The following is an 858942-nucleotide window of genomic DNA, read 5'->3' on the forward strand; positions in this document are numbered from 1 at the left end:
TCTGTAATAAGTTTCACCCTCAGACTCACTATAGAATTCTAGTTTGCTTCTTTCTAATGCACTTAGCATGCATTATTTTGCATCATAGCTTATAGATACAGTGCTGGAAGGGAACTCAGAGACCATTTATGTCTTTGTTGTATTGCTTTCCAGACTTTGAGCTCCAGAAGAGCTCAATTCCTGTTGCTTAATTCCCTTTTAAAAGAACAACTAGGTGGTGAAACGGAGAGAGTGACAGACCTGGAGTCAGGAAGACTCATCTTCCTGAGTTAAAATCTGACCTCAGACACTTACTAGCTGTTTGATGACCCTGAGCAAGTCACTTACCCCTCTTTGCCTCCATTTCCACATCTGTTAAGTGAGATGGAGAAGGAAATGGCAAACTACTCCAGTATCTTTGCCAATAAAACCTTAAATGGGGTCCCAAAGAGTCAAACATGACTGAAAAATAACTAAACAACCACACCCTTTTGACTATGGCGAGTAAATTTTCAGGGACTTGGTGTCCTCATTTGTAAAATGAAGAGGTCAGATAAGATGATTTCTAAGGTCCTTTCAGCTCCATGTAAATCTGTGATGCTATGACCTAGATTTTGTACCTTTTTGACATTTAACACATATTAGGTGCATAATAAATATCTGTTGAAATAAAATTAAGTCAGAATTAAATTCTTAATTTGTTCTAGAAACAAATGTATATATATATATATATACATATGCATACATATTATCATGTTATAGACATTACTATTTCAGTATACCAGTCTTTGGATCAGAAATGGTTCTAAGTCTAGGCTTTAGGAATCATTACTATGGGAAGTTTACAATAGATAAGTGAAAGGCAAAATATACGGTCCATATGTTTCAGGTAAATATCTAACAGTAACTGAAGGGGTTGACTAATATTAAAAAAGAAAGTACTGACTTAAAGAGACAATTTGAAATACATTTCTTTAAGATTGACCAATGATGCAAACTCACTCAAAATGTCAACAAAAATAAACTTAAGAGGAGACTCATTTGTGTTGCTAAACAACAGTAGACCCATGTGGCAAAGGGGGTGAATATGCACAAAATACACACAAAAAACAACAAATGTAAGATGATTTGGGGGAAGGCACTAAGAGTTAGGGAGGAACAGAGATAAGCTTCATATAGAAAGTGGAGTTTGCATTCCGCCTTCAACGAAGGAAAGGATTCTAAGAGATGGAGGTAGGGAGTGAGCGAATCAACCTCTCTAAAGGCATAGAAATGAGGCAAGGAGAGAGGAACAGTAAGGTCAGTTGACTAGACCACAGGGTTCATGAATGAGAGTAATATGTAGTAAAACTGGAGAGGTAGAATGAGGACTGGTAATGAAAGTCTTTAAATGCCAAACAGAGTGAGCTGTATTTGAGCCTGATAGTAATATGGAGCCAGTAGGGTTTAATTGAGGGAATGATAAGTACTTTAGAAAAATCACCTTGGTAGTGTTTGAATTGAAGAAAAGAGAGATTTTAGGCAGGTAGACAAATTAGCAAGATGTAATAGAATAGGAGAGAGATGATACAGTTCTGAATTATGACAGTGGGAGGAGGCATATTTGGGGAATACAGAAATAGAAATGACGATGTAGTAGCAGGATTAGTGAGAGTGAGGCATCAAGGATGACACTCCAGGTGGAAACTTGGATTGACTTAAGAGATGGTGGCACCCTTGACAGAAGCACAACTGTTTAAAAGAGGAATGGGTTTGGGGGTAAAAGGTAATGAGTTCTATTTTAGGCAATTTACACGAGATGCCAGTGGGGCATTCCAAATTGCAATGAGTGACAGGGACTAAGGAGGCAGAACAGAGTTGGTTATATTGATCCTAGAGATGTCAATATTCATATCATTTTTTTTAACATAAAAGTCATTACTAGTACTATGATACAGTCTGAACACACCCACTCTGTATCTTCTTATTGTCCACAGGATCACTTGAAATGTAAATTTCTCTAAGACCATAAAATTTCATTATTTTTAGCATCACCAGGAAAATACAAATGTTATAAAGTGTTTTGTGTCTGTGGTAGTGGTAACTGTTTAGTTTCCTAAATACAGTCCAGTCTGATCTTCTTTTCTTTGCATTCAATTCTGGATCCAGATCATATTTTTACATGTGTGTATTTCTGTTTCCTTTGTGTATATACGTATACATATTTATATTTATATATACATGTATACACATACACACATATAAGTGCATATATGTGTGTATATGTAAATAGGTGTGGATACCACTATAGCTATGTTTCAATAGACTTAGAAGCCCTGTCTGCTGGTGTGGCCCATGGAAACTATGCTCTGCTCCCAACCTGATGCAATATATACCTCTGCTAGCAACCTTCCAGGTTGTCTTGAATTGGAGATTTGTTTCGCTCTGTCATATTGTGGGTTCTGTAGCTCTAGAATTTGTTTAGTGTCATTTTTTACGGGTATTTGGAGGGGTTTGGGGGAGAGCTCAAGCAAGCCCTTGCTTTTACTCTGCCGTCTTGGCTCTGCCCCTGGTTTAGTGCTCATGAGCAGGGCCCACCAACTGCTACTACTCTTTTCTTCTTCCTCAGACCCTTCCTGGGTGATCTGTCACCTTATATCTTCTGTGGCCATATCATTCTATATCATATATATCATTCTTTAAAGGACAGGAAATTTCTTCAGCCTGCTCTTCAGAAGAAGCCTCAAATTAGTTTTCAAGCTTCTCATTATGCAACTTATTTTGCTTCTCTTTCTTCTCTTTGCAATATGCTTCTACCCTAACATCCTGACAAAGGTCATTTTCCCTCCTCCAACTCAGATGCCTACCTCCTTCTTCCTCCCACCTCCCACCTCAAGCCTTTCCTATGTCCTTTAGGTTTCCCTCCTTCCCACCTGGGAGTGTGGAGAAGCATTCCAAGAAGGACGATATTCTACCCTTGGAACAGATATAATGGCCAGTCAGCTGTGGTAGAAATGAAGATATCACAAACTCGTGCAAGTCACTGAATAATTTCCCCTACTCTCCATAATGGTTGAGATTTTCAGTCTCGTTTCTTGGAATAGGAAGTGAATTTTATATTTCAAGCTAAGCAGCCAGTTAAAACATGTGTGGCTAATTTCCACTGCTTAATCACCCAATAATCCCATTTGCTTTCCTCAGTGTCAACAACTACACCTGACATTAATCTCAACAATTTGCCACATTCACCAAAATATCAATTTACTCACCAATTCTTCTACTTAGCTTTTTTAACTTACTTTTCTTGCCAACTATCTTTTCTTTTTCCTTCTCCTTCCCATGTTAGATCTTACTCTCTAATCCACAGGTGCAGAACTTGCAAATCCTTAATGTTTCATATCTTTTTGAAATTATTTTTGATTCTGCTCTTATCGTCAGCCAAAAGTAGAATCTGGACCAGAATCTGGGCCTGGAGATGATTCTCCTTTATATTTCCTTCAGCTTCTCCTAAATATCACCAAATTTCCCTTCCCCAAATTTAACCCCAGATCTACTTTTCTATTTTAAATCCCTGCAAATCACATATACAATTGTCTTCTTATTCATCTCAAGTTTTGTTTCTTCTTCCACTCTTCCCACAAGCTTCTCTCATAGATTCTAGACATATTCACTATTGCCATTCTTAAAGAGATTTTGTGGTTTTTAAAGGTTTCTTTGTTTGTTTTTTAAGATATAGTGCTTAACAAAGCTATAAACAATTGGAACATTTCTGAAACTTCTCCTGTGTGCTATGCACTGTGCCAGGTGCTGGGAATGCAAAAACAGTAATGAAAAATGTCCCTGCCTTCAAGGACAAGAATTTATAGGTCTCAGGACAGTTTCATTCTACTTTCTAAGCATATCATCTTGGATAATTTTGTTATACTGCCACTAGGTACCTATAGAGAACCACACATGTAAGTACTTTGAGCCGGGATTGTTCATTTATTTCTATTATATTTTTAAAAATTTTAATTTTAATTTAATTTTAAAATTTTCTTCTTCATTATAGACTATACAGGCATTCACAAAAACAAACATTTCAGTTTACAAAGAAGAGCGAAAAAAAGAGCATTGTATCTTAAGATGAATTACATGGGGATGATTTTCTGAATTAAAATGACTCCTTGCCCTAATTTTTAAGCTATAACAGTTACATGAATAGGAGCTGTTTATTAAAAAAAAAAAAAAAAGGAAAGCAACCTGGGATAGAATTTTTAAAAATATATGAAAGGGGGACTTGGGAAATCTGAGTTCCGGTCCTACTGCTTCTATCTATCACTAATCTCTGTAGACCTCAATATCCTCATCAAGCTCTAGGAGTTTATGTCTTCATCTTGAGTAAATCTCAGTTAAACACCCAAAACAAATGTAACAACTTCAGATTAATTTATTAACAAACCCAGAGGGGTAAATTGCCAACTTTCTTATTTTTCAGTCCTTTTGCTTCTTTTTACACTTATCTGGCTTAATTCAGGCTCAGCACCTTCCCCAGGCCTTGGGAGGAGAGACTGGGTTCATCTTGTGTCAAAACCCCCTTTTAACATATTTCACAGGCATAACTCATTTCCCTTTTCATCAGCTAAGCAATGAGGATACAAAAAGAGGACGACAGTCCCTTGGCTTCAAGGAGATTCGCATCTAATGACAGAAACCAACTCATATAAGGAAAAGTAAATGGGGGGGGGGGGAAGGAGGAACAAGACATCTGATTGGGGTTGAGAAAATGTGGAGTCAGGAGTGGAGCCCAGAGAGAAATGAAGATATGGCTGGCCTGGACATTTTCCAAAAAACTGGAAGATCTGGGAAGAACAACTGATTGAAGGAAGGGCTATAGGAGTGCATTTCCAGTGGGGTGAGAAGTCCAGGAGAGCTTCTAGAGTAAGGAAAGTCTCAGGGAGCAAAGTGAATTTCTAGGGTGAGAAAGTTACTTGTAATTTTCAGTTTTCAGTCTGTACCCCAAGATGCAATCTAGTTCTCTTTTACTCAAAAAAGAAAAATTCTTTCCTTTTGTAGTTTTGTATAGGGAACCCAGGTTTTTTGAGAACTTGGACTTTTCTTCAGTGTAAAAGGTTTATTCTCCCTACTGTCAAAAACATGCTTCTTAGCCATGGCAGTTACTAGGTTGAGCAAGAAACTGATTAAATTCATTTTGGTAAGTCACTTGTCTTCATGATCCAAGAAAGTTCAAACTTGAGTTGGTTGTTTTGAATTTGATCTTTGACATGTTTCATGTCTTCTTGCTCTTGAGACCCTAGACCCTTCCCCTTTGACCAATCCATCTTCTCCCGCACTTTTTTGGCCATATTTTGAATCATCACTTGTCGCTGAAGAGAAATTTGAAGAGTAATTTGCCAGTTTTCACCGTAAGCTCCTGCACTGCCAAATAACTCCATTGCTGATCCTTTGGAACAGGGAGTTAGTGCACTTTCTGCCTTCATGGCTGCTTGTTTTTATACATATTTTTTTCCCATGTTGTCACTCCCATCAGTGTGGGCTTCTAGAGAGAAGGACTGTATTTTACCTTTCTTTGTATCTCCAACACTTAACCCAGTACTTGGCATATAAATAGGAACTTAATAAACTGCCTCTCTGTCACCCACAAATCAAGAAGTCTGCCTAGTTGAAATATACAGGCACCTGGAGGGAGAGACAGGAGGTAGCACTGGGTGAGTCTAACCACCACCGTGACTGTCATCTTCCCTCATACTCCAATGGAAACACTGAACCCAAGATCCTTGGGATTGCCAATTCTTCTAGCCGAATACCCTCAGCTATCACCCTAGGAAGCAATCCCTGTTCCTGTATACCTATTGCAAGTGAAGACCTACAAGTGAAAGCACTGGCCACCAAAGTCTAGCACCATCAGGTGGTTCAACACCGGGAAGTGCTATCGTTTCTTCAGTGAAAATGACATTAAAGAAGAGACATTCCATCTGCTTTGCTGCTGTGCCCTAAAGACCATGGGACCTCTCCCTCTAATTTGCAGTTGAAACCTTCTTGTCTCCCCAATTAGAATGTCAATTCCTTGATTATCTTACTTTTCTATTTATATCCCTAGCCCAACATGTTGCACATATGAATAATTAATAAATACTTCATTCATTTATTTATTTGTTAAAAACCTACTACATGCAAGGCACTGTGCTAAGGATTGGGAATAAAGATAATTAAGGAAACAGTCCGGGTGTGGAAGGAGCTTACGTTCTGCCATGCAACAGGTATGCATGTCATGAGAAATCAATCTGGAAAGATAAGTTGAAGTCAGGCTGTGTAATAGTAATAATGGGCAGAGCAGTATATATTTTATCCCAGAGGCAATAGGGAGCAACTGCAGTTTCTTGAGCATGGTAATGACATAGATTTGTAATTTAGAAATAACAATTTGGATCCGTGTGGAGGTTAAAGAGGGGAGAAAATGGGAGTAGAAGGACCAGTCAGGGGGTTATGGCAATAGTTCTAGTGAAAAGTAACAAAGACCCAAGTGAGGGTGTCATCAAGGTAAACTGACAGGGTTTGGTCACTAATTTGAAATGAACTTGGAGGAAGAGTTGAGGATAACTATAATGTCATGAAGATGGATAACTGGAAGGATGATGGGTCCAACAACAGAAATAATATATGATGATGAATGGATTTTGGAAGAAAAATCTTGTTGAAAGATATAAATAATAAGTGCTACATCATACCTACTATCACTATTCTTATAATTTAATCAAGCATATTTTCAGCACCTACCGTGTACCAGGTTCTGTTCTCTGAGGATATAGAAATAAAGGCAAGACAAAGCTTGGAAGCTCCCTGTTCTAGGTTGCTAATTAAAACCCTGTAGTTGGATATTCTTATATGGAACACTGGAGGCATATCGTTATTTAATGCAGACCAGGAAGCCTACAATAGTAAGGCTGGAAGTCAGCCTCAATCACAAGTAGCACAGGTCTGCAAATAGAAAATAGTTAAATGTTAAAGGGACGGAAAGAGGACTAAATCATTCAATTAATGTCTGAGACTGATTGTTGAGATTCTAGGGAAACTAAAGAGATTGTAGGAGGCTATTTTGGGATTTATATCCAAGAGTTCTCTTTAGGCTAATAGAACTGACTTAAAAACCTTACTTTATGAAGCACCTCTCATGAACCCTGATTATCTGTTATACCCTGTAGCTTATGAGTTACTTTTTATACAAAATTTCTTTACGTCCACTTTTTGTTCAATAAGGAAAGAAGATGATATGGCATTAATGGAGCTACATATTGATGGCACACTTTAGGATTGTCGATACAGCAAAGTTAATATTCATTCAGTCATGCAAGAAAATATTTAATTGGTGTTCCAAGATTCCTCATAAATTGTGGTGTTCAAAGATTTGCAAACATACAGCACTGCCAGGAGAATATTTGTGTTAAATAGATTGGTGTTTCCATGGAGAAGTGGCTTGGGATTGTTAAAAGCATTGTATAATTTCCTAAATGCTATCCAATTCACTGTCTTCTTTCTATTCAGTTCTTAGGTCAACTCTGTCCACTGACAGATATGTGACCCAGATAGATATATGGACTAATTCAAAGGACTGCTCATCCTATCACATAAAGTAGCTTTGGCGATAGATATATTTCATCCTTGTGCTTTTGCCCTGTGTGCATTGTTTATATTTCCCTCGTTAGATCCTCATAACAAGCCTGTAAGGTATGATTATTATCCCTATTTTATAGATGAAAAAATTGAAGCAGGGATATATTAAATGACTTGTTTAGGGTTCCCTAGATAATTTCTGAGAAAGTCTTCTAACTCAGGTCTTTTGGACTCTCACTCAAGCATTCTATTCATTATACTACCTATCTGCCTTAAGAAAGAGCCTGACTCCCCTTTTTAGGGACCAGACTTTCCCAAGACTGAAGCTGGTCTGCATGTATGGTCTGAATCTTGAGACAGGATAAGCTTCCCTCATTCCAATAGTGGCTCTTGCTACATTTGTAGGCTGATTCTTTCTCTTCATTTAGATGGTATAATTTAGACCATTAGCTCCTTAAATTCAGATGATCATATTGCCTCCAACTACAGCAGCACCCAAGATAGTAGATGAACAATAGATGTGAAAGACTGATCAACTGAGTATGTTTCTATTATTTTATGAAAAAAAAAAACTATTTTGACTATTAGAAGAACCACAGTATGATTTCATTTTGGCTCTTTTTCTAAATGTATGTTACTTCAATGTGTAGCAAGAAAAGTGTCATTGAGACACACATGAAATTATGTAATAAAAGATTTTGAAAAATCCATTCATTTAGTTATATTGACCATATAGTTATATTGACCATAATACATTCAGAGTCATCAATAATTGTAACTGCACTTGGGGCAACTTCAGTGAATGGAAGGATTGGGCATGGAGGAACAAAGAAGCAGTACAAAACCTATTCCAAGCAGATGGGTGTGGTAGCCTACCTTCAGCATGGATCCATGGCTTCCATGGCAGCTAAATTGTACAGTGAATAGTATAATGGCCTTAGAATCGGAAAATCCTGAGTTCAAATCCAGTGTGTCTGGGCAAATTATTTAACTTCTGTCTGCCTCAGTTTCTTCAACTGTAAAATAATGATGATAATAATAGCATCAAATTCCCACGGTAGTTATGAGGATCGGATTTGTAAAGTGCTTACTTAGCATAGTGCCAGATACATGATAGGCATTTAATAAATGCTTGTTCTCTCTGCTTCTCTCATAAAGAGTATGTCATGCAAAAATTTATTTTCTTATTTATTTATTTATTTGTTTGTTTGTTTTCAGTTTTCTACAATCACTTCCATAAGTCTTAGATTTTTTCCTCCTCTCCTCCTAAGACAGCATGCAATCTTTTATGGGTTCTACACATACATTCTTATTGAACACATTTTCACATTAGTCATGTTGCATAGAAGAATGAAAATGAATGGGAGAAACCATGAGAAAAAGCAAAACAAAACAAAACATAACACAAGAGAAAATATTCTGCTTCATTCTGCATGTCAGTTCCATAGTTCTTTCTCTGGATGTGGGAGGCATTTTGCCTCAAGAGTCCATTGAGAATGTTTTAGGCCCTTGCATTGCTGTGAAGAGCTAAGTCTACCGAAAAAATTCCTCGCATACTGTGGTTGTTACTGTGTAATTATCATTTACTTTCTTGACATGATTTCTAAACGGATAGATAAGAGGAATGCTATGGATGCATATACATATATATCTATGTATTTCTCTCTATATATGTACATGTATGAATATATCATGTAGACTTTACCAAAGCTTTTGATTATGTATCTCATGCTATTCTTGTAAAGAAAATGGAGATACAGGCATTAAATAATAATATGCTAAGATAGATTAAAAACATTTTAGATGGCCAGACTCAAACAATAGTTGTTAAAGGTTCAGTGTTAATGTGGTAGGAGGTCTCCAGTGGTGTACCCTAGTGATTTGTGCTTGATCTCATGCTATTTAATACTTTTATCAATGACTTGAATAAAGGCATAGATGTCATGCTCATCGAAATTTTAGATCTCACTAAACTGGTAGGTATAACTAAGACAATGGAAGATAATTTCAAAAACTTTGAAACCCACTTTGATCCTGGTGATTTTTTAAATAATCAGTTGACATCCACTTTGGTTCAGATTAGAGAATGTGAAATTTACCACTAAAGAAGCCATTCTTCCCTTTCCCATCAATGCTGGGAATTGATTGGTATTATTTCATAGTTCAACCACTTTTTGAGTTTTAATGGTAAAGGTTTCCTTCTTCGTCCTTCTCCTTCTTTCTCTTTTTTTCATATTAGCACATTGTTCCATTAAAATAAAGTAAGAGTGAAGTTGGTCATACTCAACCTAATATCCCAAAATAAGAAAATGAGGTTTCTCTTGACTATTAACAACCAAGCTTACAAATAATCCTTTTACATTTAATTAGAAATGAATGTCAGCCACTAAATGTAACTTAAATGAAACAGTTTGTTATCATGTGACAACAAGAGATAGGTAGACATGATTTTTAGACTGAAAAATAAAAAAAAACAAATTTTAATCTCATGATTTTGAAGATTTACCTCAAGAAAATTATTTTGGGCATATAAGAAGAAACTTGATTTTGTTATCATCTCTACTTCAGCAAAGTTTCTAAAATTGTACTCTACATACTTCTATTTATCCATTCTTTCTCTGAAGGTAGATAGCATCTTCCTTCATAGCCTTTTATACTCGATTTGAGTTAATTTATAATACTCAGAAAAACTTAGCCATTCAGAGTTATTGTTTGAACAATATTGCTATTACCATATACTATGTCCTCTTGGTTCTGCTTTTCATTTTTTCATGCAAGTCTTTCCATGATTTTCTAAAATCAACCAGCTCTTACAGCACAATAATATTCCATCATAAGTGGGAAATGTTTCTTACAGCCTTGTGCTTCTTGTTTCTTAGTAAATGACAGACCTAGCTCTAATAACTATATCACATACCTCTGCTAATTCACATCAGCAAATTCTCCTGGCCCAGGGCTTTCATCAGTTTCTCTCTGAGGGACTTCTCTTTTAGCATAATTCTCAAGTGCCAACTGGGCTTTGCACAGTACTGTACTTTTGAACTAGAAAAAAAAAGAAAAATGGCACTGCTCCTTCCTGGTTCTTCTTCTTTAAGTTTGACCTCTTCTCAGTCTCCTTTGCTTATTGTTCACTAAATGGGATGATCCCCAATAATCTGTTCTGGGTTCTCTTTTTTTCCTTTGTACTAGTGAGAACTTGGTGCTCTTTTTATGCAGATGAGTCCTAGATTAATATATGTCCAGACCTGATCTCTCCCCTAAGACCCAGTAGTTTATCACCAACTGCATTTTGGATATCTCAAACTCAGTGTCCTGGAAGGCATCTCAAAAATCAATGTGTCCGAAACTTAACATCTTTTCCCCAAATCTTTTGTTCTTCTGAACTTTCCTATTACATCAATGACACTACCATCTTCCCAATTACCCCAGGCTTACAACATTTCTGCTTCACAATATCTCATATATATATATATATATATATATATATATATATATATATATATATATATATATATATATATATATATATATATATATATATATATATATATATATATATATATATATATATACACACACATATAGCTTTCTCTTCATTCACAGTCTCCACTCTAGCACAGATATTTGGATTATTTCAATAACTTTCTAATGATCCTCCCTGATTCATGTCTTCTTATTTCAATTAATGTCTCCCCTCAGCTGCAAAAGTGATTTTCTTAAAGCCTAGATCTGTCCATATTATTTTCCTGCTCAAAAATTTCCAGTGGCTCCCTATCACTACCAGGGTCAAATAGAGTCTTCTCTATGTCATTTACACTTTTCATAACCTAGCCCTTCCTACTCTCCCTGTCTTCTTTCACTTTACTCCTCTCTAAAATGATGCTACACTAGCTTACTTTTTTGACTCACAAATGGCACTCCATCCTCTCATTTACTTGCCTTTGGACTGGATGACCCCCAGAACTGAAATGCTCTCCTGGTTCACCTCTGACTCCTGGCTTCCTTCAAGACTTTGCTCAAATCTCAACTTCTGGAGGATGTTTTTCCCTCTGAAATTACCTTTCATCTACTCAGTATGCTTCTTGTATATCCCAAATTATTTGCATGTTTTTTCACCATTAGAATGTTAGCTCCTTGAGAGCAGGAACTAAATTTGCCTTTTTTTGTCTCCTCAATGCTTAGCAGAATGTTTGGCACAGAGTAGGTGCTCAAAAATCCTTGGCATCTGACTGACAGTGTTTTATTGATCTCTGACCATTTTTATGCCATGTCTCCTCATCTGTGATTGGTCCCTCTAGTCAAAGAGATCTTATTTACTCCTAATTAACAAGTATTCTCCATAATTAGATGAAAGATAGCCCTCTGCCACCCACCTTTCTCCCCTATACACACTTTCTACCTTTAGATATTGGAATGATAACCAACTTAATATTGTAATTTCTGGAAAGGACAAATAAAATAAGTTCCTTATGGCTTCTCAATTATCTCAGTGACTTGCTGGACCAAATTGTCCCTCCTTGGCCACTATTCCTTTATTGGTGTTTTCTTTCCTTTTTAAAATGTAAGTTCCTTGAGAGTAGAAACTATCTTTGTTATTTGTTTCTCCATCATTTAGTACAGCGCCTGGAACAATGTAATAAATGCTTATTAATAAATTCATTCATTCATTCAAAGTTTCAAGAACACTTACTGGATCGAGAACGGAGACAAGTCTTGATCGTTTTTTCATTTACTCCTGGGATCTTTCCCAGCATATTAAATTATTCTGAATCATCTTGCATCATCTGCCCTAGAACGAACTCTGTGAAATCTGAGAAATGCCAATTTGATAAGGAAGATAATGGACCTAATGGGGACTCATAAGAGAATGGCAGACCACAGAAAATCCATGAGAAGTGGAGAGAGTATTTCAGTGGGAATTCTAGCCTTTAAGAAATATTTGTAGGTATTCCTCAGTTTCCTAGAGTATTACCTCACTTTATCCTCAAGTTCCTTAAACTAATAGCAACACTTAGTGACTTAGGATAGTGTTATAGCACCCTAAGATTCATAGTAATCACTAGAGGCAGCAAATATATTTAGCAGCCTGAAGAACCCATCTGTTTCATCCCTTCTTCAATCAGCAGAAATAGTTTATTATGGAGACTGATAACCTCCAATATGGCCAGCAGCACTGTCCTTTCCCATGCCACATTGAACCCCTTCACTTTCAGTCAATTAATCAATTAAGCATTTATTAAGCACTCACTATGTGCCAGGTACTATGAGAATGAAACAGATCCCCATTCTAATGGGAGAAATAGCATGCGTACATACCTCTCATGATCCAGTTGTTTCAGTTGTACCCCCTTGGTGACATCCCTTGGGGATTTCTTGGCAGAGATAGTAGAATGGCTTGCCATTTCCTTCTCCAGCTCATTTTACAGATGAGGAAACTGAAGCAAACAGGATTAATGACTTGCTCAGGGACATACAACTAGCAAGTATCTGAGGCTAGATTTGAAGTCATGAAGGTGAGTCTACTTTTTCTTTGAGTTTTGGGGATTTGGGGGGCAGGGTTTGGTCTGTGTTCTCTTTCATAACATGATTAATATGGAAATGTGTTTTGCATGATTGCACATGTATAACCTATATCCAATTGCTTGCCTTCTCAATGGAGGGGAGAGGAAAGAGGGAGGAGAGAATTAACTCAAAATTTTAAAAAATGTTAAAATAGTTTTTACATATAGTTGGAAAAAATAAACTATTTTAAAAAAAAATAAAAGAGACCAAGAGTAGTAAGAAGAGGAAATGAAGCATAGGCATGGGGACTATTGCTTAACCATTTTTCAGGCATGTCCAACTCTTCATGACTGCATTTGGGGTTTTCTTGGCAGAGATACTGAAGTGCTTTGTCATTTCCATCTCCAGCTCATTTTACAGATGAGGAAACTGAGCCAAACAACATTAAGTGACTTTTCCTAGGGTTACATAGATGCTAAGTGTCTGAGGCCAGATTTGAACTCAACAAGATAAGTCTTCCAGACTCCAATCCTAGCACTCTATCCACTGAGCCACCTAGCTGTCCAGGCATGTGGCTACCTGCATGAATACACAGAAGAGGGAGCATCATCTTGAGAATCTGAAAGTTTATCATATAGAGAAGAGATTAACTTGATTTTGCTTGATTCCAAAGAATAGAGTTAGAAACAATGGGCAAAAGTTGCCACTGTAAATGTAGTAAAGCATATGAGTAAAGCAATGAAGCTTCCTTGGAAGGTAGTGGGTTTCCTTTCACTGAAGATCTGCAAGTAAAAGCTGCATGATGACTTGTTGGGAATTATTAGAGAGATTCTTGTTTAGATATTATTTGGATTAGATGCCTTCTAGAGTTCCTCTAACTCTGGGATTATGAAATTCTGTGGGGCAAAAAAATAAGCTTGTTTTTAGATGTAGTGAGTTTGATGTATTGGTGAGATAGCTAGATGAACATATCTTCAAAACATCAGGAAGGTCTAGAGTTCTGTCTTAAGGGGGGTGAGGGAGTAAACCATATATTTAAGTGCCTACTCTGTGCTAAACTATTTATATAACACTTTGCAAAGCATTTGTCAAATACCTCATATGATCCTTATAACCACTGGAGGTAGGTACTATTATTAAACCCACTTTACAATTGAAGAAACTGAGGCAGACAGAGGTTAAATGACTTACCCAGTGTCACATAACTAATAGGTATCTGAGGTCAAATTTGAACTCAGGACTTCCTGACTCTAATGCTAATGCTCTATCCATTGCACTACCTAGAAGCTTCTGGAGCCCAGAAGGGAAGTGAGATTTGAAGAAATAAATCTTGAATTCAAATATAGATGCAGTAGTCGAAACATTGAGATTGAATAAGATTAATAAGTGACAGATGGTGGAGAGAAGAAAAAAAGAGGGTGATGTTTAGAAATGTGAGAATCAGGTTGGTTTGGCTAATTTCTACCAAACTACTTTCCAGTTTGGTAGCTCTTGTCAAAAGATTGACATTATTCCACTAACTTGGGCTCTTGTGTTTATCAAATATCAGCTTCTCTTTTCAATTGAATGTCCACCCCATTTACTCTGTCCCACTGATCTTTTTGGTTTTGTTTTTTAACCAGCACCAAATAGTTTTGGTGATTAATACTTTCAATCACACTTTTAAAAACTATTTTCCTGAGATTCTATACCTTGTATTTCTCAAATGTGTTGTTGAGTGGTTTATTTAGTCCTATAAAGCATCCTCTGGGTAATTTGTTTTATATAGGATGGTATCTTCCAAATAATTTAGGTAGAATTTTGATTTTATTGTATTAGCATAGCCCAGCCATGAGCAACAAATAATTTTCCAATCATTTGATTCCATTTCACTAAAATGTTTTATAATTATATTTACATATTATTTTGTTTATGTTGGTAGGATGACTCCCACATATTTTAGGCACTTTGTAGTTTTTTTAAATGAGATTTTTCTATTTTCCTTTCTTGGTTTTTCATATAGAAATACTGATGATTTGCACATATCTATTTTGCATCCTACCTTGCTGAGGACTTTTTTTGCCTCAGCTTCTTCAATGATTTTCTTCAATTTGCTAAGTATAACACCATAGAGGTAGAGATAAGGACTGTGTCTGTGATTTCATTGCTTTAAGGAACTCTCAGATGAGGAAAATCTATCTACCAATGCAGGTAAGCTCCCTCATTCCAACTTATTGTCTTAGAGAACTGCCTAGAACATGAAAAGTTTATGAATCATTTAGCGTTAAACAGTTATAAGTGTCAGAGAGGACACTTGAATGATGTATTCCTGGCATCCAAGGTAACTGTCCATTATTGTGTTCTGTCATCTGTTAAGAGGGAATTGTTTCTCTTTTTTCTTTTATCTTATTACAATAGATAGCATTTCTAGAATTAAGACAAGGAAGGGGAGCATCCTCACTTTATCTCTGTTTATACTTGCAAGAATTCTAGTTTTTCATCATTCTAATCCATGTTTCCTTTTGGTTTTCATATATACTCTTAATATTTAAGAAGGACCTTTTCGTATTTATGGGTTTTTAAAAGATTTTTAATATATCTTGTATCTTGTTAAAGATCTTTTCCCCATATATATTGAAGTATTGCTTAGAACTTGAGATAATTGTAGGGATCATGTAATCCAACTGCTTAATTATGAAAGATGAGGAAGCTGAGATTTAGAATGAGATTAAGTTACTTGGCTACTTTTATTTCTCATCTCTACTCATGACTTCCCTCGCTTCCTTCAAATCCCAGCTAACCTCTCATTTCCTATAGGAAAATGCTACCCATTCCTCCTTCCTGCTAGTGCCTACTCTCTGTTAATTATTTCTAACACACACATACACATAGATGTATATATGTATATACATGCACACACAAATATGTAATGTATATATTGCTTATACACCATTGTTTTCATGCTGTCTTCCCCGTTAGAATGGGATTTCATTAAGAGCTGGGACTGTCTTTTGCCTTTGTTTCCCCAGTTGTTGGCACAGCACCTGGCACATAATAGGTGCTTAATAAATGCATATTGAGTTCAATAAAGTATTGGAGTCATGCAGGAAGTAAGTAGCAGGGATATAATTTGAATCTCAGGTGTCATATTTCAGCTGCATTGCTCTTTCTATGATGCCATATATGTTCTACTATAGATTTCCTAATGAAAATAATTGATACCTAATCATAAAAATATTCCTTTCTCTACAAAACATGTAAGGGTGTAAGGGTAAGAAGATTGGAAATGTAGAGGGAAGGCCAGGTTATGAAGGGCTTTGAATTTATATTTGGATTTGGATTTGTTCTTGTAGATTATAGGGAGCAACTGGAATTTATAAGAGAGAGACAGAGACAGAGAAAGAGACAGAGAAACAGAGAGAGACAGAGGAAGGGAGAGAACACTAAGATGGTCAGATTTGGAATTTAGGAAGATCACCTTGACAACTGGGTAGCAGATGGACTAGAGTGAAGAGAGAGAATTTTGGGAGGCAGATCACCCAGGAGGCTTTTGAAATAAGCTAGCTACGAGGTGATGTGGACTGACACTGTAGCAACAGTGCCAGAGGAGAGAAAGGGGTATATGCAAGAGAAGTTACACTGATAACACTGACACATCTTGGCCATACATTGTATATGGTAGAGGGGTGGTTGTGAGAGAGAGTGAGGAGTTGAAGAGGATACCGAGGTGGTAAGCCTGGGTGACTGGGAGGATGGCAGTAACCTCAACAATAAAGGGAGAGGGTTTGGGAGAAAAGATAATTAGATCAATTCTGGACATGTTATGTTTAAGATGTCTACAGTATATCCAGTTTGAGAGGTCCAGTAGGGAATTGGAGACATGAAAATGGAAGTCAGCAGAGAGGTTAGGGCCCAAGACAGTGCCCTCTGGGGCACCCATGATTACTGGGAATGACCTGGATAAAAATATTTAGCAAGAGACTGAGAAGTTTAGTTTCCTCATTTGTAAATAATAGAGGATAATAGCAACTATTTTATAAAGTTGTTGTAAGGATCAAATGAGATATAAAGCACTTTGTAAAACTTAAGGCAATATATAAGTGCTAGTTGTCTCTCTGTGTCTCTGTCTCTGTTTCTCTTGCTCACTTCCTCTCTATAGATACTTGCATATATATATATATATATATATATACATATAAATATATATCATATGCATATATATGTATTCTCAAATATATAGATATATTTTCAAATAGGGGCAGCTAAGTGGCACAGTGGATCAAATGCTGGTCTTGGAGTTAGAAAGACTCATCTTCCAGAATTCAAATTTGGCTTCAGATACTTACTAGCTGGGTGACCCTAGGCAAGTCATTTAATGCTGCTTGGCTCACTTTCCTCTTCTGTAAAATGAGGCAGAGAAGGAAATGACAAACTACTCCAGTATCTTTGCCAAGAAAACCCCAAACAGGGTCATGAAGTATCAGAAACAACTAAAAACTAATGAGCAAATTCTCAATATATAAATGAGATCTGCATGTATATGCGCAAACACACACACAGACACACACATACACACACACATATATGCTTCTGTGCATATATATATATAAAGAGATATAGATACATACACATTTGTATGGATATGCATAGGTATAATTGTATATGTGCATATATATATGCTTATATTTAAAGCTGAATACCAATAAAGGCTTAGTTAGATTGATAGATAGATAACCAATAGATAGTAGATAGATAAATCTCCAATAACAAAAAAGTAGACAGATACATAGATAGATAGATAGATAGATAGATAGATAGATAGATAGATAGATAGACAGACAGACAGATAGATAGACAGACAGACAGACAGACAGACAGACAGATAGATAGACAGACAGACAGACAGACAGACAGACAGACAGACAGACAGACAGACAGATAGATAGATAGATCGATCTCCAATAACAAAAAGGAGCATTTTGGCTATATCCCTATGCTTTTGTGGTGAAGCATCAATTGGATCACAGAATTAAGGTATTTGGATTGAGGAAAAACCTTCGAAGTTATCTTTAGATATTCCATCATGTGGAACTTTGGTAGCAGGAGAAAATTGAGACCCAGAGTAGATATATTATTTCCCCAGAGTCATACACAGATAGCAAATAGTCTAGTTGAGGTTTTTAAAAAATGAAAATTCCACTGGATTGGTCATCGTCAGTCTGACTCCTTGAAGTATTTTGTGTTGTTCTTCAGAACAGAGATTTATCTTTTTTGCATTTCTGCAGCTAATCCAGAGCCCTCTGTTTTGACTCAGTTAAAGTTGAAGTTTAAAATGGTTCATCTTAAGACTTTAGACAGTGGACAATAAGCATTCATTTTATAAATAAGCCTATTTTAGATGAGAACTTTATTGAAAGAGAAGTTTGTGTGGTCATATGCAGAAATTTTGTACTCATGGGGACCCAGAAATAGTTTCAGGGAACATTAAAATTCATGTTCATGGTGGCAGGTATTACCATCTGGGCGCTGAGTGTCCCCAACATGAGGAATGCCCCCAGATTCCCTTGGGTTATGACCCTGGGTTAGAGTTATCTTTTCTACTTCAACCATGTCCTATTTGGAAGAGGATAATAGTGCCCGACAGATCTTTTGTTTAGTGCTTCTTATATATAGTAAAATACTGTAATTTAACAGCTTGCTAGGGGAACAAGAATTTGTTCCAGTTCCTGATTTAAATGTTTATGCTAATTGCTATTTATTGGCTCAGATGCAAATGATAGGTTGGCCAAAGTGAAATTTTATGACGAGCAAACTCCCCCCTTTTGTGCAAATTGAAAAAGTGAAACAAGAGGAGGATGAAATGAGCCGAAGATGGTCTTAATGGCTGCTTTTTAATGGGGAAGATAAAATTAAGACTGATTTACGTGGCCAACTCCCCTGTTTTCTCTTATCAGCTCATTTGGCAGGAAAAATGGAAAAGTAATTGTTCCTCTTTCAATGTGGGCCTCAAACCATTATTTATTGGCTGAAATTAATCGCTGTTTATCCTTCATTCACGTGGAAACCGCTCTATCAGCATTATGAACCCCAGCAACCCAACTAGTCCCTTGCAATTTAGTCGACAGCAAGCTCGGATCCTGATGAGGCGTGCCTTAATTTTCTGGGCTGTGGGAGTTAATGAAGACTCCTTTCTTAGGTGGACATATTTGTATTTCTACAACATTAATAACAAAGACCCACACTTTCTCTTCAGCAGCAAATAAACTTTTTTTCACCTAAAATGGGGGAAAATGTGCCTGGCAAATAAATGGAGAAAGAAAAGGTGAAGCTGGAAGTTCACTGTTCTGAAGATATTTGAAACATGAGGGACTTAGGAACCATAGTGGGTAGAAAGGGAAGCTCTTTTCAAAGTAAGATATCTTGAAAGCTATAAATTGGAGGAGACTTTTCTTGATTGTTTCAGTCTTCAGCGTTGATTGATTCATCTAATTGACAGCCTATGGTTTATGTGAGACACCAGCTCCTAGATCACCTCCCATTGTGCTTCAGAAGACCATCTGGGATTGACAGGTCACAGTCTGGGACTCAATCCAGAGTTGCCTACTCAGTCAGCAGCTTCATTGAATATTTGCATACCCTGTGTTTCTCCCTTTTGAGGTAGTGAATAAATAAAATGATGGTTTTATTCTATATTCAACTGGCAGTACAGTTAAACTGTTAGAGGATTGTATTGACTTTAGTGAAAAGGGCATATTTACCTAGTGTGGTTAATACAGATGTAGACATTATTAAAGTTGATCCCTTCCATGTATTTCTAAACAAGACATGGTTCTAATCATAATTTTTGCCAAGACTTAATTCTGTTTTCATTTCAATTTTTTTTAGGAGGTGGGAGAGGCCTGGGATTTCCTTGGTATAGAGAACTTTCAGGGAAGAAACTCTCTTTATCAAATGAGATCTGGAACTTATAGTCTAAGAGAGTTGTTTGGTACTGAGGGGTTAAGTGACTTGCCCAGGGTCACACAACTAATATATATGAGAGGTTGGACTTGATGCAAAGATACCCTTAAAAATGTTTACCAATTTGCCCTCCAGAAGAAAAAAGTACAAAAGACATAGTTTTGAGTTTAATCTGAAGGATTAACATTTTCTCCATCACTTTCTTAAGTTAAGACAATCAATAAAACAATAAATAAAACTCTGCTTTATAGTTTTTGATGATTTCTGAGGTATAAATACCCACTGATAATTTAATAATCAGCTCAGCTCTCACAAGCTGGCACAAAATAGCTTCAACACACCGAATATATTTATTACCTCCAAGATGCCACTCAGAACTTCCTTCTTTCAAAAGACTTACATTCTTAACTTCAAACACATAGTGTAATAAAATAAGATGCCACATAGTATTGGGGAAAGAATGTTAGATTTGAAGCAAAGAAGTTTTGAGTTCAGGTCATATGTCTGAAAGGAATTGTGTTATCATGTGCAAACCACCTCACACTTCTATGGCTCAGGAAACTTTCTAACATATGCCTAAGTAAAAGAAAGCTTCCATTCTTCTTTGTGATAGGGAAAGCTCCCACATCATTGAAGTCACAGGTCATAATGTGCTAACTGCAGTAAAGCCATTACATCATAAAGAGCTTATTGGTACAGGCTCTTCCTGTATTGGCAACTCCACTTCCTGACTTTGCTAAGGTCCATCCTCTTGCTTAGAAAAACTGCAAGAAGAAGATAAAGTTTAAATGCTAAAAGGGAAAAAAAAGCTCACTCCTGCCCCTGTAATTCCCAACTTTCCCTTTCCTTGGGTCATACTTCACTATTGATTTTAGAGTCTATGGATTTTATAGGTTATCACTTTCTTTAAACCGTGTCCATTGATTGTCCATTAGAGTTTTACTGACCTGAAAAACAACAACCTTAAATCCTCTTTAAATCATTTGAAGCTAGCTGTTTTGATAAACAAAACCCCATGCCCAAGCCAAGTTCTCTCTCATTTAATGAAACAGAGAATCCTTGACTCATGAGAAGAGAGAAGCAAAATAAGAAAATGCCATTGAGGAAAGATTTCCCATAGGAGATTCAGTAATCACACTTACATCATACTTTACAGTCACAAAGTGCTCTCCCATGCTTTATTTTATTTGAAACTGATGATAGCTTTTAGTTAAACAAGGAATTAAGGTAGTATCCCTATTTTACAGATGTGGTCCAAAAAGTGAAAAAATTGACTAAAAAAATCACACAGCTCGTGAGTGGTAGAGTTGGGACTCACGCTCATTCCTTCAGACTTCAAATCCAGCATACTTTTCACTATATCACACCAAGATGTTGAATCTTTACTTTTATAGAGATCTTCTAGAATATGATGGATAGGACGCTCTTGAGAGTCAGTTAGATGACCCTTGGGAGTCCCTGTCAAAACTTTTTATCCTGGGATTTCATTTATTTCTTTTTATTGCTGTATTTCTTTTTCAAAAGGCTAAATATATGTAAGTCCGTCCCCTCTCTCCCTCTACTTCAGAATCCCTTGAAATAGTATTCAGATATTGACTCTGTTATGCTGTGCCTGTCTTGCCATTATAGTACCTTTTTCATCCATAGTTTTTCAGCTTTGGCAGAAGAAACTCTGCAGGTGACATTTATATTAACATTGCTTTGGCTTTTGATGCCTTCTTCCAGTTACATCATTAAATTCCCCAAGACAGGAATTAACTAAGAATCAAACTTTTTCAGTTATAAAAAGCTTCTGTAATATTATTTTTTATGATTAAAATGTTATTATGATATAAGATTGTTCTTAGCCATTTGAGCTTATTCTCATTAGTTTTTGTAATTATTAGAGTCCACTTAAGTAATTTATAGTTGGATCCTTAATGCAGCCTAGCCAATAATTTAATGCTCTTTGGCCTTCCTGATGTTAATGCTTTCGACTTAAATTTCATAAATGATAGGGAACACACTCTGATATCACCACTTATAGAAGACACCAACACTGTGAAAGGCAGCATAGCATGGCAGTTATGGAGAAAAGTCCACCTCAAGCTCAGAGAATCTTAGGTTCACTTCTTGCCTGGGTTAGCTATTAGCTATGTCACTTAGCCTCTTAGTGCCTTAGGCAAGTCATTTAACCTCTGAGCACTCTGGCAAACTTCTAAGCCTATATGTTCAAGAATATTTGCCTATCTACATTAGTGGAAGGCATTCCATTACTTAGAGTTCCCTGCAACAAAGAAAATATAGGTCTAAACCATTTTTGAAAAGTTATTTGGAATTATAGGTTGGATTTATAGCAAGTAATAATCAAACAGCCTTTCTGTAGAGGCTCCATAAAACTTAAGTTATCCTTCGAATTTTCAAAATAAGATTACTACAGTTCAAAATTCATTTCTTGACATTGTAATTGCTAGTTTTTCCTCATTTTGTGAATTATATTCATTTTCATGTATGTCTATCACTCTATTGCTGCTGTTCAGTCATTCAGTCATATCTGACTCTTCATGACCCATTTGAGGTTTTCTTGGCAATGATACTGAACTGATTTTCCATTTCCTTCTTTAGCTTACTTTACAGATGAGGAAACTGAGGCAAACAGTGTTAAGTGACTTGCCCAGGATCATACAGCTAGCAAGTATCTGAAACCATATTTGAATTCAGGTCTTCCTGAGTTCCTCTGGTATGAGAGGAAAACCTTTTTGGGGCTACTGATTCACCTTTAGTGTTCACCTTCATCCAACTCTCACTCTAGCATGCACAGCAGTCACACTCCAGAGAAACACCTAGGGTAATCCAGATTGAGGACAGCCAACAGGCTTCAGACTCATTGGTGAGTTAAGGAGATGTCTACCCCAAGCACATGAAAGTTCCCTGGTGGAACGGGTGAATGACAATAATTTGTTCCAACAGCCATAAAGGTGACTGAAGGAGGTGCTGTGGAGCACTTAGAGCTTGGACAAGCATCAAAGACACCAAGGTTATCCCCTGCATGCTGGACCATTATCAGTCATCTTGACTTTATCTTGCCACTGGGCTTTGATGAATCAGGGAGAGAGAGTGAAGCAGACAACTTTGTGCAACTGTGCCTCACTTTAAAGAGAATTCACTACATGTCAAGACATCCAGGTAGTCTTTGGTCCTCTTCAAAACTGAAGGACGAACAACAACATATTCAAATCTGTAATGCAAATTGAGTCTCATGTAATTATCAGACAATCTTTCAGTAGTTTCAGCTGAAAATTACTAATGTTGAAGGACTAGGGATGGTAACCAGCCTGAGACATGCTGAAGTTTATGCTACACTAGCAAAGCATAGCAAAGCACAAATCATACTTTCCTAGTAATTTGTTCAGTAGAGTGCTTAGTAGTGCTTTTTCCATTCCTTTTCACCATTATCCTATACTTATCCAAGCAATGGAATTACCTACAAGGTCTGGAGATCATGGGATATCACATTCAGAACTCCCATGATCTGATTGCTCTCCTTTTGTCCAGGCCTTTGTAACAGCCAGGAGAGCTGAACTGCATGCAATATTACATTTTGCCAATGGACATCATCAACTAACATACAATTAATTCCATCCTTAAAGCATATGTAAATAATGCCTTTTCTATACTCCTAGTATTTCTATGTGTTGAAAAGAGAGCAATCCAACTGTTAGATCCATGGACTAAGATATGAATTCTACTGGTTTACTCCACAATCAGGAATGGAGATTATTGGAACCACCTATAAACCAGCACCAAAGTTATTTAGTGTTTCCAGTAATTTTTTCTTCCCTGGAAATTCAAGATCTTGACACTAGGATCCCTGAAGGTCTTTAGTGCAATAAAATCCTTAGCTTAGTCAACCAGTCAATATCAATCAATATTTATTTATTTATTAAGCACCTACTAAATTCCAGGCATTGTGCTAAATGCTGGAGATACAAAAAGAAGCAAAAAAAAACCTCTATGCCCTCAAGGAGTTTATAATCTAATAGAGTTACTTAGTTAGAAAAGATTCAGAAGACCTCAACTGAAGTCTTGGCTATGAAACTGTCCAATAGGTGGTCTACCTGCCTCAAGTCTCTCCTCACTTCAGGCCATCCTCTACTCAGCTGTCAAATTAATCTTCCTGGAGCACAGATCCCCTAGAGCATACCTCCTATTCAATAAACTCCAGGAGCTCCCATCATTTCTAAGATCAAATTTAAACCCTTCTGCTTGGCATTCAAAGCCTCCTCCTTCCTTAGAAGTCTTTTTGATCCTTACCACCCCCACATGTTCTGTTTTCCAATGACATTGTCTTCCTTGCTGTTCCTCATACAAGACAACCCATCTCCCAAATCCAAATCTTTTCTACAGTTTTCCCCAATGCCTTGTCTCTGCCTCAAAGCTTTCCTGGTTTCCTTCAGATTTCAGCTAAAGTCTCACCTACTCTGCGAAACCTTTCCCAATGCTCCTTAATTTTAGTGCCTTCCCTTTGAGACTAGCCCCAAAATATCCTGCATATATTTTGTTTGGACATGATTTCATCTATTAGGCTGCGAGATTCTTGAGATAAGGGGCTGTTTGGGGAATTGTTTTCTTTCTTTGACTTCCCAGTGCTAAGCACAGTGCCTGACACATAACAGGTACTTAAAAAAACTAGCTGACTGACTAATGTACATATGTATTGACTCACTATATAGTTAAGCCCCACAGAGACATCAATAAATCTATGTTATGAACACTGAAAAGACTTTTAGGGGGGATCAATTACAGTCTCTCGGGGTGGCTTTTATTCCATGTGTGCTCATTTTTCTTATTTTCTTGTGTGTATGTGCTCTTGTTTATCTTTTTGGATACTTATACTTGTCAATGGAAGGTAAAATAAAATTGATATTAAATGGAAAACAATGAATAAGCAGCTATGGCATTCTCTTCTTCCAATGGCAGTTACTTCCTAGAAATAACGTCCTTAGGAGAGTAGGGGACTGTTCATCATTTCACCATGTTTGATAGGATTAACATGACTTCCAAATCATTCAATTTACTACCAGAGATTTACTGATTTTTGCAATATGGAGAATCTTGCTTTTGATAGGCTAACCTTTTGATTACCCTTCTTTCCAAAAATCCTTACTATTTCTATTCTTTGTAAGTCTTCATTCTATGGAATATGACAATCTCAACAATCCCAACAAGCCAAGAGAAACATTACTTCTCCATTTGGTCTGAAATTTGACTGCTACCACTCATATGGGATTGTTTTGGTCATAGCCTCTCTCAGTTCTCTCTGAGTGCCCTTGTAAGGTCTAATAATAGAAGATCAAAAACAGAAAATGTAGTAGAGAATTAATATGTTTCTAAAATTAGATTTCTAGTCCATATAAAACCTCAAAGAAATAGGGACAAGTGAAGGTGGTGAAGAAGATAAGCATCCATTTGACTGAAGGCCAAGAAGAAATGATGTGTTAAATTACAGATTTTTAAACAACTCCCTGTCAATGATCAAATGTCTATTTTCAGTTTACAAAACTAGCTATGACCTGAAGAAATGTCAAAAGATGAATTCCATCATACAGTGAAGGTAGTTGAAAAGGCAATCTTCATTAGTCAGAACTCTTGCTGATGAGTTCTATGTATCTTTCTCTACCTCTCTTTTAATCCTAGGAACTGTTTCTTTGACTTGTTTTAAACCATCCACCATACCTACCTGGAAAGATGATAACAACTGTCTTGAGCCTATTGTGTCCCAAGTAAAACTTGCAAAGGCATTGCAAATGCTTGGGAAAATGTATCCATTTTCTTCAAGTATATTTATAATTAGACTTTTGTATACCTGAGTGATTGATAATAATAAATCCTAATAATTTTTTAAGATAGTGAGATTATACAATGAATAGAGATTTGAGTTCAAATCTGGCTTCATACATTTTTAAACTCTGTGACCCTTTGCAAGTAACTTAACCTCTGCTTACCTCAGTTTCCTCACCTGTAAAATGGGAGTAATAATAGCATGTATCCTCCCAGGGCTGTTGTGAGAATAAAATGAGATGGATGCTTTGCTAACAGTAAAGTGAAACATAAATGCTATCACTTAAAAGAACGAGTATTTTGTATTTTCTTTTACAGACAAAAATTATCCAGTCATTTTTGTCCTCTATCTCTCTATCTATTTTTTAGAAAACCATAGTCTTTTCTATTGAGAAGTTTCTTAGGAACTGGCTACTGTTCAATAAATAATGTGATGAAATATTTAACACAAGTTCAGTCAAGTCTATCCAAGAGCCATATATGCCCTGTCCACTGGACTCCATTCAGTTGTCCTGTTCTTGGTAACATACTTAATGATTGAGACTATGAGGAATTGGTGGCAAGACCTTCAGGAAACATTGTACGGTGTCTGGCCCAAATGTTACTGCAGTGAGATGTAGAATGTTTCTGGGAACTGTTGTGTGAAGAAAGATGGTAGAATTAGGATTAAATGTTCCTAAATTTAATCTTTAATTGAATTATAAGATTATATATTTAGAGCTGGAAAGCTAAATAAATGAATGTAAATGGCTTAGAAGAGACAGTGTGGTGCTATGGATAAAGAGTTTGTCTCAGAGCTAGGGAAAGCTGGGTTCAGTTCCTAATTCCAATATATATTGGCTGTGTGACTGGGCAAATCACATAATCTCATCCTGTTCTAGGCATTTAAGACTCTAAATTGTACAGAAGATGTGCCTTGCATTAGTAGGGAGTATATTCCCTTGGAAGTGTCCTATACCAATGAAGTGACAAGCCCATTTCATCCCGGGCAAATTATTTAGGCAGATATTGTTGCTTTCAGAACCCAGTTAATGTCTAGATTTGGAATTATATAACCTAGGTTTGCATCTTGGCTTATCAATTTATCTGTGTGATCTTAAGACAATCACCTTGTCACTCTCCATATCATTTTTCTCATCTGTTGAGTTAGATGAAGTTTAAATTCCTTTCTAGTTCTAAATCTATTACCATGTGATTCAATTAAATATTTTTGGACTGATGATTTTCTTCAGTATCATATGTAGCAATAATAGACATATCAAGAGAAAACACAAATTTGAATGAGAAAAATTCAATTAAAAAGAACTTTTAGAAAAAGAAATTGAATAAGTATGAAGAGTTTATGACCAAATAAGAGATAGAGAGCATTACGGGATATAAAATGGATAATTTTGATTACATAAAATTAGAAAGATTTTGTACAAACAAAACCAATGCTGCCAAGATTAGAAGAAAAGCAGAAAACTGGGGAGGGGGGATTATTACAATTTTCTCTGATAAAAGTCATATTTTCCAAATATATAGAGAACTGAGTCAAATACATAAGAATAGGAATCATTCCCCAATTAATAAATAATCACAGGATATGAACAGGTAGATTTCAGATAAAGCAATCAAAACTATTGTAATCATATAAAAATGCTCTAAATGACTATTGATTCAAGAAATGCAAATTAAAATAACTTTGAGGTAGCACCTCACACCTATCAGAATGGCTAATATGAGAAAAGGAAAATGACAAATGTTAGCAGGGATGTGGAAAAAAATAGGGACACTAATGCACTGTTGGTGGAGTTGTGAATTGATCCAATCATTCTCAAGAGCAATTTGGAACTATGCTGAAAGGGCTATTAAAGTGTACCTACCCTTTGACACAGCAATACCACTAGTAGATCTGTATCCCAAAGAGATAAAGAAAACAGGGAAAAGGACCTCTATGTACAAAAATATTTACAGCAGCTTTTCGTGGTGGCAAAGAATTGGAAATCAAGGGGATTCCCATCAGTTGGGGAATGGTTGAATAAGTTGTATATAATTGTGATGCAATTCCATTGTGCTATAAGAAATAAGTAAGGTGCTTCAGAAGAACCTAAAATGACTTAAATGAACTGATGCAAAGTGAAATGAGCAGAATCAGAATAATGTATGCAGAAAAAATAATCTTGTATGATGATTGACTGTGAATGACTTAGCTATTCTCAACCACAGAAAGATCCAAGACAATTGCAAAACACCTATGAAAAATGCTATCTGCCTCCAGTGAATGACCTTAAAGAGTCTGAATGTATACTGAAGCATACTTTTTCTTTCTTTATTATTTTTGTTTTCTTTGGTTTGTGTTTTCTTTGGCAACACAGATAATATGAAAATATTTTGCATGACTAGACATATATGATGGGAGAGAATTTAAAACTAAAATTTTTAAAAATATGTTAAAATTTTTGTTTACATATAATTGAGAAAAAATTTAAAAAAAAAATATTTTGTGGGTTTGGTGTTTCAGACACTACACAAGTTTAGGATCCTATGTTAAGTCTCTTCTTAAGAGGCTCCCATAGTTGGAGTTTAGAGGATGTTCTCCTTTCCTTCCTTCTTGTTTAGTTTATCCTTAGGCTGAAAAATAGATCTGGGTCCTGGATTTCCTATCTTTTTGGTATGTCAGAGGCCTATCTACCAAAACCAAAGAACTGAAATGTCTTTACATATTCTGCAGATGGAGAACCTCTGGTTAAGTAGAAGGTGTACAAGGAAAAATAAATAAAATTTCCTTGAATCTGGGAAAAAGCCTAGAAGAGTTTTTCATTCACATTTCTCCGGCAAATATTACTTATAATAATGACAATGACAACAACAGCAATAATGACAAAAATTAATGCCTGTGGAATAGTGGTTTTAAAGTATAATTTTGGATTCATAAAATAGATCAAAACAGATTAGAAAGTACATTAGCAAAAATCTGTACAATATCCATAAAGTACAGGGCCCATCACATTGAAGAAGCTATAGGAAGATTAACACTTCTCCAGAAAAGGAGAAAGAATATTGATAAACATCTTTAGAGAACATGGTAAATGAGTCAACAGCCTATAGAAACACTTTTGGAATAAGTAGACACAGCTTCACTAAGAAAAATTAAAGGAAAATTCCTGTGCATTCTATTGTGTAATATAATTAAAAGTGGCTTATCTCTGGATGCAGCTTTTGAAATGGATAAGATCCAATAATGGAATCAAAAAACCCCCATGGGGTAATAGCCATATGAACTGAGCCAACAAAATGTCAACAAAGAAATGTAAAACAAATTTTCTTCCCAGCTCTGTCCCCAATCTTCTGGACTTCAAAATCATGTCTCTTTTGATTTCTTATCTTAGAATTTCTGTTAAGGACTATAGCCTCTTCACTCTGAATCATCCTACTACTCTTAGGGTCTGCCCACTATGAAACACCCCTCACAAAGTGCTCCCCTTTTTCCTATTGGTGAGTTCTTCCTAGAGACTCTATTTTGTGAGGAGTAGGAAGGTTGCCTCTGTTCTCCACCCCTCCTAGACTTTAAAATTATGTGTATTCTATCATCTTTTCCCATCTTCCACTTTTCAATTATCTATTGTGCGTTGTCTTCCCCCATTATAATATAAACTGTTTAAGGGCACAAACTGTCTTTCTTTTTGCCTAGCACATATTAAGTACTTAATAAGTCCTTCCTTCCTTCTTTTCTTCCTTCTTTCTTTCCTTCCTTCCTTCCTTCCTTCCTTCCTTCCTTCCTTCCTTCCTTCCTTCCTTCCTTCCTTCCTTCCTTCCATTCTTCCTTCCACAAATTTGCTCGCTGAAACAGAAAAAATTCAGGACCAGACTGTCAACACCAAAAATTACAGAAAGGTTATCCTTAAGGAGACCAGGCTTAGTAATTAACATAAATTATGCGAAGACACAGTAAGAATTGTGTAATACATCACTACAATCTGCAAAAATTTATCTCCTACAAAGTACCTAGCAAGACATGATCTGGAGGCTAGGATTGCATAATAGCTTGCAATAGTTCATTGACTAACAGATAAAAAGTTTTTGTGCTATAAATACAAATGTCAAAGTATCCTGGAGGTACAACCAATTAACTGCAAAGGCATTGAACCATTATTGCAGAAAAAAAATTATTGTTCCCAATTGCCCAGATATATCTATGTGATCCTAGGTATGTCACATAACTTTTGCCTACTTTGGTTTCCTCAACTATAAAATGGGGAAAATAATAGCACCTACATGCTAGGATTGTTCTGAGTATGAAATGAGATAATATTTGTAAAGTCCTCTGGAAATCTTTAAGTACTATAGAACTGGTAGCTATTGTGGTTGTTCTCATTGATATAGATACCAAAAAATCCCAAGGGTATAAAAACAATTTTTATTTACTCAGTAATTATTAAGCAAGCTGCCCAAATATGCTGATATATTTATGTTTCCCTTATTGGTTATCATAATTTTTTAATTACAATTAATGTCTCCACTAATAGATTATTCATTTGCTGCAAACATAAAATAGACCCAAGTTCAGTGAGTATTTGACATCCACATGGGAAACTTCCTACTTTAAGTCTTTCCAACATTAGAACAATGTCCAAAACAATTAATGGAATTGTTTTTCATGGAGACTGTTTAGATTACTATGGTTTTGCCTAGCCTTTCATCCATTATCATCTTTCCTAACTTGAAGAGGGAGTCAAATTAAAATAGCATATTAATTACTTGATGTACATGGACAGCATTAAGTTATATTTCCCTCTTTCAAAAAAAACACATATTGAACAACTTCTTCACCTTGAGGAAACTTTTTCTATGGATTTTAAACTTTGCCTTGTACTTAAAAACTATAAAATGACTAACGTATTCAGAGGAAAGATATAGACTGAATGAAAACTTGGAATTTGACTCTTGGAGTTCAGTGGAATAAATGGACAAAGACAATATTTAGAAATATCTCATAATCTTCTAAGCAAGAAGCATGGAACATGGTATATCTAATAGGAATCTGTGGCTAAATAGGATGAGAAACTTATTGTTATCCTAAGATGATAATTCAATGGAAAGAATACATTTTAAAATAATTAATGCTAGATTAGAATGCATTTTCAAAACTGTAAAATGAACTAAAAGAGTTCTGGATAATATACTAAGACAAATTTACACAATATTAACAACACAGAAAACCCATTGCCTTAAGTCAAGTAGAGAAAAATTAATACTTCACAAAAAATGAGAAAGAACAATGACCAAAATTGTGAGAACGTGATAAATCAGTCAAAAATCTAAAGAAATAGTTTTGGAACAAAAAAAATCACTTTCATAGGCAATAATAATTCTGATGACAAGTATATACTACGGGATTTGCTGCATGTTGCTAAAAGTGGTTTATCTCCAAGTCAAACCTATGAAATGATTAAGATCTAACAATGAAATAAAAATGCACTCTTGCGCTCCTCCCCACCACCATGAGTAATATTCATGTGAACTCTAATAATGTGTTGGCAAAAAAGCACTAAATAAAAGGCTGAGTCACATGTATTTGTTTTTAATGGAAACAAATAGATGTCATGCAAATTTGTTTGTGGATAGAAAGGGATTCTGTGGTGGAAATTCAGGACCAGGTTATTGCCACCAGAAATTGCAGAAGAATTATCTTTAAGGAATCTGGACTACTCAATAGAGATTATTTAAGAAAAAATAGAAACTGTATAACACATCATTGCAGGCTGCAAAAATTTAGTACCTTCTCAATGCCTCACAAGACCCCAAATTTGGATAGAAGTAGACATCAAAAGCCCCATCTTCCATAAACTAACAATAATATTCTAGAGGATTCAACAAAGAAGCCGCTAGATCTAGGCTGCTGTTACAGATTGAACCATTGCCCACAAAACCTAGACAACACATTTTCCACAAAAAATTTAGAATATTTTAAATAGATGTCACTATACCTAATATTCATAAACTCAAACTATGGAAATGTGGCAGAAGAGATTGGAATCCTGTGAGAATAGAATAAGTTCATATCATATGTGATATACTTCTGCTATGAGACATAATCTACATTTACTTTCAGTGAGCTACAGAATATATTTCTTACACTTGATACTGTGATTTAATTCCAAAAGGCAGCTATTTTGTCTGCTTGGTCAATAGTCCATAGATCTTTAAATATAAACAAATAATAGTAAGATAGAAGCTTGCACCAGGACCATTTCTATCTCAACATTATCCTATAAAAGATGAAAACAGTATTCAATAACTTCAATTCACATGATGCTTTAAGGTTTGCAAAGTGCTTTCCATACATTATTTCACTTAATTCAGCAGCCCGAGATCATAAACTGAGTACGATCTGAGTATGTAGTGTCTTGCATACATTATCTCATTTGATTCAACAGCCCTGATCATACAATCTTATCAGAGCTGCCAAGGTTATCCTTTGAAACAACTACTGAATATCCACTGTCAGAGGAAAGGATGGAAGACTTTAGTATTCTCTCAAATTTGTCACTTTCACAAGCTGAAGGACTTTCTGATAAAAGAAATTGGAATACTACATCTGAAAAGAGACACTTGCTTAGAAATTATTTCAGAGACAACCCACTAAATTTTAAATTTTGTTTGAAATTACTTATTCAAGGGTGTGAGGGTAAAACGCGTTATATTTATTTAGGCAAATAAGAATAAAGAAAATAAAATCTAAACTTGTCTCCAGGGACATATAAACAGTTGGATTATGGACAGATTTAAGTGTATGTCCAGGTTACTTGGTGTGTTTCACCTTGAATGCTTGACACCCAATTGCCCTTGACTTACCTTTCCTCCTGCTTCCTCATTTTTCTTTGCCTAGCCAGTTTGAACAAAACTTTTCTCATTTATTTCATTGTTTAAAGATTGCACATAACCTATACATTTCATTTTTAAAACCCTAGAATTTGGTCATTTCTTTTCTGTAATATGAAGAATTATAGAAAATCAATCTAATTACAGGTGATATAGGGATGATTGAGAAGCATGGAGGTCAGTACATTTGAATCAGTTATAGGCTAATAGTAATTAGTCTACAAGAAGATCTATGACTAGATGCTCTTGTTAGTTTCACGTTCAACCTTCTGGAAGGCAATGCTTAATTTTGTGTCTTTGCTAAAACTTACCCTATTTGTAAAACTCATCATTTTAAAAGAGTCAATTTGCCCTCTCAAAAAGTCACCAATGGCCTCTGAATCACTAAATTACATATCATGTTATTAGTCTCTTTTCTCTTTAGTATCTCTGTAGCTTTGAAACACTCTTGACTGTGATGATCATATTATCTTGGTTTTCATCACACCTCTTAGAAGATGCCTCTTTCTTTTTTCTATTTTCTATTCTACAAAGTTTTGTCTTCAGTTCTCTTCTCATTCCTTTCTACATTTTCCCCCTTGGTGATTTAATCTACCTCCATTTCTTCAAGTATTACCTCTAAGCATGTCACTCCAAAAATATGTTTCTCTATCTGACTCCTCTCTATCTCAATCCCTCCCCCATCCTGTCCCACGATATTCAATTTTTTGCTGAGGTTTACCATCTCTTGAATATATCACCTCTCATTTGATACTGCTACCAACCTGGTATAAAACCTCACCTCATGTCTTGAGGGTTGCAATAACCTGTTCATTGGCCTGCTTGCCTCAAGTCTCTACCACTCCAATCGATCCTCAATTTAGCACCCCCCCCAAAACTGATTTTTTCTAAAGTAAACGTCAGACAATGTCATGCCCCTACTGACTCCCTATCATCTCCAAGATCAAATATACATCCTCTCTTTGGCGTTCAAAGCCCAGCAAAACCTAGTCCCTAGACTTTTCCAGTCTTCTACCTTTCCACCCTTTCCACATTCTTCAATTCAATAACATTTAATCTGTTTTATGTTCTTTGACAAGATATGCCATCTCTCAGCTCAGAGCATATTCACTGGCTGTCTTCCATGCCTGGAGTGTTCTCCCTCCTCATGCCTACCTCTTGGCTTCTTTCAAGTCCCAGTTAAAGTCCCACCATCTATAGGGAAACTTTCCCAATCCCTCTTAATTCCAGTATTTTTCTTTTGCTGACTAGCACCTATTTAATCTATTTATAGCTTGTTGGAACATAGTTTTGTTATCTCTCTCATTAAACAGTGAGCTCTTCAAGGGCAGGAATTGTCTTTTGGCTTTCTTTTAATCCATAGTGTTTAATACAATGCCTAGCACATATTAGAAATTAAGTATTTTTTGACTGATCCCTCCCCCAAACTTTATTCCTATGTTTTCAATCGCCAAAGTCTACACTTAACAAATGGAACTCATCCTATTCCTACCCCCCAAATATTTTTTTTTCTATTTCTGTTAAATGTAATAGTGATCATATCATTAAAGGTAACACCATTCTCCCAGTGCCAAAATTGGAAACCAAGGAGTCATCATTGGTTCTTTCCTCTCCTTCTTTGAACATCCAGCCAGTTACCAAGTCCAATGGACTCCACCTCTTTATAGCCTTCAAATAATACTGTCCTAGTTTGGGATCTCATTACTTCTTCATTGAGATTACAATGTCCTAACTGGTCTATATGCCACCAGACTCATCCTTAAATTCATCATATACAATATCACACTATAAATTTTCCTAAAGTATGTTTCTGCTTCAAAATTTTTAATGATTCAGTAATACCTATTGAATAAAATCCAAACTCATTAGCCTGGCATTTCAAGTATCACAATTTGGCCCAAACTACTTTTAAAGGCTAATTTTTCTTTCTGCATCTGTGAGAACCCAATCAGCCACCTCCCCCCCAAAAAAACAAACAAACCCTGGCAGCGGTAGGGAGTTCACAGCTGAAGCTCATTCAGAAAATTAAGCGGGGATGTGATGGAGTTATGCCCAAATAACAGGGCTCCAAAGGATGCTGGCATGGTCCCTGTATTGAGTAAGTCAGATTGGAAATATTATACTTAATAGAACTCAAACTAGTTTAAACACTTAATTTCTTGGATTCTTGCCTGACTATAGACTATGTTTTTCTCTTTAGTTCTTTGGGATCTCAATTCTGCCTGCGACATTACTGAAACTTCTAGACCTACCTCTGCTCACTACTTGTTTATTACCTTGTAATAAGTGATGATTTTGCTTTAAACAGCCCCAGCAGTTGCTTCTGACCTCTTATGATTGTACTCTTTAATTAATGGTACAGACCATCATACACAGTCCAAACTCTTCCCCTAGTATTCCAATCTTTATAGGACTCAGATGGCAGTCCTGGCAATACACACTCCTATCCCCAATTCTGAGAAAGTATATATTTTCCTTCTCCCGATCACATAGCCATTTTCTAGCCAAACTATTACCAGCTAGTCCATAAGCATCATCCTTGTTTTCCTTCGTCTATATTTTTGTTCATGTCATTCATTCTCTGTGCCTTAACTTCTCTCTTCCTACTTCCAGTTGTCAAGATCCTACCCATTGTTGTGGCCCAGCTTCAACACAACTTCTCCAATGAATTCTTCTTGCATACCCCAGTTAAAAGTGATCTATTCCTCCTTTGAACTAACACTGAACTTTGCACCATTCTTATGAAATATCACAAAATCCACTACATTTCTTGTTATTTTGTATACATAAACATCTTCTCTATCCTCTACTTGACTGTAGGATGTTTGAAGGAAGGTATTCTGCCTAATTAATTTTTTTAGCTCCCACAATGCTAAGCATAGTGCTTTGCTTTGTTAGTATACAAAATAAGTATTTGTAGAATGAGCAAAAGAGCAACTTGTTCACTGACCTGAAATAAAAATTATAGATATTGGAGGCTACACATTGAGTTGAGCATGTTTCCATAACTCCTTGATGTGGTCCTATTGAAAACAGTAGATACTAGGCCCAAGAAATGTCATTGTGAGCAAGGTTACTTGAACCTTTGCTTGTTAGGGATCCGAGACACCAAACATGGAATAATATGGCTCAGTATTTTTCCACAGTTTGTGCCATGTGAGGGAAACAGAGACCAGACTCAAGGGAGTTGTCAATCATCCTTGCAAAGTGTGGATTGACTTAGGTATCTCCTGGCTTTTTCAAAATTGTCCTGTGTGTGATTGTGTTTGTGTGTGTGTGTGTGTGTGTGTGTGTGTGTGTTTGGAAAATGCCTGTGTAGATTTAAAAATCCATCATCCAGTGGGCACTAATGGTAGCAGGACCTGTGAAGGTAAAAGCACCTTAGATGGGGTAATGTAAGGTTATAAGTAGCTATATGCAAAAATATAATGGAATTTAAAACCTAAATCCAATAAACTTTATCCAGAAGAGCTATACAGAGAAAAGAGGCACTGGTGGAATAGGGATTAATTTCTTCCAAGGACAAGAAGTCAAGTTCAATGTCTATATAGAAATCTGATAAGTGTTTTAATCCTGAGAGGTGGTCATTAATACACCTTATTTGGTTGTTAAACGTCATTCCACTTAGAAGGCCTTTTCTCTCTTGATACTAAGACAGCATGGAAGAGAAAAATCAAAAGCATTTAGAAATACTTTGGGACTAGTTGGGTGGAGGTGTGAAACTTTCCCTAATAACTTGCCCCATCTCCCTAACAAACATTTTGAGAATAAGAAATGTGCCTAGGTCAGGTCTGTATATGGAAAACAGAGAAACAGAAGCAATTGTCTGGCTCATTAAAGTCCTCTAAAATACGTTGCCTGAAAGATCCAGATACCTGAAGTCAAATTACTTTGGGTTGTGGAGTTGCAATGATTGAGAAGAACCATCTCAAATTCCCAATTTGTACCATCTATTCAATTCTGCAGGCAATTTTTAAGGACATGTGCAAGGCATCATTAAAAGTTGTGTGTCAAATTTCTTTTTATTTACTGCACCTCATCATATTTAGGAGCTGGGCATCCATACATCTGTTGTACATTACCTAACCAATGTGGCCTTGCTTCTAGGCCACCAGCTTGAATGATTCCTAGTTGAATTGCCATTTAAAATTAAATATGGTCATAGGTATTTTTGATTGAAGTGTTCATCTATTTAGGGGAGCTGTAGGGTGTAGAGGAATAACTATCAGTTAGGAAACCTACTTTGTAGATTTTTCACTTAGAGCTTTTCTACTAAGGAGCTATATGATCTTGACAGTTAGGTGATGCAGTAGATAGAAGGACCTGGAGACAGAAAGACCTTGGTTCAAGTCTTATCTCCAGCATTTACTAGCTGCTGAACTCTGGGCGAGTTATTTAACCTTTGTCTCAGTTTCCTCATCTATAAAATGGGAATAATATTAGCACTTATCTCCCAAGGTAGTTGTGAAGATAAAATGATATATTTTTAAAGTGCATCTCAATCCTCAAAGTGTTCTAGAAATGCTAGGTATTATCTAGGGCAACTTATTTAACCTCTCTGGGCTTCAGTTTTCTCATCTCTAAAACAAAGGTCTCAGAGTAAGAGATATACCTTCTAACGTACTATGATAGTTGTTTCATAGCCCCCAGCTGATCTGCGATTGCGTTGGGTTTTAGATTCCCTCCAATGATGCAACCCAAAATAGAATAATTAGATAAGTCTTTATTGACGTTGATTATGTCGGTGAACCACAGAATAGAGGAAGATACAAACTCACAGAAGCTAGAACTAGAAGGAAAACAACAAAGGAGTTCCTACAAGAATGTTCCACTTTCTTATACCCCATGAGACATTTCTTGTAACTTTCTAGGGATGATACATAGCTATATGAGGCAGGAAAATGACGACAGCTGGCTATGCCATTTGGCAAGGAGAAAAAAGAGGTGGGTGGGTCTTGCTGAAAAAGGCAGGGAATCTCATAACAAGAAAGAGGAATTAGCAAAGTTTCAAGTAGGAGTAGATTCTTCAGACATTCTGTAACCTACTAAACCATTTTCAATGTATTCCACAGAAATCCAGCTGTGAAACATACTCAAAAGGCAGACAAGATTTGAGAGTAATATTTTGTAAGATTCAAGGTGATATAGTGCATTGTTGTTTTTTCAATATATATGATATTTCCTTCCCATATCTAAAAGGTTTTCAAGTTGAATGAAACATCAAGGTAGCATTTCCTAATTTAAGAATTTTTGTAAAACTTCAAACTCTCTCTTTATCTCAAATAAACAGTTGAAAGTTATCTTTGTTATTTTCCAGTTCCCAGTCTTTCAAAGGAAACTCACATCTCATGGAAAATAAATACTTTTTGTACTTATTTTCCCCTTGTTTCAAAACCAACGCCTTCAACACTCTTTGGATCTCTGCATGACATTCACCTTGCCCTCCTAATTTTATGTTAATTGAAATTATTGTTTTTCAATATTCAGAGGATCCCTGGTAACAACAAGTATGAAAACAACCTGGAAGAATGCAGATTGAAACCCTTTGGCGGCCCCTTAGTTAACAGGTTTATTAATTGCTTTGACTGAAAAAAGCTGTCATCTCTTATTGGCAAGTCTTCATGTAATGAACTTCTCCAAGCTTAGAGGGCTGTCACATAGAACAGCGTTGGGCCCATACTTAAATCTTCCAGCCTGCTAGGTCCTTCTACAGCTTATACTCTCTTGGCACAATGATAGAGAACCCAAGGTTACCTACATGCCTTAACCAAATGTGCAAGTAAGTCTTTAAATATTTGTTCTCATCTCTCAAATAATCAGGATCCTTTTGATCTATAAATGTAAGGTTCCTAAACAAGTACATTTGACCCTTTAAGAAAATTTTAAGGGTAAAAATTAGAATCCTAGTAGACCACAAATTCTCTGCTCCTAGGTCAGTGATGTCAAATTCAAGTAGAGGGAGCCATTAAACCAAAAATAAAAGTCCCTTCAGGCTGCATATTGACTTAGAAAACAATATATTTAGATTATCTATTCTATATTGTATTTTTATTTATTTTGTTAGATATTTCCCAATTCCACTTTAATCTGGTTCCCTCACCCGGGGGAGTGTTGTCGGCTGCATGCAGCTACATGTGGTCTGCTAACTACCATTTGACACCTCTGGAAATCATCAGAGTTTCTTGGAGCTGTAAATTCAAAAGTTCAAAAGGAATGAATTTGACACACTAAACCTGATAATCAGTGGGCAGAAGTGAAAACTCTGGAATAGAAATTCTTGGGATGGTAAGGAATTATGTTACTGCATCCGGAACTCTGCCATTATCTGACCTTTTCTGGGATGGGAGAGTTCTTCCAAAATTTGGGAAAGGTCTTTGTAGATAAACCATTCCCAGCATGATTTCTTTCTGACCCACTTCAGTCAGGCTCTTCCCATTTCATGAGTTGGTACTGCATCTAGTAAGAGCAACTGATGAAAAAAAAAGCAGCAAACTAAAACAAAACAGTAAAATCTCCCTAAGTGGATATTCAGCTTAGGGGAATTAGTTGGATCCATTTGGCTTTTGCAATTTGACCATGGCATTTTCATTTCAGCTAATGACTTAATTCTCTAAAACACAGGTTAGCTCACCCTTCAAGTTTGAAGATACCTGAACTCTGGTGAGAGTCAGACTTTTTTCTCCTCATCTACTTCTATCTGATGCAAAAGGTGCTCTAGTTAATCTTCTTTAAGGTCCTATTCACTTAATGGAAATGCTTAGCTGCATAATTGCTTCAAGCCTACTGCTATTGCAAATGGAAAATATAATAATCTAATAGTATTGTCTCTATAAGCGAATGAGAATTTCAGGAGTGGATGTTGGTGCCACCCATGTGATCTGGAGAGGTTAATGCAGTTAAAGTTATTTCACAGTCCATTAAGGAGCTTACGGTGACCCTGTGACCTTTGAGCCAACAACACGGAATCCATTATCATCACAATGGAGGAGCCCTGGGTTCGGCTGACTTGTCAATGGGCCCGGGAAATCCCAAGTTAGTACTTAGTTTAAAAAAATGCACTTTTCTTTCTGCTTCTTGGGTATGGCTATTAATATGCCCTCCTATAATTTGTAACATTAACATTGCTGAAGGTACAGAAAAGGACATTGAAATGAAGATGTCAAAACTGCTGACTTAGTTCAGTGCATGATAATATTGGCTATGTATTGAAGGGACAGATATCTTAACAGGAAAGATCGAAATGAAGGTAGTTAAGGAACTGGGGGAAATTGATGAGAAATTATCACAGGTTATGAAACTCATTTAGGCAAATAATAGTTTTATTCTATGTTTAATATTACGTGCTATTTTACCGCTGAATATATGATTTAGCTAGGTAAAAAAGCAGGGAGTTTACAGGAGAAAATGATGTTCTAGCTTTGAAAATGGAAGTAATTATGGTAGTTTCATTAAAACACTCACCTTTTATCCAACTCCCCGAGAAATCTGACATAAGATTTACGGAGAAGCACAGCTCAAACTGACAAATAATACCCCTAGATTATAATGAACCATTTATCTTTCTGTTAGATTGGATTTGATGAAAGGTAGCACTGTCAATCCCAAATTAAAAACCAGATTTCAGACAGTCTCAGCTTAAAAAACCAGAAAATGATAACACAACATTTGTGGCAGAAAAGTCAGAATCTATTAGCATTTTGCTTTCCAAGGTTTGCTTTATCACATCTTTGTTGGTGTTTTTCATCCTTCCTTCTCAGTCTTGAAGACACATAGTTCTCCTTTGGAGAAATAGCAGGCATAGAAAATTAAATGAATTTTGCAGAATGCTCTATCGCTACAAAAGAAAGTATAGATCAAACAGACCTTATGTTAAGAAGCCATAAAAATGAAACCATTTGTGGATATGAAATTTGAAAATGTAAACATAGGCACTCATAGTGCAATTTATATCCCTAGAAATCAAAAGGGAAATATTTTAAAATAATTTAAGAAAAGGCATTTAAAGGTAATTAAAGACTCCTGCAGTACATTTCATAGATAGTTATTGCTGACATTAGTTAACACATCTTACCTCATTTAAACACAATAAGGTTAGAAGCACTTATTACGGCTCCAAATGTCTGTAATACAATCACAGTAAAATGGGAAGCATACATATCTAGTTAATTTTCAAGAAGACACTGTAATGATTTCTTTTTATGGTTTGCTATCTGAGCAAATAATTGAAAAAATGTATTACCTACTTCTGATGATTCCAAAGAAAATAGCATGGTCAAGCAGTACTTCCTAAACAGATTTCTAGCAGGGAACTTGTTGTGCTTGGAGAAAATTATTCATGGAATATATCTATTCTTTGAAACCTCATTGAAGCAAGCATCTTACAATCTGGGGAGTTGTGAGAAAAGTAGATAATAGCAGTTTATAAGAAAGTTGAAATAATCATACTGTAGCAATAGAGGCACTTCAGACATGTCTTTAAGGATGCTAGAGTTAACTGAGCATTGTACCTTTCATAATCTGGAACCTACCAGTTTGTGTGTGTGTGTGTGTGTGTGTGTGTGTGTCCTTCATTGCCAAAGAAAGCCATGCCATCAACAACAACATTTATATAGAACTTTATTTGCAAAGTGTTTTACAAACAGTGACTCATTTTCTCCTTACAACAAGCTTGGGAGAGAGGCATTTTTATTACCCTCATTTTAGATATGAGGAAACTGACGTAGACAAATGAAATTATTTGCCCAGGGTCACACAATTAGAATTAATTATCTGAGCTTGAAATAAAACCTGGGTCTTTCTAAATGGTAGTTTTTGATTGTTGAACTTCCATTTTGTTAATATGAATTTTTAGCTATATGTTTAGAACTTTATTTGTAGAATTTGAATTCAGGCTTATAAATAATTTAATAATTCAGTAAGTGATGATAAGTAACTGTGGTTAGTTAGATCCATGAGTCTTATTGATTAGAAATGTTTTACATTTATTGAAGATATATTTCACATCTTAGAGCTAAATAAAAGGGATGCTTTTAACTCTTGGCTGTCAGATATTTTTTAATGTCAGAATCCATCTTTGATCTGGTTGCTTATTTTATCAGATTCTACCTTAATAAGTTAAGCAGAGAGAAAGGAAAGTATCCTGCATGACAGGACATCAGGTAATCAAAAAAGCAACCAATGGAGCTGGATGTCTCACACTAACTATATTTTTAAATGAGTAAATGACATGAAATATTGGTATGGTTGGTAAGAAAGAATTAGTTGCCCACATGAGTCAATAACTTATTATTCGAAATAATTTTCAAAAGATACAAAACACTTGAAGTTCCCCTCAAAAATCTTAAATACTAAAGTTTATGCTTCTCACTTCTTATAACTGACAGATCAAGAGTACTTGTGAGGAAATTTAGTCGGACATTGCAATTGCTTCCAATGCTTTTTTCAAAGCTTTCTACTTTGGAGATTTTGTGTTTTGTTTTCATGCAGAACCCTCCTTTTTTAGATTTTCATGACTAAAAAGCAGAATTAAATTGGGGACCCTGCCATGACATAAAAGGGGGCTCTTTGACACGTGAACCATCTCATCAGCATGGGGGATGGGACTAGACTCTAACTAATTGGCTATGTAAAAATCCTTGGAATTGCCCGAAGAGAAAGTTATCCCAGGAAGCATGGTGCAAAAATGCTGCTCAGAACAGTTTCAGACTTCAGTCGCCAAAAATAAACTGGTTCTTGGCTGAAGGACCTAAGTGCTATTGTGAAATTGATATTCCTCCTTGGCTTAGTCCCAGACAATATGTTCCCTTTCTGGGGGCTGATCAATGTGATTGATGGGATGTGTGAAATCCAGGAGGGAGCTCCCCTTTAATCAAACCCACTGTCCTCAACAAAAAGGCAGCTGTGGACTAACAAGTTCTTTAAGCCTTCTCCCTCCAGGTCTCTTTAAAAATCTGACAGCCCCAAAGAAAAAAAAAAGGCAGTTGATTGACAACCGCAAAAACAAACAAACAAGCCTACCCACCCTGGAAAAGGAAAGACAAAAGGCTGGGTGAGACATATGATGGCAGTAAATGAACAGCTGATTCACTTTCCAAAAGAAACATTGACTTCTTTTAATGTCATTACCAATTCACAAAAGACATCTTCATTAGCTATTTACTTCTTGGAAGTATTAGTAGTTTCTCTCCTAGAAGTAATCTACAGTAATTTACAGTCTTTTCTCTCTACCCTTGCCCCCTACTCCTTTTCATGTTTACATAATATACTGCATGAGATATGGTACTTTGTGGCAATCCTAACATATGCAGATAAAGTCACAGTGAGAAAAATTACCTGAAAATTTCTTGGAAATGAAATTAGCATTGTTGACATAATGCAATTATCTGTAGAGAGAATTCTAAATGCCACCTTGTTCATTTTACATGTCACTGGTTTATCATCTGATTTTTTCCCCCTGTGCTGCTAGTAAATGAAGGCATAGATGTCAAGTCAGAGGGGTTTTTTTGCCTTTCCTGTGGCACATTTCTTTCATCAGATAGCAATTAAATTGTTAATTCTCATTTCTTCTGCAAAGTGAAATGAATCAAATTGATTTCAGCTTAAAAGATTGACACTGGAGGATGATCTATTATTTTTTAAAGACTTCCTTTAGTCATTGAAGAGGTTTCCAAAGTACAATCTAAAGTGATTCACCTTACTACAATTTACTGCATTATTGTAGTACTTGCACATGATATTCGGGTGCCAGATTGTCAGCTAATTATGTCATAAGCAATCAACTAACAAAGCACAGCCCATTTTTGCCTGGCAAATGAACCTTGTTTTAAAATTATTCAGGGAAGAGGAGAAAAAAAAGGAAAAGAAACCACAATCCTTCAAGAAAGACAGAGTAAGAGTTTTAGCTGTGAATTCCATTTTAGAATTTTTTTTTAACTAATACGTTTTGATTGCTAATGACATAGACTTTTCTATTTATAACATATATAGGTACATAGGTATATACATAAATATAAATTTATAGATATATACATAAATATATACAAATTTAAACATAAATTTATAGATATAGAATATAGATAATGTAGATAAATATATTCACATAAATATATACATATAAACATGCTTATGTTTACATATTACATGTTATAGATGTGTTACATATGTATTTATATATTCATGTATGTATGAGTTTCATTTACAGACTTGCCATGTCCTATAGTGACACATCATGAAATGGAGTCTAGTGGAAGATGAGATTATTTGGAGAATTTGCAATGCCAAACTGGATAACTCCTTCCTCAATCAACTTTTCTTTCCTGCACCCTTCAGAGAACTGCTACAGCAAGGTTCAGTAGAAAGAGTACTGAAATGCTTAATTTAGTATCACCAGACCTGAGTGGACCTTCATTTCCTCCCCTTTAAAAAAGGGAGTGGATCTAGAAATTTAGATCACCTAGAAGTTCCCTTCTAGCTTGAGTAATAGTTACAGCATAACCTTGGTTCACATCTACGAGGCAGATTTATAAAGTAAGGACTGGATTCATAATAATTCTGAACTTAGAAGGGTAGTTATGAAATAACTTGTGTTCATGTCCCCATTAGGAGAATACAACTCTTGCATAGTGGGCTGGAGGTTGAACTACCATCCTTGTTTTAGGAAAGGTCCCTCTGTCCTCTATAGCTTTCATGTATCCTCATATCACAGATGAAGCGAACCCAGACAACACAAGGACAGAAGTTTATGAGTTTATCCAGTCAATATATTCTTTAACAGCACATGCTTAAGAAAAAATCAAAACAAAAGAAAGACTGGGGTCCATTCCTCTCAGTTTTTCTCTGCACTCCTCATAATATGGAAAGTGCACATGATGAAACACATAGGCATACCTCCAAGCTTGTTTCTTTAGATAGTGGTAATCTCTTCAAGTAATAAATAAGAGAACACTAGAGGTGGCAGATACCCAATGTTATCCTCGCTGCACTGCTGCCATGAGATGAGTGTCACCTCATTTTCCTTGAGAATTCCAAACTTCCTTCCGTGCTGTGTGTGACAATTTCTGCTAACTGACCCCCTCCCCAAAAGGCTGATCTTGGGTTGGTTTCCTTGCTTCAAAAATTGAGAAGAAATAAAAACCCCAAAGTGTTTTGTGGCCAGCAAATCCCTTCTCGGAGAATGCTACACTATCATTTATATAGTTGAAGTTTGTGAAGTGCTATATATTTTAATTCAATTGATCTATGATCCTATGAAATTTGTTTTTCACAATTGAACTATAAAGCAAAAGAAATATTACAATGAATTTCTGTCTAACTGCTTACTGGAGGAGAACTATGACAGAATTCTCTAAATTAGTAAAATATACACAATTCATATGTATTAGAAAAAAATGACAGCAGTAAAAGTTTACTAGAGGCCCATAATAGATGCAGTGTCATTGACTTTATGTACTTTTATGTAGGCTAATACTCAAAATAAAGTGTTTTTCCATGAATTAGCCCAGTATTTTACATATGGGTGGTAGGTGAAGAAGCAACAGAAATTTAGCCCTATACCTACATTTTTCTGGGGATTATTAAGATTTGAAGATGAAATTTGGGAGATGATTATACCTAGATATGAACCATATTAATGATCCATTTATGTTAAATTATCATTGTTATGTAAAGGAGGAAAGGCACTGATGGTCCCGTTGAAGAAAGAACAAGATCACATATCACTTCATGCTAAATTCTGTTAGACTAACAACAAATACAAATCAGTTTCAAAGAATAGAACGATTTCCAGTGACCTTTTCTTATTTGATTGCATTTCAGAAATGTAAAGCTAGTTGTGACATTAGAAAAAGCTGAGGAGTATAGATTCTCAAATGCAGGATTTCTTAAGTGGGGATGTGTAGTTTTAATGTATTAATTTTTGATATATTTTAAATATACACACCTTATTTTAAGAACTGTAATTCACTTAGTTGGTTTTCTTTAAAACTTTATGTATTTTATTTTCTTTGCTTAATATTATTCTGCAAAGAGGTTCACAGGATTTAGGACACATCCAAAGGGGTTACTGATGGGGAAAAAATGTTTAAAAATTCTAATATAATAGGATGCTGATAGCCCAAATATCTTACTACAATAGGAATCCAAAACTGAAAGCATAATATATTACATCAAAAATAAAATTTCTTAAAACTCAGCCATATATAACACTTTGAACATAATAGACCGTCAATACTTTGTTGACTAGAATGAATGAAGGGAAAGAATCAAAAATGCATTTCTCAGTTAATCAATATGCATTTGTTAAAAGCCTACTATGAGCAAGGCTCCATCCTTGATACTGCAGATACTATTAAAAAGAACAAAACAATTCCTACTCTGATGGAACTTACATTTCCCTAAATATAAATAATTACAATGTAATTGAATACAAGGGACTTGGGGAAAGAGGGGAATCAGGAAAGGTTTCATGTGGAAGTGATGCTTGAGCTGCATATTGAACTGACGGGGAGGCTGAAATGCAAGAGAATGGAGATGGACAATGGAGTGCTATGTGTGAACAAAAGGGAAGATGACAGGAGCCAAGATGATGGAGTAAAAGCTGGAACTTTGCTGAGCTCTCCCCCAAAGCCCTCCAAATACCTGTAAAAAATGACTCTAAACAAATTCTAGAGCTATAAAACCCACAAAATGATTGAGTGAAACAAATCCCCAGCCCACGACAAGCTGGAAAGTCAAAAAGAAGGGTCTTTCACACGAGGCAAGGAGCATAGCACAGTCTGGTGTGGGTTACACCTACACACACCAGCTGGAGCAGGCCTCAGGGGACTGAATCATTGACAGCTGTGACAGTTTCCAGATTTCTTAACCCACAACCACCAAAAACTATGTGGGACCTGGGTGAAAGAGGAGCATATGGTCTGACCAGGTCCTGCCCCAACCCCCAGGTAGTGGGAGTGCTGGTGGCAGCAGCCCATGGTGACAGCAACAGAGGCAGCAGTGGTGGTGGCTGTGGCAGCAGAACCAGCAGCAGAAGAGGCTTCTGGAACTCTGGGCCCACAGACTACGGGGGATTGAGCAGCTGATACTAAATCCCTGAAGCCTGGGATACTCAACTCTCCCCCACTGGAAACAGAGTTCTACATTGACAAAGAGTTAGAAAGGCATGTGTTTAGCTGGGAAGATGAGTAAACACAGTAAAAGAATTCAGACTATAGAATCCTACTTTGGTGACAAGGAAGATCAGGGCATAAAACCAGAGGAGGACAGCAGAGTCAAAGCTCCTACATCCAAAGCCTCTAAGAGGAATATGAATTGGTTGCAGGCCATGAAGGAGCTCAAAAGGGATTTTGAAAATTAAGAAAGAGAAGTAGAGAAAAAATTGGGAAGAGAAATGAGAGTGATGCAAGAAAATCATGAAAACTGAGTCAACAGACTGCTAAAGGAGACTCAAAAAATGCTGAAGAAAATAACATCTTAAAAAATAGAATAACCCAAATGGCAAAAGAAGTCCAAAAAGCCAATGAGGAGGAGAATACCTCAAAAATCAGAATTGTCCAAATGGAAAGGGAGGTCCAAAAACTCACTGAAGAAAGTAATTCCTGCAAAATTAGAATGGAGCAAATGAAAGCTAATGACTTCATGAGAAATAAAGAAATTATAAAATAGAAAAAAAAGAATGAAAAATAGAAGACAATGTGAACTCTCTCATTGCAAAAACCACTGACCTGGAAAATAGATCCAGCAGAGATAATTTCAAAATTTTGAGATTATCTGAAAGCCATGATCAAAAAAAGAGCCTACACATCATCTTTCAAGAAACTATCAAGGAAAACTACCCTCATATTCTAGAAGCAGAGGGTAAAATAGAAATTAAAAGAATCCATTGATCCCCTCTGAAAAGAGATCCTAAAAAGAAAGCTCCTAGGAATATTGTATCCAAATTCCAGAGTTCCCAGGTCAAGGAGAAAATATTGTAAGCAGCCAGAAAGAAACAATTTGAGTATTGTGGAAATACAATCAGGATAACACAAGATCTAGTAGTGTCTACATTAAGGGACTGAAGAGTTTGGAATATGATATTCCAGAGGTCAGAGGAGCTAGAATTGAAACCAAGAATCACCTACCCAGCAAAACTGAGTATAATATTCAGGGGAAAAATGGAATTTCAATGAAATAGAGGACTTTCAAGTATTCTTGATGGAAAGACAAGAGCTAAAGAGAAAATTTGACTTTCAAATACAAGAATCAAGAGAAGTTTGAAAAGGTAAATAGGAAAGAGAAATCATAAGGGACTTACTAAAGTTGAACTGTTTACATTCTTACATGGAAAGAGGATATTTGTAACTGAGGAGATCTTTTTCAGTATTGGTAGTTGGAGGAAATAGATGACAGATGATAAATAGATAGATGGATGGATGGATGGATGAATAGATAGACAGACAGACAGATAGATAGATAGATAGATAGATAGATAGATAGATAGATAGATAGACAGACAGACAGACAGACAGATAGATGGCACAGGATAAATTGAATGTGAAAGGATGATATCTATATAATAAAATTAAGGAGTAAGAGAAGGATATATTAGGAGAAGGAGGAAGGAAGAGATAGAATGGGGTAAATTGTCTCACATAAAAGAGGCAAGAAAAAGGTTTCACAATGGAGGGGAAGAAAGGGGTGATGAGAGGGAATGAGTGAACCTTATTCTCATCAGATTTGGCTTTAAGAGGAAATAACATACACACTCAATTGGGTATCTCACCCTATAGGAAAGTAGAAGAGAAGGCAAAAGGAAGGACAATAATAGAAGGGAGGACAGATTGGGTGCAAATGCTTTAGAAAAGGGACAGAGTCAAAGGAGAAAATAGAATAATTAGGGGGTGGGATAGCACAACATGACTATTATGGAGGTATTTTGCATAACTACACATATATATAGCCATATTGAAATGCTTACCTTCTCAATGGGGGTGGATGGGGAGGGAAGAAGGGAGAGAATTTGGAACTCAAAGTTTTAAAAACAAATGTTGAAAAATTGTTTTTACATGCAACTGGGAAATAAGACATACAGGCAATGGAATATAGAAATCCATTTTGCTCTTCAAGAAAGTAAAGGGGAAAGGGATGAGGGGGAGATGATAAAAGGGATGGCAGACTGGGGGAAGGGGTAATTAGAATGCATGCCATCTTGGGGTGTGGGGGAGGGGAAAGATGGTGAGAAAATTTGGAACTCAAAATCCTATGGAAATGAATGTCAAAAACTAAAGATAAATAATTTTTTTAAAAAAAGGAAAACAAAACAGAAAAGGCCCATTTGGCTCCATCCCAAGAGGGTGAGAAAAGGAGTAACATATAGTGTGGCTAAAAGGATGAATTGCATCCAAGTTACGAAAAGCTTTAAAAGTTGAACAGAATTTTTTTTGTTGTTCTAGAAGAAATAGGAAGCTACTAGAGTTTATCAAGTAGTGGAATGATATGCTTGAATCTTCTCTTAAGGAAAATAATTTTGGCTGCTATGTCAAAAATAAACTGGAGTAGAGAGAGACCAGGTAGGAAGACCAGTTAGGAGTTCATTGTATTAGTCAAGGTGAGAGGTAAGGAGGGCTTGAGGTAAGAGGACTCTGAAAAGGACCTGGGGAGAGGGATGTGGTAGAGGTAGAAATCAAGGTTTTGAGCTTTGATTGGATATATGAGGTGAATAAGAGGGAAGACCTGATGATAACACAAACATGCAAACCTGGGAGACTAGAGAAATGCCTTGGACAAAAATAAAGAATGACCGTATTAGAAATAGGGCCATTACTTGACCTATCCGTGGGCTTTAATCCATTATATTCACAAAGGAATACAGTTTTTCAAGGTGATGAACAATTCCCTTTAAGTTAAAAAACAATACCAGTTTGCTTAAGGTATTAATGAGTGCTTCACTGAAAAAAAAGTGAGATTGAAAAACAGTAGGGAGCAAATTTGGTTTGTAATGAGAGCAAGAGAAGAATTAACTATGTTACAAAAATAATCAGAGCATTTTTTAATGCAGACTTTATACTCAGCTCCATTGACTACATCAAGCATCTTTGAACAAAGTGTTTCCATTAAGGATGAATAAATCTGGAAAGATGAATGACAACTTGAAGAGTGACTGGTTATACACAAGTCATAATCAATTAATCAATCAATAAACCAATCAATAAACAGTCAAATAAACAAATAAAAAATATACTCATAGATAGGAGTTGCGCATAACAAGAAATTATGAAATATGACAAGTAGAATGCAAATCAGCAGTGTTTAAAAAACAAGTTGGATATTGAAATGCATAAATCAGATTAAATATGTAGAAATAATATATTAACCCTATCACACTTGAAATTGATCAGACTTTTACCTGAGTCTAGGGTCTCTAATTTAAGTGGGACCTGATTTTATTGCAAGGATGCCATTTCACAAAAATCCCAGGCTTTAAATGCCCTCCACCAATGTGCATCTTCAGTTTTCATATTATTAAAGAATTCTTGAGAATGGTGTGGGGAACAGAGAGGTTAGGTAAGTTGCTGTGGTCACACAGCTAGTATGTGTGCTAAGGAAGCCAGGAGGTGAATTCATAGATTAGGACCAAACCAAACCTCAACTGGTATTTGGTAAACATAATTATGTTCTAAGCAAAGCCAAAATGCTCTACATGTGTGTGATAAAAGCCTACAAATAAATTAAGATTATTTGGTGGAAATAAACAGAGAGATGTTTATGATCAGTGGTCAGGAATATTAAAGGTTATTTAAAGAATAGTGTTTAAATTTTCCACTGAAGACAGAACAGGAGGAAATGGATTTAAATGGCATCATGGAGAAAGGGGGTTAAAAATGAGAAAGCCCTCCTTGACAGTGAAGGATTGTTACAATGCTAAAATGAATGAGTGGGGAAATATCTGGAAATATTCTTCCCTGGAGATCTTTGAAAATAGAATAGTTGCCTCTTAGTTCCCAGTGGTTTTGGTGCTGTCCTGTCCTGAGGCAAAGGGATAGACTAGATGACCTTAGAAAGTTTCTTCCAGACTTTTGAAACTGTTATTATAATGAAACTTGTGCAAATTGTGCCAGAAAGAGATGATTTTATTTTGGGTGGAGAAGTGAACTAAGAATTTTTCTTATTTATCAATTGTACCTTTCCATTATATTTATCTTGGGCCTCACGGACAAACATGTAAATAGCCAACAGAAACCTCCATAATACTTTAAGTCCAGTCACTTGGAACTTTAACCTATGTGTGTTTGTGTGTATGTGTGTGTATACTACTACTACCACTCCTACTACTACTACCACTCCTACTACTACTACCACTCTATACAAACACAAACAGGTACATATATATTTATATCCTATCTATGAAACTGTGTTTCTCATCCTTGCCTTTACCATTCCTAAATTTTTGAGGTTTGATATTTGGAAAGGAGTTAAAGGCATTAATTATGTGAGAAAAATGTGTTGGTACTTTGAGTCACCTTAGATTCATGGTATCTTAACCTTTCTTTGTGTCATGGCCCCCTTTGGCGATTTGCTGAAGGCTAAGGAACCCTTTCTGAAATGATGCTTTTTTAAAGCATGTTAAACACTTTTTAAAGTTTTAAGTTCCAAATTCTATTTCATTCTCCCTCCTTCTACTTTTCTCTTCCTGAGATGGTAAGCAATCAGATATAGGTCATACGTATACAATCATGTGAAACATGAAATTATGTTTTTAAAAGAATAATATAAAAGACACAAAAAGGAAACCAATTATGCTGAAATAGTTATCACAATATGAAATTTTTTAAAAAGTTCTTTAACCCCAGGTTCAGAACCCCTCCTTTAGTCAAAACAAATATAGTAGATACAAAACACTATTTAAAATAAAAGGTACTTGCTATTATTTAGAGTTAAAATTGTAATCTGATGACCAAAATTAGAGTTTTGAATCCATGAGTGTAGTTCTTTTCTGTTAAGAAGAAAAGTGACACAACATGGCATTAAAAATGTAATTTGGAGTCTGGACATGGGTTCAAAAAATTAATCTGCCATTTCCTGCCTTAAAGTTTGAGTGTCTGGACCTTGCTTTCTTCATCTATAAAATAACGACATTGGACTAGATGATTCCAAAGTTCCCTACCAATACTAAATCTATAACAGTAGGACAGGAAGCAAGTATTTTATGAAATTTTATGAATGGAAATATTTGTTTGTTTTGACTCTTCTTTTTGAAAAAGCAGCATTAATCATTGTGGGAAAAAATCCCTTTGTGTGCTCAAAGTTTATATAAATTGTGCAACAGAGGTCAGAGTAGATTAGCTTCCAAACATAACAAACCTAGTTTTTGTTGGTGCCTTCTTTTATTTTGCTAATATTTGTTTTGCATATATAACTTTAATAAGAGACTATTTTAGCTTCATTGCATCCCAGAAAGTTTGGTATGTTCTTTTGTGATTATCGATGTCTTTCACATAATTAATATTTCTATGACTTGTGCTTTCTTTCACTCATTATTTAAGATTTCTTTTTTAAATTTCTGCTAAGTTTGTTTTTTGAATTTGTTTGTTTTGTTTTTGAATTTTGTTTGTGCTTCCTGAGCTGATTACTATTTTGATTACATTATGGTCTATAAAATATGTATTTCTGTCTTTTTGCATTTATTTGCCATTTGACCTGATATATGGTCATTTTTAATAAAAGTTCCATTAGGCTCCAAGAAATATGCATATTCTTTTGCAGTCCTTTTTAGAAGATGCTGTAAGTCTATTAGCTCTAACTTCTTCAGCAATTTGTTCAATTTTATATATTTTTTCTTTTTTGTCCAACTTTGAGAGAGGAACATTCAAATCTCCTATTGTTTTTTGTGTTAATATCTATGTCTTCTTGTATTTCAGCTAATTATTCCTTTATGGATTTAGAAGCTATGGCATTTGGAATATATAACTTAATATTTATATTGATTTGTTTTCTGTTTCCTTATAGTGTAACGTAATTTCTGTGCTTATTTCTATATTGTGAATTTTTATTTTTACTTTGTCTGATTGTAACTTCGGCTTTTTTATTCACTTGATATGCAGCAAATTTTCTTCCATCCTGTAATTTTATTCCATGAAATGTCTTTTTTGTTGTTTTTTTCCAATGTCTTTCTTATAACCAGCAGATCATGGGTTTTTATTTTCTTCTCAATCTGTCATTCCCTTTGGTTTTACTGGACTGTTTAAATCATTCATTTATTTAAAGTTATGAGAGGTTAGTATTTTCACACATTTGCATATTTATTTGTTGTGTTTTTTTTAAATTAGGATTGTTTCTCCTCCTTCTCTAAAACAACACTTTGTCCCTATAATTAATTTTGCTTAAGCTATCTTGAGGCTCCCCTAGTCCTACAGGCTCTTTCTTCTTATCTCTCCCTTGCGCCCATGTTTTTGTTTTGTCCTCCTTGTCTCTAGTTTGAAGTTTTACTTCACTTATTGATTCCATAGTGATCTGCTTTCCCCTTCTTTTTTTTTTTCCTTCTCACTTAAATGGTTAGTTCAAGATCTTTTCTCTCCAACTTCTTGGTCTTTTTTCATTTTCTGCGTCTTTTTCTTAAGTATTTCTTCACTTTATTGTCATTACTTTTCTTCCCTTGCTGTCTATTCTAAACTTTATTCTTTGACTCATTGTCCTTATACATGTTTTGTTAGTCTGTGGGTTCATTGTGGAATGAAAGGACCACACTGGAGTTCTATATTCTAAATCTAAGGTTTTATTTTGGTCTCTTAATATTAAAGGACAAAAATCAGACTTTGCTTCCAGCATCTGACTCATTAGACTTGGCTTTTTCCAGAAGTCTCCACCTCTTACCTTTTAAAACTAAAACACACACACACACACACACACACACATACACACACATACACATACATACACCCCCCCCACATACATACACATATACACACACACACACACCTCACATACATACACATATACACACACACATACCCCACATACATACACATATACATACACACACATACCACATACACACACACACATACACACAAACCCTTTTGGGCTTGCTTATCTTTTGAATGTTAAACCAACTTTTAAAAACTCTTCCTTTTAGACTTTGTCAGGTTCTCTCAGTAGAATGTGAATAAATTTAATAACCACACAACTTCACTAAGAATGCTTTGACCTCATTTGCACACTCATTGATAGAACCAGGTAGTCAGTGTACCTAAATAACTGTCTACTCTCAATTTGTATTGGTTGTGAGTGTCTTATCTAGAGAGGCAGCCTAGTTCAGTAGTTAAAGAGATGATCTAGGAATCAGAAAGATGTGGGTTCACATTCTGCTTTTGCTCCACAGGGACTGTCTAACTCTTGAGATGTCATTTAACCTCTCAGTGCCCTAGGCCAGGGATTCTTAACCTCAGGTCTGGGAACTTACTTTATTTCTTAATATTTTAAAAACTAATTCAATATAATTAGTTTCCTTTGTAATGTGTTGTTCAGTTGTTTTTCAGTTTTGTCTGACTCTTCATGACCCCAGTAGATTTTCTTGCAAAGATACTATCTCTAGGTCATTGTACAGATGAGAAAACTGAGTAAAACAGGGTTAAGTGACTTGCCCATGGTCATATAGCTAGTAAGTGTCTGAGGGTAGATTTGAACTCAGGAAGATGAGTCTTCCTGACTCCAGACTCAACATTCTAGCCACTGATGACTATTTATATCTATCAAGAATTATCTATCTATCTATCTATCTATCTATCTATCTATCTATCTATCTATCTATCTATTTATCTATCCATCCATCCATCCATCCATCCATCTATCCATCCATTTGTCTCTCTATCACTGATTTCTATCCATATTACTGCCTCACAGGGTTGTTGTAAAGATCAAATGAGATATTAATTGCAAAAAGAGCTTAGCACAATGTATGGCACATAGTAGATGTTATATAAATGTTTATTACCTTCCCCTTATTTTATGCATTTAAAATCATTATTTTGAGATGGGTCCCACACACCACCAGATTGGCAAAAGGATCTGCAACACACACACAAAGGTAAGAATCCTTGCTCTAGACAATTCTCTAAAGCTACAAGCTACAAAGAAAGTATTGGTCAAGAAAGTATTTCAATAGGAATTTCCCATGTTGATAAAATCTCAGGTGTGTGCATGCTGTGGGACTGGGGGAGATGTGTGTCAAGGGAGATGTAAGTGAAGTATGCTGGAAAATGTGACTGAAAGTAGAGACAAGGCACATTCGCATCATTAAGTCCATTCCCCTCCTTTTCAGTGGACTTCACTGAAAGCATTTTATAGAGGGGAGGGAAGGAAGCATTAAGCATTTCTTAAGACTTCAAGGAAGGACATTTTTTATTCTAGAAAAGCAGAAAATAGATGCATGAAAGTGAAAAGTTGATATATTGGGGAAAATGTATTACTTTTAACTGAATAAAGATCCTATTGAAATAACTTTTGCCTTTATAATATTCATTTTCTAATTGACTTTGGAGTCAGGCCGACTTGGCAGTCCTGCCTCTGAGCCATACTGAGTTGTGGGAGTCTTGCAATTTTTTAAGACTAGTTATAGAGAAGCTAATGATCTGCAAAGAATGAAAGGAATTTCATAGGTCTGGACCTATGAAGACATATGAGTGTATACAATACAGACAAACATATACATGCATTCACATATACATATATCATGTGTGTGTTTACATATATGTAAAACATATGTCCACTTGTGCTTTCATGCATATCATAAATGTATATATTGAAAGAGGTCTAAATTTGGGAGATAAGGAGTCCTTGGAAGTATATACCACATTCATTGAGATTACATCTATTTTGAAAGGGCACCTAAGCCTCAAGTGCCATCTATAGCACTATTTTTTAATGGATTCTTTCTAACTCCTTAAAGGCCAATGTCAACCTTATTCTATAAGGGTTAGATTTAGATTTTCCTGGATTGCTTCACTTTTTTTTTTTTTTAAGGAAAAGGAATGAGTCATGCAGATCCTTTTTAAAAAAATAATTTTTCAATTTTATATTGTCTAAGACACAAGGAAAAGATTTAAGAAATAAAACATATTCTGTCTGTGTGTGTGTGGCCAAGGGGTGGTAGGGAATGTATTTAATATTATGAGAGATCTCATAAGAGTCATATAATAAAATGTTTTACAAGGTAAATAAACATTTCAAATGTGCATCAGTTCACTAAGCCTCATATGAAGACTAAGTTGGCAGAATATGTTTTCAGCGATTATATGTTAATAGTAATGTTCACCGCACTGTTAATGCAGATTCATTAAAAATGCTTTCTGGGTGAATATCCCATTAAATCCGGTTTCAATAGAGTCACGCTGAAAGATTCTGCACTCTGATATGAGGTAGCACACTTGGGTGTGCGCTACAGATAATGTCTAAGGCACAAAAGCTGAACAGTACGTAGATTGCCAAATTCCTATTTGTCCTTCACATGAAGCCCATATTGACTGCTTCAAAAACTCTTTGTATGAGCCATTATTTTCAAATTGTTTCCCAACTTATACCGCAATTGAAAATTGGACAGCTTTTCAATTGTTCTTGTATTCCAATTGATTACCAATACGGTTTTTCAGAATTAAGAATATCGCTCCATCCTCTTCCCGGGCATCATGTTGACTCCGTGCAGTATTCATTTGAATATTGCAGTACAGTTGGGGTCTGACTCCAGTGTTAAGATAACACATGAGGAAATCAATTAGATTTATTATCTCTTCTCTTGACTCTACAGTATGTTTCAATGTGAAAAGACAACCCCTACACATAACGTTGCCTTAGCTTCAAGGACTTGTCCGATTAGCATCCAGACGTGGTTTGTGCTGCCACAGACAACAGGCTCAAGGTTTCAGATTTCTACTCCAGGAAAAGGCAATTGTTCTGTGCTGGTGACATGTGTTTTCTAAATCAGGGTATCCGAACACCATTGGGATGGATGGAAAGCCAAAAACTGTTTATTCAACACTTCTTAAATGCAAGGCGCCTCACTAGGTGCTGTGAGGGACCCAAAGGGGAATATTTTGTATCTCATCAGAAATCACTCTGAAAGTGGAATAAATAGTAGACATTTGGGCTGGCAGGTTTGGGGGTTTCGGGAGTCACTTAACATTTCTAAAGCTCTTCTTAAAAAAATTCAAAGTACTTTAAGAATCTTTCAATAACCCTCTCAGCAGTGTGTATGTACAAATAGTAGCCACAGTTTATTGTTGGGGCCATTGAAAAATGGAGATTAAGTGCCTCTCTCAAGGTCACACAGCTATACAAATGCAAAGCTGTGCCTGCCACTTTTAAGTTTCCTGCTCTTAGTTCTGTGTTTAATCAACTGAACTACCTTGAAATCGTTTGTGTGTGTGTGTGTGTGTGTGTGTGTGCATGTGTGTGCATGTGTGTGTGTGTGTGTGTGTGTGTGTGTGTGTGTGTGTGTGTGTTTGTTTCAGGGTCTCATTCTCTAGGAAAGAACTGGCCGTGCTTTGTTAATTGGTTGTTTATGATGTAATTAACTGATATAAAACTGCTGGGGTTCAGGCTGAAATAATATAACTGGGTTTCCACTATAGACTTAATGTTGCTTATGTAAAAATGATTTTAATTCCTCTGTTATTATTTTATTAGAGAACAGAGTGACCTTTTTTGAAATAGCTCCATTTAAAGAGTGAGGTATTTTTAAATAGTGGGGAATGTTGTTGATTTATGAAAATATTTGCCCAGCAGTTCCCTACCCTTCATTTCTTCATGACCTTTAACTATTTAATTCTTCACGATCACAGTTGTTTTTTTTTTAAATATTAATGTTTTATGGAAAAATAGACTGTCAGAGCTGGAAGGCACTTCAGAGATAATTTGGACCGAGCTATTTATTTTATAGCTGAGGAAACTGAGACCATACATATTACCCCTGATGTTTTTCATAGTATTTAAATATGATATCACCGATCCTGTTATACGTGTGTGTGGTATGATTAAAAACTCAGGTTGTGATTACTAATAACTCTGCAAGGAGAAAATCATACATAGGTGGCTGATTGGTGCAGTGGATAGATGGTTAGACCTGGAGTCAGGAAGATCTGAGTTCAAATTTAGTACCTCCAACAGATACTAGCTGTGTGACAACCAGCAAGTCGTTTGACCACTGTTCTCCTCAGTTTTTCCATTTGTAAAATAAGAATAAAAGTAGCACCCATCTTCCTGAGCTGTGAGGATCAAGTGAAATAATAATTGTAAAAAGGCGTTGCAAACTGCAAAGTATGTAAATCTATATATACCATAAATATACACTGTATATATACTATATAAATGTTTCCTGTTATTAAGAATGTCCAATGGTTTTTGTCTATAGCACTGTTTATGATTTCTCTTCTCGTGTTCCCGTTTTCTCCCTCTGTAAACTCCACAAACCGTTTACTCAAATAACACTCAACATTTATTTAGTCATAATAACAGATTCAGAGGTGGACGGGTTGCAAAAGATCATCTAGTCCAATACCCTTATTGTACAGACAAAGAAACTGAGCTTTAGAGAAGTTAAAGTGGTTTTCCCAAGGTCACACAGGTAATAAGTAGCAGAACTGGGACTTGACCCAGGCCATCTGGCTGCAAATTGAACAATCTTTCCAATGTGCCACACTGTGATTTTCAAGAAGCTTTACTCTGTTATCTTATTTAACTCTGACAATAACTTTCTAGGTAGACAGAGAAAGCTTCATTTTATATATTAAGAATCTCAGGCTCAGAAGTTAAGTAATCTGCAAAAGAAAACAGACTTAGTAAGTGGAAGAATTGATACCAAAACTCAGCTTTCCAATTGTGAAGTCTTTACCCTTTCTACCATACATTGCTAACTCATTGTCATATCCCTACCAGAAGAGGTAAATGATTAGGCAAATGATGGTCCTGAGGAAAAGACAATCCCACCTGGAGAGGCAGAGAGAGAGAGAGAGAGATGGAACAGGATCCAAAGTGGATTCAAACAAACATGAACCATAAGGCCGCGATAGGATATTGCCAGAGGTTCTTCAGGTTCCTGAAATACAGGGATTGAGATGAGCAAGAAAACTGGTCATCACAGTAGAAATTCAAGTCAGAAATCAGTCTAAGAATTGCACTCAAATAAGCACGTCCATTGCCTCTGCACAGGAAATGCCAATGGACTTTCCTATTATTTCATTTTATCTCTGGAACTTCTCAGACCAAAATACTCTTCTTTGGCCACTGCTCTTCCATGTTTCCCTAAATTAGAATGTAATCTCCTTGATGCCAGGAGAAGTCTCATATTTATATTTGTATCCTCAGTATTTAGCATGGTTTTAGGCAGAGTGACTAAAAATCATTTTTCATAAATCATTTTTCATTCATTTATTCATTCATATGTTCATTTGTTCACACATTCAATTATTCATTCACTCTCCTGTTTCCCACTCAATACAAATGTGTTTGCTTAGGGCCAATCTGGTTCTCTCTTTCTAATCTCTAACGTCCTCCTATCTTCATGTTCCTTCCCTCTTGCCTACAAACATGCCCGACTTCCCTATCTTTTAAAAATCCTCTCTTGATCCCTCTACTACCTCCTCTTGTGTCGTTCTCCTCCCTTCTTAGCTAAGCTCCCTATGGTGAAGGCACCCTAGGTGCCTTCACTTGCTTTCATCACTTTTTTGTTAACCCTCTGCAGTCTGGCTTCTGAACTCATCATTCAACTGATACCAACGATCTTTTCGTTGTCCAAGCTAATGTCCTTTAGTTGATACTAATCTTTCTTGGGGAACCCGTACAAGATAACTAGATTAATGAAGTGCTATAATATTGCTCTATCATGCCTCCACAAAAGACTCATGAGAGACAGTGCGATGTAGAAGAAAAAGCATAGGAACTGGAGTCAAGGGACATAGGTTCACAGCCCAGCTCTGCTACTTATCTCTGTCATGCTGATCAAGTCATTTCAACTCTATGTACCTTTGTTCCTTATCTACAGGATGAAGATTTGGGGCTTTGAGCTCTAAAGTCTATTATCTACTATCTATCTATTATCTGTTATCTACATTTTTCCTAAATCCTCATTTTTTCTCTTAGTTGTCTAGGTGATCTGCAGTAAATTTCAATAACAATATTACCTTAGGTCTCTCTTCCTTGATCTTTAGCCCAGTGATTAACAGTATACTTCTCCCTCTCTGGTTGCTAGATGTACTCACATGATTTTATCTTTATAATATAAAATGTCATGTCATTATCCTTTTTGAATGAATTAATTTAAAAGACATTTATTAAGGTGACAAGCCCTGTGCCAAGTACTGTGGATTCAAATCCAAAAAGAAAGGTCATTCCTGCCCTACTAGAGCTTATATTCTAATAACAGAAGAAAACACACAAAAAAGAGTAGTGACTATGGAGGGGTGTTTTGGACAAGAAAGTCACAGAGAGGGTGAGTGTAGCCATAGCACAATTGACCAGCACATCCTTCCCAGGAATAGCCCCATTGATTCCAATAATGCTTTCTGATGTTTCTGATGAAAGGGGAATAAGGATAAAACATATATAAGAACCATCATGGCATCAAGATGGCTGGAGAGAAATACCTTGATCAGTCTGTGCCCATTTATCCTGTTACCTTTCAATAAGGTGTAATTCTTCCTGAGAGAGTAATTGGGTTGTTTGTGGTTGTTAGTAGCTCCAGTCCTATCTGATTCTTTGTGACCCATTTGGGATTTTCTTGGAAAAGATACTAAAATAGTTGGCCATTTCCTTCTCCAGCTCATCTTACAGATGAGGAAACTGAGGAAGAGTTAAGTAACTTGCCCAGTGTCACACAGCTAATAAGTGTCTGAGACCAGATTTAACCCATGTTTTCCTGACTCCAGGTTCAGTGCTCTAGCCACTGTACCACCTAGCTGCCCATAGTAATAGGCTTTATCCTGTTAAATCTCAATGAGCCATATGAAGTAAAATTTGTATGCTTGCTTTAGGATCCCTAGTTAACCTGACTTATTCATAATTGTGCACTTAGAGGTAGACATCTGAGACTCAGGAAAGTTAAATGATTTTCTTAAGGTCATATAGCTATAAACTAAAAGGCGGAAGCAGGACTCAAACACTGGTCTTTCCAAACTCCAAGTTCAGTCTTTTTTTAATTACATTTTTCTGCCTTTCATATTTAGAAAATATAGACATCAGTCTTCCAAATGATGTACAAACCTTTGGCCTCTTGAAAAGACAGTATCTTTCTGAATAGAATTTTAGAGTTGGAATGTATCATAGCCATCATCTACCTCTACCACCATATTTGAACATGTCCAGTCAAAGAGAACTCATTACCTATCCAGGAAGCTCTTTCTATTTTGGTTCATCTCCAATTGTCAAGAATCTTTCTATAAAGCTAAAATATTTCTTTCTGTAACTTTCACTTATTGATTCTCATTTTGAACTCTCAAAGTAAAGCTGAATAAATCACATCCCTTTTCTTTTTTATTTATTTTCCAATTTTATTTATTTAGTTGTTTTCAGTTTTTAATAATCACTTCCATAAGCTTTAAATTTTCTCCACTTCTCTCTCCCCTCCTTCCCCGAGATGTCATGCAGTCTTATATGGGCTCTACACATACATTCTTATTAAACACATTTTCACATTAGTCATGTTGCATAGAAGAATCACAACCCTTCTCCATGTGAAGTTATCCTAGCCATATGATGAAGGTGGTTCATTAATAAGCAAAGCAAATGTATTTCTGTAAATCTGACCCTTTTGCCATGATACCTCCAGGATGTAAATCAGTTTGATTCAGTCAGGTGTCTGGAGTGTGTCTGTGTCATACTAGGAGCTATGGAAGAGAGAAAGATGATGACAGCCAGGACCTGTCCATTCTTATGGGGCATACATTCAAGTCACGGAGATGTGTGATGCTCACCATCATGATACAGAATGTGAGGGGTAGAAAGAATGTTCCTTAAGACTTTCAGAGAAATCAAAGGACCATTATTTTTTCCCATGCAAGGAAAGTCTCTAAATAATGACCATAATTCTAGGACAATGAGAGTCATCCATTATCTGTACGTACATCATGCCAGAACTAAACAATTAAGAGAATACTTATGAATGTTTAAACTATTTCTCATTTTTTTTCTCTGAACTGACCTATCAAAGGTCTTAGCTATTCTCAAGAAATAACGAGTAGATAGACTGAACAAATGCATTAAGGGAAAAAAATGGGAATTATTTTGGCCTAAAACAGACAAATAAGCAAGCAAGTAGAAAAAGGTGTCAATCCAAATTCAAGTAAAGTATTATCAAATCTGTTTCCATGAAGGATTTTGTAAAAAATGCATTTGTTTTTAACTTTCTACAATCACTTCCATAAGTCTTAGATTTTCTCCCCCTCTCTTCCCCCTCTCTTCCCCCTCCCTTCCCAAGGTGGTATGCAATCTTATATGGTTTCTATACATACTTTTTTATTAAGCACATTTTTACATTAGTCATTTTGCATAGAGGAATTAAAATGAATGAGGGACACCATAAAAAAGAACATAACACAAGAGAAAATATTCTCCTTCATTCTGCATTCCATCTCCATAGTTCTTTCTCTGGATTTGGATGGCATTTTGCCTCAAGAGCCCTTTGGGAATGTTTTAGGTCCTTGCGTTGCTGTGAAGGGCTAAGTCCACCTGCAAAATTCTTCACACACTGTGTTTGTTACTGTGTACAATGTTTTCCTGGTTCTGCTCATTTCATTCAGCATCAGTTCATATAAGTCCTCATGAAGGTTTTTTTTTCATTTGTGTATTTATACCATTAAAAAGAAACTTTAAAAATTCTATATCTGACGAACAAAATGTGACATAGATGATATTGGTTAGCAGAGTATTATTATTGATCTTTTAAAAACTTGGATTGATGGCGAAGGAGTCTATTTGTAAACTTTAAAGAAACAGGTAGCTTGATAAATTAATCTTTGATATTTAAATCTTCAAAAATGGTTAGTACAAAAAAGTACAAAAAATTCAAAAATGCTGTATTTTCATATTGTCTCAAATTTTTCAAAGTCCTTAATTATAAGGGTTTTTATATTCATTTGCTATAGAATAAGGACTAGGAGCTGATCTGTGAGTGCAGTGGTACAGAGAATTGCCATGTGACAAAATTCCCATCATCAGTGCAATTCAGCATATTTTCTACAACTTATATTCTTAGAGTTGCCTAGAACACTTAGAGGATAATAGTAATGATAACAATTACTAGTATTTTTTAAGGTCTGTAAAGGATTTTTACAAATATTATCTCATTTTATCTTCACAACAACCCTGAGTTTTAGGGGCTATTATTGTCCCCATTTTATAATTAAGGAAACTGAGGCTGAGAGAATCTAAGTAACTTGCCCAGGGTCACATAGCTAATGTGTGAGGTGGAGTTTGAACTTAAAGCTTCCTGATGCTAGGTTCACGTCTTTAGTTTCTGAAGTGCCTTCTGTGCCTTATGACCTGCCCAGAGTCACCCAGTCAGTGGGTATAAGAGGCAGGGCTGAAACCCAGATCTTCCTGGATCCCACGTCAGCTTTCTCTCTATGGTTATTGCCCTTCATCTTCGAAGAAGACCAAAATGACATCACCATGATAAAGTGAAATTTCAGAGTGTCTGACTGTGGCTGATCAGACCAATAGCACTTTGGAATACTCTACCACAGGTTGGGCACAGATAGTCCATGTGAATATTTGGGACGGATATCCCAAATCTGCGCATCCTGCATTTACTTTGTGCTGTCTCAATTCTGCTTTGCTCATAGAGCACACCACCCTTTCTGATGTGGGCACGCTATGTTGAGCAGTCCTGTGCCAGCGTCTCTCCCATGTTGCACAGTCAAATCCAAAGTTCTTGAGAGAGACCTTGAGAGTGTCCTTGTATCGCTCCTTCTGGCCACCATGTGATCACCTGCCCCAGGGGAGTTCTACATAAAATAGTCTTTTTGGCAAGCGTACATTTTGCAATTGAACAAAGTGGCCACATACACCATCCCGCTCTTCAGTCGCTGTAATTATGATTAACTCATGACTATCAAATACTAATAAGTCTGGTTCCCATAACCAAAATAAAGTAAAGAATTAAGGATAATTAATTACATAGATAACTAAGATGGAACATAGCTTGTTTTGGAGGGATCAGAGTAAGGGAGAAAGACAGAATTACTCAGATGATAGTGGATTGGACTTGAGTCACCAAGATTTAAATTCAACCTTGGACTCTTACTAGCTATGTCATGCTGGGCAAATCACTTCACCACTATCTTCCTCAGTTTCCCTCTCTGTAAAATGAGGTTAATAGTACCACTTACCACCCAGAGACCCTATGAGGATAAAGAGACAGTATTTGTAGAACACTTAGTAAATCTTGAAGTGCTTTGTAAATGCCATTATTTTCATTATTATGCATGATTGTAGGCTGTTGGTCTTGTGAGGAGATACACCTTTAAAGTATATGATTAATTGAAATAAAGAGCCATAAGTAAAGGTGATTTCACTACAATCTGGACTTAAGTAATTATACCAATCTAAACTCTTCCAGTTTTGTTTTCGTTGAAGATCAAGCAAAGGAAAAGGAACAGGAACCTTGCCTCATAGGAATCCAATAAAGATTTTTTTTTTCAAACCCACACTAATGTTTATAAATGAGTAAAGATGCTGCATGGGCAGCTACGTGGTGCACTGGATAGTATTCTGGACCTAGAGTCAGGAAGACCAGAGTTCAAAGCCAGCCTTAGATGCTTGCTAGCTGTGTGACCCTGGATAAGTCACTTAACCCTGTTTGGCTCAGTTTCCTTATCTGAGCTGGAGAAGGAAATTGTGGACCACTCCAATTTCTTTGCCAAGAAAATCCCAGATGGGTTTACAAAGAGTCTTACATGACTGAGAAATGGCTGAACACCAACAAAAAAAGAAACAGCATGGGGCAGTGGGAAAGACTGGGTTTGGAGTCAGAGGACCAGAGTTCAAATCATAGTGTGGTCACTGACAACCTGTGTGACTTCAAGTCCCTCCAGCCTCAGATTCCTTAGATGTAAAATGAGGGCACTTGACTAGACGATCTCTAAGGTTCCTTTCAACTCCATATCTATAAAACTGAAAACTGCAAGTATCCTACACAGCCAGGAAGGCTTTACTTTCCTTTTTTCAGCAATAAAGAAAACATCTTTGTCCCTGGAAAAAAAATAGGGCACTTAAGGGGGTCTGCCTGGTAAATGGATTCCAAATGGTAACAGCTGGTTACATGAGTAAATCTTAGATAACAGAGTTGTTGTATTTGGGGTTTTTTAGTTTCTCTGTGATCTGTACTGCAATCTGTTTTGTCTGTTGCTGCTGACAGTATCACAAGGAAACTAGCCTGGTGAGATTGATTGGTACCTCTAACTTCTCCATTGCCTTACAGAATAGATGCTTTCTTCCCTCTCCCCACTTTTTCCTTTTTCTTTCTTTCTTTCTTTTTTTTTCTTTGCCTAATGATGTTACATTTGTCCTGCAGATGATGTAGAGCACGCTGCCCAGGATGAACAGCCCTGCTCTGCTCACTCCTTTCTTGGCAAGCACTCACACTTCACACCAGCCCTCCTTGGCACTATTAATATTATATATAGATATCCTTGTCACAGATTTACATTCAGTGATCCGAAATCGAGACAGGAAGGGGGAAGTGTGCTTGTGAGGAGGGAGTGGAGGAAAGCTGGCTGATTTATTGAGAAGAATGTTGGAGAATAAAATGAAGGTGATCAAATTTATATTAATGCCCTGACCTATATTCTTAAAATTGCTTTTCGTTCATTTTTGCCCTGAACAGTTTGCTGCCTGCAGGGGGAAAAAATTAAACACCATGGTGGCCTGGTATTTATTTATCCTCCTTATTTACTGGAAAATCATTTGAGCCATCATCATTTTGTATGCTTATAAGCAATGGGATATAGAGATGGATTACAGAGATAGACTGATAAGAGGTATATCTATCTATCCTCGTGAAGACATGTGCTAGATGGGAACATGCTAGAGCTGGGATGAAACTGTCTGAGACACAGCCTTACTAAATTCTGTTTGCTCCTTGTTTTACACATTCTGTTTTATCTATATCCCAGTATGACCTTTGCGTTGGCAAAAAGAGCCTTGTAATCTCAAAACGAATCTCTGATGGAAGGTGACCTGCCCCACATGTGGAGAGATATACTTACAAACCTTGAAAGAATGTCATCGATATTCTGAACCACACGTCCTCCACCCCTGCCCCACAATGTTCAAACAATTCACAACGTAAAAGGTCTGTATTATTTATTATTGGATATATTTTTTATGTTTTTAAGTGAAGAAACACAGATCACAGGGACCTTAGAGGCTATATGGTCCACTCCCCTCACTTTACAAATGAGGAATGGGGATTAAGTGAGGTTAAGTGTGTGACTCCAGGTCACATGGAATCTTTCTGATTCCAAGTTCAGTGTTTTGTCTAATACATCGTATTCCTTCTCAACATCCTCATGCCAGTTGAGACTGTCAGGAAGATTTGAATGTAGGTACAGAGTTTTGCAAACTTTAAGCACTACTTAAACATGAGCCATTTTTAAAAAGCAGGTAAGTGACTCAAGAGATAGAATGCCGACCTAAAGACTCATCTTCCTGAGTTCAAATATAAGCTCAGATGCTTTCTAACTGTGTGACCATAAGCAAATCATTTTAACCTGTTTGCCTCAGTTTTTTCATCTATAAAATGAGCTAGAGAAGGAAATGGCAAGCCACTTGAGTATCTTTGCCATGAAAACTGCAAAAATGGGGTCATGAAAAGTTGGATATGACTGTAATAACTGACATAAAAATAACAATATTTTTAAGAGACTTTTATGCGTTTAAGTGGTGAGTGTATTTGGGCACCATCTCTCATTTGCCAAAGCAATAAGTACTGACTTTACAATTCATTTCACCATCTTCAATCCAGAATCATTCAACATGGTGATAATTTTGGCAAACTTTTGGCTAGATTGGTAATACCTAGTATGGCAAGATTCCCAAACTGGGCACCATCACTGCCAGCTATAGACTGTATTTCATAATCTCATTGAGTTGTTACTTATTATTCAAAACTATTTCTTAAAACCAACTACTGAGTTCAGAGAAAAACTGAAGCTTTTTAAAATTCATTGGTCTAGAGAAGTTCCCAGTTCTAACTTCCAGAGGTGTTTGTAACATTAACTCCCCCAATGAATCTTTGTAAAGCGGAGATGTCTAACTCAGGCCTATATGCCTCAAGCAGCCAGTAAAACTCCAGAGTGCAGTCTGAACCAGATTAAAGTACAATTGAGGAATGTTTAACAAAGCAAACAGAAATACAATACCACATACAACAAATGAAATTTTTAAAAAATACAATACAACATCATGTTAATATGTGGTTTTCCAAGCCAATATGTGGCCCACAGGGATCCCTTTTCATTTGAGTTTGATACCCCTACTCTAAAGAGTCAAAACTCAAGTGAGAAGAATTAATGATAAATCTATCAAAGTAACAATGACAGAAGAGAATGCAGAGTTTGGCTCAATACTTAGAATCCTATAATCATTTTGATGCTTCAATTTTTCCCTTTTGAGTCATTTTTTAGTTGTGTCCAATTCTTCGTGTCCTCATTTGGGGTTTTCTTGGCAAAGAAACTGGAGTGGTTTGTCATTTCCTTCTCCAGTTCATTTTATAGATGAGGAAACTAAGGTAAACAGGGTTAATTGACTTGATCAGAGTCACATAACTAGTAAGTGTCTAAGGTCAGATTCGAACTCACAAAATAAATATTCCTGACTCCAGGCCTGGTGCTTTATCTACTGTGCCACCTATCTGCCCCAGGAATCAAGGTAGTCCCCAATCCTCCTTATATTGTGTAACTCTTGCCCGTATTCTCCCCATGCCGCTTTCACGAAAATTTGCTTTAAAGTACTACAGGACTTTTCCTATACCTTTCAACATTCCTGAGGTATTCAACATTCCAGAAGTTCTTCCATATTTCTACATGATTAGCCTGTCTCCTTTTCTGATCATACATTCCCTTAATGATAAATATCCTTACGCTCCTTCTTGACATTAAAAATAACCACTTAACTCTTATACGTATATACTTATTCCCTAGCTGTCAGGTTAAGCTCTATGAACCAAAAGGTGTTGTTCCAAGGCAGACTGTTTCATTACTGCTACTTTCTCAATAGCTGAAGATTGGATAGCCATGAAATGTTAGTGGTGCCAGATCTAGTGGCTTTTCATTAGGAGTTGCTACTGTGGGTTTAAAGGCAGGAGGCTAATTATTCCAGTTTTCTGGTCAATGAGACAGTTAGAGGTTTCAGTGGTTAGAATGCCCAGCCTGAAATTAGGAAGAGTCATCTTCATGAGTTCAAATTCAATCTCAGACTCTTCTAACCATGGAAAAGTCATTTAACTCTGTTTGTCTCAGTTTCCTCATGTGTAAAATGAGTTGGAGAGGTAAATGGAAAACCATTTCAGTGTCATTGTGAAAAAAACCTCAAACGGGTCATGAAGAGTTAGATATAACTGAAATGACTGAACAACAACAACATAGAAATATGTGTATCTGCTTTATGATATAATTTGAGATCTATTTGCAATATGTTCCCTTCAATTCTGTCTTGAAAATTAGGCAGTTTGTTCCTCTGTATGAATTTTATTATTTTGTCTAGTTCTATAAAGTAACCCTCTGGTAATTTGTTGTAGCATTTAATACATAAATTAATTTAGACTAAAATTTTAAAATTATATGAGCATTTTTAGTCATAAAAGCAGGCCACTAATTATCAAATTTCCTTCAGTTATGCTATAAAATATTTTATAGTTGACTATATAAACTATGCTTGTTAGTAAATAAATTATCTATGATATTGTAGTTATTTTGAGTGGAATGCCATTCTATTAATTGTATTCTTTTTTGATCTTGCTACTTTGCTTAAGGTATTAATTATCCTGATTTGTTTTTTTTGCTAATTCTTTGAAGTTTTCTAACTGAAACATCACAATGTTTATAAATAGGAATAATTTTGTGGTTTATTATTTTAATTTCTTTCTCTTGTTTTACTGTCATAGGTAGTATCTATAATAAAATAGCTAGCATGTATATAATTCTTAAAGTTTTAGAAAGTGTTTTACATGTTATTTTATTTGATCCTTCTAAAAGCACATTGAGGTAGGTGCTATTATTACCCCATTTTGCATATGAGGAAGCTGAGGCTGAGAGGAACTAAGTAATTTGCCTAAGGTCACACAATTAGTAAAGGTCTGAGGCTGAATTTGGACTGCTATTTCCCTTAGTCAAAAATCTACACTGCCACCTAACTTCCTATGTCAAATAATAACATAGAGAAGGGATACCTTTGTTTTACTTTGTTTAACTTATATAGGAAAAGCTCCCAGTTTTTCTTCAGTGTAAATAATACTGGCTCTTTGTTTTAAATACATGCTTTTCATCATATTAAAGAAGAGGCATTCAGTGCCTATATTTTTTTGAATTTTCTCCATAAATGAGTAAGAGACAACATGACACAATAGTAAGTTGTTCAAGATCACACAGCTAGTACCACAAGATGTATGTAAATTGGTGATGAAGTAAAAAAGAAGGCACTAAAATTACATTCTTTCTAGACCTATTAAAAGAAGAAATGTATTAAGGATAAAGAAGCAGAATAATGACCAATTTCAACTTAACCTAACCAAAAGTTTCACCAAAATCTATAGTTTAAAAAAAAAGTAACCACAAATTCATAAAATCCCATTGAGATGTCCTTTTCCTTTGCATGTTTTTGTACCTTTGCCTCCTGTTGATCTTTAATTTTATCCTGTATTATGCGCACATGCACACCCACGCACGCACACACACACAGACACACACACACACAGACACACACACACACACCAGGGTTGGATTCCAAAGCCCATATACTTTCAATACATTCTTACAACTCATAAACTTGGAGTGAGCCTGCAAAATCTGGAGATGATTTAAGACTATTGGCAAAATATTCCTTCATTCATACAAAAAATTTAACCATAAGAGCCATATAGCAAAGATACTGAAAAGGAAAAGGTTTACAGTAGAGAAGGAAACTACCACCAAATGGATCTCCAGAAAGAAAAGAGTACTTGAGGTGGGAAATTAATAGCCTGTAAATATAATAAAATAAAAAGAATAAATAGCTAGAATTTATATAGTACTTTAAGGTTTGCAAATTGCTGTACAAAGTTATTTAATTTTATCATCACAAAATCCCTGGCAGGTAGATGTTATTATTATCTCCATTTTATGGATAAGAAAACTGAAGCAGACAAAGAATAAGAGACTTGCCTAAAGTTTGTAAGTATCTGAGACAGGATTTAAATTCAGGTCATTTTGATTTCTACTCCAAAATAACACATACTACCAAGAGGAGCTTAATCATCATTTAGAAAAGGATAGACTTTTAGCAGAAGAAAGGAATTTGAGCCATTCCTTCAAAAGAAATAAGAAGTGATCAAAGCATTTGAAATTCAAGCTCATCATTCAAAAAAAAAACATAAGCAAAGTAAACAAATGTAGTGATCGAGAAAAAATAGGCAATTGATACTTTCATGCTTCTAGAAAAGCTGTCACTTAAAAAAATCACATTCTTTGAGGGTCATTGAGACAAAGAGAAATATCAAAGGGAGTAAAAATCACATCAATAGTAGGGTAAGAATTAAATTAATATATCTTTGGACTCTAACTTACATTTGCTCATTAGGGAATAAATATGTTGTACATTGGAAATTAAAGAGGAAAGTCTTTTCAGGTGGGGAGAGAGGAGAGATATAATGGTAATACAGATTATGCTATGTGGTTTAGTCTTAAGAGAAGATAGGAACTGGGGCAAGGGCATGACATACTGTGCTTGGGGGACTTCAATAGAGGAGAAAAGGAGCACTGACAGTAACTAGGGAGAAGAGGAATTAGATTCCTCTCATTCAGGTAGAATGCTTGGATGGATGGTATCATGACATCTTCCCTCAGAGTTGAGAGACACAATGGAACTTCACAGTTGGATCTATTCAGGGTTAGTGCTTCCTTTTGAAGGAATGGCTCAAATTTCTTCTTTTTGCTAAAAGTTCATTCTTTTTCCTAATGATGATTAAGCTCATCTTAGTATTATATGGTATTTTGAAGTAGAAATCAATCTTCTTTGCTTTTTTTGAGATATTCCATATTGTCCTTTGATTTCTCATAAACAAAGTGTAATATCTTTATACGAAAGTCATTCTTGTAACTGCCTGTAATAGCTATTGTCTGATGTCAAGGTCCTGAAATTTAATTATGATGTTTCTTAGGGGGTTAAAATAGGGGCTTCCCCATGTCTGTGTCCTGTGGAGTCTTTCAACCTGTGTTTGCTCTCTATTACCAATTTCTCAAGGGGCAGTATGTTGGCAGATAATTTTTTTCAATAACGTTCAAAAATAATATATTCCAGATTTTCATCCCATCATATTTTTCTTGAAGACCTGAAAATCTGAGATTATTGCTTTGCATCTTGTTTTCAAATTCAGTTTCTTTGACTAGTAGAGCTCTAATGTAAACTTGGAATCTTGTTGTCTCTTATATTTTTAAAATTTTCTCCCACTTCTTCATTTCAGGTACAAATTTGCTTTACTCTTTTCCAAAGAATCTTTTTTTTCCAGAGGGCTTTTTCATCAATTTATATAAATTTCATACTCTTTTGTTTCTTATTTGAGAGGTTTAATGATTTCTATGCTAACTTCATTTTCAATGTTTTCCTTATTATTCTGAGTCATTCCAGAGGTGGTTTTTTTTTTTAGTTCTTTAGTTATTATTTTGATGAGTTTCTCTGTAGTTCCTTCTCTTTTGTCAGTGGTCTTATGATTTTTTTTTAGACCACTGTATTAATCTTACTGTGTACTTTTTGATTGTTCATTTTCTCTTATTATCTCTCTGTTAGTTTTACTATAAGATTTTTCTTATGAATATTTCTTTGCTGTTTCTTCTTTTTATCTGTTTGTTGTTTTATTATTTTTTGATGCATCTCTTGCTATTTTTAGATGATAAAGTGAGCTTGACTTTAATCTCACTCAGCTTTCATGAGGGAAGATCCCCTCCTTTTTCCTTTTAGTTGTTACAGTACTCCCTCTTTAGGTCAGTTGGTACCCTTCTAGTTTTTAGAAGGTACTGCGGGTTGGGATGGTAGTGCTCTTGGCCTATACCTAATTTTTCAGTCTACATTCTTACTGACAGAACCCACTACCAAGTATCTCTGTAAATTCAAATACTTAATGATTCACCTTTGAATTACTACCTATATTTTCAAACCCACTGGAAAGGGTACAGGTCTTTCTCTAGATTCAATTCAGTAAGCACACTTTAAGTATGTATTATATGCAAGATATAATTTGTTGGTGTTGGAAGCTGCAAAGATGAATAAGACATTATCCTAGCACATACAAGACAAATTTCTATAATGCAAATATGAATGCTAAAAGTACATTGGAAATTTGTAAGGAGCAGAGACATTTGAGGTTTGTCATGTTGTCATAAGAGTTGACCATTGAAGAGATTTCAATAACCAGCATGGAAGAAATGGAGATGAAGATAAAGTTGAGTCATTTAACCTAATGTCAGCAAATACAAGGAAGTAGGAAAAAATGGGATGAGTTCATGGTACCATTATTCATCTACCTTTCCTAGAATACTATATATATATAAAGAAGAGTAGAGATAAATTCCTGGTAAGTTGCAGCTGGAATGCAGTGACACAAAAAGCAGGTTTTACCTTATTTATAAGAAATGAAAAGTCATTGAAAGTCATGAAATGATGAGTTTATAGGTATTTAGTGAGATGATCAATGTATAGGATGAAATGGATCCAAGAAACACTCTAAGTAGAGAATCCAGTTAGGAGGCTGTTATAATAACTTAAATGAGAGGTAATGAGGGCTTGAATTAAGGTGTTGTAAGAGTGAAAAAAACCCACAGAGGAATCTTTTAATGACTCCCTGTTAGGTACACAGTAAAATTCAAACTCTTGAGCCTTTCATTTCAAGGATGTTTACAAATTTGGATTCAAGGTTTTATATGTGCATACATATATATGTATACACATACACATGTGTATGTGCTTATCTATGTATTGTGTATATATGGATATCTATGCATGTGTGTACATGTGTGTATTATATATACATGTGTGTGTGTGTGCACTATGTATGTATGTATGGATGGATGTGTTCCCTTACGTGATATGTTGCTGAGAGTAGAGACAGTGTCTTAGATAAATCTTGTACCTTCCCCATTGAACAGCCCAGTACTTTATAGATGTTGGTTGAGTTGAATTTTTGAGGTAACAACTTATCACACATTTGTGCATATATAAGTAAGACAGGGAGAATGTAAGTGATAGCACCAAAAAAAAATGTTTTTGCATTTCCAGTCTAGGTTTACCTAAATTTAAAAAGCCACTGAAAAGAATTTGCAAATGAGGAAATAGAAGACTGTAATTAACCAATAGCTACTAGCCTTTTTCAAACACTAACCCCTGGATTATTAACAAGTTCTCCCCATTTACCTAATTTTGGTTTGTTTTAAATTAATTAGTCAATTAACTAATTTTAATAAGCCTTTATTCTCCCTTCTATTGCCCCAACTCTTTGATCAATAAAAAAATAAAAATGAAACACACAAGACAAATATGCACGATCCAGCAAATGAATTCCCACGTTGGCCATATGTAACAATGTACATCTCATACTGCATTTTAAGTCTATCATCTTTCTGTCAAGAGTTGTGTAGCATCTTCAGTTCTCTGGAATCAGAGTTTATTATTGCATTGATTAGTGTTCAAATGTCTTTCAAAGTTGTTTTTACTTATATCATTATATATTATATATAGCATGTATATCATATTGTTACATGTGTGCATATATGTAACATATATAACATATATGCTCTCTTACGTTCTCCTGGCCTGCTCAGTTTACTCTGTATCAGTTCATAGAGATCTTTACAGTAGTTTTTGAAACTTTTCATTTTCATAATTTCTTATGGCACAACAATTTTCCATTGCACTCATATACTGTAATGTGTTTAGCCATTCCTTAGAAGGAACTCCCTTAGTTTTCAAATTGGGGCTACTATGAAAAGATCAGCTATATTTTTTTACGTAAGCCATTTTTCTCCTTCTCTAATCTCTTTGGGGTATATGTCTAGTAGTTGTATAGCTGGGTCAAATGATGTAGTTCAAAACTATTTTCTAAAATTTATTTATCAATTTATGGCTCCAGAAAGAGGTGTGATTAGTATACTTGTTTTCCTGTAGTTCCTACAACATATATAATTTTTCTCTTTTTGCCATCTTTGCTAATCTGATAGGAACAAGGTGAAACCTCAGAGTTGCTTTAATTTACATTTCTCCAGTTATCAATGATTTGGAACATTTTAAATGGTTATTGATATCTTAGATTTCTTCCTTTGAAAACTGCCTCTTTATATCCTTTGATCATTTTTTCTACTGGGAAATGACTCAGTCCTTCAAATTTGAACAAATTCTTTATATATCTTGCACCTGAGACCATTATCAGAGGAACTTGCTGCAAAGATTTTTCTTTCCCTTCTCATTTTAAATGCATTAGATTGATCCAAAAACATTTAAATTTTATAGAATCAAAATAAAAAGAAAAGAGACAGTTCTCCTTTTTACTGCTTCACATTTTGTTGCCCAATATTTCACCACTGTGCTCACTTGACACTACCTAATAATGTGATGCGGCAGTGAGAACAGTGGATAGAACTCCAGGTCTGAAGTCAGGAAGTCTCACTTTTGTGAGTTCGAATCCAGTCTCAGGACAAGTCACTTAACTTTGTTTACCTCAGTTTCCCAATCTGTAAAATAAGTTAGAGAATGAAATGGCAAACCATTCCAGTATCTCTGCCAAGAAAATCCTAAATGGGGTTACAAAGAATCAGACACAACTGAAAATGATTAAACCACAAGAGCAAATAGTGTGATATCAAGGAAAACAAAGACTACAACAAATCACCAAAAAAGGAGATTGTAGGATCTCTACCCAATAGCAATGCATTGTACTATGATATATAGTTGTGACATCAGTTAGATCATCCTGAATCTAGTTTTCTTTTGAATATATCCAAGATTGTCCATGAACACGTGAAAATGTAACTCCAACTCTCAGAGCAGTTGTAGATCAAATGACAAAGATTCTTTTCTTTGATCATGCTAGTATAGTAACACTACAATATTTTAATTATAGATTTCAAGGAGATTATCTTCAGGAATCACCATTGCTTACTTGATAGTAACTTGTCAATAATCCCTTCATTACTAAGAGGCAAGTGACAGTTAAGTTGTAAGATCTAAAGGTCATTTCAGGAAACAGTCATACTCCCTTTAATAAGAAAAAAAAACATTCACTTTAAAAGTCAATAAAAGCTAAAATCATCTGCACTTTGAAATAACAGTTGATTGCTATTAATACAATTAGACAAACATTAACATTATATAAAAATTGTGTTGAGAATCCCTATAAATGCATTTTCTTAAAAAGTGCATGCTTATTGTGTTATGAATCCAGCAATTCCAGATTAGGGAATTATACTGAATTAATTTCAGTACCCAGAATTCTTTCTGGTCAATCCCAGAGTAGTCTTTTCTTGCCCACTTCATAATTACCACTAACTGTAAATCTATAAGTTTATTAACTAAATTCAAGACTGCTCATGCCTTGAAACATAGATGAATACAGGAAACATTCGAACCTCTGACTGAGAAAATTGCAAAACTTGTAGTTTATTTGTTACTGTAAATAATTCTTCCTTTGAGCAATAAAATATTGTTTATCACTAGAGAAAATAAATCTGTTTTAATAAAACTTCTGAAGTTCAATTTAAATTTACCATCCGTAATTAGGTCTCCATATATAATAATATAACAATAAAGTGATATTCATTCCAAAAACTTCACTTTTCCAGCATTATACGCTAATGTATCAGAAAGGCTATCAGAAAGTTGTAGGACATTTTCTGTTTCTGATTCTATTCGACCTCCCTTCAAGCCACACAATGACACTCCCATGCTATAAACATGGAGCCTTGCTTCATGTCTGGCCTCACCTCTACACAGAGCATCATACTTCTAGCCTCTTCGCTGCCCACCCTTCTTCAAGGGAAGCTTTCATTCCTGCCAGGAGAGGAAGTAGGAGATTGAGGTCAGAGGCCACTCTGGTCTTCTCACAGAGATGACTACAAGTATATCTGTCTGATCCCTTAAATATTTTAGGGATATTTTTTGGTGCAAACTAAATTCTGATCACTTTGTCATTATTAGGAAAGTGGGCATCCAGGCTCTATTTTTAAGGCCTGAATCCTTTCCTATCAAACACTAATTCCACAATGAAGGCCTATATGGAAGAATATATGTATATATGTGTGCATGTATACATACATATACATTCATATATACACATGTATATATGTATGTGTATATGTATGTGCATATACACGTATGTGTGTGTATACACACACACATATACATATATACATAGACGTGTGTGTGTGTGTGTGTGTGTGTGTGTGTGTGTGTGTAAGATAAGGCACAGTAAAGGAGCTCTCCCATAGGGAGAAAACTCAGCCCAAGAGAGAGAAAAAAGAGTTCTAGATCTTACTTAAGGGCAAACTCCCTCAAGTCTCTATTGTAGCAAAACAGGGGTAGGGTTGTGATAGAAATCCCTAGCTCCTCTTATGTCTGTCTTCCCAGAGTCTTCTTCAACAACCTAAAGTCCATCTTCTCTCTCAAAGCTGGAAGCCAGGAGAACCTGTAGCAATTGACCCTTGAAGAGTCCCAAAGAGGACTTGAAGCTGAGGAATCCTGAAGAGGAGTGGAGAAAGTTAGAGTTCTCCCAGTCTCTCCAATTCCCCTCACACAGGGCAGGGCAGTCATCTCCACCAATAAGGAGAGAGTCCTATAGTAAAGGGCTTTGGGACAGGGATTACATTTTCATATTACCTTCTAATTATATCTCATATCTTGAATCTATCTAGTTATTCCCCTGTTGTCTCCTCCATTAGAATGTAAATTTCGTGAGGGAAAGGGATGTTCTTCGCCTTTCTTTTTATCCTTAGTTCTCAGCACAGTGCCTGGCACCTAATAAATGGCATCCTTATTGACTGACTGACTGACTGACTATAGAGATCATATTTTGCTAGGTGATGGGATGTAAAGAGAAAAGCACTCAAGGAATTTTAGTTCTGCTTGGGGATATAGAATATAAACAGATGAGGAAACACAGTCTTGGTTATAGTTTATGATTTCCAAAAAGCTTTAAATACTGTAGCTTATTTGATCTTCAAAACATCTTTGTGAAGTATGACCTCATTCGTCCCACTTTACAGATGAAAAAACTGTGGTTGAATGACTTGCCTGTGGTCACATGGCAGTAATAATCAATGAAATGTAGGAACCTGGGTCCCTCCTGACGAGAAGTACAGCCTTCTTTTCCCGTTACCACTCCTGTAACCACCTTTTGTTCCTTCTAGGAGGGACTCATTTCCAAAGCCATAAACAGTCCTGGATTCTTTCAAGGAGAAATGATTCACAATGACACAACACACCTATTAAAAGAATGTGACATTTTCCTTGGTGCTTGGCAAGACATATATTTCAAAGTTTGCTTGAGTGTCGCTATGATCCTTTAAGAAGTCTGGAGGAAGATTAACGTGTATTTGCTAAATATTTCTTATAAAATTAATTTTTCAATCGTGTTCTTTATATCGCTACAGTCTACATAACATGATTTAAAATTCTGGTCTCACGTGGCTAGTTCCAAAGTAGAGTTTTGATTAATCAGAGAATTGGTTTTAATCATTTGTTGCAAGGAATAATAAATGAGTGCAGCTGAGGACTCTGCAGCTGCCTCATGAGCTCTATTGGCCTTGCCCGGCTTCTCAGAATTTGACATACTGTACGCGCCGTGTTACTGTGTTCACCTAGTATTTAATTACAGGGAAGCTCAAGAATGAAAAGTAAAACAATGGTTTGGAAATGAGGAGTAGAAAAAATACAAATTCAATTAACTTGCTAATGTAAAAAAGAACAAAATGCAAAACTGGTGGCAAAATTCCAGAAGATGATTGTGTAGCGTTTTAGGATAACCAGGTCTTGAAATCCGAATGTAGACCCTGAGGATCTCTGAAGCACCTGGGATGCGCCACATTCATAAAACTAGCAGGCACAACATTGATCTACGTCTGATTTACCTACAGGCATCTGCTATGCAAAACAGAGAGACTGTTCTTCTATATAAAGCCCATAATTCAGTTTAACCAGCATTCACTAAGTGCCTACTGTATGTAAGTACTTTGCTAAGTGTCAAGGGAGAAACAAAACTTAGTTAAGACATACTTCTTTTCCTTATAAAATTTAGCACTTAAAACACAGCAGGACAACTTCTCAAATACCTATGATGCTTATTAGCGTTAAATAACAATAAATATTTAAGTACAAAAATTGATTAAGGTAAGCTTGCTATTACCTGCCTTCCCTACCTGCCTTGCTTTCATTTGGTACATATTCTGCAAATATTTATATATGTCCATGTGGTCTCCCTGATGGAATGGAATTTCCTTGAGAGTAGGTATTTTTTCATTTGTTGTATATGGATCCCCAGCACCCAGCACAGTGCCTGCTACATGTTGATGAATACTCTGCAAGAAGCAATTTACATGCAAGTCAAGATATCACCCTTGTGATGTCATCGGTACTCCGAGAATGAAGGACAAACAACATCAATTTTTCTCATGACATATCCAGTGAGGAAAATGGTATGTTATTATAACTATCTTAAAACGGGGGAAAAAGACTCAGAGAGCTCCAAGGATCATAGATTTGGAGCTGAAGGGACCTCACAGGTCATCCAATCTAAGCCTCTCATTTCGCAGATAAATAACTGAGGTCCAGTGATTTACCCAGTGTCACAAGAGGACCTTGACGGGTCTACAATTTGCTCCAAATATATTTATACATCCTTAGAATTTGTTTTGCTTATGACAGATCCCTCCTTAATCTACATCTAATTCCCTCCCCACCCAACCTTATTCTGTTTCCTCCTTCTGTCCTCTTGAGTGAGTGTAGGGAATCTAAATCACAATATCATACTAGGGGAATCAGTATGATATAGAGAAGGGGGAAGAGAACATGCATTTATTTAGTGCCTACTATATACCTGGCACTGTGCTAAGTAATTTACAAATATAATTTCATATGATTCTCACAACAATGCTGGAAGGAGGTACTATTATGATCCCCATTACAGTTGAAAAAACTAAGGCAGAGGTTAAGTGACTTGTCCAGGATGACTCAGATATTAAGTGTCCACACTGGATTTGAATTCAGGTCTTCCTCACTCCAGCCTTAGCCAGCCCTCAATCCACTACCCCACCTTGCTGCATCTTGAATAGAGGACTGACTTTGGAATCACAAAGCCATGGGCTCATGTCCTGCCTCTCACGTATACTGGCTATGTGATGATGGTCACGTCACTTAACCTCCAGGTGTCCTCAAGATACTCTTCAAAACAATGTCTCTAAGGTTACAAACAAGTTTCAAAGTAAAAGTTGCATAAACTGATAATCAGTTTTGTATATGGAATTCTTCACATAGGAATCTCCTAAAGCAATGAAATCACAGATAAAGAACTAAAAAATAAGTGCATGACATTGTGGTAACATGTTGAGGATACAGGAACAAAATTGGGGGAAAAATCAGTAGCTACCCTTAAGGTACTTATATTCTCTTTGGAAGGAGGAGGGGTATAGGAAGGAAATATTCATAAATATGAAGGCTTGACCAATGGAAATCCAGTCTTGGGATCACATTCAGGGACCTGAACAAATGTTTAGTAACTATTTCCGTGTATGTATAATAGAGAGAGCTGTTATCTAATTCAAAGCATGTGAGAATATTTTGACTGTTTCCTACCTGTTTATTGTGTGATGAAGAGGAGTCTTTTCATTCTCTACTGAGCTGAAATTGAGAGTACAAACAAGAAACCCCAACAGTTAATTGGATTGGGGTTGGGGAACCTGCAACCTTGAGGCCACATGCGGCCTTCTAGGTCCTCAGGGGCAGCCCTTTGACTGAATCCAAACTTCAGTTGTTTTGCTGCAGGTTCCCTACCCCTGAATTGGGCTATCTCATGCCTTGCTCTTCAGTTGCGGAGAAATATCAACTATGGGTGTCTGGATGAGAGAGGAGTCTTGTGTCCTTGATCCCCTGTTAGCTGTCACGATGATGCTAAGTAAATACCTCTTAGGAACACCTGTCCATCTGAGATTGGGCCTTCTTCTGTTCATGTCTTATTTTCTTTGCTCTGTGAGAGCTTGAAAGGTACAGGGACTGGAGTCCATACCAGCTTGTTAGCCACTGGGCCTAGTGAGGAGGACAGCTCTGAGAAGTAACCTTCAGGATCCAACACCAACCAGGAACTGACTTGGCAAGAAAGAAGCTCCTTCTTCCACTGGCTATACAGAGAGTGAACTTGATGGGTCAAATGCTTTGCAGTAATAACCTTAAATTGGAGCCCATGTTTCCCAGGTTCTGAAGTACTTAAATAAAGGGGAGATTGCCTTACTCCACACCCTCATCCCAGTCTGGTGACATGTATTTCAACTTCTTGCTATGTTTTCTCAGTAAATAACACTTTGCAATAGGCTAATTGATGTTAATTGGTTGAATTGATAATGGTACACTAATCGCTGGGTCAATGAATGACATGGAAGAGATATATAGCAGGAGATGTAGCTAGCCATCCCTCTGGGGACTTGACTCATGAGTGTGAGTTGGTATAAGTAACCCCTAGAGCTGATAAGTATTCCACACAGAAAAGTAAATACAAGGTAATTAAAAGAGAATAAACACTAACAACTGAGAGGAATTAGCAAACTTATTTCTTGATGGGAAGTAGAACCTGAGAGGAATCTTAAAGGATAGCTAAGTATTCTAAGCAACATAGGTAAGAAGAAAGTACTTTCTTGATAACAGTGCCCCATTATCAATTCAACCAATTACCATCAATTAGATTTTTACAAGGGAATATATACTGAGAAAACTGAGCAAGAACAGAAGTTCAAACTTGTGCAAAGATACAGAAGTAGGAGATAACGATTTTTAGGACTTTCGTAGAAGGGAGACTTGAGTGCCAAAGTAAAGCTTCGTTATTGGTATGTTGCCTCATGCTTCGACCTCATAGTAAAAATGATATGTTAACTCACGCACACCAATACAACCATCTTTTGAATTTTCTTTATAACAGAGGGAAAAGCCAAGAGGTAAATTTCACCATGGCTCCCTCCATCACCCCAAAGATGAAAGAGGACCATAGTACATAATTCTGAAAAAACTCAGAATTTCTTGGAAAGAATGTTTACTTATTTTAAACAAATAAAAAGTCTGTTCCTCCCAAATAAATTTAAATTGTCAATTCTTAGTGACTTGCCACAGAAAATGAATGCCTACTGGTATTATATATCACACACCTTTTTATAAAGAATTTTGTTTCCTCTGATGGGTCAAATCTATCGGAATAAAAGGACAGGAAATCAATGACTAAAGTAAGAAATGCAATAAAAAGTCACCTTTGTCTTCAGTGTAGTGTTCCTTCACTTTAATCATTGCTATCAACTGACTTCTTACAATCTGTGTCCACTGCACCATACTCCCTAGAACTTGGTTGTACCCAAGTGTAGTCCAAAATTCTCCAGGAAGAAACTGCCTGGATTATAGTCAAGACATCTCTTACAAAGGTACAATAAACATCCTATGCTCCAGGTTCTCACCATCCTTACTTGGAACCATCCTCTAGAAAAATCTCTTTGCCTGCTGTTCTACACAGTTCATAATTTCACTGGTCACCATGAAGCCCCTAGTATCTAGCTTTCCAATGATAAGTCACTCAGCCCTTAATAAGAATAAGTGACACTTGTGTCAAATATCCTAACTATTTTATACACATTATCTTCCTCATAACAATATACACATATACACATTATCATCCTCATAGCAATCCTGGCAGGGGAGATGCTATTGTTATCCCTATTTTAGAAATAAAGAAATTGAGGTTTATCAAGGCTACATGACTTGCCCTGGTCATGTAACTAATTATTACCTGAGTAGAGATTTGAACCCTGGGTTTCCTAAGTTGACTCCAGCATACGTCACCCCATTGACTCCAGGTAGATGGACTAGTTGTAAGGCACCATAGACAATCTACAGGCATACCTCAGAGAGATTGCAGGTTTAGTTCCAAACCAGTGCAACAAAGTGATTATCTCAATAAAATGAGTTACACAATTTTTTTGGTTTCCCATTACATATAAAAGCTATATTTACACTTACTATTGTCTATTGAGTGTGCAGTAGTATTATGTGTAACAAATCCAAAGTAAATACCTTAATTAAAAATATTTTGTTGCTAAAGAAAAGTGCTGATCATTATCTGAGCCTTCAGTAAGTCACAATCTTTATGCTGGTAGAGGGCCTTGCCTTGATGTTGATGGCTACTGACTGATCAGGGTGGTGGCTGCTGAAGGCTGGCGTGGCTGTAGCAATTTCTTAAAGTAAGACAACAATGAAGTTTGCCACATGGATTAATTCTTCTTTCATTTGAACACTTGGAAGCCATTGTAGGATTATTAATTGGCCGAATTTCAATACAGTTGTGTCTTAGGAAACGGGGAGGCCCTAGAAAAAGGAGAAGAGGAATGGCCAGTCAGTGGGGTAGTGAGAACACATATAAAATTTATCAATTACATTTGCCATCTTAATATAGATCCAGTTTGTGGGGTCCCCAAACAGTTGCAATAGTAACATCAAAGATCCCTGATCATAAATCACCATAACAGATATGATAATATTGAAAAAGTTTGAAATAATGTGAAGATAATTAACGTAACAGAGAGACATTACAGGTGTACATGCTGTTAGAAAAATGGTGCTGATAGACTTGGTTGACAGCGGTTTGCTATAAACCTTCAATGTGTAAAACACGCATTATGTGTGAAGCACACTAAAGTGGAATGCAATAAAACGAGGACTGTCTATATCTCAGAGGATACCTCAAAGCTTTTCTCAGGTTGGTGAAAACTACCAAAGCTTGTATTCTGCCTTCATAACTTTTGAGAATCCAGGGATACTTCCATACCATGAGGCATCAGGGTAAGACTTTTCTGTAGAAAATTTTAATTTAAGGCCTTTAAAACAATGAAAAGCTTTTTAGATAAGTCTTAAGAATTCTTTAGTCTATGCCTTTCTTCTCCTCCTGAATTTCCCAGTATGGTCCCAGCATATGCAGCATGTACACATTTGCTTCTATCCTAAATAGACATTGGGTTTCATTTAAGACCTGAGTTCCCAGGGTGTATTTTAAGCTCTGTAGATCCTGAGAATCCCCAGTGGCCCAGCTTCACTTTCAAACATTTTAGGCTGGACTTTTTTAATCCTTTAATCCTCAGGATAGGTGATAGGATTAGTTGTAATTACTGAGTAAGGTTACTTTAAAGAAGATATCTGTAAGAAGCCCCAAGCAAGGCCCATTCCTCAATAATCAGGCCAAGCCCAGGATCCAAAAAGGATTGGAATGACCACCAGCCAGCTTGGTTTATCATGGGTGGTTTTTCTTTAATTTCTCCACTGTGTAGGTAGGGTTTCAATTTCAGCATGTAGTATGGCTTTCGGGTGGAATTTGAAGGGAAGAGAGGAGGCATGAAGAACTAAAGAGAAGAATAGGAGATTCTAGCATGATTGTTGGGTAGGCAACTCAGGAAGAGATGATGGTGGACAGACCTATTATCCAGGTCATTGGTTTCTCATACTTAAAATAAGAATTTCATTCACAGTCTACAGTATTTTCATCCAAATTTGATAGTAGCTTAAAGTACCAAAATATGTAATATGAGAAGGTATACTTCAGAGTTTTAGTAAAATCTGTTCTGTTTTATCATATTAGCAAATTAATTACATAGAGTATTAGATCTTAGGTTCAGGAAGGCTAGAGGTCACATCAGACCTCAGACACTAACTAGTTGTGTGACCCTGAGCAACTCACTTAACCTGTTTGTTTTGGTTTCCTCAAATGTAAAAGGAAGATAAACGTAGCATCTACTCCAGGGTTGTTGTGAGGATCAAATAAAATGTTTTCAAAGTGCTTAGAATAGCGCTTGGCACATAGTAGGCAGTTGATAAAGGCTTATTCCCTTCTCTCCATCAAAGTTCCAATTTTTTCACAACTTTCATGAAAGATCTTTTTTCTGTTAGCACAAAGGGCTCTCTGTCTTTTGCCATCTGTCCTCCTGAACTAAAAATCGAATTAAAAATGGAGGGAAATGCATTAAGAAATACCTTTGGGAGTATGTGTGGGGCTGAGGGGATGCCTCAGTGTAGAAGATCTTATTTAGAGAATGATATTTCTTTGAAATCATAATAAATAGTAGCCCTCTTTTAGAAATATAGATAGTTAAAGGAATGAGAGGAAATACATTTTTATGAACTATTTAGAGATGGAAATGAAGCCACTGAGATTTCCTTAAGAAATCTTATCCTCCTTGAGGTTTGGATTGTACTTTTTTTTTGAAAGGAGGATTAATGTGATCAAATTCAGTCTTTATGAGGTGAGTATATTTATTTTATTCAAAAACATTTTTCAAGTGTACTTCTTAAAGAAACTATCCCTTTTGGAAAGCAGGGGAAGCAGTTTAGCTTAGCCGGGAGTAAGAGGAACCTATAATTGTATATATATTAGATTCAGAGAGTCCTGAGAGGACGAATGGCTAGCTCATCAGTGATGTTCACTGGGATTGATTTGTTCTAGAAGCCAGTGCATTTTGACAAACTTTTGGTTAAGGAACATGTCAGGAGGAAGTTCTATATGATGAGCAGCAGGAGGCTTTCTGAAGCCTCTTGATTTTTCCTCCCTTTGGTTTTCAGAGCCTTGAATTGTTGAACTTATTTCTGATGTTTAGAATCTCAACACCACCTCAAAGAAGAATGAATCTTTCCCAAAGACCATTTCTATAAGAATTCATGAATTCATCTCCCATCTTCCCCAAATTCTAGTAGCAATAAAACAGGTAGTTAAATTAAGGCAAAAAATCCTTTTGAATAGGAGTTAACCACCAATATATGTTAAAAAATATATATGACTGGCATCCAAAAAGCTTACTAATCTCTCACTGTGCTACAACTTCGCCAAGGTAACTCAGTCCTCTGCCCCTCCTCTTCTCCTCGCTGTCCTGTTTTCTCTCTTCCTTTCCCTCCACCCTAACTTTCCTCCCTGTCCCTCACTTTGGAATGTTCAGTAAAGCCCATTAAGGAATGCTTAATCCAAGAGGGTCTAGATGATCAAGAAAAATTAAGCTCCTAATAACAGCAAAATCGAAAGAAATTTGGACAAAATGACTCTCTGCATCACAGATTTTGTTTACTAGTGGGTAATTAATTCTCCACATATGTTGGAAACATCTGTCGCAGTGACCTGCCATCGTATCTGCGAAATGACTGCTGTGCTGTTCCCCCGCAGGTCATTAGCAACACTCTGAAAGGAAGCTTCTTTCTCCTGCCCCCAGCCTGGGCAACTTTCTTTTAGCCATGTTGTTTCTCCATGTTAGCTCTTCGGCATGCTTAGCCTCTACCAATTTCCCTTCCTGTCCCCGGCATCTTCCACCACCTTGCATTCTGAAGGCTATAGATTGTGAGCCAACAGGAGATGATGGGACAGAATGGGAAATAAAAATGGGCTGGTAGATGAGAAGACCACAGATTTTTTTGCATATGTTTACAGGCTTGCTTAAGCCTCTTTCAACCCCAACAAGCATGGTTGTATTGGAATGCTTGCTGACCCCTTGTACCCATACGTTTATGACCAAGGAAGTACTTTATAGGAACAAAAACAACCAAAATTGAAAGAAGAATAGCAGTAAAAATGAATGAATTATAAAATAAATGTCAAAGTGTTGCTCTTTCCACCAGCCATTCCATGGTTGGAGATTTAGTAACCAGAAAGTAGAAGAAGGAAGCCTCAAAAGATCAATGTATTCCAACCCACACTTAAATAAGCATATCTCCTACAACATATCTGGCAGGTAGCCATCCATCCTTTCCTCAAAGACCTCCAAGGAAGAACTCTCCCTTCCAAGGCAGCCCACTCTACTTCTGGCTACCTCTAAAACTTGGTAATTTCTCCTTAAATTGAATCTAACTTTAATTCATCACTATAATTCTTCCTTCTAAAATTAAGCTCCCCCTCCCCGCTAAATTCTACTCCCTTTCCTCATGACAGCCTTTTAAATGTTTAAAGTCAGCTCTCATACACTGGTTTCTTCTCTTTTTCAGGCTAGATATTGCAGGTCCTTCAACTAGTCCTCATATGTCAATGGTCTTGGGGTTGTCATCTTCCTGGACTAACTCCTCTTATCTTACATCTTTTATCTTATCTATGTCTTTGCTAAAATGTGACACCCAGAATTAGGGATTATAACCCTAGATGCCTTATGGCTATGACAGAATACAATGAGACCAAACCTAGAAGCTATGGTATCTCTCCCTAGATGGAATTTAAGAGCACATTAGTTTTGTTGATTGTCTTATCATACTCTTTACTTATATTAAACTTTATGTTTCTTGAAATTCTAGTCATTTTTTCATGAGAACTCTTGTCCAGCTATAATTCTCCTATTTTGTAAAGTTGATTTCTTTTTAACCCAGGTGCAAGACTTTATATTTATCCCTATTCAATTTCATCTTGATGGATTTGGGTATATAGTTCTAAGGTTGTTGTATACTCTTTATGGTGCCCTATTGTAAGAATGACCACTGTAAGTGTCACTAGGGATGAAGAACTCAATGTGGAAGGTGGGGTAGAATTTCTTTTTTAAATTTACATCACAATTCAGTGGAAATTATGGAATGTTAGTTCATGAATTGAAAGAAATGGCTTCAGAATATAGATTAGTCATCCCTTGAGTTTTTAGCTTTGGGCTATTCTGGTAGCCTGCCTCATTACCTTGTCAAAATGGCTTCCTTTTCCCAACATGATTTGGGGCTCTCTCTGTAGAAAGTTTCCAGAAGACTAGATGAAAAAGGGTAACGTAAATACTCTGTTTAAAAAACATGCCTCTCTGTATCATTCACCATCTGTCCCTAGTTCTGTCCTTTTGAGCAGGCAATATACATCTAATCTGTCTTCTACATTATTACTTTAAATACTTCAAGACTATTAGTTACCATATCCCACTAAGTGAGGAGTTTTTAATCTAGGGTCTATGAACCCAGATCTGTAGTTTCATGTGCAATCATCTCTTTTTTTTTTTTTATTTTACTACATTATGGAAATGCTTGCTTTATTTCATACATTAAAAATGAAATCTAAAAAATAAAAATATTGATAACTTTCAATATAATTGTTTTCCTTTGTAATCCTCTATATTTTATTTTGTGCATTGAACATCCTTATTCTGAGAAGTAGTTCATAGACTTCACTAGACTGCCAAAGGCATCCAGAACATAAGAAGATTAAAAGTCTCTGCTCTAGCTTCTCTTTAAACTAAACACCTCCAATCCAGAAACTGGTCCTTGAACAGTATTCTGTTCATTCTAGCCAGTCTTCTCTGGATGTGTTCTAGATATAAAGATCCTATCTAAAACCTGATCCCCAGGTTAGAGTAAACTGAAATTATCACCTCTCTTATTCTGGACACTATTCTCCTATTAACACTGTCAAGTATCAAAATAGCATTTTTGCCAATTGCATCACTGTTGTTGGCTATATTTGGTTTAGAGGCCCTTAAACTCTGAAGTTTTAGGTTCACAAACTGTTGTTTAGCTACACTTTCCCCATTCCGTCCTTGACAATTTCTAAAAATCCCATCTTTAGGACTTTGCATTTCTAGTACTATCCTAGCCTTTACTTTTCTGACAGCGCATGGTGTTTTCAATATGACACAGTTCAATTTGTAGAATTATGAATTCTGCTTTGGCAAAGGAGCTCATGCTTTAAACTTTGGGGATTCTGAAAACAACTTGATATTTCTTTCATCGGGATAACTGATGATCTCTACCATGGAATAAAAGTCTTTCATTTATTTGCCAAGATTCTTTTTGATCCTGCTGTTATGCTTTTGCTCCCTAGCGAGTGAGTCCATGGCAAAAATGACCATGGAGGAAACTGGATGACTTGTAGAAGTCATGTTGAATTGAGATAAATGAAACTAGAGAGAGCAGAAGAAATAATTTAGCAGTGAATTTCAGCTTTGTCAGGTGACAAAGTTATGACTTCTGAGATGTTATATCATATCATTATTAAATATTGCTATCACTATTAAAATGATATCACTATTAAAAATGGAGGAGCACTTTTTGAGGAAGAGATTGAAGCCAATCACAAATCACAAAAGCACATTTTTCAAGTACTTTGGTGGTACATGGATTTCTGTTTCTCCCTTCCCAATTTTTAATACTTTCTTTAAAAATGATTTGATATTGCTTTATTTTATGTTCCACTTTCTATTACCCCAGTAAAATGTAAGCTATATGAGGGCAGGGATCACTTTTTTTCTCCAATGCTTAGCACAATGTCATAAACATTGTAGATTGTTGTGTCAGTAAACACTCCAACGTACACAGGGGAACCTACTACCACAGGTTCTTAGATCTGCATTCATAAAAGGAAAGCAACTTTCAAAGGGTTGACAATACTTTAATCAAGCACAGGTATCAAAGCAAATCAAAATCAAAATTTCAGAGAAAATATAGAGAAATCAAAAGTCAATAGACATGCTTCCAAAATGTCTCACCATTACATACATACATACACAGTTACCAAAGAAACATCAACTTCTGGGTTTTAGCAGGTGGGGAAGGGGGCTCCTTAGCTACTTCCCTGAGAATCTCTAGTCAAAGAAAGTAAGTCAGTCAGTAAGCCCCAAAGTAAAACCTCACCCTCAGAGTATTTATACACTTTTTAGACCCAGAGGCACTTGGGACCCTCCTACAAAACAACTCCCCTAATCAAGCTTCTCACAATGGGCAGGCCCATCAATGGGTAGGAAAGATCCTCCTTAATCACATTATTCAATCAGAGGCAGCCATCATACCAAATGTACTGATCCTCCCTGAACATACCCTTACACCCCTCAGGATGAAATGGATGACTTTGGAGTCTTTGGTGTTTAACCAAGCTGTAAGCACTCCACATGGCCTGCTTCATCTGCCTTCATGGCCATTGGAACAAATTGTTCTCATCCGCCCATTCCACCAGAGGAAATCTTCACATGTTTAGGGTAGATACCCCCCATAACTCACCAATGGATCTGAGGCCAGTTGGTCACCCTCAACCTGGTTTGACTCGTCTGCCAAAATGGTTTAACAGAGTGTGGTCGCTGCACATGCTGCAGCTTCTTGGAATCACGGGTGAGAGGTGGGTGGAACAGGTTGCCACCAAAATGGAAAGAGCCCTGAAAAGCACCTGGTACTGATTCAATTCCAGCTGAGATTGACAAGACAGGGGGACCATTGGTCATACAAAAGCTGACTGAAATTTTCCAGGTTATATGACAAGAAAAGGTTATCCCTTAGGAGTTCAAGGATGCCTCCATTTTCCATCTCTATAAAGGTAAAGGGAATAGATTGAACTACGACAATCACAGGGGGATCTCTGTTAGTCATTGCTGGCAAAATTCTTGCTAGAATCTTCCTTAATAGACTGATCTTTCACCTGGAAGATGGTCATATACCTGAGAGCCAGTGTGGCTTCAGAAAGGGCCAAGGAACAGTCAATATGGTATTTGTTGCCCGACAACTCCAGAAGAAATGCCAGGAGCAGAACAGAGGTCTGTACATAATGTTTGTAGATCTGATCAAGGGCTTTGACACTGTTAATCATGAAGGCTTATGGAAAATTATGTCAAAATTTGGTTGCCTGGAGACATTCATCAATATTGTACATCAATTTCATGATGGCATGTTTGCTAAGGTTCTGGATAGTGGACAAAGCTCTCATGCCTTCCCAGTCACCAATGGAGTGAAACAGGGCTCTGTGTTTTCTCCTGTGTTTTTTAGCATGATGTTTTCAGCCATGTTGTCAAATGCTTTCAACAAGGATGAACATGGCATCAAGGTCAACCACCGTATTGATGGTAAGTTCTTCATTTTGAAAAGGCTACAAGCAAAGACCAAAGTGGAGGGAGTGTTGGTGCATGATTTTCTGTTTGCAGATGATTGTGCACTCAATGCAGCCTCTGAAGCTGAGAAGCAATAAAGAATGGATCAATTTGCTGCTGCCTGTGCTAATTTTGGCCTAATAATTAAAAACCAAGAAAACACAGGTCCTCCATCAGCCACCACCACACCATTCATATGTGAAACCATTGGTTACAACAAAAAGAGAAGTTTTGAATGCTGTGGATAAGTTCACTTACCTTGGTAGTGTACTTTCCAGGGATGTACACATTGACAATGAGGTTAATGCATGCATTTCCAGAGCTAGCTCAGTGTTTGGAAGGCTCTGAAGAAAAGTTGGGGAGAGAAGAGGTATTAGACTGACTACAAACTGAAGGTCTACAGAGCCCTTGTGCTGACCTCATTGTTATATGCTTGTGAAACATGGACAGTCTACCAGCACCATGCCAGGAAACTGAATTGCTTTCATTTGAACTGTCTTAGATACTGAAGATTACCTGGCAGGATAAGGTATCAGACACTGAAGTCCTTGCCCGAGCTGAACTGCCAAGCATTCAGACTATGCTTCAGAGAGTGCAACTCCAATGGGCTGACCACGTTGTTCGAATGCAAAATACACACTTGCCAAAAAGACTATTTTATGGAGAACTCTCTTAGGCAATCACATTGTGGTCAGAAGAAGCAATACAAGGACGCTCTCAAGGTCTATCTCAAAAACTTTGGATTTGATTTTGCAACATGGGAGACACTGGCACAGGACCACTCAGCATGGCATGCCCACATCAGAAAGGGTGCTGTGCTCTTTGAGCAAAGCAGAATAGAGACAGCACAAAGTAAAAGCAGGATGCACAAATTTGGGGTATTCATCCCAAATATTCACACAGACTATCTGTGCCCAAACTGTGGTAGAGCATTCTGAACTCATATTGATCTGATCAGCCACAGCTGGACACACTGAAATTTCATTTTATCATGATGTCATTTTGGTCCTCTTTGAAGAAGACGAAGGACAACAACCAACCAACCAATCAGAGGCACTTTTAATAAAAAAAAAAACAGCAAAAGATTCTATTTTGCTTGCCATTACAATTGTTAATAAGTATTTGTTGTATTGTACTGGCCTTTTAATTGGCAACTAGGTGCCACAATAGCTAAAGTGCCAGGCCTGAAGTGAGGAAGATTTATCTTCCTGGGTTCAAATTCATCCTCAGACATTTATTAGCTATGTGACCCTGGGCAAGTCCCATAAACCTGTTTGCTTCAGTTTGTATCTGTAAGATGAGCTGGAGAAGGAAATGGCAAACCATTTCAGTGTCTTTGCCAAGAAAATCCCAAATGGGGTCATGAAAAGTCAGACACAACTGAACAATAACCATAACACTGGTCTTTTTCAGTCATACATATACATAGACTACAATCACTTTCATCTTGAATATATGATCATAAGCTCATCAATTTAGAACTAAAAGGAATGGTAGAGGTCATTTAATCCAATCTTCACATTTTAGAGAAATTGAGTTTGAGATTAATTGACTTGCCCACTGTCATTGAGTGACAAAACTGAAATTTGAACCCAGGTCTTCTGACCTAAAATCAGTGATACTTTCCGATCCTACTTTGCTTCTCATCTTTGCAAATGGACAACTAGCAAACTTCTTCATGTATAACAATGATATGCAAATGAACTAGTTGTGATTGAATAGAAAACTTCTGTTCTCAAATGAAATGTTTGTTTATTCAACTTTTACATTCATTAAGGGTTGTTAATATGTCAAAATGGCACCTGTTAAGTGTACATGGTAATAAATTGATAAATTATTTATTCACTAGATCTGTTCTCACTCAACAAAAATACCAGGACAGATCCACCTAACACCAAAATCAGCAACAGGAGAGGTGGAGCCAAGATGGCAGAGTAAAGAAAGGTACTAATTTGAGCTCTCCCCCAAACCTCTCTAAAACCCCTCCAAATTTAAAAAATTACTCCAAACAAATTCTTGAGCAGCACAACCCACAAAAGTATGGAGTGAAACAAATTTCCAGGCCAAGACAATTTAGAAAGTCAACAAGAAAGGTCTGTTGCACCAGGGTGAGAAAGGAGCACAGTCCAGTACAAGCTGTACCAGCACAACCTGGCCACAGCAAACCAGGAGCAGGTCTGGGGAGTGACTGGATCAGCAGCAACAGTGGCAGAAGCTGCTTAAAGAGTTCTCAGCCTATAGAGGTAAGGGGTCAAATAACTGGTCCGAAAGAAATTACAGGGATCTTTTTGCTAACACTGAATCAAAACTCTGTTACTTTGCCCATACATCCCTATTGCAGTCCTGGGTGGCAGTCCTAGGGTGAGAAGGAGCACTCGCATAGTATAGCTTGTGGCCATAGTAGGGAGGAGAGGGCATCGTCACAGTTTCAGGGAATAAAAGAGAGCTCATAGCTGCTCACAGTCTACAGCAGAGGCCAGGACAAGTAGTAAACACCTCTCCTTAAATCATACCACCTTGGAAGAACTGAGAACTTAAAGGTCTCTAGAATATCTCTGAAAATAGTTGCACAAAACCCTTGAAGCTTGGTACAATGTGTTCTCCACTCTGGAAGCAGAGCCATACTTTAACAAAGAGTTAAAAGTCAACTAATAGGCTAGGAATATGAGAAAATAATGGGAAAAATAAAACACTGACTATTGAAAGTTAACTATGGTGACAAGAAAGATCAAAACATTACTCAAAAGAAGATGATAAAGTCATAGGTCCTACATCCAAAGTCTCCAAGAAAAATATGAATTGGCCTCAGGCCACGAAAGAGCTCAAAAAGGCTTTTGAAAACCAAATAAGAGAGATAGGGGAAAAATTGGGAAGAGAAATGAGTGATGCAAGAAAATCATGAAAAATGAGTCAACAGTTTGGTAAAGGAGACATACAAAATAAATGATGAAGGAAATAACACCTTAAGAAAAAAACTAGGCCAAATGGTAAAAGAGGTCAAAAAAAGTCTATGAGGAGAAAAAAATACCTTAAAAAGCAAAATTGGCCAAATGGAAAAGGAGGTCCAAAAGCTCACTGAAAAAAAAATTCCTTAAAAAATTACAATGTAGCAAATGAAAAGTAATGACTGTGAGAAATCAAGAAATCAAAATAATGAAATAATAGAAGACAATGTGACCCGGAAAATAGATTAAGGAGAGATAATTGAAAAATTGTTAGACTACCTGAAAATCAAAATAAAAAAAGAGCCTAGACATTATCTTTCAAATAATTATCAAGGAAAACTGCCCTAATAGTCTAGAACCAGAGGGTAAAATAGAAATTGAAAGAATCCATCAATTACCTCCCAAAATGAAAACTTCCAAGACTATTATAGCCAAATTCCAGAGTTCCCAAGTCAAGGATAAAATATTGCCAGTAGCCAGAAAGAAACCACTTAACTTCTATAGAACCACAGTCAGGATAACACAAGATTTAGCAGCTTTCATATTAAAAGACAGGAGTGCTTGGAATATGATATTCCAGAGGGCAAAGGAGCTAGGATTGAAAACAAGAATCACATACCCTGAAAAAGTGAGTATAATCTTTCAGAGGGAAACATGGATATTCAATGAGACAGAGGACTTCCAAGCATTCTTGGTGAAAAGATCAGAGCTGAATAGAAAATTTGACTTTCAAATACAAGATTCAAGAGAAGCATAAAAAGGTAACTAGAACTTAATAAATTTAAACTTTTTACATTCCTGCATAGGAAGATGATATTTATAACTCTTAAGACCTTTCTCATTATTAGGGTAGTTAGGAGTATATATAGACAGAGGGCACAGGTGTGAGTTGAATATGAAGGGATGATATCTAAAAAATAAAATTAAGGGGTAGGAGAGAAATGTTGAAGGAGAAAGGTAAAGGGAGCAGTAGAATGGGTTAAATTATCTCACTTAAAAAAGAAAAAGCTTTTCAGTGGAAGGGAAGGGGGGAGAGACAAGGAGGAGTGAGTGAACCTTACTCTCATTAGAGTTGGCTCAAAGAGGGAATAACATACACACTCAATTGGATATATAAATATGTCGTACTCTACAGGAAAATAGGAGGGGAAGGGGATAAGAGAAGGGGATAAGGTGGTTGTGATAAAAGGAAGGGCAGATTGGGAGAGAGGTTAGTCAGAAGCAAAACATTTGTGAGGAGGGTTGGGGTGAAAGGAAAGCAAGAATAGAATGAGTAGGAAGAGAGGAGGGAGGGAAATACAGTTAGCAATAGCATCTGTGAAAAAAAATTGAAGCAAGTTTCTTAGATAAAGGTCTCATTTTTCAAACTTATAGGGAACTGAGTCAGATTTATAAAAATAAGAGCCATTCCTCAACTGATAAATGATCAAAAGATATGTTCAGTTCTCAGATGAAGCTATCAAAGCCATCTATAGCCATATGAAAAAATATTCTAACTCACTATTGATTGGAGAAATGCAAGTTAAAACAATTCTGATATCTATTAGATTGACTAATAGGACAGAAAAGGTAAATAACAAATGCTGGGGGGGATATGGGAAAGATGTGACTTTAGTGCACCCTTGGTAGAGTTGTGAAATGATTCAAATATTCTCTAGAGCAATTCAGAACTATGCCAAAGGGCTACAAAATCATGCTTACCTTTTGACATATCAATACTACTACTAAGTCTGCATCCCAAAAGAGATTAAAGAAAAAAGGAAAAGGACCTATATGTACAAAAATATTTACTGCAGCTCTTTTCTTGGGATAAGAAATTGGAAGTTGAGAGGATGCCCATTAATTGGGGTAACTAAAGAAGTTGTGCTATGTGATTATGATGGAATACTATTGTACTATATGAAATGATGAGTAGAATGCTCTCAGAAAAACCTTGAAAGACTTGCATGGGTTGATGCAAAATGACATGTACTGTGTACAAAGTAACAGCAATATTGTAAGATGATCAGCTGTGAATGACTCAGCTTTCTCAGCAATACAACAATTCAAGACAGCTCTGAAGGACATATAAGGAAAAGCACTATCCATCCCCAGAGAGAAAAGTCTGAATACAAATTGAAGAATAATTTTTTAACTTCTTTTCTTGAGAGATTTTTGTCCATTTTCTTTCACAACATGATTATAATGGATATGTTTTTCATGACTACATATACACAACCTAGATGGAATTGCTTGCCTTCTCAATGAGGGAAGCGAGGAAAGGAGAGAAATTAGAATCCAAAATTTTAAAAATGAAGGTTTAACTTGTTTTTACGTACAACTGGGGAAAAATAAAACACCAAATAAGGAAAAAAATCAACAACTTGGCATTTACCTATTTCCATATTTATCTGAACAACTGGGACTTTGACTCATCACACTAAGTATCTAGCTTCTTAGTTGGCCACTTAGAGTCTATGCAATCCAGTCTATAATTTGGGCAGGTCATCATTCTTGCTACATGATTCACCCAGTGTTTTTTTCTGCAGGATAAACTGTCTCCAGTATGTCTATCTCACCTGACCTATGGAGTTTTCATACTAAGACATTTATGGAGGGTTAAATAAGAAAATAGGCTGAAAACAGAAATCTTTGAGTAGCCATCATCTGCTACAGAAGCTATATAGTATAGTGGGGTGTGGGGAATCCTTGCATTGTCTCAAGATTAGATTTAGATATTAGTTCTGCCACTTACTACTTTTAGTGACTTAGGAAAATAACAAATTCTTTAGCCCTAGGTTTCTTATTTGTACAACCGAGTATATTGAATTAGATAAACTCTAAGAGGCCCTAAGTCTTAGGACTGTATTGATCATTTATAGTTATGTGTTATGACACACATGCTCTAACACAAAGGAGTTATTGGATTGGTTTTCTTGCAGAAACCTTCCTTAATACATTCAAAATAATGTTGCACAGCAAGTAACCTTTATTGCCATTCATGGGCAATTCCCTGGGTGAGGTTGCTGCACAGTTTCTTTCTAGATGCCCTGCTATCAATGGAATATCACATGGGTTTCCTCTTCGGTAATAGCTCAATTCTTCTCTGAGGATAACTCCTGTTTATTTCTTGTCATGTGGACATTTATATCACTTCCCTTGTCTTCTAGCATTCTTTATTGTGGTACCAACTGCAAGAGGGGCTTAAAGGATATCTTATTTATAGAGCCAGAAACGAAGGCATGAAGACAGAGTTCTGTTATTCTTTTGCCCAGATTCTTCCTCTTATTTTCTCTGGATGATGAATGTCCCTCCCTGTTGTATGGACTAAATTCATGAAGCTTTACATTCTCTCTGAATATAAAAAGTACATTCTCTGAACTGATATTTCCCATCTTTCCTACCTTCTCCCAAACAGAGCTTCAGCCAAATTGAATACAAGATCATGCATTTTAAATCATCTTTGTGTTCAAGAGTATTCATAGAGCATTTATTGTGTCATGAAGCACTTCTTTCCTTTCCCTCATTGACTTGCCAGTAGAACTAAATAATTGAGCCAAGGCAAAACATTTCAATTTCCCATTCTGTTTTCAGTTTAAGTTTCTTCCAGTTTAATTAAATAATGTTGTATCCTCAAGTACAAAATACTTAGGAAGAAGTCATATGGTACAATACCTTGTGGGGGCTGGGGGAAGAATGGACTTTGGAAGACCCGAGTTCAAATTCTTAATTTACTACTTATTAGTTCTATAATCTTATTAAAGTTGCTTAATCTCTTAGTCCCAATTTCCTCATTTGTAAAATGAGATGTTTGAACTGGATGACCTCTAGTGCCCCCTCTAGTTCTAAACTTATTTCCTATGGAGATTCTAGGTCTCATTGACTAGTAAATATAGTATTTATTAAAGAACTGTAAACCCTTCATACTTCGTTCCCATATCACCACTGTCCACACTGAAGCATTCATTATTTTAGAAACTATTCCTTATTTAATTTTTTAAGCTAGCTGCTCTTCTGAAACACATATGTTATCCTTCTTGTTATTAACACTTAACTGTTTTTATGTCCTCTTGAAGGGTATTGTTTTAAATTGGTCCTTTGAAAGTAGGGGAGAAGGGGAGAAGTAAGGTGAGGGGGAATGATAGAAGGGAGGGCAAATGGGAGGAGGGGATAATTAGAAGTAAACACTTTGGGGAAGGACAAGGTCAAAACAGAAAATAGGCTAAATGTGGGGCAGGATAGGATGGAGGAAAATATAGTTAATCTTTTACAACATGACTTTTATGGAAGTTGTTTGCCTAACTACACATGTATAACCTATATTGAATTGCTTGCCTTCTCAGAGGGGATGCATGGGGAGGGAGGAAAGGAGAGAAGTTGGAACTCAAAGTTTTAAAAATGAATGTTAAAAATTGTTTTAACATTCAACTGGGAAATAAGAAATACAGGTAATGGGGTATAGAAAGCTATCTTTCCCTACAAGAAAATAGAAGAGATTGGGATAAGGGAAGAGAAGGGTGTGATAGGAGGGCAGATAGGGGGAAGAGGTAATCAGAATGCATGGTGTCTTGAGATGGGGGAAGGGGAGAGATGGGGAGAAAATTTGGAACTCAAAGTCTTCTGAAAATGAATGCTGAAAACTAAAAATAAATAAATTTAAAAGAAAAAAATAAATTGGTCCTTTGACTTCTGATTTTATTCACTTTTCATCCCTGCAATATATTTTTAGGACTTTGTAGAGAGTACCTATCCTCAAAGCTTTTCTAGCAGAGCACAAACATTGACAGATTCCATCAAGCTTGAAAGAACTTTAGTTTGGAATCTGTTATGTATCTTGTGGACCAAATTCATGAGACCCTACCTATCAGACTCGGACTCAAAATGCCTCTTTTTTAGTTCAGTACTGTCAGACTCAAATAGAAATGAATCCCTATGGGCTGCATATTGACTTAGAAAACCATGAATTCACATGATCTATGTTGTATTTTATTTTTATTTTATTAAACATTTTCCAGCTATATTTTCATTTGCTTTGGCTACAGTAGGAAGTTTTGTGGGTATGCTTGCTGCAGGCTACCACATTGATACCTCTGTTCTAGACTCACTGTTCTGATAGTTAGTGGCTGTGTAACATTAGGCAAATCCTTTAACTGCTCTAAGGTTTCCTTATTTGTAATATGAGGGGTAAGACTATTTCCACTACCCACCTCACCAGCACAGGATTGTTATGATGATCAAATAAGTAAATGTCCGTGTAAAGGGCATATCTATTTGGACATAGTCACCAAATCTCAGGGTAAGGTTTTTCTACTTTCCATACTAGGACATTTTCAGCATAGCTTCAGTGCAAGCATGGCCTGAGTAGATTAGTTAGGCAGAAGTGACATAAAAGGAATGTTGAAGAAGAAAGAAAAGGAAAGCTAACGTCACTGTCACAATAGAAGACACCACTACAGTCTTTGAATTTATCCCTTCAACCCAAGGCACTCTTGAAGCCTTGGCTTATGAGCATTGAATATATTATTTCTGTCTCTCTTCTAGATTGTGGCAGCCCTCTCAGAGCTCACTCATTCCTCTTAGCAAGGAGCCTCCTGCCAAGGTTGTTCTTATGTACCAGGAAGGTTTGACTTGAGGACACCCAGGAGAGCACTGAAATATCTAGAACCATAGAGAAAGAGCCAAAAAGGACATGCCTTGAGGTTGTGTTTATACCTAGTGGCTTTTCTCAAGACAATCACTGGAACTTCCTACATAGAAACCAACATTCTTGCTGCCAGTCTGCCATAAGTTGTTAAGTAATTTAATCTGCCATCTGTGCCAGAAATACTGTTCTATGAAGGTAGCAAAATTCCTGATTTGAATTTCTGTCTCTTCAAAGTAAAAAGAAAGTTAGTGGAGAGATGGTATTCTACTCTCTTGGGGAGATAGGCGGAGGAGAACTTGGACATTAGAAGATAATGGAGTCTAATGTAATTTAAATCTACTAGTGATGGATATTTGAAATTATCATGATTTTCCTAAGTTAATTACTTGGTTTTCTTTTTGTTGCCATATGAGATCTAAGTTATTTGTTAGCAAAGCTGAATCTAATGGGAAGAAGATTTCTAATGGATGAGGGGTAATACAAGGCAACAAGTCTCTTGAATATCCTTGGGAATGACTTTGTCTTCATGGATACCATCTTTATTTCCTATTTTGTTGTTGTGGTTTTTATCACGGCCAAAGCTGACAAAAATGTGGTGGTACCTTTCCCTTTCCCCTTACTATTATCTCTAAAGTTCCTCTGAACCTAGAGACAAGAAGGTGGTTGGGGTTTTTTTTTGGGGGGGGGTTGGGGAGTAAGTTGTTTTTTGTTCATTTTGTTTTGCCCAAAACCCTTAATCATGACAAAATAGGTTATGAAACTGACTGTAGAAAGTTTACCTTCACTTGAATTCTTAAAAAAATCTGAGAAGACAGGTTTTTTTAGCCTTTAGTATGCTACTTTGTACATTGGATACAGCTCACAAATGGTTATAGAACTCAATTTGTGGAATTAGTTCAACTCTCTTTGCTACTGAGAAGTGACTTTATGTCAGGCTTTCCTAACAAAGACATTTGTAGTGGTTTGATAATTTCTCATTAAGAATTAAATTAGTGTCATATTAAAAAGTAATGGAACCAGTATGAGTGCACAAGCCTTTTCTGATAAAGGTTTGCTATCCAGGATAGATAGAGAACTAGGACAAATATATAAAACTAGGAATCATCTCCCAATGGATCAGTGGCCAAAGAATCTGAACAAATAGTTTTCAAGAAAAAAACCAAAAATTATGTCGGTTAATAAATAGTCAATCAGTAAACATTTATTAAATGCTGACCATGTGCCAGACACTGTGATAAGCTTTAGGGATACAAAAATAGGCAAAAAGATAATCTCTGTCTTCAAAGAGCTCAAAATCTAATGTGGGAGACAACAAGCAAACAAATATGTACAAACAAGATATATACAGACTTAATAGGAAATAATTAAGAAAGAGGTTCAAGGATCCACTAGGGTCAAGACAGACTGGGAAAGGCTTCCTAGAGAAGATAAGACTTTATTTTGGACTTAAAGAAATTCAAGGAAACTAGTATGCAAAAATGAGGAGAGAGAACATTCCAGAAATGGGGGACAGTCAGAGAAAACGCCTGGAGATGAAAGATGGAATGCCTGGTTCATGAAACATCCAGGAAATCAGCATCACTACACAGAAGAATACATGGTAGGGGTTAAGGTATAAGAAGACCAGAAAGATAGAAGGCAGTTAGGTCATGAAAGGTTCTGAATTCCAAACAAAGGATTTATATTTGATCCTGGTGATGATAGAAGCCACCAGAATGCATTGCGTAGGGTAATGACAAAGTCAGACATGGGCTTTAGGAAGATCACTTGGCTAAATGGAGGATGGACTGGTGTGGGAAGAGACATGAGGCAGGCAGATTCATCAGCAGACTATTGTAAAAATCAAGGCAAGAGGTGATAAGGGCCTTCACTAGAATCATGGCAGTGCCAGAGGAAAGAAGGGGGAATATTTGAGAGATGTTCCAAAAATGAAATAGATAGGCCTTGGCAACAGTTTGGATGTGGGTGAAGGGACTGTGAAAGTTAGCGGAGCTAAGGATGATATCTAAATTGCTAGCCTGAGTGACTGGGAAGATGGTGTTAACCTTGACAATAATAGGAAAGGTAGGAGGTGGAGAGGTTGAAGGAAAAGATTATGCATTCAGCTAAGTATATATTGAGTTTAAGATATCTACTAGACATGCATTTTGAAATGTGTGAAAGGCATTGGAAATGTGAGATTAAAGATTGGCAAAGAGGCTAAAACAGGAGTTGAGAATCATTAGCATAGAGAGGGGAATGAAATCTATGAAAGCCAATGATATCACCAAGTGAGATAGTATACAGAGAGAAGACAAGAGGACCCAGGAAAGAACCCTGTGGGATATGTGATCTGGATGAAGATCCACCAAAGGAGACTGAGTGGTCAGATAGGTATTAGGAGAACCATGAAAGAATAACTTTCTGAAAATCTAGAGTAGAAGGTATCAAGGAGAAGAGGGTGATCTGTTGGGACTGGAAGCTCAATTCTGTGTGGACAGTCTCGGGCAGGTAAAAGTGGGACTTCTAAATCTTAGAGTCTTACGAGGCCCTCCATGAACAGCGGGGGTTCGAGAAGGTCAGACCGAGCTAGCTCGGCTAGCTCGGGTATTTCCTCCTCTCCCCCGGAGATACCTGATGGGTGGAGTCTCCCTGCCCTCGAGGTCGTCCCGGATTGGAGCACACCTAGTTACCTAACAGCACGGTATTGAGATGCAAACTGTGTGGCTGAAGATTAAGTAGGATTGAGGAAGCCTAAAAGCTCTCTTAGCACGTGTGGAGCCAAAGAGAAAAGTAGGGCTCCGCTTCTTTTCTTTCCTCTCTCCCCTCCCCCTCTCTCCCCGCTTGTACTTCTACTTCCATTCCCTTAAGCTTAGCCTTCTTAGGAAATCTCCCCCTCTTCGTCCTAAGAAAGAAGAGCCCCTGCACTTGTAACCGAAACCCTGTAATAAAGCTCAACCCCTGTTTGACTCTGGAACGTCCTTTCTCTCATACGTGCATCCGGCGTGGCCAGCCGAAGACCTGGACAGGTAAGAAAGACTCGGGTAGCCCAATACAGGCCTCTAGGCTTGGCAGTTGGCGTCCCAACAGGGATTGGGAGCGTAGATAATCCTGGGTGCTTTTGGGGTACACCCGGAAGGGGCTGTGAAAGAAGCGAGTCCCGAATCCTAGATTCGGAAGGAGAGAAAGGGGAGAGAAGCTTCCCAAACCCCTGGGAAAAGGGCAGGGATGAGGAATCAATTGCCAGTAATAAAGCCAGAGGAACAGGAGGTCTGGGCTGAGAAACTTCACAGGGAATGCAGGGAGGCGGGGGTCACAATAGAGTTAAACGACCTCCGAGAATTTTGTAAGGAAGGGCCGGAGAGGCCAGGGCGGGATTGGAATAAGAGTGGAAGCAGAGAGAGGGGAGGGGAGGACCTTGGCGAGCAGAACCCTGGCGAGCAGAAAGTTAAGGAGTGTAGAGAAAAAATAGGTTCGGAGCTCCATCTAGAGGATGGGAAAGGCGAGGCAGGGGAGAATACGCCGTGCCTTCCCTCCGCGCCTCCTTATAACCTGCTCCATTGGTCAGACAGTTCAGGGCCACAGTCCAGTTTGGAAAAAGGAATAAGAAAGGCTATAGAGAATGGAGAAGATGTAGGGACATTTCCTGTGTTAGAAATAGCGGACCCCAGTGTCCCCGGTGGGGTTCGGAGGAGCCACATACCTATAGAGTGGAAGAGAGTGGCGACTCTTAAAGAGGCTTGTACCAAGCATGGCCCTAATTCACCCTTTGTTATAGCCATGCTTGAAACTCTCAGCGGTCAGTTCGTTCTGACTCCTAATGACTGGAAGAGCTTAGCTAGAGCCTGCCTTACCCCTGGGCAGAAAGAAATAAGTACAGGGAGGGGCCAGGATCAGCTTCCCATAGCTATTGCCCTTCCTTTAAAGCACTCACTTCAAATCCAGTTACTAAAGGAAATAGGACAGAATAGACCTGAGTGTACAATCTGGCTTAATGGAATTCCCATGACTGGCCTCCTTGATACTGGAGCGGATAGGACCTGCCTTAGCGGTCGCTCAGTACCCCGGCACTGGAAGCTTAAAGAAAGCCAGAGACCAGTGTGGGGAATAGGAGGGTGCCAAAATACCTTAGAGACAATGCACCCAGTAAAGTGGGAGGCAGAGGATCGCCAAAGGACCGTATGGCCGTTGGTGATTCCAGGACTTAGTTTTAACATCTGGGGCAGGGACATTATGAGCCGCCTCGGGATGAAGCTATCAAATTTTTAGTAAGGGCCATTGCTGTTGTACTGGAGTCCCCACCCTTGAATTGGAAGTCAGACACCCCGATTTGGGTGGAGCAATGGTCTCTGACTTCAGAAAAACTCCAGGCATTACAAATACTGGTTAAGGAGCAATTAGCACCCTGGAATGCTCCTGTGTTTGTTAAAAAGAAAAAATCTGGGAAAGTCAGGTTCCTTACAGATGTTAATGAAGCATTTGTAAGCACCTGGCAGCAGCTATACCTAAGTAAAGAGCCACTATGCATTCTTATCATCTTTACCTTAAAGGCGATCCTCGCTAAACAAAGAAGGGGAAAAGGTCGCCTAATACAATCAGAGTTAAGATTAAGAGGCCTAATACAATCAGAGCTAAGATCAAGAGGCCTAATACAATCAGAGCTTGATACAGCTGTCTCAAGGAGCGCACATACTACTCCAGCTATGAGACATTTTAAGATACTAATATGGGGTCGAGGGTATGTTTGTGTCTCCACAGGAAAAGGGAATGCGTGGATTCCCATTAGAAGGATCCGTAGGTGGGAACCGAGGTCGGAGACGGCGGAGACGCAGGAGGCCGAGAGCCCGGAGACCCCGGAGAAGGATCATACACCACCTGAGCCTGCTGCTGACAGCTTTAACCTTGCTGCCCAGAGAGGAAGCAGCCCTCATCACAACCGCAGACACTGCTGCTGACAGCTTCCCATCTAGGCATCCTTTTTTCGCCAGCTGAATGAGGACTTTGATATCACAAACCCAGGACACTTGGGTGGGGAGGAGGTGACCAATTTTCCACCTGTATAGATCCATTTGCAAGATTAAGGGAGTGGTGACGTGTAAGGCGCCTACACCAACTGCTTCTCTTAAAATATGCTTTGGGATTTTAGTTGATTGCACTTCCCCTGTTGTAACTCAGCCATTTAGTTTCATCTTTGTTTTATTTGATGCCTCCGTTTGTCAGTTGTGCTAGCTGCAGATTTCTGTGTGAATGAAGTCTTGTTGTAAGGTACTCATATGCTAAAGGCCTTCCTAATCCACTCAGCCTCCAGCCACTGTTTGCTCTAGAGCCAGGTGCGCTCCGCGCATAACAAAGAAGGGGATATGTTGGGACTGGAAGCTCAATTCCGTGTGGACAGTCTCGGGCAGGTAAAAGTGGGACTTCTAAATCTTAGAGTCTTACGAGGCCCTCCATGAACAGCGGGGGTTCGAGAAGGTCAGACCGAGAAGGTCAGAGCTAGCTCGGCTAGCTCGGGTATTTCCTCCTCTCCCCCGGAGATACCTGATGGGTGGAGTCTCCCTGCCCTCGAGGTCGTCCCGGATTGGAGCACACCTAGTTACCTAACAGCACGGTATTGAGATGCAAACTGTGTGGCTGAAGATTAAGTAGGATTGAGGAAGCCTAAAAGCTCTCTTAGCACGTGTGGAGCCAAAGAGAAAAGTAGGGCTCCGCTTCTTTTCTTTCCTCTCTCCCCTCCCCCTCTCTCCCCGCTTGTACTTCTACTTCCATTCCCTTAAGCTTAGCCTTCTTAGGAAATCTCCCCCTCTTCGTCCTAAGAAAGAAGAGCCCCTGCACTTGTAACCGAAACCCTGTAATAAAGCTCAACCCCTGTTTGACTCTGGAACGTCCTTTCTCTCATACGTGCATCCGGCGTGGCCAGCCGAAGACCTGGACAGGTAAGAAAGACTCGGGTAGCCCAATACAGGCCTCTAGGCTTGGCAGTGATCAATGGTTTAAAGCCTGCAAGGAAGTCAAGGAGAATGAGGATTGAGAGAAGGCCATTGAATGTGTCAATTAAGAGATCATTGGTATCTTTGGAGAGAGTAGTTTTGATGGAATGATAAGGTTGGAAGCTAGACTGTAAGTGGTTAAGAAGAATATGAGAGGAGAAAAAATGGAGGCTCCTATTGTAGATGGCCTTTTCAAGGAGTTTAGCCACAAAGGCAGACGAAATATCAAATAGAATCATCAAAGTGAGAGGTTTGTTGTGTGTGTGTGTGTGTTGTTTTTTTTTCTTTTTTTGAGGATGGACATGTTTGTAGGCTAGTAGGGAAGGAACCAGTAGATAAGAGATTGAAAATAGTGAAAGAATGAGGATGACAGAGGATGCAATCTGGTGGAAGAGATGGAATGAAATGAGATTGCTTGAGCAGGGAGCCTTGATATGGGATATGGCTATATCATGTGAAACAAGGTGAAGGAGAGCATAGTCACAGAAGGCATATGAGTGATTTGAGATGAACCATATGAAAGATTATTCCAAATCACAAATAAGAGAAATGCAAATTGAATAACACTGAGCTTTCACCTCACTTCCAGCAAATTGTTAAAAATGATGAAAAATAGGAATAATTCATGTTGGAAGGACTGTGAAAATACAGACAAACATATACAATTACTGAAAAATGGTAAATCATGTGGCAAAGCAATTTGGAATTACACTGTGAGACTGAAAATACTCATACTCTTTGAGTGAGGGATCTCACATATACTCCAAGGAAGTCAAAGATAGGAGAGGGAAAGTCTTGTATACAGAAAGGTGTGTGTGTGTGTGTGTGTGTGTGTGTGTGTGTGTGTGTGTGTGTGTGTGTGTGTGTGTGTGCGTGTGCGTGTGCGTGCGTGTGCGCGTGCGTGTGTCTGTGTGTAATACATATATGTGTATTATATATATACATATATATACTTTCTTATATTAGCAAAGAACTAGAAACATTTTAAATGATCAGTTAATGCAAAAATGACTAAATAATGGTAAATGAATATAACAGAATATTAATGCACAGGAAAAAATGATAAATATAAAGAATACAGAGACGTATGGGAAGGCTTGTATGAAATGATGAAAAGTAAAAAAGAACCAAGAAAAAAATATGACTACAAAAATGTATATGAAAAGAACAAAAATCAAAACTGCAGACTACATTTATCTGTTCATAATGACCAAAAATTGGCTTAAAAAAATATGAGAATACATATGTCTCTTTTGCAGAACAGAGGGATTATGGGTATAGAATGAAGAGCATTGCATATACTATAGGACTCGGTTCACATGTTCTTTAGTCTTTCTGAATTACTTTTCCTTCTTAAATTTTTTTGTGTGCTGTTGAGTGGGGTTTGGGGAGATTAATATAGGGAAAGAAAGGTCATATGAAACAAAAGAGAGTAAAAGATACTCTTTTTAAGAAGAAAAAGCATAAGCTTTAAAAACTTAACTGGAGAAAAGCAAGCTTATGCTTCGTTTTGTGGAAATAACCATTGAACATTTCTCTTAACAAAGGAGTTACCTAACCATCATACTCTAATGGCTTATTCTGTCAATGTTTACTTTTAAATGACTAATATTCTCACAGCATCTCCTTACAAATTAAAAAACAAAAGTATTTCTGTCAAGAAAGACATATGCATTCCTTTTTGACATGATTATGGATAAAAGTGTCTCCCTCATACTTTGTAGGAGCTCAACTAGTGGTTCCAGTGAAGGGCAAAAGAAACATCATCCTCCCTGTGCCTAGTGTCTCCACATCTCCTTAGAACTATCAAACTATGGAACATTTGCAGAGACTGTAAGAGTCTTTTGGTCAAACCCTAGGTTCTGAAACAACCATCTGGATGCTATTATAGCCATGTGATTTGATGTGTCTTCTTACCCCCCATAAGGCAAGGGCTGTATTCCTCCTCTTCTATATTCTCTATAAGAACCTCTGACAGACAATCCCTCAGTCTTGGCAGTTCTCTTATGGAAGTTCAGCAATAAAAAAATGGGATTCACCATTCCTGTTTCTTGTCCTAGTCTCATGGCATCTTTGAAGAGCCCATCCTTCTTGAAGTATGCAGAAATTAAGTGAGATTGCTGAAAAAAAAAAAAAAAGGCTCCTAGGCTAAAACTTGAAATTGTTGGGGCAAGGGTATCATTGATTGCAGGGATGTGGGAGAGGGGGAGTCGCCAGTATGGAGACAACAAACAGCCTTCAAGACAACTCTCCTGTCAGAGAGACTGATGATAATACCCAGGAGGCCTGTATATAATTAGTTGTCATCATTTACTAGGCAGGTTTTCTTTGCCACAGACAAAATATACATAATTACAGTTCAGTTAGAGAGGATTCATTTTACTGTATTTATGCATCTGTCAGAACTCTTAGAGCCCACAGAAAGCATGAACCATTAGTTTGAGCTACACAGAGGCAGTGGCTAGACTGAAATAGTCTAAGTGATATCCTCTTGGCCCTAAGAAGTGGCTCATCGAGCTCCCAGGAGTCTGAAAAATCTCTCTACTACACAGAAGATCTTGGCAAAAAAAGAGTTCTTATTTCTTGGAATCAAATTTATTCTAAGAAATCCCTAGAGTCTATGTGGTATATATTGGGCCAAAAGTCAGAAGACCTGGTTTGTAATTCCAACTTTGCTCCCAATGGGTTGTATGGCCATGGTCAAGTCCCATTAAGTCTTTGTATAATATGTGGAAATTGAACTAGATGACCTCCCAGGTTCTTTCTTTCTCTAATGCTCTATGATTATGATTCTAGGAATCCTATGGCCCTTCTTCCTTTGTGGAAAGAGTCTAAGAAATTTCTCTGGATCATCTAGATTGTTCTGGAGGCAGTATGGAAAGGCAGTTAATAAGCACTGTGAAGTCCTTACTATGTGTCAAGCACTGTGTAGTAAGAATGGAAGATACAAAGAAAGGCAAAAACATGGTCCCTGCCCTCAAGGAGCTCTCCTTCTAATAGAGGAGATAACAGGCACATAGCCATGTACACCTAAGATACATACAGTGTAAATTGAAAATAATCTCTCAAGAAGGCAGTAATGGGAGGGAGGAGGGGAATGGAAAGGGATCAAGGGGGATAAGGCCTGGATTTAGAGTCAGAGGAGCCATGTTTGAATCTCAAGTGCAATTTACTATTTGCATGACTTTGATATCACTTAATTTCACTAGTTTATCTGACAAATTGAGGGAAGTTTCAATCCTCCCACAATTTCAAGCCTTTGGTTAGGGTAGTATTTCCAGACCATAGATAGAGTAACTAGTCTAAGGAACATGATGTACAAAATAAACTATTCTTATACAATCATTGGAAGTAGCATGGAACACTGCAAAAAGCATTGGATCCCCTGGAGTCAGAAAATTTAGGATTAAATGCCACCTCTGAAGCTTAATAATCTTATGACCTAGGGCAAGTCATTTTAGCCATCCTGGACCTCAGTTTTCTCATATGTAAAATATGGGGGTTGGATTAGAAAGCCTCTGAGGTCCCTTCCAGGTCTGGATTTATGTATTTCTTCTCCCAAATATGTACTCAATAAAACCATAGGGTCTTTTGTTCTCTTTATTTTGGACAAAATTTGAGAGGGAAAGAATTTAGTTTCATGAGCAGCAAATTCTCCCAATGACACCCCAAATTCTATACATACAAGTGCATTCAAAGCTCCCAAAAACCTGGGAGGATGTATTCTCAAGGTAAATAATTTTAAATTAGTCATAATTTTGTATTAAATGTTGTATAAATGTCCTTTGTTTCATACTTAGACTGTCAATGACTATCAGTGAGAGTTGCAGACTAGAGTTTGTCATTAAAAGCAAAGAAAAATCAATACAATTTTTAATTAAAGGCATAATCAAACCTTCCAGACAAGGGATTCTCCTTGACAGTTCATTTCGCCTTTAAACTCTTTCATAAGTCAAACTTAGAAGTTAGTAGACAGTAGAAAACAAAGAAGAAAGGAAATTGTTATGTGTATATTTGGGGCGAGAGGAGGGCAGAGACAGGTGAGGAAAAGTTATGGATGGAAACCTTGTGAAGTACTTTCTCTTCACCCATTTCCAAAATGGATTTCACAGTAACAGGATAAGATATACAGATACTGTTTCTGCATGATATTACAAGGGAACCTTTCATTTACAGACTAAGAAACAAGTGATGAACAGTTAAAAGCAACATTTTTGTCAATCATTTTATTATTACTTAGAAACAAGAAACACAGAAACAGTTTTCATATTTTCCAACATGCTACTTCTGATAATCTCAGACTCCCTCACATTGTATTTTCTCTTTCCTGATTAGTTTAGTTTTCCCTTTTAAAATCAGGTTAAAACTTTAAGAAAGGCAATTGTAATTTCTGATTTTTACCACTGATTTCAGACTTAGGGCCAATTCTGATGAATACTGTTATATCAAACATTTGGATTTGTCAGGCTCGAAAATGATAGAAAACACATCTGGATCCTTTTCAAATTAAGAAGCATTCTCTAAATGCCTCCTAGTTATCATTCATTCATTCATTTATACATTCATTTATTCATTCAATCAACAAGCAATTATTCAGAGCATTGTGTATATGGATCACTGTGCTAGAGGCTGGGGAAATACAAAACATAAATAAGGCTTGGTTCCTGCCCTCACAGAACTCCCCTCCTTCTAGGGGACAAGATGTAAACAGATAGTGCTGTTATTTCCCAGTGTTTCAGCGTTTCCCACTTTCTCTTTAGCAAACTGGGGGGTGGAGAGGGATGGAGGGAGGGAAATGTTTGAGAATCAGGTGTATTTCTGATAATTTCAGTAGGTTCTCATCAAGCCCAATAGAATTGGCCAGCAAATAGTAGTGCCAATATATTAACAAAATATGATGTCAATATAGTATTATATTACACTATTTTATTATTTTATTATTTAGTATTATATTACACTATTTTATTATTATAATGGAACATGTTATAGATTTTTATGGGCAGCTAGGTGGTACAGTGAACTGAGTCCAAAACACCAAAGTTCAAATTTTGTCTCAGACACTTACTGTGTGACCCTAAGCAAGTCATTTAACCTCTACCTGCCTCAGTTTTCTCACATGCAAAAAAAAAAAAAAAAAAAAAAAAAAGATCATTTTAGCACTAACCTCCCAGGGTGGTGTCTGGATAAAAATGAGATAATATTTCTTAATATTTCTTAAGTGCTTTGCAAACCTTAAAGTTCTTTAAAATTGCTAGCAATGATGATGAATAAGCCCTTTTTGAATACATGGTGAACACATATGCCATTTGTAATAAAGCAGAGGCAGAGTGATTGGACAATGCTAGAGAAACTCAGCCCCCGTAGAATGAGTGTAACTAGTTTTTTCAATAGCTCCCATTATCCTCTATGAGGTCAAGGTAGCTAATCCTTTGATGAATTTCCCATCTACTCATCATTCCCATGATAAAGCATTATTTCTTGCTTAAATCTTAGTGCTTCTAATATAGCCAGCTTGAGCAGGAAGAAAGGTATATAAAAACAAGATGAAGAATATGTGTCCCTCATATAGAATGAATAAATTCCATATACAAAACAGAACCAAAATGCACTAAAGTCCAGGGGTGGGAAACCTGCAGCCTCAAGGCCCACAAGTGGCCCTTTAGCTCTTGATTGAATTTAAAAGGCCACAAATTAAGAGCCTAAAGGGCTCCATAGGGCCTTGAGATTACAGGCTCCCCACCCCTGAAAACCTTATGAAATCCACAGTGCTCATTTTTTATTTCTTTCATAAATATTATCAAGTTTTGAGATTTCTTCCTGCTATGAGACATGAAAAAATGTTTTGTGATGGTAACGCCCTCCCTCTCCTTTTAATTTTTAAGCTGGTGGGTTACTTACATTCTTGAAACACTTCACCTCATAGTTTGGGTAGATATTTGTAAATTTCAGACTATAGACTATCCCAGCACAAAAGTCTGAAGCCTATTCAAACTGATGCATTGGTCCTATCTAGTATGCTCCAGGAAGTCTGTGGAAGTCATAGGAAAAACCTTGGTTCAATGTTTGAGATAGCTTTAGTGTTCAATACTCAGTGACTACCGTTGATTTAAAGGATAAATTCTATTAGTTTGGCACTCAATGCTATCCACAATCTGGTCTCAACCTATCCTTTTAGATTTATCTTTGACTACTTCTGCTAATCTATTCTGGTGGTTTCTGTCATATCAGAGTGGGGAATACAGGATCAAACATTTAGAACTGGAAAGAACTTTAGAGGCCATCAAGTCAAATTACCTCCTCTTAAAAAATTAAATATTATTTTTAATCGACAAGCATTTATATTCATTCTCTCCCATTTATCCCTCACTAGTGAGAAAGGAAAAGAAAAATGAAACTTTTGGAAAAAATACGCATAATTAAACAAAATATTCTCATATTAGTGCTGTCCAAAATAAATGTCTCTTTCAGTATAGTGAGTCCATCACCTCTCAGGAAGTATAGCAACTCTTTTTGTGAAAATGAAGGAGTTGCCTATCATTTGGGGAACGACTAGGTTGTATGAATGTAATGGAATATTATTGTACAGTAAGAAATAAAGAGATGGTTTCAGAAAAACCTGGGAAGACTTATATGAACTGATCCATAGTGTAGTAAGCAGAACTAGGAGAATAATTTTTATTGTTCTTATTGTTACTGTTATGGTACAATTTTTATCACTATTGTTATATAATAAATATTTTACAGATGAGGACACTGAAACTAAGAGACTTGCCTATAATCACAGTGTCAGAGGTGAGACCTGAACTAAAATCTTTCTAACTCCAAGTACAATACTCTATCCACTAATTCCTCCTACCACAGTTCTACAACAAGATCAGCAGAAAAAAGTCAATTAACAGCTGAGCATTTATGTGGCAGAGATCAAAGACATGCAGAGGGAATATTCTAGCAGAAGTTCTCCAAGGAGGAAGAGTTCCCAGTAAGTATGAGGAACTAGAGCTATTGTTGGAGATAATTTGACTTATTTGAGCCTTATGTAATTGGTCTTTCCAATAAGTTGTTTCACCTTATCTTCTATTTTTTTCAAATTTTTGGTTTTGTTTACTAACTTCTTGGTTTAACTCATAGTCATTTGTTTCCCTGAACTCAATTCTCTCTTTCAACAATTATTTTGTTCAGTGAGCTTTTGAACCTTCTCCTCCATTTGGCTAATTCTGCTTTTTAAAGCCTCCTTCTCCTCATTGGCTTTTTGGACCTCTTTTTCCAATTGAGTTAGCCTGTTTTTAAAGCTGTTATTTTCCTCAGCATTTTTTTTTTTTTTGGTTTTCTTTTAGTAAGCTGCTAACTTGTTTTTTAAGGTCTTCTATTGCCTGAGCCCATTTTAAGTTCCCTTTGGAGGCAGAGGCCTTGACTTCCTCTGACAGTATGCTTTGTTCTTCTCATCCGAAAGAATGGGGGGAGACACCTGTTCCCCAAGAAAGCAACCTTCTATGGTCTTATTTTTTTTTCCCTTTTCTGGGCATTTTCCCAGCCAATTACTTGACTTCTGAGTTTCCTCTCCAGGACCACCTCACCTCCAGTTCCACCCAGCCAGCGCTTGGGGGCTGTGATTCAAATGCTGCTCCCAAGCCTCTGGAGCTTTCAGTGGGAGTGGGGCTGCTATTCAGTGTGAGATTAAGTTCAGCTGCTCAATTGGGGGCAAGGCCACCACACAGGGCTTAGTTCCCTCAGGGGGTTTACACAGAGACTTTCAATAATGGATGTGGGCCACTGCCTGCTTTAGGAGCCCTTGTCCACTGCTGCCTCCGCTGCTGCCTCCCCTGCTGCCTCCTGAGGGGTCCTGAGTTATGGGGACACCCTGCTCCCCTCTTGGCAACCTGAAAAGACCCTCTCACTGACCTTTGACGCCTGTGGGTTGAGGGATCTGCACTGCCACTGGAGATTCTGCCCCTGAAGCCTGCTCAGATCTGCTGCTCTTGGTGCCACATGGTCAAGGCAGGGCTGGGCTCTGCTCCATGTCTGGTGCGGGACAGACCTTTCCCATCAGTTTTTCAGGTCTCTCTAGAACAGAAATCTCCTCTACTCCATTGTTCTGTGGCTTCTGCTGCTCTAGAATTTGTTGAGAGTTTTTCTTTACAGGTATTTTATGGACTGTGGAGTAAGAGTTAAGCGTCTGTGTATCTTTCTACTCTGCCATCTTGGCTCCCCTTCTCTAATTGGTCTTGATGGCTTCTTGGTGCATCTTGTATACTAAGTGTGCTGAACATGCTTCCCCTTTCTGCTTATGTGCTATCCTTGATGTGGACCTGAGAGCTTTCTTTTCTACTCAAGCTGATTTATTCATTGTTCCATCCTAGGCTTAGTGAACTTCCTGTCTCCCATCTTTGCTCCTCGCATTCTTCTTCTTGGAATAATGTCCTCCTCTTTACCCATTCTAAGTTTATACACTTTTATTATCACTCGGAATCTTTGAAGTCCTCCTGCTTCCATTAGCTATGTTCTAAGCTTAGAGCCCTCATCCTCCTCTCCAATTGCATCATCATCATCATCATTCATATCCTTTTAGGTATACAAAGTACATTACATATATAATAACAAGAGCAATAGCTAGTATTTATATTATATATATATATATATATATATATATATATATATATATATATATATATATATATATATATATATATATGCCAGGCATCATGATAAGTTTTTTTAAAATATTATATTTTTTAAATATTTTTTTAAATATTATATTATTTGACCTTTACTATAACCCTGTGAGGGAAGAGCTATTTTATACTCATTTTGCAGATTAGAAAACTGAGAATGAGAGAAATTAAGTAACTAGCCCAAGGTCATATAACTAGCAAATGTCTGAGGTTGGATTAAAACTCAGGTGTTCCCAATTACAAATTCATCACTCTATCCAGTGTGCCCCTGAGACTTTCTTATGTTCCTATGAGTCACTGGGTGTTTAAATATATACTTTCTTTGTGACATCTCTTGGTTTATTGGTAATACTAATATTAATTATTTTGTTTAATAAAGCATCAATTTAATATTTTTGTTTTAAGCTATTTGGATACATGAACTGATTTTTATTTTTTCCCTCTTCTATCATACATTAGTGAGCATGTAGTGGATGGTCAGATGATATTCCATGATAGATTTTACATCTTATTTTTCTTTCTTCTTGGAAATGATTCCTGGAGTATATTCAGAATTTCATTCTGAAAGAAATATTGCATCTCTCTTCAGGTTATTTCCCCTGTAGAATTTACTCACCAGAATGCTAGCCTTTCTTCCTCTGGACATTACAAGGTCTACTCAGAGCAGCTAGGTGGTGCACTGGATAGAGCACCAGTGCAGGAGTCAGGAGGACCTGAGTTCAAATCTCACCTCAGACACTTGATACTAACTAGCTATGTGACCTTGGGCAAGTTACTTAACCCCCACTGCCTCATCCTGGGTCATCTCTGGTCATCCTGATGACTATCTGGTCACTGGATGCAGATGGCTCTGGAGGAGAAGTGAGTCTGCTGACTTGCCCAGCCCTCCTTCACTCAAAACAAAGTCAAGTGCAAGTCATGTCACTATTTCTCTGATGGCATGGTCTTCTTTGGCAACAAAGGACAAACAAACACAAGATCTACTCTCTCAAAATCTGGGGCACATGTTAGACAAACCCTGGCTTTCTTCTCTATCACAAACTCTAGGAGTGAATGGTCATTTTCTCCTGAAGGTTTCTATGATTTTCACACCAGCAACCAGTTTCCATCAAACAAGGCAAGACAAGGCAAGGCTCCTAAATTATTTGACTCTAGCACAGTAGATATGGCATTGAACATGGAGTCCAGAAGACTTGAATTCAAATCCTGTTTGACACAGTAACTAGTTACATGATCCTGGGCAAGTCACTTAACACCTCATGGTCACAGTTTCTTCATCTATAAAATAAGAAGGTAAATATCTGCACTCTCTTCCTCCCAGGGCATAAGAACAAGAACCTTACATATATAAGATGGCCTGCTATACAGATTCTTAGATTTGCTTTTCTAAAGGGAAAGTCAGTTATCTACTTTAATGAAGCACATATGTCATTCACTTAGTTCAGGGAGAAAAGTCAGCACACTGAATTTAAAAGAAAATACAAACAGAGAAACAAAGATCAACCAACATACAGGGCTTCCAAATATCTTACTATAAGCAATACATACACCACAGAACAATAGACAGTTCCAACTGTCTGACCATACATACATAGTTACCAGAAACAGAAGCCTCAACATCTGAGTATTCAAAGCCAGGGGACTCCTCAGCAGCTGCCCACAGCGTTGTCTAGTCAAACACTTCCAGTGAGTAAGCCCCAAAGTAATACTCACCTCAGAGTATTTATACACTTTTCAGAGCCTGAGGGCATCAGAACCCTTGAGAACCAATGCCTCATTAGAAATTAAGAAAAGGTATGGGCCTCCCCTAATCAAGCTTCCCTTAATGGAGAGGCCCATCAATGATTAGGGAAGATGTTTTACTCTCATTAGCATGACATTGGGCCTTTCACATTCATTACATGGGCAACTCATATCTGAATAGGCACACATTTCTTAATACAACATAATTCCAACAAACACATCATGAACTTCACATTTGCAGAATACATAACATAACATAACATAACATAACATAACATAACATAACATAACATAACATCATTCCTTGGGGGTCAGTTTTGGGGAATGAACAACCAGCTCCACCTTCCTCAACCCAAAACAAAATGTCCAAATAAAGTCCTCTTGGGTGGGTTGTCCTCCCCACACTGCCACTGCAGGCATTCTCAGGTGCAGGTTCCAGCAAGCCAAGTCCCAATCTTAATGCTCCAGCCCACACTTACAAGTCCTAAGGGGCGACTGGGCAACAAAGCCATCAGGGAGGGGTCCTTGGGAGTATGTGGCACTTCCCCCCACACACCATAGGCAACTTCACTCCTGGGTCCCAAATTGTCCCAGGAGAACGCTGCAAAAAAGCACACTCGTTGCCTTGTTGTCCAGTCCCCATCTTGCTGCAGGGTTGAACTCCAAGCTCCTGGGTTTCTCCACGTCCAGCAGGAGCCAGCCACTTCCAGCTCCAGCTCCAGACCTGGGTCTTCATACAAGGAGCTAGGTGCTCCCCCGTTCCATGGCTCACCTCTCCAAGGCTGGCACACTGACAGTTTTCTGCTTTTGCTCTCACCTCACTAAGGTCAGCACACAGGCAATTCTCAGCTTCTGTTGGATCAGTACACAGGCAGTTTTCCATTCCTGCTCCAGGGCTCTATTTTAAGCTCTCATCTTTCAGGACCTTCACCCCTTCAGCACAGTCTTGAACTGGGCTAATCCACCAGAACCCTGGCCATTCCCACATCCCAGGGCTTCACAGAACTATAGCCACCACAACTGGAAAACAACAGACAATTATCCCAGTCCCACAGAACCCCATACTTTCCTTTTAATTTATGCAGATCCTGCTGACTATGCCATAATATAACAGCAAGGACCCTGGCATGCACAGAAAGGCTTGCTGTACAGGTTCTTAGATCTACTTTTCTAAAAGGAAAGCAACTTTTGAGGGGTCAACAATCTGCTTTAATGAAGCACATAAATCATTCACTTAGTTCAGGGGAGAAAACAAAAACTGAGAAACAAAGATCAACCAAAAGACAGGGCTTCCAACTGTCTGACTATAAGCAAGATATACATCACAAATCAACAGACAGATCCAATAGTCTGACCATACATACAGAGTTACCAGAAATAGAAGTACCAACATCTGGGTTTTCAAAGCTATGGGAAACTTTAGCAGCTGCTCAGAGTCTTGTCTGGTCAAACACTTCCAATGATTAAGCCACAAATACTCACCTCAGAATATTTATACACTTTTTAGAGTCAGAGGGCATCAGAACCCTTGAGAACTAGTGCCTCATTAGAAATTAAGAAAAGGTGTGGGCCTCCCCTAATCAAGCTTCCCTTAATGGGCAGGCCCATCAATGGGTAGGGGAAGATCTTTAACTCTCATTAGCATTACATAGGGTTATTGTAAGAAAGAGACTTTATAAAAACCACTTATCAACATAAGTATTTATCATTTTTTTAGATTCACTTGCAAAACGCTCTTTATTTTTTTTTATTAAATTTATGTATTTTTAGTTTTCAACATTCATTTCCACAAGATTGGAGTTCCAAATTTTCTCCCCATCTCTCCTCTCCCCTCACTCCAAGACACCATGCATTCTGATTACCCCTTCCCCTAACTGCCCTCCCTTCTATCACACCCCTCCCTTTCCTTATCCCCATCTCCTCTATTTTCTTGTAGGGCAAGATAGCTTTCTATACCCCATTACCTGAATTTCTTATTTCCCAGTTGCATGCGAAAACAGTTCTCAACATTCACTCCTAAAACTTTGAGTTCCAATTTCTTTCCTTCCTCTCTCCCCACCCATCCCCACTGAGAAGGCAAGCAATTCAATATAGGGTATACATGTGTAGTTTTGCAAAAGACTTCCATAATAGTCATGTTGTGAAAGACTATTTCCCCCCATCCTATCTTGCCTCCCCTTTATTCTATTCTCTCTTTTGACCTTGTCCCTCTCCTAATTCTAATTTTACTTCTAATTACTCCCTCCTCCCATTTGCCCTCCCTTCTGTCACATCCCCCACCCCACTTATCCCCTTCTCCCCTGCTTTCCTGTAGTATAAGATAGATTTTCATACCAAATTGAGTGTGCAAGTTATTTCCTCCTTAAGCCAAATGTGATGAGAGCAAACTCCCTTTTTCTCTCTCACGTTCCCCTTTCCCCCTCCACTGAAAAACTTTTTTCTTGCCATATATATATATGTGTGTGTGTATGTATGTATGTATGTATGTACGTATGTATGTGTGCATGTATGTATGTGTCTATGTGCAGGTCTCTATGTGTGTGTGTCCCCGTGTGTGTGTGTGTGTGTGTGTGTGTGTGTGTGTGTGTGTGTGTAATCCCTCCAATGATCAAAATAATGAAAAAAGTCTGAAGAGTTACAAATATTATCTTTCTATGTAGGAATGTAAACAGTTCACCTTTAGTATGTCCCTTATGATTTCTCTTTCCTGTTTACCTTTTCATGCTTCTCTTGACTTGTGTTTGAAAGTCAAATTTTCTTTTCAGCTCTGATCTTTTCATCAAGAATGCTTAAAAGTCCCCAATTTCATTGAATGACCATTTTTTTCTCTGAAGTATTATACTCAGTTTTGCTGGGTAGGTGATTCTTGGTTTTAGTCCTAGTTCCTTTGACTTCTGGAATATCATATTCCACACGCTTCTGTCTCTTAATGTAGAAGCTGCTAGATCTTGTGTTATGCTGATTGATTGTATTTCCACAATACTCAATTTGTTACTTTCTAGCTGCTTGCAATATTTTCTCCTTGACCTGGTAATTCTGGAATTTGGCTAAAATGTTCCTAGGAGTTTCTCTTTTTGGATCTCTTTCAGGAGGTGGTCTGTGGATTCTTTCTATATTTTGCCCTCTGGTTCTAGAATATCAGGGTAGTTTTCCTTGATAATTTCATGAAAGATGATGTCCAGGCTCTTTTTTTGGTCATGGCTTTCAGGTAGTCGCATAATTTTTAAACTGTTTCTCCTGGATCTATTTTCCAGGTCAGTTGTTTTTTCCAATGAGATATTTCACATTATCTTCCATTTTTTTCATTCTTTTGGTTTTGTTTTGTGATTTCTTGGTTTCTCATAAAGTCATTAGCCTCCATCTGTTCCATTCTAATTTTGAAAGAACTTTTTTCTTCAGTGAGCTTTTGAACCTCCTTTTCCATTTGGCTAATTCTGCTTTGTAAAGTATTCTTCTCCTCATTGGTTTTTTGGACCTCTTTTGCCAATTGAGTTAGGCTCTTTTTAAAGGTGTTATTTTCTTCAGCATTTGGGGGGGGGTCTCCTTTAGTAAGTTGTTGACTCACTTTTCATGATTGTCTTGCATCACTCTCATTTCACTTCCTAGTTTTTCCTCCACCTCTCTTACTTGATTTTCAAAATCCTTTTTGAGCTCTTCCATAGCCTGAGACCACTGCATACTTATTTTGGAGGTCTCTCATGGTAAGCATTGTTCTTCTTAATCTGAAAGAATGGAAGAAAATTCCTGTTCACCAAGTAGGTAACCTTCTATAGTCTTATTTTTTCCCTCTTTTGGGGGCATTTTTCCAGTCACTTGACCTTTGAGTCCTTTGTCAAGAGGGGGTTATGCTCTGGGGACCTGTAAGTTCTCAGTTCCTCCAAGGTGGCACAATCAAGGTAGAGAAGTTTACTCCTCTCCTGGCCTGCACACTGGTCTGGGGGCAACTAAAAACTTTTCTGCCCAGAGTCTGTGAGTAGCAGAATTCCCTCTCCACAACAGCCTCCAGCTCCACCACACCAGCCAGAGCTCCTCCTCACCCCAAGACTGTGCTCAGGGCTGAGATTCAGATCAGCTGCTCAATTCCCCCAGGGGCTTTAGCCCAAGGGCTCCAAAAATGAACACTACAGACTGTTGTCCTGGGACTGGGGCTAGACTGCATTCCCTTCTCACCCAGATGAAAGAGTTTTCTCACTGACCTTTGAAGCTGTCTTTGGCATTTGTGTGGTGAGAAATCTGGGAGAGGCGGCTGCTGCCCATGATTCCATGCCCTGAAGCCTGCTCTGGTCCTGCCCATGTTGCACAGCATGGCCAAGGCAGGGCTCAGCTCTGCTCCAAACCTGGTGAAATAGGCCTTTCCTGTTGACCTTCCAGGCTGTCTTGGGATGGAAATCTCTTTCATTCTGTTGTTTTGTGGCTTCTGCTGCTCTAGAATTTGTTTAGAGTCATTTTTACAGGTACTTTATGGGAGGTACTCCATCATCTTGTCTCTGCCCTCACTCTTTGTTTTTTTATATATTATTTATTTTCAGTTTTCAACATTCACTTCCACAAGATTTCAAATTCCAAATTTTCTCCCCAACTCTCTCCTCCCCCTACTCCAGGACAGTGTGCACCCCAGCCACTCCTTTCCACAATCTGCCTTCCCTTTTAACACTCCACTGCTCCCATCCCCCTCCCCTCTATTTTCCTGTAGGGCAAGATAGATTTCTATACCCCATTGCCTGTACAATTTATTTCCCAGTTGTATGCAAAAACAATTTTTAACCTTCATTTTTATTAAATTTTTTATTTGTTTTCAGTGTTCTACAATCACTTCCATATATCTTAGATTTTTTTTCTTTCCCTCCCCCTTCTTCCTCCTTCCCTCTCCACTCCCTCCCTGAGAAAACATACAATCTTATATAGATTCTACACATACATTCCTATTAAATACATTTTCACCTTAGTCATGTTTCATAGAAGAATTAAAATGAATGGGTGAAGCCATAAAACAAAAGAAAACATAATACAAAATAAAATGGTCTGCTTCATTCTGTGATCAAATTCCTTCTCTAGATGTGGAAAGTGTTTTGCCTCAAGAGTCCATTGGGAATTTTTTAAGTCCTTGCATTGCAATGAAGTACTAAGTCTGCCAGAAAAATTCCTTGCAGTTGTTGCTGTGTACAAAGTTCTTCTGGTTCTTCTCCTTTCACTCAGCATCAGTTCATATAAGTCTTTCCAGGCTTCTCTGAAGTCTTCCTGTTCATCATTTATTATAGCACAATAGTATTCCATTACATTCATGTACCACAACTTGTTCAGCCATTGCCCAATTGATGGACATCCCCTTGATTTCCAGTTTTTGGCCACCACAAGGAGAGCTGCTGTACATATTTTTGTACATGTGAGACAGTTTCCCATTTTTATGATCTCTTTGGGATAAAGTCCTAGAAGCAATATTGCTGGGTCAAAGGACATGCACATTTTTGCAGCATTTTGGGCATGGTTCCAAATTGCTCTCCAGAATGGATGAATCAGCTCACAGCTCAACCAACAATGATTTAGTATGCCAACTCTCCCACATCTTCTCTAACATTTATCATTTTCCTGTGTTGTCAGGTTAGCCAATCTGATTAACATTCATTTTTAAAGCTTTGAGTTCCACATCCTCTCCCTTCCTCCCTCTCTACCCACCTTCACTGAGTAAGCAAGAAATTTAATATAGGTCATACATGTGTAGCCATGAAAAACACTTCCACAGTAGTCATGTTGTTAAAGACTAACAACATTTCCCTCTATTTGGTCCTGCTCTCCATTTATTCCATTCTCTCCTGTGACATGTCCCCCCACAATACTGTTTGCTTTTGATTACCCTTTCCCCCAATCTGCAACCCCTTTTAGTATCATCCTTCTCCTATTCCCTTCCCCCTTGCCTTCCTGTAGGGTAAGATAGATTTCCATACCCAATTGAATGTGTGTTATTCTCTCCTTAAGCCAAATCCAATAAGAGTAAGGTTCATTTATTCTCTCTCAGCTCCCACCTGTACCCCTCCATTATAAACATTCTTTTTTGCCTCTCTTGTGTGAGATACTTTACTATATTCTACCTCTCCCTTTCTCTTTCTCCCATTACATTCCTCTCAAAAATTATTTTTTTAGATATCCTTACTTTATACTCAGCTCACCATATGCACTGTGTCTATACATATATTTACATACACAAATATACCTACACATGTATAATATACACATACGCACATATTCCCTCCAACCACCCTAATACTAAGAAAGGTCTCATGAGATACAAATATCATCTTTCCATGTAGGAATGTAAATAGTTCAACTTTCATGAGTCCCTCATGGCTTCTCTTTTCTGTTTACCTTTTCATGTTTCTCTTGATTCTCGTATTTGAAAGTCAAACTTTCTATTCAGCTTTGGTCTTTCCAACAAGAATGCTTAGAAGTCCTCTATTTCACTGAAATTCCATTTTTTCCCCAGAAGTACTATACTCAGTTTTGCTGGGTAGGTAATTCTTAGTTTTAATCCTAGCTCCTTTGACCTCTGGAATGTCATATTCCAAGCCCTCTGATCCCTTAGTGTAGAAACTGGTAAATCCTGTATTATCCTGATTGTATTTCCACAATGCTTGAATTGTTTCTTTCTGGCTGATTGTAATATTTTCTCCTTGACCTGGAACCTTGGAATTTGACCACAATATTCCTAGGGGTTTCCCTTTTGAGATCTCTTTCAGGTGATTAGTTGATTATTTCAATATCTATTTTACCCTCTGGTTCTAGAATATCAGGGCAGTTTTCCTTGATGATTTCTTGAAAGATGATGTCTGGGGTCTTTTCTTCATCTTGGTTTTCAGATTGATGAATAATTTTTAAATTATCTCTCCTTGATCTATTTTCTAGGTCAATTGTTTTTCCAATGAGATATTTCACATTGTCTTCTATTTTTTCATTCTTTTGGATTTTTTTTTATTATTTCTTGATTTCTCATAAATTCAGTAGCTTCCATTTGCTCCATTCTAATTTTTAAGGAATTATCTTCTTCAGGGAGCTTTTGGACTTTCTTTTCCATTTGGCCAATTCTGCTTTTTAAAGAATTCTTCTCCTCATTGGGCTTTTGATGTTATTTTCTTCAGTATTTGGGGTGAGGCAGGTTCCTTTAGCAAGCTGTTGACTCATTTTTCTAGATTTTCCTACATTGCTCTCATTTCTCTTCCAAATTTTTCTTCTACTTCTCTTACTTGATTTTCAAAATCTTTTTTGAGTTCTTCCATGGCCTGAGATCATTTCACATTTGTCTAGGATGCTTTGGATGTAGGAGTCTTGACCTTGCTGTCTTCCTCTGGTATGCTTTGATCTTCCTAGTCTAAAGAAAATACCTTTTCACCAAGAAAGTAACCTTCTACAATCTTATTTTCCTCCCTTTTGGCCATTTTTTCAGCCAATTACTTGAGCTCTGAGCTCTTTGTTAAGTGGAAGGTGTACTACCCCAAGTTTCAGGGGCTTTGTGCAGCTGCTTTCAGAGGTATCTCCAGGGATCTGTAAATTCCCAGTTTGTCCGAAGTGGTATGATCAAAAGAGAGGGATTTACTCCTCTGCTGGCCTGCACTCTTATCTACGAGCAAGCACAAGCACCCTCTTCTGCCCTTTATCTGCAAGGAAGATTCCCTCTCCACAACCACCACTAGCCCCAACACAGCAGCACTCCTGCTTGCCCCAGGACTGCTACCCACGACTGTGACTCAGACCAGCTGACTGATTCCCCAACCATCTGTAGGCTGAGAGCTCCAGAAGCAAAAGTCTGGAAACAGTGGCACAGTGTTTCAACTCCTTGAGGCCTCCTCTAGTGTTGTCTGTGCTGGCACAGCCCACACTGGAATGCGATCTGCTCCAAGTCTGGTGCAATAGACTCCTCCTGTTGGTCTTCCAGATTATCCTGGACTGGAAATCTGTTTCACTCTGTCATTTTGTGGCTTCTACTGCTTTGGAGATTGTTCAGAATCATTTTTTACAGATACTTTGAGGGTTTTGGGTGGAGAGCTCAGGCAGGACCCAGCCTCAACTATGCCATCTTGACTCTGCCTAAACCTTTATTATTAAGACATAAATACATATTGTCTTGATATTTTAAGCTCCATCAGGGCAGATAAAAAATAAAACAAAACACTTTGTATCTCTCCCCATACCCAGCATTGTTCTGGGCCTAGAGGAGGTGCTCTATAAATGTTTATTGAGGCAAATTGAGTTAAACCTAACTTAGGACCTAACCACTTTGTTTTATAACCTGCTCCTCTCATCCTCTTGTCTCTTTTTTACAACATGGGAAGAAGGGATTCAAATAATAGTATTTTTGTGCACGTGTGTGTGTGTTTGCATGTGTGTGTGTGCATGTGTGTGTGACAGTTGCATATGCATACATAGCTGCACAAATAGGTTAGGACCAGCTACTCCAAGTCCATTTTCAGGCAGATGTGGCTCAGTTTGTTTTACCCTTCCTGAGACTTAAAATCAAACTCAGAAGAAAACAGTGCTTTGGCATTATGACGAAGACTCTGGGTGGGGGGAGCTTATATGTAATCGAAGGTCTTTAAATATATTACACATTTCATCTTACATAAGGAGAAGGTTTCCTTAAATTTTGAAAGCTAAGGTGACATACTAAACTATCTGAGTTCAAGGGCCTTCTTGTATGTTTCCAAACTATAAGGAAAAGCTTTGCTTTTCTGACCTCCTTGGTCTTCTGAATGCAACCTCCCACTGTGAACATAAAACAAGATGTTGGATTGGGCCTGGAAGTTGCAAACTGAGCATGGTTATGTGTAGTAATTTACGCCACGGTAAACCATTCTAATTACCCTCCCACCCCTATCCCACTGTACTCTCAATCTCTTACTCTTGCTTCAGATAATGACTAGCAGCACTTCTGGGGAGTTTTTGCCTTTTGATCTCCTCTCTGATCTAATGCAATTGTCCACTGGCAGAAGCGCTGTGAGGTGCAGAATAAAGTGATGAAACTAATCTGATTTCCACCCCACCCCCATTCTCAGGATCTACATGCCCTTATTACATTAGGCATCTAATGAGATTCTGTGCTTGCACTCCAGCAGTAGGACAGAGAATGCGTATATGGGAGGGGGGGTTCAGGGTGGGGAGAGCATCTTCTCACTGGAGATTTCCCCCATTTACATCCCATCTTTAATGGATACAGACCTGACTGCCCTTGACTTGTAAGGTGCTCATCTCCTTTCCCAGATTGTATTGGGAAGAGAAATGGGAACACATGCTCTGCTGGAGTAGAGGTGGAAACACAGAGTGAGGCAGAACTGTGCTTTCCTCTCGTTTCTAGCTAAATGTGAGGCCATGGTACAGTGAGTTCTCCATGGAAGCCTAGAAAAAAATCACCTTTAGCTTATTTTCTACCCAACATAATCTGCTGCTTACAGAGAAGCAACAAAGAGAAAATATCCTTCTATGCTTCTTGCTACACCCTTCCCCAGTTCAGTTCTTAGGGTGCTACATATTACATAACAATACTAAAATCTCAAAAGATTTCTTTCAAGGGACTCCATTTCCCTGCATTGTCAAACATTCCTTATAGTTGCTCAGTCTGTCAAACAAAGGTTCTGTCAAAGGTTGAACTGAATAAGAGCCAATCCTTCGAACTGTGCAGAACAAATGGAGATGCCTTCCAAGACATCTGCCCCCTTCTGACTGAAACTTTATTCTCCTTTTGCCAAAGTGGTGAAAGAATTAGGCTTCATCGCAAAAATCCTTCACCCTGTTCCTCAAATTCTCTTTTTAGTGTGGGTTCCCACTGTGCTACTTCCTCTTGGATGTCCATAAGAAGAATTCTAGTATTGTTGTCTGTTTTCTAGCTGTCCAGAGATTTTCATTCAACTCCCCCAAATCACACTGACAAATTAGAGCAAAGCACTAAGTATTCTGCCTCTTTCAAGTTGAAAACAGTTAACTAGACTGCTAGACCATAGTGTAGGAAACTTTAAAACTACCAATAATACACACATATTTATAGAAATTAACTAAAATAGATATCACCATATATCAAGGGAATAACTGACTTATCCAAAGAAATAAGGCTGACCATCAGATAGATACACAGCCAATCCATTATTGGGCCCATATTTTGATCCATATTCTAAATTATCTACATGGTACAAGGAGTAGAGTCCTGTACCTGGAGTCAAAATGATCTGAATTTAAATCTGGTCTCAGATATTTACTAGCTGTATGACTGTGGACAAGTCACTTAGGCTTTGTTTGCCTCAGTTTCCTCAAATGTAAAATGGAAATAATAATAGCTCCTACCTCCCAGACATCAAATTTAATAACATTAGTAAAATCCCTGGCACATAAGCATTTAATAAATATTTTTTCTTTCCTTTCTTTGCATGGTGAGACCTCTCAAAGCCTATGTTCTACTGATGTAGGCTTTAAGAGAAAGAGATTTTAATAATAATAAATAATAATAATTTTAATAAGCATTTATTAAGCACCTACTACATGCTAGCCACCATGCTAAACACTTGATAAACATTATTTGATCTTTACAACAACCCAATGAAGTATATGTTTGTACAGCTGAGGAAACTATGGCAGGCAGAGGTTAGATGACTTTACTCAGAATCAGATGACTTGTGTCTGAGGCTGAATTTGAATTCAGGTCTTCCTGACTCCAGGTCTGGAATTCTATTCACTGCATTTCCCAATTGACCATTAATCTAGAGTCAGCACAACATCCTGGAAAGGTACTGGATGAGAATTTTGGTGAAAGACAAATACAGATAGCTAGATAGCTAGATAGCTAGATAGCTAGATAGATAGATAGATAGATAGATAGATAGATAGATAGATAGATAGATATAGACAGACAGACAGATAGATAGAAATAGATATATACACAGATACATATGCAAATATGCATATGCTTATGTGTGTATAGGAAAAAAAACGCCTTCTCCCCTTCCTCCACACCCCCTCCTCCCACCTAAAGGATTCTCCCTTCAGGTACCTCTCAGGATTGCTAGAGAGTCAAGCAAACACGTTCTTGTGGATAAGTAATATATCTGGATACATTCTCATTACAAATGTAAGTAGTATAACAAAAAAAAATAAGCAAACAAAATTCTTAGTTAACTTCCCAAGAAGTAACTTGTTGCCCAGGACCCCATGCTTAGGTTTACATAGTCCAAGTCTAATTTCAGAGGTTATTTACAAAAATCATTTTCTCCTTGGGGAATAAGAAAGAGGAAGAGGTACAATAAGAGAAAGAAGAAAAAAGAGAAAGAGAAGGAGAAATATGAAGGAAAAGGAGAAAGAGGAGAAGGAAGAGGAGCAGGAGAAAGAGGAGAAGGTGGAGGAAGATCTACAAAGTACTTTACATGTTGTCTCATTTGTCCCTCACAACAATCCTGGAAGATACATGCTGTTATTATCCCTATTGTACAGATGACTAAACTGAAATGAAGCAAACTTAAGTGATTTACCCACAGCCATATAGCTAGAATATGTCTGAAGCAGGTCTCCCAGACTGCAAATCCAACATTCTATCTACTGTACCACCTAGGTACCTTTCCAAACACAACTCATGTCTAAAGCTCCACAAAAATGGATAACGCTATCCCCTTTCCACCTCAACCCCCAACTCCTGTAAACACTTGAGGTAATAACATAAATACTGAGGGCAGAACAGCCCTCATTTTCACCCAAGGAAAATGCAGAAAACACATAGGGGATTTTTGAAAACTCATCACCAATTAATATACTTTTCCCTCACAAGTAATTTTCATTTTTCCACAGCATCCAAAAGTCTACCATATCTAAATTGTAGCATTGAGGGTCATGGGCACAATCACTTTTTCTCAACAAGAGGCTTAGGAAATCCTCTCATCTGTGAAAAGATTGATTTCCAAAAATGCAAAGCTGTTACACACACAAACACAAAATCCCCCTTCTCTGTGTGACCTTGGTCAAGTCATTTAACGTTTAGTTCTCCAGCCAGTTCTCTATGCTACCAAAGAGATATCAATCATTAAATGTCTTACATATCACATAACTGGTAAAAAAAAATCACACACACACATATACACACATGCACACACACACACATGCACACACACACACACACAGACACACACACACACAGACACACACACACCCTTCCCTGCCTTAAAAGCTCAAATAGCCACAGTTGAAAGGTGTTTTTCTAGGTCCAGTACCCTGACTTGGCACAATGCTTAGTATATAGTACATGCTTAATAAATACGTATCCCAATCTTGATTACATTAAATTAAAAAAGTTTTGCACAAAGGTGATGCAACCAAGACTAAAAGGGACACAGAAAGCTGGGACACATTTTTTACAACCAGTGTCTCTGATAAAGGTCTCATTTCTAAAATATACAGAGAAGTGAATCAAATTTATAAGAATACAAGTCATTTCCCAATTGATAAAAGGTCAGAAGATATGAACAGGAAGTTTTCATATGAAGAAATCAAAGCTATCTATGGTCATATGAAAAAAATGCTCTAAAAATCACTACTGATTAGAGAAATGCAAATTAAAACTACTCTGACGTACCATTTCATACCTATCAGACTGGTTAACATGGCAAAACAGGAAAATGATAGATGGAGATGTTGGAAAATTGGAACACTATGCATTGTTGGTGCTGTGAAGTGATCCAACCATTCTGGAGAGCAGTTTAGAACGATGCTCAAAGGGCAATCAAACTGTGTATACCCTTTGATCCAGCAATACCACTACTAGGTCTGTATCCTAAAGAGATAATAAAAATGGGAAAATGACCCACATGTACAAAAATATTTAAAGGATGAGCAGGCAGATTTCAGAAAAACCTGGGCTCACATCACCTGAGTGAAGTGAGCAGAACTGGAAGAACATTGTACATAGTAAAGCAACATTATGAACGACCAACTCTGATAGACTTAGCTCTTCTCAGCAATGCAATGATTTAACTCCAAAAGACTCAGGATAGAAAATGCTATCCACATCCCGAGAAAGAACTGTGGAATCTAAATACAGGTGGAAACATACTATTTTCTCTTTTTTTGTTTTTTTCTTTCTTGTGGTTTTTTCCTTTCATTCTGATTCTTCCTTCACAACATGACTAATGTGGAAATATGTTTAATGCGATTGTACATGTACGCCTACATCAAATTGCATGCCATCTTGGAGAAGGAAGAAGGGAGGGAGGGGGGAAATGTATAACTCACAATCTTATACAAATAGATGTCAAAAACTAAAAATTAATTAATTATTAAATAAAATGTGTATCCAAAGTCATACAAGTAGTAACATGTGGCAGATCCAAGATTCAAACTCAGGCCTATTGGCTTCAAAATCAGTGCTGTTTCAGTGGTACCAAAAGGCCCCATGCATACACCATATATCATTGAGAGTTGCATAGGCTTACACAGCTGTATAAATAGGTTAGGACCAGCTACTCCAAGTCCATCTTCAGGCAGATGTGGCTCAGTTTGTTTTACCTTTCCTATGATGCTTAAAATCAAACTCAGAGAAAAACGGTGATTGGCATTGTGGCTAAGGCTCGGGGGGGGGAGGGAGTTTATATATAATCTAAGGTCTTTAAGAGAAATCTATCAGCTTTGGTTTGGTCCTCAGTGGACAGATGTCTGTATCATAGAAGTACCATACATAATTCACCACAAGAGAGCCCCAGAACTTAGCAAGAAGGCTAAATTACCTGTCACTTCCAGAAAAGGTGTTCCCTTTAGGTCAAGGTTGAAAGCACTGGTAAACCAGAGTGAGGGCAAGCTTCTTGGTCTATATCTGCATGCCAGCCCTTCTCATGGCTGTGGTGAAATTTAGCGGGGCTGAATACTTGCCCCTTAAAGATGAGGGTCTTTTGCACAGCTAATTAACACATGACTGTTCTTGACTCTGATGGAGAAGAGGGAGATGGGGTTCATGTTTTTAAGACCCCAGATTTCTTTGTTTCTTTGAGCTAAATCAATTGATGTGTGTAGAGGAGTAGCATTCTGTACACAGTGGGAATTCTGTCAGAAGTGTGAGGCATTATGGCTTACACAGAATACAAAAGAAAAAAAAACTCTCATTATTGCACAGGGTGGGAAACTCGGGCTAGTTCTGGGCTGTGATTCTGACTTAGGAATACAGTTCAGGAAAAGCAAGTGCCATCTGGCTGTCGTTAAGCGGCTGATCGTGCCACTTTCCCTGTGATTGACTAGTGATTGATTGACAGGTGATAGAGAGGGAAGGGATAGAGCATGTGTCACAGAGGCACAGAGTGCTTTGGATTTTACTCCTGTAGTGTTTTTGGAGTGTGTGCAAGGCATAATGCAGAGATTTCCCTTTTAATTCACCTCCTGCATTTCAGGCACTTTGCTTTTTCAGGAATGTGTTAAAGAACCAGATGCACACTGCATTTTTTTTTAAAGAAAAAACTCTATTTCTAAAGTTTTGATTCTGACTTCACTAAAGGAAATTTCCCAACATTTTTAATTCTATTCATTTTGATACCAGTTCTCCTAAAACTATGAAGTGGGATTCTTTTTTCCTTTCAATTCAGCAAAACTTATTAAGTGGCTCTTATGTGTAAGGCACCATAGAGGCTAGGGGAAGCTACAAAGCTTAGATAAGATGTGGTCCCTGTGCACATAAATGTCCAACCCAAGAGGGGTACAGGGAATGAGAGGTCATCAGATCGTAAATTTAGGCTAGAAGCAGCCTTTGAAGTCATCTAGTCCTGCTCCATAGGTGAAAAAAACTGAAACTAAACCAGTAAGCATTTATTTTTAAAAAATATTTTCCAGTTACATGTAAAGACAATTTTTGACATTCATTTTTAAAATTTTGAGTTCCGAATTTTCTACTTCTCATCCTCCCTTCTTGAGAAGGCAAGCAATTTACTACAGATTACATATGTGCAGTGATACACAACATTTTCATATTAGCCATGTTGCAAAAGAAAACAGACCAAAAAAATTAGAGAAAGTAAAAAGACAATATTCTTTGATCTGCACCCAAACTCCATCAGTTCTTTCTCAGGAGAAGGAAAACAGTTTTCATTATAAGTCCTTTGGAATTGTCTTGGATCATTGTATTGCTGAGAATAGCAAATCATCTATTTTGTGTCTTGGATCTTGAGAATAAGGTAAAAACAAAACAATCCCTTTCCTCGAGGATCTTATAATTTATTTGCTATATAAATGGACTTGCACAAGGTCACCGAGGTCATAAGTGCGAGAGCCAGGACTAGAGCCCAGTTCCCTCTTACTCTGAAGCCATTGTCCATTCCATTGTGTTGGGCTACATAACAAAGTGCTAGGAAAGATCCAGGAATTAGAAACACAAAGACAAAGCCAGTTACAGTGCTTACCTTCAAGACCTCACAAGATAATGATGGGAGTGGATTGGACATATGCACAAGTATCTACAATCCAAAATGGATTGTGGAATGTACCAAGGGAAGGTCTAGAAATCCTATGATCCAATGACATTAGAGCATTTGCGCTGGGGGTAGGAAGGTTAGGACAGGGAAGGATACGTGAAGGAGGTGGTATCTGAGCTAGGTCTTGATTTTCAGTTTTGATTAAAAGATTGGCGTTGATTTTTTTCTTTCCCTTCTGATGAAGAAGCAAAATTTGAACACTTGGGATTTCCTATTGATTAGGATGTAGAAGAATTCTATTGTACTGCAACAACCACAGCATGTCTAAGAGTACAGTGGAAACAGAAATAACTCTACAGAGTACTTGACTTCAAATCTTGTCTCTGATTCTTTCTACTTGGGTGACCTTAAACAAGTAGCTCACTCTTGCTGTGTCTTAGCTTTCTCATTAAAACAAGGGATGAGGGGGAGGTTGAACTATATAGTTTCTTGAGGTTCCCTCAGGCTTTAACTCTGATCCCAGGTGAAAATGTTTAGCAAGTTGTTTGAGATGGAAGAGAGAAGGATTGGATAGGTAGATTTTGGAGTCATCCACATGAAGTCGATCACAAAACCCATAGGAGTTGTTGAGATTATTGAAAGTATAGAGAGAGGAGAGCCCAGAAATGAGACTTAGGATACACCTGTGCATAGATAGGGGGCTGCATATTGATAAAGATCTCACAAAGAAAATTGAGAAACAATAGTTTCATTAGTGGATGAAGAACCAAGACAAAGTAGTATTACAAACCCTGTGGAAGAGAGAGTGTACTGATGGAAAGGGGACTTGAGCATCAAATCCAGTTGTCAAGAAAAGGACAGAAAATAGGACATTGAATTTAGCAATAATGAAGTCATTTGAGACCTCGGAGAGGTGAGTTAAGTTGAGTTAAGTAATAAAAGTAGTACCTCAAGGGTTTTCAAAATGAATGGGGATGAGAAAGTAGAGACACAAAGTGGAGATAGATTTTCTATCTCCTTTAGGAGTTTGGTTGTAGCAGGGATGAGATATATAGAATAGTCTGAAGCAAGCAAAGGGTCAAGTGAAAGTTTATTTAAAAGAATATATGAAATTTGGTAGCCAAAAGCAGTCACAGTTGTAGCCAATGGATATAGAAAAATTAGAGAGAGTGAATGCTCGAATGGACAGACTTCAAGAAGGTAAAAGAGAAGACAGATTGCAGGCACAAGTAGAGAAGATGCCATTGGCAAAGAGAAGGGCAGCATCTTCCTCTGAGGTAGGAACAAAGAAGATGAGAATATAGAATGGTGTGGTGAAATATTGTATAAGAGACTACAGAAAAGGTAGAAAATGGGTGGAGCTGATCATTTGAGAAGGGAAGATTTGGCCCAGATATTGTGGAAATAGCATTAGAGGGTCAATCAGGGTAGAGTAAAATGATTGGCATGGGACAATGAAGACCTTGTTAAAATTACATCACATAAACTTGATAGTCTCTATCAGCTGATGTGTTCTGTGATTGTTTGAATCATTTCTAGTATTCACAATATGCTGTCAAAATTAACCCTGGAGCAGGACTGGGGTGTCATCCTATTTATGCCATAAAATGTGTCATTTAACCTCTCTGTGCCTCAGTTTCCTAATACTTTCAGTGGATTTACACCAACCTAATCCAACAAACATTTATCAAACACCTACCATGTGCAAGGCTTTGTGCTAGATGTCAGAGACTATAAAGACAAAAAACATGGCTGTCCCCAAGGAATTTAATTCCAATGGAAGAACACTGTTATGGAGAGCTTGCACTAGGTGACCTCTAATGTCCCTTACAATTCTAAACCCATGATCCTTAAAGCCTATGACTTTAGCTTATGACTAAAGATTTTCATCATGCCATGGTATAAACCTCGTGTCAATTGCTCCAAACCAGCCCTACTTATATGTTAATAACAGAACATGTGATAGGTCAGATGAAGAAAATAAAGGTAACAGGAATAATTTTTTTTAATACTTCACTAAAAATAGGAGAAAGGTGACATAGTGACTCAATACCATTTTTGAGACTTTAATTCATTACTTGGGGCTAAGAATTTTCTACCTGGGACAAAGATGAGGACTGCTTCTTTAAGAAAAGAGGGTCTCCAAACAGTTTATGAAGTGATAGATCATATATAAATAGGTTGTTTGCTCTCCGTACAGATGCCATTATTACTAAGTACTTTCAGGCTCTTTGAGAGCTAAATAATTTCGTAATGCATCATTGAACATTTAGTTGCTTCGATAGCAGATGGTTTCAGGGGTCCATCTGCTCACAGCAATGTTTTCAACAAGCCCCCTTCACCTTCACCAAGAGGTTCAGAAACATTAGAATATTCATTCTTCACTACAGGTGCTGTTCTTGTGCTCCCTCTATATGAGGGAAAGGGGTCACTGTCTTTTTACAGAGAGAAGAACCTGCTGCCTTGGCTACTTTCAGAAGGAAGCCAACCATCAGTGGTATGGGGACACTAATGGACACTAGTGGTTAGGACATATTCAGACTTACCTGGATAATCAGTCTTTTTCCTCTTTTTTTTTTTTAAAAGGGGGCAGACTCTCTGTTAAAAATGAGAAACCAGTCAATGACCCTCTGCTGAGCTCCTGCTATGTGCCAGACCAGGACCAGGTGCTGTCAGGTTTACCAAAGGATGTACATTTCCTGCTCTTGAGGTCACATGCTGAAAAAGGATGGAGATGTAGGGGGTGGGGTGGGGGAAGGAGCAGAACATATGAAGCAGGCATAAGAACACAAACTAAAAAGACATATGGAGAAGAGCAAACTGAGTGACTAAGTGCCTGAGTGCCGAGGGGGATGGAAGGAAAAGTGCTGAGGGACGCAGCTAGATATGTTTCAAGAGTCCCTAATGCCCCATTACTTATGTGGTCATTCAATATGCAGGCAAACTGCTGGAGAAACATGATAGTCCTGTAGCATGAGGTGAGTATACAGCCATCATTCTCCGCACATGCAGAGTTTTCTTTTTTTTCAAACTGGGGGAAAAAATAACCAAAGAGAAACATAGTAAACAAGAAACTCAGAACATTAAATGGAGGGATTTTTTTTAAAACCCACAAATGAATAAGTTAATTTCTTTGGGTGAGTCAATTATGTCCTCTCCCAATACTCTAGAGTTCATAGATTTTATTCAGTTAACTATATAAATATATTTCCAATATTGACTAATTAGCAACATGTCACTTCATTACTGGTGTGTCAGCTGGGAAAACAATGAAGCAACTGCTATCTCCGAGAGTACACGTCTGAGGGAGGTGAATTTTGCTCCTGTCTCTGCTAACCACTGGGGATAACTCAGAGAAGCAGAAAATATTCTATATTTTCTGTGAACATAGGCTCTTGAGTTTTGAACCTTGGGGCAAACCAATTAATACTAAGTTCTGGTGCCTTGGAGAAAATCAATGCTCTTAACTTCTTTGGCTATGGCTTCATGGATAGAGTGTCGGATAGCACCAAGTCAAGAAGACCTGGGTTGGAGTTCCATTCACTAGTTAATAGTTGCAACTTCTCTGTCCTCAGTTTCCTCATCAGTAAAATGAGTATGGTGAATAACTATATTATCCACATCAACAAGATTGTTGTAAGGCTCAAATGAGATAATGTATATATAAAGTGCTTTACAAAATTTAAAACACCATGTAAATGTCAGGTATTACATTTAAGTGGCAAGGTTTCTGGTGATGTTTTTCCTCTGGTTATGATTTTACAAAACAACTAGTTTGATGTTTTGAAAGTCTGAATTCAATCAAATAATTCTTTTTTTAGGGGAAGGGGGTCTTAGATTAGTGATTTCCAGCTCTTTTGTGACAGTAAAAGATATGTCTATTTATTTCAAGGGATGCTGTGGAATTCTTAGCAAACTACAAAACAAAATTTACAGAATCGTAAAATCTGAAAATTGGAAGGGACCTCAATGGCCATCTCATTCAACTCACTCCCCACTATAACATATTTGACTAATGGTCATTAAAATTAAACTATAAAATCTCCAAGGAAGGAAATATGTCCCCCTCCCCCACTCTTGGGGTAACCTATTCCATTGTTGGACAGCTCTAATCATTATTAAGATTCCTTTGACATCAGCTCCCAAATTTGTCAGTTCGCAAATTATAGGTTTGTATAATTAGAGCTAGAAGGGGCCTCAGAGAGTGACTAGATTCTAGTCCAATCCTTTCATTTTACAAATAAAGAAACTGAGGCTGAGAAGGGCTAAGTGACTGGTCCCAAATTACATAGGCTGACTCCAAATCTCTATTTAGGCTGAACCATAATGCCACCACCTATTGTTCATAATTCTGTCCTGTCAGGCAGAATAAAGCAATTCTCATCTTTCCTCCATACAACAGTCCTTCATATGTTTGAAAGTAATTATCATCACCACTATCCCACCACCACCACCAAGTATTTTTTTTTTCTGGTTAAACATCTCCAGTTCCTTCAAACAATATGATTTTATGACACAAATTCAAGAACTTTATCTTTTTTACCCTTGTTTGGTCCAGTTTTTCAATGTCACTTTCATTTTCTTTAATTTTAAAAATATGCATAGGGATTGTGAGTGGGTCAATTATTTCACTGGTATACAGAACTCTTGGATAAAAGACTCCCTCTAGCAATGTAAGTCAGCACCCTGTCTGTGACTTAGAGTCTTAATGAATTGTCTGGGCATCCAAATCTGGCACATGGCCCAAAACTCCCATTTGTGGCCAGATTCAGGTTAAAATGTACCTGAGAAATGTTTAACAAAAGAAACAAAAATACACTATCAATAACATTAATTTGTGTTTTTCTAAGTCAATTTGTAACCCACAGGGATCTATTTCTATTGGAGTTTGATACTACCAGCCTTGGGCAATGAGGTTGAATGACTTGCCCAGGGTGACATAGTATTTGTCAGAGGTGAGACTTGAATCAAGGTCTTTTGGGTTTCAAGGTCAGCTTCCTATAAGCATGCTATATCATGCTTACCAAGGGTCATCTCCAGTCATCCTGATCTATATCTTGCCACTGGACCCATATGGCTACAGAAGAGAAACTGAGGCTGGTGACTTTGCACAGCTTTCTCTCCCTTAAATCCAATTCACTTGCAAGTCATGGCATCATCACCTCCCTGATGTCATGGGCCTCTTCAAGAATGAAGATAAACCACAGTGATGACTCCATCATGCGTGCCTCTCTGAAAAGATATAGAAAGATAGAGATGGAGATATGGAGATGGAGATGGATATAAATAGATGGATGAGTAGGTAGGTAGCTATAGATACATATAGGTAGATGGATAGATAGATAGACATGAGGTCTTATATCTATAATCAGATCGATGGATGGGTAAACAGATATCATAATTGATATCTATTTACTCATCCATTCATACATCCATCCATCTATCTCACCACAGGAGTATAGATCTAGAACTGGTCCATCTAGTCCAAACCCCTTCCTTTCCAGATTTAGAAACTAGTGCCTGGATGTTAACTGATTTGCTCAGGTCCACTTGGGCAATAAGTGATGAAGCCAGTTTTGGTACACGGGTCTAAGTTGAAGACTCTTCCCATTGTACCATGATACCTCCAATATTTTTTTAGGAAGAGGAGCAAGATGTCAAGTATGACAAGACAAATAGTGAGATAGTGTCACAACTTCAACAAAACTAAAATCATGGTGCCAAATAACTGTTTTCTCACTTTAAAATCAGTTTCTTGCCATTGTTGTACAGACAGAGCTTAATTAGAGCTGCTGCTGAGGGCATCTGGGCATTCTACCAACTTCTCTCATTCTACATAAACTACCTGTATTTTTTTTATTTCACAAGTAATTTTTTATTCACAAGTAATAAATTATTGTTTTGTATTTATCTCTGATAAAAATAATGTAAAAGCATTCTGTGCAAGACTTTATCCATATTGTACTCAAGATTTAATGTTTTAATTAAAAGCAATTATTTGCCTTTAAGTACTCCTAATAAATGCTGTCCACTTGATTGGGGCCAACCCAGTATTTGCCTGTCTGGTAAGAGAAAAGCAGAAAAAACGCCATTTCTTTTCTGATTAGTGTAATCAAAGAGACAGTATATTTAATTAGTTGTTGATTTCAACTACAACCTGGAATGTGAGGCTAGCAGGCTACTGACTTGCTATTTTTATGTGTAGCGTAAGTATGAAAGGGCAGTTAGGTGCTGCAGTAGATAGAGCGCCAGGCCTGGAGTCAGGAAGACTCATCTCCCTGAGCTCAAATCTGGCCTCACACACTTACTCTCTGTATGACACTGGGCAAATGATTCCATCCTGTTTGCCTCAGTTTCTTCATGTATAAAATGATCTGGAGAAATAAATGGCAAAGTACACCTGTATCACTGTGAAGAAAAGCCCATGTAAGGTCATGAAAAGTTGTACACAACTGAAAAATAACTCAACAATTAAACAAGTATGAAAAATGCACATACGACAAAAGGACTTAGGATTGTATTTGGCATAGTAGAAAAACTCAAAATCATCATTTGATTTCAAAATTATGTAGGGTTTAACCTCAGTTAAGTAGAAACCAACAAGCCAGGACCTTCAAAAAATGAAATTAAATGGGAAGGGGCAATTAAGACATCAAAGATCTTATCAAAACAAAGCAAAAAATAAAACAAATTCAGGAGGATCTCTAGGAGTCAGGATAAATGTAATTTGAATCTTCTAGATTATCTACATCCACAATAAAGTATAATATGGTTGGAAGAGAAAAGGGTTTAGCATCAAAAAAACTAGAAAATTTAATTAACTAGAATCTAACAATTCAATGAACATTTATTAAGTATCTGTTCTGGTAGGCACTGGGGAGATACAATTCACCTGATTTGTTAAGCTCCTATTATGTATCAAATGAGATAACATTTGTAAAGCAGAGTGTCTGACACATAGTATGTGATATATAAATGCGTATCCCCTTTTTCTTATTCCCCCCCCACCAAGCATTGTTACACGTTGAACATCAAAAGACTGAAGTAAATCAGTTCCTGCTTATAAGCAGCTCACATTCTATCAGCGAAAGAACTTGCACATTTGGAAGCAGATACAAAATATATCCAGATTAAATAGCAAGGTGTTTTCTGAGTGAAATCTAATAGCTAAAAAGATCAGAGCCCATCCTTGATTCCCCTCCTAGCTCGCATCTTTCAAAACCAGTTCGGGATACCATCATCTCCCTCTCCACTGCTTCATGATTCCCTTTATGAATTTTCTTCCCATATTCGAATATAAATACGTGAAGGGAAGGATCTATCTTCCTTTTTGCTTCTGTTTGTATCTCCAGTGCTTAGCAAAGGGTCTAGCCCAAAGAAAGCATCTAATAAATGCTTGCTTCCTTTATCCTTCCTTTTTGGTTCCTCTGTCCCTCTCTCCTTCCCTTCCTTTCTTCCTTCCTTCTTTCTTTCCTTCCTTCCTTCCTTCCTTCCTTCCTTCCTTCCTTCCTTCCTTTCTTCCTTCCTTCCTTCCTTCCTTCCTCCCTTTGTCCCTTCCTTCTGCTCTGTCACTCTCTGCTCAAAAACTTTCAGTATCTCTGTTGCTGCTAGGATTAAATACAGATTGCTCACCCTGGCAACAAATGTTCTCTGTATCTCACTACACCCTGCTTTTCACAGTCTTATTTCACAATACTCCTCTTTGTTCACCCTATGTTCTGGCCAATGTGGACTATGAGTTGTTTCCCAAACTTCTCATTCCTTCTTTGCCTCCTGCAGCAGCACAAGTCATCCTCCATGCCTGGAATTCCTCCAAACTCATCTCCACCTTTGAGAATCATATCATCCTGGAAAGTTTAGTGCAGATGAAAATGTCCTTTTTAAAACTTCCTTGTCATGAGTCCCCCTTTCCTCATCAAATTATTTTCATGTATCTGTGTATAAATTGCTCCCTCTTAGTAGAATATAAGCTCTTTGGTGGGCCCTTCCTTCGGTATCCTCAAGACTAGAGTAGTGCCTTGCAAATAGTAGGTGCTTACAAAATGTTTCTTAGATTTCTTTAGATTGATTTGAATATGTAACACACTAGCAACTGGCCAGGAGTTTCAGATAACATATGGGAAATACAACCTCATCACATCCAAATGCAGGAATTCCCTAAAAATTGTGACAAAAAGAAACTATTTCAGAGCCAGACTATTAATAATCAATTTTATTTCATACCCAGAGACTGTTAGACTTGAATTTAGGATGAACTTCGATCAACATTTCAGATCTGACATTTACAGAGCCATGTAACTGGGTAAGTCACAACTTCTCTCAGGCTGTGAAATGGGCATTAATAGTAGTACTTACCTCACAAGTTTGTTGTGAAGATCAAGTGAGATAAAGTAGCTTAAGAACTCTGTAAACCTTAGAACACTGAAGAATTGCTAGTTTACACCTTCTAAACGGCTCCAACAGGACAGAAACATGTTTACTAAAACAAGCTAACTTGCTTTTTAGCTAAAGCCAAGGCTTAATTTAAGTCAGTCAGGACACATTTCTTAATCCTTTACAATGTGCCAGAAATTGTGCTAAAAGATAGGGACATAAAGTAAGGTGAAAACAATGCCTCTGCCCTCAAGGGGTTCACAATCTAATGGGGAAGATGGTGGGTAAAGTCTGAGCATCTTAACGGCTACACTCAACACTAATGCAAGGCTTTCTCAAACCAGAGTTTCATGCCTCAAAAGCAAGTCTTAAAGTATTTATTATATTTGCTATACCCTAGGAAGCGCACACAATTAGGTAGGCTCATTATGCCATCTTTATTTGGTTTCTGACTAGTGCAGGAAGAAGGACAGAATTCTCTAACTGCACTTTCCTGACCAACACATATCCATTTCCTCTTGGAAAGAGCTTCAAATCCTCTTATCTCTAGGATTATGTTACTTGAGATACAGCATAACCTCCAGCACCAAAAAGGAGATTAGTTACTGACTTCCAAACCATAATACCACACTTGGGAGATCTGATGACCTGATTCAAAATATCTTTACTTCAGAAGATGGGAAAGGAAATGTTAAGACTGAATAGAACAGGAAATGTTTCCTTACTATTGTCCATATTCGATCCAGTCCTGATCACCAGTTCCCTCTAGAATTCTCAGTTCTTGTTTGTCCCTGGGGCCTGATGCAGATTATTCCACAGGATGGGATTATCCACATAAAGTAAAAGGCAGAGTGATGAAAGATCAAAACAAGTTTACCTGAAATAAGTAACGGAGCCCTCCATGCTTCTCACTTATCAGATCATTTTAATGAAATGAAGCTTTTCTTCATTTTGCTTCATAGACATAACTTTTGGCACAGGATTCAATTAACGACAGTTTTGTCCATCATGGTAGTAATAATGATAACACCAGCAACAGCTAACATTTATATAGTCCTTTACAAATTCTCATTTATTGTTATACCTTACAACAACCCTGGGAGGTAGGTGCTATTATTAATATGCCCATTTTCCAGATGAAATACTGAGGCAAACAATGTTTAGGTAATTTACCCAAGATTCACGCAGTTAGTAAGAGGCAGAATTTGAACTCAGGTCTTTCTGCCTCCAGGTACACTGTTCCACTTGTCTGTTGCTTCCTGGTAAAGGAAAGAGAAAAGCAATGGAATGATGGTACTGGATTTTTATGCTTACAAATACCTGTGTAATACAGGCTACAATCAATGCTTTGACCTTAATTACCTATGCAGTTGCAACTTTGTAGACCTAGCCTTGGCAATGACATTATAAAATTGTTTTCAGAAAATGTTTTTTAGATATTATTATATGGGGAACTTATTATCAGAAGCCCTAATTATGTTTATGCTTCATTGACAATTTTACATGAGAATGAAGCAACTGCAAATTTGAAGGCCATTAATGAAAAGACTATTTCTGCCCCTTAAATGAAAAAGAATCATTGTCAATGAAGGGTTGACCTATGATCACAAAATGACTAAATTATAGGGATTAAATCAGAGGTAATTTAAGCATTTGGTTAAAAGATGAAATTGAACCACCTACCAATGTTTGTTTGGTTCTGTACTTAACTACTTGCTTTGAGCTTAAAATCATCATTTCTATATTTCAGTTAAGATTGTATTTTTCTTACTACTCAGAATGAGAGGCGCATTCCCAACCTCATTATAGTAGTGATGAAGCATATATCTAAAAAGATGGAGACAAGTAACTTCTTTAACCAACATTTGCAGATAGTAGGCATGGGAAGTGCCATATTTTTAGATACTAGATTTTCTTGGATTTGAGGTTGGATTTATTTTTTCCTAATTAGGTTCTGATCCATTACAGAAAATACTTTCTGAGGCCTGCTAATAGAAATTGTCTCCAGGAATCATAAGATCTACATCATGAAATAATCTCTCTCATGCCTGTTTCACTTCATTTCTATGTCACAGGAGTCCAACAAATCTCTTTCCTTCATAATATTTCCAGTCTCCCAATATAAGGAGTCAGGATTACTTACACTCCTGATGCCTCCAGTGCCACTCGTGTCAGACTTTTGCTTGAGTGGGTGATACTCAGAGAAGCTGATATCTGATCTCAAGGGCCTTTGGGCCCTTTCTGCAAAGAAAAGGCAAGCAAACATGCCAAATTCTATCTACATATAAATAAAAGTGGGATGTCAGTGCTTTGGAATAGACCTGACATCCAGTTTCTCCATGTGGGGTTTGGCATTCAACATGGAAAACCACCAGTGGCAAGAACAGTTACTGCCTTGGATCTTAGGTCTCCTTTATAAGATAGCACTGAGAAATGGGAAATTACGTTTTTAATTCCTTCCTGCAAAGGCATATAGATAGAGGTCTAAGTTAAAGTGAATCAAATATGCCAGATCAATAACTATTGGAATAGAGAGTCAAATTTAAGAGTCTACCAATTACCAATCAGTCCTATGGAAAAATAACAAATACCTATCAACTTTTCTATGACAAAGACAATTCTTAGCCAAGTAAAAAAAATTAGGAACTGTGTGCCCCAAATTTGAAAGCAAACTAGCATTAGTCTCTGGATACAAAAACTGGTGGGATTTTAGAAGCATTAAAAAGTTTACCATAATTTTCATTAAGTGATGCAGTTTTTATTAAAGAGAAAAAGGCTTCACCATGATAGTGTGAGGGGCAAACAGTGTGGCACTTTAAGAGCATGAGTTTTTAACTGTGAAGTCAATGCCCTCTTTGCTGCTACAATTTTAATTATCACAGGAGTGCAAACCAAATTTTGTTTTCTAGGAGTAGAAGGACACTGCTTTCTGACCTCTTCACAAAAGAAACGGATCAGTTGTTTCAGTGAAGTAAACCCATTCATCTCCTTCCCTAAAAGCAGACCCTCGCAGCACAGAAACATTGGAATCTAAGTAGGACCTAAGTCACCAAAAGAATTGTTCATTTCTTTATCCCTGTCCACCAAGTGTATTTGCCAGTTGTCAAAGAGAAAATGTACTAAAACCTGTCCAGATATCAAACTATGGTTTCTATAAGATAAATAAAATTTACAGGGTTTTTGAGAGGAATATTCATTTTCACAGTGCTAATTTTTTTTGCTATAGAAAAATCCTGATTTCTGAATTTAATTAAGACAAAAATACTTCATGTCAACATAAACTTGGAGTTTAAATCGGCTAGTATTTTTATATGGCATGCAATGTATTAAAAGGAAAAACTATAACCTTGTATCAAAAAATCTGTATAACTGCCCATTTCTCTGTAGTTCAAGGCAAAACCAAATGGCCAATTTTAACTTGTAACCTGACTACTTTTAAATCTTTTGGGCTATTTTGCATCTGATGGTCTATAAAGAGTGACTAATATTACTCAAAAATTCCTCTTTAAGCAAAAGGAACCTAATTTCATTTCTGCAAATAGTTCTAAGGAATTTTTGTTTTTAATTTTTTTTCTTGTATTCTATGTGTATGAATGTGTACAAAGTGCCCAAGTGGAATTCTTGAGGGGAAAATTACAATTCTTATTATTTTAAAAAATGAAATCAGCCATCAGGGGTATTTACCAGTTTTGGTTTTCTGCTTTGTTAAATAGAAAGAGACTATGTATTCTCAAGTACTAATGATGTTTTAAACTGATTTGGGCTTGGTTCTTTTTTATCTTTTCTTGGGAATCGATGTTCTGTTGGAATCTTTGCAATAGCCAAGCTCTGGTTCATTGCCTCCACATCTTGCTGCAAGTTCTTGGAGCAGGGCTCTGTTTTGATTTTTTTTTTTTATTAATGGGAAATGGTGTTCACCTTTAGGTGCCATCACTCTCGTTCTTAAGCAGTCCAACACACCAGCCTTTGCAACCCCATAACCTCAATTTTTAAATGGTGTGCTGGCTTCCAGTCTGAGTTGGGAGGCTACACGATTTTCTCTGCCTTCTGAGTTAAGAAAATTACTTGGCGCAGGTCATGGTAAAGTCAGAATTATGACATAATTGGAAGCAGCATGTTCAATTTGGGGGTAACCAGACAGTGTTATGGGGGAAGAGGCGGGAGGGGTGTTTTTCTTTCCCTTGAACCATTTACACAAGTCGTCTGTTGTTCGTTTTGGATAGAAACGAGACTTCGCAGCACCCATTTCGACTCCAATTTAATGAAGTTGTTAAAGTAGCAAGACTGACAGGTTAATTATCCTTTATAAAAGGGGGACAAATTGAACTGTGTCTTTCCATCATTTTTTGATATATCAAGAAGCTCCAGAGGTGCTCAGATGCCACTCTGGTGAATAGCACAGCTAATCCACTCTGCAATTCTGTCTTGACCCTGCTCTCCCCACCGGGGCCGCACTCGATTGCAGTTGGTTTTTGTTTCACATTCAACAGATCCCACTTTATTATAAATTCAGAAGGATTTTTTTCCCCTTCTCCCTCCATATGTTGGCTGACAGCTCCCCTGAAATAACTGATGGCTAAATTTAAACTCTGATGAAAATTAACCCAAGTGTTAAATGCAAACAGGAACTGCTTGGAAGAGAAAAGAGTTATCATAGTAGATGCCAAACAGTGGAAAATGTGTGTAAATTAATGGAGCCTCACTGGTGACAAGCTGTCAGGCAGTTTGACGGCTCTTGCTCTCGTTTTAGTCCCACTGAAGTTGGCCAGAGGGCAGCATGGACAAGTCCTGCTTTTCAAAAAGACCGCGGGATGCTTGACAGTAACGCTAACTAGATCATCGAAAGTTCATGGTCAAATAAGAGAATTTTTTTTATTTTTTTATTTTTTTTTGCGAAGCTTTGCACTAAACAGAGTTCACAGACAGATGAGCTCTGAATGAGATATTAAATTGCAGGTGCAGCAAAAAAATGGTCACAAAAGGAAAGGGGGGCCAGGGAGGAAAGGCAGAAACATCGTAGGAGTGGGTTATCGCTTTCAGATTTAAGTTAATATTCAAGAAGCAGTCTTGTTAGTCCCAAATGAGCAGTTGACTTTAAAAGATTTTCCTAGTTAGAGAGCAACGTTTCACTTAATGGAGGCATCTGGCACAAAAAAAAAAATCATATTCTTCAGTTTTTGCAGACTAAAATACATAATTTTCCTGGAAGCTCAATAAAAGGAAAAGGAAATTGAATTAAAGTGAGTTCTTGTCCTGCAAATAATCCTCTTTGTAATACACGGCAAGCCAAAGATAAATTGAACACATAGTTTTACAGAAAATTAGAAATGAAAAGTCTATGGAATTTTAGGGGTAGGTCAATGACCAGAAGGCAAAAATTTCCTTTCTTTTTGCTTTTTTGCAAAATGAAAGGCAAAAACTAACCATGTGCAATTGTTATTATTAATCATGTTACATATTGGCATTGTAATGTTAGTATGCTAAAATATACTTATGAATTTACAATTCATTATTTGATATTTATTGTTAGTTTATGAATCATATGCTTATTATTATTACTTTAATAACAATTGTGAATAAAATGTTGTTGTTCAGTCATGCCTGACTCTTTGTGACCCTATTTGGGTTTTCTTTTTGGCAGAGATATTGCTGGAGTGATTAGTCATTTCCTTCTCAAGCCTAATTTTATAGATGAGGAGCTGAGGGAAGCAGGGTTAAAGGACTTGCCTAGGATCACACAGCTAGTAAGTTTCTGAGGCCAGATTAGAACTCAGAAAGATGAGTGCCACCAACCCCAGGCCTGGTCTTCTATCCAGTGTACCACCTGCCCGTACTTATGAATAAAATGGCATATAATGAATTTTGTCTTGCTTTTCATTATTAACAAAATCAATAACACATATGACAATTTAAAATTTGTGAAGAGCTATTTATTATCTTAGCAATCCTTTGGGGGTAGGTATGAACAATATTATTATCCTTATTTTACAGATGTGGAAACTAAGAATCAGAAAGTTTAAGCAACTTACCTGTAGTCACACAGTTAGTAACTGTCAGGTGGAAAATTTGAGCTTCCCTGACTCCCAGTGCTGCCCATCACTCATTGTGCTGTATAGTCTTACTATTAAAATATAACAAAAATTTTTGTTGCTTTTATGCAATTAATTAAACTATCACAATTCTAATATTAAAACATAATCATTTGATATTGCGAATAGAACACTGAACTAAAAATCAGACCCATATTCTAGTCTAAGTTCTGTCCATGTAACCTTGAAATTAACTGTAGTTTCCTCATCTATGAAATAAATTAGCTATAATAATACTCTGTCTACTTTATGGGTCTATTGTGATGATCAAATGAGATAACATGGAAAATCATTTCTATAAAAATATTTTCTATACTATTTATTGAATAAAAACGCATTTCTTTTTCAGAGGTACTTCAGTTTGAAGACAGAAACAATCTAGTTGAAACCCTCCATGTTTCAGCGGAGAAAACTGAGGTCTAAAAAGTTTAAATGATTTGTTAGTGGTCACTAAGGTAGGAAAAAGCAAAACTGGAATTCCCACCAAGATCTTCTGCCTCTAAATCTAGCACTCTGAGGATCACACCTTGGTGCTGAGATATTGCCCTGCACTAATTTCATATTTCCTTCCTCCCTCTTTACTTACTCCCCCCCTTTTTCTTCCTTCCTCCATAATTTCCTCCCTTCTTTCTGTCTTTCTTTCCTTCTTCTCTTCTTTTCTTCCTTCTTCTATTCCTTTCTCTTTTATTTTCTTTCTCTTTCCTTTTCTTTGTCCCTTTCTATTTCTTCTCCTTCCTTCTCTTTCTTTATCTTCTTTCACCTGTCCTACACATTTTCCTTCACTCCCTCCATGTCCTATTGGTCTTCCTACTTTTCTTTCTAATCTGTTATCTTTAGGGGCTCCTACTCTAATAGGTATGAAAGGAGGAGGAGGAGGGGGAAAAGAAAGGGGGAGCTTATAAGCATTCATATAGTACATACTGTGTTTCAGGCACTATGCTAAGTGCTTTACAAATATTTTTGCATTTGATCCTTCATGGTAGATGTTAGAATTATCTCCATTTTATAGTAGAGGAAACTGAGGCAAGCAGAAATTAAATGATTTGACCAGAATCACATAGCTATTAAGGAGGAGAAAAGAGAAAAGGAAGGAGGGAGGGACAGAGAGAAGGGAGGAAGGAAGGAAGGAAGGAAGGAAGGAAGGAAGGAAGGAAGGAAGGAAGGAAGGAAGGAAGGAAGGAAGAAAGGAAGGAAGGAAGGAAGGAAGGAAGGGAGGAAGGAAGGAAGGAAGGAGGGAAGGAAGGAAGGAAGGAAAGAGGAAGAGAAAGAAGAGGATGAGAAAAATAGGAAGGAGGAGGAGAAGGAGAAGAAGAAGAAGAAGAAGGCTTATTATTTCAAGGTAGAAAATACACTATACTATTATGTGGTTTTAATGATTTAAAATCTTCTGAGTGCAGTCATTATCAGTCTTTTAGGTGCTATAATGTCCCATAGATATTTTTTGATTGGAAGGTATGTCTCAGTATGATGTGGAAATGTTGTTTGTCTCAAACATTCCCAATGATTACTGTGCTTTATTCCTCCATGGAAGCTGATTGTGTTCTCATATAATTGGTCATACAAAATACTTCCAAATGAACACTTTTGATTTTCTCAACATCCCCTGCTTCCTTAAAGCCTTGGACTTACTGAAAATTCGAGATGAGGACTTTAGTACCTCTGGTCTTGTCACTTGTTACAGAAGACATCTAAGCTTCAGCAAGATACCTGCTCCTGACCTTTGGAGAGGGAGCAGTCACATAAGGACTCACAGTCACCTCTCTTTCTCCCAGCTCATTTTCAAGGACCTACAGGGAGGGGATAGAAAACTGTCCTTAAAGTCTGTCCATGGGCCCACTATGCATCGCCTGCCTGTAGGCTCAAAAATACAGTAGCTAAGGTTCATTATCACAGTGGGGTACAATGTAAAGAGCACTGACCTTGGAGTCAGAATATCTGAGCAAAATTTTAACTTTGACATTAGTTGTATGACCTACTTCAAGTTACTCAACTTCCTTATGCTTTAATCTCTTCATCTGTAAAATGAAGATAGAAATAGCTACGCTACCTATCCTGCAAGGTTGTGGTAAAAATAGTGCCCTGTAATAATGAAAGCCACACATTCAAAGCTTAAAATGTCATACAACTGTGAATTGTTGTTACCACAATTTTCCTAGATTGTACAAACCTGCGATCTCTTAGGTCACAATTAGTCAAAGGGCCACACTTGAATACTTAAAGGGTCACCTGCGGCCTTGAGGCTGCAGCTTCCTCATTCTTGCTAGGCTCTCCACCTTCTACATCACTGTATTGTCTTAGAGTGTCAGACTTCTTTAATCTCCTCCAATAGCCTCTTCATTCTCTCCACCAACACAAATGTTCTCACCTTCTGGATTTGGAATTAGAATACCTTTATACAAATAAATCCTGGCTCTGTGATAGCTTCAGAATCAGTATGTAACCTCTCAAGGCTTCATTCTGATTCTCCTAAATTGAGGAATTTGGTCTATATGAATTCCAACTCTAGCTATCTGTGATTCTGTAGTGTTCCAATGTCTCTTCTCTTGCCATTATTTTACTCCTAGAACACCCTTTCTTTCTTGTCTTGTCAAACTGTTGTATTACCATGATGAGGTCTCTAAAAAACCACCACTGATGAGAATATGTCCCCAATTAATTGGAAGAGGTGAGGAATTCTTGCACATTCCATACCAAAATGTCTTGGGGGCAGGAAGGAGAAGATCCACTATACTTAAAACTCATATATTTATTTCAGATATTGAAATGGGTTTCAATATCTGGGCAGCCTACTAGGACTAAGAGGTGCAAATTTTAATCTTGAGTTAGCCACTAATTGGTTAGTTTTGTAACATTGACCAAATCATTTCCCTTCCTGGCCTTAGTTTCCCTATCTGTAACTTGACTAGATGATTTCTAAGGTCTTTTTCCACTTCCAAAATTATATGCTTCTAATACCTATATTAAAATTTATTGTCTAAAAAAAAGACAGGCTTGTATAGAGTTTTTTAAAGTCCTATAGAATAAAATAGAATATAGAATACGTTTATTTATTATCTTTGTTCAGACTGGAAATTTCTAGATTCAGGGACATCAGTTTACACATTCTCTTTATCCAGTGAAGTTTTGTTTTTTGTTGTTTTTGTTGTTTGGTTGTAACAGTGTGTGGCTAGTTAGGATGTGATCAAACTGGCAGCCTAAGGCAGTGATATCCATAACTAGAAGCTGAATACTAGAAAGTCAAGCAATGTTATCTTATGTCTCTTTTATATTTTCTATCCAAGAAATGGCATGAATCTGATTAACTTATGAAGGTCAATATCCAAGGATAGTTCAATGAAGGAAAAGGACTTCTGTCAGGCATCATTTACTCTGCACATACAAGGCTCCCATTATCAATGGTACCACCTTTAGATGTGTGGGCCATTTTCCCACATCACAGATTATAGACCACACAGCTGAAACACATAATCATATGGCTCTTTGATATCTCTTTCTAGCATTTTATGCTTTAGTTTTGTCTATCCAATGAGACTGCAAGATCTCTGAAGGCAGAAAGTATGTACTGTGTTTCTTTCATATCCCTTAATGGAGCCCAGCACTATTCTGTGTACAAGGGAAGTGTTCAATAAAATACCTATTGATGTATTGATAATTTGAAAGGCGGATCTGCAAGAAGAAGGAAAGGTGCATGTGTATGTGTGAAAATTAATTCCTATGTAAAATGGAAATGGTTTTTTGATTATCTACTATTTTGCATTCTCTCCATTAGGGAAAATTATAGAGGCCTGATTTTATACTGAAAGAATTGTTTGATTACCTCTGACTGGGTGGTTATTTGTGGTTTATTTCTAATACTAAGGTTGTGCTTTGTCCTCCATTCTCAAAGAAGACTTTAACATCAGGGAGATGATACTAGGACATACAATAGAATTGGATTTGAGTAATGGAGGGCTGTACAAAGTCACTAACTTCACTTTGTCTTTCAGAGTCATCCGGGTTCAGTGGCCATATATCTATCAGGATGACTGGAAAAGGCCTAGTTCTAATCCTAAAACAGATTTTAATAAATCTCCATATGGTCCTAAAATATTATCCTCCTCAGTGACAATGTATACTCAATAGTTTTTGTTATTGTAATCATTAATCTAAGAACAAGAATTTTTAAAACACCCACTGTGTCAGGTATTATGCTAAGTATTGGGTGTTAGAGAGATGGATATGGTTAGGGATAGTGAGGTTTTACTGGTATAGATAACTCACTTCCAGTGCAGGAGGACATCTCCACAACTTAAAGTCTTAGAGAGTTAGCTAGGACATTAACATAGATTAAATGGCTGGCTCAGGTTCACACAGTGGGTATGTGCCAGAAGCAGAACTTGAAACCAGGTTGAAAGCCAGCTCTCTACCCACTGTATCACACTATCTCTCAGAGGATGCAATTTTTTTTTTTAAAGTTCCTGCCCACTGTTCACAAGAACAAAGTCTAAACGGGTACACGATCTAAGTATGAAGGCTGATACCATAAGCAAATTAGGGGAGCAAGAGATAGTTTGTCAGATTTATGGAGAATGGAGAAATTTATGACCAAACGAGAGAAACAGAACATTATGAAATGCTAAATAGACCATTTTGATGACATCATATTGAAAAGTTTTTGCACAAACAAAGCCAATGCAACCAAGATTAGGAGGGAAGCAGAAAATTGGAAAAGAATTTTTGCAACTAGTATCTGTGATAAAGGCCTCATGTCTAAAATATATAGAGAACTGAGTCAAATTTACAAGAACACGTCATTCCCCAATTGATAAATGGTCAAAGGATATAAACAGGTTATTTTCAGGGGAAGAAATTAAAGCTATCTATAGTCATATGAAAAAATGCTCTAAATCATTATTGATTAGAGAGATGCAAATCAAAACAACTCTGAGGTACCACATCACACCTATCAGATTGGCCAACATGACAAAACAGGAGGATGATAAATGTTGGAGAAGATGTGGGAGAGTTGGAACACTAATTCATTGCTGGTGCATCTGTGAGATGATTCAACCATACTAGAGAGCATTTCAGAGCTATACACAAAGGGCTACAAAAATTTGCATACCTTTTGTCCCAGCAATATCACTTCTGTAGGGCTATATTCCAAAAGAGATCACAAAAATGGGAAAAGGTCCCACATGTACAAAAATATTTGTAGCATCTCTTTTTGTGATGGCCAAGAACTGGAAATCAAGGGAATGCTCATCAATTAGGGAATGACTGAACAAGCTGTGGTACATGAATGGAATGGAATACTATTGTGCTATAAGAAATAACATATAGGCAGACCAGGAAAACCTGGAAATACTTATATGAACTGATGCTGAGGGAAATGAGCAGAACCAGGAGAACATTATACACAGCAACAACCACAGTGTGCGAGGACTGTTTCTGATAGGCTTAGTCTTTCACAGCAATGCAAAGACCTCAAACATTCCCAAAGAACTCTTGATGCAAAATGCCATCCACATCCACAGAAAGAACTATGAAATCAGAAAGCAGAATGAAGCAGATTATTTTTTAATTTGTTATGCTTTGGTTTGGTGTGATTTTTCTCATGGTTTCTCCCATTTGTTTTAGTTCTTCTAGGCAACATGACTAATGTGAAAATGTGTTTAATAAGAATGTATGTGTAGAACCCATATAAGATTTCATGTCATCTTGGGGAGGGAGGGGGGAGGGAAGGGGAGAAAATTTAAAACTTATGGAAGTGATTGTTGAAAACTGAAAACAAATAAATTAATTTTTTTTTAAAGTTCCTGTCCTCAAAGAGTTTATATTCTTTTGGGAGCACAGAACATTTAAACAAGAATTATAGATTTTCTCCCTTCTTTCCCAAGTTATGGCATAGATTCTAGAACTTTATAGAAAGAATTTTTGAATTATCACCCCTATTAAAATTGATCAAATCAGGAGTGGATTTTTAAAAAAGCAGAAAATATGTACTATCATTTGATAAAGTAACCTTTTATAAAAGGTTATACTGCAAAGGCATCTCTTACACCAAGATAACAAATTTGTTAATATTTTTAAAATCACTAAGACTAGACCTTGTAGTTGCAGATATTCTGCAATCAGTTTTACAAGACTTAACCACTTGGAATGGAATACTGTAAAGAAACTTCTTTTTTAAATACCATGAGTCAAAGAAAGGATATGCTATCTCTAATTTATCAGGTGCTGAATTCAAATCCTAGCTGTTACTATCTGTGTGACTAAACTAGCAAGTCACTTTTATCTCCCTGGGTCTGTTTCCACATCTGTAAAATGAGGGCTTTAGAGTGGAAGATTTTTGAAGTTCCCTCCAGTTCTGAATCTTTAACTGTGTGATCTGAACAAGACATCCGTAAAAATGGCAAGGTTGTTCTTCCACCCAGTGTTTTCTTACATAAATCTAAACAGGATGGGTGAAAATGGAAATCAATAGGTTCATTTTCTTAAAGAGCTTCTTATGGTATAGAGTCCTGCTTTTGGATTAAAAGAGTCAAATATTCTGTTCTTTATTGTGTCCTTTCATAAAAAGATTGGAGGGAGTGAAGGGCAAAGGGGTCATGGGGATACTCTGATTCCTGGGAGATTTTGGGAAGCAATTGATGAAAACAGACTAGGGCTGGGCCAAGTGCAGGGGAAGCACTCCAGAGTGGGTCATGAATGATGGAAAACTGTAGACATCTGACAGCCGTATGGATGGCCTCTGCCATGCTAGTCAGGAAGGGGTTCGTCCTCGGTGGACCCATCTCCACATCAGAGTTTGCACTAATTGGTGCTCTCATTGGCTGTCTCAGCGGGGATGCAAGAGATTGGCATGGCTTCTGCAGTGCTTGGGCATTGGAGGGGAGTTCCCTCTGGCTCAGTCTCCAGTGGTGTTGGAGGGGCTGCCTGGAACAGCAGACTCCTATGCTGACAGTCAAGCACAGCACTTGTTCTAACCGTCCAGCATAAGAAATGATAAACAAGGTGGTGACTTTTTTTTAGGCTGGCATATTTCATAAATGGACTTTGTTTTCTTTCTTAAATCTTAGCATAGGAAACTGATGAAAAGAAATATCTTGTAAAAGGAAAAAAGATTAAAAGAAAGGAGAGGCAAAGGAATGGAAGGAAAGAAGAGAAAATAAGGGGAAAGAACAAACATATTAAATGTCTACTATGTGTTGGACATGCTAAACTCTTTACAAATATTATCTCGTTTGATCCTCATACCAACCCTGTGAGGAAGGTGTTGTTATTATCCCCAATTTAAAATTGAGAAAACTAAGGCAAACAAAAGTTAAGTGACTTACTTAAGGTCATACAGCTAGTAAGTATCTGTGGTCAAATTTGAACTCAGGGTCTCCTGACAATAGATCCAGTATCCACTACACCACTTAGCATCTGCAAAGAGGAAAGGAAACTAGATTGTTGTTATCTTTGCAAAACTGCTGTAAGGAACTTGTAAACAATTTAAACAAACATCTATTTAACACCTCACTTGAGGTCAATATTCAGTAAATTGCTGAACAAGTTTAACTTATTAGCCATAACTATCATAGGATCCTGTGGTTTCCAATGGAAGTATGGGAGATCTTTTATTAGAGGAGAGCCTTCAAGGATGCATTTTGTTCTAGAGAGCCAAATGTTATCTTTTTTAATATATTTTTTGTTTGTTATCTTTTTATTTCCTCATTTACTTAACAAAAAGAGAGAGCTTCTTGAACCAGAGTCATAAATATGGCAGAACAATGGGGCTATTGTCCTAGGCCACTGAATTTTCAGATGTGAAAAACAAGTACACAGACTCCTTCAGCAATGTAGAAGTCACTATATTAACCAACCCATCTCCCAACTCTTTCTGTTCAACTGAATTTATCTTAATTACTTCTTGGACCATTTTCACATTATACAACTGCAAAGCTAATGTGAAGCCATGTTTCATGTTGCTCAATTCAGGTACCCAAATTCCTAGTAATGGCTGTCAGAGTCACTTAGGTTGTAACGTAGACAATGAAGCAGGCTAACACTTGCCAGGGAATAAATATGTACAGTATTGGTTTTAGATGGCAGAATCAGAGCCTTGTGTTTCCCTCTGGATATATGTTAAAAAAAAAAAAAAAAACAACCTTTTGCTTCATCTATATGATACCTTTGTGAACTTGTGCAAGTACCTGCCCCTATCTAGATCACAGTTTTCTTGTCTGTAAAATGAAAGGGCCAATCATAATTGTCTCTAATCCTTGCTACCAGTTGCCTGAGACTGGTGGATCTCTGTGAGTTTCAGTAAGGCTAGAGCTGATTGGGTGTCATTAATTCCAGCACTAATATGGAGAGCCCCCACCCTTAAAGGGCATAGTGGGGAGCATCAGTGCCTTAAGGGAAGGGGTTTAAATAGGCTTAGGTCAGAAACAGAGCAAGCCAAAGCCGATCAGCAGTGGGATCAGACCCATGAGTGCCCACTGAACCTAGGCAAAATGGGAAGGAGGAGAGGAAGAGAAGAAGTAGTGAGAGGAGGAGGAGGAGAAAAGAAGAAGAAGAGGAGGAAGTGGAGGAGGGAGAAAGAAGAAGAAGGAGAAAAAGAAGAAGAAGAAGAGGAAGGAGAAGAAGTAGGGGGAGGAGAAGAAGAAGGAAGAAGGAGAAGAAAAGGAAGAAGGAGAAGAAAAGAAAGAAGGAAGAAGAAGCAGGAGAAAAAGAAAGGGGAAGAAATGGCTGGCTTAAGTGTCTCCAAGATTCTTTCCAGCTCTACATTATATCATTCTATAATAGGATTTGTACCGATCAAAACCTCCTGCTATGTTTGTCACTGAAACAAGTGTTTGAGAGGCAATGTGGGGCCGTGGAAGGAGTACTGAACTTGCAGTTGCATTTTTTTTCACAAATCTCAGTTCTGTCAGTTGCTACCTGTGTGACCTTGGGTAAGTCATCTAGACTCTATGAGCCTTAAAATTGCTCTTGAAGGAGTTCAACTATATACCTCTAAAAGCCTTTCCAACTCTAGGTCTATATATCTACATTTACCCTATCTCTCTCTGACTCTAGGTAGACAAACTCAGTACAGAGGAAAATGGTTAGGGCCCAACCATTTGGCACAATTCCATGGCCATTTTCTTCCTTTACTATAAAAAAAGCAAGGAATGGATCTGTTCCTTTCCTTCAAGGTGAGTTAGGGAGGAGTCCTATAAACTAAGAAATGACCTTTGTGCCTTGAAGTGTCCTCTATGCCTGGAATGCGTAACTCTTAGAATCCTTAGTTTCCTACAAGTCCCCCCCTCCTCACCTTACTCCAAGTGCTGCCTATTATATACAGGGAGTCTTATCTGATGCTCTTTATTGTTACTATTCTATGCCTCTTCAAATTATCTTATTGTCTTAGATTTAGACTGGGGCTGAACCTGAAGTCATTTAGGCTAAATGTCTCATATAGTGAGGATGGTAAGAAAAACAGCTAATGTTTATATAATAGCTACTATATGCCAGGCACTGTGCTGACACTTTACAAATGTTATCTCACAATACTCCTGGGATGTAAGAGCTATTATTATCACCATTCTACAAATGAGGAAACTGAGGTCATGTGTTACTCAGGGGAACACAGCTAATGATGGTTTAAGGCTAGATTTGAGCCCAGATCTTCCTCACTTCAGGCCCAATGCTCTATCTATCCTCTGTGCCACCTAGTTGAGGTACCACAGGCTCCACCTATCACCCAGAGGGGAGGTTTGCTGATGTGCTCAAGGTATAGAATTAAGAAATATTTAGAAATGTATTTAACTATTGTATTCCCACGTTGAATTAAATAAACTCATTGGGGACAGGGATATTTGGTCTCATTTTTGTGTCCCCCACCACCAATTTAAATAAATAGATGCTTAATTAATGCTTTTTGAATGAGTTAATGGACTACAGATATGTGTATATATAGCTGAGCCTCACCCAGGAACCTAGAAAAGAGTGCTTTATGATGCTGCCCAAGTGATGGAAACTATATGTGTTGCTTCTGGGAGCCAAGATGGCAGAGGAAGCAGTAAATCGCTATTACTTTCTTATGTTGACCTACAAACATTGACAAAATAGGGTCTTCAAACAAATCCTGGAACAGCAAAACCTGCTAAAAGATGGGGTGAAACAATCTTTTAGCCCAAGAAACTTGGAAGATGGACAAGAAAGGTTTGTCTCACTTGAGTAAAAGGGAAACAAGTCCAGGAAAGTAAGCATTCAAGCATGCCAGTAGTAAGTCCCACCTCAGCAAACCTGAGTCCCAGTGTGGCAGAGTAGGTAAATGCCGACACCAGGATCCCCCCCTCCACACCTCCATGAGCTTCAGCATAGCCAGGGGAAAAGGCAAACTGCAGATCCAATAACCACCATGTGATTCAGTATAGCTCCAGGCAAATAGACAACCTCCAGTGGCCAGAACAACACATGCTTCAGTGCAGCCCTGGGGAAATGCAGAAACCCTCCACCAGCCCAAGCACACACCAGACACCAGCACTAGGACCCCAGCTCAGCACCAGGTAAGCTGCCAGATCCCTATAGCCTCCAGAAGTATCAGTTACCACCCCCAACCCCTCAGTGCAGCACCAGATACCAAGGTGTCCTGTGGGCCTCAGGGTAACATCAGGACAACATGAGGTAAACAGCCAGGGCCTGATGCCCCTAGCACAAGAAGCCTGAGAGAGAGTGTCCCTCCACCCTGGGAGCAGAGCTCTAATTTAAAAAGAAAGGAAAAGAGTCAAAAAAAGATGAGAAAAAAACCACAAAAAGAGTCAGACTACAGAAAGTTATTATGGTGACAGGGAAGATCAAGACGCAAACTCAGAAGAGGACAACAATGTCAAAGCACTGCTACACAAAACCCCAAAGAAAAATGGAAGTGGTTTCAAGCCCACAATGTAATCATGCCTGCTCTGGTCCGTCCCTCTCAGTGACACGTGGCCAAGGCTGGGCTGCACTCTGCTCTATGCATAGACCTTTTCTGTAGGCCTTCCAGGTTACCTTGGGCTGGAAATCTCTTTCACTCTGTCATTCTGTGGCTTCTGCTGCTCTAGAATTTGTTGAGAGTCATTTTTTGCAGGTGTTTTATGGGCTGTGGGGGAAGAGCTAGGATATGAGCGTCTTTCTACTCCACCATCTTGACTCCGCCCCCCTCCAGAAAATAAATCTAGAAGAGACAATGTCAGAATCATTGGACTCCCTAAAAGCCATAATCAAAAGGATTATGGATAGCATCTTTCAAAGAAACGTGAAGGAAAACTGCCCTGATATCCTGGAACCAGAGGGCAAAATGGGCATTGAAAGAATTCAATTATTACCTCAGGAAAGAGATCCCCAAATTAAAACTCCAAGGAACATGATAGCCAAATTACAGAACTCTCAAAGAAAAAATACCTCAAGTGGCCAGAAAGAAACAATTCAAATATCAAGGAGTCGCAATCAGCATTACAAAGACTTGGCAGCTGCAACATTAAAGGATTAGAGGTCATGAAATATAATATTCTAGAAGGCAAAGGAGTTAGCACTACAACCAAGAATCACCTACCTGACAAAATTAAGCGTAACTCTTCAAGGGGGAAAAGGGTCATCCAATGAAATAGAAGGATTTCAAGTTTTCATAAGAAGGCTAGAATTGAACAAAAAAAATTGATCTCTAATATCAAGAATCAAGAGAAGCCTTAAAAGGTACAAAAGGAAAAGAAAATATACGGGACTCAATGGAGCTAAACTGTTTCTATCTCTATATGCGAAGATGATACTTGTAATTATTAAAAAAATATATACTACTAATAGTATAGCTAGAAAGAATATACATAGACAGAGGGTATAGATATATGGTGAATTTGTGAGAATGACATAAAAAAATTTTTAAAAAGATTAGAAAGAGGACTGACTACACCAGGTGCAGAAGGAAGGGAGAGGTAGAATAGGGTAAATTATTTCACATAAAGAGGCACGAAAAACCTATTACAGTGGAGGGAAAGATGGACATTGGGCAATAAGCATTTCTTGAACCTTACTTTCATCAGTATTGGCTCAAAGAGAGAATTATATATATATATATAATCAGTTGAATATAGAAATCTATCTTATCCAACAAGAAAGTAGGAGGGGAGGAGATTAAATAAAGACCGAGGAGGAAGAGGTGGTGAGGAGGAGGGAACTGACAGAAGAGAGGGCAGACCAGTGGAGGTGGTAGACAGAAGCAAAACACTGCTGAGAAAGAAAAGGGTGAAAGGAGAGAGAGGACAAACAGGAGAAAAACAGAGCAGAGGAAAATATAAAGTTAGTAATGATAACTATGAATGTGGATGGGGTGAACTCTTCCATAAAATGGAAGTGGATAGCAGAGTGTATCAAAAGTCAGAATCCTAAAGTATGTTGTTCACAAGAAACAGGTCTGAAGTAGACCAAGATACACAGTAAAAACAAGTGGCTAGAGCAAAATCCATTATGCTTCTCCTGAACTAAAAAAAAAAAAAAAAAAAAAAGCAGTTAGCAATCCTAATCTCAAACAAAGCAAGAGCAAAAAAATAAACCTAATTAAAAGAGATAAGGAAGGAAACCACATCTTGCTGAAAAGTTCCATAGATAATGAAGTAATATGAATACTAAACATATGCATCACATAGCATCCAAATTCTTAAAGAAGTTAAGTGAGTTACAGATTCATGATCAAACAAGAGACAGCATTAGAAAATATAAATTAGATAATTTTGATTATATTAAATTGAAAAGCTTTTGCACAAACAAAACCAATGCAACTAAGATTAGAAGGAAAGGAGAAAGCTAGAATACAGGCTCTACAGCAAATGCCTCTGATAAAGACTTCATTCCTCAATTACACAGAGAACAGAGTCAAATTTGTAAGAATACAAGTCATTTCCCAATTGATAAATGGTCAAAGTATATGAACAGGCAATTTGAAGAAATCAAAATCATCTATAGGCATATGAAGAAATGTTCTAAATCACTTTTGATAAGAGAAATGCAAATTAAAACACCTCACACCTATCAGATTGGTTAATATGCCAAAAAAGGAAAATGATAAATGTTGGAGAGCATGTGGGAAAATTAGGACAGTAATGCACTGTTAGTGGAGTTGTGAACTGTTCCAAACATTCTGTAGAGCAATTTGGAACTCTACCCAAAGGACAATCAAACTATGCATACTCTTTGATCCAGGAATACCATTACTAGGTCTGTATCCCAAAGAGATCATAAAAATTGGAAAAATTGCATGTGCAAAAATGCTTATAGCATCTCTTTTCACGGTGGCAAAATACTGGAAATTGAGGGGATGCCCATCATTTAAGGAATGACTGAACAAACTCTGGTGTATGAATGTAATGGAATACTATTGTGCAATAAGAAATGAGGAACAGGCAGATTTCACAAAAACCTGGAAAGACTTGAACTAACTGATGCAAAGTGAAACTAGCAGAAGCAGAAAACCACTGTCCACAGTATCAGCAACATTGTATGATGACAAACTATGAGTGGTTCAGTTCTCAGCAACATAGTGATCCAAGACAAATACAAAGGACTCACAAAGGAAAAGCTGTCCACATCAGGATAAAGAACTGATGGACTCTGAATGTAGATCAAAGCATACTTTTTCCACTTAATTTATTCTTTTTCATATTTTTCTTCCTTTTGATTTGTTTCTTCTTTCACAACTGTGACTAATATGGAAATGTATTTTATATGATAACCCAGATCAAATTGCTTGCCATTTTAGAAAGAGAGGAGGGGAGAGGGAAAGTGAGAAAAATTTGAAACTCACAATCTTGTAAAAATGAATGCTAAAAATTGTCTTGACATGTAATTGGGGAAAATAAAATACTATTTTAAAAAACTACATGTTTTCCTCCTGATTTTTCATCTTCAGCTTCTGGTACACACTGACAAGAGAGCTGTAATCCTTGCCTCCTCTATTAAGTTTTTCCCTACTTTCCCTGGCTTTACCACAGCTGCTCCCAGAACTATTAGTATGGGAGAAGGCAAAGACTCAAAGTATAATGACCTACCCAACAGATACTGTCACCCTGAATCTGTATCCGGGTGCACAGAGAGTGCTCTACTCAGACTCAAAAGCTTTTGTTTGACTCTGCTACAGGGGGCATTTATTTTTGTGACCTTGAAAAACTGTGACATTTTTAGGCTGTAAGAAAATAAGAAATTTGTGTTTTAGAGCAGTAGGAAATGTGACATTCTGCTATCAGTCCTTGCTTCAACCTATTACTCCCAAGAACCTCAAATACAGCAAGGAAAAAAGCAAGAAAAAATGTTACTAGGATAGCTCCAATTTCTGTGCCAGACTTAAAGTATTTATTACATGAGGGCTACATCCACATCAAGACAAGCATCAGGATGAGGGCTGAAAAAAATAATTCTACACAATACTGATATAAACTCACGTTTAAAGGGGTATAAGCTTGTGAAAAAAATGAGATAATATCTTTTCCATAGACCATAACTTGCTTAAAATTCCTTCATTATGAGAAAGAATTGGGTCCCTGAATAGGACAGGACATAGGATTTGAGAGCTGAAGTGTTCAGTGTTCTAGTTTGGTGGGGAAATAGAATTTGCTAAAGAGAATAGAAAAGGTATGAATAAGAGATGGATGAGACCTTATCAAAGATCATTTAATCCAACCTCTTCATTTTATCAGTGAAGAAATGGAGGCCCACTATATCCCCAAGAGATCATAAAAATGGGAAAGGGTCCCACATGTACAAAAATATTTATAGCAGCACTCTATGTAGTTGCCAAAAACTGGAAGTCAAGGGGATGTCCATCAATTGGGGAATGGCTGAATAAATTATGGTATATGAATGTAATGGAGTACTATTGTGCCATAAGAAATGATGAACAAGAAGACTTCAGAGAGGCCTGGAAGGACTTATATGACCTGATGCTGAGTGAAAGGAGCAGAACCAGGAGAACTTTGTGCACAGCAACGACCACAGTGTGCGAGAGTTTTTTCTGGTAGACTTGGATTTTTGTAATAACGCAAAAACTTCTTATAAAAAAAAAAAATCCCAAAGGTGGTTCTCAAGGCAAAATGCCTTCCACACTCAGAGAAAGAAATATGGAAGTCACTCACAAAATGTAGCAGATCATGTTTGTGTATGTGTGTGTGTTTGTGTATCATGTTCTGATTCGTTATACGATTTCTTTCATTTATTTTAGTCTGACTACATAACATGACTATAGTGAAAATGTACTCAATAGGAAAGTATATGTAGAATCTATACAGAATTGTATGCAGTCGCGGGGAGGGAGGGGGGTAACGGGGGGGGGGGGTAGGTGGGGGGGGATTAAATCTCAATTGTATGGCAGTGATTGTTAAACATTAAAAAATAAAAATAAAATTTAAAAAAAAAAAAGAAAAGAAATGGAGGCCCAGAAGGCTTGACTGACTTCTCTAAACTCACATAGCCAGGACTATTACTATAATAGTCTCCTAACTGAAATCCCTCCATCCAATCACTTTTCTTTCCAGACAGTCCTCCTTACAGCTGACAAATTAATATTCCAAAATTACAGATCACACCTTGTCAGTCTCCTGCCCAAGAAACTTCAGTGGCTCCCTATTTCCTTCAGAAATGAATAACAAAACACTCAACCTTGTTTTCAAAGTCTTCCATAATTTGACTCCCACCTATCTTCCCCATCTAGTACTGGACCTGGAGTCAGGAAGACCTGAGTTCAAATCAGAATCTCAGACATTTACTATCTGTATGAACCTGGGCAAGTCACTTCATGTCTTTGTGCCCTCACCTTCCTTCTCTGTAAAATGGGGATACTAGAAGTACCTACCTCCCAGGGTTGCTGTGTGAATATAATGAAATAATGTTTGTAAAGTGCTTTCCAAACCGCAAATTAATAGATAAATTCTAGCGATCATCATCAATAATTACACCATCATTGTTCCTCCATAAACATTTCTTACAACCAGACTGACCCATTTGTGACCCAATTTCCCCTTCTATTTCTTGCTTTGGCTATAATAGTCATATCAAATTGTTCCAAGTGTTGCTTCTAAAAAGAGAACATCTGTCACTGCCTCACAAATCAACTCACTATACCTGTGATTTACCAGACCAAAACCATTTCTCTGACAATCATTTCCTTATACAGACAGTTCTTGCTTTACTTAAATTTGTATTATGCAAATTCAGCTTTAAAAATTCTGAAAGAATTTGGCATTCCCCCAAAAAAACATCTGTTAATTTACAGGCACAGTACTGAGCTGTCTCTCTGTCTCTTTCTGTCCCTCCATTGCTCAAACAAAACCAAACAAACCAAAAGCTACCCTCCAAGTGAAGGCAGAACAGAGACAGGGAGAGACAGAGGATAGCCAGTTCTGCTTGGTTCTTCTGGAGCTAAGAGAGGAGACATTTACCCAGCTCTGCCACCCACCTTCATAGCTGCGCTTCACCCCCTCCCCCCACCACCCCACCACCTCAATCTGTCTCCAGTCAGTCTGTTCTGGGGTACCATGAGTCTGTTCTAGGCCCCGCATGTTGCCAGTCCTCTCCTGTCTGTGCTGTATCCGGCCCTACTGTTTACTCAGCCCATATTTATCTTCCTGTTCTCTTTTTTTCTGCTCATGGTGTCCACATGTCATTGAACTGTGTGCCTACCCCTCTGCCATGGTTATATGGTTCCCTTTCTTCTTCCCTCCCTCCTTTCCCCATGTTCTGGGGCAAACAGGGGCAAATTCATAGGTCTGCATAAATGTCCATTATGTAAAGTGGGAACTATCTGGACTTGTTGTTACCCTCTATTGGAATGTAAGATCTTCAAAAACAGACTAACATTTGCATTTGGGTTCCCAGTGCTTTTCACAGTGCCTATCACAGATGAAGTACTTAAGAAATGATTTTCATTCATTTAACCATTTATTCCCCAGACATTCCTTTTCCCTCCTCAAGCCTTTGCACATGCCATGCCTGCTGCTTGGAATGTATTCTCCCCTCCCTCCTCTAGTCTTAGACGGCCTAGCTTTCTCCAAAGCCTAGCTCAAGTACTACAAATTAAATGAAACCTTTTCCAATCTGCTTGGTTGTTATAGCTTCTCTCTCTTCTCCCCCCGCTCCATATTATTAAGATTTCATGTATTTGGTCATATGCCACCTCTTTCAGGATATCAGACTTTGAAACAAGGGACTACTTTTTGTTATGTTTTGATTTATCTCACAAGAAAAATTCCTTGTGTGTAGAAAATACCTAGAAGTCCTTCCTTTAATTTCAGCTCCACTCTCTTCTCCTTCCAGAGGCCTCTCTGGTAGCAGTTGTCTGATGAATTAATTTGCACTTACTTTTTAAGAAATATTTTATATTTATTATCTATTAAGGTCTTACCAATCCTTCACCACAAGATTCTCACTAGCCTTAGTTTCTTCTTCTTCTTCTTCTTCTTCTTCTTCTTCTTCTCCTCATTCTTCTTCTTCTCATCATTCTTCTCCTCCTCCTCCTCATTCTTCTTCTTCTTCTTCCTCTTTTTCTTCTCCTCACTCTTCTTCTTCTATACTTTCTTTTACTTCAACTATTTCAACCCAGGTTAGAGTCACAATAGATTGTTCTTACAATACCAACAAGTCAATTCTTGATGAAACTGGGAATTCAATTGTAGAGAACAAATTTTCTAAGCTAACAGAAGAGAAGCTATTGATTTGACCAAAAAATATATGTGAGGTGGAGGGAGTGTGTGTGTGGAGAGAGTTCAAGATGACAAATTAGAAGCAGCAACCGAGATAAACTCTCAACATTCCCTTCCAAACAACTTGAAAATAACACCTCAAATCAAATTTTGGAGCAGCAGAGCTAACAAAATGTTAGGGTGAAACATTTTTCTGACCAAAGAAAACTTAGGAGGCTGACAAGAGAGATCTGTGACCTGGGAAGGGAGCCTCTCTAAAGCATACATATGGGGCAAAAATAGCAACAGCAGCAGCCGCTCTGGGTTCTTGGACAACTTGTCAGAAAGAGACTACAGGGGATCTGTTATTGGCCCTGTGTGCAGCTGGTGCTGATTTGACAACACTATCACTCATGCAATTCTAGGGCACAGTTCCAGGGCAGAGAGGAGTGTTTGTGGTTTGTTACAAGAGAGCAGGGGTTCTGGTCTCAGTTTCAAGGCAGAGAGAAGTGCTAGTACTTGCAGTTGCAGGAAAGCAGGGTCCCTGGTGACAGTTTGAAGATGTAGAGGAGCACTAGTGCTAGCTACGTTAAAGTCTACAGTACAGCAAGGGCCCTTCCTAGATAAAGACCAGAGTGCAGATCAGGAGAGCAGTAGATATACCTCTTCCCATATCACACCACCTTGGAAACACCTAGAACTTGCAGACCTCCAGAACTAGCTCTGAAAAGAAGAACACAATAAAGCCTGAAGTTTGACAGAATGCCTCCCCATCCCCAAGTGAGCAGAGACCAATTTTAACAAAAAAGTTAAAAGTCAAGAAATAGGCTGGAAAAATGAGAAAACAATAACAAAAAGAACCTGACCATGATTAACTACTATAGTGATAGGGAAAACCAAGATATAAATTCAGAGGAAGATAGTAATGACAACAGCTGCAAACAACCCCTCAAATAAAAATTCCAATTGAACACAAGCCCAACAAGAATTCCTGTTAGAGTTCAAGAAAAAAATAAGAGTAGCAGAGGAAAATTTGGGAAAAGAAATGAGAGTGATGCAAGAAAATTGTGAAAAAAAGAATTAAGAGCTTGATAAAAGAGGCACAAAAATACAAGAGAAATCACCTTAAAAAACAGAATTGGTCTAATGGTAAAAGAGGCACAAAAATTCACTGAAGAAAAGAACTCCTTAAAAAAGCAGAATAGGTCAGACAAGTGCTGGAGAGGACAAGGGAAAATTGGTATGCTAATTTTGGTATACCAACTGTTGTTGGTGGAGCAGTGAACTGGTCCCACCATCCTAAAGAACAAATTGGGCTGTACCCAAACAGTGATAAAAATGTTTCTACCCTTTGCTTCAGTAACACCACTTATAGGTCTGTATCCCAAAGAGATCAAAGAAAAAGGAAAAATACCTTGATATACAAAAACATTTTATAGACAATTCCCAAACCTCTAACCACAGGACAGGAGTCAGAAAGAGCTGGGTGAGAGAGTAGCACAGTCAGGGGAAAAAGTCAGCACCCTGAACTTCAGAGAAAATACAAACAGAAATTACAAGTAGAAATTACAAACAGAAAGACCAAGAGACAGGGCTTCCTATGGTCTGACCATAGACAATACATATTCATTACCAGAAAGAAAAGCACCAACCTCTGGGTTTTCAAAGCCAGGGGGCTTCTTGAAACAGTTGCCCAGAGTCTCATCTGGCCCATGAACAATCTTCCAAAAAATAAACCCCAAAGCAAAACCTCACTTCAGAGTATATATGCTCTTTTCAGAACTGGAGGGCATGACCTTCATGAACCTGTACCTCGTTACAAATTAACAAAAGATATCTAAGGCATATTAATGGGAAAGGAAGATCTTTAAGTCTTCCCTCCCCCCCCCCCATCACCACCATTAACCTTATGTTAACCTTACAGGTAAGTCATCAGCACAGAGGGGGTTCCACCAGCTGCTGAGGCTTCCCATGCTATAGCACAGCCCTAGGGGAGGAGGAGACCTCCAGCAGTCAGACCACCCATTCCCCACACCACATGCAGGGTAACCCCAGGGAAACTCAGACTTCACCTGGCCTCAAACTTGGCACATACCAGCTATCTCAGCACCAGGTAAGCTGCAGCATTATATAGGTTCTAGTTGAAAAAACTAGAGGTCACAACACACAAAGCCAGTAATAATATGGGACAGAGTCCCCTGTGCCCAAGAAGCAGAGATCCACTTTAAAAGCCAGGAAAAAAGCAATCACTATGAACAAGAAGCAAAATTAGGAATGCAAAGACCACAGAATCTTATTATGGGAACAGGTTAGATTAAAATATGAATTCAGAAGATGACAAGATTTACACTATACCCATATCTGAAACCTCAAAAGGGAATATGAATTGGTCTCAAACCACTAAAAAACATTCTTTGAAGAGTTCAAGAAGGATTTAAAAGTCAAATTAGAGAGGCAGAACAACAATTGACCAATGATTTTAAAATTACAATTGGCAAAATGAAAAAAAAGAATTCACAGAAGAGGACAGGTACTTAAAAAGTAAAATTGGCCAGATGGATAAGAAGGTACAAAACCTAACTGGAGAAAATAACTCCTTAAAAGGAAAATTGGACAAATGGAAAAGGAGGTGTAAAAGCTAACAGAAGAAAACAATTCATTAAAAATTAGAATTGGGCAAATAGAAGTTAATGATTCTATGAGGCATCAAGAATCAGTCAAACAAAATCTAAAGAATGAAAAAAAGAAGAAAACTTAAAATATCTCATTGGAAAAACAACTGACCTTGAAAATAGATACAGCAGAGAAAATCTAAGAATTGTTGGTTTACCAGAAAACCATGAAGAAAAAAAAGAGTCTGGACAGTATCTTCCAAGAAATAATCATGGAAAATTGCCCTGAGGTCCTAGATCCATGGGGGAAAATAGTCATTGAAAGAATCTACCAATCACTCCTGAAGGAGATTCCAAATTGAAAACTCCAAGGAATGTTGCTGCCAAATTCCAGAATTATCAGGTCAAGGAGTAAATATTGCAAGCAGCTAGAAAGTAACAATTCAAATATCAAGGAACTACAGTCAGGAACACAGAACCTTGCAGCTTCTACATTTAAAGATCAGAAGGAATGAAATATGATATTCTATAAGGCAAAGGAGCTTGGACTACAACCAAGGATCAATTACCCAGCAAAATTGAGCATAATCTTTCAGGCAAGGAGATGGACATTCAATGAAATAAGGGATTTCCAGACCTTCTTAATGAAAAGACCAGAGATCAATAGAAATTTTGATCTTCAAATACAAGACTCAAGAGAGGCATAAAAGGGTAAACAGGGGAAAAGAGGGGGAAAAAAACCTTGTGATTTAATATGAACAGCTGTTTACATCTCTGTATGGGAGGATAATACTTGTTAATCTTGAGAAATTGTGTATTTATTATGACATTTAAATGAAATATACATAATAGAGGGTGTGGATATAAATTAACTGATGTGATGACAAAAAAACTTAATTAAAGAGTGTGAAGGGAGAAGAGGAAAGGAGGAGGCAGAAAAAGAGTAAATTACATCACATGAAGAGGCACAAAAACACATTATAGTAGAGAGAAATAAAGGAGGGAAATGACCATTGTTTGAGCTTTGCTGTCATTGGATTTGGTTCAAGGAGGGAATACCATACTCAGTAAAGTACAGAAATCTGATTGACCTTACATGCAGTAGGAGGGAAAGGGGCAACGAAAAAGGAGGGGTGGTTAGAAGGCAGGGAAGATTGAGGGAAGAGATGTTCACAAGTAAAACTTTTGAGAAGGGAAAGGAAGAAGGGAGAAATAAAAGAACAAAGGGAGGAGGAGATAGGATGGAGAGAAAGACACAGATAGTAATTGTAACTGTGACTGTGAATGGGATGAACTGTCCCATAAAATAGAGGCAGATAGCAAAATGGATTAAAAAACATAATCCAACAATATGTTGTTTAAAAGAAACACATCTGAAACAGGGGGATTCACACAGGGTAAAGGTAAAAGGCTGGAGTAGAATATATTATGCTTCAGCTGAAGTCAAAAAAAAGCAAGAGTAGCAATCCTAATCTCAGACAAAGAAAAAGAAAAATAGATCTAATCAAAAAAGATAAGGAAGAAAACTATATCCTGCTAAAAGGCACCATAGACAATGAAGTAATATCATTATTAAAAATATATGCAATAAGTGATATAGCATCCAAATTCTTAGAAAAGAAGTTAAGGTAGTTACAGGAAGGAATAGACAACAAAACTATACTAGTAGGGGACCTCAACCTCCCCCTCTCTGAACTTGATAAATCTAACCTCAAAATAAACAAGAAAGAAGTTAAGGAGGTGAATAGAATTCTGGAAAATGTACATATGATAGACTTCTGGAGAAAACTGAATGAGAATAGAAAAGAATATACCTTTTTCTCAGTACATGGCACATATACAAAAAATGACAATGTACTAGAGCATAAAAACCTCATAATCCAATGCAGAAAGGCATATAATCAATGCTATATGAGTACATAGCAAGCATTATATGTAATGGGGATCAGTTAGATGCATTTTCAATAAGATTGGGGGTGAAACAAGGATGTCCATTATAACCACTGTTGCTCAATATAGTACTAGAAATGTTAGCTTTAACAATAAAAGAAGAAAAAGAAATAGAAGGAAATAGAACAGGCAAAGAATAAACTAAGTTATTACTCTTTGCAGCAATGCAAGAACCTAAATCATTTTTAAAGGACTCATGAAGCAAAATGCCAACCACATCCAGAGAAAGAACTATGGCATAAGAACGCAGAATGAAGTAGACTATTTTCTCCTTTGTTATATTTTGTTTTTCTCATGGTTCATTTTAATTCTTCTATGCAATATGACTAATGGGAAAATGTGTTTAATAAGAATGCATTTGCAGAATCCATATAAGATTGCATGCCATCTTAGGGAGGGAGGGTGAGAAAATTTGAAACTTATGGAAGTGATTGTTGAAAACTGAAAACAAATCAATTAATAAATTTAGAAAGAAATGTATAGTAGCTCTTTTAATAGTGGAAAAAAATTGAAAATTGAGGGGATACTCATCAATTGGGAAATGGCTGAACAAGTTGTGGCATATGATTGTGATGGAGTACTGTTGTGTTGTAAGAAATGGTGAGCAAGATGGTTTTGAAGATTTATATGAACTGATGTAAAGTGAAGTGAAAAGAACTGAGATATCATTGTGTACAGTAGCAAAAATATAATGATGATTAACTGTGACAGACTTGGCTACTCTGATCATACAATGGCCCAAGACAACTCTGAAAGACTCATGATGAAAAAAATGCTATCCATCACCAGAGAGAGAACTGAACTCCAAGTATAAAGTATAATCTTCTGATTTTATTTTTTTCTTTCTTTTTTTGCAATATGGTTAATATGGAAATGTGTTTTGCATGATTTTATATCATTTATATCATATTATTTAACTTCTTACTGGGTTAGCGAGGGGTAGGAAGGAGGGAGACAGAGAATTTGGAGCTCCAAATTTAAAAAAAGAAAGAATGCCAAAAATAATGTTTAAAGAAAGAAAAATATTTTAATAAAACTGACAAAGTATATAAAATGTGTGGAAAGAGACAGAGAGAGAGAGAGAGAGAAAGAGAGAGAGAGACAGAGACGGAGACAGAGACAGAGAGACAGAGAAAGACAGAAAGGAGAGAAGGAGAAAGAAACAATTTATTAAGTACACGCTATGTGTACCAGGCCCTATTTTAAGTCCTCAGGATATATGGGGTGGAAATGGGGGTAGGGAGATAATTTCCAGGAGGAAAAGGTAGAAGTGATAACTGCATGACAGGAGATGACCAAGGTGAACTGTAGAGGCCTAGAACTGAGCAAGATATTTTGCCAAATCTTGCCAAAATTGACCTATCAAAAACCAGAGAAGCTTTGTTGTTGTTCAGTCATGTCTGACTCTTTGTGACCCCATTTGGGGTTTTCCTACAGTTTTGCCATTTCTTCTCTAGTTCATTTTAAAGTTGAGAAAACTGAGACAAACAGGGTTAAGTGACTTGCCCAGGGTCATACAGCTAGTAAGTATCTACACCCAAATTTGAATTCAGGAAGATGAATCTTCCTGATTTCAGGCTCAGCACTCTATGCACTATGGCGCCACCTAGCTGCCATCCTCCAGAGAGGCTCTGAGATCCCATTTATACAATTAAGGGAGGTAGGAAGGCTTATTTTGCTTCCTAGCTAATAAGCCCTCTAGTTGTCAGTGTGGCCAAAGACTACTATTTGGGGTATACAGTCTGTGGAAAGAAATTGTTAACTCTTTGAAAATGAAATCTGTTTAGTTTTTATTTTAGTTTATATATAGTGGGTGTTCAATAATATACCTGTTAAATAGCTATCAAATGAACAATGAATAAATGAATGAAAGAATGAAAATAGATCAGTTGTTATTTGAACCTAGGTAACAGACAGTTGGAGTCAGATGAATAAAGGTCTTAAATGTCTTCCTGAGGAACTTATTATAAATCATTCCACAAGGAGCGAGTCATGGGTCTAGACCTGTGGATCAGTCAGTAGCATCATAGGTATACCCCAAGGCTTGCCCAGCAACTCACAGATGTGCTTCTAAGTTCTTTATTATGGGATACAGCAGCAGGAGACTAGGTACTCTTTGGGGACCTCAAGTAACCGGGGTGCTCTTTGTTGGCATTATGGTCCCCTACACACTCCAATTTGATTAGGGTAAAAAAAATTATTATCCTCTTAAATGAATTGCTAAAACTCCCTTAAACAGCAGCTGCATGTAGAAAGCATAGCACTAGCCAAACTTCAGCAACCACCCAGGGAAGCAACAGGAGAAGGTTGAAAGAATAAATAGCGTACCTGCCATGTAACTCCCTGAACATGGCCTTCCTAGGAGGCGTCACAATGACTACAACCCTGGGAAAGTGAATTAAACAGGAGTGGGAGCTGGCTAATGTGCTGTTAGATCACTGTGACAATGCAATGTGACATTTACTTTAAAACTCATGTTGAAGTGGTTAACAAATTCTATTATAGCATTTACAGAACTGCATCACAGCTGGTCTTTGCTGAAAATGAATCGTAAAGCTATCCAAAAACACTATGGAAATGGTGGCAGGAACGCGTTTGCCTTGGCCTGTTGGTATTGAAAATCATAGAGCTGAGTGTAAGGACCTCATTCCTCTTTCCCCTTCCCACCCAGACAGATCATATGAGTTTGGTGAAATCACTTACCTCAGCATCAGTTACCCCACACACGTAATTCTCATGTATAGCTCCCTAGAGCTCATGGGGATCATAGGATCCCAGATTTAGAGCTGAAAGGATCTCTGTAGTTCCTTAGTCCCAGTCCATTTAATTTTATTGTTTTTAAATTAACAAACATTAAATTTCTCTCTCTCCTGCCTTCCTCCAAAAAATTTTGGAAAAAGAAGAGAAAAAAGGCCCTTATAATAAATATACATAATCAAATTATGCAAATTGCCACATGGGATGTGTCTGAAAAAGATACATCTCATTTTGCCTCTTGAAGCTATCACCTCTCTGTCAGAAGGTGGGTAGAGCCTTTCACCAGTGATCTGGAGCAGGCCAATGCATAGTTCAAGGTTGTCTTTCAAAGATGCTTGTCTTTCCAGTGGGTTGTTGTATAATCTGTTTTTGCTTCTGTTCACTTCATTCTGCATCAGTTCATACCAGTCTTCTAGGTTTCACTGAGACTACCCTTTGTATCATTTCTTACAGTACAATAATATTCCATTCCATTCATATACGGTCATTTGTTGAAGTGACTCAAGCTGAGAAAGGTGAGAAGAGGAGCCAGATCTTACTGATGGAGATGATGCCTTCCATCTCCTGCTGTATGTGTTCTTTGAGGGAAGGCAGGAAGGGATTGGGCCAGTTTCCATCTACCCCAATTTGACTTCCCTCTGCAGTGTGACATCTGCCCCCTGTTGTACCTGCCTGATGTCCAGCTTTCGGTTAGAAGAAGAGCCAGACCTTCCTCTGAATTCAATGCCTTTTGTCTGCTGCTTCCCACTTCCCCAGAGGGGAGGCTGCTACGGGCTGATGGCTTGACTTCCATCCATGTCAATGCAAGGGATCCTTTCCCATCTGCAGTCAGTCTCATCTTCTCACCCCCAACCCTTCCCCACTGCCACTGTGGACAGCATCCAGTGAGAAAAAGAGCAAGTTCCCTTTTTTCCTTGGGCCTTCCCTCTCCTGCTGTCCCAGAGGAAAGTTGGTGAAGAGTTTGATTTCCATCTCCTGTTGTGCAAATTTGACTTCTACTGAGCCATCTCTGGCCTGGAAGAGTGAAACGGGACCTTCTAACTGACCAGCTGACTATATGCCTTCCATACCCATTGTGCTTGTCCCTTGTTTGAGCTTTAGTCTCCTCTGTGAAAAGAAGTGGCACCTTCTATTCAGTGAAGAACATTCTCACATCTGGTAATACTCTACACAAGTCAGTGATTCTGAACCCCTGTAGGTCATCATCCAAACCTCATTCCCCATCCTCAACCCCCTAATTCCTTATTCTCATCGTCTTCAAACTTCCCACCCCAAAATTCCAACCAAACTATGTTCACTCCTTCCACTGTGCCCTTTGGAATGCCTGTTCCATAGGTAACAAACTTCCCTTCATCCTGAACCCTTTCTTCTCCCATTCTTTCTACCATCTAGCAATCACTGAAATCTGACTTCCTTGATGATGACACAATTTCCCTGGCCACCTTCTGCAGTTTTAGATATACCTTTACCCATTCTCCTAGGCTCATTGGTTGAGATGGGAGAGTTGGAATACTCTGCTCTACTTTGCCACTTCCAGTTTCTCCTCCTACTTCCATCACACAGTAATCTCTTCTCCTTTGAGGTTCATGCCTTTCATATCTACTACTCAGTCAAAATCCTGGCAGATATTGCTTATAAGCCTCTAGGTCATGTCACTCTCTTCTTCAATGGGTATGGTACCTAGCTCACATTTTTCTCTTCTCTCTAACTCTTGCTCATAATAAAAGACTTCAACACATTTATTGACACTCTTTCTAACATTCTTCAACCCTGTTTCTCAATGTATTCACTTCCCATGACCTCCTCCACCCCTCTTAGGCCAAATACAAACATGTTCATATCTTTGATCCTGTCATCACCCACAAATGTACTACCTCAGTGTTCATGAATTCCAAAATTCCCCTATCTTCCCATAATCTATTGACTTCCCACCTCTTGCTATACCTTCTTTTTCCAAATCTAATTTTCATATACAACACAATCTTCATTCCTTTGTTTCCTCAATTCTCTCCATCTTTTTCCCATCTTGATTCCTTGGTGAACCATTTCAACACTATACTGTTCTCTGCTCTTGACTCCCTGGTCCCATTATAGTTCTGACTATTGTGACCTCCCCACCCTCAGTTTTGGATGACTCCCATCATCCACCACCTTTACTCCTATACATGTTTTGCTATATATGTTGTCTACAAACATATCCATGGCTCCCTCTCCTCACTTGATCCTTCCATCTCTGCTATCATTCTACATCTCTTCTGCCCTTTGTGGTCAAACTCCTTGAAAAGGCCATGAAAAAGAGGTGCCTTCACTTTCTTTCCTCTTACTCAATTCTTTTTTTAAATTTATTTGTTTTTAGTTTTCAACATTCACCTCTAGAAGATTTTGACTTCTAAATTTTCTTCCCCCCAACTCTGCTCACCCCTCCCCAAGAAGGCATGCAATCTGATATAGGCTATACATGTATAATCATATTAAATATATTTCCACATTAGTCATGTTGTAAAGAAGAATTAAAACCAAAGGGAAAAACCACAAGAAAGAAGAAACAAATAAAACCATGAAAATAGTATGATTCTATCTGCATTTAGACTCCATAGTTCTTTCTCACTAAATTCTTAAGCCCTTACAACCTGACTTCTGACCTCATTCCATTGAAACTGCTTTCTCTGAAGTTATCAATATCTTAATTGGCAAATTCAGTGGCTTTTTCTCAATTTTCCTTCTCTTCAGTCTCTGTAGCCTTAGACAGTGTTGATCACCCTCTTCTTAATGCTCTCCTCTTTCTATGTTTTGGGAGAGGAAGATAATGAGGTCAATTTTAGATATGATGAGTTTAAGATGTCTATGAGACATCCAGTTCAAGATGACCTATCAGTTGAGATGTGAGACAAAGTAACACAGCTATTATGTCCTGGAGGTAGGACTTGAACCCAAGTCTCCCTTGCCTCTAAGACAACTCTTTAACCAGTATACCAAACCTACCTCTAAATTTGTATATAAGGCAAGATTAATCTCATGTGGTATGAAGGGTGGTATGGAAGGAGAAGTGAATAGAGAAAGGAAGACCTATAAGTCCAAGTGGGTGTGAGAACCTGCGCCCCAGTGGCACTATGGGAATTCAGAGGAACATACACATGCAAGTATATTTAATTTAGTTAATGTGTACCCTTATTTACTTTTCAAGGTAAACATTTATTGAATATTCAATAATAAAGCATATTATTTTATTTACTAAACCAACTAAGATAATGAAAACAACTTAAAAAAACAACAAACTTTGGCTAAAAATATAGAAAATGTATTTCTCATTACCTAAAATACAGAATAATATTTTCAAACATTTCTTCTTGGCTAGATAAATAATGAAACATTTTTTTCAACTGGACCCAGTTCCACTAGCCCTGCACATGGACATGAAGGGCAGATTGTGGTGTTTTAAAATAAAAAAAATTTGAAATTATTTGCTGTGCCATTTAGAGTTCTGGGTCTACATATAGATTGAACCACATATGCAAAATTAAAAAAAAAAATTAAGTAGGCAGAGGAATCAAAACCCACATGTTGGGGACACAGTTTAGGTGATTTTTTTTTTCTGACATGACTGAAGCTGGCTGGACACCCTGGGCAGGAGTTAATTTGAGCTTCTTGGGAATGAGAAGGAATAGGATTTATAGTCTTCTTGTCCCAGATCAAAAACTGCCAAATGGAAAGACCACATGAAAAAGTGAGGATGTTGGAACAGTACGGAAAAGGATCTTAGAGAAGCCCAAATCACTAGACTGACCTCCTTCCTCCCACACCAGAGCTCTTGGGATACAATAGAGAGAGGGAGAGCTAGTGGGAATTAGAGGAGAAGAGGCTGAGTAGCAATGGCTGCTGCCCATCCATCCCCTCCACCCCCAGTCTGGGGAAGCTTTCCCTCCACTCTTCGTGGGGTCCAGGTCCCTCACAGTTCGCCCTTGGGAGGAGGCTGCTGGCACATCAGGGTCACCCTATAAGCAAGTCTATGGAGAGGAAGGGATGAATGTAATAGGTGTCACAGCAGTAGAATTGGCAATATTTGCTCACTCCCACACATCTACTGAGAAATAAACTAGCAAGGGGTGTGGGTCAGGAGTGAAGGTGGAGAAGAGATTCTGAAATGCTTCAGTCCCACAAAGAGCACAGGAGAGGCTGAATCATGTCAATAGTGAGAAGTCTGGATGAACTCTAAGGTGTCTTGTGGGTCTGACCCTGATCCTGTGAATTGGTATGGGGTCATATGGCCTCGGTTTCAGTCCTATCTCTATTAGTGATGTACTCTAGAATATTAGCCTTATCTTCTTTTGTTTAACTCCTCATCTACCCCACAAGTAGTGTGATCCTAAAAGGAGCCCATAGGGTATAGGATTAGAATGTACTTGTCCACAACCCTAGAAATAGCTGGTACTTGTATCCTATGTCACAGGTGAGAAAACTGAGGCAGTAGAGAAGTCAAATTCTCCTGTCCTAACACAGATTTGTCACTCTATGGGTTTTTGATGTTCCTAATTAACAAGTCATTTCCACAAGGCAAAAACAAATAAAAATATTAGATCACTATAGTCATTGAGACATCCAATAACAGTAGGTATTTTCATTTGAGCTTCCAGTAACTCTGTGAGAAAGCACTTAGCTATTATTCCCCAGCTACCCCAGCTGCAGCCACTTACCTTGTATGTATATTTTGTCTCCCCACCCCATACAATATAAGCTGTTTAATTTGCATCCTCAGCCTCTAACACACAGGAGATCCTTAATAAATACTTATTGATTATTCCCATTTTACAGTGAAAGAAACTAAGGCTTACAAAAGTGGCTTGTCACACACACAAATCAGAATGTGGATTCAGGTCATCCTAACTCCTGATCTTCCTGCAAGACAAAGGTGAATCCCTTCAGTTCCCCCAGGGACATGACATTGTTCCTTCTGTCCTCTCTTGTGAATCATTTTCATCAGGATCCAATTTGCATTCCAATATTGGATGACGGGTCTCTTTTTTCTTAGTTGTATGAAGGAAGAAACTGATCTATAACCACTGTTCTTCCTGACTTCTTTTTCCCTTTCTTTAGAGGAAATAATAGTGCTTTTTGATGAATAAAAAGACGGTTTAAACTTTTTTCCTTGCCAATGGAACAAGAAGGAAGAGGAATTTTGATTTAGTTTAACATGGACTAGAATGGAGAGATGATCCAGACTTTCTCTAGTTCTAATTGATATTGGCAGATAGTGTCAATTAAACTGAATTTAGGGGCTCCATTTGATCTTAAGTAACTCACTGACTGCACTTATGAAGTGTGAGAGTTTCTGCACTGTCCTGTGCGCAGGCTCTGCCTGCCCCACCAACTGACACTCCACCTTCCTCCAGTCGCTACAGCAAGTCGGGCTTCTCGATCTTTTTAGCTTTCTTGCCATCTGTTCCTGCTGTTTCAGCAGCCTCCCTGCTCTCTTCCCCGCCAGGGCCTGTCTAAGCGAAAGGCTATGAGGGCCTCTGATGAGCTAGGCCTCAGGCCCCTCCATCATTCTGAGCCACAAGGAAAGCACCAGCTGTCTGGCTTCATTTGCATTTTCTCTCCCAAATAATGAAATTAGCCATGAGTTTCCTGAGGTGATGCAAGGCGCAAATTTCAGCTAGATGTGTCAGTGTGTGATAGGGAGAGAAGGGGAAGGTCAGGGAAGCATTTTGAGAACCATTCAAAGCTTTCAGATGAACAAAACAAACACAAATTTTTAAGTTGTAGAAGTCATTTTCAAAGTGTATTTGTTTGGGAGAAAGTTGAAGCAGCCTTTTAGAGTGAAAAGAATTTCTTCCTGTCTCTACTGTTTACTACCTATGTGACCTTGGGCAAACCATCTATCTTCTCTGAGACTTGGTTTCCTTATCTGTAAAATGAGGGAGTTGGACTAAATGGCCTCCAAGGTCCTACCCAGCTCTAAATATATGATGTTAACTTCTTTTTTCTGTGAGAGCCACAGGTAGCTGTTTTAGGATATGTTAACAAATCAAAGAGCATGGTAAGGTTGGGTCAGTTCTAAGTTACTGTCTATTGCATTGGTTCTATCAATTCACTAAATGTTAGTCTGTGTGCTGAAATGTAAAGGGAAGGGGAGGGGAGGGGAGGGGAGGGGAGGGAAGGGGAGGGGAGGGAAATTTATTAAGTGCTTACTATGTGCCAGGCATTATGCTGAATGCTTTACAAAGATAGTATAGTGTAGAATTAGAATTAGAAAGGGCTATCACTGAGGCTAAGAAGCTAATTTCTTACCTTTCTAAAGCACTGAGTTGGCCAACTTCTATTCATCAAGAAGCAAATAAGCCTAAGCCTTGTCTTATTTGTGAAAAGTAATATGATCTGATTCCTTGGGTAGAGCATGTATTGATCTAACTTATTCAAAAAGAATTCAACTAGGTATCACCACCAAATCAAACGTCCATATCCTTGGTCATGAGATGAGGATTGCTTAAGTGTGTACCTTCTTTCCTGTTTATTAAATTGACATTTTAGGGAAATGAAAGAAATTACTCTGAGGGCCTCTTTTTATATAATATTAGGTAAACAGAAAAAAATAATTTATAGAAAGCTTGGAGAGAGAGACCCAATTAAACCAGATCATCAAGCAACCAAACAACGAGGCATTGAAGTATCTACTATGTGCCAAGCACCGTTCTAAGTACAGAAAATAGAAACAAATATAAAAGTGAGATAAGATCTTGCTTCCATGGACTCATTCTACTAGAAGGAATATGCATCAATAAAAACATATTCCTAGAGAAGTAAGCATACAACATGCATATGCATAGTACATGATATACATACATGTATGTGGGTATATGTCATATACATAACACACATACATATTTATTTTATACACAGTAGTTTGGGGGTGAGGCACCAGCAACTGGGAAAATTGGGAAAGGCCTCTTGAAAGAGTTAATACTTGAGCTGATGAACTGTGAAGGGAGATTGGGGTTCCAAATGGTAGAGAAGACAGGGGGAGAGAAATTCTAGGCCTATGCAAAGATACAAAGGTAGAAGACTGAATATTTTATATAGATATTAGGAAATAGACTAATCTGACTAGAGTGTGGAGTTAGTAAAAGAGAGAGCATTGTATTATCAGTCCATAAAGATGGGCTGGAACTGGATTGTAAGGGCTTTCAAAGGCCCCCAAAGAGGACTTTATATTGTGAAAGGAATAGGGAGCCACTGAAACTCCTTGAGAAGAGTGACATGGCCAGAACTGCCCCTTAGGAATATCCACGTGGTAACTGTATGAAGGATGGACTGAAGAGGTGAGAAGCTGGGTGCAGAGAGATCATTTAGGAGGGCTACTGCAATAATTCAAAGCAGAGGTGATGAGGGTCTTGATTAGAGCGGTTACAATATGAGTAGAGAAAAAAAAGTATTAGAGACATGCTGTGTGGGTAGAATCAACAAAACCTTATACTTTATACAAAATGCTTCCTTAAAGGTTCTTCTCTAGTGAGGTGACCCCCATGTATATCTTAAAATCATATACTATTCCTTGAAAGATGTAACAACAGAAATCATTCTAATTATGAATGTCAAGCAAAGCACAAAAGAGAGAAGTGTTTGCTTCTGTTGTGGAGGACTTCTAGAACACAGTACAAACGAGAAATGGATTCCCAATAGGTGGTAAGGTCCTTCAGACATTCTTGTTTGTAGCTGACATTATGCTGATTGCACCAGTTCCTGGAGCATTGCAAAACTTCAGATGATATTTAGAGCCATTCAGAAGAATTTACCTTAACTATCTACATGGGAAAAACCAAATGGATGAAAAATGCCTGCTGTTCAGAGAATGATATGCAGCTGGACAGAGCCTAAAAGGACACATATCTTCAAGGAAAAATGTTATTACAACTAATAGGCCCTGAACTGAATGTGAAGAGAAGGCTAAATTATATTTGGGAAATTTGTGTGGTACCTTCAAAGACCTCAAGTTTCTCCCTGAAATGAAGCATCATCTTTTAAATATCAATTTTATGCTGGTGACACTATATGGGTTATGAGTCATACAGTCTCTGATAAATTAAAATTGTGAGTCATTCAAAGAGTAATGGAAAACTGAATCTTAGATGTGAATAGGTGACAACATATTAACAGCAAAAAATCATATAGGAGAAGCAGTGTAGGGAATATCATCAGAGAGATATATGTTCAGAAAAGGACGCAGGCTGATTAAGTAGCAACAGTGAAGCAGAGTCAATGGAGACACCTCATGTGGCTTTGTGACTTTCCCCATAAAGCCAATCAATCCAGAGAAAGGCTTCCAGTATGTCAGGTGCACCCCTCTTAGAGGATTTCCAGAGGAGTACTATCAAGGCTCATAGAAGAGGAGAAAAAAATGAATGAATTGTAGTCTATACATTGAATCTCTGGACACAGAGATGAGATCATAGGTCTATCAGTGTAATGAAGTAATTTAGAATTAACTCTTATTCAACTTGTAGATGTAGGTTAATTATTTAGAGGAGTTAATTGATTAGTCCAAGATACATCTGGAATAATTTCAGAGCCTCTTTTGCACCCCAATCAATAGAGCTGATACAAAGAGGAAGACACAATTGTTGGATTTAAAGTGGGATGGGACCTTAGAGATTATCAGCTTCAAATGAACACTTCATAGAAATAGGAACTATCCCCAGGATGTATTGAAGTATAAGAAAACCAAATACACAAACAACACTAAAGAGCCCAGCTTTCTCTCCCCTTGCCTACTCCCTTTACTTCTTAGTGGTGACATGGTCAGATCTACCCAGGACTGTCCAATCTCATTGTAGGAACAATGGTGAGCTTCTCTGCTTCCACATCATAGGATCTTAGGATTAAAGCACTAAAGAAACTTTGAGGTCATCCAGTCCAACCTCATCATTTCATGGAAAAGAAAGCTGAGTTCCAAAGCAACGAAGTAATTTGCCAAAAATCAGTGATAGAGCTAGGATTAAAATTTAGGTTCCCTTACTCCAAAAGACTTCTTTCATTGTATTCCTCTGGTCAGTACCATTTGTCAAGAATCAGAATGAAAAACCACCAAACCATCTCTCCAAAGTCATCAATGGAAATAGCAGTAAAGATTTGAATCAGAGATTATAGTTCAATGAATTATGGCTTTCCTGGCCATCTACACGAAATAGGGTCATGAATATACCTAAAAGGGAAGACTATAAGGGCTGCTCTAGGGCTTAGTTTAGTAGCTTTTCCCCTTCCTCTCATTGGAAGATGACAGAAAAAGTTTTAAGGCTGAGAAGCTGACAGATCCCAAATTCCAGAACTTTGAAAATTTACTAGAATAAAATATAATAAAATAAATATTTATATGGATAACTTTATTATTAATAATATTAATTGTTAACAATAAATATTTAATATTTATTAAGCAACTGCTATAGAGCAGACTCTGTTCTAAGAATTGAGGGTACAAATAAGAAAAAGAAAGTTTTTGACCTCAAGGAGCTTAAGCTTTAATAGGAATAGCCTCTATATGGACAGAGACTAGGTATAGTTAAGCTACTGAAAATGAAACAGAAAGTGACATAGAATTCTTAGAACAGCTGTATAAATGATATTTTGGTCCAAGCCACAGTGACGAGAAAATATAATTTTTAAAATACTAGCAAGCTTGAGAGCACTTGCTAACTAGGAGTAGACCTGTTCCTTGTTACAGGGAGTTAGTTGAATCCCTGGAGGAAGAAGTCTCCTTATGGTAAAAGAAGGAGGGTTCTTTGTTAATTTTCCATTGGAATTTTGTTTTGTTTTGCCCCTAATCACATGACTGGTTTTGGTAAGGGTTCTTTCCAAAACAGCAATAGAAATCCTCAAGAATAAAACTGAGAATGTATGGAGAAGAAGGAACACCCCACATAAGGATCCTAGCTGAAGTTAGAATCTAGAAGCAAAGCTCCACAACGTTATATCCAGTGGAACTACACTTGACGGTACGCAGAAGCAGCCATGGGACCAGCCTAGTGATGCTGAGCAGGGTCACATGGTGCCAGCAGGGAGCCATACCTAGCAGAGATCCAACAGGGAGTGGACATTTGCAGAAACTACACATCTGATGGGGCTAGATGTCTGGCAGACTCAATATCATGTGATCAGAAGTGAGCAGGCCAGACAGGGCCAGCATGATGACACCATCAGAAGTCATAGGCAGCCCTACAACAACTGAAGGTATATATGCTTGCTCTCTACATGTGTCCACTCTTCCTATGTGTGTGTGTGTATGTGTGTGTGTGTGTGTGTGTGTATGTGTGTGTGTAGAGAGAGAAACAGAGAGAAAGAGAAAGAGAGAGAGAGAAAGAGAGAGAGAAAGAGAGAGAGGCATATAGAGACTATTCTCTAGCTTAATGCTAAGAAGTACATTGTTTTTTATTTTAATTAATTCCTTAATTTTCTATTAGTAAACTATACCTAGTCTCTATCCATATAAAAGCCACGCCGTATTACATTATAAATTCCTTGAGGACAAGAATTGTCTCTTTTTCTTATTTGTACCCCCAGCATTTAGCACAGTGCCTGGCACGTAGCAGATTCTCAATAAATGTTTATAGTATTATATTGTATTCTACCAAATTGTCAAGGGCTCTAGAGTTTGGGGTCCCCAGTTTCTCAGCCCTTAATCTCTTTTTTCTGTCATCTTCCAATAAGGATGGAAAAAGGTACTGAACTAAGCCCAGGGGCAAAGTCTCGATAGATAGATAGATAGATAGATAGATAGATAGATAGATAGATAGATAGATAGATAGATAGATAGATAGATAGACAGACAGACAGACAGACAGACAGACAGACAGACAGACAGATAGATAGATAGATAGATAGATAGATAGATAGATAGATAGATAGATAGATAGATAGATATAATGATAGATAGATAGATGATAGATAGATATAGGTAGATAGATATAATGATAGATAGTTAGATAGATAGATAGATAGATAGATAGATAGATAGATAGATAGATAGATAGATAGATAGATAGATAGATAGAGATAGATGATGGATGGATGGATGGATGGATAGATAGATAGATAGATAGATAGATAGATAGATAGACAGACAGACAGACAGACAGATAGATAGATAGATAGATAGATAGATGGCTAGATATAGATAGATTTATTTATATTATATATATAATATCACTTTTAAGGATAAGAGTAAGGACAGTTGGGTGATCAATAAATACTTGTTCAATTCAATTGAATTAAATTGAGCTTAATTGAAATAACTTTATGTAAGAGGAGAATACAGCTAGGGATGGAGCAGGTCCTAATTCCTGGGAAGAAACTGGGCTGCCATATATGTATCAATATATGATATAAGTTGTATACATAACATGAGATATATTCATGTATATACCCATAATACATATAAAGTAGCATCATCAGTTTATGGCTGGCATGGATTTTGGGGGTCACTAAGTCCAACACTCTCGTTGTACAGATGTGGTCATTGAGGTCACTGGCAATGGAGTGACTTGCACAGCTAGTAAGTAACAGTTAAGATTCAAAATTAGGTCTTCCTGATTCTAGCTCCACAACTCTATCCCCTAGATATACACTTACATAATTTGAGGTATATAACAATTATGTTAAAATATTACGTAAATATAATGAATGATGCTATCTATATGTATCCTTTACTAATGGAAAAGAGCGATGGTATGCTTTATTTAAAAAAAAAAAACCTGTCAATTCCAAAGTAATTACTCCTTGGCTTGCAGAAGTGTTACAGGATTCAGGTAAGGATTGGTGGCAGATTTGTCCTCATAATTACATTTCTTTTAGGCTTATAAGCAAATGAATCTTGATTCTGGAAGCAAATAAGTAGAAGAAGATAGCCAAGGAAGATATTTGCTATAAGGGAAAATCTGGCCTACCACAAAAGGAAAATTCCACATATGGTTAATTGAGAAGTGACTCTGGGAAAGTAGACCATTGTAAATGAGTCCTAATGGCACTTACCCATTGCTTTGTGGGACATGCTACAGTTTCCTTCTGGACATATGGAATACCTGGGAGCAGGTGTATAATTTGGTACAAGGCATATTGTCTCAGGCATTATTTGTTTTGCCCAGGCCTTGGGCCCTAAGGGGTTGATGAGGTTCCACATTGTTAATGATTTAAAGCCTATACATCGTCCTTAGTCATGGAGACCTGGAAAGTGGATAGGATAAATGTACTACAGCCTGCACTGGGGCAATACTACATAAAGCATTGTCATGAAGGAAAGGGAGCTCTTCACATTTGATGAACTGTTTATTCCTTCATGGGCTGTTGTGGTTATTGACTCCTATGTTTCTGGTTCAGCAGGCACCTGGAGAGCTGCACCTGTATATCTTCGGTGTTCACTTATATGCAGTGCGACCATTTAAAAAAAAAATATGGGCCTCAACGAGTCAGTCTCTTCAAATCCTCAACTTGCATTTGGGGCTAGTCTGCTGCTAGCCTAAGACACACGTCTGCTCATGCTCTATTTTTAGATGTTTCCTGAAAGCATGTTTTAGTTTCATTAGTGTAATACCTTGACTTACTGATGATCCTGATGATATGTGAGATTGTAATACATGTTTATCTACTCTGTGGTTTTACATCCAGAATAATAACCATTTACCAGATATGAGCTGATTGGTACATAAGCCAAAGGTAACAGCTACGGGTATCATAATTCTTATTGTCACAATTATCATTTAACAGTATTACCGTTGTGACTACCTTCACAGATAAAAAGACTGGCAGGCAGGTGGACAGAGAGATAAATAAATTAGGGCAGACAGATAGTGGATATAGAAAAAGCATTTATTAAGTACTTACTATGAGATAGGCATTGTACTAAACACTGAGGATGATAGTATAAACATAGCTTAAACTTCCTGCCTCAGGGTGCTTACTTTCTAATGAGTGAAAATGACATACAAAAGGGAAATGGAAGGGGCAGGGATATGTGGGTGGTGATATGGTAGGATGTGGTAATGGCATGGAAACAGAGGAGGCCTGGAACAGGGCAAAATAAGACTCTCATGGGTCATAGGACCTGTATTTAAAACTAGAAGGGACCTGGGAGATCACTGATTTTATACATGGAGAAGCTGAGACCCAGAGAGGTATTTTTTCTAACCCTTATAAATGTTACTGTACAAGATCAGTTAAAGAAGCATTATCCATACTGCCCCATACCCAATATCTTTCCTAGTTAATTATATTCAGCAGACATTTAAGAACCTCTATTATGTGCAAGATATTTTATCAGGTGATTAAAACATAAAGACAAATTACCACCCTCCCTGGAGTTTCCATTTCATTTCACAGATAAAGCAAAAGATAAACAAATCTCAAGGAGGTAGAGAACATGAATAATGGGAGAATCCGAGAAGCTTTGGGTGGGTGTGGGGGGGGGGCTAACACCTGAACTGAGCATTGAGAAAGGAGGAGGGTGGTTGGGGGGGTAGGATATGGGGTGGGGGGTGGAATGTGTACTTGCTCAAATGTGTGGAGGTGGAAGAGAGAAGAGTAAGACCCAAGAATATGTAATGGTACAGCTTGGGCCCAATGTAGAGCCTATGAATTGAAGTAATATAAAATAAGGCTGGAAAAGTTGATTGAAGCTCGATCATAGATGGCCTAGAATTCTAGGCTGAGTAATTGGATATGAAATGGATATCATAGTCATAGAACTGATAAGCAGTCACTGAAGACTTTTAAAAGGAAATTGACATGTTGAGATGGATTCCTTAGGAAAATTATTTTTGCAGTTTTGTAGAGGATCAGCTCTGGGGGTAGGGTGGGATGTGGAGAGAGCCTGGAAGCAAGGACACTAATTAGGGGGCTCCTCCAGTAGTCATGGTGAGAAGTGATAACGGCAGTGACATGGTAGCCTCGTGATTGGAGAGAAGAAAATGAATGAGAGATTTTATGGATTATAATCAATCAGGTTGTCAAATTGTTTGGATGTAGGAAGTGAGGGGAAGGGAAACATCACGAATAACACTAAAGGTAGATCCTAGCTTATAATGGTGTGAGCAGGAGGATGGTGCTATGCTTGACAAAATGAGGTTAGTGTAGAAGAGGGGCTAGTTTAAGGAGAAGGCAGATGAGTTTTACTTCGGCTGTATTGATGTTGAAATATTTGGTGAGATACAAGATGAGGGCCTGTTAGGTTCTATACATTCTCCAAAATAGAAACCCAAGAATATTTGTTACTGACGTATTTGCCCATATTTTTTCCCTGAAAATCTCTCTCTTTGTTATTGGGTTTTTTGTTTGTTTGTTTCTGATTCATCTGATTAAATCATAGAGAAAACTTCACCTAGATATTCTATTGTTTGGCACTGTGTAGGCAGGAGTAGCTAGATGATACAATGGATAGAGTATCACGCATGGAGTCAGAAGACTTATCTTCCTAACTCAGATCTGGCCTCACACACTTACTAGAAATGTGACCCTGGGCAAATCTCTTAAACTTGTTTGTCTCAGTTTCCTCATTTGTAAAATGAGCTGGAGAGGGAAATGGTAAAGCACTCTGACATCTCTGACAAGAAAATGTCAAATGGGATTACAAAGAGTCAGACACAACTGAAAAATGATTGAATAACAATAACAGGCAAAAATGTGCTAGAGCTAGATGGTATAGACTGGTGAAAGCTGATTGTTAAATTTTCATTTATACATGGTGATACATTGGAAATTGGCGGATGACCCAAATCAGGATTTGATTTCTTGTGTCATTGATTGTCCACATTTAAAAAACTAATGGAGATAATGTTAATAGTGAATAATAAACTTAAAAGTGACCCTCCCCAAGAACCTGTAGTTAAACATTTACCAGCATACTCCAGTTTATAGTTCCAGATTCCAAAATGGCAGGGTTGCTAATCTCTCTTTTAGCAAGCAGGTTCTACCCTAGCCTTGGCAGCAGCACTAAAGGAACATATGAGGGTAGGATTGATGCTGGGCAGCACAAGGGAAAAAGAAGCACTTGGATCAATAATTAATAATAACAGCTAACATTTATATAACACTATGTACCAAGTGCTGCACTAAAGGCTTTACAATTATTATGTAATTTGATTTTCACAACAACCTTGGGAGGTAGGTGCTCTTATTATTCTTATTTTACAGATGAGGAAACCGAGGCAAACAGAGGTTAAATGACTTGCCCAGGGCCACACAGCTAGTGGCTGAGGCTACAAAAAATAGGCTTTCTTAAATGTCTGCTGAATTGAATTAAATAGGAAAACTATTGTATATTAATTTATTTTCCAGTGAAAGTTGGAAGGGCAGCATGGTCATGCTTGTTTAATTGAACTTGTACATTGAGTGACACAGGGATCAAAAACAAAAACAAAACAAAACCTGTCTGGGTCTCAGTTTCTTCATGTATAAAATCAATTACCTCCCTCCGGCCCCAAGTCCCTTCTAGTTTTAAATCCGTGTCCTACAACTCATAAAGGTCTTATCTTACCCTGATCCAGGCCTCCTCTGTTTCCATGCATTTACACATCACGTCATACCACTACCTACATATCCCCACCCTTTCCATTTCCCTTTTATGTGTCATTTTCACCCATTAAAAAGTAAGTGCCCCAAGAGCAAGAACTAGTCTTCCTGACTCCTGGCCTAGCACTCTGTCCACTGTGCCACCTAGCTGCCCCAAACATCCATAATGCCACGTTATGTGACAAATTGTCATACTGTATAGCAGATGGCAAAGACTGAGAAGCCTGAATCTTTCAGTTTAGAGGTATCCCATCTATACATATATGTGTGCATGTATGAACACATACACATACATATATATACACATACATACATACATATCCATGAATATATATGGCTAAATAAATACCTTTATTTATTTATGGCATCGGTTAGGTTATATTCATACATACATGTATATGTATATATGTATGTATATAAGTGTGTGTGTGTGTGTGTGTGTGTGTAAAGTGTACAGTATATGTATCTCCTTGAGAAGTTCATTCCCCAAAGAAGTAATAAAACAATTGCTAGAGTATGCAGTAAAAGCATTTCTGCAAATCACTCCTATTAAAGTGTGTGGCATCCCAGCGCACTGGGATCAGCAACAGCTAATGGAGCCACTCTTAATGATATCTGAATAATCAATGAAGAGATCCACCTGGTAGGGATATACCATGGATGGGGAACCTGTGGCCCTCTAGGTCCTCAAGTGTGGCCCTTTGAATTCGAACTTCACCGAACAAATCTTCCTAACAAAAGTATTTGTTCTGCAAAATTTGGACTCAGTCAAAAGGCCACAAGCAAGGACCTAGAAGGCCACCGGTGGCCTCTAAGCTACAGGTTCTCCATGCCTGGGATACAACAAAAGGATGTCAAATAAAGATACATTTTAGATACATCAAAATACTGACAGCAAAAGTTTTTATAGTAGCAAAGAACTGGAAACAAAGTAGGTGCTCATATATTAGGGAATGATTATCCAAATTGTCATATACAAATATACTGGCATATTACTATAACATATAAAACAATGAATATGGCTTCCTTCAAAGGAAGACTTGTAGGAATTGTTTCTGGGTGAAATAAACAGAACCAGAACAGCAGTATACACAATGAGACAGTTAGGTGGCATGGTGGAAGCTGATCTGAGCCTAGAGTCAAAAAGGCTGACTTCAAATTCAGCGTAACCCTGACCAAGTCACTTAGCCACTGCCTGCCTCAGTTTCTTCCTCTGTAACATGGGGATAATAATGTCACCTACCTCCACGGGTTTTTATGAAGATTAAATGAGATTAATATTTATAAAGCACTTTGGAGATCTTAAAACTATTACTATTATTATAGTATAATCTAAGTGGAAGGACAAGAAAAACAAAACCACCTGAGCGCTGTATAATTATAATAATCAACCCCATCCCTGAAGAAGAGAGGAGAAAACAGATCTCCTTTCCTTCTCTGCATAAGAGACTACGCTATGGGATATTGTGTGTGCTGTCAGATTTGGTTAAAGTGCTGATTAGACTCATTGAACTACCTTTTCCCTTCACTTTCTTTGTTTTATTTTTTGGATAATTTGTCATAATTTTAGTTTTTTTCAGTCAGTCAATAAGCATTTATTAAGCTCCTATTATGTGCCAGGCAGTGTGCTAAGCACTGCACACACGCACACACACACACACACGCACACACACACACGCACACACACACACAGAAAGGGCAAAAGATAGTCCCTGCCCTCAGGGAGCTCACAGGCTAATGGGGGATACAAGTAAACAAATAAGCACAATCTATATAAATAAATAAATAGGATATAGCAGAAGGAAGGCACTCGAATTAAGAGGTGATTGGGAAAGAAGAAGGTGGAGTTTAGTTGAGACTTGCAGGAAGTCAGGCCATGAGATGAGGAGACAAAGGGGATAGTCAGAGCTGAGATGTGGAACAGCAAGGAGATCATTGTCACTGGACTGAAGAATTCGTGGTAGAGAGTAAGGTGTAATTAGACTGCGAAGGTGGGGGTGGGATCTAGGCTTTGAATGCCAAAAAGAGAATTTTGTATTTGATTCTAGAATAGAGCCACTGAGAGTCTATTGATCGGGGTGAGGGTTGGGGGTATCATGGGACATCGTCAGACCTGCACTTTAGGGAAATCCCTTTGGCCACTAGAGGATGGATTGGAGTGGGAAGAGACAGAATTTTAGTTTTGTTTTTGGTTGTTAGATTTGTTATCCAACAAGACATAAAGTGTTATAGAATGGAAAGATTTGAGAAATTAAAGTGATGTAAAAACAAAAGCTATCTATAAAATTTTAAATTTAAAAAAAAAAAGAAAGAACAGATAATAGGAGATGTCCAATATGACTAGAGAAGGGCAAATGTCCCGGTTTCCAACAAAAAGAGGAGACACTCATCTGCTTGCTGTTTCTCAAACAAGATACTCTGCCTACTGACTCCTTGCATTTTCACTGACTCTTTTATGCGTGGAATGATCTCTCTGCATCTTTATTCCCCTGGCTTCCTTTGATTCTCTGCTGATATATCTCCTTCTTCAGGAGGCCTTTCCCAATCCTAGCACCTTAATTCTAGTATCTTCTGCATGTTGAGTATTTCCAGTTTATCCTGTCTATAATTGGTTTGCATATTGTTGTTTGCATACTGTCTCCCCATTTAGCTTATGAGTTCCTTCAGAGGACAGACTGTCTTTTATCTTTTTCTATAACTCCAGTGCTTAGCGTAGTGCTAGGCACATAGTAGATGCACAATGTTTATTGACTGGTACTGAAAACATGGAATACAAACTTCAGTAGAGTGAGATTTACTTTTATTACTGGCAAAATTCTATCCTACACAATCAGAGAGATTTTTTATGAGCATCTTAAAAGAGTAGTGATGACTAAACACTTATATAAATTCATCAAGAACAAGTTCCAGAAAAGGTAATTTTCCTCTACTGACAAGGTAACTAAATCAGAGAAGATGCTATAGATACAACCTACTTTGACTTCAAGAAAGCGTTTGGTAAATTCTATTATGATATTCCTGTGGGTGAGATAGAGAGAGACGCTAGAAGACAGTATGACAAAGTAGATTTGGAGTTGTTCGAATGACCAAATCCAAAAGTAGCCAAGTCAAGTTGATGTTGACTTGGAAATAGGTTTCTAATGGAGTGTCTTAAGCATCTATCCTTGGTCCTGTTCTCTTTGACTTTTTCATCAATGATAAATAAGGGCATGGATACTTAATAAATCTGAAAGTTTCAGAAAACAGGGAGGGATGGCTAACTGAATTGAATTAGAGTCAGTATTAAAGATATCTCAACAATCAATGACATCACTTTTTAAATAAACTTTGGTGATGTCTTTTGGATTTTTTACATCACCAGTATTTCTCCCAGTATTCCTTTCCCCCTCCCACCAACCAGGAATCTAGCTTATATTAATAAATATTTTGAAAAGAAAGAGGAGAAAAATAGCAAAGCTGATCAATACATCAAAAAAAATTCTGAAAGCATAGGCAGTGTTTTGTACTACAGACCTCCTGCCTCCACAAAGGAGTGAGGGGGAGGGGTCTTCTCACATTTCTTCTTTAAGGCCATGCTTTTCTTTTGTAATTTTGCAATATTCAATATTAATTTTAATGGTTCTTTCCATTTCCATTTTGCTATGATTGTGCATATTGTTTTCTTAGCTACACTTGTTTCATTCTGCATTGGGCCATATAAATCTTTTATTTTTCTCTGTGTTCACTGCATTCATTATTTCCTACAGTATAATGATATTCTATTATATTCATGTACCACAATTTGTTTTGCCATTTCCCCAGTCAATGGACATCTAATTCATTTCTAATTCCTTCCTACTACAAAAAGTGCTGCTAAAAAAATGGAGGATTTTAGTGAATTGCCAACTCAAAATGAGTCAACAATGAGATCCAGCAGGCAAAAAAACTAATGCAATCTTAGATTACATTAAGAAATAGAAAACATACATATATGAATTACAGTATATTGTTGTTCTCTGCCCTGGTCAAGCTGTATAATTTTCTCAGTGAGTCAACATTCAGTCAGCAAACATTTATTAAGTGTCCTCTATATACTAGCTTCATTTCCACATCACATTTTAGGAAGGGCACTAATCATCTGAGGATCATCCAGGTAATGCAAAGATGGAGTAGATGAGATTTTGTCTAAAGACACTGAAATATAGAGAGAATTTATGACATTTGAATGACTTAAGTAGATAGATCTAATTTAGCATTATACCTCGTTAACAAAAATTAGTTAAAATAAGAAGTTACTAGACAGCCTGCTTCTTTCTCTGTAACATCCCAGGTGAATGCTTCCCCAACCAACCCTAGTAGACTTAATTCTCCCCCAGGGGTCTCTCTCCTCATAGAGCATCCAGGTGGCACAGTGGATAGAGTACCAGGTCTAGAGTTAGAAAGACCGGAGCTCAAAGCTAGTCTCAGACACTTAACTGTATGACCCTGGGCAAATCACTTAACCCTGTTTACCTCAGTTTCCTCATTTGTAAAATAAACTGGAGAAGAAAATGACAAACCACTCTAGTATCTTTGCCAAGAAAACCTCAAATGAGATCACAGAGTCTAAAATGACCAAATAAAAGTAATAACTCCCCTCAGAGAGATCAAGACTTTGCCCCTCCAACAAATGGCAATGTCCTTGGGCTCTCTTTAGTTATGAATCTTATCTTGTGTTCTAAGGCCTCTCCCCTCTACTATCTTCCCGTCCTCCCTAAAATTAATTTCCTTTTGAAAGTCTGCTTGACAATATGGTTTTTGCTCTGCACTTCGGATATAACGTGAAGTTCATGTTCCAGTGGTTAGTATTGCTAGTCAAGGCTCTGGTAAAGGAAATCAGGATGACATCACATGTGGACTGGTTAAAAGAATTGGGGAGAAAGAAAAAGAAATTAACATTATAATTTTGTTGTATATTTGAAAGGAATAGCCACACATTTGCAGCTTCACGTGCAATCATCTTTTTATTGTACAATATTATAGAAAGTTTGTTTTATTCCATAAATTAAAAATAAAATAAAAACTTAAAAAAGATCTGAGGATTTTTGGCATACAGATGGGAGATTTAAAGGGAGAGGGGAAGCTTCAACAGCTATCTTCACTTATTTGAAGGGATTACATATGAAAAAGTGATCAGACTTGTTCTGTCTGATCCCAGAAGGCAGAACTGGCAGCAATGGGTGGCAGTTACAAAGAAGCCAATTTGGGATTGGTTTATAAGGAAAAACTCCAGAACAATTAGAGTTATCCTAAAATGTGAAGGGATTTTTTGAGCAAGGCTTCTTATAACCTTGTTTGTGCCATGGGATTCCTTTGATAGCTTTGTGAAGCCTATGGACTCCTCAGAACAGTATTTTGGAATAAATAAAATAAAAAAAAGCAAGATTACAAAGAAAATCAGTTATATTGAAGTGAGATGAATTTTTTCCTCAGATCACAGACACCCTAAAACCTCTCTTTAGGAGTTAAGAACTCCTGCTTTGCAGTCAGTGGTTTGTTTCACTAAAGGACTTCAAGAAAAGGCTAACTAACCACTTGCCAGAATTACAGAAAGTATTCATGTTCTGGTATGGATCACACTAGAAAACTTCTGAGGTCCTTCCAATTGTGAGATTCTATGTATCCATTTCTTTACCAGATTCCAAATTTGCCTAAAATAACTACTTGGGAAAATTTTGTCCTTGATAATCTATGTAGTTATAATATTCCTTACAGTTTATAAAATACTTCTATAGACACATTTGGAAGAGCTAGTTAAAGGGAAAATGAATAATAAACATGTCTACAATAGTAAAGCATTGTTGGTTCAAATCTGAATACTCCAAGCAAATGGATTTTTAAATTGCCATTGTAGGTTTCATATGTTTCTTTCCAGCAGAAGTTTTTGTTTGTTGGGTATGAGTTGGGCACTTCATCAGTATGGGGACACTCCCAGTGTGGAAATTTCCTTTCCCAAATGTATATTGGGCATGACACCTCCTCTGAAATTTATTGTTTTTCAGAGCTGTCTGAGACACTGAGAGGTTACATGATCCTACCAGGGACCCATAGCTAGTATATGTCAGAAGTGGAACTCTAACCCATCTCTCTCTCCCAAGTCTGGCTCTCTGTTCACTCTTACCCTCTGCCATTGTTATGATAAACACTGAATGTACTATATCATGGGTAAGTATGTATATCAGGCTTATATACATCTCTGGATATTTCTCCCTTTTGCCTTTCCATTTCATAGTCACCACTGGAATGTGAGATTTCTTCCTGACTCCTCTTCATGTCAGTCAAAAGTCTAGGTCAGACACTTATCAATTGACCCAGTGTTAAAGGTAGACACTCATTTCAGCATCTGTCAATAGCATCTTTTGATCCATTTATACAAGTCTGCATCCCTGCCGTGATTTATAAGAGAGCGTGTGCGGACTTTTAAAGGCAGGGAAACATTGCTGCAACTCTGAAAATCACCTGGCATATCTATTTGATGAGGAGAATCATTTCAAAGAGAGAACCTGAAAGGTCTTTTGCAGTTCTTGGGGTAGCAATGGTAGGGAATAGGAGAATATCTAACCACACCCCTTTCTTAAAGTATCTGAACATTACATTAAGCCAAGTCATGAAAGTTAAATTTTCATACCTAATGCCTTGCTTTATCAATACTTTAATCTTGTTCCTGACTGTTAAGTTAGAAAGACCTCTACCTGGCATGTTGTGCAAATTTCCAAGATATTTAGTTACTAAGCAGAGTTCTCAAAGTCTGTAGGCCAATGTTGTCCCTTCTACTCCCAGGAAAAAGACCTGCACTCCAAGTCATCCAACAAACCTGCCAAGAGAAATGCTTCCTTTCCCTCCAGGAATGTCCAGCCTGCTCCATCCTCTTATTTGGGAAAGTACCAAAGGGCCAGAGGGGTCTCCCACCTGAGCTCAGCTGTGTCTTCACCTCAAGACCCCCATGATCCCTTCCAGGGATAATGCCCATTTTTCTTTCCCAGGTGTTTGTCACAAAGCTGCCAATCCCACCTTCCTTGCAAGACAGGAAAAGAAATGTGAACATGTAAGAAATTCAGAGGGGCCTATGAAATTTCCCTGACATGCTCCTGCTGTGACACCACGGCAGTTGAAGAAGGCCTGTCATTGGGCTGTCAACCTTTAACCTCCCCCAGACGTATTTTGAAATGATGTGAAGAGAATTGCCATGCAGTACCGCTGGCTCCTTCCAGCTTGGCGTGTCTGTCCTTGATGTCAGTCAAAAGTAGTTAACTGGCACCCACAGAGCCTAAAAAAAACTCTCTGAAAAATATCAGTAATGACTTTACTTAGTAAGACTAGCTCTTGTCAAGTAATGACTTTTTGACATAAGGTATTGTTTACCTAGGCAACGTTCTCTTACTTGCATTTTAATGAGCCTAATTAATAATAAGTTAGGAGTCCACAGCTATTGCTTCACAGCTGGACCATATGCACTAATTACACTGAGTGTGCAAACTTCAAATAATCCGTTTGGTCAGAAGAAACATTTTAATTTTGGAAAAAACCTTGGTGTGTGGATATTTCTGTCTGATCTCCCTAAAGATGTCAATGGTGCAGTGGAGCAGATTTACAAAGGATTAAGGCAAATACTGCCTCTTAAAATTTCTGCATACTTTTTCTTCATTTCCCCCACCAGTTGAAGGTTTCATTTTCTAAATGTTTTAGGAGTTACAGGAGAAAATAGAGCCATAGACTTGCTTATAGTATAAAAGGAATACTGTACTTGGTAAAGCAACATCCCTCTCAGGCTGCAGGATAATCACCAGTAGTTGTGAAAGGTCCTTTATTAGCAGCTCTTTTTCATTTATAAAGAATAACCTTCAAGGGGCCATTTTTTTAAACTTGTAAAGGCTACTTTTATTTATGGTCTGGAGCATGCTCTATTTCCCTTTTCCAGATTTCCAGCTATTTTTTTTTTTGCTATTGCCCCTCAAAATATTGAATTACCCCTAAAGAAATCAAATAATTATCTACCATCAAAATCAGATTACTTCTCCCAAAGAAGAAAAAATGGCAGACCACTAAGTTGAGTCATCAAGGGTGTGATAGTAAGCTTAGGAGCACAGCTGTAGTGCTGGAAGGGATCTTTATAGTCATCTCATCCAATTCCCTCATTTTACAGATGAAGAAATTGAGGACCACAGAGGTTAAATCATCTAGGTAGTAGGTAAGTGTCAGAACCAACAACAGCAGTCATAATGTTGATGATAATAATATAATATATTATATGTTATAATAATATATAATAATAAAAATAACTTTTAGAGAGCATTTTAAGGATGGTGAAGTATTTTACATAAATTTATTAATTCCCACATATACCCTATAAGGTAGGTATTATTATTGTCTCCACTGTACAGGGAAGGAAAGTGAGGCTGAGAAAAGTGCCTTTTTCTGGGTCACACAAATAGTAAGCATCTGAGGTTAGATTAAAACCCAGGTCCTCTCACTCCAAAGGAAGCAGATTCTGGCTGCCTCTTTTACCTCTCTTCCCTGGAAAAGTATAAGTTATCCCATAGACTCAGTGTGATTATTTTGGGGAAAATTCACCCTAGTTTATAACCAATCAAAGTACTAGAGGAGCTTGAATTTTATTCATGGGAGCCCAAGGGTGAAAGTCATGTGAATAAATCACATACAAAATCTAGAATGTAGAAATCAGGCATTTCAGCTCCAGGACTGGCTAGAGGAACTGCTTGTACCCTAGAGAGTTGGACTTGGAACTGAGGGTAGAAGTTAAAAAGAAGTGAATTTAGGCTGCAGTATAAGGAAATATTTCCTGACCAATAAAGGTAGCCAAGGTGGCTACCTGGATGAGTAATATATTCCCTCTCACTAGAGCTCTTTAAGCAAATAAAGGGAAAAATAAGAATAAGAATAAAAGGAATTATTTTTCAGGCAATGAACTTGGATTGAAGGGTTCTCAACCTGGGGACCATGAACCTATTTTATTTTACATTTTAATAAATTGTTTTTCAATATCATTGCTTTTCTTTGTAATTTTTAAGTATCTAAAAACATCATTCTGAAAAGGGTTCACCAAAATACCAGAGGTCTAGAACACCCCAAAAAATGGTTAAGAAATCCTAGACTAAATGTTTCTAGAATCTTTTCTGACTCAGAAATTTTGGAATAGTCTATGAAGGTATGATTCCATTTTAGTCCAACATAAACTTCATAATTTATACGTTTATAGAATTTTAGAGATAGAAGGAACTTCTGAGGTCATTGAGTCTCCTTACTCCTTATTTTATTGATAAGAAAACCAAAACTCAGAGTAGTGAAAAGACTGTCTATCGTCATAGAAATAGTTTGGCTTTCGGGAAATGGAAAGAAATCCTTCAGTGCTTTTCTCAGGCAGTCATTGGACCCCAACTGAGGTCAAAAAGCATTGTGGACAGGAAAGTATTCAACCTGTGACCACCACTGAATAAAGGACATGAGGGAATCCAAGAAATCAGTACTACTTTGTTCCCTTAGTATAACTTTTGGACTTTGTCAGAGTTCCTTCCACCCATGTATTAACAAGACACAGTTCAAAGCAGAGTCGTTCTGGGCTAATTGGTCGATTCAGCAAGAAATGAGGGAAAAGGTGATACCGAGGCTGGGAGGAACCAGGCTGGCAGGGGAAGCAGATGCTCCCAGGAAAGGCCCTCAGCGTGGAAGTGCACCCTGCAAAGCACCATATGTGTGATGGATGTGACGGTGAGAGCACAGAAAACCTGAAAGAAGGTGACAGACCTGCAGTCATTTGTTAGGGAAAAAGAAAGAAAAACACATTCCCAGCATAAGACAAAGTGTATGATAATGCCCACAAATACTCCCTCAACCACTTACGGAATGTGTAAACTGTGGGGAGGAGGATGATATTCACAAACCACCAGTCCAGGGCCTAACTCAGTGTCTGGCATATAGTAAACATTTAATAAATGCATATTGACTGACTGAATGATGTGTTGATCCTGTTCTGCATCCCCTCACCTATAAAGAAGGAACCCCGTTAATCTGATGACAGCAAAATTGTGTTAAAAACTGACATAACTGAAGCAACATAGATTATCAAATCACAATTACACAGTGAGATTTCAAGGTATACATAAACTTGAATGGGAAAAATTACATTTATATTTCAATATAACTGGTTTCCTTTGTAATCCTATATATTTTAAGCATTTAAAACATTAACCTGAGAAGAGATCTACAAGTTTTATCAGACTGCTGAAAGACTCCATGGAACCAAGAAAGGTTAAGAATCTCTAATCTACTCCAACCCATATCCTAGAAAAGATTTCCTCTACAAAGTCCCAGTCAATAAATAAGCCTTAATTCTTAACTACTTAACAGTGGGGATACAATAAAAGGCAAAAGATAGTCTCTTCATTCAAGGAGCTCATAGTTTAGTGGAAGAGATAACATGCAAATTATATACAGATAAGATATATACAGAATAAATTGGAGATAATCAACAGAGGAAAGGCAACAGAATTAAAGTGGATCAGCAGAAGTTTACTATAGAAAGTGGGATTATACCTGGGGCTTAAAGCAGGGGAAGCTAGGAGGCAGAGATGCGGAGGGACAGTATTCCAGGAAAAAGGGACAGTCAATGAAAATGTCCAAAGTTGGGATATAAGAGTCTAGTGTGAAAAACAGGAAGGAAGTCAGTGTCACTGGATAGCAGAGAGTGGGAGTGAGTTTAAAGTATAAGAAGATTGCAGGGGGGGAGGAAACCAAGTCATTAAGGGCTGTAAACACTAAACAGAGGATTTTATATTTGATCCTGAACGTGACAGGGAGCCACTGAAATTTATTATGTGAATGGAGGAGGCTGAGGAGAAGTAGCATGGTCAGATCTGTGCTTTAGGAAGACAATTGATAACTGATAATGGAGTGGGGAGAGACTTGTGGCAAAGAAACCAACCAACACACTATTGCAATACAATCCCAACATTAGATGATAAGGGTCTGCACCAGGGTGGTGGCAGTGTAAGAGGAGAAAAGGGGGTACATGTTAGAAACGAAGGTAAAATCAACAATCCTTCTTTATAGGCTAGAGGATCAACACACAACATTTAGTCAGTCAATAACAATTGGCAATAGAATGGATATGGGGGTAAAAGAGAGTAAGGAGTTGCCACCTCACTTCAGTTTGCCATTCTCCAACAAGAGGGAAATCCACCATATGCTAAGGCAGCTCATTGGATAACTCTAGTTGTTATCAAGGTTTCTTTTTTACATTAGGCCAAAATCTACTTCTGCAACTTGTGACCATTCTGGTTATTACCTCTAAGGCCAAGCAAAAAAAGTCTGATCCCTCTTCTGCATGATAACCTTTCAAATGCTTGAATTATCCTGCCCACCCAAACAGCTGCTGCAAGATTTGAGATCTAGAACTTGGAGGGGTTTCAAATGAAAGTTATCCACAAGGCTGTGAAAGTCAATTCAATTTAATTCAACTAAGATTTCTAGTTACCTGTTGTGAGAGGCAGCGTGGCATGGGGGAACAAGGAAGAATTAAATCCAGACACACACCAAACTATTGTGATGCCAGTGAAGTCCCTTGATCTATTAGCCTCAATTTCTTTCTTTGTGAAATGGGAATAGATAGCACCTATCTCATAGATGTTTGTGACGATCAATAGAAATAATAACAAATCATTACACAAATGTGAGCTATTGTCCTTGTACTCAATATGTGGCCCAACACACTTCCAAGGAGAAGGCAGGAAGAGGCTGTCTGTAGAACGAAGGGTTCACTTTCATTCATATGGAGTTACTATAGTTCCCCTGAAATAGTAATTTTCTTTCCAAGTAGCTACCACATTTAAATAGTGAGTCCATTCCCTAACTGAATTGCCAAGAAACACAGTTTGGACCCTATGAATGGAAAGACATTCACTAGATTTTCATTGAAGTAACTTGAAATAGCTCAGTCTATTCTTGGTAAGGTACTTCATGTATAATGGTATATGTTTGAGAAAGTAACACAACTTTTTTAATATTAAGGGAAAACTGCTCCCTTCCTCTTTTCTTTCCACTCCCATTCTGCAAATTGGAACCTCTCTCTGTCTGTCTCTCTCTGTCTCTGTCTCTGTCTCTGTGTCTCTGTCTCTGTCTCTCTGTCTCTCTCTGTCTCTGTCTCTGTCTCTCTGTCTCTCTCTGTCTCTGTCTCTCTCTCTCTCTCTCTCTTAATGGTGGAAATGAAGGCTTCTCTAGTTTACACTAGAGAAAAGCTTTCCTGAGACAATTAAATGGACTTGAGGTTTCTGCTCAGTGGTGTTCACTTAGATGTCTGAATGCTATTGATTACTTGTCTAATTTGTATTATTTCTCTTGGTCTCCCCAGACAAACTGAGCTGTTTTGCCATCTGATCTGCCCTCAATTATGCATTTTATGTTCTAATCCTTTTAGCCTCTGTCAATACACAGAGGTCTCCTTGCTTAGTTCATCCTGCCCCAGCTTCCTTTCATAGAAGTCAGTGGGTTTGCTGAAGAAAGGCTGGAAAGTTATTGGCGTCCCAATGCCCCAGCATCCTACTTACCCTCATGCTGGGCCTTGACTCCTTAATGCTGAAATGATCTGTGTTCCCAGTGGATGATCCAATTCAAGCAGATTTCATTTTTAAATAGTGGCAGACAGAGGGAGAGAGGAAAAGGGAGTAGGGTAAGCCTCATTCTACAAAGAGAAAGCTTCTTAAGATCTATTTCTTATGTATGCACAATATTGTATTATATACATTGTTATATATACATATATACATTACTATATTACAGATCTTATGCATACATATATGCTTATATGCATGTATATATATATATATATATCTGTATCACATATATGTATATAAATAGAGATATATACTATATATAATTTTATACATGTATGTATACACACACACATAGTATTTGGATTATCTTCTTTCTTTTCTACCTTCTTCTTGCTACTTGCTTTAGGGTCTCCTTTCCAAGAAAAGGAAGTGAAGCATTCATCAGTTACTTGTGACCAGTTCTAAGGAGCCTTATAAGCTAAAAATTTATTTGAGGTGGGGGTAGGGAGAACAACTGGAGCCCAGGAGAGAAGAGATATAGCATTTGCCATCAGCCAGGAGGCATTTATTGAGCACTTGCAATATTCAGAGGTCTCTGCTGAATATTTTGAGAAAATGCAAAAGGAAGTGAAAGCATATCTTTTTCCCCAAACTTTGTTGAATTTACAATCTGTTCAGGGAGACAGCCCATTCACAAATGGAATAGCTTAAGAAAAAAAATGTAAAACTTGCATCAAATTCAAAATAATATTATATAGACTAAGTGATTACATACATAAAGATTACTTGTGACCAGCGAGTAAGTGAAAATTAGTTGGGAGTCAGCATGATACACTGGAAGGAGCAGTGGCTCTATACTCAAGAGTTCCTAGGTTCAAATTCTGCCTCTGAGTTTACTACCTATGTGACCTTGAAAAAATGACAGCCTTCCTGGGTCATAGTTCCCTCATCTATAAAATGAAGGACATGAACTGAATGGTTCCTGAGGTGCCCTCCAGACTTAGAATTACAAACCTGAAAAGCAAACAGAAGAGCAGTGTCTAAGCAAGAGTTCTTAGCCAGGAGTCCAGGAACTTACTGGCTTGATTATTTGTATGTTACTATAACTACATTTCAATATAATTGCTTTCCTTTGTAAGCCTATGTATTTCTATTTTGTGCATTTACAAATATTATTTTGAGGAGGAGTCAGTCTCCAGATTGACTCTGAAAGGGGTCTATAACACAAACAAGGTTAAGAATCCCTCACACAAAAGGACACTCAGATAATAGCTTCTCATAAACAAGAAGGAGCAGAGAAGTGGTAAGTCAGGAGGAGGTCTAAAGAGAACAGTGGAAGAGTATGAAAGATATGAAATGACCCTTGAGTAAATCATCCCCCAGCAAGATAAAGGGGCATGGCAAACTGGCATTTTGTCACAGCAGATCTCCAAGAAAAGTGATCACAAAACCTACCAAGGAGAGAGAAAAGAGAACAGAAGACTTGGGATCTTATTTCCAGTAAATATGGAAGACAAAGGGAAATTTGCAGATTTGATTCCTCCAGATCACTTTATATCTATTTTCTACATATTATCTAGGTACTTGTTGCCTTAGATTGTAAGTTTCTTGAGAGTAAGGACTGGTTTTGCATCTGTCTACATATCCCAAATGCCTAGTGTAGTACCTGGCACATAGTAGATGTGCAAGCTATGCTTGTTGATCGATCAATTGATCGACTGCAAGCAACTATTATGTAAGTTCATGATTATATATCAACAACAATTATAAGAACTAACCTTTAGAAGAAAAAATAAGAGAATTTGAGGAACATCTCTCCACTGCCCAGGTGCTCTGTTTTCCTCCCATCAAAATCCATATCTTAGTGTCAGTCAGTTTCAGTTTCACAATTCTCTACCCCTGAACACCCAGTCCCTTTATTCTGTCACCACTCATACCTTTCCAAATTCCTATTTTGTATGATTTCTGCTCTTCTATTTTGCCCCCTTCAAGTCTGTTACTAAATAACAATGGAGGAAGTCATGAAACCATGCTGAACAGGTCCACTACAAAATTATCTGATCTCAATGTGGTCCTTTTCTCAGCTGCTAATCTTTTGACTCTTTCTCTTCACTCAACATCTTCTCCAAAGCTTGTGTTCTCTAAGCTTGTAAACAATACCTTTGAGCCTCTATCTCAACAGAATGCCTTGCTTTATCAAATCACTTCTTCAGGATTTCCTAGTTTTATAGGAAGAGGTGATCTTTTTCTTTGCAAACATCAATTTTTCTACTTGTACCCATGACTCCATCTGCCCCCATATTCTTTGGGAACCTGCCCTTTCTATAATCCCTTTCTCTTCCTGATTTTTAATCTTTTCTTCTACACTGGTTCATTCCTTACCTGCTTAAAATATGCTCAGATCTCTACTAGCCTTAAAAAAACCCCTTCAGTTGATCCTACTATTTCCTTAAATTATTCTCCAATGTCTCTCCTCCCTTTCACAGACAAACTATTAGCTGTCCACACTGGTTGCCTCCAATTTCTTACCTCCCACTCCTCAGCCTCTTGCAATCTGACTCCTTTCTCATTACTCAACTGAAACTGTTCTCTCCAAGGTTACGAATGATATGTTAATTGACAAATTTGATAGCTTTTTCTCAGGCATCATCATTTTTTTAACTTCTCTGCAGCATTTGACACTGTTAACCACTCCCTCCATATAGATACTCACTCTGTCCTAAGGTTGGTTTTTTTTTTTTAATGATGCTTCTATTTCCATTTGCCTTCTATCCATCTGACCACTCCTCAGTTTCTTTTGCTTGCTCACCACCCATGTCCCACTCCCCAAGTATGTATATATCAGTGTGAGCTGTCCTCTTTTTCTATATTCTGTCAGTGATCTTATTTGTCCTATGGGCTCAACCATCGCCTTTCTACAGATGGCTCCAGGTTCTATGTATTCATCTCTATTTTCTCTCCTTAGCTCTAATCTCACATCATCAACTGCATATTGAACATTTCTAACTAGTTGTCCTTATGTAGCTCAAACTTAACATATTTCAAACAGAAATCACTGATTTGCTCAACAAACCTGTTCTCTTCCTATAGTCATATCCAACGTATTCATGGCCCCATTTGGGGTTTTCTTGACGGAGATACTGGAGTGTTCTGCCATTTCTTTCTCTAGCTCATTTTACAGATGAGGAAACTGAGGCAAACATTTAAGTAACTTGCCCAGAGTCATACAGTTAGTAAGGGTCTAAGGCCAGATTTGAACTCATGAAGATTAGTCATCCTGACTTCAGGCCCAGTGTTCTATCCACTGTACCACTCCTCAAATCAACTTTGGGGTAATCCCTTCTACTCTTTCTCCTTCACCCCTCTCTGACAATCAGTTGTCAAGAATTGTGAATTGTACCTCTACGTCTCACATCCATCTTCTTGTCTCCACTGATATGGCCATCACTCTAGTTAAGAAGCTAATTGCTTCTCACCTGGGCTATTACAATAACCTCCTAATTGATAGAGTTAGCCACTCTATCCTCCACACAACTGCTAGATTGATATTTCTAAAGCATGTCAGTTTTTATTCAAGAAACTCCAGTAATTCCCTTTTTTATCTAGTAAAAAATACTCTTGTATATTTAAAGTCTTTGCAACATGGTTTCAGCCTACCTTTGGGTGTTCCTTAATTCTCCTTCACACAGTCCATACTCCAGACAGACTGGGTTGTTTGTTGTTTTATATTCATAACATCCCATCTCCCACCTGTGTACTTTTCACAGATGGACCCTCACCGTATTCTTTGAATATATTCCATCTTCACTTCTATCTCACAAAATTCCTGACTTCCTTCCTACCTTTCCAGTCTTCTCACACCTTACTCTCCATCTCATACTTTATAATCCAGTGACAAAGACTTCCTTACTATTCCTAAGGCAAGACATTACATTTCTCAACTCTGCATTTTCATTGGTTGTCCTCTATGCCTGAAATTTTCTTCTTCCTCATCTCAGCCTCTTATTTTCCCTTGCTTCCATGCCCAGTTAAAATCCTACCTTTTACAGGGCCTTTCCTCATGCCTCCTTATGCTAGTGGCTTCCCTCTGAGATTATCTCCAGTTTGCTCTGTATAGATTTTAGGTTTTTTTTGGAGGAGGGACAATCAAGGGTAAGTGACTTGCCCAAGGTCACACAGCTAGTAAATGTCCAGTGTCTGAGGCCAAATTGGAACTCAGTCCTCCTGACTCCAGGGCTGGTGTTCCATTCACTGAATCACATAGCTGCCCCAAGATCTTATTTTACATAGCTGTTTGCATTTTCTTTTGTTCCCTCAGGTTATGAGCTCCTTGAAGTCAGGAACTAGAACACAGCACAAAGTCTACCCTGTGGTAGTCACTTAATAAATGCCTCAAGTTCTATGGGTAGGGTGGGGCAATTCAGCCCAGGAGGTATGGGAATCTCTGATGAGTTAAATACTGAAGAGAAAAGCTTTACTAATGACCAAGAAAATGAGGAATTGCTTGAGGAATCAAAAGACTTCCCAAAATGCAGGCCCTGGGAAGAACACAGTCAGGGTACAAAAAGGAGTTGACAATTTAGAATTGTAAGTCTTACCTAATAAAATGAAATTTAATGAGGATAAACATTAAATCTTATATTTTATTTCCAAAAAAAATCAACTCAATAAGCATAAAGTGGGGAAAATGTGGATAAACAACAGTTCATATGGGGGGGAAAATGAGTGTTTTAATCAAGGGTATTATAAGGCTCAAATGAGATTATGTAAAGCACTTTGCAAATCTTAAGGAACTATATAAAAGTCAGCTATTAATAGTAGAAGTAGCAACAGTAGCAGTAGTATTTGAAGTAGCAGCAGCAGCAGCAGTCATAGAAGTAGTAGTGGCGGCGGTGATAGTAGTTGAGGAGTGGTGGTGGTGGTGGTGGTGGTGGTGGTGGTGGTGGTGGTAGGTGCAGTCGAATAATAGTAGTAGTAGTAGTAGTAGTAGTAGTAGTAGTAGTAGTAGTAGTAGTAGTAGTAGTAGTAGTAGTGGTGGTAGTAGTGGTAGTAGTGGTAGTAGTGGTAGTAGAAGAAGTAGTAGTAGTAGTGGTGGTGGTGGTGGTGGTGGTGGTAGGAGCAGTCGAATAGTAGCAGTAGTAGTAGTAGTAGTGGTAGTAGTGGTAGTAGTGGTAGTAGAAGAAGTAGTAGTAGTAGTGGTGGTGGTGGTGGTGGTGGTGGTAGGAGCAGTCGAATAGTAGCAGTAGTAGTAGTAGTAGTGGTAGTAGTGGTAGTAGTGGTAGTAGAAGAAGTAGTAGTAGTAGTGGTGGTGGTGGTGGTGGTGGTGGTAGGAGCAGTCGAATAGTAGCAGTAGTAGTAGTAGTAGTGGTAGTAGTAGTAGTAGTAGTGGTAGTAGTGGTAGTAGTGGTAGTAGTGGTAGTAGAAGAAGTAGTAGTAGTAGTGGTGGTGGTGGTGGTGGTGGTGGTAGGAGCAGTCGAATAGTAGCAGTAGTAGTAGTAGTAGTGGTAGTAGTGGTAGTAGTGGTAGTAGAAGAAGTAGTAGTAGTAGTGGTGGTGGTGGTGGTGGTGGTGGTAGGAGCAGTCGAATAGTAGCAGTAGTAGTAGTAGTAGTGGTAGTAGTAGTAGTAGTAGTGGTAGTAGTGGTAGTAGTGGTAGTAGTGGTAGTAGAAGAAGTAGTAGTAGTAGTGGTGGTGGTGGTGGTGGTGGTGGTGGTGGTAGGAGCAGTCGAATAGTAGCAGTAGTAGTAGTAGTAGTGGTAGTAGTGGTAGTAGTGGTATTAGTAGTAGTAGTAGTAGTAGTAGTAGTGGTAGTAGTGGTAGTAGCAGTAGTAGAAGAAGCAGTAGTAGCAGTAGCTGTTGTTGTAGCAGCAGCAGCAGCTGCCTACAGTTACCAGACCTCAAATCTGGGGATGACTTCATTCCTTGAACCTTCTATTTCAGTCCTGTTGAAGTTAGGCAGTGTTTTTAGAGCATTACAGGGGTATGCTAGAAAATGTTTAACAATTGATCCTAAAAAAAAAAAAAATTGTGCATACATACCTATTAGTTTAATCTGATTCATTAACACTTTCTTGAATCTAGACAATGAATGAAACAATAGATCAAGACTAGATTTCTGAGGTGTAAATTCTCACATTGAAAATGTACTAATCTGTTATGGAAAGCCATTAGTTAGAGCTGCGTCCAGTACACCAGTAGTTGGAATAACTCAAGAGAGTCAACAGTACAACATATCAGCCAAAAAAAAAAAAAGCTAATGTGATTCTAAACAATATTAAGAGAAGTTTAATGTTTAGAATGATGGAGGCAATAGTCCTGCTGTATTCTGTACCAGTCAGACCACATCTGGAGAATTGTTTTTTGTTCTAGGAGTACATTTTAAGGAGGACATCGATAAGCTAAAGAGAATAGTGTCAGGATAGTGACTATGCCATGTGATGATCCACTGAAGTAACTGGAATGTTTAATTGGTTTTTAAAAAGAGAAGATTTAACAGAGAGATGAATGCCTTTTGTATAAAAGAGAGATAAGACTTATTGTGCTTGGTCCCACAGGGTTGAGCTCGGAATGGTGACTACAAATTGTAGAGACAAATTTCAGTTAAAAAGAAGGGGGAAAAGAATCCTAACTAGCACTATCCCAAAGGGCAAAGGTCCTCCCTCACTAAAGATCCCCCCTCCTCCTGGATGACTTCTTGTCAGGAATGTTATAGAAGGGATTTCTATCCAAATACAGGTTGAGATAGTTGGACTTTGAGGTCACTTTCAATTTTGGTATTCTCTGAGATTGCTATATCCAGAGCAGAATCATGGGAAATGAAGCTCCTCTCCATACAAAACTTCTTGAATTATAGAATTATTATGTGTTGTTTTTGGATTTTTTTTCTTGTTATTTTGTTCTGCTTTGGTTTGCAAGGGGTGAAGGGGGGGGGGAGATGGAGAAGAGGGAGCTATCTTTTCATAAAACCAATTTTAAGTTCCTTTATTCAGATCTTAGCCCCTTCTGAGAGTGGTAGAATACGGGGCTTCAATTGTCCTGTGCATTTATTGGTTTCCCCACCTGGATCTTCTTTGAGAAACCTACTGAGTTCTGCCAGAAGAAGCTCATGACATGTTATAAGTTTAATTATGTTCAATTCATTAACACAATTAGAGCCATGAACAGATTTATTGACACAGCCAGAATCGTTTAGTAACAGCCAGTAAGTCATAGATTAAGGAAACTCCTTATTGTGGGCATCTCTATTCTGGGAAAAAAGGTTGAAAATTCATCCTTAATTCTCTGGATCAGGTTTTGGGAGACCAGACTAGAGGTGACTGCTAATAATTCATTGCAGTGATGGTTCATTTTTTAAAAAAGATATTCTTGTCTCTCAGAGCATAAATGAAATTTTTGTGATTGCAAATTTAATTTTAGAACAATCAGTGAGCCCAACTTGAGGAGAAGGTGATGAATGGCACACTTATCATGGCTTCACCTAGCCAGGAAATCCCAGGCTCTGCAGATGAAGATTGACTATTCCTTTTAGGGAAAGGCCCAAATAGGTAAAGTAATACAAAGTAATATAGGTGAGGTAAAGTTTATACTAAGTTTCAGAAAAGCAACTTTAGGGGTTAGGGGCAGAGCCAAGATAGCAGAGTACAGGCAGCAACCCAGCTGAATTCTCCCAACATTCCCCACCAAACAACTTTAAAATAACTCCTCAAATCAAATTTTATAATGTCAAAGCCAATAAAAGGACAGAGTTGAATATGTTTCAGCCCAAGACAACTTGGGTCAGCTCAAGAGGTTTGTGGGGGCTGACCTAGAGCATGGTAGCAGCACCAGAAGTGAGCCTACAGACAGCAAGGGGGTCAGAAAGAGATTACAAATGACCCTTTGCTGGCTCTGGATACAATTGAGGCTGATTGGCAGCTCTATTGCCCGTATACAGTTCTGAATCACAGTTCCAGAGTAGAGAAGAGTACATGTGGTGAGTCATAAGGGAACAGAGGCCATGGTCACAATTCCATGGCAGAGAGGAGCACTAACATTTGTGACTCCAGGAGAACAGGGCCTTTCCTGGGCAAAATAAAAACATAGAACAGATGAGTAAAGCAATGACCACACCTTTCTCCACATGACATCATCTAAAAAGCACCAAAAATTTGCAGACATCCTGAAGTAGCTCTGAAAATAGCAGCATGGTAAAGCCTGAGGCCTGAAATGCCTTCCTGCTCCCAGGTGAGCAGAGTCCAACTCTAACATAAAGTTCAAAGTCAAGAAATAGACTGGAAAAATGATCAAACAACCATAAAAAGCTACTGAGTGACAGGGAAGACTAAGATTCAAACTCGGAGGAAGATAAAAATGTGAAAATGGCTACAAGCAAAGCCTCAAAGAAAAATGTTAATTAAATACAAGTACAACAAGAATTCCTAGAAAAATTTATAGAAAGCAGCAAGAATGGTAGAAGAAAAATTGGGGGGAAAAAGAATAATGCAAGAAAATTATTAAAAGAGAATTTACAGCTTGGTAAAAGAGGCACAAAAATTCACTAAAGAAAATGAACCCTTAAAAACAGAATAGTCAAAATGGAAAAAGACATACAAAAATTCATTGGAGAAAATGCTACTTTAAAAGTTGAATTAGTCAAATGGGGAAAAGGTACAAAATTCACTAAAGAAAATTCCTTAAAAATTAGAATTGAGAAAGTGGAAGCTAATGACTCCATGAGACATCAAGAAATAATAAAAGTCAAAGTCAAAAGAATGAAAAGATAGAATAAAAATGTGAACTATTTCATTGGACAAACAACTGACCTGGAAAATAGATTGAAAAAAGATAATGTAAGAATCATGGGACCTGAAAGTCATGATCAAAAAAAGAGCCTAGACACTAACTTTCAAGAAATTTTCAAGGAAAACTCCCCCAGTATCTTACAATCAGAGTGTAAAATAGGAAATGAAAGAATCCACCACACATTTCCTAAAAAAGATCCCAAAAGGAAAACTCCCAGGAATATTATAGCCAAATTCCAGAACTTCCAGAGCAAAGGGGAAATACTTCAAATAGAAAGAAACAATTCAAATATCATGAAGTCACAGTCAGGTTCATACAATATTTGTCAGCTTCTTCATAAAGGAGCAGAGAGCTTGGAATATGATATTCTGGAAGGCAAAGTAGCTGGGATTACAACCAAGAATAATCTACCCTGGAAAAATGAGTATAATCTATCTGTGGAGGGGGGAAGGCAGAAAGGAAAGAAGGAAAGAAAGAGAGATGAATACTTAATGAAATAGAGGAATTTCAAGCACTCCTGATGAAAAAACCAAAACTGAATAGAAAATTTGACATTCAAACACAAGACTCAAGGGAAGCATAAAAAGCTAAACACGAAAGAGAAATCATAAGGGACTTGGTAAAGTTAACTGTTTACTTTTTCACATGGAAAACTGATGCATGTAACTCCTACGGACTTTATCATTATTGGGGCACTTAACAGGAGTCTACATAGACAAGAGGGCATGGTTTTGAGTAGATTGTGTTGGAATGATCTAAAAAAATGAAGGGGTGTGAAAGAAGAATGCACTGACGGAAGGTAGAAGAGAGAGGCAGAATAGGCAAAATTTTCTCACATAAAAGGGGTACACAAGAAAGAACTTTTATTGTGAGGGGGAAATGGAGGAGCAACAGGCAACATTTAAAATTCACTCTCATTGAAATAGATTCAGAGAGGGAAGAATATATAAACACACTCTGATGGAGTCTGAATGCAGATTGAAGCACATTTTTTTTAAACTGTCTTTATTATTCCTGGGTTGTTTTTTTTATCTGTTCTGCTTTTGCAAAATGGCTAACTTGGAAATGTATTGTTTGACTGCACATCAAATTCTACTAATTCTCCCAAATCTAAATCAAATTTCTTGTCTTCTCAAGGAAAGGGGAGAGAAGAGTGGGATGGAGAGAATTTGGAACTCAAAAGTTTTAAGAAATGAATGTCATTTTTTTGCTTTCATATAATTGAGAAAAAGTTCAAATAAGCAACATTAAAAATATTTATACTAGCTCTTTTTGTAGGGGCAAAGAATTGGAAATTAAGAAAATGATCATCAGTTGGAGAATGGTTCAACAAGTTGTGGCATATGATTATGATGAAGTGCATTGTGCTATAAGAAATGACAGTGGGGGTGGTTTCATAAAAGTATGGCAAGATCTATTTGAACTGATGCAAAGTGAATTGGGAAGAATGGGGGCTGTCATTGTATATAGCAACAGTAATTCTGTGCTGATTATCTATCACAAAAGACTTGGCTACTCCAATCATTACAATGATCCAAAATGATTCCAAAGGACTCATGATGAAAAAATGCTATCCAGCTCCAGAGAGAAAGCTAATGAACTCTAAGTGCAAATTAGAGTAAAATTTCCTTACTTTTCTTTTGCTTTTTTTTTTTTTGCAATATGGCTAATATGGAATATATTTTGCATGGTTTCACATATATGATTGATATCATTTTGCTCAGCTTCTCAGTAGGTGTGTGAGACGGAAAGAGAGAGAATTTGGAACTCAAACTTTAGAAAGAAAAGAATATTTAAACTAATGAATTTTTTCAAAGAGAAAAGCAACTTCACAGGTATAGAACAATGAAAGCTTGGTTAATTATGAACTTGTATGAAAAGGATATAGTAGTTTAAGAGGACTGGGCATAAACTCAGTATGATCCAGTAGTGTGATATGGCGGTCAAAAAACAATCTTGAGCCTCATTAGGAAAAGGAAAGCTTCTAGGAATAAAAAAATGATAGTCTCTTTATATTCTGCCCTTGTCAGACCATATCTGGGATACTGTTTTCAGTTCTGGGTACCAACATTTAACTCAGACATTGATCAATTGGGGGAGAGGGAACTGCTAAGTGGCACAGTGGATAGAATAGATAGATTCATCTTCCTGAGTTCAAATCCAGCCTCAGATACTTCCTAGCTGTGTGACCTGGAGCAAGTCACTTAACCCTTTTTGCCTCAATTCCTCATCTATAAAATGAGCTGGAGAAGGAAATGCCACTCTTTTCCAAGAAAACTCCTGGTAGGATCAAGAAGATCTGAACTGAAATCACTGAAATGATTGAACAACAACTGATCAACTGGAGAGTTTCCAGAGGAAGGGAACCAGAATGATACAGGGTCTTGAGACCATGGCATATAAAGATCAGATGAAGGGCATGGCAAGATTTGGCCAGAGAAGAGAAGGTTCAAGGAGGACATGGTAGCTGTCATTAAATATCTGATAAGTGAGGGGGAATAAGATTTATTCTATTTAACTCAATAAGATAAACTAAGGAGTAATGAGCATATGGCTTGATATCAGGAAAAACTGTCTATCATTAGAGCTGTACAGCCACAGGTAATGAATCCCCTATCCTGAGAGGTCTTCAAGCAAAGACTCCATGATCATTTATCTGGGATATAATGGGGATTCCTTTCAGATGTGGGTCAGAACTAGAAGACCATTGACATTTATGCCAGTTCTCAAATCCTAGGATTCCGAGATTCTAGGAGGTAGTTCTATGGGGGTGTCAAAGAGCCAAGATCATTAAAATAATTTTCCTGTCTTTATCGTGTTTAAAATTTTAGTGTAATTCTACACACAAATAATAAAGAGGTTTTTCATCATCAAATAAAGGAAAAAAATTTTAAAAGAAAAGATTAAGTTCTTTAAGCATTTGTTATGGATCTTTTCTAGATGGTCTTGGGGCAGGTGGAGATAACCAACCAACCCCCCACACCTTTTTTCCTCTACAACAAGCACTCATGATGTTTTTGTTTGCATGTTTGTTTCTTGGGTGTTTTGTTTTGTTTGTTTTTGAGACTGTGTCTCCTATCTCACCCAAGCTAGAAAGGCAGCTTTTACTTATAGGCCAATCATAATATTGATCTGCATGGACATTTTAACCTCCACCATTTTTCCCATCTGGGCTGGGCTTTGTCAGTCAGTCCACAAGCACTTAGTCTTACTCTATGCCATCCTGGAAACACAAATTAATCAGAAAGACAACCCCTGTCCATTCTGATGGGGGAAGACAGAACATCAAAAGAAGATGAAAAGTGGGGGTGAAAGTATGTAAAAGCAAGGACCCTGACATACAGACAAGGGCCTGCTATCATAGGTTCTTAGATCTGCTTTTCTAAAATGAAAAGCAACTTTTGAGGGGTCAACACTTTAATCAAGCACTTTAATCACTCACTTAGGTCAAGGGGAAAAGTCAGCACCCTGAACTTCTGAGAAAATACAGAGAAATCAAGATCAACAGACAGTGCTTCCAGTTGTCTGACATAAGTAATACATACACCACAGATCAACAGACAGATGCAACTGTCTGACCATTACATACATACCTAGTTACCAGAGAGAGAAGCAACAACATCTGGGTTTTCAAAGTTGGGGGACTGCTTAGCAGCTTCCCAAAGTCTCATCTGGCACACAAACCTTCTTCCAAAAACTAAGCCCCAAAGTAAAACCTCACCTCAGAGTATTTATACATTTTTCAGAACCAGAGGGCATCACAACCCTTAAGAACCAGTGCCTCATTAACAAAAGACCTTCCTACAAATCTTTGAGGAAGATCTTCTTTAATAACATTATTCAATCAGAGGTGCTTGATTATACTAAAACAAAAAATGCATTATCAATACAGAGTATAGTAGAGAAAGTCTGGTGTGTAACCTGAGGAGGAATAAAGACATTGATGGCCTGGGTTCCTTGCTTTAATGGGAGGAGTCAGACAGTTGAGGGAGAGGCTTTAGAGGTGGGATGTTCTTCCTGTGTGTGAATTCTAGCACTAGAATGAGCTTCAGAATGAAGAGATTTCTAGAGGATGGTAGGGTGTGATAGTCTGATGACCATCTTCTCCTGGGGCTTGCCACACTGCTACAATCTTTGGCTGTACTACAGCTCAGAATTCCTGAAACTCAGGTAATACACCAACCTTAGTCTCCCCAAGAGCAGGGTCTACAGGCATGAACCCACTACACTCAGCTTATATATTATTCACTAATAAAAATGAACTAAAGCACTGAGTTTTATCATAATATCTAGCTTGCATTCTTTTTTATGAGCATCTAATATCCTAGCTAGGTAATGCAATGGATAGAACACTGAACCTGGAGTTAGGAAAACATGAGTTCATATCAGGCCTCAGACACTTACTAGCTGTGTGACCCTAGGAGAGTCACTTAACATCAATCTACCTCAATTTCTTAATCTGCAAAATGGGGATGATAGTACCCACCTCCCAGGGTTGTTGTGAGGATCAAATGAGATAATATTTGTAAAACGCTTTGCAAACTTGAAACAGCTATATAAATACTGGCTATGATGATAATGAGGATGATGTCTCCTTCAGCAATTACTTTTCCTGGGAAAAGATTGTCTCTCAAGATAACCAAGACAAATGTTCATCATTAGCACTCTCTCCTAAACAACAAGTAAATGCTTTGCCATATCAAAAGTTTCACTTTTCACAAGCTATTTTCATAGTTACTGTATAGATTTAGACTGCAAGTTGGCAGTCAGAGTCCTATAATTCTGTGTCCTTAAGTGTGTCCTGAGACATACTCAAGAGAAAAGGGAATTATTCAAGAAGGCATCAGAAAGGACACAGTTGTCACTAAAGTTCTTAAGTCTCATCCATTTGGGGTGGGGATATTGTGCCTTCAAGATTCTAGCAACTTATGGTACCATCCGTTGCATGAGACCCTCACTTAGGAATGAGACACACCACCCTAGGAACATAGACCCCTACAAAGAGAGATACTCAGACTCATTCCCTGGAGCTGGAGCTCTTCCACAAGGAAGTCTCCCTTCTGTCAATATAGTCATCCATGCAACATGAGGGCTAATATAGGGACAGTTGTCCTGAAGCTTATATTCCTTCTTTGGTAAATTGGCTACCAGCTACCTTAGAAGAAGAAAATGTCTGGTGTACTTTTCAAGGTAAGTAGCAACACTTACTGCCTTTCTGACCCAGTTATAATGACCTGACTTCCTGAAAGCAGAAAACTGATCAAGAAAAGCTTTCAACCCATAAACCTGAAAACCCCTATATATTAGGATTTTAAAGAGTATTTACAAATGCCTGTGTCTCTCTAAGAGTGAGAGTGAGGGATAAGTCGTTGGAGGAAAAAAAAGCAATCTTATTCCTCTGCAAAATCAGGGCTACCGGTTCAAACTAATATTCATTGTGATTCAGCAAGGAGCTGTTCATCAGAGGACCATATGATCTTATTGAAAAGTTAAGAATGTGAGCACAGGAAAGACTGACCTGGAAATAAAACAAGTTTTTCAATTTCACGAAGTCAATTCAGGAGGAGTATGTGATTTAGAAGTCAATCAATCAATTGATTATCATTTAATTGTTAAGCACCTACCACATGCAAGTCACTGAGCTAATACTTAGGCTGGGGATTACAAAACAAAACAAATTTCTAGTCAGGAGAACCTTATATACTCAAGAAGGAAACTACTCTGTGTGTCTCTCTCTCCCTCTCTCTCTCTGTCTCTCTGTATCTCTCAATACATGTGTGTGTATATATATGTGTATAATGTGTATATATACACATACACACACATGTATATGTATATATTCACACACGTATACATGTGTGTGTACATATAATGTGTGCATACATATAGCCACACCTAAATATAAATATATGTGTATATATTTAGATTGATTACATATGCATACATATATACCGCATGTACATATGTATATGTACACATATACCTATATGTGTATATGTATATTTATGTGTATATATGCATACACACATATATACACACATATTCACATATACCTTATATATATATGTTTATCAAATATACATATATACCTTGTATATGTATGTAACTAAACATAGCAAACACAAATAAATATAAAGTGTTTAAATACAATGGAGTTTTGCAGGGAAGGAACTAGCTGTTGTGGGGGAGAAGTCAGATTGAAAACACAAGAGAGGAAATAAATACAGGAACATAGATGTTCCCTTTCCCTTCAGTGATGATGCCATATCTGTGATTTTGGAACTCTACAACATTGTCTGGGTGAGGTTGGAGGATAGAGAGACAGTTGCCACTACTTCGGATGCTGCAGCGCCCTGTTCAAGGTGGATTTTAGACTGGTATTATTAGTTGATGATGAAGGTGAGCTGATGCAGAGCATTCCTGTTGTTCAGGAGTAGATAGGTACCATCATATTAAAGGAAATTCAGGGGAGATCAATAAAAATGATTAAAGAACTGGGAGGATTGATTTTTGAGAAAAGATTAAGAGAAATAAATGTGTAGTTTGACACATGGCCAAGGAGGAATATGATAACTCCGGTGATCAAATGAGGTGTAACTGTGGAATAAATGAGATGGAAGAAACTGAAAAGAAGTCTTTCTCAAATGCACACTGAAGAAAATTTCTGAACTAAGTCTCTTAGATGGTAGAGGAATTCAGGGAAGTAGTGGAGACCTATTTCTTATAGTGGAGTCACTTCTTATATGGACAGAATGTATTTGAAAAGAAAGGTACCAGTCGGTAAAACAAAAATGCTTTCATTCCAATATTTAAAAAAATAATAACTTCACAGCCAGACAATAAACATTTATTAAGCACCTACTATGTGCCAGACATAGTTCTAAACACTGGGGATGCAACAGACATGTGAGGAGTCAAAGGTATAAATTCATCCAACAATCTGTTTTCAGATTCAGACCAGGGACTATAAAATGATGAGGAGGAAAAGGAAGAGGAGGAGGATGAAGACGAAGAAAATGGTGATGATGAAGATGAGGATGATGAACAACAACAAAAATGTTTGAAGTTCTGAGTTCAAATCATGATTTTACCACTTAGTTACTTTGTCTTTCTGGATGGATGGATTAGATGACTTCTAGGGTCCTTCCCAGATCTACAGATATGACCCATAAACCCTATGAACAACAAAAACAGACAGAAAAACAACCAGGATCCCCAAATCTGACTGCAGACAGGTTATGTTCATGTAGGGACTGAGCCAAGGAATATAATCCTATAGTTTTTGTCAGTTGATCAATAAGCATACACAAACTCCAATTTTCCTAGACCCTTTAAAATGCCAACAATTTTACAGGCACTAAGATGGGTACTGAGGATACAAGTCCTTGCCTTAAAGGAGTTTACACTCAACTGTTGTCCCATATAAAGCTGCTAAGCCCTTAAGCAGCATTCTAGGTCTGCCCAGCTGGTCAGTGAACAGAAAAGATGAGACAGTCAGTTTAATATGTTGGTGAGAACTTAACATATGTACCAGATAGCACCTTGTTGTATCTCTTTTACTGTTTTTGCATATGTTCTTTTATGTCTTTTTACACCAGTCATCTACCAGCCTAGATTTTAAAACCTTATGTTCAACCGAATCTGTCTACTTATACTTGACCCTAGTTCCAATTTCCAAAATCAAGCAAACAAAAGGCATATCCCTAGCCCATAGAACATCCTTTCAAATATTTGAAAATAACTACTATTCTGTTCCCAACCAACTCATTCTCAGCATGTCTTTGCAACAAGAAACATTTATACGCAAAGCACTATGCTAGACCCTAGAGATATACAAAAATTTAAAAATGACTTGATCCCTGTCCTCAGAGAGTTTACAATCTTCTAGCAAGAACAGATACACAAGTACCATATTTCACCGCATAATATTGCCAATGCATAATCATTGCACCCTGTTTTTTCAGCTCCAAAATTGGTTTATAAGCTTCCATTGTGTAATCATTACGTGGCATAGTTCTGTTTGTCACACTGCTTGAAACGTAAATAGAGCAGCAATGTATTCACCGGTGGCATATGGATACGCATTTTTGTCTTGGGCATTGTGAGCCATGAGCCTAGAATTCTCAGTGCAAGCATTCAATTTTAATGTATATTCATGGATATTCCATGCATTCCGATCTAGCACCCAAGACATTTTAGTAAACAATGATTTTTAAATAATACTAACACATTTTTTTAAAGCTTCATATAATGGCTGCATCCACTTTTTCCCAAAAATTTTGTCATGAAATCTGTGACGATTATATGGTGAAATACAGTAAGTATAATACAAGATGAATTGTGCTAGGGACAAGTGTAAGAAATAGACAAAGTTTTCCTGAAGCACTAAGGAGAAAGGACACAGTTTTACCTGTGAGGATCAGGGTATGCTTTATGGAGAAAATGGCACCTGACCTGAGGAAGAAATGTAGCTTTAGAATCAATAAGATTACAGAGACAGATGACAATAAGATGACAAAGTAGGCACCCACCTAAGACACAAAGTAGGAAGAAACCAAATGGACACCATTCAACATTACTTTTTATAAATGTATTTATTTTTAATTCCAGTATAGCTCATCAGGTCCCCAGAGCACAGCTAGTCTATCCAATCAGAGCTTCCCCTTTAGACCTGAGTGTCTAACTTCTTTAATGCTGTAGCTCACCAGCCTTTACCAGTGTACTCCTTCCCATGATTATCAGTTGATTCAATCAGTCTTAATTAGAAAGGATATTTACTAAGATGGTGCTAGGAGAACAGTTAATATAAAGTATCCCCTCCATGATACAGACACTACTGCTATCTACTGATATCATGAGCATGCTTTCTAGACACTGGAGGCAAACTCCAATTTTCCTGGACCCTTTAAAGTTTAGAAAAATTCTCTGATCAAGGAGGCAGAGGAGCAAAGGAGGAGGGGTTGGAGTGGTGGGTGAATTCCATCAATTCCTTCTCAGGCAGTTAGATGAAATACTCTCTTCTCTACATAGTCAGTCGTTAGACTCCCCATTCCAAATAACCTAAGGGCTTTGCACGGGCATCAGAGGGCATGATCAAGTCTCTTAACCAATCTGAATAGGCTTCCTAGAGTAAGCTAGAGAGGTAATTATACCTTGCTCACACCCAGTAAGCAATCTAAATATCTTCTCACCAGATAAATATATCTGGGCTTATTTTAAATAGGATGAAGTGATTTGATTGAATTTACTCAGTCAACCCCTACCCTTATGCCAGAGAAAATTATTTTTTCCTAAAATCATAGGATTTTATGTGTTGAAGCCTCTGGTTGGTAGTAACACATAGAGGCATGATTTTCAGTAACAATATTTTACATTCATAGAGCACATTGCATCTCAAAAGCACTTTATCTACATAACTTCCTTTGATCCTCACAGCCCTATAAAGTTAGTCAGATTAAGTGTTATAGCACTCATTTTTCATATGGGGAAACTGACACTCAAAGATGTCAAGTGATTCATACAAGATCTCATAACTAGTAAGTGGTGGAGATGGGAGCCTTGAACCAAGGTCTCCTAATTTCAGGTAGAGTACTCCATTATCTCATCAACACTGCTGAGCGCTTATCCAGCCCTTCTCCCAGTGCTGGTAGAAGAGTAATCAATTGCAGCAGCCAATTTGCTATTTCACCCCCCATTAAAAATAATCCATTTCTATTAGTGCAACATGTGGATTAAAGCAGTTGTACTTTGGGATGCTCGATAAGTATTCAGGCCCATCATTCTGACAGCAGATTGGATGATGAGGGAGCCCGCCAGTGAATTACCGCATCGCCCTCTGTTCCGGTGGCGTTTCCAGAAACGGTTTCTCAGCCAAAGATGAGTCATCTTTTTCTAGCACTCAGAGTTGTTTTCAGAAGAACCCCACATCTCAAGGCCATCATTCTTAGACTTCCTGGCTGAGGCAGCAGAGGAAATGACATCATCCCGCCCAGGTCATTCAGACTGGTGGGTGGCAGATCTGGCACGAATTTCATATCACCTGTCCAGTCACCTCCATAAGTCACAACATTTCTTTGTCTTATGTTACCCACATCCCCCTGTCCTTTCCAAGTTCCTTCCTAACAGTAAATGAGAAAAAATGGCCTGAGCTATGCCCAGCAGTTATAAACCTCCCTCAACATATTTATTGCAATAATGAATGTATGTGTATATAATATATGTGTGTGTGTGTGTGTGTGTGTGTGTGTGTGTGTGTGTGTGTGTAATTCTAGAGCAGAATTTTGGGCTCTATCTTTAATTATGACACATGTATGCATGCTGCATCCTATTTTTCACACTGTCCTCATCGTATTTGAGACCCTTTAATAACCAACAAAATAATAAAATGTGCAGAGTTATAAAGCAACTGAACACCATGGAAAAGAACAGTGGTCTATGTATTTTTGATGACTTTGCTTTTCATTCACAGAATGATGAGACTTAGATTGACATTCTCCTTGATTGAAAGGATGCAGTGAGTTAACATGCCACCTTCCTACTTTTCAAATACTGACATAAAAGGATTTCAGTCTATAATAAATTATTTGTTGACCTCCACTGAGCGTAGATTTCTGAGCAGGGCTTGGTATGTTTTCCTTGCGCAGAAATGATTTGGCATGTTTCTTAGGTGGAACTGGGCCATGATATGGTTGGAGAGCCAACATAGCATAGCTGGTTTAATTGATGGGGAACTACCCCAGTTGTATGATCTGGCATGTGGGTACACATGGGCAGCTATCTCAGAGAGAGGATATAAGATCTGCCCTTCCTGGCCTGAAAGAGAGCCTCAGGACTCATTTTTAACCAGGGTTACAGAACAGGCCTCAGGGGAGCTATAGGTCTTAGGGGAACTGCATTCATTGCTTGCTTTAATAAAAGAATTCACTTCTTTGAATACTGTGACCCCAAAAGTTCCATTGGCACCAGATAAGAAAGGAAGCTTCCTAGGGACATTTGGCACCTTTTGGTAGGATCTGGTGTAATAGCCTTGTGATTCAGGAAAGACAAAGGGTAAGGTTGCCATGGTGGCCCATATGCACTGCTACCAGTCTCAGAATAGGCAGCAACAATCAGTATAGGCATGACATGAGCATGAATGTAGGCACCAACAAAGCTCCTTTGTGAGGGTGCCAAGGATGACTGGGGTTGGAAAGGGACCCTGACTAATACATCTGATTGGTAAAAATGGACACTAAGAGGCTGAAAGTTGATATGATTTGTGACTCTGACTACCTTGGTCATTTGGAGTGATTGTGGTAGATCAGGATGCCATGGTAAATAGCAAATATAATTTGGCTGGAGCTTTCTGCCGTAGATGATCTGGGGTGTAATGTGGTTGGACATTTGGTGGGAAGGAGTGTCTCCTTGGAGTATATAGAGGCTGCCCCACTATCCGTTGGAAGTTCTACAGATCTGACAAAATGCCTTACAAGTTACTTTTACCCAGGGTTCCTGACTGGGTCTTAAAAGGTATAGTGGAAACATGCTCAATGTATATTTTTGTAGAGGCAGGTAGGTGGTGCAATACATAGAGTACTGTACTTGGAGTTAGAAAGACACATTTCATATAATGTTTCTCCAAGTGTTCCATGTGTGCCAGAGTAGAAGATATCCTAGAAGCAGGCTTCGGTCTAGGTGACATACACCTGGAAAGCATACTTGAAAGTTTGTCTAGTCTAAACTCTAGGCATGATTACACCTTGCAGTACGTAGAGAACATATATGGTAGGGGTTGGAAAGGGTCTGAATTACCAAGAAAGGAATTCTCATTGGGAGAATGAAGACTTATGAGGTCATGTATCCCCACAGTATGCATGTATTTTTGTCCAAGAGAGTCAAACTGATGATAGAAAACCAAGAAATGATGGACTAGTCAACCTCTCCAACAGGATTTCAGAGGAAGAGACAAGCCAAGGCAACATGGAAACAAATGTGACTTCAAATCATTGTTACCTGAGCCCCTCAAGCAAGGAGAAGCCTAGAGACTGGGAATGACTTGAGGAGATGATCAGCAGTGGATACCAGATACTGGCAAGAGCAGTTTTCAAGCAGTATCACCAAAGCTATGTTAATGGAGGCTCTAACTCCTTTCCTGCTGCATAGGAATCTTGCCTACGACTGTTCCTATCAAACTCATGAATCTTTTGAAGGACTTCATTTCCCACCGTACAATGAGGGAAAAGGATAAAAAGCTATATGTACTCATTTAGAAATGTGGCTGAAATTGTTTTCTGCTGTTTTCCTATCCATTTCTATTCTTATTAAATAATTTATTGTTTCTTGTGTTCTTATGTACCCCAGTGCACAAGCAGGCTACAGGCTATAAGCATTTATTAAGCACTTAGCATGTTTCAGACAAGGGCAGCTAGGTGATGCAGTGGTAGAACATCCAGGTTTTGAGTCAGAAAGACCTGAGTTCAAATACAGCCTCAGACACTTACTAGCTATATGGTCCTATCTTGCTTGTCTCATATGTAAAATGATTTCATGAAAGATGATGTCTAGGCTCTTTTTTTGATCATGGCTTTCAGGTAGTCGCATAATTTTTAAATTGTCTCTCCTGGATCTATTTTCCAGGTCAGTTGTTTTTCCAATGAGATATTTCACATTTTCTTCCATTTTTTCATTCTTTTGGTTTTGTTTTGTGATTTCTTGGTTTCTCATAAAGTCATTAGCCTCCATCTGTTCCATTCTAATTTTGAAAGAACTATTTTCTTCAGTGAGCTTTTGAATCTCCTTTTCCATTTGGCTAATTCTGCTTTTGAAAGCATTCTTCTCCTCATTGGCTTTTTGAACCTCTTTTGCCAATTGAGTTAGCCTATTTTTCAAGGTGTTATTTTCTTCAGCATTTTTTTGGGTCTCCTTTAGCAGGGTGCTGACCTGCTGTTCATACTTTGACTTCATGTCTCTCATTTCTCTTCCCAGCTTTTCCTCCACCTCTCTAACTTGATTTTCAAAATTCTTTTTGAGTTCTTCCATGGCCTGAGCCCATTGGGTGGGCTGGGACACAGAAGCCTTGACTTCTGTGTCTTTACCTGATGGTAAGCATTGTTCTTCCTCATCAGAAAGGAAGGGAGGAAATGCCTGTTCACCAAGAAAGTAGCCTTCAATAGTTTTATTTCTTTTTCCTTTTCTGGGCATTTTCCCAGCCAGTGACTTGACCTCTGAATATTCTCTTCACACCCACCTCTCCTCCTGATTCTCCCAGCCAGCGCTTGGGGTCTGAGATTCAAATGCTGCTCCCCAGCCTCGGGGCTTCAGCAGGGGCAGGGCTGCTATTCAGTGTGAGATTAAGTTCAGGTGTCCAGGTGGGGGCAGGGCCACCTCTCAGGCTCAGTTCCCTCAGGGGGGTTATGCACAGACCTTCCACAATGGATCCTGGCTCCTGCCTGCTTGGGAAGCCCTGGTCTGCTGCTGCCTCAGCTTCTGCTTCCCGAGGGGGCCTGAGTTATGGGGGCACCCCACTCCCCTCTCGACCCACCAAAGAGACCCTCTCACCGACCCCTGTCACCTGTGGGTGGAGGGACCTGTGCGGCCGCTGGAGATCCCATCCCTGAAGCCTGCTCGGATCTGCTCATCTCAGTGCTGCGGCCGCGGCAGGGCTGGGCTGGGCTCTGTGGCCGCAGCGTGATGGACCTTTTGTGAGAGGTTTGCAGGTCCCTCTGGAATAGAAATCTCCTTCACTCCACTGTTCTGTGGCCTCACTGCTCCAGAATTCACCGTGAGTTACTTTATACAGATGTTCTATGGGTTGTGGGTTCAGAGCTATGTGTATGTGCGTCTTTCTATTCCGCCATCTTGGCTCCACCCCCCTAGGCTCCTCATATGTAAAATGAGCTGGAGAAGGAAATTAAAAACCACTACAATATTTTTTGACCAAAATAACCCCAAACGGGGTCACAGAGAGTTGGACATGACTGAACAACAATGAATGTGCCAAGCACTGTGCTAATGGAATACTATAATGCACTAAAAAGTGATGAGCATGCAGATTTCAGAAAAATCTGTAAAGACTTCCATGAACTGATGCTGAGTGAAGTGAGCAGAACCAGGAGGACATTATACATAGTAATAGCAACATTGTGCTTTAATCAACTTTGACAAACTTGACCCTTTTCAGCAATACAATGAACCAAGACAATTCCAAAAGACTCATGATGGAAAATGCTATCCCTAGCCAGAGAAAGAACTATGAAGTCTGAACGCAGATCAAAGCATATGATTTTCACTTTGTCTCTTATTTTTTCTTTCTTGTGGTTTTCCCTTTTATTCTGATTTTTCTCTCATAACATAACTAATATGAAAATGTTTCTTGCACATGTATAATATATATCAAATTGCTTGCTGTCTTGGGGAGGGGGGAAGGAAGGGAGAATTTGAAACTCCAAATCTTATTAAAAATAATGTTGAAAACTATCTTTACATATAATTGGAAAAAAATAAAATACTATTTACAAAAGAAAGATTCAAGGTATCTGAATGAAAAACATTTATTAACTATGGAGTGTGTGAGGTGGTGGTTTAAGGAAATGGAATGGAAAAGCAGTTATTAGTGATTACCATATGGCAAGCCCTATGCTAAGGGCTGAGGATAATTTTAGCTGCATTAAAAAAACTGAGATAACAACTAAAGGGAGGATTCAGTTTCATGACAGACAGAAAGGAAGATGGTACTTAGAGCTTGGCAGGCAAAGTAGTACAGCAAACAGAGAGGCTCTGAGGTCCTTAGTGAGTAATGGTGGGGAGGATGGTCCTCAACCACTCACTGTTGGGAAGAAAGTAATGGCTCTAAGAATTAGAGTGAAGTGAGGATCTGGAGTTCTCTCCAGCAGAGGTAGGGATGGGGTTCAGGAGGAAGGGGGAAGTGAGTATTCAGTATACTACATTCCATCACTCAGTAGGTCTGTTAGGAGATTTTTCTGGATAAACTCTGTCTTTGGTAATGCCTACAGGGAACTGAGAGACTTGGGGGGAGGTGACACACCTGCTTAATAGGTGGATTTCACCATATTCCAAAGTTTCCAGGTTTTTTGATCAAAGAATATATATTGTCAAGTCATGCAGAACTGTGGGGAAAGATTGCTGTGATAGATGGGTATGACCTGTCATTGGTGGTTTCCCACCACCTTCATGGCCCCTGTGTACCCAGACAATGGAAGGCTGGTTTTGTGAATGATGGTGATCAGAAATTGAGGAACAACCCCCTTGCCAAGAACTGTTGAGTGTACTACATGAGTAAAAGTAAGCTTTCATTTCTCCCCTTTGGCTATTAAAAGGTAGCATACTCAGAGCTAATATCCCCAATAAACTATTGGATTATTTCTTCCAGTTTTCATTTTAGGAGAGGGGAGGCATTAAGGGGGAACACTTTACTTTATTCTTATCAATGTCACCTTGAATGAACTCTTTTGTTTTCCTTCAATGATCTGTTCTCCAATTTCTTACTGTCCTTGTTTGCTACTTATTAATTAATCCCTCTTGATATAAATAAGAATTCAATAGCTGCCAATCCTGACTTGGTTAGCTAATGATGGCATTAGAAAGTATTGCAGAGGGGGAGATGTTATTTCTTTTCTTTTTAAGGAAATATTAGTCCTCTTAGCCAGAGTGGAAGCAGGAAATGGAGATTGAAGTTTTTGCCCCTTTTTAAAGGGGCTGGAAGCTACTCCTAATCAAAATATATTGGTAGTGGGAGTGGGGGGGTAAGAAGGCCTTCTGATTTCCAATGAGATGAGGAAAAGTATGAATTTATCATTACCGCTAGACCTATAAATGTAGAGAATGAAAGTCATAAAGATAAAAATTTAAACAAGGTGAGGATGGGAGAATTTGGCATCGAAGGCACTGAGGAATTTCTGCTATTTTTTAGCCCAAGGTACTGATACTGTAGCTGCTAAAGGGCCCTAAGGCACCTTAAGACTTCTGTAACTGGTAAGTATTTAAGAGTTCTCTTAGCACCTGAGTGAGTTTATGGCTTAGCTTCATAGTAAATCCTACCTTTCTCTAGCTATGTATTGAGTTGATGCTAACATGCTACTCTCACATCAAGCCTCAGTTTACTTCTGTACAAGTCCCCCCATTTGCTCCCAGTTCTGCCCTCTGGTGTGAAGCAAAATAAGTCTAATCACTCTTCCACATAAAGATTATTGAGAATTGAAAGAGGATTATAATTTCTCTCTAAGTCTTCCCTTCTTCATACTAATGTACAGGTGAGTATCCATTCACCCTAATTAAGCATGGACAGCCCAGATTTCTTGATTGAATTAGTCAATCAATCAAAGTTGTAAACTAGGTATAAAGAAGACTTAGACACCTCTATTAAATCAATCGATCAATCAAAGGCATAAATTAAATTAGAACAAGTCCTTAATCATGGAGTGAAGTGCTTTTTTGAGTCACTGGATAAAATAAGATGACCACACGCATGAAAAGTAAAGTGTGAGGGGAGCAGTTAGGTGGTGCACTGGATGGAGTACTGGCCCTGGAGTCAGAAGGCCCTGACTTCAAATTTGGCCTCAGAAACTTGACAATTACTAGCTCTGTGACCCTGAGCAAATTATTGAACTTTGACTGCCTTACCAAAAAAAAAAAAGAAAGAAAGAAAGAAAAAAAGTAATGGAATTTGTGTATATAGTCATGGGATTTATATATACATATACACATATATATACACATGCGTATATATGTGTATATGCATACATATGTGTATATATGTATGTGTGTGTGTGTACATACACACACACATACATATATACAAAAGAAAGAAGTCAGGGAGAAAGTCAAGTTTCACTATGAGGAGGCAGACCCTTCTTATACCTCTAAGTAGAGGGTAGCAAATAGAGGTATGGGAGGACAACTTTGTGAACTTCAAAGTCAGGAGTTTTGAACTTCTTATCTGAGTCAAATCAGTAATGGCTACTGGCTCAAACCATAGACAAAAGAAAGGCAGCTTTAGGTCTTAAGGTCACTGGTCCTCAAAGCCCAGAAGAGTTATACCTAGGGGACTCCATAAAGGCAGGAAGAGACTTAAAATAATCAAGAGACAGGAATTTACCCTTTGGCCATATTAGATCTCTAAGTTTAAACCCACCTTCATGAGGGGCCTTGCATGTGTGAAGGGAGTATGTTTCTAGTTTGGGGAAGATGTTTCAGTAACAACTGTTGCTTCTGTTACTGATTAGTAAATATCATTTTCTTAAAGATAATAAACTCTTGGTAGTTATTTGATAATTAATGGCAAACATATCATATAGGAGCTTGAGAGCAAGAGTATTAGAAAATCCCCAACCTTTAAAGTAACTTTTAGAACCCTGAAGTGAGAAGTAGTAAGCCACCCTCACCCAGACAAAATACCAGCACAAAAGGGGTTGGGAGAAGGAGTCCAGAGGGAATCTTAAAAAACATTTCCTTCAAATGATCTTCATATCTGATAAACTTGAGGTCTTTAACCACTGGAGTTACGCAACACTGAACATTCTTTAATTTGTTTTAAGGTCCATTCTAAAATATTTCATCCAGAATTAAACGTGTTATCTTAATAAACAAAGAATTCAAGGAATACTACCTGAAAGAGTTGGGACTGAACTTTGATCTTGAAAAAGACAAAATTTTTAGGTGCCCTGAAAACTATCTTCAAATATTTGAAGAATTTGTGCCTAACTAACTTAGTCCCACAGGGCAGAATTAGGACCAATACATTCACAGAAGTAGCTTTTCATTCAAAAAAAGGATAACTTCCTATCAGTTAAAGTTGTCTGAAGTAGAATGAGCTGCCTAGAAGAAGTGAGTTCTCCATCAGTGGAGGTCTTTCAGGAGAGGCTGAGAGACCATAAAGGGATTCATGCTCAGGTATGGGTTGGTCTAGATATCCTTCCAACTCTGAGATTATAAGATTATAGGATCATATATCTAGAGAAAGAAGGGTCCTAAGAGGCCATTTAATCCAACCCCATCATTTTTCAGATGCAGAACTGAGACCCAAGGAGGTTAGTGACTTGCCCAAGGTCACACAAGTAAGAATTGGTAGAGCAGGCATCATTCTTTGATCCTATGGCAAAGGAGGTTGAAAGCATTGTGGTGAGAGAAACTAATGTCACTTAAAACTTTGAATATGGAGTTAAAAGGATGAATAGACAAAAAGAAAAAAAGAGGATATTCTAGTCAAATCAAGAGGGATTAAAAAGGAATAATATTTTAAAAAGTAAAATCAAAAGTTGTAACCTACATATTCATAAATTTTAATAGTGAATGAAAAAAAAATTGTGTGTTAGAAGGAGTACTCGGTATTTTTTTAAGCCAGGGAAGATTTGTGCACATTTGAAGGTAGAAAGGAAGAGATCATCAAAGAAAGAGAGATTGTGATGTTCATAAGTCCGGTGTTATGCTGGCCTTCTAAAGAGCAGCATGTCACTACTGACTCCTACTTAACTTATGATTCACAGCAAGATCCACCTCCGCTTCAGGGACTATTTTTGTGGTGTTAGTGTTCTGTCAGTCACTTCCCATTCTTGTATCAGAGCATTTCATTTTCTCAAGCTCTAAATCATGCCACCTTAAACCTGTCTTTACTGAACCCCACCTTTTTTGATAGCTCATTTATCAAGTTTGCTTTTTATTGTAGTCCTATTTCCTGGGGGTATCAACATGCCCACAAACTTAGTGCCATCTACAAACATGACAAATATGTTCTCAATTCCATCACCTTGATACATATTAAAAAATAATGTCTCCAGGACTGCCAATTAAGGGATTTCTCTCTCTAGTTTAGCTATAGGCTAGTGGCTACAGTGGGGCAGCTAGATGGCACAGTGGATAAAGCAACAGGTCTGGAGTTAATAAGAGTTAAATTCAAATCTGGTCTCAGACACTTACTAGCTGTGTTACCCTGGGCAAGTCATTCAACCTTGTTTGCCTCAGTTTTCTCATCTGTAAAATGAGCCAAAGAAAGAAATGGCAAACTACTCCAGCATGTTTGCCAAGAAAACTCTAAATTGGGTCATGAAGAATCAGACGTGACGGAAATGTCTCAGCAACAAAACTAGCTGTGGAGGGGAACTTTAAGCTTGTCATACTTATGATTCAGGCATATATCCAATGTGCAAATTCATGGTCTGCTGAGAAGTCTCCGAAGGGTAGAAACTGGATTCATTTTGGACATTTCCTTGCATGACAAATATAAATTATAGGCCTCATCAAGGTCTGAGAAAAAAGAAAAAGAAAAAAATAAGAATAAGACTAACACACATTTGCAAAGCTATTAGCTTATATTATCTCATCTGACTTGTAGCAGTAGATTCATAGCCCAGGTCTCAGGTTCAAGACTCAGCTTTGCCATTTGATAAGTACATAGAACCATAGGACTAGAGCTGGAAGGGACTTAAGAAACCAGTACCCTCAATTTACAGATGAGGAGACTGAGGTCCAAGAGGTTAAATGCCTCACCCAAGGTCACACACGTACTAAAAATAAGAGGAGAGATTTGTATCCATATCCTCTGATTCCAGAGTCATGGGTTATTCCACTGTACCATGCGAAAATTACCTCATGATTTCACTTACAGATAAAGAAAACTGAGATTCAGAGAAAGTTAAATGACTTGCTTAGTCACAGTTCCTTACCAGTTAAAATTGGAATTTGAATGCAAATTTAACACCCTTTCCTTTATACCATACAACTTCAGACAATAGCCAAAAATATTATCTCCAGTTTAAGTTACCTAAAGAGAGGCATATTATTAGAAATGACAGGAATGATATTCCAGGTGTGTTTGTTTTGCCTGGGTCAGACAACACTGAGAAAAATGTGTTCAGTTCCAAGTACCTTGTTTTAGGAAGGACATCCTCATATTCTGAGGGTGATTGCTAGGATGGTCAGACAACTGGAGATCAGGCCTTGGAAGGGTCAGTTAATAGAAGGACCTCTCTGCACCTCCATTCCTCACCTCTAAAATGGGAATAACTATGTTTGCACTACTAACCTCATGAGATTATTTGCAATGAGCATGCTTTTTGGAAGGCATTGACCTATAAAGCACACCATAAATTTAAGTTATGTCTAGCTAAAAGATATATTTCTTTATAATGTACTTGCAGATTCACCCTACCAAAAGATATTGTGCATATACAAAGTACTGATGACCAAGAGCCTCTCTTAAATTGTCAAAGGGCTGCATGGGCCTGCTTGAAGTGCTGTGGCCATATTATAAATATCACACTATCATAATAGCTGGGCCTTCCCAGATCTCATGTACCTGACTTGGTGCACAGACTGAATAATGGGAGACTGACTCAGTCTACATTCTATCGAGTAACATCTAGTTGGCAGATAGTACAGCTGATCAAGTACTAGCCAGCAGGCCCTTATATCTTTAGGGGGGGACATCCAAGTCATCATGTACTGCATGTCACTGCAGGACTGCTCCATGCCGAGAGGAAAGGCCACAGCAATGCTCCAGCTGTCAGACTGTGCCCCTCAGCTCTTGGGTGGTTAGTTCCAGCTCTGGTTTTTGTGGTTTTGTTTTTTTTTTTTTTGCTTGAAGCACAAAGACTACATCTATTAGCAGTGGAGTGGCTTGAACTGACTCAGATGCACAGAAGCTGATTGATGGAGCATGATGCATCCCTTAATTAAGCAGAAGCTACTAATAAAAAATGAACTTGCTGCATGATTTGTGGGGTCCTTGCACAGCAGCCATATGTGCCTCACACAGATAGAAGGAAGGCATGCCCCATGGCCTATGCTAGTTGTATATGGAGATCAGAATTTTGTTGGGAAAGGAGGAGTCTTAGGTGGGCCTATTATGAAGTCCTGACAAGAAGAGGGTAAAGCAACAAACGTCGGAAACAGATTCTTACACCTTTTGTTGCTTTGGTGTGCTCCTATTTATTTCCTCTTGTGCCTGGAGATGAAGATCTGAGCTACACTAGAATCTTCTTAAGTCCATGAATCATCTGTCCATGCCTTTAAAGGATCTCTGTGGGTGTGTCATCTTCAGCATTCAATTGTCTCTCATCTTTCTCAAACAGATTGACATGCATTCCTAAGGAAATCCTAAAATGTAGTAGGACCACATTAACCTTCTCTCTTTCAAGGTTCTTCTTAAAACCCCTTCTCCTTTGGATGAGAAACATCAAGGTCGAGTGGAAAAAGTGCTAGATTTAGAATAACATGACCTGGATTCCAATCTTGGTTTTGCCATGTAATATCTGTGTGACCCTAGACAAATGCCTTAACTTCTCTGTTCCTGAATTTTCTCTGTAAAATGACAGTTAGAACAGATACTCTCTAAGATCCCTCACATCTTTATACCACTGGTTCTGTGATCTTCACAGAAGTACCCAGGGTCCATGCGTCCTAGCTTCCAAGGCAGTACATCTCACAGCACTTCTCCATATTACGTATATTCACGTCTACTAAATCGTCCTTTATTATGATTCCATATAACTCTTTTTCATGCTGAATAGACTTATTTTCTATCCTCTTCCATGTTAATACTTTTAGAAGACTAGCCCCTATTGGATGGCACCACGGGCAACTTGAAAAATAATAGGTATGTTTTATTCTGTGCACAAACTATTTGCCTATGGTAAATGAAGGGACAGGAAGGAAATGAAGAAAGATAGGAAGCCTCATCTAACTCTTCCATACACAGGTAGTCAACTGTAGCTTCAGTCTGCCATCTGTAAACATAACAATACTTCTGTTTCTGGTTGAGAATTATAGATCTATGCTGTTATTAATCTGCCTCAGAGGTTACTGGGAATTCTAGTGGTTCTAGTCATATTATATCACAGAGTTAGTGCTGGAAAGGACTTTAGAGGTCATCTACGTTTCTTGAGATAATCCTGTGAGGTTAGGATTTTCTAGTGCTATTACTCATAAGTCCCAGAATGCTCACTCATATTAATTAGCCAGATGATATAAATTCATTTTTATAGTGGGATATTTACTACTGTGGTATATAATAAGAACAGTGGTACAAAAACAGTCTCCCAAAAATCTGGGTCACAATTTCTCACAAGTAATGGAGTCCAGGTGAAAATTGGCTCAGTCTTAGAGAGTTTTTTTGGCAAAGGAATAACACAGCTTCTGCCTGGATGGAAGTCCTTTTCTCCCTATGGAGCCCTCATGAAATTCTCTGCACTCTGAGGGTTGCTGCTTTTCCTCATGTTTAGTTTGTATTCGGACCACTACTATTTCTGGTACATTGCTGTCAGAGGCAGCTAGGTAGTCCAGTAAATAGAGTACTGAGCCCAGGGTCAGGAAAATATGAGTTCAAATCCAGCCTCAGAAACTTAGTATCTGGGTGACCCTGGACAAATCGCTTAACCTGTTTGCTTTGGTTTCCTCCACCATAAAATGAGGATAGTAAAGTACCTGCCTTGTAGGATTGTTGCAAGGATCAAAGGAAATATTTGTAAATAGTTTAGCATAATACAGTAAGTGCTTGATAAATGTGTCTTCCCATCCACCCTACAAGCTATGATGGCAAATCTAAATCTTCCAACCTTTCAAATTTCACGAAGTCACCCTCTATTGAATGGTAGGGGAACAGTGAGGATGCAGAATTCAATCAATCCTCCCCTACTTTTTGCCCTCTGGGTAGGTGCAAGTCTCCCTCCTCAAAGTATTCCTGAAGCTTGACAATTAAAAGTAATTGCTGGACTATTTCTGTTGGAACCACCTTCTCTGATAAACATAGGCTCCAAATTGTGTCTAACTCTTTCCATCAGTCTTAGTACATTTACTGCATGGCATCAAATGGCTCCAAAACAAATTAAGGACTCTTGTGCACCTAGTTTATGCCTTTGATTGATTGATTGATTCAAAAGAGGTATATAATATACATTCACACTTGGTTTACACCTTTGATTGAGTGATTCTGTAACTCAGTCAAAGAGATATGTTCATCTGGTAAAGTTATCAGGGTATAGAACATCTAGTCAGTTACATTAATTCAGGAAGAGGGGTATGGGATACCCCACTTACATTTTGGCTATGATTTATAAAAATAGGACAAAAATACTTGCACTACCCATTTCTCTGGATTATTATGAAGAAAATACTGTATAAAGTCTTAACAGTAGAAGCTCTTATTATCCTCCAAGTCTTTTCTTCAAGAATGATACTTCTGCATAGACCTTTACTGACTTTCCACAAAGGAAGTATTAGTAAATCAAAGCCTATCAATTTTTCCCAACCCTCAAGATGAGACCATCTGGTCCTCTGGCTCATTGGGTGTCTAGATGATGGCCTGAGTCTAACTTAAAGTGGATGCTGTTTAGAGCAGCAACTCTGTCTTGTATATTGATGAGCCCATAATTGGTGACTAACAAACAATAAATATTCATAAAAGCTGACACAGTGATAGATCTGACATAGTTTTCCAAAGAGCAGCAGGACAAGTATGGGTTAGGAAATGGACACGCCGTCTGGAACTGTGCTCTGCAGTCTCCTCAGGGAAAGTGTCTCTTTGGGCCATTTCTTTTATGACAGCCACTGCAAAGTCGCATTGCCTGCCACAAACTTGCAGCTTTCAGGTCATTCCAATTTTTGTTAAATGTGACTTTTTCCAAAACAGTGTTTTGCCATGTGCAGGGGACCTACTGTGTGCAAAGCACTAGAATGCTTGCCTTGTCAATAATATTAGATTGAGGGTAATACATACATACACATGCGTACACACACATACATATATGTATCTATACATATATACATACACAGAGACATGCATACATACATGAACATGTGCACATATATAGATATATCTATCAGTCAATATATCATTTAATTTATAAATTAACATCTAATTATATCCTGTCTCACATTGTTTTGTGATTACACACAGGAGGGAATGAATAAGACCTATCTCCCCCCCCCAAAAAAAGATATACATGTTCCCTCAATTCAAATTCAAGTTAATTCAATAAATATTTATCTAAGTACCCATATGTTCAAGATGCTTCACTCAGGGGCAAAGATTATAACATTTCTAATTTTTTTAACATCCACACCAGCACAATGGGGACATATACATACATATGTACACACATACTATATTATATATTACATATTACACACTACATTATATATTAATATACATATTATATTATGATATAGTATACACATACAGAAGATACAGGGTAGTATATATAATGTAGTATACAGAAGATACATATGTACGCACATACAATTATATCATATAGTGAAATGTTATAACGTATCATATGTTGTCATATTATATTACGTAAATTATATTATATTATGTTATGTTATGTTACCTTATATTATGCTATATTATATTGTATTGTATTGTTATATTATATTATATTTACATATGTATTAAAATATATAATCATATGTTATACATATCCAATATATAAACACATTAAATACATGTAACATATATAAAACTATTTAAGATATATACCATGATAAATAGTAGTATTAGTAGATATACATAATGTAGCATATACTAGATACATTTGTATGTATACAATAAAATCAAAATAATAAAATATTATAAAATGCCATAACACATCCACTATATGTTATATATTAAAATTTATAACATGAAATAGGCAATATAATGTAGCATGTGATATATGTACCTATCTATATATGTTTGTGTATGTGTATATACACATTTTGCTAGTTAGTCTGAGAGCCAGAATGCTGGAAGAGCAGATCTAAGCCTAGGTAGAAGAAAAGACTTGCTCGTATCTGTCCAAGAATAAAGTGGTGTACCATTGGAGGAGGCCAATTGACCATTCATCTAGTACATCGTAGAAAAGATTCATTTTCACTATAGACTGGATATGGCAGCCACTGAAATTGCTTCCTATTTGGAGATTCTGTAAGTGGAGAAAGGAATAGATGTCATACCTAGCAGATTTGAACTAAAGGGAATTTTTATCTTAAAGGTGGATACAACCAGAAGAACTCACTGGAATAGAGAAAATCAGAGTCTTGGAGAGAAGTTCAGTTAGTTGGAACCACAGCATTTTGTCAGATTGACTGAAAGGAGCTATTGAATAGCTTGCTTCTCTCTGTACCCTGTGAGCTTTGTGAGCTCATATATTTAGGATGAAGCTTTCTGGTTTTAGTTTAATTGTCCCTGAACACCTCTGTGATCTTGCTCAGGCTGTGCCTGTGACCAGAATATCCTCTCCTTCCCGAAGGAAGCTGAAATGTAAACCAGAATTCTTGAGTTCTAATCATGCCTTGGGCAGTTTATTAACTGTGTGACCCAGGGCAAATCACTTAACTACACCAAACTCAGTTTCCTCATCTGCAAAAGAACTAGGGGTGTGGTGAGGGTGGGGGACTGTGGGGGAGTGATGATAATAGCAGAAGGTTATTATAATAATATCCCAGGGTCATTGTGATTATCAAATGAAATAACATATGCAAAGCACTGTGTAAATAGATGTTGAAATATCATCATCATCAATCAATAAGAATTCATTAAGCCCCCACTCTATTCCAGGTACTATGCTACTAGGTGCTGGGGATACTGGTACCAAGAATGAAACAATCCCTCATTGAATCCATCATTATTCAACTGTGCAGCAGCATTTTCTAGATATAAATGATTGAATTGGCTTTCTGGTATGACTCAGTTTCACTGGCTATGATCAACCTGAGGTCTGGTCTTATCCCAAAAGTTCTAGAGGTGGCAAGCTGAAAGTGAAGCTTGGAGCACATCTGGAAAAATCTCATACTTAACCTTTGCCTGATTAAGGTACCTCTTTCCCTTTTATCCCCATCTCAGGGTAAGTAGTAATATTTGGGTAGATTGCCAGCTTCTTAAAATGAGTCAACTAGCTTCTTTTAAGAAAATGCTTTCCTTTAGCTCTTTCATCAGTCTTCAAAAATCCTAAATTTGTGTTATGACTAATCCCTGAGAAGCATTTTCATTGGGGTTAATATACTGTTTGCTTGGATCAAAAGAACTGTCCCCCTGATGAGATCGTCTGTTGTTTTCTCACTCATTTTGGTAACAAATGAGCCCTTTAACTCCCTGGGATTAGCCTAGGCTCACACAAATTGTGAGCCTAGGCATCAGACCCCCAGTTCTTCCCATAGATTGAAAGGATACCCAGTTCTGGCCAACTCCAGGAGTAATCATTTCCATCTCTATCTTCTGCTGACATCTGTAAAGGGACCTCTCCACAGGACAAGAGTGGAATGAGAAATTAACAGGAAGATATTCACAGGTGCATCTCTAAATTGCCATTGCCCAATGCTGATTGTAACCTTGCCATCACAGCTAGAGACTGATTGCCTGGTTCTTCCCATGCAACGCTTCTTTCTCAGAAGGCATGGTGATTTAAATGGGCGTACAACGTTACTAGTGAAGGGGCTCTTAGAGATCCTCTGCTGAAACCCTCTCATTTTACAGATGCAGAAAATGAGGTGCAGAGATGGGAAATGACTTTCTCAAGCTCACACAGGTAGTAAGTAGCCACGGTAGAATTCACTGGAGTTCTCTTTGAACAATACACTATTTCAACTGAGACAACATCAGCTCAAAACACAATACCAGATTCAAGTATTTCATACAAATTGGGTACTTTCCTCCAAAATGAGTCAATCTCTAAGCAATTTCAGATTAGACTATAGACGTGAAGCACCAGAGATCTCATAAAAATCTAAATCTCACAAAAAGCCCCTGTCACCTAAGGCATCGTTTTAGTCTTAGAGTTTAGGGTATGCATATGGAATAAGTATTGTGGAATCCAATCTTACCAATTCTGAATAGTCAAAATTGCCCTTTAAAAATCCTTAAATTGTCCTAGAGTCAAGTCAACAAATATTTCTTAAGCATTTACAATGTGCCATACACTGTGTGAAGAGCTGTGGCACAAAGAAAAAGCAAAAACATTCTAAAGGAGAGAGATAACATACAAACTACTATGTACATTCAAGTAAGTCGATAAACATTTATTAAGCCAGGTACTGCACTAAGATCCAGGTCTACGAAGAAAAGGAAAAGATCTCATCTCATAGGGAAGGCATCATGTAAACAACCGTGTGCCAACAAACTAAGAGACTGGATAACTGTTCCTGCATTCTGGTCCAGCTCTCATTCCCTCTGTAGCCACACAGAAAAGTCTTGTCACCCAAGTCTTTTGTATTATCTGATGGTTCAACATCTAAAAGCAATATGGTTTTATCAATGGAAAAGTCACTGAGGAAGATGCATTGCCATCAGCCTTGCTATTGGACTTTAAGGACCAATGAGTCTTCCCATCAGATTTGCAAATGTTGTCCCCACTTTCTATCTACAGTATGCCCCACTCCCATTCTTAGCATGATGTTTTGCACATGGTAAAGATTTAATTATTGATCTTTGATTCATTCATTCATTATACCAAATTGCCTCTCAAACAATAGAATAAGAGTTATAGAGTGTACATTCAAAGAGCAGAATAGAATTTGATGGGGAGATCAGAAGGATGGATCTAATATGGATGGGTTAGGGGTATCAGGGAGTAGTGGTGACAGAGAAGCTCTGACTTAGGTAGCTGAGAAAAGCCACAGGATAGACAATCTATAGCAATATTCAGGACTGGGCAGTCCCTGGATCTGAAAGATAGTCAAGTCAGGACCAGTGAAGTCCAGGGGCCAGCCTGACTCCCGGCTGGTGTCAGTTCTAATATGCTTAAAGAACTGATTATTTAAATTTCAGTGTGACCATTTACATCTCAGAAATCTGCAGTATCTACAAATCAGGACTTGATTTACTGTTTTGTTGACTAAATTTAAAAGTATATGCATAATCTACCCCCCACCCCCATATCCAGATGGTTCAGCAGTTCCCAGAACTCCCCTGTATTGCTCTATAAACATTGCTTGAACTCAGTAGAAATGCAATAAAATGTTTAGAAAATGAAGCCATCACCTAATTGCAGCCCTGGTAACTATAGGATATTGATAATGAGGAGAAGGAAGAAGAGGATGAGGATGATGATGACAACACCAGGAATTTACATAACTTTAAGTTTGGCAAAGTCCCTTGCATTTATTATCTCATTTGAACCTCCCAACACCCCTGGTCCTATGTGAGATAGTAACTAACCATCAGGCCAGGCTAGCTTTTCCCCAAGACTCCAACCAGTACTGAGGCGATTAACTCTTCCTATGGGAAACAACAAAATAAAGTGTTCTGTATCAAAGAGCTGGTGGGTCAGATCTGGTTATTATTCAAACAATTGAATGCTAATTTTATTTTTCACTTCAAACTTATAAAAGAAAAGAAAATGGTTTTCTCCACAAACAGAAGCAAAATAAGGATGGAGTAGTTCTGCCTTCTTTACTATCCACTATTCTTATCTTAGCTGCCTCTAAGCAATGTTTCTCTCTGTGAGGTGAGGAGGGAATTTATTCCTACCATGGGATACACCCTCTGCAAAGTCACAGAGGTCAGAGACGCAAGCTGAGTTTAAGGAGGAACAGCATGAAGGCCAGTTAGACATAAATGCATCAAGTGTGAGGGGGAGTTATATGAAGTATATCTGGAAAGAGAGGCTGGAGCCAGATTATGGAAAACTTTAAATATCAGTGTGATAAGGTAGCATGGTATTAAGAATGGGCACTGGATTTGCCATCAGGAAGACTTGGCTTCAATACCACTTTCAACACTTAGTAGCTGTGTCACCCTGGGCAAGTCACTTAACCTCTGGGCTTGTTCGCTCATCTGTAAAAATGAGAAGGTTGGACTCAGTGGTCTTTAAGTGTTCTCCCAATTCTAAATCTGATCTATAAATTTTAACATTATTCTAAAAGTAATAAGGAAGCAGTAATTTGTTCTATGGCATTCTCAGGATTTAAAGAGTTTATATACACATAAATGCAAAATATTTCCACTACACCCCCTAATATGTATGTATACACACACACACACACACACACACACACATATTTCTAGACAGCAACTCAATTAACAAATGAATAATACACTATGACTAGTTTTATTATCCAAAGATAAAACACTTCCAACAGTTGCTATGGTCCCTTAGTAGCAATACCTCCCACAGCTTATCAGTCAGGCTCCTCAGTTTCTAAGTTATAGATTGTGTCTCTCCAGATGCCAAGGTCACCTATCAGGATCCTTCAGTCCCATGGCATGGATCAAGCCTCCTTTCTCACCAAGAGGAAGGAGTGGTTCAGGCCACACAACCAGTCAATAGGCATTTACTAAGTGCCTGCTATATGCTAGGCACTTAGCAGGCTAGTAGTAAGGAATAATTCAGACTATTTGTGGTTGATAATGAAACATATACTATAGAAAGTAGTGAAATATACAGGATAGAGGAAGTTGTTAGTAATTCAGTTACTCTGGGCTCCACATGTTTGTGATTCTGGGATGTATAGTATGCTTGAGCCAGTACAGAGAGGTTTATACAACCCAGGACAATAGTCAGAGGTGATTTTAGGTGGATTGTAGTTTTATGCAATTGGGGAGAGGGATTATGTGACACAAAGGATAATGGTTAAGTAATATCTTATACTATATTGGAACAATGTCTGAACAAGTTCCTTTTATATTGTAACAGTAGAGGAGAGGAAGATGCTGGGGCAGAGCTGCCCTTATCTGTTACCCTTTCATATACCACCAAGGTCCTCATTACCACTTGACCTTGGACTACATATTATAGGGTCTGGTCTGTGTGATCATGGATGTGAATGAGAATTTTACTCTTTTGAATTGATCAAGTGAGTCAACTAATTTGTGCCACACACCCAATTATACTGAAATTGAATTAGCAAAGATTGTCCTATTTAATTACATTTAGGGAATAAGAGACAAGGGTTTGGAACACAGGGAGGGAGCCAAACAGATGCGGGCACACTCAGAAACCACAAAAATTAAAATGAATGGGCAAGTCTCTGAAGAGGAAGGTGGGCTTAGGGGAAGAGGGAATTTACAATTATTTTTGCAAATATTAAAATCATATGAAGTTCAATATATCAAAGTTTGAGAAACAAGAAAAAAGATATAACCATGTGCCTTGGGTTGTCAGATCACAAAGTTAACAGTTATTCGCTGACCTTTTTACTGGGACCTTGGAAAAGAAGTAGTCTTCTATCCAATAGTAGAGAACAGTTCAAAATTGGAACGGATGTAGTGCAGGAAAGAGGATAGATAAGGACTGAACATTGTGACAAAATAATATTCATGTGGGATGTTTTGTATATGAGGGTTGGTGTGGCAAAAGTGGTCAGTTGAAGAGATATTGAAAGTGAAGTTTCAATGAAGGATTTATAAGAGAGTGCCCAACGTCAGAATTTATAGACCCCCATCTGTGCATTGAGCCTTGATCTGAGAGTGCATGCAAGGACCGAGGCTCAAACACTACCTGACCACACAAACATGGTATCTATGATGGTGGAAAAGCAGTAATGAAATACTACTAATGAGATTTTCTACCATTTATATGAATCAGTGATTCTTGGAACTCTTTCCAGATTTTTTCAGAAGAAAATAAATATTTGGGGAGACAGAGGGTGTGAGTGGCTATAACATTTTCATTTCCAAGCTTGATTCCAAAGAAGAACTATGAAAATAAACCTCCCTCCCTTCTTTCCAAAAGTAGGGTAGGGAGGAGGAATGGAGTATGGAAGGGGAACACTCAAGAAATATAGGAGCTGGTGGATTTGCTAGTTAGTTTTGTGGAACTGCCCCCCTTTTTAGTCTACAAAAAGACATTCTTGTTTTAAGAATTATTCTATCAGAGTGGGATAGCAAAGAGTTACACAGGGCAATAAAGGTCATATAATAACTTAAGAGCTAAAAATAACCAAAATTGATTTTGTGACTAAATGAAAGCAAGATAATGAGGTAGGGGGAGTGGTGTACTCTAAACTGTCACACAAAAGAAAATTAAATTAAATAACCTTATGTAGAGATGAAGGGAGCCTTGGATATGTTCTGGTCCATCTCTCTTCCTTCAAAAATAAATAATTTGGAGTCCAGAGTGATCACTTAAGGTCACACAGGTAGCATTAGGGGACTCTGCCACATCACCTGGCACACAGTGGGCACTTAATAAATGCTCACTGACTTCAAGTCACACATTTTCAAGCTCTGTGTCCTTTGGAATTTCCCTGAATGTGCTGTCATTCCCCACAAAACCATACTAATCAAATATGGAGCATCTTGTGACCTTGGGCAAATCCCTTAACCTCCCTTAGACTCGATCCCCTCATTTATACGAGATGGCTTTCGAAATGCCTTCTTGCTCTAAGGGCTCTGATCCTATGAACTTCACTTCAAGCAGTCCAGGGCAGAGTAGACCCAAAACCCATACACAGAAAAGCAAGCTTTTCCAGTCCTAGAATGAGGATCCTGTGAGGTGACTAGCATTGTTTTCTCCCTACTCTGGTACTGATGAATCACTGAAAGGTGACATATCAGAGGGTGTTTGGGGTTTTTTGGCATTGCTTAATTGCTTCCTTTTTCAATGAAATAAAGCTTCAGTATAAACTAAAACTTTTCCTTCCATCATCAGCCTGCTATTAAAAATGCCACTCTCAGTGATGGATCAGATTTATTGATATATTACTCTAGAGCTTCATTGCGAAGGTTCCTTTCAAACCCCTGCCTTTCATGAAATCCAGCTCTGAAGCCAAAATGACTTCACTGTACAAGCCTCTTTGCAAAGCATTATATCAGAGAGCCTATAACCGCTTTGGCAAAGCTATCCCATTTATTTTCTCCATCTAATCAGCATCATCTCACCAGACAAATTCTGAAAGGGCTTTTCATTTTCCTTCTTCATTTATTGCATCTTCAAGGATGATCATTATTGTGTCCTAGGATTCCTTTTGACAATTCCAAGGAGAAACAGAAAAGATCTGAGCCTAGCATCCGAGCCAAAGCCTAGGAATATGATGGAGAAACTTGAATTTGTGAAGGACTTTGGAAGTCTCGTGACATCATTCTTGGACCAAAAAAGGGATTATATGAATGATGAGGTCACATCATGAAAGAACATCGTGTCCAAAATACATGTACATATATATACATATATATATATAGACTCCATTCGGTCTGAGGTGCGGTATCTGGGGAAATGCAGACTAAATATCCTTGTGTTGGTCTGACTGAGACAGTAAAGAACTCCCTGACCATGTCATCTATCTGTCTATTGTCCAGGAGCAATCATAGTTGTGGTTCAGGTTTGGACCCAAAGAAAAAGTCTACATTCACTACACAGGTAGCACAGTGGATAGAGCACTGAGCCTAGATTTAGGAATACCTGAGTTCTGAGGCTGAGACACTTACTAGTGTGTGATGCTGGGAGAGCTACTTAACATCTTTTTGTCACAGTTTCCTTACCTATAGACCAGGGATGATAATAGCTAGCCGAGTTGTTGTGAGGGTCCAATGAGATAAAATGCATAAAGCACTTGGCATTGTGCCTGGCACATGGTAAATACCATGTAGATGCTTGTTTTCTTTTCTTTTCATCCACCCCTTTCATAAAAATCTTTGATTGACCAGTCTGCCCCACAGAAACATGTGCACATTGCCCTCAGTCATTTCCAGACCAATTTTGAAAGCACTGTGGAAACTTTTAGTACAGTATCTGCCAGCAGCTGTGATCACATCTTCTGTAAAGAGATAGAATGCTCAGCTAGATGACTGGCTGACAATGTTATAATTCTTCTAGGCAATGTTAGAGGGGCTGCTAGGTGGTGCAGCAGATAGAGTGATGGATCTGGAGTCAGGAAGACTTGAATTCAAATCTAGCCTCAGACAATTGTGTGACCCAGGGCAAGTTACTTAACCTGTTTGTCTCAGTTTCCTCATCTGTAAATGAACTGAAAAGAAAGGGCAAATCACTCCAGTATCTTTGCCAAGAAAACCTGTATGGATCATAAAGAGTCAGACATGATGGAATAAGAACCACAAACACAATGAATGTTACAGTTCCCCTGGAGTTGGCTGCCCTTGTGGATTATTCTTTGGTTTTTAAAATCTGGTGCAAGAAAGAAACTGTCGTCCAAAGCCAGGTAACTTATTGAATATGCAGATTTTATTCAGTTTTAGCTAAAATGCCAGCCTGTCTATGAAACTTTCCCTTATCATCTCAGCTGTTAAGGTTTCCTCCTAAGACTGCATTGTATTTTTAATATTTTTTTCATGTTTATATGTTTATATTTTCTATTCCCCCCCCCCCCCTTCCCCATTCCATTGGATATAAGCTTCTTGAGGGCAAGGACTTTTTATTTTTTTTTTTTTACTTTTATATCCCTTGAGCCTAACAAAGTGCCAGGCACAGAGAAGATGCTTTTTAATTGATTATTGGTAGCAGCATAAGTCAGCAAAGTTGTAGATCTGAACCAATCATCCTTTCCCATTATAGTCCTATTCCTAATCAAAGCATCGTAAAGCATTTGAGTAAAGAGACATGTCTTACAAAATTCACCAGCCAGGTCTCTCAGACAAAATTCTATGTACTCTTACAGTCATGTTACCCACAAGTCAATCAGAACATAAAACACAGATGAAATAAGATAGATATTATATCAAACTACTTCTACCAAATTTGTATCTTAGTGATTGTTTCTGCTATAAATAGGGTTTAAGGATAGCTCAAAGTCAGAAAGGCTCATGTTCCTGAGTTTAAATCTGGTCTCAGACATGTACTAGCTGGGTGACCCTGGACAAATCACTTAACCTTGTTTGCCTCAGTTTCCTCATCTGTGAAATGAACTGGAGAAGGAAATGGCAAACCACTCCAGGATCTTTGCCAAGAAAATGCCAAATGGGGTCACAGAGAGTCAGACACAATCCGAAATGACTGAACAAGAACAACAGCAGAAAAGGCTTCATTAAAATAATATCCTGAAAGTGATATCCTGTTATTGCTGGGGAGAATCACTTTGAGGTACAAGTTTGGCTCATGTCTAGGGTGCTACTGTTGGTTACTAGCTAACATTTATCTAGCACTTTTAAGTTTGCAAAGTGCTTTATAAACATTATCTCATTTGATCCTCACAATGACCTGGGGAGATAAGTGTTATTATTATCCCTATTTTATAGATGAGAAAACTGAGGCAAACAGGGGTTTAATAATTTGCCCAGAGTCACATAGATACTATGTGTCTGAGGCAGGATTTGGACTCAGGTCTTCCTATTCCAGTGCAAGGCTCTATGCACTGTGCTACCTACCTGCTAGTTCTTTGAGTGTTCCCATCTACATTAATTAGAATGTGAATTCCTTGGGATCAGTGACCATATTTTTGTGTTTCTTTGTATCCCCAGCATTTTACACAATTCCTGACACAAAGTAAGTGCTTAAGAAATGCTTGATGATTGATTACCTGACAACCATCAGATTCCTCTTTTTTCCTTACACACACACATACAAAAAAGACCCCCAAAATAAAAGATTTGTAATCACTCATTGACAAAGACTTAAATGTAAGGAGGTAACTTCTAACTCTTATTACACCCTCCTGAGAGATTATTACCTAAAATATTAAAACATAAAACATTTTGTGGGACTGGTGAAGCATTTCACCTTCCTCCTTGTTCTGTACTGTCAGAGAAGTTCCTTCAAGGTAGATATGTTCTGGTAAACCAAGCCAGAGGTTTCCCTCCTCCTCCTCTCAGTGGCTATCTTCTCTAAAAAGCAATGTAGTCATTGGAGGGTACTCCTCCCACAATGTAGCTAGAACCGAGAAACTCCCAAACAGCTGAAGTGACCATTCCTAAAAAGTTCATCTCTCAGATCACAGTTCAGGCATGTATGCTCAGGGAAAGCAACACACAATGCAGAAGAGGCAGCCAGAGGCCAGGCTCCCAACTCAAGGTCATGGAAGTAGAACATGTATCTGAAAACAATGAAACTGCCAGAGAAGGCCACTAGACCCATCCCTCTCAGGAAGTGCTGGAAAGAGAGAGTTATGTGCCATGACACAAGTAGCAGAGTGAAGAAGGGAGAGAGTACAAGGAGGCTGACGCATTTTCTTTAAACTGGCACAGCCCCTCAATTGGACACCCACCATGGATTTGGTGCATCATTCCAAAGCACCAAGTTCTTCAATACTGAGCCAAACACACATGACCCACCAGAAGTGGACCAAGGTCTAAGATCAGGGGGAGCTCTCTTACTTGTTCTCACTCTACACACATACACACACACACACACACATACACACACATACACACACACTTCCACAAGTATATATGTATATATGCATGTTTAGGTATCCATTTATTTTATTTATGTACATATGTCTGTGTATATATACACACATTAAATTACTTGCCATCCCAGAGAGAGGGAAGGAAAGAAAGGGGAAGAATTTTAACTCAATTTTTTTTTAAAAATGGTTGTTAAAAATTGTTTTTACCTGTAATTGGAAAAATAGATAGTATTCAAAATTCCCTTTGAATTAAAAAAAAGCCCAGAAAAGTTCTATTTAAATGACAAGGAAGTTGGAGAAACATTTGTACCATGGTAGAATAAACATTATCTATTTGCAAAGATGAAAAGCTAGGCAATAGGAGGGCAATTTATAAAATCTTAATGGATTTTGCTATAGTAGCAGTGGAATTGTTCATTCTTGAAGCATGGGGAGGGGAAATTCAGGGGAAATAAAGACAAATGCATAGCTAAGAGTAAACATATGGAACTCACTGGACCCAAGGATGGTAGAAGCTGAAAAGACATAGTTTCAAAGAAAATTTGGATTAATTCATGGTTGATAGCTCTGTTCACGGGTTTAGTGGGAGATAGAGATCTCAAGGGACTCTAACTTTTTGCAGCCCCTGAGGTCAAAGGGTGCTTTTGGATTTGGTCCAGTTCTTACTAGAGCCATGAAGATGTACCACAGTCTTTGCTCATTTATTCTCCCACACTTCCAGATGTTCTGCAGTGCTAGGGACCTTTTGGGCAAGAATCATTCAGCTAGTTCTTTTTTAAAGTATGTTCACGTTTCAGACTTTGTTACCACAATAATTTAAATATGTTGCTTACTGCCAAAATTAACTCACTGCTTCACTTCTTCCACACTGTTTCATTTAATTAAGTTTTTCAATTAATCATCTCTGAGTATTACACCATGTCCAGAAGTCCATATTAATAAAACTTCTGCTTACTTTTAAGGACTCAGTGGCAAGTTTGATTTCAGGGCATCGATCCATCTGGCCCTTCCTACCTCAGAAGAATTAAGTTGGGGAGAAAGCGAGTACCATCTGTTTCTGAACATTTCTTTCATGATATCATGGCGGGAAGAAAGTTGACTCTAAGATCTCATTGTTAAGGTAAATTAAAGAAAAATGACTAGCTGGTCTACCACCTCATTCATGAGAAAACTTGTCATGAAGGAGAAATGCCAATTTAGGGACTGAATACCTAGAAAGAAGCTCATATATTTAGTCACAGATAGAGGCACAGAGAGAGCAATCAAGGTTGAAGTCAGTATTTCCTCTAGTTTAAATGGAATTAAGGAATAAAGGTGATTTTCAACTATGTTCTTTTTAATGCAATATCTCCATTAAAAAAAGTCTCTGGAAGGTACAGGGGACCCACAAGTAGCAGATAACGGGTCTTGACAATGGATTTTTAAAGGACTTGGAAGTACTCAATTAGTCACTTTGGGGAATTAACTTTTCACTGTTAGGGCATGTGATTTTCCACTTTGGGGAGGTATAGCACCAATGCAATACCCATAGCGGCTGCTATGAATATTCATGTGTATTTCCAGGGTAAATTCACAAACTATAATAATCTCTCTTCCTCAAAGGTAAAACCAAAATATTTATTTGGGACATCATTAGAATTGCAGGAGGTAAAATTCTTTCTGTCAGGACTTCCCACAAAAACAAGTTCCCCTAGACAAATTCCTCCCTTCGACCACTCACAGCTCGCTCTCTCTCTCTCTCTCTCTCTCTCTCTCTCTCTCTCTCTCTCTCTCTCTCTCTCTCTCTCTCTCCTCATCTCTCCAGGTTTCATGTGACCACAGGCTCCATGTGTTAGGCCTATTAATGGGTGGAGAAAACCTTCCTATTCTATTAACATTACAGGAGGGAACAAATAAATTGGGGAGGAGGGATACCTATGACCCTATTTGCCTGAGGATTTATCTCTTGAAAACATGATTTTGCCTATCTATCACAAGTCATAGGGTCATGAGTTTTAGCCTGGAAATCCAGTGGTTCCCTTTTCCCTCTAGGACCAAATGCGAAATCCTCTATTTGGCTTTTCAAGTCCATTACAACCTGGTATCTTTCTATATTTCCAGCCTTATATTTTACTCTCCTCTACATATCTTATGATTCAGTGATATAAGCCTCTTTGCTCTTCATAGCAGAAAATGTTCCATCTTCCAACTCCAAGTGCATTTTCATTCATTGTTTTTCATGCTTGGAATAATTTCCCTTCTCATCTTCACTTTCTAGCTTCCGGGTGCTCAGATCTGCTTTTCTGAAAGGAAAGCAACTTTTGAAGGATCAACAATCTTCTTTAAATACATATACCAAGAAAAAAAATACAAGCAGAGAAATAATGATCAACAGACAGGGCTCCTAACTGTCTGACCATAAGCAATACATACATCACAGATCAACAGACAGAACTGTCTGACCATTACATAGATACATAGGTACCAGAGAGAAGCACCAACGTCTGAGTTTTCAAAGGGGGAGGGGTGGGGGAAGGGGAGGAGAAGGGGTATGGGGAGCTCATTAATGGTTACTCAGAGTCTCATTTGGCACATGAACCTTCTTCCAGGACCCTCAAAGCAAAACCTGACCTCAGAGTCTATATACACTTTTTAGAGCTGGAAGGCATGACCCAATGCCTCATTAGCAATTAACAAAAGGTGCGAGGTTTCCTATAAAACAAGCCTCCCCTAATCAAGCTTGCCTTAATGGGCTCACCTGAGATCTATTAATGGGTGGGAAAGATCTAACTCTCATCAACAATATACAAGATTTAGCTCAAATCCCACTTTCTTTTTTATTTTTTTTTATTTTTTTTTATTTTTATTTTTTTAATGTTTAACAATCACTGCCATACAATTGCGATTTTATCCCTCCCCACCCACCCCCCACTACCTCCCTCCCTCCCCACGACTGCATACAATTCTGTATAGATTCTACACATACTTTCCTATTGAGTATATTTTCACTATAGTCATGCTATGTAGTCAGACTAAGATAAATGAAAGAATCCGTATAACAAATCAGAACATGATACACAAACAGATACACATACACAAACATGATCTGCTACATTATGTGAGTGACTTCCATATTTCTCTCTCTGAGTGTGGAAGGCATTTTGCCTTGAGGTCCACCATTGGGATTTTTTTTTTTTTTCAGAAGTTCTTGTGTTATTACAAAAATCTAAGTCTACCAGAAAAAACTCTCACACACTGTGGTTGTTGCTGTGCATAAAGTTCTCCTGGTTCTGCTCCTTTCACTCAGCATCAGGTCATATAAGTCCTTCCAGGCCTCTCTGAAGTCTTCTTGTTCATCATTTCTTATGGCACAATAGTACTCCATTACATTCATATACCATAATTTATTCAGCCATTCCCCAATTGATGGACATCCCCCTGACTTCCAGTTTTTGGCAACTACATAGAGTGCTGCTATAAATATTTTTGTACATGTGGGACCCTTTCCCATTTTTATGATCTCTTGGGGATATAGTCCTAGTAGCGATGTTGCTGGGTCAAAGGGTATGCACATTTTTGTAGCCCTTTGGGCATAGTTCCAAATTGCTCTCCAGAATGGTTGGATGCGCTCGCAGCTCCACCAACAATGAATTAGTGTTCCAACTCTCCCACATCCTCTCCAGCATTTATCATTTTCTTGTTCTGTCATGTTTGCCAATCTTATAGGTGTGATGTGGTACCTCAGAGTCGTTTTGATTTGCATCTCTCTAACCAATAGTGATTTAGAGCATTTTTTCATATGATTATAGATAGCTTTAATTTCTTCCTCTGAAAATTGCCTGTTCATATCCTTTGACCATTTATCAATTGGGGAATGACTTGTATGATTATACATTTGGGTCAGTTCTCTATATATTCTAGAAATGAGGCCTTTATCCCCGAGCTTAGCTGTAAAAATTTTTTCCCAATTTACTACATCCCTCCGGATTTTGGTTGCATTGGGTTTGGTTGTGCAAAAACTTCTCAGTTTAATGTAATCAAAGTTATCCATTTTGCATTTCATAATGCATTCTATCTCTCCTTTAGTAAAGAATTCTTCCCTTCTCCATAGATCTGATAAATACACTATTCCTTGCTTCTCCAGTTTATTCATGGTATCAATCTTTATACCTAAATCATGTACCCATTTGGACTTTATTCTTGTGTACGGTGTCAGGTATGGGTCTATGCCTAATTTCCGCCACACTGTTATCCAGTTTTCCCAGCAATTTTTATCAAACAATGAGTTCTTATCCCAGAAGCTGGGGTCCTTGGGTTTATCAAACAGAAGGTTGCTATATTCCTTGCCTACTGCATCTTGAGTGCCAAGTCTATTCCACTTGTCTACCTCTCTCTTTCTTAGCCAATACCAAGTGGTTTTGATAATTGCTGCTTTATAGTACAGTTTAAGGTCTGGTAGCGCTAGGCCACCTTCCCAGGCATTTCTTTTCATTAGTCCCTTTGATATTCTGGACCTTTTGTTTTTCCAAATGAATTTTGATATTATTTTATCCAGCTCTAGAAAGTAATTGTCTGATAGTTTAATTGGTATGGCACTAAATAAGTATGTTAATTTGGGTAGAATTGTCATTTTTATTATATTAGCACGGCCTACCCATGAGCAACTAATGTTTTTCCACTTACTTAAATCTGACTTTATTTGTGCAAAAAGTGTCTTGTAATTGTGTTCATATAGTCCCTGGGTTTGTTTTGGCAGGTAGACTCCTAAGTATTTTATACTGTCTACCCTAACTTTAAATGGGATTTCTCTTTCTATCTCTTGCTGTTGAACTTTGTTGCTAATATATAGGAATGCAGAAGATTTGTGTGGGTTTATTTTGTACCCTGCAACTTTGCCAAAGTTGTTTATTAATTCAAGTAATTTTTTACTTGAATCTCTGGGATTCTCTAGGTAAATCATCATATCATCTGCAAAGAGTGATAACTTAGTTTCTTCTTTGGCTATTCTAATTCCTTGAATATCTTTATCTTGTCTAATTGCTACAGCTAACATTTCTAGTACCATATTGAATAATAGTGGTGGTAATGGACAACCTTGTTTCACCCCTGATCTTATTGGGAATGCATCTAGCTTGTCCCCATTGCATATAATGCTTGCTGAAGGTTTTAGATAGATACTGCTTATTATTTTATGGAAAGTTCCCTTTATTCCTACATTCTCCAATGTTTTTAGTAGGAATGGATGTTGTATTTTGTCAAAAGCTTTTTCTGCATCTATTGAGATAATCATGTGGTTTTTGTTAGCTTTGTTGTTGATGTGATCGATAATGCTAATAGTTTTCCTAATATTGAACCAGCCCTGTAGTCCTGGTATGAATCCTACCTGATCATAATGTATTAATCTCGTGATAAGATGCTGTATTCGTTTTGCTAAAATCTTATTTAAAATTTTTGCATCTATATTCATTAGGGAAATTGGTCTATAATTTTCTTTCTCTGTTTTGTCTCTTCCTGGTTTGGGTATCAAAACCATATTTGTATCATAGAAAGAATTTGGGAGGACTCCTTCTTCCCCAATTTTCAAAAATAGTGTATGTAGTATTGGAATTAACTGTTCTTTAAATGTTTGATAGAATTCACTTGTGAATCCATCTGGCCCTGGAGATTTTTTCCTAGGGAGTTCATTGATGGCTTGTTCAATTTCTTTTTCTGAGATGGGGTTGTTTAAGTATTCAACTTCCTCTTCTGTTAATCTGGGCAATTTGTATTTTTTAAAATATTCATCCATCTCATTTAGATTGTCGAATTTGTGGGCATAAAGTTGGGCAAAGTAGTTTCTAATTATTGTTTTAATTTCCTCCTCATTGGAGGTGAGTTCACCCCTTTCATTTTTAATGTTAGTAATTTGGTTTTCTTCTTTCTTTTTTTTGATCAGATTAACCAAAGGTTTATCAATTTTATTAGTTTTTTCATAAAACCAACTATTGGTTTTATTTATTAATTCAATAGTTTTCTTTATTTCAATTTTATTAATCTCTCCTTTGGTTTTCAGTATTTCTAATTTGGTATTTACTTGGGGATTTTCAATTTGTTCTTTTTCTAGCTTTTTCAACTGCAAGCCTAAGTCATTGATCTCCTCTTTCTCTATTTTATTTATGTAAGCATTCAGAGATATAAAACTTCCCCTAATAACTGCTTTTGCAGTGTCCCATAAGTTTTGGTATGTTGTCTCACTATTGTCATTCTCTTGAATGAAGTTGTTGATTGTTTCTATGATTTCTTCTTTAACCCAATCCTTCTTTAGAATTAGATTATTTAGTTTCCAATTGATTTTTGGTTTCTCTTTCCATGGCCTTTTATTACATGTAATTTTTAATGCATTATGATCTGAAAAGGATGCATTGATTATCTCTACCTTTCTGCACTGGATTGTGAGATTTTTATGTCCTAGTACATGGTCAATTTTTGTAAATGTTCCATGTACCGCTGAGAAAAAGGTATATTCCTTTCTATTCCCATTTAATTTTCTCCAAAGATCTATCATATCTACCTTATCCAGAGTTTTATTTACCTCCTTAACCTCTTTCTTGTTTATTTTGAGGTTGGATTTATCTAGTTCAGAGAGGGGGAGGTTGAGGTCCCCCACTAGTATAGTTTTGCTATCAATTTCTTCCTTCAACTCCCCCAACCTCTCCTCTAAGAATCTGGATGCTATACCACTTGGAGCATACATGTTTAGTAATGATATTGCTTCATTGTCTATGGTGCCTTTTAGTAGGATATAGTTTCCATCCTTATCCCTTTTGATTAGATCTATTTCTGCTTTTGCTTTGTCTGAGATTAGGATTGCTACTCCTGCCTTTCTTACATGAGCTGAGGCACAATATATTCTGCTCCATCCTTCAAATCCCACTTTCTTTAAGAAGCCTTTCTCAGGTCCCCTTAATACTAGTACCTTCCCTCTGAGATGACCTCAAATTGGCCCTGCACATATTGGAGGGAGAGGTTTTTTGCATGATCTTTCTCCCACTAGAAGATGAGCTCCCGGTTGGCAGGGACTGCCTTCCTTTGTATCCCCAGCACCCAGGACATAGTAGGAGCTTTACAAATGTGTATTAACTGACTTTCAAAACAGCAACAAGAAAGAACAAAAAAGGGAGAAAGGGGCAGGGATTGGGAAATCTGCTCTTTTCTTCAATTTTATATGTGTTCTAAGCTACAGATTACATAGATATCATAGATACCTTCTCTTTTCCAATGGGAATGATGTATTAAAGTGTTCTTTGCTCTTTCTTCCTATCTGCCCTTGTAAGGACACTTCTTCCTTCCCATTACACATAGACTAGAGAGTTGTGCAAAATGTCATTATTCTGTCTACACTGGGTTTAGACATCCTTAAACTCTTGCAATCTACTGGAAATGGTACTCTCAGAAATTGAAAATTTTCTTCTTTTCACCAAATCTGATGGTCTTTTTTCTGTCCCCTTAGCTCCTTAGCCTCTCTACAGCATGAGGCACTGGCATCTTCTCCTGCCTTCTCAAAAGTTTTTACTTCCTTAGTTTTCAAGATGTTTCCTTACCTTGGTCCTCCTGCCTTTCCCAATATATTTTGTGGATATTTTTTGTTGTTGATTCTTCTCCAATATCACACCTTCTAACTGCAAACAAATGTCAAGAATTATTATCACAACCTTTTCTGAGATCTCTGTTAGTTGAGATGAGCTTTATCTTGCCTGGGACCAGATCTACATATCATCCCATCCCAAATTCCCCTCCTTCTATGAGAACCTGAGACTCAACTCCTGGGATTCTAATCTATGATAGGTGAGATTTTGCTCTATGTTGCCTAGAAACTCACCTCCACAATACTTCCAAGACATTTTTAAACCTTGCCACACTAACTTTCCACTGATCTAGTTCCTTGATGTGTTGTTTTCCCTTCATCAAAATGTAAACTCTTTGAGGGCAGGGACTTACTTGCTTACATTTGTTTCCCAGGGCCTAGCACAATGCCTAGACACAAAGAAGGCATCTAAATACTTTTCCATCTGTCTATTACTTTCTCTATCATTTTATCTATATTGTAATCTTTTATCTCTCATTTCTCTGTCCATCTGTTTCCTCTCAACATTCTATCTTCCACCAAATGAAGCCTTTATTTTGTAAATCTCTATTTCCATCTCTGAATTCTCCTCTGACTTCCTCTTTTAGGTCTCCACCTGTCTCCAGAACATTCATTCTTATATCATGGTTACTTTTAATTCAGTCCCAAACAAGTAGTTTCCTCAAATATAAAAGGATTGAATTAAATGTCTACCTCCTAGCTCTAATATTTTACAAATAAACCAGTTTTCATATCCTGATGGAAAAGAGGAAGGGGAAATAGAATAGGAGTCAGACTAAGGTTTTGAACTCTAGAATGACCACATATTGCTACATCACTACATCAGAATTGTATAGAGGTTAGGGATGCTACAGGACCCTCTCCATAACATCTATGATCACTCAAAACATGGGAAGTAAAGTACAGAAGGACCTGGACTTGATAATGATGTCTACACTACCTACTTCACAAGGTTTTAGTGGAGAGTGATACTCAATAGGAATTGACCTAGCCATTCATAGAGGAAGCCCTAAAGTGAATGAAAAATTCATCTTTCCTCTACTGTACCTGAAGTTGGACAGGTAGCCCATTGATTTAATCCGTTAGTACATATATCTTTGACAGACCGAGTGGGTAGATTAAGTCCCAAGTTGATTATAATGGCAAGATATAAGTAGATTGCATTTGATCATTGCTGCAAAAGCATTCAATGAAATGATTCTTCTAGTGATACTTACTACACAGAGCGTCAGTATGGGGTTGAGATAAAGGGCTAACCTTGGAGCCAAGAAAATCTGGATTCATGTCCTATATATGACACAAGACACTTCACCTCATACAATTAGAAAGATGGAGAATAAACAAACAACTAAAATATATACATACAAGGGGAGGGAGAGAAAAAGATCCACATCTCTAGATTCCAAATACCTAGAGATTACATCATCTATTTCTCTCCTCGCTCCTATAGTGCCTAGCACGATCCTCATCATAGTGGACACCTGTAACGACTGAGGTGGCTAGGTGGTACAATGGTTAGAATGATGGTCCTGGAATCAAGAAGACCTAAGTTCAAATCTGACTTCAGACACTCAATAGCTGTGTGATCCTGAGCAAGACACTTAACTTCTTCTTGCCTTAGTTTTATCAACTGTAAAATGGTGATAATAACAGCACCTATCTGTCAAGGTTATTGTGAGTAGCAAGTGAGTTAGTATTTGGAGAAAAAAGGACTTAGCACCTGGCAATAACAATATATAAATATCTATTTCCTTCCCCTGAAGAGAATCTCAGTGTATCTGGGTAATAGAGAGCATATGCCTCAGTACATAAAGAAAGGTATATGGGTTAAATGGAAAGGAATAAAATTCTCCTGACCAGTATCAGAAATCAGTGACTCTGATATTCCAAGAGGAATGGTCAGTAGACCCAGAGTTTGTTTTTCTTGAACAGGGCACCGATTTTTTTGTGTTCAATATCCAAGAAAAACTGGTACTCAGAAGTTCCATAAAGAATAAGGTTAGTAAACTATTCTTTCCTCACAAGTCACAACCTGATTTCCTGGTGCTGACAGATGGATGGAAAATATGTGATATGAGTGGCATTTTTATAGCTTGGCAGTGGTTAGGTGCAGCTTTCACAGACCCAAAATATACCACTACCCCTGTTTCTTCCCATCAGCAGGAGATGTTCAAGCTTCCAAGGAACAGGAATAAATATTCTTTTTATTCTAAAGATTTTACTTTTGGCATTTGTTGAAGAGACAGAGCACATCAGGGAAATCTGCCATATACTAAGGTACAAATTGCTGTCATCTAACACCTTTTTGGATTCTAGGTGTTTGGTAACAGCTGTGAGATAACATAGCCATGAATAGAAATGTATAAGAATGTATAAGAGCTAAATTCCATGTTACTCATTTTGTGAAGTAGGTCAGACATTAAGTTCTGTCTTACTGCTCACCGCCACTGTTCAGACTGTCAGGGTTACCATCATGGCTGGTCAATGCTCTACCAGCGAGGCATTAGCAATCTAAGGGCAGTTCCTGTTCCCTCCATCTGCCCAGCAACAGCTTTTTAAAAATGGAAACATTGCATCATAAAGGACACGATTGACAATCTCCTTAATTCCCTAATTTCATTTAGAGTAGAGGAAAGGATGACATCAACATTGGGCCAGAACCCAAAGCAGAGCATGCTCAAATTATTAAAAAGGTTAAGAACATTTCCTTTCTCTTTCTCTGCTATACTTCATCATGTAGAAATCTGTATATTCTTAGCTATAGCAGTAACCACAGAGGGCAGTATGGAATAACCCATGAAAGTGAAGTTCCATAACCAATTTCAGAAGAGACTGAACTAACAATCAGAAAACTTGGTTTTAAGTCCCAGGTTAGGGATAATTTTGAACAAGTCATTTTTCCTCTTTGGACCTCAATTTTCTTGTTAAATGAGAGGGAGCTGAGTAAATAACCTCTAAGTTTCCTTTCTTCCCTAGCATTCTATGATTCTGTGTTAGATCTCAAAAGAATGCATCTTGAGTAGCAGAATTCCTGTTTCCCTAAATGCTTTCCTAAATACTTGCTGGGTAACTACTATGGGTAATAGACCGTGCTAGGTATAATGGGGATGCAACCATACATAAGTTATGGCCCTTGACCTCAAGAAAATACACTCTAGTAAGGGTGATAAGACATGAGTAGATAACTAAAATGCAAACCGAATATTAAGCATATAAGAGAAATAAAAAGGAAATATTGTGCCAAATCTAGGAACAGCTAAGTGGCTCAGTGAATACAGTGCCAGACCCCAAGTTAAGAAGACTGATTTTTGTGAGTTCAGATCTGGACTCAGACACTTACATGTGATCCTCGAGAAGTCACTTAATCCCACTTGCCTCTGTTTCCTAATCTGCAAAATAAGCTAGAAAAGGAAATGGCAAACCATGCTAGTATCTTTGCCAAGAAAACTTCAAATGAGGTCACAGATAGCCAGACATAACAGAACAACAATAAGTAAAAGCAAGGTGGAGGAGAAAAAGAGAGATTTCCAGCAGGAAGAATAAGTGGAAGTTAAGTTCCTAGAGGACATTCTGTCTTTGTATCCTCATTTCCTAGCACTTTGCTTTGAACAAAGCAGGTGCTTCAAAACTGATGAATTGGAGTTTGAGTATTATATAGTGGAACATATATGTATTAATGTAATGTATAGGATCACAGATCTTAATCTTGAAGGAACATTATGGGCAATCTAGTCCAATACCTTAATTTTATAAATGAGGACACTGAATTCCAGGAAGATTAATTGACTTTTCCAAAGTCATATAGAAATTAAAAATCAGAGATGAGTTTGTAGCCAGGTCCTCTGACTACAAAATCAGACCTCTTTTATACTATCATATAACACCTATATCATATAACACATATCATATTCAGAAGGATGAAAGGATTTCAACAAGTAGAGGTATGGACATGGACATTCTAGGTGTGGGGCATGATGTCAGCAAAGTCATGGAGGTGGGAAAATATTCAAGATATGTTGATTAGTCTAGTTTGCATAGACTGGAGTAAATTGGATCCAACTTGTAAATCTTGACTGATGAGCTTAAAGAGTTTTGGCTTTATTTAGTAGATAATGATTCTACTGAAGATTCTTTGAAGTGGGAGATAAGAAATTGCAACTCTGCCCTTTTATTTCAGAAGTAGGAGATTACATAATGTGTGAATATTATATATACTACTACATCTGGTCAATGTGTTGTTTGAATTTGTTAAACTCTTTTAAAAAATATCTCTGTTAAAAGGAAAGCCTCCATGATTAGGTGAGGGGTAAGGAATAAAATCAGAAATTAATGTAATATAAAATGAAAGGCATCAATTAAAACAACTAACAGGGACATAATGTAAAATCATTCATTTAGATTATAAAATCAATTACACAGGATGTTGGTGACATGGATTGAGACAAATTTGTAGGAAAAAAACCAGTGGTTTTTAGATGAACTCAAGCTCAATACAAGCAAAAGTGTGATATGGTTGCTTAAAAAAACCAAAAAAACAAAAAGCCTTAAGTAAGCATAGGCTCTACTGTCAAAGAAATCTAGCCAGATCATTGTGGATAATAATTGTACTATACTGTTCAGTGATCAGACAAACCTTCACTTTTGTGCTTGGATCTGAGTGCCACATTTTAAGTGGGATGATGAGAAATGGAAGCAAATCTAGAGATGGGGCAGTGGATGGTGAGAGGCCTGGAAATCATGGCAAATGGAAACATTTTATCTGGAGAAGAAAAAAATTAAGAGGAACCATGTTGATGATTTTGAAATGTTTGAAAAGCAGCGATGTGTTAGAGAATTCCGAACCAATATCACTAGATAGAAGTGGGGTCAATTTCTACTTCAGTAAGGAAGAGCTTCTTAAAACTTACAGCTATCATAAAGAAACAGGCCATTTCATAAAGCAATGAACTTCACAAAACTGGAAAGACTTTTTTTTAAATGTTTGATGACCATCAGTAATCTATATTTTAAAAGGCATTCATGTAAGTGGAGGGGAGAGATCAATTGGATCTGATGGCCTCTAAGAACCCTTCTCACCATGATTCTGTTCAATGAAATTTCAAACTGGGGGATTGCCCACTGAGAACATGAGACTAATGCAAAAGCAAAGTTTGAACAGTTCAAAAAGTTAGCTTAATGTATGGAGACTGAATGAAATGAACATCCATGTGTAAGATGAAATTGAGATATTTTGTAAAGCACTTAGCACAGTGTCTGGAAAATAATAGGTGACTAATAAATGCTTATTCACTTCCCCTTCCCTTATGACAATGATACCACCCACCCACCCCCTGCAAACTATCATAAGTGTCTAATAGAGAAAACAGCTATTGTGGAAAGGGACAATGAAATTGACTTGGGCATTTGCCAACAGTGCAGGATTCAGGATGTACCAGGGCTGGCTGCAGCAGAAAAAGTGGAACTTATCAGAAACATCCGCATCAAATGCTGGAAGCCAAACTTCCTAGGGATGTTTGGTGTTTGTTTGATCAGCTACTATCTAGTCAGCCATCAACGTCTTTGCCATGGAGCAATGAAGGTAAGAAAATCACACAAGATGGGAGATGAAAGCTTTGTAGCAAGAAGGGGGGTTGGGGGGGAGGAAGCTCCTTGATTATACTGTGGGCTTTCTGCAGTCTTTAATTCTCTCTCCAGCCCATCTTTAAGCTGGCATGTGGGACGTACTGTAGATGGATGGTGATGCTCATCAGGAGAAGCACACACATATATCTTGTGGGTTGATTTTTTTATTTGCCAGCTCAAGAGGAGCAGGGAGATTTATTTGGAAGGATGGTAATGAAGGTGGGAAGCACTAGTTACACTGCACTTTCTGTTCTTGGTAGGTTATCCTCATATTTTCCCCTTCTCAAAGCAGAGTTCTCCCCTTTATTTCCTGTTATTTTCTTGAAATAGGAAACATTTTTGGAGGAGCATAATGTAGGCTAAAGGGCTATCTGGGAATGTGTCACTTTAAAAAAACAATACTTTCTGCAAGCTCTCAAATGCTTAGCATCTTTTGAAACACACAGGTAGTTTCCCTTCTTGCATACCTGAGGTAGAGGAATTAGATTTATTCCCTAGATGCAAAAGGCCACCTGGGAATTAGACACTCCTGTTACTGAGCACGCAAATAGTAATCTGGAGATTTTAGCCAATCATAAAAAGATTTTAAAATATCTGAATCTGTAAGAGGATAGAGTGTGAGTCAAGTGCCCTGATGCACTCTGGGGAAGATGGGACACTCTGGGGAGACATTCCTTGAGGGGCCGAGAAAGATCCAAAAGGATGTTCCCTCAGAATGTATAGTTTCCCCCCTCCCCCGAGTATGTGATCTGTGCTGCCTGTATGTTTACTCTATATGCATAGATCTTTGGGGTCATATAGATCAAATATCTGAAAGTTTGGTGATTTTTTTTCTCTAGATATTTTCTCTAGATATTTTGGTATTCTATTGACATACCCAAAGTATGTCCTATCTTCTCCTATTTTAGGACCAGGATACACTTATGTGTATATGCATACATACATGTATACTTATATAAGTATAGTTCTACATAGATGTATACTTATATGTATGCATGCATATTTATGTATATTCATATATGCATATATGTACTTTAATGTTTGAAAAGTGCCTCATATACATTATCTTATTTGATCATCTCAGCAACCCTGTGAGGTCATAATTATTATTTTTATTATTATCCCCATTTTACAGATGAGAAAACTGAGGTAGAGAGATTGATTTGACCTTTCTTCCTAGGACTCTTTCAGCTTCAAATTCCCTAATTATGAGTTAATTCTTCTCTTTTTACTTGCCACTCTACAAATGCTCTAGAACCAGCTCAGTCTATTCTCCTCCTAACTCAGACCCTACTCCAAAGTTAGGCTTATTCTTGCCTTTGCCCACCTTAGGGTCTTCCTAATTCCTGACATAGCACATGTAATTACCAAACTAGGCAAGAAATGACACTATTGTCATTTTCCAAAGACAGATAACCTGTAGTCCAACTATATAAACTGCTTGCTATACTGCCAGAACCCCCAAGAGAAAAATCTAGAGACCATAGAGTTGTGTTTGAAAAACTAGTTCCATTACAACATGCTTTTAAAATGCTAAACATCACACATTCTTGATTTGGACATATAGTGGGGACAGTGAGACTCTTTCCAGAAAGCATCTGAAGTCCTTTAATCCTTTTCTTACAGGTAGATGGAACACTTTTCAGGGTTTCAGGGTTCCTGGTCCAGCAAATTGCCACCCTTGGGAAGTCGGAGAATTATAAACTAGAAGTTTATAAGGGATCAGTTAGAAGGGACCAGAGGCCATCTCGTCTAACCTATACTAAAAAAAGAAACTTCTCTACAAAATTCCCAGTAAGTATCATCTGGTTTTACTTAAAGCAATAGAGTAAATTGGAACCTGCTAATTTCCAAGGAAATCCACTCCATTTTTTTTTGGATAGCTCTAATTATCATAGAATTTTTTTCTTTACATTAAGCCTAAACATATCTCCATAATTTCTACTGTATTCTATAAATTCTGCTCTGTGGTGGGGGGAGGAAGCAGGGCACATATAATTTCTTTTTCACATGAAATCCTTTCAGATTCATGAAGAGTGCTATAATCCACCCCCCCCACACACACACATATATACACACAACCACTGAAAATCTTCTGTCATTCAGACTACAACAAATAAGCAGTCAAGCAAAACAATTCCTATAGTATTCATGTCCAGAAATATATATTTTATTTCAAATGTTAGCCCATTACTTCTTTGTTAGAAGATGAATAACATTCTCCATCATTTGTCTGCTGGAATCATAGCTGATCATGACTCTTGATATTAATCAGAGTTCTTAAGTCTTTCCAAATAGTTCATTTTTACAATGAAGACATTATAGAATAAATTGTTCTCCTTATTCTGCTCACTTCACTCTGCCTATGTTCATACAGGGCTCCACTGATTTCTCTGAAACTCTCTCTTTCTTGATTTCTTATATTACGATAGTATTCTTTTACCTCTATGTACCAGTCATACCCCAGTTAACAGGTATGTCCTTAACTTTCGTATCTTTTTCTCTGCAAAAAGATCTGCTTTAGGTATTTTTGAAGATGCAGGAATTTTTTCTCTTTCATTGATTTCTTTTGGTTATGGACTTAGTTGCAGTATCGCTAAGTCAAAGGAAATGCACATTTTAGTAACTTTTAAGGCATGGTTCCAAATTGTTTTCCAGATGGGGGACTAATTCATATCTCCACAAAGTATATCAATATGAATGTTTTCTCATAGCCTCTCCAACAATTCTCACTTTCTTTTGTCATCTTTGCCAAATGATGGACTGGTTTCCCAGGTCACTTATTTCTTATACAAGTTAGCTTAACAGTTTCTTATATTTTTCATCTTTTTGATTTTGTTTTAAATATTTATTGCTATCTCAAGAAGACATTAACTTTTATTCAGTCCATTCTAATTTGGGGGGAGTCTGTGACTTGAGCAAAGTTTTATATCTCTTGCACTGAATTTTTAATTCTCTTGTAAGTCTATTTCCCATAGCTGTCATTTCTCCTCCAGTTCTTTCCTCCAATGCTCACATTTCATTTGCAATATGATTTTTAAAATTTTGAAAACTCTTATTCTATTTATTTAATCAATTCTAATTGATCTTTTGGCTAAGCTGCATTTTTCTTTGAGGTTTTGCTTTGTAGGTGTTTTGTTGTTACTTTCTCTTCTGGATTTTTTTCTTAGGTATCCTTGAAATCATAATAAATCTTATCTTTCTATGTGTTTGCTAACTCATTCTTAATTATCAAATCAGCCCTTCTGCATGCTGGCAGGACTGTCTTGGCTTTGTATCATCCTGGACTCTCTCACCTGGTGTCCTGATGCTGGGGTCAGAGCAGCAGTACTAGAAGCCTGTTTTGCTCTTAGGGTCTGACTCCAAGATACCCTCTGCTGTGTTAGTGACAGCCCTGACACTGTATTTGCCCCTGTTCCTGGGAGCTGAATCTCAGACCCTGCTCTTGAGTTAGTGATAACATTTTGTCTCTGTTCCGCTCATTGGCCTGCCTCTCAGACTTCTTTACCTGGATTTGAGCAATTGCACCACAACTTCTTAATCCAGGAAATGAGTCCTCATGCTCCCTCTTGGGTCAAAATATAAGTATTGTATCCCTGCTCTGCTCTCAGCGTTTTGACTCCATGAAAGTGGCCCACCTATGCTCCACAATTCCTGCCCTCTTCACTTGCTTAGGAGTTGAATTTGTGGTATTTTGCCGGAAAGACAAGCCACTATATTTTCTCCTTACATTTATGATTATCACTTAGCTTGGTGCTCACCTAAGATCTTTGTTCCTGAAGTTGTCTAAGGAGCTGGAATGACCTGTTTTCTTCTCCCCAACCATTTTTTGCCAGTCTCTTGTGAACTTAGTTTTAAAGGAAAGAGAGGTACTTTCTGTGGTAGAGATAAGGAGAGAGTACATTCTAGGGATGGGCAACAGCCAGTGAAAGGGCATCAAGAAATACATGAGGAAGAGAGAGAAAGCTGGTTTGTCTGGATTGTAGAGTATAATAATGAGTATAATATCCAACAAGGCTTGAAAGGTGGTCAGATTCAGATTGTTTATGGATATAAAAGCTAAGTAAGGGGGTACATATTTGATCAATAGAAAGCTGCTAGAGTTGGCTAAGTAGAGGAGTCATATGATCAGATCTATGTTTAAGAGAAGTTACTTTGGCAACAATATGGAGATGGGAAAGAAGTGAGGCAAGTGTTGATAATTGAGGTGAGAGGTGATGATGGAAGGAAAGAAAATACCTATGTGAGTGGAGAGAAGAGATATCTTGTGGGTAGAAACAGCAAGCTTTGACGATTCAATTTGTGGGGGGAGGTTGAGGGACAAGTAAAGGATAATGTAGGGGTCACAAATTTAGGGAACCAGAAAGACAGAAGTGACTTCCATAGAAATAGGGGATTTTAGAAGATAAGTCTGGAGGTAAGACGAAGAGTTCAGTGTTGGATATTCTGAGTTTAAGATGTCACTAGCATATGCAGTTTGAAATGTCCATAGGCAATTTGTGATATGGGACCACATCTCAGGAAAGACCTGAGACTGGATATAGTGATCTGGGAGTCATCTATATAGAGACAATACATAAAAGTCTGGAAGCTGATGAAGTTCCTAAGAAGGAATAGTTGAGGGAGAAGATTGGGCCCAGACGAGAACCTTGGTGAATACTCTCATTTAGGTGGATGATGAGGCAGCAAAGAAGGCTGAGAAAGTGCTATTTTGCACATATTCCGCACTTAAATGCTTTATGAATAAAAGAATGATTGCTGAATTAACAAATGAGTGAATGTCTGAATGAGCAGTCTTCCTGGTCCAGCTTTTCCCCGCTATATGTATTCTATCAGACCATTACTCAGGAAGATTGATAAGCCACAAGGACAATTACAAAATAGGTCTCTATTTCTCCTACTCGTATTTCATGCTTTTTCCATATAATTGTTTTCCTACAAGAAGTACAAAAATCTAATTTCTTTTGGTAACTTCGGAATAAAATCCAAATGACCCAAAAATACATTAAATAGCACAGGCTCATTACAAGCTGGGAAATAGGTTAAGTGCAGAGCAATCCAAGCTTAGTAAATAACCATTATTAGATTTCTTAATAGGGACTAGAGACTGGTAAGATTTTATAATCCTCTTCTCCCTCCCCCTCCCTATATCCCCATGATGAGCTAGCAAATTAAGTTTATACCAAAACGCAAACTGTATATCTTCCCTCTTCTCATCCCCGTCTTGCTTTCCCTTTCTCTATAATTTAGTCCAATAGGTATATGTGGTTGACTCATTTCTTAATTTCCTGATTTCTTAACATGGTATTTTAACAGATCACCTTTTTGGCAGGCATTACTTACAACAGAGTGCTAATGAATTGCTTGTCTACATCCTGTGATTTTGAATATGAATCAGAGTCCTATCAATAGAACTCAATGCGCTCAAAAGTTATGGATTCGAATAGCATCACCCCAGAGGTGATTTTCTCATTTATGAGCCAAAGTGCTAAATAGTGGTTGAAGGCTGATGCTGTTTCTCAGAAGAGGTAAATAGAGCTCAGATACAGAAGCAAATCTAGAAATAAATACAGTTAGATCCTGAAGGGACAAGGCTTTTTATTATTTAGATATTGCAGTTAGGAAAATAGGATCATAAATTTATGAGCTAAAAGGGACCTAAGGGGTCATTGAGTCTAACCTCTTCATTTTTCAAATGAGGAAACTGAGGCCTAGGGAGTTTCAGTGATATTCCTGAGATTTTACATGTAATAAGTGACTGAGATAGGATTTGAAATCAAGTTTAGAACTTTGTCCATTTCATAATACTGTCCCAACTTAATGCAAAGTGTTGGCCACGTAGGGTAGAGTAAAAAATCTTAGTTGAACAAACAACTGGAGGGGTAAGCAGAATTATGCATTGAAATTGACTTAAAAAAGGGAGGTAAGTCAGGACTTTCTAAAGATGAAAAAGTCCTTCAATTTAAATGAGATATTACTGATTCATAACAAAGTGGGAAAAGGGTTAGGTGTTGCCCTAGATCCAGTAGATTTATTAAGTATTCAGCAACAAATACTATATTTGCTAAATACCTTCTATGTACAAGGGACTGTGCTAAGGAAAAAAATGGACTTAGGATTTCATTAGTATAGGGAACTTTCTCATGAAATACAATTTAGAGAGTTGCTTGGGACACTGAGAAGTCAAGTGATTTGTCCAATATAAAATAGTCAGTATGTGTCAGAACTGGGCCTAGAACCCACCTTCCTGACTCTAAGGCCAATTTTTTAACTACTAGACTAATACTTCTTTACTAGGTGGGGGAGAGAATCAGGAAAGTTTTACATTGAGCCTGAAAGGAAGCCAAAGATTCTAAGAGGAAGAGGTAATGAGACAGTGTTTGTAGGAAAATATAGAACTAAAGCCAAGGCTTTCACATATTAGGTGAGATTGCAAAGTATCTACTACAATTTTTAAAGAAACACAACAAGATATATATATTCAAATAAATGTTTTCTCTTTAGAGCTTTAGGAAGCAAAACACTTGTCTGACTGTCACATAGTTGCCTTGGATCAGGAAATTGAGTTTGAATCCTGCCTCAGACGTTTGCTAGCTGTGTGGTGATGAGCAGTGATTTACACTCTTAGAGTCTCAATTTCATCACCAATAAAACAGCTATGAAGTTAATGATGTATTACCTACCTCACAGGTAGGTAGGTGATTGTGAGGAAAATGCTTTGCAAACATAGAAAATGGGAATTCTTATCATTCCAATGCTACTGCTCAATACATTCTTAGAACTCCTCTTTCAGGATTACTTTTAGAAACCTGAACCACTTTCTTTCAGTAACCCCAGCGATGTTTTATTTATGGAAAGAAACAAAATCATGTGGTGTTATCCATCTTGAGATGGACAAAAATGGTTTTAGTATAAAACAACATACAATGTAAATGGAGGATTGATTTTCATGTATGTCTTGATAAAATGCTTCTAAGGACAATTTCAGAAAGAAAACTCCAGAACATTTGAACCAATACCGGATAGAGTATATCCAGCCAAACTCCTCTATTCTCTCTTGTGACTTCTTAACAACATGTGAAGTCTCTTAAATAAGGTATTTTTATAACTAATACATGGATAAGTCCTTATTGCTCCATTGATGAGTCCTTGGTTCTGTCACTGATACAAGTTCATCATCTATTTATACAGCTAAGGTATACTCTTAGAAACTGATTTACCTACAAAGTCTCAAGAGTACTAGAGAGGGGAAGGTGGGAGGGACTGGATGAAGACAGAGACTCAGTTCCCTGGAGAAGGGCCTACTCAATCATGATGTCTCTATAGGGAAACACATACCTCATGATGGCAGTGATGGAGTAGAATGGAGTTTCTGAACCAGTCCAAGGACTTAGTTTAAACCAAGAGTTGTAAGAGGTAGAACTGAGGAGCAGTGAGTCAGAGTCATGATGAAGAGAAATTTGGGACTTCATTAGTATGGTAAGTCATGTGTACTTCACAGTCCCAAAGGAGAGAGGATAGAGTCTCTTGATTGTCATTGACCCTGAGTTCTTTTCCCACCTGACAACTTAACAAGGTCAGGGCTTAAACCCAGGATAATATTATGTCTGTAGCAATTGTCCATGGCAAAGGGTGGTTGCTTGATTTTTCTAGCAGTAATGAATGTTTTCTCAATGTTAAGTAAAAGACATGTAGGATAATAAATATTAGAAAATATTACATAAGTTAAGTAGCATTATAAGTTATATGATCTTTGGATCATATAAGTCCCTATCAGAGGCTTTTGTGTGTTGATCTACTAAAAGAGATCATGGCTCTATGTCATTTTTCATCCTGTTCTAGAATGAAATTTTATCATGTGATCATAGTATTTACCTCCTAAATCAGTGAATTTATCAGTACTGGGTTTTTTTTTTCATTCTTGGCTGCTTAGTTCAGTTGGTTAGAAAACTATGCTAAAAGCACATTGAGCATAGTCCTATAGGTACTTGAGAAATGTTTGATGAATGACTGTTTGTTGAATGACATAAAATAATGTCAGGCATTCAATCCTCATGTAGGTCATACAATTCCAGCTGTCTCTTTGTCACAAAATTTTACATTCAATTTCAATCAAAAAGTCTTACTGATTTGTTCATTGGTTAGGAGGGGAAAGAGGTTAGTGATTCAAACTAAGATTGATTTCTTAAAAATTAAATTTTAAAAATTGATGCTTTTTGTTAAACATTATAATCATGTCCTGATATAAATGTTGAACTAGCCTCATTTTTTTATGTGAATACATACCATATAACCTACATATTTGAGTTTCAACATTTTTTTTTATCTTTTTTTTTTTTATTTAACTTTTAACATTTATTTTCACACAATTTTGGGTTACAAATTTTCTCCCCTTTTATCCCCTCCCCCCCCAGACCCAAGCTTTCTAATTGCCCCTGTGACCTATCTGCTCTCTCCTCTATCCTCCCTCCCTGCCCTTGTCTCCGTCTTCTCTTTTGTCCTGTAGGGCCAGATAGCTTTCTTGACCCCTTAACCTGTATGTCTTGTTACCCAGTGGTAAGAACATTACATTTGGTCCTAACACTTTGAGTTCCAACTTCTTTAGCTCCCTCCCTCTCCACCCCTTCCCCTTGGAAGACAGGCAATTCAATATAGGCCATATCTGTTTAGTTTTGCAAATGATTTCCATACTAGTTGTGTTGTATAGGACTAACTATATTTCCCTCCATCCTATCCTGTCCCCCATTACTTCTATTTTCTTATGGTCCTTTCCCTCCTCATGAGTGTCGACCTCGTATTGCATTCTCCTCCCCATGCCCTCCCCTCTATCCTCCCCCCAACCCTGCTTGTGCCCCTGTCTCCCACTCTCCTGTATTATGAGATAGGTTTTCCTATCAAAATGAGTGTGCATTATATTCTTTCCTTTAGTGGACTGTGATGAGAGTAGACCTCATGTTTTTCTCTTGCCTCCCCTCTTTATCCCTTAATTATTCATCTGTGACTGAAACATCACTAAGCATCCTAAGATTAGTCCTAGAATGAAGATTTCAACTGTACCTTGGGAAAGGGTATGGGGATTAGGTAGACAGTTCAGATTGCTAGGGATTTAGTCTTGGAATCATTACTTCAAAGATGCTACTGATTTTCACAAATTCTCCCCTTCCTCCATGTGATATCTACAGACTTCCTAAAAGCTTCAAGTTGTTTCTTCTAACCGCTTACCACCCTCCCTCCCTCCCCCATTCTTCTTCAACTACTCTCATGACAATGGAAGTATGAGAAAATCAGGGCAGAAATCAAAGGGGGAACTTAAAAAGAAAGGAGATAAGCATTAAAGTCAGAATCAAGGAGATGAGGAAATTAAAAAGAGGAAGAAAGGAAGGATAGATGGATGGAAGGAAGGAAGCAATGAGAGGAGAGGGAATAATAAAAAAAGGAAAGAAGGAAGGGATATTGGAAGAAAGGAAGGAGGGAGAGAGGAAAGGAAGAAAGAAGAGAGAGAGGAAGGAAGGAAAGCAGGGAAGAAAGAAGAAAGTCAAGAAAGAAAAAGGTGTCACCTACAGACATGCTTAGCTATGCAAGCAAAATAAGAAAAGACAGAATGAAATGAATTTAAGAGATAAAAAATGGACAGATTCAAATGTCACTAAGAGAAACTACAGATAACAGAGTTCTTTACAGAATAGTTTCAGAAACAAGAAAAGGTAAAGAAAGAGGGGCAAGGACATGGGCTAATGCCAGGGCATCAATCAATGGGTGAAGAAATACGTGATTTAACAGCAGACATTACAGCTTAAGAAGTGAGTAGCATGATCAAATTGCAAAAGAGGGCAAGTACTCTCATTGGCTGCCTGGAGTCTGTAGTGATATGGGGAAAAGATGACATGCTGAGCACAATGAGTATGAATGATGATTTTTTTAAGGGAGAGAGGAATGATTTTAGAACCTGGAAGCCACTGAGCTCAATAGCCATAGATTATATACATTTTACCAGACTCTCAATTCGTCCAAACTTTGTCCTCTATGATTCCACCTTCTTCAGCGGTTCCTTTGTCTAGGTTACTATGTTCCATTTCTAAATTCCTTTCTTTTTTAAAAGCAGCATGTTCTCTATCCTCATTCCATTTCATCATAGGCATTTGGAAATAGAACCTTCTCTCTGCCAGCCCCCACTCCCCTCTCCTCTATCTTCCTTCATTCATTATTGTTATATTTTGCCAAGCCGCGTACCCATTCCTCTAAGTATCCAGGTTTTCAATCTCGAGACAACAAGGCTGACTCTCTCCCTCACCCCACATATGCCCAAGCAACTGCCAAGTCTTGTTGTTTCTATCTCTGCATCTTTTACCTCTGTCTCCTTATCTCAAGCATACAGCCACCATCCTACTTCAGTTCCTCATCACCTTTCACCTGGACTATTACAATAGCCTTTTAATTGGACTGCCCAGTTCAAGGGTCTGACCCCTCTGTCCATCTGCCAAGATGATTTTCTTTTTTTTTTTAATTTTTTTTTATTTTATACAAATAGTAAAACTTAAATACACAAGAAAAGAAAAAGAAACATTGCAAACTTAAATGTTAAACTTAAATATAAAATAAGAAAAGAAAAAAAGCATGTGCACAGTAGAGCATAGGAGAGGATTCAAAATATATAGCAAGAACTTATCATTTCAACAAAGCCTATGTATTAAATAATGCGCTTTAAGTTGAAAGCTATCCATCTTTCCTTTGCTTCCTTGTAGGTTTTCTTTTGTTCTCTGCTTTTTACTTTTTACTTTGTTCTTTTTTCCCATTTCCTTCCCCCTACCCACCACCCCAAGGCTACAATTGAACATGGATATATTTATATACAGGTATGGATGTATATCTACACATATACATACATACATATGTATGTATATATACATACATACGTGTATAAATATATACTTTCCCTAAGAAATTCTACGCCTAATCTTGTTTTTATGTTTGCGTGAATCTTTTTTTCTATTTCTTCAAACTCCTCCACTTTATTTCTACCTGCTACTTTGCCCTCCTATTACTCAACCTACTCCAACTGCAGTAAACCCTTCCTTATTCTTCCATTCTCCTAAATCTAAACATTATTCTATACCCTCCTTATTCTATAACCTATTCCCTCATCCTCCCCTCTAAAGATCCCTTCTTTATTCTCTCCCTCATCCCCTTAGAGTTTTATTTCTTTTTATAATTTAGAAGACTTTTATACTCTTCCAGATATATATATATATATATATATATATATATATATATACTATCTCTCTTAAACCAATTCCCAATGAAAGTAAGTTTCCAGAACTAACAGCCCCCTCCCTCATCTAATTCCTCTGTATTGGTTCTTCCTCTTGTACCTCATTTATATAGAATAATTACTCTTTTAGCTGTTCTTGAATGGTTTTACTTTATAAAGTCACATCATACTCAGATCTACCCCAATCTTTCTTATAAGCTACCTAATTACTAGTAACAATCTTAGACACAGTTTTACATTTTCCATACATAAATGGTAAACATTCTATCCTTCAATCCCTTGCAATTGGTCATTGGTATTTATTTATTGGTATTTATTTCTCTTGTGTCTTGTATGTCAAATCTTCTATTGAGTTCAGAGTTTTGTTTTGGGTTGGTTTTTTTTTTTTTAACAGAGTCCTGAAAGTCTGACAGTTGATCAAATGTCCATGTTCTTCCATTTGAAATTATGCTTAGCTTTGCTGGGTATTATATTTTCAGCCAGAGGGCCAGTTCTTTTGATCTTCCATATATAGTGTTCCAGGACCTGAAATCTTTTAGTGTCACCAGTGTTAGGTCTTGTGTGATTCTAATTGTGGCACCATCATATGTAAATTGTCTTTTTTTTCTTGTTGCTTGTAATAGTTTGTGCTTGACTTGGGAGTTTTGGAATTTAACTCTAATATTCCTATGAGTTTTTCTTTTAGGATCTCTTTTAGGTGGTGATTGGTGGATTTTTTTCCATTTCTACTTTACCCTCTGTTCTAATGCTTCAGGACAATTTTCTTTAATTATTGTTTGCATTATCATATCAAGCTTATTTTTAAAAATTTCTTCATCTCTTATAACTTCACTGACTTTCCTTGCCCAGTTTTGATTTTCAAGGAGTCATTTTCTTCCTTAAGATTTTGGATCTGCTTTTCTAATTGGTTGACTTTGTTCTCATAATCTTGTTTTTCTTGTATATTCTTATTTTTGTTTTTAAATTTTCCTCAATTTCACATTTGATTTTTAAAGTCTTTTTTAAAGTTCTTCAATGAATTCTTTTTGAGCAAGTGACCATTCAACATTATCCTTTAGAGTAGAAGAAGATTTCTTTGTTTCAGTATCTTCTTCTGAAGACAAACCCCTGTCAGCTCTATGCCCATAGGAGTTTTCTATGGTTGGATTCTTTCTCCTTTGCTGTGTGTGTGTGTGTGTGTGTGTTTTTTTGTAATAATTTTGTTTTTACAATCAAAAGTCCTGGTATATGGGGGATGGTGCCTATGGTCTCTGATCCTCTTCAGTTCTCCCCTCTGACCTTGAACTCAGATCAGATCTCCAGTCTCCTGTAAGTGCCCACAGCCAACAGAGTCCCCACCCCACTACTTCTGCACTTACCTAGTTTGTGCCTGTTTCTTTCATCTCCCCCACTGCTTCCGAAGCACAGCCAAGTCTGGTATTTCTTGTCCACAGAGGTTCCCCAGATTTTCCCAGGTGGGTCAGACACCCACCTCCCCTCACTGTCCCAGAGGTAAAAGTTCCTGTGGGATGGTGGGAGGGCTGAGGCAGCCTCCTTACCCAGCTAACCCCCAGGGCTTCCCGCTTGCTGTTTAAGCAGCTTGCCACTGATTGTCAAAGTGCACCCTAGCTTGGAGGTGTTTACTCTTCACAAGAGAAAATCTCATCCTGGGGTTTTTCTTCAAGCTTTCTCTGATTATCCCAAGAGGACCCCTATTCTGCTCCTACTCCTATATGTTTTCATGGCTCTATGTTTGCCCAGAGTTGCTATTTTATCTCTTTTGTGGAGGGAAATCTTGAGAGCTTGAAATTTTCTTACCTACTCCACTATCTTCCCAGAATCCTCTCCCCAAGATAATTTTCTTAAGCCACAGTTCTAACCAAGTCTCTCCCCTCCTTGATAAACTCCAGTGGATGGATCCCTATTATTTCTGGGATCAAATGCAATTTCTCCCACTTGGCATTTAAGACTTTTTACAATCTGATCACAATCTACTTTTCCAGTCAAATTATGTATTTTTCTCTTTCACACACTCTGTGTCCCAGTTGAACTGAACTGCTCATTATCCTCTACACAGAATACACCATTCTTTTATGTTTTCACTGGTTGCTCTCCATGACTAGAAGAACCCCCTCCTCTGCTTTACCTCAAAAAATTACAGAATTGCAGAATTTTAGAGTTGGATGGAACCTTATACGCCAATCCATGTAGAAAAGGAATCCTCATTATAACATATCTGAAAAGAAGTCATCTAGCATCATTTTGAAGGCATCCAAACACGGAGAACCCAGTACCTCTTGAGATCATTCTTGGGGCCTTACTTGAGGGGAAATTTTTCCTTTGCAACTAGGTGGTACAATGGATAGAATGCTGGATGTAGAGTCAGGAAGACCTTGGTTCAAATCCAGTTCATGCACTTACTATCTATGTGAACCTATGCCTCAGTTTCCTCAACTGTACAATGAAGATAATAACAACACCTACCTCAAGGGGTTGTAGTGAAGATAAAATGAAATAATATTTGTAAAATTCTTAGCACAGTGAGGCACTTTACAAATGGTTGTTTGATTAGTTGGTTCATTTTTACTTTCCTAGTAAAGAAATACAGCATGGAGATCAGATCTCAGGTTGTCCAACTCCAAACCCTATGTGTTTTCTGATGATAATTGATGGCTGCTTACCACTGGAAAATAGAACTGGAATCGATGGGTAGATATTTGCAGAGAGGCATATTAGGCCTGAGATAAGGAAAAACTAACAGTTAACAACTCTTAAGGAGTGTAAGTCAGCACTTTAGGAAGCAATGAGTCGCATCTGTTAGTCTTCCAACACAAGCTCACCAATCACTTGTCTAGTCTGAGCTAGAAGACTGGGTTGTTTGGGATAATTGGCCTCAGAGTTCCTTGAACTCTGAAATTCTTTGATTCTATAAATACTTGCTTTATTCTCATTTCCCATTTTTTCCCTCTGTCGCTTTTGAGGTACACAACTTTTCACTGAAAAATCCTCCACTTTTACATCTTCAATGGTTTTTCTTCTTTTTCTACCATTTTTCTAGGCCTTCTGCTTTGCTTTGTTAGCTCTTCTCATGTACTATTTATACATTATAAAAATTAGTTTTCTTCCTTCTATTATTGTCATTGGTATCATTTGTTTATGCAATAACTAGACTTGATGGAAATTCTTTGGTGAATAAAAAAGCCTTGGTGATTTAGTAGACTGTATCTCAAAATGAATTGAGTGTGATATATAAACTAAAAAAATGTTTCAGAAGGTAATGGGTATCCTCTCATTGGAGGTCTTCAAACCAAAGTTTAGAAAACCACTGGTCAGGTGTGTTGTAAAGGTGAGATTTTTTAAGAAAGCCAGGAAAAAGGGCATAATAATTTTAAAAAATGGTTGTAGCTTAAGAAAAAAAACCAATAGTTTAGTTTTTGTAGAAGTTTTTAATTAAGAAAAGAAATCAAAATGTATGTAAACCCTTATGGCCCTAAGGAATTACACATTCCTAACCTTTTCTTTATGAACTCTTCTCCCTTGGCCAATAATAGTACACAGTTTAGATTACTCCAAACAGTTTTGTACTTCTTGGTCTGCTTCGCCCATGTTGTTATCTTGCTACAGTTGGAACATGAAGTACTTGTAGTCTACTACTCCTCAGTCTTCAAGGCAATTGTACTGATGTCCTTCCCTTTATAGATGAGAAACTGAAGCCCAGATAAGTAAATTGTTCAAGATCTTCTAGAGGATGATGGGTCAAGGCTAGAACTCAGAACTCCTGTCTTCTAGTCTAACGACTTTTCCACTGCATCATTTAAATGTAACAACCCCATCCCATTGACTCCAGTATTCTATCTTCTCCCCTAATCAGAATTTCTAAGCCAATCAGGAATGTAGTACATAGTCTCAGAGATCTTTCATCCAATTAAGAATCACATCTCAAGAATTTATAGTATCCAAGGCTATCTTTCAGAAAGCCACCCAACCAACCTGTGGTCTTATCTACCTCTCTAGACTTATTTCACTTTTAACTTTAATATGACTTTCAATTTTACAGTTTGATTTATAATATTTCTTTAAAACAAAAGAGCAAGGTAGAAAAAAAGATGACGTGAAATAGTGAAAGGGCATCTTCAAATTTTGTTCTAGTTCTTCTAGTTCAGTTAGGAACAGTTGGATGGAACATGAGATGACTGATGCCAAAGTCCAAAGTTGCATCCTTTTTTTCATCTAATCACTTTGTTCTGTCTACTAACTAGTGACTGATCCACCTTTATCTGGTATAAGGATCCACCTTAAAAGTATGCAGTTGGTCACACACAGGGACTGAGTGATAAGATAGATGGTAAAGCATAAAATCATCTTCATTCTGAAAAATAAAAATTCAAGCATTCACATCCCACTCCTATTTATATCTTCTTTATATATGAAGGGCAGTTGTTAGCTGGTGAAAAAAGTAAGGGATGGTGCAGTAATTTTTCTATCCATTTTACTTTTGAAGACAGCTATATCTTTAGTAACAGTCTCTATTCCTAAATTAAAAATTTAGAATATAATGAATTCTTATTGTTAATTAAAATGACAAACATGATTCTAAATTTTTCCCCAAATTATAATTCTAATCTTATAACATATTACTTGTAGCATAGGAAACATTTCCAAATATTCCTCATCCTTTTCCTATCTATTTTTAAAATCTCAAATAAAGGTCCTCAGAATACCATTCTGTTTATTTGGAGGCATGATTCAGAACCTTGTTCTCCAAACAACAACAGCTAATGCAATTTCACTATTTCTTCCATCCCCCAATTGATTTGCCAATTAGGTATGAATTCTTTAAAAACAATTGTTTGAAGAGGTTGCCTGGCATAGTGCTAAGTGCCAGTCTTGAAGCTGAGATAACCCGGATTGAAGTCTTGTCTCTGATGCATATTGGCTGTGTGGCCTGGGGCAAGTCACTGAACCTCAGTCCTCTAGGCACCTCTCTAAGACTGGTAGTAGAGTATGTAGCTGAACTGGTAGATGGAGCATTCTGTATAAATGAAATCACAGGTAGAGCCTTTTCCTAAGTTCAGATTTTTGGTTTGGGGTTTTATTTGTGCCAAAATTGCTATAGGATATTAGAAGATGTATATTGCTTGTTATTTATTATTTTATTATTTACTACTGTTATTTATATTAGTAGATGCATATTATTCACTATTTGTCTCACAGAGAGTTAAGGGATTTAGCTCAGATTCTGTTCATTTTTAAGTCTCTCCAAAAATTGAATTGCTTTTTAGTACAAAACTAACATGGACTAAAATTCAATATAAAAAGAATTTGAGGAGATATTATGTTGGGAGGTGGTGGTCTAGATATGTGATTCCTAAGGGTAAGGAAAATCAAATGAGGGAAAATTCCCCCCTGACAACTGTTTTGCAATGTATTATGTGAGAGAGTTATTTGCCTGGGGGTACCTCACCTAGGATCCTGGATCCAATATATGTCAGTGCTTGAGTCATTTCCATTCTGTCTGACTCATGGTGACCTCATTTGGGGTTTCCTTGGCAGATACTGGAGTAGTTTGCCATTTCCAACTCTGCTTATTTTATAGATGAGGAAACTGAGACAAACAAGGCTAAATGAGTTATCCAGGGTCACAAAGCTCGTAAGTGTCTGAGGACAGATTTGAACTCTGATCTTCCTAACTTTAAACCCGGAACTCTATCCACTGAGCCACCTAGTAGGCCTACCTGACTTCAGATCCTGCTCTCTATCCCCTATACCACATTGACCGTCTGGTGGAAGTTATAGAAAGTATGGTAATCATTAAGGAAACGAAAATGTTGGTGGGCTTGCTTCTGAACCTATGGTCTTTCATTTCATTTCAATGAATTTTTCTAAACCTTAATGGTATTTTAGATAATCTTCTCTTTTTAAAGGAAGAAACTTAATGATTAAAAATTCTTTTGTGATTTAGTGGATCCAGATACAAACCAAGTATGAAACCAAGATAGTACGAAAGGAAAGTGGTCAGTTTAAGAAGGAAATTAGAGTGATAAAAAAAGAGAATGGGCTGATGTGAATAAAATAGTGAATTTAAAATATTCTTTTAAGTATTAATTCATACTGAACACTATCAGTGAGTAGCATGGTTGGCACAGGGTTTGTTTATTCTAGGCTCAGAGATACTAAAAGAAAAAAGAGAACGAGTAACCTGATTAAGGTACTGGTATTTCTCATCAGAATGATGGCAGAACATAGTCTAGCAGTTAGAAGGAAAACAGGGTGAATTGTGGTGAAGTAATGGACTACCTTGAAGCAGGAGCTGTCAAATAGACAGCTCTGAAAAGGATGGTTCCATCTTCATGTAACAGTTTGGTGCAGATGCCTCTTCCCTACTAGCCTCCTCTGCACTGAATGAAAGTACACTGTGTTATTTGGTGAAGTTCAATCTTAACAAGAGGGTCTTCACTGAGGGTGTCTCTTCACTTACCAAAATTAAAATCCCATGTATCCATTTTCTGCGGCAATATGTAAAGACAAAGGTTTGGTTACTTTTTGCTTTATAGGGCACTTTAAAATCCAAATGAACTGACATGATTTTCACCTCCTATTATCCATTGGTGTCTGTTAATAATAGTAATATTTATCACTTATATCACTCTTCAAGGTTAGTGAAGTACTCTATAAATACTATTTTAGCCTCACAATGAGCAACATCCCCATTTTATAGACAAGAGCACTGAGTCAGATAGGAGTTAAGTTATTTGCAACAGGTCACACATTAATTAAGTTTCTGATACTAGTTTTGAACTCAGGTTTCCCTGATTCCAGGTCCATTGTAGTATTCCCTATACCACCTAGTTGAAGGCTTGATCATTTGTTATTTCTCACTATATAATTAATATCATTAGGAATTATAATATCCTAGGAAAAATGAGCTGCTTTTAAATGACCAGAATTAAAATAGTCTAAAGAAATTTCTTCATAAAGAAAAATGAAGTATAAGAGGCCTCAAATTACAAACTTTTGTTGTATTTATTGTTGGAACTTGCACTTTCAAAGTTACCTTGAACTCCAGCTAGAAAGCAGTTAGATCCATATAGTGAATAAATGCTAGACCTGGAGTCACAAGATCTGAGTTCAAATGTTGCTTCAGATATGTACTATTCAGTACTATACATAGTAAAGATATGTACTCTGTGTACTAGTTGTGCAACTCTTGACAAATGACTTAATCTCTTAACCTCAGTTTCCTCATCTATACAATGAGGGTAATCATTACACCCGATTCACAGGATTGTTGTGAAACTAAAGAAGATCATATACGTAAAGTACTATGCAAACCTTAAAGCACTATGGAAATGGTCCTGGGCTGGACCTGATTCAGGGCAATCCCCTACTAGATTAGGCTTGCTATTAGAACAAAAGGAGATACTCAGATTGCTCCCCAGTTAATAACGAAAGGACAACTTCCCATTTCAATCCAGCAGCCAATCATCTGAGAACTCTTCTAGCCCCTCATGTCTGTTTTATACTCAGGTGACAAGGAAGTAATGCCCATAGTCTGAGCCCTTAGTGCTCAGAATCAACCAGATCTTAAGGAAAAATGATTTTAACTTGTATAGGGAAGGGGAGCAGGGAGAGTTTAGGATATTGCTCCTACTACATGTTAGCTATTATTAATAGTATTATTATTGCTGTTGCCATTCAAAATTGTACACTGTCTCTCCTTTCACTCACTCAGCCCTTCCAACACTGAACTTCCTTCAGAATAAGGCATTCTGGTGTGGGGAAATTAGTTACCTAACATCACATTCCAACAAGACAGCACACTTCTTCTGCCCCCTCAAGGAGTTTAAACTTGAACTTTAGAACTACAAAGATAAATGTTTTAATTGGTTTGGGTACTCCCTCCATCAACACAAATTGCGATCTCATCATGCCAGAGTCAAGACTTTGTGAGTTGCTGTGGCCAAAATAACTGATGATCTAGTAGCCAACTTTCCCTTGCTGAGTCTCTCTGACCATAACTAAGCTGGGGTCTTTAGATAACAGACAATACATTCCCCAGATGGGACTCAAAATCTTTCCATCTAGACAAGATTGGCCAGAACTTGTGCCTTGTTGCTAAGATCTTTGATAACAGAGGGTCATCTATCCTGAATGAAGACTTTGAGTGGAATCATGCATGGGCTGCAACATTCTGCTTTTGTCCATCATTTGACACTTCAGCTAATTGTTACAATATGCCAAATGCAGACCAGCAACGTGGCGGAGGCATCCATAGAAAATGAGATGGAGACAGAGCACTAGCCATGAGGAATCAGTTTAGGAATTTACTGGTCTTATCTGTTCCATCTCTAATGAGGCAATTGACCATGAAGCATTTATTAGATACCTATTTTATCTAGGGCACTAGGGATTCGAGGACAAAGGAAACGCTCTCCACTTTCAAGGAGTTTTACGTTCTACTTGGGAAGGTAACACGTATTCCTAGAAAATAAACTTAAAAGAGGAGGCACTAGGGGCTATGGGAATTCAGAAAGACATCATGTTGGAGATGGTATTTGAGCTGAGCTGTGAAGCGAACTCAAGGCACAGATGAGAAAAGAGAGAATTCCAAGCATGATGGGTAGCCTCTGCAAAGTCACAGAGGTGGGAGATGGAATGTCAGCTGTGAAGGAGGACATTCCCTTGCTTAGCACAATATCCCAGCACATAGTTTGGGCTTAACAAATATTTAGTGGATAGGATTGAAGACAGAGCAAGAAGTCCAATTTACCTGTATATATACATATACATTCATATATAGACATATATTATATATATACATATAGTTGAGTATTGCATAATAAAGATGGAAGGGTACAATGGGTTCATCTTGTAAAGAGCTTTAAATATTAGGCAAACTTGTCCATATTCCATATAGCTGCCAAAAAATTTTCCTAAAGCACAGGTCTGACTATGTCAGTATCCCACTTACAGTGGTTCCCTATTGTTTCTAAGATCAAATATAAGCTCTTCTGTTTTTAAAGACCTTGACCACCTATCCCCACCTGCTTTTCTCACAATAAATTATTGAACTCCTTGAGGTCAGGAATGGTTTCATTTTTGTCATTTCTAGAACCTAATACAGAGGCTGGCATATAATGGGTGTTAAATAAATGTTTGTTTAATTAAGTAGCTGAATGATTGATTGATTGATTTTAGAGGCAAGAAGGATCCATCAGTATTTACTGAGCAGGGGAATGGCATGCTCAGACCTTTGCTTTAGGTATTATCAATTTGGCAGCTATGTTGGGGATAAATTGGAAAAGGGAAGAACTTGGGCCAAGAAGATAAATTAGGAGTCTGTTGCAATAGTACAAAAGAGAGGCTATTAAGGCTGACCTTGGTTAGTGCTTTGGAGGTAGAATTGACAAGATTGAGTAACTGATTAGATATATGTCATAAAGGACAGATAGGAGAATCAAGGATGATTGTGATGGCAAACCAGGGTGAATGGAAGAATGGTTGTAGCCTCGGAATAAAGAGGGAAATACAGAAGATGGGAAGATTGGGAAGAAAATATAATGAGAATATAAGCTCCTTGAGACTAGAAACTATTTTTATTCCCAGTTTTTTTCACTCATTTATTCATTCATGATTGTGAGAATAATCTACTAGAGAAAAGGGAAGGGTTTGGGATCCAGAGTGCAAGTAGAGAAGTTGACCTTGGTAGGAAAAGCACCATTTCATCAGACATTGCAATACAAGAAGAAGCAATAGAGGTTAAAACCAAGGGGGTTTGAAATGTAGAGTGGAGCAGAAGAGGGAGCACCTAGAAAATTGCCTCTATGTTTTTTCAGTTAAGTATGAGATAAGGCCCTCTGTTGAGTGGGTGTATGGAAGGTATTGTGGGAGGTTCATGAGAGAAGAGGTGGTTTAGAACAGCTGCTGTGGGGAGTGTGAGAATCAACTTGGGAGGACTGAAAGTATCACCTTGCTGTAGTCAGAGCCCAATTAGGATTAATTAACATAAACATGTAACAGACCCAATCTGCACAGTTGTATGGCTTCCTTTCCAGGATATACTCCTCACTCCCCTCTCAGATTTCTCTACAAGGCTGTGATAATCTCTCTACTCTAGAAGCTTACTCCAGGACTGGTCTTCTCTGTAAATACCCCCTGCCCCTTTGGCCCTTCCTCTGATTGGCTGGTCCTTCCAGAATCTCCATTTTAAAGAGGATACCCAGGCCACTCATCCACATTTTCCTTTCTCTCCAGGTCACATTCCTGGCTCTCCTCTGGTACAGTACATTTGTACAGGGGTGTATTGGTGTTTAATAACTCCTTCCCTCCTTCCCCCCAAAAGTTCTCACAGAACACTTTTAAATTCAATCAATATCATTAATACTTTAGACAATGAGCAAAATAAATCAAACCCTTATTTGTAGTATTCTCTAATTTCTGAGCTGTAAATGCTCACACTAAAAATTTAATGATTGGCTCTTGTCAGCCAGTTTGAACTGTTTCTAGCACACCCCTGCTTATGTGTAAAAAAGAGATTAGAGGATATTCTTTACAGACAGCTGCAGCTGGTAGGAGGAAGGGTGATGCACTCATCCAACTCTGCATCCAGAGAGTGGTGCCATAGTACACTATCACTGTACCTTTATGCTGGTTGTTCCTATGTCTGGAATTCACTCCCTCCTTCACCTCTGCCACATAGATTCCCTCTCTTCCTTCAAGGTCAAGCATCGCCTTCCAATTGAAAGTATTTCCAGATTCTTCTGGAAAATTCTGGATTCTTCTGCTAGTGTCCTGCAGTAAATCAGGGTTTGCCAGTTTTCATGGCAGCATGGATGAGTTTTCCCTGAAATGCAATGAGACTATCACTATTTGATTGGACCCTGTCTCCCTTGATATAGCTTCCTGCAGATCCCACCTATGTGGAGTCAGAGCCCCTGGATTTGGTTGATTTCCAAGGACCGCACAAACCGCCATATTTTGCCCTGCTGATAGAGGTGATGGAAACTGTGTCTAGAGAATGCTACAAGGGTCACAAGGGCTGCTGAGTCCTAGTTGGATAACCTTGCTCTGTTAGGGCAAAGTAAACCTTGTATGCACTTCTCAATAACTCGAGTGCCTCATTTTATCCCAAGATCAAATCTTAACAGGATGGCAGAGTTAAGGTCACTCCATCCCTTTCCATCTAGACTACCTAATATTTAAATTTGTATTTAGAATATTTGTATTTTATTTTGTATATATTAATATGACATAATATACTTGTCTCCCCCCCTACCTCCTATTAGATTAAGTTACTTGAGAGTAGGAATCATTTTATTCTTGGTATTTTTATCTTCAACATCCAGAAAAGTGCCAGGGACATAGTGAGTGCTTAATAAAGCTCATTGATTCGTTCATAAATCAAAGAATATTTCCCTTTTCTTTCTGTATAAGGGAACAGTCCCATATCTGATGTGTCAGAAATACTCCCTTGTTTTTAGAGGTTCCAAGATGGTGATTAGTGAGAATGCCATGAGATTTGGGTTCTAGCCCTATTTCCTTCATTTACCACTTACGTGGTCCCTCTCAGACTCATTTCCTTTAATTGTGTCTTACAGAATGCCTATAATTGTTATACTGATATTTATAAAATATGAGAACTATAAAGCATTATTATTAAAAGTGCTGCTAGGTATTCATCATATCCATATCAAGGAAAATAAAAGCCATAAGTTTTGAAGTAAACCTGGAAAAACCCAAAACTCAAGAACAAATGCAATCCATCTCCATGGTGATTTTATTTATTAATGTTTTAATTGATTTTCCATCATTATCATTTTTCAATACCCCCTCTACAACAGAAATTTCTTTTGTAACAATGAAATACAGTTAAGCAAAATAAAGTGATACAATGACCATTTTTGTTGGAACATATGCCACGTGGTCCACCTGTATTCTTTTTAACAAAGTTCCATCCATTTGGAGCTTAGGTTTAGAATGCTGGTCTAAGACTAATTTCTGCCAAATTATTTTACACTCTTCCCAACAGTTCTAGGTGAAAAGGACTTTCTTCTCCTAATGGTTTGTTTTCTTGGATTTACAGAAAACTTGTTTGCTATATTCAGTTGTTTCTAGAATTGATTTAACTCTCTTCCACTAATAGTTTTGATGATCACTGTTTTGTAATATGTTTTGAAATCTGGCAATGGTAGGTCTTTCCTTCATTCCTTGAGATTCTTGAACTTTTACTCCTCCAGTGGAATTTTGCTATGTGCTGTCTAATTCTATAAGGTAGGCCTTGTTCATCTGACTGGCATAGAACTATATATGATGACAAATTTGGCAATATCATATTTTTTATCATATAGACCCTAGCAACTATCAACAATGTATCTCTCTCCCATTTGTCTTCCTTTGTTCCTATAAAGATCATTTTGCAATTGTATTTCTATAAATTATGAATGTGTATTGTAGATTCTCAGATGTTTTATGGATTTTTTAAGTTATTTTGAATATGATTTCTCTGTGTGTGTACACACACATACACATATGTACACGTACAAATACACACACACATAGAATCTCATTTGATCCTTACAGCAATCCACCAGTTAAGTGGTATTATCATCTATTTTACAGATGAAGAAAGAGAAACTAAAACTGACTGTGATTTGCCCTTGTTCACGCTGCTAGTAAATGTCACATGTGGTATTTGAATTCATGTCCAAGTATGGTAATCTTTCCACAACAATACACTGCCTTATGAGCAAGTCAATCCTATAATCGGTTTCCTCATCTATAAAATGGATGTTAGTCATATTTGTAGCATATACCTCAGGGATTTATTGTGAAAATAAAAGGGGAAAAAATGCATGTTAAACATTTTTCAAAACTTACTATACTAAGTAAGTTCCAGTGTTTGTGTTTAACCAATGGTACCTATGAGAGAATTAATTCCAAGTTGCAAACAACCATACTAAAAATTTTTGAAAAAAAAAATTCTTTGTAAAGAGAAGACTCTTTGAAGTTGGAATTAGAGGTCAATTGCATTAAAAAAAAAACACTCCCTTTTCAGACACCACTTTAACCTTGTCCCCCAAAATTTATATTCTTTGTCAACTGTATCACAATAATTTGACATAAGTCAACAATTCTAAATACCATAGGCATACATGTTTGCATGTATGTAAATAGCTAAGTGACACAATGGATAGATTGCTGGGCCTGAGTCAGGAAGACCTGAATTCAAATCTGACCTCAGACACTTACTAGCTGTGTGATCCTGGGAAAATTACTTCTGTTTTGTCTGCCTCAGTTTCCTTATCTGTAAAATGGGGATAATAATAACACATTGCAGGGTTTTGGGGAGGATCAAATGAGATAAGAATTGTGAAGCATTTAATGCAGTACCTGGCACATAGTAATGCTATTTAAATATTAGTGTATGTGTTATAAATGTGTCATATACACATATGTGCAACTATAAAATTATGAAACTGAATTTTTAACCATCACCACAAAACTGATGACTTTAGATGTGCAGGTTGCACTTGAAAGCAGTCACTCTGGAAAACTGTAAATTTATCTCCATGAGGCCGCCACTGCTCAAAGCCCTTTTGGAATTCCCTTTTGTGGAACTGCCTCCAGTTATATAAAACAATCCACTCTGGTTACTTGTTGCACCTTTTAAATTGGTATAACCCACCTTGGCCACCCATATTATTCATGACAATTGGCTCCGAATTACTATTGGCTGTTTCCCCAAATCAAATTGACTCTGAGATTGTGATGATTTGTCACCAATTAGGGTATTCAAAAGCACATGCTACATACTCTGAAGCCAATCCCCAAAGAGGCATTCCAAAAATGCTTTGAGCAGTGGCAGCATTGTTGGAATACGTGTTTAGGCTGCCAAGGTAACATTTGTTAATCTGAATAGGGACGCCATTCATTTGGAGGCATAAGTTCTGGTGCATTTGTTGAAAAATCACTTGCCTTGCTTTACAGTCATATCTTATACACCTATTACTTTTTAGATATTCCAGATCAAGACAGATGGAATACATTGTAAAAATATTAGCCATTATCATGAGGATAACTTAATTATTGCCATAAGCTACTGAATATATCCATGTAATAGAGTACTTCACAAAAGGCGTTAAATAACCAAAAAGATGAAATCATCTTTGCCATACTAAGCACACTTAGCATTTAGTCTTTACATTGATATAATATGGCAATGACTATTTGCTAGTGATTTCCCTTCTAGACCAACAGTAAAATATGTTCATGCAAGCAACTTAAAAGTGAATATGTGTATATGTAATTGAGAAAAAAATGTTACACATTTTTTTTAAATAAACAACCACACTGCACTGGCACAAGGAAATAACTCTCCTCAATGTTTTCAACATTAGCTTTCCTCTGCAACAAATCTTAAAGAATTTGGGTTAAAATTCAACATTACATGAACAAAGGAAATATTTGCAGGATCTCTCAAATACTATCAGTTAAAAAGATTAAATGCAGCTGAGTTTCCCATGAGGACATATTATGAGTCTTTATGCTATCAGTAGCAGGATGTATCCAGAAGAGATGGTAATAACTAACTTCCCGAGGTATAGTGGGGGTTTGGATCTCCATGAGGCCAACATATGCAGGGGTTCTGAAGGAGTCAACATGAGGTTCCCAAGTAAATTACTTTCTCCTACCTGCCTCCACATCTTTAGGTGTCATTCTCTCCACACACAATGTTCTCCACACCCTTTCTCTATCATATCTAAAATCTGGAACAAAACCATGTTAGGAAACTTTCCCTAAGCCAATGTCACTCTTTTGATCATTTGTCTATCCTGCAGCTATTGTTAACTACACAATTTTCTATCTACTAATATTTTGTAATGAGTATTTTAAAAGTAGCTGCATGTGGGTCTCTTTGGTCTGTCTACCCAGACTGTATAGTTGCTGATGTCAAGAAATAGAGCTTTGATTTCTTTGGAATTCTTCCTAAGTCCTTAGTGTAGTGTTCAATACCCCCAAAAATCAGTTTGACTGATTTTACTGTTTGAACTACCATCATTATTTTCCATATGTATTTTATAAACCATATTACTAACATCTTCCCTCTATTAGGATGGTACCTTCACCTTTGTTCTAATTTTATGCCTCCTTTAAAGTATTGTGAAGTCCATATAATTATAGGTGAGTATATTTGTATCAGTAGATAGTCTAGAAAAAAAATGCATGCCTCCACTAGGTTAGATATTAAGTGGTCTAGGAAGTTTCTTTACATAAGAATATGATGATGAGATGACTTTCAAAATGCATGGAGACAGATCAATTAACTTTATTTGTGACTTTGTGACTTTATTACATTTTGAAGAGTTCTTCACATAGAAATACACACCCTTACACTATCTCTCCAGCTCTTGAGTATACTTTTCCATACTTGTCAAAGAGAACAAACGGTGGGAACACTGTCTGGAAGTTCTAGGAGGAAAAAAAAGAGAAAAAAAGGTTTAAAGTAGTTAAGACATATTTATGCTGTCTAAATTTGTTTCAATTACGATGAAAAAGAATAAAGATACAAATTAATTTTGATTTCAAAATTGTAATTCTGCTTGCTAATGGATAGCAATAATATTTAGAGATCAGAAAGTTGTTACCTGAAAGCAAAGAAATAATTCATCCATTAATTCAATAAAAATTAAGAATAACTACACTGTATAGTAGTTATTGTGATGATATAATGGTGTACAAAACAGTGTTTCTCCCCTCAAGGGACCTGCAATCTATTGGAGGAGGCAAGACCGAGAACTAGGATATAGAATAGGGCCATTAGTGTCACATCTATATTTGCAGGAATTCTTTTCCAGTTCCATTCAAGATGAAGAGATGTTTCTTTACCTCTCTATAAATGTTCTGTGTGTGACTTTTTTCTTTTCCAATAAGCTAATTAATAATAAGATCCTCCCTTCAAGGAGTTTATATTTTAATGGGGAAACAGACATGAACACATGTAGGTATATATAAAATTTATGTAAACAAGATACAAGGTAACCTCACAAGAGAAAGCACTAAATGCTGAATGATGGAAGAGGAGGTACATTCAGGGTGGAGGGAGGGGCAGGAGAACCCACATAGTACCATCTATCAAAGGCTATTCTTTTTTGGCCATCTGAAAGGATCTTTGTGGCTGTCTTCTAACTGTCCTTCATTGTCTACATACCTCTCTGGGTCTAAGCAGTCCTGAGTACATTCAAAAGTTTATATCAAGCTTTCTAGCTGCTATATCTTCAATGTTATTCAGTGTCTCTAGACTACAATAGTGTATTGCCGACTGACCCTGAGCCATTTCTAATTCTTTCCCAATTTTATTTATGTAGCTTACTCTTTTACCCCACTGGTATTATGATTAAGAATATGTCATAAATATTTTCCTTTGGTAATATTTTCTTTGAATATTTTCTCAACTATTACATTGATAAATTGTGTGGCAGAGTGGAGAGTCAGCCCTGAAGCCAGGAAACCTGGGTTCAAGTGCTGCCTTTGACACATACTGACTGTGGGACTCCCTATGCAAGTCACTTACCCTCAGTGCCCTAAGTAGCTCTCTAAGACTGTAAATTGCAGAGAAAGTGCAAACTTGTGTTGGTAGGGTTTCCTCACCTGGGAATTACCCATAGCAATAAAATTACAGATCCATTCCCTAGACCTCTTAGCTATGAATACGTCTTAGATATAGCTGAATTGTTCACTGCTGAAATACTTTGGGAATCACTTCAGCATCAACTATGGAAATCCAAAAGGTACAACACATAAAGGTAATCAAAGTACTTCACTGTGTTGCAGCACTGAACTCTCTAATATTTGGAACCCAGTCTATGATTTGTTCTGTATAGGCAACTTCCTGTGTGAAAATTCTTTCCCTTAATGTTGATCATAAATTCTAATCTAACTTAGACTTGGGAGGTTCAATCCCACAATTTAGTATTGTATCAAGGATTGCTGGGATTTGTACCCAGGATCTTCTGTTAATGTAAATCCTCTGTCCACTAAACTATGCTGCCTCTTACCTCCTAATACACATAATAACAATATTCAACTTAATTTAAAAATGAATCTTCATTTTAAAATACCCATTCCCATGGACCTGCTATTTTCTTTTAAAGATACAAAGGTACTTTAAGGAGGCCAAGGTGCTCTTTGCTCCCATCAAAATATCCCCAAAATGTGATGGTAGAGAAGGCAGGTGGTGTCGCTAATATCCATAGGTACATTATTTCTATTGTTTAGTTTTACGTTTATGCTGTAGCGTACAGATAATTGGGTATAAGCTGTCCAGAAAGCCCTTACTGTCCTTGATGTTGTTTTTGTTTTTTCAGTTCAAATCCCTATTTTCCCACCCAGGGAAAATAGCCCTCTCCCACAGTGAATCAATGCAATTGGCATTTGATGTGAGAAGAGTAGTATATGCCACAAGGGATGCTCTGGCTTCATGAGAGCTTGCACTGATCACTATGTGTTTAAAATTTGATTCTCATAGAAATGCAGGTCATTGTGACATGCTGATGTGTGTTCACTAGTGGCAATGAAATAATCTGCCCTGTGTTTGCATTGTCTTGCTCCTAAAAAAATTTTCTCTCTCTCTTTTATTTTTTGGCCAAAAAAAGAAAAACACAAAAAACCCACCAACTTTTCTGAAAAATAACTTCATCAGGAGAGAAAAAAATGGGAAATGGTAAATCTAAATGCTGCTGAAGCCCTCATTTGCCAGAGCAGACAGCTTTTACTATTAGGATGCCCAGCCAAACACAAATAATCCACTGCCAAAATGAGCTCCTTGGGACAATTTAGGAGTCTTTTGAAGTGAATGGCTTTTTGAGCTGGAATGAAGCCCAGGTTCATTTTCAAACCCAAGTCCAAATGACAAAGAGTAAATTTTCTGTGCCCCTCACCCCCTTAGTGTAAGATTACTTTGAGCTAAGCACTGCACTGTTTATTTAGTTATTCAAAGCTATTTTACCAGTTACTCACAACTGGGCATTTAAACAACTGGCTAGGATGTCAAAAGGGAAGAGGGTTGGTCTTTGACCACATCTTGAGAAAACTTCCAAGAGACAGAATGAGATAAGATAAAAAATGGATTTTCTAGGTCAATTGTATATGTGAATGTTTGCTTTTAGGTTTTAAAAACAAAGGTTTTAGGTTTAAAAAATCAAAAGTTTTCCTTTAAGTCTAAAAAAATTTCTGACCTCCAGTCTGAGGTACATATGTGTATGTGTATGTATTGTACTTCTGATTAAAATGTTTAAGTGTCCTCAAAGAAATATGCTTTTGCCTTGACATTAGAATATTTTCTGTCCATATGTAACCCATGAATGTAATTTGCTTCTGTTAAAAACTAGATGTTTGCTTCACTAACATTATTAGAGGATCAGTATAACATAGCATGTATTCTAAATTGTAGCTGATCCAAAATCATTCTCATTTGGCTTTAAAATGCATTTTTGTACTGATATTTAAGTGTATACAATGTTCTATCTGGGAACTTATAGTGTATAAAACACAATAACAAAACTACATTGTAAAGAGCCAAGACACACACACACACACACACACACACACACACACACACACACACATTCTTAGTCTTAGTGCTTTGCTTTTTGGTCTTTTTTCTGGATTTAATTTTTCTTTCCTATTACTTTTTTGTATTTTTTCTTCCTTCTCTTTTCCTTTAGACTTTCTTTTCTCATGAAACTTTTGAAATCAGCAACAAAAGAATGTGATCATTTTCTTCACATCTATTCAATTTTAGAGAACATCAGCTCTGCATCTCTCTCCTCCATCTGCTTGGTTTCAACTCTTCCGCAGAATAAGATGCCTCTCTCAGGATAAGCTGATCACTTCTAATCTCATCACCATGCGAATCTTATGTATTTTATTTTATGCATTTAAGAACATTATTGTGACCTAACCAGACTGCTGAAGGGGGCGATAATAGAAAAAAGGTTATAACCTCAACTTAGATAATGGTATAAGACTGATCAAATGTAGGGCATTAAAGAAGTTAATCTGTAGGCAAAGACCAGGCTGAGGAACAGGTAAACTAGTAATGGGCTCTAAAGCAGAGCATGAGAATCTTAAACTTGATTTGTAAAGGGAGAGGCCACAGAAAATAGGGATAACATCAGTCAAAGTGATGTTCAGAGAAGATAATGATCAGTCAAAAATTTTAATTAAATACAACATCTGCAGTATATTATATACTTACAGTGTCATCAAGAATCTCTGACATGATAAAAACAAAATTTGCTGGAGATTTTACAACAAATAAGTATTTACTAAGCACCAAGGTTATGTTATGTGCTGGGAATGTGAAGAAAAAATGAAGCAGTCCCTGCCTTCAAGGACCTTACATTTCACCGGGGGATAATGACAAATTTGCCCATGAGTAAATGCAGAGAAAATACAAATTAATATAAAGTTACTTCAAGTAACTAATAACTTATTAGGAAGATCTAATGTAGGAATAGGCATCTTATATTGCACTTTGACTTCAGCAAGGGATTTTGGGAAGTGGCAGGAAGGTGCAAGAGTCTTGAAATTGTTACAAGAATGACTTAGGCAAAGGCAGAGGGCAGAGATGGAAGATGTTGGACACAAGAATACTTAGGGTCAATGGCAGTAAAGCCCAGGATCTGAGGCTTGTGAAAAATGCATAGGGAAATAAAGTGGAATTTTTTGTTATATTCTGGATAAGAAGAAGAAAAAGATCCATTTTCTGGGGGCAAACAATGACATGAAGCATAGGTATTCAATTCTAATGGAGCTTCATCATCTCCATCACCTGAGTAGAGAACAGGGAAGAAATGGTTCATTATCATTCACATGAAAGACTTAGAAGATGAGAAGTTCTATAACTGAAAATACCACTATCCTCCTAGCTATCTCAGTCAAGGCTTCATAGTTGATCATTCTACACTCTTTCCTATCACTCAAACTGCCCCTCCATATCCACTAAGCTGCTAAGCCTTTGCAATTCTATCTCCACAAAATGTCTTGCTTCTTTCTGTTTCTCTCCATCCATAGCACCACCACAGTTTTTTAGGATCAACTCTCCTCAGGATTATGCCATTGGAATAATCCAACTGGTTTCCCTGCCTCAAACCTTTTTTCTACTCCAGGCAGTTCTTTAAGATTTCTTGAGGCAGAAGTATGACTGTATCATTCCACTGACTTTCCCTCAAACCTTCAGCAGCTCCCTTTTGTGACCAGGATGAGAATGGAAATCCTTCAACTCAGAATTTATGGTCTTCTAACTTTTTTTAAAAATTTAAGTCTTCAATCTACCTTTCTGCTTAATTTCTTCCTTTCTACATTCACTCTACATTCTATCCAAACTAGAATATTAGAATATGTTCCAATAACTCAGCATTCTATATCTAAAAGTTGCCCCCCCCTCCAATGCCTGATATATACTTGCTCTTTATCTAGGACTCCCAGAATTACTTTTTTTTGAAAGTTTAGCTAGGGTGACTCCATGAACACTTTCATGTGTTCCTCAATTATCTGTGATCTCTCCCATCTAAAATTTGTTGTTCTTGTTCAGTTGCTTCTGTTGTGTCTGATCTTTGTGACTCCATGTGGGGTTTTCTTGGCAAAGATAATGGAGCAGTTTGCCACTTCCTTCTCCAGCTCATTTTAGAGATCAGAAAACTGAAGCAAACAGGATTAAGTAACTTGCTCAAGGTCACCCAGATAATAAGTGTCTGAGGCTGGATTTCAACTCAGGCCTTCCTGAATCCAAGCCTGGCACTCAATCCATTGTGTGTGTCACGTAGCTGCCTCTCCATCTCAAATTACCTGATATTTAATTTATCTGCGCACACAGTTTACCTTCCCAGGGGAGTGAATTTCTAACTTCTAACGGTAACTTCTTCAAGTTAGAGCCCATTTTGTTTCTGATCTTGTAACTCCAAGGCTCATGACAGTATCTTGTACAATGTTTTTGTTTTTTAGATTAGATCTGTGATTTCATTTGGTATAGGAGAGTCCTCATGAACTCTACAACTTATTGTTTTAGGGAGTTTCTTGGGGGCACTGAAAATTTAAGTGACTTGCCTAAGGTCACATAGCAAGTATATGGGAAAGGTAGAATTCAAACCCAGGTCTTCCTGACTCTGAAGCCAGCTCTCTATGACTATGCCATGCAGTCTCTTAACCTCTTGTACATATTAGGACTTAATAAATGCTTATTTGATTGAACTAAATAGAAGTCCATTGAAAGCAATGGTTGTATCCAAATTAAACTTTGTATTTCACTTAGCATCTAGCATAGTGTTCTGCATATAGTAGGTCTTTAATGTTTGTTGACTCATAGATCATCTGGGTTTGTTATGGAACCATCCATTATAGGACATGTCAAATTAGATGACCTCCATCACTCAACTTCTACAGTTCTCTGTAGAAGAGGAGGCTGACAATAGTTACAAGGTAAGAGAATTTTTGAAAAATATCTTAAAAGGAAAAATCAGCACATTTGATATTGAGCTCAAAGGAAAATGCATGAAGCTTTTTTTATTTTTGATTTGAAGAATTTTGTTTGGGAAGTTAGTGATGTGACAATTTATTGGTTAAAGTACAGAGGAGATTCTGGCTCAGATACAGTTGGAGCCTCTGAGGTTCTTGTCAACTCAGACTCTGAAACTCTCACATGATGGTGCTGTCCACAACAATGGTAAACTAAGCATAAAGAAGCATGAGAGGAAATATAAAAAACTGCTGCTTTATTTCAGATGAACAAATATTTATTGAATATTTATTATATTCAAGACACTGAAATGAGACAGCTCAGGAGATGGTAGAATTTCTCACTGGAGGTCTTCAAGCAAAATCTCAATAATAACTTGGGCAAATTATAGAAAGAATGCCCCTTAAGATACATGGTGGGCCAGACAGCCTTGGTGGTCCCTTCCAACACTTAAAATCTGTGTTATCTATTTGAAAATGTATTGTAGACAGAATGGTACATGATCTATTGGCTCATTAGTTTGAACACAAGTCCTGGTTATAATTTTTATCTACTTCACTTCATTCTTTTAAGATCACAAATACTCCTATTTCTATCTAATCTTCCTTCAAATGTTGACTACTGGTCAAGAAGGGTTTTTTTTTTTTAAATCCATTCCAATTCCCATGCAATACATGAAATAAGCTCTTTAGATGATGAGTTGATAATATCTTATATATAACATATTTTTGCATATGGGTTCCTATGTCAAGTTAGAGCCACAGGGAAAGACTGGGGTCACTTGTATTTAGTTTGACTGTATTACAGAGAATATTATAAAGAATAATGTGCATCTCTGCATATAGGTACATGAGCTAGGTTAAGTAGCTGTGTTTTGTCAGTGAGAACACTAATAATCCTTATAAATACTTTGGCTATTAGGCCTGAGAATACAGCTTCAATAATGTTTGAATAAAACTTTTTTCTTTTGAATTGGTTTCCTATTAGGACACTTGGGTTTTTAGTTGGTTGGACCACCTATGTTTTAGCTATAATTTACTAGAAATTCTTTATTATTGGTTAATTGCTGCATTAACTTATGGATTTAATATACCATGACCTCCAAAATAGATTAACTATCTTTTCTATAATACTTAAAAGTTCACCAAGCTCAGTCTTCACCTCAACCCTATGAGGTGAAAATGACAGGTAAAAGGGACACTCAAAATAGATAACTGACTTGCCCAGGGTCACACAACTAAGTGTCAGAACCAGGATTCAAACAAAGGGTTCTCCTAACTCCAAGTTTAGTGTTCTTTCCACTATAACACACTAACTTTGGATATGGAGACATATATAGTTCCATCCCTCATCCTTGCTCATGCTTGGCATTATAAAGTAGTTCCAACACATATTAGTTTCCTGCCATTAAAATATCCACTTAATGCATACATTTCAAGAACCAAGCTGGTAGAACCAAAGGCCATTAAAGATAATATATTTTAGTTTTAATTATGATCTTTGTTTAGTCTCTACAAAGGCAGTCAATGGGATAATATAATATTGAATTTTTCCAAACATTTATGAAACTAACTTTCATTTCAGATGGGGCTTTATGATGAATATTTACACATCTAAGATGGTGATACTTCACAAATATAAAGCATTATAAATAATTTTTTTCAAGAAATTCCCATAATGTTCTAACTACCCTAGACCTCTAAGGTCATTCAAAAGAGGTTAAATGTTAATCCAACTAATTTCTTCCTTTGTAATTTTACCGGTACTGGCTGAAAACTTTTCCAGTTAGTACAAGAGCTCCTGACATACCCCAAATGACCACAACAACCACTTCTGTCAATACAGCACAAATGTCATTTTAAGTGCTCAAAACCCACTAAGCTCCCCTAAAAAGACTGATTTCTTAGCTCCAATGTTTCTTTGGGGTAAACTTTTCTAACTGAAATCACTTAGTGCACCTGGCACTTCTCGTCCAGAATGTAAGTCAGCATCCAGTAATAAAAAAAGTATTGACTTTTCTTTGTCTGTAAGCAGCATGAAAGGGATTTCATAGCCTTGTTGTATATGAAAAGGGATCCATTAATTTTATTTATTTCAACAAAGGCTGATGCTTCTATAGCACCTTTCATACAAAGTGCATCGACACCAATCCTGTCCCTGTAAAGCTAGTTTACAATATTTCAGCTGGTGAATAGGGCTTGTCCCATAATTTTAATTCTCTCTCATACATTTAGCTCCCCTAAGCTGCCTTCTCCAGAGTGACATTTATAGGAAGAATTGGTAATGCAAATGATGTCTGGTTTCAAGGAGTAATTAACCAGACAAAAAAGTTACATAGAAGTACTTGAGATTTCTTTCCTCTTTGCAACTGGTGGTTACAAAATGCTTTGCATAGGCACCAACAGTTACAAAGATATTCATAGGGGGTAGAGTCAAAATGATGGTTTATGGGCAGCAGCCTAGTTGAACTCTCTCAACATACCCCTCTAAACAACTTTAAAAGAATGCCTCAAATCAAAATTTGGAGCAGCAGAGCGAAAAAAGAAAAAAAGGCAAGGTGATACATTTTTTCTGGCTTAAAAAACCTTAAGAGGTTGGCAGATCTGTGACACTGGGGTAGCGGCCAGTCCAAAGCATACATACATGACAGTAGAAGAAACCATGGGCTTTATAAGTGGCCCCACTAGCAGCAGCAGCAGGTTTGGGAACTCTCAACACAGTGACAATAAGGATGTTGGTGGTTGATCAGAAGGAGATCACATCACAAGGGACCCATTGCTGGCAGTGGATATTGCTGGTATGGACTGGCAACTTTATTGTCCACATGCAGTTCTGGGTTGCAATTCCAGGGAAGAGAGGCATGTTTGTGGTCAGTTACAAGGGAACAGGATCTCTGGTCACAGTTCCAAGGCAGTATAGAATGCTAGCATTTGTGGTTGCAGAAGAGCAGAGGTCTTTCTTGGGTAAAGACCAGAGTATGGACCAGGAGAGCAATGATTGAACCTCTCCCTAGATTACAATACTGTGGAAGCACCAAGAACTTGCAGACCCTCAGACCTAGTTCAGAAAATAAAAGCAGCACAAAAAAGTCTGAAGCTTAAGATAGAGCCTCCCCATTCCCAAGTGAACAGAGCCCAACTTTAATATTGTAAGGGAATTGCCAACCCTCAGCTCTCTTGGACAGCATATACCAATCACGGCTCAGGTAATCTGAGGGGAGATTGGTAGGGCATGAACAAGATGGCGCTGGGAGGAAGGGTTCTGCCCCTGTTTACCACCAGTTACTTCTTCAAACGTGGCTGGAAAGCAGTAGCAAAACTTGCTTAAACTAGTTTAATCTTGCTTGTGCTGCTTACATAACTAAGGCGTACATGATACTATATAAGTGCCTGAGCTAGTTTGAATAAAAGGAGTTGTCTTACATCTTTGCCTCCCGTCTCATCGTTACTCACAATGAGTTCCTTCAGGGTCGACAGGCCCTGCTGGTCAGATAAACCTGTCAGCTCGGGGTGAACGGCCCCCACTAAATCTTGTTCATAATATAAAGTTCTAAGTAAAGAAATAGGCTGGGGAAAAAAATGAACAAATAACCAAAAAAACTTGAGCATAAAAAACAACTAAAGTTGCAGGGAATATAGAGACACAAACACAGAAGAAAATAACATAGAAACAGCTACAATCAAAGCCTCAAATAAAAATGCACATTGGACTCAAGTTCAAGAAGACTTCCAGGAAGAGTTCAAGAAAGAGTTGAGAGTGTTAGAGGAAAAATTGGGAAAAGAAATGAGAGTGATACAAGAGAATTATGAAAAAAAGAATTAGCAGCTTAGTAAAAGAGGCACAAAAACACCAAAGAAAATAATACTTAAAAAAAATAAAATTGGCTTAATGGAAAAAGAGGCACAAAAGTTCACTGAAGAAAATAATTCCTTAAAAAACAGAATAGGCCAAATTGGGAAAAAAAGAGTTACAAAAGCTCACCAAAGAAAAGAATTTTTAAAAATTGGGCAAGTGAAAGATAGTAACTTCACAAGACATCAACAAACAATAAACTAAAATCAAACGAGTGAGAAAAAACAAGAGAAAATGTGAAACATCTCATGGAAAAATAACTACCTAGAAACTAGATCAAGGAGAGATAAATTAGATTACAGACTATCTAAAAGCCACGACAAAAAAAGAGACTAGACATCATATTTCAAAAAATTATACGGACATATTGCCCCCAATATCTTAGATTCAGAAGGTAAAATAGAAAGTAAAAAAATTTACCTATCACATCCTGAAAGAGATCCTAACATGAAAACTCCCAGGAACAGTATAGCCCCATTCCACAGCTCTTGAGTGAAGGAGAAAATATTGCAAGCAGCCAGAAAGAAACAATTGAAATATTGTGGAACCACAGTCAGGATCATCCAGGATTTAGTGGCTTCCTCATTAGAAGAGGAGATGGCTTGGAACATGATATTGCAGAGGGCAAAGGAGCTAGGATTACAATCAAATATAACATGCTCAACAATAGTGAGCATAATCCTTCAGAAGAAAAAATGGACATAAAAATTACTCTTAAGTATTCCTGATTAAAAAAAAACAGCTAAATAGAAAATTTGACATCCAAATACATGACTTAAGAGAAGCATAGAAAATAAATATGAAAGAGTAATCATAAGGGACTCAATAAAGTTAAATTGTTTACTTTTCCATATGCAAAGTTGTTACATATATTTCGTAAGAACTTGGTTGTCATTAAGATAGTTAGACAGATTGTACACAGGGGTGTAGAACTTGCGGCCTCAAGGCCACATGTGGCCCTCTAGGTCCTCAAGTGTGATTCTTTGGCAGAATCCAAACTTCATCTCAAGATCTGTTCTGTGGGGGAGCTTAGTTTTTGCAAGAAGGTTTGAGTGCCAGATGAGGACTCTGGGGAGCCGCTAAGGAGTCCCCCAGCTTTGAGAACCCAGTTGTCATCCTTCCCTCTCTGGTAACTGTGGTCAGGCAGCTGGGGTCCAACTGAATGCTGAATTCAGGCAGAGGAAGCTATGTCTGTTGATCTTTTGATTTCTCTGTATTCTCTTTGAAATTCAAGGTGCTAACTCCCTGAATAACTGCTTGACTAACTGAAATTCAGGGTACTGACTCCTTGAATAATTCCCTGATTAACTGATATATGTGCTTGGTTAAAGGAATGATACATGTGCTTGATTAAAGTGATTGTTAACCCCTCAAAAAAAAGATTTGTTCTGTGAAGTTTGGATTCCATCAAAGAGTCACACTTGAGGATCTAGAGGACGACATGTGACCTCAAGGCCTCAGATTCCCCATGCCAGGTCTATATAGACAGAAAGCATGAATGTAAGTCAATTATCCTTGGATGACTCCAAAAAATAAATGAAGGGATGAGAAAGAGTGCTACACTGGGAGAAGGGGGAAGGGAGAAATAGAGGGGGATAATTTCTTCACATAAAAGTCATGCAAAGAAGAGATTTTATAGTGGAAGGGGAAATGGGGGGTGGGGTGGCAGGTAATGCTTAAACCTCACTTTCACTGTAATTAGTTCAAAGAGGGAAATATGTATGTATATATATATGCATATGTATGTATATGTGTATATATGGATATGTACACATACATATGTGTGTATGTATATATACAGATACGTGTATATATGTGTATGTATGCAAACATATACAGACATACATAAATACACTGGGCTGGATGTAGAAATTTATCCTACCCAAAAGGGAAATAGGAAGGGAAAGGGATAAGAAAAAGGGGTGATTGATGATGAGGGAGGGTAGACTAAGAGAGGCAGCGGTCAGAAGCAAAATAAACATGTCAGAAGGACAATATAAAAAGAGAAAGAAAAGAATAAACTGTAGGAAAATGGGAATCAGGGAAATACACTGTTAGTAATTATAACTGTGCATATGAATGGGATGAGCTCATGCAAAAAATGGAAGCAAATAGCAGAACGTATTAAAAACTAGAATCTAACATTGCATTGACTATACATGTATTGTTAATGAAGTGGGAAGATCTTTCCCATCCATTAATAACTGGGAAGCCTGAGACATAAGAATCTGAGTCACATGGAGCAGGAAGGGTGGAGCAGGGCTGAGAGAAATGGAACAGAGAAGACAGAGCTGGGAAAGAGAGGAAGCAAGGCAGGATTTTGTGAGGGAGAGAAGGGCATTTTGCTTGAGGGAGCTGGTTTGTGGGAAGGCCTAATGATGTGTATAGATTTCTTGGTAACTATGATGGATCTGTTTTTTTTGGTGTTTGAATAAATGTCTTGGTTCTGTCTTCAGTGAAGAGAGTCTGTTATACTGTGATTCAAACCTGGAAATATGCTGGCATATTTATAGCTGCCGCTATGGGTATCACCTTGGATATATATTATACTTGAAACAGAAAGACATACACAAAGTATGTTTCAGCTAAAGTGAAAAAAGGCAGAGATAGCAATTATGATCTCAGGTAAAGCAAAAGAAAAATACCCAATTAAAGAGATAACCTGGGAAACTAGGTTCTCCTAAAAGGTAACATCGAAAATGAAGTAATATAAAAAAAAAATAACACATTTCTCTGATAAAGACATCATTTCTCAAATATATAGAGAACTATAAAAAAATAGGAACCATTCCCCAATTGATAAATGGTCAAAGGATATGACCAGTCAATCTTCAGAAGAAGAAATCAAAGCTATCTGTCACCACATGAAAAAAATACTCTCTCACTATTGATGGGCAGTAAGGTGACACAGTCGATAGAGTCAGGAGGACTTGAATTCAAATCTGGTCTCAGAAACTTGACGCTAACTTTGTAACTCTAGGCAAGTCACTTACCCCAAACTGCTTAGCAAAAAAAAAATCACTGTTGATTAGAAAAATTCAAATTAAAATAATTCTAAGGTACCATCGCATACCTATCAGAAATGATAAATGCTAGAAGGGATGAGGAAAATTGCTACACTAATGCATTATTGATGGAATTGTAAACTAGTCTAATCACTTTGGAGAACAATTTGGAACTATGCCCAAAAGGCTATACAGCTGTGCATACCTTTTAACCAACAATTCCATTATTGGATCTTTCCCCTAAAGAGATTAAAGATTAAGGGAAAGGACCTATATGCGCAAAACTGTTTATAACAGCTCCTTCTGTGGTGACAAAGAGTTGGTAATTGAGGAGATGCTTATCAACTGGGGAATGACTGAACAAGTTAAGTACTACTGTGTTATAAGAAATTAGAAGAGGGATGGTTTCAGAAAAATATGATAAGATCTATATGAACTGACGAAAAGTGAAGACCAGAAGACCATTGTGCATAGTAACCCCAATGCTATAATGATGATCAACTATGAAAGACGTGGTTACTCTGATCAATACAATGATCCACAACCCTCCCTCAATCAAAAAAAAAAAGTCAAGTGCAAGTCATGTCATTATTTCTCTGATGGCATGGTCTTCTTCAGCAATGAAGGATGAACACACACACACACAATGATCCAAGACAGTTCCAAAGGAGTTATGATGAAAAAATGTTATTTTCCTCTAGAGAGAAAAGTGATAAAATCTGAGTGCAAATTGAAGTATAATTTTCTCAACAATTTTTCTTGCTCTTTTGGCAACATGTCTAATATGGAAACATGTTTTACATGTATAATTGATCTCATATTGCTTACCTTCTGATTGGTTGGGGAGGGAATGGGGAAGGATATCATTTGGAACTCAAATTTTAAAAAAAAGGAAATGTTAAAAATAAATAATAATTTTTTAAAAATTTAAATTACTCAATGTTCAAAAAAAGATATTTATAAAGTGCTATTAGCATAGTTCTTGGCACATAGTAGTTGATATATAAGTGCTCATTCCCCAGAGAGATTAATAATAAGGTTTTCCTTTACCATTTTGGACTCCAAAGTAAAATATTAGTGAGAAGAAACATGGCATAGCAGGATGTGTGCTCATTTGGAATCAAGTTCTGGCATCCGAATCTCAGGTCTCCATCATAGTCAAACAGCCATAATAATACATTGATTTTATTGACCATATCACTTCTAAAACACACAGATTTAGAAATGGGCCCCAAATTCAGAAGTAGAAAGGACCTCAGAGGTCTTCTATTCCAATCAGGGGTGTGCAGAAGCCATCTCAAGTCATGAGAGCTGATTGTTTAATTTTCAGTGTGAGCGTTTACACTTCAGAAATCAGCAAATGTCACAAATTAGGGCCTGATTTATTTTAACTGTCTAGATTTTTAAAAAATGATGGAGAACATGTTATATTGCCAATTAAACCTAAAAGTGATTTATAAGAACTTTTAAAAAAAATTTGGAGAGCCAAGTGATAAACACTTACCTGCATGCATATGTATTCAACACCCTCATTTCATAAAGAAGAACTCTGTGACCCCTTGGAAGTTCATGTCTTGCCCAAGGTCACAGAGATAGGAAAGTAGCAAACTTGGGATCTGAACTGAGGTTGCAATTTTTTTGAAAGGCAATGCATGATGAAAATAATACTAATTACAAACTAAGTCAAGCTTTATAGAAGCCAGATTTACAGGACATGTTCCTCTGTTAGAAGCAGTGTCTATACAACTCAGCTCACTGTATGGTTATGATGATCAAAATAAGGTGCTTCCAAACTGCAAAGCACTAAGTAATTGGAAGTTACTGTTATTAAAGAAGATACATATGCAACAAGTACTGCTATTTGTCTTCCTTTTTCTTGAAACTATGCATTTTTAATTTACGATGACAGGATCTAATGTCAGTTACTGACTGACTTGAGAGGAGGCCTGGGTGCCTGATATGTGTTCCTCATTTCCTAATTACCTCCTGTATATCCAAACAACATTGACAACAATAAACTCTCTAATTTAAAAAGACGACTGATTAAAATGAAGGGCAATTTTCTGCTTACTTTAATGACTTTAAAAGTGCAAATCTTACCCTTTGAATCAACTTGTCATTAGATCTTAAAATAAAAAGTGATATTGCCTTGCCATCATAAAAGCAAGTTTATATCCTTCTATATGACACTTTCATCAAACAACTTCTTCTACTTGATAGTTTACTCATTTATTGTGGGAATGCATATGATAATGTGCTGTATAAAAATCGAGGAATTATTCTCACAGTGGGAAGTCTACTAACATGACTATTTTAATCTTATCTCTCAAACAGAGGCAGAAAACATATTAATTGCAGTTTAATTTATGCAACAAATATTTCATTTTAATTATGCTTAATTTATTTGTCAAGCTATAAAAATGTGAATGACACTGACACAGTTCTTTCTGAGTTTTAAATGAAAGAATTGAAATCAAGTAGAGCTTCCACAAGAAATTGCAAAAGACTCTAATTACCGTGTATAGGATTTGAAAAATTGCTAATCTGATAGCCACCAAACAACATCTGGGAACATATGGACTTGAAATCTTATTGCTAAACATTTATAATTCTTAATAACATACAAAGGCATCATTAATAAATAGCTGAATTCTAACATGAAGGGAGTTTTTCTCCCCTAATTGCACTATCAACAATTCTATGTTGAATTTTCTCTATGGAAATGTTAAGTGCTCTCAGAAGGCTTCAGAAAAACCAGCTGCAAATGTAGTTAATTGCTATTGTTATTACACATATACACATGTACACATGCACATACATGCATATATTTCTAAAAGAAATGGGACAAAAATGTCAAATCATAAAATCTGCCCAGTAATATATTTCCATACTTCCAAAGATTTTATATGTATAGATACTCTACAAATCGGATTGCCACCATCCACATCTTAGTAGGTCCTTATCACTTGTTTTGAGTAAAAATATTCAGAGCCTGATTGCCAACCTTCTGACAATAAGTCTCTCAACTAGCTCATCATGAGCTTGAAGGACCTGTGGGAGTTGGGTTCTACTGATATGACTTCTGGAACCCAGGGTCAACCTCCCCAATACAATGAGGACTCAACATGGAAATATAGTGAAGCAACAACATGATCAGCAGTTACAGCGTTAATTTAAAAGAAAATGGATGCTCATAACAACTCTTATTTTCATTTTCTAAAAGCATATTCATATTTCTAAAAGCAATGAAATTATAGAAGGAAAAGAAGATACCTAAAATAATTGAAGGGAAAGTGAGGCTAAAATAATCACATTATCTCCTTCCCTAATATGGACAGCCAGTAGTGCTAGGAGTATATATTTCAGTCAGTGGGAAAAATCATTAAATGGTATTTTCCAGGTTATTGGGGTTCTGGACTTTTCATATTTCAAAAACTTAGCTTCAAAATGTACCTGTCTGACTTGAAAGTGTTTGAAGCGTATTCCTTCTAGCCTAGAGTAGCTTGGCCAGTGGTATTTGGCTTGGTTTATGCTAGAAGAAATTGCTACACAAGTTTAGTCTTTTCCCTTCTGCTCATTCTTCCCTTAGTGGAATAGCCAACAGACCAAATAAGAAGACTTAGGGACCCATTGAGAAGGATTCACTAGTCTCCAGCAGCCTAAAGACTCTGCACCCTCCATAATCTACTATCAATTAACTGCTAAAATAAAGCAACTTGTTTAATAACTTTTAACCTCACCAAATCTTTGGCTCCCCTCAGACTTACAGTGATTCTCCTTAGTAATCATTCTCATTTCTCAACTAGAATACTCTTGTTAGACAGTTCCTTATTTCATTTCACTGTCCTTTCATCCTGTCTCCCCATTTAACCACCCCTTCCTAAATCACAGCTACTTTCTGAGTTTTGCAAGTGTTGCTTATTGGCCATGCTTGACAACAAGGAGTAACGAGAACACAAAACTGAAGCAATGATGAGTTAAGTTCCATCGCACAGCTCATTGTGCAGGATGGAGCGTTTAACACAGTCTTCTGATGTCTCATTGTAGTGGACACCGGACAATGGAAATTCCTCCAGCTGTGCACACTAGCAACCCCTTAAACTTTTGTAGATATTCTCTAATGATGTCAATCCCAGTTTGTTAAAGGCTATTTTGGTCTAGCTGTTCTTATCTCTCTAGAGAGGTTTCTTGCACAAACATGGTGATGGATTGTATGTCTGTTTTTTAAGATTTTAAGACACATCCTAGCCAAAGTCAGAGGCCCATTGCTAGGTTGGCTGGTTATAGGATGAGGGTTTTGCCAGCTCCAGCAACATCTGAAGGCTATTTTTCAATGGGCTGTGATCTGCATTGGTGGAGGGAATTCCTAATTAACTAAACTGCAGGTCTTTAAAGTGTTAGAAGTATGATACTGTGGTATTGAAAAACTACTGTACAGTAATCTAAAGTAAGTGGTTATTCCAGTGAGGGAAAAAGTATTGAAAATGAAGCACAAACAACAGCACTGACAAAAATGTAAATGAGATAAAAATAATGCAATGGTTTACTCTGTGTATGGGTGTGATAAAACCTGAAAGGAGAGATCAAACAAAATAGTGACATATCCTGAAACTGACAGTTTGAACGGCTAATCAAAGTACTAATGACATGTCTAAAGTTTGGGGGATATGGTAGGGTGCATTTGTATGTGTGTGTTCAGTCATGTATGATTCTTTGCGACCCCATTAGGAGTTTTCTTGGCAAAGATACTAGTTTGTCCTTTCCTTCTCCAGCTCATTTTACAGAAGAGGAAATTGAGGCAAAAGGTGAAGAGAATTGCCCAGGGTCACACCGTTCAAGTGTCTGAAGCCAGATTTGAACTTACAAAGACAAATCTACCTGACTTTATGCCCAGCACTCTTTCCACTGCAACATTTAGCTGCCCTTTTGCATTTGGTACATAATGTAAATTTATGCCATTTTGAGTTTTGCAATATATTGAACCATAGTCAAGATGGCTGATGAAAAGTCATGTGTTTTATAATGTCAAATCTCTTCTCAAGGTACCAATATACACACACATGCATGCACACACACACACACACAAACATGCACAAAATGTTCTATCAATGGATTTCTACCAATGTATTTTACTTAATGCCTGTATTTCGATCAAAATTATAGAAGCCAATCCATTTTCAGGCATAATATTCTTCCCCCACCCAAACTAAATTAAATTAAGAAAGCAATGTGAATTTTCCCATAAGCTATTTCATACTTGGATGCCCATGAACTTTACTGAGTTTTAACTAAAAAACAAATGTGTGGGGGAAATTCTGGGAATGGCATTCCAAGTCTCCAGGGATGTTTACTTGCTGTTACCACTCGAAGCTCAGCTTTCTACAAAACACTCAAATGGAGGTGACTTGCATTTACTTAAGGTACGTAAATTAATGATGTTTGTCAAGTGTGACAAAATATTGATACATGATAAACCTTAGGTAAGAATTTAAAGTCTCAAATGAAACTACACTTAATACAAGTATTAGATAATTACTTTATACATTGTAGAAATAAAGTACAAAAGTTTGAAAGGGTATAATAAAAAGTGAAATAAGCTATCAATGCTTATTGCATTTTTAAATTAGAAGTACACTGGGCACATACTTCCAATGAAGGGAAAAGAACTCTCATGAACAAAATTGTATTCAAGTGCATAGGATATTGACTTTTTACCACCTATCTTATGCTAAGTCCTTTCACTGCTTAAAGCACTTACTCAGAGCCATTCATATGCATCAGAAACAAAATAAGAAACCAATTATAATCACAGTAGCCAACACATAACAGTGGATGACTTCCTGAGACTGTTAAAAATACTCTTTAGAATGGTTAGTTAGGTCAAAATTATGTAAATTGGTTCATATCCAGCAGAACCTATAGTAGAATAAAACCTTTCCTGTGACAAACGAAACTGAGGGTAAGTTTTAAATTACAGTAAATGTTCAGGGAAATTCTGTTTGGGATGCATGCATTTGTTTAATTTCCAAGTATATTTTGTTGTGGTGGTTTTATTCGCTCCTAAGATTTAATTTAAGGAAAGAGTTCTCCGAAGTTTGGAAATTCTCTCCAGCCATGCAGTCCAGCAACCTCTTTGTAATTTAAACTTTTATAGAGTTTCCCCAGGCACTCCTATGTTAAATGAACTTTCTTATAATTATACAGGTAGAATGTCAGAGGGAAGATTTGAACCCAGATCTTTCTGACTCCAAGGTCAGTTTTTTTTTCTTTTAAACTATACGGAAAAATTCATATGACAGTTACTAAGTAAAGACTTTTGGTTACCAGCTAGAGAAGAGATAAGAATGATTTAGAATTTGTGTGTCAACTGTATGCAAATGCTAAGCACTTAGAACAGCTGATTTCCTTACGTACGTCAAACATGCTTCACAGGATATTGTTTACACTATTAAGATGCTTAACAGACCTTTATATCATTGATAACTTTGCAATGATCTAACTTTTATTGTTCAGTCTTTTCAGTCCTGCCTGACTCTTCGTGATCCCATTTGGGGTTTTTGTGGCAAAGATACTGGAGCCGTTTGCCATTTCCCCCTCCATCATCTAACTTAATAGAGGTCAAATTAACGATTTTAAAAATTCTGCTTCTAGAATTAAGTCCTAAGGAGTTCAGCTGGCCTTAATGCCAATAGGTTAAAATATTATACTGGGATATTAGTATCTTAACTCACATTCATCCCTTAATATCTTGAAGGTTAAAATGAATTATTTTAGTAGGGCAAGCTTTTGAAATGAGCCTAATAGGGTAAAAGTACTACTAAAAAATGGAAGGCATTATTGGTAATTCTTGGTTTAATGTTAGCAGATTAGAGACAGGTTGATCACACCTCTGTTTGAATTAGTGGAGCATCATTTATACTGATTGGAGATACATTTTCATCTTAGTTTAAGAGAGGAGAAGAAGAAAGTCATCAAAAAAAATTAAATATCCAAATTCTAAACCAAAGCTCTGATTTTATTATAGATTGTTTGCATGGAAAACAAAAATAATCTTTCCCAAGGAAGACATTATCCTTTTATATGAGCATTTCTTTATTTTACAAGTATACTTTCAACAATCTAGTAAATTATATTTTATGTAGTGGGTGACATAAAATCATATGTTGTAATAGTAGAGACTTGGATTCTGGAATTATTGTTAACAATTACAGAAATTCATTCATTTTGGGGGAGCACAGAAATTATTGGGAAAAAACTCAAACTCTTTCTGATTGGAAGGGGCACTAAAGGGAAACGTTACACTACATTTTTATTATAAAAGGATGAATCTTGTCACTACCTTTACTCAAAATTCTTCATTGGCTCCCCGTTGCCAATAGGATAAACTTCAAATCCTTAACTTGGTACTTAGAACGCTCTTCCTCATTGCTCCCAAGTCTAACCCACATCTTCTTCTTGGCCCCTGGACCCCATATTCACTCTTGCTCCTGCCAGATGCTAGCTGTTCCCCATGCACAGCATTTTGTTGATGTCAGCACATCCATCAGTCCTGTTGGGTCGCCATGTCTGCATTATTATCCTTCCTTTCCCCCATGGTAGAATCCTTCATTTCCTTGAAAGCCTCCAGATAATCCCTCCTAACCAAGTCTTTGGCTTATCTCAGTTACTGATGCCTTGCATTTTGTATTTACTTCTCCAGGGCTGTGTTAGATGCCTCCAGCTCCATGAGAGCAGGCACTGTTGCATGTTAGTCTTTGAATTACCTGGGCCTAACAGAGTACCTTGCACAAAAGAAGTGCTTAATATATTTTTTCTAAATGAATTTAAATTTCTGGACCACTGCTAGGTGCATCAAGGAGAATGAGGAAAGACTTTTCTTTGCAGAAGATGGAACCTACCTGAGACATGAAGGAAGCAAGGGAGGCCAGGAGGTGGATATGAGGAGGGAGATCTTTCCATGCATGAGAGGCAGCCATGAGAAGCAAGAGATGGATTGTCTTGTGCAAGGGAAGACCCAGGAGGCAAATGTCACTGGAATACAGAGTGTGGTGGGGAGAGGCAGGGGCATGGTAGAAAAAGGCTAGAACAGGAAAATGCTATGTAATGAGGGTTCAAAAAAACCAAACAAGTTCTATATTTGATCCTGAGATAATAGGAAATCATTGGAGAGGCCAAAAGATTCTGGAACCAGTAGTGGGAAAATCTGTTTAGTCCTAGGGGGAAGTGATGTATCCAGAGTTCATTACTATAGACTGTGAAATTATGATATCACCTAAGCATTTAAATACCAAAAATAAATGAACAGTAGAGTATTTGTTCCAGATTTCAACATGTGAGCATATACACAGATACACACATACATATATAATATATGTATGTTTTATTATTTGAGAAAATGGTCATTTCCTTGTAAAATGTTAATTATCAGTATTATAAAGACAGAATTAGGCAGAGTTCACCTACTATGGGGTATATGAAATAGACAACACTGAAGTGAATGACATAGATTACAAAATAAAAACTAAATGCCGATATAATAAAGAGCTCAAAACTTGAAGAATTCTGGATGTTCTAGGTATAGCTGCTTCATCCACTGGGGCACAACACAACCTTTTGCAGGTTTCATGATTTGCTATGGCTTGACAACATTGTGTACATATGCTGAACCTTTAGAAGACACAATTCACACTTACAATCTGACTTTAGGCTCACTAACCTAGGAGAGAGCCCTGTATATAAAGGGTATTCCATGCATGTTATAGACTAAAGGTCTATATGGGAAAACAGACATGTAAAATGGTTCAGTTCCATTTGCTTATGCACTGATTAGATGAGAAGAATATGAGTTTCAAAGTAAAATTTGCCTTAATTTTTAAAGTCTGACTTTCATTTCTATTAACATTTTTCAAAGGTACATAGCGAGACCTTTGGAGATAAGGCCTGACAGAGGCACGGAACTGTGCAAAATCCATAAGTCATGCCAAAAGTGTGTTGAATGTTATAAGAAGAACTATAGCCCACGAGAAAATAAGGGAAGAGCAAGAAGGCATTCATTACATATGGTGGAATTTGTCCCCCAAACCCAGTTCATATGACTGTAGCAGATATACAGTTCACAATAATGGTGATTCACATACATGCACGTGAATATGCTTTATTGCTACCTTTAGCTGGATTAAAAGCAATCTATCAAGTTTTATTCTGGTGGTCTTTTTATTAGCTTTTTACCACTTGATCAGCTGATAGGGGCAATAATGAAATGTTTTTTTATAAACTAGAGTTTGCAAGTCCTGTTCTAAGGTTGTAATATTTCAAAAAACAGTCTAAGCTTTGGGGAAAAAACCAATTACAGAAACAGCATTAAAAATGCCAAGCACCGGGCAGAAGCAATTCTGGATCAGTTTAAAAAAGTGATTGATGAAACTCTAATCCAAGCTGAAGGAACAGTTTCACGACAAGCTGTGACCATTCCACACACTTCATTAGCTGCCATAATTAGCCTGGTGTTTCAATTTGTTAGAACTGGTGGGGACAATTTTCCTCAGAATGCAAACATCAAAAACCAGGGTCCCTCAGACTTCAGAAGGGGCTGATGAGAGGCTTTTCTAGGCTCTGCTAACTAAAAGACTAATTACAGCTGATGGGAGGCTGCGCTGTGACTGTCTCTCTGTCTCTGTGCATTACTTTTAGCATCAGAAGAAAGATATGGTTGACACCACACTACTCAATCAAGCAGCTCTGCATCAGAGTACAAAGTCTGTTTAATGCACAGTTTGGCAGTTGAGTTTGGGTTTTTTAGTGATCTCTTTGTTCTCTTGTTTTCTGGGCTGTAGACCCTCACACCTATTTTGTCAAATCGGCGAAGTTCCCATATGATGAGAGGGGAGCTGGGCCGAGGAACTTAAGGAAGCATTTCTTTTGCCACCATGGACTGGTTAGAAAATGATCTTCTATTTGTCTGTTACTATACAACTTTCTTTTGAATAGCTTTGCAGTGTCTCAACTAGTTTGTCTATCCTGTAATAAGCAGTGGTTTCAGCAGTATTTACAAGTGCTGCTCATTACCAAGCTAAAAGAACCAAAATGATTGCCTATCCTGTAGCATGCACATGTGTGCAAGTATGTAAGCATGTGTATAAATAGATATAAAGTACAGGTGTGTACGTGTATGTATAATGTACATACATATATGTGTACATATATAAGTCAGGACTTGGACACATTTATTCTTGAAAATCTAAACAAAATGAAAAAGAAGAACTGATGTCTCTACCTAATTTCTTTGGAAATTGATTTAATTGAGGATATGGATACATATGTACTAATTTACATCAGCGGCTGGTAAATTCTGTAGCAATAATAATGATACTTTAATGTTTATAAAGTCATCTACTATTATGATCTCAGTTTATCCTCACAATGTTCCTGGGAAGGTAGGTGTTATTATTCATGACATTTTTACAGAAAAAGAATCTGAGACAAAGAGAGATGAAGTGAGACACTCAAAATCATATAGCTAAGACTGAACTGGAACTCAGTTCTTCCTGACTTTATATTCCCTGGGCCACCTAGTTATTAGGCATGACGGCTCATAAAAGGAATTAGCAATCAGCTACTGTCCAATCCAGACCCATCAGACAAAATAAGGTTGTTCTTGATTGGCATATTATTAGTCACTTAGTAATGTGTATTAAAATCATTCTTTGTATTCTAAAACACTTTTTCCTTTATATCATTTCTTGAGTCCTTCTAAATCTGCATTGTTCAAGAGCTTCCCAAGACTTTGGCCATCACTACTGCCTAGCCATGATTCCATTCTGATAACATAACTCCTGCGTTTCATAAGCAATCATCTTCAAAATAGTCTTTGATGTGGGCAGAATAACCTGATTAGAACCAGAGAGGTTTCTGAATGATTTAACGGTTAAAGTTTGTGATCTTGAACTTGAGTCAGTCCTACAAAAACTACCAAGGATTGTATGGAGTTTTAGTTTGTTAATTGTCTAATCTAGAGGAACAGCATTCTTTTAAATCAAAACACCTCATGCTTTATACACGAAGAAAAATGTAGGCTTTGGAATTCACTTGAAAATCTCTTCTGATATCCATTGATTATAGAAAATAAAATCTAAATAAAATAATAGCAAATAATAGGATTTAATATTGGAAAGTTTCTTAAAAGATAATATATTCCAATTTCATTTTACAGATATGAAATCTAAGGCCTAGAGAGTTGAAGTAACTTGATCAGGGTCAAACTAAGAATTAAAAAGCAGAGCTAGGACTCATAGCTCAGTCATTTGATTCTAAAAGCAATGCTCCTGTCATTATACCCTAGCTGTTTCATTCAAAAGCATTCAGAAATTTATGCTGCTTTTTCATTTTCATTGTATAGGAAAAGTACAATATATATGAAGTATATATACATGTGTGTATATGTACATATATAGAGCATATATAGAGCATACAGACACATATACAACACATGTGTGCATATGCATGTGTATATATACATGCACGTGAATACAGAATGCTTTCTGTGTACATATATGCACATGTGCACACATGTATACATGGATGTATACATATACATATACACACATGTGCATACATATATACACATGCATACACACATACTTACATATTGAGTACTGATGAAGCTGCTTCCAGAGATTTGTATGATGTTGCACAGTGGAGGGGCCTTCCTCTCCACCTCAGAGTAAGTGCTGGTGTTCTCTTACTGTTGCCTGTTTGCTTTCTGTGTGGTAAAGAGAAAAGCCTTTTGATTGATGGCTGAGCCAATACTGAGTGTACCTATGAAAGGTCCTAACTGGCTGGTTGATCTCTCTTCTCTTGGTAACTGAGGCAAAGAGTGCTTGAAGTCTCCAGATGGGGAGAGAGAAGTTAACACCAGTGACATACTCTCTTTTTTGTTGTTGTTGAGTTGTGTCCCATGGACCATGGCATGCCAATACTGTCCACAGGATTTTCTTGGCAAAGATACTGGAGTAGTTTGCCATTTTCTTTTCCAGTAGATTAAGTGACTTGCCCAGGGTCATACAGTCTGTAAATATCTGAGGTTGGATTTGAATTCAGATCTTCCAGACTCCCAGGCCCAGTAATCTATCTACTGAGCCACCCAGTTGCCTAGTCTCTTTACCGACGCCCATGTAAGTCCATAAGTATACAATGTGATTGTTTTTCTGTCCCTCTTATGTTTAATTTTTCCTGATTTTAGGTCAGTGAGTTTTGGAGAAGAGTGAACTAGGCCATGACCTTGTGACTTTCAAAAGGTCAGAAGAGTGGTTAGACATCCAGTAACTGATATCCATACCAGGGTTTTTCAGTGGTTAAATTTGATGAGAAACACAGTTCTAATGGCAACCTGTGGCATCCAGCCCAGCAATGAATTGATCCAGAGCTAAGATGCTGTTTCCTACAAGCAAAGGAACAATTCTATCTCTACTGCAAGTAATCCTGTAAGAAAGTCCTACAAGTCAGGTCCTGAAAACAAGGATGGAAGTGAATGTGGTATGGCAGACTCTTTGCAGCAACCCCCTTAAGTCTGATATCACTCTAGTGCCTGAGATGGTAGAACCAGATGTGCTCCTGGTTTGGGGGAAATGTTCATACTACTCTTGCTACATATTTTTCAGTAAATATCTCTTGGTAAAAAGCTAATTGAATGGCTAATATTGGTGTGCTAATCATCCCAACTGATATTAAGGAGATTTTAACTGACCCAGACAAGTAATATTGGGGCAATAATAGCTGTCAATTGACATTGGAGAGAATGTGCATTGGAAATTCAAGTCAATAGCATTAGAGAAATACTCATGACCCTTTTGGGGCTACCTGTGGAGCCAGCCATGCTCTTGGCAGTCCACTAACATAAGAATGTAAGTCCAGAATTTGGTTATATTTGGATGGGGAAATAGAACTACATTTGTAAGTAAAGGAGGAATCAGTGGCAACAGAGATTTAGCATGCAAGAGAAGATGGTTCTTTGATCACTATCATCATGATATAAGTGGCAAATGGCAGCTGACCTATTAAGTAACTCTAAGTTCCTACCCTCTAAGGGCTAACAATCTAAAACTGATATTAATGACTTTAAAAAAAATAGAGGACAAAAAGAACAAAAATACTGAATAAATACAGGCACTATTAAAGGTTTCCCTGTGTGTGTGTGCATGTGTGTGTTTGTTTCCTGCTCCTTTCAGTTAATTTCCTCTGTAAAATTGTAAGTCATGGACCCTACCTATACTCTCACTGAACTCTCTGAATTCTGTTCTCTGGAAATTTAGGATGCATAAGATTAGAACTGGGTATAAAACAATGATGATGATGATAACATTTATGTAGAACTCTACAATTTGCAAAGTTCTTTACCAATTTGATTCTCACAACAACCCTGGGAGGTAGCTGCTGTTATTTTCTCCATTTTATAGTTAAATACTGAGGCAGATAGTGGTTAAGTGACTTGCTCAGGGTCATACAGCTAGTAAATGTCTGAGGTCAGACTTGAACTTGAGTGCTCCAGCCTCTAGGCTTAATGTTCTAACCACTGAACCACCTAACTGCCCCTATTATTTTTTTCTCCTTATTATTTTCAATTAATCAATAAACATTTATTAAGCACCTAATATGTGCCAGGTACCATGCTAAGGTGCTAAGGATGTAAGAGAGACAAAAGACAAACCCTGCTCTCAAGTAACTTAAAGTCTAATAGGGGAAACAACATGCACGAAAACTAAGAGGGGCTAGGGAAGGAGGAGTTTTAGTTGGGGCTTAAAGAAAGTCAGAGAGGGCAGCAGTCTGATCAGATGACCTAGAATGTTCCAGACATGGGGGTCATCCAAAGAGCCGAGAGGTGAAGTGTCTTGTTTTCAGAAAAGTCAGGAGATCAGTGTCGCTGGATTAGAGTATATATTGGGAGTAAGGTATAAGAAGAATGGAAAGTTAGAAGGGGGCTAGGTGAGGAAGGGTTTTGAATATCAAAGAGAGCATCTTATATTTGTCCCTTGAGGCAACAGGAAGGCCCTGGAGTTTATGGAATATGGGCCTGGACATGATCGCACCTGAGTTTTAGGGAAAATCACTTTAGTGGCTGAACAGAGGATGGATTGGAGTGGGGAAAAACCTAAGGCAAGCAGATCCATCAACAGACTACTGCAACAATCAAGGTACGAGGAGATGAGGGCCTGCACCAGAGTGGTGGCAGTACCGGGGGGGAAAAAAGGGAGCATATTTGAGAGATGTTGCAAAGGTGAAATCAGAGACCTTGACAGCTTGGATATGGAGAATGTGAGTCAGTGAAGAATAGTGATGCCTAGTTTGCAAGCCGGAAGGACTGGGGTGGGGGATGGTATTGAGATGGGGGATAAGGGCTGGGGGAAAGATAATTACTTTTGCATTGGACATAATGTTCACTGGATGTCCAGTCTGCAATGTCTGAAAGGTAGCTGGAGATGTGAGGCTGGAGGTCAGCAGAGAGACTGGGGCAGCAAAGGTAGATTAGAGAATTATCAACATCGAGACAGAAATAAATCCACGGGAATGGATGAGATCACAAGGGAAGTAATATAGAGGGAAAAGAGAAGAGGGTTCAGGACATAGCTGTAAAGGACACCTACAGTTAGAGGGTGTGATCTGAAGGAGGATCCTGCAAAGGAGACAGAGGAGAGATCATATAGGAAGGAGGAGAACCAGGAGAGAGTGATGACCCAAAAAATTAGAGAGAAGAGAGTACTGAAAAGGAAAGAAAATCCACAGGGTTAGAGACTGCAGAGAGGTCAAGGAGAATGAGAACTGAGAAAAGACCACTAGATTTGGCAACGAAGAAATCATTAGTAACTTGGAAAAGAGTAGTTTCAGTGGAATGATAGAGGTGACAGATTGTGAGGGCTTAAGAAGAGAATGAAAGGAGAAAACGTGGAGGCACTAATTATGGTTGGCCTTTTCAAGAAGTTTAGCTACACAGGGCAGATGAGATATAGGATAGCAGATAGCAGGAACTGAAGGATATGTTTGTAGGCAATAGGAAATAAGTCAATGGAGAGGCAGAGATTGAAAATAAATGACAGAGTGAGAATGACGGGGGGGCAATCTTTTTGAGAAGAAGAGATAAATTGGGATCACTTGAATAAGTAAAGGGGCTATTCTTGGTAAGGAGTAAGGCCACTTCATCATGTGAAACAAGGATGAAAAGTAAAAAGTAGCAGAAGGCACCTGAGCGATGGACAGTGAGGAAGAGGAGAGAAGAGGAATTTCACAGTGAATGGGCTCAATTTTTTTTTCTGCAGAATGTGAAACAAAATTCTTTTCTTTTTTATTAGGAAGCTTATGTTGTAGATGTTCACTCTCCAACCCTCCACTTTTCAAGGTTCTTACCATTTCTACTTCAGGAATCAGGTTCTCCTTTTAGGTTGGATCTGATCCAGAATAACAGTTCTTACTCATTTTGAAGGATTATCATTATCATTAAGGAAAGCCAAGTATTAGGGTGCTCTGCTTTTGGTAGAGAACTATAAGATCTTTCAAGATAAGTGAAGTCCTCCTATAACACTTTTCTATCATGCTTATTGGAAGGTTGTGGCAGTAATTCTGTTTCCAGAATTTTTCACTTATTTCCTCTTTCTGACAAGGTGGTCTGTAGTATGGTTCCAAACACTTTTGTTTCTCCTGGCACTTATCTTTATCCAAACATTCACCACCATGTTCCATATGATATTCCTGGATTTCCTAATACGAATATATCTTCTGTAGCTTTCTAGAGCCATATAACAGTCATATTCCCCATCCTACCAAGTCTCAGAGGTATCTATGACATCAACTATGACTCTTTTAACTGGGATCTCCAGGTTATTTTGATTATTAATAATCTAATAAGTATTTATTATGTGCCTACTAATGCCAGGGAGTATCTTAGTGACTAGGGACATAAAGACAAATTTAAGCCCTAACCCTCAAGAAGCATGCACTCTATCATGTGAAAATAACTCTATAGAAAATTAAAGCCAAATACACACAAAGTAATTTCCAGAGGAGTGGTGCTTACAAGAAGAGGAATAAGAATAGGCTTTATATATGGAGTGGCTTTATATATTGAGTAGACTGAACACCTGGAAGGAAAATAGCATTGTAGGAGGTGTAAAGGGAGTATGTTTCAGGCATAGGGAACAATCTATATCCAAAGATGGAGAGATAAGGGATGGAATGTCACGCATGGATAACAGTAAACTGGCTGGAATATGGAGTATACTAAGTTTAATAATATGTAGTCAATCTGGAAAGATAAGCTTTGACTTCAGTCAAATTATGAAAGGCCAAAACAGATGATTTTCTATTTTATACTGGAAACAAGAAGAAACATTGTAGCTCTTAAGCAGGGGGTGACATTACAAGAATAGTTGAAATTAGGAAAATTAACCTGGCAACTGTATGAAGGATGAATCAGAGGAGAGAGAAGAGACTGTAGATCATTTAGGAGATTCTAACAATAGTCTAATAACTGATTATGCAGGACTGAGTTAGGGTAGTGGCTATGTGAATGGAGAGAAGGCTAGATGTGAGATATGTTCCAGAAGTATAACTGACAAGCTTTAGCAATTGACTGGAAGTAAGGGGTGAGAAAGAAAGAAGAATTGAAGATGATTCTTAAATTGTGAATCTGGGTTCACAGATGGAGGTGACCTAAACAAAAGCAAGGAAGTTGAAAAGAAGAAAGAATTTTGGGAAAAATTAATGAGGTTTGTCTATAACATAACAAGTTTGAGATATCTATGAAGCCCTCTTTTCAAAATGTCCAATATGTAGTTTGTGATGCAGAACTGGATCTCAGGAAAGAGACTGGGCAGTATACTGTGGCTATTCTTCTCAAAATATCATAGATCTCAATTTAAGGTCATGTTAATATGTACCTGCCCTCAATGTCATTATTTTTTTTTAAACTGTGAATTGAATTATTACATTTTGTTTTTTAAACATAAAAAGTTCAGGTATGAAGACTGGCAAAATAGAGAATGATAATTATTAGGAAAGCTAAGTACATTTCTAATTTCTAATTCTAAATCTATCCATGTTATACTAAGGGAAACAATGGATAAAGTAACAATACAAGACTTTTTTTCTCAATATCACTTAAATTTAAGTCTCATTATTAAATGAGGATGGTAGAGAAAACCAGATATTTATCATGAAACAGTCAAATAGTGCATTGCTAGTTACACAGCAAAGTACATACCATTTAAAGTTCTCTTTAGAATGCATTTTTTCAAAACTTTCTAGATCATTGTAATGGTAATTTAAATGGGAAGATCTTTCCCATCCATTAATAGACCCATGTGACCTTCCTGGGTCACATGCAACCTGTGGTGGGAGGAGTTTGCTGAATAGGTGGAGCAGGAAAGGGTGGAACACTAAGCAAATCAGAGCAGTCAGAGCAGGGAAAGAGAGCAGGCAGCAACTAGCATTAGTGGAAGAGCTTGTTTGTGATTTGTTTAAGGGAGCTGGCTTGTAGGAAGCCTAACAGAGGGAAGGCTTGGATATGGTAGTGCCCCTTGCATTGTTATTGCATGTACCTTTCTTTGTTGCTATGATGGATTTGGTTTTTTGGTGTTGGGATTTGGCTTTCTGATGTTTGAATAAATGTTTTGGTTCTGTCTTCCATGTGGACAGTCTGTTATATTTTGCAATTCAGAACTGTCCTGGCATATTCATAGCCACTGTAGGTGCTGTGATTATCACATTGGTGGTACAATCATCACCAAGGGATCATATTTTCCCAGGAAGAAACTGCAGAACTAAAAAGTCAGGGTTTTGTGAAATAGTCAACTAGTTACTAACAAACCCTTAAAAATAACTGTGAGAATGGATTTGATTAGAAACACTTGTTCCTGTGTAAATATTATTACAGAATGGCTTCATGCCATTTTGTTGCTTTATAGTACTTTTTCAAGGTTCTAAAGCTTAGTAGCAAAATTTGCCTCAATACTGTTGTATTTCTTTCTACACTCCTGATGATCTACACAATTTTTCATACTTAAAGATACTCTGCGAACATCAATCTGTTTTTCCTATGTTCAGTCATCTTTATGATCAGAATTGGGAAGAGGGATAGGCAAGATGGGCAACACCCCCAGGGTGCAATGTACTGGAGAGCACAGGAGACACTTTTAAATAATATTTTTTATAAGTTCATATGTGCTTTATGGCAGAAAATACCACTCTGCATGGCCCATAGATTTTTCTTTTGTCATAAATCAAATGATGGGATTTCAGGATCATCAATCAACACATTTATTATATGGGTCACTGTGCTCAGCTCAAGAGATAAAAAGAAAAAGTGAAAACCATCCCTGCCTTCAAGGAGCTTTCATTCTAATAAAGGATATAACTCATACATAAATTGGTATATCCAAGATTTACAAAGAGTATATACTAAGCAGCCCTAGAGGGGATAGCACTAGCAACTATGGGGACTAAGAAAGGCCTCCTAATCTTGAAAGAAACAAGGGCCACTAAGAAATGGAGGAGATAAGGGAGAACACTTAAGCCAATAACTCTCTTTGTACAAAGACAGGAGATACAGCATCATTTGTGAGGTACAGCAAATAGTACAGTTAGACTATAGAGCTCATGGAGAGTAGTCATACTTCAAGAGGTCAAGTTGTGAAGAGCTACAAATACAAAAACAGGGGAGTTTTATTTGTTCCTTAGGGATTATAAGGGGCCAGTGGAATTTATTTAATAGGGGGGTGATATGACGACAGTTGTATTCTAGGAAAATCACTTTGGCAAATGTATGGAAGATAAGATTGTAATAGTCTCCAGCATTTATGGAGTGCCTCAAGGTTTTTGCAAAAGACTTCACATTTAGTATCCCAATTGATTATTACAACAAGCATTGGAGTGAGGTGCTATTATTATCCCTATTTTAAGATGAGGAAATTAAGGCAGCTTTAAAAGACTTGCCTATGGTCACATAGTTAGTAGGTATCTGCAGCTGGATTTAAACTCAGATCTTCCTGACTACAGACCTAGCACTCAATTTACCATGCCAATAATAGGTAGATGTGAGACTGAAGGTCAGAAGAGAGGTTTGGGCTGCAAGAAAGACAGTTAATATTTCTTACTGTGTTATGGAGTTACTATTTACTTCGTGACCTATTTTAATTTTCAGAGAGTATATTACTTGGGTAAGATTTTGTATCTCTTGTATTAAGTCTTTATTCTCCTTCCAGTTCTTTCCTCTACAGCTCTTACTTATCTTTTTTTTTTTTAATTTCGTTGAATCTCTTCCAGGAATAATCATGAGGCTCTGCTCATAGTACCTGTGAAGTTATTCACTGAACATTTCTGAAGTTCATTCCAAGTTCTTTGCTATTAAAAGAAAAAGTTTGGTGGGGCCAAGATGGTGGAGTAGAAGCAGGGACCCACTACAGCTCTCTCCCCAAACCCTTCAAAAATCCTGTAAAAATGACTCTTACAAATTCTAGAACAGCAGAAGCCACAAAATGACAGACTGAAGCAAATTTCCAGCCCAATACAACTTGGAAGGTTGACAGGAAGGATCCATCACACCAGGATGGGAATGGAACACAGTTCAATGTGGGCAGCACTGGCACTGACAGAGCTAGAGTAGTTTTAAGGGGACTGAACTGCTGGCAGCTGCTGTGGTTCCCAGATTTCTCAATCCACAAATGCCAAAGACAGCTTCAAAGATCAGTGGGAAGGGACTCTCACTTGGCTGATAGGGGAGCGTAGTCAAGCCCCAAGGTGGTGGCAGCCACTGCTAATGCAGAGGCTGCTTCTGGAGCCCTCCACTTAACAAGCTCAAAAGTCAAGTAACTGGTTGGGAAAATTAGCAAATGGGAAAAAGAAACAGACTATAGATTCTTATTTTCTCAGTGAAGAGGTTTTCCTTACATTATTGCTGATGAGGAAGATCAAAACATACAACCAGAAGAAAAGAATAAAGTCAAAGTTCTTGCATCCAAAGCCTCCAAGAAAAACATGAATTGGTTTCAGACCATGGAAGAGCTCAAGAAGGACTTTGAAAATCAAGTAAGAGATGCAGAGGAAAAATTGGGAATAGAAATGAGAGCCATGTAAGAAAATCATGAAAAATGTTTCGACCACTTGCTAAAAGAAACCCCCCAAAAATGCAGAACAAAATAACACCTTTAAAATTAGACTAACCCAAATGGCAAAAGAGTCCAAAAAGCCAATGAGAAGAAGAATGCCTTACAAAGCATAATGGAACAAATGGAAAAATAGGTGCAAAAGCTTACTGAAGAAAATAATTCCTTGGATATCAGAATGGAGCAAATGGAAAGTAATGACTTTATGAGAAATCAAGAAATTATAAAACAAAAACAAAAGAATGAAAAAATCAAACACAATGTGAAGTGCCCCACTGGAAAAACAACTGACCTGGAAAATGGATCTAGGAGAGATCATTTAAAAATTATTGGCCTACCTGAAAACCATGATCAAAAAAAGAGCTTAGACATTATCTTTCAAGAAAGTATAAAGGAAAACTGCCCAGATATTCTAGAACCAGAATATTCTATTCTAAAATAGAAATAGAAGGAATCTATTGATCACTTCCTGGAAGTGATCCACAAAGGAAAACTCCTAAGAATACTACAGTCAAATTCCAGAGGTCCCAGGTCAAGAAGAAAATATTAAAAGCATCCAGAAAGAAACAATTCAAGTATTGTGGAAATACAGTCAGGATAATACAAGATTCAGTAGTTTCTACACTAAGGGATCAGGGGACTTGGAATATGATATTCCAGAGGTAAGAGAAGATAGGATTAAAACCAAGAATCTATCCAGAAAAACTGAGTATAATACTTCAGGGGGAAAAATGTCACTTCAATGAAATAGAGGACTTCCAAGCATTTTTGTTGAAAAGATGAGAGCTGAATAGAAAATCTGCCTTTCAAATACAAGAATCAAGGGAATTACGAAAAGGTAAACAGGAAAGAGAAAATATAGGGGACTTGCTAAAGTTGAACTGTTTACATTCCTACATGAAAAGATATGTGTGTGTGTGCATGTATAAATGTATTTATAGAGAAAGAGAGAGACAGAGTGCACAGAGTGAGCTGAATATGAAGGGATGATATCTAAAAAAGAAAATTAAGTGTTGAGAGGAATGAACTAGGAGAAAGGGAGAGGTAGAATATAATAAATTATCTTATATAAAAGAGGCAAGAAAGAGCTTTTACAATGGAGAGGTAGAAGGGGAAGATGAGAGGGAATAAGTGAGCCTTCCTTTCATTGGATTTGGCTTCAGGAGGGAATAACATACACACTCGATTGGGTATGGAAGTTTATCTTACCCTACAGGAAAGCAGGGGGAAGGGGATAAGAGGGGGGATAATAGGACGGCAGATTGGGGGAAGGGGTAATTGGAAGCAAATACTTTGGTAGGTATATCAAATTGCTTGCCTTCTCAATGAGGGGGGATGGGGAGGAGGAAAGGGAGAGAATGTGGAACTCAAAGCTTTAAAGAAGAATGTTAAAAATTGTATTTACACGCATCTAGGAAATAAGATATATAGGCAATGGGGTATGGATATCTCTCTTGCCCTATAAGAAAATAGAATGGAAGGGGATAAGGGGGGCTGATAGAAGGGAGGGCAGATTGGAGGAAAGGATAATCAGCATACATCCTACCCTGGGGTGGGGGAAGGGTAGAAATAGGGAAAAAATTTGAAATTCAAAATTTTGTGGAAGTGAATGTTGAAAACTGAAAATAATTTTTTAAAAAAGTATTGCTATATTTTGTACATATGCAACATTTCTTTTGATCTTTTTTATTTCCTTGGGGTATGGGCTTAGCAATGGAATCTTTGAGTCAAAGGAGTGTGGACAGTTTAGTCACCTTTTGAGGGTAATCCCAAATTGCTTTCCAGAGTGGTTGAACTGGTTTACAACTACACCAGTAAGCATCCTTGTGATCATCTTTCCCTAACACCGCTAACAATGACTATTCCTATATTCTACCACCTTTCCTAATTTGCTTGGTGTTAGGTGCTCTTTTGAGCTGTGCTTCTCTTAAAAGGGATTTAGATCAATTCTTCATATAACTTTTACAGCTACTTGATTATGCCTTTAAATCCAAATCACTTTGGCTCTCACTGATTGGACAATATTAAGCTCTAGCCCAATCCTCACTTACTCATTGTTTGGGTTTTGGTGGCACAGAGTGAGTATAAATAGTAATTGTTTCTCTTCTGGTCAGAAACTCTGAGGATCTTCTCCCTGAATTTTTTTTTTTTGTTAAGGCAAACTTTTGTCTCATTTCTGACCTAGCCTTAAATTACTGAATGTGTGTTGCCTCAGACAAACAGACCTAGGAAAGACCTTGGTTTGGAAAGGTTAAAGTTTCCCACTACATCCTAGACTTATGTCTTGCCATTGGATGACTCTGGAGGAGATAGTGAGGTTGATGACTTTGCACACATCCAATTCACTTGCAAGTGAAGATATCACCCTCCTAATGTCATTGGTCCTCTTCAAGAACAAAGGATTAACAACAACAGTTGTTAAATTTATTCATTTGAGAACTATTTGGTCATATTCTTGGACAACTCAACTATTAGGATTTTCAGTTCTACATATTTTCTGTTTGTTGACTAAATATCTTAGTGATCAGAATTTTATTAAAGATATTTGTTGCAAAACTTTGTTTCCCTCCTTATCTTAAATATATTAATTTTGTGCTGCAAAAGCTTTCCAATTTCCTGTAATCCAAAGTATCTGTTTTATGGTTTGTCATCACCTTTATTCCTTTTTACTGAAGAATTAAACCTTTATCCATTTCTGAGAGAGGCACTAGATCAGTTTCCCTTACCATTTTGAGTTCATTGTGGAACATACACTACAATGATGTTGGTTTTAGCCCAATTTCTTTCAGGAAGAAGACTGCCTTTCCGTTGATTTTTTTCAAACAAGTCTTGTCAAATAGAGAGTTTTTGTCTATATCATTTATATTTTCAGGCTGACTGTATAGTGGGTTGTTTGCATTCAATTATTTCTGATTCTTTCTTATCTAGTCACATCCCACTGTTCAGTCATTTCAGGTATTGTGACCCCATTTGGAGTTTTCATGGCACATATGCTTGAGTGGTTTGCCATTTCCTTCTTCAATACATTCTACAGATGAGGGAACTGAGGCAGAGTTAAGTAATGTGCCCAGATCAAATAACTAGTAAGTGTCTGAGCCTGGCTTTGATCTCTGGTCTTCCTGACTCCAGACATGGAGATTTATCTACAGTATGTCCTGCCTAGTTAATCACTGCATTGATCTATTTTTCTATTTTAAAGCTGTGACTAATAGTTTTGATGATTTCATCTTTACAATAAAGTTTAAGGCTGGAATTGCTATCCCCCTTTAACGCCTAATATGTTTTCATTTTTTTCCCTTAGTGTTCTAGATGTTATTCATCCAAATGAATTTTGTTATTATTTTGTCTAGCTCGGTAAAGTGTCCCCTTAGTGATATGACTGGTATATCACTAACTACATAAATTCAATTTAACTAATATTATTCATTTTCTTATGGAAAATGAAAATAAAAAAAACTTATAGGACTTATCAATGTCCCTCCAGTTATGTAAGTTTTTCTTTATTTCTTTGAGGGACATTTTGTAATTGTATTTACACAAGTATTTAGTATGCTTGACAGGTTTACTCCCATATATTTTATGCATTTTTTAGTTAGTTTTAATTGGACTAACTTGCCTATAGGTCCCTTCTCAATTTTCTTGTTGCTATTAGTACACCTGTATTTTATTCTCACAAAGATTTTTTTACAAATAAAAAATATTCAGAAGGCTTAACATTTATTGGTATCCACTCAGTTGCCTTTATAAAATTCATACCATTCATGATTTTTCTCAATTTTTGAGAAGTCATAAAGACTTGGGTTCAAATTTTACTTCTAATATTTATTGGTCTCTGAACCTCACTTTCTCTCTTTGTTAACATTTCTATTCTTATATCATATTACTGCCCTACATATGCTCTCTTTTGCAGCCAAAATGGTCTGATAGCTCTGTTTTCTATAGCATTTCATCTTTCATCTCTGACCTTTTGCATATGTGGTTCCCCAGGTCTGGAATACTATTTCCTCATCTTTGCTTTATAGAATTAGCTGTCTTTAAAGCACAGTTTAGGTGAAAAATCCTACAGGATGTCTTTTTTGGTTCCCTCAAGTTGACTGGGCTCTTTTCCTCTTGAAATTATATTTCTTTGTATATATTTTGAATTTACTTAACTATGTATTGGAGTAACTCTCTTAGAAATCTAAAACTCTTAAGGGCAGGGTTTATTTGTTTTTTGTTTTCTTTGGCTCCCCAGTACAATGCCTGGCACATAGTAAGTACATATATTTGTTTGACTGAATTAAATTTAAAGTAGTTCTGGGTTTGGTGCTGCAACTACCTTGAAACAAAAGGGCAAGAGAAGAGGAGAGAAGAGAAGGAAGAAAAAAGAAGGAAATAGAAAGGAAGGAAGGAAGGAAGGAAGGAAGGAAGAAAGGAAGGAAGGAAGGAAGGAAGGAAGGAAGGAAGGAAGGAAGGAAGGAAGGAAGGAAGGAAGGAAGGAAGGAAAGAAGGAAGGAAGGAAGGAAGGAAGGAAGGAAGGAAGGAAGGAAGGAAGGAAGGAAGGAAGGAAGGAAGGGAGGAAGGAAGGAAGGAAGGAAGGAAGGAAGGAAGAAAGGAAGGAAGGAAGGAAGGAAGGAAGGAAGGAAGGAAGGAAGGAAGAAAAATCTGTATAAGTGAGGGGGTGCCAAAACAGTTGTAGACTACCTTTCTCTTATTCTAAGAAAAACAATCTTAAATTAGAAGACTAATTGCATAGAGCTATATGGATGCTAGATTTGGTGGTCTTTGCAACACAAAGAATGTAACTACTTTTGCTCTAAAGTCAAAGGGCAGAAGGGAAGACTGGTGGGTGGGGGTTTTTCATAGACTGAGAAAGTTTAAATACAACTTTCCATAATTTCAAGAATCACAGTCTAGCACAAAAACTTACAGGAGAATTTTATAGTGAGGCGATAAAACCTTAGGATGTCAAACAAAAGTCTTTGTCCTCCACAATGGTGTACAGCTGCATATCTAGGGCAATCATCTCACCTAGGGTAATGTAAATCTTACAGGCCTCAGAAGAATACATTTCCCTTGGTCTCTTTAGGGCTGTAGAGTTATTAATAATCAGATGTAGTGATCTTGCCGTTTCAGCCTTAATTGCCATTTGGAAACAGAGGTTTTTAAGCTTGCTATACTTCTTGATGAAAATGTGTATACTCATGTTTGGCCACTATCACACACATTCCACATTCTAGAGTCAAATGTATACAGGGATGTCCAGCTAATACGTTTTGATTAATATTAGATAGATTTCCCTTTAATCTTGAACATAACACACCACACCTACTTTCTTCCTCAGGTTCTAATCCAAGAGCACTAGGCTTGAAGTCAGGAGACCTGACAAAGTTTAAGTGCATTATTTATTAGCTACATGCTTAGTAAAATTACGTAACTTATTTGAATCTCAGGTTCCTTGTCTATAAAATGGGAAAAAATATTTGCAATCCCTATCTCACAGGGTTATTAGTGGAATTAAAAATGAGTAAATATATTAAAAGTACATTTTAAACCAAAAAATGTTATATAAATGTACATTGTAACATAGTATAGAATTGATAGGAAACATATATATGTGTGTGTGTGTATTTATGTATATGTGTGTCTATATAGATATACAGCTGCATCTTTATTTTCTGCACACATATGAATGTATGTTTTTCCTGGATCCTCCTACTGACTTCTGGCAAAATCAGAGAGGTGATCTGTAACAATAGGAAAGTGAAGTCCCTGGTGTGTGGCAGAGGAGAGAAAAAACATAAACTGAATATTTGATTATTGAAGGCCATCCTCATAAGAAAAATATTTTCCCTCAATTACATCTAATTATTTAATTGTTTACAGTCACTAATGAAATGAATCCACTCAAAACAAACAACAGTATGGTCCCTTTTTCAGTAAGTGCATAATCATCAATCCATATATGTAGAAAGCTTCCTAAAATTATATGAAGCTGGTCTGTTTAAATAGAAAGGCATATTTTATCCCAATCAATGCATAAAAGTAAAATTATCCATAACTAAGGCATGTTTCTCTGCTGTACAGTTCAGCTATAATGATTCCCACACACTGCACTTGCACATCAATTATGATAATCATAATCACGGTCGTTAAGCTGAATGTTCATTATTATCAGGATGCTGGTGACAGCAGATTCAATCATCGGGTGCCATGGGCAGGCAGTCACAGTCCCACCCAAGTTTCTGCAGACAGCGTTGTGCCACATTAAATCTATGATGTGTTCCACATCCCACTCCATCCCAAAAGCTGTAGACGGTAAAGGTCAACTTTATGTTCTGTGCAATATGCTTAGGTTCTCTAAATTAATTCTTTGGAGTGCTGGGTATTTTTATGCTTTGTAGATAATAAAATCCTGTTTGGGGCCAAAATGCCTGTGAAAATAATGAAACAGTGCTGCAGTTGTGTTGTAATTCACCTATAATAAGGCATAGGAGGAATCCATCAACAAGGACTATCTTAAAATGTCACTTCCTGAATTTTGCAAACAAGGAAAAAACGAAATATACTGTTAAAGGTGGTTGTCTAAAATGCATATGCAAATTCATTCCAATTCAGTTAAGGTCTGTAGACTATCATTTCTGCCTCAATAAGTATGAACATATGTGAGTGTTTTGATAACCAAAAGATTATAGTCAGTGCACTGGATCCCTAGCTTGTCCAACTGTTGAGACCTCTCAGAACACATTAGCAAGTGGTAGTACCTTTACCATATTTCATGCTTATTTTGAGATACCAAATAATAATAATGATAGTTAACATTTATATAACACTTATTTGGTACAAGGCACTATGCTAATGTTTTATAATTACCTCATCTGATCTTCACAACAACTCTGGGAGGTAGGAGCTAGCATTCTTCTCTTTTTAAAATTAATGAAACTGAGGCAGACAGTTAGTAAATGTCTAAGGTGGACTTTGAACTAAGATATTTATCAATAAAAACTTTTTTATAGCCTTTGAAAATTGGACCTTTCATTAAGGCACAGACCTATAATTTAAGCCATTGAACTTGAAAACATTTTATAAATAGAGAAATTCGTCTGAGTAATACTCATGACAGTTACATTATTTTCCAGGGTTTTTGATTTGTATTTTAGGGAGGAAATTAAGTATTATACAGCCAATTTTCTCAATATGTTGAATGTAATTTCTGTTTAAAATATTCATTTTTCTCATTGATAATTCATTGTGTTTTTTAAAAGTAAATAGAAATATTATCTAATACTTTCCATATTAATTTCTTTTATGAGTATGTATTCATTGGGGAAAGAAATCTGAGACCAGCAAAGGTGGTAGAATAGAAGGAAGCCATATACCCTAGCTTTCCCTAATTTTTATTCCAACAAAGATCTAGAAAGAGTACTATTCTGAGTCATGAAATAAAAAAATAATAAATAAAATGAGTCATTTTTTTCTACCTGAGTATCACTATAAAGCAACAGAGGTTTATAAATACTGCGGGCTATGTCTACTCAAGATGATGCCATGATAAGCCTTACAGAACTAGGACCTGCTGCTGTGTGCTATGGCAAGAAGCAGTCAGAGATCTAGCCAGGTGAAGCCTGAGACTCTCAGTGATCGGGAAGAGGAGATAGCTGGCAACTTTATCCCTATAACTCAAAAGCTGGATCACACATACATTATGGTCACTGAGCAGTTAACTGTCAGCTAGCAGCCTACCTAAGCTTGCATACCAGCTCAAGGAATTGTCCTGGGTTTGATGCTATGTATTGGGAAAGGATAAGGAACAGAAGCTGGCATCAGTCATGTGTGATGGCAATCAAATTAAGATCTTTTTCTGTTCTTGTTTTACTAAAAGTGCCTTTGATTGAATAATGTGATTAAAGAAGATCTTCCTCACCCATTGATGGGCCAGCCCTTGGAGGGAAGCTTGATTAGGGAAGGTGTTTTGTAGGAGTGTCCCAAGTACCTTTTGTTTTATCTATGGAGGCACTGGATCAGTGAGTTATGCACTTGGCTTCTGAAAAGTGAATCCCTCTGAGGGTAAGGTTTTACTTTGGGGCTTACTGACTGGAAGTGTTTGTTTGGCCAGAGGAGGACTCTGGAAAGCTGCTAAGGAAGCCCCCCCCCCCCCCAGCTTGGAAAACCCAGGTGCTGGTGCTTCCTTCTCTGATAATTATGGTCAGACAGTTGGCCCTGTTTGTTGATGGTCAAGCACAGGAAGCCATGTCTGTTGACTTTTGATTTCTCTGAATTTTCTTTGAAGTTCAGGGTGTTGACTCTCCTGAACTCGGTGAATGATATATGTGCTTGATTAAAAAAATGATACATGTGCTTGATTAAAGTTATTGTTAACCCCTCAAGACTTGCCTTTCCTTTTATGAATGTAGATCTAAGAACCTGTGATAGCAGGCCCCCCTGTGTATGTTGGGGTGCTTACTATTACACCATGTGACCCTGGGGAAAGGTCTTGATTTCAAGCCCTATCCTAGTATGAAGCTTGTAGCTAAGTAACCAGGGCAAGGAGCTCATACCAAGAGAGAACCTGTAATTCTATTGCTGTGAAACTGCAGATCCTTCAAGCCAGCTGATAGGAGATAGGACCAGTAGGAGTCTACCAGAGATTTAACAATTGTATGTAACAGATGCAAACTAGGAAAGGATCCTGCAAAACTCAGACCAGACAGCAGCAATCAGACTTTGTCTTAAATGAGGCTGTATTGGGTACAGTGAAAGTTTGTGGGTCTCTGGCCCAAACTACTCTTGAAAGTCTTAAAAAATATATATAGCACTCAACATCTGGAGAAAGAAGTATCAGGATGACTAAGAACATAAATCAGGACCAAACAAGCCTCACACATTCCTATCAGAAATGCAGAGAGCCTGGCCCCCATACAAAATCCCAGTTTGACATGTGAAATTGGAAGAATAAATAAATGAAAAAATACTCCTATTCTAAAGAATGCCCAAGACACTCAGAAGAACAGAGTGATTCTGAAACATTTATAAGAAAAGTCTCAAAGAAAAAACAGCTTGGATAAAAGATCAACTTGACCTCCTAGAAGAAATAAAGCAAGAAGTTTTTTTTTTTTAAAAAGAATTCACAATTTTTTAAAATGAAATGAGAGAACTAAGAAATGGGAAAAAATAAATGCATTCAGGGAAAGACTTGAAAAGAGAATAAAGAGCTTAGTATAAGAGATATAAACCTTATTCAAGTAAGAGACTTTTTAAAAAGCCACAGAAAACTTAATAATTCCATAAGAAAATTTTTAAAAAATATTAAGAAGTAAAAAAAACACTGAATATTAGGTACCTCATAAAAAAAAAAACTTCTGAAAAATAAATGAAGAAGCAATAATTTAGGAATCATGGACTACTGGGAAGATATAATGAGGGAGAGACAAAGACAGAGACAGAAAGACCCTGGATATCATGTTTCAAGACATTTAGAAACACAGGAGAAAGGGAGAACAGAAAGGATTCACCAAAAGCTCCTGGAAGAAGTCCCAAAATAAAAATTCTCAGGAACATTAAAGTCAAAACCCAGACTTCCAAGTCAAAGAGAAAATCTTGAAAGCACAAGATTTAGCAGTTACTACCTTAAAGAAATGAGGAGTTGGAACATGATGATATTCCAAAAGAAATCATTTATAGGTTTACCATCAAGAATAACTTACCCAGAAAAACTAATTATAATCTTCCCAAGGCAAAAATGAAATGAAATAAAAGATTTTCACACTTTCCTGATTAAAACAGCAGAACTGAACAGAAACTTTAAAATACATATTTGGGGATCAGAAGAAACACAAACTGATCAATATGAGTAAGCAACTGAAAAGGATCAAAGACATAGTAATATTTATATTCTAATTAGGTGAGATGATACAAATGGCCCTTTAGAAATCTGTTATCCGCAGTCAAGAATGAGTTAAATGAGATGGTCTGGGAATGGCTTCTGTTATGTTCTGATTATTTTAAAATAAAGGAAAGGGAGAGGAAAAGAATACACTAGAGAAGAAAGAGCTAAGAGAGTAGGGAAAATCATCTTGCAATTAGCATATGCAAAGAGAAAACTATGAAAATATGGAAGAAGGGGTGGAAGGCATAAGCAATAGTTTCATCTGAACTTCTCAAATGAGGGTAGAATATACATAAAGAGTTTGATATAGAAATAAATTTAATTTTACAAGGAAATTAGAAGAAAGAGGGAAGAGGATGGAATAAGAAGTATGATATATTCAGAGAGGGATTAGTCATAAGCAAATCAAATTGAACATGAAGGGTAGATTGCAAAGAGAAAAAGAGTTTAAGGGAAATAAAGAACAGAGGTTGTGGTTGGCTTCTGGATGAGGGGAAGAAATGGGTGGACAGGGGAGTGTAAGATGAGTGCATGGAACATAAAGCACTGGTGTGGAGCACAGTCTTTCTAGATCATCACCAGGAAGCAACAAAAGGGGAAAAAAACTGTAAGATGGAGGGAAATAAAACCATTAGCAATCACAACTGTGAATATAAATGGGATAAAATCATGCCATAATAGAAAAGAACAGAACTTACTGAAAAACAAAAACCAACAATAGGAAGCTTACAGAAAGTTTACTTGAACCATAAGAGTCACACAAACAATAAAAGTCTACAACAGAATTTATTGAGCTTCTGCTAAACTCATAAAGACAGATATATCAATCATGATCTCAGATAAGGTAACCACAAAAATCAATGATTTTAAAAAAACAGAAACTACTTTATATTAAGAGGCATTTTTAAGAGACCATTAATATCAATATTTAACATCTATGTTCCTAATAGCATAGCATCTAAATAATAAAGTGAAAACTTGGTGAGTTACCAGGAGGAATAAACGGTAGAAATTTAATAGTGGAGAGTTTCTATATACCCCTTCCAGACCTAGAAAAAATCTAACAACAACCACAAAAAAGATGAATGAGCTTAGTGTATGTTGAGTTAAAATAGAAAGGCCTATACATATTTCTCAGATATACATGATAACTTTGCAAAAATTGACAGTGTATTAGGGCACAGGAACCTCAGAAATAAATGAACAAAAGGAGAAATATTAAACATTTTACTTACTGACCACAATGCATTAAATATTATATTCAACAAAGGCTGCTGAACAAAGTATCACAAATTAGTTGGAAAGAAAATAACAAACACCTGAAATGACCTTGGGCAAGTCACTTCACTTAACTGATCCTCATTCCCTTCACATGTAAAGTAGGAATAATACTTATAGAATTTACCTTACAGAACTCACTTCATCTGAGGAACAAATGAGATAATATATGTGAAATGCTTTGCAAGTCACAAAGTACTATTTAAGTATCAGTTATTTTTATTATAAATAAGGCTGGTCTATTTTTCGGTCTGTTTTCTCAATTTATTTCTCAATTTAATTTCTCAGTTTAAATGTTCCTTTCTAACAAACGAATATTTTCTTAAAATGATTAGTAAGACAAGGCTCTATATAGGCCAAGCTATTCATTTATGTACACAAGAAAAGGATGGTTATTACAATGTGCAACTTCAAACAGGAAGCTACATGACTAATAAATTGTATATATGTGTGTATATACACACATGAATATATATATATGTATATGTACATGTGTGTGTGTGTGTGTGTGTGTATCCTGAGAACTGGTGAAGTTGCATCATTAGAAGGAAAGATATTAACACTGATTGTATATTGGTGACAATAGGATTTTGTGAAAGGGAATTTCCAATAATATTTAGATTTATCAATCAGTTTCAATCCTCAATCGGATCTTTCCAGCCATCTTACTATTTCCTAAAGGATACACAGATATCATTTAGAACAGTAGAGGACTAACTTGCTAAGTGGAAGCTTAGCAGCCTCAGATAATTAGTTGGCTTTCAGAAGCAGCTGGCTTACTCTAAGGTGTAACTTACATGATGCCAAAGTCTACCCAAAGCATAGGAGTCCCTGAGGAAAGGCTGCTGAGGGTAAGGTCAGGTCTTCTGTTTGTGTAGGGAGTCTGTCATTTCCTGCCTCTACCTTACAATCAGCTTCCTCAGGCGGAAAGACTTTGGACTCCCCAAAATCTAGTGGGTGCACTAGTGCCCTGAGCCTTCCTTCTCCTGCTGGCACCGTGTGTTTCCTGAGGAAAGACGGTTAGAGACCTGGCCAGGCATCTTCCACCTGTCCCAAAGCAACACCTTTCATCTTTACCAGCACAAGGTGTTTTTCAGCTCCTGCTCTAGCCCATTGTTTCTCCCTCAAAATATCCTAACTACTCAGTTCTTCAACCTACTTTCCTCCTATAGAGTACTCCTTCACCCCACCTCAGCCACACACAAAGATGGTCATATCTTTAACCTTGTCATCACTCAAAAATGCACTTCCTCCATGTTCTAAAATTCTGAAATCCCTTTCTCCAATCATAATATGTTGGTTTTTCATCTCTCCCTTTGCTTTCCCTTATTTAACCCTACTCATCATCATCACTATGACTTCTAATCCTTGACCCCACAACTCTCTTCCAGGCCACTTCCACCTCCCCCATCTTGACTCCTTAGTGAAACCATTGTCCTTCTCTTTTGAATCCCTAACCCTCTTATATCACCAGTTACAACCAGCCAAGCCTTAGCCCTTGATCACTCCCATCATTCATCTCCTTTGTGACTACCATACTGATGAACAAAGGTAGAGAAAATCACACAGCTGTTATGACTAGCTCAACTACAAATTTACCTGACAAGACCTCAACTAGGCCTTCACTGCTGGTAGGCAAGCCTATGATACCCTCCCTTTTCAACTCACCATCCCATTCTCCACAATGGTTCTTCCAAACCTCTTATCTCTCCTCAAACTTCCCATGCTTCCCCTGTCTCTACCCTCTCAGCTAAGAACCTTGCTTCATATTTTACAGAAAAAAATTGAGGCCATTGGTCCTTCTTGACCTTTTTTTGACCCCCTCTTCCTCATCTATCAATCAAGAGCCTACTGTCACTTTCTCCTCCTTACCAAGGCTAAACCCTCTGCTTATTCAAGAGATCCCATTCTATCCCATCTCTTCCAAATGATTATCCCCTCCGTCATCCCTACTCTGTCATTTTATTTTAAATCCCTCTTTTTCTACTGGCTCATTTCCTATGGTTTACAAACATGCCCATTTTCTTCCCTAACCTGAAAAAAAAATCCATTACTCGATCATTTCATTCCTGCTCACTATCCTCCTATTTCTGTTCTGCCCTCTGTGGCTCACCTTCTTGGAAAGGTCATCTATGGTAAGTGCCTCTTTCCTCTCACTCTCTTCTTATTCCCTTATCATTTGGCTTTCAACCTTATCATTCCACCAAAACAGCTCTCTCCAAAGTGACTAATAATTTAGTTACCCACTCTAGCGGTCTTTTCTCAATCTTCATTCTCCCTGAATTCTCTGCATTCTTTGACACTGTTGATCATTCTCTCCTGGACACCTTCTTAAGACTCTAGATTTTTGCCACCTCCCAGTTTTCCACCAATCTATCTGATTGTTCCTTCTCTGTCTTTTTGCTCGATCCTTCTCCAAATCACGCCTTCTAACCATAGCTATCTCTCTAGGTTTTGTTTTGGGTCCTCTTCTCTTCTCCCTCTATTCTATTTTATTTGGTGATCTCATTAGCTTCCAGGGATTTAATTCCCAATTCTATGCTCATGATTCTTAAATCTACCCATCCTGCCCTAATCTCTCTACTAACCTCCAATCTCTCACTTCCAACTGTCTTTTAGACATCTTGAACTGGATGTCCAGTAGACACCTTAAACTCAATATGCCCAAATAGAATTCATTTTGTTTCTTAAGCTGTTTCCCACCTCCACCCCTACCCCTACCCCTACCCAGTTACTCAAGCTCACAGTCTAGGAATTATCCTGGATTCCTCACCTTCTCTCATAGCCTATATCCAAACAGTTGTCAAAGTCTGCAAATTTCACTTCAAATACACTCCCTTTTTTCCTCTGACACCACCACCCCTCTAGGACCTGCCCTGATTACCTCACACCTAGACCATTGTATACAGCCATCTCACCACTCTAATCCATTCTCTATTCAGCTACTAAACTGATTTTTCTAAAATGAGGATCACATACACACACACACACACACACACACACATATACACACACAACTTCAGTGGCTTCCTATTACCTATAGGAACAAATGAAAAAATTGGAAAATGCTCTGTCTGGCATTTAAAGCCTTTCATAATCTACCCCCCTCCTACATTTCCAGTCTTCTTATACCTTACTCCCTAATATATATTCTTCTATCCAGTGACACTGGCTATTCCACAAACAAGACACTCCATCTTTTGACTCCAGAAATTCTTCCTAGCTGTCCCGCATGCCTAGAATGCTCTCCCTTCTCCCCTCTCACTAATAACCTCTCTGATTTCCTTTAAGTACCAACTAAAATCTTACCTTTTGCTCAACAACTCAAGTCCAATGTTTTCCCTCTCTTATTTCTTACTTATCTTGCATATAGCTTGTTTTGCATGTTTTCTAACCCATTATATTGTAAGCCCCTTGGGGGCAGAGATAGCTTTTTTCCTCTTTTTGTACTTAACAACTTAACCTGTTCCTGGCACATAGGTGCTCAACAAATATTTATAGAATTTAATGAATGCATAATTTAAAATACATACCCATGTCAATAACATGTAAGCATGGGTGCATTTCTTTCAACAAAATGACATTTCTACTACTCTTTTCATTCCTTGTTTTAAATTTATAAAATAATTATTCAGTTAATTGCAACTTTTTATAAACTTAGCTAACAGGCCAAAACACGGAATGAAGAATGTTAACCTCCCCCCATATCCTTTAAGTTTTCTCTGAGTCTACAGAAATTCAGAATGTTTTCCATTTAAAAGGCCAAGATATAGAATAGTCAAGAAGCAATTACTCAATTGTTTTCCTCCTTTTTGTTTTATGATTCATGACAAATATTCTAAAAATTGTGAAGCCTTTAATTCTTTGAGATAATATTCTATAGTACTGAACTTCATGCATTAGATACATACTGTGAAAAATTTCACAATGTTGGTAATAGAAATTTTTAGGAAACTACACAAATGCCTTTGGAAAGCAACTTCCTCTATGTATTTTGTAACTTGTTTTTCTGCCTCTGATCTATTCAACATATGACAGATATGAAGTACATACATATACACATGCACATGTACTAATGTATATATGAATGTACAGAAAAGAGGTATATGTATATGTATGTATGTATGAATAATGAAGTTAGGCCAGTTAGTATGAATATGATGCAAATAATAGTGTGATATAGTGCAAAGAACAAAGGATTTAGAGTCAGAAGACTGGAGTTTGGATCTTCTGCTTATTATTTGTATGACCTTGGGCAAGTCATTTAACTTCTTTGGGCCTCAGCTTTCTCATCTGTGGAATGGATTAGATGATATTTGTAGTCTAGTCCAGTTTTAGTGTTTATGTGTCCATGATCTAAAATGCTGAAAGTACCAGCATGACCCCCATATGTGGGAACACTGTTCTTTTTCTTTTCTTTGTTCATAGAGCTCATCTTTTACTCTCACACAATGCCAATGCCACTGATCACAAGAGACTATGTGTCAAGTTGAGATCAATACCACAAAACTAGGAAAAACAATTTCATTCACAGGACCTAGGACTGTGGATGAGTGACCCCATCATTGTGTATAATGAAAGCAGGAAGTGTGACTACATCATTTGTCAGTTATTTTCCATTCTGTACTTTCTTTTAAAATGCCCTTCTGTATTCTCACATTGACTTACTTTGCTACTTATCCATTTTTCAGGTTCTTCATCTTGGAATGGTCTGTGTGCATAAGAAATGCCATTATCCTTGGTTGAAGAGTGAACCATTGGGATGTACTTTTCATTCTTGTAATTAGAAAATGGCAAGAACCTGAAAGATAAAATATTTAATTTTGTTATCAAACACATTAGGAATCATTGAGGGGGCAGTATGGTATAATGGAAAGTTTATTGGACTTTGAATCAGGAAGTGCCTCTGTCACTATCTGCCTAAAGTAGGAATGTCACATAAACTTTACATGCCTCAAACAACCAATCAGAACTCTGTCTGATCTGGGGCAAGTATTTTCACCCCTCTGGGTTTGAACTGCTCATCCATATAAGGACAAGGTTAGGCTAAATTGTTTCTACCATCCTTTCTAGCAATAAATTCATGATTCAAAGTCATAGATTGGTTGTGATCTTCATGGGTAAACGAAGTAGGCACACTGGCAGTTCCAGCACTAATGAGATCCTACATACTTCACTAAGGAATCATAAGGGATTGATTGAGAAATTGTGCTAACTATTGAATATTCTTAATGAAAGTAAAACTTTTCTTCTACTCCAAAGGAAAAGAGATACACATGATGCGGACAATTTAGCTAACAAAGATGCTCTGCTTCAATTATTTAAATCATTCACCCAAGATGATAATGAACAGGAAGAAGAGATCACACATATTGTTCAATATAGACCACTGGTTTTGTATATATATTGACTGTACCAAGAACATCCAATATAGTAGTAAAGACAAAGAGTAGAGCTTAATCCTTGCTAATGATGACAATAAATTTTTTGACTGACTAAATAATCACTTCATTTTTCTTTCAGTTTCATTTATCCTGAGAATATCAGTATTGATATGGTTTAGTTCTTCCAAGAGTATGTCAATTTGTTGGTTATTGATAAAGATTTCATATTTTGAATAGCTATAGTTAAGTTAATGCTTGTAAAACTGTATAATTCTCAAGATACTTTCCTCTTTTTCTGTTACTCCATCAATGTTATTGTAGGAGGAGAAGGGATTGCACAAGATTGAGGACAATTTTCAATTTTTTTCTTTTTCTCATGGATTGACATGGCCAAAGGATTCATCATTTAATGGCTACCTCTTGGTGATTGTGTTGCACATGGCTAGGTTTGTTTTTGGATAGCACATTCAGTCCATTGCTGAGACTAATTTCAAAGCTGTTTTAGCATGGTATAAGATGGCACAGCTTACACTCTTTAGTGTAGCCTTGAGAAACAAGTACCAATGTTCATAAGCCAATGAGGTACTGAAATAGTATTCCATTGAATATCATCTGTGAATACTAAAGTATTCTTAGGTCAAGAAGGAACTTATAGAACTATACCTATTATGTTTATTTAGCTCTTATATTAGGCAATATTATTTAATATTTAGAAATATTTATATTTCATGAATATATTGCATAAATTCTTAAATCACATTGTCTTTTTTTTCTAGATTTGCCCATGCTCTAGACATTTTATTATTGTGAAAATGAGATAAAATTCATTGGAAAGCTCTTTGTAGTTCATTTCCTATTAGAAAAAACTTTTCATGCAAGCTTTAAAGTGGTTTCTTTAAGTGTCTATATTTATGAGAGATTTTTTTTAACATTTAGAACTTTTTTTTTAACAAAAGGTTAGGATTTTCTTCCCAATTTAAAGCCTACTATAACATCGATTAAGCAACATGAAGATTTCAGTCAAGATAAAATCAAGTAGCAAGCTATATTTGTTTATATAATATGAAATGGATTTAGAACACAAGAAATTTAGGAAGAAATAATGGTTCCTTCCAATCTATTCTGCCAGTCTACTTTATTCTCTGAAACTATTTTAAAAGCAACCTATATTTGTAAATGATATTTTAGAAAATGTCTATGTGCTTAACACTACTTAAAATAACACAGATTCACACATACAGAAAACAGATATTCAAATTAAGCAAGCTATGGAAGGTATGTTCTCTTGGGTCAGCTGAATCATATATGACAGATTATAGTACTTGAAATGCTAATTTGCACATGGGATAGACATCACACACATACACACACATATACATATGCATACACAAAATTAATGGGGCCCCAATGTCCCAGAGTATACAGAGGAGGTGTTGTGAACCAGCTGCTCCATGTTCAGTTTTTATCACTTCTGAATTGAATTTTAATAGTGCATTTTTATTTTATTTGGACACAAAAGAAATTTTTATCACTTGACTAGATGGCTAGCAGTTTGGGGATTTTCCCACCTGTGAATGAAATTTGGTTTGATTTTGCCCAACATTTTATACTAACTCATACTTCTGAAGTATATATTAATCATTTTCAATATTTAAAGATGTGTTTTCAAATAAACTTTAAAGCTAGAAAAGCAATCTCTTTGAAGAATTGTAAAATTTTAACACAACTATAATATATACAATGATTAAATACATTTTTACCCCTTCAACAAATATCCTCATAGTTCTTCCACTACCCTAGTCACCTTCCTCTGGATATGATCCTTCTCATCAATGGCCTTGCTACATGTGGCACCAGACTGGACATGATATTCCATATACTGTCTTACCAGGACAAAGCACAACAGAAGTCTCTTCTTCGTTGTTAGAGACATTGCATGCTTCCATTAATGTGACCTATGATTGAATTAGCTTTTTGGTTGCCACACTATTTTACTTACTCACAATGATTTTGCGATATACTAAAACACTCAGGTTTTTTTTTTTCTCACATAGGCTACTCTCTACCAAGTTTTCCCATCCTGTACTTTTGCATTTTATTCTTTGAATCCAAGGCAAATCTTTCAATTTATCACTTCATAGTTTTTAAATTAGATCTAGCCTAATACTCCATGTTGAAAAATTATGTTGAGGTCTTTCTAATTCAGTCATCCAACAAAGGACCACAGATGTAGCTCTGGAAAGGAGCTCAGTGGCCATCCTGGTTAATTTCTCTCATTTATCAGATATTAGTTACAAATCTCACCTCCATCTTATTTGTAACTAAGTGCTGCAAGTTCATCAGATTGTGAGCCTCTTGAAGGCAGGGACTATTTTGAGCTATATTTATATCTCTAGCTATTAGCATAGTGCCTGGCACAAAAGAGCAACTTAATACTTGTTGACTTATTCACTTAACTTGAATTTAGAGTAGCCTAATTAACAATAGTACAAAATTTCATAAGAACCTAGAAATATCCTTCATAATAACACTTTAGTAAAAATGTCATAATTTTAGGGTATCTACCAGCATTAAAATACATATTTAGTTGTTAATTTTCTTAAGTATTTTCATAAACTTTCTTTGACTCATCCAATCAGTAGCATCTATTGAGCATCAAGTTGTAGAGAACTTTATTAGATAAAGGAAAAAATTAGAATTATATAAAATATAATCCCTCCTTTCTAAGAGTTTGGAGTCTAATCCAGAGACACCATAGGAACAAATATGGGGAAAAAAAATTTAAAAGGAAAAAAAGACTCTTTGTGTGTGTATTCATATTGGATCTATCCCTAGTATGTACTAGTATTATGGTAATCTTCTGTAAGTCTATCCAATGAAGATTTTTAAAAAATATATGTCTACTAATGGAGATAACAAAAAATCATGGGTAAAGATGAGTATATTTTCATGTAGATGAGAAGCATATTAGGGCATATGGGCAGCTAGGTTGTACAGTGGATAGAGCACTGGACTTAGAGGCAGGAAGACCTGAGTTCCAATCTTGCCTTAGACACTTAATAGCTGTGTGACCCTAGGCAAGTCCCTTAACCTCTGTTTGCCTCAGTTTCCTTATCCATAAAATGGAAATTAATGATAGCCCCTACCTCTCAGGATAGTTATACAGATCAAATGAGGTAATATTCATAAAACACTTAGCATAATGCCTGGCATATAGCAAGTATTATATAAAGATTGATATTATTATCATAATTTTATTTATTATAAATGTTGATATTAAAAAGATTGGTTAAAATACATCAAATAAATGTCTCTGCTTTTGCCTTTTCTACTCTACCCAAACTCCCAAATATTGCCCCTGTTCTCCTCCCTATCAGCAGATGTCCTAGCCTCCTATTTTACTGAGAAAACCAGGGTCATCCCTCATGAGAACCTCTTTGTTTCTCCTACTTCATATTTCAAATTGCCTTTACCTCTTCATCTAGCCTCTTCTCTTTTACTTCTGTATCTGAGAAAGAAGGCAGGGGGTGGGTAGAAGGAGTATCAAAGGAATATTTTAGAATCTAAGTTCAGGCATATCTAAAACAAACAAAAAAAATGAAACTAAAACAAAAACCACACAAATTGAATGGAGTTAATGACACGTGATGCTAACAACTTGTTACAAGAGTACCCTGCAGCACGACCTCAGTTGAGTTCCTCCCCTTTCCTTCGTTAGCTATCCTTTTAAATCTCATTTTATTTTCTATTCTTAACAGAGGATTTATAGTCTTTCCAGACAGCAATCCATCCTCATATTCCTTAAAACAAAAGATTTTTAAGTTTACTTTGGGAGCTTTTTATATTGTTAGCATCATGAATATCTCTTCCTCCTTGGTTTCTCTGAAACTGCTCTTTCATGGTTTCCCCCCTACTTATCTGGCACACTATGTCAGTTTTCTTGGTAGGATCATCCCCCCTCACAAAAATGGAAGTCCCCCAGGTGTCTATCCTGGCATCTTTTCTCATTATCTTCTCTCACGGGATCCTTATCTGCTCTTGTTGAATTAAGTAATACCTCTGTGCAAATGACCATGCCTTCCTCATCTCTTCTGAGAAGCTTTATCTTCCTCCAATCTCAGCTCAGGTATCAACACCTTGGGGAAACCTTCCCTATTATTCTAGTTTTAGTGATTCTTTCAAATCCTCACTTTTCATTCTACTGTATTTATTTGTGTGCACATTGTATTTTTCTAGTGCTTAACCTGAAGGAAAAGAGGGTTTTGGTTTTGTCCTCATATGCCTGTTTAGGGCTTTTCACATAGTAGGTGCTTAATAAATAATTGCCCAATTAAATGAAGCTGAATTAATCATTATAATTCCAATTTATCTCTCATATTGCCCTTCTCAATTACATATTACTAGTCCTAAAATACTGTTTTCATCCTGTGAAAAATCTACATTGGCTCTTTACTGCATATTGGATTAAGGTGAAAGTCATAACTCCATTGAAGGCTCTTAATAATATCACTACACTTTATCCAACATTATTTCATATGTCTTCCACCATAATCTTTTTAGAGCATTCTTTCTTCCCTTTATTACTGCCCACTCTAATACCACTTATCTCTATCAACACACACACACACACACACACACACACACACACACAGCTCAATATGAGTGAGAAGATAGAGAAGGCTCAGAAGTTGTCATTCAGTTCTCATGTACCTATTGAAAAATTCATCATTGCCCAACCCTAAGGTGTTTTCTTCCCAAGACCTTGATAGAATGAAAAATACTATAATGCACAAGACTTATGATCCTAAAATGGATGACAACATAAACTCAGACAACAAGGAAAACCACTCAAGAACACTAGATCTTCAGAATCTCCAAAACCACTATGTTCCACCATTCCCTCTTTTCAAATCAAGTAGCACCACTATGGAACAGAGCCATCCCAAAACACAAACTGAGACATTATGGCTCTATCTTTTTTTATTCAATTCAATTCAACAAACGTTTATTAAATACTTAGTGCTTAGAAACTGTAGTTTTAGGAGTTAGAGATATAAAGATGAAAAATGACAGCCCATGTTCTCAGGAGTTTCTTATTTATTATGGGTAAATTGGATATGAACACATACTCATAAAAGCATGATACACATTAGTGCATAATGGGTGCAAAGAACAATTCCAGATAAAGTGTTCTTAAGAAAATTTGAAGAGGGAGTGAATATTTTCGGATGAGATCGATCAGAAAAGGCATCAAGGAAGAAGCAGTTCCTGAGTTAAGCCTTCTGCCAGGACCTTGGGATGCTGCAGGGTTTACACTTGCACTAAAATGTCTTCCTCATCCCATAGCCATTTCAGGGTTAGCTACATAGAATGAATGATGAAAATTCCATGGCACACATTTGAGGGCATTAGGAAGTAGTCAGCATATTTGTGTACATGGTTTTGAAGTGGCTACTGGATGGCCTGGGTTCTTTGAAAGCAATATAATATAAGACTGCGGGATCCTGTAAACATCCTTTTACATGCATTAATGTGGCAATAAAAAGAAAAATGAGTACTGTGGAAAATCAATGATTAGTTTTACTTTATATGCCACATAGAATAGGAACCATGCCAAACTTGTACCCTCTTGGAAAAAAAATAAAGCAAACTCCAATAAGATCACAAACTTTATTAATAAAGAACATAGCTTATAAATGATTCCCTCTCACTGCAATCATCAATAACATCCTTTGCTATATTTATGGGATAAATTTACTTCTTTTTCATATAGGCAGAGAAATCCTCTGAGGTGGAAACTACTGCTGGTATTCATGTAAGATGATATTGCCACAGTAGTAAGGAAATTCAGAGGAAGTATAAGTTCCCTCAGTGAAGTGAGGAATAACCAGCACATGACAGATGGTATATTTCTAAATACTGTAAAGAGAATTTGAGAATCATTTGTTGAGGAGGATGAAGAAAAAAATGAGAAGGTAAAAAAGTATTTACTTTAGGATAATGAAAGGAGAAGGACCTTAGGGATTTTATGTGAAATAAAAATCTGTACAATTTAATTTCATGCAAATATGGCACCTGGAGATAGAAATTTGGGAACTATTCAGGCAGTCAGTTATTCTATGAGTCTGTCTGACTGACCATGTATCTAAACCTTAAAAGAATAAATATAACCATTAAGTCCAAACTGGTCAAACAAAGGTTCATTTAATCTAATAAGCAATTAGTAAATCACAAGATATGTCATAAATTTAGACAAAATATTTTTTTTAAATTGCAGTACTTAATCATTTCTAAAACCTAAAAAGGACTATTTTTATATTTTGGCTAATGCATTCTAACCAGTGCAAACATGATCTCACAGTCAGATAGACTTCTTATCAATGAATCAGTTTTCTTCATCCCATGACATTTTATAGAGATACTAAACTGTGAATATATAAATTATGTATACCAAGTCATTTTTGAAAAATCTGCATGTGAAATTTTTTAACCTTGTATGACAAAGAAGAGACCTGTTATTAGTTTTATAATATTGTAATTAATAAATTGCTGATGCATTTATTTATAGCATTTATAAAAATCTTAATACTTCTAGCTTCAATTCACACTAATGGACTATGAAATATTGTCAAATATTTTTCATTTGTAATATACAATAGTCTCATTTTGAAATGAAATGGCTACTGAAATCGTTTCAATATAGTTTGCACTCAGTTCAATATGATATTGAAAAAAATGTCCATTTCAGAAATACCTTTTTTTTCAAACTCAGGGATATAACAAGTAGAAATATTTAAAAATACTGTGTGATAATATGAAAAGAACAAAGGCTTTGGAATTGGAGGACCTAGATTCAAACCCTTCTACTAATACTTTCTGTGTGGCCTTGGGAAAGTCACTTTACTTCCCTGGGACTCAGTTTCTTCATCTATAAAATAAAAAGGAAAGGTTGGACTCAATGGCATCCATGGCTCCTTTCAGTTCTAAATCTATAATCATAGGATCCTATAGACATCATAAAGATATCTACAAAGAAAAAAATTATAGAGTTGTCTCTAAAGCCATTTGAAATGACTGCCAACTTTCTAAGGTATCTTTCATACGCTGAGCATTAAATGAAAATAATGAATTGATACTCCATCTTCATTTCAATACTGAAGAGCTCTTCATATGGGATCTGGGATGATTTGAAACTACAGATAATATAAAAGTCCACAAAACTATAGAAAAAAGATTTTTGTACACTGTGACTAGGAAAATGGATTAATTATTTAAAGTAGGATGTTTCTAGATAATGACTGCATTTGTAGGATTATATATGAATGCCAATTTAAACTCTAACCCCGTGCATGCATTTCAGAATTATGGTCGGTGGCATCATTCATTCCTCTCCAGGCTATACTTGTGACTCATCTTACCAAGATGTTCTCTACCATGCCACAGAAAGCTCTTCATCCTGGAAGCTCACTTTGCACATGGATGACTTCTCACATGGGACATATCTTCTACCTCTGTGGGCACTCCCTCTGATTAGCAAGTTTCTCCCAGAATCTCCAGTTTAGGAGGAAGTCCTTCTGAACAAGACCCTCATGACAGGCGCCTTCACCATCAACCCTTGAGGGAAGGGACTGTAATTTTTTCTGCTTGTATTTGTATTCCCAGAGCTTAGCATAGTGCCTAGCACACAATAAACACTTAAATGCTGGCTGACTGGTACAATTTAGAGGTAGACAACCTGGGTTCAAATCCTGACCCTTTCACTTGTTGAGTGACCTGGAAAAGTTCATTCAATCCTTTTCCTGGGCTTTAGTTTCTCTATAAAATAAGAAGGTTGAACTACATAACTTTTTTGTGGTTTTACTTTGTTTTGTCCTGATGCTTTGACCATTAAAATCAATGAAATTTTTATATCATTCTCTAATCAAGATTTGAGTTAATTGTCTGTGTCTGACTCCCATTTCAGCGGGGAAAGAAAGGTTTATCAAACTGAATTTCCAGGTAGCTCTCTCCTCATCCTACACTGTAGCTACAGGAGACTAAAGAGAATGGAATTTGACTGTGGCCTCAGAAAGGGTTTTGACCTTGAGGAAGGACTGAATTCCAGAAGTCATCAAGCATACAGTCTACGTTATATGTGATTAGTACTCCTGTTTCTATTGTACATTTTACTAATCTGATTAAACCATGTGTTTAAATTATAACTTCAGGTGAAGCAACATGAAGGGAAGAGCCTTTGGTCAAGTAAGTGGGTTCTGAGACAGAGAACAAAACAGTTATGTTCCTATGTAAGGATTCAGGTCAAAACATTGATTTAGTGATGGTGAGGCAAATGCTGGTTGGTTGACTATCATATGACTCAGGGTCAAGACTATTTGCCTTGATTATACTAATTACCCTAGTGATGTAGCTTCATGATTAAGGATACCAAGGGGAACCTCTTTCTTCCTCTTGTTTATGTTTTCCAAAGCTGAAGAGTTCCCAAGCCAACAGAAGTAGTTCTGCTACACACAGTAGTGCTATCATGCCTATTTGATAATGCCATGGTGCCTACTATTTCATGATGACTTGCAGCATTTCATTCTCCTTCACATATAAACTGGGCACAGAGATTCAGTTTTATTTTGCTTGGGCTTGAAGTAGTTTATGCTAGATATGGTAAATTCTGCAATTATGCAGAATAAAACATTATGTTTTAAAAACATAAGTTTGTTCTACTATGACTGATATGTTTAGGGAATGTTTTAAGTAAATTTGAATTTAAATTTTTTTTTTCTGAGTGATTTCTTCCAGGAAAAACAACAAAAATGCAGAAAATCACACCACTTCATAAGTTCATAAACTATACACCTTCTGGAGGCCCACTTCCACAAATAATCTTCAAGTCCTTTTCGGGTAAAGTGCCATATTTATTGTGTATCTTCCAGGACAATAGAAGCCGTGAGCAAAGAAGAGCTGCTTTGCAACAACCCCCATATTCCCCCATCCCCTTCTTTGATGGCCACCTTACAGTTCTGAGTTTTGGCTTGCACAGTTCCTTCCTGCTGGCCAAACAACAGCATGGCCACTATTTATTGTAGAATTTCTGTTTTTCTTTACTATTTAATTCAATCCAATCCAATAAAAATTTATTAAATGCTTACTCTACCAATCACAGTATTAAGTGTTGAGGACACAATCAAAAGAAAGACCATCCCTGCCCTCAAGGAGCCTGTAATCAAAAGTGGGGGACAACACATAAAAAGAGGCAGGGAAGGGGGAAGATGAGATAGGATACCAGGAGCCATCTTGATCTGTGGAGGTGAAACCAGGCAGGACAGCAGATACAAAGTGAAATTAGCTGAGCCCAGTTTCTTCCCACTGTAAAGGAAGACATTGGGAGGAGTTTGGTACTTCTCCACTCTAGCTTTCTGATCAGAGGGGACATGAGGCTGAGGGAGGTGGTATCATTTAGGGCTTCAGTTTAATATGTATAAAACTGTACTATGACTTTTTATTATGTTCTTATCTTTTTTAATGTTTCACTGATAAAGTTTTTGAGTGTGGTGCCCCCAATCCCATGTTCTCCATAAGCTCTATGGTTTTTATTGTGCCATTTTGCAAAGAAGTACTTTTTGGGAACACATATGTCACATGATAGTAGAACTGACTTTACATTTAAAGGTCCTAACCAAGTAGCAATCATATAAGTCTTAAAGGAAAAATAGTATTAATGTCATAGTATATTGTTGTTAAGTTCCAGAAAAAGACAAATCATTTTTTTCTCAATAAGACTACTGTTAAACTCCTTTAAATAAGAACTAATACCATGCACAATGTAGAGAAAGGAGAGAAGGGAAATAATGTATCAACAGAAGTATAGGCATTAAGAAAACATTAACAGAAAAGTTTTAAAATATTTCACCTACAATCTCCTTATTTCTAAAAATCTTTTAAACTTTTTCATGCAAAGAAAACTCTATAAATATTTAGGGCCAAAATGAAGGGTAGACATAATATACTTACCCAAATAATTCAGAGATGTTTAGGAATCAATACATTTTGGTCAAGATTTCAAAAATCATGTTCTTAATCGTTGCTTATGCACTGGCAATGGATATTTGGTCACATGATCATAAACTACCATGATGCTGTATGAAATTTTGACAACTAGGGTACTTCTCTCAGGATAATTAATTGAATGGTCATGTCTAAGTCCAGCTTTCTTGCATTTCACCAAATAAAGGAAAAGAACAACTACATAATCAGGTATTTTGCACAATGAAAACCTCACAGAAAACAAGAGTAGAGAAGCTAAAGAAATTAGCAGGCAAAAAAAGACAGGCTATAATGCTATAAATAAAAAATATGTGAAAAATAAATGAAAAATCTCCAAAAGTAATACAAATACTACTACAGTAACATTAACTAGTTTGTAAGAAATGAGCCTTTAACAATTTACAAAAATTTTCAGAGTGCTTTAGAAATTCAATAAACAATTAAAGAAAGATATAGAGATAGACATTAAAGTTCTTAAATAACATTTAAAGGAGATAAATGAGGGAATAGATTATTTAGTAGAGTAAAAATTCAAAGATGTAGAAACTATGGAAAGACAGAATGGCAAAACCAAAACCCAACAAAATGTGGAGATAGAAAAGATATCACAATAGTATTAAAGATAATAAAACTAGAATTCTTCAAGTTTCTTTTTTTTGTTTTAGTCATTTATTTATTCATTTATTTTAAGTTTTAACATTCATTTCTACAAAATTTTGAGTTCCAAATTTTCTCCCCATCTCTCTCCCTTCCCCCACCCCAAAACGCCAAGCATTCTGATTGCCCCTTCCACCAATGTGCCCTCCCTACTAACATCCCTCCCTTCACTTATCCCCATCTTCTCTCTTGTCCTGTAGGGCAAGATAAATTTCTATACCCCATTACCTGTATTTCTTATTATCTAGTTGTATGCAAAAACAATTCTCAACATTTCTTCCTACAACTTTGAGTTCTAACTTCTCTTCCTTCCTCCCTCCCCACCCATCCCCACTGAGAAGGCAAGCAATTCAATATAGGCTATATATGTGTAGTTTTGCAAATGACTTCCATAACAGTCATGCTGTATAAGACTAACTATATTTCCCTATCCTGTCCTCCATTTCTTCTATTCTCTCTTTTGACTTTGTCCCTCCCCAAGAGTGTTTACTTCTAATTGCTCCCTTCTACCATTTGCCCTCCCTTTCATCATCCCCCCCACACCCTGCTTATCCCTTTCTCCCCTACTTTCCTGTAGTGTAAGATGGATTTTCATACCAAATTGAGTGTGCATATTATTCCTTCCTTGAGCCAAATGTGATGAGAGTAAGCTTCACTTTTTCCCTCTCCTCCACCCTTTTCCCCCTCCATTGGAACAACTTTTTCTTCCCTCTTCTATGAGAGATAATTTGCCCCATTCCATTTCTCCCTTTCTCCTCCCAATAGATTTCTGTCTCACCCCTTAATTTTATTTTTTTAGATAAGATTCCTTCCTATTCAACTCACCCTGTGCTCTCTGTCTCTGTCTATCTGTTTGTCTCTCTCTCTATGTGTGTGTGTATGTGTGTGTGTGTGTGTGTGTGTGTGTGTGTGTGTGTATAATCCCTTCAACTACCCAGATACTGAGAAAAGTTTCAAGAGTTACAAATATCTTTCCATGTAGGGATGTAAATAATTCAGCTTTAGTAAGACCCTTATGATTTCTCTTTCCTGTTTACCTTTTCATGCTTCTCTTGATTCTTGTGTTTGAAAGTCAAATTTTCTTTTCAGCTCTGGTCTTTTCATCAAGAATGCTTGAAAGTCCTCTATTTCATTGAATAATCATTTTTTCCCCTTAAGTATTATACTCAGTTTTGCTGGGTAGGTGATTCTTGGTTTTAATCCTAGTTCCTTTGCCTTCTGTAATATCATATTCCAAGCCCTTCCATCCCTTAATGTAGAAGCTGCTAGATCTTGTATTATCCTGATTGTGTTTCCACAATACTCAAATTGTTTCTTTCTAGCTGCTTACAATATTTTCTCCTTGACCTGGGAACTCTGGAATTTAGCTCCAATACTCCTAGGAGTTTCTCTTTTCAGATCTCTTTCAGGAGGTGATTGGTGGATTCTTTCAATATTTATTTTGCCTTCTGCTTCTAGAATCTCAGGGCAGTTTTTCTTGATAATTTCCTGCAAGATGATGTCTAGTCTCTTTTTTCTATCATGACTTTCAGGTAGTCCCATAATTCTTAAATTGTCTCTCCTGCATCTGTTTTCCAGGTCAGTTGCTTTTCCAGCGAGATATTTCACATTATCTTCTATTTTTTCATTCTTTTAGTTTTGTTTTGTAATTTCTTGGTTTCTCATAAAGTCATTAGCTTCCATCTGTTCCATTCTAATTTTGAAAGAACTATTTTCTTCAGTGAGCTTTTGGACTTCCTTTTCCATTTGGCTAATTCTGATCCTTAAAGCATTCTTCTCCTCATTGGCTTTTTGGACCTCTTTTGTCAATTGAGTTAGCCTATTTTTAAAGGTGTTATTTTCTTCAGCATTGTTTTGGGTCTCCTTTATTAGGGTGTTGACTCACTTTTCATGATTTTCTTGCATCTCTCTCATTTCTCTTCCCAATTTTTTCTCCACCACTCTTTCTTGATTTCCAAAGTCCTTTTTGAGCTCTTCCATGGCCTGGGACCATTGCATATTTATTTTGGATGTTTTGGATGCAGAAGCCCTGACTTTTATATCTTCCCCTGATGGTAAGCATTGTTCTTCCTCATCTGAAAGGATGGGAGAGAATCCCTGTTCACCAAGAAAATAACCTTCTATAGTCTTATTTTTTTCCCCTTTTTTGGACATTTTCCCTACCAGTTACTTGACTTTTGGGTCCTTTATCAAGAGTAGGGTATACTCTGGGGTCCTGTAAATTCTCAGTTCCTCCAATGTGGCACAATCCAGAGAGAGAAGTTTACACTATGGCTCAAGGCTGAGATTAAGATCAGCTGCTCAATTCCCACAGTGGCTTTATGCTGAGGCTTTAGCCACAGCTACCTCAGCAACTACTGTTGCTGCTGCTGCCTCTGCCAGTGCAGCTGCTGCCTGTTTCCAGGGTTAGGGGAAGACCCTTCTCCCTTGTCACTGAGGTGAAAAAACCCTCTCACTGACCTTTGAAGCTGCCTCTGGCGTTTGTGGGTTGGTGGGGCTGGGAACCTCAGCTGCTGCTGGGGATTCCACCCCAGAGGCCTGCAGTCCTGCTCCTCCTAGCACCATTTCTGGGCCAAGGCGGGGCTGCAGTCTGCTCCTGCTCCTCGACCAGTGTGACAGACCTTTCCTGTTGGCCTTCCAGGTAACCCTGGGCTGAAAATCTCCTCTACTCCATCATTCTGTGGCTTCTGCTGCTCTAGAATTTGTTGAGAGTCTTTTTTTACAGGTATTTTATGGGCTGTGGGGGAAGAGCTAGAGTATGAGCATCTTTCCCAAGTTTCTTCAGAACAAAACAAATGATCTTGAGGACAGAGCTAGATAAGATTGTTTGTCAGGTTCAGGTAATTAATGGAATTCAGATGTAGCCATACTTAAATCAACTGCAAAATTTATTAAATAGTATACAGGCCACTAATGGAATACTCACTAATAGCCAAAGGGTGTGTCAGACATATTTTTCACTTCACTGCCTTTCCCAGATCTTTATTTTGCCTGGAGTTGAAAAGAAAACTTGTGCATGTAAGGAACTGAATGGTGGGAAACTATTTGGTGGCCCAGAGGGCTAAATGATTCAGCCTGGCTCAAAGCTCTTTGAGAACATGGTCACAATGAAGTAAATGAAAAGAGATTTCCCTGTGACTAGAGACCCTAATTTAACGTAATAAAAAATTTCAAATTTTACCATGGGCAAGCCATATATAGAAAACATTTAAGTTTTAACAATTTATTCTCTCCTGGTGATTATTCCCTTTGTACCTAACATTCATGGTTGTGGATACTATACTAATAAATCCTTTTCCTTCACTCCTCCATGGGTCAATAAAAAAGGTCTCAGTCTGAAGAAGCTCACATCAAAGACCATCACAGAATTATTTGTCTCTAAAAACAATAAAATAAAGTCTAAATATCTCTTTTCAGCAAAGATGTTAAGAAAATTGCCCAGAAGTATTAAGAAAATAAAGCAAAGTATAAATTGATAGCTATAATGAGAAGGGGACCCCAAATTTAAATCACTTAGTAATGCAGTCTCCAAGTTCTATAGTTTAATTATCAAATAGACTTATAAAAAAACTGAGGGAAGCCTCTCAATTATCAAAAACAACAGTCTGAATAAGACATAAGACTACTCATCAGTGATAAGAAGTAAAATCAATTGCTATAATATGACATATCAAAAAATCAAGAAAATTGGCTTTTACCCTCCAAATGACATATTCAACAAAGCTGAATTTATTCTTTTCTGGGAGTCAATAAATATTTATTTAGCACTTATTATGTAGTAGCCACTATGCTAAATCCTGGAAGTACAAAGGACAAAAACAATCGTTGCTCTCAAGGAGCTCACATTCTAATGAGGAAGATAAGACATCAGTAACTAAATACATATGAAACAAATGCAGGATAGATTGAGCAGAATGTATATAGATATATACATATATAGAGATATCCAGCAGAATCAATGAACTATCATTCTTTCGGAGAAAAGAAGAGAGTCAAGGCCTTTGATAAGCAAATTAAACAAATATCTTAAGAAGAATGAAAAAAATCAATGAGCATGAATAGACTGTCACAAATAGGTATTTATTTATTTATACATGGCAGAGAAGACAAGAGTCCTTTTGAAGCTCTTTTAGTCTGAAGGGCATTGAGAGAGCAAAGATAGGCTTCTTTCTCTGTCTCTCTCTCTGTCTCTCTCTGTCTCTCTCTCTCTCATTCTCTCCCCTAGAGTGACAGACTTGGCATTCTTAGTGGAGAGAGAGCAGTCACAGGAGATGTGTCACAAAAGATGGCAAGATGACTATCTAGGATAGATCCTGTTTTCCTGGTAGATGACTGAAAATGAAGAGGATATTATGCAAAGACATAAGATGATGGTACGGGTGGAGTGGATAACTGAACCACATTTTTAGCTGATTTGGGCAAGGGAAAGAAGGAAGGAAGGGAGTTAAAGGATCTGGATCTGGGTCTAGATTAGGGTGACTGGAAAAGGAAGGAGAGGTATAGTTGTATATGATAATGACAGTTGCAATTGAATTTCTTCAAGAAAAACAAACTGCTAATACAAAATGCTGGTTTTCTGAGGTTAAAAATTAATAGGATTTCATGGAGGAAAAAACAGTTAACAACTATAACCTTAATTATGAATTATCTAAATACACCTATAAGATGAAATAGAATTTTATAACATATTAGAAATCAGAGACTAACAAATTGTTTTGTACAAGAAATACATTTGAATGTAAATATGCACAAAGAGCAAAAGGGGGGGACTGAAAAAAATTATTTTTTAGCTGAATTTTAAAAATTGGCATTATAGTTGTGACTTTTGATAAGTCATAACTAAAAATGGATGCTGTCAAGTAAAACAGTAGGAAAACTATACTATGCTTAAAGACACTAAACACAATGAAACAACTTCAATGTGTATATAACAAATTATATAGCATTGAAGTCCTAAAGGAAAAACTAAAAAAACTAGATAAAAAGAAAATAACTATAGGTGACTTTAACATGACTCTTTCAGACTTTAACAAATCTAACAGAAAGATGAAGATGAAGGAAATTATAGCTTGGAACTGAAGGTTAGAAAACTAGATTCAATAGTCTTTTGTGATAATCCAATTTTCTTTCCATATTGACAGTACCTTTTCAAAAACCGATCATGTTCAAATGCATAAAAATTCATAAATAAGTGAAGAAAGGCAGAAATATTAAATATATTCTTATAGATAATAAAAATTAAAAATTGCAATCAATGAAACAAATAGTAAAAGATGAAGATGCAAGTGAAAGATAAACAATTATTGCCTAACTAATTAGTGGATCAAAGATTAATTCACAGAAATAACAAACAACTGTATTGAAGAGAATAATAACAGTGAGACAACATTTCAAAATTTATGGTGTTAGCTAAATGCGTTCTTTAGAGGACAAGTTATATCTTTAAATACTTTTACTGGCAAATGAGAACAAGACAAGACTAACAAATGAGCATGCAATTAAAAATAGGAAACCAACATATTAATAATCCTAAAACAAGCATAAAATAAAATTCAAAAATCAAAGTTGAGAGGAAAACAAAATTGGATATGAAAAACTTATAAAAAGTATTATGCAAAATAGTAGATAAATCATTAACTAGTTAATTAAGAAAGATAAAAATTGAGATCAAAAGTAAAGGTATATTCATGACATGTGGAGTAGAATTTTTTTTAAAAAATCAGAAATCACTACACTTAACTACATGCCAATAAAACTGAAAGTTTAAAGTGAATAAAGTATGCAAATGAATCCTAAAGAAAGGCTTAATAATCTTATTTCAAAAGGAGAATTTGAGGATGTTATGAAAAAAATTCCCAAAGAATAAAATTAATGGGTTATAAGGGCTTATTAGTAGATTAACTTTGATTAATTCTTGGTCCGGGGTATGTGTCTTCTGCGTCAAAATAAGCTGTCTTAATAATAATTTTAAAAAGAAATTTGGCAAAAGTAATTCTTGGATTTTCAGGATTTTAGACAAATTCTTATTTAATGTTCTTTGTAGGGAAGATTAAATGTGAAAATGCTGACACAACCTTAACTCTACCTGGGTGAACAGCTCTGCTATAATTTTGCCTAAACAGGGTCTATGCACTAGTGATTCTATCTCTTGTCTTCTTGTTCCAGCTCAGATAAAACAGAATTTATCTGCCAGTCTAAAGAGGACCATGAACAATTAGCTCCACACAAACTATACTATACCATCTGGCACATGTTTTACAGAGCAACACTGATTTCTAATTTCCAAATTGCCTTTTAACTTCTATATTAATTTCCGACTAATAACTGATCAAAGTATAAAGACCTGAGAAAACATACATGCAAGTGATTAAAATCACAGAAATAAGAAATATTTCCATAAGGATATCTAAGCTTATTTTCAAATGTCAAAAGAGAGTGATAAGGTTCAATTCTTGTAATTACTAAATTCAGGGGAATTTTTTCTACAACTTTTTCTATATCCCAAGAAAAACAATTTCCAGACCTTTCTCCCTACAGTAGCTTAAGAAGCATAACTTTTTAATGTACTAAAATAAGTCTTAGGGTATCAAAGAATTATGTGCATGTGGCAGGGGCTTTATCATATCTGAAGGTTCTCCAGGAAAATAAATATGGAACTTTGATTGGAGGAAGAAGGAAGCTGGAGGATGACAGCTCCATTCTTCCCACACCACCCCTTCCATCAACTACAGCAATGGTGAACATTGCTCAGATTGGGAATTAAGTAGGGATCCCCTGATTTTCCAGAAGGGCTAAAAAAATACTCCACAATTCCCCAAAGTCATAAAAAAATTTCTGATACTAGCTTCTTCATCCCCTATTAGCTGCATAGTACCTAAGAGGGGTGTGGTGCCAGGGGACACAAAGGACTGAGAGCAGGGTTTAATCTCCCTAAGATCTTCTCTCCTTTGTCCCTCTCCCAAATGCCAAACTGTATTCTGAGGCTGTGCAATCAGATTTGCCTTGGAAATCTCAATTGAATGGGATACTGACTGAAGCTTCTAATTTAAGAAATTATCTATATATCCAAATGGGCAAATTCAAGTAACAGTTGGTGTATAGCCATGTTATGAATTACATTTCACAATTAGGATTTTAGATGTCACCTAAGATCATAGGTATTTTGACTCTTAGGAATTTGTCTGCAATGTCAAGGCTACACTAAAAATGGAGGAGAGTCATAGTTATGCCACTAAAAATGTTCAAATGCATAGTTATGTTCATCGCATAGTTATAATGTAAACTTTTTAATGTTCTGATGTCAGCAAACAGAAGTCCATGTTCACATTTTAAAACTAAGGCTGCTTAAAAAAAATGTAGCGGACAAAAGGAGAGCTAGTTCTTACTGCAAAGCAAGTGATAAAGGACTCTTTTGCAGACAAATTCTAGAAGTTCTTAATTATACACAGGCTTATTATCTGCATCCCCAGTGTTATAAAGTACCAGAACTTCATTAGAAAAATTAAGCTGGAAAAATGAAGGCACCACTTTGTAAATTTCCACTGGAAATTAGCTGGAAGAGGCAGAGGAATACTGGATCAAAAGAGGGTAATCATGCTTAACTGTGCCCTAGAGCACCCGCATGTATAATACGATTTGCTCAGTAACTACCTCTCCTATTACTGCTTGTTTGGAGTATTCTGTGTTAATGGGGTTAGCTAATTTAGTATTTTAACTTAAAAAGGCTCCGCTGATTAATAAATGTTGCACACTGTGCTAGTAATTAAAATAAATGGAAGAGTTACAAATAGAAGTTGAATTGTTAAGAAAACATTATCTGAAAATATATGATAATCCCTGTTTATCATAATACAGTAACAGTCCAGAAAATATGCAAATTGGTAAAGATGCAAAGTGTTTAAAAAACTAGACCATTCAAAAAACTTTTGAGATGTGTAAGATTCACAGGACTTGTCAGGCTCAAATATTCTCTCTCTCTCTCCCTTTCTCCCTTTCTCCCTTTCTCTCTTTCTCTCTCTCTCTCTCTCTCTCTCTCTCTCTCTCTCTCTCTCTCTCTCTCTCTCTCTCTCTCTTTCTCTCTTTCTCTCCCTCTCCCTTGTATATATACATGTTTATATTCATACATATAATACATTTTTAAAAATAATATTTCTGATTTTCATTTAACTGCAGAATAACACAACTTCTAAATCTTTTCCACAGAGCTTATAGTATGGAAATGCAATGAATCAAATACAGTATTTAAATATTGACCAACCTATTTGAATAAGACAGGATTAAACAGGCACAAAATCACTCACCCAAATACATTTTACTACGTGTCCACTATATGCTACAATGATAATCTAGAGATATTGGGAGTAGAAAGCAAACTTTGTTTCTGCTGAAGGTGAAAAATTTATAGTTTTCCACTGTCCTGGATCCTGAAATGCTTTCACTAAAGTAACATCCAGCTGGCACACAGAAACAGCAAGCTTTTGCTTCTGTTTTGCTACTGATGATTTAAAAGAATTTCTACTGCATCATTAAAACATTATAATAGCATACTTTATATATATTTACATGTATCTACATGTATATGGTCAAAAGTGCTTTCTTGTCTCACAACATTATCATGAAGTAGGTCGTGAAAAGTATTATTATATTCATTTTACACAAGAGAAAACAGAGAAGTTAAATGACAAATTCAAGGTCACACATCTAGAAATAAGTTAAACTATCTTCTAAGTCCAAAGTTCTTACCATAATGCCTCTCAGATCATGGAACAATGCATTTTCAAAAGGATTAATAAAAATAACATTTATTTGTGTTCAGAGTGTTTTAGAAATTATTAAGAGATACTTGCATTTAAATGTAGTAAAGAGAAAATATGGTTTGACAATGAATTTCATAGAATGACATGTATTTTCTAAAAATTTCTGCAACTTGACTTAGAACCACGAACTGACAAGTAACTGAAAATTCCAGTGTTCCTCAGGGGTTTAGGACAAACAATTCTGATAATCTGATTTTCACATCCATCCAGACATAGGGACTAGAACTGATGTGATTTCATTGGTACAGGAAACTAACGGGTGTGGAAAATCCCTCTACCAATACAGGTCAGCACCTTGAACTTAATGTTTTCTTTACTATATCTCTTGAATCCACCTTTTCCTTTCTATTTCACAAATATTTTCCTAGTTCAGGCCCTTATTCTTTCTTATAGAATCCCCCTGGGATATGCATTTGGCTCTGTATTAACAGTGAGTCAATAAATATTTATTAAGAATCTACTGTGTCTTGAGAACTGTGCTAAGCACTGGGAATTCAAAAACATAGGATGGTCCCTACTCTCAAGTAGCTCTCAATTAAATAGGAGAGATATCATTCCAACAGCTACATATGAACTGGAAATATATTCAGAAAAATTTAGAAATAATCAACAGTGGGAAAACAACAGTATTCTTAAGAAGGATTAAGAAATACTTCATGTAAAACTTGAAATTTTTCTACATTAGGCTTGAAGAAAGATAGGAGGTGAAGATAAGGAGGAAGAGAATTCTGGCATGAAAGACAGCCAGAGAAGGTGTTCAGTGATGGAATGACAGCACAGGGAACAGAAAAGAAGCCAGTGTCATTGGATCTCAAGGTTTGGGGTGGAAGAAAAACTAGGTGTAAGAAGACTGGAAAGTTAGGGAAGGACAAATTATGAAGGACACCAAATAGAGCTTTTCATATTTCATTATTTGATTCTAGAGGTGATAAGGAGATATTGGAGATAAGATGTGTGTGTGTGTGTGTGTGTGTGTGTGTGTGTGTGTGTGTATGTGAGAAAGACATGGTCAGACCTGCATTTTAAGAAGACTGCCTCTAGAAGATAGAACATTTGAGGCAGGGAGAGAGCAACCAGTAAGCTAGATAAATAAGCATGAGGTTATATGTAGTAATGTCAGAAGTAAAAACAGTAAATAATATGGATAAAGAAGGACATAATTATTTTTAAGAAGAAAATTATCAAAAACAACGCATAAAATCACTTTGAGAAATGATCCTTAAACTCAGGATTTATACACAAACTCTAATTTCCCTTGTTTCAAGTAAGAAAATACGCTGCAATTATTAATATTGAGATTATTGATGAATTTTAAGGAAAATTAATGATTTAGAAAAGATACTACCAACCTGCCCTTTCATGAGGTGAGAGATCCATGGTTATTACACATCACACATGTTTTCAGACATTATCAGTTGTGCTGACTTTTTTTTTCCCCCTCTCTAAAAAATATTATTTGTCATATAGGATGACTTTCTGGGAAGTTGTAGAGGAAGGATACATAAGATACTATGGTGATGTAAGAAACAGTAAATATCAATAAAATACACAAAAAAAGAAATTAATGATTTGGATGGCATTATGATCAAGTATTCAGATGACATAAAACTGTAAAGGTAGTGAACATACTAATAACAGAATCAGTGTCCATAAATTTCTTGAAAGGCTGAAACAATATGGGGATTCTAAGATGAAATTCAATAGAGATAAATACAACTTCTTAGACTTTTTTAAAAAAAATATTTACTAGTACAAAATGGAGAAGGTGTGATGGCAATTTGTTTAAAAAAAATCTTGGGATTTGAGTAGACTGTAAATTTATTTATCGAATAAATAGTCAATCAAAGGTCAATATGGCAGCCAAAAAAAAAAAAACCACACAATTGAATTGTGGTGAGAGAATTAAATCAAGAAAACTGAAAGCAAAGTCTTGTTGTTCTCTGGCCCAGCCAGACTACCCTTTAGTCATTATGTTAAATTCTGAGTGTCAAATATTAGGGAAGACATTGATCATTCATAGAAGACTGTCCATGATGAACTATTATCTCAAGACCAGGCCATAATAGGATATAATGGGGATGTTCAGCTTTGAGAGAAGAACACTTGGAGAGAGCAGGATAGCTTTCTTCAAGTGTCTGAAAGTCTGTCGAGGAGAAGAGGAATTATACTTAGCCTGCTTGTCCCAAGAGGGCAGAACCAAAAGCAGTCAGTAGAAAGTGAAGGGAGGGAGATGTTAGGGAGATGGAAGGTGAAATGTTAGAACAACTAAAGCTGTCCAAAGTGAAATGGGTTTCGATGGAGGTAATAGTTTTCTCACTATATGTTTATAAGGAAAGTTGGATGACCACCTTTTGGGGAGGGTGTAGATAGGATTCTTGTTCAAGCGTATGTTGGGTTGGATGGACTTGGAAAACCTTTCCAATTCTGAGATGTTGTGAATCATTCCTAATCCCTTCCTTCCAGCATTAGAATGAGGAGATCTCTCTATCTCCAGACTTTCTCCTCTCCAGTCCAATTTGTACACTGAATAAAAATGAAAGTAACAAAAAGAAATAAGCATATTATAAAGAAATAAGTTACTTGGGCCAGATTGGCACTGGCCTTGAATGTAAAGCCAAGGAGTTTAAAATTTATCCTGTAAGTCAAAGGCATTTAAAGATTTGAATAGGACAATGATATAATTAGAGGAATATTCATAATCTAGTCCCAACCAGTTTATTCAGGATTATTTCTTTTTCTTATTTTCTCTTTATTCAAGCTTTTCTCTTCCTATTTTAAACCTCTGCTCAAATCAACTAAGTCTAATTATTCTGCCTGAACATATTTTGTCATTCAAATCTTAAAGGTCCAAATCAACTCCCATCTTTGAAAATTCTTCACAAAATACTGGAGTCCACAGTTGTTTTCCCCTCCTTTGAACAAATAACATTTATTCTCAATCATACCCCTTTGACAATTTCTTATTTACTATTCTATAAAATACATAGCCTTTTGAACTCCTGTTAGTCTGATCAGCCATTCAGACACTTTGACCTCAACATAGTGTTGTCATTTTGGTCCTCTTTGAGAAGGAACAACAATCCTTAAACTGTTTTTTAATATTTCGTATATTTACAACATGATTCCCTGAAAAGACTGAAATCTCTTCAAAGGCAGCCTGTGGCCATGTCATCATAGATAGCATCTCTTGTGTACTTGCTAAATATTTGTTGCTACATTAATTAATATGACCCTGGGCAAGTCCCTTGACCTCTTTGGTGCTCAATTTCTAAGAAGGATCTCCTGCAATAGGTAAGATTGAAAATGAGTCACAAAGGAAGGCAGGAGATGAAGGTGAAGAAGGACAATGTTCCAGGCATAGAGGACAGACAGTGAGAAGGCACAGAACTGAGAGATAAAGGACTGTGTGACAGGAAGAGTGAAAAAGCCAGTACTGCAGGGTGGTGGAGTTCCTAGAAGCGAGTGAAGAATAAGAAAATTTGAAAGATGGAAAAAAGCCATCTTGTGAGAGATTTTAAAAGCCTAATTAGTATATGATAAGCTCTTGAACTAGGAAAGTGGCAATGTGAATAGAAAATACTTCATGTCTTATTTTATTTTGTCCAAGGGGATAGAAGTATGCGTTACTATGCTTCAAAATCTAAGTAGCAGTGATAGTTCTGGAATAGTTTGGAAATAAAACAGCAGTGATTGGCTGGAAACCCTATGAGTAATACTCATCTTTTGAAAGCCTCAGGCCATGAGTTTATTCACTATACTTTGGAAAGTGAAAGCATTTATAAGTATTCCCCAGAAAGTAAAACACAGCTCATCCTGTTTTGGGGATAGCAATGAGAGTTCGCCTTATACTTATCCATGAACATACTCAAAGAAATTTGGATAAATTCACATTATATTTGTTTTTATAGAAACAATGATATTGCTTTTGTAAAACATAATAGCCATTTCTAGCAATATCATTTACCTTGATACTTTATAAGCCTTTCAGATATCACAAAATGGGAAATATATTAATAACCTCTCACCTCAGATATTCATCCCTCAATTAGACATTTTGCTTCATTCACTCAATCTTAACAGAATTAATATGGTATAATTGTTTTCTTTTAGTAAATCAAACCTAGCTGTATAAAACCTTCATCTAGCAGGAATGTGAAAAAAAATTCTCCCTCTTCACTTATTAAGTGAACCCAGTTATTTCCAAAATCATTTGCTGAACACTTGGTACACTTCAAATAATTGCTATAAAATGAAAAGCTTTATTGAAAATTACTTTAGCTATTTACCAAATATAATTAAAATGTTATTTTATGAAAAATTTTATTGATCAAGGGCCTCTTCAAAAAAGATACTTAATAAAATGTGATTTTCTACATACCAAATACTAACAGAATGAACCATATTCTAAATGTTGTTGACTGATACGGTACTCTCAAATGCAACTGTACCATATAGGAAAACTATTACAGGTGACAGAAAGTGGAGGAAACAGTTTTTTTTCCTTTTTCTGAAGGCAGCAAAACACATTTTGTAATCTATTGTCATCGAGAGATGACAATGACAAAAGTAATAATAAACTCACCACAAATTTTATAATTTCTATGAACTGCAACTATCTCCAGCATCTTTAAGGGAAGCCGTTTAGAGCTCTAAGCACATGAACTGAAACTACCTCACGAAGCTAACAACAATAATTTGAAAATATTACATGCCACTAGTCCCTCCTTTGCCTTCCTCAATTATGAAGCAACCAACTTCTCCTATTGCTTCTAACTCATAAAAACCATCACGTAATATTGAGTCGACCAAGATGAAAGTTATCTGCTATAAGGAATGATGTTACTGGGATTTTTAAAAAAAGTATAACTGCCTTCACTCAATGATTAGAGGAATCAGTTTAAAAACACAGACTAGAGATTTCTTTTTTGCCATTTAAAAGGCAATGCTCTTTGCACTTTCTGGGCTGGGAGTGAGTGATTTAGCTTTGATATCCTCACTCATCTCATCAATGGCATTTGCATCTTGAAGAATATCTTCTGCTACAAATATCAGATACGACAGTAGGTTTTCTTCTCCACAATAAGAGGTTTCTAGACTCATTAGAAAGCACAAGCCATCAAAAAACACAAGGCACTAAACTGTGTTACAAAATACTGAAAACTCACATGTTGTCATTGACACGGTGTTTCCATTCCTCCCTTTTGAGTTCCTCCTGGGCCTCTTTTACCGAATTGATTGATGTGGCCACCCGCAAGGTTGGCTGCAAAGGCTTGTAGCGCTGCTGCAATACTTCAGCGATATCTCGGAAGGGCCCCTGACAGGTACAGGATAAGGTCAGTGTTTTATTGGGGTGGGTTTTTTTTGACATATTATTGATGACCAAGGATGGAGAGTGTCTAGGAAGTACAACAAGTTTTTCTTAGCTAGATAATTAAAAAAATCAATGGCTTTTTATACAAATAAGGAAAAACATGAAGGCTGATGCACTATCTTACAGCAATGAGAAATGTTCTACTGGCATCAATATGGAAGTGGACATTTCCAAGAAAAACAGTACTCTGAAATAAGACGGAATTGTTGATTTCACTTAATTTCATAGTTACAAAAGGTCTTTTAATTGCTGAATGGTTCAATTTGTGCTTTTACATGGCTATATTTTCTAATTTAAAGATATGCTATTTGTTCTAATTACACAAATATTCATTTTATTTTTAATTAGCAAAGCCATCAAAAAATTTGGGGCATCACCTTCAAAAATTCATCCCATAAATGACAATAAGGCAAAGATGCAGATTTTCCATTAGCTGAAAGCTTTAGATGGAAACTCAAATCTTACCTTTAACTGATAATATGCAAAAATCTATCAGGATCATAATTTCTCAATAATTTTACAAATTCTTAATGGAAAAATCTATAGCTATATTGTTTAATAACTTAGATGCTGATATTAACCTTTTCATTACACACACACACACACACACACACACACACACACACACACACACAGAAAAAGCCTGTGTGGCATTTAAAGATGATTTATACCATAGCCTATTTTAAGTAGTAGTAGTAGTAATAATAATAATTATAATAATATAATAAAAGTAGTAATCAATACAAACTCACTTGCAGCGTAATTAGTACTACATTAAGCTCAATACAAATCGGTGGCAACTCAAGGTTTTTCAGTGTCACTAATTACATTCTGTTTTCTCTCCTCTTTCTTCTTCCTCCCCTCCCCTCTAGCATTATTGTTGTTTTGTGAGAGAGGTGGTAAAACATTCTGAAAATATGAATGGACAAAGAATTCTAATCATGTTCCTTATTCTTCAAGATCTCCTCTTTAAATAGGTTATCACTAACAAGTCACAGCTGGAGTTACTGCAAGCACTGAGTGAAGACTGTGGGGCTAATAAAAAGAAATGATTCACGCCTCATTTATGTTCACTTATGTTTTACATTAATAGAAACCAATAATAGGAACCAGTTACCATAAAAGTCATGGACCGTAAATAACACAAATGGCAAATAAGTATCATCTAGTACTTTTCACAGCTGGACAGGAGGATTGCTATATTTGAAAGTAGTTAATGGATTTGTATTGGAACTTTACTTTTTAAAGATACAGGGACATGATTCCATGTCTCCTTTCAGAAGCATTCAGGAATCAAATGTTCATATTTTTGTGCTTTTACAAGCTCCTACTTGTCTTAGTTCTAGAAAATATGTGGGGAGAATGAATATATTTTGGGGTCACCATTGAACAAGGTTTGAAAATAGAGGGAAATAAGTTTTCCCAAGAAATAAGTATGACAAAATATTCACAAGTCACTTGTTAAGAATATTGATGTTATTTAATTCAACAGCTGCCATATTGTTTGAAATGAGATGTAAAATATATTTTTCTTTAAAATAATTATTTAAATCATCTCAATTTAAGAAACTGACAATATAGTGGAAGAAAAAAATGACTATCAAGAGATATAGAATGTGCTATCAAAGGATCATGGATGTCTTTCTGAAGTAAATTAAAATATCGACATAGATTTTTTAAATGTCTCATTCATCAAACATTTCTGCAGTCTATTTTTCTTCCACAGAAACAATCCACTCCCTTAGCATCAACCAACGTCAAAAAGGAGTTTTTATAGCCCTTTTTTTTAAAAGGTGTGGGATGGTATTCGACTAAATCTGGAGCACCCAAATAGACCTGACTTCATTTTTAGCATTCTTATTCTAATAGGGAACTAAAGTCAAGTTCTGGCTCACTTGTTATCTACAGTCTTTGCTACAAATAATTGTTCTACCTCTTCTATTAAATTATGGCTATTCTAATATCTTAAAGGTTTAGGTGGAAGCAGTATGCATGCTCTTATTAATGTTCTTTAATGAAAAGATGACTAATTTTACTATTATCTGTACTTTTGTTAGACCGTAACTCTATTTAACACAGCAATAAAAATGATAAATCAGATCTATCAGATGCATTAAAACTTTTTCTTTTATATATATTATCTTACATATATAGTTCTTAACTATAAAATGTGAAATACCAATGTTCTTATGAGAAAACTTATGGATAGTTAATTTTTCTACTTTTAAAGAGCTATAAATCTCATCATCATTTAAACGCTATCTATAAGAACTAGAAACATTCTGGTTATTTGAAAAGGTGTTTTAGTAACAAGAATAATTATTATAGTGTATGATATAAAGAAAAGCCAAGGTATATTATGTAGGCATTGTTATTATAAAGAAGTGAATTATGGACGGAAAAAGTATACGCATTAGCTACTACTACCTTCTAGCTAACAGCCCAGACTCTGAATTCTTACGAGTTTTCACTTCTAATTTCCCTCAAGAACATCTTTGGAATATACATTACAGTACAAATGCCATCTGTCTGACAAATCCACATGTGAGAAAGATAACTCATCCAAATGCAGAAATTTTATTCAAGTTGATTTTTCAAAAAAGCAATAAAATGACTAATAATAACAATTTGTTAAGTTAAAAAGACATGAATTCATACAACATGTATTAAATGCTCTTTATGTGCCTGGCACTGGGCTGGATTCTGGAGATACAAAGTTGTTGCCTTCAAGGACCTTACATTATAGTCCCAATGTCTTAAATGCAATAAGGTATTGTTGTTTTTCAAATGAACTCTACTACTTCATCTTTGCTTGTTCATTTCTTAGAAGTAGCATGAGCTAGGGGATATGGGGCTAGTGTCTGAGTCAGAAAGACCTGGATCCAAGTCCCATGCATGACATGCTCTGGTTGACCAAGGGCAAGTCACTTAATTTCTCAGTTCCTCTGACATACCAATATGCATTGATAGAAGGCTTTTTCCACACCAGGAGTTCCCCCATGCTTATGAATTCATAGGTCTGGACAAAAAAAATTTCTGTGAAGTATATAACATAATATTTTATAATCATGTTTTGCATTTAGCATCTATTCAATACATATTTGTCAGCTGGATCAGTGAAAGGACAAATACCAAATTTTTATATCTAAATAAGTAGGGTCCTTCAATAATAGATGCATTTATTCTAACCATTCTATTATATTACCAAATATATAAATTTTGCACCTCCTATTTTGGGACTAAGTTCAGAGTAATATAAGAAAATGAGTTTCATTGGTACTTATTTTTCACTTTAAAAATATTATATTAACAATCACCCATCAACTTATTAATTAGATATTAGCCATCAGCTTGATCATCTACTTTACTCACTGAGGGTCTAAATGGCTTTTATTTTTTAAAAAATCAGTGTCTTCAAGTGTCAAGGGTCAAGATTTGTCACTATGAAAACACTCAAAATAAATATGCCAGAAGTTCCAATGAAAATTTCAAAAAGGAATTCTAAACATATCTTTATCAAAGGCATGTATGTGTGTGTGTGTGTGTGTGTGTGTGTGTGTGTGTATGTTTTTTTGAAAGGGATGCAGTATAATGGTCTTTTTGGATTTCTACCTCCTGCATCTCTCTTCTCTTGCCATGTGTGCTCATTAACTCATGCCATGGATCAAATCTAATCCCATGAATGGGATATTGAAAAAAAAACTGTCATGCAGCAGGAGGATTGATTCATCCATAAATCACACTTGTGGGTGGTTCTGTTGCCAGTTTGCTAACCCTATTTCCCAGGGACTAGTGTTCTTCTCTTGAACCCTCTTCACATTCTCCATTAATGTTCTAGTATCCTAGATAGATTCTATATCCTAGATACCTGGTCTTAACATTGGTGCTCTCTATGTTCTGGGCTTCAGGCCCTGACATCTATTGTCAGATTGGACCTTAAGCTATCATCAATCCCGCTCTTCTGCACTGATATTCAATCTTAGACTTTGCTTTGTGTTCATTTTATTCTATTTTTGTTTCATTTATCCTTTCCCCTTACTGGATCTTCAAGTCTTGAATATGTTTACCAGAATCATCCTTCCTACTTATTTCTCTCTAAAGTAACAGTCTTGTTCATTCATCCTAAATCAGTCTAACACTAGAGGTTTACTTCAATTTTTGATCCTGCCTTTCCTTTCCCCGACCTACCCTGGTCAATTCTTGGTTATGATATCGAGGTGTACATATTCTGGTATATTGTTTAAAATCAAATGTCACATTATTTTTTGAGTAACAGCAGAAAACCTCTTTTTAAAAACTTAAGTCAACTCTTAATACAATGAAGCTAATAAATATATCAGTAAGATCTTCTAAATGTGTTTTTGTATGGTATTGTGTCATAACACAAGGTCCAAATTGTACCATGCTTGAACAGGACATCCGATAAATAAGATGGATATGCTGTACTTAGTCTATATCCTAGACATTGCTAAATACTGCTGATATTGCATGAAGATTTACCTATGGTAAGAACTGTTTAATGTCTCAACCATTTAGTAAGTTCTTTATACTACTATAAAATGCAAAAAACAACTGAGTAAGTATGTGAATTTCACCCAATCACAATACTGAAGACATTTTGTACGTGGTTACACAATTCCTCTGAATGGTGTGTAACATTAGCTGCCATACCACTGAGTACAGCATGGCATGTAGGCTGTTAAATACTCATTTTAAAATATTGTGCTTTATACTTAGATTACAGTTGAATTAACCCAGTTATTTATTTTCCTGAAAATATGAATTCAGTTGTGATGATCTGATAATGAAATACAAAAACATGAAGTCAACTTTCAATCATCTATACCAATGGAAAGGAATAGTGGTATGGATAATTCCAAATAGAAAAGAAAAAAAAAGCAATTCATACATGCCTTTAGAATTAATTTTCACATTGACACTAAGATATAGGCATTTCTAATATAGTGACAATTTACATAGGAAAATAATGAAGTTCTATGGTAAAGATCTGGATAAGAAAAAATTTGAAATCTTTCCTGATTCTCTCTTTTGGTTCCTTTTTCAAATATTCTCTCTTCTCCATTCTGACCTTTGAGAATATCAGATTGAGCCAGAGGCATAACTCTCTCTGTTCTCATAATTTACTTCATTGGGAATAAGTAATTAAGTACTTTGGATTTTTAAAATATTTGTACTTTTAGCTAAGTCAGTGTTGGAAGAAGTTCTAGTGACAAAACTCACACTATTAACTGCAAATCTCCCTTTCTTGCAAACTTTCCAGACAAAAGCAGAATTGAAAAAATTAACAAGGAATCAAAAGTTCAGTAATAAAAAGCTGGGAACCATACTACAAACAACAAATGAAATAATCTGATGACCTTTTATATTTTGGTTGTGGATTAAGCTTTGTCTCGGGTCAATCCTGACATTTAAATTATCCCCTTTTTCCTTTACTCAGATCCAAACTAACGAATATGTACATGAAGAATTGCTTATAAGATGAAAAGTGAAATGAAGTGCAATTTGACAGAAAAAATAAAGTTTCTGAAAATAAATCACCATTGGAAAAAAATATAATTTTAACAAATCTCTAGAACCAGGCTGATGGTACACTTATGCAATTTTTGATAAAACAATATTCCACTATAACAAAATAACTTGGAAAGTCCCTTGCAAAAGTTAATTATAAAATGATCTAACATATTTGGTTTAAAATTAGATTACTTAAAATTAGTTAATTTTTCTAGTATGTTGCAAAGACAATGAATACTGCTGATAATGCAAATTAACAGAATTGTTACAAAAGAGCTATAAAGTACCTGGCATTGCTTCCTGTTAATGGGTGGTAAAATGTCTGATCGTGGAAAAGAACGCTTACTCGTGCAAGCAAGCCAGGAGGACAGGTCTTCATAATCTGCCTGCTGAATTTGAGGGGCTGGAGATGTCATGTGAAATGCCCTCACTTTCCGTAACTCAAACTCCATTGGATCTGGATCTCTAAATGGTGAGTTGTATACACCTGGAATCTAAGATAGAGAATATTATTTAATATTGTCAAATGTATTTGATCACAGACTAACTACACTTTCAGACCTATGTAAAAACACAGACCTATGTTTTAAAGTTGTCTATTTTATCCTATAGTGTTTATGTGCCACTTGTGGCCTTTATGATATAAATTGTTATAGCCTAGAATCAGTGACATGCTGATAAATTTTCAACATCTGAATTTCTAAAGGAAAAAAATGTACACAAGACATACTTTTAAACTTAACTCCCATATTGACATTTTCTCCATCACTTTTCCAAAATCTAGACAATCAACAAAACATTAAATCAAGGCCTTATTTATAGTATTCAACACTTTCTGAGGTGTAGATGCTAACACAGAACGTTGAACAATAGGCTTTCCCAAACCAATAGTCCACATCTCTAGCACAAGCCTGTTTGGAACCTTCTTCCTTTAAATACCCGCCTCCCTGACTTAATGTAAACTTCATGAGAGCAGAGGTTGCTCCATATTTTGTGTTTCTATTTCTATTACTGATCATGATGCTTTGCACATAGTAGCTACTTAATAAATGCATATGGATTAAGTGTTGATATTTGCAAAACAATGGACTAGAAAGACTCTACACTGAGACTCCCAATTACATATTGAAGATATTAATCTATAATAAGCAAATCATCAGAATACAATTCAGTCTATATAGTCTATTATTACATATAACCTATAGGGATGAGCATAGTGCTGAGCACACAACAGTCAATGAATGCTTGCTAATTAAGTGTTCATTGCATATATTATGCCTGCTATTTAAAAAAAAATTGTAAATAGTAACTAACTCTAACCCTCTGGAGTCTGGCTTCCAAACTCATCAATAAACTGAAATTGCTTTATCCAAAGTTACCAATGATTTCTTAATTGCCAAATCTATAGCCTTTTCTCAGTCCTCATCCTTTTTTGATCTTTTGACATCATTGATCATCTTCCCCTGGATATTTTCTTTTTTTCAGAATTTCATATTACTTTCTCCTGGTGTCCTCCAAGCAGGAGTGTGCTGTTAAATGTTTAACACCCCACTCTCAAAAAAAACCCCACACCAGGACATGTTTTTATGTTTAATCTACACTATTGACACTTTCTTGAGTCAAAAGAATCAACAAAATAATAAATCAAGTCATGATTTTTTAGTGTTTGCTGATTTGTGATGTATAAATGTTCATACTGAACATTTAACAATAGGCTCTGGAAGCCAGTGTGAACTAGCTCCATTACACCTAATCCCCAAAGCTCTGGGCTAGGTCTTCTTCTCTTATCTCTACGTTTTCTCCTATTTGCTGTTCTCATCAATCATCTTCTCAATGAAAATGATTCTCAGATCTAACCAGTGCTAATATGGGTTATATCACCAACTGTCTATTAGGCATCTCAAACTGGATTTCCATAGATGCCTCAAACTTAACAAATGTCCACAATATAAGACATCGTCTTGCTTGCCCAAAACATTCTCCTCTTCCCAACTTTCTTATTATTATTGAGAGCTCTACCATCTCAGTAACATTATCACCTTTTTTGGCACTAGTCCCATATAGTCAACCTATTGCAAAGCACTGCCATTTCTATCTTCACTGTTTTATTTTCCTCTTTTTTTGAAAGACCAAGTCTCCCTATGTCAAAATACAGTAACTACTCACTGTCAAGTTCTGGGACTTACTGGCCTAGGAACTCTGAACTGCTCCATTTTGGACCTTTTCCTCCTTAGACAGCCTAGTAGTCTCCAATCCTGAGGGCTCACTATACTGATGACAAATTTAGCGTAAACATCCAATCAGCTTAGTCTACTGTAGCTCAGCATTCCCAGTCAAGCAATCTACCAGCCTCAGCCTCTACAGCACGAGGGATTACATGAATACGATAGAACATGTCTTGGAAGGCCCTCTTCACTCACACAGTGACCCCTCTGGAGAGAGCAATTTAAGCTTATAGATGAGGTTGAAATTCAGAGTGCAGAGAGTTAGAGTTAAGTACAATTTTCAATTTAAAAAAACAGGCATAGTAATATGCAATGAGCTATCAAGCAGCAACATTCATTGATTCTGTTATGCTCAGCGCTATGCTCATTACCTCATGTCCGATCTGTTGTTACAGCTGCTGGTGTGTCTATTTATCTCAAGGTTCTCCCCATTCTAGTCTATCCTTCAGTCAGTTGCCAAAGTCATTCTCCTAATGCCCAGGTCTGGAAAATCTAATTGTCCTGGGTATAGGGAAGTTGAAACTCCCGGATGTAATTGGTACCTGGAGGAACGGAAGAATAAAAATTGGTTCAAGGACCACAAACAAAAGATAGAGAGCCAAATGGAGTCTTAACAATGAAATCTTAAATAATGAGTGGGTAAAAGAACAAAGCATAGAAAAAAATTCAATAACTGTAAAAGAAAATGATGATGAAATAACAGTCCAAAATTTTTTGGATGCAGCTAAAGCATTCCTCAAGGGTAAAATCATATCCTTGCAATTATACATTAACATATATATGTATATATATATTTATGCTCTAAATCACTATTAGTTAGAGATATGCAAATCAAAACAACTCTGAGGTATCTATCACACCTATCAGACTGGGTAAAATGACAAAACAGGAAAATGATAAATGTTGGAGAAGATGCGAGAAAGTTGGAACGCTAATTCATTGTTGGTGGAGCTGTGCGTTGATGAAACCATTCTGGAAAGCAACTCAGAACTATGCCCAAAGGGCTATAAAAATGTGCATACTCTTTGACCCAGTAATGTGCTTCTATGACTATATCCCAAAGAGATTACAAAAATGAGAAAAGGACCCATGTGTACAACAATATTTATAGCAGTCCTTTTTGTGGTGGTCAAGAACTGGGAATTGAAGGGATGTCCATCAATCGGGGAATGGCTGAATAAGTTGTGGCATATGAATGTAATGGAATACTATTGTGCTGTAACAATTGATGAACAGGCGAACTTCAGAAAATTCTGGAAAGATTTATTTAACTAATGCTGAGTGAAGTGAGCAGAACCAGGGGAACATTGTTCACAGAAACAGCCACAGTGTGCAGTGACTGATTTTGATAGACTTAGCCCTTTTCAGCAATGAAAGGACGTAAAACAATTCCAAAGGACTCATGACGGAAAATGCCATCCACATCCAAAGAAAGAATTATGGAACTGGGATACAGAGCAAAGTAGACTTTTCTTTTTTGCTTTGTTTTGTTTCTTTCTTATGATTTCTCTACTTCATTGTAATTCTTCTATGCAACATGACTAATGTGAAAATGTGTTTAATAGGAATGTATGTATAGAGCTATATCAGATTGCATGCCATCTTGGGGAAGGAGAGAGTAGAGAGGGGGAGGAAATTTAAAACTTATAGAAGTGAATGCTGAAATCTAACAATAAATAAATCAGAAAAAAAAGATGATGACCCAAGACAATTCGAAGGAATTCATGAAAAAAAGTTATTCACTTCCAGAGAGAAAACTGATGCACTCTGAGTGCAGAAAGAAGCATTTTTCTAACTTTCTTTTTCTTGCTCCTCCTCCCACAACATGACTAATGTGGAAATGTGTTTTGCACGACTTCATATGTATAATGGGAATCATATTTCTTGTCTTCTCAATAGGTGAAGGAGATATTGCAGGGGAGGGGGATTTGGAACTGAAAGTATCTTTTTAAATGATGCATATGATGAATACAGAGAAACATGAAAAGATCTCTATGAACTGATGCAGAGTGAAGTAAGTAGAGCCAAGAAAACAATATTACACAGTAAATGCAATATTGAAGATGGAAAAAACAAGGACATACCAAAAAACTCAAAGTAAATGCAACAAAATTATAAAGATCAAGTGGGACTTGGATGAGGGGATATGGCAAAGACATCCCCAATCTATCTTTTCTTGGAGGTAGGGGGTCCACAGATGTTATATGGTGCACATGTTTTGTTGGACTTTTTTAGTGTATTGACCAAGTTTTTTTTCTCTCTCTAAAAAGATTCTATTTGTCATATGGGATGGCTCTCAGGGACTTTTAGGGAGAGAAATCGTCAGATACTACAGTAATATAAGAACAGAGAACATCATTTAAAATTTGTTAAAATAAATAAACAAATTCTTCATGACATGTCCCCTTCCTACATTTCCAGGCTGCTTATGCTTTACCATCCTGAACTACCATCTAGTGACACTGGCCTTTTTGCTCTCCCTGGCACATATCACTACATTTCCAGACTCCATACCTTTGAAATGTCTCTCCCTGATGCCTGAAGTGCTCTCCTTCTCACCCCTGCCTGTTGGTTTTCCTGGTTTCCTTCAAGATTCAGTTCAACCCATCTCCTGCTGTAGTCTTCTCCTAATCATGACCATCGCTATCATTAGCCACTCAGTGCTTTTACTCTGAGCTTTCCTTCTGTATACTCTGTATATATCTTGCATGTACAACCTCCACATCCTCCCCTCACCTCTTTTTATCTCCATTAGAATATGAACTCTTTGAGGGCAGACAGTATTTTTGTTTCTTTGTTTGTTTTTATCCCAATGTTTAGCAGAGTAACTGGAACACTAAATGTGCTTAAGAAATGCTTGCTGAATGTATATAAAATAAAACATATTTAATGGTAATTTTACTGATGCGCACTTGCATAAAATGGCATCAGTGTAAGTGCTTATGTTCAATTTCTGAAGATGGATCTTTACTTTTAAGATAACTAGATTATTAAATTCAACAGTCATATAGTTAAGAGGCTTGAAGAGGACCAAAATGACATCACTATGCTAGATTCAAGTTTCAACGTGTCTGACTCTGGCTACTCAGACCAACACAAGCTCAGAATGCTCTACCACAGGTTGGGCACAAGTACTGAACATTTGGGGTGGATAGTCTCAATTTGCACATCCTGAATTTCCTTTGAGCTGTTTCAATTCTGCTTTGCTTATAGAGCACAGAACCTTCTCTGATGTGGGCATGAAATGCTGAATGGTCCTGTGCCAGAGTCTCCCAAGTCACCCAATCAATTTCAGAGTTCTTAAGAGAGATCTTGAGAGTGTTCTTGTATCGCTTCTTCTGACCACCATGTGAACTCTTGCCCTTTGTGAGTTCTCCATAAAACCGTCTTTTTGGCAAGCATACTTTTTGTATTCAAACAACATGGCCAGTCCACTGGAGTTGTGGTGGTGACTGATGGAGCAGCTATGTTTTCTTGGTATTAATCGTTAGGCCAAAATTAGCAGAAATAGCAGAGAATTGATCCATACTTTTGGGGGGTGTAGGCTGTGTTCAGGGAAGACTAGTACCTCTGGTGAGACAGCTGCTAAGCCCTTTTCAGGGATGCTTTCCACATTTGGTATCCACCTGTTCCACCTGTGGTTCCAAGAAGCTGTAGCATGGGTAGCAGCCACATCTTGGTAAACCATTTCAGCTAATAGGCACATGAACAAGAAAAGTCCCCAGCTATACTCTTTAGTACCTGAGTGACCTCAGCAAAGTCACTTATAGTTTCCACACCTTTAAAATGGATGGGCTAGACTAAATGACTTCTAAGATAGCACTGGGGAACCTGTGGCCTCAAGGCCACATGTGGCCTGCTAGGTCCTTGGGTGTGGCCGTTTGACTGAGTTCACGTTTTACAGAACAAATCCTTTTATTAAGGGGATTCTAAGATTCTAGATTCTAAGGTCTCTTCCATTTCTAACATTTTGTGATGCTGTGAAGTATATACTTAAAACAAGAATGTTAGAAAAATGACATCCTGGCTTGCCATTTATTCTCTGTCTTACAATCTAGATTAACATTAAAAGTTTTCTGTTCATCCTGTTTCAAAAAATACTTGTGGAATTTCTGTTTGATGCCACCAGTGTGCCAACAAACACTTAGTTGTTTTTGTCATGTTAAGCTCGGGAGACCAAAAGTGCTAAAGATTTCCTAATTAGAATGTACACTTTTTTTTTTTAAAGTTCTGTTAAAACCTTTAAATTGGAGGCTTCAAAATTGTCATGGGGTTAAACCTTTCATGGGTACTTAGCGAAACAAAAACCTTCAGAAATTTCCATTTGCTCAAGAATTTGAACTGAATTCGAAATTAAGTTTCTAAGTCTAAAAAGGAACATAAATATTTTCTGTAAAATATTTAAGATTTGTTTTAAAATACTGATAGTTCTTGAAACACTTCATTAAATAGCCTTTTAAAAAAATCTCAACACAGTTTGAACTGGTTTAAAACCACTTTTTGACTTCTTAGGTTATTTTACCAAAAAGACAATCCAATCACCTTCAATCTCCACTGGTTTTGCTGCATATCGATAAATTAAATGTCCTAAATAAGTAAAGAAATTTACATCTTTAAAAGTCATCATTTTAATTTAATAAGTTGAGTTTTCTTCGAGTTTTTAAATTTAATTTTGTAAAAACACATTGTCTAGAAGATGATTAAAGAATAGGATAGACATCAATTTTGAAATATTTTGAAACCACAAGAATTTCATTCAAAATATTTTTAATTTTTAAAATATTAAGAATTAAGTCCTTAAGAATAATCTAACTCAAAACTAATAGTAAAACTAAAGGACAAATTCATCTCAATCAGTGATAGCCCTTCTAGATATAGCTTGTAAAATGGGGACAATCTTTCTACTGTCATTCACAAGGTTGTTGTGAGTATAAAGCATTTTAAACTTACGTTTAAACTTTGGTGATCTATAAATGTGAACAATTAATTGAATGCTAGTAATCATAGATTATCCTATTGGTCTAAATACAATTAAACCTGATGATGATTTATCTTTAAAAAAGATATCTACTTTACTGAATATGTTTTGATAATGAGTAGTAATTAGTGCTTTATTAGTCACCTTTAGTAATCTGCTCATTAGTAATTCTTTTTTTTTTTTTTTTAATTTTCTTGATGCTTTAATGCTGGTACAAGCATTACTTTCTTTCTTTTTTTTTTATATTTTTTTATTTTTTAATGTTTAACAATCACTGCCATACAATTGAGATTTTATCCCCCCCCACCTATCCCCCACTACCCCCCTCCCTCCCCACGACTGCATACAATTCTGTATAGATTCTACATATACTTTCCTACTGAGTATATTTTCACTATAGTCATGCTATGTAGTCAGACTAAAATAAATGAAAGAAATCGTATAACAAATCAGAACATGATACACAAACACATACACATACACAAACATGATCTGCTACATTTTGTGAGTGACTTCCATATTTCTTTCTCTGAGTGTGGAAGGCATTTTGCCTTGAAAACCACCTTTGGGATTTTTTTTTTTTATAAGAAGTTTTTGCATTATTACAAAATTCCAAGTCTACCAGAAAAAACTCTCACATACTGTGGTCGTTGCTGTGCACAAAGTTCTCCTGGTTCTGCTCCTTTCACTCAGCATCAGGTCATATAAGTCCTTCCAGGCCTCTCTGAAGTCTTCTTGTTCATCATTTCTTATGGCACAATAATACTCCATTACATTCATATACCATAATTTATTCAGCCATTCCCCAATTGGTGGACATCCCCTTGACTTCCAGTTTTTGGCAACTACATAGAGTGCTGCTATAAATATTTTTGTACATGTGGGACCCTTTCCCATTTTTATGATCTCTTGGGGATATAGTCCTAGTAGCGATATTGCTGGGTCAAAGGGTATGCACATTTTTGTAGCCCTTTGGGCATAGTTCCAAATTGCTCTCCAGAATGGTTGGATGCGCTCGCAGCTCCACCAACAATGAATTAGTGTTCCAACTCTCCCACATCCTCTCCAGCATTTATCATTTTCTTGTTCTGTCATGTTTGCCAATCTTATAGGTGTGATGTGGTACCTCAGAGTTGTTTTGATTTGCATCTCTCTAATCAATAGTGATTTAGAGCATTTTTTCATATGATTATAGATAGCTTTAATTTCTTCCTCTGAAAATTGCCTGTTCATATCCTTTGACCATTTATCAATTGGGGAATGACTTGTATGATTATACATTTGGGTCAGTTCTCTATATATTCTAGAAATGAGGCCTTTATCCCCGAGCTTAGCTGTAAAAATTCTTTCCCAATTTACTACATCCCTCTGGATTTTGGTTGCATTGGGTTTGGTTGTGCAAAAACTTCTCAGTTTAATGTAATCAAAGTTATCCATTTTGCATTTCATAATGCTTTCTATCTCTCCTTTAGTAAAGAATTCTTCCCTTCTCCATAGATCTGATAAATACACTATTCCTTGCTTCTCCAGTTTATTCATGGTATCAATCTTTATACCTAAATCATGTACCCATTTGGACTTTATTCTTGTGTACGGTGTCAGGTATGGGTCTATGCCTAATTTCTGCCACACTGTTATCCAGTTTTCCCAGCAATTTTTGTCAAACAATGAGTTCTTATCCCAGAAGCTGGGGTCCTTGGGTTGATCAAACAGAAGGTTGCTATATTCCTTGCCTACTGCATCTTGAGTGCCAAGTCTATTCCACTTGTCTACCTCTCTGTTTCTTAGCCAATACCAAGTGGTTTTGATAATTGCTGCTTTATAGTACAGTTTGAGGTCTGGTAGTGCTAGGCCACCTTCTCAAGCATTTCTTTTCATTAGTCCCTTTGATATTCTGGACCTTTTGTTTTTCCAAATGAATTTTGATATTATTTTATCCAGCTCTAGAAAGTAATTGTCTGATAGTTTAATTGGTATGGCACTAAATAAGTATATTAATTTAGGTAGAATTGTCATTTTTATTATATTAGCACGGCCTACCCATGAGCAACTAATGTTTTTCCACTTACTTAAATCTGACTTTATCTGTGCAAAAAGTGTCTTGTAATTGTGTTCATATAATCTCTGGGTTTGTTTTGGCAGGTAGACTCCTAAGTATTTTATACTGTCTACCCTAGCTTTAAATGGGATTTCTCTTTCTATCTCTTGCTGTTGGACTTTGTTGCTAATATATAGGAATGCAGAAGATTTGTGTGGGTTTATTTTGTAACCTGCAACTTTGCCAAAGTTGTTTATTAATTCAAGTAATTTTTTACTTGAATCTCTGGGATTCTCTAGGTAAATCATCATATCATCTGCAAAGAGTGATAACTTAGTTTCTTCTTTGGCTATTCTTATTCCTTGAATATCTTTATCTTGTCTTAATTGCTACAGCTAACATTTCTAGTACCATATTGAATAATAGTGGTGATAATGGACAAACTTGTTTCACCCCTGATCTTATTGGGAATGCATCTAACTTATCCCCATTGCATATAATGCTTGCTGAAGGTTTTAGATAGATACTGCTTATTATTTTATGGAAAGTTCCCTTTATTCCTACGTTCTCCAGTGTTTTTAGTAGGAATGGGTGTTGTATTTTGTCAAAAGCTTTTTCTGCATCTATTGAGATAATCATGTGGTTTTTGTTAGCTTTGTTGTTGATGTGATCGATAATGCTAATAGTTTTCCTAATATTGAACCAGCCCTGTAATCCTGGTATGAATCCTACCTGATCATAATGTATTAATCTCGTGATAAGATGCTGTATTCGTTTTGCTAAAATCTTATTTAAAATTTTTGTATCTATATTCATTAGGGAAATTGGTCTATAATTTTCTTTCTCTGTTTTGTCTCTTCCTGGTTTGGGTATCAAAACCATATTTGTATCATAGAAAGAATTTGGGAGGACTCCTTCTTCCCCAATTTTCAAAAATAGTGTATGTAGTATTGGAATTAACTGTTCTTTAAATGTTTGATAGAATTCACTTGTGAATCCATCTGGCCCTGGAGATTTTTTCCTAGGGAGTTCATTGATGGCTTGTTCAATTTCTTTTTCTGAGATGGGGTTGTTTAAGTATTCAACTTCCTCTTCTGTTAATCTGGGCAATTTGTATTTTTTAAAATATTCATCCATCTCATTTAGATTATCGAATTTGTGGGCATAAAGTTGGGCAAAGTAGTTTCTAATTATTGTTTTAATTTCCTCCTCATTGGAGGTAAGTTCAACCCTTTCATTTTTAGTATTAGTAATTTGATTTTCTTCTTTCTTTTTTTTAATCAGATTGACCAAAGGTGTATCAATTTTATTAGTTTTTTCATAAAACCAACTATTGGTTTTATTTATTAATTCAATAGTTTTCTTAATTTCAATTTTATTAATCTCTCCTTTGGTTTTCAGTATTTCTAATTTGGTATTTACTTGGGGATTTTCAATTTGTTCTTTTTCTAGCTTTTTCAACTGCAAGCCAAAGTCATTGATCTCCTCTTTCTCTATTTTATTTATGTAAGCATTCAAAGATATAAAACTTCCCCTAATAACTGCTTTTGCAGTATCCCATAAGTTTTGGTATGTTGTCTCACTATTGTCATTCTCTTGAATGAAATTGTTGATTGTTTCTATGATTTCTTCTTTAACCCAACCCTTCTTTAGAATTAGATTATTTAGTTTCCAATTGATTTTTGGTTTCTCTTTCCATGGCCTTTTATTACATGTAATTTTTAATGCATTATGATCCGAAAAGGATGCATTGATTATCTCTACCTTTCTGCACTGGATTGTGAGATTTTTATGTCCTAGTACATGGTCAATTTTTGTAAATGTTCCATGTACTGCTGAGAAAAAGGTATATTCCTTTCTATTCCCATTTAATTTTCTCCAAAGATCTATCATATCTACCTTATTCAGAGTTTTATTTACCTCCTTAACCTCTTTCTTGTTTATTTTGAGGTTGGATTCATCGAGTTCAGAGAGGGGGAGGTTGAGGTCCCCCACTAGTATAGTTTTGCTATCAATTTCTTCCTTCAACTCCCCCAACCTCTCCTCTAAGAATCTGGATGCTATACCACTTGGAGCATACATGTTTAGTAATGATATTGCTTCATTGTCTATGGTGCCTTTTAGCAGGATATAGTTTCCATCCTTATCCCTTTTGATTAGATCTATTTCTGCTTTCGCTTTGTCTGAGATTAGGATTGCTACTCCTGCCTTTCTTACATGAGCTGAAGCACAATATATTCTGCTCCATCCTTTGACCTTTATCCTATGTGTATCCCCCCGTTTCAGATGTGTTTCTTGTAAGCAGCATATTGTTGGATTATGGCTTTTAATCCATTCTGCTATCCGTCTCCGTTTTATGGGAGAGTTCATTCCATTCACATTCACAGTTATGATTACAATCTGTGTATTTCCCTCCAACCTCTTTCCCACCATTTGTGCTTTTAGCTCTCCCGTCTCCCTTCCCCTCCTCAATAGTATTCACTTTTCTCCCCCTCCTCCTGCAGCCTTCCCCTCCTTCTTTTAACCCCCCTCCCTTTTACTCCCCTTTACTCTTATTGCTTCTTTCCTCCCTTTTAGCCACCCTCCCCTTTCTTCCCCCTTCCCCTCCTACTACCTATAGAGCTAGTTAGGATTATCTACTTAAGATTATTGTTCCCTCCTTTGAACAAATCTGATGAGAGTACCTCTCAAACAATGCTCATCTCCCTCCCCTCCTTCCCTCTACTATAGTTTTGTACTTCCTCCTGTGATATAATTTGCCATTTTCTGTTTCCCCCTTTTCACACCTCCTATTACAATCCCTTCTCATACTTAAATCATATTTTTGACATGACATCATTTACTTTATGCCAGTTCCCTCTACATATATCCCTTTTATCAGAATAGCTGCACAGTTCTCAAGATTAACAGGTATCATCTTCCCTTATAGGGAGGTAAACAGTTTGCCCTAATTGAGCAGCAAGTTTTTGTTTTTGTTTTTTCCCCTTTGTTTACCTTTTTATGATTCTCTGGAGACCTGGCATTTGAAGATCAAATTGTCTATTGAGTTCTGGTGTTTTGGTCAGGAAGCTCTGGAAATCCCTTATTTCATTGAATGACTTTCTCCTTGCCTGAAATGTTATGCTGAACTTTGCTGGGTAGTTGATCCTTGGTTGAAGTCCCAACTCCTTTGCCTTATGGAATATTGGGTTACAATTCTTTCAATCTTTTAATGTAGAAGCTGCAAGGTCCTGTGTGATCCTGACTGTGTGTCCTTGATATTTGAATTGTTTCTTTCTGGCTGCTTGTAGTATTTTCTCCTTCACTTGATAGCTCTGGAATTTGGCAACTATATTTCTTGCAGTTTTGAGTTTGGGATCCCTTTTGGGAGGGGAACGGTGGATTCTTTCAATGACTATTTTGTCCTCTGAGTCTAGTACTTCTGGGCAGTTTTCCTTGATGATTTCCTGGAAGATATTGTCCAGACTCTTTTCTTCATCATGGGTTTCTGGCAGGCCAATAATTCTTAAATTTTTTCTCCTGGATCTATTTTCCAGGTCAGTTGTTTTTCCAATTAAATATTTTACATTTTCTTCTATTTTTTCATTCTTTAGATTTTGTTTGACTGATTCTTGTTGTGTCATTGAGTCATTAGTTTCTACTTGCCCAATTCTAATCTTCATTGTATTGTTTTCTTCAGTTAGCTGTTGCATCTCCTTTTCCATCTGACCATTTTTTCCCTTTAAGGAGCTATTTTCTCCATTTAATTTTTGTACTTCTTTTTCCATTCGACCAACGTTCCCAGTTAGGTTTTGGGTTTCCTTTTCCATCTGATCAATTTTCCCAATTAGGTTTTGGGTTTCCTTTTCCGTTTGATTAACTCTTCGTTTTAGGGAATTATTCTCTCCAGTTAATTTTTGAACTTCCTTTTCCATTTGTTCAATTTTCCTTTTCAGAGTGATGTTCTAATCAGTGAATTCTTTTTTTATAATTTTAAAATCATTGGCCAGTTTTTCTTTTATATCCTTCTTCAGATGTTCCAGGTAATCTAGTTGTGCTTGCGAGAAATTCATAGTCCCATCTGAGGTTTCAGATGGAAGTACAGTCTCAGCTCTGACCTCTTTGGTGTTTGTGTTTTGGCCCTTATCCCCATAGAAAGATTCTATGGTTTTTTTCACTTTTCGTCTGCTTTTTCCGATTCATGATGTTGGCTGAGTGTTGTAGCTTCTGGTTCTTTCAGTCAGAAGGTACAGATCTTTAAGTTGAGCTGATGTGTGTCTAGGCCAAAAGCAGGCTTTTTTTTTTTTTTGTTTCCCAGATCAACCCTGGGGTTAGCTTGTTAGGTGTGTGGGAGGGGTGGTCTAGTCTCAGGAGATCTCCTCAGCTGACCTGAGGCAAAGGCAAGGTCAGGGGATGGTGATCCCAGCTTCCCTATTGTCTTCCCTTTTCCCCTGGAGGGCTGGGGCACGCCTAGAAGCTAATGCGTGTTCCCGCCCCTCCTGGGGCTTGTCTCCCGGCTCTGAGGCTTGCCTGGGTCTCAGTGCGAATTTTCTCTGCCCTGGGTCGTCTGTCCTTCCAGATCGCCTCCGCCACAGTAGGAAGAATCCCCCTTTGCTATTTTTCTAGCCTCTGGTGTTATGAGACTATTTGGCCCCTTTTGCTGTTCTTGCTGATCCAGGATTTATCTGGGGAAGAATTTTATGGTTCTTTCACGGTCATCAGCGGGGAGGAGAGAGCATTTACTGATCACTCCGCCATCCTAGCTCCCGGAAGTTCCAGTAGGTGACTTACCGAAGTTTAGTCTTCAGGCTGAAGGTTTCAAGGGCTGCTGCGCTGATATCTGGTGCTCAGCGGCTCTCACTGGCTCGGTTTGGCTTGTCTCCTGCTCCACTGGTTTCGCCCGCCACTCTCGGGCTTCTCAGGTCCCTTCCGCCCTGCTGCGCTGACCACGCTGCACTGTGCGCTGGGGGCTTACCCCCGCGGAACAGATCCTTCCCGTGGACCTTCCAGTCCAACCTGGGCTCCGAATCTGTCGAGGTCTGTCACCCACTGGATTCTACACCTCCAAAGTCTGGTCAGATTCTCCTTTCAGAGATATCCAGAGGAGTTTGTCCAGGAGCTTAGGTGAGTCATTGCTTTCACTCCGCCATCTTGGCTCCGCCCCCCTCATTAGTAATTCTGATGAACCATCTTAGCCTTGGAGAAGTGACGAGGAAATGTGTTTTTCTTCATTCACTGGAGAAACAGAGAACTATGGGTGCAGAATGTTGCTCATATTGTCACATACAGTGGATGTGCTAATTTTTCTTGCTAATCTTTTTTTTCTCATTACCACGGAAAGCTTCTCAGAGAGAAGAAAGAGGTGAGGAGGGTGGGCATCCAGAAATATCCAGGATGTAAAAACAAAATTCATCAATAAAATTTATTATGAAAAAATTAGACAAATTAAAAGATGTTATTATCTACAATATTATAATTAGACACTTTAATCCATTTTCATATTTACATGTAATCGCAAACAATTGCTATGCAGTAAATGCAAATAGACCTTATGGAAACTTCATGTGACCTCTAGTTCTAACCTCTGTTAGAGGCTCTTTTGCATGTGAAACCAAGAACAAGAATATGTGATTTTTATTGAATTTTAAATGTATCAAATTTTTCCAGGGCTTTTGCAATAATTCATTTCACTTAAGTCAAAGAAAACAAGCCAGTTATCAAACCCTTTAGATAGAGTTCCCATTGTTTTCTTTTTGTAATCATAGACACTGCATTCATTTGACCATAAAGTCTATAGATATTTTAGAAGTAGAAAATAATTTCAAAATTTCAAAATAATGCCTCAGTTGCCACATTTCACAATGTGCTCTACATTTTATAAATAGTGGTCTCTTGTTTTTAAATGTTACTGTGGATCACACAAGTCAGAGTTAACCCTTTGAGATTATGACAGATTTTTCAGTTTTCACATTTTTCACAACTTAGAAGGGCTACTGCCATGCTTGCTTTCTGGGGACTTCATTTTTAGCAATAATTTTCGAGAGTGACCAACACTATGGGGAAATCTGTGCTAACTGTTAAAAAAAACTTACAACTGAGTTATTTGCAGTACTGTCATGCTAACTTCCAACTCAATAAGACCAAAGAAATCTCAGGAGAGGGCCCTGCTAATAGCTTCTGACTGACCTTCTTGCAACAGGCCTTATTGCTGACTGGTGGCTCAGTGATGAATATGGCAAATGAGGTGTGAAAGTACTGATTTTTTAAAAGGCTATAATTCTGACTCATTTCAAGGAGGGGAAAACAGGAAATTCATTTGTATGTATACACACAAGTGTAACTATATGGGCATGTATATATGTGCATATATATATTTTTCTTTACTGTCCCCTATCAAAACTTCTATCAAGGGCACTCATGCGTGTCCTGGAATATTAATTATACTAAGCTGAGCAACTGCCAAATATATCATTTGTTGCCCAATCAAACCTAGCATTATGTTAATATTTTGCAGCACTGTATACTTTTAATAAGCAATGCTTTGTTTTCCTTTATAGTTAAGTGCAGTACACAAAAGAACAATAAAATGTGATTGATATGTAAAGAAATTTGGTAACTTGATATCATTCAAGATGTTTTATGTTGCTCTTCTGGTTACTGTAGGCCCTTTTTCCACTTATATATTTTGTGTTGCCCATGGAGACTGCCATAGTATCACTTTTTTTTCTTCTCTTTATTGAAGTTCACTTAACAAAAACTAGAACATTTATGCAGTTTAAAAGTATAAACTATGCTCCTATGATTTCCACACGTGGTCAATGGTATCTCTTCATTTCACAACATCATCTTGATTCCAGGAATGCAAAGCTGTACACAGACATATGTGGGAATTATAGTTTGGAATACAAAGACTGTTGAATAAGGCAGGAGGCTGATTAAGAGAAAGCTTGAAACGAAAATTTGATTTCTTTCATCACTTTAGTTTGCCAGGAAATGGGTGACTTTCTTCTATTTGTCCTTTCTTCTAGAAGAGGACCACAACATCACAAAGGGAATGCCATGACTTGCAAGTGAATTGGATTTAAGTGAGGAAGGGCTGTGCAAAGGCACCAGCCTCACTTTCTCCTCTGGAGCCATGTGGGTCCACTGACAAGATGAAGATATCTTTGGGGATAGATCAATTCTTTCTGATTGATGTAGCCAAGATGAGAATTTTGCTTCAGATGCAGGCCCAGTGCTATGTAAATAAACCTTTGGGGTATTCAGAGAGGAGCAATACCTGGGACAAGGATTTGCCAAACCCTCTTCATCTACCTCTGGGGTCCACATCACCCAACTCTTATCTATGGCTCCAAGAAGCTGTAGCATATGCAGTGGTAGATACTATCTCAGTAGATGGGCTAAAAGCCAGGTTTAAGGTAACCAGAAGGCCTCAAAGCCATGAGTTAGGTGCATGTATATCTCAAGTATGTGAAGACTTCCCCAGGCAGAGTGAATGGATGAGAAAAATTTGTTCCAATGGTCATGAAAGTGGTGGGGTGCTTAGAGTTTGGTCAGGCATAAAAATGATGCCAAGATCATACACTGTGTTCCAGGCCATTGCCAATTGTCTTGACTTTTGCCACTGGATTTTGATGACTCCAGAAGAAAGAGTGAGGCTGACAACTTTGCACAACTCTGCCTCAATTAAGTCCGATGCACACATAGATCAATACATTACCCTGTCATGTGTCATTGGTCTTCTAAAAAAAATGTAGGATGAATAACAACAAATAAACCTCCAGGAAAATGGGTAAGGACACATCTACAAAGTCAGTGGAGGCTTTATTTGGGTCCAGATGGGAGATGGCTTTCCTCTATTAAGGGTTCTGTGATCAAATTCTGAGTGGTGCTGAGATTCCTAAAATCCTCTCTAGATCAAACTGACTTGAACATTGGCTTGGAATCCAACGCGAGAAGTGAGCCCAGACTGACTCTTTAATAGTTTGATCCACTTTATCTTTTCCTCCTCACCCACCTCTGACTCTTCATGTTACCCATTCCGTTCAATGCTCAGCTTAAGCCCTACTCCCTACATAAGATCTTTCTTGGCCCCTGCTCTTCCCTATGCCTTACGCCATTTCTTTGCATACATTTTATATTTAATTATCTATGTACATGTTTTATCCTTGTAGTAAAATATAAGCTTTGTGAGGGGAGGGACTATAATTTATTTATTTTTTTATTTCTGTGTCATCTGGTATGTATCACAACACCTTGGATATAGTAAGTGGATAATAAAAGTGGACTTTATCGATTTTTTTCCTTTTGTTGGTTGCTTTTTAACTCCTTTATGGTAACCTCTATAATTCCTCTGTAAGAACCAAGAATTTAAACCTTAAGAAGCCCTAAAGAAAGGATACATGCTTATTTCAGAGCTAGAATGGTAGGAAAGAAATTATAAACTTGTATCTCTTTCTGCAGCAGATCTTGCTGCCAGTTACAGTGGAAAATGGGTAGGTGAACAGGTGGGCATCTGTGGGCTTGTAGAATGAAAGAAAGTGAAGTATAGATGATTCTGAGACAAAAAAATGCCTAAAAATAAAGTTCCCTGTTATATGACAATCCATCATCTAAAGTCATCTCCATGGCTGAGGAATAGATTGACATGTACCTCAAGGTCGGTAATCTCCAATGTTGTGGGCCCTTGAAATGTTTCATGAGAAGTCCTTCAGAAGCACTTTTCAGAGCCCCTGGCCTCTACATTTCAGGGTATCTTAAAGCTCCCTGAAAATATCATTTGCTGTATTTATATCCTCAGTATCTAACACATAGAAAATGTTTAATATGTACTTGTGGATTGATTAAATTTGTCCATGATTTGTCCCAAAATATTTATTTCATTACTTTGCTTACTTATATGGAAAAATGAAAAAAGGGGGAAAAACATTTGAAATCTGCATAATTGGAAAACAATTGTTTTGCACATATAAAAATCTATTGCAAATCCCTAATACTATCAAGATGTTCCTGTTCCTTCCAGAGAAACAATGCATGAGGGTTAATATGACTATTCTCCAGAATTCATGTGGAAGCAAAACTGGTACAGCTGAGAAATGACTGTGTTTCCTTTTAGTTTTCAGCAAGAGTAATTGAATGTTGAATATCTTACTAAATGCTGGACTGTGACAGTGTGTTAACACTCTGACTATCTCCTAACAGCAGGGCAATTATTTGCTGAGCGGGAATTTTATAAATCCCTGGGCACTACTACGTCCTGATAATTATGATGAAGTGCACTGGTCAGTGTTGATTCAGCAGTCCCCTCCTTAGAAAATATTTCATTCACAGCTCTCCATTATGCCTTTTACTTTTCTAGTTATTAAAGATCTTTTGTTTCTATTCCCAGATTTCTTAGCTTTTTCTTTATTCTTAAATGAGTTTCCCTTGAACTTAGAATTCAAATATTTTAAAAGAAGGTTTCCTTTTAGAAACTTTTAGGTTTAACTTACATAGCTTCAGAGAGACTTTCCTTAATTAATCCCACAGAGTTCTAACAATTCTGTTGCTTCATGTCCCATTGGCACTTCTGTTCATGGTTGACTCTTCTGTTCTTTGCCCTGCTTATTATCTCCTTTCAGAATCTGGAATTATGTCTTTGTGTGACTGTCACTTGTTTTATTTATACTTCCTCAGTATGCATTGTATAGGAAGGCTTCCAGTCTCTAATTTCATTCCTTTGCCCTCTACCCCTACTTCCCTAAAGAACTTTTCTCCAATTCCTAGCCCCCCTCAGAGATTTGTCTTTAGCTTAATTCCTCCAAAACCCTACTTCTTGGGGCTAAATACTAATAAACACAAAAGCTAAGATGTGACCCTGCATTTCTTTTTTAGCACTGGTCATGTTAATAGTGGTAATTCCAGGAACCTTGCCAGACTGGTAGCAGAAATATTTTCAGACATGGAGGGTTTTTCAGATGTGTTATGTCATGCTATGTATTTTGCTACCTTATCTGCCTCAGAAAAGGGCCAACCTATGTCTGGCCCCCTTTATCCTTATGCACTTTCTTTTCTTCTCTGCTTCCCAGTCCTCCTTCACCTTCTCTTCCTTTCTTCCCCTCTCTTTCCTACTTTCTTCTCCCTCCTCTACCTCATTCTTTCCTTTTCTTCTTCCTTTTCCTTTTAACCTTATCTTCTCTCTCTCTTTGTTTTCCTCATGAATTTGGAGTTCAGGAAAGCATGAGTTCAAATTTTGGCTAAGACAGTTATAGATTTGTGACCCTGGACAAGTTTCTTAACCCCTATCAACCTTAGTTTTTCCATTTGTAAAAAGATAGTAATAATGTCCAAAGTCATGTAAATTTTGAATGCTGAAACCTTGTAAGATAGTGGGTTTCATGGGCTAGATTTCTTTCTTAAGGACCATACCTCAAACCCAAATCACTCTGCTCTCACTGAATGGCTAACTTTTTGGCCATTGTTTGGGTCTGGATTGCTCAGAGGGAATGTAAATAGCAATTGTTTCAGTTTTGGCCAGAAACCCTGAGTGTCTTTCCCTCCCAAATTGATTTTTTTTCAGTAGGTAAAAGAGGTCATTCTTTGCCTTGCTTCTTGCCGAGCCTTAATCACTGAATGGGTGTTGCCTCAGTCAAACTGAGACCTATTGCCCTTAGGCTTCAAGGAATCCTACATCATTCTTATTAGCGTTCTTTTACATCCCAGGCATCTTAATGGCTTTGAATAGGAGGCAGCCAACACCATGAGACTCATTCATTCCTAATCTGTGATGAGTGCTGATGCCTTGGCCCTGCCTACAGGTGGTAATAGGCATTACACAGAAGCAGCAAAAGAAATTTTTGGTCTGGGGACAAAATAAAGGCTAGCAAAATTAGACAATGAATAGGTTCAAAGAAAGGGAATGAACCCAAGTAAAGGGCTGTTAGAATTTGCCATTGCCCTTTCTTTCCTATCTTTTAGTTTAGAAGCCGACTGTGTCTGGCTGGCAGTAAATGCCAACAAATTTTATCATTTCTTTTGTCGTAAGCATATTCATTAACTACTTCTAGCTGGTTCCACTCACACTGAAGCTCAATTCCTCCATCTCTTTCTCTAAGCAGCATCTTGGACTAGTCCTCCTAAGAGGACCTAAAGGGCCTGTCTCTCTCATGCTGCTTCCTCCATGGGTCAGCAGAGAATTGCTTTCTCTTCCTTTTTTCTTTCCCTTTCTTTTTCCTTCTCTCTCTTTCCCTTTTCTTCTTTCTCTTTCCCATCTGAGAGATTCTTTTAATGTAGCTCATCTGCAAATCTTGTACGACTGATATACCTTGAGTCCAATAAATAATCACAACTTCTCACACTCCAAGTACCACCACATTACACTTAAAACTTGTCCCATAGTTGTACAAGAATGAATTCCACACTAAGAATATTCAAGGTTGTCTGTGTGTGTGTATATGTATGTATACATGTATATATGTATGTATGTATGTAACTTATTAAAGGTATCCCTGTATCAATATGTCAAGGTTGGACTGTGTGTGTATGTATACATGTATATATGTATGTATGTATGTAACTTATTAAAGGTATCCCTGTACTAAAATTTCCTTTACTTTTCATGAAAATTGTCTGAATATCAATTCATTAAGCCTTCCCTCACCCCTTAGCTGGGAAAGCTTTAAACTATAACATATAACTCGTCTATGTTTAACTTCTAGCAGGTCCTATACCAGAAAACCAATCTATTGTTTAATTTCAAGCTTCTCTATCACTTCTTAGAAAAATTATGGAACCCCTACATATGGCCAGCCAACCTTTTCTTTCTAGTCATACACCAATAAATAATCTATTAACAAGCATTTATTAAGCATTTGTCTATTAAGTAGAGGTGAGGAAGAAGTGCATTCCAGGCATAGGGAATAGCCAGTTGAAAGACAAGAATGCCAAGATAAATATACCACAGAGTTTAAGAAAGGCAGTAATATGTAAAATTGTTGGAAAAGTAGGTATGGAGCAGAGGGTGAAAGACTTTAAAAACCAAACAGGGGAGTTGATATTAAATCCTAAAAGCAATAGGAAATTATTAGACTTTATCTAGTAGGACAATGACATACTCTAGGAAAACCACTTGAGCAGCACATTGGAGGAAGGATTAGAATGGGGAGAGGATATTTGAAGGAAGGAACTATTACAATAGAATAGATGAGGGCTTGAACTAGGGTCTTGGCTTGTGAGTAGTGAGAAGGTAATAAATGAGAGTTGTTGAGGAAGTAGTCAGAAGCGAGAAGATGTGGTAAGCAACTGGATATATGATAAGGGAGAGTGAGGAGCCAAGAGGACTGTGGAGGCTGTGAACCCAAGTGACTTATGGCATGGTAATAATCTTGAGAGAGATAGGGAAGTTCAGAAGATAGAATTGTGAGACTTTCTACCTTTGTTATTCAATCAGGAGAACTATTAAAATTTCCCAGGTGGATAAGGACATAGTGTAAAGCCAAAGAGTTTCAGCAAAGAGAATTCTGCAATATTCTTTAATAACCAATTCCATTTTTAAAAAATAGTGGCTATTACTTACATGGTGCTTTAAGAATTATAAAGTACTTTGCAAACCACTTATTTTCATCCTCACAATAAGTAGGGTAACCCTTATTAATATCTGTCTTCTACTAAGAGGGAAACTGAGGCTCAGGGAGGTTAAGTAACTTGTCCAAAGTTGTACAATGCAAAAAACTAATGGAAACAACTAACAACATCAGTGAAGTCGTAGGATATTAAAAATTTTGATGTTGTTGTTCAGTTGTTTCAGTCATGTCTGACTCCTCATGACCCCATTTTAGAGATGTCTTAATGAAGATACCAGATATCAGCTCATTTTACAAATGAGAAAACTAAGGTAAATGGAGTGAAGTGACCTGCCCAAGGTCACACAGCTACTAAGTGTCTGAGCCATATTTGAACTCAGGAAACTGAATCTTCTTGACTCCAAACCCAGTGCTCTATCTACCATGCTACCGAGCCACCCAGAATAAATGTTTACTGGACTTCTTTTGTATTCTCATCCTCCCATATTTCTTACACATACATTTATGCATTCATATAACATGTTGAAAAATACATGCTGAAAAGGGGTTCTTTGTTAGAAGAAAAATGGAAAACTGTAATGTGACTTTATTCTAATTTGTATAGGAGACATGTATAGTTGTTGGATATGTATCTAACTTATGACTAAAGCAATCAATGAATGATGAGTACTTTATTTCCATATAAGCATAATTAACACTATGCTAATAATATATATTCAGGGGAAAATAATAAATGCAAAGTATTCACAAACTTTACTGTTACATAACGTTAGCATCTATTTCTGTTATTAAGTAGCTTAGCAAAAGGAAAATCTTAATTAGTGTTGTTTTACTTTTAAATGGTGCTGTTTGCCATATTTATTTTCATTTGTAGAATGATATATTTAATATTAAAATACCCATATTGCCACTTCATAGATCAAAATTATAGTACTTTGTTTCTATATGTGTAAGTCTACATATATCACAAGGCAGTAGAACTATTTTAAAGTATATGTGGTTTTGGCAGTGTTTCTTCCTATTAGACAATAGGTTCACTTAAATATACATCCAATTTCAGATTCTATTGGAGATAAGTCAAGCAATAGGAATTAAGGCCCTACCCATTAATGATGCCCAGGAGAATAAGGTTATACCAGGACAAGACCTAGGCAAAACATAGTTTTTCTTTGGCACCTTCTTCCTTTGCCCTCTTTAAAGATTTCTTCACCTCTTATGGGACTTCTTCCTTCTCAGGTTAATTGGGACCCACTCCCTCTGTCAGCTTTTTAAAATTGGTCTATCTTCCTGAGGGCAGGTAATATATTTTGGACCTATGTTTCTTGTTCCATTATCAAAACCTAAAGTAGTTTGGAAAGAATCTGACAAACATGAAGTTTAATAGCAGATAATGCTTAATGTCTTATATCTTATTGTTTTCTTTAGTTCTCCTGAACCTAAAGGAATATAAATCTAAGGATGTAATCTTAGGCATTAGTGACAAATAATTGGGGAAGATACTCTGGAGTTGGGTACCTCCTCACTACCCATATCACCTTATGGAGGCAGATTCTTATTCTGTTTTTCTATAATAATATACTCATGGTAATAGTTATGGTAGTACTATTACTAGTTCAAATAATAGCCTATATTCATATATATGAATATATATGTACGAATATACATATATTCATCATGAAATAATTATTATTAATTTTTAACATATGCCATAAAATTTGCATTCAAAAAACTAGAAATTCAAGGGGAGAGTTAAAAGTAGAGAAAAACTAATGGATTTAAAATTTTAAACACAGAATAATCACATCTTAGATTTTGAAGTCACCATTTTCTTTCCTTCTTTTATCATCCTTCCTTTTTCCTTCTTTCCTTTCCTTTCCTTTCCTTTCCTTTCCTTTCCTTTCCTTTCCTTTCCTTTCCTTTCCTTTCCTTTCCTTTCCTTTCCTTTCCTTTCCTTTCCTTTCCTTTCCTTTCCTTTCCTTTCCTTTCCTTTCCCTTCCCTTCCTTTTCTTTCGCCTTCTCCAACTCTACCTCCCATTTCTCTTCTCTCATTTTCTCTTTCACTATCAGATATGATATTATATGGATAACATAAGTCATTGTGGAGTAGAATACTACTAAATGTCAAAGTAGGTAGATGATACAGTGGGTGGAGAGGCACACCAACTGACATGACTATTAGTTATATAGAAAAACTGCCATTTCATATTCAAACTACTTGTAACAATATTCATTCCTCCAAAATGAAACCAGTACAAACCACGCTTATTTACATTCTCATTTTTCTATCTCACTGTAAATCCTTTTTGATTGCACCACCTCTGTGAATCTAGAAAATACAGTCGGATATTGAGTACACTTTCTGTTTTTTCTAAAAAATTTACCTACATTATATATGGCATAAAACCTTGAAGGCACTAAAAAAATTTGTTGTGCAACACTAGCCCCTAATTTACAGACCTCAGAAATATTCATACTAGTACTACAGATCTTAATGACTGAGAAAGATTGACTGTTCAAAGAGACAATCTGCTTGAAAATAACCCATTTGAATGGTTGAATTGGTGCACCATATGGATACAGCATCAATCTTTAACATAGCTATGGGATACAGCATGCCTCAGTAGCTCTGCCATTGTCTAGATTAAGAATTCTGTTTGGGATAGTATTGGGAATGTAACCATTGTGGCCATGTCCTTGAGATAAATAGTGCAGGGTTAGTCCCAGGATTGGGAGCTTTCAAATGAGCCATCAATAGCATAGATTAAAGCATTTTAAAATTTTTTCTAGGCCCTGAGGTGGGGCCTAAATATAAGGGATATAGGAGCTAAATACGGAGGATTAAATATGTGGGAAGTAGGAATTTAAAAATATAATATTTCTAGATTTATGGAAGACTGAACCACAGCTGGGCCTGACACATTTCATATTTGACAGTTAGTTTCCACATCTATTTGCACGTGTCAGTTTTAAAATAAGCTAGTAATAGCATTCTATTTCATAGAATTACTGCATTCAATTCAAAATGTTAGTAAAGTGTTTCAAAAATGTACAAGTAGTCTAATAGACAGACTAAGAAAAGTTCTCAATCTAGAAAACTGCTCATGGCTCACAACATTTATATTGGCACCAGTCATACTTAATAGAATAGCAATGAATATTATATCCAACTTCCTCCTCAACACAGTAACAAAGATATAAGATAAAGAAAGAAGTCACTCATCAAGGACTTAGTAATAAGCACAGCTTAGGATCATTATGTCATCACAGATAGTTTTATATCACTATGGGCAGATAATAGGATCATGAAACAGATCAGACCAAGGAGAGCCACAACTCTGTCCACATCAAGACCACTCGTACCAGAAACAGCACTGAAATTGCAGCTAGAATATGTTCAACTCATCAGCCTACAATTAGTAGAGTTGCTCCTATATCCTGATTCTTCAATCTGTACTTATTAGTCACTTATTATCCCTGTCCCAGTAATAATGAATCCCCTTGTTGCTGAATCATAAACTCTTTTCCAACTTTTACTGCCTATTCTTAAATCCCTGTCCACCTCAGAACTACCTCTCTAATCTAGAATTCCAGGTCTTTTCACCTTTTTCTACAGTGCCCTTTAGAATGCTTATTCTATAACTAACAAATCTCCCTTCATTTTAGAGTTTCTTACTTTAATGTCCCTTCCAGTGATAGAGACCTACTACTCTCATACCCCTACATCCTTGGCCATCTGCATTATTAGCTACACTTTCTCTCATAATCCCTAACACATAGTCCTGGAGGGGGAATCCAGTATTTATTACCACTTCAAGAAATCCTCCTGCCACCATCACTCAGCACCTTCTTCTTTGTGATTCACTTTATCCAAATTTATCACCTAATTCAGCTCCGAATGACCATTATCTATGAACCCCCCAGGAGAAGCTACCTGTTCCAATGAATTTAATGGCTGAATAACCATTTTTTTCTGTATACTCCAATGCGTACTATATCATGGGACCTCAACATACATGCTGATTTTCTTTCAAATGTCCTAACTTCTTAGTCCCTCAACCTGCTCACTTCCCATGATCTAGCCTCACTGCCTGTTACGTACAATTTTATCCTTGATCTTGTTTCACCCACAAGTGTTTTACTTCCATGATCAAAAACTATGATGTTCCTTTTAATATAATAATCTCCTTTTATTTGATCTCTCCTTATCACTGATCAACCTAAACCTATTCTTCACTTCTCTTTATCTATCACCCAGTTCTTTCACAGACCAACACCCTTGCTGCACCAATCTTGACCCTTTAAGTTAAGCAGTTCAGCATCACCTTATCTTTTACTCTCAAATTCATTGTTCATTTAGCCTGTGGTAGATCACAACTGTCAAATTCCAAGCAACCCTGGATCACTCCCTCTATCTACCTTCTTCACTTCTGCTTCACATGTTAATGAATGAAACTGGAAGTCATATAATTGTTTTGACCAAATCCACTAAAATTTACGTTTATAATCTCAGCTGAACTTTCATTGAACAAAGCAATATTTTATTCACCCCCTTATTGGTTCTTTATGTCATTTCTTAGAGCAGTTCTTCTTAATCTTGTCTTCTCTTTTTAAAACTCCCACATAACCCTTTGCTGTCCCTTCTCAGCTGATAAATTAATAATAATATGAATAATAATGATATCCAACATTAATGCAGTACCTGTTATATGCCAGGCTGTATGTTAAATACTTCACAAATGTTATCTCATTTGATCCTCACAACAATACTGGGAGGTAGGTGCTATTACTATTTCCATTTTACAAATGAGGAAACTGAGGTTGTTACTTGCTCAGAGTCACAGAGCTAGAAAACATCGGAGGTTGAATTGCTCTCAGATCTTTGTGATTCCAGGCCACTGCATGGACTCTGCCCCATACTTTACCAAGAAAATCAAATCCATTTGTCATGAGTTCCCCCTTCTCCCTCATATCATATTCTTGTGACATTATCCTCTACCAGTTCCTCCTTCACTTATGTCAGATGAAGAAGTCATTTTTACCAAGATTAATTCCTCTGTATGTTCCCTTGTTCCTATTCCCTCCTATTTTCTCCAGCAGCTTGCCTCCATCATCATTTCCCCAATCTCTCTAATCTTCAGTCTCTCCTTGTGTTCTGGTTCCTTCCTTGTGGCCTGTTAACATGCCAAAGTTGTCCTTAGTTCCTAAAAAACAACAAACCCTAACCAAATTCTGCCATTCTTCCTGCCTTGGTCAACAAAATTCTTTGAAAAGGCTATTTAAACTCATTTCTCTTCATTTCTTCTCCCCTCTTTCTTTACCAAAATGTCTCCATTTGACTCCCAGTCTTAGAAGGCAAGTGAAATTGGTCTCTCCAATGTTATCATCGCTCTTTGAATCGCCACATTTAATGGATTTTCCTCATTTTTTTCAACCTTTTTGACATGGATAACTACCCTCTCTTTTCTGACAACTCTTCGCTCTGCGTTTTCATGACACTACACTCTATAGGTTCTTCTTTTCACGTAAGGGTAATTTTTCAGTGTCTGTGGCAGTCATGTACTGCCTGACTGGTTTTACCCAGCTGATGTCCTGTTGCTGAGTGGTATATAAGACATGAAGAGAAAAGAAAAAATCTGAAACAGTCACTATGAAGAATATGAGATGAGTCAATTAAAGAAGAGTTAGAAGGTAGTTGTGAAGCAATGAGGGCCCAGGTAAATGACATAACGTAAATCTGGAGTAAACTCATTCAACATAGTTCCTTTAGAGTCACTCAGCATCACACAAGTAGAAGCAGAGAAGACAAATTTTGGAGGATAATTCAATTAGGCAGTCAATAAACATTTATTAAGCACCTACTATGTGCCAGGCATTGTGTTAATTGCTGGGTATACAAAAAGAAGCAAAACACAGTACCAGTCCTAAAGGAAATCACAATGTATTTCAAGGTTGAAGTTTACACAGTGATGAGAGAGCAAGAGTTTCAAGAATATCAGACAACATAGAGTGAAACTTGTTAACTATAATGTCCAGATTGGGAAGGAAAGAAAGTAAAGATATAACAGAGAAAGTATTCTGGAAAAAGCATGATAGATGGATTATTGGAGGGCGTGGTGAGGACCAAGGATAAGTTTAGAAGGGGTAGAGGCACTAAGAGAGATAGAAGGATGAAAGATAACAGAGAAATTTCAGAGTTCTGGATCAAGGAGGTAAAATATTCATGAATAAAGAGGAATTAAGTTGCACTTTGCATAAGTTGAGAAGGCTGATAAACTGGTAAGGTAGAGAAGAGACATTATGTATAATGAAGTACCAAGGTCAGGTGTTAGGTATGAGAAGAAAACCAAATCTGCTCACAGAAAGTCACTCAATTCATTAAAAAAAAAGTCAAATTCCAGAGCAAGAAACCTTCTGGGTAGTGTGCCTGAGTCCTGGACAAGGTATAAAATTATAGCTCCCAAAGAAAGCATTAAAATAATACTTCCACATGGTCTGCCTAGGATTAGTCTTGGCATGGACTTCTATTTGCTGTTCACAGTTGCTCCCTGAAATTGAAATCACTGGTAGCTGACCCCCAATTAGACGCATCCCTCTCTTTGTACTTTTGTATTCAATACCTTATTCTGACAACTGTGATGCTAACACAGTGAGTGACCTCACCTTGGAATCGACTCACTTATTTGAACCCAGATGATTTATACAGTCACTAGGATCATAGAGATCATGGAGAAATGTCTTACCTGTGTCATATAGATTTTACTTCTAGTCACATTTCTGTCTATAACTTAATTTCTTCCTAATCCAAAAACTTCTGGGTTTCTCTTGTTTTATAAGAAACAGAACTTTGAGAAAAAAAAAGGCTTAGAATAACAATAACACAACCAATCATCAAGAAACCAACTTTTCATCTGCATTAGAAAATGATGTGGCAACTTGCATGTGAGCTAAAATAACTTTTATTCTATATTTGGTAGATATGGAACAGAAGCGGACCGACGAATTTTAGAGTAGTCGGCTCTAAAATATGAAAAGTAATTGTGGTAGAGTGGATAGAGAACTTGATTTGGAATCAAAAAGACATGTTCAAGTATTGCCTTTGATACATACTGGCTATGTGACCCTAGGCAAGTCAATTAACTTCTTAGTGCCCAAGCAATTCTCAAAAAATTGTAAGCTTCAGAACCAATGCCAGTCTGCATTTATTAGTAGAGGGTTTCCTCACAAGGGGTTCCCTAAGCTGGAAAAAAAATATTAATTTCATTCAGGACAAAAGCAAAATGTATAAAATATGCAATAATTTGAATAATCTTAAACAGGAATAAGAGGTAAATGAGTGCCAAAATACCATGAAATTAATGAATGGGAAGAGTTTTTAATATATATTTTGTCCTAGCTATCTCTTTTATTTAACAGTTTTCTTCTTAAGTAGGTAAAATATATGAATACTTTAGAAAGATCAAAAGCATGATATTGTGCAACAGTATTTGTTATGTATCTAGGCATTTCAGCTTTAGAGATGGGGATGGAGGTGGGAAAACAATGAGAGCTATTTAAATGTCTTCATTTCACATCCTCAAATCATCCTAGATGTAATGTTAATATTTAGGATTAAAGAAATAAGAATGAGAATATCAGGGCTGCCTGAAAAATAAATGTATAAGATTGCTTTGAAAGTTATAGATAAGAGATATAGCCATAGATATGGATATAGATGTTTTAACTATGGTTTAAGGACATAAAGTACCAAAATGAAGGTTGCCCATTACAGAAGATAATACATAGAATAGGTAGCTAAGTATCTTTTTGTTTATTTTAGCATACTCTGACAATTTGATTTTAGTCATTTATTGGGAAACATTTTTTGATGCATGGTAGCTAAAAGGTAGTAAAGAAAAGGTATAATTTTGGGGGACACAGTAGAATTTTTTTAAAGTCATTGTTCTGTCTCCTGCAAGAATTCTGAAAGTGAATAATAATTCTATCTGCACTATGTATTAGACAGGATAATAAAAACTATAATGTTAAAGAGAGGAAATAAAATAGAAAAGGTAACAGCTAATTCATTATCCATGCTAGTTCAGTCCTTGGCCTTTTTCCTGAGACTGCCTCTAGAAACAAACTATATGGTGATTTTGTGATGCAGACTTCAGTTGGGAGTAAACACAAATGACCAAACTTGAAGGCTTATCACTTAAACTGGGGATCCACAGATCAAAAAGTAATCTCTTATTCACTGAGTCCTTGCCCATGAAAAAGCAAACATTTCTGAGGCAAGTAATGTCATTTAAATGCCAAGTAATGTCATTTTAGACATCAGGAAAGATAATAGCTGGCTATGCTAGCTAACAGGTATGTTGCAGGGATAAATGTAGCAAAAATTCTTGGAGTTTTTCATATGGATGGAATGATATATATCCAAGTCATGACTTGGCTTGATTTCTGCTCTTGAAATTTGTTTGAGTATTTGTAGGTCAGTTCTCTTATGCATAAATAATCTAATTCCATGATTTTTATAAGTATTGATTAGTTAAAGGACAATGCAGCAACACTGCTTTCACATCACTAAAAAACTTAAAATTTTCAGCTGGGGCTAAATGTTGAATTTTTATAAACTTGTGATATAGTTTCTTTTCAGCTCAAGATAGGAAAGAACCAACAAATGTAAATAAATATTCAAGTCTCAGATAACACAGCTATAAGGGCAATGACAGATCGGTTCTCAAGATATCTGAAAGAGAGGGGATTTCAGAGATTTGCATAAAAATCATCAATCTTATTTTTTCTGAAAAAAAGATCAAGAAAACTACCATTTCACCTATCTATTTTTCCCCATCTATAAAATCTTCATGAGAATTATCCATATATACATTTAGAGTTTCCTTGAGGAAAGTTTGAGTAGGGAACTGGCAGACATTCTGAACAACAGTCTACAGTGGACCATACTTTTATAGTACACAACTGACTAAAAGGTATAGAAAATACAAGATTCTGCTGTGTTCATTGTTTTTGTTTTTTTACTATAGAAAGGAACAAGTATTTACATACCACCTACTGTGTTACAGGGCCTGTGCTATGTGCTTTATTATCTCATTTATCTTCACAACAACCCTGTAAGACAGATGCTATTATCGTTCCCATTTTACAACTGGGTATGCTGACACAGACACATTGAATGAATTGCCCAGAGTCATACAGGTAGCAAATGTCTGAGGCTAGATTTTAAATAAGGTATTCCTGACTATAGACCCAGTGCTCTCTCCATTGCACCATTGAGATGCCTCTATAAAAGCAAGTAAAGTAAAAAATAAGTAAAGCAAAGCAAAATGTTGCCTTAAAACCTCTTCTCCGATAGGGGTCTTTGATAGATAGATAGGTAGATAGACAGAGATATGTCAGAATCATATGAATCTTTGAAAAATGAAAAAAGAAATAACCATGTTCTATGACATTTTGATTGTTAGTAATGAGCCAGGAATAAAAGAAGAACATGGACCTTCACCAGATATATCATGAGTGATATGTTCCTTAGAGTACAAAAACAAGAGTGGTACTATAAACAGTGATTTTCCCCAAATGTTCCTGTTTGTAGATGAACAGTTCTACTTACCGCAAACTAAATCTACACAGAAAAAAAAGTTGATAAGAACGTTAGTGTCCAAATCCTGATATGTGATTGGAGGGATAAACTATAAAAATAGTCCTTCAGTATACATATTATAAATAAACATCATGCATGGAACAAATTAGGCCCAAAATTAATCCAACAATTGCTCAATGCTATTTAATGTATAATGCTTTTAAACAAAGGACTGCCTTTTAAACAATCATGTCTTCCAGGGATGCTATGTGACTGCAGGTCATGGAATACTATAACCAGTCTTTTAAGAGTTAAAGTTTCAGGTCACCTAAAAGGTCAGAAGAGGTGGTAGGTTGACAACATATTAATATAGAATTGTACAGAAGAATTGGAAGATTTTAAAAGATGTCACCAGAGAGATGAAAGAACAACTGGAAAATTAGTTGAGCGCTTCATGTAGTCAGCCAGTCAACAAACATTTATTAAGTGCCTATTATACTCCAGGGCTGGGGGCTCAAAAGAAAACCAAAGAGAGGCTGTGCTCTCAAGGATCTCCCAGTCTAGTGAAGGAGTCAATGTGGAGGTGGGGTACACCAACATGGAGGCATGATGAAGTCCAGAGGAGAGCAGCTGGGTGAGAAATGAAAAGATGACTGTACTCGTGACCCTCCTTAAATGGAGGATCTGGAAGGATCTGTCTGTTGTCCACCCTCCACCCTCTACAACCAGAGGGAGGAAGACAAAGGATAAATTATAGTCAGACTATCTGTTCCACAAGTATTTGTGGAAGGTTCAGCAATCTACTACAAGGCCCTGAGCACATTGTTTATATCCCTTGTGGAACATTTATGGAAGAACATGAATAAAAGTTGCATAGGATGAGAAGGTATGGTTTGTTATCTGATTGTTGGAGGGAGCAGCAACATTGGTGAGATCACAGATCCATTAGTATGTAATATGCAAGTATCAAAGGATTAGGCACTGGTCTAATCTGACATTTAGCCAGATTTGGGAAGCAGAAAAATTCACATTTCATAATGCATTGCAATTTTTCTTAAAGCACCTTCATGATATCTACTCTCTTTCCAAGTACTAAAGATTAGCATACCTTAGGTATCAAGAATCTTAACTTCTTAGGGCTCACTACAGTGTGCCCCATTCAGGAGAATTCTCTCTAGGAAATACCCCCAATACTTTGAACCTATTAATCCAACTTCTCTGTCAACTTTTTTGCCTCTGATGAAAGAATTAAGAGTAATGGATAGAAAGTTCACTCCAGCAAATTTCAGAACAGTAAAAGAAAAAGAAACTTCCTAATGACTGGAACCTTGGATGACTTTTCCATCACTCAATGTCACTAAGAACTAGTTAGATGACCACTTGTGAAGTATATTATAAAGATGATTCCTATTCAGATTAGGTTAAATTAAATGGCCCCTATGGTCTCTCCTGTTCCTCCCTAACTGTCAAATTGATAAACATGTATAGGATGGAGCTAAACTACCCTGTCAAGTACTTAGTTTAGACTGAATAGTTAGTAAAGAAATGATGGGAATTTTTTGAGCAGTAGGATGACATGCTGAAAGAAGCATTTTGGGATAATTCATCTGTTGATGTTATGCCCACTTAATTGGAGAGGGGAAGAGATTGAACATAAGGCATGAGTAGAACAGTTTATTTTATTTAAAAATAACAGAAAACTCTTGCAGTAAGTTTTACTTGAGTAGATTAGCTCTTAAGATTAGTATTAGAAGTAAGAAGGAAGAGATATTCTATGAAAGACATTTTAAACAAATGATTAGCAGAATTTGTTCACTGGGTACAAAGAATAAGGAAGATGACCATGAAAGATGACTCCAAGGTTTTGAGCCTAAGAAGAATGGGAAATGGTTAATTAATACCATTAAGAATGGAAAAGTTCGGAATATGAGTAGGATTGAAACTGTGGAAGTCATGAGACATGATTTGTTGCCCACAGGAAAGAGTGTGGATGGAGAAGTACAAAGGTGAGGGATGCCTTAACTTTGGTGGTAAGAGGAGGAAGAACTAGAGAGGGAAACACAAAAGGAGTAATTAAAGAAAGCAGAAGGAAGTCGAATGCAGTGCAGATTAATGTAGTGGAAACCTGGGCAGGGGGTAGGGTCGGGGAAGTGTTATAATTATTAAAGCGTAAGGTTGCAAGCAATACCACTTAGAATCAATCTCAAGAGATGTTTTACTTAACTGTTTTTAGGAATCATAAGAAATTCAATTGAAATGTGCATTGTAAGGTTTGTAAAGTGTATTATACATTATCTCATCTGAAACTCACAACTCTGGAAGGTAGGTAGTATTACTGCCATCATTTTACAGTTTAAAAACTAAAGCAGAGAAATTAAGTATTTAACCAGAGTTACATTGCTAGTAAGAATGGGAAATAGGATTTGAACTCAGGTTTCCTTGATTCCAACTCCAACATTCTATCTACTTTGGATGACCACATCGCCAGTCATGCCATCTGCTTATATCTGGGAAGAGAAAGTCAAGTTTAAGGTTCTTAATAAGTCAATGAATTTGCTAAATTACATTAAATAATTAGTTTATCCTCTAGTAAGATCTGGTTTTATGACCACTGTTAAGCATAAAAGACCAAACAATCTATTGTAATTATACTATCACCATAACAAAGTCTAAATTTTATATTTCAGAATTATCTTTCTTCACAAGAAGAAAAAATATATAATTTAATTTAGAAAAGTAGTATCTTCGTTTTTAAGAAACCTGAAATATCTAAAACACTTTTTAATTGAAATAACAAAAGTTTCATTCAAATTAAAAAGTTTAAAAGGCTCCATTTCCGGGAAATTAAAGACATAAAAAAAAAATTACTCTACTAGAACTCAGTTTCTCTGTCTGTAAAATGCGTGAGATCTCTAAGAGTCCTTTCCAGCTTGAACATTCTATAATCCTTTGGGAAATCTTCACTGGTGATTTAAAGAACAAACATCTCAAAACATGATAGTAGCATGAAAAATAAAGTCCAAAAATTCGAGGTAATATATTCATGTTAAATATTCACACATTTACAAATTATATTTTAATTTATAAATGCACATATACCATTTACATTTAAAATTCATGTGTCAAATTAATACACATACACAGAGGTGTTCTGCAATATAACCTGCTGTTTTTATTTATTTATACTATATGCTATCATGTCGAAATAAAGGAAAATCCAAAATAAGTTACCCTTTCAAATAATAAAATTGTTATTCTGGTTTGTTCTCTGCAAGATCCTATACTTTTGAAAACACTGCAGGACATGGCTAAATTTTGGTACATACGATTATTCATGTTAGTTCAGATCTTTAGTTTTCCCAAACTAAAGATGTTTCTCTAAAATTCTGTCACCATTTTAGAGGTAGTGGCTTTGTTTTGTTTTTTAAATGAAGCTAACAATAAACTTCTTTGCATTTTTCTACCAGTAGATGGAGCAGACAACATAATTTATTACTCAAGAACAAGAGCATGGAAATCAAAGTACAGCTTTTTAAAAATAAATAAAGGGAAATCTAAAAATGATATTTTCTTCCAAATAATATCCCTGGGCATGCAGCATTCTTTAAAATGTCTTCAATCATTATTTATCTTGACTTTTTAATTTCCTTACAGGTCAATGAACAAATAATTTTTTCAAAAAAACCGGTAACAATATTATCACCAATGGTCATATATGTGTGAGAAATTTAGTTTGACAAATCAGTGAAATGACATCAATAACTTTGTTAAATGATTGATTTTAGAATATATATTTAAAGTTTAAAACTCTGGAATGGAATAGAGTTTGAATGTTACCTAGTTTCAATTCAAGTAAAAATTATTTCTTTTCAGAAAATATCTACAGGGATAAAAATTCTTCATGTGCTCATTTAATAATGAAATTAAATTCAGACATGTTTTTACAGGTATGGAGTTGCATAACAAGCAGTATTTTCTAAGAAATATAATTGACTAATTCTATTAAGTCTGTAGCAACAAATTAACCTTATTATTACTAGTAAATGATGATTGATTATTTAGGCAAATATGTTAGTATGTTCAGTTGTCTCATTGAAATAAACATATACAAAAAGTATTTCAATATTACTTTAACTTTTTAAATTAATAAAGCCTTAAGGGGTCAATTAATTTAGTCATTAAAATATTGGTTATTTATTTGTGGTAACTTCTATTAATGTCAAAGTGTTTACATGCATAAGAAAAAGATAATTGATACCAATAACAAGTGTAGAATTTTGGAAATTTTATATTGAAAGAGGGCTAAATTTGGAGTTAAAGGACTTGGGTTTGAATCACAGAGTTTCTACTTATTACCTGTGTGAACTTGGGGAAGTCACTTGTGCCATTAGGTCTATTTCTTCCTCTGTACATATGAGGGTTGGTCTAATTTTGAGGTCTCTTCCAGCTCTAAGTATATCACCTGTGATCTTTTGTATATTTCATTAATACTAACAACAGTGTGAAAATAGACTCTGTAAATATAGTGCCAGTGTTACTGTTCTGGCTTTCAAAAATATGACTATAAAATTACAATAATAGATAAGACATTACCTATTATAAATTATAGTAACTTTGTTGTTTAAGAAATGCATAGCTAGGGGGTGGAACCAAGAGCGCAGAATAGAAGGACTGACCTGCTGTAGCTCTCCCCTCATAGCCCATAAAATACCTGTAAAAAATGACTTTAAGCAAATTCTACAGCAGCAGAAGCCACAAAACAACAGAATGAAAAAGATTTCCAAACCAAGGCAGCCTGGAAGGTCGAGAGGAAAGGTCTATAGCACAGAGCTCAGAGAGCAGAGTGCAACCCAGTCTTGGTCACAGGTGGCAGGGACAGGACTGGAGCAGACTTCAGGGTGGGGAATCAGGGACAGTAGCTGCAGTTCCCAGATTTCTCAACCCACAAACATCAAAAGCAGCTTCAAATGTCAGTGAGAAAGCTCTTTCACCTGGGTGAGAAGAGAGCAGGGTCCAGGCCCTACCCTGAGTACAGGGAGGTGGCAGTCTCTGCTGCAGCAGTAGCAGGGTCCATTTTTGGAGCCCTCTGCCTAAAGACTATGGAAGAATTGAGAAGCCCTTCTAGATCTCAGTCCTGAGTGGCGGCCCTGGGGTGAGGAAGAGCACTGGTGTGGTGGAGCTGGTGGTGGTTTTGGAGAGGATCCTGGGCAGAAAAGGTTGTGGTTGCTCCCAGACCAGAGTGCAGGTCAGAAGAGGAGTAAACTTCTCTCCCTTGATTGTGCCATGTTGGAGGAACTGAGAACTTACAAGTCCCTAGAGTATATCCTCCACTTGACAAAGGACTCAAAAGTCAAGTAACTGTCTGGGAAAATGACCAAAACAGGGAAAAAATAAGACTATAAAAGGTTACTTTCTTGGTGAAAAGGTATTTTCTTCCATCCTTTCAGATGAGGAAGAACAAAGCATACCATCAGAGGAAGACCTAAATGTCAAGGTTTCTGCATCCAATACCTCCAAAAAAAATATGCAATGGTCTCAGATCATGGAAGAGCTCAAAAAAAATCAAGTAAGAGAGGTGGAGGAAAAATTGGGAAGAGAAATTAGAGTAAAGCAAGAAAATTATGAAAACTTAGTCAACAGCTTGCTAAAGGAGACCGAAAAAATGCTGAAGAAATTAACACTTTTAAAAATAGATTAACCCAAATGGCAAAAGAGGTTCAAAAAGCCAGTGAGGAGAAAAATGCTTTAAAAAGCATAATTAGCCAAATGAAAAAAGAGGTTCAAAAACTCACTGAAGAAAATAGTTCTTTAAAAATTAGAATGGAACAACTAGTTGGAAGCTAATGACTTCATGAGAAACCAAGAAATTACAAAACAAAATGAAAAGAATGAAAAAATAGAAGATGGTGTGAAATACCTCACTGGAAAAACAACTGACCTGGAAAATAAATCCAGGAGAGACAATTTAAAAATTATAGGACTACATGAAAGCCAAGATCAAAAAAAGAGCCTAGACATCATCTTTCATGAAATTATCAAGGAAAACTACCCTGATATTCTAGAACCAGAGGGTAAAATAAATATTGAAAGAACCCACTAATAGCTTCCTGAAAGAGATCCCAAAAGAAAAACTTCTAGGAATATTGTAGCCAAATTCCAGAGTTCCCAGGTCAAGGAGAAAATATTGCAAGTTACTAGAAAGAAACAGTTCGAGTATTGTGGAAATACAATCAGGATAACATAAGGCCTAGCAGCTTCTACATTAAGGGACTGAAGGACTTGGAATATGATATTCCAGAAGTCAACTGAACTGGGATTAAAACCAAGAATCACCTACCCAGCAAAACTGAATATAAGACTTCAGGGGAAAAAATGGTCATTCAATGAAATAGAGGACTTTCAAGCATTCTTTTTTTTTTTTAAGCATTCTTGATGAAAAAATTAGAGCTGAATAGAAATTTGACTTTCAAACACAAGAATCAAGAGAAGCATGAAAAGGTAAACAGGAAAAAGAAATCATAAGGGACTTACTGAAGTTGAACTGTTTACATTCCTACATCGAAAGATAGTATTTGTAACTCCTGAAATTTTTATCAGTAAATTGGAGGGATTATACATATATCTGTATCTATCTATATCTATCTATACACACACACACACATACATGTAGACAGAGGGCACAGGGTGAGTTGAATAGGAAGGGATAATATCTAAAAAATAAAATTAAAGGGTAAGAGAGGAATACATTTGGAAGAGAAAGGGAGAAATGGAATGGGGCAAATTATCTCTCATAATAAAGGCAAGAAAAAGGCTTTTTAATGTGGGAGAAAAGGGGGGAGGTGAGGGAAAAAGTGAAGATTACTCTCATCACATTTGGCTTAAGGAGGGAATAACATGAACATTCAATAAAATCTATCTTACGCTACAGGAAAGTATGGCAGAAGGGGATATGTAGGGTGTAGGGGGTGATGATGGAAGGGCAAATGAGAGGAGGGAGTAATTAAAAGTAAACACTTTTGGGGAGGGACAAGGTCAAAAGACAGAATAGAATAAATGGGAGGCAGGATAGGATGGAGGGAAATATAGTCTTTCACAACATGACTATTATGGAATTCTTTTGCATAACTACACATGTATAGCCTATATTGAATTGCTTGTCTTCTCAGTGGGGACAGTGGGGAGGGAGGAAGGGAGAGAAGATGGAACTCAAAGTTTTCAGAACGAATGTTGAGAATTGTTTTTGCATGAAACTGAGAAATAAGAAATGCAGGTAATGGGATATAGAAATCTATCTTGCCTTATAAGAAAAGAGAAAGAAGAGGATAAGAGAAGGGAGGAATGTGATAGAAGGGAGGGCAGATTGGAGGAAGGGGTAATCAGAATGCAAGGTGTTTTGGGGAGGAGGGGAAAGATGGGAAGAAAATGTGGAACTCAAAATCTTGTGGAAATGAATGTTGAAAACTAAATATAAATAAATAAATTTTTAAAAAGATTCAAATCAAGCAATAAAAAAAAAAAGAGATTTTCATAGCTAAATAAACTAAAACAAAGAGATCCAGTATTCTTATTTTAAAATTTGGCCTTCACTCATTATTTCAATTACTTCTGAATTTATTCACTGGGGAATAAACTCTTCTTATGCTGGTCCAGTAAATGATTAACTTTCTTATTTTAAAAAAAGCGATTTAAAATTTGAAAATCCAGGATGGGGCATAGTGGAATATTATTTGGATGAATGTAAAGGAGTAAAATCCTGCCATCAGGTTAAAAAAAATTAAAAATACAAGATGTGGGAGATATGACTAGATTGTAGTTTATCTGAAAAAACGATCTTGTTTTAGTGGACTGGAAGCCCAATGTGAATCAACAGCAAAATATGTAAACAAAATTACTAATGCATTCTTGTCCAACATTAAAAGAAAAATAGTATGTGAAACTGAAGAGGTGGCAAGTCCTATTACACTTTGTTCTGATTATGAAATATCACAAATAGTGTGCTCAGTTCTGAACATTATATTACTTGTCCTCATTCATAGGGAATTATCAGCTCTTACTTCTACTGTTGCAATAGGTTAATTTCCAAACCTGCAATAAGTTAATTTCTAAACCTCTTCTCTATTTCATTCTCCATATTAATGCTAAAATTATTTTCCTACAACAAATCTGGCCATATCACACTCTTACCTAAAAAAAATAAAATAAAATTGTCACTCCCTGTTGCCTCTAGGTAAAAGTAAAAAAATTGACTCAAACATTTAAAATCTTCCACAATCTGGCTCCCACCGAGTCTTCCTGTCTTGTTTCATATTACTTCCAGTTCCACACTCTCCAGTCAAGTGAAATCATCTGGTTAGCTTTTCCCTTTCTACAACATTGCATCTCCCACTGCCATGCATATCTTTGTACCTGTATCCAGCTCATGTCTGGAATGCATTCTCTCCTCACTTTTTAGAATCCCTAGCTCCCTTTATAAGCATAATTCAAGGGTCCACCTCCTCTATAAAAATCTTTCACGATGCCCTTAGCTCTTCATTCTATCTCTCTCCTGAAATGAGTTTATATTACCTAACCATGGACATGTTGTATTCCCCCAGAGGAATGTATGCTACCTGAGAAGAGGGGCTCTTCAGTACTTGTCCTTGCCTCCCCAGCATCCAGCCCATCCTGCGTACACAGACGGCATTTAATGTTTGTTAAAGTGAATCTAATAATCTTGTGTCAAGCATTTCTTATATGTTTATGGTATGCCAGACACTATACAAAGAGAGGCAAAAACGGTAGCCTCTCACCTCAAGAAGCCTATATTTAATGAAAGAGATAGCATACAAGTAACTACGTAGACACAAAATATATAGGGGATGAACTGGAAGTAATCTTCAAGGGAAGACACTGCCACTGGGGTGGAGGGGAAATGGAAGAAAATCAGGAAAGGCCTCTTGTTGGACACAGGAAATGAGCTGACAAATATAGAATGCCTCAAGAATGTGCATGTTATACTTGAGCAGAGGTCATGCTGACCTTTACTACATTGTTCCATTTTTAGAGTACTTGTATCAAGTTTGATGGACATGCAGAACAGGATGACCTGGATGAGAAAGGAACTTAAGGTCATTTCAGAAAATGGCTAGTTGGAGGAACTGAGGAAATTTGATCTAAAAAAAGAAAATATTGAGGAGGAAGATGATAGTTTTATTTAATGATTTGAAGGGTTATCATGTAGAAGAGACATTAGTTTGATTCTGCTAGGCCCTAAAGAGGCAGATTTGGGCTTTATGGGAGAAAAAAATGTTCTCTGCAAGCAATACCAAATAGAAATGCTGTCTCGGGACATAGTAGCTCCACCTTATCAGTTAACAAAGTCTGGATGATGACAAAAGATAACAATATTAGAGGGGTTGTACAAAGAGGCACATTAAAGTATTATTGGTGGAACCATGACTCAGTACAACTGTTAGGGAAATAATCTGGAATTATGGTCATAAAGCAGTGAAAACATTCATAACTTTTGACCCAGAGATTCTGCTGCTACTTATATATATATATATATATATATATACACACACCCAAGGAGTTCACTGACCAAAGGGCTCTGTACAATAAAATATTTATAGCAACAGTGTGATAGTAAAGAACTGGAAGCAAAATAGATAGCCATCAATCAGAGAAGGGATAAACAAACTGCATTACATGAATGGGATGGAATATTACTGTGCTGTAGGAAATGATGATATGATAAATACAGAGAAGCATGGAAAGACTTAAAGAAACTGATGCAAAGTGAAGCAGAATAAGAACACAATGGCCACAATGACTACAACGATGTAAATGAATAGAAAAACAACCTTAAAACAATCTAAAATAAGTGTGACAAAATCATACAGAACAAGCTCTGTCCATTCTGAAGAAGAGACATGAGCCCTGGAGAGATGGGGGGAGAGGAGGTCCCATGGGGGAGGAACACTACATAAAATGTCAGTTTTCCCTTCAATGCATTGATTAATTTAGCTTAATTCTTTATTCTATTTTTCTAAAATTTGCTATAAGCATAGTGAGGGGAGGATGCAGGTGGAAATCTAGGTGATATAAAAGCAAAAGACATCAAAAGATAACTATTTTTCAAAAAAAAAAAAAAGAGGGCTAGATGAAACTTCCAGGGTACATTGTAAAGGGGTTCTTGTTCATATATAGATTGGACTTTGATTGTCTCTCAGGTCCCTTCCAACCCTGATACTATTTGATTCTATTCTGAAATCTTAAAGATACCCGAGAAGCTCTAACATTCTACTGATCAATAATAAATGAAGTCTGACCTTCTTTTTAAATGCTCAATTCATTAAAATACATTAGACCTTGAAAATTCTTAGTTATTAAAAATCATATTCTTTAAGCTTTTCATGTAAAATACTGAGAGAAAATATGGTGTGATGGATAGAGTGCTGGCCTAGAATTTCAGAATACCTGGGTTCACATCCTGCTTTGAACACACACTAGCTGTGTGGCAGCTGTGTAAACGTTGGCAACACTTTCCACCCCTTAGTTCTCCAAACAACTCTGTTAAGGCTATCTGTTACAGATAGTTGAAGGTCTACAGTATACCAGTGTGTGGGGGGCAGGGGGAGTTTTCATACCAGGAGTTCCCAATACCAGTAAAATCACAGATCTTGGTCCACCCATACCACTTCTAAAATAGCATTCTTTTTACCAACAAAACTAAAACTGGAGCACATCAACATTTTCCGAAATGCAAAGGTAATTCCTAAATAGGCAAAATCTGAGAGTCAAATTCCTCTGTGAAAACAGAGGCAGAACTTGGCAGAAACAAACAGATCTGGGAAAAGCTTTACTTGAAAACCTTCCTTCAAACCTATTTGGAAACACAATGAAAGGGTAGAAACTCAAGCTCAGCATTAGCTCAATTAAAAAGAAAGAATAGGAAAGTGTCTTCTACTTAAGTACTTGTTAGTTCCAGACAAGTGCAATAACACAACAATAAACCAGTCAAAATGAGTTCTGAAAGTGAGGTGATGCCCTTTTGTGTTGTGTTATCACAGTGGCAGATCAAACTGCTGACTTGACCGCTTTCTGTGAGCGCAGGGCTCCTGCCTCTCCAGCGCTGCTGTCACAGAATAGTCATGGTGCCTGCTCTTGCCTAGAGAAAAGCCTGAAATTGAACTCGAAGCAGTGTCTTTGTGATAGCTTTCCAACAAGTCATGTCCCATTCAGCCTGCTAGTTTATCTCTGTCAGACTCGGGCTCCAGTGGCTTGTGAGAGCTGCCAGGGACAGGTGTACCGACCTGCTTTGTGCTGAGAAGGTAATGGGTCTTTCGGGCTTGGTTCTGCTTTCTCTTCTCTTCCTTCTCTAGGTCAGCCTTCTTTTTTTCTCTACCCTTCATCTCTGCAAACTCCTCCAGGGCTTCCCTGCATCAAAATGATTCTCTGTTATTTATAATCAGTCAAGGACCCTTTATGTGTAAAAATAAGAACACATCTGTACTGTGCTTAAGTTTTTGAAGTGCCTACAACTGACAATTTACTCAATAAAGTTAGGAAATAGACATTTGGAATATAAAGAATATAATGAAAACAGATCTTTCCAGAGATGACTAGATACCAGTGATTTTAAGTGTTCTAAAACAGTTAAGCTACTAAAAATATGAAGCTTTGATTTTATACCTAGGCACCTCAAATCATTATTTCCATATGCAATGTCAATTTCAAAATTGTGCATCTGTCTTTTGTACGCATAATTTATTACAACTTAATCTTGATTAGCATTTATAATAATATCAATAAGAAACAGACATTGTACATTAGCCAGAATACAAGAGATTGACATTTGGTTCAGTGATGTGTACAGAAAGAATAAATGTTACACTAGATGAAGCATTTCAAGACTTTTTCATATGTTCAATAAAATTAAAACAAAGAAAATACTTTACACGTGTCTCTCTAACAAGGATATGGTGGTGTATTTATAGATCAAGCGTAGATCAATAAACATGAAGAGAGTGGTATTTTGACTTAATTCTAAGTGTTTTGAGTTATCTAGAATTGCAAGATCCAGGAAGACAAGGCCAGTGTTATTTCTCCAGCAAACACTGAAATGTTCTCTGCACTTCGTTGGTCCTCCATAAATATTTGTTGAAGTTTAAGTAGCATACCTAAATCAAACTCGCTAAATAAAAAAATGGTTTGGAAAATTACTACTTTTCCCAGGTCATCATATCTTTTCAGAATTTGTTTTATAATATACTTTTAAAGAGATCCACAGAAACATACACACAATAGTAAATGAGCATATTTTAAGTAAATCATCCATGCCTTTGCCTCAAAGGTAGTAGAGGAAAAAAGAATGAAAGGTGGGGGAAAAAAATCATGTAAGAAAAAACCATATACATCTATTTTAATCTGTAAATTTTTTTTTACAGTTTACTGTTAAAGGGTACTAATACCATATTTCATACAAGGTTACTTATGAAACATACTGACGTTTAAAAATCACCATGCTATGCTTTTGCAGCAGTGTAATTTTTTTTCAACATAAGATTAAATTGCAAAATAAATGAATTACTTGGAGTGGCATGGCCCCCATTTTGCCACCCTTCTCTTGAAAATTGCTTATTAATATGAAAAAAGGAGTTGGAAAATAGCTGTTTTTCTTTATGCATAGTGTTGTGGGAGCCTCCAAGCCTGGAGAACTGGACTAGCTGCACATTTAGATTGTGTTGGCAAGCTGGTACAATGACCTTTCTGACCTGCATCTCAAGGCTATTATTAATCGCTAAGTAACCTGGTAAAGTCAAACAAATTTGTTTCCATTGAAAGGATCTCTATCTGTGTCTGAGAATTTGTGCTGTACCAAACAAACCTCATTAACTGTGTCCATTTTTGACAAAGAACTAGGAGTTGGAAGGATTGGTGACCTTTGTTTGTCCTTACAGTACGATATCAGGGCAGTTACATGTGAGAAAATGAGTGTTTTTAAAGAAAAAAACATCTTTTGATGCCTATAAATAATAGGTGAATATGTTATATATTTTAATTTTTGTAAAATATTTTAAATTATTCTTTTGCTTCTCATCATTATACTTGTCTTTTAATTTTATGATCTCTGAAAATAAAAAAATAAATTTACATTATAAATTTAGTTTCCAGAAGTACGGTTTTTAATGCTATCTAGCAATGGCAGAGAATTTTTTGTTACTACAAAGATAAATATCATTATAAATTCCAAAAGAAATATGTGGATTAAAATATATTTTTGCTTATGCAAGTTATTGTAATTGCACTTCATAATATCATAGGATGATAAATGTGGAGTTAGAAGGACCTTTACAGCAAGCTGGTCTAATTCCCTCATTTTACAGTTAAGGTAAGTGAGGCCCAGAAATGTTTAGTTATTTGTCCAAATCATAAATGTGATGAGATTTTAAATTCTTGAAAGTTTCTGTGCAAATATCAATTTTTATAAGTCTGTATATAATTGTGGATGAAGCTAGAACTTAAATTCTTAACCATTAAGTATATAGAAGCCAAGAAAGCCAGAGAATTCATGTTCAGGAGGTAGGAAAGTTACGGAATAGCAGACTATATCTAGGGGATAGTAATGCGTAAAATGAATATGGGTAATGTGTCAACTCACAGGGCACACAGTACAAAAAATGGAATCAGTACTTTAGGATCATAAAATTTGCAAAATACAATATTCAGGTATCAGTGTTCAGGTATCCAGAAATGATTTGTATAGAAAATAGAGGCAGGAAAGGCAGGAACTTTGACTACAGTAATTACAGCCAGTAAGTGCTGGTTGAGGTCTTATTATATTCAGGGTCCTGTTCTATGCCCTTTGAGGGATACAAAGAAGAATGAGGTAGGATCACATTGCTCATGGGGCTAATGGGACTTAGAGACAGCTAGGTGGTACAATGTATAGAGCTCTGGAGTCAAGAAGGCCTGAATTCAAATCTGACCTCAGATGCTGACATAGGTGACCTAGGCAAGTCTTTTAACCTCTGTCTGCCTCAATGTAAAATGGGGATAACAATAAGCACTTACCTTCTTTTGTGAGAATAAAATGAAAGTATATTAGTAAAGCACATCACAAACCTTAAAGACTATAAAATTGCTTATACTTTCAGTAGGGGAGGCTGTGACTCTGACACAAGGTAGAACGCACACTTCTTGAGGGCAGGGACTATTTTCCGGTCTATCTCTGTTTGAGAGGTGGTGGAACCTATCACAGTGCCTTGCCCATAGTAGGTATTTGATATATTTATGTTGGATGAAATGCTTGTTGCAGAAAGTAATCATTCATTCACTGTGGCATGAACAACATAGTGTGATAGGAATTCTGAGGGAGGAGAGAAAGCATTCGGTAAGGAAGCGACATGTGACCGGGGTACACTCACTTACGTCATGGAATAGTCATAATGATTATTTAAGTGTTTTATGACACAGCTATTGAATTATACCATAAAAGAAAATTTCTTTTTGTGGGGTACTCATGCCAGTCAGGAATTAATGCTAAAAAGAATAGGCCATTCATTAGGGCAACATTTTACCTAACACAAGGGAAGCTGGTCAATTGAGGGTGAGGGGGATGAGAGGAGAGGCAAAGTAAGGAAATGGCATGTGAGGTGAAAGATATCACTGCCACTGGAGAGACAAGGATTTAGTCAGATCTCAAAAGGGGAAAATGGACATACGGTCCAGGCCTTGGGTGCGGTGATTTCCAGGCCCTGAAGAGGAAGGTCTGTGATCCAGGCAAGATATATTCTCATGTCCTCACACCCAAGTTAGGTCAAGTTTTCAGTCACTCTTCTAGTTATTAAATTTGAGATAACTGGGATGTCCTCTGCAACAAGGTCTCCAGTGGTGTAGAAAGATAGAGGACTAAGTGTTTCAGAGGGAGGGGAAAGCATCATTTAAGGAGTTTCTGACTGGTTTCCCCCTTGTGACATCACAGGCAGGGGGTGCCAATTGGCAAGGATGAATGGGGCATGGAAGCTTCCATCAAAGAAGATTCCAAATTTTGCTGGGAAGGAATTCCAAAGACAGGGAAAGTCAGCAGTTTTAGGTGGGAAAAGGGACCATTTCCAGAGAATAGAAAAAGGGAGGGGAGGAGGGAGAAGGAAGAGAGAATTTTTCTAGTTTTAACTAAATTTTATGTCAGGAGATCTTGTTGTGAAACTACTATGAAACTGTATGACCTTAGACAAGTCCAAGTTTCTCTGGACCAGTTTCTTCATATGTAAAATAATAGTGTGGGTGAGATGATCCAGAGCTCTTAACCTTGTTTGTGTTATGGACCTCTTTGACAGTCTGGTAAAATCTAGAGATTCTTTCTCAAACTAATACTTTAGCTCTTGTTTTTGGAAGGGGGAAGGCAAGGCAATTGGGGTTAAGTGACTTGCCCAAGGTCACACAGCTATTAAGTGTCAAGTGTCTGAGTCCAAATTTTAACTCTTGACTCCAAGGCCAGTGCTCTATTCACTGTGCCAGCAGCTGCCCCCAGACTAATACTTTAAATGCATAAAATATAATGTATAGGGTTAATTGAGATCTATTAAAGTGGGATATACTTATCAGTATTTTCTAAAGTTCATGGAGCCTAGATTAAGAACGTCTGAGTGACCAGATAACTTTTAAGATTCTTTTCAGGTCTAAAACTGAATGATTTCATAATTCTACAGTATAAGTGTACCAGTTGAAACTGACTGGTGAATCAGACCAGTCAAATGGTTATGTAAAATGGAAACACATTTTTCCTAGAAGTTTGGGGACAGTTTTTTTTTTAATTTAATTTAATTATTATTATTTTTTAATGTTTTACAATCACTGCCATAAAATTAAGATTTTATCTCCCTCACACCTACCCCCTAGTACCCCCCTCCCTCCCCACGACAGCATACAATTCTGTATAGGTTCTACATATATTTTCCTATTGAGTACGTTTTCACTATAGTCATGTTATGTAGTCGAACTAAAATAAATGGAAGAAATCATACAACAAATCAAAACATAATACACAAAAACACACACATACACACAAACATGATCTGCTACATTCTGCAAATGACTTCCATATTTCTTTCTCTGAGTGTGGAAGGCATTTTGCCTTAGAAAACCACCATTGGGATTTTTTTTAATAAGTTCTTGTGTTACTACAAAATTCCAAGTCTACCAGAAAAAACTCTCGCACACTATGGTCATTGCTGTGCACAAAGATCTCCTGGTTCTGCTCCTTTCACTCAGCATCAGATCATATAAGTCCTTCCAGGCCTCTCTGAAGTCTTCTTGTTCATCATTTCTTGTGGCACAATAGTACTCCATTACATTCATATACCATAATTTATTCAGCCATTCCCCAGTTGATGGGCATCCCCTTGACTTCCAGTTTTTGGCAACTACATGGAGTGCTGCTATAAATATTTTTGTACATGTGGGACCCTTTCCCATTTTTATGATCTCTTGGGGATACAGTCCTAGTAGCGATATTGCTGGGTCAAAGGGAAAAAGTTTTCAAAGGATGGTTTTAGCTCTGTAGTTTTGAGTTATAGTCAAATATACTTTTGCTGAAAAAATTCAATTTCACATTTTCTTATGTGCACCTTTGCTTTCTCATGACATAAAGATTTTCTTTTCTTGGTGCTTTATACATATCATCTATCAGATACATATCATCTATCAGAAAAGTGAGAAAAGATTATTTTCCTCCATTGCTATTTTTTTGGGTATCTTCAGTTCAAAATCAACTTTATTCCTCAAACAAATACTGCTAATAAAAAAGGGAAAAAATTATCCAATTTCATAATTATACTTTGGGGTCATCTTTATTCTACTGGCTATAAATATTGATGACATCATTCTATTATTTGTCCAATATCATGTAAATATCAAATACTTCATTCACTATAAAACTAAATTAATAAAATCTCCCCTCAAACAATTCCACTGATAACCTTTGTTAGCTTTTTTTCTAAATCCTCCAAAAATATAGCTTCCCGAAAACGTTAAGGTTTTAATTTTTAACACCACTTTCTTTCAGAAAAAATTTCTGAAAGTGAACTCTAATACAGATGATAACGAGCTATACATGTGATAAAATACTCTGACCATTTAGACCTAATTATTCATCGGATCTGTTGTTTAGTCATTTTAGTTGTGTTCAACTCTTTGTGACCCCATTTGGGTTTTCTTGGTAAAGATACTGGAGTAGTTTGCCATTTCCTTCTCCAGTTAATTTTACAGATGAGAAAACTGAGGAAAATAGGGTTAAATAACTTGTCCAGGCTCACATAGCTAATGTCTGAGGCTAGATTTGAAGTCAGGTCTTCCTGACTCCAAAACTTGTGCTCTATCCACTGTGCCACATAGCTGTCCCATTGATTTTATCTATTAATAGCCAATGTTTTATAAGACAAGATTTATTATGGAAGTAATAAAATAAAAAAAATTCTGGTGTTATTATCTGTGGGAAAAGATACAACAATGCACTATGTGGAACTCTGAATTAGTCCAAATATTCTGGGAGGTAATTTGGAACTGTAATCTGAGCATACCCTTTGACCTAACAATAGTACCACTAGATGGTCACATTGTGTTCCTGCCCCAAAATGAACAACATTTATGTTCAAGAACTCTTAAATCCTCTTATCTGACTATATAATCTACTGACTTTCTGTCCACCCCTCAACTCCTCAGTTCTTTCCTAGGCCATCATCCCTGTACTAGCTACTCACTCCTCTTTTCCTTATCTTGACCTCTTGATGAATGAGTTCAACTCTATATGGAGTCCCTAGCCCACTTATCATATCTCTGATTGTGCTTTGCCAAGTCTCAGGTTGGGATCACTTCCACCACTTGCCCTCCATATATGCTGATAAACCAAAGTGGAGAAAATCCCATAAGCTTCCAGACTGAGTCCACTACAAATTTAGGCTGCACAACCTCACCTGGGCCCTCACTGCTGCTGGGCAATCCTACTATTCCTCCCTTATCAACTCACTACCCTGCTCTTCACAGCAGCTTTCCAAACTTTTGCTTACTCCCTCAAACCTCCCACGCTCTCAGATGAGAACCTTGTTTCACATTTCAGGCCGTTAGTCAAGAGCTTTTTCTTCTCCCTTCTTCATCTCATATCATGAAGAATGCCTTCTGCCATATCTCTTCCTCAGTCCTGTCTCACATGATAAGGTGGCCTTATTCTTCACCAAGGCTAAACACTCTACCTACACAAGTGATTTAATTCCATCCTCTTTCCTCCAACAAGATTGCTCCATTATCCTCACTCTACCATTTCTATTCAATCTTTACCTGTTTATTGGCTCCCTATTGCCTGAAATATGCCTATGTCTCCCCCATCTTCAAATAACCCTAACCCAATCCATCTGTACAATCAGCTATATTTATTCTGCCCTTTGTACCTAAACTCCTTGAGAAGAGCTTCTATAATGGAGGCCTCCATTTGCTATCCTTTCATTCTCTTCTTATGTCCTTACAATATGGTTTCTAACACCTTCATTTAACCAAAACTGCTCTCTCCAAAATTACCAGTCATCTCCTAATTGCCAGATCCAATGGTCTTTCCTTAATCATCACTCTTCTTGACCTCTCTGTAGCCTTTGACCTCTTGGTCATCTTTTTCTTTCTGATATTCTCTTTCCTTTAGGTTTTTGGGACACAACTTTTTCCTGGTTCTCTTCTTACCTATTTGATTAGTCCTTCTCAGTTTTCTTTGCTAGATCCTCAGCGAGGCCATGCCCACTAATCACAGATGTACTGCAGGGTTCTGTCATGGACGCTCTTCTCTTCTCTCTCTAACCTACTTCACTTAAAAGACCTCATGAGCTACCATGTATTTGCTTATCATTTGCATGTTGATGATTCTCAGATCTAACAATATATTGCAGCCCTAACTTCCATGCTGACTTTGCCTCACATCTCCAACTGCCTTCTACTCATTTTAAAATGTGTAGTAGACATCTGAGACTCAGAATATCCTAAATAGTCCTTGTTATCTTCTCCTTAAACTCTACAGACTTCCAAACTTTCCTCTTACCATGGAGAGCACCACCATCCTCTCACTCCCCAGGTTCCCAACTTAGGGGTCATCCCTGATTCTTCATTTTCTTCCACTCTCCCTCTGTCATATACAATCTTTTGCCAAGATACATCAATTTCACTTTTACAACATCTCTCAAATATATTCCATTCTCTCTTCTAATATTGTAAACATTCTGGTGCAAGCCCTCATCTCCTCATATTTGGACTACTGCAACAGTCTGTTGTGATTATCTTCCCACTCCAGTCTATCCACCATTCAGCCACTTCAACAGCCATTCAGATATTTTCCTAAAGCACTAGTCCAACTATGTCATTCTCATACTCAACAAACTACAGTGGCTCCCTATTATCTCCAAGATCAAATACAAAAATCTTCTGTTTGGTGTTCAAAGCCCTTTATAACTTAAGACCCCTTCTGCCTTTCCAGTCTCCTTACACTTTACACCACATACTACCCCCTGCTTTCTATATCATCACTTCTTAAAAAATAGAAAAGGTAGTCAGTGGGAAAGATTGGTAATATAGAATGCAAAATGGTAAAAAACCACTACGACAAAAATTACTAGGAAAACTGGAAAACAGTCTGGATATAAACAAATATTTCACTTTGTATAAAATAAAATAAACTCCAAATAACAGAATACATGACTTAGACACAAATCAAAAAATAACCTTTCAGATCTAAAATGGGGAAAGTTTAAGAATAAATAACAGAAAATATAAAGTGGACAATTTTGTTATGTAAAATTATGGTATGTAGAGCGGAGCCAAGATGGCAGAGTAGAAAGACACACATACACTAGCTCCGAACCCACAGCCCATAAAATATCTGTAAAAAAGAACTACCAACAAATTCTGGAGAAGCAGAAGCCACAGAACAACGGAGGAGATGAGATTTCTGTTCCAGAGAGCCTGAAAACCTCTTGCAAAAGGTCCTTTGCACTGCGGATGTGGAGCCCAGCCCAGCCCTGCCTTGGCCACGTGGCGCCAAGAGGAGCGGATCTGAGCAGGCTTCAGGGACAGAATCTCCAGCAGCCGTGCGGGTCCCTCCACCCACAGGTGACAAGGGTCGGTGAGAGGGTCTCTTTGGCAGGTCGAGAGGGGAGTGGGGTGCCTCCATAACTCAGGCCCCCTCAGGAGGCAGCAGTGGAGGCGGGAGCAGACAGGGGCTCCCCAAGCAGGCAGGAACCCAGATCCATTGTTGAAGGTCTCTGCATAAACCCTCTGAGGGAAATGAGCCTGTGAGGTGGCCCTGCCCCCACCTGGGCACCTGAACTTAATCTCACACTGAATAGCAGCCCTGCCCCTGCCAAAAGCCCTGAGGCTGGGAAGCAGCATTTGAATCTCAGACCCCAAGCACTGGCTGGGAGGATCCGGAGGCAAAGTGGGTGTGAAGAGAATATTCAGAAGTCAAGTCACTGGCTGGGAAAACGCCCAGAAATGGGAAAAGAAATAAGACTATAGAAGGTTACTTTCTTGGTGAACTGGTATTTCCTCCCTTCCTTTCTGATGAGCAAGAACAATGCTTACCCTCAGGGAAAGACACAGAAGTCAAGGCTTCTGTATCCCAGCCCACCCAATGGGCTCAGGCCATGGAAGAGCTCAAAAAGGATTTTGAAAATCAAGTTAGAGAGGTGGAGGAAAAACTGGGAAGAGCAATGAGAGACATGCAAGCAAAGCATGAAAAACAAGTAAACACCCTGCTAAAGGAGACCCAAAAAAATGCTGAAGAAAATAACACCCTGAAAAATAGGCTAACTCAATTGGCAAAAGAGGTTCAAAAAGCCAATGAGGAGAAGAATGCTTTCAAAAGCAGAATTAGCCAAATGGAAAAGGAGATTCAAAAGCTCACTGAAGAAAATAGTTCTTTCAAAATTAGAATGGAACACATGGAGGCTAATGACTTTATGAGAAACCAAGAAATCACAAAACAAAACCAAAAGAATGAAAAAATGGAAGATAATGTGAAATATCTCATTGGAAAAACAACTGACCTGGAAAATAGATCCAGGAGAGACAATTTAAAAATTATGGGGCTACCTGAAAGCCATGATCAAAAAAAGAGCCTAGATATCATCTTTCATGAAATTATCAAGGAAAACTGCCCTGAGATTCTAGAACCAGAGGGCAAAATAAGTCTTCAAGGAATCCACAGAACACCGCCTGAAAAAGATCCAAAAAGAGAAACCCCTAGGAACATTGTGGCCAAATTCCAGAATTCCCAGGTGAAAGAGAAAATACTGCAAGCAGCTAGAAAGAAACAATTCAAGTATTGTGGAAATACAATCAGGATAACACAAGATCTAGCACCCTCTACATTAAGGGATTGAAGGGAATGGAATAGGATATTCCAGAAGTCAAAGGAACTAGGACTAAAACCAAGAATCACCTACCCAGCAAAACTGAGTATAATACTTCAGGGGAAAAATTGGTCTTTCAATGAAATAGAGGACTTTCAAGCATTTTTGATGAAAAGACCAGAGCTGAAAAGAAAATTTGACTTTCAAACACAAGAATGAAGAGAAGCATGAAAAGGTAAACAGCAAAGAGAAGTCATAAGGGACTTACTAAAGTTGAACTGTTTACATTCCTACATGGAAAGACAATATTTGTAACTCTTGAAACTTTTCAGTATCTGGGCACTGGGTGAGATTACACACACACACATAGAGACAGAGTGCACAGAGTGAATTGAAGAGGATGGGATCATATCTTAAAAAAATGAAATCAAGCAGTGAGAGAGAAATATATTGGGAGGAGAAAGGGAGAAATGGAATGGGGCAAATTATCTCTTATAAAAGAGGCAAGCAAAAGACTTACTAGTGGAGGGAAAAAGAGGGGACGGGAGAGAAAAACATGAAGTTTACTCTCATCACATTCCACTAAAGGAACAAAATGTACACTCATTTTGGTATGAAAACCTATCTTACAATACAGGAAAGTGGGGGATAAGGGGACAAGCAGGGTGGGGGGTGATGGAAGGGAGGGCATGGGGAGGAGGGAACAATTTGAGGTCAACACTCATGGGGAGGGACAGGATCAAAAGAGAGAATAGAAGTAATGGGGGGGCAGGATAGGATGGAGGGAAATATAGTTAGTCTTATACAACACGACCATTATGGAAGTCATTTGCAAAAGTACACAGATTTGGCCTATATTGAATTGCTTGCCTTCCAAAGGGAAGGGGTGGGGAGGGAGGGAGGAAAAGAAGTTGGAACTCAAAGTTTTAGAAACAACTGTTGAGTATTGTTCTTGCCACTAGGAAATAAGAAATACAGGTAAAGGGGTATAGAAAGTTATTTGGCCCTACAGGACAAAAGAGAAGATGGAGACAAGGGCAGAGAGGGATGATAGAAGAGAGAGCAGATTGGTGATAAGGGCAATTAGAATGCTCGGTGTTTTGGGGTGGGGGGAGGGGACAAAAGGGGAGAAAATGTGGAACCCAAAATTTTGTGAAAATGAATGTTAAAAGTTAAATAAATACATAAATAAATAAATTTTTAAAAAAATTATGGTATGTAAAAAGCTTTTGCACTAACAAATATAATGCAGCTAAAAGTAGAGGGAAAAATAAGTGATGGGGAAAATCTTTGCAAGAAATTTATTTCTCCATTAAAAGTTTCATATCTAAGAATTGGACATGATTCCTGTTTTTAAGATTCAAGTTTTCAAAGGAAAAATTCTAAGCTATCAATAACTGTACAAAAATTTTTTCCATATCACTAATAATTAGGAAAATGAAAATTTTAAAACTCTGAAGTTCTACCTCACAACCATCAGATTAGCAAAGATGACAAAAGAAGAAAATGATAAATGTTGGAGGAGCTAGGGAAAAACAAGTACACTGATTCATTGCTGGTGGAAATGTGAATCGGTCTAGCCTTTCTGGAAAGCAACTGGGAAGTATGACAAAATACAATAAAATTGCTCATGCTACTTGATTCAACTACACTACTAGACAAACCTCCTCCCCCCCAAGATATCAAAGAAAGACGAAAAGAATTCATACATACAAAAATATTTATAACAGTTCTTTTCATCCAGACAAAACCTGAAAACTAAGAATGCTGCCCCTCTATTGGGGAATTGGCTACACAAACTGTATCCTATTAATATAATGGAATTGCCATAAGAATTTCTGAGGAAACCAGAAAAACCTCTGTGATATAAGACAGAGTTTAAGTGACCAGAATTGGAACAATTATCACAATGACAATAATATTACAGAGAGGGAGAAAAAAACTTAGAAATTTAGAACTCTAATTACTGCAAAGGTAAATTATGAGTCCAAATAGGTAAAGATGAATCATGCCACATACCTCCTGCCAGAGAGGTCATGGACTTAAAATCTGGAATGAGATTTGTATATTTAGACATGATCAACCTGGGAATGTGTTTTTTTTTTGGACTACAAGTATTTTGTTGTTATCATCATTGTCATCATAATCATCATTATCACACTGGAGTCAATGTGTGAAAGAGATTAAATGCCTGCAAGTTTTTTTCAAAGGAATTTCCCTAGAGTTACTCTGGATTTCATGAACAGTCAAAGAATAAAAGATGTGTGGCCCTATTCTCTGGGCTCAGCCTCTCTACCTCAAGATAAAGCAGGCCTATATAAATTCAGAGTGGAATCCCTTTGTGGAAAGAGACCCCTGGACCATGAGTTGCAAGTTAAGTGTGTGAGAAAACTTCCCTTGGAATACATACAAAAGAAACATAGATTACTTTTTTTTAAATATTGATAATTTAACTAGGATTAAGGGGACATTTTAGGGGCTCATGAGCTGTGACAAGTTTAAGTGATCATGTGTTTCCTCCCTTTTTGAGAGGGCCATCTGTCCTTGTAACTCAGAATTCTGAGTTTGTTCTTAAAACAACAACAACAAAAACCCAACTTGTATGCTTATCCTAGTGTGGCGTCTGGGTATTCATTTGGGTTATTTTGTGTTTTGCATAGATTCATTTTTGAAATTTATAGATTGCCCAACGGACCTCTACAGGGATCCTTTGGAAGCATTTTTATCTAAGAAATTTTGTTTACCTGAGAGTGAGAGGATATCTTCCAGGTTATTCCAGGCTCTGAGTTCTTGTTGGAAATACCTCATATCGCTTGAGAGTCAATTTGAGACTAGATTTTTCTTCTAGGGTGTTTTTTATTTTCTTTTCTTTGTTCAATGGAAAAACTATTTTTAGTTCTTATGGAACTCGGTAAAATTTTGTATTCTTGTCAGATTTGTATAACTATGTATTGGGATCTGAGTATAAACTCAAAACTGGCTATTTATGCTAGGTTTAGGTCCTCACAAAAAAATGATAATTTGGGAACCAAGGACAGTCTGCATGGACTTTGTTGGAATATTTTAATGGAAGGTATTGGGGAAGACAATCCAGAAAGGACAATGCTTGGGCCTCTATAGGTCTGTGGAGAGCTATACAGGATGGGAAAATTAACCAATATGTTCAATAGCATGCCAGTTTGCTTTGCTGACACAGCAAATATTTAACTGGGATGATGTGGAGAGAAGGTAGCAGGAGTGAATAGAACTCTGATCAACCTGATGAATCCTCCCAATCAATTAAATGATATTAAAGGGGATGTACTTTTGTCAGAAGGGGCCACATGTCATGGTATCAGACATGCATTCTGACCCCTTATTGAAAAACGTGTGCCCTACCTCCTGGATGATAACTCTTGAGATTAGTTCCTAGTGATTTGATTTCATCCCTGAAGAATGCTTAGACTATGGCCCAGGAGGACAGATTCCTTTTAGAAGTTCTCATTCAATCCCTTCACTAACAAGTATTGACAAGCTATGACCCCTATGCTAACTATGATCAGCAGACCAAACTGGGCCCACCACATGCTTTTGTACAGCCCACTAGCTAAGAATGGGATAAAAAAAAAAAAAAACAAAAAAACTACCATTCTTAGCTCATGGGCCATTCAAAAACAGGAGCTGGGCCAAATTTGGCTCACAGGCTATAATTGGAAGGCTGCAACTTGCCTGGTCTATAAAAATGAATGGTGGAAATAGCTATGTCCCTCAGTACACTCTGCTTCTGCTCTCACCCTTGTCCTTGGATTTCCAAATTGGAATAAAGCAAGGAGGGAGAAGGGGGAATCATTACTTTCATCCAGGACCAACAGCAATGAGAACAGGAGCACAAGGCAGTGGAAGACCTGTGCTTATGCAGGCACGCGTGTAACTAGAATCACTAGGCCTCTTTGGTCTGGTTGCCTCCTCTTTAGGTGTCTTTTCTCTTTTTCTTCTTTTTGGGGAACGGGCAGTGAGTGGTAAGTTAGGGATATAAGTGTTTCAAGCCTCGGGGATTACTTTGTGCATAATGAGTTTCAGACTGGGGTACCAGCTACATAGAGGGAGACCTCCTTAAAGTGTGCTTCTTAGAGAAGAGAAGCGCCACCAGAAAGACTGTCCTCCAAGACGGCAGCCTTGTCCAAGCTGAGATCTGAATTGCTGGTACTTGCGTAGACAGCACAGGTCTGGAACAGGGATACCTTTTCAGCCAATGCTCAAAATATCCTTACCTCCAGTGACAATGTAATAAATGTACTGGGTTAATGTGAGTGCATCTTGTTTCCTACGTTGTTTTCATGTGTTTCAGTTTTTGAGTTCTTTGGGTGGTACCTGATTAAAATGCTGCTCGGAAATCTAGAAGACCTGAGTTTAAATCCTTCCTCAGACACTTATTAGCTGACTCTGAGCAAGTCATTTAAGCTTTATCCAATCCAGATTTCTTACTTGGAAAATGGGGATAATAATAGCACCTCCCTCCCTGGGTCATTGTGAAGATAAATCCAAATATTATTTGTTCATAGCTTTGCAAAACTTAAAGTACTCTCTAAATGCTATACGAGTTTTATGGTGGAAGAAATAAAACTGCCCCATACCTGATACTCATAATACTCCCTGAATAACTTCATGGAAGGAGACCACATTACATGTACATATCTGTATTTTGTTTTAGAAATTTTCCGGAAAAAAATCAGGTAGGTATATTAATGAGTCAAAAAGAACTTGAAAACTTTGGAATCAGGTTCCCAGAATTGATCACCCAGTCTGAATAAGCATATTCATTTCTAAGGGGGTAGAGGCTGTGCCATTGGGTGCCTCTTTAACTCATTCTCATCTAAAATCTGAAGGATTTTTACAAAGTTTTACAAATGAGATTTTCATAAACATGAAAAGATTAAAGCTAAACAATGAATTACTAGAATAGCCAAGAACCTGAAATGGAGCTGCTCATTCCTTAGATGAGTGATCTAACCATGAGAATCTATTCCTTGGGACCTCAAAAAAGTTCTTTTTAACTAAGAGAAGAATTGAATCACACTGTCAGATGGTCACTGGATTAACTTTTTACTCCCAGGAAAATCTGACTGCTATTGATGAGAATATTACTAAGAATATGTAATTATATGGTTCCTGGAGGGTACTTATAATTGAATTATAGGGTGCCTTGTGAGCATTCTAGGCAGTGAGAGGATACTTTACAGATCTGTCACAGTCCAGAATGTGAACAAGACACCTCATAATTCACATATAAGTACACTTAAAGAAACAATATGATTACATTAAAACATTCTTCTTTTAAAAGAAAATGAGACAGGTTTCTAGAAAGAGGTTTAAACATTTTATGAAATTTCATATTTTACTTAACTCCATCCTACCTAGGCTGTTAACACTTTAGAAATAAAGAGAAAATTTGAGAAGAGAAAGTAAAAGAAAATACTTGGCGGATAGCAAGCAGGAAACTGACCAAATCAGGGTTGTACAAGTATCTAGTCCATCATGGGCACTTGGTGAGATTCACAGACTATAACATAATTCATACTTTTTTTGCTAGTTAAAAAACAGCAACAAACAATAACAGAATCTTGACCAAACTCAAGCACATATATGTGCAACAAAACATACATGAATTTTATTTTTTACTTCAAATTTTAAGGTATCTGTTTTCTCAGGTGTGGAAGAAAGTTCCCTATTGTGTCATCCTGATATATTCTCTCATGCCACAAGTTTTTCACCCAGATAAGAGCCTGCAGCTTCAGGTCTGCTACTCAGAAGTCCATGATGGCAAAACTACGCAAGTTCTTACAGTTCTCCAACAATGTGCCAAACTTGGTCCATTTCACAGCCTGACTCCAGTATCATTCCAAACTAATTTCCTATTGCTCTCTTTCACATACTTTATGTTCTAGGTAAACTGGCCTACTCACAATTGTATAAACCCGACATTCCATCTCCCACTGATGTGCCTTTGAATGGGCTGTTCTCCATATCTGGGATGCACTCCTTTCCTCACTATTCCTTTTAGAATACTAAGCATCCTTCCAGGTTAAGTTCAGATACCACTTTACTAGCATTTTTTGAATCACCTATTAATCAGTGCTACCTCCTTATTTTATGTGGTATTTACTAATCTGCATACTTTCTGTATCTCCCAGCAGAATATAAGATTCTTGAAGACAGCAAGTGGGTTTTTTTCTTTTGTCTTTGCATCCCCAGCACTTAGGTGGTTTTAAAAGAACTGGATCTACTACTTTTAAGGCACTGAATTCTATTTCAGGATAGCTAGAATTATCAGGAAGTTTTCCCTTACATTAAGTCCAAATCTGCTTATTGGAAACTTGTAACCATTGCTTCCAGTTTGTCCACAACATATTAAGTTCCTATGACTACAGTATTCTCTTGAAATATGCTCTACTTACTGCATGAAAAAAAGTAATAAAAATAGACTGGCAAGTACTATTCTTTTTATGTTTAATTATATTTTCATTTATTTCATTAAATATTTCCCAATTACATTAAAAAATTTTTAATATTTATTTTTTAAAAATTTGAGTTTCAAATTCTCTGCCTCCCTCCTACTGAGAAGGCCAGATTCATGTAAAGTCATACAAAACATATTTCCATATTAGCCATGCTGCAAAAAAAATACAAAAAAGCAAGAAAAACAAAGAAAATGAAAAAATATGCTTCAGTCAATATTCAGAATTCATCAATTCTCTCTCTCTGAAGGTGAATAGCATTTTTCATCATGAGTCCCTCAGGAATATCTTGGATCATCGTCTTGATTAGGGTAACTATGTATTACAATGCTGATCATCCATATGATATTGCTATTACTGTATACAATGTTCTCCTAGTAGTTCTCAATTCACTTAGCACCAGTTCATATAAGTCTTTCAAGGTTTTTCGAAAATCATCCTGAGTGTCATTTTTTTATAGCACCATGGTATTCCATCCCAAGCATGTACTATAGTACTTCCAAGTTGCTTTATCCAGGCAGAGGGGTGGTCCCTGTTCCTCTGGTCTGTGATCTTGTCTTACCCAGGAAGGGTCCCTGCACCTTTGGTACAGGAAGTGATACTACTCTGTAGGGCCCCTGTTCCATCATGACCTAAAGTGCTCCTTGAACTGTGATTTAGAAGTGAGTATAGGCAATGAAACTGACAAATAGCATCCAGTCCTGCACACAGTGTGAGCATATAGGTCTCTTTCTGACCAATTGCCTGATTCTCTTACCATATTTGACTTGAAAGCTACCAAAGGTGCTGCTGTTGTCACTACCACCAAGACCCACCGCTAATATTGCATCCATATGGGCTCCAGGACAGCTGAACTATCACTATGACTACAGTATGACAGGGTCAGAGATCTTTTCTTATCTCTTATCTCTGAGTAGAACAATGTTTTACTTTACCTTTCATGGGCTCTGCCATTCCAGAATTTGATTTGAGGCATTATTTTAAAGTTGTTTGGAGGGAATCATTGGGAGAACTTGGATGAGTGCTTCCTCTACTGAACCATCTTGGCTCTACCCTCAGAAGTCACAAGTGCTATTCTTGTGGAAGTCACACTATATATTTGTGACTGCAACTTCCTTTTCTAAACCCTCAAAATCTACCCCTTTAATGATAGGTTCTAGAAATAAACACTTATTAAAAGCTATGCAAATCATTGGGCAAACGAGAAAAAGCAAAAACAGCAACAGCCTTCAAGAACCTTACATTCCAATCAAAGTCTAACTTAGTGACCTATAGACTTTAGACTCTGCTCTTTTCTGATTTTACAAATCTAGGGTATGTCTGCTTTTCTCAAATTTCTCCATCCTTTTGCACCTCTTTCCTGCTACACATATATCAAAGATCACTGACCTTGGCTCAGCAATCACTTCTTTTTCAGGGTCCTGGAATAGAGTTTGTCTGAGACTGGTGATTTGAACTCTGAGCCTGGTGACAGGAAACTAAGTGCTGCTGCTTTTCCAGCTTATTCTCTTTACTGTGAGTATCAACTCCAGATTAGCTATTTTTGCTGAGTTCTTTCCAGTCTGAAAATCATTCAAGTTCAAAGAAGTAAAATAAGTTCAAAAGAAGTAAAAATAAGAGTTCAGTAATTAACTGTTCTATTTTCTCTCTGTATATCTTTATCTCTGTGTCTCTTTGGGTATGTCTCTCTATTCTCTGTGTCTCTTTCTCTTGCAGTTGTACTACTTCTTTAGTCCTTCACTTTCCCCCACTATATATTCTTTTTCTTTTTCATACTTTTTGTTTTTCTCTTTCTTTTTACTTTTTCTCATTTCAGCTCAGAATAAGCTTGAATGCACCCAGCACTTTTCTTATAGGACCATATCATGTTTGTGCCCTCATCCTCCAATCTCAACTTTTCTTTCTGTCTTCTCTATGTGCCTTTTAAAAATGTAGTTTGGTCCATAAGCTCCCTTTACATCCAGAAAACTCTCTTCACAAACTCAGAAAATTCAGATTTAAATGCTTTTTTAAAAAATTGCAATAATTGAAAAACACAAGGTCCCACGGCAGAGAGACTGCAGATATGACTTTGTCCAACAACCTGAATTAACAACGAATGAAGCACAAAGCAGAAATTGCTCATGAGTCGCATATGAATGATATCCTTCTGCAGAATGTAAACAGGAAATAGATTCTCTAGTTATGGCAAGGGCTTCCAAATACTCCTATTCACAGTTGACATTATATTAATTATTTTAAGCTCAGGATGTTATACTTTTGTAGTGTAGTATAATTCTTCTTAAACACAAAGTAGAAGAAAATTTAATATTACCATGATCATGCAACTGGATGGATATAGTCAACTAAGCCTGCATTTGTCTATCTGTATTTCTACCTTTTTTTTTCTGTTAGACATTGCAAGATAATGGCCTGGACCTAAAGGTGAGTAGGAAAAAATTAGGCTGTATATCACCTGGGAAAGGACTACACAATGTTTTCTCAGAAAGAAGTTGTCTGCTGTGGCTGCGAAAGGCCATCATTCCTTGAACATTATTACTTTGTTCCACTATTAAGTTGAGAATAATAGAACTCCACTATACCAGAGAAGGAAAACTTGCAGATGACTTAAAAGATAATGGAAAAATGAATGGTGAGTTACAAAGACTGCAATAAATTACCAAAAATTACTTGGACATAACAAATGGTATATAATCAAGGGAGATGGGGAAGGAATTGTTAGAGATGTAAAAGGAAAAGCAAGAGATTATGAGTGAATGGAACACTAAGCCATTCCATCAGTCCTACAGATGAACATTCTTAAAAATATGTTACCTCCCCCAGTTGGAATGTAGATCCTTAAAAGCAGGGAGTTACTCATTTTTCTCTTCATATTACCAGTGCTTAGCAAAGTATTTGGTGAATAATAAGTACTTAAACTTATTAAGCCCAGAGTTTCTTCTCTAGGCTACCAATATGATTTTTCTCAGTTCATGGCTCACAGTAAGGACATAATAAATGTTTGCTAACTGACTTGTTCTCTTTCAAGAAGTATCCATTTTTGGTTTCTGTGCTAATACTCTCTCCTAGTTTTTTTCCTGCCTTTCCCCCCAATTCCTCTGTATCTCTCACTGACTCCTCAGCCTGAAACAGGATCATATAATAGAAAGGAAGATGAGGTTTGGAGTCAGGAAAACTGGGTTGAAATTATGCCTCTCTGAATTAGTACCGTAACTATGTGATTTTAGGAAAGTCATGTAATGCCTAAGCTGCAAATGGGAAAAACTTAACTAGATAATTTCTAAGGACCTTTCCATTACTAAATTCTCTGATCCTCTCACTCTTCTTTGTTTTCCTCTCCCTCAGAAATCTCATCATCAACCATGATTTTAATGATCACCTTTATAGGAATGATTCTCAAAATTCTATCCCTTGCCCCTTCTATTCAGATCTCTAGGCCTATATCTGGAATGATCTTTTGTTTTTTCACTTGAATATCCTATCAGCACATGAAATCTCACAATCAACAAACATCTAATACTCACTTACTATGTGTCAGGCACCATGGTAAGTATTGGGAATACAAACAGAAAGAAAAACAGTTCTTGCTCTCAAGGATCTTGCATTCTATGGGGCAGATGGGATGTTAGGAGAGAACATGTACCTCTGGTGTGAAGGCTTACTGTGCCCTTTTCAGGGCTTCTCATCCAACTATGGTGTCCAACCAGTGACCCAACTCTCATCCATGGCTCCAAGAAGCTATAGCATGTGCAACAGCCACATGTAAAACCATCTTGGCAAATGGGCTAAACAAGATTTAGGACAATCAACAGACCTCAAACCCATCAGTGAGCTACAGAGATGTCTACATCACACATGTGAAGATTTCCCCCAGCAGAATGGGTGGATGAGAACAATTTGTTTCAATGGCCATGAAGGCAACTGAAGTTGACACTATAGAGCATGGTCAAACACAAAAGATGCCAAGGCCATCCACTGCATCCCAGGCCATCAACAATCCTGACTTTTGTCTTGCCACTGGATTTCAATGACTAGAAGAGAGAGTAAGGCTGATGACTTTGTGCATCTCTACCTCACTTAAATCCAATTCATGCTGAAGTCAAAACATCACCCCATGAAGTTATTGGTCCTCTTCCAAAATGAAGAATAACACCAACAAACCCCACAGAAGGAGTATGGTAGAGAAAGTCTGAAGTATAGCCTAGAGAGGAATAAGAACATGGCTGGCCTGGTAACTGTCTTTAGGCTCTAGAAGGAGTCAATGAATCAGAGAATGCGGACACAGGGCAGATGTTACTTCCAAGAGTGAATTTCAGGAATGGAGTGAGGTTTCAGAATGAAAAGCTGGGACATGGTGGAAGTGGGGCAGAATGCAACCAGTATACATGGTTTTACCTAACGAGTTTACCAGATTCCCTGCTTATTACTGTGTTCTTCAGTCTCTACTTTTTGATGCTTTTCTAGTATGCATTTCTTCAGAAACTTAGCTCCAATAGGAACCTTTGCTCCAGTGAGAGGGTTTTTGAATTGTTCAGCATAACATCCTTTTATAGCAGCAAGGTGTATTATAATCATTCAAATTTACCTGTGCCATATATTTCTAATTGGCCTTCTTATCACCTATCACTTGCACCAGCTTCTTACCTAGTCTTCTTGCTTTCAATCTCCTCCCTCAAATACATTCTTCTCATTCTGCCAACCTCATCTTACAAAAACACTACTTTAAGCTTCTGCTCAAAAACTATATTGTCTACCTAGTAAAATATATAAGCTCCTTATCTGGGAAATCAAAGACCTCCACAGACTGACTCATATCTTCTTTTCAAGCTTTGTTTCATACTATGATTCATCATTTCTCATTATCTTCTTCCATTTTTTTCCACTTGATACTTTTGCTCCTGTCATCCTTCACATGCAGAATGACTGCCTATCCCTTCCTTCATGCTGTAGCTCAGGTGTCATCTCCCAGAAAATCTTTATTGTTACCATCAGGTGAAAGTGTCTTTTCCCATAAAATTCCTTACGACAAGTTATATTTTTCTCATCTTTGTACTTTTTTCATTCTTTCCTGTAATATCTATATGCATACTACAATATAATACATGTAATGTATCTATATATTACAATATAATGTATGTGTGATATCTCTATACACCTGATCTCCCACCTCTATTCTATTGAAAGTTTCTTAAGAGCAAAGACATTACCTTATGTTATCATTGTGCCTCTGGTGCCTACTAGGACTGTGCTTCAACATTCCAGTATTGGAACAATTTGGACCACAGCACTTTTTAGATTAGTCACTTCATGTCATCATCAATGTGTTCTTGGAATTGCAAAGAGATTTTTAGATTCAAAACAGTAGATCAATAATTATACTCACTGAATAGCATAGGTAGCTATAGATGATGGCAAAAAGGTCTTTGAATTATATTAATTGATTATGTACCATTGATTGACACTTGTATGAGCAAATTGTAGATTATCCAAAATAAGGAGATATAAAAGAAAAGTGGTTAAAATAAAGAATGTCATCAAGGAAATTTATGAGTCAAAAATGATGAGCCACCTTCATGGTAAGAATAAGAACATGTGAGATAGAAAGCCAAAGGTTATCATATATACTATTACAGATTGTGCTGAAACCAGCTTGACTGTGAGCATTTACACATTACAAATGACCAAAAGATACAAATAAGGACTTGATTTAGTGCTTTGTTGATTATCTCACTTAAGCGATGGGGAAAATGCTAATAATGAAGATTAAACCTAAAAGTTATATATGTGTGTGTATAAAATCCATTTTTTTCAGAAAGCTGGCTGTTAAACATTTATCAGAATACTATTGCCAATGGATTACATGGGCACTCTGTGACCGTGTGAGTGGAAAATTGGGGACAAATAAGGTGGAGATATTATGGAGACAAAATTATGGAGAATTTGATATGGGGTATGAGGAAGAGAGAAGTGCCTAGTATGATTAAGGCATTTAATGGATGTTACAAACCTGGATGACTAAATTATTAGGACCTATTACAGAATTAAAGAGGTTGTTGGAAGAGAACAGGTTTAGAGAAGATGATGGGTTTTATTGGGCTTAGTAGTCTAACAGAATACCCAAGTGACAATGTCTAGTAGGTATTTGGTGATGAGAGATTAGAGCTCTGACTGGAGAATAGATGTAGATGTAGAAAATCTCTAAGAAAAGATGAGATCATCAAGGGAAATATTATAAAAGGAGAAAAGAAGACAAAGTGCTAAGCCTCTGGGGGACACTCATGTGTAGAGGGCTGAAGGTGAATGATGACTCAGCAAAGGAATCTGAGGAACAATCAGATAGGAAGAAGAAGATAAAGGAGAAAAGAGTATCATGAAATCCATGAGAGGTGACAATATCCAAGAGGAAAGTTTGATGAATCATATCAAAAATTGAAAAGAGGTTAAGGAGGATGCAGACTGAAAAAATGTCATGGAATTTAGCAATTAAGTGATATAAGTAAATCTGAGAGAACAAAATGGTGAAATCAAAAGTTACTGTGCAAGAAAGTGAGTAGAATGGGAGATGTGGAGGTGATGAGTGTAAGTTACCTTTTCCAGGAGTTTAGCAGTGAAGGGGAAGAAACATGTAGGATCATAGCATGCAGGAATGGCAAGATTAAATAAATATTTCTTTTTTTTAAGGATAAGGGAGAATTAACTATGTTTGTAAGCAACAGGGAAAAAAAACTAGCAGATAGGGGAAAACTGAAGAGAAAAAGAGGGAATGATATGGTCATAGTTGTACCTTAGGAAAATTATTTCAGAAGCTATATAGATGGACTGGAAAAGTCAGAAACTAGAAGTAGGAAGATAAATTGGATGATGACTTAGCATGGCTCTTGCCCAGGAGAAGAAATCTCTTAACTGGAGACAAAGGAGGAGAGAATGAATGAAGAAATAGAGGTATTTTGAAGTTTTCTGTAAAGGATATGAAGAAACACATGATGGCCTTAATTTTTCTTAATAAAACAGGAAGTGAGAAAAGTCATTTGATATAAGATATGGGATGGGGTAAATTTGGGGCCTTGAGAGCAAAGAAGTTTTGGAACAGCTCCTATGATGAGTGTGTGAAGTACTTCTCAGGGTCATAAAAGGCATGTATAACTGATGCTCAGTTGAGGTATGTGTTTGTATACCCAGTCAGCATCAGATCCCTACAAAACTCATTACGTAGGTTATATAGGGTTGTATAACTTCTTCCCACAATATTCACCAATTCAAAACTAACACACTGAAGGCAAATGGTGGGGATGACCTGTGCTGAGAATTAGTTGGGAGTGAAGAGCAGAAAGAAAAGGGGAGTAGATTCAAACTACTCTATATAACTACAATATCAAGGCTGAAAAGAAAATAGGAAGGCCAGAGAAAAGGCAATAGACTGGGAGAAGAAGGAAGGTTGAAGGGACTAGAGATTGTGATAAGAATAAAGAATAGTTTAGGAAGAGTAAAACAGAAGAAATCAAAGGCAGGAAATTGTTATTAGGAGAGGAATTTCAGAATTCAGTATCTTAGAGCTAGCAGAGTCTGGAGTCATGGTAAGGTCACTTTGACCACCTTTGGGTTAGCTGAATCACAATGAAGATGTAGTTCATGGGAGTGGGAAAGACTAAAGTGGGAGGTCAAAATGTTCAAAGGAGCATCAGTTTAATCACAGAAGTACCAAAATATATGAGGAAGAGTTGAGCTGGAAAAGAAGAAAAGGAGATGGATCAGACACATAATTTCTTATGAAAACTGGAAAGTGAGAAGGGAAAGACAAAGATGACCTGAACAGAGTGATATAGATGGTTTACGAGAACTTCACAAATGCTGAGTTACGGCAGCAGAGAGATGATTTGGAAGTAGCAGTGGGAATTACGGAGTTTTGTGGGGAGGGCGTGGAAGAGAAAAGGAGGAACAAGAGTAGAAAGGCCTGACAAGGAGTGAGATAATATCCAATGAAATTTGGATTTCTGTGAACATAAGAACATATAAAGTATGTGAGAAAAAGACACTTTAAAGGAAGAAAAGCTTGTTACAATGGAGCATATAGTCAAGAACGTACAGTAGAAGGAAGGGGAAAAGAGGGAGGAGAGGGACTGGGAAAAGAAATTTTTGCCTTTGAAAATGAAAACTAACTATAGGAATGATGATAGTTCTTAACTTGCTTTTGTATATCATAATACCTTTTGGTACTCTGGTGAAATCTATGGATTTACAGATCTCTTCACAGAAGAATGGTTTTAAAAAAACAAAATAAAATATGTAGGATTACAAAGAAAACCAATTATATGGAAATATAGATATCAAACAAATAATCATATATGTATATATGCATGTATGTAGTAAATATAATAAACATTTTTGAGAGAGAGAGAGAGAGAGAGAGAGAGAGAGATCATAAGGGGATAGAAAATGGAAGTTTACCAGGTATAGGACAAGGAGGTATAACTTGATTGGCTACTCAGTTTATAAGATCAATAGTAATGGCTGTCCTGAACATCATGTAAAAAAGACCGCCACTAATTCCACTCAGTATATGGCTAGAGTGGCTACTTCATTCGTTCTTGTATAATTAGATCCCTGGGGTTTCTTGACTCTATCAATCTTCTCAAACATTCATCTGCCCGCTCTCTATCACAGTCCCCGCCTTACTTGTCTGGACTTAAACCATTAAAATCTCTTTTTTGTTTATTTTTATTAGATCTTCTCTTGCCCAGCCTAGATAAGAGTGATCATGGAATTCCCTATTCCATCTAATCCTCACCTATACGGATGAATAAATTTTTTTGTGCTCAGTTAAAAGAAATAGTAAGTTTCTTCCTGCTGCTCCCCTCTCCATAGGGTACTTTTTGAAAAAATTTCCTTTATTTTTCTTTTTGAACATCTATCCCAAAGTTTTTTTTGCCTGTATTAACACCATGACCCTTTTGATGGTAGAACTTCAAAGGGAAAATATTCTCTTATTTCATTTAGCCCTACTAGGAAATTTTCTTATTTATGTTTTGTTTGGGTTTTTTATCATATTTGTTTGGGACCCTTATAGTTCTTAAATCATCTCTCCTTGCCCGTTTCTCCTTTATCTTTTGATAGGTGATATTTCACATGTTCTTCCAATTGGAATTTCATTTCCTCCATTCCTTTTTTCTCAGGGTGCTCAATATCTTACTGAAGTTTCTTATTTTCTATTTTAAGTTGTTGGTTCCATTCCTTACATTTTTCTTTTATGAGACGCTCCACCATTCTTGATGAAATGATAGTCATTCCATTCTCTTTCATGTGTTTCTAACTGTAGGAATTCCATAATTAGTCCTTCTGGATGCTTACTCAATTGCATTTCATCATTTTATGAGCAGTTTCTTTTTTGTCAATTTCCTTAGTCTGATGATTTTTTCCTGCTGTCCCTTCTCTGCCACAACCACAAATAGAAAGCTAATTCCTGAACTTTCCCTCATTAGGGATGGAAGTGGTGGAAGACTCAGGGTGGTTTGAGAAGCTTGTGCCATGGCACCCTAATGTGTCAGAAGTGTTGTTGGATGAATGGTGGGTGACAGGCTGTTTCAAAGAAAGTTTACTAATAATTTTAATAAAAATCATGCTTGTTAAGTATATGATGTATGGTAAATATACTATGTATAAAATAAACACAACTTGCCTATCACACATACATAATAACCTCAAAATTCAATAGACCTTGAACATGAAAAGACCTCAACAAATCTAAATTCTCTTATTGAAGGGAAACTGCTCATGTATGAATCTCCTGACTCTACCTTAATTTTGCCAAGTTAAATAAGTCAGTCAATTTATATTTAAAATACAAACTACTATTATGTGGCAAGATCTATACTAAGTGCTGGGGATATTAAGAAAGGCAAAAAAAAAAATGATCCCTGGCCTCAAGAAGCTCACAGTCCAATTGGACAGACAGCACATAAAAAATAAGTACAAACAAAATATATACAAGATAAATTAAAAGATTAATCTGAGAAGGAAGGAACTAAGATTAAGGAGGACTGGGAAGAAGGTGAGAGAAAATTCTAGACATGGAAGATAGCCAGTATAAATACACGAACCTGGAAGATGTAATGTCTTGTATGACAAACAGGAAGGAGGTTAGGATCAGTATTACAGGACTGCAGAGAAGACTGGAGGAGTGTAAAGTGTAAGAAGACAAATCAAACAAGATCACAGGATCACATAATATTGGGAGAGGCATGTTATGAAAGTCCTTGAACAACAAACATATAATTTTATATTTGACCCTGGAGATGATAGAGAGCCACTGGAGTGTATTGGATCAGGGAGGATGATATGGTTAGGTCTATGTTTTAGGAAGATCAATCTGACAGCTGAGTGAAGAATGGACTGGAGAGGGAAGAGATGAGACAGGGTGACTGACCAAAAGGTTACTGCAAATAGTCCAGGTATGAGGTAATGAAGGCATATACCAGAGTGGTGTCAGAGGAGAGAAGAGTGCATAAATTGGGAAAGGAGTAAGATGGCAGCTCTCAGCAACTCAGCTGAACTCTCCCAAGATTCCCCTCCAAATAACTTTAAAATAATGCCTCACATCAAATTTTGGAGCAGCAGAGACAAAAAGGGGTCAGAGTGAAATATTTTTTCTAGCCTAAGACAACTTCAGAGGTAAGTAGGAAAGGCCTGTGACACCAAGGTGGGCTGCAGTGGTGTAGCATCAATGCGATATTCACAGCACCAAAGGCAGCTATGAATATGCTGGTGTAGTTCTGAATTGCAAATTATAACAAATTCTCAATAGAGAAGGCAGAAGCAAAACATTTATTCAGATACCAGAATGCCAAACTCCAACACCAGAAAACCATAATCCATCATAGCAACAAAGAAATCCATCATAGTAACCAAGAAGTCTATATACATTATTAAACCTTCCCACAAACAAACACCCTCAAGCAAAATGCTAGTCTCTCACTCACAGCCAGCTACCTGCTTCCTCTCTCTCTCCCAGATCTGACTAGTCTGACCAACTTCCTCTCAGCTCTGCTCCAGCTCTATCTCTTCCTGTTCCACCCTTCCTTCCCCACCTCCCTTCCAGTTCCACCTATTCAGCAAGCTCCTGCCACCACATGTGACTTAGACGTCCATGTGATTTAACCAAGATACATGGGTGTATTAATGGATGGGAAATATCTTCAAATTACACAACAAATACATTAACAACACATATGGGGCACATGCCAAGGTGGTGACAATGTCATAGGAGGGAAGAGTATATAAATTTGGAAAGGAGTAAGATGGCAGAATTCAGCAACCCAGATTAACTCTCTCAATATATCCCTCCAAACAACATTAAAATAAGGCCTCACATCAAGTTTTGGAGCAGCAGAAACAAAAAAAGGTCAGTGAAACATTTTTCTTTCCTAAAACAACTTCAAAGGTAAGCATGATTCATCTGTGGCACCAAAGTGGACTGCAGCGGCAGTACCAGAGATGGGCCTTGGAGGTGCCTGCAACAGCCTAGCAAGAGGTGCAGCTCCAGGAGATCTCAGCCCAGAGATAACAAGGGAAGTTTGATAACTGCTCAGAAGGAGATTACAGTAGACCTTTTGCTGGGTGCAGGTGATGCTTACTGGCAACTCTGTTGTCCATAAACAGTTTTGGGTTGTAGTTCCAGGTTGTCAAAGAGGGTATGTGGTAAGTCACAAGGGAGCAGGGGCTCTGGTTGCAATTCCAAGGCCAAAAAGCACTAGTGGCTACAGGACAGCAAGGGACTAGTCATAGTTACAGGGCCAAGAGGAGCACTAGGACTTAAGGCAGAAGGAGAGCAGGAACTATTCCTGGGTAAAGAACAGAGAGTACACCTGAAGAGTATGACCACACCTCTTCCCACATCATACCCTCTTGGAAGCACTTAAAACTTGGATGCCATCAGAAGTAGCTCTGAAAAGAGCAGAATGATAAAGTCTGAAGCTCAAAAGAGTGCCTTCCCAGTCCCAGGTGACTGGAGCCCAACTTAAGCACAAAGTTTAAAGTCAAGAAATAGTCTGGGAAAATGAGCAGACAGCAAAAATAAAAAAATAAATTTAAAAGTTTGACCACAAAGAGCTACTAAGGTGGCAGGAAAGACCAAGATACAAACTCAAAGGAAGACAATAATGTGAAAACATCTACATCCAATGCTAATTGGACCACAGCCCAACAAAATTTCCTGGAAGAGTTGAAGATAGAGATAAGAATGGTAGTAGAAATTTTGAGAAAAAGAAATGAGAGTGATGTAAAAACAATATGAAAAGCAAATGAACAGTTTGGTTTTAAAAAAAAGGTACAAAAATACTGAAGAAAACAACAACTTAAAAAACAAAATTGGCCTAAAGGTAAATGAGGCACAAAAATTCAAAGAACTCCTTAAAAAGCAGAATTAGACAAACAGGAATTACAAAAGCTCATTTAAGAAAACAATTCTTTAAAAAATGTAACTGAGCAAGTGGGAGCTAAAGATTCCACAAGTCAACAACAACAACAACAAAAATACAAACCAAAACTCCAAGACAGAATAATGAAACAAAGTCAAAAGAATGAAAAATAGAAGAAAATATGAAATATCTCATTAAAAAAACAACTGAATGCAAAATAGATTAAAGAGGAATAATTTAAGAATTATGAGACTACCTAAAAGCCATGATTTTAAAAAGAGTGTAAACATCATATTTCAAGAAATCATAAAGGAAAATTGCCCTAATATCTTAGATGCTGAGGGTAAAATAGAAATTGAAAGAATACATTGACCATCTCCTAAAAGAGATCTCAAAATGAAAACTCCCAAGAACATTACAGCCAAATTCCAGAGCTTCCATGTCAAAGAGAAAATACTTTAAGCAGCCAAAAGGAAGTAATTCAAATATTGTGGAGCCACAGTCAGGATCATCCAAGATTTAGCAGTTATCACATTAAGAGAGTGGAACATAATATATTAGAAGGCAAAGGATCTAGGATTATAATCAAGAATAATCTACTCAACAAAACTGAGTATAATTTTTCAGGGGGAAAAATGGATACTTAGAGAACTTTCAAGCATTCCTGATGAAAAGACCAGAGCTGAATAGAAAAACTGACAATTAATCACAAGGCTAAAAAGAAGCATAAAAATGCAAACATGAAAGAGTAATCATAGGTGACTCAATGCAGTTAAACTGTTTATATTCCTGTATTGGGAGATGATATATCTAACTCCTAAGAACTTTATCATGATTAAGGTAGTTAGAAGGAATCTACATAGACAGAGTGCATGAATGTGAGTCAATTATGTCAGGATAATCTCCCATCCCCCCTCAAAAAATGAAGGGGTGAGAAAGAGAAATACACTGGGAGGAGGGGGAAGGGGGAGGTATAATGGAAACATTTTCTCACATAAAAGAGGTGTACCAAATGTTTTTATAGTAGAAGGGAAAATGAAGGAATGGTGGGCAATGCTTGAACCTCACTCTCATTGGAATTGGTTAAAAGAGGGAAGACTATACATACACACACCGAAATTATATATATATATATATATATATTCACTCAACTGAGTATATAAATCTATCTTGTCCAAAAGGGAAATAAGAGGGAAACGAAATAAGAGATGTGGGGAGGAGAAGATTAAAGGAGGTAGTGGTCAGAAACAAAACAGCCTTTAGAGGAGGGACAGTATAAAAAGAAAATGAAAAGGATAAACAAGAAAAGAGGACAGGGGTAAATACACAGTAATCATAACTGTGAATGTGAATGGGATAAGCTCACCCATAAAATGGAAGTGTTTAACAGGATGGATTAGAAAGCAGAATCCAACAATATATTGTTAACAACAGACACAATTGAAACAGAAACACAGAGAGGTAAAACAAAGGGCTGAAACAGAATCTACTATGCATTAGCTGAGGTTAAAAAAAAAGGTGGGGTAGCAATCATGACCTCAGACGAAGCAAAAGCAAAAACAGATGTGATTAAAAGAGATAATATGGGAAACTACATTTTGCTAAAATGTACCACAGACAATGAAGCAATATCAAAAAATTTTACATCTACTTTCTCTGATAAAGACCTTGTTTCTCAAATATATAGGGAACTGAGTCAAATTTACAAAAATAAAAAAAAAATCCCTAATTAATAAAGTGATCAAAGGACATGAACAGGTCATTTTCAGAAGAAGAAATCAAAGCTCTCTATACTTATATGAAAAAAAATGCTCTGAATTGCTGTTGATTACAGAAATGCACTAAAATAGCTCTGAAGTACCACATCACAACTATGACAAATGGCAAATGCCAGAGGGGAATGAAGGAAAACTAGATACACTAATTATTAAAGGCACTAATAAACTCTTAGTGAGGCTGTGAACTGGTCCAAACATTTTCGAGAACAAGCTGGAACTATGCCCAAAGGACTATAAAACCAAAGAACTATAAAATGGTGTATATCCTTTTACATAGCAATACCACCTGTATACAAAAGAGATCAAAGAAAAAGGAAAATGATCTGCATGTAAAAGAATATTTAAATAACTCTTTGTGGTGGTAAAGAACTAGAAATTGAGAGGATGCTCATTAACTGGGTAATGCCTGAAAAAAAATGTGGCATATGATTATGAAGGAATACTAGTGTGCTTTAAGAAATGCTGAGGGGAGTTTTAGAAATAAATATGCAAACCTTTCTGAATTAAGTGAATTGAGAAGAAACTGGAGATCATTGTGTATAGTAAGAGCAAGGTTATAATAATCAACTTGGCTACGCTGATCAATACAATGATCCAAGATAATGCAAAGGATTTATGATGAAAAAATGCTATCCACCTGTAGAGTGAGAACTGATGGACTCTGAGTGCAAACTGAAATACAATTTTCTTACATTATTTTAAAATAAAATACAATTTTTCTTGTTACATTTTAGGTTCAGAATTGCTCCTGTTCCCAACCTTTCCCTTCTCCAACATGCATTAGAGAAGGCTACTATTTGGTGAAGATTTATAAAATATATATAAAACCATACTATACGTACTTCTACTTATCAGATCTTTCTCTTAGGTAGATAGCATCTTCTTCATAAGTCCTTTATAGGTGACTTGAGTATGTATAATACTCAGAATAATTTGGTTGTTCACAATTATTCATTGAACAATCTTAATTTTACTGTACAAAATGTTCTCTTGGTTCTGCTCCCTTCATTTTTCATTATCTCATGAATCTTTCCATGTTTTTCTAAAATAAATCAGTTTATCATTTCTTGTGGTACAGTAGTATTCCATCACAATCATATAGCACACCTTGTTTAACCATTCTCCAATTGATGAACATCCCCTCAAATTCCATTTTTTTCTACCACCAAGATGCTATATATATTTAGAACATACAGGTTCTTTTCCTTTTTCCATTTCCTTTCTCACTTTGGGAAATAGACCTAATAGTGGTATTACTGGGGTCAAAGGGTAAATACAGTTTTATAACTCTTTAGGCAAAATTCCAGATTTCTCTCCAAAATGGTTGGATTACTTCATACTTCCACCAATCATATATTAATGTCTCAATTTTTCCACATATCCTCCAACATTTGTTCTTTTTCTGTTTTTTTGATTGCATACCAAATTCACTAGTTTGCTCTTTTTCTGTTTTGTTGATATAAGTACGTAGAGATAAAATTTTTCTTCTGATTACTGCTGTTGCACCAATTCACAAATTTTGACATGTTTCATTATAATCATTCTCTAACATTATTTGTTTCTATGACTTGTTTTTTAACCCACTTATTTTTAAGATTAGGTTATTTAGTATCCAATTAATTTTTTGCTTCCATGGTCCCTTACTAAATATAATTTTATTGCATTATGATCTGAAAAGGATACATTTGATATTTCTGCTTTTCTGGATTTAACTTTAAAGTTTTTATGCTCTAATGTATAGTTACTTTTTTTAAGGTACCATGCACCACAAAGAAAAAAGTGTATTCCTTTCTATTCCTATTCAGTTCTCTCCAGAGATCTGTCATATCTAGATTATCTAAGATTATGTTCATCTCCTTGGCTTCTTTCTTATTTGTTCTGTTAGATTTATGTACTTCTGAGAGAGGAAGATTGAAGTACCATGCTAGTAAAGTTTTGTTATCTATTTCTATGTGTAATTCATTTAGCTTTTCCTTTTAAAACTTGGATGCTATAGCATTTGGTACCATTATATATTTTTTGCAACAGGGCTAATGTGGAAATACTTTTTTGCATTATTTCACATGTATAATTAATATTCTCAGTGTGTTGGAAAAGGTTTGGAGGGAGAGAATCTGGAAATCAAAATTTAAAAAGAAAAGTGTTAAAATATGTAACAAATATATCTTGGAATATTAAGATATAAATGACTGAGCTTGGCAACAAATTGGATGTGGGAGGTGAAAGAGGGAGAGAGAATAAGAAATCAAGGATGATATGTGTGCGTCTGGGTGACTGGGAGGATGGTGGTACCTCTGACAGTGATGAGGAATTTGGGAAGAAGGGAGAATTGGGGGTAAAGATAATGAGTTCAGTTTTGGAATCATGGGTTTAAGATGTCTATGGGACGTCCAGCTTGAGATATTTAAATGGTAGTGGGGAAATGTGAGACTGGAGGTCAGAAGCTATTGGCAGGGAAGTTAGAGTAGAGTTGAGAATTATTAGCAAGAGATTTGAAAACATGGGAGTTGATGAGATCACAAAGTAAAATAATATAGAGGAAGAAGAGATGAAAACCCAGGATAAAGCCTTAGGGTAATCCCACTGTTATTAGGAGGGACCTCAATGAAGACCCAAAAATGAAGATGGAGTAATCAGACAGGTAGCAGGAGAATCAGGAGAGCAGTTTCATGAAAACCTAGCGAGAAGAAAGTGATAAAGAGAAAAGAGTGGTAGATACTAACAACGGCCACAGAAAGTTTAAGATGGATGAGGATTGAGAAAAGTCATTAGATTTGGAAATTAAGAGATTGATGGACCAATGAATCTGGAAAGCAGATTGAAACAATTATTTTTATTGTTTTATTTTGTTTGTGTTTTCTCTTGCAATATGGCTATTATGGAAATATGGTTAATATGAACTCACATGTACAAACAAAATCAAAGTGCTTGCCTTCTCAAGAAGGGAGAGGAAAAGGAAGGAAAGAATCTGGAACTCAAATTCTTTTTAAAAGATTGTTGAAAAAATTTCACATATAACTGGGAAACTTTTAATAAAATAAATAAAAATAATTAAGAAACAAAACAAAAAAATCATAAGTAACTTTGGAAATAACAATTTCAGTTGAATGATGATGACAGAAGTCAGACTTCAAAGAGTTCAGGAGTGAGAGGAAAGGAGGTGGAGGCATCTATTATAAATGGCTATCTCATGGAATTTTGCCACAAAAGAGAAAAAAGAAGCAGGGCGATAGCCAGTGGGGTAGATTCTATTGTGAATGTACAATGTGCTACAATTACTAAAGGCAAAAAAAGAGAGCTATACGCAAAGCAGATCTGAGAACAAGTGATTTAGTTGAATTGCTATGAGGGGAGATTTCCCCTTAAGTTAGCCCTGAACTTCTTTTAACGTTGTAGCACAAGCAGATAGCTCCATGCTGTCCCAAGGAGCCAAAAGCTTAGGGCCATAAGTTGAAAGTGTAAGAATCCCAGAAACGCGCACAATTAGAGCAGGAAGCTGAAGTACAGACCTTTGCTGCTTTTATTTTCCCTTTTGAGCTGTTCCAGGGACAACAGTGTTGGTAGTAGTATGTTTACCCTTTCTTCAGCAGTCTGGCCACCCCCATATAGTGGACCCTTGGTGATGGTAAAGGGATCAAGTTTCTGGTGTTTTTTAGATAACAGTTGATGGCAGCAGGCAGTGACAAGAGAACAGTGTCACTTTAGCAAATGATAGCTGGGAGGGTTCTGTGTTGAAGCAGACCTCTAAAGCCCAGGTCTTGAGAGGAATGGAAGTGAGTTCTAGAGCCCAACACCTATTCTCCTGAGATCACTGATTATGTAGGGAGAAATAGGTGTTTCAGTAAGTCAGTTACTTAATATGTCAGCAAGACCTCCTCTTTTCTCAAAATTGGAAATTCCCACCTGTCTGGCCTTCTGGAAGCAGTGAAGAGCTGAAGAACACTTTCCTGTCTCCTTTCTGTTTAAGTGTTTTTGCTGTCTGATTAAGCTATTGACTACAACTCATTCACAGGTGTGGCAAATCCCATCAAGCAACACTAAAAACATAGCCTAAACGTAAGAAACTCCAAGCATGTAGAGACTAACCTTACAGCATTCTAGGCTAGTCCCCAGAATCATTCATCAGCTTATTCAGAGCCCATGTCGATAAGGATATAATGTTTTCAGCAGGTATATGGATCTATTTTTATTGATTTTGCATTCATCGATTCCCTACCCCCAAATTCTAATAACGCCAACTACCTGGACTATTTTTAATACAATATTTGAGCTAATAAATACTTGTTGGTATCTTAAACAATTCCTTAAGGAAAATTGTTAATTATCTATTTGTAGAAGAATTTTAAAAGAGGATAAACACAGTTCATTGAGCACTGGAGTCAGAATCAGGAAGACCTAGGTTTCAACTCCATATGACAGACACTGCCTAGCTGTGTGACTCTCTGGAAGTCACTTAGCTTCTCCTCAACCTCAGTTTTCTCATCTGTAAAGTGGAAATAATAATAGTACCTGTCTTATAAGAGTATGGGGAGGAGTAAATGAGTTAACTTATATAAAGCAGTTTACAAACACTACAATGCTATTTATGGTCAAAGGATATGAATAGTTCTCAGAAGAAGAATTGTAAATGACTAACAATCACATTAACGAATGCTCCAAATCACTAATAAGAGAAATGCAAATGAAAACAAACATAAAGTTTCACGTCACACTTTGCAAACTGGCAAAGATGGCAAAAGATGTTGAAAAGTTTATGGGAAGACAGGAATACTGGTGTATTATGGATGGAGCTATAACCAGCATAACCATTTTGAAAATCAGTTTGGAATAATGAAAATAATGCGACTAAAATCCTTCATCTTTGATCCAAAGATCCCATTATTGAATATATACCCCATGAAGACCATTGATAAGAAAATCCCCATATGAAAGTATTTATAGAAATTTTTTTGTGATAGCAAAAGAACTGAAAACAAAGTAAATGTCCATTGATTGAAGAATGACTAAACAAGTCATGCTATTTTAATGTAATGGAATATTATTGTGTTATCAGAACAGTAAATGTGATGAATACAGAGAAGTATGAAAACATTTATATGAACTAATGTAGATAAAAGCAAGCGGGGACAAGAAAACAATATACAAGATGACAATGTAAATATTGTAAACCCATAAACACAAAATCAAAAATGAATGCTACAAAATCATAAAGAACAAACATAGTTTGAAAATATAAATATGAATTGACACACTGGCTTCAACCCTTTAGAGGAGTGGAAAGTCCACCAGTATTAGATACTGCATATATTTTCAGACTTTTTTGATGTATTGTTCGATTATACTTTTCCCCCTCTTTCTGTTTTTGTGTTTGTCTTTAAGAATACTATTTGTTATATGGTATAGCTCTGGGAGGGGATAGAAGAAGGAAATTAGGGAAAACGATGATGATGTAAGAAACAAGATATCAAAAACTTATTTTTTAACATGTAATATAAATGCTAGCTCTTAATATCAATCACGTATTTCAGATGACTTACATATACTACTTATGTAACCTTGGGCAAGTCACTAAATGTCTTTGGAGTTTGGTTTCCTCATCTCTTTAAAAGGAAGGGATTGGACTATAAATCTCTAAATTCCCTTCAAGCTTTAAATCCTATGATTCTATTATCATAATAAAACAATCATTCTTATTATGCTATTTCATACTCTATAAGAATGTAAGCTTCTATCCCTGGAAGTGATAGAGTTGTTCATCTGCTGTGTGTATGTGTATTTGTGTTTGTGTGTATATGTATGTGTGTGTATGTGTGTGTATGTATGTGTGTGTATGTGCATGTGTGTGTGTGCGCGCATGTGTGTAGCCTTGTAGGGTTTGGCCACCAATAGTTGAAACCACACTGGAATTCAAAAATGTTAGTAAATTCGTGCTCTATAGATTTTATATTTGAAGAATTATATAAAAAAATAAGAAGTAAGTAGTGGGAAAAATAATAGCATGACCTTCTTTTGAGCACAGAAAGGAATATTCCAACCACCGCAAACTATTTTGCATCATTTTTTAAATGATCAGACGCTATCCTCCATTCAAAGTATACTCAAATATAATTATACTCAAAATGAATTTTCCTTCTAGATCTAGTCAAACAACTTATGTAAAAATATTTTCTTTACAAGATTTTTTTACTTAAGATAAATACATTTCTCTGCAAAATGACTTTAATTTTTACTATTTCAGACTATTCTTTAACAAGAAAGAATAATTATATAAATACTAAATAGTGATCAATTAAAAGAGACACTGAGTACAATAGCAATAATATCTTGTATTTACATAGTACATTCCTTCGACAGGGCTCAAAGTGCTTCACAGACATTAATTCATCCTCACAACATCCTAGGGAGGTTGGTAAGGGGCAGGTATTATTAACAAGGTCCCTGTTCTTCTTTGTGAAATGAAATGACTTTACAGATGGTGACTTTGAGACACAGCATGTGGGCTGTCCTGCTTGAAGGTAGATCAAGACACAGTGTTTTCCATTTCATTTGCATACTTTTGCAGTGATTCAGCTGTCCTCTACATTACTGTATTTGTGTTTTTGGTTACTTTCACAGTTGGCTAAGATTAAGCCAAAATTCATGCTTTTGCAACTTAAAATTGTGACAAATTTCTTTGCAATTGTTCAAAAAATCACAAAATATACCATATAAATATTTTACCCTTATTTTAAAGTGATATAAACTCTGCTTTCGCTTGAAATCTAATCCATATGGTCCAGTGACACTCTTCAACTGAACTTGATATTAGTGTAAGAACATGCCAAAAGTATTTGAAATCTAAAGCATGATGTCAGTTCATTTTATAGCGCATGCTTTTTGCAAGCTTAGGAAGAATCCAAAGTAGTTCTGGAAACCAATGAATTAAACCATTTTACAAACCAATCTAAAAATCATTACCACATAAATGCCAACTAGAGACCCAATCCTATTTCTAGATAGGCTAACCTACTGAGCAATGAAATGGTGCTACCAGGTGTTTTAGATGAAAGAAGGAAAAGGAGTTAGTTTCCTTCTCTGTTCGTGTCAATGTCATATCTTAGGAAAGGAAGAAAAGAGCACAGAAGAAAGTAACGTCAGAAGGAAAACAGGAAAAAACCGTTGAGTATTGCAGAAGGCTTTTTAATTTACTCAGAAATATAAGGAAATTAATTTCCTTCATAAAATTACTAGAATTACTGAATCCAGTATAACATCGTCAGTATGAAAACTTCGACTTTGTCACCAAACAGTTCTTGATTCTCAAGCAATAAAAACAATAAGAAGTCTAGTTTTTGCCTATGTTATAGAATGTAAATGGAATTTACATTCTCTTCCTAATATTGTGACTAAAATTGGTCCCAATAGTATACTTCACAGTGATTAGGTTTTTCTTTTCAAGGATTAAAATGATTTTGAAATGTAAATCAATATGGTTTGATCCTTTAACATTTTACATGCATCCAATAGTATATACTTGAAAGGTTAATCCTCTTCTTTAAGAAATAATTTTATAACTTATTTACATTAATAACAAGCTGCATTTGGAGTTATGAACTAGGAGATTAACACAAATAAAAGATGCTGCAATGAGATACAGTGAAAATAAAAATAAAATTAATATAAAGGAAAACAAATGATAGTGAAATGTTAACTTCTTTTTTGACTGATATTCCATCTTCAGATTTTGCATTTCTTCAATGAAGTAATTATATTATAAAGAGAATTTTCTTTTATTAATTACTCTTTGAAAAGCCTTTTTCTACTTTTACTTTACTTTTTAACTCTGTTTCAGTGTTATAATAGAAGATGACTTTAAAATAATCAAATTTATATAGATATGCAGTTGTTTTGGGGAACAGCAGCACTGTTATGGTTAATAAATTTGATATGGTTGAACATGATATAGATATTTATACATATGCTTATATTCATCGTCAGACAGTATTTTAGCAGGACTATATGCCATAAAATTATAACAAAAATAAAAGTCAGCATCTTTTAAAGGTGGAGAAAACATGCTGTTTTAAAAATAAGATAGACTAACCAATTTTTGTTTGACATAAAACCTGCAAATAAAATTCACAAAAGTTACTTCAGCCTCTTAAGAAAAATCATGCTTATGGAAAAATATTAGAATGTATATTGACATTTTATCCCTCAAAAACTGAAGTTTAGCGCAGGGTTTTTAAAAAATCCTACAATTGTATTTAATATGGATAAAGTCAGGCACAATCAGAGAAAATCAAATTGTGATCACTAAATCAGTAGCAATCATAAACCTATATTTTGAAAATTAAGTTTATTAATATGTAATCTTTAGGTAATCATATTTATTCTCCTAATTTACACAATATTTATGATATTCTGCATGTCCTTGAAATAGGGAACAGGGACACTATAGTATGAAAAAGTGGCCTAGCTGCTGGAGTTCATAAATTTTGTTCAGCTTTGGATGAGTTCAAAGAATTGCCATGTAAGAAAAGCCTTACAGAGGGAATTTATCTGATTATGGCAGTAATAATTACCCAGCTGTTTATTGCAGATAGAGAAATAATTCATGTAGGCAATAGGCCGTGGTGGCAATGACACTCTGCATTTAGTAAATATGCAAACTGTTCACTTCTAATTAACCAAGCTAGAGGATGCCCTTATTAAATGTATAAACTAAAAGTGCCTTCCTGACAAGTGATGAATTGTTACATTGCACAAACTCTTGCCACAGAATTATTGGAGTGAACTTGGGGCTTAACTTCATTAAGAGATCTTGTGGGATAGTTAAATGAGGATGGACAGCATAACAAGGCCTACCTGACAGCCAATGATATGTGAGACCTGAGTGAAACTGCACGTTTTATTTTCTTCCTATTTTACCATTAAGATGGACTACAGATAACTTCTGAAACTGCAAATCTAATATGAGTTTGATCAAAGAAAATCAACTAAATACCATAAAAGCTAATTTCCTAAGAATGCATGTTGAAAATACATAGTTGAAAATTTACCTTCCAAATTATTATAAATGACCACCAAATTATGATCATGGATATGTAAGTTTATTTTTAAAATTAATTTTTATTTCATTAACTATTTTCCAATTACATATAAAAGAATCAATGCTTGTTTTTTTTTAAGTTCCAAATTCTTTCCCTCTGTTCTGCCCCTCCCTCACACTGAGAAAGCAAACAGTTTGATGATTATACATAAGAAGTCATGCAAAACATATTTCCATATTAGCCACATTGTGAAAGAAACCACAAACAAAATACAACAACAAATAAAAAGAAAGTGAAAAAACTATACTTCAGAGTTTATCAGTTATCTCTCTGAAGGCTGAGTTTGCTCTTTATCAAGGGTCTTTTGGAATTGTCTTGGTTCATAGTCTTGATTAGAGTAGCTAAGACTTTCACAGTTGATCATCCATAAATATTGATGTAATTGTATAGAATGTTCTCCTTATTCTGCTCATTTTACTTTATAACAGTTCATATTCATCTTTTCAGGTTTTTCTGAAACTATCCTGCTCATCATTTCTTATAGCATAGTAGTATTCCATCACAATCATATACTACAATTTGTTCAGCCATTCCCCAATGGTAGGCATCACCTCAATTTCCAATTCTTTGCCCCTACAAAAACTGCTCTAAATATTTTTGGACAAATAGGTCCTTTTTCCTTTTCTTTGACCTCTTTGGGATACAGACCTAGTAGATGTACTTCTAGGCCAAAGGGTTTGCAGTTTTATAGACCTTTGGGATTTTTTCCAAATTGTCCTCCAGAATGTTAGTCTACTTCAGAATTCCACCAGCAGTGAATTAGTTCTTCCAATTTTTCCAAAGCCCCTTCAGCATTTTTCATTTATATCATATTAGCCAATCTGATCGGTACGAGGTACTTTTTCAAAGTTGTTATAATTTGCATTCCTCTAATCAGTAGTGATCAAAAGCATTTTTTCATGTGATGATATAGTTTTGATTTCTTCTTCTGAACACTGCCTATTTATAAACTTTCACCACTTATAAACTCAAGAATAGATGTTATTTTTATAAATTTAGCTCAGTTCCTATATATTTGAGAAGTGAGGCATTTATCAGAGACACTTGCTATAAAAAACTTCCACACAACCCACTTTCCTACTTTCCTTCTAATTTTTGAAACATTAGTTTTGTTTGTGCAGAAGATGTTTCATTTCATGTAATCAGAATGATTTATTTTGCTTCCCATAATCCTCTCTATCTCTTATTTGGTCATAAACATTTCCCTTATCCACAGATCTGAGAGGTATATTTTTTCATACTTCCCTAGTTTGGTTATAATATTAAGCTTTATGTCTAAATCATTTATTCATTTTAAACTTATTATGTTATAGTGTGAGATGTTGATCTTAATCTAGTTTCTTCTAAACTGCTTTCCAGTTTTTCCAGCAATTTTTGTCAAATTGTAAGTTCTTACACCCAAAGTTTGGATCTTTGGGTTTCTTAAACACTAGATTACTATGATAATTTACTACTGTGTATTATATACCTAATCTATGCCCCTGATCCACCACTTTATTTCTTAGCCAGTACCAGATCGTTTCAATGATTAATACCTTGTAATATCATTTGAAATCCAGAACTGCTAGGCCACCTTCCTTAACTTTTCTCTCATTGAGTCCCTTGATATTCTTGATCTTTTATTCTCCAGATGATTTCTCTTATTTTTTTAGTTCTCTAAAATAATTCTTTGGTAGTTTGATTTGGATAGCACTGAATAAGTATATTAACTTAGATAGAATTGTCATTTCTCTATTTGGACCAGCCTACTTATGAGCAATTTATACTTCTCTAATTGTTCAGATTTGTCATTATTTGGGCAGGAAGTATTTTATGATCATGTTCATATAGTTCCTGCATTTGTCTTGGTAGATAGACTCCCAAGAATTTTATATTGTCTCCAGTTATTTTAAATTCAATTTCTATCTCTTGCTTCTGGGTTTTTTGGTGTTATACAGAAATGCTGATGATTTATGTGAGTTTATTTTATATCCTGCAACTTTGCTGAAGATATTAATTGTTTCAACTACCTTTTAAGACTGATTCTCTAACTGATGGAAGAGCTCAAAAAGGATTTGAAAGATCATATAATATAGGTAGAAGAAAATGGGGAAAAGAAATGAGAGTGAGGTAAGAGAATTATGAAAAGACTCACTAACTTGGAAAACTGCTTAAAAATATAATTAGTCAGATAGAAAAGGAGATACAAAAATCCACCAAAGCTCCTTATTGGCTGAATGGAAAAGAAAGCAAAAAAGCTAATTAAGGAAAACAACACTGTAAAAGTTAGAATTAGGTAAGTGCAAACTAATGACTTTATGAGATAGCAATAATCAGTCAAACAAATTCAAAAGAATGACAAAAGGGAAGAAAATGTAAAATACTTCATGGGAAAAACAACTGACATGGAAAATAGCTCCAGGAGAGACAATGTCAATCATTGGATTAGCTGAAAGCCATAATCAAAAGGAGGACCTGGACAACCACTTTCAAGAAATCATCAAGGAAAACTGTGCTGATGTCCCGGAACTAGAGGGCAGAACGAATGCACTGATCACCTTAGGAGAGAAATCCCCAAACGAAAACTCCAAGGAACATTACAGCCAAATTACAGAACTCCCAGGTCAAGGAAAAAATAATGTAAGTAGCCAGAAGGAAACAATTCAAAGAGTAGGGAGCCACAATCAGTATTACACAAGATTTGGCAGCTACAACTTCAGAAGATCAGAGGTCATGGAACGTGATGTTCCAGAAGGAAAAGGAGCTAGAACTACAATCATGAATCACCTACCAGCCAAAATTAAGCATAATACCACAAGGCAAAAAAGGGTCATTCAGGTGGGCAGAGCTAAGATGACAGAGTGAAAACAGGGGTTCATCTGAGCTCATCCACAAATTCCTTTAGATCCCTGTCAAAACTGAATCTGAACAAATTTTAGAGTGGCAGAATATACTAGGAGACAGAGTATGGCAGATTTCCAGCCCAGGACAGCCCAGAAGGTTGAAAGGAAGGATCTGTTACACCAGGATGGGGGAGCTCAGAGCACATGGGCTATATCAGTACAGACTCTAGCTTCAGCAGAGAGGGAATGACCCTGGGCACTCTGAGTCACCAGCGGCAATTCCTAAACCTCTCAGCACAGGGAGATAGTCAGGCAGAGGTGAGTAAGAGGGAAGGGTGAGGCCACAGAAGTAACACAAACTGCTCCTGGGGCTATCAGCCCACAGACAAGATGTTTGAAAGTCACCTATTTGAACCCTGAAGAGTCAAGATGGCAGAGCAAACTGTACATGATCTTGATCTTGAAATACCCAGAGTATTTTGTCCCAGGAAAAATCTGGGAACAGTGTGGCCAGCAGAAGGGGTAAACAATCTTTTAGCTCAGGAGGCTAGTGAGATTGAAGGGAAAGGTCCCTCTTGCTGTGGTTAAAGAGGACCAGTACAGGATCAGAAGCATCCCAGAAAGCCCCACCTCAGTGGACCATCAGGAGATCCTGAGCCCCAGAGGGTGAAGCTGGTTAAGCGCCAACACCAGAATCCCAGGCATGCCTTAACACAGCCAGGGGAATTGAGCAGACACCAGTGCAGAGTAGGGTCCACCAATGGCTGAGCCTGCCCTTGCTCTAGCACAGCCCTAGGGGAGGAGGAGCCCTCAATTATTCAGACCACCCATCTCCCATATCTCATGGCACAAGTTTCAGTATAACCCCTGGGAAACTTAGTCTTCACCTGGCCTTGACCATGGTACATAGCAGCCAGCTCAGAACTAGGTAAGCTGCAGCTGAAAGAACCAGAGGCCGTACCATACAAAGCCAGTAACCAGGCTCCTAACTCCCAGTATAAGAAATGTGAGACAGAGTCCTCTGTGCCCCAGAAGCAGAGATACACTTTAAAAGCCAGGAAAAAAGACAATCACCATGAATAAGAAGCAAATAAGAAAAGAAAAGCCCATAAAATCTTATTATGGGGATAGGGAAGAACAAAATATGAATTCAGAAGACAACAGGATTGACACTATAACGACATCTGAAACCTCAAAAGGGAATATGAACTGGTCTTAAGCCCAAAGAGCATTCTTGGAAGTGATCAAGAAGTATTTTAAAAGCCAAATTAGAGAAGTATAAGAAAAACTGAACAATGATTTTAAAAATACAATTGACAGAATGAAAAAATAATTTGCTGAAGAGAACAGCTCCTTATAAAGTAAAATTGGCCAAATGAATATGGAGATACAAAACCTAGCTGGAGAAAATAACTTCTTAAAAGGAAACAACTGGACAGTACAAAAGCTAACTGAGAGAAACAATATGTTGAAAATTAGAACTGGGCAAGTAGAAGTTAATGACTACGAAGAATCACTCAAACACAATCTAAAGAATGAAAAAAAAAGAAAAAATGTAAAATGTCTCATTGGAAAGAAAACTGACCTGAAAATAGATCCAGGGAAGAAAATCTAAGAATTGTTAGTCTAACAGAAATCCATGAAAAAAAGATCCTGGACAGTATTTTCCAAGAAATCATCAAGGAAAATTGTCCTAAGGTCCTAGATCCAGAAGACAAAATAGTCATTGAAAAAATCCACCAATCGCCTCCTGAAAGAGATCCAAACTTGAAAATTCAAGCAATATTGTTGGCAAATTCAAAAATTATCAGGTCAAGGAGAAAATGCTACAAGCAGCTAGAAAGAAACCATTCAAATATTGAGGAGCTATCGTCAGGATCACATAGACCCTTGCAGCTTCTACATGGAAAGATCAGAAAGATTGGAATATGATATTCTGTAAGGCAAAGGAGCTTGGACTACAACCAAGGATGAATTACCCAGCAAAACTGAGCATAATCTTTCAGGCAGGGAGATGGACATTCAATGAAATAAGGGATTTCTAGACTTTCCTGATGAAGAGGTCAGAGCTGAAGAGAAAATCTGATCTTCAAATACAAGACTGAAAAGAGGCATAAAAAGGTAAACAGGGAGGAAAAGGAAAAACCTCATCATTTAATATGGGCAAACTGTTAAAATTCCTATATGGGAGGATAATACTTGTTAATCTTGAGAACTGTATTATGTAAATTATGACATTTAAAAGGGACATACATATATAGAAAGAGTGGGTATAAATTTACTGATGTGATGATAAAAAAACCTAAGGGCTATAAAAGGAGAAGAGGAAAAGAGGAGGCAGAAAAGGGTAAATTACATCACATGAAGAGGCACAAAAAACATATTATAGTAGAGAGAAAGAACAGAGGGAGAAGATCATTGTTTGAGCTTTACTTTCATTGGATTTGGTTCAAGGGGGGAATAAAATACTCAGTTAAGTACAGAAAATCTAACTGGCCTTACAGGCAGTGGGAAGGAAGAGGGGATAGAAAATGGAGGGATGGTTGAAAGGGAGGGAAGAAGTAGTAAGTGAAAAGGGAAAGAAATGGAAGGTGGCAGAAGAGAGGGAAGGTTGAAGGAGGTGGTGGTCAAAAGTAAAACTTTTGAGGAGGGGGAGAAGGGAGAAATAAAAGCACATATATGTGGGGGGGGGGAGGAATAGGATGGACAGAAAGACACAGATAATTATCATAATTGTTAATGTAAATGGGATATATTCTTCCACCAAACAGAGGCTGATAGCAGAATGGATTACAAATCATAATGCTACAATATGTTATTTACAAGTAACACATCTGAAACAGGGGGATACACACAGGGTAAAGGTAAAAGGCTAGAGTAGAATATATTATGCTTCAGCTGAAGTAAAAAAAAAAAAAAAAGCAGGGGTTGTAATCCTAATCTCAGACAAAGCAAAAGCAAAACTAGATCTAATCAAAAGAGATGAGGAAGGAAACTATACCCTGCTAAAAGATACCATAGACAATGAAGCAATATCATTATGAAACATATGCAACAAGTGATTTAGCATCCAAATTCTTAGAAGAGAATTTAAAGTAGTTACAGGGAGAAATAGACAACAAAACTATACTATTGGGGGATCTCACCTTACCCCTCTCTGAACTTGATAAATCTAACCTCAAAATAAACAAGAAAGAAGTTAAGGAGGTGAACAGAATTCTGGAAAAATTAGATATGATAGACCTGTGGAGAAAACTGAATGGGGATAGAAAACAATATATCTTTTTCTCAGTACATGGCACATACACAAAAACTGACGATGTACTGGGGCATAAAAACCTCACAATCCAATGCAGGAAGGCAGAAATAGTTAATGCATCCTTTTCAGATCATGATGCAATAAAAATTATATGAAATAAAGGGCCACTGAAAGATATACCAAAAATTAATGGGAAACTAAATAATCTAATCCTAAAGAAAGAGTGGGTCAAAGAACAAATCATAGAAACAATCAGTAACTTCATTCAAGAGAATGACAATAATGAGACAACAGATGAAAACTTATGGGATGAGTGAAAGCAGTTCTTAGGGGAAGTTTTATATCTCTGAAGATTTATATGAATAAAACAGAGGAAGAAGAGATCAATGAATTGGGCGTGCAACTGAAAAAGCTAGAAAAAGAACAAATTGAAAATCCCCAATTAAATACCAAATTAGAAATACTGAAAGAAACTTATCACTCTTTGCAGACAAAATGATGATACACTTATTGAGAGAATCCCAGAGAATCAAGTAAAAAAACTACTTGAAAAAATAAACTTTAGTAAAGTTGTAGGATACAGAATACACCCACATAAACCATCTGCATTTCTATATATTGCTAACAAAGCCCAACAGCAAGAGAAAGAAAGAGAAATCCCATTTAAAGTTATTGTAGACACTATGAAATATTTGGGAGTGTACCTGCCAAAACAAAACCATGAACCATATGAACACAATTACAAAACACCTTTTGCACAAATATAGTCAGTTCTAAATAACTGGGAAAACATCATTTGCTCATAGGGAGCTCATTGGTGTCTAGTTCCATTTCTTTTTCTAGGTTTAGGGTTTTCTATTTCCTTTTCCATTAAACTCAGCATTTTATGTTTTTGTAAATATTCATCCATTTCACTTAAATCATTAGTTTTATTGGCATATAATCAGGTAAAATAACTGCTAAGGCTTCAATTTCATCTTCATTGGTAGTAATTTGCTTTTTTCTTCTTTTTTAAATCAAATTATCTAACAGTTTATTTATTGCATTGTGGTCCTCCTTCCCTCCAAAATTAGATCCTAGTTTTATTTATTAGTTCAATTTTTAACTTTCAATATTTTGAATCTCATTTAATTTTCAGAAATTCCATTTTGGCACTTAATTGATTTTATTTTTATTTTTTCTTGCTTTTTTTTTAGTTGAATGCCCAATTTCTTGATCTGCTCTTTTCCTCTTTTATCGGTGTTCACATTTAGAGATATAAATTTCCATTAAGTACTATTTTGGCTATATCTCACAGATTTTGGAATGTTGTCCCATTGTTTCATTCTCTTTAAGGAAAAATTGATTATTTCAATGATTTGTTATTTGACCACCTCATTCTTCAAGATTAGATTATTTAGTTTCCAATTAACTTTTACTCTATGCCTCTTTATTAAATGTAATTTTTGTTGTATTATAATTGAGAAAAGGATGTATTTAATATTTCTGGGTTTTTGCATTTTATTATAAGGTTTTCCTGCCCTAAAACTGCCAAGTTTTGTGAAAGTGCCATGTACAGCTGAGAAAAAAAGGCATACTCTTATTTATATCCATTCAGTTTTTTACCAGAGGTCTGCCATATCTATTTTTTTCAAAAAGATTCTATTCCTCTCCTTGACTTCATTCTTATTTATTTCATGCTTAGATTTATCTAGCTCTGAGAGGGTAAAGTTGAGATCTCCCACTAGTATAGTTTTACTGTGTATTTCTTCTTGTAGTTCATTTAATTTTTCCTTTAGGAATTTGGATACTATACTTGGTGCATGTATTTTTAACACTGGTATTACTTTCAGATATGACTGATCTAGCAGTAGATGTTACGTCTCTCTGAAAGCAGCCTAAGATGACATTAACTTTTTTGGGTGGTGTTACAGTGCTGACTAGTACTGCATTTACAACTCACTAAAATCTTCACTTTTCCCCCAAACAACCTCATCTCATGCATCTTGTACTTGTGAAGGTGAGTTTTATATTGTACTAGGTGCAGCTACATTATAATTCAAGCAGATTTGTCTCATCTAGTCCACCAATCAATCAATAAGCATGTGGCAGGAAGTGCTCTAGGGGCTGGGGAGGAAAAGGGAGAAAATCATCTTTGTCCTCAAAGAGCTTCTATTCTATCAAAAGAGGCAATATATAAATACATAAGCATATTCAAAATAAATATAAGGTAATTGGCTAGGGGAGTTCCATCCTAGACACAGAGAACAGCCCAAAGACATAGAGATGAGAGATGAAGCCTTCATATGGAAGGAACAATAAGAACACTAGTTGGATTGGACCACAGAGAAGGAGAAAGGCAGTAACCTGTAATGAAGCTGGAAAGTTAAGTTGGAGTCAAGTTGTTGGAGGGATTTAAATGTCAAACAAAGGAACTGGAATTTGATCCTAAAGGCAATTGAGTGTCACTAGAATTTATATATCAGAGAAATGACATAGTCAGACTTGAGTTCCAGGCATAGTTCTTTAAAATATGTGTGTGTATGTGTGTGTATGTGTGTGTGTGTGTGTGTGTGTGTGTGTGTGTGTGCGTGTGTGTCAAATTTTGTCAGCAAATGTCAATAATTGCCTCACTGGCCAATGTATAGTCTTCAGATTCCATTTGCAAGAAGTTTTTGGACATTATGACACCATTTGGCCTTGTTGCATTCTAAGGTACCCCTTTAATTCTGTAATGTCTTTCAAGTCACTCAGCAATGATATCTGCTGGGGTTTTTTTCTTCATACTTGAGGATATAGTTCATAAGGGCCGAGCGAGCTGAATTCATTAAGGGCAGATATCTAGGGTCTCTCTTACTAGATTCTTAATTATCTTGGATTTCAATTCTCTATCCATCATTTTGGAAGCATTCATAGTCCAAGAATCATTCTCCCTGGCAGAGAATATATTAGGAAAAAAAAGAGTTGAGCAGTTCCATTTTTTCTTCAGTTGTGGATACTACCATTTAATCTATTCAGATCAGTGGTTGTCCCCCTCTCTTCAACCCTTTTCATAGAATAACCATTTTTTTTTTGCTTTCCTTAGCTTTCCTCAGCTCATTCAGAGCTTTAGATTTCCTGACCATATTCCTCCAGGATAATGTTATACTTTTAAATAATCTTCCACTTTTTTCTGCCTTTGATGTGTTTTCTGTAGCAGTCTTAAAAATCTAGTTCCTTTTTGAATTTCCTAAGATGTGTGTGTGTTGATCCCTGGAAAAGCTTCCTCTTTTCCTTCTCATTGGAATTGGTTCTCTTTCTGTCTTCATAATTTTTTGTAACTGAGAGATCTGTATCCTTCCTGAACTATGTCTATTGAATTTTAGGCCACGAGAGCCCATCTTTGCTTTCACTGAATGCTTGGAAATCTGCCCTCCCTAAAATCTTGGGTGTATATTAGACTATAATCATCTTTTTCAATTATCAAAAATTCTAAGAAGGGAGTATTACTTCCATTCAAGTTTCTCATCATTTCCATTCCCAAAATCAGGTACTCCTTTTTAGTGATGAAATCCAGAACATGATTTCCCCTTGTTGGTTCTTCTACAATGGATACAATTATAACTAAGGCAAGCCAAGAAATTATTAGTCACTCTGTTTTTGGCTCAAAAATCAATCAGAAAATGTCTAGATAAATGAAATCCCCTATCATTACTATATCATGCCTCCATGACAGGCTTGCTCTCTCTTTTCCAAACTCCTCTTCTACTTGGGCTGTCTTCCTGGGTAGAATTTTAGTTCACGGCAGTCTACCTATCTTTTCTCTGAATCCTTTTAAATCTTTGCCTCTCAAATCTAGGGTGTACATGGCTGTGGCTTTCCTTCGCTCTATCACAAATCACAAGATGTAATTGCTATTATTTCACTGAAAACCCCTAGGTAGTTTGACAGGTTTTCAGAAAACTAGTGAATCATCTAAAGATCCATACTTGTATTTTCATTAATTTCTCCTACCCAAGGGGGATCCCAGATAAAAACACAACTTAAAGGCAATTCCTAGACATAATGGGATATTCTTCTTTATGAGTTACAAATGTAATTTTATATACCCTTTAGTGAAAAACAAAAAGGAGTCTGAAAATCGTTTTTAAAAATAATTACCCCCACAGAACTTAAAGCATTTTCAAAGATGATCCCTTATCTATATTGGGTACTCAGGCACTCTGATTTAAATGACAGCACTTACATTAAAGGTGCTGTGCAATGTGAAAGCCCAACACATTTTTTGGACAACTCACTGAATGAGTTAGCTGTCTCATGTTACAAGATGAGATTATTGGGCTTAAGCCAATTTCATAGTTATAATAATTCTATGACTCCCAAAGCCTCTGCTAATTTATGTGACATGAACCACCCCCTATACACTCAGATGCACTTCACACTTGCCACCACATATCCATAGTTATAAAATCTACAAGTTGAAAGGAATTTGGAGATCATTTGTTCCAACCCAAACCTGACCAAGTATCTCTTCTATAATGACTGCAAGAAGTGCCATTAGGTCCATATTTTATGACTTTCAATGAGAGGAATTTATCTCTTGAAGCCAACAGTTAATAGTCAACAGTCAGACAATAAGCATTTATTAAGAGCCTACTATGTGCCAGACACTGCGATAAGCAGCCATCATAGTATCTGGGTACATTCACTTCTCCTCATGCATTTTTTTCCCATGTGGAGATTACTGGGTCTTAGAATTGTAAATTAAATATTTCATTGATCGAGATTTGGTCCTAACAGCTTCCCCCAACGAAAATATTTCATGAGAATTAGTTATAGCTTATAGCCTTTTTGGACAGCCAAACAAGTGAGAGTTGTAAACTCCTGCCTGGCCCTAGAAGCTACTCTCTATACACCCAAAATCATCTTTTCTGGGTCTTCTCACCTATATCAGTGTTCTTCATCTCATTTAAGTCTAAACATGGAAAGAGTTCTAAATGTCAGTACTTGGATGTCCTCTGTTATTTATACTACAACCTAACATTTTACTTTCAATCTGTATGTACTAAAAAAATTAATCTATGCTCCATTATTTCCTTCACATTCTCCTTCAATCTCTTAATAACCATTCTATGTTCCATCCAAAAATCTAGTCTCCACTTCAGTCACTGAGTAACTATATTACATTTAATCAGAAACATATATAGGGGCCAAATCTCACAGCAATGTCAAAACATAATCATCTCTAGTATATCTCCATGATGGATCAAGGGTAGAATTAATGAATGAAAAGAATTATAGTTTAGTATTGGTATAAAAATCCAGAATACAAGAGTTTAAAAGGTGAGTAGGAGCTGAGAAAGTAGAGGCAATAAATAGATTATTTCAGAAGTTTAGCCCTGAAAGAGAAGACAAATATGAGTGTTTAAAAGTAGCAGGGCCAAATTATGGTTTTTAAGAATAATTATGCCTAAGTAAGACAGTAGGGAAAGCCCCAGTAAATGGGGAGAATAAAGAGAAAGAGAATGATCCAATTAGACACAATCCTGAAAAATTCAATAAGGGATATTTTTGAGGAATAGGTAGAAGGATTGATCTTAGAAAGGAGAAAAGTCATAACTTCTTCCAAGATAAGAGTAAAGTAGAACATTATGGATGAGGGTGTAGAGGGATTTTGTGGTCTGAGTAGGAGAGAAGCAGGAAATAACAACAGATGGCCTCTATTTTCTCTGTACAGTAGCTGTAAGGACTGTGGATGGTAACGAGTATCACTTGTAAGATATTAAGGAGATGGGGTGAGGTACAGGAGAAGGTTAAAAGAGTAAGTTTCTAACAGCCATTAAATAGAGTGAGATAAAGGGTCAATTAAGGAATAAAAGAAGGCTTTCCTATCTATCAGTGAGAACCCAGCTGAGATTAAATAACTTGAATTTGTAGTAGTCCCAGTTGGCATGATGATATGACTTCCTCTAGCTCAAGAGTAGGGTTTGGAGGAGAAAGGTGATTAAGATGACCCAGGTTTGATGATTGTTATACAAGAATGATAATAACCCAGAATACCTTTGGAAGTACCCTACTGGGAGGCAGGATTGGACCCTAAAAACCTGCATGGTATAGTGGAAGGAGTTCCAAATTAGAAATCAGGATGTCTTGCTCATAAAGTACATCATGCTAATTTTGGCCTAGCACTCCATCTTATTGAGATCTTTTAGAATCTTCATTCTGTCCTGTATCATATTAGTTATCATTCCTAGATTTATTAGTATGTTCCATTCTCAGTTCACCTTCTAATTACATGGAGAAAAAGAAATGACCTATGGTTTGCCACAACATGTAGATAGCTTTAGTCAAGGAATCACAATTTAATCATGCAGTTGGCAATTGACATTCTGTGTAAATTCTTATGATAAAATAACATCAGCAAGCTCATTCATGAGAATTGATGTCCATTTGCTTACCAAGGATTGAAAACTGCCTCACATAAAATAAAATGCTAATGCCACTCTATCATAGGGAGTTATAGCCCATGTTAATTGCTTTTGATACATCTTCTCATGTTTCGGTTTTGCCCACCAACATAATTTTTACATATTTGCCATAAGAATTCTGAACATGTTTAATACTATTATTCAAATTAAAGGAATGAAGCTATTTCTTTAAAATACAGTATAAAGAAGTTAATTCACTCTTTTGTTACCTGAAGACCGTGGGAAAAAATATACATAGTAATGGAATATATTAAAATTAACAACGGATTTTAGATTTTTAGCCTTAAGATTTCTTTTTAACCTGTATTGTTAGTAGAGGCTGTGGTGTTTGAAAACTATTGCTAGAATATCTTGAATTTTTTTAAAAAATAAGGTTTAAGGTCACTGAATAGAACTTATTCATGATTTCATTCAACAAATAATTGATTGAGCATTAAATGCTGTAAGCAATCCTTGTGCACAGCCATAAGGGTGATACAAAGAAGAATAAGCCATACCTTCTGCCTTCATGAAACTTACAGTATATTTTAATATTGGGAGGAAAGGAAATGTAGAAGAACTTCTCACAAAGCAATTTTACCCTAAAAAAAATAACTGAAGACCAATTCATTAGCCTTTTCTTTATGGTGCTACTGGCCCCAATTCCCCTTCTCCCATCCACAGCTTGCAGCCATCATAGCACTGAGCTACTACTGTTTTAAGTAAAAACTTTTGGAGTTAATAACTTGAGGCATCCTGGATATATCCTAGTCCTGAGACAAGTTGAGGTTCTATATCTCCTGTCATTCCTGTTCCCAATTCTACCTTTCCTATATCCTATGGTTATACAAAACCAGGAAGCTCTGTATCCTTGGGGACTGCTGAAGTTCTAGGCATTGAGTATTGTAGTTAACCTCTTGGCACTGTCCTAAATTGGACTCCCTTCCTCCTAAGTAGGAAGAGGCTAATGAATCAGAATAACCCAATGAGATGAAAGGAGAAGGAAAATAGATAATTATGGAGAAGAGTTGAGCCCAGGTACAAGACTTTTGAAGATGAAAAGTACAACCCTGCTTATAAATGACTAATATGATACAAAAAAAAAGTGAACAGAAGGGTCTTAGGAAAAAAGAAGGCAAGAACCATTTGCAAAGGTTTCTTCTCTCAGGAGTCTCCTTGGGGACTCCCTCTAGCTCCTTTGCTCATCAGTCCCCATAAGACATTCTAGAGACTGAGAGATGTCAGTGTCAGAGAAGAGGGCGGGGTCTGGAAGAGCTGAGGAATAGGTCAGTCCACCATGGATTCTTAATCCTCCTGACATAGTGTCCTAGATTCATTCCTTGAGGGACAACAACACACCAGGTTCAGCTGGTGATGGGAGACATTATAGAATAGGTAACAAGGGCTGGGGGAGAAGGGCAGGCATTAAGCATTAGACTCTCAGGAGGAAAAAAGTGGATAAAAAGTGGATAAAAGCACATTTACAGTACGGACACCATGGAAAAATCAGCAGAGAGATCGGTATGGAAAGACAAAAAGATGTCTGAGGAGAAAGCATAAACATTTTATGGAAAAAGTCATGAAAATCCTCTGAAAAATATCAAGTTATTCCACCAAATTATTCAAGTCCCTCTAGAATAATAATGAAGAACCTCCTGAATGGTTCTGAAGAGCTACTAAGAATAAAATAAAACTATCAAAGAAATAAGGACAAAAATTATAAATCTACAAGGACAATTACTAGGTCTAACAAGAAACTAGAAAATCTAGAACAAAAACTCCCACTATCCATAGTCATAGTAATATCTATAAAGCTACATATAGATAGATATTTGTTTCCTTGCAATAATTGTATTAAAATTGTTGTATCAATATTCACTAATGAATTTAGTCTATAGTTATTTTTCCCTACTTTGTACCTCTCTGGTATGCATATCAAGACCAATAAACAAACTTTATTTAGAAAAATAAAGTTCTTGAATCTCAAGGAAAGTAGTGAGAAAAGAGACTGATAAAGGGGGCATAGATAACACTAGGTTCTCTTTAAAAAAAAGGAATGTTAGAATTACAACACAAAAATTCATAGAAGGAAAAAATGGGGAAAATATAAGATTAAAAAAGCATATGAAAGCTCTATGAAATAAAACTGTTGAACTTAAAGACAGGATACTCAGAAGTAATAACCTAAGATTAGAGATTATCCTAAAATACTCATAAAAAAATTGCAAACAAGAATTCAAAGAAAAATTGCCCAGAAAATACTGGAAGAATACAATTGAGTATAAAGTAAGATAATAAGAAGATCAATATTAAGAAACCCAATATTTGCCAGGAAACTTCATAGATAAGCCTCAGAACTACAACCTCAAGGAACAAACTTTGTGGGTGGAGTGTGGGGGTGGGGGTAGGGAAGGCTTCATACTTCAAGGTGAACCAATCAGAATAATTCAGGAATGGTCTGAGTGTACAAGAAACCAAAGGGGAGAAAATAAATATGAAAGTTTTCAGAGCAAAAAAAGATCATTTAACATGTAATAATCTCCCAAAAAGCAAAGCTTAAATATCAAAGAAAGTAACTAAGCATTCAGATAAATGGAAGAATTCAAATATTTTCTTAAAGAAAATCTATAAATCAGTCAGATATTCAATGTGCAAACTGACCAAAAAAATAAAAGTTAAATACTTTCAGATAGCCACGAAAGACTAAGCAATGAAATCTTTATATTCATGTAGCCAGAGACAGACAAGGCCAGGAATGTAGGGTGGGACAGTCTTTTTGTTTGTTTTCCCGTTGTCTTAAAAAAAGGGAACATCTAGAATGTAAGGAGTAGAACAATGGGTTCAAAAACCTAAGAAGCAAATGGTACAATGGGAAAAGTTACCAACATGCAAAATGAACAAAGTGAATTCACAATGAGAAGAAATTTTAAAAGAATTAGCACAGACACCTCTACATAATTATTTATCAACAAAATTAAGCATTCCTAAGCAGTTGATGATTATAAACAAAAATATAAAACACCCAAACTACCAAAACATTAAGTAGCATACTTAAATAACTCAATCTCAGCAAAACCAAAAAAGTCATAAATGAATTGTGGATAGACTTACAAATGATCTGTCAAACGTTTAATATCAATGCTAAAAAAAAGTTCTCAAAAACAGAAATGGATGACACTACCAAACTCCTTCTTTGAGACATGTATAGATAGCCTTGATACCAAACCTGGGATGGATAAAGCAGTGAAAGATAACTGTAGACTCATTTCACTAATGATTATTGATACAAACACTTTAAGTAAAACCTTTGCAAGATAAGCAACAAGCATTTACGAAGCATTTGCTATTCTCCAGACATTGTGTTAAACACTGCGGACACAAATACAAGCCAAAAAAGAAAGTCTTGTCCTTGAAGAACTTCCCTTCTCATGGTGGAAGACAACACAGAAAAGAAAGCTGAGAAAGTGGGGAGGGTGGAGAACAGAGAGAGCGAGAGAAAAGGCACCCAAATGAAGGGAATGGTTTTGATGTACAGGAAGTCAGAGGGGCATAGGCGCTGTAACCTATTGAGAGTATTCAAGTATTTGAAAAGATATCATGTGGAAGAAGGAATGAATGGATTTGTTCTTTTTGGCTAGAGAGGGTAGAATCAGAAGTCACAGATGGAAGTTGCAAAGAGTATGATTTTGACTTAATTTTAAGAAAAATTTCCCAGCAATTAGAACTGCCCCAAAGTAGAATCAACCACCTGGGAATGTCATGGGTGTCCCTTCATCAGAGATCTTCAGGCAAGACCTGGATGAATTCAGGCCTAGAAATCTCTATATTATGCCATCCTCTCAAAGCATGGAAGGAGGAGATCAAATGTCTAATTTGAGAAGTAATTTAGCTACAATGTAGAGTGTTTGGAGAAAGAAGTAAAATGAAATAAGTCTAGATGGTAGCTAATCTAGAAAAAGTCTTGGAGGACCTCAAATGCCAGACTAAGTAGTTTGTAGTTATCCTAGAACCAACAGGGGGTCCCAGAAAACTTCTAATAATGGGGATACATGATCAGATGGATTATCCAATAAGAATACTTTTAAATACAGTAATTAATTCTGTCAACACCATTATAAAATTTAAAACTTCTAAATACATAAAAGTTGAGGTAAAGTGCAATGTCCAGAATATTTAATTATCTAAACTCTATTAGAAAATAAATATGTTCAAAATATCAACCTCCTTTTATAAGTAACAACTTCAAAGCACAGTTACTATTAGAAGTTATTAATAATCCACACCTACATTTCTTTAAACACTAAAGGAATGTTATATTCAGTTTGAACTTTCTTCAAAAGTAAAGAATGTTAGTTTTTTCTGTACTCCAAGGTAATAATATTTTATTAATGTGACCTATCTGTAACTCTATACCTAATTTTTAATTTCATATCATCATTTTCTTGTTCATAACCTGGGGCAGTTTTTGCATATCAGGCTAGAGGTTATGGGTGTACATGTCTACCAAGTGCATACTCAGCCTTTAAATTAATCAAACCAATTTATCTTTGTAAGAGGCCCAGTCTTGGTAAGAAAATATCTTCTCAGAAATATGTTGCATAATTTACTATACTATTAACTATGGAGTAGATGAACTATGGCTATTAACTATACAAAGTTTAAATCCAAGGTCGATGGAGGCTTGCAAAATTTGAATAACCTTATGTAATGTACTTAAATAGGGCAGCTTAGTGGTGCAGTGAAGAGAGCATGGGCCTGAAGTCAGAAAGACCTTGGTTCAATCTGATCTCGGTCACTTACTAGCTGTGTAACCCTGGGTAAGTCATTTAATCCTATTTGCCTCAGTTTCCTCAGATGTAAAACGAGCTGGAGAAGGAAATGGCAAACCACTCCAGTATTTTTTCCAAGAGAAGTTCAAATGGGGCCATGAAGAGTTGGACATGACTGAAACTACTAAACAGCAATAATATACTTTTAAAGAGCTATAGTTTTACTAGGACTACTACTTTTTTGACCAATGTAGGCTGTAAGCCCTTCACAGTGGTTTCAAGAGTCATAGTGGACAAAAACATTTACCACATGATCACCAACCTTTTCCTCGTAAGTCTCCCCAAACTTAGCTACGCTTGTCCTTTGATAAGAAACAAAATCAACCAAAATCAGAATTTAAAACCTTTCTACTTAAGCTCACTTAAAACTTGTGTTCTGTAGGCATGTCCTTTGCCATGCCACAAAATGGCATTCTATATGGAAATGAGTGGAGGAAATTTTAATTTAGCCTGTTTTCCCCTGAAAATTACTTATATTTGTCCAAAGGAAAGAGACTAGGTTAAGTGACCTCTGGAAAGCACTTCCAGGTAGTTCATTTTATACTGTCTTAATATTCGCTTACAGTTTTAAAAATAATTTCTGCTTAAAAACAAATAAAAGAGACCAGCATAAACAACAGATCTGGCCTGATGTGAAAGGTTGAGCAATAACCAGTCAGTGACATGAAGCCTTTGTCTTTGTCTCTTAGGCCCTGAGAATACAGAGAGAAATGAAATAGTACCTGTCCTTACGGAGCTGGTGTAACATCAGAGAAGACAATATCTACATGTAAGAACAGGCCCCTTTCAGACTCTAGCACATTTATAGGCTACAAGAGTCTAGTAAGGGGAACAATAACCTACAAAAGCAGGGTCTATTCAGAATGCACTGACACCTAGTAGAGGACGGGATCTTTCCCATGAGCGAATCATTTTTCATGTAGTCTGAGTAAGCTCATTTGTAACTTATAAGGGATGGGCTACTTCGAGCAGTTCATTTATATATGAACATACTAGAAAAGACAATGAACTTGCTCCCACGTGATTTTTTTCCCAGCCATTCATTTGCATGGACTACAGGCCACAGACCAACAAGAGAAACTTACAGTTTAAAAAAATGGGGAACTCAACTTCAGAGCTAGTTGATTAATATTGGGCAAATGGCCATTGCCTGGTTATAGCCTACCCTGCAAAGATGAAGACTTGGGAAATGTGTGGCATGTTCACCATAAGTTAGGGTGAGGTCTCTGACTGAGAACCAAGAAGAATTATTAAAAAGATAAAGTGAAAATTCTGCTCCCCTCCTCCCTGGAAAATGCCAAGCCTCTTAACCAAGACTCTAATGGATAAGGTTCTAAGAGTATAGTAGTACTCCGGCCAATGTTTGCGGCTGGATGATTTGTCCAGGAGAGAAGTCATACTCTCAGAAGGGCAAGTCCTGTTGAGCTAACCAACCAGAAGAAACATCCATTAATATACTTAATAAACAGAGGAAAGATATTGAGGACAAGTGTGTAATCCTTATATGTGTGCTATACTGCAGTCATCTGCGCTTACTCTCCTTATGGGCAAGGTATGTTTTTGTGGGAGCATATGCCTTGAGTTATATTGGAAGGGAGTTTGTAATTACTGCTCTTGCTATGCCATTGGAATAAAAACCTTACTTAAAAGCTAAGCGAATCTATTGGCTAACTGTTCATGGGAAATATAGGTAGGCTCCTGGGATATAGTTTTACAAGTGATCACCCTCAGGGAACACTTGAACTTTCCAGTGTGAATATAAGTTTGAGGGATAGCCGGAAAGAGTGTTTATATAAGCCAGATATAAAATAGACACAAGGTGGCTTTGTGGGGAGGGCATTGGGAGCTGGGGGAATCAGGAAAGACCTCATGTAGAAAGTGATGCTTGACCTGAGTCCCAAAGGAGGATGGAAATTCTGAGACAGAAAGATGATGAGAGTATATTCCACTCATGTGGAACCCAAAGTTACAGTTGGAGTACCGTGAATGAAGAAAATATGAAATACTGACAGGCGCAACGTATCATATGAGTGGACAAATGGGTTAGGGATAGTCTAAGAAGGTTTTGAAAGGCCAAACAGGAAAGTTTTATTTGTTCCTCAGTTTTCTGAGCAAGGGATTGATATGGTCAGACTAGACAGACCTTCAGGAAAAATGACACTAGAAGCTACGTGGAGGTTGCATAGGATTGAAAAAAAGATTTGAAGCCAACAAGGATGCTCTTGTAATAGTCCAAGTACGAGATGATGAGGACCTGAACTAGGGTGGTGACTATATGGAGGGAGGGAAGGAGACAGGGGCAAGAGGCACGATTTGAAAACTTACCGGATACGTGTGATGAGACTGAAGAATTGGTGATCACATCATCTTTGCTCTCCAGGTTTGTGGAAAGATGACAGTGTTCTCAATAGAAACAGAGCAGTAAGTCAGCATTTATTAAGTACTTACTATATGTCAAACAGTGGGTGTATAAAGAAAGGTAAAAGTGCAGTCTCTTCCCCTGAGGAAGATCACACGTCAAGAGCTAGGTACACACAGGATCTATACAGAATAAGTAATCTGAAAGGGAAGGCAGCAACAAGGGCTGGGGGCACTGGGGTTTGAGCTGAAGATTAAAGGAAGCCAGGGGGGCAGGGCATCCAGGCATGGGGGGCAAGGAAAAGGGGAGTGTGTGGGAGATGAAGTGTTATGCTCAGCGAACTGAAAGCTTGCTTGTGTAGCTGAATCTCAGAGTACATGGAGTGAGGTATAAACAAAGACTGGAGAGGTAGGAAGTGTTTAAGTTACAGAGTTTTAAATGCAAATAGAGGACTTTGTACTTGATTCCAGAGGTAATGGGGAGCCACAGGAGCTCACTGGACAGAGGGGTGACATCTATGCTTTGGAAAAATCACCTTGGCAGAAAAGTGGAGTATGAGTTGGAGGGCGGAAAAAATTGGGGCAAAGGACACTAGTTAGAAAACTATTGCAGTAGTCCAGCCAAGAGGTTGCTGAGAGCCTAAAAAATGGTGGTGACTGTGTGAATGGGGAGAAGATGATATGTATGAGAGATGTTATAAAGGAAGAAATAATGATATCTGGAAGTGTATTGGGTGTATATTGGAAGTACAGTGTGTGAGAGTGAGAAGATGAAGATGTCACTGAGATCACAGGCCTGAATGACAAGGAGGATGGTGGTGCCCTCAGTAGTAATAAGAGAAGTTAGGAAGTGGGAAAAGTTTGAGAAAAAAGGTACTGAGTTCTGTTTTGGACATATTGATTTTGAGATATTTTAGTGACATCTAGTTTAAAATAGGCAGTTGGTGGGCCTAAAACTCAGGAGACAGATGAGGACTGAATATAGGTCTGGAATTCTTCTGCACAGTGATATTAATTTAACCCATGGGAGTTTATATGGTCACCAAGTGAGAGAATATGGGGAAGGGAAGAATAGAAGAAAGCCTAGGCCAGAAACTTGGGTTATAGCCTAACCTCAGTTAGGGATGCCGTTAAAATATAAACAGGGCATAAATAACCTTCTTAAATAAATATGAGGGGGAAAAACTGAAAAAACAACACCTTAAAATGGTGCCTTGATGCCAGTGTTCCATGTTGAGCAAGATATAACTGATGAAAATGGTAAAAACAGACATGAAAAGCTATCTATATGTTCATGTTATTCAAACACACGAAGGGGGAAATATGGTTTCGTAGCTAAGTAAATAATTCAAATCACCTAATTTGTGTAATTAAAGTGAATTTTCAGTAAATACAAACTAAAAGTACTAGCATATCAAGTTGATAGCAACTAAGATGCTCTCTTCTGGCAGGTACATGATACACAAAATGCAATGAAGCCTCCTCACTGTAAAACTGTCCTAGGTGTAGGTGCTATTTGTTCTATAGGTAAGTGTAATATAACAAGATCCCTTTCATAGTTCAGTAACTAAACTGCAAAGTCAGAGACATAGAATCTCAGACTTTGAAGAAATCTCAAAGACCATCATGAGCTGAAGAGTCAGTCATTCAATTTTTGCTTGAAGACAGTGAGGAGAAATTCACTACCTCCACAGCCAGACAATTCCACCTTTAACAGTTCTAATTGTTAGGAAAATGTTTTCTTGTCAAATTCACATTTGCTGCTCAACAGCTTTTATCCACTGCTCCTAATTCTGTATTCTGGAGCCACAGAGAACATATCTAATTCCTTTTCTCAAATATGTAAAGGCAGTTATGATATCCTCCCCTAAATCTATTCTGTTGCCAGCAAATGTCTGGTTTTTTTACATGATACCTGTAAGGAACGATCTCAGGCTTTTGACCTTCCTAGAGATGCATATAAGAGGCCTCCAATGAAAATGTCCTTATGAAAATGGGATACTCAGAACTTAACACAATTTTCTAGTTGTGCTACAACCAGAACAGAATACAGTGGAACTCTCAGTTCTGTGTAGGCTATTGAAATCTCCAAATCCTAATAATATTAAAGCTAGTGATCTAACTTGAGATTCACTTAAAAAAATTACAATAAAGCTGACTGTGTTTAATATTTATTAGCTATCTGTGGGGGGCAAAATTAGTTCTCCTAGGGATTTTGTAAAATAGAAATGAGGACTGAGTTGATACTTAAACTATGTATTTTGAATTTTCCTTATACTGAATTGCAAGTCATTTATAACCAAGTCTGAATTCATATCTCTAATGAGATATTTATAAAGTGCTTCATACAGAGCTTGGCACATAGAGGGCATTTGGCATTAATAAATGTTGTTCCCTTCCCTTTCTCCTTCATAGCCATGTAAATAAACACCAACTACATGTTGAATGAGTTGGTTGTCTTAAAAATTCAGTGGACCAAAAAAGAAGAGACTTAGAGATTTTATTTTTAGCCTCACAACTAAAATGAGGTCTTTCCATACCTTAGTTACTAAATTCCACATACGGGGTACAAGATGGACCTGTCATTGACTGAATTCCACTCTATAGCCAACAGTGTTATAATAAGATTCATATGCATATATTTACATACATATATGTGTATGTATATATCTACACACAATACATATACACACATGTCAGATATGTGTGTATATGTACATGCATGTATTGTGTTTATGTACATGTAAGATTGTGTGTGCATAAGATATATATTTCCACATGGGTTGTCTAAATAGGATTCACAGGTGACATGAAAAGATATCTCTGAAATCCAATCCGCCCCTCTCCAAATAAGAACTGAAGACAGCAGAAGGGCACTTACTTTACTTTAAAAAAATACATCTCATACCTATCAACAAAATCCTTTTTAAAACGATACATTTTATAAGCTAGCATCAGGTTATATGTTAATGATATGCTGCAGGCTGATGACATAATCAGACAAAACTTAAAACACTTTTAAATTTTCATTGAACAATTATTCGAGAGCAAAATAGGGCCCATCTCTAAGAGGTGTTATCACAATAAAATTATATTTGTCTCATCACAATAAAATTGTATTTGTCTCCTCAAAATATTATTAGTTTAGGGGTACATGTCTGGCTCTGAACAAAAACCAGTTACCTGGTTGGTAGCCCGTAGCTTACATTCACCCTCTTAATTCCTTCCTACTAAATGTTAGTTACAGAAATGGCTATAACAATTAACAAATAAGGAGTAAACTCATTTGTCCATGGAAACAGAAATCAGAGAAGGTGTACAATTAGATTATATCAGAAAGTAAATAATAATTATGAGTAAAGGTGATCTTTAGACGTGACCAAGAAAAAAACCTCAGCTAAAGAGATGTCTAAGAGGCAGGTCCCAAAATTTCATTCCACGAGAAACTATCCAAAGACAATAGGGAGACAAATAGGAAATCAGGATATGTTAAGAAGCTAGCTTCCCTAATATATCTGTAGCTTCCAAAGTCTTTTCCTACCCAAGAGTATCTCAAACCACCCTGTTTCATTCCCCTAATGCTCCAACCCAACTTCATCCCTCCTGTAGGTCAATATAGCACTGTGTCAGCACACTCTCCACTAACAGGAGTCAGCTTTCCCTCCATAAATACAGTAGCACACAAAGTACTCTTGACTTTTATAAAATTCCAGTTGTATAATCTATGTGTTTTTATGCATGTAGTGTGAATGTATGCATACATGTATGCCTGCATGTTCATATGTGTGTAATACAGCATGATCAAGAAGCTAGGAGATCAGGATTGGAGTTAGGCAGACCTAGATTTAATTTCTGCCTCTAACACTGGTAGCTGTATGACTATGGAGAGCTCATTTAACTTCTCAATGTCCCACACAAACTCTATTATTATAAGTTAAAGAGGAGGTGCCAGTATGCATGAATGGAGATAGTTCTCCATATCAGGAAAATCACAGATCCAGGCAAAATATGTGTACCTTATATTGGCAGGGGAGCTGCTGGGAAGGATAATTTTTCCCAGCTAAGAGGAAACTGTGAAACACCATGACAGGCAGGAGCCACACAACATGGGGAAGACTGGGATGGCAGATCTAGGTGAGAAGAGGAAGGAGCTGATCCCAAGTAAGGGTGCTGCTACCCTAAGAAGAATCATGAGCAAGGGAGATTTTTTTTTCTCACTGATGCACTTAAGGCATGATCTGTACAGACAAAATGTGTTATTTGTCTGAATGCTATCCCCTTGTTGGGACAGCTAGCAGTGCAGTAGCCAGTGTTGGGTCTTGGGTCAGGAGGACCTAAGTTCAAATCTGAACTCAGACTCTTACTAGATGTGTGACCTTGGGCAAGTCACTTAACCCTGGTTGCCTTGAGTTATTCATCTCTAAAATGGGTTGGAGAAGTGAATGACAAACCACTCCAGCATCTTTACCAAGAAAACCCAAAATGGGGTTATGAAGAGTTGTATGTGACTGAATAACAATGCTTTCTTTACCATGCTACTGGGACTTGGTGAATTTATTCATTCTTCATATCCACTCCTTCCTTGGCCATGATGCCAAATGGTTGATAAATGTCTCTTTTCTTCTCCCCTCCCTCCTCCTTCTCAACACTTAGGTTGTTCCCTTTAAAAAAGGTTATTTTTGCTATCACTCACTTCTGCTGATGGTTTTTAAGCCCAATTCTCTTTTTAAAAACCAGTTTATTCCTTTTATCTGTAGGTATCTTATTACTTGAGATCAGAGTGTGCAGAAGGGTTTAATTTTCCTAGATGATTCACACTAGGATTTTGCAGTTCTGTCACAGGGCATTAAAAGTCTTCTTTGAGGGCTATAGAGTCAGAGTTTAGTTTCATGAATGATCATATAACTCTCCCAAAATGAAATTTAAAACTTGAATTCAGGGCCCATTTAGATTTCCCATGGAACAATGACCCAATTGAAGCTATGGTGCCACTGATAGCTGGTCCAAGAAAGCAAGCTTCCCTCCTCTTCTTTTTACCTGCAGGAGGTAGACTGTTAGGAGTAACTAGGCCCCTTATGCTTCAAAAAACATCTAGTGTTACATGTGTATAGGGGAAGGAGATAAGTATTTGTATAGCACTCCCTATTTTCCTAAGTGTGTATGTAAATATATAGGCAGCCTGAGTTAAAGCCTTCTGTCTAGCCGTCACAGGCTATGGGACCCTGGGTAAGTCACATAAATGTTCACTGCCCTAGGCAACTCTCTAAGACTAAAAATTGTAGAATAGTTGCTTGTCTAAATTGGTAGAGGAATTTTCCTCATTCACAGGTCCAAATTCACATACACACACACACACACACACACACACACAAGCACATACATACACAAACACACCATTGTAAAATGAAGCACACAGCTCTTCCCCCCATACACACATATTCAATGCAACAGCACAAAAACTGGAATGATTTTTAATTATTAATTTAAAAAATACATCTCATACCTATCAACCACATTATTTTTAAAACAATACATTCTAATGGCATATTAATGATACTAATATTATCTTTAGGGTGATAACAATTAGAACTTACTAAAAACATCCCTAAATTCTCACTGAGCAATTATTCAAGAGCAAAATAGATCACACTGTGTTCTTGCAATTTCTACGTAGGGAATAAACAGGAAACCAGGCAAAACAAAGCGAAATTTTTGTTGTGTTAAGTACTTTCAGTTGTATCTAACACTTCCTGGACCCATTTGGGGTCTTCTTGGTAAATATATTAAGGTAGTTTGCCAGTTCCTTCTCCAGATCATTTTACAGATGAGGAACTGAGGCAAACAGGGTTAAATGACTTGCCCAGGGTCACACAGCTAGGAAGTGTCTGAGGATGCATTTGAACTCAGGTCTTCTTGACTCCAGACCCTCTTCTCTATCGACTGCATCACCGAGCTACCCCTAAACTGAAATTACCATTATCATTCATTTTCAGATAAGGTTTGACTACTTTGTTATGTTTTTCATCACCTGATTGCTTGATTGGTGTCAGAAATAGCTCTCAGATATTCCTTCAAGTAATAATAATTAAAGCAGTACTTCCGGATCTTATATCCTCGCCACCACTTCTGAATCTGTTTATATAAAAATATAAATTTTATTACATTCAATACTGTAGGGAAAATAATGGTGCTCAAATATTTATTATGTTGAATCAAAATAAAAATAAGCATGGATTGGAATTTATATCCAGTATAATCATGACTTCTCCTTTATAAAGTAGTACATTAGTTTGACCAAGGTTTTAATTTATTAAAAATATCAATTAGATAAAAAAGCAATTATTGAAGATTATCATGCATTCAAATGTTTTTTCTAATAACAGTTTCATAGTTTCTAAATTCCTAAATTAATCATTGAAAGTAAGGGGGAGGAGGAAAACTAATATTTCTGTACCACTATGTGCCGGGCACTTGGCCAAACACTTAATAATTACTATGTCATTTGATCTTCACAATAATGCTGGGAGGTGGGTACTATTATTATTGCTCCCATTATGCAAATGAAAAAACTGAGACAAACAGGGCTTAAGCAATATGCCCAATCACACAGTGACCAAGTGTCTGAGCCCAGATTTTAACTCAGGTTTTCCTGACTCCAGCTGGCCAGGTTCTCTATTCACTGCACCATCTAGCTGCCCCAGTAGTAACAAAGTGAATGCAGCAAAGATTAGAAGGGAAAATTAGTTAACAGAAGAGGGGGAGGAGGGAGGACAGAAATCTTTGTAGCAAGTTTTTGAAAAGGTCCTATTTCCAGGATATTGGGAATTGGTTAAGATTTGTAAGACTGAGTCATTCCTCAATTGATAAATGGCTGAAGGATATGAATAGTTTTCAAAGAAAGAAATCCAAACTATCAATAGCCATATGAAATAGTTGTCCAAATAACTAATAATTAGAGAAACATAAATTAAAGCAATTAAACAACTCTACTTTATATTCATCATATCGGCAAAACTGACAAAGGCAAAGGACAACTGGGAGGGGTTTTGGGAAAACAGTCATATTAATGCCCTATTGGTTGAGCTGTGAATTGCTATGGCCATCATGGAAAACAACTGTGCTCGGAGACACTAAACTGTGCGTACCTTTTGACCCAACAATACTACTACTAGGCCTATACCCCAAAGGCATCAAAGAAACAGCCAAGCTTGTCATCAGAGCAAACTCCGAGTTTCTCCATACTTGTTGACTTCCCATCCCTATGATTAGGTAGTTTCTAGCTCTGGTTACCTAATTCCTCTCATTCTGAGTGAGATCTGTAAAGGCTTCCAAAAATATTCTACTTCTCTTGGAATTTCATTCCTTTTCAGTTTAGCTTGACCCCTTATTAGCTTGATCCTGTCTTCTCGCTTCATTTTGAGAACATGCATGGCTCCAAAGAAATATGAGAAGACACCTCCTTCCCACTCCTTTATAAAAGTGGCAGATCCATCAGTGTGAAGTACTGTATATAATGTAACTTTTCACTGTATTGGTTGACTTTGCTGATTTTTTTCTCTTTGTTTTCTTTTTAAAAAAATTCTTTGTTATAAGAAATGTTTGTCTAGGAGGAGAAATTGGAGAGAAACAAGAGAAAATCTAGGCAATGCAAAAACAAAATATATCAGTAAAACCTATTACAAAATAAGAATAAATTTTAGTATAGAATTCTTTAAAGATATTTCTGCAATACCCAGGTGCCATCCCTGAGTAGACCAGCATGGGACACATACGGGAGGAACACCCTATTGAAATTTATCCACATTAAAGTGCCATCAGGCAATCATCAAGTGAAAAAAAAAAGACATAACAAGGTCTTTGTTTTGTGGTAGGGAACAGGTGAAGGGACTGGAGGGGGAGGGGCACATGAACTTAAAGTCAAAATAGATGATACGAGGAGTAAAAGTATAGAAAAAGGGATCAAAAGATACAGAAAAAAAGCTGGAAACTTCAAAACTTGCCATAAGGTTTTCCTGTTTATCTTTAACTCTGCAAAACCCCAAAAGGAGTATATGGAAGTGTTTGGATTTTTGCAAATTTATATGGTGATAGTTCTGTTTCACAATATTAATAATACATTTTAAGGAATAAATACTTGACAATAAGGCAGCATCTTTTCTTGAGGAGTCATTCAGGGAGACAATCAACACTATTACATGTTCTTTTTCCAAAGACTTGATTTATCTAACAAGATCTAATCTGATGCTGTATTATAATAAGGTGCTCCCCCTTATGACTGAACTTCTACTGCACTAACTATACTGCTTCCTTTAACAATGTGTATATGTTCTTGTACCACTGATATTCAAGTACTGTGTGCAAGACAGTGTAAATTTTTACAACGGTATTTCTTTTTGATTCCAAGGAGAATGAGTTAGTACTTCCAAAAAAATGACTGGTGTGCATGCCCTTCAAAGTAATTAGCAACTTTCAAAAGTGATTGGTACAAAACAATTATTATCATTGATCAGCACTGAATAGATAATTTTAAACAAAGTCATTGTGTGCTCAGCAGATTACAGCTTGTTAACGGGCAAGTTCTAAATGACCTCTTAAGCTAGTCAAATCAATGATGCATATTCCTCATTAAGTAACATCAAAATGTAAGTGGTCTTATAAATAATGTTTATTTTAAGCACTAAAACAAATGGCAAAACCTTGATACACCAAAAGCCATCTGCTTATAGAAAGATTCCCTCCTTCACTGACTTTAGTTTTGTGGATAAAAATTCATACTCCCTAACTCAAGTGAAAGCAAAAAAGCATCCTTCCAATGCTAAAATTATTAAAGTAGAAAATTATTCTTTAGCAATAAAAACTAATATTTACAATAACAGGTACAAGGTCAAAACCAACAATAAGGGATCAAATGGTAGGTCTCTCTCTTTCTCTCTCCCTCCCTCCCTCCTTCTCTCTCTCTCTCTCTCTCTTTCTCTCTCTCTTTCCTCCCTTTCTCTCTCCCTCCCTTCCCCCCCTCTCCTATTGATTGCTGAACTCCATCTCAAATTGATTTTCTGTGACTTCTTTTCCCCTTCAAGAAAAATTTTGAAGGTAGTGGTGGGGTAGTGGTGGCAGCAGAGGAGAACATGAAGGAAGAAGAAAGAAAACTTCTGATTTCTAAATCTTCATGAGTAAAACCCTTGTTGTTGTTTAGTCATTCAATCATGTTCAGCTTTTTGTGACCCCATGGACCAGAGCATGCCAGGCCTTCTATCTTCCCATTAACTCTTGAAGTCTGTCCAAGTTCATGTTTCTTGCTTCCATGACACTATCTAATCTTCTCATCTTCTGCTACCCACTCTTCCTTTCATTTTTCCCCAACATCAGGATCTGTTTCAATGAGTCCCATCTTCTCATTATGGGGCCAAAGTAAGCTGCAGCTTCGGTATGTGACCTTCCACTGAGTAGCCAGAATTAATTTCTTCAAGTATTGACTAATTTGATCTCCTTTCTGTCCAAGGGACTCTCAAAAGTCTTCTCCAGCACCACAATTCAAAAGCATAGATTCAATCAACTTTCCTTACAATTCAACTCTCACAGCCATACATTGTTACCAGAAAAAGCATAGCTTAGACTACAGGGGCCTTTGTCATCAAGGTGATATCTCTGCTTTTTAGTATGTTGTCTAGATTTGCTATTGTTTTCCTTCCAAGGAGAAAGAATCTCTTAATTTCATGGTCATGTCCACTGTCTGCAGTGATCTTTGAGTCCAAGAATATAAAATCTGCCACTGCTTCTATTTTTTCTATTTGCCTGGAAGTAGTAGGGTTCATTGCCAAGATTTTAGTTTTTTCTTTCTTTTTTATGTTAAGCTGACTAGGTCAAATAGCTTTATGTTTGTTTCTTCTTAATTTAGATCAGAAAATGGTGTAGAGAGAGGTGGGGAACCTGTAGCCTTGAGGCCACATGTAGTAGTGGTGTAGTACTAAGGTTCAGAGGGCATGGGTTTGAATCCCAGACTAGCCACTTTCTAACTGTGGCATTTTGAGTAAGGAAATTCATCTCTCTGGGCCTCAGTTCCCTCATCTTAAAATTGAGGCCATTAAACTAGATGACTTCCAAGACTCCTTCCTGTTCTGCATCTATCATCCAATGATTTTATGTATTAAGACATCATCAGAAATATCAAAGGCTTGTGAGGAACTTTCACAAGAAAATATTTCCAGAGAAAACCAAGACAAAAGAAATAACAGGAAGAAACATTGGGAGATGGAGAGCAATCTGATCCAAGCACCTTGAAGTTGTAGAGTTCTAGTTCTTTTTTAAAAAACAATTATTTATTAAGTATTTTATTTTTCCCCAGTTACTTGTAAAAACAATTTTTAAACATTTGTTTTTAAAACTTTGAGTCCCAAATTCTCTCCCTTCCTCCCTTCCCACCCTGCTCCCTTCACTGAGAAGGCAAGCAATTTGATATAGTTTGTACATGTGTAGACATGCAAAACATATCCATAATAGTAAGGTTGTGAAAAAAACTCAAGAAAAATATTTAAAAATTTAGAAAAAAAGGTGCTTCAATTTGTATTCAGTAGGAAGGGATGATATCTAAACAATAAAATTAAGGGGTGAGAGAGGAATATATTGGGAGGAGCAGGGGAGAAATGGAATGGAGCAAATTATCTCTTATAAAAGAGGCAAAAAAAGTTTTTTTCAATGGAGGGGAAAAGAAAAGAGGTGAGAGGGAAAAAGTGAAGCTTACTCTCATCACATCTGGTTTAAGGAGGGAATAACATGCACACTCAATGGTATGAAAATCTATCTTACACTACAGGAAAGTATGGGAGAAGGAGATAAGTGGGCTGTGGAGGGGGATGATAGAAGGGAGGGTAAATGGGAGGAGGGTGTAATTAGAAGTAAACTCTTTTGGGGAGGGACAAGGACAAAAGAGAGAATAAATGGAAGACAGGATAAGATGGAGGGAAATATAGTTTTTCGCAGCATGGCTATTATGGAAGTCTTTGCAAAACTACACATATATAGCCTATATCGAATTTCTTGTCTTCTCAGTGGGGATGGGTGGGGAGGGAGGAAGGGAGAGAAGTTGGAATTCAAAGTTTTATAAATGAATGTTGAGAATTGTTTTTGCATGCAACTGGGAAATAAGAAATACAGGTAATGGGGTATAGAAATCTATCTTGCCCTACAAGAAAAGAGAGATGATGGGGATAAGAGAAGGGGTGTGTGTGTGATAGAAGGCAGGGCAGTTTGGGGGAAGGGGTAATCAGAACACTTGGTGTCTTAGGGTGGGGGGAGGGAAAGATGGGGAGAAAATTTGGAACTCCAAATCTTGTGGAAATGAATGTTGAAAAATAAAAATAAATAAATTTTAAAAAAGAAATTGGAAAAAAAATCGGTATTCAGGCACCATCAGTTCTTTCTCTAGAGACAGATAGCTTTTTTCATCATAAGTTCTTCAGAGTTGACTTGGATCTTTGTACTGCTGAGAATAGCTAAGTGCACTGAAAATGCATTTTTGCTTATCGTTAATATAATTTTGCTTCTTAATGGAAAGATCTTTCTCTTCCTGCTTAAATCACATGGAAGCCTGAGTCAGGAGTCTAAGTCACATGGAACAGAAAGGGGTAGAGCAGGAAGAAGCAGAGCTAGAGCAAAGCTGAAAGGAAGTTAAAAAGTAGTCAGAAGTAGGAAGGATGCAGGTTAGCACGCAGCTGTCTAGCATGAGTGACAGAGCTTGTTTGTGATTTTGTTTAAGGGAGCTGGTTTGTGGGAAGTCTAGCAGGGGGAAGGCTTGAGGCTAGTGTTACCCTCTGCATTGTTACTGTGTATAGATGTCTTTGTTACTATGATGGATTTGGCTTTCTGGAGTCTGAATAAATGTTTTGGGTCTGTCTTCCATGTGAAGAGTCTGTTGTATTTAGCAATCCACACTGTGCCAGCATGTTCAAATTTGTCATAGGCGCTGTGAATACCGCATTGGCATTACACTAAGTTGCTCCCAGCTGATCATCTCACAATAGTGCTGTTACTCTGTATGCAGGACGTTTCACTTTGCATCAGCCCAAGTAAGTTTTTCCAGGTTTTTCTGAGACCGTCCTGCTCATCATTCCATCATTTCATATAACACAATAATGTTTCATCATAATCACATACCACTTGTTTAGCCATTCCTCAACTGATGGGCATCCCCTCAATTTCTAATTCTTTACTTCCAGAAAAGAGCTTGTGTGTGTGTCCTTTTTCTATGGGTAGTTTTCCTTTTTGTTTTTTATCTCTTTTGAAATATAAACCTAGTAGTGGTATTGCTAGGTCAAAGGGTATGCCTGGTTTTATAGACCTTTGGGCATAGTTCCAAATTGCTCTGCAGAATGGTTGAATCAGTTCATAACTCCACCAATAGTACATTAATGTCTCATTTTTTCCACATCCCCTCCAACGTTTGTCCTAATAGCCAATCTAAGAGGTATGAGGTAGTACCTCAGAATTGTTTTAATTTGTATTTATCCAATCAACAGTGAGTTAGAATATGAAGTTTTAGTTCTTGAGAAGAGAGTGTTTTCCGGGTCCAAGCTTTCTGATACAGTCTAGACCTCATCAATAACAGCAAAGAAACCAGGGTTTCTATGATCTTCTCATGTCTATGCCAAGAAACCCAGAATACCTTGTGCTACCCTGCCCTAATATCCTGTCTGCCATGACCAATACTAAGTGTATTGGATTAGGTAGTTTTGAGAAATAGGTGGTAAAAGTATTGACTGCTTAATTTTAATTCCTTGCTACTTAGATTCTATTTTTTTTTTTGCATTACATATCATTTTCTTATTTGGTAGACATGGGAAGATTTAAAGGAAAATAGATGTCCAGGATCATACAGTTCTTTGGTTCTATCCTATTCAGTATCTTTGTCAGACTTGGATGAAAATTCAGATGACATATTTATTAAATTTATGGAAGTCACAAATCTGGGAATGGTAGATAATACACTGAATGTGACTTTAACAGGATACAAAAAGATCTCAACTAACTAGAACAATAAACAGACTAAATCTAACAAGATAGAAAGTCACAGGGATAAATGTAAATTGTTTTGCACTTACCTTAAAAAAGCCAATTGTACAAACTGAGCTATAAAGGGTAAATCAGATTTTTTGTAAAGAGATCTGGCCAGATAGTTCATGAGAAAATTATTTTCTAGTGTCAAGTCAGTGAACCAACAGTTTCATTTGCCAGTGTGAAGTATTAGAAAAAGGAAGCTAATTTCTAGACCAACAAAACTTCTGATCTTTGTATTTAGCTGTGTGGATATACTACAGAAGAGGACAACTCTTCAGTGCTTTCAAGTCGTCTTTATGAGTTGCTGTAGTCAAACTTCAACACTATGCAGCCAAATTTGTAATGACACTAGCTGAACTTAGGCTATTATTTGGTCAAAATCCATGAAGTTGCTCTGTAGAAACCATACTCAGTCTTTTCAGCTTGGGAGAACCCAGCGAAGTTTGCAGTCTACTGAAGTAGTCTTCAAGAAAATTAGATCACCTCTGTACCATACTGAATCATAAGAATAGATTGTTAGTGGTTGGTCCAGGAAAAAGTAGGTCCACTATAAATTGGTCCTGGTTTAATAACTTCTAGATTATTGCATTCAGTTCTGTGCTCCACATTTTATGAGGTATATTGAATAATTGTAGCATGGCCAGTGGAGGCTGCCCAGGATAATGAGAGGACTTGAAACTCTGCCATATACAGAATAGTTGAAGGAATTAGGAATATTTAGCCTAGAGAATAGAAGACATGGAGAAAGTTAACTATTTTCAAATATGTGATGAGTTATTATGTGAGAGAGGGATAATTTTGATTCTGTATGACCTAAGTTACAGGTCAGTAGGTTGGGTCCAATATAAGAAGGAACAAAATGCAATTAGAGCTATCTAAAAAGGGTTGCCTCATGGAATAATGTGGTCTTTGCCACTAGGAAAAAATCAAGTTGAATGATACTTGTCAGGAATGTTTTGCCTTTAAAACTTATATATTTGGTAGGATTTGGAGCCTGTATGACTTTCCATTTCTTCTCTTAAAAGAAGCTTTATTTCTTATATCTAGGGTATTTCTCTTACTACATCTTAGAAACACAACATTTAAAACACATACATTTATATGATTTATATCTTGCCATAATTGTTAACAATGCTCTGATTATTTAGTATAACTTTAACTTTTTAACTATATGATATTTCCTCTCCTTACCATCAGCATATCAATCAAGTTTATATTATTCTAGTTTGCTCATTTTATTAAAAGCAAATTCAGAGCACAATTGACTTTTCATTTGTTTAACAAGTGAAGAAATATTTACCCTGACAGCCATTTCATTGTAGAAATTCATCTTCATAGTCAAATATGCTGTCTGTGAATCAAGAAAAAAAGAGATGGCATACATTTCAGTTACACAAAGACAGTGCTCTTATTTTTACATATAAAAGATAAGAATCTTTATACATAATACATAATAAGAGTTCTAGGCTTAGAGAGAATAAAATCAAACTTTGTATTGAAGAGATAGGCTTCCTAATACATAATGCAGGCTTAACCAGAAAAATCTATGGTAGTCAAACTAGGAGCTAATGGAGATATATGATCATAAAATGCTCTCCGCTGAGTTTGATAATCAATGGTGCTCTACTGAGAATAGAATAACAAAGCAGAAATATTCACAAGTGCTGGTGACATGTAGTATTGTATGATTTATTCACTGGGGTTCTTTTAGCCAAAACTCACAGAAACATAAAAGGAATTCATATTTCAAGACGTCTGGTTTAATGAAAAATTCAAAGAAATGCTGTCTTCAGTCGAAATCGTTCAAGGATACGGATGCAGTGATGGAGCAAAATTGTGCCTTCCAACCATCTGTACAAAATGTTATGTACTTAGCTGCCTCCTGAGTAATCCTTGGGAATTTTGTTTCATTTAATATTCATTTTAACATCATAAAATCAAAAATACACTGATATCATGTTATGGTGAATCCCCTGATATAGAACACTTCCTAAACTCCTCCCTTCTTTCTAGTAAAATCAGATCTTCCTACTGGCGTAAAAACAAATCATTGGTATTGTGAATATTCATTTGGTAACATAAGTTTTTCTAATGGCCATATATCCTTAAACTAAGTCTCAACATCTGTTCCACCTTCTAATTACAGATATTAAATTAACATAATTCACAAATGTATCATAAAAAGTAAGACATAAGTAGTTAAACTCTTGTGTATGTCCTTTGGAATGCTATAACAACTTCACACATTTTCTTCATTCAGTTTCTGCTCACTCAACAAATTAAATGTCTAGTATGTTTCTTAGGTGGAAACAATCAGAGGGGGAAGGCTTTAACTCTTATACTGGGGTTCTCCCCCACAGCAAGCAAGAATTCACTGTAAAAGGGTTTCACTATAATTAGTGTTATTTGAATTGCCTGGTCTGATCGAAAGCAAATTGTCTGTGGAGAGCAGCAGGACTGGATTATTTATCAACAGTCTGGGCAATTAAGAAACAGTTGGCTGCAATATGTTATTTACAAATGAACACAATGATGCTACTTCATTTTAAATTCTCTTTCTTCATTACATCAAGGAAAGCATAATTCTTGTAGCTTAATTAAGGTGAATTTAAAATACTCCTTTAATATTGCATTACTTCAATTAATATTATAGCAAGCATGGAAAAAAAACAACCCATGAAATATTTTTAAAAGAGGAAGCTTGTTGGAAATCTGTGGTTATTTGTATTTTTTAAAGTTGTGTAATGCAAAACAAAACAAAATAACTTAATAGCACTTTGTTTCGTCCTTACCAGAGCTTACCATGCTAACTTAAATTCCAATGTGCATGCACATATGTGCATTTGTGCATGTGTGTGTGTGTTCATTCACAGAGGGTAATATGCAACATTTTGGTGTTTTAAATGTAAAAGTCCAAACACTGAAAGCTCTTAAATTCAGAAAAGTATAAAATGCTCTCATATTCTATACTACTATGACTAAAAGGAGATATGACCTTGGAACTTTGAAATTCTGATTTTTCCTGTGCTTATAGATTGAAAAGGAAATTTTATTTCAATATATCCTTCTAATATCACCTGGTACCATCACAGGATAAAACAAATATCTTCATATAGTTCTTTACCACAAATGCTTTGAGATGAAGGCTGCTTTGGAGAAAAATAATTATTAACTTTATCGGATAAAAGGTGAGTTGCTCTAAGTAGGGAATCATTCAATTACCATTCCAGAGACAACTCTGACTAAAAGGAAAGAGAAACGAATAGACAAAATGCTTCCCCCTCTGAAGCTTAACAAAATTGTATCAAAGTTTAAGCAACCTAATTCTAGGGAACAAAAAGCAGGAAAGACAAGTAACAACTACATTTCCTTATCGTCTATCAGCTTAGCAATCTATTCAAAAAAGAAACTGGCTAGTCTAGCACTGGTTGGTCTAGCACAATCTGTTCCTGTTATATTGGGAGCTCCTTGAGAGTAGGAACTCCTTTTTTTTTTTTTTTTTTTTTTTCTTTGTATCCCTACTGCTTATCACGGTGCCTGGTACATGATAAGTGCATAATAAATGCCTATTAACTGACTGACTAATGAAGCCATGATAGATATCAGGAACACTACTTCTACTTCCTGACTCTGTAGTAAAAATTGTGGTAGGAATGAGAGAAATAAGAAGAACTTGAGCTGAATAAAGAGAAGGAAATCATGTGGACGGTTTGGAGAGGTATACACTAGTGAAGGAGGTCAGAAGTTGAATCTGGGGAGGAGAAAATTTGGTGAAACTTCGGAGAAAATGAGGAAAAATTAATAGAGAAAAAGCTCTAGGTACAAATATTGATCCATATTCTAGTTTCAGGTTGAAAGTTGAATTGGATACTGGACATTTAAGGAGAATAAAAAAGATTAAGGAGGCATAATGCAGATCAAGACAAAATGAGCAATTCTGATTATATAAAAATTTAAAAGTTTATGCCCCAAATTAAAAACAGAGCTTCAGCTGCAAGAAGCTCTTAGACTTAGCTAAATAAAATAACATTTTTGCTAATTCAAAATGTTATTTCTATTCTTTCTGTCATATATAATGGTAGTGACAAAAGGTATCCTTTATCACCAGTCTATTAGGAAAGATTATAGCATTTTAGATAGATAATTCTGTTCATATTAAAAACAGATTCTTTTATTTTTAGGATTTCTATCACTTTTTAAAAAATGGCCATTTTACTAATTTTTTATTTGATATCTTTATATTAAGTCTTACTGATGGTGTATATATATTTCTGCCATATCCCACCCTAGTATGGAAATAAATCCTGTATCTGTCTCGTGGGGTTTCATAAAATGCCTTTTTTTCTCTCATTTTTCACAAACTGTTTAGGTAGCAGAGCAAGTAGGAGGGGTAGTGAACAGTATTAGGCTTGGAGACAGGAAGATCTGGTTACATTTCGGTTTCAGACACTTACTAGTTCAGTTGTAAAATGTGATCTCCATCTGTAAAACCTAATTCATAGATACTGAAACACTTAAAGTGCAGTATTGATGGCAGAGGGTATCCAGCCCAGGAGGAGTAACTAAACAAAGCAGGTGATGGCGAATGAAGAGAGACACCTGGAATTTTGAGCATTCTATGATGGAACACTATGAGAATTTTTTTGCTATGCCCTCCAGGTCTCCACTCAGAGGGGAAGAAGCAACTGAGAGTACTGATGATGGAAGTTAATCTAGAAAAGTGAGATTTTGGATCTCAGATTCTTCAGTTATGCTCCTGTGGTATTAAGGAGCTAGAACAATCACTGAAGCCATCATTCCTGGAAGTTAAAATGGACCAGCTATCTCCATTGGCATTTTCTCTTGCACCTTCACCAGAAAGCTGCAAGGGGAGCTGTCTCTATCTGTTCCTAGCCACCACCATTAATGTTATATTGAACTAAAGCAATTTGGCTTCTTTGCCCAACAGAGAGCAGGTCCAGAAAATCCAGCTGTGGAATTGAGTTTAGTTACAGATAAGTAGGTCTAGGGAGCCCAGCAAAGTGACATGCCCAACAAAGATATTCCATCCAAGGACAGCAGAACAGAAAACCTAGAGGGGTCCTAAAGTGCCAAAAGTGTGACTTAGTGTAGACTTGTGTTCCCTGTGTCCGTGCTTCTCTACTAGAGTATTCTTCGTGTGTGTCCATTTTTCTCACTGTTGTTACACATATTTGTGGAATAACATGCCTACATTTATGGGGGACATGTTTTGTTCCTAGTTCATGCTATGTCGTTCTGGTAAATGCCTTCATTTCAAGTTAAATATGTCAAACATCACATTATGGAAGGTGAAAATACAGAGGATGAGTGGGGAGGAGGGCAAGCTATAAATTAGGACTGTAGATTCACAGGATATTTCAAACCTAAGAAAGTCACCCAATGGTGTACTCAACAAACATGACCCAGCAAGAACCACCACAACTAGCATTTATATGGTATTTTAAAGTTTGCAAAGCACTGTACATATATTATTCCATTTGATCCTCATAACAACCCTGTGATGTAGCTGCTATTATCAGCCCCATTTTACAATTTTACAAATTGGGAAACTAAATGTTTCTTTACATTTTAGTGCTTTTCTTATAAGCAGCAACTTATTGGATTTTGCTTTCTAATTTATTCTGTACCTTCTTCCATTTTATTCACAGGTTCATTTAATATTCAAGGTGTAACTACAAATTTAGTCTCCATATAATTCTGCTATATTTTTTTCTATGACCTGTTATTACACTGATATTCTTATTCAATCCCCATTAACTCTTACTGAGGGAATTCTGAGTGGAAAAAAAAATGCCCTCTACTAATGCAGATCAGGATCTTCTGCAAGTAATATTTTTATAGAATTTCCTCCGGTACTAAGAGTTTCAGTAACTTAATTAGTTAAGTATTCAATGTGTGTCAGTGAGAAGACTTGAACCTGTGTTGCCCAGACTCCAAGGCTATCACTCTATCCAATATGCCATAATGCTTTCCTTTTCTTTTCAATACTTAATACATATGAATCAAATGACACAGCTTCTAAATACTTGATGGAAAAACTAAATAAGTTATGAAGAGAAATAAAACTATAATAGTAGGGAATCTCAATCCATTAATATCAGACCTAGATAAATCTAACAAAAGAAAGAAATTGAGGAACTGAATAGAAATTTAGAAAAGTTGGATGACATATACCTGATGAATATTAACGAACAGAAATAGAAAAGATAACATATACGTATATATATATCTATATATAGACATATATAAATATTTATGTGAGTGTGTGTATATGCTATGCATGACATATTTTCAAAAACTGATTACAACAAGCCATAAAAACAAGCCATTTTTACAAAAATGTAAAAATACTATACACGTCCTTTACTAACCACAATTTTATAAAAATTATATTAAATAAAAGGTTACTAAAAAGTATTGAAAGTCTACAGGAGACTAAAAAATTGTTAAAAATTGCTGTGTTCAAGAACAAATCATAGAATTGATAAAGAATATCATTAAGAGTAATGATAACAATGAGATCACATACTGAAATTTTTGGAATACCACCAAAGTAGCTGCTAGGGGAAAATTTCATTACTATAAACACTTTATTAACAAAAAAAGTAAATAAATAGTACAATTAACCAGCAATGCAATTAAAAATGCTAAAAAAAAAAATACAACAAAATAAAAAAAATCCAATTAAAACCAAATTTGAAATCAAGATAAAGAAGAAATCAATAAAATTGAAAACAAAAAACTCAATATGTTAATAAATAAAAATAGTTGTTTTACTGGGGGAAAATTATAAAATACCTAATTTAGTTATTGAATGTAATTTTTATTGCATTATGGCCAGAAAAGAATACATTCATGTTTCTGCTTTACTTCATTTGTTTGAGAAGGTTTTATATCCTAATACATGGTCAATTTTTATGAAAGGTGTCATATACAGTTGAGAAAAAGGTATATTGATTTCTATTCACACTCAATTTTTTCCAGAGATCATTCTAATTTTTCTATGATTTTATTCATCTCCTTAACTTCTTTCATATTTATTTTATGGTTGGATTTATCTAGCTCTAAGAGAGGAAAGTTGAGTTCTCCCATTAATGTAGTTTTACTGTCTATTTCCTCCTGTAATTAATTTAACTTTTCTTTCAAAAAGTTGGATGCTATGCCATTTTTACTTATAGGTTGAATATTGTTATTTACTTCATTGTCTATGGTTCTTTTTATCTCTTTTAATTTGCTTTTAAAAGCATTTAACTTTATATGCATCTTAATATTTGAAGTGTGTTTCTTATAAACAACCTATTATTTAATTCTGGTTTCCAACCCATTCTAATATTTGCTATTTGCTCACATTTTATGGGTGAGTTCATCTCATTCACATTCACCATTTTTATCCTGCTCCTCCTCAAAACTCTGTTTGGTTCTGACTATTGCTTCCTTTAATCTGCCATCTCTTTTACAACACCCTGCCCCTTCTCTCATTTCTTTCCCCTATTACTTAACTGTTGGTTAAGATAGATGGGGGGGGGGGGGTAAGAAAGAGAGAGAGAGTGAGAGAGAGAGAGAGAGAGAGAGAGAGAGAGAGAGAGAGAGAGAGAGAATTCTTCCCTTTTTTAACCAATTTTGATGTGAGTGGAAGTGCTGCCTCCCTCTCCATTTTCCCCTCCACTGTAAAATCTCTTCTGCATGCCTCTTATGTAAGACAATTTTCCCCATTCTTTCTCACCCTTTCCCCTTGACACAGCACATCTCTCTTTCTCACCCTTCCATTTTTTTTAGATCATCCCAACATAATCAACTCACTACCACACCCTCTTTCTATGGAGAATCCTTCTAACTGCCCTGATAATGATAAAGCTCTTAGAAGAGTCATGTATTATCTTCCCATATTAAAAGTTAAAGTTTACCCTTACTGAATTCCTTATTTCTCTTTCATAATTATTTTTTATGCCTCTCTTGAGTCCAATACTTGAAAGTTAAATTTTCTATTCATTTCTGGTCTTTTCATCAGGAATGCCTGAAAATTCTCTATTTAATTAAATATTTGTTTTGTCCATTGAAGAATTATATTCACTTTTTCCTGTTAAATTATTCTAAATTGTAATCTTAGCTTCTTTGCTTTCTGGAGTACCATATTCCAAGCTAGGGGTAGGAAACCTGTGGCCTTGAGGCCCCATGTAAACCTCTAGGTTCTCAAGTGTCGCCCTTTGACTGAATCCAAACTTCACAGAACAAATCCCCTTTAATGGAGGACAAACACAGATTTGTTTTGTGAAGTTTGGATTCAATCAAAGAGCCACACTAGAGGGCCTAGAGGAACACATATAGCCTCAAGGCCACAGGTTTCCCACCCCTGTTCCAAGCTCTCTGCTTCTTTGCAATGGTACCTGTTAAATCTTAGGTAATCCTGACTATAGCTACATGATATTTGAATGGTTTCTTTCTGGCTCTTTTTCTCTGAATTGGGAACTTTGGAATTTGGCTCTAATATAATTTTCATTTTGGGATCTCTTTGAAAAGGTGTTTGGAGAATTCTTTCCATTTCTATTTTACCGTCTTGTTTTAGGATATTGGGGCAATTTTCTTTTATATTTTCTTAAAATATGATGTCTAAGCTGTTTCTTTGATCATGGCTTTCAGGTAATACATCAATTCTCAAATTATCTCTCCTTGACTCATTTTCCAAATCAGTTGCTTTTCAAATGAGATAGTTCACATTTTTTTCAATCTTTTGATTTTTTTTCTTTATTGTTTCTTGATGTTTCATGGAGTCCTTTATTACCTTCTACTTGCTCAATTCCAGTTTTTCTCAGTGAACTTTCATACCTTTTTTTCCATTTGGTCAATTCTGTTTTTAAGGAGTTATTTTTATCAGTGATGTTTTATACCTCTTTTTCCCATTGGCTGACTTGTTTTTTAAGATGTCATTTTCTTCTTTTTTGTGCCTCTTTTACCAAGCTACTGTCTATTCTTTTTTTTTTGTATTGTTCTCATTTCTTTTTCCAATTTTTCTTCTACCACTTACATTTAATTTTGAAATCATTTTTAGCTTAGTCCAGGAATTTCTGTTGGGCTTAAGTTCATTTCACATTTTTATTTCCCTTTGAAGTTTTGCCTGTAGCTAGAGTTGTTTTGATATTATCTTCTGAGTTTGTATCTGGATCTTCCTTGTCAACAAAATATATTTTTATGATCAAGCTATTTTTTTGTTGTTTGCTTATTTTTCCAGTCTATTTCTTCACTTTGAACTTAAGTTCAGTTCTGTTCCCAAGGTGGAAGTGGGTTGGGGAGGGGAGGAGAACTGTCTCAAGTTTCAGGCTTCTTTATACTGCTATTTTCACAGAGGAAGTTTGGGGAGTTTTGAATTTTTTAGTGCTTTCAAAGTAGTGTAATTTGGTAAGAGGTATTGTCACTGTTCTTCTGGTCTGCATTCTGGTCCTTATCCAGGAAAGGCCACTTATCTCTTGCAGCTTCAAGCATTATTGCTCTTCAGTATCCCTGGTCCCTTGTGATTGAAGGCTTTTCATTGCCTCTTCTCCCTTGTGACTAAAAGACCTTTCTGCCCTGGAACTAAGACCTGCAAGTGCGTGTGTGTAGTGGACCTGTCAAATAGCACCCTGCACTCAGAGCTTCCTTGCACAGGGCTTCCCTATAATCTCTTTCTCACCAGTTGCCTAATCCTCTTACTCTTTCTGGTTTGAGAACTCCTGAAGCTGGTGCAGCTGTGATGACCACCTCTGAGGCCCATAGTTGGAGTTGCTGATGTGCGTCCTCTACCCCAGCATCATATATGTCTCTTCCTAATGTCCTCAGTTGTCTTGGACTGAAAAAATGTCTCATCGCCAACCTTCTGTTGCTCCACAATTTGATTTGAGGTATTATTTTAATGTTGTTTGAAGAAAAATGTTTTAAGAGCTTAGTCTGTAGTGCTTTCTCAACTCTGCCATTTTGGATCTACTTTTCTACCTCTAACTCACCTAGTACCCTTCCTGTGCCCAGTACAATTCCTATTTTTGTTCCATGTTTACTATATCATATTTTTCTTGTCCATTTCAGATATGAGTGTGGTTTATGAATTCCCATCTTGTTCACATTCCTCACTTCTTTGCTTAATGACTTTCATCTTGTCTCCAGATTTCAAGGAATAAAAAAAAATCGATTCTTCCCTGTCTCCTTTATTTCTTTAGGGTATTTAAAAAAAACAAAACTATTGTTAAACCCATAAATGATTTCATTTTGTTTCCTCAATGACCCCTTACACCTGGAATGACCTGATTGAATGAAAAGTATTTATGAAATGCTTGCTATATTCAAGTCCTGTGCTAAATGCTAAGGTTACACATACAAAAGTGAGCTAATTTCTGTCATATTCTAAAGAAAGAGACAAGAAATATAGGGGCTGGTGACTAGGGATGGGAGGTTTGGTCTGGAAAGTTGTAAAGATAGTAAAGTCATTCATTGAATTCACTGACAATTTCCAGAGACAATGTGATCATATTGATTCGATTATTATACTCAAAACGAGACAGAAATTGGGAGTTGGAGGAAAAAACAGGAGGGTTAAGTTCTTGTTTGCAGGGTAGGAACTCGTTTGGGAGAAGATGAGGATCATGGTCACAAAGAATACAGTCAAGTAGCTTAGCCACCACTAGGTATGGTTTTGGTAGTCTATTTTGGAGGGTAGAGAATACTGGCAGCTCACTGAAAATGAAAATTTACAAGAGACATCTCATTGTGTATGCTCTGAATCATAATGGAGCCTTTTCAAGCTATCTGGATCTGTTTAGCTTACTTAAAGTCCTTTTATCTTTGGTGTTTGTATTGTAAAAACTGTTAAACTCTAACTTATCCAAAAAGAATACTTGAAAATCACTGATTCCATTGAAACTTCATTTTTTCCTATAGTACTATGTCCAGGATACAGGATAAGATATTCTAGGACGAAAACCCTTTCATTTTCAGCATATTGTTTTCCAGGATTTTCTTTCATTTCCCACAACTCATGAGTAGACCTGTGGTACTCTGTTGGTCCATGATAAACAAACTATCCTTTTTTTTTTTTTTTGGATACATGAATTTTTTTTAAAATTGACCTAGAAGCACTAAACATCCCATAGAATTAATATATTGCCACTATGTCTTAAAGTGCCAGTGTTTCTTAGCATTTTTCAGGAATGATTTACTGAAATAAAACATTTAGACTTTTTGTTTTATCAGGCTTTTTTGAGATGCCTATAATTTCCTAGTGGGGCAGGTAGGTGGTGCAGTGGATAGAGCAATAGGTCTGGAGTTAGTTAGACCTTAGTTCAAATCCAGACTTGGACACTTAATAGCTGAATAACTCTGGGCAAATCACTTAACCCTCTTTGCCTCAGTTTCCTCCCAATACAATAATTTTTCATTACTCTTATTTTGAATGTGTCCCAGAGGGATGGACAAAGATTGCAGCTATTCTGTAATCTTTGATTCAGAATGGCCCAAAGTCAATTTACAAAGTGATACTGGCTTTCTTCCCCTTGATGCACTGAAATTTAAATTCACTGCTCAGGAGTTACCACTCAGATTCTTAATAATAAACAGTGCAATGTATTTCCTTCTTAAACACTGTGATAGTATCAATTAATATCCAGCAGCATTTTTCTTAGGGTGAAAACAATTCCAATTTATATTTACTCTATCTTAACTTATTGTTGGCAAGTGCAGTTGATACAAGAGTTGTGTTGATTTTCCTGTCAATAAATTCACATTTTGTTTTAAAGTATTATATTTTTACATTTCTCTCCCTTTAAAAATTACTAATTTTATATTTATCATGAACATAACAAACAATAAAAATTAAACAAACATTTCCTCATACAAAGTAGAACAGAAAGAGGATTACATGTAAAAATGTAAATCTCTGCTAAGCATCACCTGCTTTTAAAAAAAATTACACAAATAATTAAATATGGCATTTTTGAAGCTGTCCTGTAGCAGGTAGGATTTCAGCTGGTATTTGAAAGAAGAGGCACAGTAGGCACAGAGTAGGAGGGAGAGAATTCTGGGTATGAGAACTATGGGTATGAGTCAGTGAAAATGTTGGGAGTCAAAAGATGGAGTGTCATATGCAAGGAAAAACAAGGAGAGGATTGTCACTAGATATCAGACAATGAGGACAGGGAAAGTGCTGTAAGGTATAAGAATATTGAAAAAGTGTGCATGTGGCAGGGGGTAGGCTATGAAAGGCTTTGAATACCATGCAGAGAATGTAATATTTTCATCTTGGAAGTGATAGGGAATTACTGGATTTTATTGAATAAAGTGATGAGATAGTCAGATTTGTACTTTAGGGAGATCACTTTGATAGTTGAGTGGAGCATGAACTGCAGTAGAGAGAGACGTGGCAGGGAAACCAACCAGTAGGTTATTGTAATAACCTAGGCATGAGGTGATGAGCACTTGGACCAGGGTGGCAATGTCAAGGGAAGGGAGTCACATGCAAGAGATGTTATGAATACAAAATCGACAGATCTTAGAAACAGTAGTTATGAGTGGTTAGAGAGTAAGGAATTGAGGATAACACCTGCATTAGAAACTTGGATGACTGGAAAGATAATAGTACCCTTGACAGTAATAGAGAAGTTTAAAGGGGGAGGCTTTGGGGAAAAAGATAAGTTCATTTTTTTGGACATGTAGAATTTAAGATGCTTATGAAACATCCAGGTTTAGATGTACATCAGGCATTTGGAGATTGGAGACTGGAGGTTAGCAGAGATGTTAGATCTGAATAAGTTTATCTGAGAATAATTAATATAGAGATTACAGTTGAACTGATGAGAGATGAGATCACCAAGTGAAATAGTAAGAGAAGGAAGAGAGAGGGCCCAGGATAGAACTGTGAGTGACACCAATGGTTACAAGTATGATCTAGCAAAGGAGACTGAGAAGGTGCAGTCACATAGCTAGGAAGAGAACCAGGAAAGAGTAATGTCACAAAAATATAGAAAGAAGAGAGTATCAAGGCAAAGAGAGTGATTGACACTGTCAGATGTAGTGAAAAGGTCAAGAACGATAAGCATTGAGAAAAGGCCATTAGTTATGACAATTCAGAGATGGGTGGTAACTTTGGAGAGAACAATTTCAGTTTAATGAAATCAGATTATAGAGAGTTAAGGAGGAGGTGAGAGGAAGTGGCGGAGGTACCCATTGTAAATGACCTCAAGGAGTTTAGTCACAAAAGGAAAGAGAAATGTGGATAAATAGCTAGTGGGGGTTGAATGGATCAAGTGATTTTTTTTTTGAGAATTAGGGAGATATAGACATGTTTGTAGGCAATAGAGAAGCAGCTGGTAGAGAGGAAGAGAGTGAAGATAAATGAGAGAAAGGAAATGATAAAGGAGGCAACTTACTGGAGAAGATGGGATGGAATGGGATCATTTGTACATGTAGAAAGGTTTGCCTTGGTAAAGAGAAGAGTCATCTCATTGTGTGAAATAAAGGTAAAAGATGAGACAGTGACAAAAGACATCTGAGTAATATGAGATGAGGACAGTAGAAGGGGAAATTCAGTGAACAGTCTCAAATTTTTCAGTAAAACATGAGCTTAGATTCTTTTCTAAGGGTTGGAGGTAGAGAGTTAAGGAGACATAGAAGGCTTGAGAAGGGATGAAAAGGTTTGAAAGAGACACCTTCATGAGTGGGATAGTGTGGTAACAAGTGAGGTGTAACAGCATTGCCTTGAAGAAGGGAGCCAACTTGAGTATCTGAAGATAATTTACAGTGGATCCAGTCAGCACAATTTCATGATTTTCTCCATCTTTGTTTATTATCACATGAATAAGAATAAATGAAACAGATGGTGGGAGTTATCTAAAGCTAGAACTTGGCAAAGCTAAATTGATGTTTAGGGTAAGGACCCAGGGAACTTTCAAGATGAAGACAGTGTTACATTGAACTAGCTTACCACGGGGTCAAGATTGGTTAGGGAGAAGAATGTAGCTGGTATACAGGTGATGGCCTGTGAAAGAACTGAGAGCTCAAGGGACTGAAGATCATGGTGTAGATGAAGAACAGGGTTTGAGTTAGCAAGGCAGAGGGAGAGGTAGAATGACAATAGACTGTGATCAGTAAATGGAATTTCTTAATCTGTGAATATAGAATTGGTTCATTTGTGTGTGATGGCAAAGATCAAAGGTATGACCATTTTTTAGTGCAGCTGAAGTGGAGTGGAGTAGCAGATAATATGAATGAGTAAACTGAGGAACTTTGAGGTGAGGGTGTTTGAAGAAGTATCAATATGGAGGCTGAAGTCCCCTAATATGAGGGCAGGATTTGGAAATGAGGGAAAGATTTTGATGGAAACATTGAATGCATTAAGCAGAAAAAGAAGCATCTTGCTGATCAGTAGACAACTGATATCAGAATTTTGATTGGGTGGTAGATATGGACTGAGTGAACCTCAAAGGAGGAGAGGTTACCCTGTTATAATTGTAGAAGAAGAAACTAATCTCCCATCTTGTCTTATTGACAGATTGAAGAATAAATGAAAGTGTAGCTAGTGCTGAAAAGGGAGATCAAGGTGTTTGTGTCATCAGGAGAGAGCCAGAACTCAGTGAAATTCAGAAGATGAAAGGAGTAGGAAAGGAAAGATTTAAGATAAAAGCAGTCTTCTTGTCTTTGTTCGCATTTTAGAGAGCACAATGGAAGGAATGTTAAATGGTAGAATGAGACATTGGAAGGGGTTGGTTTGAGGGGAATAAACACAATTGGGCAGCAGGCATGGGGGATAGAATTTGAATGATGCCATGAAGAATAGAGGGATGTTCAGAATCATTGTAGTGGTAAGTCTATGACCTAGTGAGAGTTTATCATTGAGGAATTAGTTTACTAAGTTTTCATCATGGCTCTGGCTTCAAGATGGAATTATTTCAGAACCATAGGCTGTTCATGAGAGGGGACAAATGCTTGGAGCTTGAGGAATGTTTTTACTCCCCTATCCCTAAAGCAGGGCACCAGACTGTAAATTTGACGGAATGGTATTTTTTCCCTTCCCTGAAAGGGAGGAATCTGTTGCATAATAGAATGATTTTTCTCCTCTTCCTAAGGGAGTTCAGTAGATAAGAGGAAGGGAATTTTATTATACTTACTCTTTTAAAAGGCTAGATATCAATTAGGTATTAATTGACAACAATTAGTATTGTGTCATTTGAAGTCCCTTCTAACTTAGAGATTCAATCATTTTTTAAGCTGTCTTTCAAATATAGTTGGATTAGGATCAGTTAGGAGATACCAAATGAATATGTAACATAAGGTCCAGGTTCCAAAATAAGGGTCAGCAACACCACAGGATTATAGCAATAGAGGAACTGACCTTAGCATTTATTGTTGTCAAAGCTCCTCACTTTAAGGATTAGAAAATCAGGGCCTAGCGAGACTCACTTAGGGGCTACGCTGGCAGTTAGCAGGAGAGACAGGATCTGAATCTGGGTTCTTCTACTCCAGATCCAGTACACTTTGCTCTGCTCCTTGAGGTACTGACAAGAGCTCAACAGCTCTTTAGCTTCCCTTACTGACTTCAGAAGATTCTGAGCTTTAGCACTTTTGCCACTATGCCATGTTTTGGATTTATCCTTTTTTATGGGTGCTATTTCCATTTTCTCTACATGCCTTTTACAAATCTTAGGTTGGTTGGTAAGTTCTTTGTGCATCCATATTTTTTTCTTTAGGTAATTCCACCTTTTCCTTCTCATGGAAGTAGTGCATCTTGATATCTTCAGAATTGCATTCTTGGGGTGACTTTTGCTATAAAATTTTAGACCATAAGATCCAACATATATTTTATCTCATTGCTCTGAAGTCTGTTCTTGCAAAATCTAGGGTGCATGCCAGACCATTCCCAAAGTTCCTCTCTTTTTCTATCACAAACTCTAAGATGAAATAATCAGCTCTTTCAAGATTCCTGCCATTTCAATCTCAGAAAAGTTCTTCCTTGTTGGTAGACTCATATCCAGCATAGAATTTCCTCTTTTTGTTCCTCCACCTTTAGCAGGATATAATTATCTTTAAACCAAGTCAAAAAATTATTAGCTACATTTTGTGGGGGGGAATCTGTTCTCTAGAGCAATAAGTTAATATGCATATTTATTAAATGTCTACTAAATGCCAGGCCCCACATGAAGTGCTCAGTTTCTTCATAAATAAATAGTCTTAATAGATAGTTTCTTCATCACTACTATACCTTGCCTTTGGTCCAGGCTTGTGATCTACTTCCCAAGTTCTTCATCTATTTCCTTCCCTGCACTCTTGTACAGTCTACAGTATACTCTATTGACAATAGAGATAGGGCCTGGACCTGTGATATCCTTTTTACAAGGAACTGCCAGCTATGGAAACTGTCTCTCCCAATGCAGGGTGTCACCTTTTCTAAAATTTATAGTCTTAGAGAGCCGCCTAGAATGAAAGGTTAAGTGACTTGCTCAGTGTCACAAAGCCGATATGTAATGGAGGCAGAACTTGAACCCAGGTCTTTATGACTGCCTCTCTTTCCACCATAAGACACTGCCTCTCAATATCACTTCTGCTTCTGATTCTCAGTTGAAAGATCTTATGAACTGATTTTTAAGATGCTAGGCAAATATATTTAGGCAACTAGAGTACCTAAGGAAGATAGCTGACTTTGATGATAGAATTTTGTGAGAAAACTCTAAGAAATCATCTTTGTTGTTGTTTAGTCATTTCAGTAGTGCTTGACTCTTTTTGGCAAAGATACTGGAGTGGTTTACCATTTCCTCCTCCAGCTCATTTAACAGATGAGGAAACTGAGGCAAAGAGGGTTAAATGATTTGCCCAGGGTTATACAGCTAGTAAGTGTCTGGGCCTGGATTTGAACTCAGGTCTAACTAACTCCAGGCCTATTGCTCTATCCACTGCACCACCTAGCTGCCCCACTAGGAAATTTCTCCAAGATTTATCATTTTCCTCTTTTGTAATGTTAGTCACTCTGATTGTTGTGATATTATGGTACCTCAGAGTTGTTTAGAGTCACATTTCTCTAATGAATAGTGATTTAGTGCATTTTTTCACATGACTATAGATAGCTTTAATTTCTTCCTTTGAAAACTGCTTGGGGGCGGAGCCAAGATGGCGGAGTAGAAACACACAAATACACTAGCTCCGAACCCACAGCCCATAAAATATCTGTAGTAAAGAGCTGCCAATAAATTCGGGAGCAGGAGAAGCCACATAACAGCGGAGCGGATAAGATTTCTGTTCCAGAGAGCCTGAAAACCTCTCGCAAAAGGTTCTTCCTGCAGTGGACTGGGAGTCCTGCCGTGCCCACCTGGGGCTGAGAGGATCAGATCCGAGCAGCTTCAGGGACAGAATCTCCAGCAGCCGTGTGGGTCCCTCCACCCACAGGTGACAAGGGTCAGTGAGAGGGTGTCTTCGGTGGGTCGAGAGGGTAGTGGGGAGCCCCCATGACTCAGGCCCCCTTGGGAGGCACCAGCGGAGGTGGGAGCAGACCGGGGCTCCCCAAGCAGGCAGGAGCTCAGATCCATTGTTGAAGGTCTCTGCATAAACCCCCTGAGGGAACTGAGCCCATGAGGCGGCCCTGCCCCCACCTGAGCACCTGAACTTGATCTCACACTGAATAGCAGCCCTGCCCCCGCCCAAAGCCCTGAGGCTGGGAAGCAGCATTTGAGTCTCAGACCCCAAGCGCTGGCTGGGAGGATCCGGAGGCAAGGTGGGTGTGAGGAAAATATTCAGAGGTCAAGTCACTGGCTGGGAAAATGCCCAGAAAAGGGAAAAAAACCAAGACTATAGAGGGTTACTTTCTTGGTGAGCAGGTTTCTCCTCCCCTCCTTTCTGATGAGGAAGAGCGGTGCTCACCATCAGGGGAAGACACGCAAGTCAGTGCTTCTACATCCCAGTCCACTCAATGGGATCAGACCTGGGAAAACCTCATAAAGAGCTCAAAAAACTTTCAAAATTATGTTAGAGAGGTGGAGGAAAAACTGGGAAGAGCAATAAAAGACTTGCAAGCAAAGTATGAACAACAGATCAGCACCCTGCTAAAGGAGACCCAAAAAAATGCTGAAGAAAATAACACCCTGAAAAATAGGCTAACTCAATTGGCAAAGGAGGTTCAAGAAGCCAATGAGGAGAAGAATGCTTTCAAAAGCAGAATTAGCCAAATGGAAAAGGAGATTCAAAAGCTCACTGAAGAAAATAGTTCTTTCAAAATTAGAATGGAACACATGGAGGCTAATGACTTTATGAGAAACCAAGAAATCACAAAACAAAACCAAAAGAATGAAAAAATGGAAGATAATGTGAAATATCTCATTGGAAAAACAACTGACCTGGAAAATAGATCCAGGAGAGACAATTTAAAAATTATGGGCCTACCTGAAAGCCATGATCAAAAAAAGAGCCTAGACATCATATTTCATGAAATTATCAAGGAAAACTGCCCTGAGATTCTAGAGCCAGAGGGCAAAATAAATATTGAAAGAATCCACCGATCACCACCTGAAAAAGATCCAAAAAGAGAAACTCCTAGGAATATTGTGGCCAAATTCCAGAATTCCCAGGTCAAGGAGAAAATATTGCAAGCAGCTAGAAAGAAACAATTCAAGTACTGTAGAAATACAATCAGGATAACACAAGATCTAGCAGCTTCTACATTAAGGGATCGAAGGGCATGGAATAGGATATTCCAGAAGTCAAAGGAACTAGGACTAAAACCAAGAATCACCTACCCAGCAAAACTGAGTATAATACTTCAGGGGAAAAATTGGTCTTTCAATGAAATAGAGGACTTTCAAGCATTCTTGATGAAAAGACCAGAGCTAAAAAGAAAATTTGACTTTCAAACACAAGAATGAAGAGAAGCATGAAAAGGTAAACAGCAAAGAGAAGTCATAAGGGACTTATAAAAGTTGAACTGTTTACATCCCTACATGGAAAGACAATATTAGTAACTCTTGAAACTTTTCAGTATCTGGGTACTTGGTGGGATTACACACACACACACATGCACACGCACACACTCATAGAGACAGAGTGTGCAGAGTGAATTGAATAGGATGGGATCATATCTTTAAAAAAAATGAAATCAAGAAGTGAGAGAGAAATATATGGGAGGAGAAAGGGAGAAACGGGATGGGGCAAATTATCTCTCATAAAAGAGGCAAGCAAAAGATTTTTTTAGTTTGGGGAAAAAGAGGGGAGGTGAGAGAAAAACATGAAGTTTACTCTCATCACATTCCACTAAAGGAAGGGATAAAATGCACACTCATTTTGGTATGAAAACCTATCTTACAATACAGGAAGGTGGGGGACAAGGGGATAAACAGGGTGGGGGAGACGACGGAAGGGAGGGCATGGGGAGGAGGTCGATACACACGGGGAGGGTCAGGATCAAAAGAGAGAATAGAAGTAATTGGAGGCAGGATAGGATGGAGGGAAATATAGTTAGTCTTATACAACACGACTATTATGGAAGTCATTTGCAAAACTACACAGATTTGGCCTATATTGAATTGCTTGCCTTCCAAAGGGAGGGGGTGGAGAGGGAGGGAGGAAAAGAAGTTGGAACTCAAAGTTTTAGGAATAACTGTCAAGTACTGTTCTGGCCGCTAGGAAATAAGAAATACAGGTAAAGGGGTATAGAAAGTTATTTGGCCCAACAGGACAGAGGAGAGGATGGAGACAAGGGCAGAGAGGAATGATGGAGGAGAGAGTGGAGTGGTGATGGGGGCAATTGGAATGCTCGGTGTTCTGGGGTGGGGAGAGGGGACAAGGGGGGAGAAAATATGGAGCCCAAAAATTCTGTGAAAATGAATGTTAAAAGTGAAATAAATAAATAAATTTAAAAAAAAAAAAAGAAAACTGCTTGTTCATATCCTTTGACCATTTATCAATTGGGGAATGACTTGTATTCTTATAAATTCAACTCATTTCTCTATATATTTTAGAAATGAGGCTTTTATCAGAGACACTGGCTGTAAAATTTTTTTTCCAGCTTTCTGCTTCCCTTCTGATCTTGGTTGTATTGACTTTGTTTGCATAAAAAAAAAAAAACTTTTCAATTTAATGTAATCAAAATCATCCATTTTGCATTTCATAATGTTCTCTATCTCTTGTTTGGTCATAAATTCTTCCTTTCTCCATGATCTGACATGATCTCCTAGTTTGCTTAAAGTGTTTTCTTATTGAAGACTTGTTACGCTTATCCCTGGAGAGCAGAAGATCTAGGATCAATGGATGGAAACCCTGGGATATATATTTAACTCAACATAAGATATATGTCTCACTTAATTAGAACCATACAAACTTGAAATGGACAATTTCCAGAAATAGTGAGTTCACATTCACTGAAGGTCATCTAAACATTCTGAGTGACCACTTGTTAAATAAGTTATTGAACTCCTGGAATGATTTGGACTGGACAACTTTTTTGACTTTTAAGGTACTTTACTATATTAAGATTCTGTGATTTTATTAATTGGCTCATCTACATTTCCTATGTTTGCCATTGAATTGCATTAAACTTAATATTTCTTAAACTCTATAGGTACAGATTTTTTTTTTAATGTAGGTTTTTCTTCCATCTCAAACAGACTATTTTTAAGGCTTCCATTCCAAGTATAAATCTGATGCTTATGGAGACTAAAAAAGAAGAAAACAGACAGGTTCATGTAAAAGTCAGATTCTTCAAAGTTTTTTCAACCACAGATCATTGAAAAGGAGAAATAGCTTCATCACTTACTATGAATTAATAGGTTAATGGACTCTTATTAGTTCAGTAGCTACAGCTAATGGATAAAAACAAAAAGCAAAGATTCAATTTTTAACAAAAAAGATTTGACAATAGTTTGGGGCATAGAGTGAAGAATTGAAGATGACTCTGAAGTTGTAAAACTGAAGATACTGGTGCCCTTAACAGTAATAGGAAAACTGGCAAGAGGGAAGGCTTTTTGTGAAGGATAATGAGTTCTGTTTTGGATATGTTGAGTTTGAGATACCAACCAAACATCCAGTTCAAGATGTCTAAAGGATTTGACAAAGTCTCATACCATGTACTTGTGGATGATATAGAGATGTGAGCTGATGATGTCACTGATTCATTAAAATCACCATCAGAACTCAAATCTGTAGATAATAGCATTTGAATGCTTTAAAAGAAGGTTAAAGTATATAGATGACCTCCAAGTATTATTTATTGAGAACTCATATATTCTTAGTATTGTTCTAGTTGTTCCATACTTTATATTCTAAAACTGATACAATATACATGGATACACATAAGTTATTACATATTGCTTCACTGAAAAATGAACATCACCTTCAAGGGAAGTATGAGATCATCTAACGAAAATTAAAGAAAATGTGGAGACAGTTATTGTTTAAGGATTCTTTGATAGTTTTAGAGACAATTTCTGATATTTGACAAAAATCCATTGAGGGAAATTTAATACTATTGAAAGAAAATGACACCAGAGTTAAAAGAGCTTATATTGGACATTGTGTCATAATGTCATATCCTGAAGCATAAATTTGATTACACAAATTTGTTTTAAAACTTGTATGATCACATATTTCAGTAATGTCTCAAGTTAACTAATATTTTTAATGAGTAATAATTGCTCACTATTTGGCTAAAAATCCAACAGCAATGATTTTTATGGGTTTATCATTAAATATATATTTTGTTACATGGTGCTCCCTTTTAACATCATGAAGTATGAAGTATGGGAAAATTAAGATTTCACCAGTAGTTTTGATTATCCTCTGTGTCAGTTAAGTTTCTAGGCTATTCTTTTTCCAATTTTTCTAGCTTCTGGTTTTTTTTTACTCATTTCCAGATCTTTTTTCATATTTATCTTTCTTGTTAGTTTCATTATTATTTTAATCCAGCCTTTGATAAAATGTGGTCATCCAAATTGTACAAATGCCTGAGAAATGTGGGAGAGTTGGAATACTAACACATCGTTGGTGGAGTTGTAAGCTGATCCAACCATTCTGGAGAGTAAAGGGCTATAAAATTGCGCATACCCTTTGACCCAACAATATCACTTTTAAATCTGTATCCCAAAGAGATCATAAAAATGGGAAAAGATCCCACATGTACAAAAATATTTACAATAATTCTTTTTGTGATAGCAAAGGATTGGAAACTGAGGAGATGTCCATCAATTGGGGAATGGTTGAACAAGTTGTGATATATGAATGTAATGGAATAGTATTGTAATTATGAGCAGGCCAATTTCAAAAAAATTGGGAAGACTTATATGAATGAAAGTTGAGTGAAATGAGTAGAACTAGGAGAACATTATACACAGTAACAGCCACATTGTGCAATGACTGACCTGCATAGACTTAGCTCTTCTTAGCAATGCAAAGATCTAAGACAACTGCAAAAGACTTACAATGGAAAATGCTATCCCCACTCAGAGAAAGAACTCTGAAGTCTGAATGCAGATGGAAACATACCATTTGCTCTCCTTTTCTTTTGTTGCTTTGTTTTGCTTTTTCTTTTTCATGGTTCCTCCTATTAGTTTTAATTCTTCCTTACATCATGACTAATGTGAAAATATGTTTAATATGAATATATAAGTAGAGTCTATATTAGATTGTATACTATCTTGGGAAGAATGAAGACAGAGAGGTAGAGAAAATTTAAAACTCAAAATGTTAAGGAAAGGAATGTTGAAAACTAAAAATGAATAAATTATATTTTTAAAAAGAAAAAGAAAGTACTTTAACATATTTGAAGACAGTGATCAAATATCCCCAAAGCCTTTAATTCTCCAACTATAGTATCTTCAGGTTCTTCAATCAATCAATATATGGCAAGTTTTCTAGTTTTCTTACCTGTTTCCTCTAACTACCCTAATACTGACAAAGGTCTCATGAGTTACAAATAACATCTTTGCATGTAGGAATGTAAACAGTTCAACTTTAATGAGTTCCTTAAGGCTTCTCTTTCCTGTTTACCTTTTCATGTTTCTCTTGATTCTTGTATTTGAAAGTCAAATTTTCTATTCAGCTCTAGTCTTTTCAACAAGAATGCTTGGAAGTCCTCTATTTTATTGAAATTCCATTTATTCCCCTGAAGGATTATACTCAGTTTTGTTGGAATTCCATTTTTTTCCCCTGAAGGATTATACTCAGTTTTGTTGAGTAGGTGATTCTTGGTTTTAATCCTATCTCCCTAGACCTCTGGAATATCATATTCCAAGCCTTTCAATCTCTCAGTGTAGAAGCTGATAAATCCTGTGTTAGCTTGATTGTATTTCCACAATACTTGAATTGTTTCTTTCTGGCTGCTTATAATATTTTCTCCTTGACCTGGAAATTTGACCACAATATTCCTAGGAGTTTTCCTTTGGGTATCCCTTTCAGGAGGTGACCGGTGAATTTTTTCTATTTCTATTTTATCCTTTGGATCTAGAATATCAGGGCAGTTTTCCTTGATAATTTCTTAGAAGATGATGTCTATGCTCTTGTTTTGATCATGGTTTTCAAGTAGACCAAAAATTTTTAATTTATCTCTCCTAGATCTACTTTCCAGGTCAGTAGTTTTTCCAATGAGATATTTCACATTGTCTTTTCTTTTTTCATTCTTTTGGTTTTGTTTTGCAATTTCTTGGTTTCTCATAAAGTCATTAGCTTCTATCTGCTCCATTCTATTTTTTTCAAGAACTATTTTCTTCAGTGAGTTTTTGAACCTCCTTTTCCATGTGGTTAATTCTGCTTTTTAAAGCATTCTTCTCCCCATTGACTTTTTGGACCTCTTTTGCCATTTGGATTAGTCTATTTTTTAAAGGTGTTATTTTCTTCAGCATTTTTGGGGGCCTCCTTTAACAAGTTGTTGACTTGCTTTTCATGACTTTCTTACATCTCTCTCATTTCTCTTCCCAATTTTTCCTCCACCTCTCTTAACTGATTTTCAAAATCCTTTTTGAGATCTTCCATGGCCTGAGAACATTGCATATTTTTTGGAGGTTTTGGATGTAGAAGCGTTGACTTTTATGTCTTCCACTGATGGTATGCTTTGTTCTTCCTCATCTGAGAGGATGGAAGAAAATACCTGTTCACCAAGAAAGTAACCTTCTATAGTCTTTTTTTCCCCTTTTTGGGGCATTTTCCCAGTCAGTTACTTGACTTTCGAGTCCTTTGTCAAGTGGAGGGTATACTCTAGGGACCTGTAAGTTCTCAATTCCTCAAAGGTGGTACAATCAAGGGAGAGGAATTTACTCCTCTCCTGGCCTGTTCTCTGTTCTGTGAGCAACCACAAGCATTCTTATCTGCCCAGGTAGGATTCCCTCTCCACAGTCACCATCAGCTCCACCATGCCAGTGTTCTTCCTCAATCCAGGACTGCCACTCAGAACTGAGACCCAGATCAGCTGCTCAATTTCCCCAGGGTCTTTAGGCCAAGGCTCCAAAAGCAGACACTGCTGCAACAGTGGCTGCTGCCAGCCTAGGGCCATGGCTGGGATAGGACCATGCTCTCCCTCTCACCCAGGTGAAACAGCTTTCTTACTGACCAAAGCTGTCTTTGGCATTTGAGGGTTGAGAAACCTGGGAACTGTGGCTGCTACCCGTGATTTCTGCACCCTGAACCCTGCTCCAGTCCTGCCCGTGCTGTGCAGCATGGCAAAGGCTGGGCTGTGCTCTACTCTGAGCCGGTGTAATAGACCTTTCTTGTTAGCCTTCCAGGCTGTCTTGGGCTGGAAATCTCTTTCACTTTCATTTTGTAGCTTCTGCTGCTCTAGAATTTGTTTAGAATGGGGTTATGAGGGGAGAGCATCTACAGGTCTGTCCTTCTACTCCACCATCTTGGCTCCATCCCCATGTAGTTATACTTTGATGACAATTTCATGTATCTTTCTACTTCCACCGAGTTTCATTCAAAGGCTTTGCACCATGCATTTCCCCTTAATGTTCCTGGATTTCCTCATATGACTGACTATATCTTCATAATAAGCAATGCTACTTAGCAACCCTCATCCTCAACCTTTTACATATCTCCTACTCATTTTGATTCAGGTATACTGTTTCAAAGCCATAATACAATTATAATCCTCTCAGTATCTTAATGTGATACATCTCAGTTCAAATTTGCCTCTTTGGATTAGGATCTCTAATTCATCTTGATTACCACACTTTATACATTTGTATACATATATTTGAGACTACGGGTCTTATTACTGACTTCTTTCTTGAATGTTTTTTAATCTTTGAACTTCTGTGCATCTGTATTACTATTCTTACATTAGATTTACTCTCTATAGTATCTAGTTTGGTAGAAACACATAGGAAGTTTTCTCTCTCCTCTTTCCTTCCCAATTTAAGCCTCTTTCATTTAGTATTACACAACTTCAAAAAATACATTTTTTATCAAACCTTTTTTCAGAGTATGCCGTCCCTGCCCAGGAACTTGACATTATTACAGTTTAAGTCATGGTCTAGAAATTCAAATCTAATTCTCAGGCATCATTTTCTTAATGAGCTGTTAATTTCTCTAATCTATTTTTCTTCTGAAGTCTTTCCTTTGATTGGCAGTAGCAAATAGCACCTGGATCCCAAAGGTCTTATGCTTCTTACCCATGACTATTTAAGCATCTATTGTTGAACAATTTACTGTTACTAGCTAGCTAGTTCCTCCTCAAAGAAGGCAACTTTGTGTTACAACTTAAGATTTTGCAAAGGATTACTGAGCAGGCTGGCCTTAACGAGATAAAAGAAATAAAGAAAAATAGAGATCAAGCAGTTTCACCTTCTCTTCACTGTCAATCACTTTCTTCCTTTCCTGTATAAGCAAGAGATCTAGCTCTTACCTAATCTCCCTTTTTCTCCCAACATAATACTGAAATGCCTTATTGCCCTAAGCTTTTACCACTTGCCTTAACTCACACTAGAATTTTCCTTCCTGACAATATTAGAGGATCTTACACTCTTTTATATTCATTCTCAGTTACTTTGTGTTTTGACACGTATTTTCAAAATCTGACATTCACAAATTCCAACTTCTGGAACACTAGCACATACACTCTCATTGTAACAAAAATGTCTTCTTAGGTCTCTTATTTCACTAAATCCAATTTCTCCTTTAAAATTTCAGGATGTAGAATCCTGCCTATTCTATCTCTGAACTCTAACATTTGCTCTATATCTATCATTTCCACTTAATGAATACTCCCTCTGATAGGAGTGGTAATGGAGCTCAGTTTTGAACTGAGTTAAAGATTGTAAAAGGTGGGGCTTAGGAGGAAGTTTATTCCAAGTATGGGAAGATAGCCTGTGCTAAACTACATACATAAGTCAGAGGTATGTGTGAATAATAAACAGAAGACCACTCTGGCTGGATTCTAAAGTACATTACAAGGAATTGGGTTTAATAAGCCAGGAAAGATGTCAGTTGAAAGCAAATTGTGAAGGGCTTAAAAAACTAAGCAAATTAATTTGTATTTGATGCAAGAGACTAAAGAATCTTAGCACTTGTTGAACAGGAGTGTGACAGACTTGTGTTTTAGGGATATCACTCTGGCAGTTGTAGAGTGGGGGGAAATGGATTGAAGAAAGGAAAGACTTGGGGAAAGGAGACCATCCATTTACTACTACAGAGGGAAGATGTTAGGCAAAGGGAGGGAAATTAACAGATGCTAGAGATGTAGAGGTAGAATCAATAAGATTGATGGACGGAGGAAGGATGAAGAATCAGAATGACTCTAAGCATGCTAACATGGATGGACAAAAGAATGGTGTTACCCTCAACAGAAATAGGAAAGTTCAGAAGAGGGGAAGCTTTGGTAGGAAAGATGAGTCTTTGAATTTGAGATGCCTATGGGAGACATCATGTGGACGGAGGGAGGATGAAGAATCAGAATGACTCTAAGCATGCTAACATGGATGGACAAAAGAATGGTGTTACCCTCAACAGAAATAGGAAAGATCAGACGAGGGGAAGCTTTGGTAGGAAAGATGAGTCTTTCAATTTGAGATGCCTATGGGAGACATCCTTTCTGAACTATTCAGTGGATAGTTGGTAGCAATACCTGAATTTAGAAGGAAAAGGACAGAGCCTTGGCGTATACTCACAATTAGTGTGCAGGACATCGATGATGATCAAACAAAGAAGATGTAGAAAGATAAACTAGATAGGTAAGAGGATCAAGAGAGAATAGGTAGTAGTTAGATGGCACAGTGGAAAAAGTCTTGGGCCTGGACTCAGGAAGACCTTAGTTCAAATCTAGCCTCAGATACTTATTAGCTATTAAAAGGGACATCATTTAACCTCTCTTTGCCTCAGTTTTCTCAATAGTAAAAATGGAAATCACAATAGAACCTATCCCACAGAGTTGTTGTGAGAATCAAATGAGATATTTGGAAAGTTCTTAGCACAGTACCTGGTACATAATAGGTACTCATTCCTCCCAACCCCCCCCCCCCCGGCCAAAAAAAAAAAAAACTAGAAAGGAGAAAGTAGGCAAGAGGAGAGGGCACTTTAGTTAACAGTTAACATCAGAAACTTCAAGAAAGGATTGAGAAAAGACCATCACATTTACCTTTGGAGGGAGCAATTTTACTTGAGCAATGAGGTCAGAAGGTAGATTGTAAAGGGTTGAGAAGTGAGAGGGGAGGTAATAGAGACAAAATGTAAACCTTTCACCCTCCACCAGGGGTTTGATTAAGAAAGGGAGAGATACAGGATGATAGCTTCAGTGGATATGATATAATCAAGTAAGAGAGGTATTTTTTTTCAAAGATAAGGAAGAACTAGGAAAGTTTATAGGCAGGAAGGAAGAAGAGATAATGAAATATTAGCTTACTCAGTCTCCTAAGACATATAAAGGAATCAGAATTGTTAAGGTTTCAACTGAGCAAATTTTAGTTAACTTCTGTGCCAAGGACAAGTTAAGGAGGAGGTACCACTAGCTAAAATAAGACCTCTTGGGAGTGCCAAAACATACTGGAGATCTGCTGAATCTGTTTTTCTGTTTAAAATGTGTCTCACCCCAGTATCACTAACTCCACAATTCTCTTTTTGGTCTTGACTCAATAACCCAGCCAGTATGATGTAATAGAAAAAGTACTAGATTATGCAACAAGGAATTTGTACATTTCCCATTGTATAGGTGTAGGAAAGAGAAACTATGACTTGCACATAGTTTTTCTGGCGGTAGAACTAGATGTAGAAATGAAGAATGCCAACTCCAAAATTCAATGAATCCAATAACTTTATTCCAGTGACTTTGATTTTGTTTTGTGTTTAGATTTCAACCTAGTAATCTGACTTTGATTTCTGCATTCTCACTTTTGTTTCCACTTAAGCCCACTAAAGCTGCTCAGAAAGAAGGGCTTGAGTCCTTTTGCTGTCAGAGACTTTGTTGTTGTCAATTACCTAGTAGTCAGCACTGCTAAAAAATCAGTGCTACAATCTACAAGTCACAGGATAAATGTGATGAGGGCAAAATCAAAGGAAAAAAAGTTACAACTTATTAAATAAGATTGGCATAATAAATTAATTCAAGGACCTAGTCCTTTATCAATACTGAAGCCTCTAATTGTGGCAAAATTGAAAGTCACTCTGAGCAGTCAATTAAATGAATGACCTGCTTCTAGAAGTGATTCCCTGAAAATGGGGATATTTCTGGGACAAATTATAGTAGGGCAAATGAAAATTATTAAGTGAATAGAAACCATAAAAAAAATGGTATGAGGGATTTAAAAAGGAAAAGATCATTTTTGGTTGGGGGGAAGACAACCAGGAAAGGCTTCACATATTCATAGAATTCATTGTTCAAAGGGACTTCTGAGGTTATCTAACCAGACCCATACTGTAATAGGAAATCCACCATACTATCACAGACAATGTACCTCTAGCTTCTGCTGGAAGATGTCTCATTCATCACCTTCTAAGGCAGCTCACTGCACTTTCAGACAATTCTAAAACAAGTTTAATTCTTTTTCCATATGCCAGTGCTTTCAGATTTTTGAAATGACAATAGATGTACTGTCATTCCCCTTCCCCCTAACCCCAACCAAGAATCAATATTTTCCTGAAGCTAAATACCACTAGTTCCTTCAACTAAATCATATGTCAAGGTCTCTAGTCATGTTACCATCCAAATCATCCTTCTTTAGATGGCCACAAACTTATCAATGTCATTATAAAAATAGAGTACCCAGACATGAACACAACACTCAAGATGTGTAGCACAGAGACATTCCTCTAGCCCTTTCTTAAGTAGGGAAATTGACCTACACTTTTGTGTCCACATTCAGATTAGTTGGTACTGGCAGAACCACAAACATAATGCACTCTTCGTAGGTCAGTGGAAAACTCTCATTTGGCCTACATACTTACTAGAATTGAGATTCTTGGTGTTTTCTGGCTCTTTCTACCATCTCTTGTGGTCAATTCTCCTGGCTAATTGTTAGTCTGTTCCCAGCATCACAGGGTTTGGTTGCTAGGAATTCCTTAGAAAGGAACTCTATTATGGGCATTTCTTCCTTTTTCTAGGGCTTTCTTTGACTTTTCTTTTGGATCAGACAGATACATGCTTTCAAACTAAACTTCATTTGATGTGCAAATAAGTAGATCCCTCACCAAAACCTAATGTGAATGGTAAGTGCCTTCAATTACTATCTGCAAGAAATTTTTATATAGAAATAAAACTTATAGTCACTTTTTATATCTTCCTTTCTCTTCTCTTCTCTCACCACTTGCCAAGCTTCAGATACTTTCTATCCCTGTCTTATCTCTTCACTGTCTCATAGAGAAGGTGGCACCTGAGCTGAGCCTTGAAGGAAGATATGGAGTTTAATAGTCAGAGATGAGGGGTAAGTCTATTCTAGGCAAAGGGCATAGTATCCATGAGCAGTGGCTGAAGAAGGTAGGATAAGATTGAGGAACAAGTAGTCCACTTTGATTAGAAAGTAAAATGTGTTTAGAGAGAAGTGAGAAATATGACTGGGCTAAAAATACATTAGGAAATCATTAGCATAAGACTAATGACTGAGGCTATAGCAGATAAATTCTAATGGACATTATATTGATTCCAGTTGTGTGTGTATTCCAGTTGTGTGTATATTCTTGTGTTTATTCCAGTTGTGTGTATATTTACACCTTCTTATCCTTTTCAACACGTATGGATGTTTTCTCATGTATCCTCCATAGAGGATCAACCCAACTCACTAGTTATTACTCTTGATTTCTTAACATTTTGTTCAGGCTACCTCTCAATCCTACTACATGATTGGCCTACCTTCTTTTTGTAATAATGTCTTTTATGCTACTTCTCACTATCAAGGCATCCTTTAGAGTATGGTACCCCAGTATATTTTCTTTTCCATTGTCCTTTCTTTATGTTATTCATAATTTTAATTTCACAGTTTGTGAGGCTCTATAATTCAAACTCATATACCATCACTGGAGGAATGTTGACATTGAAAGGATAGACTATTGTATCACTGAGCAGTTTGGGATCCTTGAAAACACTATGTGCAACACTATGTTCCATGTGCAATCCAGCCTGATACTTATTCAATTTTAAGTTCTGCTAGGTGATCATCTAGAGCATTTGACTAAGATATGCTTAATATGAGACTCATTTTATAGACTCCCCATCTAAGCCTATATGACAAACTGGGCAATAAATATTTTTCAATTACATTAATTTTTTAGTATGGACAATTTCTTTTGCATGGCTATAAATTTCACTAATGGAATGCTTTGTAGCATGATGGTACCACACTAAGTTAGTATGTCATTTAAAAATAACAACATTTGGAGAGCCTCCCTATCAGAAGGGAATTCTTTTGTTTAGATTTCATTTACTACATTTTTCATGACACCAGGAAACATCATCAGTGAAAATATATCTTTGAGAGCACCACAGATATATCTTTAACCCTATGTTGTTCAATACTTTTGTCAATAACTTGGATACAGGCATAAGTGGCACACTTATCCAATTTCCAAATGACATTAGGCTGAAGAGAGCTAACACATTGACCAACAGAATCAAGATCCTAAAGTGACTTGTCAGGGTAGAAAAATAGACTGACTCTTATAAGATTAAGTTTAATTGGGTAACCGTAAAGTTTTATATATTTGAATTTGTAGATGTCAACTTTACAAATATAGGACTGAAGTATAACTACATAGTAGTTTTTATGAATAGATTGGGGATTTTAGTGAACTTCAGCCTCTATATCAGTCAATACTTTGACATAGTAGCAAAAAAAACCCTCAAAAAACAAAAGCCCTACACTTAAGCTATATGCATAAAAGCTAAGAGTCTAAAACTAAGGATATAGTAGTCAACTTGAACTCTACCTCAGAAAATGTCAAAAGCATTGTGTTCAATTCTGGATGAAACATCCTTGAAATATCCATGAAAATCAAGGGTGGGTATAGAGAAGGACAAGAAAGGTGGGCGGAGTGTACATCATGCCATTTGAGAGTCCAATAAAGGAACTGGTAAATATAGCTTGGGGAAGAGAAGACTTGAAGAGTCTTGATAAATACAGTCAAGTACTTGAAGGGCTGGCATTTGAAAGGGGCTTTAGACTTACAGCACTGGATAGAAGTAGGAGAAAGGTAGATTTCAACTGAATATGAGTTCTTCTACAAAGTAGTGCTATTCCAAAGAGGAATGTGCTGCTTCATAAGCTGCTTATGGAGATCATCAAGGAAAAGGCTTAGGAATTTTATAGAAGGGATTCATGTTTTAGATAAGGTTTAGGTAGATGATCTTTATGGTCCCTTCCATATCTGAGATTCTGTGTTTCTGATAGTTCTACTTTTTCACTATTTAGAAATGTATTAAGAAAAGACTTAAAGAGGATTTAAAAATAACACAAGACCTCCAAAAAAATTACAATAGGTAAACCTCATTCCCCTCAAGTTTCAGTTTCTCTCATTTAAAATCCTTTATCATTTATGTAGTACTCATCACCCTACAATAAATTATAGAAAGTTATATTAATCATTATATTCATTTAATGGAAGAAAAACACAAACTAATACTTAAGCAAAATAATTAGGAGAATCTTTCAAATTTGTGGCAAGGGTGGGATTAAATTAGTGTCATCTTTGACTCCTTATTTTCTCTTACCCCATCTATCCAATCAGTTGCCATGTGTTATCCACCTTACCCTTAACAACATCTCTTGTGTCAGTCTCCATCTCTACTTAGAGGGTCAACTTCCTAGTTCAGGTTCTCATCACCTCTAGCATGGTCTATTGAAACAATATCATTATTAGTGACACTGCCTGCCTCAAATCTTCCCTTGCTCCAATTCATCCTCCTCACAGCTGATGATTTTCCTAAAGCAAAGTCCAAGCCCATCACTGCTCTACCCAACAAACTCAAGTGACTCCTTATTACCTATGGAATCACCTAAAAACTCCTCTGTTTAACACTGAAAGTCCACCACAATTTCTTGTCAGCTTACCTTTCTAACCTTAGAGAGATGGTCCTAATGTCAGTACCTTGTTCATTCAAGTTCAGTGCTGAGATGAAATGAAGAACTTGAAAGTCATTGAACAATTAACCAAAGGAAGTTTATTTTGCCCTAACATAGCAAGAATATGGAGCAAGGATAAAATGGCATTTAGGTCCTCTGGAGTTGTTTCATCCCTCATCTCCATATAAAAATATATCTAGTCAAAAGGACAGGATATGGTGACTCCTGTGGTCTTCAGACATACAACAAGTGTGCTCCCTCTTCCCTTAAGAAAAGCTCAGACTCCATGTGAGTGGGACTTTTTTAATTTCCTTAGATGACCAGAAAGCTGTATCAAAGGAGGCCAGAGGCAACTAAGACCCAGGGATATCCTTGTTGCAACTCTTCTTATTAGACCACCTTGGTAAATATCCCTTTCTAAAAAAATTAATGGTCTACCTAACTAATGTTTATCAATAGACAGTCATAATGGAAATTAGATCAATGGGGGCTTATAAACTATACTACAGCATTGGAAAAGATACCCCTAACTCCTCAGTGCCCTGTTGGGAGGCATCTAGTGCCCTGATGAGAGATGTAACCAGTTTTGCCATGAGGATGTAGCTTCTACTGTGAATGGGACCACCAGAGTTTGTATGAGTTATACTTTAAAACAAGTACCATTTCCTACATGATGCTTTTTCTGCTTTTCCCAACTGCTAATACCACTCCTCCACCAAAATTATGCTGTATTTATTCTAGATATATTATTCATAGATATGTATATGTTGTCTCTCCTCACAAAATGTAGGCACTTTTTGTCTTTAGATGAATGAATTAAAAATAATTTAAACATCCACTATATACCAAGTTCTGCACTAAATGCTGACATGCAAATTCAAATTGAAGACCATCTTTCAAGGACCTCAAGGAGTTTGCAGTATAATAGGAAGAAGAAAGGAGGGGACATTTTGGTTTGAAAAGTTTCAGGAATGATGAGTAGAGACATAGGGAACCAGAGTAATATCTCCTATCTAGGAACATTCAAAGAATGTATCTGATTACAGTAGCAGAAATGGAAAGGTAGGGAAGTGGTGGGCAGAGAGACAGGGCAACAAGAAAGTTGATGAGGTCCCAGGTAATGAGTTGAAGCAAGGATGGAATTAGTCCTAGACATAGTGGGTAATTATAGTGAGAATTCATCAGGAATCATGCCCTAAGGCAAGAAGTCCCAAGAGCAAAAGAATAACTTTAAAGGCCTTTTTAAAGGCCTCTACAATGACTAACACAATGACTGGCACTTAATAAATAAATATATGTTGACTGACTGATTGAAATATAGAATTCTACGCATTAACTTGAGAAGACATTTTACTTCTTGCTTAAAACCAAGTATAGTTTGGATGGTATGAATCGGAAAAGAAATGAGAGCTAAGGAGAAGATACTTGTAAAGAGAATTAATAACTTAGCATAAGAGATACAAAACTTTAACCAAGTATAGACTTCTTGAAATTAGAATAAACCAAACAAAGATTAATGACTCCATGAGAAACAAAGCAAAATACTGAAAAAGTAGAAGAAAATATAAGATATCTCATATAAAAAATAACTGACCTGGAAAACACATCAAGGAGAAAGAATATAAGAATGACTAGACTAACTGAAAGCCATGACTAAAAAAGAAATCAGGAAAGAATATTTCCTAGATCTCTAGGAACCAGAGGTCAAGGTGAAAATGGAAATAATCCAACAAATAACTAAAAGAAATTTCAAGAAAAAACTTCAAGGAACATCATAGGCAAAATTCAGAGCTTTCAGGTCAAAGAAAAATACTTCAAGGAATCAGAAAAAAAAGTGTTCAAGTACAGAGGAATCATAGTCAGGACTGCAGAGGATGATGAGGTTCAGGAGTTTGAAAGAATTCAAAAGGCAGGTTTTCTCCTAATCAAGAGGACGGTATTGATACAAAGAAGAGGGCTAGACCTGCAGGAAGGACTAGCAATTTACAGAGGGACAGGGGCTTGTTTTTATACCCAATTTTGGGTACTTAGCCCAGAATTCCTAGTAAGTTGTTAACTGCAGAGATGAAGGTGTTAGGAAAGGGAAGCAGGTGTACTGGATACAATTTAAGGATGTGATCACAAAACAAGGAACTTAGCTTCCAATATTTGTTCCAGCATAGGATGCTAATTATGTACACAGAGTATGGGCTATGGAAGCAAGGGTTTTATTATCTGACAGATTTACATAAAGCCTTCATAGATGCTGGGAAAAGTTAACCTCAAAGTTTCCCATTGTTACTGGGCCTCATCATTACCCCTCTAGCTACTAATAAGAGAAATCTTTCTGGACTGTGTAAAGGTGGTCTCTTTACTTCCTGCTGAAAAGGGGCATAGAGCTGTCTCTAACGAGGAGGTGAATCAGATGGATGGGGAGATTGAAGTGAGAACTTATTGACAGTGGAGTCCAAGGCAGAGAGCTTTATACCACTAGGTGACACGGTGGCCAATGTTTTGTAGCCCAGAAGCTGGAGATGGAATTTTTATATATAGGATGACACAAGGTGCACTAAGAAATTAAACAATCATGGCCCCCAAATCAGAAGCAGTAGGATTAGAAGGGGAGTAAAATGAGGCTAAAGCAGGGTCCAGGGAATGAGGACAATGTGGAACAGGTATCCTTCTTGCATGACCATCGGCAGGTAAACACCCAATAGTCTAGGAGGCACAAATCTGACAAGCAAGTTCAATATGAAGGACCCATGGATAAGGAAACATGATGTCAGAATAGAGGAAAAAAAGAAAGACTTTTGACAAACAGGATTATCTGATTTTGTTATTTCCTCAAAAAGGATCCCATAAGATTTAGCAACTACAACCGTGGAAAGCATGAAATAAGACATTTCAAAAGGCAAAAGAGGCTTATATCTAAGAATTACTCATCCAGAAAACTGAATATAATATTACAGAGGAAAAATAGACCTTTAATGAAATAGAGGACTTCCAAGCATTCCTAATGAAAAGACTTCAATTGAATAGAAACTTTGAAATACAAATATGAAAAGGCAATTTCAAGTGAACAATGAGGAAAAGTCTTTATAAAGTGCTCACATTGTAATGTGGGGAACAATATAAGCATCCCCCAAGAACTGGAAGGGCAGCTAGGTAGCACAGTGGACCGAGGGCTGGGCCTGGAGTCAAGAAGACATCTTCCTGAGTTCAAATCAAGCCTCAGATACTTACTAGCTTGTGACACTGAGCAAGCCACTTAACCCAATTTGCATCAGTTCCTCATCTGTAAAATGAGCTAGAGAAGGAAATGGCAAACCACTCTAGTATCTTTGATAAGAAAACCCAAAATGAGATCATGAAGTCAGACAAAACTAAAAAATGAATGAAATAACAACAACAAGCTCATCAGAGGTTATAGAGGAAGTCAGATTACATGGAGGGCCTGTAAATGATTTTGTTATGTTTTTATGATATTAAAAGAAAGGAATGGGAAAAGTATATACTAATGATGAAAAGGGAAGGCACAAGGGGAACTGTTTTATTTCTTATAATCAGGAAGTGCAAGTTGAAGTCTATACAAATGATGAGGGAGAAGAGGTAGCCATCAGTTGAACCTCATTTTCATCTGAACTAGTCAAAGGAAGTCAGAAAAGGTTTGGTGGAAAAATACATTCAGTTCAACAAAGGAAAGAAGGATAAAGGAAGAGAGAAAAGGGAGAATAAGAAGAGTGGTTCTAGGAAGGGATTAGACATAAGTAAAACCAACCTGAATTCAGAGTATGGATCATGAAGAGAATTTCAAAAGCAAAGGATAGGAAGGTAAGAACCTGAGATTGAGAACTGAGTGAAGAAGTAGAAACTGTTTGCATCAAGAATAGAACACTGGTATTAAACACACTCCTGTTCTTCTATTCTTCTCTGTAAAGAGGGAATTGAGAGCAAAGAGAGAATATAACCACACAGAAACCTCAAAGGGGAATATGAATTGGTCTCAAGCCCAAAAAGCCTTCTTGGAAGAAGACAAGAAGGATTTTAAAAGCTCAATAAAAGATATAGAAGAAAAATTGTGAAAAGAAATGAAAAGTATGCAAGAGTCAATACCTTGGAAAAGGAAAGCCAAAAATTGACTACGGAAAACAAGTCCTTAAAAAGTAGAATTGGTCAAATGGAAAAGGAGGCACAAAAACTCACTGAAGAGAAGAAGTCCTTAAAAAGTAGAATGGGTCAAATGGAAAAAGAGGTACAAAATCTAATAGAAGAAAACAATTAGTTAAAAATTAGATTTGGGAAAATGGAAGCTAATGACTCTATGAGATATCAAGAATAAGTCAAACAGAAACAAAACAATAAAAAAAGTAGAAGAAAACATAAAATACCGCATTGGTAAAATAAATGGCCTGGAAAAAAGATCCAGGAGACACAATTTAAAAATTATTGGTCTACCTGAAAACCACGATGAAAAAAGAGCCTAGACAGCATCTTTCAGGAAATCATCAAGGAAAATTGCCCTGAAGTCCTAGAACCAGAAGGAAAAATAATCATTTAAAAAATCAACAGATCACCTCCTGAAAGAGATCTCAAATTGAAAACACCAAGGAATATTGTATCCAAATTCCAAAATTACCAGGTCAAAGAGAAAACACTGTAAGCAACCAGAAAGAAATAATTTGAATATCATGTAACTATAGTCACAATTATGCAGGACCTTGCAGTTTCTACATTCAAAGATTGGAGGATGTGGAATACAATATTCAAAAAGGCAAAGGAATACAAGCAATGATCAACTGCCCAGCAAAATTGAGCATAATCCTTCAGGGGAGGAGATGGATATTCAACAAAATAGGGGACTTCCAAACCTTTCTGATGAAGAGACCAGAGCTCAACAGGAAATCCAATCTTCAAATACAAGATTCATGAGAGGCATGAAAGGTAAACAGGATAGAAAATAAAACCAACAACATGTTATTAATAAGGGCAAACTGTTTACATCCCTATAAGGGAAGGTGACAAATATAATTCTTAAGAACTGTATTGTTATTATGCCATTTAAAAGGGATATACATAAAGAGAAGGCAGGAGTATAAACTGATTTTGATTTTGATGTGATGATAAAAAATCTAATTAAGTGGTGAAAAGAGATTGTACTGGAAGAAGAGGAAAGGAGGAGGCAGACAAGGGTAAATAATATCACATGAAAACGAAAAAAACCCTATTGTAGTAGAGGGAAAGAAGGGAGGGAGATGAACATTATTTGAACCTTACTCTCATCAGATTTGGCTCAAAGAGAGAATAACATAATCAGCTAGGTACAGAAATCTAACTTACCCTATAGGAAGTAGGAGGGGAAAGGGGAAAGAAGGGAGAGGACTGATAGAAGGGAGGACAGACTGAGGGAGGCAGTGGTCAAAAGCAAACCTCTAGTGAGGAGGGAAAGGGAGAAAAGGGAGAGAAAAAAATAAATGGGGTGCAGTAGGATGGAGAGAAATCATAACTATGAATGCTGAGTGGGATGAAGTTTCCCATAAAACAGAGGTAGATAGCAGAGTGGATTAAGAATCATAATTCTACAATATGTTGTTTACAAGAAACACATCTGAAGCAGAGGGATACACACAGAGTAAAGGTAAAAAACTGGAGCAGAATACATCATGCTTTGACTGAAGTAAAACAAAAAGGGAGGGGGTAGCAATCCTGACCTCAGACAAAGCAAAAGCAAAAATAGTCTAAGCTAATTTAAAGAGATAAGGAAGGAAACTTCATCCTGATAAAAGGTACTGTAGAAAAAACTGCTCATACCTTTTGACCCAGCAATACAATTCCTAGGTCAGTACAAAAAGATCATAAAAATGGGAAAAGGGCCTGCATGTACAAAAATATTTATAGCAGCTTTCTGTAGTGGCAAATAATTTGACTGAACAAGTTTTCATATATGAATGTGATGGAATATTATTCTGCTATAAGAAATGATGAGCAGGCTGACTTCAGAACGACCTGGAAAAAGTTATATGAACTGAAACAGAGTGAAATGAGTAGAATCGGGAGAACACTGTATATGATAAGAGCCATATTGTGCAATTACTGGGCTTTGATAGACACCTATTCTCAGCAATGCAAGGATCTAAGAAAACTCCAAAAGCCTTATCATGGAAAATACTATTCATAGCCAGAGAAAGATCTTTGGAGTCTGAATGAAGATGGAAACATATTATTTGCTCTCCTTTTCTTTTGTTATTCTGTTTTGTTTCTTCTTTCTTGTGGTTCCTCACATTATTTCTAATTCTTCTTTACATCATGACTAATTTGAAAATGTTTAATATGAACGCATAAGTAAAATCTATATCAGATTGCACATCATGTTGGGGAGGAGGGAGGAGAGGGAGAAAGTTTAAAACTCAAAATCGAAATGGAAGTCAATGTGAAAACTAAAAATTAATTATAGAAAACAAAACCAAAAATAAAAAATTCATACCATTTCAAAAATATGTAAAATATATATTTTATAATTTATTTACTTATTTTTAGTTTTCATCCTTCATTTTCACAAGATTTTAAGTTCCAAAATTTCTCCCCATCTCTGCCTTCCCCCACCCCAAGGCATCATGCATTCTGATTAACCCTTCCCCCAATCTGCACTCCCTTCTGTTACACCCCTCCCTTTCTTTATCCCCATCTTCTCTATTTTCCTGTAGGGCAAGATAGATTTCTATATCCCAATATCTGCATTTCTTATTTTCCAGTCGCACACAAAAACAATTGTCAACATTCCTTCCTGAAACTTTTGAGTTTCAACTTCTTTCCCTTCCTCCCTCCTCATCCATCCCCACTGTGAAGGTGAGCAATTCAATATAGGCTATACATGTATAGTTATGCAAAAGACTTCCATAATAGTAATATTGTGAAAGACTAACTATATTTCCCTCCATCCTATCCTGTCCCTCATTTATTCTACTCATTTTTTACCTTGTCTCTCCCCAAAAATGTTTACTTCTAATTACTCCCTCCTCCCATTTGCCATTCCTTCTATCATCTCCCCACCCACAGCCCACTTATCTCCCTCTCCTCTACTTTCCTGTAGTGTAAGATAGATTTTCGTACCATTGAGTATGTTTATTATTCCCTCCTTAAGTCAAATGTGATGAGAGTAAACTTCATTTTTTCCCTCTCACCTCCCTCCTTTTCCCCTCCATTGAAAAAGCTTTTTCTTGCTTCTTTTATGAGATATAATTTGCTACATTCCTTTCTTCTCCCAATATATTCCTTTCTCACCCCTTAATTTCATTTTTTTAGATATCATCCCTTCCTATTCAACACACCCTATGACCATTGTCTATAAATACACACACACATATATATATATGTATGTATGTATGTATGTATGTATGTATGTATGTATATAATCCCTCCAACCACCCAAATACTGAGAAAAGTTTCAAGAGTTACAAATATTATCCTTCCATGTAGGAATGTAAACAGTTCAACTTTAAGTCCCTTATGATTTCTCTTTTCTGTTTACCTTTTCATGCTTCTCTTGATTCTTGTGTTTGAAAGTCAAATTTTCAATTCACCTCTGGTCTTTTCCATCCAGAATGCTTGAAAGTCCTCTATTTCAATGAATGAACATTTTCCCCCTGAAGTATTATACTCAGTTTTACTGAGTAGGTGATTCTTGGTTTTAATCCTAGTTCCTTTGACTTCTGGAATATCATATTCCAAGTCTTTCGATCCCTTAATGTAGAAGCTACTAGATCTTGTGTTATCCTGATTGTATTTCCACAATAACTGAATTGTTTCTTTTTGGCTGCTTGTAATATTTTCTCCTTGACCTGGGAGTTCTGAAATCTGACTACAATATTCCTAGGAGTTTTTCTTTTCAGATCTCTTTCAGGAGGTGATTGGTGGCTTCTTTCAATATTTATTTTACCCTCTGGTTCTAGAATATCAGGGAAATTTTCCTTGATAATTTCTTAGAAGATGATGTCTACGTTCTTTTTTTTTTGATCATGGTTTTCAGGTAGACCAATAATTTTTAAATTATCTCTCCTGGATCTATTTTCCAGGTCAGTAGTTTTTCCAGTGAGATATTTCACATTGTCTTCTCTTTCTTCATTCCTTTGGTTTTGTTTTGTAATTTCTTGGTTTCTCATAAAGTCATTAGCTTCCATTTCCTCCATTCTAATTTTTCCAGAACTATTTTCTTCAGTGAGCTTTTGAACCTCCTTTTCCATTTGGCTAATTCTGCTTTTTTAAAGCATTCTTCTCTTCATTGGCTTTTTGGACCTCTTTTGCCATTTCAGTTAGTCTCTTTTTAAAGGTGTTATATTCTTCAACATTTTTGGGGGTCTCTTTCAGCAAGCTGTTGACTCGCTTTTTATGATTTTCTTGCATCGCTCTCATTTCTCTTCCCAATTTTTCTTCCACCTCTCTTACTTGATTTTCAAAAACCTTTTTGAGGTCTTCCATGGCCTGAGACCATTGTATATTTTTTGGAGGTTTTGGATGCAGAAATCTTGACTTTTATGTCTTCCTCTGATGGTATGCTTTGTTTTTTCTCATCGAAGGGATGGAAGAAAATAGCTGTTCACCAAGAAAGCAATCTTCTATAGTCTTATTTTTCCCCCCTTTTTGGGCATTTTCCCAGCCAGTTACTTGACTTTTGAGTTCTTTGTCAAGTAGAGAGTATAATCCAAGGGACCTGTAAGTTCTCAGTTCCTCCAAGGTGGCACAATCAAGGAAAAAAACTTTACTCCTCTTCTGGCCTGCTCTGTAGTCTGGGAGCAACCACAACCTTTTCTGCCCAGGATCTGTGAGTAGAATTCCCTCTCCAGAGCCTCTACCAGCTCCACAAACCAGCACTATTCCTCAACCCAGGCCACCACTCAGAATTGAAACCCAAATCAGCTGCTTGATTCCCCCAGGGTCTTTAAGCTAGGGTTCAAAAAATGAATTCTTGACATTGCCCTGGGCTCGGGGCTAGGGTCCACCCTGCTCCCTTCTCACCATGGTGAAAGAGTTTTCTTACTGACCTTTGAAGCTGTCTTTGGCATTTGTGGGTTGAGAAATCTGGGAACCACAGCTGCTGCCCATGATTCTGCACCCTGAAGTCTGCTCCAGTCCTGTCTGTGCTGCATAGGAAAGGCTGGGCTGCACTCTGCTCTGAGTCTGGTGTGACTGACCCTTTCTGTTGGCCTTCCATTCTGTCTTGGGCTGGAAATCTCTTTAATGCTATTGTTTTGTGGCTTCTGCTTCTCAAGAATTTGTTTACAGTCATTTTTACAGATATTTTATGGGCTTCTACAGGTCTGCCCTTCTACTCTGCCATGTTGGCTCTGCCCCCTAAAATATATTTTTTAAATAATGTTTTTGTACTTTACAATTCTTCACAGAAAAAAGAAATGAAGAAAAGGATAGTTTCAAAGAAATGGGAAAAGACATATAGTCTGATTCAGAGTAAGTGGAACCTAAACAACTGTACTATAACATCAATATTGTATAAACAAACATTTTGACAGACTTAAGAACTCTGATCAATACAATTATCAACTGTGATACCAGAGAATTGATGATGAGTGCTCCCTTCCCTCCTGAGGAAAGAAATTATAGACTCATATGCAGAAGGGAAGATCAAGTGTTAAAGGAATGAGCATTTATAAAGCACCTACTATATGTCACGCACTGTGCTAAGAACTTTTTACAGGTATTATCTCATTTGATCCTCATAACTCTTGAGAAATAGTTGCTATTATTATCCCTATTTTACAGTTGTGGAAACTGAGGCAAACATTAAGTGACTTGCTCAGAGAAACACAGTTAGTGAGTGTCTAAGCCTGGATCTGATCCCAGGTCTTCATGATGCTAGGCATAGTGCTCCATCCACTGTGCCATCTAGCTTCCAGAATGAGACATATTTTTGGACATGTCCAACAAAGGAATTTGTTTTGCTTGATTATTCTTTCTTACAAAGGTTTTGTTTTTCTCTTTCCTAGAAGGGAGAGCATGGAAGAGAGAAAAAAAATATATGCCTGACAATTTTCAAAAATTAATTTTAAGGACAGCTAGAACTTATTTATAACACAATATAAATTAAAGAAATCTATATTCCAGAATCTAGAATTACTGTATGACAACTTTAATTTTATATTAGCTATGAAGTATTAGTATCTCCCTCCAAGCAATACTTCACATGGTTTGTTAGCATGTTCTAAAATCCCTTTGTTATATGTGAACACATTTTATTTAGTTATCTGCTTATTTTTTATTTTCCTTCTCTGTGCATTTTTATTTCTGTGAAAAGACAATAATTTGACTTAGATGCAATTAACCAAGAACAAATGAATAACAAATTAAAAACTATTGTAATAGAAAATATTAACAAATTGGAAAATTAGTGAAGCAAGCAACTGATTAAAAAACCTTCGAAGTATGTGTTCAGAAAAATATATATTTTTCTTAATTTCTTAATCCTCTTAGCTGGGATTTAAGCTAGTTGCCTATCATACAATGCTGCTATCTTAAAGTGCCTTTGGGGAATTAGATGGCTCTGATCTGCTATGTGCCTCAAGGCAAATCTCAAGTATTTCAGGGTTCATTAGGTAAGAAATTTCAACCAATAACACAGAGAATGGTATATGATAGAAAAATTGACTCATTTTATTATTTTTAGAATTAAATTAAAGTAAGGAATATCAACCCCAAAACTGTCCATATTCTCTCTTTAAGTATATTTATATAACTATTCAATGTCATACGTAGATTTTCAAGAAGGATGCTATTCTCACAAATTTTGTCAATTATTGGTACCTAAGACAACAGTCAATGATTCACAATCTACTGTATAATTTAAAAGATTATTTAATTTACGCAGTTACCTTCACCATTTCTCGATATTTTTTTCTTCCCATATAACCTCTCCACCACTTCTGTATAATCGTCATCATTTTGTTTAAATACCTGAAATATTAATCATGAGATTATTTCATTTTTTAAGTTTTCAATGTTTTTGGAAAAAACCTCATTACTAAAATTTTAATTTTCACAGTGTTTGCATAATATTGATATTAAGAAATAAATAGAGTCATCTCTGGAGTAGAAACCAATTTTTTTTTTGAAGGCAGGAGGATTTCTTTGTCCTTTCTCTACATTCATATCTCTACAAAGTGAGATCATGGTAATAATAATGACAGTATTTGGTAACACAGGCTCTAAATTCCACTCTACTCTTCAGTTCTCTCTACATCCCCTTTCTCTATGCAACATGAAAGAGAGAACTGGGACAACCCATCTGTGTTCACTTAAGAACTACTCTTTCTTTGGCAAAAAAACAGTGTATTACATCCTGTGGGGTCAGACCAGATTTCCAGGTAGAGTAGTGGAATTATAAACTGTCGATTTTAAATTGCAAGTACTATAGTCAATTAGTTACACTATATTATGTAACTTAAAAGATCATGTAAATTATATGACATTAACTTCATCATTTGCTAAATAGAATTAAGATTTCTGAAGGCTTGTTTATAAGTAGAAAATGTCAGTATTCATATTTAAGTCTGCTGACATTTCATCTATAGCACATAACTACAATGAATACTATAATGTTTCCATCTTTATCCAGATAGCCAGACTATCAGTTTGTACCACTGAGCTGTCAACTTCTGGAAGTTATTGGATACTCATATATGACTTTACCTATTAGTTGTACAGTTTACCTACTGTCCATCATTCTTGCTATATGACCCACCCAGCAGTAATAAAGTGCCTCTGATAAATCTGGCATTTGTGGATTTCCAGAGTTCCTCACTATTTCAAATCAATACATTTAGTTCTTTTAATGGAAAAACATCTCAACATTAATATGTGTTACTTTTCTAAAAAGAATATTTTCTAGTTACTCTTGAAGATAATTTTAAACATTTAAAAAAACTGCATAAGTTTCCAAAGATATATACTTTATATGATATAACTGAAGTTTCATTGGCAAAAGTCAATATACCTGATATAAGCTCGTACTCGACATCCTCGAAACCAGCTCTGTATTTTAACTGCTGCGTTATATTCCTTTTTTCTATATCCATCTACACTCCTGAAACATTATTTTAAAAAGTACTCTATTAGCAAATGACATTTTAGTTTTGACAGAAAGCAATCTGTTAAACTTAACCTTTACTTTCTTTCATTAAAATAAGTACAAATCATATATCATTTTAAGTAAACAAAGCATTTCAAATATTACATATTTCAAAATGAACCATCTTCTAAGGTCGTCTGCTTTTAACAGCTTTACATTTTCATTTTTATAATAATCTTTTTTGCAACTAATTAATTTGTAATATTTTTCATCAGGGAATAGAAAGGAATATATATTTTATTATTCTTTTAGTATACCAATATAGATATAATTAGGAAAAATTCTTTAACTCCAGATAACTTGATTTTACTGTTTAATTCCTGCAAACAAAATATTAAAGTTATGAATTTCTGCATTTTCCACTCCAGTGACTGAGTCAACTATTCCTAAGTAAAATAAATCTTTTACATGTCAGTCTAAATATAATCCTAAAAAAGGCCATTGAAGTTAAATGAGGACGTAGGTAATGTTCTGATACTTACAAAGGATATACTTAATAATCACATGGTGATTAAAGTTGGAGAGTTTAATTGAGGCAAGTCTCTTCTTAATTGTATTCACCTCCAATATACTTACCTAAGCAAACATTGTAGCATTGTTCTGGAGAAAACAAAGTAAACTAATAGATAATTCCTGTGCTCCCCCAAGTAATCCCTCTCTCCAAATACACATCAGGAAATTGATTACTCCCATTCAGATAGCTATTCTCCAAGTTTGAGAAGGTAAGAAAAGTCAGAAGTCAGAAAGTTGTAGGCCATTTCCACCTACTTCCTCGCCCCACCCCCCCCACATCCCAGGGCTTTTTTCAATAAAATTCTTTTTAATTCTTGTAGTATTTTATCTAGTACCTAACCCCAACTACATAAAAAGACCTGGTTTGACTGGGTAGAAACAATGAAACTGTTTCCAAGTTTAACTTTTAATCATTATGGAATGAAGCGGATCTATTTTCCCAAAAACAACAGCAAAGTAATCTAGCAGCCTGGATTTTTGATGACTTGTCCTCAATAAACAAATTCCATTCATAAATTAATGTCCCTATCCCCTATTAAGTTGGTGATAGGATAATTCATAAACTGATTCAAAGCTTATTTATTCACGGGATCTTGGAGGTCTTGGGGAAAGAATCCTTTAATCCACTTTTGAGGCATTCGAGATATAAAGAGAATAAACATTTTAAACTAGTTTGAGTTAGATTTCTTAGCTTTCATCTTTCATTCACGGCAAGTGGGTTCATAGTGGGGACTGTAGAGAATCTGGTCACATATTTAGCTTCTAAAACTTTCTCTAGTGTCCATGTTTCTAGTGTCTATGTTACTCCTATGTTTCGTATCTACTGGTTATTTTAGCTTAAGTGGTACCTGGAATTTGAAAAGGGAGAGACTGAAATAATGGGAAGAAAGATTCCTTAAGAAATATAGTTATATAGCTTTAAGAGTACTGTAACACACTCCTATATCAAGACAGCTTCTTTTAGTATGAACTATTTTCTCAGGCTTCCCTTTTGTCCTTTGAAGGAAATTATTTTTTTGAATAAGTCCTAAAAAAGATTCAAAGAAGGAATTCTTCTTTGGAGTTTAGTGATTGAATTTTAAAAAGTAATTCCTAAATCAGGAGATTTAAAGAGAAAGCAAAAAACTTTAAACTGGATTCAGGAACCTAGAGGCAAATGGTCTGGTGGTGGTTAAAAAACTTTGATCACTACATGTTACAAAAATACAAATATATTTTCAAGGTAAGATAACCAACATTAAGCCTGCTGGTTTTCCTCTGTAATATAATGTTTTAAGTTATACTGAAAGCAAGAGAAAGATCAAATAATGAACAGAACTGTAACTCACTGGGATGAGCTAATGATGAAGGATAGAGTGATGGCAAAAACATTAATTCTTATTCTTCTGTTTCTTTACTAAAGAGAATTATCCATGGACTGGGAAGTATAGAACAAAAGTGTTCAAACCAAGAAAAATAAGGAATGTAAAGAAAATACCTAACTGTTCTCAATGAATTCAAGTATCAGGCACAGAGAAACGTCATCCCGGGGTACTGAAAGAAAATGGTAGGTGTGAATGACAAAAATTTTTGGAGAATGTGAGTTGAGCCACAAGACTAGAAAAGGGCAAATGTTCTAATAGTCATAGTATTTCAATATTCCATACTCTGATATTCAAATAGATGGTTAGGTTTTTCAGTCTGTATGATGATGAATATGAGTTTAATTCCTGATAAAATTCTGGAAATTATTACAAAGAGTACAGGTTCATGAGCTTGTAGAAAATTAGGCAGTGATCACTTAGGATATAAGGAAAAATTTCTTATTGAACCATTATGCTTTCATAGGTAGGTCCCCAATCACCTGAGGTCTTCAAACTGGGCACTGAATGATTTTCTGGGGGATGATATAAATGAGATTACTGTTCAGGTATGGATTGGACTAGATTAATCCATCAATCAACAAACATATTATATATTTACTATAGGACTGGTACTATGTTAATTATTGGGGATGCAAGAAGAGGCAAAAACCAGTCCCTGCTCACAAGGAGTTCACAGTCTAGTGGAGGAGACAACAAATATACACAAATAGGCTGTGTATATGATAAATAAGAGAAAATTAACAAATTAGCTCTGAGATCCCTCTCAAAGATGATATTATATGATTCTGTTTTTCTTTGTTAATGAAGTATACCTGCCTATTCCTCCAACAAATGACAGCTGATCACTTCTCTGAATAGGCATTATTCAGTGTTATAGGACATAAAAATAAGAAACTACTATACCAAAAAAGTAGGTGAGGAGTGGGGAAATGTCATATGTATTCAAGGCATGAAAGGTAGTTCAGTTTGTCCCAAATGCATGGAGGGTATTTAGTGCGAGATAAGGCTGGGGTTAGATTGAAGGGGCCTTTGAATCTCAGCATAAGGCAAGGCAATCTTTTTATATGTTCCTAATTGACTTACTATCCCATTTAACACAATGGCTTTTCCTTTTCCTTCCTTCCTCAAATTTTCTATAGCTTCTCCTTCCCCTACCTTCTCAGCTGAGAACTTTACCTCATATTTCCCTGGGGGAAAAAAATCCATTTCCTAAGTTCCCTCTTTCCCCCTCCTCCTCATCTCACATTACTCAGATGCCTTCTTCCACTACTGCTCCTCCTTCACTCCTGTCTCACATGATGGCCATTCTCTTTGCCAGAACAAAACTCTCTCCATTGCACTTCCTCTAGATGGACTCCTCTGTCATCCCCACTCACTTTCACTTATCTGCCATCTCTCCTTGTTACTTCCCTATTGCTTACAAACATGTCCATGTCTTCTTCATCCTCAAAAAAAAAAATTCATTTAATTCATCATTTCCCACTAGCTATTATCCCATATCTCTCCTCCCTTTTGTGATTAAAATCCATTTCTTTTCTCCCACTCCTTAACTCTACCAAGTGGCTTGTGATATCATTTTTTTGGCTGAAACGCTTCTCTTCACTCTAATGGCCTTTCCTCAATCCTCATCCTTCTTGATTTCTCATCAGCCTTTTATACTGATTATCACTTTCTTCTCTGTGACACTCTCCTCTCTAGATTTCCATGATGTTACTCTATCCTGGTTCTCTTCCTATCTCTCTAATTCTTTCCTGGATCTTCATCCAGACCATTCCCCTTGAGTGTAGGTATTCTCTAGGGCTCTTTCCTAGACTCTCTTCTCTTCTATACTATTTAAGTTGGAAGTCTCATCAGCTTCCAAAGATTCAATTATCATATCTAGGTTGATGATTCTCAGATCTACCTTTCTAGCCCTTCCCTCTCTCCCAACCTTCACACCCACATCCCTAATTGCTTATTAGACTGCCTATTCATATCAAGGAGGAGAGAGAATGATCAGCGGAATCAAAAACTGATGAATAATGAAGAAGGATGTCACACAGACATTTTAAATTCAACATGTCTATTTCAAAAGACTCACAATGGAAAATGCTATTCACATCCAGAGAAAGAACTATGGTGTCCAAATGTAGATAGAAACATACCATTTTCTCATTTTTTGTTTGTTTTTTCTTTCTTGTGACTTTTTTCCTTTTGTTGTCATTCTTCTTTCATAACATGAGTAACGAGGAAAGATTTTTAGTAATTGTACATGTATAGCATATATCATATTACTTGCTGTCTTGGGGAGGGAGGGTGAGAGAAAAAAATTGGAACTCAAAATATCACAAAAGCAAATGTTGAAAACTATCTTTACATGTAATTGGGAAAAAATAAAATACTATTAAACAGGGAAATTTTTTTTTAAAGTTGAACAGATAAATAAATAAATTCAAGACATCTGAAAATGAACTCATTGTTTTCTCCCAAACTGCTCCTTCTTCAGAACTTTTCTATTATTGTGGAAAGCACCACCATCTTCCCAAACACCCAGACTTGCAATCTACATGTCATCCTCAACTCTTCATTCTCTCTCATCAACCATTATCTACTCTGTTGCGAAGTCCTATCAATTTTACCTTTGTAATAGCTCTCATATATTCTCTTCTGACATTGCCTCTGGTGCAGGCTTTCATCACCTCATACCTGGACTACAGCAAAAGCCTTTTGGTTGGTCTCTAAGCCTCAAGTCTCTTACCACTCTAGTTGATTCTCCAATCACCTGTTAAATCAATCTTCCTAAGGTGCAATCCTGAGTGTGTCATGGTTCCCTCCCCATTCAATAAAATCCGATGATTCCCTGTCATCTCCAAGATCAAACATAAAATAATTCATTTGACACTCATCTCTTCAAAACCTTGCCCCTCCTACCTTTCCATTCTTCTAACATGTTACTCCCACATACACTGTGATATAGTGAAACTGGTTTCCTTACTATTACTAGTAGAAGGTACTCCATATTGAATTTAGGCATTTTCACTGGCATTCTCACAAAACTGGATGGTTCCCCCTCCTACTCTCTGTCTTCTAGCTTTCCTAGCTTCCTTCAAGTACCAACTAAAAATTCTCCTTTCTACAAAAAGTTTTTCCCAATCTCTCTTAGTGCTGGTGCTTTCCTTTGGTTAATTATTTTGAATTTAACCCATATATATATATAATTTGGGAGAGGGAGGGGTTTTGTTTGTTTGTTTGTTTTTTTCTGGACAGCAAGGTGGTGCAATAGATAGAGTGATGGATCTGGAGTCAGGAAGGTTCATCTTCTTGAGTTCAAATGTGGCCTCAGATACTCAATAGCTGTGTGACCCTGGGCAATTCACTTAACCCTGTTTGATTCAGGGCACATAGGCACTTAATAAATACTTGCTGACTTGACTAGGTTAATTAGAGAATTGGAAAACAAAGTGCTACCTAGAATCTGAGGAGCATGAGCATTAACTAGGGGGCTAAGGAAAGGCTTCCTGGAGGAGGTGGCATTTGACCTTAGGATCAATAAGATTTCAATAAGTAAAATAAGGATAGGGGTGGGGAGGGAGAGTCAGAGGGTATTTTAGTCACAGGAAATATGCAGGGGAAAGACAGGAGGCCTGAAAACACAATTTATATTTGAGTGGCAAAGTACAGTCAATTGTTTTTTAATTTTATTTTTCATTTTAAACACAGTTTATAATAGATAAAATGCCAGGCTTAGAGGCCTGAGGGCTACCCGAGTCTTCTTACCTCACCTCCCGAGGTCTTCGGTTGGCCAAACCGGATGCTCGTATGAGAGAAAGGACGTTCCAGAGTCGAACAAGGGTTGAGCTTTATTTCAGGGTCTAGTTACAAGTGCAGGGGAATTCTTCCTTAGGAGGGAGCGAAGAATCTCCCAAGGAGGCAAAGATCTTACAATAAGAGATTGGAAGTAGAAGTATAAGCGGGGAGAGAGGGGGAGGGGAGAGAGGAAAAGCGGAAAAGCGGAGCCTTGTTGTCCTGTCCGCTCCGCGCCCCTCCGCCCACGAGAACTTTCAGGCTTTCCTGATCCTACTTAAACTCTCCAGCAGCATAGTTTGCATCTGAATACCGTGCTGTTAGATAACAATAGTGTGCCCAGATCCGGGACAATCTCGAGGGCGGGGAGAGCTCTCTCCCATCACGTTTCTCACGGGAAGAGGCGGAAATACACGGGATAGCTCGGTTCACCTCGATTCCCAGTCGTTTCCTGGGGGGGTCTCGTGAGAACTCTAAGATTTAGAAGTTCCCACCTTTACCCGCCCGAGACTGTCCACCTGGAATTGAGCTTCCATCCCCAACAATAAAACACTTCAAACTTTTGGTCAGATGATACTTCTTTTTAAAGCATTTACAATAAGGATCACAAAAGAATTTTTTTTTTTTAATATTAACCAACCGAGACACAAATAATATTTATGTTGCTAACTTCACAGGCTCTTGACCTGATTGTCTCCACAGTATTACCAAGAATTAAAGGACCCTAACTTATTGATGTTGGTCTAAAGTCCTAAGCCTAATAGCTTAATTTTAGACTTAACCTCAGATGTTCCCCTACCAATAATCTATAATTTAATAGATCTGGTATTAAGCTTACAAACCTTTTGACTATAGGAAATTGCCACCAAGAGTAGGGACATTGCAGGGAAACAATATCTCCCCAGCTTCATGTCAGTTCCAGGCAGGAGTGGATTGTCAACTTGCATTCAGTCAGGCTTAAAATCTGCGAGGTGTTAGTGAGGAAATTGAGTCAGGAGAATCCTACTTCAGCCCAGGCTGAACAGCTACTCTCCCACCCTTCCCATGAGATCACCTTTTGCAGTTCATACTAGCATATCACAGGCTTACTGGCATCATGGATTGGAGGCTCAGACTGCCTTTCTTGCTATCCATATCTGGAGTTAGACTCAGAAGAACAGTCACTTAATAGTCCCATAGCATCTAAAAATAGCAAGTTCCAATAACCAGGTTTCAAATATGATTATAATTTCACTTTGGCTAAGAAACATCTTTTGAGGCAAGTCTTAAGTGGCTTACATGCCTTTCTATACATGTTCTAGTTCCTGATTAAATAGCAATCATAAAATCAAATTTACCATTAAAACCTCAACTTTTCTATCAATGCCAAATTTTACCCGAGGTTACCTTCCTCTAGGAAATTTAGACTAAAATTCTTTTCTCCAAACTAAATAATGTCATTGATTTATTCTCAGTAATTAATTCAGTCAATTGTTTTAATACTAATTGCTTTTATCTCACTTTGGAACATGTCCAATTTTTCTCCCCATAACTCCCTCCCTCTGCTTCCTAATATCTTGCATTCTGATTACTCCTTCCCTTAATGTACCCTCCCTTCTATTCACACCCCACCCTTCTCTTATACTCATCTTCTCTCTTTTCTTGTAGGGCAAGATAAATTTCTATACCCCATTCCCTGTAGTTCTTATTTCCTGATTATATGCAATAAACATTCTCAACATTCGTTGCTAATACTTTGAATTCCAACTTCTTTCCCTCCCCCCCCAACCCCACTGAGAAGGCAAGCAATTCAATACAGACTAAATATGTGTTGTTTTGCAAAAGACTTTCATAATAATTATGTTGTGTAATACTAACTATATTGCCCTCTGTCCTACTCTATCCCCCCCTTATGCTTTACCCCTCAATTGACCTTCTCCCTTCTCGAAAGTGTTTATTTCTAGTAACTCCCTTCTCCCATTTGCCCTCCCTTCTATCATTCCCCTCACCCCACTTGTTGCCTCCTCCCCTACTTTCCTGTAGTGTAAGATAGATTTTTATACCAAATTTAATGAGCATGTTATTCCCTTCTTCAGCCATATGTGGAGAGAGTAAGCTTCACTTTTCCCCTCTCCCCTTCTCCCTTTTCTCCTCCATTGAACAAGATTTTTCTTATCTCTTTTATGAGGTATAGCCTGTCCCATTCCATTTCTCCCTTTCTCCTCTCAGTATTTTCCTCCCTCACCTTAATTTTTATTTTATTTTGTTTATTTTTTTGTGCCTTCTGATTCAATACACCCTGTAGTCTCTGTCTATATATGTGTATATGTGTGTGTATGTACAATCTCTCCATCTACCCAAATACTGAGAAAAGATTCAAGAGTTATAAATATTTTCTTTCCATGTAGGAATGTAAACAGTTCAGCTTTAGAAAGTCTTTTTATGATTTTTCCTTCCTGTTTACCTTTTCATTCTTCTCTTGATTCTTGTATTGGAAAGTCAAATTTTCTATACAGATCTGGTCTTTTCCGCAATATGAATGATTGAAAGTCCTCTATATCACTGAATGACCATTTATTCCCTTTAAGTATTATACTCAGATTTTCTGGGTAGGTGATTCTTGGTTTCAATCCCTGTTCCTTTAACCTCTGGAATATCCCATTCCAAGTCCTTTGATCCCTTAATGTTGAAGCTGCCAGATCCTGTGTTATCCTGATTGTATTTCCACAGTACTCAAATTGTTTCTTTCTAGCTGCTTGTAGTATTTTTTCCTTGATCTGGGAACACTGAAATTTGGCCACAATATTCCTAGGAGTTTCTCTTTTTAGGTCTCTTTCAGGAGGTGATTGGTGGATTCTTTCAATATTTATTTTGCCCTCTGGTTCTAGAATATCAGGACAATTTTCCTTGATAATTTCATGGAAGATAATGTCTAGGATCTTTTTTTTGATCATGGCTTACAGGTAGTCCCATAATTTTTAAATTGTTTCTCCTGGATCTATTTTCCAGGTCAGTTGTTTTTCCAATGAGATGTTTCACATTATCTTCTATTTTTTCAAACTTTTGGTTTTGTTTTCTAACTGCTTGGTTTATCTCATAGTCATTCATTTCCCTGAATTCAATTTTCTCTTTCAATGAATTATTTTGTTCAGTGAGCTTTTGAACCTTCTCCTCCATTTGGTTAATTCTGCTTTTTAAAGCCACATTCTCCTCACTGGCTTTTTGAATCTCTTTTTCCAATTGAGTTAGCCTCTTTTTAAAGCTGTTATTTTCCTCAACATTTTTTTGGTTCTCCTTTAGTAAGCTGCTAACTCATTTTTCAAGTTCTTCTATTGCCTGAGTGCCGTTTAAGTTCCCTTTGGAGGCCCTGGAGGCAGGGACCTTGACTTCCTCTGACAGTATGGCTTGTTCTTCCTCATCTGAAAGGATTGGGGGAGACACCTGTTCCCCAAGAATGTAACCTTCTATGGTGTTATTTTTTTCCCTTTTTGGGGCATTTTCCCAGCCAGTTACTTGACTTCTGAGTTTTCTCTCCACAACCACCTTACCTCCAGTTCCTACAAGCCAGCACTGGGGGCTGAGATTCAGATGAGCTGCTCCAATCCCTCAGGGGCTTTACGATGAGACTTTCAACAATGGATATGAGCTACTGCCTGCCATGGGAGCCCCCATCTGCTGCTGCCTCCACTGCTGCCACTTGAGGAGGCCTGAGACACCCTGCTCCCTTCTCAGCCAGCCAAAAGAACCCTCTCACTGACCTTTAGCACCTGTGGGTTGAGGGATCTGCGCTGCTACTGGAGATTCTGTCCCTGAAGCCTGCTTGGTTCTGCTCCTCCTGGTGCCTCACAGCCAAGGCTGTGCTGGGCTCTGCTCTGCGTCCGGTGTGACAGACCTTTCCCATCAGTCTTTCAGGTCACTCTAGGCTAGAAATCTCCTCCACTCCATTGTTCTTTGGCTTCTGTTGCTCTAGAATTTGTTGAGAGTTCTTCTTTACAGGTATTTTATGGGCTGTGGGGTAAGAGCTAGTGTATGTGCATCTTTCTACTCTGCCATCTTGGCTACGGCCCAGTACAGTCAATTTTTACTGAAAAACAGAGCTTGTATAAGGATAACATAAGTCTAATAAACAAAGGGTGGTATGAAACTGTGGAGGAACTTCACTGCCAGCAAAGTAGCTTGAATTTTACTCAGTAGGCAATAGGTGTCCACCAAAGATGTGTGAGCCTTTGTAAGTGTCCTAAAGGAGTAATACAACCAGACTTACTCATAAAGAAAAAAAAAGATTATTCTGGCAGAAGTAAAAAAGGATAGATTGGGATGAGTTGGTGATCTCAGTGAAATGATCTCTAAGGAGGCTACTCCAATAATCTAAATAGATGGGAGTAGGAACCTGTCTTAGGGAAATAACTATTGGAAAACATAGCTGGAGATTGATGTAAAAATGCTATGGAGAGAGATTAGACAACTAGATTAATGAATGGATGTGAGAAGTAAGGAAGAAGGAAGTGTCAAAGCTAACCCCAGGTTACAACCATTGGAAAATAGGTGTATGTGGTACTATAGATAAAACATAGTGAAGTAAAAAGGAAATATGTTTAAGGGAAAAGATAATGAACTAGGTTTTGGATATATTACATTTCAGGTAGGCTATCCATGTGTAAGTATCCTAAAGGAGGAGACCAAGATGTACAGCTCCTAAGAGAGGCCCAGCCTGTATATACTGTTTGGAGAATCTGCTGCATATATGTGGTACTTAAATTATGTGAATGAATAAAATAAATAAGGGAGAGTAAAGAGACTGTAAAAGAGGACATAGAAAAGCCTCTTGAAAAATTACCACATTAAAAGTTTAGGAAGATGATCCAGCAAAGGAGAGAGAAAAGGAACAATTACAAAGGTAGAAGGAGACCCAGAAAAATATGTTGATTTTGAAGCTAGAGGAATACAAAATATCTGATTGCAGGTGATGATCAATAGTGTTAAAAGTGACAGACTTCATGGATGAGGACCGAAGGAAGGTCACTGGATTTGGCAAGTTGGAAGTCACTGGTAACCACAGGTTTCTGTAGTTTTTATGCAGTAGAGGCAGAAGTCTTATTGCAAAGGATTAAGGACAGTATAGAAAGGAATAATGCAGAATCATCAGTTGTAAACTTTTTCAAGTTTAGTAGTCAAGGAAAAGAGAAATGGATTAAGAGTTGGATGGCAGAGGAAAAAATACTATTTTTAGGACTAAGGAAACTACCATGTTTATAGGCAGATGGAAAAAAGATTTTGGTACTGAACAAGGTGCCATGAGGATATCCAAGAAAGAAATCAAAATTGAATTCTTTAGAACTCAGGAAAGATATTAGAGCTAGACATTAAGATCTGGGAATAGTCTGAATGAAGGTTACAGTTAAAACTGTGGTATCAGATCAAATCAGAAGGAAAGAGTATAAAAAGAAAAGAGTTAAGGAGTAAGTATTCTACATTTCAGAATGATGGACAGCATTAAAGAGAATCATAACAGATAAAGGCTAAAGAGGTATGAGAACCAGGAGAGAAAAGTACCTCCAAAATTAAGAAAAGTCTTCCAAAAACAGTCATATGGTCAAAAGTATCAAATGATTGCAAAAAATAAAGAGGAGTGAGATTTAACAATATTAAATTTGGCAACTAAGGACTAATTTTGGAGTGAGTGGTTTCAGTAGAGCAGTGGTGGCAGAAAACAACTGCATTTTATTTAGAGATGGCTGATTGGGGAGGAATAGTGTGATTTAACTATCCTTTAGAGCAGGTGCCCTTAACTTTTTCTCTCATGGATCCTTTTGGCAATCTGGTAAAACCTAATACTATGGTATTTTGTTGCCTACATTCAAAATGGAAGGTAATAATCAATTTCAGTTGGAGGTTAGTGAAAATAAAGATGTTATTTTTTTCCCATTCCAGTTCATGTATCCCCACCAAGATGGTCATGAACTCCCAGCTAAGAATTCTTGCCTTGGAGGATCATGAGATTATTGATTTAGAGCCGGGAGCAATCTCAGAAGCTATTGAGTCTAACCCCTACATTTTTTAGATGAGGAAACTGGAATCCAGGGGTTGGGATGGGAGAAAAGTTATTTTCCCAAGTTGGCACAGATAGTAAGCATCAAAGGTGTGATTTAAACCCAGATCATCTATCTTCAAACCAGTGGTATTTGGCAGCTAAAGGAAAAAGAGGGAAAGAGAATAAATGAGAGACAGAGACAGAGAAAGGCAATAGGAATCAGAAGTGTTGAAGGAAAGTATTTATTATCATGGATAGGGATATGTCTGTAGTAGCTGTCAGTCACAGGTAGGGAAAAAATCAATAACATGGCTCAGAGGTGGAAAAAATAAATTCACTTATCAGTATTCTGTATATCTATAAGAGAGATATAGTTCCACTAATTCAAAGAAGGAACATAATCATTTCATTCTCTAAAGTGGGTATAACTTTATGAGGCATTCAGAAATAGGCCTAATGGGTTAGGCATATTATAACAGGCTTTTACTATATATATTAAAGTTCTGAGAATATCATCTTAATCACATTGCACTTGAAAATGTACAATAATAACCTTTTCTCATGGGTTCTACAAGTAACAACCTTTTAACATGGGTTCTACCATGCTTTTCAACACTACTATGCTACTTATCCATTTTCATTGTGAATAAAGTTTTACTTTTTCTAAAATTTAACTGCATTATTTGGGTGCTGTTCTAATTTTGTATTTTTCACATTTTCACTGAATTCAAAATGAGTTGTTATAACACTTGTTTTGATTGGATCTGTGGGACAACTGTGGTATAGTGAATAGAAAGATGACCTTGAAGCTAGGAAGCCCTGGTTTCAAGCACTATTTCCGACATATATTGTCTATGTAACCCATGGAAAATCACCTTACCTCTTTCAGTGCTCTAGGCAGCTCCCTAAAATTAAGAATGGCAGAGAAGGTTATTGTTGATCTGCATGTCAGAGGGAGTTTCTTCATCTAGGAGTTACCCCTATCAGTGAAATCACAGGTCCAGTCCAGTCTTCATCCCTACTGAATGGCTCTAGGGAGCAGAATTACAACCAACGAGTGTAAGTTACCTAGAAGCAGGCTTCTGTTCAATTTCAGGAAAAAATAGCCCCCAAATATGGAACTGTCCAAAAACGGGCCTGGACTGACTTCGGAGGTAGGAAATTTTCTCATCTCAGATGGTATTCAGACAGAAGCCAGATAAGCACTTGTGTGCTGCAGGCAGAGATTGGACTAGATGACCTCGAAGGTAATTTCCAACTCTAAGATTCTATGACTGTAAGTAGGCACATATTTTCCTCCCCAGGTGACAAATTATTATGTATAGTATGGGAGAAATAGAAATTGCCAGAGTAAGCGAAATACATAGATAACCTTAAAACCTCATTTGAGCCAGTGCAGTAGTTTTAACCTCTTCCCAAACTTCCACTACTGTCACAAATAAGTAACCACACTGCCAATTTTGAGCTTTATATCCATTTATCATGCCTTGATGAAATGCAAAAGTTCAATGAAATGCCAAAGGACAGACCATAATATTTTTATACAGTTTTTAAAAAAATGTTGGATGTTTTATCTTTTTTTTTTTTTTTAAGTTTGAACCTGAGATTTCACTATGAAGAACCTTCCTCTACCAATGCAGATCAGCAACTCCTCTTCAACCTTCAGCTTTAAAGAATTGCCTGGGGACGCTTGTCCAGGGTCACAGTCAGTACCTGTAGGGGGCAGAGCTTGATACCAGGTTTTCCTGACTCTGAGTGCCTCTTTTTATGCACTATTCCATGTTGCTTCCCTTTACTTTGGGTACTAATAGATAAACTGAGATGATTGAATAAGTGAGCTATTTCATTTATTGAAGTTATTTTCCTCAGAATTCTTTGATAAAATAGGGGTGAAGTAAATAAAAAGAAATAAAATACAAGTGCATCCATTATATTAATCGGTTTCTTTAAGTAAAAGTAGGCCTTAAAATAATTTGGTAGGTAAATTACTGCTAAGTTATAACTTGTCTGCTGACACATGAATTTTATGCACATTTTTCATTTTTGTATTGCTTGAAAAATGTAGTTTCCAGATACTCAGGTTACCACTGGGATGCTGAATACTCATACTAATATGTCATGAACTTCTACACTTTTTATGTTTTAAGTGAAAAATGTGGGTAACACTTTATTTTAATGGTATATTAATTAGTGGTAAATTACAATGGAAATCCTATTGCAGTGCATAAAATATGACATCTACATGAATACCAAATAAATTCATTATGATCAGTATTATCACAATGAATACTAAATGAATTAATAATGATGAAAGATCAAAAGAATTACCAGTCGTGTAATAAAACATGAAGAAAAAGCTGGAAGCTTCTAGTCACTTAATCACCAACTAGAAATAAGCACTATAACCCACATAACACTGTATTTGTGAATGTGAATCTTTAACAGTCATAAATTCACTGAACATAAATATAATAAAAACATAGTTAAACATGCCCAGTAATACACTCATACACTACGTTCATGTACTGATTCAGAACTGGAAAAGAACTTTTGAACTCTCTGGTTTAACCTCCTCATTTTAGAGATGAAGAAACTGAAGCCTAGTCAGTGGAAATGACTTATCCAAGGTCAGACAAGTAAACAGAGATCAGAGTTAGGAACTGAACCCAGATCTTCTGTCAAAAATAGGGTTATTCTGTTGTTCACAACACCCTCAAACTGTATGATCATGGATGAAAAAGAAACATTTGGTGCTTAAAATTCATGAATGCTTACTCAATATTTATAAGCACACTTGAGGAACTGTATTTATAAGCCAATTTTGCCAAAAAAAAATTATTTTTGGCTTTTGCTTTGTTTTGTTGGGTTTTTTTTTTTGCTCTCTACCTTAGACTGGTCTAGGGACAGAGTATCAGACCAAGAAGCAGAAGTTGTGGGATTATCGTGGGTCACTGAGAATGTGATTGTCACTTCTTTGTGAACCCCAGTTTACTGAACTGTAAAATGGAGATAATAACAATTATACTACCTACCTGACAGTGTTGTTTTGAGGAAAGTGTAATGGAAACTGTAAAATAATATAGAAATGTAAGTTATTGTTATTATTAGGGCTTAAATTTTAAATGCCTGAAAGATTCTGAAATTATTACTTCCTTGAAGTTCGGAATTATGACTAACCTATATTCTAAACATTTAAGAAATGCCATAATAGAACTTTTCACCTCAAAATGACAGAATCTCAGAGTTGGAAGAGGTCTAAGAGGCCAATTGTTGATAGTGGCTCAAGAGTGACATGTCCCTTTTGGTGTGCATGTGGCTGAGCGAGGGAGCGGGGGCAAGGAGATGTGCCCAAGATGCATCCAGTGACTTGAACTCATTAATGGCTTTCTTTCCACTCAGTTCAAACAGCAGATCAAGCCCTTCTTTGATCCGATTCTTCTCCCAATGTAGTTTATAAAACTTATTTTTTTTTTTTTGGCATCCTTAGCTTTTTTCACCAGGATTAGGTCACTGTGAGTCTGAGCACATTAGGTACTATTTAAATGACCACAGACTATTATGCATTTGTATTCTTTTACCTCCTCTTTCTTTTGCCTTCTATACACTTTTAACATCTTAAAGTTATCTGGAGTTCCCTGTACAACTATGTCCTCTCTTCAGACAACTCCCCCTTTTTTTCTCCTTGCTCAATTGCTTCTCCTTTGTGTCTTCACCATTGATATTTTTTAAGTGTTCAATCCCTCACAGACTGATTACCCCTGGAATATTTCAGGTGGTTGAATTTTAGCTATTCTTTCTGGTTTTTGAAATTTGTTCCCTCAAATTCTTGGGTTTGGGTCAGATGAAGCAGGACTTGTTCTCTTCCCTTCCTCTATCACAATTTCTGAGCTGGAATGGTCATTCCCCTCAAGGATCCTAACATCCTCATTCTACTCACTAGCTACATCTTGGTGAAATCTGAGTTAGAATCAAATTTCTCTTTTCTCCACCTTTTAAAGGATGAAGTTTTTATTAAGGTAAGTTAGAAAATGATCAGCAGCTTTCCTTTGAAGATAGAGGGAGAGGAGGAGGAAGAGGAAGGCAATGAGGAGAAGTAAAAAGGAAAAGAAAAGGAAGAAATAGAGGAGGAGAAGGAGGAAGAGGACCAAATAAGCAGATTAATGAATAAATGAAGTCTCCAATCACTACCATATCATGCCTCCTGGCCAGGCTTGTAATCTATCTTCTCTGCTCCTTCTTTATGTGTAAGTGGACTGTCACAAAATATGACGATACCACTTATGTTTCTACCTCCATGGAGCTTCATTCAACATTTTCCATCATGCTTAACCTCTGTAATTCCTGGATTTCTTCACATTAATATCTTCCATATATATTGTTATTCTACAATCCTCCTTTTCTTGCTTATCCTATTCTTTTTGAACAAAGTACATCCTCTTTCAAAGTCATATTCAATGTCTCAAGTCATCACATCAAATATGAGTGATATTTATGAGGCCATATATACTTCCTTGTATTAGGATCTCTAGTGTGCCCTGCTGTCTCTCAATACCTTGCCTTATTTCTGTGCTGCAATCTGATGTCATGAGTTTTTTTAAAAAAATTTTTGCTGATTACCCTCTTGGAATTTGTCCCCAGTAAATTCTGTATATCTCTGCTATTCTTCCTATTCTTCCTGTGTCCTCTTCAGTATCCAGCTTAACGGATACAAACTGGTAGTTTCCTCTGAAGCCTCCGAAATCCCATTCTTTTGCACTATAAATCCCTTCTGATTAGTTTTGCAAGACTCTAAAGAGAAAGAATTTTTTTTTTATCAACTCCTGTTAGGTGTTCCGTCTCTGGCCAGGATTTTGTATGACTCCTGTGGTTTAAGGTATGTCCAGAAATATAAAACATCTTTTCAGACACTATCATCTTAACCAGTTGTTTACTTTTCAAATCTACCTTTCTCTTCTGATGCTTATTCCTTCATCAGCCAATAGTTATAAGAATAGCACCTGTACTCTATAATGTCTTAAAGTTCTTGGTCAAGAATTCATAATCTTTAGCAATGCTTTCTAGATACGTGCTGTGAATATAACTTACAGTCTCATGAATCATGAATCACTAGACATGGCTAACAGTCATCTACTTTAAGTCTTTTTTTTTTTTTTTGAAGACAGAACCAAAACATTTATACAGATACCAGAAAGCCAAATCCCATTTTAAGTCTTAATGAGATCCTATGCCACATCCTGGATACATGCCCCCAAAAGACAACAGCACTCTCTCTTGTAATCGAGTCAACAAAAAGCAGCCTAAGTACCCCTTGACCCCAATCGCCACTGCTTGCTTTTTTTTTTCTTTTGGTTTTTATTGGATGATCTCTTACCTGATAGCTAGTGTGGTTTCACAGCATCATTTTCCTGGAAGACAAATAGCTACTTTCTCTATAGAACAACCAAACCTCTTTTAAGAGGTAAGTAGTCTTTATGATTCCCTTTTCTCTGTTACATTCTTCCACATTCCAACCTCCTGATACTGAGCTTTCTTCTCCTTTCTCTTTAAAGAATGTTATTTTTCTTTCTCAATTTGAAGTTTTGATATTGAAGTACTTCTTCCATTAATAATAACAGCAACAAAAAGAATATTTCATTTTTCCTGATAATCTGAAGAGAGGAGATGAGTCTCTTTAGCTCCTTTACCTTCTCTTCCAGTACTGAGATTAACCTGCATTTGAGTACTGATGAAAATCATTCAACCATTGAAGGAATATAAGCATCATACATTCTATTCAGATAGCTCCAAAATTATCTCTGCTTTACATACTTTTTGCTAAGTGAAAATCTCACTTCTTTGTCATTCTTGCTAGTAGTTCCAGAGGAAGACTGCTGTATCATGTTGGAGGTCATTATCTCCAACTTTAGATCTGTCAGACTTCTCACATTGTTAGCACTTCAACAGTCACACCCAACATTCTTTTCCTTGTCTTATGAACCATTTACTTTGTCCATAAATTGTCTTTAAAAAAAACCTCGGTTCAATACAGTAAGCACTTGCCAGATGTCTTCTATGTGTAAGACACAAGGACAATATATGTTGTACTGTGGGATATAACATGTAAGCACATAAGTAAATACAAAATTTGGCTAATGATAAGATACAGTGTGTGAAGGACAGGTAAGAACTAAGGATGATTTTGACACTGAATAGTAAAGTCCTCCACAGAATTAGGGAAATTTCAAGGAGGGGAATCACTTGCTAGTTTCAGCCTTAGAGGTAGTATAAATGACTCAGCTGGTAGGAGTAATTAAGGGTTGAATTTTAGAGGGGCAGAAAAGGTCTATGACAGACATTCTTAAAGGGACAGTTCTTAAGGACTCTAGCATCATGGGTGGAAAAACCTGCATCCTTATTTTTATTATTCTATGTTTGCATTTCCTTTAGTTATGAATTTTAAAATAACAATATTATTTTGAGAAGGGGTCCACTGATTTCACAGGTAGTTAAAGGAGTCAATGAGAAAAAAAACAAGCTATTTATAGGATAAATCAGAAATGATCAACAGAAGAAAAGGAACAGAATTAAAGAGGATGGAGAAAGCTTTCTACAGCAGGTGAGCTCTTACTTGAGATCTGAAGGAAGCCGGGCAGCAGAGATGGGAAAAGAGGTATTCTAGGTATGGGCAATAGCCAGTGAAAATGTCCAGTGTCAAGAGATGGAGTGTCTTGGGCAAAGGATACAAAGATGGCCAACGTCACTTGATAGAAGAGTCCATGGCAAACTCCAAGGTGTAAGAAAAGTGGAACACTAAGAGCAGGGCAACTTAAGTTATAAAGGGATTTGAATGCCAAAAGTAGATTTTGTAAGCAGATAAGTAAATAGGAAAGTTGGCAAATGATAAGATATAGTGTAATAAGGAGAGGCAAACACTAAGGATGATTCTGAGACTGAATGCTAGTGTCCTCAATATAACTGGGGAAATTTAAAGTAGGGAATCACTTGACAGTCTCAGCCTTAGAGTTGGTGTAAATGATTCCATTGGTAGGAGTAACTGAGGGTTGATCTTAGAGGTGGTAATGAGCCACTGCAGTTTGCTGAACATGGGAGTAACATAGTTAGATCTGCACTTTAGGAAAATCACTTTGGTGGATGAATGGAGGATAGATGGGGGTGGGGGAGTGACTTGAAGAAGAAGGCAGATCCACCACCAGGCTATTTCAGTAGTCTAGACAAGCGATAATGAAGTCTTGCACCAGGGTAATGGCAGACTCAAGAGGAAAGAAGGAGGCATACATGCAAGAGATGTTATTAAGGTAAAAATTGACAGGCCTTATAATTTACAGAATACAAAGAATAAGATTGGGAATGGAATTGGTCAGAGGGAGAGTAATTTGAGATTTCAGGGTTTTTTATATGAAATGTTTTCTACCTTGCTAGTAAAAAAAGGATTCGAGGGATTGTGCTCAAAGAATAAAATAAGACAGCCCTTGGTCCTCAAGGAGCTTATATTCTGATGGGTTTTGGGGGAGGTAATATAATATATAAACAGAGAATGGAATACAAGATAACTATAAATTAAATTCCAATTAATTGGGAACTGAGAGATAAACTTATAGGACATGACACTTGTGCTGAGCATTGAAAGAAGCTACAGATTTCAAGAAGCAGATTGAGGAGGGAAGAATATTCCAGGCTCAGGGGTAATGGTGGGCCTTATGCTATACAAACTGGGAGTGGGAGATGGGATACTGTGTACAGAAAACAACTTGGTTAGTAAGTTCATTTGGCTAGAATGTAGAGTACGTGATGAGAAATAATGTGCAAATATATACATAAAGAGAAGATGGAGTTAGATTGCCATAAGTTTTTTTTTTTAATGTTACACAGAGGATTTACATTTTATCCTGGAGACAACAGGAAACCACTGGAGCTTTTTGGGTTGATGTGTGACATGATCTGGCTAGTGTTTTAGTAATATTAATTTGAGAGCTGCATGAATGATATTTTGAAGAGAGGAGAGGCTAGATGAAAAGAGATGCAAAAGTCTCAGCTAAAGGAGATGAAGGTCTGACCTAGTGTGGTGGTTGTATGAGTCTATAAGCAAAGATCCCAGTTATCAGTGAGAAGTAATACACTTCTTCATCCAAGCTATGATGTTTGAGTACAAAGTATCAATCATCCACAATCCACTGGCTTCCTAAAAGTTACTTATCCACCACATCTATCCATATTCTTGCCTACTTTACCAACTTCTCCAAACCACATGTCTTTTATGTTGTATTACCAACCTAAAGGCAGCGTGGTGTAATAGATAGAGAACTGGCAGGGAAGCCAGGAAGACCTGTGTTCAAGTCCTACCTCCATTATACAGTACTGTCAATATGACCATGAGCAAGTCCATCTGTGTTCTAGGCACTTATCTAACACTATAAAATCACAGAAGAGGCACTGACTTGCATTGGTAGAGGGAGTTTCATCAGTCTGGAGTTCCTTATAACAAGTCGAGTAAATAACAAGTACGTAATAAGTACCTCCTCTGTGCCAGGCATCAGACTTAGTGCTGAGGAAACAAAGAAAAGAAAGACAATTCCAAAGAAGTTCAGTCTCTATCCCCCACCAACTAACTTCGCCTTAAATTGTCCTCCACTTTTTAGGCTTCTCTATCTTGAATCCATTTCAAGCCAACAAGCATTTATTAAGTGTCTCCTATGGGCCAGGCATCATGGTAAGCTTGAGGGATACAGGAAATGCAGAACAAAACAAAACAAAAAACAATCCCTGCTCTCAAGGAGCTCGTAGTCTAATGGAGAGAACCTGAAAACAACCACATACAAACAAGACACATTTGGGATAGACTGAAGATCTAACAGAAGAAAAGCACAGGTAGAGAAGGGGATCAGGAAAAACATTACAGACAGTGAGATTTGAAGCAAGGGAAACTAGAATGTAAACATGAGGAGGGAAAGAATTACAGATTTAGAAGACTATAAGTGAAAATCGTCTGAGTCATAAAACACTCTTCATAAAAATAAAAATCTATATAATTGGAGAAATATGAATTGTTCATGGGCAGGTTGAACCTACGCAATAAAAATGACAATACTACCTAAATTAACTTACCTGTTCAGTGCCATACTAATCAAACTACCAAAGAATTACTTTGCTGAGCTAGAAAAAATAATAACAAAATTCATTTGGAAGAAAAAATATATCAAAAATATCAAGAAAATAAATGACATTAAAGCATAAAGGAGAAGGATTCAGCGGTACTAAATCTCAGACTATACTGCAAATCAGTAATCATAAAAACAACATGATCTGAATGCAAAATGGAGCGCTTGATCAGTGGAGCAGAGTAGGTAAACAATATAAAGAAGCAAACGAATACAGTAACACAGGCAAGAGCTCATGGGAAGGTACGTGGCACAGTGGATAGAGTACTGGGCTTGAAACCAGGAAGACTCATCTCACTGAGTTCAAATCTGGCCTTAGATATTTACTAGCTGTGTGACTCTGGGCAAGTCATTTAACCCTGTTTGCCTCAGTTCCTCATCGATGAAAAGAGCTAGAGGGGTCATGAAGAGTTGGACCAACTGAAAATAACAACAACAACAAAAGGCAAGAGCTCACTCTCATGAAAACTGCTGAGAAAACTAGAAAACAGTCTGTCAGAAACTAAACATGGATTAACGTCTCATATCGTATAACAAGATAAGATTAAACGGACACATCATTTAGACATAAAGGCTGACTTCATAAGCAAAATATTGGAGCATAAAAGAAACTACCTGTGAAATCTACTGACAAGAGAAGAGTTCATTCATAACTAAACAAAAGACAGGTTCAGAAGAGGTAAAATAGATAATTTTGATTACATAAAATTAAAAAGTTTTTGTACAAATAAAAGAAATGTGACTAAAATTAGAAAAAAAACGTAGGAAACTGGGGGAAATTTTACAGCAAGTTCCCCAACAAAGGTTTCATTTCTCAAATATATAGAGAACTGAGTAAAATTTATAAAAATAATAGAACCATTTCCCAATTGATAAGTGGTCAAAGGATATGTAAAGGTAGTTTTCAGAGGAGGAAATCAAAGCTATCAATAGTCTTGTGAAAATATGCTCTAAATCACTAATAATTAAATAAATGTAAATTAAAACAGTTCTAAGATACCAACTTACACCCATCAGATTGGTTAAAATGACAGAAAAGGAAAATGGGAAATGCTGGAGAGGATTTGTGAAAATAGGGACCCTAAAGCACTGCTGGTGAAGTTGTGAAGCAGTCTAACTATTCTGGGAGGCAATTTGGAACTATACCCAAAAAGCTATAAAACTATGCATACCCTTTGACCCAGGAACTCTATTACTGGGTCTATACCCCAAAGAGATCAAAGACAAAGGAAAGGGATCCATATGTAGAAAAAATATTTTATAGCATCTCTTTTTGTGGTGGCAAAGAATTGAAAACTGAGAGGATATCCATCATTTGGGGAATGACTGAATAAGTTATGGTATATGAATATAATGGAACACTGTTGTGTTATAAGGAATAATGAAGGGGACAGTTTCAGAAAAAACATGGGAAAAATTACATGAATTGATACAGTGTGAAATGAGCAGAACCAGAAGAAAAAATGTAACTAATATTGTAATGATAATCAACTATGAAAGACTTATCAATACAGTATGAAAGACTGATCAATACAATAATCTACAACAATTCCAAAGGACTTACTATGTAAAATGCTATTCACCTCCATCAAAGAACTAATGGACTCAGTACAGAATGAAGCATATTTTCTTTCACTTTCTTAATTTTTCTAGATTTTACCCCCTTTTACAACACGGTTAATGTGGAAGTATATTTTGTATGACTTCATATGTATAGTGGGTATTATATTTCTTGTCTTCTGAATGGGTAAAAGAAGGAGTAGAAGGAGAGAAAGAATTTGGAACCAAAATAAACATTTTTTTAAACAATAGGATCCAAGAGATGGAACGCCATGTACCTTATCCTTCATTTCTTTTTCTTTTGGCTGGTAGGTGGCACATGGATAAAACGCTGAGCCAGGAATCAGGAAGACCTGAGTTTAATCTGATCTCAGACCCTTGGCCAGAAACTCAATCTATGCTTGCCTCAGCTTCTTCATCTGTAAAATGAGGATAATAACAACACCTGCCTCCCAGGGTTGATCAAACAAAATAATAACGTTAAAGGGCTTAGCATAGTGCCCGGCATAGTAGCCAGTTATTTTCCTTCTTTCCTTCACATCTTTCTATTTTTTAATCCATTTAGATCTTTGTGCCCTAGTTCTTCTCTACCTTCAACTTATCTTCTTTTCCTTTTTCCATTTCTCCTAAATTTCCCCTCCTCAAATTCAATCTCCAGTGTTCCTCAAATTTTCAAAATTCATCACTTTTATAATTCCTTATTCCCCTTTAGCTTTCTTTTACAGAGGCCAGATTTCCTCTCAATCACTTTCCATTCTAAAGCCAAAGATTCATTGTATATATTTCAAGTGCAAATAATAATAAAAAATTATATATGCACATTTAAAATGTATAGAATCACAGAATCTAAGCTTGGAAGAATCTTAGAGGTCTTCTGACTGAAGCTATACCTGAGTTCCCTCTAGTACAGAATTAATAAGTGGTTTAATGAGGAGGACCTACTGCTATATATGCTCATATAACCAATACCACTTTTGGATAGTTCTAAACTTTTTCCTTACATTGAACCTAAGGCAAAATATCTGCATCCTTCACATGTGGCTCTTATTTCTTCCTTCTGGGGTCAATCAGAATAAGTCTAATCCCTTTTCCACATGAATAGCCCTTTAAATGCATTTGCTAACCCTTCTCTCAATTCTCATAACAAAGCCTTCCACAGCATAGTCTCCAGGCCCTACTCTGTTTTAGTTGCCTTCTACTAGATGCACTCCCACTTGCCAATTTCCTTCTAAAAACATAGTGCCCATAATCTAGGGGAGGAAACTCTATGAATAAGGAGTCCCATATTTCCATTATACAGGCAATCCCAAGAACTCCAGGGAAAACAGTGCCCACAGGCCCTGTTTTCTGCTCAGCTTCTGCTGTCATTGATTAGATAACATGGACACTGCCTCTGTAGATGCTGTAATCACTGACTCCTCAGCAGTCATAGTTACTGAGATACAGAAAAGAAAGTTCTTGATAACAAAGTCCTTGGCACTGGCAGATGGTTTATTATCAGATACAGAAATGTCCCTCTGATCCAGTGGATACTTCTAAAAATTAAATACCATTTTCTGATTTCCAGCTGTACCATAAGGTCTTTTGGGGCTTTCTAGCTAACTTGCAGTTTAAACCTCCTATTGGTATTGTCTTCTATTAGAAGGATCTTTCTTACTTTTCTATTTGCATCCCCAATATACTTAGGAAGTGTTTAATAAATACTTTTTCACTAAACACAGGACTTCTGAGTCGGTCTGAAGGACACTTCTTTAAATGCATTAGCTTTGGAGATTGCCATGTCATACTCATATTGTTGACTGTACTGACCTTTATAGTCGGCTAAAATTCCCAGCTCTTTTTCGCACAACTATTGTCTAGCTATGCCTTTCCCATCTTGTGACAATGATTGTTTTTTTAACCCAAATATAGGACCTCTTATATATTTCTATTAAATTTCATCTTACTGGATTTAGCTTATCTTCTAGCTTGCTGAGATCTTTGTTTTTTTTGTATTATAAATGCTATCCAATGTGTTCAATAACTCTTCTGACTGTGTTTCTTCAAAGCTGATAAGCATGTCATCTATTACTTTATCCAGCTCTGATTAAAATGCTGAAACTACACAAAGGCAAGCATAACTTCCATTGATACTCTGCTGCTCCCTGCATAGCTGACCTTTCATTCATGATGACCTTTTGAGTCCAGACATGCAACTGGTTCTACATTCACTGAAATGCATTCTTGCCTAGACACAGTTTTTATCTTTTCCATAAGCATAGCACAAGAGACTCTGCCAAATGATTTGTTAAAGTAAAATATGCCTGCAACTTTCCCCAATCCACAAACCTAATATCAAATTGCATGTTTCAGACTTGTGAAAAATAAAGACTTTATCAGTACTATGTAGCAGAACTGAAAGAGATATAAAAGTCACAGAACGGCATGACTTACAGCTGAAAGGGATCTTTGAGATCATCAGGTACAATTTCCTAATTGCAGAGATGCTGAAAATAAAGCCCAAAGAACTGAAGTGACTTGTTCAAAGTCACAGAAAGAGTAAGTAGCGAAGCTAAGATTCAAAGTCAAGTTTTCTCACTTCAAATCCTCTAGTACATTTAAAGATAAGAGTACTGAGACCCAGAGCAGTTGAATGACTTATAAGTACATCGTAGAAGAGTTTTGACTTGACTTAGGAGAATCTAGGGAGCTACTAAAGACTTCTGAGCAAAGGAACAAAATGATAAAAGCAATCTTAATGAAAAATTCACCCAACAATATGTAGAATAGATTTGAGAGGAAAAACCTAGCATTGGGCTTGAAGAGACAAGAACGTTGAAGTAACCCATAATAATAAGAATCATGAATAAAACCCACAAGCATTTATGCCTAGTGCTGTCAGTGCTGTCACAAATTGAAAGTAAGGTAGTTCCTGACTTCAGTCAACTAACATTCTAATGAGAGTGATCGAAAAATTTCAAGCATAACTCAACACAAGATATTTACAAATATACATATACATATATATGTGCATATATATGTATATGCATATACATATATATATATATGTATATGCATATACATATATTTCAAAACATCTCTATTTGTGACACTATTTTTATCCTGATTGAAAGCATGATCATTTTCCAAAATGATTTCAATCAGACTAAATATGGTATCAGAGAGATAAGTTTTGAAAATAGCAAAAGGATCTATTTACTACTCCCAACCATCTGTACCTATGATCAGAAAGAAAAGAAACAGTAGACAACTCTCTAATAACGCAAAAAACAAACAAAAAAACGCCAAAAACCAAAAACCAAAAAAAACTGCTTCCACTATTAAAGCAAGAATAAAAAATGAAATAAGGTCTATGTTCCATATTCTAGAGAGTTAAATAGAAGCAGTTGATATTCTGATTCTTAATTATGCAAAATGAGTGTACAACTGAGGTTTATATCATCTTTATAAGTAGCACTTTAAGAATTTGCATGTGTAACCACAAGTTTCTTGTTGGTATCATAATTATAATTGTTTTACACAATGTATTGCATAATTACCAAAGTATACTTTGCAAAAAATATTCTTGAATGTGCTTTACCAAATAGTAGGAAAAAAATCTATGATCACACCAGTGTGCATGCTGCCTGAAAGACTCTTGATGATGAGATGATGATGATGATAACTAACATTTATATTTACTTTTAACGTTTGCAAACACCTTAAAGATATTATCTCATCTGATCCCCACAGAAATCTTGTGATGTAGGTGGTATTATTTTCCCACTTTAGAGTTGAGAAAACTGAGCTTGTTAGGTTAAATGGCTTTCCTGGGGTCACAGAGTTAGTAAATGTCTGAGAAAAGTTTTGAATTGAGGTCTTCCTGACCCTAAGTCTAGCACTTTATCCCAAACTGCCATAGGCAAACAAACTGAAGACCGAGGGGTCATCCACCTGTGATGAGCCAGAATGAAACAGGAGAGGCATCAATATGTATCATACTGGTAGAAAACAGATGAGCAAAAGAAACTCATACAATAATTTTAGAGATTTTAGGAAAGGGAATTCTAAGAAAATGCAGACATTAGTTATGAAAAAAAGCTAATAGAATTGTAGGATTTAGTGCTCAAAAGGGCCTTAGAGCCTAATTGGTACAGGCCTTATTGAGGAAATGAAGACCCAGAGAGGTTACAATATGTGCAGTTATATGGCTAGTAAGTCAGAGAGTCAATATTTGAATGGATTTTCTTCTAATTCTAAATCAGATAGGAAATCATGGACCTGACTGAAGTTTTTAAATAATAGTAATTTGCAGATCTAGATTACAAAGGGAATAATACAAAAAGAATATTTCAGATCTCAATCCATATTATGAAGTTTCTATTATCGAAGAGGTAATCCCCAAAACCATTTGGTATTGATTAAAAATTTTAAAAGTAGATTAACAGTAGCAACTAAACAAAGAAGAATTAGAAATATTTAAACTCAAGGGCCTAGTCTTGGATAAACCCAAGAATATACATTACTCAAGCTAGGAAAAACCTCTTTATTTGACAGAAAGTGTTACAAATGCTGGAGAGAGGTCTGGCAGAAATTAGATTTAGACCAACATTTTGTACCATATTTCACAACAAATTCTTAATATTAAAGACCATATAACAAAACTTAGAGGGAAAGCACATATCTTTCACAGATAGTGGCAGGTGAATTCTTAACCAAACAAGGGATACAGGCAATTTAAAACCATAAAAAAGATTATTTACTTTATGTTTATTTATTTGAAAAGCTTTCACATGAATAACACTAATGAGGATAACCTAATAAGGATAAAACTCCAAGGGGAAAATATTTTTGCTTCAAATTTGTCAAATGAGGGTTTGAGATCTAAAATATAGAGACAACTAGTATACATAGCACATTATATTAATAGCTAGCATTTACGTAGTACTTACTATGTGGCAGACACTTGTCAAGCACTTACAAATATTATCTCATTTGGTCATCACAGCAATCCAGGGTGATGCTATTATCTCCATCTTACAGATGAGGAAACTGAGGCAAACAGAGCTGAAGAGATTTGCCCAAGGTCCTAGAGCCAGTAAATATCTAAGGCCAGATTTTAATTCAGATCTTCCTGACTCCAGCCCAGCACTCTATCCACTGTGCCATCGAGCTTCTATTATCAATATTATTGTTATAATAAATGCTACAAATGATATATAACATAGATGACAGTATGCAAAATCATAAACCATTACCAAATAGGTTAATGTTCAAAGGTTAGGAAGAATTGCAGCCTAACAATAACTAAATAAAAGAATGCTCCAAATCATTAATAATAACCAAAATTAGAATCAAAACAAGTCCACTGTTTCTCCTCAAGATTAGTAAATTGGCAAAGATGACAAAAGAGGAAGTCAGTATTGGAGAGGTTGTGGAGAGACAGGCACACTAATGCGTTTTGTTGTTGTTGGAAATGCGGATAGGACCAGCCATTTGGGAAAATAATTTTGGAATTATGCTTAGAAAAGGACTATACCCTTTGACCTAGAGATTCTATTGTGAAGCATATAACCCAAGAAAGTCCATGACAAAAAAAAAAAGTCCTATGTACATTAAAATAAACATAACAGAACTTTTTATGGCAACAATGGATTCTCAGCATCTATTGGGGGAGAGGATATTATCCAGTGAAAGTTAGAGGAAGAAGAAACTAGTAGTGCTTGGTAACTCCTTGCTGAGGGATACTATGATGACTGTTTTTTAGATTTGCAAATATAAAGACATATGCTGTCTTTCCAAGGATTTATATAGGATATGACACAGAACCTTGCAAGATATATCAAACTAGGGGACTACAAGTCATTTTTGGTGATAAATAAGGGCACAGAGTACGTATTCAGAAGGAATCTGGAAAGCACTGCTAAAAATTAAAAATTATTGTATTAAAAAATTAAAGACATTAGCATGTAACAAGGACGATTCCTATTAATGCCTATAATGAAGGCAAGGGCTTTGGAAAAGAAAGACAAGTTTGGAAATTAAACAGCTGGCTAAGAGGATGGTGTTTGGGACAGGTATTTGGGTTTGTGATTCATGTTTAGAACATAAAAATGACAGTCTCCAGATCAGGGATGAAGCGTACCTAACACAGATTGGTATGAATGTATTTGACTGAAGTCTTGTAAATCTAATCAAAAAGCTTGCTTAAAATGAAAAGGTAAAGGAAGGCAGGAAACAACCAGTTTTTAATCTACCAAAATAGAGAAAGCTACAATGTAGCAAGGAGAAAAGCAGGGGAGATATTCAGAAATATAGAATACAACAATTTAAGAAAAGTATCCAATAGTAAAATCCTTGGTCTCAAGTGTTTATACACAGATATACAGAGTTATCAATAACAAGCAAAACAAACCTAAGATTCTAATGCAAAGACAAATTTGGCATCATAAGTATCACTGGAATAAAAAATGTGTCATCTAAAGAGAATGATGGGCCTGTATGCTGCATCATAGACTAATGATGAATCACATTGGAGACACAGTATAACAAACCATTATAGAGATATGTATGCCTGGAAAAAACAGGGTTGGTCATGTAGGAAAATAGGAATAACCAATAGACAGGCTGAATGCTCCATTGGTAAACATGTAATGTCATAGGATCCAAAGGAAGACACCAGCACTTTTGGTAGATCCCTTGAGAATATAAATCAAGAGTTACACAAGATAAAAAAATGGTGAATGAGTTGCAATCTGTACATTGAAAATATGGATCTGAAAGGGTATTACTTATTCAGAAAGAATGAGAAAAGTTAAAAGCTATAGGGAAAATACCACTGTATATTAAGATATATTAATAAGATAAAATTCAGGAAACAATAGGAAGAAATGGGAAGCATGAGGGAAAGCATATGAATGAAGATCATAGGCTTTTCAAGAGCCTCGTCTGGGATTACAGGATTTAGACCTGGAAGAGGCTTTAAGAGCATATCTAGTTCAACCCTCTCATTTTACAGATGAGGAAACTGATGCCAATAAGGTTCAGTGACTTGAAGAAAGTCATATGGGCACTAAGTAGTAGATCAAGGTTTGAATTTAAGTCCTTTGATTCCAAATTCAATGACCTTCCCACTGGATTTGAGTCCTGACTCCAAATTTTAATAGCTCTGCAATCATAGTCAAATAATTTAACTTTTCTTAGTCTCAGCTTTCTCATTTTAAAAATAGGGATAATATTGTACTATTTACCTCACAGCACGGTCAAATACTTTATAAATACAAGGTTCCATCCATATATTGAAGTTCTTCTAATATACAACATTGGGCAGAGCTGATTGTCATAAGTGGTAAATTATTAAACTTACTGAAATTTACAATACTTTTATTTCTGACTCTTAGCTCCCATCATTATTTTTGTGCTTTTAAAACTCATTTAAACTAGGTACAGTAGTGTAAGTTAAACATCTATATGATATAATCTGAGGAGTTCATTAAGATCCTACTTAACTCCAAATATTTCCCCCTGGCTTAAAAGAGGTTCATGCTTTTTAAATAAGTATCTGGCCTAATCTGGCCTGACTTAATTGAAATCAATTCTTTTGGTTAGACAACAAAGGTGGAGTATTTGCCATCTCCCCCCAACAATTAAAATGCATATTGATTGTGAGGAGCTGGTGAATCTTGGGGGAGGATCTCTCTATAGACCTCTCTGAGGAACTTGTCTACTGGTAAGATTGGCTTTGCTGGTCTCACTTTGAAAGGCACAGAGGGACTGTCTCGAATTCCCATTATCCTCTGCCCCTGGGAACGGATCAAGAAATAGACCACAAAGTTCTAGTCCGGATGCGTCCACTGGTAATAAGCTAGTCCTGAAGGACTGAGGGAACTGTGAGATCCAGGAAGGGCAAAGTTCAGGCTACACGGTGCCAGAAGTGGGCAGCTGGAGCTTGCAGGAAGGGTTCAGGAAAAATGGGGGCGCTGATGAGGCAGAAGACAAATCACTATTTTGCTTGGGAAGAACCTCATTGAAAGGGTGCACATGAGGTTCAGGGTCTTCCAGACCCCAGCCCCTCCCCTTGAACCTGGTACCTAAAGTTATCAAGGCTCCTCGAGCTCCAGAAGGCATGAAGAGATGGGGTGAGGGGGAGGGGGAGAGAAAAGGGAGGGGAATTCGATCCTACTTTTTGCTCTGGGTTTAGGGCACTGGTGACAGGAAGCTCCAGTATCTGGCTGGACACCTGCTGGCTACGTTTCTCGTCGGTGCCTTACCTGTTCCTATAGTAGTACTGGCTTTCAATGAACGGGAGCCGATTTTGCAGAGTGACTAGCGTGGCCATGGCCTTCCCCGCCCCCTTGGCGCCCAACTGATGTTACTTTCTGTCCCCATGACAACCGGGTCATACCATAGCCTTCCTTGAAGAAGGGTGAGCTCCCTCTCCCGTCTTCTTCTTTGTCTCGGTCTTCATACCCCAAAGACACGGCCTGAGGGCTCGAAGCATGGCCCTGACTTAACCCCTGTCCGGCTGTCAGGCTCTATAAAGGTATAGGAAGACTTTTAGGGGCGTTTGACCCCTGCAAGAGTCTGGGGGGGGGGGGGGAAGGACGCTACTTAGTCTCGTCCGACTTCCGTTTTCCGCTAGCCTGCCGCTTCCGGAGTCCCTTCTCAAAATGCTACGCCGCGGCCGACGAGCCCCTTCAGGCACCGGAGCCGGAGCCCAAGCCGGCGCTGGAGCCTCCCCTCGGGCCTGAGCCTCAGGGCCCGGCTCCAGGGTTGTCGTTAATGTTCGGGGCGGCCTGGAGCCAACCGATCGGAGCTCGAGCCACGGCGAACCGCTGGTGAGGCTGGCGGGCCCGGGGACAGGGGAGAGGCAGAGAGTACTGAGGGACGGACGGTGCCCGGAGGCCGCGGAGGGAAGGAAGGGAAGGGAGCGTCCAGGTGGGAGTGACGGGGCTCTGGAGGTGATGCCCGGTGAGGAGGAGGATGCACTGTCCGAAGACACCCCTCCGGAGGTGGAAGGAGGTTTGAGGAAGAGGAGACCGTACTTGGAGGAGGGCGCGGGGACGAGCAGGACGCCCCTGACTCCCCAAGGGATACTTGTTGATGGCTTGAGTTACACGTTGGAGGGCTGTGAGGACGAGTCTTGGAGCGGTTCGTTTCTCTGCATTGACAAGAGTGGGGACTTGTGCTTTTGGATCCCCCACTTCTGTCCCCGGTCAAATAACGCTTAAGTGCTAAATCCTCCTAGAGTCATGGAAGTGTAGAGCTGGAAGGAAGCCTAGAGGTGACTCCGTTTTCAGAGACAGTCAGCAAGCATTTATTAAGCCTTTACTGTATGCTGGGCGCTGTGCTAAGCTTTGTAGGGGAGGGGAGTACCAAAACAAAAACGCGCTCCCTGTGCTAATAGAGGGGAGAGACAACTGCTAGACAACTCGGTTCACACAGCCAATTAATCACCATTTGTTAAGCGCCTGTTATGTGCCAAGCACTGTGCTAAGCGCTGGACATACCAAAAGAGGCCTTCGAGCTTGTAGTCTCATGGGGGAGACAATATGTAAATACTTCTGTTCACACGATCAATAAATATTTATTAAATGCCATACATAAAGAGGCAAAAGACCATCCTTGCCAATGAGCTAGTGGGGGAGACAACATATAAATAATTCCATTCATACAGTCAGTCAGTAAACGTTTATTAAATATTTGCTCCGTGCCAGTCACGATGCTAAGTGCTGGGGATACAAAAGACAGTCCCTGCCCTCTAGAAACTTAAAATCACCTACTGTACACTAGCCACTGTTCCACTCAGCTGCCTAAAATTAAGAATCAGAACAGTCCCTGCTCTCAATGAATTCACAGTCTAATTAGGAGAGATAACACACAAAGTGAGGTCCAAAGAAGTTATGCATTGCCCAACTCCTTAGTGCCACAGCTACTAGAATTGTTCTTAGCTAGAGCACGTCTCTTTTCTCCTGGCCCATTGCTGCCACGCTATGTAATTTCAGGATTTGAGTTCTAGGATCTTAAAGTGAGCTTGGTCTTAGAAAAAGTATACAGTATAAATGAAAGGTAAAGACATTCATTAATCTGGTCTTTCCTTCCAGATAAAATCTGCCACTTAGGCTAAGCAATTCATTTCTTTGGTCTTCAGTTTTTCTATCTGTAAAATGAAAATTTGAGGCTAGGTGACCAGATCTTAGCAACCACTCTAAATAATATTGTCCAGGGATAGATAGAAACCCTATTTTATAGATAAGAAAACACACTCCCAAAGGTTAAAGAGACTTGCACAAAGATTCACAGTGAGTTCAAATCATAGCTAGGAGTAGAATCCAGATCTAACTCTTCCCTTTCTGGACTCTAGGTGTCAGAACTCCAGCACTCAGTTTCTTTGTATTAAGAAATAAAACATCCAGTTCTTAACTGCTAAGATAATATAATGTAGATTTAAAGCTGGAAGGGACATCCCATTTCATTGTATGTATAAGTAACTTGAAGCCCAGAAAAGTTAAATGACTTACTTGCTGAAAGTCATACAGTATCAGAGTCAAGATTTGAACCTAGGACCTCTGACTTGAAAGTCAACTAACCAGTGTGTGGTGGTTAGTAAACAAATGTGACCTTTGCATTCACAGAATTTGAGAGCTAGAACTAAACTTTCAGGTCATCTAGTTTAACTCTTTCATCAAAGTTAATAGAATTGAAAAACATTTATTAAGTACTTTACTATGTGCCTTGCATTGTTGTACATATAAAATAATAATAGGAGCTAGTATTTATATATTACTTTAAGACTTTTTAAGTGCTTTACAAAATTAATCTTACAACAACCCTGAGAGGTAAGTGCTATTTTTATTCCCATTTTACAGATGAGGGAATGGAGCCTGAGGGAAGTTTCCTAGGACCCAGCTAGTAAGTATCTGAGGCTGGATTATCCAGGTTTTAATAAGTGTTTAGAATCAGGTATTCCTAACTTAAATCCCACTAGCCACTGTACCCACCTAGCTGTTTAAAATAACCAAAATAGTCCCTGCTCTTAAAGAATTCACATTCTAATTATGAGCCACAAAGTGAGGCTCAAAGAAATTGTACCTTGGCCTACTCCTTAGTGGCACAGCTGCTAGACCTATATGCATAACTAGAACGTGTCTTTTCTCCCAGCCTACACATTTTTTTCAAATTTATTTTTTTGTTTTCAATTTTCAACAACCTCTTCCATAAGTTTTAAATTTTCTCCTCCTCTCTCTCTTCTCCCTCCCCAAGATTGCATGCAGTCTTATATGGGTTCTACACATACATTTGTATTAAAATACATTTTCATATTAGTCATGCTGCATAGAAGAATTAAAATGAATAGGAGAAAGCATGAGTGAAACTAAACAAAACCAAACATAACAAAAAGAGAAAATAGTCCGCTTCATTCTGTGTTCCAACTCCATAGTTCTTTCTCTGGATGTAGATGGCATTTTGCATCATGAGTCCTTTGGAAATGTTTTGGGTCCTTTTCTTCCTGTGGAGGACTAAGTCTATCAAAAACAGTCCTCGAACACTGTGACCAGCCTACACATTTTTTTGCTGCCTCAGTATATAATTTTAGAATTTGAGTTCCAACATCTTAAAGTGAGTTCAGTGTTAGAAAAACATCCTTTGTGTTTGGAGAGGTAGCATGTTGTCATAGAGTAAAAAACTAGCCAGGAAACCAGGGTTCTGGGTCCCCATTCTGTTACTTGACTGTTGGAACTTTGGGCACATTACTTAACATAGTTTCCCCACCTGTAAAATAAGAGTTACCCTACATGATTTCTAAAGTTTGTTTTAGCTCAGAAATTCTTTGACTATATGTTTAGTTTATAATTAGCCAGCTGCTCTTAGATAATAAAAAGATTATTGACTTACCTGAATTGATTTCTGATCTTTCTAGTCAAAGGAGGACTAACTCAGGAGATGGTAGCTACTTATGCGAATTTCATGCCCAGCCGCTAATCTAGTTTAAATTGACTGACTCTAAAATCTGTTTTTATGTCAGTTTCAAAGTCTTGAGATTAAAAATTCATAAAAAAGAAAACACAACCTGCGAGGTTCCCTTTGTCAGTGTAGAATAGAAGATGCATTTGGTGTATGTACCTGTACAGTCTTGCAACCAATTTGGCGTCATAGAGACCTTTTGTTTATTTCTTCCTTTCTCCTTTAGTGATGTGGAGCCTGGATTATCTATTAGTTTCTGTTGTTTTTAAGCACATACTATAATAATAATTTTACAGTATGTTTCTGTAGCTCTCTTTGCTTAAATCATAATTACTAGCAAATGCTAATTACTCAGGCATTGTTGATAAATCCCTACTGTCTCCTGTCCAAATCCCTTTGAAAAGAAAAGAAGACAGCTCATATCCCATTTTAGGGATAGATAAACTGATTTATAGAGAAGCTCTGATAGACTCTTAAGTAATGGAGTTCTCTAGTTCTTTCATCCAGTATGATTCTGTGACTTATCTTGTAGGATGGGTGTGTGTGTGGTCTAGATTTTGATCTAAAACTATATTGTCCATTAAAAAATATTAGGCATTATAAGTGATTCTTCTTAAGAGAATGACCCCATCAAGTGTCCACTATTATAAAAACCTCCCTCCTAATTTTAACCTATTTTTAAAATTAAGAACAGCCGGTAAAAAGTAAAAGCAATATTTAGAATTCAGGTTAATTTCTTAGTACTGTTTCCCTTAAGAAAGTTTTAAGACCCCAGTTTCTCGTTTGAGGGTTTGCAAAGATCTAATTTCCTTTTAATTTGGTGGGGAATATCAAACCTGTAATTTTATTGACATAGGGAACTCTTGATGAGGAAACTAGTAGTGTAGATAATCAGCACCTGCTCTTGGTGTTCTGTAGTCTTTATGAGTTGTGTGAGGCATTGAAAGGTTAAGTGACTTACCCAAGGTTATACTTACCTGATTAAATTTTTAAGTGTGTCTGTGCTCTCATATCCAAGTATGGAATATGTTTTTAACTTTTTAATTTTGATTTTCATGTCCAGTCATTTTTAAAATAAAGTTGTTGGGTTGGATGGGTTTTGGGGGGGAGTCTTTTTTTGTTTGTTTTAGAAATTCACCCTATTTTGAAGAGTTTTTGTGACTTTTGGGAGGTCTTAGGCTATATCTTACTGATATTGTTATCAGATTATTGCAAGTTGAGCTTGATTATTTACATTTCAAATTATAGCAAAACTCCGACAGGGTGCAATTAACTTATTAAACCAGAGTCTGATAAGAACTTTTCCTCCTCCAAACTAACTCTCCCCACTGACTTTTGTATGTTTTTGTCATGGGCATCTTTTTCCCAATTTTTCATTCTCAGTGTGGCCTTTGATTTCTTCCTTATCCCTTCATCTCCCTACCCAGTGATGACTTTTTAGTAGTGGTACTCTTAAGTCATCATATTTATACATATACACATATATATTAATGATGGTGATGACAGCAGCTGCTGTTTATATAGTGCTTTAAAAATTTCAAAGAGTTTTACATATTTTATTTTATCTTATCCTTGCAACTTAACATCCCTTTGAAGTAGATATTGCAGGTATTGTCATTCTCTTTATTAACTATAAGTAAATTAAGATTCAGAGAAAAGAAGTAACTTCCCCATACAGTCATATAAGCTACTAAAAGTTAGAAGCAGAATTTGAACTTTAGCTCTTTGCTAACTACAAGTCAGGCTCACTTTCCAGGATGAGCCAGGTAGTGGTGGATAAAGTACTGAACTTGGAGTGAAAAAAGTCTCGGCTTGATCCTCCTACTTACTTTGTTAGCTTTGTGACTGTGAGCAAGTCATTGAAATTCTCTAATCCGGGAGCAACTCTATTAAGACGTTAAGTCATAGATCAATTACTTTTTGTGACCTGTAGCAGTAGAAATGGTTCCTAAGTTCGCACATAAAGGAAATCTCATTCCTTGTCCTATTGACAAGATATCAAAATTCCCTTCACTTGCCAAGAAGCTACTTCTGAACCTCCTTAATTATAATTGTGATGCTTTAGATTACTGGGATAGCTTTTTTTTTAAAGATCACTTCACTCAAGTCATCATTTTCCTAAAATGTTAATTTCGTGTCCCATCACTACTAAAAATTAAAACAAACTCTTTGACTTACCACTCTCCTAGAGGGCAAAGTTTAGAACCCCAAATTATGCTTTTAAGTCTTTCCAAAGGTTAGGAAACAAGCTATGTTTTCCATCTTATCTTTATTTCTCAGCATGAATCCTTAGGGCCACACAGATGCTGACATCCTGTTCACTGTACCCTAAATATACTTGGCGCTTTCATTCTTGATTCCACACTTTGTCATTTTTGTTACCCTTGCCTGAAATGACTTCCTATGCCCTCTGCCCAATCAATTTGTTTTTCTAATTTTCCTTTTGCGTGTGTCTTGTCTTGCCAGTAGAATTCTATCTCCTATAAAGGAATTATTTGTATCAAGAATACTTTATATGTTTGAGAATTCTTAATGGGACTATTCACATAATAGGCACTCAATAAATTTTGTTGACTGACTGTACTAGGTTGGGATACGGTATTCTTTCAATAACATTTTACTTTATTAGCAAAATTGGAATTAGAAAACATTTATTTATTTAGTACTCTAGACATTTTAGAGTTAATTCATACAATTTGCAGGCTGGCATAGGTTAAAGAAAGAAATCTCGATGTACCTACTACCAGAATTCTAGTAAACTTTGAATAACTTAATTTCTTTTAGTTGAATTTAATTTGCAGGAGTTGGGAAGATCTGAGTACAGATTATTCGTTCCATATTAGCAGTATGACCCTGGACAAGTTACAACTTTTGCCTCAGTTTTCTCAACTGTAAAATGTGAATAAGAATCCACCTTCCTTGTGAGGTTCAAATAAGATAATATTTGTGAAGTATTTAGCACAATGCCTGGCACGCAGAGTAGATGTTTAATAATGCTCCTTTCCCCTTCCTTTTTTCCTAACTTTTTCTCTGTATTCTAGACATTCTCATTGTACCCTAAACTTTCCTTCCTTCCTTCCTCTAGTTGTATCCCTATCCTATATTGTTCTTTATTTTCCTAGATAAAAATTGTCACTCCTACTTCAAGTTAGGTATACTCCATACTTGGCCAGGACCCCAGCATTGCTGCCTTTTAAACTAGGATACAAAAATCCAAATCCTGATATCAGATACTATTTTTTAAAAATTACATTTTATTGATTGTTTTTGTTTCCCCAATTTTCCATGCTCTCCAGCTTTTCACTATTTCCCTACTTGTAGTCTTAAAGCTTCCCAGAGGCTGATGTCTTATTTACTGTACCCTAACCATACCTTATTATTCTTAATTCTAGGCATGTGCCCATTTTGATCTCCTTGTCTGGGAAGGCAGAGTAAAGCCTAGGTCTAACCATGCTATCTGTCTACCAACCAAACTCAAGTGGCTCCCTGGAATCAATGATAAACTCTTCTGTTTGGCATTTAAACTCTTCACAGTTAGACTCTTTCCTGTCTTTCCATTCATCTTATACACATTGCTCCCCAGTAGAAAATTGGAGGTTCAGCCATACTTAATTACTTACTATTCTGCATTCACAGTATTTCATGTCTCTGTGCCTTTGCATTCTCTTGTACCCCATGGCTTGAAAAGTCTCCTTCCTCACCTTCATTTCTTAGAACACCTGGCTTTCTTTAAGACTTTTGAGTTCTTTCCAATAGGAGGTCTTTGGTCTCCACTAGCTGTTAATGCCTTTTTTTCTAGCAATCTACCTTCATTCTTTTCTGTATTAACATGTTGTTTGGTGGTGGTGGTCTTGGTTGTTGTTGATGTTCATTTGTTTCAGTCCTGTCCAACTCTTCGTGACCCCATTTGAGGTTTTCTTGGCAAAGATACTGGAGTGGTTTGTCATTTCCTTTTAGTTTTACAGGTAAGGAATTGAGGCAAACAAGGTTAAGTGACTTGCCCAGGGTCACACAGCTAGTAAGTTTCTGAGACCAGATTTGAACTTAGAAACATGAGTCTTCTTGTCTTCAGGCCAGGCGCACCATTCACTGTGCTACCCAGCTATCCTGTATTTGTGTGTGTGTGTGTGTGTGTGTGTGTGTGTGTGTGTGTATACACACCCATATATATGTATGTATATGTAATATAACTTTATGTGTGTCTTTATTTACTCCCCTCCCTCCATCTTAGAATATAAACTCCTTAAGAGAGAGATTTGGAAAAAAAAAAGCCTTTGTATTCTCTAATGCACAGTATCTGACATATAGTAAATGCTAAATAAATGCTTATTGACTGATTGATTTCTGGATACATCACTTCCTCAACCCAGTTAGCCTGGGCCAAGATTAGACAACATCTTCTTAATTGTTCACTTCCCAAATCTGACTTTCTTTCATGAGGTTCATCTTTGATAAGCATCATTGACTTAAAGAAAGAACTGCTGTTTCCCTGTGGTCTTCATTTTTTTTAACCCAGCACTTTGTACTGCTTGACAAGTTTTGGAGGAGATTGTCCAACAAGTCCAGGATGCCTTCGAAATACAGCTGACCTTTCTATTATTAATTTCATAGCCTTCACATAGGTTATGTGTCTATTGAAGAAATGAACTATTTATTTATCTTTTCCTACCTCTTTCCTTACCTTCGGCTTAGTGGGCTTAATATTAATGCTTGAATTGAATTTATATGACTATTAGTAAGGCACTTTGATTTTTCTGATCATGTTTTTTGTGTTATTTTATACCCAGTGGTTTTTTCCCCCACTTAAATAATTACCAAATGAAATCAGATTTATTCAGTTATTAATTTATGAAATAGGAAGAGATAAATTACACTGTATTTTACTTTGGGCTGAGCAATTCATTTGAATTGGAGGTTTATTGAACATAATTGGTATTTTGCTCTTTCCGCTATGCAGCTGCCTCTTTTGGCTGTAACTTTCAGTTTTGTTCTATCAGGTGTCAGGGGGCATCCATTTAAAATGAGTTTGATCTTGATAGCATTTGTCATGCTGTTGGCACTTTTCCCATATGGGCACTTAGATAACAGTAATCACCAAAGGCCATCAAAAATACCTTGTCTGTATTACAAGCTTTCTGAGACCAGAATTAATGGGTATCTAAAAAGTGTTTGATAACTGACCAGAATTTATAAAGCTTTCAGACCCAATGCTAAATAATTTACAAGCTTAAAGTGATTTAAGTATAGTCTAAGGAAAAAACAAAGTTTTCATGTCAGTTTAAATTGGATCTTTTTTTAAAAAAATTCTCATGGGCCTCATAGTTCATGTAGTCAAAATTGTTTCACTTTACAGATGAGGAAACTGAAGTTCAGAAAGGTCAAATGATTTGCCTGTGGTTACATAAGTCATAAGTAGTAAAAGCAAAGAAGGAAAGATAATGCTAAAGTTTAGGGTACAGTGAGAATGTTTAGAATACATAGAAAAAGGAAGGAAAAAAGGAAGAAAAGAAGGGGAAAGGAGCTTTGCAAATTTCAGTCATAAATAATTTTGACTTCTCCAAATTTGTGACGTTTCCAAAAGGAATTGCATGACAAATTAAAATAGGATAATGAGCCTTGGGATCTAATTATGCCCCTGCTATCTTGAAGAGGGGGTAGCTTAGTGAACTTTTCTTTAGTACTTACTGAGAAAGAGATACAAGTAAGATTTAATATTTGATAAACTTAGCACAATAAGTAATAAGTTGTGTTTTTCTTTTCTTCTCAAGGCATAGTTTCTCTTTTCCTCCGTATCTGTATGTTAATTGGAGATGGGAAGAGAGTTACTATATGATGACAATTTGTCATGGCACCACTTGCCATTTTAGGGTGAAAATCATGTTTTAAAATATCAGCTGAACTCTAAATTTTAAATGAACATACAAGGTTGTGGGCATACTCAAATTTGTAGGTAATCCTTATGCTCTAGAGTAGGCAAATTATGACTTGACTGTTTAGTGCAACTTGGAAGCTAAGAGTAGTTTCATTTATTAAATTTTTTACTGTCTTTAAAAGTACCAAAAACATTCTTACCTTGTGAGACTATACAAAAGTAGGGTACAATTTGCCCTGCCTCCTTTGCTCACCCCTAGAATCATTAAAATGATCTCCATCTATATTGTAGCCCCATTCAAAAGGTAATTAGTCCTTTTTGGATTGACTGTATAATAAATATACCCTATGCTTAATTTTGTTCCATAAAGAACAATGTTATAAAATTACAATATATCATTATGTTTAGTTTTGAATTGATTCAAAGGACCAACTTCCCACTGAGATATGTTCATTAGAGGTTTTTTTCCTCAATAATAATTCCTAGTGTTCTGATCAGATATCATTAGGTTGATTATTGCACTTCTAAAATAATTAGGTGAATTTTTTTTGTTCATATTTAGGATTTTCTCAGATTAAACACTAGTATTTCTCTTATATGATCCCTTATATATTTGAATGAAAAAAATTATTAGCAAGGAGCTTACCCCAGGACATTGGAGCCTGGATTGTCTGTATAAATTTCTATATGGCATATATATATATATAGCCTGGGTCATGATTTTTTTTGGGGGAAGATAGGGAAGGTCCAGATCTGTAATTTTTACAACTCCTAGGTTGTAAACTCGGTAAACTGATGCACATTGGCAGTTTGTAGTTTATAGTTTTAAGGAGCCATCTGAGGGCACTGAAAGAGCTGAGTGATTTGCCCACGGTTACATAGCACATATATGTCAGAGGTAGTAATTGAACTCAGGTCATTCTGATTCCAACGCTGGCCCTCTATTTGCCAATCTTCTCTCTCTTATTGTGGAACAGCAAGATTGTATAACTAATGCCATTGGAGGTCACTCTCTTCCAACCTGTTCTATACCCTGTATGTCTAAAGACAGAAGTGAAACAGCCAAACAAGATGGAGACCGATAAGTAAATACAAATTATAGACAAACTAATTTCTGAGGGATGGACGAGTCGGGGAAAGGGACAAGCATCTGGAGAGGGATCCGGTAGCTTCTGTGGGGGAGCATGGATTGATTGAAAGAAGGCTGACTCTGGAGGCAGAAGATCCAGGTACAAATGTGACCTCTGCTACTTACTATTCATGTGATCTTGGGCAAGTCATTTAACTTTACTGGACCTTCATTTTCTCGTTTGTAAAATGACAAGAACCAAAAATTGGAAATCTTTAGCTGGCCACTTAACCGTGTTTTTAAGTTTTTCAAAACAATAAAACTTTAAAAATGTAAAAATTCTTCTTACCTGGGAGCAGTCCGTAGATAGGTAACAACTACGAGTTTGTTGACCCCTTGACTGGAGATCTGAAGGTAAAGCCCCTTCCATTTTTCAATCTAAAAGCAATCCTTTGCTTTTAAGCCATTTTATATAAACAGTTCATAGATATAGGTACAGAGGATGATGCTTGAGTTGAGACTTAAACTAGAAATTCTAAAAAAGGCTGAGGTGTGGAGAGAATACATTCTACTCTTAAGGGACAGAGGCACAGGAAGAGATGAAAACTCCCTGTTTTACAGGCAGCTAGATGGATAGAGTCAGTGGTTTAGAGTCAGGAAGATCTGAGTTTAAATCTTGCTCAAATATTTACTAACTTCTAACCTTGCACAAGTCACTTAATCTCTGTCTAGGGGCAGCTAGGTGGTGCAGTGGATAGAGCACCAGTGCAGGAGTCAGGAGGACCTGAGTTCAAATGTCACCTCAGACACTTGACACTCACTAGCTGTGTGACCTTGGGCAAGTCACTTAACCCCAATTGCCTCCTCCTGGGTCATCTCCAGTCATCCTGATGAATATCTGGTCGCTGGATTCAGATGGCTCTGGAGGAGAAGCGAGGCTGGTGACCTGCATAGCCCTCCCTCACTCAAAACAAAGTCAAGTGCAAGTCATGTTGTTATTTCTCTGATGGTGTGGTCTTCTTTGGCAATGAAGGACGAACACACACATTAACCTCTGTCTGCTTCAGTTTCCTCACCTTTACAATGGATGTAACAATAGCACCTACCTCATGGGGTTGTTGTGAGATTCAGATGAAATAATATTTGTAAAGCACTTGGCACAGTGCCATCGTAGGTGCTATGTAGTGATAATGATGTTGAAGAAATAGCAAACAGGCCATCTAATTTGACCAGAATATGAGTTATGGAATCTTTCTTATTCAATTCTTTTGCTTATGATTGTATTAGAACAGAAATTAGTTCCCTTAGGAATTCTTTTTCTTCTAATTATTAACTAAAATTCTATAGTCAAATCTTCTAAAAGTATAAACTCTTGTTCTATTTTGTGAAAATTATTTTTAGCAACTTAGTGTGTCCAAAAATATCTTTAAAAAGGCTGAAATCTTAAAAATTTAGTACAAACCTCAATATACCTGCCATAGTTATTTTTGTCATAGTACTAAATGTTAGACTAGCAGGACAGATGTAAAAAATAGCATGAGTTAATGAGACATTTAAAAATTATATACAAAGCAATTCGAAATCAGGCAGAATTAACAGTGCCACTGGTGCTGGTGAGTGTGCCAGTGCACATTGGTCTTTAGTTGGTTTTTTTTTTAAAGCTAAATCATCTTGTTGACCATAATAACCTGTTTACATACCACTGTAACCTCAGTTTCTCTAGCAGTAGGCTACCTGTGCCACTGTTTTCATTTCCAGTGTTAATTGTGGAAGAGTTTTAACATATACTATAGTTTAGGAAGGAATTATACTAACTAAACAATTTGAATTAAATATTTGAAGCTTCAATTTGTCTAGATTACTTTTCATTGCATATCTGGTAGCTTAAAAACTGTCTTAGTGGGTTTAATTTAACCAATTATAATAACAGTTTTATATCTTCCTTCAAATTTCTTTTCCCCTTTACTCCTTGGCCAGGCCTGTTAGAAACTGTAAAACAGATAAAAGCCATTCTTTGAATGATACAAAATACCTTCTCCTTGGAGAAGTTTCCTTTATTTTTGCCAGACCTTGATTGAGGGATAAACTAAAGAAAAAGTGAAGAAGAGATTCATAGATTATTGAGCTAAGAGGGACCACATACATCATCTAGTCCAAGGATTCCTAACTGGTTTTTTTGTGTTACGGGCCTCTTCTCAGAATGCTGTTTTAAAAGCATAAAACAAAATGTATAGGATTATAAAAGAAGCCAGTTGCACTGAAATAAGAGTTATTAATTTTTTTAAACAATTTCACAGACCTTAGGTTAAGAACTCCTAACCTAACCTAATCAAATTCTCTCATTTTACAGATAAAAAATCCAGTGCTCAGGTTGTGACTTGCCCAGGGTCACACAGGTGTTAAGTGATAGAATCTGGATTTGAACTAAATCCGGCACTCTGCCTGCTCTTTGCTCTGGGTAAATAACACAGAGAAATGTTAACATGTTTATAGGAATGGTCCATAGATAGGAAAAATGTCTTTATCTCTATAAAAACAAATTTTGTAAAATATCTAGTCAGTCAACAAGTATTTATTAAATGATTACTATTAAGTATCAGGAAGGTGCTAACCGTTTGAGATACAAAAGAAGGGAAAAACTATCCCAGATCTGAGGGAACTAACTTTCCAGTGGGCTATGCAGTTTATTAAAAATCTTTCCATACAAGATATACACAGTTTAAATGGAATCTTAGAGGGAAGGCATTAGCAGTAGGGTTTGGTGGGGCTCAGACCTACAGAAGGTGGGATTTTAGATGAGTCTTTTCTCATAAGTATTTTTTACACTGAATTTGTATATGAAAAGGGTATTTTAGTACAGAAGAATGCAAAATGAAAATTCTATATGAAACTAAATTTCTAGTTCATCTCACTTGCTTTTTTCAGAGTATATAATTTCTAAATGCTACTTTCAAAACTGTCCTGATTGTGCTTCCTTTTGAACTTTCTTCTGTTCTCTTCTATGCATTAAAAGGGTGCCATTGATCCTCATTTTCTCTCTCCCCCTCCTCCTCCCTCTTTTCCCCTCCCTCTCTCCTTCTCATTCTCCCTTTCTCTCCCATCTCCTCCTTCCCCCATCACTATTGCTAAATTGCTTTGTATTTTGAATTTTCTACTTATCTTTAACCCCTTTTTTTATCAGAAATACTTGACCACCCTCTATCCTATTAGTTTTTCTTTTTTATAAGCCTATCTCTTTTGTCTTGGAATATTTCTTGTCATTTAGAGTAAAAGCACCCCAGTTTTATATTATCTTGATTGAAGGACCTTAGTTCTTAACTGCTTTTTTTACGAATACTTGCAGTGCTTTTTCTGTGACATGAGAATTTGGAATTTTGGCTTAAACATTCTCAGAACTTTTCCAGAATTGCTTTTAACTTCACTTCCAGAAGCAACAGTTGATTCTTTCTATTTTTACTTTGCCCTTTGTTTCTAATGGATTTGGAACTTTTTTATTTATGATTTCTTGAAATATGTCTAGCTCAAAAAAAGTTTTCAGGACTCAGGTCAATGAGTCTTAAATTATTTCTCATTTACCTCTTTTCCAGTTTGGATATTTTTGATATATAGCCTAAATTTTCTTCTAATTTTCCAATCCTTTCATTTTATTGTAGAGGAGTTGATATTTGCCACAGGAAGGGCCACCTCTTCTTCCAATGTGGAGCAAAGAGGAAAGAGTTGGAATTGAACTTAAGGTGATTTGAACTATAGAGGTGAACAAGAAGCAAGAATATTTTTGGCTTTCTTTTTTTTTTTTTCAATAAACTGTGTGGTGAAAAGGTGAGGGAGGGGCTTGAGAAGGTTAGGCATCTGAGCTGAGGGCTCAGTTGTAATCATGTAACACTAATCAGATGAGATAATAAACTCAAAATGCTTTGCAAACTCTAAAGTATATCATATAAAAGTTATCTATTGTCATTAAATATGCAATAGACCTAATCAGCAAAGTTGTTTGATTCTTCCATCAACAGAGTCAACAACATTGGTGTAGGAGTAGAACAGACTGATTGATGATAGAAGTAGTCCAGGGCTGGGCTTTTCAAGGGATGAGTTGCTAGGACATAGGGGTAAGAGATTTAAGGTAATAGAGTACAGCGTACAGTGTAAAGATGGATTGCTTATCTAGAATCATTATTTTGAAATGAGAAATGTAAGGCCAGATTGGGGTGATGGATTGGAAAAGCAGGAAGGGGTAGAATGACTGGAATTTGTAGTATGAATGGAGACTAAGTTTAAGATAAGACATAATGAGAGATGGAAGGATATGAGGTTATGGTCAGATAGAGTAATATTGGAGTCCTTTAACAAAACACTTTCTTCATGTACTGAGTATGATTAATAACATTAATCTATCTATACTTTCCTAATATAAACATTACTTAGTAACAGTTTTCTCCATATAGTATCCAACACTCAATATAATGTAAATTTTCAAAATTAGTCTTGGGTATTTTCTTTCAGAGACAGCTACTTATAACTATTTAAAGTTCCTATGAAATAAATAATAACTCTTGTCATTATTTTCTGAAATACCAGAAATGGAAACACTGAAGGAACATAGATTTGAACTTAGAATGTTCCTATTTTTAAGGCTTCCTTTTTTGTTAACTGTATCACAAAGTCATATTTGAGAAAATGTCTTTAGGATAAAATGTTGTTTCAGTATAATGACCTCCTTCTGATGCTTCCACCAAACTGCCAAAGCAAATGAAATAAATGAGTTGTTGATCTTGTGATGTTTTCTTATAATGACTTTATTTCTGTCAGGCCAATAGATGCCAGTTTAACCTGAGAGATGTTGAAGCAGCTTGACATTTACTGACTATAGTATTACTTTACCGTTAGGAGGGATCCTCGTAAGTGTGGGCACTCAAAAGAGTCCAGTTAGTTGGGAACCAAGATTATGCATAATTTGGACAGTAAATGAAAATATTCAATTGTATTTTGGATTTTTAACTTACTGGTGAACCTAAAAAATAAGAAATTTACAGTGCATTCTATAGATGAACAAAATTTGATTGGCATAGTAATGGATTGAAATTTATGCTAGTATTTGTTCACCTGAACTGTTGTATAATGTATCTCTCTTTTCCTTTTGGCTGCAGGGTACAACATTACATTTATCTTTTACAGTTTGATTTCAGGTCCTATAAAAGATTTCTACTTTCATTTTTTTTCTTATTAGCTTTACTCTGTTTACTCATGACTTTGCAATGTGGCCAAAAACATAGCTATCTATTATTCACTTAGTCCTGACCCTTTAGTGACTTAACTTTACTGTCTCAGTAGGTAATATTTTAAAAAGAAAGTCTCAACATACCCTTCTTCAATATGGAAGATTTCAGATTATAAAGCACAATGAAAAATGTTAAGCAAATTTAGACCAATGAAAGTATGTATTCAACTTGACTATAATTTCTTTTTCTCTGAGTATGTGATTCATGTGATTATTTGCGTGAAGAAAAAGTTGATCAATCCAGCAAATGATTGTCTAGCTACTATCAGCCTCCATGATAGCAATAAACAATTGGCCATAGTTTTTGGGGGTGGGAGGAAGGAGTATATCATGAAATGGGTAGAGAAGTCTGTGCTTTCCTCCTGACCTAGAAAGAAGTAGAGGTGAACACGGAGGCTATCTCTAGTGTGGTATGAAATTGGCTTCAGGTGACACGCAGGAGAAAAGGCTAGGCAGAATAAACACAATTTCCACAATTGTGGCTTAGTTGAGGAAAAATGCTAAACATTGGAACTTTTACATTTGTGTTACTTTTAATCTATTTTAAATGGTTCTTTTATTGTTTAATAGTAGAACTACTAAATCAGAAGAGAAAGGGACTTAAAATTGAGTCATAGTAAATATGTAAATGTGTAAAAATCTGTATTTCATACCCTGACAAAGAAAATGAAATACCTTTATAAACATTTCTTTATTGATTGCCACATAAAATTGAATTATTTACGCTGATTATTAACTTTTTTTCTTCCCTAAAATTTGCAGGCCTTTTAGTCGAACCATGGAGGAACTGGTTCATGATCTTGTCTCAGCCCTAGAAGAAAGTTCGGAACAAGCCAGGGGAGGATTTGCAGACCCAGGAGATCACTCTCGAAGTATGACCTGTCCACTGAAACGGCAGGCAAGGAAGAGGAGAGGGAGAAAACGGCGGTCCTATAATGCTCATCCCCCTTGGGAGACAGGCCACTGTTTAAGTGAAGGTTCAGACTCCAGTTTAGAGGAACCAAGCAAGGACTATAGAGAGAACCATAATAATAAGAAGAAAGATCACAGTGACTCTGACGACCACATGTTAGTAGCAAAGCGCAGACCATCATCCAACCTAAATAACGTTCGAGGTAAACGACCCTTATGGCATGAGTCAGACCTTACTGTAGATAATTTAGGTAACAGAACTCTCCGTAGAAGAAGAAAAGTGAAACGCATGGCAATAGATCCACCATCTGAAATCTCTAACCCACTGACCCTGACCCAACAGCATGAAAATAGAGATCAAGAAATGGACAATGACTGTAGATCTTACCCACACCAGGAGTTCAATAAAAACAAACTAAAAAAAAGAAAATTAAAAATCACTAGACAAGGACTGAAAATCCAAGATGATGGAGTGGTTTGGGAAAGTGAAGAATTGATCCAAGTCAATAAGGATAAAATGGAATATGAAGAACAAAAAGGCTCAGATGAGATCATGAGTGAAAGGTGATTTTATTTTTCAAATTCTCTTTCATTGAATGTATGTGCATTTTACTGAAATAGTTTCAAAACATATCTTCAAATATGCAAAGATGTATATCACTGTTTAATTAGTAAGTACATGTTTCACAATATGATAAGCAGTTTCATTTGTTACAGTCATTTTATTAATTTTATCTGTAGGGTTTAGAGATTCTTTAGACTTGAAAGTCTAGATTCTATGTAAAAAGCAGAATTCTTAGAGTCAGTTATCTAATTATTTATTTGCTTACTTTTTGATATTTTAATGATCACAATTCATCAGAGCATTCTGACTTTCTAAAATCACAAATTAGGTAGACCATCTCTGCTCATGTCATGGAATGGACACAAAAAGTCTACAAGTTTCCAAGAGTACACTCTAAATTGCAAAATCAAATTTATAGCACAGAATTTGTCATTAGAAAGAATGGGGGAAAGAGTGATCATTTGGCAGTTGGTTTCAACTATCCATTCTAGACAACAGATTATAATTGCCACAATTATAATTGTTTTTAAACTCCATTTTTATAACACAGAAGAGGTAAGTCATTCTTCCACTGCACAAAAGTACTGGTTCCTTTAAGACCTGGAGAGGTTTGCCAGTGTGTATATTGTACAATATATGTATATATTAAAGTTGAATGTACAGCTGTCATCTTTCAAATTAAAAACAAAAATTGGGCTGGAGCAGTTATAGTTGGATTTGCATCATTGTTTCTGAAGAAATGTCTTTTATGACTTGGAAGCATGCAGATCAAGGACTGAACATAATCTACTGATTTGCAGAAGGAAAATATGCACATTCTTTTCAACTTCTCTGCTTTCCTATTTGATAATATAAGAAGGATATGCAGAGATATTCAGAGAAGCTTATTATGGTCTTTTTAGGGTTTATTCTAATTGAAAATGTAAATTATTTATTTGTTTTCAGTCTAGATTTCATTAATGTAAGGACTCCAGTATGGAAACTCCCTCCTAGGATGCAGGTGGGCAGCTTATCTGCTACTTCTGAAGTTAGACACCTTGGGATTCATAAAAGATACATGAGTTTGCTACTTTCAACTAGTAAGCATCAGAGGCAGGACTCACACCCAGATCTTTCAGCTCTGAGCCAACAACTTGGTAAATGCTACCATAATGTCTCTTGTGTATTAACACTATCTTTGAAAAGGCTTGACACTGACTTGATGATAATTATTTGAATGAAAAGCATCGTTTTATCTCGAGTATTTTGTTATGTTACCTAGTTCTTTTTTTTTTAATGTATTTTTAAATATTTTCAGTTTTCAACATTCACTTTCACATAATTTGGAATTTCAAATTTTCTCCCCATTTCCCCCCTCCCCGTGCCCCAGGACAGCATGTATTTTGATTACCCTTTCTTTCAATCTGCCCTCCCTTCTATCATCCACCCCCATTCCCTTTCCCTTCTGTGTTCCTGTAGGGCAAGATAGATTTGTGTATCCCATTGCCTATATACCTTATTTCCGAGTTGCATGTAAAAACAGTTTTTAACATTAATTTTTATAGCTTTGAGTGCCACATTCTCTCCCTTTCCCTCTCACTCTCCCCACCCAACCTCATTAAGAAGGCAAGCAGTCTGATATATTATACTTGTGTAGTCATGCAAAACACTTCCATAAGAGTCATGTTGTGAAAGACTAACTATATTTCCCTCTATCCTGTTCCACCCTCTATTTATTCTATTCTTTAGTTTCCTCCGCCAAAAATGTTTGCTTCTGATTACCCTGTCCCTGAATCTGCTATCCCTCCTGTTATCCCCCCTCTCTTATCCCCTTCCCCCCTGCTTTCCTGTAGGTAAGATAAACTTCTATATCCCATTGAGTGCGTATGTTATTCCCTCTTGAAGCCAAATCTGATCAAAGAAAGATTCGCTTATTCCATCTCACCTTCCCTGTCTTCCCTTCCACTGTAAAGCTCTTTCTTGCCTCTTTTAATAAAATGCTTTACTACATTCTACCTCTCCCTTTCTCTTTCTCCAAATACATTCCTCTCAACACTTAATTTTCTTTTTTAGATATCATCTCTTCATTTTCAGTTCACCCTGTGCGCTCTCTCTCTCTGTGTATGTGTGTATGTGAGTGTGTGTGTGTGTATATATATGTATATATATAATATATAGTTATATATATGCACATACACACATACATACATACACACATCTATATGTATGTGTATATATGTATATTCCCTCCAACTATCCTAATACTGAGAAAGGTCTCATGAGTTACAAATATTTTTCCACATAGGAATGTAAACAGTTCACCTTTAATAAGTCCTTTATGGTTTCTCTTTCCTGTTAACTTTTTCATGCTTTTCTTGATTCTAGTATTTGAAAGTAAACTTTTCTATTCAGCTCTGATCTTTTCAACAAGAATGCTTGGAAGTCCTCTATTTTATTGAAGTTCCATTTTTTTCCCTGAAGTATTATTTATACTCAGTTTTGCTGGGTAGGTGAGTCTTGGTTTTAACCCTATCTCCTTTGACCTCTGAAATATCATATTCCAAGCCCTCTGATCCTTTAGTGTAGAAACTTCTAAATTTTATGTTATCCTGATTGTGTTTCCACAATACTTGAATTGTTTCTTTCTGTCTACTTGTAATATTTTCTCCTTGACCTGGGAACTCTGGAATTTGACAACAATATTCCTAGGAGTTTTCCTTTTGGGATCTCTTTCAAGAGGTGATCAGTGAATTCTTTCCATTTCTGTTTTACCCTCTTGTTCTAGAATATCAGGGTAGTTTTCTTTGATAATTTCTTGAAAGATGATGTCTAGACTTTTTTTTTGATCATGGCACTCAGGTAGTCCAACTTAAAAAAATTTTTTTTAAATTATCTCTGCTGGATCCATTTTCCAGGTCAGTTGTTTTTCCAATGAGATATTTCACATTGTCTTCTGTATTTTCATTCTTTTGGTTTTGTTTTACAATTTCTTGCTTTCTCATAAAGTCATTAACTTACATTTGCTCCATTCTAATTTTGAAGGAATTATTTTCTTCCTTGAGCTTTTGCACCTCTTTTTCCATTTGTCCCATTCTGCTTTGTAAAGCGTTCTTCTCATTGGCTTTTGGGACCTCTTTTGCCATTTCAGTTAGTCTAATTTTAAAGGCATTATTTTCTTCAGCATTTTGGGGGTTTTTCTTTAGCAAGCTGTTTATTTTTTTTCATGATTTTCTTGCATCATTCTCATTTCTCTTCCCAGTTTTTCCTCTACTTCTCTTACTTGATTTTCAAAATCTTTTTTGAACTCTTTCATGGCTTGAGGCAAATTCATATTTTTCCTGGAGGCAGGAGCTTTAGCTTTGTTGTCTACTTCTGGTTGTATGCTATATGCTGTTTTGATTTTCCTGGTCCCCAATGACATAAGAAAATACCTCTTCACTGAGAAAGTAAGAATCTATACTCTGTGTCTTTTTCCCCATTTGTTCATTTTCCCAGTCATCTACTTGGCTTTTGAGGTCTTTGTTAAGTCAAGAGCTCCAGAGGCATCTGCCCAGCCAATTACTTGATTTTTGAGCTTTTTGTTAAATGAAGAACTCCAGAAGCAGTGTCCACTTCAGCAGTGGCTGCCACTCTCCTGGGACTGGGGCCAGGGCCAGACCACGCTCCCCTTTTGCCAGTTGAGAGACCATTCCCACTGACCTTCAAAGCTGTCTGGTGTTTGTGAGTTGAGAAGTCTGAAAACTACAGCGACTACCAGCAATTCAGTCCACTAAGACCGTCTCCAGCTCTGTCAGTGTTGCGCAGCCCATGGCAAACTGTTCTCCACTCCCATCTGGGTGTGATAAACCCTTCTAGTTGACTTTCCAGATTGGCTTGGACTGGAAATTTACTTCTTTATCATTTTCTGGTTTCTGCTGCTCTAGAACTTGTTTGGAGCCATTTTTTATACGTTTTTTTGAGGTGTTTAGGAGAGAGCAGTCTTACAGTCCTCTGCTTCTCCTCTGCCATCTTGATTCTGCCCCTCTACCTGGTGTCTTCTTAAGGAACAATAGCAATCTTGTACCAATTCATTTCAGTTTTTATTCAGCAAGCATTCAGGTCAGTTGTGTGTAGAGCACTATCATGAAGTCAGTATTATCTTTTCAGAAGAGTAATTGTGATATTACTAATTCATTAACTAGCTATAATAGTAATTAATAGTAAATTATGGTGTTATGAATTTTACAAAGCAGAGCAACTTTGTGAAGGGGACATTATAAGTATCTTCATGTAGCAGATGAGGAAACTAGATCTTAAAGACAGGAAGAACTTCATTGCGGTTACATAGCTTGTAAGTGTCTAGGTCAGTAAGAGCCCTCTACTAAACCAATTGTCTTTTTTTTTCATTTTTCATAGTACTTGATCTCTAAAGCTATTGATAATGTTAACTTCTCCTTCTTGGGTACTCTATCTTTTCTTGGTTTCAGTGACATTTCTATCTCCCAGTTTTCTCCCTACTTATCTGACCACTCTTTCTCAGTCTTCTTTTCTAGATCTTCATTCATTTCTTGTCTCTTGTGTTGGGCCTTCTCCTTTTTCTCTCTACTTCTTTGGTGATCTCCTCTTCTCCAGTGGGTTCAGTTTGCATTTCTCTACAGATGACTCCCAGATTTACATATCCAACTCCAATCTCCCTTCCAAGCTTGTGTACCATATTGCCAGTTGCTAGATGTTTCAACCTCATTTATTCCCCAAATGAGTGTAATTTATCTTGCCACAACCAAACCCACTGTTTCTTCAAACTTTCCAATTTCTATTGAGAATACCATTGTTTTAAAATCACTTAGATTTACTTATAAGAATACTGAATGTTTAACACCCCTCAAAAGTTAACCCATTGTTCATGCTGTGGTTGAGAAGAGCACGTCATTTCAGACTAGTCTCCCATGATATACCTAGCTTGAGCCCAGCAACAGAAGGGAAGGGCTCTGTGGAAAGAGGAATCCGACAGGCAAAGCCTAGCACACCAACAACCCTCTAGTCTCTTGAAGGAAGGATCTTGTCTGGTTCACTGTACTCAGGATGGGGCAGGCCCTGCATATGCCATTCATTTGCAGAGTTTGATCCAAACACAGGGCTCCCAACTTAGGTACTGAGATGGATGACACGATCAAACCAAGGAAAATTCTGAATATCATCAGGAAATAACATGATTTGAGAAATGTCTTGAATATGACCATATAACAAGTCAGGGTAAAGCTGAGGGGGGAGAAGGGGCCTAGGAGTGCCTGGAAGAACTGAAATAAGAGACACATAATGGAAAAACTAGAGAGGACAGAATGGCAAGGAAAATTGACACCTGAGAACAGATGGAGGAAAACCTTACCTAAAAACTGTATGTTCTGAAAATTTGAATGAGTCAGATTGAAAATGACTCAAGGCGGAAATAAAACCAAGAGAAAAAAATAAATATATTAAAAATATACTATCAGAAACAATTGATCTTGAAAATAGGCCAAGGAAGAGAGAATCATCGAATCTAAGAATAATTGGACTATGTGAAAATTGTGATTTAAAAAAATATATGACTACCATATTTCAAGAAATGGTAAATGAATAATCAGAAATCAGACCCGAAGGGCAAAATGAAAATATGAGAAATCTGCTAGTGACCTTTGGAAAGAAGTCTCAGAATGAAAAGCCCAAGAAATACTGTAGCCAAAGCATCCAGGTCAAATAGAGAGTACAACAGGGAGCCAAAACAGGTACCAAAGAGCTGTAATAATGGTCACACAAAACTTAGCAGATGCCAAAGTAAAGGAGCACAGTGCTTGGAATGGGATGTCCTAAGAAGTGGTTTTATATGTTGCCTTTCTAATATGTTTTTCTTTTTTTTTCTCATTGAGTTATTTTCTGTCTGACTCATACTAATTTTCAGGAAATTCAGTTTTTAGGTAAGGTTTTTCTCCCTGTGTTCCCAGATGTGAAAGATGAAGGCTTACAACCAGTGATAACATATCTACCAAAACTAAATATAATCCTATGAAGATGGGGAAAGGAGAGAATGAATTTTTAATAGTAAAAGATTTCCAAGCATTCATGATGAAAAGGCCAGAACTTAGCAGATATTTTGAAATGGAACCAATCGACATTTATACCTAGAAAGATACACACATTAGTTTAATTGAAATAAGATACAAGTGCATGAATTGTTCATGTATTAATAGGGGAATAAGAAACATATGTCATTAGAATTCTAAGATCATTAAAGGTCATAGAGAAAGGTAAAAATGACAGTCTATGGATGGTTTTGTTCTATTGCAACATGACTGTAAGTTGTAAAAATTTAGCATCTACAGGATACCTAGAAAGATACTATCAGGTAGTTAAAGTATACACCAGAAGCTTGCCATCTTATATAAACTAAAAAGAAAAGAAATGCCTATGCCATAAATACAAGCCCCAAAATATCCTTGAGAATTCAGCAAATCAACTCTGATGGACCCAGGGCATTCTTATAGAAAGAACTGTTGTGTATAGTTGCCCTGACTTAACATTTAACCATAAAAATTTAGGAATAGATACGGCCTTATCAAGCATTCATATCAAACAGGATATAATGACATGGCAGAAGAAATTAAAACTATATAGAACAAGATAAAGTGTATGTCATCTCTGTTTTTGTTTGCTAGTCGAATTATTCTGAAAATACTTTCACCATATCTGATACAAGCTCATATTCTATCTCAATACCCTTCAGTTACAAAAAAGTCATTTTATTCATCTGTACAATAGTCCCTATAAGATTAAATATGAAAGAATAATAATAGGGTAGTAATTTGACTTGGCATTTTTTCTATCTGAACCCCATCAAAAAATGAAGCAATAGTAGTGATTTTCATCATCATCGTAACCTTAAGGAATCCTTTGAATCTTAAGACTCTAGTTAATTGCAACTTGAACCATCTTCCCCTGCCCCACCTCTCCAAACTTTAACTTCACTTTCACTTATCTCCTGGTCCTGTCTCTACTGCCTTCAAAAATCTTAAACCCTAGTTATTTATTTTTAAAGTATCTTTTATTCTCAATTTAATAAACCAAATAAGATTACCCTTTTTGTATTACAAAGTAGAATGAGAATCACACACAAAACCACAAATCTAGTATGTACAACTTTTTTTTACTAAGTGTCTGATACTTTCAGTAGGTTACTTTTGCACTGACCTAATTGCATTTCTTGCCCAACTTCCTGCTGTTCACTTTTCTACATTAAAAAAAGGCTTTGATGATTCTTTCTTCTTTTTCTGACATTTTTGACAATACCATTTCTTTCACCTTTTCTCTCCATTCTCCTTCCTGGACAATAAAGTAAAAGAAAACCCTTGTAACAAATGTCCATAGTGAGGTAAACCAAATCCACACATTAACCATGTCCAAAATTTGTACGTCTCTTTCTATACCTTGAGTCTCTATCCTTTAAAAACATTCACTAGTCCCCACCATCCCCTCAGGCTGTCAACCTATGGCTCTCTTTCCTTTTTCAGTTAAACCTTTTCCTCTTCCAAACTTTCATATTTCAAAGGCACTGCCATTTGTTCAGTCGCCAAGTTTTGTTATCAGCATTATTCCTAGCTCCTACTTTTCCTCACTTCATACAATCATCTCTTTAATCTTGTCATTTCTATCTCCACAGCATCTTGCATCCAACTTCTTTCTATTCGTATGGCTACCACTTTAGGTCATGTCTTAATCATGTCTTGCCTAGGTTATTATGACAGCCTTCTAATTAGTCTCTCTGCCTCTTAGACTTTTACACCATGCCTCAGCTGCCATCTTCCCCTGGGAATTCCCTTATATAGTCTGGAGCCTCCTAATTCTGGAATCTCCTTGTGACCTCAATCTGGAACATCCCTTTGCCATGCTGCCTCCCTCTTTCTATTGGTGAATTCCCCCCAGGGACTCCATCTTAGGGAAGGTCTAAGGTTAGCCTGCTTTCATTACCCTCCTAGCTCTGCTTCTGATTTTCTGGACTTTGATACCAGGCCTCTGCATGACTGCCTTCCCCTCCTTACCCCACTTTCTAGCCCCCTTTTTGTGTTTTGGCTTCCCCCATTAGAAGATAAGTTCCTTGAAGGCAGAGACTCTTTCTTTTTGCTTGTATTTGTATCCCCAGTGCTTAGTATAATGCCTGATTCATAGAAAGTACTTAAAAATGTTTCTTGCCTTAACTACGTTAGGTCTGTCCCCACCATATACTGCTGCCAAAGTGATTTTCCTTAAATGTTCCTTAACTCCAGTGGCTCCCTTTTTCTATTTCAATTTCCCTGCTCAGTTTTCCTGACCCAACTTATTTTTTTCAGCCTCATTGACAAGTACTTCCTTTCAGCATTCTGCTACCCAGCCCAACTGACCTTCTCTCTGTTTTCATGGACCACCTTGTGTCTCTTGTCTGTGCCTTTTTCCTAGCTTCTTTCCTCAACTGTAAGTGTTTCCTTCCTCAGCTACATCTCATGGAATGCCTCTATTCTTTGGAGATATAGCTCAATTACCACCTTCTACCTGAAGCCTTCATTTCCCCCAATTGCAAATACCCTCCTTTTCAGACTACCTCTTACTCACATAGTTTCTCTTTATTTATATCTTTATATCTTTATTCTATATGTACTTATCTATGTAGTTGTCTCTCAAACCCCTTATGACTAGGGATTATTTTGTTCTTTGTGTTTGTATTCTGCAGCATAGTAAGCACTTAATAACTGCTTGTTGATTGACATAAGTCAATGCCTGTTGTAAAAGATGAAAGCATTGGGAACTTCACTGAAAGATGCCAAAATGCTGAAGACCTAGGTGTACACAACCTGGTAGCTAGAGTTATAAGTCTTACTTATAAAACTTACTATGTTTCATAAGCTAATATTTTATTAATTCCTTTTTGATAATTACAGACCTCAATATATTCTTGAGAATTTAACCAATAAACTTTACTCAAAACAGAATTTTGTCACAAATATAACTCTTATAAATAATCACCTAAACATAACATTAATCAACAGAAAAACAATATTTTAAAATGGATTTGCCAAAATCTCCAGCTATGCAGAATAAAAGGTTTTCAAAATAAAGAAACTTAGTAGAAGAAGTTCAAAGTATATGGTAACTATATGAAGTACAGTAAATCATCCCACATTTCATGTCTGCTACTGGAATTGTACTGAAGACACCTTCTTTGAGCTTTCATTACTATACGGTTACCTTATCTGCTGGTGCAATAATCCATGTAACATTAATGCAAAAAAGAAAAAGATAGTGACTTGTCCCTGAAGCATTTCTTTTTGAACTCCATTGAAAACAATATGAGGAGAGTGATGTCATAGTTCCCATTTATATGAGACTTTAAGGTTGGCAAACACTTTACATAGTCACCTGAGTCTGAGTTACCTTGGAGTCATTGTTACTGTTCCCTCTCCCTCATCTCTCCCACCCCCCATACAGTTGGTTGCCATCTTTTCTGTTCTAGGATTGCACCTCTAAGGCCATTTTATACTTCCAGGCTTAACTACCTTAGTTCAGACCTGCATCGTATCTCACCCAGATCATTGCAGTAGCTTGCTTCCATCTGACCCAACTTCAATCTGTTTTCTTCAAAACTACCAAAATCATCTTGTCTTGATGCAGTTATGACCACATTACTCTCCTGCTCAAACGTTTTAGCAACTTTCTGTTGCCTCTAACAGAAGTGTACATTTTTCTGTTTGGTATTTACGGCCTTTCGCAACCTGGCTCCAACCTCTCTTTAGACTTATTTCAGATTACTCCCCTTCATGGATTGTGTCATATTGACCTATGATTCCTTATCCATGTGACATATCTCTGATTTTGTACTTGTCTGATCTTCTCATCGCCCATTCCTGGAATGTATTTCTTCCTCACCTCAGACTCTTAGAATAACTTGAACTTGGTTCAGGTAGCAGCTTAAGTGTCATCTTCATCTTGTAGCCTTTCCTAGTTGTTGGTGTTCTCCCACTCTTCAGATCATCTTACATTTACTTATCTGTGTATATTTTGTACCTCGCCCCCCAACATAATGTAAAGTTCGTTGAAGGCAGGGTTTATTTTTGACTCTGTGGCCCACAACTCCTAGCACTTTGCCTTGCACATAGTAGTCACATAATTGATGTGAATAAAGTGAATGATTTAAACTTAGAACTACTTTTTCCACTTGACTTATATGAAGTCACAACAATCAGTCATACCCAAGAATCATGGCTGAATTTTAAAGTAATAATCTGTATTGGTTAATGAAAAAAAGTATTGTAAAAAAAAAGTAATGAGAAAAGTACAAATACTGTCGCCTTTTGATTACTCATTGATTTACTTCTCAACCTGTGGATTTAAAAGCCTCATATTTTTCTTTTTCTTACCTTTTTGTTTCTTAGATTTCCAGGGTGAATTGAGATGAAGGAAAAAATTTATGAAACTAGCCATTGAAGGGGTTTATTAAATGCCTCTTAGGTTCAAATAACTTTTACTGTAAGCAACTTTGACTTTAAAAAAGAAGAAAAAAATTGAAATACTTGGCTTAAACAAAAATAAAAATATCATTCTTTTTTCCCTTTCTAGTACCAAGCAAAGCACCCTGCTCAAAATAGATATTCAATGAATGTTTGAATATGATAGTAAAAACTTCTCAGGCTTCATAACTAGTTCCTGTCACCTCTATTCCCACTGAGTGAAGTGTTTGTAATTTATCACCTTCCCTAGAAACTAGGTAGGTTATGTTAAAGCTAAAGTAAACTACCTCCCTTAAACTAATCTCATTGTATGTCATTAGACATGAGTAAGAGGGGGGAAAAATCTTATATAGTGGAAATATTTCTGTTAAGTACCTTGAAATACTTTAGGTTCTAAAACAAAAGTTCCCCTCTATTTCTTTTTAAATTTTTTTGAGAAAAAAATTATGACTTTGTCAGTCCATAATAAACATATATCCATATACAAAGAATAGAGAAAAGCTTTTAAAAAGAGTTTATTCCCCCCTGTTCTTCTGAGCAACAAGGGGGAAAAAAGCAGTGCCATCAAAATTAAGCTGTCTTCTGTCTATTATAAATGCTACTCTGTGATTGTTTCTTGTTTAAAGTGTTGGGGAGAAAGAGGGAAGAGAAAGTCATGGGAAAATCTTATGAGTCCTCATTCTCTTGAGTATAACCCCAAGCTAACATGGAAGAAAGACCAAGGTCCAGGAGGATATATTCTTTTTTTTTTAACTTTTGTTCCCCAAATTTATTAATTTGTTTTCATTTTTCAACAATCACTTTCATAAGCTTCAGATTTTCTCTCCCTCCTTCACTCCTCTTTCCCCATGATGGCATGCAGTCTTATATGGGCTCTACAAATACATTCCTATTTAACACATTTTCATATTAGTCATGTTACATAGAAGAATTAAAACAAATGGAAGAAACCATGAGAAAAAACAAAACATAAAAGAGAAAATAGTTTGCACCATTCTGTGTTCTGACTCCATAGTTCTTTCTCTGGATGTGGATGACATTTTGCATCATGAATCCTTAGGAAATATTTTAGTTCCTTGCATTGCTGTGAAGGGCTTAGTCTATCAGAAACAGTCCTCATACACTGTGGCTATTACTATGTATAATGTTCTCCTGGTTCTGCTCACTTCACTCAACATCAGTTCATATAAGTCTTTCCAAGTTTTTCTGAAGTTCCTCCTGTTCATCATTTCTTACAGCACCATAGTATTGCATTACATTCATATACCAAAACTTGTCCAGCCATTCCCCAGTTGATGGGCATACCCTCAATTTCCAGTTCCTGGCCACCACAAAAACAGCTGCTATGCATATTTTTGTTCATGTAGGTCCTTTTCCCATTTTTATGATCTCTTTGGGATATAGCCCTAGAAGTGGTATTGCTGGGTCAAAGGATACGCCCATTTTAATAGCCCTTTGGGCATAGTTTGAAACTGCTATCCAGAATGGTTGGATCTGCTCACAGCATTCTAACTCTCCCACATCTCCAGCATTTATCATTTTCCTGTTTTGTCATGTTATCCACTTTGATAGGTGTGATGTACTTCAGAGTTGTTTTGATTTGCATGTCTCTAATCACTAGTGATTTAGAGCATTTTTTTCATATGACTATAGATAGCTTTAATTTCTTCAGGGTGATATATTCAAGAATATAACCTGTAATTTCCAAATTCATTTTTATATGTGTCAACAACTGATGGGGTAACAGAGCTGGGACGTAGTTAGTGTTAAACTACTTCTAAATAATAAACAGTGACTAAGCAACAACATATCAAATTCAGCAGACAGTAGACACCTCATATTCAGCGTTCTTAAGGAGCAAGTATTTGAAACTTATAGGCACTTAAACCCTACCTTGTTTGGCCTAGAGGCTGATGGGCTACCTGAGTCTTCTTACCTTTCGTCCAGATCTTCGGTGGCCAACCGGATAAACGTATTGAGAGAAGAGACTTTCCAGAGTCAAACAAGGGTTAGGCTTTATTCAGGGTCTTAGTTATGTATCCATATGCAGGGTGAAATTCTTCCCCAGGGGAAAGGAACCCTCCTCTTCCCAAGGGGCAAGGATCATACAGCAAGAGGATGGGAGCGCAAGAGGGGAGGGACCCCCGGAAGGGACCCCGCATCCAGAAGAGGGCCTTCAGGCTTTCCTGTCCCTACTTAAGCTCTCCCAGCTGCATAGTTTGCACGTGAATATCGTGAGTGCTCTCAGCCCCTAGCTAATGGACAATGGGTGTGCTCTGACCACTGACCAATCTCAAGGGTGGGATGCTCTCCCCAGCAAGTTTCCCACTGAGAAGAGGTGGAAATACACGAGATATCTCGTGTTTCTTGCCTCAATCCCCAGCTGTTCCCTGGGGGGCCTCGTAAGAACTCCAAGGTTTAGAAGTCCTCACTTTTACCTGCTCGAGACTGTCCACATGAAAACTGAGCTTACACCCCCAACACTACCTAATATACCTGAAGTCCTAGAAACTTAGTTTCAGTTTGGGGGAACAAAATCTTGTCTATTTTATAAGGAATTGATTCAGTTCTTATAATAATGGTCAAAGCATCATTTTGGTAAGCATTTCTAAGCACCTTTGGAGCCAAAGTGGTATAGTACATAGAGAGCTAGCCTTGGATTGAGGAAATTTTGGATTCAGATCTTGACTGTGATATATATTGGTTCTTATGACTCTGGGCAACTCCCTTGGCTACTCAGTACCCTGGACAGATCTCAAGAGTATGAGATTCAGAACAGTTATTTAACTGCATTGTTAGAATGAGTTCCCTATCACTATGATCTTCATAGATCTGAATTGATTTAAGCATAATGCTGTAAGTACTGCAAGTTACAAAATAAGTAGAGATCTCAAAGGAAAGTCTTAGAGTACATATCCTGGAAAGACCCCAGGATAGTAAGGGCTCTTAATTTTCATGTAGAAGAACCAAGCAACTGTAACAGAAAATGAGAGACATGTGGCAAATGGAAAAATTTTAGGGGAGATTTATAAAATGAAAATTGGTTATGTATTTGGATGTTCATAAATTCAGGGCTAGAATGGAGGTTATATAACTCAACACCCTCATTTTATAGACAAGGGGATAAACCTAAAGAGTTTCAGACTTTTGTGCAAAGTCACACATGTAAATAGCAGAGCTAGAATTTGAACCCATATCCTCTGACTCCAGATCCAGTACTCTTTCCATTGTAACATGCTGTCTCTTTCATTAATGCATTGGGTTGTTTGGTGTGGTTTGGTTTTGATACAAGAGATATTTACTAACCAACTTTACTCCATAGTACATTCTCTAGAAAGTTAAGTAAACTGCCAGATACTGATGGGGACCAATGTCCAATTGCTTTCTACTTTCATATGATATCAAATGTTAACAGAAACAGAGAATGTTTATTTATTGTTTTGTCAACATTAACTATTGCATTTGAACTGAGTTATGTTGCTTCTCTGTATTGGCTTTATTAGCATTGTTGTAGTTGTTGTGTATGTTGTTCTCTCGTTCTGCTTCATTCTGTCACTTTTATCAAGTCTTCTTGTGCTTCTCTGATAGCCTCATTTTTTCACTTTTTACAATGCAGTGATATTTCTTTACATTTATATATCATTCTGTTCATCCATGTCTCAATTTTTGAATTTGTTTTGTTTCAGACTTTTAGTTCTATCAAACTTGTTTTGTAATTTTATGAGATTGGATCATCTTGGTTGGTTAATTACCAGATATTTGATGCAGTTTGTTATCTTAAATAGAATTTCTCTTCCTCTCTCCCTTGCATTTTGTTACTAATACATAGAAAAAAAAACTATTGGTTTTTGTGGATTAATCTTCTCTATTGTTACTTTGGTAAAGCTATTGTCTTTTTTTTTTTTTTGAAGAGTGATTCTTCAGAAAGCATACCCATCTAAAAACTAGGAGGGAATAGATTGTGTGCACACATGTGCTAAAAGAGTAAGGGAGTGGTAATTATGTACTTGGTCTTAGAGTTACAGAAGGAAGTGAATCTTGATTTAAGCCATCAAGAAAATAAGAATTTAGAAATTTAGAAAGAGGAGGAAGGGTGTTTCAGGTGGAGCAGCAAAAGCAAATATACAGAGGTTAAAATGCATGTGGGTATGTGCAGTGAAGGGAAGAAAATCCACTTAAGTATGCATAGTGTCCATGCATAAGAGGAAAGGGCCATCAGTGCTCAACTGTTGAATCCAAATTTATTGGCTCAAGAAATAGAAAAGTATTTGAGGTTCTTTTAAGTAGAGTAGTGGGGTACATAGATTAGAGGAGAAAGAAACTGGAGTTAGATCAGAATAGCATGGTAACTATCCAAATTTGAAGTGATAGAAGTCCAGATTAGGATGGTTATAGAAGGGAAAAAACCAATCAAAGAGTGAAAAATCATTTGGCTTTATTGACTGCTAGATATGGGTATCTAAATGATGGAAAGGGAGAAGGAAAAAATAACACTATGCTGATGCCATTGGCATAATTAATTGGCAAATTGAGGAACAGAGTCAGTTTGAAAGAAAAAATTTGTTCAAAAGGGAGGGAGGTCATTGATTTTACAGCTTAGATCTTAGATTTAATGGAGTTCTGCTTAGACACATGGTCAAATAAAGTCAATTCTTGTCAATTCTTGAATTGCAGATGATTGCATAAAAAAAATCAACTTGCATATGTACAGTCATGAAAAACACAAAGCAATGATTGAGAAGAGCTGTTATTTTTATCATTCTGAGTGCTTGGTCCAGTGCAGCTCCAAAACCCTCCATGCCTTAGTTGATGGTTTCATGATATGTCTGTAACCAAAACAATTAATCACCTGGTGACCAATATTTTGATTATGAGCCTCTCCAGACTTTACTAGTCTGGTCCTCTATAATGGACATTATAATTCCTATAGGAGCCTTAGTAAAGGTCTTTTCATCTCAGTAGGATCATCTAGACCTTGTACTCCACCGACATATCCTTTGAGACTTCAGGGTTACCTCTGTGCCACATTGAAGAATAGGAGAATTTTGTGGAAACATGATGATATAGTATGAATAAAGAGTAATATTTATTTTATATTGAATTTTTTGTGTAATATTGAAACTTCAGTGATTAGAAATCACTGGGGGAATGGTGTATTATAGTTACTTAATTTGGGCAAGACAGTGGTGAAGAAGACATCTCAGCATTTTTGGGGGAAGAATAGTCCTATATAGTAATGAACGATATATTTCTAAATTTCATGAATAATTTAAAAGACTAAGTAAAAACAAATTGTAGAAGCCACATTTTTTGGCGGCATTTTTTATTCAACAATTAGCTGAGTAGTTGGGTATAATTTGCATCTCACTTTAAGTTGTTTCTAAAAGTTCCAATTTTTAAAGAAATATTAGTAGATTCTTCTAAGCTTGGGTACAAAGCATGGTATTTTCAAAACTAAGCCTTTACATAAAAAAATCACTTGTTTTGCTATTGGAATTGTTGTTATTATTTTCAAAACTCATGATTGTGTAATTTAAAAATTTCAAACTACAGTAATGAGAAAAATCAAAACATTTTGAAAGCATATTTCTTGAAGAGAAAGTCTTTTCCCATTCAGAGATAAACCCACTCTTAACAGATAGAGATAGCAACAACCTCTTCCTGAGCTGTGTTTTAACTAACCTAACCACACAAGTTTCTCATCTTCTAAAAAGGACCACAACTTCCATTAGCAGTAATGGAAGTCATTTATGTGCATAAAGAAATAAGAGTACCTATTGACTTTAATTTATACGTTAAATTTTACTGTATGTATTCTACTGCATATCAGTTCCTACTGTAACTCCAGAACTTGTACAGAAGTAATTTGAACCTATATTTTTTTCCCATTATCATCATACTGGTCATATACTTTTTTTTTTCAGGGTGACCTTAGGTTTGATTTAATGGATTTTCATTGTGTAAACTTTTTTTCTCTAAGTAATGGAAATGCAGTGAATTCTTAAGTAATGTATTTTCCACAATATTTGCAAATGTTGTTATGAAAAGTAATTCCATCTCCAGGCCCTTGTGTTTCATGTGCTGAAGAAAGGCTTAGACTGCTTTTGATTGAGATTTTTCCCATTTTATTGAGCAGTGGTGTTCCGGGATCAAGCTGAATTGCACAGCATAAGAAAAAGAGCAGTGAGCATTTGATGGAAGCAGATAATAAAATGCATCAATTGTGTCAGCACCTCGTTGCAGTCACATCTGGCTTACTGTCAGGGTCCCATTAGATTCCTGTGGTTTTATGTGCCAAAAATAATATGCTCTGTAGTTAATGGAACCAGGATATTTGCAGTTTGATTAAAAAAAAATCATCTTATTTTCTTTCAGATCTTTGTCAGGCTTAAGTTCCATCTGAGCACCACCTTGTCTCTTTAAAATTTTACGACTGAGAGATCAATTGTTCTTTTGATCCATTTCTCTCTTTTTCCCCCCTTATTACAGTGACTCCAGCAGCCTCAGCAGCACTGATGCTGGTTTGTTTACCAATGATGAGGGAAGACAAGGTACTGAAATGTCATTAATTTTTTCCTCCTCCTTTTGGAAAAAAGTTGTGTTCATTACAAGTTATTTTATGAGTTGATGACTTATATAATCCATTTTACAGTAAACGTATGGCTTAATAGACTTGAGGTTTCGTTTCATGGCTAGTCTTTTAGGTGCTCTGAAGGTATCTTCATGTCCTAAAGCAATTAAATCCCTTGATTATCTCCTAAAGCTAGTGTAAAGCTTATAATATTAGGAAGGATTATCTTTTTTTTTTGAGACTAGTATTCTGAAAGCTTTATGTACTTCAGTCTTTTCAGTTTTGCTCCTCTTTTAACAAGTTCACAAGAGAGTGGTTCTCATTCTCTGACTGATTGCAATTGTCTTTAAAACTGTTAAGCATTAATATAGTTGGATTTGCAACTCATTTGTCATTTTTATTCGGCTGTGACATTTATTCCTCCTATTCATTTTGAAAGTAATTAAATGATTTTCTTGAATTCAAAATTCTAAACCACAAAACAGAAATAGTGATGTCTTTCTCATAATTCATTTATCTATCTTGTTTAAGAAATTCCTGAAAATATATTTTCCTGAAATTTTTTTTCATTTTCTCATAATAATATTTCAAAATTACTCATCTTACAGAAAATATGGAATAATCTAAATCATTCATTAGGATGTATTTAAGAATCTCACAAAAATTTTATCTTGTTGAAGTTATATATATATTCATTATATTTTAGACATATATATAAAATGAAATCCATCATTACTAGAAAAGAAACAGGTTTTGTTAAAATTTAACAAGTAAACAATTTAATTACAACTTTAAAAACAAGCTGGAAGGGTTACCATATCACATTAACTTTTTTCCAGCCCATCTATCCCTATGGTGATACAATTGTAGTAAAATGAATGAAATGATCATTAGTTTTATTTCTGGTATAAGTTATTTGTTTTACATGAATAAACTTATGGCTAATTTGAAAGGTAATTTTAGCCCACTTGTAAAACTCATGAGAGCTTTGTTTTGAACTTAAACTTTTCGACAAAAAAGGTAGTATATTCCAGTAGCTAGGAGGGAACTCTGCAAAGTTTATTTCCACCTTTAGGTAAAGATTAACTGAATTATTCCCAAAAGATAACTTTCTCCAGATCAGATTCCTATAAATTTGTATTTGTGTTAATTTTAAAAAATCAGCCTTCCAAATCTTTTAAAGACTTTTAAATCTTTGAGAAACACAGTATAGTTTAAGAAATTGCTATCTTTCCATTTTCTTTTTCTGTCACTAAGTATGTATTGTATTTTCAGTCATGTCCAACTCTTTGTTGACCCCATTTGAGGATTTCTTGGCAAAGATGCTGGAGTGGTCTGCCACTTCCTTGTCCTTCTCTGTCACTAGCAAAAGCAATAAGTGTATACTCACTAAAATAATAGTCCCAAAGTGAAAAAAATGCTTTAAAACTATAGTCAATGATACATAAAACTTTGTTTACACTCTTAGTGAGATCTCCAGTTCTTTTAGATGACTTGACTGTCTTTTTTTCTTAATTACATATAAAATAATTTTTAAGATTCATTTTTTCTGATTTAGAGCTCTAAATTTTTTCCCTCCCTCCCTGCTGCTTGAGAAGGCAAACAAATTATTATAGATTATACATTTGTAGCCATGCCTAATGTATCTCCATGTTAGCCATGTCGCAAAGTTGCAAAAGAAAAAAATAGACAAAAAACACATCACCAAGAAAAGTAAATTTAAAAAGTATGCTTTTATCTCCATTCAGACACCATCATCTCCATTATTTCTCTGGAGGTGGATAGCATTTTTTTTTATCATAAATCCTTTGGAATTGTTTTGGATCATTGTATTACTGGGAATAGCTAAGTAATTCCTAGTTGATCATCATACAATATTGATGTTACTGTGTACGGTGTTCTCGTGATTCCACTCACTTCACTTTGTATCAGTTCATATAAGTCTTCCCAGTTTTTTCCGAAAGCATCTTCATCATCATTTCTTATAGCACAGTACTATTTCTTCACAAATCATACACCACGTCTTTAGCTGTTCCTTCAATTCAGGCATCCCTTTAATTTCCAGTTCTTTGCCCCCACAAAAACAGCTACTATAAATATTTTTGTACGTATAGCTCAACTTGACTGTTCTTGACCAGGAAGGTAATTTCACTCATTCAAATTCGGTCTGACACCAGTGGTTTAGTTGAATATCTTGTTTTCTAAAACAGACTTATGGAACTTAACTACATTGTTGCTAATAAATTACAAATTATTTTGAGTTTACTTGTAGTTTTTTTTAATGAAAAAGTATTTTAATAGCCCATTTGAATCATGTCAGTGATTCTTATTATCTGATAAGAGAAGAATCTATACTGCTCTTCTGATTTAACTGGTATAGGAAATGCCCTCTACCAATTCACACCAATACTTTTTGCAATGTATGGTCTCAAGAGAGTTGCCTTAGAGTACTGAGATGTTATGGGTTTGCCCAGGATCACATATCCTTTCACTCAGGCCTTCTGGTTTCAAGGCCAACTTTCTATCCACTATGCCATGCTAACTTTGTGTTATTTATTGCCTATTAAATTTCTCCATTTTAATTAGAATGAAAGTTATTAAGTTAAAAAGCTGTGTTTATCACCTAAAATTGAGTCTTCCTCAGACCTTTTTTAAAGAAAAAAATTAAACCATTTGCAGTTGAGATTTAGGGTGATTTTCTGTGTATCTTTGGTAAGATAAGACTTTGAAATGAATAAAAAAGTTGAGATTTTCATGAAAGCCAGCATGCATAGAGAAGGGTTTCTGAAAATCTTAGAAGTATCTTACAAAGTCCCAAATTTTATTTTAAAATACTATATGCTTTATTTTTTTTAGTAGTCATCTGTTTTGCTATGCAAAGTTACATGCTTAGACATTTTAGAAATCTCATTACTTTTCCTTTCTTTTCTTTAAAAAAAGGGAAAAATCATTACTTTCACTAAAGAACTATTTCTGCCTTAATTTTAAATTAATTGTTCCCCTTGAATTAGACTTTTAAATAATCTCATACGTCATACTTACTAGTTTGTGTTTGTGGCAGTATAGCATAGTGTTTCTCAGTATACCCATGCTACTGTCACTTTTCATTTAAAATCAACTTTTTCAAAACTATTTCTTAATGAACTTAATCAGATTAATTTCATTTAGTCACATCTGTTCATGATTGTTTCCCCTTTTACATTCCATACAAATCATGAAATTAAGCTAATTATATACCATTATCAGCTGCAAAGAACGAGTTTCACAGTTTTATACCTTTTAATTCCCTGCAGGAGATTAAGGCTTGTTTTTTCTTAATATGGAAAGGGTAGTAACTTAAATGGATTTCCCTGCAGTTATTGCCAAAGGATTAACCAGTTTATTATTGTTTTTCACATTTCTAAATTGGTTCTAAAACATTACATTTTATGTGTTCTTATTGATGGCAATGCTTGTCATGCCATTAAAAACCATTCCTGGAATGGGGCTGCTGTGTTAAAAAAAAAAATAATTTTGCGTTTTTTTTTTTAAATAGGTGTGCATTCTCTTGATGTTAAACCTCAATCTTTGGGGGTGGGGGGCTTTGTGGTTTATTATATTTGTACAGGTGATGATGAGCAGAGTGACTGGTTCTATGAAAAGGAGTCAGGCGGGGCATGTGGCATCGCAGGAGTCATCCCCTGGTGGCAATCAGAAGAGTCTACAGAACTAGGAAAAGAATTACCAGATCCTGTTTTTCAAAGTATCTTAAGTGGCTCTTTTCCTCTTATGTCACCTTCAGGCAGAAGAGGTCAGTAGCACTCAGATCCTAAGAGGTAGGCACAGTGCTTTGTAGTCTATACTAAGAGGTAAAATGTACACTTGGAAATATTTAGCCCAACTGGTTCTAACCATCCCATTTTCCAATGTCGTATATTGTTGCTACTGATTATTGGTTAAAACAAAAATCAACTTTCACTTTGCCTTTCACTTTTCACTTTCAACTTTCCTTTGCCTTGCTGTATCCCTATGATGATAGTTAGAATAAAGGTCTTGTAGACAGATGTCAGGAACATAGGTACCATGAGTAGACATTTCTGTCATAAGCCAAAGAGTAATCAAAAACTGGCTATATTAGAAATTCTTTTTCAATTTCTTCTAATGCCTAGTAGATAAATTTTTCCCTCATACATGTTTTACTTTCATTTATTTTTATTTTACACATGTGTATTTCATTGTTTTATGTATATCTGTGTGTGTCTTTATATATATTTTTCTTGTCTCCAGCTTCTGTGTATTTACTAAATTGAGTTCTTTTGATTCTAGGTTTTCAGGCTAGACTCAGTCATCTACATGGAATGCCCTCAAAGAACATCAAAAAATCTGGAGGAAATTCTACTGCAGTGGTAGGCAAATTTTATTATTATTATTATTAATGGGCCATATTTGGAAATGTTCTTCTCTTTCTGTGGAATAAAAAGCCACATCCTCATCTCTTATATCCTGATGTTATAGCTAAAAACAATCCGTTTTCTTGTAGGCTGCAAACTGGACCAGTGAGATTCCCATATAAACAAAATCTTCTAATGCTAATTAATTAGTTACCGTTTTGAACATCTGGGGAATGACATTCGAGGGAACCTGGCTCCTGTCCTCTTCCCTGGAGATATACTATTGAAGTCAGAGCCTGTCTGGTGGAAATATGAGAATGTTTTTGCTCAAGGACTGGTATTCTTTCCATTTAGTAAGAAATGAACCAGATTGAGGAGCTTTTTTCATAATGTAGATTGGGTGTGAGAGGAGGCAGAAACTAACATAAATGAATTTATACATTTTTTTATTCCACATTTCTTTTAAAATTGAAACTTTGTATTTCTTTCTTTGCCAAAATCCTTTCTAGAGTTAGGAAATTTGGAACTCTTATCCCTGATCAAAAATTTCTTAATGTTTTATATTATGACTAGTGAAGAATAAATCTGTATGTATTTGAATTGTTCTAGGTGAAATGTGACTTAAGTAGTGCATTGGCAGTTATGGTTCCATAGTAGGTGAAGAATTTTAACCAGCATCATTCAAAACATCTGAGCTCTTGAGGTATTTTCAATAATCGTACAGGAGTAATAGATAGGAATACTCTCTTTGTAATGAAGTTCACATTTTGTACAAAATATACATCCTATTTGAATAATTGGCTTTTTACCTCTGTGTTCACTGAGAAAATTTTGTAAATTATAGTATTGCTACATTGTATCATTGAAGTAGTCCTTGTATTCTTTCAGCCAGGGAACTGTCATGAGGCATCAGTAAAGACCATAAAGTATAGTTTAGAAACCTGGGGGATATTTAGCATTACCTGGAGCTATCAGTTTTATTTTTTATCTTAAAATTTTATTTGAAATCTGCTATTTTTTTAAAAAAATATTGCTTTTCCTCAAAAAGATTTTTTGGGGTTTAGATAAAAATGAGAGCTACTCATCAAATACCCATACATCTGTAGGAAATATTGACTGGAAATATATAAAACCATTATGTAAACTAATTTTCATCAAGTTAAAATCATGGTGTGTTGGCTGGTACACCCTCTATATTTTGTCCAATATATAGCAGTTTGCATAATTATAGTTGTGATTACATCAAAGTGATTAACATTTATGATAATCATTGCTTTAATATATTTTTATATTATTTTATAGCTGAATTGTCATAATCCAGATATTAAGATCAATTTGAATTATTAATTCAAAAGAAATTTAGGTTGAAATTGCCTTTACCTTACTTTTATCACAAGGAGAAAGTTTAGCACAAACAATAATATTTCAGAATGTTTAACAATCAGTCTCCTTTCATATTTCTTGTGGAGGCTGAGTACAGTTGAATCATAATTGTAAAGCTGCTTCTGCAAATGAATATTTTTGCTTTTAGTTATTTAGGTTGAACACTGATACTTTAAAGTTTTTACAGGTATTTAAAGGTAAAGCAATGTGGTTTTGATAATTGCAACCGATTTTTGCGTAGATCCATTATGTATTATAGACTGGAAATTCAGATGGTTACTTCTGAATTATATGTACATATATAAATATATATATGTATAAAAGAAATTTTGGTGTAATGACTGCCTTTCAGATCTAAATAAGACACTTTAAAACCTTGACCTATGAACTTTGCCTTACTGATCATGAATTGAGATGAATGCTATGTAGTTCTTGGTGCAGTTCTACCTATTTTTATTTTTGGTTCACTGCTTGCTTGAGCATAGCTGGGATTTGTAGCCCATTTTCTAGGCTTATTGCAATCTCACTCTGGTATTTTATAGGAGCTATTACAACTGATAGGTTAGCTTCATGGTATTGATGATACATGGCTTAACTATACTAAAAGCTGCCTTCTCCCTCTAAACTGTAAAAAGGTGATTAAGTTTCAGTTGATGGAGATATACTATATGTATGTGTTTATAACTGGACTAGTGCATTAGGTCATAAACTGTTTTCCTGGCCTACCTTTTTGCATTCAAAATTTAGCTGAAGACAGGGTCTCCCTTTTTTGCTTTTTACCCCTTCTCTTATTTGTAAGTCTTCCTTTTGGGGGTAAGTGATATAATTTTTTTTTTCATAAAATGCCAAGTTTGGACAGGAAATTTCTGAGTTCAGATTTGTGAAGGTATATTAATATTAATTGCTCCATAATATTTTGCTCACAGAGTCTTTATTATTTAAAACTTGAGCATTTGGAAAGTGAAGGCATGAAGTATGATAATCTACATAAAATATGATAAACGCCCACACCAGAGATAAGTTTGCTTTTAGAAAGACATTTCTGAATAAATCTAAAGATATGTAGCACTGACTCATTGAACAGAATGGCACCTGATTTCTGTTTAATCGGTGATTGAACAGGCTAGGTGAGGATTTTATAAGAGGGGTTATCATAGTTCCTGTGAAAGAGGGGAAATTCTTGATTATCATATTAATAGAAAGCAAGGGTTCTTAATCTGTGTTCCAATTTCAGGGGAACCTATGAACTTCTGTGGGGAAAAAATACATCTTCATTATCACCAGTCTTTGGTTTCCTTTGTAATCCTATATATCTTACTTTATGCATTTAAAATCGTTATTCTGAGGCATCTGTAGGCTTCACCAAGCTGCCAAAGGGGTCTATGACACAAAAAGGGTAAGAACTCCTAATGTAAATTAAAAAATATTTGAGCATTGGTCAACAAAGGGATAAAGAGAATTTTGTAGCTGTAGTAAATAAAGTCACTTATAATAGCTAGCATTTATATAGTTCTTTAAGGTTTGCCAAGTACCATTATGTGCTAGGCTCTGGTCATTTGTGTTTACTTGGGCAAGCTTCACCCATATTTCAGTTGGATCTCTTCTTTGTTATGAACTATGCAGACTTATTTTGATAAATATCAGATTGAAACTTTGTGTACTGGTTGTCACAATACAACCTGTATTTTATACCAGACTCTTTTTAGAAACTTTTATTTCTGTTTTTGTCAGTTATGAAGTTAAATTGATTTACAGTAATATCCATGTTGTCATAACGATTGTCCTCTAGTTAGATCTGTTTTAAAATATAATGAAAAAAAAAACCACCTAAATAAGATGGAGTATGATTAAGTAGGGAGCCCTGAGCGTTACAGTATTGTTGTTATTGCATTAAAGGCTGAATTAACAGGGACCAAAGGAAACAGAATCCTCAAATAATGTTCTCCCCGCTTTCATTCTCACACCCAATATTTAGAGGGGAGAGGAAGGGAATGGAATAAACACTTATTTAGCACCTATTTTTTGCAAGGCACTATGCTGAGGGACTTATGTATGTGTTACCCTCATAAATATATCCTCAAATATTATCCTGTTTGTAAGTATAACCCTTTATAAATATTGATCCTCACAACAATCCTGTGAGGAAGATACTATTTTTATCCCCATTTTACAGTTGAAGAAACAGAGGCAAACCAAAGTTAAGTGACTTGCCTGGAGTCACACAGCCAGTAAATGTCAGGGATTGGATTTTCCTGAACTCAGATTTTCCTGATTCCAGGCCCAGTAGCCTATCCACTGCACCACCTTGCTGCCTTTTAGAGGAGTGGTATAAGTGAAAAATAAACAGTAGAGATTTAAGGAAGGAAAAAAAAACCAAAACTATTCAGGAGATGCCCTGAAATAGTTTGTAATAGACTTCCATACTGTCTACGTTATGTTCCTGTATTGTTTAAAATAGACATTTAGTAAGACTTAATCATCAGAGATTCACTTATATGTGGCATTTTAAACTTGCAATAAAGCAAAATAATAATTTTCAGCAAGAGTTAAGGGAAAGGAAGATAAATTTTCAGTTAACTTTTTTCCCAAACATTGAGCTAACCAGAATAGCCTATTTTGAAACACTCTCCTTAAGACTACTATGTTTGTTACATTCTGTTGGTGATAGTACATATATGTAGCTGTATTGGTATCTGGGACTGGACTCACTGAAGATAGAAATGGGAGTTGGAGTAACAGTGAGTAGGTGAGTGTAACAAAAACTAAAGAAATTTTTGCCATTGGAACATGTAGTTTGTCACCTATACTTGTTCCATATCTTTTTAAATTTCACAAACAATTGAACTGCTCCATGTCACTAACTAGTAAATAAAGAGTATATGTTGAATATTTCTGTTAGGATTTGGATCTTATTATGGTATGGATTTCATAAAGAGTTGGGGGTTTGTTTTTTATTATTATTCTAACCAAGTGCCTGACAGAATCTCATTTTCAACCTTTCCTTTATACAATTGCTTCCAATATTGTTAAAAAGTGATATTTAGGCTGAATCATAGCTGTTTATAGAATGACCATTTAAAGTGGATTCTGTTTTTACTAAATGAACCATATAAGCCTTCCTTTTAATTTATTTTATGGACCTATAATCTAATCAGTGTGAATATTTTCTCTACTTTTTGTACTGAGCTTATATACAACTTCTCATCCAGTCTGCTTCTTGCCTTATGTCCTTCCATAAACTCTCTACAGAAAATCAACCTTCCAATTCTTTAAATTTTATTTTTGGATACTAGTACATCTCAGGCTATCATTCTGTTGTCCTATGAACTTGATAAATGACTAGACCACTCTTTTTTTGGTCACATATGTTATTAATGGTATTTTTATGACATTATTGGTAATTTACTATGGCCTATTTACATGTACCATTTGTCTTTCTAGAGTTCCTTTGTTAGGATAATTTAAAATAAAAGAACATTTCTATGTGATGTCAAAAAATTCTATTTATATCATTAAAATAAAATTGAATATATACATTTCAACCAGAGTTATGCTCTTAATTGCAGATTTATTGTGTACTATCTGATGGAGCTGTCTACTAAGTGACATTTGCTTTAAGTATCTGAGGTGGGATTCCAGCTGAGGTCACGTTGATCTCATTTATGCTGTCAGAGAAGTTTTACATTTCAATATTAAATTAATTTGTCTATGTAGATGCTTATTTATACCCCTAAAATATTTTTGAAGTGTGTGTGTGTGTGTGTGTGTGTGTGTGTGTGTGTGTGTGTGTGTAAGAGAGAGAGATTTTGGACATTTAGAACTTTATTCATATGGTAAGGATGATCTCAAAGCACAAATATCAGTGGCTTTCTGTTTCTCTACTAAAGAGCTTACACTACCTTCAGTTAAATCATAGCCCTTATATTTCGATGCAAAGTTAGTTTCAGATCTAAAGGGCTTTTCTAATGTCTTTGTCTAATATCAGGGTAGAATGTTATGCTCTGTTCAAGACTGTAGTGAATTGAATTGTAGAAAAAAAAGGTACATGTTATTTTTGAAGGTGATAGTGATTTTGCTTGATAAAATATTTGACCACACTAACAAAAGTGACATCATACTTTGCATATGTTGCCTGTTTCCCACAGTTTAATATATTTTTCTTTACAAAATCCCATTGAAGTGAGCTCTGAAATTAATTAGGCTTACTTTTTTTTTACCTTATACTCTAACATCATCTTTTTTTAATAAAGCAAGTCAAGGTATTTATTGACACCACTCAGCTCCTCTCGTCTTAAAAATTTTTGATAATTCCATAGATTTCAATCACTTTATGTTAGAGATAATTATGGTTAATACATCAGATGCATTATAAAGGACTTTCTGAATAAACAAGGGGATGTTGTTTCAATTAGAACACAACAACCATTCTGTACCTACTACTTTATTTCATGGGATGAATAAAAGTTGACATAGGACATCCTTGCACTCTTCTTTTGTCAGATGGCCAAATGTACAACTGACCAGATGTTTCATCTTACATATAACTCAAGATAAAGCCATTTAATGATCCCCGCAAATAGAACCTGAACCATTCTAGAATTTTGCTTTTTGTATGTAAATAATATACTGCATCACATCCACTCCTATCCATACCTCCTTCTAAAGCTGAGTATATTTGGGCTTCATAGGAGTCCAAACATACTTAATAATGCTCCAGTACATCATGGCTGCCAGCAAGAGAGAGTGGTGCTTTGGAGACTGGGCTAGCAGGGAAACTCACAGTTCCAAGTAAAAGAAAATTCTGAGACACTAGTGATATCTAAAGATTAAGGAAAACAGTATAGGACATTCTGTAATTAAGAATTAAGAATCTATAAAATTGTTTAAATTCAAAATAAAAAAATTAATTAAAATACCGTCCTTTCTATGCTTATTTTGAAAATATGTAGAATTAGACATTTCTTGAAGAAATACTGACATCTCTGTAATAATCTTCTTTTATATGCTTACTTAATATTAGAATTGACTCTAATTTTCACATGTTATACCTTGAAGTTGAGATAGTTCACCTAATTTAGTGATTATATAGTAAATTTCAATGAATAATGTTTAAAACTTACAGACTTCATTGTTTTTCCTTAGAGGGTAAGCCAAAATTAATACAGTCTCAGAGTCCTTCTGCTCTACTCTCAGGCCACATATACTACAAATGATATTTCTTATCATTTGACAGACATTCCCAACTGCAAAATACAGCTTTCATTATGGGTTATTTTTCTTAATAGCTTTTTTCTTCTATCACCTTCATTTCCAAATATATTCTCTCCTTTCGACTTCCCAGAGAACCTTTCCTTGTGACAAAGAATGTTAAAAAAAGAAGAAAAAACTAAGTCATCAGAACTAACAGACAAGTGTATATTATACTCCATACCCATAATTCACCTCTGCAAAAAATTAAAAGAGGTGCTTTTCTGCTCTCTTTGGTGCCAAGCTTGATCATTATAATCATGCAATCATTCATTTTCTTCTTGTTGGTGACAGTATTTCCATTTATATTATAATCACATATTTATGTATATGCACATACATATTATATAAATGTATGTACATATGTGTATTTCTGTGGTTATATATTCACATATATCATATTCCACATATATATGTGTGTATGTGTATTTTCCTGATTCTACTTACTTCATTCTGTATCAGTTCATATATCTTCTCATGCTTCTGTGTATTCTTCATATTTATTATTTCCTACGGTGCGGTAATATTCCCTTACAGTCATGTGCCACAGTTTGTTCAAGAATTCTTTAGATTTGAAGTTATTTTAAGATACACAGTATGAGATTTTTAGATATACATACATGCTTTGTATTTAAATACTTAATTCTTAACTGAATAGTAAAATATAGTTCTTTTTTAAAGGACCCCACATGTAAACAGAAATTTGACCTGCTATTTCTTCCTGTTTAATATATCTTGCATCTTTACCTTTCATGGTAAATATTTAGGCTAAATGCCAGGAGTGTTATCTATGCTGCTGTGTCCAGAACCAGAATAAACTATAATTAGGAAATATTTAACTAAATAAATGCAATACTACGTAGATACAAAAATTTGTGGTTAATTTGTGGTCTTCTAAGTCAATGTGCAGTCTTACAAGGATGTGTTTATATTTGAGTTTATTGGTCTTGAACACTATACAAATGACTCTAAAATCTTTGTATCAAATCACTTTATAGTCTGTCACCTTCTAAGGCTGTATTCCAGAACTTGGCCAACCAGGTATCACTTCTGAGTTCCTTGGATTACTCAGAGGATCATCCAAGAGAATATGTTAGTTTACTTGAAATCCATCTGAATTACTGGGCAAAATACTCAAAATTCAAAGTGTTTGGATAAATCAGGAGTATTATATTGAAATATAAAGGATAATGTTATAATTAATGTTTTTTATTTTAAATTCCAACAATTTTGCAGATTCTTAATTATTAATTGCAGAATATTCTGTTGTTTTCCTTAATCCTTATTATCACTAGTGTTCTGGAATTGTGATGTATTCAGAATTATTTTTATCCTTGGAGAGGTCATTTAGGCAATTTGCCCATTTCCATAGTTTAATAAGATAATATTATATTGAAATAATTCTTTTTGTTATAATTTTATAAGGACTTTAAAGTACAATAATTTCTGCTTTTCATCTTCTTTTTCGTTTTCTAAAAGTATTCCTAGATAATCTTTCTGTTTCTGACCTGGAGTCATGAATGTACTTAGGACCAGTTTCAGAAAGCCAAGGTTGTAACACATATTCTGAGTTTCTATGAAATGTTTCTCATATCAATTTTCATCTTTTAATCTTAAATTCTAATGTTCTACATATGAAGCCCTTTATAAATATGTTCCACAACTCTACTGTTTTCATTCATTGATATTAAGAATACAGGTTGAAAGCCATTTGACTCTAAAGAGGGAGACAACATGCCGTCTTTTCTACCTTGCCCTTTAAAAGGGTGGCGACATTGCCAGAGTATCCATTATTTTTGTCATCCAATTCAAAGAAACAGAAATGCTGCAAACATTTTACTTTCTAAGAAGCTTCAACTCTGGGTTTCTGCCTTTTATGTTGCTGATAGAATTATTCTGAAGGTCTATAAAACTCAGTTTTCTAATTTGCCTTCAGATATGTCAGATATCTAATATCAGAAAAGTTCAAAATCAATGATGGGTAGAACACTTCCAAGTAGTATTTAACAAGCACTTACCTTACTATAGTTGCCTGAAAATCCTCCAACTGAAGGTCAATTTGAAGAACTGTGAATGTACATGGAAGTCATGTAGATTGAAGAGGTTTTTTCTGCCATTGCCAGAAACATTGCCCAAGATGTTTATAGGTGTTAGTTACCTATAATCAGGTATGTTGAAAGGAAGCACTGATGTTTCTAAATTGAAAACTAGAACTTTAAACCAGCAAAGATCAACTTGATAACTTTTAAAAACAATTTCTTTTGGTTCAGAATTGGCCAGAGCTTAAATGATTCTCATAAAATAGAAGTAGGCATTAATCATTTCCACATGTACCAGAGAAATTGGTTTGAGATTTGGAGTATTTAGAAACAAAAGCCACAATTTTCCTCTTTAGTTTTTTTATTCAAGTCATATATTTGCTGACCCAGAAATTATTCCACAAAGAGCATCTTCCGTATTACTAGTTTTCCTAACATGCAGACAGCTTACCTCCCAGGTCTAAATTAAACATGGTCTTAGCATTGGTATCAAGTATTTGTTCTTTTTGAAGCCTTTCAGTTTACTGAAGTTATACAGATTCTTGACTCTTCTTACCTTAGAAATTAAGGTATCATAATATAAAACATCACTTTATTTTTCAGGATCCTTTTGTGCCTTCAGTTTTTTTAGCTCTAACTTTTCTAATGTCACAGAAATGCTTAATCTGTTGATTGAATTAAAACACATATGGCCTTCACTTAGCGCATGTTTTCTACTCTTGTTTTAAATATCTTTAATTTTGTTACTTTTCCTTAGAAAAACCTTAGAAAAGATTTATGGAAGTTTTTTTCATTATTCCCACCTTAATATTTTCTTTTAATAATGTATCATTTGTTCTCTGTCTCCCCTGCATTCTCAGTCATCAAAGTCCATCACTTCTTTTGTCAAGTGTCTTCCAGTAACCCCTTCTTTTCTAGTCCCACTGCAACTACCCAAGCTTTTATTCACATCTTATACCTGAGTTGTCATAGAGGACTCCTAAATAGTCTTCTAACATCCATGTTTTCCCCCTCTTCATTGTATCCTACATCCCATTGACATATAAAGTTTTCTAAAATTTCACTTGCACATAAAAAATTACTTGGTAAGGGAGCTTGGGTGATTTTTTCCTCATCTGTAGTATAAAATCTAAACATTAGTTTCTTTAAGTTAATTCAGGAAGCTTTTAAGTAACCTACTATGTGTCAGGCACTGGCGATAGACAAAAGGCACTGCCCTCCAGGAGATTCCATTCTGGGGCTAGAGTGAAACACTGCCCTGTAATTTGGCCTCTGTTTATGTCTCTACCTTAATTTCCTACTCTTTCCTCCTATGTAGCATCCACTTCAGCTTCCCTCTTAAAATAACTTAGACATGCAGTGCACAGCCTCCTCTTTGTCCACACTGAAATATTGCCTTTGTCTTCCTTGATGATCTCTCTGCTTCTCCTAAGATTTACTCTTAGTTTACTTAAAGCCCAGCTGAAACCCCACTGGAATAAAACTTCCCTATCCGCCCTGTTCTATGAATTCCATCTTTGGTATATTCTGTATTCATTTGACTCTTAGTCCATGTTTCCTATGGTATTATTAATTTTTAGTACATAGTATGAACTGAGTAAATACTGATAACAATATCTAGTGTTAGCCTTTTTGGAAGTTCTACTTCCCTTATCACATTACTAATGTAGCTTGCAACAACTTTACATTTTCTTTAAATATAAACCTAAAGGCATTTATTAATTTTTAATGTCCTTTGGTAAATACAGAGAATTTTCCTATAACTGTTATGAAGAGCCTCAAATTCAGACAGCTTCAATGTATATTTCATGGAATCATAACATTTTAGAGCTTGAAATAAGCTTGATGATCATCCCTGTCATTTGACAGAGGAGGAATCTGAGGTTGAAAGAGAGAAAATGACTTGTCTAAGGTCATCATTCCTTAGTTCAGGGTCCTAAACCATTTTTGGGTCATGGATTTCCTTGGCAATCTGATGAAGCCTGTGGACCTTTCCTCAGAATAATGTTTTAAGATAAAATACATAAAATGAAATACATAGGATTACCAGTAAAAACCAAGGTTAGTAAAAATAAAGATGTAATTTTTTTTTCCTATCCATGTTCATGGTTTCCCTGAACTCTGCCTACAGATTCTGTGGACTCTGGGTTTAAGAACCCATTTTCCTTGAGTATTATAGATTAGTCATGACTATTCTGTAGCAAAGTACATCATTGTGCCTGGAATCTAATGGAGATTGTTGGGTAGAGAAGTGTGATAGAAATGGTACTGGTATAAGCAGAGCCGTTGAAAATAATAATACCTTTGGAGCTTTTCACCTATTTTAGATATCTACTTCTGCCAAAGTAATTTGAGATATAATTATGTCTTGATGTATTCATCTTAGAGAAAAAAAATAAAAAGATTCTAGAGAATTTTTATAACTGACTTTATCTTTTAATATGCCTTGAAATGTATACAAGATGTCCCAAAAGGCTTAATAAAGTAGCTTTAGTAGCTTTGTATTTGTTTATGTATATTTGTATACATATATGTACAGAGACTAACATGTATATGTATACGTACACACATACCTATCATCTCAAGGATGATTATACTGTACATAATACATCAGAAGTGTATATCATTTTTTAAGAACACAGCTGGGGCTCGATCCATGTTGTCTTAAGTGCAGAATTGTAGAAATCATGTGATCCAATTCTATCATTTTAAAGTTGAGAAAACTGACCCCTCATAAGCTTAGGTGAAAAGGTACCACAGCTAGTTAGTGACAAAGTGAGTTAGAACTCATCTCTCCAGATCCTAGTTCAATGATTGTTGCTCTGTAACTATAAATTATTGTTGTTGTTCAAATTGTTTTCAGTCATCTCCAACTTTTTGTTATCCCATTTGGGGTTTTCTTGGCAGAGATATTGGAGTGGTTTGCCATTTCCTTCTCCAGGTCATTTTACAGATAAGGACACTGAGGCAAAGAGTGATTTGTCCAGGATCACATGTCTAGTAAGAGTCTGAGGCCAGATTTGACCTCAAAAGGATGAATCTTTCTGACTCCATGCCTGGCATTCTACTGCACCATCTGGCTCCCCTATATAAATCCTAGTTTGTAATTTCAAGTCAAATTGTGGATATTTGTGCTACATGCTTTGCCTTAGAACTGCTATATGAAGGGGTCATCTGTAGCATAACAGATGTAGTATAACATTTCTTTCGAATAGAAACTGTAGAGGCTACTATGTAGTTTGCCTGAGTTAGCATATGTGTCCCTACTGTAAAAGTTGTCTCCAAAACCTTTGGGTTACCTACCAGTAACAGCAGGATGGTATCTGAGTTTATCTTCTCCTTTGTGTGTTAGTCTAACAGCTTTCTATGTTCATAGTCAGTTATCAGATAGCTTTACATGTAGCATAAACATGAAATCTGAAGCAAAGTTAATACCAGTGTTAGCATTACTTTGTATATACAACTGGTATACTTCTGAAATATGGGTTGATTTTGGTAAATCAGGACATAATTGAAAAATATTGGGGAGATAATTAAAGGAGTATATGAATAAATCCCCCCTGTTAAAAAACTGAACTATTAATTCTTCCATATATTTTTGATAACTTTCTTTTCACGTATCTGATTTTATCAGGGTTTGGTATATTTGTATATAACGTTGTAAGGTAATAATTGAAACAGAATTTGGCTATACATTTAAAGCTTTTGTGTATTTATTGGTAGGTTTTGTTATATTTCTGTTATAGGTAAATTAGTTTACTAACTATTTTCTATACCTCAGATTTCTTCTCCTGCCTCTTCGTGTATATATAGTTGCTTCACTTTTTGTCTGCAGTGCAGTCTTTTCTTGCCTTGTTTATATCTTTAACTTCCTCAAAAACATAGCTCAAAACCTATTTTGTTTTTGTCTTTGTATTTCTTTTGCCTTATATAGTACTTTGCCTACCAAAATAAAGATTCGTCTAATTCAGGGGTGAGGAACCTGCATCTACAAGGCCACATGTGAACCTCTTAGGTCCTCAAGTGCAGCCCTTTGACTGAATCCAAACTTTACAGAACAAATCCCCACAATAAAAAAATTTGTTCTGTAAAACTTGGACTCATTCAAAAGGCTCCACCCAAGAACCTAGAAGGCCACAGGTTCCGCATCCTTGAATTAGACAAATCTTTGTGGATACAAGCATCATTTAATAGCAGAGGCAACTCTGTCTTCTTCATTGAGCAAAAAACCATGGGTGAAAAATACAGTGGAAACGTCCAATTTTATAAGTTAATTCCATTGAAGCAGATACCATTATATTGATGCATTCTGAATGACACATTTTGATAATCTCATGGCCAAAACACCATGACTGTGTTTTGCTGATTTGGTTAAAACAAATTTTCTACTTTGAAGAGCTAACAGCATAACAGAGCCTTTCTCCTTTCCCTAGCCTTTGTCAGTCATTCTCATAACAAAAAAGGAAAAAAAATACTGTACTGTGTACTGTTCAGAGAACAATTCCAACTTGTTAATTCATGATGAAAATTAAAATTCTTCAGTTCAGTTAAATAGACATTTACTAGGTGCCCATAGAAAACTGGACTACATGTGTGATGGGGCAGATAAAAACCTTAAATAGAACTTTGGCCTACCTTTATAGAGCATATAGACACTGTAATAGGTCAATATGATTCATATGCAAATAACATTGCAAAATATTGCATGAAAAGTTCACATGTATTTTGTACATAAGATGTGCAAGAAAATACTGGGTTAGGTTTGATAATAGGTCATTACAAATTTAGGGTGAAGAGAGGAGGGAGTGGCAGAAGGCAAGAGTGGAACTGCATTTGAACTTCTCATCACACTTGTTTAGTAGATACTTTTCAACTACATCCAGTCTTTTACCCATTAACATACAAGCAGATGCCTATGCAAAGAAAGTTTTCTTGAGGAATGATAGTTATTTATATCTCTTGACAATTTGAATTTCAATCTAGGTTACTGACACATATTGGAAAAAATGTACTGTGCAGAGAACAGGTATCTGGATTTGAGATAACAGTATTTATAGAAATTATTGTTATGATAATCTCAGTATGATACTTTAGATAATCAAGGGGAAAGATATAGGTATATGATAGAGAGATAGATATACATATGTGTCTATATGGACATGTGTATACGTATGTGTATATATGTCTATATAGACGTGTGTGTGTGTAAAATTTATTTTGGAAGAAAGAGACCCAGAACCATGATTTAATTTTTATAGTTTTCCAGTGCAGAAGCTTTCTACCAATACAAGCAGCACCTGCTCTGCAACTTATACTTTTGTGTGTTGCCTGAGACCCTGAGGGGTAAGTGACTTGCCCTGGGATAAGTATCCTTTTTGTGTCAGTGGGAGACTTAAATCTGGTTCTCTGTGCTTTCGCTAATCTTCATACATATTTATTTTTTATTCCTCTTTTTTAATTTGAGTATAACATAAACTTATCTTAGGAACTTTTGACAGTGATGTCAGTTTGGTCAGTGAGTTTAGAGAGACATGAGTTACATAGCCTCAAAAAAGTCAAATCCTTTTTTCATCTACCTCTCAGATTCTGGTTGTATTTGCTGTATGTATTTAAAGTTGGCATAAGCACTTATAAGGTCTATGAGTTGGTCGAATAAAAATTTGTAGATATTCATCTCATTTGTTTCTAAGTAACATTGACCCTTTTTCTCCAAAAAAGAATATGATAGTTGATATTTATGATCATATAATTATCATATTATATTATCAATTATCATATAATAATATGATATTTAATAAAAGAAAAGGTAGATAGTTGAACTCAGTGTTTGTTGTAACTTCCCAGATAGTTCATTATTCCGCAACTATAAAAGGATGGAGAAGGTGTGGTTTAGAGACCATTTTGCTTGAGTCTTTTTTCTTATTATTAAAAAACACCCACACATTTATAGAAGTTTCAAAAATGGATTGCAAAACTGAAGACCTGATTTTACTATGTTGTTGTAATAACACTTCTTGAGTGCAAATCATCATTGGCATTATGCTGTAATCTTCTCACAACTACATGTCCTACCTTTGCTTCTTGAATCATCTGCAATTTTTATCATTCATTGATTGTGGAATTCCATGATTCAAATCATATTCAAACTACGTTGGAAGAGTTTTGGTTTTAAAACTAAGAATTTTTATGTCAGAGCAGTTCGGAAATATTGGGGAATGTACAGTATAATTTCCCAGATATAATCTCATTCATTCTTTTCTTCCTGTTCAGTTTGGGGCCCTAATCATTATTCAGCTAAAGTGCCTATCCAGAATGTATTTAATAATGGGTGGCAAGCTCTTGAGTTAATCCACCTAATTATCTACAATAGGTATATTTTGTCCATTTTTTTTCCTGTGTGGAAGTGGTAGTGGGCCTCATTGAGTATAACATTCTGGAACTTGCTGGAATCAGTACAATGTTATTTGTAACCTGGAATATCTGAGGACCCATCATCAAAAATGATCCCTTTTACATGTAGATTTCTTAGAATATATTCTCTATGAAAATGGTGAAAATTATTCTTGGACATGTATATCCATCTATTTTATGTCGTACATAATATTGATAATCAGAGGATCTTGAGCAAAGCTACATCTGCATTTTTATTTGTAAAAGAGAGTATGTGGAAAATACCTTGTTGGAGAACCTTTAAGGCTACATTTTGCTCTATTGAATATCTTGCAGGTTTTAGTCATTTGTGTGACTGTAAAGATGTGATCCATTGTAGAAAATAATGAGCAAAAATTTTCATGTTACTTTCTCATATTTTCGTTAAGCATACCTTCAGTATCCATATAAATCATTTTTGAAGGCTTTTTGGAAGTGAGAAAGTAGACATATAGCAACATAATTAATGATATCTTCTTGATCACCTCTTTTTTGGTTTCCTAACTGTAAACATTCAATTAACTGATCTTTAACCCCTGACAAGCCAATGCACATACTAATGAAAGAATCAAATCAGTATTAGTGGTGACTATAAGTGAAGCCAGAAGGTGAGAATAGGGTAGTATGGGAAGAAGGAAAGTTTAAAAAAAAACCCAACATGATTTAGAGTGAAGATATAATAGAGTTTAAGATTTAAATTATTTATAGCCCTTGGTACGTACATTGTCTATGATTTAAAAAAAGAATTAGACGATCTACAAACAACATCATCACGCACAAACATCAAACATTTCATAAAAATGAAATTGAAAGAATCTTAATAGAAATAAATCAACTAGTTGCGAATTTGGGAATCATTTTTGGATCAGCAATCTGTTTACAGTCAGGTTGTTGGCTCATTAGAGAAAAGTCCAAATCACCAAACTAGGAGAATGATAAAGCTCAGAAGAAGATACTTGATATAATTATAACAACCCCTAACTCAATCTAGTTAGATAAAAATGGTACATGAATAAAAGAAAAGAAAGACATTAACACAGACTGTAAGCATTTCAGAAAGGAAAATTAATAAGGGAGCAGAAAGAAGATAATTTAAGACACTAGAGAAAGGAAACTAATGAGAGTGAAGTTGTGTGGCACCAACTTCTTGCTTAAAGTTGTGGACGTTACCATAATGCTAATAGTGATAAGGCCGTGGATTCTGGTGAGCTCATTTTGATGTTTGGTGACTGCATTCCCACTTACATGTAGCCAGGTACATCTCAAATATATGTAGTGGAAACTATATCCTTGCACACTAAAATAAAAAACCTCACATGTATAATATAAAAATTTACATTACAAAGAAATCACATTGTAATGAATGACACTGTAGTGAAAGATTCTGTTTTAAAAATTATTTTAGTAAAGCCCACTTTTTTCCATAGTATGCTTATGTTACTGTTCAAACAGTGAATACTCAGAAATCAAAAACCATGAATGCATACATCAGCACATTCTATCACAACTCTTAGGAAACTAAGTCAAACTATGTGATGGGTCAGCTATATTTTTCTGTTTAAAAAAAAAAAAAGACTTATGACTGTCCTGCAAGGAAAGTTCATTTCACTGACTGTTGTAGTACTCTAGAGGAATAGTAATAGCAGTAACAATAGTAGCCAATACTTATATAGCAAGTTCATGTCTTGTAAAGTGCTTGACATACATTATCTTATTTGAACCTCACAACAGTCCTGTGAAGTAATTCTTAAAGACAGCATTATCCCCGTTTTGCAGATGAGAACAGAGGCTCAGAAAAGTTAAAAATCTTACCCATGGTCAAATATTTGAACCTGACTCCAAATCTGTCTACTGTGCCACACTACCTCTCCAATCTCTATACCTGCTGGTGTTGTTTTTTTAATCCCCTTCATCTCTTTTTCTTTCTATTACTCCCTTTCTTTTTTTCTTCTTATAATTGCACTTCTTTGTGGTACCCATGGGCTTTATATTCTTGACAAAAAGGTTCTGACTTCTGACCTTATTTGCTCTGAATGTTTTAGGATCATAAGATTTAGAATTGGAAGGAATTCTTGGAGATAAAGTGATATAAATATCATTATACAAATGAAACTGAGAACCAGAGAAGTGAAATTTATTCCCTAAGTTCGCATAGGTAATTGAGAACCAAAACTTGATTCTAGTCCTCTGGCTTCTTTGATTTTCCCATTATATGATTTCTATATATACTGTAGTCATAGAGACAGACAGGCCAAAGATCGCTGCTCTCACGACTGGAATATATTTAAGCACGAGATTCATTACAACAAATTCCTCTTTAAAACAGACTAGAAGAGTTCATTCTAATGAAATTTCCTGGTCCTTATTGTCACTATTATTTTATTCCTTTTAAAATACTAAAAAGCAGAACAAGAATTAATTGGGAACAGAATGAGGTAGGTGTGATCCCAATCATCCTACCATTGGATTTGTAGTGAGCCTGTAAAAGATGATCTTACACACTCGTACTTTCCTTCAACTGCAAAAAAGCAGTCATTTTATCTGCCTGTGAAGTAGTCCATGGAATATTAAATATAAAAGAGTAATAGCAGGATAGTAACTTGCCTCAGCACCATTTCTTTCTGAATGTCATTAAGTGAAATGAGAAGAGTGAGATAAATGTAATCATTCTAGCTTTAATGTTTACAAGGTACTTCATATACTTGACTTCATTTGAGTCTCTTTACAATTCTGTGAGGTTCCTACTACAAGTATTGTTATCTTCATTTTACTGATGAGAAAAACGAAGTTTAGACAAATCTGATTGACCAACCAGGGGGCACAAAGTGTCAGAGGTGGTATTTGAACACATCTTCCTAATTCCAAAGACAGGACTCAATCCACTGTGCCTCAGTACTTCTCAGGAAACAACACATATCTTCATAAAAAGATGGTTAATATTGAAGATTAATAAATGAGCATCAACTTAATGGTACCAGCAATATATATTACCAAAAAATCAAAACATAAAGGTGTAAGTCTGGGTTGGGGTAAACAGCAAGTTTCATAGAAAAATTGGGCCTCGAAGTATAGATTGAATTCATATGAGTAGAGAAAGTTTGCTTCTAGGCGTGAGAAAGGAGTGCATTCCAGAAATGTGAGATTGCCATTGAAAAGGCCCAGAGAAGGAAAACGGACGGTTGTGATTGAAGAACAGAGAGTTCAGTCTAGGCGGATCACAACATATGAGAGGGAGTACTGTCCAAAGATACTGGAAAGATTGGTTAGCTCAGGATCTGTCAGGTTTAAAAAGCTCAGTATAGGAGTTTATATTTGATCCTAGAAGCATTAGGAAGCCATTGGAGAATTGTAGGTGGTTAATAAATCTTGAATTGAAAATGAATAGTAGGCTGTGAATTATAGTGGAAAGAATCTTGGTGTGTGAGTCAGGAAATGTTTGTTCTAGTGCCAGGTCTCCTATTAACTTTGTGATTTGGGGTACTTTGCAGCCTCAGTTTTCTGGACTGTAATATGGGAGGATTGAACCAGATGATTTCTAATATCCTTTTTATCTCTGATCTTCTGTTAGTCTATAAGTGCTTGAATTATGTATTTAAGTTACATAAGAATTAAAAAAAATTAGTCTTAGGATTGGTCAGAAATGTCACAGGGGAAAGATGCAAATTAGAACAGATATGGAAATTTTCCAAAAATGTCCATAGATACTTTAAATTATCCTGTTGCAGGGATTATTGATGATACTCTTCTTTTACTTTGGATAATCAAACCTCTTTCTTCTCACTTCTTAACCCTTTTAAATCTGAATTTCAGCCTCCTTTCATAATGGAAACCTCTTAAAAGCCAAATTCAGTGATATTTTCTCAGTCTTCATCTTTCTTGACCTCTAAAGTTTTTGACACTATTGACCACCCTGTCTTCCTAGATTCACAAAAACCTAGAAAGAATGGGGAGCAATTGACAGTGACAGAGGCTGCAGAAGCATTGAGAAGGATGAGGATTTATTTGTACATGTATTTGTAAATTAAGAGATCATTAGTTTCTTTGAGAAAGCAGTTTTTGTGGAATGATAAGAAAATTAACTATAGAGAATTAAGAGAGTGAAAGGAAAGGGAGACACATTCTCAAGGAGTTTAAGTATAAAAATGGGAAAGATATGGACAATAGCTAGTGGAGATGGATATTTCAAGTGGGATTTTTTTGTGGTTGAAGGAGACAGAAACAGGTTTATAGGATGTAGTGAAGAAGCCAGTAGACAGGCAGAGATTGAAGACTGGAGAGGGAATGAGAGGGTGCAATCTGCTGGAGAAGATGGGATGAAGTAGGTTCACTTGTGCATGTAGTACATTTTTCTTGGCAAGAAGGACCATCTCATTAAGAGGGAAGCAGAAAACTGGGAAAGAATTTTTGCAACTAGTGTCTGTGATAAAGGTCACATTTCTAAGAGAACTGAGTCAAATGTACAAGAATACAAATCATTCCCCAACTGATAAATGGTCAAAGGATATGAACAGGCAGTTTTCAGAGGAAGAAATTAAAACTATTTATAGTCATATGACAAAATGCTCTAAATCACTATTGATTAGAGAGATGCAAATCAAAACAACTCTGAGGTACCACATCATACCTATCAGATTGGCAAACATGACAGAACAGGAAGATGATAAATGTTGGAGAAGATGTGGGAGAGTTGGAACTCTCATTCATTGTTGGTGGAGCTGTAAGCTGATCCAACCATTCTGGAGAGCAGTTTGGAACTATGCCCAAAGGGCTACAAAAATGTGCATACCCTTTGACTCAGCAATATTGCTTCTGGGACTGTATCCCCAAGAGATCATAAAAATGAGAAAGGGTCCCACTTGTACAAAAATATTTATAGCAGCTGTCTTTGTGGTGACCAAAAGCTGGAAATCAAGGGGATGCCCATCAATTGGGGAATGGCTGAATAAATTGTGGTATATGAATGAAATGGAATAGTATTGTGCTGTAAGAAATGATGAACAGGAAGACTTCAGAGAGACCTGGAAAGACTTATATGATCTGATGCTGAGAGAAAGGAGCAGAACCAGGAGAACTTTGTACACAGCAACAACCGTAGTGTGCAAGGAATTTTTCTGGCAGACTTAGTCCTTCATTGCAATGCAAGGACTTAAAAAATTTCCAGTGGACTCGAGGCAAAATGCCTTCCACATCCTGAGAAAGAACTATGGAATTTGATCCCAGAATGAAGCAGACCATTTTCTTTTGCGTTGTGTTTTGTTTTGTTTTATGATTTCTTCCATTCATTTTAATTCTTCTATGCAACATGACTAAGGTGAAAATGTATTCAATAGGAATGTATGTGTAGAACCTGTATAAAATTGTATGCCATCTCAGGGAGGGAGTGGGGAAGGAAGGGAAAAATCCAAGATAGGTAGAAGTGATTGTAGAACACTGAAAACAAATAAAATAATTTAATTTTTTTAAAAAAAAAGACCATCTCATTATATGAGGATGAAGGAGATAGTCAAGCAAGGCATCTTAGTAATGTGAGATGAGGAGGAGGAAAGAAGGAGTTCTCAGCCAATGATTTCATAGTAGGTATTTAATAAATGCTTGATGCCTTGCCTTGTCTCTTCTACCTCCGCCACATCTCTAGAATTCATCCCTTTCTCTCCAGTGTCACCACACTTATTCTAGTTTCCTAGTTCAGTTCCTTGTCACATCTTGCTTGCACTATTACAGTAGCCTCCCAATCAGTTGGTCTTCCACATAGCTGCCAAATTGATAAGTACAGATCTGACTCAAAGTGCTCCTGTGACTTCACTTCCTATCATCTTCAGCAGGACAAGATACAAAGCCTTTTACACTAGCTCCTGTGTACCTTTTCAGGTGTATTACACATTATTCTTTTTTTGCAAACTTTCTGTTTCAGCCAGACTGTTCTACCTGTTATTCCTAGAGTAAGATATTTTATCTCCCATTCCTGTGCCTTTACCCAGATTGTATCCCATGCTTGGAACAGGAGACATTCACTTCTGCCTCGAAAATACCAGAGCTTCCTTCAGAGCTCAGTTCACTTGTCAGCATCAGTGTCATGCTCTTCCTATTCCTCCTTTTTGCCAATGTCCCCCCAACCATTACTCTGTACTTGATTTTTGGGTATTTTTGTATTTATAAAAGCAAGGACTGTTTTGTTTTTATCTCTGAATCCACAATATATAGTACATAACCTAGCATATTGTATGCACTTACTAAATGTTTATTGAATAAATAAACAAAGCAAATTCAACCATACAATTTTCTAATTATTTTAGTGTATGTTTCAGGAGAGAGTGTGATGTAATAGATAACTAATCAGCTCTGTGACTCACTTAACTGTGTGCCCTTAGGAGGTCATTTGACCTTTTAAAAAATGTTTCCTTTGTAAGATTAAGGTAATACATGTGCTTACCTCCCAGAATTAGTAAGAGAACCAAGTGAGATACTGTGTGTGAAAATGCTTTGTTAGTTGTAAACTGAAAAATTCCAATGAAGGGTACTGTAACATGAGAAAGGCAGAACATTTAACTAATGACAAATAATAACATTCAAATTTGTATAGCCTTTCCTTTTTACAAAGCACTTTTATCAAAATCATTTGTTAGTCGAACCATTCCCCATTTTACAGATGGAGAAACTGAGAGCTACACAACTAAAGTGACTTGCTAATGTCCTACAGCATATAAGTGTCTCTACTGGTATTCAAACCCAGGTCTTCTGACTCAGATCTAATGTTGACCCTCACAGGCAAGATGTGTATTTCTCTTGCCTTTTTATTTTTATAATTCACACAAACTTTTTATGCTGCTTGCAGTTATAGGTCACCAAAATGTCTAAACAATTCCGTCAAAAATTTAGTCTAATCATTGAATAAAAAATCCATGTTTTTGTTGTTCAGACAACCAATGAATAATTCCAGCCCATTGTTTGACTTTATTTAATTTTTTCCCCAGCGTGTAGATATGACCTTTCTTCCTTCCTTTCTATACCATCCCTCTATCACCCATTCAATTCAATTCAACAGTCATTTATTAAGCATATACTTATGAGCCAGACACTGTGCTGGATAGACGCTGAGGAATACAAAGACAAACTGAAGCCATCTCTGCCCTTGGAGTTTCCCTTCTCAGATTCAGTTCAATCCAACACTCATTTATTAAACTTATCTACTATGTGGCAGGCACTGTGCAAGGTGGACATGGATTATACAAAGACAAAAATGAACCATCTCTGTCACTGGGACTTTCTTACTTGGAGATTGTGAGAAAATAGGCAAATATAAAGTAATTTCTCATTTGGGAGCTGGTGGGGCTAAGGGTAAGAAGAGTTCACAAGAAAGGCTTTCTATATGAAGTGAAACTTGAATGGAGCCTTGGTTGGAAAAGGCACTAACATGAGAGTTGTTGATGAAATGTTATGCAAAAGGAATGGCAAGTAGACTAGTCTGACTTTACTTTTGTTTGGGGGTGGAAGCGGAAGGGGAGACATAATCTGAAAGCATTTTGTAAAGATAGGTTGGGGCTAGATTGTGAAAGACCAGATAAATTGCTGTGTATTAAGCTTTTTCTCCCTCAAACTTTATTTGAATGGTAGGATCCTTGTTGGATATTCTTATCTATATTAGTTATCCCCCTTTTCTGCCTTAGAATATTAAATAAAATAATTGTTATTAATACTATCTCAGTGTGTTGTTGTCAGTTATAAATCTATATTCTCAATTATATTCCATATTCTCAGCTATAGACCAAATGATACTTGTTGTTTCACTGAAAATGCCATTAAAAAATAAGAGATTTGCTTGCCTCTGGCTTTAGCCTCTAACAACTACCCATTTCAAGGTCTGACTGAGTTTTAATTCTATAAGAAGACTTAGGGAGAGTCTTATATTGTCTGATCCTTAATTTAGCCTTGTAAATGGTTTCTAAGACCTCCTGTCAGGCATAATTTAATGCAGGCTACAAAGTTGGCATTATCCTTTCCAGATTTATCAGTATCACCCCCTTTCCATCTTAACCAGTCACATTCCTTAAAACTAGTTCCTAGAATACTAGCGTATTACAGCACTAGAACCTTTAAAAACATGTACTAAGCCAGTTTTTTAATTCACAAGCTGAATCCTTGGTGACCATCTTCTCTCGTTGAAACTTTGTAATTGATAAATTTGTTACTCAAATAACCTCTCTCTCTGGACTTTGGCATTCCGTAAGGTGGAGACTGTCTTTTAAAAAATAATACCTCCAACCATCTAGTATCAATGCTAGATAATTACTTACTGAATCATTGACCCTTAGGATTTCATCACAAAGTGATTTTTTTTGTGAAATGCAGTATATCATTACTTTTATTAGTACACATGTATTGTCTGATTTTTATAAACGTCTTTATTTTTCCCAAATCAATGAGGGCTTGAGCTCATTTTTCTACTTACCTAATCATCTTTTTAAGTGGACTAAGACATGAATATGTTAAGATCAGACAGACATTTTTGATCTTGTGTGGTTTATGGTGTTACTACGTCTTGAGTGAAATACAGATTTTACTCATTTCTGGGCCATTTGTTTTACATATAGATTAAACATAGATAATTACTCATCTGACAGGTTACTTTATGACTTTGATGTGTCTCAAACCACTGTACACGGCTGTCATGTTACTGTTATGACTACTTGTATTCACTTCTGATTTTGTTTAATCTTAATAGGAGGTTTTCCAAGTTATATTTAAAGTTAGAAAAACAAACAATTTTATGTTTTAAATGATCAATTTAAATGATCGCTGTGCTCTGTTTTTTATATTGATTTAAAGAATGAAATATCTACTTTTCTCTAGTAAAATCAGTCCTTCTAAAGAATCAAATCCTTGTATCAAGTACAAAACTGAATTATATTACTGCTTTAAAACCAAGCAAGGAAATAGTAGCTACTGAAGATGAATACCAACTCTAATGATTGCTTTGCTTCCCACTTGAATTAAGTATAGAAACAATGACTAACATTAATTTTTATATTTGTTGAGGGCATAAATGTGTCAGAAATAATGCATCTACTTAAGCATTTTAGTTGGAATTATTTTCTTTTGACATAACTACAGTTTAAATTATTTTTGAAAGGTAAGTACCTAGATTAAGATTGCTTATCTAGAGATATAAACTGAGAGGAAATGTCATAATTATATATTTCTCCCTTTTTTTTATCATGGATTTTTATTTGTTTAACATTAAGATGTTCCTAATTCTTATTTTGTGTGAACTTTGCTTGTTGTTTTAGGTTCATGCCATCCTCCTGAAAAAGCAAATGCATTGCATCTATGCAGTGCTTTTTATTTAATTTTATAGTTTTATGGTATCATATATTAAAGATTGCCAAAAATATAGAAAAATTTTAGAGAGCATTTTTGGGTTTGATGGATTACTACTCTTGAAAGGGAAACAAAACACTAAATATTTCTAATCCCGCATTATTTACCGCATGGGTGGTTAAATGCTACTTTAAGCCTCATAAAATTAAAAGGGAGAAATCTGCCAACTGTAGCAGGAATTGGATTTAGGAAGAGTGGTACAGAGCCAAAATATTGCTACAGAATTAAATGTCAAAAATCTTCTTTAATAGTAGATATATAGTTCACAGTGCTTGGTTATGATTAATACATTTAATCTAAATCACTGAAAGTTGCTCTCTCCTTTTCCATAAAATACAATAGGACACAAATCAGTTTTACTGTAGGTGGATAACAATTGGAAAATAATGCATCTTCCCGCCCAATAAATTGTCAGTTATACCTTTTAACTAAAATCAATTCATCTTTCCAAAATTTATTGCGATTTCTAATAATAAATCTTCTCAAATGTTTATTCATTTGCTTTTTGATACATTTGTGCCACTTTTGCTATGGTCTAATGTTTTCTCTTTTGATTCATTGTAAATTAGAAAATCTATTTTGAGTCAATTTTCTAGTTAAGAAGTTAAAATCTATAACCCAGCCACTTTTTCAGTCTCCTTTATACATTTTAATACCCTTGAACTTGAACTTAAATGCATTCCAGTAAATTCTGATCAGAAGGTGATTAAAAGACTTTTCAATATAACTTCTTGAGTAGGGGCCAGATTCATAAAACAAGCTCTTGCGATGTTGTTAGGTGCTTGTTGCCATAGATCCATTTCTGATTCCAAAGAGGAAAATTATTACAGTGTTTAAATACATTGGTCTAAAGAGCATCACTTCCCATATGTAGCTAATACAAAGAAAAGGAAATGCCTTATTGAATTAGGTTCTGACTTTGTTCATAAGCCTCCTTTCATTGTCATTTTGTGGCAGTGACTTAATAATTGTATTAAAGAAAACATGAAGTGTCAGAGTCATTATGTCTATGGAGTTTTCCCTATTACTATTCTCAAATTCCCTGTTTTGAGTTGTTTAATGTTTTCTAAATATTTGAAATCATGTTGGTTTAACGGATTTTAATGTTATAAGCACTGACATTAAAAAAGATAAGGACTAAATGTGAAATTTCCATAATGTGGTAACAGTTTAAATGAAAGGTTTGTCGGAATTTTTTTAGTTCTTTTGTTAACCTCCATACCCTTATGTGTTTTTTAAATTCTCTGGAATAAAATATTTTAGTGTTTGAAATTTTAATATCATTAGTTATAGCTTTTTATCATTTGAGGTAGGACCTCCTTTCATACCCATATTAAATTGGAAAATTCTTACCTCTTTTTCCTTTATTTCCCAGTTGGTATCATTCCAAACTTGAAGAATGAAAATTAGAACCAGGTTTATAATATCATAGCATTTTAGAGCTTGAACTGACCTTCAGAGACCAGTAGTCACATAATCACAGAATTTCAAAATTGGAAGGCATTTCAGTAGCCATAATGCCTTAAAAGAGTCATTTCTACAACATATTTGACATTAACGTTAAACCCATCAACTCTGAATGTATGCCATTCCCATATCTCAGTTTTAAATAACTCTAATAATTAGGAAATATTTTCTTACACCAAGACTAAAGTGAATTCTTTGCAACTACCAAACAGTTCCCAGTTCTGCCCTTTCACTCCAAAGTAAACAAAACTGATCCTTCTACTAGACAATTCTTCATGTACTTGAGCATAGTTGTCATATACTCTCTGAGGACCTTCAGATGTCTTGGAAAGCAAGTGACTGGGATGGTCACATGAACCCTTAGTGAGCCCCTGTATTTCTTTCTAATAACACCTTTCATAAAGCCCTGGTGGGTAGGGGAAGGATGATCACATTTGAGAGAATTTAGGTCACTTTGTCCATGGTTAAACAACCGGTAATTGCTGAACCCAAATCCCTCTCCCCATTCCAGAGGTAGTACTTTTCACACTAAACTATGTTTCTTGCCATGTATACCCTCCCTTCTACTCCTAGATTCTGCAAGAGGACATTGAAGGTCCTAGAACTCCCTTCTGATTCTCCCTCCATGGAAAGGAGACTCAACTTCCCTTCTCTGTTCTCTGAGTTTGGGTAAATCCTATGGGAAAGAAACTGACACCCCCTCTCCTTATGTAAATAGAAGCAAAGAAACTGGGGTGGAGGGCCCCTCCCTTTCTAGGAAACTAGCTTCAGTCAGGGAAACTGAGTGGGTAGGCTGAGTCTCCCATAGCTTTGGTCTCAAATCCTATACCCCAAGTGCCTTGCTGTCCTCAGCACACACGCACACACACACACACATATGTATGTATGTGTGTGTGTGTGTATATATATATATATGTATGTATGTATGTATGTGTGTGTATATATATATATATATATATATATATATATATATATATATATATATACACACACATATACTGCTGTCAACTCTGGGGGCAGGGGCAGGGATGCTATTGGGGGAGAGAACCCTATCTGTCCACACACATATACACCCCCAGCCTCAGGGTGGAGAGAGGGGAGGCTAGAAGGGGACCTCACCCAGAAACTCATCCCATTAAGGAGAAACAAAGGGCTGTGGTGTTAGTGGTGCCTCTCCTCCCTGGGCTTCTCTCTTGCCAGTAGGTGGGTGGGGCCAGGCCTCTGGGGCTCTATGCTCTAATGGCCCACAAAAGTATGGAAGGGGAACCAGCCAAGCCTGGAAGAGAGGTGCCATCACAGAAGTGGAAATGGGAAGAGCTCCCAGAGAATCCCACCTTATCACCCAAGGAAAGACCCATATCCCTTTCCCTGAGATAACCCAGTCTTCCCCTTTGTTCACCTTCTCCAGACTGTCAGAGAAAGGCAAAGGATGAGAAAACCCATGAAATCATACAATGTTAGATCTGGCAGGGACTTTAAAGGTCCCACCGTCCAACCCTCTCATTTCACAAATGAAGTAACAAGGCCAAAGGGTGAGGTGACCTATCTAAGGTCATCCAAGTAGCAAGTCTCTGAGCTAGAAATAAAATTCAGATTTTTTTTTTCTGATTCCAACTGTATGTCATATACTTTCTTTAATCCACTTTTTTCCTTGTATCTTTGTAGAAGTTCTTCCTTTTTCTAGGGCTTGGTATAGCTAGCATTTTGTTATCAACCAGAAGAGCATCTTGAGGATCTTGCCATTCATAGAGAATCTTTCTTCAACTTGAACTTTGGTCCGCATCTTCTCCATCTCAGTGGTGAATACCTTTGGGGAGCATACACTTCTTTACTTTATATTTTGTCTATTTTTTCTTGCAGTATGACTAAAAACAACCAAAACCCTATTTTGGTTGCCTAAATTCTTCATTACGCAGCTAAGAAAAGAGACATCCAGAAGAGTTTTAAGGGACTTACTCAGTTTCATATGAAGTGCAAGTGTCTGAGCCTTCCTTCATCTCTCCCATGTTTAGAGGTCTTGTACTAAAGCTGAAGCAAATTTTGAAATAGGGATTGGACCTTAGAGATCATCTGTCATAGGCCCATTTGTTTAGAAAGAAGAGGATCCACAAGCCTACAGACATTAAAAGGGATTTACCCAAGAGCTCACAGCTTAGTGGCAGAGCCAAGATTAAAATCATTTTAGGCTGGGAAAGAAATTATACCATATCTCAGGTGGGGATAAAAAGAACATAATCATAATTTAAACCAGATCTGTTAATTACTTGCTCATAGTAGGTACTATGAAGTGCTAAACTGAATTATTGGCATATTTGCATAATTGGTAGTACCTGGGTTGTTGAAATGATTTATTCAGAATTTTTTAAGTTCCATTTGTATGGATGATTTGAAATGTGTTAATTGTGTTAATTGCCTGGTAAAGCAAACAGATGTTTTCTTGGGAAAAGATCAAATAATTTTTACAAATTTTACCTGTGCATTGAAAAATAGTGTCAATAGGTTCACTATAATCTTACAAAATGTTTTATGTAGATAAAATTTAATGTCCTTTTGGTTTGCTGAATTCTACTTGCTTACTACAAATGACAATTTTAGTGAATATTAACAACTGCAGTTACAGAAAATTGTCTTCCAAATTAATAAAAGGAAATACAGTCAACAAATCAATTAACAAAAATTTATTAAGCATCTGGCAGGCATAAGACGTGATGTTAGGTACTTAAGATAAAAAAACTAAAATAAAAAATCCCTGACCTAAAGCAGCTGACAGTCTGTCAGAACAGACAACATGGACATGAATATAAATTGGGAAAGATATAAGCAGCTGGAGGATCAGGGAAGTCTTCATGAAGGAGGTAATGTTTAAGTACACTTTGATTGAAAGGAATTATTTGGGTAAAGGTGAGAAAGGAAAGTCATTCCAGGCATGAAATGACAGCTTATGGAAAATATACATGATGTTGTTTGAAGAATCAGGAATTTAGGATTTCAATTCAGTTGCTCTGAATATAATAATGGAAACATTGATAATCAAAGCTGTATTGATAATTTCGTGATTGATTCTGTTTTTTTATGTGTTTGCAGTTCATATTTCATTCAATTAAAAAGGAAAACAAACTGCTTGTGATTGGCAGAAGAGTATGGTAACTGTGAGTAGGGAGTGCTGTAAATATTGTTGGTTTTCCTTAACTTTTTCTTTTATTATGAAGAAGAGTTCAACAACCATAGGATGGATATTGGTATAATTATTTTATATGGTAAAGCTAAGACTAGAATTCAAAACATTTGACTAAGAGTCTAATATTCTTATGATGCTCTAAGGCCTCTCCTCATTTTTCTTGTTGAAATAATTCATCCTAGGGGAGGAGATCATTTACCTTTTTAGCTGCTGCCAACATTGGGTTTAAGAGACTTGAATGTGGCATTTATGTTCCTAGGGTAAAAAAAAAAGATTTCTATTTTTCCATAGAATATGTTAAATAAGATATTAATGACCTTGATGAAAATGTATTATCATGACTTTTTATTTCCACGGTACCTCCTGTTGCTATATACATGGTAGATACTTGTCAACAGTAACATCATAACCATGAATTCAGTGGAGCTTTGGTCTAAGGAACCAATAGAAGCATGGTATGCCTCTTCACCAGGAGTCCTATCCTGACACTACACTTACTAGTTGTTTTTGCCTTAGATGAAAATATTCCTAGTTGTAGATTAGTTGATCAGTGTTTATTTAACTGAATTGAATAGTTTTGTTCCCATTTCCGCAACATTGCTTTGATTAAACCCAAAGGAGGCCTCTGGTTCGATAAGAAATGTTCTCTTTTCCTTTACAGTCTTGTATGTGATATTTTCTAATCATATTTCACATGGTACTTTATGTTAGAGCTCTCTCTGTATAAATATTTTTTCCTCTTAGATATAAGCTTCTTAAGGACAGCAACCATGTCTAATTCATTTTACATAATTATTTTTATATCATATGGTGCCATATTCATTGTAAATGCTAAATAAATTTGTGAATGCTCAGTAGGTAGAAGTCAGTCAGTGAGTTACTAAAGAGTAAGTGCCTGCTATGTACTGATCATTGTACTGAGCTTTAAGGTTACATAAAGAGACAAAAGACAGTCCCTGCCCTCAAAGAGCTTATAATCTAATAGGGGAGAAAACAAGTAAGCAAATATGTACAAACAACTATAAATAGAAAATAAGAGGGAATTTGGGAAAGCTTCCTGTAGAAAACGAGATTTTAGTTGGGATTTAAAAGAAGCCAGGGAAGCCAGTAGGTGAAAATAAGGAAGGAGAGAATTCTAGGTATGGTGGACAAAAATGCCAGAAGTTCAGAGATGAGTCTTATCTGAGGAACAACAATGAGGCCGGTGTCACTGCATTGATGGTATTGGGGCGGGGCAGGGGGGGCGGGAATAAAGTGTAAGAAGAGTAGAAAGGTAAGAGGAAAAGGCTAGGTTATGAGAGGCTTTGGACACCAAACACAAAATTTTCTGTTTGATCCTGAAGGCAATATGAAGCCACGGGAGTTTATTGGGTAGGGGAGTGACCTGGTTGAATTAGCACTTTAGGAAAGTCACTTTGGTGGCTGAATGGAAAATGAATATTTATTTTGAGATATATGAAAAGCAGTTGGAGATGTGAGTTTTAGGGTCAACAGAGGGTTTGGGGTAGGATGAAGATTTGAGAGTCTAAGCAGTAGAGATGATAATTAAATCCATGGGATCTGATGAGATCAACAAGTAAAATAGAGGAAGAGGAGAAGAAGGCCCAGGATAGAACCCTGTGAGACACTTACAGTTGGAGGGCATGATCTGGATGAGGATCCAGCAAAGGAAATTGAAGAGGGGTCATATAAGTAGAAGGAGAATCTGGAGAGAGTGGTATCCCAAAAACCTAGTGAGAAGTGAGGGCAAAGAGGGAGAGCAAGAGTGGCAAAGGCTACAAAGAGGTCAAAAAGAAGGACTGAGAAAAAGCCATTGGATTTGGCAGGTAAGAGATCTCTGTTAACTTTAGAGAAAACCCATTTTGTGGAATGATGAGGTCAGGAGATAGATTGTAAAATATTAAAGAGGGAGGAAAAGGAGAAAAAAGTGGAGGCACCTATTGTGGACGAATGAATGAAATAGAAAGACTTAACATGGGAAATAAGTAACATGTCACAAATGACTTATTGAAATAGTTAAGGATAGGAAAAATAATCTGAACTCATAGATGTAATAGTCTTTGTGTGCAACCTTAAGTTCTCTCCTTGACTCTTATTCAGATGTTGTTATTGTTTGTTCTTTGTTCTGGAAGAAAACTGTGGCATCAGGAAGTGATGCCATGACTTACAAGTGAATTGCAAAGTCACCAGCCTCACTCTCTCCTGTGGAGAGAGCCATCAGGGTCCAGTGGCAATATATAGATCAGGATGACTGGAGATGACCCCAGATGCAGGGACCTTTTAAAGTTAAGGTCTTTCCCAGTTTGATTGAGGTAACAACACCCATTGAGTGATTAAAGTTGATTCAGTAAGAAATGAGGCAAAGAATGGCCTCCTTTACCTAGTCAAAAAAACCATCAATCTTGGGAGGGGAAGACTTTCAGGGTTTCTGGTCAAAACAGAAACAGTTGCTATTTAACTCACTCTGGGCCATCAGGTCCCAAGCTATGACCAAGTGAGGCTTGGGCTGGGACTTAGTGTTGGCTAGTCAATGACAGCCAGAGTGATTTGGGTTTAAGGCATGGTCCATAAAAAAGAAATCTAGTCCATAAACCCAAGATGTCTTGGGAGGTTTCAGCAATCAAAATTTATATTTCTTTGGGCAGGGCACCAGCAGGTAAGGGTATACTTGCCTATGTGTACAGAAGGAGAGGAGGAGGGAGGGAGGGAGGGAAGAAAGGAGGAAGAAAAGGAAGGAAGGGAGGGAGGGAGGAAGGGGAAGGAGTTGTGTTGCCCATCTGGAACTGACCAGTGAATTGCAAGTGAATTGGATTTAAGTGAGGAAGGGTTGTGCAAAATCTCACTCCTCTGGCATCAAGACATCACCCCCGTGATGGACAAACAATAATGATTGACATTTGGTAATTTTTTGTTTATTTGTTCTATAACAAAAAAAACATGCCAAATAGTCAGATTCTCTTTTTTATGTGGTAAATGTATGCTGAAGGTAGTGTCCATTGTTTTAAGAGCCATTTTCAAAGCTCTCATTAAGAGTCCACTGGAGTTTATTCTTATATCTCAGGAAGTAAAGTAAACAACTTAGTAGAGCCTTCAAGGTCTTTGTTTGTTTGTTTTTCTTAAAGCATAGGTACACATGGTGCTTCTGTCATTTTTATTTTCCCTTGCTGGGGGTTCTACTGGTGACATTTTTGACTGTCATTGTCTTTATAGCCCAGAGGTCCCATGTGACCTTGATAAAATAGGATTATTCCATAAAGTGACAAAACTGATGGGCTATTTTGTAAAATTAATCAAGCCAGACACACATCCCAACTATATATAGTACAAGTAGATATAAACTTGGCTAGAACCAGATTAATTGAATAGGAGCAAATGAATGCATTAGAAAACTTTTAACACACTTTTTTAATGATACAATTAACCACAGCAGGAAAGAGCTAGAAGGACCTTTTGACCATATTTAATCTCCAGGATATCTAAGATGGGAAAGATGTGTATTGGTACCCTTCTCTGTGAAGAAGGACCATTGAAACGATTAAGGATCTGTCTCTGGGTAAGTGACTTGGCACAGATAGACCAGAAGTCTCTCATAAAGCTTTGTCCACATGTTTTTCCATCTTCTTTTAAGAATGTGTTGTCAAATCCGAATGATTCTAGTCTGGATATTTAGTTCCATTTTCCTTGTTAGTATGTATAAGGGTTTTTAAACTGCGACTTTTCTAGATTCATTGAATTGAAGCATCTTTCTCATTAACTTCATGATTAACTTGTTAACCTGAATGGTCTTATACTTAAAGTTTAACTTTCCCTGTTTTTCCTAAATTCCATTGTAGTCACGTATATAAATTTGGTATCCTTACCTTAGGCCTTAACCAGTAAAAAATGGCCTTGTCCCTTCTCTTTTACATGGTATTTTGGTATCTTTACTCACCTAATATGTGTATTTGCTGAGTATACATACATACATATGTGTGTATATATAACCATTTTATGTGTCTAATCATATTTTTTAAAGGTCTTAACTCATATACCCCAACTTTGTTATCTGTGCTTATTTTCCTTTAATCTTTTCTCCTAGCCACTTTCTCTGTACAGGCAAGTATAGTGTTTACTGACAACACAGAAAACTTGTTGTCTGTTGCTTTTTAAGCTGTCAGATTTCCCACTGTCCAGACATGGAAAGCCTTTCCTTCTTGACTTCATTAAGTCACTTTTGTAGCTTTCCCTTCTATTTTCCAAAATACATACCTTTATTTTAAAACTATTCAGAGCAGAGTGTTGTGGTTCACCCTTTTTAATTCCAGCTGGTAAGGAGACTGAGGTTGGCAGATCTCTTGAGCTCAGGAGTTCTGAGCTACAGTGGGCAGTGTCCATCAGCTGTCAACAGTAAGTTCAGCAGCAATGTGGTGAGCCTCCAAGAGTGGGAAGCCATGTAATACCCATGAGTAACCTCTGCATTTCTGGATGAGATGAGGAGAGCCAGTCCTGAAAAATAAATATGTATATTTAGAACTCACCTTGTCCTTTAAAAGTCTTCCCAAACTGATCTCCTTCTAGCCGTGTCATGTCAGTCTCTTCAACAATACTCCTTATATGTAAACATATAGTTCTATATAGCCTTTTTTTTAACTTCTTGTGTCCATATATTTTCCTGCTGGATGCATTCTTATTTATTTGTCATGTATATTTGTGAAGAAACAATACCATATTAGTTGGAAAACACTATATAAGAAAACCTGTACTCAAGTCTTGGCTTAGCCAAGTACAGTTAATAAAGATATTTATTAACTGTCTGACCTTTGGCAGACCACTTCTCTGAGAATCACCTTCCTTATTGGTAAAATAGGGCTAATAACACTTGTATTACTTACCTAGAGTGGTTATTGCAAGGAAAGTGCTTTGTAAACTTTAATAGGATTTATAAATGGAAGCTACTATGGCATCCTGCAATGTTCTGCACAGTGCCCAATTAGTGTTGACAAAAATTTATGTTTGTGCTATCTGTCTTGTAATGTAAACTTATAAAGAAGATTATATTTCTTTAAATTGTTTGTACGTTGCTTTATATCAAGTTCATCATTCACAAAGGTGCTTTTGGTGATGATTTTTTAATTTAAAATTTTTAAGAAAACTTAAAAACTAATCTGAGTACTTAGAAGTGATTTAAAAAAAAACTATTTCCTGGAGTATTTATACTCCAGTTATTTGAGTTGTTTTAATGTTAATAATTAAAATGATTCTCTTACCAAAAACACTTACTAAAAAAAAAAAATCCTGTTACATATTTGTCCTTTACATTGAAGGTTGTTATTACCAATGATAATTATCACTGTATTATGTAGGACATGTTGAGGAAATACCAATGCTTGGAAAATATTGTAATATTCTACTTTTTCCTCTTCCTAGCTTGCCCCTTCCTCCTCACCCCACCCACCACATACATGATTCTATTATAATTAAAAGCACCCTGGGTAATGGAGCTTAGAGCAAACTAATTCCTGTCACATTTGAGTGAATTCTGCCCAACCAGCAGCCTTCTTTAGCCGTCTTTTTTTTGTGTTTCTAACCTGGATGTATCTGTGGATTGTTGCTTTTAGATTACCCTGGTCACCTCTGGGTTAAGGATCTCAGCTTGATTAGCCTTTTGATTACCCTTTTCATATCTTTTTGTCAACTACTAGACTATGACTGATTTATATGTCCTGGGTAGCCCAAGTGACACTGCCCTGTGGAGGAGGAGCATTGACAGTAGCTAGAATTTGTAGATCTCAGTGTTATTCGAACCCCTTAAGTGTTTCTTGTCTTGCTTACAAATAACCCTTATGTATAAGCCATTCTCTGTATCTCTCTGGTTTGTTACGGTTATTTTGGAACAAGTGTAACTGCAGACATAATAGGTAAGTTTTTTACTAGGCATTTATAATTGGTAGTCCTGCCCTACTTTGAATGCTAAACATGATTTTAGGAGATGTTTAAAATACAAATCAAATATCCAGGTGTGTGTGACAGGGAGAGGAATAAATCCCAATATTACCAGACCGTTGCAGAATACTATCTTACTGTTGACTCAACTTCATTTGTAGCTTCCTGCTTTATTTTGTTTGCAAGATTCTCAATAGACACAATTGACCATATTGATTATTATCATTGAAGTGTCTGTTCTCTAGGTATCAGAATTCAGTGATGGTTTTCAGTTTTATTTTGCCACTGAAAAATCTTGGTGATTTCCTAATAAAGTTGTAATATGATTTTTTTCCTTCAGATTAGTAACATATTATGCTGTTATCAGGAAATCTTTGAAGAAGACTCCAGAGTTACCACCAACTATGTCCTTCAGGAAAAACAAAAAGCAAGATAGTTGATAGCAGCAGCGTCTATTACGTTTTTCACAGCTCTCCATTGCTCATAAAATCTAGGCTCTACTTTGACGACAGTTCACCGTCTTCCCTTTTCTCTTACATGAATTTAATTTTACTTCGTATGGTCAAACCTCTAAGAATGGCTTATCTTTTTAAACAGTATATTTGTGAGTTAAATGGTACAGCCTGATGTCAATATACTTGTCAAAATATTAACAAAATTATGCAAAAATCCAGTGTTGAATGCCCCTTATTTAGACTCTTGTGTATATATTCTAGTTTTCTTCTGCATTTTATTTCATACCATAAGAATTAGTTAATTTTATATGACAATAGTAGATTGTAATGGTCATTGTTTCTCCTGCAGAAGGAGTATGAGTCCAATTGACCTTCTAAGAAACATATCCAAATAGGATCCAAGTACAGTAATTAGGAACAGTAAAACACCGTAAGGTACAACTGGTGATGCTCATTTTACCTTTTCAGTGATTGCATTTTACCTAATGAAAAGTGTTTAGCATGTTTAAGAAAATCTAATAAATGCTTCTTAGATAATGTTTAATCCTTAGTGAGTGGGATTGATTCTCTACATTAGCCTTATTCTGACATGGTATACTTGAGTGGTTTTCTTTCTTGTTGGAGGGGGAAAAAAATCTATTGTAGTTGAAAGATTTAAGCTTTCATCTTTTGCAGCTTCTACACCTTCTTTCAGACTCAGCTAATCTTGTTAATCACAGTTTGAATATGTTTTTATACACCATTGTTGGGTGTGAATAGGGTACTGAATATGTAGGAAACAGAGCCAGCTATTCAGACTGCCACAGATCTCTCTGCTTCTGGGCCTGCTGGCTGAACATTTATAAAACCCCTCTAGTCATACTGTGTAGTTCTCTCCACACCTGTCATTTTATTCTACTCTTTGATATGATATGACTTAATCCATTTTCTACCACTGGGCAGTATGTTGGTTGCAGAGAATTCATAGTTGAAGACATGATTGCAGTTTGGGGTTTTTTGCTGCAATTTTTTAAGACGCTTTGATATTTCTAACAACTAGCAAGAGGGTGTGTGTGTCTGTCTGTCTGTGTGTCTGTGTGTGTGTGTGTGTGTGTGTGTTTTAATGAAATTGTCCTACCTGTTTGCTGAATTTTTGTCTCTGGAACCATATATGATAAAATAATTTTCTGAGATATAAACCTGCATTTTTAAGGAAGCTAGGGTATGTCTGTGGTACTGGAAGCATGGTACTTGAATAAATCGTGGTTAATCTGTCACAATCAGAGTTATTATTATCATTGTTAATATGTAGAAAGAATAGATTTGATGAATTATTGCATTTGAACTCTATTTTAAGGAACGCTTAACTATTTTTTCTGATTATTTTTTAAAATAACAATAGGGAATAGAAAAGGAAGATGAGGAGTAGGAATTCCAAAGGAAAGATGAAAGTGATGACTTCAAAATATCCATTCAATTAAAACTGCCACATTAATTTCTCATATTATAAAATAACTTTACATAACTATTTACATAACTATCTTTGCTAGTTGCTAGTTCCCACCTCCCAAATTACAGGTACTTGCAACCATATGTTTTAATGGGGAGGAACAAATAATAATGATAACATTTAACACTTACGTATCACTTACTGTGTGCCAGGCACTGTGCTTTACAATTATCACCTCACTTGATCCATACAACAATCTTGGGAGCTAAGTGCTACTCTTATCACTATTTTAGAAGTGAGGAAACTGAGGCAAACAGAATTTAAGTGACTTGTCCAGGGTCACACAACTAGTAAGTTTCTGAGGCCATATTTGAACTCAGGTCTTTCCTATTCCAGGCTCAGTGCTCTATTCCCTGTGCCGTCTGTCTGCCCCAGATAATACAGAAGAGATCATTTGTCAATAAGTAAACTTGAGAAATTAGAGAAACAAGTGTGATATTTATCTGCAGCCAACATAGCTGAAGCAGGCAAGGCATCCTGAAAGTGACAGGCAGTGACGTGTACCTGGTCAGTCAAAGCACTGCCATCATGTTTATCAGCTCCCCTTAAACCTAGGTGGAGATAGCTCCAGATCCTGAACCCAAATGCCTTAGAAATCACAATTCTCCCCAGACCATTGACTTTGCTTCTATCTCAGCCCACTCAGCTGTCATAGAGAAGAGTATCCAACTCCACTACCACCTGCCAACCATCTGCCACCATATAAGAAGGAAAACCTAAGAGCCCTGGGAGTGATAGTGCTCCCCAATCATCATTGCTGCTTCTGCCCTGTCCCCGCAGCCATCATGAAGGGAACCAACCTCTGTGTAACTGCCTCTGTAGGTGCTGCATCCCCTGCCATTTAAACAACCACAGCCACTAAAGACCCTGAAAAGAATACATGCCACCAGTCTTTAATACTGTCAAATAGTTCTATATCACAGATGAATAGAAATTATTTTAGCAGTGGAAATGACATTAGATAAGATACATTCCTATCTGCTTTCCCTCAGCATCCTGTGGACTATTGGGCCTTTCTATCCTGCTTGTGATTACAATCTCCTATATTATGACTCTTCCCACCTCCTTCTCCCACTCAACACACATGAATGCACACACACACACACACACAAGCACACACACACACACACACACTTTAAAATGGGAGTTCTTTGAGAGCAGAGACTGCCTTGTTTTTTCTTTGCGCCCTCAGCACTTAGCACAATTCTTTGCACAAAGTACTTAAATACATTCATTCATTCATTTCATTCACAAAATAACTTGGTAGAGCTATAGGACTTAAGAAGAAGAAAAATAAGTAGAATACAGAAGATGATTTTGTTTTTGAGCCTTAATACTGACTGCAGTGAGAAACTCAAAGCAGGAAGTGAAAAGCAGGTCATTACTTTAGATGTTTAATAACTAGAAAATTCAGTTGCATTCTTCCTTTGTCTATAAGGAAATATGCAAAGTTACATAAGATATTTAGCAGATATAGAAATAGCAGCCTCGAGTATTTATGCTTAACTCATATCCTTCTTGCTTTTTACGTTTCAGATATTTTCTGCAGAAACTGCTTATACTTATACATATGAAATATAGTTTTAGTTGAGGTAAGGACTAGTAAAAGCTGTGTGCTGTTGCTACGAGAACTATGGTATAGTTAAGAAGTTTGTGCTTCTTTCTAGTGCATTTATCTCACATTATTTTGTATTACAGTTGTTTGTCTTATAGCCAATACTTGATATTAATCTCCTTGCCAAGTGTCTTTTTTATTTACATTTGTGGGCATGTTTAGGTGTTTAACTGAATAAGAAGACAAATTTTTTAAAATCAAAATAAAACTATTCCAAACAGTTTCAATGAATGTGTAATTTTGAAAATTAAACCTAAGCAGATACAACATATTTGCTTAATTAGAGTGATAAAAAACAGTTACTGGCTGATGAATAACCAGATAACTTTTTTTTAACTCTGGAAAAAATGTTGTCATCTTATTTTACAGTGATACATTTTAAAGTTAGAGTAGTGGTTACTATATTTTTTATACCTGATGAATCTGTGTTGTAATAAAATTGTTTAAGCAAACCTACATAAGGATGAACAAAAAGCATGAGATTTGAAATACTAGAAGAGAAGGTGAAGCACTATTAAGTTATCCATAAAGGATGATGATTACGGCATACAACTGCTTTGGGAATAATTGTAGGGAAGCAGAGAGAACATTCTTTTAACGTCTCTCATTCTTACTGTAAAGAATTCTGTCTATGTAACAGTTTAGTGATTGTTGGGTACAAAAAGTAGTTAGAACTTTTAATTTGCAACAGGTAGGTGGTGCACTGGTAGCAGGCTTTGAAGGGTTCTCTACTCAAAATGCAATCTATCCAACAAGAGTAAATGTCTTTGAGAATATTTTGAAAAGACTACTTTGTATGTATTTAGAAAGTTTAAAAGAAAGTTCAAAATGATTGTTTTTTCCAGCATTTCCTTTTGAATATTAACATCTGTTTTCTCTGATCAGTCTTTGCTGTCTCCAAACAAACTCTTGATAATATGTATGTGCTAAGTGCAGAGATTTACTCTTGCAATTTAAATATTTTTAAATTAAAATATGTCCCATTCTGAATGTATTGATTTACACATCTATATATGTCAATATTAAGTTGACAGAATTTTCCAATAAGTTAAAAATATCTGGTAAGGCAGGTTAAATTTACTAGAGTTGAATTTCTTCTTATCTGTTTTTGTTTATCTGTCTCTTTTTCTTGATAACAATATTATTTTTGAGGATTATATCAGCAGTTTAACAAAAAGATCAACCTACTTGGAGCTAAAAGTGAAATTCATCTGAATAAATTATAATTTGGTGGACTTGAAACTTTTTTATTTCTAGTTTTGGCTGGTTTTTTCCTCAATACTTTGTGACATAGCTTTTCTTTAGTCTATACAATATTTGCATTTATGTGATTTCTTTTATGAAATAATATCCCTCTGTGTTTGCATCAGTTAGAGGCATTATTTAAAAATATACTCAAAGAAGTCAGGTGATAGCTACTGTGAACTTACATAAAAGCAATATTAGACTGTTTCAGCACATTAAAATATGTAGATTTCCATTAGGGGGCTTCCCTTTTCACTAGGGCCATGGTCTGCCATAGTTAGAAAATGTACAACCCAAAAGATCATTTTAACACTGAGATTTTACAAGATATAACTATATGCATGTTGGCATCTCTTGACTAGCCAAGAGTATCGTTTCTCATGTCCTTAGGGTGACAGAAGCACTCAGTCTCTCTGTTCACTCACCCTAAAAAGGCAGAAGGCGATGCATTTGATTAACCAAGTGATGCTGCTTGCACATCCATTGATTTACAGAGTAGATGATAATTTTGCGTAGGTTTTTCAAGCTGACAGAAATCAGCTCTTGTCTATTATATTATATCATTACTCTGAAGTTGACTGTGGTAAGTTGAGTCCTTATAGACATTCATAATGTTGGAATAAATGTACCACATAGGAAAAGTTTGGGTGATAGTGTTTTGTTTTGTCTAATACTGAGATATAGTTTGACAAGTAAAATAGTATAATATGCTCATGTACAAGGAAAACAGAAATTTGATAGCATTTTTTCATACTTAATAAGTTGGAATAGAAAGACTATTTAGTGGACTTTGTCAAACTGGGTCTCACTTCTACCTGCTTCATTGAATTATATCATAAATTTGAAACTGCGACTTATCTGTACTTTGGCTATGCTAATCCAAAGGGCAGCTGGTAATTCCTGTCTGTTCAGTAAAAATTTCACATTCATAGCCAGTATTTTTACAGATGGTTTATAAAATTTAACTTTGGGCACTCTAGTGTCTTGGTAACTAATTGTTGTATAACAGAAAAGTTTTAAGTGAATTCTCTATAAAAATAATTACAATTTGAAATTCAGTTAATTTAAATTGAAATGTTATGATCTAATTGGAGTAACTTGTCTTTTTTTTTTTTTTTTTTAGTTTTGCCATTTTTTTAAAGACAGGACATATACTTTGAAATATGAATGCAGATTTCACTATTAAAATACTTATATTGTTCTAAAATATAGATTGCCCCTAAATAAAATCTCTTTCAAAGAGAAAAAATATACCAGCATGCATGAAAAAATAATTAAACAGTCAACATAAATATATGTGTACTGGGAATTTTTTTTAACATTTTGATTTCATCAAAAAATGTGTTTGATTAATTTTTGTCATCACTGTGTTTTCATTACATTCACTGTTATTCTCTCAATAAGAATGTGAATGTTATACTTAGGTTTTATACAGGCCAGTTTTGGGAGGACAGTTCAACCCATATTTGTAACAATATTGTATTTTTTTTTTAACTAAATTCTTTAAGAAATGGGTGGTTTGAGGGATTCCTTTTCCCTACACCCTAGTCTTTTTATTCTTGGACAACTAAAGGTTGATATCATTATTGTGCTATTAAATGAATAAGTGTAATCTGTTACATTCAATATCTTAGAAGTAGTCTATGTACTTATCTATTAGAGAATATTAAAATTTGTTGGTCTAAGATTTATAGCAGTTCATTCCACATAGCATATTTCAAGGGTTTTTCCCCCTAAACTTTTTGCAGCAAAAATCTGAACAGCAATGTTGGCTATATACTCAGTCATCTGCTTAATCCTTATCCCCTTCGCATTGTCAATACCCATCTAATTCCACTTTAACAACAGTAATTGGCTGATGGAGTAGAAGATATAGATTTGTTTTCCTGATGACTCCTTGACTTTTTTTCCTCTGGTAATACTAATAGAATTCCAAATCCGTACTGGTGTGATCATGTCATGAGTAGGTCAACAGTCATGTCAAGGTCCTATTGGAAACCTCATAGCCAACATCTTAATTTAGACTTAGCTACCTTTTTCTCTTGTATGTGCAATTGTAAGCAATTCTTTCAAGTCCCAGCTCTCATTTCATTATAACAGATTTCATTTAATTCAGGGGGAGATAGTTCTGCATGTGAATAATTTGGACCCTACAATTTATTAAATGCAGTTGTATCAAAAAGACACTTTTCCTTTTTAAAAGTTATTTGAGGAATTTAAAGAAAAGGGAAAACATATTCCTTTTCTTTCAACTGTGTTTTGTTTGGAGTTACAAAATTTATAATGATGAAACATAAAAATTTAAGGATAAGATTAAGTCTCAGGAGACAGTAGTGCCAAGACGTGTGCTTAAATACTATCTACTTTTATATGCAGGCTGCATGTGGCCAGTGTTCTGCTTATATTTCATTACAAATACTTGGAGAAAAACATGCAATAAGAATAACTAAGAAATAAAAAATATTTAACCTAAGTGATGATTTTAAAGATACAGTTCTAAAGAATCCTTAATATTGAAGTCTTAAAACCTCATTATTTTTTCTTTTCCCTGCAAATAATTGTGATTACTAAAAATAATTCTGTTATGCTAGTATTTCTGAATATAAAAGGGCAATTTCAGAAATTGGAGAAAACACAATAAATATGCATTTTGGTGAATAATTGATTATTATAACCTGGAATTATTACATTTGAAGAACTAAGAAGTTTGGAAGGATATTAGCTAAAATGAAGAGAAATAAATATCTAATTATTGTCATTTTTAGCCTTAAAGACTTTGGAAGCAAATTCTGAAGGGGATTGATTACTACAAAAATCTTATTCTGATCACTGCTTTAAGCTTTTATGTTTTGTTATATGTATTGCTTCAAAAGTTGGTTATTACTTGGTGTAGAATCATTTGCACTGCAGAAATATTTTTCTCATATTAGCCAAAGCATGTGTAGGGGCTATGTACATCTAATATTAGGTATTTATTATCATACTAATAGGTTTCTGGCATAGCCATTTATATATTTGGAAGGCCAAGACATTCAAATTGGAGAACACATAAAATTTCAGTAACAGTTCTTCATATTGAGTATATTGGCTGTTAACATCAGTTTTTATAAAATTTAAATCATATGACATTTTGACCAATAAATCCAGTAGATACACAAAATTAGCTATGTTATTCTTAATCAGTTAATCACTACTATTCATTTTTTCTCTTTATTCATTAATACTGTTTGCTTATTTTGCAAAATAGCTTAGTGATAAAACCTAGCTAAATTAGCCCCACTTTGTCTGAAAACTAATTGAGCATATTTCATTTCTCTAATGAGATCAGTATTTATGACACATTTACTATTTTTATTTAGTAGAGGTAGTTATGTAATATAGTACTTTCCAGAGGATTAAATGAGAAAAAAAAGAATTAAGGAAAGGCACCTTGATGTAGAGGGAAAAAGCACTGGGTCTGGCACTATTTAACATTATAACCTTGATCAAGTAATTTAGTCTTTTTGTGTCTCTGTTCCCAAATTTATAAAAATGGATGATCTTTGAGAAGCCTATCTCTAAAATCATATGATTTTGAAGTAAAAACTTCACAAATAAAATCTGTATAATAACTCCAAGCTTGAAAGCAAGTTTCTTTTGTCTTATATGAATATTCAAAGAAGTGGCATCATCAACATACCTCTTTACATAGCATTTATACAGAACTAATTGAGGAAGGCAGAGCACTCTGCAAATATTATTTCATTTCATCCTCATAACAGCCAAGGGGAAGGTAGGGATGGGTGCTATTATTATCCTCATGTTACAGATGAGGAAACTAAGGCAGAGATTTAAGTGAATTGTCCAGGATTACACTGCTGGTGAATGTCTGAGGTGCAATTTGAATTTAGCTCTTCCTGTCTCCAGGTCCAATGCTATATCGACTCTAACATCTAGCTGCTTACTCCATTTAAGTCACTTTCATGTTTATCTTTGTGTGTCACTCCCAAGGGACAGGAATTGACTTTAACTCCACTCAGTCCTCCTGGTGGTATCCATAAGGACATGACCATTCCATACTATATGTACTGTAGGGATCTCCACCAGATTAAGGCAAATCCTAAAGATTTAGAAGATCTCCAAGGAAATAGATTACCTCCAGACTCCTCCAAAGCATCCTGGTCTCAAATTTTATTTCTTCTCTCCAGTGTTTCTCTCCTATCTCAGCCACCTCTTTTCAGCATTGAGCGAACCATTAACATAAAGAATCAGGTAGAAAAGACACAAATATACTGTTACCCATCTGTATTATCCTTCTTATTCACAGGTCATTGCTAAGAGTGATCATTATTGGTGTTAACCATAATTTCTATCTTGGAGTCAACAAGAATACCCTGATTTTTCTTTTTCTCTATATCTTTCTTTGGGGAGGGGACTGAGGGTATTAATTTCATCATACATAATTTCTGAAAAGGGGATTAGTCCTCTTGTGTACTATACAAATTAAGCGCTTTTATTTAGGCAAATCAGTAAATGAATTTTGAGCATAACTTGTTCTTTATGTACTTGAATCAGACAGTTAACATTATTTAAACATATTTCTGTGGTATAATTAACAGCCAGAATAGGTTGGTCCCAAAAAGAACATCTACCAGTTTTGACACTGGGAATTAATTACAAGTGAAAAGACAGATTTGTGCTCCGGCTAGAATTAGCTAGCAGTTCAAAACATAGCAGTCACCTTGGAATCTTATAACAAAAAGTGACACCCTTTCTTTTAGTATGGACTAGATGTAGCTTGTGAAGTTTATTTAGCCAAATCAGCTGCTTGTCAGCTCTATCTATTCAGTTTAATTAAATTTAGAAAATAGTTTTTGGTTCCCTTTGACCATCACAAAGTTCATGGTTATTGAATAATAATAATTCACCTCATCCTTAAAAAACACATTTTGTATGTGTTTGTGTCTAAATAGGTCAGATAGTTATCAAGGCTCATTCATTCTAAGTGGGAAAGGGTGACATTCAACCTAACATTTCTACCTACTTTTAAATGAAGTTTCAAAAGAATATCCCTTTTAATTAAAGAGCTGAAAACTGTATTAGTCCTTTGCATGATATGTCTCAGACAAAATGCTGGCACTGTATTTTCCTGATGTTCTAAGTGACCACTATTTTTTTCAAAATTCTTTTAATGCAAGTTTACTCATTCCAAGACAACAAAGACCCCCTCCAAATATCTTACATTGGTTAATACAGAGAAACACTGTGATAGTGGGTTAATTTTGAGTGCACAAAGAGCTATTGGAGGGTACAGAGAGGGCATCTGGTGGATAAGCTTTCAATATGATGAGAACGATAACAGATCTGCCACTTGTGCAAAAGACAAGGAATCTTTTACAGTATTTGACTTTTAAAAGTGTGTCATTTTATTTGTTTTTTTAAAAGCATATTTTAGATAAATAGAATAAGAGTTTTAACATGAGAACATTCTTTCCTTGTGGCATCTTCACCTAAAAACACAACTAAGATATTTTTGAGTTTCAAGATGTTTAGGCTAGTCCTGTGCTTATTTTTAAAACTAAAGCATAAATATGTATTAAAAAATGGAAGATTTGTTTGTGTTGTTGATTTTTGAGTATTTGGCAGTATAATTAGTGATATCATCATTTACTATTTAATAGGTTTTTTTTATTTTTAATGAAAATTGTTCATAGTATCTATTTTGACTGTGTTCCCATGGTCTATGCTTAGATACCTGAAAGTCACATCCTGACCCCAAATCAGTTCAGTCCATTCCAGGCATGGGGAACAGCCTACATAAAGTCACAGAAATGGGAGATGGGATGTCATGTGTTAGAAATAACAGGAAGAGCAATATGACTGTGCCACAGAGTGCATGAAGGAGAGAAATGTATAATTATGCTGGAAAAGCAGATTGGGGGCAGATCTGTAGGGTTTTTAAATCTAAACAGTAGAATTTACATTTTATCCTAGAGGTAATAGGGAGAAACTGAAATTTCTTACTCTCTATGGGACTAGAGAAGGTTATAGGGCAGTAGTAGTAGTCATCATCATATATAGCACTTCCAAGGTATGCAAAATGCTTTAAAAATCTTATTTGATTCTTACAATAAACCTGGGAGGCAGGTGCTATCATTATGCCCATTCCTTCACTTTGGCAGACAGAAGTTAAGTGTCACATAGGTACAAGTCTGTGGCAAGATTTGATAGGTCTCCCTGACTGAAGACTTGCCAACTGATTAAAAATATGGGGTGAGAGAGAATTGGGAGAATAGAATGACCCCAAAGTTTCAGTGCTGGGGCATTGAAAGAGTGGTAATGCCTCCCATAGAGATAAGGAAATTTATGGGAGGGGTAGGTTTGGGAAGAAAGGTAATGAGTATGTTTGTAGATGTTGGGTTTGAGATGACATGCATTTCAGTATGTCTAGTAGGCAATTAGCAATATAGGACTGAGTTCAAGAAACAATCCAGGTTTGAATATATAGATCTGGGTGTCATCTGTCATGTCAGAGTAGATCCCACATTCCCTTATTTTCTATCATAAATTCTAAAATAACAGTAGTTCACCTGTATTTCATTGTATCATTTGACAACAGAAGTGTCAAACATGCCATCCTTCAACATTCCCAAGTGTGGCCTGAAACAAATTAAAAATAAAAGATAAAAGATAAAAATAAAAAATAAAAGATAAAAATTTGAGAGTGTGAAGGGATCGTGGCTCTAGAATTGGAAGATTGCATTTGAAGGTCATCTGATCCAAGCCCCTAACTTTACAGTTGAGGAAACTGAAACCCAGAGAATTTAAGCAACTTGCCTGAGGTCACATAGGTAGTTAGTAGCAGAGCCAGGAATCAAACTCTTCACTCCAAATTCAACACATTCAACTATACCATTCTATTTTCATATAGCAATTGTAGTTGAAATGCTAGATGGGATCCATTAATCATAAAAGTGAAAAGAGGTGATGAGAAGGAAATTAATAACTGAACTTTAAAGGACATAATTAAGAGTTAATAGACAAGCCCAAAAGAGTTAATAAAGGAGCAGTCAAGGAACTAGGAGGAAACCTGTGCACTTAAGAGTGTTACTTTTATAAATTAAAGTTTTATTAATATATTTTGGGGTTTTTTAACCTAATTTCCCCCTATATGCCTTTTCCTCCACCCTCTCAGAGAACCGTCACATATAACTTTTTTTAGTAAAGAAAAATAAATTAGCAAAACCAGTCAATATATTGACAAAATATCTGTAGGATCCCTCACCTATGCTTAGAACAGGGGAGATGTGTCTTCATGTCTCTTTGGGGCCAAGCATGTTCTTTATAATTATGTGACATTAATTTTTTATTGTTTGATAGTGCTTCTTTACGTTTATATTGTTGTGATCATTGTCTATATTTTCTTGGTTCTACTTACTTCACTTTGTATTGGTACATGTAAGTCTTTTTAATAATTCTCTGTATTCATCATATTCATCATTTTTTAGAGCACAGTAATATTCCATTACATCTATATACTAGCATTTCTTTCCCCAATTGAAAAGGATTTCTTTTGTTTCCTACTCTTTACTACTACAAAAATTTGGTGCAGTGTTATGTTAAAACAAAAGAATAAAGAGCAGAAGTCGTTGGCTTTGACAAGTGAAGTCAGTTATTCTTAAGAGTTTATTTTTAGTAAGCTGGTGAGGATAGAAGCTAGATTTTAGGATCATTAAATTAAATTAGGATGTGGTGTGGAAATAGAGGCAATAGCAATAGTTTTCTCATTCAAGAAATAAAGTAGGAAAGCAAGATTGTAGCTGGAGAAAACGAGGTTCAAGTAAATATTTTGTTCTTTTTCTTGTTTATTTATTTTTGTTCTATTTCCTTGGTGGAAAAAGTACATCAGTGTTTCTGAGAAGACAGGAAAGAGCTAGTAGAGAGAAAAAAAGAAAAGATCCTAGAGAGGGAGACATAAATATGTGGATTTCTCGAAATTAAAAAGGGAAGGAATGTGAAGTACAACTTGTTGGATTGGTTTGGGGAAATATGCTACAGGAAAACACCAAGAACCTGTGAGTAGAGACTGAGGTATGTTAAAGATGAACAAGCTGGTAACTCAAGCTAGGTGTCCTAGAAAGCAGAAAACAAGATTATTTGCTGAGAGACAAAAAAAGACATCATGGTGTAGTGAGCAGAGAGGAGGGGGTTGTGAGACTGACTCTGAGTGGGATAGGTTGGGGGAGGGCTTGTTTTATGGTGGGGACTTTTTGGGGTATAAGTTGGGATTGAGTATGGTAGAGAACATGGAACCAAATGACCTCATATGAATACCTTTAAAATTCAACACTTTTGTCCCAATGTCATTTACTTCTTAGGAGTTTCAGAAAGAAGAGACTCAGTTATGAATATAATCCTTGTCTCCATAAATATCAGCAAATATTATTAATAATTTTAAATTCAGCACTATACTGCTAAGTAGGAATTTGTTTTTCCTGTTACTCAGATAACTGATAAATTAGAAGACAGTTCAGATTTGCCAGCTGTTCATTTGAAAGTAGTAGAATAAGCATCTCACCAGAGAATTTTGATTCCTTAGCTTACATAAAATAGGGCAAAGCTAATTCTGCTTGTGATTTTCTTCTTAAAAGATTTATCCTGCATTTAACATGCAGCCACCAAAATAGTCCAGAATATCACTGGCTCCCATCATACAGACAACAGAGTGTTTATTGTAATGTATATTCTATAGGCCCCACGCTTAATGCTTTCTTTTATGATAGTTAAATAAAGAACATTGTTAAAGTGGAAAACCTTTCCTAACTTCAATTCAGTCCCTGTGTTTTCATTCCTGTGATATGGTGAGAGATCTAGTGATTGAGTTAGGGTCAGAAAGAACATAAGAATTTAGCTCTGTTTTTAATCATGGAGATGTTATAGCTAGTCATTTTAATCAGCTCTTCATGCACATATTTCATTTCAGTCTTTAAGGAAATGCATCTAAATTCTTTTTTCAAAAACGAATACCAATGTTCAAATGAATTTTGAGCTACTGTAGTTACATCGTGCCTGTAGTATTATTTTGATCCTAGTTATTTTCAACATAAATTTAGTGAGTCTGCAAGTCTCACTTGTCCCCAGGCCAAATCAAACAAACTAACTGAAGCAGAAAGTACTGATTTCATGTCAAGTCTAGGGATATTTCATAATTGATGATGTTTTATTATTTTTTAATTAATTTAGAAGCCACAGCAAGGAAAAATTAAATGTGTAAATTCTATTCCTAACTCTACCACTAACATACTCAGTTGTTATTGTTTTTAGTGGTAATAAGAGCATTTATGTATCACCTTAAAGTTTGTTTTACAGATATCTCATTTTATCCTTCCAACAACTCTGGAAAGATGGTTCCATTACAATCCCCATTTTTGAGATTAGGAAACAGAGGCAGGCAAAATGTAAGTGTCTTGACCAGGTTCACATATAGTAAGTGTCTGAAGACAGATTTAAAATCAGATCTTCCTACTTCTGGGTTTAGCATTCTATCCACTGTGCTACCTAGTTGCTATAAATTAGTTTATTTCCCTGAAGTTAGAATAATTAAAAATGAAGACTAACCAAAATTGTGGTTCCATTCTCTTGTGCTCCTGGTAAGGGTCTTCCTGTTTCATTACGTACAATTTTGTTTCCTTTTGAAACTGAAGTGAAACATCAGTGAGAGATATGAATTCATTTGAAATTGTTAACATTCTCAGCCCAACTATGAGCTTTTATATATGAGTTATATATTACAAGAATAATTCATTTCTTAGATAAGTGAATACCAAGTGATTCAGTATCTTAAAAGATGAAAAGAGATTTAAATTGTACTATGAATATATTTGTTGTTAGCGTAACCCAGTAATTCCTAGTTCTGGCTCTGTAGCACCTCAGAGTGTCTCAAGTTATTTTTGATTTGTGAAGTTCTTAAAAATCCTATAAATAAATTGGGTTTTGAGGGGTTTTTTTTATATAAATAATATGTAATGCTTTATACACGTAAAGATTTATACATCATCCTACCGAACGTTTACCCCGGCTGCCCTCCATGCTGGAAATGCTCTCCCTCCTCATCTTCATCTCCTTACTTGCCTAACTTTTTTAAAGTCCCAGCCAAAATCCTTCCCTTCATACAGGAAGTCTTTCCAGATGTGTTTTCATTTTATTGCCTTCCCTCTATTCCAGTTTATCCTGTTTATAGTGTGTTTGTATGTAATTGTTTCCTGTTGTTTCCAGCCTCATTAGACTATGAGCTTCTTGAGAGCAAGGAGCTTCTTTTACCTTTCTTTGTATCCCCAGCATTTAACACAGTACCTGGCAAATAGTTAGCATATAAGTGTTTATTGACTCCCTGACCTTGTGTTATGAGGTATTCACTTGCCAGTTGGGTGGGGTGAGTGGGAGGAGATGATATGCAAAAAGGGTAAGGGTGCTCTGGACATCAAATTCTGAGGAAAGGTCAAAGATAATGACTGAATAGAAGCCATTGAATTTTGAAAATTAGGAAGTAATTGATGACTTTGAAGAGAAAAGTTTGAATAGAGGGATAGGGACAGATGACATTTCATTTTTGTTTTTCTGCATTAGCTATGTTCTGGCCCACCACCACTACCAAAAAAAAAAAAAAGATGAGAAAATGAGAGAAAGAAAAATAAATTTGCACTTTCTGCTCTGTGTTCATCAATTCTCTTACCTAGAGGTGAAGAGCCTGTTTTATTATGAGTCATTTGAGATGCAATGGGTCATTGTGTTGATCAGTTAGCAAGTCTTTCAGAGTTGGTTATCTTTATAATTTTGTTGTTTCTGTATAAATTGTTCTGGTTCTGTTTACATCACTTTACATGAATTCATACAAGTCTTCCTAGGGTTTTCCGAAACTATTCTTTTAATCATTTCTTACAACCCAATGGTATTCCTTCGCATCTATGTGCCATTCCCCAGTTTATGGGCATCCCTTCAGTTTCCAGTTCTTTGTTACCACAAAAAGAGATACTATAAATATTTTTGTATATATAGGTCCTTTTCCTCTTTTATCTCTTTGGGGCACAAACCTAGTGGCAATATTGGGGCATAGTTCCAAATTACTTTCTGAAATTGTTGTACTAATTCATAGCTCCACAAACAATAGATTAGTGTACTTGTTCTCCCACATCTCCTCCAGCATTTGTCGTTTTCCATTTTTGTCATTTTAGCCAAAGTACTAAGTAGTTCCCCTACTAAGTAGTTCCCCCACTAAGTAGTTCCCTTAAGTAACTGGACTCAGTTATCAATTATTGTTAGCCAGCTGGGAAGTTCTGCAAGTTCAGAGCAATGAACTGCTTGATTCCCCTTTGGTCTTGGTCTTGGTTTCTTGCCCTAGTTATTTCATTTGGGGCTTAGGTGCAGTGCTAAAGATTGGAACGGAGTCTCTGCTTGTGTATTCAAACCCACAGAGCTAAGATTTTAGAACTTATTTCTTGCTTGGGTCTCTCTCTCTCTCTCTCTCTCTCTCTCTCTCTCTCTCTCTCTCTCTCTCTCTCTCTCTCTCTCTCTCTCCTATCTCTCTTTCTCCTATCTCTCTCTCTCCCCCACCCACTCCTCTCCATCCTGGAGTTGTGACTTGGAACTGGGTAATGTGCAACATTGCTGCCTCCTGGCACTCATTCCTGCCCCATTGCTGATTCAGGAATCTCCTGGGATATCTTTCTATTCCAGTGCTTTCTACTCTAGTATTCAGCCTAACTCCTCCCTCCCCTTACAGTCTCTGAGCACTCAAAAGTTTCCAATTGCTGCTGCTTTGCACTACACTCCTGTCCCCTTGCAGTAGTCCTCTCTGCCCGTCTTCCTAAGATGTTGTGACCTGGAAAAATGACTCACTGACTTTTTCTTGGTTTTCCTGATCAGAATTTGGTCCAGCACATTTTCTAGGTTGCGGAGGAGGTGTGATGGCTACAGAAGCTAGGTAAAAACACTAACTCTCTTCCACCATCCACCATCTTGACTCAATCTCCCAGAAGTCAGATTTGAAGGAGTTGAAGAGTAAGTGGGAAGTGGGAAAATGAAGTTAGCAAGCATGTACTACATTTTTTTTCTGGAAGCAGAGGAGCAAAAGGGAATTTCAACTTGAGAGTCAAGAAAATGTCTGACAATAATAATTGACCCATTGGATTATAATTTAATTGACATTTATATGATCCTTTTAAGTTTTGCAGTGCTTTTCCCCCACAGTAATCTTATGAGGTAGTAATACTTCAGGTATTGTTATCTCCATTTTACAGAGGAGGATGCTGAAGGGCAGAGAATGGAAGTGACTTGCCCAATGTCACAAAACTAGTAAGTATTGGAGTCAGAATTCAAAGTCACACACTTTCTGTACTTTATACCACATGCAGCTTTCATGGATCCAGGACAGAAAAAAGATCTCAATAGCCTAATTGTTGGGCCAGACTAGCCAAATGAAATATAATGGGAATAAATGTAAAGTACTACACGAATTTTTTTTAATAATGAGCTATATAAGCAGAGTGATAACTAGGCATCTATTTAAAGGGTTCTGAAGGATTTGTAGGACTTCTGCTTCATTGTGAGTCAACAGTGTGACTTCTTGAAGTCAAAAGAAAGTGTTATCTTTGACTTTAGGAGAAGCACAGAATTCATTATGAAAGAGGAGATAGTTTACTGTGTTCTGATTTGGTCAGAGAACGTTTAGAGCAGGAGTTCTTTACTTTTTTTGTGTCATGGACCCTTCTGACAATCTTTTAAAGCCTATGGACCCCTTCTCAATGTCAGCAATGGTAAATTTCAGTTAGAAAATAGTAAAAATAAAATTCTAATTTATTTTTCTCTCTCCAGTTTCATGAGCTCCATGACATCTACTTGAGAGGTATGATGTTAGGTTTTCTAAGTAGGAAGGGTCTCATCTGCTGAGATTGCAGAGAAGAAAGCAAAAGTAGCAGAAGTCATGGAGAGGTTTTGGGATATGGAAGAAGGGCATTGGCTTACATTGGAAGGCCTCAGTCTTCTCAAATAAAGTTGTAGGTACAATTTTGTGGTGAGAGAGGTGAGCTTGGGTGGAGATGGTAACTTGAGGAAAGAGGACATTATAAGTTGTATATGATACCTGCATTAATAATATTATTAATTCTCTTGCAACAATGAAAGATTAGTTGGTATTGTATAGCATAGGTATTATTTGTGACATTTTTTCCCCAATTTTTTTCCTTCTGAGAATCCCTAGACACCTTCACTATAGTTCTTTCTGTTTCATACCTGTTAACCTCCACAATATCTGGCTTTACAGTTTTATCTGGTCATCATTTTTCTCTTACCTTTAAACTTAAAAGTCAGTGAGTTAGCTGCCACATACCTTCTGCTTTGTCAGCGGATGAGGTCTTCTGCCTCTTCTCCAGACATGTGGCCCCTGAATGCAATCAGATGGACCTGGCTTTAAATCCTGACTCTGCTAACTTCCTTTCTTGACAAGTTATTTCACCTTGATGGGCCTTAATTTCCTTTTTCTGAGTGAATTTCACTAGATATCTGTGATTCTTTCCTTCTATGAATCCTGTAAGGATTTAAGCGATTGTCCATCTGTTCAGTCAAGTCAGTGCATCACTTGTCACATCTTCCTTTCTCTTTCATAGTCACTGTTTTCAAATGGAAGTTAAAGGTACCAACCACTGTTGGCTGCAAGTTCTTTAGCTTATTACCTAGAACTTTACAGTCGCTAGAGCTATCATTATATTACATGAAATTTCATCAGAGGATTCAAATCTGGAGAAGTACCTTAGAGATCACCTGTCTAATATCCTCATTTAATAGTGGAGGTAGTAACTTGTGTCAAAGAAGATCACACCTCTGAATGAGAGTCTATATGTGAACCCACTTCTCACTCCAAGTCCCACAAGCATTTATTATGTACTTACTGTGTTCTAGGCACTAGGCTAGGGGCTAGGGATACAAAGAAAAAAATTAAGTAATACCTGCCCACTGAGTTTGCTGCATTCCAGTATGAATCTACATAGTTTTATATGTGTGTTCATCCTTCATTGCTGAAGAAGACCATGCCATCAGAGAAATAATGACATGACTTGCACTTGACTTTGTTTTGAGTGAGGGAGGGCTGCATAGGTCACCAGCCTCACTTCTCCTCCAGAGCCGTCTGAATCCAGTGACCACATATTCATCAGGATGAGGCAGTTGGGGTTAAGTGACTTGCCCAAGGTCACACAACTAGTGAGTGTTAAGTGTCCGAGGTGAGATTTGAACTCAGGTCCTCCTGACTCCTGAACACTGGTGCTCTATCCACTGCACCACCTAACTGCTCCTATATAGTCTTATATAGTGGTCAGCTGAACTGAACATTTTGACATTCTCTTTGTAACAGCTTGGAAACTTGCTTCGGGAGGATCCCACATTACTAATCAGCAAGTTCATTTCTATACTCTTATGTCATCTACATAGGTAGAATCACTACTTTCACCTATCTTCATTTTAGGCATGGTAAAAAAAAAAATTCTTGCTACTTGGTAGCATTTGTATATCTTTCTTAGTATTTTGTTGACTGCATCAGAGCTTCTTCCACTTCCATGGACAGACTTCATACAGTTAGAAAGTGCTGGCTATTAACATCTCTAGGACTTAATTTCTTATAACATAAAATAAGTTCTGGGCTAGATGACCTTCTATGATTTTTTCTTCATTGGTGTACTGGTATAATTTTTTCTTTCTTCCCTGTCTTCCACTTTAATTTTTGAGTGACACATCCTTGCAGTCTTTTTCTTCCTTTCTTCTTATTTTTTTTTATTTCTACTTAATTACAAAGCATCATTTCATTGAGTAAAAGGCAGTGTATTAGTGCCAAAGGATGATATAGATAAACTCTGCCACTTATTACCTATGAGACCTTTAGTAATTGCCCTCTCTGGGCAGTAATTTTCTCATGTGTAAAATGAAGAAAAATCTAAGACAAATAAGGGTGTAGTAAGAAAACATCCATCTTCTTTTAAAATTAAATTGCATTTTTTCAGTATATAAGAATTTATTTTCTCTCCTTCCTACCTTCTCTCCCTTCCAACCTCCCCCCAAAAAAAAGACAAGAAAAAAACCCATAATCAAGCAAAACAAGTTCCCATATTGAGCATGTTCAAAATTGTTTGTCTCAATCTGCATTCATCATCTATTACCTCCAGGAAGATGTGTGACATTCTTCATCATTAATCCTACCAGCTGACTTCATGACTTCAAGTCACTTTGCCCAGATGAACTGTATCCTCACATCCTTTTTAAATTGGCAGTTGTAATTGCTGAGCTTTTCTGTTGTTTTTAATAGGAATGGGTGGTGTATTTTGTCAAAAGCTTTTTCAGCATCTGTTGAGGTAATCATATGATTTCTGTTGGTTTTGTTATTGATATGGTCAATTATGTTAATATTGTACCAACCTTGTATTGCTGGTATAAATCCAACCTGGTCATAGGATATAATCCTTGTGATATATCTTTGCATCAGTAGTTATTAGGGAAATTGGTCTGTAATTTTCTGTTTTTGTTCTAGCTCTTCCTGGTTTAGGTATCCACACTATACTTGTATCATAAAAGGAGTTTGGTAGGACTCCTTCTTTGCCTATTTTTTCAGATAATTTATATATAGTATTGGAATTTATTTTTCTCTAAATGTTTGGTAGAATTCACTTCTGAACCCAACAGACCCTGGAGATATTTTTTTAAGGAGTTCATTAATGAGTTGTTCAAATTCTTTTTCTAAAATGTTTTTTTTAGGCACTCTATTTTCTGATCTGTTCATCTGGGTAATTTATATTTTTGTAAATATTCATCCATTTCACTCAGGTTGTCAGATTTATTGGTATATAATTGGGCAAAATATTTCCTAATGATTGCTTTCATTTCTTCTTCCTTGATGGTGATTTCACTCATTTCATTTTTGAAACCTGATATTTAGTTTTCTTCATTCTTGTTTGTTTGTTTTTAGAAAACCAGCTCCAAGATTTATTAGCTCACTTGTCTTCTTTTTTTACTTTTAATATTATTAAATTCACCTTTGGTTTTCAGAATCTCCAATTTGGTGCTCAATTGGGGATTTTTAATTTGTTCTTTTTCTAATTTTTTGTTTGTTTGTTTTAGTGGTATGCCCAATTCATTGATCTGTTCTTTTCTATTTTGTTGATATAAGAATTTAGAGAAATAAATTTTCCCTTAAATACTGTTTTGGTTGCATCCCATAAATTTTGGTATGCTTTCTCATTGTTGTCATTATCTTTAATGAAATTATTGGTTGCTCCTATGATTTATTCCTTGACATATTTTTAGGATTAGATTATTTAGTGTCCCTTTAATTTTTAGTCTGCCTTTCCATTGTCCTTTTTTGAATGTAATTTTTATTGCATTATGGTCCAAAAAATACATATTTAATATTTCTGCCTTTCTACATTTGATTTTGAAGTTTTTATGCCCTAATACATGTTAGTTTTTGTGTTGGTACCATGTGCTGCTGAGGAAAAAAAGGTATATTCCTTTTTGTTCCTATTCAGTTTTCTCCAAAGGTCTGTCATAATAATTCTTTTCCAATGTTCTTTTCACCTCCTTATTTCTTGTTGATTTTTTGGTTGAGGTCCCCCACTAATATAGTTTTGCTGTCTGTTTCTTCTTGTAACTTATTTAACTTCTGCTTTAAATATGTGAATGCTATACTACTTGGTGCGTCTATGTTTCGTATTGATATTGCTTCATTCTCTATTGTACCTTTTAGCAAGATGTAGTCTTCTTTCTTATCTCTTTTAATTAGGTCTCTTTTTGTATTTACTTTGCCTGACATCAGAATTGCTACCCTTGTGTGTTTTTTTTTACTTCAGCTGAAGCTTAATAATAATTCTCTAATTAATAACTCTCGAGCTCCTTACTTTACTCTGTGTATGTTTCTCTACTACATATTATAAGGTTCAGGTTTTTGATCCACTCTGCTTTCTGCTTCCATTTCATGGGAGAGTTTATCCCATTCACATTCACAGTTATGATCACTGTGTATTTCCCTCCATCCTATTTTTCCTCCTGTTTGTCCTCTCCCTCCTTTCACCTTTTCCCTCCTCACTAGTGTTTTGCTTCTGTCTATTACCTCTCCCTATCTTCCCTCTTCTATCAGTCCTCCTTCCCCCTTTCCTTGATCTCTTCCCTTCCTACTTCCATGTGGGGTAAAATAGTTTTCTATATTTAATTGATTGTGTACATTATTCTCTCTTTGAGCCAATACCGATGAGAGCAAAGTTCAAGCAATGCCCATCAGACACCTCCCCTCACCATTTTCCCCTTCATCGTAAAAGGTCTTTCATACTGGTTTATGTGAAATAATATACCCCTTCTACCTCTCCCAGTGTATACCTCTTTCTCATTCCTTAAATATGTTTTGTGTCATTCCCTCAAATTCTCCTTATACCCATACCCTCTGTCTAGGTATATTCCTTCCAGCTCTATTGTCAGTGATATAATTTTTTTGTTTCCTTCATAATGCTATGTATTTCCTTTGTAATGCTATATATTATTTTATGAATTTACATTATTTTTTTCTTTTTAGTATATAATTTATTTTTCAGTTCTTAACATTCACTTCCACAAGAATTTGAATTCAAAATTTTGTCCCCATCTCTCCCCATCCACCACCCCAGGACAGCATGCACCCCATCCACCCCTTCCTCCAATCTTTCCTCCCTTCTATTGTCCACTCTTCTTCCATGCCCCTTCCCCTCTGTTTTCTTGTTGGGCAAAATAGATCTCTATACCCCATTGCCTGTATAACTTAATTTCTAGTTGCATGTTAAAACGATTTTTAACATTCATTCTTAAAGCTTTGAGTTCCATATTCTCTCCCTCCCTCCCCCCCTACCCTCATTGAGAAAACAAGCAATTCAATATCGGTCATACATGTGTAACAGTGCAAAAGCACTTCCATAATATTTATGTTGTAAAAGACTAACCACATTTCCCTCTATCCTATCCTGTCCTTCATTTATTCCATTCTCTCCTTTGACCTGAACTCCCACAATATATTATCTTTGTTTCTGATTATCCCTTTCCCCAATTTGCTCTCCCTTCTATTATCTTCCCTCTCCTATCCCCTTCCCCCTTGCCTTCCTACAGGGTAAAATAGATTTCCATATCCAATTGAGTATGTGTTATTCCTTCCTTAAGCCACATCCCATGAGAGTAAGGCTCAATTGTTTCCTTTCATCTCTCCCCTCTTTCTCTCCATTGTAGAAGCTCTTTCTTCCCTCTTGTATGTGAGATGATTTGCTACATTCTACCTCTCCCTTTCTCTTACTCCTAGTACATTTCATTCCACAGTAAATTTAATTTTTTTTTAGGTATTCTCCCTTCATATTCAGCACACCATGTGCCCTCTGTCTGTGTATATACATATACATATATACACACATACTTATGTGTGTTTGTCCTTCATTGCCAAAGAAGATCATGCTGTCAGAGACATGATGACATGACTTGCACTTGACTTTGTTTTGAGTGAGAGAGGGCTGTGCAGGTCACCAGCCTCACTTCTCCACAGCCATCTGAATCCAGTGACCAGATATTCATCAGGATGACTGGAGCTGACCCAGGAGGAGGCACCTGGGGTTAAGTGACTTGCCCAAGGTCACACAACTAGTGAGTGTCAAGTATCTGAGGTGAGATTTGAACCCAGATCCTCCTGACTCCTGTACTGGTGCTCTATCTACTGCACCACCTAGCTAGCCCAACACATACATACATACATACATACATACATACATATATATATATATACACGCACATATACACATGTACATATAAATACCTACACATGTATACACCTACATATATATATATATTTCTTCTAACTACCCTAATACTGAAAAAGGTCTCATCAGTTACAAATAACATCTTTCCATGTAGGAATGTAAACAGTTGAACTTTAATGAGTTCCTTAAGGCTTCTCTTTCCTGTATACCTTTTCATGTTTCTCTTGATTCCTGTATTTGAAAGTCAAATCTTCTATTCAGCCCTGGTCTTTTCAATAAGAATGCTTGGAAGTCCTCTATTTCATTGAAATTCCATTTTTTACCCTGAAGTAGTATACTCAGTTTTGCTGGGTAGGTGATTCTTGGTTTTAATCCTATCTCCTTTGACCTGGAATATCATATTCCAAACCCTTGATCCCTTAGTGTAGAAGCTGATAAATCTTGTGTTATCCTGATTGTATTTCCATAATACTTGAATTATTTCTTTCTGGCTGCTTGTAATATTTTCTTCTTGATCTGGGAACTATGGAATTTGGCTACCGTATTCGTAGGCATTTTCCTTTTGTGGTCTCTGTCAGGAGGTGATCAGTGGATTCTTTCGAAGACCATTCTGCCCTCTGGTTCCAGGATATCTGGGTAGTTTTCCTTGATAATTTCTTGAAAGATGTCCAGGTCCTCCTGCCTGGCTTTCAGGCAGTCTAATAATTCTGATATTGTCTCTCCTGCATCTGTTTTCTAGGACAGTCATTTTTCTCATGAGATATTTTACATTTTCTTCTATTTTTTTTTATTCTTTTGAATTTCTTTGATTGATTATTGTTATCTCATAGAGTCATTAGCTTGTACTTGCCCAATTCTCACTTTTACAGTTTTGTTTTCCTTAATTACCTTTTCTACTTTCTTTTCCATTCAGCCATTTGTACTCTTTAAGGAGTTGTTTTCTTTAGTGCATTTTTGTATCTCCTTTTCTATTTGACCAGTTCTACTTTTTAAATAGTTGTTTTCTTTTTTCTAAGCCATTGCCTGTTTTTCATAATTCTCTTGCATCACTCGTTTCTTTCTCCAGTTTTTCTTCCACCTTGCTTTCATGATTGTTAAGCTTCCTTTTGAGCTCTTCCATGAGATCACTTCCCATTTTTCTTTGGGGTTTTACCCATTGCTGTTTTCATATTGATGTCTTCCTCTGAGTTTGTGTCCTGATCTTCCCTATCACCATAATAACTTTCTGTGGTCAGATTCTTTTTGTTGTTGTTGTTGTTGGGTCATCTTCTTTTAAATTTCTTTTAAATTAAAGCTCTTCTGTCAGGGTGGAGGGAGCCCTGTCTCAGGCTTCTTGTGCTAGGAGCTGCAGGCTTTGGCTGGGCTGTGCTGATGTTGCTTTGTGGCCCGGGGAACCCTCCTGTCTGGTACTGCACTGAGGGGATGGGATGATGGATGGATAGTACTAATTGAGACCATAGGGGTCTGGCAGCTTACCTGGTTCTCTGCTGGGGTCCTAGTGCTAGTGTCTGGTGTATGCTGAGATTGGTGGGGAGTTTTTCTGTTTCCCCAGGATACACTGAAGCACATGTTGGTGTGACCACTGGAGGTTCCTCGTTTGCCCAGGGCTATGCTGAAGCTCGTGGTGATTCTCAGAGCTGGAGTCTGCTCATTCTCCTGGCCATGCTGAGGCACATGATGGGGAGGGACAGGGTGTTCCTGGTGTTGGTATTTACGTGCTCGACCATACTGGGACTCAGAATCTACTGCTGGTTTGCTGAGGTAGTCCTTGCTGCTTACTTGCTGGGGCTACTTCCTATCTTGGACTGAAATCCCTTTATGCCTGAGTGAGATAGTCCTTGTCTCCTAATCTTCCAAGGTTTTGCTCATTCATCTTTTCTAGGGTTTGTTTTGGGTGTTGTTTTATGGTTGTTTGGAGGTGAATATGGGAGAGCTACTGGGATTTACTGCTTACTTCACCAAAGGCTCCCAGAAGTCTTTTCTCTAAAAGGCATTTTTACAGGACTTCAGGTGGTCCAGTGTGGAGCAGAGATTATATAATAAAACAGTGAGAAATAAGACTAAAAGATGGGTTTTTGCCAGAATTTTTAAGGCCTTGAATGCCACAAATAAGTAACTGTAACTTTTATCTTCTGTGCATTAGTATTTATTTGTTCTAGCTCTCCAGATTTCCATAACTTGAGTTAGTAAATCAGCATAGTATATTGGAAGGAGACCTTGATTTGGTATCAGAGAATTTGGCTTTGAATTCTTGCTCTGCCATTTACTACTTATATAAACGACCTTAATCATGACATGCCATCCAGGTCTTGGTTTCAATATCTGTAAAATGACAGGGTGATACTAGATGACTTATAAGGTTCTTTTACATTCTAAAATTGTCAGGAAATCTCAAATGACTTTTCTTGGTTAATATGAGTAAACAGCATAATATGACAGGCAAGAAATTTAATGTAATCTTAAGGTACATTAGGGCAGCTGCTTGACATAGTGGATAGAGCACTGGGCTTGGAATCAGGAAGATTCATCTTCATGAGTTCAAATCCAGCCTCAGTCACTTGCAAGCTATGTGACCCTGAGCAGGTCACTTAACGATTCTTCTCAGTTTTCTCATCTGTAAAATGAACTGGAGAAGGAAATAACAAACCATTACAGTATCCTTTTCAAGGAAACCTCAAAAGAAGTCAGAAAGAGTTTACATAACTGATACAACTGAACCAGAACACATAGGCTCCATTAAGGTGACATCTAGAATGAAGTAGGTAATGTTCTGTGCTCCAAGGCCCTGGTCAGACCATATCTATAATACTATGTTCACTTCTGGGCATCACATTTTAGGAAAAACTTTGATAACTTGGAGGATATCCAGAGGTGGAGCATAGAGATCTTAGACATTGTCAGCCTTATATAACTAAGTGGAGAGATGTTTTTGCTACCCTTTCTATGCTGCCAAGTTTCAACCAAAGAAACTCTGGTAAAATTAATCCTGTGAAGAAAACTAAAAAACCAGATGTGTTAAGCTACTCTTAAAAAATATGAAAAAAAAAATGATCAGTATGTGGGATTTAATGTTCATTTATAGTGACTAATTAGTGGTTAAAAAGATGTAGATACTAGTTTTCATAGTATGTAACTTTTTGAGAGTACAGAATAACCTAGTTTTCACAGACACAGCTGCTGCTTACTGCTGTGATAATTGAAATAAAACCACTGGAAGGTAGCTTTTGTTTTTTCTTTAGGAACTTTCTAAAATTGCATCTAGAGTTTTATATTTCTAAGTACGGTAGTCCCTTTTCCATATACATATTAAATTTTCCATATACATTTCTCAAATAAGGTTAGATTTCTTTTTGTATATGTATTATGGTAAGCAAAAAAAAGTTTAAGTATATTTAGCTTTACATAGCAGTTGGGAAAAGGCAAAATAAACATTTCTGGAACCCAAGATTCTTAGTTATCAGTAGCAAATAATAAGTCAGTAAGTAAAATAACAATTATATGGATGCATCATTTAATACTGCTGTGTTGGCTCTAATCTAAATTCTAATATGATAGGCCTATAAAATATATCACTGTGTTCTAGAAAGCCCCCTGGAACCTGGTACCTTGTAGAATATCTCTCTTCCTCCCTTTTTATACAGCCAAACCCAATATTATATTCCTGTGCTTTGGTTGACTCTAAATTCAAGCTGAGGACCTGTGTAAATGTAGATCCTGAACAGGAAAGCAAATAGATCTCAAAATTAACTTACTTGTCAGTATTCCCTTTGATTATATGTGCCTGAAATAGGCCTTTTGCTGGTACCTTTTTAACTACTATGTGTACTTGCTGAATATAACAGCAGTCACCTTAGGGCTTGGCTGTTATGACACCTAAAACAAATCAGAGTTCTCATCTTGATTTGTTGGTAAATTATAAGAGCTTACTCTTAGCTTCTAAAATAAAGAATTTCTTATCCTTGATCATTCAGTGCAGAAGAACCTGCTATATTGTTTGACTGAAAACCAATGAAAAGTTTTACTTAAAATGGAAAAATAAAGTACTATATCAGATTTCAAGTGTGCTTTCACAGAGTTGCTGGAAGCAAAGCACTGAGTCGATGATGTAATATGTGGAGTCAAACTGAGTATTTGCTGTACTGGAGAAAACTAATGGAAACATTCACTTGGGGTAAGACAAATGGTATTAAATGAGAAAACACACCATGAATTGCAAATGGAGCTGAGTTAATTTGTTGCTACAGTAGTGTTGCCCTACTGTTAAATGAAGGCTGTGTAATTATCTTGCTGGCAGAGATAATGTCAAAACCTCATTTCTCCTTACATGCCTCGTTTTTACATGAGGGCTAATTGAGCTGCAAGGTGACAACTGATTATATATGGCTATCATCGGGTCCTCTTGCTCAATTTGCAAATAATGTTATCCTTTTTAAGTGATGATTTTTATCACATGTCAAATGAGGTCTTAAAGTAACTTTTTGAGCTATTTGAACAATTTATATTTTTATATCTCTAAATCATTCTGCACTATACAGATAAAATGTATCAATTATACACATATTTTAAGGGCCTTTCTATTTCTACCCTTGACATGTGTTTACAGCAGCACATAGGAGAGACCGATACTTGTATTTTCTTTATAGCAGTTAAGGCTTTAATTACTTCTGATCAAATGAATTTCAGTGTTTTTATGTCTTTAAGCATGAGAAGGAAGTGTATGTGAATTTTCGGTCATTAAAAACTTATAGGAGAATTTCAGAACTTTTAAAGTATGAGAAAAAATGTATGTTTAATAAATTTCCAACAGGGAAAACTCAAATTTTTTCCGCAAAGATGCTTAGGTCTTTGGTTATCAGATATTCCCTATGGTTCTCTCAGAATATAAATTTTATTTCATAATAGGTTGATAATTTGTTACCCATTTTCATTATCCATCCTTTGTAGTTTTTCCTAGAAAGATGAAATTTTCTGTCGCAACAATTAGTATTTATTGAACAGCCAAAGGACACTTAATGTACTGAATATTTTGATTCCAAAGTATATATTAAAAACAGTCCCTGGCTAATTCACTAGATAAGGCAAATGGACACATAAATAACAAAATAAAAAATGTGATTCAAATTTACCAGAGTATAATAAAGAAATATTATGGTTGACATTGGTGGAGAGAATATTCTGTTCTAATCTGTGATTTCTCGCTGAGTGAACAATGAGAGATTTAAAGAGAAGTCCAGGGCAACATGAGCATCAGGAGGGTTTATTCCTCATACCTGGGACAGCTTACATTTGAGAATAATAGTCCATCTTGACTAATGTGAGGTTGGTGACCAAAGTACAGTACACTTGAAAGTTATTATCATCTGCCTGGTCTTCCTTCACATGCATATTTTAATGATGATAAGGAATTACCACATCAGGTTAGGAGGAGCAGTGAACATTTGTTTGAAGTCTAAGTGAGAAGTGGTTGAAATCCAGAAATCTGGGATTTCAAGGCTCTTTATAATCTGACCCCTCCCTCCCTAACTAATCTTTTCTGTTGTTCCCTAGTTTCAATCAGGCATGCCTCGTTGTTCCTGGTACTTGGTTTGACTCTTCTTTATTTGATTCTCCTTATTTGGAATTACTTGCCCCTTGCTACCTCCTATCAAAATTCTGCTTGCCCTTTGGGGGCCAGCTGAAGTTCCAACTCCTCTACAAAGCTTTATACCATTTCAACCCAGATATCTCCTTTGTTAGAATTTATGTTTTGTGAAAAAGCATTACACATTTAGCATTTACAGTGATGTATTAATTACTTGAGACAGGCAATAACTTTGATATTTCACCACAGTTGTGATGTATGTGTGCTTCTATTAACCACAGGCAGCTTCAGAATGTCTGAGCTTCACCAGACCTCCCCCCTCAAAAAAAAAAAAAAGTTAATTTTCCAAGAAGTGTTGCAAAGTTGTTGGTATGGGACAACTAAGTGTTTCAAGGAGCATTCAAGCCCATAATAAAATAGAATCAGTTGTACCAAAGGGCAAAAGGAATATGTTTGAAAATTTAAAATGCCACCAAGAACAAACAGAGTATTAAAATGAAACAACCTCATTGATCCTCAAAAAATCATCAAAATTTTTAGAGGAACCCCCTAAGCTGTTAAGGGTTGTTATTGATTCTCCTGCATAGTACAACATAGCTTTCTTGAAGTTGTTTGAACAGTGAGAGTACCAGTTAAAACTCCAGTTAATGATGAATGAAAAAAATATGTATTTAATGCATTGTAAGGTGCCAAACACTTGGTAGGTGCTAAGGGTCCAAATAGAAAAGTGAAGTCCCTGGCTCCAACAGTCTCATTTTCTAAAAGGTGAAGTGGTACCTATGGAGGAATTGTTGCCTGAACGGGATATCTTGGTTTGGAAAATTATAGGCTTGGATAGTAGAACCAGAAGGGCATAAGCTTCTAAGGAAGAATGACAGGATTGAGCTGATTATGATTCCAGAATTGGAAGCTGGGTAAGTGTACGAGTATGCACGAAGCAGCATGGTGACTATGAGGAAATGTTTGGAAACTGAAATGAAATACACCTGAAACTGGCCCTAGATATGCTTAGTGACCTTTGTTGTTGTTTTTCAGTCAAGATGAGTCTTCATGAACCCATTTGGGGTTTTCCTTACTGGATATTCTCTAAGCTCATTTTACAGCTGAGGAGCTAAGGTAAAAAGGGTTAGGGAACTTGCCCAGGGTCACAAAGCTAGTGTCTGAGGTCATATTTGAACTCAGCTCCTCCTTACTCCAAGGCCAGCACTCTATCCACTGTGCTACCTAGCTGCCCCTACTCAATGACTTAATCACAAGCCAGCAACACAGTGGGGCTACAAGGCATATTTTGCTTATGAAAGGGTTAAGTCCTCTAGTCTTTGGTTTCTGGTCCAGGTGGCATGATGTCTGGTTTTTCTTCCAATACAACTGGGTGTCTTGTTACTATTAGGAAATGATGAACTCTAATAAGTCTGTTAATATATTGAGAAGCAGAAGTGTTTTTTAATTACTGAAATTTACAAATTGACTGTGATCTTGCACTATGCCACATGTTACAAATGATTAAGAAATTCATTCGAATAATGGAAATAAACATACCACAGTGCCCTGGGAAATTACCTGATTTAAACCATATCAGAAATTTATGGGCTTTACTCAAAACTAGACTTAGAAAAAGGAGCTAGTCGTCAAAGGTATATGGTCCTTTATAAAAATTCTGAAGGATCCAAAATAAAATTATATTTGGAGAGGAATGGGTTCATTAGTTCTGGGTAAATATATATAAGGATGTCTCACAAACTCAAGTCAGAGACTACGAGAGCAGGACTCCATCTTAGTGTTGTACATGTTAAACTTGTAGAGTTAGCTCAACCAATTGTAACTCAAAGTTTTCAAAGCAGAGACTTGGTAACTGAAGCATCAGATAACACTTTGTACCAATTAAAATGTTGGAAAATCCAAAGTAGTATTGAGAAGCGAAAAAAACATTAGGAACATGAAAGCACATATGGGTAGATGAAATTTATCTGGTATACTAGGGAATTTCAGGAACTATAATCTTTGAAGTATTGCATTCTTTGTGGACTGAAATCCCAAATATTCATTCCATCAGTGGAATCAACAATAATGGACTTGAAGCTAGAAACTTCCAAAGACTTGATGGAACATTATCTACCCTGTAAAGAGCACTTAGGTCAGAGCTGTGAAACAAAGGGCCAACCAACTCTACCCCTAAAATTTCATGCCAGTTAATTTTGACTCTGCTGACTTACTTAAAAACCATACCTTTCAAAAGTATTTGCTAGCAAATTGTAGCTTGATTGTGTCTCCTGCCTCCAATAAGGCCTCCATTATTTCTGCCCCACTTTCCTCCAATATATTCTCTCTCTCTCTCTCTTTCTGTCTCTCTTCTCTCTCTCTCGCTTCCTTCCTCCCTCCTTTCCTCTCTACCTCAAAATTTCCTAATTCAAGAACTGGTGGAACCTAAACCAGGCTCAGAAGCTAGAGAGAGAATCTTATTTAAGGTTTCCTAGCCATAGAATCCAAGGTTGCAGCTACCTCAACATTTATTTTTTACCTAGAACCTAGCAAATATGATTTTCCCAATGAATCAGTTCTAAGACTTAACCAGCTAAGGTTTCACCACTATAAAATAACTTAGAACTGTACAGTTCCTTCTTGTGTTGTTTACTTATGTCAGGTGGGTTTGACCAAATGGAATATTTTTATATTCAACCATATGTAACTTGCATTACCCACCAATTCCTTATATTTTAATAAAATAAATTTTATATAGTAAACAGGTGAATAATTGTATGATGTGTTGATGACCCAGAATGGAAGACCTTCATATCTTGGGTTTTCTTCACATGTGTTAGTAAGTTGTGCCGTCAACCTTTGGGGTAGTTTTTTCTGGTAGTTGAAAAATGAACTAGATAACTGCAAGATCCTTTCTAACCCTATGGTATATAGTCTTCCCTTGAATGGTACTGAAACAGTCTTATTCCTGAGCCCTTGTGATAAGAGTTGAATGCATTTACAAATTACTGCTACAGTTTTAGTCCAAAGAAATAGTATTGTAACATACTTCTGATCCAGGGCTGCATTTAAAAAGCACCCTTCATCACTGCCTGCCATCAGTGCCCTGTGGGTATGCCATTTGTCAGCGACGTGTATAAAAGACATTTGCTTTAACCAGAAGCATTTGGGCATTTGGTGTCTCCTACAACCTGACATTAATGCCAGTTGTAGCTGCCAGGTTGTGGGTGCCCCTTGGGATCCTGGAGTGACTCTGGCACTCCCTAGGATTACCTCTGCGCCCATGTTGTATAGAGTAAATTAGTACTAGATCCTTCTCATGCAAAGTAAATAGACCCTAAAGCTTTGGGTAGGAACTAATTGATTCACTTAGAATCCAGATTGGCTTCAAAGTATGTGGATGAGCCAGAGAATTCTTGTCCAGTTCTAATCTGTTTGGAGCAAGCTCAAGAAGTTGCCAGTTTTGGTCCCTGTTTCACAAAGACCAGTATCCACAAAACCAGATTGTGTACAGACGTCTTTTTTTGGTCTTGTAGTAGACAATTTTGGGGCAACTCAGGAGCAGAATGGGATACTTAGCTTCACCCCAGTATTCACCCATATCCTCCAAAGTTACCTTCCTATCTGCTCTTTGTTGTTATTGGCTTACTTTGATTGTCTGTTGCATAGAGGATAATTTAAAACCTTGGTGGGTGTTGAAATGTTTTACACCTGTTAATCTCTATTTTACTTAGGCTCTGTGTTAGCCACAATAGCCAGAGGGATATCCTAGAAGAAAATGGAAAAGATTTTAAGGGTCTGAGAATATTGAAAATAGAATAAACATAGAAACTTGCAGATCAGATCTTGAAAGTGAATGTAATAACTTATCAAAATTTGAAAATTGTAAATGGAAAAATTCTTGTGCCTTGAAAAAAAATCAAATCCATATTGAACCAACTGTGGTGGAAGTGCCAGAAATACAGTTAAAAAAACCAAAATGATAAATGTCATTGTAAATCCTCTGACTGCGTGAAGTGCCACATATTTTTCAGTTTTTACCGCCCAAATTTAATTTTATCTCACAGCAACTGCTATACATACATTTTCAGATAAACCTTTTTCTGCAGGTCTAATGACATCAGAGCCCCTCCTGTCAGCAAAGCAGTCATGTTTATTATTATTTTATTAAGTTTTGTAACAGATGCACAGTTATCCCCCGTCATGTCTTATGTTATAATTTAAAATGTCTGTTTTGTTGCTGCATGACAATGGGGAAAAAATCAAATGTCAAACTAAAACGACTGAAAAGAGTAGCGTGTAAAAAGTGGGTGTGTGACATGCATCTTTACAACAATTCTTTTTCTCTTTACAAAATACACTGAATAGGATAACTTGTGATGTAAATACAGTTTCCCTTGCTCTTTCTATTTATTTGTTCATTTATTCATTCATTCACTTTTTTGTTTTCAATATTCACTTTCATTAGATTTTGAGTTTTAAATTTTCTCCCCCTCCCCAAGAAGGTATGCAGTCTGATACACGCTCTACTTGTACATTCGTGTTAAACATATGTTTCACATTAGTCATGATGTAAAGAAGAAGAAAGAGGAACTGTGAGGAACAAAGCAACACAAGAAAAGGAGAGCAGGAGTATGCTCCATTTGCATTCGTGCTCCCCAGTTCTTTCTCTGGAGGTGGATAGCGTTTGCCATCAAGAAGAGGTAACTCACTCACCAATAGAGGAATAAAATGAACATGTGTTTTTCTGAAAGGTTGCTGACTTCTAAATTAGAGATAAGCTTGCTATTCCGGAATGTTTTATCACTAGTTATAGAAGACTGAGAATGAGATTACGCACAGTCCTGGAAAGCTGCAACATTTCTGTACCCCTTATCTCTTGTATCTTTTTGTGTTTTATTTGGTGTTTAGGGAGCGTGAAGTGGGTGTTTCCAGAAGCAATGGTTGCTATCTTTGAGATGGGGTAGTTGAGGTAGAGATGAGGGCAGTTGAAAGATAATTGCTACTTATTGGCCCAGCTAAGTATAGCTCTGTTTTCCTCTGCACATGATGTTAATAGCTATTTGCTTTTATCCAGTGGAAGGGAAACAAGAAAGATCTTATCGCTTTCAGGAACCTCAGTTCACCAATTTGACCAGGAGATGTGGGGGCGAGAAGACTGACCAGGACTGTAAAATTTTGATATTTTCATACATTTATTCTGAGTACTTTTCCCTGATATTTTGTGCGTATTGTGCTGATTGATTGCTTTTCGTTCTAACAACAGCTCTATCTTTCTCACCTGTGCCACACTTCAAAGGTGAGAGAGTGAAGCCATTGTTGGGAAATCTGCCTGAAACACTTAATTAGCTGTGTCAACCTGAGCAAGTCACTTAAACTATTTGTGCCTCAATTTCCCCATCTTTAAAATGGAATATTATTAACACCTACCTCACAGGGTTGTTGTGAGTATCAAATCAGTTTCCATGTAAAGTACTTGGCAAATCTTAAAGCACTGTATATAGGCTAGCTATTAATTCTCCACCACCGTATAATGGTAAACCTAGGCTGCTGAATACTATGAAGTAAGAGCAAGGTCTCAATATATTTATCCTGTGCCCAAGCAAGATTTTCTCCTAAAGAACTGTTTTTGCAATGGCACCACCATTTTCAAAACCTGCATTGTAACTGATTCTTCTCTATTACATGGTTTGCTTATCCAGTTCCTAGCACAGTGCCTGGCACTCAGGTACTTAAAAATACTGTTGATTGTGGATGTTGACATTCTGAAGTACTTTTGATTCTAAGTTCATGCTATCTCTTAACTGTCCTTTATCCACATTTATGCCATTATTTTGCATTACAGATTTGTTAGTCTGCCTACGCTGTTGTAACAGTCTTCTAATAAGTTTTTCCATTACCGCTTTTCTCTCAACTCGAATATGTCTTTCACTCAACCAGACTGATATTCTTATGCATAGAGTAGTCATTTCTCCTCTGCTGAAAAATCTTCAGTAGTTCACTATTGCCTTCAGACTAAAATTCATACTACCTGACTTGACTTTCAAGGCCCTCCACAATCTGGTCCTAATTTACCTTCCCCATGTCTCATATTATCTCTTTCTGCATATGCTATGCCTTGGTTAACCTAGGCTATTTTCTGTCCCCTGAACATCCTGTATCTATTTCCATGTCCATGCCTTTGTTCAACATAGTTCCTGGTGTCTTGAATAGTCTCTTGTTCTCTTCTTTGTCTGTTAAAACCATGAAGCCTTCCCATTTGTAAGATTTTCCTCAGATTTCACTTACTGCTTTGTTTTTACTCTCTACAATAACAAAGAAATATTTATTAAGTCCATATTGTATATAGAACACCATGCTAAATAATGTGGAAGATACAAAATTTGGATAGGAAATCATTTCCACAGTAAAGGAGACTATAATCTAGTAGATAAAACATAAATGCTGATACCATGCATTGTTTGATATTACAGTGTATACATATATACACATACATGTATATGTATATTTGTTTCTGTGCAATAGAGAAGTAAGAAAGTGTTGTGTAAGGCCTCAGGGAAGAAGGGTGTTACCTGTGGGTAGAGTAAAATAGTAATTCTTGAAAGAGTTAGTATTTAAGTAGAGATTTTAAGAATACATAGGATTTAGCAGATGTACCAATGTGGGAAAAGACAGATGAGAAAGTGTAGGATATATCTGTATTAAACTCTCTGAGGGTAAGACTATATTTTATCCAAATTTGTAATATCCAGGTTTAAACACAATGCAGTGCAACTCAGATTATTAAGAAATGTTTGTTAATCCAATTAAATTGAGGAAGGAAGGAAAGAAAAGAAGAAAGGAAAGAAGGAAGTGCTTCCTATGTTTAAAACACTGTGCTCAGCACTGGAGATATAAATAGAAAAATAAGATAGTCCTGCTCTCGGGCAGTTCATATTCTAATGGAGAAGATAAATAAATGGAGGTTTTCAGCTGCTAGTCCCCGTGATACTTGGGATGCAATGGTAAAGCAGATAGCAATGTATCTTTAATGTCATTTCTACTGATAAAATCATATATCAGTTTCTAATGTTTAACCTTTTAATGGGTACCAAAGACTTTGCTGGCAAGAACTTTATTTTCTCAGTCATCGTAGCTGTGTTACCTGCGATTCTTGGGGCCAGGTGAGAAACAGGACTAGTGTTGCAGACGCCGTTATTTCCAGGACATTTAGGTTTACCTACTTTTGAATATTAGGTAATTATGTTTACCACCAGGCAATGGATATTTTTTTTTGACTTACAGCAAATCATGATGCAGTATGCTAAGCTTTAGAGGTTGTAATCATAGTCATTGGACAGCCTATACTGTTGAAATCATGATTGCTCATGTGCTGAGATCAGAAAATATAACTGATACAGCTAATTTCTGTGATATTTTTGTGATTTATGGTATTTTTTTGGAAATAGCATCTTTAGTGCTGCTGATATAACAAACTACAACATCTCTGTTTTAAAACATTTCTCTTAGTTTGCTTGAACTTTAACTGTCTTGTTAAAAGCCAATATGCAAGCCAATGTACACTTATTTACTTAAAAAAGAAATTACAGGATGGAATGAAAAGTCTCTGTTGTATAATATATAATTATATTTAACTTTCAAACTGCTTGATACTCTCTCAATTATCATAAGATATTAAATTTGAATGTCTTAAAATGACAAAAATCATAGAATTTTATGGGCCTCATTAACTATTGTTGACCATCAGCCTTGCTTAAACTTGAACAGAATCTTTTTTTCTCTGTCATGGAAGTCCTATGATTTTAAACTTGGTTGAATCATTTTAAACCATACAATTTTAATAAACACTTCTTTGAATCAGAAGGATATTTGTGATTTCTTGGATTTTGTTTGTTTGGTTTCTTAGCATTATAAACAGCTTTAAAGGTCTTCCAGTCTCTAAGGACTATCTGAAGCAGGAGTATTTTCTATAACATTCCAAAAAACTTTTTTCTAGCCTCTCTTTGAACACCTATAGCAGTGTTGGGAAGTTCACTACTTACTAAGACATCTCATTTCATTTTGGACAACTGTAATTATTGGGAAGTTCTCCCATATTCTGAATCAAAATTTGACCACCTGTGACTGTCATGCTACTTTTACTAAGGTTTCAGAAAATATGTATTTTACCCCACTCATATTAAGCTTATAGTCCACCAAACCCCCAATATTTTTATATGAAAGTCTGACATGTTCCATCTTTCCCTTGCCCTTGCTATTATCTTTAAGATCATATTTATCTTTAGTAAATTCCATCTTCTAGGTTTTAGTCTTCTTAGTTCTACCTTGTTGACATCTTTTTTTGATCCTAATTTTCTTGGCTGTTGTATTAGCTATACCTTCTAACTCTGTAGAGTTCCTAGTGTTTCAGAGTAAATGCTATTTCCTTTTCCAGGTCTTTGTTGATTATGCCTCTATTATGCCTGTGATACCTCACATCACTCCCAAATGCCTTGCATATATTTGTAAATATTTGGGAGAAAGGGTGTGAAGGGAGGGGGGAGTGAGATGGTATGCAATACAATAAACTTGTACAGAAGGTGGAGTTTGAGCTGGAACCTAAAAGAAGTCAGGGAAAACTAATAGGAAAAGCGTTCTAGGAATGGAAAACAGCCAGTGCAGAAGGACAGAAACTGGAGATGGAGGGTTGTGCCTAAAGAGAAGGAAGGAGCCAGTGTAACTGCATCATGAAGTTAGCCAAGGGGAGTAAAGTGTAAAAAGTCTGGGAAAGTAGGTAAGAGCCAAGTTAAGTGCTTTAAATGCCAACTATAGGACTTTATATTTGATCTGTACTATAGAATATAAGCTTCTGGAGGTGAGGAACTGTTTCATTTTGGTGTTTTTAACCCCAACATTCAGCACTTTGCTTGACTTATAATAAATTTTTAATAAAATATTGTTGCATGATTCACTCATTTGAACAAGTTAAAATTTTGTCTTCATCTGAGTGATTGAGGGGGAAGCGGAATAGTGAATAGAATTTGAAGCAGTCATTCTTTGCCTGTTAAAAGGAATAATAGTTTGAAATAAAAAGCCTGCCAAAAGATGTTTTGTATAGCTCCTTCCTTAGGCTAGCCTGTGGAGAAAGGGAAAAGAAAAATGAACATCTCTTCTTTCACCTTGTAAGTTACAACTTGTAATGGCTGACCAGGGAGATGTCTTTAAGTCAACCATCTCACTGGAAAATAACTTGGATTTTTTTCTTTGTTATCCTACTGTGCCCTTTAAGAGTACAATGGAAAAAGACTTGCCATTGCAGTCCCTTTTCTTCCAGATTTTTAGACCTATTCTTATCTATCTGGAGGAGAAAAAAGTGTCTAACTCCATCCACATCTTTTCTAACTTCTCACTGATTTGATAGGAAACCTCTGAGGCATATCAGTGAAACACTTTTCCAGAAGAGAACTTAGAGCAGAATTTTCTACTTAGAATTGTAATCTTTGGTTTAATTTTGTTTCAACAATTTCATTAGCTAGTGTGGAATGTAGAAAAACAAAATAGAATGGCAATCTTTATAAACAGTTGTGTTTTATACTCCATTAACATCCAAAGTTAGTTCTGCATTATTTGTCAGGTTGATTTTTAAACAGGGCATGAAACAACAAAATAGCTATTTCAGTAAAAAATCAAAGTGCCTTTAATGTCATGAAAACCAGATAACAAACAGTGCTAACTTGGATCGAGGGGCTTGAAGAGGATTTGTTACCATAAACTTTTAAACACTGTATATAATGCATTGACTAATAAATGAATCAGATGTTTATATGTATTGGAATTATTCTGCCTAACAGTGTAGGCACAATCTCACAAAAACATTCCAACTATGTGCTTTGTCACAAATTATGGAATGTACAATTTTTAAAAATCCATTGCTGACTTAAGATTTAATGTTCAGCCAATGGATGCTTCCTTTTTACAATTGACTTTTTCTCATAATCATGCTGTAGTGATGTTCAAATCTACACTGCATGGATTCACTTTCTCTTAAGTAGAAATTAAATGATTTCTTGTTGATATTGGAGTCTTAACTACATTGAAAGTTCTGTCAAAATACTAGTTCGATTTTTTTGAAGATTAGGTTGTAGCGGATTATATTAAGAAAATGAGCCTTGCTAATGGGTTTCTGCATTACTGAATCAGCACATAGTAACCATAGCACTTTACAATAGCAACATCACTGTCCAGATGGTAGGAGCTGTCATAGTTTCATTACTTCGGTGCTAACAATTCCATGTTTTGTTACATTGTTACATAGTGCATGTTATACTATCACTAAATTTAAGTCATTTATTGAATAGTAACATATTAGGTAATTTCTAAAGAAATGGTACCAAATGCAGGTAGGGACAGGTATTTTGTACTCACTGGTGGCTGTCATGACGTGTAGAGCTTAGTGAAGACTGGACTGCCCTAGGCACTGACCTCATCATTTCCAGAAGCAGGTGGAGGTGGCAGTTATCGCTATGGCCACTATCTTGAACTTTCTGTAGTAGGTGATGAATTGCAAATGGCTAGACCCAGTGCACAACAATAAACTCAAATAAATCTTCAACGTGTAATAATGACAAGACTGAAAGACTGGCAGCTATAACAAGGCTGCTGTTGTCACCCAGTTTGCTGTAGCCTTGATATCCATCATTATCAGCTGGAGCTAGCTCCAGAGCTGGACAAGAAGGTCCGAAGAAGGATGAGTTGTTTGTGCTGAAGCGTCCAGTTGGTCCCATCTGGCAGAGAGTAAATGGGATTTTTTTGCCTGTTCACTAGGCCAGAGCTGTCCATCATTTTAGGCAGATATCTGATCACTTCATGCTGAGGAACAATATGGCTTTACACTGTTTGGTATACTTTTGGTACTTCAAGCTGATATTTTTTTGTTCTCTTGAAAGCTTTTGGTTACTTTGTTGTTATGTAGGGAAATTGTCATGTTTTTTTCTTCAAAACTTATGTTTCTGGTGTTAGTATTAGCCATTATTAACATGCCCTCTCCAAAATAATGTAAATAAACCTTAATGCAGCATGAATCAAACTTGAAATCTTTATTCTGAAATGCAGTAGGATCTTCAGTATTTTTGTGTCTTTATGTTACACATACTGTTCCTCAGTATACCATAAATACCTTTAATACTTTGAAAAAGGAATACAGATAATAGAAAGTTACTATAATCTTATCTATAAAATGTCGAAATGTATTTTTATGATAAATGTCATATTTAACATCCCATAAAAGCACTTTCATTGTTCTGTATATTTTTTTAATTAAAATAGCTTATGATTGCTGAAGATTGCAAATTTGACCTAAAAAGATTATTAGGAAAGCTCTTGATAATGAAAAGTATGTATAAACTGCCACTATACCTGCCAGACTTTAAAATTGAATACTACTTAAGTTTAACACAGAGGCTTTTCTTGAATATTCTTTGGTCCTTTGATGTTTCATCAAGATGATAGGATAAATCAACGTAGCATGTTAATAAGTGACTTTCAAATTGCTTTTCTCTCTTAGCCTTATAGTTCCTTAAAATAGGAGAGTTCATTGAATAACAGTTTACTAAGCCTAAATAATTTACTTTGAATTTTTCCTTCCCTTAACTCATTCTGTATTATTTTTCATAATAAAGAAACAAGAAATTTAATCATAGAGTTATTTCACTAAAGTTGTGAAATAAAGATCATAAGCATACTGCTTAACATCTTCTGTATATTAATAGTTTGCTTGTTAGGGGACAAAAAGTGGGAAATTATTTAATAGGCTAAAATTCCTTTTAGTTTTGTTGGCTTTTTAAAGTGAAAATAAATTCATCAACATACTGTTGGAACACTTTTATTGTTAAAATTATCTTTAAAATATTTAGATAAATGACTAATTAATGCATTCACAGTAACTAATTTCTGAAATGATAAAAATTCCTCATGGTTTTGAGATTTACTTGTAACCAACTGAAAGGTCATTTTTTTTCAGTCTAGGTCATATGACATGACTTCATTCATTTTGTCTTTGTTTCATTATAAAGCCTAAATATTTAAAGCAACAGATTGTTACAGATTTCTTTGCACATCAGTCTCTTATTGGGATAACAATTTCCAAATTAAACTAAAGCATATTATATTTTGTCTCTATAGATTTAGCTTCAAACAGCAGTGGCCACCTGAAAATATATGTCAAGAACACTGTTTTCTCATATTGGAATTTAGGCAATTTGTTTTTAGACAGTGAGCTGTTTTCAACCTATTTTTGGAGTCCCTCTGTGGCCTGACCATTCGTTCCAACATAATTTATGGTGGCACTGTAACATATGGACTTTTCATCACTGTCCAGCTGAAATCCTCTGTTGGACATGGACATTCTTCCCTTCCCCCTCCAGTGACTCCCTCTGCTACTCATTCCTTAGCAGCCTCTAGGGTAGGTAAACTAATGTTGAGTTTGTATAAGACCTGGTATGTTCAACATGATATGAATTGTTAAAATATATAAGATATATAATTGTCCTTCCTACTTGGAGGATGTTTATAATATAATCATATATAGAAAGTCATTTTTCGATATCTTTTGTGAATGCGAACACAACTTTGGTTGGCAGCTTTAATAACTTAGTCAACTCAATATAATTTGCTTATATTGCTTTTGAAATTGCTTTAAGATAAAGAAATATTGTATAAACCTAAAAGGTCAATCTAGTTTTTAGAAAAAAGATCCAGGAATATATTATCAATAGCATCCTCTATTGCTCCTTAGTGATAACTACAAATTAAGTACTATAAAATGGCATCTATGATCTTTTATTGGTACTATCAAAATTAATTTACCATTTTTTTTAAGGCTATTTTGATTATTGTTGGAAATACTCTGCCTATTTAGTCTACCTGTCAACAGGTTTCTGGTCCTAAAACAGCTCCAGGGAAGGAAGAGATGACTAGAAGCCACAGAAAGAGCTCATTAGATCTTTATCGACTTTCTTCTATGCTCCCTCCCCATCTACACTCGGGAGCAGGAATCATTTCTAAATGACACTCTTTTGTCAAAATAGATAATTAATTTATAAATAAAAGGTTAAGAAATGTAGAGGACATAGAAAGTGATGTGACTTGGACAGCAGCCAAATGGGATCTTTTGAGAATTTTATTTTCCTAATAAATATTTGCAACTATTTGTGTAGGCAAATGTAAGATGGAGAGGCAGCTTAGCATATGGAATAGAAATATGGACTCAAAGTCAAGAAGTCCTGGGTTCAAGTTGTGCCTCTGCTACCTATTGAACGTATATACTGAGTAAATCCTTTCCCCTTTCAGTGCCCCAGGTCTGTGACTATATTTGCAGAGAAGGTGCTGACCTGCAAGAAGGAAGTCCCTACACAGGTGAAATCATAGGTCTCATAAATAAACAAATGATAAGCTAATTTTGAAGTTAGCTTGAAAGCTCCAGTTATTGAGGCCTTGTCTGCTACCTCAAGGCCTGGCCTGTCTTAGCTTCTGAAATCCTTACAGAAAGCCCTAAAATAACAAAAAATAAGGAATGAAATAGAACCAATGTCTTTTTCTAGTCAGGCCCCTTTCTTCACACCAGCGCTTCTGCAGCTGTTGTTTGTTAACTGAGAGGTGACTAGTAACAAAATATGGTGATTCTGGAATAATGTTAATTTAGTAAGAAACAACATGAGGCTTTCATTCACATTTTCCAACTATTCCCATAATAGTTCTTTATTTCTATAGTACTTTAAAATTTAAAAGTGCTTTCTTTCCAACTGCTAACTTAGAACTGGGATCAAGAGTCATTTCCTAAATGGAATGTTTTCCAAGCCTCACACTATTATGAGGTTACAGTTCCAATCATGTCATTCATCTCTATAGAAATCTACAGCAGTGTTTAGTTGCCTCAGATTAAATACAAACAATCCAGCATATGCTTTAAGGTCCTCTACCAGTTTTATTCTTCCCACCTTTTCATTTAAACACATTTATTTCAAATTACTATCTTGGTTTAACTCATCAGAAAGCTTTTTATATTCTGTGAACTATTTGCTGAATCCCATCTCTGAACTCTCACTTATATCTTTTCCCATAGCCATGTACATTCCCCTAATTGTTTTTTCTTTAAGCTGTATCTTCCTACTCATCAACTGTCAGCTCCAGGAAGTCTTCTACAATTTATCCCCATTCTTTTTCTTATTATCCCAATTCATTATTTTCAAAACATATGTGTATATATATATTAATCTTGGCTTGTGATTTGTCAGTATAAGAAAGAAAGCTCCCTCTATCAGTGAAGATTCAATAACCTGCTCCACAACTCAGTATGAGAGTTACCTGGGGGCAACTCAGAGAGACTGCATGACTCACCCAAGGTTGGTCACACAGTACATGTCACAGTTGCCCTTTGAATGCAGATCTTCCTCACTCCAAGACAAGCTCTCTATCCACTATGCCATACTCCTCCTTCTCCTTTCCGTGTGTGTGTGTGTGTGTGTGTGTGTGTGTGTGTGTGTGTGTGTGTGTGTGTGTGTGTGTGTATGTATGTGTGTGTTTGAACAAGCTGCATTTGGACCCAGCGTGCTCAGTGAAATAGTGGAAATGGCACTATAGAAAACAAACATCAGAAGGTCCCCAGTGCCAAAGGAGATCTACAGGCAACATTTGAGGACACTGAAGAACTAATTCTCAAAATATAAAAAGTATCAAAATATCTGAAAGAGGAAGACATTGATTAGAAAAAAAACAAAAAAAAAAATCCAGTCCAGTATTATGACCAAAAGAGTTGACTTAAAAGCAAAGCCTACTTTCTCAGTAGCAGTGAAAAGTGTATAGAAATAATTCTGTTAGAAGAGAAGGGCAAGCTTTCACAAATACTGAAGAACAGACCTCATGTGTATGGACACCACTGAAAAAAGCCTCTGCATATTGTTAATTGACTGCAAAAAAACCACATCAACATTCAATTCAGTAGAGTTGAAGGTAATCTCTTAAAGATGTTCTTTCAGCAGGATGTCCACCGTGAACATGTTAAGATCGTACAGGATTTTTTTATAAATATGAATATTCCAAAAGCCTTAGTGTAGCTTGAAGCTATTAAAGCTTAAGCAACTCACACAAGATTGGTCCCATATTATACGTCAGAGTTGACACTTGACCCTAAGTCTTCCTCCTCTCTTCAAGACCAGGTTTCCATATGCTTTGCTGTAATTCTCCTGCCTCTCTCCCTCTTTATGCTATTAAGGCCTAAAACTGCACCACAGCTTTTGGGAAACCCTGTATGATAGTGGACATTACTTGGTGCAGTGATGCTCTGATTATCAGTATTAAATAAGATATCAAAATATGGAGAAATGTGTTCACCAAAGACAATTGCCATCCTCCTGGAGAATCTCAGATGCAGAATTCAAATAGAATAAAGGAATCAGCATAGAAATGGTGATTAAAGTTCTCAAAGGCCATGTTTGTAAACTACTTATGTCTAGAACTATAGCAATTTACACATTCATAACTTCAAAACAGTTTTATCTATTTTAGTTAATGTATATTTGATTTAATTTTCTAATATTGCCAAGTTAATGTTTCACAAAATCAGATTTTACAAAATCAAATCACAGTCTGCTCTATATAGTCTTAAGTGCAAATATATTTTCATCACATGAAATAAAATGTGCCTAATGTGTAATTGTGACTCTATAATTATACATTCTAGTAATAGAATTATCGTAAATACATGTAACGAAGCAAGTAGGACATGCAATAATTAAGATGTTCAATTATGTGATTAATGTGTGTAATTATATAACAAACAGCCTCAAACTTTCTGGAAAATTTTTGCTGACATGGACAGATGATAATTTTTGACACATGCATCACTTTGAAAAGATTTGTCATAATAGAGATTCACTTTAATTTAGACCTAGTTCTTTTGTTGCTGTTTTAAAACTCATCCTTCCATAATTCAAAGATGTTAACAAAAAATAAGCCTGTATCACTAGAAGGAACATTAATAAAATATAAAGCCTTTTGACTTTTAGAGGCCATTGGTACAAATACTGATTAGATCAGATCAAGGGCAATAAATATTGTAAGTTAATAAACTAAAGTCTTTGCCAGTTCAACAAATAGTGTTCAAGATTTGTATCCTATTATGTGGGCAACTGGGTGGCCCAAGTGGATAGGATGCCAGGCCCAGAGTCCAGAAGAACTGAGTTCAAATGTGGCCATAAACAGTTATTAGCTCTGTGACCCTGGGCAAGTCACTTAACCCTGTTGGCTTCAGTTTCCTCATCTGTAAAATGAGCTGGAGAAGGAAAAGGCAAACTACTCCAGCATCTCTGCCAAGAAACCCCCAAAAGGGGTCACTATGAGATAGACATGACTGAAATGACTAAACAACTTCAGAAATATTATTTAATTTTATCCTTGCAGCAATCTTGAAAGGTACTATTATTTTCCCCATTTTATAGATATTACAGAAATTGAAGTAGACAAAGATTTGGTGACTAGTAGCACAGCTCCTAAGTGTCTCAGTCTAGATTTGGAACTCAGGTCTTTCTGACTAGGCCCAGTATTCTGTGCACTGCTCCACCTAACCAAATTTGGAGTTGGAGAACAGATTTGAATCTGGGCTCTGCTAATTAATACCTATGTGAACTTAGAGTGGCCCTTTGCCCTCTCAGCTAAGAAATTCCCCTCACACTTTATTGAGAAAAATGGAACTTCATGTGAGAGCTTTCTATTCTCCCCACCTCTACATTCTTTCCCATATTACTCTAGTTTCCAATGAAGAGGTGACCCTTCTCTGTAAAATTATTCCCCATACAATACCTATTTTACCCCACTGTCATCCCGTTTCTATAGTCTTCTTTCTCTACCTCTCTATCTACATTGGTTTCTTTCTTCCTGCCATCAATCACATATTTGTGCATTTTAATTATTGCATGGTTTGCAGTGCCACAGTCCATTTTTCCATAGCACATAAGGTAGTTTGTGTTCTTTTACTTCTTTTTTTTAAAGTTAACTAACTTTTGTTTTGGCTTTTAAAAAAATATCTCTCCATTTTGCTTTGACACACCAATCCATGCCCCTGTCCACACCTTCATACCCTGTACCTTCATACTGCCTTCCTTTTTTTAAGAAAAAAAATTATGATATAGCAATTGCATTTCATAGCCCATAGCATTGGTATACCACAATTTGTTCAGTAATTCATTAGTTTGTGAGCAAAGAATTTGTTCGAAGATTTCTATTATTAATGATCTTAGTGTAAAAAGTTCTGCTGTAAATATTTTGGCAAATATAGGATTATTTTGTGAAATTGATCTTTTTCACTTATCAATTCAATATTGGGATCATTGAATCAAAGTGTATGAACATATTAGTAACTTTTCACGCATAATCACAAATTGTTTTCTAGAATAGTTGAACTAATTTATAGGCCCACAGATATAATATGTTATTATGCCTGATTTCCCTGTTAGCATTTCCCTTATGTTGGCTGTTCTAACATATGACTTTTGATAATTTGTGTTCCTTTTTCTGAAAATATATTGATTCCCTAGATACTGGGTGTCAGACATTTATCAGAAAGATTTCATTTAAATATTTTCTTCTACCCATTACTTTTCTTCTCATACTACTTTCATTAGTTTTTGTCATACAGAAGTGTGCAACTTTTACGTAATCATTTCTTATTTGGTCTTATTAAGTTTCCTCAAGTAGTATATGAACTTGATAAACAACAACAAAGGAACTTTTTTATATGAACTTCTTTATAGAAGAGGAAAAGAGAATTATATATGACACCATGAATATTATGCATAGTTTGTAGGAGATTTTGTTAGTATATATTAAATTTATTACTGTAGTTCTAATACTACCCTGTTTGCTTCCCCTTCTGAGCTTCCTTTTATGTATATATTTTTTGTTTCACTGTCACTATCTTTCTACTCCACTCTCCCCACATTCTTCCCCCTCCCTCATAAAAATCCTTTCATAAAAAATTATTATAGTCAAGCAAAAACTATTTCACACATTGGTCATTTAGGAAAATATATATGTCTTACATCACTTCTAGTCTGGTACTTAGCTGCAGAGAGTTAGGAAGCATGATGGATCATTATTCCTCTGGAGTTATTTGGCAATTAGTCTTTTATTATTACCTTTATCCCTTATCTGATTATAAATTTTTATCCTAATCATAGTTCTAAAAGATAGGACCTTCTGCTTTTTTATTTTTATAGAACATTTTATATTCAGATTACTTATTCAGAATTTATTACGGTACATGGTATAAGATACTGGTATAAACCTATTTTCTGCTCAACTGCTCACCAGTTTTTCCTCAGTTCTTATCAAATAAAGAAATCCTTCCCCAGTAGTTTATGTTCCTAGGTTTACTGAACATTGGGCTTCAATCTTCAACAAAACATATTTTTATATCTTTCTGTCTGGTCAGTCCTCATTTATTTTCTTTTGTTAAACTAGTATCAAATCATTTTCTTTATCACTACTTCATGCTTTAATTTGAAATCTGTTAATGTTAGGATCTCCATTACTCTTATTTTTTTCATTATTTCTCTAGAAATTATTGTTCTTTTGGTCCTCCAGATGGATTTTATTATTTGTATAGTAATTTCTTCGTGGGCTGATTGATATGGTGCTAAATTTGTAGTGTAAGGTCACATCATTTTTATTATATTGGTATAATCATGAAGTTTGAATTAACTATTTGTCTTCTTTTACTTTTGTAAAGACGCTTTCGTGTAACTCATCTCTTTGTCTTACTGTATTGGTTATACTTTTTTCCTTCAAGATCCTTTCTCATTCCCAACATACTGATTTTGGAGAGGGAGTCAGAATGTTTCTTGTTTCCCTCAATATATATCAGTCATATACAATATTATTTGCTTTGGATTAGTATCCTCAATCACTTCAGAAGTTGAATTTTATTTTAATTTAAAATTCAAGTGGAGCATTTGAAATTTTTTTCTGTGAAATAGATTTCAATTAAATTGACCAGTTCTCTGACATGTGGATTAAAGAGTAATTTGGCTGCCTATAAACAGTGTTTCCTGTGTTGATAGAGGCATCATGGTCTATTTGATAGAGTGCAAGATTTGGAATCTGAAAGAGGTAGGTTCAAATCCCACCTAAGTCAGTCATTAAGCCTTTATTAAGTTATGTACCAGGCATTATATTAAGCACTAGGGATACAAATTAAGTGAAAAAGACTAGCATGTACCACTCTTTAGGATGGTGTTAGTAGATTTTAAAGAGAAGCATACTTAGTAATTATTTTGCTTGTTTTACCATCACAGAAAATTGTTTTCTTGAAAGGTTGTAAATCATTAAAAATGTAGTATGATAGAAAAAAACATTGTATTTGAAGATGGAAAATCTACAGTTAAATTCTCATTCTTCTGCGTTCTCATTGTGAGTCTATGGATAAGTTATTTATCTGTCCTAGGGCTCAATGTCTTCATCTATAAAATGAAGAGATTGACCCAGATGGCCTCTGAGTTTCCTTCCTACTCTAAATGTTGTGATTCTAAATTGAAGTACCAAAAATGGATGTTATAGAAATTCACCAGTATTTATGAAGCCCCTATCATATGTAAAATGTTATTCTAGGTATGAGATAAAATTTAGATAAGATACAGCCCCCACTTTCATGAAGTTTATAATCCATAAGAGGATAAAATACAAACTCATACTTAATAATAGTACATAACAATGCATTTAAGTTGTTGTTTGTGTTTTAGCATGTCTGACTCTAAATGACCCCATTCGGGGTTTTCTTAGTAAAGATGCTGGAGTGGTTTGCTGTTTCCTTCTCCAGCTCATTTTACAGATGAGGAAGCTGAGGGAAACTAGGTTAAGTGACTTGTCCAGGGTCATATAGCTAGTAAGTGTCTGAGGTCAAAACTGAACTCAGGTCTTCCTGACTCTAGACCTGGTGCTTTATCTACTATACCATCTAAATATTATGCTATATGAGTTTTAAAAAGAAAAATTGTTAACCTACAGGGGAATTGTGGAAGAAATTTGTGAAAGTGATAGAATTTGAATTGGGTTTTCAAAGATGAGTAAAAAGTAGGTTGGTGAAGAAGGGAAAGGAGGGCATTCTAGGCATGGGGAACAGTAAAGTAAATGAACAGAGGCAATTAAGTTTTTTTATGCATTAGGTGACAGGGTAGTCTTGTTTGTGCAATGAATAGAGGAGAATAATATGAGAGAACGCTGGAAAAAGAGATAGTACCGGATTGTGAAGGGCCTAGAATATCAAGTATAGGCATAATTTTTTTAAACAGAAAATTTTAAAAGTTTTGAGTTCAAGTTTCCAGTTCTTGATACATTACATATCAAGGCAGTGAAAGCACTTGCCAATCTAATATCTGGACTACTGTTATAATCTTAGAGATGTACAGAAGGAAACCTGTATTTCATACTTATCCTAGGCCTCACTTGTTTTTTTAAAAGGATAGCAGTAGGGGAGAGGGAAAGGAGATGAATTGGCAGGAAGTGACAGGTATTTTTTTTTAACCTTTTTTCACTTTATTATACAAAAAAAAGGGGGGAGGGAGAAACAAAACTTCCAAAGTTGGCTGAAGCCAAACATCTCTAGCCATCCCACCCTCAGCACCCCCCCACCCCGCCCCTTCCCAGTGATAGAAATCCAAGTTGTGGCCATAGTTGTTGAAACCTACAAAACACTCTTTAAGTATTAGAAAAAAAAATAAGTGGGCCTCCATAACCCTCCCTTAGGCTGTCCCCTCAGAAAGAAAAACAAAACCAAAAACCCACCCTACCAACTTGTCCCAGTGCCAAAATACACTTAGTGTGACCTCTTACAGTACCAACACCCACCCACCCACCCATCTTCGATCTTGTCTGCACTGTAAGAATTTTTCATTTCAGGGGAAAAAAAGTCCCAGGTTTGGGTTTTTTTGTTTGTTTTTTATACTAAAACATAGTCCACTTGAAATACAACAGTGGTAGGGTCGGTCAACTAAAGACAGGAAGTGGGATTGATTTCCCACTGGTTGTTAGGGGATGGAGAGAGACAAGCAAACAGGTTGCAAAAAGATGAACCCCTCCACCATCTCCAGGTGCAGGACAAAGGGATAGGGGAGACCCCCTTCCCCCTGCTTCAACCCCAAGCATCCGTGTTTTCCTGAGGTCAGGGCATAGATTGTCTGGCTACCTTTGGGAGAGTCTACCAATCACTCCATTGGGTCTGTCTTCTCTTCGCACCTAGCCATCAATTTCCAGTTTCCCTTTGTCCCTTAGTTTTCCCATCATGGAAGATAAACTGAAATGGAAAGCCTAAATAAGTCACTGACATGATTGTTGTTTTTAAATCCAAATTTAGTCAAACATCTAAAAAATGACATTCACAGAAATAAATCCAAAGTGGCTTGGGGGTGTCAGGTAGGCTAAGGAATTGGGAATGGGGTGAGAGAAGATCAGCTGCATCCAGCAGCCTTTAGCAAAATGAAACATTGCAATAAAAACTAGGCTGCCTCCGGGAACATAAGGGCCCAGCCTGAAGAACAAGTGAAGGCTGAAATATACGTATGAAAAATTGTCAGCTCACCCCTAGACCTCAGAACCTGAGGTGGACTGCCTATTGCCAGCCTCTACTCCTCAGCCTAGTTAACCAGAACCACTTCTACCTCTCCTCCCCAGAAACAAAACTCCTAAACTCCTTAGGGCCTAAGATACCCCACAACCTCATGCCATCCAGGCCAGAGAATCATTCCCCCCCCCAAAAGAAACCAAACCCCTACACACACACACACACACACACACACACACACACACACACAGACACACACAGACACAGACACAGACACACACAGACACAGACACACAGACACACACACACACACACACACACACCCCTGAGGAAACAAGGACAGCTTTGTGAGATTGGGGACCTGCCTTTTTCCCTTGGAGGCAGGGTACGATAGACAACACAAGGGAGCCTCCAGTCTGCTTCCCATTTCCCTCCTTTCTACCTAAAGGCCCAAGGGCTCAAACCTCATTTCTTTCTGTCTCTCTCACACACACACATGTACACACACACACACACATACACACATGCTATATACAGGCCACACAGTCACACTTCCACACTCAAAACAATTAAAAAAAAATGACAGCCCCCCCCCAGTCCCCCCTAACCCCCAAACAACAGAACAGACAGAGACAGTAGCGGAGATTGGTAGGAAACATCTCGTTGACAGCTCAGAGCTTAAAAAAAATTATATACACATATATAAAAAAGACTGCTGCCCTGAGGGGCTGGAGAGCATTTTCCTGCAAGGGGACTACCAGGACAGGAGGACTCAGGACCACCCTCATCTTCTTAAAAAGGACCCCCTGCAAATGTCCCCATACCCCCAGTTCCAACAAAGTTGTCAAGGCAACCAGTCACACAGGGGGAGGTGGGGGGGGTGAGCAGGGGGTACAGCTCCACAACTCCCTCCCCTGAATGGGGAAAGTGGGGAGTGAGAAGAGCCACATTCCACCCTTCAAAGTCTCCCTACCCCTGAAAACCCATTCCAACCCCTATGTAGCCCTTCGTCCCCCCAGCCCCATTCCAATGTCCATGCTAGGAGCTGTAAGTGCAGTGACATCCATGGTCCAGGGTGGGCAGCAAGGGGGTGGGGACTGTGAGGAGATCCTGGGAGAGGGGAAGAGGAAGAAGGAAAGGTAGACACTGGCTTAGTCTGATGGTCATTCCCCTGGAGGCTCCCCAAGGGCGAATATCTCTCTAAGGTTGCAGAGTCCTAGCCTGGGCTCCCCTCCACCCTCACCCCCCCATGCATTTTGCTTTTAAAAAAATGAGGGTGGGCGGGAGCAGAACTAGAGGGGTGAAAAAAAAATAGGTGCCACAGAGGGGACTTTCCCTTCAACCCCTCCCTAGCCCACAGAGCCCTCCCCAGTCCCCCAAAGGCCTTCCTTGGCCCCTGGGGGTACAGAGGCAGGCCTGGCCTCCCCCCAGGGCTCAGTTGGAGGCTGAGTCAGATGAGTCTCCTGAGAAGGACGAGCTGGAGCTGCTCCCCTCCCACTCAGTGTCTTCATCTTCATCCTCATCCTCGTCATCATCCTCTTCATCATCATCATTTTCATCCCCATCCTCACTCTCATCCTCACTGCTAGACTCAGAAGAATCGCCCCCCTTGTCTGAGGAGTCCCAATTTTCATCATCATCATCTTCATCTTCTTCCTCTTCCTCCTCATCATCATCATCTTCCTCTGACTCCGACTTGGACTGCATGGTAGGCTTAGATTTAGGGTTTGGGCCTCGAAGCTTGGTCATGCTCTTGCGTTTATTAGAGATGTATTCTTTGTAAACAGCACGGTCCTGGGAGGATAGACCCTTGACCCAAAGGTCCAAGTGCACCTTGTATTGCTTCTGTTACTCTTCTGCTAATTTCTTGTAATGCTCCTTCTGGCCCTGGGAAATCCGCTGCCACCGACTGCGAATCTCCACCATCCGTTCTTTCAGGGGTAGGTGATTCAGCTCTCCCTTGGACAGCAGCTCCTGGGAGAACTTCTGGTAACCGTTCATGGGAGGCTTTTTGGGCTCTCCCTGGAACTTCATCTTCTTGGAGGAATTAGCAGTTGCTGGGGGAGCCCTCATCTCAGCTCTCTCTCGTATCTCTTCTGGTCCTCAGCTGCCTTCTTGATCCACATAAGTTTCTCCTTTTCCATATTGTTCCGGGTTGCTTCCATAGCTTTCAGGGCTTTTACCTGGTCATTCTTGAAACAGGCCAGGTAGTCCCCAATGATGCTGTGCTGCCAAATCTCCTCTGCGGTCTTGGGTGACTCAGGCAGCTTCCCTCGCTCCTCCCTCTCTGTGCCAGGCTTCCTCTCGGACTGTGCTTTCAGTGCCGCCTCTCTTGCTTTGTACTTGGCCTTCTTCTCAGAGAGGTCATTCCACATGCGGTCCAGGAGCTGGGTCAGCTCGCTCTCTGACAGCTCTGGCCACTCCTCCTGCAGCTGGCATCACTTTTCTTCCGAGAAGATGAACATGGTGGAGACAGGCCACTTGGGTTTCTCGGAGCCACCCTTGCTGCCATCTGGAGAAGGTTTCTTCGAGGCAGGGCTAGTGGCTCGCTTTCTGTTGATGCCTAACATCTTCTCCTCTCCCAAGACATGCTGCTGTTCTTCCTCCGGCAGACTCTCCAGAAAGCGCAGGAGTTCAATTTCATAATCTTTCTTTTTCTGATCACACTTCTTGTGGTAGGCATCTTTCTTCTTCTGGGAAAGGAGCTTCCATTGCTGGCTACAAAGCACCATTCTTTCTGTGCTCAGTACATCCTTCATGTTGGCCATCAGCTCCACACAGTAGAGAGAGTAGCTATTTGGAGGTGGCTTGGTGGGTCACCCATCAAATTTGTCCTTGAGCTGATGCTGTGCCTTTGTAAGAGTGGACTTGGTCATGCCTTCCTCACTGATGTTGAGTTCGGGGTGCTTCTGGATGTAGTCCCTCATGATCTCCTCATATTCCTTCTGCTGCTCCAGGGCCTTATGAATCCATTTCAGCCTCTTTTTGTCCGAGAGCTGGGACCACTGCTCACCTCCTTCGTAGTGGCATCAGGGCGAACTTTCAGATACACCTTCTTTTCATGGGTGTACCATAGCTGCTGGGGGGTTTGGGGTTTCTCAGGCACATCCGACTTCTTGGCATTCTGGATTAGGTGAGGGTGATCCTCCCTGAATCAAGCCAGGTTTCATTCAAATTCCTGTTTCTGTCTCTGGAAGTCTTGAATGTACTTCATCTTCTTCTTCTCAGGAAGCTCCTTATACTTCTTAGACAACATCTTCGTCAGATCCAGGTTGCTCATCTCTGGGTGAAGTTTTGCATACTTAGCCCGCTTCTCCATAAAAAATCAGAAATAAGGTGTCAGGCTTCTTGGGGAAGTCCAGATGTTTCTTGAGTTTTTTGCCTTTGTAAGGATTCTTGACATGTTCCTGAGCATCCAGAATAAGTTCTGTCAACGTTCGGAACTTCCTTACCTCATTAGAGACCTCAACCCATTTGAATTTGCACATATCCCAAGAGAAGTCCTTAAAGGCAACTTTCTCCCAATCCATGTGTGATTCTGTGGTTTTGAACCTGGAGCTGTCATTAGAAGGCAGATTGTTCTTCATGCATTCCAATAAAGTCAACATATCTTCCTGGGACCAGCGGTATTGGCCTTTTGGTACGGCCATCTCGGTGGGGCAGTCAGCTTCTCCATTCATTGTCCAGGTGTCCAGCTTCTACTTCTGTCCTGTTGAGCCAGCCTGGGAGTGAAGGACATTTCACCCCGACTCGTGTATCTAGGTGTGGGGGCGCGGGCCAGGGGGGATCCGGGGAGCGGTGGCTGAACGAGGGAGCAGGACATAGGGCCGATCCGCTGCAGCTGAGGCCAGGGGAGAGAGTGAGGTATTTTTTTTTTTTTAAAGAAAAAAAGAACACCAGTAGCTATTTGGTTTAAAAGATGCCAGGAGAAAAAGTTCAGAAGGGGACTCAAAGCTGAACATAACAAAAGTAATCATATATAATCCTTATTTGTTTTTACTTCCTTTTTGAATGTTTATACTTATTGATGGTTGTTAGGTCCTTAATTTTTTTTTTTTAAATTTTGGAGGAAGAAATGGTGGAATGGAGTGAAGTGGAGATAGGCAAATAATGTTCTTATTGATATAGTGTTTGGGGGTAGTGCCAGTAGAACAAGCATTCCAGAAAATATGGGTGGTGAGCTTGATATTAATTTCAAATAAAATTTTAGATGGGTTATTTGGAATATTTCTGAGCACTTAACAAAAGAAGATAGTAGGCGTTACAAGCCAGGGTGATTTTGCTAAGAAATCTTACCTAAGTAGCAATTCCCTTTTTTGAGAGGTACCAAACTAGGCAGATCAGGGGAATGTCCCAGACATAGTATACTTGGGGTTCAGCAGGGCATTTGACAGTCTTAAATGACAGCCATTTGGATGGAACAATGTGGGTTGGACAATTCCATTTCAATTAAATGTACATTAAATGCTTACTGTGTGCAGTGCAGTGTGCACAATGATTCTATAGTTAGATAGTTTCATTATTGGTCTTCATGCCTCCCTTTCCTCGCTGTTCCAATCCATCCTTCACATTATTGCCAAAGTAATCTTCTTAAGGCATAGGGCTGAGCATGTCACTCCTATGTTCAAAAATTTTCAGTAGCTCCCTATTGCCTCTAAAATAAAAGACATAACCCTCACCTTGGCCTTTAAGGCCTTTGATAATCTGACTCTGTCACTATCATTTTAGTGATGTTTCATCTTATTCCCCTTTATACAAACTTGACAACACCTCTCTCACTTAAATTCATTCCCTCAGCCCTAGAATATACTGCCTCTTCCTCTCTTCCTTTCAGAATCTATATCTGCTTTCAAGATTCAGTTCAGATGCCACTTTCTTAATATAGCCTTTCTGGGAAGCAGCATGGTATAATTGAAAGAGAATTGACCGAGGTTCATACGCTACCTCTAGTTTTTATTACCTGTATGACCTTGGGCAAGTCATTTAATCTTTTGGCCTTTGAGGTTCCTTCCATCTCTAGATATATTTTCCTGTGAAACAACCCCTGGCTGAAAGCGTTCCTTTTTCTTCAGTTTCCCTCCAGCACTTCATCAGGATCACCTTTGCTCTCATCTCCCCATACCTTATGTTGTACTTTTCAGCAAATATGTCTTATCTTCAAAAAAAAGAAAAATGTAGCCCTTCAAGGACCTGAGCTGTAATTTTTTATCTTTTAAAAAAATTTTCCTACTTTGTTTTTGCACAGTGTGCAAAGGTATAATTTAGCTTAATTTTTTGAACTTTTATTTTAGTTGGTATAGCATTGTTCTCTATTTCAGTCCTTTTACTGTACAGATTAGGAAACTTTAGCGCAGACAAATTCAGTGACTTGTTCAAGGCATAAAACTAGCCAGCACCAGGACTACCACCTAAATCTCCTGATTTTCTAGTCTTATCTACTACATAATTCCAATTTAATAATTTTTTTAAATTACATAAGTGTGTAGGTCATGGATAGGTGGCATGGTGGATAAAGACCTGGCCTTGGAATTAAAGAGACCTGAGTTCAAGACTCAAACATATAGTAGCTATGTGACTGTATGTGCCTCAGGAAACTAATTAAATTATAGATAATTGTTCATCTCTTTCAATGGAGAATTTTCATACTGCGAATTCTCTACACCAAATAAAAATCACAAGTTTAGACAAAAAATATTTAGGGCCCCATGATAAGTGCTGTGAAACCGTTGTGGATACAGTGCTCAAGTCAATAACTAAATTCATCATATGTCTGTTAAATACCTATGATGTGTGAGAACATATGGCAGGCTTTGAGGGCACAAAGACAAAAACCTGATCAGGCCTGTCCTTAAGATGCTTATAGTCTAGCAAAGTATAATAGCATTGAACACAGTTAAGTAAGAAAGATAATTTTCGGTCGAGAAAGGAGTAATGAGGGGAAGAAGAGATCAGAGAAGGCTTCATAGGGGAATTGGTTTCAAGTGCAGAAGCTTGAGAGGCAGAGATGAGAAGGGAGCACATTTTAGATGAGTGATGGCTTTTGCAAATGTATGGAGATAAAAGATGGATTCTCCTATTTGTGTCAGATAACAGTTTGTCTAGCTCAGTTTGTCTAGAATGGAATGTGTGTAAAGGGAAGAGCAGTGTGAAATATCTGGACAGATGAGTTGGAGTCAGATTGTTAGAGAATCTTGATAACTAGGCCCCAAAGTTTATATTTTCTCCTAGAAGGAATGAAGTGCTACTTATATTTTTTTATCACAGGTTGCTGTAGTCACACCAGAGCCTTAGGAAAAATGATTTTTGCTGCTGGGTGGTGAATGTGTTGGAGAAATGAGAGAATAGAAGCAAGAGGAACAATTAGGAAACTCTTAGAGTGATCCATGTGAGAGGTGATCAGAACCTGGCCTAGAAACATGGTGATGTGAATGTAGAGAACCATTAAATGTGACAGAAGTTATGGAGGACTTGGTAAGCAACTGGACATAGAAGATGAGAGAAAGAGAAGAATGATTGTATGAACAGGTATTCCTGCTTGCTATGGATGCCATGCTAAATCCTGAGGATACAAGAGACAGTCCCTGCTCATAAGGAGCTTACATTCTAACGCAAGAGACAACACACAGAAGACAATGCAAGTCAGACAAAAAGGTGCTGGCCCCTTAAAGTATAGGGGTAAAACAGATGATAATAATGTCTTCTTTAATGTTTAAATTGTTATGTTTCTAACGAACCATTTGCTAGTGCTGAGAACATTCGTATTGAGGAATTTCTTTTTCTAGGTAGTCAGTAGCTTTGGTTGTTGAGGAAACAGTGGTTTTAACATCTGGAGAAACAGTTTCTTGCTCTCATTTTCACAGGGGTTGATTCTCAAGATGACAGCTGGAAGCACAGGGCTAGGAGCAAGACTGATGGTGGGAGATAAGAGAGAGGGGGTAACTTATTCCTAGGACTCTTAGGCTTACCTGTGTATCTGTGGTAATTTATCAGCAGTTGATGTCAGTGGTAAAGAAGATGGACCCATTCTCCACAGGGATTGCACTCTTCAAATATGGCTGCAGGGGCCAAGCTGGAAGCTAGGCAGGTGACCTTGGGTCATTGGTGTTTCCATGGTTCTTAAGTCCATTGTCTTGGTTTTAAATCTGCTTTAGCTTTTAACAAAAAATAATGCCATATGTAAATGTCATGAGTGAAGAAAAAGTCATGAAATCAAATTAACCTCTAGGTAAATGGAAACTTAACTCATGCTCAGAATTCAGGGTGTACTTTTAGGATCTAAAAGGAGGTTGAGGTGGTAGTAGTAGTTTGACTTACCTGATGCATACCATGAGAAATGAATGACTTAGAGGGTACAAATTTGGATGAGAGGAAAAAAAATAATGCCCACAATAGGGAGGTTTGGAAGAAGGGTTGAATTTAGGGGGAAATATTAGGTCCATTTCAGGAATATTGATTTTGAAATATTGATAAGATGAAACACTGATGAAGAGATGTCCAGAAGGAGTGGTCATGTGTAATTCTAGGCCAGAAGTTAGATTAAAGCTTGAATACACACATATGCACATAAACATACTATATATATACACATATGTATATATCCCTATATAGTTATAAATTTGAGAGTCACCTAGGTAAAGATGATCATCGCATCCATGGATGCTGATGAGATTGCCAGGGAAAATAGGCCCCAGTACAAAATCTCATGGGACACAACTCACAGGTAGAGAACTAATAACAATGATAATAAGAGGAACATTTTGTAGCATGTACTATGTTCCAGGCATCTTGCTAAGAACTTTATTATTATCTCATTTGATCCTCACAATGACCCTGCAAGGTAGATGCTCTTATCCTCATTTTGCAGATGAGAAAACTGAGGCAAATAAGGGTTAAATGACATGCCCACTGTCACACAGCTTGTAGGTTTCTGAGACTGCATTTGAATTCAGGTCTTCTTGACTTCAGGCTCAGTGATCTGTTTATTATGGCACCACTTAACTGCCCAGCAAAGGAGATTGAGCAAGAGCATGTTCCCTGCCCTCAAAGAAGTGATGATAGAGCAGGAGCTTAGAAATGAATGAACTCTAAAAGAAATTTGAGGTATAAAACTAAAACTGTTGGTCCCTATCCCCTCAGAGTATCATATATCCAATAGGAAGAATATAACATGTTCACATATAAGTAAATACAGGATATAGTGAAAATCAATAAATACAAAGTGATTTAGAGGGAGAGGATAGTAACATTTGTGGGCTGGTCGCAGGCAGGGGTGGGGGATTGAACATCAGGAGAAAACTTTTAGGCTGAACTGAAAAACATTGGCACTTAATATGAGATTTGAAGAGAAGTAAGGTTTCCAAAAGTCAAGTGAGGGGGATGTTTATTTCAGAGACAGTGGAACAAACAACCTGTGTAGAGATGTGTGTTGGAATGTTGTGTTCAGGGACTGTTATCTCTTAGCACATGATTCTCAGACATATGTGTGTGTGTGTGTGTGTGTGTGTGTGTGTGTGTATCCCTCATCTCTACCCTGAGTATCAGTCACACCATCCACTTATTCAAACTGAATGTCCTATGCATGTTTCGGACTCTACATGCCTGAAATGGAAGTCATTATCCTTTCCTCAAAACCCATCTTCTGAACTTCCCTAGTACTGTTGAGGGTACCACCATTTTTCCACATTACCCAGATTTTCAGCCTTGACATCATCCTCAGCTTTTTATTGTCCATCACCTGAGGTATCTGATCGTTTTCTAGATATCCACTTCCACTGCAGTCACCCTCGTTCAGGTTCTCACCACCTCTCATTTGGACTCCTGGCTCCTAATTAGTCTTACTACCTCAAGTCTTTCCCCACTTTAGATCACTGTCAATGCAGCTGCTAAAGAGATTTTCCCAAAGCACAGATTTGAGCATCTCACCCTACTCAATAAATTTCAGTAGTTTCTTACACCCAATAGAAAATATAAACTCTGTTCATCATTTAACAACTTGATCCCTTCCTGCTTGTTGAGTCTTTACATATTCTTACACATTTATTACGCCTTTTCCTGTATTTTGTGGCTAGTGACCTCCTTACTTCTTCTCACACATGATCTTCCATTTTCATGTTTTTTTTGTACTCCATCACTAGAATACTTATTTACTTCTAAGTCTTGAATCCCTAGTTCCCTTCAACTCTCAGCTCAGGCACCACTTTCTGCAGGAGTCTTTTTCTGGTCTTGCCATCTGTTGGTGCTTTCTCATCTGGGGTTATCATATGTCAACTTTCTGTCTCTCTGGAATGTGTGTGTGTCAGTTCATGCTATTTCCCCTCTTAGAATATAAGCTTCTTGAGGTTTTGCTTTTGTCTTTGTGCTTGTAGCAAATAGTATAGTACCTAGCACATGGTGGTCATTTAATAAATGTGTGTTAACTGACTGATTAATAACCTGCTTTTAGCAAATCTACTTAATACAGATGGATTTTTCTGTTATTATTGTCCAAAATTATACATAATATTCAACTAATGCATCACTATTTTAAGCCTCCTCTGTGGCATTTCTCTTCCTACAGTTCTGTATTATCAGAAGCAAAGATCTAGGCAGAAATGAGTTTAGTCTATATTTCAAGACCAGATGTCATAAAAAGATATAATTTTCTCAAATAGATTCATAAAAGGTAATAAAAAAAACTAATCCCTCTTTACATCAAGGCAGTTATAAAAATGTTTTCTCACAAAATTTTTGTTTTATTTTTACTTTTGGTAAAAGCTATACTTTCTCCAAGAAACAATTTGGGGGATAAAGAACATTTTCACATGTTCTGTCTTCCCTTTGTGTTTCTAGAATCAATCTTTATAGATGAGAAACAGATGAGATTGTGGGTGGCTAAAAACAGAAAAGTCTAAATAAATATTGTTCCAAAGCAATTTATTTTTCTTTCTCAGCTTTTCATCTTAATGAAGTTAGTGGTATATATGTATGTGAGCATGTATACACATATATGTGTGTGTATGTATGTATGTATATATTTGGATATGGCTGACTGTCATCTAGTCTGCAAAGCAAAGGAAAATATACTAAATAGAAAAAAGATATCAGTAGTCCAAGTATTTAAAATTCCTACCTGGCTAATGTTTCATGACTTTAAGGTTCTGATATCTCTATCATAAATATATCAAGCCATAAACATTTGATGATACTTGGAGTAATTATTGAAAATCAATCTGGCATGGTGATGCAGGCCTATCATTTCTGCTACTGAGGGGAGGTTGATCATTTGAGTGCAGGAGTTCAGAGCTGCAGTAGGGCTAAACCAATCAGGTGTCCATTCCAATTCTGGCACCAATATAGTGAGCCTTCAAGAACGTGGGCCATGAAATATCCAAGGTCTGAAAAAGAGAGTCAGTCAAAACTTCCATGCAGATTAGTATGGAGATGGGGCCCTGTGCTTCCAGCCTGAGTGAGATCGAGAGACACAGTCTGAAAGAAAAGTTAATCAGCAATTGCTTAAATGCTTGCTGTATACCAGTCACTGGAAAAGTTTGGTTTTTTGGTTTTGTTTTTTTAAATCATAGACTTCAGGAAGATAGATGGATGTTTAAATTGAAAGAATGTTGTTGACTTGTTAAGTCATTTCTGCCATGTTGACGCTCCATAATCTTATTTGGCAAAGATTCTGGAGGAGCTTGCCCTTTCCTTCTCCAGCTCATTTAATAGATGAGGAAACTGAAACAGAGTTAAGTGACTTGCCCAAGGCCATTCGAGCTAGTAAGTTGTGAGGTCAGATTTGAACTCAAGAAGATGAGTCTCCTTTCTGGCCTGGCACTCTATTCACTGCACCACCCACCTGCCCGATTTAAGGAATAAGTACTCTGTGTGGGGCTGCTGAGAGAATATCCTCTATAGGCTAGAGCTAAAATGTTACCTGAAGATTCAGAGGAACCTAGAGAAGAAGGTCCATGACCTCATAATTTTGGTAGGAAGGTACTTAACCAATATGCCCACCTTGTTGATCAGCCAAGGATTCCAGCCTGCAGCAATACAGATCTGGTGCTACTGCTTGAAAAGAAAACTTACTTAAACTGGTATTTGTCATTCAGCATAATATAGAAGGTACCTGCCTTCCTGAAGCATTGCTTTTTTTAACATAAGTCTTTGCATACAACTTGTAAGATTGCCTCTTGGCCAGTTATATTTTGTTAATGCTTTATCAAGCAAAAAATATAAGAACAATATTTAAATCAGGAGATTTTAAAATTAATCCTTTTTTTTTTTGCCAGGTTTTAGGCAAGGAGTAAATTTTTGTTATCCAAGGTATTAACTCAAAAAAAAGACAATTTAAATTTTAAATGACAGTTTCAATATAGAATAGGCATGTGTAGCTATATGAAAATGTATATTTAAATACAAGTAAAATATATAAACAATATAAATAATCAAAAAATCCTGTCTTTCAGTGTTATCTATTGTCATTATTCCCCATGCATTGAAGCTCTCGCTGTAGCTATTACTATAAAACGTTCCCTAAGTACATAAAGGCTCTGATCGTTAAGATTTTTATTACCAGCCACACATACAGAGCTGCAAATTGCCTTGTTTCAGATTTATTATGTATTACTCCAGAAATTCTATAAAGATCAAAAGAACTGATTACAATGTTGACCTTTGCATTAACTCATCTGAATTTAAATTCAAGTGTTTGATTTGGGAAAATAAGTCCATTTATCATAGGTCTTGTACTGAGGGGATTGTGCAGCTCTGATTGGGAGTGCTGAGACCAAATTTATTTATTGAGCGTGGGCTTGAAAATTGTTTGTAGGACAGGAGGAACAAAAGTTTGACCTGCCATTGTATCGTACCAGGGGAACAATGTGGCAGTTGCCCTTTTCAAATTTCAGGTAGTCAATCTGTTTCAATCTTGTTGATAGAGCCACCAGATATTTATAGTTGAGAAAATATATACTGTTTTTAAAATGTAAACCATTCTTTGATTTAAAATCAATGATCCTTCTTTGACTGTAAAAATAACCAGCTCTTCAATACAAAGGTTATGTTTTAAACACAGGTTGGAAGTACACTGGAATTCTTTTATGTATTTTAAGACAGTCTTGTTGAAGATTACATTGTCAATATAATATTTATATTTACTTTTATATACCTGTATGGATGTTTTCTTCTTGCCTGTTTAGGAAAGGAAAATGAAAATAAGTTTAAAAATTTTGAGATGGTAACAATTAGTATTTTCATCTGTAGAAGTCCATTTTTAAATGGAAAACTGCCCATAAAATGAAATGGGAAGGGGGACTACTTATCAAATAAGCAAAAATACCATACAGACAAACTTTGCTTTACCTCTTATGATGGAAAAACATAGAAAAACCCACTCTGGAAGTGATTTGGGCACCAGTAACAAAATCAGTCAATTCCTAAAATAGAATTTTAGAGTTGGAGAGGACCTTAGAGATTATCAATCAAAACCATTTATTTTATAGATGAACTGAACCCAAAAATGTCTAAGTGATTTGACCAAGGTCATAGTGGTACTTCTTTTAATTTAACATCTTTTAATTTTGTACAGAAGCCACTAACCTCTGGACTTAAGTTGTTAGAGCATTGATAAGTACTACCATCTAAGACTTCTTATTCCCCAAACATGCCCCATACTTTCATTTTTATCATCCCTTCTACCTCAGATCACTTATGTGCATATATCCATATGCTGAAATCCTGTTAATCCTTTAAAACTCTATCCAAAAATACTGTGTGTTCTGTGAATCCTTCCTTAATTTGTCTCCTTTGCCACTAGATGGAAATTTTCTTTCCTGTTTCTGTACTTCCACAGCATTTTGCCTCTTTTTGCAATAAAAACACTCTGCCTTGTTAGTATTCTTTGTAGGTGTATCCTCTGGCCCTTACTGGACTGTAAGCTCACTGAGAACAAAGATTTGTCTTTTTCTCTCCCACGGTGTCTAAAAGTGTTTTGTAGATAGTAGATACTCAATCAACATCTGTTGGCTATATGAGTATTCCATGGGCACAGAAGGCATCCCTAAAGCCAACTGACCTTCTTGCTGTATATCATAAAGGCATACCATGGGAAACAAATCCATCACTGCTGCCAGTAAAAGAACTATGACTCACATCCAGTTGATGATGTCATTTTTATAAAGGAAAGACATCTCAGGAATCTAGGGCTCGGTGCAGATTTGGATTAGTAGGGATTATGGATGACTTCATTGAGTAAACATGACCTTCTGATAATGCATTAATTCTCCCAAGTCTGTTTCCAACTACACACCAAGTAACCATGATTCTGTAATTACCATGGCCCACACTGTGACAGAATTTGGAACTGGAAGGGACATCAGAGAGTGTGAGTGTGTGTGCATGTGTGTGCATGTGTGTCTGTGCGTGCGTATGTGTGCGTGCACATGTGTCCGCAGAACAAAAGGGAGAGGTACAAGGAAAAGATTTCTACCAACTTTCTGGCCTTCAAGAATAGAATTATTGTGATCCCTGCTGCGACAGAATTCTGGGATTTAGGAAAGGCATCTTATTTAGGGAAGTATGACCAGAATGGTAATGAGTTCATTCTTGAGCTTTGTTGCATTTGAGCTAATCTCATAATATCCAAACACAGAGAATAGTTCCAGGTGAGTGAGTAACCAAGGTTAGAGAAACTTGGAAGTCATCTGTATAGAAATGGAAGGCACTGGCTCTTCCAAAGGACTTCTGTAAAGAAAGAAAAACAGATAAATGAGGAGAACCTCGAAGATGCCTGTAGTTGGGAGGCAAGAGATAATGTTTGACATATGTGTATAGATCCATGTCTTCCTGACAGGCAGATATTTAATCCTGCTGTTGTATCATGGTAATAAAACATTTACCTGCCTGCTTTTATGTATAGTGTAATTATGCTGTCTTTTCCCCAACAGACAAAAAATATCTTCTTCATGTTGATAGCTATGTAGGATTTGAAGATGCTAATTTATACTAAGATAAGAGTGGTTGATTGGAAACATGCAAAAGCACCAGAGTATGAGCAGAACCATAGATGAAATGAAATAAATGAAAAGAATCCAGGAGACATGTGTGTAAAGAATGGAGAGAAGTGTGGAAATAGAGTCATCAGCTCAATAAGTATTTTTTAAGTACTTCCTCTGTGCCAAGCACTTTGCTAAGTGCTGGAACACAGAAAATACAAAATAATCCCAGCCCTCAAAAGACCTCACATTCTAATGGAGCCAATATGTGAACCACCATGTATAATACAAGATATATGTAGGATAAATTGGAGTTGATCTCTAAAAGAAGTCACTAGTTATGGGAAAACTGGGGGAAAAAAATCTTACAGGAGGTAGAATTTAACCTACATCTTAAAAGAAACCAATGAATTTCAGGTAGAAAACGTGAAGCAGGAGTTATATGTATTATTTAATGTCGAGTTAAACTGAGTAAGTAAACTATATTCCACTTATTTAACTTTGTCTGTATATAGCATACACTCAAATTAGTATCCCATATCTGTCCTCCCTGTAATAGTCAAATTCCTTTTAAAAAAAAATCTGTACTCATTGTGCCCCCTTCACCTCTTTGTCCTATTTCCTTATGTCTTCCAACCTCTGACTTCCTCTGACACTACTCTTTCCAAGCTTACTGACAGTCTTTTTAATTGCTAAATCTTCTGGTCATTTCTCAGGCCTCTTGACTTCTCTGTAGCATTAGATGTTGTTGGCTATCCTCCTGGTTTTTGATGATAGCTGTCTCCAGGTTTCCTCCTACTTGTCTGACTGATCCTTCTCAGTCCCCTTTGCTGGATCATTATTGTATCTCTCCCTAATGGTGAGTATCTCCCCCTAATGGTGAGTATCTCCCAAGGCTTTATTCTGGATTCTCTTGCTTCTTCACTTCTTCCCTATTGGTGATCTTATCAGTTTCTATAGGTCCAGTTATCTCAATGCAGTTAGCTCATAGGTCTATATATCTAGCCCTTGTCTTTACTTTATTCTAGTATCACCAGATATTTATTGATATTTACAGCCAGTTGAAGGCATATCAAATGCATTGTGTCTAAAATTGAACTTATTTGCTTTTTGTTCAAATATCCCAGTATCTCCCATCTCCATGTCCTTTGCATAGGTTCTCTTCTATCCCTGGAAAGAACTGCTTCCGCACTTCCTGGAATATCCAACTCCCTTGAAGATTCAGCTTAAGTGAAACCTCCAATTCTTTCCTGGTCCTTCTTATTTTTAGTCTCTTCCTTCTCCTCCCCCCCAAAAAAAATCATTTTGTTTAGTTTTCACCTATTTTGTATTGATCTATCTCTGTACATGTTGTTTCTGCCTAGAGGAATGTCTGCTCTTATAGGGAAAGAAATATTTCATTTTTTTTTTTGTCTTTTTATTCCCAGTGCCTATAAGTGTCTTAGACATAATAGAAGCTTAATAAAGGCTTGTTACAGGAATGAATGAATGAATGAATGAATGAATGAATGAATGAATGATTATGCCATGAAATCTCACACTGCAGTGAAAGTTTTTACTTGTTAATAAATAGACCAATCATATACTGATAATCTGTTATATATGAGGCTCAGGGAGATATAAAAGGGGCTTAGGCTACAATTCTTACATTTCAGTCAAAGTAAAAGAATCTTCCTTTATTCTTGTTTTCTTGTGGTGGTGGCAGAAGAAACCAGCAGGTGGCAAGACATCTTGGTATATCCTAGACTCTTTTGTCACAATCTGTAAATAATAGAAAGGAAAAGCATTTTAAAACAGAATTTTCTTTAGGTATATTTACTTTGTTGTATGGATTATAACAAACTGAATCCAACAGGTGTCTTATACTAGCCAGCATGTGAAGTTTTTATTGCTCAAACTACTACTACATACACCACAAGGATCCTCATAAGGATTCCAAACTTCAACACTAGCAGTTGAAACAAAGTTACTAAACTGACAGATAAGGAAAATGCTATAAATATAATTTACCTAGAATTTAGAAAAGCTTTTGACAAAGTATATTTTTTTTTATGTTAAAGATGGAGAGATATGAACTAAATGATGTTAGGTAGATTCAAAATTGGTTGCATGGCTAGATTGATTCAAAAATTAATGATTCAACATGGCAGGAAATTTCCCACAGATACCCTACCTAAGGGTGCTATGTTTGACCCTGTGATATCTCACTTTTATCATTGACTTAGATAAAAGCATACATGACATGCTCATCAAATTTACAGATGATAAAAGGAAGGCTATGAAGGATAACTAAGACAATGAGTGGTCAGGATCCAAAAAAATCTGACAGGCTGGAGCACCAAGCTGGATCAAATAACATGAAATTTAATGGATATAAATTTTATATACTTTTGTAGAAAAATTTTAACTTCTCAAGTACAGAAAAAGATGTGATGGTTTTAATGATTTTGTTGTTGTTTAGTCATTTTTCAGTCAGGTTCAATTCTTCATGACCCCATTTGTGGTGTTCTTGGTCAAGATACTGGAGTGGTTACTCATTTTACAGTTGGGGAATCTGAGGCAAATAGTTAAATGACTTGCCCAGGGTCACTCAGCTAGTAAGTGTCTGAGGCCAGATCTGAATTCAGGAAGATAGTCTTCCTGACTCCAGGCCCAGCCCTCTATCCATTGTTCCACCTAGCTTACCTTAATATAAATTGACAGTCTTACAAGGTAACTAAGAGAAGCTAATGTTATCTCTGGCTATATTAAGAGACACAGCTTCCATTAGTAAGTAGGTGATAGTCCCATAGTATTCTCCTGTCATCAGACATCATCTTATGGATCATATTCAATTCAGAGTATTTAAAAAGGATATTGAATTAATTTGTGAGACCTTGAGTTCTTGACATGTGGAGGAATTGGGAAATGTTTAGCCTGAAGAAAAGAAGACCAAAGGGGAACATGATAGCTCCCTTCATGAATTTGGAAAGGGTATGCTATAAAAGAGAATTAGATTTTACCTGTTTGGTCCCACAAAGCAGTATCAGGCTTAATGGATAGAAGTTACAGCTAGCCAAATTAGAGCTCAATATCAGAAAGAACTACTTCTTCACCTGCACATGTTATTTTGGTATTCAGCTGCCAGGACAAAATTATTTTTACAATGACAACATTGGCTTCTGCTCAAGTCCTTCTTTACTGCCTTATTGTGTCATGGAGATGACTGTCTCTGGCCGATCCTGCCAAGCTGAAAAGACTGAGGATAATCCAGTGTTGAACTGTGTCTTCCATCTAAGCACCAACCTAGTTAAATTTTAAAAACCTCATCCCCAGAAGATTGGCTCTAAGGTGATTTGATTTGGGGGCAGTAGGATATAAAACTGATTAACTCAGTGCATAGAGGGATTTGTCAGTGGACGTAGTACTTTCACCAGTTGAAAGCGCAGAGTTTTTGAAATACCAAAGTAAAAAGATGACTACTGAGAGTGATAAATATAGGGGAATATGGGTGTGGCTGATTAAATCAGTGCTTGATCAACAATCCTTTTTGCGCTGTACAGGCATGAAGATTGGTATTCCATTTTGCAGCTGTAGATTCTCTTTGCAACTCTGCCTATTAAATGTTTAAGTCTGCTAGAAGCTTTTGATGAAAAAGAATTCCTCCATTCCTGATTGCTGCAAGCTAGGCTGGGCTCTTCCACAGTTGCGTTTTACAATTGTACTACGTTAAAGCTGTGTTTCAGTGAATCCTTAAATATTTCTTCTAATCTATTTTCAGTCATCCTACTCTAGTTTATTATACAGAAGTGGTTTGATATACGCTAGGAGTAGGATTCTGCACTCTGGTATGATGGTTCTTCATTGCATTGATTAGCTCCTGGTTCTATTAACTTCTCTTGGTGGTGGGGGTAGGGAGCAATTGAGTCATATTTGTTGTTCCTGAAAGCAATAACTTGTCATTTATCCAAGACATGTCATAAATAGACTGAATTCACTTTTCAGCAATTGTTGTGACTCTGGGTAAATACATCCAGTGTTTCGTCAAGAATGGCACCCAAATAAAAATGGAATAAATAGTAAGGCTCAGGAAGAAAACTGTTGTTTAGCTGATAATACCTGAGATTCTTTTAATTAGCTTAATTCATTTTATTTTCAAATCCTACAGAATGTACTATATTGACCTCATTGATAGTAAATGCAAGGATTCTGAATTTGTGCAAAGTAATAATTTCCCATGCAATATAAAACAATTACTGTTAAGTTCACGGTTGCTCTTGTAGTTTTTGTAGTAACACAGCTTATTTTAATGATGGAACTGCCCTTTACCATCCATATACTAAGCACCTACTGTGGACATTGGCTTGGCATTAAGTGGAAGCAGCAAGACAGAGATAATTAATACATGCTCCCTTTATGAAAGGAGGGGGCTCTGGCACATGTATAATTATAAAAATAATTACCGAGTATAATCAAACACAATAGCATAAGAGAGAAGCAAGTATATGCAAAGTCTAAGGAACGAAAAGTTGTTTCAAACTGAAAAAATATCTGTTACCCTTACAGATTCCAGACAAAATTATTAGAATAAACTTCATATGGTGTTATGCTTGAAAATCATGAGAAATTCACCTAATACAAAATCCAGCAGTCTTTGGATTTATATATTTTAGTCATATGTAGAGGAGAGAGAGAGAAGAGAGGGAGGGGAGGAGAGAGAGAGGAGAGAGGGAGGGGAGGAGAAAGAGGGAGAACAAGAAGATAGAGATTATACTTTGTTGTTGTTTAGTTATTTTCAGTTGTGTCTGACTCTTCATGACCCCTTTGAGCATTTTCTGGCAAAGATACTGGTGAAGTTTGCCATTTCCTTCTGCAGTTCGTTTACAGATGAGGGCACCGAGTCAAACAAGGTTAAGTGACTTGCCCAGAGTTAAACATCATTAAGTATCTGAGACCAGATTTGAATTCAAGGTCTTCCTGACTCCAGACCTGGCACTCTATCCACTGTGCTACCTAGCCCTAGAGATTATACTATCATGTCAAGGAGAGGGCATGTACATAAATATGATACAAGGCAGAGATAAGTTACAAGGTTAAAGGATAGGTTTGATCAGTCATCCACACCATTCATAGCTAATGGTTATCCAACGTACACTTCAAGACCTTTAGTAAAGTCTTGGAAGAGTTCTTAATTATTATTTATTTGTGGAGTCAAAATTTGTACCTCTGTAACTGACCTCTATTGTTCCTAGTTCTGCCCCTGGGGCCAGGTAGAACAAGTCTTATTTTCTTCTGTGGGACCCTCATCCAAATCTTTTCTTCTCCAGGATAATCATCACTTAATCCTTTAGCTAATCCACTTGTGGCCAGATTTCTAGTCCCTTGACTATCCCCGTAGTCTTCATCTAGTTATACTCCTGCTTGTCAGTCAATAAACATTTATTAAGCACCTACTATGTGCCTTCCTGGAACCATGCTAAGTGCAATGTCCTTCCTAAAATGGAGCCTAGAACTGAACATAACTCAAGATGTGCTTTCCACAGAGAAAAGTATAGCAGGAATATCACCTCCTTCATTCTGAATACTAACAATTCCCTTAGTTTAGCCTGAGAGTTCTTTAGATGTTTTGGCTGCCATATCATAATGCTGACTCATATTGATCCTGAGTTTCACTAAAATGACAATCTCTACTTATAAAATTGGCTTCTGAACTAAAATACAAGACTTGAGAGAGAAAGCAAGAACCTTCTAATTTAGCTAGCCACATTTTATAAATGAGGAGACTTGTGTCCAAGAGGTGAATGAAGCAAGCTACCCAAGGTCACAGAGTAACAAACCCAAAATTCTACCATAGGTCCCCTGTCTTCAAATACAAGGATTTTTTCCACTGTCATACTTCCTTTTTATGTTTAAAAATTAAATCCATCATTCTAATCTTTTAAAATCTTTTTGGATCCTGACTCTATCTAAAATATTAGGTATTCTCCCCCCCCATTTATTATACTATCCACATGTTTTATCAATACACCCTCTACATTATCCAGGCAACAAATACCAATGTAAGTAGCGCAGAGCCAAAGACAGATCCATGGACCATACCTCTAGAGACCTCTTTCAATATTGATTGACATCAGTCCTTTAATGACTAATCTTTGATTCTGGTTTTGAATCCATTCAAATTTACTGTCATATAGCTCCCATTATGTCTACAAGGATAATATGAACACCTTTGCTAAGCATTTTGCCAAAACCTAGTTATACTTTTGCTTTGTCTTGATGTAAATAGTATATTAATTCTGTAAAAAAAAGAAAATGAAGACCGTCTAACATGACCTATTTTTAATGAAAACAAGCTGGCTCTTGGTAATCACCACTAACCTTCATTTTAGGTTTTTGACAAGAACCATAATTGAGCTCACTATTCTACTATGTGTAAAAGGAAAAGAAGTATTACTAGATTTTTGTATTTTTAATTGTCTAATCTTTTAACATGTATGATACTCCATATAATTTTTTGAAAATTACATAAGTACTTCTGACTTTCTGTAGCTAGTTATCAGGAACCAACTGTATGCCAGGCACTATACTAAACACTAGGAATGGAAAGTTTTAAAAAAAATCCTTGCTCTTAAGGAGCTTTTTGGAAAAACAATATCATTAATTGAAGAAAATTCAATACAAAATTATAGGAAATGTATATATTTATATGCTTAGCTATGTGACATATATAGTTCATTTTCATCATCTGTAAAATGGGTATACAGATGGCATCTAGGTCCAGGCTTATTGTGAGATTAAAATGAAATAATAATTGTAAAGCAGTTTGTAAAACTTAAAGCATTACATAAATTCTGTTTCATTTTTTTAAATTCTTTTTTGGAGGAGGGAAGGCTAGGCAAATGGGGTTGAGTTGCCCAAGGTCACACAGCTAGTAAGTGTCCAATGTCTGAGGCCAGATTTGAACTCAGGTCCTCCTGATTCCAGGACTGGTGCTCTAATCCATGGTGCCACCTAGCTGCCCCATAAATTCTGTTTATTAACTAAGTTTTTATATATTTCTCAAAAGGGGAGATGTAAGAGGTGGTATAATTAATAGTTGGTGTAGCACAAAAAACAAACCTGTGATTGAGTCAATACTAATAGCAAGTGTAGAGTTCCCTCAGGTAAACCATCAGTTGCTAATGTACGCATTCTAACCTTTATGCACAGTCAACATTTGTCCTTTAAATTATATTTGATTGTCTTTACCTTTGAAACAAAAAAGAATTTTTAATGTTGGCCATCATTTTTTTTTCACTTCATATTAATGAATCCTCTAGGAAGCATCAATGTCAATTTGATATAGGAAAAAAGAGGAATGATTGGAATAGTTAATAAAATCCTTGAAGCAGAATACTGACCAATAATATACATTCCTAAACTGGAAATTTTTTTAGAAAGTTATACCTGAAGGTAATATATGAGAAAAGAAAATAAATACTTTAGCCCCTTAAAGTTTAATTTACATGCATAGAGGTTTTCTATGAAATTTATAATAAATCTGTAAAAGCTTCAGAAGTCCCAAAACTAAGATGTCCTGGTGGACATTGTAGAATTTTGTTACTTTATTTTGAGCAAAAAACATCTATCACTACATAACCGCAAACATGCTTATTGAATGTGATCATCATCCCTTCACTGTTTCAGAAGGGTCAAAAGTAGTTTATTTCACATGGTTAATTAACATCTTTTGATAGGTTACAATATTCCTTTAGAGTAAGATTATTGAATTTGAGAGGTTTAGTTCTTTGGAGAAAAATCTTTATAAAACTCCAAACCAAAAACAATACACCCTGTGAACTCCATTTTCTGAAATTTCTGATTTTTCCATCCTAACTTTTAAAGACAACTATAAAGTCACAATGCAACCAGAAATTCTCACTTATTTTCTGATCTTAACTAACAGATTTGAACATGGTTTTTAAAAGATTTTGTTTGTACAAGATCAAAAAGGCATTTTAAAGCAAATTCTTTGGCACAGGGCTTCCTTTATGTGCTATGTATTTTGGACTAATAATAAGGACTTACCCTGGGTCAGTATGTCATATCCCAGTGGTACCTAGTGAGATGGAGGGTTATCTTATATGTCAGCTAGATAGCCCTGTGAACAATTTTGAGCAGGCAAGATAATGGGACTGAATTCTGAAATGAGGATAGAAATATACTTGAATACTGTTACATATGAGAATAACACTTTTTATGAATGCAATCATCTTTTGATGTAATTAGGGATATTTGATTACAATTCTTTTTAAAAAGGTACAATTTAAATGGTCAGAAGGTGGGAAGGAGGAATATGAACTCAAACATGCAATTTTATCTTTAGAAGAATCTAAATTGAGAATTGCTAATAGTTTACTAACATGAAGAGAATTTTTAGAACAGTTCTAATAAGAGATTTCTAAAGGATTTTTTAAATTAAATGTATTTTGAATTAAATGTTTATAATTAAAATATTGAAACTTCTAAATATTTTTATTACTATTTTATTATTACACCAAATTATATTAAGCATCATAGAAGAAATTAACCAATTTACAATAGCAAGAAAATGGTTAACGTTGATCAGAATTGTTTGAATGGACCCGATTTTTTAAAAAAACATCTTTGTAAGAGGTAAATTTTGAGTAAATTATTATAAATTAGCATGTATACAAATTCTTAATGAGAAACAAACACTTAAAAGAAGCAGTAGGTTGCTCTAACATCATACACACAGTCTTTTTCATTGAGAATGCATTTAAGATTTGGTTTTAAGTCCTTATGCATGATGGTTTTCATGTTAAAATATAAAGAACATACTCTTGTTTTCCTGGAGCTTTCAATAATTTTATAGGTAGGGTATGTTTCCAAAAGCTTAGTGACTTATGAAACCTTTGGTCAGCCAGTAGAGGCCACTCACAGCTTGCTACTAAATCCAACCACTGAATTGCAACTCTCTGCTGTCTCCTGCAAAAGAAAAGAATCGAGTATTGTTGGAAGCATAATTTGATTTTCAGTTTCCTGTTGTCTTGTGGAACATTCATTGTCATGGATATGCATAAGAAAAGTTGCTATATTTCTTTTTAATAATAAATTGATTAATCTTTTGTATTAAAGCATTTAAATCCCTTATTAGTAATTTATGCAGGAAATGTGAATTTATGCTAGTAATAATTAGAAATGGGCTTATTCTAATAAACTAATAATTCTAAACTAAATAATTAATGCTGACTTTTTTTTAAATGAAAAAACTGATAAATCTATAGATTTTAGTGTAATGATTTGGTTTATATTTCAGCAGCAAGTGCTAATAACACATGTACATATAATACATACATGTGCATGTCTACATAATACGTATGCATAGTTCACAAACCTACATACAAGTATAGTATAATTTACATTCTAAAGTTTGTATTAGAGGAGAGCAAAACCAGTAGTGCTAGAAAATATAACGTATGTCTTTATTCACAGCTTAATGTGAAGCTGGCAACTACACGAATAGTGTTTTCTCTGTAACACGTATACCAATTCCTGCCTAGAAAGGCTAATCCCCAATTGAAAGGAAAGCCTAGTGCCTCTCTGTGCTTCATTTCCTGTGTTTTCTTGGTTCTTTATAATACCTTTCTGGTTTTTACCTCAAATCTCACTTTTAGATTGATATTTGATTTGAAGAAGCTTCCTTGGTACCTTAATTTTCTCAGTTTCTTTAGAGTTCTCAGCATGATTTGCTTCCTTTTTCCCCACCCCTGCCACAGCCCTTAGAACCTTTGAATGAGTAAATTTCCTGCTTCTTCTCAGTACCAGGTAGGAATACTAGTAAATTCATTTCTCAAGCTTTGAAGCTCAGCTTTAATATCCTTTTGGACCATTCAACCTTTCCCTCCCACCTCTCCTCTAACTCTGTACTCTGGGAAAACTCTAGAACCCCACAGCAGTTATGAGGAGTGGGAGAGGAGATAGATTGTGCTGGGTATATGATTCTACTATCGAACTTTCTCAGGGGTGTGTACTAATTCTAGCCCTAGAGGTTTCCTAGATGTCTGAAGTCTTGGACCCTAAAGTTTCTTACCTTTGAATTTATTTTTCTGTATGAATGGATGATTGTTAGAGTGGAAAGAGCAAGAACATAAGTAAGAAGACCTAGAATCTCATTCCTACTTTGCCACGTAACTGACTTTATACTCTTGAGTTAGATATTTGAACTCCATGAGCCTTGGTTTTTTCATCTATAAAATGGAAGAAACAATACCAGTCCTTCCTACTTTGCAGGGTTATTGTGAGACCAAAATATGTATGAACATATTTTGCAGATTAGAAAGTATTTTACAAATATACGTTACTAACATTATATCTATTCATGAAATATCATTCAGTGTATTGCACTTATCCAGAATAGCAGATAGAGAAAGAAAAAAAGAGAGGTAGAGAGATAGATAGGTAATGTCCCTTATAGCTTTCCCTGCCTTGTAGTTAGCTTTATAAACAGCTTAAATGATTTTTCACTACCACTTGTAGTAAGAGAGTCTGTCACTTACAGTTAGAGAAGTAGTAGCATGGTAATAAGGAAAAGACACTAGACATGGAGTCAGAGACCTAGGTTGGAGTTCCGGCTGTACCACTTACTAGCCCTGTGACAGGAAGCAGGTGACTTAACCTCTTGTCCCATCATCCATTTTCTTATCTAAAGGATAAGGACTTTAATATTTGTATTATGAGCAAAATGACTTGCAGACTTGGAAGCACTATACAAATGCAAACTCTAATTATGAGTGTTCCTCCAGATACTTTTACCATGTCTGCCTAATTCATAAATAAAAGAGATAAATGAAAGATTGTTTTCCTTTCCTCCTTTGCAATTTTGTAAGTGTTTATTGAGCAAGTACCTTGCCCAACTGTCATTTTAGCTAGTACAGGAAGACACAGACATAGTTCTATCTTTCTACACGTGCTACAGAAAGAAGAGTAGTCAAACTCACACTGTGATCTATAGGAAATAGTGATAGGAAAGAGTATCAAACATGAGATACGGCATAGACCAGTACTTCACACCATATACCAGGATAAGCCTAAAATAGGTACATGACTTAGACATAAAAGGTGATATTATTATGGAAGTGTGGGAAAATTTACCTGTCAGCTCTATAGATAGTAGAAGAGTTTGTGATCAAAGAAGAGCCAGAGAGCGTTATAAAATATAAAATGTACAATTTTAATTACATGAAATTAGAAACTTTTTGCACAAAAAAAAAGAACTATTGCAGCCAAAATCAGAAGGAAAGTAGGAAACTGGGGGGAAATTTTACAGCCATTCTCTCTAATAAAGGCCTCATTTCTCAAATATCTGGGGAACTGAGCCAAATAAGTCATTTCCCTCTTGATCAAAGGATATGAAGAGGCAGTTTTCAAAAGAAGAAATAAAAGTTATCAATGGTCATATGAAAAAAATACTCTAAATCAATGTTGATTAGAGAAATGCAAATTAAACAACTTTGAAGTACCACCTTCAACATCAGATTAGCTAATATTACAGAAAAGGAAAATGGCAAATGTTGGAGGGGATGTGGAAAAACAAGTACACTAATACCCTGTTGGTAGTACTGTGAACTGGAGCTGTGAACTGGTCCAAGGATTCTAGAAAATAATTTGGAATTATTCCCAAAGAACTATAAAACTGCCTACCATTTAAGTCAGCAGTCCCACTACTAGGTCTGTGTGCCAAAAAGATTGAAGAAAAAGGAAAAGGACCTATACGTGCAAAAATATTTCTAACAGTTCTTTTTGTTTGGCAAAGAATTGAAAATTAAGGGAATGCCCATCAATATGGGAATGGCAGAACAAGTTGTAATATATGATAGTGATAGAATACTGTTGAGATGGTTTTAGAATAACCTGGGAAGGCTTATATGAATTGATGCAAAGTGAAGTGAGTAGAACCAGAAGAATATTGTACACAGTAACAGCAATATTGTAACGATTATCAGCTGTGAAAGACTTAGCTACTCTGATCAAGATGGTGAACCAAGACAATTCCAAAGGATTTATGATGGAAAATGCTGTTGATATCCAGAGAGAGAGAGAACTAATGAACTGCAACTGCAGATTGAAGCATCCTTTCTTTTAACGTTTTTCTTTCTTTTTTTTTTTTACAGCATGACTAATATGAAAATGTTTTGCATGACTTCACATGAATAATTGATGTAAAATTGTTTGCCTTCTCAGTGGATAGGGGTGAGGTTTGAAGGGAGGGAAAGAATTTGGAGCTCAAAATTTTTAAAAAATGAATGTCAGAGATGAGATGCTGGTGGTGGTAGACAATGATACACCAGAGAGCATAGTAAATTGAACTAAAGACTTTAATGTGAATGATAAAAATAACCCAGGAGAATCATGGAAGGTTGTTGATATGTGATTCATGATTATAATAAATTTGTGGAATGCTACTCATTTAGAGGAATAGATCAACTAGGAGAGGCATAGTAATAGTATACTTCAAAATTATATTGACTGATGAGATCATTCATAAGCCTAAGTGTAGCTGGAAAGAAGAGGACATTTGTATAAGAATCAAAGAAGAGATAAAGAGGTAGCAGTGTACTAAAAAGTATACAGGATTCTAAACCACTTGAAGGAGTTGAATGAATTCCTAATAGTTTTCAAAGCTCACAGGCTGTCATTATAATGGGGAATTTCACCTATCTGACCTAGAGATCTCACTTAAAAAATCAGAGAAGTGAAAAAGTCATTTTATGTGGTATTAATAATTTCATCTTTAAGAAAGTAAAAGGAGATGAGCACTACTGTTCTCTATGTCATTCCTGGAAAGAAGAACTAGTTGATAAAATAGAGACGACAGAACCTTGTGAGTTAGTGACTCTGCAATCCTAAAGTTTATAATATCAAAAGAAGGTAAAACTTAGCATAGTCTGACTTGCTACTTGGGCTTTCCAATAGGTAAAATTTTAGAATCCCATCACCTAATACAATAAAAGGAAAAGTGGCTCATGAGGTAAGGAATACTTTCAAGAAAAATTCCTATTACATGATCATGGTTAGGTCCATTGAAGAAGAAAGAGGTGTATATTCACAGTGGGAGAGTGGCTGAACAGACTCAAATGTTAAAAGAAGACGTGCAAAAGATGGAGACCAGGATATAGAACAGTTTAAAATGTAAAAGTTTGGCAAGGTCCTTCAAAAGTAGTTTCAGGAAGCAAAGCTCCATCATGGACTGAGGTTTTTAACAAATACTGAAGATGATGAAAAAGAGCTGACAAAACTACATTTGAGGAAAGAGTAAGATCAAAGAGATTCCTACCTGAGACATGCGGAGTGTGATAATTATGAAGGACAGTAGCTGGAATTCTCTGACCCACATCTTTGCTTTCTTTGCCAAGGAAATATCCAGACTAGAAAAGACAGAGAACAGAATAAGAAAGGTGAAGAAATGGTAAGAAATAATGTCCTTGCCTCAAAATGAGTTAAAGTCACCTACTTCAGATGAGGTATATACTATAATATTAAAAAGAAAACAGCTTTCATGTGTGATTCCTGAGTCACTGGTCTCTCCTAAGCCACTACGGTGAATCAGAAGAGTGCTGGTGGACTGGGAACTGACACAGGTTCTGAATACCTAGGCCTCTGAACTTGATGTTTTTCCTTATGAAATTATGGAACGAATTGCCATGGATGTCCATCAGTGAGAGTTTATTAAGCACGTACAGTGTGCCGGACACTGCAACGAGCCAAAAGATGGATAGGAGTAATGAGGAAGGAAGGTTAGCATTGTAAAGCAACAGGGGCTCATTAAGGATGAGTCATGGTAAAATGACCTTTTTCTCTTTTTTGATTGGTTGATCAGACCTAGTGTATTTAGAATCAGAGAAATGCCATAGACTTGATACACATGGTATATGTGAACATAGTATGCAAGGTGTGATTCAGATCTGGTTGGCTAACAGAACTCAAGAGTACTGAGTAATGGATTTATGACAGCTTAGAAGGAGGTCTCAAAAGGAGTGACTAAGGACTGTTCTATCCAACATTTTTTTTTCAGATGAAGGCTTGCCAGACTGATAGATGACATGCTAGTGAAAGGCTTAACTAAATATAATAGCTAACCTTGCATGTATTTTAGATGTATTTCATATATACCTATATGTATATGTGCATATATAGCTCACCTGAGATAATTTAAGTTCTTTGTTTTGTTTATGTTTATGTATTCTCAGCACTTGGCAGAATACCTTAATTGATTACCAAATTCAGATGCAAAAACATTTCTATAACCTGAAATAATATACTGACTCTAAGCAGTTACAACTTAGTAGAAATCATTGTAACATCATGCAAATGTGCAGTTATCTGGTTTTGATTTTGGTTTCTGTACTCCAAGAACAGGATGGAGAAAGTATGCTAGAGAGTGGTTCATGTGAAAAAGACCTAGGGCTTTTCATGAACAGGAAGCAAAATGTTTAATGTATTGCCAAAATATGTAATGTAATTATAGGTTTCATTATTAGCCTAATGGCCAAGAGGTTCCACCATATTCTTCAGATGTCAGACCAAACCTAGAATATTGAGACCAGCTCTAGCAGTGGCTATAGTCTAGAAGGGACGCTGACAAAAAAAAAAAACAGACTTAAAACCATACCCACAAGGACCATTTGAAAGAATTTAAGACTTCAGGTATTCAAAGAATTAGACATTCTCTTGTTCCTGTAAGACACAACTATAACCATTGTATGGAAGTTAGAATGAAGATTTCAGATCAACATTGTATAAAATTCTTAACTGTTGGGAGTAGCTAAAAACAGAATAGACTATTTTGAGAGAGTAGTAAGTTCCTCATCACTGAAATTCTTCAAGGTGTATGGCCATATATTGTGGATTTTTGAGATTTGAGTCTGAAGTGAACTTCAGCCTTTCATGTCCTTTGCAAAGTCTGAGATTCAAAAGAATGAATGAATGAAGCATTTCTTAAGCATATGCAACATACCGTGTTAGCTACAATCATAGATTGTAAACTTTCATTATAGGAATTGAGTATTCTGTTTTTTTCTTATTCATTTTGTCAAAGCATTAGTAAACATTTTTGATTAAGGATTTGTACTTTTCAAAATGCCATTGTGAAACATTAAATTTCATTCCTCATGAGGTACTGTTTGGTTCAATCAACAAGCATTTATTCAGTGACTGCTTAATGGAGATACAAATTTAAATAAAATAATAGCTACTTCTAAGGAGTTCACATTCAAAGAAGGGATGTGTGTGTGTATCTGTATATATAACATGTATACATGTGTGTTATATATATTATAAATGTCAAGAGAATAAAAACAAGCAATTATGAAGCAGCTAAGTACAAGGTAGGACCATGGTATTAATTTAATTGTAATGTAAACAAAAGAAAAACTGATCTTTTTTTCCGGTTTACAAAGTTTTAAATTTCTTAATTTTATATTTCTTTGAATTATACAGGCAAAGAGATATGGTTTTTTAAATATATTTTTTTAAAAGGAGATTATCCATCTCTTTGGTGTGATTTTTAATACAGGCAAAATTTTAAATTGTCTTTTAAAGTAAGTTTCAGTGTTTTGAATCATATGAATCTTTGAACCTGTTTTGTTGACTTTTCCCTAATACTTGTCCGTTATATAGATTTGGCACATGTTTCTTCAACATTCTATGGGGAACTTGTTTAGGGCCTCCTCTGATTTAAAAGTATATTTTAATTTAAAGAAATACTATCAGATTAAGAATCACAAGTAGCATAAACTTCTAGATTTTGACAAACTGGCAAGGAATCATTGATGGAGTAGCACCATGGAAACCTAAAGCCTAGAGGGAGGGGAAATGTTACTGAATAAACATCAGAGAACTGCAAGAATGTCCTATTCAAGAAAACACTTCTTTGGAATAGCAGCCTGTCACCTTCTAAGTCTATCATGGTAGGCACTGGAACAAGAGAGCATCTGAAGGGTGAATACAGTCATAATAGAAAATCAGTTAGGGAGATCAGGTAGGACTGTTGTTAGGGGAAAGGAGAGAGATGGTACCTTTTTACATAACTAAAGAATCTAAGTTTTAAATTCAAATTGAAAAACACCCAACATTTATAAATCTTATTATTCCTTTACATTAAAATCATCGTCTCATAAAATTTTGTCAGATATGGGTAATTATCCATTTTCCTGGATGCCAAAGCATGGGGTGGAGATGGAGAAGATTAAAGGAATAGAAAGTCAGAGATAAGTTTCTAAGATCATACTTCAGAGAATTTGGTTAATAAAGAACTTAAGTCAGATGGAAAGGAAGCTATTTCTGCGAGTCTTGTGAGGTGAGTTATAAAATTGGTGATAATAAATGGCTGATAAGAATGAGACATTGCTTTTAATAGAGCTAATAAACTGTAAGGACTAGATTTTTTTCCTTTCTTTGAGGATATTTAGCTAATTTTTTTTTATAGATTGCTAATTATGGACCTGAGAAATTATTACAATGGCATTTTTGCTATTGCATTTAAATGTGTTTCTCTTTCCATTATAAACACCTTTTTATTGTGATTGGTAACTTAATTGTTTTTTTAAATATTCTGCTTCATGAAACTTTGATTATGTGGTCTTAATATATAAAGTTTATGCTAAAAGAATTAGTCACACTTCAGAAACTAAGTCCCATAATACAAAAATTATTCTTATTCTAGATCTAGCCTGAATTATCACCAACCATATTTTCTTAAGTTGAGGTTGTAAGACAAATAATTTTTTAATATTGATTGTTGCATGAGTATTCAAAGTTTTTTTTTTTTTTAAATCATGTTGTCCTACTCAAAAATGTACTTTCTATGGCTAGGAAAGTATATGATGTAATGTGTAAGATTAGTTGTACAATAAATGATAGCTAATTATGTAAATAGTTGTCTCCAAAGCAGCAACAAATAGCAAGGATTTGATTGTAAAATAACTCTAATCCTCACAGGATTGAGTATTTCTTTGCCTCTATATTCAAAGGAATATAAAATCGTTAACTTTTAATCTTTTCCCAGAAATGATTACTATCTGTTTCATGTCACTTCACTGTACTGTTTACCAGGATTAATCATTTTATCTCACATTAAAATAGATCTTTGGTAGATTATGGTTACATAGATTATTCAGTTCAGTTTTTTGTTTTGTTTTGGTTTTTTATGGATTAGGTTTCCAGGGGAAGTTTTTTGAAAATTTTATGCTATTCCATGACTTGGCCTACTCCTTCCTCCTTCTATCCTTTTTATTCTGCCCTTTTCCCCTACTACAGTAGTAGTAGAGGAAGGACTGTCTTGTGTCTAGGCCTCAGAGGATATTTTTTATACCCAACAGAGTTTTAGTCTACTGAAGACTTTGTAAACTCTTTCAAAGAATAATGCTTTAAATTATTTTTAAAGCAGAGGATACTTCTGTGTCATAAATCCCTTCTACTTAATTTAGGATCATAAGATTTAGCTATAAAAAGAGCCTTAGAAATCATCTACTTCAGTCTCCTCATTTTCCAAGTGAGGAAACTGAGCATTTAAATTCAGTTGTAATGATTCCAAATCCATTGTTCTTTTCCACTGTATCATAGTGCCTCACTATTGACTTTGAATTTTCATTTGTTAGGTTTTGGTATTTTTTTGTATTAGTAATTCCAGTTACTGTATTCTTACTCATTGAATTTCATTTTATTTTTTAGAGGATGCTGAAGGTTTTACCTGCTACTAAAATCCTTTTGGTTACCATATTGAAAGTTTATAGAACACTAAAGCCTAATTATGCTTTTTAGCAGAATTCAGTATATCATAGTAACCTTAGAACTGGATCCCCAGTATATATTAGGGAATTTCTTAAAAGGCTTCATCATAATAGACTTCCTTTCAAGTCATATATTCCTTATCCTGTGGCTAGCAAACTCCCCAATCATATCCTGATCACAGGTTATGAACTCTTGTGGTCTTTATCTCCACTCTCCCTCAGTAACCCACATAAACAAGGTCATAATTTAAGCATTCTTTTCATTCACCTAGATGGTGCAATAGATAGTGTGTCAGGCCTGGAATCAGGGAGACTTTTCTTCCTGACCTCAAATCTAACCTCATACACCAATTAAGTCTGTGACCATGGGCAAGTCACTTAGCCCTTTTTGCCTCAGTTTCCTTATCTGTAAAATGAGCCTGAGAAGGTAATGGCAAACCATTCCAGTATCTTTGCCAAGAAAACCCCAAAGGGGGTCAAAAAGAGTCAGACAAGAAAGAAAAACAACTCAACATTCAGGCAAAATTGTACAATCTCCATGGTCTTGAACACTGTAATTTTCCTGTCTCATCATAATCTGCTTTTTCAGTTTCTGCCAAGCTGCTGAACTAGGGAAGTCACAGAATTATATCCAGTGAATCCAGTTCAGATTCATTTTATCTGAACCCAGTGGGCTCTTGTTGCTTCATAGAAATTCTTTTGTTCTTCCCTGACTAAATCTCACACTCTCAGTAATAGCTGTTTATTGCTTTCTCCTCCCTAACCTCTCATGTTTGATTATGTCCAAGTCTCAGCATTCTACTTCCACAACAGCTTTCGCATCTTCTCCTTTTTCTCCACTTACATGGCAAATATTCTGGTTCAGGATGTTTTACAACTTTTGCCTAGACTATAATAATCTCCTAGTTGGTCTCCATACACCATCATTCTCTCCTCTCTTCAATCCATCCTTTGCAGCCAATCCCATTCCTGATGGGAGATCATCGTATTGATGCTAGACTTGGTGCAAACATCTTCCAAAAGTCTAGCAGTCTCCCAGCCAGAGCCTCTCCATTATCAGGCTATATGGGAGTACCTTACCATACGCAGCTCTGTTTGACTTAAGCTCTTCAAACTTGACCCCTTCCTACGCTTCCAATTTTCTTCCACTTAACTACCCTCCACATATTCTACATTGAGAGATAATGAATTTCTTGCTGTTCTATGCATATGAAACTTCGTCTGCCTCCACACTCCATAAATTTTGCCTGACTGAACCCCAAGACTCAACAAAATCCCACCAGCAAGAACATGTCTTGTCCCTATTCCCTGTCCCAATACTGCTTATGCCTTCTCAGGAATTAGCTCTCATTTACTATATACATACGTGTGTGTGTGTATATGTGAGTGTGTATGTGTGTGTGTGTGTGTGTGTGTGTGTGTGTGTGTGTGTGTTTCTTCCATTAGCAGAAATTCCTTGAGGGAACAGAATGTTTTTGCCTTTGTTTGTATCCTGGAATTGAGCACAATGCCTGACACATAGTAGGGCTTAATAAATGCTTGTGGATTGATTGTTTTAAAAATTGAATTTAAAATAGCAATAGAATATTCAGTTCACTATGAGAAAAACACTATAAGAGTATCAAGTAGATAGAAATACTTAAAAATTTTCATTTGATGCTGTAAATCTTTTGTGGCTTTTTCCAACAATTGAAATGGACTTAGAGAGATATATATGAGAAATCTGAGAAATTCACTATCTGATTGCTTGTGACTGGATTGAAAGCTTACATTTATATTATTGTATAAATTAGTTACAAATTCAGTGGTATTATGTTTAGATATATTGTTTCACTTGGCAATTTATCACATGGGTTCATGTGAGATTTCTTCATTTATTAAATTTTGGATTATATTTTTCAAGCCAGATCAAGACTTAAACATTTTTCCATAAGTATTGCTGCAGGTAAACAAGCAATTTGAGTCCAGAAAATAGCTTCTGCTTCTGTCAACATGCTGTTTATTTTTTCCATGAGATAAAAAGTTCAGTTTTCTGATATTTGTACCAAGATAAAGTCAGTAAACAAGATTAATATAGTGTGGAAAAGGTTGTCAGCAGCCCTGGCAAAGGAAATAAGTTGCCTGTACACAGAACATACTGTAAACTGAATAAAAGTGTCAGGTCCACCATGAGATAATGTGATCATGAACCTGTAACAAAGCATGACATAGGCCCGGTCGGCTTTTCTCACAGCCACAGTGTAGAAAATGGATTACTGTATGCCAGGGATACCCCCTGGAATAGCATGAAAACCTCATTTTGAGATGAACACTGGAGGTGGTCCTGGAGTTGAGCTGCATGTTTACCTATGGTTCCCAAGTAACCATTCGGTTATTAGCATCAGCGGCAGTGAATATTAAAAATGTTGTAATGTTTGGAATTTTGAAGCCTCTTTACCGTCTGCCTTTTTACCCACATGAAAGACAATGTCATTTCAATTCTTTAAGCTGCCTGCTGTATCGCCATGCCTTTTTAAATCCTTTATCTTAAGTGGGACTTCTGTGATTACAGGAAGTTGTCCTGAGTGCAGCAGACAGTACCATAAATTCACAGTGTTTTGGTGGTGTCCATACTTGCAAACATACACTCTGATATAATGATGGTGAGCTTATTCACTGCATTGTGCAATATTAATATTTCTAGATTTGGAATGTATGGATCTCACAAATCTTTCTAATTAATAAGATGTAAAGGGTTTTGTAAGGAATGCAAGAAGTGAATTAGGTAATCAAGAGGGTATTCTGATTCTAAATTGATCCAATGGCTTCTTGTAATGGTTTTATTTGAGTCTATGAATAGAAAAATAAAGCTTTCTTTTTGTTAGTGAAATGCATTTTGGGTTTTTTTTATGTGTGATGATAATATACATTATTTCTTAGCTTTTTTTAATATGTAAAAAAGAACACATTTGATGATTTAAGCTAGTGTATGCATTTAAATGTGTGCATTATAACAGGTGTTACTTATATTTATAAATGAACTATGCATATAGTTCTATAAAATACAAGGGTATCAACAAAAACCTAATTAAGTAAAACCATTTTTTTTCCAAATAAAGTTAAATGTATGATCAGTGAAACAATATTCTCAAATAAAAAGATCAGTGGTTTGGTTCTCAACATTATAGAACATTGTTTTAAAATGTACTTTTAAAAAATAGTCTCAAACTACTATCCTATAAGCCACAAAATCAGTAAATGCCCCCTTCATAGAAATGGCCAGGCTTTCATTCAGTAGTTCTTCATTAGACTCTGAGAACCTTTTTTAGAACATTTTCTTCTGTGGTATTTTATCCATTTTAGATGCCATGTAGTCTTCCATTATTTACTGTCTTTTTAATTCTTTTATAACTCTTTTATTGTCTCTTGTTTGTTTTATCTCTTCAGGTTGCCACATCTGGTCCAGTAAGTAACAAGAGAATGGTTCACTTTTCCCCCGATTCCCATCACCATGAGTGAGTATGCTTTGTCTATACTGTATACCATTATTAGTGACCTGCACGTATATAGCCTTTATAGAGTCTTCTGATTCTTCTCACACATACGATTCAACTTTTGTGTACCTTTTAAAAGGTGTTTATTATATAATGAGGGCAGATGGTGTAATGAGACATAACTGAGGATGCAGCTTGTTCCTCACAACCCCAAATAAGCAAAGAAAGTACCCTAAAATGCAGCAAACTAGTGACAATAGAAAGAATATAATAGAGAGGTCAACCCAGGGTAATTCTTAAACAAAAAATACCTGAAGACCAGCTCTCCAGCCTCTGCAGGCAATTAAATCCTGGGCATACTTCTTCCTCCTCCTTCCCTTCCATCCCATCACCACCCCTCAATCTATACACACATAGAGAATCTGTGGCTTGCCCCTGAGAGCAACGCACTGCATCCTGAATAGCAAGTTCAGTTTAGACATGGACTTAGGAGTATAGTCCTGTGGGAAACCCAGGTCACATGGCAGGTTAAGATCAATGAAACAAGGCTCAAGAGGAAGGAAAGGGAGTAACTATGGAAAAGTATAGAGCCTCTGGTGCACGGAAGTGCTTCCAAGGGGGACAAGAAAGATGTAGCACTGATTACAGCTGTTTAATACTGTACAAGAGCAAACAAGCAGTCAGCATAAGGACAAAGAAAAAGGTGAGAAAGGGACCAAATTGCAACAGTTTCTAAGTATTTCACCCTAAGTGGCTCAAGGTATTCTCCCCCAAGTCCTTCCTATCCCCCCAAAGTCAGCCATGGGGCTGAAAGAGAGGCCTTCATCACAGAACAAATGGAAGCAAAAGTATTGGTGGTAATAAGCACATTTATAGCAAGAAAACAATGAAAAAAATCACCAGAGCATCTGTTAAAGATCACCAGAAGTTGCCTGAGATGTAAGAACCATAAAATCAAATGAAAGAGCCTTCTCAATAAACAGTCATTTCACTTCCAAGGTGTCTATCACAACCCTCTACAGATGTTAAAAGTATTACAATAAATTCTGCAGTAGCCCCTAGAATAATGTAATAAATCAAAGACCCCAAAGAATGATGGAAAAGATGATTCAGAGAATTAAGTGAAAATATTTCTTCCACTTAATAGTATTTCATTTTTGCCATTTACATATAATGATAGTTTTTAACATTTACTTTTATAAGATTTTGAGTTCCATTTTTCCTCCCTCCATCCTCCCCCACCCCCCACCAATATGGCAAGCAATCTGATATAGGCCATATATGTGCAATCATATTAAATATATTTCCTTATTAGTCATGTTGGGAAAGAAGAACTAAAGGGAGAAAAAAGAGAAAATAGTATGCTTCTGTCTGCATTCAGACTCCAGAAAATATTTTTTTAATTATGGAAATTGGAGCTCTTAAATAAAAGAAATCAGTAAGACTAACGAAGAATTCAAGTCAACAAGCATTTATTAAGTCCTTAATATGTGCTGAGAACAGTAAGTACTGGTCATACAAAGAAAGCAAAAACAGTTCCTACCCTCCAAGAACTCCCAATTTATTTGGGGATACAACCTACAAACAACTAAAAGTAAAGATATATTCAGTAGAAAATGGAAGTCAGGGAAGGTACTAACATTAAGAGGTCCAAGAAAAGTTTCTTTCGAAAGGTGAGAATTTCTCTAAGACTTGAGGGAAGCCCAGGACAGCAAGAGGTAGAAAGCAGTAGTGAGTACATTCTGTCAGAGGACTCTGGGAAGATGGCAAAGTAGGTCAGATAATTCCAGGCTCTTAAGATTTTCCCCCACAAAAGAGTTAAAGTAGCACCTTAGGGGAAACAAAGTGTGGGTGAAGATAAATAAGAATAGGGGCACAACTGGGGTCTTCTGGGACAATTTGAGAAGATCAAAAGAAAAATCCCAGGACCAGGTTTGGTCCCTCTGAAGAGTAAACTCCTCCAGACTTGGGCCCATTTTAATAAGTGGCAAACCCTGGGTTTAGTTGCTTTTAGAGGCTGCCCTTCACCTCAGCCACTAGAACTTTGACCCCCAGGATAGTGAGGGGAGTTGGGTCCCTGGAAGATTGAGAGAACCTCTACTGATAAGCAATTCCAGACCCAGCTGTGCTGTGAAGAGAGGAAGCTGGTGGGAAGGATCCAGCACACACCCAGTGAGTACAGAGGCACTGGGGCAGAAAGCCTCTGGTCGTGGGCACTTAACAGGAGGTTGGAGATTTGGCATTGGTTCCAGGCAGGAGGAGAGAACTGAAGATCTGGAGCAAGAGGCACCATTTTCCATGCCAGGGCTAGAGGTGATCTCACAGGCAAATGAGAAAAAAATCCAACCATAGAAAACTATTATGGGAGTAGAGATGATTGAAGTTCATCCTCAGAGGAGGATATTGAAGTAAAGAAAACCCCAGAGAATAATGTCAAGTGGTCACTTGCCCAAAAAGAATTCTTAGAAGATCTTTAAAAAGATCTTAAATACCAAATGACAGAGATGGAGGGAAAACTAAAGGAAAAAATAAGAATAATCCAAGAAAAACAAGAAGGTTATGAAAGGAAAGTCAACCAGTTAGAAAAGGAAATCTAGAATCTTAAGGAAGAAAATGACACCTTGAAAATTAGACTTGGACAAAGTGAAACTAGTAAAATTATAAGAGATCAAGAAATGATTAATCAACATATGAATAATGAAAAAACAGAAGAGAAAGTAGAGCATCTTATAAGAAAAACAACAGATTTGGAGAATAGATCAAGAAGAGAAAATATAAAAATAATCAGACTAACCGAAAGTTATGATCAAAAAAAGAATCTTGATATTACAAAAATTAAAGAAAATTGTCCTGAAGCATTAGAACAAGGAGGGGAAGGTAGATATAGAAAAAATCCACCAATCACCACTTAAAAGAGATCCTATGAGGAAAACCATAGGAATATCACGGTCAAATTCTAAAACCCCCAACTCAAGGATAAAATGTTAAAAGCATCAAGATTAAAACAATATGGTTTTTAAATATGGTAGTGCCACAATTAGAATCACACAAGACCTAGGAGCTGAAACTTTAAAGGACCGCAGATCTTGGAACATAACATATCAAAGATCAAAGGAAATGGAGCCCTGGTCAAAAATATCATACCCTGCAAGATTAAGTATTATCTTGAATGAAAAAAAATGGATATTTGATCAACTATCAGATTTTTCAAGACTTTCTTAAAAAAAAAAAAACTGAACTTAATAGAAGATTTGACATGCAAGAACCAAGAGAAATATAAAGTACATACCAAAGACTGATTATAAGGAATTCATAAGGACAAACTATTTACTTTATATACACACACACACACACACACACATAGAATATAAAATGTGTGTTTAAGATCCTTATTAGTAACTGGGTAGCTCATAAATAAGATTGGGGAAATCCTGAGTAGGATATGAATTTAAAAAGTAAAAACATTTAGTAGCAGCTAAAAAGAGTAATTATTTTATACAAATGAAGTGCAAGAGGAAAAATCCATACAGAGGAATTAGGGGAGGAGTGCTGGTAGTTCTGGTAACCTATTTTCATCAGAAATGGGTTTAAGAGGGAACAATACATATATATTTAGAAGAGTATAAAAGTCTTCTAAATTCAGAAAAAAAATAAAATGGTAGGGGCATAGGGAGGGGGGAGAGGGCAAGGGAGAGGTCTTTAGAGGGGAGTGGGAGGGAATAGGTAAATGCGGGTATAGAAGGGTGTTTAGATTTATAGGAATGGGAGGATAGGGGAGGGATCCTTAGAGGGGGGTAGCCAAATAATAGGAGGACAAGGTAGTGGGTGGAAGTTAAGTAGAGGAGGCAGGAGGGATAGGAAAGAAGAGATATGCTCTAACATAAAAAACAAAGATCAGGAGTAGAATATGTTTGGAAAGTATATGTCTATATATGTATGTATAAATGTATATGTATATGTATATATCTATAGCCATAGAGAAACATATCTAAACTTTATAGTAGCCTTCTGGGGAAGTAGGTCAGGGGGAGTAGAGAGAAAGTAGAAAAGTTCACAGCAGATAAAAGAACTCACAAGGAAGCAAAGATGGACAATTTTCAACACAGGTATTATTTATCATACAGGCTTTCTTGAAATGAAAATTTATTCTTAAACAATGTGAATCCTCTCATATTCTGCTATGCATGTGACACTTTTTTTTTTCTTTTTAACTTTGTATGTAAGTTCCAATATTTAAGTTTATAGTATGTTTTTGGTTCTTTTTTCTATTCAGTATTTGTGTTCTAGTGTTTGAATTTTAAAATAAAATTTTAAAAAATGCATGGTGTCAGCAGATGGAGTGTCTTGAATAAGAAACAACAAGAAAGTAAATGTCACTGAATAGTGGAGTATATAGAAGGAAGTAAAATGTAAGAATATTGCAAAAGTAGAAAAGGTACCAGGTTCTGAAGGGTTTTAAAAGTCAAACGTGATTTTATATTTGCTCTTGGAGGCAATAGGGGAACACTGGAGTTTATTGAATTAGGGGAAGAAGGGTAGACTTTCACTTCTGGAAGATCACTTGGACTGCTTAGTGGAACTTGGATTCTGTTCTATACATTCTGAATGTGAGATATTGAATTCAAGTTGTACAATAGACATCTGGATGTTTAAGATTGGAGATCAAGAGAAAAGTTAGGACCCAATAAATAGATCTGAGTATCATAGAGATAACTGAATTCATGGGAGTTTATAAGATCACCAAGCAAGCTATCATAGAGACAAAAAGAAGAGGGCTCACACCTTGGGGCACCTCCATAATTAGTAGGTATTACCTGAATGAAGATCCAGTAAAGGGAACTAAGAAGGAGCAGATAGACAGACGTGAGCAGTTTCACTAAAAGCTAGAAAGGAGCGAGGATCGAGAAGAAAAGCATCGTCAGCAGTGTCAGAGGCTGGAGAGAGGTCAAGAGGGATGACAATTGAAAAACGCCATTAGGTCAGGCAGTGAAGAGATCATTTCTTAATTTTGGAGAGAGAAGTCTTAGTTGAATGATGAGGTCAAAAACTAGACTACAGAAAATTTACACAGTGAAAGGAATTACGTGGAGATACCAATGGTTGATGGCCTTCTCAAGAAATTTAGACATGAAATGAAGAAGAGATATAGAATAGGTTTCAGAAATGGGCAGATCTAGTGAGGTAGTTTTGTTCTTGTTATTGTTTGTTCTTTGGGGTTTTGTTTTTTTGTTTTTAGGATGAGGGAAATATGGACATGTTTGTAGACAGCAGAGAAAAGCAGCTAGTAGGCAGAAAAAGATGGAAAACTAATGAGAATGTGGATGATATAGGGAGCAATATACCAGAAAAGATAGGCTAGAATGGTATCAGTCATGCATGTAGAGCCTTAGCAAGGAGAGGCTAACCTCTTCATGTGAGATATAAAGGTAGAAGGGGAAGACATCTGAGTGATATAAAATAAGGATAATAGAAGAGAGAGTTCTTCGTGAAAGACAGAGCTACAGGAGGCTTGAAGAGGGAAAAAATGGTTCAGAAAAGCTTCTTTGGTAAGTGAGAAAGTGAATCCATTAGAGAGATATAAAAACATTGCCTTGCTACAGTGAGAGCCTAGTTGAACCTAAGACAGGTTTGTAGTAGACCCAGGCAGCAGTTTCATGATTTTTTTTTCCCCAGTTTTATTCAGGGGCTCTTTCATAGGAGTGAATACAGTAAATGATGAGAGTGATCCAAGGGTGGAGTTTGGCAAGGAAAACAGATGATAGGATAAGGGGTAAGGGACTTAAGTATAGAAGATAATATGTTTGAACTGGCTCACCAAGGGGTTAGATGCAGTGGCCAGTACAGAATTGATGCCCTGGAAAAGAACAGAAGGGTTGAAAGATTAGAGGTTATGATGAGAACAGAGAATAAAGTAAAGGATTACAAAGCAGAAGCAAAGATGGAATGGCAAAATACTATGCTCAAATAAAGAAATTTTGGAGTTCTTGAACATGGAAGTGAAATAGCTGACAGTGATAACAAGGACAAGTGTATGACCATTTCTCTGAGTAGCTGAGGTAGGGTGGAAATTCAGGAAGAATTGGGAAGTTAAAGGGAATTGAGGGAATAGCAGTATGTATGTTGAAGTTCCCTAGTTTCAAGGTAGCAGTGGGTGAGGAAAGAAATATTTTGAACAAGGTATTGAATGCATTGGGGAAAAAAAGAAAGTGGTCTGGAGGTAGGTGGATAACAGCAAATATAGTCCTGACCAAGTGATGGATATGGACTAAATGAACCTGGAAAGAAGATATTCAGTGATGGTAATAGAGGGAGAGTCTACCTCTAAAATTAACAATGAGGAACAAGAGTATTCTGACCCCCACAGTGAGCAGTAAGTCAGGGATATGAGTGAAAGTGCAAGAAGTACTATAACAGGTATCATCAGGAGGGAGCCAAGTCTCAGTCAGAGAATGTAAGAATTTAGAACCAAAAACAAAGATCCTCACTGAAACAATAGAATCTCTGAAAGAAAAAAAAGGACAACACACTGCAAAGTGCAGGAGAAGGAAAATTAATGAAAAAATCAAAAGACAAGATTTGAAGAACAAGAAAAACAAATTAAAAAATAGAATGTGAAGAAATAATCTAAGGATTATGAATCATTTAGAAATAGGAACAAGAAAAACAAATCCTTAATAATAAATTTTAAAAACTCATGCAGGATATCAAAACTCATAAGGTATAGCTTAAGCAGTTCTGACAAAAAAAATTCTCTAAACATATTCATCAAACAAAGAAAGAGCAAATAAATAAATTAGCATGCAGTTTTTAAAATTTGAATGAGTCAATCAAAAAACCCCAGCTAAATAACAAAGTAGAAATTCTGAAATGAGCCAGTAAGCATTTATTAAGTGCCCATTATGTATAATGGATACAAAGAAACACTTGGATACAAATACTGGCAAGGCCCTGGAATACAAAGAAAAGCAAAAGACAATCCTGTCCTCAAAATCTTACAGTTTAATAGAAGAGACAATAGGAAAGAAATGTGCACAAACAAATTACGGCCAAGATAAACAAAATATTCAACAGAGGAGACCCTAAAAGGAAGAATGATTGCAAAAGGCTTCCTATGAAAGGCTGGAATTTGAAGCAATCCAGGATAGCTGATGTGAATATGAGGAGGGAGAGCATTCCAGCCATGTAGGATGACCAAATGCCCAGAGCCAAGAGGTAGACTGTCTTGTTCAGGGAAATGCAAGGAGGCCACTATTACTTGATTGAAAAGTATGTGAAAAGGTGTAGGAATTAAGAAGAATGGAAAGGTTGGAGTGAAGGAAGCAGAGGAATAGGTTACTAAGGGCTTTTAATACCAAGAAGAACTAAGGTCTATTGATTGAATAGGGAAGTGACATGGTCAGACTTTTAGAAAAATCACTGAATGGAGGCCTGTAACAGCAAGCAAAGTAGAATTTGTTTGCGGTTGTTTTCCAGGCTCAAGCTAAATTGTGAACGTCTGAGGGCTCAGTCTCCTTTGAGCCCTTGATGGTCTGCAGCTGTGCTGAGTCATGTGAGTTTTCATGACTGCTGAGTCAGTCAGGATCTGAGTTGGCATTTTACTTTGGGGTTTGCTTATGAGAAGGATCTTGTGATTACCTGGTGAAGACTCTGAGTGGCCACATGTTCAGACTCCTCTAACTGCTCAGATGTAAAAGCTCTCTCGATCCAGGGATGTATGTAAAGTGTATAGCAATACTGCCTTGATTCAGACAGTAGAGTCCTGTCAGTTTTTATTTCTCTGTATTTTCTCTCTTTGTTGAATAGATAGAAAGCTTTGGTAGCTGTGAAAATGTAAAAGATAAAAAGGAGTGTCTGGAAACATTTGGTTGAAGTAATTAAAGTGGTTGTTGACCCCTCAAAAGTTGCCTTTCCTTTTAGAAATGCAGATCTTAGAACCTGTGATAAGCAGCTTCCCCACACACGCACCCCTCTCACCCCCCACCCCGCATGTCAGGGTGCTTACTGATACATTATCCTTTTAATTTATACAGATCCTGTTTGTGACACCATAATGTATCAGTGAGCACCCTGACTGTTGCTGTTTCCCACCCAGCCTGATGTCTTTGTTTTCTTGACCTCATTAAAGGGGCCATGCCCTGGCTACTTCTTAAACAGGCCTATTCAATGAATGGACATTGCCTCACTCTAAGTGAGAACCTGCAAAGACCTTGGCCTAAAGACCCCAAGGTCTCCCAGTGCATCCTGGGCCATCTCCACTCATCCTGAGGAATATCAAGTCACTGAATTCAGATGACTCTGGAGAAGTGAGGCAGGTGACCTGCACAGGCCTCCTTCACTCAAAACAAAGTCAAGTGCAAGTCATGTCATCATTTCTCGGATGGCATGGTCTTCTTCGGCAACAAAGGACAAACATGACATGCAGGTTCTTAGATCTTCATTTATAAAAGGAAAGGCAACTTTTGAGAGGTCAACAATCACTTTAATTACATTCAATGTACAGAGAAAATATAGACCAATAGACAGGGCTCTACTGCCTGAGTCAAAGCAATATTGCTAGCCACTTTACATTCTTCCCTGGATCAAGAGAGCCTTTACATCTCAGCAGTTGGGGGTCTGAACACATGGCTGCTCAGTCTCAATCAGGTAACCACAAGATCCTTCTAATAATAAGCAAACCCCCTAAGTAAAATACCAACTTCCCAGTATATAATAACGAAGATTCGGCTCCTGACTGACTCTAACTTGGTCAATAGGCATGAAACCCTCATAACTGAGCACAGCTGCAGACCATCAGAGCTCAAAGGATACCGGAACCCTCAGATGCTCACAGTTTATCCTGAACCTGGGAAACAACTCCATAAAGAAAACAAACAAACAAATCCCACTGTTTGCTGTTACAAGACCTGAATGGAGTAGAGAGATACTTGGAGTAGATGGAAGAGCCAGCAAATTTGTTGCTAAGATCCAGGCAGAAGGAGTTAAGGACCTGTCCCAGGCTATTAGCAATATCATGAGAGAGAAGGGGAATATGCACTCAAGATATGTTTCAAAGGTACAATTGACAGGCCCTGGCAGCAGATTGATTAGAAGAGATTAATACAATTGAAAACAAAAAAGACCATTAAATTAAAAAGAACTTAGAACAAATGAAGAGAAAATAAAGGAAATTATTAGAATCAGTCATTTTGTCTATTTTTCCTTTTTTTTTACTTGAAAGGCTATTTTTTAAATAGTTTTGTTTATTTATTTTTAGATTTCTACATTCATTTCCTCAAAATTTTGAGTTCCAATTTTTCTCCTCATCTTTCCCCTCCCCCACCCCATAACACCTTGCATTCTGATTACCCCTTCCCTCAATGTACCCTCCCTTCTGTCATACTCCACCCTTCCCTTATCCCCATCTTCTGTCTTTTCTTGTAGGGTAAGGTAAATTTCTATACCCCATTACCTGTATTTCTTATTTGCCAATTGTATGCAATAACAATTCTCAACATTCATTTTTAATACTTTGAATTCCAACTTCTCTCTCTCCCTCCGTCCCCTCCCATCCCCACTGAGAAGGCAAGCAATTCAATACAGGCTACATGTATGTCATTTTGCAAAAGACTTCCATAATAGTCATGTTGTGTAAGACTAACTATATTGCCCTCCATCCTACCCTGTCCCCCCTTTTCTTCTACTCTCATTTGACCTTGTCCCTTCCCAAAAGTGTTTATTTCTAGTTACTCCCTTCTCTTATTTACCCCCACTTCTATCATCCCCCGCACAGCCCACTTATCCCTTTCTCCCCTACTTTCCTGTAGTGTAAGATAGATTTTCATACCAAATTGAGTGAGCATGTTATTCCCTCCTTAAGCCATGTGTGATGAGAGTAAGCTTCACTTTTCCCCTCTCACCTCCTCCCTTTTCTCCTCCATTGAAAAAGATTTTTCTTATCTATTTTTATTTCTTATCTACTTTTCTTAAGGAGGAAGAGTGACCAAAGGGAATGGATTAGTGAAAAATAATTGTTACCTGAAAAATAGAAATAGTAAACTTTTTTAAAAGTACTGCTCAACTTCCCAAATTCAGTCTAACTTACTTTCTTCCTTCTATACAAATATGCGCCCAACTCAGTTTGCAGGACAGTCCCAGGTATATGCATTCATGTACTTGTTAATTCAGTTTATTTTGGCCATTTATCAGCATGCCATGGTCTGGACAATAGGCATTTTTCATCCATTTTGTTTGTTTTTTAGTTAGGTATGAATATTGCTCATAAAACTAGAAAACATTTTTGTAAATAGTCTAATGATTGATCCCATTGCATTATGATTCAAAGGATTATTAGAATGATTTTGGCGTACTCGAATTCTGTCATAATCCATCAACCAGGTGGCTTTTATTTAGCCTTTCGATGTGTCAGACCCTGTGATAACTATAAGGGATATAAAGAAAAACCTGCAGTAACACCTGCCCTCGAGTAGCTTGCACTCTAATGGGGAGATACTGTGTACATAGATAGGTATAAGCAAGATACATGCAGAGTAGCCACATGGTAACTTTAGAAAGGAACATGCTAGCATTATCAATTATGTGTTAACATATGCCAGTCATGTTAAGTAGGATGATTGGGCATAAAAATGCTTTGAATAGAGATTATTGAAGACCCAATTTCATATAAACATGCTATCTCCATGATGTTGTAAATTGTAAAGTAGCACATCATAAGATTAAGCTGCAAACCTATAGTAATGGATCAGGGGTGGTTTGCATACTATACCAATGGGGACTTTTCAGTTTTCTAATATAATTAGAATAAAATGCCAGTTCCACTTCATGACAGTTTTAGAGAATCCCCCCTTCCCTCATTATTTCTTTAACATTGGACCATAAATGAGTTACTCAATAAGCCTTTAAATTGCCTATCATGTGCCAACATCATGCTGAGCTCTGAGGATACAAAGACAAAATGAAATAGTCCCTGTTTGTAAGGCACTTATATTTTATCAGAGTAACAAAAGATATCCCTGAGACCCTATTTCCATTTCTTCTTCTCCTCTTCCCCCCTAGCAGGACAACTTAATCTGTAGTCAAAATCCTTGCTCTGATTTTGCAGTATCATCACTACCCTTTAATATTAAATAACCCTAAAGCAAAACAATCTCTTTATATTTTTTATTTTTAGGAACACTTCACTATATAGTAGATAACAATTACCAGACTTCTTGATCTGAATGTGTTACCTACAGATTTGAGATTGTCATGTTCAAAATTTAACTCACTATATCATTTTTAGATCCGTTTCTCCTTACTTTTTCTATTTCACTGGACGGTACTACCGTTCTCCCAGTAATAAAATTACAGATCAGAGAGTTAGAAGGGACTTTGGCTTACATCTAATCCAAATCCCTCCCATAGATGAGCAGGATTCCCTTCTGTGTCATCCCAATGAGTGGTCATCCAGTCTGCCTAAAAATCTACAAAGTTGGAAAATCACAGCTCATTATATTTTTGAACAATTCTAATTTTTTGAAAAATTTTCCTTATGTCGAAGCCAAATCAGTTTCTCCAACTTCTACCCATTGCACCTAGATCTGCCCCCTGGGGCCAAGCAGAAGAAATCTAATCCTTCCGCTGCATTTGAGTAGAATTATCATGTATCTCCTCTTCTTTTTGCTAGTTTCACTGTTGCCTTTAACTAATCCTTGCATGTTGTCACCTGGCCGCAAAGCCCTCCCCTTTAAACTCTACTTCCATTCAAGTCCTGTTTATTCTATCTCTAAAACAGTTTACCGTACATTTTTTTCTTTACATTTCTATGACCAACATCCAGTCCAACCCAATGGGGATACAATTAATAAAAAGAAAGATGGTCTCTGCCCCTTAAGGAGCTTGCATTCTAAGAGGTAGGAGGCAACATACAATAGAAGGCAGGAAAACAGACCGGATAGGGAGAACAACGGGGTATCTTATTTCATGGAATTAAAATCAAGCAAAGCAGCAGATGCAAAATGGAGTGGAACTAGGAAGCATCCTAGTTAAGGACCCCTAACTGGTCTCCCTGGTGACCTTGTCTCTCCTCTGCAACCAATCCTTCACACCTTAGTCAAAATAATTTTCCTAATGCATAAATAATGACATCATACTCCTGCTTAAAAGTGAACAATGGCTCCCAAAACTTTTTTTTATAGTTTTTTAGTATTTTCAAAGCACTATCCCCACAATGGCCCTATGAGATGTGGGTAGTACAATAAGTATTATTATCTTCCTATTTTTAAATATGAGGAAACTAAACACAAAAGTGAAATAACTTATCTATGATCACTCACTGGTCTTCTCACTCAAGGTGAATTATTCTTCAGGTCCAAGTCCAGGGGCCACCTCTACCATGCCTTCTCTGATCCGCCTAGTTATCATTTACCTTTCAGGCCACTCTCTCTGTCCTTTGCTTGGGACTTAATTATCTTCTTAAAATTCCTTAGGTTTTCCCCCAAACTTTTCTTATTGTTGTTCAGTTTTTTAGTAGCATCTGATGGTTCATGATCCTCTATGGAGTTTTCTTAGCAGAGAGACTGCAGTGGTTTGCCATTTACTTCTCTAGATCATTTTATAGATGAGGAAACTGAGGCAAACAGGGTTAAGTGACTTGCCCAGGGTGGTGTTTGGGGGTCAGATTTGAACTCAGGTCTTTCTGACCCCAGGTCTGGCATTCTATCCACTACAGTACCTAGACAACCTGTACTTTGCTACTTTCCATGTATGATACAATCCAGTGATGCCGGCATTCTTGCTGTTCTTCAGATGTAATACCTTTTCCACTCTGCCTTTTCATTGACTATCATTCCTGCCTGAAATGATCTTTTCATCCTTGTCTCCTGGATTCCCTGGAATAAAGAATCAGTTCAGTTCCTACCTTCTCCCTTTGCCCCACCACTGCTAGTGCCTTCCCTCTGAGACTACCTCCAATTTATCCTTGAAATATCTTTTATGTATATGGTTTGAACATTGTATTAGAAAGTGTACTCCTCGAAGGCAGGAATTATTTTTTGTTTGTTTTTCTTTATATTCCACCACTTAGTACAGTGTTGGGCACATAAGTGCTTCTTAAATGCTTGTTGACTTGATTTGTGTAACCAATTATTGAGAGCATTTCTTACGCAAGATTTTTTTGTAAAGAAACTCTGAGGATAATAGGAATCCCTTATTTTAAATGCATTTCATAAAATTTTAGACTAAGAAATTATCAAAATAAGGCATTAATTCATTTTATAAAACTTAAGTCTTGAATTTAAGGAATTTTTTAGAAGACTGTCACATGTTAACAGTACCACTATGTTTACAGATAAACACAGTTAGACAAAAGGTGCTAAATTCAAAAGCAACTTGATTGCTATTAGTTCTTAATTTTGATTTGTATGGGGAAAATGCACAAGTGCCAAAGTCAAGAAAACATTTCAGTACCTACCCAGCCTAACATGGATTTAATCCCTTACTAAACAAAAGTTTTCAGCTCAGTCTCTTAGCGGTACCAAAGTACAATCTTAGTTTAGAATTTTCCATGGAGCTCCTAATTCAAATCAATGGGGAAAGAGTTAATAATAATAATAAAAAAGCATTGCAGCTAAATAGCTTTCCTACCATGATACTAGGTTACTTCGCAACTCATCTAAAGGAATACTTTTCTAGAATCTGTTGCTAAAGTTTTAAAGCCAAAGTAACAAATTCTGAGCAACCCTACAGAATATTGCTGTAATGAGATTTAGAATGTACTCTTGAGTTTAAAGTGTTGACATTTTCATAAAAAATACCTTACTTGTAGTCATTGTTTTGCATACAGACTAGTAACTCACACTTTGCATAATTTGTTACACAGTACTTAAAGCCCAAATTTTAATATGTTGCAGCTTTTTAAAAGGAAAATGTTTAGTACGTAACAATGAATAGTTATTAAGTAAATGTAAAGCAGTACGTAAAAAGAGTTGCCTAAACATTTTACCTTAATTCTTCTAAGGAAGTTAATTTAGTATCTGATTTCCTACAAGTGAAAAGAAAAAATTTCTTGTTATTATGGTATTTCACTGAGAATGCTAACACTTTAAATATTTTAACAAGATTGAATTCAGATTTCTGGTAACATTTAGAAATCTCAAAGGAGGGTCACTTTCAAACTTTCTTTTTTTTAATTTTTTATTGTGTACTGAGGCAGTTATTTATTAATAAAATTATTTTATTTTAATAGATAATAATGTATAATACATACAATAAATAATAATAAATAAGTGATAAATAGTTCATCTGTTCTTTTACCCTTTTTTGGTTTTGTCTTGTTTCTGTCAATGTCATCTCAATATTTATTCCTTGAATGCAGAATCAAGAAAAAATTATTCAATATTTAAAACTTTAGTATTTGAACAGATCCATGATTTCATCAGTATGAGTATTTTCTGTAGTGATGCAAAGTGAAACCCCGGTACATTGTTTCATCTTATGTCTTCTTTGCCTGCAGTTTTCCATAAATCCTCTATAGACAAGTGGCAAAATAGAGTGGAGTTCTATCATTCTTCACATCCTAACGAAAATGACTCGTTTTGTTTCTGTTTGTTGCAAAACTTTGTTTGTTTTATGTTTTGTTTCTCTTTGTTTTGTGCCTGTTTGTTTTCCTCCTGTGTTCATTCAAAGACGTATAAGACGTAGTGACACACACACACACACACACACACACACACAACATATGTGATTACGTAAATGCTTGTTGAACTGAATTCAGTTGAATGTATTTGTCCTCTAGTCAAGACAAGAAAAATACATGAGCAATTAAACAGTTATAATAATACCGAAGTATTTAAGTAGTAATTCAGTTAAATTCCATTAAATGTATTAAGTCCCTGTTGTGTGCTGAGTGCTAGGGATACAGAAAGATGCCAGTCTCTCCTTTCAGGAGGCATATTAACTAATGTTGAGGTAAAAGATGATAGGCAGATAAACAATCATAATAGAAAGGAAAAAAGTGATAAATGCAATAGAGAAGTCCAGTCAGAATTTTATTTAAAAATTTTGATACTCACCAATAGATCTGAGAAGAGGAAAAAATACGAAAGACTTCCTGGAGAAGGGGAGAACTGAACTGGGGCTTGAAGAAAGAGACTTCAGCAGGTGGAAATATAAATAGAGAATCCGTTCAAGGCATGAAGGATAGCATGTGCATATAAACACTGAAACCGTTAAAGGTCAGACAAGAATGATTAAGGCAGTCCATTCACAATAATTTTTAGACACCCGATATGTGTCAGGCACTATGCTATATCCTGAGGATTCAAAGAAAAACAAAAACAATTTCAGTCTCCAAGGATCTTACATTTAAAAACATTCTGGTTTGATTATATCATGGAATAAGTGAAGGGAATAACTGTTTATGAGTTAAAGTGGATTAGCACCATAGTAGTACAGGGCAATAAGAGACATCATAAAAGAGTGCAAATTAATTATTAAGTGATATGGGTGAAACCATAATTTCTGTAGAACTATAGACCACTAAATTAATGAATATCAATTCAACAATTTTAAATAAAACCCTATCAAAAAGACTTCTGTCATCCAGCCAAGAAATCATTCATTATGGTCAAATTAGATTTAAACTGGGGGTATAAAAGTGATTCAACATTAGGAAAACAATCATCATAAATAATCAGAAAAAAATATTCCAGACTACATGATTTATCTCAAGGGATGCTGAAAACAAAACAAACAAACGAGTGTTTGACATTTTATAACTCTCTTTTATGCTTAAAAAAAAAACCTATAAAATATAGCCATAAAAGAACCTTTTTTAACATCATGAAAAGGATCTTAAACCAAAAGCAAGCATCATATTCAATGGTGATAAACTAGAAGTTTACCAGTAAATACAAGAGTAAAAATAGTGCCCATTCTCTCCTCTAGTATTAGATACAGTTTAAGAAATGCAAACAGTAAAGCAAGAAAAATTAAAGGCATAAAAATAGGCAAAGGGAAGACATTTATAAATCATTTGCTGATGACACAATGGTTTTCTTAGAAAAAGGGAGAGAGGATTCTGGGAAGATGGAAGAATAGGTCAGAAAATTCCAAACTTTCAGAATTTTCCCCTACAAAAGAGACAAAGTAGTGCCTCAGGGCAAACATACAGTGGGTAAAAATAAGAGTAGGGGCAGAACTTGGTTCCTTTTGGGATAACTGGAGAGCTTCTGAAGAAAAATCCCAGGAAGAGGTTTAGTCCCTATGAGAAGTAAACACCTCCAGGCCGCGTCCTAGATCCTCTTAAGCAACAAGTGGCAAACTCTAGAGTTAGCTGGGTGGGAAGGCTGCTTGGCGACAGCCACAGGAACTTTTACCCTGAGAACAGTGAGAGGAGTTGGACATCTGAGCCAGGGAAGACTGAAGGATCCTCTGCTGACAAGGAACTCCAGATACAGCTTTCTGGAAAGACACGACCAGGGATCCAGTACTATTTTACTCTCTAGTTTTAGGATATCAGGGCTTCCGGGGCTGGTGACTTGCCTTTTGCTCCAGGGGCTGAGGCCAAGAATTTGCCTGTTGCACTGGGGCAGGAGCATGTAACTGGTCACCGTGTGCCACTTACCTGCTAGGCCAGACCATAGGGCCTTGGTTGCTGATCTGTGCTGGGAGTAGAAGCCTCCTTCTGGCTTGCATAAAAAAGGAAGCATAAAAATTTACCGAAAGATACAACTCCTTAAACATAAAATTGACCAAGTGGAAAAGGAAGTACAAAAGCTAAGTGAAGAAATAATTCCTTAAAAATTCAAATTGGGTAGGTGGAAGTTAACAACTCCATGAGACATCAAGAACCAATCAAATAAAATCAAAAGAATGAAAAAAATACAAGGAAATCTAAAATACTTCATTGGGAAAAAATAACTGACTTAGAAAATTGATATAGGAGAGATAATTTAAGAATTATTTGACTACCAAAAAGCCATGATTTTTTTTAAAAAAGAGCCTGGACAATATCCTCAAGAAATTATCAAGGAAAACTGCCCTGATATCCTAGAACCTAGAGGCTAAAATAGTAACTGAAAGAATCTACTAATCAGCTCCTGAAAGAGATCCCAAAATGAAAATTCCCAGGAATATTATAGCCAAATACCAGAACTTGCAGGACTAAGAGAAAATACTGCAAATAGCTAGAGATAATTCAAATATTGAGTTGTCACAATCAGGAATGCACAGGATTTAGTGACTTCTACATTAAAGGGTCATAGGGCTTGAAATATTCTGGAGAACAAAAGAGCTTGGATTACAACCAAAAATCACCTGTCCAGCAAAACTGAGCAAAATCTTTCAGGGGGTCAAGTGGACATTCAGTGAAATAGGGGACTTCCCAACATTCCTATGAGCAGAGCTGAACAACAAATATAATCTTCAAATACAAAGTTCAAGATAAGCATAACAAGGTAAACAGGAAAGAAAAAAAAAACACTTTCAATAAGTTTAAATTGTTTGCATCCCTACACAGGAAGATGATACTTGTAACTTAAGAATTGTATCTCTCTTAGGACAGTTAGAAAGAGTATATATATGAACAGAAGGTGCAAGACTTTGAAGGGATGGCATAAAAAAATAAAAGGGAGAAAAAGAGGATTGCACTGGGAGAAGAGGGAAGGAAGAGGCAGAATGGGGTAAATTGCATCACACAAAGAGATGCCAGAGACCTATTACAGTGGAGAAGGAAAAGGGAAGTGGGCTTACTTTTGTTGGATCTAGCTTAAAGAGGGAATAACATACACAGTCAGTTGGGTATAGGGAAAATAGAAAGTGAGAGGAACAAGAAAATAGGGAACTGATAGAAGGGAGGGCAGATTGAGGGAGGTGGTGGTTAGAAACAAAACATTGGTGAGGAGGGACAGGGTGACAGGAAAGAGAGAAAAAAATATAAACAGGAAAATTAGGATGGAGGAAAGTATGCAGCAATCAACTGTAAATGTGAGTGGGGTGAACTCTCCCATAAAATGAAAGTGCATAGTAGAGTGGATTAAAAAACAGATTCCTACATTATTTTGTTTGAAAGAAACACATTTGAATCAAAGAGACACACATAATCCAGATGAAATTGAATGGAGGTAGAAAAGAACAGACCTTTTTCTCAGCAGTACATATTCAGGCATAAATACCTCACAGTCAAATGCTGAAAGGCAGAAATATTAAATGCATACTTTTCAGACCATGATGCAATAAAGATTACACTTAATAAAAGGTCCATGAAAAGCTAGATTAATAATTAATTGGAAAGTAAATAATCTAATCCTAAAGAATGACTTAGTCAAAGAACAAATCATAGAAACAATCAATAATTTTATTAAAGAGAATGACTAGTGAGAAAGTATAGCAGAATTTAGGGGCTTTAGTGAAAGTAGTACTTAGTGGGAAAATTATGTCTATATAAAAAAAAATTTTTATATCTATAATAAAATAGAAAAAGAGTGCATCAATGAATTGGACATGCAATTTAAAAACTAGAAAAAGAACAAATTAAAAATCCCCAATTAAATACTAAATCGGAAATCCTGAAAATCAAAGGAGAGATTAACAATATTAAAAGTAAGGAAATCATTGAACTAATAGATAAAATTAAGAACTGGTTTTATTTAAGAAAAACAATAAAATAGATAAACCATTGGTTAATTTCATTTTTTGACAAAGAAGCAATCTGAATTACCAGTAACAAGAACAAAAAAACTTACTTTATCACCAATGTAGAGAAAATTAAAGCAATAATTAAGAGCTATTTTGCTCAATTGTATAACAAGAAATCTAAATAAAATGGATGAATACTTACAAAAAATATAAATTACCCAGACTAACTGAAGAAGAAATAGAGTTTTTAAATAACTCCATTTTAGAAAACAAAATTGAATAAGCAATCAGTGAATTCCCTAAGAAAAAATCTTCAGGGCTAAATGGATTTACAAGTGAAATCTACCAAACATTTAAAGAACAGTTAATTCTATTACTATATAAACTATTTGGAAAAATAGAGGAAGAAGGTGCCCTGCCACATTCCTTTGGGACACAACTATGGTACTCATACCTTAACCAAGAAGAGGCAAAACAGAGAAGGAAAAGTACAGATCAATTTCCCTAATGAATATTGATACCAAAATTTTAAATAAAATACTACCAAGGCCATTACAGCAGCATATAATCTATGACTAGAAGTCATATAATCTATGACTCGAAGAGATTTATACCAAGAATGCCGGGCTAATTCAACATTGGGAAAGCTAATGATCATATCAGTGACAGAACTGAAAGAAATCATATGATTATTTCAAAAGGTTCAGGTAAAGCTTTTAGCAAATATAGCACCCATTCCTATTTTTAAAAAATCAGAGAGCATAGCAATAAATGAAACTTTCCTTAAAATGATAACTGGTATCTGTCTAAAACCATCAGCAGCCTTATCTATAATGGGAATGAGCTAGATTTCTTCCCAGTAACATCAGGGGTGAAAAAAGAATGCCTGTTATCCCACCTTTTATTCAGTATTGTCCTAGACATGTTAGTTTTATCAATAAAAGAAGAAAAAAAAATTTAAGGAATTAGAATTGGCAATGAGGAACAAAATTATCACTCTTTGCTAATAATATGATGGTATGCTTAGATAATCTTAAAGGATTAACTAAAAACCAATTGAAATGATTAACAATTTTAGCAAAGTTGCAGAATATAAAATAAACCCATATAAATTGTCTGCATTTTTTTATATAACCAAGAAAGCCCAGTAACGAGAGAAAAATCGCATTTAAAATAACTGCTTACAATGTAAAATACTTGGGAGTCTACCTGCCAAGACAACCCAGGAGAGATATGACTGCAGTTATATAACACTTTTCACATGAATAAAGTGTGAATACATGTCACTTCCCAATTTATAAATGGCCAAAGTTTTCAGTTTTTCAGATGAAGGAATCAAAGTTGTCTATAATCATATGAAATAAATGTTCTAAATCACTCTTGATTAAAGAAATGCAAATTAAAATAAGTGAGGTACCACCTCAGTCCTATCAGATTGCCTAATATGATATAAAAGGAAAATGATAAATATTGGTAGGGTTGTGGTGAAATTTAGACCCTGCACTGTTGGTGGAGTTGTGTACTGTGTTCTGGAGAACAATTTGGAACTATGCCCAAACGCAGCAATACTTCTACTAGGTCTGTATCCCAGAGACATCATAAAGGAGAAAAACCTACATGTACTAATATATACATGCACATATATGTATGTATATATGTATATACATACATACATACATATATATTTGGCAGCTCTTTTTGTAGCGGCCAAGAATTGGAAATCAGAGGGATCCCCATAAACTGGGGAATGGCTAAACAAGTTGTGGTACATGAATATTATGAAATACTGTTGTGCTATGAGAAATGACAAGCAGGAGGGTTTCAGAAAAACCTGGAAAGATTTACATGAATTGATACAAAGCGAAGTAAGCAGAACTAAGAGAACATGGTGCACAATAACAACAATATCATGTGATAATCAACTATGAGTGACTTAGCTCTTATCAGCAATGTAGTCATCCTACATAATTCCAAAAGACTCATGATAGAAAATGTTATCCACATCCAGAGAAAGAACCGATGGGTTCTCAATGCAGATTGAAGCATACTACTTTCACTTGCTTTATCATTTTAATAGTTTTTCTTTTGTTCCATTTCTTGTCACAGAATATGAAAATATGTTTTGCCTGATTACACATATATAACTTATATCAGATTGCTTACTGTCTTAGCAAAGGGGAGAAAGAGACAGAGAGAAAATTTGAAATTCAAAATTTTACAAAAAGTCAAATGTTAAAAAAACAATAAAATGAGGGGAAAGAAACAACCCTCTAGCTTAAAAGAATTCTTGGGAAAATATATAGCATTCTACAAAATTTGGTCATAGGCCCATATCTTATATCATATGCACAATAAATTCAAAATGAACATATTTTCTTTATATTAAAGATCATATCATAAAAATTAGGATGAATATTGTATAAAATTATATAAAATTTACAATAGATGTGTTCTTAATGAAACAAAAGAGATATAGTTATAAGATAATAGATAATTTGGATTACATGAAATTAAAAAGTTCCCATAGCAATGACATTTGTGCTTCTAGAATACAAAGTGATTGAATGGGAAAAATATTTGAATCATATTTCTCAGATAAGGATTTTTTTATTTAACATGTATGAACAACACATATATCTACACACATACACGCATTTATATCAACATACGTGATTTATATATATTTGTATGTATGTGTGTGTGTATGTGTACACAGAGAATGAGAGATGTAAATAGAAGACCAAAAGCTATCCCCCAGTAAATAAGTGGTCAAAGGATATGAACAAATGATTCCCAAAGAATTGCAATCTAGTTACAACCATATAAAAGAATGCTCCAAATCTTTACTAGTAATAAGAAAATAGCAAAGTAACCCAGAAGTTTCCTCTCTCAGCAAATTGGTAAAGATGACAGATGGGATTATTAATGTTGCAAGAGTTGTGGAGAGACAAACACGATAATGTATTGTCACTGGAGCTGTGCATTAGTACAACCATTTTGGAAAGCAGTTTGGAATTCTACAAATAAAATGACTAAAATGTTCAAACCCTTTGACTCAGAGATTCCACTACTAAGCATATACCCCCAGGAAGATCTTTGATACAAAGAAAGACCCCATATACACCAAAATATTTACAGTAGGTTTTTTTTTGTTGTTGTTTGTTTGTTTGTTTGTTTGTTTTTGTGGTAGCAAAGAAACAAAGTAGATAACCATCCATTGTGGAGTGGCTAAGTAAATGATGATACGGTACTGTAGCAGAATATTACTTTAGTGTAAGAAATAATAAGATAAATACAAAGAAGCATGAAAAGATTTATGTGAACTAATACAAAATGTAATAAGCAAAACCAATAGATCAAAATGTACATTTCTGTGACAGTTTAAATGGAAAGGAGAATGCACAGATTTCAAAGAACAAGAATGGTCATTTAAAAAAAAATGATATGAGAGAATACTTCCCCTCCCTCCTTTGTAGCAGTGAGAGGGTCCACAGGTATGTAAGACTGCATGTACTTTCAGGCCGTTTTTATGTGTATTTTTTCTGAGTTGTTTTTTTCCCCTCCTTTCCTCTTTTTTCTTTAAAAACAATCTTACATGATATTACTCTCTAAGAGGGGGAAAGAGAAAGAATACTAGAAAATGTAGATGATGTGAAAACAAAAAGTATCAATAAATAATTTGTTTTGAAAATAAAAGAAAAGTAATCAGAGATTTATGTTAGGAAACTATGTTAGGATTGTTGCAAGAATTATGTTAGGAAAGCTAAAGCCCACAATGAACTGCTTGCAAGTATCATAAAAGGCAGGGCAGGGGAGGCAAGTAGGGTGCAGGTATGCTGAGTTTATTGTTTGTGGATTGTTTGGGAGGAGTGCAATCTGTTTCATCAGTTAAAAATTAATAATAACTGACACATATAAAACTTTAGGGTGTGTTCCCTTTATTTTCTTTTCTTTGATTCTCATAACTCCCCATGAGGGGAGAGATATTGTGTGTGTGTTCGTCCTTCGTTGCCGAAGAAGACCATGCCATCAGAGAAACGATGACATGACTTGCACTTGACTTTGTTTTGAGTGAGGGAGGGCTGTGCGGATCACCAGGCTCACTGCTCCTGCAGAGCCATCTGAATCCAGTGACTAGATATTCATCAGGATGACTGGAGATGACCCAGGATGAGGCAGTTGGAGCTAAGTGACTTGTCCAAGGTCACATAGCTAGTGAGTGTCAAGTGTCTGAGGTGAGATTTGAACTCAGGTCCTCCTGACTCCTGCACTGGTGCTCTGTCCACTGTACCACCTAGCTGCCCCAGGGGTAGATGTTATAGTGTAGTTGAAAGAGTGCTGCATTTAGAATCACTTTGACTCTCAGCTCAAATTATGCCAAACTTCATTTCTTTCTTCAGAAATGGTACCAGCAAGGCATTTAGCAGTGTTGTGCAGTATCTTCATAGTACTCTTTGTATTTGAAATTATAACTATTCAAAGAGTGTGTTAATAGGCCTAATTCAGCTGAGAGTGGCACAAAAGCATCTAAAACAATCCCTTGCACTTAGTAGGTTCACAGCATGTATTTCTTTAGTTTTTAATTGAATTTTTATTAAATGAAGATGCACCTTCTTTCCATTGCACTTCCTCCTAACCCCTAATTGAGAAAGCAAGAAAAACAAAATCCCCTATTACCAACATGGTGGTAAATGTTTGTTGAATTGACCAAACTCTGTCCTTGGTTGTGTTCTTTGCAATGTTTTAATCAATGACTGGATGTGCTTTTCAAATTTTCAAATGACATGAAGCTTGAGGAGAGAGATGCATTGCATAACGGAATTGGAACCTAAAAATAACTCAACAAATGGAAAAGTGGCCTGAATCCAGCAAGATTAAATTTAATAGGATAAAGCTAAAATCCCACACTAAGGTTACATTTTTTTTGATCAAACTAAACAGGTACAGTATAGAACAGTTATGACTTGGCAACAGCTCATGAAAGACTTCTGGGGATTATTATTAACTATGACTTATTTTAGGTAATTGTATAATGGTTCGATTAAATATATCAACATTTGTTAAATACCCATTCTATACAAGGCACTGTTCCAAGTACTGATGATTCAAGGATAAGAACAAGAAAAGAGAAAAGAACAAAGAAAAGAAAGAAAGAAAAAATCCTTGCCTTCAAAAGACTTAGAGTCTACTTTTCAGGTTAAAAAAACAGAAGGAAGAAAGGAAGGAAAGAAGAAAAGAAAGAAAAGACCCAAGTGTATACTCTTTAAATTCAAGATCAGGACATAGTGAGATTGAGATTGTATGGTTATTCCCTCAAACTCCTCCCTCCAAAAAAAAAATTTTAAAAACCTTTTACCAGATAATAACATTGATTTAAGCAGTTAATAAAAGAACAAGACCCTTTTATGGTATGACTTACAATATAGATCTATCTTTGTTTAGAATATCCATGACTAAGGTCTAGAGGCCAAAGCTGTAGGGAGAACTCTTGGTTCCCACCTCACCTGGCATATTAAGGTTAACAGAGCATAGTTCTGGTGTTCATAACAAAAGAATTACCCACTATATCCTGGTTTGACCAGACCACATCTCGTGTATGGTAGGCAGAATCAGTGTTTTAGGAAAGATGTTGACAAAAGTAGAAAATGTCCAGATTAGGCTAAGCAGAATAGTGAGATAATGCAAAACTTATATTCAGTTCTGTTCAACATTTAGTGCCTACCATGTACAAAACACTGTGCTAAGAGTAGGGAAAATAGAAAGCTAAGTAAGGTATTCTCCCTCCCTTCATAGAATTTATAATCTAATAGCAAGGGTACACTAAATAAATGACTAGATAAATGACACTAAATAAAAAGGAACATGAGCATTAGAGATACAATATATAATTTAAGGTCTCAGAGGAAAATCATGGAATCAAAAATTCTCCAAGATGATGTAATCTAGTCCCTCAGGTTTTGTAAGTCCAAATGTAATACTCTTCATCATCTTGAAGTTCTTTAAAATACTTTGCCCCAGTGCTTCAGCTTCTGTGGTGGCCAACAAGAACCACCTCTATTCTTATCCATGCAATATTTCGTTTTCTGGGCTTGCCGTCATCCATTCCTTATACATTCCTTTTGTGCACCTTTGATAATGCCTGTGTGACCTTGGACAAATGACTTAACTGCTCTGGGCCTCAGTATCCTCATCTAAAGAAGTGTGAATTAGATGGCCATTGAGATACCTTCAAGCTCTAGATCTGCCAGTGAATCAGTAAACATTTAAGTGCCTACTATGTGGCTGGCACTGTGTTAAGCACTGGGTATACAAAAATAGGCAAAATGTAGTCCCAGCCCTCAAGTTGTTTACAATCTACTGGAGTCAACATGCAAATAAATATATACAAAGCAAGCCATACACAAAATAAATGAGAAATAATTAAGAGGGAAGGAAGGCTCCCTACAGAAGGTAGGATTTTAGTTGGGATTTAAAGAAACCAGAGAAATCAGTAAGCAGAGTTGAGGAGGGAGACCATTCCCGGCATGGGGAATAACCAAAAAGAATGTCTGGAGCCTACAGATGGAATGTCTTTTTCATGGAACAGCCAGGAAAAGTCAATGTCACTAGATTGAAGAGTATTAAGGTTAAAGTTATAGGGAGTAAGAAGACTGGAAAGCTGGGGGAGGAGGGCTAGCTTAGGAAGGGCTTTGAATGCCAAACAGCATTTTGTACATGCTCCTGAAGGTAATAGAAAGCCACTGAAGTTTACTGAGTAAGGGGTGACATGATCAGACCTGTATTTTAGAAAATCACTTTAGTGGCTTAATGGAGGATGGATTGGAGTGGAGAGCAATTTGAGAAGGCTTACCCACCAACAGGCAATGTGTTTTATTCAACATCTATTTTAAAATCTTACTCCAAAGATTTGGGGGAAAAAAATTTCAACAGTAAAAAAAAAAAAATTGTATTTTAAGCAATATTATAGCTTTTGAAAGATATGCTATGTGAGGATTGAGTTAAGAATCTTAACTGGTTTCTTTGTCCTTTTGCCTAAATGTTAAATTACTTGAATTCAGAGGAAATACTATCCATTTCTACCACCTATGGTATTACATTGTGTTTAGAAAACAAAAGGGAGTTAGAGCCAATTTTCTTATAGAGGTCTAAGTTAATTTTCTACTTGTGATTAGCAAAAAAAAAAAAGTCCTTTTCAACCTTATATAAATCCCAAATATTTACTCTCGTAGAAGGCACACTAAAGTAGAAATCAGTAAAATCATGATGCCAGTGACTCATGCCCTTTTTCCTATCATGTTGAGCAAGGATATCAAATTCAAAAGACCTAGGGATCACAAATCCATACATAAGCATCCCTACAAGTCACATATTGACTTAGTTTTAAAACATAATGCTATCTGTGTTTTATTGTATTTTTATTTATTTTGTTAAATATTTCCCAGTTACATTTTAATCTAGTTCGGGCATCATCTCCACTGTAGAAGAGCTAGGTAATAGGCTGATACTAAGTCATGCTATTGCTGACCAATTTAGACCATTCACTTTTAGAGCTTACCTTTGCATACCCAGATCATACTCTCCAATGTGCTCCCAGTCTGACTCAGAGATTTAACTGCCTCTCAAATGCTCGTACTAAAGGTTTCTAGCTGGGTAAGTAGTTCTTTAGGAAAACTGAATTTTCCATAACTAATGCCAGTCCTTTTAAAACCAGAAGATTTTAGCTCAGGGCCAAAGATCACACATGGAAATTTTCCTTTCTGACCTGTCCAGGTGTTGACTTCAGGTCCCTGATTCAGTCCTAATCTACCCATGTGAGACAAAACAACCCGCTTAGATCAGTTAACCTAGTAACAATATCATCATGACCATACCCTATGACTAGTCCTTCTTACTACTTCAAGGCAGCTTTTAACCCCATGACTATGGCACTTGTGCCTCCCATAATGGATTCAAAGGCCCTAGAGGCTCAATCAGGGTTATTTGAAGACCACTGCTTCTCTTTAAGGAGCTATTTTCAGATTGCTTGGTCCTGTGAACATCTCCCCAGGAAGCACTGGGTTTGAAGTCAAGTTACCTGGGTTCAGACCCCATCTCTCTAATACCTGTGTGATCTTGAAAGTCACTTAACCTCTCTGGGACTGTTTCTTCACCTCTAAAATGGGAGCTTCTGTTTAGTCCCAACTAAAATCCCACCTCCTACAGGAACCTCTAACCACAAATCCAATGGCCATCTTCACAGACCATAGTCCTAACCCACAGAACCAAGAGGAGTTCAAGGAAGGCGTCTATCTGAACATATACCTGAAAAACAATCCAGCCCTTGCCTAATGACCTCCATTTAAGGCAGACCACTTTCCAAGGAAGTAATTTCTAGTTTTGTATTAAGCTTTATTATCGATATATCTAAATATCCCCCTCTGCAATTTATGACCGTTACTCCTAATTCTGTCTTCTGGGGCCAATCAAAACTAGCCTTAATTCCTCTTCCGCATGACAGCTTTTCACATACTTGGAGACAGCTAACATGTTCTCCTTATGATTTCAGAGGCGATATAGTTCCAGTGTACTCAATCTTGGTCAGAATCCAGAAAAATTAAATTATTCTTATTAATAATGTATAAAAATCAACAGTAAAACCATTCTTTTGGAGATATGAACACCCATGCTACTCATATCTCATTTTGGAAACTCTTCTTGACTAGTTTGAACATAGGAGTAGATGCGAATACAGCCTTCCCAATGAACTAATGATAGGTTCTCCAGTTGTGGCATGTTGCCTGCAGTGTCCTTGGACACAATAGTAGGTTGTGGGGTTTTTTAACATAGCAGTCAAAAGGTCATAATGTGTAGTAATGATGCTGTAATTAAGTTGTGAACAGCAATATTTGTGTGTTTCGTTTCCAGAACTGATTCATAAAATATTGAAATTGATACAGACTCAATCATTTGTGTTAATGTAATTAAGTGGAAATGTAATCCTCTCAGTTTGCTTTTGCACTTTCAGTATTGCTTGGTTATAGACATTTCTAAAAGAAGTATTCTTACAGGATTACATAAACTATCCATTAAAATAAAACATCGCTGAAGGCTGCATTTTTCCTGGTAGACAATGAAATACCCAAAAGCACAGAGAGGTGGGCCTGTAACAATTGACAGCATGTTTCTTTAATCAAGTTCATGGCCTAACCCCTTCTTTTCTTTCTCCTGCAGTCATTGGTTTAGCCCTGGGGCCAGGACAGAACATGGCCAGGTAAGACTCACTCTGATAAAGAAAGAGTTCACACCATCTATTTCAAGATTTAATCCTCTCTTTGCTCAGCTTTGTGAGAATAAAAAACATAAATCTTCCCTCTGTTGGTTTTAAATAGAAGAGTTTGTGACATCAGCAGCAGTCGCAAAAGAAAATTCTCTTTTATCTAATTCATTTAATGGAATGATTCCCGATAAAGATCAGACTTCTGACTTACTGTAGGTTACCTGTTACTGATTTGACCTCAGTGGGTCCCAAGTTTTATGAAGAATTCATTTTTTTTCAACAAGCAAAGTATCAGAAATGGCTTCTAAAGAATAATGCTTGAGTTTTCGTAGCAACAAGATAAACTAGACAGCAAATAATTTGAACTTGAATGGGATATAGAAAGATTTTGCTTAATTAAAGATATAATGCATTCATAGATGATTTCTTTGGTAAGATCACTTACTCATATGCATGCCTATGTGAGAACTAGATGATAAAACTGGACCTTGTTATTTAGTTGTAATTGACTGCATATAAAAGTAAGTTACCTTCTTTGTCCCTTGGATATGCAGGTTCTTAATTAGAAGAAGGATCATGGAACTTAGGGACAAAGTTAGTAATACGTTTTAAAGTAAACATATTTTTGACTTTTCCCTGTGTTCCACCAAAGCACTGTACTTAGTAGATGCCAGGTGCCAGGAAAAGATCTAACTTACCTTTATTCACCTTTTGAACTGTTTTCTTTATCATCAAAAGATATTAACTTTTTTCAACTGTCTGCTTATTATGGAAAAAATCCCTTTTTAAAGGGGCAAGTGAGAATGCTGAAAAGTATTCTTTAATAGTTGTTCAAAGTTTTTAAAATTACAGGACATAGATCTTGTAACTTCCATCCTTGATGCCTCATCAACACTTCAAACTCATATAATCCATAGGGAGTTTATTATCGTTCTCCCCAAACCTGACTTCACTGTTTCTGACTGTGGCACTACCATGTTCCTCTGTTCCAAGTATATAACCAGAGCTTTCTTTTGTGAGGGGGATGTTGCTGGGGGAGGAGGGAGGGAAGATAGAAACATCACCATGCAGTTTATCATAAATGTGATTTTATTTTAAGGTAAGTCTTGACCAAAGAATTAGCCTTTGTTTTTCTAAAGTTTACTATGATTCTTACTCTAAAATTTTCATATGGTACATACATCTGACATTAAATGTTAATAGGGGAAAATAGCCTTATTTAAAAGATATGTTGACTAGGCTGAAAGGTAAGAGCTATAACTTAATACTTATTTTTTTCCTCTATTCAGGTCACAAAATTCAAACCTTCCACCTTTCCAGTTTGGTGATGTCCCAGCATGTACAGTGTTTATGATGTTACATTCATCACAGGGTTCTTCTGCCAATGGAGGTTAGGTCAGTTTATATTTTCTCCAAAAATGCATGGTTTTCAAAAACTGATTTTATACCCTTTGGAAATCATTTAAAATAATACTAAAAAGCACCTTGTAAATCCATGTGTTTTGGGATAAAATATACCTTGATATCTCCAGGCAGTCTTCCTTCTGCAAAAAAATAAAATTATATCTGTAACTGGGAAAAGTAGTAAACTCATAAATCAGGGTTTTGTTTACATTCTTATTTTAAAAGATAATCATTTACTGAAGTTAGACGTTATCTGTTGATGACCCTTTGGTCTTCCATTTTAATGTTTCAGTAACTAACTCCTGCTCTAGAATCCTTATTTGCCTTGATTTTTGGCCATTCATGACCTACTTATAATTTTCATCCTTGGATAAATCCTAGTTTTAAGTTTCTCATCCTTTGCTTCTAGCCTCCCAAAAATCAGCAGAAAAAGAAAACAACAAATTTCCCTCTTGACATATTTATAACCTCAGTTTAGAGTTGGATACTGCTTGACGTTCCTGCTCCATCCTTCTTGACCCATTCTTCTTATCCACTATTCCAGACCTTTTCCTCCCTTGTCAGACCCGCCACCACATACCTGCCTTCCCCCATACACATATTTACAGCCCATGGCTTAGCCCCTTTTTTCTCTGAGGAGTTGGAAACCATCCAACATGAATCCTCTCAGCTCCCCACTTCCATTCTTCAAAATGTTACCGCATAGTCTCTGTTCTTTCTGATAAAAAGGTTATCCCTACTCTTTGCTGAGGTTAATTCCTTTATCTGTACCACTGGTCTCCTGTTCTCTTGACCAGAGGTGTCAAACTTGAAACCCATTAAAACGTAATTGGAAAATATTTAGTGAAGTAAATGAAAATACTATGTTGCTTTTCTTGGCAAAGATACTGGAGTTGTTTTCCATTTTCTTTTCCAGGTTATTTTACAAATTAAGAAGCTGAGGCAAACAGGGTTAAGTGACTTGCCCAGGGTCACACAGCTAGTCAGTGTCTGATGATGATTTAAACTCAGGAAGATGAGTCTTCTTGTCTCTAGACCTGGCACTCTATCCACTGCTAACTAGCTGCTCTGTTAATTTCTAAGTCAATAGGTGGCCCACAGGGATCTGTTTGTATTTGAGTTTGATACCATTTCTCTTGACGACTCCAAGATTCTCCAGTAGTTCTCATATCTCATTTCTTCACAATATCTCCTTATAATCTGGCTCCTTCTACCACTGGCTCATCTTCCCAGTTCTGAAAACCCCTTCTCTCCCATCTCTGCTGCCATCATACCACTTTTCACTGCTAAGTTTCTTCAAAATGCAGTCTATACTCAGTGTCAACACTCTTCTATTTCTCCTACTCCTATTCATAGTATTGTATTATGTTGATAAATATCACCAATGACCTAATTACCAAGTCAATGGCCTTTTTTTCACTACTCATCCTCCTTGACCTCTTTATAAAACATCTTATTGTTGACCATTCCCTCCTCCTTAACCTCATTGGCATCATGCTGTCTGAGTTCATAGACATTTAACTGTTTCTCCTCTCTGATTCACAGACTTTTCATCTTCCTTGAAAGGAATAATAACAGTACAGAGAGTGCTGGGCTTAGATGCATACCACCAACACCTTTATTTAAATTCTTTATGTGATACTTATTAGCTCTGTGACCTTGGGCAAATCACTTATGCTTCTGAGTCTCAGTTTTCTTATCTGTAAAATGGAGAAAATACCTCTAGTGCCTACCTTGCAAGTTTAAGGCTTTATAAACTTTAAAGCACTAATGTCTGTTATTATTATTTCTGACTCCTTAAAGGTAGTAGTTCCCCAGAGTTCTGTCCTTGGTCATCTTCATAGCCACAAAATTTTAAAGGTAGGAGAGATTTCAGTAGCCATTCAGTCTATGAATGGCTAATCTACTTCCATACTGGAAGCGAATTTTCATTATAATATACCTGACAAGTAGTCATCCAGGACTACTTAAAGACCTCCAAACAGGGAATCCATCACTTTCTGAGACAGCCATTCCACTCTTTGGAAAGCTCTTAATTTTTAAGAAGTTTTCTCTGACATCAAACCTAAATTTGCCTCTCTGCAAATTCTGTCTTTTACTCCAGGTTCTTTTCTATGGGGACAAACAAAGCAAGCCTGATCCCTCTTCTACATGATAGCCCTTCAGGTACTTAAACAGAGCTGTCATGTCCCTCTTGAGCCTTCTCTTCTGCTTAACATCCCTAGTTCCTTCAACTTATATATGGACTCAAACTATAACATGGACTCAAAGCCATTCTCTGTCTTAATTGCCCTTCTTTGGAAACTCTCCAGCTCATCAGTGTTCCTTTTAAACTGTGATGTCCAGAACTAAACACAGTATTCCAGATATGATCTGACTAGGGTAGAGCACAAAAGAATTTTTTTTCCCAGAAGTTAAACCTCTGTTAATGTAACCCAAGACCTCTTGAGCTGTTTTGGTTGTGACCTTACACTACTGACTCATCAAGTGTAGACCGCTAAAATCCAAAGATCATTTGAAGACAAATTTCTGTCTAACTGCATAGCTTGTACTTTTGAAGTTGATTTTTTTACCCAAATATAGGACTTTACATTTATCCCTATCACATATCATTTTATTAGATTCAGCTCAATCTTCTAGCCTGTCAGGATATTTTTAGATCTTGACTGTCATCCATCTTATTAGTATCCCTCCAGCCTTGTGTCACTTACAAATTTGATGAGCACATCATCTTTGCCTTTATCCAAAATAATTGATAAAGATGTTAAATAGCGTAGGACCAAGCACAGATCCCAGGGCCCCTCCACTTCTACAAGTTTGACATTGAATGATTAATGACTATTCTGAGTTCAGCCATTCAACCTGTTATGAATCTATCTACCTGCATTACTGTTCTCATCTTTCCATTTTCTCCACAAGAAAAATGTAAGATACCTTTTCAAATTCATCATTAAAATTTAAGTAAATTATATCAATAGCATTCCCCTCATCTACCAATTTATTAACCTTGTAAAAATAAATAAATAAAGTTACTGTGGCAGTACGCTAACCTCAGTGAAGCCATACTGATTCTTAGTAGTTACTGCTTTCCTTTCTAGATCTTAACCAATGCTCTTTTTCATTCTATAGTTTCCCTTGAATCAAGGTCAAACTCACTAATTTATAGTTTTCAGATTTTTTTTCTCTTTTTTATGGTTATTGGGACAACATTTAACCTTCTCCAGTCTTGGAGTACCTCTCCAATTTTCCAGTCTTTCATATGAGGTTGATTGCCCCATATGGGGTCTTCCATTGCAGCTCAGCAGTCTTGTCTGCCAATTCTTTTAGAACCTATGGATATGCACACACACCCCACCCCACAAACTCACACCGATGTGTGTGTATCTTGTATATAGTTCGTCTGGTCCAGGGAATTCCTATTCATCAGCCCAGTACAGTGGTTCAGGCCTAGAATTGGAATGCACTAACACTCCAAACCATAAAACATTAACAGTGTTTACTAAACCATAAAAAAAGGATTAATAAAATATAGCAGTGATACAGGTGGCTGAATCTTCCTCTGGACTCTGAATCTGTCATAATAGTAACATGAGGAAGAGAGCTATGCAGACTTTGAAGGCGGTGGGAATTCTATCAAGCCTAAGGAGCAGTGACTTCTCCTATGCTGAACATTATATAACTCAGGCAACCATGCCAGTTGTTCAGCCCCTAACTTCTCAGACCAATCAGTTCTGAAGATGGCCTCCTTGCCACCTTAAAGAGAAACCAGCCCAGACTATGTAAAACAGACCCTGTTCCTACCAAAAGCAATTAGGCCTCTTTTTATATCTTTTTACTTTTTGTTCTGTCATTTCCAGTTCAGAAGTCATTCTTGTGAAAGAAAAGAAAATCTAAATAAGAGCAATGAAACCCTGCCTTCTGTCTATTATAAGACTATGCCTGACTCATATGTGGCTTCAGTGACCTGCCTTTGTTTTAACCATCTGCACAATTTTAAAAATTAATTTGAATAGGACTTGTATAAAGAGATGGATTTTTCCTCATCAGTAAAATTGTTTCCTTGTCTTCATAACTTAATTCTTGTGCATCAACAATCCTTCCTGGGCTGAAATCCTCTGAAACATTTTATAATATCCTATTTGGTCTTCCTCAGAACCCTTTGAAATCTTCCCTCCCAACATCTAATGTGTTTCTTTGTCCTCAGAAGAGCGATATAGGAGATCCATGAAAGTTATCAGATTGAGGAATCTATTAAGAGTAAGACAAAGACTTTGTCCAGATTTCCTTTCCTTCTGTATTACAGATGCTAGGAGGGAGTAAGTTTATTTCCCTTAGGATTCACTTCATTTCAAACCTAAAATTTCACCATGATGTTCTCCCTTCTTTTGAAGGGTAAAGTAATCATTAAGGCAAAGCAAAAAAGTCTTAACTATTCTCCTTTGTCAGAGACTGTTTAATATGTCTGAATAATTATAGCCACTCCCTACCCCCACTCATACTCTAGGAACACGTGCCAAATTGTGATATATTTTTCAAACTACTCATCTATTCCTTCTTTACGTCCAAGTGATCTGTAGTATGCACTGATGACAAAATTGCTTCTGTTTCTCTCTCACCTGCTTCACTCTTTATTAAGCTGCCTGGATTTCTTTACATGAATTGCCGTTCATTTGTTTCAGTGGTGTCTGTCTCTTTGTGACCCCATTTGGGGTTTTCTTGGCAAAGGTACTAGAGTGGCTTGCCATTTCCTTCTCCAGCTCATTTTACAGATCAGGAAACTAAGGCAAATGGGGTTAAGTGATACAACTAGTAAGTTTCTGAGGCTGGATTTGAACTCAAAAAGATGAGTCTTCCTGACTCCAGGCCTGGCACTCTATCTACTTTACCACCTAGCTGCCCTATATAAATATATCTTCTTAATATAAAATGCCACACACACACACACACACACACATACACACACACACTTTTATCTTTCCTATTTCTTTTGAATATGGTATATTTTAATATGGTATAGAAGCTGTGGAGTTATATCCTATTACATTTTAGTGATACCAATTTGTGTGTATTTTCATTCATGTGTACACATTTGAGGCCAGAGGTTTTATTACTATCTCTTCTCTTGGATTTTGGTCTCCAGTGCATTTGTAGCATCCTAATTCCTTCACTATAGTACTCTCTTTAATGTCTAACTTGGTGGGTATATGTAGGCAGACTCCTCCTTCCCACCCCCATTCTTTTTAATTCTATGTCCTTTTTTGTAGATTTTCAAGCCACTCAAATATATTTTGCTTGACTTTGTTAGCTATGCTATAACCCTGGTGAGGAATCTGTCAACTTTATATTTTAGGCTATGGTGCAGAAATTTAAATACCATTCTCAGATACCACCTCCTTAGCCATCTGTTCATTTCCCAAATGATTGCTTCTCTTCCTCATTCCTTGATTTCATTGGGCAGCAGCAAGAAAAACAAACCTGTGCCCCTGTGGTGTTCATTTTATTACTTTATAATCTTTGGCAATATTTTAGGTTCCTTTTGGCATTATCTTTCTGCCCATATGAATCACTATAAGTGGGAAATAGTCATCTCTTTTAATATGCTTGTGAGGTTCTGTTATGTCTTATATACATGTCATGGGAAGACAACAGATCTTTCTACTGTTGTTAGTTGGTCAAGAAATAGACAAGGAACCACTAAGCACCACTGTACTTCTTCTTTTGACCTTAATTGGATAATTTCTCACCTGGTAATGTCAGTGAGTCTACTCTCTGTTCTTTGGGAGAGAAACCATTTCTTCTTTCTATCCAGCTCCCTCTTCAGTAGGTTCAAAAATGTTTTGGTTTTTTTTTTTTTGCTCTAGGTGCATAATTGTCCTTTTCCTTCCTTTTCACTTGTATCTAACACTTCTCTTCAAATTCCCAACAATTAAATCTCCTCTCTTCCATCCTATGTCCCTTTTCTCTTATTTGAATCTTTTATTCTGGTTACTTCAAGAAGACTTCATTGTTCCTAACCACCTAGAGTATAGAGAGGTATTTTTTGAGTTCTTTCACCTTCTCCTCCAGGAGGGAGATAAGCCTACACTTTGAAGACAAAAACATCACACTGCTGTGTCAAAAGTTGCAAGTATTGCACACCAAATTCATCGGTACGAAATTTCTTCTGTTCTCCAATCCAGATGACATTTTAGTCATCCCCCATTGAAAGTGTCCTATCTCATCTCTAAGCACCTAGTTAAAATGTTTATAGCCAGTTTCCATCACTTAATAATTTGACTAACACTCAAGCTTGATAGTGCAATGAATAGTGTTGAACTTGGTTTCAGAAAGACCTGAGTTCAAATCTCACATACACTTAATAGCTGTGTGACCAAGAGCAAGTTATTTAAACTCCCTTATTTAGTTTCTCATCTGCAAAACAGGGATGATAATACCTCCTTATCTCCCAGGGTTGCTGTAAGGAGCAAATGATCTGGCATATGAAAAGTGAATTTCAAAACTTAAAATACTATATAAATACTGGTTGTTATTAGCTATAATTTCCTTAGTTCAGCAACAACACAGCCACATCCTATCTTCTTTTCTCCTTGTACTGTATGTGTCAGTAACTTGCACCACCACCCACTCAATCTCTCTACACCCCCATTATCTATCTCTCCACAATACTGTAAAGTATGTAAGGGTAAGGACGGTGCCTTATATTAACTTTGTATATCTTCAGTACCTGGCATAGTGCTTCGCACACAGTTGGTACCTGATCTTTCTTGAATGGAGTAGTTTATTATTGAGTTAACAAGTCAGCCATAAAAGTATTGACTAAGTCTCAGTCTTTGCTGTGAATGCAGGATCATACAAATACAAAACATTTCTATTTATTTATTATCAACACCAATAACCTTAATCGTAATTTCTTATTTCAAACAAATGCAGAGAGATCTGCACCCCAAATTCTGACTCATTAATATTTTTTCCCATTGTCATGTTTAAGGTGTGGACATAACAACAATGAAAACAGTATATATTAAGTGTCAAAATTCTCCCAACACCATGCTTAATATATAGATGATATCAAAGAAATATAAGAGGATTTATATATCTAAGCAGCTAGATGGTATAGTAGATAGAGTGCTGGACTTAGAATGAGGTAGATCTTAGTTCAAATCCTCCCTTAGATATCTACTAGCTATGTGTGACCCTGGGCAGGATTCAGTTTCTCAGCCTCAGTTCCCTCATCTGTAAATTGAGGATAATGATAAGCACTTACTTCACAGACTTATTGTGAGGATCAAATAATATAACACATGTAAAGCAATTTGCAAGCCTTAAATAAGTGCCATAGAAATACTAACTCTTAGTATCATCATTATTACTAGTCTCTCATGTATATCACACCTAAGCCCAATTGAGCTTACCATTCTCTAAGTGTGCCAGAATGATCTCTTTGTTCATACTTGACATCTGGAATGCCTCCCCTCCTCATATACACCTTTTGAAAAGCTGTCTTCAAACGCAGTTCAAACAGTGCCTTCTCCATGACGTAGCTAGAAGTGATGTTGAATAAAGGTATGCATTGTTTGCTTAATATATTTGTAAGTTACACGTACATAAAGCACTTTGCAAAACTTAAAACTCTAAATACTATCATTACTATGAAGAGATAACTAACGTGTTGGATAAAAGAGTCAGAATCTAAAAATATCTCAGCAAATTAAGTCTGTTAAGTCAAATGTAATACAATGGGATAAATGTAAAACCTGTGCTAACATTGAAGAAGTCAATATCATAACATCCTAAGTATAAGTCTGGAAAAGTTTGGTTCTGAAACAGTTCATCTGAAAAAGATTTGGGATTTTAAAGAGCCTGGAAGTTCAATAAGTGGCATGATACTCCCCCCCCAAAAAAATTTTTTTGCTCTTAAACTAAATATAATTGGCTTTATTAAAAAAGAGAAGGAGTAATGCCCCAGAGTAAAAGGGCAGTAATCCTGCCTTACTTCACCCTAATCAGACCACATGTAGAGCACCATATTCAGTTCTGGGTGCCATATTTTAGGAAGAACATTGATCAGGTAGTCAAACTCTAAACATTTATTGTGTGCTTACTGTGTGCCAGGTAATCCTAAGAAAACAAAGAGAAAAATGAAACATCTCTACCTGTGTGAAATTTATTTATATACTAAAAAATGGGAGTGGGGTAGAAGCCATTAGGAGGCAGTAGAAGTAGAGGTAAGGAAAAAACACGTTCCAGACATGGGGACAGCCAAAGAAAAGACATAAAGAAAAAAAGATAAAGCATTATGTGTAAGGACCAACAAAAGTGCAAGTCTGGCTGCACCACAGTGTGTGTGAAAGGGAATAATATATAAGAATTCAGAAAAGATTGGTCATAGCAAAACTATGAAGGCCTTTAAATGCCAAACAAAATAGTTTGTATGTTATCTTAAAGACAGAAAAGAACCATTGGATCTTGTTGAGTTACATAGCTGAGTTACATAGTCAGACCTGTTCTTTGCAAAAATCTATTTCATATCCAAATGGAATATGGATTAGAAAAAGAAAAGGCTTATTGTAGGTAGATAGAATAGAAGCCTGTTGTAACAGTCTAAGTGATAAAGGCCTTAAATAACTAGTAGCTGTGTGAGTAAAGGAAAAGTAACAGATGTAAGAGATGTTATGGATTTAGAAACAACAAGACTATTTATTGGATACACGAGAGATGGAGGGCAGGTGGGAAAATGAGAAGTTGATGACACCAACATTTCAGACCTAGGTAACTGGAAGAACAATTGTGAATTGGAAGGCAATAGGGAAATTCAGAATAGAAGAAGGTTTGGAGGTAAAGATAAAGACATATTTTGAACATGTTGAGTTTGAGATATCTATGGGACATCCAATTTGAAATTTTTAATATTATGTTAGACAGTTGGAGGTGCATCATGACTCCAATAGGAGACCAGGTCTAGATATGTGGATCTGGGAGTTTTCCACAAAAAAATGATTAAACCCATGGAAGCTGATGAGGTCGTCAAACAAGAAACGTATAAAGAGAAGAGAACTCAAGACAGAGCACTGGGGTACATCTTTTGTTAGGTAGCAAAATATACATGATGAAGCAGCAAAATAGACTAATAAGAAGGAGTCAGAAGGGGAGAACCAAGAAAACACTATCTCAGAATTCAATGAAGAAAGAGAATCTCTAAGAAGAGGAAGACCAACAGTGTGTAGTGCTTCAGAGGTTAAGGATAAGAACTGAGAAAGTGTTATAAGATTTAAAAAGTAAGAAAGCATTAGTAGTGCTGGAGAGAGTAATTTCAGTTGGGTGATAAGATAGGAAGCCAGACTGAAGAGAAAGTGAAGGAAAGAAGAGGAAGTTTAGACAAAGAATGAAAACAGCATTTTCTAGGAATTTGGCAGTGAAAAGAAGAGATATAGAATGACAGCTTGAGAGAATTGCATGGCCCAAAGATTTGGGGGGCACAGGACAGAATTGGATAGGTTTGTAAGCAACAAAAAGAACTGGTAGATATGGAGAGATTAAAAATTGAAGAAAGATCATTGTGGAGGCAATCTGCTGGAAATGATAGGAAGAGATAGATCAAGGATACATGAACAGGTTTGACCCAATATTGATAAATTGGAGAGTGAGTGACCAGATTAGAAAGGGCCTCTGGATTATGCATGCCATACAGGGTTTGCTTATGATCTGCTATGTCATATTTTCATCACCAAACTCTGTAGGTAATGCTGTGATATTTTGAGAGAATTTGATCTATCAATTCTGTGAAACACAAGTTTTCTCTTTTTTTTTTTTTTAATTAAATTCACCATTTATTTTATTGAACTGACCAAATCAGTTCTAGAAGTAAGGAAGGGAGGAAGGAAAGGAAATTAAAGAAGGGAAGGCACTGAAGGAAGGAAGGATGGATCCGGTTTTTGTTATATACAGAGCACTAGGGATACATGTCAAGGAGCTCACCTTCTAATGGGTGGAACAACACACAGGGGAGATTTTGGCTACAAGTTAGTTGGAAAGGCTTAGCAGTCCTTAGGTTTCAAAAGGGCATTGATCTAAAAGTCAGGACTGCTAGGCTCTTCTATACTGCTCTGCCACTACTAGTTGTGTGGCAATGGCCAGATCATTTAACTGTGCTGAGCCTCAGTTTCCTCAACTATAAAATGGGAACAATACTATCTGTTCTGTTTATGTTACAGAGATGTGAGGATATGTGGGAAAACAGTTGGAAAACTTAAAAGTACTATACAAATGTAATGTAAGCCACTCTATTTAATCATGTTATCTGCATCTTCCTCATATATTTAAATTCTTTTAGGTTTTGTGTTAATTATCAGAATAGTTTTCCATGAAATTCATTGCTAGTTTGTCTTTTAAAAAAGCAAAATAAAGCATTTTCAGGCTACTTTTAAGGGAAAAATATTGTTATTTGACACTAACCCAACAAACTAGCCGTTTAAAGTGCGATACATTTCATGACAACTTGAGAAATGTTTTTGTAGTCATTGCTGAGTTAGATCACTCTAAAATTACCTCACTCACCTAACGCTGCCAATATAAGAGCAGAGGAAAGAAGAGCGCCACCTAGGAAAAAAGGATGACTTAAATCATGAGAAAATTTCAGAAGTCGTTGAAACCACAGTTACTTTCCAAATCAGTGATTGGGGCTTGATTCTTTTTTAATTGTATTGTTATGGCCTCATGCCCTTTTATAGTTAGTTACTGAGAAATGTAAGGACATGATGTGCATCCATGCCTGGTTTCTTTAATTCTCTTTATCCCTTTGCGAAATTTAGACTTTTTTTTTAACCTTTCGAATACTATTGAAATTCTATTCTATATGAAGATTCATCATATGCAGTCTGTATTTTTGCATAGGTGTGATTTTAAAGATTCCAAATAAAATTCTGATAAATTCAGTCCAATAAGAAAATCATTAGAAAATTATTGAATGGGTGTTTTACACAGATGTATTACATTAAAAATGTCAGTGTCAATCATTTAGTCATACTCCAGAGTCAGCAAAATCAGGAGACAGAAGGAGAAATGTGACAGAAGTCCTCGAGCCTCATCAGTTTGTGAAGAGATGTCAACTTCTTTAAATGCAACCGCATAGAACTGGTATTGATGGATATTCAGCTTTTCATAATTACACATTTTGCCGTCAGTTAGAGAATCCCATTCTAGTTTCAAAATATTTCGCTTTGGTTTTTTTCTCTCTTAATACCTATGCAGAACTGCAAGCTGGTCTATGTATTCTGATTCATCAGAATGTTACTCTCCTTACTGCTGTGAAGGGTGGAGAGAGTAGGAGTGGAGTTTTTGTTGACAAACCAGTAATTGCCTGTATTGCCTATGATTTTCTACCCCCCCCCCCAACTCAAGCAGACACTATATACAGAAGTGACAAAGGAATTAACAGTTTTCTATTGGAAACACTTTCAGATTAATGGGTTGCAATAGAATGGGTACTCTAATTTTTCTCTATAAGTGGTAACAGGTATTGATTTTGGCCTCATGTTAGTTGTCTCAGGTTGACTTAGATTCAACTTTCTGTTTACCTCATTTTATTTGGTATCAGTATGCTATTTCTGACGCAAGTTAATGAAAAATGGAATATTCTTGGAAATTTGAGCAAGGTGCAAGGTGATAATTTCTTATCTAAACAAACATCTGTTGATGGTAATAGATTCACAGCTTAACAATTCTTCACTGAAGTTTGGTCGCAGCTCAGAGTGTGTTACCTTAGCAGAACCCAGAGTATAAATATTCCTTTCTATCAAATTGTTTCTGCTTATTTTCACAGTTTTTATTTAAATTTAGTTCTAATTACCTGAAGGAATCATCATTTATATCTTGATATTTCTCTTCTATGGTCTCTCTGAGATTTGAGGCAATTAGTTACATTGTGATTGTGATGACTTCAACTTAGCTGTCAACCCATGTGGTGCCTCAACTTGCAGGGTTTTCTCATTAACAAGACAATAAAAAGTTCCATTTAGCTTTTGCTTTAACCAGTTTGGAAGCAATAACAGTAACATCTTACATTTTTTGTATTGTACTTTCATATATCAAACACTCTCACATCTCACTTGATCTTCCTATAAGGTAGGCAGGGCAAGAATCATTCTTCTTTTCCAAGTAAAAAAGCTAAAGCATAGGCTTGTAAGATAACTAGCCCAAGGTTGCATGGCTAACAAGTGTCTGAGTAACAACTAGAAACTAAATCTCCTAAATCCCAATTCTTTATTCATTCCACAGAAGACCTACATACGCGTGCATGTACACATGCATAAAAAATAGCTTCACCTACAGATTTACAGTCATAGAGTTTTATAATTGGAAGAGACTTTGATCCAACCTTCTCATGTTATGGATCAGGTTGTGACTTATCAAAGGTCACACAGCTAGTTAAAGGCAGAGCTCAAGTGAGACTACAGGTCTTAAATCTCAGTGCAATATACTTTCCTATTATACTGTACTATTATTCCTAAAATATTATAGCACATGCATTTTTAAATGATCACTTTTGTATTAAATTTTACCTGAGTTTATGTCTAAAGAACTACACTTAGATAATAACCTATTATTGTTACTAGTCATATTTCTTCATGAATGGGACTACTAACAGTTTTGATTGAATCCAAAGTAAATAGAGGCAAAGTTGTTTGGAGAGAGGCAGAATGGTAAGATATTTTGAGGTACCATTAATCAGTTTTTCCACTTGCTGCCATCAAGTCTGTGATTAATCTGTATGAAAATGGTTTTCTTCAAAACATTATACTGTTGGGTACTAATGGGGTAGCATTAGATGCTTTTATTATCAAAGTAGTTGGTGACAAGGCCTCATAAAACTCAGAAATAAGTATGGTGTTAGAGGGTGTTGGCAAGAAAGGTTATAGTACTTTTTCAGAGGCACTCAAGAGAAGCAGAGTTAAAACTGAGGTTCAGACCTCCAACCCCATCCTGTCCGTTAAAAAGATCAGTCAAGTCATCAAGAATGCACTGAATTGTCATATCTTAGGAAGATTTTTACAAGAATTACAGTAGTATTTCTGGCAAAGGTAGCCTTTCCTTTCAGCCAACGTAAATAAAATTTATCTTGCCCATGTAGATGGCAATAATATTTTTACTTGCAAAGTAATATTATCAAAATGTTCTTGTTTCTATAACTGTGTCTTAACACTTTGTATAGCTTCAGCTCCTGAGAGATAACCGATCTGAACGAGGACACAAGAAAAACTGTTCTGTGAAAACTGCAAGCAGGTGAGAAAGTTTGGAATCATGTTTTCATTTTTTCATCAAGTTATATGCCATTGTTTCCCAAAAAAGTAGAGTAGAGGTATTATAATTTGAGGTTTGCGTTGTCATTTTAAAAAAAAATACTTAGATTATGCTATTGTCTATGAGAATGCATATAGAAGATTACTACTAAGAAAGAAGAAAGTATTTTTATTGCTTTAATATAGGAATAAACAAAGAACAGATTTTATTAAGAAAATTTCTATCTCATAGATCAGCAAAAGTAGTTTATATCATCTCAGTATAATTATTTCTTTGAAATGATTTGTGAGTTCAATGAAGCAGAACTAATCTTACTCCCAAACTTACGTGGCATTGAAATCTGTGTATTATTTGTGAGAGGATTAATATGAGTATTCATTTTGTAAATGATTTTCACTATTAGCGAGAATGAACAAATAGTAATGAAGACATAATCCCCTTAAAAAATACAGTGACTTCTGATTCTTAACATTAAATACTGTTAAGGATGGGTACATTTCTTTTCTTCAGGATATAAAATTTGATATCACCGTTCAGTTTATAGAACAATATGCCTCTTCTCACACTTTTCATTCAGTATTTTTCAAAACCAATTTTTTATTTAAGTAAAGATAGTCACCTTTGGGAAAATATCCAGAACTTGACAAAGAAGTCGTTCAGTTAAGAACTATTTCCCTGACATTTGTACTGATTTGACTCCTGTTATGGAACCTGCTTGCACCCCAAATTTTGGGGGGCCAATACTCTTGTAGTCTTCTGTTCACAGGCTACTAGAGTAGCTGGAAGCTGAACCCTACAGAATAAAGAAATGATATTATATTGGAAAGAATTATTTAATGACATATGTACTGGAAGAAAAAATTTTAGGCTATTAACATGTAAAACCAGTCCAAAGAATCTATTAAATGTATTTGTAAGGTATTTGTAGCTCCATGCAAGTATGGAAATCTGTCTAAAATGACTCTTAGATAATGAAAATAAGATATTTAATAATGACCCTGAAATCCAATGCAGAATTATTTCAGTTCATTAATAAATATGGTAAAGAAGACATGTTAAAAGACACAGAAGAAATATAGCAAACAGTATGAAGATCTCTACACTGGATTGATCAAACATAAATAATTCAATACCATCCATAGAATATTTCTGTCATTCTGAGAATTTTGGCTACTCTGCAATATTTCTCATTAATAAGTCTATTATGTGATGGTGATATGTTTGATGATGTACTCACTATCAGAATTAGAGACCAGTGAGGTGCGAAATGATTTTAAGCTTCTATTTGTACAGTGCTTTAAGATTTATAATATGATAAAGGAGGTAACGTAAATATTAGACTGTTTTACAGATGAAAAAACTGAGGGTCTGAGAAGTTTAGTGACTTGCCCAGGTTTACCCAGCTTGCAAGCCTAAGATGTGGTGTTTGAATTCAGTCTCTTCTCTCCTTGACAGCCCTTTCCATAAGATTACACTATCTTTTAGCATAAGAAGATTGTATCATGGATTGAACTGCATCCATCTATTATTTGTATCCCTTCATTTAGATGAAAAAACGGACTGGTTTGTAAATTAATTTTAAAATCTCTTGTTTGACCTGTAGGAAACTTTTAGCTCAACAGTGTATAAACATCATCAGAAGTCTCTATGAGATAATCATCTTAGAGGTAGCTATTTGCTAATTGCATGCTCAGAACAGGCAGGGAAACTTTGAGAAATATTATGGGCCACATTATAACTAGTGAACATCTCTAGAGTATAAGACAAAGATATCATTCTAGATACCAGCTTCCATCAAGTAATTTTTTTGTTGTTCAGTCATTTTTTAGTTGTGTCCAACTCTTCATGGCACCATTTGGGGTTATTTTGGCAAAGATACATGAGAGGTTTGCCATTTCCTTCTCTAGCTCATTTTACAAATAAGGATACTGAGGCAGACAGAGTTAAATGATGTGCCACTAACATAGCTAATTAACTCATGAAGAGGAGTCTTTCTGACTTCAGACCTGGCACTCTAGCCACTGTGCCACCTAGCTGCCCTGTATATATTACACAAAAATTATTGGCAACTGAGTTTAAAAAGAAAATATTAAATTGCTCTACTCCAGCATATTTCTCTAGGTGAATGAAAGATGGAAAAGGGCACCAATGTGGCATCAGGTTTAAGGTCATCAAGAAAAAAAAACTGGTTTCTCTATGCTTGCAATAGTAGTTGATAAGATCTGGCTTCTTGACCAGATCCATCATTACCTATGGGGTGATAACTCAGTATTAAATAGCAATATAGGATTATCATTACAGAAGTCTCAGAACATAAGGACTAAAGGAATTCTTGTCTTTTTGTAAACCTGCTTGTTGAGAAAGAGAGAGAAGGCAGCAATAGACTCAGATATCTGTGTTAGGCTCATCTGAATTAGGACAACTTTTAAGTGGGTAAGTAAATAAGTATTGTTACTGGTTTTTAGTGAATTCTTAAACCTATGTTATGTACCAAGAAGTGCTTTTTCTGAAAATGTCTCTGATGCCTCTAAACTGACTGATATGAGGCTACAGCAAAGAGCTCTTTGTGTTGTTTGGTATAAATTCTGTGGGTCAACCTATCCTTTTTCTGCCTTCTCAGTACATGTCCAGTCAACTGTATTTTCTTTCTGCCAGCTCCTTAAAATTACAACCCATTTGGACAAGGCAGCCATGATAAGAGTTCTTAGGGTCATTTCTCTCTGAAGTTTACAGGGTACCCACCATATATGTAAACATATTTGTATAAACTACTGTTGTGTCAGCTTATATAGTGAGTCTTGGCTTAGCCTGGCAGCCATACAGCAGCTGTTATCAGCCTGATCTTAATACTCACCTCCTAGGTCCAGTTATATATTCACCATATTCACTGTCCAAATATGTGTTGCTTTTGACATTGTTTATAGACAACTTCCTCCATGATAGAGAGTTCTGTATTAGGTCCCCATCTGTAACTCAGATAGGGTTGGAAAAAATAAAACTCCATTTAGGTGGTTTGTCTAGTGGAGAGAGCAAGTCCATACCCTCTCCAAAAGGTCACTGAACTGCAGGTACTTGTATGGGACAAAAAAGCTTTTTAATATGCCAGAATAGGATGAAAGTACCTATTAACTGTAACAGCTGCTAATACTGATACATCTTTTAAGAAAAAGTAAATAACTGAGGTTTAGGGAATCACAGCATCCCACAGTACACCAGAGTCATGGAGTCCTGGGAAACAAAAGAAACTTACAAGCAACTGAGAGTGTACCAGACAGATATGGCCCCACTCTTTGCCATCAAAGGAGTCAGGCAAATTATTAGGCAAGAGATAGAACTGGATGCAACACCAGGCTGCTCCACAAATAGCAACTATGACAGCAAAGCAAATGACATTCTGGTTATACATCAGACTTTTCAGGTGCACCTACAAGAGCGAGCATCTCAGTTTCATCGTCTCCAAATATAGATGTGAGGGATACTAATATGAGACAGTGTATATATGTATACACAGAGACAGTAAGGCACCATTCCTTTTGTTTTCTTTGGATGTTTTAAGATTTGGTTTTTAAAATTTAAATAATAAATGTAAATAACTATTATAAACAGTTTTTTATGTTCTGTCATTTTAGTCAGGTCCAACTCTTTGTGACCTCATTTGGGGTTTTCTTGACTTTGAATAGTTTGCCATTTCCTTCTCCAGCTCATTTTGCAGATAAGAAGCTGAGGCGAACAGTCTTAAGCGGCTTGTTCAGGGTCAGATAGCCAGCCAGTAAGTGTCTGAATGCAGATTTGAATTCAGGAAGATGAGTCTTCCTTTGCACTGAGCCACCTAGCTCCCTCATTATAAATAGTAAAACAGCAAAAACAGACAAAACAAAAATTAGAAATCACCACAAAATCACAAACCCCAATATTACTGTGTAATCCTAGCTATTAAAAATTTTAACTATTAATGAACTGCTAAGAATAACAACTTCTGTGAATCCTAACAGGAATATTTGTTCACTATGACCACTTTCAGTCTCTTGCCTTTTTACAAATGAAGAAATATAAAGTTTGGTGAATGACTTTTTTTGGTAATATTTTTATAAGATATGTATGATTCTCTGGTTCTGCTTTCTTCACAATGCATTTTTTTATTTGAATCCATATTTGTTTTCAATGGAAAATAATATTACATTGATTAACTTATGCCGTGCTGCAATCCAACCATCTTCCTGCCTGCCGTACTTCCTCTCTATTGCTTTCCATTCTATTTTTGGAAAGGTCGTATGAATCATTTAACCTCTGACTCCACTCATCATAACTTGCTATTACTTCCCAAACCAAAATGTACCTCCTCAGCCCTTCTTTACATGAAGTCTTCTCCTCATAGAAGGTAAGCTCCTTAAGGGAAGTAATTAACTTGTTTCTTGTATTTGTGTCTTTGATGCTTAGCATTTAGCCTGTTAGCACATAGTAACTTCTTAATAAATGATTTTTCACTCATTACCATCTGCTTAACCATTCCTTATTTAATTCCTATTTTATTTAGGAATTAACTAAAATTACTAAATTCCTATTTTATAGGTTCTTTGCAGTTTTTCAGTATCACAAATAAAACAATTAAAATATTTTTGCACAGTTAAGCCTTTTTATACTTAACTAATTTTTTAATAATGGGATCATTAGGTCAAAGGACAGAAAAAGTTTTCCAACTCTTACTGTAGATTGCCAGGAACCCTCTAAAAAGATTATTCAAATTTACAATTCTACTATCAGGGTAATAAAATGAGATGAAAAAATTGGAAAAGAAAAACATCATTTACCATTCAGAGATACAGATAGGGAATGAATTCTTAATTAAATAAGAAATAAAGGCGAAAGATAAAATAAATTACTTTGATCACACAAAATTGAAATTTTTCATGAAAAAAATCAACATACATGGGATAAGAAGGGTAAGAGTATAAGGAAAAATATTTTATATCATGTACTTCTGATAAGTGTTTTATACTCAAGATACATAGATAAACAACTAAAAGAAGTAACGTAACCAAAAACCATTCTCCAGTGGATAAGTGGTCAAAGAATATGAATAGTTCTCTAAAGAAAAATTGCAAAATATTAACAACCATATGAAAGAATTGTCCAAATTACTAATGATAAGAGAAACACAAAGTAAAATGACTGAGATTTCACCTGTTACCCAGAAAATTGGCAAAGATACTTTTTAAAAATGACAGTGGTCAGTGTTGAAGGAGTTGTAAAAGACAGACACACTAGTGCAGTGTTGGTGGAACCGTAAATTGTTATCAGCATCCAAAAAATTACAAGTAAAATTACTAAAATATCCTAACCCTTGGACCCAGGGATTCCACTGCTAAGCATATGCCCCAAGGTGGTCATTGACAAAATGAAAGTCTCAGTATACACCAGAATATTTATAGCAGCAATTTTTGTGGTAGCAAAGAACTAGAAATAAAGTAGATTCCCTTCACTTGGGAGATACCTGAACAAATTATGCTATATGAATATAATATAAGATTATTTTTATCTAAGAAATCATAAGTATGAGGAATATAGAGAAAAACTGATGAACAACTCCTCACTACTTTGTCTTCTGTCCTTTTCTTTTTCTTTTTCATTCTTCTCCCCACCCCTTCACCTATTTCTTCTTCTCTCTCTCCTTTCTTGGTAGTATTGTTTATTCTTTTGGCTTCAACTATAACCTCTGCATAAGTGATTTCCAAATCTTTATCTCTTTTCTGAGAAAGAAATTTACAATTTACAGTTCTGCCTGTTATGTCCTGCCAGCACCTGAAAAGTCAAAATGTTCCAAACTATATTGATTATCTTTCCATCAAAAACTTCTTCACTTTTGAATTCACTATTTGTCAGTGGTATCCTAGCCAAGCACAGAACCATTTTGTAATTGTCTTTGTAAATGTCCTTTGGGGTGTTAATAAGTTAAAATATTACCATATATTATTATGGTCTCTATAAAGACTATACTTTGTAGAATTATTGCTGATCTCCATTGTTAGAGGGTGTTTCCTTACCCAGGGTTCCTTTCACCAAAGAAATCACAAATATATATGTATGTATATTTATGTAGGTGTGTGTTTGTATATGTATATGTGTACACATATTTAAAATATACAAATACTTGATGATCTTGTCATTGGTTGAAATGGTGTTTATCTTTTCATTCTTCATGGTCTTCATTGGTAATATATAAAAATACAGGTTATTTATGTGATATTACACATTCTGCCATGTTTTCCATTTTGATTATTTCCCTGGGGTTTTTTTTTTTATCAGCACGCTTGGATTTTCTAGCTATACATCTTGTCATATGCAAAGAGAAGCTTTAACCTCTTCATTACTAATGATAATTCTTTATCATACCATAACTAGCCTTTCCAAAAATATGTCAAACAGAATGCACTGAAAGTGGATAATCTTCTTTTGTATGATTTTAGTGTGAATGTTTCTCATGTTTATTCCTTACATATAATGTTGACTCTTGTTTCAAAAAGAACTTGTTTTATCGTATGAAGGAGAAAAAAAATATTCCTATCTCTTTGCTTTTTAATATTGTATCATGAATGGTTGTACTTTTATTCAAGACTTAGACAAACAAACATGATTGAATTTGAGAGTCTAGTCTGTCTAAATGCAATACTACATGTGTTTTTAATCTCTCTTTGAAGGCTTGTGTCACTTACATTAAAATTCCAGCAGTGACTTTTAGTGGATTTTTACATACTCACTTAACTCTCCAGGATTTCACTATATTTCATAGTGAATAGATTTTTTTTTTTTTCCGAGGCTTTTCTCCTTGAATTCTTTCAAGTCTTGTTCAGTCATTTCCTACTCCTTCATGACCTCTTTGGGGGTTTTCTTGGCAAAGATACTGGATGATTTGCCATTTCCTTCAGCTCATTTTATGGATTACAGACTGAGGCAGACACAGGCTAAATGACTTGCCCAGGGTCACACAGATAATAGGTGTCTGAGGCCAGATTTGAATTCAGGAAGATGAACCTTCCAGACTTCAGTGTCAGGCATTCTCTCCTGTGCCACCTAACTGCCCTTTGGAGTCTTATTTATGTATAAAGGTTTTTTTTGTTTATTTTTTACCTTTGAACAGAATGGTTAGATTTAAAGAATCAAGGCTATATTTTTAAAATGTGTATGTATTCTAGGATTGAAGACAGTATTTTTTGACACACATGTAAGTTTTACATATGTGTCTGTAAGTATATATGTGTCTATTGGCACTTCCTTCTGTGAGGATAGGTAGTGCTTACTGGCAAGCTACACCCTTTCTGGAACATGTCTCCTTTCAAACACAAGGCAGAGGAAAATAGTTGCCCTTCCAGCTTGCTCTCCTGCCTCTTAGATCTCACCTACCAGTTCAGTTATGAGTGTCTTCCTGGAAATTTTTCTCTTTCAAATAATCTTTATCTCCCTTTATCTCTAAACATAAGCCAGTTTGCACTAGCAAAATCCAAATTGAATTTACAAAGCTTCATTATTTTAGACTCTTCATTATCCAAGGTCCCTCCCTCCTTCCCCAATTCCCCAGCTTAAGTAAAGCTAGCAAAGATTTGATAATATCTGGTTTTAATGAATTGGCGTTTCTATATACCCATTATTTTGGTCAAAATTGAGTCCTGCATGTTCCTCTCCTTTTGTCAGTCCTTCAGTAGCATTTTGTAGTGGAAAGATTGCTAGGCTTATCCTCAAATAAGATCTTGGTTTGAAATTCAGTTTTGAACCTAGCTGAGGCATCCTGGGCAAGTTGCTTAACCTCTTAGACATAGAATTTCGTCATCTATAAAATGGATTTTGACTAGTACTGCCTAGCTTCCAGGGTTTCTCTGAGTAAGCTACTTTGGAAACCTTAGAGTATTATATAAATGTAAACCATTAACATATATGGTACACTCACTGTATACAGTACCCTGTGTCAAAAAGGTTTTGCCACACATTTTATTTATTCAACAAACATTTATTGAGCACCTACTATGTGCACGGTACCATAACAGGCAGTTGAAATACAAAGTTAGATATATGTTAGATATAATTCCTGTCTACAAGTAGTTTATTATGTACTAAAATAAAATTAGATGTACACAATTACATATAAGTAGATAATTAAATGCCATGAGAGATAATGAACCAAGTACTTTCAGAGTCCAGGGGACTGTGAGGAATCACTTCTGAAAGAAATATTCAAAAATAGCTACATGGAGTAAGGTCTTGAAGGATTACCAAATGTATTCTTTGTTTTTTCTGTAATATTCATTTTCCAAATGACATCCTTTATATTTTACTACAATTTTATTTGAATTAACAGTTTGCAAAGTACAATTGTATTCACCAGTACCTAACCTTTTATAGTTGTGGTTTTGTTTTCTTTTGATAATTTGTACTATTTTCTTATGTTCAGATTTTTGTAGTTGCACAGGAAATAGAAAGATACCCCCCTGACCTTCTAGCAAATAATTGCAGTCAAGTAAAAGCATTTTTATTCCAGATATTGACAAGTTATTTTTTAGACAACCAAGCATCTATTAGGAATCTTTTTGTACTAAATGTAAATAATGTTTTGTATAGGACTTTGACATTGCTCTTTAAACCTGTGATTACCCAGCCAGATATCATTAGATGGCATGATATATCCTGAATATTGTTTGTTCTCATTTCTGGTTTGATCTGTTAATAGTTTGGGTAGATAGAATAAACAAGTTATTTTTCAGTTATTTCTTTATTGCTGCCTTAGATTGCCACCTAGTATTTAAAAGAGTCTCCTCAAATGAAAAAATGCCAAAATATTTGACAGGAAATTCAGAACAAACCCTATTATTGCTTTAGATTAAAAATATTTCACTTCAGCTTTCTTGTAACAGGGTAGAAAGAAATTCCTATTTACATTAGTAGAGAGCTCATTCGTTTTCATCCAATGATACAGATCACTGTATTTTGTTACACAGATGTGACAAATAGAATTACAGCTGCTCTTTATTTGATCTTCTAAAGAGACAAAGATGTGCAAGGATTGTGCCTGCTCCCTTTTTCCCACAGTGTCATCTGTTATTTGGGAAAGACTCCTAATTTGTAGCAGATACAAAACTATTTGTTGTGTTGCAGGTTTGCCAAAAATAAGTGAAACCATTAATTACTACATTTTTGAGCAGCTGTTAATAAATTCAGATAGGAAAACTGTACATTAAACTACTAGCTAATTACATGTACTGTGTTTAATGTGGCTTTTCACAGACACTAGAGTATCAACAAAAGGAAATGATCCCTTGTTTAAATGATTGAAGAGTCAAAATCATATAACTTCCTACCTGTCGTTTCAGTATTCTGTTACAAATTATCTTCTCTTATGGTCAAAACATAATCATATTCGAAATCCAAAATTTAGATGGACATTCTCTTTTTATTTTTCTAACAATAATAGCTTTTCTACATCTGATTTTTAAAATACTAAATTATTACTGTTTTATCACATTCACTAAGGTTTTTGTTGTTTCCTAGTTCTAAAAGACTTTCATTAGACATTAACAAAAGTACTTTTCTCATTCTGCCACTGCATATGTACACTTTATGAAAACTGTTAGCAAATATTCACGTATTTTCTTTATTTGATTTTTATTGGACTTTGTCCTAGTTAAAAACATTTTAAGATTTTCTAGATAAATTTCTAAGCTATTTGTGGTAGAAAAGGTCAAAATATTTAGAAGTAGCATTTAGAAAACCATTTAAAGTGATTTAACTAATCTGTTTCACTTTACAAGACCAAATTATTGCATCAAAAAGTAGCACAATTCACAAATTACTAATTTCTTCCCTCCTGTCCTTTTGGCATCATGAAATTCTAACTTTGCCTGCCAAGATTTTAAACTAATGATTACAGAATGTTACTTTAATTTGTGATTATACTAAATAAAATTAGTATGAGCCAATTAGATTTTTGAAAGGTTGGTATTGAATTATATCAGACGATCCCAAAGAACAAATTTGTCATTAAGAAAATAAGTTATCAAAATCTGGTATTTTTTAAATGAGAAAAGGGAACAACTAGTCCCTAGATGAAATACCTGTATGCCCTGTACCTAAAACTGGTAGATGGACCACTTGATAATTTAGAATTACTAAATGAATACACAGCCTTTCTCCACTAGAGTTCCAGTTAAATTTAGCTGTGGTCAATAATGATTAAAAGTAGTTTTCATCCGAAAGCTGCTCAGTGACCAACAGCCAAAATGTTTGTGGCCCTAGGTCCATTTTCTTAAGGACAGATGTCTGTCGGCACATTTCAAATTGATTCAGGGATTAAATGGGCATGGATGTTGAACTTAACCTTTCAGTCCCATAGATGACTTCCCTGGGAAATGATTAAAGTAAATCTGCAGGATGATAGAAGAGTAGCTTACGGGGCTGCTATTACATGGGTTATAATTTGATCATTAATAGGTTTAGGTGCATGTTGATAATACAGACTTATATAATTTAAAATAAATTTTACATATTTTCATATGTACAAAATTACTGTAATGAGAAAATTAATTTTGTGGTATATCAGTGTTAATATTTGATGTCAACAGAGCATTGAATACTAGCTGCTGCATGAAAGATTTTGCCATAATACTCATAGACAGAAATAAACTTCTTTAATTTATTACATCAAAAATGGGCTAGAAGTAGCACATAAGTCTTTATCAAAGTGTCACTTTTTTCCAAAGTGCAACGCAGGATTCTCTTTATTCTGTATTTTTTTTTCATTTCTTTAGAAATTGCTAGCTATCTCCAGTAGGTACTACCCTTTAGATAAGTATAGTACAGAAGCCCAAATCACATTAACGTGTCAACTCTGTTTTTAGTTGTTGCATATATCTTCATAATAAAGAAGGTAGCCAGCTAAGTCATCTTACAATCTAAAAATTTAAGATACTAAAAACTGTTTTGAATTCCTATGTAAATAGGAATGTAGGATAAGATATAGATCTTCAACATGAGCTACTATGGATTGTTGCTAATTTTCTTCTTTTCCTCCTATTGCACAATTGGTAGCAAATACTGACAGTTGACAGAATAGCTGTTCCATGTCCTGAAAAAGATAAATACATATTTCACAATCAAAGTTTTACTTCATTTTCCTTGGAGAAACAAATATTTTCTCCCTCATTCCTTAGTGACTTGTTTGCGTACCAAGATATTGGCAAGGATTTGCCTTTGTTTATTTCATATACTTTTGATCAATTCCAACTCATGCCCAATTATATTACACTAAATTAACATAATTCAACAGATGTTGATATTTAAATGTTTTCTGGCATTCAAATCTTGGACAGCTGTCTTAGAGCTTGGGGAAAAGGCAAACATTTAGAGTTAAATGCTGAACATATGCTTAAATTACTAATTAGAAACAAGAAAAAAAACAATGCGTTATCCTTTCGGAGGACAATAAACCTCAGATACATATTTTTCTAAACTCTTTTCCACCAAGTTATAGTGAAGGAATGTTTTGAGACTGGTGGGGGAGGAGTTGTACTTATTAATGGAAAACTAAATTTAACCTCAAATAGGATTACCTAGAGATGTTCATCGTGGATTTGTTTACTTTAGGTGAACCATTTTTGTATCCCCTTAGCACCTAGCACAGTGCCCTCCTCAATAAATGTCCTTACAATTAAATTGAACATTACCTGCTGTTTGGCTTAAACAACATCAAGACAAAGGGAAGTTTCATCTGGGACCACTCCTAATGCCCTCCATCACCACTTTGGAAGTTTTAGGATTAAACTGAAGACCCACATCAAGTCTTCCCAAGCCTCCTCTGTTGCTGCCACTGCTTCGTTCCATCTAAAAATCAAAAACAGCAAAATATCCTTTAATGTGGAAAAAAATGCCATCCATACTTCTTTGTCAGAAACATTCCTACCAGTTAAGCTTAGGAGAATATATAGTAGGTTTGGCCAAAGATCTAAAACATACAAGCAAATATTTTTTTTATAAAAGTGTTAGAATGGATAAGCATGTAAATAATAAGTATGTAAAATGTACCCTCTATGAATAATCTGTTACAACAACATACATGAGACTAATTTATCACTGGCGGTTTTAGAAAATAACAACTAGACATACTTGGCCAATTCACATAGCACAAGGAGACAGTATAACACAGTACAAAGAACACTGATCTAAAAGTCAAGGGATCTAGACTCTAATTTTGACGTAGGCACTAACTAGATGACTTTTGTTGAGCTCAGTTTATTTCTAAATGGATGAGGCTGTACTTAGTTGTCTTCTAAAGCAGAGTCAGACACACAACCCATGGGATGCATTGTCCCAACACTCCCTGAGTACTGCAAAACCAGATTAAAATGTAATTGGGAAACATTTAACAAAATAAAAATGCAGAACATAAATAATATTACTATGTAGTTGTCTAGGTTAATATGGGGCCAGAAAAGATCCTTATTACAGCTTAATGGGCCCACTTATATTTTAGTTTGACACTACTGCTCTAATTTCCTATAATTCAGGGAGTTGTCAAAGTCTGGGCTGCAGACCACCAGCATTCACTGAAGTTACTTAAGTTGGTCTACAGATAGGCTACAGTGTTGATATTAATCACAGTTCTACCATTTACTAATACCAATTCATATTAGTAATACTATTTGTTAATCATTTATTCAGTACATTATTATATAGTGCATGGTACTGGGCACTTTGGGGGGAACAGAAATATGGGTACTATACAGATCTTATCTTTTAGGAATTTTCAGTCTAATAGAAAAAATGAGTCTCTTTTGTACCTCATTGTTTCTACCAATCAAGCCCATCTGTATTTGTAGCTAGCATAGGAATATGATGTATGCATGGGAATATTGTGTTTGAGGTGGGAGAATTTTTGATCCAGCAAAGTAAGTGCTTCTGAAAAATTAACTGTGAACATGGTAGTATGTTCTAATTTCTATAACTGTGACAATTTTATGATTATAAAGATTTGATAAAAGTAATCAGCAAAAATCTGTTTCCTTCTCATATTATCTTCAAGGATATGGTCAATTCCTGTGTAACCCTTCAATTCCTACATAAAATGAAAGTCAATATGGTACCATTAAAAAAACATTGGGATCAGAGTCAGAGGAGCTGAGTTTGAATCCTCCTTCTGTCACCTACTACCTATGTAATTGTGAGCAAGTCACTTAACTTCTCTGGGTGTTTGTTTCCTCATCTGTAAAATGAAAGGACTGGACTAGGTCTGGGGTCTCCCTTAGCTCTGTATCTATATGCCTATGATTCTAATTCATTCTGAAAATGTGGGCATATTGTTTAGCAATTGCTAATGACTTCTGGTTTCCATGATAAAAGAATACTTGTCATCTTCACTATTTTGTAATCTTCCACTGTCTGAGACTTAAACTGTTTTTAAGTGCTTTTGGAATATATCACCTCCCAAGTGAACTTCTTCTATGCATACTTAGTCAGATCCAACAATTCTTCTTGGGTTCGTGTTAGTTAGTACCATTGCCACTCAAAGTAGATCGGACAAGTGAGTCGAGTTCAAATGTAGTAGTTCCAATATTATCAGTAATGAAATTCCAGCATCTCTATTCCATTTCATATCTCTGGTTTTAGTGGATTGGGAATTCAAAATGAAACAAAAGTGTAATATACCAACCAAAGAAAAAAAGTACATTATTAGATTACATTAAAGGAGTCATTGTGATCAGGAATGAGGAGATAATAGCTCTACTTTATTCTGAGCTACTTATACTACATCCAGAACTGTGTTCAGTTCTGGACACCCAGTTTTAGGAAAGACATGCATTAACACATAGAGACATGAAGAAAGACCAGGATGGGGAAGGCCCTTGAGAGCTTGCCATATAAATATTAGCTAAATGAACTGAGTGTTTCACCTAGAGGAGAGAATGTTGGAGCTCTTTTCAAGTATCTGAAGCATTGTCATGAAGGGAAAAGGGTTTAGACTTGTTCTGCTTGCTCTAAAAGAAAGAAGTAGCAGCAGTATGTGGAAGTGAAAAAGGAGCAGACTTTGGTTTGACATTAGGAAAAACTGGATAACAATTACATTGCTATCCAAAAATGAAATGGCTTGACTTAGGACGTATTGCTTTGCCCCTTACTGCAGGTCTTCAAGCAGAGGCTATTAGACTTCTTGGTTAGAAGGCTCCTGAATTCCCTTCAGCCTCTGTTAATGCCATCTCTCCAGTTTCATTTACAAATGTTTGTATTGGTCTAACTTACCTAGATTTTATGCCAAAGTTTCTAAGGGCACATTTTTACCTAAGTTTTTTTTTTTTTATGTTTTATGTGTCAGTATTGCTCTCAATATGTCATATTTTTCTAGAATATTCTTTTTTTTTTTTCAAATGAGCTTGCTTTCCAAACTATGTAACCATTGGTTGCTAGGTTTCTGTGTTTTGAGAGGAGTTAAGGATTTGTTTGCCCAAAGAGTTTCTAGAATTTTTGGTCTTGTTGTGATGATTGTTTTTCACCATTTAAACTTCTGTAAGAAAAAACTATAGATTCATTATCTTTACATATTTTCATTTTCAACACATTGTATCAGGCATACAGTGTCATCTTTTCATTCTTATTTTTTTCTGATCTTGTAGAGATTTTTACCTTTGCTCTGACCAATCAATAATGTGACCACACACCAACAATAATTTTGAAATAATCCCCATATCGTTAACAGATCACTTCCTGGCTCTTAAGACATAGTTAATTTCCCCTTTTATGATAGCAGGTTATTGTACACCACATTCAGTGCCTTCCAGCTCGCTTCTTGAACTAAACTCAACAAGTATTTTTAATCATCTGCCATATATCAAACACACTGCTAAGCACTGTGGACACAAGGACAAAAATAAAATTCTCTGCCCTCAAGAAATTTGTTTTATACTGAAGGGAACACCATATAAGAATATGTAAATTCAACTTATTTACAAAGTAAATATAAAGTAATATTTTTCCTAGGGGTGGGAGAACAGCAATAACTTTCTTAAAGTATTCATGATGTGTGGATATAAGATTACTCTGTAATCTAAAAGTCCTTGAACTTTTTAATTTCTTAATGCCAAATATTTTCTGACATATTTTTTAATCATCCCTCCATGTCAGCCTTCACATTTAAATCAATGTTAAGGAAAATGTTGACTTACTTTGAAGTATCTTCTCAGCTTCTTCCTAGAATTTTTCTGTTTCTTCATCCTTTATATGGATGTTGGTGCTACAACAGACAAATTGTGATTATCTTTTTGATGGTCTGTTTGCTTAAGCTTAAAGTGAAACTGCAAGTTTATGATCAAGTATCCCATGAAAGTCTTTGGGGCACATGATAAAAAGAGCTCTATAAATTCTTTTATAAATTCCTTTTAGAAAAATCTTCTAATTAGCTGCAAACTTTCATTCGTGGAACCATCACTTCTAACTGTATGACTGAGCACTGTGCACCAACTTCTGTCATTCCACCATTATCTCTGTAGATTCAGAAGGGGGCTACCAAATATTAAGACCTGTTGGGTAATTTTTATATTGCTTTCCTAGGTTGAAATGACCAAAATAGTGATCATTTAATGGCCAACCTCCTCATGGTCATTTTCCTCACAAATAGCTATGCCTGTCTTCACATAACAAACGTAAGACCCATATGCAAAATCTCTAGACCTTGGTAGAACCTCCAAGACCTTATACTTTGCTTGTGAAGTCTTTGAGATTCCAGGTTTATCTCCACCCTGTATTAATATATCAGAGTACAATGATTTTGGAAATCCATAAACTTTAGTGAGTTTGTTTTTGTATTGTAGTAGCAAGTGGTCTGTGAAATAACAGTGTTTGAGAATCAGTAGTATAATAGAATTCACTCTGATGGTATTCTGTTGCCATATTCTATTATGTTGTTGTTCATGACAGACTCGTATGGAATTCATTTAGTCCTTATTATCTAGAAATAAGTCTAGCATTTTATTCCTTCTGTACTGGAACAACATGTAAAAGTAAATATTAATGCTTAGAAACTCTATAGATCTGTTTCACTTAATAGTTTCGATACAGTTGTAGTTCTGTATTCACATTATAATATACAATTTCTTTTTATCCTGAAGCAAGAAGGATAATTACAAATATTAGTCAGGAATTTGGTGGACATGATGGCTAAACTAGTCTAAGATATTTCTCCATTATTTTCATAATGACTTAGTACAGTTTTATTTTGGTGACTCTTATTTGTAGGTTATATATAAATTAAATCATATGTTTTCTCAAACTTAGTCTTATTTTCAAGCCATATTTAGTGTCTTGGTTTTGAAATAGCAGCTTTTTGTATATTTAGAGTTTTATTTATATACAAAAGACAACTCCTTTCTAAAAATACATCTGATGTAATCACTCCTATCATTTGGTATTTCAAAAAAATGATAAATATAAAAACAAATATGAGAATTTGCATTTTTATCTAAACATGCTTTACATAAGTTAAAAATGAAAACACTGCTCATTGTCTTTTGCAGCATAGGGTTCTATTCTGTCTTTTTTAGGACTATTTTCTAGATAATACAACCTACTATATTCAACCTAGAAGTGAAGAGCAATAAATTCTATAAATAAAACATCCTAACAAAATTATCAAAAAACTTTTCATCCAAAGATTTCAGTAGGGGAGGAAAGGATATGCAGGGAATCTCAAATATATGTGTAATGCTTATCAACTTTATTTGATGTTCAATTAAGTTATATAATGAGAATTCTTAACAGCAAGTATTTGTGTAGATTTGCACAATATGTCATCTGATTATCACAACAACTCTGAGAGGTAAGTGTATTCTTATCCCCATTTTACAGATAAAGAAGCTGAAGCACACAGAGGTTAAGTGACTTTATTAAGTCACAAAACTAGTGTAACCTAAAGTCAGATTTGAATTGAGGTCTTCCCAGCTCCAAATCTAACATTCTATCCAGTGTGCAGCTTGAGCATTTGTTTCTAATCTTAAAAACCTCCTGGTATCTTATTTAACTAATACGTAGACTTAAGTTTTTGACTTTCAGAAATATTCGTGAGGCATATCATTTAAAGATTTTTTGGACCATTTTTTGACCAAGCATCATTATATTATAAAATTTGCTGAAAGCATTATTTTGTATATTTTCTCCCAATAAAGTTTCAAACTGTCATAAGAGAAACATTTTGGACTTAAGTGAATACATGTATTGTGAACCCACTTGATGTAAACATGTACTTACTTCTGTGAAGACAAAGAAGTAGATAAGTTCTGCAATTCTTTTCATGCTTAAGTAATTATTTAAAAATAATGTATATAAAATTATCACTGACAACAAATTATCTGCCAAAGCAGTGGTTGATAACAAAAAAACTAGAGCTTCTACTTGATGTCTCTAGTTATAATTGACGGACCACAATAAATTTTCCACAAGTAAACATTAATTTATGGCACTGTGTCTGGCACATGATAGATGCTCTAAATAAAGTCACACTATGCACTTAGTAAATGTTTACCAATTTAATCATACCTGCTAGACAGGTTACATAGTACGAATGCTAAATGGACCAGCCTGACTTAGATTAGATGCCATGGGAATACAAAGAGCAAGCCTAAAAATTTGGTGAATTGAGAGAGTGATATGATAGACTAGACAATTTGTAGCCCAGAAATTACCCCTATTGAGGCATTCAGAATCTGCCTCCTTTGAGATCACACCCTCTAACTGTAGATGTCCTCAGGACTCTCTCCTGGGACCTCTTCTCTTCCTCCTCTATACTACTTCACTTGATGATTTCATTAGTTCCCATGGATTTAATGATAATTCTCAGATATGCCTTTTCTCCCCAGTCTCTGCTGACTTCCAGTCTTACATTTCTAACTTCTTTTCAGACATCTCAAAATGGATGTCCAGTAAAAATCATAAATTCAGTATGTCCAAACAGAACTCATTATCTCCCCCAACACCCAAAACCCCCCCTACCACTCCTGTCTTCCATATTACTGCAGAGCAACACCATCTTCCCAGAAACTAGGAGTCATCCTAGATTCCTCACTCTCTCTTAATCCCTTTATCCAATCTGTGCCAAGGCCTATTGATTTCATCTCTACAGCCTCTCTAGAATATTCCCCCCTTCTCCTCTCTGACACTAAATCAGTATACCTCCCTCCCAGACTATTACAACAGCCTGGCTAGTGGTTCTACATGCCTCAAGTCTCTCCCTACTCCTAACCATTTTCCATTCACCCACTAATATGGTTTTCCTAAATTACAGGTCTGATCATGGCACCCTGCTACTCACTAAACTCCAGTGATTTCTTATTGCCTTCAGGAGCCAAATACAAAATGCTCTTTTTGATGCTCAAAGCCTTTCATAGCCTAACCCCCACCTGCTTTTCCAGTCTTCTTATACCTTACTCCCCAACACATACTCACCAACCCAGTGACACTGGCCGGGCTGTTCCACCAACAGATCTCTTCATTGCTCAGCTCCAGGCATTTTCTCTCACTGTTCCCTATGTCTGGAATACTCTCCATCCTCAACCATGCCTTCTGACTTTCCTGGTTTCCTTTAAGTTCCAACTAATACCCCATCTTCTACAGGATGCCTTTTCTAACTCCTCTTGATTCTAGTGCCTTCCCTCTCAAGTATTTCCTATATATCCTGTATATAACTGGCTTTGTGTATATTTGTTTATATGTTATATCTCCCTTAGATTATTTTTATTTTATTTATGAAATAAAACAAACATTTCCAAACATAGTAGAATAATGAAAAGATTGTACATGAAACTGCAAATATAAAATGTACAACTTGTTGTTCCTTTTAAATCTATAATTTATCATGTAAATTCCTTTTTTTCTTCCCTCCCTCATCCCACCCTAGAGACAGCTACCATCAGACACAAATATGTGTGTATATGTATCTGTGTATGTAAAATAATTCTATTCATATTTCTAAATTCATCAGTTCTTTCTCTAGTTGCAGAGAGTATATGGCCTCATATGTATTTTGTAACTATTTTGGGTATTTATAATAATCAAAATGACAGTTACTCAAAGTTGTTTTTAGATTAGTAATCCCATTCAATTGTAAGCTCCTTGAGGACAAGAACTGACTTTTACCCTTTTTTGTGTGTCCCCAGGATTTAGCAGAGTTCCTGCCATGTATTTAGTAAATGTTTATTGATTGATCAATTGACTAAGGCTTAAGTTACCAATATTCACAAACCATTGTAGAGGAATCCTAGGCTCTTTCCTGGTGCACCACTGAATAATCATTCTCTAAAAAGGAAAGGGACAGGAGCCCTTCATACACCTTGATCTGGAATTTGTCCAAAAGAAATGAAGCCTAATTTTCCATTTGTTATTTCCAAACATAATCCCTAATAGAAAGACACCATATTCTGAATACTAATAAGAGGAATTACAGATATTTGGGATATATCTAATCCTAACGATGGATAGAGGGCAACTACCATTGCTCATAAAACATTCTTCAATACTTCTGTCAGAATACTAGGCTGGATTGACTTTAAATCGATATGGAAATTCCTTGTGCTCTTAGAATTCAGTGTGCCTTTGTAAGACTTTTTTTTTTTCAGATTAGATTTGTTTATGTGTACAGTCAAGTCTTCTCATGGTTATTGGGATAACCAAATGGAATTACCCCTTTTCAAATGTCTTTTCTAGTGGTAAGGATGGTTTTGGTGACTGCTAGCTACTCTTGCTGTCAGACTCATTAATTCTCTGACTGCTTCTCTGTAGAACACAATGCCTGATACATCTTTATTTCCCTAACTTCCATCTAATCTTACAGACACTTAAAGGAAGATATTTGATCTAGGAAGTAGATAGCAAGGCAGATTCCCAGTTTCAAAAATGGAAAGCACTAGGTCATTGAAGGTATTGGGGAGCCATCTTCTTTCCAAACAAAACTGAGCAAGTTGACTTATCTCAAATATTTTCTTATGAGACTACATCATAAATGGATAGAAACAGCTTTCCTATGTTTTTAGCTTCAAAAATAGAAGACTTAAGTAGATACTCCCTATATGATCCAAATACCACTTCTCTTATGGCCTGCACGTTGATGACCAGTGATTTTGTTAAGGTGATGGCAAGGAGAAGCTACTTGACTGCTTTCTCATCCCCATTTCCAAATTAGTGCTGATGGGTGAGATGGGGAGTGGAGAGTGTAGGGCATAGTCTCCCTATGATGGTGAAGGGCATATGTGGTGTACTATGGGAAGGGAAGGGAAATCAAATACAAATTTCACAATTTTTGTTATTCTTGAAAGGAAAGGGGGAGGGGAGTCCTGGGGAGGAGGTGAGATAACCTCAGAGTTGATAAAGATCTCAGTGTAAAAGCAACTTGGAAATTTTTTTTTCATTATTTTAAGAAGTTTCATTAGCACTATATTTCATTCTACTTCAGGTAAACTTTAGTCAGCGTAACTATCATTTAAACCCATGTACCAAATATGTTATCTATTATATGTTATCAAATTACAGAGTTGTACATCAATATTCAGGAATCAAATCAACTAACATTTATTGTACAACTGCTTTGTGATAAACAAACAAACCATACAGGGAAGGATATGGCAGCATGGTACAGTGGAAGGAAAAAAACATTGACTTATGTTCCAATATAATCTGATGCTTATTATTGGGTGACCTTGGTCAAGTCACTTAACCTCTGAGGGCCTCAGTATCCTGTAAAATAAGGGTTGGGTGAGATGACTTCTGAGTTCTCATCCATCTTGAGGTCTATGATCCTCTATCCTTGTGCCCTCAAGGAGCTTTCAATATAGTTGGAGAGTTAAGACAAACATTTAAAAATTAAATAATTACTCAGAACAGAAAAAATTAATGTGAGGACATACTTGATATTGACCTTAATTTTGACAATGATAATTGGTATAGGATAGAAAAAGCAAACTGACTTAAGACCCAGGGAAGAAATGGTAGGAGAGATGGGGTTTAAGCGGGGCCTTCAAAAATACCTACAGTGTGTACAGGTGGAAAGCAATATAGAGAACATTCCAGATGGGTGCTTAATTCTCAAAATGCTAGCACATTTCAAGCAAGCAGACACTAATAGTAAGTGTATAATGGGCACTTGTTGATATGATACTAGTGCATATTAGTACATTGATTACTAAATATATAAGGTATTCAGGTCTCAGGACAAATTAGATTATATTAAACAAACTTGAATAATATCAGCACCATTATAAGGTTATATAATTGAAGTACCCCAAATAGCTTTTTAGAAACCCCATAGAATAATTTGCTATTTTTATAAAAAGGTGAAAATTTTTCCGGATGTCAGAGTAATCTCACTCTCAAAATTCTAATTATTTCCTGAAATCGATGGAACGATCACCACCACCACCCTATGATGGTACCACCACCTACATGATCATTCAGGAATCATTGTGTAACATCATAAAGAGGCACAAAGTATAAACTGGCTAATGGCTTGACACATTACAAGTGCAAAGAGGAAAAGCCTTGAAATGAACTGTTCAGGGAGACAAGGTGTATGTTTATGAACATTTCAAGGCATGATGTAATTAGAGTACACCAGTCACTTTGGGCCTCAGATAAGGCATGGAACACACCATATGTGAGGAGGCATACACCTCTCAAAGCAGAAACCACACTGAGGTATAACAGGAAAAAATGTTTGGTAATGGTCTCATAGGAGAATATTGATGAGAATGCCATTTTTGGCAATTTGATTAGCTAAAATTTTTAGTAAGAGCTGTTGTCCTTTCATTGACAGTTAGAAATAAAAGTGGGTACTTAATTCTCAAATGCTGGCACATTGCAAGCAAACAAATTAAATCACCAAAAAGAAATTTGACCTTCTTATTGAATACCAAAAGAAAAAAAGATGCTCAAAAACAATCATAATTATCCCCAATTCAGCACAATCTTTCCTAAGAGTGTAGTGGTAGTATTTATCAAGTACCTGTATCATTTGACATTATTCTTAGCACATCACACAATTATAACCCCTACTCTCCAGGAGTTTGTTATCTAGGACAGACCATAATGACATAAAAAACATGACAGGGTCCTATGAACATATCAGTGAGAAAAAATGAATGAATACATGAGAAGTGAGGTTTAGTATTTACATGATCTGTGTAGAACACCTTCTGTCCTTATTCCCCAATTCCCACTGCAGTGGTGGGAAGGGTCCCATAAGAGCTAAGACTACTTCTTCCCTCAGGATTCTGTCATTGGATAACCATGAGGTGCAGGGATTTCTAATGTTCACAAGCTCCCATCTGGTGTGCCCTGGCCAATAGTAATAAACAGCAACAATTAGCTTTTACAAGAAAGTATTTAGTGCTAAGGAATAAGCAAAGTCAGAAACTCCAAAAAACATTCCCCCAAATGGAGAAGATTCTATTCCTTCCTCCTGCCCTTAGTCCCTGTGAAGAATGAGCTCATACGTAAAGCACAAATGCACACATGTGGAGAACAAATGAAACTAAGGGGTACCCAATTGCTCCTGAGTCTGAGTCCCTTTTCTATCTTCATGATGTCCCCACCATACAAATTGCTCCCATACTCAGCTAGGCTGCCTCTTTCCAATATGCCTAGTCTTAGCTTGATAAGCCATTCCAGTGCTGATCTGAATCGTTCAACTGCTGTACTGGCTACATAGCAGACTCAGTTATGGCTCTTCTCAACTCTAGTGGTCTCTACTACCAACCTTAGTCACTGAAGAGAGCTCTGGTGGCTCTTTCAAAGCTCACAAAGGCGTAATGTGATAAATGCCATCTCTAGAAATTCATTCATCTAAAATCCTGAAAGAACAAACACAAGAGAGGCAAAAGCAATGGAAGTATCATGCGTTCCCAGACATATGGTGGCTAGGTGGAGGAATACAGCTTGTGATGGACACTCTTCCACTCAGCAGCTCGCAGCAATCCTTTGTGCAGATCCTCAGGTTTGACTCAGCCTCCCCTGCATAGTCAGTCCTTCCAGCTCCTGTGCCAACCAGAAAACTCTTCAGCACCATACCATACCTGCCTCTTAGTTACTCAACACTAATAAGTGCTTAATAACACAAATTGACTGACTAAATCTGTGCCTTTGCATTCCCACGCACTCTCCCAACTCACCCTTGCCTTTTTGCTTCTTTCAAGATTCAGATCAAATCCCATCTTCTACAAGGGGCCTTAACTGGTCTTCCCACTCACCCATCCCCCCACAATTACTAGGGATATGGAAGGGAATAAGCATTTATATGCTAACTGTAGTCCAGGTACTGTGCTAAGTACTTTTTTTAAGCAACTATGTAATTCTCACAATTCTGCAAGGTAAATGCTGTTATTGTCCCTATTTTAGAGTTAAGGAAACTGAGGCAAACAGTGGTTAAGGGACTTGCCCAGGATCACATAGCTAGTAAGAATCTAGGGTGGCATTTGAACTCAGGTCTTCCTAATTCCAAGCCCAGCTTTCTATCTACTGAGCCATTGAATATATGTCTAGTGATGAAAAGCAAGATAAAATGCATTGTTCATGTCTCCCAGTAGCTTCTTAGATCAATCTTAGATCAAAGTATTTTAAATTATATACTTTATTACCTACTATATATCACCCAGGCTACAAAGGAAATAAAAAACAGAATTCCTGCCTACAGAGAACTTAAATCTGGGTGAGAATGCAGCACCTGTGTACATAAAACAATTTCTGAACAAGATGTTACGTGATCAGCGCTGCATTTGGATACAATGAAGTACCAAAGTAGGATGCATTTGGAGAACAAGATAGAATCAAATCAATGCCAGTTACTCTTCACCATATTTATTCATATCTAGATGAGTAAAATTTGACCACTTAAAAGTTCTACAACTCTTTTTTCCTTGAAAAATAAACTGTGACTTCAGAAAGTTTGAAAGGCATACAGGCATCGTTGTATCGGATAAATTGCTTCCATACATTATTAATGCTTTATGCCACACATTGCAACTCAGTAAAGCTTTCAGAATTTCTATTGAAAATTAATGTTCACATGCTTTTAAAAAGATATTTCTTCAGCCCTTTTCAAGACCACATGATATAATAACGATAAATGAAAGGAGAAAGTTTTACAACTTCAAGAAGTTTGAAAAGCAGTGATGTTTAAGGGGATGTGTATATGTCATTATTGTTTGCTGTACATGTCAATAATTTTACCACTTAATCAGAATTTTGTGTCTTTTTTTTCCACAAGAAAGTTCACTGACTTTAAGAAGTTTGAAAAGCTTTAATGGGATGCATGTACACATTTGGGGCTTTTCAAACTTCTTGAAGTCACAGAACATGCTTGGGGGTAAAATGCAGTACTTGAATAATCATAAAGTTTTGTTGATATTCATATATGGCAGATCATAATAATTGGCCCTCACTATATCCTATCATATTTATTTAAATCATTAAATTAATACTTAAAATCCTTCCAATTTGAACTTTTTACATCATTATTGTGTGTATATGTGAAGATGTGTTAGAGCATCCAAAGATCAGAGGGAAGTAAATTTAAGTGAAAACTAGTAGAAAATCGGAGGAAATATTTTTTCCTTCATAAACAAAAATTATACTGTTTTCCTGTCATAAGTAGGATATATGTACTATGCTGAACCATAGCCATGAATTTGTGAAATGCCTTTCTACTCTTTTCCATTGGGAACAATACATGCATTTTATGGTATTTGCAAAAATTTCTTTTTTTTAATCTGGAACCAACCCAAACATTTAAGAGCCATATTAAGTTTTCATATTACAAGAAAAGAAATATAAGTGTGGAGGATATCTACCTAGGTATCTACAAAAAGTTTTCAAAGAACCCTTTGGAAAGGCTCAAGGAACCCCCGTTGTGCCCATGTCCCTCTCCTCAGTCAGAACTAGACTATGAGTGATGACTGCTGAGAAACCAGAAGAAACCAGTACCCCCATTACCAGTTCTCAGTGCTGCCAGTACTAATAGTCACTTCCCAGGGCTATGATCATTTTCTTAAGTGATGGTGAAAGCCAAACGTAAATGGGAAAGAGCGGAATAATCTGCCCTTCAAATGGTAACTGTTAAAATTATACCAAAAATTCTAAGTGTCACTATGAAACTACTGGAACCTTGGTGACTAGAAGGTGGGGACCCAGATTCCCTGTCTTGGCACTTCACAATATGCGATGACTGGCCAAAGTTTAGGAGTGTAGCATGTAACCACAGAACAAATTTCTATGTGAAGCTTGTGTTGACCAGAGAACCTGTACCTCATAACATTTTTCAGTACCGAACTCTTTGAAACTGGGGGAAAGTAGTATAAATAATGACTAATGCCAATAATGTGTTCACCTTTGAGATAAATTTAACTCTACCTTACCTTACGCACAGACACACACACACACACACCACATGCACACATACCCATGTCATTACTCAACTAGAACTTTTAGCAGTGCTTAGTCTTAATGTATTGTACATGAGCACTTACTCAGCCTGCTGGTCATATGTTTATATTTTCATTTCAAATAAGTCCAGTTAGCCAGTGTCTTTTGAACACCCACCCTAGGCAGACCCTCAACTGGGGATCATCATTAATAGCGGGCACAATTCCAGCCCCCTGTAAGGTTATAGTTTGGAAGCTACTGGATTTGGTTCAGCCTGTTGTAGTGTTTGCATAGTCATATCCCTCCAGCCCTTAGCATACCATCGCAGCCAAGTACAAGATGAGAGATGCCTAAGACAGAGCTGACCCTAATTAACATTTACAATCTCAGAGAAAACAATTTATTTAGATTTATTTTGTGATTCAACCAGTTCTTACTTTTGTATTTACTAATGTAACGAAATAGCTATACTTTTAAGTTGTTCCATTTAATGTGTCCAGACAAAGTGCCACAGAGATGTGGAGGGGTTGAGGTGGTTCAGACTCAGTTTTGACCTACTAGAGCAGGTTCACGCTAGCCTGGCTTTTGCAGCCCTTTTACTTTTTTCTGCCACAACTTTGCTGTGGTGATGACACTTGCAGGCCTGCTTCATTGCTGTGCAGCTGATGCCCTGTCCAGGCTTATATGTTTCTAACTGACAGTGAGTGTTTTTGCCAAACGCCAGGGACCATAGTCACATCTGTTTGTCTCTCCTCTGGAGCTTGTCTGAGGCTGCCTGGGAACACATTTTATCCAGAGGGCAGCTTTAACTAGGCCTAATACTCTGAAAAGCCTCTATTTGTAAATGCATACAATGAGGCGACAAGTTCCTGTTGTCTTTCCTTTAAAATTATTCCATCTGACACTGCCTGCCCCAGTCCCTGTCAACCCCACGTCAAAAGCCAAGTTTTCAGGCAAGGTGGTCTTAACGAGTTTTTATTTTTTTCCCCTCCTGATAAAATGCCTAGCTTCCCACCACATCACTATTTACAATGATCGCTTGCAGCAAGCCATGAATAAGAGGAGATGAATCTGTGTGCTTCTTAAGAATAAAAAATTAAAAAACCTGCATTCTTTTCTAGTTCTTTGTCTTGTGATTATATTAAGAACCAGGTTTTGGAATTTCACTGTGATTCAAGGGTCAAAGTTCCACCCCCATTATTGCATTAGCAAAATTTACAGATGTGATACTGACACATGCAGATTTAGCTTTAAAATTACAGCTAAGTGAAGGTACCTGGCTCATGTAACCAGGTTAGTTCTTTGTCCTTTCTTCTTAAAAATACATGCTTATTCTCCCCTAATAATGCATACAACAGCATGTATGAAATAATAAATGCTTTGCTTTTCCTTTCCCAAGCAGTCACAATTCATAAAAGGAGATTTTGTGACTTTAAAAGTTTGAAAAGCAGTGATGTTTAAGGGGATGTGTGTATGTCATTATTATTTGCCATATACGTCAATAACTTTTTACACTTAATCAGAGCTTTCATTGTTTGCAATGTTGTGGATGCACTGATGTTGTTTTATTGTTAGTTTCACACAGTGCCTGATGGAAATCTTCTCTAATTTTTAATGTCGGGTCTGTTCATTTACAGTACAAAGTATAATTTTCCTTCTCAATACCATAGGAAAAAGATACCCACTATCACCTTGACTGGTGATCTAAGTGTGCTGCTTTTCAAAGACAAATGATTCATTTATGTTGAAAGAACAAGGCTGCCTTTCAGACATTCATTGATTTTAAATTAAAAAGTAACTGCTATGTTCTACATGAAGGGTGACAACAATAACAAAGTAGTTCTTACTTAGTGTTATTTGTTACAACTCTATTACAGGTGCCTCAAGGAAAAAGGGGGGTGGGGACTGAGTCTTGGAGTACCTTAATCTTACTGATCAATAATCCAGATATCTCAATGCAGTGTAACAGATAATCAATTCTTGGTAAAATTACTCAAACACAGCTGGAGCTGTTGCTCCTGTGGCTTAGGTCTTCAGGTTCAGCAGGCAGCTTTATTATTTTCCATATTTCATCCTTCTTGCATTCTTGTGCATTAGCTCTGCAAAGCAATATTGCAGGGAAAAACCAATCCAAATATTATTCTTCCTTTTCTTTCTTCCTTCCCACCTTCCTTGTTTTCCTTTTATTTTTTCTTTCCTCCTTTTGTTTCCTTCCATTTTTGGACGAGCATTCCTAAGATTAGTAGTTGTTTCCTTATCTACAAGATATGGACAGAATATATTTGAGTATAACAGAAAGTCACATCAGTGACTGGTATACATCTGCTTTCCATTCGCACGCCCCACAAGCTGCATCTTAATAAAGACTTCATTAGTTCAAATTGTGTGATTCTCAATTTTTGATCATTTACACTGCTAAACAAAAGTATATTTTTGTAGTATCTGAAAAAACTGCATTTTCTCAGCAAGTTAATAGTGAAAACAAAGTGTTTACCTAAAAGAACTACATTCACCCATTTCTGAACAATTCCTTTATTTTGTAAATATGTTGTGTGAGCAGAAGCAATACTGTTCAAGCTGGTATTTGGGGTATGCTCATTTCAAATCATGCTTATTTTTTCATTAAAGGAGACCTCTACTGGGCAATATTTCACTAGCAACTAGGTTAAGTTATTTTTAAAATAGCATAGCTAAATTTTTTAATTCAAATTTTCATTGAGTCAAACCTTTTTCCCCACATGGTCTATATTAGTAAACTTTTCCTTTGTGTTTTTCTCTAAGCACATGTATCTGAAGTATTGAAATGTATGTCTTGTTTACCTGTGCAGACTGTTTTCTGAGGACAGATTCTGAATATTATGATTTCTGTGTGTACCTCATAGTACTGTAGTACTGTGTACCCCTACCATATTTGTATACTGAATTCTTGTTGAATGAATTATGTAACAGCCACATAGCTTAGCAAATCAACTTATAGTTTCTTAAATGTCCCACTTTTTAATTCTGCTCATAGTTTTATTTTAGTTAAGGTTCTGTTAATAAAGTAGTTTACAATGTTCTTGCAACAAAAATAGTTGTACTTTTATTCAGTTTTTTATTTTGAATCTAAGTATTACATGACATGCCAAAAAAAAATCAGCCTTATTCTGTAAATGAAAGGTGAAGAATTCACTATTCAAGTTATTTTACCTGTCATCTATGACAGATCTGTGATAAATGAAATAGCCTTTTTTTGAGTTTTGAGTTTACTCTTTTTCTGATTTAACCATTTATTTTTAGCACTGTATATAGACACAGACTAAATTGCATGTCTTTAAAGCACATTTCTTTGGATGAGAAAATTTAAAGCTGAGTAGGACCATAGTGATTATTGAGTTCAGGGGTTCTTAACCTAGAGTCGATAAACTTGTGAAAATTATTTTGATAACTGTATTTCAGTATCATTTGGTTTCCTTTGTAATATTCATTTTATTTTATGCATTTAAAAGCATAAATCTGAAGAGGGGTCCACAGATTTTACCAGAAGCTCATGATGCAAAGAAAAAGTCAAGGTCCAGGATATTCCCTTACTTTACAGAAGAAGCAAATGAGACCCAGGGAGTAAAAAGGACTTGACTTTCTGTCACACAGTTAGTTAGTTCTGCTTAAACATATTTCTATAACATTTTTCAGTTTAGAAGTCCTGTTCAAGTAAAAAAAAAAAGTAAATCAGACAACTGATTATATTGTTTTAAAGCTTGTATTTTATAAGCATTATCACTATAAATTAGAAATTGCAAGGTGTGAATTTTTTTTAGCAATTATATTTAAAATATCACTTGGACTCCCCCAGCAATGAAACATGAAAATCGATATGATTACTTTCAGTTCTTAACTCAAAGCCTTTGTAAATAATATTGTCCTCTGGTCTATAAAAATCATCTATTCAGAAGTCATTTGGGCTTCTGCCTGCCTCATTACAGGTTGTCCTTAAATTACAGATAGAAGAAATTCTTGTTCAGGGCTAGATTTAAGTAGATGACTACTAGCGTCCCTTTTTTTTTCTCTGAGATCCTGTTTCTGTGATCATAAAGTAAATATAAATTACCATATTTTCGCAAAATGAGGACATTTTATTGCTAAAAACTCAGAGAAATGAAACTCTCCTTTTTTTAATGAATGAAACTCCAAAAGCAGCTAAATAAATTTATGCATAAAATGCTTGTTATTAATTTCTTCCTAAAATATAAACTGAAATTTTTTATTCCACAATTTGCACACCTTTCTTATTCTTTTTTTCTTCCTTTTCTTAGAGAACTTTTTTCTTGAGGACGTATTATTTCTTACAAGTGAAAAATACGCATCCCAGACAACATTACCTTTTCCATTGCAATGACAATGTTCACATAGCACAATGTGAAGTAGAGATTGGGAAAACTCATTTAATATGATCAGCTTACTTATTCTGATTTACCAATTTGGCTGTTTATACCACCTAGATTAACCAGATAGGTAACAAACCTTCCTCTTATACACATAATCTAAGGAATATCCCAGTATTTGAAAGTATTGTTGTGTATTTCAGTCAGTTGTCCTACAAGCAAGCATTTATTAAGCGTTTCATACGTGCCAGATGTTTTATTAAGTGCTGGGAATACAAAAAGATATCTACAAAAAAGATAGGACCTTTCCTTAAGAAACTCACGGTATAATGAAGAGGTTGATAAAGAAAAATATGTACAGGATAAATTGGAGAAAATTAACAGAAGGAAGGCATTAGAATTCAGAAGGGTTAGGAAGGGCTTCCAAAGAAGTTACTTGCTTCCAACTAATTTCTAATCACTTTTACTATTAGGCAGTACAGCCTTAACTCTAACCTAAATCTCTGAGTATTGTGAACCCATTTCCTCTAGATCAGTCCATTGTAGAGATGGAAATTAACTGGACATACAATATCTGTTTACAATACCTTCACCCACATTTGCATAGAATTTAATTTCCTCCCAGCATTTTCTTTTGAAAAGATATTTTCAAATTATGTACTGTGAAAACTAAGAGCTCCTCAAAACAGTGCTGAGTTTTTTTGCAATTAAGTTTGGCTCTTTTGCAAAAGCATGGCAATTTATGTTTACTTTGTGATCAGAGAAACACAGAATCTCAGAGTCCATCTATTCTAGCCCATGTTGAACGAGAATTCTCCCTACTAGCCTTTTTTCTGAAAACTGCTAGTAAGAGAATTCATAACTTTCTGAAGCAACCATTCCATTCTGGGATAATTGATTATTAGGAAAGACAACATAGTATAATGACTAGAAGGGTGATCTTGTAGTCAGTAAGGCCTACAAGTTCCGCTTAATTCACATACTGGATGTGTGACCTTGAGCAAGTCCCTTTATTCTCAGTGCCCTGTACTGCTCTCAAGACTCTCACCTCCACAGGAGTTGCCTGTCTGTATTAATAGAAGGAGTTTCCAAATTAATATCACTCATGCTGATAAAATTACAAATCTGGACACACACACATATACACCAGAGAAATTAATAGAAAGCTAAATCTGTCTTGCTGCTACTCCTACCCTCTTCTTAATTCTTTCATCTAAAGCAAAACTGGAAAAGACTGCTTACTTAAAATATAGTTATCCTTTCCAAAAAAGGGGGTCAAGGAAAATAAAATGAGGTAATAATTATTAAGTGCTTAGTACAGTACACACTACATACATGTTAGTTGTATATATTACTTATTATTATTATTGACATACAAGATGTGGGTGTACCTACTTACTTACATGTTATCCCCATTGTTAGACTATATACTCCTTGAAGGCAAGGACTGTTTCCTTTTTTCTTTGTGTTCCCAGTGCTTAGCACAGTGCTTGGAACATGGTAAGCATTTAATGAATGTGTGTTGACTAAGTAGTCCTCAAAGATGCAAAGATAAAAATGAGGGGAAAAAAAAGAAATGTTTTTAAATCCTAGTCTGTTAATTGTCCTGCAAATAATAGACAATTTAATATTTTTTAAAAATTGAATTGAAAACATAAAGACCAAAATCAGATACCATAATGTAATACTGCCTATTTTCAAGTATAGTAGGAGGCAAATTTCTTGGCCAGTACCCATTTTTATCATTGCAAGCCAGTATCATCAATGTTTTCCTGAAGGCATTACCAAAAGCACTGACATTCAACTTATATTTCCTTACCCAGCCAATGAACTGTTAACTTAAGGCTTCTCCTAGCTTGGATTAGAAGAGGGAACATTACGATTTTCCTTGTGTCTCGTTCAGCTGTTTTAAATGAATTCCCTGTTGCATAATATCCTAAAAGAAATTGATCATGCTTTTCCTGTAATAAATGTTGTTCTGACAGTAAGGCATTAGTAACCAATTGATAACCTAGCAACAATATTGTGATCTCTTTAGATAATTAATCTTAGCTATTTTCCTGTCAGAAGCAACAGTGTTTGATTTTATGTTGAGCTAGAAAGATTGCCAGTTTTGAAAATTAAAAAGCATTCCTTTTATATTATTCATCCCAGTAACAATTTATGATGGCGCATTTAGCTGCTGAACGCTTGTCAACAAACGTAATTATGTTTCGATATAAACAAGATTGGTGGCTTTACTATGCAGCTTCATCTTTGTTGAGAATGTTTTGATTTAGATTCAGATTATACAAGCTGTGTATTTATGTGTCATATTTTTCCTCCTTTGTTAATAGTTTTCTCTGATAATTACTTATAGACAAACAAGTATGCACTTAGGATCCTTGTGCATGGGAGATATCAAGCGGAGAAGAAAGGCTGCACCCTTGCCTGGACCTACTGCAACAGGTAAAATGAAATTTTGTAAGTCCCAAATATTTAAAGGGTATATATTCCCAAAAATCAAAATATAGTCAATTCTCAATTACCTACACTGGAGAAACAATATATTTACAGCAAATCAAGAACAATAGCAAATAATGTTACAAAAAATCTTTCATATTTGGTTTTAGAATGTATTTGGTCATCTTTAGTCACCAGAACTTTCCTCAGTCACTAAATAATAAATCAATAAATATTTACTGAGTAGTATGCATACTAGGCATTATAGTAGGTGCTGTGGAGGAATAAAATCCCCTCCAAAAGTTGGCTATCTAATATAGAGTTTATATAGAATATAGAGTTTAAATATATGACTATATATTAGAATATAAAGTTTAAACATATGACTAATTAAATAACAGTAAATGCAATTATCCATCACAAACCTATCTACAAGATGCCTAGGATTAGGAAAGAACATTGGATTATGAGTTGAAAATTGGATTCTGCTTCCTACTCTGCAGTTTGGTGAGTTTTGTAACCTTAGTCAAATCTTCTCTAGACCTCAGATTCCTCATTTATAAAGTGAGAGGTTTGCAACAGATGAACTCCAAGGTTCTTTTCAACTCTGTAATTCTAATTCCATTCAAATGAGTGGTATTGACTACAGACTTCAAAGGAAGGAGAAATCATTATGGACCAGGGCATTCTCATAGAAAATGTCAGGATTTGCAGTAGGCCTGAAAAGATGAGTCCCTGTTTTCTAAAACCAGATCCCACACCAATTTATACCTGAGGGACAGATTAAAAGAACATATTTGGTACAAGAGGGGAATTAACCTAGGATTATGATTTTGCCAGAGTTTACAATTGATATATGAATTGTATGTGAATAATCAAAAGTTAACTACAACAAATAAAGAATCTGAGAAAATGTTCTTAAGACGAGAGTTCAGTTGTGAAGAAATTGTAATTGTAAAGAAAATCTGTTGTTTACTGACAAGCTTTCTAATGTTTTACCTCCTTTTGTGTTTTTTTTGTATTTTGGGGAAGGGAGATAAGGTGGGAAGGATATTTAAGGAAAAAAAAATAATTTTCCCGCAGGATTTATCAGTTCAATTCACTACTTTGTAACATTCAGAGCAACTCAGTAGAAATAAACAGTGTTATTCATTCCTAGAAATTTTGCCCAGAAGCAACAGAAAATAAAAGATGGAAAACAGAAAAATCTCAATTTAGAACTGCATATCCCATACTGGAGAGTTTAAAAAAAAAAAAACTGGAGTATAAAATTAGTATACCCCAAGGTAAAGTTATTACTAGTATAAACAGTCTAAAGAGCAGGTAAGTTACACAGAAGAAGATAGTGTACTGGGCCTGGAGTCATCTTCCTAAATTTAGATCAGATACTTACTAATTGTGTGACCCTGAGCAAGTCTTTAACCCTGTTTGCCTCAGTTTCCTCACCTGTAAAATAAGCTGGAGAAAGAAATGGCAAACCACTCCAGTGTCTTTGCCAAGAAAACACCAAATGGAGTCATAAAGAGTCAGGCATGACTGAAAAATGACTAAAACAACAAGAAAGTAGTCTAAAAAGTTATGGTCTTTTGTTTTTATGAGATGTGGTTGCAAGTTTTATATTTGAGAGCCTATATGTCAGTTAAACTGTTCAGGAGAAAAAACATGTCAGTACATAGATATGTGTTTGTTTGTCATGACTATAGACACTGTATAGAATGATTATATGTAACTATTCCTGAATATATGTATATATTTTTATATGTATGTAGATACATACATACAGAAATATAAAGGTAAATATAGAATCACTAGTTTTTAGATTTGGAAAGATTCTTAGAGATCATCTAAGTAGAAGCTGAGGTTCCAAAAAGTGCAACGACTTTTCCAAGGTCATAAAACTAGTTATTGGTAGAGTCTAGACTGGAGCCAGGTTTGCTCCATAATGACGCTTTCACACATAACTCAATATACATGAAAATGCTATAATTCAATTCAATTTTATGATAGAAGCAATAGTTTCATAGATAAACTCATCAATTCAAATAATTCTTTAGGTCAGTATTCTTCAGAATACCTTTATACTCCCATTCCAGGTGATTAGTCCTCTGAATTCCCTTATCTTTCAGTGTTTTGAACATTAGTGACAGAAGCTGACCAATAAGAATTTCAGGAATGCTCCTGACGCACTTCAGTGGCAGCAGTGAGGAAAATGCCTAATGATTGAGGAGAAGATGATATAATTATTTCTACAAGATGGTTTCGACTCCTTAACTCACTAGTAGTCAAATATATCATTTGTAAGGAATTGTGGGTATAAACATTCAACTTTAGCCTAAAACTCTTCTTTATTCTTTTTTTCTTTTAAATCATTCCAAAATTAGCATGGTGGGAAAAAAAAAATGTGTTCAAAAATAATTTTCAGTCATGTGTTTTAAATTCATATCTAACTGTTCAAAGTTTTATTCTGAGCAGAATCAAACAGTATGAAATATACAGTCATATCAAAAGGGAAGAGTGAATTATTTAAAAGTACTCCAGTTTAAGTAGTGGATAATATCTCCTAATGCCATTGAATAAAATCACAGATGAAGATAATTATCTGAAGTCAGGTGAGAAATGCTTTTGCATGAATACATTTTGAAAAAGCTTGATAGTTATGAAGATTAGTTCTTGTTCTCTGTCTCCTACTCCCTATAATTGTGATTTTTAAATTCCAGAATGATACGGTATCTGGTTTCTGTCAGACAAAGCATAACATACCAGATACTCTTTTGTAAAGAACCAAACCCACATTAGCATGGAAAAAAATCTACATTTTATTTTTTAAAAGCAAATAGACATTTTATGGACTGTTTCCTTCCTTAAAAGACCTGGATATGTGCGGTCTTTATAGTATCTCATTTCACATTAAACTTAAGGTAAAAAATAGCCACATGAATATATTTTTCAGTTGAATTAGAAAGTAAAAGTTAAAAGATTTGACAGCGTGACTATAGATTGGTAATCAACTCAGATCTTATGTTTGAAATACCATGCAGTCAAACAAAGTGGTGTAAAAGCATTTACCATAAGATTGGTTAGAAAATCTGTCATCAGGTAGTTTAGCTTCATAATCCCAAACTGTGTATTTGAACAAAATTGTATAGCTCTAAAGATAGAACATGATGCTTGGTACATACAAATGCTATTCATTGAAAGTAAGACTTACAATATTGGATTGTTATTATCCTGCTACAATACATTGTCATTTTTAAAAACTAAACACTTTTGAAACTACAGCTAAGCATGACTTCAGATACTGTGTGAGGCTCTAGCCTATCTGGCCATGTTATTGGTTAAACATTTATTAATTGTGACAAGAACACCGAATTTATTTCAGTTCTCCACCTTATTTACTGCTCTTTCACCTTTGTATTTTGTATTGACAAAGGAAAATGAATATTGATAAGTTAGCTATTGATTTCTAAATTTATTGCTTGTTCTTTACCTTAGTCAAAGTCACAAACCCAAAGACGGTGTGTATATTAGTAACAAAGGATGTAGATTTACTCTTATAAAATTGTGAACTATTGAAGCAAGAAAGTTTGCCAGCAGAATGCATTTTATAGTTTGCAAAATGTCATCTGTAAAAATGAAGAAAAGCAGTGAACAAAATAGGAATACTATTAAGTACCCTTTTGTATAAAAGCTAAGCCGCAGCAGCAGCAATGTCTTTCGATTGCATCTTGTATTTTTGCTAAAATCTCTTTTGGGAGATTTGAGAATAAATTCACTGGGGAGGGTGGGGAGGGGGAGGGAAGACGATCAATTTTGTCCGTGGCAGCTGTGAGAATTTGTTTTACCATATATGAACCTGCTGAATGAAGGTGGAGTTTTTGTCATTGGCAAATTTTACCCTTTGTCATTTGGTTTCTATTGTGTAAGCGGCCTAATTAGTATAGTAAGAAATATTAATCGCAGTCAGCCTTTTTTCTAACCATTTTCAGTTATGAAACTGACATCCATTAAAGCATAATGCTATTAGTATAGATACCTACCATTGAGGGTGTCTGTGCAACTTTTTTAAGTACCTGACTGCTCTTTTGTAGAGGGAGTCATTTCAGATGTTGAGTGTTCTGAGAGGAAGAAGGAATGACATTATAAACTTTTTACTCTGTGCCTAATTTAGATTATATTGTAAAATGCCCTTTGTAAAGGCAAGAGTGAACAGTATGCTATGTAAAGCAATAGTTTAAAACTTTCTGAAAATGTGTACTTTTAAATGATGACTCACAAAATCAAGACTTCTCCTTCACAGTTAAGTTTCTAATCCATTTTGAAGTTATGTTCCCATAATTCAAATTTGCCATATAAATTGTTATTTTATTTCTTTTATTGCTAGAATTATGTGATCATAAGACAACAATAGAGATCTCATCCATTCCAGGATTCAATGTAGGCAAATTCACCAGGATTCTTTTTTTTATTCTAGTGTTATTAATTTGATGAAAAATTAATGTTTGACTTGCATATATAGACTTAGCAAAAGTATAATAATTCAGTTCTTGTATCATCTACACAAAGATACTAAATCAACTTTTTTTAGCCAAACCTTTTTCTGCTTTATTAGGAGCCAGTCCATCAGTGCAGACTGAAGAGTAAACTAGGAAAAAAATTGACAATTATAAAATTAGAAACAATGAACTATGTATACATATAAGGGGAAGACAATTTAGTTAAATTTTGCCAAAGGCAGTTAGATGTCTGAATAAGTATGGCTTCTTTCATATATGGCCTTGAAAAAAAGTGGCTATTTTATCGCAGAGCTCTAATGAATAAGCAGAAGATTGGGCATAGACTGACATATATCATATACTTGAGGAAAGGAGAAGTAGGATGTCACAGCTTGAAGCTCTAAAATGGAAACTGACTAAAAGAAAGGGATGGGGAAAACATAAAATTCTGATAACACAATCACAAATGAGTCTCATAACCATGGAATCTCAGAGGTCCTCAAGCCTAACCCTGTATCTCATGAGTAATCCCTTTAACAACATCCCAAAAAAGATGACCATCCATTTTCCACTTGAAGGCTTCTAGTCAGAGCCTTCATTGCCTCCTGAGGCAGCCCATTGCACTTCTGAATAGCTCTTATCACTGGAAATTCTTCCTTATTTTCAGCCTAAATCAACTTCTTTGCAGCTCCCTATTGATCCTAGTTCTGCATTCTGGAGCCAAGCAGAAAAAGTTTAATTCTTTCTATTCACAAAAGGTCTTCAAATGCTTAAAGACAGCTAGCATCTCCTCACAGTAACACAGCACACACAGACACACACACAGACACACACACACACACACACACACATACACACACACACACACCCTCATATTCTTTTCTTACCCCTAAACATCCCTGAATCTTCTAACTCATACGTATAGTATGATCTCCTCTTTCCTCATTACCCTGGTTACTTTTCTCTAGACTTACTCCTACTTTTCACTGTCATGTCGAAAATGTGGAACCCAATGCTACACAATACCATCACCTCCTTCATTCTGGTCATTGCCTCTCAGTTCACCATGTTCTTAACTACCACATTGTTGGCTTATATTGAGATTGTAATCTCTTAAAACTCCAAAATCATTTTCTCACAAACTCTTGTCTAACCACATTTCCTCCATTCTGTAATTTTCTCATTTGAGACCAAGAATGAAATCCTATATTTATCCCTACAAAAATGGTATCTTATTTAAATTCATCCATCATCCAAATCTGTACAGTTCATTTTGGATCCTAACTCTCCTTTCCAAGGTATCTACTATCTCCATGTCTATAAGCAATTCCTCACCTTCCTGAGATTATGTAGTCCAATCCTGTCATTTTAAAATATACTAGGAAACTGAGGCACAGGTAAAAGAAGTGACTTATACAAGGTCACAAGGCTTAGGAGATGTTTAAGAGTCCAGGTCTTCTGACTCTAAAGTCCCATGTACTTTCTATGACAACAGGCTGTTTCTCTTTCAAAAACCAAGAGTTCTCGATGAACTAAAACTCAGATATTAGGTATAAGCAGCTGTGAGAGGGACTTTAATTACTGAGACATTCTCTGTTTTAGGCCCAGGAATATATAATGTGCCTTCTGAGACAGGACCAATAGTTAACCTGGGCTTTGTACCTGGTAGTAGGTAATCGGAACACCTGGCTGAGGTAAAGAGTAAATGGGCAGAGAGAATCAGAAGTAGAGCAGATCTCAATAATCAGTGGGTTACAAATGAAATCAGAGATAACTTACAAAGGTATATCTTATGGATTTTGACTTTTCTTTCTAAAAATACCAAAAAACTGTAATAAATGTTCTTTAAGTTAAGTAGTGACATCATAGTAGTTTGAGACCTTCCACACAATCTTTGTTCTTCAAGAAAGCCTCATCAGGCCTCAGTTTTTGAATGCTTTCAGGAGTGAGCAGAGATTCTGTCTTCATTGTCTATCTTTGGCCTTTGTCCTGTCTTCATTTCTTGCAAATTAAATGTAGAAAAATATATTCTGAATGAAATATACCCTTATATTAGACATCTTGCAGCAATAAAATATTAACAGCATATTTTTTCCCTTCATTCCAGGTAAAACATTGAAATTCCTGCCTCCTTTATTCATGTGCTCTTGAGTAGTATAGACTTGCAACCCATTTACACATCTTTGTTAGATGTATAATTTGTTAGAAATTTTTATTTTGCTCACTTTGAGCTATCAAGATTCCCAAGTTTCCTTAGTTTTGCTAAATGAAAAACAACAGGTTGACCACTATTTAACCTTGGGTTTTTTTCTTTTATAAACACTAAATTATTATTTATAATAGCAAACATGAAAAGAAGAAATCCTAAAACTGAGAAGTCAGAACCTCTAACAGAGGCTCAATTTTTGGTCATTTACTTCCTTTTAAACACTAAAATACAGTGAGTTTTCCAAATCTTTTCATTCCTTCCCAAACCTCCATGGCTACCACTCTCCCTACTCTCTCAGGTGAGAACGTTGCCTCATATTTTACAGAAGAAAATTGAGGCCATTCACCATGCGCTCCCTCTCCTCCTCTCTTCCTTGTGTCTTACTACTCATGTGCCTTCTCTCACCTCATCTCACGTGATGAAGTGGCCTCACTCTTTACCAAGACTAACCTCTCTATTTCTGTAATCTCCTTCCATCCTGACTCCTCCAACAAATTGTTCCTTCTGTCATCTACATTCTTTTACTTATTTTCAGCCTCTCCCTCTATAGTGGCTTGTTTCCTCCTGCTTACACACATGCCCATGTCTCCTCTATCCTGAAAAAACCCGCAGCTGAAGTTCGCATCCCTGATAATTATCATCCTGTATTTCTTCTGCCCTTCATAGCTTAACTCCTCAAAAAGGTCATTGGTAATAGATGCCTCTGTTTCTTCCTTCTTAGGTCGGAAATTTGGCTTTAGACCTTATCACTTCAGTGAAACGGCTCTCTCCAAAGTTAGTTGCCGAATCCCATGGCCTTTTACCTCTCTGCAGTCCTTTACCTCTCTGCAGCCTTTGACACCGTTGGTCACTCTTTTCCTTGTCACTCTCTTCTCTCTGGGTTTTTGGGACACTACTCTCTCCTATTTCTCCTACTACCTATATGACCTCTCTTTCTCTGTGTCCTTTGCTGGATCCTTCTCTAGATCACACCCTCTAACTGCAAGTGTCCCTCAAGATTCTACCCTGGACCCTCTTCTCTTTTCCCTCTATACTGCACTTAATGATCTCATCAGCTAATTGTAATAATAGCATGTAAAAAGCACTTTAAGGTTTACGGCGCACTCTATGTCTTCCTATTTGGTCCTCAGTAATGCTGTGAGGGAGTGCTATTTTCCACATTTTATAGATGAATAACGTAAGACTGAGAGAGGTTATATGACTAGCCCAGGGGAATACAGTGTCTTAGGTAGGATTTCAGCTCAGATCTTCCAGACTTCAAGTCCCATACTTTATCAACCAAACCACCTCACTGCCTATATGTACTTGATTGTGATGCCTACAAGTTAGAAAAATATTCTCATTTATCAAGCCAATTTTTTCATTCTTTCTAGTAATTTTAATCTGCTAGTAATGCCAAAATATTTCCTTCTCTCAAAATCTGTTATATTCTAAGAATCTATGATTTTGTCAGTGGGAGTATTTTCTCTGTTATTGCAGTTCATAATTCCCAATGCCCCTTAATTCCTGCTCTTTTTGAGTTTTCTTATCTCTGAAAAGGTCATTATCCTGCCTGTGAACAACCTTCTGATGATGAACCTAAATTTAGCTGGATAGATCTAAGCTAATCTAATCATTTGAACCGTGACAAATTTAGTTTTATTCTTGAAAGAGTTAATTTCAAAATGATCTAGAGAGAGCTTTTGTGGACCTCAAGCTCAATATAAGTTAGTAAAGTGCAGTCAGAAAGACAATGGTATCTTAGGCCCCATTAAGAGAGTACCTGCTCCAGATCACAAAAGGGACTAGCTTACTCTGCTCCGTCTAGTCCAATGATATCTGGAGTAGAGCACTCAATTCTGGGTGCCACCCTTGATAGCTTCCAAAAATGAACAACCAGGATGGAGATCATGCCAGATGAAGATGAAAAACTGGGGATATTTATCCTAGAGAAGAGACAATTCACTGGGCATATGACAGCTTTCTTCAAGTATTTGAAGGACTGTCTATGAAAGAGGGATTCAACTTGTTCTGTTCATCTGCTGAGGAAAAACTTAAGAGTAATGAATAAGCAGTTCCATAGAGGCAAATTTAGCTTTGACAGAAGGAAATACTTCTATTCAAAGAATATCTATTCAAAAGAAGAGTGGGCTGCCTTGGAAGGCAATTGATTCCCCTTCACTGTAACAAAGGCAAGGTCCAGATATATGGTAGAGGAGATCCTTTTTTCAAGTGTGGGTTGGAGTGGACAGCCTTTGAGGTCCCTTCCAACTCTGAGACTGTAATTCTCTATGGTTCCTTAGACAACCAATACATAGTCCAACATTGGACTTGTATTTGAAGCCTTTCCAACTTGGTAAGAGCTGCCAAAGCTTCTGCTTTCCTGGGATGTCATGTACACCTGGGTAAAATAGGTATTAATAGGCAGTTCTCAATTGTTGTTCGTTTCTGTCATATCCAATTCTTCATGACCCCATTTGGGGTTTTCTTGACAAAGATACCGAAGTGGTTTGCCATTTCCTTCTCCAGCTCATTTTATAGATGAGGAACTAAGGGTTAAGTGAGGCCAGATGTGAACTCAGGTAGATGAGTCTTCTTGACTCCAATCTTGACACTCTATCCGCTATACCATTTAACTGCCCAATTCTCAATAGACCTGTATTATTTAATAAATTAAAAAGTGGTTTATCTGGCAACCTATTAATCAATTATTTTTTATTAGTCAGTACTCACACATTGTATCTACCATAAAAGATAACTGATTTTCATATCGATGGCCCTGAGGCACCTATAACATTCTTCTGATACATCCAAGAAAGGTTAAATTTTGTTCAGTGCAATTTTAATGTGGTTTTTTTAATTCTTTGAAAATTAGTCATGTGTGATATGTGATTGATCCCTTTGACTTTTTCTGATATTTCTCTATTAACAAAAATGACTGAGTGGAAAAATGATATGGTAGAAGGAACAATGTCCTAAAAGTCAAGAGCTATAGATTCTAGTGTCCACTAGTTGATGACCTTGGGGAGATTCTGTAACCTCTATGAATCTACATTCCTCATCTCACAAATAAAAGAACTAGTGTAAATGACTTACCAGGTCTCCTGATGGTCTGAAAGGCTGTGATTCACCAAAACATCCTATTGCTCAATGACTACAATGCCAGATCGTTTCTGGTAATGTTTTGTAAGCATAAAACATTTTAGCATATAGTCATTGTTACTGAACTGAAGAAATTCAAACTACATTGAAAGACTCTTTAATGTCTTCAACCTTTCCATCCAAAAAACTACCAATTTTACATTGAATATGTCTTAATTGAAAGTGAATGCTGAACATCCTCAGAAGAAATTATTCTGAACTTCTTACCCTACACATGTAAAATCACATGTAAAATTCCTATTGGTCACAACTCATAATAGCTTTGTTAATAATATTTACTTTATCCAAAAATGAAGTAGTTAATAACAAATTTGGCAGTAATACTGCTTAATATGTTCTGCTCCTGTCTGAATTTCAGTATCTGTTTTTCTCACATCTGAAGCAATTCTTAATAGTATTCCTTGGCTGTTTACCAGTGTACAGAAGCCCATGTCACTCCATTAGTTATCACAGATATAGAGCATACAATTTTAGTTTACAGTTTTAATAATGTTACTAGTAGATTTATATCTTGCAACAAAACAAGCCATATATGGCCCTGCTAGTACAATAGAAGCAAGTAGAAAGAGCAGATAGGCATGAAACACAAAATGCTTTCTAAATCCTGGGTCAGGAGAAAGGGAGACTGACAGCTCTCACTGTTTTAAGGGAACCAGCATGTATCACCTCCCCTTCCATTGGCTGTTTATCCAACATCGATACAACACTTTAGGAGCCAAATTACTAAACAAGCTGCCAATTAGGCTTGCAGTCAGCTGGATAGATTAGTGGCTAAGAGAGGCCGATACAAGATTTTCATCTCTTGAGCCAATTACGCAAGTGAATTACCATCCACAATACTCTTTGGAAGATTTGAGGAGAAAAAAAAGACTGACTGCCATATTAGACATAAGTGAGATCCAGCATAAAGAGGGTGAGGGGTGAGCAGACTATGTATTGCTAAAATTGCCCAGAACCTTCTAGGAAAGGACTTAAAGGATTTAGCACTGCTAGGAGTGATAGAAAAGGAAATAATAGTTGTGGAGTACTGTACTGAGACTGAGTCCTTTCACTCCTAAATCTTAATCTTATAGAAAGAAGGATGAGAGACTAAAAGGAGATTTCAGTGTAGTATCATTTACCATGAAATATGAAGTTTCTAGGTTTTTCATTTAATGATCCACAGAATTTTTCTGAGATTGTTTGGAGACAGGTGTCCCTTCTCCCCCAACTTCTCTTTGTTACTTTTTTCTTCCACCTATGAAAAATTTCTTTAAAAATATTTTTTTTGCTTATTTGCCTAAACGAAACTATCATTTAAAACAGAGAATCAAGTTTTGATCATGAGAATAAAAGTACATGCACCAGCCAGTGTACATACACATGGGCTTCCATAATAGGTTTATAAGACTTTTGCCAGAATTTTACAATTAAAATACAGAATTAGGTTGCCCGTGCTAGCCTTCCTATTCATGAATGAGAAGGGACCACAATTTCATAATTCTACCTAAGATTTTTTTTTAACTAGGCTAATGTTATTTCTTAAGTATTAAACAAATTTTAAACCTGAACTTTTGCAAGCTGTTGTATCCAAAAATGATTAAACAGATGTGTAGCCTGCAGCAACATTAGACCTCTGATCTGATTTTAGCTTACAGATGGAATTAAATTAATTCATGGCAATCACTGTAAAATCAAGGGTATGGTACTGAATGCTAGCCTACTGTTTAACCAGAACATACCTGTATCAGCAGCTGTTAAGAAAAAATTACGTGCCTTAATTTTTCATGGAAACTTGCCTTCATTGCCACTATAAACATCGTTTCAAAATAAAAATGTAATTGCTGGTTTTGTTATTACATTAAGCAAGCCTTTTGACAAATGACTTGCCCTTGTTTTGTGCACTTAGAAGGTTCATGCTACCTCTTAAAATTTGGAGCATCTCAAGTACTCAGTTATTACTTTTATGCATGCTTTTTTGGTCTTTGGCCACAAAGAACAAAGTCAGTCAAGGATTTTCTTTTAGCCATCGGACTCCAGCCATTGCAAACTACTCCTTATATCAACATTTTTTTCTTGTCACATTGTGATCCTCATCATATCTGGCAAATACAGCATCAAACTGAGCCTCAGGAAGCCATCCTTGGAAAGACCCTACCAAAGCAAATATTGCAGTAAATGAAGCTCTTCTTTAGTCTTCAGTCTCAGCAAATATAACATGCAAAAATGTAAATGAAAACCTAAATAAATTAATTCATGATGAATATCTAATTATTTATCATAAGCAAATTATAAGATGCAGCTTGACATAGTGAATAGAGCTGAAATTGGAAGCAAGAAGACCTGAATTTGAATCTCCCGTTAGCTCTTAATCCTGTACAAGTCACTTAACCTCTTTGTACCTTGGTCATTTCCTTAGAACTTATCTTCAAAGTCATAGTTGTGTTGGAGTGCAGTCTCTACTTATGGAGGGGATTCCCTGCTCTGACAAAATCCCATTCCTTACAATAATTTCATGTATGGTGAAGTTATGGCTGTTTGGGGCACATCTGTACCTTTAGAGGTCAACATCATGCTCTCCAAAATATCACAGCCAGTTGGAGTAGATGGGCCTCTGTTCCGGCCCAGTGTGACATTTCTTTTGAACCTTTTTGCTTCCATGGGGAAAAGAATGGAATTTCTATGTACTTTTGTTTGAAATGCTTTTCTCGGCATTTAGCATAGCTTACATTTTTTTATTGCTAGCTAAATTTGGGGTTCTTTTCTTTTTATAAAGTAGCTTCTGTGGACAGACTCTTGCTTCTGGCTAGGTCAGTACCACCATATCCAAGAGTAGTCCTTTCCAGAGGCACTGTGCCAGACACACCTTCTCCCAGAGCCCTAAGCTGGCCAATCTTGGGTCTGCTCCTGGCATTCATTGTTGGAAGCTATGCTTGAGGAAATGTGTTAGGACATTTATTGCTACTAATTAGGAAATAAAAACTATAGAAAAAAAATGAAAACCAAATAAATCAAGACGTGTCAAGTGTTCCAAGCCTAAAAATTGACCTCAACCATCCAAGGGTGTTCTCTGGATACTAAAAACCTTTATTAAAATGAAACTAATTTTCTTCTGTCATGGGGGGGTAGAAAAAGTAAGGAGGAGGAGAAGTATATTTTTATGTTCTTTTAGCATAGCTCCTTCCCATTGCTAGAACCCATCAGTAAATTAGTATACCTTTCTTTAAAAAATACTAGCAACCTACAGAGTTAATTTAGTCCCAGAGGTCCTGCTAGCATGTATAGTAAAACCTTAAGTTACTGAAATACTTTGGAAATGAGATGCTCTTTTTAAGTGAATTTTCTGATAAAATGAAGCTTGGAGGACCCCTTCATAAATATAGCTTACTAAACATAATTTCGGGTGACTTTGATGATTAAGCTTCAGTAGTTCCTTGGTTTTGTTGTTCTCAATATCAGTTGTCACAGTGTGAAACTGTAGAGAGTGAAGGTGCCGAGTGCTAAGGAGATGCTTTTCCTTTATCTACAGATTTACTATTGATAGAAGTGACAGGAGTGGTGCTTGCTGATGGGGAGGGTGGGGGAAAGGTGCTGGAAAACCATTGGAAACAGTATTGTGGAGGTGAAGGGGGGAGGGTGTTACTGCAGCTCCTATCCGTGTTCTCATTCTACCATAATTGTGGAAAAGAAGCTACTGAAAGGAGACTGATGTGGGTAAAGAGGGGGGACTCTAAGAGTTTCCTGCCATACCTGTTCCTCTGCCTCTGGACAGTTGTCAGTGAGCTAAAGATCTGACACTACCCCTTCTTTATGTTTTATAGACATTTAAAATTTCAGTCTCCCAACCCTCTAAGTACCCCAAAACTCTATACCAAGTCCTCTTCTCTCCCTGTATTAAGCTCCTTGGGAATGTCATTCAGGTTCAATTAACACTATCCTTACGATTTCAGAATTTGGGCATCCAAACCTAGCTTATTGCTCCTAAATTCTAGTCCCACATCTTCAAGTACCAGTTGAATAGAACCATCTAAATTCCCAAGCAGCATCTCAAGCTCATCCAGACTGAATTGATTGTCTCTTATAGGCAGCTAGATGGCACAGAGGTTAGAATGCTGGCTTTGGAGTCAGGAAGACCTCATGTCAAATCCTGCCTCAGACACCTAATTAGGTTGAACCCTGCACAAGTCACTTAACCCTCTACAATCTCAGTTTCCTCATCTGTAAAATGGAAGTGATAATAGCACCTACCTCACAGGATTATTATGAGGACCAAATGAGATAGCATGTATAAAGTGCTTTCTAAATCTTAAGCACTATATAAATTCTAACAAAATATTGTTGTTAATTCACTCCTCCCCCCAAAAAAACCTATCTTATTTCTTTTGAGATCACCCTCTGTCACCCAAGCTAATAAACTCAGTATCACTGCTAACAAGATCTTCCCTGTCCCTCCCTCTATCAGTTGCCAAGCCTTATCAGTTCTCTTTCTATAGTATATCAGTCCCCTTCTACTCACATGACCACTTTTGGCACTCGTTACCTCTTACTGGAACTGTTATAATAAGTCTCCTGTTTTTCTTTTTCCTTCCTCTATCCAATCCATCCTCTATGCAGCTACCAAAATAATATTCCTAGGGGACAGGTCTAACCACGTCACTCTCCAACTCAAGAACCGTTATTGTCTTGGGGACAAAATACAGACTTTTCCACCTGTCCCTTTAGTCCTACCAAAATTTGGTTCCCACTTCCCTTTCTAGTTTTATTTCATGTTGCTTCTCTTCACACAATGTTCTTGCCAAACCGTACAACCAGCTGTTCCTGTCTTGACATTCTGTTTCCTATTTCTGTGGATTTGTACTATGCCCATAATATACTCCAACCTCATGTCCTCTTCTCAGAATCCATATCCTTCTTCAAAGTCAGCTCTGTTGTGAAGCCTCCACCAGGACTTCCAGCTGCTAACATTCTCTCCCCTTCAAATAATCTGTGTATATGTTATATTCACCAGATAGAATGTCAGCCTCTCAAAAGCAGGGTGTCTTTTATCTTTGTGTTTGTTGTTTTTGTTCAGTCATTCACATTCTTCCACAATAATCCCTTCCATCCTCCACTGGGTCCTAAGTTTGTCTAAGTAATTGTTCATTGTTTCCATTATATTATATATCCATCTCATCTTCTGCTGTCCCCTTTTCCTTTTACCTTCAATCTTTCCCAACATCATGGTTTTTTTTCAGTGACCCCCAATCTAATATTATGTGTCAAGAGTATTTAAGCTTCAGTTTCAGTGTTTAGCTTTTCAGTGAATAACCTGAATTAATTTCTTTAAGCACTGACTGCTTTGATCTCCTTGCTGTCTAAGAGACTTTCAAAACTCTTCTCCAACACCATAATTTAAAAGCATTGATTCTGTAACACTCAACTTTCACACCAGAAAAACCATGGCTTTGACTCTATGAACCTTTGTTGGCAAGGTGTTGTCTCTGCTTTTTAGTATGCTGTCTAGATTTACCATAGTCTTACTTCCAAGAAGTAATCATCTTTTAATTTCATGGCTATAGTCACTGTCTGCAGTGATCTTTGAGCCCAAGAATATAAAATCTAACACCGCTTCCATTTTTTTTCCTCCTCTAGTTGCCAGGAAATGATGGGACCAGTTGCCAAGATTTTAGGGTTATTTTTTTTTTTTGTTAAGCTTTAAGCCAGCTTTTATATTCTCCTTTTTCTCTTTCATCAGGAATCTTCTTAATTCCTCTTCACTTTGTGCCACAAGAGTTATATCATCTGCGTATCTGAGATTGTTGATGTTTCTCCTGGAAACCTTAATTCCAGCTTTTGATTCAGTCAGCCTGGCATTTCACATGGTGTACTCTGCATATAGGTTAAATAAAAGGTTGACAACATACAGCTTGTCATATTCCTTTTCCAATCTTAAACCAATTAATTGTTTCATATTCACTTCTAACCATTGCTTCTTGGCCTGTATACGGGATCTTCAAGAGATAAGTATCATCTGGTACTCCCATCTCTTTGAGGATTTACCATATTTTGTCGTAATCCACCTAGTCAAAGACTTTAGTGTAGTCATTTAAGCAGAACTCTAGATGTTGGTTGGTTTGTTTTCTGGAACTCCTTTGCTTTCTCCACAATCCAGCAAATATTGGCAATTTGGTCTCTAATTCCTCTGCCTCTTCAAAAACCAGCCTGTTCTTCTGGTAATTTTTGATTCCTATATTACTGAAGTCTAGCTTATAGAGTCCTAAGCATGACCTTGCTGTGATGTGAAATGAGCAGGTATTCAGCAATTTGAACATTCCTTGTCATTGCCGTTCCTTGGGATTGGGAGGTAAACTGATCTTTTCTAATCCAATAACCATTATTGTGTTTTCCAAATTTGCTGGCATATCAAATGCAGCATTTTAACAACATTTCCTTTAGAGTTTTAAATAGCTCAGCTGGAATTCCAACACCTCCACTGGTCTTATTGTTAGCAGTGCTTCCTAAGGCCCACTTGACTTTGTTCTCAGGATGTCTGACACTATCACGGTTATTGGTGATGTTAAGATCCTTCTTGTATAGGTTCTTGTTATCTCTTCTGTTTCTATTCTAACCGTTCTCTCTCTGTCTGTCTCTCTCTCTCTCTCTGTCTCTCTCTCTCTGTCTCTCTCTCTCTTTCCCTCTCTCCTCCCCCTCTCTTTGTACTGTGCATGGGATTTTCTTGACAAAGATACTGGAGTGTTTTGCCATTTCCTTCACTAGTGACTCTCCTTTTGTCAGAACTCTCCACTATGACCTATCTGTCTTGGGTAACCCTGCATGACATAGCTCATAGTTTTATTAAAAAACACATGACAAGGCAGTGATGGGGGGGTGGGGCAGGGCAAGTTCGGAAAGGGGGTTCTGTTTAGCTAAATAAATGTTTGTTGAATCTGAATGACAGTTTCACCAAAGAACCAAGGGAAAAACTAGAGCCATAAACCCTGGCACTGACCAACAAATTAAGAACTACTGCTATAAGAAAGTACAATGAATTCTTACCTTAGATGTTGCTTTTTTTTTCTTTTTAACCAATCCATAATGGGTTATTCTTGAGTATTTTCAGCCTTTCTCAAGCAAGGGTGAAGAGAGACTTCAGCTAGTTTTACCATATACTCCCATTTTTACCTGTGTTAAATCTTGAGGTGAAGTACAGGAAAGGCAGAGCAGTGCTATAGCTCTGCTAACAGTTGAGTTTGGGAGTTCTTGAGATTATTGGGACTTTGTGTTATTTTCTTCTTAATCTGCTGGGGTAGGATAATTAAATTGTGCTTATTTTATTATTTCCAGAATCTACCATCTAATACATATGCTCAACTTTCACATTCAAGTTCTCCATGAGGTCAGTGCATACAAAAAGCAGCTTGTTCCAGCTTCCTGTCCAGTTATAACAATCAGAAAAATAATATTTCTCAACTGATAACAATCTTCTTCTCTTCTCATGGCAGTACTAAAGAATGTTTGTTTGTATCATTAATGCAGGACTTGTAGGTGAAAATGCCCAACCAATTCCAGAGACCAACATTGGAAACCGAATGCTTCAGAGCATGGGCTGGACACCCGGGACGGGCCTTGGAAGAGACGGCAAAGGGATGTCTGAGCCAATTCAGGCTATGCAGAGGCCCAAAGGATTAGGACTTGGATTTAGCCGACAAAATACCACACCACCAAGTAATGTCCCCAAATCAGGAAAATCTACCTAAGAAGATGAGAATATGCTTAGGATATTTCCCACAAACCTAGTAGTTTCCTATTTACAATATAACTTCCATTTATGAAGCAGCAACCGATATGCCTCAATCTACCACACCAGAGTTCCATTGGTATTTAGTCCTGCCTCAACAGTAGGACTCAAATTTCAGTCACAATTGATGGTGCTAAAGTGGAATCCTAATTGTTCTTGTTTTCAATATTTTAAATCAACTTCCAGTGATAAAATATAGCCCATTTTTTTCATTGAGATTTTTAGAAATTAGCAATTTTAGACACCCTTGCCTCGGGCATGTGGGGAACATGCATATGCAAACATGTTTATGTGATTGGGTTTTTTATGTTCTTCACATTATCCAAAATGCTATTTTACTCAGAAGATGAAGCCCTAGACAAATACTTCTTTGGTAATCATGATAGCTTCATGTTCCTTAAGTCTGACGTTGTGTGAAGATGTGTTAGTAGGGTGACACCCATCAGGTTCTCCTCCTAGGTTGACATGGTATGCAGATTTTACACATGACAACCAATTTCTATGTATTTTCCTAGGAAATTACGACAAAAATATACCTTATCATCTCTTGATAAATAATCACCACTGAGTGCCCTCAACACTACTGAAATGCAGCTTTTTATGCATTTTTACCTCATTTAGGACCTAAAATGAACAAATGTTGAATGAAAAACATTTTTAAACTCACCCTGACTGAGCCGTATGATCTCTTAATTTAGACCAGCCTCTACCTCTCTTCCCCTTAAAAAGTTCATTTTAAGATTATTCAATTGTACCAAAGTGATTTTAAATTGAAATTATTGCAGCAAGGCCTTAGAAATAAAAATTTGCCTCTATTAGTCCTGAAAATTGAGAGATTTCTGACAGTAGCCTACCCCAAGATGTAAATTCTGAGATATTCAAGGGAACAGCCAGACAAGTGAGAAGAACTAGCTGGTCTTTTAAAATCAAACAGGACAGGCATTTTAATTAGGTGCCTAATTTAGTATCCAACTATTCACTGATCATGTACTGCACTAAACAGGAGCAGGTATGCAAACACACTTTTCATCTATATAAAAAATGCTATGCTTTCTTCTGCCCTGTTCTCATTGTTTTTAAAGTAGTATTAGTGTTAGTAATACTATTAAAATGATAATGAGTTTTTATTGGATGACTAAATGCCAGGGTAGTGCATTAGAAGGCTTCTCTCAAACTTTTTTGTAAATAACTGATCAGTCATCAGAGAATTTAAAACACAAGCACACTCAACCTACCACTTCCTCATCCTCTGAAGGAAATAGGGTTGATTTGGAAGAGACTGGCCTGCTGTTTAAATGCCTTGAAAGTTTTGCCAAATACATACATTTCTTTTAAGAATTATATTCTTTTGAATTTGGGATGGGGAGTGCCCTGAAAATAGAAAGGGCCAGAGGAAGGGGAGGGAGAGGGTGATGATAGTTTGCTCTTTTGTGCTGCTAGCCAAATATTCATATTGCACAAAGGAACTGGTTAATTTATGAACTGCTGTTCAATGCTGTCTGACAAGTGTGTTGTGTAGGAAATTAAGTTGTGTGTGTATATGCGTGTGTATGTGTGCATTTATGTGTGTTTCGAAAGGGGACTAAGGCAAAATGTTTCTATGGCTTTAGAAAGATAGCATGTAACATCCTCAGCCATACTGGAAAAAGGTTTTAAGAAATATCGTTGCCTAAGAACTCTACAGCTCTAGAAATGTGAAAATCTCAATTTTTCAGGTGATGGAAGAATTGTCTTTATGCCTAAGTGACCAAGATCTAATTGATATTTGTTTGTCAACTTCACTGTCTGGGCTGCAGAATTCTAGAGAACTCAGTTACGAAAGGGAAAAATGAGTGGCGACTCCATTCAGCTTGTAAACAGTTGTTTTGGACGAAGTCTACAGTTGTGCATGGCAGCATTCAATCTTAGCTGTAGGTATCTGTTTTTACTGCTGTGTTTATGAGAGTGTATCATTTCTTCCCCATAAAGTGACTGCTCTTACGACTTAGCACAGAAACACACAAAGTCCGTGTGGCCTTTGTCCTATGGTACCTGTGACAGACATTATATTGTTGGTATTGTCATTGAATGTCAAATAGCTGTCATCCTTCAGAATTGTTATTCCATGTGCGGCACACCAAGAATTTCAAATACTTAAAAACACATGTGAACCAAAGTTCAGAGTAGAGAAATGGGAATATCCCAAGTTGGCATGCACCCAGATCTTTTCTCCAGAGCCTGTATTAATTCTCCATGATGGCAGAAAGATACCTAAGGTGACTTTTCATTGTACAAATTCAGGTCTGAAATGTAGAAGACTCTGATTTTAAATCAAACCTTCTCTGTTAAAGCACAAAGCACACTAATTTAGATGATGGTGAGACATTATCACAGTTCGGTGGGTTTTGGTTTTTATTTGGATTTTTTTGTTGTGTTTTGTTTTGGGAGGTCAGGGGAGTTTGCCATTTATAATTCCTATAGGACCAAAGCATTCAGTGGAGTGTGTGATTTAGAATGACTTGTTTGTCTCTCCATAGAAAGGTAGCAAGATATTTTCTCTCATTGCCATAAGTCAACCCTTCTTACCCTTCTAGTCTAAAACCTCTTATTGGCCTAATTGATTGCGTTCAAAATCTATATGGACATTTTAGAGAATACAGAGATCTAACAATACCTATTAACCCCTACCCTTCAGATAACCAGATTACCCCATGCTTGGCAACATCATTGAGAGTTTTGTCACAAAATGCATTTGAATTAGTTTTCCACAGATATTTTTATCAACACTACCAAACTGATCTGACAGTACTGCACATTTCCATTTTTTTTCAGAATTTTAGTACATTGAGGTTTTATTACATTCAAGTATATTTATCTTTATTTTAAAATAATATGGAATGCGTTTAAAAATCCTATTGCTATCTGAAACCAATTGGATCACCTCTACATTTGATTCCATAGGCCTTCCAATTTACACCATGGGACACTGAGACCAAAACCATAGCTATAGCTAAGAGGACATATGTGTGTGTACCTATATGTATAGATGTATGTGCATGTGTCACTACATGTGCCTTCTGATATACATGCATTGTGTTGCTGTGTCTATCTTCACACTGTGTACTGATGTACTTGTCATTAATTGAACAGTTGATTTAATTGATAGCAATTTCACTTTGAGCAAATATTTGAAGAAGAAAAATTACTGTTAACATGCTTGTTTTAAACATTTCCCTCTACATTTTTTTCTGTAGAAATTATTGAGATTGTTATTCTTCTAAAATAAAACGATATGGGCAAAAAATGGTTTTAAAGGTATATATAGAAGGCTGTGCTAATAATTCAACAAAAATGGGAAAAAAATAAAGCATAAAAGAAATTTTCTGGTTAAACACATTTTTGTTCTTGAATATATCCTTTATACACATTTTCTTTCTGTACTAAATGTATCAGGAATTTAAAGAATGCAATTCATTAGATTATAAACTCCTCAAGGGCAGAACTAAGGACTTTGTTTCTTTTTTCTTTTTTATTTTCTTTTGTTCTTTTGTTCTTTTTTTCTTTTTTATTACTCAGTAGAATCTTTATTACAGTCATCTGCCCTAAGTGGCATTCATTAAATGTTTGTCAGCGAAATAACACCTTATGAAAATAAACAGGTCCTAGCCTTACATACAACCTTTTCGCACAGTTAGGTTGACAGCCAATAATCTTGGTAAAAAACTGTTTTGACTAGTTCATTTTTAATTTATTGATCATGTTCTAGCACAGTGGTCAAACTACTTACACCTTATCTGTAAGCAAATGTGTAGCATTAGAAAATATAATTCTTTTGTGTTTGCTCCTCTCTCTATCTGGCATTACTTTTACACCCCAGCTGCAGCTGTAATCAACTTGGCAAATCATCCACGTATTTGGTTTAACACAAAAGTCGCGCCATTCATTGATAAATCTAAGCAAGAGCTAACTATTAATTTTTTTACTTTCAAGCCATCTACTCTTACCTAAAAGCCTAGACTATACTCCTCAAATGGGCAGAAGTAACAGTGGCACTAAAATGATGGAGTATAATATATACAGTATTGAAACATAGTTTAAAAATGTCACTAAAATCTAGCCCTGTTGCTTCATTGTGGTATGGAAGTGACCATAGGTTCTTAAAAGCTATGTCAGTGGAATACAAGCCCAGGGTTATTCTACCAAGTTAGAAAACTATTAATATAAACTTTGTAATAGACTGGATGTCTCTCTGCCTAGCCAGAGGACCACCCTACCTAGGTATAAAAGGGCTTATCACCAGTAGATGGGAACACCAAATGAGGAAGTATCTGGTATGCAGCAATTTGTGACGACCCCCCCTTACGATGGAGGCATGTGGTGAGAAGGAGTTTGCATTCCTCAGTGGGAAAGGAAAGTATCTACATAGATAAAACTAGGATCCTTGAACTACTATATTAATATGGCACTTTTAAACTTTACAAAGCATTTTACATACGTTTTCATGCAATCTTACAATACTACTAAAGAAAGAAGTTTGATCATACTTCAATAGATCTGTGATCTCATTAATGTATAGATTTCTCCAATGCAGATCATCATTCATCCATAACTCATCCTGTGCAACTCTTATCTATATTCCATAATTCTATCAAGGATATATACCCAAAGTGGTAGAGACCTTCCCTTGGATCACTTCACATAGTATGAGTACCCATGAAGTTCCCCTCAGATTATCAGTTGGTTATTCTAAATTCTTCCTATTGGAAGCCAGCTCACCCCATTTCTGTTAATATATACATTTCTGTTAAAACATAATTATTGGTAGAATACTTTTGCTAATACATACATTAACCTGAGTTAATATATACTATTAATTAACTTTAGCTAATACATATACTTACTTTCGTTAATACATACATTTCTGTTAATACATAATTATTGTAGATAGAATACTTTAGCTTATTCACATCCACCATATGTCTCTCTGTTGCCCTTTCAGTGACCTACAACAACAATTCTTCAAAGTCAGCGGTAGTCCTTGTTTTGCAGTCAAGTAGCACACAGACTGTTAGTATTTAAAAAAAAAAAAAGTGGGAAGGAGACTTTGTTTCAGAAGAGAACTTAGTAATTAAACACACTGCAAAATTCCAAACCATAATCCAATTAATCAGTCAGAAAGCATTTGATAAGCAACTGCTATATGCTAGATACAATACTATTTGCTGGGGAGACAAATACAAAGACTGAAACAATCCCTAACTCATAAGGAGCTTGCTTATATTCTAATGAGTAATCAACAAGCATACATTTAAGTATAAATAGAATAAAATCCAGCCCCTACCTCTGCCTCTCAATTGCAGATTTAATTATGAACCCAGTTCATTGCCCATCATCAATATCTGAATAAGATATATGTGTGAGCATTTGGATGAGACATCCATCGAACACATCGCATCCTCATCTGGACAATAGTCACTAAAGCACAGCAATATCTTATGTCCATAAATTTGGCTCAGTTGGGTGGCTATAAAATGTAATGTGCTATACAATATCATTTGCAAACTGTTCCTTTTTCATATTTTTTATCAAGAATGTTCTCAATAAGTATGTAGATTATTCTAATAAAGATTTTGCAGCAGTTGGAAAATGTGTACATGGGTGGGTAGTTATTGAGGTTTTCTTGACTTCCATTTTCAGTTGTATTCATGTCAATAGTTTTTCCAAGCATTTGGTATCCTCTTTATAGCTATTGAAAACAAGCCCTTCAATACCCTCAGAATTATGTCATTTCCAACATAGACCTCTTCTTTGGTCTAATTCAGATGCGCTTCACATTTTAATTTACTTTAGTAAATTTTTAGTAAATTTACTTTATAACCATAGTGGTTCCATTATTATAAATGGAGAAAATAGTTTCTTACAAAGTCTTAGTAGATCTTTCTCTTTTGTTAACTTCCTTCCGGATTTATCCATAAATTCATTTAGAGTGATCTGATTGAGTTAGTTTTCTTGCCAAGTTTTGTCACTTCGTTTATCTCTGCTGTTTCCTGCTGTTTTATGTTAATATTGTTGATTATCTTGCACGATCCTTTTGTTAGGTTTTATAAATTAGTTTATGTTCTTTAAGAAGTGATACCCTTAACATATCATTCCTCTCTTCCCATTTAGAAAGTAGATCAAGGGATTGCTAAATAAGGTGATCTCTATACTCTTTTGGTCTCATCATAATAATTGATTTATATTGGTTAAACTTCCTTAGGAAATGATGATATAGTCTATGTTGCTGTATTATTTTATTCATTTCCCATTTTTCAGCATCAACAACTGATGAAATATTATGGTCAGGATGGAGTTATTTAAATTACATGCTGTATCTTCTCATTTTTATTCTTCTAATTTGATACTGATTTTTACCTTTGCTCTAATAAGTCAATGGTTTAATAGTACATAAGTCAGCAGATTCAGAAATGACCACGTAAATAACCAGCCATTTCCAATCAAAATGTAATTTGTTTAATTTTGTGGACATTATTCATATTCACAGTGTCCAATACCACTACCATCCTTGACCCCAACTCTTTTCTCAGGAAGTATTTATGATATATGTGCTAAAGCATCCATATAGTCTACAGTTGTTTTCACAGTATCCTTTTTATAAATACCCATCCCATAAAATATTAACTTGTTGCTTTTGGAATCACAGTATAATCAACTCAGTGTTATTTGTGATACCATGGAGGAACTATGAACCATCTTCCATTTAATTTCCTTTCATCTTCTGCTTTCATTTATTTTGATATGATTCAGTTCCTGTGGTTGTATATTTACTAATTAGTCTCTGGATGAAGATTTCACCTTTACAGCAGGGTTAATTTTTAATAATGGCCTAAAAGCTAATAATTTTTAGCACACTCTCATCTTTTTTTTTCTCTTCTTTGTCACTATCACTGCAGGGCTGGAGTTCATTTTGATTTCATGGGCTACTAATTATCTAATGATCTGCCTGTTAATGAGACTGACTGTGAACTATTAGGCAAATACTTACGAGTATAAACTAGTCCCATGTTCTTTCCAACACGGTATCAGAGTTTGTAATCTAGACAGTTTTGTGGAACCCAAGGTTACCCCATTGTGGCTTTGGTGTGGAACTTTGTGGAGGATCCTGATATTCTAGTATATTGACCTTTGAAAAGGCTTCAAGAAATGATGAGCAGGAAGACTTCAGAGAGGCCTGGAAAGATTTATATGAACTGATGCTTAGCGAAAGGAGCAGAACCAGGAGAACTTTGCACACAGCAACAACCACAGTGTGCAAGGAATTTTTCTAGCAGACTTAGTACTTCATTGCAATGCAAGGACTTAAGGCAAAATGCCTTCCACATCCAAAGAAACAAAACTGTGGAATTTGATCGCAGAATGAAGCAGATCATTTTCTTTTGTATTGTTTTGTTTTGTTTTATGATTTCTCCCATTTATTTTAATTCTTCTATGCAACATGACTAAGGTGAAAATGTATTTAATAGGAATGCGTGTGTAGAACCTATATAAAATTGTATGCCATCTCAGGGAGGGAGTGGGAATGTAGGGGGGGAAGGAGGGGGAAAAGAATCTAAGATATATGGAAGTGATTGTAGAGCACTGGAAACAAATAAAACAATAAATAATAATAAAATAAAATAATAATTAAAAAAAGAAAATGCTTCATAATTCATTTTGACGAATATCTAAGTGCCTGCTATCTACAAGGCAATGAGGATACAAAGGAACTTCTGAGCTAGTTGGGAGTTACAACATGGATAAATATTTTAGGGTATGATGGAGACAAAAGATATATCAGAAAAAACACTCATGGAATTTGAGGATGGAATGAACACAATCTGTAGGGGAGAATCAGGGAATTCCAAATTTGTCCAAAATGTTATGAATTTATGCTCAAAAAGTTCCTGTGTTTACAGTGAATCCTTAAATGCCCAGTTTTGTTATAAAATATTCACCAGAAATATTTGTGAATATGTGAAACTGGGATTGATATGCTTAAATTAGCAATTACATGGCATCTTGGTCAGCTGCTCCACTATTAAAAGAGTGTAAACTATTTGCTTTCATCCATTTTTCCTTTGGAGATGTGATGATTAATTCACTAATTCACTTGGTAATTTTTATTTTACGTTATAACTACCACTCTTTTAAGCATTTTTAAGGTTTATAAATTGCTTTCCTCGCAGCAACATAGTGGGGTAGAAGCATTCTCATTTTAAGAATAAGAAAATGAACTCAGATAAATTAAGTGACTTGCCTTGCCAAAGGTTAAACAACCAGTAAGTAAATGCCGGAGCCAAGATTCAAACCAAGACTCCGCTAACCATACTGCCACCACTGTGCCTTTAATTGGAATTATTACCCCCCTCCTTAATCTTAGGTTCCTTCCCTTCCTTTATCTTATTATACTATCCAGAGGTAAATATAGGTTCTCTATGGGTTAATTCATCTTTCTTATGAGGAAGATGTAAAAGAAAATAAGAATCTATTTACAGCTTAGTGTGTTCTAACCCATTAGAAAGTTCCTTTTTATCATTCTTTCCCAATTGTTTCTATCTCTTCCTCTTACTCAGTACAACTTGTAGTTATACGTTTGTTTGTCCAACTAGCCAAACCCATTGTGTTTTCCCTAGGGCTGAGCAAGCCTTTAAAGTCTGCCTTAATTCTAACTTCTCTTAAGACATCTTTCCGTAAGATTCCATTTAACCTATAACAAAGAGACCACTTGTTAATATTAGATACTTGGTTTCAGTTCTGCATTTTAGGATGTCTGCTTTGCTCAGCTTTCCATCTGCAAATAGGGATTGGTAGGATTTAATATATTTTCAATAAGAATCTGAAAAATGAAAAAGCAACATGTGTTAAAGTCTCTCCTATTTTTAATCTATCTGTTTTAAATTAGTTGTCATCCCCAGGTGGATGAAATATATACTATCTTGGACCAACTTGTTGTCTTGACAAGTATTGTGCTCTCGGGCACATTTCCTGATTTTGGCCTATCTTGATATGTGATTTAAATTAGATAATGTATTTATAATATTGGACTTGTTTTACCTAGCCACATGAGTTCACAGATTAGTGCCTGTTATATAAAACAATTAGGTTTTTCTTGGGTGACAGGCTAATAGCACCAGACAGAACTTTATTCATCATAGAACTATAGAGTTTAGAGGGTGGGGACCATTTTTCAAGATGCTTAACTCCTATGACCATGCAGACCAAATAGTCTTAACACATTTTCCCAAGATACCTTTGCTGTGACTTAAATAAATGGGCTACTAAAGGTTTCCTCATTTGTCAATCAATGACCCTTTGAATAATGAATTCTGGGTATGATAAATTGGATGAAAGTATTCTGCACTGTAAAGGCTCTTCAATATTGGGAAAGATGGGGTCAACAAGCAAACTGGCGGAGAAACAGATTTAAACCTCCAGCGCTCGTTTCTATTTCAATGCAAAAAAAAAAAAAAGCCATAAAATTCACTTACTAACTAAAGATATGGTAGGAATATTTTTATTTTCAATTCAATCAAAATGACAATCAATTCTCTCCTCTTCTTCACCTCCTCACTTCTGACCTTGAAAGAATGGGAGCAAGAAGAGGAGAATATGACTGCATTTGATAAATCAGCACCAAACAAGAACATTGAGGACCTTTTAAGGACAACGTACTGTAATAACGTACTCGCAAAGGGATCTATAGTCCCCTTTGAAGCCTTTCCTTCAAACCACTTTATCTGATGCAATGCAAAGATCCCTTAAATTGCATTATTCACCTCTGAAGTGGAGCTGTTGGATTGTTTACATGAAAGTCAATAAATCCATTTTGTATCCTATTCTACCTTTATGTAAACCTGTCCTTTTTTTAGTTTTCTTCATTCTAATAAGTGGTAAAGTGCTGTTAATAGCTCACTTAAGGTGCCATCCATTACCATGAGTTACTGCTAGAACTAATTAATAGAGCTGAAATTATTTTGTAATGAGAAATTGAAGTATTGCAGTGTTTTAAAAAAAAAAATCACCATTCATTGGCAATTAAGATTTAATACTGCAAATAAGTCAATCATTTTTTTTGAGCCATAGAAAAATTTTGTGATGTATGCTATTTATACCTACCTTGTTCCAGTTGTTCTACCTACTCAAATCATGAAGAAAATGGAACAAGTAAAATATACCCAGAACACAAACTGTGTACTACAGGTGATCTTGTCCTGGCCAGTCACACTTATAAATTTTTGTGATAAGAATACCTAGACAGGATTAGATGATTTCAGAAAGTCACTTCCAGTTCAAGGATTCCCCAGTTCAAAAGACAGATCTTTTTTCGATATGACCCATTGCATTATCAGTCAGAGTCACATATGCCATCAGTCATCCTATTTCCTACTGGAAAGTCATGCTTCTCATAAACTTGCTTTGCCTTTTAAATCTTTTCAAAATGTTCATTGAAACATACATTCAATTGTATGTGATATTAGGGAGAGGTTTATTATATATTTGTTAGGACTTTTTTCCCCTAAACTATGAGTAGGGTTGTTGGGGTGAGAGGTTTAGGGTTCGTTTGTTTTTTTTTTTTTCATCAGTAGGTATTAAATACTCATTTATTTAACGGGTTTGCAGTAATATACACCCAACTGACAAGTGGACCATGAAGGCTCCTTCTGCTGGGCTCCTACTAAGCACAGACTCATTACTTTACACACCTGACATTTTAAGTAGATCCAGATTTGTCTCCAGCAAGTCAGTGCCATTAACTGCCAGGAGTATGATCTACTATTGCCACTTTTGGCTTTATCTGTACATTAGAGTTGTCTTCTGTCTTTGAATTGTCAGACAGCATAAATCACTTTCTGATTCACAGACCTCGCTTACAGTGTGGTATAAGACTGCACCGTGATTATTCCTTAATTTTGTGGTCTAAAATTACATCTCAGTAAAACTCATCTTTTCTATATATTGAAGATTTGGAACATGTAATTTTAAAATAATTTTCTTTAGCATTTCTAGAGTTTATAATGCTAGATTTTCCTGTTACATGGGTATTTACTCACCTTCAGTCATGTCATAATAATACAGAAATTATCTACTTATTTATGTTAGTTCTTCCCTTTTTACTTATGAGAACTTCAGAATTCTTCCTGCTTTTGGTATCTATATGTAGGTCACTAGATGTCCTGATAGCTTTTTGTTTGTTGTTTTCAGGAAAAGGGGAGAAAATAGAGAAATAGCATTCAAGTGTACTCTGGGCAAGTGGTGATAAACGTAAAAATGAGGTTGGGTTTTTAACTGATATGAAAATTAGCAACATAAGAAGTGGGAGAGAAAGGAAGGCTAGGGATCAAATGCTCCAAAAAAGAATGAAAAGATGTTCAATGGAGCATTTTTTAAATGCTCAAAAGAGAACAAAGGACAGAACGTATCACAGACAAACCAGAAAACTTGGAAAATTATAAATTGAATTAACTATATTTTTTTCAAATAGGAACATGTGCTGTATAGCAGGGAACCACAGTTTCAGGTACAATTCTCTTTTTCTGTTCTACTACGTTTGGATGCACCAATTTTATTTTATGTTTTAAGTTCAAAACAAAAAATCAAAAAACACATATTAAGTGCTTACTATGTGCCAACCACCATACTAAGCACTAGAAATTAGTTTGGCAACAGTCATAATAGTGAAATTTCTTGAGGTAGATATATTACATGCTAAAATTCAAGTGTATGTTCATATTTCTCTAGGGTGGGAAGTCTATTATATGATTCTTCAGCTATAGAGAATTTACAGTTGCTATGCTTAATTTCAAAAATATTTTGGAGACCCCATGTTGTAGGCAGGGTACCAATCTTAGATAAAAATATAATGAAAGTATCTTACTTGGGAGTGGAGCATGAAGGTACTAGGTTGAAGGTGGGAAACAAAAATGTTTTTTAAAAACCATGTGTCCGTTTTGTTACCATCTTTAGGTAGCATTCAGGAAAGTGGGCTATATATTTTTAAGGTTTGATGTCATGGTTACTGACAACTTGGAGAATACCCAGCCTTACTATCACGGACAGCCTAACAAAATCAACAAACAATTGTCCAACACACACCGAGCAGCCTTCTTGTTTTGACTCCCATGCCATTGTATTTCTCCATTAAGTCTGTTAACAACAACACCAGAAACAAGCAGCAGATCCACCCCTCCCAACTCGGTGAGTAATTGTCTGCCCAGCAGTGACAGATGTGCAATATAGCAGCTTCTTCAGGAAAAAATTCACAGTTTGTCCAGCGTGTCAGCTCGCGCTTTTTAGTGCTTCGGAGGTCTTGGCCCCATTATGGATGATTTAGAAATTGAGGCAAGCAAAGACCAGCTGCCTGAGTTGAAAGCCTTAGTTAGTAGGCCTCATCTGCATTCCAGGATTCACTTACATCTCGAAATTGGTAGAGCCCCTCTGGCCACAAGATGAGTATGGGCTGACAATGCCTTGATTTGTTGAGAGAGAGAATAAATGGGTTTTTCAGAAGATGAGGAAATATCACCATTACTGGCCAATTTACAGCATTTTATCTGTTCTTCAAACATGTCACTTTTGTTATTGTTGCATGGTAATTACATAGTGAAACGGAAAGAAAACAAATTCTGGTTACGTATTCAGATGGATTGCAAAATCATATAATCCTGATAAATGCCCATTTATGATACACACGGATGAAAGGTTCATTTTAATTTTGAATAGCTAGCACATCCATAAATAGGATATAGGATTAAATCCCACAGAATCTGATTACATCAAAGCAAATAATATTTTTCTTCCCTTTTTCGGGACCAGGAAATTCAAGGAGTGCCATAAGGTATTTTCACAAACAGGATTTTCATGAGCCAATATAAAAAGTGGATTGGGAGCTGCATTTAAAAAGAAAGAAAGAAGAAAGAAAAACATCCCCAGCAGGTGAAGTAAGACATTCAACTTGTTCCAGGGGTTGATCTTAAAGGTACCTCAATCTCATCTCTAGGCCCTGTGCTGCTATTTATTCATTTTGAAGGAATGGTATTATGTTTGAAACACAGGTAACCGGCCACTTCATAAGGCTCTTCAAAAGCTTAGAGATTAAAGGTCACATCTTGTTTAGTGGTTGCTTCTAAAACAATATTCTAGAAATTTTCAACTGCTCTTTTTGTAACAATCTTCTTAATGCTAACATTCCACCCCTACCATATTGTTTACCTAACTACATGTTCACTAAAATTCAATCAATCCATCTTGAGATGGGGGAGAGCACTGCCATTCTTTAGATGCCTTTTCTATAATCCCTCTTCCAGGTGAAAACTACCCTGGAGTATCCCTCTTTCTTTCCCAAACAACTACATCCTACTCCTTTTTTCCCCTTCCTTTCTTGTCCTCTCCCCTCCTTACCTTCCCACTTATTCTCCAGCCATGCTGATATCCAAATTCATGTAAAGTACAGAATTTGTCAGAGCTGGAAGGGCTTCCAAAGCCATTAAGTCCAACCTTTTCTTTTTATACATGAAAAAATAAAACTATGATGATTAAGTGATCTGTCCAAGGTCATACAGTTTGTAATCATTAGGGGCCAGATTGACCCAGGTTATTGTTCTTTCTCCTCTACTGCTTCTTCCAGGTGCTGCCTCTACCCTTTCTCTCTCTACCTCAATTTCCTCATCTGTAAAATAAGTATAATCATACTCACCACACCTACTTTACAGAGTGGTTGAGAAGGTCAAATGAGGTAAGGTCCCATTCAGGGATTTGCCCTGAGATAGAACTACCTTGTATAGGAAGGTGAGTATCAATACTCAGTTCAGCCACCTGGAACCATATAAAGACTGGGCTTTTACCCAGCTCCCAGTAACACTGATGAGTCAAATTCCCTGAAGGGACCTAACTATAAATTAACCTCAGGCTTATATGGGTACCACTGAGTGTCAGTGGGGTTTCCTCTAATGCTATCAGCTCAAGACTCCATTCTGGTGTGTTGTCCCAGATATCAATCACCAGTTAAAATTAATATCTTCTCTATTGTTTTAACTTGGTGAATAGTGCCCAACTATAAATTTGACCAATTAATATAAATTAACTTTTGCAAGATGATATTTATAACAAAGGATGTATTAAGAACAAGAGTTACAAAGCATTTTCCCCAAAACCAAGGACATTCCAACCTCTACCTCCTCAATCCTGAGGGGAAGTGAGTTCAAACTCATGATGGTTAATAGAAAGCATTCTACCTACCAACCAATTCTGAATGAATGAGTGTCTCTGCTCCTTGAGGGATAGGGCATCTCAGCTATAGTCATCCACTGCTTCAATGAGTCAAGCAGGTCACTTAGAGCTATGTTGTTTCTACCCTAGCTAGGCTGCTGGAAATCTCTGGAATCAGCTCCAGTTCCTGTATCTCTAGTGATTCACTCTGCTGACCTTTAGAAGTTTACAATGTCTTAACCATCTCTAATACGCCATCTTAAATAATATAAAAGATTAGGCACAAGAGACAGAAGTCACACCTGCACTATGCACTCAAAACTTCCCGGTGACTGAGTGAGGGAGAGCCAGAGGCCTCTCCCACACCTGGAGCACCCCTGCAGTTTGTGGTGAAAGAATAATTATTTTGACTGGCTGATACCTTTTGTAAAGACAAAATAATTGCAACTTGGTAGACAATATAAAGATCCCCTTCACCATACAGTAAGTTGACAGTAAATAGTCAGAATATCTGCTCATGCTCCAAAGTACACATGGAGATAGGAGGTTGGGGATTGCATCACTTCTCCTAGGAAGTGGTTTCTCAATGACCATCATAAATCTATATCCAGTCAACCCCAGACCATGCTTTATTCCATCAGGCCACTCATCAGAATATCAGATCTTATCCAGTATGGCCATGTTGCCATTCTCCTTGCCCTTTGCCCAAGTATCTCCTAGACCCAACTTCCTCACCTCTTTCCACTTCTTGTTAAGAGACCAATAGTCAAAACAATATTACCAATGTGCTGGCAAGGGCATTACGATCTACTGTTCTGTGACTCTGTTCATAATTGTGATAACTGCCATGCCAAAGATCCTTGGCTTAGCTGCCATTTCCTTCTTCCCACTATGCTCTTTCCACCTTATAGAAGCCCCTTGAGAATCAGGACTGTCACACAGTAACTACTAAATAGCAAGTGTCTTATAAGTGCTTAGTAACCAAAGGATTGATAGAGTTTCGTTAACATTTCGTAAACAATCAGAACTCCATGGTTTTTATTAGTCAAGAGCCATGCTCACTAAGCCATTTTTCAGGACCTATTAGTAACTTCCCATATAGGGGCTACCAGTAGAAAGACACAGTTTAGCAAATTGTGCTACATGACTTTAATGGACTGCTACTGTGCTGCAAGAAGCATGAATGTGATGGAAACAGCTAGGTGGCACACTGGGCCTAGAGTCAGACACTAGCTGTGAGCAAGTCTGTTAGCCTCTGTTTGCCTCGGTTTCCCCTTCTATAAGAGAGGGCTAATAATAGTGCCCACCTTGCAGGGTGGTTGTGAAGATCAATTGAGGCAAAATTTGTAAAGGACTTAACGTAGGACTCAGCACATATTACACACAGTATAAGAGGTAGTTATTATTATTACAGAGTAGCATGAAAAGACTTACATGAATTGATGTGAAGCAAAGTTAAGTAGAGGCTACACACGCACACACACATACATACACACACATACACACAGATTACAACAATGTAGAAAGAACAGCCTCCACAAAACAGAAAATAAACATTGAAAAATTGCAAAGTAGAAGCAGCCCCAAAGAAGAGTTAGGGGAAGACAGTCCCATCCCACTATTTTGCAGAATAGTGTGAAACTTTATATATAGTCAGGATTTTCAGATTTATTAATTTTGCTTATTTTTTTCTTCTTTTAGAAAAAAAATTGTTCCATCTGTGATGGTTCTCTTGAAGGGATAGAAAAGGAAATTCAGGTAATTGATATAAAAGCAAAAATAAACAAAAAATAAAAGAGCTGTTTGATTTGGGCCACAATTTGTTGCTAGAAAGGTAGGCCTGGGGTCATCTACCTGCTGAGGCTCCTCCATTTCAGGAGCATTTGTATGACTGAGTTATGACTGGATAGCAGTGGGTCCTTGTTACCTCCTAGGACTCTCTTGGAACCTCAAGGCCAATTTGTGTCTTGTGGAATGAGCCCTTCCAGAATCCACCTCTAGGTCACTTATGGCGGAATTGACCTAGCTCAGGCTTTAGCCAACTGTGACTGTCTATGTGACCTTGTGCTCATTGACTCAAGGCCCCTGACAAACAAGCCTATCTCTTAAACAGCATCCACAGAGAGAGCCACCTTGCTATCCTCCATTGTCATCCTGTTTGTTCTACCTAAACTCAAACAGGGTCTAAGAGTGCTGGAGAAAATTCTTATGATAAGGCATGGACATAACCCTTACCCAGGTCTCAAAGTCTAATAATATCAGGTTTCCAACAAGGACGTAAGTGCTTGTTGAGTATTGAGACTGTGTACCCCAATGGAACAAATACATTGTGGCATCTGCCTTGGTTGGACCCCTGGGGGAAGATCCACCAATCACCGGAAGAAACTTTTCTCCTACGTTTAAAGGAAAAAACGGACATGTTGAACATAAGAATCAGAATGGCTTAAGAAAAAGAAACCTGAAAATAGCTTTCCTAGAAGTCCTGTAGATTAGCCAGGACCGACTGGCCAAACACTTGGGGGATATTGAGATCAAAGCTATGCCTCAGATCCCATCATGACTATGTGAAAAGGGACAACAGTGAAATTAAGTCATTCACCCTTGCTCTGGGAAATGTTGGAATTTGAGGCATCCAAAAGGTAAGATTGTGAAGAGTAGGCATGGATCCAGAAGAGAGAAGTAACACTACCTGGACAGTAACAAAAGGAAAGCAACAAACTCCTTACAGGAATACAGTGCTGAGAAGCAAGAGATAAGAGAGCCTCTAGTGGTTCACAAGGGGTGAGTGGATGACCCTCAAAATGGATAACGTATAAATGACACTATCCATGACCAAACTGGCTGGTTCTCCCTTGCCAATGGTTCCCTCTGGTGTTCTCCACCTGAGATTTAGGGAATCACTGCTTCTATGCCGCACCATGTACTCCAGAAGGAGTGACAGTATGATATTGTGTAGGCCTTTGGGTGACTTCATTACTTTTGTATTAATTACTTGCTTCAAATATAGCTTTTTGTGGTCATGTTGATTTTATGAAAAAATTCTTTTAAAAACACTTTAGTGCAGAGTTCGCATCATTGCCATTTCAGATTATCCTCTTCAATTAAGATTTGTCCAGAGCGAGAGAGAGAGAAAGAGAGAGAGAGAGAGAGAGAGAGAGAGAGAGAGAGTTGTTTGATGAAACATAATCATGGGTCTCAGGCTATAGGCTCAAGACTCCAAGAAAAATTACAGAATGGATATGAAGCTCAAAAACAGAGAATGTCTATGATTGTTGACTCTTCTAGCTAAAGATGCTTTATTGGAAATATCCAAGGCAAACCTCTCTATAAAATTTTTTGATTGAGATTTTTTCATGAAAACCTCAGATTAGAGCAAGGGTTCTTAAACTTTTTAGTGGCATAGGCCCTTTTATCAATCTGGGGAGGCCACTAGACTCCTCAGAATGTTTTAAAATGCATAAAATCAAATATACAGATAACAAAGGAAACCAATTGTTTTGAAAAAAAAAGGATACCAGATTTTAAAAAAATGTTCATAGAACCCAGATTAACAAGACTATTACAGGAACTGTTATCCCAAAGCAAGCCATCTGCCTTATTTTAAAATCTTTTAAGCAAATTAGACACACAGAATCATACAAATTGTAAAATTGTAAGGTACCTTGGAGTCCCCCAATACAAAGTCATCCCTTCTCTTCTGAAGGACTTCCTGTCCATCCTTCATTTTGAAGAGGATATCATGGGGTAACTTGTACTTGACTAGTGTCTGGACTTGCACTTGAATTGAATTTAAGGGAGTCAGAGTTGCAAAAAGTCAACAGCTTAACTCTCTCTTCCAGAGTCATTGAAGACTTTGGCATCTTTGATGTCTGACCAAACTAAGTGTGCCTCAGCACCTGCTTCAGCATCTTCATGGGTATTGGAACAAATTGTTCTCATCTGCTCATTCTTCCAGGGAAAGTCCTCATATACTTGGGATAGACAGTCCCCTAACTCACTGACAGGTTTGAGGCCTGTCAGTTACTTTCAACCTGATCTAGCAGTGGGTGGAAATCCATTATCTCTAAAGATTACCCATTACACTTGGGGGAAGCACTAAGCGTTGGGAAGTTTTTCCTTCTATCAACCTAAATTTGCCTCTCGTTGCTCCTGATTGAGTTCTTTAGGGCCGAGCAGGATAAGTCTAGTCCCTCTTCCAAAAGACATTTTTCAAAGGCTTGAAGACAGCTATGATGTTCTGCCACCCCAACTGTCTCTGCCAGCCTTCTCCCCTCCAGACTAAACATTAATTAATACTTTCAAGGAATATGGCATAGACTCATGGCCTTCCATCACTCTCAATCTCATCCTCTGGACACTTTCAGTTCATAAATGTCTTAAAATAACTACAATATGCCTCAATTTCTTACCATTCAATTACCTAAAGACTAAATTTGTTATGCCAATTGTTACGTATCACATTGTTGTTTTAATAAAAACTATGTCTGATGGTAGAGAGGTATTTTAAACTAATTGTTAAACATTTCTAATTGAATAACTAATTTAACATTGTCATTTCCTCTTTTTCTATTCTAAACCCTAACTTTGGATGAGAAGAATTGGCCCATGGCAGAAAAGTCTCAGACTGAATATTCATCAGTGTAGCGGGAAAAGCACCTGATTTGAGGTCAGAAGACATGAGTTTGAGTCCCATCTGCCATTTCCTAGCAATCTGACTTGGAGTCATTCACTTCATTTGCCAGAGCCTCGATTTCCTAATCTACACAATGCAGGTGGTAATACTACCTGTAATACCTACTTTGTAATGTTGTTATTAGGCACAACTGACATAATACATATAAAATGTTTTGTAGCTTTTGCTAAATAGAGTCATTTGCCTTATTTTAATGGAGCTATGCCATGCAGTATTTTCCCTGGGTAACAGGCTGTTGTGAATTAACTGCTGGACCTGAAATCAGAAAGACCTGGCTTGAAATCCCACCACTTATATTTACAAACAAGTTTTTTAACTGATGCAACCCTCAGTTTCCCCTCATGTAAAATGAGGATTACAATAATGGGTTCCCCTTGTTGTCTAGAGGATTACTTTTCAATATGCTGCCGTGCCTTGGGTCCTTTTCCTGGAATGGATTGAAGTAGAAGTCCTGTCTACTGAGGTCCCTTTCAACTGGAAGAGTCTGATTCTGTGAATAACAACATCTCCTAGATATGAGACTCAGATAAAATGATATAGCAAAGATACTTTACAATTTTAAACGGAGAGGGTTACACCTGTGCTTTCTCTAACATAGAAACTCCCATGTGAGGACACTCCCTCTACTGGCGCACGACAGCACCTTCTCTTGAGGTAATAGTTTTAGAGGATTGTCTTGAGCCTTGGGAGTTTCAGTGATTCTCCCAGGATCACACAGCCAGTATGTGTCAGAGGTGGGAGCAGAGCCAAGACCTTCCTGACTTAGAGGCTGGTTCTCCATTATATCACTGCTTCTCCATGTTAACAATCAATGTCCAATCTAAATGCCCCCTATTATTAAGAATTCAAACAATAGAGTGTTATAATTTTAAAAAGACTGAAAATTACTTCCCTATGTCTTTCCTTTCTATTCCTACTTTTAGACTTTACCATAGAGAAGCACTGTGGTGAAAGAACCATGGTCTTTGAACCAAAAGATCCACATTTTGAGGCTTTTCCCTGATACTTATTATCTGTATGACCTCAGGGAAGTCCCTTAAGTCTTTGGCACCTCAGTCTCCCTATCTGTAAAATGGGGATAATAATCATTATAGTAACATACTGTCTAGCACACCAGTTTACTGTGAAGTGACCACATGTGAACATTTATAATCAGGTTGGTGAGTATAGATGGTTGCCAAAGACCTGGAGCTTTCTGTGAGTGTTTCTCTAAAGACCAGCCTCTACCTCCTTGTAGTGCTCCCACACTGCCTCCAGCCAACTAGAGTGGAGATACAAAGGTAGTAAAATTCACTTCAAATTTACCAGCATTAATTAGGCACCTACTATGTCTAAGGCACTGTTCTAGGTCCTGAGGGTACAAAGAGGAAAACAAAAAACAGTTCCATCTTGCCTCAAGGAACTTACTACCCTCACTTTAGAAACAAAGAGAATCCTTTTAATTCAATTCAACAAATGTTTATTAGTTAGTGAAATTCAAATTGCTTTTGTAGACTGTTTGGGAGAGGATATAGATATCACTAACTCAGAGAGGAGAGATCAAACCAAAATTGTGAAAAGTCTGAACTGTTAACTATTTTTAGAACATAAATAAGATTATATCTTAATTTAAGGGAACAAGCACTCTAAGCTAGTAGAAATCCTTATGGTGCCTGCTTTAATGTACAGATGAACCTGCTTTAATGAATAAATTTTGAATTTACATATTAATTGCATATATGTAAATAGTGTTTCTAAATTACTTGGTTTCCATAAGCTTGTTCTCTCAACTAGTTTGTTCCCTCCCAGTGTTTTTCCTTACTCAATTATCATATTTAAGAAAGCCAGTTTTAATGCTGCAAAGAAAATACTTCAATCCAAGAAATGTCTGAATTATTCACAAATTCTAAATTAATGAGATCCAAATTTTTGAGACTTGACTGAATCACAGTGTACATATTTCTTGACTTATAGGGCCCAGCTCAACTACCCCTTTTCTAATAGGGAATCCACTTGGCCACAATGATAACACCATAACATCATGACCTTGGGTCTGTGCCAAAGTATCGTTTCCCAGAACAGGAAAGAGGAAAGCAATGGCTTTTTCTTTTTTAAGGATCTGGGGTCTGGTGGCCTTAATTCTGCCAACATTTTGAAGAATTGAAGTGGGTTCTGAGAAAATCAAGACAAATGATGAAGAGGCTGAAGGAAGTGACTTTAAGAAAAACAGATGAGATGAATGGTGGAGAGTTCACTAAATAATGACTATAGACAAGGTAAGATAACCCCCAGAGGGTTAAAAAGGAATAAATATCCAGAAAGAATTATTTTGAGATACCCTATTGTTCTAGTGTGGGAAAAAGGTTGTATGTGAGGGCTTGAAATTTAAGTAAAAGAAGGAAAATGGGATAAGAGGAAACAAAAAGACGATGATTTGTTTTGATGAAAAACGACTTCCTAAACAAAGGAGTAAATACTGAACTACTTTATTCTAAAGTGATTCAAGTCCTCCCCGAATTTGCTTAAGGCAACAATGCACCCCAATCCCAAGAAGGAGGCAGAAGCACTGATTGGACTAATGGCTTGTTTCCTCCATGAAATTGGCAGCAGTCATTGGCAGCAGATTGATCGCAGGTTTATGAGGGATTTCTGGGGGAATCTCAATTAATATACTTTGTTGTTGCTCAGTAGGTTTGTGTTTTGATGTTAATTTTTATCATTCTTTCACTCTCGAGTTGAACTGTCAGGACCATGACAATTAGCATGTCTGAAGGACATTTGGGCAAGAAACAATCTTATCACAGATAAAAAATCTAATTATTTCAACTTGCCTAATTATTTCAATACTTTAATATTTTTCAAAGATTGCCAATGATCCAGGAGTCAAATCAAATAATTTTTTTTCAGTCCTCATTCTCTACTTTTGTACAGTGTCTGAACCTATTGATCCTATACTCTCGATCTTCTATTGGCTTCAGAGAGAATACATTCTCCTGGTTCTCCCCAACCTCCTCTAGTGCTCCCCTGTCTTCTGTGCTGGCTTCTCATCCTCCTCTTGATCATTTACTATATTTGTTTCCCAAGGTTCTTATATCTGTCCATCCGCTTCTGTCTCTACATTCTCTAGCTTTGCAAAACCTCTATTTCCATCACAGACTTCTCTTCTGAGCTCCAGATTTACATCTTCTACTGCCTATAGAATGTTTTCACCTGTATGTTTCACTTGCCTCAAACTCATCATCTGAAATAAAACTGATTTTCTTCCCTACTCAACAAGCTTCTTTTCCAGATGTGATTATCTGTATTAGTGGCACTGCCTTTCACCCAATCTCCCATTTTCAAAAATCTGGCTTCTCTTTGATTCTTCCTCTCTTTATTTCTCGTATGTGAGATGTTGATAGTTCTGGTCAATTCAGCCTTTGTAATATCTCTTGCAACCATCATCTCTTCTCTGTTTTTATTTCCACCCACCGCAAGTAGTACATCAGCCTTCATTTGCTTAGACGATTGAAGTAATCTAGTAATAGGTCATCCTGGCACCACTCTTTGTACTCCTATCCATTATTCATACTGCTGTTCTGATCCTCCTTATTCAACAATCTGGTCACCTCACTCCTCTCTTTAAAAGTCTTTAGTGACTTTTTACTGCCTGCAGAGGAAAGGCCTATGTTGCATGCCTTACAAAGCCCTCTAAAAAAATCTGGAATCAATCTACCCTTCAAGTCTGGTCTCACATTTCTCCCATCTATGAACTCTACATTCTGATTAAACTAGGCTAACTCTCTGTAAACTTATTCCATCTCTATGTCTTTTTCTTTCTCCCTAGATGTTTGTTATCTCTCTCCCTCACTGCCTGCTCATTCTTTAAAGCTTAATTCAAATGCATCCTCCTCCATGAAGTCATCCCTGATCTTTCCTGCCATCCCATCAGTAACAAATTTTTCCCTCTTAGGCCTCACATAGAAGTTGTTCTGCACTTCTTAAATATACTTAATATGTAGTATTTTATATTATGCTTATATATTTGTGCATATCATATTACCTACTATATAGCACAGTGAACAGAACTTAGGCCTTCGTAGAGAACCAGTCAAGCAGTCTTGAGTTCAAATCCAGCTTCAGACACTTAATAGCTATGTGACTCTCCCTAGGCAAAGGGATTCTATCTGCCTCAGTTTCCCCAATCATAGAATGGGAATAATTATAGTGCCTACCTCCTAGGGTGGTTGCATCTGTCCTACATTCTCTAAGAGGACCATGATATCAAGATAATGACATGACTTGCACTTGACTTTGATTTGAGTGAGGGAGGGCTGTGCAAGGTCACCAACCTCACTTTCTTCTCCTGAGTCCTCTGGGTCCACTGATCTGATATTCATCAGGATGACTGGAAATGACCCAGGATGCAATGGGAGACCCTGACCCTTTCAGGCTTTAGTAATTTAGTAATTACATTCACTCTGTGCTAGGTGGGTGGGGATTTGTCCAGTCTATGAGCTCTAGAGTGAGTGTTGTAAGGATCAAGTGAGATTTGTAAAGTCCTTAGCACAGTGCCTGGCACATTGTAGATACTTAATAAATGCTTGTTTTCTTCCTCCCTTCCCCCTTTCCTTCCTTTTTCCCCCTTTTTTCTTCTTTCCTTCCTTATTTTTTTCTTTCTTTCCTCTTTTTTCTTTCTTCCATTCCTCCTTTTTGACTGCACCTAAGACCAGGACCCTTTTCACTCTATCACATGGACTCTCAAATCTCAATTTTCTAAGTTGAAAGACTGTCACAGAATTCAAGAAACAAACTATGTTCCAAGTGACAACAGGAAACAATACGCTCTCAGCCTGAGGAGGAAGCTATTGGGCAAGTAGAACTGTGCAGCAGACAACCCAAGATTCAAGCCTGACGGTGACCCCATTACACTGATTTAGAAGTGAAGTATGTTCCCATCCAAGATAGTAAGACATTATTCTAGAAGATTGGAAAGGATAAACCCCTCCTTTAATTCTAAAATAGATGCTGTTTGGCCTTCTTAGTTCACTCTGCCATGGGTTATCTGCGTCGGCAGAGCCGAATATGCTGGGCAGAGTCTTCAGAGGCTTTAGCAAAGCTCTACCTGATCTCGCTCTCTGCTTGATGCCATCCAGCTGCCCAGCTCAGCTTCTCTCCATCTCAGGGAGCCCCGTGAAGATGTCAGCACACAAACGTACAAAGTGGCTTCTGAAATCTGAATAAGCACTCAGCTATCATCTCTCAAATTGTGGTTCATCACGATAGAAATTAGGAAGAGACCACTTTCTTATTTTATTTCATTGGCTAAAATCCTCCATGGTACCAAAACCTTTCTATAATAAGCTGTCATCGGAGACAATTGTCTCAGAAGATGGCCTCGTGTTTGATTGCAGGGTCTGCAGACACTAGACAGTAGGAATGCGATGCTTAACCTTCTTCACTTATTGCCTGCTGATGTACAAATATAGGATTTGGCAATTTCCCCTAAAGCTTTAGCATCTCCCTCTAGATATGCCCACTCTGGGAGGTGCTGGAAAAGCAACTTTCCAGGGGCACCAGGGCACAGAGGAGTCCAATAGAGCTGAAATCACAGCCAAGGTGTGTGGCTGCCTCATACATAATCAGCCTACAAATGCACTCTGATGCACCCCTTGCTACAGTTGATCTTTGGACTCCTCACCACTGAAATAAAAAGCAACCCCACCAAATCCTCATAAATTCTGAAAAGAAGCAGCTGGTAGTCAAAAAGACACCTTGATAATAGAAAAGAAAATAAAGCCATAGCTGGGTACAAAAAGGCTTATAAGGATTTATTGCAAAGAGTAGGGATCAGATATTTTTATATCATGCAAATCTAGAAGAGGGGGGAATTTAGCACCAGAAAACTCCCTCTGAAACTTAGCAGAGAGCTAGCACTGTATCACAATACTCAAATGATCTTAAGATGTTTCTGAGTCCCCTACAGAGATAGCTCTTAGGAAAATAGAATCTCAGTTTAAGAAAATGTTTTTACACTCAGTTTCTATGTAAGGGAACTAGAGTCATCACTAGCAGTTATCGTCCCTGATACAATCCCATGACACAATATGAACAAGAGTGAAGTTGCAAGTTGCCTTTGGAAAGTGGTCAGCTCTTTCATTCGCCCGTAGAATCTCTGTGCTTCTCCCATGGAGAAACAGAGAAAGTGAGTCCCAGCACTAGAGTTAAAATATTATGTAAATGAAGACTTTAAGGATCAGATGATCCTTGAGTTAGGTAGCCAGATGAGAAAGTGTTTGACAAATGGGGATTGGGGAGTTGAAGCAAAGGGCACATTTCAAAGAAGGGAAATAGAGTGAACAAAATTATGTTGATATGAGAGCACAGGCAGGCTCAGGGAATGAGAATATCTAGTTTGACTGAAATATAGGAAGCAAAGATTCAGAGCTGGAAAACACCCTGCCGGACACCTAGTACAATGTCCTCATTTTATAGATGAGAGAAACAGGCCTGGAAAAGTTAAATTTGCCCATGGTCACACAAGTCATTTGTGGCACAGTTGGTATTTGAACACCGGTTTGTCTCCAAATCAGTCATTCTTTTCACTGCACTACACCGTCTCCAAAAAATAATCACAGCCCTAAATAAGGACATGAATCCTGGATCCTTGAGTTGAAAATCTCATACAGATCCTTTCAACTCAGCTCCCTGAGCATTCTAACTTAAGGAAAAAAATGTCATTTGTTTGTGTAGTCTTTCTAAACCTTGAGATATCCTACCCATTCATTCATCATGTTAGCTACAGTAACACCAAGAATTCATTCACACACCCCATACACACATTTGAGCGGGTAAATATTTATAGCTTAGTCTCTATTTGAGACTTTAAAAACAACAATCCCCAGCTTTAAGCAGCAATGCCACCTCCCATAAAAAATGCAAAATCATTTTCCCAATTTTCTGTGTTGTCCTTCTCTATAATGGCTGATTTTTTTATGTTAATGTTTCTATTGTTTTAATATTCTTGCTTTTCTCATTTATATTCTAAGAGATTATTGTTAGTGCCAACTCATTTGATTTATCATTTAGAGAAAGCACTTGTTCAAAAAGTCAGCACTGGATATTAAATGATGATTGCCTGCAATGAGTTTCTTCTCAACATCTGGAAAGACAATCTTGCCTTTTCTTCTATCACTTAACTCTAAATGAGAGATCTTAAACATACTTAAATAGGATTCATAATATCTTGCCTGCCGGATAGCTTAAAAGCTTGGATGTTAAAAATAGTAAAGTTTTTAGTGCCTATTTTTCCTTGGCTGAAGAAAAACACGCATGTATGAGAAGGGAACACTTTAAAAATGGACAGAATACCTTTCCCCTAAATCCTCCAGGAGCAAAAGTAAAAGTAAAATTATTAACTAACTCTTTGAATGTCATGTCATTCAGCAGCTGCTTTACAAGTACATCTTAATCTCAAAGACTGCGTTTTTCTTCCTGACCGAGAGCATAATCGGTCTGTAACTAAGAGGAAAGTGAGCATTGCATATGCAAAAAGAGATGGCCTGAAATTTTCTCACTAAAGTGTGGTTAGATTTTACTTATGAAAAATCTCTGCCCAATGACAATATTTAAATCTGAAATGTTTCTATTTTAACTCCAACAGCATTCTCAAGAAGCACGTCCCAAAGTTAATTCCTGCCAATTGGCTATGGCTTAATAATGTTGATGTTGTGACAAACAGACCATGCACACATATGCAAGCATGCACAAACACCCACAAGCCTGTCTTTTCCAAGAAAAGCGTTTTCTACAGATAGCGAATATTTCATTTGCTTTTCTCTTATAGACACAATCTTCCAAAAACAAAGATTTGTTTTGTTGGCAAATAATTTCAAAACATGTCTGGTCCAAATGTTGCTCCCATTGTGGCTGCAGCTGATATTTTATTAGGGATTGAGAAAATGGCCAGAACATTTGCCATCCTTTATCTTCATGGGGGAAGGACCTCCTGGTAGGCATCAGTGTTTTGTATGGATTTTTAAAATAACTTATGAAAAAGATCAAAACTTTTTTCTTCTGCAAACATGTGAGGCTGTGTCTGGATTACACAATTAGCTTTTAATTCTGTGTTTTGTACTATACATTTGCTATGATGTAAAGAAAATTTAACTCAAAAATAGCAAAGGCCTGGGTTCATATCCTAACATTGATACCATGTGATTATAAACAAGTCACTTTAACTTCTCTAAATTTTAGTTTCTTCTTCTCTAAACTTGGATCTTATAAAAATAGGATTTTAAAAATGCTATTTCACTCGACCCTTTTAAAAGTGTCAGGGAAAAGCATATATGTTAGCTATGAAACTTTATACACCCTGAAGCACTATATAAATGACAGATGTTCCTCACAATTTCCAACCATGGAGACCAAGGGACTAGCCAGGAGATTCTAGTCCTACAAATCCTTTAGCAAAGACATGTGGTCCATTATTTTTTTATGTAAATAGTATTTTATTTTTTCCAATTACACGTAAAGCAGTTTTCAACATTCTTTTTATAAGATTTTGAGTTCTAAATTTTTCTCTCTCCTCCCTTCCCCTCCCATTTCCCCAAGATGGCAAGCAGGCTGATATCGGTCATACATGTACAATCATGTAAAACATTTCTACATGTGGCCCATCATAAAAGGGCAGAGCTCAGGTGCATATCACAATGTATATATGTATATACATGGATATATATATATACATATATATATGGGTATAGAGGTATGTATGTGTCTTGCCTCCTCAAATAGATCATAAACTCCTTAAGGTGTTAGCAATTGCGACTTCCACTATATTTCCTCTAATGCTAAGCATATAGTAAGTGGTAGCTAATTAAATAGATTAAAAACGTATGCATTTTTGCATATCATATTAGTAAATGTAATTCTCTTGACTGTTTAGATGTTGCCAAAGTAAAATACAAAAACAAAAAAACAGCTTTCAAAACAGAATTGTTGGTCTACCCACACCCAACTTTGCCCAGGGACATTGATTAAGTTAAGCTGTTAGTCTTATCCCTAATATTATTCCTAATACAATGAAGTGGGGAAACAAGGCTGAATAACAGGAACCAGATTTATTCAACTGATTTCTAAGTTGTCATGCTTAAAGACAGACATTTCAAGAAATATGGAAGAAAGTTATATCATTTTTTTTAACTCCATGGTCAATGGAAAGCATAATGGATTTGGGTTCAGAGCACCTGGACTTGAAGTCCTGGTCCTTTCCACTCATGATCTACTTATGTGACCTTGGACAAGTTGCTTACTCCTCTGGCCTTCAGTTTCCTTGTCAGTAAAATCAGGGCCTGGAACTGATCTCTTGCAGCTCTAATTCTATGATAATGATGATCTTGGGTTTATCATTCAAGAACCATTGTAGGAGTAGTGATAAAATACTTAACAACAATGATCATGATGAGGATGATAGAAGGATATATATGGATACACGGTTAAGATTTACAAAGAACTTCACATATGTTATTTTTTTTTGATCCTTACTACATCTCTGAGGTAGGTGCAATTACTGTGCCCATTTAACAGATGAGAAAACCGAGCCTGATTAACTATTTGGCCAGGACATACATTTGGGGAATCTATGGACACATCAGGGCAAGATACTTGCATAATTAAATGCAAAAGGTTTTAAGAAATAAATTTCCTCTTTAACTTTTCTTTTTTATTGAATATTTAATGCTGTTATAAAGACACCTACCCCAAGCATATTTCATACTCCTCCCCTGCCCTATCCCCCCCCCCCCAAAAACCTTGTAAATAATTGTTATATGGGATGGCTCTCTGATAATTTGAGGAGGAGGGATATTGAGGAAAACCATAATTATGTTTTTAAAAAGACGTTAATAAAAACGTATTGTTGAAAAAAGAATCAAATCAGGAATCCAGGCGGTAAATAAATTTTGCCACCTTTATTCTTTATTCTATCTCATGATCACATATTTGGGACACAGTTTCTCAGAGACCAACGCCATGAGGGCCAAGTCCCTTTATGAGAACAGGCTCAAAGTCAGCCTTTGGAGTGAATCAAACTCTCTCCCCATCCTTTCCTTTTTTTTTTCCTTTTTCTCTCTCCTTTGCTTCTCAACATATTATAATGTTCAAAGGACAAAAAAAGATAGGTTCTAGAACAGAGATAACAGTACTTTTCTTCCCCAACAATGACTGCCCTAAAACCCCTAAGAAAACTGACAAGCACATAACTGAGCTAAGAATTTTGGTGTGTAAAGGGGAAAACTCAGGAAACCATGTTTAGGGCTGCTGCCTTGTCCTCTCCCATGCTCTCCAGACCACCCTACCCCCCACACACAGTACAACAGATGCAGTCCTGGAGATGTGCAAAAAGTGCCCCTACCTCCATTAGGAATATTCATTAAGTCTCATTTAATAAATGTTTGGTACCAGGGCTCTCTTTCTCTTTCCCGGTATGGATGCTCATTTACCAATTGGAGTCAAGAAGACTCAGACTCTTCCTAATTGTGTCATCACCTCTCTATGACTCAGTTTCTTTATCTGTTAGATGCTAATCTAGTATACTAATCCCCATCTATTATATATTAATAGCCTCATTATTTTGTTGTAAAAATCAAATGAGATGACCTATGTAAAGTCCTTTGTAAACTTTAAAGTATTACATACAGGCTTATTATTATTATGTGGAAAGGTACTTGACCCCAAATGTAGAGTAGGAGAAATTAATTAATCAATTCTTCTTGTTGACTTAGCCTGGAAAATCCTACAGATCTAACACTAGTAACAGGGTCACATCAGGAAAAGCCTCATATAGGATGTAGTACTTGAACCGAGCCTATACCCACATTGTTCACATTTAAGTGTGGGGGGAACTACATTTTGAGTCTTTCATCCTAAAAAGGGTAAACTCTTTGTAGCACACAAGTCATTTCAATCTGAGTTTGTAAAAGGAGACATTAGTGTTAGAGAAAGAACCATTTTATAATGCTGTGACACCAGGAAGAAGTAGGTGATGGGATGAGTGGTATAAATGAGAATGGAGCATGGGCCCCCTGTGGAAGTGAAAAGTCAGGCCATGGGGACCTTTTCAAGACCCACTTAACCACATTTTGACCTAGGACAAGGGCGCTCAAAGACCCTATGGTTAGGCCTTCATTCTGCAGTGGTCTTGAATAAAATGATGATCATTATTGATCCAACAGGCTGTAATGGCTTCTCCTGAGCCCTTGGGGTCTATTGTGTAAATGTGTACTTAGGGACTCTTAAATATAGCTTATTAATGGCTCGAGGGCCATAACTGCTCTGAAAGAGCCATTATAGTCCATGGTGTAAATCCTTTTGGGTTCTCACATCATTGACCATCCTGTCAAAAGCTTCCACACATGCTCATTGAACCTGTGTTCAGAGTAATAGTGATGTTTCAACTCCCTCCCCAGCCCCTAAAAAGAGTTAGGACATCAACCAGCAACAGCAACCAAGTAATTTTATCCACTTCCATAGCATGCAATGGATTTCTTAAATAACTCAAACAAACTCTTTACAAAGATTATGTTCACATGCAAGTGAATAAAAACGAATTCTCTCAAACAGCGATGATCCTTTTCATAAAATTTTTATTGATATCTTGATTTTTATATCACCTTCATTTCTGAATAGATCCATCCTTCCTCCCTTCCCATCTCCTCTTAGCCACATAATCTATTTCTACAGGCAGTAGAATAGTGCCTAAGATTTACCAGATACTCAGCAAGTATTGATGGGTAATGATCTTGATGATAATTAACCCAGAGCAGCTTTACAAATAACCATCTACAATTTTGATATTACTGGTCATTAACATTCAGTGATAGAATGTCCACAAATACCAAGTCTGTCCATCTGTCCAATACCAATTAGACAAGCATCGATTAAGCACCTCTTTTATGCAAGACACTATACTGGTTGCTGGGAACACAAAGACAAAATATGAGAAAAAAATGAAAAATAGCAACTTATCAAAATTCAGTCACTGGTTGAGGCTTCCTTTGTGTTCACATTCCACTAGAAGGGTGTGTTTTTATGATACATTTGAACCCTAGTAAAATGGCATTTAACTGGTGGGGATGCCTACAGCCCTTTCACTTCAGCAGCCCTCTCCGTGCCCTAGCCAGACATGTGTTCTTTCATCAGGGAGTTCCAATAAGACATTTACTGATGCTAAACTGTGATGCTAGGCATGCATTGATCTCATCTTCGCTATTTCACAAGCCTAGTCTAGGGGACTGAACTTCCAAGTCCAGGGATGTGTTGCCTGAGGAGCACACAGAGGTTTAAATTACGTCTTTTCAATGCATTCTGCTATAGCAGCCTAAAGCCCCTACTTAGGTTGTTAGGTGGTGTTATGCTTTTTTTTAAACTGGCAACCTGCCTCCCACGAACGGAGGAAGCAGATTGCCTCTATGCTGAATACTTAGACAAGGTACTGATTTAACAACAGTGGACAAGCAGCTGGGAGCTGGACTGTCAGCCTGTCACACACTGACAAATCTGTTGTTCATATTCAGGCAGGATGTTCCAGTTAGATCGCCATCAGTATCATCCATCTAGTCCAGGCGTGCGAGGAGTACCCCGTCTACTGCATGCCTATAGACCAAAAGCTTGTTATTATATCTTTCTGAAGGATCTCTACTAAATAACTCATTTGCTTTTTCAGGATGGGGCCCCTGTAATGAGACAAGGGAGATAGTGGCTTCAACTTTTGTTTCTCTTTCTGTCTTCCACACCCAAGGATGATGTGTACTCATGGCAATTGCAATTTCATATAACATACATGAACTCATACCTCTAAATGGTTCCAAACCACTATTTCTAATTTCACAAAACAAAAGGACGGACAAATATAAGAGAATATCACATCTAAATACCATTGCTTGAAAGAAAAAAAATCACTTGAATGCAGCATTTTTTTAAAAGGCAGCTCTGACTTTCAACATGATCTTTCACAAATTTCCCCTATAGCCATAGAATTTGTAACACTCAGAAACTCTCTCTGTAGATTCATTTCAGGACGGAGTGTGAAGCCCACCTGAGACTGAATTTACAACTCCCCAGTCAAGCGATATCTATATTTATATCAGCCTTTGTAAATCAATGAAATATATTTTCTTTTTCAAATGTAGGCATTCAAGGGAATTTAGAGAATGATGGAGGGTATAACCCAGAGGCACCCACATCACTATTCATTGGTACAAATGTAGAAGAATTTTGTTTAAGGCATTCCGATTAAGACCGATACAGATGATTAATTTAGGTCATTTGTGCAAATGTGTACATTCCCCATTGTCTTTTTCTTTTCTAACCTCACATCTTAAAATTAAGAGAAAGGCTCTGGAAATGACCAATGCTAAGACCTCTGTGTGGTAGAGCCATTGACTAGTTAGGATTTGGGATTTTCCTACATCGGTTTTTTCCTGCTTGCTGTTGTAAGGCTCTCTTCCAGGGAAATATGTCTGGGAAAAGGTACCTTCCAGGTAACTCACTCCATAACCCACATAGAGAAATCTGTCTGTCTCAAGTGAGAAACAACAGCCCTACAAACTAAAGGTATAAATCACCCTGAAAAGAGGTATTAATAGTAGACCAGTGTCTTCTTTTTTTGTTTTTTAAAGAAAAATGCACAGAAGCATGACATTATCAGTCACACACTTCCCCATAATCAGTGATTTAATCCGTTCATATCCCCTTTCAGGCTTACATATTCATTCTGGCTTTATAAACAGTCCTTGTCTGCTAGATCCTTTGATTTCTGAATTAAGAAAAAGGCAATCCAGTAAATTTTCGAAATTCCAGGTTCAGGTAGAGAGTTAGAAAAGCAAATGGGGTGGTCTGGTGAATGTCTCTTTTATTTTTACTGGCTGCCTGTCATGCACATTGGTCTCATATAAGTATTTGTTCATTAAAAAAAAAAAAAAGACTATCAGGTCAGTATGATTACCACAAAACCCCCTAAAATTCTTAAGGGGAAAAAAGCTTTCAAAAAGTAGAGATAGCAACATATATATATATGTTGAAATTTTGACTTAAAGGCAATGATTTGAAGTCAATCTCCTAAAAGTGTAAGGAAAAATATGAATTTCAAGCCATATTCTGTCATCTAAGAAATATTGCTTCAGGAAAGAGAAACCAAGTTAAAAATGGATCTAGGTCTGCTTTCAGGCTAGTATAACTTAAATCAGCCTTCAACAGGAAAAATCTCTCTGAGGCCTACAAACGCTGTTATCTTGTTGGTTTAGCTCAGTTTTAGGACTACAAATACGTAGATAAACCTAGGTGTAACCAAGTGTTTTACTCTGTTATGATCTGTTACCTATATTTTCATGGGTCTGAATAAAGAGAAGAGAAAGACCAATTCTGTTTAAATCAAGAGTGGAGATTTAAATAGGACGGACTGATTCATACTTGGAAATGAATTTTGTCCAAATAGAAAATAAACCATAAATATTCAAGAGGATCAAATGATTCTTTTCAGCTTTAATAACATCCACTTTTGCTCCTTTATGTACTCTCAAATTTTGAGATTGTGCCTATTTTTGATACAATAATGATGGTCAGCTCCTCATCTTTATACAATTGTAGGGGGTCCTTTTATTCTCCCCTGAACCCTCAGTGATTTTTGATTGACAGAAAGATTACCTAATAAACCTTCACTACAAACTAATTAATCACTTTGAATACAACACTAAATTGGCAAGCATAAAAAGGCAAATGAGATGGGTGTTGAAGACCATTTTCGAATGACCTTAGTTAAAAGCCAAGTACAGACTTAATTTTTCTTTACCAGTTCATCCTTCATGCTATCAAGAAACTAGTTGAGCTGGATACAATTTGCCACATGACTCCTTCCCCTGACACCCATTCTCCCAATGAATTTTACTTGAATGAATCAAACAATGACAGGAAGAAGCAATTACTCAGGAATCATTGAGCACCTATAATATAAATATACCAATATCACCTTTTGGAGGATAAACATCAACTATGGGATGTTTATAATCGAGTAGAAAAAGCCCTGGTTTTTGGAGTCAGGAGAGCTCTGTTCCTGTCCTGGTTCTGTCACCATGCAGGTCCCTTCCAATTCTAAATTCACAAACATCTTTTACCTTCAGCATCTTGTACCTTCCTCCTTTCTGAAGGGAAAGGTCAGGACTTGAATTTTTTTCATTAACAAGCATTTATTTTTCATCCGTCCCTGACCCTAATTTTTTTTTAAATCAAGAAGGAAACGCTGTTGTAACAAATAGACAAAGTTAAGCAAAATAAATCCAAGATTAGTCCTCTCCACGTATATCTCATTCTGTCTCTTGAGTCCATCAGCTCACAGGAGGTGGGTAGCATCCTTCATCATCATGCTTCTGGAATCTTGGGTAGTCAACACACTGGTCAGAGTTCTTAAGTCTTTCAGAGTTGCTTGTTTTTAAATGTTCTTGCATAAATTGTTCTTCTGGTTCTTCTCACTTCAATTTATATTAATTCATACAACAAAGGTGCTGTTAAATGCCTTTCTTCTCTTTAAAATGACTGTGACTTTGTTTTTTCTTTAATCCCAAAAATGTTTCAGAGGTTCCCAGGTCATAGATTTCTATCTGTAAGAAACCTCAGGGGCCATTAATCCAAACTCTTTGTTGTACAGATGAGGATAGTAGGTACCAAGCAGGTTTAGTGGCTTCCCCAAGGTCACAGAGGTACCACAAATTGAGCCAAATAAGTGCTGTTTGTTTTACCGGGAAAGAATATGCTTCCATTCCATCAAAGTACCCTGTGTACCAGGTTGTGCTAAAGCCAGCTTAGATAGGTTTGCAAGAGCCAATTGTTAAATTTTCAGTTTAGGCCTTGGAAATTGGCAAATGCTATAAATCAAGCTGGATTTATTATTCGTTGATTATATAGACATAAAAAAGTCAGGAAGAAAATGTTGGTGATGCAGATTAAATTTAAATTTTGTCAAGCATTTTTGAAGAACCAGTTGTTCAACATTTATGAGCACATGCCTTTTTATATCCCACGAAATACATTTCCCCAAGCTCAAGTTGCCTTAGTGGGATATTCCTGACAAGTATATCTAAGCTCAGAAATTTGTCAGTACAGTTTCCCCCCATATAATTGGGAAGGTCAGGAAAACTCATCTACCTGAGTTCAAATCTGGCCTGAGACTCTTAGTAACCATGTGCCTCTAGCCAAGTCATTTAACCCTGTTTGCCTCAGTTTCTTCATCCATAAAATGAGCTAGAGAAGGAAATGGTAGACCATTTCAGCATCTCTGCCAAGAAAATCCCAAAGGGGGTCATGAAGAGTCAGACACCACTGAAACAACTGAACAAGCACAATAACATAATAAAGAATTTGTATCTGGGGAAGAAAAGAGGGAAAGAAATGGGGAAAAGCAGTTGACTCCTCCAAAAAACTAAAGTTTGCTAAATGTAGATGCTGCTGTAGAAATATGCCGCTTGCTCTCCGCTCTTAGTTTAGTTCTCAAGAAGAATGAGGTGAGGATGTTTTGATACAACACTTATAAATCCTCCCTTAATAACTTCCTGCTGGGCAGCTGATCCCAAATCGCAGGCTGGATGAGCTAAAGCCAGTGACATGCTGGGCTTCTACCTTCGAAGTTTTGGCCAGTCACACTTCATCCCCCTTTCCCACCTCAATCCCCCACCAAGCCTTCTACGCCCTATGGTTGACTACCCTTTCCACCTACCCTCAATCCTTAATGTTAACCTGGTTCCTGAAAAATAAGAAGAATTAAAAGCAGGACAATCTCTGAAAAGAGAGGTTAAAAGAAAAATTTTCTTTCCCTTTTTCTCTATGTTCCTTGATTACTGTATTTCTATGATGTTTGGGGTGAGATTGAAACTGTTGTGTCTGATAGCTCTCGTGGAACCGTGACTGCTTGCCTTGGGATCATGGGATCATAGATCCAAAGGTGGAAGAAATCCCAAAGGTCTCTCTCTCTCTCTCTCTCTCTCTCTCTCTCTCTCTCTCTCTCTCTCTCTCTCTCTCTCTCTCGCTCACGCGCAGACACACACATGCACGGGCACACGCACACACACACACACACACACACACACACTCATTTCACTGATGAGGCATAGGAGTATGTGTGATTTGTCCAAGGTCACAGTTTCAAAAGTTGGGTAAAAGTCCAACTTCTGACATCAAAATCCTCTTGCCTCAATGAGTATATGTTCCATGTGTATGTATGTATACGCATTGTGTGTATATGTGTGTAAACACACATATATACATACATACATCTAGAGATCTGTCAGTTGAAACACAAATTCAAACTTTCCTTCTAGCCATCAAGCAACAATTTTCCAAGATTAATAAATTCGTGACAGCGACAGTAACCACTTTTGGTTTTCCTCTCTTCCCCCATCTCTCGTCTTATACAAGTTTGACTTTCTCTTCCTTCCATTCACCCCCAGGTCTAAGAAGACTTAGCTAATTTGATTCCCCCCCAACACACACACACACACACAGACACACACAGACACAGACACACACACACACACACACACACTTTTCCTCCAAGCCTCTCCAAGAAAGACACAGAAAGGGAGAGGGGAATTATTTATTGTGTGCCTGTTTAAAATGAAAGGCTTTTACATTTTAATGAGCACTAAATAGGCGCGAGGAAATATTGTTCATTAGCTGTAATCTGCGGAATTGCTTGAGTGAACTTCCTTTGGAGGCTGCTCTAAACGGTTCACTCAAGTAAAGCAGTTTGTATGGTAATTAAGGGAGCGTTTTTCTGTCAACATCTGTGCTGCTATTTATAACACTGGAGGTATCTTATGGCTCCACCAAAGAGCATGAGGGATAGGTAGGTAGACACTTGAAAAGTAGGATTTGGTACTTTACTTGATGATTTTAGAAACAGCTGGAAAGATTCTCTTTCAACTCTTTCCCCTAGAAAAGCTCTTTGCTTCTCTCCCTACATCCCCTGCACAAGTGCAATCTCTCTCTCTCTCTCTCTCTCTCTCTCTCTCTCTCTCTCTCTCTCTCTGTCTCTCTCTGTCTGTCTGTCTGTCTGTCACACACACACACACACACACACACACACACACACACACACACACACACACACACACACACCCTAATCATTTCTGTCCATTCCTTCTTGATAGGAAGAATTATCTTTCTGACATCTTTTCATTAATCATACACCCCTTCACTTGGCAGCTAGGCAGGGAATTCAAGCTGCTCAAGAGATGAAAAGGGTCCCTAATTTTGTCCACTGTCTCTTCACCATCCCTCCCTAAAAGGCACTGCTCCCACCACCATTCCTGTTCCAACCTCAGTTTGCTACCAATTAAGGTCAGGATCATTATCATCAGGAGCCCTAACACCCCTGCATCCTTCATAAGAACTATCTTGCCAAAACAGAGATGTTAACAACATCACAAAGATAGTGTGGGTATTTCAAATTTTGCTTTAGGTTAGAGAATCTAAGCTTTTCTCCCTAATGTACACTTTAACAACAAACCAAGAAAGAGATGCCATTAAAACTTAGTGGCAGAGGACAGGCAATGAAAGAAGCATCTAGGAGAAGAGTGATCTAAGGAATCTTAGGAAGGAATGAAAAGTAGTTAGCAGGGAAACCTTACTTAGTGGCCTCCTAGTCAATAGTGCTGTGTTCAAGAGGGGATGCTTGAGTGAAAATGTGGCTTTGTTTATAATTAGCTCAGAATTAAAGCTATAGAATAATTACGGTTTATTGTTTTACAAATACTTAACCCACTCTTCATATAGGACACAAAAGGCCTTATAGGACTGACACTACATAGCAGTGGATTTGGCAAAATTAGAGATTCAGAGCTAAAAAGGATTGTAGAACTAGAAGAGTCCTAAGAGAACATTTAGTAAATCATTCTCCCCATTTTACAGCTGAGGAAATTAAGGCCCAAGGAGTTAAAGTAACTTGCCTAAGATGAAGAGCTAGGAGCCAAACTTAGGTGTTCCAATTCCCAATCTATCACACGTTCCACCAAATTGTCACTTACTGTGACTCAGTGGAAAATTACTCAACCTTCCTGAACCCTGGTTTCCTCACCTGTAAAACAGATAAAAAGATATTTGCTCTACTTACTTTAGAGAGATGTTAATGAGGATTAAATTAGTAAACATACACAAAGCTTTCTATTGCAATATAATCTCTTTAAGGGAAATATCCTTGTTTTGTATTTTTATCTTTGTAAAGCTAAGCACATTTACATCTTTCTCAGCTAGGTTATTGCATTCAGCTGAGGATTAATTTATGTTTATTAAAAATGTGAACCTAAACTTTTTTATATTATTCTACAAAAATTAAACAGACTTCACGAATTAATCTGCTTTGTCCCAGTCGAGCCCGAATTCAGAGTATGTCTTTGAGTAATTAAACAAGGGATGGAGTTTTGAAAGAGAGACCCCAAAGAAGGGAAGAAGAGTAATGGAGGTTGAATGTAAGCCTTTCCCCTCCTCCCTACCCCCAATATCAGTTGCCTCAAGAGACATATTAACAGCCAGGGCATACTGCCTCCCTATAGATAAATCCAATGGACTTCCTTCCTCCCCATTATTAAAGGGTCAGATTAAAGATCAGTTTCAAGTGAGGGTGATGACCAAGCAAGGGGACAAAGATACTGCTAACATCCCCAGGAAAACTGAAATTGACCCCTGTTGCCTCTCTAAGACCACAAGTTGTGTGTGATAAATAGGAGAAAGACCAGATACCTTGTGGTTCATGCATTAAGGGATGAGGAAAAGAGGCATCCTGTGAATCTCACTTTTATCTGATTAGATAAAAGACGGTTGAATACAATCACACATATACATGCACACACATGTGGGCACACACAGATTTCAAGATAGAAAAACATCAGATTCAAAAGAGAAATAAGAGGGCTGAGTACAAAAAAAATGGGGTAGAGAAGGGGCTAAGAGGGAGAGTAAGATAAGAAAGGGAATAAGTGCAAAACAATATCAAACATTGGAGGGAACAATGTGAAGACAGGATTAAAAGGGAAGAAAATATTTAAAAATGGGATTAGGGAAGAGGAGAAAAGAAAAGCAAAAGACAGAGTTGAAACAAAGGAAACAGTCCATTTACCTTAGAAGGTAAATTCACTTCTACCACCTTTATGTTTGTAAAGTAGGAAATGGGAGTAAATAGATGGGGGAAATCTGAGAGTTCTGGATCAGGGGAAATACAAAATCAACAATTATAATTGTGTATATAAATGGAATGAAATGGAAGAGGATGGTACAATGGATTTTAAAAAGAGGATCCCATAAGATGTCATTTACAAGAAATGTACGCTTGTAGCAAAAGGATTACCATGGAGTTAAAATGAGGAACTGAAACAAAATATCTCATGCTTTAGCTAAACTAAAACGCAAAAGCTGGGGGTACCAATCATAACTACAGATAAGGTTATATAATAAATGTAGCAAAGGTAAAATAAAAATGATAAACTGGTAAATTAAATTATGCTAAAAAGCATTGTAGAAAGTAGATCAATATCAATACATAAGATATAGATATAGATATCCCTAATAGTAATAATAATATAACCCCTAAATAGAGGAAAAAAATAAATGAATTGGAAAGAGCAATGGATAGTAAAATCATAATAGTGGGAACCTTAATATACCCCCACTCAGACCTAGACAATTCTAGCTAAAAAATAAAGAAGAAAGAAATTAAAAACCTAAATACAATTTTAGGAAAAAAAAATAGAAGTGATAGATATTTAGGGATTACTGAATGGGAGTAGAAAGTAAGTTATACACTTCTCAGATGTCAATGGCATCTTTAGAAAATTGACTGCATGTTGGAGCATAAAGATTCCACCCAAAATGTCAGAAAATATAAATATTACATATTATTTATTGATCATAATTCAGTAAATTATATTCACTATAAGGTCCTCAAAGAAAAAAAATTTAAGTAATTGGAGACCATGTAATACAATTCTAAAGAACTGATGTTTCAAAGAGCAAATTATAGAAGCAATAGTAAAATTGATCAAAGAAAATTACAATAGTGAACCAATCAATATATCAATATGCCCAAACATATAGGATGCAGCAGAAACATTTCTGAGGGGAAATTTTATATCTTTAAACCTTTCCTCAGCCCAAAATAACTTCTTTCCAAACACCATCAGAACCATTCCTTTCTCTCTTCTCAGATCCTTCATCACCTTAATTGAAAGGGCTATCATGAAAAATGAGCTTAATTGGACCTGGGGCTTATATCTCACCTGTAATAATTTCTTAGGAACCATGAACAATTCACTTAACCACTCAAAGCCTCAATTTTCTCGAATGTAAAATGGGTCCAACACTTGTAGTCTCTACCTTTCAGAGCTGTCTGAAGGATCAGACCAGATAACGTATACAAAGGAGAAAGGGACAAGACTTCCCATCCCCTGATAAGAAAATTTAATTAATAGGGATCCAAACTTTCAGATAAATGAGGGAACTCTAGCAGTAGAATCTCAGCATTAGTTAGTCAGTGGGTAAAGAGAATTTTGAGAGGAAAGAAGAATTTTGGATTGAGAGACTGAAGATCATGAAATCTGCAAAGTACAGTTAATGGATCTATGTATAATGCCACTTTGTACGACTGATTTATCACTTATTGAGGGAACTTTTGAATAGTAATATAGACAGCCAACTCGATCATTTCAACATCAACTCTGTGTGGAACTGATGGGTATGAGAATAAGGATGAAGATGTCTATAGGGCTGGGATGGGGATGAGAGTGGGGATAGGAATGAGAGAGAAATATGAGAATATGTTGGGGAGGGTGTCTATTAATGTTGTAATTTTATATATAATTTTTAAATCAAGAAATCATACAGATAATTTTGTTTTAAATTTAACCTTCAATGAATTCCTACTCTGTTGCCTCACCAAGGTCTGGAAGTGATCTGGATTCTCAGATTTTATGTATACATGCATGCATACATATATACACACATACACATACACATATACACATATAACGTATGTATGTATGTATTATATGTGACATGTATATATGAATGTATATATACATACATACATATATATTTATATGTGTGTATGTATATATATATACATACATATATATATATACATATACATATACATATATATATACATATATATATATATATGAATAAGAGGCCATTTGGAGCAGTGAATGAAGAGCAGACCTCTGAGCTTAAAAGACCTAGGTTCAAGTCCTGCCTTGAACACAAACTGGTTATATGACCTTGAACAAGTCACTTAACTTCTCAGTGTTCTGCATTACTACAGGGCATTCTCTCACCTGTGGGTTGCTTATATCAATGAAATTACAGATTTAGTCCTTATACTACATACACACACACACATACACATACATACAAATTTTGTGTATATATGTATATATACACACATATATAGTTGTGTGTTGATATGCATGCATATATGTGTTTATATATACGTGCATACATACATACATGGCATAATGAATAGTGATGAATATGAAATCAAGGAGACAAGTTCAAGTTTGGTCATGGACACCTACTAACTGTGATTCTATGCAAGTCACTTAAAGTGCCTTACTCAGTTTCCTCATATGTAAAATTGGGATAGTAATAGCACCTACCTCTTAGGGTTGCTCTTAATATCAAGATATTTGTACTTTGCAAACCTTAAAAAACTATATAAATGCTAGCTATCTATTGATTCACTCAATTCTTGCTCATCAGTCAGAATTAAAAGGCTTTCTTTCTGTTATCATGTATTCAGCTGACAGAAAATAGTTACAGATAAACTATACATGCTCTAGAATGGTTAGTGGATTCTAAACATCATGTGGCAATATAAGGTACCAACCGCTGAGGTCCTTTCTTGAGATGAGCTGCCAGGCATTCAAATTCTACTGCAGAGAGTGCAGCTCTGATGGGCTATCTGTGTTGTACAAAATGCCAAATGTACATTTGCCTATGAAACTTTTATGAAGAACTCACACAAGACAAGTACTCACACAGAGGTCAGAAGAAGTCATACAAGGACACTCTCAAGATCTCTCTGACAAGCTTTGGAATGAATTGTAAAATATGGGAGACACTGGCACAGGGCTGCCCATTGTGGTGTGCTCATATCAAAAAAGGTGTTGTGTTCTATGAGCAAAGCAGAATTGCAGTCAAAAAGAAGTATGGGATGTGAAAATTTAGAGACATCTGCACTCCAAATATTCCTACGGATTATTTGTGCTCACCCTGCAGTACAGCTCATGTTGGTGTCACGGTCAGATACACTGTACCTTAACCCTAATACAGAGCTGTCATTTTGGTACTCTAAGCACAAGAACAACAATTGACTAAGCAAAATGTTTGGCATAGTCTTCCGTTCAACTTGAGAAGCAGTTTCTCTAACCATTCACATGGGTTGCTACCATACAGAGCAGACTACATGTGTTCAAAGGGCTGAGACCTCATTACTCAGTCCCCCCAATACACTTCTACCAATCTATCAGTCTATAGTTAAATATTTATAGATGTATAGATATTAACTCACTTTTCTGGTCAATTTATTATTATTATTATTGGAATCAGTTATCCTGTATTAAACCTTTGGCTTTTTTTTTACTCATGCTAATATTTATTATTAAATATAGTATTTTATTTTTCTGCTGCTTTATCAAGATGGTACTTGTATTTGATTTGTAATTGATGTTTTGATTCTGTAGTTATACCCTGAAGTAATTTCATTGAAAGACTAATTTTGTGCAATCAAAAAAGTAAATAAATGAATACAGCAAACTTTCAATGATTAGTAACAACTGGCATAAAGAAAGAGCATGGGCAAGGTAAACTCATTTTTCACCAAAAATACCATTAGCTTAAATCATTTTGTAGAGAACAAAGAGAAAAAGTAATGAATCAACAAATTTCATTTCCTCTCCTCCTCCTCCTCACTTGGAAAGGGGCCAAAAGATAGAAAAATGCATAAAAGAGAAGCAGTAGAAAGAAAGTATACCTGGCAACCTTATATGGAAACCTTCTCACTCATAAAGTGGTGTGCGCTGTCCAGCATCATTTAGGTGCAAGCCTATGTGAACTTCAAGTTACCTCTGCCTGGAGATATGCAGAAAAAGTAAACCCTTTAGAAGGTACTTCTGAGATAGGTGGTTGTTGTTCAGTCATGTCCAACTCTACATGACCCCATGGACTTCATCAATGGAGTTTTCTTAGCAAAGATACTGGAATAGTTTGCCATTTCCTTCTCCAGTGTCCCCATTTTACAGATGAGGAACTAGGGCAAATAGGGGTTATGTGATTTGCCCAGCATCACACAAATAGTAAGTATCTGAGGCCAGATTTGAACTCAGATTTTCCTGACTCCAGGCCCAGTGCTCTATCCATTGCACCATGTGTGTACAGGGATCATTTGTATCCAAGCCAATGTGAACTTTGTTACCTCTGCCTGAAGATATGCCAAATAAACAAATCCTTTAGGAGGTACTTGGGAGATAGACAAACAACAAGAATTTTGCTAAAGTTACTATAAAAAAGACAGGAAAGGTATGGTTAATTTCCATATAATCAAGAATCTGGTCTTTTTCTCTTTTGCTCAAGCTAAGGGTATCTTGGAAATGGCATCAATATCAATATCCTTTCAAATGTTGATACTTTGGTTGAGTTTAAATGGCCCCAAATGGTTCCTTTCTGTTAGATAAACATGTCTGGCTATTACAAAAGAAGCACAAATTGCCCATGTGTCTTTCTCCCCGTCATCAATTCAACCACTTTGAGTCAATTTCTGAGCTTACCTGTTCTGCTTCTTTCCAAAAAAGTTTCTTGTGATTGGGGCATCATTGCCTAGTAAGCCATCATCTGTTCCATTAAAAAAAACAGTCAAGAAATAGTCAAACATATATTGATGTCTTATATCCTTAGTGAGACAGTAAACTCCTCAGGGACAGGGATTGTATTTTATAATTATTTGTATCATCCATCAGCCCAGCATGGTTCCATTTCCAGAGTGGAAACTCAATAAATATTTGTTGATTCAAAATTAAAATTAGTGTTCTTACAAGTGACAGATCAGTATCTAGAAATTTTGGAGCACAGGGCAAATGCCCTCGGATCAAATTTGTAATAATTGATGTGTAACTAATACAAGAAATAATTAAGGCAATTTTTAGTTGTGGGAAGGGAGATCTTGGGATGTTAGGCTCCCATGGAGGAAGAAAGTCCTAACAATGTCCCCATGAGGTCAAGCCCGGGACAATAGAACCAATTCTGAGGAACCTGCCTCACACCATCTGGTATTATTTGTTTTTAGCTAATTATTTCTTACTAAGGTGCTAAATTCAGTTGTTATTGTGCTACTTAGACTACAAGAATTGTTAAATGAATATGTGAGAAATTTTTACATTGCAAAATATTTAAAAATATTATTTTTTACCCCATAAATTTTCATGTGCTAGGACAAAGTGCTGATCACCTTGTCATAGTTATGGCTCTGACTAGTGGTTATTTCTTAATAAGCAAGTGGCAATATATATTCCTGTTGCAAGGTTCTGCCCTACATGATGTATAGGGGTATCATTGGGTGGGTAAAAAGGAGACAGAATAGACATCTCCATCCTCTTCTCCCTGCTACCCTTCTTCAAAAAAGATTTTAACTCCTGCCAGGAGAAGAAGCAGAAAGTGGAGGGCAGAAGCTTGACCACTGTTCTCCTCAAAGAGAAGGGGTATTGGGTTAGAATTAGATCTATCTCCTCCTAATACTAGTATTAGTATTAGTCTAGGGGAAATGATTTTCAGGTTCAAGCTAAATTTCTAATCACTATTTACATTTTGTAGGACTGCTGTCATTTAAATTGGCTCTTCACTATCTCCTTTCATGGCAAATGTTTTTGGGCAATCCAAGCTAGGTCTTGAACTCATCCTCTTGGTGGTAGTCATCTGATCCAAGAGTTCTAGAGTAGGTGCCAAGGCTCCTCTCCTTGCCTCCAGCAATTTTCTTTTTATTCATGTTAAACATTTCCATATTGATAATTTTGTACAAGAAGACTCAAATGAAAAAGAAATGAAAGACAAAAAGTGAAAGATAGCATGCTTCTATATGTCTTCAATCAGTATCATTCTTTCTCTGGAGGTGGCTAGTGTGCTTCATCATTAGTCCTTTGGAATTGTCTTGTGTCACTGTACGGCTGAGAATAGCGAAGCCATTCACAGTTCTTCTTTAAACAATATTGCTGTTACTGTGTCCTCCTGGTTCTGTTCACTTCATTATGCATCAGTTCATGTAAGTCTTTCCAGGTTTTCTGAATTCATCCTGCTCCTCATTTCTTATCCCACAATAATATTCCAGTAAAATCATTAACCACAGCTTGTTTAGCCATTCCCCAATTGATGGGCATCCTTTTGATTTTCAATTCTTAGCCACTACAAAAAGAGCTGTTATAAATGTTTTTGTACATTTGTTTTATATCTTTGGGATATAGATTTAGTAGTGGTATTGCTGGATCAAAGTTTTATAGCCCTTTGGGCATAGTTCCAAATTGTTCTCCAGAATGATTGGATCAGTTCACAACTCTATCAACAGTGCATTAGTGTCCCAGTTTTCCTCTAATAGGTGTGAGGAGGTACCTCAGAGTTGTTTTAACTTGACTTTCTCTGATCAATAGTGATTTAGAGCATTTTTTCACATGACTATAGAAAGCTTTGATTTCTTTGTCTGAAAACCGTCTGTTCATATCCTTTGACCATTTATCAATTGGGGAATGACTTGTATTTTTATAAATTTTCAAAGTTCTCTGTATTTTTGACAAATGAAGCGTTTATCAGAGATACTTGTAAAAAAAATTTTTCCCAGCTTTCTGCTTTCCTTATAATTTTGGTTGCATTGGTTTTGTTTGTGCAAAACCTTTTTTAATTTTATATAATGAAATGATCTATCCTACATATTGTAGTTTTATTTTTTCTTTGGTCCTAAATTCTTCCCTTATCCATAAATCTGACAAACTATTCCATGCTTCCTTAATTTGTTTATGGTATCAACCTTTACGTGTAAATCATGTACACATCTTGAACTTATCTTGGTATACAGTGTGAGATGTTGATTTATATATAGTTTCTGCCATACTGTTTTCCAGTTTCCTGGAAGTTTTTGTCAGATAATGAGTTTTTGTTCAAAAAGCTTGGCTCTTTGCGTTTATCATATACTAGATTATAACTGTCATTTACTATGATGTAGTTTGTCCTTAATCTGTTCCACTGATCCACTACTCTATTTCTTAGCCAGTACCAGATTGTTTTGACAATTGCTGATGTATACTACAGTTTGAGATCTACCATAGCTAGACCGTCTTCTTTTGCATTTTTAATTGACTTCCTTGATATTCTTGAGCTTTCGTTCTTTCAGATGAATTTTGTTACTGTTTTTTCTAGCACTATTAAATAATATTTTGATAGTTTGACTGGTATGACACTGAATAGATTAATTTAGGCAGAACTGTCATTTTTGTTATATCTATTCAGCTTACTCATGAGAAATTAATATTTTCCAATTGTTTAGATCTGACTTGATTTGTGTGAAAAGTGTTTTATAATTATATTCATGTAGTTCTTGGGGCAGCTAGGTGGTGCAATGGATAAGAGCACCAGTGCAGGAGTCAGGAGGATCTGAGTTCAAATCTCATCTCAGACATTTGACACTCACTAGCTGTGTGACCTTGGGCAAGTCACTTAACCCCAGTTGCTTCATCCTGGGTCATCTCAGTCATCCTGATGAATATCTGGTCACTGGATTCAGATGGCTCTGGAGGAGAAGTGAGGCTGGTGACCTGCACAGCCCTTCCTCACTCAAAAAACAAAGTCAAGGGCAAGTCACGTCATTATTTCTCTGATGGCATGGTCTTCTTCGGTAATGAAGGCTGAACATACACACACACACACACACACACACACACACACACACACATAGTTCCTAGATTTTTCTTGACAAGTAGACTCCCAAATATTTTATATTATCTGGAGTTATTTTAAATGGAATTTCTCTTTATATCTCTTGCTGCTAGAATTTGTTGATAATATATAGAAATGCTGGGTTTATTTTGTATCCTGCAACTTTGCTAAAGTTGTTAATTATTTCAAGTATTTTTTAGTTGATTCCCTAGGAATTTCTAAGTATAACGTTATATCATCTGCAAAAAAATGATAGTTTTGTTTACTCATTCTAATTCTTTCCATTTCTTTTTCTTCTCTTATTGCTATAGCTAGCATTTCTAGTACAATATTAAATAATAGAGGTGATAATGGGCATCACCTGATTGTAATTGGGAAGGTCTCTAGCCTCTAGCCCCATTACAGATAATGCTTGCTGATGGTTTTACGTTTATATTACGTTTCATTTTAAGGTAAGCTATTCCTGCGTTCTCTAATGTTTTTAACAGGAATGGGTGCTGTATTTTGTCAAAGGCTTTTTCTGCATCTATTAAGATAATCGCCTCTAGTCATTTTCAGCCAAAAGACCTAGGACTGTCAAACTCCTTGGACTCACAAAATGACCTCCAAACCTAAATATATACATTTCAGGATCTGTACTCTTTCACTTAAATTAAAAAAAAAAACAAACACAGAAGAGGCAGCCCAAATCTAGGACCAGGCTACTCTAGGCTAGATGTGCTCATAGCCTCATGGTGACTGAACTGTGGGAAAGTCAGATCTGTTTTTCCCCGAGTCCTTCATGGCAAAGTCTAGAGAAAGACAGCTAGAACCTGTCACCAAGAAAGCCCCAAGGGAGGAGGAACTCACTTTTTGAAGGCCCCTATAGTTCTCAGTTTTTCGTAGCAGGTGGCCAATAAGGAAATGTCTCTCAAAGGACAAGAGTCCTTCAGCCCTGAATCACACATGGCTGGAAAGAATCAGTGACTTTGTCTTCCCAATAACACCCAAGCACTGAGCTAGTATACAAGATTGACCAGAATTAGGAAGAAAAACTTAAAGTACATCCTGCTAAAACTTGGTTACTTGAAAATAGACAAGGTTTAAAAAAATGTCTTTTAATCTTTTTCGAGGAAGCATAATGTAATGAAAACCACCCTGGACTTGGTGCCAAAAGCTCTGACTTCCGGTACTGGCTCTGCCATTCACTAATTGTATGACCTTGGGTAAGTCGTGTCTCTCCAGGCTTCAGTTTTTCTTAACTTAAAACTGTGGTGTTGGAATAGATGATGTCTCTAAGGTCTCATACAGCCTGTGAATCTAAGTCACTGGAAATTGGTTATCATGATGCCTGATTGAGCTTGCATATTTTCAGATAGATTGAATAACTCAATTTCAAATGTTTTGACTATCTCTGCAAAAATGAGCTGGGGAGTTTCCTTGATACTGGTTGTTGTTATTTGCCATAGTTATTTAACATTCATTAGGTACAGGATAATGGGTGCCAGGGAAAAAAATAGATTTTATTGTTTATGCATATTTTTTGTTGTGTGGGAAAATGAGATTTTGACAACTTTAGGTGATGTAATCAGTAAATCAGAATATTTTGCCAAGTTCAGTAACATTCAGCAACGGTTTTATCAGATTTGGGTGTCTGTGCATGAACATTCATCATTAGGACACAACAGGGCATAGTTTACTATTCCCTTACTATATCCTGCCAATGTTCTGCATGAGCATGCTAGACCTGTGATTTTGTTGGTGTGGTAACCATCTCCACAATGCAAATTACATGCTGTCCATGGCCTGCAGTCTCAGAGAGTTGCCAGAGGCTTAGAGAGATGAATGCCTTCTTTAGCTAGACCAAGTAGTTCATAACCGCCAGAAGTCAGATTTTAGCTAAGTCCAAGTCCAGCATTGTATCCATTCAATGCCACACTGGCTTTCACCATACAGCATCTAGCATAGGGCCTGGCACATTATAGGCACTTAATAAGTGCTTGTGGGGAAGCTAGGTGGCAGAAAGAGAGAGACTGCTGGACCTAGAGTCAGGAAGACCTGAGTTCTAACCTGGTCTCAGACACATACTAGCTGTGTGACCCTGGGCAAATCATTTAACTTATTTGCCTCAGTTTCCTTATCTGTAAAATGAGCTGGAGCAGAAAATGGCAAACCACTACAGTATACCTACCAAGAAAACCTCAAATGGGGTCATGAAGAGTCAGACATGACCCAACAATAAGTGCTTATGGACTGACCGAATATAGTCAGTACATTATAAATAAAGAATAAAAAAAAATGAATGCTGAATCACTTTTTGGCTATTTTAATGGTGCTTTGTTTTTGCTTCTCTTTCTATTTGTCTACCCTTTTGGTCATATAATGGTTTCCCTCCCATTTTACTAAATGATAAGCTTCCTGAGGGAAGGATCAAGTTTTATTTGTTCTTGAATTTCTCACAAGGGCACGTACATACTTAGCACAGTGCCTTAACTATATAATAAATGCTTGTTGAACGAACAAGAAAAATAATTTAATAATTAATCATTTAATAATGATTACTATTATTAAAGTAATATAATTAAATAATAAACAAATTTATTATTAATTAATAATTAAATTACTAAGTTTAATAATTTAAAGCTCAATATATTCAGCTACCAGAGGAATATATATATGTATACACATATATGCACATACACATATGTTTATATTTGCGTGTATATATGCATGAATGTATGTATATGTATGCACACATACACAAATGAGCCATTGAAAATAGGCCTAAGTGGTTTTGATCAAAGTTGTCTCATGCTTAATATAAATATGCATATGTACATATATATATATATATTGGTCCCCCCCAATATTTATTACTTTTTTACTCTCTAAAGAATCACAGTTAATAGATGAAAGACTGCATTGTTAGTCAGCAAACATTTATTAAGTACTTACTGTGTACCAGACCCTGTGCTGAGCTGTGCAGATTCAGAGAAAGGAAAATATATAACTTGTACCCTCCATGAGCTCATATTCTAATGGGGGAGGCAACAGGAGAATAACTGGTGTTATATAATATTTCTACAGAATAGATAGAAACTTATGTGAAAGAGGGAAGGTGCTGTATGATTTCTAAGGTCCTTTCTAAGCCTCAAATTTAATTCATGTATAGAATCTGAAGCTGTTGTACACTCCCCCTACCCCCGGGGGCAGCTAGGTGGTGCAGTGGATAGAGTACCAGTGCAGGAGTCAGGAGGATCTGAGTTTAAATCTTACCTCAGACACTTGACACTCACTAGCTGTGTGACCTTGGGCAAGTCACTTAACCCCAATTGCCTCATCCTGGGTCATCTCCAGTCTTCCTGAGGAATATCTGGTCCCTGGATTCAGATGGCTCTGGAGGAGAAGTGAGGCTGGTGACCTGCACAACCCTCCCTCACTCAAAAAACAAAGTCAAGTGCGAGTCATGTCATTATTCCTCTGATGGCATGGTCTTCTTCAGCAATGAAACACAAACACGAGCTATACCCCCAAATCATGTGTTGGGGAGAAGTTTAGCCATCGGACCATTGTATTCTTGGTCTTTTGATCTGCATATGCAAATGCATCTCCACATATACACAGCTCTTTCCTTTGAGTGTCTCTCCCATGGCTTTCCCATTATGGTAAAGAGAAGATATCATCTCTGCTCTATACGTGCTTAATCCACTAAGGGAGACAACACCAATTTGTAAAGAATGTAAATATGAACACTTAAATATAGCAATTTTTAAAATGTTTATGAAGGGCAAAGGCGGATCAAGAGCAGTGCTGATGGGCTGGAGAATAAGGCAGGAGGGGACGTGAAAGTATTTCATAAGACCAGGCTCCAAAATGGATAGTCTTTTACTGGAGAGTGCCAAGTATATTATCAATATACTGCTGTCCCGGGACTCTGTTCCAGGTGGCTGGTAAAGTTTTAAAGACTGCCACATTTGTGCTGACATGCTCAGGCAGAATCGTCCTCTTTAGTGCCTATTCCCATGATCACTTAGATATCTCAGCAACTTAATAGGCAGTTGATACTTAACATGTAAATGAGACCATTCCATGAGGAGGCAGAGTTTACGTCTACATAGCCCAAAACCCCCAATAGTATAAAGGTAGGCCTACCTATGGTAGTGGACGGTGTCCAAAGTCATATTTTGGCAGAGAAGAAAGAACTGACAGGCAGAAAATCAACCCTTTCTATGTGATAAGACATATATAATTCCTCATTCTCTTCAGGTTCAAAGTACAGATAGACAGCAAGAAATGTAGGGGAGTCCTCATCCCAGAAATTATTTGGGGAGATGAATCTCTGCCCAACTGCCCACATCAAATAGGAAAAGAAGTCTTCCAACTACAATTTCACTTTTTTTTTTGCTTTCTTTGAAAAATAAAGACAAGGTCGTGATGTCTTTTGACTTTGCTTGAATGTTAGGGGTGGGGGAATTATAACTGTGGTATGAAAAATAGAGTATAAAAGAATTGGTTTTAACCCTGAGAATTGGTGTTTTAAAAAAGGGAAGGAAAGTTAGAATTTAATCATTACTACTGACACTATTTGTAGGGCAAGAATGTAGGTTGAAGTTTCAGTAGGTCAAAGGATCTCAACCTTTTTTTTTGTTTTGTTTTCTGTCCAGAACCTGGGGAAATATATGGACTTCTCTTGGAATAACTTTTTTAAAAGCATAAAATAAAATACTTAGGATTATAAAGGAAACCAAAGGTTAATAAAAATAAACATAGACCCTCAAAATATATATCTATCCATGGACCCCTGCAGACCTGAGTTTAAGAAACACTGCTTTAGGTCATAGGCCATACCTAGGCACCCAAGGAGTCTACGTTCACTCAAGGTTATCAAAATCTGTGATGTCTGAAGACTATTTGGGGATAATCTGGCATTCTTAATACAAATTGAAGGTTTCTTTTTGGTGTAGATAAATTAAAAGGAAAAGAAAAATTACATACTCCAAAAACAGTCAGTCATTGTTACCTGTTATGGTGGCAAATACTTGTAATCCCTGCTTGCAGAGACTGATGCTGGCCAATCTCAGGTGCAGGAGATCTGAGCTGCAATGGACCAAGCCCATAAGATTTAGCATTAATATGGTGAGCCCCTGGGTATGTGGGCAGGGGAAGAGGAAGGGGACAAGCATTTATTAAGTGCTTACTATGTGCCAAGTACTGTTTAAGCCCTTTACAATTATCTCATTTGATCCTCACAAGGACCCTGAGAGGTAGACACTATTATCATGCCCATTTTTTTTAATAGTTGAGGAAATTGATGCAGACAGAAGTGAAGTGACTTGCTCAGGGTCACACACAGCTAGTGTATGTCTGAAACTGGATTTGAACTCAGTCCCAACTCTAGATCCTACATTCTATCTTCTTCACCACCAGCTGTCCCACCAGAAGATCTAAGGAGGAGGGAACTGAATTCCAGGCAGGTCAAAGCCCCTTTGCCTGCTCATGGGAGTAGGCCATGAAAGACTTTTGCCCGTCCAACCTAAAAGAAATAGGGAGACTCAGACTTGAAAAAAAAATCACTTTTTTACATTTACATAGAGCTTTTCTGCTCTCTCTTTCTCTCATTCTCTTTTTCTCTCTGTCATTTTTCCCTTCTGTCTTGTTCTCTCCTCTTTCTCTCTCTTCTCCCTCTTCGCCCCTCTCTTTTTTAGTAAGGGATCCCTCTGGGATAGAGACACCAGTCATAGCATCATGAATTCATGTGACCAGCTGCTTTCAGAAGTTCATGTAAGTAGAGGTAGAGGTCATCATAATAACTCACATTTATGTTTATGTGATTCATGATTTGGGGGCAGCTAGGTGGTGCAGTGGATAGAGCACCAGGGCAGGAGTCAGGAGGACCTGAGTTCAAATCTCACCTCAGACACTTTGACACTCACTGTGTGACCTTGGGCAAGTCACTTAACCCCAATTGCCTCATCCTGGATCATCTCCAGTCTTCCTGAGGAATATCTGGTCCCTGGATTCAGATGGCTCTGGAGGAGAAGTGAGGCTGGTGACCTGCACAGCCCTCCCTCCCTCAAAAGAAAGTCAAGTGCAAGTCATGTCATGATTTATAATGGACTTCCTTTATGAACCTATAAGGTTGGCAGGTATTTGAATTAAAACCTGGGCTCTCCTTGATTTTGATTTTAAAATGATTTTTTTCTGAACTTCAAATCTTACCAGTTTTCAAAAGTGGCAAATGACCTAGTGCATAGAGGGCTAGGCTTGATGCCAGAAAGACTTGTATTCAAATCTTTTTTTGGTGTGTGATCCTGAACAAATAAATTAATATTTATGTATTTCAGGAAACTTCCTAGGACTTAATAACTGTTTCACAGACAGGTCAAGATCTGCAATAGTAGAAGGAATTTCTACACTGGAAGTTCTATATGCTGATAAAATCAAGGGTCTTTCATAAAATGTTTCCTCATAGAATCTTCACATGCTCCTTAGAGACATCTAATGACTCATTGGATAAAGCTCAGGACTTGGAGTCAGGAAGACCTGAGTTCAAAAATGATCTAAGATACTTGCTAGCTAAGTGACCCTAGGCAAGTCACTTAACCTCAGTCTGCCTCAGTTTCTGAAATGTAAAACAGGGATATTAACAGCATCTGCCTCTCAAGGTTGCTGTGAGGATCAAATGAGATATTTGTAAAGTGCTTAGCAAAGTTCCTGGAATATAGTAGGTGCTTAATAAATGTATGTTTTCTTCCTTCCTTCCTTGGGCTATGCAAAATCAAAATTGATCCCCAAAGTTAATCAATGTTGATCCATAAAAAGGACTAGGTGCCAACTCGTATTGGTAGAGGGTTTCTTTACCTAGTAGTTGTGTATACCAATAAAATCATGGACCTGGTCCATACAAACACACACGCACATGCATACACTCACACACATTATATATGTATTCCAAGAAGTTAAATGACTTGATCAGAATCACACAGCCAGTATGTGTCAGAGGCAAGACTCGACCCTTGGTCTATTTGGCTTAGAAACCAGTTTTTTTACTGCGTGTGTGTGTGCCTGTATGAACATTCACATATACGTATATATGCACAGAATGTTTAGATAGATAGCTACTTACTATAAACATATTTTTTGGATATCTATATAATATGCACATTTATGTAATGCACATTTATATAATATACATATTTATATACATAATAGATAAGATTGCATACCTATTGTGTATATATGATCCCTCTCTATATAAATATGTGTATATAATATAACTATACACAATAGACATAGATATAAGTATAGGTATATCTCCTCTTCTAGATTAGATTATAAATTGCCAAGGACACAGGCAATGTCCTTCATTTCTTTTATATTACCAGCAGCATCTACAACAGTTCTGGGTACATATTAGGTACCCAATAAATGCTTATTGACTGAATAAATTAATTAACAAATTAATACATTCGTTAATTCCATGAATCACTCATTAATTTCGTGATAAGATAGTATAAATTACAAGTGCTGAGGGGACACACTGATCAGTCACTAAAGGTGTGATCGACGGAGGATAAGGTTATAGTTGTTAGGAAATGATTCTTGAAGGGAGAGAATAATTACTATAGAGAGACGCTCGAAAATCTTCTCATGCAACTA

General features: G+C 36.5%; 2 protein-coding genes, 1 non-coding gene and 1 pseudogene across 14 annotated transcripts; 1 reads left to right on the forward strand and 3 right to left on the reverse strand.

The window, feature by feature from the left end:
- Nucleotides 1-281644: 281644 nt before the first annotated feature.
- Nucleotides 281645-552395, reverse strand: SPATA17 (spermatogenesis associated 17). 2 transcript variants are annotated; one of them, XR_011975479.1, is made up of 11 exons: nucleotides 552254-552395; nucleotides 521485-521574; nucleotides 520364-520445; nucleotides 478328-478378; nucleotides 470006-470109; nucleotides 404440-404563; nucleotides 362076-362282; nucleotides 356051-356199; nucleotides 330662-330794; nucleotides 306348-306464; nucleotides 281645-281803 (listed from the first exon to the last, which is right to left on the reverse strand). XR_011975479.1 is itself a non-coding variant. In XM_072647825.1 (10 exons), exons 1-10 carry the CDS (start codon nucleotides 552319-552321, stop codon nucleotides 281723-281725), a joined length of 1089 nt encoding a protein of 362 aa, XP_072503926.1. In that variant the 5' UTR covers nucleotides 552322-552395; the 3' UTR covers nucleotides 281645-281722. The 2 variants fall into 2 exon arrangements, 1 of the variants encoding a protein (XP_072503926.1); XM_072647825.1 differs by lacking the exon at nucleotides 306348-306464.
- Nucleotides 402106-402208, reverse strand: LOC140530586 (U6 spliceosomal RNA). Its single transcript, XR_011976016.1, has one exon. It is a non-coding gene; the product is annotated as a U6 spliceosomal RNA (small nuclear RNA).
- GPATCH2 (G-patch domain containing 2) lies at nucleotides 552379-805757 on the forward strand. 11 transcript variants are annotated; one of them, XM_072647818.1, is made up of 12 exons: nucleotides 552618-552820; nucleotides 568926-569639; nucleotides 586599-586660; nucleotides 590288-590470; nucleotides 590986-591065; nucleotides 711981-712048; nucleotides 734020-734133; nucleotides 739850-739889; nucleotides 754507-754577; nucleotides 786741-786829; nucleotides 803969-804020; nucleotides 804161-804289. In XM_072647818.1, exons 1-11 carry the CDS (start codon nucleotides 552765-552767, stop codon nucleotides 803980-803982), a joined length of 1491 nt encoding a protein of 496 aa, XP_072503919.1. In that variant the 5' UTR covers nucleotides 552618-552764; the 3' UTR covers nucleotides 803983-804020; nucleotides 804161-804289. The 11 variants fall into 11 exon arrangements, with proteins under 11 accessions (XP_072503917.1, XP_072503919.1, XP_072503915.1 ...); XM_072647815.1 differs by lacking the exon at nucleotides 803969-804020 and adding an exon at nucleotides 554852-554894 and having other exon boundaries at nucleotides 552629-552820; nucleotides 804161-805757; XM_072647816.1 differs by lacking the exons at nucleotides 552618-552820; nucleotides 803969-804020 and adding an exon at nucleotides 552379-552525 and having other exon boundaries at nucleotides 804161-805757.
- On the reverse strand, nucleotides 678151-680514 carry LOC140529279 (nucleolar transcription factor 1 pseudogene; annotated as a pseudogene).
- Nucleotides 805758-858942: the final 53185 nt, after the last annotated feature.

This window comes from Notamacropus eugenii, chromosome 2, assembly GCF_028372415.1.
Source record: "Notamacropus eugenii isolate mMacEug1 chromosome 2, mMacEug1.pri_v2, whole genome shotgun sequence".
NCBI classification, from domain to species: Eukaryota; Metazoa; Chordata; class Mammalia; order Diprotodontia; family Macropodidae; genus Notamacropus; species Notamacropus eugenii.

Coding starts and splice junctions, on each gene's coding strand:
- GPATCH2 (XM_072647814.1), top strand. CDS start 552,765: ATGTTCGGGGCGGCCTGGAGCCAACCGATCGGAGCTCGAGCCACGGCG. Junction 569,640..586,598: donor GATGAGATCATGAGTGAAAG/GTGATTTTATTT, acceptor CCCTTATTACAG/TGACTCCAGCAGCCTCAGCA. Junction 591,066..711,980: donor GAGGAAATTCTACTGCAGTG/GTAGGCAAATTT, acceptor TTATCTCTTCAG/GTTGCCACATCTGGTCCAGT.
- SPATA17 (XM_072647825.1), bottom strand. CDS start 552,321: ATGGCCACGCTAGTCACTCTGCAAAATCGGCTCCCGTTCATTGAAAGC. Junction 470,110..478,327: donor ACAATGAAATGGCTGTCAGG/GTAAATATTTCT, acceptor TTATATAAACAG/ATTCAGAAGTGGTGGCGAGG. Junction 330,795..356,050: donor CACCGTGTCAATGACAACAT/GTGAGTTTTCAG, acceptor TTTATCTTTCAG/GTTCTTGCCATTTTCTAATT.